This window comes from Pongo abelii, chromosome 2 (genome assembly GCF_028885655.2).
Source record: "Pongo abelii isolate AG06213 chromosome 2, NHGRI_mPonAbe1-v2.0_pri, whole genome shotgun sequence".
NCBI classification, from domain to species: Eukaryota; Metazoa; Chordata; class Mammalia; order Primates; family Hominidae; genus Pongo; species Pongo abelii.
Window position 1 is genome coordinate 127930989 of NC_085928.1, and position 1074543 is coordinate 129005531.

The 1074543-nt window shown below is 38.3% G+C and overlaps 3 protein-coding genes, 3 long non-coding RNA genes and 4 pseudogenes across 29 annotated transcripts; 4 read left to right on the forward strand and 6 right to left on the reverse strand.

Moving 5' to 3' along the window:
* Nucleotides 1-18382: 18382 nt before the first annotated feature.
* On the reverse strand, nucleotides 18383-892221 carry LRRC3B (leucine rich repeat containing 3B). 11 transcript variants are annotated; one of them, XM_054552483.2, is made up of 5 exons: nucleotides 707726-707909; nucleotides 661251-661334; nucleotides 594718-594790; nucleotides 190482-190626; nucleotides 18383-19417 (listed from the first exon to the last, which is right to left on the reverse strand). In XM_054552483.2, exon 5 carries the CDS (start codon nucleotides 19255-19257, stop codon nucleotides 18478-18480), a length of 780 nt encoding a protein of 259 aa, XP_054408458.1. In that variant the 5' UTR covers nucleotides 19258-19417; nucleotides 190482-190626; nucleotides 594718-594790; nucleotides 661251-661334; nucleotides 707726-707909; the 3' UTR covers nucleotides 18383-18477. The 11 variants fall into 11 exon arrangements, 5 of the variants coding, with proteins under 5 accessions (XP_054408458.1, XP_054408456.1, XP_002814040.1 ...); XM_054552481.2 differs by lacking the exon at nucleotides 661251-661334; XR_008523830.2 differs by lacking the exons at nucleotides 18383-19417; nucleotides 190482-190626 and adding an exon at nucleotides 587722-593774 and having other exon boundaries at nucleotides 707726-707929.
* Nucleotides 360395-368679, forward strand: LOC129058608 (uncharacterized). Its single transcript, XR_008523832.1, has 4 exons — nucleotides 360395-360522; nucleotides 363284-363471; nucleotides 368026-368088; nucleotides 368517-368679. It is a non-coding gene; the product is annotated as an uncharacterized LOC129058608 (long non-coding RNA).
* Nucleotides 717146-717850, reverse strand: LOC100437728 (ribulose-phosphate 3-epimerase-like protein 1; annotated as a pseudogene).
* LOC129058609 (uncharacterized) lies at nucleotides 842321-851662 on the forward strand. Its single transcript, XR_008523833.1, has 3 exons — nucleotides 842321-842426; nucleotides 848375-848724; nucleotides 851593-851662. It is a non-coding gene; the product is annotated as an uncharacterized LOC129058609 (long non-coding RNA).
* On the forward strand, nucleotides 872743-886265 carry LOC103890227 (uncharacterized). The gene is made up of 8 exons (XR_654579.2): nucleotides 872743-872797; nucleotides 873954-874139; nucleotides 874552-874647; nucleotides 876290-876408; nucleotides 883014-883108; nucleotides 883335-883400; nucleotides 884502-884563; nucleotides 885999-886265. It is a non-coding gene; the product is annotated as an uncharacterized LOC103890227 (long non-coding RNA).
* Nucleotides 892222-951429: 59208 nt separating the features above from the next.
* OXSM (3-oxoacyl-ACP synthase, mitochondrial) lies at nucleotides 951430-961218 on the reverse strand. 11 transcript variants are annotated; one of them, XM_054552493.1, is made up of 5 exons: nucleotides 961126-961214; nucleotides 960435-960576; nucleotides 955737-960155; nucleotides 953886-954896; nucleotides 951430-951872 (listed from the first exon to the last, which is right to left on the reverse strand). In XM_054552493.1, exons 4-5 carry the CDS (start codon nucleotides 954863-954865, stop codon nucleotides 951470-951472), a joined length of 1383 nt encoding a protein of 460 aa, XP_054408468.1. In that variant the 5' UTR covers nucleotides 954866-954896; nucleotides 955737-960155; nucleotides 960435-960576; nucleotides 961126-961214; the 3' UTR covers nucleotides 951430-951469. The 11 variants fall into 11 exon arrangements, with proteins under 11 accessions (XP_054408468.1, XP_054408470.1, XP_054408467.1 ...); XM_054552495.1 differs by having other exon boundaries at nucleotides 961063-961200; XM_054552492.1 differs by lacking the exon at nucleotides 961126-961214 and adding an exon at nucleotides 960684-961002.
* Nucleotides 961219-961246: 28 nt separating this feature from the next.
* Nucleotides 961247-1025633, forward strand: NGLY1 (N-glycanase 1). Of its 4 annotated transcripts, none has more exons than XM_024244703.3 (12): nucleotides 961247-961484; nucleotides 966059-966173; nucleotides 980514-980759; nucleotides 993584-993749; nucleotides 1005122-1005344; nucleotides 1007467-1007588; nucleotides 1008780-1008925; nucleotides 1010948-1011058; nucleotides 1012404-1012568; nucleotides 1015566-1015751; nucleotides 1024719-1024896; nucleotides 1025272-1025633. In XM_024244703.3, exons 1-12 carry the CDS (start codon nucleotides 961354-961356, stop codon nucleotides 1025445-1025447), a joined length of 1965 nt encoding a protein of 654 aa, XP_024100471.2. In that variant the 5' UTR covers nucleotides 961247-961353; the 3' UTR covers nucleotides 1025448-1025633. The 4 variants fall into 4 exon arrangements, with proteins under 4 accessions (XP_024100471.2, XP_054408472.1, XP_024100473.2 ...); XM_024244701.3 differs by having other exon boundaries at nucleotides 961297-961851; XM_054552497.2 differs by lacking the exon at nucleotides 1012404-1012568 and having other exon boundaries at nucleotides 961273-961484.
* LOC112132598 (transcription initiation factor TFIID subunit 9B-like) lies at nucleotides 989167-990014 on the reverse strand (annotated as a pseudogene).
* Nucleotides 994946-995361, reverse strand: LOC112132673 (large ribosomal subunit protein eL32-like; annotated as a pseudogene).
* A 30311-nt stretch (nucleotides 1025634-1055944) lies between the features above and the next one.
* LOC129058610 (cysteine-rich protein 1-like) lies at nucleotides 1055945-1056433 on the reverse strand (annotated as a pseudogene).
* Between the last annotated feature and the right edge of the window lie 18110 nt (nucleotides 1056434-1074543).

A 1074543-nucleotide genomic window follows, 5' to 3' on the forward strand; every position in this document is an offset into this window, starting at 1 on the left:
TGATCTTATTTTTTAATGTAGTAAAACTTTAGAAAGGATTAAAAAGACTAAATAATGCAGAGTGTTAGGCATCTCATTGGAAAGGCCTGCTTTTTAAGAATGAGAGGGCGAAATATTATGTGGCAGAGAGAGGCTTTTATGAAAGGTTCCATTTGTGTTGATTGAGGCTTTGCAAATCTGTCCCTAACAAAAGGATTTGTAGGTGGATTATCCAGATTAATTTGCTGAGCTGAGGACTAGTTTCTTCTTTTCCTTTCTGTTTTTTTTTTTGGTTGTTGTTTGTTTGTGTATTTTTTTCAATTAAACCTAATGCTTAAACCCAAAGCCTAGATATCCAATAAAATTTGCTGACTGCTGATTTAAGGAGAAGGCTTCAATGGCTGGGACTCAAAATTGGACTCTACTAAGAATGGTGGGATGGGTGAGAGGTTTGTTATTAATTCTAGTGAGGATGGGACTGTTTCTGGAATTGTTTCACAATGGTTTCAAGGAATGTAACTTTTAAAGAAATGGTTCTTAGTGTCTCTAGAGACCCACATGCAATAATAATAAGAAATAAATTGGAATAGAGCTTCAGTGGGAAACTGAAAACCAACTTTACCTGTATGGAACGAGTACAGTATGAAAATGATGGAAATGATGTCAGTATTTTAAATTATTTCTTTTTTGGGTCAGTAAAGATGTCATTTATAAGACAAGGTATTTCTGAAGTATGAGAAAACTTGATTCTTTCTGCTCACCAGGTCAGCGCCAATTGTTGTCCACTGCAGAACATGCTGGGTGGGGGAATTTTATCCCTAGACATATGGTTGAAATTCATTAGGGGTATGATTAACTAAAGGAAGAATTGTCCCAGCTGGACACAATCTATGTTCTCACCATTCAGCTAGAGGAAAAGCAGGAAAGGCCATTTCACCTAAGTCACCTGCTCATCGATATATGGCCCACCTGGAAATCCCAAGGACTGGGATTAAGGCAATGCATCTGATTTCTCAGAACCATTAGATCTCTTTAATTATATACCTGATACTATATAAAGATGCCTCTGGAACCTGAAACTTTACTGCAGTCTGATCCAAAGTTATTTACCCAAATTCACCTCCATGTATACTCGACTTCCAATCTACTGACCCTATGGAGACTGATCATATTTCTAAGGCTTAATTTTGCCTCTTGTGTCTGATTTTTCAGGCCTCATTTTTTATTTCAACTTTAAAAAATGAAGTCTCACCCTGTTGCCCAGGCTGGAGTGCAGTGGCACCATCCTGGCTCACTGTATCCTCTGCCTCCCTGGTTCAAGCAATTTTCATGCCTCAGCCTCCTGAGCAGCTGGGATTACAGGTACCCGCCACCATGCCTGGCTAATTTTTGTATTTTTAGTAGAGACGGGGTTTCACTGTGTTGGCTAGGCTGTTCTCAAATTCCTGACCTCAAGTGATCCTCCCACCTGGTCCTCCCAAAGTGCTGGGATTACAGACAGGAGCCACCGCGCATGGCCTCCCATCACTTTCTGACATAAAAATGGACCAGTGTTGTGGTTCATGATCTTCTTGCACATTGAAGTCATTTGGGGAGCCTAAATTAACACTTGAGCCACACCCATCAAAATGCTGAGTTAATTGGTCCAAGGTATGGATGGCATGGGCACTGGGACTTTTAAAGTTCCCCAAGGTGATTCTAATGTGTGGTCAAGATTGAGACCCACTGGACTAAATTCTAAAGGCCACAGAATTCACACCATTTTTGCCCTAGCCATTTCTCCCTTACTCTTACTCCCTCTTCTCCATCTCCATTTCCTGTTAAATTTCCTTGGGTAATGACCTACATGAGAAACTGCTACAGAGGCTTTGACTCCATTTGGAGTGAACTGAACATCTGTATTTTGGGCCTCCACCTGATGGCTGGTACAGTTTTGTGGACCTTCTGCTCAGGGTGCTTGATGCAAGGCATTGACTGCTTGGGCAAGGTTTTCTACTCGATGTTTGACTTGTTGGCCATCCCACAAATTAGGCCCAAACTGATTTTCTCCATTTATTTTTTCATGTTGAAATAGTTCTGTAAATGGAAAACATAACTGAAGCATAGCAACCAAAGAAGAAACTCCCCTGCACTACTAGTTTTTCTCTGCTCACAGGCTTGCTCTCTAAGAGAAGTTGGCAGGTTGGAGGAAATCATCCTGTGCTCCCCATTGTGTGTCTGGCCTCAGACAGAAACTCCTTCCTGACCGTTGGTTTGTTGTGAGGGTGCTACCTCTGCTTACTGATAATCAGGAAGAAAGGAAATCCACTTCTCTATTAAGTGGAATTCAAAGAAGAATTTCAATGTCCTTACCTAAAGGGGTTTGAGAGATTACGCCAAAGGAGTAGAGAGCTGAGGAGGGGAATAGGGTGTTTGGCACCAGGTCCTATACCCAGTTTTAGGTAACGCCCATGAAACAGGTAATACCCTGGAAGGTGTCCTTCCTAAAAGGAGCTTTCAACCAGGACATTCTGTTGCTTGTTTCCCCTGCTACTTCAGAAACCTTTTCCCCTTTAGTTCTTTTTTACTCGGGTCCCAGTGTCCATTTTTTTTATTTGGGGAACCACCAGATTTACCAAGAATATGATCAACTCTTAATCTCTATTTTCCCCTTCTTATGTCCTATAAATTTGATACTCATGGGCATCAGTTGGCAACATTTTTATCCTTTGCTTTGTTGATATTGCTCTGATCTCAGTGTCCAAAAGCTTGGACATTGTGTGGGGAATGAGCTTGGTTCCCATTCACTCAGAAACGGGAAGAATGAGAGAGGGGTTCTATTCCAAGCAGTAAATTGTCCCCTTTAGGATATTTAAATTCAAACACAACACAATACCATAAGGTTTAATTTCTTTCCCAAGTCTCAAGTCTGAACATCTTGAGAAAAAACTATTCCTCATGTTAATTTAATTTTGATTTTCTTTCATAAACTAATAGCGTGGTCTTATAATGACTAAGAAAGCATTCACTCCTTTCCCTGAGTTAATTCAAAAAGCATTTGTATTACCATGACAGAGACTCTCTAAGCCCAAATCACAAATTCCTAATCCCTGGAAAAGACTAATCAATACAACAAAATGTTAGTTATCTCAAGTTTCTAACTAAACGAAAGCATTGTATCCTTCAGAATTTTTGCTGAGGGTGAGATATTGAAGTAAATTCATCAGACATAAAGATAATATTGTTCATTTGGTTTAGAAATGAAGTCTCTATTTCAAAATAGTAACTAAGGAACAGTGCGTGTGTTTGTGTGTGTGCATGAATGCACATGTGTGTACGTTAAAAAATGATACCTAGAAGCTATTTATTTACATCAGTCATAAAACACTTTTAAATTATCAGTGAATGTTTGTATCTCTCCTGTTCACAATGGAGTTGGAATGCTGTCTCCAAACACAATTTATTTTATGCTGAAGGTTAGTAACTCCTTTTAGATTACTAATGTGATTTTCGTCCATTAATCCAGGCTCTTAAACCTATATTTCAATTTCTAATTCTAATATTTTGACATAGAACCACACCTTAACAGTAGGAATGAATTTGCCTTCATGTCTTCCTAAAAGCATGACTACCATTTTTCTATTTCTATAGTGAGGATTTTTTTTTTAAATTTGAAAGGTATCATTATTTTCCTTTAGTGATCATATTTTATGACACATTTCAACTCTATGCCTCAGATATTTGTCGCTTCAACATTGCTTTGTCAAGTCTTTTTTATACCATGGCTCTCTTTTTATTCTGCAAATAATGAACAAGAGCATCAAGGGAAAACTGACACTTTTCACGAGTTTATTTCTGAGGTGGGAATTCATTTACATTGTATCCACTGTATTTTAGTAACACACTGGGTACACTGAATTTCATAGAGATGGGAACATTCAAACATTGATAATGTTGTTCAAAAGAAAGGTAACTGGGACAAAATTGCTATCTTTTATTATGAGAAATCCTTTGATTTAATCTGCATACTTTGAGTACAATGCATAAAAGACAATTTATTTGAAAGGCTCACAGGTATTTCCGGCAGGACAACATGTGCCTGTTTATCTACATGTTTCTTTCCTTGTTCTTGAAATAAGGGGCAAGAAACATGTAGAGTATTCTTAAATGGGAAAGCACAGGTATTTGCTCACCCTGTTCTCACACCCAGCTGACCCAATTTCTTCTCTTTTCAGACTCAATTATCTACCTTCTTCAAGGAGTCACCAACAATTCTCCTTGTGCACACTGAGTTTCCCCTTGCTTCATATAGTTTTGGGGTTTTGTCTCCTCAAAAATACTGCAGTTTCCTTAATTTTAGGGACCATATTTTATAATTCTTATACTTCTATTGTACTAAGTGTACAGTAAATTCATTTCACTTTTGCATTCATTCAAACAATATTTCATTAAACACAAGTTTGTTGAAAGTCCTCTAAATGTGAGTCATCATACTAAGTACTGTGAAGGCTACAGTGAACAATACACCCCTGCTTCTTATTTAGTGTAATGACTGAAGCTTCATGAAGAAGTGTTCCTCAGGAAGCAGCAGGAACCAACAACTGAGGATATACTATCTCCATCTCTAGCTTTCTAAGAACCCTCAGAGGTCCTTTTTGAACTCAAGCTTCCCCTCATCTACTTTTGGGTCTATATCTGGGCTCACAGGCCAAGAAGCTTCCAGGAAGCTTCCAGGAATACACTGTCAATAACACTGACATGTCCCTGAGGTGATCGCATAAGATCACAGTGGCATAAGAGATCCTAGAGATGTTGAGATAGTTATAGTGACTGTGGAACTGGACTTTCATTTCTGTTTTCTTTACATTGTGGGCCACAGTGATCAGGAATCACATAGGCCAAACGCCCCTTTTTGCTGCAGTTGTGGCTGTCACTCCTCTTCTCTATCCCTAGCTTCCAAATGTCAGCTTCTGGACAGTACAGAGGCTGGCAACCCCTCTGCTTTGGAGAGAAGCAACTCTAAAGGTGTTTCTGGGTGGCTGGAAAGCAATATTAGGGTTTATTTTCCTTGAAAATTATAACATCAATTACCATTTATTATTTTTAATGTGGTGGGTATTTCTTTTGATCATACCGTGTTCAACACATTGTTAAGAGATGGGTTCTTGCCCAAGAGTTATAGGGATGACTAAACATACAACACCTTATACTGGGCAGATGACATTGATAGCCATTTATTAGTCACATATACTCACATCCCCAGAGAGAAGAATACCACACACCATATAAGGTTACACAGGGGCTGTATTCAGCAACAGAACAAACAACTAATGGCTATGGTTGGCAGGCTTTATAGTACCAAGAAGGTGAGGTCTCCTTACTATGTACTTTCTATATATTACCTTATTTAACTTTCTTAATAACTCTACTAGAGAGTTATTTTTATCTCTTATTTTACAGTTGAAGAAACTAAAGTTCATAGAATTTAAACCACCCCATGTAATTTTCTAATAAATGGAAAATCCAAGATTCAAACGTGGATCTCTATCTCTCTATAGTTGTGACATGTATAGTGACACAGATTGTAAAGCATTCCTTGTGAATCATACCAGGCCATGCTTCCAACTCACAATGCATGTTGACACCAGAATGCAGATGAGAAAGTGGGGTGTAGATTTGTGATGCTCCTGCTGCCTTCTCTTCTCAATGAACTGCAGCTCAACTGATGGAAAACCCTTGGGTACAGTGAGTACCTTGGTTCTTATGCAAAGTGCTAATATCTTGCAAAACCTTAACAGCTTCTATTTCCCATGGATTATGTTTCCCTTGAGATTTTTGAAGTTATCATGCCAATCTCAGGGAGACATTTTAGATTAAAATGGGGACATGTGACTTGGAATTGTTCAATTAAAGTCATCTATGGCTATTTTCGGAAGCGAGCTAAATATTAACTGATATTAATGCCTACCATTATTCATCTTTTATGTCAGAATCAGACGGAATACACAAGGGCATTTGCTATTGATGAATGGTTTTCCCAAAGAATTTTACAAAAGAAGAGCATAGGTTGTTTCTATACATATCACACAGATGGTGTATTTTCTCTTAAAATAAAGTGATTGTCCCCTCCAGGCTCAGAATGCAGTGGCACTGATGAATTTCTCCACTGTTGATGGAGAGGAGCATTCACTTACAGCAGCAGACAGAAAATTTTAGATCACTCTTTTTCTCATCCCTTTATTTTAGGTATATCTTATGGGTTGTAGCAGTTAGCTATTGCTGCCATAATACTGCATAAGAAACAACCTAAATGTCTCAGTGGCTTAAAAGAGGGAACAGTTATTTCTCTTGAACACTGTTCTGCAAGTCAGCAAGGATGACTCTGCTTCAAGCTGCTAGGTGGTCCACTTCAGGGGACTCAAGGAGTCAGTTTCATGAGTCTGCCAGCCTTGTTAGATCAATGGCTACCTGGTATATGTTCTTCTAATAATGAATAGCAGAAGTGTAGGAGGGTATGTGGAAACATTTGACACCCTGTCTCTGAATGGGCACACTGTTACTTTTGACCAGTGGGAGGTACTGCAAATCACTTGGCACTGGGTAAGAAGTGATAGGGCTATGATCTAATCTGCCACAGGGCACCCAGCGCACTGGTACAGGGACATTTGTTTTCCTCCTTTTGGCTCTTTAAATTTTGCCTCCTGATTCCTCTTTCTATATATCTAAATCTATATTGATATCTATGTCTATATATAAAATCACAGCAAATAGCTATATGAAGAGCCACGTTAGAGTATATTTAATTTAGGCAAAGCTAAACCCTCAAAAAAAGAAGATTAAAATTACACCAAGATTACTTCACCCCCAAAGCTGATATTTTTCTTACTTTTTATATTTTTTTCAAGATGAATAAAAAAGTTGTGTTTTGGAGATATCTCCACTGTTTAGGAAGAAACAGGAACTAAATTTATTGCATACTTTCTCAAAGAAAAGTCTGTATGTTATAGCTAAATCACCCAATTTTCCATAAAGAAGAGCAATGTACGCATTCATGAATTGGATTAAAGCATGTGCCCAGAATGTGATGCATTTTAATTTATTGTCTTAAGTAAGATCTTTTTATCTTAAAATGGTTAGTAGGTTCTTGTTACTGGCAGTGTACTGTAATATAGGTGAGAATCGAACATGAATGTAGTTGTTAATACTAAACTGTCAAGTCTATTACTTATGATGAACAAGAGTTTTTATCACATCATGGTAGACGGTTAAAACATACAAATAATTACCTTTAACAAATCTAATGTTCCTTAATTTGTAAAATGCTCAGCGACTCTTCCGCATGACAGGAAGTAGGTAAATTCAGGACTGCCAGTACAGACTTGGAAATAGATTGTATGATGCTGATACATCACACTCATCAGCACTGAGTATCAGAAGACTGAGGTTATGGTCCCCATTCTGCCTAACTTTGAAAGGCTGGTAAAACACTAAAAGTTTGGGTGCATGGAAGATTATAATGGCACATAGTGTAAGTTCTCAAGCTTAAATGAATTAACCCAAGTGTTAATTATCATGATGATGAAAAACATGTAGACGTGTATTATCCTGGCACGGGGCAGCATTGCACAGCTTTGGTTTGGTGATGTGACCTCTAGAGTCAGAATGCTTGAACCGCAATCCCCTGCTCTACCACTTGAAGAAGGTGTGACCACAGATGAGTTTATTACCCTCTCTGAACTTCAGTTCTTTCATCTGTAAGATATGAATTGTAATGTATCTACTTCAGAGTGTTGCTGTGAAGACTAATCAAAGAAGGCATGAAAAATGCTTAGCATGATACCTGGCACATAGTAATTCCTTAATAACTGTTGTTAGCTAGAAGTTATAATTTTCATTATTTTAAAGTGTGCTGAATTTGTGCAACACTAAAGGGTCCCAGAGGGCATTTTATTAAATTGAGTCTTAAAAACAATGTACTTCATTTCATTTTGACAACCAGGCATTAATCCTTTATGCCATTTTTTGTTGGTCTTTTAGACTCCATGGGATGGTATCCAAGTGGCTTGGAAAATAATATTTAGTTGTGTTCACCCACCTTTAAAAGACATCTCTTTTGGTGAATTCCAGGTACAGCATGCTGCACCCTAATCTCCTGAATAAAAAGCTCAGCCATTACCTAGGTTTTTCAAGAAACAGGTCCACACATGTGTGGAGATATAGAAGGTGCTAGAAGGGCAGAGATTCCAGCTGATTACAACTCTCAGGTCAAAAATTAGACAAGAAATGTAATAAATGACATTAACAGGAGCTCAGTCATTTTCTTGCAAGGTGATAAGTGATTATAGTTTTTGATATAAAGCCTTCATTAAAGGATGTCTTCAAATAAAATTAACTCCATCCTTTTCTGACAACCAATATAAAAGATTTGAGACCATTTATTCTGTGATACAGTTTAAATCAAACCTATTTTTGGCTAGATCAGGTTTGACTTGACAGTGAAACTATGTTGCTGGCTAGAATAATTAAGCTGGTTTTACAAAGCCTCATTGACTCCATGTATTTTAATCATGAACTTCGTAAAGTTAAGGGCCAGAGCACAATAACTACAAAAATGATGATAATGATAGACAGACAGATAGATAGGTAGGTAGATAGATAGATAGATAGATAGATAGATAGATAGACAGATAGATTGCATCTAACATATGCCTGATTGCATCTCCCAAGCATCTCTCAAATTCACCTGCTTTCTGTCTCCACTGCCACAGCTCTGGTCTATGCCTCTAGCTTTTGTTCACCTGGAATTAGTGCAATAAATACCTCGGCTACTTATATCCAATTTTCCTCCCACTCTTGACAATTCTTTCTGAATGCTGCTGCCAGTTAGCTTTCAGAAATACAAAGTTGATCACACTCCCATCTCAGCTTGAAGCTCTTCAAAGGATTGCAGTGGGGTGGAGTGGCAGGTTAGAGGGATGTCGTTTCCAGGAATTCAAGATAAGAGAGGTAGGAACCTAGTGGGTTATGAGTATGTCGACAAGAGATTATTCCAGAAAACTGGACAAGGTCGATCTGGAAGGGCCATATCAGCATGAAGGGGTCTGGCCTAAACATTATTGAGAGGGGCATAGGAAGTTATTAAATGTATCTCAACAATGTGCATAATATGTCACTTTTATATGAAATTTTAGAAATGTATGTGCAGGGAGAGAGAAGAGGTATAAAACAAAGCACAGAATAGGAAAGAATACTTATTTCTTAGTGGCTTTGGAATAATTTATAATTTCTCCTAGTGTCTTTTAATATTGCTCTCTTTTTCTACATGATTTTATACCCTCCAATTTTTAAACATTGAAGTTATTTTTGTTTTGTAAGCAAACTAAAACAAGAGCTCTTTTTTTTTTTTTTTTAACCACTCCACAAGGCAAATTAAAATACCGAGTTAATTGGGCCCCTCTGCACTTGTCTCTTATTGTAGCTAAATCTCTGGCCCTATGAACTGTTTTCTAATAGGCTTCCCACCGTCTCTGGCTTCCAAATTTCTTGCCTGAAGAAGTCTTTTTGAGTCTCTTACTGGCAGAACCATAGCCCCTGCTAGCTGAGCCGAGCCAGCTGTGAGTATCATTGACCGAATGGTAAACCGATTGTAATTACAGTGTTTTTGTTACTCTTCGAGAGGAAAGGGACAAAAGCCATCATTTACAATCCTGGTCAGAGTTTTCAGATCTCCCAGCCTCAGAAGTGATCATTGGAGTTGTAAACAGAGCCAATCTACTGTGAAAATTGCTGGAAGGGAATTAATAAAGCCTTCTCATTTTTTTCCCTGTTTTTAAGGAAAACTATTTTAATGGGTATTTGGGATTTTTAACTCTGAGGAAAATTCCTAATGAAGCTGGGCCAGGGGATAGAATAAGAATTCAAATGTAATTAAATGCAGATAATTATATCATTCTCCCAATTAAGATATTTCATTATATATGGCTATTTCCCCTTCAAAATAATTATCTGGAAATAGAGGCAGCATGATCTGATCATGTATTCATTTTTTCTCTTTTGCTCTCATGTATCTACACATAAGTTCTCATTTCTCAGGGGTATGATACATGCTTCTCAGCACAGGGCATTTCCAAAAGACAGAGGTAGATCTGTTTCAAAGGCAAAATTGCCCCTGAAAACTAAGGGCAACACAGAAAGATACACATATAGCACTCAAAATAGGATGGCATTAATTGATCATTTGCACTTCCTACAATTTTCCCATATTGCCTACTAAGAAAACCTTCCAAAAGTCCTTGGAGAAAAAGGGTTAATATGGTGTAGTAGTTTGCTGGAATGTCATAACTAAATAGCACAGACTGCGTGGATTAAACACCAGAAATTCATTTTTTCAGCTCTTTTGAGGCTAGAAGTTGAAGATCAAGGTGTTGGCATGTTTGCTTTTTTCTGAGGCCTGTCTCCTTGGCTTGCAGATGGCTGATTTCTCACTGAGCCTTTGAACACATACATCCTTGGTGACTCTCTGTGTGTCCTATTCACCTTTCTTAAGATATCAGTCAGATTGGATTAGGGCCCACTCTAATAGCTTCACTTTTGGTTTATCTCTTTAAAGGCACTGTTTCAAAATACAGTCACATTCTGAGGCACTAGGGCTTAGGGCTTCAACATATTACTTTTTGTCGTAATTCAGCCCATCATATATAGCATCAGTTGGAAAGCACAAATTGACAAAATGAAACAAGAAAGCAACTAAGATATTATTTGTTCTCTTGTAACAATAGCAACAGTGATAAAATAATCTTCCAATCTGAGTAAAGAGATAAATATGGGCCTTTTTCACTCCAAAGAAAACCAAGAAGCTGCTCAAGCCAGATCATTACTCTTCTTCTTGCAATTGCCTGATGCCTCTCCAAAGGTGTTCATGCCTCATAAATGAAAAGTGGATGGAACATGAGCTTTGGTGTCAACTGAGTTTTCTGTAAGTCCCAGCTCTCTTACCAGGGAACATGTTGGGCAAGTAACTTAGCATCTCTGGGTCTCAGTTCCCTCATTTGAAAAATAATGCTCTCATCCACTCTACCTCCCTCCTTCCAAGGTGAATGGGGATCAAATTAGCAAAAGCTACTGGGGGGATGTGAGATTGGGAGACTTGAACTTATGTCTGATCTTGAATCTTGGTGATCAAGGCATAGTTTCATAGCAAAGGATAAATGGATATCCAATATTTCTGGAATATGAAACCAAGTTTGAGGAAACAAATTATAAGAAATCAGAACTTGAGCAATATAGAATATTAAATGAGTCTGGGAACTATCTATAAATTTGAGAGAAATATAAAAGACAGAAAATAAATGTCATTTTCTTCCTTATTTCATTACATAAAGGATTTGAGAGATGGTAAATAAATACTTATAATAAAATGGGAACATACAAATAACAAATTTAAAATAATCAGAATAACTAATGACTTAAATGAAATAGCCAAAAGTAGAGGAAATTGGGCTACAGCTAGATGGGCTGTGAGGTTGTGTATCTGAAGCATAGATTTGTTTTTCTTATGATATTCCTAGGATGTAAGGCAAAACAGGGAACATTATTATGGGTTCACATGACACTCACTCTTCCTGAAGGAACAGAGTTCACTTTTTTTTTTTTTTTATGGCAGCAAAGTTTTGCCAAGTGCAATGGTCCAGAAAAAATTTCTAATGCAGGATGCTTTATGGGTCAGTGTTGGTATCCTGGCTAATCACTAAATCTTCAGAAGAAGGTTGATTAGCAGAAAAGACAGAGGCCTGAACCCAACCTCCAGAGATTTTAGTTTAGTAGATCTGGGTAATGCATTCGTACTTATATTTTTCAAAGGCTTTCTCAATCTGTCTGATCATTAGCCAGGTTTGGAAAGTATTGATGCAGGGTATATTCAGGTGACTTAGGTTGGGTTCCCCCGAAAAGTGGGCAATGAGATGAAATCTGAATGCAAAGAGTTTATTTAGGAAGTGTTTCCCAAAGGTTTATTTGGGAAACACCAAAAGGGAAGTAGAAAAGTGAGACAAGGGAAGAAAGACAGCAAGAATTCATCCCTCACAAAGGCCATTATTTTGATGTATGAGTTGAGCTTCATTCTGCTGGGGAAACTCTGCAACATGGGGTAGAATATATGCTTCCAAGAGTGAGGGGTCTGGGTGTTTATACACCAAGCTCTTAGTAGTCATCAGTTGAGGATTGCACCTGAAAGGTGCAACTCGCCAGCATTCCAAACCTGCTATGTAAGTGGCAAAATGTGCCATGGTGGCCACAGAAAACCCTCAGGCAAGTGGAGGCAGGAGGTGCCAGTTGGAATTTGGCTGGTGTACATGCAAATGGTAGGACTGAAGGCATATGTGGCTGCCAATGACACCACCCTCCTCAACATCCCCACCATCCCAGGAGCAACCTTGAAATAAAAGTCATCATTCCCATGACTGAAAACTATATGTACATCTGCCCCATCCAGGAGCCTGGTTTACTTTAGGTGTATGTGGGATTTCAGAGCTGGGCCTAAAGGGATGACTATAAAAAAGGGATAAACCATTGTGGTCCCCAAACACCAAGCTCTGCTAACTAGCTGAGTGAGCTAAGACTTGCTTTGTTCTTTAGAACCTCACTTCCCTCTTGTGCAAATTAAGAAACGTGTCTTTCCCTATTCTTCTCCACTTATCATGAGTCTTAAGATGAGACTTCATAAAACGAAAGGACTAGGCAATATGACATTGGTGGAGCAAAGGGCTTTGCAGATAGCTACCTGGCTCTGCTCTTGCAGGATGCTTTCTAAGTTTTAGTTTCCTCATCTGTAAAATGAGAAAAATGATCATATCTACTTGATAATAAATGTTGTGAGAACTAGGAAAGATGGGAACAGAATCTTGCACTATGCCAAGTAAATGATAACCATTGTTAGGGAAAGGTGGAATTATTTGATAAGAGATTCTTTATCTGTGGCTTATGCACAGGATTCCTCAGTTCATGTGAATATAAAAAGTCTTATTAATGATGAAGTGCTGAAAATATCAGTTTAAGTCAGTCCTGTTTGTCCCCCTAAAGACTTACTCCAGGCAACACTTTTCCGAGATTTTCTTCTTCCTTTCTCATATCGCATTCACCTCTTGTCACAGCAGTTGGCTCCTGAGGGAGCCCAAGAACTGGCAGGGCTGCCTGTGGGAATGAAAGACTCTGAGGGAAGACCAGCATCTTTCAGACATTTTCCTTCAGAAGAAATGCAGACAATCCCAAGGAAGCTGGCTTCCTGTGAATTAACCTCATCCTACTCCCCATGGGTCGTTTTCTTTGGAAATCTATTCAACAGTCGATGCCATTAGCACAACAGATTGCTTGTTAATTCTTGGACCAACAGCTAGATTTCAGATTGCCTTTTGTTTTACAAACTCTTCTTTGTAAGAAAATAAAAATAAAAAGAATAAAACAAAAAAACATGAGGTTTTGGTTCCAACCCCAGAGAGACCCACAATGTATTCATTTCAGGCCTAGCTTTTGAGGTCAGATCCAGAGAACTCCTGCCATTTGGATGCCTGGACATCTACAGGGAAAGAAAGAAAATACGTCGATTCTTTTTTGTAAATGGTGAGCAAAATGCAGAACATTTTCCAGCCAAAGAAGAAATACAACTTATGAAATTGATCAACTCAGTTGCCACTAGTGAGTGACAAGTGTAAATGTTTGCACTCAACTTGGAGACAGCCTTAAAAATAATCTAGTAATTTCCCCAGAAACCTGAAACTTAGGCCATCCCTAGGCCAAATTTGGCAGGTACACTTTGTTTTCAATGTTCCAGCATCTGTTTTCCTGATGTTTTCAGAACCCAATTCCATGTTACCCCAATGTGCATGCAGACACACACACACATGCACACTCACACACACATGCACACATGCATGCACACGTGCATGGTTCTTAAGTGATCCTCACTAGCTTCTGGTTCCTTTCCTATCGAAGAGATTATAGCCATAAAACTAGTGGCTTTCCTTTTTACTGTCATCCACCAATGAAACCATGAGACTCTATGTTCACCTTGTGGCCTGTACAGCATAATTTCCCTGAGTTGGATGAAAAAGTCTTGGACCTTGAGGAGTGCCCCTGGCTGAGGGTATGTAGCCCACTAAGTCATTTGGCACATTTGGGACCATCCGTATCATGAGTGTGGGCAAATGTGGGATGAGGAATGCAGATCTTCCTTTTTTTTTTTTTTTTTTTTTTTTTTTTGCGAATTCTGATTCACCTATTTGGACTTCGGAATGAGTTGGACAGGATATTTACAAATGTGTGGTAATTGAGATTGCCTCTGGTTTGCTTTGTCTGGGTCAGACCCAATCAACTTGACAGATGAGTGATACCACTTTGGGAAGCCAAGCTGACAAGAGCTCTGGAAATGGAGAAGGGCATCATTTATGAACAGTCATTCTCCTCCTGCCAAGCAGGGATGCACTTGATCACTTGTGGTTTATGTTGTTACTCAAGGAAACAAATGCTAATCAACTCTTCCTCTCCAGCAACTTGCACCAGGATTATTTTCTCCATCTCTCCACTGGGAAGCCAGGTCATGCTCAACATGGAGCATGTTATCTGGGGTCTATTTTAAAAGGCAAACTGATCTCCTCATCCTCTCTTGAAAGAACAAGAGGGTTTTTGGAATCATAAATATTCTTTACTGTGACTCTGTGACAATGTGGGAGCCTTACATGCCTTTTGAATCCTCAAGGAAACTTGCTGATGGCCAGTGACATTTTCATGGTGTATATTGTTATGTTATTGTTTCTTTGTTGATTGGGAAACAATTTATCAAGAGAGGAAATTAGTGTACTTTAAGGGATACTGGTTGGGGAACATGAGGACACAGGTGCTAATCTGCAGGCCTGCAAGGGTTTCAATTTCAACACCTGTAAAATAAGTAGGTAAGCTCATCCCTAAGACTCTCCCAGCCCTGACAATCTAGGAATTCACCTAACTGTAGTAACAAAAACATTTAATTAAGCAGAATTTTCCACTTCCTACCTCTGCCAGATAGATGAGAGAACTTACTATATGAATTGAAAGTATTAAGCCAATAAGAAAAACCTACCCATATCTGAGACTGCCTTATGTTTGTTGATGTCAGGACAAGAATTATTGTGAAGAATCAGAGAAGGACGTAAAAAAGAACAATGTGTACCTGGCAGATTTTGTATATCATTGCATTACAATTTGCCAAAGTGTTCTTGAAAGCTATATCTTCCATTACATAACTTTTCATTACTTTGTTAAAAATGTTCCAGTTGGGTTGGCATGTTTTATGATTTTCCTTGCTTCAAAGATAAGCACATTATCAATGATTAGACTAAAATTCCTAGGTATTTCTGAATTTAAAAGGTTTGGGTTAAGAAAGAGATGCCAAAAGAGAAGGCTGAGAAAAGAAGAGTTATTTAAAATATTTAGAAGGTAAGATAGAGGTAAGATAGTATGTGCCTTGGATAATGAGTTGATAGTTAATTTCAAAAACCTTACTATCCCAAAATAGGTAGCTCTCCATCTGCAAGGGTTTGGAAAATTAAGGGCCAAGCTGGGATCAAAACTGAAGCATGCATGTTGGGCCTTTTTCTGTGCAGACTTGAGTCTTAGTTCTTTTCACTCATTGGCAGCATATACTATTGGCCTTGGGGGACAGAGCATTCCCACAAGCTGGCAGGAAGAGCGCTTCTTCTCAATTCTGATCACAAATGGGCGCCATAGCCTGGTATTTATTTTAAAATAAAGAAACAAACAAAAGAATTAATTTTCTCCTCCAATGGCTTACACATGATTCATGGCAACTGAACTTAAAGGCTCTTTTTTTTTTTTTAAAAAAAAAAAAGCACTTAAGGCACTGTTAACTAAAAATCTACATATAGAATTCAGGCAGGAGAATTATTAACCTATGACACACCTCTCAGCTCTATGTATATGGAGAATTTCAAAGTGAATATGTGGAAATTTAACTTTCCTGCATCTGAACAGGGATATAACTATACTTACAAAACTTTTTAGAGATTTTTGCTTTACGAGTAATTTTACTTGAATAATACAATTGACCATTGGGAAAATAAGCTCTCATTAGTGAAGACAAAGATTATTTTGGAAGCAGCAGCCTGGAATGGATTATCTGATTTGTGAAAGCTTTTCTAAAATGAATGTGACTCATTCACTCAAATAAATACAATTAATTTACCTTTTTAAAGGGTTGTCTTAGCCAAGGCTTGATTTTCTTATTCTTTAGGAAAAAATATGTGTATTTCAGTTCAGTTGGGCATCTTTCTAGAGTACCTGCAGAGATACATTATAGTATTGTCCTCCAGGGGGCGATAAATCTTCAGCAAAGCTTCAATCTCACTGGAAAGGTGAATTCTCAATTCAGTTTGTAAAAGCAGACAGTCTGGCTTCCTTCTTGCTCGGATGCAGGAATTCTTGGGCCTATATCCTGAATTTTACATCTAGGAGTTACCTCAGGCTTCTAGACTAGATCTAACTCTTAGCAAGTTTGGTGGGGTTGGGGTGAAAGCCCATGGCCCTGGGGTGTGTACCATGAGCAGAGCCTGGCCACAGTGCTCTGCATGCCTCGCCACAGGTCCTGGATTAGCTGACCCTGATTGTCCCTTGCAATAAATAAACATTTAAAGAGACTATTGCTGCCTAGGACCTCTAGGGCTTTCTGAGAGCAGAAATATTAGGCCCAAAGATACCCTAACTTGGGTTGGAGAAGGCTAAGTGTCTTAAAATGGCAGAGGTTCCCTCTTACCTACATAAATCTCACAAAGGGCTATTTTTGTGCTATTTGAAAAATAAAACCATCATGTAGGAGGCTGCAAAACTCTAGGTCTGAGGAATCAGCGACTTTAGGTGGTAAAGTTGATGAGCATAAGGCAGCCCAGTGGATAAAAGGTTCGTAGGTTCTGGAGTTGACAGACTGGGTTTCAATGCCTGCTATGCTTACAAACTGTGTTAATTACTTAACTCCTGTGTCTCTGATTCTCATTCACAAAAGACTGTCTCACAGGGGAGTTTGTAAGGATTCATTAAGATACTCCAAAGAAAGTACTTGGTGCATAGTAAGTGTTCCATAAATGCCATGAGTTCTATTATTCCTTAGTCTGGAACTGAGATCTCTACTATATAGTTCCAGCCTTGTTTCTCACTTCTTTGCATAGACCCCTTCATCCCAAACACCTCCCTATATGGTATCCCTCTGCTCCTTCTGCTTCTTCTATCTTCCTTGTCTACATCATCACCTTATGAGATTCCCACCCAAGTTTTAAGGATTATCTGTAATGGTACCTTAAAACCAATAACTTCCACACAATTCCCTACTCCCAAGAACCAAATGTGCTTTCTCCTATCTCTGGCCAATGACAAGGACACAATATCTTGATTGTATGACAGATGCCAGGAGTATATATATTTTAAAACTCATAGAACTGTGTACTTAACCTAGGTGCATTTTTTAACAGAAAATTGTAACTATAAACCAACTCAGTAGGAACGTAATGTGAAGACCTTTCCTTGGAGACAGAAAGATCTGATTCAAATTTAAGTTCTACTACTTTCTACCCGGAAAATCAATGAACCTCTCTTACTTGAAGTTTTTTCCTATGTAAATAGAGCAGCTGTCACTTTCTTCTCTTGTTGTGAGAGTTTAAAGCCACAATAATAGCATAAAAATGCCTCTCACAGTGCTTGCACCCAGTTGATGCTACATGATTACGAGGACCTTCCTCCCTAGCATAACCATTTCTATATTTGTCACACACACCCCAGTCCACCAGAAAGTAATCTTGAGTACAGGCTATGTGCTGTCGTTTTCTTTTCCATTTTGTCCAGCATAGAGCAAAGGTACAGTAAGTATTTGGATTCAATAGCTAATTATATCTATTTTTGAAGAGTAAATGCCAAAAGGCATCCTGACTTAAGCCTCTGAAGGATGCCACACTTGTGTATAACCACCTAGTAAAGCTCAGTATTTTAGAGTCTGACAGATACTTAACTCGGCCAATAATTCAGCTATGGCTCCCCAGTGTACAGTAGGGCTTAATAACACATTTTTTCATTGTGATAGTTCTTTGAGTTCATAAAGGTTGTCTGTTTTTCTTTAGAGCAAGTAGAATGACTATACTGTTTTCTTGACCAATAAGTCACTCTGTTTTCCATGGTTCAAAGTTAAGCTTTTATTTGGTTTTAAATTAAAAAAATAAATTTCATTATTAAATAGTGAGATGGAGCTAACTAATGTTCAGATAGTAGCTTACTCAGAAATATACCATCGGGGGTACAGTTAAGGGGTGGATCATCTAAACTAAAATTATTTGTTATGTTGTAGTGTTTGTTAGAAGTTCAGTAGTGGCATAATTCAAAAGAAACTGAAATACAAAGTTTCAAATGTTTACAATGGATGGGAGAAGTAAACCACTTATTTCTACTGCAATCGCAAACTACTTTCTTTCTCAACGCCAGTCAGTTTGGACACTATACCACAGTGCTAATATCATCAGGTTCATCTGCTTTCTTTTGCCTGCTTGGCAGGGATTTCAAGTATTCGAGGTGTCTCCGGGCATCCTCCTGATTTTGCCTCACATAATATACCACATATGAGATCACCATGGTGAACCAGCCAAACATGGTGACCAGCATGGCATAATCGGTAGTTTTTTTAGGGAGGTTACAAAGGTCAGCGTCGTTGGCAGCATTGAGGAATGGTCTGCCAGCATGTTCATCCAACACGGACGTTTTACAGATTACGTTGTGGGCTGTCTCATGATTGGATGCCATGCTCCTCAGAACTTGCTGTAGAGTACAGTCGCAGTGCCAAGGGTTGTTGGCAATTCTGGCCCTGGCCTTCAGGTTATTGAAGGCATTTTTGTGCACACTTTGAATCCGATTGTCGGACAAGTCCAGAGTCTGCAAGGTTTCAGCTACTCCTTTGAAGGCATGCTCATCGATAAACTCAATGCCATTTTTGGACAGGTTGAGAACTCTCAGTTGATGGAGGTCCTTAAAAATTTCATTGGGAATAGATGTGATCTGATTGGAGTCCAGATACAGTAGGACTGTTTCAGGAGGAAGATCTCTAGGTATTTCCTTGAGATTTGCATTGCTACAGGTGACATTTAAACCCCCAGAGGAAGAACAAAGACAGCCCTTGGGACACATACTGGCAGAATGAAAGCACAGTATCATAAGAACAAAACTTTGTAGGAGGAGACACATGGAGAGGGAACGGGTTAACCACAGGTCTACCAGATTCATGCTGGAATGTCAGCATAATCATGAGCCCATTCCTCATTTACTCCAACAAGCGTGGTAATGGTTCCAGCCGTGTCCACACTATTGATTTCCTTCTTGCGTGGTTCAAAAGGCTGCAGCTAACACACGTGTCTCTTCATTATTTCTTTCCTTGCTTGGGCACCTAAAGGAAAGGGAAACAGATGCAATTAGTTCCTTTGCAAAGGGAGGTACTTGTAATTAAAGGTGTTCTCAGGTGCCTGGCATTCTGCATGAGCAGGGGGGTTAGTTATGCAGGTAATTTCCATCAATGCCACTGGGAGTTATCTGCGAAATGGGAGTCTCCTGTTCAAATCCCAGGTGCTGGGGGAGAGAACTGTGAACATATGAAGATATTTCTGAATTCTGTTGCCTGGTTTTCAGTTGGATAGAATGAGAACAAATATTCCCTATTTCTCTGCTGCTCTCCACATCCTGGACCCCTTCGAATTCTACAAAAATGAAATTTAATTATGTCTCTCACCCTTTCTGAGAAAACAGATGCATTAATGCAATTTAGTCCTGCACTTGGGCAGCAATGAGAAATAATGCCAATATTTCATGGTTAATGACTCTAGACAGGGATATCTGTCATGTCTTTTGAATGGATGCCCAATTTGGAATATTGCCTCTAAAGAAACATCTTACTTGAATTAAGAAAATAATAAATGCATTCCAACAAAATATTGCTAGAGGCTGACAACCAAGAACCTCCAGGATAGTTGCCTTCCTTGTGACCTCTTTAAAGTACATTATACCTGGGAGGATGCTTTTAACTGAATTTCCAGAGGATCCTCTCTCTCTTTTCTAAGGACCATATCCCCTTCCCAATAAATGCTTAAATATGGCACACACCTATATGACTTTTTTATATAACAAGAGAATTAAGAAATGCTGTCTTTGAAGACTTCTGCAATAGACTTCACTCTCTATATGTTGCATGTTGCATATATATACTGTTAGTGTTGGCAGGGGCCACAGAAATTGCAAAATTAAGTGATGAACAAAGTTATGGAACTTACTCAACAGCAGAGAGCAGAGATAAGACTATAAGTTAACTCTCAAAATTACCCTTTAATATAGAGAAGAAAGCACACATCTTTGGGGCCAGTGCACAGAGGAGACAAGTGGATCCCAGGGAGATCAGGTTACTTACCCAAGGTCAAACAGATTGAGGTGTAGAGACAGGACTCAAGCCAAAGTCTTTGTTCTGACTCATTAATATCAAAACTCTTTCCACTATCCACACACTCTCTTCCAGTCTCTTCTGCTCTATAAGTATCCAGCAAGCATTGCTTATTGTGATTTCTGATGCTGTTATGTTGCAGCCCTATCTTTTATGCTATGAATACTGTTCCAAGTTGAGGACCCCATGGAGCTCAAGTGAGGGGTCCCTCTGCATTTTGAAGGGAACCCATGCCTGACTTAGAAGATTCCCTCCCAGGATCTAAGAAACAAGAAGAGCATTCACTCCTCTTACAGCAGTGAACAACAAACAACTTTCTGCATGAGCAACTAATGACTTTCTGAAAACTTATCTTTTATGAAGATCCCAGATGGATAAATACAGAGGGAAATGACTCCAAATGTTACCAAACTCACAGAAGAGAAGATTAATATGAGCTGAAAACATAATGATCTGGATTGTTAATCAAGGAAAAAATGAGATTAGCAACAGCAGAATGGAGCGGATGTGCTTTTGGAAAACTGAGTCCCTTAAATACCAGAGAATGCTAAAGAGAGACCCTAAGCTTATTAAGCCCTCCATCAACAGATCATTTCATTGGCAATGAAAGTGTCCTCCCTTTCATGTTTCCCTTCAAAACTGTATTGCATAGCACTTGGGGACTCTAGGAATCTAGATGGGAAAGAAAAAAAAATAAACACGTGTGGAAGGGAAGAGAGAAGACAGAGGAGTAGAAGGACAAGGCAACGAATTCTAGGAAAAGGGCATGAGAAAAACACAGGAGATAGAAGAAATTAATGTAATTGAAGAAAATAAAGGGAGTCCACATCAACCAAGTGATTTCCATCTATTGAGTATATGCAACCAGCCTAAAACATGCTGAAAGATGAGAAGCCTTTTCTGGAGGACACTTCATATTTCTCTTGGGATTCATTAAAGGAGTTTGGCATAGAAAAGAAATGTTCTCTATTCAGAGTACAAGCTCCATGACAGCAGAGGCTTGTTTCTGCCTCCTGCAGAGACAATAGTAAGCAATTAAAAAGTAAAAAGTACACTGAGTTTGTATATCAGCTTTATTTATTTATTTATTATTTTATTTTTATTTTTTGAGATGGAGTCTTGCTCTATTGCCCAGGCTGGAGAGCAATGGTGTGATCTCAGCTCACTGCAAATCTCCGCCTCCCAGGTTCCAGCAATTCTCCCACCCCAGCCTCCTGAGTATCTGGAACTACAGGCACACACCACCACGCCCAGCTATCTTTTTTTTTTTTTTGTATTTTTAGTAGAGACAAGGTTTCACCGTGTTGGCCAGGCTGGTCTTGAACTCCTGACCTTAAGTGATCTACCTGCCTCGGCCTCCCAAAGTGCTAGGATTACAGGTGTGAGCCACTGAGCCCGGCCTGTATTCCAGTTTCAATTCTTATTAGTAGTGGTCTTGGGGGAACTTATGCAATCTCTCTAAACCTCATTTTCTTTATCTTTGTATAAAGATTATAAAAGCACCTAATTACAAGGTTGATTTGAGGGTTATATGAAGTAATCCATGTAAAGCACTTAGCACAGTACGAAATTGGTAGTAAAAGTTCAATGCTTTTAGCCATAGTTACTATTATTATTCTCGGATACATTCCCAACACACAGCATAGTGCTTGGCATATAGTGAGGACTAAATAAATATCTGTTATATGAATAAAGCAACAAAATATTGAAGAGTCTAGGTATGCTTTTTCTTCTCCATGGCAATTATTTTTATAAATATTTTAAACATAAACATAAATATTTTAAACATAAACATTGGCTCATCAAATGTCTACTGGTCTTATACGGCAACATAATGGACTTTGGAAAGTCATATATGTTCAGGCTCCTAGGAGATGGAAAGAAGAATGGAACTCTTCCTCAGCAGGCTTCTTTACACTTAATCAGGGTTTCTCCAGAATGATCAGTCCAATGGTCATGGTCACGTATAAGAAATGTTTAGGACACAGGTTGAGTTCTCTACTCAGATTGCAGTCTTTCTTGAGATGGAATCCATCATATCCCAAACGGTCTACCTGTGAACTGGATGTAATGCTGGTTAGGAGTACAAACACAGAGCACCCCTTGCTTTCAAAGAAGTTGGACTTGAACTAAGTATTTCATTTTTTCTCTATTATGTTTGATAAAAAGAGAATAAAATCTTCTGGGCTTGGCTATATTGCTGAGCTACTGTGACTCAGCCTCTAGAGCCATCAGCCCCAGCCAGAATAAAGTGACAAAAGATGCAGGATGTAGATAGCTGAGCCCTGGGATGCTGCTGTGGTTTGAATATGTGGGTCCTTCACATATTCTGATATCTAAATCTAATCCCCAGTGTGAGGATATTTGGAGGTGCGGCCTTTGAGAAGTGATTAGGTCATGAAAGCAGAGCCATCATGAATGGAGTTAGTGCCCTTATAAAAGAGGCCCCAGAGAATTCTCTCATCCCTTCTGCCGTGTGAAGAAACGGAGAGAAGAGAGCCATCTATAAGCCAAGAAACAGGACCTCACCAGAAACCAAATCTTCTGGCACCTTGATTTTGAGCTTTGCAGGCTCCAGAACTGTAAGAAATCAATTTCTATTGCTTTAGCAGTGCAAAAAGACTTAGACAGATGTCCAGGATGTAGACAGCAAAGCCAAAGGTATCAAGTCAAGGTCATCTTCACCAGGGAGGATGGAAGAGCTGCTCTCCACTCTATGATACTGGTTCTGTAGTTTCCAAAGGGATTATCAGTTTGACATTGCTTTATATTACTAGAGAGGTCAACAGTGGCTGTTGGAAAAGGAAGATATGAGGATATGTGCCTCAGAGAAAAAGAGGTGGATATTCTTCTGACATTGGTTATCATCCAGCAGAATACAGGGCTAAAAAGCTTGGAAGCCTAAAACTCCCTTAGCTTGAAAGCCTAAAACTCACTCCTGCTCTGATTGAATCACATCTACACACAAACCCAAAGCAGTAAACAAGCTATGCTGCTGGGCAAGAAGAGTGCCTTCCTACTAACTTCAGAATGAGTGGTTAGAACATAAAGAAGGGCCTGGGGTCGCACTGGTAATGGCAAAAACAGCAACAGCAACACTGCCTGTCTTTCTGATAAGGAATAAGACCCATTAAAGGGATGGACCAAGTTAAACAGCATCTTTCCTCCCTCCTAACTCCCCCTTTGCAAATCGCGACTCACTGGACTACCTTGTCCCCATCTACTCATTCCCTTTAACTACGTCTGGGTCAAGCAGAAGCCGTAATATTTCTGGATGTGGTGTTTAAGTATGCACTGCACCCCAAAGGAGAATTATTTTATCCAGACTCATATCTCGCTCACATTTTCTTGCCACCCAGCTTTCTGAGCATCAGCAGTTAATTCTGGGATTGAGTGGCAACCATCAAATACCATTTCCAGAAGAAAAAAACCAGTGCATTTAACAGAGTGTTCATTCAGTGAGAAGACAGGCCATTCAGTGGCTGATTAACAACTGACTTTCTGCTTATTTCTTTCTTTTCGTCATTAAATGATAGGAACATTCAGAGATTCTAACCCAAAAGCTTTTATTAACCCTTCTAAGTGAGTGTACCAATTCACAGAGAAATACCAGATACACCAGTTTCTTCCAATTATAGTCTATGCAACTCTATTACTAAACAGGAGAATTTGATTAAAAAGGAAATAGATAGCAAAACAGGAAGGGCTTTTAATTTAAAACATAAAATTCAAATCAACGGGGAAAAACCCTCATACATTTAATTATTTAAAATTTAAAACTTCTCTATGAGAAAAAGTTAAGGTCCTAAGCAAAGTCAAAGAACAAATGACAAAACAAAAGGCTGATTATTTTAATACACAGAAAATCCTTACAAAAGAATAATAAACTAATCTAATTAAAAAAATGGAGAGCTGGGTGCAACAGTACACACCTATAGTCCCTGCTACTTATGAGGTTGAGATGCAAGGATTGAGCCCAGAAGTTTGAGTCCAGACAGGGCAAGATAGCAAGACCCTGTCTCTAAAAAATAAAAATAAAAAAAAGAAAAAAAGCCAAAAAGAAAAATGGATGGGAAAATAATATACATAAATGGCAATGCATATGATGTATACAAAATAAACAATATGAAAAGATTCTTGATCTCACTGGCAGTAAAATAAATTCAGGTTAAAGTACTTATCATCTAGATTAAAATTAGGCATAGTATTTAGTGTCAATAAACATGTTAAGAACCAAGCGTTCTCAAACACTTGATAAGAGGATAGATGGTGCACTCTTGTCATATGAGCAATTTGGGAATATCAGTCAAAAATTTAAAATTGAAGAATAAGCTGTTGATGATATAAAGATGTCCAAAGATTACCCTAAAGAGCAGCTCAAAAAAAAGCAAATACTTATAATATAATCACATTTGTGTAGATTTTTTAAAGAAGATAAATATGCAAATATAAATATGCAATTAATATGTTTACACATGCATAGATCACTTCCAAAAGGGTATATCAGAAACTATTAGTAATGGTTAACTCCAGGTGAGTAGTAGAACTGAGGGGCTGTCAGGGGGAGAAGAGGCATTGCTTTTTATTTTATATTCTTTTGTACGGTTTTAATTCCTGATGGTATAAATGTATATTTTATTTTATTTTACAATAAATATTTAAAAGATAATGCAAAAGGACTAGGATTAGCCAAAAAATGAACCTACATTTAATGCCTCAGAAAGCAACTATTCAGTGCATGAAAGAGTTGAACAATGGTGGCCAAGATGCCAAAGGCAAATGAAAGAACAATGAATTATTAAAAGCAGTACATGTTTCATGATGAGAGACTGAATATACAAACGGACAGTGGCCACACCATATACAAAAATAGATCTCTGACGCACAATCTGCAGCAACTAGACCAGGAAACCAAACCACAATCTCTGTAGAAAACAGCCCAAATCAGCCAAGAACTGATTATTAACTGATAATTTTCCTAATTTTTGACCCTGCTTCCAACTTAGGACCAACCAAAGAACACGAAATGTACACCCCTAACCAATCATGTAGGCTGCCCTTCTAGTTAGCCCACCTATAGCTTCCCCATGTCAACAGCCTTCAACCAGAACTCTCCTGAAGCCTTCCTTTCTTCCCACTATAATGCTTTTATACTCCTCTGCCAGCCTTTGAGTCTCTCTGTGAAATGCAAGGGATGGTGGTTGTCTCTTTTGCTGTAGGAAGCTCTGAATGAATAGCATTTGCTTATTCTCATTTGGGTGGTTTTTGTTTATTTTCACAAAACCTGAAGTTTGAGTACTTGATATCTTTAATGCGATATTCCCAAAATTAGTCTTATTGACTATCATAGAGCTTAGATATGATTTATTTATATGATCAGGTTATCCATAAAATAAGTATGGGTTGCATAAACCATCAATATGTCTAATTTCCTGTGTATTTGTGACTAAAATAACTAGGAAAAGAGAGTTGGGACCTGGCTAATTCAGGTGAATAAACTGCATAAGTAATTTTTCCACTGCTGGTCTTTGGGATCATGTTTGGAGATAATAACTTCTTCATTCACATCTTTAGCACTGAGTTCTGCCATGGACTTTAGTTCTCCATTTCCATTCTCAACCATCTACTACAGGAAGAGTTCATCAGGGCCTCAAACTTTGCATACCCAAAAGTAAAATCATAATTTTACCCTCAGGTTTACCCAATGACTCCCGCCTCCACTGTAGACCACCCTGTCTTCCCTCCCGATTTCTTGAAGTTTTTATTTCTCTTCTCCATTCTACCTGTCCCTTGCTTTGCATTCTCATGGCCTCTTTCCTAATTCAGATCTCCAACATCCTGTTCTGAAAGAGCAAAATCCTCCTTCCTGAATTGTTGGTGTCCAGTCTCTGTGCTTCCATCCTTCCAATGTCAGGTTAAAGTAACACTCTTAACCACATCATCCTGCAGGTCAAAAAAGCCCTAATGACCCCTGATGTTTCATAACAATCTCCTTTTACAGTTGTATCTCCCATCATGTTTTCTTACACAGACACAGAAACATGAATTCAACAAACAGCTCAATGAGGAGAAAACTGATGATGAATGGCACTTTGTTCCACAAATATGAGATTTATCAGAAACCAATCCAACTGAAGATCTCTACACTGTAGAATAGCTTTCCTGATTTAAAATCCCGATTATAAAGTTCTGGCCCATGAGTCATTTAGGTGGCTCATTAATAACAACAGCTGTGATCCTTTAGTCAAGGATATGAACTGACAAGGCAGACAGACGCATGAAGAACAGAGAATATTTTCGTTTAAAAAGAGAATAATCTGGTAGCAGATCCAGAACTGTTTAAGGCAAGGAACTCTTGCAATCCCCAAACTCTCCTTTCTCTAATATTCCAGCCTTTACTATATTATTTACTGTTTTCTACTTCATATTAAATACATCACTTTACCTTCTCTACTGCTAGACCATGAGGTTCCAACAGGCAGTGTCAGTGTTTTGCCCATTTTACATTCTCACATTGCCCATAGTAAGAATTTAATAAACATTTATTGAAATGAATTATAATCCATTCTCATTTCATTACAACACAGCTATCATTTGCTTGGCATTTATTACACATCACGTATTTAAGTGACGAATTCATCTAGAAGGATGGTAAAATTGAAATTCTGACAAGGTTCTTGGTTAAACGAATGTAGAGTTAAAAAGTTACCATATAACTTTTTTTGGAATTAAGGGGTTAAGTTACCATATAAAGCTTGGCTGACACATGTTCTGTGAGTCAATGTGTCCTTGCCCACTTTGAAAGTAAAACGGTCAAAAGGTACTTATCATGTCACCTTCCCAAGGAAAGGAGAAAGTTTAGTACATGACCCCTGGAGTTGGGAGGCAGAGTGTCTTGGAAAGAGAACCAGGTTAACCTGTTGTTTGGAGATGCAGTTGGGTGATGTTTCGATGTTGGGGTGAGCCTACACTCCCAGAGTTTGTCAATAAGGGATGGGAAACTATTTCCTATAGGTCAAATGTGGTCACTAGAGGGGAAGAGATTTTTCAAGGAGTGAGCATCTTGAGTCTTATTTCACTGTCCCATAGGATTTCTTCGTAGAACATAGGGATTCCAGCAACACAAAACTGTAGGGTAGATGCTTAGATTTTGAGCAAGTGGCCACCTGAAACGAATCCACTATCAGAGTCAGGGGAGCCACATTGGGGGAGGGCATGAAAGCCTCAGGAGAGAGAGACCTGAATCCTCTCATCCTATTAATTCTACCTCCTGAGCAGCTGCCACCCAGTTATGCTCACCTGGGGGTGGGGGTGGAATGGAAGGCAGAGAAGAGAAATTAAGCCACTTACTAAATCCTCTTTCCCTTTGAGCCTGAAACAAAGGGAAGGGGAGAACAGTTAAATATTAAATGAAATTCAGGGTTTTTGTTAATCCCTTAAACTACACGTTTAAATGATCATGATTAATTTTTATTTTGGTTTAAATTAACTGAGTTTGTGACTTAAAATAATATTAGGACAATCTATTATCTAGGAGTAAGTACAACATTATGGGGCTTATTAACGTTTGCATTCAGGGACTAGAAGAGAATGATCAAGAGGATAGAAATTAAAGGAACGGTACAGGCAAGAAGGAAAGTTTCATTTTATACTGTTTACACATGTCTCACCTCACCACAGTTCTCACAAAACCCCTAAAAGGTAGTAATTGCAACCCTCATACGGATGAACAAATTGAGGCTTAAAGAGGTTATATAACCCATTTATGGTAACTAGTGCTGAATGACAGAGGCAAGAACTTAACTGAAGTCCTTTGGCTTCCAGAGCATGTGTGATCAAACATGGCACCATACACCATTTTACAGCTAAACTATAATTTTTTTCCTTCCTAACTGATTCCACTAAGATAGAAAACAAGGACCAAGACGGATTTTTTAATTAAGGGAAGTATACTTCCAAGTCAAAAGCTCTAAAATTATCCATTTGCCGTACATTTGTGAACTATTTTAGAAGTTTGTGGGGCAAGATCACATGCATGCTTTCATTTGATTATCTCTAAACAGCACTGTCAAATACACGTAGTGGACATTATTAGTCTCTATGTTAATACAGTAGAGGAACTCATAAAATGGAGACTCCTCAAAGCCACACAGCTGGTTAGCAGCAGGAAAGGACCTGCATCTCAGATATCCCCGAGAACAGGTCTCATTTAACATGCATTGGTTTCTATATCTTTTTTCCTGGCCACTTTTTATATGAATGTCTGTAAACACAAATGCTGAGTTTCAAATGCCTCACCAGCCCTCTTTTGACCTCTTTCTGCCAAATTTGGGAAAATCAAAGAGGGAGACAACCCCTTCTCCTGTTAGAATTTCTTAAAGGCCACTCTGATATAAAACTTTTATCAAAATCACATGAAATCCATTTGTTCTAGATCTCAGTCAGTTAAGGCACTACTTTTCCACTTTTGAAATCTATTTCACAAGATAAATCTTCAAGCAAACCCTCAATATATTGGGAAAGAATTGACTCTTCTGAATACATTAACTACTTCCTACAAAATCTAGTGCTTATGGATCTTCAGAGTGGGTTTAGAAGTTCTTCCTACCAATGAATCCACTGGAAAAACAAACAAATACATTTTTAAAACCCACTTTTTATGAACCCAGAATTTATCTCTCTGTGGATACTGAGAACAGCATAAAGACACCACGATGTCTCTGCTACATCCATATTTATTATGCAACATGCTGCAAGTTTATAGGGAGACTGAGTGGGAATCTATCCATCTTGGTTTCTTTCTGTTTCTCTACTATTATTTCACAGCAATGCTTATGACATTTACAACGTGAGAGCTTTGCAAACTTTTAACATCTAATCTACATAAATGTAGGCTCTCCAAGATTCACCAGAGTCCAGGATAACTTGAAAGCTTCCTTTAGAAAGCCCTTACTTATTCTGAATTCAGTTGTACTTCTGAGTAGGATGAGTGTCACAATTTTTTTAAAAACATATCCTGCTTAACCCTGCTTTATCCTTCTTACACAAGATGCTGTAATAATATTCACTGGGTTGGTGGGAAAAACACAGGATTGAGATCCAAAATGAAGACTCAGAAACTGGATTCAAACCTCAGCTTCCCAAGGAATGAATTTCAGGAATTTAGCACAACACTCATACTCCCATCCCTTAGTTGCCTTAGGACTATCATCAATAATATCCACCTCATTGGTCTCACAGTTACAAGGAGACAGTAAAATATGTGTGAAATGTGCTTCAAAATCTGTTAATGACCATTCAAAGATGATTAGGTTTAAAATTTAATTATTTTCCTAAAATATAAGATCATTCTGTCTTGAGGGTTTCACATTTCTTTTTCTTAAGTATAACCAATTAGGAAATGATTCTCACATCACATACAGCATTCATGCCAGTATATATTTAACCCGAATCTAATCAAGAGGAAAGCATCAGACCAAGTCACAACTTGAGGTATTTTACTAATCTGGACTTTTTGAAATTTCACTGAAGAAAAACAAAAAACAAAAATAAAAAATAAAGAAAACAAAATAACAATAAAACACAGGCTTTAGAACTGTTCTAGATGAAAGAAAGGAGATGTCGCAACTGAAAACAATGTAAGAGATCAACTTCTGGATTTAAAGGAAATGCTAGAAAGGGACATTATTGGAACAACTGGGGGAAATTTGAATGTATGCTGTATGTAAGGTATTATTGCATCAAATTTACGTTTCTTGAAATTTATCCTGATATGAGTATAACGGAGGTAGTTGTTGTTCTTAGGAGGCACATACTGAAGTATTTTGGGGTAAAGTGTCTTGACAACCGCAGCTGTCAAATTATTCGGCAAAAACGAAATATATCTGCCTATATATTGTGAGAAACAGTGATGGAAAAATTTAACAATTTTTAAAGGGATGGTGATGGATATATGTGTTCATTGTACCAATTTTTCAACTTGTCTGAAAGTTTCAAATTTTTCAAATAAAAATTTAGGGTAGGGGAGATTCTACAACTTAAAAAGAATCTTCGAGGGGAAGATAAGTCCTTTTTTGGTGATGCAAAAAAGTCTTAGGAATCCTAGATGGAGTAAGGCTTATCCCCTCAGAGTGATACAAAATGGAGACCCAAGGTGAAATGAGCAGTGATTCTCTGCAATTGCATTTCATGAACTCCAGGACTCCATTTCACTGCCCTATGAGACATGTGCAAGGTGCACTTGGTTTTAATTGGCCAATATGGAGATCACAGCTTGGCCACTAACTCATTGCATAATTTCTCTATCCTAGTTTTCTCATCTGAACATGAGGGTAATAAAAGTTCCACCTCACAAGGGTGAGATGGGGATTAAATGAGATAACACATGTAAAACATTTAGAATATCTGCTGTTACAAGATACTCTCAGTCAGAGTTACTACCACTACCACTCCTAGTACTACTGCCACCACCACCACCACCATCATCATCATCTTACACTGATGTCTGCTATGACAATGTGGAGCCTTCACCATCTTACACCTTGTCTTCTCTCTGCTATGACAATGTTTCTGAAGAGTCAATGATTTCATTTTATCAACTTTTTCATGTTATTCCAAGAGGGATCCACATTCAGAGACACAGCTAAATCAGAATCATAGAATGGTAAAGAAGATGAACCATATAATGAGGGAAGAGGATGAAGAGCATAATTCTGATGGTGGCTAACATTTTGTGGGCACCTTCTGTGTACAAGGCACTGGGCCAAAAGCTTTACTTTAAAAATAGAAAGAAATTTTGCTCCCAAGATGCTTATACCTAGAGTCTTTGCATATCTGATTTAAATGCTAAAATGTGAGGGTTTTGGGGTGATATTTAGATGAGATTTTGTACTTTGAGTTGATGCTGTAATGAATTGAGAATTTTGGGGGATGTTTGAGTATGATTAATATATTTTGCATGGAGGATGGATGTAAATCTTTCGGAATCAGAGGGTAGATTGTGATAAGCCAAAAATGGTCTAAAAATATCTAGGTCCCGATCTCTGGAGCCTGTGAATGTTACCTTTTATGGAAAAAGAATCTTTGCAGATGTCATTAAATTAAGGATCTTGAGATGGAAAGATTATCTTGGATTATCTGGATGAGCCCTAAATGTAATTTTGAGTGCTCTTATAAGAAGGATACAGAGGGAGATCTAACACAGAAGAAAAGGCAATGTAACAACTAAGGTAAGGATTGAAGTGATACAGCCACAAGTCAAGAAGTGCTGATAAGTTACCAGAAGCTAAAAGTTGCAAGCAATGGATTGTCCTTTATAGTCTTTGGAGTTAGTGTGGCCCTACCCCCAAAACTGATTTTTTGTCCATTGAAACTGATTTCAGACTCTACCTCCAGAACTATAAGAAAATAGATGTGTGTTATTTTTAGCCACCGAGATTGTGGCAAATTGCTACAGAAGCTATAGGAAACTAATATAGTAGTAAATGGAGAATAGAACTTGAAGTCAATTCTATCTGACTCCCCATTATATGAGTTAAGAGTTTTTGCTGCAACTAAGTACCTGACTTAACTCTGAGTTTCCTGGCAGCTAAAGACAGAAAACAAAAACATCATATTACAAAATGGTTATTATCTAAAACAGTCAAAACGATTAGTTATTAGCAGAGATAAAATTTTTTCAAATTTTATCATTTTCAAAAACTCCTAGGAAAGAGCTGCCAAACAACACAATGGACAATGTCTTTAAGATTTCACTGATGATGCAGATACATTCTTCTTTGGTCTTTTGCATACAGCGAAATCATTGATGTGTACAAGACTTTCTAAGCCATAGAAAGTTAAATTATGATCTAGGGATGATGTTTACTAGAGGTCAGGATAAAACCAGGATGAGATAGAAATGTGGTGGAACAGGATAGTTAGTATGTCCCTCACAGTGAGGGGCCCACAGAATTTATTGTACAAACAAAGACAAGTCTAACAGTGAAAAGCAATGCTAGTGACAATTGTGCTGGGACAACAGGTTCAAGAAGGAACAGTCCCAGGCAAAATGGAACATGTAGTAACCTCACTTAAAAACAGCATTCTTAAGAGTTAGGGGAGAGTCTGATCGAATTTACAGAATGCCATTTTAAGAGAATATGTCAATCCCTGAGACTACAACAAACCTCCATGCACAGCTCATAGTCTTCCTAGACATCCACAGAGATTAGCCCCTTTAGGCTATTAATTTAAAATTTTACAAATAGTGTTAAAAACATTTGAACTTTAAAAAATAAAAAATGCATAATTCATACATGTAACACATCAAATATTTTGTTCTTCCAGGCCTTATATGTGTACACATGCATCATTTTACAATTGCCATGTTAGCATAGGTAACAATTTTGTGTTTCTGTCTTTTTCAGGGTTGTAAATTGTCATGACTTTCATCATTTTAATGCCTGCATAGTACCTCAGTGAATGGGGTTATATGTTAGATCTATTTAGACATTATTCTTTTGTTAGATATTTAGGTTGTCTCCCATGATTTCCTATCATAAATAATGTGAAATAAAATTATTCCATTCCTGGTCTACATCATTGAAAGAGCCAGCTGATAACAAAATGGGAATACCTGTAAAATGAGAAAGGTTTGGTTACATCTCTGTCCTTGGCATCAAAGATAAACTGTGCAGAGTTGTTCCATGGGAAGGTAACAGCCTGAGGAGGCTGAAATGCCCTCTCCTGGTTTTAGCCATTGTGGATTTTGGACATACAGGCATCTGATGAGAACCACTGTCTCAGTCCTTTTGCTCCCTTGTTAGAACAGAGCAGACCAGAAAGTCAGGGTCCTATTTTTTGGTCAAAAATAAATATATATTTTTGGTCAAAAATAAATATATATTTTTGGTCAGAAATAAATATATATTTTTGGTCAGAAATAAAATATATTTTTGGTCAAAAATAAATATATATTTTTGGTCAAAAATATATATTTAAACACACATGTTTATCTGCAGATTCTATAACATTTCTTAGAAATGGTCCACTATGTTTCCTAAAAAGAGACATTGGGGAAAAATAATGCCCTTTATGTGTTTTCTATTAAAAATGTAACTGTGCAAACACATGTATATAAAACTATTTTTTTTCAAACTGTCTGTTACAGCAAAAAAGAAAAATAAAGAAGTCTTTTTGTTTGTTTGTTTGTTTTTTTGAGATGTTGTCTCGCTCTGTCGCCCAGGCTGGAGTGCAGTGGCGCGATCTCAGCTCACTGCAAGCTCTGCCTCCCTGTTTCACGTCATTCTCCTGCCTCAGCCTCCCGAGTAGCTGGGACTACAGGCGCCCGCCACCATGCCCAACTAATTTTTTGTATTTTTAGTAGAGACGGGGTTTCACCGTGTTAGCCAGGATGGTCTTGATCTCCTGACCTCATGGTCCCCCCGCCTCGGCCTCCCAAAGTGCTGGGATTACAGGCGTGAGCCACCATGCCCAGCCAAAGTATTTTTTAAAAAATAGAATTAATCTAAATATTCATCATAAAGAGATTGATTAAATAAATATGGTACATCAACAAAATGAATGAAGCAATCTGAAAATCCTGATAAAGAGATGTCAAATACATATCACTGAGAGAAAAATTTGAATGTGTAATCCCATCTGTGTAAGGCAGAACAGAAGCATTACACACACACACACACACACACACACACACACACACACACACACGCAAAAGCTTTAAAAGTTGTGGAAAAACAAGAACAAATTGATAATAGTTTTACCTTTAGGGGACGGTTCTGCGAGTTGATGATATTAAGCAGAATTTTTACTTTTTACCTTACATCATTTTCTATAGTCATAATTTTTCACCATGAGCATAATCATAATAACAACTAAGCAACAAACAAAGAGATTGGCCAGGAGGCATTGATAGACAACCTATTCCGTGTTAAGTGTTACGGAAGATATGAAAGTATATGAGACATAGTGCCTCTTCTTACCAGTGGAGCCACCCTGGACCGTTTAAACTTTCTTGGTCTCAACAAAATGTACAGAAATCATCCAGAACCTGAAGCTAGATAAAATCAAGTTCAACTTTCATTTCTGATACCAGCTAGCAGGTCTTGGACAAGCCAACGAATTGTTCCGCATGTCAGTTTCCTAAACTAGAACTAAGAATAATGCTTATTTCATTGATTTCTGATGTGGTTCTGATAATGACTGTCTCATAGTAGATGCTTGGGAAATATTATTAGCTCTGAATACACCTTCAAAGGGATCAGAATCACATTCACATTTTCCAGGGGTTCTATGGAAAGTTAGGTGTCTGAGAGTTCTACAAATGAATATTATGAAGTCATAAGTCTGAAAAACACTCTTTCTGAGACTCACAATGGATATCAGCCTGTTAAAGGTTCTGACAGTTGCAGTAAAGTATTTATTAACCCAGATTTTCCCAAATATATTTGGCTCCCTGCTGAAGGCCTCCAGAGGTCTTCTTATTTTTATAGTGAAATCACCCATAGAATAAAACATTGCTATTAATAAATTAAATTAATACATTCAGATTTAAATGCACAACATTTAATACTACCTCTACTACTACAATTACTACTACCAATACATTCACACTTTACCTAAATATTCTGGAAGAGTATGAGGTGACAGGTTTTGCAAATGAGGCTTCTAGTTGCACTTGATCACTGTCAAGTTGCATAATATTACCATAGAGAAACACCCACCACCAACTAATGTCTATTGCAGGCAGAGAAGAAAAAATTAATAATCAATAGTTATCACTAAGGGTTATTTTTTGTTTTATTAAAGAAATGTCCCTGGACTTAAACTAGACATACTTATAAGTAAATGAAGATGAATGGACTATTGTGTTTCAATTTTATACTCTGCTATTTCCTCATCCTCAGATACCACTTTTCTTTTTGAAAAGATTATTTAATACTATTACCCTTAAACGTTTTGAAAACCCTATAAAGCAGTATTTTTTTAAAGGACTTTGGAATTATGCATACCCAAGTTTGTCTAACTTTGTCATTCAGCCTCTTAGTAGTTACTAGTTACTGCTAGTAATTTGAACTTATTAGTTTTGCAATTTTTAGGGCATGTTACTAAACACTGGACCTCAACGTTTTCATCTATAAAATGGGCATGATAATATCTATTTCACATGGTTTGATAGATTGCTTCCAAAACTGACTTCCATGATTCCTCATCTTGTATTATCCATGGTCTTTTGCAATGCGACCTTAAAGCTCCTTAAATTAACAGGTGGAGCCTATTTTCCCATTCTTTAAATCTAGTCTAGATTGGGACTGTTGAGGCAGATGAGAGATTCATGAGGCAGATGTGACACTATGACAGTTCTGATCCTAGGATTCTCCAAAAGGTCTTGCATGTTCCTGCTCTTGATCTTAGAACCCTGCCCAGCCATCATGTGAACAAGCCCCGGCTAGCCTGCTGGATGTTAAGAAACCATATAAAGGAGAAGCCTGTTGTTCTAGCTGAGGTATCCCAGCCTAGAGCCAACCACACTCCAAACATATCGCAAAACCAGCCTGATCATTAGAGCCAACTACTTGATCTGCAGCTGACCATAGGCTAAGGAGCCAAGAATAGAAGAACCACCAAGCTACTCACGGATTTGTGAGCAATAATAAATGCCACTGAATTTGTAAATACTTGTTATGTAGCGAAAGCTAACTGATACACATGGCTATTTTACCAATTAAATAAGTTAATATATTTATATTTATGTTTTTATCACAAACCGTGATTAATATTTGTTTCACACATATACACTAACAACTAATAGAACAGTATGCTTTTTAATAAAAGTATAATAGAAACCTCATTTTAAAATTTTGTAATTGCTCAATGCTGAAGGACAACACAGTTCCATTGTCATTAGATACCAAATCATTTAATCCTATTTGCTGACCATGACAGTCAATAATGTTCTAAGTTGTTATGGTAACTTTCAAGCAGCTGAGAAAAACTGATACACAGATGAAAGATATCCATGCACTTCTAAGGTGTAATCTGAATAATAAATTTAAATATTGTTTGCTCACATATCCCTGGTGTCTAGCACAGTTCCTGGTGTGGAATTAGTGCTGTATTAGTATAGTCCAGGGGTTAAGACCAGGGACTCAGAAGTCAGACTATCTGAGTCTAAACCCCAGTTTCCATATTAACCTTGCCTTACCTCAGTTTCTCCACCTGTAAAATAAGTGTAACAGCAGTACTTATTTCTTCTATTGGTAGAAAGGACTAAGTGATATCATTTAGGCAAAATAGAATGAGACCTGGCAGAATAAGTACAAAATAAATATTAGCTATTTCTCTTTGTTGAGTGATTTTTGTTTTAAGCATACTCTTGCAAATAGAGCCTGTGTGGTATATAGTCATCTCAGTGGACATGTGTGGATACCCATCCTAGTGCCTGTTGATTCTCTGCAGCTCTCAGAAGCTCTTTTGCAAACACAAAGACAAACATCAAAGAGACAACTACAAAGGAAGCAAAAATTCTAGAGATTCAGTGAATAATTTAAATGACATGTCTTGGCAATTCTGATGAAACAGAACTGACATAAATAACATTCTGTTAATTCAGGAATATTGCCAGCACGTGGATAGTATAAGGTTCTCACCCAATATTATGTCTGCAAAAGGCGTCCATCAAATGGAGCCCACTCTCCATTATCCACGACTGAAGAGTAGGCTATCAAGAGAGTGCTCTCCCCCATTTCATTTTGACCATTGGTCCCCCAACAAACCTTGTCCAGAACTGTGGCATCATGCAAATTCTCACTGAATTATCCAGACTAATGACCTGAAACTGACACCTGGATGCTGATTTCAATTAGAAATGGATGGAGAAGTTATTTTCACACAATACTTATCCTTCCTTCCCGTTTTTATTTCCTAATCAGGAAGTCAAAAATCTGGTTACAGAGTCAGTGAGGTGGGTAAGCAGCTTGGAGTTGAGACAGATTACACACATGAAGCATGAAATAGCCAAATTTTCAAGAATCATCTCAAAACAAAGTTGCTGTTGTGAATCTCATCATTTTTCTTTTCCAGAACCACTGTCCATCAAATCAAATGGAATAACTACCCCTCCAATTTGTTGGTAGAAGTCAAGTAGGGTATAAATCATCCCTATAACCTTCATATAATTTGTCCTTGATTTCAGGTTTAGATTCTTCACTCTCTTAGGCATCCTAATGTAAATTTTCAAATTTCATCTTCCCAATGATCACACGGGAGATCACGTAAGGTCAAAGTTTTCCTCATTTGATTTATCCTGTCATATATGTATATATACACACATTCATATACATATACATACATATATATGTGTATATATACATATATATGTGTGTATATATACATATATATATACACACATATATATGTAGGTATATGAAAGCTTAAGTCCTCGTTCCTTAAAATGACAGAATGGAAAAGCCAATCAACTAATATTTGTAGAACAATGAAGTCATACAAAATATTGCCTAAATACTATCAATGGCAATGTAATTCTAACAGTAAGATAATCAGATAGGCTGCCTCCTGTTTACCTAATTATGCCAATAGATCACTAGGCAACCCTTTTAAACCAATTATTTGGAGATGATAGTCTAGAAATGTTCTTGCCTCTATGTTATCACATGAACAGTTTATCTTCTCAGTTAGACACAGATTTTTTCCAACCAAGAGAAATCTTCCTTTCATAGTAAGGAAACCCCCAAGAACAAAAAAGAAAATCAGAACTGAGATTACCACCCATCTTTTCTATACTGTGCAGTTCGTTGAAGTTCCACAGAGAAATAATGTTGCTCTGAGTTGATTTTCCTCTGGGAAGCACCCGGAAAAATTAACAGCTACCTAGGGACTTAGCTTTTGTCAACAATGAACCAAATAAAACTTCCAAACCCATTTAATTGTCTGCATGATGCAGTAAGACTTCCCCTATCTCCTTGCTCAGACATAACACACCAATTTAAATAAAACCAGATTGGCATTCTCCAACCTAGCATTTATTCTCTCTTGGTGAACCGACTGGCAGGTAAGACAAGTAAAGACAGTAGGAATCCGTGCAGGCAAAACTAAGAAAGTCAAGCAGAGGAGAGACAGCCATTTCCAGAACAAGATAATGTAAATCTTCATCTAGCCTTCTTTAGATACTTGCACAATCTTTTAAAAATAGACATCATCATATTAACATGAAGTCACAAATTTCACTGCCTCTGAGGTAGTTTCAAGAATCATGACCAAATTGCTACCATATCAAACCAATTTTTACCCATATTCAGCTCAACAAACCTGTTTTTGGTCAGGTACGCCCATGTTTTACATTTCTACTATGCCTACGGTTTTTGCTTTATGCAGAGTCATAGCATGTAAGAGGAGGAAGGTGGTGCAGAACCAAGTGGGGTCTCCTCAATTCCCTGATTTAGTAACGTTCAGTCTAAGCAGAGGCACAATCCACCCTGAGCATTTCCTCCTGTTTGTCTTTCCAATTCACCAACACCAAAAGTCACAGATGGGAGGACTGGACAGAGCAGAGCAAGACACCCATGTGTTGGGGGGCCTGCGGACCATCTGACCGTTACAGCTGTGGGCATCCCCAGAGCTGCCTTGGAGCAAATATTATAGTCTGTGCTCAGAACATGTTTGCTCAATGAAGATCTGGATGGCTAAAAAGATGATGGGAGCCTCTCAAGAACCTAAAAGTCCTGGGGGCGGGCCACTCTACCCTTAACAATGCAGATTTTGCCACCTCTTTATGGAAGTCCATATGGAAATGGAGAAAGAGCAGGAGAGAGAGTGAGCCACTAATTACCAGCTCCTCCTTGCACAATCAGGTTCAAAACAAAAGGAGGGAGCTTCTCACATTGGGGAAATGGAAACAACAGTATTTAATTCATGAAAACTAAAATCTGGAAAGATGAAGAGGATGACACCTCTATTCTCCGGGAAAGCCACCCAGGGATGGCCACTGTCAGAAGGAGGTCAGATTCTGTGAGAAGGTCACCATTGTTTAACCTGTCAGGACAGGTCCTGGTGTCCCAGATGCACTGTTATTGAGCCTGTGATGCTAGCCTGGCCTACGAGTTTGAGAAACACGTAGTCAAAACATGAGGGTAAAATATTTACAAAGAGTGAGAGTCAAGGAGAGACTGAATCTGTACTAAGTAAATTTTTCACTTTAAATGCACCAGCATTTCTCTCTTTTCCTCTACTTTGTCTCCAACTTAGAAGAAAAGACATCATTTTTAACCCTTAGGGAGATGGAGCATCTGAGAGTCTATAAGGGCTCCTCATGCTCAGCTGCTGGAACTCCCTGGAGTCTAGGAAACATCGCAGTTCTGCAGACACTGAGGTCTCTCCCCCTGTGGAAAGTGGCACTCATCCCATTGTGGGATAACTGAGGCCTTGGTGACGTTAAAAGCTGATTCTTCTACTTTGCAGGTACTAGATTCTTATCTGTTTCGGAATCTAGGCACATCTGTTTACAAGTGACCAACAATTATTTGTGGAAATGCTGTGCTTGCCATTCTACAGCCACAAACGAAAGTGGTTAAAAATTGTACTCTAGGCAGTGATTATGGGGGTGAGATGGTGATATGGTTTGGATCTGTGTCCCCACTCAAATCTCATTTTCAACTGTAATCCTCAATGTTGGAGGTGGGGCCTGGTGGGAGGTGATTGGAACACGGGGGAGGATCTTTCATGAATGGTTTAACACCATCCCCTTGGTGCTGTTCTCATGATGATGAGTTCTCACGAGATCTGGTTGTTTAAAAGTGTGTGGCATCTCCCCTCCTTCTTCCTGCTCTGGCCATGTAAGATATGCCTGATTCTCCTTTGCTTTGTGCCATGATTGAAAGCTTCCCAAGGCCTCCCCAGAAGCTGAGCAGATGCCAGCATCATGCTTCTTGTACAGCCTAAAGAACCATGAGCAAATTAAACTTCTTTTCATTATAAATGACCCAGTCTCAGGTATTTTTTATAGCAATCTAGGAATAGGCTAATACAGATGGGAACAGTCATTATTTTTTATTGGTGCTGGCAAATATTCCCTGACCAAGTCGAACTTTCAACCTTGGCACAAAGCAGCAGCAAATATTATTCTTTCTGCAGATCTTTATTTAAAATGTGTGCCTGCTCTTCTCTGTAAGGGAGCATTCTTTTCTGCTGACCAGAAAAATATGGATGCCCAGATGTCTAGAAAGAGCTGTGGATGTATTTTAATTATTTTTTACTCAACATAATTCATGGGTTCACATCTGGATATATCTTTATAGGTTCGTCCCTTTTCTATTAATCTGTTATCATAAAATTTCCATGTTATGTCCTCCCATGTGCACCAGGGATACCTGAGCCTCCTTCTGATGTAACCAAGATGGAAGCTTCAATGAGGTGTCTTTATATCACCAAAGCAAGGAGGAATCTGACAAAAGTCTTCCCAGAGGCTACTTGTGAAGCATCTCCTTGTTTGGTGGTTCTGTCCAGTGGCTGCTGTGGGATGAGATAAAGCTGCAGGAGGCAGAGGAGCCAAGGCTAATTCTTCCTTATTCAAACTATGGATTATCTCAACCCTTGATACTCTTCCCATTCCATCTGTCTCCTCAGTCCTGGGTCATTTTCATTGCTCATTATCACCAGCACCAGAGGGAAGGCAGAGGAAATGAAGGAAGTTGAAATTCAAATGAATCGATTCTACCACTTGTTAGCAGCTCAGCTCACAAGTACACAAAGGGAGGAGGCTGCAGCTCTTCTGTGGGTTTCAATTCTCCTTGCTATTCTTGTACCCCATGCTGCCAGGCAATATTGAGTGGGCTGTATGGAAACGATCTCCGGGATGAAAAAAGAAGTGGGGGTAGCTCCCTCTAACAGCAGCTTCTTCAAAGAAAAGAAAAAGCAATTATATGCTCAGTGGCAGCGTGCCACACAGAGAAGCCCAAATTTTATTAAACAAACTCATATTTGGAAGCATACTATCCCCTCAGAACTAGAGAGAAAGGAATGCTTAGAACATATTTAGAGCAATTATAATGCAGAGGATACACTGATTGTCATAGCAGCAAAATTTTTAAATAAAGAGGACATTTCCTTAAAAGATTATGCCAAGGACATCAAAAGCAGAAGCAAGCAAAGGCTGTATTAAAATCCTACCTAAAGGATAATGAAAAGGAAGAAAAATGCATTAAGACCTTTAAAACCACTGTTTCCAACACAGGTAGAATGGCAGGGAGAGAATAGAACCCTGGAACAAATGGAATCATCTTTTTCTCCCTGCACTTATAAGATAAGAAAGGGTTGGACTACAGTCAACCTGTCCTGTTCTGTTCTCGATGGTGGACACTGCGAGGCACCACCTAGATGACCCTGCAACAAAGGGTTTGCCCCAGCTTCTGGGAGTGTTGGCAGCAGAGAGCTTTCAATTAGTGACCCATTCGGGGATTGTCTCTGTGGCAGAGAGACACTTTGCCTTCCAGAAACAGCCCACATCCGATGACTGACCAGTGGGGGAGGATGAAGGTCTGGCTCCCTCAGCCTAATATGGGACAGCTCTGAAGGACCAGTCTAGATCCAGAGCTGGCTGTGAGGTTGGCTGAGGCTGTGGTTGGTTCTGCATCACAGCTCATCTTCTCCTTCTTGCCATTCCTTCCGACCCCCTTCACAAATGTTGAGCCCAAGGGTACTCCTTAATAAACCTCTTGCATGCCAAATCCTATCTCAGAATCTTCTTCCCTAGAATGTCAACATGCAACAGTTAATAGTCACTAATCTTTGCACACTCTGGCTTTTTTTGTTTTCTTAACACTTTTTTTCTGAGCTGAATATTTACTTTTGTCAATGAGGTTGGTACATACTCCAAGAAGTGAAGTTATGTAACACATCAAAGAAGAAACACAGGTTGGTTGGTGGGGGATGCAGGAGAGAAAAAGACTATGAATGATCCAAATGGAAATTGAATAAAAAGATTGGGCTTCAAATTAAATATTTAAAGAAGCAGTGTTGAAGTTACCATAAGGAGCATGGAAAATTAAGAAATAACCATTTACCAGCTGGGCGCAGTGGCTCACGCCTGTAATCCCAGCACTTTGGGAGGCCAAAGCAGGCGGATCACAAGGCCAGGAGATCAAGACGATCCTGGCTAACATGGAGAAACCCCATCTTTACTAAAAATACAAAAAATTAGCCGCGTGTGGTGGCAGGCACCTGTCGTCCCAGCTACTCGGGAGGCTGAGGCAGGAGAATGGTGTGAACCCGGGAGGCGGAGCTTGCAGTGAGCCATGATCGTGCCACTGCACTCCAGCCTGGGCAACATAGTGAGACTCCGTCTCAAAAAAAAAAAAAAAGGAAAATAAATAACTGTTTACCTAGGCAAAGCAAGGGGTATAGTCTGTATAAATGCCTATATCATGGCCGAGTCTATTAATGAACAAGTAACTTTTTTTAACTAAGCCTAAGAACTTGGTATTTTCTATCTGAGGTAGCTACTGCCAATAGAATCTTAGAGAATGTTTGCCACCAGAAAAAGATATCATAACTGAGAGACTGGACTAAGCTATCCATGGAGCATATCTGGGCATGTCCCCCCACTGAACCACTAAATGACATTAGAGACAGTATTTAAACCCCAAGTCTGAAAGGAGGAAAGCAGGCAACTTGCTCAGTGAATAGAGATTCATGAAACTAAGATCTTTCTGAATTATTGTATATGAAATTTCCATCAATTGCACTGCCTAAGTAAATTAAGGTATAGTCATAAAATAGTAATAGTAAATAGTTGTTTTTAAAAATGAGGTATATATATGAGTGAAGCTTGTATATATTTGAAGAATATATGTGAATATATATATATATATATATATATATATATATAAAGAGAGAGAGAGAGAGAGAGCTAGAGAGAGAGAGATAGGGAGAGAATCTACCATATCTTAATATTAAAAGAAAATATGCCAGTTGCAAAACAGTGTGTGTGGTGGCATAATTCCATTTTAATCAGCAAATCTATGTATGGCATCACGTACTACTCTGATAACTTCACAATTACTAACTTATTTAATACTCATAACCATTTTTTGAGGTATTTACAATAATTATCCCCATTTTCCAGATGAAAAAAAAAATACTGAGGCACACTGAAATTAGTTCCTCCAAGGTCACAGAGCTGGTAGGTGACTAAGCCAGAATGTGAACCCATGCACAATCCATGCTAACCACTACATCGGACTTTCTCTCACTATTATCATGTCTGTGCAAACAAAGAGCATATCAAGTCAATTGAAATTCTCTGTCTTGCCCTCTCTCTCATCACACTGAAGCTGGCTCTTGCAAAGAGGAAGTATCCTGATATCACCTTACATCTGAATGGTGTCTTAGGGTCTATAATGTACCTTTACAGAAGTGGGGTCATCATTACTACGCTTTACAAAATTTTCAGTTCTTCTTCCTTGGGAAGTGGTAGGATTGCCCTCTCCACTCTCTCTATTTATTTATTTATTAATTAGAGATGGAGTCTCACTGTGTTACACAGGCTGGAGTGCAGTGGTGTGATCACAGTGTACTACAGCCCAAAACTCCTGGGCTCAAGGGATCCTCCTGACTCAGCCCCCCATGAGTAGTGGGGACTGCAGGCTTGTGCCACCATGCCCAGCTTCCAATCTCTTTGAAGTTAGGTATGGCCATGTAATCACTTTGGCTGACGAGTCTGAGCAGAATTTGTATGAGTTTTAGGCCTTTCCCAAGCCTCCCACCCCCAACCCCAGTATTCCTTGGTCCATGAGTAAATAGGAAGACCATATTACTCACTGACCCATATTGAACACATAACATAAATGAGAAAATAAACTTTTGTCCTTTTAAGCTTCTGATATTTGAGGTTCATTTATTACCACAGCATTATTGAGCCTATCTTCACTGTTACAGTTGGGTATCCTCCTTCCACAAACTAAGATTCAGAGAAATGTAATGACTGGTCCTTGGTCACATACTAGTAAGATAGGTAGCATTTTGACAAGCAGAGACTGAAGGGAGGTGATCATTTTAGAAAACAAGAAAGTCAAGTAAAATCAAGAAGGCAAAAATAAGTGAACAAACATGAAACCCCCCAAAAAACAACAACAATAACCCCCATGTGGGCCAGGCACGGCAGCTCATGCCTTCAATCCCAGCACTTTGAGAGGCCAAGGTGCGTGGATCACCTGAGGTCGGGAGTTCAAGACCAGCCTGATCAACTTGTTGAAACCCCATCTCTACTAGAAATACAAAATTAGCCAGGTGTAGTGGCACACGCCCGTAATCCCAGCTACGCAGGAGGCTGAGGCAGGAGAATCGGTTGAAGCTGGGAGGTGGAGATTGCAGTGAGCTGAGATCACACCACTGCACTCCAGCCTGGGCAACAAGAGTGAAACTCCATTAAAAAAAAACAAAAACAAACAAAAAAAAACCTGTGTTTGAGTGACTGCAAGCACTCCATTGTATGTGAGAACGGAGTAACAGAGATCTGCTACTGGTGAACTCAGGGATCTGAATGAATAATGAGTTCCACTCTGAACGTATTACATATGTTTATTGAAAGTCAGTGCTATGGTTTGAATGTTTGTCCCCTCCAGAACACGTGTTGACATTTAACTGCTATCCACAGTATTAAGAGGTGATACCTTTGAGAGGTGATTAGGCTATGAGGGCTTTGCCCTCCTGGGTGGATTAATGCCATTAAAAAAGGACAAGTTTGGCCCCCTTTTAGTCTCTTTGCCCTTCTGCCTTCTGCCATGTGGTGGTGTAGCAAGAGGGCCCTTGCCAGATGCCAGCACCTAGATCTTGGACTTCTCAGTATCCATAACTGTGAGAAAATAAGCTTCTGTTCATTATAAGTTGCCCAGTCTCGGGTGTTCTGTCATAACGCACAAAATGGACTAAGGCAGTCAGTAAGAGAGCTGAAGTAAAGAACCAGAAATTGTCAGAAAGGAGATAGAAAAGAGTAAGCACAGATGCGGCACATACCATGGTCAAGGCGAGGATAGTATCATAATTTTCCAACCAACTTGTCCATTTCTGAATACCGCATAGTCCTTTAAAAGCCATATAGATTGAGGCTGACTTAATTTCAGTGGGAACCAGTGGGATTGACAGTTACATACAATCTACTTTCACCCCTGGTTCCTTGGATACTATCAGAAAGCACAAAGCTTTGTGAAAGCACAGAGAGGGCTGGAACTTTCCCAACTTTGTTTTTAAAAAATGTGGAGAATAAAGATTCCAAGGAATTGTTCATCCAACCGTGATCCTGACTGAATAACTTGAGCAAATCATCTAAATTGGCCGATTCACCAGGAGAAACGGGACAAGGCCACAGCAGACAATTCAGCCAGAAGGACCCTGAGAAAATATAGAGAGAAACAAGCCCTGTGGACAAAGGATCAGCTTTTCTCAGACATCAGTATGACTTATGCACAAAAAGGAACCCAAAGAGCTGGTGCCAAGATTTATCTGACAAAGTGCTGTAAAGTAAGAACAGAGATTTATTCCTGAGAAATTGTGCTACAGATATCTTAGGAAAAGTGTGCATCCTATCTCTACACAAATAAATGAGGTTAGGGGAGGTAGACGGAAAATGGAAAGCTGGCAAGGCTGCTGTCTTAGGCCAGAAGAATTGATAACTAATGGGCTGAACAGAGTGGTGGAGTGGTTCTGCTTTGAGAAAGTAGTATTTCTAGTTTCACTGTTTCAATAGGGTGCAACCTTACGCATGTATGGTTCCACCCAGCCACAGCCTTCCTAACCTCATGGACAAGGACTTTGAATGTGGCTGTGCTTTTATTCCTCATTTGAGTTCAACATCCCTTGGTGAGGACCTGCCATAAACCTCTGCCTCCTGGGGATCCAACTCATAGCATATCTTTTCCAACCCCCTTGTTTATTTCTCTAGACCTTGCTGGAGCTTATGTTTGGCCTAAACTGATGGGCCCCAAAGAACTATGATGCTACAACTGCTCAAATCTGGCTTTGCCAATATTTGGATATTTCAGCTGCTGCTACCACAATTTACCCAACAGATCAGATGGTTGTGGTACTGAAATACCATCGTGTAGTAAAGTAGTCCTATAATGTAGTTTAAACTGCTGTCTCCTTCCTTGACAGGACAAAGGATGCCTCTGGCCTGTAGTGTGATTTTCAACTGCTGCCCTCTTCCTTGATGGGACAAGGGATGCACCATAGCCTCTTAGTTTCTCTTTCCTTGGTCTTGGCCTTTCCTAACCTCCTCCCATTCCCAAATGGTGCCCTAGAAGTCCCAGAACATCCTGCAACCAAGTAAGCATGACTGGAATAAAAAAGATCTCAGAATTGAGCTTCCGGGACTTCAAAACTGGCATAAAAACTATAGATAGGATTGTTTTCGTGTGTCATTCTTACATGCTGCAGAATGCCTGTGAGAGAAACACAGGGTATAAATTAGAAAATCTCAGATTTTACATTGTTTTGGGTAAACAAAATGGAAAAGTGAAACAGGAAATAGAGAGCTAATTGATATAGAAGGGAAAACACAGCAATTTTTTGACACTTTTAATGTGCAGCAGCTGAATGCCACATGCAGTATGCAATGGGAAGGGAAAGACTATCCACTGAGGCAATGCCACTTTCATGTGAGAACCCTGAGAGGGGAGCTGTGCAGAGGCCCAGTGGTACTTAAAAGTGAATGACAGCCCTACCAAAAGGAGCATTTAGTTTTTCTCCAGGCTGGGGATTGTCTTTCTGGTGGCACTTGGCCAGGAAACATACTTTCCCATCTCAATGACAGGACCTCCTGGGGGAAAATAAATAGATCTTCCCACCAGGAACAAAGGCAAAAGGAAATGTAGTTATGAATAACTACAGTTATTCAGTAAATAAGGTGACTTGAGACAGCAACCAAAGCAGTTCTTTTCTGCAAGTGACAACGTATATACGCATGAAAGTTTGAGGTTGGAGAGGTGGCAGGAGAAGCAAAGGAGAAAGGGGCAGTGAACTTCAGTGTTTGCCAGGAAAAAGGTGGCAGTAATGAGAGGCAAGCTATGTGTATAGCGGTTCTCAAGCCTAGGTAGCGTGTAAGAAAAACAAAAGGAGCTTGAAAAACAGTTGGACAAGAGGAAAGGGCAGCTACAAAGCTATTGGCAAGTCTTGTGGAGAAGGGATTGGGAGTTAACCACAGTACCCTCTTATTTGCAGTTTTGCTCACCATGGTTTCAGTTGCCCCTGGTCAACCATAGTCCCCAAATAGGTGAATACAGTATGATGAATTATTCTGAGAGAGAGAGGGAGAGACCACATTCATATAAATTTTATTAAGAATATTTTTATAATCATTATATTTTATTATTATTCATTGTTGTTAATATCTTATTGTGTCTAATTTATAAATTAAACTTTATCATAGGATATAATATGACAAGAAATGTATACACAAAAACTTGTATGTATAGGAAGAAACAGAGTATATGTAGGGTTTAGTACTATTCATGGCTTCAGGCATCTGCTGGGGGTTTTGGAATGTATTCCCTGAGGGTAAGTGAGGACTACTATATTCAATTCAAGAGGCTTTGGCTTATTTTAGAAATACTTTTGTTTTTACCAGATCTATCAACCATCTGGTTGCTACTCTAGTGCCTGACAGTGATTGACATTAATGATAATATAGTGATAAGAATAATTATTATAATTGTAGTGGCTGACATTTATTTGGCCCTTATTTGGGACTATAGGCTTTATACACTTCATGTTATCCTATTTCACCTCCAGAGCTACCCTGAAAGATATGAATCACTGTCATCCCCTTTTACAGATAAGAAAAATCAAGTCTCAGAGAAGCTTGCTCGAATTATTAATAATTGCTAAGCTTGATTTCAATCCAGATCTGCCAATTCTAGAGCCTGAGCTCATAGACATTATGGAATATTATTTCTTGCTGAGCAGAGACAATGAGGTTTATGTCTGTTCTTCCCTAGTAGACTGTGAGGAAGAGAGGTCACATGTGCTACTAATATGTTCTCATAAGTATATTTAATTTAGCCTTAGTTTTCAAATCAATTTCCTGTTAAAACTACATATTAAATAGGACACATTTTTCTCCCCACAAAATCCACACCTATAATTATGTTCGTTAATACAATTCAGTGTGATCCCAAAGGATTCACATTATGTTAATTATGTCTAAAAGCACTTCCATAAACATCAAAAGAACAATAAAAAGTACAAGCAATGTCAATAAGAACAGAAACTATATATTATTTCCAAACTATCCTTCGTTTCTTCTTCCTCCCTCAAAAGCTACTTTTTTAAAAAGCCTACTCCAGACCACAATAATTCAGTTGTCTTTTGTAGTATATAAGTGACAAAAATAAATATTTGGGAGAACAAAATAACAGATTTTTCTCTTCTCTGTCCAATGTTACCTTCGGTCTTTGGCTTCCAAAACTAAATTCTATGATTAATAATGAAATAGGAAAGATACCACCTTCTTTCTAGATTAGGATGCTTTTCTGAAATATTTGGAAATCTGTCTTTTAGGATATGCCAGAATAAATCCCCTGTCTGGGCTAGACTGTACTTTGTATCTTTTGGTCACAATGAAACAAAGTTGTTGGAGACGAGGGAAAAATCAGCTATAGAGTTTCCTTTACCAAATGCAATGCCAAATAATCTTGGCATATTTTATGCACAGGTTTATGACATTCTGTGTGAAGATATGGGAGGTCAATTGTTTGGACAATACTGGGATGTAGAGTAGGAATTGCACTCTGTGACACAGAATGACGGAGAGGCTTTGGGGAACTACTGAGGTGTAATATGTGTGACACTTCTGGGCTACCCTACCCACAAATGGATGCAATATAAAATTCTATTTCCCAGACCCATTGAGGAAATTTACAGGCTTTGCTTGTGGCATCAGACCTCAAATAGGAGAAATCCTGTAAGAACATTCTTTTACTTTATTTCTAAAACAGAGATACAAGCCATTTCATCTAAATAGATTAATGAGACAAATATTCCAAAAGCACAACTTAACAAGATTCCTTAACATAGAAACTTCAAGAAGAGAATTTATACATTTAATTATTCCCTCCTCAATGGGTGTTTTTACTGGGAAGTGGGGGTGGAGAGGTGGTATTGGAAAGGTTGGGAAGCACCTGTGCCTGTCGGGCGGGCTTTGTAATACTTGCCCTTCCCTGGACTGTGGACCAGCAGCATCTGCATCACCTGGGAGAGTCCTAGAAATACTGAATTTTAAGCCCTGCCTGAGACCTACTGTGTCAGAATCTGCATTTTCACAAGATCTGGGAAATTTGTTGCACATGAAGGTTTGAATTGCTTTGCTTAGGCCTCCTCTGCAGGCTGAAGAAGAAAAGCAAGCAAGCTCTGTAGAGGATGGTGTAGTGGCCAATGGAGAAAATGAAGCTCAGGGATTCCGTGTTCTCTGTTATGTGGCATACCTTTGTTCTCCTAACCCAAATCCTTTCATCACTCCTTCTCATTCATTTATTTGCTCATTTAACAGATATTTTCTTATGAGCCTCCTACATGCCAGGGACTGTTCTGGATGTTGAGCCTACAGCAGAGAACACAACAGACAAGGTTTCTGCCCTCATAAAGCTCCACATTCTGGTGGAGGAGGGCAGGGAGGACAGGTGATACACAAATAAATGACGTAATGTCAGGAGAAGTAATAACTACCAAGCAGAATAACAACAAAGCAGAATAAAAGCATGGAACATGTTGCAGTGGATGGTGCTATTTTAAATAGGAAGGTTGGTAGAAGCCTCCCCAGGGAGGTAACACTTGAACAGAGAACTGACTGAAGTGAGGAAACAATCTATGAAGACAGTGAAAGGTGCAGAGCTCCAGGAGAAGGAACACCATGTACCAAGACCCTGAGCCACCCTCAGCTTCTTTGAAGAAAAGTGAAAAGTTGAGTGTGACTGCAGCTAAGCAGGCAGAGGCACAGTGGCAGAGACAGGCTTGGCAAGGCCATCGGGGAGAACATGGAGATCTCAAATACGATGCCAGAAGGTTTGGATTTTATTCTAAGAATGATGAGAAGCCACTGGGATTTGATCACAGAAGTGAGATGAACTGATTTACATATTGAAAAGATCACTCTGGCTGTTGTGGTCACACCAAGACTACCTGCTATCATCTTTCTTGCAGAAGCACCCAGTTGACAGATCATCCAACCTAGAGGATTTTGTACAACTCTGTATAAATATTTGAATAACTGAATGAATAACTGATGAATGGATGAATGAATGGTTCTAGCTGTCCAGGTTATGGCTATGCATAACAATCCTATGCTGTCTTATTCATGAGCATAGGATTTGATAATATCTTTTGTCATCAAATACATTTGTATTTGTTGTATGATAGCAGACCTGTTGTCAACAGAGCCCACCCAAATACTCCTGGAAGATCCGCTGTTAGAGGAATTCCAGTTTCCACTTTTTTGAAAATGAGAAAGAGAAAAGGTACACATCTTTCCCATGGAAAGAACTTATGCAACAACTCATAATTCTTCTTCCCAGAAAGTCTTTATTCTCTCTTTATTCTCTAAGGCTTTTGTGCTAACCGTCAACAGAATATGAATTGGGTATTGGATAACCCCCAAAGTCATTTTTATATCTGGTTCTATGAATCTATGATTTAATATCCTCCTATTGTGGTGCTTTTCCAATCCTTCTTTCAGAGTAAGCTTTAAGAACCAGCATCATGCTTCTCATGTGGTTTTGAGGGTCCCCTGGCTCTTAGGTACAAACCTTGAGTACAGATGCTACTCAGGATACAGAATCTGATTCTTCAGGCATCAGCACTGACCAGGAATCCTACTACTTTTTTTTTTCGTTTTTTGAGACAGGGTCTCAATCTGTTACCCAGGCTGAAATGCAGTGTTGTGATCTCGGATCACTGTTACCTTCGCCTCCCAGGCTCAAGCTATTCTCCTACCTCAGCCTCCCAAGTAGCTGGGATTACAGGCATGTGCCACCATACCCAGCTAATTTTTGTATGTTTAGTAGAGACGGGGTTTTGTCATGTTGACCAGGCTGGTCTCAAACTCCTGGTCTCATGTGATCCACCCACCTCAGCTTCCCAAAGTGCTGGGATTACAGGCATGATCCACCGCACCCAGTGAATTCCACTACTTCTCCCATATGTTTATAAATTTCACAAGAAAGCCTCTTGGACTTTCATATGTACCTAAAACTACTGTTAAAAATACCAATCTTGGCTGGGCTGGTGGCTCACACCTGTAAACCGAGCACTTTGGGAGGCCAAGGCAGGTTGGTCACTTGAACCCAGGGGTTTGAGACCAGCCTGGGCAACATGGCGAGATCTTGTCTCTACAAAAAAATAAAAAAGAAGAAAAATACAAAAATTAGCCAAGCATGTTGGCACATGCCTGTAGTCCCAGCTACTCAGGAACTGAGGTGGGAGGATCACTTGAGCCCAGGAGGTCAAGGCTGCAGTGAGCCATGATTGCACCACAGCACTCCAGCCTGGATGACAGAGTGAGACCCTGTCTCACAAAAAAACAAACAAACAAAAGGCAAAACAAACAAAAAAATAGCTATTTATCATATTGGTGATCAGTTTTGACTGATAATAAGAATGTGTTATATGTATACTTGTGTTTCTTTGGTTGACAGTAAGAATGTGTTATATGTATACATGTGTTTCTTTGGTATTGTGGCATTATTGTCCTTATATGCTCTAAATATTCTTCGAAGGTCTATGCTATTGGCACAGGGATGCTCCCAGTGTTCCCCAACAAGCTGGCCCACTGTCCAATCTGCTTTGACTCACATAGGCCATCCCTTCCTCACATACAAGCCTGCCAGCCCTTCCAATGTGGGCTAGGATGCTGGTGAGCAGCCTGCCCCCTGGCAGCAGTGCAAGTCGATCACAGGCAAATAAACACCTCCCACAGTGCCTCCTACCCGGGGTTGTGACCACTGCCAGTCACTGGCTGAACCTTCCTTAGGTTCACCCTGGTATGAAAGATCATGGGAAGTACAGCTTATGGGAAGTACACCAGAATACTGGTGTTTATTTTCAGTGTCAACCCTCCCCTCACATTCCCACTCTCCAGAAAAAAACATGGCTTCCTTGTATGATGAGTGCCTAATTTTTTGCATAGCCCTGTGCAGTTATCAAGGTACTTCATGCACATGATTTTCTTTGATTATTCAACATCCCTGTGAAGAAGGAAGGTATTGTTTTTGTCCCCATTTTGCAAATGAGATTGATGACTCACCTTCTTGACTCATGAGTGATGGAGCTAGAATAAGAATGTGTGCTCTTGACCCCTAGACTAGTGTCATTTCTATTCCACCATGACACCTTGCCCAACCCCGCTTTATATCGTGATTTTGGAAGCACTAACACCTCCATTCTACACTTCCACCCAGAGCATGTCTACAGTGAAGCCTGGACCTCCTCCTTATAAATCACACTGCCAGATCAGTGTTCATGGATATGCAAATTTAAAAATGAAATGACATTTGGGTTGGTTCCAAGTCTTTGCTATTGTGAATAGTGCCGCAATAAACATACGTGTGCATGTGTCTTTATAGCAGCATGATTTATAATCCTTTGGGTATATACCCAGTAATGGGATGGCTGGGTCTAATGGTATTTCTAGTTCTAGATCCCTGAGGAATCGCCACACTGACTTCCACAATGGTTGAACTAGTTTACAGTCCCACCAACAGTGTAAAAGTGTTCCTATTTCTCCACATCCTCTCCAGCACCTGTTGTTTCCTGACTTTTTAATGATCGCCATTCTAACTGGTGTGAGATGGTATCTCATTGTGATTTTGATTTGCATTTCTCTGATGGCCAGTGATGATGGTCCAACAATGATAGACTGGATTAAGAAAATGTGGCACATATACACCATGGAATACTATGAAGCCATAAAAAATGATGAGTTCATGTCCTTTGTAGGGACACGGATGAAGCTGGAAACCATCATTCTCAGCAAACTATCACAAGGACAAAAAAACCAAACACCATGTGTTCTCACTCATAGGTGGAAATTGAACAATGAGAACACATGGACACAGGAAGGGGAACATCACACACTGGGGCCTGTTGTGGGGTGGGTGGAGGGGGGAGGGATAGCATTAGGAGATATACCTAATGCTAAATGACGAGTTAATTGGTGCAGCACACAAACATGGCACATGTATACATATGTAACAAACCTGCATGTTGTGCACATGTACCCTAAAACTTAAGTAATAATAAAAAAAAAAAGAAATATACAGGCCCAAATTGAAGGCTATTCTTTGAAGTAACTGGCCAACACTCTTCAAAAATGTTAATGTCATGAAAATAAAGATTGAGAAACCATTAAAAAAAAAAAAGAGAAAGGGGCTTTATAACTATAAAAAAAAAATGAATGAAAGATGATGTCAGATTGCCACATTTTATTTTACCAACTACCACCATTATTTAATAAAAGAAATTATATGTTTCATCATAAAGAATAAGAAGATAAACATTCTAGAATAAGAGCTAGTCTTTCCCAAGAAACAACAATTAAGGTGTTTCATATCAACCTATTTTTAAAAACACTGTATATTTTCAAATTTAAAATTAAAACAATTTTCCTTTAACTATGCTGTAATTATTTAATTGATACCTGTTTGCCAACCTAAGTATATATTCAAATACATGCATATATATTCAACAATGCCAGAAAAAAACAGTTGTTATTCCAATTAACTTATTTTTTATCAATACCTTTGTCAAACTTCCAGTTTCACATGCTGTTTGGCAAAAATGGAAAAAACACTCACTGGGGCTTCTTCACACAGCTTGGAATATTCTGGGCAAACTGAAAGAAGTTGAGAATTAATTGTTTCCATGCCACCAACCGCTTTTTCTACATTCTCACTCTCTGGAGCGCCAGGAAGACAGTGGGTAGTTGGCACAGTGTGTGTCTGGCTGGAGGTAGCAAGTACTCCAGGAGGGGGCATATGGCACCTAGAGCTCATGGCATAGGCCTGACTCACAACCTCAACCTTGTCAGTGGTGAATTCATCTGATTGGGGTATCAAAGACACATGCAGACTTGATTTTAAGAATCACTGGCTTTGTTTATATGCTATACCTGAATGTATCCATTTCATTTTAAGAAAATGACAAAAGCTCCTACCTGTATCTACCTGCTTATATAGGTATCTACTTATATGCAATAGAATCAGGTGGGCAGAACCACACTGGGAAGACATACTACTAAAGTACACAGAAAACAAAGATCAAAGACTAGAACATGTTGAGAGGAGGACTTCTTGTTCTTTCTGCCTATGATACCCCAGGGTGTTTCCAATTATTTCAAGTCAAGTCATGTCATGGAATATCAACAAAATAGCCCAACATAAAACTACTTGGAATCCTTTTTAAATTATATTTAAGCCCATGCTATTTGGGAAATCTTCAGGAAAAACCATAGACAGGCCCTGGTCTAAACTGACACCCAGGTATTAGGCCGGGCGACCGCACTGAGAAGGAAAACATGGGAGAAGAAGTAGAGAGAAGGTTGTAGGTTGGAGCAAATAAGGAGGGAGCAAGGATGAGTTCATTTTTAGAAATGCCCAATCTGAGATGTTTGTGGGGCTTCCCAGTTGTGATATCTAGTGGGTACTTATAAGTTTATTTAGTCATCTAAAATATTCATTATATATATTTACTATCAAACCCTGTGTTTGGTACTAGGCATAAGAGTGAATATAGGCCCTGCTTCCATGAATAACCTAGATTTTAACATCAGGAATCAAATAGATAGAATGTTTTTATTCTTTGAGAAAACTTGTTTTGAAATATATAATTCATTTAGAAATTTTAAAAAGCAACCTTCTTTCATTTTTATAAGAAAACAAGAACGGAAGCCAAGTACTAAGTCATTTGCATAATATCAATATTTTACTTTATTTTGATCTGGCTAAATTAGTCAAAAGCTTAAACTTTATTTTAGTCCATTTAGTTTCATGTTAATGTTTTCATATTCATAAGTAAATGTTTTGCTTCTGTCCTATGACAGCATGACAAAAAATATTTACCAAATATTCATAATTAACCTGTTGAACTGGAGATAGTGCAACCTCCCACAGACTTCAGAAGGATCTTCTCCATTGATTAACTTTTGGAGGTGATGAAAGTCATCATGTTTCTGATAGTACAGCATCAGTAATCCAAAAACTAACTCAACATAAACCTCTCCTCGCCTATGAAATGCAGAGTATGCTTGTTTCAAAAATTCAAGTGATTTAAATGATTTCTATGAAATCACAAAGTTGACTTAGTTCGAAAGCTCATCATTGACAAGCCTACGTGTTTGTTTATTATGTATTTATTATTTGTTATTTACAATCTACACTAGGTCAGGAGATGAAATTGGGCCTCCTGCAGTCTGGCTGGCTTTCCAATGTGGTCCACAAACCAGGGACCAATTTCAAGAAGAAGAACCTCAAAAGAGTGGACAGGGTGGGTGTCACTCACCAATTAATGCACTACATTAAGAAAACTCTCCTAGAGCTGACTGATTTTGTGCAGACTTCCTGTTTGAGTGGGGGAGGCTGTTCTTCAGCAGGCAGAGGTAAGGATGGAGATAATATGAGGGGGATCTCACAGGGCATATGACACAGTAAGAAGGCAGAGCAGCTTAGAGACCCAAGCCAAGAAGCAAGATGGAGGGCACTGCTTCCACTTCATGCTATGTCAGGCTACTGGAACCACTGGAATATTCTCTTCTCTTTTATAGGCAAAGAAGACGTATAAAACAGGCAAGCACCAGAAAGTATTTGTGTCCACCATACCTTATTGCACTGCATAATTTTCTAAGACTGCTTCTCAAAACCTCCCCAAGCAGTTGAACAAAACTTAACATGAAATGAATACATTTTCACTGTTCTGTAGCTCAACCTTGGTGCTATTTTTTCCTCCCCATCTACCTATCTCCCAATACCCTCTTCAGCATAGTTGGGTTTTCATCTCACACAAAGTGTATCTAAAGGCACAGCATTATAATCAGTATTGTTTGAAATGAAAACCTTAAGATAAGAGAAATAAAAGACTGTATGAACTCAGTTTTCAATATTGCATGTTCTGATTTTTTTTTAAAGAATGACTTCTAGAAAAAAGATAAAAGCAACCTATGACCACTTTGATTTTTCTTGATTTTATATTTATGCAGAAAACAATTGCTTGCCACTGCAGCAGACCTTTGTTTTATTTAAGAGTAATTTCTAAGATCCATTTCACGTGGCAACACTGACATGTACCAAAGCTAGAAATTTGATTCTCAGGTGCTGTGAGACTGGACTAGTGGAGTAAAGTTTTTGGACAATAAATAAACCTACTTCGCCAACCAGAACCCTCATTTCACATTTGGAAGAAGAAATGCTGTTCTCTCAAAGTCATTCTGTACAGCTGATCTGGTGGAATGTTAAAAATATTATTGCTCCAAAAAGTGGCCCTTAAACAAAGCATACTATGGAGTCGTTTCTGAATTAAGATATTCCATAAAGACTTGGATACACTCTATTAGAAATGTATTTCAAAGACATGAAAAGGGGGCAAAAAAGGAAAAGATGAAATACACTGAATCCGAAAATCTTAAGCAGCTACGTAGCATAGCCACTCTAATTGGAGCAATAGATTTGGGGCTGAGATTACATTTGCTAATAGAAACTGGATAATAAAGTTGAGATTTTACATTTAACAATAAAAATGGTTATTACCATTAGGGTGACTAGGCTGGAGGCTGGGAGCAGAAACTGAGTATAAACTGCCAGTTCAGGAACAGGATAATAGAATTAATCCTCCGTTTCAAAAGGAAAGTGGTCTTCCCAGTGTCTTCTCAGGCCCTCAAGTGAAGGGCCACTTGTTTTGGATTATTTACAATTAACATGAAATTATGAGGAGATGTTTTCATATCTCTGCATCATAACCAAGCCTTACTAAGCAGATTAGAACTGAGCTACCAACTGAGGAATAAAAATAAGAAATCAGGCTTGCAAAAGTGCATGGCCTATTGCAACCTATTAATCACTACCCTTCTCCTGTAAAAAAAAGTACTGACTGTGATTTCTAGGATATTATATTAACTAAAGGCTGTGGCACTTTTTTTTCTTAATATCTTCTGCTTTGCCTTTTGAAAAAATCAAAACTATTTTCTTTAAAATGCACTCTGTTAATTAAAACATAAGATGATAAATGAACACCTCAGTTACTGAGCAACAACTTCTTTAAATGGTTAAAGCCTGGAGCTGGGGTGTTGAGGTGCAGAGAACACGTTATTGAAAGGTCTTTAAAATGTGTTTAAAATGAGTTTAACAATGAGTCATTGTTACTTTACTAGAGTTTCCATTTTCAACCGCCTAAATAGATCTTGTGTTCAAAAGCGACAACATTTTAATTCTTGGCATTTCTGGGAGTTTTCTGTCAAGAAAGGATGGCAACCTCAAGTTTGCAAATGTAAGAAAAAGAATTCTAGGACAGATATCTAAACACCCAAACTGTGGTTCTGGTTACATTAATTTGCTTCAAATCCTGAGTACGCTTCACATACTAAGCCTCATTTTCTTCATTTGCAGAAAAGAGCTAGTGTTGATCACTCCATGTATAAAAATTATTTTTATGGCCAGGCGCAGTGGCTCGCACCTGTAATCCCAGCACTTTGGGAGGCCAAGGTGGGCGGATCACGAGGTCAAGAGATGGAGACCATCCTGGCCAACATGATGCAACCCCGTCTCTACTAAAAAATACAAAAAAATTAGCTGGGCGTGGTGGCACGTGCCTGTAGTCCCAGCTACTTGGGAGGCTGAGGCAGGAGAATCGCTTGAAACTGGGAGGCGGAGGTTGCAGTGAGCTGAGATCATGCCTCTGCACTCCAGCCTGGCAACAGAGCAAGACTTCGTCTTTCTCTCTCTCTCTCTCTCTATGTGTGTGTATATATATATATATATATATATATATATATATATACACACACACATATATATACACACACATATATATACACACACATATATATATTATATATATATACACACATACACATTTATAAGATACATGAGAAGGTAGACTGTGCCCACCTCTCCCAATACTGAGTATGGTATTATGCAAATGCCATAGCATGCTATGAACACACATTAAATAAAAGAACTAAGGCACCAGAATTCTCCTTGATAGTTCTTTGTTATGTGATAATAAAACCATTAATGGGTATTGAGCTTTTATTATGTCCCCAATGCCAGATTGAACTTTTCATATAGATTATTGCTTTCCATTTTCCTAACCTATTGAAGTAGTAGCTATGATTATCTCTATATTATACTTGGAGAAATTGAGACACACAGAGGTTAAGGAACTTGTTCAAGGTCACACAGTTAACTAGTAAAATGAGATTCATATGTGGACTCACTACTTCTTTCCACAATAATGAAACAAATGTTTCTTTGCCTCCAGCTTAATAAGACCCTTGATATAGTAATAATTACTGACATTTTTATAGAGCATGTGGTATTTCACGGGATTCCCAAACAACCTAGTAATATCCTTAGCTCCATTTTATAGATTAAAAAACGCAGTGCTCAGAAAGAAGAAATAATTTGCCCACAGATATAAGTGGTAGAATGAACAAGAAATGAAGCCCTCAGAATCATAACACAATGAACATTTCACTGTATAACCTTTTATGATCTTCTAGCAGGCAATGGGGTAAGAAGAAGGGATCAGGACACAAAACCAAATCCCTTCAGTTATTTTTGGAAACATACTACTAATGTGTCTGTCTGTATTCTAGGAGACTGCTTCATCTCTCTCTCATTTCTGCAAGGCAAAGTGAGGAAATGACTTCTCTTTGAAACTGAGCATCTACCAGGAAATGCACGTCCTTTCCTAAACCACCTTCATTTCTTCTCCTGTGATGAAAAAACTAGATTAATTAACAGCACACACAGGATAAAAATGAGTGAGACAAAAGAAAAAAAGTGATAGCATGGAGCTCTAAACTGATAATAGACCCAGTCAGGTCCAGAAAACATCAGGAATATTAATTCCAATAAGTTGAAAAAGCAGAGCAAGGCGGAGGAAGGGGAAGTAGCATATTATCAAGCTCAAGAAAATGTGATGAACACTGGAATGTAATGGTGTGGATAAGGAGGACTCTCACCTGGGAGCCCGTCCCCATCCTCAAGGAAGCAAACTGAACCTAATTGCACTGAACCAAACCAAAGCAACATAAACTAAAATAAAATAATCAGCCTGTGAGGGGTATCTGTTAGCACATGCCACTTATGGAAATCCAAAAAAATCATCTTTCACCAGCAACCATATGACATTAAGTAAGATTCAATTTTGGGGAAAGAAAATAAATGAAGTATAAAATAGCTTTTTCTTTAAATGGCAAATTGGAAACTTCTTTTATTTTCCAATTTATTGGTTTGCTGTCTTCAAATAAGACAGATTTTACTAACAGAGTAAATCTTAAAGAATAAAAATCAAGCAATTAGTGAAAATTGGAGTTCAGCTACATGATTTGGGGTTATCATGGGGTTAAAAAGGTAATATTGATTATCTCCTTATTTCACAAATACTTGTAAATTTAGACAATATTTTTGCTTGAAGAATTAAATCTTTCATTTACTGGATCTAGTAAAGCTAGTTGAGTTTTGTTAATCCAATTATGGAAGAAGGCCCACCCAACGATGCAATCAGTTCACTCCATCTTAATGAAAGGAATGAAAAAACTGGAGAAGGAATTGTTCTAGAAGCACACAACTGGCATGAGCTCAGAAATGGCACAGTGGAAACAGCAATAGCTCTGTGCGACACTCATCTTCCCATCGAATTTTTGCTTTCACCTTCACAAACACAAGAATACATTGGAACATCCACAAAATAGTTGAGCTCCTTAATGTTCATTGACTGAAAAAAATAACTAATGACAGCAAGCTATTCTAAATTCAGTAGGACTTTGGATGAATTTGCATTTATTAATCTTAATGAATAGCATCTTTGCATGTTTACATAGTGGTTGAACGAGTGTACATGACATATTAATTTGTTCAGTCTATAGACAATGCTTGATAAGTATGTGGATTTGAGGACCCTTGTAAGCAATCCATAGCTCCCCAGAGTTCTTCAGCTGCCAAATAGGAACTACTGAATCCTTTCTCTTCTATTAAATACTTATAATATAAAAATAGACTTATAGAAGGCATTCCAGCATGATATTCAGCAAAATTTGCAGTCTATATGCATTGAAAAGGAGCCAGAGGATCATACACTGCAATGGTAACTGTTCATTGCTGGCTAAAATGGTTTAGGGAGTTTTATTTGCTTTTCTGTATTTTCCAAAATTTTAACAATAATTCTTTATTCCTTTTGCAGTAAAAATAAACAACAAAAAAGCAAAGCAAAAAAGTTAACAAAAGGTCTTAATGCTGCCACATTAAAAAGGCTTTAGCAGTCCTTTGTAAACTTAAAAACCCAGATTCTTGGAAAATGCCCCTAATAGTTGATTCTCCTTGTTCCTGGGGGACCTGCTCCTTCACAGTGACGTAGAAAACTATGGAAACCTAAATGTGCATTCTAAACCTAAATGTGCATTCCACAAAAACTAAGTTTCTGGCCATAGCAAGTATATTTCCATTGCCAAATTTATCCTATCACACTCCTTGAAGTCCTTCAATGGATCCCCCATTGTCCTACTGGGCAATTTCATGGCCCCCAAATCTTTCTGATCCTGCACCACTAAGCTCTCTAATGTCATGATCAATCACTCCTTTAAGTAACCAGCTCTGGCTCTGTTACGGCCCCTCATAGCTTTCTTGCTTGCTACTCCTTGGAAAAGTCTAGTCATTTCTCAGAGCACATCTCATGAAACAAAGGCTCTCTGATTGTTTCAACAGGGCTCATTAATGCAGGGAAAAAAGAAAACCAACCTACTCTATGTATTCCCCATGTAGATTACAAAGAGAGCAAACTCATATTTTTTTAATAATAATATCTAACTGCAACCCAGAAATGCCCCACCATGTACTCTGAAAATTATATGTCCAAAACATTACTTACACAAAACTTAATGGCAGGTTCAAAACAATGTTGAGTTAAAAATTCAATATTGATGGTGCATTAAAAATTGTTGGTAATCCAATGATCTGTGTTTATGTGTTCAGGGTTGGACAACATTGCCAAATGTGGTAGTGACCACTATTTGCCTCCCAATGCCCGGGCTCATCCTCTTCTTTGACAAGAGACACGCTGTGTTTGCCAGGCACAGCACTGCCTACAATGAAGATTATATTTCTCAGTCTGTTCTTTTAGTAAGTTCCCATGTGACCATGTTTTGTCCAATGAGATATAAAGAGAAAATATTATATGATATTTCCAGAAAATCTTTTTTAAAGAGACAAGGCACACCCTTCTTTTGCTCGATCCAATTCCATGGAATGTGGATGTGATGACAGGAGCTTCACCAGCCCTTCCAGATCAGAAGACTGGGTGGGGGCCATACTTTAGGGATGGTAGAACAGTGAGCTGGAAGGAGCCTAGGTCCCTGAATAGTTTCAGTAGCTCCCTTTCTAGCTCTGGACTGCCTACTCTAAATTGTTGCTAGGTGAGAAAAGAATAAACTGTTACTTTCTTTAAGTCTCTGTAAATGCAGGCCAATTTTTTTTCAGGTCTCTGTATTTGCAGCCAAAGCTAGTCTTAAAGGAGGTATGGAGATTTGCATGACAACCCAGACATTTTAACAGAATATAGAATGAGAACCCTTAACAAACTTCATAATGCACTAAGTCCAGTTAGTGGATATCAAGTGTTAGTGATTTTCAAAATTCACTTAGAAGGCTAGCATCCTCATCAAATCTCCCAGGGGCTGAAAGGCCATGGGATTGGGTATACCAGTCTCAACTGAGGCTGTTTTTTTCTTGAAAGTGAGACTTTACTAACAATGGTTTAAAAAAAAATCACAGAGGGACATTTTACTAGAATTCAAGGAGCCCAGGTAACACTAAAAAATAGTTAATTCTTAGTTATAACTGTTGTTGCTGGCAAAAGTTGTTAGTAATACCTCTCTTTTTAGTTAAAATCCCTATGTTTGATGAAAGTGTTGTAGTTGACACATTTCTATTGAAAACAACAATTTCTATTCTACAAAATACCTGACTTCACAACTGTCAAGGTCATGAAAAGCAAGGAAATATTGAGAAACTGTCACAGACCAGAGGAGAAAAGGGTGGTATGACAACCAAATGTAATGTGGATCCTGGAAAAGAAAAGCACATTAATGGAAAACTGGTGACATCCAAATATTGTTTGGAGTATGATTGATAGTGATGTAACCCATATTGGAGTCTTAATTGTGGCAAATGTACCAGAATAATATAAGATGTGAACAATAGGGGAAACTTGGTGGGGGTATACAGGAACTCCCTGTTCTATATTTACAACTTTTCTGTACAACTAAAACCATTCTAAATTTCTAATTTCATTTAAAAATAGCAGTATCTATTGCCAAGCAGTTGCCGGGATTGGTTGAGATAATAGGTACAAAGCCCTGAGCTTGTAGTAGAGATCTAATAAATATTATTACCCTCCCTTCCATGAAGACCCTTAAAATCCCCCCAATCTTTAACATTTTCTATTATCAGATAAATTCTTTGACATATACTTCTGTGTTGGTATGGCTGAAAAAATAATTGTCTTATAATAAACTTTCATAAATTTGAAGGCAGCCGTGTATTTTCCTTTCCTTTTCTGCTCCACTATTAATAATCTATTTGTCTTCACCTTTTCGTTGTGGTTACTCTGCTTTCTTCTTTGACGTCTTTTTTCTCTGTAGTCTTTCTAAATTCATTTGACTAAATTTAGGATCCAGATCATACTCAGTACTCTTGCAAAGGCATCCCACGATAAACTTATGGACATAAATCCTCTTTTTCTCCATGGTTCTCTCTCCTTCACTCTTTCCCTTGGTTTTACACAGAGTACATTCTCAATGTTTCTGTTACATTGATTTGAATTAATGAAGATGGGATATGGTCAAAGGACTATTTCATAATCCTTGAATGATTTATTATCTTTGCAAACATTTGAGCATGATGTCAGATGTAATTACAACATTAAACTTTTAGCTGTCTTATATTTATTTCAAAGCACCCAGTTAGACAGATTTTCCAGGACATGAGCTACTCTGGTGAACATCACATGCCTTTGGGAGTTCCATGAACTCTTACAAAGAACCAAGATGAATACAGTGAAGAAAACTTTCTTTTAGCTTAAAAAAGTATACCTAAGATTTGACTGGAATTTCAACAATTATCAAAAGGTTTCTTACTGGCTTTCAAATAATGCCTGGTAAATCAAGAAAATAATTTATTTTTCCAGGTCTTTTCTTGGTTATTTAGCCAAACTTAGTGTCGGTTTATTTACTTTTCACACTATGTTTTTATGGCTTGTTGCCTCAACTCTCTTTTCTACACTTGTCAATACCGAACTCCATGCTTTTCGGATTAGATGGCAATATTTTGAAGTTGTTTTGGTAGATTACAATAAAAGAAAGCACAAAAGGAAGCAAGCTGGGAAGAAAAACACATCAACAAGACAAAGCGATGGTGCCTCCAGAAAGTATTTTTAGCAGAACACAATAAGAAGGACAAGAAGAAAACAAAGACGATAGGAAGAAATAGTTTAGTAAATGTGATTTTTCAATCAAGCAAAGTGAAGTTTGATTTAGAAGTTAAATCCTGAGATAAGCCAGTCTTCCAAACTGGGATCTGGCCTTGAATTAGAAATGAGGCCACAGAACTCTGCTCTGGGTAGTTCAGATCCTCTTGGGCATTTAGTCAGGGCCCAGTCTTCAGAAGGAAATGCTGTGGATGCTCTGCCCACATTCCCTTAGATTTCTTAATGATCTCCAAATACAGCAGATTCTGTAGTGCTGCTTTCACTCCCAAAAGCCTGACCGTACCTTTATGGTAGGATGGCCCTTAGGCTGCTGCAGCCTATTTTGCTTAAACTGGTACAGACCAGCAGCATCCATATCACCTAGGAACATGCTGAAAATGTAAATTCTTGTACCCTATCCCAGACCTACTAGATCAGAAACTGTAGAAGAGGGGCCCATCAAACTGCATTTTATTAAGCCCTCTAGTAATTCTGGTACATGCTCAATTTTCAGATCCACTGACACATGGAGAGTCAAGTGACTGGGAGTTTACATTTTGAGGGAAAGCATCCCTTAACCAATGCTGATAGATGTGAGAGCTGCCTCACCCCTTGTGGGAACAAATCAGAGGCGAGACCTAAACTGTCTCCTAGAACTCCACCACAGAACTGACCCAAAATTATTCTCTGTGGGTCTCTCTCGATAGCACAGCCTTCCTTGGCCTTCTCTTCACGTCCCCACCACCCAACCAGTGTTTCACAGGACCACTTCCTAATAATCCAATATCATATGACTCTTCAGCATAGGATCTGCTTCTAGGGAACTAAACCAAAAATACCTTCTTTCATGAAAACCTCAAATTTATTGTTTACAGTCTGGTGATCTGGAATCACATTAGCAATAATCCTAGACTCCACACATGGCACTAGAGGCTGGGGATAACCAGATAAATAGGACTTTCTCTGCCCCTAGAAAACTAGGGGTAGTAGCAGTAGTGGTGGGGATGGGGGGGACAGACACCTGAAAGGATATTGTATATATAGCAATACTCAAATTCTCAACAGTGTAGGAAAAAATTTTACCCAAAACTCCTGGAAGAAGCAATGGGCCAAGCTCACTCCTGAATGTGGATGAAGACTTGTCAGGGTATGAAAAGTGAATGAAGTATTCCGGCAAAACTCATGGACCAAAACATGGGAGTAAGAGACAAAGAAGAACCATGCATAATTTGGTGTTCATGTGGTGTCTAGTTCAAATTGGAGAGGGGCAGATGATAAAGTGAAAAAATTGGGAAGTTCCAAAGCATAGGAAGACATCAATGTCCTTCTAAGTAGTGTGGGCTTTATTTGGTGGGTGACAGGTATGTGATGGTAGGTTTTAAGCATGAAAGTACATGTTCAAATGTGTTCATAGAAAAATCCTCTGGTTGAATTAAAAAGGGGCAATTTTATCAGCAGGGAGACCAACTCAAAGGCTATGGTGAAAATCCAAGCAAGATATGGCAAGGTTCTGAACTGGAGGAGAATATGGAACCCAGGAAATATGTAGGAGCCCAAATTGGCAAGATGGTAACTGAATAAATGTAGTATTGATTGACAGGGAGGAATAAGGCAAGGACAAATCCAGATTTCTGACTTGAGTGATACAATTAACTTAGTCATAACCATTTCTATCTTGCCAGTTCAGAGTGAGGACTAAAACAGCCACACTGAGAATCACCCCCTTACCTTCGGAAAGCTAGATACAATTAATATTCCAAATCAACACAGTCAATGGAAAGCTTTAACAGTGCTGAAAAATGCAAGGCACCTCTGATTAATACTGATATAGAATTGCCTAATCAACAAAAACACCAGGTACAATTAATAAACGTGCCCTTTCAGTTAAATACAATTTAGGCATGATTACGTTAAATGGAGAGTTTATAGAATTTTTCAGTATTTCTTTAGTAATTAACAAAATTCTCTTAAGAGAATTAAACATAGAGTTATGCAAAAGTTTACTAGAAGAGCAAATAGTGAAATGAAGATGCATGTGTGTATTGGGGTGGGGGGAGTGAAAAACATGATTAATGTGAGCTTTCAACAGAGCAAGCTGCAAAACGAATTCCTCAAATCACTATACAAACAAAAGCAAACACAATACCTAACTCTGGCACAAAAATATTGCCAGAGACAGAACTCGGTCAAGCTAAAAGTTGGCTACAAAAAAGGAGAAACCTATGGAAATGCTTTGGAAGAAGTTTTTACTGGAATCGTGCATGACAGGGCCTAAAGCCCAACTCAATCTAGCCCTAGCCTCTAGAATCTGATGCACTGGGAATCAACGTGAAAGAGTGGCAGAGCCGGCACAGGAACTTGGTTGCCCTTCTGCCCAAAGGTTCAATCTCTTGATTACCAGAAGGCACCTCCTGAGTAACACAGCTGCAAACCCTCATATCCCTCCTTCCTCAGGCTCCATTTGACTTCAAATCCTCATGACATAAAATAAAAGAATTAGCAACAGGAAAAGAAACAAACCAGTTTCAGGCCTTCCTAAAAATAACGATAATGTCTATTGGCCTTATCATCCCACCACCAACCTGAGAAAAGACTGTTCACTAAAGAAGTGGGCTGAGTTGGTGGCAAGGTGACAAGAAGAAGCAGTGGTAGGACTCAAGAGACATTCCCACCACCAAGGTAGCCACACTCTCTTCAAGAAATTTTGTTACATACTCAAATCCCAGCTTGAATAAAACAAGGGTAATATTAAAACTCACTCATACACACATCCCACATACATGCCTGTTTATCTGTCTGTCTGTCTGTCTGTCTATCTATCTATCTATCTATCAATGACTTAGCAACCAATCAGAAAGGACAATGTTGTAGCTTTAGCGGTAGAGAGACTTCAGAGGAGGGGCTGGGGCTGCCAGGGTATAGTAGGAGTAGGAGGAAGTTAAAGGGTGAATGGGGGCACTTTAAGGGAACAGAGTGGCAGAAAATTTTAATCAGTAGTAATACATTTCAATATTTCAACAACTGTATATTCATATTCATGCATATCAGATGAATATCAGTCCTAGTGAACAAGAATATTTTTCTTGCATTAAACTGTCCAAATCCCAGAATGTGGAGCACAAGTTGGGCATGGTAGAGAGTCTAAGAACAGTAAATAAATTTAATTGACTATAATGGTCTAGGAAAAAATAAGATAGGACAAGCTAGCATTAATAGCCAGAAAATATGACTCAATTATCAAACTCAAGAGGAGTAAAGGAGGACTTTCATTAAAAGATAGGAAATGCATATTTCTTTAACGGTATGACTGGTTTTTGGAAAAGAGAAGTAAATGCTGGGGTGATATGTTAAGGACAACAAGATTTCTCAGAGGAGCCCCAGAATACTCAGGAGATTACTAGTTTTTGAGGAGTCACAGAGGTCAGAACCTGTAACTCTGAGAAAACATCTCTTTATTCTGGGCCTTTCTGAAATTCCTGACCACCAGTCTTTAAAAGGCACAGAAATGTCAGAGACCAGCTTTAGGTGTTGATCCTGAGCTGGTAGAATCTAAAGAAATACGGAAAAGCAGTGTAGGAAATTAATTGAAGCTGCATCAACCAAGTTCTAACTGTAATGATTTTTATAAATTTGTCATATTCAGGAGAGTGTGGCCACTACTATAAACACTGCAGCATTAGCATGCACAAAGATGTTCACGGCAGCATTGTTTATAACAGGAAAGAACTGGGAAGACATAAATGTTTTATTCTATAAAGTTGGCTAGAGTAACTATAATATATCCATTTGATGTGATGTTATGTAGCCATTAAAATGATGTTTATAAAGACTTAGTAATAATGCTTGGAAACATTTTTTAAAATAGGGTATAAAGGGAAGATATACAATTACCCATATAGTATGATGACAATTCATGACAACTACATACTTAAAGACATAAAAATCACCAAAATATTAAGAATGTTTGGATGTGAGGAAGAAGATTTTGTGTGGCATTTGTCATCCTCTGACTTATTAGCATTCTCCCAATTTAAGCATGGAGGAACAAGATGGACTGAAAACAATAGTGAACTTTGGATAAAGTATGGGCACTTGCTCTACCTACAGACCTCATTTCTGTAGGCAGTGCAAGTCTTAAGAGAGGAATCTGCCTTTTGACTGCACGTTGGGAGCCATAACACTTTGTATTCCCTTTGAACAAGATCTTCCCCTAAACAGAAGCCAATATCTGTGTACGCAAGTGTTAGGGGAGATTTCAGTCACTGATGTACATATCCCTGGGGTCAGCACTTCTATTGTCTGTATTGACACAATCTATTCAGGATGTTTTTCAAATTGTTCAAATATCTAAGAAAATTTTTTGAAGCTATTATGATCACACATTAATAATGGTCAAGAGTATCTAAAAAGTAACTCTTATATGGATAATTTGTATTATTTTAAAATACATTTACCATATGCCACACACCATGATTGTATAATTCCCACTAAAATCCCATGGTATGTATTCTTATTATCTCCATTGTAAAAATAAGGAAATAGGTTTGGGCAAAATAGGTAACTCAATCATGCAGCTCAGAAATGAAAAAAGCAGAATTTGGACTGAGTGCTCTCTGACCTCAAGGTCTACATCTTTGACCATTATTCTATAGTGTCTGGATTTTTTTTACATCAGTAATATTCATCTAGACATGTCAGAAGACCATGTTCCTTTGTCAGCATTTGCTCTAGAACAATACCAGGGAAAGCAAGCAATGCTCTGGAAGACACAGGCACGTACTGACTATTCAAGTATCTTATACTGGCCACTTCAAAAACCTAAATGAACCCTCTTAGAAGCCACAGTTGAAGGAAAATGATGATGTTTGATGGTTCTCCTTTTATTAAATCAGCTTTAAAATGTTACCAGTTTACACAGAAAAAAATCACTTAATCTTTGTTCTATTTTGCATTTGATAATTTATTTAAGAGACTTAATTATATCTAACCCTAATATTGACTCTAAAAGACTTATCATCATGTGTAGCCAAAAAGGAAACAAATTTTGATCTGGCTAAATGAAATGAAATAGAATAAAGTTCTGGCTTAAAATTTACTTGCTTTTCTACCATGCCTTTCTGACAGAGAAAAGAGAATCTGTAATCAAGGGGCAACTCTACTACCTGCATCCAGGAACCAGACACAGCAACACAAGCAAATCCCTCACAATCCTTCCTAATCACAATTCTGTGTTATCAGGCTCTCTGAAATCTTAGACTGAGTAGGGATGGAGTAATATAATTATGAGGGGAGCCCTATATTTTCTCCTGCTAAAACTTGGAGGGAGAAAAATGTGTGCAGCTGGAAGATTAAAACTCTAAGCAAAGTGAGGGTTTTTGCAGAATGAGAAATTTGCTGGGATAAGGCAAGGCAACAAGAAAAATTATGGGCTACGTCTGAGAGCACAATTCTATGGTGAAATTACTTTCATCATGAAACACCTTTCCAAAAGAAAGAGCTAAATACAGGAGGCGTTAGAGAATCATTATAACCCAGATGGGCTAACACTTCAGAGAAGACTCTACGGGGGATAATTTCTCAGAACGTAGGAATGAATGAAATCAGCTGATGGATCTTCCATTGGTTTTTAGCCTGTGTAGAACATTCTATTTTCAGAAAACCTAAACAAAGCAAATCCAAGAAGAGAGGTTTTTTTTTGTATTGTTTTCCATGTGTGTGTCCAGGCAAAACCAGTTCTTCCTAAAGAAGTAGGAAAAACATAGAAATAGAGACTAAAGAAACATAAAGTGGATATTTACAAAATACTATTCAAATTATCTCCATGGTAATCGAATGCCACTATTCATAAGTTTCCATTGAATTATTAAATCTCTCTTAATATCTGTATATCACTTATAAACTTTCATATGTATTATCTTATTTTAACTTTCCAAAAATCCTGAGAGGTTGCCAGGGCATCTTAGGCCCACCTTGCAGATGGTGGAACTGGGTTGGAGAGATGAAAGGACTTATTCAGGGACAAATGCAAATGGAAGAATCTGAACTTAAGTCACATGAGTATTTGAGTGTGTGAGTTCCATATGTGAGCATGGTAAGAATGGGCTAGGCAGCCAGCCTGCCCTGATTCAAAATCTGAGCTCTGCTGATTTAGGTAGCGTACTTAACCTTTTTGTGATTCAGTTTCTTTATTCAGTGAAGACAATAATAGTACCTACTTCATAGGATTGTTGTGAAGATAAAATAAGTTAGTATTTGCAAAGTGTTTGGCAGCATACATATGGCTGTTATTAATCAATATACACATACATATTTACTTCCACCTCCCATTTTTAACATAAGAATATATTTGTAAAGTTCCCAATATCCACATCAGCATTTCCTGAAACTTCCAATGCATTGTGCAAAATCATTAGGAAGTTAGCACCTGATTCCACCCCAGATCCTTAATTGTCTTTAGATCCGCATACAGCCTTCCTCTTACAGTTAACAATCCTTTTTGCAGGCAATTTGTTGCAGTCATGTCCATGTCACCACTCAAATGCAATACGATCTATTATTTTCTTGTTTATTGTCAGTGTAGATGCAATCTTAGACTTGAAGCTGCCTAAATTATGCAAACTCACAATGACCTAGAGGTGGCACTTTGTAAAAATACTGTAGATTGAAAAACACACAACAGATCACACTTTCCCCGATTGCAATTTTTTCATCTATTTTCATAGGTGCAGCCTGGTTATTACTCTTTGTCAAAGACAGCACATCATCTGAAAGTGTTTTGTATAAAGAATGAGGCTTTGATAAGAACAGGACCTGTCTCTTCAACTCTCCCTCCTCTTCAATGTGTGATACCAGTAGCATCCCTGGAAAACTTGTTAGAAATGCCAAATCCCTGGCCCCATCCTAGATCTACTGCATCAAAATACATTTTAAGAAGTTCCCAGGTAATTACTGTACACATGAAAATTTGGGAAGTACTGGGTTATCTCTCTGCAGATACTTTATTTGCAAATTATGCTTCATTGAAAAGCTGACTTGGCCGGGCATGGTGGCTCACGCCTATAATCCCAGCACTCTGGGAGGCCGAGGCGGGCGGATCACAAGGTCAGGAGATCGAGACCATCCTGGCTAACATGGTGAAACCCTGTCTCTACTAAAAAATACAAAAAATTAGCCAGGCATGGTGGCTACTCGGGAGGCTGAGGCAGGAGAATGGCGTGAACCCGGGAGGCCAAGCTTGCAGTAGCCAAGATCGTGCCACTGCACTCCAGCCTGGGCAACAGAGCGAGACTCTGTCTCAAAAAAAAAAGAAAGAAAGAAAGAAAGCTGACTTAAAGGATGACACTCTGCTTGGTGTTCAGTGGCTTGAGTAAAGTCAGGATTATCTAAATTTGATAGTCAGTACTATGATATAATGCAGCAATTATTCTGTCACTAAAGGTATCCAATGTCTCACTGATTTTCTCTTATATTTCTTGGTATTTACTTATCAAAGTTTGAAAAGGCAGATGCGGCCTCACCTGCAACAACCCAGAAAAATAAGAGTGAGTCATCTCATTTCGCATTTAGAAGAACAGGCTATGCCTGTCGATTCATAGTTGGGTGAGCCCAGAAATGAATGAAAAGCCAAGCCAGACAATCATCCCTCTGTCAAATGCAGCTTAGAGGGCAGGCTCGAAGGTAATGAGCGCCTTGGCTGGAATTAAGAAGTTTCAAGAGACTTCAACAAGAAAAAAAAAAGAGGAAAAGGAAAATAACTTAATGAATCACTCTAATTCTGGATCGACTCAAAGCATGAAAGCAGGCATGAACTTTTTAAATGACTAATACCATCAACTCAGATAAGTGACTTAGCAAATAAGAAAGTTAGAATGTGATCACTAAGGATAAATTTTACCCTCAAAGAGAGACATGGGAGTTGTAAGAGTGCCATGTTCCATCCCAGAAGACTTAGTCACTACTGTTGTATCAGCCTACTGGACACTTTTGTCATTGACCCGAAGTAAATTTTGAAATTGAATATAATTCAATAAGTATAATTCAATCAATCAGGTATGCACTATATACCTGGAATGCTAAGAATTTCAAACACGGAGGTGATTCAAGCTGTTCTCTCATAGAGTTTATAGGCATTAAAGGTGTGTGTTGAGAGTGAGCATCTATTTCAGTTCTTTGATAAAATTTACTATTTTTATTTCATTCAGGGAAAAGCTGGGAGTTTGTGGTTTGGAAAGCATTCTCTAAGCAATAGGCTCTTAAGCAGAAAGCCCTGATTATATTAAAAACAAATATTTTATATCCCTCTCATATTTAATGATTTTTAAACACTGTATCGTATGCTACTGAGTTGTATACTCTGGATCCTATAAAAAAGGTGAGGCAAGTGTTTTTCCTCCTAAATAATAGAAAAAGTTTTTGCATCTCAGAGAGCCGAGTTGGGCTTGCATAGCTATAAAGTGGCAGAAAAAAGAATCTGAACTTGGATTCTATTCCAAAATCTAGGTCTTTGTCTATTGTCCCATGCTAAGTCTTAACTTGCTTTACAAAGCATACCCACACATCTTATTTCACTCTAATTTTGATTTTAAGTTACCCTATTACCCTGTGGAGCAGAAAGCGACAGGAGCCATTGATTCTGATTTTCAGATGAGCAACTTGTCAAGTGACTCTAGCAATGGTTGTCAGGATTCAAATCCCAATCTGTGGATTTCTAGTCTTAAATGCTTTCCTCTGCTTCCCTAATACGGGTCTGTCTAAAATTCATTTCTTCTTGGATACCTGGCTTGACAATATTCCACTGCCTCTCTTGCAATTAGGTGTAGCCACGTAACAGAATTCTGGCCAGCGGAATGGAAATGCAAGAAATTCATGCCTTTTCTGAAGCTTGGTCCATAAAATCATCCCATGCATGCTCTTCTTTGTTGCCTTGTGGCTAACAGTAACAGAGATAACAGTGGCAAACTTGGAAGCCATGTATACACAATAATAGAGCTAGAGTCAACTTACCTCCCTGAATGACTACATGGAGCAAACTTACCTTCCCCTCCCACTTTACCACCACCCTCAAACTGCCCTGCACAATCATGTAATCAAGAAATAAACTTTTGTTGTGGTGAGTCATTACATATTTGGATCAATTTGTTATAGTGATTAGACGATCTTAGCCGCAATACACAACCATCCTGCATGTCAGCTCATTTGGGACAGCAGCAGTGGCAGTGGCAGTGGCAGCAGCAGAAGCAGCACCGATATACCTCTTGTTCTGCCTTACAGAGACTATCAAATCCATCCTTGCAGTGATTCTTCAGGGCTTTCATAAATCATTGAGCTAAAATAAGCTGAACAACCAGGCATAGTCAGTTGGAGGCAGAATAGAGAAGTAGATGAGGTTAGGCTTTGCAGTCAAATGAACCTTAGTCTGAAGTCCAGCACTATCATTTATTAGTATGAACATTTTGACTAGTCCTTTAGTCTCTGAGTTGTGGTTTCCTAGTCTGTAAAAAGGTGATAATAAATAGCAATAAGGTCATGGAGAATTTTAAACCATATCACAATGTGTGTGATATGCTTGGCACAGACCTTGGCCCAGTACCTGGCATATGACAGAAACTAACCAGTAGACATTATTAATATAATGCACTACTGAGCATTTCTGTCACCATGACACAGTTAGAATTGCAGCTGAAGGTAATAGGGTGGTTAATAATGATGAATTGGAGATATGAGCTCTGCTCCACTTGGTATTATAAAAAGGGCACATCTATGAAAGATAACTAAAAAGATAAAGCTAAGTATTGTTAATGAAAACAGGACAGATGAATTAGTGAAAAGGAAAAAAGAATATTTCTCTTCAGCACTACAAGGTTTTACTAATAATCCTAGGCCAACCTATCAAGTAAGATCTGCTTATCAGTAAAATGCCTTAGTCATGTCCATTGTAAGAAGGCTCGAGTTTGGCTTTTACTAATAGTCTACATAAACAAACAGCAAGTAACTCAAGATACAGACATTATGGTGCCCTCACAGGCTTTAACAGAGTTTCAGAGGGTAAGAGAGAAATAGATTTCCTTTTTAGTTCATCATTGGCTTTAATGATAGGGTCATAATGTTTGCTCTATGACTACAGGCTTATTTCTTTCTTGTAATATCTACTAATTTCTTTACTAGATAAAGAAATTCTTCACCGTTTAATTCACTGCAGTAAATGGGAGTATCTAAGAAGAAACAATTTTTATTTTTATGGTATTGATTTTTAAGGTTAAACTTCAAGTTATGAGAAGTGATACTAGTTTTCCATTGAGAGAGTAATATAAATGTTCATGGATAGACAGACAGACAGATAGGTGATAGCTAAATAGATAGATTGATAAATAAATGAAGAGGTAGATATCCTTTATAAATATATTTAAGTAAAACTAAGTAATTTAAAAATATATTAGACAATTATATTCAAAAATTATGAAGATGATAAGGCAATGACTCAAGTTAGGAAATGCCATTTTAAAGCAACAACAGCCCACAAATATGACACAGGCTTATAATTTCTGCTTTTTTCCAGGCACTTTTTACTCACTGGCGCTATGTTCATTAACAAACAAACAAAACCTTCTTTCTCCAATGATTATTTTTGCCTATGAAATGGCATATAAGATTGCATCAGCCTGATATCTAAGCACTTCTACAGAATATTCTGATGTTCTGATATTCTCCCCTGCTGCTCCTTTATGCCTCCAGGCTATAGTCAAAAAGAACTTTACACTGTCCCACTACATGCTTTCTCATCTCTGTTTTTGCTTATGCTGTTCTCTCTGCCTAGAACATCCTCCTTACTCCCCACCAAAGAAGTCTTTCTGATTTCTCTTTTCTCTGAAGTACTCAGAGCATACAGGTAATCCTCATTTGCATTTATCATACCAGGCCTTGTTTTATGGCTGTATATCAGAACCACCTGGGAAAATTTTAAAGCTACTGGTGCCTTAGTTCCAGCCTTAGAAATTCTGGTTTAATTTATATATAGTGCAATCTGGACCTAGGATGTTTTCCAGAGCTCTCTAAGAGATTCTAGCATGCAGCAAAACTTGAGAAGCATTGCTACACATGCTCACTATCTTCTCTAAGCCCCACTATTGGACAGCCGGTGTCTTATGTCTGCTTGTCTTCGTATAGATGAATAGCAAGAAATACTTGAACAGCATTCAAGAAATACTTAAACAGCCACTTCAGCATTTTCTAAGTCCATCCTGGTCTTGTTCCAGGACACCCAACTCTCTGACAGATTTTAGATCATGATTCTATTCCATTATTTTGCAGGTTATTAGAAACAGATCACCAGGAACAGGGAACACATCACAGCAATTCAGCTAGGCTTTGGACTGTTTCCCCATCTATGAAATGTATCACACAGGCTATTTTAGGCTGTTAATTAGACATGGAAAAAAATAGCCATCTGGTGCCACCAGGTATGGGCATTATAAACTTTTTCTCCAATATCCATACAGTCTAATTCACTTCTTTATAAACTAAATGTCACTTATTAGGTGAACAATTGTTTTCAATACAGTATCTTTCTGTGTGGTCATGCTAACTACTTCAGGATACACATATGGGTGCAGTCTGCTCTCAGAAACAAACAGTTCACAGTGAGTTTACATGGGTGACATTATAATTCATGGTGAAAATCTGACACCTGGTCCTGAGCCGTACTCAGAGAAATGACTTAGGCCTAAAACATCCAGCATGATCAAGAGTTCTCAAAAATCTCAGCTAGACTTCAGGTTATCTTACTGTTGTTTAAAGGACACTGTCAGCTTATTTTTTTTTTCTGTGAGTTCTTCTTTTTGACAGTTTACATGTTTTGTTTTATACTTCATCTCTCTCAGCTTCCCAGAGGCTTAAGTCAGTGAGAAATGACATGTCAGCTTCTCCTAAACCATTATTAATGACAGATCAATTTCTGCAACATCTGAACTCACATGTATATCCAAGCTCATCTTTGAGAATATTTCAAATCAGCTTTTTGAAGTCTTTGTTCCTGTCTGTAAAAAAAATGACAGAAATTCTAGATTTCGTGGAGGAACTGTTCAGGTACAGGCTCTGACTAACACAAACCAGCTGAACTGAATGTCAAGGAGATGCAAGTCATTTTCCTTTCATTAATTCCTACTAATATTGTTTTCCTTCATTTTCCTCTTTCCCCACTTAAATCTTTTGAATTTTTTTATCCAGTCTTTTAGTCATTTTTGTTTCCTCATCTTTAGCACCTTACCTGATATCTCACTCATTTTTTTTTTTTGATCCCACAAGCTCAGCCTAAGGTTTTGAGGCCACTTCTCCTTAAGGATGAATCTACTAGGGGGCACTGTCATCCCCATCCCCTTCTTGTTGACCCAGCAATGCCTGGAACTGGTGGAAATGACAATTATCTCCAGAAATAGATTTCAGCATGTAAGAGATATGAGATTACGCCATAATAAAAATAGGTATGGATACGGACAAGAACTAGAAAGGGAAGAATGCAGAATGAAACAAAAATATTTTTTAGCATAATAAAATTTGGGGAGATGCTTTGTTTACTTTCATTAGTGCTGTTACACTTTTAAATAAAAAATTGTGTACTTTTTAAAAAGTTGACTTGAAATCTCTAAAACATATGTGATTTTTTTAAAAAAAGAAAAATAAAGGGGTTTTGGAAGTGAGTAATCCAAGGAATGAGATAGAAAATAGTGTGTGCCTTTGCAGAGACATACTTAGTACATGGACGTAGGAAACTGTCTCACTGTCTTTATGTACAGTTGACTCCGCAGACTAAAGGATTCCTACACATTTTCCCCCACTGGACTCCCTTTATTCTTGCAGGATTTGAGCTGACTCCGTTCTACTACCCCTCTGCAGGCTTGCATTTAGTTACCCAGCTCTTCTATGAGATTCCTTTGGCTTCTTTCTTCCGCCCCACTTCACAGCTGTGCAGTGACATCTAACACTTCCCGGCAGCATATGCTGGCAGGAACAGGTGCCAAGTCAGCAGAGACTGTGAGAATGGGAGAAGATCCCATAAAGGGTTGGGCTCTGCTTCACAGGCCCCAGCTGTCCTTCCCTCCCAGTCTCAGGGACAGAGCAGCCCCAGTTGATCATGCAGGTGTTATTCCACGTATATACAGTGTTCTGTAGGGTTTGCAGAAAGCCAAACATTACCTTAGCTGCTTGAAAAACCCTCTGACTTTTCTTCCATTTCATGGGAAGTGCTGTGGGTTCACCCACTTTGTACCTGCACTTCCACCATTGCACAATAAAATTATAGTAGGGGCAGCAAAGCATCAAGAGAGTGTAACAGTCAAGAGCCGGTTCTGCAGTTAGACCTGGGTTCAAATCCAATTTTTGATGTTTGCTAGCACCAGGATCCTGGGCAAGTTCCAATGAGATATGATGTCATTTCTCCTCTGTAAAGTGGCTATTCTTGAGAATTCATTGAGATAATATGTATTAAAGGGTCTAACGCTAGAAACTCTCAATATATGTCCATTTTTATTATAAGGTAACCTGAATTAGGCTTACAGGCTGAACTGACAGGCAGGAAAGTTGAGGCAATTTCCATCTACTTCAAGAGGACCATATTTGTAAGGCTAGGAAAAAGGCAAAAGGGTACTTCTGTAGCCCATTGAAAGGTCAGCTTCTTTTTACCCACTTCAAATGAGCCCCAGAGAGAAGAGATGAAATGTCTCTTCAGAATATGTTACTACACTTCATTCATTCATTCATTCATTCAACAGATATTTATTGAGTATTGACTTTATGCCAGATTGTCTCATTGGTGTCTAGAACACAGCATTGATAAAGTAAATTTTCTGACCACATGAAACTTAAGAGAGTAACAGAGGAGACAAATACTAAACAAGTAAATATACACACAGATAAACACAGGTACACACCATGTGCGCTCATTTATAATAGTTCACGTGGTGACAAGCATGGGAAGAAAAACAAACTGTGGTAAAAATGATAGAGAATAAGGCAGAGAATAAAAGGGAGTGATTACATATTTTATACAGGTGGTCACAGAAACCCTCCCTGATGAGGTGATGTTTGCATATAACCATCTCTGATGACCTCCCAGAAAATTGTTCTTCACTAAAACAAAAGCACGTCAGATACACAGGAATTCCTAGTACTTATGAGTCTCAGAGTAAGTCATTTTTAACTACACCCATTCTCTATATGATAAAATGATTTTCAATGATCATCATGGAATGGAACAAATATATTTCATGTATAAAAAATGTGCACTCACCAAACAAAATGATCTACTTTGCAGTATCCAAATATTAAACACCAATATAAACACCACAAGTGTGGACACACAGAATGACAGAATTAATGTAACTCGAGGTGCATTTCTTCATCTTTACAATCTCTGTGCTCTCCATGTTTCACATCGATTTACTGTTTAGATACAGGAATACATGGCACCAAGTGGGGCTGGAGACATGAGCTATGCCTGACACAAGACAAAAATCTGGAACAGTTATGCACTTACCGTCGAGTAGATAACTGAAATCTTGTGTTAGTGGGCATAACTGGGACTTCTCTGAATTAATTTTCTTATAGACTACAGTGTTTACTAATTAATAATAACAGCAATAATAATAATGAGCTATTTGGAGCTTGCATACATTATTAAAATTTAATAGTAACTACTACAACAAAATATTTTGGACAAGAAGGGGTATTTTATCACTAACATTGTTTGGAAATGCTAGTGTTTGGTGAAAAAAAAGCAAAATACCTACGAGTTGGTTTTACAATATTTTCAAATTCTCTCTGTACTTGCTTATTGCCTGTATCCAGGGTGTGCTGTTCCCACTGCTCTGACCTCAGTCTGCCACTGGTGTGGGGAGCTGTGTGACCCCTCTCTCTTCATTTCCAGATCTAGCATGATCTTTTCTTCAAAATATGTTTTACACTCTCCCTCTTGGACCTCTTAAACTCTGAATCCAGCAAGCCACATCCTGGACGTAAAAGAAAAAAAACCTGACACAATCACTGAGGCTCAACAGAAAAGCTTATTTAATACCCATAGAAATGGGAGCCATACAGCCCTGATTTTTTTAGAAAGGACATAACCTTACTTTTGAGAGCAGGTGACAGATATTTACTGAGTACTCATAATGTGTAAGATGACAAGGTAGACAGTGGAGACACACAAAGCTATGAGACATGGTCGTAAAGTTTTTTATAATTAAGTTTGAGAGAGAAAACATAGAAATATAGGCAGAAGACATGGAACAAATAAATTCAAGAAATAGAAGTTTATTTAAAAAGAGGAATTATTTTCATCACAGGTGGTCAATGAAACTTCTGTATTTGTGTTTGTCCTGGGTCTTAAAAAGATGAAATTGCACTGGATAAGTAGAGGGAAAGAGGGAGAAAGTTCCAAGTGGGGGCTACATCAGGGCTGTACAAAAGGGAAAGTGTGTTAAGAAGTGAAGAAACATTTTGGATGATGTTCAGGATGAGTGCAGAATAGCACCATGCAACATGTTAGGAGAAGAACGGGCCCACAGGGTGGCCTTAGATGCCGGGCTAAGGAATTTGGCATTATAGATAGTTTAAGGTTACCAAATGCCTTGAACAAGGAGGTAACCAAATTAAAGTGGTATTTTAACATGATGAATCTGTCAGTGATGTGAAATATGAGGTAGAGGGAGAAGGAGCAGTGAATTTGGACACAGGCATGAAGTGTTAAGGTCTGAGTTAAGGTATTGTACCTTCAAATATGATGAAAATATAGGATATTGGGCAACATCATGAAATTAAAACTCAGAGTTTAATTTTATCTTTAATTTGAGGAGTATGAAAACAGGGATCTGGGGAAAAAGAGTCACACAGTTGGGATCTAGGAACGTTCTCTTCACTTCCTTGATAAAGTATTTCATGCTAAATATTCTCAACTAAATATGCCAAAGAAACAAAATAGAGGAGAAATCAGAGAGGCAAATAATTCTTTTTGAATCTTAGAACCCCAGTGGTAGTTTCTCCACTAAAACCAGTAAAGGCTGCCCATTCTCGAAAACAAGCAAACAAGAGAAAGGATCACCTGTGTGATGTTCTAAGATAATTCTGTTCAGTGTTTTCCTGTACTTGGGACAGCCCGGCCTTAAGTCAGATGATGAAACCCTTGGAACCCTTTAGGCATCAGAACTATACTCTATTTCTAATTCTTTTCTCAAGAACATAAGTAGCCTTTATTATAAACACTTTTTTTAAAGGTAGTGTTTTAATCCTCTAAATGAGCTGTATTTCAGGGCTGCACTTAATTTGTGATTTATTCTGTGCTACTTAATCCACCTCTTTCTTCAAACAAAGCTCCCTAAAAGAAACCTTCAGCTCTGAAGTGGAGAAAAATGCCCCATTCTTATTTTTGAGTTGCCTCAAGGGAGGAATGTAAGCTTTGAGAGTTTAAGACAGCCAGTATATTCATTGTCTTTATTACAGATCATTTGCTGATGTTAAGGCAGAGTCCATATTACAAGTTCGGTGTTGCAACTGCCCATTCTTCAAAGCACTCAAATTAAACATTAAAATGCTGCAGTTTAAACATGACAAATCAAGCATCAAAATCTTTGTGTGCTATACACATTTTTCCCAGTAGACATGTGCATTTGAGGGGTCCTCTTAGGAGTCAAACAAAGACAGCCCATATGGTAGGAGATGTGGCAGGATTCTGGTTCTCTAGGGAGGGGCAGGAGAAACACAGACTGGATTCAAAATCCTTTTATTGATACTTTAAGAAAAATGGAGAGTATTCATTTTGAAAGCCCCAAGTAAAATGATTTCTACCAGGTTCAGGATTTTGTTTCATTTTCTTGAAAACTGGAGATTTACATTTTTACTGAAACAAAAAAAAAGCTCTTTTCATTTCTTGTAAAAATGGAGTGTGGGTACAAAAAGGCACAGTACTATTCTGCACTGTATCTACAAGGTGACAGGGAAGGAGGGGTTTCCACCTTCTGAAATCAGTGCCAATCGCTGTCTGATTTAGTCTTTATTAGGATGATTTTCACACTTCTAAAAAAAACACATCTTTCTAAACATCATGAATAATGGATTGAGAGTTCTGAAATCCCCTTTCTTTCCCTCCACAATTTAAATCAAGCTCTTTCAAAGCCAACATACTACATCTTGGTTGAAGCCTGAAAATGTTATAAATAGTAAAGGTTGAAAATTTTCCACAAAGGTAAGTAGATGAAAAAAAAAAACCCAAACTTCTTATACCATACATGGGCAAGATGTACTCCTTCCTCATCAGTTCTGTCCTTCATCAAGGCACTGTCGAGTCAAGGAACACAATGAACAAAAATGGGCCTCCAAGCTGAACTCTCCTATGCATAGATTTCTGCTTCCTCATCCCCAAACACAGGCATATGACATTTTCTTTAAGCAAAGCTTGGCGCGGGGAAGCTATATGTAGCTTAAATTCTTAATAGTCTCCCTCTGAAGCTGGATATTGTTTAAACATGGCATGCTCTGTGTACTCCATGGGATTGAAGTTTACACCTGCAAATTCTTTGCCTAGTGGCAATTTCCAAGCTAGGAGACTTTTTTCTCTTGCTTCAAATTCCTCCAAGCTCCATTTGAAACTCCTGCCAATGAGCTGTATCAGGCGTTAAATCATGTGTCAGAAATGCCATATCTTTAGAGTGATGCATAATGCTGTAAGAATATGAAGAGGATAATTTGGGCTGGGGCAATGGAAGAGTTTCTTCATGGACAGGTAGGGAAGGCTTAATAATACATTTTATTCACATAATGTTTTATAATTTCTAAGGCACTCTCAGAAGCCTTGTGTTATCTGATCTTCAGAACAGCCCTTCAAGGCTGTTCTGCTTCTTTTAGAGTTCCAAGTAACTTCCATCCAACAAATATTTGTTGAGCAACTAGTATGTGCCAGGTGCTGGCATACAGGAGTGAAAGCACAAAAGCTATGGTCTCTGCTCCCAGGAGCTCTGGGTTGAGAGAGAGAGGCTGACAATATGCACAAAACACAAATGAGTCATCAAAACAGTTAAGATAGTGAGAGACGCCATGAGGAAAAACCTCAGGGTAACATGTTTTGGAGGGTGACAGAGGGAGGAAAGGCTACTCTTAGGGGTGACATTTGAGCTGAGAACTGAAAAAAGTGATTAGCATGCCATGGGGTGATTGGAGGGAGGAATGCATCAAGTAGAAGGAAGTGTAAGTTCAGCAGCTTGGAAACAGGAAGATTCTTGGTATGTTCTACAAACAGAAGGAAGGCCAGTATGGCTGTAGCTGAGGGAGCGGATGGAAAGAGATGAGTTGGAAAGGTGAGAAGGAGCTACCCACTTGAGTAAAAAGAATTAAGATGGAGAAGGAAGATGTGGGGCTCATATTTGCTGAGTACTTACTATGGGCCAGGCCTTGAGCCAAATTCACAGCCATAAGTGGTGGGAGTGGGACTCAAATTAGGTTCCCTGACTCCAAATACTGTACATCTGACACTATACCACACTGCCTCACCCACACCCTACCATCTGGAGGCTAGCTTTGGTTCACACAGGTGGAAACAGGGGAAATAGAAAAAACATTACTATTTTGCACCCTCCATAGGATCCTCTTCACCTGCTGGCCTATCTCTTGAGTGACTTTTGCATGAGGGGCATATTTTTGGCCTGCATGTTAAAATCCGTTTTTTGTTTGTTTGTTTGTTTTTTTACCTCCTATCCTTAGTAGCCTCTGGGCTGAAGAATCAGCTGACTGGTTCTACACTCTGGGGTAAATTCAAGCACTGCAGATAGAATATAATTATCAGAGGAAACTGAAAAGGTGACTGCAAAAGAAAGATAAAACATACTTAATGCCTCCAGGAAATGAATCCAAATGGATCTTGATCGGTGTTGCAAGGAGAATGCAATATAAGTTCTTTACCCTGACTCTCCTTCAAGCAAGTTTGAATACTCTCTCTCTCACTGCTTTTACATGAACTCAAATTGCTTTAGAAACCTGTCATATTGAATTAGTAAAAGCAGATAATAATTCAGAGGGGTGCCAATGTGGCATTATTGAAAATCGCTGGTTGGAAGGCTTCCTGCTGCATTATTCAGGGATTATAACTCACTTTCATCACCATGTATCAGAATGAACAAATGAGGAGATTTCTATGGTTTTTGGATTAAGCTTCTTTAAAAGTTTATCATAAAGATGAGGTGGCCTACATTGTGAATGATAAGTGTATAGAGAATGTCTGCATTCATCAACAAGAGAACAAGGAAACAAGCACACACCCTTGGGTTGGCCACATTGTATGGTCACTTGGAATGGACCACAGTCAGAAACAGATCCTGGGGTAGTCCAGCAGAATGGTCAAGTTTCAGAAGGCCTTAGACCTTGATATTAGGGCAAACTCAAAGGCTAGGGGAATTAAGAATAAATAGCAGAGACATGAAAAATAAAATACTCTTCCTTCAAATCTTAATGGTTGGCCATCTCCTCAGAGAACCCATCCTCAATCACTTTCTGACATGATACCCTCATAATTTTTTTTCCATTACAAGATTGCAATTTTTGAAATACATCCATTCCTTTAATTACTTGTTTGGCTATTTTCTATCCCTCACACTCCAGAAAGTAGTGTGTTTGAGAAGTAGGATCTTAATTTTCTTACCTCCAGACCCTAGGAGCAATGCCTGAAGCATAGTAGGCATTCAAAAAATATTTATTGAATGAAAATTATACATGTATATATATATATACACACACATATATAACAGCAGAGGCCATTCTGTATGTAATAGTATTGTTCGATCAACTGTTACAGTAAAGTCTGTGCAAGCTAGAATCCAGGCAGTCACTATGAACTATCTTTGCTGAGTTTGTCTGAGCAAGTCAATTTACTTATTTAAATGATTTCTTTGCTTACAGAGACCATCTTTTTGTCTCATAGTTACTTTGTGGAGGGAATCTTGTCTGTGGAATAGTTGGGAAGGAACTATGGGTCTCTGCACAATGTAAACATCCTCTTTAGTAGGCTCAAAAAATTTTATCCAAGTTCTCAACACCTGCTTCTTAATCCCCATGACAAAGATTTATCTCTGAGATTTCTTTAACTCAAAAAGTCTATTTTTATCTGCAACTATTAATTTGAAAAGTTTAAGTCTAAGTCTACTGAACAGTTGTGAGAATTGCAAATAAACTCTCTGGATTGACCAATTGTTAATATTCTGTCATGTTTGCTTTCCCTCTCCATGTATGGATGTATGTCTGTGTCTTTGTCTGTATCTATGCATATACGTATGTATGTCTGTATGTGTATGTGTCTGCAGGTCTATGTTTTTATATGCATGTGTATATGTGTATATTTGTATATTATCTGTGTATATATGGGCATTATATGTGTGAGTATATGTTTATGTATGTGTATTTTGGCTGAACCATTTGAGAGTTAGTTGCAGACATTGATGTACTTCATCCTTAAATAGTTCAATATGAATCTCTTAAGACCAGGAGTATGGTCCTATACTGCAATGATCACACTTTGGAGGTCCAAAATTGATACCTAGACTATTTTCTAATAAGCAGTGGGTTTTCAAATTTCCCAAAATGCCCTTAATAACTTTTTATTTTTAATCCAGGGTTCCATTATGAATCATACATTATATTTCATTGTCATATCTCTTTATTTTACTTTAATTTAGAACTGTTCTCCAGCATGGTTTTTTTACCCTGTCCTTTATGACACTGACATTTTCGTAGATTCCAGGGTCAGCTGCTTTGCATAATTTCTCCTCATTTAAATGTGTCTGATTGTTCCCCCTAATTGTATCCAGGTTAAAGTCTAACATTCTAAGTACCAGATATGACCAATATGAAGTAGATGTGAAATAACTCAGATTCTCAAAGGAATTTTTAGGCCGAATTACCAAATGAATGAATAAAAACACTTCTCACATAGGTACCGGGTATTACCTGGTAAGGCAGTCTCCTCCTCTGAATTTGTTAGAACAAAAGCCTCATCAACACAATTAAGTTAGTGCTTCCCACATATTAGTCACTCAAATACTACCTTCAAGATTTCTGCTATATCTAAGCTCTACCTGTGTTCATACTTATGTAATCTTCTTGAAGTCAACTTATTTAAATGATTCCCCATCCTAAGAAACAATATCTGCATAAATGGCTTTGTTATGCTTGTTTTATTTTTCTAATACTTATCAAAGCATATGTAAATACCAAAAAATAATTCGTACACATCTAAACCACCTTTCACACCACAGTGGTATACTTGGAAATGCTGAGCAGAGCGTGGTCAAACTGCTCTTTGTGCGTATATGTGTGTGCATACTTATGCATGAGTGTGTGTCTATGCAGAATTAGCTGGTAAGAAAAGGCTTCTCAAGAACAAGAAAACAAGAAAATGCCAAGGTTGCCCGGCCAAACTGGGGACCATATCCAAACAAATGACAAGACCTACAACTCCTGAGACTTGCAGCTGCTATATATAGTCCCCTGACATCAGACTCACTGCATCCTCATTCATTTCCAAATCATTCAACAGACAAGACTGAAAAGGGGCTCAGGAAAATGCTACTCAGCCAAACTCTGACAGTGATGGAATCCCCGTGTCCTCCAGAAGATCATTCTTTGTGGCCTGTAAAAAAGGCACGTCGTATCACAGAATTCCTGACACTTCACACCTGCTGTATATCCCAGACAATGAGACTAAGGCCCAGAGACCCTTGTGAGTTGTCCAAGATCACACAGCTAGCGGGTGGGTGGGTGGCAAACTGGGAGCTGACTCTAAATGCCCAGGCCAGCTCATTCCACCACTCCATGCTGAGTCCTGGGCTGACATAGCCGTTTATGTATAAAACCATCTATACAGGTATATCACACACATATAAACACAGACACATATATATGTGTACATACATGTACGTGCCCAGTGTATATGGTTTTATATATGTGTTTCATACAACCACATATATATACATATACATGTATACACACACACACACACACACACACACACACATATGTGTGTATACAAAACCACATCACCATTCTGGATTCCTGAGTCCCTCCCAAGCGCTCTTACAACCATGAATGTGTCCAGCCCCAAGGAGAAGGGCATTCCACAAACTTCATCCCTTATTGTCTTTGTCACTCACCAACCAATTATTTTTCCCTGTGTTGCTGCATATGTGAACATCGCAGACTAAACCAGCCCACACTTGAATGCTTCTGGTAATTCTGCCTTCCTTTTTTTTTTTTTTTTTTGAAACAGAGTCTCGCTCTGCCGCCAGGCTGGAGTGCAGTGGTGTGATCTCAGCTCTCTGCAACCTCTGCCTCCTGGGTTCAGGTGATTCTCCTGCCTCAGCCTCCCGAATAGCTGGGATTACAGGAACACACCACCACACCCAGCTAATTTTTGTATTTTTAGTAGAGACAGGCTTTCGCCATGTTAGCTAGGATGGCCTCGATCTCCTGACCTCGTGATCTGCCTACCTCGGCCTCCCAAAGTGCTGGGATTACAGGCATGAGCCACTGCACCCGGACAACTCTGCACATTTAATTCCTGCTGATGTGTAGTGATATTCTTAAAGTCCAGTCACTGACCTAGGGCTGGACCTCCTGCTTCCTTTTCACCGGGTCAAAGCCTGTAGAGAAACAGGCCTGTGTGGGGTCGGGGTGGCTGAGGAACACCCTATACCTGTACCAGCAGCTTGCTGACATCCAGCTATTCATTTGGCCAAGTCATTCTCAGAGACTCTGCTCTCTCCTCCATCCCCACATCCTATGGGTTATGAAGTTCTATGGCTTATGTCTCCTTAGCTTCTCTCCCATTCATCTTCTTCTCCTTTCCTGAAGATACACCTTGGTGCAGGCCTTCATCTTTCTCCCCTAAGCTATTACAAGGTCTGCTGGTATCCCCACTTGCTGGTAGAGCCATCTCTTCCACCACACCAGTGGCTCTCAAAGTTTGGTCCAGGGACTCCAGGAAGTCCCTAAGATCCTTGCAGGGGATTCCTGAAGATGAGACTATTTGTACAATGTGATTAAGATGTGATTTGCCTTTTTTACTCTTTCTCTCACAAACATACAGTGGAGTTTTCTGAAGGTTCCTGACATGGAATATCACAACAGAGTGAATGTAGAAGCAGATATGAGAATTTGACTGTTTCCTATTAAGCGAGACATAAAGGAGACGTGCAGAACTATACAATAATACCACTCTTCTCAGGAAATATTTTTTGTTTTGCAAAACATAACTTTTTTTCATAAAAATGTGTTTTCATGTTAACATGTGATAGACTTACCTTTTTCAATTAGTAAACATTTTAAAATTTTATCAGTTTTAATTTTTAATATGGTGAATATGGATAAATATAACCCACATGAACAAGACTTCTTTAAGATCCTCTGTAATTGCTGAGTGTCTAAAAGAATTCTGATACCAAAAAGTTTGAGAACTACTCTGATATTTAAAATTTTTTGATTTTTTAAAATTTATTAATTTTTTTAAAGAAAATCTATTTTATCAAGTTACTCCTCCATTTTAATCCATTGATATACAGAGGATAACATTCCTCAAGGTCATCATGCTGCTTTACCGCTGTACATAGGCTAACACCCTATCATACCACCCCAGTCTCCTGCCCCAGCATGCCCACGTTCCATCCTGCCACTTCCAGCTCGGGTTTCCTAAGCCAACTGCAGTGGTTTTCTATTGTGTTGACTTAGCTACGTGGGACCATGTTTCCCAGATTTCCCTTTCCTGTGGGAATCCAGTCGAGGCTGGCCATGAAAAAAGTCATCCTGAAATCTGGAAGGCAGACATGCCATGCAGAATTACACTTGGAAGGCACCATCTCAGCTAACACACATTGTTGCTAATCTCCTGGCTGGCAGTGTTGGGGAGAGCACAGGTGGGCCCACAGCTCTTCCACATCCCCCTGGGTCTCCACCCCCAGTTTCCCAGTCTGGGTGTGCAGCTCCAGGGCAAAGGGTGCCTGCTTCCTCCTTAAGCCACCTACGCTACTGTGGCACAGGTCCTAGTTCATCCTCATAGGTTCTAGTTTGCCCTTGCTTCTCCTCACACCAGTCCCGATTTCTTCTTCTCTGAGCCCTGCTGACCTAGAGCAACTTCAGTCCCACCACTAGCAGTAGAGGCAATACTTGCCATAGATTTCTTCACCAGCTTCCTTCATGGTCCCTACAAAGTGACTTTTTGTGCCCTGCCAGACCTTTGCATTCCAAACATCTCCCACAACTGTAGAAGGTCTGTTTATTTTAGTAATAAATGTATTATTCTATGTCATTCATAAGGACTCTGCTTCCCTGTTCACACCTCAATTCATATGAAGTCTCCAGGTGTCCTTTCCTGCCTCTAGCTGTCTGGGAGAACACAAATTTGACCTTTCCTGGATCAACTCAGGATTCCCAAAGTCCTTTTTAAGCCATTTCACCAGCTCACAGTCCAATGGATATGACTCTTGTGCTCTCCATGTCCTTCCTACACCCAGCATGCCATGCAGTACCCCACTTATAGTGCTTTATAAACACAGTTTTCCACAGGTCTCTCTCTCTCTCCCTCCTACATCTGCAAGCTCTCTGAGATCAGAAACAGGATCTCATGATCTATACCTTTGTATCCCAGTCCCATATTTTAAAAATAACCCTGACAGAGGGGAAGCAGAATAAATATGACATGGATTTTTAAATGTCAGTTACTGGAAAAGAGGATGAATGAGAAAGGCTGGGATTAGCAAATTCTTTATTTCTAAGCTGGGGTCTGCATAAAGCAGTGTTTTTGTTTGTTTGTTTGTTTTTGTTTTTTTGGGTTTTTTTTTTAGTTTATAAGGCATAACAATTACTTAGGGAGTTTTGGGGGTATGTTTTTTTCTGTTTTGTTTTAAAGTAGATTGCTAGTGCCATGCTTTCATATATTCTGATTTGCAGACTTGGGGCAGGGCCTAGAATTCTTCAATTGAACAAGACACAGGGTGATCTCACGAAGAGAGAACACAGCTTGAGGACCAGTGGTAAAAAGAATATAGTGGGAGGATAGGGGTTTAGGGTAACAATTCTTAAATTAGGCTCTTTGAATCACTTAGTGGGGAGAGTAGGGGGAGTAAGAGAAACTTAACAAAAATGCAGTTTCCTAGATCCCACGCCAAATCTTCATAATCAGAAGCAGAGGTGCTTCAAAAGTGATGGCTGCCTTGTGGGGCTTGGAGCAAGGAACATTCACTCCTGTGGTTTAGCTGTTTATCCATCCTGACTTGGTGTAGAGACATTAACTTCCTGTCTTCATCTAGTCACCTAAACTCACCCTTGAACCTTCTGTCTATGAAGCAGAGACCATGTGGTGTCTCTGGATATAAATAATAAATACTCATAAGGAAAGGCCTTTGGGAGGGGTCACACAAAAGGATTCTAAAGAGAAGGTGGGGAGATTTTTGGAAAAATATTAGATTAACAAAAAGACTAAACAAAGTGATTCATAGAAAAGACAACTAAAAACTGGAAAGACAAGCAGGACTCTAACATTTCCAGTGAGTTTAAAGCCCACATGGTGCTTATGAATTCCTCTCCAATTGTTTCTTTGTATAGTTTATACCTGTCCATGCAGTAATCACTGGCCACATGTGGCTACTGAGCACTTGAAATGTAGCTAGTGTGACTGAGGAACTAAATATTTAAGTTTATTTAACTGTGATTAATTTAAATTTAAAGACTAATATCCAATTCAGTCATTGGAAAATGTTTAAGTATGTTTGAAACAACTTAGACATATGAACCTGTTTTTTTTCAACTGTAAATTTTATAAAATCTAAATATAGGTCAAGTATTTCTGATGAAAATTTAGTGTCCAGAGTGCACCATGGTGTAAGTATAAAATATAACACCAGATCTCAAAGACTTAGTGTGTAAAATTCAATACATTTTATTTGATTACAAGTCAAAATGATAACTTTGAATATACTGGGTTAAGTATATTACTGAAATTAACTATACTTTTTTCTTTTTATGTGTTTAATGTAGCTACTGAAAAAAATTTTAAATTACACAAGTGGCTACCATTATATTTGTATTGAATGGTGCAGCTCTATTCAAGACTATATAGAATGGGACTATTTAATGAGGGAAAAGACTGTTCCTCTATAAGGCAGTCATTCCAGGGGATTATAAGCTGATTCCAAGGATGCTGTCATTTTGGAAATGCAATCCTTTCTGAATCTCATCCCTACCTCGTCTCCACCTGCTACAAAGCAACCTTCAGGGTAGCTGATGAGCCCCTTCCAAAAAAATCCTTAGGACTTTCAAGTCCCAATCTGGTGTTCACACACCTTGATTACCTTCTTCATTCAGCAGCCTTACTTCAATTGACTTTGGCTTATTTCAAAACACCAGACCTACCCCAAAACAGTCTAAGAATGAACATTGATGACAATATGCAAAGCATTATACCACTGGTTCTCAGAGAAGACCCAACACTATTTTGAATAAAGGCAACAGCATCTCTCTCCAAAGGGACCAATTATGAAGTCAATTGCAAACTTTAGGTTGAACTATGGCATGTTTGTTAAATAAGTTAACAAACAGTAAATGACATTCTTTTTATAATCCCATCTGCAGGTCCTATTTTTCTGAGAACTGCTTTAGTTGTTATTTTCCACATCATCAGGTATTGACTCAAACTTTGAGACAGAGGTTTTTAACTTGGGGGTCCGACAGGTCCATGATGAGGCCGTGGCTAGAATGCAAGGGATCCACAACTGTGTAGGATCTTTTCTGATTTTTTTTTCCATTGACCCTTAATCGAAATTTGGCATTTCCTTGCATTTAAAAGGCAGGCAACAGACTACACTACCTTTATAGTACCTGTGACATCACCAGTAAAAGTCACAAGTTTTTTTTCATATGACAATAGTTTTTCCACAAATCCTGAAAATTTTTTTATATCATGACATTAAAGTCATGATAGTTAATTTCTCCTGATCATAGCACCTCATAATATATAGAAACAAGTATTGGTCAATTCTTCACTTGGCAGTTGTTAAGCCATGAAAGGCGGAAGATGCATTATCCCATCCTAGATATTTAGACATCTACAATGCTTTGTGGAATTCCTTATTCATACTTGTTTGTTCTTCATCAATGGAAAGAAGTGAGCCATTTAAATTAGTTGTTACAATTTTGCAAAATTGGAAAGTTCAAATGAGAATTTTTGATTCTTCATAACTTACTATTGTTGTTTGAAATATGATATACATGTAAGCTGCAAGTCTAGACCAGGCAAGTTCAAACACATCTGATGGTTAAACAAAATGTTGAAATGTGTTATTCAAAGATTATTATTGATGACACATTGGGTGATGATATTAGTCATCCATAATGTTGTAAATTCTGTGAGATTCAGTGTACTTTGTGTTATTGTCTTGCTCTTGGTAATCCTATGTACTTTTTTAAATTTAAAAATATCATTCTGAAAAAGGGTACATAGGTTTCACCAGACTGCCCAGGGATCTATAGTAGGAAAAATGGCTAAATCTCCTGCTCTAGGCATCCCATGACTAATCTAGGACCCTGAATATCCACGTATTACTAGAGATGCCTGCTATCCACAGAATCCACAAATGTTTCCTAGCCCTGGACACAGTATGCCCAGACTTCCTGGTCAATTTACAACTCAGTGGAAAGAAGACCTCTTCATTGCCATCCACATGAAGGAAAGGTAAGGTAGAGAAAAGAACATGACTTTATAAAACTAGTAATGGCACACAATTTTACCTGAGAAAGCCCTAGAAGTTGATGGTGAATTTGAGGTGGTGGAGGTTGAGAAGCAAACAATAACTTCATGGTAACTCCATAAATTACCACTAATTTTTCTAGAAACCAGTTGGTTCTTCAATATGAAAAGTGAATTATTCTTACCTGTTCTTACTGATGCCATTTCCCTCACTCAGTTGAATACAACATGAATGTACATTTAGAAACACATCCTGGCCAACACAGTGAAACCCTGTCTCTACTAAAAAATTAGCTGGGCATGGTGGTGGGCACCTGTAATCACAGCTATTCTGGAGGCTAAGGCAGGAGGATTGCTTGAACTCGAGAGGCGGAGGTTGAAGTGAGCCGAGATCACGCCATTGCACTCCAGCCTGGGTGACAGTTAGACTCCGTCTCAAAAGAAAGAGAGAAAGAGAGAAAGAGGGAAAGAAAGAAAGAGAGAGAGAGAGAGAGAGAGAGAGAGAAAGAAAGAAAGAAAGAAAGAGAAAGGAGGGAGGGAGGGAGGGAGGGACAGAGGGAGGGAAAGAAAGACTACAGCACTCTCCAGTTAAAAAGAAAGCTATATGGGCTTTCCACACCAAACCCAGGCTGGGCAAGAAGAAAGTGATGCATATTGGAGGCCCATATTTTTCAGCACTGTTGTCCCAACATTTAGAAACACCACTGGCATAAAAACAACACTGTAGCTTTTAGAAATTGTGTTCTGTTTTTTTTTTTTTCTTCACACTAAAAAATGAGATTTAGCCCACAATTTAATATTGTCAATACATACTCTTCATTACACTACTGGCACGCCAACTGTTACCTAAGCACTTCAGACTCTTCAAATCCCACACCCACACATTCTGAACTCATCTGCATCCAGATATGAATAAAGATGAATAGCATCTTGAGGAAATTGCTTCTCCATTCTCAAATGGCAAAAGCCATGGAGTATACTCCTCATAGTGTCTAAGGAATTTCTAAGAGCAACAAGAAAGCATCCTAAAGTCACCATTTTGTAAAAAAAATCACATCCTTCTATGGCAACCTGCCCACTGGAGATTTCAAATTAAAAGGGACCTTAGAATTCCCTTCCTGTAATTCTCTCTCTCTTTTTTTTTAAAAGGACTTCTTTATTTTACTAAACTCAAGTTAATTAGGTTTTGGCAGGTCAGCAGCTCAACTCAGCATCTCTTTATAGAGAATGGTTCTAAGAGATCTTGATGAAACTGCAAATGCTTAGAAACAGTCACTTGCTTGCATGCTGGGTAAATAGGAAAGCATGCTGACTGTATTTATTTTCCTATCATTATATCACCGTGGGGTGAGCTAGTAAAAAAAGTAGAGGCTGCTAACATTTTGGGGTGTGTGTATGTGTGTGTGCATCCTAAAATAATTTATTTTTTTCTTAATCTCAAACCATTATTCCATGATTGCAGGAAGTCCCCAACACTAGAATAAATTGTTCGCTAAATGTTTATTTATAAATTGGATATTTTTCACACTTAAATCATTAGTGTTCATTGATTCATTCAACAGACAGTTACTGAGTGCCAATTATGTGCCAGGCTGGTGGTATACACAGATGCAAAAGCGAGGTCCATTTTTATCCCAAGAGATGCTTACAAGGTGACTAGATGCCCAGGCTAACCTACATTAATTTCTTGTCTTAGCTAGGGCTGCCATAACAAATTGCCATAGACTGGGTGGCTTAAACAACAGGAATTAGTTTCTCATGGTTCTGGAGAAGATACCAGCAGGGTTGATGCCTGGTGTAGGCTCTTTCCTTGGGTTGCAGACAGCTGCCTTCTCACTGTGTCCTCACATGGCCTTTCCTTGGTGTGTGCAGGCAGAGAGAGAGAGAGGAAGCATGCTTTCTGTTGTCTTTTCTTGTAAGAACACTAATCTCATGCTGAGGACCCCACCTTCATGACTTCATCTAGATATAATTACTTCCCAAAGGCCCTATCTCCAAATACCACCACATTGGGGGTTAGGACTTTGAGACCTCCTTAATAGCAAATGTGGTATTTCATCTATAATATTAGTTCAGCAGACCAAGGTGTCTCAAATCCACCTCAGAGGAGAGGAACCTTGGCTCCTCTGGGACTCCTGCAGTGGCTCAGGGGATAGGGCTCCAGAAACTGGCAGGAAATGGGAGCTATAGAGGCATCAGACACTGCAGTCCTGAGGTCCAGGTGGCTTGAGGCTCAGAGGAGACTAAAACAGACTCTGAGGCTCAGGTCAGTTCCAGAAGCAGAGGTAGTAAAATTTCTGCAGTAGAGCCAAAACTCATAATGAATGTGCTTCTGTAAGTTAGGTATCCTTATTTCAAGGTCTGCCTGTATCTTTGAAGCTTCTCATGATCATGTTCAATCAGGCAATACAACAAAACAAATAAAGATAACACAGATCAGACAACACCAACATTCAATGTATTATAATAGCCTGGAGTTTTTGCAAAGCTGCAATTACAGAGAGCTTTTAACCAGGCCCAATGAAGCAAGCTGGGTACATATCCAACTCTCAGCAGTGTCAAGCCAACATCCACCAAGCTCAGCCCCTCAACCAGAAATAATTTGACTTTTATAGGGTTTGATCATTTCCTTAAAAGCCTTTATGATCAAAGCCAACCTGGAATGGAAAGGGATCAAAAGACGGGAAATTACGCAAATGCAAGTGCAGATTTTGACATAATCCCTACTAACAAGTAGTGCAGCAGATTCCTTTTCAGAGAATCCTCCCCCCATCTCAAGGAAACAGCCAACACACACCATGTCAAGGTGAACTGAACCTTTTCCCTGTCACCCTGAATCCATGCAGAATCAATAAATAACTCTTAGCTGGATCTTTGACACACAGACATTCAAAATGGAATGTCAAGCTCCTTGTGATGTTTTTAACAGAATAAAGGGGAAAACTACACCTACGTTTTTCTTCCCCCATCTATTGTTAAAATTAACAAGGCAGGTGAGGACATTCAGGTATCTTTGGGTGACTTAAACCATGCGTAGGGCTGTACTGAGTGTATGGCTCTGCCACAGCATGCTAGGACCCAGGAAGAATTCTAACACTTGTCTGATTCTTTGCAAGGGCTTTTATCTCCATCATCCAAAAAGCTCCTCACAGCAAGGTATGAAAGACAAGAAATATAGCCATCTGGCAGAAAACCAAGGCTCAGAGAGCTTAAGAAACTCTCACCTGTGGTCACACAGCTAATGGCAGAATCATATTCAAAATCAGAAATTTCAATTGCAGAGCTTATCATCTTTAACCAAGCTCGGAAACCCAGGGCTCCACTTTTCTGTGGAAAGCTGAATATAGCCTGCATATGTGTTTTATTTTGTTTTGTTTTTAATTTAATTAGTTCTACCATGTTTTAATTGAATTAGTTCTACCAAACATTAGGAGCTTACACATAAAAATATGGATTTCTGACACTTTTTGGAAAACCCAAAGTTCCCTATACTGGTGCAGGCAACAGGAAAATTAAAAAAAAAAAAAAGGACTAAAAGGAAACTGCAGCTCACTCCGTGGAAGATCTTGCCATAACCCAGAGCTGATCAAAGATCTCCTCTGTCTGTGACCTCATGCTCAGCTACACAAAACCCTAACAAGTCATTATTCTGTTCCCTTTTCCTGTATCTGTGCTTTCCCTCCTCCTGGGATATCCCTATCTGTCTTATCAGTTTGGTGGGTATATGTAATCATCTTTCAGGATTCGGTTCAAATGTCCCTGGTTCCATGAAGAATTGACCATGAAGTCAATTCTGATACCCCTGGAATAACCAGGCTTTGTTCAGGGTTCTTGAACATTTTCTTATGCTTGTTTTACAAACTTGTTTTCATATGTGCATATTCAGTGCTGAGTACACAGTAAGCAATCAATAATATTTTGTTCAATACTAATAATAATGACTTAAGTAGTACTTCTCATGTGCCAGATACTGTTAAAAAGCACCTTGTTCATGTTAATTCATTTAAGCCTCACAACTACCTATTATTATACCCATTTCACATAGAGAAAACTGAGTCATACTAAAGGTTAGAAAAATTTCCCACAGTCACTCACTCAGCTATTAAATGGTCGATTAATTAGAACTTAGTCAGGCTACCTTTGGATGAATGGGTGGATGGGTAGGTGGATGAATAATTACATGGAAGAAAGGGAGAGAGAGAAGAAGAGAAAGGAAAAAGAGAGGGGAGGACAGATAAACTGTCAGCAATAGGGAATGGCAGTGGAGGCAGATGTGAAAGAGCGCTTTCTGTTGCAGGAACATCAAGTCTTTTGGTGGGGCAGGGGCAGTGGTATGTGCTTGTAAACTCTATAACCAACTTTCTAGGGGAAAATGCTTGCTTTGTAGTATAATAGTGGTGTAAATCCTCCTATCATGGCTGATTTCATGATGTCAACATGATATCTGATCACAGAGTTGGAGAGAGAAAATGTGGACAATTGTCAGGACAGGCCAGTTCGAACACACCAGGGCACAGGGTATGCCAAGGAAAATGGCAGGTAAAGCGACAGGTAACAGCCAGATGACAAAAGACTGTGGAGACCAAAGCAACTCCATCTTGGATGCTAATCCACCATGTTGACTTCTGATTAACTTCAGTTCCTGGAAGGCCTGTAAGATTTCCCACTTATCTAATGTTCCTTGTGTAAGAACAGGTACTTACTTACTATAAATCCTGCTCTTAGGTCAAACAAACTTGATGTTACCCTACTTCAATAGTTCTACAAATCCTTTCTGAATCACCCCTTTCCTACAATATATAAACCCTGGGTCTAGGGGGTAATGGCTCAGGGATCCACCATCTTGTCTCGCCATCGCCCGAGATACAGACATGGCTTCTGTTCATAAGTCTCAATTATGGGTTTCTTTCTGATAAACTAGATTTGTCAGCCTCTTTCTTCAGCCTCTCAGCTTCCTTGAACTTTGAGATAGGTTTGCATAGACCTGCCCATTGCTAAACAAGGACCTATTAAGCCAAACTAAGGATGTAATCCTCTTATATGCAAGCAGGAGTAATTTAAAGGTTTTTAGCAGAGAGTAATACGATCATATGGTTATAAAGAGTTAAACACAAGATGGGCACATAGTCAAAATCTTAGGAACCTTCTTCATCTTCCAACATCTTGCCCGCATGGCAATTATTGCTGCAGGAAAAGTTATTGTTTCACCCCTTTGTACCTTGTCCCTTTACCAGTCAGCTATTGCTCTTTTTGTGTCACTCCCCCTCATCCTTTTATTGTAGGCTCCCAGAAGTGCTCCAGATGTAACAGACCCTCAGGACTGCAGAGTGTCCATCTATCATTGTTGGATCTGTAACATGTAAGGGCTGGAAGGCCTAAGCAAAGAAATGAGTATGAGTCAACTTAAACAGAGAAGACATCATATGGAGTAAAAATAAAACAACGTCAGACACATCCTTGACATTATAAACCCATATAACTGAAAGGGACTTTAGAAACCATTTAACTCCTAATTTCCCTCTTACTGGGGAAGTAGAGCCCAGAACATTTGATGTAACCAGCCCAGTGCCACAGAGATGGTTAGAGTCAAAGCTGGAACTAGAACTAGGTTGCCTCGTTCCCAAATAGTCTACGTGCACAAAAAGAGGGCATTTTCTGAGATGTTGCCACCCCTGCAAGGTCAAAGGCTTTCTTAGAAGAGTTTTTTTCTTCTACTAAGCAGGTTCTATTTCATCAAATAGAACAAACAAAAACATGCTAATTTCCAGGAGCAGGGACATTCTGTTATCTTCTCCCAACACTGGATAACATGAACCATCTGTTTAGGAAACACTCCATGACCACAGTTCCCTCTTTATCACTCAGGGCCTTATTATCTACTTTAAAAATTCTTCAGATCCTGACCTTTTCCCATGGTTCTCCATCTACTTGCCTGTGCCAAAGCCATTTCCTGATAACTGGGAAGTGGGAAGGGAAACGAAGTGAATCTTTAAAAACTATTTTGGCAAGTCTACTTAAGAGAAATTGTTGGAGGGGAAGTTGAAACTTTTGGCTGAAATGCAATGTAGTCTGATAATTCACCCTCATTTCAGGTGATATTGGCCAAGGCTACAGTGAACCTAGCCAAGGGGGCCACTGGAAGCTAAAACACAAGCCAATGTTCATCGGGCCAGGATCCAGGAGGCTATTGCTGCTCCAAGGAAGCCCATTTTTCATTTCTCACAAAGGCATCCCATATCTTGGTTGTGGCCCTGATAAAGGATCCTTTTCCAGCCGAAGGTCTTCTCTATTTTCCAATACCAGTATCCACAGTCTTGATCCCTAAGAACAGAGCAGAAAAAGCCAATTCCCTGAGCCAGAGAAGTGAAAACTGGTCTGGGGAGGAAGATCCCAAAGTGCTAACATAGCTAGAAGATCCCAGAGAGCTAAAGCAGCTGTATTACCATTTGCCCGGGCCTGTCCCAATTTATACCTACTGTCTTGGAAAAACAACTAAGAGCCCTTTCATTCTCCAAAGTGTCCCCGTGGGAAATGATAAATTATATGGTTACCATTGTCTGGAGTTCTTGGGGTCAGACCTCCAAGCCATCTACCAATAGAATTCAAGGCATCCATGAACTTGCATGGAAAAAAAAGTCGCAACTTTGTTTGTGAAGCTTAAATAGCAATGTACCATCTCATTCCCTTTTGAACACAGGCCATAAACCTCAATAGTAGCAGTACTAGTGATTATGTCACCAATATAAATATTTTCATATCACAATACAGCTGCCACAGTTATCTCATAGTAGCATTTATGCCCATTCCTACTTCAAAACAATAGTAGCCACTAGTCCCACTACAAGATCTTGTTATAGAGGCATTATGTAAGAAGCACATATATTAGTAACAGTGGTTTCTTTTATAAGTCGATAAACAGATATTTCAATAAAATTGGTTTGTGCTATAATCTTATGTATTACATTTTATGCATTTAAACACCATTCCAGGGCCCGTAGGCTTTGTCTGACTGTCAAAGGGCACCATGGAGTAAATCAGAGTAGAAGACCTTGGCCTGGAGACTGAGAAAGCCACATTAATGTGGCACTCCGATATGTGAGAAAGAGACCTTGCCCTCTGGCTGGGGAGCTAGGCTGCCTTTGAATTGATCTATGCTATGAGGTATTATTTAGTACCTTCCTCTTCCTTATAAGCCTCTTCTTTCAGTCTTTATTACTCCCATTCTCTTTTTTTTTTTGGTCTTCTCTTATTCTTATGGGTTTTTTTTCCCCCTTATCCTTTGGTTTAGGTTTACTATCAGATATCTCTTAGTCTTACTGTGCTAAGTATTGGGTTCTCTTCCTTTGGATAGATTTTTTTTTTTTTTTTTTTTTTTGCCTTGCTTCTCTTACACCTCTTTCTCTCCTGCCCCCACCTTTCCCACCTTTCTCTGCTGTTGTCTGCTGCCTCTTGCTTGGCCCTCCTGACTTGGCTGGCCACACACCATACCCCTTTCATAGGTTTTGTAGCAGAAACATTGGGTATCAACAGTCCACCGTACATCTTCCCTTTGGGAATCATTTTCAGTTTACTAACAGACACAGTTTCTGAGCCACAGTTAAAATAACAAACTAGCCACCCCAATAAACGACTGCACAACACATAGTAGCCGGAAAATAAAAACTTTGAAACCCTAAGCTTAAATATATTTGTGGAAAGGGTGAAAAGTATTTCACTTAATAATCCCTGATGGCCAGACATCTAGAGAAGATCAGCAGCCTGGACCAGGACTCTTCTCAGTGCATAAATTCCCAGTGCAGCATAGGGAAAGCATACTGCTTAGTCACTGCTAACAGGGGGAGCCCTCTGTAGCAGGCCTATATAATGATTATTTCTCCAAATCAGAGCTCAGGTTAGAAGACTCAGGGGAAAGCCATGAGACATCATGACCTTTGTGCTTCAGCTTTAGAGAACTATGCACTGTGTCTTCAGCACTGTCCTCGCCAGAGGACGTATTTGTCCTGAAATATTACAGCAGTCTCTCCCAGTAAGTTACTGAATACTTCTTCTATCAATGACCTAAAATTGGAAGGAAGAAGGGAAGAAAGGAAGAAAGGAAGGAAGGAAGGAAGAGTGGGAGGGAGTGAGGGAGGGAAGGAAGGAAGGAGGCAGCGAGGGAGGGGGAGGGCTAGAGGAGGAAAAGAGAATAAAAGGAAACTAATCTGTATTTGGAAACATACTTACCACTTTGTCAAATATTACTCCATGGTTGAGAATAGCTTCACATTTTTTAATAATATTTGTTTCCATTTTATTTCTAATAAAAGGCACCTAAAGCATTTTTTAAACTGTCTGAAAATGTAGTGACATTTGCACTGGACAAGTATTAACATAAAAGGTAGCTTAGAGAGCTTAGGATAAAATGAAACTGTAAATTTCATAACCTTTCCTAATCTGTTCATTTATCCTCCTAAAGAATAAAATCCGTTTTTATTTGTGGAGGATTTTTTTTTTTTAAGTATTTACTCATTTATCTAGTTTGAAAGAACTAAATGGCCCTTACTATTAACTTACCACCTGTGGTGGAGAAACAGTATGTTCAAGCCTATCAGCTTTTGAGAAGATTCCAGATTTCATTCTCATATGAAATGGCCATTTCATATGTCATTATCATGTTGAGATGTATTAATTCACTAAGTTTTTATAAAGTATATGTAGATATATACTAACATCTCAGGTATAAGAGCTTCCATCATGGCTCCAAACCATTTATCAAATAAAGTTCATTAAAGTCACAATCTTCAGATAATAAAATGAATACAAAATTTATTAATCTTGTGGATTATTCAAATCTAAATATAGATTAAGATATTTTATATTTTTTTAAATAAAATCAATAAGGGTAAAGCTTCTCAGATCCTACTCTGAGATTTTGTTTTATTTTTTTCAGTATCTTCTTCAAACTCTTTCTACAGAACCTTATTATTTAGCTTCTCTTGCTATTAAAAATAGTCAAGATCAGATATTCCAAATCTTGATTATTTTTTATTTTCAAATATCTTACCCAAGACTTTTAACTCATACTATGTATTGTATAAACATATCTATTCATTGTGTTCTGAATAAAAGTTTTTATTTTTTCATATCCTTTGTCTTAGAGCATATTGCTTAATAGTAATTGTTATTCTAAATGTTAACGAACTCATATTTATATGATTTAAGATAAAGGTACACCCCAAAGAATTTCCCCAGCAGACGTGTCATGTGGGACTTTTGATATTGCACCACATAGGAGCCACAGTCAAATAAGTAGAGGGGATTGGACCACATAAGTAAGATGAGGATACAGCTCCCCTGAATAAACTAGGAACTGGAAACCAGAATGTCTGCCCAGGTTCCAAAGGATTCCCCTTCCTGTGGTTCCTAGGACATAGACCATTTCTTTTGGATATTGTCACACTGAACTTCAGTGTTACGTCTGTTTTCTTTAACACTGCTGCAACTCAACTAAGCTGGTATCCCCACCTCCAGAAGGTCACCCTTCTGGATGATCTGGTTTTGAATGGCTCTTCCTGAAGAGTGGGGCAGCTGTGCAAGTTTTTCCTACTTGCATAAAAACAAAATTGATTTCTAATGAATTCTCTGGAAAATGAATGCTTCTCCTTGAGATAACTGGGGTCTTGGGGATTCAGAACAGTCGACCTGACACAAAAGGCAGACTGAGGTCGAGGGTAGGAAAAAAAGGAAGAAGAGGAGCAGCTCTTAGTGCACGTTGGCTCTCTGTGGGCATTTTGGTCACACTTGGGTCCCTCAGCAGCCAAGCCTCACCTCCATCTTCCTCCACCCCGTCCCTTCTCTGACAATATTGTTGCCTCACTCTCTTCTTTTCTCCCTCCACTATAGGATGGGCTAGGTCCTCACTATAGGATGGCCTAGGTCCTCACTATATGATGGCTTAAGTTCTAGAGTGCCACAGCATTAGAGATGGAAATCCTATTCCAGGTGACCTAAAAGGCACGAGGTTTCCACCATCTGTGTATGACTCTTGCCCCGCTGATCTGATTCTGAAAAACAGGATTCTTCTATCCCTCCTCCCTGTTTACCCTGGCTGACTTTTTGTTGGTTTGTCTCCAAGGGGAGGACATCCTGGTACTACAGCTACAGAGAAAAGACATGAGGTGTTCTTGGAAACTAGAATTTTGTTCCACAAAAATGCTTAAAGGTATATGAAATCCTCAAGTGACTGGAGAAAGCCCCCTTTGTTGAAGGGGCTAGGTAGGCGAGGAAGGGGCAAATATTATCGGAAGTGACAAAGAACGATTTTTCCTCTTTCTGAGCCCCAAGTACAGAAATATATTGTTTTGCCTCAGCTTTACATCAGCATAAACTTTAATGAAAAGTCAAAAATCCAGGAGAAATCCAAGAATTTATGCCATTGTATTCAAAAGAATGTTTCCTGTGATAGGAAAAATTCCCTATTATTTTCACAAATACCTGGAAGTACAGAAGGATGAAGCAATTCAATCTAACAGAAGATTTTGCTAAAATCATTAGAAATCATTTAATCTTATTTAGAATCATCCAGAGGTTTGCATAGTTAATTTTTGTTGATTTGAAGGCTTACAAATATTCTGCAATTTTTTATTTTTGCAAAAAGAGTCACATTTGTGGTAGCTTATTCATTATATATGATATAGAGTTTTTCTGGTTATGCTGATTGAGAAGCATTTATATGAAAATAAGCAAAACAGTCTTTTTAAAAATAAAAAGCCTTTTCCTAATTAATTCTAAGATGCTTAAAAAACAGCAGGAGTGAGCATAATCTATTTATGTATAATGGTACCATATTTGAGCAAGGGTCAAAAGGCAGTGGTTCTAGCATTAGTTATGCTACAAATGCACCAAGTGGCCTTGAGCTCAGCATTGAATCTCCTCCCTAAGTGTGGATTGGGTGGGATGATATCTGAGATCCCTCTTAGCTCTAACTAATTCTGTGACTCAATTCAGAGAGAGGCTTTCATTTGCAGAATACAATTGCTACATAAAAGTGCCTCTAGTTTTTGACTACAGAGCAAATCTCTGTTCATATTTGGATCCCTCCTTCCATTTCTCTTCCTATTTAAAAAGGGAATGTCTACGAAGGTTCAGAAGAGAAGTCCAGTACCAGCAGCCAGTTCTCTAAATCGATTTCTAGTACTAGTATTCCACTATACCAAGGTGTACCCCAACAGACTTTGAGACAGGTGATATGCAACATCAGTCTCCCTAATACTCTAGTCACAGGGGCTCACAGGCCAGCACTGGCACTTATAGTATGCCGCTGCAGTTTGGAGTAAAGGGTTAGGGGCCTCACTCACGCTTCCTTCAAGACAAAGGGTTTTTAGTACCAAATAGGGCTGGGAGTATGGGACACACTCAGTGTTCTCTGCTCACCAGACCAATCAGCCCCACCATTTCCTGGCTGAATGTCAATAAGCAAATAACTTGAATTCTTCAATACTCAGTTTCTCCATCTATAACATGAGATAAATAACTCTACCCATTTTTCAGGGTTGTTGTGAGGGTTAAATCTAACACAAGCACACACAACATCAAAGACAGTGTCTGGCACATAGTAAGAACTCCACAACTGCTAGCTAGTGCTGATTGTTACATTACTATTTGTCTCCCCAGAACAGTTCAGCAACCTGAAATAAACCCACCTTGGTGTGGATTTGGAGTCTTTCCTCAAGTTACCAAGGGACATGTTCTAACTGTTTCTACATGCAAAAAGAAGTGGCCAGAGAGCAAATTCAGGCGATAGATAAGCACCCGGAAAGAAATGAGCCCTAGGGGGTCAGAGCTAAATCTCGTGGAGTGTCAGTTTTAAGTCTAGGATCCTACCTCAGGTGTCCAGGTACTTCTGAAGAAGCCCGGCTCTCTCACCAGGCCTGGCCTGTGAGGGTGTGGCCTTTGTGCTCAGGAGCTGCACCAGGAGCCTGCGCCCAGGGAATCCCCGTTCTGCTCCTTGGGGCTCTGGAGTTTGCCACCGCTAGGCAGGGAGCTAGCTGCTCCAGGGGTGCCCTAGAATGGGAGGGACTGACCTCGGGATCTCTCCCGGGAGCCCTGGCGAGTCGACGTTTCCTCCGATGTGGCCAAGGCGAGGGACCCAGAAAAAGGAACTGCTCTGAATTTTGCTTTTTCCCAACTGGTACAAGGCAGCAGGAGTCCTCTGCAGGGCACCCGCGGAGAAAGTAAGAAAAGCCTGCACGTGGAAGGTCTGAACAGGGAGGACCTAAAGGTTTTACAGGGTTCCAAACCCACCCAACCTCCAAATGTTTCCCTATAGGGCTACTAGGAACCAGGGATCCACTCTCAGCCAAAGGCACCTCTGGGAGAGGAGCATGCACCTCCTCAGGGAGAGAAGGGTTAAGTGAGGTGCTTACTGGCCTTGGCAGTCACCGTGCCCCCACCCGGAAATAGGGGGCTTGGTGGATAAAAGGGAGGGGAGGCTGCCTCTTCGAAACAGCTGACTAAGCCCCCTCCCGCAAACGGTCTTGCACTCCAGATTGCTGGGGTGCAAAGGAGAAAAGAGCCTCCCCTTCCTGCATTCGCCAGAGCATCTGGAGCCACAAGAAGGATCTACCTGGAAGCTGCAAGGTGGGCAGATCCACCTCGTCTGGGCTCCCAGGTCTAAGAGCTGGGTCTCCCTTCACCCGAGGCCCACACCTCCTAGCTCTGCGTTTCCCTGCACGCCCTCCAGCTCTGCGATCCCCAGCCTCCCGGGCGCAGCACAGGGCTCCCCCCACTCCCTCGCTCCGCCCAGGTGCAATTTGTGGAGGGGCGGGGGAAAGTGCTCCCACCGCAGCCTCCGCTCCTGCGCTCTCCTCCAACCACTTTGGACCCCTGTTTACTCGCCGCGCGCTGGGGACTCCCCTCTACCCCGCACACACGTCTCCCCCTGGGAGGCAGGAGTCCCCTTCCTACACTGCGGCTGTGGAAACATCCTTGACTCCTGAGTGCCTGGCAGGGAAGGTGGGCGTGGGTCTACCGACCTGGCTGCAGAGGTGAAGGAGCGTAGAAGCAAGCGGGTGCCAGAGAAGAGAGCAGACTATGGTCCTCTTAGAGCTTGGAGAAGCATCCCTAGTCTACGATCTGACCATTCAGTCACCACCCAAGATGCCAAAGCATTCAGATTCTCGCGGGGAGGTTTGTTTGCTTCTGAGGAGGGAGATCGCCCCATCCCAGGCACTCAGCAACCTGCCTTCCCAAGTACCCAAGGGCCCGGCATTCCGGGGCTCCATTCCTTGTCTCCACGCGCCCCCAGGTACCCAGCCCCTCCCCCATCTGTATTTACATACCCAGGCCAGCGCCCTCCGGACTCAAATCCCTTTTCCTCTTCGTCAGATGGCCTCTCAGGGCTGGCCGCTCGCCCACTTTAGCAGTACCTTTTCATTTCCCTCAACCGTGGGCAGATCTACCCGACCCTCAGCTTCCTCCTCCACCTCACGAGCAGCCTTTCCCTCCCTGAGCCACTTACTTCACCCACCCATATCTGCACTTGCGGTTCCCACGGCGCACAGCCGCAAGCCACTCCAAAGGTTTCATTGCCGAGTTGGGGGTGGCGTGTGCAAGGATGGACTGACTCCCATCGCACTGGACGAAGCTTCAGGGGTGGCCGCAGCCATCCTCCACGTCCCACCTCTCTTATTTCACCTTCTCTGTCCCTACCCAGCTCCTAGAGGCAGGATGAGCACTGCTGGGTCCCAAACCCTCGCCTCAGGAGCCAGAGCTGCGGGGAGTGAAAAGTCGACTGGCAAGAACACACAGAGAGAAATGGGCAGATGCATATGGCAAGAGGGGCTGGGGGAAGGGCAAGAACTAAACCTGCAACTTGCACAGCACGGGGTGAGCACCGCGCAGGGAAGGGGTCACAAAAGTTTGCAGACTATTGTATAGCAGCCGGCTGAACAGGAGCAAAGAGGGTCGACTCTCTCTCTCCAGGAGGAGGTCTCTCTCCCAGGGTCTGCGCAAAAGGGATCGGGGAGCTTAGACAGGCATGGCTTAGAACTGGGGTAATAGTTCTCCTCTACTTGTTCCTTGGAGGGACGACCTAGGTACCCGGGCAGAGGGATGATCCCGCGCTCTGCGAAAAGCAACAGGCGGCTGCACCTTACCTTGCGCCAGTCCCGGGCCGGGGTGGCTGCTCCATCCTCGTGGCTCAGGGAGGAGGCGTTGGGTGCGTATGCTTAGGGGTGTGCGCGCTGCCACGGCTGCAGCGGCCGCCACCTCCAACCAGCTGCAAGCCGAGCTGCCCACCTGGGACCGGGCCGGCCCGGCGGGCTTGGCTCCCGGCGAAGGCGGCGGCGTTGGTGCGCGGCGGCTGGGGCGCGGGACGCAGGCAGTGCGTGGCGCGGCTGGCGTCTTCGGGCGCCGCCACCGAGCGAGGGTGCGGCCCCGGGCGGCCGTGCGGGGCACGACTTGGCTCGCGTTGCTGCGGCGGCCGCTGCAGACCCTGCTCCAGGCGCCGTAGCCTTGCAGGAAGAGCAGACAAAGACAGGAGAGGGGCAAAGCGCCGCTTGCCCAGATGCAGTCGGCTCAGTTAATAAAGGGAAATCGCCTCCAAACCCAGGCTGAGAATGAGGAGGAGGGGCGAGGGGGCTGGGGACTAGAAAAGCAGCAGGGAATTAACGTGACAGTCAGAGCCCAGCCAGCGCCTCGCCGGCGCTGCTCTCTCGCCTCGCGGTTGCGGGGTCCGGAATGGAGAGGGGGAGGGGGCTGAGCGTTGGCTGCCGGAGACTAGCTGAGGTAGGAGTATTAACTCCCTCTGCTGCTCTCGCCTTCCTTCCTCGCACCCCCTTACACAGCTCTACTTGCAGCAGGCTATGGCCCCATTCTTTCTCCTATTTTTCTAACTACTGAGACAGAGCTGAATTAAGCTGGTGAAAGGAGCAAAACGTGCAATGGATTGATTGCCCTCCTTGGGGGAAAAGCGGAGGCTTAAAATCAATTCGACAAATGAGTGTTTACTGGGTGCCGAGTACTGTGCTCCGCTATTGTGTGGGAGGGTTATGAATAAGGTACTCTCCTCCCGCCCCAGGGTCCGTTGTCGGATCTCAGAATCAGTTTCCCCTGCAGTTCTGGAAGCCCAAAGTTTCGGGGTTGAGTTGTGGTCCCTGATCCCGATCCTCAACCAATCTAGCTTTCTAAATCAGAAGAAGGTGGAATTCAATTTTCCCTTCTCCTTCCTGGGATGACTTTAACGTGCAGCCGAAATGGAGTCTACAGGCCTCTTAAAAAAGCGCGCGCACGCCAGTGTGCGTGTGCGAGCGCGCTCGCGTGCGCGCGTGTGTTTTAAGAGTAAGTCAAATTATTGGTTTTAGTGATGTTCTTATTTCATGATTTTAATTATTTACCATATCTGCAGTAGACCCCAGTTTGGGGCAGAGGAACCCGCCTCTCCAGACTCTACAAATACCACCTTTTTTCTAAAGCTTTTTTCCGCTACCCCAGTCCTCTGACTCGAGGCAGAAATCTTTCCCCTCTCTTTGCCCTCTCAGGATTTTATTTGCCAATCACTTGCGGAACTTATATATTTATAGATTTATCTCTTCACTCACATATGAGTATTCCCTGTGCTTTTTGTTTGTTTGTTCTCACTGCAACATCCAGCAGTGTTTTGTATCTAATGGGTACTCAAGGAAAGCTTATCCAGTTGAAGGTCATTTTCTCCTTCTGTATGAGCTAAATCTCAGTGTCTCTAGAATTAAAGAGACTCCAGGGATGAAAGTTTTGATTTAGGGTGTGGTGGAGGGAGCCACACATACAGTTAGACTCACAGCCCCTTTACTGGAAAGGTAATAAAGTATTTAATTCATTTTGGTCTCTAGACAATCAACCTTCTCCCACTGACCACCCACCTCTGTTTCCTGAATTCCCAAAAGCAAAAGAAAACCAAGCTGCTAAGCAACTGCATAAAGCAAGGCATATATGTTCAGCTGCCAGCACCTAGAGCAAACCCATTCCAAGTGGAGAATGACCAAAAAATCTTGATTATTTCATGACCTGTGTCAAGTATGTTGAAAGCCTGCCAAAGTTTCCTCATTTCTATTGAGGCACTCTTATTCTGGATGCATTTTAGAACAGTTTGAAAGTGTTACATTGCTCAGAGGTGAAGAAAATTGCTTTGTAGTTTAAGGATATTTAAGATTTGTTTGTTTGTTTGTTTGTTTTCTGTCCCACCTTCTACAAATTGCAGGATAGATACCTCAGATCCGGAATGCTGCATGAAAAAGTATGTCCATAATGCAGGAGATTAGACTAAATGACTCTTAAGATATCTTCTGTCTCTTAGACGTTATCATACTGTGATTTAAAAGATTGTGGTTTAAAGTTTTTTTTTTAATTTTTGTTTTTGTTTTTCAAAGGAGATTTTAGAACAAACAGAGATACATGTGCATAGCAGGTATGTAATTTGGTGTAGTTTTTCTGAAGGGAAATTTGGCATGCTATTGAAAGCATAACATTTTTGCATTTCATTTTTCCAGTGACTCTAATTCTTCAAATTCATCCTCAGGAAATAACTAAGGTTGAGCAACAAGATTTATCTACCTGGATATTCATTGCAGTGTTGTTTATATTAGTGAAAAACTGAAAAGAAACAAAACTAAACTCAAATGTCTACCAACAGAGGAATGGTAAAATATTTTGTAAATCTATACAATGGAATATCAGTCAGACACTAAAATGTTGTAGGTGAATATTATCATGATTTATGGTTGTAATATAATTTTAATCAAAAATTTCAGATGCACAAAGTGAGAAGTAGAATAGTAAAAAATAAAATCTGGAGTTGACAAATCTGGGTTTGAAACCAGGCATTTCTACTTGCTGACGATGTGATTATGGACCTGAACTTCCAATACATCGACTGTATAATTGGGTTGATGTTATTTACATTGTAGTATTGTTGCGATTAAGTGAAATAGCATTTATGAAGCCCTTAGCATGGTGCTTAATGCATAGTAAAATCTCAATATATTAAATAAATAGATTTATTTGGCAAACAAATGTATAAACATGAGTTTAAGGTATGATATATTTTCTGGTAAAAATATATACATATGTAGACTCATTTCTACAGTAAGAGATACTTCAATATTACCAGTGGCTATCTCTATTGGCACTGGGATTTGGGGTGTCTTTTAAAAAAAAAATCCTGTAGTAATCATAAAGTAAAATTATATAGTAAATAACAGCGGAATTTGTTTTTAATTTAATTGTCTTTTAATTAAAATACGACTAACTATGGACATAGGAAACATCTAGATTTGGAAGTTTTCTGTTTTTGTTGATTCATCAACAAGTCATCAACATTACTTGTTGACTGTTGGTGTCACCCATGCTATAAAAAGGATAAATGACAGGGCATGGAGTTTGTCACCTCTGATATAAACTTAGATTTGTTTTGTAGCAACCAGAAGTCAAGTCCAGCTCAGCAAAATGTGCTGTTTAATATAAAGAGCTGATTGGTTGCTACCCTTGCCTTCTCTTGACAGCCAATACAGAGAGAGGGAGAGAGAAAAAGGTAGGATCAGAAGCTATATTTGTAACTTTTGATTAGTGAACTAGAGAAGGAAGCCTAACACTGCAGGACCATGACCTTCACACCTACTTTAGTGGCCCTTCTGGGTCAGAGATGGATGGTTTCTACAAGTTTTCTGTGTATATTAAAAATGTTATAGAAATACAGGGGGGAATATGATTATGGTGTTTTCAGTTTAACTTTCTTTAGAAATAGGGGCACACGATTTAAAAATCAATATGTTCCAGAATACTTTTCATGTAAAGGAAATTCTTTGAATTTTAAATTGTATTCTCTCTCTGAAACTCTTTACAGAAATGAAAATGCAATTTCTCTGAGCCCAGGAATTGAGTTTCTGAAATCTGAATCACTGGGGTGCCTGAAACTCTGCTGTCTAATGGATGAACGGAATCAAAATGTGAAGATATGATTACCATGAATCCTTTGTACAGGTGATCCAGTTAACTACTAATAACAAACCATCCTTAAACTTCTTGGCTTAAAATAGCAGCCATCATTTATTTAGCCTGAATCTAAAATTTGAACAAGGCTCACTGAGGAAGGCGCACCTCTGATCCACTTCCCACGTGGCTTGCCATGTACCTGACAGGCTGTGTTGGCTGTTGGCTATTGGTTGAGCATCCAACAGGAGATGACAGCCAGGGACCTTAGTTTCTCTCCATGCGGGGCTCTCCCTGTGCATCACACCATAGGTTCTCAAAGACTTCCTCACCGCATAGCGGTTGGGTTCACCAGGAGAGCTCCAGCAGGGCTCAGACCCTTTCCAGATAATGAAAACCTGAACAATTTATTTAGCCTTATCAATTGTACAAATTCATCCAGTCTTCAACAATAGCATAAATTTTAGCCCAGAACACACCAGGCAAACTGAACCAGTGAACTAACGAATCATTTGAACGATTTAGGCAAATGGATCAATTTCTCTTTTATTTGTTGAGATAATTTCATCAACAATTGGAGTCTTAGTCAATTAAATGAATTCATAATATTTTCTATATTAAAAAAAATTAATGATGCCTTCACATAGGGAAGACTAAATTTCTCATGATGTTTTTAAAGGCCTCTGCAATTTAACTCTCTTCCCAGTCCTATCTCATCACCTTCTCTAGTCTCTCATATTTATCCATCTTACCTGAGCCTTGTTTTGACTTGTATTAGGGCTCAATGTTGAGAAGTCTCCCTTTCTTACTAGACTCTAAGTTCCTTGAGAGCAGAGACTTTTTCAGTTTATGTCCCCACAACCCTCAGCCCTGAGACATGCATGAAGTATGGGCTTGATATACCCTTATTGAAAAAATGAATAATTCAACATCCCTTGGCTTTCTAATTCAATCATTCGTTTTCCAAACTGGCAATATTGGTCATGAGTTACTTCACAGGGAAGCTAATTAATTCCCTGAAACTGGAAAATGTTTTGAAGTCCCACAGTACTTTAGAAGCACACAGGAACATTAATATGTGTAATACATACATTATTATTACTTCCCTGACACATAAATGGTAAATAATCCCTTTTTAATGTATTGTTTTGGATGTACTGGACAAATTTGCAGAAAGTAATGTATTGTTGGCTCATTTCTACTAATGGACACCTGTGTGGACTGAATAAGATGTGGTCTCTTCTAGCTCTATTATTTGTTTATTTCTCCAACTTTCAGAGCTGCTATTTATACATGCTTCTTGCCAGAAAAGTGACCATGACATGAGAATCGGCCTTCTTGGGGTTCCATGTCTTAACAGAGAGTATGGGTACCTATACAATTCTAGGAGTTCCCCAGCCACATAATTACTGTGATGTAACTACAAAGCTGCATGAGAATCCTTGCCCCAAAGTGGAACTGTCTCTTCTCTGGAAATTTTGTATAAGAAAACTGGGAGGGTTGGGTTAACCTCTCTGGTAGCTAAAGCTGCAAGATATAAATCATAGGTACAATGAGCAGGTATATTGTCTGCCATGTGGAGAAAGCCACACTGCAGTATGAGTGATAAAGCTGCCACACAGGTACAGATGTGAGAGACAAGGCAATTCCCTGTAGCTTCTATGCCCCTGGATACAGCTATTTAAAGGTCCGGCCATGTCTCTGTTCTTCCCATAGCTTTTTATATATCCACTCATTTCAGTAAGTTTCCCTTTTTACTTAAAGTCATTCAAATTTTCTTTCCATCATTTGGGACCCAAAAAATTTCAACTAATGCAACATCAAAGAAAGATTTGAGGAATGACTCTCAGAAAATATTCAATTAAAAGTTGGAGAGAAGTATTTTGGGATGCTTTGATATAAGGCTTACATTTTTCAAAGTTAAAAGCCCAAAAGCAACATAAACTGAACTATTTTTCCAGACAATAAAAATAGGACCTTAAATGTGAAAACGTGATCCCAGTGTTTGTAATTTACTAGAATGTAGACTTCATGAAGGCAGAGATTTGGATCCTTTGCTACTGTATTCCAACAACTAGAATAGAATTCTACGTAGGGTAGGATATTAATATTTATTGAATAAGTTGATGTATTTCCTTGTTGCATCTCTTCCTTAATCCCAGTAGGAATATGAAAAACTCTAATTTATTGAACTCATGCTATAAAACAGCCATCGTGCTAAAATGTTGTCAAAATTTCATTTCATTTTTTACCAGATGTTAGGGTAGGGATGGAGGGCAACTGTTCTCATAGATAAATCAGTTTGCTCAAGGGCACACAGGTTCTATATATTGAGGCTAGGGGTTAAACCCAGGATCATCTGTCTCCAAAACATGTGTTTTTTCTACTATCCCACAATGACATATTAATGTGTTTCTTTATAGGGCAGAAATCTTTCCTGAGGTATTAAAATGTAAGGGGTAGAGCTAGACTGGTATTTTGCTTCATATATAATTGCAGCTTTAAATATCAAGGGTTTAATGAATAAAGAATTAGTTCCCATTTTATAGACAAGTAAGTGGAGGTCTATGGTGTTGCCTCAGTATTCATCAATGTCTTCTTTGAAAGTCTTATTATCAGGATGGAAGCTCTACTCTTGCTCCTCTTGCCTTCCCATGAGGAGACTTCATAACATCTTAGTCTCTTGTAGCTGTTGCTGCTCTACCACACAGCTTCCAACTGCAAGGAAGCACCTGCTTCTCTATGCCTGGTCTTTTGACGAGTGCCAGGGGACTTACTGCTCCATTACCAATAACTGATGAGAATTGATGGATAAATATCCCACACGCAACTCCTCTTTTGAGATGTCTCTAAGGCATGTTGTACACTGTGCCCCAGAAGTCCTGTGTATGATTAAGCACTTGTTACACACAACACTAGCTTGCCCAAAAGCGAACCCTTTATTGGCTTCTTTCCCATCCCTGTCTCACTGCCCTAACTCTCTACCAGAATTTTCCAAATAAATTTCTTGAATTCACACCCTTATCCCAAAGGTTTGCATCTGGGATACCCCCAACTAAGGCATCTCTCTGGCCCATTCACTCTTGAACTCTAAAAGAGAAGGTCAAATTACCTGATTGATGAGTTTAAAAGAAGACACTGAAAATTATCCTTACCTTTATCTCTTTTGAAGATATCAAGTTCATAGGACACATACGTGTTCAGACTGCACCCTGCCATGTGCTTAAGGACTTGTACTTTGGGGAAGGTCTTGGTGACTGAATGAACAAGTCAGTATACTTGAAAAGTAAGGTATTAGGACATATCAAAGTCCTTATAGATCTAAAATCACGTTTCCAATCAACTTTATTTGCAATACAGTGGACATTTTAATTTCCATCAAAATTAGCTTCACGTGATTCATAATAGCCAAAAGGTAGAAACAACCCAAATGTCTCCATCAACTGACAAATGGAAAGAGAAAATATATTATAGCCATATAATGAAATATTACTTGGCCATAAAAAGGGATGAAGTACTGATACATGCTATAGCATGGATAGGCCATGATACTATGGTAAGTAGAATAAGAAGCCAGTCACAAAAGATCACATACTGTGTTATTCTATTCACATGAAATGTCTGGGACAGAGAAATTTACAGAGACAGAAAGTAGATTAGTGGTTGCTTAGGGCTGCGGTATGAGTTGGAGATGAAAAACATAACTAAAGAGTGTGAGGTTTCCTTCTGAGGTGATAAAAATGTTTTAACATTGACTGAAGTGTTGGTTGTCCCATATCTATCAATAAAAGCCAACGAAGTGTATTCTTTAAGTAGATGAATTATACCTCAAAAAAGTGGTAAAAGTTAGCCCCACATGGTGATGCAAAATGTTAATGTTGTGTGAAAGATACATGACAGCTCTGTACTATCTTTGCGACTCCTCTGTAAATATAAAATAGTCATCTCTTAAGGTTGTAATAATCAATTGCGATATTATATATGACACCACTGTATCTGGCAAATACTCTCTTTCCCCCTCCTCCTTCTCCCTCTAACTAAAATAGGGACCCATGTGGAGATATATATATAGATATAGATAGAGAGATAGATAGATAGATAGATAGATAGATAGATAGATAGATAGATATATGGACAGTACCACGTCTGCTTCTGAGGCATCTGATTTTTTTTCCCTAAAATCTCCATTATCCTTTATGTCCTCTTGTTACTTTACAGGTGTAACATTTGGCCCGATAAGGTGTAGTTAATATCCCTATTACTACAATTTAATAGACATAATAAGCCACTTCAGTTTTCAATGCCAGAGATTTGGGCAAAAAAATAAAGCAGGGTGACATCAATAATTAATGCCAATGTGGCCCTTCTCAGCAATTGTTTTTTCTTGTTTCTTCTGCACTCCATCATAGCTATTTTTGTTATTTATGTGTGTTTTATGAAAATGGTAGCATTCCACCAGATCCACATGTAAGCCTCAAGCTGCTGATGCAGGCTTTCCTTTCCTCCTTCTGTAGAACTTGTGAAAGCCAGCACAATATTTCTGTTAGTTGGTCTGGAGTCAATTCTGTTTCTAATTATGGGGTTTATTTTCTTCTTTTGTTGTAAAATTTTCTCCACCCCCTGGGGGTGTTTCAAGGATTTGACAAGGAAGCTTTCCCTATGGTCCTGATTTCATCATAAGAAGCCAAGGGTGTGGAGGAAATTCCCTTGCTGGAGTGGAGGCAGAGGTTTCAGTCCTTTTTCTAAACTTAAAAGGAACTAAGGAAACCACAGACAAGCCATCTAATCCCTTCAGGCTTCAGTGTTTTCTTCCGTAAAATGAGAGGATTGGCTTGAATGTCTCTAAAGTTTCACTCAGGCCTGACAGTCTCTCAAAATGCAAGCATTTTCCTGAAGTTTACTGACAAGCAGTTGCCAAACACCAGAAGAGTGCTGATAGGTTGCTAGCTAATATTATCTCTCATCTGTTTGCAGCATTTTGCTGGGAGATCATCAGTGAGAGCAGTTCAGTGTTCTGATGTCTGCACTGAGGAAAGCTTTAGAGAACACAGGAACAGGGAGTGATACAGAGGGTAGATTCCTCCAACATGAGCATGGATGCTGTTGCTCTGTTACGATGTTCATGCAGATACAGAGAGACCAACCAAAGGCTAGTCTTAGTGGCTGAAAGATAAGTATTACATAAGTGCAATTTTACTTTCCGCGTTAATCTTTGCTGAGGTAATTGTCTTCATTCTATTTTCAGTGTGTTGTTGGCAGTGTTGCATGGCCTACTGACAGTTGCTCAATAAAAATAGAGATCTTACCCTAGAGAAAAAGCACAATATTTACTCGCGGCCCATGCCCTGCTTCTACGAACCATGGTACTCAGTTCCTCAAGAGTTAAATGGAGACAGGTACTTGCTGGAGTTCTAACAAGAATCAAGGTTGAGTGGTTGAGTTGTATTTACAGGTTGTTGGGTATGTCTGGCACACAACTTTGTATACAAGGAGCCATTAACGATTTCAGCAAGCAGAGATCTTTCCAAAATGAGAACACCTGAAAGTTACATTCTTCTCTTCACACACCACATATTCACTTTTAGGTCACCCTTACCCTCCATGTGCACCACCAAATGCAACCAAATGTACCTCCTAAATAACTATCTAATGGCCCACAGCACACCATCTCTCTCTTCTCTTCCCAGCTGCTGTCTTGAATCATAACATTATTATTTCTCATCTGAGTACTTCAATATTCTCCTAAAAGGTCTCACCATCCTTAGTTCTCCCCTTACCTCCCTTCCATTCTCTGTATAGCAGTTGGAGTGATCCTTTTAGTCTGCTAATGTGACTGTGACATGCCTTGCTCAAAATTCTTCAATGGTTCATGATAACATTTTAACTTCATTACACAGCCCACAAGTCTCATTATAATCTCCTGTCTGCCTATTTCACTAGCCTCACCTCCTGTCATTCTTCTTTCTTCTGTGGTACAACCGAGCTTAGATGCTCACAGTTTTCCAAAATTCACCACATTCTTGTGCCTCTCACTGAAATACAGCCTGGAATCTCCAATTCATTCAGCCAGCTTCTCATCTTTTGTGTGTCTCTCACTAACACCCTCTTGAGCGCCCTTTCCTGATTCTCCAGGCAGACCTAAGGACTGTTTCCTTCTCATTCTCAATGCTCAATCTACATTCTTCCAACATGGCAATAATCAAACTAGCATTGTCCTGGTAAACTCAAGTGTGATCATCTAAAGGCTGAGACCATGTATTGGGTCTTCATCTCCTTACCACCAAACCAAATACAAGGTGCTCAATACATGCTTAAGGAAGAGAATGGAAAAGAACATTTACTAAACACCTAAAATATGTCATATGCATACTTGTAATTTTTACTAAAGCTATGATATTTGGAAGGTGGGGAACAGGGAGGAAAAGAGTGCATAGTTTATGAGCTATATCTGGTAGAATGATAAAAGTAATGAGAGGAGGGGAAGATAATAATAAAAATCATGTATTTTGAAAAGTAACAAACCAGAAAGAAAAAGTAATAAATCATGAAAGGGAAGGCAAACTAAGCATAATATTAAGGAAATAAGAACTTTGGCTTCAAGTGACTTTCCCCCTACAGGGAGTAAAAAGGCTCTGGAGTCCTCATTATTAAAGCCTCCTGCCATATTTAAGGATGGCCTTGATGATCAAGCATTAGCATGCAGAATGGATTGGAAAGTGTCCATGTCCCAAGTAAGGGGAAGTTCAGCGATCACTTTTCATAACCTGCAGAGGTATTAAAAGAAATTTTTATCTATACAACTGTATATCCACAGAATTTAATCATAGGTTACAGCAGAATTTTTCTCTTATTGTCTTAAACATCAAAGACTTTGACTTTTAGTGGGGAGTATTGACAGGTGAGGCTAGAGAAGCACCAGAGAGGAAATTATAATGAAACTTGAAGACTGTAATATAGAGTTAACATTTTAACATAAAGGATATGGGGGCCATAATATAATTTTGAGCAAATTGTGTCACAAGCACATTTGCAAGCTAGAAATCTCTTGACAGTTGTATTCAACATAGTGGGAATGTGTAAAAGGGATGGGAATAGTGAGACCATTTAGGACTTTATCACAGTACTTGTATTAGTCCATTTGCACACTGCTGATAAAGACATACATGAGACTGGGAAGAAAGAGAGGTTTAATTGGACTTAGAGTTCCACATGGCTGAGAAGGCCTCAGAATTATGGCGGGAAGACACTTCTTACATGGTGGCAACAAAAGAAAATGAGGAAAAGCAAAAGTGGAAACCCCTGATAAAACCATCAGATCTGGTGAGACTTATTCACTATCACAAGAACAGCACAGGCAAGACTGGCCCCCATGATTTGATTGCCTCCCCCTAGGTCCCTCCTGCAACATGTGGGAATTCTGGGAGGAACAATTCAAGTTGAGATTTGGGTGGGGACACAGCCAAACCATATGAACACTCCAGGTAAGAAAAGTTGCTGTTCTGAATCAAGAAGACAAGAGGGCATGGGGAGGCATAGACCAATAAGAGAAAAAGGTTCTGAGGTAAATTAAGGCATATGGCCTTATCTAAGTGACCCATGCTATGATGGAGTCCAGTCATCCCTTCCATGTACTAACTTAATGAGGCATTTCTAGCCCTTCAGGATTGCCGTGACTAAGAGAACCCCAGACCCATGGTGGCAGACATGGTTAGTTGTTCACCCAATGACCATCATCTTCTCCACCATTCTTCCAGTAGAGCCCATTTCTCATTACAGAGGCTGAAAATCTACTTTCTCAGATGCCCTTGCAGTGAAGAATGGGAAACAGACATGATTCCAGTCAAAGGAACCTAAGAAGATGCTTGCTGGGATATTTGTAGCAAAGACTTTTCTCCTTATAAAAAGATCACAAGAGAAACAATATCCTTCTTCTCCTACTAATCATGAGCTTTGCCATGTCTATGTGTGCTGGTTAGAATCAGTGCAGCCATCTTGAGACCTTAAGGGAAAAGCCAGTATGGGGGAGTGGAACAATGGAAAGAGCCTGTGTCCTTACTGAGGTCAACACCTACATCCAAACTTTGGTTACATAAGATAATACAAAATCTCATTTTAAAAGTTCTTACTACTCAAAGAATGAGGTCAGTGGACCAAATGTATCAATATCACCTGGAACTTGTTAAAACTGCAGAAGCCTGGGCAGTATTCCAGAAATACTAAATTATAACATGCATTTTAACAAGATTCCCAGAATAAGTTTAAGCCACTTTTAATTGGGTATTTAGTTGTTTGGAGTTGGAGGCATCCTACTTAACATACACACTATACACACAGTTCCTTTTGTAACTAGAATTGATTGCATTTTTTGTTATTCTACAGTATTTGACCGCCTCCTCTATCATAAAACACATTTTATTTTGTCATGTGTATGTAGAATGGTTAAAACTATCTATGATCATCTGACCCGTGCAATTTACACATTCTTTAAGGGTAGGCTGTATATCCTATTCACTTTTGCATTTCCCTTGCTACCTAGCATTAAGCTCTGTGAAAATTAGTCATTGAAATACTTGTCGAATGAAAGAATAAAGAGTAATCATTTCTTTGAAATTCCTCTGGCCAATGAGAATTTTAGAACTTCCAATAATTAGGCACAATGGATTCTAAGGTAGGCTGATGATCTGCCTTAGGCTGTGAATGTATTCCATTTTCTTATGCAAACACATTTCCAGATAGAGCCCTGTTCCACAGAGCTCTTCAGAGTCAAAATGCTCCATAATCTTAGATCTTCTTTGTGGTGGGCCACATCACTGCCATTTTCCTAAAGCTTTATTGCCTCGTTGTTACTGGAATAATGAACATCATCTCAAGGTTATCCCTGTCAAAATCACCAAATCCAGCCCTATTGGTATCACTCAACACATAGATTCTTAATTTAAAGTAATCAATGCCACAAATCAATCCACCATTTAGCATCAAGAACTGACCACTGAATAAGGTCAGGAAAGAAATCCCTGGCTTCCTAGAATTCAGGAAAAGCCTAAAAGGGGCAGGAGCATTCCATCCAGATGACTCTGCTTCCCTTAAATGGCTCTGGAAGTGGTCAAACTTGGAGAAGCTTAGAATGCAAGGCTAAATATAGAAAATTGATTTATCTTTTTCATTTAATAAAAAAATCTATAGATTTCATGAAGAAGAAACCCTGCATATAGGTCATCCAAATAAAGAAAACACACAGATAAACAGAGAGAGACAGAGACACATAGAGAGACAGAGAGAGAGAGATGGAGGGAGGGAGAGAATAGCTCTTAGCCATCTTACATCACATGCACACATATGTAGCCATGTCATTTGACGTTCTGCTCTATCCGTTATTTGTAAATATACCTTTATAGCCCATTCAATAAATCTGTGTTCTTGCCTGCTTCCTCAACATCTGGCAAAGCAATAGACATTGTCGTTATGGTGATCAAAGCTCAAGAACTAAAGAAGAAGAGTTCTAAGCTACGGTTCCAGCTCCGTACTGATGAGAAGTTAGAGGTGGACCTATGTCAGCCTCAGTATATTTATATAAGTACTTCTTTAGATGATGAACACCCTTCAACTTCAAAGTTGGGAGTGGATGAGAAAAATCATACAATTACTTAGAGGAAGTAGTTTCAAAAACTTCTTAGGAGTTTTGTAAAATAATTTAGAAGAGGTTGTTACTAAATCTTTCTGTCTGTTTTGACAGTTTTATCTGTTTATGGACAGCTCTAATTGGGCAAAGAAACAAACGTGATGTAGCAAAATAATTCTCAACAGTGCCTATAATAATTCAATATTTTCAACCAAAAGCTAAACTTTATTGCACCAAATTGCCTGATAAAGCTCACAAAACACACACACACACACACACACACTCACACACATGGACAGCTGTGGCTATAAGTCCTCAATTGTCCTTTGAAAATAGGCAAATTACAGAAGCTATTTAAGGATCTGAGAATGCCCAACAGCAAATTATATCTGTTTAGATTATGGTTTAAATTGACAAAATCAATTCTCTAATTGGTAAGGGCATTTTTTTCTCACAGAAGGAACTAATTTTATGTTTATATTAATAAGATAGTTTCGAGGCACTATTCATTTGAAATTCACTGAAAGTTAATTCCCCAGAAAGAACTTGATTAACCAATTCATGGAGTTTCCAACTTGGGTAACAGACATCTTACTTATATTTATGATAAACACACAGGAAGCAAGAGAGCCCCAAGAGGTGAAGTGGCTTGCCCAAGCACACACAATTAGAGGCAGAACCAGGGCCACAGACTCATTGTCACTTTTGCTTGGAGCAGTGATTCTCAACTAGTGGCAATTTTGTCCCCCAGGGAACATTGGGCAATGTCTGCAGATATTTTTCATTGTCACAACAAGTAGGAAGACACTAATTGTATCTAGCAGGTAGAGGTCAGGGATGCTGCTAAACATCCTAAAACACACAAAATAGCTGTCCAACAAAGTGGTGCCAAGGCTGAGAAACCCAGCGATAGAGTCACTTTCATGTGCACGCATGCGTGTGCACATACACACACACACACAAACGTGCAAATAAATGCAAAGATGACAAAAAGAGGATAAAATAGCTATCTAAATTATTTCTAACACTTGTTTATAAGCAAAGTCAAGAAGAGTAATAACAACAGCAAGCCTTAGAGTTTTCTATGATCTTCTCTTTCACTCATACTTGACTTCCAATGTCAGCATATCCTGTCATCTCTACCTTCAAACTAGATCCCCAAATCAGCTGCTTCTTACCACCTTCACTGATGACTCCTAGTTCTGGTCATCATTATCTTTAGCATAGACCAATGCATTAGCATCCTAAGTGGAATGTCTTCTTCAGCTCTGTACCCATTCAGCCAGTTTTCAGCTCAGCAGCCACAATAACTTTAACAATGAAAACCTGATCATGTCACTTCCTCTTTATAAAGATTAGTCCTCCACTCAGACTAACACTCTATCCCAGTGTGCTGTTGGAAATGTGTGGGGCATATTTTTGGCTGTCATGATAAGCTCGGTGCTACTGGCATTTAGTACCTGGGGCCAAAGAAAGTTAATTTTCCTGCAATGGGAGAGGTTATGAAGAAATGACTTGTCCAAGCCTTTTAGCACCTCTGGTAGGATGCAGTAGTTCATCGCCTACCCCACTCTCCATCTTGCTCTCTATGCTCCAGCCATTGACCGTCCCCCATGATCCTTGGGCCTGCAAATTATGTTTTAATATCAAGGACTTGGCACTAGTTGATCCCTGCCTAAAAAACTCTTCCCCGATTATCCAAATATCTTACTCCCTCTCTTCATTCAGATATCTCACTTAAATTGTCATCTCATTAGAGAAACATTAAGTCACAATCTTAACTAAATTATTATCCCCTTCATTAAAGTGAGAGGTTAGTCTACTGAATGTTCCTTCATTTCACTTATCAACAGCTAATATTATTTTGTTACTGTATTCTGTTTATTATCTGTTTTCCTATGAGAAAGTGAGCTCCAAGAGGGCAGGGGCTTTGTTTACTCATCTTTGTCTCTTCAGTGCCTAAAACAGTGCCTGAACAGAAAAGTTATTAGAATAATGTGCAAGGAGTGAACAAATGAATGCATACTTTCACTTAGACAAAAAAAAAAAAAAATCCCACTAGAAATGTGTATGTGGTCAGAGTAGAGAGAAAAATCACAAATGTCCTCTTAACCTGATGGTGGTACATTTAAAGAACCTAACATTACCAAAAAAAGAGAATCCCACACTCATCAAGTATTGCTTGCAAAATTATACTTAAGAAGTAGTCCTAATTGTTCTGTTAATTATTTGGTGATCATACCTTTGTGGACTGAGTATTACAAATAGATCAGGATATTTTTCTAATACTTCAGGTATCATGGACAAAAGGGGAAACATTCAATTCGATCTATTCACAAATGATATAATTAATACCCTTATTAAGGGATACCAAATTTTATAGACTATTTTGTGCTGACAATATTAAATGTGTAAACTCAGTAGGAATGGTGAAGTAAGGAAAATTCTTCTTCATTAACTTTGATGGGAGCTGGGAGTCTGACAAAACTGCAATTGCCTTGGGGTCTGGTTTCAGGCCAAGGAGACAAACTTCTCTAAGAGAAAAGTTTGAGTTTGGAGAGACAGGCTCCCAGAAGTCCTCTGATTAGCAAGCAGAATATGCTGTCATCTCTAATCAAACTTTTCTGAGCTCTGATTGTCCCCATACATCACATTTAACCCCCTGGCTAAAGAACCACAGAGGTGTAGCAGAGCAACGAGAATGTTGTTATGGAGAAAGAAGCACCTGTAATACTCATCATTTGGATATATGGACCCCATGTGTTTTGGGTCAGCTTCCATAATATGAGAGCCTGCAGTATTTTGGTGAAAGTGTTTTATTAGGAGCTACTGTCCAGAGAAGGAGAGTACAGAAAGCAGAATAGGGCTAGAAGAAGAATCTAAACTAGGATGTAGTCTTAACAGGAATCTAGCTTTAGTCTGATTTTATGCAGAGCTCTGGAATACGAGGTATACTGCAGAATTGGTCCTCTTAGAAGCAAGGAAACCAGGCTTTCATACCCTTTGGCAATCCTTGGCCTTTGGCCACTCCATAGGATGGGGTGCCACCTTCCTGGTGAAGAGCTCCCAATCCATGAAGGACAATTCTCTAAGAAGGAGGCAGCTGTGAGACCTTAGCAACCAACAATCATGACAGCTGTGGGGAAAGAAGTGCCCCTATACTTTGAAGGACACTTGGATGAGGGAGCAACAGCATTTGCCTGTCAGCCAGTGTCTCAAAGGGACATGAATCACAAATACAATTAGTTAAAAAAAAAATACCCCAAAGTACTCTAAGTATTACTGCTTGGCACAGCATTATTCACAGTGGCCTTGGGAATCATGTCTGGCATCCTAAGTGTTTTCTGAGGGAATTCTGCTAATATAGGGCAATGTCCACATGGTATTTGTAAAGCCAAATAACATCTTCTTCTGTCCTTGAAATGCCCCAAGCCTTTTACAAAGAGTTGTACTAACAAGTCTCAGAGAACTGTGGACAAAACTAAGAAAAGGTGTTAAACATCAAATTTAAAAGTTAAAAAAGAGTCTATTTACCAATAACTTTGAATAATGGTCAACTGAAACCCTTTCAGTAAGTCCTTTAGAAGTCTTATTTGTATGTATTTTTTTTTTTTTTACTAATTTTCTTTTTAAAATAATTCTCTAATGCAGCTCAAGGTTTCCCAGCCTCAGCACTATGCACATTTTGGGCCAGATAATTTGGAGCTGTCCTGTGCATTGTAGGGTAATGATACAGTTTGGCTGTGTCTTACCTTGAATTGTAATAATCCCCATGTGTTGTGGGAGGGACCCAGTGGGAGGTAATTGAATCAAAGGGGCGGGTTTTTCTGTGCTGTTCTCGTGATAGTGAATAAGTCTTATGAGATCTGATGGTTTTATAAAGGGGAGTTCCCCTGCACATGCTCTCTTGCCTGCTGCTGTGGTGACTTGCTGTGGCAGCAAGGCATTCAAGAGGTGACTTAGGTGCTGTTATAGGCATTCAGTTTTAAAAAAGAAACAGACATAAAAGTTCAGAAAATTTGCAGCCTGATGATGCCATAGAAAAGAAAATCTCATTTTCTGAGAAGAAATTCAAGCTGGCTGCTGTGTAAGATGTGCCTTTGCTTCACTTCTCCTTTGCCTTCTGCCATGATTGTGAGGCCTCCCCAGCCATGTAAAACTGTGAGTCCATTAAACCTCTTTCCTTTATAAATTACCCAGTCTCAGGTATGTCTTTATTAGCAGTGTGAGAACAGACTAATACAGGTATTTAGCAGCACTCTGGCCTCTACCTACTAGATGTCAATGGCATGCCTGCTCCACCTCTTCAACCTCATAGTGCCAAATGTCCTCTGGAAGGTAAAATGATTCCTAGTTGAGTACCATTGATAAAGCCAAAGGAAATCAGGACAATCTTTGGAGTCATGGCAGGGCTATCCACTATGTGTTTTGGGCAAGCTAAAAAGTAATTCTAAGCCTTGGTTTTCTCATTTGTGAAATGGGAATAATACCTACTCTACAGGCTTATTCTAATGATGCAAGTAGATAATATTATATAGCATACCACTTGAAATATTAGTCAGTGTTTCTTTTCTTCCTTTCCTTCTGGACTGAAATATTTTCAAAAGTGGTTTGTATTCTTATGAATAGAATACTGGATATAAAAGACCATTTTATACAAATTAGAACATGATACATAGTTTTACTTCAAAGATCCAACATTGATAGAGAAAAAAACTAATTTATCCCAACTGTCCCTTTTCAGTTTTTATTAACTGTTCTTTGAAGAAAGTATATTGGGAATTTAAATAGGCATTTATAACAACTAACATTTTCTGAATGCTTTAATAAGTGCCAGATTCTGTTGTAAGCACTTTATATTGATTATCTCCTGAGTAAATACAACTATCCTCAATTTATAGATGAAAAACAGAAGGCAGAAAGAGGTTAAGTTTTTCACCCAAAGTAACAGAAAATGATGAATGATATGGTTTGACTGTGTCCCCACCCAAATATGATCTTGAATTGTAGCTCCCATAATTATCATGTGTTGTGAGAGGGACCCGATGGAAGACAACTGAATCATGGGGGTGGTTTCTCCCATACTGTTCTCATTGTAGTGAATGTCTGGAGATCTGATGGTTTTATAAGGGGAAACACCTTTTGCTTGGCTCTCAATTCTCTTGTCTGCTGCCATGTAAGATGTGCCTTTCACCTGCCATGATTGTGAGGCCTCCTCAGCCACATGGAACTCTAAGTCCATTAAAGTCATTTTTCTTCCAGTCTCGAGTATGTCTTTATCAGCAGTGTGAAAACAGACTAATACAGTAAATTGGTACCAGTGGAGTAGGGTGCTGCTGAAAAGATACCCCAAAATACAGAAGTGACTATGGAACTGGGTAACAGGGAGAAGTTGGAACAGTTTGGAGGTCTCAGAAGAAGACAGGAAGATGTGGAAAAGTTTGGAACTTCCTGGAGACTTATTGAATGGCTTTGACAAGAATGCTGATAATGATATAGACAATGAAATCCAGGCTGGGGTTGTCTCAGATGGAGACGAGGAACTTGTTGGGAACTGAAGTAAAGGTGACTCTTGCTATGTTTTAGCAAAGAGACTGGTGGTATTTTGCCCCTGCCCTAGAGATTTGTGGAACTTTGATCTTGAGGGAGATGATTTAGGGTATCTGGTGGAAGAAATTTCTAAGCAGCAAGGCATTCAAGAGGTGACTTAGGTGCTGTTATAGGCATTCAGTTTTAAAAAAGAAACAGACATAAAAGTTCAGAAAATTTGCAGCCTGATGATGCCATAGAAAAGAAAATCTCATTTTCTGAGAAGAAATTCAAGCTGGCTGCAGAAATTTGCATAAGTAATGAGGAGCCAAATGTTAATTGCCAAAACAGTGGGGAAAATGTCTCCAGGGCATGTCAGAGACCTTTATGCCAGCCCCTCTTATCACAGGCCTGGAGGCCTAGGAGGAAAAAATGGTTCCATAAGCTAGGCCCAGAGCCCCCCTGCTGTGTGCAGCCTAGGGACTTGGTGCCCTGTATTCCAGTTGTTCTAGCTATGGCTAAAAGGGGCCAAATGTATAGCTTGGGTCATGGCTTTAGCGGGTGCAAGCCCCAAGCCTTGGCAGCTTCCATGTGGTATTGAGCCTGCCTGTGCATAGAAGTCAAGAATTGAGGTTTGGGAACCTCTGTCTAGATTTCAGACAATGTATGGAAATGCCTGGATGTCCAGACAGAAATTTGTTGCAGGTGCAAGGCCCTCATGGAGAACCTCTGCTAGGGCAGTGCAGAAAGGAAATGTGGGGTTGAAGCCCCCGAACAGAGCAAAGCCCCACTGGGGCACTGCCTAGTGGAGGTGTGAGAAGAGGGCCACCATTTTCCAGACCCCAGAATGGTAGATCCATTGACAGCTTGCACTGTGCATCTGGAAAAGCCACAGACATTCAATGCCAGCCAGTGAAAGCAGCTGGGAGGGAGGGTGTACCCTGCAAAGCCACAGGGGTGGAGCTGCCCAAGACCATGGGAACCCACCTCTTGCATCAGTGTGACCTGGATGTGAGATATGGAGTCAAAGGAGATCCTTTTGGAGCTTTAAGATTTGACTGTCCTGCTGGATTTTGGACTTGCATGAGGCCTTTAGTCTCTTCATTTTGGCCAATTTCTCCCATTTGGAATGGGTGTATTTACCCAATGTCTGTACCCCCATTGTATCTAGGAAGTAACTAACTTGCTTTTGATTTTACAGGTTTACAGGTGGAAGGGACTTTCCTTGTCTCAGAAGAGGCTTTGGACTGTGGGCTTTTGAGTTAATCCTGAAATGATTTAAGACTTTGGGGGACTGTTGGGAAGGCATGATTGGTTTTGAAATGTGAGGACATGAGATTTGGGAGGGGCCGGGGCAGAATGATATGAGTTGGCTTTGTCTCCACCCAAATCTCATCTTGAGTTGTAGCTCCCATAATTTACACGTGTTGTGGGAATGACCTGGTGGGAGATAATTGAATCATGGGGGCAGTCTACCCTATGCTTTTCTCATCATAGTGAATGATGAGATCTGATGGTTGTATAAGGGGTAATCCCTTTTGCCTGGCTCTCAATTCTCTCTTGTCTGCCGCCATGTAAGACACCATGATTGTGAGGCCTCCCCAGCCACGTGGAACTGTGAGTCCATTAAACCTCTTTTTTTAAAAAAAAATAAAATAAAATACCCAGCCTCCAGTATGTCTTTATCAGCAGCATGAAAACAGACTAATACAGTGGAGTTTGAATTTATACTGAGGTAGCCTACTGGAAAGTGGAAGAGCTACGACAAAACCTAAAAAGACAGTTGGTGGTTTGGGAATAGAAATACAACAGGAAAAGTAGCTACAATGATAGCTGAGGGTATTTTGTTGGTCAGCCTGTAACGTCCAATCCTCAAGACACAATTAAGACCTTGCATTGAATTAAGACCTTAGAGGCCCTAAGCATCGAAGAATTGAAGTTGCCTGTCTCTGCCCTCACCTGCCATATGCAATTTAAATTAAAGCAATAAAAAATAAAATAAATTTTTGAAATTCCAATACAGTTTAATTTTTTCCATTATGAATATATTAATGCTTTTTGAAACACTGAATATTGCATTTTTAAAATATTTTATCATGTTTAGCTTGTTTATTGGGTATTCAGTACTAATAACTCAGAATTTCTTGATCCTCCTGCAAACTTATGGCTATTGAATTTATGATCTTGACCTTGGCTGTGGAATGAAGAGTTCATGACTTTGGACTGGTAAACTTGGTTCACTCATCTAACCTTGGTTGGACAGCCTCATTTAGATCTTTCATGTTCATTTTGATCTAGGGAAGACACCAGCAGACTTTTTCTGTAAAGGGCCAGAGAGTAAATACCTTAGGCTTTGTGAAGCACGGGGTGTCTGTTGCAGCCATTCAATTCTGCCACTGTAGTTCAAAAGTGGTTATTGACAATATATGAATAAATTGACATAGCTGTGTTCAATAATATTTTATTTACAAAAACAAGCAGCAGGCAAGATTTGGCCTGTGAGCCACAGTATGCCAACCTCTGATCAAGGGTCCTCTTTTCTGTGTATACTTCCTTAACCATCAATTCTTCATGCTTTCAATGCAGTGCTTTGCCTACAATTATATTATATTGCTGCCAAATAGGTGATGATTCATTTTTGGCCTTATGATCCAGAAGGCCTGGCTTCCCTAGAAATGGTGACCCCATCGTTTATGATAAATAAACAACTCTTTATAAAAATGGAAAAAAATACAATAAATGCTCCAGATGTAATTTAATATCTTTATTAAATTACACCATTAATAAAGATATATCATAATTAAAGGAAGTATTTCTGGAGAATGGTGCCTAGAGGAAATGCTTGCAATCATGCCACTATTAAGCGACAGATGCAAGAGTAGAATAGAGCAGAGCTCCTGAGCCTCAGTCTGGTACATTTTACTGTACCATTTTACCTCTTTCCTCCAATCCTGCTTACCCTGTGCTTTGAATAAAACACTTCTCATCTACTCTGTGTCTCTGAATTTAATGTTTAAGGGCTCTGATGTCTATGCTCTTTTAGGTAAAAGTTCTCTTCACATGGTTGTGGCTAAAAAGAGGAACCAATGATTGAGTGACAAAGTCCAGTGGCTATTTCTTAATTCTCATTCTCCTTGACCAACATAATTCATTTGACTTTTTCTTTTTATAACCATCTTTTCCTTCTAGAAATTTCCTTCCCTTATGGTTTCCCAGCATTGTTTCTCAAGGTTCCTTTTCCTCTCACAGTAGTTCATTTTAAATTTCTTTTACTGGCTCTTTGTCCATGTAAATGCTGGTGTTCCCCACAGTCTTGTCCTCAGTCTTTTTATTTTTCCATAATTCTCTCAGAGATCTCTTATCCATTCCCATGGCCTTGACTACCGTTGACCTGCTGAATCTTGCAAAATCTGTATCTTGTCCCTTTTCTGAGATCCATATTTCTATTTTCAACCAAACACAGTCATTTCTGCTATAATGTGACTTATGTATTCCAACATTACGCAAAATCATGCAACAAAAACAATAGGACTTGTAGAAAATCAGAGTTAGAAGAACAGTCTGCCAGTTACTGTAGTGGACTGAATGTTTATGTATTCCCCAAACTTTATATCTTGAAATCCTAGCCCCTAAGGTGGTGGTATTCTGAGGTGAAGCCTTTGGGAAGTGTTTAAATCATGAGGCTAGAGCTCTCATACATGGGATTATAAAAGAAACCCCAGAGAGATCTCTTGCCCCTTCTACCATGTGAGTTACAAATAAGAAGATGGTTATCTATGAGGAAGTGAATCCTCACCTGACTCTGAATCTGCTGATGCCTTGATCTTGAACTTATCAGCCTCCAGAACTATGAGAAATACGTTTCTGTTGTTTATAAGCCAGCCACCGGATTTATGGTATTTTGTTACAGCAGCCAAATACACTTAAGACAATGACACAGAGAAAAAGATAGAAACCTAAGAAAAGCAATGTCACAATTTTACACATATTAAGTGGTTAATAAATGCACAAATACTACAATAAATATGGCACTTTACCTTAAAGAAGACTTGAAGTTTGCTTGTAGAAATGTGATTTGAAATCGTTGTACTCTGTGTTATTCTGAAGTGGTAGAAAGAGGGCTATGTAAAATCAGTCGGAAAGTTGTGAAACCAGATGTGGATGGGTGTGGCTCATAACACAGGCTGCAAACTGGGATAGTGGGTAGATGTTTGAGGTAAGCATGTGTGCAAATTTTGGCATTCCTGTGTAGTTTGGTTCACCTGTGTGCAGTTTTCTGCATTCGCCTAGTGTTTTTTGTGGATGAAATCACACATAAGCAAATGCAAAATTCTTGTTATGCTCAAATTATCTCCTAATATATTCATATCATTGGAACACATTCAAGGTTTTACAAGTGTTATGCCAGAACTGATGCCTCCCAGGCATCTCAGTCTCAACACATCAAATCATGATATGTCCAACTATTTTTTTCTGCGAAGTCTTTCTTTCTCCACAAAGTCTGTTGATGCCATCGACAAATAGCCAACTTCCTTAAACAGAAACCTTGACATGGTCTTCAACTACCTCTCTGTCACTCATTACATCCAATTAGTCATCAACTACTGTCAATTCCACCTCATAAATGTGTCTCAAGTTCATCTTCTCTTCTCCACTGTGGGAAATGTACTGATTCAAACTTACCATTTCTTGCTAGAACTCTTGCAAGAGCCTCATACTTGGTTTTCTGGCTCAATTCTTATCTCCCAACACCTGATATTTTAAACAGCCATCATGATGATCTTTCTCAGAGCAAGTTTTCTAAGAGTAAAGGCACTGAGTTTAACTCTCTGTCCTGCCCTACTATCTGTATGAATTTAGGTAATTTTCTTAACCTCTTTATACCTCGGCTTCCTCATCGAGAAAAAGGAAAATCTGGTGTCACAGATTTGTTGTGAGGATGAGACATTTAAAGAGCTTAGCACAGTGTTCAGCATATGTGTTAAATGAATAACAGTTATAATCAGTATCATTATTATGATTATGATTATCATTGTCATCATCATATCATTGTAACCATCAGGATATCATTATTCCAGGAAAGCTGGAATTAAGTTCTCCAAGCTGAAAAACCAGACTTTTTAGCTTTTACTTCATTTATTTTAATTCAATATATATGTCATATATTGAATGCTTACTGCATCCAAAGCAGTACCAAGGGAGACACTCAATTAAATCTAACTACCAAGACTGACAAAAATTATGTATTAATATTTCCACCTTAAAGCAGATTGTCATGATGACTATAAATAAAGTACAAAGGGATTATAGGAAAGGAGATAAATTCTAGTGGAGGATTTTGGAGGCCTTTGGGGAGAAAATAATCTTTCAATGGTCATGAGGATTGGGTGGCCTTGAGAGCCAGCTATAAATGATAATCTCTATTTTAGAAACATGATGTGGTTTGTATGTGGGTGGAAGAAGGAGAGTTTAAAAAATGACAACTATGTCTATTGCGGCTGGAGTGCAGTAGGCAGGATGAAAGGAGCTAGAATGAAACATGAGTTACTGATGAACTGGGTCAAGGTGAGGGTTCAGCAGGTCTTGTTCATTCTACTTTTAAGTGAAGTCTGAATCCATTCATTCATCTTCATCCCCACTATTGTGGCTCCAACCCAGGACACGGCCTTCACTCACATGGAATACTGCAAACCTTTCCTATCCAAATCCCTTTCTCTGGCCTGCAGAGCTTTGTGCTGTCTTGACTTTGCTATAATACACCTGCATTAACCACACCCCTTATCTCAGTCATGATGGTTTTCTTATGACCCTTGAAGAAGACAGGTCTGTTACCATCTTCAGACTTTGACTCTTGCTGCTCCTCTACCTAAAGTTCTTCCCCTTTTCTTTGGATGACTAACTTATTCTCACCATTCAAGTCTCAGCACAAGTATCTCTTCTTCAGAGAAAACTTTCTTAACAATCCTATTCAAAATAGACCACCTTGTCACTCTCTATAGCATCACCATAGATTACATATTGTTTATCGCCTATCAATTCCACCCAGACACAAGCTCAGTAACTGTTCTGGCTCAACATTGTATCTGTAGTGCTTAAAACCACTCCTGTGCATACTAAGTGCTGAGAAGTTCTGGTTCAATGGACACATGACTATAGGTAGGTACAGGCTATACAGTTGGATAGGAAAGGCCCTGAATGACAGACTGCCGTATTTAGGTTTTTCTCTGTGACAGTAGAAGTTTTGTGAGTGGATGTGTTTTCTCTTCCTTCTCAGCTTCTTCTCCACCTAAGTCCCCACTCATTCGTCATGGCTCAACTCAGGCTCCACTTTATAACAGTGATTATCCTTGGTCACATATGTAAATACTCTCTCTTTTTCTCTCCTTTGCACCCTTGGCTTTTAAATAAATACTATTTATGTTGTTTGGGGCACTAATCATATGCTGCAAAGAATTACTTGGTATTTTTCCATCTGTCTAAATTTATCATTCCAAAAAGATATCTGAATCTTTTAAGGACATCATGTATGACCTATGCCCTGTGGTTCTTGCCATGCCTCTTATAGGTCTGAGGTGCTCCAGAAGTTTCTTGTGTGCTATCTGGTTATTTTTAAGGTAATTAATATTCTTTCAATTTCATTGTGTGAATTGTCTTCAATTCAACACATATTTATTGTGTGCCTAGAGTGTGCTGTGTTCTGTGGCATATAAAGATGAGAATGGTACAGTCTTTGCACTCAGGTAGTCCATGACCCACCTAGAAAAAGCAGGTGCATATATCAAATGTAATAATTAAAGTGCTGTTATATAAGTTTGTGCTGACTGCAATGAGACCATGAATGAAAGATCAACTGATTTCATCAGAAGTGAAAAAAGGTGGTTGTACAAAGATAAGAAACTCAATTGAGTTGGGACCATGGGCAGGATGTGCAGCATTGCCTGGGGACAAAGCATTCCATTTGGAAGAATGGTACGGGACAAAATTCAGTGGTGTGAATGTGCTGATGACTCTGTGAATAGCCTATAAACTAGAGTGGCTTGAGCACAGGGTGCAGAGGTAGAAAAAGAATAGCTGAGAATAGGAATTAATTTAAAACATATTTTACATGTTTTTAGAAGGAAGAGTACATGCGAATTTGATGTCATACATACCTCTTCCCAAGCCAATTGCATTAGGCCTATTCTGTGATAACGAGTTTCCAGAAGGTGATGGCATTGGACTGATCCCACAGGCAACTCACCTTTTTCCAGTGAGTGTACCCCGCCTATAAAGCAGCCTGGTGCTGGCAGAGCCATCTGTGTTTCATCTTGGTTCCATGTGTTTACACTGCTACAAAGTTAACATAACCCAACCAGGGTGGGGTGAGCTCACCAGAAATGTGAGCCCGGAGTTTGATTCAGTGTGGTTCAACTTTAAGGCATTCCTGAAAATGCATTTAGCATTAGCAACTAGAATTTCAGTTCTCTGGGATGTGCTTGCCCCGTGGATGTGGCTTGTGAACAACACATGGCAGAGGATGTTTTTACTGAGATGAACGAGATTTTCATCCTGAGAGTCTGCTGGAGGCTCTGTCGGGATGACATAGGTGTCTGCATAGTCAGGCAGGGTCAGGCAAACATGTTGCCTTTGGCAGATCAGGAAGGACAGGCCTAGTGCCATGGTGTCTTAACGGGGAAGGGAAGGCCAAAGGTGGAGCAGTAATAGCCCAAATGTACTGTGCTTTTCCAGAACTTGATTACACTGCTTTCTGATAAAAGAGGATATGTACTCAGGAGCTGGGCAAAATTCACTAACTTCTAATTCCTAATCTGGGTAGACCAGGGCTTTAAGAGCTCTCAGTTTGGGTTAACCACACCCTGAAACATGATGGCAAAGAGAGAGATTAGCAACGTTTCTCCCTCACACTGGAGAGATAATGCTCCAAAGCAGCCGTCATCCGGTGACTGACAGGGACTTGGTGGACAAACATCCGACAGCATCCTTGCTCCTTTGCACAGATGATTGATTCTGAGGTGTGCCCTGCCCTGTCTCAGGGTCCCCCTGAGGGATTGAGCCTCAGTCACCCACAGCAGAACTCTGATCTATAACACACCCTCTACTGACTGCCTGTTCTTCCCTGCCTCACTTCCCCCTTCCCGATTGTTGCCATCTGGTGTCATCTCCCAAATAAACCACTTGTCCTCAAACCTCTGTCTCACCCCTTTTGGAGGAATCACCTAGTATAGCCAGAGTAGACTTAAAGAATAGAATCTGGCCACAGGAGATTTTAAGAAAGAGTAGATTGAACGTTACAGACATTTATTGAAAACCCATTGTGAGCCAGGTTCTCTACCTGACACTTGTCCTGTAGCAGGACTGTAGTCCCCCCATCTCCCCTCAGCACTCATCTGTGCACACTGAAGCTGCTCCCCACATAGCTTTTCTGGCCTCAAGCATGTACTCTGTCTGCAAACTGAACTCAGAACTGAGGTGGAATGAGTATTTCTAAGGCAACTCTCAGTTAGTGATGGATGGCAATGACTAGGTGAATAAGCACATTCCTCACCCCTTGGGAGAGGCAGCTCTCAGGCACAGCTTCCCTATTTCCCAGAGGTCCCTGGCAGAATAGAGTCTCTAATGTCCGCAGTAGGACCCTGACCATTAGCACACTTTGTGAGCTGCCTCCTCTTTTCTCTCTTCCTTCTCGAGCCCCCTACCAGTGCTTCCTGAGACCTTCCCCCAGACAAACCACTTGCATCCAAATCTTTATCACAGGGCCTACTTCAGGGGGAGGCCAAAACATAAGACAACATATGTATCTCATTTGGTGCTAATAATAAACAATGGAGTCAGAAAATATAATAATGGTAACGCCTACTCACTCTTCCAAGTACTTTACACATATTAACTAGTTTAATTCTCACATCACCATAATAATCACGGTACTAAAATTATACCTGTATACGGATGAGGACAGCAAGGCACAAAGCATTAACAGTGTGGCCTATAGTTGCACAACTGGTTAGTAGAGGAGCCAGGATTCTAGGTCAGGCAGTCTGGCACCAGAATTGACCCTATTTTTCATTTAAGGAATCAAGACTCAGAAACATTAATTAACTTGACAAAGGTCCCATGACGGCAAGCAACAAGGCTGAGATCAGAACCCATATCTGTCTGAGTCAATGAACTTTCCCAGCTGTTATTAACAAACACTTTCCTGAGGTCCCTGAATGGATCTCTGGTTCTCTGGAGCAACAGGCCTGGACATGTGGGGCACCATCCCATGGTAGCCTGGCTCCTACACCCCACATTACTGTGCTGAGAGGGAAACAAAGCCAGCTTGGGTACTGTAGGAGGGATCCCCACAAGCCACCAAGTAGCCTGAAGCTACCCAATGCTTCCACCTGGATGTTTTCCAAGATGTGAAATTGCTTCATAAGGAAAGCAAAGAAGATTTGTTTTCTATGGGCTCCTGATCTTTCTTTCTAGTAAACTGGTTAGTACTTGATGAATTTATTGTTCTTCAAAAGAAAGGGGAAAACAAGTAAGGTTTGGACATCAAAACATCGAAGACTTTGATTTCCAGAATTCTTCTGTGGATCACCTCTAAGTCACTAACCATATCAGTAAGAAGAAAACACTCAAGAGTCACAGCTCATTGCAGCCAGATGCCTGTTCACACCAGAGCTATGTCACTTCTTAGCTGGGTGAATTTAGCAAAATTATGTCACCACTCCGAGCCTGACTTCTATCAAAGTGAGAATAATAATAGTGCTGACTATGCCAACCTGAGGTGAGGCTCAAAATGGGGCAAGGCATAGGGAATATTTTATGGATATTAAGAAGATATAATATACTAGTGATGTTAAAAGATTGCAAAGCAAAGTATGTGTTCCTTCTCTTAATTTTGCCAATATTAATTAATGTAATAACTATTTACTGAGTATATTTGAGTTCTCAGACACTGCCCTAGGTTCTGAGAATACAGAGTAAATAAACAAATGAAATTTCTTGCCATGAATTTTAGTGTAAACAAAATAAACTATTTAGTTTGTTAGAAGGTGATAAGTCCTAAGAGTAACAGATCAGCAAGGAAGGGCAGAGGAAATATTGGAGGAAGAGCTGCACTTTCACATAGAGTGGTCCAGGAAAGGTCTCATTAAGTAAGTAATATTTGGAAAGAGAGATGATCAACTCAAAATAGATTAAATACTAAAACATAAGACCTGAAACTATAAAAATCTTAAAAGAGAACATAAGGGAAATGGTCCTTGACATTAGTTTTGTCAATGAATATTGACACCAAAAGTACAGGCAACAAAAGCAAAGATAAATAAGTGGCACCACATCAAACCAGAAAAGTTCTTGTGCAGGAAAGAAAACAATCAACAAATGAAAAGGCAAACTACTGAATGGAAGAAAATATTGGGAAACTGTATATCTGATAGGGGGCTGATATTCAAGATCTGTAAGGAACTCACACAACTCAACAGCAAAACCAACCAATCAACCAAATAACTCAATTAGAAAATGAGGAAAGGATCTGAATGGATGTTTTTCCAAAGAATACATACAAATGACCAATAGGTACATGAAGTGGTGCTCGCCATCACTAATCATCAGGAAAATGCAAATGAAAACCACAACAAGATATTACCTCACACTTGTTAGGATAGCTGTTATCAAAAAGGCAAAAAATAACAAGTGTCAGTGAGGATGTGGATAAAAGAGAATCCCTGTACACTGTTGGAAGAAATATAAATTAGTACAAACCTTACAGAGAATAGTAGAGAGGTTCCTAAAAAATTAAAAATAGAACCACCATATGACTCAGTAATCCCTCTGCTGAGTATGCACCTAAAATAAATAAAAGCAGCATGTCTAAAAGATATTTGCACTCCATATTCATTGCAGCATTATTCACAATGGTCAAGATAAGGAAACAACCTTAGTGTCTGTCAATAGGTGCAAGCATAGAGAAAACGTATGTGAATGTGTGTATGCATTACAGGAAATATTATTCAGGCTTAAAAAAGAAGGCAATTCTGCCATTTGTGACAACAGGGATGAACCTGGAGAACATTATGCTAAGTGAAATAAGGAAGACACAGAAAGACAAATACCCCATGATCTTACTTAATCTACAAAAGTTGATCACTAGAAATAGAGAGTATAACAGTGGTTACCAGGGTCAGGAAGTGGGGGAAATTGGGGACTATGTGTCAGAATTGTAAAATGAATATATACAGCATGGTGACTAGTTAATAATAATGTATTGTGTACTAGAATTTTCTAAAAGAGTAGATCTTAAGTCTTCTCATTAAAGTGTGTGAGGTGATGGATAGGTTAACTTGATTGGGGGAATCATTGTACAATGTATTCATATATCAAAACATCATGTTGTACATCTTACATATATTTAATGTTTACTTGCCAATCATACCTCAATAAAATTGGGGGGAAAAGACTTTAAGAGGTGAGCATGCAGATCATGAAGGAATAACATAAACATGTCTGAGACACTTTGGCAAGCACTACCCTGGTGACTAGCCAATCTTACCACACTCTAGCATTCCATAGCTATGGCTTTTGAAACAAGCAGAGCGTGCCCCAACCCAGCACAGAGAAAAGTGACTTTAGCTGATCCTCATTCTGAGCATGCTGTTGTAAACTACGTGTATCTAACAAATTCTTATATCTGGAGCTCCAGTTTGAGAAACCTGGGAAAACAGCCCAAAAAGTTTGTGTAAAACTGACAGCTTGGGAGAATTGTTCTACAAAGCCAGCAACCATTACAGACTCTTGAGTTTCTATTTGGGCTGTAATCATGAGAGAGCCTCCATGTGCAAGGTGAGTAGGGAGCTGGCAAATCCTTCCCATTAATATCTATACAGGAAAGCTTTTCTTTTCAGCAAGCTGCTTCTGACCATGAGAAAATCAGTAGCATTCCTGGCACTGTAGAACCAAACCTTGACAAGTTCAGCAGCAACCTCAGCATCACAGAACTATGAAGAGGTCAGCAGTATCCCAGCACCAAAATTACAGCATCTCCAATAGCATCGAAGCATTAAAAGGTCAATGGTGACCCCAGTATGATGAAATGGGCGTAACGGTAGCCTCAGACCACATCTGGACCACCTGAGGAGCAATTAGATTTATAGGGTTTGTCACTGCTAATGCTCTGCAGAAAATACTTTTGACATGTAGAGAGTGAGAATCAGAGCACTGAACAGAATTCTCAGGCAATACATTTGGCCTGAGTCGTACTTAACATGTGTTAGACATAAGTTGCTATGCTTGGCTTCATAGTCACTCTCCTTTTAGCAAAGCAAGCATAAGGGATTGAATGTGTCTCAGCTGCTCTGGGATGTCTCCTTGCAACTCAAAGATGACATAGGAGATTCGGAGGCAAAGCACAAGACCAGGGTTCTAATCCTATGTATGTCTATCTGGGGACCTGAGACAAGAGGCTACATTCTCTGCATTTCCGTGTTTCCATTTGTGTGATAAGAAACTATGTCTTCATGTTTAACGGGGATTTTCCTGAGGCTAAACCATACTTAAAGGGGGAAAGATTCAAATCTATACAAGCAGGACATCTCATCAGGGTTTGGGCCTTTGTGCAAACAGTGTTCAGGACCTACTGGACAGCTAAAAATCTCTCTGTGGGAATTGATATTAATATGTAAATGAATCAGGCTTTGAGCTCCCTTCTAGACCATCAGACAACCAACATTTTCACCTACTTCCTGCCCATCTCATCTGTACCGCTCATTGAATTCTTACTAATAAATATGTTTTCTCCACTGCTTTAAATCAGAACTAGCTGTACTCCAAATGGCGATAAAAGAGGGTTTTAAAATATTTATATTTATTTTGAGAATTTCTTTAAGTTACTGTTGAATTGATGAGCACTGAACTACGTGGCAATCACAGTGCTAAGTATGTTTACATGAATTTTCCCCATTGAGTCATATCTCTATGAGGTAGATATTATGAGATGAGGTTGCTATTTTTAAATGATAAATTCGGAGCTCAGAAAAATAAGGAACCCACAGAATTCACATAGCTAAAATGTGGCAATGTCAACCACAGTCTGATTTCAACTCCTTGCATTAACCACAAAGCTGCACTAGTTAATTATTGCTGCAAAACAAGTTATTCCAAAACTTAACAGCTTATAAGAACAAACATTGATGATCTCACCCAGCTTCTGAAGTCAGGAATCTAAGAACATTTTAGATGGATAGTTCTGGTTGAGAATCTCTTGTGAAATTATGGTCAAGATGTTTACCAGGGCTACAGGCATCCCAATGCTTTGATGAGTTCGAAGAGCCAAGTCCACTCACATGGATGTTGGTAATTAACTTCAGTTTCTCATCATGCAGGCATGCTCACTGGGCTGCTTACAGTCACAGAGCTAGCTTCACCACAATGAATGACCCGAGAGACAGAAAGAACAAGACCCACATAGAAGTCACAGCAGATACAGAATTTAATCTTGGAAGTGACATGTCATCACTTCTGTCATGTGATATTGGGTTATTGGTCACAGAGACCAACCCTAGTATAATATGGGAGGGAACTGTATGAAGGCATGAATACCAGAAGGCAGAGATTACTGTGGGTCACCCTGCAGGTGGGCTACAATTACCTATTAGAATTTTATGCTATCACTTAAAAGGGGCTCAACAGACTCCTTGGCTCCAGGTTTCCCTACCAGCTAAATATTGGCATGTAGAGTGTAGAGGATGACATTTCTAGTCATCTTCTCCTTAATTCAGAGACCAGGAAAAAAAGAAGGAGAAGGGCTGCATTAAATTAATTATTTTTGGATCCTCTATAGCACCCCTAATGACATAGATTGGATACAATACGGTGAGGGTAGTTAACTACTCTCAGGACACCCCGGCCCCCACTTCTGACGTTTTTGATGAGAAGAGAAAGAGAGAGAGAGAGAGAGAATGTGTTTCCAGACTCCCCAAACACAGACTCACCATCAGATTTAGTACTATTTTTCTCATAACATGGCAGGACATTATCAAGCTTGGGAACTGAGAAAACACGATGAGAGGAGAAAGGGAGAAATGAACCATAAATGTTGGAATTATTCCACAGCACCAACAAATGATAAACTCCTACTGTTCCTCACATAGATCTGTAACCACAATTGCACTTGTCCCTTTTAAAAATAGCAGTTGGAGTCTAGAATATTTCTAAGACAGTAGAGTGTCATCTTCATTTTTAAACATGAATAAGCTACACAGATGAAGCCTGTGGGGGCTAAAGCATTAGAGAGACACAGAACAGAGAAAGAGGCAGGGGTAAGATTTACCAGGACTTCCAGAAAAGCGTTGTTTATTCATTTATTCTTTCAACTAGCACTCAGGGAGCCTTCATTATGAGATAGCTACTAAGCATTTAGGAGGGTATAAAAATAAAAAAAGCACTGTCCTTACTTTCCAGAAGGAATAGTATAGATTGATTCCCATAGATTTAATAGACAGATATAGCCTCAATCATTTATTCATTTATTCACTAAATATTGCTGTGTCAGGCATTTCGCTAGACAATGGTGTGGCAAAGATGAATAAAAATGTTATCTGTTCTTCAGGGCCCACAGTCTTGGGTAGGGGTGGGGGGGATCAGGATTGAGGTGGATCCAGAATGATAAGAGAAAAATAAAGAAGTGGCATCTAAATTAGTTTGGGGAAGAAGATGGGACAAGTGTTAGGCAAAGTGGTAATGTATCTGAGTCTCAAGGAGAGAGTTTAAATCAGTATTTAAATGTGTGTCTGTATAAATGACTTTCCAGCTGTCTGCCTATTTTATTAATGGGGCATGGCTCGGAGGTACGATTATAGTTTGAGTCCCAGCTCGACTGCTTTTTAGGTGTGCAATCTTGGGTAAGTTAGCTTCTTGATGCCTCAATTTCCTCATTTGTAAAATGAGGATTATAATAGCAATTACCCTTTATGATCACTGTGAGAATTAAATGAGTTAGTCTCTTTAAAGTCCTTAAAAAAAAGTCCTTAGCACATAGTGAGTTCTATGTAAGTATTAGTTATCTACAGAGAGACTAACATTTTCCACTGGAATGTCTCCTAGACAACACCTGTCAGGTATGTTTCTGGGTCTTCGGAATTAAAATTAGGGCCTATGAACGGGAAAGTCTTAAGATGCTAGTTTTGAGAGTGTGCTAAGAAATGAGGTGAGGAATCTTTACTGGGAGAATCCAGAGTTGCAACCTCTTTGGCAGGCAGTATTCTTTTTTTGGCAGGAATCAGGAATTCCAGATTCTTCACAGTATCAGGGACCTTGAGGAGGAAGCAGTTGTACTAATAAATTCACAGATATTCTGGATTAACTGACTGCAACCTGGAAGAGCAGGAGCACATTGTTGAGTCTACAGTAGTTTTCTGTTGTGCAGAAAATGGCAAATAAAAACCTGTACTTGCTTCAATCTTCATATCCTTATTATTTCTTCCCTTCCCCACTCAATCCTTTTGGAAGGCCTAGAGACTGAACCCACTGCAATCAGTGTATGGCATGTATCCAAGTAACTGCTATGCAAAGTATGGAGTAGGAAATCTTATTTGTAGCGAAAGAAGTAAAACAAATTACTATAGTGTTTTATCTACATTGTGGCATTATGATAAATGTATGGTATTATTCCATGTCATTTAGCTCCTAACCAGTCTCCCAAAGAGGATCTTATTGTTATTCCTATTTTAAGACGAGTGAAGAAATATTCCGAGCAATTGATGGGTTTCTTTTTTTTTTTTCTTTTTTTTCTTTTTATTATTATTATTATTATTATTATTATACTTTAGGCTCTATGGTACATGTGCGCAACGTGCAGGTAAGTTACATATGCATACATGTGCCATGCTGGTGTGCTGCACCCACCAACTGGTGGGTTTCTTAGTGTTATTATTAGTAATTGGAAGTACTGGTTTTGAGCCTAACTCTATGACTCTAAAGCAAGTGCTCGTAACTTCTGTGATGTTGGGTATAAGAACTAAGGAGTTATAGAGTGTCAAAGGAGGAATAGAGGAGGAAACAGTGAGAACATCCCCATAGAGGTGGTATTTGAGTTGAGTATTAAAGATAGGCACAGTTTTTAGACATGGAAAGGATAAGGCAGGTCGTTCTAGATGAAGAAATGTTAAACGTCAGGAGGGCATGAGCGTCATGAGCCCCCTGAAGAATATAGAAGCGTCTTGTGAGAGTAAAGCATGGGTGTTTGGTAGAAGATAAAGCTGGATATGGACACATTCAAGGAAGGTCATCTGTTACCTCAACCAAATGGAAATGCAAACCCATCTTTGAGGCAGAGGGAGGAAAGGGCTGAGGGAATGGCTCCATGTTCTACACTGTGTGATAAACAATAGACATTATATCTCTACCAGCCTTTTGCCATGGTGGATGCTTAGTTTCTGCATCACTGTCTGAAGACAGGGGCACAGAGCCCAGCTGCTGAGACTCTACAGATTGCTAGTGCCCTAGCTGTTGAGATTGAACTTGTTAGCGGGAAATGAACAGCAGAAGAGAAATTAGGAAGGAGTTGAACCTTAGACCCGACTGATGGGTCACAAAGCAGAGAGAGTGCCTAGCCATACCAGGAAGGCTTTTTTTTCTGGCTTCCCGTGGCAGCACCGATGATGTCTCACAGCAATGCCAATCTGGACACAACCATTCCACAGAATGTTTTGCTGAACTGTGGTTCATGAAGACATCAAGCCTAGGATTTGTTGTAAGTGATCCTTTTCTTTTCCCACACCATTTTAGACTAGAAATAATCCCCAGCCAGCTGGTATGTCACTTTCAGAGGTAATGTGAATCCAAAACAACACAACTCTGACCTCTTCTTTGTAGGAACACACATGGCATTATAGGAAAAGCACTGGTTTCGGGACCAGCAGTTCAGATTCAGGTCTCAGCTCTTAACATTAAGCAGTTGTCTGATCTTGGACAAAATGTTTAGCTTCTCTGAACTTCAGTTTTCTTAACTGTAGACTAAGAAAGCATGCCTTACTTTATACGAAAAGGCCAGCTATCTCAGGGTGGATGTGAGCAGAAATTAGATAGTGCAAATGAAATGAAATAAAAACACACTGGTAGTCTAAAGCAGTCAACATTTAGACTGCATGAGAAATAATTAAATTATTTTAAAGTATGAAGGAAATGTAATCTGCTTCTCCCATCCTGCCCCCTACAGTATCCAGCAGCAATGTTCATAGGCACTAGTCAATGTCTTTGCTGTTGAGTCTCCCACAAGTATCACAGTTGCTTCCTGTCAGGGACTGGGACCATGTGCAGTCAGAGACTGTGTCATCTCTGCCTTGGTATTCTCATATCTGTGATATTAGTGTCACAGTCCTCCTTTCTAGTACTATTATTATGGAGATTAATTAAATATTATATATACGGAGAATGGCACATCATTCCTTTACAGGGGTTGCAGCCACACTAAACTAAATGCTCCATGGCAGCACGTTGAGAGGTGTGGGTGGATTTGACATATAGTAGACTAAGAATAAGTGAATCCAGAAAAGTCAGCTCTCATAGCCAATGGGGATGGGATGTCAGGAGATTTCTTGGAGGAACAACAAAAAAAACTGAGATTCAAAGAATTGGAAGTCACAGGTAGGTGAGGAGGAGGGAAGGACTCTAGGCATTCACTCTAGCATGTGTCACTCAGCACAGTGACATGATACAGTGAGAGGACAAGGTGGTCATCAATGTCACCAGATGGAGAAGTGGGAACATACGCCGAAGTCCTCAAATGCCATGTTAAGCAGCATAGACTGTAACCCCTAAAGTCAGTGCTTTCCAAACTTCAGCCAGTCAGTATCAGCTTCACAATTTTTGCCAGATCTGAGTATTGCAGTATCTCTTCTTTAACCATTTACTTAATATGTTCTTTAAATGGACTCACCTTCTTTTAAACTAAATAAGCTTACTTTATAAGGAAATTCTATTACCATTGTAAATAATAACCCATACCATTTGTCATAAATATAAGAAAATGAAACCCATAAAGTAAAACCAAACTATATTATTACACTCTTACTAGATACTTTCACCTAATGACAACTCTGAGCCCAAGCCTACTATCTCTTGGCTAAAAAGGGAAATACGCAGGTTTTTGAGGAGTATGACAGCCATAAAGCACTCCTACAGTGAAGCTTTCCCTTAGAAGGATGGAGAGGGATCTGGGAAGTTGCTGCTGTGGATTTAACGTGAGGTAATGCTGTCACCATGGGCCTCTAAAAGCATTCTCAAAACTACCAGCGCCAAGTGTCCCATTATTAGGAAAATCCTCCTGAGGTGACAAGAAAATCTTTGAAGTTTTGGGAAAGAAAATTTATGTTCTTAGGACATCTTTTTGGCCATATTGTGGGGTGTGGATTTATAGGAACAGAGACTGGCCACATGGAGATCAGGTAGAATGAAGCTGCTGTATCCCAGGTGACAATGAAGGTCTGAATAAGCAGAAGTGCTATAGTGCTACGGAGGAGAGAAGTCATTGATGGAACATTAGAGGAACATGGATTGTGCTTGATTATTGACTGTGCAAAGGATCTAAGATGTCTTCCAAGGGGTCACCTTGGATGAGTTGAAAGATAATGATGCCATAGTGAGCTAGAGAACACTGCAGGTGATGTTCCCACTTTTCTGCAAACTTGTCTAGTAACCTTCTCCTAGGCTTCTACACCCCTCCTGCTGTTTCGAGTTGCTCAGACCTCTGGGGTGCCCAGTCAGACCTGGGGAAGAGTTCACACTGCAGACCCATCATCCTGCCTAGGACTATCTTAAGGTAGGGGGAAGGCTGAAGAAAAATCACACTACATTTCTCTCTCTCCACGTTAGTACTATTGTACAGTGGAAAACGTTTTTCTTTTTCTTCTTCTTCTTCTTTTTTTTTTTTTTTGAGACAGTGTCTTGCTCTGTCACCCAGGTTGGAGTGCAGTGGTGCGATCTCAGCTTACTGCAACCTTGGCCTCCTGGGTTCAAGCGATTCTTGTGTCTCAGCCTCCCAAGTAGCTGGGATTACAGGTATGTGCAACCACACCTGGCTAACTTTTGTATTTTTAGTAGAGACGGGGTTTCACCATGTTGGCCAGACTGGTCTTGAACCCCTGACCTCAAATGATCCACCTGCCTTGACGTCCCAAAGTGCTGGGATTTCAGGCGTGAGCCACCATGCCAGATTCCAGTTGAAAACTTTTTTTTGTTTGTTTCTGTTTAAAGACATTTTATTTAATGTATATCATTGATTCATTAACATTGCACTCATAGCCAACAGCACTATAACTCATGCCTAAACAAAGCTTATTTAACACATGTACTTCTTCTGTAAGATATATCACAGCCTTCTTGCACTTAGCAACACTAGGCAGTATTTCAGCATTGAGCTTGGGGGTCATTTAAATAACAAAATTACCAACAAAAAGCACAAAAATGCAAAATACATATCACTAAATAGATTGCAGAAAGAATATTTGTTTACAGTATCAGATTTGAAACAAGAAGGCAAAGCACCATTTTGTTCCTCAACTGGGAATGTGCACATAATTACATTCGAAGTTTTTGCCACTTTGCTCATGTCCATGAATGACTGCAAAAGTGCAGTATCCAGTTGAAAACTTTTTAAAGGATGGTCAAATACATGGTAAACAAGACCTTCACAATTCACTCAGAAAATCCCCAAGAATCCAGATGGAGGCATGTAGAGTCCAAGAGCTTATCAATTTTCTTTTCCAGTTGGTGACTAAGTGAGGTAGAGAAAGTTAGAGGCTAAATGTATGTATTTGCACATTATATAATGTGTTAGACCTCCTGGAGAAAGAATTTTCTTGACCTCACATGGCCCTACTTCACTGCTCAGACAGACATCTTTAATTGCTATAGTAGAATTCCTGCCCTTGTATTGAGGGTCCAGTAGTTATCACATCAATTTGATACAACCTGAAATGACTCCACCCATCTTATTCTCCCTAATCTAAATGAAGATAACAGCTGGAGGTCACAGCAGAAAGTGGTTAATGAACTAGCTCAGACTATGGTACAAATGACTGTGAACAGGTTAACTGAATAAAATCTAGCAATAAATTAACCCAAAGGAATGAATATGTAGTAAAGTTTCAAATCCTTTGGGCTTTATTTTGAAGTGGAAAATGAACTTTCCTGTAAGGCTACCTGAAATTAAGTCTCCACGGTTGCGAAGTCCATTGATTTGGTAAGCACCAATGGTCTATAAAGGACACTCCCAGGAGCCCAGCCACAGAGTCAGCTCTTTTCTGAAACAAACACTTTCTTCCATTTCTAAGAACTATTACATTTATTTCAAAGCGAAAACTCATTTGATGATACTTCAAGTTGAAAATACACTAACGTGGTGGCAAGAATGCATAAAGACTTTCTGTGGAAGATGAAAATGTTTCCAGGTAACTTCCTTAGTGAGTGGCCAAGTGATGTAATCTGACATTTCATATGGAAATACAAACATATTATCTGAATAGGAAAATGGAAGGGAACACAGGAGAAGATGATAGACATTCCAGGAATTGCAGGGAACTATGAAGTTCACTGTTTTGAGAAAGTAGAGGTTTCTCTTTCCTTCTTTATACCTCAATTTCCTTTAAGTGAACATCATTTGAATTTGTCCTTATTGACAAATTTCTACTTGAACCTCTTCTACTTGTTGATTCAATGTTGAACCTTATCTACTTGAAAAGATTTAAAAGGATGTTTCTGATTAGGCTTAAAATACTTCTTAGCCACAATATAGGAGGTCAGCAGGCTTTGCAAGTTATAGTCATTCAAAATCCTCAAAGTCAATACAAGCCAACAGGTCTATTTCCTTTAACTTTCTAAAGGAGAGTAGTTTAAGCATATAGCTGTATTACAGCCTGCGATGTTGGATAATCAAAGTGAGTGATATGGGATATAGAATATAATCTTCCTCCATCAAGCCATATTTCCTAGCCCAGAAGCACTTTCTTTGATACAGCAATTGGTTTATTCATTCAAATCATAGGCTCTTAACACACAAAAGGAACTTTAATGTTCACTCACCTCATGCTGCTACATCTAGAACAATGGTTTCCAACCCTGGATGCTCAGAACTCCCAGGGGAGCTTTTAAAAATTGCATATGCCTGGGCTCCACTGCTGAGCTACCAAATCCTTATCTGTGGTTGTTGGAGCCCAGGCATCAGTGTTTTTGAATCCAACCTCTCTCCCTCCAAGATGCTGATCAACAGCCAGGATTGGGGACCACTGACTCGGAATTCAAATTCACCTCTACTATTGAGACCTTGTTTCTAAGTAGTCAGGTTCAAGCAATGCGACTCATATATAAAAGATACAATTTATAATATGAGCCCTTACGCAGTATTTAATTTGTTTTCCTGTTTCCAGGTACAAGATGATTTTTTTTCTTTTTTCTACTGCCAGGAGAACAGAATTGGACTCAGCAAGAATGAGGTCTTGGTTGAGTGGAGAGAGAGGATAAGAGACAAGACACCCCCGATACTATCCTTTCCCTCTCTGTTCCAGGGCAAATCAGTAACATCCTCATATGGGATATCATCAGAAACTAGAGACTTGACCCACTAGATCCTGAGCGTGGACTTTGTGCCTTCTGACAACCAAATCATTGGCTTGAGCAACAATGCACTTCTGCCTGAGGAGTGGGCTACAGAGTCCCTCCCAGCCTATAAACCCTGAAGCATTGCACCAATTGTAATGCATATCCAGTATAGTGGATTTGTTTATTGGCACCTGCAATATACACTCCGTAACTCTCAAAAATCATGTTGTAGGCATTAACTTAATGAGATAATGAATAATTATTGAGCTTCTACTTGTGCTTAACACCGTGGTAGGCACATTTATGAACAGAGAATAGGAATTAAAGCCCAACTTCAGGGAACCTCTATATTATGCACCTGTGTAAAATAATGGGAAAAAAAAGTGAGCTGAACTCTGATCAGTGACCAGAGATCTCTGGGACCTTGGACACTGATCAAAACTGAAAGTACACATAGCAGAATAAAAAAAATAGAGTTGGACCAAAACGTGGACATATTAGGATCTTGAGAATCCAACAGAAGAAGTTACACTTGCTGCATGGAGTCTGTGAGGGATTTGGTCCAATGCCCCAATGATACATGAAGCAGCAGTGAAACTGGAGGACAGGGAAGGGCTGGGTGGGAAAGGAAGGCTGTTGATGTGACTCAGGTAGAGGTAATTACATGATGTTGTGCCAATGGTATTCCATTTTGAATAGGAAAAAATAACAGAATTAGTCTTTGGGAGGGGAGAACAAAGAAGAATGAGTCAAAGGAGAAACAAGATCTTTAGAGTAAATGAGTGTATAGACATAGACAGTCATGCAGGGAAAGAACTCAAAAGTCTGCTTTTAGACATATTGAGTTTTAAGCCATACTAGGATATTTAAATTAAAATTTCCAGCTGGCAGTTAAAGATAAGAGGCCAGAGTCTAAATAAAATAAGAGATCTTCAGTTTTAGATTAAGAAAGATCCACAAGGAGTGTAGTCTGAAATGAGAGGACTGATGGGATTCTTTAAGATTGAGAACCTAAGAAAAACAGGACACAGAGTTGCAGTCTGGGGAACAGCCTCAAGAGAAGAGATCATCAGTAAGTTTTGCATGTTCATGAGAGTTGTGCTGGTGTAGTTATTTATACGTGTTAATAACTCCTATGTAGTTTTAGGGTGATTGAAATCTCAGACTTTTGCCCAAAGCAACTCCATCTTATGCTATCGATTCAAAATTTTCCACACAGAATAAAGTACCTTTTGCACATTATCTTATGTTGACCAACTAATTAGCTCTAACAGGAAGTTTTCTAAAAGGGAGAAATGTATACAAAAAGGGGAGAGGCAGTTACTTTTTTAAACTGTGACCTTTATTTTTCATATTTTATTTATCTTTTTTTAGCAGATAAGGTTAAATACCTTGCTGTTCAAACTGTATTACTAATTTATTGAATTTGTGGGAAAAACATTAAAACTTAACAGTATTAAGCACTATAACCATCTTATTTATTTTTAATAAACAGATCATTATTCATTCTCCAATTACCATTCAGTCATAGCTCTCCATATTATTCCGGACTGTGAAACATAGAGCAAGCCAAGGTGCATAATAGAGAATCTATGTAATGGGATTCAACAGAAAATAGCACAAAATAGTCACAAACTTTCTTTTAGACTTTAAATAATATCACTAACCTATCTGGGCCAATTTCACCTCATCTATAAAATGGGCCTAATAAGAATTAACATGATCACCTACTAGGTTTGCTATGAAGAATAAAACTAAAAAATGGAATAACTTCCTCACATGCTTTCACTATGTCCCCACCCAAATCTCATCTTGAATTGTAGTTCCCATAATCCCCATGTGTCATGGGAGGAACCAGGTTGAGACAGTTGAATCATGGGGACAGTTTCTCCTATCCTATTCTTGTGAGAGTGAGTTCTCATGAGATCTGATGGTTTTATTAGGAGCTTTTCTCCCCTTCACTCATTTTTCTTCTTCCTGCCATCATGTGAATAAGGGCATGTTTGCTCCCCCATTCTGCCATGATTGTTAAGTTTCCTCAGGCCTCCCCAGCCATGTGGAACTGTGAGTCAATTGAACCTCTTTTCTTTATAAATTACCCAGTCTCAGGCAGTCCTTTACAGCAGCATGAGAATGGACTGATACACTTTCTAAGCCATGAAGCCTATAAGCATGAAAGTCATTACATTGTAAATGCTGTGGTCACCAGAAAGAGATTCATCTATTAGCAAAATGGTAAGATAAGCAAAGGAATGTGTGTGGGGCAGATCCCAAGCAACTCTGAGGGATTCTGAGTGAGAGTACTACTGAGATTGTCTTATTTTGAGTTTCCCTCAAAAGGAAGCACTCAGGCAAGAGTTTTTGCTCACATTGTTTACTTGGGAAGCACTGTAAGGGAGCGAGAAAGGAAAACACGGAGGGAGGAGAACCATAAAGCTTGCACAAATGAGGTTACTACTGTGAGCAGCAGATGCTCCATCCCACTGGGGACTATTTTGGACACTCCTTGAAATTTTCCACTAGGGGGTGAGAAATGTCAGGTACTTAAGTACCAACTTCCATTGCACCCTGGGAGGGTTACTCCTAGAGCCTTAGCTCCTAGGCACTTCCAGGCTGTGACATGCAGGAGCCAAGCATGCTTCCTGTAGAGTGACATAAAGCCATGGGGATGTACAGAAATGTCTGATGGTGACCTCCAGGGTAGGTCAATGGCATTTAGAAGGAGTATCCAAGCACCTGTTTCAGAGTCAGACAGACTTGGTTTTGAATCCTGGGTCTCCTCTCCATAAGCTGTTCTGTCTCAGTACATCACTCAGCTTTCTTAGCTTCAATATCTCCAGCTGCAAATTGGGAACAACAGTAGCTACCTTGCAGAATGTTAAATACATTATTATGCATTCTTTCAATGGCATGTGTAATAGCCGATATTATTTTAAAATATTCAATGTTCTAGGAAACGCCTCATGCTATAAAAGTAAGTCAATAAGAGAGATCACATTTATTTGCAGCATGGCTCCAATTATGTGAAGTATATGTATTTTATATGTAAAGGCAATAATTGGGACAAAATACACTAAGAGATTAAAAGTGATTAATTCTGGATAATAAATTATTCCTATTTTCTTATGCACAGTTTTTTTCCTTTTCCTATATTTTCTACAAAGCGTATATACTATTCCATAATCAGAAAAAGGCAAATTTTATAGAACTTGTTTTCCAGGGCTCTTGTAAAGATAATAGATCATTACATTAATACAAAAAAGTGCTTTTATAGCACATGACAAAATGTGTGCTCAACATATGGTCATTATAAAAAAGAAGATGCTGCTAATAAAAATAACTAATTAGATGAGTGGTTACTATTTTTCAGATCCTGTATAAAGCACTTTATGTTTATTTTCTCTTTTAATTCTCATATCAGTCTTATGTGGTAGGTATTGGTCTTACCACCATTATAGAGAGGTAGGAAATGGAGAATTATTAAGAAAGTTGTGGCTTATTTTTGAAAACACTTTCCTGTGTCTTAAAACCCCTCAGAATGGTTTTGGCACTTTAAAATAAATGGTTCAGAATGGCATGTATTCCTTTACTTAAAAGAAGGCTTCGGAGATTGATATGGTTTTGATAACTGCTATGTTAACAACAAAATGGTTAAAATGAAATGTCAAAGAGTAGCCCCTTGGTCACTTCAGTCTGTGGTCACGTTGTGTGGTGGAAATCAGATGGACTCAGGAAGCTTTCAGCTTGGCCTGAAAGGTGAGATTTTTACGCATCTCTGAAATGCAGTTATCTTTTCTTACAACAAATGAAAGCTGAAGATAGGAATTTCAGCATGCCAAGACCTCATATCTGAGAGATAAGATTTGAAGAGAAGGCTGCTGCTTGGACAGCTCTATTGCGGTACACATAACAACAAGAACAAAAATTCCAGGACACACTCATTATGAGCACAGCATGAGAAAAAAAAAAAAAACGATTTGTATTAAACAGAATAGGTTTACTTCATTTTATTTATTTTGCTGACCATAAAGCTGAGGACCTTTTCCTGTTTCTTTGTTATTATTGTTGGTTTGCTGTGTTCTCTGAAAGCATTTAGGACTTAGTTAAAATAGTTTCAATCATCATAATCTGTCAAGCTTACAATTCCCCTTAAAAGCCTCTCTGCTCTCCTCTTAGTGAATTTCATTGTAAGGAAATCAAAGAGAAAAGCTCTGGAAATCATCACCATGAATATAAATGGTGAAGAGGGTACAGAAAGGGAGGGAGGTGAAAGTGCCTGCATTATTTGAATAGCAGTAAAGCCATTCATAATTTCAGCTTAATTATCTTCAAATGATAAAAGGCTTCAGCTACTGTTTGTCAGAAGTAAAGACTTTGGAAATAAATACATAGCACTAGCTCTATTTATTTTCATGGCACTTCTCTGATTCTGTTTCTTCTTGGTGGAGAGGATCCAAGAAGCAGAGGAGAACAACAACTTTGGTTATGACTGTTTTGATTTAAGGTGGCAAGGACACTTGTAAATGCTTTGGACATACACTACCTTCAATTCAGTGGAGGATCCTGTGTGGATGAGCAAAAGATCTTGTGTCCCAGATAGAGAACAAACATTGGTTTCCAGGAGATATGAACACTGGAACTTCTACAAGTGGGTTTATATTTGTAGATTTAATCCCTTAAACAGTGTTAAGAAAATTTAGAGCCAAAAATGCCATGTCATATTGGTTTAATATCATTTTAGCTCCATTTTGTGACACATCCCTTGATTTTACCTATATTTTCCATCACCTTTTTCTAATTTATATTTTCTTGTGGCATTGTATGCATTATTTTGAGCTATCTTAAGTTATTTTTGGAAGAGAAGGAAGTATAAAAACATTTTAAAAAATAGTACATAGGCAATAGTGAGGTCTCTACTCAATACTTGGAAAGATGGAATGAAAATACTTGTCCTTAAGGAGTGAAAATAAGAAGAGCCCACACTATGCAGAGGAGACTGTGTGCCAGGGTGTATGATTATAGATTGGTTGTTCCACATGGAGAAGGAATATTTCAGTTAAAAGTGGTAATTTGCTGTACTCTTGAGATACCAACTGAACAGTCTACCATTGCTGCAGAGACAGCCTCTAAACCTGGGGATCACAAGAATTCTGCCTGGGGTGGGGGTAGTGGGGAGGGATAGTATTAGGAGATATGCCTAATGTTAAATGACGAGTTAATGGGTGCAGCACACCAACATGGCACATGTATACATATGTAACTAACCTGCACGTTGTGCACATGTACCCTAAAACTTAAAGTATAATTAAAAAAAAAAAAGAGAGAGGTCTCTACTGTAGGGCAGGGGAGGTTCATCAGACATCGTCATGGCCTGGATAAATGATGTTACAAACACCTGTTTCCTTTTGTCCTACATCAATGCCAATGTAGCAACTTTATGAGTATTCACTAGGCTTCAGGCACTTTGATAGGGGCACCATAGACAGAAAAATATACTGATTCCTAAAACAAACGCTGTCTCACTGTAAAATTACTCATTGAATTTCTGGCATATCATTAGTAATGTATACTTAGATAAGAGAAGTTTAACACTAAAGCACTTATCATGCCAGTGTATGGAGAAAGTCTAGTCTCTCTTCCTGTGAGGTTGTGTCCTAGTCTTAATTTATCACCTCATCTAGAAAGTAGAACTTACGTGAGTTCTAAGTGGCCAGGCCACAGCCCTCCCTTGTTTATAGCCTCTCCCTGGATTCTGTCTTTGGTCGAGTTCCCACAGACTTCTGACTTAATGATTTGACTACAAGAAGTTTATTTGGAAGATAATCCCTAGGATCACCCAAAAAGAATAGAAGGGTGTCCAAGAAGGGAAAAATCCAATGTGGTCAAATGAGGCTCAGTGCTGCTGGGAGACTCTGGGAGATGGTTGTGAATTGCCACAGTTGTCCCACATGAGAAGTAGACTATTTAACCTTCATCACATTCCTTATTGGCCAAAAATTGTTTCCAGGGATGTTAACTCCATAGGACTCTGCCTAGGTTAGGCATACTTCTTTGGTCAGAGAAAATACTCAGATGTCAAGTTGCAGGTGCAAGCAGGAGGAAACCCTTGGAGTGTTGGAAACAGCGAGCACTGACAAAATTTGGGAGGGTCATCAGCAGTGCCTGGTACAGTGTCCTTTAATAATGGCAGCATAAGAGACAGCACCCTTACATTTCCTGTATCCCTACTCACGCTTCACTATGTACTTACTGTATTCATTGAGTTTGATTCTGAATTCTTTAGCATACTTTATGAGAGCAATCCATGTTTGATCACTAAAAAAGAACACTAAACGAAGGCTTACAGTCCTAATGGTGCTTTAAGAAAATAAGGAAAAAAGCATTGAAACTATGAACATACAAAATCACACAATTTTATCAAATCTCTACATTGATGTTATGGTAAGAATTGTTTCCATTTTGAATTATATTTGGTGATTTGGGAGGTGTGGCAATCAGACCTCAGGGCTTCTAATGGTGTTAATGCAGTCCTGAGAATGAAGATGAATCCAATCAGAGACTAATTAGCTTCCTATCCCTAAGGGCATTGCATGGTTATAACCACCTCCAGGAGGAAATGCCTTTCCAACAGCCAGGCTTCGTTTTCTGGGAATGGCCTCAGCATGTAAGAGTGGACCTGAGGTAGCAATGCCTTTACTGGATGATCCTGCCCCTTTGGCCATAATGATTGAACAAAGTTGTGCCAATCAGAGTTGTGATCTGAGGAATTTTAATATTTGGATGAAGAAACCAAGAGCAAAACTGATCAGTCCTGAAAAACGTTAAGGCGGTAGAACTTTAGAAGGAGGGTCTGATGTGGTTTGGCTCTGTGTCCCCACACAAATCTCATGCCAAATTGTAATTCTCAGTGTTGAAGGAGGGGCCTGGTGAGAGGTGATTGGATCATGGGAGTGGACTTCTCCATTGCTTCTCTTGTGACAGTGAGTCAGTTCTCAGGAGATCTGGTTGTTTAAAAGTGTATAGCAACCCCCTTTCACTCTCTCTCTCTCTCCTGTTCTGCCATGTGAAGATGTGCCTGCTTCTCCTTCACCTTTGCCATGATTGTAATTTTCTTGACACTTCTGTAGCCATGCTTCCTGTACAGCCTGTGGAACTGTGAGTCAATTAAACACCTTTTCTTCATAAATTACCCAGGCTCAGGTAGTACCTTATTGCAATGTCAGAACGGTCTAACACAGGGTCCATGTGCCCTTCCAGAGAGTTGAGGTCTTGGTTTTTCTTTCCATTCCAAAGCCAATGTCATTAAACTCTTCCTAAGACTCTACCAGAGTGGAGTGGATAGAACATTTATTTCTTACCTTTTTAGCATCTAGCCCCCAATTCTGACTTTCTAACAGGACCCAGGTTGACATTCAGTTGTCTTTTTTGTGTGGATAAGATGACCCTACCCTTAAGTCAGAAGTGGGCGCTGGTGGGACCAACCCAATCATTTGTCTCTATTTCCTTTGTCACAGTGACCACCCAGACCAGGTCATCCCTTGGTTCACAGAGACTGGTAAAGTATTAGGCACATGACCCAAATCAAGACAAAAAAAGATATAAGGTGATTTTTTTTTTCAGAAAACTGGGGAAAAATCATTCTTGCTTTTGTAAAAAAGTTATCCTAAGAGATGGCTTCTCCTCTTAGGGATGATGTTTTGCCGATGTAAAGGCTGGTAGTACTGCAGCCATTTTTCCACCTTGTAGGAAGACAGCTTAAAGATGAAACATAAGGGAGGGAAGAAAGACAAAGAAAACATGTACTTCACGTCATCACTGATCATTGAGACCTTCCCTGTCGCAAAAATATCTAGTTATCTGAGCCAATAAACCTCCCTTATTGTTTAAGCCTGTTTGAGTTGAATTTTCCATTCCTTGTGGCTATAAGCATGTAGTTTGTCTTCGGTCAGATTTTCCAGAATCAAAGCCTGAGACAAGGATTCATGTGCAAATCTTTTTTTACGGCAGGGATCTCAGGATAAACTGGGGTGTGTGGCATGTAGGGGTGTGAAGAAGAAGAAATTAAACAAGGTGTGATATCAGACAGAGAGTTTCAGTCACACTGTGAAAGGGAATCTATAGTAAGTCATTCATAATTTATCTTTAACCCAAAACCAGTGAGCTAGAATCTCATACTCTCACATCATTCAGTTACTGGCTAAAAACTGCCCCCAAGGGGACATAGAATTTCAGACATTTACAGCTCTCTGAGTAGGCAGGTGAAGTGGCTCTAGAAAGGAAGTCTTTCAAAAAGAGTTGCAGGTGCAGGCAACAGCAAAGAGAAGCCAGAAGAGGAATTAATAAAAGTAGTAAAAGGGATTAGGATCAGAGTGAATCTGAGTGGAGCACCAACAGTACCAGCACACACATTTATTATCTTTCAATTAAAGTTTGTTGATTCCTTTTGTTGAGTACCTACCAAAAGAACCTGTGGTTAATATAGACAAGTAAATGGAGGGCACAAAATCATGGTGATAGTGAACATGATGCTTTTGACAAAGTTCAAGGAGTGTGTAGGTGTCAATGTCACAATAGATAGTGGAATGGTTTAATGAATCTGAAGCATAGTGTCCTATACAGACTCCAAGATAACGTTCTTGACTCTCCTCTCTTGCTATTTAATGGTTTTGTTAGTCCTCTCCAACAGTGAATAGGACTGGCCTGCATATTAATAAGATATTGCAGAAATGGTGGGGTGTGACTTATGAGGCTAGGTCATAAAAATCACTGCAGCTTCCACCTTGTTTTCTAGGACCATTCATTCTTGGGGAAGCTAAATGCCATATCATAAAGAATCCATGTAGCTGTATAAAGGGGCTTACATGGTGAGGAGCTGAGACCTCCTGCCAACAACCTATTATGGAAGAGAGTCCTTTAGCTCAGGCAAGACTTCAGATGATGACAGCCCTGGCTGACATCTTTTTTTTTTTTTTTTTTTTTTTTTTGAGACGGAGTCTTGCATTGTTGCCCAGGCTGGAGTGTAGTGGCACGATCTCGGCTCACGGCAAGCTCCCCTGGCTGACATCTTAACTACAATATCTAATGGGAAACCCTAAGCCAGATAGCTCAGCTATGCCACTCTTGAATTCCTGACCTGCAGAAACTGTGAAAATAACAAATGTTTATTGTTTTAAGCTGCCCATGATTGGGGATGTTTTATGTAGCAGCAGACAAAGAATACACAATGCAAACCACTTACATATCTGGAACATACTTTTCTGAAGAACAAATACACTTTTTATTTCACTTGTTCATTCATTCATTCATTCATTCATTGAGTAGTTCATGCGAAGAAATGTACTATATAGAAGTGATAGAGACTTTGTCCCAGCCTTCTAGGTGCTCCATCTAAAGCCTACAAATTTTCAAACATACCTTGGGTTGCCTTAGGATTATCTGCTACTGATGTCAATATACATAGAAAATAACATATAATCTAGCAATCCCAATATGGTTATGTATCCAAAGGTAATGTAATCAGTATGTCAGAGAGATATCAACTCTACTGTAATTCCATGTTTTGTTTTGTTTTTGTTTTTTTGAGACAAGGTCTCACTCTGTCACCCATGCTGGAGTGGAGTAGTGCAATCACAGCTCACTGTAGCCTTGACCTCCCAGGCTCAGGTGATCCTTCCACCTCATCTTCCTAAGTAGCTTGGACTACAGGTGTGCACTACCATGCCTTCATGCCTGACTAATTTCTTTTTGTATTATTGTTTTTTTTTTTTTGAAGAGGCAGAGTTTTGCATGTTGCCCAGGCTGGTCTTGAACTCCAGGGCTCAAGCAATCTGCCTACCTCAGCCTTTCATAATCATGGTAGGATGACAGGCATGAGCCTTTGCACCCAGCCTCCCATGTTCATTGTAACATTATTTATAATAGCCAAGGTATGGAATCAACTATCAGTAGATGAATGGATGAATGGATAAAGGAAATGTAGTATATATACACATGGGATATTACTCAGCTTTAGAAAGAGTTCCTGCCATTTGCAAAAATATGGATGTATCTGGAGGACTTATGTTAAGTGAAATAAGCCAGGCACAAAAAGACAAATATCAGCGGGGCGCAGTGGCTTATGCCTGTAATCCTAGCACTTTGGGAGGCCGATGCAGGTGGATCACCTGCTGTCAGGAGTTTGAGACCAACCTGACTAACATGGTGCAACCTCATCTCTACTAAATACAAAAAATTAGCTGGGTGTGGTGGCACATGCCTGTAATCCTAGCTACTTGGGAGGCTGAGGCAGGAGAATTGCTTGAACCCGGGAGGCAGAGGTTGCAGTGAGCTGATATTGCGCCATTGCACTCTAGCCTGGGCAACAAGAGTGAAACTCTGTCTCAAAAAAATAAAAAAGAAAGAAAGAAAAAGAAAAAGAAAAAGAAAAAAAAACCACATGTCCTCACTTACATGTGGAATCTAAAAAAGTCATATTCATAGAGTAAAATGGTGCTTACTAGAGGCTGGGGTGGGGAATAGTTGAGAAAGAGAAGGAAAATACAAAGCTGATTGGAAAAGCTATTTGTACATTTAGCTAAAAGCCTAAGCAAAAAAGAAAAATGTTAAAGGCAAATTCACGCAAATACATCATTTTGTCAAAAGCCAATGAGACTGTCTTAAAACTGACGCCCTCCACTGACCCAATGGCACCAAGGAAAAGATAAGCTCCTGACACATATCCAGTGCTGAGAATTATCTTGACAAGACCATTCATTTTTGACATTGCACATGTTCTGAGACATTGCATTCCTGGAGGATGGGGATAATTGTGTGCAGTGTTCAACATGCTCTGTATTCAGTGTCAACTCTGCACAAATGAAGCACTTATGCCTTTTAGTTGGGTGAGGATGATGATCATAGTTAGCCCGCCCAAGCACAATATTCTGAAAATTCAAGAGCGCAGTCAGATCTGAGAAGTTGGAAGACCTGATATTAATTTTTCTGAATAAATTTGTCCTCTCTAATACGGGGCTAATGGTGAAATCATAAAGAACAGAATCTGTCTAGTTTTTTCCTCACAATTTACATATTTTTTTTCATTTCCCACTTCTGAAAATATAATGCTAGAATTGGGCTCAAGCATTACGTGGTTTTTCTGCCCCAACAAGTATTTGTTTTGGATGATACAAACGGTATATACAAATTCATGTAAGGTGCGTGGTTTTAGGTAGCACGTATAATTTGATAAAAGTCAGTAAGTATCACTTAATTAGAGGTTTTAACAGAGCTCTATGCCACTATGCTAGTATTTTTATGGGTCACTTTTATAGCTTCTTAAAAGGTTTACTTTACATATACCAGCTGAAAATATTTAAACTATACAACTTTATAAATTTTGACACCTGTGTACACTTGGTAAATTATTATCTCAACTAATATAATGAACATATCTTTCATATCCAAAAGGTTCTTCTGTAATTCTTCCCTCCTGCCTTTCCCCACCAACCTATCCTCTGACCACAGGCAAACTCTGATTTACTTTCTGCCACTATGATTTGTTTATATTTCCAAGAATTTTATATAAATATAATTTTATGCTGCCTATTCTCCTAGGCTGGCTTCTTTTGCTCAGCATAATTATTTTGAGACCCATCTTTTTTTTTTTTAACAATAGACAATAGTTTGTTTTTTTCCTTGTTAAGCAGTGCTTTTTTCCTTTTAGCTATTGATGAACATTTGAGTTGTTTTCAGGTTTTTTTGTTTGTTTGTTTGGTTTTTTTTTTTCTTTGAGACAGAGTTTCACTCTTGTTGACAGGCTGGAGTACAATGGCGCAATTTCGGCTCACTGCAACCTCCACCTCCCGGGTTCAAGTAATTCTCCTGCCTCAGCCTCCCGAGTAGCTGGGATTACAGGCGCCCGCCACCACACTCAGCTAATTTTTTTTTTTTTTTTTTTTTTTTTTTGTATTTTTAGTAGACACAGGGTTTCACCATGTTGGCCAGGCTGGTCTTGAACTCCTGACCTCAGGTGGTCCACCTGCCTTGGCCTCCCAAAGTGCTGGGATTACAGATGTGAGCCACTGCACCCAGCCTGTTTTCAGTTTTTTACTATTACATAAAGTAACTATGAACATCTGTGTACAAATCCTTATGTGAATATATGCTACCAATTATCTTGGGTAAAATTCTAAGAGAGGAATGGATGGGTCGTATGACGGGTATATTTTTAATATTTTAAGACATTGTCAAACTGTTTTCCAAGGTGGTTGCACCATTTTACATTGCCATCAGGTGCATATAAAAGTTCTAGTTGCTCTACATTTTTACCAGCACTTAGTATATGGTCATGTCTTTTAAAATTTTACACATTCTAGTGGGTATTAGTGGTTATCTCATTGTTATTGCTTTTGAGACAGAGTGTTGCTCTGTCGCTTAGGCTGGAGTGTAGTGGCATGATCTCGGCTCACCGCAACCTCCACTTACTGGGTTTAAGCAATTCTTATGCCTCAGCCTCCCAAGTAGCTGGGATTACAGGTGTGTGCCACCACACCCAGTTAATTTTTGTATTTTTCATAGAGATGGGGTTTCACCATGTTGGCCAGGCTGGGCTTGAACTCCTGACCTTAAGTGATCCACCCACCTTGGCCTCCCAAAATGCTAGGATTACAGGTGTGAGCCACCGCACTCTACCTCCTTGTTGTTTTAGTATGCATATTGACTCTGAGGAATAACTAATAATGGTGAACACCTTTCATGGCTTATTTGCCAGCTGTACATCTTCTAATCTTTTGCCCATTTTTTGATTGGGTGTTTTATATTCTTATTTATTTATTTATTTTTTGAAACGGAGTCTCACTCTGTCACCCAGGCTGGAGTGCAGTGCCACAGTCTCGACTCACTGCAATTTCCACCTCCTAGGTTCAAGTGATTCTCCTGCCTCAGCCTCCTGAGTAGCTGGGATTACAGGCACCCACCACCATGCCCGGATAACTTCTGTATTTTTAGTAGAGACAGGATTTCACTGTGTTGGTCAGGCTGGTCTCGAACTCTTGACCTCAAGTGACCCACTTGCGTCGGCCTCCCAAAGTGCTGGGATTACAGGAGTGAGCCACCACTCACTAGTTGGATTAAGAGTTCTTTAAAAGATATGTAATTTGCAAATATATCTTTTCACTTTTTTAAGAATGTCTTTCAGAGAGAGAATTCTGAATTTTGATGATGTCCAGCTGCTAAATTACTTCTTTTATAGAATATAATTTTGTTGTAGCATAAAAGTCTCTCTAATCTAATGTCATAGAGTTTTTTTTAGTGTTTCTTCTCATAAGTTTATAGTTTTTTGATTTTACATTTAGTCTATTTAAGATTTTGTTTATGGTTTTAGGTATGAATTAAGGTTTTTGCTGTATATGAATATTAAATTATTCAAGCATCGTTTGTTGAAGAACCTGTCCTTTTTCCACTGAATTGCCTTTGTACTTTTGTCAAAAATCAATAGATCATGAATGTATGAGTCTACTTCTGTGCTCTGCATTCTGCTTTATTGATCTATTTTCTAAATTTATGTCAATACCACACTGTTTGTAGTATGTCTTAAGGTCACATAATGCAACCTCTCCAACTTTGATCTCTCTCCTTTTCTTTTTGGCTAATCTAGGTTCTTTGAATTTGTATATGAATATTAGAATCAGATTGTCAATTCCTATTAAAAATCCTGCTAGAATTCTGTTTGATATAGAATTGAATCTCAGATAAATTTGAGTATACTGATAACATACTAGTCTTCTAATACATGAAAAAGGCCTATCATTCCATTTATTTATGTCTTGCTTGTTTACTTTCAGCAATGTTTTGTATTTTTCAATGTATAGTTCTTGCATATCTATTATCAAATGTACCCTTATGAACTTTATATATTGATGCTATTGTAAGTGCTATTTTAAATTTTAACTCCAACTTGTTCATTATCAATATAGATTAAATACTTTTGGTATATTGATACTGATCCTGAAAATTTGCTAAACTTACTTATATATTGGTTCTAGTAACTCTTTTGTAGATTTTTAATATATTTTACTCAGAGTCAGTCATCATCTATGAATAGATTATTTTTTCCTTTCCAATCTGGATGACTTTAATTTTTTTTATTTTGAAATAACTTTAGCTTTACAGAAGAGTTGCAAGGATCATATAAAGTGTTCCTACTTATCCTTCACCTATTTTCCTCTAATGTCAACATCGTACATCCTTGTGATGGCAGTGGCTGCTGCCATCAAGCTGGCTGCGGCAGGGAGGCACGGCTTGGGTTGAACACTCCATGGAGCTGGTGGGACCCCCGCCTCTTCTGAGTTGGGACTGGAGCTCCCCGGTTGCCATCCAATGCAACTGCAGACCCAGGGCTCCTGCTCAACTGAGCAGGCTGGAGCCCCACCCTCCTGCGCGGGGCTACAGCCACCCAAGCTGCAGCTGTGGATCCTAGCCTCCCTGTGCTCTTAGCGGAGGGCCAGGAGCAGGGAGGATCTGCCTTCCTGGGTGCCAGTATGGCTGCTGCCGCCCTCCTAGGTGCAGGAGCCAGGTGTCTCTGCAGCCTGCACCTTTGGGGGCCCCAGGAAGGAAACCCCTCTCCCCCATCTTTGCAGGCTCAAAGATGTCTGCCCGGACTCTCTCCATTCCCTGCGTCTGCTCCCATCTCCAAGCAGGGTTGGGGTCGAGCCCCAGGGCCATGAATGGCAGCAGGAGGCAGCGTTCTGAACGGAATGGGTCCTCAGTAAGGCCTCACCTTTCGGCCAGGGAGAGCCTGAAGGCTGGGCTCTTCTGGGCCCTCCCATGGCCATTCATGGGCTAATCAGCATGCACTTCTTCCCCTCTGAGGTCCATAAAAGCCCTGAGCTCAGCCGGAGGAGGGCAGAGGATGAAGACGGCAGAGAGACGATGGGACCCGACGACCACTAGCTGTAGATAGCTGCAGAGAGGAGCAGATAGCTGCAGAGATGAGTACCGTCTCAGCTGATAGCTGAGGATGGGAAGACAAGCTGCCCAAAGGAGTACCCTCTCTGCCTAGAGCTGCAGACAGTGACCTGCTGGCAGAGAGAAGCTGCCTCCTCTGCTGAGAACTTCAGAGACCTGCAGAGACATGGGAATGACTTGCCTGTGGAGAGGAGCCACCCTCTCCAGGGCCTCCTCTCTGCTAGGAGCTGAAGACTCTGCTGGACGAACTGCCTTCAGAGAGGAGCTACCCACTCCTCTGAGCTGTCCTAACACTAAATAAAACTCTTCTACACCCTTCACTTGTCTACGTACCTCATTATTTCTGGATGCAGGACAAGAACTCAGGCAAAAGTGATGTGGCCACAGAGGTTTCCAGCCAGAAAAATCAACACCCAGAGATCCCATAACACTTGGTATGTTTATCAAATGTAAAAGTTTAACACTGGTGTAATACTACTAACTAAACTAGAGACTTGATTTACCCAGGTTTTTAAATTTAATTAACTCCTCTTTTTTCTTCTCAGATCCAATCAAGCATACCTCATTGTATATAGTCATCATGTCTTCTTAATTCCCCTTGATCCATAAAGTTCTCAATCTTTCATGACCTTAACACATTTTTGAAGAGTAGTGATAAAGTATTTTGTAGAATTTAGATTTATTTGATGTTTTCTCATAAATATACTAAGATTATTAATTTGGGGGACTATTATCACTTTTATACCTAGTTTTTTGAGAGTTATTTATTTTTTATCATTAATGAGTATTACATTTTATAATTTTTTTTGCATCTGTTGTTTAATAATAGGGGTTTTATTTTTTCTTCTGTTACTCTAATCTATTGCAGTTTCATTTTTAAATATAAACTAATCTTGCATTCCTGGCATAGAACCCGGTTGCATAGATAGATAGATAGATAGATAGATAGATAGATAGACAGACAGATATAGATATAGATATATAGATATTCTTTATTCATTCCGAATTTCATTTGCTAATACTTCATTGATAACTTGTGTCTAGGAATTGAAGGGCTATTCATCTAAAATTTACTTTTCTTATAATGTATCTTTAAAGTTTTGGCCTCATATAGTCACTTGGGAAGTAGTCTCACCACCTCTATTTTCGGAAACAATTTATGTTAGAGATCTGTTGTTTGTTTTTTTTTTCTTTTTTATTTATTTATTTATTATTATTATACTTTAGGTTTTAGGGTACATGTGCGCAATGTGCAGGTAAGTTAAATATGTATACATGTGCCATGCTGGTGCGCTGCACCCACTAACTCGTCATCTAGCATTAGGTATATCTCCCAATGCTATCCCTCCCCCTCCCCCCACCCCACAACAGTCCCCAGAGTGTGATGTTCCCCTTCCTGTGTCCATGTGTTCTCATTGTTCAATTCCCACCTATAAGTGAGGATATGCGGTGTTTGTTTTTTTGTTCTTGCGATAGTTTACTGAGAATGATGATTTCCAGTTTCATCCATGTCCCTACAAAGGACACGAACTCATCATTTTTTATGGCTGCATAGTATTCCATGGTGTATATGTGCCACATTTTCTTAATCCAGTCTATCATTGTTGGACATTTGGGTTGGTTCCAAGTCTTTCCTATTGTGAATAATGCCGCAATAAGCATACGTGTGCGTGTGTCTTTATAGCAGCATGATTTATAGTCCTTTGGGTATATACCCAGTAATGGGATGGCTGGGTCAAATGGTATTTCTAGTTCTACATCCCTGAGGAATGGCCACACTGACTTCCACAATGGTTGAACTAGTTTACAGTCCCACCAACAGTGTAAAAGTGTTCCTATTTCTCCACATCCTCTCCAGCACCTGTTGTTTCCTGACTTTTTAATGATTGCCATTCTAATTGGTGTGAGATGGTATCTCATTGTGGTTTTGATTTGCATTTCTCTGATGGCCAGTGATGGTGAGCATTTTTTCATGTGTTTTTTGGCTGCATAAATGTCTTCTTCTGAGAAGTGTCTGTTCATGTCCTTTGCCCATTTTTTGATGGGGTTGTTTGTTTTTTTCTTGTAAATTTGTTTGAGTTCATTGTAGATTCTGGATATTAGCCCTTTGTCAGATGAGTAGGTTGTAAAAATTTTCTCCCATTTTGTAGGTTGCCTGTTCACTCTGATGGTGGTTTTCTTTTGCTGTGCAGAAGCTCTTTAGTTTAATTAGATCCCATTTGTCAATTTTGGCTTTTGTTGCCATTGCTTTTGGTGTTTTAGACATGAAGTCCTTGCCCATGCCTATGTCCTGAATGGTAATGCCTAGGTTTTCTTCTAGGGTTTTTATGGTTTTAGGTCTAACATTTAAGTCTTTAATCCATCTTGAATTGATTTTTGTATAAGGTGTAAGGAAGGGATCGAGTTTCAGCTTTCTACATATGGCTAGCCAGTTTTCCCAGCACCATTTATTAAATAGGGAATCCTTTCCCCATTGCTTGTTTTTCTCAGGTTTGTCAAAGATCAGATAGTTGTAGATATGCGGCGTTATTTCTGAGGGCTCTGTTCTGTTCCATTGATCTATATCTCTCTTTTGGTGCCAGTACCATCCTGTTTTGGTTACTGTAGCCTTGTAGTATAGTTTGAAGTCAGGTAGTGTGATGCCTACAGGTTTCTTCTGTTGGCTTAGGATTGACTTGGCGATGCGGGCTCTTTTTTGGTTCCATATGAACTTTAAACTGTTTTTTTCCAATTCCGTGAAGAAAGTCATTGGTAGCTTGATGGGGATGGCATTGAATCTGTAAATTACCTTGGGCAGTATGGCCATCTTCACGATACTGATTCTTCCTACCCATGAGCATGAAATGTTCTTCCATTTGTTTGTATTCTCTTTTATTTCCTTGAGCAGTGGTTTGTACTTCTCCTTGAAGAGGTCCTTCACGTCCCTTGTAAGTTGGATTCCTAGGTATTTTATTCTCTTTGAAGCAATTGTGAATGGGAGTTCACTCATGATTTGGCTCTCTGTCTGTTGTTGGTGTATAAGAATGCTTGTGATTTTTGTACATTGATTTTGTATCCTGAGACTTTGCTGAAGTTGCTTATCAGCTTAAGGAGATTTTGGGCTGAGACAATGGGGTTTTCTAGATATACAATCATGTCGTCTGCAAACAGGGACAATTTGACTTCCTCTTTTCCTAATTGAATAGCCATTATTTCCTTCTCCTGCCTAATTGCCCTGGCCAGAACTTCCAACACTATGTTGAATAGGAGTGGTGAGAGAGGGCATCCCTCTCTTGTGCCAGATTTCAAAGGGAATGCTTCCAGTTTTTGCCCATTCAGTATGATGTTGGCTGTGGGTTTGTCATAGATAGCTCTTATTATTTTGAGATACGTCCCATCAATACCTAATTTATTGAGAGTTTTTAGCATGAAGGGTTGTTGAATTTTGTCAAAGGCCTTTTCTGCATCTATTGAGATAATCATGTGGTTTTTGTCTTTGGTTCTGTTTATATGCTGGATTACATTTATTGATTTGCGTATATTGAACCAGCCTTGCATCCCAGGGATGAAGCCCACTTGATCATGGTGGATAAGGATTTCGATGTGCTGCTGGATTTGGTTTGCCAGTATTTTATTGAGGATTTTTGCATCAATGTTCATTAAGGATATTGGTCTAAAATTCTCTTTTTTGGTTGTGTCTCTGCCCAGCTTTGGTATCAGGATGATGCTGGCCTCATAAAATGAGTTAGGGAGGAGTCCCTCTTTTTCTGTTGATTGGAATAGTTTCAGAAGGAATGGTACCATTTCCTCCTTGTACCTCTGGTAGAATTTGGCTGTGAATCCATCTGGTCCTGGACTCTTTTTGGTTGGTAAGCTATTGATTATTGCCACAATTTCAGATCCTGTTATTGGTCTATTCAGAGATTCAACTTCTTCCTGGTTTAGTCTTGGGAGAGTGTATGTGTCCAGGAATTTATCCATTTCTTCTAGATCTTCTAGTTTATTTGCATAGAGGTGTTTGTAGTATTCTCTGATGGTAGTTTGTATTTCTGTGGGATCGGTGGTGATATCCCCTTTATCATTTTTTATTGCATCTATTTGATTCTTCTCTCTTTTTTTCTTTATTAGTCTTGCTAGCGATCTATCAATTTTGTTGATTCTTTCAAAAAACCAGCTCCTGGATTCATTAATTTTTTGAAGGGTTTTTTGTGTCTCTATTTCCTTCTGTTCTGCTCTGATTTTAGTTATTTCTTGCCTTCTGCTAGCTTTTGAATGTGTTTGCTCTTGCTTTTCTAGTTCTTTTAATTGTGATGTTAGGGTGTCAATTTTGGATCTTTCCTGCTTTCTCTTGTGGGCATTTAGTGCTATAAATTTCCCTCTATATGCTGCTTTGAATGCATCCCAGAGATTCTGGTATGTTGTGTCTTTGTTCTCGTTGGTTTCAAAGAACATCTTTATTTCTGCCTTCATTTTGTTATGTACCCAGTAGTCATTCAGGAGCAGGTTGTTCAGTTTCCATGTAGTTGAGCGGTTTTGAGTGAGATTCTTAATCCTGAGTTCTAGCTTGATTGCACTGTGGTCTGAGAGACAGTTTGTTATAATTTCTGTTCTTTTACATTTGCTGAGGAGAGCTTTGTTTCCAAGTACGTGGTCAATTTTGGAATAGGTGTGGTGTGGTGCTGAAAAAAAATGTATATTCTGTTGATTTGGGGTGGAGAGTTCTGTAGATGTCTATTAGGTCCGCTTGGTGCAGAGCTGAGTTCAATTCCTGGGTATCCTTGTTGACTTTCTGTCTCGTTGATCTGTCTAATGTTGACAGTGGGGTGTTAAAGTCTCCCATTATTAATGTGTGGGAGTCTAAGTCTCTTTGTAGGTCACTCAGGACTTGCTTTATGAATCTGGGTGCTCCTGTATTGGGTGCATATATATTTAGGATAGTTAGCTCTTCTTGTTGAATTGGTCCCTTTACCATTATGTAATGGCCTTCTTTGTCTCTTTTGATCTTTGTTGGTTTAAAGTCTGTTTTATCAGAGACTAGGATTGCAACCCCTGCCTTTTTTTGCTTTCCATTTGCTTGGTAGATCTTCCTCCATCCTTTTATTTTGAGCCTATGTGTGTCTCTGCATGTGATATGGGTTTCCTGAATACAGCACACTGATGGGTCTTGACTCTTTATCCAATTTACCAGTCTGTGTCTTTCAATTGGAGCATTTAGTCCATTTACATTTAAAGTTAATATTGTTATGTGTGAATTTCATCCTGTCATTATGATGTTAGCTGGTTATTTTGCTCATTAGTTGATGCAGTCTCTTCCTAGTCTCGATGGTCTTTACATTTTGGCATGATTTTGCAGCAGCTGGTACCGGTTGTTCCTTTCCATGTTTAGTGCTTCCTTCAGGAGCTCTTGTAGGGCAGGCCTGGTGGTGACAAAATCTCTCAGCATTTGCTTGTCTGTAAAGGATTTTATTTCTCCTTCACTTATGAAGCTTAGTTTGGCTGGATATGAAATTCTGGGTTGAAAATTCTTTTCTTTAAGAATATTGAATATTGGCCCCCACTCTCTTCTGGCTTGTAGAGTTTCTGCCAAGAGATCCGCTGTTAGTCTGATGGGCTTCCCTTTGAGGGTAACCCGACCTTTCTCTCTGGCTGCCCTTAATATTTTTTCCTTCATTTCAACTTTGGTGAATCTGACAATTATGTGTCTTGGAGTTGCTCTTCTCGAGGAGTATCTTTGTGGCATTCTCTGTATTTCCTGAATCTGAATGTTGGCCTGCCTTGCTAGATTGGGGAAGTTCTCCTGGATAATATCCTGCTGAGTGTTTTCCAACTTGGTTCCATTCTCCCCATCACTTTCAGGTACGCCAATCAGACGCAGATTTGGTCTTTTCACATAGTCCCATATTTCTTGGAGGCTTTGCTCGTTTCTTTTTATTCTTTTTTCTCTAAACTGCCCTTCTCGCTTCATTTCATTCCTTTCATCTTCCATCACTGATACCCTTTCTTCCAGTTGATTGCATCGGCTTCTGAGGCTTCTGCATTCTTCACGTAGTTCTCAAGCCTTGGTTTTCAGCTCCATCAGCTCCTTTAAGCACTTCTGTGTATTGGTTATTCTAGTTATACATTCTTGTAAATTTTTTTCAAAGTTTTCAACTTCTTTGCCTCTGGTTTGAATATCCTCCCATAGCTCGGAGTAATTTGATCGTCTGAAGCCTTCTTCTCTCAGCTCGTCAAAGTTATTTTCCATCCAGCTTTGTTCCGTTGCTGGTGAGGAACTGCGTTCCTTTGGAGGAGGATAGGTGCTCTGCTTTTTAGAGTTTCCAGTTTTTCTGCTCTGTTTTTTCCCCATCTTTGTGGTTTTATCTACTTTTGGTCTTTGATGATGGTGATGTACAGATGGGTTTTTGGTGTGGATGTCCTTTCTGTTTGTTAGTTTTCCTTCTAACAGACAGAACCCTCAGCAGCAGGTCTGTTGGAGTACCAGGCCATGTGAGGTGTCAGTCTGCCCCTGCTGGGGGGGTGCCTCCCAGTTAGGCTGCTCGGGGATCAGGGGTCAGGGACCCACTTGAGGAGGCAGTCTGCCCATTCTCAGATCTCCAGCTGCGTGCTGGGAGAACCACTGCTCTCTTCAAAGCTGTCAGACAGTGACATTTAAGTCTGCAGAGGTTACTGCTGTCTTTTTGTTTGTCTGTGCCCTGCTCCCAGAGGTGGAGCCTACAGAGGCAGGCAGGCCTCCTTGAGCTGTGGTGGGCTCCACCCAGTTCGAGCTTCCCTGCTGCTTTGTTTACCTAAGCAAGCCTGGGCAATGGTGAGCGCCCCTCCCCCAGCCTCGCTGCTGCCTTGCAGTTTGATCTCAGACTGCTGTGCTAGCAATCAGCGAGACTCCATGGGCGTAGGACCCTCTGAGCCAGGTGCAGGATATTAATCTCCTGGTGCGCTGGTTTTTAAGCCTGTCAGAAAAGCGCAGTATTGGGGTGGGAGTGACCCGATTTTCCAGGTGCCATCTGTCTCCCCTTTCTTTGACTAGGAAAGGGAACTCCCTGACCCCTTGCGCTTCCCGAGTGAGGCAATGCCTCGCCCTTCTTCGGCTTGCGCACGGTGCACACACTCACTGACCTGCGCCCACTGTCTGGCACTCCCTAGTGAGATGAACCCGGTACCTCAGATGGAAATGCAGAAATCACCCGTCTGGGAGCTGTAGACCAGAGCTGTTCCTATTCGGCCATCTTGGCTCCTCCCCAGGTGGCTGTCTTGTTCGAGATCTGTTGTTTTTGACTTAAACATTTGATAGAATTCACCAGTGAAGCCATCTGGTACTAGAATTCTCTTTATGGGAAGAATTTTCATTATTAAATAAATTAATAGATATAGAGCTATTAATACTTTCTATTTTTATGTGATTTTTAAATTTTCTTTTAAGGAATTTTTTTACTTCATCTAAATTGTTAGGTTTATTAATGTAAAATTAAGAATAACTTTTGTTATGAATCATAATTTCTCTTTATACTTTAAATGTACATACGATCCGTAGTGATGTTTTACTTTCACTTTCTGTATCTGTAATGTGTGAATTTCTCTTCATTTTAGCTCATATCTCTAGAGGTTTATGCATTCTATTGATTTTATCAAAGAAACAGCTTTGGTTTTATTGTTCTTTATTTTTGGTTAATTTTCTATCTTGTTACCTCATACATTTATCATTGTTATTTCCTTTGTTCTACTTTCTCTGGGGTTTTTTTGCTTCTTTTCCCTAGCTCCTTGAGATGGAAGTTTATTTAATTAATAATTTCTTCTTTTCTAATACCAGCATTTAAAGATATTCAATTCTCTTTAAGCACAACTTTGGCCATATTCCACAAATATGCTATGTACAGATATGCTGTGTTTTATTAGTTGAGACATTAATTTCATAGTACATTTTAATTTACAAATATTTGTGTTTTTTCCAAATATTATTTTATGATTGTTTCCTAATTAATCCATTTAAATATTTTATATCATATACATCAAAACTTTTACTAGTTATCAGATGCTGGGATTGGGGGAAATAATGGGTGGTTAATGGGTGAAAAAAATATAGTTAGAACAAATAAGACCTAGTATTTGATAGCCCAAGAGGGTGACCATAGTCAACAATAATTTACTGTATCTTTTTAAATCACTAAAAGAGTGGAATTAGAATGTTCCCAACTCCAAGAAAGTATAAGTGTTTGAGGTGATGAATACCCTAATTACTATGATGTAATTGATGTAATTATTACACATTGCATGCCTGCATCAAAACATGTAGCCCATAAATATATACACCCATAATAGTTAAAAATAATTTTTTAAAAGCTCCAAAACTTTTTAAATGTATTGAGAATTATTTTATAGGCCAAAATATGGTCTACTTTGGCAAATGTTTCATGTGCCCATGAAAAAAAGTACTTTCTGGTATTTGAGGGTATCATGTTTTTAAAATATCAGCACTTGGTTGTATAAGGTTATTCAGGTCTTCTGTATCCTTACTAATTTTATGTCTACTTATTTCTGTCAATTACTGAAGGAGGAATATTAAAATCTTCAAATGTAATTGTTGATGTTTTACTTCCTTTACTTCTGTTGGGTTTTGCTTCACATATTCTGAAGCACTGTTTTAGGAGCATATACATTTATAACTATATGATTTCTTGAGTCTTTCGTTAACATAAAATGTCTTTTTTCAAGTTACTTGCAGTGCAGTCTGATTCTTTGATGCTTGTTTTTAAGATTTCTTATGGAAAATATTCCTATAGAGCTAATTTACTCCTATTACTAGGTTGTAAGCCTATTGATATATCCACTATATCCCTGGGTAATCAATGAGTTCTCTCCCCTTGGCTGGCCAGCCCATGTGGGTTCTGGTAACTGTTCTTGGAAAGTTGTTCTTTACTTTTTTAGTCATTATTTCCTTGGCCTCATACATTTTTAGCCTCATGTTCACGATTTAGTCTTCAATGACTTGAGAGGACTCCATTTCAGATTTCTGGAATGTTTTCCCTATATAGATTCCCTCTCACTGATACTCTCTGATCAGGCAAATTCCATCTCAAAATCCTTGAACTTTGGCTGGGTGCAGTGGCTCATGCCTGTAATCCTAACACTTTGGGAGGCGGAGACAGTAGGATTGCCTGAGCGCAGGAGTTGGAGACCAGTGTGGCCAACATGGTGAAACCCCGTCTCTACTAAAAATACAAAAAATTAACAGGGCGTGGTGGCGGGCGCCTGTAATCTAAGCTACTCCAGACGTTGAGGAATGAGAATCACTTGAACCCGGGAGGCAGAGGTTGCGGTGAGCTGAGATTGCGCAACTGCAGTCCAGCCTGGGCAACAGAGCAAGACTTCATCTAAAAAAAAAAAAAAAAATCCTTAAACTTTAATTTCTGTCTTCTGAGCTTGAAGAGACTGCTGTGCTCTGCTATATACTCTGCTATGTTTCCCCTTCTGGCATTGCATTCTCAAAAATGCCTTCAGGCAAAAAGCCATAGTGAAAAATGGACTGAACTCTTTTTACTTCTCTCCTCTTAAGGATCACTTTTTTTTGTTTCTTGTTTTCAAATGTTTGAGAACAGCCATTTCATTTACTTGTCCAGTTTTTTACTTATTTATAGTTATTGGGAAGTGTATTAGTTGGCAAGGCTGTCATAACAGAGTAGCACAGCCTGGCAACTTAAACAACAGGAATTTATTTTCTCACAGTTCTGGAAGTTAAAAGGCCAAGATCGAAGTTTGACAGAGTTGGTTTCTTTTGAGGCCTCTCTTCTTGGCCAGTAGATGACCGCCTTCTCTCTGTGCCTTTACACAGTTGTCCCTATCTGTGTCTGTGTTCTAATATCCTCTTCTTGTAATATTGGATTAGAGCCCAGTCTAATGACCTCATTTTAACTTCATAATCTTTTTAAAGAGCCTATCTGTAAATACAGTTACATTCTGAGCTATTAGGGGTTTATGTTTCAACATATGGAATTTTTTTTGGTGGGGGACACAATCCACTCACAATGAACAGTCCAGTAATGACTACTCTTTCATGCCAGCAACAGAATTTTTGAATACTTGCTATTTGCCAGTCATTTTATAAGCATGTTGCAGACTTTAACTCAATTAATTCTCCTAATATCCTTGTCTGATAGATATTATACACTCTAGTTTAGATCTAAGGACACTAAGCTCCATGAGTTAAGTAATTTACCTAAGGTGCTGTAGCTAATAAGCAGAAGAGCCTGGATTTGAATCTGAGTATTACTCCAAAGCCCTGGTTCTTAACCACTATGCTTTGCTTTCTTTTAGGGCACACATGAAAGGCAAGACTAATGTCTCTAGATTATATTCTTGGAACTGTGGGCAGATATTCCTAAAATACCTAGCCTTGAAGCTTAACTGCATACAGAGTTTTACTTCTTAGCAACTCACAAATTTTCCCATGTCATAAAACAGAAAAATACTAGAGTATAATTCATTACTCATACAAAATAAACATCTTTCATTTTGTCTCTCTCACTCAATCTCTTACTTTATCTATATGTATATAACTTTCCTTAAGATATTCTTTAAAAAAGCAAAAATTGAGAATTTCGTATAAATGAAGTGTCAAATAGCATAATGATCCAGCCTATGTGGAGTGAAGTTTGCTTTATTTGTAAATTATCAGTTATATATGGATAGCTAGACAAAGATAACTCTCATCATTTAGGGAGTTAATTTATTCATCAGTCAAATAAAAGCATTCCTTTAGGCATCAGTACAAGTAGTTAGATATTGATTTTTCATGGGCCCATTTATGTCAAGGATAATCAAGAATTATAAATACATTATGACAGAAATGTCTTCTATCTCAAACAATAAATTAGACTAACACTTGGCATGTAAGCTCTAGTTTTTAAGTATCTTATGACAGCAGGAGTCTTCCATGTAAAATAAATAGTTAATATATGAGGCAGAAACAGACAATAATATGTAGTGTGGATTCTAATGTTGATATGTCAGTTTGGGGCACTGCAATGTGATTTCTATGCAGGTCATATTTTCGTATGCATCTTGAGCTATTGATGGTCAAATGAGAATGGGCCTAAAGGGCCAAATTGATTGAGGTTTTTCTTATAAAATTGGTCCAATTTTAAATATAAAAATTTATTCTTTATTCTCCCTTCTCAAAGAATTTCTTTCAATCTGTGACTAAAATGTTAACATTATGTTCATGAAGACAGAGTAAGAGGTCAAAGAACAAAAGTCAAAATTTCAGTCAGGCATCAGAGTATTGAAAGAATACTCCACTATCGAAGCTCTTTACTCAGCTTATTTTATAGACAAATGATAATCTAGACCTTCAACTTGTTCACTGAAAGTACAGCTTCTGGTGTGGCAATAATGAAAAGAGGAGCTTGAGACAAGGACTCAGAGGTAGTCAGTCTGGGAAGTCATCTCAGGAAGCAAGAATGAGGAATTGGAAAGAGGAAAATAGAGAAGTTATCAAAGACAATAAGGGTGTGTAATTTGTTTGTCACTGCAAATCCTGGGACTGAGTCCTACCGAGGAACCTCTGAGGCACCATTTAGAACATTCCTTAGAGTTTCTCCTCTGAAGGATTGCAGAATGTGGCTAGTATTTTTCTGTCAACAATCATACCCCATTAATTGAGGGTTGTCCCCAGGGGCATTAAATCTCTCTCAATTCTGGCCTGTGCCTGGTTGCTGGATGAGGAGACTTTCCAGTTCCTAGAGAAAGCCCAGGGGCAGAAAACCAGGTGAGTTTGAGGGGATGACATCAGCAGCCAGTGCAAGGAACTGTCCACTGTGGCTCCTCTGAGATCAGTTTTGGGATATAATACAGAGCATCAAAGATATCTGCCACAATTAGAGTACTTGCTTTTTTATTTTTAAAGTGTAGGATTTCTTTATCAGGGTAAAAGTGAAGATATCTTTTTGAGGATTTCTTTCTTCCTGATGAGCATGTTTCTTTTCAGTGAGGCACAGAGCACTGCTCAGTAGCAGCATTTGTCCAGCCTTCTAATGAAAGATGAGAATGAAATTTTATCTTTCTCCAGACATGGTGCCATCTGGACCTGGGATTAATGACCACAGAGATGAAATCTTTAAAGCATTAATCCCAGTGCAATGGCAAATGCACAAATATAAACATATGTGCAAATCAGGGTTAAAGACTACTTAATACTTTAAGAAATCTGGAGGGAGTACATTAAGTATGGCCTTGTGAGCAGATAAAATAGGTGGCCATTTACAACCTGTATATTTGGAGAGCTGCCATGCTGGGGAAGAAACACCGTACTGACACTTTTCTCATCTTTAAATCAGGGGAACTTCATTATAATAATATTTTTAATGACCCTAATTGACACACAATAAACTGCATATCTTTAGACTGTATACGTTGCTAAAATTTGACATGAACACACCTGTGAAATCACCACCACAATCAAGATAATGAATGGATCAATCACCTCCAAAAGTTTCTTTTTGCCGTTTTGTAATCCCTTGTCTGCCCTACTCCCTCCCCAGGCAACCACTGATCTGCTTTCTATCATTACAGATTAGTTTATATTCTAGACAATTGTATATGAATAGGCTCATATAGTATGTAATCATGTTTTGTCTTTTTTTATACTCAGCATAATTATTTTGAGATTAATCTGCATTGCTACATGTATCAATAGTTTCTCCTTTTTATATCTGTACTTTTCATTGTATCGATATGCTACAACTCACTTACTCATTAACCTATTGATGTACAGTTGGGTCTTTTCCAGTTTCTGGCAGTGACAATAAAACCGTTTTAAAGAATTATATACAAGTCTTTGTATGGACATATGTTTTCTGTTCTCTTGACTAAAACAGAAATGGCTGGGTGATATGGTATGTACATGTTTAACTTTTTAAGAAACTGACAGACTGCTTCCAAAGTGGTTACATCATTATACATTCCCACCAGCAGTGTATGAGAGTTCCAGATGCTACGAATCATTGCGGATAGTTTGTGTGGTCAGTGATTTGACCGTTAGTGGGTATGTAGTGTTATCTCAGTGTGATTTCAATTTGCATTTCCCTAAAGACCAATGATTGGGAGTATGTTTTTATGTGTTTATTTGCCATTAGTATATCTTATTTGATGAAATGTCTATTCAAGTCTTTTGCCCATTGTCTCATTGTGTTGCTTGTTTGTTTATTACTGAGTTTTGAGAGTGCTTTACATCAGTCCTTTTTAAGTATCTGATTTGCAAATATTTTCTTTCCAGCTGTGGTTTATCTTTTCATTATCTTAATAGTGACTTTTTAAAAGCAGAAGTTCTTCAATTTGATAAAATCCCAGTTTTTCTTTTATGAATTATGCTTAGCCTAAACTCAGGTCATAAAATATTTCTTCTATGTTTTAATCTAGAATTTTATAGTTTTAAGTTTTATATTTAGGTATATAATGAATTTTGAGTTAATTTTTATAGAGTGTGATTTATAGATCAAAGCTCCTTTTTTTGCATTTGAGTTTCCAGTAGTTCAATCACAATGTATTAGTAGTAGCAGAAGAAAAGGTAATTGTAGTTGTAGACCAATTAAGGTTGCTCTCTTTGAAGGATGGGAGGCTGTAGCATTTATCTGCTATAGTCAGACAGGTTGCCAGATGCTTTGGATCATTTCTAATCTTACCCCCGGCTGACAAAAAAGGTGTAGCAGATGTATTTGGTGTCCTCATGGCCCACCTCTTATTTCAGTTGCTGAGGCAAAGGGCATCTGGACCAGCTCAGGTTCATCTCCTTTGCCACCTCCCACCTCAGCAAGCTATGCATTCTACCTCTGGATCCTCTCTGATGTCACATAGTTGGTGTTCACTCAGCATTGCAAATGCAGCCTGGAAATACAGGGAAGCTAATGCCTCAGGACAAGTCTCAACCAGAACACATCAGCAAGCAGTGGGTAAATTGCTGTCTCAGATCCTTCAGGAGAGCACTTCTGAGGGGCATTCTATAAACTCTTCTTAGGAGCTCATGGAAGAATCAAGTTCCTGGTAACCACAGTACAACCTATCAATATACTTTCAAACTTCCTTTTCCCCTTCTTTTTTCAATCTCTCCACTCCTTCATTGATGCTCCCTAGGATTATCTTCCAAATAAAATAACGGCACCCAAGTATTTGTCTCAGGCTCTGGTTTCAGGGTAACTCAAACTAAGAAAATAGTTATTTTTATTCTCATATTAGAGATAATTAAATTTCACCAAGATAAAAACAAATGTCCTAAGTCACCAAGCTCATAAATGATGATGCTGGGATTTGAGCACAGATCTATTTGTTTCTAGGACCTATGTTCATTCCTTGATAGGATCATCCTGTTCATTCACCTGCAGCTTGGCAAAAGCATTAATGTATAGCAGCAAGAAGCTGGAATTTAAAGTTTCAGGAGCCAGATTGCTTAGTTCTGTCACCTGCTGGTTGTGAAACCTTGAGCAAGTTCCTTATCTCTGTGCCTCAGTTTTATCATATAAAAATTGATATAGTTTTTTTACTTTTACCTCACAGGATTAAATAAATTAACATTAATAAATTATTAGGACAATGCCTCAGAAATAATAAGTATCACATGTATTAATTACCATTACTATTTTTACATTATTGTGGTTGTGGTTGTCATTGTTATCACCAAGCCATACCATACTCAAATTGTCTTCCTCAACATCAAACCTGCATGTGGTAATCTAGTTATATTCCCTGTGGGAATGACAAGGAAGAAGAGTTGAGAGGGATCTCTGCTGACACCATATGCAATCAGAGGATGAAGGATTTAACTATATCTTTGTGATAAAATCATGCAACTTGAGTAGATAGAATAAAATAATTTTACAAAGTGTTTGTATCAATTTGCACTCCCAAGGGAAGCATATGAGAATTCCATTTGCCTGGCAACACAAATCTATGAAGACAGAGCCACATCTTTTAAGATGCCAACACTGACTGGTTAATAATGTAAAGATCACTCCTCCTACTAAGTCATTCTCTACTACACAGTCATTTTCAATTTTTCTCTACTGCATTCATTTCCAATAACTTGTCTAGTTCATTTATTTGTTTATTTTATCTTTCCCCTACTATCAGAAGCTCCCTGAGGGTAGGGACCTTAACTGTTAATTTTTTTGGTTTTACTGTTTTTAATGGATATATAATAGATGTACATATTTGGGGGGTTAATGTGATAACTTGATACATTCATATAATATGTAAAGATCAAATCAGGGTAATTGGGATATCCATCACCTTAAATAATTTTCTTTTCTTTATGATAAGAACATGTGAATTGGTCTCTTCTGGCTATTTTGAAATATATACTAGATAAACGTTAACTACAGTCACCCTACCAATTATTAAATACTATCTTACCTTATTCTTTCTGTCTAGCTGTATAGTTGTACCCATTAATCAACCTCTCTTCATCTCTCTGCCCCCTACTCTTCTCAGCCTCTGATAACCATCAATCTACTCTTATCTTCATGAGATCCACTTTTTTTTTTTTTTTTTTTTTTTGATGGAGGCTTGCTCTGCCGCCCAGGCTGGAGTGCAACGGCGTGATCTCAGCTCACTGCAACCTCTGCCTCAGAGGCTCAAGAGATTCTCCTGCTTCAGCCTCTGGAGTAGGTAGGATTACAGGCACGCACCACCACGCCCAGCCATTTTTTTGTATTTTTAGTAGAGATGGGGTTTCACCACGTTAGCTAGGATGGTCTCCATCTCCTGACCTCGTGATCCACCCACCTTGTCCTCTCAAAGTTTAGGGATTACAGGCATGAGTCACCATGCCCGGCTGAGATCCACTCTTTTCACTCCTGCATATGAGTGAAAACGTGACATTTGTCTTTCTGTACTTGGTTTATTTCAGTTAACATAATGACCTCCAGTTCCATCTGTGTTGCTGCAAATGACATGATTTAATTCTTTTTTATGACTGAATAATATTTTAGTGTGTATATATATCATATTTTCTTCACTGGGCACTTAGGTTGATTATATATTTTGGCTATTGCAGATAGTGCTTCAATAAACATGGGAGTGAAGATATCTCTTTGATCTATTGATTTCCTTTCTTTTGGGTGTATATCCAGTAGTGGAATTGCTGGATCACATGGTAGTTTTATTTTTAGTTTTTTGAGGACCTTCCATGCTGTTTTCCCTAGTGGCTGTACTAATTTACAATCCCACCAACAGTGTATGAGAGTTCCCTTTTCTCCATATCCTCGCTAATGTTCAATATTCCCTGTGAGTTTGACAAAAGCCATTTTAACTGAAGTGAGATGATACCACGTTGTGGTTTTGATTTGCATTTCTTTGATGATTAGTGATGTTGAGCATTTTTTCATATACCTGTTGGCATTTGTATGTCTTCTTTTGAGAAATGTATATTCAAATCTTTTGGCCACTTTTTAGTTGAATTAATTATTTTTTTGCTATTGAGTTGTTTGAGCTCCTTATATATTCTGGTTATTAATCCCTTGTCAGGTGAGTAGTTTACAAATATTTTTTTCCATTCTGTAGGTTGTCTCTTGACTTTGTTGATTGTTTCTTTTGCTGTGCAGAATCATTTTAGCTTGATGTAACCCTTATCTATTTTTGCTTTTGTTTCCTGTGCTTTTGAAGTCTTACACAGAAATTCTTTGCCCAGACCAATGCCCTGGAGCATTTCTTTTATTTTTTTTTCCAGTAGTTTCATAGCTTCAGGTCATAGATTTAAATCTTTAATCAATTTTGATTCAATTTTTTACATGGTAAGAGATAGGGGTCTAGTTTCATTCTTCTGCATATGGATATCCAGTTTTCCCAGTGTCATTTATTGAAGAGACTGTCCTTTCCCCATTGTATGTTCTTGATGACCCTGTCAAAAAAGGGTTGACTGTAAATGTGTGGATTTATATATGGTTTCTTTATTCTGTTCCATTGGTCTATAGATCTGTTTTTATGCCAGTACCATGCTGATATGATTACTATCACTTTGTAGTATATTTTCAAGTCAGGTAGTATGATGTCTTCAGTTTTGTATTTTGCTCAGGATTCCTTTGGCTAGTTGGCTCTATTGTGGTTCCACATAAATTTTAGAATTTTTTCTTCTGTTTTTGTAAATAATTTCATTGTTATTTTGATAGGGACTACATTGAATCTATAAATTGCTTTGGTAGTGTTGTAATTTTTACAATATTAATTCTTGCAATCTATGAGCATAGAATATCTTTCCATTTTGCCATGTCCTGTTCAATTTCTTTCACCAGGATAATTTTCTTTATTAGGTCTTTCACTTGTTTGGTTAAATTAATTCCTAGGTATTTTATATTATTTGTAGCTATGGTAATGTTGCTTGTTTTCTTGTTGTTCTGTAACTCCTCCCTTCCTTTCTTTCTTATGATCTTCATTTGCAGTTAAATGATTTTCTCTGTTAGTATGTTTTAATTTGTTCCTTTTCATTTCTAACAAAACAACTACAGGTTTTTGCATTGTGATTACCATGAGGCTTACAGAAACATCTTATAGGTATAACAAGTTATTTTAAAGACATAAGTTATCTCAGATGACCAAAAAAAAAAAAAAATAGAAACAAAACAAAGAAAAAGTGGTTAAAAAAAGTACACTTTAACTTCATGCTTCCCATTTTGACTTTTAGTTATCTCAATTTATATATTTTTATATTGCCTATGTCTGAACAGGTTGCTGTAGCTATTACTGCTTTGGATAGATTGGTCTTTTAGACTTCTTACTAGAATTATGAGTGGATTCTACACAACAGTTACAGTATTAGAGTATTCTTGGTTTGTCTGTGTGCTTAATTTTGCCAATGGGTTTTATACCTCCAAATGTTTCCTTCTTGCATGTTAGTGTTTTTTTCCTTTCAGATTGAATAATTCCCTTTTGCATTTCCTGTAAGATGAGTCTAGTAGTAGTGAATTCTATTATTTTTTGTTTGTCTGAGAAAGACTTTGTCTCTCCTTTGTATTTGAAGAATAGGTTTGCTTGATGCAGTATTCTTGAATGATAGTTGTTTCTTTTAGCACTTCGAAAATATTGTCCCATTCCCTCCCAGCATGCATGGTTTCCGCTGATAAATCTTTTGCCACATTAATTGAATCTCCTTTATAAGGTATTTGCTTCTTTTCTCTTGCTACTTTTAGGATCCTCTCTTCATCTTTGACTTTTGAGAGTTTGATTATTATATGTCTTGGATTACTCTTATTTGGGTCAAGTCTTTTCGGTCTTTTCTAACATTCCCATATCTAGAAATGCATACCTTTTTCAAGTTTTGGCAAATTTTATCTTATTATTTCTTTAAATAAGTGTTCTACTCCCTTGTTCTTGTTCAACTCTCCCTTGAACACCAATAATTCTTAGATTTGGGGCTTTTTTAAAGTACTTTTTGGTGATCATTATTTGTTTTCATTCTTTTTTTCTCCTCTGTATATTTTCAAACAGCCTCATTGATTCTTTCTTCTGCTTAATGCATTGTGCTGTTGAGAGCCTGTACTGAATTTTTTAGTTCAGCAAATATATTTCTCAGTTCCAATATTTCTGGGATTTTTTTTATTATTTCAATCTCTTTGTTGAATTTCTCTGATAAATTTCTAAACTGCTTTTCTGTGTTATCACAGATATTATTGTTTTCTTATAACTACTATTTCAAATTCTTGGTCAGAGAGTTCACATATTACCATCTCGTTAGAGTCAATGACTCGTTCCCTGCTTTTTTCATTTGGGGAGGTCATGATACTTTGTTTATTGTTGTTTCTTGTTAACATACATGTGTCTTCATATTGAAGCATTAGTTATTTATTCGATTCTTCTCAGTCTAGCCTGTTTTGGTATTTATTAGATAGTTTACTTAGGAATTATTTGTAATTTACCTGATGAATTTATCATATTTTCCCCACTAGGTCACTGCCTCCTTTTTGACACTAAATGGCACCTTTAGCTCAAGTTTGCCTCTGCTCTAATAAACTATCAGAGTGCTGCGTATCCTGAATAGGATAGGGAAACATGATATCCTGGCAGTGTGGAAAGACTGGCTAGTGATTTGTGCCCAAGAGACTAACTAGTTAAATGTATCTGCTAAAGTGTAGTGCTGCTAAATAGCCACTCAGATTTGGCTAGATTACAGAGTAGAGCTTCCAGGCTGGAGATGGTAGTCCTGCCTCTACATTTTGTCTCTGGTGGTCCTGAGGGATATTTTTCCCTTCAGAAACCTTCAATGCTTCCTGTGGGTTGAGATAGACACAGGTATCCTGCTAGAGCACCCAAGATGGTGAGGAAGCTGGTTGTCCACCTTGATCTCACTTTTTCATTGTAGAAATCATGAGTTAGGGGGAAGTTTTCTGGATACTTGGGGTCCGGCAGATTGTGGGGAGAGGCATTGTGGATATGGAAGTTTGATTCTCTTACTATCTGATCAGTTTCTTCACTTCTCTGTGGCCTGAAAACTGTTTCATTCTCATATTTGAGTTCTGGGATATTGTTGGTGATAACCTCAGCACTCTATATTTGTTTTTGGTTTTCTGGGTGTTGTGGGGAGTTAAGCCAGCTTGCTTCTGTGGTGCTATTTTGGAATCAGAATACCCAACTATTGACTATTAGTTGTTAACTACTGTTTCCCTTAAACCTAGAATAGTTGCTGTCAAATAGAAGGTGCTTAATTAACATCTGTGAAATGAACAAATGTACCTATTGTTTGATTACTCAGCTATTGTTGCTGGTCTACTTAGGGGCCTTAAAATATCACAGTGGCTTTGGCTAAGCTTTACAAACTTTTTAGTTTATCTCAGATATAGTTTTTCTTCCTCCCAAAGGTACATTGTTGGGTCAAAATTTGATGCCTATGGATACTCTAAAAATAAAAGATTCCAAGAATATTGAAGTTAATATATTATGCTAATCATATATGCTATATGAAGTTAATATATTATGCTAATCATATGCTAATCATCACCTATAAACAGATATTAGGTGACATGTTAAACTGTATTAAAACTACATAGATCAACAGGAAAAAACAATGAACTAATAGTAAAAGTAATTTTATCTGGCTTTGACATGCACACACGAACCCATTTATGCACTCATGCACTGATCTTGTTGTGACACCACACCCCTCCCTCTTCCACTCTTATCAGCATCCTGAATCCTATGGAATGAGAGGAGGTAGGAAAATTGTAAATAAGGATGCAAGGGAAATCCTCAGGCTAGCAGAGTTAATCCACAAAATGTAAAATACTCTGTCAAGTTTTTAAGAATTAGCTACTAAGGAAAGACATCTCTGCTGAATGTATCCACTCTGAACACTAGTTTTATTAGACAGTTGGGGGTACTGTGCTCAGTCAGAACAACTGCTGAAGAATAGACATCAAACTCAAAATGGCTCAAAGGAAAAGAAGGAATGTATTGTATCATGTAACATGAGTTAATGGATATGTTTGACTTTAGGCAAAGTTGGAATTAGGAGTTCAGATAATTTCATCAGGACTTATTCTTGATTTTCCGATCTCTAATCTCTTCTTCCTCTACTCTTCATTCTCAGGCAGTTTATTTCTTCGTGGCAAAATAGTTGCCAGTCATTTTACTTTCTATTCATCCCTCTCGGAAAAGGATTTCTCTTGTCTATAAGTTTCATCAAAAGTCTTAGAATTGAGTGTCATCTGTCTGACTTAGGTTGTAAGCCAATGTCTGACCAATTGCTATGGCCAAAAAGAGTGAATTCTCTGATTGGCAAAACATGAGCCTAACTTTGAGGCTGAGGGTAAATATAACTGCATTCAAATGACATTGATTAAGAATGGGGGTGAGGAGTGAGGGAGTTTGTTCTCCAAAGCAAAACTGAGGTGTGAATATCAGATGAAAGGTAAATAGGCACCCAGCAGGGAAAAGCAGTAAATGTCTTACATAGGTAACCTATATATTATCCACTGTATCTGCATGGATCACAGATTAAATTCCTCTAGAAAATTCTACTTAATTCCTGAATACTCAAATCAGTTACAGTTGCCTGCTACTGTCCCTACTATCTACCAATAAGGCCACTCAGTACCTTTATATTCTTCATCCTCTTTCTCATCACTGTCATCATCTTCATCTGAAAACACTTGTTTCTATGGCTAGGCAGTTGAATAAACAAACTAGAAAGTATGATACCTTGTAGCACAAAGATTGTTAACCTGGATTCCATACCCCACCATCACCGGATGATATGCAAAATATCTCTGTGTTTGGGTGTGCACATTTTAATGTTTACAGTGTCCATAGATTTAATTCAATTATTAGAGGGACTAGGACCCCCACTCCGCAAAGCTTTAAAGTCCACAAAATTAGAAGGGCGGTGAATTAATCCCAGAGCCCACGCTCTTTGAATGGTAATTTTTAACCTGGAATTCAGGAAGTCCACAAACTTTCATGGGAAAAGTTATTGCATCTTCATTTGTACTTACTTTTAAGTGAAATTTAGTATTTCCTTTCACTAAGAGTATAGATAAAAACCCACAGTTGTATTAATAGTATCTGTAACTTTGTCACAATTGAAACACCCATTTTCCCATCACATTAGTTTTTACAAACATCATGAGATATTGTTTATACTTGTCACCACTTTGAAATTACAGTAATTATCAGCTATGCTGCTAGATCTTATTATTTAATTCATTAATAAAAAAACTAATAATCACAATTTTTAAATATTTTGATGACTGTGCTTTAATACAATGAGTTTCCTTTGTAATACTGTGTGTTTTTATTTTATGGATTCAAAAACATTATTCCAAGAAGAAATCTACTGGCTTTACCAGATGACTGAAGGAGTCCAAAGGGGTCAAAAAGGTTAGAAACACATTTCTTAGCCACTACACTAACTCTTCTGTTAGACTTCCTGGTACAAAATTTCGCTAGGTTACTGTGGAGATACATTTTTATTTCCCCAAGGGGTTCTAAATAGATAATGTTAAATAATTATCTATCTAGTAAATCTCTGTCACCAAATCAGAAGCAAATTCCCCCAATGTGTCATTTATTTGGTGGGTTCAATCCTAGTGAGCATTCCTTTGTGTGAGGTTTAGTATTCCTGCATCCGGATAGTGTTTAAATTTATATTCAAAGTTGATCCAGAAATAAATATTCTTCAAGAAGAGCACCTCGTGGATTTAGAATATAATGAAGTGATGAGAAATGTTAGCAAATTAGACTGTCATCAATATTGTAGTGCTGGATAAATTTTCCCATTACAGGGTTTCTGTGCTTTTTTGTGAATTATGTCCCCACAATAGGTTTAAAGTTGGTCTCTTTATTAGTTTGTTTTTAAGGGGAGGAGAAGTAGAGAGCAATTTTTAGCAGTAACATCACGTCTTCCAAATTAAAGTTTAGGTAAATACAAGGTTTGGTAAAGCCCCTGGGCAGCAGTTGTATTTGCCCACACAACGTGAGCTTGTCATACAATTAGGTAGACAGATCAGCAAAGCCTGTGGGTAAACTAATTGTTTATTGGTTACATGTTGTTTGAATTGATGCTGAAGATTTGAGTCATTCAAACTGCATTATTTTAGTGGAAGAACTTTAAAATATAACTTAAAATGTTATCTCTAGTTAAGAAAGTATTTGGGTTTTATTCAATGAAGAAAAAATAGTCAGTTCTTTAACTGTAAAGCAGATGATGACTCAGGGTTGCCACTATCCCCCACTGTGTGGGATAATGTTGTTGTTATGGTATGTATAACCTACCCATAACTTTATATTTCCAAGCTGCCTGTAAACATGTCTTCTCTGTCACAACTGCATGTGTTTATTCTGGAGGGCAGAGAGGGTAGACAATAGTATACTTCAGGTTATCCAAGCAAGTGACTGAGGCAATCAGAGATCCCAGGACATATTATTCAGAACTTTTTGGTTACAAGGAATAGAAAGCAGTATTTAAACTGTTATAAGATGGTTACCTTGTTAATATTGCTTTGATTTTATCTGCTATAATTGGCAAGTCATTGGCAGAAATGGCTTTAAGCCTGGCCTTATCCAACACTGAAGCAAGGACTCAGGTTCTGACTTCTCATTACAGGTTTCTTTCCTTCCATGGTCATACAATGACTGGGCATTTGGGGGCTATACTTTGATGCTTCTAGAAAGAGAAAAACTTGTCTGTAATTGACCTGACCTGGATCATTTGCTCATCTCTGATCCGATAACTACAGGAGAGGACAGAATAGGAGGATTATCTTAAGCCAATTAGGATTCATGTCTGGAGAATGGGGTCAAGTAATTCCCTTCCAGGCTGAGTATGGTGGCTCATGCCTGTAATCCCAGCACTTTGGAAGGCCAAGACGAGAGGATTTGTTGAACTCAGTAGCTTGAGACCAGCCTGAGTAACATAGAAAGACCTCATCTCAAAAAAAAATCCCTTCCAAACTTCAGGGCGTGGGAAATTCAAAGCCTGATACTAAAGGAGAAAGACACTAAGGAAGCTTATAGAGAAACATCCCCTATGCAAGGGAAGTGTGTTCTTAGGGAAAGGGCAAGTTGTAGGTCTTATAAATTTTATTTTTCTGTTGTCTAATTTGGTTTATTAGATTGAGACTGGACTTGGGGAGGACAGAGAGAGATTGGGCTTGGGAATGAAGGGGATGGAGGCTGAGCTTGGGGAAGTTGAGAGTAGGAGCTGGTATTGTCAGAATTGCTGTTCATGTTAATTAGTGAAGAATAGGATAAGAAAGGTATCTGCTAAATATTTGATCTCACTTTCCTGGATTCTGGAAGGATTATCCCAAATTCAGCACAGTTATAATGAAATCCATCCTCAAGCCCAAGTCAGGTACACATGGATGATCCAAGCACTAGCTGAGGGATAAATGCACAGTGCATCTTGCACATAATCGTGTTTCCAAGCTGGAGGACTCTAGCACATGTGGTGTCTTGCCTGACCATGCTTTCTTGCTTCATCCTTGGTTTTCCCTGCTCATTTTTCAATTCTGGGATTGTGATGGATATTTTATCTTCTGTGGGGATATAGTAGCAGCCCCTACTGCTGCCTGTTCCTACAGTCCAGATGACACAAGTCAGACTGTAGCTATTGATATAGGCATTCTAGCTGGTCCCCCTACTCAATAATGCCTATCCGCCTTTCATGTAATCACAAATACTTATATATTCCTGCTCAAAATCATAATAATAATGTTAGTTAATCTTTATTGTGAACTCGAATGCATTAAGCACTATTCTAATAACTTCATGTATATTCATTCATTTATACAATAAGATCCTTCACTGACTCTTTATTGCCTAAAAAATAAAAAAAAAATCCCACTTAGATTATTCAAATCTCCCTATAAACTAGAACATACTCAATTTTCTAGGCTGCTCTTACATAGGCTATATTTTAGACACATAGAAGTTTTCTGTTTCCTGACTATCATTTGCATTTTCTAGGCTTTGAATTTACTCACTCTGCCAATGGCACCTCAAACCCACCTCTCACCACCAAAATCATCATGAAACATCAAACTCTCCATGGAGCTTTCTTCAATATCTCTTATTAGGAACAAATTGTCTCTCCTCTGTGAATCTAACACTTGTTGTTTGACCCTTGATTACAACACAATTGAAAGCGCACAGATCTTCCCTACTGTAATTAGACTGATTTAATTTAGAACTTATTAACTACCTGCCACATGTCAGGTGCTTATTCATTGTCAGAAGTACAGTACACAAGGCATAGTCCCTCACCTCAAAGATCTTGTGGTCTAATGTTAGAGAAAACACAGGTCTCTGTAATTCCAACACAGTGCGAAAAGGCTGTGCAAATTGGAGTGACATAGAAAGTACAGAAGTACAAGCAGAAGTACAAAACAAGAGGTGCAAAACTGTCTGAAATATAATCAGAACACACTTGACAGTGCATTGAGGTGGGCTATGATGAAGGAGAGGAATATGAACACATAGGCACAAGACAAAGTGCATTTGAAAGAAGGTCCATTATCAAAGGCATGAGTATTCAAAATTTATATAATGTTCAAAGTTTGTATAATGTATTCAAAATTTATGTAATCTTCAGTAATGTGAAAAGTTTGGAGAGTGTTTTTAGGAGGCAGACTTTGTGCCTAAGAGCATGGATGGTGGGTTCAACAAAACATGGATTTAAATTCCAGCTTTACAACCTAGGAGCTGTTTGAAATTGGACAAGTTAGTTAATTTATTTGAGTTTTCCCTATGTATAATATGGGTTTTATTAAAATTCAGCCATGCTCACTCATGCATGCATTTTCTGTATTTGAAAGCAAATACAATAGCGGAATTAAATAGTTGTGTTTCTTATAAGAACGTAACTAAGAAAAAATGACCTAAAAAGCCTAAAAAATCTGGCCCTTTACAGATAAAACTTGCTAATCTCTGCTCTAGCATGTATCATTAAAAGAACAGGAAAAAAAAAACTTTTTTTTTTGAGACAGAGTCTTGCTCCATTGCCCAGTCTGGAGTGCAGTGGAACAATCTCAGCTCACTGCAACCTCTGCCTCCTGGGTTCAAGCAATTCTTATGCTTTGTCCTACTGAGTAGCTGGGATTACAGATGTGTGCCACCATGCCTGGCAAATTTTTGTATTTTTAGTAGAGATGGGCTTTCACTATGTTGGTCAGATTGAACTCCCAATCTCAGGTGATCTACCCACCTCAGCCTCCCAAAGTGCTGGGATTACAAGCATTTGCCACTGCTCCCAGCCAGTAAAGTGAAAAATAAAAAACTTTTAATTTTTTACAGCAATAAGAGAAAATGTCTTAATAAACTGGGAAATAATAACCTAAGTGTATTTTTTTGTTTAAAAAATTAGGCAAATTAAATTTAACAGAGTCTATTTGAGCTAAGAACAATTTATGTATCAGGCAGCACTCAGAGCCAAAAGAGGTTTAGAGAGCTCTGTTCTGCAACATGGGCAGTGACTATTTATAAACAGAACGTGGAAATGAAGTACAGAAATAGCTTGATTGGTGTCTTAGTCTGTTTTGTACTGCTATAATAGAATACTGAAGACTGGTTAATTTATAATAAACAGAAATTTATTTGGCTCATACTTCTGGAAGCCAGCAAGTCCAAGATTAAAGGGCTGGCATCTGGTGAGGGCATTCTTGTTGCATCATCCCATAGTGGAAGGTGGAAGAACAAGAGAGGACAAAAGAGAAGAGCAAGAAGGGGGCCGAACTTCCCCTTCTATAAGAAACCCCCTCTCAAGATGACAAACCCAATCCTGTGATTATGGCATTAATACATTAACGAGAACAGAGCTCTTATGGCCTAATCACCTATTAAAGGTCTCACCTCTTAATACTCTTACAATAATAATTAAATTTCAACACAAATTTGGAAGGAAACAAGCCACATCCAAACCATAGAGATAAGCTAGATGTTTCCCTTATTGACCGTGGGCTAATCAGTTGGCTGCCTGTGATTGGCTGAAGCTTGGCTGCTTATGACTGGATGAGGCTCAACTGTTTGTTTTCACTACTAATTAGGTTTTCAGTTTGTACCAAGTAGGTTGTGGTTTGTTACAGAGGAAATCAAAGTATAGAGAGGCAGCCTCAGGCCAATGATCTGCTGCTTATTTAAATTAACAGTTTAGAAATATAATGGCAAGGACAAGAAGAAACAGATAACAGAGTAAAAAATGATTGCTTCTTGGTTAGGGTCAGAGAACTGCTGGATTTTTTAAAGGCTAAGTTTATTAATATTATTTAATATTTCAAAATAATAGTGTGCACTATTTTGATAAACAAATTTATGCCAAGAAACAACCATAACACCCTCCCTTGATCTCCATCTTTTTCTGAAACTGTTAACCTCTCTCTCCTTTCTAACCAAAATTTCCTGAAGGACTTGTCTGTACTTTCTGCTTTGTATAGTTCTATACTTTTCAATGAAGGAAACTGTTCTTCACAATGCTATCAACATCCTCCAGGTTGCCAAGTTAAGTAAATGTATTTTCTAACATCTTATCTTACTCTCAGCAGCAGCCAACAGTTTATTCTTCCTTTTTGAGACACCCTTCTTTTAGATTCTTTATTTTCCTCTTACTCACAAACTATTCCTTCCAACTGTCCTATGCAGGTTCTTCTTTATCACCCCAATCTTTTTGGATCACTGAGTCCCAGGGCTTGATCCAGTACCTCCCTCTTCTCTATCAATATATCTCTCTAAGAGATCTTATCCATTCCCATGAATCCAACCAGGATCTTTTTCTTCACCATTTACTTGACATCCCAGTAGGTTTTATATGGTTATCTCAAACTTTAACTAAAAGCAGAGCTCTGGAAAAATTTTCACATCCTTCATCGTAAGCCTGCTTCTTCTTTTAGGTGGTTCCTTCATTAAAACCCCAAATCTAGCAATTATTTATTGATTCATTTATTTTTAGATGGAGTCTTACTCTGATTCCCAGGCTGGAGTGCAGTGGCACAATCTCAACTCACTGCAACCTCTACCTCCCAGGTTGAGGCAATTCTCCTGTCTCAGCCTCCAGAGGAGCTGGGACTACACTCGCATGCCACCACGATGCCTGGCTAATTTTTGTATTTTTAGTAGAGAGAGGGTCTCACCATATTGGTCATATTGGTCAGAGTGGTCTAGAACTCCTGACCTCAGGTGATCCACTCACCTTGATTTCCCCTTCTTCACTATCCTTTCTAATCAATCACTACGTTCTATCCATTTTACCTTCGAAATACATTTCTGATTTGCTCACTTCTCTCCAGGTCCACAGCCAGCTTTTTAGGTCAACTAATAATCATTTCTTGCCTGATCCACTATGATAGTTTCTAAGTGACTTCTCAGCATCCACATTGACCACCACTATTCTTTCTCCACACATTAGCCAAAAGGATCTTTTAAAAATATTAAATCATCTTTAGCACACATCAGTAGCTTCCTATTGCTTACACAATAAACCCCAAACCTTTTATGATAGTCTAAAATGCCCTACGGCATCGGCTAGCTTCAGCTTCCTCTTCCTTCTTCATTTCTCAATATTCTTTTCACTCATTGTGCTCTAGTCCCACTGGCCTGCTTTCTATTCTATGAACAGTTCAAACTTTTTTCTGCTCCTAGAGATTTGTACTTGTCCCTCCTATAGTGATTTTACCCCACAATACACATGGTTAAGTCTTCCTCATTGTAAGGCCCCAATCAAGACTGCAAAGGAAACAACAAAATGAAAAAGCAGCCTGTGTATTGGAAGAAAATATTTGCAAACAATATGTCTGATAAGGGGTTAATATTCAAATCATTTAAGGAACTCATACAACTCAACAGCAAAAAAAAAAAACAATTTAATAATGGACAAAAAACCCTGAATAGATATTTTTCCAAAGAAGGCATACAAACAGCCAACAGGCATATGAAAATCTGCTCAGTGTAACTAATCATCAAGTAAATGCAAATCAAAACCACAATGAGATATTACTTTATACCTGTTAGGATAGCTATTATCAAAAGAAAAATAAGAAATTATAAGTGTTGGCTAGGGTGTGGAGAAAAGGAAACCCTTGTACACTGTTGGTGGGGATGTAAATTAGTACCACAATTGTGAAAAACACTATGGAGATTCCTTAAAAATTAACAATAGAACTACCATATAACCCAGCAATTCCTTATTTGGATATATACCTTAAAGAAATAAAGTCAGCATTTCATAGAAAGAGCTCCACTCCCATGTTTATTGCAGCATTGTTCACAATAGCCAAGATATGAAAACAACCTAAGTATCCATCAATGGATCAATGGATAAAGAAATTGTTCTATCTATCTATCTATGTATCTATCTATCCATCCATCCAAAGGTATATTTTTCAGCCTTGAAAAAGAATGCAATCAACATGGATTAATCTATAGGACATTATGCTAAGTTAAATAAACAAGACACAGAAAGACAAATATTGTATGATATCACTTACGTGTGGAAGTCTAAGAAACCGTCAAATATGGCCGGGTGCGGTGGCTCACACCTGTAATCCCAGCACTTTGGGAGGCCGAGGCAGGTGGATCACGAGGGCAGCAGATCAAGACCATCCTGGCTAACACGGTGAAACCCCGTCTCTACTAAAAATACAAAAAAAAAAAAAAAAAAAAATTAGCCGGGCGTGGTGGCAGGCGCCTGCAGTCCCAGCTACTCGGAAGGCTGAGGCAGGAGAATGGCGTGAACTCGGGAGGCGGAGATTGCAGTGAGCCGAGATCGCGCCACTGCACTCCAGACTGGGAGAGAGAGCGAGACTCCGTAAAAAAAAGAAAAAAAAGAAGAAGAAAACAGTCAAATATATAAAAATAGAAAGTAAAACAGTGATTACCAAGGGCAAGGAGGAGGAGAAAATGCAGAGATGTTAGGTCAAAATGGACAAAATTGCAGCTATGTAGGATGAATAAATCTAGAGATCTAATGTACAGCAGGAGTACTGTATTAGTCCATTTGCATACTGTTATAAAGAACTGCCCGAGACTGGGTAATTTATAAAGGAAAAACGTTTCATTGACTCACAGTTCAGCATGGCTGGGGAGGCCTCAGGAAACTTACAATCATGGTGGAACGTGAAGGGGAAGCAGGGCAGCTTCTCATAAGGCAGCAGGAAGGAGAATTGACGAGCGAGCAGGGAAAAGCCTTTTATAAAACCACCAGATCTCATGAGAACTCACTCACTATCACAAGACCAGCACGGGGGAAACCGCCCCCATGATTCAATTTCCTACACCTGGTCTCTCATTTGACATATGTTGATTACGGAGATACTGGGAATTACAATTCAAAATGAGATTTGGATAGGGACACAAAACCTAACCATATTAAGTACTACATAGAAGTGTACTATTGTCTACAGCAAAAGGACTATGTACAATATATTGTATTGTATAATGAAAATGTGCTAAGAGAGTAGACTTCAGATGCTTTTACCACAAAAAATAAGTTGCCTATGGAAGGTAGTGGTATATTAATTTGCTTACTTGTAATAATCATATCATTATGTATATGTATATTGAAACATCATTTTGTACACATAGAATATATACAATAAAAATAAATTTTAAAAATTATTGCATTCTTACTTAGTGTAACAGGAAAAATTACCCACAGCTTCCCAGCAAACCAATCCAAAGCTAAGGGGCTTTGAATAATAATTTATTATTTTTCACAATTCTGTAGGTCAGGATTCCTGGCAGGACTCAGCTGGATGGTTCTTTTGCTCCATGTGGCTTTGATTGGAGTCACTAAGTTTCATTCAGCTGGCTGCATCAGAAGCCCTAAGAGAACATTACTTGCATGTAAGTGTCACGATATTCCTGGAGCAGAGTCTGTTGCAAGGCACTTAAGGGAAGTCACCATAACCACATGATTAGCATCTAACACAGAAATGAAACTAGAAAAAGATAAATTTAAGTGGATTTAAATAATACTTGTAACTTTACAAACATGTATGTTTATACATATGTGCACAAATAATTTCTGAAGAAATAAGTCAGATTTAAAGACAGGCAAATTACCTCTCCTTGCATCATTTTATTCGGATCCAGTTGCTTTGTCTCTACAGTATCTCTGACCCTCTCTTGGAAAGAGTTGACTGGAAATAATTATACAAGGTGAAGATGCCAGGAATCTTTGAGACCTTTGAAACTGCTGAGACACCTCCAGCTTCCTCTGCCAAATAATTTCTTCATCAAGTGTTCAAAATATCTCTGTGCCTTAGTTCCTGGTCTTTTCTACCTCCAACACTTACCCTGTACATGTGTTCTGTTTTTATGTTCTTCCTAGAATTTTCCAACGTTGAACTGAGCACTGCCATCATTATTAGTTTTTACTTCTGATGTTATCTTATACTTGGTTTTCTGAGGATCAGAATCAACCTTTAATTTTGATCCATTATACATACCTTGATACTGAGTGAATACCTGGAATTCTGATTTTCCTTTTGAGACATTCAACTACTGCATGTTGAACTCCCCAACACAAAGTACCTGCTTCAGCTACCTGCTGCATGCTCCTATTTTCCCTGTTGGTCCATTGTGCCATTGAGTGGGACTGCCTTCCACAATCTGAGGTGAATTCTTCTCCCTGGTACCTGCCATATGCCAGTGGATGTATATTGATACAAACTTCCTCCTGATGTATCCCATTATGATGCAGCAAATCCAATCAAGACTTTTAAATCCTGAAAAATAGTAGGGTGTAGCATACTCACCAGTATTTCTCCAACATGGGGGTATTGACCACCTGGACACTTTGATTTTGTTTGATTACCCATACCTCTAGTCTGACTTTTTAAGCTTGCCTAACTATTTCTGAAATCTACATTATCCTAGGGGAGGTTAAGTAGGTAAGGGAATAGGGGAATCCAAGGTGTCAAAACAGCGTTTTAGAGAGAAGAACACTCTACTAATGACTATAGGAGAGATCCAAGAGTCAGCAAAGCCAAAAATGGTGAAGAAAATACATCAACCTGCTCAAATGGGGAGACAAGATTATCAAACCCAGAAGAGGCAAAAATGAATTCCACAGTCATGCAGGAATACATGGCATGTCCATCATCAAGGGCCTTGGCCTATCAATAGTACAGCAACTTTGATCCATTTAGACTAGAGAAGTATTTAGCAACATTGTTAATAATAATAATGAAGTTCCTCTGGCCTTATGCAAATAAACAACATGGTATTAGAAAAAGAATGTAAGCTTTAGAATCAGACAGACTTGGGTAAGTTACTCAGGGATGTTGCTCAGAAAATAAGATTATTTCCAATGTTAGACAGTGATTGGCACTTTGTAAGCACTCCATAAGTGCTAATAGTCATTATGCAATAGATGCTAATATTCTTGAGGCCAAGGACTATAACATTAGGGTTATGTCCGCAGTATGTGGCAAAGTACCTAGCATATAGTAGGTATTTAACACATGTTGAATAAAAGGAATACTTGAGAAAAATTGGCAAAGGAAAGATAAATTCTAGTTTTATTTCAATTCACGTCTCTCTTGTAATATATTTTATAGTGGATATTTCAGCCACTTTTACAATTTCCCTCTCTCAACATTTAATTTCAGCTAGCTCTGCTCTGTCTCGTAAGGTGGACACATCTAGTTAGTTATCGTCCTTGGATCATCACTGTGACATTCATATCCTGATATTATGTTTGTTTTTGGGTGACATGGTGTTATTTATTCAAAACCAATCATTTATTTCATTTATTGTATTTTCAGTTAGCTTAATTAATGACCATGATTCATCAAGACATGGCCCCACCTCCAATCTACCCTGCTCCCCTTCCCTGTAGTCCATCTCCAAAATCAGTTACTGTTTCAGTCCAGTGCTGCTCAAACCTGTGTCAGAATCACCCAAAGAGCTAAATTAAACTCAGACTGCTAAATCCCTCTTCCATAGAGTCTCATTCAGGCAATATGAATTGTGGTCTGATAATTGGCATTTCTAATATGCTCCCAGGTGATGATCCTGCTGGTTCATGGATCACACTTCAAGTAGCACTATTCTAGCCCTATGATATTATCCAACTTTTCCCTGACATATAAGCATTTTCATGCTTCCACATCTTTCATTTTTCTATTTCCTCTCCCTAGAATATCATTCCCTAGTCTTTTCTCTTGGAAGACTTCTACTCATCTGTTGGTACCAATTTAGTGTTATCTTATCTCGAATGCTTTCTCTGTTCCATTCTTTATTCCTAAAGTATTTGTCCTTTCTTATTAGCTTTATCCCTAACCCCTGTCACCTGAACACAATTGAGCAGCTTTTCTGATTGTGCTTAGTTTGTACTTTATGCTTTTGCTTTTCCCGCTAGATTATGAGTTCACTGAGGTCAGAGACTATGATTTTCCTGAGGCTTATGTTCTTCTCACTAACAAAGTTTTGGATAGAAAGACTTTTTAAAAAATATGTTTGTTCTTGATTAAATTATTGTTCCTTTTTTCCTTCCTTAGGTTAGACTGTAATTGCATTGCAACTTCATACTAAAGGTTTTGTTCAGTTTTCCAGTTATTATACCAGATGGCACCAGAAGGCTTTGGTTTAATTCTCTATGGGGATATTGGGGAATATTAGGTAACTGCTGTGCACAACAAGGATCTCAAGGAGCATTAGCAAAGTCTAACAATTATAACTCCCTTTAAGAACCATTGTTGTCTTCAGGGACTCTCAGCAGGCCAGAATCATTAGTGACAAAACATCATCAACATACTCTCCAAATAGGAAGGATGTTGCCTATGTGGAATGGAAGGAAACTGGGCCAGTGAGACTGTTTGCCTAACGTACCTGAGCTTCATTTCAGATTGAGAACAATCAAAACTTGTAAATTAGCTTGAGATTCATGGGGAGCTTAAAAAAATTATCAGCGGTGGTAAAAGTATCTCATTTGCTACTTCTGCTTCCTTGAGATATTCCATGAAGAAGATTTCAGCATACTGCAGTAAAGAAGAAGAATGGTTCTCTCAAAGAGTTTCATTTATTTGGTTGTAATTTCTCATTTATGAATTAACATTTCCAGCCAAAAGCAGGGAAGGGTTATAGGGAGCTGGGGAACAATCATGCATATTAGTTAGTTTTTCATAATCATTTACTTGTTTTCACTAAAAAATGAGCCATGATATACTGCAAGTCTATGCTTCTGTGAGAACACCTGCTCAAGAACGATAATTTAACATTTACCAGCAAGAATCCATTGCAACTGAATACTATTATATAATTATCCCCCAACTCCAAGTATTCTACAAGCCCCTTCTCTGCCCAAGAAACACTATCCCGGGGGATTGAATAAGGAGTTTAGTTCCTTTGTCTTAGACAACTTCTAGAGTTATTGGCTAATAAATTATCAGAGTCTGTCTATTATCCAAGGGCAGTAGTCTTTGGGAGACTGTTATCTCTACTCAATAGAAAGAGTAGAAATAAGAGTTCAGTATGAAGGAAAAGTATCTATAAAATTCAGCCCCACAATGATCTTATTTGGTTTTGGCAAGTATAATGCAAACATCAGACCCCAGATCACCAGACAAAGACAGTTTCTTTCTTCCCTTCCCCTTCCCCTTCCCTTTCCCCTTCCCCTTCTCCTTCCTTCCTTCCTTCTGTTTCTCCTTCCTTCCTTCCATCCGTCCTTCCCTCTGTCTCTCTCTCTCTTAATTTCTTTTCTGCCTTTCTTTGTGACAGAGTCTGGCTCTGTCACCCAGGCTGTAGTGCAGTGGCACAATCATGGCTTATTTTAGCTCAATCTGGGCTCAAGTGATCTTCCCACCTCAGCCTCCCAAGTAGCCAAGACTACAGGAGTGCACCACTGGCTAATTTTTGTAGAGATGGGGTTTTGCCATGTTTCCCAGGCTGGTCTCAAACTCCTGGGCTCAAGCAGTCTGCTTGCCTCAGCCTCCCAAACTGTTGGGATTACAGATGTGAGCCACCATGCCCAGCCTAAAGAAGGTTTTATTGTAAAAATAAAGGCAGAGTTTGGGCAAGAAAATAGCTGGAAATTGAGGCAGATCCAAAGATTGGTCTCTCCCTCTTTCATGGACCACCTGGTCTTTTTTTCAGAGCATATCTGCTTTTCTTGTTGTGCACTTGGTTCTCTCCCTTCCTATTGATTTTTTCATTTGCTCTTGCAGTGACTCCCTACTAACTTATACTTTCAAATAAATTTGGCTACACCTCCTTTTCCCTTCATTTCTGCTGCTCATTGCCAAACTCATTCTGTGTTTTTTAATTCAAATTACTAAAATAATTACTTGAAATCTAATTTGTTCATCACATGACTTTATAACACATGTGTGGGTCAGCATATGTTTAGCTATAACCAGGAAGAAAACTGAGGGAGCACAAAGTACAAACCATGGTTTCCATTTGGGGAAAATTTTGATAATACTTGGTCAGATAAAAGATACATTTAAATTAAATGTATTAAAATTTGGAAGATAGCATAGAGAGTTCCCATCTACTACATACCCAGTCTTCCCATTAATATGGGACATTTGTCACAATCAATGAACTAATACTGGTACACTATTATTCATGGAAATCTATACTTCATGCCAATTTCTTTAGTTTTTACCTAATGAGCTTATTTTTGTTGTTCCAGTATCACACATTACATTTAGTTGTCATGTCTCCTTGGGCTCTTGTTAGCTATGATATTTTTTGATGACCTTGACAGTTTTTAGGGTATTGGTGAGGTATTTATTTTATAGACTATTGCTCAATTAGAATTTGTCTGATGTTTTTCTCATGATTAGACGAGTTATGGGTTTTGGGGAAGAAGACCGCAGTAGTAAAGTGCCATTTTTATCATACTATACTGAAGTGCAATTACTATGATTTGTTACTGTTGATATCAACCTTGATCATCTGGCTAGTTTATTGGGTTTCTCTGCTGTTAAGTTCGTCTCTGTTTTTACCTTTCCAAACTATACTCTTTGGAAGGAATCACTATGTACAGCTCACATGTAAGAAGTGGGGAAATACGCTCCACTCCCTTGATAGCAGAGTATCTATATAAGTTATTTGAATTTATTCTACCTAGGGTATTTTTCTATTCTCCCCATTCACTTATTCAATCATTTATTTATCTCACATGGACTCATGGATATTTGTTTTACACTCTATATTATAACCCAACACTATTTAATCAATTAATTTGCTCAAATAGTTCCAGTTTTAACTATTCAGAGGTCTTCCAGTTGACTCTTGTGCTCCTTTAACACTATCAATGTTGGGGGTGCGGGTTGCTGTTGATGCTATTTTTGTTCGTTTGTTTTGGGTACTTCCTAACTTGGTAGGACTACGGATTCTCAATGCTATGTTCCATATTTCCTGTCCAAGTCCTAGAATCAGCCATGTTTCTAAAACCCCTGGGTCCTTTTATTGGAGAAACTAAGATCTTGGTGCCAGGTTTGTTCATTGCTACTAGGATTTTGTTGCTTCTAGGCCCTCTCAGCTGATAGAACAAGGAAATATGTATGTGTACTAATCTGTGTATATACACATATTTATAAATATTTTGATATGTAGCCATCTGTATCTTTATTAAGCTAAAAATAAGCTAAACTCATATTTAGCTTAATATAGATAGCTGATGTCTCCAATTCTAATCCATTACTATATGAATCACTATAGTCTCCTTCCCCTACTTATCTGTAAATTCCTGCTGCCATAATAAAGAACCTGGCTACTGCAATCTGCCATTAGTTTACTTAGTTGGTCAATTCTAGTATACATGTATAGCAGTTTTGTAATTTTTAACCCATATACTCATGGGAAATAACTTTATCACTAGAGCACAGTGTTTATGTACAGTTCCTTTTGCCCTTAGTTGTACAGACTTCAATCATTACCTGAGTTGCTTAGTTCAGCACCCTCCTCCTTACCCTCTTTAGTGAGGTTGCAGCATACACTTTCATACAGTTAGAGTCATTTGTAAAAATTTTGCCTTCCATAGTTGGATACATCAACCTCATATATTATAATTTTTAATTTTATCAACTAATGTTTACTTTTTATGCCATAAGTTTCTATGAATACTAACAAATTCATACTGTCATGTATCTACCTTTATAGTATGAGAAAGAATAGCTTTACCTCCCTAAAAACATCTCCTGTGCTTTGCTCGTTGAATCCCTCTCCCAAAACCACTGACAATCACTGATCTGTTTACCTTGTCTAAGTTTTGCCTTTTCAGAATGTCATGTAAACTGAAAAATACATGTAGCCTTTTCAGTCTGGTATACTTAGCTTAGCAATATGCATTCATTTTTATGTCTTTGCATGGCCTTGATCATTTATTTTATTGACAATTAATTTCCTATTTTAATGTCATACTACTGTTTATCAAGCCACATATTGAAGGACATCTTGGTTGCTTCCAGTTTTAGATGGTTATTAAGAAAAAGATGCTATAAACATTGCATGCAGATGTTGTGTGTACTTAGGTTTTTAAGTCAGCAAATACTTAGGAGTATGATTGCTGAGTCATACAATAAGACTATTTTTATCATTGGAAGAAACTGCCAAATGATCTCCCAGAGTAGTTGCAACATCTTGCATTTCCACCAGCAATGAATGAGAGTTCATATTCCACCATATCTTTCCCTGCAATTTCAGTTATCAATTTTTAATTTAAAAAGTAGCCATTCTAATCAGTATGTAGTAGTAAAAATAATATATTTTTAAGGCAGATATATGCCTTATGATACATATTTTACATAGTGTATAAAGATTCACCTGAGCTTCCTTAAATAAAAACTCTTCTAAGTGTATATGTCCCTGTTTCTATAAAGAAATTCTTAATTTCTTGAAGACGAAAGAAGAATCAAAATTGTTTAGTAGAGCATTGGCCCATGCACCAATATCACTGGCATCACATGGGAGCTTGTTAGAAATGCAGAATCTTGGGTCTAAACCAGACCTACTAAATAATGATCTGCACTATAACAAGATACCTAAGTGAATTATGCACATTAAAGTTTAATATAGGCCAGGCACAGTGGCTCACACTTGTAATCTAAGCACTTTGGGAGGCTGAGGAGGGCAGATCACCTGAGGTCAGGAGTTTGAGACCAGCCTGGCCAACATGGCAAAACCCCATCTCTACTAAAAATACAAAAATTAGTCAGACATGGTTGTGGACACCTGTAATCCCAGCTACTCAGGGGGCTGAGCCAGGAGAATCATTTGAACCTGGCAGGTGGAAGTTGCAGTGAGCCGAGATAGTGCCACTGCATTCCAGCCTGGGTGACAGAGCAAGACTCTGTCAAAAAAAAAAAATAGCTTAAAATACATTGTCATAGAATCATATTACAGATTCATGAAGGTGGAAAGGACCCTGCTATTTGGCAGATAAAGAAACCATCTCTGGTCACTTGCAAGATAGCCAATAAAAACAGCTCTGGTCTGCAGCTCCCAGCAAGATCAACCCAAAAGGCAGGTGGTTTCTGCATTTCCAACTGAGGTACCTGGATCATCTCACTGCAACTGGCTAGACAGTGGATGCAGCCCACAGAGAGCGAGCTGAAGCAGAGTGGGCATCGCCTCACCCATGAGTGCAAGGGGTTGGGGAACTCCCTCCCCTAGCCAAGGGAAGCTGTAAGGGACTGTGCCTTGAGGAATGGTGCACTCCGGCCCAGATACTATGCTTTTCCTGTGGTCTTCACAACCCACAGACCAGGAGATTCCCTCAGGTGCCTTCGCCACCAGGGCCCTGGGTTTCAAGAACAAAACTGGGCTGCTGTTTGGGCCAACACTGAGCTAGCTGCAGGAGTTTTTTCATTCCCCAGTGGTGCCTGCAATGCCAGTGAGATGCCATTCACTCCCCTGGAAAGGGGGCTGAAGCCAGGGAGCCAGTGGTCTAGCTCAGCAGATCCCACCCCCATGGAGCCCAGCAAGCTAAGATCCACTGGCTTGAAATTCTCACTGCGAGCACATCAGTTTGAAGTTGACCTGGGACGCTTGAGCTCAGTTTGGGGAGGGATGTCCGCCATTACTGAGGCTTAAGTAGGTGGTTTTCCCCTCACAGTGTAAACAAAGTCCCCAGGAAGTTTGAACTGGGCAGAGCCCACCACAGCTCAGCAAAGCCACTGTAGCCAGACTGCCTCACTAGATTCCTCCTCTTTAGGCAGGGCATCTCTGAAAGAAAGGCAGCAGCTCCACTCAGGGCCTTATAGATAAAACTCCCATCTCCCTGGGACAGAGCACCTGGGGGAAGGGGATGCTGTGAATGCAGCTTCAGCAGACTTAAACGTTCCTGCCTGCCGGCTCTGAAGAGATCAGCAGATATCCCAGCACAGTGCTTGTGCTCTGCTAAGGGACAGACTGCCTCCTCAAGTGGGTCCCTGACCCCTGTGCCTCCTGACTGGGAGAAACCTCACAGCAGGGGTCACGAGACACCTCACACAGGGGAGCTCCGGCTGGCATCTGGCAGGTGCTCCTCTGGGCCAAAGCTTCCAGAGGAAGAAGCAGGCAGAAATCTTTGCTGTTCTGCAGCCTCCAATGGTGATACTACAGCAAACAGGGTCTGGAGTGGACCTCCAGCAAACACCAGCAGACCTGCCGCCGAGAGGCCTGACTGTTAGAAGGAAAATTAACAAACAGAAATAAATAGCAGTGACATCAACAAAAAGAATGTCCACACAAAAACCCATCCGAAGGTCATCAATGTAAAAGACCAAAGGTAGATAAATCCATGAAAATGAGGAAGAACCAGCAAAAAAAGGCTGAAAATTCCAAAAACCAGAATGCCTCTTCTCCTCCAAAGGATCGCAACTCCTCACATGCAAGAAAACAAAACTGGACAGAGAATGAGTTTGACAAATTAGACAGAAGTTGGCTTCAGAATAGCAAACTCCTCCAAGCTAAAGGAGCATGTTTTAACTCAATGTGAGGAAGCTAAGGACCTTGAAAAAAGGTTAGAAGAATTGCTAACTAGAATAACCAGTTTAAAGACAAACACAAATGACCTGAAGGAGCTGAAAAACACAGCATAAGAACTTCATGAAGCATACACAAGTATCAATAGCCAAATCGATCAAGCAGAAGAAAGGACATCAGAGATTGAAGGTCAACTTAATGAAATAAAGCGTGAAGACAAGATTGGAGAAAAAAAGAATGAAAAGGAATGAACAAAGCCTCCAGGAAATACGGGACTATGTGAAAAGACCAAACCGACATTTGATTGGTGTACCTGAAAGTGATGGGGAGAATGGAACCAAGTTAGAAAACACTCTTCAGGATATTATCCAGGAGAACTTCCCCAACATAACAAGACAGGCCAACATTCAAATTCAAGAAACACAGAGAACAGCACAAAGACACTCCTTGAGAACAGCAACCTCAAGACACATAATCATCAGATTCACCAAGGTTGAAATGAAGGGAAAAAATGTTAAGGGCAGCCAGAGAGAAAGGTTGGGTTACCCACAAAGGGAATTTGGTCAGACTAACAGCAAATCTCTCTGCAGAGACCCTACAAGCCAAAAGAGAGTGGGGGGCCAATATTTAACATTCTTAAAGAAAAGAATTTTCAAACCATAATTTTATATCCAGCCAAACTAAGGTTCATAAGCAAAGGAGAAATGAAATCCTTTACAGACAAGCAAATGCTGAGAGATTTTGTCACCACCAGGCCTGTCATACAAGTGCTCCTGAAGAAAGCACTAAATATAGAAAGGGAAAACCAGTACTAGCCACTGCAAAAACATAGCAAATTGTAAAGATCATGAACACTATGAAAAAACTGCATCAACAAACAAGTAAAATAACCAGCTAGCATCATAATGATAGGATCAAATTCACATATAACAATATTAACATGAAATATAAATGAGCTAAATGCCCCAAATAAAAGACAGAGAATGGCAAATTGGATAAAGAGTCAAGACCCATTCAGGAGACTCATCTCACATGCAAAGATACACATAGACTCAAAATAAAGGGATGAAGGAATATTTACCAAGCAAATGGAAACCAAAAAAAAGCATGGGTTGCAATCCTAGTCTCTGATAAAACAGGCTTTAAACCAACAAAGATCAAAAAAGACAAAGAAAGGCATTACATAATGGTAAAGGGATCAATGCAACAAGAAGAGCTTGTCAATATTAGACAGATCAATGAGACAGAAAATTAACAAGGATATTCAGAACTTGAACTCAGCTCTGGACCAAGCAGACCTAATAGACATCTACAGAACTCTCCACCCCAAATCAACAGAATATACATTCTTCTCAGCACCACATAACACTTATTCTAAAACTTACCACATAATTGGAAGTAAAATACTCCTCAACAAATGCAAAAGAATGGAAATCATAACAAACAGTCTCTCAGACGACAGTGAAATCAAATTAGAACTCAGGATTGAGAAACTCACATATCTACAACTATCTGATCTTTGACAAACCTGACAAAAACAAGAAATGGGGAAACGATTCCCTATTTAATAAATGCTGCTGGGAAAACTGGCTAGCCATATATAGAAAGCTGAAACTGGATTCCTTCCTTACACTTTATACAAAAATTAATTCAAGATGGATTAAAGACTTAAATGTTAGACCTAAAATGATAAAAACCCTAGAAGAAAACCTAGGCAATGCCATTCAGGACATAGGCATGGGCAAAGACTTCATGTCTAAAACACCAAAAGCAATGGCAACAAAAGCCAAAATTGACAAATGGAATCTAATTAAACTAAAGAAAGAGCTTCTGCACAGCAAAAGAAACTGCCATCAGAGTGAACAAGCAGCCTACAGAATGGGAGAAAATTTTTGCAATCTACTCATCTGACAAAGGGCTAATGTCCAGAATCTACAATGAACTCAAACAAATTTACAAGAAAAAAGCAAACAACCCCATCAAAAAGTGGGCCAATGATATGAACAGACACTTCTCAAAAGAAGACATTTATGCAGCCAAAAAACACATGAAAAAATGCTCACCATCACTGCCCATCAGAGAAATGCAAATCAAAACCACAATGAGATACCATCTCACACCAGTTAGAATGGCAATCATTAAAAAGTCAGGAAACAACAGGTGCTGGAGAGGATGTGGAGAAATAGGAACACTTTTACACTGTTGTTGGAACTGTAAACTAGTTCAACCCTTGTGGAAGTCAGTGTGGCGATTCCTCAGGGATCTAGAACTAGAAATAACATTTGACCCAGCCACCCCATTACTGGGTATATACTCAAAGGATTATAAAACATGCTGCTATAAAGACACATGCACACATATGTTTATTGCAGCACTATTCACAATAGCAAAGACTTGGAACCAACCCAAATGTCCAACAATGATAGACTGGATTAAGGAAATGTGGCACATATACACCATGGAATACTATGCAGCCATAAAAAATGATGAGTTCATGTCCTTTGTAGGGACATGGATGAAGCTGGAAACCATCATTCTCAGCAAACTATCGCAGGGACAGAGAACCAAACACTACATGTTCTCACTCATAGGTGGGAATTGAACAGTGGGAACATATGGACACAGGAAGGGGAACATCATACACCAGGGCATGTTGTGGGGTTGGGGGAGGTGGGAGGGATAGCATTAGGAAATATACCTAATGTTAAATGATAAGTTGATGGGTGCAGCACACCAGCATGGCACATGTATGCATATGTAACTACCCTTCACGTTGTGCACATGTACCCTAAAACTTAAAGTATAATAAAAAAGAAAAGAAACTCACTCAAAACTGCACAACTACATGGAAACTGAACAACCTGCCCCTGAATGACTACTGCATAAATAATGAAATTAAGGCAGAAATAAATAGGTTCTTTGAAACCAATGAGAACAAAGACACAATGTACCAGAATCTCTGGAACACAGCTAAAGCAGTGTTTAGAGGGAAATTTGTAGCACTAAATGCCCACAAGAGAAAGCTGGAAAGATCTAAAGTTGACACCTTAACATCACAATTAAAAGAACTAGAGAAGCAAGAGCAAACAAATTCAAAAGCTAGCAAAAGACAAGAAATAACTAAGACTAGAGCAGAAATGAAGGAGATACAGGCACAAAAAAAACCTTCAAAAATATCAATGAATCCAGGAGCTGTTTTTTTGAAAAGATTAACAAAATAGATAGATCGTTAGCCAGACTAATAAAGAAGAACAGAGAGAAGAATCAAAACACACAATAAAAAATGATAAAGGGGGTATCATCACTGATCCCACAGAAATACAAACTACCGTCTATGGATGGTAAACACCTCTATGCAAATAAACTAGAAAACCTAGAAGAACTGGATAAATTTCTGGACACATACACCCTCCCAAGACTAAGCCAGGAAGAAGTCAAATCCCTGAATAGAACAATAACAAGTTCTGAAATTGGGATAGTAATTAATAGCCTATCAACCAAAAAAAGCCCTGGACCAGACAGATTCACAGCTGAATTCTATCAGAGGTACAAAGAGGAGCTGGTACCATTCCTTCTGAAACTATTCCAAGCAATAGAAAGAGGAGGACTCCTCCCTAACTCATTTTATGAGGCCAGCATCATCCTGATACCAAAACCTGGCAGAGACACAACAAAAAAAGAAAATTTCAGGACAATATCCCTCATGAACATCGATGCAAAAATCCTCAATAAAATATTTGCAAACTGAATCCAGCAGCACATCAAAAAGCTTATCCACCATGATCAAGTTGGTTTCATGCCTGGGATGCAAGGCTGGTTCAACGTACGCAAATCAATAAATGTAAGCCATCATAATAACAGAATCAATGACAAAAACCACATGATTATCTCAATAGATGTGGAAAAGGTCCTTGATACACTTCAATACCCCTTCATGCTAACAACTCTCAATAAACTAGGTATTGATGGAATGTATCTCAAAATAATAAGAGCTATTAATGACAAACCCACAGCCAATATCATACTGAATGGGCAAAAGCTGGAAGCATTTTCTTTGAAAACCAGCACAAGACAAGGATGCCGTCTCTCACCACTCCTATTCAACATAACATTGGATGTTCTGGCCAGGGCAATCAGGCAAGAGAAAGAAATAAAGGGTATTCAAATAGGAAGTGAGGAAGTCAAATTATCTCTGTTTGCAGATGACATGATTATATATTTAGAAAACCGCATTGTCTCAACCCAAAATCTCCTTAAGCTGATAAGCAAATTCAGCAAAGTCTCAGGATACAAAATCACTGTGCAAAAATCACAAGCATTCTTAAATACCAGTAATAGACAAACAGAGAGCCAAATCATGAGTGAACTCCCACTCACAATTGCTACAAAGGGAATAAAATACCCAGGAATACAAATTACAACGGATGTGAAGGACCTCTTCAAGGAGAACTACAAACCACTGCTCAAGGAAATGAGAGAGGACACAAACAAATGGAAAAATATTTCATGCTCATGGGTAGGAAGACTCAATATTGTGAAAATGGCCATACTGCCCAAAGTAATTGATAGATTCAATGCTATCATCAACCTACCATTGACTTTCTTCACAGAATTAAAAAAACAACTACATTAAATTTTATACCGAACCAAAAAAGAGCCCGTATAGCCAAGACAATCCTAAGCAAAAAGATCAAAGCTGGAGGCATCACGCTCCCTGACTTCAAAGTATACTACAAGGCTACGGTAACCAAAACAGCATGGTACTGGTACCAAAACAGATATATAGACCAATGGAACAGAACAGAGGCCTCAGAAATAACAACACACATCTACAACCATCTGATCTTTGACAAACCTGATGAAAACAAGCAATAGGGAAAGGATTCCCTATTTAATAAATGGTGTTGGGAAAACTGGCTAGCCATATGCAGAAAACTGAAACTGGACCCCTTTCTTATGCCTTATACAAAATTTAACTCAAGATGGATTAAAGACTTAAATGTAAGACCTAAAACCATAAAAACCCTAGAAGAAAACCTAGGCAATACCATTCAGGACATAGGCATGGGCAAAGACTTCATGACTAAAACACCAAAAGCAATGGCAACAGAAACCAAAATTGACAAATGGGATCTAATTAAACTAAAGAGCTTCTGCACAGCAAAAGAAACTGTCATCAGAGTGAACAGGCAACCTACATAATGGGAGAAAATTTTTGCAATCTATCCATCTGACAAAGGGCTAATATCCAGAATCTACAAAGAACTCCAACAAATTTACAAGAAAAAAACAAACAACCCCATCAAAAAGTGGGCAAATGATATGAACAGACACTTCTCAAAAGAAGACATTTATGTGACCAACCAACATATGAAAAAAAGCTCATCATCACTGGTCATTAGAGAAATGCAAATCAAAACCACAATGAGATACCATGTCACGCCAGTTAGAATGGCGATCATTAAAAGTCAGGAAACAACAGAGGCCGGAGAAGATGTGCAGAAATAGAGATGCTTTTACACTTTTGGTGGGAGTGTAAATTAGTTCAACCATTGTGAAAAACAGTGTGGTGTTTCCTCATGGATCTAGAACCAAAAATGCCATTTGACCCAGCAATCCCATTACTGGATATATACCCAAAGGATTATAAATCATTATACTATAAAGACACATACACACATATGTTTATTGCAGCACTATTCACAATAGCAAAGAGTTGGAAGCAACCTAAATGCCCAGCAATGATAGACTGGATAAAGAAAATGTGGCACATATACACCATGGAATACTATGCAGCCATAAAAAAGGAAGAGTTCATGTCCTTTTTAGGGACATGGATGAAGCTAGAAACCATCATTCTCAGCAAAATAACACAGGAACAGAAAACCAAACACCACATGTTGTCACTCGTAAATGGGAGTTGAACAATGAGATACATGAACACAGGGAGGGGAACATCACACACCAGGGCCTATCGGGGGCTGGGGGGCTAGGGGAAGGAGATTATTAGGAGAAACACCTAACATAGATGACAGGTTGATGGGTACAGCAAACCACCATGGCATGTATATACCTATGAAACAAACCTGCACTTTCTGCCCTTGTATCCTAGAACTTGAAGTATATCTAAAAAAGAAAAACTATTTTTTTACTACGTGTTATTCTTTTATACTGTAAGTTTGTTGTCAAGATCTGATCTCTAGGGAGAATTTATTAAGTGTAATTTAAACATAAGCAACAGTTTATAGATCTTAATTTAAAAAAATAAAAAAGAAACCATCCCCTAGAGTTTTGTGTGCTGTGTGTGACTGTATGTGTGCAACACTGTATTGCTGACCTTCTTGGGAACATTCTCTCTCAAGCAAGGTGACACTTTTTTCAAGGTTACATAATTATTTATACAAAAAAAGAGAAAAATAAGCTAAGGCTCATTTTTAAGCAATAAAAAATAATACAAGATTAATCTGAAATCATGGTGTAAGTCATTGGAAAAATTATACTTATATTCACAATTTCAAGTTAAAGATAACTTTGTAAAGCACATCAGTTGTGTAAAATGAGGCAAGTTGCTCTTGCTTCTCTCTGTGTATTCACTGTGCAGAATTGTGCTGTCACTTACATTAATATAAAGCACCTGGTCTCTATTTAGCCTTCAAGAAAAGCTAAAAATAATCATCAGAAATATTTTATTTACCAATACCAGCCATGTAGCTGTGAACTCTTAATCTTACAATAGCACTTAATCACCAGCCCAATAGAACATAAATAACCCTGGAGCCAGGTATTGATGTAAACATTCTAAAGTAAGCTTGTAGCAGCACGGTAATTCAAACCTGTAGCTGCTACTGGAGAGCAAGGAGAGTAAAATCTTCCCCTTCCTCATCTGCCAATGGATATCTTCAGAAAATGCTGTCCTCTTAGTCCGAATTCCCATGTCTTAACAAGGTTTGTATGTAACACTTAGGGACCCACCCAACAACCTAAGCTGGGGCTGCCCTCAGTGACACTCAGAATTAATTCAACATTGCTAGTGTGAAGCTACTAGGATCTGCATGTTTGTATCTTCAGTTGAAACATAATCTAAAATGTGGTGGTATTAAGAGGTGGGATTTTGGGGAGGCGACTAGATCATGAGGGCTCTACTCATATGAATGGGATTAATGCCTGTCTTAGTCTGTTTTGTGTTCCTATAACATAATACCACAAACTGGGTAAGTTAGAAAGAAAATAAATTTATTTCCTACAGTTCTGGAGACTGTAAAGTCCAAGCTCAAGAGGCCTGAATGAATCTTGTGAGGGCCTTCTTGCTGTGTCTTCCATGATGGACGGTGAAAGGACAGGAGAGTTTGAGACAGAGAGAGGAAAGTGTCCTAACTCATTCATTTATCAGGAACCCACTCCTGCAATAACTAACCAACAACTGAGATTCAGTTTTCAACAAATGCACTTTGGGAGACACACTCAAACCATAGAAGTGCTCTAATAAAAGAGGTTGAAGAGCCCTGTTCACTCCTTCCACTATGTGAGGACACAGCTAGAAGGTGCCATTTACAAGGAACAGGGCCTCATCAGAATCTTATAGTGCTTTGATCTTGGACTTCTCAGCCTCCAGAACTGTCAGCAATAAGTTTCAGTTGATTATAAATTACTCAGTCTATGGTATTTTGTTTTAGCAGCCTGAACAGATTAAGACAATAACAAAGCCCTAATCTTTGCTACTTGAAGTATTTGGCCACATACCAACCACTTGAGGGCTTGTCATAAATGCAGAAATTCAGGCCACACCCCAGATACGTTGAATGAGAATCTGCATTTTAACAAAATACTTAGGTGATTTGTACGTACTTGAAGTTTGGACAGCAGTGCTACAGAAGAAAATAAAATAAGAAGACAAGCATCCAGGCAGGTTTTTGATGACAGGTCGTTTAAATTTCTACACTATGAGCCTTCTATCTAGGAGCCATTGATATAGAGAGATGTAAGGAGAATCACTTCCAAGACTAAGGGAAATAAACGTATTGTTAACAGAATACAATTTAATTGCTATCAGGATAATGCCTATTAGAATCCAAAGATTTAGCCCCACTGTTAGACTTCAGTTTCTGCATTTGTAAAATGAGGCTAGCAGTTACCTCATTGGATTGCACAAAAGAATAAATGACATAAAAAACAAGGCAGAATGGCAGAATAGAAGACTCCACCAAGTGTTCCTTCCACAAGAACACCAATTTAACAACCAGCAAAATAGAAAAAAAAACCTTCATAAGAACCAAAAATCAGGTGAACAGTCATAGTATCTAGTTTTAACCACATATTGCTGAAAGACAAACTGAAGAGATTTATAAAAAACAATCTCTAATAATCATCACTACTCCCCTACATGCCAGCAGTGGCATTGTGATGTGGGGAGCTTCTCTGGGTACTGGGGGAGGGATATTACAGAAATTGTGAGGCATTGAACCCAGTGCTGTCCCATTAGAGCAGAAAGAAAAACTGGACCAAACTCAACTGACTCGTGCCGGCAGAAGGAGTATTTAAACCAGCCCTAGCTAGAGGGGAATCTCTGATCCCAATGGTCAGAGCTTGAGTTCCCACAAACCTCACCACAGAGGACTATAGTGCTTTGTGTCTCTAAATAACCTTGAAAGGCAGCCTAGGCCATAAGTACTGCAACACTTAGGCAAGTCCTAGTACTGAAATATTCCCAGAGACAGTGGACTGCGGTGGGAGGGGACAGTTGCAGGAGGACACAAGACATACTGAGACATCAGCTGGGGAAGCGAAGAGAGTGCTGGCATCACACCTCCCCTAATCCCTGGCTGCACAGCTCATGACTCCAAAAAAGACTCCTCCTTTCTGCTTAAGGAGAGAAGAGAAAAGAGTAAAGAGCATACTGTCTTGCATTTTGGATACCAGATAAGTCATAGCAGAATAGGGCACTGGTCAGAGTCATGAGGCTTCCTTTCCAGGCCATAGATCCCAGAGGACATTTCTACATACACCCTGTGTCAGAAGGGAACCCACTGCATTGAAGGAAAAGTCTCAGTCCTGACAGCATTAGGAAGATGCTAACTGAAGAGCCCTTGGGCCCTGAATAACCAGCAGTGATACCCAGGTTCTATGTCGAGGGCCTTGGGTAAGTCTATAAGGCTTGCTGGTTAAAAGTACTAGCATGGCCACAGGTAGGTAGGGCACCAAGTGGGCTCTTGGGGTTCCTGATTCCAGGAATTGACTCTTGGACAGCATTTCTGGACCTGCCCTGGGCCAGAGGGGAGCCCACTGTGGTGACAAATGAGTCTCAGGCCAGGCAGTATTAACCACGAGGTGACTTAAGAGTCACTGGGCCTTAAGGGAACATTGTAGTAGTCTGGCAGTACTTGTGGCCTGGGATGGTGGTGGCTAGAGAGTAAGGCTTCTCTGACTTTGGAAAGAAGAGTGAAGAGTAGGAAGGATGAGGGGATCTTGCCACCCTAAAGGGAAAGACACAGGCCAGGCTGGCTTTGCCACCAGATGATTGTGGAGCCCCAGGGACTTGAATAAAAATAGTTGCCAAGATGTGATTAGAGCAGGCCCTGGGCAAGACCCAGTGCTGTGCTAACTTTATGTCTGACCCAGCACAGTCATAGTGATGGTGGTCACCAGGATGCTTGTGTCACTCCACTCTTCATGTTAGGTGGCTCAGAACAGAGTGACAGATTCTGTTTGTTTGGGAGAAAGGAAAGGAAGACAACAAGAGTCTCTCCCTGGTAATCCAGAGAATTCTCCCAGAACTTGTTCAAGACCATCAGGAGGGACCTCTATGAGTTTGAGTCTTCAGGAACCACAATATTACTGGGCTTGGGATGCCCCCTAAAGGAGACATAGTTTGGATCACAACACCCATGTTCTTTCAAATATCTGGAAAACCTTCCCAAGAAGGATGGGCACCAATAAGCCCAGACAGTAAAGACTATAATAAATACCTAACTCTTAAATGACCAGACACTGAAAAACATCTCCTAGCATCAACACTATCTAGAAAAACAGTACCTCACCAAACGAACTAAATAAGGCAGAAAGGACCAATCCTGCAGAAACAGAGATGTGTGACCTTTCAGGCAGAGAACTGAAAATAACTGTGTTGAGGAAACTCAAAGAAATATAAGATAATACAGAGAAGGAATTCTGAATTCTATCAGATAAATTTAACAAATAGATTGAAATAATTTAAAAGAATCGAGCAGAAATTCTGCAGCTCAAAAATACTGTTGGTATATTGAAGAATGCATCAGGGTCTTTTAATAGTGGAATAGATCAAGCAGAATAACGAATTAGTGAGCTTGAAGACAGGCTATTTGAAAATACACAGTCAGACGAGACAACGACAACAAAAAAGGATAAAAAACAATGAAGCACACCTACAGAATCTAGAAAATAGCCTCAAAAAGGCAAATCTAAGAGTTATTGACCTTAAAAAGAAAGTAGAGAAAGAGATAGGGGTAGAGAGTTTATGCAGGGATAATAACAGAGAATTTTCCAAACCTAGAGCAAGATACCAACATCCAAGTACAAGAAGCTTAGAGAACACAAAGCAAATATAACCCAGAGAAGACTACCTCAAGGTATTTAACAATCAAACTCCGAAAGATTAAAGATAAAGAAAGGAACCCAAAAGCAGCAAGAGAAAACAAACAAATAACATACAATGGAACTCCAATACATCTGGCAGCAAAATTTTCAGTGGAAACCTTATAGGCCAGGAGAGAGTGGCATGACATATTTAAAGTGCTGAAGGAAAAAAAAGTTTACCCTAGAATAGTATATCCAGTGAAAATATACTTGAAACATGAAGGAGAAATGAAGACTTTCCCAGACAAACAAAAGCTGTGGGATTTCATCAACACCAGATCTGTCCTACAAGAAATGCTAAAGAGAGTATTTCAGTCAGAAAGAAAAGGACACTAGTGAGCAATAAGTAATCACCTGTAGGTACAAAACTCACTGGTAATAATACACATACAGAAAAACACAGAATATTATAACATTGTAACTGCAGTGTGTAAACTACTCCTATCCTAAGTAGAAAGACTAAATGATAAACCAATCAAACATTTTAACTGCACCAACTTTTCAGGACATTCTCAGTCTTAAGAAAGGTCAGTCAACAAAAAGTTTAAAAGCTGGGAGACAAAGTTAAGGTGTAGCATTTTATTCATTTTCTTTTTGCTTGTTTGTTTGGTTGTTTATGCAAACAATGTTGTTATCAGCATAAAATAATAGGTTATAAGATAGTATTTGCAAGCTTCATCATAGCCTCAAACCAAAAATTATACAATGGAGACACAAAAAATAAAAAGCAAGAAACTAAATCATATCATCAGAGAAAAGTCACCTTCACTAAAGGAAGATAGGAAGGAAAGAAAGAAGGAAGACCAGAAAACAACCAAAAAACAAATAACAAAATGGCTGGAATATGTCCTTACTTATCACGAATAACATTAAATATAAATGGACTAAACTGTTTAATCAAAAGATATAGACTGGCTTAATGGATGGAAAAACAAGACCCATTGATCTGTTGCCTAAAAGAAAGCCAAGGCTCAAGAACTACGTGAAGAATGCAGAAGCCTCAGGAGCCAATGCAATCAACTGGAAGAAAGGGTACAGTGATGGAAGATGAAATGAATGAAATGAAGTGAGAAGGGAAGTTTAGAGAAAAAAGAATAAAAAGAAACAAACAAAGCCTCCCAGAAATATGGGACTATGTGAAAAGACCAAATCTATGTCTGATTGGTGTACCTGAAAGTGATGGGGAGAATGGAACCAAGTTGGAAAACACTCTGCAAGATATTATCCAGGAGAACTTCCCCAATCTAGCAAGGCAGGCCAACATTCAAATTCAGGAAATACAGAGAACGCCACAAAGATACTCCTCGAGAAGAGCAACTCCAAGACACATAATTGTCAGATTCACCAAAGTTGAAATGAAGGAAAAAGTGTTAAGGGCAGCCAGAGAGAAAGGTCGGGTTACCCTCAAAGGGAAGCCCATCAGACTAACAGCGGATCTCTCAGCAGAAACTCTACAAGCCAGAAGAGAGTGGGGGCCAATATTCAACATTCTTAAAAGAAAGAATTTTCAACCCAGAATTTCATATCCAGCCAAACTAAGCTTCATAAGTGAAGGAGAAATAAAATACTTTACAGACAAACAAATGCTGAGAGATTTTGTCACCACGAGGCCTGCCCTAAAAGAGCCCCTGAAGGAAGCACTAAACATGGACCGGAACAACCGGTACCAGCCACTGCAAAATCATGCCAAATTGTAAAGACCATCGAGGCTAGGAAGAAACTGCATCAACTAATGAGCAAAATAACCAGCTAACATCATAATGAAAGGATGAAATTCACACATAAGAATACTAACTTTAAACGTAAATGGACTAAATGCTCCAATTAAAAGACACAGACTGGCAAATTGGATAAAGAGTCAAGACCCATCAGTGTGCTGTATTCAGGAAACCCATCTCACGTGCAGAGACACACATAGGCTCAAAATAAAAGGATGGAGGAAGATCTACCAAGCAAATGGAAAACAAAAAAAGGCAGGGGTTGCAATCCTAGTCTCTGATAAAACAGACTTTAAACCAACAAAGATCAAAAGAGACAAAGAAGACCATTACATAATGGTAAAGGGATCACTTCAACAAGAAGAGCTAACTATCCTAAATATATATGCACTCAATACAGGAGCACCCAGATTCATAAAGCAAGTCCTGAGTGACCTACAAAGAGACTTAGACTCCCACACATTAATAATGGGAGACTTTAACACCCCACTGTCAACATTAGACAGATCAACGAGACAGAAAGTTAACAGGGATATCCAGGAATTGAACTCAGCTCTGCACCAAGCGGACCTAATAGACATCTACAGAACTCTCCACCCCAAATCAACAGAATATACATTTTTTTCAGCACCACACCACACCTATTCCAAAATTGACCACATAGTTGGAAACAAAGCTCTCCTCATCAAATGTAAAAGATCAGAAATTATAACAAACTGTCTCTCAGACCACAGTGCAATCAAACTAGAACTCAGGATTAAGAAACTCACTCAAAACTGCTCAACTACATGAAAACTGAACAACCTGCTCCTGAATGACTACTGGGTACATAACGAAATGAAGGCAGAAATAAAGATGTTCCCTGAAACCAATGAGAACAAAGACACAACATACCAGAATCTCTGGGATGCATTCAAAGCAGTGTGTACAGGGAAATTTATAGCACTAAATGCCCACAAGAGAAAGCAGGAAAGATCCAAAATTGACACCCTAACATCACAATTAAAAGAACTAGAAAAGCAAGAGCAAACACATTCAAAAGCTAGCAGAAGGCAAGAAATAACTAAAATCAGAGCAGAATTGAAGGAAATAGAGACACAAAAAACCCCTCAAAAAATTAGTGAATCCAGGAGCTGGTTTTTTGAAAGGATCAACAAAATTGATAGACTGCTGGCAAGACTAATAAACAAGAAAAGAGAGAAGAATCAAATAGACGCAATAAAAAATGATAAAGGGGATATCACCACCGATCCCACAGAAATACAAACTACCATCAGAGAATACTACAAACACCTCTATGCAAATAAACTAGAAAATCTAGAAGAAATGGATAAATTACTCGACACATACACCCTCCCAAGACTAAACCACGAAGAAGTTGACTCTGAATAGACCAATAACAGGCTCTGAAATTGTCAACTGGCAACAATCAGTAGCTTACCAACCAAAAAGAGTCCAGAACCAGAGGGATTCACAGCCGAATTCTACCGGAGGTACAAGGAGGAACCGGTACCATTCCTTCTGAAACTATTCCAATCAATAGAAAAAGAGGGAATCCTCCCTAACTCATTTTATGAGGCCAGCATCATCCTGATACCAAAGCCGGGCAGAGACACAACCAAAAAAGAGAATTTTAGACCAATATCCTTGATGAACATTGATGCAAAAATCCTCAATAAAATACTGGCAAACTGAATCTAGCAGCACATCAAAAAGGTTATCCACCATGATCAAGTGGGCTTCATCCCTGGGATGCAAGGCTGGTTCAATATATGCAAATCAATAAATGTAATCCAGCATATAAACAGAACCAAAGACAAAAACCACATGATTATCTCAATAGATGCAGAAAAGGCGTTTGACAAAATTCAACAACCCTTCATGCTAAAAACTCTCAATAAATTAGGTATTAACGGGATGTATCTCAAAATAATAAGAGCTATCTATGACAAACCCACAGCCAATATCATACGGAATGGGCAAAAACTGGAAGCATTCCCTTTGAAAACCGGCACGAGACAGGGATGCCCTCTCTCACCACTCCTATTCAACATAGGATTGGAATTTCTGGCCAGGGCAATCAGGCAAGAGAAGGAAATAAAGGGTATTCAATTAGGAAAAGAGGAAGTCAAATTGTCCCTGTTTGCAGACGACATGATTGTACATCTAGAAAACCCCATTGTCTCAGCCCAAAATCTCCTTAAGCTGATAAGCAACTTCAGCAAAGTCTCAGGATACAAAATCAATGTACAAAAATCACAAGCATTCTTATACACCAATAACAGACAAACAGAGAGCCAAATCATGAGTGAACTCCCATTCACAATTGCTTTAAAGAGAATAAAATACCTAGGAATCCAACTTACAAGGGAAGTGAAGGACCTCTTCAAGGAGAACTACAAACCACTGCTCAATGAAATAAAAGAGAATACAAACAAATGGAAGAATATTCCATGCTCATGGGTAGGAAGAATCAATATCATGAAAATGGCCACACTGCCCAAGGTAATTTATAGATTTAATGCCATCCCCATCAAGCTACCACTGACTTTCTTCAGAGAATTGGAAAAAACTACTTTAAAGTTCATATGGAACCAAGAAAGAGCCCACATCACCAAGTCAATCCTAAGCCAAAAGAACAAAGCTGGAGGCATCACGCTACCTGACTTCAAACTATACTACAAGGCTACAGTAACCAAAACAGCATGGTACTGGTACCAAAACAGATATATAGATCAATGGAACAGAACAGAGCCCTCAGAAATAACGCCACATCTCTCCAACTCTCTGATCTTTGACAAACCTGAGAAAAACAAGCAATTGAGAAAGGATTCCCTATTTAATAAATGGTGCTGGGAAAACTGGCTAGCCATATGTAGAAAGCTAAAACTGGATCCCTTCCTTACACCTTATACAAAAATTAATTCGAGATGGATTAAAGACTTAAACGTTCGACCTAAAACCATAAAAACTCTAGAAGAAAACCTAGGCATTACCATTCAGGACATAGGCATGGGCAAGGACTTCATGTCTAAAACACCAAAAGCAATGGCAACAAAAGCCAAAGTTGACAAATGGGATCTAATTAAACTAAAGAGCTTCTGCACAGCAAAAGAAACTACCATCAGAGTGAACAGGCAACCTACAAAATGGGAGAAAATTTTTGCAACCTACTCATCTGACAAAGGGCTAATATCCAGAATCTACAATGAACTCCAACAAATTTACAAGAAAAAAACAAACAACCCTATCAAAAAGTGGGTGAAGGTCATGAACAGACACTTCTCAGAAGAAGACATTTATGCAGCCAAAAAACACATGAAAAAATGCTCACCATCACTGCCCATCAGAGAAATGCAAATCAAAACCACAATGAGATACCATCTCACACCAGTTAGAATGGCAATCAGTAAAAAGTCAGGAAACAACAGGTGCTGGAGAGGATGTGGAGAAATAGGAACACTTTTACGCTGTTGGTGGGACTGTAAACTAGTTCGGCCCTTGTGGAAGTCAGTGTGGCGATTCCTCAGGGATCTAGAACTAGAAATACCATTTGACCCAGCCATCCCATTACTGGGTATATACCCAAAGGACTATAAATCACGCTGCTATAAAGACACATGCACACATATGTTTATTGCGGCACTATTCACAATAGCAAAGACTTGGAACCAACCCAAATGTCCAACAATGATAGACTGGATTAAGAAAATGTGGCACATATACACCATGGAATACTATGCAGCCACAAAAAATGATGAGTTCATATCCTTTGTAGGGACATGGATGAAATTGGAAATCATCATTCTCAGTAAACTATAGCAAGAACAAAAAACCAAACACGGCGTATTTTCACTCATAGGTGGGAATTGAACAATGAGAACACATGGACACAGGAAGGGGAACATCACACTCTGGGGACTGTTGTGGGGTGGGGGGAGGGGGGAGGGATAGCTTTAGGAGATATACCTAATGCTAAATGATGAGTTAATGGCTGCAGTACACCAGCATGGCACATGTATACATATGTAACTAACCTGCACATTGTGCACATGTACTGTAAAACTTAATGTATAATAATAATAAAATAAAATAAAATAACTTATTTTTACATTTTAAAATAACTTAAAGAGTGCAGTTGGATTGTTTGTAACATTAACAATAAATGCCTTAGGGGATGGATACCTCATTCTCAGTGATGCACTTGTTTCACATTACATGCCTGTATAAAAACATCTCATGTATCCCATAAATATATACCTACTATGTACCCACAAGAATTTTTTTAAAAGAATAAGTGACATGATGTAGAGCACTCAGCACAAAATCTGCTACATGGTAAGTGCTTGATACATATTATTTATCATATTTAGTATTGTGTAAAATATCTCTTCTCCAAGAATAAAATGATTTCTGGTTTCGAAATTCTTTTATCACGTTATAAAATTTTATTTACATAAATTAAAAGTGTATTATGTTGTAAGAGTATGCCCTTTTTATTTTTGTGGTCATTGCTAAAGTCGAATTTTGGAATTCAAAAATGTATACATGTACTATGGAAAACAGTAAAGAGATTTCTCAAAGAACTAAAAATAGAACTACGATTCATTCCAGCAATTCCACTACTGGGTATCTACCCAATGGAAAAGAAATCATTGTAACAAAAAGATAATTATACTCAAGTATTTATTGCAGCACTATTCACAATAGCAAAGATCGGGGATCATCTTAAGTGTCCATAAGATGATTGGATGAAGAAAATGTGGTATATATATACCCTAGAATACTACTCAGCCATAAAAAGAATAAGATCATGTCTTTTTCAGCAACGTGGATGAAACTGGAGGCCATTATCTTAAATGGAATAACTCAGAAACAGAAAGTAAAACACTGTATGTTCTTACTTAAGATTGTGAGCTAAATAATATATATATATGGACATAGAGTGTGGAATAATGGACACTGGAGACTCAGAAGGGTGGGAGGGTTGGGGAGTGAGGAATGAGAAAGCACTTAGTGGGTACAATGTATACTAGTTTGGTGATGACTACACTGAAAGTCCAGACTTCATCACTGTGCAATATATCCATGCAACAAGACTGCACTTGTACCCCTAAATCTATACAAATTTTTAAAATCTATACATGTATCATAACAACACATTATACACCATAAATATACACATTGTCAATAAAAATGAAGTAAAAAATTTTAAAAAGAATGTATGCAAATAATTCCTTTCACAGATTATAAAATTTTGGAATTACAATGCAAAGATTAACTGTGGCTAGGCCCAAAAGAAGATGGAGAGTGTTCAGAACTTGTTAGAGAAAGACATCCACACGTCTCCAGTGTACTCTCCTGGGCGTTTTCTGGCAGTGGCGCTTTGCACTACTGAACTCTCTTGAGGGTTCTGTTAATTCTGGAACTGTACCCTTAAGCCCTCCCATTCCAGAACAAGCTGTGGAAACCCTTTCAAAATTACTACAAGAATTTTGCTGGGGAATTATTCAGGTTATTCCTCCTATCTTCTACTTCAAACTTTTGCTCATACCTGACACCAAATTCTCCATTTGTGCTCAGCTCTTTTAACACAGGTTTGGAGGCTCTGCTAAACTACCTGTTTTTTGTTTTGTATATTATTTTTAGGATGCAGCTTAATACTTTAGAGTCAGACAAAACCGGACTCAAATCCGAGTTCCTCTAGTTCCCAGCTCCTTTAAGGAGCAGGAGTTACTTAGACACAGTAAGCCTCAGTTTACTCAGCTGTTAAATCAGTATGGCACCATACTCACAGTTGTTGTAAGGATTCACTGAGCTTGTGTACGTAAAATGTGCAGCAGAGTGCCTGGAAAGTAGAACATTCTCAATAAAGAGGAGCTTTTTATGAGGAGATTCGCTTCCTCTCTGAGGAACTGTGTTCTGGGCTACCCCTGGAGTTTATTACATGACAACCTGTAGCTGTTGATGCCCTGTCCTAAAGTCTGAACCTGGTCACTGGGACACAGGCCTGGCCCTGGCCTCAGAGCCCCTCTTCCCTGGGGAGAGTTGATTTGGAGCGTGCATAGGAGGTTCCTTAAGGAATAGTTACAAAGCTGTTGACTGTGGGGACAAAAATGGAAAGTGAGAACTATGAATAGCTGAAAATATTCAAGATTTTTAAAGTAGTGCTTTAAGCATTAAACATTAAAAGGTGCTGTCTATATTTGTAGACAAATTTTCAGTAGAGGAAAGTTTTAGTCGTTAGTACAATTAAATTAATAATTAAATAAAATCAAAAAGAATTTCAGAAGGAAAAGTAAAGCAGTTGAGCCAGAAAGCATGTGCCTTATTTAATTCAGCAATCTGAGAAGTAATTAATTTGAAGAGAAGTAAGTCTCAGCTTTCAATGGAGTAAATTTGAAGCTGACAGATGATTGAGAGGCCAATCTCTAGCTTGGGTAATAGAAGTCAGGGAAAAAGGACAATCCAATTGGCACCTGTCACATACTGGGTGGCAGTGGTCAGGTGAGCTTTCTTGCTCATTGGATGATGTCCTGAGATATAACCCTACATCCTGACACTTTCTTACATAAGCCACTTGGCAGAGGTACAACAGAAGCCCAGGCTTGGTATGAGAGGGCCCCCGACCATCCTACCCATCCTCAGGCACATTCACTCATAGGGGGCACATCTGAATGTCCTAGCTGGGGATTCATTCATAGGGGGCACATCTGAGTGTCCTAGCTGGGGATTGGGAGCCAAGGACGCAATAACACCTTCTTTGTCCACATGTAACTACATTAATTAGGACTGTTTTAAGAGTCTGTACATCATAACTACTTAATCGGGAGCTACTTCAGAGAAGAGAAAATATGATTTTCTATAGTTCAAATATCTGGGCCTTTATATTATCTCTACACTGCTTTGGGCTCTGGTTGTCGCTTTGAGGAGGCCAAGGCCAAGGTGTCCTGAGCCTGTTTCCAAAAGGAAGTGTCCACTGTGGCACCACAGTATGCCCAATTGGCCATCCATGAACATATGCCTCAGTAGCCATCAAAGCCAAAACTCAGAATGATATCTCAATTAGTTTATAGTGCTCGCCCCAAACCTCTTGGGATAAGACCTGTATCATTTGGTCCCTGTTTGAATTTCCTGACCATCAAACCAGGGACCCCACTCTCATCTCTCTGTTTATTTTCTTGTTTTGTTTTTTTTTTTACTTGGAATAATTGGTTTGTTTGAAATGAAGTAGTAGGAAAAATTACAGTAAAGTCTGCTTGATGATCAAACTAATATTCCATGAACAGTTTAAGACTCAGCACATTTCAAGCTTGTTTTTTTCCCCAAAATATAGAGTAGTTATAATACAGTGCTGAACCTCAGGAAACACTTGCAGTTCTGAATATAGAAGAATAAAGCAACACTGTTCATCCCTGGGAAGCAAAATATACATTATTTAAATGAAATCCTTCCCTAGAATGACACTGGAAGTGATGGAGTTTGACCATGTGGCTGTGCTGATTAGAATCCAGAAGTCAGGGTTAACTGCGATTCCAAATCCTACAGGTTGTCATCTTGTGAACACTTTAGTACCAGTTGATGGGCAGTATTGTAACTTCCATTCCAGTATCATCAACCAGTGAAATATAGCAGTCTTTCTAAGTATCTATATCCCTCCACAACTGGGCTATTCAGTGTTGAATGCCTCCCTCCCTCTGACCATTTTCCAGAGTATTCTCACCATTATCTCTTTATCACCATTGATCTTGGGCTTTAATAACTGAGTTTTTTTCAAGTTCTGCCATATACTGACCGTGTGACATTAAACAAGTAGCCTAACTTCCTTTGGCCTCAATTTTCTCCTGTGTAAAATGAGGTCGGGCAGATTGTCTGCAAAGGTAGCTGCCAATCATTCCACCCATTCCTCTATACACACATGCTATTTTTCACATTAAGAGGTAGAGTCTATTTCCTCTCTCTTTCAATCTGGCTTTATAACTTGCCTTATCCAAGAAGATTCAGCAGAAGTGCTGCTGTGTTAGTTCCAGCCTAGGCTTTAAGAGACCTAACAGCTTCTGCTTTTGCTCTTTTGGAACCGGTTTATTTTATTGGAGAGAGAGGCCAGGTGGAGACAGTGACCTTGTGGAAGAGAACCAAGGTATCTATATAACAATCAAAGTCTAGGCCTGTGAGTGAGGTCATCTTGGCTGCACCAGCCCCAGTGATGCTCAGCCAACATAATTAACTTGTGTTTTAAGCATCTTGAGGTTAACTGATATGAGCTTTCTCCTCTGAGTTCAACTTCAATTTTCTGACCCACATAATCATAAGCAATAAAATAGTGTTGACTTGAACTACTAAGTTTGGAATGGTTTATTATGCAATAAGGCCAACTGACATATAAGGATAATGCTATTTTCCCAAATTATTAAAGGCTTTTGAAAATCAAATGAAATAGTAAATACGGAAACTCTTTTAAACTTAAAAGTATTTTAAATTGCAGAAAATTAGTTGTACTATAACTAGTACTTTTTATTAATTACTTAAGATGTCCGGAACTTTGTATATAAAATACCCGCCTGCTCCACAGTATTGCTGGCAGGGAAGGATAATGAAAACAACGAAATTAGGTGCCAGTTTTAATAATGATAGTAGTAGCTATCATTTTTTGACTACCTGCTAAGCAGCAAAAATTTCTGCTGGCCAATTCACAATCCCCAGGGTACTATGATGCAGTGACCCACTTTTACAAAAAGAAAACTGACTCTAGAGTGATTGAATGTATCACGGAGCTTCATGCAACCAATAAATAGCTGAGTCAGGATTGCCTACTTATCTGAAGCCAAAGTTCTTTCTCATATAGAATACCAACTTTGGGCCGGGCACGGTGGCTCACACCTGTAATCCCGGCACTTTGGGAGGCTGAGGCAAGCGGATCACGAGGTCAGGAGATCGAGACCATTGTGGCTAACATGGTGAAACCCCATCTCTACTAAAAATACAAAAACAAAATTAGCCGGGAGTGGTGGCGGGTGCCTGTAGTCCCAGCTACTGGGGAGGCTGAGGCAGGTGAACGGCGTGAACCCATGAGGTGGAGCTTGCAGTGAGCCAAGATCATGCCACTACAGTCCAGTCTGGGCAACAGGGCGAGACTCCGTCCCCACTCTCCCACCGCCCCCCACAAAAAAAAGAATACCAACTTTGTTTTTCCATAGCTCTTTCACAGGTAGATAAACACATATTAAAAAATAAAGGTGGCACACTCAGAAAGTAGACAGGAAAAGAACAAACTTCAAGTTTTCTGACTTTCCCATCCCCATTAAGAAAATTCATGCTGCTCCTCATTTATCTGTGTCTTAGGTGCCCTGAGCTTACCTGAGGACTGTGACTGGAACTACTGGAATACTGAAGACATCATAAGCAACCTGCCATGATGTGTGTAGAAAACGGGACACTGATCTCCACAAGCAGAGAGAGCAGGGCAAGGAGCTCACAAAGAGCAGCAGATGAACTGGCTTCTGTGTTTGCCCAAACAATATCCTGTTTTGACACCATTCAACATAATTTGAAACAAATAGGCAAATAAAAATGAAGAAATTAGCTATTATCCGGTGCGTATGATCAATGGGAACTACTGAAATGGGTTTTGGAGAGTGCAAATCTCTCTTTCCTTGAATAGGATGGTTTTTGTCTCAATTAGCTAGATAAAAAGCCACTTTTTCTGTTTTATTTTGCCTTTGTGGCAACCTAGTGTTTGCTATATTTAATAAATAAATTAGTATATATATCTTTAGTAACATCGTAATCTGAAAATAATTAAATATCTTCATCAATATTTATAATAGAAAGAGCCATGCATTATTAAACGTGAAAGAAGATATAATTTTCATGACTTAGTCTTCTTGGACTTGAATTTATCACCTTGTAAAATTCCCAGCTTTAGCTCTACACTTTTTCTTTTTCCTTAGGAAAAGCAGTAATCCATTTCAAAAATCCCCTATAGGAAAATGTTCAGATTTCTTTTTAACTGCTCTGTGTTCGATTTTAGTTTCATGGAAAACATTCAGACACGAAACAAAAACAAGAAATTTTTATTCCCTGCACAGTTAAGAAAATCCATTTGAACTCCTATTCTCTATTGCCAGCAGCCACAGGGTTAAATTTACTTTCCGTGCTTCTTGGTCTGAAATAGCTCATCCTTCTAAACAGCTGCCAATATTCAAATTCATGTTGGGAGAAAATATTTTAAAAGCAGGTAACTTAACTGATAATCATCTCTGTCAGGGCCTTACCTGAAATTCCTTTGTTATTTTTTTTGAAATCAGTGACACCCACAGATAGATGCAGGATGCAGGTTCAAAATGACTTTTTGGAAAGAATCTAGGAAGGTGCTCACTGCAGGCTAGGATCAGGTTTGCAGAACTTAGGTAGAATATTTCATAGATAAAAGAGAATTGACAGCTTCTTCAGTAAGCCAGTTGTTAATTAGTGTTCAAAGATGCCATATCAAAATATGCACTTCCAGATGATTGCTTTCTAAGTGCTTCCCTTAAAAAATGATTTAAATTTGCATGATACTGGGTGCTGTTGGAAGGCCATAAAACAGAAAAAAAAACCCAAAAATACATACAAAAAAATTTTTAAAAATATACTCTTAAAACATCAAGCCGCATTTAAATTTATCACCAAGTCCTTTTAAACTCAATGCGTTGAATAAGTCTCAGTGTTTACCTATGAGGTTTCTTGCCTCAGGTTTCATAGCTGTTAAAATGAGAAGGGATATTTCCTCCTTTACTTACTTTGTAATATGATTTGAGATGACCAGTCAATGAGTCTCTTAGTTGGCGAAATCAAAGTACTAAAGGATTACATACCAGACAGACTTGGAGAGCACAACAGGAAAGAGGAAAAGGAAAGGGAAGCAAATGAGATTAAGCTAATTCTGCTTTACTCCAATTTCACTAACGATTAGAGCTGAAATTGCAAACAGGTGCCCACAGATGTACTTTAGTTGAATCACATAGTACTTGAAAAAAAGTGACGCACATTAAGAAATTGGAAGATGTATCGAAATCTGGATTTTCTCTGGCTTCTCTTTAAAATCAGAAGATCTGGCAGCGGTACGCTAAGCTCCCTCCTGGCTTCAGTAGGCCAGAGCTGTATGGTGTTTCCTTTTTTAGATGGAGCACGTTTTCTCTTGTTTGTTAGCATTCATTGCATTTGCAAAATCTCTTCACAGTGACACCTAAATTAGTGTTTTACTGAATAGCTGGGAACTATAGCCTAGCCAAGTCAACCTGATCCACTTCGTTCATTGATGTTACCTGCCTGCCTTGCAGGAACTGAAGTTGTGACTCTTATTTCTTGTTTTGTTTTGTTTTGCTTTTATAAATTACTAAAATAACTGGAAGAAGGATATAATATTTCTGAGAGTCTTAGAATGTGCTGGAGATATCATGCTACTCCCAGAATATTCCCCCAATTCTTTTTCTGCATCCAGGTTTCCCATACTACTTTAGGCTATTCCCTATTGCAATGTTGCTGGTAAGGCTGGGGATCAGATGAACTACTTTCATAAAGAGTTTTTGCCATGAATCCTGATATAGTTGCTGATCCTGTTAACCCCATCACTGTCAGCAGCATGGCAGGGAATAGAAAGAAGTTAGAGGCCCTGGGGCACTACTTGCCCTGGAGGACTCTGGAAGACCTGGGAGCCAATACCCTCTATCACAGGGCTGCCTTCCCACGGCCCTCTGAGCAAGGACGGAGCAAGGAATCTCTCTCTTTCCCTATGCTATGCTGGTTTTTTCCTTGGAAGTTCTGGACTATACCACAGGTCCAGCTGCCCACCCCACAGTCCTTTAGATACTGAGCTCTCTCTCCCAGGCCACAAAAACCACATAATACCCTTACATAGTCATGTATTTTGCTTCTAAATGGCTAGAGTGAAGGGACTTCCATTACAGTCACCTACATGGGCCTTTCTCCTCCAGACCCCCGAAAAGAGGAAGCTTCCTGCACTCTCCAAGCCCACCTCTATTTGTGCAGTTATGGAATCACTAATCTACCCTTCATAGAAAACTCCATATGCTGGTTACCATATTATCTCTTAGCTTCAAACCCACTCTTCTAAACATTGCTCTCTGATGCCAAGGTTGGAATTCCCCAAACTATGTGTTAGGATTTAACCAGACAGGCAGAACCTGTAGGAGATACACACACACACACACACCATACACTTATATACATATGTGCATATCTGTGTTGTATATTTAAAAATATATTTATTACATGAAATTGGCTTATATCTTTTTGGCAACTGGCTAAGCTAGTCCAAAAGTTTAAACTCTGTGCTCTGTAGGATAGGCATCCAGGAAAGAAAGATCACAGAAAGACTGGAACATACAGGTGTAAGCCAATGAGCCAAATGTCTGCAGGTGGAATTTCTCTCTCTTTCCCTCTCTCTCTTTCTCCCTCTCTCTCCTGGAGAAGCCTCAGTCCAAATTTAAGGTAAACCAAGATCATCCAGAATCACCTCCTTTACTTAAAGTCAACTGATTGGGCACTCTAATTACATTCGCAAAATCTCCTCACAGTGACGCCTAAATTAATGTGTGACTGAATAGCTGGGAACTATAGCCTAGCCAAGTCAACACATCAAAAAAGTCATCACACACCACCACTTATCAACTTGACACCAAAACACATCTTCTTAAGCCATATTTAATCTCCAAATAAAGATAATAAACAAGGTAAATTATTTCCTCATATGATGCAAATATCCTGCAACCACCAAAATCATGCTAGTCATTTCTCCAAAAGAGGATGCAAAGTTATTGTGTGATCCTCAGTCTTTTAATTCTCCTTTGATATGCTGTAACTTAAAAACTGAGATGTAAAGTTTATGATGATTAGCTATGTTAGATGATAAAGTAATAAAATGGGAAAGAAAATGTATTTTTATATATGTATATACACAAAAATGTATTCATATATACCTTTTAATACATATACACACTGTTTGAGTTGGGGCTGTTATGACAAAGTACCACAGACTGAGTGGCTTATCAACAACAGGAATTTATTTCTCACAGTTCTACTGGATGAAAGTCCAAGAATAAAGTGCCAGCATGGTCAGGTTCTGGTGAGGGTTCTTTTTAGATTGTAAACAACCAATTTATCATTTTGTCCTCACATGGCAGAAAGACAGCTAGCTAGTTCTCCAGTCGCTTCTTATAAGGGCATCAACGCCATTTGTGAGAGCTCCACTCTCATGACCTAATTGCTGCCCAAAGTTCCCGCCTTTTCATATAATCACATTAGCATTAGGGTTTTAACATTTAAATTTTGGCAAAGGCAGTATTGAGCAGCTGATACAACTCCTTTCTTTGGGGTGATCAGCCAGCTACTGCATGATAGGTTGATTACACTTGATAACTTGCATCGTGGAAGAAGCAGCACTGTTTAAAGAAATCAACACTGACCATAATCACACTGGCTTTTGTCAGTGAAAATCCATGTTGCTGAGCCCATATATAACCTCCATTTCTATTACCATGGTGACTTTCCTCATGAGCCCATTGAGTAATGACAAGAGCTTCCAGGATAAAACACTAACTGGTATCCATAGAATAGGTCGTCTCATCCGCTTGATTTCTAAAATTCTCCTTTACTGAGGTCACTGTTTAGTGACAATTTACATGGGACACGAATATCTTAACACTCTATAATGCTATGCAACTTGGAAAGATCTATCCACATATATCTTAACCAAACCTCCTTGCCATCAATTTACTAATTATATTCCCTCCAAGTCCTTGATCATTCAGTCCAACTATTGGACATAGCCCACAAATTGATAGAGACCCATACCTCTGGCTATTTTCTTTCCAGGAAAAATGAACAGCCCAGTATATTGTTCAAAGTTCTGTGCATGGAAAGAGTTCCTTTCACCACTATCCTTCTGCGATACCATCTATTTCTTCTCTAGAAACATCATGATCTGCTGGCTAATATTATGGATTTCTGTGGGTCAGGCTGTTACGATTACTACTTTGGCTACACTGTCCACTATGGTAACCAGACCCACCTTGTTCTTGATCACTGACACCCCAGAACCCCTTTATCCCCACTGGCTTTAGAGATACCAGTCCAAGATAGTGATTCCTACCATAATTTATGACCCACCACAAAGCTTTTCAAGGATGAATCACAAATTTATTTCTCAGAGTCAAGGGAAAAGTTGTGTCCTCTGTGCCCTCTTAGGATGAATGCGCAGGTCTTACCTGATACTTCCATTCTAACAGTCCAATCACTCTTTAAGTCTCTGAATATTTCTCTCTATTGTATGATAAGACAGTTTTGACATTTTGACTTTATTTAGTGCAGAACATCACTGGGTCCATATTTTAGCATATTTCTCCTATCAAATGTTAGAGTCATCCCTAGCCCCTTGAAGTAAAATATTTAATCCAGAATCAATGCTTAGTGGGCCCATATCAATAAATTCAGCCTGACCCAATTTGATATACTTCCACCACAATCCCATATTCTAAATGTCTATTCCTACAAATGTCACTCAAATTTCTGTCTATGTAACCACAAAAACTCACATAGTTCTTTATGTGCATTGCCTCCTTGTAGGTAACTGTACCTCATGTTTTGGTTTCTGCTGGGATTTGAGTCTAATTGTAAGTCTGAAAGCAAAGAGGGTCATGAGGGTAGTTCCTGGAGAGGACCAGCAGTGCCTTGCCAAGGGAGGCTATTACAGATCTTTAGGCTAATGAGGGCTGAGCTCCTTAGACAGAATGGAAGGGCTACTTCTGCTACTAAAGGAGGTCCACAGAATTTCATGGTTGAAGGTCCGCAGATTTATCAAGATCTTTTCATATGTTTCCATTCCACTTTTCAGGATCCCATTTCTTCCCAATTAGTGCCCTCATTTTAATGGAAGAGCCTTTGTAGCTTCAGGGGTGGGATTTCTGAAAACCAATTCCATTTAGTCCTCTGCCAGACTTGGTATCTCTCTAGGCTGAGCGTAGCTCTGTTACTGGACCCTACAGTGAATAAAACAATGAAGTCAATAATTGAGCAGGAAAGCATCAAGAAATTCTGTGTCTAGTCCTGCTCTGACATCACTATTCAGGTCTTAGGATAGGATTCTCTTTCTTCTGAGATGTGCCTAAGCCTCTAACTCAGCTCCTTGGCATCTAAATGCCTCTCTTGATAACTTGCCTGATAGAACACTCTGTTCAAGGTGCTGCCTTGTTCATGACGGTCCTCTCAAACACTGATGTTCTCTCTTTAAGCCTCATTTACATAGTTAGGGTCCTGCTTTCTTCCTTCCCGCCTCTCTAGTCTAGCCACTGGCCTGTCTAAAAAGCTCTTCAGTACTGTTAACTTCCGGACTTCCTTGATTAAATGCTTCACACACTTGCTGGACACCCCTTGATAAACAAACACAATGTTGACTACATTAATTAGAACTCTTCTGGATGCAAGAAATAGGAATCTAATCAAAACTAGCTTATAAAAAAAGGAGGTGTCAGCCAGCAGGATCAAACCATGAACAGGACATGGATGTTTCTGGGCTCAGAAAAGTAAAAAACAGATTCACAAATGCCCTCATGGCTCTCTTTGGCCCTTAACTATTTCTTTCTATTTGCTTCACCATCTCATACTAGGTTTTTTTTTTTTTTTTTCTCTTTAGTCAGGGTCTGTTAACTGGAAGTCTTACTGTCTTTATAGCTTAATGACCAGAGGAGAAAGAAGGCTTCTCTTTGTAGACTCCAGTTTAAAAAATCCCAGTGAAGCACCCGATTGATCTTGTTTAGCTGGTATGCTTATCCCTTGGACATTATCCCTATAGCCATGGGATTGAGATTCTAAGATTAGGCTAAGTAGTGCATCCATTTTATGGGGGAGTAGGGGTTGCTCTGTCACCCAGGCTGGAGTGTAGTAGCATGATCATAACTCACTGCAGCCTTGAACTCCTGGGCTCAAGTGGTGTGCATCCTTATGGCAAAGAAAGAGGTGGAATTGGTAGAAGAGAAAAAAGAAATAACATAGATGATGCAACTGGGAAAATGGCTTCAATCAAGAGTCACTTGATTCATGTCTATCTTAGTATTCACCTATTTTCATGAATGACTATATATACCATGTTATCTTTGTCTGCTTCTCTGGAATTTCAATTCAACTGAACAAGCATTGATTCAGGCCAACCATTTCAAATTATTGGAGAGGGAGCTGGGAATCTGAAGATAAATAATTCATGTACCCTGCCCTTGAGGAGCCTACCACCTACGGTGGGAGCAGCTTCTATTCGTTGCTGTGTTCCATGACTCCTTTGGATTTGTATCTAATAACAAAGGCTTGAATTTTCTTCATGTAGCTGAAATCATATTAATTGAGTCACATTTTTGACAGGGATTTAACCTAGTGCTGTATTGCCTTTCTTAAGTCAATGTACCATTTTGTTTGGGAATAGAAAATAGGCTTTTATGTTGTGGGTTAGTTCCAATTAATTGATAGTGGCTACTTTGAGAACTGAGTTAAAAAGAATTCTGAGGTTGTGTCTGTGCTCAATGAAAGAAGACCATAAAGTGATTAGCAAGCTTCATGATGAATTTGGAAATGTGGAAGCAAACATACCATTAATTTCTGGCCAAATATTTAGTGCTTGGCAATGCTGTTAATTGACTTGTTATTGTTTAATTTTTAGTATCCATTTAGCAAATTGAAAACATCAGGCCTTCGGTGGGCATTACCAAAAAATATTGACATAAGTGCATATATATGTAGTTGTATATATAGTTGCATTTATATAGTTGCAACAATAAAGGGACTTTTTCTTTCCCCTTTCTGCACATAAAAAAGATAATAGATTCAAAACATGATCTGAAATTAGGGGCATTTTGAATTCCTAACATATGAAAAGTAGGGAAATAACCACACACTTAGAAGAGAAATAGCCATTTAGTACGTAAAGGAGGAGTTGGATCAAGTTTAAGGGAGACTTCCGGCTTTTGATTTAGGGAAACTGGCAATTTCTCCACCCATAGTTTGCAATGTTGGACAAGAAACTTGTGTTTTTTACTAGTGAGGGGGAAATAAGACTTGATTCATAGTATCAGTTTCTTTCACCTATATGCTGGATACACGTAACTGGTCAGTCATTTTTTATCAATATGAATAAAAGCTTTTCCACTTTTATGGCTCAGAACAATTCACCTAGACAAGTGATAGAGGTGCAGCGCAATTTTTAGGCAAATACTCCTATGTGTTTTTAATCAGAACACATTATTTGGAGGATCAAAGCAATGCAAAAGAAATTAGAAGCCCCAGACATTTAGGTTGTCCACGTGATTCAGAGATGGTCCCCTCACTATCTGATAATTGCATTATTTAAACTGCGTTTGTGACTCTTAAGCTTAAGGATGACAAAATTTTAGGACAAAAATGTCCATTTTCCTTGGCTATTCATGGCTACATAAAAGAGGATAAGTTGGTGAAAAGGTGAGAAGACAAAAAAAAAACCTGTTGAGAAAGACAAAGAGAAATGGAGAGAGAAATAGCTCATCTGAGTCTCTTCCCAGTTTGCAGATTTTGAAGGTAATATTTTGCAACACAGAAAAAAGCATTTTGTCTTTACACCAGCAGTAACTTTTCATTGTGATACAGTTGCCATGGGGATGATGTGCTGGGTTGTGCCACTTTATCATCTTTCTCTTACATGTTCTATTATAAAGTGAGTACTTGGGATTCTAGGCCATAAATATGCATCCACGAAATGTTAATCTGTAAACTAACCTGCCAACCAACTTCAGAGTAGTAATAGGTTCTCTGGCTGGCAGAACTGCATTTTCCCTTTTGAAAGCAACAGGCAGGGCAGTAATTGGGCAGGCACAAACATCTGCAATTAGAGAGACTATTTCCTTTCCAGGCACTGTGGCCTTTGGACCAAATGTAGAAAATGAAAAGGAATGTAAATTTATCTGGCAAGAAACGAAATTTGTTAATGATCTACTGTGTTTCCAGGTTACATGCAGCTTTTGGTCTAATCCTTTGAAAATATTTTCTGAAGCTAATCAGGTCCTTTTTCAAACCTGTGGGAAAGAAATGTCATAGGTAGATAAATTCCCCAAATAATAGCCCACTGCATGTATTTAAAAACAGAGCAAAGTATGCCTCAGCAAAGCTCAGATCAATTTCATGTGACATCCTTCAGAAGTCCCCACTCTTTCTGAAATCACCAAGCATCGTGCAGAATATTTCCCCAGGGCTTCTGGGGAAATGCTTCATTCACAGTGAAGCTGAAATTCATAGAAACCAGAATTGCACAAAGGCAACTTAAAAATCAAACCAACTTGTCTACACCAACTGGCCTGACCCTTGCTGCAGACATATCCCTTCAAGCCAATTTAGCTTCAGACAGTAGCTGTCAAAGCAGACCACATTATTGACTTGGACTTAACATTTATTTTCTATTTTTCTGTTAACTTCAACAAAAAGATTGCCTTTAGGAGCAACTTTGCAACTTTTCACTATCTATGAGTGTCCCAGTTTAATAGACTTATTCTGCTGTGATTATGCTATGTGTCAACATTCTCTTTCAAGAAAGGAATTAATCTTGAGAATTCCTTTTAAAGCATATATGCAGCAATATTATATAAAAATCATATGCTAATAATTTGTATAAGAGAAGATGTTTCTGCAACCTTGTGATTGTTCAGAAAAAACAAAACCAGTAATAATGTCTATGTTATCACTATAGATATCTTTTCATAATGGATAATGTTATTATTTAAAATATTTATTCCTCCTCCCTATGGGAGGAATATACATCCTGGTCTGATTGATATCAGGCTTGGTCATCAGCTTGCTTTGGCTAATGAGATGTAAGCAAAAGGGATGTGTGCCAATTATAACAGAAGCCTTCAGAGCCTATGGGTTTTCACCATGTCCTCTTTTCCATCTTCCACAAAGCTCACAATGTCCCAAAGAGTGCCTGCTCCTTCATTCTGGGTCCTAGAATGATGGCAATTTAAAGCAGAGCTTTAACTCACCCAAGTCAGACAGGCTGTAAGATGTAGGGTGTCATAAATTTGTTCAATGTAGCTGCTGCCTTGGCATTCATTTTTAGGCTGGCATAACTTGCTTGAAACCCAGTTGTACCCTGTCACCTTTGGCCTAGTTAAAACTTCCCTGTGTGGCTGTTTGCAATAGAGCCTACTTGTTCTTCATCTCACTGATTCAAAATCTAACACATCTCATAGTTAAATGATAAAACCTAATGGTCAACAACAGAGTCATGTAATTAAGTTTCCCGCTTCAGGCATGTTTTCTTTAGACTAGACAATCCACAGCTCCCACGGGAAGCCTAAGGAATAAATAGTCTCACAATCCTTTCACTCTCTTTTGCTTGGTGTCTGTCCTTCTTGCTCTCTTGGTCCCCACCTACTGGTTCCAGTCAGCCTTGTGTTGACACCCCTAACCTTCCCAGGACCTGGGAGTAATACATTTCTTCTATTTTATGCATTTTGGGTTTCACTTCCTTGTTGTGCCTCATCTGACAGTTTCCCCACAAATCAGGACTCTCTTAGAGAGTAGCTATATTGGCATATGGCCAAGATATCAAGACCAAACTAGAAAGAAATCATAACAATAGAAATTACAGCCTGAGGGTTATTATTTTGTATTTTTTGCATAATCTAGCTGACATGGACACATCCTTATTCACAAATGTATTTATTCTCTCAGTATCCATTTAATCAATGCTTACAGTGTCCCAGATACAGTACTAGGAAATGGGAATTCAAACATAAGAAAGATCCAATTATGGTCTTGAAGTGTTTAATGTGTTTATATTGCATTAAATATGGACATAAAGCAACTTCTGCAAAATGAGTCTACTTTGTTTTCTCAAAATACTCAGTAAAATATTCAAACAGAATTTAATCATTAGGGTAGTGAGTTAAAGATGGTAACAAATCATTTTTCCATTGGAATGTAGAGTTTATTTCTCTAACCTTTTGAATTGGGATATAATACGGGGGAGACTGATGCTGTACCAGTCTGGGGCCCCTTCTTCAAGTGGCAGTTTTGCTTCCTTCTACTTGGTAGCCCTGTCCACCCTGCTGGAGAGATTGAGGCCTGGCTAGCCCCCAGCTTTTCAAGCTGTCCTAGCTGAGGGTCCAGGCATCTGAATGAAGAAATAATCTTGAATATTCTAGCCCCAGCATATATCACATGGAGCAGAGACAAGCCATTCCTGCTGTGCTCAGTCCTACTTTCTACCCCACTGAATCTTGAGCATGCAGAATGGCTTTAGCTTAAGGCACTAAAGCTTGGAAGTAGTTTGTTAGCAGTGAGATAACCAAGGAGTTTAATAGTTGCCAGAACCACTCTCTGGGTATGCTTCAAAACCCTTTGCTACTATTTTATTTCTCCTCATCTCAGGTACTTCACTCATTTTTAGGATTCCCTGACTCCATGCAGTTTCTGTCATTTCCAATAGTTTTCTTGTAACACTGCCTTTTGTTGTGAATGTAAAAAATGTCTATCAGCCTAAAATATCACACTTTGCCATAAGGCGCCAATGTCAAATTTTAACACATGCCACTCAAAAATTACCTTAAATTTGTATTTAAGGATTAATAAAATAGGGCACAGGAAAATTAAAAGTCAACAAAATGATTTTTAATGGAAAATATAATGAGAAATTTCTGCTAAGAAAAAAAACAATGCTGTTTTGGATAATTATATAAATTTAGGTAGTTTCATGATTGATATTTCTTTAACCCAGAAGTTCTCAAAGTTAGCATGCATTGGAATCACCCGGAGGGCATATTAACCAGATTGTTAGGCCCTAGTCCCAACAGTTTTGGTTCAGTACACCTGAGTCGGTCCTGATAATTTGTATGTCTAAAAGGTACTCAGGTGCAGCTGATGCTCCAGAGACCACACTTTGAGAATCACAGGAGAAACTTTTCTTGGCACATTTGTTTCTACTTTGTCATATTTACCCATGACAGACAGAACTAATTAATCATTGGACTTTCTCTTGTTGATCCATGGAGCCAGTACATCAGTCAAACAATACCATTTTTGTTGAAAATCAAGAGAAAACCTATTTGTTACATGAAATAACTCCAAAACTCAAGTAAATCCTCTAACAGATTATTAATGTCTGCTTTGCTCTTGTCTCATATTTATCTCCTTCTTTTTATTAATATGACAAAATGTTCATTTTCTATACTTTTTAAAAACAATTTATTCTCAATAGATAAGAGCTTTAAATCTATGTCTGCCATCCCAGATATCATTATATAACAAATATTTAGGCAGTATAAATTTAAAAAATCAGCATTCTATGCTTGTTGTGGTGATTGGTCAGGTCAAAACAATATATAATTAAAAAGAGACAGATACAAGACTTTTTTTCAAACCTACATTAAATAAGAACCAGTGAGTACTGGGTATGATCACACACACACACACACACACACACACACACAAACACACACACAAAAGTTGAATTTTACGTCATTCATGCAAAATTGCACTTTAGGGTTTATGTTTGTATCGCCTGTAAAAATTCCTTTCATGTAGCAGCTTCTTCCATTGCAGCAGTCATTCCAAGGTTTATTTAATTTTGCTATGAACATTTTCAGGAAACATATATTTGAAGTCATCAATATAGGGTCCAATGCACAGTAACAAATAATTTTATGCTGTTCTTATAATGACACTGAAAAAATGAATGAACTGTTGAAATTGCCATGATATATTTTCTTCAGAATTTTTCTTTTCCTCTGAAAACTATGTTTTTGCCTTTGAAGTGTTTGAAGATTTGGAGGCAGAATTTCACTGTTCCATCTCCGAAAATTTGGCAGTATTCATAATTTCTCCCAGATAAACAATGAATTATAGCTTTCAGTTTTGAAGAAAGTCTCTTTTGAGCAGAAAGGAGGCTTTTGAAAATGTCTCTAGTTTCATTTTCACATTTTTTAGCAAGAAAAATACTGTAACACCTAGTATGTGATAAAGAAAGGTTATAAAGAGGATAAATTTTAATCTAGAAAATACCAACATGAATACTTAAGATAACATTTACCACATTTTAAAATGTTTGAGTAGCCTTCAGGTCTCTTTAAGTTAAAGCAATAATTATCAGTGAAGTAGATCAATGATTTTCTTGACAAACTGCATAACTTTTTGCATGTTACAGCTTGATTCTGCTTATATTTTTGTCAAATTTTTGCAAATGTAATACAATTATACAAGGAATTGACAGTATTGAAGACATTTTCAAACTTAATTCATGTAAGAATAGCTAACAAGAGCCTCCCTCTATTGAGGGCTTACTCTTCACCAGGCATTGTACTTCACAGTCTTAGTCTTATTTAATTATTAGAAACAAACCTATAGGTGGCTATTATTATCTCCATCTTACAGATGAGGAGACTACAATTTAGAAAAATCAAGTGATTTACCCATTGTCACAAAATTAGTAAGGGGTGGAGAAAAGAATTGAATTCCGACTTTCTATTATACTTTTGCACCAATCTAAGAATTAGGAAAAACCATATCTTTAACTGCTAAATTTATGTTTCAGAAAGTTGTGTGATGTCCTGACTCATTTAAAAAGGAAAATAAAATTTCTTTAAAAGTATAATCGCACTGAACTTTACTGCCTCCCACAAAATAATTTTATCCCCAAACTCTCATCATTCATTCCAATGGTAAGCATGCCCCTAGAAGTATATGCTCTTAGCACCTGCTCTTTAAAATTCTGTGACAGCTTCATGATGCTCTCTACCTTTGTGAAAGGAGCAATAATTGTTTATTCTGATTTGCTTCAGGTACGTTTTAGAAAACATTCTATTTACTCGGATCGCAAAGGTAATACATGATAGCAGCTAAAAATAAAAAAAGTATAATCAGGGTCGGGCGCTGTGGCTCATGCCTGTAATCCCAGCACTTTGGGAAGAGAAGGTGGGCAGATCACGAGGTCAGGAGATCGAGACCATCCTGGCTAACACGGTGAAACCCCGTCTCTACTAAAACTACAAAAAATTCACCAGGCGTGGTGGAACATGCCTGTAATCCCAACTACTTGGGAGGTTGAGGCAGGAGAATCACTTGAACCCTGGAGGCGGGGGTTGCGGTGAGCCGAGATCACCCCACTGCACTGAAGCCTGGGCAATAGAGCGAGACTCTGTCTCAAAAAAAAAAAAAATCAGGACTATATATCATTGATAATGAAGGCTCCCCAACACTGATTGTTAGGACTTTGGTTTGTATGTCCTTCCACATATAGATATAAGGTTTGACATACACATATATAATATTTATATAAATGTATATGTTCGGTATCATACATACTTACTGAAACTTGCTTTTTCACTTAAAATATCTTTTTCTCTCTCCAAAATCCTTTTATCCAATTTTCTACAATTAGCACTTCTTAAAATCTCATCAATTTCTTTAATCTTTTTCCTGAACAGCCCCTCCAGTTTCCTAATTTAAAGGAAACCAAAGTGATCCTTGACGATATTGTTTTCTCTTCAGCCTTCTTAAATCACACCTCTCTCCAATCTCATCCATCAGTCACACCGGGTTCTGGGCTGCTTCCCTCCTTGTTTCACAATGACGATTCCAGATCATCACTACTCCATGCCCTTGGAGAAACTCCAGTTCCTTTAAGTTCCATGCCCTACCACTGTGGCTCCTCTAGCTTTGCTCATGGCTATTTCCCCATCACTCTCCATTTAATCAAGGCTGGAATACTTCACTCTAACTCAGGTTATCATTTTTGGTAACTCCCCTGTCACTTCAGTCCATTTTTTCCTATGTTTTTTCCCAATACAATGTATATTCCAGGGTCGACTACTTTAATTACCCTCTTGTCAATTTTCTGATCTCCTTTTGTTCTTCATATCTTCCTGGACAACTTTCAACTTTGATCGGTACAACTATTCCCTGTCAGAAGTACGTTCTGATAGAGTGAAAAACCACACAGTCTATTAGCTTGCTTTGGCTGCTTGTATAGGGTCTTAGAGGTCACTATTACAACTTTGGAATTCGTGTGAGATTTTGAGCGAATGAGCAACATGACATCATTCATGTTCTAAAAGAATCACTGGGTGCTCTGGGGAGAATAGAGTTTAGAAAAACATGCATGGAAGCAGGGGCAATAGTAAGGAGGTGTTTGCAATCATCCAGACCACAGGGGAATGTGAGCAGAGTGGGAGCAGTGGAGGAAGTGAGAGGAGGCTGGTCTCCCTTTCAGGTGTGGAGAGTCTATTTTGTCATGGTGCTAGAAGTTACCTGGAGCAAAGCTCTGGTTTCTGGACCACAAACTCGTTCTAGCTATTTCCAAAGGATGATCTCCCTTTTTACATGGAGAACGAATATTGTAGCTTGGAACTGAGACTTAGAAAACAACTCTGAGAGTATTGCAGAGGTTTTTGTCTGTTTGGTTTTTTTTTGTTTTGTTTTCGTCCTTTGATTAGTCACTTTATAACAAGTCCAAGCTCACTCTCCACCTGTAGCCCTGGGTTTTCTGATATTGAGCTTTTGGATTCTGATCAGAAACTTTTTTTTTATTTTGGTGGTGTTATCTTCTGCCTGTAAATTGATTTTTCATTCTCACTTCAATCTTTTCTGCTTTACATTTTTCAGAAATCCCTCAAGGTTCGGATCTGTTTATAGTTTCTTTCCTATTTTTTAGTGCTAATAATGCCTTATTTATATTTTTGTATTTCTTTTAATATTTCAATGGGAAGGATGAGTAGTCAACAAAAACATGCGCTTCATGATTTTGATGTATAAACTTCTTCAATTCTCAGCCCAATAGCAATGCCAAAGTGGGCCAGCAGGTTCTGCATGCAGCAGGCAACTATCAGAGGAGAATATGATGCCAGTGTTTCTTCCTTGGGCACTCCCAGTCTCAGTGATTTATTTGCTTAGAGTCCTCATTTTCTGGTGGCCCAGTCTGATAGCTCACTCTAACACATGAGAACCAGAAGGCCCTTAAACATAAAGCCAAACTCAAGAGCAAACTAAAACAGGGATAGGGATATGAAACACAAAAAACTGCCAGGAAGATAGTTGGAGACCTAAAGCCTCAGCAGCTAGGGAGTAGAGCTTTTAGAAAGCAGATGGTCAATACTGAGTTCACTCTGTTATGGCATTAGGATGCTGCAATAGGGCATCAAATTTGATAAAATAAGTCTTAAGGCTGGGCGTGGTGGCTCATGCCTGTAATCTCAGCATTTTGGGAGGCCGAGGCAGGCAGATCATGAGGTCAGGAGTTCAAGACCAGCCTGACCAACATGTTGAAACTCTGTGTCTACTAAAAAAAAAAAATAGAAAAATTAGCCTGGCATGGGGGTGCACACCTGTAATTCCAGCTATTCAGGAGACAGAGGCAAAAGAATCGCTTGAACCTAGGAGGCGGAGGTTGCAGTGAGCCAAGATCATGCCATTGCACTCTAGCCTGGGTGACAGAACAAGACTGTCTCAAAAATAAATAAATAACTAAAAATAACTAAACAAATAAATAAGTCTTAAGTTCTCACTCCAAGGACAAGAGTATGGATCTACATTGCTGCAAAAAGCAGAATAAATGGATGCCTGCTTAGTCTTTCCCACATGCCATGACAGGTACTAACCCACTCCATGGAAGGCCATTCCTTTTTCTTTATCTGTATTTTTCTCCTCAAATTATCCAAGGGCTGTTACATCTGCTCTACCTTCTATGATATCAACAAAAATCTGTAAGTTCAATAGGTTGCAGAGAATGGGAAACAAGAAGAAACAATAGGTGATTTTTGAATTTGACCAGAAGGTGATCTTGGTATCTTTATAGAGAGTAGTTTCTGCGGTGATGGTAGTGGGAGGGACAGTGTCAAAGCAGGAAAGCAACAAGAAAATAGTATATATATACACATATATATATACATATATATATTCACATATATACATATATATATTCACATATATATATTCACATATATATATACACATATATATATTCAGAGTTTGCATTAAAATAAAGAGGACAATTGAATGGTTGAATGGTGGGCTGGGGGAGCAAGAAAAGGAATTTACGTGTTTCTTATGTAGGAGAAAAGTATACACGATTGAAGGCAAATGGGAAGGGGCCACAAGGAAAGAAGGTATTGGAAAATAAGGGGTTAAGAGGTGGAGTTTCGTCTGTGAGTAGGCAGAGTGGGGTACAATCCATATTACCAGGGAGACTAGATTTATAGAAGCGGAAGAGTTAATCTCCTATCCTAAGCCTCTGGGGGTGCCTAGAGGAGAGCTACAGAGATAGTTATAGCTGGGATAGGGTGAAGAAGAGGAAAAATGGATCAAATTATGCTGGCTGGTTTTGTCGTCTATTTGAAATAGGGTTGCTGGCTGTAAGTAACATGTTTCAGAAACAGCATTAAAAGCCTTCCATTAGGAACAGCCATCTGGTGTTTAAAGGCTGAGGAGAGAGATCTAGCTAGCATCTTAGGCTTCAGGACAGTCTAGGCAGTTTTGGTGGGAGGGAGCTAAGGACAAAGTGGGAAGAAAAGAGACTGCAAAGCAGTGGTCAGGGCCATTTGGACAATATTTTTATGCAACAGGATCCATCTGTTCAGTTATGGAATTGTTAGTAGCTGCTATTTGAGTTGTTCCATAGCCCTTCTGTAGTTGGGGATGGGAATGAAAAAATCTGTGAGCTAAGGTCAGCCATGGTTCTGGCTCACCAGAAGGAAGTCTAAGTATCCAAAAAGGAGACTCATCCTAGTAATCAGAGAATGGGGGGAAACCTTGGAAGTTGATAATAACATAATTGTTTGGTAGTTAATTACTCAATTAGTGAATGAATAAGTTATTGAATTTTATAGGTTAGGAAATATAAAAAGAAAATAAAAGAATAAACCCCCCACCCCACCCCATCCAAAAAAGGATGAAGGGGAAAAGTACAAAGAATTGCCCCACCTACCTTTGGTTCCCACTGCAACTGATCATTTGTTGATTGTGTCAAATCAGAAGCAGGCTATAAAAGGGAGCTCCTTCCCAGTGTTGAACACCCCCCAACCCCAGTTACATAGATTCAATGCTAACTGGTTGGCTGTTTTTACACAGGGGGATTTTTAGATTGACATTTTTGATGATTGACTGAAGGCTCGACAAATTAATATTCGTCAAATCTCAGAAGATCGTTGGAGTAGACAGTCAAACTTATCTTTGCTCACATTTTAATCATGACAAGGACTGACACTGTGAATGACTCACTCAGTGCTCTTAAACTGGTGATGCACCCAGGTAACACCCTAGGAACAGGCTTTCTCCATGAGAGTAAGGGGTGTCATTATGAACTGGGCTACTAGGTGGCCACAGCGAGTATCTCAGTTCCTCGCAACCACTCCTCTGGTATAGGCTTTTCAGTTTGGGAATTTCTCAACTATCTTCTGCGGTGTCCATGATTGCCATTTATTTGCATCAGCTGAAAATATTTTTATTATTTCCTTTTGAGAGCGAAGCTGCCTGGTAGCTTCAGGCTGTGGTTCGTAAAGATACATTTATGGGCACTGACTACATAAATAGCATAAAAGCCAGAGTTCAATGTTGGTTATGACTTAAACCATTGTGCTGAGTAAATATAAGAACAGAGAAAGATATCAAAAAAAGTTAGTGCTTTTAGCATTTCTTTCACAGGAGGTAACATAATAGTTGATGAAAATAAATGGAAGATTGTTATAGTAGAATCTGCTGTTATGGCAAGGAAGATGCATGACATTGCCACTTAATTGGGGAAGTCAATAAGGTTCCAAGTTCTCAATCTCAACATCTATAGGTGGCACTTCTAGAGTAGCTACAACATTGACCTCAGAGGAGGGGCATCAGGATAGTCTAAACAAATAGCATAGGTGACAGGCTTAAGAAAAACAGCTCTAGGAAAGAACTAAACTTTATATTTTTAAGTTGCAAAATTCCAGCCTACAAAAATAATGCAATCCCTGGAATTTATTTTCTTAGTATGCATATGACATTATCTTTGGCTTTTGTCAGGGTATGTTCTCAAGTCCCATATTTCCATATTACTCTCAGTTTCGTTATTGTTGCTTGCCTGGCCTTTGAAAACATATGAGTTTGGTGCTTATGGCTTAGAACGTTGTAGTCAAAATGGACCAAAACGACTGAAAAACAAGTCATGAATAAAAGCAATTTCTGGGGTTAAAGTTCAGAGCAAGAAATGGTCATCATAATTTAGATACCTTAATTTTAGAGTCATCTTAATGTAATTTTAGAGTCTAAATAAGCAACAGAGGAAACAAAAGCAATGCAGAACCATAAAAGTAAGGGACCCCAATACTTATCTATTTAAACCCTAATATTCTGCAGATGATAAAAGAGAAGCACAAAGAATTGACTTGTATATGTAAGGTCAGGGTAATAGGAAAGGAACACTGGTAGCAACAAGGACCATGAGCACTCAGGAGACATTTGGATCATTGAGGGATATTAAAGCCAGGTCCAGTCTCGAGAAATGGCTAAGATAGGAACGACAATGAAACTACTCAGGTAGCTGTATATGTAAAGAGTTACAGCGCAAACAGGAGAGGTGTTTTGTAAAGAAGTAAACTTGGGGGGAGGAGCCAAGATGGCCGAATAGGAAAAGCTCCGGTCTACAGCTCCCAGCGCGAGCGACGCAGAAGACGGGTGATTTCTGCATTTCCATCTGAGGTACTGTGTTCATCTCACTAGGGAGTGCCCGACAGTGGGCGCAGGTCAGTGGGTGAGCGCACCGTGCGCCAGCCGAAGCAGGGGCGAGGCATTGCCTCACTCGGGAAGCACAAGGGGTCAGGGAGTTCCCTTTCCAGGGGTGACAGACGGCACCTGGAAAATCGGGCCACTCCCACCCGAATACTGTGCTTTTCCGACAGGCTTAGGAAACGGAGCCCCAGGAGAGTATAGCCTGCACCTGGCTCAGAGGGTCCTACGCCCACGGAGTCTCGCTAATTGCTAGCACAGCAGTCTGAGATCAAACAGCAAGTCAGCAGCGAGGCTGGGGGAGGGGCGCCCGCCATTGCCCAGGCTCCCTTAGGTAAACAAAGCAGCCTGGAAGCTTGAACTCGGTGGAGCCCACCACAGCTCAAGGAGGCCTGCCTGCCTCTGTAGGCTCCACCTCTGGGGGCAGGGCACAGACAAACAAAAAGACAGCAGTAACCTCTGCAGACTTAAATGTCCCTGTCTGACAGCTTTGAGGAGAGCAGTGGTTCTCCCAGCACGCAGCTGGAGATCTGAGAACGGGCTGACTGCCTCCTCAAGTGGGTCCCTGACCCCTGACCCCCAAGCAGCCTAACTGGGAGGCACCCCCCAGCAGGGGCAGACTGACACCTCACACGGCCGGCCAGGTACTCCAACAGACCTGCAGCTGAGGGTCCTGTCTGTTAGAAGGAAAACTAACAGAACGGACATCCACACCAAAAACCCATCTGTACATCACCATCATCAAAGACCAAAAGTAGATAAAACCACAAAGATGGGGGAAAAACAGAGCAGAAAAACTGGAAACTCTAAAAAGCAGAGTACCTCTCCTCCTCCAAAGGAACGCAGTTCCTCACCAGCAACGGAACAAAGCTGGATGGAGAATGACTTTGACGAGCTGAGAGAAGAAGGCTTCAGATGATCAAATTACTCCAAGCTACGGGAGGATATTCAAACCCAAGGCAAAGAAGTTGAAAACTTTGAAAAAAATTTAGAAGAATGTATAACTAGAATAACCAATACAGAGAAGTGCTTAAAGGAGCTGATGGAGCTGAAAACCAAGGCTCGAGAATTACGTGAAGAATGCAGAAGCCTCAGGAGCCGATGCGATCAAATGGAAGAAAGGGTATCAGCCCTGGAAGATGAAATGAATGAAATGAAGCGAGAAGGGAAGTTTAGAGAAAAAAGAATAAAAAGAAACGAGCAAAGCCTCCAAGAAATGTGGGACTATGTGAAAAGACCAAATCTACGTCTGATTGGTGTACCTGAAAGTGATGGGGAGAATGGAACCAAGTTGGAAAACACTCTGCAGGATATTATCCAGGAGAACTTCCCCAATCTAGCAAGGCAGGCCAACATTCAGATTCAGGAAATACAGAGAACGCCACAAAGATACTCCTCGAGAAGAGCAACTCCAAGACACATAATTGTCAGATTCACCAAAGTTGAAATGAAGGAAAAAATGTTAAGGGCAGCCAGAGAGAAAGGTCGGGTTACCATCAAAGGGAAGCCCATCAGACTAACAGCAGATCTCTCGGCAGAAACCCTACAAGCCAGAAGAGAGTGGGGGCCAATATTCAACATTCTTAAAGAAAAGAATTTTCAACCCAGAATTTCATATCCTGCCAAACTAAGCTTCATAAGTGAAGGAGAAATAAAATACTTTACAGACAAGCAAATGCTGAGAGATTTTCTCACCACCAGGCCTGCCCTACAAGAGCTCCTGAAGGAAGCACTAAACATGGAAAGGCACAACCGGTACCAGCCGCTGCAAAATCATACCGAAATGTAAAGACCATCGAGACTAGGAAGAGACTGCATCAACTAACGAGCAAAATAACCAGCTAACATCATAATGACAGGATCAGATTCACACATAACAATATTAAATTTAAATGTAAATGGACTAAATGCTCCAATTAAAAGACACAGACTGGCAAATTGGATAAAGACCCAAGACCCATCAGTTTGCTGTATTCAGGAAACCCATCTCATGTGCAGAGACACACATAGGCTCAGAATAAAAGGATGGAGGAAGATCTACCAAGCAAATGGAAAACAAAAAAAGGCAGGGGTTGCAATCCTAGTCTCTGATAAAACAGACTTTAAACCAACAAAGATCAAAAGAGACAAAGAAGGCCATTACATAATGGTAAAGGGATTAATTCAACAAGAAGAGCTAACTATCCTAAATATATATGCACCCAATACAGGAGCACCCAGATTCATAAAGCAAGTCCTGAGTGACCTACAAAGAGACTTAGACTCCCACACATTAATAATGGGAGACTTTAACACCCCACTGTCAACATTAGACAGATCAACGAGACAGAAAGTTAACAAGGATACCCAGGAATTGAACTCAGCTCTGCACCAAGCGGACCTAATAGACATCTACAGAACTCTCCACCCCAAATCAACAGAATATACATTTTTTTCAGCACCACACCACACCTATTCCAAAATTGACCATATACTTGGAAGTAAAGCTCTCCTCAATAAATGTAAAAGAACAGAAATTATAACAAACTATCTCTCAGATCACAGTGCAATCAAGCTAGAACTCAGGATTAAGAATCTCACTCAAAACCGCTCAACTACATGGAAACTGAACAACCTGCTCCTGAGTGACTACTGGGTACATAACGAAATGAAGGCAGAAATAAAGATGTTCTTTGAAACCAACGAGAACCAAGACACAACATACCAGAATCTCTGGGATGCATTCAAAGCAGTGTGTAGAGGGAAATTTATAGCACTAAATGCCCACAAGAGAAAGCAGGAAAGATCCAAAATTGACACCCTAACATCACAATTAAAAGAACTAGAAAAGCAAGAGCAAACACATTCAAAAGCTAGCAGAAGGCAAGAAATAACTAAAATCAGAGCAGAACTGAAGGAAATAGAGACACAAAAAACCCTTCAAAAAATAAATGAATCCAGGAGCTGGTTTTTTGAAAGGATCAACAAAATTGATAGACCGCTAGCAAGATTAATAAAGAAAAAAAGAGAGAAGAATCAAATAGATGCAATAAAAAATGATAAAGGGGATATCACCACCGATCCTACAGAAATACAAACTACCATCAGAGAATACTACAAACACCTCTATGCAAATAAACTAGAAAATCTAGAAGAAATGGATAAATTCCTCAACACATACACCCTCCCAAGACTAAACCAGGAAGAAGTTGAATCTCTGAATAGACCAATAACAGGAGCTGAAATTGTGGCAATAATCAATAGCTTACCAACCAAAAAAACTCCAGGACCAGATGGGTTCACAGCCGAATTCTACCAGAGGTACAAGGAGGAGCTGGTACCATTCCTTCTGAAACTATTCCGATCAATAGAAAAAGAGGGAATCCTCCCTAACTCATTTTATGAGGCCAGCATCATCCTGATACCAAAGTCTGGCAGAGACACAATAAAAAAAAGAGAATTTTAGACCAATATCCTTGATGAACATTGATGCAAAAATCCTCAATAAAATACTGGCAAACAGAATCCAGCAGCACATCAAAAAGCTTATCCACCATGATCAAGTGGGCTTCATCCCTGGGATGCAAGGCTGGTTCAATATACGCAAATCAATAAATGTAATCCAGCATATAAACAGAACCAAAGACAAAAACCACATGATTATCTCAATAGATGCAGAAAAGGCCTTTGACAAAATTCAACAGCCCTTCATGCTAAAAACTCTCAATAAATTAGGTATTGATGGGACATATCTCAAAATAATAAGAGCTATTTATGACAAACCCACAGCCAATATCATACTGAATGGGCAAAAACTGGAAGCATTCCCTTTGAAAACTGGCACAAGACAGGGATGCCCTCTCTCACCACTTCTATTCAACATAGTGTTGGAAGTTCTGGCCAGGGCAATTAGGCAGGAGAAGGAAATAAAGGGTATTCAGTTAGGAAAAGAGGAAGTCAAATTGTCCCTGTTTGCAGATGACATGATAGTATATCTAGAAAACCCCATTGTCTCAGCCCAAAATCTCCTTAAGCTGATAAGCAACTTCAGCAAAGTCTCAGGATACAAAATCAATGTACAAAAATCACAAGCATTCTTATACATCAATAACAGACAAACAGAGAGCCAAATCATGAGTGAATTCCCATTCACAATTGCTTCAAAGGGAATAAAATACCTAGGAATCCAACTTACAAGGGATGTGAAGGACCTCTTCAAGGAGAACTAAAAACCACTGCTCAAGGAAATAAAAGAGGATACAAACAAATGGAAGAACATTCCATGCTCATGGGTAGGAAGAATCAATATCATGAAAATGGCCATCCTTCCCAAGGTAATTTACAGATTCAATGCCATCCCCATCAAGTTACCAATTACTTTCTTCACAGAATTGGAAAAAACTACTTTAAAGTTCATATGGAACCAAAAAAGAGCCCGCATCACCAAGTCAATCCTAAGCCAAAAGAACAAAGCTGGAGGCATCACACTACCTGACTTCAAACTATACTACAAGGCTACAGTAACCAAAACAGCATGGTACTGGTACCAAAACAGAGATATAGATCAATGGAACAGAACAGAGCTGTCAGAAATAATGCCACATATCTACAACTATCTGATCTTTGACAAACCTGACAAAAACAAGAAATGGGGAAAGGATTCCCTATTTAATAAATGGTGCTGGGAAAACTGGCTAGCCATATGCAGAAAGCTGAAACTGGATCCCTTCCTTACACCTTATACAAAAATCAATTCAAGATGGATTAAAGACTTAAATGTTAGACCTAAAACCATAAAAACCCTAGAAGAAAACCTAGGCATTACCATTCAGGACATAGGCATGGGCAAGGACTTCATGTCTAAAACAACAAAAGCAATGGCAACAAAAGCCAAAATTGACAAATGGGATCTAATTAAACTAAAGAGCTTCTGCACAGCAAAGGAAACTACCATCAGAGTGAACAGGCAACCTACAAAATGGGAGAAAATTTTTGCAACCTACTCATCTGACAAAGGGCTAATATCCAGAATCTACAATGAACTCCAACAAATTTACAAGAAAAAAACAAACAACCCCATCAAAAAGTGGGCGAAGGACATGAACAGACACTTCTCAAAAGAAGACATTTATGCAGCCAAAAAACACATGAAAAAGTGCTCACCATCACTGGCCATCAGAGAAATGCAAATCAAAACCACAATGAGATACCATCTCACACCAATTAGAATGGCAATCATTAAAAAGTCAGGAAACAACAGGTGCTGGAGAGGATGTGGAGAAATAGGAACACTTTTACACTGTTGGTGGGACTGTAAACTAGTTCAACCCTTGTGGAAGTCAGTGTGGCGATTCCTCAGGGATCTAGAACTAGAAATACCATTTGACCCAGCCATCCCATTACTGGGTATATACCCAAAGGACTATAAATCATGCTGTTATAAAGACACATGCACACGTATGTTTATTGCAGCATTATTCACAATAGCAAAGACTTGGAACCAACCCAAATGTCCAACAATGATAGACTGGATTAAGAAAATGTGGCACATATACACCATGGAATACCATGCAGCCATAAAAAATGATGAATTCATGTCCTTTGTAGGGACATGGATGAAATTGGAAATCATCATTCTCAGTAAACTATCACAAGAACAAAAAACCAAACACCGCATATTCTCACTCATAGGTGGGAATTGAACAATGAGAACACATGGACACAGGAAGTGGAACATCACACTTTGGGGACTGTTGTGGGGTAGGGGGAGGGGGGAGGGATAGCATTGGGAGATATACCTAATGCCAGATGACGAGTTGGTGGGTGCAGGGCACCAGCATGGCACATGTATACATATGTAACTTACCTGCACGTTGCGCACATGTACCATAGAGCCTAAAGTATAATAATAATAATAATAATAATAATAATAAAAAAGAAGTAAACTTGGGCAGATTCTTACAACAAGCTTCCATCTTCAACATAGTTCCAAAGTTAGAAAAATGTGGCTATTTTAAAACTCATGGGCATCTCCTTCTAGAATTAGTACATGTACAACAGAACAGTAATTTTCTCTCTGTATCAGTTAATGGCATCATCATAAAATCAGCCTCCCAAACTAACATGATAAGAGCTGTCTTGTATTCTCCACCTCACATGCTCATTCATCATCTCTCAGGGTAAGAGATGCGGAAACAATTCCACATTATTTATTCTTCATAAGCCATTATGTAAATCAAATTTTATATTACACACTTTTGCAGTTTATAGCTCTTGGAGGCTTTCAGCTGCAAAGGCACAAAATCTAACAGTGCAGTGCTAAAAAATCTAAAGCAATGGTTAGTGCAACTTGTTTTAGTAGTAATGTTGATGATAGTATTATAATTTCAGTAAACCTTTGTTGATTGTTTAGTATACAATCCCATAAGAAAAATGTAATTACTTGAGATACTTCTAGATATAAATAATAAAATAACCAACCAAACTGATAGAACAGCTAGACAGAAAATCAGCAAGAATAGAGAAGACTTGGGAACTATCAATTAAATTGAACCTATAAACACAGAATACTCCACAAAATTACCACAGAGTATACCTTCTTTATGAGTACTAGAAACACATTTCTTCATTGTTTTTACATCTTTCACATACAGAGAATTATAATAACTATCTGGCATCTACTGAGAAACTGGAGAGGATTTGAGGGACAATGATACTGAATTTGGTAAAAAAAAATATTACATTTTTCATATTATATAAAAATTTTAAAATGAAACACAAAAATTGAGGAGGATATTAAATGGAACACTAATGTAAAACTTCGAAATAAAGTATTTTTTATTGTAATGAAAAACTGGAGAGTATGTCTGTGTCAGTGTCCTAGAGTTGTAAGAAAAAACTGGGTGACTTAAAACAACATAAATTGATTTAGTTCTAAAGGCTAGAGAAGTCTAAAATCAAGTATCAGGAGGGCAATGCACCTTCTAAAAGCTCTAGGGAGAAATCATTCTTTGCACTTTCCTGGCTTCTGGTGGTTGTCAGCATTCCTTGGCTTGTAGATGCACCACTCCACTCTCTGCCTCAGTCATCACTTGGCATTCTTCCTGTGTGTGTCTCCAAATCTCTTTCTCCTTATGAGGGCACGAGTCATTGGATTTAGGGCCTTCTCTAATCCAATATGACCTCTTACTAACTTTATCATATCTGCAAAGATCAAAGATCCTATTTCCAAAATAAGTTTACATTCACAGGTTCTGAGGGTTAGGACTTCAATGTATCTACTTGACAGACACAATTCAACCCATAACAGTGTGTGTATGAATATAATTTTTTATGTCAAATTTTATGGTAAAAATGACTAACATGTCATTCTTGATCAAAAATGTTTTAGTGATAATCTCTTTATATTATTGAGTTTATATTGAAAATTAGTTTGTATAAGTTGATGATAGGAAAAGTAAAACATTTATAACTTCAAAGTTGACAAGAGTTGAAAATATATTGAAATAATAAAGAGTTCTTCATTTTCCTTCATTGAAAAATGTAGACTTTTTGTAATAATGCAAATTGCTGTAGACTCTCATCAAAGCATTTTATAACAAGTATCTGAAAATAATAAGGCTTTAAGTATACACATCACTATAGTAGTCACTTGCAGCTAGCTTGGACTCCACTAAAAGGGTCCATCCAACTGAAGTGACAAAAAATCAATTATAGAGGTTCAGGGCTGCTGCCTGGAGCTGGACCCATCAGAAGTCCCAGCTCTTTTGCTTATCACCTTCCTGCCACCTCCTGGCTTTGGAATGCCAATTGCCACCCTTGAACACCTGAAATAACTCATTTAACAGTACCATGGATTCCTTCTTCACAAACCACAGAGTGCTTTGCTGTTGGCATCATTCTTTGATGACATTCAGCATATGATGGCAAAGCAGCAGATGCTGCAAGTCACTCATTCTCACTGGCTGCAGAACCATGGGATCTGCCTTCAGACACTACTCAAGCCCCAGAGGAGGTTGCTCAAGATCTGAGATGATCAGCTTGAGGGCTACACCTAGTTGTCTCAAGGCCTGATTGAAAGAACTCTTTGTCACACACCTGAAATTCAATCTCAGCTGCCTGGCAAGCTTTGCTGTAGACCATGCAACTGAATAATAAATCAGCTCAGGGTTTTCCAAGTTGCATCTTTACCTCGATGTGCAAATCAGTGCAAAGCTCTTTTATTTGCAATTTATATAATTTGATATGACAACTTAGCTGTGGAGTTTAAAGATTAAATGAACTGCAGACACATCAATTATTAATATTATTATTACTCTCAGCCCACCATTTCCAAGTGTACTTTTCACCTCACAGCACATCAGTGGGAAATGAAATATTGTTATACTCCTTGGTTCAAGCATAAATGTGAAAGCCTCTGTAGACCTTGATGTATGTAGCAGGGTACTTTAGGAGGGTAGTTCCCTAGGGTTCCACCAAAATGAAAAGGAAGAGATATGTTTTAATTTGTAATTATATACCTCCAAGAGATATTGAGCTGCACTTCCAGAGCTCATGAATAAAGAATGTATGAGCCAAGGCTGTGCTGAATCATACTTGTATGAAAATCAACATTTGTTAAAGATAAGTGAATTGTATTCTTATCTAGTTCATAAAGTAGCTTCTACTTGCAAATAATTATTTGTGTTTTCTTTTCTGCCATCTTTGAAAATGAATAAGAATAAATGTTATAGTATTTAATTTAATTTGGACAAATTAACCTTTTCTTGAGTTTATTTAGGGCACCATGAAGGGATCATAATCCCACAAATTATTAGTGGAGCTGTAAGAACTTTCTTATTTAGAAGACATAAATTCTTTAAAAATCAACTTAGATGATTGCACTCTTTTTCCATACTAATAAATGCTGTCACCTCACCTAGATCTTTTGGCCCAGAAATATAAAAGTACTCTTTACATATCTTACCTCTTCCTAGCAACCTGTGCATTTTGAATCTGTGTAATCCTTACTCTCACCTATTCTTAACACTCAGTTCCTAAATAAAGTTTTTTCGATGATGTTCAAATGTGCCTTCCTCAATTTTGGGGCTTTACTGTACCTTTTTGAAAATCAAGAAGACTTAATGATGTGGTCATCAAATCTATTCAAGGACTTTTTAAATAGGAAGGGATAAACAATCACCACACATATCAAAGCCAGCCGCGGAGTGGAAAAAACACAATTGCAAAGTGCTCACAGGAGGGTAATAATCCTTTGGGAATCCAATTTGCCTTAACATATTTGTGCTCATTGACCCAATAATTTCCAAAAATCTATTAAAAAGAAGAAATTGAGAATCAGAAAAAATTTTATGCGCATAGATGCTTATCGCCATATAACGTATAATGTTTAAAAAAGAAGAGAAAAAAGTAAACAGTCTAGTATTTTTAAAAAATAAATGATTAAATAAATGTATACCATGATTACACCAACTAATGTTTCAAGGCAATAACAATAGATGATGAAATATACGTGTTAAAGAGTTTAGCAACAATATCCTATTATAAAGTCATATATTAATACAAAATCAACTATTTAAAAATAACCCAAAACAATCAGTAACATAAAATGTAGAAAAGGAAACATAGTAACAGAAAGGTAGTTGTTACATCAAATGAAGAGATTATTTTTATTTTTCTTCTTAAAAGTTTCTGTATTTTCTACATATTCTGTAATGAGCATGCGTTGCTTTTCTCTCAGAGAAAGTAAAGAAGCTAATAAAAATCATGTTTATATAAAACAAATATTAACAAAACAAGTGAAGAAACAAGTAAAAATATTATCATCTATTAGAGAATGAACAATTTTTCTAAGCCCCCACCCAGATGTATATCATTTATCCTATAATAGGGATTCACAAATAGTGAATATATTATTCCTGCTTTTTTGGTTGTTGTTTCCATAGGCAGAGAACAGGAAGTAATTAATATCTAGAATCTATGGTTTTCCCAATATCATCATAGAAAGACCCGTATGTTTAAATATTATGTTTTTAATGCTATTAAGGCTAAAGAAACAATTTTGATTCAAATTCAAGATTATTCAATCCTTGACAGTATTAACATTTTAAACCTTCCTTTCAAAATTTGGCTTGTAATTTAACAGATCATCATTATCTCCTTGTAAACTCTCTCAAAACTGCTCTGAAGCCACCTTGTAAAGATTCCAAGGTCCTTTAGTGGTAGCAAGGCTGGCTATATTCACCATTGGTTGAATTATGGCTATTGATAATATAGGATGGCTAGCAGGACCAGCTAAGTTAATGATCAAGTCTAACTCTTCGATAGTTTTGCATCTCTTATAAGCATGAAAACCAAAACATTTGGATGGCTCACTAACTCAGATAGGATAGCAATGATTTAACACACTATTATTCAGCACAGAATTTATATTCTAGCCGAAGTCTTGTATGCCAAGGGGAAAATAATCTTATTTTGATTTGAATCTCACTTCTAAAGAAGAGAAATAATTGCCAGGGAAATGTAAATGAGGAGAAATCAAAAGAATGGCATGAAAAAAGAGTGCCAGTATGGGTTTTGGACCATAGAACTGAAATTAATTTAAAAACAAAATTCTTTCTACTTCTGCATCTTTTCCTAAAATTAACATATATCTTTTTGAGAACAAAAAAGTATCAATAAATGGTCAATTATATGATGCTAAAGCTTTATCTGTTTCACCTCTGTCATATAATTACCCATTTAAGTAACCAGCTATTATGTTTCAAAAAAGGAAGAATAATTTCTAAGCTGATTAGGGTTAAATTCTTGCCCCTTCCAGTAGCTTTTGCTATGAGAAGACTCTGGGTACCTTAAAATGTTTAAAAAAGTCTGTTGGTGAAAATTCTAGTATTAATAATGGGAATATATGAAAAAAGAATAATATTTATTGAGCACCCACTAAGTCAGGCATAACATATACATTTCATCGCTTTTAAATCTTAACAACTCCACCTAGTAGGTATCTCCATGCCAATTTTACACAGTCAGAAACTGAAGCTCAGGAAGGCCAAAGTTGTTTGGTCAAGATGATACAGCCACTAATGGCAGAAATAGAATTGGACATGGATGTGTTTTGTCTCATTTTTCACTTCATTATGTTATCTCTTCTACATTATAAGAGGAAACTGCGAGGATTGTAGAGAGCACTTTCTAATGCCCTCCATCACAGCTAGGAGTTTTTCTATTTCCTACCAATTAAATAGTGCTTAAAGAATTTAAAAAGCAAAAATTGCCTTATTTTGCATCTAAACACCAATGTATTGTACATCTATGTTTGCATTTTCTATTGACTTTATCACTTCACAAACAGTCTTTCTTTAATTGGAAAAATTAATAGAAATGAGAGAATGACAGTGTGAACCCGGGAGGTGGAGCTTGCAGTGAGCCGAGATCGTGCCACGGCACTCCAGCCCAGACGACAGAGTGAGTCTCCGTCTCAAAAAAAAAAAAAAAAAAAAAGGAATGAGAGAATGATACAGTCATATTAAATTTGCAAACAAAATTACTTGAGCATAAATTTACTGTTTTGAAATCAATAGCTGACAATTAGCTGTCATTTATAAGATTTCATCACCAATCACTTAGTAGGTATTTTTCTCCTACTAAGGCACCAGAAAAGGTTAAATTTGACAAGTGAAACCCCAAAAATATAAGAAAAGTATGTGCTACTGTAAAGTGGAAACTCATGTACCCTTTCATCATTATCTGAGTTGATAGTCTTCCAAATTAGATTTTTGAAGGATAACAGCCAAATAATATTAGATTGATGCAAAAGTAATTGCAGTTTTTGCCATTCTTTCAATGCAGAAACCACAATTAATTTTGCACCTACCCAGTATCAAACTATACTATTTTTAAATATGCAAAATTAATTTCCGATAAAAGGATTTCTAAACCCAAAGTGTGTAGTGAAATTTGATGTCATATGGTGGACAAGTGGTTTTTGTTTATTTGCTTGTTGGTTTTTTATAACTGGAAAACAAACTCAACTCTCACCTTCTTCCTATCTGAAATGTACACGCAAGCCTGTGTTAGAATGTATATGGTATGATATCCTATTCACTTTCCAAGGTAACCTGGAAAATAAGTATATGAAATGCAAAGGTAAAAGCTTTAAAATTGCTTTCTGTCAAACATCACAGTGTGGGTATACACCATTGTGTGGCATGCACGCCATTTATCAAACAGCTTCAATTTAGGAAGCAATGAAATGGAAAACTCACTTTCATGCTGACGTGCCATCATACCGTGAATTACTCAGAGGAAAGAGGGGAGTGTCAGGGCTTCAGAAGGAGGTTTCTGAAGACAGTATTCCACATGAAATTTCTGCTGGCCATGGTACACAGTAAAATCATTGAAGTCTATCAGTGAGCACTGGCATTCGAAAAAGATGAGTGGAAGAACTCAGTTTTAAAGTACTTTGCATGCTTCTTCACATAATGAAAATCAGAAAACTCAGGGTTCACCAAGTCCTTTTGATTTATGCCCCTTCAGTTCACTGCCATGCATAAATATTTCTCATCATCAATTTTGAACAAAAGCTAAAGAATCCAAAACCTTATGGAATGATGACACATTTTCACTGCATCATCAAACTATTGCTCTTTTGCTCAAATATCCTTGTCATTCAGGTCATAGTTTACTTTTATTGTCCTCAACCATGACTCTAAGTAAGATTATCAGTTATGAGAATTCACAGAAATGAATTCATGGATTCCTAAACATCTGAACTAGAAGAAATCTCAGATGTTACATACCTCTCCTTTTCTTTATAGAATGGGTATTGATAGCTGAAATGAGTTTTTACCCTAATGTTTTTGTGAATCCATCTCACTAGAAGTAAGGTTGGCACTGGATGAATCCCTTTTCCTCAGTAATTAACAGCATATTCCCAAGATATTGTGACAACTTTTGCTCAGAGCTGAAGTTGGGATGAAGCAATGTATGTCTTTTATTATTATTGTTTTTAAATAAATTTTATTGTGGTTTTTTTTGAGGTTTACAACATGATGTTATGGGATATATATAGAGATAGTTAAATTATTCCTGTATCAAAGCAGATCAACGTATCTGTCATCTCACATAGTTACTTTTTTGCAACAGGAGCAGCTAAAATCTACTTATTTAACAAAATCTGTAATATGATAAAATTTTATTAACTATAGTCCACAAATTATATGCTTTTATTTATCACTGCTTGCATAAAAAGATTCTAGAAAAGGTTTTATAGAATGTGTTTATTGTGCTTAATCAACTAAGACATATAGACAATCACATGCATTTATTTTACTTTAAGCAGAAAACCGATTTAATTTTGGAGAGGGAGGTATCTGGATGAAAACAATTAGCAGGTTGCTTACTAGTCACTGTAGTATATTGTAAGGTAAAGTGGTCTTGGATCCAAAGTAGGAGTCCATTCAATATTAGAGCCTCTATTAAGATAATTCATCAAGATAATAGTTAAAAATAAATATGATTACTCAATGAGAGTTAAATTAGATGATCTTGTTTTTTAAACTTTCATATATGTAATAAGTCTGTAAGATCCCCACAATCTAGAATTTAAGAATTATTGTCTAATATGACCATTGCCCTTTACAAGATTATAATAGTACTTAACAGTTTTTCGAAACGATTATACCTTCATGGAATTTTCAGTGAGTGATTGTTTACATGAGATTCTGCTATGCCACATCTTGCTCCAAATCTACTGTTGATAAGACAGTTATTCACTATGGATGATTGTAAGGGAAAATATTTACCATGCATAGCTAAAATAAATGGAAATCCTAAAATAAAGCATTAGGCATTGCTTTTCGCAAGGCAGCCTTCAATGTGAAGGAAAACATTCCATGAGGATAAACAGAAACACAAAGATGGTCAAGGATCAATATGCTACTAAGAGAGAATAACATAGAAATAGGTTTTACTTTCATAATTCGTCAAGTTCACTCTCAAATTTATATTAAATAGGGAACCATGAATGTATTGAAGTGTGACATCTTTTTCTTCCTTAATCTCTTTTCAGAACCATGTGAATTATCCACTTCAACACACACTGTGAGCTGGGCTTGGAAAAAACAACTAACAAACAGAAAACACTGATAAGAGAAAATTCACCAATTTAAGCATGATGTGCAAATGAATTACTGGTTTTTGGTCAAACAGTTAAGCTATTTCATTTTTCCTTATAAAATAATAGGTAAAACAAATGGCTTTATTGAGTTCAGAATAAAAGAATTAAATATTATTCCAAGAATGTGGCTGGTGAATGATTAAATTAGGAATGAGTGAAGCTGCTGCTAGATGATTTATAAAAAGGAAAACCCTAGCTGGCCTCTATATTTCTGTGATGTCATTAATTCTTCGACAATAATTTCTTTTCATCATTTTAATTGTTCTTCTAATGAAATATGGTAGCTCTTAGAATTGGCGCATACCTCAACAAGTCATCTAATCAAGCTCCTTGCCCTCCAGCAGAAAATTCAATTCAACAAATTATTATTGAAAGCCTGCTACATCAGAGAAACCGTCCTAGTCCCTGGGTCAGATTCAGAAAACATGCCTACCGGTCTTGAGAAATTCACATTCTTCTCAAGTAATAGGTTCAGGAATTGAGTCCCAGGCAAGTAATTTATTTGCCCAAGGTCACACAACATAGTGATTTTCCACAATTTAAGAAAAATATTATCTTCAATGTATTCATGAGTTCCTCTCAGATTTGGCAATTCTTCTTGTCACGTTATCAGTTATGTGACAAAAACAGACTATGTGGTAATAGCAGAGTAATTTGTTCTTTGCTCCAGATTTAATAATAAATACTATATGACAATTACATCAGAGGGAAAAAAAGGATTTTGAAGCACTTAAGTTAGGAACTGGAATATAATCACAGATGAATATTAATCTATTAAAAGACAACATCAAACTCTCTGAGAGATGAATATTTTTCCAAGAAAATATGAACAATAAAAGTAGAAAACTGGGTTATATCCATTAAAATGTAAGAAATCGGAAATGTTGTCAAAAAGTACATGCCCTCCTCCATCCCCCAAAAAGGGGGCCAGACTAATTCTCTCAAACTTTCAGGAAATAGACTCACCTGTAAGTTATTTTCAAAGATGCATTGTAGTTTTATGATTCATGAGTGTGTCCCCAGTACCTGACATATAATACTGTTCAATAAAGGTATTATTGGAAGAAAATAGAAATGTCATTTAATATAGAAAATGTTCACAGCATAGAGAAAAGAATGGAGACGATCATAGTTGTTTTACCAAGCTAGGAAAACTGACAGAAAAACCTAAGAGGATTACCAAGCAAGAAAACTATGGAACAATATCCTTACTTATGAATATAAAGTCTAAAGTTTTCAGGCAAATATTAGCATATCAATCCCTGAGTATATGAAAGGAAAAATGCTCAGTGACAAAGTAGCGATTATGCTTTGAATGCAAGAAAAATTCAGTATAAGGAGCTCTAATTATACAAATCGACTTACTATTTCTGCAAAGACTCAAAACATTATATCAATACATGTTAATATGCTTTGATAAAAATAATTATCTATAGTAAACATCTTTTAAAAAACGAAAAATAATTTATTGTCTTAATATGATTTTTTTAAAAAACATTGTAACTGAAATCTAATGCAGCATTAAGATAAATAGTAAAATGAATTAAATTAGGAAAAAGACAAAGATGTCCTTTTTCACCACTACTATTTAACAATATTCTAGAAGTGTTCCCTGTGATCAAGCAAAATTAAAAAGTGAAAAGTATAAATACTGAACATAAGGAAATTGTCATTATTTGCATATAACTTGATTATCTAGCTGGGAAAGCCAAGGCAACCAACTGAAAACTGTATAAACTAATAAGTATTAGTCGAAATGCTGACCACAGACATAAATTAGTAGCAGTAGATTTCATATATATCAATAATCAATATTTTAATAAATAATTAGCATCTAACAATAATGTAATATAATAATAATTGAATTCAGATTAGCAACAATTTTGCAAAATATGTAGGGATTAAATTTAACAAGAATTACGAAGACTATCAGAAAAAAAACACAACATTCTACTGAAGAATACAGAGATGAATGAATAATGGAAATACTAATTTGCCAAAAATAAAAATAAATGGTTAAATCAAATATAGCACAATAAAAGTTAATTGATTTCCTACATATAAAATTTTTCACATAGCAAAAGAAATATGGGCTAAAAAGGTGAGCAAGCAATTTACAAAGTAATACACGCAAATGGGTATGGATGTTTAAACTTACTTGTAATTAAATAAATATTAATTAAAATGGGAATTATCAGAGGCCAATAATTAGATGATAAATAAAAAAGTATTGCAACCAACTTCTGGGGAGTTGGGGAATTTTGCACTCTCATTTATCGCTGGGTTTGTACATTGGAATAACCTTCAGGGAGGCATTTCAGTAATATGTGTTAAAATTGAATATACATGCCTCCTTTAACCTAGACATTAAAAATTTGGAATTTATCCCAAGAAAATACTTGGATACATTCACAACATGTATATATAAGGATGTTACTACACTATATATCTATAGTTGTAACTTGTTCATATGTAAATAAATTCTGGAAGCATATAATCAGAATATCCAGAGTAAGATTACGGGTAATCCTCTTCCATATGATTTCTTGTGTTTTCTGAAATTTCTGCAATGAACATATCTACTTTTCAATATGAAATAAAAATAAACATTTAAGAAAAAAATACATCATTTAGGGTTGGAGAAACTGAGAGGTGAGTTGATCTGGCATATTGCTCAACCTAGAGAAAAATCTACCCAAGGACATGGATACCTAATCACAGTTTTGCTGGGTCTGGAGCAGTTAAAACTCCTTTCTTTCTTTTCTTTCTTTTTTTTTAACTATTATACTTTAAGTTCTGGGATACATGTACACAACGTGCAGGTTTGTTACACAGGTATTCATGTGCCATGTTGGTATGCTGCACCCATTAACTCGTCATTTATGTTAGGTATTTCTCCTAATGCTATCCCTTCCACAGCCCTCCAGCCCCGGACAGGCCCCAGTGTGTGATGTTCCCCTCCCTGTGTTCATGTGTTCTCATTCTTCAACTCCCACTTACGAGTGAGAACATGCAGTGTTTGGTTTTTCTCTTCTTGTGTTACTTTGCTAAGAATGATGGTTTCCAGTTTCATCCATGTCCCTGCAAAGGCCATGAGCTCATCCTTTTTTATGGCTGCATCGTATTCCATGGTGTAAATGTGTCATATTTTCTTTATCCAGTCTATCATTGATAGGTATTTGGGTTGGTTCCAAGACTTTGCTATTGTGAAGAGTGCTGCAATAAACATACGTGTGCATGTGTCTTTATAGTAGAATGATTTGTAATCCCTTGAGTATATGCCCAGTAATGGGATTGCTGGGTCAAACGGTATTTCTAGTTCTATATCCTTGAGGAGTCGCCACACTGTCTTCTGCAATGTTTGAACTAATTTACACTCACACCAACAGTGTAAAAGCGTTACTATTTGTCCACATCCTCCCCAGCATCTGTTGTTTCCCGACTTTTTAATGATCGCCATTCTAACTGACATAAGATGGTTTCTCATTGTGGTTTTGATTTGCATTTCTCTAACGACCATTGGTGATGAGCACTTTTTCGTAAGTTTGTTGGCTGCATAATTGTCTTCTTTTGAGTAGTGTCTGTTCAGATCCTTTGCCCACTTTTTGATAGGGTTGTTTGTTTTTTTCTTGTAAATTTGTTTAAATTCTTTGTAGATTCTGAATATTGGCCCTTTGTCAGGTGCATAGATTGCAAAAATTTTCTCCCATTCTGTAGGCTGCCTGTTCACTCTGCTGATAATTTCTTTTGCTATGCAGAAGCTCTTTAGGTTAATTAGATCCCATTTGTCAATTCTGGCTTTTGTTGCCATTGCTTTTGGTGTTTTAGTCATGAAGTCTGCCCATGCCTATGTCCTGAATGGTATTGCCTAGGTTTTCTTCTAGGGTTTTTATGGTTTCAGGTTTTACATTTAAGTCTTTAATCCATCTTGAGTTCATTTTTGTATAAGGTGTAAGGAAAGGATCCAGTTTCAGCTTTCTGCTTATGCCTAGCCAGTTTTCTCAGCACCATTTATTAAATAGGGAATCCTTTCCCTATTGCTTGTTTTGTCAGGTTTGTCAAAGATCAGATGGTTGTAGATGTGTTGTGTTATTTCTGAGATCTCTGTTCTGTTCCATTGGTCTATACGTCTGTTTTGGTATCAGTACCATGCTGTTTTGGTTACTGTAGCCTTGTAGTATAGTGTGAAGTCGGGTAGCATGATGCCGCCAGCTTTGTTCTTTTTGCCTAGGATTGTCTTGGCTGTGCGGGCCCTTTATTGGGTCCATATGAAATTTAAAGTAGTTTTTTCCAATTGTGTGAAGAAAGTCAGTGGTAGCTTGATGGGGACAGCATTGAATCTATAAATTACTTTGGGCAGTGTGGTCATTTTCACAATATTAATTCTTCCTATCCATGAGCATGGAAGGTTCTTACATTTGTTTGTGTCTTCTTTTATTTCACTGAGCTGTGGTTTGTAGTTCTTCTTGAAGAGATGCTTCACATTCCTTGTAAGTTGGATTCCTAGGTATTTTATTCTCTTTGTTGCAACTGTGAATGGGAATTCCCTCATGATTTGGCTCTCTGTTTGTCTGTTATTGGTGTGTAGGAATGCTTGTGATTTTTGCACATCGAATTTGTATCCTGAGACTTTGCTGAAGTTGCTTTTCAGCTTAAGGAGATTTTGGGCTGAGACAATGGGGTTTTCTAAATATACAGTCATGTCATCTGCAAACAAAAACAGTTTGACTTCTTCTTTTCCTAATTGAATACGCTTTATTTCTTTCTCTTGCCTGATTGCCCTGGCCAGAACTCCCAATACTGTGTTGAACAGGAGTGGTGAGAGAGGGCATCCTTGTCTTGTGTTGGTTTTCAGACAGAATGCTTCCAGTTTTTGCCCATTTAGTATGATATTGGCTGTGGGTTTGTCATAAATAGATCTTATTATTTTGAGATACATTCCATCAATATCTAGTTTATTGAGAGTTTTTAGCATGAAGGGCTGTTGAATTTTGTCAAAGGCTTTTTCTACATCGATTCAGATAATCATGTTGTTTTTGTCATTGGTTCTGTTTATGTGATGGCTTTCATTTATTGATTTGCGTATGTTGAACCAGCCTCGCATCCCAGGCAGGAAGCCAACTTGAACATGTTGGATAAGCTTTTAAGCTTTTTGATGAGCTGCTGGATTCAGTTTGCCAGTATTTTATTGAGGATTTTCACATCGATGTTCATCAGGTATATTGGCCTAAAATTCCATTTTTTGTCTTGTCTCTGCCAGGTTTTCGTATCAGGATAATGCTGGCCTCATAAAATGAGTTAGGGGGGATTCCCTCTTATTCTATTGATTGGAGTAGTTTCAGAAGGAATGGTACCAGCTCCTCTTTATACCTCTGGTAGAATTCGGCTGTGAATCCATTGGGTCCTGGAGTTTTTTTGGTTGGTAGGCTATTAATTATTGCCTCAATTTCAGAACTGGTTATTAGTCTATTCAGAGATTCATCTTCTTCCTGGTTTAGTCATGGGGGGTGTATGTGTCCAGAAATTTATCAATTTTTTGGATACTAGTTTTTTCTAGTTTTTTTTTTGCATAGAGGTGTTTATAGTATTCTCTGATGGTAGTTTGTATTCCTGTGGGATCGGTGGTGATATCCCCTTTATCATTTTTTATGGTGTGTATTTGATTCTTCTCTCTTTTCTTCTTTATTTGTCCGGCTAAAGGTCTACTTATTTTCTTGATCTTTTCAAAAAACCAGCTCCTGGATTTGATTTTTTTGAAGGGTTTTTGTGTTTCTATCTCCTTCAGTTCTGCTCTGATCTTGGTTATTTCTTGTCTTCTGCTAGTTTTTGAATGTGTTTGCTCTTGCTTCTCTAGTTCTTTTAATTGTGATGTTAGGGTGTTGATTTTAGATCTTTCCTGCTTTCTCTTGTGGGCATTTAGTGCTATAAATTACCCTCTACACACTGCTTTAAATGTGTCCCAGAGATTCCGGTACGTTGTGTCTTTGTTCTCATTGGTTTCAAAGAACATCTTTATTTCTGCCTTCATTTCGTTATTTACCCAGTAGTCATTCAGGAGCAGGTTGTTCAGTTTGCATGTAATTGTGCAGTTTTGAGTGTGTTTCTGAATTCTGAGTTCTAAATTGATTGCACTGTGGTCTGAGAGACAGTTTTTTTGTGTGATTTCTGTTCTTTTACATTTGCTGAGGAGTGCTTTACTTCCAATTATGTGGTCAATTTTAGAATAACTGTGATGTGGTGCTGAGAAGAATGTATATTTTGTTGATTTGGGGTAGAGAGTTCTGTAGATGTCCATTAGGTCTGCTTGGTCCAGAGCTCAGTTCAAGTCCTGGATATCCTTGTCAATTTTCTGTCTCGTTGATCTGTCTAATATTGATGGTGGGGTGTTAAAGTCTCCCACTATTATTGTGTGGGGTTCTAAGTCTCTTTGTAGGTCTCTAAGAACTTGCTTTATGAATCTGGGTGCTCCTGTATTGGGTGCATATATATTTAGGATAGTTAACTCTTCTTGTTGCATTGATCTCTTTACCATTATGTAATGCCCTTTCTTGTCCCTTTTGATCTCTGTTGGTTTAAAGTCTGTTTTATCAGAGACTAGGATTGCAACTTCTGCTGTTTTTTGCTTTCCATTTGCTTGGTAGATCTTTCTCCATCCCTTTATTTTGATCCAATGTGTGTCTTTGCATGTGAGATGGGTTTCCTGAATACAGCACACTGATGGGTCTTGACTCTTTATCCAATTTGCCACTCTGTGACTTTTAATTGGGGCATTTAGCCCATTTACATTTAAGGTTAATATTGTTATGTGTGAATTTGATCCTGTCATTATGATGCTAGCTGGTTATTTTGCCCGTTAGTTGATGAAGTTTCTTCATAGCATCGATGGTCTTTACAATTTGGTATGTTTTTGCAGTGGCTGCTACCAGTTGTTCCTTTTCATGTTTAGTGCTTCCCTCAGGAGCTCTTGTAAGGTAGGCCTGGTGGTGACAAAATCTCTCAGCATTTGCTTTTCTGTAAAGAATTTTATTTCTCCTTCACTTGTGAAGCTTAGTTTGACTGGATATAAAATTCTGGGTTGAAAATTCTTTTCTTTAAGAATGTTGAGTATTGGCCCCCACTCTCTTCTGGTTTGCAGGGTTTCTGCTGAGAGATCCGCTATTAGTCTGATGGGCTTCCCTTTGTGAGTAACCTGACCTTTCTCTCTGATTGCTCTTAACATTTTTCCCTTCATTTCAACCTTGGTGAATCTGACAATTATGTGTCTTGGGGTTACTCTTCTCAAGGAATATGTTTGTGGTGTTCTCTGTTTTTCCTGAATTTGAATGTTGGCCTGCCTTGCTAGGTTGGGGAAGTTCTCCTGCATAATATCCTGAAGAATGTTTTCTAGCTTGGTTCTATTCTCCCTGTCACTTTCAGGTACACCAATCAAATGTAGATTTGGTCTTTTCGCATAGTCCCATATTTCTTGGAGGCTTAGTTTGTTTCTTTTCACTCTATTTTCTCTAATCTTGTCTTCTCACTTTATTTCATTAATTTAATCTTCAATCACTGATATCCTTTCTTCTGCATGATCGATTCAGCTGTTGAAGCTTGTGCATGGTTCAGGAAGTTATCCTGCTGCATTTTTCAGCTCCATCGGGTCATTTATGTTCTTCTCTACACTGGTTATTCTAGTTAGCAATTCATCTAACCTTTCTTCAAGGTTCTTAGCGTCCTTGTGTTGGGTTAGAACATGCTCCTTCAGCTCAGAGGAGTTTGTTATTACCTACCTTCTGAAGCCTACTTCTGTCAATTCATCAAACTCATTCTCCATCCAGTTTTGTTCCCTTGCTGGTGAGGAGTTGTGATCCTTTGGAGGAGAAGAGGCATTCTGGTTTTTGGAATTTTTAGCCTTTCTGCTCTGGTTTCTCCCCATCTTTGTGGTTTTATCTATCTTTGTTCTTTGATGGGGTTTTGGTGTGGACGTCCTTTTTGTTGATGTTGATGTTATTCCTTTCTGTTTGTTAGTTTTTCTTGTAACAGTCAGGCCCCTCAGCTGCAATCTGTTGGAGTTTGCCAGAGGTCCACTTCAGACCCTGTTTGCTGGGATATCACGAGCGAAGGCTGTAGAAAAGCAAATATTGCTGCCTGATCCTTTCTCTGGAAGCTTCATCCAAGAGGGGCACCCACCAGATGCCAGCCAGAGCTCTCCTGTATGAGGTGTCTGTCAGCCCCTACTGGGAGGTGTCTCCCAGTCAATTGCTTTCTACACAGGCCATTTTTCCTTGATGGACATACACACAGCTAAATTTGAAAACGAATAAGATAAGTTAAATACTGTTCTCTCCAGAGCACTTATACCTTGTCTAAATAATTATAAACAAACCATCCTTAGGTAGCAAGACTTGAGAAATATCTACCTTGAAAGCATACAGTTTTTGTTCCCTCATTTAAAAAGCCAGCTTTTGAGGTGAGAAATTAAAGTGGTGCAACTATTTTGGAAATCTGAGTGCCTACTAAAGCTAAGTAGACATATATATTGTGATCCATCAGTTCCATTCCTGAGTGTATACCCAACAGAAATGAATGCTTATATTCACCAAAGACCCACGCATGAATGGAAGTTTAATTCCTAAGAGTCAAGAACTGCAAACAACCAAAATATCTGTCAAAAGAGAATGTGATGCATTCATTCTGTGGAATACTACATAGCAATGAAAAGGAACAAACTACTGCCAAATGCAAAATCATACATGACTCTCACAGACTTAATTGTGAGTGAAAGAAACCAATCATAAAAACATCATTATTGTTTGATTCCACTTATATCAGTTCAAAAAATGAAAATGTAATCAAAACTAATAGAAGTTAGAATAATAGTTGGCTTGCGAATGAATTTATTGCCTTAAAAGGGGACATGTGACCTTCTGGGGTATCAGAAATGCTCTATAACCTAATTTGAGTGGCAGTTATATGTATGGATACACATGTAAAAATTTTCTGAGCTACACATATAGACTTGTTCATTTTACTTGTACAGAAGTTATACCTTAATTAAAAGTTTTTTTAAAAGTAAGTAAAAATAAAAGTTAATCTTTCCAGGAAGAAAAAAATCAGGTCAGCATACTGAGCAGAGGTGGTTTCAGGGTATTATACAGTCAGCACTTTTTCAGGCGATGGGAAGATTATTGTATCATCTGAATACATTTAATTATTATAACTGGCCAGCAGTCATTTATAGAAATTATTCATAAATATTTAAATACACTGCCTGGGAACATTTCTAAAGAGCTTTTAACACCTTCCAGTTGAGGTACATTGGTGTAATTTTCCAAGATCATGCTCTTGACATTGAAGTAATTGAAAAACCCAGTGCAGATTGACTGATCTTAGTAACAAAGAAATCTATTGCTTTCTTGTCCTTTATTTTATAATACTTTATTTTAGGTTCATCATATAATTCTGCTTAAATGAGTTTCTAAATATGGAATTCCTGGCTGACCCCTTCCAATTTGCCCACCATTCTAACGTTGCCAAAAGCCTCTACCTGAGGGCTGAGTCCGGCCTCTATTGACAAATCTGCCTGATGGTTTATCTATAAGAGACGGAAGATAAAGGAGAATTTGCCAAGGGAAAACTGTAAAAATCTCATGAGTAATTATCACAATTTAAGATCTCTTTATTATTTTTAAATTATTTATTAAGGGTTTTTATTTTTTAGGGACAGGGTCTCAATAAAAAAAAAAAGGAGGCCCAGGCTGGCCTCCAGTGATTCAGCCTCCTGAGTAGCTAGGACAACAGGCACTTGCCACAGAGCGTAGTTAATCACTTAAAATTATTCTATCATTTCTCTACTGACATATTTTGCTTCCTAGAGAGCATTCTGGGTAGCAAAAATGTAAGCATTGCCCTGCAAGTTGCAAAAGTTACAGATTCATATATGCATTTTGCTTTCCAACACGTCATTTATTCTCTTTGCTTTCTGACACATAGTTTATTCTCTAATACTGCTCTGAACTTCCTTAGAAGCCTCATTACCCCTGTGAGGAATGGGAACAACTCAGACTTGCCAATTAATGAAGTTCCAAGTTGTTCCGGTTCAATTGTTTCCTTTTAGTATAGACATTTGATCTTTCGAAGTTGAACCCTTTATCAGGCCTCTTCTTTCACCGTTCTTCCCCTTGCATTGCCCTTTTCCTAGATGGCATTTGGGTGTCTGGGAGTGAGGTGGGACAGGTGTCACTAGTGGGACTTCATGGTTGGGAGTGGAACATTTCTGGGATTGCTGCATGTCATCTGCTTTCTCAGGTATCCCTCTGAGAAGATGCCCCTTGTCTGGTAGATTGCTTGATGTATAGCCTATTGCCAGCTGTATCTAACACTGACAGGTTGATCTCTCCCAGCTGGCTCAAGGTTCAGTAGTATGTCCTGATGATATCAGCCTCTCTTTTGTTCTAATTGGTATAATAAATGCCTCTGAATATTTGTGCATTCTGCATCAGTTCTTAGCCTAGATGTTCCAACCTGCAGCCCCCCTTTCCTGTCACCTCAGTAACCCACAAGGCAGGGCTACTTGACTTCACTCAGCCTTCTTGGTATCTGCCTCTAGAGACCCGTGGAAATTTTCAAATCTAAATTCAGGTCACGGGGCAGTAGTCTTTAACTTTAGGGTGCATCAGAAACCTCTGGAATTCTTGTTGAAACACAGATTGCTGGATGCCCACTAGGTCTGGTGTGAAGTCTAAGAATCTGCATTTTTAGCATGTTCTCAGGTGAACCTGGTACTGATGCTGCTGCTGCTGCTGCTGTCACCTTCTGATGACCACTGGTCATAGGAGAATAAAGCCAAGCTCAGAAAAGCTGAAACTTTGGTACTTCCAATTTTACCTTGATATGGCTTGATATAGTTGATGAGAGTCTATCATTATCTTCTGGATCTCCCAAAGGGAATTTTTTTAAAAATCCCCATCTTTTCTATTTCCCTTATCTAACACCAGTCCCTCTCAGGGTTTCTCATATTTCCCACCCTGTACCCTACAACCTTACATCCTTTCATCTCTTCACATTCCTTTGGAAACAGAATAAGTGGATTTGTCTGTCACATCTCCTATATGCAATATTCTCTTACCTAGACAACATGTTAACTACCACAGCTGCCATAGGAAGGCAGGGTATCTTCTTTACACTTTATGGAAGACCTGGTTCTGGAAAAGCTTGAGATATTTCGAATATCCTTTTTTTCCTAAAGGAAGTCTAGCTTTAAAGACAATTGTCTTTCTGAAGGATCATACTTTGGTCCAAATAAAGATTAACTCTTTCTTTCAGAAGCTCAAGATTAACTCTTCTTTTTTTCTCTTTGTACTACTGATATAACCACCCTACCTCTCTGCTCTCTGCCTCCATCTACAGCAGCAGGTAATTGAATGCCTCTGCTTAACTAAAAAGAAGATTATGGCCAAGGAATTACAAAATACAGAGGTCATTAATGTTTTGCTAAATTATCTTTGTTAGGGATAATGTTCATTAAAGACCCGATTCTATTGCTTTATTTGAGAAACTGGTGACCACAGGGCTCAAATTACAGAGCATGCTGCATATTATAATGTAGAAAGCAAATCTATTCTTAGTGCTAAAATAGTGCTTAAATTACTTCATTAAACACTATGGAACAAAAAAAATCCATATACTGTAATCATTTTCAAATATTCACTTTCCTGCCAATAGCTATATTTTGCCAGGTTGTGGAGACAAAGCAAGTTGGCAAGATGACGAGAAACCTGTAATTGGCAGTACGAAAATCTTTCTGCTGCCAATTTCATGGGCAGGTGTCTGAGATTTGATAAGATAGGAGAGGAAAATTTGTTGCGATGACTCTGAATTTTATAGAAAGCCACTTCCTGCTATTTTAATGTTCGTGATTCTAAATCTATGTTGGCCAAATTTTTCAGGTAGATATGCTATTTAATTGGACCCACCACCATACCACAACTCTCCGAATTTGAGAAATAAATATAATAATTAAACAGGTATAAGATCTAGACAATAAATCAGACTCCATAGAATGTAGCAGCATAGATTCTTTCATGTAAATTATACATACCAAGTTTTTCCTGTTTGTGGAGCTCACTAAAACTGATTTATTTATGTGCTGACATTGAATTCTATTGAATTTCTCAAATTATCTTTGAAGACGACCAATTTTTAAGCCACGACAAAAGTATGATGGTTGGAATTTTTGCCATGTACCTCAGCCAAGAATGGAGCACAGTCACTGACTCCTTACTGATAGAGAAAAAATTTTACCAAGCCTTTGCTTACTTTCGGATTTGGTCATGGGGCATCTAATTCCTATTAGTATGAACACAATGAAGTCCTTTACATTTTATTTTTTTTAAGCCAAGCCAGCACCATTCTATATTATTCACTGGCCCCATTAAGAAGTCTGGTCCTGAACACCATCTCTCTTCAGAGAGGCTCATTACCTTGGTAGATCACCAATAAAATGTGCTTCTTCTTCTCCTAAAAAGAATCCTGGTACTCCATTTTATATGTCCCATTTTCCCCTAGTTTTTTTATTTCCTGTTTCATAAGGAAGGGTCTTTACTGTAAAGAAAGTTATTTGGAAGAGAAAAGAGCCATTTTCAGAGGAGTCTACATTGAGAATTTTTCTTTGGTTTATAGTCAGTCTAATGCAATAGATAAAATACTGGACCAGAGATAAGAAAAACTAAATTTATTGTCCATTTTAGGCACTAACATTATACATCCTGGAGCAGGTGGATGTATAATGGATCTCTCCTATATAATGGAAGGTTGGGGCAGAAGGTGTCTATTCTTCCTTACACTCAGTTGTAACCATACATATATTTATGTTATGGTGCTATAAGAATCGTTAGCGACCAGGCGTGGTGGCTCACGCCTGCAATCTCAGCACTTTGGGAGGCCAAGGCGGGCGGATCCTGAGGTCAAGAGATTGAGACCATCCTGGCCAACATGGTGAAACCCCGTCTCTACTAAAAATACAAAGATTAGCTGAGCATGGTGGCAGACGCCTGTAGTCCCAGCTACTCGGGAGGCTGAGGCAGGAGAATTGCTTGAACCCGGGCGGCGGAGGTTGCAGTGAGCCGAGATCGCACCACTGAACTCCAGCCTGGGCGACAGAGTGAGACTCTTTGTCTCAAAAAAAAAAAGTAAAAAAAAAAAAAAAAAATCCTTGGCTTGCTCATACTCCCCCTGAGCTGCTCAGTACCACCTCAATTGCTTAATTCCAGCAAAAGAAACAAGATGCCCAAAGATGCTGTAGGCAGGGCTTAGGGGGTTCATAGAAATCACTAATACTGGTGTAGGATCTAGTTCCTAGAGTCCCCACCAAACACCCAATATATTTGTCCCCAAAGATGCCTTCTACCTTTTGAGTTGCCCTATAAAAAGATTAGCTAAGAGAATGGGAATATTGGGCTTTGGGGGCCTTATGGCAAAGAATTCCTATACTGTGTCCCCTCAGCGAGGGGTTTTTACTGTCAATGTCTCACCTAGAGATCAGGTCCACTTACATTAGAAGATCTTCTAGCAGTGTTTCTTACATTTTTGTGCTTATAGGGATACTTTCTGCTGCTTCAGGAAGCCTCTTTCCCCTAACCTCTAACTCTATCACGTACTGCAGTTCAGAATTTACACTGCGTCATGTATTAACACATCTTCAGGATACACATCAAGGACTTCAGCAAGGTGGAAAGCCAGTCAAGGCACAGACCTGGAGATGTTTTCTAAGGTAGTGATTGTTTGGGTCCCTTGACATCCCAAGTCAGGAGGAAAGACTGCAGTTTCTGCATGTGGAGGTTTAGTTCCATAAATTTGCAGGAGTCAATTAGTGAATAACTAGTCACAATATATTAACTTGTCATCCGCAGCTGAGTAAAGTCCCTAAAATGAAACTCTTGTGAAGCTGCAGTTGTGCCTATAATTACTCCATCCTAGTTGAATCTAATTTTAATACTTCCACATAATATGCCAAGAAAGGAATTATATGTACAAACCATCTTTTAATTAAGAGGAGAAAAACCTATGTGTATTTGGCTGCTTGGTGTTCTTTCAGTTTCCTCAATGCAGAAGAAGGCACATCCGTCTTTAAGTGACTCCTGATTAATAAGTACTTATTTCAGGGCTACAGAGACTGAAATAAGATAAACACATATTAACAGAATGGGAACAATAATAAAAGAAAATAAATGTCACTGGTTTAAAATGCATATTGTAAGTGATTCCAAAGGCATGGAAATGTAGTTATTAAACTAGCACAGAGGACCACGGGCCAATTTTATTGAAGTAATTAAATACTCTCATCAAGTTTGTGGCTTCTTGGATCATTTCAGGCAACTGGAAATTACAGGGGAAATGTTAATTGAGACCTAATAGATGGCAGACAGCTTGACTTCTTGACTTTACTGGACAGAGTGGCTGAGTCTTGAGGCCCACTTGCTATACAAACCGCATGGCCTATTGAATTTTGGGGTTGAGGTGGGAAAAGGATTTGAGCAGATGGCATCATAGTCAGCATTTTCTTTAAGTTGCAATGTAATTATACTATTAACAACAGTGCAACAATAACAATACTGTAACCTTATCGCACACTTTGTATATGCCAGGCACTATTCTAGGCAGTTTATAGATTTTAAGGCATTTGAACTTGACCACAACTCCATGGGGTAAGAAGCATTCTATCATCATGTTGACCATGAAAATACCCTCCTTCTGATCCTCCAAATCCATGCTTCCACTTTGTGCCTCAGTATTCCATGAATATTGCCTACAGTTCTCTCTTCCTGCTGTGTCTTATACTAGGTATCTTTATTTCTGTTTACCCCTCTCTGGTCCTCTCACTGACAGAATATGAACTGACTGAAATCAGAGACTACATCTTACTAATCACTGTATTTAGGCTGTATTTAGACACTTAGATCATTGATTCTTCACATATCTGTAGACTACAAGATTTGAATAAATTAAGAAATACTATATAGGTATTTTTTCTGTCAAATAATATTTCAGGACATGTTTTAAATATTCATACCTTATTGATTGGAAAGTAAGAATTCTGGTTTAAAGCAGTATGTAAAACTTGATCCCAATTTATAAAAATATCATTATAGGTATATAAATATACATTGATTAGACTATATAAAAATTTTAAAAGTAATCGTCTCTGGACAAAAGTTGATGGGTGATTTTTATTGCCTTTCCATTTTCTAAAACAAAAATAAGACTATAGCAAATGTTGGCTGCTAAAATATTTATTATTTGAATATAATCATGGTTTTGTCCAATTACTTTTGCTGACTATTTAATGGCATAGGGAATAAATAGAAAAAAAGCTAACATCTAATAGACATTTCATAGAAATTTCTAAGTGAGGATTTTATCTGACCTTAGAAAAAGAGCAGATTAAAAGTTGAGCAAATTATTGCCAAACATTCACATTTCCCATATCTGTCTTTTACAAAGACTTAATCCATCATTTGTTTCCAAAACTCAAGTTTGAGAACATCAGGACTCTTTTGCAATCCATATTCCAAATCTGGCTTCAAGATATCAGACCAGGGTTAAGCCAGAAAGAGAAACTTTTCTTGGGACACCTGTTTGCAGCATACCCCCTTGGGGCATACTCTGAAAATCTCACACAATGAATTAAGGTTACTCTAAATAATCTTGCTTTGAACAACTGGAGTATTCAACATCCTTTAAAATCATACTTGGCAAAGTTCTTACTGATCAAAGACTTTCTACCTCTTCAAAGCTTTATGGCTGCTAGGGAGAAAACATTTCTAATGACTTCAGCTAAAGTCTGCACAGGACGATTTAAGCATCAACTAATGCCAATGTCACAAAATCTGCAGAAGGTTTTAAATTTATGGGAAGGAAAAGAAAGGTTTCTCTCATGTTGCTATGGTTAAGTAAAATTCTTGCTCTCTCTGCTTTTTAGCTACAGGAGTAATTCTGTGCTTAGTTACTTCATATAAAATTTCAACTGGCCATGTAACAATGGATAAGGTGATAGGTACAAGAAAAATCTAATCTGAAAGGATCATTTTCCATAAAACACTTTTCTCTTTGATGAAACTATCCAGGTATACATTGCTTGGATTAAATCAGCATTCACAGGCACTTGAAAAATCTTACTTTAATAGATTGGACCCATTCTTATTTCCAATCCATTCGTTATGTTTTATTTAATGTTTATATTACCAAGATTCTTGAAATTTTACTTGTTTATTCTACTTTGTATGAACTGTCAAAACTCTACTTTTCTGTGAAGCTGAGGAAGAGAAAGTGCTTCAATATTTTTCTCTTCAACATGAACCCACTTACATGGTAGTATGCAGACATTCTTGAATTAGTTTGCCAATGCTCAAAGAATGAAGAAAAATATGTGAAATATTTTCATTCATCTTTGCCCATTTTACAAATAATGCATGGTCATTACAGAAAAAGTAGAAGAAACAGAAACAAAATTTAACTTAAAAAACTCGTATTTCCACTGTCTTGAAATAACCACTGTTAACATTTAATGTATTACTTTTAGATTTTTTTTTCCATTTTTGCAGATATAAGATAGATGACTGTGTGCAAAAATGTGATCACAATTTTATGGTATGTAATCTATTTTCTATTTCTTGGCAACATAGCAAAAACTGTCTATATTATGAGAGTTAAACCACATTTATATCTTTAAAAGTTGCCTAATATTCCATTATTTGATAGTATCACAACTAAATAATCCCTTTTTTGAAGATTGAAAAGATTTTTAAGCATTTGTGATTATAAATATTATCCTACTAAATATCCTTCTCACGAAATTCCTAAAGATTTGTTTAGTTACATTCTTCTAAATGTAATATCTTGCCCAAAACATATGCACATTTTAAAGCTTTTGTGATTTGTTGCCAGATTGCCATTCAAACAAGTGGTGCCACTTTTTTATCAGCCTCATTTATGACAGTCACTTCTTCAAACCTTCTGCAGCACTTTTATAACTTTTTATAACTGCAGTATTATAACTTTTAACCTCCAAATTTTATATATAAAAGAGTTTTTTAAACTTTTTTATTAATGAAGTTTTGTCCTATAATTATCATTCAATTGTGTACGTTTTTTAAACTGCCTATCTTATTGGCCTTGTTAGTGCTGGTGATATTTTTTATATTTATTTTTAGGGGTTTATCTAGATTTGGGATACTAATGCTCTTGCTACTGTTCATGAAGCTAATATTTTTCTCAATTTTCATTTGTGTCTAATTGTATTATTTAGATGCAAATGAAATTTGTGTATTATTTAGACACAAATGAAATGTATTGTATTGTGCCTAATTGTATTTGTGTCTAATTGTAATATTTTTCTCAATTTTCATTTGTGTCTAACTGTATTAATGTTTCAAAATGCCATTTTTTTAATGTTCATAAAGATATAGCTAACTGAAAAAATGGTCAAAATAAAATTATTCAAAGAAGCATTAGGCTGGATAGTACCAAAATCTAGCTCAGTTCTATTCTCCCAACTTAGATAAGATCTAATTCCATCCTGAGAGATTTATAGTCCCGTCCTTTCCATTGCAACTTCAGAAAAATAAAATCAAATAACAATAATAAATAATGTCTGACTCTGTATCTCAGGGTCTGTTATTTATAAGATAAGAAAATTTCTGCAAAGTGTTTTTCCCATATTTTTTCAAGGAATACTTAACAGTTTTGATAAATCTAACCAATGTATAGATAGTTATATTATTTTAAATCTGGCTCCCAGTGTAAAACCGAGATGAATTCTGACAAGACATTGACTCATGGGCATCTCATTAATGACAATAGCTTACAATCATGTCTATTTTCTGTCAGACACAGAAGTTCTTAAATACAGACATAAATAAAGTTCCGTTTATCCGAACTTCTAACAGACTTCAGACTCTTAATGAATTCAGTGACCACTGTTTTTGGCCAGCAGAGCTGGACATTCACTGTGTGATCCAGCCACCTGTATGTGCTACAGTAGTTCTACAACACGGAGTGGTTTTCTTGCCTAAGACAGTACATTGTACACACACTTGGGACAGCTGGTGCTTTTAAGGTGTTGTGTTCACAAAAATACGTCCTTGGCATGTCATCTGTGATGACTATCAGCAAAAGGAAAAAAACAGCATAAAGCCAAATAGTGTGCATGTTTGTGAAGGTACAGATATCCATCTGAAGTCTATGTATGGGCCCCTAAAGAGATTAAAACTTCCCGTTCTAAAATAATATGATTTATAATACTTTTCTGAGAATCTGAGAAACAGTAAGAAAGAATCACATTCACCAGAAGTCCTCCAATCAGATGCTGAATGTTGAGACTATGGTGTGAATGACATCACTTGTGACTTTGCCAACAGAATGCCCTCCTGTGTCAGAAAACTTTTGAAGACTAGAATGGACAGCTGGTCCAATTATGCTGTTCCAAGATAGTTGACCAAGTGTTTTGTGAATGTGCCTGCGTGTAATAAACAGCCTACCCTGTAGAAGATTGTTTATCATTTCCATCACCCAGAGTGAAGCTGGGAAGCCAGTCTTACTCTTGATGAAAGTGATAAGTGCCTGCTCACACTGAGCACATTATTCTTCATGAAGCATTGACCTAATCAGTGAGAAAACTGGCGTGTCCTCTCTCTGAGTCACACACAACCCCTTTCCTATCACTCTGGCTTTTATCACTCAGCTATAATATAATATATAAGCCAAAATAATAAAAATAATAAAAAGTGGCTTCAAATTTATATTATATTTGCTTACCATTTCATTTTGATCTGGGAAGCTGACAAAAAGTTGAATAAACACATACTCATGAGAATTCTTGAAAAATCATAATAACCAGGCTATAGGGTGAGATGGTTTTTCTGACAAGCTGGAACTTCCCAATAGAAACTGATCAGAAAAAATACAGTATACACTGTGTATATATATATATATATATATATATATAAAATATATGTCAAATATATATATTTGTCCACATATGTGTGTGTATATATATAATATATGTCAAATATATATATTTGTCTACATATACACACATATGCTGGCAATATTTGTTATTCCTTAGCCTGCAGAAGCATTTCAGCCTTTACGTTCACATGGAATTTATATATATATATAAAAAAATATGTCAAATATATATATTTGTCTACATACACACACATATGCTGGCAATATTTGGTATTCCTTAGCCTGCAGAAGCATTTCAGCCTTTACATTCACATGGAATTTTTTTGTGTGTATGTATGTCTCTGTGTTCAAATTTTCCCTTTTTATGAGAATGCCAGTCATGACGCATTAGAACTTACCCTAATGACCTCATCCTACTAATTGTATCTGCAATTACTCTATTTGCAAATAAGTCCACATTCTAGAGGTAATGGGGGTTAAGATTTCAACATAAATTTTGAGGGAACACAATTCAATCCATTAAAATACATATATGTGGGCCAGGTGCGGTGGCTCACACCTGTAATCCTAGCACTTTGGGAGGCTGAGGTGGGCAGATTACGAGGTCAGGAGATCAAGACCATTCTGGCTAACACAGTGAAACCCTGTCTCCATTAAAAATATAAAAAATTAGCCGGGTGTGGTGGCAGGCGCCTGTAGTCCCAGCTACTCGGGAGGCTGAGGCAGGAGAATGGCGTGAACCAGGGAGGGGGAGCTTGCAGTGAGCAGAGATTGTGCCACTGCACTCCAGCCTGGGCAACAGAGCGAGAGACTCTGTCTCAAAAAAAAAAAAAAAAATACATATGTGTACACACACACATACATATTAGGTTGGTGCAAAAGTAATTGAAAGTAATTAAAAGCAATGGCAAAACCTGCAATTACTTCTGTACCAACATAATCTATGTATATATTCTTAAAGGTTGAATATGTCAACCTAAAACAATCAAAAGGATGAGAATCTAATTTAAAGAGACTTTATCCAAGTGTGAAAAGTGTGAAAGCGGCTGTCTGGGGAGCAGACCTACACTAAAAAAGGGGGATTAGTGCTCCCAGTGTGGAGAAAAATGAGGATCATATATATAGGCAAAATGAAGGTGCTGAACAGAATTACATTTTCATAGAAAGGCTACTATTAATTATACTCTTAACGGGCTTGTTTAACATTATATTGAAAGAGGTAACAGTCACAAGGATCTCTATCTCCACGTCATTTAGTTGAGATTTGAGTAAAGAATGGGGACTGTGGGTAAGGTATAACAGGTCAACACCAAGGTTAGAAAGCAATGACCAGCCACCAGGGAAGAAAAGCAGTCATGTTACCTGAGTCAGCTTTCAGGGCTTAACTCTTCCCTTTGGCCTAATACATTTGGAAGGTACTGAAATTTTATTTTCTTTTTAAACACATATATGTTGTCACATTAAGGTGTTGTTTTGAGATTTACGAAACTTCCAAAACCACAGACTCACTGCCCCCAAACCTGGCTCACACCTTCAAGTCCGCAAGTTCTTTGGGAAATTCCTGAAGCTGTAGGATGAGTTAGAGAAGAAGTAAAATCTATAGACACCAAAGGGTTGAAGACAGGAAAAATTATTTACCCTCCTATACCCTCTTCCCTCCAGACCCATGATTCCAGTGTATTTGAGAAGTCTTATCTGGACTTGTTTTCTTTGGCTCTCTCCTGAAGCCCCACATCGATCTCCATGAGTCATCAGTTAAGATCTCTTGCCTGTGAGCACCCTCACCTCTAAATAGACCCTACACCCTCCTGAACACCTAAGGAGCCCCTGGTATGCTCTGCTGCACACATCCTTAAATTGTGAAGCAGGCTGAGAAGATCAAATACACATTCTAGGCTCCCCTTTCCCCTGGATGCAGGAAGGTCTTGCAGTTAGAATCAAATCTATGCTTCAACCTTAGCCTTGGTACTTACTAGTTGTGTGGCCTCAGACAAACTACTTAGCCTCTTTGAAACACAGTTTATTTTTACCTCTAAAAGGGTTTGGTGATATCCCCTTCACAAAGCTCTTTCCAGATTAAACGAGGCAATGTATGTGAAAGTATATAATAACTGGAGGGTAGCACATGTTTACATGCTTAGTACATTTCGAATTCTCTTCTCATTCCACAGAGATTGTGATAACAGATCTTGAGTTGGAGAAATGTTTAAGAACCTAGTTATTATTAGCATCCTTGGGTCTTGGAGGATGTACCAAAATTTGCTGTTTTAATGAAATATAGCTTGAACTTATAAAAAAAAACAGCACAGTATTTAACATGTAGCAGCCCAGATAATTTGCATCTAGAAAGTCCAAAGAAAAAGGTTTCTCCGGATGCCTTTGCTCTTCTCCCTCCTTATATTTATCTCTTCAATTTGTTCTTCTAATTTACTCCAGAAATCTCTCATTATCTTTTACTGTATGCTGCTAAGTAAGAAAAATTTCTACCTGACATATGTACTGACAGATTTTGCTTTTATCTATCTATCTATCTATCTATCTATCTATCTATCTATCTATCTATCTATCTCATCTATCTATCTATATCATCTAATCTAATCTAATCTATCATTTAGGGGATGGGATCTGAAACTCATCACTACCTCAACATTTTTCTGTTAATCAACAGCTAGAGTCATTAAAATTGCCAATATTCAAAGTAACCCATTAAGTTTAAAGGATTTTAAAAGAAAGGACAGATATTGTACTACTGCACTGCTTTCTTGACATTCCAGCACCAGTTGACAAAGTAGACTACTCCTTTCTTGAAATCTCTTCTAAGACATCACTTCTGCTGGTTTTCCTGGTATACATTGTACTCTCCCAGTTAGTTCCCATCTCTCTTCTGCATTCTAAGTATCATCTCGGTTTTACACTGGGAGCTAGCCAGTGAGTCCTAGCCACTGTCAATACTTACAGATCAAGAAGAGAGAAGGAAACTAATGGGGAGAGTACAATGTATACCAGGATACAATGTATACCCTCTGCTTTTCTCCTCTACTCACTCTATCTATGAAATCTCATCTCATTCCATCCCATAACTCCAGCCCTGATCCCTTCTGAAAAATCCAGATGCCTATTTGGCATTTCTACTTTGATATCTAAAAGGCACCTTCTTGCTCTATGGGATAAATAAATGTCTTTATGTTTAAACCTTTGGTGGTCAGTTTCTTCAGTTACAAATGTAACATTGAAAACTCACAGGCCGTTACCTACCCTGTCATATAAGAAGAAAACCCTGAGGTCATGAGGCTCAGGGGAGGGGAAACCTTTGGCTAGTAAGAGGGCAAACTGGTGGCATTGGGGAAGGGATGCTAATGACAAGCAACTGAAGTTTGAAATTATATACTCATAACTTTTAGAGGTATAGACATGTTTTTATATCCATAGTCTATATTCTTTTCTTAGCATAGCATCCCGTATACCCAAACATGTACTATTCTCACAAAGAGGGAATGTTGTGCTAGGCAATATGACATAGTAGCATTTAGATCTCAGTGTTAGGAGAATGAGGAAAGCATTGGCCATCTCTGCATCTTGGTTTTACAGCTGTAAAATGGTATTCTTAAACTAAATGCTTTATTTGTTTTTTAGGATGAGAGGCAACATACATGCTTAAATATTAAATGTTTCATTTAATATTCTGAAATATTCTGCAAATAGAAATTTAATATTCTGAAAATAGAAATCTTGATGTACTTTCATCAATGCAATAAAGTATTGATCAGTATAATTTAGAAGAAATGCAAAGTTTTAAAATGTCTTTGGAACCAACTAAAAAGGATAAACCATGTTGATTTCATTATTTGGGTTGACCATTTATTATATTCATGAGAATATTTGATCTATACTTGGCTTTTATGATAGTCATAGTACTTTTTAGTTAACCAAACTAATTGTCCTACTTCAGAATAGCACACAATGTAGTTTATATAAGGAATATGAAATTATCATTTTATATAGCTGTCTTTTGACTTTGTTTAGAGCCTTCTGAAAGTCCAATTTTTAGAGGTGTCTACTATCTATTCGGTTGCTATTTTCATTCTTCTGACCTTCAACTGCTTTGTGATTTGAGGGACTGTTTAGAAACAGATGTAGTTTCACTTCATGGAATATGTTGAAGTGCAAAGAATGCATCTGTCTCATTTTCCTCAAAATCAGTCTGCTTTTCTTCTTTTCTCATGCTCTGACATATGCTTTCCTAAAATGTTAAATCACTGTCTCTTGAAAAAAACAGAGCTCAAGAGGGACAGAGTATTTACTGCCTGTCCAAACTTTTTACAGTCTCACACCCATAAATATACAGGCAGCAGCAGAAGAGAAGAGATGTTCATTTTTTGACACACATACTTTCTGCTCTCCCTGGAGAGAAAGGAGAACGTGTTTCCTTCTGATAACCCCAAAGCATGTCTCTTTTATGCTATTCCTGCTAATAGTAACTGTTAGTTCCCATATTGTCTCCTTGGGACAGAAAAACAGAGGCATGATTTACCTGATTGGCCATTGCTACTGGTTTGTGAGTGAATTGCCTCTGGGAGATAATGTCACTGATACATTTTTCACTAATTTGACTCCTGAGTTTACCCGAAATATTGAAATCAAAAGAAGATCTTTTTTGTCATTTCCTATCTACATTGAAATTATTAAAAAATAAAAATAGCAACTATAATAAGTACATCATGAAGTAAAACTATAACTAAAAAAGTTTTACAAGACGTAATTTGTACTGGTGTAGGAATCATTTTATCACCAGTACAATCAAATTGGTGGAATGTTTTTGTAACAGTTCTTTATTATATTTTTAATCGTGTTTTTATTAGAAAATAATTTCCCAAACAATGACACAATAGGGATGTAGATTTAAAAAAACAAACTTTGTAAAATATTTCAGAGGTTTATTCTGAGTGAATAGGAGTGACTGTGGCCCAGGGAAAACACAAATCCAAAAGTCCTGAGAATGTGCTCTTAAGGCAGTCAGACTACAGTTCTGTTGTATAAATGTTAAGAAAGCAGAAGTTATAGGCAAAGTCATAAATCAATACATGGAGGTTATACATTAGCTTGGCTGAAAAAGGCAAGATATCTTGAAGCAGGGTCTTACAGGTTATAGGTGGATTCAGAGACTCTTTGTCTAGAAAACTTGGAGTCAGTAGAAAAGTATGTTTAAGTTTGATTTTAACATATGTTAGTTAAAATAAGAAGTCTGCTAATTATTATGTGATGCTGTGCCAGAGTTGGGTTGGGAGAACACATAAAATATACTGGGTCAAAATGACTTGTTTTGCAAGACTGATGGTCTCCAGGCCCTGTGGGAAGGAATTTAGAGAAAGGAGTCCTGCAGAGTTTAGTCTTTAGGGAACTAATCTGAGGTTTAGTTGTTTTTTCTGTCACAACTTTCTAGTGCTATTTCATTCTATGGTTTAATAAAGAAAAATCTTAATTAATTATCCTCCCCACCCTTCTATACAAACATTTATACAATGGCAATGACCTGACCACTTTTTACTCAAAAAATAATTCTCAGTAACATTTCCAATAAGATTTGTAACCTTTCAACAAGATTCAGTAAACCTTTGGGATTTAATTCTCTTTATATTTTATATTTTCATCTATAAATCATAAATATTGTCTAAATTTCAAAGACCTGGAACAATGATTTATCCCATGGCTAACCCTGAAGTTGTGATTAATGATTAAAAAAGAAAAATTTGTCCTAATTTTAAAATCATTTTTATTATTTTTAAATTATAAAAATGATATAACCAGATTAGTTAATTAAGAAAAAGATTGAGAATTTTTAGTTAGTACTAGTAGAGTTCTATTTCGATAATATTTTTACTCTATTTTTCTAAAAAGATGAAAAGAACAGAAAAAAAGAAAAGGAACTTATTTGCTAAATCATACAGAGCAACTCACAAACTCAAATCACGTTTTTAGATTACATCCCAATTATAGTATTATAGTAAAATTTGAATTATAATGAAGCATGATAACAAAAGCTGACACAAACTTTCTTATAATTTAGAAAAAATAAACATGTTTATTAAAGTGAGTGTTGCAGCCCTGAAGGGCCATCTGGTGGAACTTTGTTTTCTAGAATAGAAAGGTGTAGGTGCGGGACAATCTAGAGACACTGGGGTCTAGTAATAGAGACCCAGCTTTAAGCCACGAGATGGAGCAACCTGCACAGGTGAGGAACACAGACAATCTTGAGATAGTTGAATAACATGGTTGTAGGTGAGGTGAGGTAAAGCAGGGAGTGTGGCGTGACCTGAGGCTACACTATGAAGAGCCTGTGACTTAAGATGAGTAAGACCGACAGTGGCGTTTGAAATACATAGCGCTAAGAGGAGACATGACCTCCAGAGAGGTGACGTATTTTTCAGAGGAGAAGTAAAGGTCAAATAAAGCAGAAAGTTACTCTCACCCTTTTCTGTAGTATGCTTAAAGAAAAAGGTGGCATAAGAAAAGAAGACATAACTTAGATTTGATACATGAATAATAATACCACCCTGTCATACACCAGAGAGAGGGTGATGGAAAGATATAAGTGAGGGAGGGAGGAAGAGAAAGAGAGAGAGAAAGAAAGAAAAGAGAATTAACATAAAAAGTAACATAAAGAAATAGTATAAAGGCTAATTTAAGTGGAACCATCCCCAGAAAACAGAATAATAATTCAGATAGCTTAGTCTACATAGTCTAAAAAATTTTCAGGCAACTGGGTGTTTAGGAAATAATAGATGCTAAATAAACTAAAGGAGATTCAAGGAAACAACAGAGCCAAAACAAAAAAATTCAACCCGCGAAGCCCTATCAGAAATTGCAAAATAAAGGAAAAAAATGTCAGAAAACACAACAAAGATCTGTCTTGGATTTCAGGATTAAGAAAATCACACATACTAAAATGGGATATATGAAGAGATTTATTATTAATGATTAGAAAGAAAACAAAAGATAGAAGACAGGAAAAAAACATACAAATAATGATATTCCTGAAAAAAATAGGAAAAACGTAAAAGAAAATATATGCAAATTGTATATATAAAATATACAATTTTTGAAATTAGGTAAAAATTTAATCATCTGATAAAAGTGTTCACTGTGTCATAAGATAAAATTAACAGAAATAAACAACATTTATTTGGTGGACCTGTTAAATTTGATAGTTAAAAGAATCATGGAGAAATTTAAACTGAAAATGTAAATTATGTGCAAAACTTATCTAAGTCATCATTCAATACCATGAGTTTATGTAGTCATTTTTACAAAGTTAAAAAAAAAAGAGAGAGACCTAAGAATCTTATTCACCTGATTTGTCCATAAAGCCAGACAATCTCAAATACACAGGAATACAGGAAATATAGCATTCATGAATCTTTCTTGAAAAACTACTTGGAAATGAAAATACAGTAAAAAACAAAAGTAATAATCAAAAATGAAAAAACCGTGAAGAAATTAAAAGATTTGAGATAATAACGAATTCATTTAAATATAAAATTAAGATTAGACAACTGGAAATTATGGTTACAGAAGAGAATGTTTTATTAACCTTCATGATACAAAATACTAATATAAACAACAAAAATCATTGAATTGATAGAGGAAAAGAAGCAACAACTAAAGGTTAGGTACTAATTTCCTCATCTTTAAAAATTAGGGATTCAACACATATAATCTAAAAATAATATACAGGGATTAAAAACCTCTTCTTGTGTGAAATAATCTATTTTAAAATTTAGAGGAAGCTTTCAGTAGTACCTCATATCATTTGTTTGACAGAAATGAATGAAATTCAACAAGTCCTTCACTTTTAATTATGTTTCATGCTTTGGATATAATATAATACAACACAATCTAATAGTTTCTTATTTATAATGGAACTTAAAGCATTAAAATACAGTCATATTTTAGAAAAATATTTTTATCTATACCACAGACATATTGGGACGGTCTTTACTATTTAAAGAAGTCAAATAAATAAATAAGAAAAATATTTTTTTCCAGTTCAAAAATGAACAATGGATGAGAATGAATAATTTTAAAAGAAAATAGTGTTAGTACCTAATAAACTGTAAACATTTTCAATTCATTAATAGTCAAATCAATGCAATTTTAAATGAGATATCATTTTCATCTTTCAAATGAATAAGATTTGTACATGTACATACACACACACCCCCCACATCATATGTGTGGATAGACAGAGAATTCCTCAGTTCCAGAAAAGCAACACAAGACTCTTTTACATATTCCTGATAGCTATGTAAGTTATTGACAGACCCTTTTTGGAAAGCAACTTAGAAATATTTCTCAAATATCCTAAAATGTACTGATCTTTTGACCTACTGATTAAATTAAAATGCCCTCATCTTTTGATTTACTGATTAAAATGTATGCTAAGAAAATATTGTACTTAGGGAAAAATGTCAAGGTCAAAGGATGTTCATTTGGAATTTTTATAATAGGAGAAAAAGCAGGAAATTATAAAGGTGCAGGTAAAGCAAAATGGTAAATTTTATCCATTATTTAGTGCCTATAATTGTCTATATTTTGGTCAGTGCTGGCAATCCATAATGGTAAAACAAAGTTCAAGAACATGTTATTTTTATAAATGTGGTCATGTATTTACATGCAATTTAACATTTTCTGTTACACAACTTACAATTTGAGGTCATGTTTCATATGCTATTCAAACTGAGAGACTGGAGTCTCGCTAGTATAGAAATAGTTATCTTTAATATTTGGTTCCAACAAAAATACTGGAATTGAGTCTCGTTGAATCTGATTGGCTTTGCTTGGTTTTTGTTCCTATCAGTTCTAGCAAAGCAGCCAGCATGCAGTCGTAGGCACTCAATAAATGTTTGTTTAACCAAACTGAGCTTCTTGAGATGGGTACCTTTTATTTAATACATTTGAAGATAATTTATTTTCAATCAGCATTAAATTGTTCTGCCTCTCTAAAACTACCCATTTATCTCCCGTGAGCCATGTGTCCACATATAGAGCTTCTGGACATTGTGCTAATCACTCCCAATTAGATCCTAAACTTTCAGATGTTCTTGGTTAACAATTCACTCACTGATGAAATAATCTTTTATGTTATAGGCACCTTTACTTCTAAATCTACCATTTTCCAAAAAGAAGTTTCATTCAGTGGTTACATCTACAAAAGCTTTTCCTATTTCTCTTGTTCTACTCCATGGTTTCAGTATGCCTTTTATCTACTCTGATTTTATGGCCTACAGATCCTAGTTTTTGATCAAGCAATACATTTTATTATTTTCCCCAACCACTCTTTTTTCCTTTGGAAAAAAAGTCACATTGAATTTCCGCATCTGTTTTCTTATTTACCAGCTGAATTAATTATTCATAAAGAAAACTCTCTTTTTTACAAGTTGAACTCTTTATTGTTTTCACCAAAGATATATTTAATGTCATCGAGTGTTTTGGTCAGATTTCAAAATAATTACTTTAAAGAAATTATATTTCCTATAGTCAAGTGTTAAAAATAACTGTGGGAAACAGAGTAAAATTCTAATTTGTGACAAGCAAATTTTCAGAAATAAATAACTTTTGTAATGGTCAATGGTGCTCAAGTTGTAATAATGTCATGTATCATTTATCTTAATAAAGGAGGTTTATATATATAAACTTGAGGAGAAAAGTGGGATTCTAAAAACTAACATTGAAAAAGTCTTCTGTTCTTCTGCATTACTTTCTAATCAAACAAAACTTTTGTTTTTTTCTAAATATAATTAATTATTCAGATTTTCACAAGAGGATTTTTTATGTTTTGTGGAATTATAAATAACTTTATAAGAAAAAATTTTAATTGGAAATATTTTTTCTTTTTATATTGAGGTAAATATACATATAAAATTTACTATCTTTGCAATTTTAAGTGTAAAATTCAGTGTTAATAAATACATTTGTATTCTTTCTCCCCTTCATAACCCCCACCATTCTGGCTTCTGGTAAGCACCAATCTACTCTGTACCTTCATAAGATCCGTATTTTTTAGCTCCCACGTGTGAGTGAGAATATGTTATATTTGCCTGTCTGTGCTTGGCTTATTTCACTTAATATAATGGCCTCCAGTCCCACCAATGTTGCTACAAATGACAGGATTTCATTCTTTCTTATGGCTGAATAATATTTAACTAGATTTCTATACCACATTTTCTTCATTTATTCTTCCATTAATGTACCCTTAGGTTGATTCCATATTTTGGCTACTGTAAATACTTCTGCAAAAAACATGGGCATGCAGAATTATTTTTGGTATATTAATTCCCTTTCTTTTGAATATGTACCTAGTGATAGAATTGCTGGATCATCCAGTAGTTCTAGTTTTAATTTCTGAAGAACCTGTATACTGTTCTCCATAGAGGCTGTACTAATTTACATTCCCACCAAGAGTGTACAAGGCTCCCCTTTCTCCACATCCTTGCCAGCATCTGTTACTGTCTTTTTGATACAAGCCATTTTAACTGGGGTGAGATAATATCACATTGCAGTTTTAATTTGCATTTCTCTAATGATTTGTGATATTGAGCATTTTTTCATATACTTGGCCATTTGTCTTCTTTTGAGAACTGTCCATTCAGATCTTTTGTCCATTTTTTAATCAAATTATTTAGATTTTTTTGCTATTGAGTTTTTGAGCTCCTTTTAAAAGGATTTTTTTTCTGTAAGTCTAATTATTTACCTCAAATCAAAGGAAAAAAAAAGAAAATCATGTTTTGTAACAAATCAAATCAAAACTGCAGAGCCAATTATAGGTTTTAAAAACCACAGCCTCCAATGTTACAGGTACTGTGCTGGGTGTGGAAACAAATTAGTGAGAAAATCAATGTGTTGCTGCTTTAATAAGGCCTACTCACTGGCGAGCTGGATGGACATGAGTTAAGTAAATACACAAATGAGAAAAGGATGTTCACACTTCTAAGAGACAAACTTGACTCCAAGGAAGAAGGGCAAGAATGTGACATCTGAACTAAAATCTGAAGTAACACTGAAGGTTAACAAATTGAGGAGGGAGGAGAGTGGAGGGGAGGAATATTCCTACGGGAAAATGAATAAGGGCCCTCTAAGATGTCCACATTCTAATCCTGGAATCTGTGAATGCATTATCTTACATGGCAAAAGGGACTTCGCAAGTGCATTAAGTTAAAAATTTGAAATAAGAGAACAGCCTGGTAATCCCAAGGGTTCTTATAAAAGGCTAGGAGTTCAGGACCAGCCTGGGCAACAAAGTGAGACTCCATATCTACAAAAGATTTTAAAAAATAGTGAAATTAGCTGGGTGTGGTGGTGCGTGCCTACAATCCCAGCTACTTAGGAGGCTGAGGTAGGAGGGTTGCTTGAGTCTGGGTGGTAAGGGCTGCAGTGAGCTGTGATAATGCCACTACACTTCAGACTGGGCAACAGAGCAAGACACTGTCTCAAAAGAAAAATAGAGGCAGGAGGTTCAGGGTCAGATATGATGCAACAAGGATAGTAGGGATTGTCAAGAAAAGGGCTAGATAGAGCCAAGGGACACGGTGGCCTCTAGAAGCTGGAAAAGGCCAAGAAGCAAATTGTCCCTCAGAGCCTCCAGAAGGAATGCCACCTTGCCAAAACCTTGATTTTAGAACTTCTGAACCCCAGATTAATAAGATAATAAATTTGTGTTGTTTTAAGACATTAAGTTGCTGTAATTTGTTACAGCAGCAAAAGGATGCTGATACAATTCCAAAGAGAGCAAGTAGCATGTACTACCAGTTTAGAGACTTTTGTGACAGCTGGTGAAAAAGATGGACAAGGGTAGGGATGGCAGGGGGGCGGTGAGACAAAGTAGACAAATATGAGCAATGCAAAGGAAATGAAATCAATAGGGTGCAGTGGATATGGTAAGGTTAAGAAAGGAAAGATGAGGCAAATATAACTCTTAGCTTTATTGGCCCATGATACCAAATGAATGGTGATGACATCACTAATAGAGGCATAAGTAGGTATGGATAAATGAAGATGAGTTTTATTTAGGGAATATTATATTTGAGGTCCCTAATCCCAATGGTTTATCCAAAAATCATTATATACTCAGATCTAGATTGCAAATAAATCTTGGCTGGAGCTCTGCATTTTGGTAATCTATGTCATAACCCTGCATGAGTTAATCTAAGAATGAAGCTATAAAGTGAAGTAGAAAGAGGACTTAGACTGAATCTTACAGAGCTCCAATATTTAACTGGATAGAAAGTGAGACTGGAAAGGCAGAGCCAGGACCCAAGAGAAGCAAGGGTTTCAAAAAGGCGGGAGGCATCAACAATTAGGATGCTGCACAGAGATCAGGTAAGACGAGGGCCACAAAGATGGCCACTGTATTGAGCAATATTAAGTTACTGGTAAGAGATGATTCAGTGGAGTGATGGGAATCACAGCCAGAAAGGAGCACACTGAGAAGAAGGAAATGATTTAGAGAAGTTTGGTAGTGAGTGTAGTGAGCAAAAGTGAGAGATTCAGGGAAGCTGGTGACCATATGAAAGTGAAGGAGAACTTTTTTTTTAATGATGAAGACATGAATATTTTTACATACTGATTGGGAGAATAAAGTTGAGAGAGGGAACATGAATAAACAAGAGGGAAAAAAAAACCAGTTAAAAATAAATAATACCCCGGAGGGTAGAATGGTATAGAAGAAAGAAAACTGCCTCTATTATAAAACCATCAGCTACAGTCGATGTAAATGAAGAGGTACCCATGCAAATTACTTGAGTACATGAGCTCAACTTTTGACTAATTAATTATGATAATTAAATGTTCTTATTTTGGTTGTAACAGTCTATGAGTTATCTCATTTGTAATATCAAATTATAGAATTTGAATTCTGTAATGTCTGAATTGTAACAGCCTATGAGTTATTTCATTTCTGTTTCTGAAGCAAATAATTTACATCCTATTCTGTGGAGTTTTTAAGTTACCTTATTTAAGATATTCTAAGACAATATGAGCAATTTCATTCAGAGAGGTGCAGATGTTGCCTACATACTTCAGCAGATCATGGGAAATCATTTGGCAGTGGATGACAGTAGGCCAATCAGTTAATCCATAAATATCAAGTGCAATATAGATTAGCCACCGGTAGAACCCCAAGGACATCAACAAATGTAAATACAGTATGCTTCCTGTAAGAGACTGACAACTGACTAAGGAAATAAACAACCTCATTCAAAGATAGTTAGCATTAGGCAACTCCAAGCACGGGCTAGCATGTGGGGAAATGAAGACTCTCACATTACACTTCTCGAAGGAGAATAAATTGGTACAATAGCTTTAGAGGAAAACTTGGCAGATCTAGTAAGATTGAAAACACCGTATCCTACAGCCCAGTAATTCCAACTTTAGGTATATAATCTAGAGAAAACTTATACATTAAAATAAGAGAATATGTAGAAGCATGTTCTATGCAATCAAAAATTGAAAACCACCTAAATTAGTATAATTAGAGAAATGGATAATGAAGCATTTAAATTCATATGATCGTATACTATTAGTTAAAATGAATAAACTATGTAATTTTATATTAATAACAGTATATCCCTAACAGATATTAACAATAAAAGGCAAATTATAGAAAATACATTGTATGAGAGTATGTAAATTTAAAAAAATACACACAATGCTATGTACTACTTATGGAAAAATGCATATGAAGTAAAAGTATAAAAGCATGTACTGGAAGAATATATGTCAAATTCATGGTGATGAATCACTCTAGGAATAGAAAGAGTGAAGAAGGACTGAAGTTCAGGCACAAAGAGATCTTCAACTTTATTGGTGCATCCTTCATTTTTTACAAGACCAACAAGTATATTATAAAAAGTAAGTAAAAGTCAATTCTGAGTATTTGGTACAATGGTGTTTTCACATTATTCTCTGAAATTTTAAAGATTGTTTTAGTTTTCTCTGAAAACAAAAGTTAAAAAAATTAAGCAGGCAATACAGTGCAGGTTGAAAACCAACTAAATTAGTATCATTAGACAAATGGAGGCCAGGTGCGGTGGCTCACGCCTATAATCCCAGCACTTTGGGAGGCCGAGGCGGGTGGATCACGAGGTCAGGAGATCGAGACCATCCTGGCTAACATGGTGAAACCCCGTCTCTACTAAAAATACAAAAAATTAGCCCGGCGTGGTGGTGGGCGCCTGTAGTCCCAGCTACTCGGGAGGCTGAGGCAGGAGAATGGCGTGAACCCGGGAGGCAGAGCTTGCAGTGAGCCGAGATCGCGCCACTGCACTCCAGCCTGGGCAACAGAGCGAGACTCCATCTCAAAAAAAAAAAAAAAAAAAAAGAAAGAAATGGATGATGAAGCATTTACAGTCATATGATAGGATATTATCAGTTAAAATGAATAAACTATGTAGTTTTCTATTAATAAGAGGTATAGGCCCACATCCACAAGAATGGAGGAGGGAAAAATCAGCATATGCTGGATGAGCCCTAAACAGACTGGTGAAAATGAGAAGGTCATCCTGGACAGGGATACTGTTTTAAGGAGCTCCTGAGGTGGAGTTAGAATTCCTTGGACCCAGACTCAGCTTTGCTGCATGATCTGTGTGACCTTAAGAATTTGCTGCATGTCTCTGAGCCTCAGTTTTCTCTACAATGGCTCGATTAAATGAGATAATGTGTATTAAATCACTCACCACATACCATGGCACATAGCAGACACTTATTATCTCTAAGGAAAATCCTAAAGCGGTGGCTGCTTCTTCCCAACCTCAATCCAAACCAACCACCAAGAAATTGCTAATATGTTTTCCATAGTTAACTTCTGGAAATTAAGATGACAGATATTTTCTGGGCTTGATACTTGTGTTACAAGTTTGTTGTTGCAAAGTAAACAACAAGGTTGTGTAATCTGATCCAGGTGGATAAAAGTTGGCTTGACCCACTGGGGCAGGCCACATGTGCTGGGTTGTGAGATCCTAACAGACTGACAGAAGTGAGGAAGTGTGTGTGTATGTGTGTGTGTGAAGCATAGAAATACAGTTCAATCTACTTTCTGGCATCTTTCACATTTACTATTTAAAGCCTAACCTTGCTGGTGGTCATGTAGTCCTGATTGTTTCTTGTAAAGTAATGAGAATATCCACCTGAATGATGATTAAGCAGTCATATTCCACCCTAGGTGTGAGAATAGGCGATTTCTTCAATTGTCATTAATTTTTGTTTGCTCTTTTAATTTTCCCCAGTAAAAGTGACTCTCAACTCTTTTAAGAATGTTCATATCTCGGAAGACCCTCTACATCTGCTAAGCCAGAAGCCCAAATAATTCTACAGATGAAATTGCTCCAGCTCTGTGTATTCCAATAAGGCCAGGTAATCATTAATTGACTTCAATATTGAGCAATAGTATAATCTGGGACAAGTGTTTCTTCTTTAGTTCCACTCGTTTTGGACACTTGACATCAGGGACTTGCCCTTCTCAAACTTGCCATATGCCTATCACTTACATACAAAACCCCGTCACTAACATAAGCTATAATTATAAGACTTAAATTTAAAAATTAAGTGTGTTTCTCTTATATTCCCCAGGTGTCAGCATTGTTTTCTTTACCTTCTTTCACCTCCTTTTCACCATTTTAGAAAGATGATAAGAGAAAAGAAAAACTCAAAGAGAAAGGAAATATTCCAAAGTAGTATTTTTATTGATTGAGACATTTTAAGAACTCTATGTATTTGGCACCTGGAGGAAAACAGAAACTGATAATGCCAAACAGTTCATCATCACGAGTTGTTTTGGAGGATTAATTGCAGATTTATGGTTCAGAGTGGTATGCTGTTCTGGAAAACAACAACAAATGTTACCTTGACTACCAGAAACTGCAAGAGTCAAGTCCCAGCAATCTGAATCTTTCATTGAAATATAATAACTAAAAAGGAATCAAGTTCTGGGTGATTTCAGGTAGGGGTGCGTTAGTTGCCCCAGTGATATGTACAAATATGAATATTGCTCCCAGCAGTTTGCTTCACTTCATATTCTTGCGGTCCTCTCACCTTGACAATCTGCCAGCTTCCCTAGCTACAGCTCTGTTTCCCCTTCTGGAACACCTCGGCCTTTGTGTAAGCTGCATTTTTCTAGATGTAAGGTGAGTCAGCAAAAAATGTTCCTTTTCTTACCCATCGTAGATCATAAACTGCTTCTTAAAGTTTTAGGTTCCTCTTGTTCACAGCATTAAGGGAAAATTTTGTCTTCTTCGTTCTGTAATGTTTGAATTGTGTAAGATAATTTCTGCCTGGAGATAAAAAATTATCAAAATGGAGAATAACTTGCATTATCTCCTTGGAGGAGGTTTCTTAAATTGTGGTTAATCTAGGAGCCTTGATTTGCTTTCTCACAGTTTGAACTAACGTTTCAAGGAGTTGGAAATTGTAAGCCTGTTTACAAAATCTTAGGCACTCCTTCCATTAAAAGATGGAGTCTGTCCTCACCCCCACTTAATTTTGGGCTGCCTCGTGATTCTTACAACCAGTGGGTGAGATCATACAAGGTAATGCAGCTTACGCCTTGTTTGCAAGGACATTAACTTTTGTAACCCTGAACCTATACGTAACAGTCCAACTCCCCTGAAGCTACCATGCTCTAAAAAACTTCGGGTCACATGAAAAGGCCATGTGCATATGCTCTCATTAGCAGGCTTTCCTGAGTCAAGCATTCCTAAGTCATCAAATCATAGGTTCCACACAGATGAATATAATGAATCAAGATGTCCACAGAAGATACTAAGCCCTAGCTGTGACGTCACTCCAAATGTTTATATTTCCCCAGATTAGGCCCCAGATATGGAGCAGAGTCAAACCATTCCTGCAGAGCCTTGTCTAAATTCCTGATCCATAGAATCCATGAGCATAATGAAGGGTTTTTTTTTTAATTTTGCATAAAATATTTAATATCTAACCATCCTATATATATTTAGGTACACAGTAAGCAGAAGCAGTAGTCAGAATGTACATATAACATCTGCTTCAAACAGTTATACTTTGTGAATTATTATTTAACTCCTAAGGGGGAAAATCACCTTAAAGCCGTAACTGTCTTTTTACATGAAAACATAAAATATATTTGGTAAGCATAGAATATTATAAAGTATAATATTCTATTACCTTTTGTTAAATTTTTTTTATTATTATTATACTTTAGGTTTTAGGATACATGTGCGCAATGTACAGGTTAGTTACATATGTATACATGTGCCATGCTGGTGCGCTGCACCCACGAACTCGTCATCTAGCATTAGGTATATCTCCCAATGCTATCCCTCCCCCCTCCCCCAACCCCACAACAGTCCCCAGAGTGTGATGTTCCCAATGAAGGGTTTTTTATGCTACTAGGTTTATGGATGGCATATGCAACATATGTACCTGAAGCAACTTCCCTTCTTTTATCTCTCTTCTTTTTTTTGTATTATACTTTAAGTTCTGGTGTACATGTGTGCAACATGCAGGTTTGTTACATAGGCATGCATGTGCCATGTTGGTTTGCTGCACCCATCAACTTGTCATTTACATTAAGTGTTTCTCCTAATACTATCCCTCCCCCAAATCCCCACACCCTGACAGGCCCCGGTGTGTGATGTTCCCCTCCCTGTGTCCATGTGTTCTCATTGTTCAAATCCTACTTATTAGTGAATGTGGCGTTCGGTTTTCTGTCATTGTGATAGTTTTCTGAGAATGATGGTTTCCAACTTCATCCATGACCCTGCAAAGGACATGAACTTATCCTTTTTTATGGCTTCATAGTCTTCCATAGTGTATATGTGCCACATTTTCTTTATCCAGTCTATGATTGATGGACATTTGGGTTGGTTCCAAGACATTGCTGTTGTGAATAGTGCCACAATAAACATACGTGGGCATGTGTCTTTACAGTAGCATGATTTATAATCCTTTGGGTATATACCCAGTAATGGGATTGCTGGGTCAAATAGTATTCCTAGTTCTAGATCCTTGAGGAATCACCACACTATCTTCCACAATGGTTGAACTAATTTACACCCCCACCAACAGTGTAGAAGCGTTCCTATTTCTCCACATCCTCTCCAGTATGTTGTTTCCTGACTTTTTAACGATTGCCATTCTAACTGGCATGAGATGGTATCTCATGTGGTTTTGATTTGCATTTCTCTGATGAACAGTGTTGATGAGCATTTTTTCATATGTCTGTTGGCTGCATAAATGTCTTATTTTGAGAAGTGTCTGCATATCCTTTGCCCACTTTTTGATGGGGTTGTTTTTTTCTTGTAAATTTGTTTAAGTTATTTGTCGATTCTGGATATTAGCCCTTTGTCAGATGGGTAGATTGCAAAAATTTTCTCCCACTCTGTAGGTTGCCTGTTCACTCTGATGATACTTTCTTTTACTGTGCAGAAGCTCTTTAGTTTAATGAGATCCCATTTGTCTATTTTGGCTTCTGTTGCCATTGCTTTTTGTGTTTTAGTCATGAAGTCTTTGCCCATGCCTATGTCCTGAATGGTATTGCCTAGGTTTTCTTCTAGGGTTTTTTATGGTTTTAGGTCTTACATTTAAGTTTTTAATCCACCTTGAGTTAATTTTTGTATAAGGTGTAAGGAAGGGATCCAGTTTCATCTTTCTACATGTGGCTAGCCAGTTTTCCCAGCATCATTTATTAAATAGGGAATCATTTCCCCATTGCTTGTTTTTGTCAGGTTTGTCAAAGATCAGATGGCTATAGATGTGTGGTGTTATTTCTGAGGCCTCTATTCTGTTCCATTGGTCTATATCTCTGTACCATGCTGTTTTGGTTACTGCAGACTTGTAGTATACTTTGAAGTCAGGTAGTGTGATGCCTCCAGCTTTGTTCTTTTTCCTTAGGATTGTCTTGGCTATGTGGGCTCTTTTTTGGTTCCATATGAAATTTAAAGCAGTTTTTTCCAGTTCTGTGAAGAAAGTCATTGGTAGCTTGATGGGGATAAAATTGAATCTCTAAATTACTTTGGGCAGTATGGCCATTTTCACAATATTGATTCTTCCTATCCATGAGCATGGAATGTTCTTCCATTTGTATGTGTCCTCTTTTATTTTGTTGAGCAGTGGTTTGTAGTTCTCCTTGAAGAGGTCCTTGACATCCCTTGTAAGTTGGATTCCTAGGTATTTTACTCTCTTTGTTGCAATTGTGAATGGGAGTTCCCTCATGATTTGGCTCTCTGTTTGTCTGTTATTGGTGTATAAGAATGCTTGTGATTTTTGCACATTGATTTTGTATCCTGAGACTTTGCTGAAGTTGCTTATCAGCTTAAGGAGATTTTGGGCTGAGACAGTGGGGTTTTCTCAATATACAATTATGTCATCTGCAAACAGAGATAATTTGACTTCCTCTTTTCCTAATTGAATACCTTTATTTCTTTCTCTTGCATGATTGCCCTGGCCAGAACTTCCAATACTACATTGAATAGGAGTGGTGAGAGAGGGCATCCTTGTCTTGTGCTGGTTTTCAAAGGGAATGCTTCCAGTTTTCACTCATTCAGTATAATATTGGCTGTGGTTTTGTCATAAATACCTCTTATTATTTTGTGATACATTCCATTGACACCTAGTTTATTGAGGGTTTTTAGCACAAAGGGCTGTTGAATTTTGTCAAAGGCCTTTTCTGCATCCATTGAGATAATCATGTGGTTTTTTTCGTTGGTTCTGTTCATGTGATGGATTACGTTTATTGATTTGCTTATGTTGAACCTGCCTTGCATCCCGGGGATGAAGCTGACTTGATTGTGGTGGATAAGCTTTTTGATATGATGCTGGATTCGGTTTGCCAGTATTTTATTGAGGATTTTTGCATCGATGTTCATCAGGGATATTGGCCTAAAATTCTCTTTTTTTGTTGTTGTGTCTCTGCCAGACTTTGGTATCAGGATGACACTGGCCTCATAAAATGAGTTAGGGAGGATTCCCTCTTTTTCTTTTGTTTGGAATAGTTTCAGAAGGAATGGTACCAGCTCCTCTTTGTACCTCTGCTAGAATTCGGTTGTGAGTTCATCTGGTCCTGGACTTTTTTTGGTTGGTAGGCTATTAATTATTGCCTCAATTTCAGAACCTGTTATGGTTCTATTCAGAGATTCTTCCTGGTTTAGTCTTGGGAGGGTATAAGTGTCCAGGAATCTATCCATTTCTTCTAGATTTTCTAATTTGTTTGTGTAGAGGTGTTTATATTATTCTCTGATGGTAGTTTGTATTTCTGTGGGATTGGTGGTGATATCCCCTTTACCATTTTTTATTGTGTGTATTTGATTCATCTCTCTTTTTTCTTTATTAGTCTTGCTAGCAGTCTATCTATTTTGCTGATCTTTTCAAAACACCAGCTCCTGGATTCATTGATTTTTTTGTAGGGTTTTTGTGTCTCTATCTCCTTCAGTTCTGCTCTGATCTTAGTTATTTCTTGTCTTCTGCTAGCTTTGAATTTGTTTGCTCTTGCTTCTCTGGTTAATTGTGATATTAGGGTGTTGATTTCTTCTCTGCTTTCTCTTGTGGGCATTTAGTGCTATAAATTTCCCTCTACACACTGCTTTAAATGTGTCCCAGAGATTCTGGTATGTTGTGTCTTTCTTGTCATTGGTTTCAAAGAACATCTTTATTTCTGCCTTCATTTCATTATTTAACCAGTAGTCATTCAGGAGCCGGTTGTTCAGTTTCCATGTAGTTGTGTGGTTTTGAGTGAATTTCTTAATCCTGAGTTCTAATTTCATTGCACTGTGGTCTGAGAGAAGTTTGTTGTGATTTCTGTTCTTTTACATTTGCTGAGGAGTGTTTTACTTCCAATTACGTGGTCAATTTTAGAATAAGTGTGATGTGGTGCTGCAAAGAATGTATATTCTGTTGATTTGGGGTGGGGAGTTCTGTAGATGTCTATTAGGTCCGCTTCGTCCAGAGCTAAGTTCAAGTCCTGGATATCCTTGTTAATTTTCTGTCTCATTGATCTGTCTAATATTAACAGTTGGGTGTTAAAGTCTCCCATTATTAATGTGTGGGAGTCTAAGTCTCTTTGTAAGTCTCTAAGAACTTGCTTTATGAATCTGGGTGCTCCTGTATTAGATGTATACATATTTAGAATAGTTAGCTCTTCTTGTTGCATTATTCCCTTTACCATTATGTAATGCCCTTATTTTTCTCTTTTGATCTTTGTTGGTTTAAAGTCTGTTTTATCAGAGACTAGGATTGCAACCTCTCCCTTTTTTTGCTTTCCATTTGCTTGGTAAATATTCCTCCATTCCCTTATTTTAAGCCTATGTGTGTCTTTGCATGTGAGATGGGTCTCCTGAATACAGCACACTGATGGGTCTTGTCTCTTTATCCGATTTGCCAGTCTGTCTTTTAATGAGGCATTTAGCCCATTTACATTTAAGGTTAATATTGTTATGTGCAAATTTGATCCTGTCATTAAGATGCTAGCTGGTTGTTTTGCCCATTAATTGATGCAGTTTCTTCATAGCACCGCTGGTCTTTACAATTTGGCATGTTTTTGCAGTGGCTGGTGCCGGTTGTTCCTTTCCACGTTTAGTGCTTCCTTCAGAAGCTCTTGTAAGGCAGGTCTGTTGGTGACAAAATCCCTCAGCATTTGCTTTTCTGTAAAGGATTTTATTTCGCCTTCACTTATGCAGCTTAGTTTGGCTGGATATGAAATTCTGGGTTGAAAATTCTTTTCTTTAAGAATGTTGAATATTGGCCCCCACTCTGTTCTGGCTTGTAGGCTTTTGGTGGAGAGATTGCTGTTAGTCTGATGGGCTTCTCTTTGTGGGTACCCCGACCTTTCTCTCTGGCTGCCCTTAACATTTTTTCCTTCATTTCAACCTTGGTGAATCTGACAATTATGTGTCTTGGGGTTACTCTTCTCAAGGAATATCTTTGTGGTTTTCTCTGTATTTTCTGAATTTGAATGTTGGCCTGCATTGCTAGGTTGGGGAAATTCTCATGGATAATATCTTGAAGAGTGTTTTCCAACTTGGTTTCATTCTTCCCATCACATTCAGGTACACCCATCAAACGTAGATTTGGTCTTTTCACATAGTCCCATATTTCTTGGAGGCTTTGTTTGTTTCTTTTCACTCTTTTTTCTCTAATTTTTTTCTTATTGCTTTATTTCATTAATTTGGTCCTCAATCTCTGATATCCTTTCTTCCGCTTGATCGAATCTGCTATTGAAGCTTGTGTATGCTTCATGAAGTTCATGTATTGTGTTTTTCAGCTCCAGCGGGTCATTTATTTTCTTCTCTACATTGGTTATTCTAGTTTGTCATTCCTCTAACCTTTTTTCAAGGTGTTTAGCTTCCTTGCAATGGGTTAGAACATGCTCCTTTAGCTCAGAGAAGTTTGTTATTACCGACTTTCTGAAGCCTACTTCTGTCAACTCATCAAACTCACTCTCCTTCCAGTTTTGTTCCCTTGCTGGCAAGGAGTTGTGATCCTTTTGATGAGATGAGTCATTCTGGTTTTTGGAATTTTCAGCCTTTCTGCTGTGGTTTCTCCCCATCTTTGTGGTTTTATCTACCTTTGGTCTTTGATGTTGGTGACCTACAGATGGGGTTTTGGTGTGGATGCCCTTTTTGTTGATGTTGTTGTTGATGCTATTCCTGTCTATTAGTTTTCCTTCTAACAGACCCCTCAGCTTCAGGTCTTTTGGAGTTTGCTGGAGGTCCATTCCAGACCCTGTTTGCCTGGGTATCACCAGTGGAGGCTGCAGAACAGCAAATATCGCTGCCTGCTCCTTCCTCTGGAAGCTTCTTCCCAGAAGGGCACCCACCTGCTGCCAGCCAAAGCTCTTCTGCATGAGGTATCTGTTGGCCCCTACTGGATGGTGTATCCCAGCCAGGCTACATGGGGGTCAGGGACCCACTTGAGGAGGCAGTCTGTCTGTTATCAGAGCTCGAACACTGTGCTGGGAGAACCAATGCTCTGTTCAGAGTTGTCAGGCAGGGACATTTAAGTCTGCAGAAGCTGTGCCCACAGCTGCCCTTTCCCTAGGTGCTCTGTCCCAGGGAGATGGGGGTTTTATCTAAAAGTCCCTGATTGGGGCTGCTGCCTTTTGTTCAAATATGCCCTGCCCACAGAGGTGGAATCCAGGGGGCAGTCGGCCTAGCTGAGCTGTGGTGGGCTCCGCCCAGTTCGAGCTTCCTGGCAGCTTTGTTTACACTGTGGGCATAAAACCACCTACTCAAGCCTCAGCAATGGCGGACACCCCTCCAGTGTCCCAGGTCAATCTCAGACTGCTGCGCTAGTAGCAAGAATTTCAAGCCAATGGATCTTAGCTTGCTGGGCTCTGTGGGCATGGGACCTGCCAAGCCAGGCACCGGAGGGAATCTCCTGGTCTGCCACTTGCAGAGACCATGGGAAAAGTGTAGTATATGGGCAGGAGTGTACTGTTCCTCCCGGTACAGTCTCTCACGGTTTCCCTTGGCTTGGAAAGGGAAATTCCCCGACCCCTTGCACTTCCTGGGTGAGGCTATGCCCCACCCTGCTTCGACTCGCCCTCGGTGGGCCGCACCCACTGTCCAACCAATCTCAATGAGATAAACCAGGTACCTCAGTTGGAAATGCAGAAATCACCCATCTTCTGTGTTGATCTCGCTGGGAGCTGCAGACCGGAGCTGTTCCTATTTGGCGATCTTGGAAGAATTCCGTTTTATTTCTCTTTTTATGACTGTTATGGAGCCCTCCTGTATCAGGAAGTCTTTAGTGTATATTGAAGAACTGCTATCAATAATGAAGTCCAAAACCAGTTGGAACAGTGTCAGAACCCTCTGTTGGACTAACACATGTAGCAGCATCACATACAATAAGTCAGATAAAACACAATGGTGTTAATTGCTGAGAGAGAATAATGTTCTTAAGAATATCAGAAAAATAAATGCACACACAGAGACACACACACAAGCTCACACAGGTTTGCTCAAGTACATGGAAAGATAGGAAGTACTAGAAAATTATACATTATAATGTGAAGAGTCATTTCCCCTGGATAGTGAAATGACGGGTTATTTTTAGTGCTTTTAAGCTCATTTGTATTTTTAAAATTTTTTAAATATTTTAAAATTTTTCTATTAATTATAGGCTTTTGAATAACCATCTCTTTAACTCATTCAAATTAATATGAACACAAATTCTTGCCCTCTCCTCACTACGAATCCTTGCCCTCTCCTCATTTTTCTCTGGTTGCCAACCCCCATCTGTCAGCCTTCATCTGTCTACAGTGAGCTGAATGAATTAAACTAGAGCATCATTGCAGGGTCAAAGGCTATGACTATGTTGTACCTTTATAGTGGATTTTTCTGAGAGAGCCAGACTCTGGCACACACCTGTAGACCTCTTATTTTGTGACTTGCTGTATATCTCTCGTTACTGGTCTGAATAGAGCTCAAGGATGCTAAGACACAGCCTGCCTACTTATAATTTAAAACCTGGCACCTATGGGTGTAGTTTGAAACTACTCTGTCCATGAAATCTCTTGGCATTGAGACTCACTGTTGTCCTGTGGTTTTAAGGTACAGGTAAATCTAACTTTGTTGTGAGTTAATTTAAGTATCAGTCAGACCCTTTGTTATAACCTAGACTCCAGGCTCTGATCCATTCTAGTTTGCCCCATTTGGTTTTTTCTATCTTCTTATCCACCAACCCAGACATGGAATGATTCTCATTCTTCTTATCCACCAACCCAGACATGGAATGATTCTCATTCATGCATAGGGAGTCACTGTGGTCATACAATTTATAGAAAACCAGAATTTCTTTTTCTAAAACATTGCTGCCATGGGGTAATTAGCAGTCCCCAAAATATTTCCTTAATGGTTCATAACTTTGTATTAAACTTTTTGTTATGATTGTTTGCTTTATTTTAAAAGGAATATATTAAGTTTTATTATTTTGTTGAAACATTTCTTAGAAAACTAATTAATTATATAACCAAGACTGTTTTTATTAAAATTCCCAGATCCACTTTTCATTTGGAAAGAAGGGATATGGTAAGCACACAAGCGCTAGGCAGTTGAAGGTGGAACTGGGAGGAAAAGCTATTGAGAGAAAAGAAATACAGAAAGAGAAGGCAAAGAAAGCAGGAGTCCAACTTTGCCTGCTCATCAAATTGCCTCCCTGACTCTATTCATATATTGGAATTCTGTTACAGTTCTATAGACTGTCTTTAGGGCAGAGGGACTATCTTCTAACATAACAATTCACAGACTAATTTGGATAAACTAGCATTTTCATAGTTCCAAATCAAGAAAGGACCAAAGTGCTTCGGAATTGTTTTATTTTTTTCCTCTGTTGCTATAAAGGAGGAAACTCTCGGCTGCCAACAGAGATTGACAGACCAAGCAAAGAACAGAATGTTTTCATCTGAACATTCTAAGTTAATGTTGCTCTCCAAGCCTGTTCATGGAGAACTGTCTAGACTAATGGTCTCTAAGCAGATGCCACTAAAGAACATACAAATATGAAATAGTTATTGTCTTCAAGAAGGTAAAAAGTTATATATACAAGTTAAAGCAGACTATATGCTGATCCTTACTACTTTAAAAATGACAAAATTTGGGTATTAGAAATCATCATATATAGCCATAAAAATCTGTCCTAGTTGCTAATGTTCATAAGAATATCTGCTCTGGACACAGCAGGGAAATGAATCCTACAGGGGTGCCGTCGTTCCACACGATGGCAGGCAAATGATGGCTGGCTCTGTCCTGAAAGGACCCAGGACAACAATGCATAAGGAAAAATCACCCTGTAATTTATAATCAGCCAGTAAATGATATGTTCCTCATGTTTGATTCCAAATTCTATTAATTCTAGTCATGTGATGTTTGATGTCATTTTATCAGTTTGAGTTTTGAAGGCTGATCATTAGAAGTATTTTCTCTCATTATGACCATAAATTATGCATATTTATAACATTTTCCAGAATTAGAGCCTCAAAGATTCAGTAAATTAAATCAGAAAACATTTTTATGGATTTGTACTATAAAAATTAAAGGGCTTTCCTTAAATGTAAATATTAACTAATATAATATGCTTGATGTTACAATACACTATTTACTAGCGATTTAGAGCAGAGGCTGAGAAACGTATTTTGTTAGGGGTCACAGAGTAGATATTTTAGGCATTGCAGGTCCTACAGTCTTTGTCACAGGTTACTCTCCTGTTGTAGCTCAAAAGGAGCCAAAGGTGATTCATAAACAAATGGAGATAGCTGTGTTCTAATAGAACTTTATTTACAATAACAGGTGGTAAGCTAAATTGGCGCTGGGCCATAGTTTTTCAACACCAGATTTAAAGAAATATCGCCTCTAGGAACCTCACAATAATGAAATGTTGTCCTTTCTTTGGTCTTTCGTTTTATCTCTCGTGCATGGTCCTTGAGTTTAAGTCTTTCCACAGTAACTATTTTGAGAAAAGAAAGTTGGTGGAAAGGCAGCAAAGTGAGGAATCAGAGCCTAAGATTTTAATAAAAGCACTGGCCCATGTCAAGTGTATGACTATGGGAAGTCACATAACCTCTCTGAGCTTCGGTTTCTTCATCTGTCACATGGCAATTGCTTTTCCTATTTCCAGAGCTAGTGTAAGATTCCAATGAGGAAAAACTATGTGAAGGCATGTTGTAAACCATAAAGCATAAAGTCAACTAAAACTAACATCCATTTGTAACACGATGGCTTACATGACAACAATTCATTAGACAGGGTACATAAAGGGGAGATAGTCCTTATAACTGCTTTATGCTAATCCCTTACAAGACCTTGGGAATATTATATATTCTATATTCAGTGTATATGTATACATATGTAAACACGCACGTATATACATTCGGGTACTGTTAGGTACTGGGGATCCAAAGGTGGCTTCTATTAACAACAGCCGCCCTTACTCACTGAACATATCCTGTACGTCAAGCATTGCTTTAAGCCCTTTGCACTGTGTTCAGCACGGTGCCTAACACTTAAGCATTCAATAAATGTGCTGAATGAATGTTGAATCCTTGAAATTCATCAAAATGTCTTTCTTCCTTCAAATCTCTCATATGAATTGTCAATTAAGGTTTTTAATTTCTGGGTCGGGGGTGGTTAAGAGCATGAATATCTATTTGTGGTTAGTTCTCTTTAATGTATAATTAAACTATAAATGTAACTACTTTCAAAACTTAGTTTTTCTTTAGCTTCTAGCATCAGCTTTAAAATCTTATTTTTTAAAAAAATACAGTAGTTTTATATAAGAGCAAAAGCATTTTTTTAATTAATGATCAATTTGTTTATGAATGTAAAGGATTAAGATCTTAGGAGATCTTGTTTGGGAAGCATTAAAACCATTTACACACTTAGTTGAACAGATTCCTTAAACATGTCAAATCACACAGCTTAATATGTCCAATTCTTTCAAACACTTCAAGTATCTGAAAGAAAAAACAACTTTCAAAAGTAAAATTTAAGCATTTAAAAACCTTGGATAAATTCATATATCAAACTTACAAATGTAGTAAGTCATTATCCTAAGTATCAAAGAAACATCTGCACAAAGCATAGACAAAGCATCACAATAATTATAAAACTTATAAACAACACGCTGTGTAAATACAATATTTTTTAAAGTATTGAGGCTTCATTCATCTCATAATCATTGCCTTGTTGAAATTCAAGGCTTTACGGGATAAAATATTTACCAGCCAAACAAGGGGAATTTTATTGCCAGAGTGCTATATCAAATGAGGTTACAAATTCAATTGTTGGCCAGATATTTTTAGACCAAGACCCCCAAAATATGGCTGTTTTTTGAGAAGACCTTCATGTGAGCCACAGTACATTGACCTGAACTAGTTCTTGGTATAACGGGACTTTTTCAGTCTTTGTCCTTTTTTTTGGTGGAGGGCAACATAATGCATTTTATGTTTCTATATTTTGTTTTAAAATCATCAACTTTCATAGAAAATGTATGGGACTTTTCTTCACAAATTTGTGTTGTTACATCATTTAGATTGATGAAATTCTGTGTGCGTGCACACATACAACCAACCCAATATAAATGATAAAGTTTCTTTACTCCACAATGGGATCCTCTACCCTGTTAATATTTCATTTTTTGTCTCTCACATTGAGTTATTTATTGACTAAAGTAAAAAATGAAAAGAGGTCCCTCCGAGGAAGTGAAGTTGAAAAAAGGAAGATGACTAAGGACATTAGAATCGTAGGTAACTGGTGCACATTGCTTCAAAAAGGGATACTCAAACACGTTAGATATGAAAAGTGAGTTTGGATTGGGGATTGTATTAAGATGGTACCTTATAGTTGTGTAGTTTTCTATTGCCATTGTAATAAACTATCACAAACTCAGTGGTTTAAAACAACGAAAATGTGTTATCTTACAATTTTGGAAGTCCAATATCCAACACAGGTGTCACTGGACTAAAATCAAGGTGCTGGCAGCAAGGCCTTTCTTTCTAAAGGCTCTAGGGGGGAACTCATTTTCTTGCCTTTTCATACTTCTAGAGGGTACCTGCATTTCTTGTCTGGTGGCCTTGTTCCATCTTCAAAGCCAGTCTTTCCCACAATATTATCTCTCTGCTTCTACCTCTTCTGCCTTTCTCCTCCTCATTTAAGGACACTTGTGGTTACAGTGGGCTCACCAGGTAATCCAAAGTAATCTCACTAGCTTGAATTTAATTAAGGTTAGCAACCTTTATTCTGTCTGCAATCTGAATCCTTTCTTGCCGTGTGATATAGCTCATTACAAGTTTTGGGGATTAGGAATACTCAAAGACATCTTTAGGAGATCATTATTCTGCCTACTAAAATGGTATTGGCTAGAATATAAGGCAACCTGAAATTTGCCCTTTACTAAGAAGCTAATTACTTCTCCAAAGAGATGGCTGTTAGAGACAAAAATAAACACCCAAATTTAAAAAGATAAAGTTATATTTCATTGTTAGTGCTTTAAGCCCTCTTCTTTGATGGAAGCTAGCTTAAACGGGAAGCTGAGAACAAACTCAGACTAAGGTTTTTTTCTGCCTCCTTACAGCTAAAGCCCTGACCCCACCTAAAATACTATTGCTCCAATATGAAGAAAGGCAATGTACAGACACAGCATGTAGCAAGAATGAATGGAAAGGAGAAAGCTAGAAGGAAAGCATATTCACCTGGCTCTGGTTTATGCATATCTCTTCTACAAGACTTCATTTTCAGAAAATATGGTTCAATTACTGTCTACATGAACACCCTCTACTTTGGGAATAAAATGAGTGAGGGATTATAGACGCTTAAACTTCATTTAGCCAAAAAGCTTATACTAGAGGATAACGCCCACAACTGAAAGGTACATGTAAATCACTCGAGGCATAATCTTAGAAATTATTTTAGTTCATTGTAAGTATAACAGGATGAGCCACTGTTTGAGCTAAAACCAGGGAGCAAGCTGAAAACGAATCTGAAGAACAATATTCAAGAATTTGTTACCAATTCTTAGTTTGAAGGGTTCAACCTGTTAAAACACACACTTAACTCTTCCCAGAAAGAGAGATCAAAGTTGGCAACGATACAAATTCACGTTCTATCTCTGTATCTGTGGTGTAGGTTGAGAAATAACTTATTTCATTTTGGAGATACCTGGGTTTGCGCAATTATTTTTGCAGGCATTATGATAGTCTCATTTCTATTACGTTTATTTTAAAAACAAATCTATATGCTACAGAGCACTTTTTTGAGGGTAAGAGGAACAGCTCATAAAATCAGAAATAATTGTCATTTATCTAACAGAATGGCAGTGATATGCAGAGATAGCTGGTATTCTAAAACTATAGAATAAAAAACTTCTAACCACTCTCTCAAACAGCAAAATACTGGATCTACAGCAATGAACATCTCTCAATAACACTTTCCAAAATTAAATAAAGCTGTCACCCATATAAGAAAAAAGAAGACCACTGGGATACCCTTTAACAAATTGCTTTTCTCTCTCTGTTTCTCTCTCTCTCTCTCTCTCTCTCACACACACACACACACACACACACACACACACACAGCTTCCCATTTTCTTGGAAGAAGACTCATTTGTCTCATCTTGGGAAATACTTTGCACTTTGTGCTTTTTGGTTCATCACAGCACCAACTATATTAATAACCAAAAGCTGAGCTACCAAGCTGGGTTCTCATGGAATCATTGCATTTCCTTGAATAGTTTGTTGAAAGGAAACAAACAAACAAACAAACAAACAAAAAACAAATCTTCAAGTGAGAAAAGAAGCGATTTGAAGTAGCTTTGCTAACTCAAAGCTAGAGATGGATGGGCCACCAATTTGTTTCGTTCACTTCCATTATCGTGTGCCTGGTTTCGAACTTGGTAGAATCATTATCACTAGGTGATGATTTAAAATAAGACTGAGGATCTAGATGATTCTTAGAACCATTCTAGCATTTTCTTTAGTAATTGCTTCACTGTATGAAAGAAAGCAAAAAGGCTTTAGGTAGGAGTCATTTGCCCCTTCGCCCTCTTTCTACTCTTCAATTCTTATTAGAAACGTATTAAGAGGAACATTTACCGAGGCCATTCAACTCACATTATAAGAATTCTCCTATCTTGATATCAATTCCTTGATATATCTTATTCTTTTTTTTCAAAGACTATAAGATAGGAAGTTCAGGCATCCTGAGCCTTTTTCTAACATAAGTAAAATGCAGCTAATGATGTCCTGAAATGAAATTACATATAACTAAAAGTAGATCCTATGCTTAACAAGTGATGGAACAGCAATATAGGGAGAAAACTTTGATAAAAGGTTTATTTCTTCATTGTCCATTGGAAAATAATACCATATTAAATGGTTTCTTACTTTCAAATTCAAGTTACATTTTGCCTTACTCAGATATAGCAGTAATGTGTATCTGAAAAGCACTGCATAAATCAGCCTTTGTAACCTAAATCATAAGTCACCAGAAACTTACTCTATGATTTCAGAGATTCTTTATCTTCATTTTGAAATCCTAATGACTTAGCTTCAAGTCTCTACCCTGTCCCACTTTTTGTTAAACAGCGAATGATCTATAAATAAAAAGTTAAATGCACTAGGTTGAACTCCCTATTTATAGGAATATTTTTGTACTCAGAATCATTTTTCAAAGTGAACAATCAAAACCTAAATCCTCTGCTTCATAAAATTTAATGGTTACATAATGGATTTTCTTACAAGAACATACACCTTTATAATTAAATGGAAATTGAAGTAACTTTGATGGACTATAACTCTATGATTTATATGAAACCTGGTACAAGGTTGGTGCTTAATAAATAACATCCTCCAATTAATGTCTCTATTTAATGTATGTTTGCCTTTTGTTTCCCATCTTTCCTAGAGCAGGTGCTCCTTCTGTGCCTATGTGCAATGGTAACTGAAGAGATATTGTTGATCAAAAGCAATGGCTATTTCCTTAAAAAAATCAGCTTGGTGTACCTTCCTCATATTGGTCATTGCCCACCTTCATCTAATTAAGCATTTATGTTAAATTAAGCCTTTAACAAATATGCCTCTGTGGTTTTCCTTTTCTTCTTTTTTAAAAAATCATCTATTAAATGTAATAAGAGCTTGAAAGGTCATTTCCAGGAAGGAAATGTTTACAACCTGTGTGCAAGCCAAGAAAATAGGAAATCAACACTAATGACTCTGGCTACACAGACTTCTGCCCACTTCTCACTGCTGGAGCTGGATGTCCACTCCACATAAGGCTTACTTTTTCTCAATGCCTCCTAGTTGTGCTGTCCTGCGTCCCTTTTTTAGAAATGAATTGAGAACGATATGAATTGCATATAGCATATGTTGCAATTTATTTAGAGAAAGGCTTGAAGAATGAGCCATATATTTGGGGAAAGTAGCTTAAAAGCGATCATTAAGAATATGAGAAGCAATATATAGGGAAAAAATACACACAGTGGAAAATGACCAGAAGAAAAAAAACCTGCTGAACTATTTTTTCTTACAATACGCTCATTTTTTCTAAATTTCAAAGTGTGACTTTTCTGGATGATTCCAGCCATCTGTGTGGTAAAAATAGATTTGCAGAAGATATGGATATGGACTCCGATCTGTTGGAAGTAGAAAACCCCTTCATTTTCAAATCTGCCTGATATTGGCCTCAGTGCAGGGGGCATCTGGACAGCAGTCACAAATTCCTTATGACCATGATACTGAACATTTCAGAGGAAAAAAACTCATAAAAACAAGGCAGGAAAGGAAATCCATGTGTCATCAGGACCATATACCTGTCTCTATGCCATTCCAGAGGAACAGCTGTTAACTGTGGCCTTGGAGAATTTCCAGGAAGATAAAAGACAGAAAAGTGTTTTATTTTGGTGAAAAGCGAAATACATATTGAAGAAAAATCAGGAAGCAAATTACACAGGACGGAACCAAAAGTGGCAGAAGGCAGAGTATTAATATTATCATGATCCAGTCCACAGTTATAAAAATGGTTCCCCTAAAGCAGTGGTTCACAAAGTGTGATCCCTGTATCAGCCGCATCAGCATTACCTGAGACTGTGTGAGGTAGGCAAACTTCTGTGCTCAGTCCAAACTCAATGAATCAGAAGCTCTGAAGCCAGAGCCCTCTCATCTGTTTTAACAAGCTGGCCAGGTGACTCTGATGAACAGCAGAGTCTGAAAACCATTGCTTTAACCATTCAGTAAATGACCACAGAAATACAATTGCCATTTGAGACACATCCCTGCCTGCCAAAATTTTATGTTTATAGACTGATCTCACATTAGATGCATTAATAACAATAGAAAGGTCAGGGTGCTCTAATGTCTACAGAAGGTAGGCAACTGTGTGTAGCGGTGCAGGTTGCATGCAGAAGTCCTGCAAGGCAGGTATCACGAATGAGGGCAGTGGGCCAGGCAAAGACTGTTGAATCAAAACATAGTCCTCATCCATGGATCCCAGCCATTATTCAGGTCTGGCTTCTTGTTGTTGTGAAGAAATGCATGCTCAGTATTGCTAGATTTCCCAGCTTTTTAAAGAAACCAGAGATAAGAATCTTTATGTATAATTAACATATTTTAAAATCTTGACAACTAGTTCAATTAGAAAACTGATCATTTGTCCACATTCAACCTCTATGTAGATGGAGGAGACAAGGGGAGAATGACATAGGAAAAGAGAATAAAAGTTGCTAAGCTTGATTTCTCTCTTATATTGTTTGTTTCCAAAATTATATTTAAACAGATATAGCAATTGCCTTTATACTGTGATTTTAAATACTCTCTGTCTACCATTTCCCAAGAAATCTCTCTACATCCATCTGCCACAATGTCTGAAATTCTATCATTAAAGATAATTGCCATTAGTTTAACTTTTCATGCCTCAAATATTTTCCTTCTCCTAAAATTATCCTATAGTGGTGGTCTCATTAACATGGCCTCTAGAGTCCTGTGACCTGGTTTCAAATCCAGTTGGCTTTGTCATTTACTAACTATATAATTTTGAATATGTTATTAAGTGTCTCTAAGCTGCAGTTTCCTTAGCTGTAGCTTAAGGATAAACAATTATACCTTTACTGTGATGATTAGTGGAAATTTTTGGACCATTGTCCAGATTCAATAAATGATATTTACTATTCTTGTTTCAATCAAAAACACTTTCCTGTGATGAGTCTATTAGACTGCTTTCCCCTGGGGATTGGAGAAAAAAATGGTTAATGGCAAAACAGACAGGGTTAACTTGAGAAAAGAACAACATTAAGTGAAATGAGTATACACCAGATGTCCTAGATATTGAGACTGGTGGGCAGCAATGGCAGGGGAGTGTCTTGGTCTATATGCCTTACTCCTACTTACCTTTCCCCCAGTCCTCAGATATGCGAAGGGCTAATAGAGACATGTTATAGGTTCTCTGCCTACAGATCATTATCAAGATTCCCTTGCATTGCTGAAGGATTTATTAATACACAAGACTCATTGAAAGCAAGTCACCAAAATATCTTCTACATATATTTACATATAGCCTCAGAAAATTTTTGAAAATGTATTCATGCCTCTAGTCACGCTTTATCTCTCCTCCATCACCATGTATTCTTGTTACTAATTGATAATCACAAAATTTAGTATGATATATTATCAATTATGTTTCACATTTTCCTGTTTAATGGTAAGAATAATCAACACAGTTGACGTGGGGAAAATGATAAATTCATAGGTATAACCCAGTCCTTGGAGGTATCTTCTGGAATTTAAATTAATGGTCAGCAAACACTCGGACATGTCATGGCCGATTTCTGTTGATTTTTGCATATACGTTTGGTGCATTAATAACCTTATTTTGAGGGGACTTAGTTTAGTGAAAGTGTGGCTTTGTTTTGTCAGGGACAAAAATATGATACAGGAGCTACCTTAGGGATATAGATTGAGAAGTCTATGAAGAGAGAAGAGAAACTTCTAGCAGAAGCTAAAACCTTTCGAGAAAGTGGCATTTTCTTCTTATGTTTCTCTTCTATCACACCTTCCTGCATGGGATTCCATAAACAGATACATACATTTCTAGATCAAAATCACAGTTTCCCCTCAAGATGTTTAACTCTGCCCTTTTTATAAATGTTTATAGAGAATATGGTCAAAATGTTCAATATATATGTGATTTTATATGTTTGTCATGAAAGAGGAACTGAAAATGTAACAAAAGAAAACCTCAAGGTAGAACCTTCAAGATTCAACAGTGGGCAACTATTTAAATAATCTGATGAAGAGAAGCAGGTTTCCATCTGAAGGGTGGAAGCCACATATGGTCTCAAACAATGAGGGACACAGAATGTCTCAAATCAGTTCAGTAAGCATTTTCTGAATACCTACTATGTGCCCAACATCGGGCCGCGGTGCTGAAGAGGAAGGTAGAACTGTACTTCTCTCTCTGAAGACCTGGCAGTCTAATAAAGAAAGACCTATTATGGGAATAAATATATATTTAATTATTATCAGAATTTTACTAAGTTCCAGGTTGAGTTACCTACAGGACACTGGTTTAGTCCAATCTGGTATGCCTGGAGCAGTTTTCTGGAGGAGATAATGTCTAAAATGATTCTTAAGTAACTATTAGTCTGGCCTGGTGGGTGTGAGCACAAGTTGGAAAGGGTTTATGTTAGACACATCCACTTCCTTTCACCTCTACTTTCAGTAGCCTAGCACATTTCACCATCATCTTTAGTTTAGACTGTCAAAACAGCCCCTAATGATCTCCCCATACCCATATCTGTCCCATTTAATCCATTCTTCACATGGCAGCATGGATAACTCTTCAAAGTATACATTTTACTATGTGGTTGTTCTGCTTGAAAACTTTTCAACGGCATTTCCAGTGCAGTCAGGACAACATCATAACTCTCTTCCATGGATTATAAAACTTTGCATGATTTAGCCCTTGCCTCTCTTTCTGGTACTCTAGTACTACTTTTCTCACATAGCCCATACCCCAGGGTCTGAAACATCTTGCTCATTCCTGCTTGAGAACTTTAGCATAAGTTGCTTGCTCTCTCATTCTCTACATGGTTGTCTGCCTTCCATCCATCCAGACTTTGCTTAAGTCTCTTCCTCAAGAGGTCACCTCCAGCTCCATCTCAACAGCAGACTTCCATTTCCTTTACCTCCACCATTATTACTGTAATTTTCAAACCTCAGCCCCACCTTCAGTTTCTTCCCAAGCACCTAATGCAGTTTGTAAGATTGTAAATTATATTTATAATGATTTTTAAATTATAAGTTAACATGTTTAAGTTGATCTCCCCCACCAGGATATCAGGCTAGAACTACATGTGTTTTGTTTCCATTGTTTCCCAGCACTTAGCAAAGAATCTAGCTTTTAGTAGATCCTCAATAAATGTTTGTTGAGTGAGTAAAAGAAGGAGGTAGCATGTGTGTGAAAACATGTATATTCATTATCTATTTCTGTGTAACAAATTACTCATGGCTTAAAAATGTCGTGGCTTAAAACAACAAACACATATTATCTGACAGTTGCTGTGGGTCAAGACTCCAGGCAGAACTGGGTTCTGTGACTCAGGGTCTCCTACAAATCGGTAATCAACATGTCGGCAGAAGCCATAGTCATCTCAAGGTTCCACTAGGGGAAGACTCACTTCTAATCTCATTCATGTGGTGGTTGGCAGGATTCAGGTCCTTATAGGCTATTGGCTATGTGGCTCTCAGAGGAAATAAGAGAGCCGGAGACTGTGAGCAAGACAGAGGTTACAGTCTTTTATAACCCTAATCTCCAAGTGACATTCCATTAGTTTTGCCATATTCCATTCTTTAGGAGTAAGACACTAGATCCAGCCCACACTCAAGAGGAGGGAATAACACACCAGGAGGCAGGGATGATTAGGGGCCATCTGAGACGCTGCCTACCACGGCATGCAAGGACATTATGTATAGAAGGACTTATTTATGATCAGTGTAGTGTCAGACTGGTGATGGATAGGAGACGTTTGAGCTCTGTGAGGGTGGAGACCACTTTCCTTCAGTGACCTCTTTGATTCCCAGTAACTAAGATAGTCCCTAGCACATGCGAGGTCCTCAGTATTTATTTCTCAAATGAATAAAGAACAAAATATTGTGTGGGGACAGGCTAGTGTGAAAGAAAAACTAGCCCTGACAACCTACTTTTGCTTTCCTTTTTTTTCCCCCATAGCATTTAACACCTCCTAGCATAGTGTATTTATTTATTAAGCGTACACTTTATTGTTTCTCCTGCTGAAATAGAAGTACCCTAAAAGCAGTAATTGGTTTTTTCTTTGTTCTTTCCTCCTTATTTTTCCACTCATATATCCCAAGTTCTCCAGACAATCATATTTAGAGTTCAACACAGTTTGTTAAATAAATTTAGTTAATCTCAGTCTGATTCTTAGACCAGCATCATCAGCATCCTCTGTGCAGATTTTCAGGCCTTGCCCTAGAACTGTTAGGTATGTCTCTGCAGCTTAACAACATTCCCTGGTGATTTCTATGCACACTGAAGCTTGAAAAGCACCATTTTAAATGATAGAAATAGAATCAAATGCAGGAGAATCGACTCAAGTCACACTGTTTTGCCTGTAGCAATAGTTGTAGTGCAAAGATCTGTTTGAAATGTTAGCAATGATCTGTTTGAAAAAATATAACATATAAATCAAAGAGGGGTTGTTCCTTTTCTAATCTTACTCTATCATATTTTCATTCTAATATGGCTTCTTCTGGGAGAAAGAGGTGGAGCCACAGTCAGCGTACTGGGAATTCTATAGCAGGAATATGGGTAATACTTAACGTAAACAACCATGGGAAAAAATACTGAGAATACTGCTCTAGAGTGTACGTAAGTATGACCTCAAGTCCCCCCCAAATTAAGTTACATTGTTACCAGTTGGCTTGTTAATATGAATCACTTCTGCTATACATGTCAATAAACTGATCTGAATTAGAAAAAGTCATAGGAGGAGGATTCTGAGGTCCTGCCAATATTTCCTTCCTTTTGATGCCCTGAAGCAGTGAAAACAAGCAGCAATAACTATAACCACAATAAAAATTCTGGCCACATGAAAAAAAATATCTGCAGCAGTCAATTACCTCTGAATCCTGGTAAAACAGAATCTAAATATTCTCTTAGGTTGGACTCATTGTCATCATTAAGGAATTTCATGAAATGCTGAATACCTGCTATGCCAATAATACCTATCTGGAAAAAAAAAAAAAAAGCTGCCAAGAGGATTGACTTATATGTAGGTTTTCATGCTTAATGTAGATTTTATGGTGGTGACCCCAATCACCTTTGCCACAGTGGATGAATCCAGAGTCAGATTGCTGCCTAAGAGATAGGCAATTGCCTATAAGCTGCCTGGTGGCCTAGCATGAATATTCTGCCCTATAAGAATGGCACATGCTCCATAGTGACAACAGTAACTGTAGTTTCAGTCACAGTGATGGCCCCAATAAAACATGCTTCTTAGTATTCACAGTCTTGGGCAATCCCTTTCATTTGAATTTAGGCTGAGCCTGTTGACTTGCTTTCATCAACAGAATGCAGCAGAAGGAACTCTGGAATTTGGGATGCAGGGCTAATCAGCCTGTACCTACTTCTTTGGGGTTGGCGGAGACCAAGATTTGGATAATTTCCTACCATCTTCAGGACATACCAGCCTCAATAAATGTTTTACTGAATAAACACAGATATCAAACTTTCAAACCTCCAACCTGCAGGAAAAGGCCTGCAGTGAAGAGTGGAAGCTTGATTTAACAAATGTGGGACTGGCCAAGTTCAAGGCCATTCAAATCTGGCACCTTTGACCTCAGAAATTCTGACATAGTTAAAGGGACTAAAAACAAATTCTCAAGCAACAAGTAGTTTGCTTTTAGGCTTTTTCTCAACCCCTAACCAGGCTAGGAACTGAGGAAAAGGAATTCATAAGAAAGGGAGAAACGATTTCCTTAAGCCACAGATCTGAAGCAGAAGTCACCCAGAACACAATTCCTCCTCCAGACATGATGAATGAAGCCGTCAAAGCAACCAGAGTTTTCTTTCAAAACTATTCATGAGCCTGAGCTCCATTGAACATTATCACTGTTATTATTCATGCATCTTTCATCTCTTACAATGAACTACAGTTTCCAAATGAAAGTATCGATACATGTTAGTTTCTCAGGGGGAGAAAATAACTTAGAAATTCAGCCTGAGGCAGAAGGCATTTTTCTCACACTGGTGTCCTCATGCCTCTCTCCCAAGCCCCCATCAAAAATGCACATTCTTCCCAACCCACCCCGTCCCCCTGTCTAAACTGGATGATTATATTAATGAGTAAAACATAGCTTCTCACCCTATTTCCACCTGATGCAGGACACAAAGTAAGACATAACCTTGACCACTGTACATCTGCAAGTCCTTAAAAAGAGGAGAGAGGTTATTTCCCATAATAGACAAATACGTTTTGAGGAATTCAGTTTGACAGTTTCAGCTGATTGTTAGCATAGGGAGTAGGGGTGGGGTTTGTGCTCTCTATGGACGATATTTCCTTTAATTGGAGAGTTTAATTTGCCAGCCACTTTGGACTGCATGCCAGGCCCTGACAGAAATCAAATAGCCTTTGCCCAACCAACTGGGATAACTTCCCCTCTACAGCAACTACCTTGACTTATGTTAGCTCCCAGTGTGCTCAAAGGAATCGACCTCTACTTCCTGCACTTTCCAAGAAATTTTTTGAGTAATGAATTGTCCATACAAAGGAAATCCATCTGTCAATAATGCCATGAAAGACTTAAATAAGCTTCATTATTATAATGTGGAGATTTAATATCTAAGGCAATTATTCTCATCCACCTTGGATTCCTATATTTAGTCAGCACCAGTCTGGGGAGACAACAGACATCCCTTGGAACCCAGCTTATCTGATAGAACAACATAACCTTTAGGTCTGATAACCGTGCCAAATATTGAATACTTAAAAGCAAATGTTATTCTAATTAACTGCATTCACAAATGACAGCAGCTTCTCTTTCCAAAGCTGGTTGGAAACTTCCCCTCAAGACTCAAAGCAGAAGCAGAGCAAAATAATAATAATAATAATAGCATATGAACATAAAGCCAAATTTGCATTAGATAAAAGGAAGCATCCATGACCTTCAAAGATTAGTGGGTATTATAGCCTAGTCTATTTTGCAGTGCATGGTAAGGATGGTCAATAGGGAATAGCACACCTATAGGGCCAAAAACCACCCCGAAGCTGGCTGGGCAGTTTCACAGATAGGATTATGAGACAGTGGGAACAGAAAAATGGCTGATTTAACTCACCTACTATAAGTAAACGTCCATTTTTCCTGAAATGACTTTCAGGAACTCAATGTTATGGTGAGTTCATCATAGATATTCTACTTATTTTATCTTTATTATTGTTCTAAGCACACAAGTGATACGCGCTTATTGTAGATAAATTAGAAAATACTGATGAACGAAAAGAAACAATTAAATTACACACAAAAAGATTGTACTAGTCACAAACAACCAAATATACCTTTATATATATATATACTTCCTGATTTTTTCTCATGAATACGACACATAATATGTTATGTCAATAATAACTAGATTCATATGAAATACTTTTGTAGCAACCCTTTAAAAATTAATGTATTTTTCTTCAATATAATTGAATATATGTCTACATCATCATTTTAAAAGTCATTTTAATAAGGTTCCATTATAAAGATGAATTATAATTTTGTTTAGTTACCGTGCTATTATCAGACCTTTCAGTTGATTCTAGTGGGTATGTGCAGAAATTTTACTGATGTCTTCCACAAACTTCCCAGACACACTTCCAAAAGATTACTGGACATTTCAATATCAGTACTTCAAGAAGTTCATTTATATCATCAGTTCTTTCATTGAACAACTTTTGGCATTGTCTTTTGGCATTGCCTCCAGTATCTGCAGTATGTGAATATGAATGTTCACACCTTTCCACTAGTTGGTATGCTGGCAGTCAGGGAGAAGAGAAAGTATAATCCCCAAAAATATGGTGGGGTAGTCCAAAGCATCCACATCAATCTTGAAATATCTATAAAGTCTTGCTTTACTTTAAACCCCAGAGTGAAATTTTAAATTATTTTCTCTCATATATCCATGTAAATTTTATTATTATTTTTACTCAATAATCACATATTCAGTTAGTGGTCTATGTTTATACTGATGCATCATGAACAGCCTGGCACACTGCTATGATTCCTGGGGTTACCTGGCAACGAGTGTTCATTCTGGTCATGATTGGAGTTGTGAAAACAACTTCAAGGCCCAGTCAGCCAACTATGAGTGAGAATGGTAATCAATGTGGGGGATTTAATTTTGGTTCAATGTCATCAATACCTTCCACATTTGTGCTCCAGCCTCACGTTTTCATATATCTTATCTCATTTATCTACATACCAGCTTTGTGCTCCAGCCTCACATTTTCATATATCTTATCTCATTTACCTACATACCAGCTTTGTGAAGCATCCAGGCAAGAAGAATCATTCCCATCATTCTTCATTATCTAAAATGGTGGAGTTCCACCTATTTTATGCAGCTTTAATTGAAAAGGGGCTTTGCAAACTTCTAACCTCACTTCTGATACTAAATCCTTTGCCATTATACACCTATGAAATCTTCTCACTTGAATCTCTTAACACCTGGATATAATGCACTTTACCTGTGCATACCTCCAGCTACCAATACCCTGTAGATCATTCTCACATGCTCAATACATACACAGGAATCTTTTATTCATATCAAGTCACCCTACCCCCATTTTTACCTTTAACCTCTTTTACCACAATAATCATCACCTGCAATCTCCACCAGCAACTCTTTTCTAGGGCCACATCCTGGACCAACTGCAATGTTCTTAAATTGCATAGTCTGACCACAGCGTTCCATCCTTCTTTCTCAACTATTTCTCCATTTACACCAAATACAATTTTATCTCTTGAATTCCACAGCTTTCTCTTGGTCTCTCTGCTCTCAGCCCCTTTTCACTTTGTATCCTTCCTTTCTGAACCTGAACTTGATGATGTATCTTCACCTCAACTCTGATCTGAACAGTATCCTCAACTCCTTTGGCTTTTGGTCTGTTCTTCAGCTGTGCTACAAACTCACCATTTGGTTTCCCATGGAAATTTCAAGCTGAATATTTCCAAATGAATTTCTTTCAGAACTGTATTTTCCCCCTTATTCTGTCCTCTATTTTAGTAAATGGCCCTACCACCTACCCAGTAACTCAAGCCATAAATCTGGAAGTTATTCTTGATATTTAAGCCATTCTCATGTCTTGCACAGAATGTCTTCAAACTATATCTTGAATCTAATTCTCTCTTTACACTGCCAGAGCTGTAGTCTTGATACAGGTCTTTATTATCTCTACAAATGACAAAGACTCATAACTCTCTTCCCAGGCTCTAGCCTCAGGTTCTCCAATCCATCCCCCATGTTATGCTGATGAATGAAATATGGTGCCTCTTCCTTTTTCACCCTCCCTTCCAAAAACAGCAAACCATGCAGAATTCTACAAAATACCATGTTATTCTTTCTTTTGATGTTTGTTTAAAAAGAGTTTGGAGGTAACTAACTTGCAGAGAAATATACAAGAGGATCTGAAAGAAACAGGTGGAGAGAGAGATGGTAAGAAAAAAAACTAAACCAGAGGTAAAAAATTCATGCCATTAAAACATGTACAGTTGTTTGTACATGTGCAGACCCACATTTGCATCTGCACTTCCTCTAAGCAAAGATAAAGAAGAAAACCTAATAAGGTATGAGCTTCATTATTTCTACAAGACAAAAACAAATTAGTTGCTGGTTCTGACATCTGAGAGAAGTGTCTTTCATGGGAAGACCAGCCTGATTCTCAGGCCTCCGTGCTTAAAATTCTACTTGCCTTCAACACTCAGGTCCAATCATTCCTTACTGTGAAGTCTTCCCTGATTCTACTCCCACCTCCTCCCTCCAGTTAATAATTGAGCCTTTCTCACCAGCTCAGGATTTTGAACTTGTCCTCTGTTTGTACTAATTATGTATACCGAGAGTACCTGCTTCTGCCCTTCACTGTGGTCATATTAAGGGAACAGACTCTGCCAAGTTCATCTTTGTATCCCCATCAATAATGAAACTAGTGAAAACATGTCTTAATGCTCTATAGCTGTAATTGAAAGGTAAAAGATTTGCACCTTTTAGTACTTCTTTGTAATCTAAATAGGATTGAGGCCAAGACTGACTGTTGGGGAGTTAATTCTAAAAATTTACAACATACTTTAATGTTTCCCAGCCAATCTGTGAGGTTCAACTGAATTCAGCTTTCTGTAATACAATACATACAATCAAAAAGACAATACTTAGTAGGTTTATGGTCAAAGGAGAGAAGAGAGAAATAGGGTCAGCCAACCCTCCTTCCAATAACATGCCAAAGCCCCAGCCCCACGTGGAGACCCATGGGTCTGGTAGGCTGGACATGGCTCAAGGCAGACTTGATGCTAATGGCTCCTTCTCTCTCATGTCAACGGTGTTGGACAAGTAGGGCTGGGTCTCTGAGTGACCCCCTAATGCAATGGCTATAATATTGAAATAGCTTTAGTCTGTAGCACAGCTCAGACCTACTAGTACTCTTGTTCCACTCTTGTCTACCAGTGCAGAGCAAGCTTTCTCTGGGTGTATTTGCCCAAGATAGCAATAGCAAAAGGTGAATTATCTCTTATTAGATTACTTCTGCCTAAGTCCTTGGCATAAGTGGGGATGGGTAGCAGATATTACCTTTTTAATATGTCCATTTCTCCTGCTCTGTCTTAATGTGTTATACTTCCCCACTTCTCTGTGCAGTAAGTAGGGCCATGTAACCAGCTCTAAACAACAGATTTGATTATAATCCAGTTCTTCACATATTCTTCCCCTGTTACAGTGAACATGTAAGCATGTGTTGAAATAAAGCTGCCACCAAATGAAAGTATCCTGAAACACTGAGCCATTGCATAGAAGGTGGCTGCACTGGGATTCACCAAACCCTTCAGAAGGTCTTTTTGAAGAGCAAGAAATAAACCTTTGTTACATTAAACAACAGAGATTTTGATATTGCTTGTTATTGCAGCATCGCCTAACCTATCCTGACTTACACAGAGGATTTAACCCACCAGAACTGACTCAATCACTTTAACTTATTTAGAGAGAGAAGCTTAATTAATCAGAACAGCTTTCTGGTTGGGTTCTCCTGAAAGATGCAAAATTATCATTTCACTCAAGTATTTTGAACCAAAAACAGATTCACTCTCTACACTCGGGTCTTTTGCTCTATTTTCAAAGAAAGAAATAAAATCAACATGAAGAATTTCTCAAATTAAGGCTAAAAACTGCTTCATGTTCTTTAATCTTCCAATTTTCAGGATGGCATATACCAATTCATAGTTTGAGCAATCACAAGCAAGACTGAAACCAGGTGTTTGGAGTCTTATTAAAAAGTGTGTATTTTTATATGCTCATTTATTTGGAAATGTGTGATTCTGGAATGAAGGTGGCAAATGATTTTTAGGGGGAAAAATAAATAATTCTGCCAAAAAGACACATGCATTCATATGTTCATTGCTGCACTATTCACAATAGCAAAAACATGGAATCAATCCAGGTGCCCACCAATGGTAGATTGGATAAAGAAAATATAGAACATTGGGCTGGGCGTGGTGGCTCACACCTGTAATCCCAGTACTTTGGGAGGCTGAGACAGGAGGATTTCTTGGGCCCAGGAGTTTGACAGCAGCCTGAGCAACATAGCAAAACTCTATCTGTACCAAAAATGCAAAAATTGCCTGGGCACGGTGGTGCACGCTTGTGGTCCCAGCTACCCAGGAGGCTGAGGTGGGAGGATTGCTTGAGCCCAGGAGTTCAAGGCTGCAGTGACCTGAGAAAATATGGAAAATATACACTATAGAATATTATACAGCCATAAAAAAGGATGAAATCATGTCCTTTGCAGCAATATGGATGGAGTTGGAGGCTATAATCCTAAGACAATTAACACAGGAACAGAAAACCAAATACCTCATGTTCTTACCTATAAGTGGAAGCTAAACATTGAGCACACATGGACATAAATATGGGAACAATGGACACTGTGGACTACTAGAAAGTGGAGCGGGGGTTAAAAAATAAACTACCTATCAGGTACTATGCTTACCACTTGGATAATGTGATCTATACTCCAAACCTCAGCATCATGCAATATTTCCATGTACCAAATCTGGACATCTACCTCCTTTATCTAAAATAAAAGTTGAAATTAAAAAAAAATCAACTTTTTTTTTACAATGGGCCTAACAGGGAAACAAAACCTGAAAGCAGCTTAGAAAAAAAAAAGAAGAACAGTTTTTTAACATAATGGGATGGTATGGATGACCAGCCCTCTCCTTCATGTAATCATGAATGGCTTAGTCAAAAAGACAGAGTTTAAGAGGATTGTTTTTGCCAGATGGAGTAGTCAGATGGTGACAAATACCTCAGCTTCCCAAGGCCCATTTCAAACAGAGGTGTTCACTCCTTTCACATTGCCTGCCTAGCATGGCTATTCACCAATGAGGGTGTACTGAATATAATAAAATTAAAATTAAAAAAGGGAAGAAAAAAAAGAAAAAAAGAAATCCCCCTTTTTTTTTTTTTTGAGACAGAGTCTCGCTCTGTCACCCAGGTTGGAGTGCAGTGGCGCAATCTTGGCTCACTGCAAGCTCTGCCTCCCGGGTTCATGCCATTCTCCTGCCTCCGCCTCCTGAGTAGCTGGGAGAAATCCCTCTTTTAAGAAGGTTCTAAACAGGCAGAGTCTCTTCAACAATTAAAATTATTATCCTTTCCAGTGAAGAGGTCTTTACGGCTGAACACAGCTCTCAAGCCCCTATGGTTTTGATTACTTAAGACCCTCACAGTAACATGTTGGCCCTCACAAATAGACACTTAAGCAGGGTGAATAACAAGTTATGTCATGGGGTTAGAAATGTGGATGTTATTTGTAATGCCTGTGTATGGTTAATTCTACTTTTACCTGAAATAGGTTTCCATAGGCTAGCAAACCAATATGTCTATGTTTTAGGGCCTTAGAGTTAAGATCTTTCCCTGAGTTCAGGTAAGTATATCTAAACTGAAAAACCTGGAGTCAAAATAATTAACTGTTCATAATAATTGCTAAGATATACTGAACTCTTCCTCTATGCCAGGCGCAATTCTAAGTACTTTACATGTATTGAATCACTCACTCTTTCACAAAGCCCTATGAAAAACCCACTTTTCAGATGAAAAAACTGAGACACAGATGGAGTAAATTTTCCTAGAGCACACAGTAAATGGCAGAAGTGGGATTCAGCTCCTGTCAGTCTGGCTCCAGAACCTGCCTGTAGGCTCTTATGCAATACTGTTCCTCATGGGTAAAGTGTGCCTCTATAAGTTTGTGTGATGTTCCATAAATAAATTACCCATTTACAGATGATGAAACTGAGAGCTCAAGAAAAAGATTTAGAATGTGTTGAAAGCTAGTGAAAGAGCAAGAACATACACCAGGCTCATTAAATTCTAAAGCCCATAAACTCTCATGAATTAATTCACTTCTCTCCATACTATAGTGCTGCTTTTTAAGATAGAATATAAATGACTCTTAACAATAAACATTTTTAAGTAATCAAACACTATTTAGGAATTTAAATAGAAATTATGCAAAATGGAAGAGAAACAAACAGATACACATTTTAGAAAAAGATTTAGGGAGACACAGTGTTGATTCTAATGCGTTTCTTCATAATATTAGCCTAGGGTCATGACATTTTCTATGTCCTACTGAGAACAATCACACCACCGCTCCTTGCTATTTTCTTTCCCACCTGGGGATTCAACGCGGCAGCTGATCACTCAGTGACCAGATGAATACCAATGACTGAGAAGTCCTCACAAAAGCATTGCCTTTTTGTGAGCTTTACCTCTTTCTGAGCGTAACTGAATGTGCAATGACTGTATGTAAAAGTATTTTACAGAGTGCAAGGAAATGTAACGTTTTGCTCTCAAATTTGCCTTGAGAATGATGAGCACAGATAGTCTGCAATGTAAAATGTACATTACCTCAGACCTTCATTTTCCCTGATGAGATATCGGAAGTCAATGATGACTCAGGGATTTCCATGTTTTACTTTCAAATTATGTCAGCTACAATTCACAAAGCCATTTTCTGAAATCCATAGATTTCAGAATCCACTCACACTTCTTTATCTCTCTCCTATAAAAGAATTACACCGCAGGCTCTGCCCCACTGATGTTGGACTTAACCTGTAGCTTGTTTTTGTAGGTTTGTGTTTTCTTTTTCTTTTTTTTTTTTTTTTCCTATAGAGACAGGATATCACTCTTTCATTCAGGCTGGAGTGCAGTGGCATCATCATAGTTCACTGCAGCCTTGAACTCTTGGACTCAAGTTATCTTTGTCTCTCAGCCTCCCAAATATCTGGAACTATAGGCATGCACCACCATGTCCAGCTAATTTTTTTTTTTTTTTTTTTTTTTGGAGAGAGATGGGTCTCAATATGTTGCCAGGCTGGTCTTGAACTCCTGGGCTCAAAAGATCCTCCTGCCTCCATCTTCCAAAGTGTTGGTATTAGAGTCATGAGCCATCCCACCAGGCCAACACTGTAGCTTGTTTTGGCAGATGTGCCAAGAAGAAGCTGTAAATTTTATTGCGTGTTTATGCTTCTCTGCTTTCTGTTATGAGAAGGACATATGCTAGAGACCGGTCCCTGAGCTTACGTACTGGAATGTGGAGCAGGTCTAAACTCACAGCCATGAGAAGAAGCACTGCACGTAACCAAAAGCCACCAACATGTAGAGTAGCAAGAAAAAAATATGTGTTGTTGTAAGCCATCGAGATTTTGAGGTTGTTATGCAGCATCACATAGTAAAAGTTGATTAATATATTTCCAATGACTTCCCACTGCTCATAAGTTTCTTAATAATCCAATCATTCCCCTCATTATCAGATCTCTTTTTCTCTAGCTCCCATCACTTTGCTTTACTCTTCATGGCTACCATTTCTGAGATGTATGTGTTGCCTGATTTGTCTGTTCCTTTGCTTCTGATGCCTTCTGAGTATAACATTGCCCATACATGTAGTCATCTGAATAACTCTTAGTGCATACCTCCTTAGGAAACATCCACCAACTCCTCATAAGTAGGTTGAAATGCTCCACCATTTTACTTCCATTAATACTATATATTGTCTTTAGCATTTAGTATTTATCAATTGCCTTAAATTATCTAATACTAAGTATTTAGTAAATATTCAATATTTTTCACACTAAGCACTAGGACAATAATGATAAACAAGATAATATTATTATTTTCCTTGTGATGTATACAGTCTAACCAATAATCATCAAACCTATCCATTGGGTGAAATCATGTTTTTATGTCTATCTCACACACTAAGCAACGAACTTCTTGGGAACAGGGACTATGTATGGCATCCCAGAGTGGCTTAATTGCTTCCATATGCTAAGCCCCAAATTCTGTGTATTGAATGAAATAATGTATAATAAGCATACAAATATGTACATAAGTAAATAAATAGCAAATAAAATAAAGAAATTTTGCTATACATTTGTCTTGAAGTTTTGGATAATATCATGAGACATCAGTAGGTCTCCTTTTTTTCATGTGAAAACCCAGGAAATCAGGTTACATAAATGCTCTTGTTTTTCAAATGCAAACTTAAAAAAAAAAAAAAGTCTTGCACAGCGAGCTAGTTTATCACCAAAGCTACTTTATCAAAATTTAAAAAACAAGAAGAAACTTACTTTGCTTCTTTCAAACCAAGGGCAACAGATTTGCACATATAGATAATTTTGGTTATTTTTATTTCACAATGTTGTAATATCTTAGTGCTAAAGCCTTCTCCAACAGTTGAAAAGTAATGATGCTTTTGATTTTATTGCCCAATGTGTCTTCTCCACTGGATTCACCAGTATCTTATGGTTTATTTATTACTATGTGAGAGAATACATAATTCCATTCCATTTTCCCCAGCTTTTCTGCTGAAAGTAAAGGAATAATTATTTCAGAACCCTTTGAGCTATAATAAACATTAAAAGATTGGAACACTAGCTCAAATGTCTATGCTATTTTGGCAGCTAGGTTTTTGTTTTTGTCACTGATGGATAAGTTAGTGACTTTCACTGGGGTTTTCTTGAAAATTTATTCTAAAGAAAAATTTAAGCTTTTCTTTAAAATAACCTACTAATATGACAATTTGACATTTATAATATAGGTTATATAACCACATTTTTCTTATAATGGATATTGTTGATATTTGATAATCTCCATTTGGAGAGTAAGGGCATGAATAAAATAATCATCTTTCCATTACCAGTTTATATTATTATAGAAGCTGAATGCTTCTGAATGTATTCAATGTAATAGAAACGTAATTATAATGTAATCAGTCACCTGTGTATACACACACACACACACACACATACACACACACAGTTTTACTTTGATTTCCCAATTACTTGCTGGAGACAGAAAAGGTTAGAATAGCACCCCATCTCTTGTCAAACAGAAAATATCATGCTAAGCTTGATCTGTTGTTCAAAGAATAAAAATATGCTTTACAAGGATGTACCATGAGCTCAAGAACAGGATTCACTTTTTACAAATACATTACTAAACATTTAAAGTGCCCCTGCCTCAAGATTTTAAGAATTGAAATATAAACAGAATTAAGTTAAAGAATTATAAGAAATATATGTTGATTGCCAATTATATGTTTTAAAATATATATATAATTAAACCACATTTTCCAAAACAAATGCTTTTATTTTTTTAAGCCATACTTGGCATAGCCAGTTGACCAAATACACACACACACACACACACACACACACGGAATTTAAAAAGATGCTACTATACAACCAAAACAGAGGCTGGGAGAAGACCCTCAGCCTCTGTGCCTCTGTTCAATTGTAGCTGAAAGGGTTCAAGAATTTGGACATGGACCAACAGTGGAAAAGTGCTAACCAGTGTAACAACATGCACACATCTCTGGTTTAATTGCCTGTCCTGAAAGATACAGGTGATAAGACAGCAAGTTTGTCCTACAGGAACTCTAAGCGGACCCATATTTAAGGTTCCAGGAACTGTGGAAAGCACAGGTAGAAAGCAGAGGTAAGGCAACCTCTGATAACATGGCGATTGGCTGAAATTCTATACCCCAAATCTTTAAGCCCCAATGATACCGCCTCAATACTACCAAACTGAACAACTATAGATCCCCTACACATATACACTGTCCACATCTTTGAAAATTGTCTGTTTATTAAATTCCTCACATTATCCCATTTGATCATGCTATCTGTGTAGACGGATATTGTAATTAGTACTAAGAATGGGTCAATGACCGAATCTTCAAAGTGGGGTTCTGGAATTTAGTTATTCATATATGTGAGATATGCATATTCCTTTTTTTCTGCAGGAAATAGAAAATAGATAATCTAGTGTCTGGCTTATTATGGTCCTAGAGAACAAACATAGGGAAAAAGAGAAATTAAAGGCTATCAACCTATGGTGAAGGATTTTTTTGGTAGCTATGAAGGAGTCTCTCATCTCTATTGGTAAATGGGCAGATGTGACTAATCAATTAGAGAGTTCATAAAGATGAAATAGACTGCTAGACTATTAAAGTACTGCTTGACATATATAGATGGAAATACTTTTGGTTGCCTGGGAAGAAATCTAACTCCTGTTACCATGACAGAGATTTGGCCTCTTACCAATTTTCAGAACTAAACTAGTTCACAGACTCCTAGCCTCTTCACTGAGAAAGTATCCTGCAGCCTGACAAAACATGTATATTGTGACTCTTTCCCTAAGCTTTTCCATAAGGGACTTCCATGTAACCATTTACTAGATTGACTGTACTCTAAAAAAAGGAAAACAGCCTGACATTTTAGGGGTTATCAGATATTGACACTGAATTTATGCTAATCCTTGGAGACCCTAAATGCCAATGTGGTCCGCCAGTCAGAAAGGGCTTATAGAAATCAGGTGATAGATGGAAATTGGCCCAAGCCCATTTAATGGTGGGTACAAAGTTACCACAGATACATTATAGTATTATGTCCCAGGAGAGGAAGTATACTTAGTTTAATGGGCAGCATCCACATTGGATCCCTGACCCATGGAGTAACAGCTATTATGTTACTAATGATCAGATGTTACTAATGAACCCTCCACTCCTTGGGGATTTACAGAGATTGTGGAGTCCTGAAAAGATAAGTAAGCAACAACAAGAAAGGGACCCCAGGTGTGGGAGGGCCCCATATGGGGAAGAACAATAATTAACTGTTGTGAGAAGTAACTGGCAGACACAACAACCTTGTTCTGCACTCAGCCTCCTCCAGCACCAGCCTGTAAACCTTTCCTCTAGCCCCTGCCTATTTGCAGACAGGCTTCTCTGCTGTGCTGCCCGTTGCAACCTTGCAATGTATTTTCATATTTTCTCTAGTAAATCTGCTTTTCTTTATCTACAACTGTCTTGGTAAATTCCTTTACAGCCTGTGCCACCAGCCCCAGATAGTCGCTACCCAAGACAGAGATTATTGCCACCATCAAAAACCTGGGTAATATGGGGTGATGATTCATACAAAAACCCAAGGAGTAGACCTTTAACATTGTCTCTCCTTTGTCTTGCCACATTCCCAATATTTTATATTGTATATTAATTAACTGTAAGAGGTTGGCACCTACATGTTTGTTTTATGTTTCTCTATATAGTACTTTTAAAATAGCCTGTGCCTTTAATTCCTTCATACTCTTAAAATAGCAAAACAATGTAATTTTATAAGAAATGTAATATTAGCTGATTTGTAATTGTGAGGGAAATAAAAGTATAAAAAATCAAATCATAGTGCATTACTCAACTCAGCAATACTAGTCAACAATATAAAATAATAACTATTGCCTTCATGCCAGATACATGTTAGTATATAGCAGGAATACTGTGGAAAGGAAATGAGATGGTGGAAAGACAGCTGTGTTTAAGATGGGGAAAATGAGGCACAGAGAAATTAATTGTCCAAGGGTACGTAGCTGAAAAACAGTTTAGAGCCAGGGTGCAACCCATGCAATTTGCTCTTGCCTACTACTGCACAGATATAGGATAAATTGTGTGCAAGTGCATGAAACATTGCTTCTTCAACATATCCTTCAGGAAAGCTGGAAAGAGGTCAGATTTAAGATTTTATGCAGATGGCTGCCACTTTTGAAAGCTACATGACTAATAAGTCTATAATGTTGGAACATTACTTTGAGCTCTTGGTGGGTTATTTTGGGGAGAATAGGTAAAATTACTATTACAAATTATACTACAACATGACAATTATTCCAGGAGGTCTCTTTAACTTGTTTTGTTTGGGGTTTTGGCTTCCTATTTTAATTTCTATTTTTACTTTCTTTCTTCAATGAACTAATTCTCTTCAGAAATTTTTATTTACATTCTTTGGAATTCTAGAGACATTTTTTAACTGAAAATTTGATTTACTTGCATTTTAGAGCAGGAAACACACACATGCAAAGAGAATAACTGAAGTGAAGGAGATTATTTGCTTTACAATGGACAAAATTCATTGTGGGGTTTGTTGTGTCCTAATCGTAATTATATTGTCTCACTCTAATGTTCAAATGTATCAAAGCCGAAGTCTCGAGTCTGTACACAGATCATTACAAAAGATGAGAAGAGAAATAAAGTAAACCTTTCATTACTAGAAAAGCAGAAGGCTGGGAAGTCCTTAATACCTGAAATTTACCGTCACTTGCACAGAAACGGGGTAATTTTATCTTCTTTTTGGTAATACTTTTTAACATTGAAGATGTTCTGATAGAATATAATTCAGGTGGTCTTGATCTCTGCAGTCTTCACTCCCGTAACTGTGGACCTCATTCATTCTTCCTTCCTTCCTTCCATCTTTCCTTCTCTTTCTTGCTTTCTTTCTCTTTCTTCCTTCCTTCCTTCCTTCCTTTCTCTCTTCACTTCCTCCACCCCAATAATACGAAGGGGCCCAGGAAGGAAGAAATAAAATAATACAACAGAACATAAATAATAGGGTGATACACAGAGATAAACTCCACCAGTAAGAGGATGAAGGGAAAATAGAAAATTATCCAAAATTGAGGTGATCTGCTTAAGAAAAATCTTTCTAATTTATTTCTCTACCAAGTTTGTATCTCAACTGTTTCTAGTATCATCACACCTAGATAATCTGACTATTCTTAACTTTGTTAAGAATTTTTTTTTACTTATTATGTGATCCATGTGGACACAACATCTTTTCTTTTTTTTTTAATTTTAAGAATCAGCACTAAGTGCTAAGGCAGGGGTCACAAATTCAAGACTCTACAGAGAAAGCAGATAATGGAAATGGGTAAAGCAGACTTGGCCATAGAAAAATCAGTCTACATGTGACGGTAAATAGCGCTGGAACCTTAGCCTCTGTCTTTAGGGAAAACACCTGCAGCCAAGTGTTTCTGATTCTTAAGAAAATAAACAAAAAATCTGATTATTATGCACTGTTGGTCATGGTCATTTTTTCCCCAAGACCCCATTCTGATTCTGGGCTTGCTTTCCAGTCAGTTGTATGTGCTTCAAACAGGAAACCTCATTAACCCAAAAGTCAGCCTTCCCTAAGCAACAGAAATAGCCTAGAAGAGGCATTTACACCAGAAAAAAGATACGTTAAACTACCTCATTCCTCCCACAAAAGGCACAAACTCCAATACCATAGTTCAACTGTGGCTGCTTTACCTGAATCAAAAATCCTCCTCTTCAATGGGGATAAAAGGGTATCTCAGTTATTCCTAGAGCTTTCCATTAGCAGATTTGTTTTAAGGAATAAAAATGTAAAAAATCCACACCATAGTAAAAAGATAATTTAAATATGAAATATTTATATGCATATACAAAAGTAAACACATACAGGTTTCCAAATATAGTATTTAAGGGTTCTGTATCTGTGGGTTCTGTATCTATAGGGTTTGTGTCTGTGGATTCAACCAACTGTGGATAGAAAATATTTGGGTGTAAAAGTGTCTGTAGTAAAACATGTTTGGACTCTTTTTCCATGCCATTATTGCTTAAATAGTACACTATGACAACTATTTACAAAGCATTACATTGAATTATGTATTACAAGTAATCTAGAGATGATTTAAAGTATACAGGAGGATGTATGGAAGGATATAGAATATTATGCCATTTTATATTAGGGACTTGAGTATCCACAGAGTTTGGTATCCCCAGCGCTCTTGAACCAACCCCCAAGAATATCCAGGGACAACTGTACGTAGAAATGAAACACTGTTGGGGGAAATATTAACTTCTATAATTGTAAGCAATTCAACACTATATTCTAAAATTAAAAATATACAGGTCCTTTGACTAGGCCATTTCATACCTGGGAAACTATCTCATGGAAATATAAGCATGGATAAGTAAAAACATACACAGCAGGCAAAACTTAGAACAAGGTGAACAGCCATCAATAGGAGAACACCTGAAGAGTTATAGCATAGCCATGCCATATTCTATTTTTTTTGTTTGTTTTTTTTTTGAGACAGAGTCTTGCTCTGTCGCCCAGGCTGGTGTGCAGTGGCACATCTCCACTCACTGCAAGCTCCGCCTCCTCGGTTCACGCCATTCTCCTGTCTCAGCCTCCTTTGTAGCTGAAACTACAGGCACCCGCCACCATGCCTGGCTAATTTTTTGTATTTTTTTAGTAGAGATGGGGTTTCACCATGTTAGCCAGGATGGTCTAGATCTCCTGACCTCGTGATCCGCCCGCCTCGGCCTCCCAACCGTGCTGGGATTACAGGCATGAGCCACCATGCCCTGCATATTCTACATTATTATGCTGTCATTAATAAAATCAAATAGAGCTACATCAGATGGCTTGAAGACTTTTCATCATGCATGCTTTCATTAGAAAAGCAAGATGCAAGCAAGTATGCATAATATAATCTCATGTGATTCCACTGTTTGAACATTCATAATTAACAAGAACATTCATAATTACTTTGCCTTCATGTATGTGTGTGTGTTCATGAACACATGTAGAATTATTATTTGAGTAAAGAGAAAAATATGAATGGGTCCATATTATTACATTATTATGTTTTTAATATGGGTTATCAGGGAGAGGAGAGGTTAATGGAGATGAGACAAAGTGTCCCCATTCTTTCTCTCAAAAAAAATTATCTTAACAAGTATATAGTCACACATACAGATGTATGTGTGTGGATATGTCAATACCACTATAAAGAAATTCTTAAATTAAAAAAACTGTATATAATAAAATGAGTTTATCCACTCATTGAGCAGACATGTATAAAAGATTTGGTAAGTGACATATTAGTAAGGGCAACTTCTGTGTATTCATCTGTTTGTTCTGATTTTCTCCATGTTCTCAATCTGTAATTGTCCACAGTTTACACCTTTGTTACAAATTCTCTTTTATTTATGTGACTTTGGGCCTGTCCTTCCTTCTTTGCCCACATGTGCTTAAGGAGTTTCCCCTTGCTTGAAACATACTGGGCTTTCCTGCTTCTCTTCTCCAGAGATGACCTTTCCTCAACTTGTAAGACAATTCAGATATCTGTTCCCTCTTCTTGTCCCTCTCACCCCATGAGCAATCTCTTATCCTCACCCAAGATTCTCTGGCATACTATGGTGGTGCAAGTGTGATTTTTTATTATGCTTTATGAATTTTTGCAGGAATAGTAACTTCAATAGTAGACTTACTCTAGAGAAAAATCTATCTCTAGGAGCCTCTCAATTCAAGCTGATAATATTCTTTGAGTTTCTGTGGCAGGCATTTGGTCATCTCCCTATTGGAAAAAGAAAAGTTTTTTCTCTAGATATACCGATAGCAAGTTTTTTCTTTACAAAATGGAGATATGCTTAACTTCATAATGTGTCAGTCATAATTTATTACATGGCAACACATGCCTAATTTTTCACTCAAATGAACAAAACCATGATTTCTTAGTTATCAAATAGACAAAGTTAACGTCAAAAAATGTTTATTGTTACCCAAGATGAGTGACAGGGTATGCTCATAAGCGAAAATAAAATTGTTTATCATTATAACCTTTCTGGAGGGCAATTTTGTCATATACCTCAAGAGCCTTAAATATTCACATCCTTTGACTGACTCACTACACATTTGGATATTTATACTGAGAAATGATCAAGAGTTATCACAAAGATTTTTGTGCAAAATTATTTATGGAGAATTTAAAGAGATATCTAATCACAGGGGAACAGTTAAATAAAATATAGTATAACTAAATGATACAAGTATGCGACCAGTAAAATTAAGACTTTGTATTAGAAAATCAAGTGCAACTAAGAAAAATATACATGAATAATATTAATTGGTAAAAGCAGCATGAAAAAATTATGTGCAAAATCTAACTAATGTTTTATGTTTGTGGTATCTATCCACCTTTCTATACAATTTACTGAGTAATTATATATATATAAATAAATATATATTTTTAGAAAAGGGAGAAAGAATTACATCGACATAGTTATAATTATCTCTGAGTGGCAGCATTTTTATGGCATATTCTTCTTTTTATATTTTTCTAGTTCTGAATATTCTACAATAAATATATATTGCTTTAATAACTTACTTTTTCCTTCTCTTCTCTTCTACACTTGGGAAAATTGATCTACTTCTTCACTGTTTATGAATTCTCCTGTGGATGAACAATGGCTTCCTCCCACTTTTTCACAAGAGTGCTTCAACACATATGATTGTAAAGTTCTGCTTTTTTACTGTGTAATATTTTCTATGGTATATGATTAAAGAAATATTGCAAAATGTTAACATTTTAAAATCAGGGGTTGGGGAGAGCTCATAGATGCCTGTCACATTATTTTCTCTACTTTTTATGTTTGAAATATTTTATGAATAAAAATACATGAAAAATAAAACAGATGTATGAAATATAGTATTTAATATTTTTCTTTTAAATTTGTTAAATTGCCATTATTTGGTGAAGTACATATTTTAAAGGCTGTGTGCCATCCTGGTAGTCAAAACATCAAATCAAACTGTCTCTTAGCGAACCAGAGACTTTAGTACTTCATGCTACATGGCTGGACTTACTACAGCACGTCTTAGGCAGAAGACATTTCTCCATTTTCATTGAAATAAATCATATGACAATTGCCTAGAAATTTTTATAAAACTTTCAATTCACTAATTTATATATGCACCATTAGCAAGTGTGGAAAACTGTAAGAAAGGATTACTTTCTTAATTTTTGACCAAACAGGAAAGTTGTTCTTCTTTTACATAAGAAAACATATTTTACCTGCTACATTAAGCCAAGAAATAAAAAATTAAAAAGAAGAGTCTTTAAACCAAGAATCAACTGCATTAGCCCCTTTCTGTAAATTTGCATCAGGCTTTGAGATTTGTTATTGGTTTTTGTGACAGACCAGTCAGAATCTTCCTTTATGAGCCATAAAAGCCTTTGATCCTGACAATTAATTACTTATTTTTCCCATTTCTCTAGGGAAAAAGAAAAAATTAATAAACTTTAACATTAAACAAGTTATACCAGGTTTTACGTGTCACCTTCCAGAAATTAATTATACATAATACAAAAAGACAAGAGCACGTGTAGTTTTTTTTTTCTTTTGTTTTTTATTTTACTTTAAGTTCTGGGATACATGTGCAGAATGTGCAGCCTCGTTACATAGGTATACATGTGCCATGGCGGTTTGCTGCACCTACCAACCTGTTATCTAAGTTTTAGGTCCCACATGCATTAGGTATTTGTCCTAATGCTTTCCCTCTCCTTGCCCCACATCCCTCAACAGGCCCTGGTGTGTGATGTTCCCTTCCCTGTGTCCATGGGTTCTCATTGTTCAGCTCCCACTTATGAGTGAGAACATGCAGTGTTTGTTTTTCTGTTCCTGTGTTAGTTTGCTGAGAATGATAGCCTCCAGCTTCATTCATGCCCCCGCAAAGGAAAGGAAATCATCCTTTTTTATGGCTGCATAGTATTCCATGATGCACATGAGCACATGTAGTTTTTATTAAAGTGTGGCTAATAAAACAAAGTCTTTAACAGACATGTGTCATACTAGCTGTAAAAGGTTTCTCAGAAATAATTTAAAGGGAACTGGCCTTTGGTGTTTCCAATTAAGTAGCACATAAGTGAGCAACACCTGTCATTTCTGCCATGAGAGAGGTAACAAATGTTAGGACGTCCTCCTCACATCTAAGTCAGCACCAGTCATTGTTCTCTCCCCAACTCCCAATTTGCCTGTGATGTGTGCACAAATCCTAGCGACATACTATGTCTTGCGTAGAAAAAAGAAGTGACAATAAAGATGATTTAACTAGGCTCTATCTCTGAGTTTCTTTATATTTCCATCTCTTTGCATTTAAAAAATATCAAAATAAAGCCTAGTTCAAAGAAGAGAGTTGTCACTACTTCTCTCAAGTTTCTAAGAGAATGGTGTAACATTATGTAACAAGAAACAGCATAATCTCAGTGAGAGAAACTTCTTGTACTTAGAACAACTGAATTGTAGAATTTTATGGCTTAATAAATGTGGGCGGAATTGAATTTTTTAGTTAAAAAAGAACATGGAACTTGTGCTTCTGGCTATGGTGAAGTAGATTGCAACAGCCCAAAGTTTACTGAAAGCAATAAAAGAAGTTAAACAAATTCAAAATCAGGGAAGAAAACATGTTTGAAGGCATTAAGAGAGGTTGTGATTCAATCAGAACTTGAGGGGTTAATATTCCAAAGGAAAGAAAACTTCAGAGAGACGAACCACCGTATTATGAGATGCTTTTTTCCTTCAAGGATTTGCTAATTCTAGGCAAAGACTGAATTATGGACAGCAAAAATGGATGAAAAATTGGCAAGAAGAATAGGAGCTATATGGCAAACAACGGGAAGATCCTGCATATATATAACCGGAGACATGTGGGAAGAGGAGAGAGATAATGGGACAGGTACAAATTTGTAGAGACAATGTCCAAATATTTTCTAATACTGGTGAAAGACATTATGCTGCAACTTTTTAACACATTTCAAATTCCAACAAGGTTAGATACAAAGAAGACTAACAAGATCATAGTAACACTACCCAAAAACAAAGGAAAAAAATTTCTTAAAGCAGCCATAGATAAAAGATACATTAGCTTCAAGAGGGCAAGGAGATTATAGCTGACTTTTCAACAGAAATAATGGCAACTAAAAGATAGTGAAACAGCATTTTTAAATGTTAGTGGAAAATTATTGCCAATTCTGAATTCTACAAGAAGTGAAATTGTCCTTTAAAGAAGAAATATATAAATGTCCAGATAAGCAAAACTAAGATAATGTGTTGTTAAAGATGTCCACTACATCTAAATAAAATGATCTAAAGTGGAAACATAATAATGCAAGAAAGAATAAAAAGTAATTATAAAAGAAGATATGTAAGTAAATTAAAACATGGTACAAAAAATAGTCAATTATAATTGCTTTTGTCTTCCTTCAGCTCAGTAATGAAACCTTGCAGAATGTTGGGGTAAATGGGTCAGTGGGTTAAAATGTATGTATCATTAGTTATCAATAAGAGAAGTACCTAATCTTATAATGAGCATCTATAAAAATTCCATAGTGAACATTATGCTTAATAGTAAAATATTGAGTGTTTGCCCTGAAATTATAAAAGACGAATGTCTGTTATTATTACTTTTATTCAAAGGAAGGTCCAAGCCAGTATAATAATAATTTCTTTTCCCAGGAAAAGAAACTAAGAACCAGAAAGGACAGACTGAAATGAATATTTGCACAGAAAATCTAAAAAGAGTCTACAACTGTTTGAATTAACTAGTGAATTTAGCAATGGGGCCAGACAGAATATCAATATGCAAAATTATTTGTATTTATATCCTGGCAAAATAAACAGAAATAAAAATATTAAAAATTATACAATTTGAAATAACACAAAACCATTAAATACCTAGGAATAAACCTAACAAATGATGTGGAAGAGCTCTACATCAAGAATTACAAGACAATATCGAGAAAAATGTAAGAAATCTGAAATAAATAGAAAAATATACCTGCTACATAGATTGAAAGACTAGGATTTTAAAGACATCAAATCTCTCCAGATTGATTTCATAAACTTGGGACAATTACAATCAAAATCTTAGTAGGAATTTTTCTCTTTGTTTTTGTTTTAGTTTTTGAAAATTGATTCTAAATTTATATATAAAAATACAAATGACAAAAAATAACCAAGACAATCTTAAAGAAGGAAACTTAGAAAACTAGACGGCCCATACAACTAGTTATTAAGGTTTATTTTAAAGTAATTGAGAAAGTGTCATATAAGATACAAGAATCACAAGTAGAAAACTGGGACAGTTGTTGAGTCAACTGAAATTCAGTCCAAAAAAGTAAAATTTGAATCAAACTTCATACTCTATGCAAAAATCAATTCCAGACAAATTGGAGACCTAAATGTTAAAAGTCAAAAGACAAAGCTCCCATGGGGAAAAAACAAACATTTTGATGCTAATGTTATGATGATGGAGGAAGCAATGATTTCTTAAACTGATACAAAAATCCATAACCACACTGAAATAATTACAAATAAAATATTAAAACAAATAAATTATCTTCATTAAAAGACATCAGTGAAAAAACAACTCTCTGAGCCAAAAAAAAAAGATATTGGCCGGAAGCGGCAGCTCATGCCTATAATCCCAGCACTTTGAGAGGCCAAGGCGGGTGGTCAGGAGTTCGAGACCAGCCTGCCCAAGATGGTGAAGTCCTGTACTACTAAATATACAAAAAAAGAAAAAAAAAATTAGCTGAGCGTGGTGGCGCATGCCTGTAATCCTAGCTACTCAGGAGGCCAATGCAGGAGAATAGCCTGAACCCGGGAGGCAGAGGATACAGTGAGCCGAGATTGCACCATTGCACTCCAGCCTGGGCAACAAGAGCAAAACTCCGTCAAAAAAATAAATAAATGAATAAATAAATAACCACAATGCAAATATCCAATGCAAGACTTATAAGAAAGTGTCCTACAATACAGAAAACACAGACACCAGAGTGTTTAAAACAAAAAATATTGATAATACCTAGTGTTGGAAAGTGTGTAGAGCAACTATCTGCTGAAGTTGAACTTATTTATGACTTATGACATAACATTGACACTTCTACATGTATAGCCAACATAAATTCATACATACGTTTGCTAAAAACATGCACCAAAATATTCCTAACGAAACTATTGGTAATATCCACAATAATTTTTTTAAAAACCCTGAAACAACTCAAATATCTATCAAGAATAGAAAAGATAATTAAATGGTATTTTGTCAAACATATAATACTATACATCAACAGGAACCTATCAAATAGTGTTAAATGTAACAAAATAAATGAATTTCACAAATGAAATTTTGAAGAAGATGAACCAGAGAAAAGAGGATGTGCTTATGATTCTATTGGTACAAGGTTCAGAAGCAAAACTTGGGAGATAAGAGCCCTTTTGTTACATATAATTGTAGAACACCAGGGGAAGTATTCTTACTGGGAAATGGGTCCTATGAGCCCAGTGAAAGGTAGCAAATAAATGAATGGAGAAGTAGACTGTGAATGTGAAAGTGCTAATATTCAAACTGATTCAAACCTTCCCATTTTCTCTAATTCGTAATAGTAGTTTACTTTCAATAATACAAAAACCATCAGGGATAGTGTCTATATAGTTCTAAATATTATTTGTACCCAATTCAACCACTCACTGAATAACATTCTACCCAACATTCTGCAAAGGTTTATTACTGAGCTGAAGGAATACAAAAGAATCTCTCAAAATTTCCAGGTAGAAGAAAACCTATATTTGAACCACATAATTCAGGGTAGCAGATGCTAAAAACAGCCAGAGTACATGACTGTTTGCAAAATATTGAAACATATGTTTTTATTTTGAGGAAAGGTATTTAGAGCAATTTTCATCAGGACTTCTATTTCAATTAACAGAGTGATTTTCACAAACTATTTCAATTACCAGATAATTTAAGTCAATACACCTAGTTGCCATTAATATATTCTATGAATATAATTATGTTTACCAAAATTCTTGCAGAAAGAAACTGCGGGAAAATTTTTTAAAATAGATTTTCTTTTTACAAATTAGGCATTTGTTCCTCAAAAGCAATCTAATGTTTATAGACATTATAACAGACTAATAAATAGATCGACAAGTTTTCATGGCAGGATAAATACTAGCTTGAAGCTGAAAGAACAGTGCAAGGTGAGAAAACATCCAAGTAAGACAAATATGTCACAGAGGTTCTGCTTATACCACCTGATCAATAAAAAATGGAGAAAGCACACCAGCCACATGTCAAATAAGCACCCCGCTGACCAAATGGCCTTTAAATATTCCACTGCAAGATAAATTATTCAAACCTTTTGAATTCTGCTGTCCATTTTTATAGTAATTAGTAATTACCAAACACACTGAATCTGGAATTTGACTTCAAAGCAATAATTTCAAGTTTTCTTAGTGCCTTAAGAAATTCCGTATTAGAAATAATATGAGACTTGGGCAAAGAAGACTGACCTCTTTGTCCTTTGCTAGGTAGAGAATTAGTTAGTCCATTTTCTATAATATGTATGTCTTCAGTAAGGAAGATATGCTCCTGAAAAACAGGATATTCATTTCCTAACAGTACACAAAAAAAGAAAGCATAGCTCTCAGCTACTGAATGATAAACCAATGAAAAGGAACTAATAATTACTGAGTGTCACATGCTTTATCTCACAAAAATTCATCGAGGGAATCATTACTATCCTAGATAAATGTAAGAAAAGATGCTTAAAGAAGCAATACTGTGTGCAAGTCCACAATGCCAGTAAATGCCAGATCTTGGAAGAATAAGGCTCTATTATCTGCACTGTACCTAAGCCATCTTCCTGTTTCTGTATTAAACAGGCTTATAAATCCAACAGCAAAATAAAGGCATCTTTGTATACTGAAAATTACATTTACAATATTTCTATTTAATTCAAGGGACTTGGGACATTTTTTGAAGGTAGATCTGATCTATTATATTGTGCTGGAGAAAGTTCTCAACTTTGAGTAGTCCATCAGGGTTCTAGACCTGTCTCTAGCTGTGTAGACATGGAAAAGTCATTAGTCTCTCTAAACCTCAGTTTTATACATTTGTAAAACGAGATGGTTAGATTCAATGCATGGTAACTACTTGTTATTGTTTTATGAGTTACACAGAGTTGGCTCTGAGATCACCATAGGGTAGGATAATGTGGATGATTGAATTAATGGTTCAAATTTTTCATTCTCCTGGAACAGACTTATATATACATGTCCTGTGCAGTGGTCTCACAGTGAGCAGGGTGCTCTTCCCTTCTCCTTGACTCTGGGGTTGGCCATATAAATTGTCTCAGCCAAGGAGATATTAGCAGGCATGATGTGATCACAGCCTTAAAATATGTATGATTGTAGAGCTTGCCCTCTTACACTTTATAATCTGTCACAAGAACAGCCTCTCCTTGGTATTGCCTGTCCCTTTAATCTTGGACCTACATGAGACATGTGAAGGAGCAAACCTTAGTCCAATTCAGATGACAGCCTAATGGAGAGCTACCCAGATAAGACCAGTCTACATCAGCCAACTCTCATGAGAACAAATGCTTTTTGATGTGAGTTAGTGAACTTGTGGAGTTTTATGCAGCAAAAACTGTCAAAGAAAAAATATTAGGGGAAAACATTGCTGGAAATCTCATAGCTGCTTCAGTTCTGTTTATATATTGGGTAACCTCATGACCTTTCACTGGAAGAATGTGTTTCCCAGCTAAAAGTTTGGAAAACAAAGGAGTGGATTATTACTTACTTTGAGAAACAAGATTTCATGGTTCAAAGGTTAGTTGTAAAAACAAAAATAATAAAATAACTATTAGAAAAATGCAGTTTGTAAGACCATTTTAAGTACATAAATTAGCTGATCAGGAAATGAACATAAACCAAAATATTTTGTCATGTAACAAGAATTACAATGTGATGATACTAGATTTCAGCATCTACCAATATATGGCATTTAATTTTGTTTTTTTCTTTGGAATAACAATATGGCATAGAAGACAAGAAACAGGTTGGTAATTGATGGTAATTTAAATAATGCATTTCCTTTTTGGAAAGTTAGCATCATCTTTTAATTGGGTTCTCACTCCAGTAGAGAGAGGATTCTTGGATTGATTTGTTGTTGTTGTTGTTGTTTCCCTTTACTTTGTGCATAAGAAATTGACACTAAATGCCCTAGAGGTGTTCAGAATCAGGGTTCTAGCCTTCTTGTATCTCTGAATGTTCCATTGTCCCTTCCAGGCAAATTGTGTTACAAGGTCAGCTGTAAAGAAACAGGAATTATACTCGGGGGGGTCCCTGTTTCCACATCTACTACTGTCCCATTACTAGTTGTTGACCCCCCTCAAGTCATTGGATCTCCCCTTACCCATCTCCCTACCTAGAAGTGAAGCACCTAGTGCAGAGCACCTCTACCCTACCTGTTGGCTTCAACACCCTTAAAAGTTTTGTGACAGTAACATTAGATATAGTGTCAGAAAAAAGCAATATCAGGCTGACATGCAAAGTTTGGAAAATACTGAAAAGGTAGTATTGGCCAGCTGGAGTAAAGGTCACAGCAGTGTAAGACAATGTTTGACTGATCCTGAAACCCATATGTATATTCACACCATAACATCTCTGTGTTCTCCAGGGCCACACATTTCTGGTGGAAACTTTTTGTAAACTGAGGTTGTGCTCTTAAAGTTAACAGGTACTGCCTTAATCCCAGGTAGACAGTTCTCTCCTGGACAAATCTGGCCATCAATTATTCACAATATGTTATATATTAGTATGTAACAGAGGTCAAGAACTGATGAGCCACACACATATAGTTTGCATGGTATTTGAAAACACACATTTGTTGCTAACATTTAAAAACCAAGGGTTTTCAAAAAAATCATATTTCTGGTTTCTATAAAAAACTGGAAGATGTGGCACTTGCTGGGTTTGTATTCTGATACAGCAAAAACTGGCCAGAGGTGAGGAGCTTCTTCATTCAGACAGGGTCTGTGGTTTTTGGTTATCAACAATTTTACTGCTTGTCTTCCACTCATTCAGGGCACCTGCCTGCCTGCATTTGTGACCTCTAAGACAGACCCAAGGAAAACAAGGCAGTTGGCCTGAAGCCTTCCAAAGAATACACTTTTGTAAAGCAAAATTGACGAAGCATGATGAATTATGCTGGGAATAAACATTTTAGATTTTCAGAGAAGCCAATATATGTTGTGTAAGAAATATCATATATATTGAGGACCCCAATGAGAAACCTCTAAAATTAAGGTACATTTCCCACTTCTAAAAAGATTTGGCTAAGTTGACTCATTTTGCTTTTTTCCCACAATCCTATTGTTATAAGTATGGAGAGTTTATCTTACCGCAAGGTCCACTTTAATGTAATATGAATAATGTGTGTTCTCTGAGATTGTCCATAGAGTTGTAAGGAATAAGTTTTAATGTCCTACTAGGCTCTATTCTCAGCTTTGTCACTAGGACTTCCAGCAATGAGAAGTTGGTTCTAGCCATAAAACTTTTAGTTTCCTCTCTAACATCTTAGGGTAGTGGTTCTCAAATGTTAGCAGGATCAGAATCACCTGGAGGGCTTGTTAAATCACAGATTGCTGGGTCCTGTCCCCAGAGCTTCTGATTTCGTATGTCTGGAGTGGGGACTGGCAATTTGCACTCCTAACAGATTCCCAGGTAATGCTGATGTCACTGGTCCAGGAAAGATGGTTTGAGAAACAATGACCTCAGACAGGTAACTTTACCCACCTGGCTTCAGTGTTTGCATTTGTAAACACAAGAGTGGTATTTTATCCCCTTGGAAAGTTTTTTCCCTCCTACTGAAACATAATGAAGAATTATCTTTAAAATGGTTTTATTATTTCCTTGTACCAGAACCTTATTGCAATTGTGGTTCCTTTCTTTGTGGACATGCAACGTGTTGAAACTAACCTGAGGTGTCTTTATTGAAAAGAATACATTGTTGTTGTCTTCTTAGCATTTCTACAACATATTTTTTCCTGAGAAAAAAAGCATTCTCATTTTTTTCCTCTCTCTGTACTTCTTTTGAAAGTGGAGGGAATTGAGACAGCTTGCCCTCCAAATAACCCCAGAGTCCTGGGAGATGCTGTTGAAAAAACCATTTTGCTGCATGATGACCTTTGCTTTAGCATCTTACTAGAATTAGGTGGATTGAAAGAAACATATTTCCTGGCCACTCGAATAAAAGTTGTGGGTTTTCAGGTTGCACTCCCTACGTTTTAGCCAATCCTGATATTGCCATGCATCTGTCTTCTTCCTCCAAGTTCTCTAATATATTCTAAAATGGGAATTTACATTGAAGATAAAAATTCTTCATCAATAATACATGCCTTATTTTGCTCGGTCCTTATTAAGTGAATTCCTGTCAGTTCCTTTTTTCTTTTTTCTTTTTCTCACCTGAATGAACATAATGTATAATAAATTCTGAAATTTAATAATTTATTAGAAAATTATAAGCATAGAGTTGAGAATTCAGACACATTAATATTTCCATGTCAACACAATTATTTGGATGCTGTGTGAATAAACCAATAGGTTTTCCAGCAATGCTGCTCACATCTGTATATTTTCAAATTAATAAGTTATAAATCTTTGTTATCCTTTGTTTTTTGTTATCACTCACATTCAAAAAAGGAAATAAGTTCTAGATCTACATACATTTTAAAAGATTTTTTTAAAATATTGCTGATGATAATATTTTTCTTTATCTTTGACCTTAACATATGAGTGAACAGAGAAATCAAATCACATTTTTTTGTGAAGAATAGAGAAGCATCAACTGTGTTTTAATTAATAAGCTTATTGTGTTTTTAGCAGAGGATTCTACATTTTAAGAGATGGTTCTGAATGAGTTTAGTGATTGATTGTTTACTATAATCTTTCCTGTGCTAACTAATGAGGCACAGAGGCCATTACTGGGAAGTCAATACAATTTGATTGTGTCAAAATAAATTTCATTAGACTTATATTCTACCTTCAGGGTAACCAAAGACTGATTATTAATTTAGTAGAGGTTGGCCTTCCTTAGAAGCAATTTCCTAATAACCATCAGTATAATCTAGCCTCTAGGCATCTAAATCCAAAGGCCATTTTTTTATTGATGGTAACACCATTGTGGGATTTGTTCACTGAAAAGACCTTTTGTTTCCCTTTATAATTTCCTTCAAGGGAGAAAACAAAACCCAAATCTATCTATCTATCTATCTATCTATCTATCTATCTATCTATCTATATTTCTAATCACTGAATAATTACATGAGTGTATATAAATACACAAACACACTTTTATCGGGATACAGCATACATAAAGTGCACTAATCGTAAGTATATAGGTAGTTTTTTTATAAATGTAAACTCTCAAGTACCCATCACCCAGATGAACATACAGAGTGTGTCAGTAGTCCCATACTCTTTCCAGTCAATATCCACGACTTTCTATACCTAGGTAACCCACCTTCCGACTTGCATTGCTATCACTTAGTTTTGCCTGTTCTTTAAATTCATATAAATGGTATCAGACAGGTACCATGTTGCATCTGGTTTCTTTCATACAGCCTAATATCTGTGAGATTGATCCACATTGTTGCATGCATCAGTAGTTTGTTTTCTTTGGCAAGTAGTATTCTGCCGTATTAATATATCACAATTTTATTGTCCACTCTTTTGTTGATGGACACTGAGGTTGTTTTCAGTCGCTGGCTGTGAGATTATGTGGTTATGAATGTCCCTGTACATGCCATTCAAACATCTCTAAGGTTCCCTGTTATCCACCTAAGAGGGCACTGGTGAAATGATTTGTCCAGAGGCCTTTCTATATTTTCCAGTTTTTATCAACCTGCATGTGGCTTTGACAAGATGTTTGTTTACATCTATGAACAAAGTCTATCTATAACCAAGGTCTTTGGAGGAAATTTGAAAGGAAATGGGGTCAATAGTGAGAATATCACCAATATGTTCCCACTTAACCCCCACAACTAGTCTAGGCTGGGAATATCTGAAGCAGTTTCATGGCAAGACAATTTGAGAGTCACAAGAGATATCAAAAGATAAACCTAGCACCTTCAGGCAAATATGACATTATACATATAGGTAAGACACAGAGAGGTTTAGTGACTTTTATAAAGTCACACAGCTAGTAAGAGGCCATAGTAGTGATCCTAGGACCTAGTAGAATTTGGATTACAACCCAAGTTCTTGTGTTGTTCAGGGCACTCTGCACAAAGTTGCCTGGCCAATGGGATGACAGTGTTGTTGAGAGATAACCAGTGATTGCAAGTTAAATACCAGTTGAGAAATCCAGGCGGATTGTTTTCACATTGACTGCTCCCTACTCTGGTGGACGTAGTTGGCTGCTCCTCTGGTATTATCTTGGCCGGGGAGCATTGGATGGGTCCCAATCATTGAAGGTGAAGGCAGAGCCATTTCATGGGTAAAGCAATTAGAGAAATAGTCCTAGACAGTGAAAGGAGCAGTCAACTCCCTTCAATGTCAACCTCCTCCCTTCCTTTTCATCCAGCATAGTGAATCAAAAAGCAGATTTTTTGGAAGTAAGAAGTCAGCTAAACTGTCTTGGGTTTAAAAAGCCCAAGACTCATGTCTATACAATCAACCCTTTAGAGTACCACCACTCCCAATTAAAGCAAATCTCACCTTCCCTGACACCCTCTAAGACTGTTTATTACCCTTATCTGAGTTATTTTCCCCTTCCAGTCTCCTTTTCATGCTGGGATTTTCCATGTCATAAACACATTTAGAATGGGCAAGGAAGCAAGAACACAATATGATTTCTTTCTCTCACCTGCCATGATACAATTGTGGGGGCTGAGTAGGAATTAGAAAGGGATGTTGTTGAGTCTTACCGAGAACTCAATTCAGTTCTTACTGAGTTAATCCCTTTTGTCTTCCTGTTGACAGATTCTCATGCCAGGTTCCACAATAGGGACTAGAAATAAATGAAGGCAGACAGAAAATAGAAGGGCTAGCAGAAATGAACTCAGCTCACTGCTATTCTGTAATTAAGTCACAAATCCCTTCTCTCAATTTTAACGGAATAAATTCAGCAAATGTTTACTGGACACCTATTAGGTTCTATGGATACAAAGATAGCCACAGTCTCTGTCACCAAGGAAGTTTCTATTTAAAAGGACACTTGGGACAATGCATCTTTAGTTTCTTTATTCATTCACTCAGTAATGGACATTGAGTTTCAAAACACTTCCAAACACCATGCTAGGTGTTCAGCATACATAAATGAGTAACACTGGCCTCATGGCCAAGAACAGTGATCATATAAGACATAATAATAGACTAACAGAATAACAATGGTAGTAAAACTTACTCTACAAGTATTAGCCACACTTGGCATACCAGAATGAAGATTTTTTGTTCTCTTGGGGATAAAACAAATAAATTAGAATATTATAGATTTTGGTAAGTCCTAAAGAGAGAACTAATAAATATTAATGATGAATACATAAATAATCATTTAAAATGACGATCAGCAATCAAATTGCTACATGCCCAACAATGTGCCTTTCACATCTATGTTCTTTATTTAGTCCTCAAAAGAATTACTATGAGCTAGTTGTCAGACCCAATTTGCAGAATATAAAAATGAGATTCAGAGAGATGAAGAGCTTTCCCAAGGTCACACAGCACAACCAGTGGTAGGAGAGCCAGTGATTTGAATGGAGGTCCCTCTGCATCCATAATCGGAGATCTTAACATAAACTCTGTAAAGCTGCTTTAACAATTCACTGGAGGGAGTGTGTGTTTTGGCAGGGAAAAATCTACCTGGTTGGTGGTGGAACTGGGAATTGGTTCCTAGAGGAAAAGAGCTTTGAGAGAGGCCTTGTTGGGTCATCTCCGAGGCAATCAATTGGAAGGAAGCTTGCCTGACAGAATCAAGTATAACACTGATTATCCACACTCAGTAAAGAACTGAGTGATCAATGTATAGTTTTTTGTGTTAATTTAGTCTTAATTAAACTTGAATTTATTTATATATGGCCCCCACCACTGTCCTACCCTCAGGTACAAGTACAAAGAAAAGAAATGTAAGACTGTATGGTTGATTCCAGCCCTTCTGTCTGTTATGAGTGTGTGGTAGGGAGAGCTTTGTTTCATGAAGTCAGTCAGGAATCCAGACTTCTTCCATATCATCAAATTCATGAGGCATTTTAAAGTCTTATTAATAATTGACTGGTTCCCAAAACAAGCCAAGGTGAATAAACTAGCTGATTTAACAAGAAGTACTTGCTCAGGTAAGACAAATTCCAGAGACAGTCAACACCCTTTGGCTTCCAAAGCAAGCTGGCTGACCCTAGGCTGGTCATATTTGTAAAAAAGACATGTATTATATTAGTGACCTTTGGACAGTTACCAATAGGCACATTCAGCCTATAGAGAAATTAGCTCCTTGGAATTCTTCACCTCCATATCCATCAGAATCTTCAAGAATGCAAATAATCACAAGAGAAGATGCAGTGAGGCATGGTGGGATGAGTAATCTGTTCACATAACCTGCTGGCTGGCTGCACCCTATAATCAAGCTCTGACCCAACTAAAAACCTGAACTGCATCTTAGAAAGGAACTCACCAATGACCCTCTATTGGAATCCAAATGACATTATTCAGGCTTTGGACTCCTCACCATTCTGTGGCATTATCTACTGCTCACCCAGGGTGTCAGATAGAGCTGTATGTTATAAGTGACAGAAACTAACTCCCCAGGAAATTACAGAGGAAAAGGAAATAGGGTTGTATGCATGATACCTCACAGAGTCGAGAGAAGGCAAGAGGCTGGGACTAGAAGGAGAACAAGAAATAAGACCCTTGCAGGAACCACTGGGCCATACGGCGTGGGGCTGCTACTGCTTCCCTGGAAGCAGCCAAGATGTCTGTCTTCATGTCCCACTACTCAAGAATATAATGACAGGAGTGAAGAGGTGTCTGACCTTGCTTGGCTTATATGCCTGCTAATAGGTGGGGCAAGTCAGACACAATGTGGGTGAGGTTGTCAGTACATGGTGAGGAAATGGGAGGTTGGGAAGTGACCTGCTAAAGCAATGTCCAATGTCTACCATGTCCTCTGTTTTGAAGTTCTTTTCTCCCATCGTATAACACCATCTTAATTTTGCTCTTACATTTCCACCCATTTCTTCCTTTACCCCACTGTTATGAGATTCTTGAGAAGAGAAAATATGTTTTATTCAATCTTGTCTTCTTCAGCACCCAGCATAATGCCTGGAATGTAACGGGCACTAAATTTTTGGTTGAATAAAAGAGTGAGTGAATGAATAAATTTTTGACACACATAGTCCCTATCTATAAAAAATTTAAACTGTCCAAAGGCAAGGAAACAGGAGTACAAGAGAATGATGTAGGTGATAGAAGTACATAGAGCCTACGATGCAGGCAAAAAAGAAGGATATGGTAATTCACAGTGACAGAGGTGATGCTCTCAGGAAAGGCTTCTACCCAGGACTTGACAGCCTTGAGGATTACTAGGTGACCAAAGAGGAAAGGATATTTCCAGCAGCATGCACAAAGTCACAGAGGTGCAACTAGGGTGATGCAGGCACAAACTGCAAGTGGTTTGGTCCAGCTACAGTTGAAAATGCGGGAAAGGAATTGGAAGAGGTGAAACTGAAAAGGAGCAGTAAAGTGAGATTTCAGAGGCCTTTAGGAGGAGTTTGTACATAACCCTTTTAAGAAGGGGAGCAACCAAAACATATATGCATTTTAGATAGCAAAATTTCAGATAAGCCAGATTAGAAGGGTGGGCAATAAGGAGTTAAGGATCAGTTTGGAGCTTGAGTGCACATTTACGTGTTCTCCCAGGTATCTTACTGTTTCCTTCCCAGCTTCTTCTTCTGCTTATTTGGACTCTTCATTGAAAAATTATTTTACAAAAATTTAATTATATGAGTAATATAAGTACATATGCAGCTAAGGCTTATGTCCCATTTAAACATACGTTCAATCCTAGGCATCTTTCTGAAAGGATCTGCTGCCAACAATTTGTTGTGGCACCTCCTATTTTTTCTATGTATTTGCATATACATGCACGTTGTTTTATGTGCTATCATTTTGCATGTGAATTTGCTTATTTAAAATTGTGTCTTGGATGTCTTTTAGTATTTTTAATGTAGAGTTACCTGATTATTCATCATACCTGTGCAAGACTCTGTAGTGTGGCTATGTTTTAGTTTATCTACATAGTCATTTCCTTAGAAATCCATAGATTACAGCCAGTTTCTACTGTTGCAGCCACTGTTAGAATTAATGTTGTTGGGTATGCTTCCCTGTGAGCTTGTGGATGTTTCCCAGGATAACCTCTAAGAAGGGTAATTACTGGATAGAAAATTATGCCAGTATATAATTTTAATAGATTTTGCCAACTTTTTCTACACAGCTGTACCAGTTTACACTCCCACCAACAGTGCATGAGTTGCCTAGCTAATTCTACCAACTATTCCTCTTCCTCTGTGAATCAGTCCTTTCTTCTTCACCCCAGTCCACGAAGTCTACTCATTTCTCTTTTTTCTGCTACTTACCTAACAACTAATTAATTCTGCCTTGTATTCTACTTATATTATATGGTTTTCTTTTCTTTCCATAAATAAACTGTAAACTTACCTCAAAATGATCTTATTCTATTCATGTGTACACATTGAGTGTCTGAATTACCAGAAATAGAACCAACCCAGTAGTTATGAGGTAACAGTGTGAAGGCAGAAATTCATCTGGATTTCTGAATCTCAGGAAACTTTACAGAAATCAGAATGCCAGCTGGCATCACAAGGGTTAACAAAGCATTACTGCTCTCATACTTTGAAAGAATAAGAATTCATAGCAGTTCAAATGGAACAAACCTCTCTCCATTTTCCTATATACTTGCCAGTCACACCTCCTCCCCTCCTTTTGTCTGCTAATGGGGTGATACATACTAGAACAGTAACACCAGATTCTTATTTATTTATTTATTATTTTTTGAGATGGAGTCTCACTCACGCTGTCACCTAGGCTGGAGTGCAGCGGCATGATCTCAGCTCACTGCAACCTCTGCCTCCTGGGTCCAAGCAACTCTCCTGCCTCAGCCTCCTGAGTAGCTGAGATTACAGGTGCATGCCACTACACCCGGCTAATTTTTGTATTTTTTGTACAGACGGGGTTTTCACCATGTTGGTCAGGCTGGTCTCGAACTCCTGACCTGGTGATCCGCCCGCCTCGGCCTCCCAAAGTGTTGGGATTACAGGGGTGAGCCACCACACCCAGCCAACACCAGTTTCTTAATGACTGAGGAATACACAAGAAACAGTTGCTTGTTCTTCTGTGGGTGTTCTATGGTATGCATTGCTAGTGTATTAACTTAGGCTTGCAAAGTTAAATTAAGTTTTCTTCTCTCCTAAATCTATGTCCCCAGAGCAGACTCCAAGTCTGGGAGTGGACCTGGCTCAGTAGTAAAATGTAGCCCAATGAATGCACCAAGCTCACCAATCACTTAGCAGCTCCACCTACTGTGAAAAGTAGTAATAATGGAGTTGAGGATCTCCCTCTGGAAGAGCAAAGGGTGACAGCATTCTAAGAATTACCACATTCACAGTTTTTTCCTAGTTTAGTAACTTCCCATCATCATTGTTAAAATGCCGGTATATAGTATCAAGAGAAAAATGTTACCCTTGTGAAGCCAAAGGTCTCACAGGAGAAAGCAATAAAGCATTCAAGCTTATTTTGAAGGAATATACTTGGACCCAGTTTATATGGATCACATAAACTTCTTCTACTTGTATAGCTGTGTGGTGGGAAGGGGCTGAGGGTAGGGGAAAAAGGGAAGAGGAATCGAATGTCTGTCTTTTTCAGAATGATATATCTGGTATGACACACAAAACACAATGTACCTTCAGAAATTTCTGACCACTTTAAACTTGTTAAAGCAAAGATCAGTAAAATCATATTTACCAATTCCAATAAGCTTTAGTTTACTATACTAGGGGACCACTATGAATTCTAATATTCTAAAAGGCAATAATCAAAAAGAATATTGGGAATTAGCAAGGGTAGTTTTAAAACAACCTAGATGCAAAAGAAAGAAACAGTCTTAATTTAGATATGTGGATATGTGTATCTACTCATTTTAAGATAACCTCAAGTCCCTGGCAATTAATTGAAGAAGAAAGCTCAATCTTTCCATTGGCTTCCAAAGTTTGCTGAATTGAACTTTTATGTTAACTTTCTTTTTTTTTATTTTTATTTATTTATTTATTTATTTATTAATATTATTATACTTTGCGTTTTAGGGTACCTGTGCACAACGTGCAGGTTAGTTACATATACATACATGTGCCATGCTGGTGTGCTGCACCCATTAACTCGCCATTTAGCATTAGGTATATCTCCTAAAGCTATCCCTCCCCCCTTCCCCCACCCCACAACAGTCCCAGAGTGTGATGTTCCCCTTCCTGTGTCCATCTGTTCTCATTGTTCAATTCCCATCTATGAGTGAGAACATGCGGTGTTTGCTTTTTGTCCTTGCGATAGTTTACTGAGAATGATGATTTCCAGTTTCATCCATGTCCCTACAAAGGACATGAACTCATCATTTTTTATGGCTGCATAGAATTCCATGGTGTATATGTGCCACATTTTCTTAATCCAGTCTATCATTGTTGGACATTTGGGTTGGTTCCAAGTCTTTGCTATTGTGAATAGTGTCACAATAAACATACGTGTGCATGTGTCTTTATAGCAGCATGATTTATAGTCCTTTAGGTATATACCCAGTAATGGCATGGCTGGGTCAAATGGTATTTCTAGTTCTAGATCCCTGAGGAATTGCCACACTGACTTCCACAATGGTTGAACTAGTTTACAGTCCCACCAACAGTGTAAAAGTGTTCCTATTTCTCCACATCCTCTCCAGCACCTGCTGTTTCCTGACTTTTTAATGATTGCCATTCTAACTGGTGTGAGATGGTATCTCATTATGGTTTTGATTTGCATTTCTCTGATGGCCAGTGATGGTGAGCATTTTTTCCTGTGTCTTTTGGCTGCATAAATGTCTTCTTTTGAGAAGTGTCTGTTCATATCTTTCGCCCACTTTTTGATAGGGTTGTTTGTTTTTTTCTTGTAAATTTGTTGGAGTTCATTGTAGATTCTGGATATTAGCCCTTTGTCAGATGAGTAGGTTGCGAAAATTTTCTCCCATTTTGTAGGTTGCCTGTTCACTCTGATGGTAGTTTCTTTTGCTGTGCAGAAACTCTTTAGTTTAATTAGATCCCATTTGTCAATTTCGGCTTTTGTTGCCATTGCTTTTGGTGTTTTAGACATGAAGCCCTTGCCCATACCTATGTCCTGAATGGTAATGCCTAGGGTTTCCTCTAGGGTTTTTAAGGTATTAGGTCCAACGTTCAAGTCTTTAATCCATCTTGAATTAATTTTTGTATAAGGTATAATGAAGGGATCCAGTTTCAGCTTTCTACATATGGCTAGCCAGTTTTCCCAGCACCATTTATTAAATAGGGAATCCTTTCCCCATTGCTTGTTTTTCTCAGGTTTGCCAAAGATCAGATAGTTGTAGATATGCGGCATTATTTCTGAGGGCTCTGTTCTGTTCCATTGATCTATATCTCTGTTTTGGTACCAGTACCATGCTGTTTTGGTTACTGTAGCCTTGTAGTATAGTTTGAAGTCAGGTAGCGTGATGCCTCCAGCTTTGTTCTTTTGGCTTAAGATTGACTTGGCGATGCGGGCTCTTTTTTGGTACCATATGAACTTTAAAGTAGATTTTTCCAATTCTGTGAAGAAAGTCATTGGTAGCTTGATGGGGATGGCATTGAATCTATAAATTACCTTGGGCATTATGGCCATTTTCACGATATTGATTCTTCCTACCCATGAGCATGGAATGTTCTTCCATTTGTTTGTATCCTCTTTTATTTCGTTGAGCAGTGGTTTATAGTTCTCCTTGAAGAGATCCTTCATGTCCCTTCTAAGTTGGATTCCTAAGTATTTTATTCTGTTTGAAGTAATTTTGAATGGGAGTTCACTCACGATTTGGCTCTCTGTTTGTCTGTTATTGGTGTATAAGAATGCTTGTGATTTTTGTACATTGATCATAATGACAGGATCAAATTCACACATAATATTAACTTTAAATGTAAATGGACTAAATGCTCCAAACAAAAGACACAGACTGGCAAATTGGATAAAGACTCAAGACCCATCAGTGTGCTGTATTCAGGAAACCCATCTCACGTGCAGAGACACACATAGGCTCAAAATAAAAGGATGGAGGAAGATCTACCAAGCCAATGGAAAACAAAAAAAGGCAGGGGTTGCAATCCTAGTCTCTGATAAAACAGACTTTAAACCAACAAAGATCAAAAGAGACAAAGAAAGCCATTACATAATGGTAAAGGGATCAATTCAACAAGAAGAGCTAACTATCCTAAATATATATGCACCCAATACAGGAGCACCCAGATTCATAAAGCAAGTCCTGAGTGACCTACAAAGAGACTTAGACTCCCACACAATAATAATGGGAGACTTTAACACCCCACTGTCAACATTAGACAGATCAAATGAGACAGAAAGTTAACAAGGATACCCAGGAATTGAACTCAGCTCTGCACCAAGTGGACCTAATAGACATCTACAGAACTCTCCACCCCAAATCAACAGAATACACATTTTTTTCAGCACCACACCACACCTATTCCAAAATTGACCACATACTTGGAAGTAAAGCTCTCCTCAGTAAATGTAAAAGAACAGAAATTATAACAAACTATCTCTCAGACCACAGTGCAATCAAACTACAACTCAGGATTAAGAAACTCACTCAAAACCGCTCTACTACGTGGAAACTGAACAACCTGCTCCTGAATGACTACTGGGTACATAATGAAATGAAGGCAGAAATAAAGATGTTCTTTGAAACCAATGAGAACAAAGACACAACATACCAGAATCTCTGTGACACATTCAAAGCAGTGTGTAGAGAGAAATTTATAGCACTAAATGCCCACAAGAGAAAGCAGGAAAGATCCAAAATTGACACCCTAACATCACAATTAAAAGAACTAGAAAAGCAAGAGCAAACACATTCAAAAGCTAGCAGAAGGCAAGAAATAACTAAAATCAGAGCAGAACTGAAGGAAATAGAGACACAAAAAACCCTTCAAAAAATTAATGAATCCAGGAGCTGGTTTTTTGAAAGGATCAACAAAATTGATAGACCGCTAGCAAGACTAATAAAGAAAAAAAGAGAGAAGAATCAAATAGATGCAATAAAAAATGATAAAGGGGATATCACCACCGATCCCACAGAAATACAAACTACCATCAGAGAATACTACAAACACCTCTACGCAAATAAACTAGAAAATCTGGAAGAAATGGATAAATTCCTTGAAACATACACTCTCCCAAGACTAAACCAGGAAGAAGTTGAATCTCTGAATAGACCAATAACAGGAGCTGAAATTGTGGCAATAATCAATAGCTTACCAACCAAAAAGAGTCCAGGACCAGATGGATTCACAGCCGAATTCTACCAGAGGTACAAGGAGGAACTGGTAACATTCCTTCTGAAACTATTCCAATCAATAGAAAAAGAGGGAATCCTCCCTAACTCATTTTATGAGGCCAGCATCATCCTGATACCAAAGCCGGGCAGAGACACAACCAAAAAAGAGAATTTTAGACCAATATCCTTGATGAACATTGATGCAAAAATCCTCAATGAAATACTGGCAAACCAAATCCAGCAGCACATCAAAAAGCTTATCCACCATGATCAAGTGGGCTTCGTCCCTGGGATGCAAGGCTGGTTCAATATACGCAAATCAATAAATGTAATCCAGCATATAAACAGAACCAAAGACAAAAACCACATGATTATCTCAATAGATGCAGAAAAGGCCTTTGACAAAATTCAACAACCCTTCATGCTAAACCTGCACATTGCGCACATGTACCATAAAACCTAAAGTATAATAATAATAATAATAATAATAATAATAAACTCTCAATAAATCAGGTATTGATGGGACGTATCTCAAAATAATAAGAGCTATCTATGACAAACCCACAGCCAATATCATACTGAACGGGCAAAAACTGGAAGCATTCCCTTTGAAAACTGGCACGAGACAGGGATGCCCTCTCTCACCACTCCTATTCAACATAGTGTTGGAAGTTCTGGCCAGAGCAATTAGGCAGGAGAAGGAAACAAAGGGTATTCAATTAGGAAAAGAGGAAATCAAATTGTCCCTGTTTGCCGACGACATGATGTTATATCTAGAAAACCCCATTGTCTCAGCCCAAAATCTCCTTAAGCTGATAAGCAACTTCAGCGAAGTCTCAGGATACAAAATCTATGTTAACTTTCTATAACTTGAATGTTCATTCATAGTCTTCACTGAGTAATTGGAATGATGGTGAAGGTGGTGAGCAGTGGGGTTTATAGTTGAGATGTTCAAATATGCGGACCAATCTTTCTCCCCTTGAACACCTTGAAACACCACACATGCAGCCATAGGAAAGCCAGTTTTTGAGAGCCTCAGTCAGCATTCCAATGGTCATACGGCTTGGTGCCAGGTGTAACAATTAATAATTCATGTCCTCCCATGGAGCACATTCATGCATAAAATTACATATGTCCTTTACAGCAGATATGGAGAAGATGAACAACTCTACTTAAAATGATCAAAACCACAAAAGAAATCTATAAAGGAAATAAAGAATGTAATCAGAACCATTTATCATAGGGTCCTCCAAAATATGAACCATAATAAAGCATTATCATGGGGGTAAAAGTGAGAATACTTAGGACAAATGGGTAAGTTAAAGGCTGCTCACCTTAATATCATTTTTGAATTCCTCTTCTGAGCCTCTAACATTAAAGTATATAGTACTCAATATCTGTTGATTTTTAAAAAATTGTTGAGTTTTCTATAACATTCACTTTTCAAGTATTTACCATTTAAGAGCTCTATTCATTTCTATGGAGAATGATAATAATCAGCTCAAATGCCATGAACTCAAATCCTGGAGAATGAATTTTGTCTAGTGTGCTTACTGCTACCAGTGATTAGCAGATTAGCAGTACCAATTATTACCAGTTATTATTACTTGTTACACTGACAATTAACAGCCATAATTTTACACCAAGGGGCATTTCTTAGTATCTTTCCAACTACTAACGTGTTGTCTGAAGGAGACATGTTAGTAAGAATGTAAATTATTTCATTGCCTCATTGAAAGACGCTAATTACGTATGTGATACTGGTATCTTTGATCCTAGGATTTTAATGTAGAATAGTAGGATAGTCTGATCCCTTCTGGATTAGGAAAGAGTTTTATTTCCAAGCTGTAATATTGATTGCATTGAGCCCCAAACCCAAAACACTGATGACCACGACTATCAAATGTATTGTATATTTCAAGATAGCTAAGATAATTTTGAAAGTTCTCACCACAAAGAAATGATAAGTATATGAGGTGATGGATATGCTAGTTAGCCTGAATCAATCATTCCAAAATGTATGCATGTATAAAAATATCACATTGTACCCTACAAGTATATTCAATTATTATTTGTCAATTAAAAATAAAATAAAACTTTAATTAAATGGTTGTTGGAGAAGTCTTTTATTTTTTACTTTTATTTTAGGTTCAGGGGTACATGTGCATGTTTCTTTTATATGTAATTGCATGTCATGGGGATTTAGTGTACAGATTATTTCATCACTCAGGTAATAAGCACAGTACCCAATAAGTAGTTTTTCAATCCTCACCCTTCTCCCACCCCTAACCCTCGAGTAGGCCCTAGTATCTGTTGTTCCCTTCTTTGTGTCCATATGTACTGATGTTTAGCTCCCACTTGTAAGCGAGAATATGTGGTATCTGATTTTCTCTTCCTGTGTTTGTTTGCTTAGGATAATGGCCTTCAGCTTCATCCATGTTGCTGCAAAAGGTAGGATCTAATTCTCTTTTATGGTTGCATAGTATTCCACAGTGTATATGTACCACATTCTTCAAAATCTAGTCTACCATTGATGGGCATTTAGGTTGATTCCATTGCTATTGTAAGTAGTGCTGCAATGAACATGTGCATGTGTCCCCATGGTAGAATGATATATTTTCCCCTGGGTATATACCCAGTAATGAGATGACTGTGTCAAACGGTAATTCTGTTTTAAGTTCTTTGAGAAATTGCCAAACTGCTTGTCACAATAGCCGAACTAATTTCTATTCCCAGCAGCAGTGTGTAAGAATTCCCTTTTCTTTGCAACCTCACCAGCATCTGTTATTTTTTGACTTTTTAATAATAGCCATTCTTACTGATGTGAAATGGTATCTTACGTAGTTTCAACTTGCATTTCTCTAATGATCAGTGATGTTGAGCAGTTTTTCATATGCTTGTTAGCTGCATCCACATCTTTAGAAAATGTCTGCTCATGTTTTTTGCCCACTTTTTAATGGGCTTGTTAGTTTTCTGCTTGTTAATTTAACTTCCTTAGAGATTCTAGATGTTAGACATCTGTCAGATGCACAGTTTACAAATATTTTCTCCCATACTGTAGGTTGTCCCACTCTATTGATAGTTTCTTTTGCTGTGCAGAAACTCTCTTGTTTAATTAGGTCCCACTTGTCAATTTTTGTTGTTGTTTCAATTGCTTTTGGCATTTTTGTTATGCAATCTTTGCCAAGTCCTTTGTCCAGAATGGTATTTCCTAGGTTATATTCCAGGGTTTTGATAGTTTTAGGTTTTACATTTAAGTCTTTAATCCATCTTAAGTTGGTTTTTGTTTTTTTCTTTTTTGACACAGAGTCTCGCTTTGTTGCCCAGGCTGGAGTACAGTGGCACTATCTCAGCTCACTGCAAACTCCACCTTCTGGGTTCAAGTGATTCTCCCACCTCAGCCTCCCAAGTAGCTGGGATACAGGCACGCACCACCATACCCAGCTAATTTTTGTAGTTTTAGTAGAGACAGGGTTTCACCATGTTGGTCAGGCTGGTCTCAAACTCCTGATCTCAGGTGATATGCCCACCTTGGCCTCTCAAAGTGCTGGAATTAAAGGCCTGAGCCACCGTGTCTGGCCATTAGGTTGATTTTTATATATAGCGTAAAGAAGGGGGTCTAATATCAATCTACTGCATACAGCTGGCCAATTGTTTCATTTATTGAGCAGGGAGTCCTTTTCCCATTGCTTGTTTGTGTCAGCTTTGTTGAAGATCAGCTGGTCATAGGTGTGTGGCCTTATTTCTGGGCTCTCTATTCTGTTCCATTGGTCTATGTGCCTGTTTTCTGTACCCATACGATGCTGTTTTTGTTACTGTAGGCTTTTAGCATAGTTTGAAGTCAGGTAATATAATACCTTCAGCTTTGTTCTTTTTGCTTAGGATCATCATGGCTATTTGGGCTCTTTTTTGGTTCCATATGAATTTTAAAATTTTTTTTCTAATTCTGTGGAGAATATCATTGATAGTTTAGTAGGAATGGTATTGAATCTCTAAGTTGCTTTGGGCAGTAAGGCCATTTTAACAATATCGATTCTTCCTATCCATGAGCAGAGAATATTTCTCCATTTATGTCATCTATGATTTCTTCGAGCAGTGTTTTGTAATTCTCATTGTATAGCTCCTTCACCTCTCTAGTCTAGCCATACTCCTAGGTATTTTATTCTTTTCATGGCAGTTGTGAATGGAGTTGCATTCTTGATTTGGCTCTCAGCTTGATGTTGTTGGTGTATAAGAATGCTACTGATTTTTGTACATTGATTTTTGTATCCTGAAACTTTGCTGAAGTTGTTTATCAGATCAAGGAGCTTTTAGGCAGACACTGTGGGGTTTTCTAGGTATAATGTCATATTGTCTGCAAACAGAGACAGTTTGCCTTCCTTTCTTCCTATTTTGATGGCTTTTATTTATTTTGCCTGTTTGCTCTGGCTGGGACTTCCAGTACTATGTTGAATAAAATTGGTAAAAGAGGGCATCCTTGTCTTGTTCTGGTTTTTAAGGGGAACGGTTCTAGCTTTTGTCCATTCAGTATGATGTTGACTATGGATTTTTCACAGATGGCTTTATTATTTTGAGGTATGTTCCTTCAGTGCCTATTTTGTCGAGAGTTTTTAACATGAAGGGATGTTGAATTTTATTGAAAGCCTTTTCTGCATCTATTGAAATGATCATGTGGTTTTTGTGTTTAGTTCTGTTTATGTGATTAATCACATTTATTAGTGTGCATGTGTTGAGCAACCTTGCATCCCAGAGATAAAGCCTACTTGATCATGGTGGACTAGCTTTTTGATATGCTTCTGGATTCGGTTTGCTAGTATTTTGTTGAAGATTTTTGCATCTCTGTTCATCAAGGCTATTGGGCTGAAGTTTTCTTTTTTGTTGTGTTTCCCAGGTTTTGGTATTAAGATGATGCTGGCCTCATAGAATGAATTAGAGAGGAGTCCCTCCTCCTCAATTTTTTTTAATCGTTTCAGTGGGAATGGTATCAGATCTTCTTTGTACCGCTGGTAACATCTGGCTGTGAATCCATCTGGTTCTAGGCTTTTTCTGGCTGGCAGGCTTTTTACTACTATTGAAGAAGTCATATAGGTGGTAGGTATGTGGGCTTTCCCGTGAAATAATAAGATTATTTTAGAGCCCTAGCTTCAAACTGGACTTAAATTCCCAAAATAGTTCTATCTCAAAAGAGAATATAAAAGTTAAAACACTCACCAATCCAATTAGTTTTTTTCTGAAATGATGGTATCAAATAACTTACAACCTAGATTATAGGATATATTAATTAATTAGTTCATTCTCACACTGCTATAAAAACATATCTGAGATTGTATAATTTACTTAAAAAAAAAAAAGAGGCTTAATTGGCTCCTGGTTCTGTGGGCTGTACAGTCTTCTGCTTCTGTGGAAGTCTCAGGAAACTTACCATCATGGCAGAAGGTGAAGGAGAGGCCAGCACATCTTCATATGGCTGGCAGGAGAGGGAGAGAAGGGGGAAGGCACCACACACTTTCAAACAACCAGATCCCGTGAGAACTCTATCACAAGAACAGCAAGGGGGAAGTCCACCCCCATGATTCAATAACCACACACCAGGCCCCTCCTCCAACACTGGAAATTACAATTTGGAATGAGATTTGGGTGGGGACACAGAGCCAGGCTGTGTCATTAATTATATTAATCTTTAACTAACGCAGCATTAATGAAGTTCTAACCATAAGCAAATATACCATGGACATGACACAAATGTTTTAAGTGCCTAAAACAAGTTTGAAATGAAAATATTCCTCCAAGAATCTCAATTATGCTATTTGTCATTTAGAAAATCAAATATGAAAAAAATAGAATCCAAATTAATGATACTTCAGTATACTTTTTAAATAATTAAATAGCTTTCATTAAAGAGTTTCAAGTAACATTAGAGATAACATGCAATTAAAACAAATAAAAATATTATGGCTGGGCATGGTGGATCATGCCTGCAATCCCAACACTTTGGGAGGCTGAAGTAGAAGGATTGCCTGAGCCCAAGTGTTTGAGATCAGCCAGGGCAATATAGAAAGACCTCATCTCTACAAAAAATTTAAAAATAAAAAATTAGCTGGGTATGGTTGTGCATACCTGTGGTCCCAGGTACCTGAGAGGCTGACATGAGCAGATCGTTTGAGGCCGGGAGGCTGAGACTGTAGTGAGCCTTGATTGCACTCCTGCACTCCAGCATGGGTGACAGAGTGGTACTCTGTCTCAAAAAAAAAAAAAGAAAGAAAAAGGAAAAAGAAAAAAATATCATGTCACTTCCATTCCCCAAAGCCTTTAATAAGCAAAGAAGAATCAAGTAGATCAAGTAAATTCAACTCCTTTGTTTTCATTCAAATCTTTTAATTATCTAATTATACTCTATCTTTTAACTACTTATCCTTTATGTCAATATTTCATCCAAACTAGCCTAAATATTCTCTATTAGTGCCAGGAACTGTATTTTACTCATATCCCTTTATTTCTAGGACCTAGCACAGTACTTAGCACACGGAAAGTAGTCTGAGAACTGATCTAAAATCCCCTATACCTCTGCTCAGATATTTATTCAATCAAGAAGCCAATTTCTCTCCTCCTTCTCCTATTGAAGATTATATGGATACTGACTCCTGAAGTCAGTATTCACTCACTGTGCTCTCTCAGCATTTTACCTGCACTGCTAGTATAATACACACTCTAGTCTGCTTTACAATTAATTATGTACATGTCTTGACTCCTCCATTAAAATATAAGTGTATAAGTTCAGAGATTGCTTCATTTCTCTTTACATCCCCTGCCTTGTAGTGCTCCTGCACATCACTGATACACGAATCTTTTCATTTGCTCATGTCTTCCATTTCTGAATGCACTGTTCCCCAGGTGTAAAAAACATTCATTGGCCAGGGTCTGGCCTTTTTAGGTTTAAGCTATTTCCCTTCTCATAGCTTTGAATATTACATTTGAACATAGCAGTAAGAGACTTGAGTCATTCTGTTCCTTTATTTCTGTCATTGGAGTTAGAAATTTGGAACATAGCATACTAGTTTATATCAATTTTCTTGAAAATTTAAACAAAGATATGAAAATAGTCATCTCTTGTCATACTAGATATAGCATAACTTGTTGCTCTAGTTATCTGTCTCCTGATAAATTAGTCTAATTAGGTACATTTGAACAGTGGGGAGAAAGTAGAGGTAGAGGCTTGCCTCTTTTAAGATTTTGCAGGCAAAGGACAACAAAGGTAGTCACAGACCCACACACACACAAAAAAAATCTCCCCCATTTTCTCCCCTGGTCTGTTGTGGGGACTCAAGCACCTGAGGCTCAGGGTCATTCTGTAGTTCCAAATGCTTAGTCTTAAAACACAAAGTAAGCTCTCTGAAGTTTCCCCATAAGCTTCTGAGAATAAGCATTGAGCACCTGCTCCTTGATTTTAACAGGATTCCAGGCCAGAAAAACAAAACATGATGCCTTTGACTGCAAAAAACAAAGTGCCCATTAATACCACCTCTACATGTATGTCACAACAGTGATAGCTGATAAACCACTTACAAAAGAAAAGAAAGAGGGTTTGAAGATGGTATTTTAACCCAAACTGTATACAGTTTTCAGAGGCTTGGGTCTAAAAACCTGATATTTAGAGGGCCATTCACAAACCTGCTACTTGTACTTCTGCCCATAGGCAGATATCACCAATCAATCATGGCATCAGATTTCTTCTAAGGTCATTGATAACAGGTAATATTTTCCCACTTAAAGTTAGGCAACCATCCTACCACAAAAAAAACATGCAGCTAACAGACTCCTGGTTTTCACTGCATGTTCAGTTTTATGCAACAAACTGTTTTTCCATGGTCACTGGTGAATTTAGAGCCTTCCATGACATCACAGTCTAGAAGGGAAGACAGATTCTATAATAATTAGTTTCAGCACCAGGGAAAAAAATAATTTCAGTAGCAGAAGTACTAAAGTAGGGTGCTTAGTTAAGCCTATGGTAGAGATGGTTATAGAGCAAATGGCATATGAATGAGCAGGGAGAAGTTGAGCACAGAAGAGAAGAAAAGGTATTCAAGTAGGAAGAAATGGCATGAGCAAAGCACTGATTGTGTAACAGCATGAGATCTGTGTGTGTGTGTGTGTCTGCACATGTGTATGTTGTGTATGAAGGACGTATAATATAAAAATAACTGTTTCTAGAGGGAAAAGTTCTGAAATGGTAAGTTGCTATAAATGGGGTTGGATAGATAATCCAAAAGCAGTTTGGGAAGACCAGATAGGAAATTTAACTTTATTCCCCACTTTCCCAGCCCCTGCTAAAACGTGAAACCCCATTGAGAGATTTTAAAGATAGATGACAGAAATACAGTGAGAAAGAGACACACAGACTGGTAATTTTACATTTAAGAGGCAAATCAGAGGAACTTGAGTTACAGATTGGAACCAAACAGTGGAGGAAGCAATAGAAATAATCAGGTAAACTCAACTGTAGTTATAATTCACTCGGAGCCCAACCAACAGCCATCCATGCATGATACAAATTGACGATGGTACCATCCACCCTCCTTTCTCTAACCTAAAACCATTCCCATTATAATCAGCACTTTGCATAAAACAATAGGAAACCATTGTTAAAATGAGCATATTATATGTATCATATATATATCTGGACAGACAGTGACCTGGCTTTGCAAAAAGGGAGGCAAGAAGGAGCAACTCCATTTCCTAAATTTGTCTTGCTTCTTAGGTTAATTACCAAAACAAAGTGCAATAAAATGGTATTCGCAAAGCAGGATTTGCCAGAATGAAGTGTGAAGTGGAAGGGAAGTGGTGAGATACAGGAAATACCTTCAAAAGGTTGCCCTTTGCCAGAACAATTGCATAGTTGAACTGTCATATCTACACTTGGGGCTAGCCAATGAATTATTTTATTCAACAGATATATCAGCAACAATTTAACACCTACCATGCACAATTGTGTAGTGTTAAACCCTATGATGTCATAAGATGTGAGCCCTGCTCTCAAGGAAATTTTGCTTTAAGTGGGAGATGTACACACACAAAATTGATAGTGAAATTAAAAACAAAGTTATGTACTATATGTACTGCTTGATGGTTCACAGGGAGCTAATAAAAGAAATTTCTCCTGGGGATACTTGAGAAAGTGAAGCTGAATTACAAAAGATGGCAAGATTAAAATAGAAAGAAGAATCTTGGTGACAAGAGAGTTTAAAATAACTTCCAAACTCATTTCTGTGTAATAGGAAAAGACCAAGAAGGAAAGACGGGAAGGGAGAAAGCAACCCAACACTCATTGCACATCTGCTATGTACTGGCATGACATTTTCTATACATTTTCATTTGATTCCAAAAAACATGACCCCTACTTTACAAATGTGGATACTGCATATAGAGGTTAAATGTCTTGTTCAAGATCACACAACTGTAGATAACCAGGCCACCAACAGAAGCTTGCAGCTGTCTGTCTCTAAAACAGGGTTTCTCACCCTCAGCAAAATAAAGCCTAGAGCAAATATTTCTTTGTTGTGGGGGTCTGTGTTGTGCTCCCCACTATATGCCAGTACCACCCTCTCTGCTGTGAAAAACACAACCAATATTATCTCCAGAGATTTCCAAATGTCCCCCTTGGAATAAAATCATCCCTAGTTGATTACCACTGATTTAAAGTTTCTTCACCTGATAGTGAACTAGGAATGGATTTACTTTGAAAATGAATTCAGGAGGCAGTGAAAACATTAACTTTGATGAATCATGAGGTACATATTAAAAGATGTCGAAAATGGCCACATATATATACCTGAGCACAGCAGCCTTAAGAATAGGATTCAGAAAACAGGCAGAAATAGGGTAAGTTAGGCAGCCATGTTCATAAGTCAAACCATCCCACAGAACCAGTCCTGTGAGCATGGCAGCAACTACAGTCCAATACTGGATGCCTCACCTTGCACAGCACCTCCTGCTGCCGGGAGGAGACACAGCCTGCTGCTGCTGGCAGCGCACGCCAGGAAAGGATACCAATGGACCAACAACAGAAGGGATTCTCCTCTACCATCCTTTTTGTAACTATCTCTGGGTTCAAGTTTATCTGATTGTTAAGCTTATGTCACATGTCTGAGTCCTTCCTAAAAGAGTGAATAGGAAACCAGGTTCTCCAATTTTAGGTTTCTACAGTAATAAGTGGGCTTTGAAACCTTCCAACAACAGAAAGAAGGAGGAGTTGCTGGGAAGTCAGAAAGAGAAAAGAGAGAGCGAGAGAGAAAGAAAAAGAGAAAGAGAGAGAAAAGAAAAATACAAATATCCACTACAAGTTTTTACCAGAGACAACAGTGTTAACCCTTTGAAAAATGGAAGGAGATAATATATCATTTAAAAAAAAGACATAGAAAACTTAAGTTTTACTCAGATGAATATTGAAGCAAGCTGAGAAAAGCTAAGAGGCCTATTATATCACAGTAGTGGAATATTACGTGGTTTGTTTCTGTTACCAGTAGAGCTTGCTAGAAACGGGGAGATGTCACTGCATAAAAGTAGAGTGTGCTCACTGGGAAACTGCCTGAAAGGATAGAAGGAGAATGATTATAATCAAGACTCTTGGAGGACCGTTTTAGACCTCCAGCATCCCTAAAACCCTCATCCCTGTAATCCAAGCCAGCTTCTATCTGTCCCCCCACTTCCTCCTTTTACCGGCAGGCAATTTCAACTATCTAAGAGCTGTTTAAATAGAGTGACTATGTTTCAGGAATGCCTGATGAATATCCAAATAGTCTTCAAAGGAATGTAGATTTATCTCTCATTTACATGTTCCAGGAGGAAGTTTATAGCCCTATTTCCTAACCTCTTCAAGGGACAGAATCAAGACTGGGAGAACTAAAACTCTCCTCCACTGTGATCTACTAGATGAAGGCTTGTCCAAAAGCAATACATCAAAGAGATGCAGTTTCTATTTCTGCATAAGTTCTAAAACAATGTGTTAACTTTATCATCAGTGCTTTCAAGTAAGTTGCACCTTGAATCACTCAGAAAAAAAGACCTGACCTTGTAAAAGTTCCTTACTTTCAGCCAAGTTTCCCTCTTTACTTTTCTCTCTGGTTTTCTGCTGTGCGTTGTTCCTACCTGTAGCTAGTGAGTCAAAGACACACCTGAACTGTGAAATTGGCCCTAAAGACTGGTTGGAGCCTCCTTTCTTCTGCTTATGGATGCAGAGAACTTCTCTGGAAAGAATTTTTTTCTTGTGATAGCCAAAAAGTCCTTTTGACTTATTCCATTGTGTCCACTAAAAAGTTGAAATTGATATATTGGTTGGTCCTTGTATCCAGCTGCTCCCAAAAAGCAGCCTCTTTTCATTTAAAGAAAAAAAGAGGGGGAAAGATAATGAAGATAATGGATCAATCTAGAAATAGCAAAGGACTGATTCTACCAATAAGCTGTAGGAGACAGAAGCTTATTTCTCATTTCCTCTAGCAAAGAAATCGATATATATTTGGTTGAAGCAACAAAGCCGCCTGTTACTTTTTCCAAATGTTTTTTTCTCTGCCTTTAAATTAATTATCTGAATGGATTAGGAGAAGAAAGAGAGAGAAATACCTTGTAATACAAATTTGGTTTTACCTTTCAACAATAATAAGCTATCTGGTTTAAGATTTCCCTTTTATTCAGGTAAGTTTAAAGACCAAGTATATTATATGGATTACTTAGGGTGCTTTGAGCTATGAGTAATGGAAATCCCTACTGAAACTAGTGTAAATGTGAAAAATTTTGTTATCTGATACAAAAGGAAATCCCAAGATAGTATGAACCTCGGAGTCATTTGATTTAGCAATTCAAAGACTCAGGGTTTTGGTATTCTTCCAGTTCACATGCTTGAGGATGGTTTCATTTCCAGGATGGTAGCAAGATAGCAGTCAAGGTGATCAACATGGACCTGACATACTCCAGAGGAAAAGGGCGTGTCTTACTGTGGTCTTCCAGACAATATGGATAAACTTTTCATAGGTGTTTCCCAGTACAATTTTCTTTACTTCTTAATAGTCAGTATTGGATCCCATATCTCCTCTGCATACTTGGACTCATGGTTCACAATTAGACAATAATACTATGAGGCATTTTTCTTGTCACAATGTCTGGATACTCTATCGATATTTAGCAGAACATATCTGGGCTTCTAAATATTTAGCAATGCATGGACACCCCTGCACAAGGAAGAATAGTATCACCTAAAATGTCAAGAGATACTATTTGAGAAACACTGTCCATGACCTAATCTGGCATTCTTTGCACAGGAAATGGTTTTAGTTTTCCTGTAAGCACATGAATGTAGAGCAGATACCTGAAAAAAATAAAAAGATTTTGCAATGCATTTTGCAAGATGGCAATGCATTCTGTAGAGGCAATAAGTAGTGTTGGCTATATTATATTATCACCAACTAAGAAAAATGCTATTTATTCATTTATTAGTTTAACAAATTTTCTCATTTAAAAAAAAATCTGTTTGGGATTCACAGAGGTTTAAAAAACAATTAAGAGGCTATTGTAATAACCTGGTTTGAAATTACATGAATGTGAACTAAGACAGCGGCAGAAAAGATGGAGAAAAATGAACTGATTTTAGAGGAAAATCAATAAATACATCTTTGGAAGAGACCAGATTTAAGGAATTTGGGTGAACTCTTGGTCTGTGGAAGTCTAAAGCTATCCACTGCATCCCAGCCACTTCCTCAGAGCCACTGAAAAATGGCATCCTGCTTACTATCTTCCTCTCTGCTAGTATGTCTGTCATCTCCTTAATGAAATCAGTAACCCCAAATATAGCATATTCAGTGTTCTAGCCTCTTCATTTTTTTACATCCTCACCACCAATTTTCTTCTTTTCCATGATACTGCTCCCACTAATTTTCTATGTTTATAACTTGGAAATAATTTAGTAATAACATTAATATATAATGTAAATAATAACTTACATCTTATTACTAATAGATGTACCATTTCCAAAATCAAAATTTCAAAAACTTGCCTATATTTCCAGCTCTCTAACTTTGATATCTTGATTCTGACAATTATTCAACTCCACCAACTTTAACTTTTAATGTAATTATTGAACCTCTTTTTACTGTACAATACCCCCATGTACTCAAGTTATTCCTTACCTAAATGAGATTTTATGGCCCATCACTAAAATTATACCTTTGCATACAATTTTAGTTTTTCATCTTGCATCATCTCAGCAGCCATGGTTAAATATAAGTATTTGTCCGCTTTTTATTTGAAACAGTGACCGAAAAATGGTGTTATTTTTCTTCTGTGTTTGTGACTAATTCTAATAACTCTGAGGCCTCAATCTGATTAATAACATTCTACATCAATGGTTTTTGAATTAAATGATTCAACGGATGGTGATGTCATTAGCCAAGATAGTGCACACAAGAGAAGGAAGAGAATACAGTGGATTAAGAATCCAAGTTTCAACATGTTAAATTTCATATGTTTTTGGGTTATCCACATGGAAATATTTTGTAGGGAGCTATATATTAAAGTTAGAGTATGGAAGAAAGAGAGAGAGAGAGAGAAAGAAAAAAGAAATGAAAGAATTGTTGGAGAAGTAATTATGTAGAACTTGTATGGAAGCCACATGAGTGGATGAGGTAAGAGACATTACAGCCTTTAGAGACAGCTTTCCTGGTTTGATGGCAATTTATTTCAGTTAACCTCTAAAACTTGTTCATTCATCCACAAATATTTATTAGGCAATTACCTCTTCAGGCACTCTTCTAGGCACTTGAATATATATTTGTAAGTAAATAGAGTAAATAAATTTTACCTCGTGAAGTTTATATTCAAATCTAGGAGGACAAAAAAGAAACATAATAAATCAGTAAATTATACAGTATGTTGCCTGGTGATATGTGCTATGGCAAAACAAAAAATAAGTAGAGTAGAAAAGGGGGATGAGAAGTGTGGAGAACAGTAGGGTAGAAATAGTAGAAACAGAATGCATTATAAAAGAGAATGATCAAGACAGGTGGCACTGAGAAAGTGAGTTTCTTTTCTTGTTGTTGTTTTGTTTTTCTTTTTGAGACGGAGTCTTGCTCTGTCACCCAGGCTGGAGTGCGATGGTGCAATCTCGGCTCACTGTAACCTCCACCTCCCAGGTTTAAGCAATTCTCCCGCCTCAGCTTTCAGAGTAGCTGGGATTACAGGTGGTCGCCACCATACCCGGCTAATTTTTGTATTTTTTAGTAGAGATGGGGTTTCACCAGGTTGGCCAGGTTAGTCTTGAACTCCTGACCTCACGTGATTCACTTGCCTCGGCCTCCCAAAGTGCTGGGATTACAGGTGTGAGCCACTGTGCCCAGTTGAAAATGAGTTTCAAGCACAGAATAAAATAAAGAAATCTAATAAGTTACCTAAGTAGATATTTGGTAGAAGAATGTCCTAACTGGAAGATCAGGTAAGCAAAGGGACCAAGGTTGGACTATCCCTGTTGTGTTTGCTGAGCAGCAAGGGAGGTGGTTTGGCTGTAAAAAAGTGAGCAATGAGAGGAAGTGTCGTAAGAGAGGAATTTGCAAAACGGGGAGAAGGAAAAAGGCAGTTTGAGGAGTAGGGTAGTGAAAAGATCTGACTTACATTTTAGAAGGATCTCTACAGCTACCATGTTGAGAATAAGTTTTGTGTAAAGCAAGGGGGAAAACAGGAGACTAACTGGGAAGCTATCACAGAAACCATGCAGAAAGATAATGATAATGGGTTAGGCCAGGGTGGTATCTGTGAAGGTACTGAGAATTCTTGAGATTCTGAGTATATTTTGGAGAGAGAGGCAACAGGTCTTTAAAATACTGGACAGAGTGTGAGAGAAAGAGAGGAGTCAAATATAAAGGTTTTTGGGCCTCTAACCTTTTAGCCTGAACAAATGGAAAGACAAAGTTGTCATCAACTGTAATGGGGAAAGCTGAATCAGTTTCAGTGGAAAAATCAGGAGTTCAATTTTGGTGTTTGAGATGACTTTTAGACATCTAAAGAGTGGTGTTAAATAGGCAGTTGAATATTTAATTCCAGACTGCATCTACTAACATAGAGATTGTTGATATAAAAATAGTGTTTAAGGTCACAGGGATGGTTTCTCTCATGGTTGCAGGAAATACTCAAACCAGCTTCACTATGAATTGGCAGACCTTCAGTGCACTGAATAGTTTGTGGCCTCTTCACAAGTAGAAAAGAAAGGATACAGAGCTGGCAAGAGTGCTAAGTGTAGTAAAATTAATTTCATCTTTAATTAATGCCAGACTCCTATTCTGGGGGGATATTGTGTGAAATAAAACTTGGACCCAAAATCCAGAATAACATCAATCCAACCAAGATGTACTCAAGCAGCTCCTATGACAGTATGGAGTAATGATAACGATGAAAATAATAATATTAGAAGAATTGATGTAGAAGTGGTATCAGTTATTGAACATACTTTTAAAACACAGTAACAAGTACTTTACATGTATCAACTCATGAAATCCTTACAACACCACTTTAAGAGAAGTACTATTGCTATCTCCATTTTACAGATGGAGGAACTGAAGCCCCAGAGAAAGGAAGAAACTTGTCCACTCTAAAAAACAATGGTCTAGGTAGGAGCCTAAGTTTCAACTCTTCATAAACTGTTTGACCTTGAGTAAGTCCTGCCCCTCTTTGAGACTGCTTTTATAGAATTATAAAGTGAGTTAGGTTGACCAGATGACCTTTAAAGACTCTCCACTTATAGTGCCTACATATGTTTCATTTTCTTAAGTCTTAATCCAGCTGCCCTGACACCATTTCCTGTAATCTTAGTTATAACTGTATACTGGTGTAATATCAACATTAGCAAAACCTGAATAAAGGTTTATTATGAACTAGGGTCTGCGTAAAGTACATAAATTTTATTTCATTAATCTTCACAATCAGTGAACAGAATATGGTGGAAATGGTGCTACCAATTCTGGGCCTACTCTTAACTGGCCTGAAAGCTTCCACTTTCTCCTTCTTGGATTGTTTACTCTTGGAGTATTTCATTAAGGAACTCCGATGCCAAACAGCAAGGTAGTCCAAGCAGCCATGTGGAGAAGAACCAAGGGCCCCCAGTTTCCAGCTCTAAGTCTGCACTGAGATTCCAAATGACCTGCCTTTCTAGCACCCAAGCTGACACCTCATGAAGAAAAAAAATAAAACCAACTCAGCCCAAATAATCATGTAGTCAATTGTTATTTTAAATTTTGGGGTGTCACTCTGCCCCTACTGGGGGGTGCCTCCCAGATAGGCTACTGGGGGGTCAGGGATCCACTTGAGGAGGCAGTCTGTCCATTCTCAGATCTCAAACTCCATGCTGGGAGAACGACTACTCTCTTCAAAGCTGTCAGACAGGGACATTTAAGTCTGCAGAGGTTTCTGCTGCCTTTTGTTTGGCTACGCCCTGCCCCCAGAGGTGGAGTCTGCGGAGGCAGGCAGGCCTCCTTGAGCTGTGGTGGGCTCCATCCAGTTCTAGCTTCCCAGCCGCTCTGTTTACCTACTCAAGCCTCAGCAATGGCGGGCGCCCCTCCCCCAGCTTCACTGCCACCTTGCAGTTTGATCTCAGACCGCTGTGCTAGCAATGATTGCGCTCCATGGGCATGGGACCCTCCGAGCCAGGCACGGGATATAATCTCCTGGTGTGCCGTTTGCTAAGACCATTGGAAAAGCACAGCATTAGGGTGGGAGTGACCCAATTTTCCAGATGCTGTCTGTCACAGCTTTGCTTGGCTACGAAAGGGAATTCCCTGACCCCTTTCACTTCCTGGGTGAGGCGATGCCTCGCCCTGCTTCAGCTCACACTCGGTGCACTGCACCCACTGTCCTGCACCCACTGTCCGACGAGCCCCAGTGAGATGAACCTGGTACCTCAGTTGGAAATGCAGAAATCACCTGTCTTCTGTGTCACTCACACTAGGAGCTATAGACTGGAGCTGCTCCTATTCGGCCATCTTGGACCAAAGTCCAAATGAAATACTATGCAGCCATTACAAAGAATGAGATTTTGTCCTTTGCAGGAACATAGATGGAGCTAGAGGCCATTATCCTTAGTAAACTAATGCAGGAACAGAAAACCAAATACTGCATATTCTCACATGTAAGTGAGAGTAAATAATAAGAACACATGGACATATAGAGGGGAACAACAGACACTAGGGACTACCAGAGGGTGGAGGGTGGGAGGAGGGGTAAGACAGGAAAAATAACAAATGGGTACTAGGCTTAATACCTGGGTGACAAAATAATTTGTACAACAAACCTCCGTGACACAAATTTACCTAACCATGTACCCCTGAACTTAAAGGTTAAAAAATAGGCCGGGCGCGGTGGCTCACACCTGTAATCCCAGTGCTTTGGGAAGCCGAGGCAGGCAGATCACGAGGTCAGGAGATCAAGACCGTCCTGGCTAACATGGTGAAACCCCGTCTCTACTAAAAATACAAAAAATTAGCCAGGTGTGGTTGCAGGCACCCATAGTCCCAGCTACTCAGGAGGCTAAGGCAGGAAAATGGCCTGAACCCAGGAGGCGGAGCTTGCAGTGAGCCGAGATCCTGCCATTGCACTCCAGCCTGGGTGACAGAGCGAGACTCCGTCTCAAAAAAAAAAAAAAAAAAAGGTTAAAAAATAAATAAATAAATAAATTTGGGGGGTGCTTTGTTTCACAACAATAACTGAAATAGTTACTACTAATATGCCCATTTTATAGATAAAGAAACTAAAGCTTGAAGCTTAAGAGAGTGTAGTTATAGATCACATAGCAAGGAAGTGATAGAATAAATATCTGAAGAGAGGTCTGTCAAATTCCAGAATCCATACTTGAAAACACTTTAGCAAATTGCCTTTCACCTTATTGCCAAATTATCAGTCATACTTTTCTGCAGCATTTTATTTTGAACAATATTTTATGAGGACAGCCTCTAAGCTTTCATGGGCATTACAAAAATCTGTCCACTTCAATTAATTCTAAAATCCTAGATCTATTTAAAAAGTAATGTGCACTAAATATATTCTGAGATAATTCATACAGATTACAATGAAAAACTTCTTCTCTCACTGGGTTTCTTTAATTTCCTAAAGCCCGAGGCAGTTACATTCAGCATTTAAATTATCTTGTCCATCTTGCCAGCAGTGCCTTAGACACCTGTGCATTAAATTACTGCAATATTGCTTTCAATGTGCACTTAGCATTTCCAAATTTTTATCATCTAGAAAAAGGCACCAATACATATAACTAAGTTCCAAGCAGATGGTGCCAAATTCTACTTACCTGATACTTCTTTTCCTGTGAAGCTGAAGTAAAATACTTTCAGCAAAGACAACCATCATAAAATAATTGGAGGAAGAAAACAAATGAGTGGACACAGCAAAAATGAAAAATCTAAGTACTTTACATTGAAAGGCGCTGAGACAGTGATTTAGAAAAGCCAACATAAGGCTGGGCGCGGTGGCTCACGCCTGTAATCCCAGTACTTTGGGAGGCCAAGGTGGGCAGATCACCTGAGGTCAGGAGTTCAAGACCAGACTGACCAACATGAAGAAACCCCATCTCTACTAAAAATACAAAATTAGCTGGGTGTGGTGGCGCATGCCTGTAATCCCAGCTATTCAGGAGGCTGAGGCAGGAGAATTTCTTGAACCCAGGAGGCAGAGGTTGTGGTGAGTCTATATCATGCCACTGCACTCCAGCCTGGACAACAAGAGCAAAACTCTGTCTCAAAAAAAGAAAAAAAAAAAAAAGCCAATGTATCCTTCCCCTTCATTCTGTACCCCTATACCAACCCCACACTAAGTACCTGGTGCTTGTCAAAATAGTGTTTAAATGAAGATGTACACCATAATTGGTTAATTTTTTTGTAGATCATTACTAAAGATTAGGGTGAATGGAAATGTACTGGAGTGTTAGGTGAGGGTGAGTAAATATAATATATACCTAGCCAAATGTAAATATATACCTAGCCAAATGTAAATATATCACAGTTTTTACATGAAAATGGTCAAAATCACTGTAGGAGAATAGTATGTCTACTTAATGTGTTATTCCTATGGTATCCCTAGCATTATTCTAACTTAAAGGTAAAAAGTCTGATTGTTGGCCAGGCACGGTGGCTCATGCCTGTAATCCCAGCACTTTGGGAGGTTGAGGCAGGTGGATCACGAGGTCAAGAATTCAAGACCAGCCTGGACAATATGGTGAAACTCCATCTCTACTACAAATATAAAAAAACTAGCCGGGTGTGGTGGTTCACGCCTGTAGTCCCACCAACTAGGGAGGCTGAGGCAGGAGAATCACTTGAACCTAGGAGGTGGAGGTTGCAGTGAGCTGAGATTGTACCACTGCACTCCAGCCTGGGCAATAGAGGGAGACTCCATCTAAAAAAAAAAAAGTTTGATTGTTGTTGTTTCCACATTAATTTAAGTGGTGTACATTTATGTAGAGCTTTATTATTTACAAGGTGCTGTTATACATGACACTTGATTTGATCCTTATAAGAACTACTGAGTAAGTACTATCATATGCAAAGTCATAAATAAAAGCCAGGATTTCATTCAAGACTAAAATATCACATCAGGTTGAAATCTTTGACCCTGAGTTTCTTTAATAAGAGGATGGGTGAATCATTTTTTAAATGTTTAATTGATTATTATGACATATACCTGCTCTAAACTGGTATTCCCTGTCCCATATAATATACAATGAGCTTTTTTTATTTAAAAAATGACTTAAAATATTCTCCATAGAGCCCGTGACAAATTATTCAAAGAGTTATATTACCTAATCTCTGTCCACTATAATATCATCCAGCACTGCTATTAATGGAGTCCAGTATTGCCAAAGAAAGTAGATATCATCTTGGAGACAATGCAGCTAATGGAAATCACCACGTGGCCATCTCTTAACATCATTTGCAGCCATTTCTCCAGCCTCTTTTGAGAACTTTACTTTTTAAATTCAATATACTTATTGGTTTTGAGGTATAATTAACATAGAGTAAAATTCACAGATCCTAAATGTATAATTCTATCATTCCGGAAAGTTACCTTGTACCCTTTTCCAGGCAACTGTCACTCTAGAGGCAACCAATTTTCTATTATTTTTAACCAAACATTTCTTTTGCCTGTCCCGCAACTTTATATAAGCGTTGTGTTTTGTGTTTGTGTTCCTGGCTTCTTTTGCTCAGCATAATGTTTTTGAGTCTCATTCAGGCTGTTGTAGGTGTAAGTGATTTGTTCTTTCATATTACTGAGTACTAGTCCACGTATAAATGCACCTGTTTCTTATCCATTCCCCTGTTGATGGACATTTGGATTTTTTCTGGTTTTACCTCATTTTAAACACTATTTTTTTTTTTTTTGCTCTTACAATGGATCTACAAATTAAGAAATCTGTCAGCAATCCAGGCATCGTGGTGTGTGCTGTCATTTTTTTTTTTTTATTTAAAAAAGAAATCTGTCAGCAAATGCACATTTTGCTTTGGGTGTATGTGTGCATGTGCATATTAAAGTGAAATTTACTTTGTGAATCAATGTAAGAATGTTAAATCCTTTGCTTTTGAAATATAAAATAAGTTGGTCTGGCTCCCAGACTTCATGGTGGTGGGGTAGACATAAGGGGGCAGAAGGAGATAGAATGCTGAAAGACCCTCACAGGACTGAGAGGCCTGCTGTCTGGAATAAATGGTAGGTGTTATGTTCCTGAAAAAAAGGTGTAAATTCAGCTCTAGCTGTCATTGCAGGGTGCTAGCTCTGTGCACAGTACTTTGGCTGTGGAAATGCTTCTGTAATATTCACTAGTGAGATCCTGGCAACATGTGTGTAAACAGATCAGTGGTTCCAATCGTTTAAAATCCCAGTTTCAACTGCCTCTCCCTTCTTCTAAGGCACTTTAGCTTGTCATGGTTTGCTTATTAAAGCATGGGACTAAATCCTCTCAGCCTTGTGTGTGCAGCTAATTCTACCTGCATGGATGCAGTAAATGAGTCAATTAACATTCACTAACATGCATTTATCTAGCACCTGCTGTGTGCCAAACACTGCACAGCACTAGCTGGCTTTCCAAACAGATTGCAGAGAGAAAGCAGGATGCTCTATGTTAAAGAACACTGTGGTTGGTGTCAGAAAGTCTGAGTCCAAGTCCTGCACTTTCATATAATTATTTCTAATACCTTAAGCAATTCACTTCAACCTGGAACCTCAGTTATTTATTAATGTACAGGAGGTTCTAATTTTTCAAGTCAAAAACTAAGCTGTGAAAACAAATGTAAATACTGTCATTTTTCTCCCACTCAACTATTAATACTTGGGTCACATATTTTTCAGAATGGCATATATTTAACCTCAGTGAATTTAGGTAATTTGACATATGTGAGTTTTTTCCATCAATTTAAGATCCTTCCCATTTCTCCCCAGAGCTGTCACTGAGTCCCCTAGGTACTCACTAGGGAAAAATGAACTCTAAGTCAACATTACTTATCCACTTGGCATACACTAACTCTCATATGCTCTTTGGCTCTCAGTTCCTTACTTCTCTAGAAAAGCTCCTTTTTCTACTCTAAGGTCTCTCCAGGTCTTCTGGCTCTAGTACAACCTCAGCATTGCTTTCAACTTCAGGAGGAGATTTTCTACACCTCCTAGCACTGTACTGGATTGTATAAGACCTGATGAGGATCCTTCAGGCCCACAATCATAAATAATCCACCTGACATTCTCTACTCATCTGTACCTTGATTGGATGGGAAGACTTCTAAGTCCTTGTGATTTTCTCAGACTCCCAGCAGAAAGCAGTGTATTGGCAGAACCCCTGCTAATGTACATGAAAATTGTGCAAAATAGAAAAAAAGTGTTTCTTCTTTATGGAAAAATTACCAAGATGTGCAAGAACAATTCTTCCTCATCTAGAAGGGGACAATACCTTTCTCTGGTCACAAAATTCTCCTATTCTACATTTCATTGACTATGATATAGGCTTTTTATAAATATAACAACTTTTATCTCAAACATTGGTCACAGCCATGCATATCAAAAGTTTATTTTAGGACTCAAAGCCAAGCCTTGACTATTTCTTACCCTCCATATTCCTGTGTGACATCTGTACCTAAGTCTGCAAGGTCCAGTTGCCCCAGTGGAGGAAACAGCAGAGGCTGAAAGATATACCTGAGACTGTGGCAGCCATGGAAGTGTGCTGCTTGGACAACCCTTCGAGAAAGAACGTACTATTCAGCTGTAAGGTACAAAGTTAGCTGACAGCATTCAGCTACGGAGCCCATAGCATCTTAAGCTGAGGCCTTGCTCTTCCTGTAGTCCTTCCAGCCAATGACTGACCACAGTAGCTGTCTAGGGCCTAGCTGTTTCCACCTGAAACAGGGCTGCTCTTATGGAAAATCTTTGCTGTAGACCTCCCCATTGGGTTGAGCCTTGACTGAATCATTGTTAGGTCTGCATGTCATCTGAAGATCTCCCTGCACTATCTGGTTTCCTCCATTTTTATCATTTACTCCCAATAAACCTCTTGTACTCAGAATTCAGGGTCACTTCTCAAAGAACCCAGACTGACCCAGATCTGAAAATATTAATGCTTCAGGTAATCAGTGCAATAATACTCCGCTAAACAGCAGAGTTGACATAGCCAAAAATTCAGTGTAATTCCTGTTGACTCTAATATTCTCTTCCTTCTCTCTCATTTCTTCCTAGAAATTATAAGTTAAGTGAAAAGGTAATTACATGCCCAGGTAAATCACTTCAGTTCAGTTCACAAATGCCCAAATGTAGAGATTTAATTATTCCTGTACCTCTTCTTGCCACCCCAATAGTCATCCTCATTAACAACAACTACAAAAAGCAAAATGGCATAAGAATTGCCTTGCATAGCTATAACCCCAATGCAACAGTTCTACTTAAATAGAGCCTGACTTTATTTTAATTATCCTTCAAAACTAGTGAAAATGAACAAATTAAAGTGATTGGAAGGTGCTAGAACTGCTGGTCTGGTAAAGAACTGGTTGGCAAAGACATTATGAACACTATTTTAGCCCTATGAAAAGCAGAAGCCATTGAAAGTCCTAACTTTTAGGTATGTGTAAAGTCAGCTCTCTGTATTCATAGGTTCTGCAACTTCAGATTCAACCACACACAGATAGAAAATATTCAAAAAAGTAAAAACTTACAATACAACAATAAAAAATTTAAAAATATGTTATAACAACTATTTACATAGCATTTATACTGTATTAGGCATTACAAATAACCTAGATATGGTTTAAAGTATATAAGAAGATGTGTGTAGGTTAGATGCAAATATTATACCATTTTACACAAAAGACTTTAGCATTTGTGGATTTTGATATCTGCAAGGGTTCCTGGAACAAACCCACCATGGACACTGAGGGACAAGTGCATATTCTTTTAATTAAAAACTCCGTATGTATAGATGTAATGTTACTTGTTTACTACTCTATACCTAGCCTGGAACACAATAATGCTTTTTAGACATAAAAAACACAATTAAATGATGAAATTCCTCAGCCTGATCATCTAAATTATTCTCTAGACTTGGCCTTGAAAGGCATTTGAGTCTCTCAAAATCAAATCCATTATAGAAAGACATGCTTTTCTGGGAGATAGCATGTCTCATTAATTTTTGTGTGTGTAACCCAGAAAAACTGAGGAGAGATCACTGGGCTTGCCTCTAGAAGAGAGCCATGTTGTGGGCTCTGACTGGTTTTCCTACAACCAGAAATGGCATTTCAGTGGGGTGGGGGTGGGGTGGGGGGAGAGAGAGAGAAAGAGAGAGTGAGAAGGCGGGAAGGCTATGGTGACTATTACAGAAAGTCCAGATAATGTTAGTGATATGGTTTGGCTGGCTGTGTCGCCACTCAAATCTCATTTGGAATTGTAGCTCCCATAATCCCCAAGTGTCATGAGAGGGAACCAATGGGAGGTAACTGAATCATGGGAGTGGGTTTTTCCAGTGCTGTTCTCATGATAGTGAATAGGTTTCATGAGATCTGATGGTTTTATGAAGCGCAGTTCCCCTGCACACACCCTCTTGCCTGCCATCATGCAAGACGTACCTTTGCTCTTCCTTCGTCTTCCACCATAATTGTGAGGCCTCCCCAGCCATGTAGATCTGTGAGTACATTAAACCTCTTTCCTTTATAAATTACCCAGTGTCGGGTACGTCTTTATTAGCAGAATGAGAGCTGACTAATACAGTTGGTTTGCCTAGAATGAATCTGAGTGGTTTTTTGTTTTGGTTTTTTGTCTATCTCCAAAAACAAGCACGTGCTGTTTGCCAGTACCGCCTCCAGAAAATGTGTGGGCAAAGGCCGTATGTAAAATAATGACTGACAAAAGTCTTAAAGACCAAAATAGGCAAGCTTAGAAAAATCAAGAAGAAACTGCACATATCTTAAAGTATGGGGCCAAGAGTAAGTTAAAGTAAAAGAATGGAAGTATTGTCAAAATATTGAGGTGGCCTGGGAATTCTTACCATGTATAATCTATCATATGATTGATATATGTTACATAATACTACAGTTTAATTAATATGTTAATAGAATTTTTTGTCTTTAAAGAAAAGTTGTAAGGACAGGCATGTGGGAGAAAACACTGCCTCTTCAGTATAGAAACAAGTTCTGATGCATTCAAAAATCACGATATAGACTCTTCGCGGGGGGGGGCGGTTTCCAAGCCATGGAGGTGACATTTGCATTCCATGTAAGTACAAGTTCATAGTAGGTTCTCTATGCATATTTCAGAGCTACAATAGATGCAGAGATATAATAGATATTATTTAAAAATGCATATTGAGTCAATGAAGATTTTTGCTACCTGAAAGGATTTTATAAACTCTGCTGCACAAGCATAAGGTAGTTCATAAAGGGGAGGATCCAAAATGGTTTCACATGGGCATCACCACTGCAATACCTATAGCACCACACAGGGTCACATGGAAGGTTGAAACGCTAATCTGGATGTAAAAGACATATGATTATTTGAAAAATCAATTGATTTACTTTTTCTCGTACCTTACACTAGGTGCTCATGTGCATGGAAGAAGAGCTGAGGATAACAGGAAAGAGAAGAGATTTGGAGAAAGAATACAGTCCTTCAGTCTATGCCCTATGGAAATTTATCGTCTACTTTTAGAAATTTCATATGTGGAAAAAGGATCTTCCAGCAAACAGGGGGAGGGGAAAGAAGAAGCAAATTTTATTACTTGAAAACGGAATGATTTCCCTTCCAATAGTTTGGGTTAGCACCTTTTAGGTGTGTGCTTTCACCCTTTCACCTTAAAACATTTCGCCTCTTTCACTGGAATCTGTCAAATTCTATAATGTCAAGGACAGAGAAGAAAGTGAAAAAACCAAGGTTTAAATGAGGAGACTTTCACAGAATTTGAAGGTTCAACCACCTCTACTCTTGACATAATTACATGTGCTTCTTAATACATGGTATATAATCTCCACATGCATTGGCCTACCAACATATTGAAAGGAAGCAGAGCAATCCAGCTGGTGGCTGGGTGTCTGAGGGCCCTCAGAAATGACTCCTGTGCCAATAGAATCTTACACCTATCTTAAACTCACAGCAAGATTCCTTTTTGTTATGTACATGATCTTGAAACAGCAAATACAGCTTTCCTGATGAGTACAATCACTTTGCTCTTTTATACTGTTATTTCCTATTCCCTGCAGACCCAGCGATCTCCTTCAGCCTCTTCCTGAGTGTCCTGATGAGTAAATTGAGTGGTTGCCTTATTTGATTTCCTCAGAAATTAGTGCAATGACAGATAGGCTATCTAAATGTGCAAATAGCTTTAAAAAAAGGGAGAGATTTGTTTTTCCAAGGACTCTGTTTTCTGGATCACTCTTTATGATATCATTGACCACAGCTCTGACTACAGCTCAGAAAGTGAAAGTAATGAATTATTGCCCTAGTTGAAATGTTTCTGAAATGAAATCACCTGGGACAAGCCAAAAATGCCCTTCACTGTAATGTCAATTATGGATTTGCCTTAGATCAAATTAAAGCAGTAACTATTTTTGTTTTCCTCCTAGGTAAGAAGCTATTCATGTATTTTCTCCTTTGTTTTCTCTCTGGCAATGGCTTTTTCCTTTTCCTTATCCCCAGTGCCGTGCCCTCTATAGCTGTCAAGTACCATTACTTTTCAGTTTGTAGTGCAGTTTTCCCTCAATATCTGTGAGGGACTGGGTCCAAGACCCCCATAAGGATACCCAAATATGCAGTTGTTCATGTTCCTTTTATAAAATGGTGTAGTATTTGCATATAACCTATGCACCTTTTCCCATATACTTCAAATCATCTCTAGGTTATTTATAATACCTAATACAACATAAATGCTATGTAAATAGTTGCTATATGTATTTTTACTTGTATTATTTTTAGAGTTGTATTGTTATTTTAAACATTTATTTATATTTTAATATCTCTAATCTGTGGTTGGTTGAATTCAAGGATGAAAAACCTGTGGATAAGAAGGGCTAACTGTAAATGTAATGTAATGTCATTTAGTACATTATCAAAATAATTTTGAGTAAATACTAACAATTAAAAATACAAGGAAAGGTTTGGTAGGAAAAAATAAATTGAAGAAATATGGTAACAAATCACTTAGTGGGAAATGAAGCAAAGTCTTGGGCACTCATAAATCCCTCTGCAATCTCTATTCCTTCCTTTAAAAAAATCTATGTTCCTTTTTGCTAATATATTTTAATTAACATTCATCATCAAAGAATCTATAAGTCACTGAAGGACGAGGACTAAACAATAATGAGAAGTAAACCTGACTTTCAACCCCAAATCATATTTTTACTAGTTCTTTAAAGACAAAAAGTTATGAGACTTCCAGCAGACATTGAGGCTCCCTTCACTTGACTATGATGGACCCAACTGCTAGGTAGCCATGGCTAGTTCTTGACCCTCCTATTTCAGAAGAGAAAATAAAACCAAAATTAACGAGTAATTTTTAAGTGGTAGACTGCACTAAGTTTTCGAAGGATACCTAAAATAAAAACACAGAATCTTTTTAAACAGTGAGTAGATCCCTTTTCTACTCAAAACTTGGACTAATTTCTGTTTCACATTACTATGGAAACTGTCCCTTTTTTAAACAGTTTGAAAACTCCATTAAAATAAGACCTTCTTCATAAACATTCAATGTTATTCAAAATTTAAACCCACTGGACATATTACTATGAGCCAAATAGCTGCAGGTTCAAAATTCAGAGAAAATAATGCTAATGAAACTATATCAGTACCTATGAGATGTGGCTGCATGTGTATTCAGAGAAAAATTCATAGCCTTAAGTATGTATATTAATTAATAAAAAATAATAAAATTAATTAACATCCAAGTAAAACAATTATAGAAAACAAGTAGATAAAACTATGACAGAAGAATCAATTTAACAATATTAAAAACCAAAAAATAATGAATTAGAAAAAAATAGACAAAATAAATGAGCTGATATCAAATAGAGATAATCAAAGAGTTGATATTTAGAAAACAAAATAAACCAACATATGGCTATCAAGCCATAAAGAAAGGTACAAATATAAATATTAAAAATGAAAGAATGGGAAAAAAAACTGCAGATAAAAGAAAAATATTTAAATGTAAGGGATAGGTTTATTCTATGTATATACATTAATTTGAAAGTTTGTGAAAATGTAAATTGACCCCAGATGATATGATAAGAAAAAAACAGCAAAATACAAAAAGAATGCTTTGTGAAATGGAAAAAAAACTGTATTTCAATTTGGACTTCACTTGAAAATCATCCAGCATTTCTAAAAAGAGTGATGCCCCATTGCAGACTAAATCAGGATTACTGCATCTACCTTTGATGAAGGAGCATGTAGAAACGATGATCTCATCAAGAATTAGAGAACTCAGGCTACAATTCAAAGTACATCTTTGTGAAGCAATTGTAGAGCTTCAAAGGCATTTAGGCCTTGGAAAACCAAAATACCAGAAAGAAAGAAGCCCTAAGAGGTGAGCTGATGCTATGTATGTTGCTGTTCTCTTTGGAACACCTGCTGACTCATGAAACAGGAATGTAAAGCCGGGAGATACAAGCAAATGAATACTCAAAAGAGGCAGAAAAATCAGCAAGGCTTTGCCAGTCTCTCAGGAATTGGGAGAAAAAAAATAGAATTCAGACTGACAAAGGCAGTCAGGAATGGAGGAGCCAAGATCCCAGAGAAAGATAATACAGAATAGTGACATTTTTTGGTTTCCCCAAAAAACATTTACTGAATTATCAAGCTATTCAATCAGGGAGGTTAAAATTCCATGCACAAAGCCTAAGAAATGCAGAGAGATGTTTCTGGCAGTTTCATGGTGCTAATGAGCTAAAAATTGAAATTCCAGACTTGTTTCCCAAGTGGCATTGTCCCTAGGCTCTCAGTCGAAAACCCTGGAGAGATATATTCTAAAAATAAAAGGACATCAGAAATAGACCAAGCCTTACAAAAACCTAGGCTGAGCCAGCTCTGTCCTTGACTGGATTAAGTTGATCTGCCTCAACATCATCCAGAGCATCCACAATTTTTCATACACAAAGTAGCGAGTTAAATAAATAAGGTATATCATGAAATAAGACCCAGAGAAAAAAAATAAACAATAGACTGTAACCACAGGTTACCTAGTTATAAGTAAGTAGGTACATACTTGGAAATAATTGTAATTAATACATTCTGGAGTTCTTTATGAGCCAAATGAAATTTTATTTTTTTAATTGGCTGGACGTGGTGGTTCATGCCTGTAATCCTAGCACTTTGGGAGGTGGAGGCAGGTGGATCACTTGAGGCTGGGAGTTCGAGACCAGCCTGGACAACATGGTGAAACCCCCGTCTCTATTAAAAAGACAAAAAATTAGCCAGGTGTGGTGTAGTCCCAGCTACTCAGGAGGCTGAGGCAGGAGAATCGCTTGAACCCAGGAGATGGAGGTTGCAGATTAATGTATAGTATTGCACGCAAAGTCTAAATATGTCCCTTGCCTGAAGGCACAGTCACATTAGTAAAGGATCTCAGGTGTCCTTGCAGATGACTGAAAAGTCCTATTACCAAGTTTAGATGTTATAACATGGTCCTTCTTCAAAGAGACCCAACTGTTATTTATTAAGCAGCTCTGAGGATAGTAATGCAAGTCATTCTTTTTCAGATGTGTTTTTCCAGTTACTCAGACCAAGAAAGATTTTAAGGACTGACCTTCTATTTTGGTCTTAGGAATTCCATGATTTCTAACTTACTTTCAAAATTCTCTGAGGGCCAATTCACTCTGATTTTTAGTGTAGCTTTGCTACTATGATGGGACTATTCCTTTCTAGGCATTTTGTAGACGATTTGTCTCTATCATCAACCCCAGAATTCTATGAGCTCTAATGAAATGAGGAAACCTATTTCAATAGTGGTCTCTCTCATTATTGTAACCATCAACTAAACTTGGCAGGCAAAATCCCTGATGTTTTTATGATTTGGGGGTTGCATCAATCAGATCCAGAACTTCCTTCAGCCTCTTGAGGAGAATTGGAAGGTAGCCGAGTTGAAAGCCATCATCCTTGCTATGACACTAATCATGGTGAGGGATGAGATGACTTTAAAGAAGCTGGGGGTGAATATGTCACAGATTTAGGAGTCAGCAGAAGCCAAAGTCTGATCTGGTCACTAGCTGGGAGTTACCAATTTCCTTCACAAATCTGAGAGAGACAGATCCTAAGTTCCAACTGCCAGCTTCAGTAGGGAATGGCTGCAGGATGAACAGTAATCAGCTAGTAACAGAGACATCACCTTTGAGAACCATGAAGCCCTAGGAAAACACATTTGAGGATCTCCACTATTCTTTTCACAGGGTTACATAAGCTTCATTTCCCTCAATGCACTAGGTTCACATCATTTTAGAAAGAAGACAGAGCAGATCCTGTGTCCTTCCAGCCCCACCTGACCATCATGCCTCTCTCCTCTGTCCTGCCCCATGACTGACACCAGCCCTCCAGCTTTGGCTCAGTGGACTGGCTCTCTCAGGCAGCTGCTCAGGGCCGATCCACACCTCCAGGCCTGCTAAAGTCTCTTGGGAGCGTCCATAGCACAGGCCAGGCGTCCAGCACAAGGGAGCTTCCTCACACCGTCAGCATCACGTAGGTTAAGTCCTCATATATTTCTGTGCCAGAGACGCCTGTGGCTGAGTTGAGCAAGGAGCCAAACCCCTGGCTGGCCCCGCGCATCTGCACAGCCTTCCTCACAGCGCAGGTCCCCACCTTGGAGGGCGTCTTCCAGCAGCACCAGTACCTGGGCCACCTGGAGCGAAAGTAGCTGGCCAAGAAGATGCAACTCTCAGAGGTGCAGCTCAAAACCTGGTTTCGGCTGGGGGCAGTGGCTCACGCCTGTAATCCCAGCGCTTTGGGAGGCCCAGGCGGGTGGATCACCTGAGGTCAGGAGTTTGAGACCAGCCCAACCAACCTGGTGAAACCCGGTCTCTACTAAAAAATACAAAGTTTAGCGGGGCGTGGTGGCGCATGCTTGTAATCCTCTGTCCTGGCCAATGGCCTGCAGCTGCTCTAGGCCACCCTTCCTGAGCCCCAGGCTCTGATGATGCCCCCTTGGCTCCTTCTGGGGTCTCTGCCAAGTGGAACAGACGCCCTGGCCTCTGCATGGGCTTTGTGCCGCAGCCAGCCTCTGACCTACCACCTCCTGGACCCTGGAAGCCGCGTGCACATGCTGAGACCAGTCTTGTCCACGGGTTCCTGGAGCCCATGTGCTCCGCCAGGGACCGAGGATGCCTTTCGAGGAAGGGCGTCCGACTCCATGCCGTCCCACACCAGCCGTATGTGCGGATCGCACTGGTGCCTATCCGGAAGACTCTGTTCCTGTTCATATCCGGGCGGCCACAGCCCGTGACCGGCATGGTGCCGTCTACCAATCCATGGCGGCACCTCTAACCTTGACCCACCTGAAGATTCTGGAGAATTTACAATTGAAGAAGCTTTAAAGCCACCTCCTTCACTTAAAATCACCAAAAGATCTGTTTAGGGAGTAATTAAGGGTCAGTGAACAGCGTCAAAAGCCAGAAGTGAGATAGTTATGTATACGGCTTTCAGCATATGATAAAAGAATAATTTATTCAGGAAAAAGTGTTGGAAAAACTGGTTTTCTAGTTGGAAAAAATAAAGGTTATAAGCTTTGTATGTAAAAAACAAAACCATGAAAGGATTCGACGGCAATGAAGGAGTTGTGTTTATAACTTTCTGGTTTGAATCCCTATTAATAAGGACCCTAAAGCTGAAAAGAGGAGGAAACAAAGACAATCATTTCACCCACTGAAAAATTAAAACACAGTGGCGAAGGGGCCTGGCCGTGAGTGCCAGAGCATGCATGAGTCAGGGTTGTACTCAATAGCTTCTCAGGGTTGCTCTTCCCTGGTGATAGAAAGCGGGGGCAGCCAAGGTCTAAGGCTGTACCTCGTCTGACCCAGCAGAGCCCGTCCTATGTGCACCCTGGGCCCCTCCAACATGTGCTCACCTACAAGATGTGCTCCCTGTCTCCCTCCTTGTAGCAGCCTCCAACACAAAATAAAATGGGCAAAGAACAGCAGGCTTTCTGAAGAAAGTCTGGAAATATCAGGAACAGAAAGTGTGAAAGCCCCTCCCTGTGGAAAGGGCCAGGGTTGCAGGGCCTGGCTGGTGGGGGGTGATGATGGGGGGGTAGCCTTCCCTCAATGATGGAGATGTTCTTGTTCAATACTCCCATTTGTTCACATCGTACTGAGGACGTCCTCGCCCAGGAGCATGGTTTGTGAATGCCCAGGAAGCGGACAATGACGTCTGCCCAGTCACAACGGGGACAGTTGGGGTTCAGCCTGTAGGACTGCTGAAGTGACCTGCAGAAACTGACCCAGGCATCCCAACAAGAATACAAATGTCCTTCAAAAATGTTTCTGTGGCAATACATAAGGCAAGCTGACATTGCCGGAGTTCCAGTTTCTCATTGTTTATTTCTGTATTATTGGAAGTGTTTACAATGAGCATATGTTTTTATAATGAAATCTCAGATAAGAATAAAAGATAAAAAAAGGAAGAGGACAGGATAGAGAAATCTGGAAATTAGGAACATCATTTAAAAGGACTATTTAAGAGTGTAATTGAATTGTTTGCAACTCAATAGATAAATGCTTGAGGGGATGGATACCCCATTCATCATGATGTACTTGTATCACATGGCATGCTTGTATTAAAACAGCTCATGTACCCCATAAATACATATACACCAACCTACTATGTACCCACAAAAATTAAAAATTTTTTTAAAAAGAATAATGCTAAGTAAAGAATGTCAGTCCCCAGATGTCACATACTATATGGTTCCATTTATATGACATTCTTGACATGACAAAACTATATAAATGGAGAACAGATTTGTGGTTGCCAATGGCTAAGGAGGGGGCGAAGCTGGGAGGGAAGTGGATGTGGCTATAGAAGAGCAACATGAGTGATACTTTCAGTGATAGACATATTCCGTATCTTACTGTATCAATGACAAGATCTTGGTTGGGATATTGCACTACAGCTTTATAAGATGTTACCATGTGGAAAATGGAAAAGAGTATACAGAGTTCTTGTTATTATTTCTTGCATATGAAATATATGTGAATTGATAATTATCTCAAAATATCTTTTGTTTAAAAAAGATATAAAAACTAAAAGTGCTATTTAATTAATAGAATAGATTAAGTTTTTAAATGTAAATAATTAGATATTTTTATTTTCCTTGATAAATAAATAAGTCTAGGCTATTGAGGAAGATCAAATTAATTATAATATTTTTTCAATCTATATTATGTACATGTGAATACACTGTGAATAAAACTGTGAATATACTACACCTTCACAAGCAATTTGAAAATAAAAAAGAAAAGATCCCATTTATAACAGCATCAAAGACCTAAAATCCATCTCTCTTTCCATCCATCCAACCAACCATCTAATCCTTCTAGGAATAAACATTACAAGATATCAGCAGGAATTATATAAAAATGCACTTTACTGATACTATGAGAGATTAAAAGGGGACATCCAAAGTTCCTGGATGTAAACTATATACGTGCTGGACATTTAAAAGTCCATTTAAAAATTTAAAAAGCAATACCATGGAAATTTCCTAATCTAACACACTTGTATTTTATTTGTATTACTCCAGATCTAGCAAATGTGCCCTATTTCTCTTTGGTCTTTTTCATATGCCTTTAACCACGCTGGAAATTTCCTGGAGTAAATCTAATTAGCTCATTTATGATGAATGTTTAAAAAGAAACTATTTGCTGCCAAACATTTGCAGTTCCTAATTTTGCCCTGCTACTTAAAAACCTAGTGGTAACACTTTTAGACATCGTATTTAGAACAACTTGATGAGATGTGGGGGTCTCTAGATTCCTTTTAGGAAAATGAACTATGATATTTTACATATTTTAATACACCTCACTCATTCTAATTCTATTCTAACTTACTTCAAGATCATAGTCTGACTTTTCTAGGCATGCCAAATATAATTTTCCTAGCCATATGAGTCATGCATACTGAACACTCAATAATTCATGCTAGTGGGAAAGGTACAGCAACTTGTGTTAATAAAACGTGAAATTCCTGACCAATTATGGAACATAGCTAATAATAGAGCAATGGTATCAGCTCACTTTCATCAGCTTGATGATAATAGGAAGTTGAGAATGAAGAAACATGGATACCATTTACTCTTAATTATAACATATAACTCAAAAGAGAATCAAGTCCCCTATTAGACAGGAACAAACACTGAGAGAAAGCATTTTCCTTCACTATTCAAAAGTACTGAAAAATGATAAATCTACTCATAAGATGTTTACTAAAAATCTACCATGTACAAGTTTCTGTGCTAGTGTGCTGAAGATACTGAGCTGAATAAAGGTCTAAGTCTAGGGGGAAAATGCATAAATAGAGGGTAAAATGTAGGATATGTTAGAATATGTAATAGAAAATAGGTAGATAAACACTTTAAAGCAAGGAACTCAGAACAACTAATTTTCCCTGGAAGGTTTGAATAAATCTACACAAATAAATATATGCTTGAGCAGGGTCAAATTTAAGCAGAGTAAAAAGAATAATAGGAGCATATGAAGTAGAAAAGGGATGCATGGGCAGGCAGACAGAACAGCAAGTACAAAGTCAGGAAGGAGCATAAGAGTACAGGGTGCAGGGCATTCATATGAAAAAATAGCAGAGGATAGTCAGACATGCAGGCAGGGTGCAATGTGGTAAAAAGTTTTCAGCTCATACTAAGAGATTTGGACTTTTTCTTGTAGGCAATAAGGAGCCCTGGAAGTTTTCAAGTGAGGGAGTAAAAGTAATTAGATGTGAATCTAGAGAAAATAATGTTAAAGATAAAATGATACAGATAGATATATCTAATGAAATGGAGTGGAGAGAGAAAAAAGCCCGAAGAGGAGTTAAGGTTAGAGTCACAGACAAGGCAAGAGAAGATAAAATATTGGAGAAAGACTCTGGGGAATAGGTTCAGAAGCTGTCCAGGTGGCATACTTATAGTATTAGGTAGTAGCAGTAGGTGACTGACATGTGGGTCTATGAGGTGAGTTTGGGAAAACTGCCAGATTCCTAGCTTGGGCAGTGAAGAACAGACATAGGGAGATAAAATGACTTTCGTTTCACATATTTTAGAGAAAAAAAAAAAAGTTTTTTTTTTCTCTAAAGTTGATACAGATAGATATATATATTTCGAAGTAAATTGATCAGAAAATTCAGGACGTACCCAAGTGTCATTCAACAGATGTGATTTCTAGTTCTACCATCATGGTTGGTGTTCTGTGATTTTAATGAAATTATTTAAACAATTTGGTCAATAGTTTCTATCAACCAAATAAGTATGATGCTACCTAACAGCATATTCATCGAAAGTTTGCAAACTGCATAATGTGACTTAACAGCATTGTAAATTTTTTAAAGCTCCTTAAAAGTAACTGCTGTGTTGCTGTAGAGTTTTATCAGACTAAAGCTCTTAGTGAATGAGTAATGGTTGAATTTATCACCCCCTTTAAACAATAATTTAAAATATATTTTGACAATTTTGGATGAATTTTTTCTTATGCTTAAAATAATTCTCTGTTTTATTTAGTCATGTGTTTTGAATATAATTTAACCTTGTGGTTTATCAATAAAAATGATTTTTGCTGAACATCTGTGTTATGATGATTCAGTCTACTGACAATTTGTCCCAATGCTACATGATCCAACTTGAAACTTATTTTCATTTAATCTGCCCAATTTTTCCAAAAGCATATTATGATTTTTTCAAACATATAGGCATTGGCCATTTTATATGTATTTTCCACTCATTCTTTGATATCAGGCTATCAGTATTCACATTTGCTTCTTGGATGTGCTTAAGTCTAACAATCTCCTTTTTTATTTTCTACTCTAATCTACTGCAACAAAATTTTACAACAAGCCAACTATATCTAATGGTACAAGTGTCAAGGAAAAATACCTTTAGGTGCCCCTGCCCCCTCTAAATCAATGCTCAGGTTGGCAAACCATTGATTTTGGTGATCATGGTATGCCCCAAGTTTATTAAAGAATCTAGGCCTTAAATAGGAAACACTGGCGGTTCAACTTAATATAATGGTGCAATTTTAATGTATGCACAAATGTGTAGTTGAAATATAAGGATATTACAGCTTTTTAGAAACAGTTTTTAAGAAATTTGGGAGGGGAGGGTGATGTCAAAAAGATGGGCCATTAGAAACCTATAGCACTCATCCCCTTCACAATAACAGAATAAAGAATAAACAGCTACATTTTAATGAACATAACTGAAGGAGAGCACCACAGTGGATCAAAGGAATAACAGAAACTCTGGTGAGCCCAGAAGCTTGGAATAGCCACATCAAGAATGAAAGGAAACACTGGGCCTCCACCACTGTATGCCCCAACTGGTATCAAATAAGAACCAGGAATAACTTTTCCCTATGGCAAGGAGGTAAGGAAGAGGATCCCAACAACCCCCGTCAATATCTTGAACACCTACAGACCTTACCACTGGGGTACCCTATAATCCTCAGAGGCCGTAACCTCAGCTGAGAGAGTTGCCTAAAGTCCTCGTAGCTGTGCTCCCCCAGAGAAGCCAACACTGTACTCTGCCTTCTTTGGCCCAAGAAGCTACTGCACTATGTCATCTTGGATATGGAACTATGGCTGGAGTGTGTCTTGCTTCAGGGGTGTGTAGCCATGGAACCTCTTCAATCCTGAAGTTAAGCCATTGCCAAAGCACCCCTACCTGGTGGCCCAACCTCTCTAAGCCAAGCTTTGGACAGTTGTTACATCCTTTCTTGTGGGACCAAGTGGAAGTGGAGCCATTCAACCTACCCTTTCTTGTCTCTCTTCAGGCCTACACTAAAGCAATAACCTGTCTCCTGGGAAAACAGTACTTTGGCCACTCAGAACAGTCACACTTTCCCTGTGCCCAAGCTGAAGCAGTGCCCTGCATCCCAAGAAATGGTTCCTTGACTACCAGCGTGGTCATGCACCACAGTACCTAAGCTGAAGTGGTGCCCTGTATTCAGGGAAATGGGGCTTGGCCCACCCAGAATAGGTCATAATCTCTAGGTCTGAAGTGAAGTGGCATATCATCCCCTGAGGAATTGATGCCCTGGCTGAGCTGAGCAGCTACACATCTCAGGGTTGACCTGAAATAATACCCCACATGCTACATAAACAGGGCAGAGGCTGAGCTGAGACACCCTGCCCTACAAGCCAAACTACTCTATTACACTGCTTCCTTGGGGTTGGACTACTCCCCTAGAGTCTGAGATGCTGAGACTCCCCTCTCCCTAACGAGTGAAGTCATTGCTGTGCCGTTCCCTGTCCCTTAGGGCTCAAATAACACCTGTGCTTTACCATTCTGGGGTACTCGCTGCCACTGCACTTGGCCTCACAGAGCCTGGGATACTGCCGAGCCTCACAATCCCGGGGTTTAGAGTCACCTCATCACTTGGCATCTCATCTCTTGAAACCCAAGTTGCCACTGAGTGCTATTTTTGCAGGTTCCCAAATGGCAGCTGTACCCCGCTCCCCAGCCCAATCCTCCAGAACACCCCTTCTTCTGCAGAGTCAGGTGAGTACTGTGCCCTTCTCCCCAACTGTAGAATCACAGCTACAATCTGGCTCCTTGGACTCAAGCTGCTAGGGGTGCTTCAGAGACACAGACCATGGCTCTGTGGGCAACCTACATCTAACCCTGCCACAGAGAGTGAACGTTACACAAGATCCAGGTGCCACACTAGGTTCACAAAACCCTGAGCCTAGGACCCCAGCCCATAGGCCCTCCAAGTGCTAGCACCAGGAACCCAGTGCTACTGAAGCTGCTTGTATGCTATGTCAGAACTGACACCACAAGAGATCACTTGAACTATGTCTCTCAATTGTGGAAAAAATGATAATAAAATTCCAAAAGCCCTTGACATCGAAGATATGAACAACCTATGCTGTTGATATGGTTTAGTTCTGTGTCCCCACCCAAATCTTACATCGAATTATAATCCCCAATGTTGGAAGAGGAGCCTGGTGGGAGGTGATTGGATCATGGGGCAGATTTCTCCCTTGCTGTTCTCATAATAGTGAGTGAGTTCTCACGAGATCTCATTTATAAAAGTGTGTAGCACTTCCCCCTTCTCTCCCTCTTCCTTCTTCTCTGGCCACATAAGACATGACTCCTTTCCCTTCACCTTCTGCCATGATTGTAAGTTTCCTGAGGCCTCCCCAGCCATGCTTCCTGTACAGTCTATAGAACTGTGAGTCAATTAAACCTCATTCTTTATAAATTACCCAGTCTCAGATAGCTATTTATAGCAATGTGAAAATGAATTAATACAGCACTCATGGTTGCTATCACAAACTTTTATAGCCTAAGCCCCTGGGCTGCTCACAGTTATTGCTGACACTGAATGCAGCTGAAGAAGCTACATGGAAACTATACCACGGCACTTACATGAAAAGAGTTACCACACCCTTCCCAACTGCAGATGAAAACATTTCTTGATATAAGCACTCTAGAGAGTTTGGAAGAGGTAATTGCTCCACCACAGGTGGAATTATCAACACAAGCACACGAAGAAATGAAAAAGCAAGGAAATATGATACCACCAAAGGAACATAATATCTCTCCAGTAACAGGCCCCAATAAAAAAGAATTCAATAAATTGCCAGAAAAAGGAATTTAAAACAATGATCTTAAGGAAGTTCAATGCAATACAATAAAATACAGATTGACAATCCAATGAAATCAAGAAAACAATTCAAAATATGAACATGAAATTGAACAAAGAGATAGAGACCATTAAATAAAACCAAACAGAAATCCTGTAGCTAAATAGCTAAAGCAATCCTGAGCAAAACAAAGCTGGAGGCATCACACCACCTGACTTCAAAATACACTACAAAGCTATAGTAACCAAAACAGCATGGTACTTGCCTAAAAGCAGTCATATAGACCAATAGAACAGAATACAGAATCAGAAGTAAATCCATGTATTTACAGCCAACTGACTTTTTAAAAAGATTCAAAAAACACTCAATAGGAAAGGGACAGTCTCTTCAATAAATGATGCTGTGAAAACTGGATAACCATATGCAGAAAAATAAAGCTAGACCCCTATCTCTCACTATAGACAAAAATCAATTCAAAATGGATTAAAGAATTAAAACCCTAGACCCCAAACTATGAAAATACTAGTGAAATGCTTTAGGACATTTATCTGGGCAAAGATTTTATGAAGAGGATCTCAAAATCACAGGCAACAAAAGCAAAAATAGATAAATGAGACTATATCAAACTAAAAAGCTTCTGCACAGGAAAGGAAATACTCAAGAGTGAAGATACAACCTGAATAATGGGAGAATATATTTGCAAACTATTTCTATAACGAGGGATTAATATCCAGGTTATTTAGAAAACTCAAACAACTCAAAAGCAAAAAATAAAATAATCCAATTTAAAAATGGGGAAACGAGCTGAATAGACATCCCTCAAAAGAAGACATACAGATGGCCAATGGTCATATGAAAAAAGGCTCAGTATTACTAATAATTAGGGAAATCAAATAAAAACCACAATGAGATATCATTTTACCCAAGTTAGAATATCTATCATCAAAAATGACAAAAAATAACAAATGCTAGTAAGGATGCAGAGAAAGGAGAGCCTGTGTTAGTCTGTTTGCATTGCTATAAAGGAATACCTGAGGCTGGGTAATTTACAAAGGCCAGAGGTCCATTTGACTCATGGTTCTGCAAGCTATACAAGCATGCCACCAGCATCTGTTCCTGGTGGGGCCTCAGGAAGCTTACAATCATGGCTGAAGGTGAAGGTGAAGCTGGCATGCCACGTGGCAAGAGGAGCCAAAGACAAAGAGAGGGAAGTTGCCAGGTTCTTTAAACAACCAGCACTGCCATGAGCTCATTACCATGAGGGAAAGCAGTAAGCCACTCATAAGGGATACACTCCTATGACCCAAACACTTCCCACTAGACCCCCCTTCAACACTGAAAGTCACATTTTAACATGAAATTTGGAGGGGACACAACATCTAAACCATATCAGAGTCCTTATACATTGTCAGTAGAAATGTAAGTCAGTACAGCCATTATGGAAAATAATGGAAAGTTTCCTCAAAAATCTAAAAATAGAGCTACCATATGATGCAGCAATCCCACTACTGAGTATTTATCCAAAGGGAAGGAAATCAATTTGTCAAAGAAATATCTGCATTATCTGCATTTCCATGTTTATTGCAGCACTACTCATAACTGTCAATATATGGAATCAACCTAATGTCCGCCTTAGTCGGGGTTCTCTTAAGAGACAGAACTGATAGGATATATGTATATTGAAGGGGAGTTTGTTAGGAGAATTGACTCACATGATCAGAGTGAAGTCCCACAATAGGCTGTCTGCAAGCTGAGGAGCAAGGAAACCATTCTGAGTCCCAAAACCTCAAAACCAGGAAAACCAACAGTGCAGCTTTCAGTCTGTGGCCAAAGGCCCAAGAGCCCCTGGCAAATCACTGGTGTAAGTCAAAGGGTTCAAAAGCTGAAGAACTTGGTGTCTGATGTTCGAGGGCAAGGAACATCCAGCATGGGAGAAAGATGAAGGCCGACAGTCTCAGCAGGTCTGTTCATTTCACTTTCTTCTACCTGCTTTATTCCAGCCATGCTGGCAGCTGATTAGATGATGTCTACCTAGATTGAGGGTGGGTCTGTCTCTCCCAGTCCACTAACTCAAATATTAATCTCTTTTGGCAACACCCTCACAGGCACACCCAGGAACAATACTTTGCACCCTTCAAGTCAATCAAGTTGACACTTCATAGTACCCATCACAGTGTCCATCAATAAATAAATGGAGAAAGAAATGTGTTATGTGTGCACAATGAAATATTATTCAGACATAATAAAGAATGAAATCTTGTAATTTGCAGAAACATGGATAAATTTAGGGAATTATATTAAGTGAAATAAACCAGGCACAGAAATATAAATGTCACATGTTCTCATTCATATGTGGAAGCTAAAATTGTTGATCTCATGGAAGTAGAGAGTAGAACAGTGATTTCTAGTGATAGGGGAGTGTAATGGGGGTACTTTTGTGTCTATTAACCAGAAAAAGGTTAGTTAATGGACACAAAGTACAGCTCACTAGCAGGAATAAATCTAGTGTTCTGTAGCACTCTAAGGTGACTATAATTAACAATTTATTATGTATTTTCAAATAGAAGAGCAGATTTTGAATGTTCTCAACACAAAGAAATGATAAATGTTTGAGGTGATAGATATGCTGATTGCTTTGATTTGATCATTATACATCATAAATATATATCAAAGTATTACACTGTGCCCCTTAAATATGTATAATTACATGTCAATTAAAAATAATATGAAAGCAAAAAATAAAACAAAGAAATTTGGGAGGTTGCTTATTAGGTAATGCTGGATAAGATCTAAGATTATATCAGCTAGTCCCATCAAGTGAGAGCTCTATGGTCTTTCCCTCCAGGACAGCTTGACCATAAGGGTACAAAGCTTCGCCTGCCCTTGCCCTGATGTATACTCACAGGACAATTAGTGTTCACTCTCTGATGGCCTGAAGCAAGATCCAGTTACCTGGGGAATCTGCAGTTCATGGAAATAAGATTCACTTTTTTTTGTGGCTTAACTTCATCAGCCTCTGTGTGCTCCTTTGATCTAGAGGTTCCTCCCCTTTCTTCTTCACTGGGCCTTTGGAAAGTTGGGTGGTAGCACCAAAGTTTGCTTTTATTTTTTATTGCATTTTGTGAGTCTGTTATCTCTCATTTAGAAGAAAAAGAACCTACATTAGTTTCACCCTAGCAGGAAAATTAGTACCTTAATAATATGTACATGCCAAAGTGGATGGAGCTCAATGAAAGAAGGAGTAAATCATTTCTGGAGGATATCCTCAGAGTTTCTTTCATCAGGAAAGTGCACCAGTCATGCCACGTTAATTATGGCAGCTCAGAAATTTCTGATGTCATAGAGTTGCCTGTTGCCTACCCACTACCCATTCTCTGCTCTTTCCAAAGCAAAGAACCTTAATCTTTTTTAAGGGAATACTGTGCCCAGCTAAAATACCAGTCTGCCTTTTATTTAGGTGAGGTCATGTGACTACATTCTGGCCAACGAGATGGAAGTGTAGGTGTTGGAGGAGTCTTTGTGGAAGAGTTCTCAGAAAAGGGATGGGTGGCCAGAGTGTGCCTTTTTGCTCTTCTCCAGCTACTTAGTTCATCCTGGTATTTGGATATGATGGCAACAGGACCAACAGGACATCTAAATGTTCAATGGACTGAACCTTGAGATGACCATGTGCTAAGGATGATGGGGCAGAAAATTAGATGGAGGCCAGGATACTGGTAATTACGTACCTCCTGTATCAATATGAAACTGCATACCTCCACCTCCAGACTTAGTTATGTGAAATAAACATGAAACCTTGTATGTTTAAGTCATGATCGTGTTGTTTTCTTTTATATCCAGTCGATCCTAATTTTAACTGAAAACAATGGTTTTATCTCTCTATTATTTGAAAATCTCCAAATAAGTCCCATTGCTAGGGAGCTAAGTTATATATAAATGAGATTTTACTCATTGTTCTATTACTGTGTAAGTAGATGGGTTTTCAGTAAGAAGCCATCAGTGATGGATTAATTCCTGAGTCTGTGATCTGGTCTAAACTCTCCAGTGAACTTAGCAATTGTTCCCCATAAAAAACTGATATTGGTTGAGTTTTCAAATCTAGATATTTTCAACTGCCACAATGATTAGTGACATTCCTAATAATAATTTATGTTTTATTATTAAATAATAAGACAAATTGATCATTTACACATGCACTTAAATTTGGAAAGATACCTAACCATTAAAATTCTGAGCCTCAGTTAGCCTATTAAATACAAGAAGTGAATCAGGCAGGCTGCATCTCATACCCAGGTGACGGTTTAGGTGATCAAATGAAGTAAGTGATCAGAAGCAAATCATTTCATTTCCATGAGATTCTAACCATATTAGACGTTCGACCTATAATCTTCCTCAAAGCAGAGGCAAAGTTGTCCCTAAATCTGGTCCATTCTTCTAGCAACTCACTTTTTCTGCCTTAGCTATCAGGGAAGTACTTTCCTTACAATTTGTCAGATTCCTACACACTGTTCTCCAGAGAACTCCAAGCGTTGTTGAGAAAACTTCCCACTATTTCCCACTGACAGTCAAAACTCTGGAGCCAGCCTATTTGGGTTCAAATCCCAGCTGTAACACTAAGGGGCTGTGTGACCTCTTAGAGCAAGGTATTTATCTTCTCAATGCCCCAGTTTTCTCATCTGTAAATCATGTATATTAATCTGTAAATTATAGTAATACACCCTCATTCAATGGTTAGGAGGATTTGAGGAGTTAATAGAAATAAACTATTCAGAGGAGTGTTTGGCTCATGATAAGCACTCAGTAAGAATTAATTCCTGTAACTGTGCAGGAGAGAGAGGGAGCAGCACAGGAGACCACATGGAAGGCACAAAGAAGACAAAGGGGACAGTGGCAATAAACTCAATAAGTTACATTAAAATTTTTCTAAGACAGTCCAGAGAACTAGGGAAAGCAGAGATCAATTTCAAAGAGGAGTGGAGATAACCTGCACCAAGGATATCATACACATTTTCACTTACATCTTTTAAAATGCACATCAAGGGGAAATTCACCAAAGATAAGTCTAAAAAGTGAGTGTGGAAATGAGAAGAGGTAATGTAGTAGTCCATTGTCATACTGCTATGAAGAAATACTAAAGCCTGGGTAATTTATATAGAAAAAGAGGTTTAATGGACTCACAGTTCAACATTGCTGGGGAGGCCTCACAATCATGGCAGAAGGCAAAGGAGGAGCAAAGGCACATCTTACATGGCAGCAGGCAAGAGAGTATGTGCAGGGGAACTACCCTTTATAAAACCATCAGATCTCATGAGACTTATTCACTATCATGAGAACAGCACAGAACACCTGCCCCCATGATTCAATTACCTCCCACGGGGTCCCTCTCACAACATGTGGGGATTATGGGAGCTACAATTCAAGATGAGATCTAGGTGAGGACACAAACAAACCATATCAATAACTCCACCATCTTGAACTGATGTTTGTAGAAGTGGTGGAAATGCACGGAGAATATGAACTGTTTGTTTGACAGAACAAGTAGATCGAGTTCTTCTCATCCCCCATGGTCTGCCTGGCTGAGCCACCTGGAAGCCACCAACAACTTAGAAACTGGCCACAATTTTCTAAAAAATATAATGGATTCTGGAGCAAGGTACTCAGAGAAATGCTGGAGCCAGCTTGTACAGGTCTGTGCAAGGCAATTGTGAGCATCTCTTCCTTACTGTAGGTTCAGTGACATCATATTGGTATCTTGAAACTGGCCATGATGGCAATATTTATATCACAGAAATCAGCAAATGCTACAAATTGAGGCCATTTTAATCACTGGGGGTGATACAGTTGTTAAACTGGCTGCAGTGTCTACTGTACTAGTTGAGGAAGGGGACTGTATACTGCTGCCGAAAATGAGTGGTGGGAACCTAGGAGCTCCTGAACAATGAGTCCTCACTGATGAATAGCAAACCATAGACTTTCTGAGTCAAGAGGGAAACCAAAGGCTAAGTAACCCAGTCCACACCAGATGCCTGAATTCTCTCAATGACTACCAATATCCCTAGTGATGATGAATCCTCTATTTCACTGAAGTAGTCTTTTTCACTTTCAGACTATGCTAGTGTAATTTTCATAAATATTCTTAGCCTTGAGTTACTTGGTGGGGCAGCCATCTTCTCTCCCTGTATTTCACTCATGCAGCTATTCTTCATGAGATATTTACAAATGCACTGATTTTATCCATGCCTATGTTGAAAGAGGCTTTCTTACCAATTGGCCAATGCCAGATTTGCCTTCAGGACAGTAATCACCTCAGTAGACAAAAGCACATTTTGGGGGGAACAATTTTCTTGCTCACTTATAATTCTTTTACCTGTTTTCACCCAGACCTACTCAAAATCTCTTTTCTTTCTCTTATGCACTACTGAATGATTTTATTCAACTGTATTTTAGTTTCTTATTGTATCCAACCAGTTTCCTATAAAAACCTGATTTTCCTTTTTCTGGTAATATCTTTGACTATAATTAATAGTTAGACCATCCAGTTTCCATCCTTATTGGTACACATCATCTTTGCCATCTCCATATTTTGTTTAAAGAATGAATGTTTAGCAAGCCACCACTACAGGCCAAGAGGTTAAAAAAGATAAGCAACTATAAGATATAGGCTCTACATCCAGAAGCTACTCTATACTTATTTATTTATTTAGGTTTATTCCCAGATTGATAATTGCCAGCACATTCCCCAGGCTTTCTTCTTACTGCTTTTTCTAAATAGAGAGATTTTTGGTGTTATTTTGGCTTTTCTTTTTTTGGCCTTAAGCATCAGGGACATTTTATTATTCACCAGGCTTCAGTTTTAATGTGTAACTTTGTATATCACAAATTCCTAATTTTAGTTCATTCTGATATGCTCTTCTATTTTCATCCTACTACTCACTTTTCATTTTTAAAAGATTTTGGATTTAGGGAGTGCAAGTGCAGGTTTGTTACATGGTTATATTGTATAATGTTGAGATTTGGACTTCTAATGATCCCGTTACCCAAACAGTGAACACAGTAACCAATAAGAAGTTTTTCAACACTTGTCCTCCTCTCTCCCTCCTCCCTCGGTATCTCCAGTGTCTATTGTTCTCATCTTTGTGTCCATGTGTACCCAATGTTTAGCTTCAACATTATAAGTGAGAACATATGGTATTTGATTTTCTATTTATATGTTAATTTGCTTACGATAATGGTCTGCATCTGCACCCACATTGCTAAAAAGGACATGATTTCTTTCTTTTTCATGGTTGCATAGTATCACATGGTATATATGTACCACATTTTCTTTATCCAGTCCACTATTGATGGGCATCTGTGTTGATTCCATGTCTTTGCTATTGTGAATAGCGCTCTGACAAACATATTAGTGCAGGAGTCTATTTGGTAGAACAATTTATTTTCCTTTGGGTATATAACCAGTAATGGGACTGCTGGGTCGAATGGTAATTCTACTTTTAGTTCTTTGAAGAATCTCCAAACTGCTTTCCACAGGGGATGAACTAATTTGCATTCCCACCAAGAATGTATAAGCATTCTCTTTTATCCACAATCTCATTAACATCTGTAATTTTTTTGGCTTTTTAGTAATAGCCATTCTGACTGGTGTAAGATGGTATCTCATTGTAGTTTTGGTTTGTATCTCTATCATGATTACTGATATTAAGCCTTTTTTCATAAGTTTTTTGGCCACTTTTATGTCTTCTTTTGAGAATTATCTGTTTGTCTTTTATCCACTTTTCAATGGGGTTTTCTTTGTTGATTTGTTTAAGTTCCTTACAGATCCTGGATATTAGTTTTTTATCAGATGCATAACTTGAAAATATTTTCTCCCATTCTGTAGGTGGCCTGTTTAATCTGCTGATGATATCTTTTGTTGTGCAGAAGATATTTAGTTTAATTAGGTCTAAATTGTCAGTTTTGGGCTCTTTTTGATTTGCTTTTGAGGACTTGGTCATAAATTCTTTGCCTAGGTCAATGTCTAGAAGAGTATTTCCTACGGTTTTGTCTAGGATTTTTATAGTTTGAGGTCTTACATTTAAGTTTTTAATCCATTTTGAGTTAATTTTTGTATATGGTGAGAGGTATGGGTCCAGTTTCATTCTTCTGCATATGTTTAGACAGTTCTCCCACCACCATTATTGAATAGGGTATCCTTACCCCATTGCTTATTTTTGTCAACTTTGTTAAATATCAGTTGGTTGTATGTATGTGGCTTTATTTCTGGATTCTCTATTCTGTTCCATCAATCTATGTGTCCATTTTTGTACCAGTACCATGCTGTTTTGGTTACTGTAGCCTTGTAGTATATTTACTGTCTGGTAATGGGATGCCTCCAGCTTTGTTCTTTTTGCTTAGGATTGCTTTGCTATTCAGGGTATTTTTTGGTTCAACATAAATTTCAGAATAGTTTTTTTCTAATCCTGTGAAAAATGACATTGGTAGTTTGATAAGAATAGCATTGAAGCTGCATATTGCTTTGGGCAGTATGACAATTTTAATGATATTGATTCTTCCCACCCATGGGAATGAAATGCCTTTCATGTTTTTGCTTTTCATGTTACTGGTGTATACAAATGCTACTGATTTATGTACATTGATATTGTATCTTGATACTTTACTGAAGTACTTTATCATGTCTAGGAGTCTTGTGGCAGAATCTTTTGGCAGAGTCTTGGTTTAAAATCATATTGTTAGTGAAGACATATAATTTGCCTTCCTCTTTTCCTATTTGGATGCCTTTTATTTCTTTCTCTTGCCTAATTGCTGTGGCTAGAACTTTTAGTACTTTGTTGAATAGTGATGAGAGACTGGACATCCTTGTCTTGTTTCAGTTCTTAGGTGAAATGCTTCCAGCTTTTGTCCATTCAGTATAATGTTGGCTGTGAGTTTGCATTATGGCTTTAATTATTTTGTGGTGCATTCCTTTGATGCCTAGTGTGTTGAGTGTTTTTAACATGAAAGGATGTTGGATTTTATCAAATGCTTTTTCTGTGTCTATTGAGATCACCATGTGGTTTTTGTTTAAGGTTCTGTTTAGGTAATGCATAATATTTATTGATTTGCATATGTTGAACCAACCTTGCATCCCAGGAATAAAGCCCACTTGATCATGGTGAATTCACTTCTTGATATGCTGCTGCATTTTGTTTGCTAGTATTTTGTTGAGGATTTTATGTTTATGTTCATCAGGGATATTGGCCTGTCTTTTTTTATTCTTTTTGTTTCTTTACAAGATTTTGCTATCAGGATGATAGTAATTTCATAGAATGAGTTAGGGAGGAGTCGCTTCTCCTTGATTTTTTGGAATAGTTTAAGTAATATTGGTACCAGCTCTTATTTGTATGTCTGGTAGAATTCAGATATAAATCTATCTCTTTCAGGGCTTTTATTGATTGGTAGGTTTTCTTTACTGATTCAATTTCAATACTAGTGATTGGTCTGTTCAGGATTCCTGTTCCTTCCTGGTTCAATTTTGGGAGGTTGTGTTTTTAGGAATTTATCCATTTCCTCTTGATTTTCTAGTGTGTATGCATGGAGATGTTCACAGTAATTTCTGAGGATCTTTTGTATTTCTGTGGCATCTTTGTAATGTAATCTTTGTCATTTCTGATTGTACTTATGTGGATTTTGTCTTTTCTTTGTAAATCTAGCTAGTGGTCTGTCAATCTTATTTATCCTTTCAAATCTTATCATATCATTTTTTCAATTTTTTTATTTTTCAATTTTGTGGGTACACAGTAAGTGTATATATTTATAGGGTATATGAGATATTTTGCTACAGGCATGCAATATGTAATAATCACATCATGGAAAACTGGGCATTCATACCCTCAAGCATCTATCCTTTCTTTGCATCACAATTAATCCAATTATATACTTTTAGTTATTTTTAAATGTACAATTAAATTATTACAGATTAAAGCCACCCTGTTGTGCTATTAAATAGTAGGTCTTATTCATTCTTTCTAACTATATTTTGGTATCCATTAACCAGCTCTACCTCCCTATGTTTTTCCCCCAACCCCACTATCCTTTCCAGCCTCTGGTAACCATCCTTCTATTATCTAGCTCCATGAGTTCAATTGTTTTGATTTTTAGATACTACAAATAAGTGAAAACAAGCAATATTTGTATTTTTGTGCCTGGCTTATTTCACTTACCATAATGACCTCCAGTTTCATCCTTGTTGTTGTCAATGATTTTATTTTTTTTTATGTCTGAATAGTACTCCATTAAATATAAGTGCCACATTGCTTGATCCATTCATCTGCTGATGGACACTTGGGTTGCTTCCAAATCTCGGCTATTGTGAACGGTGCTGCAACAAACATGAGAGTGCAGATGTCTCTTTAATACACTATTTTCCTCTCCTTTGGGTATATACCCAGCATTGTGATTGTTGGAGTGTATGGTAGCTCTATTTTTAGTTTTTTGAGGAAACTCCGTGTTGTTCTCCATAGTAGTTTTACTAATTTACATTCCCACCAACAGTGTGTGAGGGTTCCCTTTTCTCCACATTCTCATCAGCGTTTGTTATTGTCTGACTTCCAACTTTTCATTTCATTGATTCTTTGCATGGTTTTTTGAGTCTCAATTTCATCTAGTTCTGCTTTGATTTTAGTTATTTCTTTTCTTCTTCTAGCCATGGGTTTAGTTTGTTCTTGTTTTCACAGTTCTTTTAGATCGAAGTTATGTTGTTAATTTGAGATCTTTCTATTTTTTTGATGTAGGTGTTCAGTACTGTAAACGTTCCTCTTAACACCGCTTTTGCCATATATCCCAGAGGTTTGGTTATGTCTCTAGTTTCATATGTTTCAAAGAATGTTTTGATTTCTGCCTTAATTTCATTGCTTACTCAAAAACACACAGGAGCAAGTTGTTTAATTTCCATGTGTTTGTGTGGTTTGGCGAGTTCTTCTTGTTATTGATTTCTATTTTTATTCCACTGTGGTCTGGGAAGATGCTTGGTATGATTCTGAAGTTTTTGAATTTATTGAGCCTTGGTTTATGACCAAGTATATGGTAATTCTTAAAGTATGCTCCATGTGCAGATGAGAAGAATGTATATTCTGTGATTTTTGGATGTAGTATTCTGTAGAGGGCTGTTGTGTACTTGCTTTTTATAGGATCTGTGGGCTACATACTTATATATGCTTTTGTGGAAGCAAGTATTCTTTAATTTCCATGTTTAGAACTCCCTTAAGCATCTCTTGTAGGGCTGGTGGGATGGTGAAAAATTCCATTAATGACTGCTTGCCTGAGAAAGATTTTCTCTCTCCTTCATTTATGAAGCTTAGTTTGGCAGGACATAGAATTCTTAGCTGGCATTCTTTTCTTTAGGAATGCTAAAAATGGCCCCAAATCTCTTCTGGCTTGTCATGTTTCTGCTGAGAAGTCCACAATTAGGTTGATGGATTTCCCTTTATAGATAATATGAGCCTTTTTTTCTAGCTGCTTTTAAGATTTTTTTCTTTCACATTGATATTGGACAGTATGATGACCATGTGCCTTAAGGATGGTCATCTTGTATAGTAACTTGCAGGACTCCTCTGGATTTCTAGTATCTGTATATTCATCTGTCTAGCAAGCTTGGGGAAATTTTTCTGAATTATATTATCAAATATATTTCCTAAGTTGCTTACTTTCTCTTTTCTCTTAGGCATGTCAGTAAGTCATAGATTTGACCAATTTACATAATCCTATATAGCTTGAAGACTTCTTTCTCTTTAATTCATTTTTCTTTAATTTGTCTGAGTGGGCTGATTTAAAGGATTGATTTTTGTGCTCTGAAATTCTTTTTTCTGTTTGATACAATCTGTTATTAAGGCTTCCAATTGTATTTCAAATTCCTGTAGTAAATTTTTCAATTCCAGGAGTTCTGGTAGGTTCTTCTTAAATATAGCTATGTCATTTTTCAAATCTTGGATTGCTTTTCTGACTTCTTTGTGTTGCATTTTCAGTTTCTCTTGGATCTCATTTTCTTTGCCATCCATATTCTGAAGTCTGTATCTATCATTTCCAATATTTTATTCTGGTTAGTATCCATTTCTTGAGAGATAGTGAGATCCTTTGGAGGGGATGAAACATGCTAGTTTTTTGTATTTCCAAAGTTCTTGTGTGGGTTCCTTCTCATCTGAGGAATCTGATGCTTTTTTTTTTTTTTAATTTACTATTGGATGGAGCTTCTTGACTTTTTCATTTTTTTCCCTTGGAGTATGATTGTGGTGTATATTGTGTATGGTCTGTTATTTTTGTTTCTGTGTGCTCTCAGGGTGCCAGGGCTCTGTACATGTTCTTTGCTTGTAGATAAGTTTGTGCAGCGGCTTTTTCATACGTTGCTTGTGGCAATACATTTTTATTTGGTGGTGTAATGCAGGCTGCATTCCAGTAAATGGCACCTAAGAGCAAGAGCTGGAAGGTAGGGGTAGGCATGGAGGCAACAGAGAAGCATGAAAAACACCCTCCGCCAGCACACAGTTCACCTTTAGTGGGAGTGAAACCACTGTAGAAGCCAAGAAGCGGTCTCTTTCAGCCCATGCCCCCCTCCAGGGCTGATGGGAAGAGCGACTGCCAACTCTACAACAGTGCCTTGAGAAGGGGTCAGGGGACAATAGATGACCTCTTCTCCACATCCATTCCCATCAGGGTTTGGTGGTGCCACCTTTGGCAGCTGGTCCCACGTTCACGTTTCCTTTGACCCAGACAGAGCTTTGGTAGGCTGCATTTCCCTTTTCCCTAGGGGCAGACCATGCTGAGAGTTAGCTCTCCAGGGGTCTGGGATTCACCTCCCTTCTGCCCTTTATAGCTGATGGGGCACTGTCCCCCAAGTGACCGAGGGAGTAGGCTATGGTGCCCATCAATGACACAGGCAGACTGGTTTCAGGTCACAAAACTGTTCCTGGTTGCAAGTTTCAGTGCCCGGGGGAAACCTTGGCTTAAGCAGCTTTCTCTCATAGCAGTTCTAGAGCAGGAGAGAACCTCCAGCCCTGTGACAAGATAAAGCCTAATTCCTTCGCCTGTTACTGGGGCACTCAAAGCTCAATTCTGGTTGTGGGGTCCCTTCCCTTGCTCCACAGCAAATACTACAATCTCTAGCCTGAGACTAAAATGCCTGTTGTGGCCACTACTAACCGGTCATCAGTGTCTGACTTTGTATGAGCCCAGATTAAAAATGGCATCCTTCCCTCAGCCCCAGGTCTGAGAAAATGTCTGCAGGTTTTCCTGGTGTCTTTCCTTCTCTCCATCTCTCAGCTTCTCCCCAAGTTAGCTCCAGCGCTTGGGAGAAACAGGGTGCTTTCCCTTGACCTGAGTTGCACAGATCCATAGTGAAAAGGTGAGTCATAGAAGGAAACTGCCTGTTCCTTTCATGGACTTCACTCAAAATTATCAGCTAAATCCTGTCACAGGGGCTGCTCACTCACCTTCTCCTTCCCAGGGTCTGAATAGTCCTTCACTATTCCAGTGAATTCCCATTTTCCTTCCTGAACTAAAGCTCTCAGAGTTAGTCTTTATACATTATTTTGTTCGTTTCAAGTTGCTGAGGCATGCTAAAAGCTTCTAATCCTCCATCTTGGAGAAAAACAAAACTTACCATTTTTCTAAAGCCAAATTTCCCTTGTTCTGAGTTAAAAGTACCAACTTATCCTATTTATCTTTAAAAACTACTGCCTATGGAATTTGACTTTACCCATTTATCCATTTACCTATGTATCCAGTTAGCTATCTGCCTTTTTATCTATTTATAGGTGGCTTTTATAAAATGGCCTGGCAATACGAAGTGTCCAAATGTGATAAAAAGAAGCAGTTATATATTTTTTTAAAATATGCAATCTGTAAGTATTATCTGCCTCCCAGAAGATGCAAGCTATTTTACTCATATCACATTTAGCCCCCACTCTAATTGATGGCTTAAGTACAGACAGAATTTCTCTCTATCAGTAGATGATGCTTCAGGGGTTAAAAGAACTAGAGAATCCACTATTTATAACTGGCAGGAAGGCCCAGGTCATAAGGCAACTAATTTGCAGTATTCTCATTCTCAGAGTCTGCATTTGCTTCTGGAGGTTCCCCCTTCTGCTACTTCTAGAACTTCTCTGATTAACTTAGAAGCCAATCCTGTATTTGAGGTGTACTTCATACTCAATGATAACAATATTTGCAGGACAACAGAGGGGCAAATTGCTACACTTGCTGAGCTCATCTCCAGCAAGGCTACTGTGACTAATTTTAAACACATTCTTGAGAGTGAGGAGAAAGTCATCAGATAGCTTCAACTTGGAGACCTTTCTAAGATCCTAGATCCCAAAGAACTTTGAGAATGAAAGGTATGAAAGGCAAATTAAATTAAATAAGAAATTGATTCAAAAACAAATGATGTGAAGCCTGAGAAATAAAAATGAAATCCTAAGCCCCCAACACACTGAACAGAACTCCTCTTGGCCAAGGGGACCCCAGAGTAACTTTGAAAACTGAGTTATTGGCCATGCTGGGATGGGAGGTCAGACACCCCTCATGACACCCCCTTGCTCTCTAACTGCCCTTACGTTTTCTTCTCTGAGGGATAAACAGAACTCAACCCTTGCACCACTAATATCAACCAACCACATGACTGCTGCCCCTCTCTACCAACCAGCATTTCTTCCTGAGAAGACACCACCAACCAGGGAGTTAGCTGGCAAGATGGCCAAATAGGAACAGGTCTGGCCTGCAGCTTCCAGAGAGATCAACACAGAAGGTGGGTGATTTCTAGATTTCCACCTGAGGTACCTGGTTCATCTCATTAGAACTGGTTGGACAATGGGTGCAGCCCATGGAGTGTGAGCCAAAGCAGGATGAGGGGTCACCTCACCTGAGAAGCATAAGGGGTCGGGGGATTTCCCTTCCCTAACCAAGGGAAACTGTAGGGGACTGTGCCGTGATGAACGGAGCACTCCAGCCCAGATACTGGGCTTTTCCCACAGTCTTCACAACCTGCAGACCAGGAGATTCCCTCCAGTGCCTATGCCACCAGGGCTCTGGGTTTCAACACAAAACTGGGCGCCATTTGGGCAGACACCTAACTAGCTGCAGGAGTTTTTCTCTTCAAACCCCAGTGGCACCTGGAATGCCAGTGAGATAGAACTGTTCACCCCCCTGGAAAGGGGGCTGAAGCCAGGGAGCCAAGTGGTCTGGCTTAGTGGTTCCCACCCCCACGGAGCCCAGCAAGCTAAGATGTACTGGCTTGAAATTCTCGCTGCCAGCACAGCAGTCTGAGGTTGACTTGGGATGCTCACTCAAGCTTGGTCGGGGGAGGGGTGTCCACCATTGCTGAGGCTTGAGTAGGCGGTTTTACCCTCACAGTGTAAACAAAGCCACCAGGCAGTTCACACTGGGCAGAGCCCACCGCAGCTCAGCAAGGCTGCTGTGGCCAGACTGCCTCTCTAGATTCTTCCTGTCTGGGCAGGGCATCTCTGAAAAAAAGGCAGCAGCCCCAGTCAGGGACTTATAGATAAAACTCCCATCTCCCTGGGACAGAGCACCTGGGGTAAGGGGCGGCTATGGGCACAGCTTCAGCAGACTTAAAAGTCCCTGTCTGATGGCTCTGAAGAGAGCGGCAGATCTCCCAGCAGAGCATTCAAGCTCTGCTAAGGATCAGACTGCCTCCTCAAGTGGGTCCCTGACCCCTGTGTCTCCTGACTGGGAGATACCTCCCAGCAGGGGTCAACAGACACTTCATACAGGAGAGTACTAGCTGGCATCTGGCGGGTGCCCCTCTGGGATGAAGCTTCTGGAGGAAGGAACAGGCAGCAATCTTTGCTGTTTTGCAGCCTCCACTAGTGATACACATGCAAACAGGTTCCAGAGTGGAGCTCCAATAAACTCCAGCAGACCTGCAGCAGAGTGGCCTGACTGTTAGAAGAAAAACTAACAGACAAAAAGGAATAGCATCAACATCAACAAAAAGGACATCCACTCAGAGACCCAATGCGAAGGTCACGAACATCCAAGACCAAAGGTAGAAAAATCCATGAAGATGGGGAGAAACCAGTGCAAAAAGGCTGAAAATTCCAAAAGCCAGAACACCTCTTCTCCTCCAAAAGGATCACAACTCCTCACCAGCAAGGGAACAAAACTGGACAGAGAATGATTTTGAAGAATTGACAAAAGTAGGCTTCAGAAGGTGGATAATAACAAACTCCTCTGAGCTAAAGGAGCATGTTCTAACTCAATGTAAGGAAGCTAAGAACCTTGAAAAAAGGTTAGACTCATTGCTAACTAGAATAACCAGTTTAAAGAAGAATATAAATGACCTGATGGAGCTGAAAAACAGCATGAGAACTTCATGAAGCATACACAAGTATCAATAGCCGAATCAATCAAGTGCAAGAAAGGATATCAGAGATTGAAGGTCAACTTAATGAAATAAAGCAAGAAGATAAGATTAGAGAAAAAAGAATGAAAAAGAACAAACAAAGCCTCCAAGAAATATGGGAGTATATGAAAAGAACAAATTTACGTTTGATTGGTGTACCTAAAAGTGATGGGGAGAACAGACCCAAGTTGGAAAACACTCTTCAGGATATTTTCCAGGAGAACTTCCCCAACCTAGCAAGACAGGCCAACATACAAACTCAGAAAACACGGAGAACACCACAAAGATACTCCTCTAGAAGAGAAACCAGAAGACACATAATCATCAGATTCACCAATGTGGAAATGAAGGAAAAAATGTTAAGGGCAGCCAGAGAGAAAGGTTCCCCACAAAGGGAAGCCCATCAGACTAACAGCAGATCACTCTGCAGAAACCCTACAAGCCAGAAGAGAGCGGTGGCCAATATTCAACATTTTTAAAGAAAATAATTTTCAACCCAGAATTTCATATCCAGCCAAAGTAAGCTTCATAAGCAAAGAAGTAAAATCCTTTACAGAAAAGCAAACGCGAGAGATTTTTTCACCACCAGGCCTGCCTTATAAGAGCTCCTGAAGGAAGCACCAAACATAGAAAGGAACTGGTATCAGCCACTTCAAAAACATACCAAATTGTAAAGACCATCAACACTATAAAGAAACTGCATCAACTAATGGGCAAAATAACCAGCTAGCATCATAATGACAGGATCAAATTTACACATAACAATACTAACATTAAATGTAAACTGGCTAAATGCCCCAATTAAAAGACACAGACTGGCAAATTGGATAAAGAGTCAAGACCCATCAGTGTGCTGTGTTCAGGAGACACATCTCATGTACAAAGACACACATAGGCTCAAAATAAAGGGATGGATGAATATTTATCAAGCAAATGGAAAGCAAAGTAAAGCAGGGGTTGCAATCCTAGTCTCTGATAAAAGAGAAATTAAACCAACAAAGATCAAAAGAGAAAAAGAAGGGCACTACATAATGGTAAAGGGATCAATGCAACAAGAAGAGCTAACTATCCTAAATATATATGCACCCAATACCGGAGCACCTAGATTCATAAAGCAAGTTCTTAGAGACCTACAGAGAGACTTAGACTCCCACACAGTAATAGTGGGAGACTTTAACACCCCACCATCAATATTAGACAGATCAACAAGACAGAAAATTAACAAGGATATTCAAGACTTGAACTCAGCTCTGGACTGAGCAGACCTAATAGACATCTACAGAACTCTCCACCCCAAATCAGCAGAATATACATTCTTCTCAGCACCACATCGCACTTATTCTAAAATTGACCAAATAACTGGAAGTAAAATACTCCCCAGAAAATGCAAAAGAATAGAAACCATAACAGTCTCTCAGACCACAATGCAATCAAATTAGAACTCAGGATTAAGAAACTCACTCAAAACCACACAGATACATGGGAACTGAACAACCTGCTCCTGAATTACTACTGTGTAAATAACGAAGTGAAGGCAGAAATAAAGATGTTCTTTGAAACCAATGAGAACAAAGACCGTGTACCAGAATCTCCGGGACACATTTAAAGCTGTGTTTAGAGGGAAATTTATAGCACTAAATGCCCACAAGAGAAAGCAGGAAAGATCTAAAATTGACATCCAATATCACAATTAAAAGATCTAGAGAAGCAAGAGCAAACAAATTCAAAAGCTAGCAGAAAACAAGAAATAACTAAGATCAGAGCAGAACTGAAGAAGATAAAGAACAAAAATCCCATCAGAAAATCAATAAATCCAGGAACTGGTTTTTTGAAAATATTAACAAAATATATAGAGCACTAGCAAGACTAATAAAGAAGAAAAGAGAGAAGAATCAAATACACACAATAAAAAATGATAAAAGGGATATCACCACTCATCCCACAGAAATACAAACTACCATCAGAGAATACTATAAATATCTCTATGCAAATAAACTAGAAAATCTAGAAGGAAGGGATAAATTTCTGGACATATACACCCTCAAAAGACTAAGCCAGGAAGAAGTCAAATCCCTGAATAGACCAATAACAAGTTCTGAAATTGAGGCAGTAATTAATAGCCTACCAACCAAAAAAGTCCAGGAGCAGATGGATTCACAGCCAAATTCTACCAGAGGTCAAAAGAGGAACTGGTACCATTCCTTCTGAAACTATTCCAAACAATAGAAATAGGGGGAACCCTCCATAACCCTTTTTATGAGGCCAGCATCATCCTGGTAACAAAACCTGGCAGAGACACAACAAAAAAAGAAAATTTAAGGCCAATATCCCTGATGAACATCCGTGCAAAAATCCTCAATAAAATACTGGCAAACCTAATCCAGCAGCACATCAAAAAGCTTAACCACCACGAACAAGTCAGCTTCATCCCTGGGATGCAAGGCTGGTTCAACGTATGCAAATCAATAAACATAATTCATCACATAAATAGAACCAATGACAAAAACCAGATGATTATCTAAATCAATGCAGAAAAGGCCTTTGACAAAATTCAACAGCGCTTCATGCTAAAAATTCTAAATAAACTAGGTATTGATGGAACACATCTCAAAATAATAAGAGCTATTTATGACAAACCCACAGCCAATATCATACTGAATGGGCAAAAACTGGAAGCATTCCCTTTGAAAATTGACACAAGACAAGGATGCCCTCTCTCAACACTCCTATTTAACATAGTATTGGAAGTTCTGGCCAGGGCAATTAGAGAAGAGAAAGGAATAAAGGATATTCAAACAGGAAAAGAGGAAATCAAATTCTATCTGTTTGCAGATGACATGATTGTATATTTAGAAAACCCTATCCTCTCAGCCCAAAATCTCCTTAAGCCAATAAGCAGCTTCAGCAAAGTCTCAGGATACAAAATCAATGCGCAAAAATCACAAGCATTCCTCTACACCAATAACAGACAAACAGAGAGCCAAATCATGAGTGAACTCCCATTCACAATTGCTACAAAGAGAATAAAATACCTAGGAATCCAACTTACAAGGGATGTGAAGGACTTCTTCAAGGAGAACTACACACCAGTCCTCCAGGAAATAAGAGAGGACACAAACAAATGGAAAAACATTCCATGCTCATGGATAGGAAGAATCAATATCATGAACATGGCCATACTGCCCAAAGTAATTTATAGATTCAATGCTATCCCCATCAAGCTACCATTGACTTTCTTCACGGAATTGAAAAAACTATTTTAAATTTCATACAGAACCAAGAAAGAGCCCGCATAACCAAGGCAATCCTAAGCAAAAAATAAAAAATAAAACAAAGCTGGAGGCATCACGCGACCTGACTTTGAAGTATACTACAAGGCTACAGTAACCAAAACAGCATGGTACTGGTACCAAAACAGAAATATGGACCAATAGAACAGAACACAGGCCTCAGAAATAACACCACACATCTACAACCATTTTATCTTTGACAAACCTGACAAAAACAAGCAATAGGGAAATGATTCCCTATTTAACAAATGGTGTTGGGAAAACTGGCTAGGCATAAGCAGAAAGCTGAAACTGGATCCCTTCCTTACACCTTATACAAAAATGAACTCAAGATGGATTAAAGACTTAAACGTTCAGACCTAAAACCATCAAAACCCTAGAAGAAAGCCTAGGCAATACCATTCAGGACATAGGCATGGGCAAGGACTTCATGTCTAAAACATCAAAAGCAATGGCAGCAAAAGCCAAAATTGATAAATGGGATCTAATTAAACTAAAGAGCTTCTGCACAGCAAAAGAAACTATCATCAGAGTGAACACGCAACCTACAGAATGGGAGAAAATTTTCACAATCTATGCATCTGACAAGGGGCTAATATCCAGAATCTACAAAGAACTTAAACAAATCTACAAGAAAAAAACAAACAACCCCATCAAAAAAGTGGGCAAAGGATATGAACAGACACTTCTCAAAAGAAGACATTTATGTAGCCAACAAACATATGAAAAAAAGCTTATCATCACTGGTCATTAGAGAAATGCAAATCAAAACCACAATGAGATACCATCTCACACCAGTTAGAATGGTGATCATTAAAAAGTCAGGAAACAACAAATGCTGGAGAGGATATGGAGAAATAGGAACGTTTTTATACTGTTGGTGGGAGTGTAAATTAGTTCAACCATTGTGGAAGACAGTGTGGTTATTCCTCAAGGATCTAGAACCTGAAATATAATTTGACCCAGCAATCCCATTAATGGGTATATACCCAAAGAATTAAAAATCATGCTACTATAAAGACACATACACACATATGTTTATTGCAGCACTGTTCACAATACCAAAGACTTGGAACCAACTCAAATGCCCATTAATGATAGACTGGATAAGGAAAATGTGGCACATATACACCATGAAATACAATGCAGCCATAAAAAAGACTGAGTTCATGTCCTTTTCAGGAACATGGATGAAGCTGGAAACCATCATTTTCAGCAAACTAACACAAGAACAGAAAAGCAAACACTGCATATTCTCACTCATAAGTGGGAGTTGAACAATGAGAATACATGGACACAGGGAGGGGAAGATCACATGGGGCCTGTTCAGGGGGTGAGGGGCAAGGGGAGGTATAGCATTAGGAGAAATACCTAATGCAGATGATTGGTTGATGGGTGCAGCCAACCACCATGGCACGTGCATACCTATGTACCAAACCTACACATCCTGTACATGTACCCCAGAACTTAAAGTATAATAATAAAAATAAAATAAAAGAGACCGTCAACCATAGAATGGCTCTGGCCATTCTACAGAGGGTGCACAGTACACATTTTCATGTCCTCTGCTTCACATTTTGAAATCAGAAGGCTGAAAACTCCACCCTTGGATCATGCTAACATTGCTATTTATTTTTAATATTGGATCCATGAAGGGGCAGGAAGCTTTAACTGCATATGCACACTTTCTTCTTTCATAAATATTCATGGCTCTTCCCATAGCTTATTGAAAATGCATATTCAGCTACCCCACTCAGCATAAATTCCTGCTCTCATAGCCCCTCTGGTCTCTGTTTTTGGCTTCTTGCTGGAGACTATGTTTCCCAGCCTTTCAGAATGGCTACCCTACAGGCTCCAAACCTTTATGGGAAATAAATCTCTCCTTTCCAAATTTATGAACCTTGTCATTCTCCAGTTGACAGACCCAACAAGTTGGCAAGGGGGACAGGAAGTAGAAGGCAAATTCAACAAGACCTAAAAGATCACCTTCCAGGAAACCATGGGTTTTCTTTCTCTTTCTTTAAGGCATTTTATCTATCTCATTTCAGAAAATATATTAATCAAACAATCTTAGAATAGCCTGTTTCCCATTAGGCCTGAAAGATAACTCTTGAAAACTGAGTAATTGCTGATAGTTTTCTTATTAAAAAAAATAACTTGTGAGAATATAGCACATTACTTCATGACTCCCAGTGAGTATGTTCATTTGATTCTATAAAAATGTGTTCTGTGTTAAATGGTATTTCTAGTTCTAGATACTTGAGGAATTGCCACACTGTCTTCCACAATGGTTGAACATTTTTACAGTCCCACCAACAGTGTAAAAGTGTTCCTGTTTCTCCATATCCTCTCCAGCACCTGTTGTTTCCTGACTTTTTAATGATCACCATTCTAACTGGTGTGGGATGGTATCTCATTGTGGTTTTGATTTGCATTTCTCTGACGGCCAGTGATGATGAGCATTTTATTCATGTGTCTGTTGGCTGCATAAATGTCTTCTTTTGAGAAGTGTCCGTTCATATCCTTTGCCCCCTTTTTGATGGGGTTGTTTGATTTTTTCTTGCAAATTTGTTTTAGTTCTTTGTAGATTCTGGGTATTAGCCCTTTATCAGATGGGTAGATTGTAAAAATTTTCTCCCATTCTATAGGTTGTGTGTTCACTCAGATGGTAGTTTCTTTTGCTATGCAGAAGCTCTTTAGTTTAATTAGATCCCATTTGTCAATTTCGGCTTTTGTTGCCATCGCTTTATATACCCAAAGGATTATAAATCATGCTGCTATAAAGACACATGCACACATGTTTATTGTGGCACTATTCACAATAGCAAAGACTTGAAACCAAGCCAAATGTCCATCAATGATAGATTGGTTAAGAAAATGTGGCACATATACACCATAGAATACTATGCAGCCATAAAAAAGGATGAGTTCATGTCCTTTGTAGGGATATCAATGAAGCTGGAAACCATCATTCTGAGCAAACTATCACAAGGACAGAAAACCAAACACCACATGTTCTCACTCATAGGTGGGAATTGAACAATGAGAACACATGGACACAGGGTGGGGAACATCACACACCGGGGCCTGTTGGGGGGTGGGGGGAGGGGGGAGGGATAGCATTAGGAGATATACCTAATGTAAATGATGAGTTAATAGGTGCAGCACACCAACATGGCACACGTATACATATGTAACAAACCTGCACATTGTGCACATGTACCCTAGAACTTAAAGTATAATGAAAAAAAAATGTGTTCTGTTCTCTTTTCCTTATTTCAGGACCCTTCAATAGGACAATACTTGCTTAGAGACATCTTGCTTTTCACAACAAATTCTCTTCCAAGTCTTGTGTGCTGATTCTTACTCCCATTTTGACAAATTATCCTATTTTCTGGCTTTCTCTGTAAGCTTATTGTCCTTCTGTCCATTCATTTTCAGTGAAAGTACGAATTGTAATTGTTTTCAGGTTTACTATCAAGTTAGTTCTTTCATTTTCCCCTGTTCCTTTTTCACATTCAAGTTTGGTGAATCACACTGGTGACTCAAAGTTCTTCCTTGAGTTCAAAAAACAAACATACACACACACACGCACACACACACACACACACACAGAAATCTGCGGGGCTCCACACCCCTTTTAAGAGCAGTGCTGGAACTTACATTTTCTTGGATGTGCTTGTATATGAAACAACTGTGCATGAGACAAAAAGGATATTTGCAAGTGCATTTTAGGCTAAATCTAGCTGTTCACTGAAGAGAGCTATGTTCATATTACAAAATGAGCTCTTATATTTTCTTTGCATTGTTAAAGTTGTCATTCTGGCTCTGAAAGTCACTTTGTCTATAGGAAATGCAGCTCTAATGATGACTGATTGGGAAATACCAGCCTTTAATTTGGCTGTTAGCTCCCTCCAGCAAGTTGGAAATAATCGATAGCAAAGTGAGAGGCAGTTGCAACAATGAGATTGTGTCTCAGATAGATTCTTGTGGTGGCAAGGGTGGTCACTTAGATTTGTGGGAGGAGTTCTGATGTATGGCAGCTTTTAGAGCATATTTTGCTTGTAAGAAACTTATGGAGTAGTCCCAGAGAGAAGATCTATCTAAAATAGACATAGCAGCATTTCAAGATAACCCTAAAAATGTGTCATAATAGCAAATTGTCGAGGGACAGTCCCTTAATGCACAGAACAGGCTTCTGGGGAAAGTACTAGTATTTAAATGTCATGCCAGTTCAAATGCACAGGCAATAGACTGTAATGGTTACACCCAACATGTTATAAGATCAGATACCCCGAGTTGAACTTTCAGCAATACCAATCATGAATTGTGGGACCTCAGGCAAGTTACTTTAACTCACTAAGCCTAAGTTTTGTCCCCTGTAAAATGGAAAAGGCATTAGTTCTACCTCACAGGGATTTTTGAGGATGAACTAATCTATGTAAAGCACTTAGCTACAACTGACTCTTAGTAAACACTCCACAAATATTAGCTGCTGCTGCTATTACTGTTAGTAGTATTAACCCTAGCCAGCAGTTCTCTATGACCAACTAAAGCCTTAGGCCAAAAGATACCTTGCATACTAATTCTGCCATGGGATGCTCAAGGATATTTAGAAATTCTAATGAATGCTATATTTAAACAATGATTTAATAAAATATAGACCATACACTCATTAATTATGTACTATACATTTTTATTTAATATATATAAAGCAATTGAGATTGTAAACCCAAATGTGTGGCATTATGTTCATCTCTTTGATATTTTACCTGGTTGGTTGCAACCCATCATGACAATTTTTAATATTGAATCTGTCATACACAATTCTTTCTGTCCCCTCCTCTCCGTGACATGTCAATATAAATCTAACAAATACACCGGATAATTGACCCATGCTTCAGTCCATTGTACATATTTCCCACCAAGAGATTTTCTATACTCTGTTTCAACATTTCCAATGACTAGAGCTATCTCCCTCATCACATGGTAGCTTACTTTTTGTTTCTTTTTTGATAAACTTTATTTTGGAATAATTTTAGATTTACAGAATAGTTGAAAATTCAGTCCTTCTTTAGTCAGTTATGTTCTAAGATTGTCAACAAGTTTGTATTTCTCCTTATTGTAACTGGAGAGTTCCCTGAACCACTTGCAGAACATGCGACAGGGGTGTGGGCCTATGTGTTTGGCTGCCACACACTCAAACATTTTAGAGGAGGGGGAGCACACAGACAGGCAGGCACAGGAGCCAGGGTGAGTGCTCTGGGGCTCTGGCCCCATGGTGGCAACTAGAGGTGTGTGCCTGCAACTCCCAAAGCCCAAGTGGGTGTGGCATGTGTTACAGTGCACTCTTTTAGCTTTGCCATCTGCAGAAGGCTTACGTGTTAACCAGCTCAGTGAACCCTCTGCCTTTTCACAATGGCAGAAGGCCAGTGTGACAGCTTTCTGTATCTGGAGCTCTTATCCAGCATCCCAGAAGAATCAACTCACACACAGACTTAAGGGTGGTAAATGTGGGGGTTTTTTTGGGTGGTAGAGGTGGCTCTCAGTGGGATGGATTGGGGACTAGCACAGGGAGGAAGTGGGAAGATGATCTTCCCCTGGAGTTTGATCGTCCAGCAGCTGAACTCCTCTCTGGCCACACCCAGTCAAATCCCTCTTGGCATTCAGATGCTCCTTTTCTTCTCTCTGCCATGCCATTCTGCCATTCTTCTGCTCTTCTGTTCATCTTCTCGTCTCCTTCTGGAGCCTGGAGTCTGGGGTTTATATGGGCACAGAATAGGGGGGCATGTTGTACCAGAAGGCAACTTTTTTGGCACAGAAACAGGAATGCCTATTCCCACTTAGGATCACATGTATCCAGGCTTGAGGGTGGGGTCTTTGCCAGGGAACAACCCTCTCCTACCCAGTATTTCTCTGTCTCTTACCCATATCATTATGAGAGTGTGGACTTTGTAAGAAAATATTTATCTTCTTTCTTCTCTTACTGTGGCCAAAGTATATGTCTCCATCCCATTAATGTTGGGCTGGGTCATGAATTACTTTGTCTAAAGACACATTAATGGACATGAAACAAGGAGAGATCTTTAAGCACAATTGAGTTTGGATTTTGCATGACAGTGATCTGACATGAAAAGTAGATGCCTTGGGCACTCAATGGATGGTCCAAGGAAGATGAGACACATGTGAAAGAGACTTGAACCACATTCCACCTGGAGTGAAGTATAACTTATCTGAAGCCTGATGAAAAACACACAGCAGAGTTCAGCTTAAACCAGCCAAACCTGTCGCCTACAGACCCATGAGCAAGAAATAAATGTTTCTTGAGGTAAGCTGCTGAGTTTGGGAGTGGTTTGTCACTCAGTATCATTATGTCAGATCTGATTAATGTACTCTCCATTATAAGCAAGAATATCACAAACTGTTGCTAAATTCCATGCTGAAATTGTAAAGTACAACCTCTTCTGTAGTCTCCTGAACTACCTGTCCCGTAATCATATCTCAATGGGAACTTAGGAACTTAGTTGAATATAATGGTCACATAAGCCAGAAGTTGCATAATAGACTCCTCCCCACCCCCCAAGATTCTGATTTCATTGATCAGTGTTAGGGTCTGGGCATCAGTATTTTATAGAAGTTCCCAGGGTGGTATCAATGTGAAGTCAGGCTGGAGAACCACTAACTAGTGGGGTGAGATGTGAAACCCTAGCTTTTTCTGAAAAGAACAAGCTAAGGGAAAAAGAACACAAAACCCCGTCAGACCAGACAGAGGCCTATATAGGAAAACGTAGGAGTCTGTCAAGTAGAGGTTAACTGTATTAAAAAGAAAAAACTATAAAATTTCATTCATTCACTATCATTCACTTGGTAAAGGCAAAACAAAAGCTATGGCCTGGGGCCAGTGACAGCTGTACATGTTAAGATGTTGAGTGACTGTATTGATTTCCCTAAGGGAAGATCTGTCAGAGTAGTAATGGTGGTGTGGGTGAATGAAAAAGAGAACTTCCAGTCTAGGAAGTCTTTTAAAAGACTGCATCTTGGGATGCCTGTTTAATTATGCTGCCTCCAACTTTATAACCTAAGGGTTGTTTTGTTTCCTTTTTAAATAAACAACCCAGTTATGTTTTTCTAACCCATTTAAAACTCCTTTGAGCACACTTGGACATCTCAGCTCTGACTCCAAGTAATCACTCTGCCCAAATAGTGATGATGGGAAACATAAAACCTGACATTAAGCCTTGACATAAACAAGGTAATATACAAATGATAGGACTACAAGGAAAATGGGTTTGAAGTACAGAATAGAGTAATTAGTCAGATTCTAGTTCAAATTCAGATTTGCAGTTTACTAGCTGGGTGATCTTAGGCAATTACTTAGGTTATTTTGCCTCCATTTACTCATACATGTGAAACAAAATACAGAATTTTTTACACCAGAATTCTGGGTTGAGGGAAGGATGCTTACCTTGAGGCAAACTGTACTCCCAGGAACTGGCATGCAGGTGAAGGAAGGATAAAAATGGCACCAAGGAAGGGAGAATTAAAAACTAGAAATGGAATAGTCCTGAGAGCCTGTGGGACTCGGGAGAGGAGTGGGATATATAAGTCCAGAGACTTGGGTGTCAGTACCTGCTGTGGGGTAAAAATTTGGTGAGACAGATAGACATCTAGGGAGGGCTTCTGGGAAGCTGGCAGGTGACGTCAGCACAAAGTTCATTCTCTTCCCTGTGTAGAATACCTGAAGTGAAGATCCACATTACTATTACTTGTTGTGGTTTCCAGAGTCAGAGTTGAAAAGGTGGTTAGACAGAGGCTGGCACTCAAATGACCTTATATTAGGGCTGCTGTGAGATTAAAAATGTGGTCATATGTAGCAGAGCACTTGTTCCAGAATAAAGTATCTGACAAATGTGAGATGCCAAATTTATTATGTGATCACTATGATGATTAATTTTTCCTATATTTAAAGACAGCTAATAGGCATTAATATATCCCAAAATGTTTATGATAAAAGCCCATACTATTAGCACTAGGGAATGTCTCTGAGTCATGAAGCAAAGTATTTTAGCAGCAGTGAATTGTTATGGGTCTGCAGCAACCTCAAATCTCTCCTCTTCAATAGAAAGAATTTGACTGAGAGGTATAAGGCAGAGTAAGAGACCAAGGCAAGTTTTAGAGCAGGAGTGAGCTTATTAGAAAGCTTTAGAACAGAAACGAAAGGAAGGAAAGTATGCTTGGAAGTGGGCCAGGCAGGTGATTTGAGGAATTAAGTGTCTGGTTTGACCTTTGACTTGGGGTTTTATATGTTGGCATACTTCTGGGGTCTTGTGTTCCTTCTCCTCTTGTTAAAAATAAATTCTCAGTGCCGCAAAAGGAATAGCACTCAAACATAAATTTAATTTTCTCAGCAAGGCAATTTCACTTCTATAGAAGGGTGTGACTCGTGGATGGAGCAATGGTGAGAGAGGGAGGGGAAGGGGTTTTTATTCCTGACGCAGGTAGCCCCTACTGCTGTGTCAATCCCCTATTGGCTAGGGTTGAACCACACAGTCTAAGCTAGTTCTGATTGGCTATTTTAAAGAGAGCAAGGGTATGAGGCAGAGTGGCAGGGTGAGTAGTTTGGTGGAAAGGACTGTTACAGAACAGGTGACTCAGGATGATTCAGGTCAGAGCAGGTGACCAGGGGTGACTCAGGACAAAGCAGGTGATAGAGGCTAGGATGGGGTTGTTTACTGAAACCAGGGGCAAGGAGATGAAGAGAACGAGAAAGTTAAACTTTAAAATGAAGAACAAAGAACAGGGGAGCTGAATATACTGATACATTGGTTCTTTGGAGAGGACCTCAGAAATCATTGTACTTAACAATTTACAGGCTAAAACCTTTGAAGAGGAATTTATTATATCCTACATCCTGATTCTTCTTTTGGGGTAGGCTGTCCTCATGCACAGTGGCCTGCTAGCAACTGGGAGGGGAGCATGCACACTGTGTTCAGTGGAGTTGTGCACATGCTCACTTGAGGCGTTTTCCCCTTACCGGTCAAGTGTTCCTAGATCATATACCAGTGAAACTCTGACATTTTGCCTCTTCATGTGCATACTTGAGCCCACTTATGCAGGTCCTGAGATCTTATCAGGAAGCTGCTGATCACCAGTTTCAGGTGTTTCTATCTATTGGGAGACTACCTTTCCCTGGCACTAGCTGTGACCAATTATTATTTTAGAGAGAGAGATTAAAAAAAAAACTGCTTGACCATCACCTGATGGTCATCTGAAATTCCTGTGCGGGGTGGCGGGGGGGCGGGGTGGGGGGGGTGGGGGGGAGGGAAGGGTGCTCTCTTGCCCCACTCATGTCTAACTACCTACCATAACAATACCACTGTAGGAAGCATTGTATAGTGTAACCGTAACTGAAATGTGGGTTAGTTGCTTGCCACATGCAGAGTCCAATTAATAAGAGAGAGGTCTGACACAAAGCAAGTGAATTTATTCCAAAGCTAGCTTTGGGAAGATGCACAGATGTCCTGCCACGCTGCTTCACTTTCGGAGCAGAAAGTGGGCACTTTTATAAGGTAGAGGAGGAAATGAACAAGGGCAGCTGCTAGCTCTTGCCTTATCAAACAGGCAGTTGAGTTGGTGCCATCCTGGGCAGAAGTATGTTGTAAAAGTGGCCAAGTGGGCATGCTTTCAATATGCACTCCTGAGGCGAACCCCTGGAGGTGAAAGTTTCATCAGGGCATGCTTTGGTCTGCAAATCTACTGTTAAGAGATCTCTCTTGAAGCACATAGATGAACTTGCCCAGTAGGGGATGTCTGGTGAGGAAGAGGTAAAGGTTATATTTGCATTTCTAAAGGGCTAAGTAGGAAGTGCGGAACCAGGGAAATGAGAAAAGAAGGGAGGGAAAAAAATAACTAAACCACCTGTTAGAAAAGTGGAGGTACTCGGTTACATAACCTGCAAAAGAAAAAAGGAAGTGAATGGGCTGAATGAGGCATTTTCTGGAGAATTCAGAATCCAACTATATTGACTCAATTGTTTAGCTATTTCAGGTCAAAGCAAAGGTGGACTAACTGAAGTTGTCAGGTTGTTGAGAGAATGCGTTCCATAGGAAAAGACATATTTGTCATATGCAGAATATCAAGCCAAGTGTTGGGGGCAAGCCCATTTGCTGCTAGAGTTTCCAAAACTGTTCATAAATGGAAGAGAAATGCTGAATGGGACAAACAAAAATGAAATTAAATGAAGGATCCATGTCTTGTCAAATCCATCGCAACAAAAAATGTTCCCTGAAATAAAATAACTTTCCTTTTTTAATTTTCTGTTTGTATTTAGCCAAGGAAAGTTTCTTGTCACTCCATGGAGTTGAGGACAAATCACTGAGCTACATCCTGATAATTTAGCAGCATTCTGCTAAAGGCCAGCACAGCCCAGAGAAACTCAATGAAAGGCACATGATCAAGCAGTACTGGGGAAATGAGCCTGGCAACCGTCATGGAAATAAAGGCTCCTTATTTCCAAAATGTTCAAGAGGGAAAAAAAAGCTGTTGCTCAAATGTTGGCTTTAGAAATGTGAAGCATAATAGAAAACACTTCTTCCAGTCTACACTGCACAAAAGCCCCCTTCATCTGGAGGACAAGATTTAATTTCCAATTGTGAAAACCTTCACTTCAACCTCTCCCCACCTATTTGCAACCTTATTTCAGTGAATGGAAGACTATTAGCATTATGGCTGGATTTAGCCATGTTTTAACTAAAATCTTAGCTCAAATATGTAAATGAATCATGTCAAATGTAGCTTAAAGGAAATACAATTGTGTATGGAAGATGAAATCTCCCTTTGGAAACTGAATTTTCACTTCTGTGACTACTACTGTATATGCCCTCTGACTGGCAGACTTAAGATCTATCTTATCTCCAGCTAATTCCATCAGTAAAGAAAGAAATAGGAAGCTTAGCATGTCTGCTTCTGACTTTATACTTCTACCATCTGCTTTCGTAATGTGTTCATGCAGGTATCAGGCCTCTGAACCAGAACTAAGCCATTGTAACCCCTGTGACCTGCACATATACATCCAAATGGCCTGCAGGGGCCAAGGAGTCTGGAGCAGCCGAAAAACCACAAAAGAAGTGCAACAGCCAGTTTCTGCCTTAACTGATTAAACAACCTTACGACATTCCACCATTATGACTTGTTCCTGCCCTACCCTAACTGATCAGTCGACCTTATGACATCCTGGACAATGGATCTCATGATCTCCCCACCATGCACCTTGTGGCCCCCTCCCCTGCTGACAACAGATAACCACCTTCAACTGTAACTTTCCGCTGCCTACCCAAGTCCTATAAAGCTGCCCCCTCTCCTATCTCCCTTTGCTGACTCTCTTTTCGGACTCAGCCCACTTGCGCCCAAGTGAATAGACAGCCTTGTTGCTTACAGAAAGCCTGTTTAGGTGGTCTTCTATATGGACACGCGTGACAGTAGAGTCTTTGTTCACCAGAATTATGAGGATTTAACAAACTGTTGACTAGGTTTCCTGGTATAAAATAAAAGAAATACAAATACAAATGTATGTTAAAAATGTAGATGCACTTTTGGTTTTGTTTTGTTTTCCTTTTAATTTTGAAATAATTTTAGACTTAAAGTTGAAAAATAAATATAGTGAGTTCCCACATACTCTTCACTCACCTTTCCTAATGTTTATATCCTAAATAACTGTAATACAATGATCAAAACCATGAAATTATCATTGATGCAATACTATTAACTAATCTGCTGACTTTATTTGAATTTCGCTAGTTTTTTCACAACTGTCCTTTTCTAGTCCAGGATCCAACCCAGGATCACACATTGTATTTCGTTGTTGTTTCCTGCAATCTGTGACAGGCCCTTGGTCTGTTTTATTTTACAAAAATATATATTTTTATCTTTAAATGTATTATATCATTTTTATTGATACATCGTAACTATACATTTATGAGGTATAGGGTGATGTCTTGATATATGTACACAATGAGATATGATTAAATCAACCTGATTAATCTATCCATCACCTCATTTACCTATCATTTTTTTAATGGTGAGACATTTGAAATATATTCTCTTAGTTATTTTGAAATATATAGTACATTATTATTGGCTAGTCACCCTGCTGTGCAATGGATTGTGAAACCTATTACTCCCATGTGAAACTTTGTACCCACTGATAAATAACTTCCAATTTCTTTGCTCCCCACCCTGCTGCCTCTCAGTCTCTGGTAACTATCATTAATCTCTGCTTCTATGAGTTCAACTTTATTAGCTTCAATATCTAAAAGATCATGCAGTATTTGCCTTTCTGTGCCTGGCTTATTTCACTTAACATAATATCCTCCAAATTCATTCATGGTGTCAGAAATTATAGGATTCCCCGCACTTCAATTTAAGACATACAAATGGCCAATAGAAACATTAGAAAGTTCTCAACATTATTAATGATTAGGAAAATACCAATTAAAACCACAGTGAGATACCACCTCATGCCTGTAAGAATGGCTTGTATCAAAAAGATGAAAGATCAGTGTTGGAGAGTATGCTGGAAAAAAGGGAACTCATACATTGTCAGTGTAAATTAGTAGTACAGCCATTATAAAAAAAGGTATTGAGATTTCTCAAAATACTAAAAGCAGAACTACCATCTGACCCAGTAATTCCACTTCCAAGTATATATTCAAAAAACCATTTTAATATATACTCCATCTTAAAAGGACATTAATAAAGATAGAATCCATATATACTTAACCTTGGGAATAGAACTGAAGGATCAGCATGTTGAGTAAATGTGTTCTTGTTTTCAAGTTAAGGTAATTTTAGCCACAATTCACTCCAAACAATGACCATTAGTAGACTAATCATTTGATAGCTTTTTTCTTATTCTAATATTGGGATCCTTGGTCTATGATCTATCTAGCTAGCTAGATTTGTAAACTCCTTCATATTAAAAGTCTTAGTAATAAAGAACAAAATTCCACAAACTCAGGACAATCTATAAACCAGCATATACAATAAAATCAATTAAAAAATACACACCTATCATAAAGATAGTAAACGATGTCTCACTTGTGAAATAATATTTTAAAAATATACTTGCTGTAGTATTTATTAGCCATTGACAATGCTTGACAACCCTATAGAGCTCAGTGGTTCTCAACCTAGACAGAATTTTGTCTCCTCTGGTATTTTTGGCAATACATGCAACCATTTTTGTCACAACCTGTATAGCAAAGGGCAAGGTGGGGAGTGCTACTGACATTTAGTGGGTAAAGGCCAGGGATAATGCTAAACATCTGATTACACACAAGATAGCCACCAATGTAAAAGAATTATTCAGCTCAAAATGTCAATAATGTCACTACTAAGAAACCCTGATATAACTGTAGTCCTCAGGAACACCAATAGACACAACAGTGTCAAAAAGACAGACCACCCCATCTCTACTAAAAATACAAAAAATTAGCCGGGCGTGGTGGTGGGCGCCTGTAGTCCCAGCTACTCAGGAGGCTGAGGCAGGAGAATGGTGTGAATCCGGGGGGCGAAGCTTGCCGTGAGCCGAGATTGCATCACTGCACTCCAGCCTGGGTGACAGAGTGAAACTCCATCTCAAAAAAAAAGACAGACCAGTGGTGAGAACAAGGGTTGATAAATGATGCAGCCAGGTTAGATTTTAAGGAATTTGGCCATGCCAAGAAGAAAAAGAACATTAAAAAGAAAAATGAAGGAAAGTAAATATTATGTCAATCTATAAATCTATCCTATCTGGATTGTATTTCTCTTTGAAAATGCTGAAGCTTAAAATTTAAATACATAACAGTATTGGGGAATTAAAAAAATGCCATTAATGAAATAGCATTTTATGGAAATTTCCTCAAAATAGGAGGCATACAGAATGAAATTGGTAGGCAAGAAAACTAACTCAAAAGAGTATAGGATACAGACCTAGGAAAACTTTTCAAACAGGACAGAACTAGTATGGAAGGTACATGGCAGTGGCTCCTAAAATTGGTTGCACATTCACATCACTTAGGAAATCACTTAATGATTCTGGTGCCCAAGCCACATCCCAGCTCAATTAAATCATAATTTCTTAGAGATGTGGCACAACATCAGTGTTTTTGGATGCTCCCCTGGTAATCCCATTGAGAAGACAAGTTGAGGAGTACCTCATATAGGAGTAATCAAAGGACAATTAATGGTAATGAACTAAAGCAGTACTTCTCAAGCTTTCACATGAATGTGAATCACTAGCACATCCTAAATGCAAATGCTGATTCAACAGCCAGGGATAGGTCCTGAAATTCTGTATTTCTAACCAGCTCCCAGGAAATGCTATCAGTGCTGGTCCAGGGACCACTCTTGGAAGAGCAAGAAACAAATGAGAAATAAGCCATTCCTATCCACTTACCCTCTTCCCCTCTAGTCTCCATGAAGAAAGAAACTTCCCCTAGTTTTAGCCCTCTGGTTGGGCACTGAGGCCAGTATCCAAGAAGGTAGACCTGGAAGAGGGGACTAAGAGAAAAGCAAAGAAAACCTCACAGTCACTCCTGGCCTGCACAACAGACAGTGGGAAAAATAACATAAAAGTGGCTAAACCCAGGAGTTGGGGGTACGTGGAGCATATCTATAGGAAAATAAAGCAAAACAAGGATCTGGGTTGTAATAGAAATATTTTTGATAATGACCTTAATGATAGAAAAATCTAGTAACTAAATGTTAACTGGAAGTTGGCCAAGATGGCTGACTAGAAGCAGTTAGTGTGTGCTGCTCTCACAGAGAGAAAAAGAAGGGGCTAGTAAGTATGGCATCTTCAACTGAAACATCAAGGAACACACATTGGGACTAATCAAAGAAACAACTTGACCCCTGGAGAATGGAGAATAGCAAGGCAGGACGAAAGCCCACCAGGGAGCAACACGGAGCCAGGGGAAGCTCCCCCAAGCAAGGAAATGGTGGGTGAATGTGCTACCCTAGGAACCCACTTTTCTCCCATGGATCTTTGCAACCCTCAGGTCAGGAGATCACCTCATGAACCCCCTCCACCAGAGCCTTCAGTCTGACACAGAGAGCTTTGTGGAGTCTCAGCAGAGCAGCTGCTCAAGCACACATGGAGACTTGGGAACTTTAGAGAAGTTCTACACTTATAAAACCCCATAGTCTCATCCCAAAAGCTCCTCCAGCTGATAAACAACTATAGCAAAGTTTCAGGATATAAAATCCATATACGAAATTCACTAGCATTCCTACATACCAACAACAGTTGAGCCAAAAGCCAATTCAGAAACACAATCTCATTCACAATTGCCACAAAAAGAATATAATGCCTAGAAACACAGCTCACCAAGGAGGTGAACCATCTGTACAATGAGAATTATAAAATGCTGCTCAAAGAAATCAGAGAAGACACAAATGGAAAAATATCCCACGCTCATGGATAGGAAGACTCAATATCATTAAAATGGACATACTGCCCAAAGCAATTTATAGACTTAGTGCTATTCCCATCAAACTACCAAAGACATTCTTCATAGAACTAGAAAAAAATATTTCAAAATTCGCATGGAGTTAAAAAGGAGCCTGAACAGCCAAGGCAATCCTAAGTAAAAGAACAAAGTTGAAAGTATCATGTTACCCAACTTCAAACTATACTACAGAGCTAAAATAATAATTAAAAGAAAAAAAAAAAGCATGGTACTGGTACAAAAAGAGGCACATGGACCAATGGAACAGCATTGATAGCCCAGAAATAAGGTCCCACACCAATGACCATCTGATCTTTGACAAAGCTGACAAAAATAAGCAATGAGGAAAAGACTTAACTATTCAGTAAATGGTGCTAGAATAACTGGCTAGCCATAGGCAGGAGATTGAAACTGGACTCCTTCCTTATACCATATGCAAAAGTCAACTCAAGATGGATTAAAAACTTAAGTGTAAAACCCAACACTATACAAATCCTGGAAGACAACATAGGCAATACCATCCTGGGCACAGCAATGGGCAAAGATTTCAAAAAGACACCAAAAGCAATCCAAACAAAAGCAAAACTTGACAAATGGAATCTAATTAAACTTAAGAGCTTCAGTACAGCAAAAGAAGCTATCAACAGAGTAAACAGACAACCTACCAAATGAGAGAAAACATTTGCAAACTATCTGACAAAGGTCAAATTTCAGCATCTATAAAGAACTTAAACATATTTACAAGAGAAAAATGACCCCATTAAAAAGTGGGCAAATGATATGAACAGACATTTTCAAAAGAAGACATACATGTGGCCAACAAGCATATGAAAGAAAAGCTCAATATCAATGATCATCAGAGAAACACAAATCAAAACCACAATGAGAAATCATCTCACACCAGTCAGAATGACTATTACTAAAAAGTAAAAAAAAAAAAAAACAAAAACAAAAAACAGATACTGGCAAAGTTGCAATGAAAAAGGAATGTTTACATGCTGTTGGTGGGAGTATAAATTAGTTCAACCATTGTGGAAGGCAGTATGATGATACCTCAAAGAGTTAAAAGCAGTACCACCATTTGACCCAGTAATTCCATTACTGAGTATATACCCAGAGGAATACAAATCATTCTACCGTAAAGACCCATGCGAGTGAATGCTCATTGCAGCATTATTTACTATAGTAGAGACATGGAATCAACTGAAATGTCCATCAATGAGAGTGGATAAAGAAAATGTGGTACATGTACACCATGGAATACTATGCAGCCATAAAAAGAATAAGATTATGTCTCTTGTGGGAACTTAGATGGAGCTGGAGGCCATTATCCTTAGCAAACTAAGACAGGAACAGAAAACCAAATACTGCATATTCTCACTTATAAGTGGGAGCTAAATGATAAGAATTCATGAACAGAAAGGAGGAAAAAACAGAAACTGGGGTCTACCAGAGGGCGGAGGGTGGGAGGAGGGAAAGGAGCAGGAAAAATAACTGTTGGGAACTAGGCTTAATACCTAAGTGATAAAATAATCTGTACAACAAACCCCTGTGACATGAGATTACCTATATAACAAAACTTCACATGTACCCCTGAACCTAAAATAAAAATTAAAAAAAGCTGGCCGGGCACAGTGGCTCACGCCTGTAATCCCAGCATCTTGAGAGGCTGAGGTGGGCAGATTATTTGAGGTCATGAGTTCAAGACCAGCCTGGCCAACATGGTAAAACCCCATCTCTACAAAAATACAAAAACTAGCCGGGCGTTGTGGCGGGCGCCTGTAATCCAAGCTACTTGGGCGGCAGAGGCAGGAGAATTGCTTGAACCCGGGAGGTGGAGGTTACAGTAAGCCGAGATCACACCATTGCACTCCAGCCTGGGTGACAGAGCAAGACTCTGTCAAAAAAAGAAAAAAAAAAGCAGCCACTTAAAATTATATTGTGAAAGAATAAGTAATGATTTAGAAAGAATTTCATGATATAGCTTTAGTTTTAAAAATGGATGGATGGATTTTTTAATCAGGGTGGATTAAAGGAAAAGGGCAAATACGCCAGTTAGCAAGAAAGAAACATTTTTAAAATTCTGTACACCTTGGAGTTAATTGTCATTATTTCTAGGGAAGGGTTGGTAAAATCATAAGTTATTTTTATTTTCTTCTCATTTGAAACAGGTGAAATAGAACTCTCTTCCTCAAAACAAAATGTTTAGGCCTCAAGTTTTACTCAGTTTTTGTCTCAATTCTTAGTGGATAGTCAGGCTGCTCTCTACAGCCTTCCTAAGTTCCTGGTTCACTGCTGCCAGCCACTCCCACAGTCACCAAGAACTGACAGTGCCACCCCAACCTCAGTACTATTAATGGAATCTCTGGTGCAGCTGGAAAGCCATCTTAACCCTGTGCTTCAACACTGTCCAAGAACTCCCAGCTCAACCAACAATCACAGCTCTTTCTGCTCCAGGACAAAGTAGTGTGAGTCCACATTTGGGGCTTGAACAAGGCTGGAAAATATTCTAAGGAATGGTCACACTAATATCCTTCACCAACTTGCTCTAATTTTATGTGTCAAAACAGTACGCATGCTATTTGATTTTCCTCATTTCAACTGTTTTGTGTGAAAATTTTAATACCTATGTATATGGTCCTAACTATAGGCCACACATTTTTTTTATAATTCCTGTTGGAGAGAGTGGGGAGGGAAATTTATGTGAATACCTGGTGACCTTCCTTGACTTCCCAGGTTTCCTGATATCATTCATTGATTATGTTCTCCTTCATTATTCTCATACTAACTTAAAAATATAGTATTTGGAGAAGGTTTTATAGTATTCATTGATGAATGTATTTAGCATAGCAGAATTTTTGTTTTAAAAACTGAGTAATACTAAAGACTATAAGCAAACAACATTTAGAGACCCGGTCATAAGTAATTGCTTACACCATGGGTCCAATTACTCTACCATTTAGCAGATTTTAACATTGTTTTCATATAGAAAGAAAAATAACTCAGAGTATTTCAAGCTCCTCCATTAGTGACATGGTATTTCAAGTGTCTGGCAAAAGGTTCGTGGGCGGTTGTTTGTGTTGGACCATTAATCATTCTGTTCCATTATGGACAACCTCAGATTTGAAGTTATTAGCTTTTTTAACCCTTCTTTGTAATTAGATCAGCATAATTTCTTGTTAAAAGGCAACAAATCAATAAGTCAGCTGAAGGAAATATTCCCCACCTCAGGCAACATATAATTAGCCTATTTGCCTCAAGTATTTTAAAGTAAATTGCTTGAAGTTTATTGTCAAATTAAAATTCACCCAATTTGTTATGTATCTACTATAGGTTTGTTTACATCTAATGCTATAGAGTAAGTGTAATTCAACTATTTGTTTAGCTGTATTTTTTTTCCATTTAGGCCTTTTTGTTAAAACTGAACAACAGTCTACACATGGAAAAATAAAAATAAAAAGCTATTATTATAAAATAGAGAAATAAAAGCCAATCTAGTCATCACCAAAGTAATCTAGATCAAAAGCATTGTTTGTAAATATGTCATCTCTTACATTAATCTCTTTCTAAAATTTCATCAAGAAGATAGTTTTAAAATTCAGGTAATTAAAGGCAAACTATAATTCTGGAAATCATTAAGGAAAGGGATGTGAGGACAAAAGATTCTGATGACTAAAAAAAGGAGACCTGGAAACTAACAAGATTTCAATTGTCCAATAAAATATAAGTTACTTGAGGATTAAAACTTGGCTGTTATTTACTACTGTATCCTCAACTCCTTGTACAGTCACTGGTGCATAGTAGAGTTCTTAAATATTTGCTATATAACTGTTTGGAATATCCCTGTGCAAGGAAAACAATGAATATTAAAAGCATAAACATTTTAAGTGCTGAGAAAGGATTTTCTGCAGCAGAGCAGAAATATTCTGCATACTGCATCACAACAGATATGATTTGTTCTATAGAGTTACAGTCTCTCCCAATTTTATGCTTACCAAGTAACTTTTTAGTTGCTAAGCTCACTTCCAAAGCTGGTACATAGTAAAAGACATATGAATGTTCTAGTTATTTAAATTATATATACACATCTGTCAATTAACACTTTGGCACTAAGTTTCACAAATCAATCTCCTATTAGTTTGGCTATATTGATAGTGTTCCCTAGAGCCTGACAAGTCCTTGTGAATGTACAGCATTGAAGTTCGAAGGTAAAAGCTAAACACTACCAGGTCCCACAAAGGGACAGATACTCTGTTAGAACCTTATCCAAAATATCTAGTCAAACATTTTCCCATTTCAAAACAATGATAAATTCCAGACATCAGGGGATGGGACCAACAGCCAACACGAAGAAGAAAGCTATGCAACGCCCACAGCATACCCCACCTGAAAAGAACCATAACTTGGTGTTGGGGAAACCTGGATTTCAGACAATCCCTGACTCTATGGTGTCAACATATTGCAAAACCTCTTATTTGTTAAGTTTTTTATCAGTGAAATAAATACTTAAAAAAATAAATTTGCTATCTCTGTCTATTTTGCAGAGATGGGGTTTGAGAATTAAAAAAAAAAATCACCATTATGTAGTACAAGGGGACAGTAAAAATCAAGAAAAAGAAGGCATTTTTTTTTCTTGCAGGATTTTTTGTTAAGCAAAACTCAATACATCACAAAAGAGAGCCCTCTGTCCTCTTTCCCATTTCTAAACTTCTGGCTTATCTTCCCAACTAATCTATTTTGTTCAATAGTGTGTGTCATTATTCTTAAATCTTTTAGGCAAAAATTCTTGAAGGTGTTTCCCATTCTTCCTTCCCCTTTATATACCAGATCAATTTATTATAAAGTTCTATCAATTATTCAATATAATTCATTTATATTCCTCCCCACATATTTCCTCTGAAGTATTTCAATCTAAGACCTTACTAAGATGTGACTGAGCAGACAAAAGTAACACAATAATAAATCTTACAGGTTATTGGTTTTATTCATTAGGTAAATTGCAAGTGCTCCAATTTATTATGTTGCATTTTTTCTTGTTTTCTCCATTAGAACATTTATTTCTTTGGGATAGGGTCCTGGTAATCATGAAATCAGAAGAACTCTTAGGGTTAGATCAAAAAGAATGTGATTACAGTTAGATAACTTTTTGGACATTCAACAGAGTCTACGTTTCTAAGTCAAAAGTCTGACATCTGCCAAACATAGTTTCTTTCTTTTTTCAAACACTATATTAACTACAGATTGCTTCAAAAGCCTGGAGCTGAAGGATCTACTTCAGGATAACTCATTTACAGGACTCTTGGCAGGAAGCCTCAGTTCTTTCCAAGATCTGCCAAGCCTCTACCTGGGCTGATTGAGCATCCTAACAACATGGTGGCTGGCTTCCCCAACAGCAATCAATCTAAGAGGAAACAAGGCAAAAGCCAGACTGTCTTATATGACCTGTCTTTGGAAATTACACACCATCATTTCTTCATCATTCCATTGATTTCATAGGTCAGACCAATTTAATGTGGAAGATTACATAACAGCATGACTACCAGAAGGCAAGGATTATTGGGGGCCATCTTTAAGGATGGGTTCCACAACACCAAAAACTAACTTTCTTGTCTGTGCATGTGTGTGTGTATATGTTGTGGTCATTCAATACTTTTGTGGGTCACTTTATGGTAACATTTCCAAGATTACAAATGCATCCTTGATTAGATTAATAGCTTCTATTGGAAGTTAGGAAGACATTAACCTAAAGCTTTGTACATAGAAACATAGAAATGAAAATGGAACAAATTTTTTTGTATTTAGATCATTCTAAACAACCAATTTAAATATATGGCCACAACAAATTTTCTCCCTGATCCCACATATTTATATTTATATGCCCTCTCATTTTGTTTTTTAATTTATATGAGGGAAAAAGCTATAGTGTCTTATAATCATGATTTCTGGTTTTAGCTTGCCATTTGCATTTGAGAACTTAGGTAAATTTCAGATTTCACTTCAGCTGTAATGATCTCATCTTTACTACTCAGAGTGTGGTCTAAGGACCAGCAATAGCAACATCACCTGGGAATTTGTTAAAATTGCAAATGAACAAGCCTCACTTCAGACCCACTGAATCAGAATCTATGTTTCTAGCAACATACCAGGTGATTTATTTAGGGAGTGCTTCTCTAGTTTCTATTTCACAGACTATGAAAGCTGTTATGTCAGATTTTTCACCTCACTGAAGAAAAACATCTAATGGAATTCTCTACACAGCAGATGTCTCAAAACACTGTTGATTAAATGGCCTAATCATGACCTCCTCTGCTGGATACCCTCTGTCTTTGCTCTTCAGGGAAAACAAAAAACAGTTACTCATTTCCAGTTACCTCTGTAACACGTAAATGTGCACATAAACAGAGCAGAATATGGGAAACTTTTTTTTCATTTTTGTTAGCTGTTTTAATATACTAATGTACTAAGTACAGAGGCATTAGGCTCATAATCAATGTTATGGTGAAAATCTTGATACTTTTGAAAAGATAAAATTGCAACTTTCATGAGATAAGATAGGTTTCCCAGCTCCCATGAGGAACATGGGCAAATCATCACTCCAATTTTCTGAGTCCCAGTTGTCTCATGAATAAAATGTGGGTCATAAGAGTAACTCAAAGTTATTCTTTTTAAATTTCTTGCACATTTACTGTCAGTAAACTTTACAGATTTTAAATGTACAGCATAATGTGTTTTAACAAGTATGTACATCTGTGTAAGTAGCACACCAATTAACATATGGAATATGTCCATCACCCACAAAGTTCTTTGGCCTGCTGCCCGTCAATCCTACCTCCTGGAAAGGATAGGGAGAGGAGTTTTTCAGATAATACTTATGAAACTAAAGACGGAAAGGGCCTTCATTTTAGAAATGAAAGAACTGAAATTTACCTAAGGTCTCCCAGCTAGTGAACAGCAGAGCTGAAAGTTGACTGTAGGGTTTTAAGCCTCTTATAGTTCTTTTTCCTATAAGTTGAGAAACAATGTAGAAAAGTACAAACATGTGACTTTCATCACCATAAATTATTTTTGCCTATAGTTAAAATTCATATAAATGAAATCATTCCACTCATGCCCTTTGGCTTTGGCTCCATTTTCTCAATATAATAGTTCAGAGATTCATGCATGTTGTTGCACATGTGAAAAATTCTCACAGGGTTAAGACAAATGAGGTAAATGTATAAGTAGATGTTACACAAATAATTTTCAAATATGAATAAATCAAATAAGGGCATTTGGAGGCCCTGAAATTGCCATCTGTCCTTTTCCAAAATACTGTAGAGTTAGGAGTTTAAATGTCATCTCCCATTGGATGATCTAACTCTAATTTTGCTGCCTTTACTCAGATTTCAAATGTGCTACTAGGATTACTATAGCAACTAATGTGGACTAAGCTCTCCCCAAGTCACACCATTTTAACTGATAATATGACAGGTTTTTTCCTTTAAGCTGGGGAAAATCCCCAGCATTGACAATGATCAAATCTGATGGAAATTTTCCCAGAAAGCAATAAGCACCTGAGAAAGATCTCCTCTGTCCATCCATTGTCACTATGGCAACATGTAATTATAACTGCCCTACATGAGAAAGCCTCTCTCTGCCCAACAATACAGTTACACTGTTTCAATAGAATTGCTTAGCATAGACGGAGTGATGATTCAGCCACAATAATGATGAAAATTTGTTATCTAAGTCTTACCAACACTTCAACATGAAGATAAGGTTGTGACTATGGAATCACCAAGTAGTGATTCAGGCAGGAAGCAAAAATAAATGTCCTGGTTAAGACTTTATGGCCAATATGAAGCAGATAATTGAAGCAATTATTTGGCAAATACAAGCCAACAATCATGCTAGAATCATAACATTGTTCAGCAGTAATGGTGCTGTCATGTAAGATCACTATAATTATGTGTCACTACAGCAATAATGCTTGAACACTCTTTTTCTGTAAATTTTAATTTCAGGTTTTAATTTATTAAAAACCTACTTTCTGATATTGACTAGCCAAGTCAAATTCAGTTTTAGAAGTAGTTTTAGGTATACAATGGTATAACTGTAGTATCTTTCAGAGAGATGATAGATAGATAGATACTAAAATATCTATTGGCTATGTCTCACTGTTAAAATGGTAGATGGCTAATTTGGAACTGGTGTTACTAAGGTATTATAATTTATGAGATAGGACTATTGCAAAAACAACTTATAAAACTCATTTCAAACACATGAGCTATGGAAAGTTTGGAGAGAGGTACTGCTGGCTCTTGATGGCATATTTTGATCAGTGCCTCAATATGTCATTACAAATTTGTCTCTTTCCTCTGTGATGAGTTTATTTTTGGGTAGAGTCTCTTCAAGTAGCAAAGACAGCAATAGCAACCCTAGCTTGCTTTCCTTTCACTTTACAACTCCAGTGGAACATGAAACTTGTTTCTTAATGTTCCAACAAGAGTCTCAGGATGATCCAGGTGGCTCTACTAAGTCACATATTCACCCAGAAGGAAAAGAAGGAGTCTGTTGCAATTTACGTCCACCTGAAGTGCACTCAATGTGAATCTCAATTTTACAAATTAATCTCAAAGAGGACTGAAACTTAGGGTCATTGTTTTAAATGGAGTATTATTAATAAAAACATAATAATAACCTAACAAGTATTTATTAGATGCCTGAAGCCCTGTGTTTTATATTTCCAGCAAAAAAATCGTAAAAAGAAATAAATAATAATTTGTGGCTCTTATCATCCTAAAATTTATGACTTAGAGAGGTGGCAGGACTTAAGTAAGCAATTAGAAAACATAAGACAATATACAGTCCCATGCAACACTGCAGAACTCAGACTAAAATATGTATGGCAACCTATTAACGTGATTAATCAGTTTTGGTAGAGTATGCTTACCATATGGCCTAGTAGTTCCATTCCCAGGTATTTACTCAAGAGAAATGAAAGCATGTTGTATTAGTTTGTTCTCAGGCTGCTAGTGAAGACATACCCAAGATTGGGTAATTTACACAAGAAAGAGGTTTAACTGACTCACAGTTCCACATGGCTGGGGAGGCCTCACAATCATGGCAAAAGTGAAAGAGGAACAAAGTCACATCTTGCATGGCTGTAGTCAAGAGAGCTTGTTCAGGGGAACTCCCATTTAGAAAACCATCAGATCTTGTGAGACTTATTCACTACTATGAGAACAGTATGGGAAAAACACACCCCCATGATTCAATTATCTCCCACTTTAAGAGGATGTGGTAGAAGGATTGCTTGAGGCTAGGAGTTCAAAACCAGCCTGGGCAATATATCAAGAACCCATCTGTAAAAATATCTATGTACATATTCACAGAAACCCTTGAACAAGTGCCCAATAAGGGTTATGTAAGGTTTATTTAATGGGATTATGACAAGCATTGTTTGCAACAGGAAACTATGGTGCAACTTATGTGACATCCAAAAGATGTATAATTAAAAAAAATATGACATTTTCTTACTCTGGAATTCTAAGAGTCTGTTGAAAAGACTGGCATAGTTCTCTATAAATTCACATAGGAAGACTTCCAAGACAGGATTTTCCAGTCAAGTGATCAAAGTTGAAGAACAATATATAATATATGGTACCAACTTAAAAAAAATACAAAAACTCTATATTTTTATAGGTACAATTATGTACACCATAAACGTGTATTGTGCAAAGACATGGGCAAATGACCAGAAGAATATGTCTTCTTCAAAACAAAAGAGCTTTGCCATTGTTATCTCTGGAAAAGAAACTGGACCAGCAGATGATGGTAAAGGGGAACTTTGGTTGTGTGTGTGTTGTCTGAGTTTGGTTAGCAAAAATAAATAAATAAATGTGAGGGGAAAATATTTATATAAGCCTAATGTGTTAGTTTGTATTTTTCACTAAAGCGTCTACGGAAAACATTTTTCCATGCAACTGACCTTTATGCTCAAAGCAAAGAATACTGACTACAGAATTATCATATGATGAGATATTGTCTGGGTTTTCTAAATGGAAAGATGCTTTAAAATCTTTACACATAGAAATAAAAAATTTTGAAAAATGTTTCTCTATAAAACCCTTGACATTTGCTGAGTGTCTTATATTCAGTTATTGGTTATTTCCTTTCCAAAAAGACTATTAAAACACTTTGAATAATGTGCAAGACTAACTTGTCTCAGAAATTTTAACATTTCCCAGAAAACATAACGTTGGCATAAGTTACCACATCAAAATATCTTGTTAAGTATGTTTCTACTCATAGCTCCCATTACTATGTATAGACACTTCTACCTATATCTGGATCCACAGGATCTACCTTTTCTCCTGTAATTGGATTGTACCTTCTATGCTCCTAGCTAACACTCCCTGAATCTTACATTCCAGTCCCACTCATCTACTCAAGATAACTGCTCCAAGCAACTCTACCTTCTTCCCTTCATCATCAGTTTTTCCTTCTCTACTTGATCATTATTCTAGTCACATCATAAAAAAATACATAGTAAGCTGACTTTCCTCTTACTCCTCCAGCAATCCCCCATTTCTCTCCTTTCCTTAAGAGCGAAACACCTTAAAAGAGTTGCCTCTAATTTTTCTCCCCCTGTTCTTTCTTCAACCCTCTCCAAAAATACCTTTACCCTATAGAGACCAAGAGAAAACTTTCCTTCATCCTCTGAAGGCTGTTGAAAACTAACTGACAAAAGATAGCTTCATAGGAGAAAATGCATACAAAATTTATTAACACACACACATGTGGGCAGAAGTCATGCAAAATATGAAAACCCAAAGGAAGGGCCAGATACTTGACACTTTTTTTTTCTCTTGTTTTTAATTTAATTTTATTATTATTATACTTTAAATTTTAGGGTACATGTGCACAATGTGCAGGTTAGTTACATATGTATACATGTGCCATGCTGGTGTGCTGCACCCAATAACTCGTCATTTAGCATTAGGTGTATCTCCTAAAGATATCCCTCCCCCCTCCCTCCACCCCACAACAGTCCCCAGAGTGTGATGTTCCCCTTCCTGTGTCCATGTGTTCTCATTGTTCAATTCTGACCTATGAGTGAGAATATGTGGTGTTTGGTTTTTTGTTCTTGCGATAGTTTACTGAGAATGATGATTTCCAATTTCATCCATGTCCCTACAAAGGACATGAACTCATCATTTCTTATGGCTGCATAGTATTCCATGGTGTATATGTGCCACATTTTCTTAATCCAGTCTATCATTGTTGGACATTTGGGTTGGTTCCAAGTCTTTGCTATTGTGAATAGTGCCGAAATAAACATACATGTGCATGTGTCTTTATACCAGCACGATTTATAGTCCTTTGGGTATATACCCAGTAATGGGATGGCTGGGTCAAATGGTATTTCTAGTTCTAGATCCCTGAGGAATCGCCACACTGACGTCCACAAGGGTTGAACTGGTTTACAGTCCCACCAACAGTGTAAAAGTGTTCCTATTTCTCCACATCCTCTCCAGCACCTGTTGTTTCCTGACTTTTGAACGATTGCCATTCTAACTGGTGTGAGATGGTATCTCACTGTGGTTTTGCATTTCTATGCTGGCCAATGATGGTGAGCATTTTTTCATGTGTCTTTTGGCTGCATAAATGTCTTCTTCTGAGAAGTGTCTGTTCATGTCCTTTGCCCACTTTTTGATGGCGTTGTTTTTTTCTTGTAAATTTGTTTGAGTTCCTTGTAGATTCTGGATATTAGCCCTTTGTCAGAAGAGTAGGTTGTAAAAATTTTCTCCCATTTTGTAGGTTGCCTGTTCACTCTGTTGGTAGTTTCTTTTGCTGTGCAGAAGCTCTTTAGTTTAATTAGATCCCATTTGTCAATTTTGGCTTTTGTTGCCATTGCTTTTTGTGTTTTAGACATGAAGTCCTTGCCCATGCCTATGTCCTGAATGGTAATGCCTAGGTTTTCTTCTAGGGTTTTTATGGTTTTAGGTCTAACGTTTAAGTCTTTAATCCATCTTGAATTAATTTTTGTATAAGGTGTAAGGAAGGGATCCAGTTTCAGCTTTCTACATATGGCTAGCCAGTTTTCCCAGCACCATTTATTAAATAGGGAATCCTTTCCCCATTGCTTGTTTTTCTCAGGTTTGTCAAAGATCAGATAGTTGTAGATATGCAGCATTACTTCTGAGGGCTCTGTTCTGTTCCATTGATCTATATCTCTGTTTTGGTACAGGTACCATGCTGTTTTGGTACAGGTACCATGCTGTTTTGGTTACTGTAGCCTTGCAGTATAGTTTGAAGTCAGGTAGCGTGATGCCTCCAGCTTTGTTCTTTTGGCTTAGGATTGACTTGGCAATGCGGGCTCTTTTTTGGTTCCATATGAAGTTTAAAGTAGTTTTTCCAGTTCTCTGAAGAAAGTCATTGGTAGCTGGATGGGGATGGCCTTGAATATGTAAATTACTTTGGACAGTATGGCCATTTTCATGATATTGATTCTTCCTACCCATGAGCATGGAATGTTCTTCCATTTGTTTGTATCCTCTTTTATTTCATTGAGCAGTGGTTTATAGTTCTCCTTGAAGAGGTCCTTCACGTCCCTTCTAAGTTGGAGTTGGATTCCTAGGTATTTGATTCTCTTTGAAGCAATTGTGAATGGGAGTTCACTCATGATTTGGCTCTCTGTTTGCCTGTTATTGGTGTATAAGAATGCTTGTGATTTTTGTACATTGATTTTGTATCCTGAGACTTTGCTGAAGTTGCTTATCAGCTTAAGGAGATTTTGGGCTGAGACAATGGGGTTTTCTAGATATACAATCATGTCATCTGCAAACAGGGACAATTTGACTTCCTCTTTTCCTAATTGAATGCCCTTTATTTCCTTCTCCTGCCTAACTGCCCTGACCAGAACTTCCAACACTGTGTTGAATAGGAGTGGTGAGAGAGGGCATCCCTGTCTTGTGCCCGTTTTCAAAGGGAATGCTTCCAGTTTTTGCCCATTCAGTATGATATTGGCTGTGGGTTTGTCATAGATAGCTCTTATTATTTTGAGATACGTCCCATTAATACCTAATTTATTGAGGGTTTTTAGCATGAAGCGTTGTTGAATTTTGTCAAAGGCCTTTTCTGCATCTATTGAGATTATCATGTGGTTTTTGTCTTTGGTTCTGTTTATATGCTGGATTACATTTATTGATTTGCGTATATTGAACCAGCCTTGCATCCAGGGATGAAGTCCACTTGATCATGGTGGATAAGCTTTTTGATGTGCTGCTGGATTCGGTTTGCCAGTATTTTATTGAGGATTTTTGCATCGATGTTCATCAAGGATATTGGTCTAAAGTTCTCTTTTTTGTTGTGTCTCTGCCTGGCTTTGGTATCAGGATGATGCTGGCCTCATAAAATGAGTTAGGGAGGATTCCCTCTTTTTCTATTGATTGGAATAGTTTCAGAAGGAATGGTACCAGTTCCTCCTTGTACCTCTGGTAGAACTCGGCTGTGAATACATCTGGTCCTGGACTCATTTTGGTTGGTGAGCTATTGATTATTGCCACAATTTCAGAGCCTGTTATTGGTCTATTCAGAGTCAACTTCTTCCTGGTTTAGTCTTGGGAGGGTGTATGTGTCCAGGAATTTATCCATTTCTTCTAGATTTTCTAGTTTATTTGCATAGAGGTGTTTGTAGTATTCTCTGATGGTAGTTTGTATTTCTGTGGGATTGGTGGTGATATCCCCTTTATCATTTTTTATTGCATCTATTTGATTCTTCTCTCTTTTCTTCTTTATTAGTCTTGCTAGCGGTCTATCAATTTTGTTGATCCTTTCAAAAAACCAGCTCCTGGATTCATTAATTTTTTGAAGGGTGTTTTGTGTCTCTATTTCCTTCAGTTCTGCTGTGATTTTAGTTATTTCTTGCCTTCTGCTAGCTTTTGAATGTGTTTGCTCTTGCTTTTCTAATTCTTTTAATTGTGATGTTAGGGTGTCAATTTTGGATCTTTCCTGCTTTCTCTTGTGGGCATTTAGTGCTATAAATTTCCCTCTACACACTGCTTTAAATGCATCCCAGAGATTCTGGTATGTTGTGTCTTTGTTCTCGTTGGTTTCAAAGAACATCTTTATTTCTGCCTTCATTTTGTTATGTACCCAGTAGTCATTCAGGAGCAGGTTGTTCACTTTCCACGTAGTTGAGCGGTTTTGAGTGAGTTTCTCAATCCTGAGTTCTAGTTTGATTGCACTGTGGTCTGAGAGACAGTTTGTTACAATTTCTGATCTTTTACATTTGCTGAGGAGAGCTTTACTTCCAAGTATGTGGTCAATTTTGGAATAGTGTGGTGTGGTGCTGAAAAAAATGTATATTCTGTTGATTTGGGGTGGAGAGTTCTGTAGATGTCTGTTAGGTCCACTTGGTGCAGAGCTGAGTTCAATTCCTGAGTATCCTTGTTAACTTTCTCTCTTATTGATCTGTCTAATGTTGACAGTGGGGTGTTAAAGTCTCCCATTATTATTGTGAGGGAGTCTAAGTCTCTTTGTAGGTCACTCAGGACTTGCTTTATGAATCTGGCTGCTCCTGTATTGGGTGCATATATATTTAGGATAGTTAGCTCTTTTTGTTGAATTGATCCCTTTACCATTATGTAATGGCCTTCTTCATCTCTTTTGATCTTTGTTGGTTTAAAGTCTGTTTTATCAGAGACTAGGATTGCAACCCCTGCCTTTTTTTGTTTTCCATTTGCTTGGTAGATCTTCCTCCATCCTTTTATTTTAAGCCTATGTGTGTCTCTGCATGTGATATGGGTTTCCTGAATACAGCACACTGATGGGTCTTAAGTCTTTATCCAATTTGACAGTCTGTGTCTTTTAATTGAAGCATTTAGTCCATTTACATTTAAAGTTAATATTGTTATGTGTGAATTTGATCCTGTCATTTTGATGTTAGCTGGTTATTTTGCTCGTTAGTTGATGCAGTTTCTTCCTAGCTTCGATGGTCTTTACAATTTGGCATGATTTTGCAGTGGCTGGTACTGGTTGTTCCTTTCCACATTCAGTGCTTCCTTCAGGAGCTCTTTTAGGGCAGGCCTGGTGGTGACAAAATCTCTCAGCATTTGCTTGTCTGTAAAGGATTTTATTTCTCCTTCACTTATGAAGCTTAGTTTGGCTGGATATGAAATTCTGGGTTGAAAATTCTTTTCTTTAAGAATGTTGAATATTGGCCCCCACTCTCTTCTGGCTTGTAGAGTTTCTACTGAGAGATCCGCTGTTAGTCTGATGGGCTTGCCTTTGTGGGTAACCCGATCTTTCTCTCTGGCTGCCCTTAACATTTTTTCATTCATTTCAACTTTGGTGAATCTGACAATTATGTGTCTTGGAGTTGCTCTTATCGAGGAGTATCTTTGTGGCTTTCTCTGTATTTCCTGAATCTGAATGTTGGCCTGCCTTGCTAGATTGGGGAAGTTCTCCTGGATAATATCCTGCAGAGTGTTTTCCAACTTGGTTCCATTCTCCCCATCACTTTCAGGTACATCAATCAGATGTAGATTTGGTCTTTTCACATAGTCCCATATTTCTTGGAGGATTTGTTCATTTCTTTTTATTCTTTTTTCTCTAAATTTCCCTTCTCACTTCATTTCATTCATTTCATCTTCCATCACTGATACCCTTTCTTTCAGTTGATCGCATCAGCTCCTGAGGCTTCTGCATTCTTCACATAGTTATCAAGCCTTGGCTTTCAGCTCCATCAGCTCCTTTAAGCACTTCTCCGTATTGGTTATTCTAGTTATACATTCGTCTAAATTTTTTTCAAAGTTTTCAACTTCTTTGCCTTTGGTTTGAATTTCCTCCTGTAGCTCGGAGTAGTTTGATCGTCTGAAGCCTTCTTCTCTCAACTTGTCAAAGTCATTCTCCGTCCAGCTTTGTTCCATTGCTGGTGAGGAGCTGCGTTCCTTTGGAGAAGGAGAAGCGCTCTGCTTTTTAGAGTTTCCAGTTTTTCTGCTCTGCTTTTTCCCCATCTTTGTGGTTTTATCTACTTTTGGTCTTTGATGATGGTGACGTACAGATGGGTTTTTGGTGTGGATGTCTTTCTGTTTTTTAGTTTTCCTTGTAACAGACAGGACCCTCAGCTGCAGGTCTGTTGGAGTTTGCTAGAGGTCCACTCCAGACCCTGTTTGCCTGGGTGCCAGCAGCGGTGGCTGCAGAACAGTGGATTTTCGTGAACCATGAATGCTGCTGTCTGATCGTTCCTCTGGAAGTTTTGTCTCAGAGGAGTACCCGGCCGTGTGAGGTGTCAGTCTGCCCCTGCTGGGGGGTGCCTCCCAGTTAGGCTGCTCAGGGGTCAGGGGTCAGGGACCCACTTGAGGAGGCAGTCAGCCCGTTCTCAGATCTCCAGCTGCGTGCTGGGAGAACCACTACTCTTTTCAAAGCTGTCAGACAGGGACATTTAAATCTGCAGAGGTTACTGCTGTCTTTTTGTTTGTCTGTGCCCTGCCCCCAGAGGTGGAGCCTACAGAGTCAGGCAGGCCTCCTTGAGCTGTGGTGGGCTCCACCCAGTTCGAGCTTCCCGGCTGCTTTGTTTACCTAAGCAAGCCTGGGCAATGGTGGGTGCCCCTCCCCCAGCCTCACTGCCGCCTTGCAGTTTGATCTCAGACTGCTGTGCTAGCAATCAATGAGACTCCATGCGCGTAGGACCCTCCGAGCCAGGTGCGGGATATAATCTCCTGGTGTGCCGTTTTTTAAGCCCGTTGGACAAGTGCAGTATTGGGGTGGGAGTGACCCGATTTTCCAGGTGCCGTCTGTCACCCCTTTCTTTGACTAGGAAAGGGAACTCCCTGACCCCTTGTGCTTCCCAAGTGAGGCAATGCCTCGCTCTGCTTCAGCTCATGCATGGTGCGCTGCACCCACTGTCCTCCGCCCACTGTTTGGCACTCCCTAGTGAGATGAACCTGGTATCTCAGATGGAAATGCAGAAATCACCCATCTTCTGCGTCGCTCACACTGGGAGCTGTAGACCGGAGCTGTTCTTATTTGGCCATCCTGGCTCCACCCTCTGCTTGACACTTTTATACCATCTTGAGGTTACAGAAATAATAGGGCCTTGGAGTGTGGCAAGACAAGATAGGTTATCCAGGGAAAAAGAAAGGCATGGGGCAAAAGTGGTCTTGTTACGTAGATGAAACCTCACAGGTAGCAGTATTCAGAAAAAAGCAGACAGTAGCTCCCGGTTGAGTAAATTTTTCTTAGATCAGGACAAGGGAAAGGAGGCTCAAAGAAAGCTTGGCTGATAATTTCACCAATGCAGATTTTCTTTACAGATGCAAATCTTCTCCACGAAAGACAGCTGTTTAGGGCTATTCCTGTATGCACGCCCTTTGAATATCCCTCTTGAAATATGTCAAACTTGTATATTTTGGGGTGAAATATTTGTGGTTTCCTTTAACCCTCTACGTTCCACCAAAACTCAGCCTGTCAATGTTGCCAGAGGCTTTCCACGTTGCTAAATCCAATGATCAGTTTTTAGTCCTCAGTTACTTGACTTAATAGTCTTAGGGATAGGTGATCACTTTCTCCTCCATGTGAAGGAAATAAAAATATTTCACCTCAAAATATACTTCTTTGATATATTTTGAGATGGCTGTTCAGATGGCCTGCCAAGAGAATTCATCCTGCAAACTGTCTTTTTGTGGGGGAGATTTGCATCTGTAGATAATAAGTGCATTAATGCAGCCAGCCTTTCTTTTCTTTTTCTTCTTCTTCTTTTTCAGAGTCTTTCTCTGTTACTCAGGCTGGAGTGCAATGGCACAATCATGGCTCACTGCAGCCCCCACCTCCTGGGCTTAAACAATCCTCCCACCTCGGCCTCCCAAGTAGCTGAGACTACAGGCATGTGCCACCATGCCCAGTTAATTTTTTTTTTTTTTTTTTTTTTTTTTTTTTTTTTTTTTTTGTGGAGACAGGGTCTCACTATGTTGCTCAGGGTGGTTTCAGAGTCCTGGCCTCAAGTGATCCTCTCAGCTTCAGCCTCCCAAAGTGCTGGGATTATAGGTGTGAGCCACCACAACTAGCCTCAGTCAGGCTTTCTCTGAGGGCCTTCCCTTGTTCTATCTAGGAAAGATTAACTGAGACTGTGACACATTCAAAGGTTTGAAAGAAACATTCACCATCTATTCTCTCTGAGAGCTACTACCTTTGAGATTTAATCTACTTAGCGAGACCACCTTTGCTAGCCAGGTCCCCTCTTCTCCCTCTCCCATAACCTGTTTTGTCAGGATTCAAGCCCTGCTTCTTTCTGTCACTCAAAATGGTATATAACCTTCTGAATCCTTTGGAAGGGGTGAAGCAATTATTTTGTAATTCTCTTCTGTGCACATTAATACATTTGTATGACATTTCTCCTATTAATCTGCCTTTTGTCAGTTCATTTTTCAGCAAACCTTCCCAAGGCAAAAGGGAAGCTTTCCTTTCATTGCTACACGTGAAACTCTTTTGTAACATGACTTGCAGTATACCACTATCTCCTAAATCCCCTCCTATTTCTATTTCTACTCCTGTTTGATCTCCTTCCCTGTCTTCTCCAGCTCAGGTGTATTCTCTGAGCTTCAGAAGTATATATCCAATTACCTACTTGACATACATGTACATTTGGGTGTCTAACAAACATCTCAAATCCAAAATGTATAGAATTGAGCTCTTTATTTCCCTTTACTCTTCCCTCCTGTAAACCACAACTATCTGAGACAGCCTCAATCAATTTAGAAATTTATGTCATCAAGGTTAAGAACATGCCCATAACACAGCCTCAGAAAATCCTGAGGATATGTGTCCGAGGGGGTTGGATTACAACTTGATTACATACATTTTAAGGGGATGTAAGTTACAAGCAGACATCATTCAATACATGAAAGGTATAGACTGGCTGAATCCAGAAAGGCAGGACAACTTGCAGCCAGGGCTTCCAAGTCCTGGGTGAATTCAGAGATTTTCTGATTGGCAATTGGTTGAAGGAGTTAGCTTATTGTCTAAAGATGTGGAATCAATAGAAAGGGATGTCTGGGTCAAGATAAAGGGTTATGAAGACCAAGGTTCTTATTTTTGCAGATGAAGCCTCCAGGTAGCAGGCTTCAGAAAGAATAGATGGTATATGTCAGTTATCAGACATTAAATTGGTGCCAGATTCTTAGCCTCTCATTGATCAGGAAAATACCTGGAAAGGGAGGCATATTCTCTACAAAAAGTAGATTTTCCCAAAAAATGACAACTTTGCAGGGCCATTTTAAAATACATCAAAGAAATATATTTCAGGATACAATACTTCAATTTCATTCAGGGAATACTACCTGCCATTTTGTGCATCACATTGCTACAAAGAGTCTATTTGGTCAGTGTTAAGATCTCTGTTTTAATACTAACGTTGGTCAGTTTTGCCCGAATTCCAAAGGGAGGAGGATATATGAGCGATGTCCAACCCCCCACCTCCCACCATGGCCTGAACTAGTTTTTCAGTTTACTTTAAAATGTTCTTGCCCCAGAGAAGGGTCCATTTGATGTGTTGGGGGCTTAAAATGTTATTTTTTGTTTACACTTCTGTAAGCTCCAAAAAAACCAAAAACGTATTCCTCTTACAGTCTTCTACATCTCAGTTAATACCAATTCTATCCTTCTAGCTGTTGGTTCAGGCTAAAACACTTGAATCTGTAGGGGCCAAAGAAAAACTTCTCCTGTATCCTCTGAAAGTTTGCTGAAAAATCAACTGACAAAAGGAGATTAACAAGAGAAATGGCATACAGTTTTTTTAGTGTGTGTGAGGGAGAATGACAGAGTGATTTCCCTAAGCCCCAGTGGAGTACAGAAGCTTATATACCTTTTTCATAGGGGAGGGAGGAGAGGGGAATATAGACAATTCTTTTGAGGGGCAGTAACTGATTATTAGGGAGAATGAATGGACCAGGGAGACAAAAATTAACTTACAAATGACTCTCTTTGGAATTTGAATGAGCCTGACATGCAGACATTATCTTGTGGAAATGTCCATCCAGGTGTGATTGAAGAATTCAGTCCTCTTTTCTGCAATAGATAATGAAGTAACAGGGAGAGAATGGAAGGAAATTGTGTTTCTTTTGGTAATAAGCTTTCTTGGTCATATAAGAAAATTTTAGAAAGAGTCCCTCCTTGTGCATGGGGGTGAGGAGGAACAACAAGACAAGGTTAGAGGGACCTTGATTCTGAGGCTTATTTCTGAGGCCTTACAATTTTCAAAAGTACTCAGCCCAAGTAGCATATTTTGGGGAATCATTTTCTGAACACCAACAGATTAATCCTAAACTCTTCTCTTTCTATCTTACTGCTTATCTATAAACCAAAATCAAAATTCTAAGGACCCCCAACCATCTGAATGGACTTCCTTGTCAGCCAGGGATCTATTAAAATTTAACCTGAGAAACTGTTTCCGACCATGACATGATGGGAAATGGGGGTCACACATGCCTCATTTTACCTCTGTGGCATTAACATAACACAGACTGTAAGTCTGATAAGAAACATTTTACAATGTATTCTCTCAGAAGCATGTTATGTAAAGGCTTCCTCTGCAAATAAGAACTTTGGTCTCCACAATCCTTTATCTTAACCCAGACATTTCCTTTTTATTGATCCCAGTACTTTAGGTAAACTCAACCAACTGTCAACCAGCAAATTATTATTATTACTATTTTCTTTTAAGACAGAGTCTCACTCTGTCAACCAAGCTGGAGTGTGGTGGTGTGGTCTCAGCTCACTGCAACCTCTGCCTCCTGGGTTCAAGAGAATTTCCTGCCTCAGCCCCCTGAGTAGCTGGGACTATAGGTGTGTGCCATTATATCCAGATAATTTTTGTATTTTTAGTAGAGACAGGGTATTTCCATTGATATGGTTTGGCTGTGTCCCCACCCAAATCTCATCTTGAATTCTCAAGTGTTGTGGGAGGGACCTTGTGGGAGGTAATTGAATCATGGGGGCAGGTCTTTCCTATGCTGTTGTTGTGGTAGTGAATAAGTTTCATAAGATCTGATGATTATATAAGGGAGAGTTTCCCTGGATAAGCTCTGTCATCTTGTCTGCTGCCATGTGAGACATGCCTTTCATCTTCTGTCATGATTGTAACATCCCCAGCCACATGGAATGGTAAGTCCATTAAACCTTTTTTCTTCCCAGTCTCAGGTATGTCTTTATCAGCAGCATGAAAATGAACTAATACAGTAAATTGGTACCAGGAGTGGGGTGTTGCTGAAAAGATACCTGGAAATGTGGAAGCAACTTTGGAACTGGGTAACAGGCAGAGGTTGGAATAGTTTGGAGGGCTCAGAAGAATACAGGAAAATATGGGAAAGTTTGGAACTTCCTAGAGACTTGTTGAATGACTTTGACAAAAATGCTGATCATGATATGATCAAGGTCCAGGCTGAGGTGGTCTCAGATGGAGATGAGGAACTTGTTGGGAACTAGAGCAAAGGTGACTCTTGTTATATTTTAGCAAAGAGACTGGCAGCATTTTGCCCCTGCTCTAGAGATTTATGGAACTTTGAACTTGAGAGAGATGACTTAGGGTATCTGGCATAAGAAATTTCTAAGCAGCAAAGCATTTAAGAGGTGACTTGGGTGTGTTAAAGACATTCAGTTTTACAAGGGAAGCAGAACATAAAAGTTCAGAAAATTTGCAGGCTGACAATGTGATAGAAAAGAATTCCATTTTCTGAGAAGAAATTTGAGCTGGCTGCGGAAATTTGCATAAGTAAAGAGGAGCTGAATGTTAATACATGAGACAATGGGGAAAATGTTTCCAGGGCATGTCAAAGGTCTTCACGGCAGCCCCTCTCATCAAAGGCCTGGAGGCCTAGGAGGAAAAAATGGTTTCATGGGTCAGGCCCAGGGTCCCTGTGCTGTATACAGTCTAGGGAATTGGTTTCCTGCATCCCAGCTGCTCCAGCCATCACTGAAAGGAGTCAAGGTGCAGCTCAAGCTGTGGCTTCCGAGGATGCAAGCCCCAAGCCTTGGCAGCTTCCATGTGGTGTTAAGCCTGTGAGTGTACAGAAGTCAATAATTGAGTTTTGGGAACCTCTTCCTAGATTTCAGATGTATGGAAACGCCTGGATGTCCAGGCAGGAGTTTGCTGCAGGGGCAGGACTCTCATGGAGAACCTCTGCTAGGGCAGTGCAGAAGGGAAATGTGGGGGTCAGAGCCCCCACACAAAGTCCCTACTGGGCCATCACCTAGTGAGGCTGTAAGAAAAGGGCCACCGTCCTCCAGACCCCAGAATGATAGATCCACCAACAGCTTGCACTGTGTGCCTGGAAAAGCCACAGACACTCAATGCCAGCCCATGAAAGCAGTCAGGAGGGAGCCATACTCTGCAAAGCCACAGGGGTGTAGCTGCCCACAGCTGTGGAAGCTCACCTCTTGCATCAGCATGACCTGGATGTGAGACATGGAGTCAAAGGAAATTATTTTGGAGCTATAAGATTTGACTGCCCCACTGGATTTTGAACTTGCATGGGTCCTGTAGCCTTTTTGTTTTGGCCAATTTCTCCCATTTGGAATGGGTGTATTTACCCAATGTCTGTACCCCCATTGTATCTAGGAAGTAACTAACTTGCTTTTGATTTTATAGGCTCATAAGCAGAAGAGACTTACCTAGTCTTGGATGAGACTTTGGACTATGGACTTTTGAGTTAGTGCTGAAATGAGTTAAGACTTTGGGGGACTGTTGAGAAGGCATGATTGGTTTTGAAATGTGAGAACATGAGACTTGGGAGGGACCAGAGGTGGAATGATACACTTTGGCTGTGTCCCCACCCAAAGATTATCTTGAATTCCCACATGTTGTGGGAGGGACCTAGTGGGAGGTAACTGAATCATGGGGGCAGGTCTTTCTTGTGCCGTTCTTGTGATAGTGAATAAGTCTCGTGAGATCTGATGATTATATAAGGGGGAGTTTCCCTGCACAAGCTCTCTCTTCTCATCTGCTGCCATGTGAGACGTGCCTTTCATCTTCCACCATGATTGTGAGGCATCCCAAGCCATGTGGAACTGTAAGTCCATTAAACCTTTTTTTCTTCCCAGTCTCAGGTATGTCTTTATCAGCAGCATGAAAATGGACTAATACAGCCATGTTGGTCAAGCTAGGCTCAAACTCCTGACCTCAGGTGATCCACCTGCCTTAGCCTCCCAAAGTCCTGGGATTACAGGCTTCAGCCATCATGCCTGACCCAGAAAATTTTTAAAACTACCTATAAGCTGGAACCCCACTCCCATCCCCACTTAAAGTTGTCCCTCCTTTCTGAACCAAACCAATGTATTTCTTAAATGTGTCTGAAGTCGTATATCTCCCTAAAATGTATAAAACCAGGCTGCACCCCAACCACTTTGAGCACATATTCTCAGGACCTCCTAAGGGCTTTGTCATGGGCCATGGTAACTCATATTTGGCTCAGAATAAATATCTTCAAATATTTTATGGAGTTTTGACTCCTTTCATCGACATATCTAATTCGTCAGTTCAAAAACCCTTTCCACTCAACCTTTCAAACATATTCAGTATCTGAATGCTTTTCACCACCTTAATTGCAACTACCTGGTACAAACCACCATTGTCTTGCCTATGTCAAGCAGGTCTCCTGGATTCTGTCCCATTCCTCTTTAGTAGCCCCTCAATAGAGATCAGAGTTGACGCAGCATAGGGAAGAGACTCCATCCCGGCAGACAAGTGACACAGTAACCAAAGTCTTGATGGACATTACATGTCTGGGTATATTTCCTCCCCTACCTTTTTTCCTCCCTTCACGTGGTGACACAAGTTACGTAGCAGGAAAAGAGTCCTCACCTAACTTAGCTGACAGGCTGAATTCCTAACTGTAAAAGAAGGAACCTAACCATTTACCTCTTTGAGTGATGCCTTCCAAAGTCATTGAAGCAAGACTGGCATTCCTGATAAGAAACTGATCAGATCCAGATGCCTGAGGACAAGATGAACTTCAGAGCTTACCTTTCACTAACTTTTCCTTCATTATAATCGCATTATAATATTAAAATCTCCACCCAAAGCAAGCTCATCTGCCATTTCCTTCATGCAATGCATGTTAGACTTGTTACTTCATGTCTTATTCCACCTCAACTTCCTTAAAATGACAAGGTTCGAGCCCATCCGGGAACTAGCACTGGGATCTCTTTCCCTTACACAGCTCGCTTGCAATTACTTAAGCAGCAAGCCTATTATACCTTGCCTGGGAAATAATTATGTTTGGCCTGGTGTTAATTTATGTTTGCAAGACAGCCAAGAACATGGATCTGAGCTGAAGTAACAAAGGGAAGCTCTTATAACACACACCAGGTCATATCATTCCTCTGCTCCAAACTCAACTTAGAGACAAAGTCAAAGGCTTTCCTGGCTCTAACCTTGTAAACTTGCTGACATCATCTCCAGCTGCATGTGCTTGCTTGCCCTGTGCCAGTCACATGGTCCTCTGGGGTTCTGCCCACACACAAAGCCCCACGCCTGCCTGTGCCCTCGCCACTCCCTCTGCTTAGAACACTCTCCCTGCAATGCTTTCATGGCTGGCCCTCACTCCTTTCAAGAGTTCAAGTGTCACCTTCTCTGGAGAACTTCCCTGAGTAATCTGACTGTACAAACTACCACTTCTGCTGATGATTCTTACTCCACTCCTATGATCATTATTTTTTTCTCCTTGACACTGCAGAAAAAGGAAAATCTGAAGGAAAAATTTTAGAAGAGGCCCAACATGGCTGCAGGTTGGACATATGGGTAATGAAAGTAGGCCTATCAGCTAAAAATGAATTCCTGCCTGCAAGGCTGGAGTCCGTCAAATAGTTCACGAACATGTACTGGTTACAATCTTGACTATCAAATGAAACACAAAAGCAGAATAGAATCAATCATCCTTCACCAGACAGAAAGACATCAAAATGCTCATTAACCTTTTACCCTATGTATGTTAGCACATTTCTCCTTTCTCTTACGTACATCACTGAGCACCAATGAAGGTTGTAAAAATGTCACCTTTGCTTCAGTATCTGCTTCTCCCATTTCTATGTAATAGTACATATAACTGCTGTGTCTTGTGTGGCCCACTCAGGGATACATTCTCAGTTTGCACGGAGTCTGTGTTCCAGGCTACTAGTCCTTAAGCTTGGCTCTGAATAAAACTCACTTTAAATTTAAGTTAGTGCCTGTTATACAGCCTTTTGGTCAACAGATGGAGTAGTCAGTGGGATTCCAGCAAAATCCATGGACACCGAGGACTTGTACTCTTGAGCTTGGAGCTTGGTACCAGAACAAACCCAATGTGTTCTAACCAACTCTCTCCAGGAAGCCACTAGGTGTATATGGTGAGTTGTTTGGAATTCAGACCTTGCTTTTTTCAGTAGAGGTCAAGATTTACTTTATTCTGAGCTGTTTTTAGGGCCACTAAAAGGAGCAGTTATATCCTGGGTTTGCTAAATTCTTCTTAGGGTTGTTACTGCTTTGTTCTAAACTGCTAGGAAGAAAGGAAAGAAAAAGGAAGGTTGACCAAGCATGGCTATGGTTAGAGTGGTGGTTTCTTTGATCACTAAATGTTTCACTTTCCAAACCCCTTTTGTCTGCATCAACACTTTACCTCTATATGAGAGCAATTGAGATAAAATTGATCCAAAGATAAAGGACATTGATCCTAATAGCCTGAATCTCGGTTGTTTGTAGATGGCTAAGAATCTTGTGGAGGTGCTGGAGGGGACCCCTGCTGACCTGCAGCAGTCCTATAGGGCTCCATCATAAGCAGAAGGACATTAACATGCTGACACATCTCCAAGTGATGCTCATAAAGGGTTGGTCACCTAGCATTTGGAGCACCTTCACTGTCTTCATTGGCAGGTGAGCTTTCCCAAGACATGCAAGAGGGCTGATCAACTTGGGGGTGAGAGCCTGAGGAGTGATGATCACAGGCAGCACAGCTTCAACCATAAACACATACTTAGTTTGGTGCAAAGGAAGGATGAAGGAGAACCACAGGAAATAAGACACTTAAAATTGAAGGAGGACCTCACCTCCCAAGACAGCAGGTGAATTTATTACTAAAAGTCATGGTGCCTTATCTTGTAAATTTTTCATTAATTGTACCAACAATACTAAGAATGAAATTCATTTAATTTTGCCAAAATGGGTATGATTCAAGATCCCAAAATTGGTTTATTTACATGCACAATTGAAAAGCACCAACTCAAGAATTAAGCAGAAAGAATACGATAGTTATTTCAAATGGCATTTAGGATGCTTTAAAAAGGGGAATGATAAAATTGCTTTTGTACAGGAGGTAAACCACAACATCCACAATCATTTCTCAACTGGAGAAATTGTCAGAAGTCTCTACTGTCTCATCTCCTCCTCCTACCACTCCTTCTGCTACTGCTCCTCCAAAACCCTCTTATCCTTTGCTCCCAGAACTGCCTTGCTCAGGTGCTCCTTTACTCCCTTCCCCATCAGCTACAGAAGTTTTAACAGAACCCTTTGGAGAAAAGTCTAATCCAATGAAAGAACCTGCAGTAGTGTATACTCCCTAGACTACAGGAGAAGTTAGACCTCTGACTAAAACAATTCCAGATCCTACTCAGGTTTAGTCTAACTGTAAGAACTTATGAACCTGGCTATTCAGATATGTGTCAGTTGGTTCACATGTTGGTACCTGAAAGAAAAGCAAAGGAATGGATATCAAAGGTTGACTGGAAAGATCCACTAAGAGATTTTCATAGGCAAACAGTCAAAGACATAGAGAACACTTAAGAATTAGGAAATCATTTAGCACAAGTAATTCCTCAGATATTTCCTAAGACCACTGACTGGCGTAAGGTCCAACAGTGTAGGAAAAAGCCAAATAAAATGGTATTAGACTATTTCAAAAGATTTGGAAAGGTATTTAAACAATATTCAGGAATGAATGAGGAAAGTCTAGGGATCATCAGAACAATTCCTTACTGAATTCAATTTTCCTCAGTGGATTGGATGAGCAATTGGCTGAAATAGTTAAATTACACCAAACAAATTGGGATGTGTTGCATACTGAATATTGTGAACCTTGCTTTTTAAAGAATGCTCTTCCGTGGAGTAATCAAACAATTCAAATGGTAGGAGTATCTAATCTAATTAACCAATGACTATATACAAATCAGAACTTTTGCCTTTCCAGTAAGGAAATTTACATGGACATTATTCTTTCATTTTGGTGCCTTCCACATCAATACATTTTATAGAAAGGGATTTTCTGGAACTTTTTATAGTGTTTATAGTTCCTTCTCTAAAAGAGGTGAAATTTTTTGGAAAGGACTGAAACAGGATTGACTAAAAAATGATAGACCAGAAAATGTGTATCATATAATCATTAAAATTTAACCATCAAGTATTAAGGCAGAACAAGTACTTGATGCCTCTTTAAGCCAAATCCCTGACTATTTATAGTCCCAATTTTCTACTGATATAAGGAAAAATTTAACAACCACCCCAATATGGATACAGGTAGATACAAATAAACCACTTCTTAACATAAAATAATATTAATTAAAACAGGAAGCTACAATAGGAATAAAATTAATGATCAAAAATTTCATTAATAAAGGGTGGACTGGCCGGGTGCGGTGGCTCACGCCTGTAATCCCAGCATTTTGGGAGGCCGAGGCGGGTGGATCACCTAAGGTCCTGAATTCGAGACCAGCCTGACCAACATGGAGAAACCCCGTCTCTACTAAAAATACAAATTTAGCCAGGCATGGTGGTGCATGCCTGTAATCCCAGCTACTCCAGAGGCTGAGGCAGGAGAATGGCTTGAACCCAGGAGGCGGAGGTTGCTGTGAGCCGAGATTGTGCCATTGCACTCCAGCCTGGGCAACAAGAGCAAAACTCCGTCTCAAAAAAATAAAAAATAAACAAAGGGTGGACTATCCCTTGTATCATTAGGAATAAAATGAATGATCAAAGATTTCATTGATAAAGGACTGAATATCTCTTGCACTAGTTCTTACAATACTTCCATCTTCCTGGTATGAAAACCTAATGGAAAAGGATAGAGACGTGTACAGATTTGAGAGCCATTAACAATATCATGACTCCTCAATTACCAAGTAATTCCAATCCATTAAAATCTTTTATCCGATGTACCTGTAAGCAGTGAACATGTCATGGTAATTAATTTATGTAGTGCCTTTTTCAGTATACCAGTAGACTCTGACAGTCAATATTTGCTTGCCTTTACCTGGGATGGCATCAATATACCTAAATCATTATGCTTCAAGGTTACACCAAAAATCAATTTATTTTTTGCAAATATTAAGGGCTGAACTGACTAAACTAAATTTTGAAAGAAATTTCACTTTGTTTCAGTATGTAGATGATTCCTCGTTATGCTCCACCAACCTGCAAGACTGTTAAAATGATTTCCTGTAATTGCTGGGACAATTAGCAAAAAAAGGAGGTTATAAGGTATCCAAAGAGAAACTCAAATTTTGCTTAACAGAAGTAAAGTATTTGAGACTTTTAATTTCTAAGGATGGAATACATATAAATCCAGACTAAGTGACTAAAACTGGAATTCCTGCATACCTCACTCCAAAAACTAAGACAGCTAAGGCAGTTTTTAGGTTTTGCTGACTACTGCTGTAGCTGAATCTCCAATTTTTCTCTCATGGCACAGCCTTTATATGAATTGTCAAAGGAAAATTGACCTGATCTATTACACTAGACAATGAAAGGACAAATTATTTAAGAAATAAAAGAAAATCTTATGAGATACTCTGCTGTAGGCCATCCAAATTATTAACTGCCATTTTTTCTTTTTGTTCCTGAGAGCCCTGGCAGCATTCTGGGTGTTCTAACCCCAAAACACAGAGAACAATACAGACCTAACTTTATTATAGTCATCAATTACTCTGTAGCATGAGGGCTGACCACTTCCATGAAAGCTATATCAGCCATTGTCTTGTTTGTTATAGCCACGCAGGAAATTGTAATGAAGGCTCCCCTGAATATATATGTACCTCATTCTGTAGACATTTTTTGAATTCACATCATACACAACACTTTTCTGCTAACAGATTGGCTTCTCATGAAGTGCTTTTGTTCTCTGCTTCATATATTACCATCTCTTGCTATAATACTCACAATCCTGCAACATAACTTCCTGAATCATCTGATTAAATACCTCATGACTATATTTAACTAACAGATGAGCTTTTGATGCCAAGGCAGGATAGGAGACGCCAATGGAAAATGCTGATATTATCTGATTCACTGGACCATATCTAAGGGGCGAATCTGGGGAATACCAGGCAGGTTATGCCATTGTGTCCCTGGTGAATATCATAGAGGGCAATCCCTTACCCTAAGTAAAATCATCACAGTTAACTTAGTTAATAGCACTCACCAGAGTATGTCAATTGGTAAAAATCAAACAGCTAATATTTATACTCACAGCCATTATTCTTTTGGTGTAGTTTATGACTTTGGAATATTATGGAAACAACAAGGATATTTAACATCCTCTAGACAACCCATCAAACATGGCTCTCTGGTTTCTGATGTGCTGGAAGCCATCCCATTACCCAAAAAGTCAAAAGGGCTATTGTTAAGATTCCTGAACATTCCTAATTTGACTCTCCAGAGAATAAAGGAAAATACTTTGCTGATGCAGCAGCCAAAAAGGGCCACTTTAACACCAATTATTGGATAAACTATAGAGGTAGCTATGTTTAAAATAAGCTCTATCAAGAAGGAGCACCAAGAGGCCTAAGAAAATGCCTTACACTACGGCCTGGGTGACAGAGTCAGATTCTGTCTCAACAACAAACAAATGAAAGGCCTCAAAGAGGAAAAACAGATACGGCTAACCAAGGGGGTGGGAGGTGCCCCTCACCTGCTTGTAACTTATGGTATGGACTCAATGACAGATCTATTTTAACCTATGGGATTTCAATTATCTATGTTATAGTACAAACATGAGCTCACTCACCGGGGACCTGATAAAATGATTGCTTGGGAAAAACAATAATACTGGAAACCCTTAACCCACAGTAGCTCGTAAGTTTTATGAAAAATTTCCAATTTGTCCTAAATATAATCCAGGGAAGCCTCTTTATGATCTCAAGGGTAATTTTCTTTGCCCACTGGACCTTTTATTATTTGGCAAATGGATTTTATCCAATTATCTCCAACCCAAGGCTATAAATATGTACAGGTTACGATTTGCTTGCCTTCTAATTGGGTTGAAGCATTTGCTTGCAGAAAAGCCACAGCATGAGCAATAGAAAAATATTGGAATGGATAATTCTCTCCTGGAGAATTCCTTCTGAATTATGTAGAAATAGACAAACTCGCAAGAGCGATAGTCCATGCAATTTGTAAAATCTGGTCCATTTTCCAACATTTTCATTGTGCATACCATCCCCAGTCCTCTGGATTAGTGGAATGAACAAACAGAATAATAAAATCTCAGTTGAAAAAATTAAGAGAAGATTTTCATATTGCTAGGCCCTAGGCTTTTCCATCAATTTTGCTTAAACTAAGAGCAACTTCTTTTGGAAAACATCAATTACCCCACATAAGATAATTACCGGTTGACCTATGAGATTGGATGGAGGATTATATGAACCAAACTTGTTGATTATGGAGGATTATATGAACCAAACTTTGTTACTGTCAAGGATTAACTGAACTTCTCTTCCAAAAACCTAAATTGATAAAAGACTTTTTACAGGGCTCTTCCAGCAGATGAGGATCTTAAGTATCATGATCTCCAGCCAAGGGACGACGTCTATTGGAAAAGACATCATCTAATGGACTCTCTTGAACCTCATAGCAAGGATCTTACCAGGTGCTGCTGACCAGTTATTGTGCAGCTAAATTGTACAACACTATGCTGCTTGGAAATTTCTTCACCAGATACCAGAATCATCACTCTCAAGTTCAAATTTCCACAGATCCGTAGGGCATGAACACAATGCAGCCAAGCTCTTTGCTAAGGCCTAACATGTGTGACCTTTGCTCCAGTTCCTGATAAGCTCTTCATTTCCATCTGAGATCTCATCAGCTGGCCTTCACTGTCTATATTTCTATTAGCATTTTGGTCACAATCATTTAAGTCTCTAAGCTATTCCAAATTTTCCTTTGTCTTCCTGTCTTCTTCTGTGCCCTCCAAACTCTTCCAACCTCTGCCTGTTACTCAGTTCCAAAGCTGCGTCCATATTTTCAGGTACTTTTATAGCAATGCCCCACTCCTCAGTACCAATTTTCTGTTAGGCTTTTCTTGCACTGCTATAAAGAAATACCTGAAACTGGGTAACTTATAAAGAAAAGAGGTTTAATTGGTTCATGGTTCTGCAGGCTGTACAGGAAACATGATACTGGCATCTGCTTCTGGAGAGTGCTCTGGAAGCTTACAATCATGGGGGAAGACAAAGCAGAGGCTTGCAAATCACATGGTGAAAGCAAGAGCAAGAGAACAAGGGGGGAGGTGCTACACACTTCTGTACAACCAGATCTCACAAGAACTCACTCACTGTCATTAGGACAGTACCATGGAGGATGGTGCTAAACCATTAATGGCAAGTCCACCCCCATAATCCAATCATCTCCACCAGGCCCCACTTTCAACATTGAGGATTATATTTCAATATGAGATTTAGGCAGGGACACACATTCAAACTGTATCAGACATCAAATTTAATATTCTTCTGCCCAACTCCTCAAGTCCACTCATGAATACTGCTGACTATACAACAACATACCATCACATCTCAACAGCTCCTAAGGAAAAAATCTTAATTGCAATGACCATCTTGTTTCTCTGTGAAATTAAGAGATATTAGCATAGAACAAGAGCCTTTCACTTCCCCAGAGGAAATACAGGAGCTTTTGCATTCTCACTGACAAATCAGATGATGGCACTTTGTATAGGGCTGAAGAATCAAACAAGAGCATTTCAGAATTCTAATTTAATCCCTTATACCATATAATGCTAAACAAAAGTGACCTGTCCTCTTTGAGTCCCTCAAATTATATTATTTGGTCTCCAAGTCTTCCTTTGGAAGATTTCAACCAAAAGGGAAATAGCACTTTATTTTCTGTAGTGTTACGAGCACCAATCAGAATTTCAAGACTATCAACTTTGTTTCACTACCCCCTTATCCCATTTCTAAGCAGGAGAAATACACAAATAGTGTGTCTTGTGTAGCCCACTCAGGGACACATTCTTGGTTTGTGCCAAGTCTGTGTTTTCAGACTATTAGTCCTAAAGCTTGGCTAAGAATAAAACCCACTTTAAATTTGTTTAAGTTATAGCATCTGTTATTTAACCTTTCAGTTGACAGCACTTATCACTGCAAATCCTTATATATATAAACTTATTTATCTTGTTTATTGCCTGATTCCTCTATTAGAATACATGCTGTAACAGAACAAAGGATTTTATTCAATGCTATATTCTCAGTACCCAAAACAGAGTCTGGTACATGGTTGGCACCCAATAAATACTTGATGAATGAATGAAAATGTCAGTGTTCAAAAGTTTACATTGTTAACATTGGGAACATTGCCAGTCCTGGCTGGAAAGGGTTGAGAACTAAATGTTTGCATCACATTGCAACCCTGAGGGAAATCCAGGGGCAGGGAAAGCCCTTTTAGAGTTCTTCTATGTCCTCTTCCCTGCCAGCTAAATCCTGCAACCTCTTCTGATGATTGTATGTACCCTCATTTGGATTCTTATCACTTTTTTTTCCTAAAACTACTGGCCTAAGTCTTATAAAATGTTCAAAAGCTTATTGAAATACAACACATATTTAGAAATATATAGAACTGAAGTGGACAGGTTAATTTTTTACCAAGTGAGCACTTCCACGCAATTAATACTAGTTCAAGAAACAAACACTGTAAACTCTCTCATAGTTACTATTCACCTCCTACTTCCACCTCTTCATTGGAATGATACTACTCTGCTTACTTATAACACCATAGATGAGTTTTCATTGTTTTGCACTTAATGGAAGCAAACCATGCGTGCTCTTTTGTGTCTCACTTCTTTTGCTCAATGTTACATTTTGTGAGATCCATCCATCTTTTTGCATGTAGCAATAGTTCTCTCATTTTCATTATTGTATGTCATTCAATTATATGAATATAGCACTATTAATCTATCCATTCTACTATTGATGGACATTTGAGATTCATTCTGTTTGGGGCTATTATGAATAATGCTGCCATGAACATTCCTATTATGTCTTTTGTGAACATATGGGTACATTTCTGTTGAAATATACCTAAAAGTGTAATGATTTATTCTGTTTGGTGAATATATGGGTGCATTTCTATTGATATACAGCTAAAAATGTAATTATTATTAATAGAGTTTGTATTTTGTAGGGGTGCTGGAAAACTTCCCCTCCGCCCTCTAAAGGTTTGCTGAAAATCAACTGACAAAGGCAGATAAATAGGAGAAAAGGCACACAAACATATTAGATCATAGTTTTATATGACTTGGGAGCCTTCAGGATAAACACACAAAGATACAGGAAAGCAGTACATTTTTATGCTTAGGTTCAACAAAGCATAGACAGCTGTGTAGCAATATGATTGGACCAAAAGGGTAAGAGCTTAGGCTAACAGATGGAGTGGAGAATCTTAGCAAGGCTTGTCTGTCTGTGTTCTTCTTGGCCTCTCTTTGCAGCATTACTTCCTTCTGGCTATAGGGCAGGACCCTCTCTGGAATGAGGATCTTATGACCTAAAATTAAACAGGGTAAGTCAGATACATTTTGGCCAGTTTTTACACAGGAAGGTGGAGAAAAAGTTAAGAGTAATATTTTTAGGTTTTACGGCTGCCTTTGGGCAAAAGGGGTTTTGGTTACTATGACTCACCTTGGGGGAGAGGGATTCTAGTTTCTATGACTAGCCACGGGGAAGATTGAGAGACCAGAGACAGAAAGGCAGAAGGGCAGAGAGAAACGCTTCTGAGGCCACTTCTGAGGTCTTCATTTGGGGGGTGTTTTCTAAGCCCCCAAGTTTGTTCTGCTTTAGTGGACATTGCCAAATAGTTTTCCAAATTATTTGTACCAATTTACACTCCTACCACAGTTTATGAGAGTTTCACTCGTTCCACATTCTTGCCAACATTTTGTGTTAGTTTTTCAATTTTAAATATTATTGTGGGTACACTGTAGCTTCACATTGTGGATTTAATTTTTATGTCTCCAATGACTGATGAAATTGGGCACCTTTTCTATATGTATTGGCCACTTGAATATTACTTATTGTGAATTGCCCTTTCAGTTATTTGTGCATTTTTCTGTTGGTCTTAACAGGTTATTTTATCTGGGGAAGACTGCCACTCAGATTCTCGTAACAAATGCCCAATAGTTATAATATCTCCTTTCTGATTAATCATTCACCACCACTGGTTTACAAGGTGTCTGAGGACCCTGCTACCAAGAACACTTGGACGTCAACCCCTCCCAGTTCATGGAATTCAGATATATTCAAATATCTTATAGACTAGGGTGGCCATAATAGAAGGTATATTATAGAAACCAAAAACAGTGAGGCTTTATGATAACATTTTCCCTAAAATAGCTGACAGAGTAAGAAAGGACCAGGAACAGAGTTCAAGAACACTGTGGACTATGGTACAGCGGCATGTGTAGATACCTGACCTCAACTCAACCACTGAGGCAGTATGTGCCCTAGGTGAGAAAGGCTGCATTTGGAAATTAAAGAAGCTGATTCACCATATCTGGGAAAACAGCGTGTTGCATGGTAAGAGTGATGCCATCTGGAAGCAAAACTGCCAGGAGGACCAATGTTTAACCCCTGCATAATTTAGTGTTCACAGCAAGGTCTTTAAATAATTCCCTTAGCATAGATACCCCATCATAAAGATGCTTATCTAACCTCCTCAGTGGTCATGAGTTTTTCAAGAAAGACCTGACCAGCTTTACATGTCTTCAATCTAAAAGCTTGCTATATAAAGGATACTTTCTGGAGTGCAGGTACAGGAATTCGGTTTCTTGTGCATATCTGAGACATTGCTTCTCTTTCTAAATTCCTATTAAATGCTTCTTTCTAAGAAACTGGATTTGTCCATCTCTTCCTTCAGTCTCTCAGCTCCTTTGCTTTTTGGGGTAGATTTGCATAGACCTGCTTACTGTGGAACACTATTAATAGACTGAAGGAAACCAGAATATTTCACCCCAAAATATACTTACTTTGCTTATTCTGAAATGTCTATTCAGAGGGGCTGCAAACACAAGAACAACCATGGAAATCTGTTTTATATGGGGAGATTTGCATCTGTAGAGGATGTAAACCTACATTAGAGAAGTGACAGCGGGTGCAAACAAAGTTTTTCTCAGTCCTTCTTATTTGTGTCTAGGAATGATTAACTCGCAGGGAAAGAAACTAAAAGTCCAACACTTTAAATGTCTGACGGAAACACTTTACCACAGGCCACCACCTTTTCTTTTTGAGGGAAGCTCTGAGATTACCTGCGAGATTTCTATCAGCATTCACAAGATAGATTTTGCTTGCCATGATTTTCTCCCTTTACTCTCTCATAACCTGTTATGCCACCTCCTCCCTCCACCCTCAGAAGTCCCAAACCTTTATTCTTTCTGGAACTTGATAGTATAAACGTTCAGTCATCTGGCTCTTCTTTGATCTCACCCTTTTTGTATGACTCCCATCTTCATGTGCACATAAATATATTTGTGTACCTTTTTTCCTGTTAATCTGTTCATTTTCAGTTTGTTTTATAGACTTAAACTATGAAAACTTTGGAAGAGAGATGGAAAAAATTCTTTCACTCCTATAATACTTTGGGGGAAAAACATCTTACTGTAAGATTCCCTTCTATCCCAAACCAAATATGCCACAAATTGAAATTTTTTTAAATTATGCAAACCTGACTACTGAGTTTCTCTAGTTTTTTTTTTATTATTATTCTACTTTAAGTTTTAGGGTACATGTGCACAACGTGGAGGTTTGTTACATATGTATACACGTGCCATGTTGGTGTGCTGCACCCAATAACTCGTCATTTAGCATTAGGTATATCACCTAATGCTATCCCTCCCCCCTCCCCCCAGCCCACAACAGTCCCCGGTGTGTGATGCTTCCCTTCCTGTGTCCATGTGTTCTCATTGTTCAATTCCCACCTATGAGTGAGAACATGCGGTGTTTGGTTTTTTGTCCTTGTGATAGTTTGCTGAGAATGATGGTTTCCAGCTTCATCCATGTCCTACAAAGGACATGAACTCATTCTTTTTTATGGATGCATAGTATTCCATGGTGTATATGTGCCACATTTTCTTAATCCAGTCTATCGTTGTTGGACATTTGGGTTGGTTCCAAGTCTTTGCTATTGTGAATAGTGCCGAAATAAACATACGTGTGCATGTGCCTTTATAGCAGCATGATTTCTAATCCTTCGGGTATATACCCAGTAATGGGATGGCTGGGTCAAATGGTATTTCTAGTTCTAGATCCCTGAGGAATCACCACGCCGACTTCCACAATGGTTGAACTACTTTACAGTCCCAACAACAGTGTAAAAGTGTTCCTATTTCTCCACATCCTCTCCAGCACCTGTTGTTTCCTGAATTTTTAATGATTGCCATTCTAACTGGTGTGAGATGGTATCTCATTCTGGTTTTGATTTGCATTTCTCTGATGGCCAGTGATGATGAGCATTTTTTCATGGGTTTTTTGGCTGCATAAATGTCTTCTTTTGAGAAGTGTCTGTTCATATCCTTTGCCCACTTTTTGATGGGGTTGTTTGCTTTTTTCTTGTAAATTTGTTTGGGTTCATTGTAGATTCTGGATATTAGCCCTTTGTCAGATGAGTAGGTTGTAAAAATTTTCTCCCATTTTGTAGGTTGCCTGTTCACTCTGATGGTGGTTTTGTTTTGCTGTGCAGAAGCTCTTTAGTTTAATTAGATCCCATTTGTCAATTTTGGCTTTTGTTGCCATTGCTTTTGGTGTTTTGGACATGAAGTCCTTGCCCATGCCTATGTCCTGAATGGTATTGCCTAGGTTTTCTTCTAGGGTTTTTATGGTTTTCGGTCTAACATATAAGTCTTTAATCCATCTTGAATTAATTTTTGTATAAGGTGTAAGGAAGGAATCCAGTTTCAGCTTTCTACATATGGCTAGCCAGTTTTCCCAGCACCATTTATTAAATAGGGAATCCTTTCCCCATTGCTTGTTTTTCTCAGGTTTGTCAAAGATCAGATAGTTGTAGATATGCGGCATTATTTCTGAGGGCTCTGTTCTGTTCCATTGGTCTATATCTCTGTTTTGGTATCAGTACCATGCTGTTTTGGTTACTATAGCCTTGTAGTATAGTTTGAAGTCAGGTAGTGTGATGCCTCCAGCTTTGTTCTTTTGGCTTAGGATTGACTTGGCGATGTGGGCTCTTTTTTGGTTCCATATGAAGTTTAAATTAGTTTTTTCCAATTCTGTGAAGAAAGTCATTGGTAGCTTGATGGGGATGGCATTGAATCTATAAATTACCTTGGGCAGTATGGCCATTTTCACAATATTGATTCTTCCTACCCATGAGCATGGAATGTTCTTACATTTCTTTGTATCCTCTTTTATTTCATTGAGCAGTGGTTTGTAGTCCTCCTTGAAGAGGTCCTTCACATCCCTTGTAAGTTGGATTCCTAGGTATTTGATTCTCTTTGAAGCAGTTGTGAATGGGAGTTCACTCATGATTTGGCTCTCTGTCTGTTATTGGTGTATAAGAATGCTTGTGATTTTTGCACATTGATTTTGTATCCTGAGACTTTGCTGAAGTTGCTTATCAGCTTAAGCAGATTTTGGGCTGAGACAATGGGGTTTTCTAGATATACAATCATGTCATCTGCAAACAGGGACAATTTGACTTCCTCTTTTCCTAATTGAATGCCCTTTATTTCCTTCTCTTGCCTGATTGCCCTGGCCAGAACTTCCAACACTATGTTGAATAGGAGTGGTGAGAGAGGGCATCCCTGTCTCGTGCCCGTTTTCAAAGGGAATGCTTCCAGTTTTTGCCCATTCAGTATGATATTGGCTGTGGGTTTGTCATAGATAGCTCTTATTATTTTGAGATAAGTCCCATCAATACCTAATTTATTGAGAGTTTTTAGCATGAAGGGTTGTTGAATTTTGTCAAAGGCCTTTTCTGCATCTATTGAGATAATCATGTGGTTTTTGTCTTTGGTTCTGTTTATATGCTGGATTACGTTTATTGATTTTCGTATGTTGAACCAGCCTTGCATCCCAGGGATGAAGCCCACTTGATCATGGTGGATAAGCTTTTTGATGTGCTGCTGGATTCGGTTTGCCAGTATTTTATTGAGGATTTTTGCATCGATGTTCATCAAGGATATTGGTCCAAAATTCTCTTTTTTTGTTGTGTCTCTGCCAGGCTTTGGTAACAGGATGATGCTGGCCTCATAAAATGAGTTAGGGAGGATTCCCTCTTTTTCTATTAATTGGAATAGTTTCAGAAAGAATGGTAGCAGCTCCTCTTTGTACCTCTGGTAGAATTCGGCTGTGAATCCATCTGGTCCTGGACTTCTTTTGGTTGGTAAGCTATTAATTATTGCCTCAATTTCAGATCCTGTTATTGGTCTATTCAGAGATCCAACTTCTTCCTGGTTTAGTCTTGGGAGAGTGTATGTGTCGAGGAATTTATCCATTTCTTCTAGATTTTCTAGTTTATTTGCGTAGAGGTATTTATAGTATTCTCTAATGGTAGTTTGTATTTCTGTGGGATCAGTGGTGATATCCCCTTTATCATTTTTTATTGCGTCTATTTGATTCTTCTCTCTTTTCTCTAGTTTTGAAGCACAGTGAAACTACTGCAATTTTCTTCCATATTTTGTTTTTAAAATGTATAAATATCAAGAAGAGTTGAAGGAATTTTATATTGAACATCTGTATACCCACGGCCTAGAGTCTGCAAATATCATTGTACTTTATTTGCTTTATCACATATCTATTCATCTATCCATCCATTCATATGTCTAATTTTTTATGTATTTCAGAGTAAGTTGTAGACATCAGTAAACTCCTCCCTATGTACCTGAGCATGCATTTCATTAACCAGAGGTCCAGTATTGCAATTTCACCAATGTCAGGCAAGACAAATTCCGATCTCTCCAGCATCTACAGAAAATCAATGGCCGATATGACTTGGAAAGGATTTCAGCTTCCCAGCTGTGGAACCATAAGGGCATGGGGCAACATACACTTGCCTCAACTAGTCAGCAACAAGAAGGGCTGATTTGTCAGCAAATAAAAGTAGTGTCGCTGGTGACACACGAAACTCAGAACTATGGAGATTTAGATAATAATGTTAATGGAACAACATCTGTAATAACTGGCTTGCAAAACCTGTTTACATGCAATCATATGTCTCACCTCATCTTTCCTCTTAGAGTAAAAGTTAAGGAAAGAAGTTTGGAATAGTAGAAAAAAGCACAGGATTTGGGGCCCTGGAGATCTGGGGCACAAAACCTGGTCTTGAACAAGTCACTTAATTCTGCTGAGACTCAGTTTTTTATATATAAATAGGGATAATAATAGGTACATCACAGAGTTGCAGTAAAATTAAATAAGGCTTTGTGTGCAAAGCTTCAGGCACAGTGCTGGGAACAAAAGAGGCAAGTGATAAATTGAAATTGTAGTTATTTTTCTAGTGCTATTATTACTAATAAACTCTTTGAAGGCAAGGTCTTAACTCATTTGATTTTTTCCCCAACATGCTTAGCCTCATGTTAGGTTAACAATAGGCTCCAGTAAGTATTGACTACATAGAGAAAGGAATGCAGGGCTCCAAATTAGTCTGTGCATTAAAAACTCAAGTAGGTAAATCACAGACTTGCATGACCTTCAGATCAGAATGAGAATCTGGTGGTATATGTGTTTATATTTGTTAAAAGCCATGCTAACATGTGCTACAAGTATAATTTTCCGTTCTCTAACTGAGACCTTATTTGATGATTTTAAGAAAAAACAATAATGAAAGATGCTGGAATAATTACTCCATTCATTGAATAGATGTGGCTTCTCTGACTTTTCTCATCTTTCCTGTGCTTTGAAATTAGTGTTCTTGGCTAAATGTTACTTGATCCATTTTTGTGCATGTTAGTGGCCAGCAAATCAGCTTCTAAGTGTTTCTTAACCACTTCAATTTGCATTCTTTTATATTTAGGGTCAGTGCTGAGTACGGATCAGGCTGAGAATCATTAAGGAAATAGTATAACTGAACCCTTGACTTTCTTTTTGATTGCATACTCTACCCATCAGTCGCAGCCTCCTGTGGACAGGCTTCTGAGACAAAGCAGTAGAAATCAAGTAACATGGGTGCTAGACAAAAAGTGTTCCTTGAGAATATATCATGTCAACCTCATCCCTCTGATCCCTTATGAGAGACAGAGAGAGAGAGAGAGAGCGAGAGAAAGAAAGAGAGATCTAGAACATGTTAGTCTAGAAGAAATATCTATACAGTAATGCAGTTGATAGCTGTCTAAGAAGCAAAGGTTTTTATTCTACTCTTCTAGTTCATTCTCTAGATCTGAATCAGAAACCTGCCTAGCTAAATAACCTGGGATTTATTTAATGAATCTTCATTGCCTTGACTAACTGTTTTGGAATATATCAGTCCCATTTTTCATCTCCACACTTTCTTATAGTCCTCTCCCTGGAACTTGTAGTTTCATTATGCGTTATATAAAATTGAGTTAATTTGGAATCTTTAAAGCATTACATTTAGGAACACTTGGGAGTCTGGATTGCTAAGAAATTATGACCTCAGAATATTAAAGTTAAAAACTATAAGACCGGGTGTGGTGGCTCACGCCTGTAATCGCAACAATTTGGGAGGCCAAGGTGGTCAGGTCACTTGAGGTCAGGAGTTTGAGACCAGCCTGGCCAACATGGTAAAACCCCGTCTCTACTAAAAATACAAAAATTAGCTGAGGGCATTGTGGTGCATGCCTGTAGTCCTAGCTACTCGGGAGGCTGAGGCAGGAGAATCGCTTGTACCTGGGAGGCAGAGGTTGCAGTGAGCCAAGATCATACCATGGCACTCCAATAAATAAATAAATAAATAAATAAATAAATAAATAAAATTAAAAACTACAATCAGAAAAATATCCCAAAATAAAACAAAATCAAATCAAATCCTCTCCTACAGCTTTCATTATCAAGGATTGTGGTGTATGGGGTATGGGGTATGGGGTGTGGAGTTGTGGAATCAGGAAGAGACAGAGGACTGTAACATGATATGGGAACTATTAAACCTTAGCAAAAGTCCACTTTTTAAGAGCTTGAGGCATTGTACCACTCATTCATGTGGTATTGTTCAAGCATTAGGAAGTCAGTTAAATTTCCCAAGATTCTTTAAGTAAGAAACGTATTTGTCTTCTACAACAATAGATAAAATACCAATAAAAATCTACATATCCATGGATTCCATTTTTGCTGAATTTTAATTTTTGTTTGTTTCTGTTTATCTTGGTAGACTTTTGGTGGGGGGAAGGGAATTGGTGTTTTTCCTGAAATTTCCAGATAATGGCATCACTCTTCTGTTAGATTTTGGAGGAAACAATCTATCCTTCCAGGAGCATAAGAAAGAGTAGTTTTTGAAAAATTTAAAAATGCTTGCCCATTGAGGAGGGCAAAATGTATCTAGTGATTTTTTTTCAGTATTTTTTCTTAAAAAAAAAGATAGTTCCAATCCTTTTCAAAGAGCCATTATTTTGCCTCTCAGAGTTTGTCTCTGATAAGTTTTTGGGGATATTCACACTTAAGTTATAAATCTCCAAGAAGATTCTTTTTTATTCCTTAATATGAATTGTTTCATTTTGTGTGTGATTGATAAAAAAAAAATCACTTAGTATAACCAAAACCTGAGGGCAATGCTCATTGGTACTCAAGGGTCCTAGAGTATTATACTAGTCATTTCGTTTTCAGTTTTAGTATTTTGAACTAATTTGTGCAGGATTATTTTTTGTTTCCCTAAAGAGTTTTCCTAATTAATCTAGAGAAAGAGGCACTTCCAGTGACACAGTTCAGTGTTTAAGGAAAAGCTGATGTCACCTTGATTTTTATAAGTGATAGGAAAAATGAGCTGAGGCTAAAAGTTAGTAATTGGGGTTCGACACAAGGTTCCCCATCTTTATCTTAGCTTCAACAAGAAGTGCAGATACATGGTTTCTGAAATAAACTTCCTTGAAATCAAGGACCTACTTTTCATCCTTTTTGGTATTTAGGTAATTTTCCATATCTTATTTTTATACAAAGGTATAATATTGCATAACACAGGGTTTCAAATATTTGACTTCCAGATGTTCTCAAACAAAACAGTGAACCTATTTCTACTGGAAACTAGAAACCAATCATTTTGTAGAAAGCAAATTATTCAACCTGTCTGATTTCAGCTTCATGAGATGCTGTAACAAGACTCAAGTCTCTAGAGACAATGTGAAGCTAAAAATAGAGGCAATTAAGCTGGATCTAGACCTATTTTATGGATAGATTTCCAATTTCACAAGGTGAGGTCCAAGAATAGAGACATGTCTATTGTGTTCAGTTTGATTTTCATTAGTTTGTTTGATAGAGAATAACTTTGACAAGCCTAAGAATGGAATCCTCTCTCAGCAAGAAATTAAAGATAATTTATATCAGGGAATAAACTTTCATCAAGGAATTGTTAAGCATCTGGGTGACCTTTGGGAAGACCCTTCACTTTGCTGGGTTTCAGTTTCAGCATCTACAAAATTAAGCCTCCGAATTCTGTAATTGCTATTGTCCCTTCTAATTTTAAATTTCTATGATAATATTTAAAAATCCTCACAGCTCAAATAATTTACACTTTAGTACTGACGCTGTAAGAGACCAATCAGTATTATCATATCTAATGAGACCAAGACAAGACTATGAGGAATCATGAAAATACATATTTTAGATTTGAGTCAGGCCACACAGTTTACAAAAAGCTTTCATTCTTATAATTTCAATGTCATTTTTTAGTTTCACAAGACTATACAGCTTGCAAATCATAGGTCTAGAACAAATCTTTTGATTCTAGACACAGGATGTTGTTCGTGATGATTTGCTATCTTTGTGGTCATTTTGAAGGAATAGGGTGTAGAATTGGCTGTTAATGTTAACCTTTGACATTATAGTGAGCTTTCCTTTTTTTAAATCTTAATAACTAATTCACTCCCTTCGGATAGCATGATGGAGACATAGGAGGAAAGATCTTAACGTTTAGTGACATTGTCCTGGAATTACAATTGAACAAGCACCCCTCATGTCTCTCTCCTTGTACTGCCATGAAGGACCAAATGGTACAGTGGGCAGAGGATAGGCTCTACAAACTGAAATACTTCAAATAAACTATTCAGTATGAGTGTGATTTGGGTAGAAACACAGGCTTTTTGTTTATAGAGAATAATAATCCACCTCAAAAAACCTGAAGAGATTGGTGTGTGAATGTACATACTGGACCTTTATTATACGTTGATTTTCTATCCTCTTCCCCAGAGGCATCGCAGAATTTTAACATTTAAAATGCCTGAAATCCCTTCGAGGAAGAAAAGCATAAACCTGGCTCTAAACCCAGACCTAGCTTTACTATATAACTGGATGATCTTGGGGATGTTCTTCAAGCCCTCTGGGGCTTGGTTCCCTCAGTTATACAAAATGTGTGTGTGTGTGTCTGTGTGTACCAACCCCCAAAAAGATTATAAAAATTATCCTCTGCTTTTCTACAATGCTTATTTTCATAGTGTGAATTAGTTTATGTGTGATTGTTATACAGGGAATTATGCCAGTATAATTCAGAGGTCATGTTGGTTTATAGACTTTTTTTCCAGCCTATGATGTTTTGCACCACTAAGAAACTACAACTGAATGCAAAGTACACCAACATAGCTAAGTACAGTAAGCCTCAGAGGAACAGAGTAGTGTATGTTATGCTAATTTCCCCCCACATTCTGCCTCTTGGCTCAGTTTTGCCATGTGCTCTGCTCTGAAATTGTTATCGAGCAATTTTCCCTTAACTCAGCAGCTGCGCCCCTCTTTATGCCTCAGTCCATCAAGCCACCTTTACCTTTTTTTATAGATGAATTCTATGCTATTTTAACTAAGCTAGTATTTTTTTAATTAAGATAGTGTTTGCATTACAAAGTTGAATAGGTTTTGAGCGGTCTTCCCAAAGTCTATTGTTCTATTATACTGCTATTTTTAGAGTACAATTTTACAGAATGTGTTTTCTTTATTTGCACAACCACATTCTATATAAATACCTGTAAATCAGACAACATATGTAAAAGACCTACCACATTGCTCAGCACATACATTTTTAAATACCAGAATCCCTATTCTTTTAAGATGGCAGTATTTTCCTTCAAAAAGCAGAAAAATGAATTTAATGAAATTTGAGCTATCTTGGAGCCTTGGGGGTATTTTCTGAGTCTGTGGAGGAAAGTACAATTCATACTAATAACATCGGCTAAAAGCATAAGCTGTGAACATTGGTGCAAAATGCCCTGGGAGTTATTTGTGGCTTGATATAAAGAAACTTCAAGGTCAGATTAAAAGAAAAACAAATTAGACCTAAGGGTCTGAAAATGGAACTGATTAATAGGTACCTATGCTTTGGGAAGCTCTGATAGAAACTTCTTTCTTAGCACTGTTTCTGAGACCCCACACATCATAACAGAAAGTGATAGAGGATAGCTGACAGAGATGAATTTGGGCAGCAACTAATAAAGGTCAACACCAACTGTGCTTGCAATGGTGGAAACCCAAACTACATCACTGGATCTGGCCTCTGACCAGCTCTTGGTTGCTCACACCTTTTCTGTTAGAAACCACCTTTAAATTCACTAAACCGAGATGTCAAAATCAAAGCTGATCTGGCAGTAGATATATCCAAATTAAAACGAACTTTTGAACCCCGGAAGCTAAGTCACTATTGAAGCAGAGGACAAGCTGGGCAGTATAATTAATTCACTCCCAGGCCAAATTGCTAAATTTTTTAAATGTCATGTCATGCTTTCCTCCAGTGGTTATTTCCCTCTAGTCCATTTACCCCGTTGAGGACCAGAAGATGCAAAAATATCTTCGGACCTGCAAAAAATCACTCTAATGCATAATCAGTGTCTATTTTTCATCAAAAGAACATAGCACAGTGTCTTAAAAAATAGTAGGTATTCAGTAAATATGAACCAATTTTTATTTCCCCTGCCATGGATTAAAAAGATGTAAAAATCTACCTTAGCTAGAATGCTGGTTTCTTTTAAAACAAAAGCAAAGAGATATGAAAAGTGCAAGTACTTGTCTATTTCATCTTATCGAATAAGAAAACTCACATTCAATTTGGGTCACTGATGATTGTATTAAAGCATGCTTTTCTCTGAAAGCTCTTCCAAAGTGTTAAGGACTGGACACGGGATATTTTTCTCAGAGTGACTATTTTTATCCTTCTTTCTTCCTCCCTCTCCAAATAGTGCTATTCACTTTGTCAAGCAATTTTCTTAATAAAAGGACCTAAATGCCCATGCAACAAAGAAAGGACAGTGAACCCAGGAGATCATGTCTGCTCACTGTATTCCTAGCCACAGAATAACCATAGAATTATCAGCAACAAGGAGACCAGAGGGAAACTTAAGTAGGGTCTCTGCCCTAACACACAGATGGGCTTACAGGCAAGCTTTCATACATTCATTCGATAAATGTTTATTGTGGACCTATTATGTGCTTGGCACTAAAGAAATAATGGTGAACAACAACAAAAAACATGGTTTTCACTCTCATGAAGATTACTGTTAAATGGGTTCTACTGATGTTAATCAAGTAATCACATTAATGAACACATAAATTAGACAAAACAAAAAAAATGGAGTACTAATCTATTAGCGTATATAATAAAGGAACCTGAAAATACCAGAAGGGAATTAGAAAGCACTGTCCTGAAAAAGCTACTTTTGCTGACATCCATAGGATGCATAGTAGTTAATTAAGCAAGGGGTTAAAAAGTAGAAAGAAGTGACTGACCATACAAAAGTTACGTGCTAGAAAGCATGCAGTTTTGTAGGCCATGTTAAAGATTTGGGTCCTTATTTTCAGAATAGTGGGAAAGCTTTGAAGAGAAGGCCCAAAGTTGTAGGAGGGAATTAGGCTATATAGACAATTGCTAAAATCTAGGCAAGAGATGATGGTAGCTGTTTTCTAGGATAATAGCAATGAACATATGGCTATTCTCTGGAGGTAAAAACTATGCAATACCGCCGGGCGCAGTAATCCCAGCACTTTGGGAGGCCGAGGCGGGTGGATCACCTGAGGTCAGGAGTTTGAGACCAGCCTGGCTGACACCGTGAAACCCCATTTCTACTAAAAATACAGAAAATTAGCCAGGCGTGGTGGCACACACCTGTAATCCCAGCTACTCGAGAGGCTGAGGCCGGAGAATCGCTTGAACTGAGAGGCAGAGGTTGCAGTGAGCCAAGATTGCGCCATTACACTCCAGCTTGGGCAACAAAAGTGAAACTCCATCTCAGAGAAAAATAAATAAATAAATATAAAAAAAATCTGCAATCCATGAGGGAAGATTGGTTGTGCTGGGTAAAGAAGTTTAGGGAGGGAGAGGCAGATATCAAGGAGAACTACTAGTTTTCTGATATGTCCAGTTAAATCCCAACTTAGCCAAGGAATTCTGGAAAGGTGATCAAGTTTGTAGAGTGGTGACCATGAGTTTAGTTTGGGGCTTAGGGTTACTCAGATTTTTTTTTAAATAAGCAGGCCAATAGGATATGTGAGTCTGGACTTCGGAGGAGAAGTCTATACTGGAGATAGTTATTTAGAAGTTAGATTCTTGGTAATTAATAAAATAAGCATTGATAATAGCATTACCTGGGAGAAGTATATAGGATAGGAAGAGGACAAGACCTAAAACTCAGCTTTGAAGAAACTCAACAGAGGAAAAGAAACTTTAAAGTGGTAGCAAGAAAATTGTTTAAATGATTGACCATGGTGACCAAGCTGGTTCCATTTGTTTAAACCTCCATGTATGGCTGGATCTAAAATTCAAAGCATAATCTAAAGAAAGCCCCCAGTTTACTCCTATCAGGTTTTAATGGGTTGAATAAATGAATGAATGAAGTCTTAACTTTATCTCTGTTAGGGTTTGACTATAAGAACTAAGCACAATTCCCTATTGCTTTGCAGCTCACTTCGATTTTTTTTTTTTCCTTAACCCTGAGCCTTCATATCATGGGCCGTAAGAGGTGACTTTTCTCCTGTATGGCTCTAAACAATCTCTCACTCATCTCTGTATACGCTTACTCAGTAAAAATAGCTCCCCTGTAGGGAGTATGCCAGCCACTTTACCTGCATTATCTCATCATTTTTGTAGATACAGAAATTGAGTCTCAAAAAGATTAAGCAACTTGTCCAAGGATACACATTAGTAAATGTCAGACTAAGACTAGAACAAAAGCCAATCTCCTGAGAAGTATGCTGTCCTGTCTAAATAAAATCACAAATGGACAACTTCACTACATGCTCCAACTTTCCTGCTACAGTGTTCAAATATTTCATGCTAAGTAGGATCTTCCTCTTGGACACAGAAGATCACTATTAAAATGATCATTATTTAGTCCCACATTTCTCACAGTGTGGTACAAAAATTGCATTGAAATCACCTGGATTAAACTTGAGGTTATCAGGCCTTCAGGCTTCTCTCTTTCCCAATCCCACCACCGGCCACAGTCAAAATTCAGTTTCAGTGGGTTGAAGTGAAGCCAGGTCATTTGCAGTTTTGATAAAGTCTCACTTGTTTTTTTCTGCACACAGAAGTTAAGCTTTCTTTTGCACAGTATAATTTGAATACCATTGACTTAGCAGGACTCAATTTATTCTTATTGAACTGACTTAAAAGAGTACTTAATTTGAGTACATGTACTGATAAAGATTAATGTATCCAGTTATGAAAACCACAAATCTGAGACATAGAATACAAACTGAATAAATGGGCAGTCCAGAGATTAGTACTTGAGGAGGATGCTTAAGTGTTTTTATATGTGGGATGGCAGGGTAAAACAAGCTTTGCCATTTAATGATATTATCTATTTCCTCCCCTGCCCTTACCAGCCATTTCTTTGAGAAGGCAAGATTTAACCTTCTGCATCTACTGGGAAACTGCTTCTACCACTTGATGAAAAACCCTTTTGGAAAGCAGAGGATGGAAATGGCGTCTGTAAATGATTACAGATTGTTATGATTCCATTCTGAGGGCAGATGCCAAGAATCGTGACTGAAAGCAATCTTATCTACAGGGGATTCCTCCTGCCAGTACTTATGTATATTTTTCAAAATACATTATTATATCTGCAGTGTAACCACAGATGCTGAGCCCCAAGGCAGATATTGCTATTGTAAAGCACCTCCTCTGGCTGTGACACTGGAAAAAGCTGTTTCTTCCCTGACCTTTGTTCCATAAAGCTACAAAGGTTCCTTGGAAGTTCTCCAGTAATTTTTTATTTTTAAAGCATCCATGCTATTCTTTTAAAAGTAGTTTAGACATAGTGTGAGGGTGTGAAAGGATATGTGGTTTCTCAGTCCCTGAGAAGTGAAGCCAGAAGCTGCAGAAGGAGATACAGACTAAAGCAACTCAGCAGGCCTAGACCTTATTTTTAAGGAACCTATATACAAACTGGGCTTCACTAGAACACTTAGGCAAGTTTTTGCATCATCAACCACCAGTTTTGATGCAGTTGCCTAAAGGGCTTGACACCCAACTAGGGAATAACTTAGGTTTGAGATTTAAGAATCACCCTAAGAGTTCTCTTCTTCCAGAGGACACACTCATTTTCCTGTAAGAACTGGACTTTCCCTCCTATTGATTGGCAGGTCGCAAAGAACTCAACAGAAGTACTGACCCATGTAGACCTTGTCACTCACAGGCATGACAGATGTATGGTCTGAGGAACATTTAGGAAGGGAGGTTGGGGAAGCTTAATATGCACGTTATGGTCAGCAGTGCTGTCCTTGTTTATATGCTTCCATAGACTATGAGCTGAGAAGACCCCAAGCTACCAACTGCCTCATGAGTGAATGTATCATTCTTTTGGTACATAGAAGGGTCCTATTTATTTGAGCCTTTGCACTTTAATAGAGTTTATCACTCTTAAGAGCCAAAAAGTTTAGATTAGGGCATCCCTGACAGTGTGTTACATAAATATAAACAACTTCAACAAAAATGTATTGGTTACTCAATATGGCCAGATACTAGGGATACTCTGATTCTCAAAATACCGCAGGCCTTAGAATCACCTGGAAAGCGTGTTAAAATGCAGACTGCTGGGCTCCATTCCCAGAGTTTCTAATTCAGCAGATCTGGGATGGGACCCTGAAATGACATTTTTAATAAGTTTCCAGGGAATGATGTTGCTGGTCTAGGAACCATATGACCACTGCCATCGACAGCTGAAACATGGTCCTTGGTTTACAAGGTTTGGTATAAGATATAGTTAGTCCAAATACATGACTATTTGTTTGCCAGTAGGAAGTACTTAATAAAGAGTTGTTGAATGGATGAATAAATAAATGAATGAAAACACAGAATGGATATAGTGTGTGAGAATGTGGAAGGGGGGGTATTTATTCTGATTACATAGTGTGCTGTTTGAAGGGTCATCAAGGGAGGAGCTAGCTGCATTGTGCTTCAAAGGTCAAGTTGAATTTGTGTAGCAAAATGGCTGGCATGAGGAATTTCTAAGATAAGAGAACAGAATGGCAAAGGAACAGAGACGAGAAAGGAGATGTGTGTGGTGGGAAGTAGTGAATAACCAGGTGGGTATGTAAGATACCACACAGGGCCATTCCTGAGCCTTGCCTCTCCCACAAAAGCCATTCTGCTACTGGTCCTCCTTTTTCCACCTTCTTGGAAAGCATCTGCTTCTTCTTTTACTACTTATTTTCTCTCCTACCACTGTGTACTTTCCTCTTTGAGCAACCTTAACATCCCTTATCTGAAGAACCTTTGGAACTAACTGGCAGATGCTTTTGGGGCCACTATCATATCCATTCAACCCACCTCTTATTTCTAAGCAGCTGTAACAAAGTATTCTCTGCACATGATTAAGAGCCACATCAACTATGTTGCACAGCTGCTTTCTGCTTTTTTGTCTCAGGGCTTCCTCCATAGCTCAAAAACTGTGTTAGCCCATATGCAGGAGCAGCCAGAAGGGTAGGGCACTTTATACTCTAGGGGGCAGCCATTAAACAATGAGGGAGAAGTTACAGTAGATACTTGACCCAGCATCTTGTCTTTTGAAAGCAGGGTTTCTTAGAGGGTCTACTGTGGAATTAAACCCAGTTCCCACAGTGGTAGCCATGTCAGTAACACATCCTTTATTTATTGTTGTTGCTGTTGTTGGCTTATCCTCCTCACCTCTCATTGTACCCCTGCCTCAACCCTGTTTCCTGGGATCATCTCCCAGATAAATTACCTGCATCTAGATCCTAATCTCAAGAACCTAAACTGAGATGTGGCCTCACAGGAAACACACAACACAGTCCTAGCTATTCATTCCTTGCTTGCTTGTCTGAGGTGAGAGGTAAAATTTCAAGAGCAATGGCCTTTGGCTGCAGTGGACCTGCAAATAGCAGAACATGGGTTAGCCAGTTTCCTTTAACACTGCAAAAGTGTTTATAGCATTAAAGATTTACAGTATAAAGTGTTTACAGGTTGTTTCCAATTTGAGTGACAAATTTATTTACTTAAAATGGACTCAACTTTTTTTTTTCTTTTGAGACAGGTCTCATTCTGTCACCCAGGCTGGAGTACTATGGCACAATCATGGCTCATCGCAGCCTTGTACACCCAGGCTCAAGCCATCCTCCCACCAAGGCCTCCCAAGTAGCTGGGACCACAGGTGCACATTACCATGCCTGACTAATTTTTTTATAGAGATGGGGAATCTCACTGTGTTGCCCAGGATAGTCTCAAACTCCCAAGGCTCAAGTGATCCTCCTGCTTCAGCCTCCCAAATTGCTGATATTACAGGCATGAGTCACCACGCCCAGTAACTCTTGACTTTTGTGACCTTGGTCTTGTAAGTTTAAATGACAGCTACCTCCAGGAAGATCCAGAGGTCCTAAAGTGTTATATGTCCAAAATGAGACTTATGATGTTAGAAAGTAAGATATAAAAATATCTACATCACACTTGAGTTGACAAACATATTAATCTGAGACAAGGACACTTCTCCAACTACAGTGAAGCTCTGGGAACAGAAAGTCAAATCAGTTTTCAGGTGGGGGTTTGAAAACAATGAAAGGAAGTCACAGGAAAGACTCTAATAGTTTTATCTAGGATCCACTCCAAGCTGATTCAAATTGGAAACCTAATTTTGTGAACTTGATATGGGTGTTTTCACAAGAGCACAGGCATTTAGCAGCAGGTAAATTCCATAACTCTCTTTCAAGAGGATGATAGCAGAGGCTTTAGTGGAGGAAAAATGAATGGTCACCAACATGAATATTTCATCATTCACTCCCCAGGCACCAGGGGATCAGAATATACAAATTACACTGATGTGATGCCAGGAGGAGGCTGTCCATAGCTTTCAAGGTAGGAGGCTCCGGAAAAGTACTTGAAATTCTAACCACCACACAATATGATCTAAAGACAGCTGGAAACCTCAATAAGTATTTAAGGGTCTTAAAAAGCACTCAGTTTCAGGTGTCTTTACTTTTTGATAAAAATCACTGAAGATACTGATTTGGGAACCACTTTGCATACACTTTCAGCCTAATTCTGATCTGAATGACTTATCTCAGCAAGGGCCTGAGTTTCTCGCTGTCTTGTTAATATTCTCAGAACTCCCCTCACCCACACAAAAATTTAAAAATCTCTTAATTTATGGGTCAGTAGGAATAAAGACAAAAAAATCACAAGGTGAGGGAATGAAAGCTAGAATGGATGGAAAAAGGTATATGGGAAAGGTCACAAAACATCTTCTCTTATCCTAAAATACTCAATTCTTTCAACATACATAATTTATGCCCCAAGCCCCTCTCTACTTACTATTTGTAGAGAGTTTTATATTTCATAATATACTTTCACATACATGATATCAATTGATCCTAATAACTATCCACTAAAAAGAGGCAGGACAAGTATTTTCATCCCTATTTAAAGGATAAGTGCTAAGTTACTTACCCAAAGTCCTAAGGTTGCTTAGTAACCTGGGGTCAGAATCCAGTATTTCTGACTCCCATTCTAGTGCATTTTCTGCTTAGCTGCCTCTCCCAAGGCAAATGATGGATGAGCCTTTACTTGGACAGTTTCCCTAGCAAGGTGTCCTCACTTGTGGTTGGAAACCAAGAAGCACCTCAAAGTGGGTTCTGTGGTCTGTTGCATGTTCATCTGTCCTCTGAGAACCAGATCTTGGGTCAGCCTGCCTACATTTCAGTCCTGGATCGTCCATTTGCTAATTGTATGGCTTTGGTAAAGTTATTCAACTTCTATGTCATACATTTTCTATCTATAAAACAGGAATAGATATAATCCTGCCCTGGAAGAAGTAAAATTATCCTTATTTGCAGATGACATAATTCTATATGTAGAAAACCCTAAAGACTCTAACAAAGAAGCCTGTTAGAACTAATAAATGAATTCAGTAACGTAGTAGAATACAAAAATAAGTTCTTTACACCAATAATGATCTATACAAAAAGAAATCAAGAAAAAATATTATTTACAGTAGCATTTACAGTAGCACCAAAAAATTAAATACTCAGAAATAAAAACCAAGAAAGTGAAAGATCTGAAAACCATAAAACATTGATAAAAGGAATTGAAGAAGACACAAATGAAGAAAATATATCTACAATTAATGGATTGAATAATTTTTTTAAATGTTTATACCCTCCAAAACAATATACATAAGCAAAACAGTGTCTATAAAATTTTGTTTTTCACAGAAATAGAAAAAGCAATACTAGAATTCATATGGACTCACAAAAGACCTTGAATAGACAAAGCAATCTCAAGAAAGAAAAAGTTGGAGGCATCACAATTCTAGATTTCAAATGACATTATGAAGCTATAGTAATAAAAACAATATGTTACTGGCATAAAAAAGACACATACACCAAAGAAACGGAATAGAGAGCCAGAAATAAACCCAAGCTTATATACACAACTAATTCTTGGCAAGACTACAAAAAAGACACAATGTGGAAAGAAAGATAGTTCTTCAATAAATAGTGCTGGAAAACTAGATATCCACATACAATAGAATGAAGCTGGACCTTATCTTATACCATACACAAAAATGTCCACTCAAAATGGATTAAAGATGTAAGATCTGAAAACACAAGACTTCTGGAAGAAAACAAAGGGAGAAAGCCCTTGATGTTGGCTTTGGCAATGATTTCTTTGGCTATCACACCAAAAGATCAGGCAATAAAAGCAACAATAAACGAGTGAGACTACATTAAACTGAAAATCTGCTTCACAGTAAAGGAAACAATCAACAAAATGAAAAGGCAGCCTACAGAGTGGTAGAAAACATTTGTAAACCATGTAAATCTGGGAAATGCAAATCAAAACTATGAGACATCACCTCACACCTGTTAGGATAGCTATTATTCAAAAGTCAAAAAATTAAAGTATCAGCAAGGATGTGGAGAAAAGGAAATACTTGTACACTGTTGGGGGCAATGCAAAGTAGTACAACAAAAATAGTACGGAGGTTCCTCAATAAATTATAAGTAGAACTAGCACATAGTCTAGCAATCCCTCTGCTTGGTGTATACCTACAGGAAATGAATTCAGCACCTCACAGAGATACCTACACTCTATGTTCATCGCAGCATTGTTCACAATAGCCAAGATACTCCAACAACCTAAGAGTCAATCAACAATGAATGAATAAAGAAATCGTGGTACATACATATTATATATACACAACAGAATATTATTCAGCAATTATAAAAAGAGGTGTTGTCATTTGCAAAAACACAGATAAACCTGAAGGGCATTACACTGTGTGAAATAAGCCAGGCACAGAAAAAAATAATAACTACTGCATGGTGTCATTTATATGTGGAATCTTTAAAAGTTGAATATGTAGAAACAGGGAGTAGAACAGTGGGTAGCAGGAGTGGGCAGGGGGAGGAAATGAGGAGATGTAGGTCAGAAGGTACAAACTCACAGTTATGTAGGAGGAATGACGCACAGCATGAGGACTATAGTTAATAATGTTGTAAATATACTGAAAATTTGCGAAGAGAGCAGATTTTAGGTGCTCTTACTACACAAACAAAAAGGTAACTACACCAGACGATGGACATTTTAATTTGCTTGACTTATATAACCATTTCATTATGTCTATGTATAACATCATGTTGCCTATCTTAAATATGTACAAAAATACATAAATACATACACAGATAATCACCTCATAAAAGAAAGTATTATCCTTTTCTGATAAGATGGAAGAATCAAAGAAAAATGCAAGTAAGTCATCTTAACATAGTCATCTTGCAATTTAGTTAATGCTCATAGAAGTTAGCTGCTATGATAATAAAAATGGCAATGCTGATTGTTGTTATAAAACCTGGCCAGGCTAGCATCCTAAGACAGTCTGTGAGTTAGGCAAATTTTTATTTTGGCAATATACATCTGCCTTTTGGATTAGCTTTTACAGAAACAAATTTATCTTAAGCTTTTACATAGTTCAATTTTACCCAAGTTAGTAGATTTTAACATTTTAAAATCCAGGGCCATAATGTTTAGTCCTAGAATATCACATGAAGTCTTATTTATTTATTATTTATTGAGACAGGGTCTCATTCTATTGCCTAGGCCGGAGTGCAGTATATAACAATATTATATGGTTATTATTATATTATTATATTTCATTATTATTACATTATTATATACTGAAAATTTGCCGAGAGTAGAGTTTTAGGTGTCCTTACCACAAAAAAAAAAAAAAAGTAACTATGCCAGGGTGATGGTTGTGTTAATTTGCTTGACTGTTGTAACCATTACACTATGTCTATGTACACCATAACATCATGTTGTATATCTTATACAAAAAATAGACGGAGAGATATCACATCTCAAAGAAGAAAGTATTGTTCTTTCCTGATAAGATGAAAGAATCAAAGAAAAATGCAAGTAAGTCATCTTAACACAGATATATATATATAGCTTTTATATATATGTATATAAAGTAATGGAAATGAGCGACACAAAAACAAGATAGTGATTGCCTCTGGGGGTAAAACAGGGAGATATTGTGAAGAAGGAGCACATAGTAGATTTAAGTTAATGAATCAGTTTTGGGGTTCTGTGTCAGTTTTGTAGATATTTACTAAATAAATACAGAAATAAAATAGGGCTGTGTAAAGATAATGGATAACAAATTAGGGAGTTTAATTCATTTAATATTTTAGATTGAAAATATTAAAGTTAGAATTAAAAAGCGTAAGATCAATTCAAAATAATCTGATAAATTTTAAAGAATATATTATATATAAAGCACACAAGGAAGAGTATATATTTATGGGGGATATACGGTATTTAAAATTTAGTAGACTAAACAATTCTTATAAAACTTAAAGTAATTCCCCAGGCACACCTCTGTTCTAATTCATTGGTCATACACGGATTATATCCTTCTCAGTGAAATTATAATAGGGAATGTACTTCTATAGAATCAAGTGGGCTCAAATATAGCAAAAAACCTGGCCCCCATAGTAAAAGCAATTATAAAAATTCCAAGATTCAAATTTTTCATTTCTAAAATTTCAGGACCCCATATTTATTCTGTGGGCAAGGGATGCTTTAAGATCAAGTCCTCTTAAATTTAGCAGCTTAATAATTTATACCCACCCTAAAGCAGCTACAGAAAACAAAATTGGTGAGTTTCTATTTTCAAAGTGCTTAGGAATGAGTCTGGTAAAGAGTAAATAATAAAATAAGTATTGTTATATAAATGAATCTCTTTGGAAATTATGACTGTTTTTCCAACAAATTGTTACTCAAGTCTTCAGAATACTATAGTATATTTATTTTGAGGAGAAGTATCTGCCAAAGGAAGATGAGAACAGCCTTTTTCCTGCATTTTGCTGAACAAGTTAGCAATATTTTGCATAATCTAATGGATTTTCAAGTCCAGTGTGTCATAACAGTGACAAGGCTTAACCTTAGGAAGTTCTAGGAAATTCAGCAAAATTGAATTCTTGCAGCACTTGGATTCCAAAATGTTCTTATCTGAAGGGTTAGCTCAGTTCACCATTTCCATGAATGTTTACAACACATATGCTTAGCTATTTCACACATTGAAATAAATTAAATGTACGTACTTTGCTTTGCAGAGGACAGTGTGGTTACCTCCCCAGTGTTCATCTCACACTTTCCCCATTGTATAGCAGCAATGTGATTTTGAGTAGGATTGACAGGACCCAAACTCCAGAATATATCCCAATTGATTTAAGCCAATTAAGAAAATGTATATCTCTTGCTAGAGTGATTGAGTTAAAAGGGTTCATCCAGAGAGGGAGGTTAATGACTTTTATTCAAATAATCTTGAGAAGCTCTGTTCTTCAAAATGCTATAGACATAGAGACACATGCCCTGAGTTTTTGCTGGTGGCCCATGAGGAAGCTACCCTGGGGATTGACACAATACACAGGGAAGGTAAAGCAAAGAAAATTGCAGAGAAACAGATTCAGGACCTCAGTTTATGCCCAAAGGCTGCTCCACCACTGAAATTTTCCATTAATGAACCACAAATCTAATTAGCTAATTGGTTTGAGCTGAAAGCTATTTAGCATTCAGATTTTGATAACAGAAATGTGAAACTGGTTGAATTGAGGTAAAAAGGACAGTGGTGGAGGCTTTTCTATCCATAACAGTGTAATCAATAATCACTTGTATTTAGATTTTTTCTAATAGCCAATAAACCATAAACAATCAAAGGAATAAGGCATGAATGGAAAAATCATCCATGGCTCTGGTGATTTCCAGAGACATATGATGAGAAATAAAATGGTAGATACACACTAAGCCCCTGCTTTTATATCAATAAATGTTCCAAACACCTGTGTATTTCCTACTGAAAGAAAATACAAATTTACTATGAGAAGGCTTGCACAATCATTGAGTTAGGTGTGCAAGTTCTTTGTTTTAGAAGTTTTATTCCAATACCAACTTTGTGATATTTCCACATCAGAGACATTCTGAACTGAATGAGGCTATGCTTTCTGCCTCTGGCTCAGTGCAAATGTTTTAGCAATAAGGATACACTGAAATTCAAGGTGAGTAACTTACATAGTAGTACTGGTAGAATAGTGATAAAAATTCAAAACTCTGGGTTCTTTATCTAATGATTTCCTGACTGTACCATAAAAATAGATTCGAAAAATGTTGCCTCAGTCAGTTATTGCTATGTAGTAAACCACCCTAAAATGTAGTGTCTTAAAATTGTTATATTCTTTAAACTCTGTGGGTTTGCTACAATGGCTCTACTTCAGGATGCAGATCTGCTGGGCTGCTCTACTTCTCTCTAATCTTCCTTAGATCACGGGCTCATCAGACAAAGTTCTTCCCATGGAGATGGCAGGGGTGCAAAAATGATCACACATACACAAGTATATTTCTTGTATTACATATGCTGACTTCCCATTGGCCAAGCCAAGTCACGTGGTCAAGTCCAAAGTCAACTGGAAGAAATAGCAAAGTTACCGGCAAAGAGAAAAAAAATGTCAATAATTTAATCTACGGCAAATGTAAACAGACTGAAGAACATGGAGGAGAAAATATAGCTCCTCAAGTCAAGTCAACAAAACACAAATGAGGTTATGAAGAGAAAAAGCATCAAGGCATTGCAGTTTTGCAATGCCCTTCGTAATGAGTGCAAAGGGATTGTCTCATTTGAATCCAGTTCATTTATCTAGCTTGAGATAAGAATTAATACCATAAACTTCTCATTAAATATTAAATCAAAGCTCTCTCACCCAGGCAAATTAGCCTAGATATTACTGATGCCAATGAAACTCCATCCGGATTCTAATTTGAAGGTGTAGATTTGAGCACAAACTGGTTGTATATAAATAGAAGATTTTATCAAGGACAGATAAGCAAAATATCTTTCTTCAACCTTGAAAGTCATACTGAGAATAAATTTTCAGATTTTCGTTAGGACCACTGAATTTACTTTTGCCAGAAATAAAATTGTTCTTGTTTTGCCCACACTGTCAAAATGCCATCCTCTCCTCCTTCTCACAGAAGGCAAGGGGTTTGTTATAAGGACAATTTAAAGAACGAATGACCAGATCCCAAACAACTCTAGTAGGGGAACTAACGAGCAAAATAACCAGCTAACATCATAATGACAGGATCAAATTCACACATGACAATATTAACTTTAAATGTAAATGGACTAAATGCTCCAATTAAAAGACACAGACTGGCAAATTGGATAAAGAGTCAAGACCCATCAGTGTGCTGTATTCAAGAAACCCATGTCACGTGCAGAGACACACATAGGCTCAAAATAAAAGGGTGGAGGAAGATCTACCAAGCAAATGGAAAGCAAAAAAAGGCAGGGGTTGCAATCCTAGTCTCTGATAAAACAGACTTTAAACCAACAAAGATCAAAAGAGACAAAGAAGGCCATTACACAATGGTAAAGGCAGCAATTCAACAAGAAGAGCTAACTATCCTAAATATATATGCACCCAATACAGGAGCAGCCAGATTCATAAAGCAAGTCCTGAGTGACCTACAAAGAGACTTAAACTCCCTCACAATAATAATGGGAGACTTTAACACCCCACTGTCAACATTAGACAGATCAACGAGACAGAAAGTTAACAAGGATACCCAGGAATTGAACTCAGCTCTGCACCAAGCAGACCTAATAGACATCTACAGAACTCTCCATCCCAAATCAACAGAATATACATTTTTTTCAGCACCACATCACACCTATTCCAAAATTGACCACATAGTTGGAAGTAAAGCTCTCCTCAGCAAATGTAAAAGAACAGAAATTATAACAAACTGTCTCTCAGACCACAGTGCAATCAAACTAGAACTCGGGATTAAGAAACTCACTCAAAACCACTCAACTACATGGAAACTGAACAACCTGCTCCTGAATGACTACTGGGTACATAACGAAATGAAGGCAGAAATAAAGATGTTCTTTGAAACCAATGAGAACAAAGACACAACATACAAGAATCTCTGGGACACATTCAAAGCAGTGTGTAGAGGGAAATTTATACCACTAAATGCCCACAAGAGAAAGCAGGAAAGATCCAAAATTGACACACTAACATCACAATTAAAAGAATTAGAAAAGCAAGAGCAAACACATTCAAAAGCTAGCAGAAGGCAAGAAATAACTAAAATCAGAGCAGAACTGAAGGAAATAGAGACAAAAAAACCCTTCAAACAATTAATGAATCCAGGAGCTGGTTTTTTGAAAGGATCAACAAAATTGATAGACTGCTAGCAAGACTAATAAAGAAAAAAGGAGAGAAGAATCAAATAGACGCAACAAAAAATGATAAAGGGGATATCACCACCGATCCCACAGAAATACAAACTACCATCAGAGAATACTACAAACACCTCTATGCAAATAAACTAGAAAATCTAGAAGGAATGGATAAATTCCTTGAAACCTACACTCTCCCAAGACTAAACCAGGAAGAAGTTGAATCTCTGAATAGACCAATAACAGGAGCTGAAATTGTGGCAATAATCAATAGCTTACCAACCAGAAAGAGTCCAGGACCAGACGGATTCACAGCCAAATTCTACCAGAGGTACAAGGAGGAAATGGTACCATTCCTTCTGAAACTATTCCAATCAATAGAAAAAGAGGGAATCCTCCCTAACTCATTTTATGAGGCCAGCATCATCCTGATACCAAAGCCAGGCAGAGACACAACCAAAAAAGAGAATTTTAGACCAATATCCTTGAGGAACATTGATGCAAAAATCCTCAATAAAATACTAGCACACTGAATCCAGCAGCACATCAAAAAGCTTATCCACCATGATCAAGTGGGCTTCATCCCTGGGATGCAAGGCTGGTTCAATATATGCAAATCAATGAATGTAATCCAGCATATAAACAGAACCAAAGACAAAAACCACATAATTATCTCAATAGATGCAGAAAAGGCCTTTGATAAAATTCAACAACCCTTCATGCTAAAAACTCTCAATAAATTAGGTATTGATGGGACTTATCTCAAAATAATAAGAGCTATCTATGACAAACCTACAGCCAATATCATACTGAATGGGCAAAAACTGGAAGCATTCCCTTTGAAAACGGGCACGAGACAGGGATGCTCTCTCTCACCACTCCTATTCAACATAGTGTTGGAAGTTCTGGCCAGGGCAATTAGGCAGGAGAAGGAAACAAAAGGTATTCAATTAGGAAAAGAGGAAGTCAAATTGTCCCTGTTTGCAGATGACATGATTGTATATCTAGAAAACCCCATTGTCTCAGCCCAAAAATCTGCTTAAGCTGATAAGCAACTTCAGCAAAGTCTCAGGATACAAAATCAATGTACAAAAATCACAAGCATTCTTATACACCAATAACAGGCAAACAGAGAGCCAAATCATGAGTGAACTCCCATTCACAATTGCTTCAAACAGAATAAAATACTTAGGAATCCAACTTACAAGGGATGTGAAGGACCTCTTCAAGGAGAACTATAAACCACTGCTCAATGAAATAAAAGAGGATACAAACAAATGTAAGAACATTCCATGCTCATGGGTAGGAAGAATCAATATCGTCAAAATGGTCATACCACCCAAGGTAATTTATAGATTCAACGCCATCCCCATCAAGCTACCAATGACTTTCTTCACAGAATTGGAAAAAAACTACTTTAAAGTTCATATGGAACCAAAAAAGAGCCCGCATCGCCAAGTCAATCTTAAGCCAAAAGAACAAAGCTGGAGGCATCACACTACCTGACTTCAAACTATACTATAAGGCTACAGTAACCAAAACAGCATGGTACTGGTACCAAAACAGAGATATAGATCAACGGAACAGAACAGAGCCCTCAGAAATAACGCCGCATATCTACAACTATCTGATCTTCAACAAACCTGAGAAAAACAAGCAATGGGGAAAGGATTCCCTATTTAATAAATGGTGCTGGGAAAACTGGCTTGCCACATGTAGAAAGTTGAAACTGGATTCCTTCCTTACACCTTATACAAAAATTAATTCAAGATGGATTAAAGACTTATATGTTAGACCGAAAACCATAAAAACCCTAGAAGAAAACCTAGGCATTACCATTCAGGACATAGGCATGGGCAAGGACTTCATGTCTAAAACACCAAAAGCAATGGCAACAAAAGCCAAAATTGACAAATGAGATCTAATTGAACTAAAGAGCTTCTGCACAGCAAAAGAAACTACCATCAGAGTGAACAGGCAACCTACAAAATGGGAGAAAATTTTCGCAACCTACTCATCTGACAAAGGGCTAATATCCAGAATCTACAATGAACTCAAACAAATTTACAAGAAAAAAACAAACAACCCCATCAAAAAGTGGGCAAAGGATATGAACGGACACTTCTCAAAAGAAGACATTTATGCAGCCAAAAGACATATGAAAAAATGCTCATCATCACTGGCCATCAGAGAAATTCAAATCAAAACCACAATGAGATACCATCTCACACCAGTTAGAATGGCAATCATTAAAAAGTCAGGAAACAACAGGTGCTGGAGAGGATGTGGAGAAATAGGAACACTTTTACACTGTTGGTGGGACTGTAAACTAGTTCAACCATTGTGGAAGTCAGTGTGGCGATTCCTCAGGGATCTAGAACTAGAAATACCATTTGACCCAGCCATCCCATTACTGGGTATACACCCGAAGGATTATAAATCATGCTGCTATAAAGTCACATGCACACGTATGTTTATTGCGGCATTATTCACAATAGCAAAGACTTGGAACCAACCCAAATGTCCAACAATGATAGACTGGATTAAGAAAATGTGGCACATATACACCATGGAATACTATGCAGCCATAAAAAATGATGAGTTCAGGTCCTTTGTAGGGACATGGATGAAACTGGAAATCATCATTCTCAGTAAACTATCACAAGGACAAAAAACCAAACACCGCATGTTCTCACTCATAGATGGGAATTGAACAATGATAACACATGGACACAGGAAGGGGAACATCACACTCTGGGGACTGTTGTGGGGTGGGGCGAGGGGGGAGGGATAGCATTAGGATATATACCTAATGCTAAATGGCGAGTTAATGGGTGCAGCACACCAGTATGGCACATGTATACATATGTAACTAACCTGCACATTGTGCACATGTACCCTAAAACTTAAAGTATAATAATAATAAAAAAAAGATATCAGGGAGGCAGGGATTTATGTTAAGGCCATATGAAATATTGGAGACACATCACACAATATGGAAGCTGCAGGAGCCACAGATGGAGCAGCAGCAGCTGCAGGTGGCTGCCCTGAGGCTGATCGCCACCACAGCAGGATCCTCTGAAGATGGTACCTATCATCACATGATCAATGGAAACTATACCAGGAGTCTATGTAGAAGAAAACAATGATCATTTATTACTTGTTCCACCATAAACATGTAGAATAAAGCACAAATTACACAGTAAAACAGAATCTGGATTCAAGTCTCACTACTACTATAAAAATGAGTCCTAGCCTCACTACTTTGCTAACTGTGACAATTTTTGCAAATCAGTTTGATTAACCTACATGAGCCTTAGACTTCCTCACCTACAAAATGAAGAAATTAATAATCCCTGTCTCTGTGTTGTGGAGAAAACTAAATGGAGATAACATATGTCAAATAACTAGCATGACGCTTAGCAAGTGGCAAAGGTGCATAAACAGTAGCTAAAGTCATTTTTCAAGCTATTTTATTGTAAGCTGATTTGTTTAACCACACTAGGGGAAGATAGATGTTTGTTGGAAAATTGGTAATTTACCTTTCCTCTCTCATTTTTCATGGTTTTCCAAGGAGCTTCACCAATATGTATCATCCATTTGAATGGAAAATTATGGTTTTATTAGAATGCACCAAAAATAGTTTCAATAAACAAAGATTATTGCATACTTTATTTGGTGTGTCTTAGTATAAGTCATTAAAAATAAAGATTCCCAAACATCTGATTCAGTCACACTATGAGGAATCTGCATTTTTTAACTTCTCTGATTTATTCTAAGGCAGATGGTCTATATTTTGAGAAAAAATAAAAATAGCATAAACCGTGGTCTCCTACATATAAAAAGCAGAAGAATGTTTAGAAATACTTCAACAGATCCTCACCAGGCTACATGGATTGCCATTTCCAAAGAGATTAAGAAGAGCATTATAAATGAAAGCGGATTAGCTCAGGATATACTATTTGTAAGAGAGGAAATTTCTCCTCCTACACTCAATTCTTAAGAATTTGGGACTTGTCATTTTTCTGTGTTATGTTCCATAATGTAATGAAATAAATGAGGATATCTGGAGCTAGCAAAATACCTACAAAAAAGTTCTTCTTAGAATATGATAACACATACAAGCTTTCAGGATGGATTTATAGCCCTAGAAAGCAATCTCATGGGAAAACAAACTTTTTTAGTACTGGGTGTGACCTAGTGGTGTCATCCAGTTCAAAGTCCTTATGTTTACATCTGGTGACACTAAAGTTGCTCACAGGTAGGAAATGGTTCCATAGATCATCCAGCTTATTAATATCTGGGCTGGCATGAGAAAGACAGTCTTCAAAGGTTTCTTTTTTGTTCTTTCTGATAAACCAGTGATATTCAGCCTAGAGTCCCAGGTTAGTGAATGAGGAAAAGTATAAGCTTACAAGTCATTTTCAGTAATTCTAGAGATCTAAAGGGAAATCTTCTAATAACACAAGTATGGAAGACAAATTTAAAAATCAATTTTCTTTCCTTTTACCTGGAGTTATGTAAATTCAGTATTGTCACACTGATGCTCTCATGCTGCCCAGAACCTCCACAAAGTTTCTGAAAAAGATTCAAGCTACCTCAGGGTAGAATTTTCTGGAATATGATTGGTGGATCTGACTCTAACACAAGAGTCATTATGCAAAGAAGACACCCCCCTTTCTAAGTAGAATCTGCTCACTTAGACCAAAATGCAGAGACAGCTAAACTAATGTTACCCATAGGAATGAATGGTGCTTATTGCCTGTATACTTATCTAACTTCACTATGTAGTAGCATCATAACTGAAGTAATGATTTATGCATAATCATAATATGATGGTAAACTTGGATCATTCATTTAAATTGGGATTCATGCTTAAATGGAAAGCCAGTAATAACTCAGATGGAACTAATTATTTATTGTTTAATACATGCAGTTTAGAAAAAAATTTCAAAACACAAGTCCTTGGTGACATTAAAAAGAAAAAAATCCCCAAATTACTGTACTATATCAAGCTACTTCTTGTTACAAATTTACATTTTAGGCCCCTGAGCTATAATTTTTAAATTTTCAAAGGGAACGGATTTTCAGGAAAAAAAAAATACCTACAAAACAGGAGCTGTTTGGACAGAATTTAACTTCACATTCAAAATGAATACAAAAATTTTTTCCCACTGGAAACACCAAACTTTGAAGCATATTGCTTCATGGCTTAAGATAAACATACCCAGCTAACCCGGTTGTATCAAACATTTAAATTTATCATAAAAGAATAATTATGGGAATTCCACATATTTATGACCTCAGATATTCCAGGAAACTCAGTTAGGTCATTAGATCCACACCAAAGCATATTACTCCTGCTTACTCTCTTGCCACGCTTTTATCTTTCTAGCTGCAAAGCTTCAAAAGTCTCTTCTATGAAGCCATTTGGCCTTATCTGATCTTGCTTTCTCAGAGGACTACTCATAATTGACCACAAAGCACTAGGGCAGAGATGCTGTGCCATTAAAAAGAAAGATGTAGTAATTTAGTTAAATATGAACTGCATAGGAATTCTGTTAGCTAAACACATTCAAAAACAAACAGAAAAGAAATCAAGTTTCTTTTGAAAAACTTCATAGTTCGAAAATTCATAGTTTGAAAAACTATGAATGACACAGAAAGTGGAAATTACTATCAACATATTCAACGTTAGGAGGCACTGTCCTGGGTAGTTGGTCAATTCTCTCTTACTATAATCTTCAGAGGAAAAGATGCATATTCACTTGGCTGCAACTGGATACAAGCTTTGTAGATTTTTATATTTTTATAATTTTAAATGTTTTACATTTTCAACATTTTTAATCCCTTTTATATCAGTTGCCAATAATTCAAGTCGGTCTTCCCCATAAATCTCAAGATTTGTATCAAAAATCCCAAATTTCAATAGATCCAAAGACAAGCAACCAAGAAAGACTCCAAAGTATTTCTCTTAAAACAAATTATTCTTTAAATATTTAAACAATGCGAAGGAAGAGAGTTTACATTTGATAGATACCTACCATATTCCATACATCATGCTCAGCACTTTAGATAAAATATCTTGATATCTGTACACATGGTATTAATATACTCACTTTCAATGAGGAAATTAAAGCTTGAGAGACTGAATGGCCCAAGGGTGACAGCTAATAGATGGCAATGCTGAAACAACCCCTACAGAAGTAGCTCAAATTTTACTACATTATCCTCACTTAATTAAATTAGATGCAGAGTTGCACTCAGTACACATATCCAGTGCATTAGAGCTATTAGGTTCCAAGTAACAAACACTCAACTTAAACTAGTTTAAACAAAATAGGACATTTTATTAACCACCTTAAACAAAGAAGAAATTGGAACTGGCTTTAAGAATGACTAGAATCATGGACTTAAACAAAGTTAAGCCTCTCTCTTTCTTCTCTCTACACTGATTTCTGGACATGGTAAAGGACATGGTCCCAGAAACCACTCTCTAATATTACAGTCTTGGGATATAAAACCCCCATCTACCAGCTGCTAATGAAAAAATATTTAGGGCAAAGTCTCTCAGCAGCACCATTATTGACATTTTGGACTGGATAATTCTTTGTTGTGAGGTCTGTCCTAGACATTGTGTATGTTTAGTAGCATTGTTTACCCTTACCCAGTAGTTGCTAATAGCCCCCCCAATCATCCCCATCATAACAATTACAAATTGTTTATAATGCCAAATGTCTTTCACTGTGGGGTAGCAAAATATTCTTGTGTTAAGAATCACTGCTTTAGAGAGAACTATGACTAGTCTGGTTCAATGTAAGCACCCACTCTTCAACAATTCTCCTGCCCAGAAAATGGAGTCATTTAAAAAGATGGCAACTCCAGTTCAGGCCACATGCTAGAATGGGGTTGTGGGAAGCGGGGATAAAATTCATTAAGAGGAGAAAAGTATAGCATTGACGTAGTCCCTAAGAAAGTCATTGAGACTGGGCTCTACTCCAATTTGTGTCAATTCCACGCAGATTATAGCAGGAAAACAAATCAAATGAGCATCTTTACCTGACCCAAATGAAGTCTTATGAATCATTCATGGCCAAATGCCCATATCATCTATTGCATTCACTATGATTTTCTATATTCCAATTGCTCTAGTGGAAGATATAATATATTCTCTTTTTTGCCAAACTCAATATTCCAAGCACATTTTTTAAACATGCAGCAAGTTTACTTGTTCAAGGTAGAAGATTATAATAATAGCTAACACTTATTGAGTACCTATTAAGTGCCAGGCACTAATTTATGCATTTTTCATTTATCTTATTCAATACTCACAATGGTCCTATCAAATATGCACTATTGTTACCTCTATCTTATAAAAGAAGAAAAATATCTTACAGAGGTTAAGTGACTTACCCATGGTCATCTAGCTGGGATTTCAAATCATGTCTGTTTAATATTAAAATAAATGCTCTTATATACAAATAAATGCTATCAATAGCTTTTTGGGACCCAAAACTGAAGAGCCAGGAAAGAGACAATAGAAGTCAATATGGTTCTTCTTTTCCCTTTTCTCTAGTTATCTCCTCCCACCTATATGCCACTCCTCACCCTTCCACACACAGGTCCTTCTAGGAATAAAGAAAACATCACTGAGACATTTTTAAAAGTAAATTACTAATAAGTAGAGACAACTCAAAAAGCAAACACTGAAAAGGATAGGTAAGGGTTAATCAGCTTTCATTTCTATTAAATTATGGCCCAATTTAACTGATGTTTATGAAGCAGGAGGGCAAAGGATGGGCAGGATAATTGCTCAGAAATATACCCCTCAGGGGAGCAGCATCATAGCAGGCAAAATTCTTTTACAGAGAATTAGCAAAAGTAGTTGCAGATCTTAAATGTTGCAGAGAGTTATAAAGAAATCACAACAAAGTAGAGTCTAGGAGAACTCATCAGCATTAATAAGTACAGGAAGTTTTGAACCTCAGGATAGTTACCAAAGAGGATTTTCTTGCTCTGAAAAGAAATCCTTAAGAACAAATACGAGTAGAAGAAGACCCAGCTAATGGCTTTAGCTTTGCCCCAACAATTTGATTCATTTTTATTAGTCATCTCTTTATTCTTGGTTTTCTCAACTGTAAAGTTAGTGAGTTAGATGATCTTGCCAACTAGACCACTTCTTTCTTTCTGATATATCCTACAGTCCAGTGTTAAGAGGCTGTGATGTTGGTGCCACAGGACAACTCTTAATCCTACTTAATCTAATTTAAATAAGAGCTGAGTACTTCTTTTGGCAACTCCAAATCATCCTGGTCAGGAGAAACTCTACATGCAACTCAGCAATCTATCTGCATAGAAAAGACTCATTATTCCCTGCTTTAATCTTTGATCATATTCTTCACGAGAACTGCTGCATGATCATATCTGAATTTCAGTTTAATTATCTATCTTCTTATCCTTCAACCTAGACATAGAAATCATCTTGGGCCACATATTAGTCTGTTTTCATGCTGCTATAAAGCGCTGCCTAAAACTGGGTAACACATAAACAAAAGAGGTTTAATTGACTCACAGTTCCACATGACTGAGGAGGCCTCTAGAAACTTACAATCATGGTGGAAGGCAAAGGGGAAGCAAGTCATGTCTTACATGGTGACAGGAGAGAGACAGACAGTCAGGTGGGGAACTGCCAAACACTTTTAAACCATCAGAACTCATGAGAACTCACTCACTATTATGAGAACAACATGGGAGAGACCACCCCCATGAGTCAATCACCTCTCGCCAAGTTCCTCTCTGGACATATGCGGATTACAATTCGAGATGAGATTTGTGTGGGGACACAGGCCACATTGCACAGATTATCTTGTTACTTTTGACATTGTCTTGGGTCCTGGCAATCTGTATCTCTTCTTCCACTGGTCCCCTAAGCTTGCCTATGATGAAGTTGGAATCCTCTTAAGTAATCTTTCTCAGTATTAATTATTTTTAGCTTGTTTTGTAGTTCTTAAAGCAACTTCAACGCTGGCATACGAATTCAATTCAAAGCATTGAACACTTGTGCCACATAGTTCTATACCTACCTGTAGTCCAACAGCCTGGATAATCTCTAAGGCCTTTTCAAGAAATAACATTCTATGATGTCATGGTGTTGTAGCAGTTGTATTAAACATAAAACATTCTGCAAAAGAGACATGCTGGGCTGCAGTTAAAAGACTAGATCATGAGCAGGTTTTCAAAAATCGTCATTCACCAGGGGCAAAATGGTTTCAGGTTTTCCAACCAGAAATAACTACAAATACCACTATTATAAAATAGTGGTATACTACTTCATACCTATGTAAAAATATAGGTACGAAGCCCTATACTCTCAGAATATACAAAAAGCACATCTAACCTCTATTGTAGGTGAATTACCGAATGATGGAAAGTGCCTAGGAGCCCAAGCAATTTTCTCTGTTTCCTAAAAATGAGTGGGAGTCCATATGTACTTTTCTTGTGATGTGTTAATTACCATGACTAATACTTCACTGAACCTTCTCTTTTTCTCTTGATTGTGGGGGTAGGGTGGGGGTGGTGAGATGCTTTTGAAAAAAACACATCAGAACAAATACATCCAAATTAATGGACTTCCTTCCTCAAAGGGCATGCCCTTTGCCTAACAATGCCAACACTCATGCAGCTCCTCTGAGCTGTACCTTGGGAAACACTTTCAATGCCAGTTTTTTAGGAACATTTTTAAAAATGTCGTATCACTTTATGTACGTATACTGTATATCTGGAAAAAAAAAAGTCAACTTGATTACCCAGCTCACTGAGCCATTTAGGTTAGCAGGCTTTACCATGAAACACCTGGGGATTTTTTTCTAAAAACCACAATGACCCACAAAGTCTTATAATCATGACCCATAAATCTTACAAACATTTATACACTGTGCCAAAAGCTGAGGAAGAAAACCTAAAAAAGAGGTTTCAAAGATGTTTTTGTTAGTGACAACATAAATTACAATACGTTTATGGTCTCTCAAGATAAAATATTTTTAAGGTGTTATACTCATTAGGAAGTATAATTTGGGGCCTGTGTGTTGTATGTATATTATTTTTTATTTAGCCACCACTCATCTATGTATCTTTACAACCCTTTATTTCAGAAATAATTTAAAACAGTTTATAAAGAGACACTAAAATACAAGAAATAGCAAAAATTAAAAGTGAAGCAAAAGAAGAACTAAAAAGAAAAATCACATTAAGGACATAAATAGAGAACAGGAATGAAGTTTACAATGCACATCATAGTGTGAACTTATGACCCAAAATGTGGCGGGTAGCCAATGGGAAAAAGAAAACCAGGTCAGCTACACAATTCACAATGTTTAGAAGAAAGGAAGCAATTCAACTGCTCAGGGAGAATTGTGTAACTTACAGGATTTCCTTTTCCCATTAACCCATAGGCAGAGCCAGTCAAGCTTTTCCTCAGAAAAGGGTTTTGAATCAATTCTATGTCCTGGGTGGCTCAGGGAATGAGACCCCAAATTCTGTTCCATGTTGAATACTTCATGGAATATAGCTGTAATACTCATAGCTTTAACATTTTTGAGGCATGTGTAATAAGACATTTGCCTTTATCAAAATAAGATTTTAACAAAGAATACCTAAGTTTGAATAACGTCTACTCCTCCAAGAAAAAAATATATTTGCAAATATCTCCTGAAGTTATTTGATTAGGCCACTGTTTGGTGGGATTAGCATGTAATAAATCATCAAAGTTTAAAGAATGCCATCCAAAATATATTTTATCATAGAATAGTTGATATACCTTCTCTTTAAGAAATCTATTTGGCTAGTTTACTTTTTTAATGGTTGCCGTATCTTATCACATTCCTCTGAAGACATCAGTTATATTCACATACATGTTCAAAGCAGCTTGTACATGGGTCATCTTTGCACATTGCATGTAATAATGGAAAACTGGAAAGTGCTTAAATGTCCTCCAACAAGGTAAGGGTTAAACTCTATACGACACATCCTAGAACACTATGCACATACTAAAATGAATAAGGTGCAGTTAAATTGAGTCTTATGAGAAGATTCTAAAACATACTTGCATTCTTTTTCTGTTTGCTTTATTAATTCTGATCTTTGCTGGTCATTTTTCTATTTGTTGATTCTGATGGCTTTTTTCATAATGTTAGTTTTTCCAACAACTTAATGACTCTTGGTAGTGTGTATCTTTTATTTTGAGATTCTCTATTAGCCTATCTGAGAATACTATACAGTTGACCCTTCCTATCTATGGGTTCCACATCTGCAGACTGAACCATTACAGATGGAAAATATTTTAGATAAATAAATAATACAAATAAAAAATAATACAGTATAATAACTATTTACATAGCATTTACATTTTATTATTTGTAAGTAATCTAGAAACTATTCAACTTGTACCAGAGGATATATGTAGGTTATATGCAAATATGCTATTTTACATAAGGGAGTTGAACATATATGGATTTTGGTATCCATAGAAATCCTAGAACCAATCCCCCAGTGGATACTAAGGGACAACTGTATTTGTCACTATTCATTATAGGGAGAGAACATGCTGCTTGGTAAGACAGGCCTGTCTTATTAGTATTAGGACCCTCCCTCACATGTGATATCAACAACCTGGGGTACTGTCCTTTCTCTGAGGCCCAAGTCTCATTCATTGTCTCTGCAGGGGGAAACATTTCTGCTGTCTGTTGCTTGGCACAACTGAGAGGAGCAAATATTGCTGGGTCTCCCAGCTTCTCCTTCTGTAGAACCTCATACAGTCATTCTGAGAATTATTCCAGAGCCTCTTTCTCCTCTGTTGGCAACTCCTGATTTTGAACCTCTCCTGACACTGCTCCTATTTTGTGTAGAAAAACCACCCTGTTCATGTTTTAGACAGTCAGTTTCCTATTCCAATCCAATCTGAACTAATTACTTCAGGGATTTCTTATAACATATGTCCATCCATCTACAGGATCTGTTCTGGTTTTTCAGCACTGTTACAGATTTTATTTTTAAAATCTATGCTTGTATTATTTCTAGGAATTTGAAGTGGGAATAGAGGCAGGTATGTTTTTTCAGTCCCCTCTTGCTCTCTTTTTCATAAATATCCAATTGAAACTTCCATGGGGACTGGGTTGATAGAATAGATTAATTTAAGAAGCATTTGCATTCTTACTGATTCTTCCAATACATGAATAATTATTTCTATTTCCCCATATATTTTCCTTATAAAATGTTATAATTCTACTCACATAGGTCTTAGACACTTTTTATTTATTATTCCTAGGTATTTTGTTCTTTTATTACTATTGTGAATGAGATCTCCTTTTTCATCAAAATTTCTAACCAACTCCTATTGGTATATTAGGAAAGCTATTGATTTTGATACACTCATTTTGTAACTGACCACCTTGCTCAGCACTTTTATTTTTTCTAACAGTTTTTAAATTGATTCTCTTAGAGTTGCCAGGCAGATGGTCATAGGACAATGTGAAATATGCGTATCAGTATTTTCATTTCAATATTGTTTGCAATACAGAAAAGTAGAAAATAATATTAATCTCCATCAACAGGAAAATAAGAAATAGATTAAATAAATTATGATGCTTACAGATGATAAAGCACCAAGCAACCTTTGAAAGCAAACATATGTGGAAAGAAATCCACATGTGAAAAGAAAAAATAAAAGGATACCAGATAGCATAAGTATTTTAACCCAATTTCCTCATTCTTACATAAGACTCTTTATGTATATGTTGTGTATATGCAAAGAAAGAAAAAGAAAGAAAGAAACAAAGAAAGAAAGAAAGGAAGAAAGAAAGAAAGGAAGGAAGGAAACAAGAAAAGAAAAGAAAAAAGAAAAAGTTTAACAGTTATATAACTAAATATTTAAAATGGTTAGATTTTGTTTTCCTAAAAGACCTGCAATGACAATGTCCTACACCCTTTTGTAATAAGAAGAAAATAAACCAGGCATGGTCATTCATGCCTGTAATCCCAGCACTTGGGAGGCTGAGGCTGGTGGATTGCTTGAGCTCAGGAGTTCAAGACCAGCTTGAGCAACATGGCAAAGTCTTATCTCTATAAAAAAATACAAAAATTAGCCAGTCATGGTGGCATGCATGTCCCAGCTACTGGGGAGGCTGAGGTAGGAGGATCACTTGAGCCCAGAAGGTCAAGGCTTCAGTGAGCTGAGATCATGTCACAGCACTCCAGCCTCAGTGACAGAGTGAGATCTTGTCAAAAAAAAAAAAACAAAAAACGAAGAAGAAGAGGAAGATGACAACAATGATGATGAGATGATGACAACAACGACAAAGAAGAGGAAGACAAAGGTAAAGAAGAAGAAGTAGAAGAAGACACAGAGGTGTTGTTTAAATGTATGTTGCTGGGCGGCTTATTATCATTCACAACAAACATTTTCTGACATATGCCATGCTCTCCATGTGACTAGTCACACCACTCTGGCCTATGTAAACTAGTCCATGTGGTGAGATGAGTGGGTAAGCTAGCCAATTAGGGTTCTTCCACTGGAGTAGAGACTGTAAGAGAGAATGATAATAGAGTATTCTCAGAGGCTATCTTAAAAAAGATGAGCTAGACAAAGTTCAGGGTGAGGAATCAGTTTATGGAGTTTTACCATGAAGTCACATCCAACATGGATGGAGTAATTCCAGCAAGGCTGATAAATACATGGGCATCTCAAACATTGATACTGCTCAATCTAACACTAGCTGAGTGTGTTTCATGTAAATTATTGAGGCCATGTAAACATATCCTGGTACAAGTCTTAAAATTAAATTTTGATGGGAGAAGATAACTAATTGCTAACTCTAGGATATTCGCACTCAAAAAAGCTCTCTGCTTTTAAAAATGAGGCTGATCATATGAGCAGAAATACTCCAAGAGGTACTATCCATACATTGACTATTAATCTTCATCTATGGGCAAAATTTCTGATATGTAAATATGGAAAGTTGAACACGTGCCTTTATTATAGTTCAATTAAAACCTCACAGAAACATAGAATGCCATGATGGGAAAGTTATTTACTGGTTACTGAGTGTAGTCAAAACCAGAAAAAGTTAACATCTTGTCTACAATATACTCACGTATGGTCAGAAAAAGTCAAAACTCCTGTCATGGTAGTATAAAGGACTTTTCATTGATCTGAGGAATGTCAACAAGCATTGTACAGGGAAAAGGAGATTATTTGTTGACATAATGGACAAAATCTGATTGAAGATCAAAGTTCTTCACTTCACTCTCTGTTGTCATCTCTGCTGCCTTACTTTTCCCCCAACTCTGGCTTCCCTCAGTGCCTTAGGATGGCTATAGCTAATCTAGATACCACATCCAGACTTGACAACATATATATCCAAATCTCTTTCTAATGATCAAGGGAACTCACCCAGAACCCTTTAGCAGATTTCTGTTCATTAAACATAATTGAGTCACATGCCCGTCTCTCAGCCAGTCACAGCAAATGACATGGGATCTTCTAGATTGGTTTTGACTAATCAAGATTCAATCTCCAAGTCTGAGGTGAGGATAGCTTTCCCTGAAGCATGTGTGCACATGGAAAAGTCAAGACATTGTGTGAAACTGTCGTCGTTTCATTAGAGAAAGATGAGGGTGGGAGGAAAGGTGGGTAGGCAACCAACAGACAACACAAAGAAACAAGTCTAAGATCACTACAGCAAGAACAGCTTACTCATAGTCCCCAGCATTTGTCCTCAGGATTTTATCTCTGTATCTAGTTATTATTAACTGCTTTATAAGGAATAGCACACTCTACTTCTCTAGAAATCTGAATTTCACCTAACATTTTAGGTTCCTTTGAATCCCACCTTGAGCTTATTGACCTCTCTCTAGAAGCAATGGTCCTCTAAGGCTAACCTGACATCTGACTAAAAGACCTTGTAGAAGCCATACACTCCATTGGCTGCCCTGTTGCTCTGAGAATGTTAAGCTTCACCCTGGGTTATTGCCAGGCCTTTGGCTTAAGCAGCCATATGCCTGGAGTTTCTCATTCTCTCACCTCTTCTGGAGTTATATGAAATACCACACTGCAAGTGAGAAGGTCTGGCATCCCAGGTTGCCACTAAAAAGGCCACGTGATGTAAAGCAGAAAGTCGGGGAGAGTTATGTTCCATGAGATGTATTTGGACCAATGAGAAACTGAAGCTGGGGAGAGGGCTGGGCAAATCAATTTTACCTCCTTTATTGCTCTCATGGACTTCTCTGAGCTGGAGTTTCTTCAACCAGGCTGGAGACATCCTTTAGATTCAGTAAATACATTAGCCAAGCAAACCAGAATGTCTCCCAATGTTGATTATAAAGCAATGGTGAGCACAGCAATGCAGCATTTCATGTCACTTCACATCTTTCTTGACTTTCTCTTTTCCTCACTCTCCTGCTCTAGACTACATCTCCCAAATAAAGCCTCAGCTTTTCACCCTTTCCTCAGACTCTACTTTCCAAGAACCCAGGCTATGATAGACTTTACAAAGAGCTATGGGATAGATGCCTCTCTGGACCACCCAACATTTGCTTAGCCAAAAATGGAACATGGAACATTCTGGCTTCAGTCCCACAGGCAAAGTTTGCATTAATTATACAACAAAATGGGTATTCATTTTCTGGGTATTTTGGATGGATGATTTAATTTTTTTATCAACAACATAATTTATGACATTGTACATATTTACTTACAAAAATGTAAAACTATTATATAATATGTAAAATCTATAAAGCATGTAACATGACTTTACTGCAGAGGCAATATCCAAATCTTCCAAATGTACATCCTTGGCTGACTGACTGACATTTAAACAAATCATAAGACAAATTACTTCATCCAATCAGAACTCAGCAATGCCTTGAGCCCCCAAAGTTGCTTGCTTGTATCATCTATCAGAACTCATGACTAAATTTTGATAGCAGGTTATGTAGAATTTTATAAGCTACAGAAATCAACTAAAAAAACTGAATTGTCATGAATAATGACTAATAATAAAATAATCATAAAAATGATCATAGAGAGAATGTGACAAAGGTGGAAAATTTGAATCATATTAGGTAAAAATAATTTTTAATTGGTAACCTATGAATTAAGAATGCATTCTGCTTGTGTGACATTTGCCTGAAGAATTGTTCACCTAGAACCAATCCCCTCACCTTCTTCTGAGTTTCCACTGCCCTATAACCTTGCTATTTATCATGAACTGTTTTCATGCTTTTGTTCATGCTTTCCCGTCTGAGACACCTTTCCTTTTTTAGCTGTCTACTTCTAACTCAGTTCTTGAGTTACCCTCTTAAAGAGCCTGCACCATTAGACAGTGGTTGGCATACTACAACCCATGGGCCACATTGGCCTCACCCCTGGTGTTTTAATTGTCTGACAGCTAAAAATAGTTTGTACAGATAAACATTTGCAATCAATCTGATGATGGGAAACACTATCTTTGAGTTCCAGTTAAGCAAGATGTTATCTACCTCCCAACAACAACAGTAACATAAAGTCCTTCTCCTTGATAGAATATCTGCATTACAAAAAACAATGGACTCAATTATTATTAATATACTGAATTATTTCAAAAAAAATTATGGATATTTCTTTCCTCTCTTGTTATATAAATACCTGTACAAGATCTTTGATTTTGCCTCTTGGCCCACAAAGCCTAAAATATTTACTAGCTTGTCTTTTATAGAGAAAATCTACTAACTCCTGCTCTGGAATCATGGAGCCCAAAGCAGTCAGAAAACTTATCTACTCAGCACCTGAATATCCAGATAAAGAAACCTATGCCCAGAGAAGGAACAAGTCCTGCCTGCCCCCTGTTTTGCAGCAGCCCTAAGATGGGTCTCCCAAGCCTCTGGATGCACCATGATCCTCCCCAACTCAGAGCTCCACAGATGTTTGTTAAGTGAAACAGGATTTCTCAAAGAACATGAAAACCAGACAGCATGCCCAATCTCCATCAAATATACCTCTCCTCTTCTGCATTTTTCTCCTTGTTTAATTTAATAGAAATCCAATGCTTGGCTGAAATTCAAACCTCACTCTGGCTGCAGTAAGTGCTTGAAGATGTTATGTGAGAAGCAGCTGTGAAGAAGGAGTGCAATCAGTTAAGTGTGAACAGGATTGAAAGCCTGAAAAGACTCCTACAGCCAATAATGGTTTATTAAAAAGCTCTGGCAAGGCTGCACCAGCTTGACAGTTGGCCCTCACCTTTCATCTTTGTTTTGAAACAGCTCAGTAAAACCCATCTATTTACCTCTGTCTGAAGACCTGCCATTCCACAAGGCAGAACTTTTTACCTGGGACACAGTGTTTACATTGGAACTCCATACATCATATTTACAAAAAAGGCCAGACACAACTGAGCAGCCTGCCTGCACATTATATTTAAATTTACTATTTTTTAAAAGAGGTCCTTTTAAAAAATATATTAAATTTGTGCTAGTAATAAAAGAGCTATTTGAACTTGTGTGATTTGGGTTTAAAGGTCATCAGCTGTATGAAACCTGTTCCGTGGAGACTGTAATGGAATAGTTGAGAGCTGAAAAATACTGAGCTGTTTTCCCTCCGTGTTTATAAAACTTATTTAAAAGCATGTTGATTATAAATACTTTTAAAATATTTACTTCTCTAGCAGTTGTGCTTGGGAAAATCAGAATCCCAACTCGCATGTTTAATGAGACAAGTCAAGTTCAGAGAGAGAGAGAGAGAGAAAGAGAGGGATACATACATACACATATACATACATACGGTGTTATTATTGCAAAAAAAAACCACATGATTCTCTGAGCAAATGCTTGATGATGAAGATCATGTATAGTCTAAAGCTCAGAGATAGGATTTGTAGCCAAGCACACTGTGCTTAATTTATAGGGGAAATTTTAGAAATAATATTCACATTATGGTGGTAGTTGGCTGGGGGTTCTTTCTATGTATTCCTACCTGCATTCTTGTCACAGCCAGTCTTTGGATTGTGCCTAAGACAGGATGCTTGTGAGGACAAAGGCATGGTGGTCACTCCTACTGAGCTTTTTTCTTGAAACAGCTTCTTTCTTTCCAACCCATTCAGATAAATTCTGTATAAATAAAATCCTCAGTAGACCATAAAAATATTGTTAGTGTTCATTTGGGAAAAAAAAATCAAAGATCCAGAAATGTTTTGGCAGCTTAAGAAATAAAGGCATTCTATTTTAAGAGTAAAAGTAACATATGCTTCACTAATGTGTCGGGAGAAAGGAGAATGAAGGACCCGTAGAACTGAAGAGTCTGAGGAAGGAGGTGGTAAGGAGGGAAAAGCAAGAAGTATCTGTCACATTTGTCATTTTCCTACCTTTTCCAGGGTATGTTCCTTTATGTTTCTGAAGCATTAACACATTTTCGTTTTCAGAATAGCATAGTGGAAAGAAGGAGAACTCATCAATGGAGAGAACCAACTTTGCCATCAGACAATCTGGACCTGAATCCCAATTCTACTACTAAGTCATTTTCTAATATCTCTGAACCTCAGTTTCCACAAACGCAAAATGATTATACAAGCAAGGTTGTTTGTTATGAGGATTACTTTAAATAATCCATGTAAACAACTCACAGAGGCTCCTGACTTGGCAGGCACTGTGCAAAATGTAACGAGATAAAGAATAAGTGCAAGTTCGTAGTGGAGAACCACAAAGCCAGCTCGGGGTGCTGTCAAGAAGATCCTCCATGGCTCTTTGTTGTCCCCCAGCAGCTTGAAGTTGAATGCTGGAGAAAGCTTTAAGGCCTCGGTGGTTCTTAAATTGGACTGCACATCTGAGTCATCTGAGGAACTTTCCGTTTTAAAATCTAGACTTTTGGGCCTTGCTTCACATCTACTGAATTAGAATCTCTGGGTTGGATCTCTGACATTAGTATTTTTAAAAAATAACTCCCTAGTGATTCAAGTAAGCAACCAAGTGTAGGACCTTTTGATTTAATCTGCCTTCCCTCAAACAAAGGAATTCTTTCTTCAACTTCCTTGCTTCAACCTCTTTGGGGTACTTCAACACTCTCAAGCAGCCAGGATCATCTGTCATGTCATTTCAGTTGTTAGACAGTGATTTTCTATGAAGTGCAAAAATCTTAAAATTTCTACACCCCCATATTAGTTCTCAGTATGGAACAATCCATGTTATGTAATAACTTTTCTAAAATGTGGAGGAGGCTAATCATCGGGTCTGCTTTACATCTTTTTTCTTTCTTTCTTAAGCTCCTTCAAATATTTTTCCCAGGACATGGTCTCTAAACCAACTCATCATCATCTTCACCTTAATAAATATTCAATTATAATATTCTTCTTTAAAAGATCATGCCAGAAGACAATAGAATTTTCTGTGTGGCCTAGTCAGCATAAAAAATCACCTTATAATCTTCTCCTGAGCAATCTAGTGTTTTATTACTTAGTTTATCTCTTTTGACAACTATCTAATATTGTTCAGGCTGTGGTCCATCAAAACCCCGGACATTCTTCAGAAGCTCCTGCAAAACTGTCTTCCTTATTTTTAGTCCCTTGTTTAACTTTTTGAGAAAAATTCAGCATCATATTTTTCCCACTCTTAAATTTCCTTTGGAAGACCTTGATCCATCATTTTAATTTGTTGAGAGGATATACAGAAATTTTATTGTAATTAACATATTCATTATTCTTCCTTGCTTCAGTCATTTTATTCAGCCATTGGCTTAAAAAAGACCAAGAGTTGTAAGACCAAAAGTTGAGGCCTGTGGAACACCACCAGAGACCTCTACCCACGTGGACAAAGATCCATACAATCAGCTGTGAATCTAAAACTATAGAATGCTTTGCGGACCTCAAGAAGAATTCTAACTGGTCAACTCCAATAAGAATTCTTTATTCGATTTAACTCTAATTAGATCCACCAACCTCATCAAGGTATCTATAAAGATACTAAAGTTGACTTCAGATGTCTTCTTCTAAATGAATACAAACAAGTGGCAATGAATCCTCACCCTTTTTAAGAGTATATAAACAAATCAATAATCTTTTTCAAAATTTTCTAAGATTGTGTCAAGCTTATCAGTTAATATCAATCAGAAGCTAGCTTTGTGAGAATTAGAAAATTATTTGATTGTTGCCATTTTTTACAACTCTTTCATAAGTCCTTGGAGGTTAATGACAATGACTCAGTCTCAAAAATCATGCATCTAAGTTCTGTTAGACATGATCACTTTTATTCCCATGTACTTAAATTATTTTAAATCTACTGGATTTTCTTTTACTGACTCTTCATGGGCCACAACATCACCTTATTTTGTTTTTAGTTTCTTCTTTTCCATTGGAAAATACTTTCACTTTATAGACAATGGAAACAAAAATAGGAACTGTGCATGTGCATTCTCCTTTCTTTTCATCATGTTAACATCCAAATATTGTCTTCAGGATACAAGCTTGATACTTCTTCCAGTGTGCCTTTGGTACCCATTGTTCCAAAAATAGCTGAAACCGTTTCCAGTTTCATCATAATTCTGATAATTTCCTTAATCTTGACAATACTGTGCCCTGCTTTCAAATTTAACTTTGATCATTTGACATGTGAGGTTGAATAGTTCTTTGTTGGGGGTTAGGGAACTACCCTGAACATGTAGGCTGTTTAGCCGCATCCCTGGCCTCTGCCTACTGGATACCAGTAGCACATATTCAACTGAAAATGTCTTCTGACATTGTCACTAATTGAGATCCAAGTTTTTGGAAATTGTCATAATCATATGTCAAAATTTTTGGATTAAAATGCAATCTTCCTTGCCATGTGCCCCTTGGTATCCTGTAGCTGGTTCATACTTTGTTATTAGTATCTCCATGTAGTTGGGTCATACATCACAACTTCCTCTGGGGGATCTGGACTCTCACATCTATAATTCTAAGATATGGTCTCTTGAATCTGACATGTTCCTGATTTCATTTGCAAATCTGCCATTTTTAATCCACCAAAGAAAAACTTGAACACAATCCCAGACCTTTGCAGATTGTGAGATTAAGATAAAAATAGTGAAATCATGAGACAATACTTAGACATTCTCAATGCTTCTAATTCCAATACCCACATTGGAATGGAAGAAACCAACCAGTGTGCCTTGGGCTGCTCCTCCTCGCAAGCATTTCCCAAGAAATACTGATTTACATCAGAGGTATTATTTTTTTTTCTCTCATGGGTTATTTCTAGCTACTTTTCTAAAAAAGTTTTTCTCCCGGTCCCCACTGCCTGCCCTCCTTTGACTAGCACATTGCTAGATGTACTTTTTAGTGGTGTGTCCTTGTAATAAAGTCTACTGAGCAACACATAGAAGGTAGTATTCTTTCAAATGTCTTTTGGGGAGAAAGAAACCAATCCACAAAAAGAAAGGCAAGAATGTTCTTTTAGAAATTGCCTGCAGTGGCAAAAAGGAACACGCAGAAAAGGAAAATTTTGTGATTCAAAGGGAATGCAAAAGTCAGAATTCCTGCCAACACAGAAGGATAGAGGAGCACAAGGTCCTAGAAGCGTAAACACCAGATGTGTAAGGTCAGCAGGCTCTCTGTCTACACATAGAATGCTAGCCTAGCTGTGTAGAAGATAAGCTCTGTAATGTTTGCACATCTTTCCCACCTAAGTTCAGAGGATCTGCCTTCCTCTTTGTGGCCCAGTGAACCCAACTTCCTAAAAGTATCCAACACAAATTCTTCCCCAGATGTTCTCAGGAAGTTTCCTGGGTCACCCACAAAATATGTTTTCTACTTGCCAGTAGCCACAGGGCCAACAATTTTCAAGCTATAATGTGCATGAGAACCACCATGAAAGCTTATTTAAAATGCAGCATTCTGGGACCTGCTCTCCAGGACTTTATGATGTGTGAGCTGGGGCCTAGGAATTCACATTTTAATAATCAACACAGGTGATTCTGATGTTTGGTTGAGAAACACCATCCCAGGTGTCTCAGGGTGAAACTGAGAAAACCTTGATACTGGGGCCTGGTCACACGGCCACAAAATCTATTTTATCATGGAATTCAGTATTTCTGTCTCCAAGAATAGTGCAGGGGCAAAGGGAAAACTTATCCTTCACTCTCTGAAAGTTCACTGAAAAATATACTGATAAAAGGCAGATTAACAAGAGAAAATACATATCAAAATTTATTTTAACATGCATAGTATGGGAAATCGTAGGAGAATAATTATTCAATAACCCAATTGGATACAGATATTTATATAATCTTCTTCATTAGGGGGAGATGAGAAAAATGTAGCAATTTGAGGGATAGTAAATGATTTTTAGGGGGATTCAATGGGCTTAGACAACACACAACAGCCTGTTACTAAGTCTATTGGGTCTACAGAGCAAACAATTGTTTGTGACAAAAGTCTGTCTAGATGTGTTGACAGATTTTTGTCTCTCTTTCTGCAATTTGAGTTAAGTTAATGAAAACCCAGATAATGAAATTGTGTTCTTTGTCAGGTCCAGTTTCTAGGCAGATAAAGGAACTTCAGAAAAAAAAAGAAAAAAAAAAAAAAAAAAAAACTTCAGCCTGTGCTTTGGGAGAGACAGACCCTTGAGAGACAGGTGTTGGGTAGGGGTAGGAAGGTCAGAATGACTTTGACACTGCTCCTTTAGTCCAGCATGTCAAAGTGTGTACTGGTTTCTGAGTCACAACATTCCCATATCTGAAGGTCAGGGTAGGAAGGTCAGAGTGACCTTGAGGCCACTTCTTTAGTTCAGCATGTCAAAATGCATATTGGTTTCTGAGCCCCAAAATTCCCACCTGAAACTTCCCTAGAAATTTTGCCTACTGAAAACTGAGTTGGTGGATGTGAAGAGAAAAACTTAGTAGCTAAACGACAAAGGATCCTATTAAAGTAATCTCATTCTGGGAATAGGCCAGTCCAATTACACAGTTGTATCTCATTTTAGAAAATCGAGTTGTAAATGGGATCTTAAAGTTAGGCCTCTATATCCAGGCAAAACAGATCTTTAATAAGAGACATGTTTATGAAATCAGGAAAAAAAAAAAAACATTAATATCTGGAGCAGTCTATAAACTAGGTTCATCCAGAGCAGAGGGCAGTCATCTGAGAAGACCAGTGGCAATCCGATAGATTTTCCTGGGTTGTAGTATATGTGTAAAGTTTGTCCAAATATAAACTACTGCAGTAATTTTTCTTTAAAGCCAAGTTGACTAGCTTCATCTTTCAGGGCTTTAGGAAAAATGCAGTTTTAATTTCAGTAATTTCAAGTCAAAAAGGTGGGAGAAAAATTTAAAACATTAGTCAAGACAGTTGCAGCCAGATATTGGAGGGAACTACAACTTTAAAATGCAGTCCAGAATTTTAAAAAAACTAAAAAATGGACAGGGCTGTAATCTAATAACAAATACACTATAGTTTCTTTTTTCTTAAATATAATTTTTCTCTCTCCAGTCCCACCTTTCTACCAAAGATAAATCATAGTAAGACTAGTTTGTAAAATAAGTTTAGTCTTTGACCTAATGATTACATAAGTTTGCTAAGAATGACAATTGACCATATAGGCTCTTTTTAAGTTGGCTTTGCTAAAACTTTTTCATAAGGAACCTCAGATTAGACTTTTCTGAAAAGCCTCTCAAGGCTTTGGGGCCAAGCCAAGGATTCATCATCAGACTGTGCCCAAGTGAATTCCTCTTTTCTCGAGGTCTTAAAAATATCTTGAGGTTCCTAGGCCCACCAGAAAGTGATATTTTTTACTTACCACAAGGCTAGAACCCTGTAAGGGGGCTGCGTTAACAAGATACCAGGCCAGTCTTTCCAAGGTAGAGTAGGTTCTGGCTCTATAAAGTCAATCTGAAATCCCAGTTCCTTAAAGTTGTCTGATGATACTGAAGAAAGGACATCCCAGTAAAAGCCTTGGTAATATAACAATATTTCCCATAGTGTCTTGTTACTTAAAAAGAATTCTTATTGAACGTATGCTGACATTATGCTGACAACTATATTGCCATAAAATAAAAATATCTATGAATAGTTTCCAAATTTTGGAGAGATCAAGTAGAGAGAAAAAGAAATGTTTTAATTTTTCTCACAGAAGAACACTTTACCAAATAGCTGTAAAGCTTCATAGAAAAAGAAATTTCCATAACTTTGGAAGACAACACATAAAAAGAAGCAACAAATTTTTAAGCAAAACAGTCATAAAAATCATTTCGACTCAATGTAATTAATTCTAATTAATTTTTGTTCTGCTTGATGTTGGATTACAATTTTATGAGTCCAGTTTTTTTTTTTTCCATTAGAGTTCTGGAAATTTTATCCAGTCCAATGATACAATCACAAAATTGCCAGAATCTGTATTTGTCAAAGCTTTTTCTCACCATTTTTATGAACCTCTTTGAAGACATACTTTAGGATTGGCAAACTGTTTTTGGGGGGAAAAAAAAAAAAAACACCAGAAGAAGGCAAATAACTGTGGACAACCAGACTTAAAATGGCAATGGTTAAAGACAGAATTGAGATGAAAATTTGGTCATTCATTTTTTGTGACCCATAATAATTCAACATAATAATTATAATAATGACTGATAGCATATGCCAAGACATATCAGATTTTTGGGAATCACATGTAATTTTGGAACACATATTAATAACTTTAAAAGGTTGAACATAATTTTTTTATTAGGGGATCTTTCCCATATAATTTAACATATAAAATAAATACATTAGTTATCTCACTTTCAGATGCTTCAAGGTCCCTTTGGAGCATCCCCAAATTAGTTTGAGCTCAAACGTAATTCATCAAACAAACAGAACCAATGACAGAAAACACAATTGTCTCAATAGGTGCAGAAACGGCCTTCGATAACATTCAACAGCCCTTCACGCTAAAAACTCTCAATAAACTAGGTATTGATGGAACACATCTCAAAATAATAAGAGCTATTTATGACAAACCCACAGCCAATATCATACTGAATGGGCAAAGGCTGGAAGCATTCCCTTTGAAAACCGGCCCAAAACACGATACCCTCTCTTACCACTCCTATTCAACATAGTATTGGAAGTTCTGGTGAGGGCAATCAGGCAAGAGAAAGAAAAAAAGGGTATTCAAATAGGAAAAGAGGAAGTCAAATTGTCCCTGTTTGCAGATGACATGATTGTATATTTAGAAAACCCCATCATCTCAGCCCAAAAACTCCTTAAGCTGATAAGCAACTTCAGCAAAGTCTCAGGATACAAATTCAATGTGCAAATATCACAAGCAAAGTCTCAGGATACAAATTCAATGTGCAAATATCACAAGCATTCCTATACACCAATAACAGACAAACAGAAAGCCAAATCATGAGTGAACTCCCATTCACAATTGCTAAGAAGATAATAAAATACCTAGAAATCCAACTTACAAGGGACATGAAGAACCTCTTCAAGGAAAACTACAAACCACTGCTCAAGGAAATAAGAGAGGACACAAATAAATGGAAAAACATTCCATGATCATGGATAGGAAGAATCAATATCATGAAAATGGCCATACTGCCCAAAGTAATTTATAGATTCAATGCTATTCCCATCAAGCTACCATTGAGTTTCTTCACAGAATTTAAAAAAAAAAAAACTACTTTAAATTTCATATGAAACCAAAAAAGAGCCCATATAGCCAAGACAATCGTAAGCAAGAAGAACAAAGCTGGAGGCATCACACTACCTGACTTCAAACTATTCTATAAGGCTATAGTAACCAAAACAGCATAGTACTGGCACCAAAACAGATATATAGACCAATGAAACAGAACAGAGGCCTCAGAAATAACACCACACATCTACAACCATTTGATCTTTGACAAACCTGACAAAAACAAGCAATGGGGAAATGATTCCCTATTTAATAAATGGTGCTGGGAAAACTGGCTAGCTATATGCAGAAAACAGAAACAGGACCCCTTCCTTACACCTTATACAAAAATGAACTCGAGATGGATTAAAGACTTAGATGTAAGACCTAAAACCACAAAAACCCTAGAAGAAAACCTAGGCAATACCATTCAGGACATAGGCATGGGCAAAGACTTCATGACTAAGACACTAAAAGCAATGGCAACAAAAGCCAAAATTGACAAATGAGATCTAATTAAACCGAAGAGCTTCTGCACAGCAAAAGAAACTATCATCAGAGTGAACAGGCAACCTACAGAATGGGAGAAAATTTTCACAATCTATCCATCTGACAAAGGGCTAATATCCAGACTCTACAAAGAACTTCAACAAATTTACAAGAAAAATCAAACAACCCCATCCAAAAGTGGGCAAAGGATATGAACAGACACTTCTCAAAAGAAGACATTTATGCAGCCAACAAACATTAAAAGAAAGCTCATCATCACTGGTCATTAGACAAATGCAAATCAAAAACCACAATGAGATACCATCTCACTCCAGTTAAATTGACAATCATTAAAAAGTCAGGAAACAACAGATGCTGGAGAGGATGTGGAGAAATGGGAACATTTTTACACTGTTGGTAGGAGTGTAAATTAGTTCAACCATTGTAGAAGACAGTGTGGTGATTCCTCAGGGATCTAGAACCAGAACTACCATTTGACCCAGCAATCCCATTACTGGGTGTATACCCAAAGGACTATAAATCATTCTGCTGTAAAGACACATGCACACATATGTTTACTGCAGCACTATTTACAATAGCAAAGACTTGAAACCAACCCAAATGCCCATCAATGATAAACTGGATAAAGAAAATGTGGCATATATATATATATATATATATATGCCATGAAATACTAGGCAGCTATAAAAAAGAATGAGCTCATGTCCTTTGCAGGGACATGGATGAAGCTGGAAACCATCATTTTTAGCAAACTAACACAGGAACAGAAAACCAAACACCGCATTTTCTCACTCATAAGTGTGAGTTGAACAATGAAAACACATGGACACAGGAAGGGGAACATCACACACTGGGGCCTCTCGGGGGGTGGGGGACAAGCGGAGGGATGGCATTACGACAAATAGTTAATGCATGCAGGGCTTAAAACTTAGATGACAGGTTGATGGGTGCAGCAAACCTGCACATTCTGCACATGTATCCCAGAACTTAAAGTATAATAAAAAATACTTAATTTAGAATTTGAAATTTGATTTTGGGAAACTGTTAAATAAGTCCAAGTTTTAAAACACTTCAAAAATAGAATCACAGGTCACTGTAGGGTAATAGTCAGTCATTTTTTTACCCAAAATGATAATTAAAAAAAAAATTAAAAGCAAAATCTTTTACTCTTTGATAATGAGACAGCTTTTCAAATAATCAAAAGGCCTATTAAAGCTCTTTTGATTATATGATTAATAACATGGGACGCACAGAATCTATGTCTCTTTCTCTTTCTTTTCTCTTCCTCTCTCTCTCTGCAATTTACTCAAAAGAGGAACAACAATGTTTCACTATTTTTTATTTATTCTACCAGAAAATCTCATTTAAAACAGAAAATCAAATTTTAGTATTTTATTAGTGTACTTTTAATATTAAAGCTAATTTTAATAAAACTTGATAAATAAATCCATCCAATATCACTCAGCTTTGATCTCATAAGGTAAGATTTCCATAAACCTTTTATATCCTCTTTCCATCTTTTTATTATCTTTCTTCCTTCAACTTTCTATATCCAATTGGTTTTATCTACATCATTCTTACTTTATCCCTTTATGTTGAAACAATCTTTAAATATCCTTTAAACTAGACAAAGTTAACTTTTTTCTCCACAAAGCCACCTTTTTTCTACACAAAACCACAGGTCTTCACAACTTTTTATAACTTTTCTCACCAAAAATACATCTTGTTTTTCTTGTACACACTGTACACAAAATTGTTTTCCATATTTCTGGTAATTTTAAGTACATACATTAAAACAAACATTATTTTTATTTACCAAAGATTACTAGAGTCACGTGAACTTAAAAAACAATTTAGGGTTATTTATTGAATTTATGAGTACTTATTTATAAGTCAATTTGGTACCATGTAGACAATATAAACATACCTGTTTAGACATATTCATATATATAGACACAACATTCAACACACACGTATATATGTATGTATACAAAAGCCAAAGAGATTAGGGAGCTCAATGTAAGAGATCAGAGCTTGAGACCTAAAAGGAAACTGCCCCCCTGCCCGTGACTCTTGGGGTTCACAAAAATACAGAGTGCTCCAAAATAAGGGGGTAGGTAGGTGGTGACTTTGTATGTGTGTGTGTGTGTGCGTGTGTGTTTCTCAAGGGGGTCTCAGAGTCATTAGAGGTCCCCTCTAGACCCCTTCATGTGGCATCAAAGATGGCAGAAGGAAGGAGAAATAAAAGCAAATGAAAGAACAAGTCTTTGAGAAGCCAATTTGTGGAGATTTTAAGCTTCTAAAAAAGGCCAATGAAATCTTACATTTTTCTCAGAAAAAAAAAAACACACACACACCAACAAGAAAGGAAGTGAACAGAAGGACCAAACTTGTAATTAAAATGGGGTTTCAGTCAACTGAAGAAAAAAATCCCAACGGAGAAACAGAATCCAAAAGAGAAGAGAGAAACTTTAAAAAAAATACAGCCTGAATATCAGCTTTTAATTAAGTTGACTATTGACCATGGAGGGTTTTCCTTTAAATCTTTTAAATCTCTCATTATCCAACTTTAGCCAGGAAAAACAGCCAATATTTATGGCCTTTGAACTTTTTTTTTTCACCTTTCTCTTCATCCAAAGTTACCTAGTGTCTCAGAACCAAAACCAGTATCTTTATGACTTAACCAAGGACATACGAAGGGTGTTCAAAGAAATGTCAAGAAGCAGTCCTCACAAGATCCAGAGTAACTCCCAAAGAAAGTTAAAGAAAAAAGCAACTTAGACAACAGAAAAACAATAGCTATCCAGGGGAGCAAAATAGACCAATAATAAATGGGTACCCAAAAAAAAGTAATAGTCACATAAATATAAATTTAAAACAGACAATTCAAGCTAACTTTTAAAAATATGATAACTGTTTATTTAACTTCAAAAACATTTCAGTATTCTAAACATACAAAAAGTAAAACATGTTTAAGTATACAAGGTTCTCAAAGTTTCTTTTCTTTTTTTTTTTGGCAGAGTCTTGTTCTGTTGCCCAGGCTGGAGTACAGTGATGTGATCACAGCTCACTGCAGTCTTGACCTCCACAACTCAAGCGATCCTCTCACCTCAGTCTTCCAATAGCTGGGACTTTAGGCACACATCACCTTGCCTGGCTAATTGTTTGTATTTTTTTGTAGAGATGGGGTTTTGCCATGTTGCACAGGTTGATATCGAACTCCTGAGCTCCAGTAATCCACTTGTCTTGGCCTCCCAATGTGCTAGAATTATAGGCATAAGCCACTGCACCTGGCCAGTTCTTAAACTTTCATCGATACAGTGGCTGTTTGCTTTGCCAACAATGAAGGACTTTATAGTTTGTTTTAAAACTACCACACTTAATGTAAAAAAAAAAAAAAAAAAAAAAAAAAAAAAAAAAAAAATTCAACCATTTCTCGTGCCAGCTGATCTTCCTTTCTCTACAGCTAAAAATGGCAGCAGAATGTGTGTCCATTTGGTGCTCCCCTACTCTACGGTATTCATGCAGAGTCAGATCAACAGTTATTATTCATCTTCCTTCCCCAATATCTCCTCTTCTTCCTCCTTGTCTTCTTTGTCTTCTTCTACCTTTTTCCAGGCAACAGTTAGTGGGGCCTTTTGAGCATCAAACTTTCCTTTAGACTTAAAGTCAGCAACATCCTTCTCATACTTCTCCTTCAGCTTCACCACCTTAGTGATGCAAGACTGCTTTTCACTGTCACTTAAACATTCCACATCTCACCCAGCAGTTTTTGGTCACATCTTTAACAGAGACGCCAGGTTTTGGGGATTTGATCTTGGGGTAGAATTCTGAACAGAACAGGAAGAATTCAGATGGTGGGCTTTAGCAGGCCTTAGGGATCTTTTTCTTCTTGTGTCCCTTAGCTGGATCATAATCCTTCATTTCCCAATCAGCATACTTTATCCACCTTTGAGATTTTATCAAATTTATCTTCTCTTTTCCAAACTGCCTTTCACCTCTCAGATAACTTTTGAAAATTCTTAAAAAACTGACAGGGCCATCTGGTTTCAACTTCTTATGTTCTTCTCTGCGTGTCTTCACAAAGAAGACATTAGCAGACATTTTGCCTTTTGGGTTTTTGAGGTCACCTTTAGCCATCCTTACTGTATCGTTCACTTGTCTTGGCAGTGCAGGGCACCATGTGAGGCTCAGTGCTCCTCAGCCTCATGCTAGCTGCCTCCGTGAGAGCCCCAGCCTAATTTTTATAAATGTTTATTTTTCCTCCTGAATTTAAAGGATTTACATCCAGTACCTCCAAGGGACTGGCTCCCTGACTGGGAATTGAACCTGGTCATGACACTAAAAGCATGGAATCCTAGCCACTAGACTACAGGCCTGAGCTCCTTTTTTGCAAATCCCACAGAAGATCCAAAGCAGGCAGTTTGTGCATACAAAGGACTTCATTGTACATCTGATTTCTGCCTTTAAAAAAAAAAATCTCATAGAAGGAGTTTCTAAGGTTATGTTTCCTTTGTATCTTTTCATAGGTACCAATAAGATATCTGTTTAAAATGAGAGCACTCTAAAAAGTTTTCTTTTAAATATAGCTAATTTATTTATTCCATAAGCAAGTCAACCCAACAAGCCTTTTTCATGGATAGTCCCAGAGATAACTTCCCAGGTTTAGAATACTATAAATATAAGTGGTATTTTTAAAGTAGGCAAAAACAGTGTAACCCTTATGATTGCCCAAAAAATTTATTCCCAGAAACAGACTAAGGTAGCAAAAGACTTGTTGTTACGGATGGTTGAGAATGGTGTTTGTGTGTACAGCGCCTTCAGTATCACACAAATTTGTGAGGGGCTGCCAGTCACAGACTCATTTATCCATGCCACCTGGTAGGTCCTCCTAGGATTGAACTTTCTCAGGACTAACGAGGAAGCAAGAGTTAAAACAACAGGGGATTCATCAAGGAAGAAATGGAACCCACAGAGCGCAGAGATGAGTGAGGCAGGACAGTCACCCACCAGGAACTGGCATGGAGCCAAGGGAGGCTCCCTATTACAGGAAATGGCAAGTGAGTGAGAGCCCTCATGGCCCACTTCTGCCACAGATTATTAAAACCCTAGACACAGGAGGTTCCCCCACCCACCTAACACCCTCCCACTGGGGCCTCTAGACTGACATGGAGACATGCCTGGATTCTGGGCAGAGATACCATTCAGGCCCATGTGGATCCCCAAAGAATCTTCCCTGTGAGCCCCCAATCTCCTGCTCTTCACTAGGCAGGGGCCCTGGCTTGGGCCCATAGCACAGTCACTCCATCCCTGGCTGAACCTTCCCATTATTCACAGTGATTCTGTGTCTCTCTGGGGTGGAATTTCCAGAGGCAACTGTCAGCCTCCCTGCCACTACCACTGTAGCAATACCTGCCCTTGCTGCCACTGGGATGGGGAAGAAATAGAGCCTGAATGTTTTATTTGCACGTCCAGTATGCTGCTGCTGCCCTATAGAGAAGAGGCCAGGCCGTCTTCTCTGCAAGTACCCCATTCCCCCTGTTCATTACCAGGCAAGGCCCCCTTTCTTGGGCAAGCAATGCAGCTGCCCCACACTGTGCTGATTATTTTGATTGGCAGCAGCTCTGTTCTCTGGGGTGGAGCCCCAAGAGACAAGTGAAAGGCCTTCTGCCATGGCCACTGCCAAGGTCCTCATCCCTGTTGCCCCCAAGTGGGGGAGGAAACAAAAAGCCTAAGCTTGCCCCAGGGCTGCAGTGTGCAGCATGGGAGTGTCAAGCTGAAATCTGAGGCCAGGACTCAAGTGGGAGAGAAACCCACACTCTCAGTGCACTGAGAGGGAGCACAGCTGCAAACATCAGGAAATACACAGGAGCCACGTTGCTGAGCAAAAGCTTACCTACTGGCCATTACACTTAAGCACCATCTATAGGATTGCAACCCAAACTGCAAAATCAAAAATATTTTGCTGATATACCCTGCTATGAAACCAAGGAGAAGAATTCAGCCACAAAGACCCTGCACAAAGCCTCAGTCCTCTGAAAACATCTAGAAATGAAGCAAACTGACTATACCCAAATTATACCACAGCTAAAGAAACATCAGCTCATACAGATGAGAAAGAACCATTACAATAACACTGGAAACTCTGAAAGAGTGCCTCCTTACCTCCAAACGACCACACTAGCTCCCGAGCAATTATTCCAGAAGGAAATGGCTGAAACGACAGACATAGAATTCAGAATCTGAATAGTAATGAAGACCATCAAGATTCAAGAGAAACTTGAAACCTATTCCAAAGAATCTAAGGCATCCAGTAAAATGATTCAAGAGACAAAAGACAAAAATCACCACTTTAAGAAAGAACCAAACTGAGCTAATAGAGATGAAACTTCACTACAAGAATGTAATAACACAAGAGGAAGTATTAACAGCAGAATAGACGAAACTGAGGAAAGAATCTCAGAACCCAAAGACCAGTTATTCAAATTAACTCAGTCAGATAAAAGTAAATATAAAAGAATTTTAAGAAATAAATGAAACCTCAGAGAAATGTGGGATTATGTAAAGAGATTAAATCTACCACTTGTGGTATCCCTAAAAGAGGAGAGAGCACAAGCAACTAAGACAACATATTTGAGGATATCATCCATGAAAATTTCCCCAACATTGATAGATAGCTTGACATGCAAATTCAGAAAATTTAGAGAACCTCTGAGAGACACAATATAAAATGACCATCCCTAAGACATGTAGGTATCAAATTCTCTGAGGTGAATGTGAAAGAAAAAAAACTAAAGGCACCTAGAGAGAAGGGGCAGGTCACCTACAAAGGGAACACCATCAGTCTAACAATGGACATTTTAGCAGAAACCCTACAAGCCAGAATAGATTGGCGGGCTATATTCAACATCCTGAAAGAAAAGAAATTTCAACCAAGAATTTCATATCCAGTCAAACTAAGCTTCATAAGCAAAGGAGAAATAAAATCCTTTCCAGAGAAGCAAATACTAAGGGAATTTGTTACCACCGGGCCTTCCAAGAGGCCCTTAAGGAAATGCTAGATATGGAAACGAAAAACCTTACCAGCCACCACAAAAACATACTGAAATACATAGATTATCAACACTATAAAGCAACTACACAATCAAGTCTACATAACAACTAGCTAACAGCATGATGACAGGATCTAATCCACACATATCAGTATTAACCTTGAACATAAATGGGCTAAATGCCCCCACTTAAAAGGCACAGAGTGGCAAGTGGATAAAGAAGCAACACAACTGCATGCTGTTTTCAAGAGACCCACCTCACATGTATGGGCACCCATAGGCTCAAAGTAAAGGGATGAAGAAAGATCTATTAAGCAAACAGAAAACAGAAAAGATCAGGGGTTGCTATTCTTATTTCAGACAAAACCAACTTTAAACCAGCAATGATGAAAACAAAAAGGACAAAGAAGGGCATTACAAAATGGTAACAGGTTTAATTCAACAAGAAGAATTAATTTTCTGAAATATATATGCACCCAATACTAGAGCACTCAAATTCATTTTTAAAAACTTCTTAGAGACTTACGAAGAGACTTGGATAACCACACAGCAACAGTGGGAGAATTTAACACCCCACTGACAATATGGGACAGATCATTGAGGCAGAATACTAACAAAAATATTCAGGACCCAAACTTGACACTTGACAAAATGGACCTAACAGATATCTACAGAACACTTCACCCAACAAAAATAGAACAAGCATTCTTTTCATCTGCACATGGCACATATTCTAAAACTGACCACACTTTAGGCCGTAAAGCAATTCTAAACAAATTCAAAAGAAACAAAATCATACCAACCACATTATCAGACCACAACACAATAAAAATAGAAATCAATGCCAAGAAGATCTCTCAAAACCATACAACTAAATGGAAGTTAAACAGTCTGCTCCTGAATGACTTTTGGGTAAACATTGAAATTAAGGCAGAAATCAAGAAATTATTTGAAAGTAATGAAAACAAAAAAACAACATACCAGAATCTCTGGGACTAACATAAGCTAAAGCAATGTTAAGAGGAAAGTTTATAGTGCTAAATGCCCACATCAAAAAGTTAGAAGGATCTCAAATTAACAACCTAACGTCACAAACGTCACACCTAGAGGAACTTGAAAAACAAGAGCAAACCAACTCCAAAGCTAGTAGAATAAAAGAAATAACCCATGTCAGAGTTGAACTAAACAAAACAGAAATGAAAAAAACACACAAAAGATCAATGAAACCAAAAGTTGGTGTTTTGAAGAAATGAATAAGATTGATAGACTGCTAGCTAGACTAAGAAATAAAAAAGGGAGAATATCTGAATAAATACAATCAGAAACAACAAACAGGACATTACCACCCACCCCATAAGAATACAAAAACTTCATAGAGACTATTATAAACACTTCTATGGACACAAACTAGAAAACCTAGAAGAAATTAAGAAATTCCTGGAAATATACAACCTCCAAAGAGTAAACCATGAAGAAATTGAAATCCTGAATAGATGAATAACAAGTTTCAAAACTGAACCATCAGTAAAATCCTACGGTCAGAAAAATGCCTTGGACCAGAAGGATTCACAGCCCAATTTTCCCAGACATACAAAGAAGAGCTGGTACCAATCCTACTGAAATTTATCCTAAAAATTGAGGAGGCAGGACTTCTCCCTAACCGATTCTATGATGTTAGCATTACTCTGATACCAAAATATGGCAGAGACACAAAAAAGGAAACTTCAAGCCAATATCCCTGATGAATACAGATGCAAAAATCCTCAACAAAATACTAGCAAAGCAAATCCAGCAGCACAACTGTATTAGTCCATTTCCACACTGCTGATGAAGACATACCCAAGACTGGGCAATTTACAGAAGAAAGAGGTTTAATGGACTTACAGTTCCACGTGGCTGGGAGGCCTCACAATTATGGTGGAAGGCAAGGAGGAGCAAGTCACATCTTACATGGATGGCAGCAAGCAAAGAGAGACAGCATGGGCAGGGAAACTGCCTTTTTTAAAAACTATCAGATCTCATGAGACTTATTCACTATTATGAGAACAGCATGAGAAAGACTTGCTCCATGATTTGATTACCTCCCACCAGGTCCCTCCCACAATACATGGGAAGGCAACATTAGATTAGGGTGGGGACACAGCCAAACCATATCAATAACAAAAAGTTAATCCACCACAATCAAGTAGGCCTTATTCCTGGGATGCAAGGTTGGTTCAACATACACAAATCAATAAATGCTCACATAACAGAACTAAAAACAAAAATCCCCACAACTATCTCAACACATGCAGAAAAAGCTTTTGATAAAATTTAACATCGCTTCATGTTAAAAACTCTGACCAAACTAGGCATCAGAGGTATTTTAAGGTATTATTTAACAACTTTAAAATAGTAAGAGCCATCTATAATGAACCCACAGGGAACATCATACTGAATGGGAAAATGCTAGAAGCATTCCCCCTGAGAACTGGAACAAGACAAGGATGCTCACTCTCACCACTCTTATTTAACGTAGTGCTGGAAGTCATAGCCAGAGCAATTAGGCAAGAGAATAAAATAAAAGGCATCAAATCAGAAAGGGAGAAATTAGACAATCTCTCTTTGCAGATGACATGACACTATACCTAGAAAAACCTATAATTGCTGCCTAAAGGCTCCTAGTTCTGATAAACAACTTCAGTAAAGTTTCAGGATACAGGTCAATATATAAAACCCAGTAGCATTTCTATATACTAATAACGTTCAAGCTGAGAGCCAAATCAATAATTAAATCCCATTCACAATAGCCACAAAAAGAATAAAATACCTAAGAATACAGTTAACCAGGGAGATAAAAGATCTATACAATAATAACTACAAAACCTTGTTGAAATAAATAAGAGATAACACAAACAAATGGAACAACATTCCATTATCATGGATAGGAAGAATCAATATTGTTAAACTGGCCATATTGCCCAAAGCAATTTACAGATTCAATGCAATTCCTATCAAACTACAAAAAAATTTTTTCACGAAATGAGAAAATAAAATTCTAAAATTCATGTAGAATTGCAAAAGAGCCTAAATAGTCAAAGCAATTGTAAGCAAAAAGAACAAAGCAAGAGGCAACACATTACTTGACTTCAAACTATATGACAAGGCTACAGTAAGCAAAACAGCATTGTACTGGTACAAAAACAGACACATAGACTAATGGAACCAGTTAGAAAACCCAAAAATAAAGCCACACACCTACAACTATCTGATCTTTGACAAAGCCAACAATAATAAGCAATGGGATGGGATTCCCTGTTCAATAAATGGTGCTGGAATAACTGGCTAGCCATATGCAGAAGGTTGAAACTGGACCCCTCCCTTACACCATACACAAAATCAACTCAAGATGGATTAAAAACTTAAATATAAAACCTAAAACTATAACAACCCTGAAAGGAAAACTAGGAAATACCCTCCTGGACATCAGCCCAGGCAAAAACTTCGTAACAGTCTCTAAAAGCAATTGAAACAAAGAAAAAATTGATTAGTGGGAGCTAATTAAACCAAAGTGCTTCTGCACACCAAACAGACAACCTATAGAATGGGAGAAAATATTTGCAAATATTTTCTCCAACACAGGCTTAATATCAGGAATCTATGAGAAACTTAAGCAAATCAACTAACAAACAACAACAAAAAACACACCTCATTTAAAAATGGGCTTAAAGACATGAACAGATATTTCTCAAAAGAGGACATACATTTGGCCAAGAAGCATATGAAAAAGTGTTCAACATCACTAATTATTAGGGAAATGCAAATTAAGACCACAATGAGGTACTATCTCACACCAGTCAGAATGGCTATTATTAAAAAGTCAAAAAATAATAGATGTTGGCAAGCTTGTGAAGAAAAGAGAACACTCACACATGGCTGGTAATGTAAATTATTTCAGCCACTGTGAAAAGTAGTCTGGTGATTTCTCAAAAATTTAAAATAGAACTACCATTCAACCGAGCAATCCCATTACTGGGTATATACCTAAAGGAATATAAATCTTTCTACCACAAAGACACATACATGAGTATATTCAATACAGCACTTTTCACAATAGCAGACATGGAATACACCTAGATGCCCATCAAAGTGAACTGGATAAAGAAAACGTGATACTTTTACCCCGTAGAATACTATGCTGATATAAAGAATGAGATCATGGCCTTTGCAGCAACATGGATAGAGCTTCCGGCCATCATCCTCAGCAAATTAATACCGCATGTTTTCATTTATAAATGACAGCTATAAATTGAGTTCACATGGACACAAAGAAGGGAATAAATACTGGGGCCTATTTGAGGGTGGAGGGTGTCAGGAGGATGAGGATTGAAAAACTACCTATCGAGTATTATGCTGATTATCTGGGTGTCAAAATTGTCTGTACACCAAACCACCTATGACATGCAATTCACCTCTGTAACAAACCTGCACATGTACCCCTTGAACCTGAAATAAAAGATGGAAAAAAATTAATAAATAAAAAATATAAAACAACAAAAGCCCCTATAAATGGGACTTGTTATTAAGGCAAACTTCCTTGAGAGCTTGGCACATTTGGAACAAGGTGTGGTGCTTAATATCTTAGGTTTCTTGGGGTTTCTAATCTTTTCAGACTGGCCACTGGACACGACCCAAAAAATCACACCCCCAGGATGGTGGAGACTAAGAAGTATTCCTACTTGATCACAAGTCAAGCTCTTAAGGACATACAACAAGACAAGAGGGACAAACAACACAGAAAGATAGAGACAAATAAAAAAAAATACTATCTATGGGAGGGAAAAGATCAGACTCTATGAATATTCATAACAAAAAATATATCAGAGTCACTAAACCTAAGGCTAGTCTGTATAAATGCTTTTCTCCTATTAATCTTAAATTTCGAAAAGGAAAAACAGACACACAGCGATTCCTACCATCAGCTCGACTGAATTCCACAGAGACAGACCAGGAGTCTGGCTGGCAAGAATTTCTTGCCCTTCTGCCAGCTTGTCAGGTCCTGGGTTCCCTTGACTGTGGCTTCCAGAAGAGCAGCGTGGTTTTGAGTTATCCTTGCTCATCGTGCCAAAACCGAAGGGGTGAAGATAAAACTCAGCTTCTACCCTCTAAAAATCTACTGAAACATCAACTGACAAAAGGTAGATTAATGGCAGAAAAGACATACGAAATTGTACTTTAGCATAGCATTGAGGAATTAGAGGAGAATGATTTCCCAATAACCAAATGGTGTACAGATGTTATATACCATCATTTATTGGGGAAAGAGAGATGCATAAAATGTGACAAATGTTACAATTTGAGGGCTAGTAAATTACTTTTAGGGGGATTCCATGGGTTTAAAGAACACACAACAGCCTGCTACAAAGTCTTTTGGGCCAGCAGAGAAAGTAATTGTGAGAAAACCCTGTCCAGATGTGTTGACAGACTTTAGTCTCTCTTCCTGTGATGAGTTAAGCTCGTGACACTCAGTGAATGCAGCTGTGTTTTTTGGCAGGTATGGTTTCTAGGTAGATAGGCAATATAAAACAGTGTCACTGGAGCTTGTTTGTCAATCTGCAAAAGCAAAGAAACATATAAAATAATTCGTGTAGCAAGGAAATTTGTGCTCAGTAAGAATATGATGCAATTGACCTAGAGAGCCTTAGTTTATGTATGAGATTTCTTTTCTCACAAAAAGCCTACAGGCAGATATTTTGAATCCCCTAATAAACCATGAGATTTGAATACTAAAAGGACATGCAAACACCTTAATAACATTCTCCATAAATGTCTGTCTATCTCCGAGCCTTGTAAGACAGCCATTCTCTTCAGACTTATACCAGCAATTGAGAGCTGTCTGATCCCAGCAGACAATAAACAAGAGTCATCAGCCACTTCTTATTAGGCATTTTGTGTTGTTTACACAAGACAAGTTCTAAGTTTTCCACCTCAAACAGATGGCTGACTTTCACTTCTCTATAAACGTTGTTTCTAAGTCCTAGAGACAACCCCACATGAGCAGGTTTTCTCATTTCCAAGGTATATACAGGACAGAAGGCATCTAAGGTAAGTCACAATAATATTATTTTTATTCTGAGCCCAAACTGATGTTACTTTTTCTCTTGTTAAAATTAATAAGAGAACACAAACAAGATTTTTTCTTTTATGAATGAATAGCATACAGATACAAAACTGCACAAATTATAAGTACTTAGCTGGGAAACTTTTTGAAGAGTTAAACATACTTATCTAATGTTACATCCTTTCATATCAAGACACAAAACAGTACATTTGCATTATCCCAGAAACCTCTTCCTATATTCCTCCAATTACTGCACACGCTAGGGTAGAGGTAAGGGCATAATTTTGTCTATTTTTGAACCTTATACAAGTAAATAATTTTGTGTGTACTCTTTTGTGTCTGACATTTTTCAAAACAAGTAACTTTAATATATGAATACCCATCTGGTGCCCTCTGCTCTTCCAGGGTACTGGCATTGGTCAAACATTTGTAAGAACCCTTAAAAAGTATTCAGTAGAGCAAAGCAATTGATATACCTCCTGAGAAAACCCTCTAAATCTTAGCAACAGCCAACAGCATGAAATAAACAGATCCTCACTATAGAAATCACTTTTGACTTTCCATCAGACAGTGAGTTCACATCAAAACTTACCATATGCCAAACTCCAGTGGGCTGTAAATTCTGTATTAGTGCTAAGTGGTAGAAAATGCATAGTTCACACCCAGAAGACACTCAGAATGTATCTGAAGAGATCAGTACACGAAAGAAAGAAAGCTCAAGGCATGCAGGTATGTATTTATTGTACTATACCTTGGGGTCTAGATAATTAGTGAAAAGAACTAAAAGGTGCTACTTGAGTTACAGACAATGATTGCTTGAATAATAGACAATAATTGCAAAGTGAGTTTTGGAGGAAAAAGCCCAATGCATACTGGCTGACAAAGAAGGTTACACAGGAGAGATGGCATTGTGTCCTGTCCATTGCAGCCATTGCTGCAAAAGTTGCATTCAATGAACTAAGGTCAGAGGAGGTAGTTATGCAGGGGGCTCAAAGTCAGGCAAGCATAGGTGGGCACAAAAAGAAGTTATGGAGCCTAAAATTGGGTCCCTGTGAACAGAAAAATGGAAAGAGGTGCCAACATTTGAGAATCAGTGACGGTTTGCCTCTGAGATATTTTTTCCTTAGGGACACTTAGCACCTCCTTATGGAGTCAGTATTTGAGCCAAAGGCAGAGATTCCATAATAATCTTATGTCTTGGTAATAACACTCAATGCCACACAAGAATTTGCTCTACAACATCTCAGAGTTTCTTTATAATTGCCAAAGGTCAAAAAGTGAAATGATAATAAAATATCATTGATAGGCTGACAGGAACTCTTCCAGGCATTTATATGTGTTAGCTACAATCCTTACCACATGCAAAAAGACAAATATGTGAAAAGTAGTACTCAGAGAGCTCCAATTCCTTTCTCAGGATTAAATAGCTTGTAAAATAAATAGCCTGGATTTCAGCCCAGGTTTAAAGCCAACTAGAAGGTGGAGGGCAACCCCTTTGGATGTGTGTACTGATATTGATCACAATGGTCCAGTATAGTTAGTAATTATAAGGTATTTTCTATTCTAGAAACTTTTTTATTAGTTTTAATAGCCCTATAAATTGATTTATGTACTTTTGGCCTTCACAATGGCCATATTGAGTAAGCAAAACAAATCTTAGCCATGTCACAGGGGAGGTCACCTAGTTTGTGAGAAGCCACAACTGAAGGCCATGCCTTCTGATTTCATGACCAGTATTGTTTCCACGGAATGGAAAAACACAACTTAAGTAATTCTGTGTGAATGTGGAAGATAAATTATAACATGGTCCTTGAGTCATGGGTGAAATAAAAATCCAGGATATATTCACTGATGAAATAGCACAGCCGTTCAATATGCCCTTCTTAAAAGAGATGTGGAGTTGGGGGACACAAGACTCAAATAGTCCTAACAAAATAGTCCTCATTTTTATTTCATCAGAACCCCAGCCTTGTTCAGCAGCATGGAAGTATCTGCAGAAATGGCTTTGCCTGCATCTTTTTGAGAATAAGAGAAGCAGAGGAAGGTTAAAAATGCAAATGATGCTGCAGAATTTATTACTGTAGATGCATCTAAATTCCCAGACAACTGCTTTAGGGGGCACCTGGCTACTCAGAATCAAAGTAAGCAAGCATGAAAAGAAACTGGCAGTGTCCCAGTAAACACACTAGTCTTGGCTCCCTGCCTGAAAGAATCAGGCAACATAGAAAGATGATTTAAAGGCTCAGTTGCTAACCTCAGCCTGAGGAACCTCGTGTTGGCTGTCCTCACCACATCAAGCCAGGCATCTCATGCCACTGAGTAGCCAATAAAAGACTTCTTCGGAGGACAGTTTTGAACCAGAGAGCCTCCAACATCTCAGAGATTCATGAACACAGTTTCAAAGAACAATTAGGATAAGTCATCATCAAAGTCAGTAAATATGTTTTCATGGATTCTCATGCACCCGCCCTTCCCAACTGGCTTCATATACTTATGGTCTCTCTGTTGTGTTCGGTAATTTCAGGGCTCCACCCTGATCCCCTAGAATATCTTTTTTGTTATGTTTGTGCAGATCCCTTCTCCCTTTGGAGTGGGTTAGATACCAACAGCCAGCGTGTTTCTATATGACTGCCCTCAGGCTACTGAAAAAAAAGAGCCTGACCCACCTGAAAATTCACATGCCTCCTTCGGGATCCCTTAACCAGTGACCAAGAGGATCAGACTACGAAGGCCTCACCTCCTTTGCCTGGGCCTCAAAACAAGTCTGTTCATGCTCAAAATTCTGCGAAGAGTTTTATTAACCAGTTCCTTAAACCTTTTTTCCCTCGTCCATGTAAACATGGGGGCTCAAACCCAGTCCAAGGAACAAGATGAAGAGAGAAAATGCCATTCTTCATGCCATACCCCTTCCCTTCTGAGAATAAATTTCACCTCCACCCACCTCTCTCAGTTGCACAAGTCAAACTCCCCAGGCACATCAGCATGTGCAAAGTGATACCAGTGTATCACTTGGAGATGTAGTCTATTCGTGCAGTGTCTGAGGTTGATTAGTCAAAAATGTCCCATTACAGAATGAATGTGTGGAGAGAAGTGTGACTTTGAGCTATAATGACCATCAGTGTTTGAGTGTGCAAAAAGGATGTGCAAGCCTATTGGCACTGGAAAAAAGGGTCTGAGCAGCTGAAGATAAAAAGAAAGTATGGCGAGGCAGAAAATTAGGGTGAAAGTCAGGAAAGGCCTGTTTCTCTTCTAGTGGTGCATCCTAAATGTAGTCCCTGGTCCAACAGCATCAGCATCACTTAGAAGCTTGTTAGAAATGCAAATCCTTGGGCCCTACCCCAGACCTCTTAGAGACTGGCCCAGCAATTTGTGTTTTTGCAACCCTCTGAGAATTCTGATAAACCCTCAAGTTTGAGTCACTAGTCTAAAGTTTAAAGCTTACATAAACTATTGCCACCAAATGAGTAGCTATTACATTTCTGTAAATACTAAGAGCAATGGAGATAAATGGTTGAGATTTGAGAAGATCTTGTTGATTTGTCTTGGTTCATGGGCTTTATTACTGTGACTTTAAGGACTTAAAGAGAAAGGTCAAGGTCCCTGGCTATCGACATAGCACTATCTTTTGCATGGCTAAGAGACATGATGGTCTCAGTCTTGGCTTTCAGGGGTATAGTGGTTGGCTGGGGTTTGCCCCTACTGTAAACACTTTGTCACACTATCTGGAAAAGTCTCCCCAGAATAAAATGTTTCCTCTTTGGAAGAGAGGCTTCTTGTTTGTTAACCCACCTCTCAGAAATTGTCAACAGACAAAATCAGGGTAATGAAGGAAATAACAGGAGGAGACACATAGTTGTGGGTGTGGGCCAGACTCCACTCTCTGGTGGAGAATCTTTGCCAACTTCAGAGACAAAAGTGAGGCAGGAGCCAACAGCAAGAAATTCATTCAACAAGAACACCTGCACTATAATCTCCCTGGTAGGGTCCTGCACGAAGCACACCAGATTCAAACAGTAGGAACCAAATTATGGAGAAGCATTATGCCCCTACCAATCAAGCATGGGAAATATTAAACAGGAGGTAAAAAAAAACTTAAATAAAAAAGATAAATGGAAAAGTGGAGAATCAAGAGTGATGCTCTCCTAGAAGAAGTGCCATGAGACCTCAGGTACATGAGCAACCTCTCTGGACTTGTCTTTCCCCTTTTAAAAAATAAACAAGTCAACTAGATGGCCACCAATGCCAATTCCAGCTCTAAAATTTTTTGTAAATCTCTCACCACAGCCTGAATCTTTGCCCACATAACTGTACTGAGCTCCTGTGGTTTTAATCACTACTTGCTAATTTCTGGGTACATTTTTCCTACTGACTTTTCCAGGATAAAACTTTTATGGATTACAAAATCTTTCAAAGTCTCTACCTTTGAACTGGGTATGCAACTGATGCCTATAAACCAGGCAAACTAGGGTAAGCATATGTGAGAGCAATGCATTTCAGTAATGGAGGGAGGAAAAGAAATAGAGTGTAATAAATATTAAGACAAAATAGAGTTTAACAAATATAAAAAAACTCGCTCGTTTATCTTAATATGTATTGTACTCTGTATTTTTCCATACCTGGCTCTCCTCTATTTATTAAACTCTCATCTCATACTTCTTATTATTTTTCAATTGCATGAATAAATCCTCACAAGAAGCATAAAAAGTAGGTATCACAATGATCTCCATTTTACAGTAAGAAAATTGAAGTTTAGGGACATTAATTAACAGTCCCAAAATGACCTGGTGATAAGTGGCAGAAGTAAACTGAAACCAGGAGTAGCTGAATCCAGAGCCAGGTGCTTAATTGTTAGTTCAAACGAAACTGAGTTTTAGGAAGTCTCTAAAGGGTTTACTCATTTGTTAAAGCAACCCTTATAGGCTGTTGTTCCTTCAAGCAGAGGAGTAGCTTTTGACATTGAATCCCAGCAGTCCTTTGAAGAGCATTCCTTGTACCCAATAGGGACTGAAGGGGGCAGAAAAAAGCCAGGGCCTCCTGTGTCTCCGTATTCATCATCAGAGCCTGACTGCCAGTCCAGGTTCTGTTCTGAACAAGCTATGACATTGGAAAAGTCACTTGACGTCTCTAGGCCTTAGTCTATCTGGAATTCAGGGAAGATACTTTCCTCAGCTGACAAAAAGTCTGACTTTTATCACATCACTTGAATCTTAGGAAAATCTGTTGTTTTGCAACCCAGCCCCTTTAGATCTGTGAACAAACTCCACGTAAAGACAGATAAGTAATCAGGTCTTAGCAGTTCTTGCCTAAAATTTGTGTTCTCCTACAATTAAGGCTCCTCTTTACCTTAAGTTTCTGCATGTATGTGCCACATATTTGTTAGTAAGCTTTTCATTTTTGCTTTTGTTTCTTTTGCTTCACTGCCCAAATAGTTAGAATAGTATGAGACACATTTGACTGATTATTCTGAAAATCAAAACCTCTTGTTTTAAGGTACAACAGTCACCTTATCCCATACTTCAGTATAGAACCTCATCTTACATTTTTGCCCCAAGTCTCATAAATTTACAACTTTTTCTTCTTCTTGCTGAAGGCTTCAATAGAAAGGACTAAAGGTCTCCGGAGAAGCTTCCTTTCCCCCCACCATTTTCTTCTCCACCTTTCCAGAAACAAATAGTTAAGAACAGAGGAAATAATTGTTTATTCCCTCTATACTTCAGATCATCTAGCACTCTCTGGCTGCTGGCATTTCCAATCTTTCTCGTTGCTTTTAATTTCTTTTTTACAGTTGTAGATTGAAGGGGTGGCAGAGAGGCAAATCAGAGTTATTCTTGAGTTCGAACTTCAGCAAGAAAATTACAGTGTTGGAGTGGCCACTAGGAGTAAAGTTCCTCTTCCTATTTTTTTCCTAACAAATTACAAAAGTAAACCCAGAATACATAAAATTACATTCCTGCTGGGCATTTGTAATGAATCTACCACTTTACATTCTCCCACTATATCTGTTTCAGTCCAATTTAGTCATCAAGTCATATCCAGAATAATAACCCTTTAGAAGAGTAATCATCTTACCCACCCAACTAAATGAATCTACTTCAGTGGAAATGTTAACTCTAAATCATGGTCTTAGGAATCATGGAGTTAGAAAGAAATTTCAGAAGTGTTCTAGGTCATCTTCATATCTAGGTTGAACCAAGTTCAAAATAAAGAAAACGATATGATATTAAAGCAGTGAGGGAGTTGGTCTCTCTTGGTAATGCACTGCTTACTTCAATAGACTAATCCAGGAAAATAATTCACACGTTTTTTAGAGAGAAAGAATAAAAACAAATGGTTTTGACTATTCAATTTTTAAAATATAATTTAAACCCTAAAGGGAGCTTTGTACCTTGACCCAGTAAGGATCTTTTAAAGAACCACAGAGTAATACATTGAAAAGAAACTGCTGAAATACAGTATGGACATCTCTAAAATAAGTGAATAAGTGTACTGTTGGCATGAATAGGCAGTGGCATTTAGAGCAAATAATTCATGCTGCCAGGAATATACTAAAATAACTTTGCACATTAACAAAGACAACTTCAAAATTAACTTATACATTGTTACTCAGGAATCTTATTTGCAAGCATCACATTCTGGCTGATTCAATCAAAATGAATGAATTGAAATTGTATCAGCTGCTTGCAGAGTTGAGTTGCTCAGAAGGTTGAAAAATAGGCAGGACAAAGAAGACTAGACAACAACCTGATCAGGGCTAGTGTTATCCAATGGGGACTCTTCTGTAGATGTCCTGAAAATTAGGCTCAACAGTTTGCAAAAGGATTCAATAATAGCCCCAGATCCCAGATGTCACTGTTGTAACCCCTGCTCCTGGTTTTCCCAGAAATATACACATCCTCCATTGCTGTTGCCATCATAATAAAAGGAAATGAGTTATTCATTGTTCCTACTTCTTTGCATTTCTGGCTTCCAATATATCCACCTAGATGAATCTACTGCTTGGTCAGCTTTAGATCAAGTGCCTACAAGGAAGGCTGTAAAAGCAACTAGCTTGTCTTTTGTATTTCCATGACATAAAAGAGGATTTGCCTCCCACCAAGACACATAGGGTAGGGATAACAGTCAAGATAGGGAAAGTTATGCTGTAATAATAAAGAGCCCCCCAAATTTAGGGCTTAACACAGAACATTTTTGTTTTTTTTATTTTGTTTTGTTTTTCCAGTCATACTACATATCTGTAACAAGTTAGCTGGTGAGCTGGGGGATCTACTTCATGTCATTCTCTCCTTCTCACTCTAGGTCATAAAGTGACAGAATAGCCTCTATGTGGAATGCCACAGGTTATTATGGCAAAGGAAGAGAGTGGGGAAACATGTACTGGCATTTAAAGCTTCTCACTGGAACTGACGCATGTCTTTTCTGCTTATACCTTAATGGTCAAAGCAAGCTACATGGCTACATCTAAGTTTATGGGGAAGGGGAAGGGTAGAGAACTATAATCCTATGATGTGCTTAGGAGAAAAAAAAATATTTGGTGGAAAGCACTAACAAACAGCATATTGGTGAGTTCTCAAATATATGAAAAGAATTCAGATACGAGGCAACTGAACAAGTTAATGTTCAGTTATATTACATATTACATATAAATCTATTACATATTAATGATAGTTAACATTTGTTGAGTGGTTTCCATATTCCAGGCACTATTGCTGTTGATCGTCTTATGAACCTTAATCTCACTGAATTGACTCTATGGCCTGGTTTTTACTATTATCCTTATTTATTGTGGAGGAAATTGAGGATTAAAGAGATTATGTGACTTGCACAAGGTCACATACTAGGGAATTGAAGAGCTGCAATTTCAATTCATAATTTTTGAGAACTATGAACTAAAGACAAAAGAAAATCAAAATTTTTCCTGATTGAACAATAGCTACTGCAAGTTTTAGCAAAAGGACAGCTGAAGGGTCATATGGGTGGTAGTGTTTATTTTCTGTTTCCCGCCTCTGTTCTTGCTATCCTTTAAGTTCCCCTGCCTTTTCTTTTTGCTTCTTGCTCTCATTAATCCATGTGTCTAACCCAAGTTTTCTTCATGGAGGATTTGACCTGGAATTGTGTAGAGAAAGATGCCGAGATCAAGAGCCAGAAGACCTGGGTTCTTGTATCAAGCTCTGAACTATAATAAATTCCCAACCACTCTGAGTCTCAGTCTTCTCAAATATAGAATGGTAATAATAACCACAAATTACAGAATCGAGGTAAAAACAAAATAAATTATCAGAAAGTACTTCGAAGCAACCTAACTTTTATAAATGGAAAATATTTTTGGTGGTAAGATGATCAGATAAAGAGTATCTGCTATGATATAAAACTTCTGAACAATTAAAAACAAAAGCCTTTAAAATCCAAAAAGATGAACAGCTGAAGAAATTCCTTGTCAATAGGGAGACATTTGAAGGATTATCATTTTCAAATTTCTTCTGCAATAACACCAGGTAGATAAGCTTTCAATTGCAGGGCTAATCTTACTCTCCCAATGACCCCTAGTAAGTGAGAGCTTACTGAGTCATCTCTTTGGCACTCTTCTTTCTAAATAAGTCTAATTCCTTAAGCCTCTCTTTATAAGACTCTGATGCATTTGAGCAAACAGTGACACCACAAATCATTTTATATCATATTCATTTAGTTGATAATAAATAATAATCACATGTGCCTTTCAAACAATGTATTATAAAATTCTTAAAATTATTTTGTTAATTTGGGGGATGTCATCATGAAGTTAAGATTTCTAAATTCTCTTATTTTTATTGGAGTTAGGTAGATGGGAGAGGTCAGCGTGGAATAAAAGTGGAAGCACAGATAAATATGGGGGAAAATGACTGCTGATAGATGCTTGGATAAAACGTCAGTGCCAACTAAAAGTGTCCATCAAAACATCTTTCATTACAATTTGCCGTGTGATCGCTGTGGCCAAAAGTGTCCTGGTCATTCCTTTCAGTGGATTACAGTAGATGAATTGCTTACAAGCACTCACACCCACAACATGTCTAAATTAATAATATAATGCTGTTTTGTGCAAAGCCTGCTTTGTGCAGAGCAAACCCAGTGGTAGCAGATGGACATTTTCTGGTGCTAAGAGAGCTGTGTATTTAGCATAAAATAGGAATTCTGTTGCTTGAGAAACAGTGCACTTTATGCTTTTTAAAAAAAAAAAAAAGCATTCATCCTCTGCCACATGTCCAAAATTTATCTTTGTTAGCATAATTAATAAATTTAAAAAAGGAAAGAGACCAACAGGGGAGAAGTCTATCATTTTCAATTATTGTTGGGTAAATTACTCGCTTTTGTTACTTTGGCAGAAATATTTTTTAAAGCAGCATGAGTTTCCTGGGACACTGAATATCTTTTGGTACCATGTTACAACTTTAACAGATTTTACTTATGAAGGAGCTAAAATTGCTCTATCTTGCAAATAAAATGTAAGCGATTATTTAGTCCAAATATTAGGTTACATTCTACTTCTCTGCCACATGGTCCTAAATTGTTATAACTGATTCCTTTGTTGTTTCAATAAGCAATTCTGATCTTCAAAAAGGAAAATTTAATTTGTTTGGCAGAACTTTGGGACCTAGTTTAGCCTCCAATGTTTATAAATAACTCCTGTCAACTTCTGAATCATGAACCGTAGGCATTGTTTGCTTCTCCTTATTGATCAAGTAACTTATGAAGAAGGGTAATATTTTGGGAATATCACATAAATATCTCGACATCACATAAATATCTTCAAAGAGGATATCATGAAATTCAGTATAAGTGTCCCCATGTATATGCAGGGTTGCAAAAATACAACCCAGTTTTTCAAGTAAGTATCAGTAGCAACCTGAAAATGTTCAAGATGATAGTTATTCCAAAGAATATCTCTTTTCTATGAACCTGGATCACCATGGTTGTGCTTCTTAGTTTGTAAACATCTACTCTTCAGCCCACCTTCTCTGGCATTCTTAGTATATGCTTCTTTGGCGAAAAAGAGATCAGAAGAAGGTACCCTCTTGTACGTTTCTCTGCTGTCCTTTCCTCTTGGTGTCACTTTCCCTTCTGTGTTCTCTCTATAGCTTCTTTCTGTAACCAATCAAACTTTTAAATGTGGACATTGCATTTTTTACTTTTTGTATTTACATTTCTGGCTCTTAGTTTGGAAAATGAAGACTGATTTATATTTCTCCTTTAAAAAAAAAAAAGAAAAGAAAAAGCAGTCACTTACACAATTTTAAAGTATTTCTTTCCCTGAGGCCCTTAATCCAAAAGAGAAAATAAAAAAGAAGCACCTCCCCCTGCTGAAAGGCTCTTTAGGAGGGAATGCAATCAGCCACATTTAGTGACTTAAGGGAGAAAAAGATCACCAGTCATCTTGCACCCCTTGCTGGGAGAACCTGGGAAATGAAGGCCATTTAGACATATTTGGTTAATTAAAAAGTTAGAGTTTGTATTTTACTGAATCTTTAGAACTATTTCTTTTTCTTTTCTACATTTTGAATATGCTCTTGCCCTGAATATTTATAGTTCAATGCTTTAGAAAAAGCAATAATATAAAATTTCCTTTAAACATCTCCAACTGTAAACCTACTGCAATTTTCTCTTATAAGACTGTACAAATGTGTAATTCAGGTTTTATAGAGGACTTACTATTATTAAAGAAGGCAATGTAGGTCAACTTCTCATGGAAATGATATGTGTTTCACATTACAAATGACTTTTAATTATCAAATTGACTCCAACAATGATTTTCCATTCCCATGAGTTTTTAAGACAAGAAAGTAAGAAAGCCAAGAAAAAGCATTTTATAATTAGTATCTGATTAATAATGTATTGGGTCATCCTACCAGGACTAAAGAAACTTCTGAAGCTTTCCCTACTTTCTCTTATGGGAGATAATATGTTGTCTTTATGTCTAAGCCAGTTTAAATATGAGTGTCTGTTACTTATAGCCAATGGCATTCTGCTACATAATATAGTATTATAAATTATAAGCAACAGAATCTAACTGTAGATCACTTAGCCAAAAGGAAATATATTAGACAGATATCTGAGGAATAAAAGGACTGGTTGGAGTTTTGAAGATCAGGCTTGAAAACTACCAGAAACCTAGGACATTATAAAGGGTCATAAGAGTGCTGCTAGTTATAATATCAATTAAATGACCTCCTCCTCATTCTTGGGTCTTTTGTTCAAGATTCAATATGCAGTTGGCCATGCTTATATCACATGTGTACCACTGAGGTGTGCAGAGAGCAGAAAGGTATAGAAAAATCTGGTTCCATTCATTTCCATGCTAGGAAATGAGCAGCCTCATTCCAAAATAATGTAAGCCAGATAAACTCCCAAAGGAATTGGAATATTAAGATAAATTGGGATAGATTCTGGGTAAATTAAAATTATAAATAATCTAGCAAAATAACACATGGGCTTTGAAGTTACACAGACACCACTCACTAAGTATACGACCTTGAACAAATTATTTTCTCTCTCCAAATTTTGATTTTTAAATCTGTAAAATGATAATAATCATGATGATGAAAAACACTTCTGGTTTCTAGAATTCTTCCAAAGATCAAGTACACTAATGTATACAAAAATATTTAGCAAGAAAACCACCACAAAGTAGCTGTGGGTCATCAGCCCCACCATCATCAACATCCTCCTCAGCATTTCCAAAAGAGAAGGGAGGTAGCTGCCAAAATAATCTCTTCCCTAATTAAAAGACTGCTTTGAAAACTCATGACTTCAATAGCAATGTCCTGGAGGATGCTCTGGGCAAAACAAAACGAATTAAAAAAATAGTCAGGAACACTCTAAAAGCCTCAATCCAAGTATTGGGTTCAGAAAAAGAAACCCCATTGTGCTTTGAAGTCAAGAATCCAACAACCTCTTGGTGTCTGCCTAACCAAGTAAAGGAGATTCTGCATGTTGTCTCTCAGGAAAGATTAAGGCCCTACTAATGAGACTAGACAACTCCTTATCTTGTAGCTCAGACACAATAATCATCTCACTGACTCCCACTCCTGAAGAGTGGCTCCTGATTCCTTGACATGAGATCTGGGGATCTCGGCCTGTGAGGATTCCACTTGCAGAGCAGCAGCCTCCTTCTCCCACTGAAAGGCTCTGGGAAGAACTCCTGGGCTTTCACTGCAACTAAAGACTGCTCAGGATCAGGGGACAATGGGAACAATGCCTTCCACCAACCAGAAACACGTGCATTGGTAACTAGGTATGTTAGTCTGTTCTTGCATTGCTATAATTTATTTTGTAATTTATTTTTTTAAAAAAGGGAGAGAGAGAGTGAGAGAGATTTAATTGGTTCCTGGTTCTGCAGGCTGTACAGGAAGCATGAGGCTGGCATCTGCTCAGCTTCTGGGGAGGCCTTGGGAAACTTATAGTCATGGAGTGAAGCAAAGGGGGAGCAGGCTCATCCATGGCCAGAGCAGGAACAAGATGGGGTGGGGTGCCACACACATTTACATGACCGGATCTCATGAGAACTCACTCACTATTGCAACGACAGCTCCAACGGGATAGTGCTAAATCATTCATGAAAAACCTGCCTCTAAGATCCAATCACCTCCCTTCAGACCCCACCTCCAATACTGGGGAATCACATTTCAACACGACATTTGAGCAGAGACATAAATCCCAACTATATCACCAGGGTTGGTAGCTCACTTGTAGGTCCAGCTACTGGGGAGACTAAAGTGGGAAGATCACTTGAGCCCAGGAGTTTGAGGCTGTATGATTATGCCACTACACTCCAGCCTGGGTGACAGAGCGAGACCCTATCTCTAAAAAAAAATAAGAGAGAGAGAAACACCTGCATTGAGCTGTGATGTTTAAGTCACTACACACTTTAGGGTTCTTACCACTGCCTACTCTACCCAAACCAATGCACGAGCACAACATAAGGATTTGTTGAATAAATGAACATGTTTTCTCCAAGTTTGTTTTTTCTATGCATGATTCTTGTATTTTTTGTGAGGGCATTTTAATTCCAGGTGTTACAAAGGTGGTGTGCTCATACCATACTGACAAGACTTTATCTACATCTATATTCTTGTGAACAGAATGTAATGACTATAAAATCTGCTGAGTGGATGTTCCATAATTTGCTTAACCATTTGTTTATTGGTAGAAATTTATATTGTTGCTAATCTTTCACCCTTTTGAGCTAATCCTGGGTAAGGAATAACATTTAATTGATGGTACACTGGGAATGTTCTATATTATCTAACAATATTTGGGTGAACATACTTTTGTTAATATACAGCCATGTTTTGCCACGTTTGTGAAAATGGTTAACATAATCTTTTCCCAAGTGGTGAAATAAAAGCAGGTTTCATTAAAGACTAAAAATAGTTAAACTAAGCCTTATTTACCCTATATATTTTCTCTCCTCTCTTCTGAAGGCTGCAGCAGCAGCATTCATCTCTGCTAAGTCTGCCTAGGTTCATTATGTTTAAGGCCAAGGATTGTTTTTTATTGTTTTCAAAAGACAGATAGCAGCTGGCTCCTGGTCTAGGCTCCAGCAATAACCAAATCATCAGTCTTAAAGGATTGTTCCTGACATTAACTGATTTAATAGCAGAGATTATCTTTCATATCTCAAATTGAAAAAGAATTAACCAAAATGGTATCATGATGATTGATTTTTTTTAAAAAAACTACCATAGCAAAAACCTATTAGCTGAGTCCTGGGATTCATATGGCACAAGAAACATGTTACATTATGGCAAGTAGATGATAAACTAAGTAAAGTCTCTTCCATAACATTTTGGAGATGTGTTTCCTCTGCCCTTGATACTTAAATTTGGATATTTACTGAACAAAAGAGAAAACAGCTACAAGAATTATACAGAACTTTGAATTTCAGATCACTCACACTGATGGACATTGAGATAATCTGAGCTTTGTTGTAAAGACACACCTATAATTTCTCATGATTCTGTAAAATTGAAAAATCCAAGTGAGATTAGAAAACGTATTCCAAAAGGGAATGAGGAAGATGGTTTTGAGAGGGCTGGCTTTATATTCTCAAGTTTCTAGCTAATTTGGATGGAAGAAAAATGTCCATTCTGTTTTCATTCCTTTAGAAAGAAAACAAAGAAGACCCAAAACCATGCTGTAAAAAAAGCAAAGTTTGTATCCAAGTTTTAAGGCCTTTAAATTTTCACTTTCGCTCATTTGCTAGAAATTTTCTTAGCAGCTTTGCAACTATGACTAGTGTGTTTTCAGCATATCAGAAAGTGGTCTCAGTACCATAAACAGTTTGTTTGCTTGATGTCTCCTCTGCTTTTTCTCCTCCACCGTAAGCTTCAACAGGTGGAAAAACAAAAACAGTTCTCCCTGCTGATTCAGAAGCTGGAGAGACAGCATCTGTCAAATTACAATTTCTGTATGAATAGCTGCATCAGTCCAGATCACACTCCATGTAATGCTGTCAGATACATAAGCATACACATCAAGAAACTCGTAAACTGAACTTTGCTGCATATAAAGAATTTGTCCCAGTCTACAAATCATGAGAGTACTCGACCATCAAGCAAAAATGTATCTAGAGACCCTGCCACAGACATATTATGCTGTTGAGCCTTCTTTATAGGCTTGCCAAATGGGCCCTGACATATTACCATAAGAACTATCAATCTCCTTATCAAAATAAATGAGGTTAAACATTTTGTGATATTGCATCCATTTGTTTTTTACATTTTACCTAATATGCAGCATTTGGGAATTCACAATGTTACAACAGGCTCACTTCATAATTGTGGAGAATGCAGTAGATTGGTGGAAACACTTTCTGACCCTTTGAAAAAGGCACTAAGATATCTGAATGTTTTATTTCTAACTAGTAAAGCAGATTAAGGACATAGTCTCTATTTTTGTTGATGAAAATCAAAGAATGGGACATCCAAGTACGATCTTTTTTTGTTTTTTTCTGAAATATTTCTTCCAAGCTGAGAGGCCACCAATGTGACTCTCAAAATTTCTTATAATTTTTACTTAAAAATAGTACAAATTAATTAAACCAAAGCAAGTGGTAGATTTATTTTCTCATTTCTCTACATGCCATTCTCAATCTTCCTTTTACTTGTTTAACCTATCATCTGAAGAAAAAATCTTTAAGTTGTATGAGAAGCAGTACCTAGTTTACGGAGAAATTGAAACAAGAAGAGAGCTAATTAAAAATCAGTCATCTGGGAAGGTCTCTGCAAGGTGGTATCTTATGAGCTGATGTCTACATAAAAGGGAGCCAGCCATGTGTCTGGAATATTCAGCAGCCAGTTCAGAGGCCAGGAACTTGGACTGTTTGAGTTAGAGAAAAAAAGGTTTCTGTGTCTGGAACATGTCAAGGAAGGCAAGAGCCCCAGGGAGTTGGAGAGTGGTCTAGGGACGGCAGGACATGGTCAGGAGCTCAGCCTTTATTCTAAGTACAATTGGCAACTTGTTTGGAGAATTTCAAGCAGGAAAGTGACATGATTTTACACTTAAAAAATCACTTCTGCATAGAGAATTGACTGTGGAGAGACAAGAACAGTACTTGGGAAACCAGTGAGAATTCTGTGGTTGAGGCGAGAGTTACTGGTGGCCTCTACTACTGTGGTAGCTGTGGAAATGAAGAGAAGTGAATGAATTCAGATATGCTTTGAAGGCAGAGCTAAAAGGAGCTGCTTAGGATTGGCTGGGTGTAAGAAAAAGTGAGTAATAAGGAATGACTCCCAGGCCTTTGACTTTAGCACATAGATAGATGGTGGTACTCTACACTAAGACAGGGGACCAGAGGGATGAGAGAATAGAAACTCTGTCAAGGGTTCTTAGTCATGCTAAATTTTAGGGGCGTGTAAATCTGGAACTCAAAAGAGAGGTTAGGCTAGATATATAGATTGTATAATATAAAACATCTATATAATTCTGTGCATGTGTGTGGTGTGTATGTGTGTGTGTGTGTGTATAAATTTAAAGTCATGAGATTAGATGAGGCCACCGAAGAATACAAATAGCAGGAAAACTAAAACTGCTGTGGGACAGTCCAAAAGAAAAGAGTTTGAGGAGACAAAGAAGGAAACAGGTCAGTGAAGTAGAAAAATAACCTAGTGTATGGAATCACACAAACCAAGAGAATAAAGTGTTTCAAGAAGGCAGGCAGAGGAAACTGTGTCCAAATTCACAGAAAGGTTGAGAAGGATGAGGACAGCAAATGACCATTGATTTGTTAATATAGAGGTCATCCATGACCTTCCCAAGAACAGCTTCAGAGCACTGGTAGAAAAAGAAGGTCAATCAAAATCAGTTAAGGAGGCAGGAGGAAAAAAAAACAATGGCAACATTAACACCTTCGATCTTCTTTTTGGTGAAAGGGAGCACAAAAAGGGGGTGGTGGTTAGAAGAGGATCCATGGTGTAGAGGTGGTTTTGTTGTTGCTATTATTTGGAGACAAAAGAACATGTTTACATGTCTACAGGAGGGATTCAATACAGCAGGAAACACTGGTTATAAAACAGATAGGGGAGTATAGCTATGGAAGTGATATCTTCAGAATATGAGAGGAATGGAACCTAGATCACAGTGGAGGAACTGCTTTTTGAAAACAGCAGGAAATTGCCTAGGTTTTCTTCTAGGGTTTGTATGGTTTTAGGTTTATGTTTAAATCTTTAATCCATCTTGAGTTCATTTTTGTATAAGGTGTAAGGAAGGGGTCCAGTTTCTGTTTTCTGCATATGGCTAGCCAGTTTTCCCAGCACTATTTATTAAATAGGGAATCCTTTCCCCATTGCTTGTTTTTGTCAGGTTTGTCAAGGATCAGATGATTGTAGATGTGTGGTGTTATTTCTGAGGCCTCTATTCTGTTCCATTGGTCTATATATCTGTTTTGGTACCAGTACCATGCTGTTTTTTTTACTGTAGCCTTGTAGTATAGTTTGAAGTCAGATAACGTGATGCCTCCAAGCTTTGTTCTTCTTGCTTAGGATTGTCTTGGCTATACGGGCTCTTTTTTGGTTCCATATGAAAATTAAAGTAGTTTTTTCTAATTCTGTGAAGAAAGTCAATGGTAGCTTGATGGAAATAGCATCGAATCTATTAATTACTTTGGGCATTATGGCCATTTTCACAATATTGATTCTTCCTCTCCATGAGCACGGAATGTTTTTCCATCTGTTTGTGTCCTTTCTTATTTCCTTGAGCAGTGGTTTGTAGTTCTCCTTGAAGAGATCCTTCACATCCCTTGTAAGTTGTATTCCTAGGTATTTTATTCTCTTTGTATACTATGCAGCCATAAAAAAGAATGAGTTCATGTCCTTTGCAGGGACATGGATAAAGCTGGAAACCATCATTCTCAGCAAACTAACACAGCAACAGAAAACCAAACACCACATGTTCTCACTTATAAGTAGGAGTTGAACAATGAGAACACATGGGTACAGGGAAGGGAACATCACACACCAGGGCCTTTTGGGGGGTGGGGGGCAAGGGGAGGGATAGCATTAGGAGGAATACCTAATGTAGATGACGGGTTGATGGGTGCAGCAAACCACCATGGCACATGTATACCTATGTAACAAACCTGCATGTTATGCACATGTATCCCAGAACTTAAAGTATAATTTAAAAATAAATAAATATTATTAAAATCAATAAAACTATTGTTTAGAGTTTTCTGAAAACAGAAAAGAAAAGAGCACAGAAGATACAGCACTAATGGCCATAACTCCAAAAAGGTGGAACACCAGCAGAAGCCTAGGGTGACTGAATCCATAAAACATGAACACCCTGGAATATCTGTGGACACTCAGAGACTTTGGTCCTCAAATTTAGATCCTCAGCTCAGTCTCCAGCAAGACCTGTATTTTCATAACCCAATTCTGATCCCTACCATCTCTTTCTCTCATCAAGATCCCACTTTTTCTCTACTCCAATTTCTCATCACCTTTAAAAGTGTAATTCATTACTGCCTTCTTCAAGAAGCTATCTCTAGCTGCTTCCACCAACATGAATTTCTCATTTCTCTGAATTTTAAAAGTTCTATGCAGCCTGCATTTGGTACTTTTTTATCTACTATTGTGATCTCTAAATGTTTCCCACTTTAGGTATTTTTTGCACAATAGGATCAGAGCTCTATGAGGATAGTGAATACATTTTTAAATATCTGGTCTCCTGTGGTGCCTAAATGTAGGTGAGAATGCTATTATGTCTCAAAAACTGCCAGCTCGCTAATGGATTATAGTGGACATAGGCAGAATGAATTAGGACACAGATTACAGAACAAAATTTCCAGTGAATATCAATCATTATCATACCATTAACTCCAAACTGTAGTTAATGTAAGGTGGATTAAACTCTTCAGGTGTATGTGACAGGGTGCTGCAACCATTTCCACTCCTATTTAGAAAAATATATCTGGCTCAGGCCAATTGTGCCAGAGCTCCTCTGACATGGAAACATTCACTCTAAAATTATCACTCATGCGAATTCCCCTGTTTATTAAGGAAATATTGTAATACTCATCCTTGAAAGTCATGTTTATTGACTTCATTTTTGCAGTAGGATCTGTCACATTTTTTCAAACTGCATAATAGACAAGATAAACCAGCACATGGTTAACGTATTTCCAAAAGTGAAGGATTTTGTGGTGCATTGATAAAAACTAATTACATGTCATTGTTATTTCCAATAAAGGAAATTGTTTTTATTTTCTTAGAATCCCCAATTATATTGCTGTTGAATTATGAATGTTCTCTTAAATGATTTATATCTTGATGAGATTGGCATGTACTGAAACTACAGCTCATACACTCTTCGCTGCTCCTTATGTTATCTCTATGCCCTTCTTCATGACTAGCTATTTCCAGTTAGATTTAAGGTACGGCAGCTTCTGGATCTATTTCGGTGTTAGGGATGATCTGATATAGAAAATCAGTTGTGTACGCATTTGGTGATGGCTTCAGGCCTCCTTCAGTGGTGGGCATCTCAATAAAAACAGTGTTCAAGAAAAATGTGGGGTTCATTCTCATTAGCTAGCTCCAAATATGTCATATCAGAAAAGTTTTAAACCCATGCAAATGAAGAAAAGCTAAATTTTCAATAAATTTACAATTGGATTATATTTTATTATAATATGAAATGCTTGCCAGAGTTCCAATCCCTGACCCCCTCTCCACCCAACCACCACATGCCCCGTTCTCTTAAGTATGCTTTTCGGTTTATTTAAGCTGTTTGTGCTTAAAGAGAAAACTCTCCAAGTCCGGGCTGCCGACCAATATACACCTGATGCTTTTGGCCCATCCACAGGATGGGTTGGGACAAGAAAATGGTAGGAAGGGCTGGCAAGGGGGACAAGAGAGATACGGCAGTTATTTAGAAGTCATTACCTCAAGTACAGAAAAGGCAAAGGTTATCAAACAGAACATTCTGCAGAACATAAAGGTGAGAAGGGAAATGCTATTGTTCCTTGTAGTAACTTGTGGTATTTTACTAAACGATTTTCATCACTGAGAGGTATTACTTCACATGCAAGAAATATAATGGTCTTTTAAGTCATGCTAAAGGTTTATTTAATGCTCTTGAAATTATCTTAGTTTAAATATCTTCCTGGCTTTTCCTTAATTAATTCTCATTTCTTCCTTACCTTTCCTCCTACTCCCTAACCATACTTCTACCAAATCCCTGTAGAATCAACTGGGAAAAATGTCAGAAAATTCCTCTTCAAGGAAATCTACTCCATAGGAGAAATGATAAAATTTTGTACCATTTTACGTTTAAAACTATTTCATTTTCAGAAAACAAATTGGAATTGAATAAAGAGTCTATCTAGGAAAGCTATTTTCCCTTTCTTTGAATTTCTTGTCAGATGTGAACATGAGAAAAGTTACTTTTAATGCAATTGGAAAGCAGTCATTTCATCAAAGGTGCAAAAGCACATTCCTAAATTGGTTTAGGATCATTGCATCTTATATCTGCTCTAATTCCCTGAGAGACACAATTTCCAATTAACAGTAGAAAGCTTGGCATATAGAAAAGAAATGTTCTTTCTCACAGTGAGCAATACTTTTCCAATGCTGTTTCTTGGTCCATTCTTCTCTGTGGACTTTAGTTGATCTACCCTGTTAGGGTTAAGCTTCTTGGGAAACATTTACAAGGAAACCCCTCCAGACACACTCATGCAGTTAATTACCCTCTCTTTTGTACCATTGATGAACTTGGTATATGCCTACATGAGCTGCCCTTACCACCTATGGCGCCATTATCTATTTGTTCATCAAAACTGCTCCAATATACTATGAGCACCTTGAGGACAGGGATTGTGCCTTATCTGCAGTCATATTCTCATTGCACCTAGCAAGTACTAAGTAGATATCTGATGAATTAATGATTCTCCTCTCCATTATTACTAATTATATGATCCTGGAAGTGTTATATAGTCTCCCTATACCTCAGTTTCCTTATATGTGTTTAATAATATAAACCTTATTGTGTTGTGAGAAGGATCAAATAAAAAGAGACTACAAAAAATGCTCATCAGCATGTCTGGCCCATAGAAGGAGCTTGTGGCAGACAATGCTGATTACCTAACCACAGACCATTTCTCTTGCTAATAAGTGCTAGGTGGTATGGGCAGCAATGTGTTCAGAAAAGGCCAACCCACCCTCCACTCCCAGACGGGGAACTCATAATTACTGATTAAGGAGTGAACATAAGACTTGGTCCCAGTTAATGAAACAAGGGAATTCTGCTGATGGTTTCTTGGATCATCTTCTTTGATAAAGAGAGACCGAGGAGGAAAAAGATTGACCCCATTTTGGCTACCATGGATGTTGTTTTATAAGCTGTGGCCTCCATCTTGCTACCATGAAAGGAAAGCCAAGAGAGTTACGGAGAAGCCAACTCAAGGGACCTGATGTCTTTGAGGTGCTGTATTAATCAACTCTGAAACTTCCTCCCTGTAGATATCATAGTATGTGAGAAAACTGAATGTTCTTCTGTTACTTGAAAGGAAAAAAATCCTAAATAATAAAATGTTCAATAAATTCTAGCTATTTATTATTATTATTAATGGTTTTAGCCAGTACTAATGCTCTCTGACTAATCTTTACCACCACAGGATGTAGGCTTGCCTAAAATTATCCCATACCTTCCTTGGTGTTATTTACAAAATAGGAATTCCGCAAGACAAGACTCCCTTGCCTATTTAGAAAATCTAAAAGGAAGGTATCAGGTATCCACAGTCCCTACCCATTCCTTAGTAGTAAGACCAGGGTAACGCAGTGCAAATGAAGATAAATTTAGCTTATAAAATTTTTCAATATTTCATTGATCTTTTTGACCTGCTAAAAACCTGAAACAGGTGCCCTGTGGCAAGCATCTCTCAAAGAAGTTGAATCAAAGTAAACTCAGTCAACAAAATCTTCTTCAAGCTCTTCTCAATTGAGCTTTTCTCCCTCCATCTACCTAGCTGGGATAGGTTGAGGGCTGCCCTCTGAAGAAATGTCTTCAAATTTTCATTTGTTTTTTCAGATTTACTCACATCTCTTGTTCTATAACATTGCAAATAGATTGTTGAAGGCTTCAGACTTCTCCAAGCACTCTCAGGCTTTTAAGCACATATTACGTTATACTAGGCTTGCTCATCTTCCCTACAATATCCACCATGGTACATCAAAGACCTCCAATGTGGATAAAATATCTATGTTATTGTTGTATATGTTGAACATCTTTATTATAATGCATAACAAAAAATAAAAGATTGGATGGGATAGATATCCTCCTTCTGAAAGCTTTTGAATCAAAGGGGAATGGTATTCCCTGCCACATACATATCCCATGGATCACTCAGATCCCAACACACTCAACAACATAAACTGGGGTCATTTGTGTAGGGTTTATAAGATGCTATGACAACCATATAAGGGTAGGGTAACGCCAAGGGATAATACAGTAACTGGGAACAGTAGCAGCTAAGTGATTGCCACCCTTAGGGCAGAAGGAAGAAGGAAATGGGGAAGAGTCAAGTACTATAAAGAAATCTGCCCTTGGAGCGACCTCCAGTTAAGGAACACAGCCACCCTAAGGGCAGTTTTCATGAAAGGATTTAAAAACTTGGTCTTACGATTTTCCTTGTTTCTGACCTTGGACTGGGCCTACTCATTGGTCAGTATCCAGAGGACAGGGGAGCCCTATTGATGAAGTCCATATAGATCAGCCTGTGAGACAGAGAAGAGGTGGTATGAGGTAGATAATAGATCTGGAGAGGCACACCCAACGTGCAAAATGGGTTTATTGTGAGAAGAGAGGTATTGTGTCAGAGATGGTTAACTTTCTGAAGAGTATATTCTATTGTACTGGCAAGGTGTAACGGGGAGAAAGAAAAAAAGAGAAAGCAGAATCAAAACCCTTTTATCCTTACCTACATTTGCTTGAATATCAGGTCTCTCCCTATTTCAGGCCAATTATTAGGGCTCTAGAATGCTAACAGAAATTTAGATTTGAGTGAGAGCTGTGGGAAGGGCACAACTGGAGGTAGAGAAGGTGCAGGAAAATGGAAATGAGATGCCAATTTCTCTTTCTCTGTGGCTGTCAGGAGTTGCAGTACTTTTTTTTTATTGGACTAGTTTAAAACTGTGCTTCTAACTCTAAGCTATAGAAAAAAATTTAAAACACTCTAATTTAACCTATTCTTAGCTGGATACTGATCTGGCCATTTAGAAAACAATACACAAAACTTGGTAGATAATCCAGTTCTGCATGTGTGAAGATGGCAGTATTCATTTCTACCTGAGTATATTTATCGACCTAAATTTATTTAGAAACATCTAGACAAAGAAACTTACTAATTCAGTTTTGCCTAACATCAGCCTTTGGCTGTAACTGAAGTAATTAAACTGTTTAAATATATTTTGCAAATTTTTAATTTTTTTCTTATTCAAGTAAAAACATAGAATTTCTCTTCAAAAATTTGAGATCTGGGCTGGGCGTGGTGACTCACGCCTGTAATCCCAGCACTTTGGGAGGCCAAGACGGGTGGATCACCTGATGTCTGGAGTTTGAGACCAGCCTGACCAACATGGTGAAACCCCACCTCTACTAAAAATACAAAAATTATCCAGGCATGGTGGCAGGCACCTGTAGTACCAGCTACTCAGGAGGCTGAGGTAGGAGAATCGCTTGAACCCGGGAGGTGGAGGTTACAGTGAGCCAAGATCGCGCCATTGCTCTCCAGCCTGGGGGACAAGAGCGAGACTTTGTCTCAAAAAGCAAAGAAAAAAACATTTGAGATCTGATATATAAGGCTAAATCCAACTATGAACAACTCTAGTCCTTCTCCTCTCATCAAACATCCCAGTTCGTGGCAAACCTCCTTCCAGACCTTTTTTCCAGATTTTTGAATATACGTATATAGAAAGATATATTTGATGAAAATTATGTGGTACTGTGTAAACAGTGCTGTACTGTACATATAATTCTACAATTTCTTTTTTCATTCAATAACGGGTATTGCAGATATAGTGATATTAATTCAAACAGCATTTATTACACTCCTTTTAATATTAGCATAAATTTACCAGATTATTTACTTATCCACCTATTGATGGGCATTTAAATCAATTCTATCTGGGGAATATAAACAATGCTACAATGAATAACTTTCTACATGTTTTTTTGAGCACAGTTACAATTAGAAAGACATGGAGTTGCTAATTCATAAGTGTTGTAAATAGTCTCTGAAGATGGCTACCCATGGTCTAGGGGTGTTTTTGTTGTTATAAAAAAAGTCCTAACTCCATATAAACTCATGGTGCTCCTCACATCATGTGCCAGGGAGATGGCACAGTCTAATTCCCATCTCCCTGAAAATGAGCCTGGCCTTAGTGACTTACATGACCAACAGAATGTGATAGAAATGATTTTCTTGAACTTCTGAGGCCAGGTTATAAGAAGCCTTACGGTTTCCACCTGGGCCTCTGAAATACTTGTTCTAGAAAGTCAGTCACTATGTAAGAAGTATGACTATCCTGAGACTCCGGTCCTTCGAGAAAGCCCAAGCTAGCCATGTAAAAGATGATGGGAGTTGGGAGAAAAGCCAGTCAGTCCCCATTCATTTCAGCTATCCTAACTGAAGCTCAGACATGTTATGAGTGAAAAAGTCATCTTAGATGTTTACTTTCCAGGTCAAGTGTTTTTGTAACTCCAGCCCTAGGTACTATCTGGTTGCAGCCACATGAAAGACCCAATGGGAACCACTCAGCTGAGCTCAGTCAAGCCACAGAACTACAAGAGACACTAGCAAATTCTTTTAAGCACTAAAGTTTGAGAATTTTTTATGTAGCAGTAGATAAATCGAAACAATAGGGTACACTAATTTTTATATTTAATAAATGCTTCCCAATTGTCCTCCAAGGTGGCTATATCTCTTACTTTTCTACCATTAGTACATAAAGATTCCTATGTTCCTACAACCCATCTTTTCACACTGAGAAAGATTATGAAGCATTTTTCTAGCTGAACTTTTTACTTTGGTTCCAAACCCAAAAACACTTTTGTAATTTCTATTTGCAAGTAGGAGTTTTTGCTGTTTCTCTTGTGCCCAACACTGAGACAGGGAAAGACAGTTTTGTCCCTCGAATACGTGAGTTAGATAGCTTCTTGTTTACCTCAAAACTGTGAAAATGGCTCATAGAAATTGTAATGTCTGCTTATCTGGAATTCCAAATTTGCAAGCCATGTTGTTCAAAAGCAATGCTTGAAAAATGACTCTGGATCATTTTCCAGTGGTCAGTCTGAGGCTGACCCCAACTCCACACATGCTGCAAGAAAGCTCATCTCAAGATGATCATGGTTCTAAATATATAACTCCACTCTTTTCGTCTCTACAATTCAGTTAAATGCAAGCAAACCCAACCACTGTCAGAAAATGACTACAGAGAATTGGGTCAATGCACCTCCGTGAGATTTTCTTCTGGGCTAATCACAGGGTCAGTCCAATTATTTTCAGTGATTTGGAGGGTGACAGAAAAGCTATCCTTCAATGCTCTCACTTAACTGCTTGTAGCTATTCAGTCTTGGTGCTAAGCCCATAGAACATCGTGTTGCCAGCATGGACAGAGTGTACATCTACCAGTGATCCTGGCCAGGAAAATCTCTCCTTTCTGTGACATCTTTATGTCCCCAGAGAAATGCATCACCCTGCTTCTCTAGTTTTTCTATAAAATAACCCCCCAAAATGGCATTATTTTATGATAAATATCATGTGTGGTTGTTTAATATAATCATGCAATGTAAATTTTTCTATATAATAAATGCATATATAAGATATTATGTATATATATAATGCAGATATTTCTATATAATAATCATGCAATGTATTTTTCAAATCCTTCCCTCTTAGTCTCCCCTTTCTCAGTAATAGCTTTTTTGATAACTAGTGTGATTTTCCTTCTAGACATGTTCCTATGCCTTTTTGCATTATTATTTCTATGTGTCGTTGGATGAAAGGATCTAATGCATTCCTATGCACTGTTATTTCTATGTGTTGGTGTTGTACAAATATGAGATAAGAATACTGTTTTGCAACCATTATTTTTCACTTACCCATATATTGTAGACTCCTGTCACAGGTACAAGTGTTTGTCTCATTTGTTTTTCCTTAACAACTGCATAGGGCTTCACTGCCCCATTTATTTCTAATGGGAATTATGGAAAATTACTGGAGAAAAATGGTCTCTTACCTTTTCATTCCAATTGTTTACCCCAGAGTGTGATCTGTAAGTGCTTCAAAGAAGAGTAGAGCAACAAGCAGTTTATAAATGGGGAAAAACAAAGAGAAAAAAAAAGAATGGCAAAACAGAGAAATTCATGAAGGCGTGGATTCCATGTGGATCCTATGGTCATTGACTCAGGTTAGAAAGTAAAAAGAATGAATGACATGGTCTGTGCCAACATTTTTCATGTTAGCATCAACATGTTTTAGCTGGGGCTTAAGAACACTAACACTAGCATCTTTTCTTTAAGAAAAGGCAGTGTTATTATTTAAAAGAATATGGTGCAATCCCATTAAAGCACAGGAATTATTATATGTTCTCTTGCACTGAGACATACTGCGCATTGAATTGTGTTCTCCAAAATGGAACTGAATATAGGAAAATCCTTGCTATTACAAGACCTTCCAGTAAGACAACCAACTGTTGGGTTTCACTAATATCATCATTTTAAAGATATTAATAATAGTCACTCTCAGCATTATAAAGTCATCACAAAAGACTTTATTTACCCTCTAAAAATATTTATTTTGTTATTAATAATGAAACAAAGACTGTTATGAATAGTGAAGCAACAAAATATACCCAGCTTTGACCTGAGGGTCTTTGGGCCAATGAGTAAAGACAGATTTTTTTATTGTTGGTATTATTTAGGTATCATGAGAGAAATAATACTTTATAACCATTGATTAGCTAAGAAGTTTCTCATTAGTGAATTTAGGACCTATCCAGGAATCAGCTTGACTGTTTCAGTAAACCAAAAATAATTTAGTGACACTAACAAAAAAAAATCTGTTTTTTCAAGTCAAATTAATACCAATCAAAGGAAATAAAAGGATAAAAGTTGCAATGTCTCTGTTTATTTCCTTCAAGATCAAACATAGGAAAAGCTGACTCAATCCTAGGGGCACTCACATGGCAATTGCAACTGCCAAAAAGAGAGACTAACCATAAGGAAATAAAAAAACTCTGAGCATCCGAAAGCCTTGCCAGAAAATCAAAACATCAAATATTCCGCAGTTTATTCAGGGGGTCACTGAGGTCTTAAGGCAGAATTGTGCAGTTTGGATCCGATTTTTAAAAGCATGCTTTTCTGGTTTCTTAATTCATAAAGGATTAGAAATGGCCATCTAGGGAAAGTAGAAAAGACTGGCCAATATTGATAGACAAATTGACATTAACAAGAAATATAAGAAACAAAGAATACGTGAAGGAAGACATACTAATTCCTAACAGCTTGGGACAATTTAGAGATGAAGCAAACAGCTCCAGAGGTCTCAAAGCATGGAGAAAAGTTTGTTCATATTCTCTTCACCATACTGTGTGTAAGAAAGCAGAAAAATGTGGAATACATTTTACAAAGACTTTCACTTAAAGAGAGGTAGAGGGAGAAACAGAGAGACAGAGAGAGAGAGAGTGAGTGTGTGTGTGTGTATGTGTGTGTGTGTGTGCGTGCATATTTGCTGCTTAAGTTTTAAAAGAAAAATGTAGGCCGGGTGCGGTAGCTCACGTCTGTAATCCCAGCACTTTGGGAGGCCAAGGCGGGCGGATCACGAGGTCAGGAGATGGAGACCAGCCTGACCAACATGGAGAAACCCCATCTCTACTAAAAATACCAGAAAAATTAGCCAGGCGTGGTGGCCGGTGCCTGTAGTCCCAGCTACTATGGAGGCTGAGGCAGGAGAATGGCTTGAGCCCTGGAGGCGGAGCTTGCAGTGAGCCAACATCATGCCACTGCACTCCAGCCTGGGCGACAGAGCGAGACCCCGTCTCAAAAAAAAAAAAAGAAAGAAAAGAAAATGTATTAAGGCTCCACTCCATGTGTTATCTCACAAGGAGCTAACTTTCCATATCCAGATTTATTCAGAGAAGGAAGGAAGGAGCTTTTCACATATGTAAATAGAGGCAACCTAGTTACCTCTAGGTTATCGTCTCCTCTCCAAAGCATTCTATTAGCTTGTTGTGTAAAATGTTTCTCTACATACTACAGTGTCTCCCTTTGGCAACTGAAATAAGAGCCTTGCCCACTCACACCCTTAAAATGTGTATGGAAGGCTGAGTGGATCCCTCGAAGGCACCAAAACAAGAAGTTGATCACAAAGGTTAATTGGCAAGACAGAAAGCTCAGATAAACTAAAGCTCCTGTTACATCTCATAGAAAGATAGATCTTGGAAAAGCAGTTGGGAGAAAGGGAGTGGATTTAGAAAGCACCTAGTCCAGAGTTTTTTTATACTGTGTTCCAAGTAGCCCTCGATTCAGAAGAAGTGCTTCAGGGACCATTTTAGGGAAGAAGAGGAAGACCAAGCAGATTGAGGGCAACTCCACACCCATACAAACACACTTGCGCCAAAGTAGCCTTGCTTTCATCTGTCCGTCATGTCTGATATTCTATAAAATTTTATTTTAATGAAACATTCTATAGCCAAAAAATGAAAGTTTTAAAATCACTAATTACGAGCTAGATATAATGTGCTTAGTCATAAATCAATAATTTCAAATGTGTAAAGCAGAAAGCTAAATGAGATTGAGGGGGTAAGGTGGATCATGGCAGATAAGAGGCAGGACTAGATTGCAGCTCTGATTTGGGTGGACAGAGTAGTGTGTAGAGGCTCGCATCATGAATTTTTGCTCCAGAAAGATTGCAGGAATAAATCAGGAGACCTGAGAGGACCCGCAGACCCTCTGAAGAAAGTGAATTGTTCCTGCAGAAAAGGGAGACACCTCAAATACTGTGCTGGTATCCATAGTTAAGAGACCCACAGAAGATTCACATCACAGGACTCTGTGCAGACAACCCCCAGGACCAGCCCAGAGCCTGGTAGACTTGCTGGTTGGCTAGATCCAGAAGAGAGATAACAATCACTGCAGCTCAGCTATCAGGAAGCCACATCCATAGGAAAGGGAGGAGAGTACTACATTAAGGGAACACCCCGTGGGACAAAAGAATCCGAACAACAGCCATCAGCCCTACACCCTCCCTCTGACAGAGCCTACCCAAATGAGAAGGAACCAGAAAACCAACTCTGGTAGTGTGACAAAACAGGGTTCTTTAACACTCAAAAAAAAAAAAAAAAAAAAAATCACACTAGATCTCCAGCAATGGATCCAAAACAAGAAGAATCCCTGATTTATCTGAAAAAGAATTCAGGAGGTAAGTTATTAAGCTAATCAGGGAGGCACCAGACAAGGGCGAAGTGCAATGCAAAGAAATCCAAAAAATGATACAAGAAGTGTAGGGAGAAATATTCAATAAAATAGATAGCATAAATAGAAAACAATCAAAACTTGGAAACATTGGACACACTTACAGAAATGCAAAATGCTCTAGAAAGTTTCAACAATACAATCAAATGAGTAGACAAAAGAAATTCAGAGCTCAAAGACAAGGTTTTTGAATTAACCCAGTCCAACAAAGACAAAGAAAAAATAATAAGAAAATATGAACGAAGCCTCTTGGATTATGTTAAATGAACAAACTTAAGAATAATAGACATTCTGGAGGAAGAAGAGAAATCTAAAAGTTTGGAAAACATATTTGGGGGAAAAAATTAGGAAAACTACCCTGGTCTTGCTAAAGACCTAGACATCCAAACACAAGAAACACAAAGAACAGCTGGGAAATGCTTCACAAAAAGATCATTGCCTAGGCACATAGTCATCAGGTTATCTAAAGTTAAGATAAAGGAAAGAATCTTAAGAACTGTGAGACAGAAGCACGAGGTAACCCATAAAGGAAAACCTATCAGATTAACAGCAGATTTTTCAGCAAAGATCCTATAAGCTAGAAGGGATTGGGGCCCATCTTTAGCCTCATAAAAGAAAACAATTATCAATCAAGAATTGTGTATCCAGAGAAACTAAGATACATATAGGAAGGAAAGATACAGTTTTTTTCAGACAAACAAATGCTGAGAGAATTCACCACTACCAACACACTACTACAAGAATTGCTAAAAGGAGCTTCTAAGTCTTGAAACAAATCCTTGAAAAACATCAAAAAAAGCATACATTTCACAGGACCTGTAAAACAAAAATACAATTTAAAAAACAAAAACAACAAAAAACCAAGGTATACAGGCAACAAATAGCATGATACCTTACATCTCAATACTGACATTAAATGTAAATGGCCTAAATGCGCCACTTAAAAGATACAGAATGGCAGAATGGATAAGAATTCACCAACCAACTGTCTGTGGCCTTCAAAAGACTCACCTAACACATAAAAACTCACATAAACTTAAGGTAAAGGAATGGAAAAAGGCATTTAATGCAAATTGACACCAAAATTGAGCAGAAATACCTATTCTTATATCAGACAAAACAAACTTTAGAGTAACAGCAATTAAAAGAGACAAAGAAGGACATTATATAAAGATAAAAGGCCTTGTCCACCAGGAATATATCACAATTCTAAATATAATGCAGCTAACACTGGGGCTCCCAAATTTATACAACAGTTACTAATAGACCTAAGAAATGAGATAGACAGCAACATAATAATAGTGGGAGACTTCAATACTCCACACACAGCACTAGAAGAATCATCAAGACAGAAAGTCAACAAAGAAACGATGGATTTTAACTATACCTTGGAACAAGTAGACTCAACAGGTATATACAGAATATTCCACCCAACAACTGCAGAATATACATTCTGTTCAACAGTACATGGAACTTTCTCAAAGATAGACCATATGATAGGCCACAAAATGAGCCTCAATAAATTTAAAAAAATTGAAACTATATCAAGCACTCTCTTAGAACACAGGGGAATAAAACTGGAAATCAACTCCAAAAGGAACCTTCAAAACCATACAAATAAATGGAAATTAAATAACCTGCTCCTGAATGATCATTGGGTCAAAAACAAAATCAAGATGGAAATTAAAAAAATTCTTTGAACTGAATGACAATTGTGACACAACGTATCAAAACCTCTGGGATACAGCAAAGGTGGTGCTAAGGGGAAAGTTCATAGTTCTAAACACCTACATCAAAAAGTCTGAAAGAGCACAAGCTTTCATTCTAAGATCATACCTCAAGGAACTAGAAAAACAAGAACAAACCAAATCCAAACCCAGCAGAAGAAAGGAAATAACCAAGATCAGAGAAGAACTAAAGGAAATTAAAACAAACAAAAATACAAAAGATAAATGAAACAAAAAGCTGGCTTTTTGGAAAGATAAATAAAATTGATAGACCATTAGCAAGATTAACCAAGAAAAGAAGGGAAAAAATACAAATAAGCTTAATAAGAAACACAATAGGAGCTATTACAACTGACGACCCAGAAATACAAAAGATCATTCAAGGCTACTATCAACACCTTTATGCACATAAACTAGAAAACCCAGAAGAGACAGATAAATTCCTGGAAATATACAACCCTCCTAGCTTAAATCATGAAGATTTAGATACCCTGAACAGGCCAATAACCAGCAGTGAGACTGAAATGGTAATTTTTTAAATTACCAACAAAAAAGTCCAGGACCAGACAGATTCACAGCAGAATTCTACCAGACATTCAAAGAAGAATTGGTACCAATCCTATTGACACTATTCCATAAGAAAGGGAAATGGGGAACCCTTTCTTAATCATTCTGTGAAGCCAGTGTCATCCTAATACCAAAACCAGAAAAGGACGTAACCAAAAAAGAAAACTATAAACCAATATCCCTGATGAACACAGATGCTAAAATCCTTAACAAAATACTAGCTAACCAAGTCCAACAACATATCAAAAAGATAATTCATGATGATCAAGTGGGTTTCATCCAGCGACACAGGGATGGTTTAACATATGCACATCAATAAATGTGATAAACCACATAAAACAGAATTAAAAACAAAACTCACATGATTATCTCAATAGATGCAGAAAATGCATTCAACAAAATCTAGCATCCTTTATGATTAAAACTCTCAGCAAAATCAGCATACGAGGAACATACCCTGTATTACATACATAGATATAATAAAAGACATCTATGACAAACCCACAGCTAACATAATACTGAATGGCGAAAAGTTGAAAGCATTCCCTATGAGAACTGGAACAAGACAAGGATGCCCACTCACACCACTCCTCTTCAACATAGTACTGGAAGTCTTAGCCAGAGCAATCAGACAAGAGAAGGAAATAAAGGGCATCCAAATCAGTAAAGAGGAAGTCAAACTGTCACTGAAAATGATATAACTGTTTACCTAGAAAACTCTAAAGACTTCTTCAGAAAGTTCCTAGGACTGATAAAAAAAAATTCAGCGAAGTTTCTGGATACAAAATTAATGTATACAAATAAGTAGCTTTTCTATACACGAACAGCAACCAAGCTGAGTCAAGAACTCAACCCCTTTTACAATAGCTGCAAAAAAATAAAATATAAAATACTTAGGAATATACCTAACCAAGGAGGTGAAAGTCCTCTATGAGGAAAACTACAAAACACTGCTGAAAGAAATCATAGATGACAGAAACAAATAAAAACACATCCCATGCTCATGGATGGGTAGGATCAATATTGTAAAAATTACCATACTGCCAAAAGCCATCTACAAATTTAATGCAATTTCCATAAAAATATCACCATCATTCTTCACAGAATTAAAAAAAAAAATTCTAAAATTCATATGTAACCAAAAAAGATTCCACATAGTCAAAGCAAGACTAAGCAAAAAGAACACATCTGGGGGCATCATATTACCTGATTTCAAACTATACTGTAAGGCCATAGTCACCAAAACAGCATGGTACTGGTATCAAAATAGGTACACAGACCCATGGAACAGAATAGAGAATCCAGAAATAAACCCCAATACTTACAGCTAACTGATCTTTGACAAAGCAATCAAAAACATAAAGTGGGGAAAGGATACCCTTTTCAACAAATGGTGCTGGGATAATTGGCTAGACACATGTAGGAGAATAAAACTGGATTCTCATCTCTCACCTTATACAAAAATCAACTCAAGATGGATTAAGGATTTAAATCTAATATCTAAAACTGTAAAAATTCAGAAGCTAACATTGGAAAAACCCTTCTAGACATTGGCTTAGGCAAGGATTTCATGACCAAGAACCCAAAAACAAATGCAATAAAAACAAACATAAGTAGCTGGAACTTCATTAAACTAAAGAGCTTTTGCACAACAAAAGGAAGAGTCAGTAGAGAAAACACACAAGCCACAGAGTGGGAGGAAATCTTCACAATCTATATATCTGACAAAACACTAATATCCAGAATTACAACAAACTCAAACAAATCACCAAGCAAAATACAATCCCACCAAAAAGTGAGCTAAGGACATGAATAGACAATTCTCAAAAGAAGATATACAAATGGACAACCAATGTATGAAAAAATGCTCAACATCACTAATTATCAGGGAAATGCAATCAAAACCACAATGCAATACCACCGTACTCCTACAAAAATGGCCGTAATCAAAAAATCAAAAGATAGTAGATCTTTGCATGTATGTGGTGAACCAGGAACACTTCTACGTTGCTGGTGGGAATGTAAACTAGTACAACAACTGTGGAAAACAGTGTGGAGGTTCCTTAAAGAACTAAAAGTAGAACTACCATTTGATCCAGCAATCCCACTACTGGGTATCTACCTGGAGGAAAAGAAGTCATTATAGGAAAAAGATACTTGCACATGCATGTTTACAGCAGCACAATTCATAATTGCAAAAATGTGGAACCAATCCAAATGCCCATCAACCAACGAGTGGATAAAGAAACTGTGGTATATATGTATTCAAGGAAATACTCAGCCCTAAAAAGGAATGAATTAATGGCATCTGCAGCAATCTGGATGAGATTGGAGACTATTATTCTAAGTGAAGTGACTCGGGAATGGAAAACCAAACATCATATGTTCTCACTCATAAGTGGAGCTAAGCTATGAGGATGCAAAGGCATAAGAATGACACAATGGACTTTGGGGACTCAGGGTGAAAGGATCAGAAGAGGGTGAGGGATAAAAGACTACAAATAAGGCTCAGTGTATACTGCTTGAGTGATGGGTGCACCAAAATCTCACAAATTACACTGAAGAACTTACTCATGTAACCAAACACTACCTGTTCCTCAATAACCTATGGAAATAATAAATAAATAAATAAAGCAATAAAGCAATAATGCAATACCATTTCATTTATCAAAGTGGCAAGGATTCTGATAGGGAGGGTTGGAAAGAGCAAGACATAGGCAGATGCTACTAACTGGAGTAGAAAGACCTGCACTGCCTCCTGGAGAATGGCTTGGCAACACTAGGGACCAAGAACTTTAAAACAAGTCTATGCTTTCACCCTTTCACTCAGTGGTTTTACATCTAGAATTTAGCCTAAGGAAATAATTAGACAGCCATGCAAACATGTAAGTTCAAGAATATTTACCTCATCATAGTTTATCATATGTTTAAAAATTGAAGGCCAGGTGTGGTGGCACACACCTGTAATCCCAGTGCTTTGGGAGTCCAAGGTAGGAGTATGGCTTGAGCCCAGGAGTTTGAAGTTATATTGAGCTATGCATGTGCCACTGCACTCCAGCCTGAGTGACAGAGCAAGACCCTATCTCTACAAAAACAAAAAGCAAAATTGAGAACCACCTAAACATGATATAATAGGAAATTGGTTTGAATGAACTAGTAGAATACTGGGCAACCATTATGAATGATGCTAGCTCATGGGCTTCCTGATTTGATGCACTAAGAACACAACATCACTTCTGTGGCATTCCTGCCCAAAAATGCATGAACACCAGACATACCCAAATTTAGGAACAGTCTACAAAATAACTGACCTGCATGCTTAAAAATGTCAATATAATGAAAGGCAAAATATGTTTAAGGAACTGTACTCATATTAAAGGAAACTAAAAAGACTTGACAACTAAATGCAATGTAGGATCCCAGATTAGAGCCTGGACCAAGGAAAAAAGTTGTCATGAAGGACATTATGGGGCAAGTGGCAGAACCTGAATATGGACTGTAGACTAGATCATAATATTATATCAGTGTAAATTTCCTGATTTGGATAATTGTACTATATTATGTTAAAGAATGTTTTTGTTCTTAGAAAATTCACACTGATGCATTTAGGGTAAAGGGGTATCCTGTATGCAATCATATTAGTCCATTTTCATGCTGCTTATACAGACATAACCAAGACTGAGAAATTTACAAAAGAAAGAGGTTTAATTGGACTTATAGTTCGACGTGACTGGGGAAGCCCCACAATCATGGCGGAAGGCAAGGAGGAGCAAGTCATGTTTTACATGGATGGCAGCAGGCAAAGAGAGAGCTTGTGCAGGCAAACTCTTGTTTTTAAAGCCATCAGATCTCATGAGACTCATTCACTATCACAAGAACAGGACGGAAAAGACCCATCCCCATAATTCAACCATCTCCCACCGGGTTCCTCCCATGATGGGTTGGAATTGTGGGATTTACACTTCAAGAGATTTGGGTGAGGACACAGCCAAACCATGTCAGCAACTTACTCTCAAATGGTTCAGAAAAAAATACAAATGTGTATTCATAGAGAAATAATGATAGAGCAAATGTGGTCAAATGATATTAATGAATGAATCTGAGTGAAGGATATCCTGGAATTCTTTTTAGTATTCTTGCCCCTTTCCCATGAATTTAAAAGTATTTCAAAATAAAAAGCTAAGAGAAGGAAAAAAAGAGCTTGAGAAATAATACCACTTATGAACATTTAAAACACATATACTCACAAAGTCTACACATTTTATAGGAATACATGCACATTTAAGGACATAAATATGTTGAGTTCATTTCTATTTGAGGGAATAAAATAGAAGTGAGGATTGGGAAAGAAAGGGAAGGCCAAATGAATAAAAGTTAGAAAAAAGAAGGCTCTTGAATGGATAATAGTGATGACCATATGCTATGACTTGAGAAGTTTATTCTCTGAATTTGAGATTCAAAGAAAAAAATCAGGATAAAATAAACTGCTAATGTAGTTCCAGCATTCACAATCTAAAACATCCTTTAAACATATTCTAGTTTCCAGGTGGTGATGCACCCTCTTCGTGAACACCTTCAACTGTAGTAATCCACAAGGGCCAGAGTTGTGACCCAGAAATTTCAACAATAGGACGTTCTTCCCTCTTCTAGTCCCTTGCAATCTATACATTGGTAAGGATTTTGAGTCATGAAATAATATTTCTACAAGCCTTGTTATCATGTGAACACTGTTATTGCAAACAAAAACTGATTAATGGGCACAGTAACAAGAGAGTTCTTAGAAAAATGGTGTGCCTCAGCTTAAAAAAGAAATTGACTACATAAACATATGCACTAAGCCATCTTTGCACTCACAGTTTATGAACAGCCATTCACTACCAAGACACATATGGGCTATATTAGGGACACTAGGTTATCTGTCTTGGAAACAAGTGAACTGTTAACACAGTGAAATTTATGCTTAAGGGGTGTAAAAACAATAAAAGAAAACTTCAGCCTTTTAGACTTTGTGATGTAAGAAAAGAATAGACATGGAGATGCAGCACAGTATATCAGCCAAAAGTTTTCCTTATGTCTAGCTAATCTAGACACGTCTATTTTTTGTAACTATATATATATATGTATGAAGATATTTATATTCTTTATTACATCTATTACTAAATGTAGCCTCTGTGCTTTCAGAAATAATCTCTAAAACACCAAATTTTCTAACTTCCCACTAACTTCTCAGTGAATTAAATCCAAAAGAAGTAACAATTCTACCATTAAAAATGTCTTTCCCAGTTGAAATTATCATTCAAAATTTCAGCTGTATTGAAACTAAAATACATTCATTAATCATTTTGATTCTCATACTTTTCTTTCGATTATCTTGAGTAGAAAGGTTGAATAAACAGAATGAAAAATCATTATATTATGCCTATGAAAATTTTTCATTGTCTCTGAAAACTTGTGAATAAATCATCGTTTTTTCTTTTCTTTCATCTTTTATTAACAGTATTGTTCTGTTGACTTTTTTCCTAATTTCTTGGATCTAAGTTTGCTATTAGATTAGCCAAAGGAAACATATTGATCACTTAAATCCCTAGTTGGACTTTTGCCTAATCCCTTTACTTGTAAGATTCTACCTTTCTTTCCCTGTGAATTATTTGTTACAAATGAAAGTATAAAATCTCCCTAATCACCCAACATTTCCTGCTCATGTTCTTGGAGATTTTGATCCCTATGGAAAATGTTGATCCTGAGAGAACTTAATATATACACCTTCAGTAAGATATTTCCTTAAAGTCTAAATTTAAGGTAATCACAAAATTGTATATTTCACAGTGCAAAAGAGAATCTAATAGAACCCATCACAACCTGGGGATTTCCTGTTTTCTCAATTAAAGGATTTTTCAGAGCTGAGACATCCATCCAAACTGAATTCATTTCAATATTTGGGGGATTAGAAATAAAGACAATCACATTTGCATTGCTTCATTGTTCAGTGTATAATCCTTCATAGTGGTGATCTAGTTCCATTTACTTTTTACTTTTATGTGTTTTTGCATGATCTTTGTTTACTTTTTTTTTTTTTTTCTTCTTGAGCCTGAGTTTTGCTCTTGTTCCCCAGGCTGGAGTGCAATGCGCAATCTTGGCTCACAGCAACCTCTGCCTCCCAGGTTCAAGCGATTGTCCTGCCTCGGCCTCCTGAGTAGCTGGGATTACAGGCATGCGCCGCCACGGCCAGCTAATTTTGTATTTTTAGTAGAGACGGGGTTTGTCCATGTTGGTCAGGCTGGTCTCAAACTCCTGACCTCAGGTAATCTGCTTGACTCAGCCTCCCAAAGTGCTGGGATTACTATGCGAGCCATCGTGCCTGGCCTACTTTCATTTAACAATACTTAACACTAGAAAATTCCAATGTAAAAATATATTGTGTGTATTTTTCTTCAAAATGCAAAAAGTCATACCATGGATAGCCACAGAATTGTCTTTGAGAAGTTGTCTTTGAATTTGGGCTCCATTATCCCTGAAATTATTTGAATACTTTCATTTATTACACTGGATAGGCCAGATAATGCAGAATAGAATTTTATAAATAATGGACTTCATTGGACTTCCAGGTTTATACTTGTTTGTGAAAGAAGTTTATCAGGAAGTAGTCTTGAGAAAGGAGTAGAATGACAGCAACCCATAATTAAGCCTATGGGGAATATATGGATATTTAGGGTATGTATGTTCAAATGGGTAGGTCTGGAAAGTAAAAACTTTGCAAACTCTTAGATTCCTATGTGATATGAAGACCTCAGCTAACTTAGTTATTATTGTATCCACAGAACTAAGTATAGTAACCAGCACATAGTAGATGCTCAATAAACATTAAATACATTTATGAGCTATAAAAATAGAGTAAGTACATAGTATTCTGTTCAGCAGAGTAAGAAATAAATATAATTTCAGTTGTACCCAGAAGGAGGTTAGTATACTTGCACCTTTCAGGATAACACTAACACATGACAAATCAGGGCTTGAGGAGAAATAATACCACTTGATAGAGTGCACTTCTAGAGGAGGAGGACCCTTGGAATGCCTTTCTGGTTCTTTGAAAGAGTGGTGGGTGAATATGAGTAAGGAGTACCAGAAGGACAGGACATCAGCCTGCAGAGATGTGGAAGGTTCATATGTGAGGGTAGTAGAATCCCTAATTGGAAAGGAGGGCTGGGACTTGTGTGCGTGTGCGTGTGCATGTGTGCATTTGTGTAAAAGGGAGTAGGGCTTGACTGTCAGGCCAGAAAGTCAGGCTTTAGCCATTAGGTATGATTGTATTGGGGAGGTTTCCATGAAGGGAAATGACAGATGCAGACAAGGTTTAAGCAAGATTAACCTGGTAAAATGAAAAATAAATTGGAGAGAGGAGAAGTTGGAGAAACAGGAGTATAGGGCATGGAGCATAACAAGAACCCCTTGGATATTTACTCAATTGATGTGTGAAGGCAAAGAGTCTCCCCCTGAGCAATGCTGATTGAACAGACTCATTAAATACCTACAGGTTCTTTGAATCTGCACTTTCCCTTCTGGGAATGTGTCCTATGGAAAAATAAAGATGTGAGCAAGGAATTGCCTACCAGTCTGCAAATTGCAGCATTCTTTAGACAATGGTTAATTAAATTATGGAAAATTATGCAGCCATTAAAAATGATGTAAATGTACCTACAGAGAAGGAAAAATGCCCGTGACATATGAAGTGAAAAAGCAGATTTACAAAGACTACACAGAAGATGATCCCAAAATGAACATATATAATGTTCACTCTGCACAACAAATCATTAACATTAGCTCTATCTAGCTGATGGGATTAGAAGTGAATATTACTTTTTTCTAATATTTATTTTCTGATATTTCTACATGAAAAGTTGTAATTAAAGTTCTTTTTATAAAATAATAATTGAGGCATAAAGGTCTAACGTTGGAGACTAAGATGGGTAGAAGTCAGAACAAAAAGCAGGTGCCATAATTTACTATAGACTCACTTGTTTTCCATGAAGATGGGCAGTAAACAGCAGGAGAAAAATGGCACTGCCTTTCGTAGAAGCTCAATCCCAAATATGAGAGACATTTGCATAGATCTAAGAGACAATGCTATAAAAATTACTCTTCTTTAAGGGAGAGGTTTGTAAAGCAGAAAGAGGCAAACAGAGAGAGAGAGAACCAAAGACTAAATATTTAGAGAAAAGAAGAGAAAGAAGCTAAATGCATGAGGAAAAGCATCTTTATCTTTGATCCTCAAAACCTACCAGAATATCCAGCAAATAGTGGCATCTCCATAATCATAATCTTACAAAGAGATAAGTGGCCATAAAGAGGAGATACAGATGAGGATAGGATGATGGGAAAGTTGCTGAGAGATACAAGAATTTCAAGAAACAAGAGGTAGATAATAGATCCAATGTTCTAGAGAGTGTATTTGAACTGAGGAAAAGTCACAAGGTTTGAAAAGTCAGCAGTCTTTTATGAGGTCCAGAGGTCTTAAAGAGTGTAATTTTTATGAAGCTGGAAGAAGAGGTCCACAATTTCAGGAATTTCAGCAAATGTCAGTAGTATTTTTTAAAACAGAAGCAGAGTAGATATTTTACTCTAGCAACGTGCCACTTACACATCCATGTATCTAATCCACAAACATAAATGAAAGAACTATTAGAAGCACTGAGAGGCTGGGGACAACTGAGGGAAGCTGTTCCAGCAAGTATCCAGTGATAAGGTCAGTTTTATAAGGTGTGATTTCATAGAAGAGCAGTACCTCTCATCTGGCTAGGAAAAGAATGAAGAAAAGATGAAAAAAATTACAGCACAACATTGAAGTAAAGAAAGGAGTGGATAAAAATTTTCCTTTTAATAATCTTCAGCTTAAAAGTAAAGTAGGATAAGAAGTCATCTGTCAAGAGTCATAAGGGAAAGAGAATTCTGGATGAAGGAGTATAAAAAAACAATAGAAACAAACATTATAAAAATAATGCCAGAGAATTAAAAGGATTCCCAACCACAAACCAAAATGGATACACTATCAGGAAGCACAGGAGCCAAGCTACCATTGAGGAGCATGAAATGAATTGAGAGTCACCACTTTCATTAGCCATTATGTTATTCTGAAGCTTGGAAGAGTGAAGATAAAGGAGACCCTGAAGATGACTCAGGCTTAGACCAGCAAAAATTGATGAGCAAGTACAGAAGATACTCCTTGGAGCAAAGAAACCCAGGTTATTAAGGAAAAAACCTCTGATGGAGCCCATTTTGGTTTCCAGGAATAGCCAAGAGCTAAGTAGAGCCAGAAGAAAGCTATGTGACTAGATGAATTGGAAGTTGAGTTTGGCCAAGACTGTTAGCAAAACTAATTCCTTTTTTCAGATGACTACACCACTTGACTCCATTTTCCAACCTGACTTGCAGTTAGATGTGGTTAATGACTGAGTTCTGGAAAATGAAATGAGAATGGGTTTTATATGCTATTTTGGGGCTGAGATGTTTAAGATGTGAGTGAATCTTCCTCATGGTTTCTGCCCATTCAACATTTTGTAAGTCGGCACTCCAAGGACCTAGAGATGAGTAGAAGCACAAAATGGAAGGAACCTGGGTCCCATGGATCACATGAAATGCCCAACCATAAATATACATAGGAATAGACTATGATATATGTGAAAAACTTGTATTAAATAATAAGCCACTAAGATTTAGGGTTTTATCTATGAAGCAGCAGCATCTTGACCAATATTTTGAGCTACTGCTGATCCATGAGCTCTGACTGCAAGAAACAGCATATTTACAAATAGAAGTAAAAAGAGAGAGAGCCAGATTTGAGCTTCTGGAGATAGAAGGATGTCAGGAGGTAATGATGACTGGAAAAAATGTGTGGCCTTGCTGGTGAGAGACACATAACAGTTGCCTGAAAGAACTGTTATGTTACTCAACTGCTCTTTAGTATCAGAAAAGATGAGGGCAGGATATTGAGTCAGAACAACTAAAGATTACTTGTTTGTTTATAATTAGGAAACTGAAATTCACTTTTTAAAATCTTGCCCACGGAAGTATCCTAGTTCAGATAATAAGACTTCTAGCTATAAGAATTCAAAATTTTCTTTGTAACTTGTAAGCAGTCACAGAATATTTTATAACTGTGGTTCTCAACTTTGGGGGTGAGTTTTCCCCTCAGGGGATATTTGGCAATCTCTAGAAATATTTTTGGGTGTCATAGCTGGGAGCCAGGGTGCTACTGGCATCTAGTAAATAAAGATCATAGATGCTGCTAAATACCCTATGATGCGGCTGACTCTCTTTTCAGACTCAGCCCACCTGCACCCAGGTGATTAAAAAGCTTTATTGCTCACACAAAGCCTGTTTGGTGGTCTCTTCACACAGACACGAGTGAAATTGGGTGCCGTGACTCGGATCGGGGGACCTCCCTTGGGAAATCAATCCCCTGTCCTCCTGCTCTTTGCTCCGTGAGAAAGATCCACTTACAACCTCAGGTCCTCAGACCGACCAGCCCAAGGAACATCTCACCAATTTTAAATTGGGTAAGTGGCCTCTCTTTACTCTCTTCTCCAACCTGTCTCACTATCCCTCAACCTCTTTCTCTTTTCAATCTTGGTGCCACACTTCACTCTCTCCCTTCTCTCAATTTCAGTTCCTTTCCTTTTCTGGTAGACAAAGGAGACGCATTTTATCTGTGAACCCAAAACTCTGGCGCAGGTCACGGACTTGGGAAGACAGTCTTCCCTTGGTGTTTAATCGCGCAGGGACACCTGCCTGATTATTCACCCATGTTTCAGAGGTGTCTGACCATGCAGGGATGCCTGCCTTGGTCCTTCACCCTTAGCAGCAAGTACCACTTTTTTGCCGGGCAAGAACCCCCCCAACCCCTTCTCTTCATGTCTCTACCCCTTCTCCACTTTCCTGGGGGCAAGCACCCCCCACCCCTTCTCTCCCTGTCTCTACTCTCTCTTTTCTCTGGGCTTGCCTCCTTCACTATGGGCAACCTTCCACCCTCCATTCCTCCCTCTTCTCCCTTAGCCTGTGTTCTCAAGAACTTAAAACCTCTTCAACTCACGCCTGACCTAAAACCTAAGTGCCTTATTTTCTTCTACAATGCCACTTGACCCCAATACAAACTCGACAGTGGTTCCAAATAGCCAGAAAATGGCACTTTCGATTTTTCCATCCTACAAGATCTAGATAATTCTTGTCGTAAAATGGGCAAACGGTCTGAAGTGCCTGACGTCCAGGCATTCTTTTACACATTGTTCCCTCCCTAGTCTCTGTTCCCAATGTGACTCGTCCCAAATCCTCCTTCTTTCCCTCCTGCCTGTCCTCTCAGTCCCAACCCCAAGCATCACTGAGTCTTTCTAATCTTCCTTTTCTACAGACCCATCTGACCTCTCCCCTCCTCCCCAGGCTGCCCCTCACCAGGCCTAGCTAGGTCCCAATTCCTCCTCAGCCTCTGCTCCCAAACCCTGTAATCCTTTTATCACCTCTCCTCCTCACACCTGGTCTGGCTTACAGTTTAGTTCTGTAATTAGCCCTCCCCCACCTGCCCAGCAATTTCCTCTTAAAAAGGTGGCTGGAGCTAAAGGCATAGTCAAGGTTAATGCTCCTTTTTCTTTATTCCAAATCAGATGGCGTTTAGGCTCTTTTTCTTCAAATATAAAAACCCAGCCCAGTTCATGGCTCATTTGGCAGCAACCCTGAGATGCTTTACAGCCCTAGACCCTAAAAGGTCAAAAGGCCGTCTTATTCTCAGTATACATTTTATTACCCAATCCACTCCCGACATTAAATAAAACTCCAAAAATTAAATTCTGGCCCTCAAACCCTACAAGATGACTTAATTAACCTCGCCTTCAAGGTGTACAATAATAAAGTAGAGGCGGCCAAGTAGCAATGTATTTCTGAGTTGCAATTCCTTGCCTCCACTGTGAGACAAACCCCAGCCACATCTCCAGCACACAAGAACTCCAAACACCTGAACCGCAGCTGCCAGGGGTTCCTCCAGAACCTCCTCCCCCAGGAGCTTGCTACAAGTGCCAGAAATCTGGCCACTGGGCCAAGGAATGCCCACAGCCCAGGATTCCTCCTAAGCCGTGTCCCATCTGTACGGGACCCCACTGAAAATTGGACTGTTCAACTCACCTGGCAGCCACTTCCAGAGCCCGTGGAACTCTGGCCCAAGGCTCTCTGACTGACTCCTTCCTAGATCTTCTTGGTTTAGCAGCTGAAGACTGACACTGCCTGATCACCTCTGAAGCCTACAGGACCATCACAGACACTCTGGGTAACTCTCACAATGGAAGGTAAGTCCGTCCCCTTCTTAATCAATACAGAGGCTACCCACTCCACATTACCTTCTTTTCAAGGGCCTGTTTCCCTCGCCTCCATAACTGTTGTGGTATTGAAGGCCAGGCTTCTAAACCTCTTAAAACTCCCCAACTCTGGTGCCAACTTAGACAATACTCTTTTAAGCACTCCTTTTTAGTTATCCGCACCTGCCCAGTTCCCTTATTAGGCGGAGACATTTTAATTAAATTATCTGCTTCCCTGACTATTCCTAGGCTACAGCCACACCTCATTGTCACCCTTTTCTCCAGTTCAAACCCTCTTTCACTTCCTCCCCTTGTATCTCCCCACCTTAAACCACAAGTATAGGACACCTCTACTTCCTCCTTAGCGATCCATCATGCACCCCTTACCATCCCATTAAAACCTAATCACCCTTACCCCACTCAATGCCAATATCCCATCCCATGGCATGCTTTAAAAGGATTAAAGCCTGTTATCACTCGCCTGCTACAGCATGGCCTTTTAAGTCCTATAAACTCCCCTTACAATTCCCCCATTTTACCTGTTCAAAAACCAGACAAGGCTTACTGGTCAGTTCAGAATCTGCCCCTTATCAACCAAATTGTTTTGCCTATCCACCCCATGGTGCCAAACCCATATACTCTCCTATCCTCAATACCTCCTTCCACAACCCATTATTCTGTTCTGGATCTCAAACATGCTTTCTTTACTATTCCTTTGCACCCTTCATCCCAGCCTCTCTTCACTTTCACTTGGACTGACCCTGACACCCAGCAGGCTCAGCAAATTACCTGGGCTGTACTGCCGCAAGCCTTCACAGACAGCCCCCACTACTTCAGTAAAGCCCAAATTTCTTCCTCATCTGTTACCTATCTCGGCATAATTCTCATAAAAACACAAGTGCTCTCCCTGCTAATCATGTCCAACTGATCTCTCAAACCTCAACACCTTCTACAAAACAACTTTCCTTCCTAGGCATGGTTGGATACTTTTGACTTTAGATACCTGGTTTTGCCATCCTAAGAAAACCATTATATAAACTCACAAAAGGAAACCTAGCTGATCCCATAGATCTTAAATCCTTTCCCCACTCCTCTTTCCATTCCCCGAAGACAGCTTTAGAGACTGCCCCCACACTAGCTCTCCCTGACTCATCCCAACCCTTTTCATTACACACAGCCAAAGTGCAGGGCTATGCAGTCGGAATTCTTACACAAGAAGCGGGACTGTGCCCTGTAGCCTTTTTATCCAAACAACTTGACCTTACTGTTTTAGCCTAGCCCTCATGTCTGTGTGCGGTGGCTGCCACTGCCCTAATACTTTTAGAGGCCCTCAAAATCACAAACTATGCTCAACTCACTCTCTAGAGTTCTCATAACTTCCAAAATCTATTTTCTTCCTCACACCTGACACATATACTTTCTGCTCCCTGGCTCCTTCAGCTGTACTCACTCTTTGTTAAGTTTCCCACAGTTACCATTGTTCCTGGCCGGGACTCCAATCCGGCCTCCCACATTATTCCTGATACCACACCTGACCCCCATGACTGTATCTCTCTGATCCACCTGACATTCACTCCATTTCCCCATATTCTTTCATGTTCCTCACCCTGAACACACTTGGTTTCTTGATGGCAGTTCCTTAAGGCCTAATCACCACTCACCAGCAAAGGCAGGCTATGCTATAGTATCTTCCACACATTGAGGCTACCACTCTGCCCCCCTCCACTACCTCATAGCAAGCCAAACTAGTTGCCTTAACTCAGGCCCTCACTCTTGCAAAAGGACTACGTGTCAATATTTATACTGACTCTAAATATGCCTTCCATATTCTGCACCACCATGCTGTTATGTGGGCTGAAAGAGGTTTCCTCACTATGCAAGGGTCCTCCAGCATTAATGCCTCTTTAATAAAAACTCTACTCAAGGACGCTTTACTTCCAAAGGAAACTTGAGTCATTCACTGCAAGGGCCATCAAAAGGTGTCAGATCCCATTGCTCTAGGCAACGCTTATGCTGATAAGGTGGCTAGACAAGCAGCTAGCTTTCCAACTTCTTTCTCCTCCACATCAGTCACTCCAACCTATTCCCCTGCTGAAACTTCCACCTATCAATCTCTTCCCACACAAGGCAAATGGTTCTTAGACCAAGGAAAATATCTCCTTCCAGCCTCACAGGCCCATTCTATTGTTGTCATTTCATAACCTCTTCCATTAGGTTACAAGCTGCTAGCTCATCTCTTAGAACCTCTCATCTCCTTTCCATCATGGAAATCCATCCTCAAGGAAATCACTTCTCAGTGTTCCATCTGCTATTCTACTACCCTCAGAGATTGTTCAGGCCCCCTCACTTTCCTACACATCAAGCTTGGGGATTTGTCCCTGCCCAGGACTGGAAAATTGACTTTATTCACATGCTCCAAGTCAGGAAACTAAAATATCTCTTGGTCTGGGTAGACACTTTCACTGGATGGGTAGAGGCCTTTCCCGTGGGGTCTGAGAAGGCCACCGCATTCATTTCTTCCCTTCTGTCAGATATAATTCCTCAGTGTGGCCTTCCCACCTCTATACAGTCTGATAACAGACCGGCCTTTACTAGTCAAATCACCCAAGCAGTTTCTCAGGCTCTTAGTATTCAGTGGAAACTTCATATCCCTTACCGTCCTCAATCTTCAGGAAAGGTAGAACGGACTCATGGTCTTTTAAAGACTCACGTCACCAAGCTCAGCCTCCAACTTAAAAAGGATTGGACAGTACGTTTACCTCTTGCCCTTCTCAGAATTAGAGTCTGTCTTTGAGATGCTATAGGGTACAGTCCATTTGAACTTTTATATGGATGCTCTTTCTTACTCAGCCCCAACCTTGTTCCAGACACCAGCCCTCTAGGTGAATATCTTCCAGTCCTCCAGCAGGCTAGACAGGAAATTCACCAGGCTGCTAATCTTCTCTTGCCTACTCCAGATTCTCAGCCATATGAAGACACCCTAGCTGGATGATCAGTTCTTGTTAAGAATCTGACCCCTCAAACTCTACAACCTTGATGGACCAGACCCTACTTAGTCATCTATAGTACTCCAACTGCTGTCTGCCTGCAGGACCCTTCCCATTGGGTTCACCGTTTCAGAATAAAGCTGTGTCCACTGGACAGCCAGCCTAATCCCTCCTCTTCCTCCTGGAAGTCGCAAGTACTCTCCCCTACTTCCCTTAAACTCACTCGTATTTCTGAAGAACAGCAATAACCCTTATGAGCCTAATACATCCCTTCATTCTATTAGGTCTGTTCGTCCTTACCCTACTTTTTGCAACAGGGCTTTACAAAGTCACCCCCACTACTTGGACTGAGTCCCCAAAACTAGTCATCCCTATTATCTTCTCTCTAGTCATACTCCTATTCTCTGTTCTCAACTACTTATAAATGTCCCACTCTTATTTACACTGCTGGTTTACACTGTTTCTCCAAGCCATCATAGCTGATATCTCTTGGTGCTATCCCCAAACCGCCACTCTTGACTCCCTCTTAGAGTGGATAGATGATCTTTGCTGGCAGGGGACCCTCCAATACTTTCACCCTGATGAAGTTCTATTCTTTACTTTTATACTCACTCTTATTCTCATTCCCATTCTTATGCCACCCTCTACCTCTCCCCAGCTATCTCCACCACACTATCAACCTTACCCATTCTCTCCTAGCTGCTTCTAATCCCTCCTTAGTGAACAGCTGCTGGCTTTGCATTTCCCTTTCTTCCAGCGCCTACACAGCTGTCCCCACCTTACATGCAGACTAGGCAACATCTCCTGTCTCCCTACACCTCCAAACTTCCTTTAACAGCCCTCACCTTTACCCTCCTGAAGAACTCATTTACTCTCTAGACAGGTCCAGCAAAACCTCCCCAGACATTTCACACCAGCAAGCTGCCGACCTCCTCCGCACTTACTTAAAAAACCTTTCTCCTTATATCAACTCTACTCCCCCCATATTTGGACCTCTCACAACACAAACTACTATTCCTGTGGCCGCTCCTTTATGTATCTCTCAGCAAAGACCCACTGGAATTCCCCTGGGTAACCTTTCACCTTCTTAATGTACCTTTACTCTCCATCTCCAAAGCCCAACTACACACATCACTGAAACAATAGGAGCCTTCCAGCTCCATATTACAGATAAGCCCTCTATCAATACTGACAAACTTAAAAATAATAGCAGTAATCATTACTTAGGAAGACACTTACCCTGTATTTCACTCCATCCTTGGCTACCTTCCCCTTGCTCGTCAGACTTTCCTCCCAGGCCCTCTTCTTGTTTACTTATACCCGGCCCCGAAAATAACAGTGAAAGGTTGCTCGTAGATACTCAACGTTTTCTCATACACCATGAAAATCGAACCTCCCATTCTACGCAGTTACCTCATCAGTCCCCATTACAACCTCTGACAGCTGCCGCCCTAGCTGGATCCCTAGGAGTCTCGGTACAAGACACTCCTTTTGGCACTCCTTCTCATCTTTTTACTTTGCATCTCCAGTTTTGCCTCGCACAAGGTCTCTTCTTCCTCTGTGGATCCCCTACCTACATGTGTCTGCCTGCTAATTGGACAGGCACATGCACACTAGTTTTCCTTACCACCTAAATTCAATTTGCAAATGAGACCGAAGAGCTCCCAGTTCCCCTCATGACACCGACATGACAAAAAAGAGTTATTCCACTAATTTCTTTGCTTGTCGGTTTAGGACTTTCTGCCTCCACCATTGCTCTCGGTACTGGAATAGCAGGCAACCTCTGTCACGACCTTCCGTAGCCTCTCTAATGACTTCTCTGCTAGCATCACAGACATATCACAAACTTTATCAGTCCTCCAGGCCCAAGTTGACTCTTTAGCTGCAGTTGTCCTCCAAAACCGCCGAGGCCTTGATTTACTCACTGCTGAGAAAGGAGGACTCTGTATATTTTTAAATGAAGAGTGTTGTTTTTACCTAAATCAATCTGGCCTGGTGTATGACAACATAAAAAAACTCAAGAATAGAACCCAAAAACTTGCCAACCAAGCAAGTAATTACGCTGAACCCCCTTGGGGACTCTCTAATTGCATGTCCTGGGTCCTCCCAATTCTTAGTCCTTTAATACCTATTTTTTTACTTCTTTTATTCGGACCTTGTACCTTCCGTTTAGTTTCTCGATTCATCCAAAACTGTATCCAGAACATCACCAATCATTCTGTACGACAAATGCTCCTTCTAACAACCCCACGATATCACCCCTTACCACAAAATCCTCCTTCAACTTGACCTCTCTCACTCTAGGTTCCCATGCCACCCCTAATCCCGCTCGAAGCAGCCCTGAGAAACATCACCCATTAACTCTCCATGCCACCCCCGCAAAAAAAAATTTTTTTTTCACTGCCCCAATACTTCAATACTATTTTATGTTATTTTTCTTATTAATATAAGAAGGCAGGAATGTCAGGCCTCTGAGCCCAAGCTAAGCCATTGTATTCCCTGTGACCGGCACGTATACACCCAGATGGCCTGAAGTAATTGAAGAATCACAAAAGAAGTGAAAATGGCCTGTTCCTGCCTTAACTGATGACATTCCACTACAAAAGAAGTGAAAATGGCCGGTCCTTGCCTTAATTGATGACATTACCTTGTGAAATTCCTTCTCCTGGCTCATCCTGGCTCAAAAACTCCCCCACTGAGCACCTTGTGACCCACCCCCCACTCCTGCCCACCAGAGAACAACCCCCCTTTGACTGTAATTTTCCTTTACTTACCCAAATCTTAAAAAACGGCCCCACCCCTATCTGCCCTTCGCTGACTCTCTTTTTGGACTCAGCCCACCTGCACCCAGGTGATTAAAAAGCTTTATTGCTCAAAAATAAATAAATAAATAAATACCCTATGATGCACAGACAGTTCCCCACAGTTAAAAAAAAAAATCAACCCAAAATGTCAATACTGATGCTCCTCGATTTACAATGGGGTTACATCCTGATAACCCGATCATAAATTTAAAATATTGTAAGTTGAAAATGCATTTAATACATCTAACCTAGTGAACATTGTAGCTTATCCTAGCCTCCCATAAACATGCTCAAAACACATTACCCTACAGTTGGGAAAAATCACATAACAAAAAGACTATCTTATAATAAAGTGTTAAATAACTCATGTAATTTATTGACTATTGCACTGAAAGTGTAAAAAAGAATGGTTCTGTGGGTACTCAAATACAGTTTCTAGTGCCATTGTAAAGTCAAAATATCATGGTAAGATGTACCATAGTGGCCCGGTGCAGTAGGCGTGGGAGACCGAGGTGGGCAGATCACTTGAGGCCAGGAGTTTGAGACCAGCCTGGCCAACATGGAGAAACCCCGTCTCTACTAAAAATACAAAAATTAGCCAGACGTGGTGGCACGTGCCTGTAATACCAAATACTCAGGAGGCTGAGGCAAGAGAATCACTTGGACCCAGGAGGCGGAGGTTGCAGTGAGCCCTACCCCTTCTCAAACAAAAAAAAAAAAAAAAAACCAGCTGTACCATTGTAAGTCGGGGACCATCTGCAGTAACAAGATTGAGAAATCTTGCTTTAGAATATTGTGCGACCATGCATAAAAAAAATTTGGTTTCCAACTTTAATAAAAACTAATCTGTAAGGCTAACCAAAAGGTAGTTTGACCTTGACATTAGCCCATCATTTTTGTATATTCATTTTTTCAAAATCTCATTTTGTTTACAGCAAAGTTTTATGGAGAAAGACAAGCTTCCCAATAAAGTATGTATTAATTAAACAAAGGCCTAGGGGTTTGGCTTATACCTACAAAACTGCACACCATTGAAAATTGAAATTTGCCAAGGACAAAAGTCACTGAACAAATCAATAATCCCCTAGAGTAAAAAATGCTCACTTTGTATGGATATTCTGTTTTCACCTTAAGATTCATAATAGCTTGCCATATTTATGACACCTGAAGAGAAGGAATAGGAAAAAAATCTATCATGTCAAAAGGCATCATAGAGTGTTCTGGCTGACTTGAACAACACTGAGACTAAAATAGTTGTAGGGGTCTATTTTGAAGGTGGAGATGGGGGACAGAAGATTACAAACGATATGCCATCAGTGATCAAATTCTAGGTTAGTTAGACTTCATGCTGCTTTCTTGAACATATCTTTCTGTTCTTCTTAAGGCCCCATTATTAATCTCAGCTTGCCAGGAGAATTTAATATTTCCTTTCCTTATTTTGCCCTCATTTTTAGTTGCAAGAAAGTACATTGTCTATCACATTAATTCTGATAAGAGTACACATTTAAATACCATATCAGGGTTTATGTATATTTATATCCACATTGCATATATATGTATCCATGCATATAGGTATATTCTGATTCTATGTTATTAGTAACATCATTCTTCTCTGTTAATAATTTGGAAGAAGTTCAAAAATTTATTAAATACTCTGATTTTGGCTCTATAGACAGTTATTAGAAAAATTATTATCTAAATACAACCTGCTAAATGCTTGTTTAAGACATGTACTTTATTCTTCTGGGTTGCTATAGATTTTTAAAGTCTCATTCTTATGTTAAATTAGAACATCAACAGCACCTACAACATTTTTACTGAGGTGACATTTAATGGTACTATCTATGTTCTTATAAGGCCACTAGAACATTCAGTTGTTTGAGCAACATTTGCGCATCTTTCACACATTTGTAAGTGAAGATATTCCCCAGTATTTCACTCAACATACTTTCTATTGGTATCTAGAGGATAAATCCATCTTTAAGCTTAATTTCAAGGTTTATTTACAGATGAATATTATGCAACACGTTTCCAGGTTATAAAATGTTACTTTCTCATTTTCAATTCAATAAACATGTATGTGATTGTGAAATACATATGTAAAGGTTTACAAAGGAAAGTAAGGGAAGCGAGGAGGGAAGGGGCTTTTAAGGATGAATTAAGACAGCATGACTTGTTACTAAAATAGCTCTAGTTGCCTGATACTTAAGATAACTCTGAAAGCCAGTTTATTTTCTTAATAAAGAGGGATGGTAGAAAATCCTAGAGAAATGGGAACTTAGAGTGGTAAAGAAAATGGCAAAGAATGTTAGTTTAAAAATATCAATTTCCGGATTACAAGTTGATGAGGAGTCAAAGAAAGTTTGGTTAGTTCACTCTCTATAAAAGACAGTTAACTGGTTAGGGGAAAATTGAAACTCAGTAGAAACTTCTCTAATCTTGACCACAAAAGTGGCAGGAGAGCTCATTAACAGAATTGCAAGGTGCTTGAGTAAATTTTGAGTCCATTTTGGAGAAAAATTTTAATATATAGTAAAAAATAATTTTAGAATTTCTTCTGTTTTGTATTCTTACATCTTCTAAAATCAGTCTATTATTTATTAATCATTATATAAAAATTCATTTTGGAATTATAAATACATGATTAGATTTTACACATAAATGGGTAACATCTTATTATTGCTTTGAGTTCTTTCCAAAAATCAATTTCTTCTAAATTATTCAATATCCATGTTTCAGTCACAGCTGAGTCTTGTCACTGTGCTTACCTGGTAGTATTCTTAGTTGAATTTTAATAGTCAATCCACGTTAAGTTTCTTAAAATATAAACTACTCAAAGTTCTAAACCAGGGATTGAAAATGGGCAATAATAGGATCCTGTAATACAAGATGACTTCTTATTATTTCTTTAACCACTTTGAGTTTACCAGTCAAACTAAGTACCTAATTGAGACAACCATCTTACCACAGGTATCTGTTAACATCTATGCCTTTGCTCCCTAAAGTTTTCCTGGGTTAATGTTAATTGTTATACTTAAGTATACAAACTGTCACATGTACAAAATAAAATAAATACTATGTTTGATGTTTTCAAGGAAGCAATTGTACTCAGATTAACATCTGTAAGTAATGAACACTTCAGGAATAATTATATTCCCATTCACATTAATGCAAATTATTCATACAGATTAATAAGTCCCACAAGCTCAGGATCCAAAAGCAATTGGTTACACTTAAAATAAGTTATACCCTGAAAGTATAGGAATATCAGCAACAATTGAAATTATGACCCAAAGCAATAATATTCTAATTCTTTGGGCTCCTAATATTCACTTCCACAGAATACATCATAACTAGGTTAAACTAGATAAAAGGTGGAAAGACTAGTGAGAAATTCAGACTGGTTAAATTATCTACAGAATAATAAAGTTTAAAATTTATTTGCAAGTTTGTACATGTTTACATGTAGTAGAATCTCACAAACTCAACTACATGGAGAGGGAAGACCTACTTCAATTAGCAAAAATGTATACATTGTAAGGATTTTTAAATGAATAAATTCAGGTATATATTGTAACTACAACCAGAAAAACAACAAGCTTTTAGAAGTCCCAAAAGAGACTTATTTTAATGACTAGAGAAGAAAGATTTGCAATTAGCATATTCATTATTTGTATGTAAACTGATGATTCTAACAGCTGCTTAAGGGTGTTAGAAAACAATTTGTTCTATTAAGGAATTTAAACATTCTCCTTAAAATCTTGTTTACCTGTTTAATTTGCTGAACAATGTCATTCCTCAATCAGAGGACAAGGGAAAAAGAAAGATTCGGATTGTCTCCTGTTGTTAATTTTCCTCTGGTGAGATCCTTATATAAAAAGAACAGCAAGAGGCTACAGTTCAATGCTAATATTTTGGTGACTATTCTTTAATTAAGTGCTGCATTTTTTGTTTCTGGCAGGAATATATTTTGCCGTGGTAAAGATGATCTTTCTACAGTAGTGACACCTTTTTCAGTGATGAGTTCACTAGTAAAGTTTAGAATAAAAAAGGTGGAGAGAATTAACAAAGTAAATTTATTCTCAAGAATGGTTGGTAATCAATAGTCTATGACCTTCATTTTGGCACGAGATCAAATCATGTCTTAAAACTGGTGATAGTGGGAGTACTACAGAGTTTGATGTCTGGCCCCTTCTCTAGGATTCCAATTATGAGAACCTTTTATTTTCTTCTTTAGCAAGCATAAGCGAGAGATTTGAACAGAAAGCCAAATAATTATTCTAAGATCTGACATTATCTGTGGTATTCCTCTCCCTGCAGGAAAACCAAGGCAAACTATCCCTTCAGCCAGCTCCTGCCAGCCCTTGAAAATGAATCCATGCTAGTGAGACAGATTAGGGATGGGACCCAGTCTCCACACCCCCACCTCCCATGTCCCACCAAGGACTTCTACTGCAAGCTGGAGTTTGGGTGTGGCCAGCAGGGACCCCAACCAATCCCTCCAGACCATGTACCCTCTTGCTCAAAGCACCATAACCACTGGTTGCAGGACCTTGAGGAGGCTAAAATAAGCAGCTCCCACCATAAATCTTACTCAAAGGAGTTAACCCTATCTCCTGCATGTGCACAAGACCAGGAGAGTAACCGATCCTCAACCCTAGCTTCATTGTAATACTAAAAGTCACACCCAGGGGTGGAAATTTACATATTTATTTTTTTGAATTTTTTTCGATAGTTTATTGGGATACAGGTGGTGTTTGGTTACATGAGTAAGTTCCTTAGTGGTGATTTGTGAGATTTTGGTGCATCCATCGCACAAGCAGTATACACTGCACCCTGGTTGTAGTCTTTTACCCCTTGTCCCCTCCCACGCTTCCGCCCACATTCCCAAAGTCCATCGTATCATTCTTATGCCTTTGCGTCCTCATAGCTTAGCTCCAACATATCACTGAGAACATACGATGTTTAGTTTTCCATTCCTGAGTTACTTCGCTTAGAATAACAGTCTCCAATCTCATCGAGGTGGCTGCAAATGCCATTAATTCGTTTCTTGTTATGGCTGAGTAGTATTTCATGGTATAGATAGATAGATAGATAGATAGATAGATAGATAGATAGATAGATAGATAGATAATCACAGTTTCTTTATCCACTCATTGATTTATGGGCATTTGGGTTGGTTCCACAATTTTGCAATTGTGAATTGTGCTGCTATAAACATGCATGTGCAAGTATCTTTTTCGTATACTGACTTAGTGGGATTGCTGGATCAAGTGGTAGATCTACTTTTAGTTCTTTACCGAATCTCCACACTGTTTCCCATAGTGGCTATACTAGTATACATTCCCACCAGCAGTGTAGAAGGAATTCCCTGATCACCACATCACGCCAACATCTACTGTGTTTTTTATTTTGTGATTATGGATGGCCATTCTTGCAGGAGTAAGAATGCAGGTGGTATCGCATTGTGGTTTTGATTTTTATTTCCCTGATCATTAGTGATGTTGAGCATTTTTTCATTTGTTTGTTGGCCTTTCACATATCTTCTTTTGAGAATTGTCTATTCACGTCCTTAGCACACTTTTTGATGGCACTGTTTGATTTTTCTTACTGATTTATTTGAGTTTGTTGTAGATTCTGGATATTAGTCCTTTGTCAGATATATAGATTGTGAAGATTTTCTCCCACTCTGTGGGTTGTCTGTTTACTCTGTAGACTGTTCCTTTTGCCATGCAAAAGCTCTTTAGTTTATTAAGTCCCAGCTATTTATAATTGTTTTTATTGCATTCGCTTTGGGGTTCTCGGTCATGAAATCCTTGCCTAAGCCAATGTCTAGAAGGGTTTTTCCAATGTTATGTTCCAGAAATTTTAAAGTTTCAGGTCTTAGGTTTAATTCACCTTGAGTTTATTTTTGTGTAAATTGAGAGATGAGGATCCAGTCTCATTCTCCTACATGTGGCTAGCCAATTATCCCAGTACCATTTGTTGAAAAGGGTGTTCTTTCCCTACCTTATGTTTTTGATTGCTTTGTCGAAGATCAGTTAGCTGTATTTGGGTTAATTTCTGGGTTCTCTATTCTGTTCCATGGGTCTATGTGCCTATTTTTATACCAGTACCATGCTGTTTTGGTGACTATGGCCTTACAGTATAGTTTGAAATCAGGTAGTGTGATGCCTCCAGATGTGTTCTTTTTGCTTAGTCTTACTTTGGCTATGCAGGCTCTTTTTTGGTTCCATATGAAATTTAGAATTGTTTTTATCTAATTCTGTAAAGAATGATGGTGGCATTTTTATGGGAATTGCATTGAATTTGTAGATTACTTTTGGTAGTATGGTCATTTTCACAACATTGATTCTACCCATCTATGAGCATGGGATGTGTTTCCATCTGTTTGTGTCATCTATGATTTCTTTCAGCAGTGTTTTGTAGTTTTCCTAGTTAGATGTCTTTTGCCTCCTTGGGTAGGTAATTCCTAAGTATTTTATTATTTTTTTGCAGCTATTGTAAAAGGGGTTGAGTTCTTGATTTGATTCTCCGCTTGGTCCCTATTGATGTATAGAAAAGCTACTTATTTGTGTATATTAACCCTGTATCTGGAAACTCTGCTGAATTCTTTTATCAGTTCTAGAAGCTTTCTGGAGGAGTCGTTATGGTTTTTTAGGTAAATTATAATATCATCAGAAAACAGTGACAGTTTGACTTCATCTTTACTGATTTGGATCCCCTTTATTTCCTTCTCTCATCTGATTGATCTAGCTAGGACTTCCAGAACTGTGTTGAAGAGAAGTGGTGTGAGTGGGCATCCTTGTCTTATTACAATTCTCACAGGGAATGCTTTCAACTTTTCCCCATTCAGTATCATGTTAGCTGTGGGTTTGGCACACATGGCTTTTATTACATTGAGGTATGTCCCTTGTATGCCGATTCTGCTGAGAGTTTTAATCATAGAAGGATGCTGGATTTTGTTGAATGCTTTTTCTGCATCTATTGAGATGATCATGTGATTTTTCTTTTTAATTCTGTTTATGTGGTGTATCACATTTATTATAAAACTATCCTTGCATCCCTGGAATGAAACCCACTTGATAATCATGAATTATCTTTTTGATATGTTGTTGGATTTGGTTAGCTAGTATGTTGTTAAGGATTTTAGCAGCTATGTTCATCAGGGATATTGGTCTGTAGATTTCTTTTTTTGTTATGTCCTTTTCTGGTTTTGTTATTAGGGTGATACTGGCTTCATAGAATGATTTAGAAGGGTTCCCTCTTTCTCCATCTTGCGGAATAGTGTCAATAAGACTGGCACCAGTTCGTCTTTGAATTTTTGGTATAATTCTGCTGTGAATCCGTTTGGTCCTGGATTTTTTTTGTTTTTGTTGGTAATTTTTTAATTACCATTTTAATCTCACTGCTTGTTATTGGTCTGTTCAAGGTACCTAATTCTTCCTGATTCAGCTAGGAGGGTTGTATATTTCCAGGAGTTTATCAACCTCTTCTAGGTTTTCTAGTTTATGCAGGTAAAGGGGTTCATAGTAGCTTTGAATGATCTTTTGTATTTCTTTGATGTCAGTTGTAATATCTCCTGCTTCATTTCTTAATGAGGTTGTTTGAATTTTCCCTCTTTTCTTGGTTAATCTTGCTAATGATCTATCAATTTTACATATCTTTTATGTAGCTTTCTGTTTCATTTATCTTTTGTATTTTGTTTCAATTTCCTTTAGTTCTGCTTTGATCATGTTATTTCCGTTCTTCTGCTGGGTTTGGATTTGGTTTGTTCTTTTTTCTCTAGTTCCTTGAGGTGTTAACCTTAGAATGTAATCTTGTGCTCTTTCAGTCTTTTTGAGGTAGGTGTTTAGAACTATGAACTTTCCTCTTAGCACTGCCTTTGCTGTATCCCAGAGGCTTTGATAGGTTGTGTCGTTATTGTCATTCAGTTCAAAGAATTTTTTAATTTCCATCTTGATTTCGTTTTTGACCCAATGATCATTCAGGAGCAGGTTATTTAATTTCCATGTATTTGCATGGTTTTGAAGGTCCTTTTGGAGTTGATTTCCAATTTTATTCCACTGTGGTCTGAGAGAGTGTTTGATATAATTTCAATTTTCTCAAATTTTGTGAGGCTCATTTTGTGGCCTATTACATGCTCTATCTTTGAGAAAGTTCCATGCACTGTTGAAAAGAATATGCATTCTTTGATTGTTGTATGAAATGTTCTGTATGTATCTGTTAAGTCCATTTGTTCAAAGGTATAGTTAAAATCCATTTTTTCTTTGTTGACTTTCTGTCTTGATGACCTGTGTAGTTCAGTCAGTGGAGTATTGAAGTGCCCCCCATTATTGTGTTGCTGTCTATCTCATTTCTTAGGTCTATTAGTAACTGTTTTATAAATTTGGGAGCTCCAGTATTAGGTGCATATATGTTTAGGATTTTGATATTTTTCTGATGGACAAGGCCTTTTACCATTATATAATGTCCTTCTTTCTCTCTTTCAACTGCTGCTGTTGGTTTAAAGTTTGTTTTGTCCAATATAAGAATTGCTACTCCTGCTCGCTTTTGGTGTTCATTTGCATGAAATGCCTTTTTCCACCCCTTTACTTTAAGTGGAGGTGGCAGGCAGGTGGAAATGGACTCTCTGAGGGTTCTTAGCTTTGGTCATTTAATGTTCTATTTTTGTGCTGGCTGGCCTCCTGCCAAGAGGTGGTGCTTTATGGAAAGAATCAGCTGTGGTAGTATGGAGATTAAACTGGTGGTGGGCAGGGCCCTAGAATTTCCAAAAGTATATGCCCTTTGTCTTCAGCTATGTTGGTGGGTAGGGAAGGCCTATCAGGTGGGGGCAGGGCTAGGTGTGTCTGAGCTCAGACTCTCCTTGGGTGGATCTTGCCGTGGCTGCTGTGGGGGATGGGGATGAGGTTCCCAGGACAATGAATTTGTGTACCTAGAAGGATAATGGCTGCCTCTACTGAGTCATGCAGGTTGTCAAGGAAGTGGGGGAAAACCAGCAGTCACAGGCCTCACCCAGCTCCCATGCAATCCAAAGGGCCAGTCTCCCTCCCACCATGTCCCCCCTAAAAGCACTGAGTCTGTTTCCAGGCAGTGGGCAAGCAGGACTTGAGAACTTGCCCCAGGCTACCCGCTCCTAACTGCAAAAGAAAGGGGCTTTGGTTCTTCCCCCGCCTGTGGAGTCTGCACACCAGATTCACACCCTCCCTGGAGTTCTTACCAGGAGGCTTCTCACCTGTTTCAAATTGTTACTAAATTCAGCTGGAGACTTCCTTCTCCCTGTGGCATTTTCCTCACACCGCTGGTTGCCCCACTGAGATCCCTGTGATGCCAGGCAAGAACTGCCTGCTTGGGGACCCAGCAAGCTTCCAGGACCTTTCCCACTGCTTCCTCTACCCCTATATTTTGCTCGGCTCTCTAAGTCAACTCAGATCCAGGTAAGGTCGGAAATTCCTCCTGCAAACTAGACTTTCAGTTTCTCCAGTGGGGCTGTGTGTTTGGGAGCAGAGGATCTCCCTTTCCCACTTCTGCAGTTTGCGCACTCACAGTATTTGGGGTGTCTCTTGGGTCCTGCAGGAGCAGTCTGCTTCCTTCATAGAGTCTGTGGGTCCTCTTGGGATTCCTGGTTTGCTCTTGTAGTCATCCTGGAGCTAAAATTCATCATCCAAGCCTTTACACACTGCTCTGTCTGTCCGAGTTGGAGCTACAATCTAGTCCTGCCTCCTGTCCACCACGATGATCAAGGGGGGTAAATTTAATGTGCTAATGGATCACGTGATGCATGAAGAAGCATATTATTAAAGCACACAGGTGCTACAATTTCCCCACCTCTACCTACCTAAACATCACTCCTTTTCTGCCATAACCCCTTTAAAACTTCCTTTTCGATCCCCTCTGAGAGGTCACCAGAGAATTTCTCTCTCTCTCTCTCTCTCTCTCATTCTGCCTCCCTTATGCTGGAGCATAAACTCCAATAAAGCCTTGTCTAGGAAAACTCTTTGGGCCTTGTGGCATCAGCACACAGACTAAAATTATTTAACCTCCACCCTGCATTGATTACCTTCCCTTCTGTCTGTTGCTTGATCTAGACCAGGGCTTTTAACACTTTAGTGAGCATATACATCAGTTGGAGGGCCTTGTTAAAATGCATATTTTGAATTATGAAGTCTTGAGTAAGTTCTGAGATTCTGCATTTCTAATAAGGTCCCAGGTGATGCTGCTGATTGATGGACCAAACATAAGTAACAAAAGAGCTAGAACTTAATCTCAAGTCCCTGGTTTTAACACTGGTATAGTAACGATGATGATGATGATAATAGCAGCTAACAAATATATAAAAATGTATCAAAATTTGTTGTAATTTTCTGCACTAATGTAAAAACTGGGATGTTTTGATGAAATCTCTGTGAGAACAACAGAGTACTTAATATAAGAATTCAAACATCTCACCCTATTTTAAGCTGTTTCAGAAAGAAGAAAATATGAGACTAAATAGGAGAGAAAAGGAGGAAGGAAGGGAGGGAGGGAGAGAAGGAGGAAGGGAGGAAGGAAGGGAGGGAGGGAGAAAGGAAGGAAGGAAGGAAGGATGGGAGGAAGGAAGGAAGGAATGAAGGGAAGGAAGGAAGGAGTATTCATCCATTCTTACACTGCTATAAAGAACTGCCGGAGACTGGGTAATTTATAAAGAAAAGAGGTTTAATTGACTCACCGTTCTGCATGGCTGGAAACGCCTCAGGAAACTTACAATCATGGTGGAAGGCAAAGGGGAAGCAAGGCACCTTTTTCATATGGCAGCAGGAAGGAGAATGAATGCAGGAGGAACTACCAAACACATAAGACCATCAGATCTCGTGAGAACTCACTATCATGAGAACAGCATGGGGGAAACCACCCCCATGATTCAGTTATCCCCACCTGGTCTCTCTCTTGACACATGGGGATTATGAGGATTATGGGGATGACAATTCAAGATGAAATTTTTGGGTGGGGACACAGCCAAACCATATCAGAAGGAAAAAAAGGACAAATAAATTGGAGGCTGCAGAGCCATTTTCTCAGAACATACTGCTGATATTGGGACAATGCTTCCAGCATATGTACAATCTGTTCTTTCATTCAGCAAATATTTATTGACCATATTCTATGCAAAGGGCATGAAGTTCTAAAGATACTAAAATTAGCATGACAAATAGGATCTTTGCCATCCCAAAGTATATAGAAGAGCAGTTCACACCATCCATCTTCTGTGTATGATGAAACTACTTCAAATATTTTTTTAAATACTTGAGTTCTCCCAGAGGTTTTCATTTCTATCATCCCTTTCTTCTACAAAAGTGTTGTTCTATAGATCCTTACAAGAGTCTAGCAAATACTGAATAGTATTTCTGCACTCATGCATTATTATTACACCTGTTCCATCTTGAGCAAATAGCAGGAAAACAGGCTATGAGTCCTTCAAGTTGATAAGGCAGGGTTAGAACAGCAAAATTAAAAACAGGAAATGGGCCAATATTATATACATAAGAGAATTAACAACAACAAAAGTAAAGGCTGTTTTTAGCACTTTTTTTAACTTCCATAACAACCCTTTGAGCAAGCACATTTATTAAAACCACTTTTCAAGTAATACGAAATGATGCTGAGAGAGGATAAATAGTTTTCCCAAAATAATAAAATTAACAAAAGCCAAGGCTGAGGTCCGTCAAACCCAAGTAGGGGCTAATTCAATGACAAAGTTCTCAAAGGCTGTGATATGCTGGCCTCTCAGAACCTGGCATATGGTGAGAGAAAAAGCAGAACATGGGCTAAAGTCACCTATAAGTTAATTAAAAGAAGACGCCAAGTACGAGTATGGTTGAGAATAATAAATCAGAGACTAAAAGCTAATTCCAAATTGTAGACAACAGAAGCTGGGGAGGGAGATGAATAGCAGGCCAAAGGTCAAGACAAATTTTCATGGGTAACATTTTCTGATACAGTTTCTTGAGAAGATCTGCAGTGTTAACCCTGAGCATCCATTTCAAACCATCTTCAAGACTGAGCACTCCCACCCCAGCTTCTGCTACACCAACAACTTCTTTCCCACTGAGCACCTCCACCCCAGCATCTGCTACACCCACAACTTCTTTACCACTGATGATGCTTCACCTCACAATATTGCCACTAAGCTTAGTCACCAAGTAATGAACAGCACTGAGGTAGCCACCACCTTTCCCACAACAGTGTCTTCAAATATTAAATACCATGAGGCACAAACAGAGTTTTCTGTTGTGGTGAAAAATGAGGAGTCCCCTGACAAATCTCACAACTGCCTTATAGATCTCTATTAATCATAATCTATAAGAATAATTTTCTTGGGAACATTTCTTACACTTACACTTATGTCATAGTATTTGCAGGCTTGAGGATTCTTCCATGTGCTTTGGATAATTTACTTCTCCACAAACCTAGAAAGGAAATATAACCTTGAACCATCTAGGCCACTTACTAGGCTAGCAATTTTAATGTACAGACACCTCCCTGGTGTCTTTTTTAATGGAGCAAATGCCATAAATAACTGGGATCTTAGGCCTTAAATTTTATGTGGAAAGGGTGACCATAGTAAAACTTACTGAGAATTTCCAGAAAATTTATAAAGCATCAGCTTGAGTTATCAGTCTGTAAGGATGCATCTCATAGAAAAATTATGTTAACCCAGAAAATATTCTTTACATTATTTTGTTCATATTAGATGCTGCATATCCAGAAATAGGACACAAGAACAATGACAGAGAACAAGGTTTTCTGCTTAGAAATTTAACCACCTCCAAGTCTTCTGACTCTGGACCTCTCACCCTTCTTTGCCTTTATACTGGACTAAACAAGTTAAATTTGGACTCTATTTTGTAGACATCAGTGAATAGAGCAGAGTATTTTAAGGTAAAGGGTAAGATAACTAAGCTGATTTTAGATAATAGTATAAGTTTAGAACTGAAAAGCCTTATTGAAAGGAAGAAGGAAATGCAGACAAGATTGGGAGCTATTTCAAGGATTTAACACTTACGTTTACTTTTTAATCTAGATTTTCCCATTACCCTGTCCTCAGCCCAGTCCTTCTTTACCTATTCTTGTGAAAACTCTTTTTCTCAGTTCCAACCTGTTTCTAGGTAGTCTCCGATGAGGCTGTCAAAGTTCTCCCAGCACTAAGATGCAGGTCTTTTTTCTGTTTCTACTCTTGCCTGGCTTTGGGAAAAAGAGCAACATATCTTTTGTTGTTTGTTTGTTTGGTTGGTTTTAGACACAGGGTCTCACTCTGTCACCCAGGCTGAAGTGCAGTGGCACATTCATAGCCCACTGTAACCTTGAACTCCTGGGCTCAAGCAGTCCTCCCACTTCAGCCTCCTTAGCAGCTAGAACTATAGGCACATGCCACCACACCCAGTTAATTTTTTTATTTTTTGTAAAGATGGGGTCTCACTATGTTGCTCAGGCTTGTCTGGAACTCCTGGCCTCAAGCAATCCTTTCATGTTGGACTCCCAAACTGCTGGGATTATAGGTGTGATCCACTGCTCCCAGCCCAACCATATGGTTATAAGCTATTCCAATTACTACTTCTACATAACAAACTACTCCAAATTTGTTAAACCTCATGACTGTGAATCAAGAATGTGAGCAGATCTTGGTTAAACTATTCTGCTTCATGTAGTATTGACTGGGGGTACCTGGTGGTACCCAGGAGGCAGATACGCTGGCCTGGAGAATCCAAGGTGGCTTTACACATATATCTGGTACATCAGCAGGGGTGGCTGGAAGGCTGGGCTCAGCTAGAACTATTCACAGGAGTCACTAATATTGCCTTTCCAACATGAGAGCCTCAGTGTAGTCAGACTTCTACCATGGCAATTGCTTTCCCCAGAGCAAGTGTCCCAAGAGAACTGAGTAGAAGCTTCTTTGGACATTGGACCTTTTCTGATGTAGGTGTTAGTGTCTATATTCTGTTGGTTACAAGTGTATATAGTGTAACTATATTCTGTTGGTTCCAAGTTGAGTCATAGACCAGCCTAGATTCAAGGGGAGATAATGTATTTTTTTAAATATTTTTTTAATTAGCCAGACATGGTGGCACATGCCTGTAATCCCAGCTACTTGGGAGGCTGAGGCAAGGAGAATCGCTTGAACCCGGGAGGTGGAGTTTGCAGCGAGCTGAGATCGTACCATTGCACTCCAACCTGGGAAACAGAGTGAGACTCTGTCTCAAATATACATATATATTGTTAAATTTGTGGGTATATAGTAAGTGTCTATATGTATGGGTATATGAGATGTTTTGATACAGGCATGCAATGTGAAATAAGCACATCATGGAGAATGGTGTATCCATCCCCTTAAGCATTTATCCTTTGAGCTTTGAGTTACAAACAATCCAATTACACTCTTTATTTCAAAATGTACAGTCAAGTTATTATTGACTATAGTCACCCTGTGTTGTGGCTATGAAATACTTGGTCTTATTCATTTTTTCTATTTTTTTTGTACCCATTAATTATCCTCACCTCCCCTCCAACACCCCACTACCCTTCCCAGCCTCTGGTCACCATTCTTCTACTCTGTGTGTCCATGAGTTCAATTGATTTGATTTTTAGATCCCAGTAATAAGTTAGAACATGTGATGTTTGTCCTTCTGTGCCTGGCTTATTTCACTCAACATGATGATCTCCTTCCATCCACTTTGTTGCAAACGACTGGCTCTCACTCTGTTTAGGGCTGAATAGTACTCCACTGTGTATATGTGCCATATTTTCTTTATCCATTCATCTGTTGATGGACATTTAAATTGCTTCCAAATCTTAGCCATTGTAAACAGTGCTGCAACAAACATAGGAGTGTGGATATCTCTTCGATATACTGATTTCCTTTCTTTTGGGTATATATCCAGCAGTGGGATTGCTGGATCATAAGGTAGCTCAATTTGTGGTTTTCTAAGGTACCTCCAAACTGTTCTCCATAGTGGCTGTACTAACTTACATCCCTGTCAACAGTGCACAAGGGTTCCCTTTCCTCCACATCCTTGCCAGCATTTGTTATTGCCTGTCTTTTGGATATAAGCCATTTTAACAGGGGTGAGGGGAAGGGAATTTAGACACCATCTCTGATTGGGACTGGCAAAATCACTCTGGAGAAGAGCTTGAGGAATGGCAGGTAATGTTGGATTCATCTTTAGAAAATGCTTTCTGCCACAAGAGTAAAGTTGAAGTTGAACAGACTAGAGTTCAAATCCTCTTTTCCTTTCTAATTGTGCAACTCTTGGAACATTACATAATCTCACAGGATTTATTGCCTGTCCTATGAAATAAAATTTAAAAATTGCTACCTCTCATGATCAGATGATAACATTAAATGAGAAGACTTACCTAAAGCAGCCTAACTCTGGTAAATTATCAACATGTGTAAGTATTTCTCTCCTCTCTAGAACCAGTAATAATGCAAACGAGGGTCCTATAGACAGTCTCCATTGCTTTCTACGTCCACTGCCTCCTAGTAGCTGGCTCATAACTCTTCCCATCAATTTTTTGATTCCACCTTCTTTTTCCCACATCTTTTTCAGTACCCCATCACTGAGAATACTTACAGATAGCTTATTCACTATAGATCAGCCCCCACAGACACACCCATTTCCTCAGAAAACTGTCAGTAATCACGGGGAAAGCAACATTTAAGAGCATATGTACAGAATGAGAAATAATGTTTTTCCCATGACAGAGAGCAAAACTTCAGACCAACCTCTGTTTAATTCATAAATTCTAAATCTGTAGGTGTATACAAAAGTATACATAATGTTTGTTTTCCAGAAAGTGGTTAAAAAATTCATTTTTAATACTGAATGCAATTACCAAATTACAGTATAGATTTTTGAGGAAAATTTGAAATCTAGGGCTTAAAAAGCATTGGCCTAAGTAAAATTATTAGGGTAGATTTATCAATCTTTTATAAGGATAGCATCATGCTCATGTATTTACGTTGTATACTGGCATAGTGCTTCTTTTCTTCCTGCTTCCCTTTCTTCTTCCTCTCCTTCACTTTTCTTGCTTGTAACAATGTGCCCTATTGCCAGTGATGTATTTATATTCATTCATTCTCTTGTACACATACAGTTGTGATGAAATACAAAATCCAGGCCAGCTCAACATGGAGTGTCTCTAGACTGGCTTTTCTTTTATTTCAATAGATGAAACAAGGCACAGTGGTGGAAGTAGGTTTCCTGCAGCTTGGCTCTCTAAATGTATTGCAACATAGTGGGAAACCTGAGTGAAATGATGCAGATCAATATAGCTGTCTTAGGAGAACGTCGTGATGCTTTCTTGCTGTTACCCATGAAACAAGCTTAAATCCACTGATAATTATTTTTGCTGGAGGCATGAAGCTGCACTCAGTTACTTTGAAGAAACCAGAGAAAACTGACAAGGACAGTAGCCTTAGACATCTTATAGCCTTTGCTTACAAAACAGCGTGGGGTCTAAACAGCAATCAGATCAAAATATGCCTTCACCACCAGGGGTTTTAAGCCCAGAAATAATCAATAGAATCAAGAACATCACATAGCAGGATCTTCTGGGGCATGTGTCATGTAAACATATACCATCTCTCCCATCTTTGTGGGTTTTTTCCTAAGACAAAGATTACCTCACTCCCTTCAATGGGTTGTTTGTATCTCTTCCCATCAAAGGGTGCTGGTAGTCCTGTTTGAGCAGACATGCTGTGGCCTCAGACAGACCAAAAATAATTGGAAGGTAATTTACCATGGAAATCTTAATGATATTTGAAATCACAGATGAGTGCTTTAGGGAAATAACAGGAGAAATATTCAGAGCAGGCAAGTAGGCACATCCACAGTGACCATCATTCTTTTTCCCTCACGAGTGCAATTAGCCCCCAGTAACTCACTTGTCTTAGTCCATTCAAGCTGCTGTAAGAAAATACTGTAGATGGGTATTTTGGTAGATTTGGTGGTTTATAAACAACAGAAACTTATTTCTTACAGTTCCAAAGGCTGGAAAGTCCAAGATTAAGGGACTAATAGATTTGGTGTCTGGTGAGGGCTCCTCTTCACACTCTAACTTCACATGGCAGGAGGAGCAAGGAGTCTCTCTCAGGCCTCTTTTATAAGGGCCCTAATCCTGCTAATGAGTGCTCTGCCGTCATGACCTAATCATCTCCCAAATGCCACACCTCCCAATGCCATTACCTTGGGCATTAGAAGTCCAACATATGAATGTTGGGGGTGGGGAATAAAAATTCAGACCATAGCCTCATCCTATCAGGAAAAGTTTCTGTGCCTGTATTAGTCCGTTTTCACACCACTGATGAAGACATACCCAGGCCTGGGCAATTTACAAAAGAAAGAGGTTTAATGGACTTACAGTTCCATATGGCTGGGGAGGCCTCACAATCATGGTGGAAGGCAAGGAGCAGCAGTCACATCTTACATGGATGGCACCAGGCAAAGTGAGAGAACTTGTGTAGGGGAACTCCTCTTTATAAAACCATCACATCTGGTGAGATTTATTCACTATCATGAGAACAGCACAAGAAGGACTTGCTCCCATGATTCAGTTACCTCCCACTGGGTCCCTCCCACAACATGCAGGAATTCAAGATGAGATTTGGATGGGGACACAGCCAAACCATATCAGTGCCCAAATTTCTTCCAAAATGATTGATGTTGTTTTCTTTTTTAACAACTTTATTAAGGTATATTTGACAAATAAAAATTGCATATATTTAAGTGTACAACTTCATGCTTTGATATATGTATATATTGTGAAATGATTACCACATTCAAGCTAATTAATATATCCAATATCTCACAAAATTAACATTTTCTGTGTGTGTGTCTGTGTGTGTGTGTGTAAAACAATATCTACCTTCTTAGCAAATTTCAAGTGTCAAATTGTTCATCTTGCAAAACTGGAACTTCATACCCTTTGACCAACATCATCTCATTTTCCCTTCCTTCCAGGCCTTAATAACTACCACTCTACCCTTTGCTTCTATGAGTTTGACTATTTCCTATTCTGAATATATGTAAGATCATGCAATATTTGTCTTTCTGTGTCTGGCTTATTTTACTTAGTATACTGTCCTCCAGATTCATCCATTTTGTCAAAAGTTGCAAGATTTCCTTATTTTTAAGGCTGAATAATCCTCCATTGTATGTATATGTGTTTGTGTGTGTATGTATACATACCATGTTCTATTTCATTAGTCTATATGTCTGTTTTTGGTTTGTTTTTGCCACTACCATACTGTTTTGATTACTGTAGCTTTGTAATATATTTCAAAATCAGGAAATATATGCCTCCACCATCATTATTCTTGCTCAAAACTGCTTTGGCTATTTGGGGTCTTTTGTAGTGTCATGCAACTGTAGAATTATTTTTCCATTTCTGAAAAGAAAGCCACTGTGATTTTAATAGGGATTCCACTGAATCTGTAGATCACTTTGGGTAAAGTGATGGTTAACATTGCATGTCAACTTGATTGGATTGAAAGATGTGAACTATTGTTCCTGGGTGTGTCTGTGAGGGTGTTGCCAAAGGAGACAAACATTTGACTCTGTTAAATCTCCTTGGACTGGGAAAGCTCCAGCTCCAGGAAGGTGCAGCAAGATGGGGTTTAGGTGGCTTCAACAGCTGGGATCTAATCAGCAAAGACTGCAGGGGTCCTGGATGGTTAAGGCCATGGGTCCACAGCCAGCAGCAAGGACTGCCAGGATTATTAATGGCAAAGGCTACTGGGATTCCTCCTGCTCTCCTTTTCCCCCACAGGGGAACTCAAAGCCAAGGGGATTTTTCTTGGTGCTTAGCTCTGCCAGCCTGGAGGATGGAGTGACATGGGTAAAATGAACCTCTTTTCCTACTCTTTTCTATGAGTTATGAAACTGGAGCTTGCCTTTATCATATCAGCCTTTCCTTTTCCCTTGTTATACTAGAAGAGGTCTGGATGTGACATCTTGAGATTTTATGCTTTATGACTTTTTTTTCATAAGTAGAAGCCAAAATTCTCAGCAAATATTAATTTTTGATATAGTGAAGAGAAATTGCTCAATATAGCAGTATTGTCAAATGGCTAAGAGCTTGGCTCTGCACTTGGCCTCCCTGGGTTCAAATCTGTATTATCTTACTTCTTAGCAATGAAAGATTATTTCATCCTTCTTGCCTCAGTATTTTTATCTGTAAAATAGGGATCACATTATTGTCTCGGGCTCATTGAGAGCATTGAATGAAAATGCTTATAGGCCAGGCATGGTGGCTCATGCCTGTAATCCCAGCACTTTGGGAGGCTAAGGCGGGTGGATCATGAGGTTAGGAGTTCAAGACCAGCCTGGCCAATATGGTGAAACCACGTCTTTATTAAAAATACAAAAATTAGCTGGGCGTGGTGGTGCGTGCCTATAGTTCCAGCTGCTCGGGAGCCTGAGGCAGGAGAATCACTTGAATCCAGGAGGCGGAGGTTGAAGTGATCCAAGATCGTACCACTGCACTCCAGCCTGGGTGACAGAGTGAGACTCTGTTTCAAAAAAAAGAAAGAAAAAAAGAAAAGATAAAAAAGAAAATGCTTGTAAAATCTTATCATAATGGATGGCACATAACATGTGCTTGTATTAGTCCATTTTCATACTGCTATAAAAAAAATACCCAAGACTAGATAATTTATAAAGAAAAGAGGTTTAACTGACTCACAGTTCCAAATGGCTGGGGAGGCCTCAGGGAACTGACAATTATGGCGAAGGTGAAGGAGAAGCAAAGGCATGTCTTACATGATGGCAGGCCAGAGACAGCAAACAAAGGAGGAGCTGTCAAATACTGTGAAAACCCTCAGCTCTCGAAAGAACTCCCTCACTACCAACAGAACAGCATGGGAGAAACTGTCCCCATGATCCAATCACCTCCTACCAGGTCCCTCCCTCAATATGTGGGGATTACAATTCAAAATGAGATTTTGGTTGAGATGTAGAGCACCATATCAGTGCTCAATAATTGTTTTTAAATTATGAAGTGGGTGTTCTATGTATTTTGTAAGGTGCCTTAAACACATGAGCATAGAACATAGAATTTGAAAACAGAAATTGAGGTTTCTCCATTACTAAATACTACGAAAATTGTGTTAGGATTAGAAGGGCAAGGTGGGGAGGAGGGTGAATGCAAGAGTGAAACCTGACCTCAAGTTAGCTCAGCCAGATGCAGTATGGGCTTATTGGCACACATCATCATCAACAAGTACCCCAAGTGTTCCCTGAGGGGTATATGTTATCCACAAAATAGAAACATGGAAACACCACTCCAAAAATGCACAAATGTCTTTACAGTGCCAGAACCAAATTCAGCGGAATGCAGTCCACCACAAGGGAAGTCTGTAACACTCAGTTCATCCTCCTTTCCAGATTAATCAAGGAGTCTTGCAACCAGTAATAGCTTCCTTAAAAGGGTGCAAGATTTCACATTTTACTTACTTCCATCCATGAAGTCATTCTTCCAAGTTTGGCACCGGGGGCAGGGGTGGAAGGGGATTTCTTCTAAACTTTCCTAATGAAAGAGAAGAGAGATAAATTTTGCATTAATATTAAAGACAAAATAAACATTAGAGACTATAAGGGTAAATTGTTATGTAGCGATGCAATATTATGAGTCACATTTAAGTTTCTTTGCTATTTCAACTGAATCATTTTATTTATTTATATATATATACATACACACACACATATTCCTTAACTTAACTACCTTGTCTAAGCAACTGATAGACACAAGGACTTCCGCAGAAGTTGCTATACCTTTTGCCTCATCTGCAAAGAAATGATTCATTTATATAATTTTTATTCTTTAATGGACACCAATACATTATCAAGCCACTCCTATTAGGACAGAATGTTTTTAATATGAAGACTAGCTAATGACACAGCAGGAAACAACAAAAGACAAATTCTTTTTTTGCTCTGTTTCCATTTATACTTCTCACGCTAATGTTTAAATCTACCAAATTACCTTTATTATAGGCTTTTTTGAATCTGATAAACTGTATTCTCCTATGTTACACCAGAGCTTGCAAACCAAGGCTATCAATTATTTCCAAGAGATAATAATAATGCTGATAATAACAGACTTTAATTTGACAAATAATTAGCTTTACATCCAGAAATGGGTAATATAGCACTACACTAAAACGAAAATATTCTTCTGTGGATATTAGCGGTATTTCTTTAGTCACATGCAACAACGCACATATCATTAATTTTATTATTCCTTCAAGAGAGAGTGTCTCAATTATTAAAAAACCTTTAAGCTAAGAATTTGCCTACCTAACTGGTAATTTTAAACTGAAACAATTTTCCCACAGGTTAAGGTAGGAAATCCTAAAAATCAATCTTCTTTATACCCTTTGGTACCCTTTATGACCTTGATCCTGCCTATCTTTCTAGTCTCGTATCTTTCATTTCTTCTCCTTGTGTTTCCTGCATTGCCATTTTAGTTTCCTCAGACAAGTAACTGTTCCCTTCCATTGTGAAGACTGTGCACACACTCCTCCCTCTACCTGAAGCACTTGCTTCCACCACAAATCCTTCCCCTATCCTGCAAAACATTAGCTCTGGCTTTATGCCCTTATATAACTTTATATGTCTGCATAGTATAAATATCTATTTGTATAGTTATTTTATTGTCTATCTTTCTCATAACTCTGACAGTTCTATGGGAAAATGAGTCTCGTCTGTTTATCTTATTATTGTAGACACAGCATCTAACATGGTGCTTGATACACATAATAGAAGATCAATAAATACTTGTTTGAATAAATATATGGTTTCATTTTTTGTAAAAGTGATCGACAGTCTGGCATTTTCCCAGATTGGGAGCTAATCAACACTATGCTAGATATATCAGCCTTAGCAAAAAAATAAAAAATAAAAAATAAACAGGCTACAAATTGATATTTATTAAGTCTATGAAGTAATTTATCATACGCTTGTTGCTTTCACTCCCCTGATAAGTTTATCTTTTGTGTAATGATGTAAATTTGGGAGGGGGACCATAGGGTCAGAATTCCATGCATCCTATTTCAAGTGGTGTACTAATATAATTAGCTATTCTGCAGGCCATTAACTTCTGTAATGATGTCTACAATAAAGCAGAATATGAAGTTTAAATGGGAAGAAAAGAATCAGTTTACATACTCACTGATACTCTGAGTACTATTTTGGCTCTGAGGAATTCTTAGTGCAAAATTCAACAGAGAATCGCCAGAAGATAGTCTGCCCTCAGCAACTAACCATCCAACCCTGTGGCTCCTGAAGTCTCTTTGACAAGTAGTAAAAGTTGTCAATCTGTGATCTACCATTTTTGGTAGACCTGCCTTCTCATGCAAGAGCAGGAAGCATAAAAAGCTTTCATTAAGCTCATATCATCCAAATACACATACAAACTTTTTCCCGTTGTCTTAAAATAGCTGTCAAACTCCTCTGTAGTTCTTTTCTTCTACCACAAAATGAAATTATAGCTACTAACCTTAAAGGAATGTTTCTAATGTACAATGAATCAAAAGAGCTGAGAAACTGTGTACATGTGTTATTATAGAAATGTCTAAAATGATTAAGAAGGAATTTGTTTCGGCTTCACAAATCTTCACAGCTTTCCAACATCAAGAAAAAGTTAGAAAAAAATAAAATACTTCATGACATTTCTCAGAAAATAAAATAGAACATAAATTTAAAAGAAATAAAAGAGTGTCACGAAATAAGAGTGTCACCAAGAAAAATGTAGACCAAAAGATTTAAAATAGAACTCCTGAAACTTAAATCTTTTGTATGCCTTGGTAACAGTAATGATGATATTCAAAAATGACTAATAATAGAGCCAGTACTCAAATAATGTGAGTACCAAACAAAGCATTCAGGGGTAATGTCACGTATTAATGGAGGCACAACTTAATCTGGGATAGAATGCTTCTTTTTAAGAGTAAAGTTCTATAGGAATATCAATTTCATGTCTCATCAAGACAATTGTCCTCTCTTTTTATTCTTAGCTTTATTTATTGTAAACAATGCAAAAATGAAGCAGCACACTAGTAAATGTTGTTTTCATTTTTTTTTGTTGTTGAATTTGTTGTCTTCTCCTGGCTAATACATAATTTAGTTCAAATCTTCACACAAACTTAATTTGTAGGGATGTATGCTTTTTCAAATACACAGTTTTGGTTCTCTCTTTGTCTGAATTGAATACTTTAGCAACATCCTTGGGAAATTTAGTCTTTGGTTTGATATGCTGACCTACAGTACAATTCAGGCCATAAATCATTGGCTATTGGTTTGTATTCACCCAAGGAAGCAGAATCATCATCAATCACAAAGAATTCTTCATTTTCTTGAAACAAGTTATGCAAGCAAGAATATCCCTGTTTTGCATGTGACAAGATTCACACTGAACTCAGCATTCCTAAACCTAGGATATAGACTGTTGGTCAGCTTCCTACTTTGCACTTAAATTCAACTTTCTCCCACCTGATCATAATCAAGCTCTCCCTAAACAAAGAGAAAGATCTTGATTCCCAGGCTAAGAGCCCGCCTTTCTTCTTGGCCAAGTCTTTTTCTCTTTGGTGAGAGGTTCTTGAACTCTAAACCCATCTGCTTAGAGTTCTTGGGAAGAGAGGAAAAAGAATAAGGAAGACCTTCAGCCTGAAAGGTAATGCCACAAGAAGGTAACTCAAATCCATAAGAAAAAATAAAGAACACTGAAATGGCAAATATGCAGGTTAATATAAAACACTAAAAGCATTTTTTTTACATTTCGTCCCTTGATTTATTTAAAAGACATAAGACTGTATAAAGCAATAATTATAACAATCTATTATTAAGTTGATAACATATATAAAAATATGTAACAATAAAAGCACAAAGGAGTGGGAGAGAATAGAGCTATATTGAAGCAAAATTTCTGTATTTTACAAAAATTAAGTTAGTATTATTCTAGAGGAAATTGTGATAAATTAAAATGCATTTTATAATTTCCTAGATTGACCATTGAGAGAATAACTCAAAAACTAGTTTTAAAAATCAAAAGAGAAATTAAAGTAGTATACTAAAAGTATTGTCTTAACAGAAAAGAAGCAATAAAGGAATAGAGAAACAAACGAATAGACAATTCAACAATGAAAGTTGGAGATCTCAATACCAAAGATTAAATAATTGATGGAACCACTATATTAAAAAAATCAGTAAAGATATAGAAGACTTGAACAATACTATCCACCAACTCAAACTAATTTAGGTAGAATGGTCCACTCGTTGAATGCAGAACGCATGCTCTTTTTAAGTGCACGTAGAATATTTTTCAGGATGAGATCATATGGTAAGCCATAAAACAAATCTCAACACACTTAAAAAGACTGAATTCATACAAAGTGTATTTTCAACCAAAATGGAATTTAAAAATAAACAACTAAAAGGAATATGGGAAATCCTTAAGTACTTGGAAATTAAACAGTACACTTCTAAATTTTAAAAATGAAACTAAAAGTTTTTGAAAAGATCAAAAAAATTGGCAAATCTTTAACCAGACTAACCAATAAAAAAGAGAGTGAGACAGACAGAGACAAAGGAGGCACAAGTTGCCAAATTCAAGTCATAGAAGAAACCACAGGGTAAATTAGGAAATGCTTTGCATGAATGAAAACAAACAGAAAAACCCCACAATATATTAAAATTTATGATGTACAGCTAAGCAGTATTTAGAAAGACATTTACAGCTTTAAAGGCATATATTGGAAAAGAAGAAAGGTCTCAAATCAATAACCTATGCTTCTACCTTAACAGCATAGTAAAAGAAGAGCAAACTAACCCCAAAGCAAGCAGAGAATAGAAATGAAGGTTAGAGCACAAATCAATGAACTACAAAACAAAAACAACAGAAAAATAAGGCAATAAAACTAAAAGTTGTTTCTTTCAAAGTATCAACAAAATTGGCAAATATTTAACTGGACTAACCAAAGGAAAAACATGAAAACATAATTTATCAAATTCAGGAATGAAAGTGGAAATATTACAACCAATGCTACAGAAATTAAAACATTATAAGGGAATTTATAAACAACTATGCCAAAAAATAAGACAAATGAGATGAAATGGACAATTCCTAGAAACAAGATTTGAATAGACATTACACACACACACACACACACACACACGCACACACACACGATCACTATACATATAAAAACATGTTTAGCATCATTAGTCATTAGGAAAAATACAAATTAAAACTACAATAAGATACCATTACGTACTCACTAGAATGACTATAATCAAAAAGAAAGGTATTTCAAAGTGTGGGAAAAGATGTGAAGGACCCAGAGCCTTCATTTATTGCTGGTGGGATGGTAAATAATACAGCCATTTTGCAAAACATATTTTCTCATGAAATTAAATATACACTTAACATTTGACCCAGCAATTTTATTTCTTGGAACCCACCCGAAAGAAATAAAAATATATGTCCACACGAAGATTTGTAAGTGAATGTTTATAGCAATATCATCCATGATAGCCCAAAATTGAAAAGCATCCAAATGTGCATTAAATGGCAAATAAATAAACAAAATGCGATATATGCATACAATGGAGCACTATAAAACAATAAAAAGAAATGAAGTCTTGATACATACTATGGCATTTTGAACCTTAAAAATGTCATACTAATTAAAAGAGACCTTATTCAAAACACTACATATTGTATAATTCTACATATACAAAATATCCAGAAACAGTAAATTTATATAGAGAGAAAGCAGGCCAGTGGTTTCCTAGAGCTGGGTGTGAGATAGGGGGTTATCTTCAAAGGGGAAGGAGATAACATTTTGGGGTTCTGTAAATGTTCTAAAACTGGATTGTGGTGATTGTTGCACAAATGTGAATTTCACTTTAAAAAAATCACTGAATTGTATACTTATAATGGGTGAATTTTATGGTATATAAATTATACCCCAATAAAGCTGGGATTTTTTAATGGTTAATAATTATATGAAAGGAAAATACAAATGGTTCTGTTTGGATGAAAATGCTTGATATCTAATAAAAACAGAAATTCAAACTAAAAGTATAATGAGATACAGTTTTTACAACTCAGGTTTGCCAAGATTAAAATGTTTGTAACACACCTAATTGATAATAATATGGGCATCCTTATTAATGTCTGGGAGGAATATATGTTGGCATTTTCTCTATGAGAAGCAGTTTTGCTTTATCTATTGAAAATTAAGATTGCATGTTTCTTGATTCGGTAATTACTTTCCTACTCCCACTGACACTAAGTGAAAATTTAAATTATTTTTGCTACAAGCAAAATATTGTAAACAATCTAAAAGTTCATCAACAAAAGACTAAGATAGATTATGATATAACCAATGAATGAAATCTGATGCAGCTGTAAAAATACACAGCTCCAAAATTGTCTCTATTTGCAGAGGATATGATCTTATACAGAGAAAACCCTAAATATTACCTACATACACACAACCTGTTAGAACTAATAAATGACTTCCGTAAAGTAGCAGGATATAAACCCAATACAAAAAAAATCAGTTGCATTTCTGTACTCTTAACAATAAACAATCAGAAAAAAATTACAAAAATTTTTATATACAATAGCATCAAAAAAATACTGAGGAATAAAAACTAAGATACAAAGAAGGTAAAAGACTTGTACAATTAAAACAACAAAACATTGCTGAAAGAAATTTTAAAAGACATAGATGAATGGAAATACATATCATGTTCATGAATTGGAAGAATTAACATTGTTAAAATATCACAATAACCAAAGTGACCTACAGAATCAATGCAATGGCTATCAAAATCCCAGTGACATTTTTGCAAAGATAGAAAAACTCATCCTAAAATTCACATGGCATCTCAAGCAACCCCAAATATCAAAAATGATCTTGTAAAAGAAGAGGGATGTTAATAATGGGGGAGGCTACACATGTGTGGGGCAAGGGGTACATGGGAAATGTCTTGTATCTTCCCCTCAATTTTGTTGTGGAACTAAAACTCATGTAAAAAGTAAAGTTAATTTTAAAAAATAACAAACTACTAAGCTGAAGTACTCACATTTCTTGATTTCAGAATTTACTATAAATCTATTACAAAGCAAGGTCCATTCCAAGATATCCGAATAGGAATAGCTCCGGTTTGCAGCTCCCAGCGTGACTGATGCAGAAGATGGGTGATTTCTGCATTTCCAACTGAGGTACCTGGTTCATCTCATTGGGACTGGTTGGACAGTGGGTGCAGCCCATGGAGGGTGAGACAAAGCAGAGTGGGATGTCACCTCACCCAGGAAGTGCCTTTCCTAGCCAAGGAAAGCCATGACAGACTGTACCTGGAAAAATGGGACACTGTCGCCCAAATACTGAGCTTTTCCCAAGGTCTTAGCAACCGGCAGACAAGAAGATTCTCTCCTGTGCCTGGCTCAGTGGGTCCCATGCCCATGGACCCTTGCTCACTGCTAGTGCAGCAGTCTGAGATTGACCTGTGAGGCAGCAGCCTGGCTAGGGGAGGGCATCTGCCATTGCTGAGGCTTGAGTCGCTAAACAAAGTGGCCGGGAAGCTCGAACTGGACAGAACCCACCGCAGCTCAGCAAGGCCTACTGCCTCTATAGACTCCACTTCTGTGAGCAGGGCATAGCTGAACAAAAGGCAGTAGACAACTTCTGCGGACTTAAATGTCCCTGTCTGACAGCTCTGAAAAGAGCAGTGGTTCTCCCAACATGGTGTTTGAGCTCGGAGAATGGACAGACTGCCTCTCCAACTGGCTCCCTGACCCCCGTGTAGCCTAACTGGGAGACACCTCCCAGTAGGGGCTGACAGACACCTCATATAGGCAGGTGCCCCTCTGGGATGAAGTTTCCAGAGGAAGGATCAGGCAGCAATATTTGCTGTTCTGCAATATTTGCTGTTCTGCAGCCTCCGCTGGTGATACCCAGGCAAACAGAGTCTGGAGTGGACCTCCAGCAAACCCCAACAGACCTGCAGCTGAGGGACCTGACTACTAGAAGGAAAACTATCAAACGAAAGGAACAGCATCAACATCAACAAAAAGGACATCTATACCAAAGCTCCATCTGTAGGTCACCAACATCAAAGACCAAAGGTAGATAAAACCACAAAGACGGGGAGAAACCAGAGCAGAAAAGCTGAAAATTCTAAAAACCAGAGCACCTCTTCTCCTCCAAAGGATTGCAGCTCCTCACAAGCAACAGAACAAAGCTGGACGGGAATGACTTTGACGAGTTGACAGAAGTAGGCTTCAGAAGGTCAGTAATAACAAACTCCTCCAAGCTAAAGGAGCGTGTTCAAACCCATCACAAGGAAGCTAAAAACTTTGAAAAAAAGGTTAGACGAATGGCTAACTAGAATAAATAGTGTACAGAAGACCTTAAATGACCTGATGGAGCTGAAAACCATGACATGAGAACTTTGTGGCGCATGCACAAACTTCAATAGCCGATTCGATCAAGTGGAAGAAAGGGTATCAGCGATTGAAGATCACGTGAATGAAATAAAGCAAGAACACAAGGTTAGAGAAAAGAAGAGTAAAAAGAAACAAACAAAGCCTCCAAGAAATATGGGACTATGTGAAAAGACCAAATCTACATTTGATTGGTGTACCTGAAAGTGATGGAGAGAATGAAACTAAATTGGAAAACACTCTTCAGGATATTATCCAAGAGAAGTTCCCCAACCAGCAACGCAGGTCAACATTCAAATTCAGGAAACACAGAGAACACCACAAAGATATTCCTTGAGAAAAGAAACCCCAGCACACATAACCGTCAGATTCACCAAGGTTGAAATGAAGGAAAAAATGCTAAGGGCAGCCAGAGAGAAAGGTCGGGTTACCCACAAAGGGAAGCCCATCAGACTAAAAGTGGATCTCTCAGCAGAAACCCTACAAGCCAGAAGAGAGTGGGAGCCAATATTCAACTTACTTAAAGCAAAGAATTTTCAACCCAGAATTTCAAATCCAGCTAAACTAAGCTTCATAAGTGAAGGAGAAATAAAATCCTTTACAGACAAGCAAATGCTGAGAGATTTTTTCACCACCAGGCCTGCCTTACAAGAGCTCCTGAAGGAAGCACTAAATATGGAAAGAAACAACCAGTACCAGCCACTGAAAAAACATGCCAAATTGTAAAGACTATTGATGCTAGGAAGAAACTGCATCAATTAACAGGCAAAATAACCACCTAACATCATAATGACAGTATCAAATACACACATAAAAATATTAACCTTAAATTTAAATGGGCTAAATGCCCCAATTAAAAGACACAGACTGAAAACTGCATAAAGAGTCAAGACCCACCAGTGTGCTGTATTCAGGAGACCCATCTCACATGCAGAGACACACACACACTCAAAATAAAGGGATGGGGGAAGATCTACCAAGCTAATGGAAAGCAAAAAAAGCAGGGGTTGCAATCCTAGTCTCTGATAAAACCAACAAAGATCAAAAGAGACAAAGAAGGCCATTACACAATGGTAAAGGGATCAATTCAACAAGAAGAGCTAACTATCCTAAATATATATGCACCCAATACAGGAGCACCCAGATTCATAAAGCAAGTCCTTACAGACCTACAAAGAGACTTAGACTCCCATACAATAATAATGGGAGACTTTAACACCCCACTGTCAACATTAGATAGATCAACGAGACAGAAAGTTAACAAGAATACCCAGGAATTGAACTCACCTCTGCACCAAGCAGACCTAATAGACATCTACAGAACTCTCCACCCCAAATCAACAGAATATACATTTTTTTCAGCACCGCACCACACCTATTACAAAACTGACCACATAGTTGGAAGTAAAGCTCTCCTCAGCAAATGTAAAAGAACAGAAATTATAGCAAACTGTCTCTCAGACCACAGTGCAATCAAACTAGAACTCAGGATTAAGAAACTCACTCAAAACCGCTCAACTACATGGAAACTGAACAACCTGCTCCTGAACGTCTACTGGGTACACAACGAATTGAAAGCAGAAATAAAGATGTTCTTTGAAACCAATGAGAACAAAGACACGACATACCAGAATCTCTGGGACATATTTAAAGCAGTGTGTAGAGGGAAATTTGTAGCACTAAATGCCCACAAGAGAAAGCAGGAAAGATCTAAAATTGACACCCTAACATCACAATTAAAAGAATTAGAAAAGCAAGAGCAAACACATTCAAAAGCTAGCAGAAGGCAAAAAATAACTAAGATCAGAGCAGAACTGAAGGAGATAGAAACACAAAAAACCCTTCAAAAAATCAATGAATCCAGGAGCTGGTTTTTTGAAAGGATCAACAAAACTGATAGACTGCTAGCAAGACTAATAAAGAAGAAAAGTGAGAAGAACCATATAGACACAATAAAAAATGATAAAGGAGATATCAACACTGATCCCACAGAAACACAAACTACCATCAGAGAATACTACAAACACCTCTACGCAAATAAACTAGAAAAGCTAGAAGAAATGGATAAATTCCTGGACACATACACCCTCCGAAGACTAAGCCAGGAAGAAGCTGAATCCCTGAATAGACCAATAACAGGCTCTGAAATTGATGCAATAATTAATAACCTACCAACCAAAAAAAGTCCAGGACCAGATGGATTCACAGCCAAATTCTACCAAAGGTACAAGGAGGAGCTGGTATCATTCCTTCTGAAACTATTCCAATCAATAGAAAAAGAGAGAACCCTCCCTAACTCATTTTGAAGCCAGCATGATCCTGATACCAAAGCCTGACAGATATACAACAGAAAAGGAGAATTTTAGATCAATATCCCTGATGAATATCCATGCAAAAATCCTCAATAAAATATGGGCAAACTGAATCCAGCAGCACATCAAAAAGCTTATCCACCATGATCAAGTGGGCTTCATCCCTGGGATGCAAGGCTGGTTCAACATATGCAAATCAATAAACATAATCCATTACATAAACAGAATCAAAGACAAAAACCACATAATTATCTCAATAGATGCAGAAAAGGCCTTTGACAAAATTCAACAGCCCTTCACGCTAAAAACTCTCAAAAAATTAGGTATTCATGGGATGTATCTCAAAATAATAAGAGCTATTTATGACAAACCCACTATCATACTGAATGGGAAAAAACTGGAAGCATTCTCTTTGAAAACTGGCACAAGACAGGGATGCCCTCTCTCACCACTCCTATTCAACATAGTGTTGGAAGTTCTGGCCAGGGCAATCAGGCAGGAGAAAGAAATAAAGGGTATTCAATTAGGAAAAGAGGAAGTCAAATTATCCCTGTTTGCAGATGACATAATTGTATATCTACAAAACCCCACTGTCTCAACCCAAAATCTCCTTAAGCTGATAAGCAAATTCAGCAAGGTCTCAGGATACAAAATCAATGTGCAAAAATCACAAGCATTCTTATACACCAATAACAGACAAACAGAGAGCCAAATCATGAGTCAACTACCATTCACAATTGCTTCAAAGAAATCAAATGCCTAGGAATCCAACTTACAAGGGATGTGAAGGACCTCTTCAAGGAGGACTACAAACCACTGCACAACGAAATAAAAGAGGACACAAACAAATGGAAGAAAATTCCATGCTCATGGATAGGAAGAATCAATATTGTGAAAATGGCCATATTGCCCAAGGTAATTTATCGATTCAGTGCCATCCCCATCAAGCTACCAATGACTTTCTTCACACAATTGGAAAAAACTACTTTAAACTTCATATGGAGCCAAAAAAGGGCCAACATTGCCAAGACAATCCTAAGCCAAAAGAACAAAGCTGGAGGCATCACACTACCTGACTTCAAACTATACTACAAGGCTAGAGCAATGAAAACAGCATGGTACTGGTCCCCAAAACAGAGATATAGACCAATGGAACAGAACAGAGCCCTCAGAAATAATACCACACATCTACAACCATCTGATCATTGACAAACCTGACAAAAACAAGAAATGGGGAAATGATTCCCTATTTAATAAATGGTGCTGGGAAAACTGGCTAGCCATATGTAGAAAGCTGAAACTGGATCCCTTCCTTACACCTTACACAAAAATTAATTCAAGATGGATTAAAGACTTAAAGGTTAGACCTACAACCATAAAAACCCTAGAAGAAAACCTAGGCAATATCATTCAGGACATAGGCATGGGCAAGGACTTCATGTCTAAAACACCAAAAGCAATGGCAACAAAAGCCAAAATTGACAAATGGGATGTAATTAAACTAAAGAGCTTCTGCAAAGCAAAAGAAACTACCATCAGAGTGAACTGGCAACCTAGAGAATGGGAGAAAATTTTTGCAATCTACTCATCTGACAAAGGGCTAATATCCAGAATCTAAAAAGAACTCAAACAAATTTACAAGAAAAAATGAAACAACCCCATCACAAAGTGGGCGAAGGATATGAACAAATACATCTCAAAAGAAGACATTTATGCAGCCAGCAGACACATGAAAAAATGCTCATCATCACTGGCCATCAGAGAAATGCAAATCAAAACCACAATGAGATACCATCTCCCACCAGTTAGAATGGCGATCATTAAAAAGTCAGGAAAAAACAAGTGCTGGAGAGGATGTGGAGAAATAGGAACACTTTTACACTGTTGGTGGGACTGTAAACTAGTTCAACAATTGTGGAAGATAGTTTGGCAATTCCTAAAGGATGTAGAACTAGAAAGACCATTTGACCCAGCAATCCCATTACTGGGTATATACCCAAAGGATTATAAATCATGCTGCTATAAAGACACATGCACATGTATGTTTATTGCAGCACTATTCACAATAGCGAAGACTTGGAACCAACACAAATGTCCATCAATAATAGACTGGATTAAGAAAATGTGGCACATATACACCATGGAATACTATGCAGCCATAAAAAAGGATGAGTTCATGTCCTTTGTAAGGACATGGATGAAGCTGGAAACCATCATTCTCAGCAAACTATCACAAGGACAAAAAACCAAACACTGCATGTTCTCACTCATAGGTGGGAATTGAACAATGAGAACACTTGGACACAGGAAGGGGAACATCACACACTGGGGCCTGTCACGGGGTGGGGGGAGGGGGGAGGGATGGCATTAGGAGATATACCTAATGTAAATGATGAGTTAATGGGTGAAGCACACCAACATGGTGCATGTGTACATATGTAACAAACCTGCACATTGTGCACATGTACCCTAAAAGTTAAAGTATAAAAAATAAATAAATAAATAAATAAAATTCAGAAGAAATTTTTTATACAAAAAAAAAAAAAAACAAATTAGAACTCAGAGTTAAGAAACTCACTCAAAACTACACAACAACATGGAAACTGAAGAACCTGCTCCTGGATGACTACTGGGTACATAACGAAATGAAGGCAGAAATAAAGACGTCCTTTGAAACCAATGAGAACAAAGACACAAGGTACCAGAATCTCTGGGACACATTTAAAGCAGTGTGTGGAGGGAAATTTATAGCACTAAATGCCCACAAGAGAAAGCAGGAAAGATCTAAAATTGACAACCTAACATCACAATTAAAAGAACTAGAAAAGCAAGAGCAAACATTCAAAAGCTAGCAGAAGACAAGAAATAACTAAGATCAGAGCAGAACTGAAGGAGATAAGAGTACAAAAAAACCCTCAAAAAAAATCAATGAATCCAGCAGCTGGTTTTTTGAAATGACCAACATAATTGAAAGACTACTAGCAAGACTAATAAAGAAGAAAAGAGAGAAGAATCAAATAGATACAATAAAAAATGATACAGGGGATATCACCACCAATCCCACAGAAATACAAAGTACCATCAGAAAATACTATAAACGCCTCTATGCAAATAAACGATAAAATCTAGAATAAATGGATAAATTCTTGGACACATACACCCTCCCAAGTCTAAACCAGGAAGAAGTTGAATCTCTGAATAGACCAATAACAGGCTCTGAAATTGACACAATAATTAATAGCCTAACAACCAAGAAAAGTCCAGGACCAGACAGATTCACAGCTGAATTCTACCAGAGTTACAAAGAGGAGCTGATACCATTCCTTCTGAAACTATTCCAATCAATAGAAAAAGACGGAATCCTCCCTAACTCATTTTATGAGGCCAGCATTGTCCTGATACCAAAGCCTGGCAGAGACACAACAGAAAAAGAGAATTTTAGATCAATATCCCTGATGAATATCCATGCAAAAATCCTCAATAAAATACTGGCAAATTGAATCCAGCAGCACATCAAAAAGCTTATCCACCACAATCAAGTCGGCTTCATCCCTGGGATGCAAGGCTGGTTCAACATACAAACTCAATAAACATAATCCATCACATAAACAGAACCAAAGACAAAAACCACATAATTATCTCAATAGATGCAGAAAAGGCCTTTGACAAAATTCAACAGCCCTTCATGCTAAAAACTCTCAATAAGCTAGGTACTGAGAGAACGTATCTCAAAATAATAAGAACTATTTATGACAAACCCACAGCCAATATCATACTGAATGGGCAAAAACTGGAAACATGACCTTTGAAAACTGGCACAAGACAAGGATGCCCTGTCTCACCACTCCTATCAACATAGTGTTGGAAGTTCTGGCCAGGGCAATCAAGCAAGAGAAAGAAATAAAGGGTATTCAATTAGGAAAAGAGGAAATCAAATTATCCCTGTTTGCAGATGACATGATTGTATATTTAGAAAACCCCATTGTCTCAGCCCAAAATCTCCTTAAGTTGATAAGCAAATTCAGCAAGGTCTGAGGATACAAAATCAATGTGCAAAAATCGCAAGCATTCTTATACACCAATAACAGACAAACAGAGAAGCAAATCATGAGTGAACTCCCATTCACAATTGCTTCAAAGAGAATCAAATACCTAGGAATCCAACTTACAAGGGATGTGAAGGACCTCTTCAAGGAGAACTATAAACCACTGAGGACACGAACAAATGGAAGAACATTCCATGCTCATAGATAGGAAGAATCAATATCGTGAAAATGGCTATACTGCCCAAGGTAATTTGTACATTCGATGCCATCCCCATCAAGCTACCAATGACTTTCTTCACACAATTGGAAAAAAACTACTTTAAAGTTCATATGGAACCAAAGAAAGAGCCCACATTGCCAAAATCATCCTAAGCAAAAAGAACAAAGCTGCAGGCATCATACCACCTGACTTCAAACTATACTACAAGGCTAGAGCAATGAAAACAGCATGGTACTGGTACCAAAACAGATACATAGACCAATGGAACAGAGGCCTCAGAAATAACACCACACATCTACAACCATCTGATCATTGACAAACCTGACAAAAACAAGAAATGGGGAAAGGATTCCCTATTTAATAAACGGTGTTGGGAAAACTGGCTAGCCATATGTAGAATGCTGAAACTGGATCCCTTACACCTTATACAAAAATTAATTCAAGATGGATTAAAGACTTAAATGTTAGACCTACAACCATAAAAACCCTAGAAGAAAACCTAGGCAACACCATTCAGGACATAGGCATGGGTAAGGACTTCATGTCTAAAACACCAAAAGCAATGGCAACAAAAGCCAAAATAGACAAATGGGATGTAATTAAAGAGCTTCTGCACAGCAAAAGAAACTACCATCAGAGTGAACTGGCAACCTACAGAATGGGAGAAAATTTTTGCAATCTACCCATCGACAAAGGGCTAACATCCAGAATCTACAAAGAACTCAAACAAATTTACAAGAAAAAAACAACCCCACCAAAAAGTGGGCAAAGGATATGAACAGATATATCTCAAAAGAAGACATTTATGCAGCCAACAGACACACGAAAAAATACTCATCATCACTGGTCATCAGAGAAACGCAAATCAAAACCACAATAAGATACCATCCCATGCCAGTTAGAATGGTGATCATTAAAAAGTCAGGAAACAACAGATGCTGGAGAGGATGTGGTGAAATTGGAACACTTTTACACTGTTTGTGGGAGTGTAAATTAGTTCAACCATTGTAGAAGACAGTGTGGCGATTCCTCAAGGATCTAGAACTAGAAATACCATTTGACCCAGCCATCCCATTACTGGGTATATACCCAAAGGATTATAAGTCATGCTACTATAAAGACACATGCACACGTATGTTTATTGTGGCACTATTCACAATAGCAAAGACTTGGAACCAACACAAATGTCCATCAATAATAGACTGGATTAAGAAAATGTGGCACATATACACCATGGAATACTATGTAGCCCTTAAAAAGATGAATTCATGTCCTTTGCAGGGACATGGATGAAGCTGGAAACCATCATTCTCAGCAAACTATCACAAGGACAGAAAACCAAACACCACATGTTCTCACTCATAGGTGGGAATTGAACAATGAGAACACTTGGACACAGGGCAGGGAATACCACACACTGGAGCCTGTCAGGGGGTGGGGGTCTGAGGGAGGAATAGCATTAGGAGAAATACCTATTGTAAATGACAAGTTGATGGGTGCAGCAAACCAACACGGCCCATGTATACCTATGTATCAAACCTGCACATTGTGCACATGTACCCTAGAACTTAAAGTATAATAAAAAAAACTATTACAAAACTAAAGTAATCATAACAATTTTGTACTAGCATAAAGATAGACATATAGTTCAATGGAATAAAGCAGCCCAGAAATAAACCCTTCTCATAGGTGGTCAAAAGATTTTTTTCCCAACTTTTATTTAGATATAAGCGTACATGTGCAGGTTTGTCATGTGGGTATACTGCGTGATGCTGAGGTTTGGGGTATGAATGATCCCATCATCGAGATAGTACACAGTAGGTAGTTTTTCTAGCCATGTCCACCTCCCACCCTCCCCCTTCTAGTAGTCCACAGTGCCTGTTGTTCCCATGTTTATGTCCATGTGTGCTCAATGTTTAGCTCCCACTTATAAGTGACACATGCAGTATTTGGTTTTCTGTTCCTGCACAATTTGCTTAGGATTACAGCCTCAATTGCATCCACGTTGCTCCAAAATACATGATTTCTTTATTATTTATGGCCAAGTAGTATTTCATGGTGTATATTTACCACATTTTCTTTATCCAATTCTCTATTTATAGACTCTTACATTAATTCTATATCTTTGCTATTGTGTATAGTGCTGCAATAAACATATGAATGCAGGTATCTTTTTCATATAATGATTTCTTTCTTTTTGGGTACATATTCAATATTGGGATTGCTGAATTGAATGATAGTTCTATTTTCAGTTCTTTCAGAAATCTTCATACTGTTTTCCATTGAGGTTGTACTAATTTACATTCCCACCAACAGTGTATAAGCATTCCCTTTTCGCCGCATCGTCGACTACTTTTGTTGATTTTTGACATTTTACTAATAGCTATTCTGACTGGTGTGAGATGGTTTCTCATGTGGCTTTGATTTGCATTTCTCTGATGATGAGTGCTGCTGGGCATTTTTCGTATTTTTTTAGCCACTTATATGTCTTTTTTTGAGAAGTGTCTGTTCATGTCATTTGCCCATTTTTAATGGGGTGTCTTGGATTTTGCTTGTTAAGTTCTTAATAGATTCTGGATATTGGACCTTTGTTGGATACATAGTTTGCCAATGTTTTTTCCCATTCTGTAGGTCGTCTGTTTACTCTGTTTCTTTTACTGTGCAGTGCAGAAGCTCTTTAGTTTAATTGGGTCAATTTTAGGTCATTTTTGGTCCATTTTAGGTCAATTTTTGTCAATCTTGTCAATTTTTGTTTTTCTTACAATTATTTTTGGAAACTTAACCAAATTTTTTGTTTTTGCCAAGGTCAATGTCAACAGGGGAATTTCCTAGCTTGTCTTCTAGAACTTTTATATTTTGAGGTCTTAAACTTAAATCTTTGATCAACTTTGACTTAATTTTTGTATAAGGTGAATGCAAGGGGTCCAGTTACAATCTTCTGCATATGGCTAGCCAGTTATCCCAGCACCATTTATTAAATAGGGAGTCCTTTCCTCATTGCTTGTTTTTGTTGGCATTGTTGACAATCAGATGGTTTCTTTCCGAGTTTTCTATTCTGCACCATTGGTTTATGTGTCTGTTTTTGTGCCAGCACCATGCTGGTTTGGTTACTCTAGCTTTATATTATACTTTGAAGCCGAGTAGTGTGATGCCTTCAGCTTTGTCCTCTTTGCTTAGAATTGCTTTGGGTACTCCAGCTCTTTTTCATTCCATGAGAATTTTAAAATATTTTTTCTACTTCTGTGAAAAATAGCGTTGGTAGTTTGATAGAAATAGCATTGAATCTGCAGATTGCTTTAGGAAATATGGACATTTTAATTCTTCCAACCCATAAGCATGGAAAGTTCTACCATTTATTTGTGTCATCTCTGATTTATTTCAGCAGTGTTTTGTAGCTCTCCTTATAGAGATCTTTCACCTCCTTGGTTAGCTGTATTTCTAGGTATTTTATTTTATTTGTGACTACTATAAATAGAATTGCGTTCTTTATTTGACTCTCAGGCTGGACTTTATTGGTGTACAGAAATGCTAGTGATTTCTGTACATTGATTTTGTATTTGGAAACTTTACCAAAGTCATTTATCAGTTCTAAAAGCCTTTTGGCAGACTCTACTGTTTTCTAGGTATAGTATTATATCATCAACAAAGAGAGTTAGCTTGACTTCTTATTTTCCTATTTGGATGCCTTTTATTTCTTTCTCTTGCATGATTGCTCTGGCTAACACTTCCAGTACTATTTTGAATAGGAGTGGTGGGAGTGGGCATTTTTGTCTTGTTCCAGTTCTCAAGGGGAGCGGTTCCTGCTTTTGCCCATTCAGTATGATGCTGGCTATGGGTTTTTTATAGATGGCTCTTATTAGTTTGAGATATGTTCCTTCAATGCCTAGTCTGTTGAGGACTTCCATCATGAGGGATTGTTGGACTTTATCAAAATGTGTTTATTGAGATGATCGTGTGGTTTTGTTTTAATTCAGTTTATGTGATGAGTCACATTTACTGACTTGCATATGTTGAACCAATCCTGCATCCCAGAAATAAAGCCTCCATGATTGTGGTGTATTTACTTTTTGATGTGCTGCTGGATTTGGTTTGCTAGTATTTTGTCGAGGATTTTTGCATCTATGTTCATCAAGGATATTGGCCTGAAGTTTTCTTTTCTCCTCCTGTCACTGCCAGATTTTGGCATCAAGCTGTTGTTGGCTCTATAGAATGAGATAGGGAGGAGCCCCTTCTCCTCAATTTTTGGAATAGTTTCAGTGGAATTGGTACAATTCTTTCTTGTACATCTGATGGAATTTGATTGTGAATCCATCTGCTCCAGAATTTTTTTGTTTGGTAGGTTTTTTACTACTGATTCCATTTCAGAATTTGATATTGGTCTATTCAGGGTTTCAATCTCGTCCTGATTCAATCTTGGAAGATTGTGTATTTCCAGGAATTTATCTATTTCCTGTAGATTTTCTAATGTGTGTGCATAGAGTTGTTCATAGTAGTCTCTGAGGACCTTTTTATTTCTGTGGAATGAGCTATAATGTCACCTTTGTCATTTTTTATTGTGCTTATTTGAATCTCTCTTTTTTATTTGTTTAGCTAGCACTCTATCAATTTTGCTTATTCTTTCAAAAAACAAACTCTTAGTTTCATTGATCTTTTGTGTGAAATTTTGCATTGTAATTTGGTTAAGCTCTTCTCCAATTTTAGTTATTTCTTTCTTCTACTAGCTTTGCAGTTGTTCTTTTTTTTCTAGTCCCTTTAGGTGCAAAGCTAGACTGTTAATTTAAGAGCTTTCTAACTTCTTGATGAAGACGTTTAGTGCTATAAACTTTACTCTTAACACTACATAAGCTGCATCCCAGATATTTTGTTAAGTTGTGCTCCTATTTTTATTAATTTCAAGGAATTTTTTAAATTTCTGCCTTAATTTTGGTGTTCACCCAAGAGATATTCAGGAACAAGTTGTTTAATTTCCATGTATTTATGTAGTTTTGAGATATATTCTTGATATTAATTTCTATTTTTATTGCAGTGTGGTCCAAGACTGTGTTTAGGATAATTTAGATGTTTTTGAATTTATTGAGACTTGTTTTATTACTGAGTATGTGGTTGATCTTAGAATATGTTCCATATGCAGATGACAAGAATGTATATTCTTTGCTTGTTGGGTGGAGTATTCTGTAGATTTCTATTAGGTCCAATTGGTCAAGGGTTGTGTTTAATTCCAGTCTTTCTTTGTTAGATTTCTGCTTCAGTGATCTGTCTAATGCTGTCAGTGGGGCTACTGAAATCTCCCTATATAATTGTGTGGCTAGGTAATTTTTTTTATAGGTGAAGAATAACTTGTTTTATGAATCTGGGTGCTCTAATGTTGGTTATATATTTAGGATACTTCAGTCTTCTTCTTGAATCCAATCCTTTTTCATTACATAATACCCCTTCTTGTCCTTCTTGTTAATGGTTTAAACACTGTTTTGTCTTTTATTTGTTGTTTTTATTTGCATGGTAGATCTTTCTCCATCCTTCTACTTTGAGCCTGTGGGTGTCATTACAGGTGAGATGGTTCCTGAAGACAGCAGACAGATAGGTCATGTTTTTTTTATCTAGATTGCCATACTATGTATTTTAAGTAGGGCATCTAGCCCATTTATATTCAGGGTTAGTATTGATATGTGAGATTTTGATCCTGTCATTGTGTTGTTAGCTAGTTGTTATTGTGCAGTTGCCTGATAGTGTCTGTGGGCTATGTGCTTAAGTGTGTATTTGTGGTAGCAGGTGTTTTCCTTTAGATTTGATGTTTAGCACACCCTTGAGGACCTCTTATAAGGCTGGTTTAGTTGAAATGAATTTCCTCATCATTTGCTTGTCTGCAAGGATTTTATTTCTTCTTCACTTATAAAGTTTAGTTTGGTGGAGTATGAAATTCTTGGTTGGGCCAGATGCAGTGGTTCATACCTGTAACCACAGCACTTTGGGAGGCAGAGGTGGATGGATTGCTTGAGCCCAGGAGTTTGAGGCCAGCCTAAGCAACGTGGCAAAACCCCATCTCTACAAAAATAAATAAATAAATACAAAATTTGCTGGGTGTGGAGGCACACACTTATGCTCCCAGCTTCTCAGGAGGCTGAGGTGGGAGGAGTACCTGAGCCTGGGATATTGAGGCTGCAGTGAGCTGAGCTCATGCCACTTCACTCCAGCCTGGGTAACAGAGTGAGACCTTATCTCATAAATAAATAAAGTAAATTATTTTTAAAATAAAAATAAACTTTTGGTTGGCATTTATTTTCTTTAAGGATGCTGAAAATAGGTCCCCAATCTCTTCAGGTTTCTGCTGAGAAGTCCACTACTAACTTGATGGGGTTACCTCTGTATGTGACCTGACCCTTATCTCTAGCTGCCTTTAAGATTGTTTCCTTTGCATTGACCTTGGTGAAGCTAATGACTATATGCCTTGAGATGATCATCTTGTATAGTATCTGGCCAGAGTTCTCTATGTTTCTTGAATACACATGTTGTATTAGTCCATTCTCATACTACTATAAAGAAATACCTGAGACTGGGTAATTTATAAAGAGATGAGGTTAATTGACTCACAGTTCTGCAGGCTGTACAGGAAGCATGGCTGGGGAGGCCTCAGGAAATTTACAGTCATGCCGGAAGGTGAACGGGAAGCAGCCTTGTCTTATATGGCTGGAGCAGGAGGAAGAGAGAGAGGAGAGGTGCTACACACTTTAAACAACCAGATCTCATGACAACTCACTCACTATCACGAGAACAGCATCAAAGGGGAAATCTTCCCTCATGATCCAATCACCAGGCCCCACCTCCAACACTGGGGATTATAATTTGACATGAGATTTGAGCAGGGACCCCAACCATATCACATATCAACCTCTCTAGTGAGATTAGGGAAATTTTTGCAGACTATATCTTCAAATATATTTTCCAAGTTGCTTATTCTTTCTCCTTCTCTTTTTGAAAATTTGATCCTTTATATAATCTCATATTTCTCAGAGGTTTTGTTTATTCTTCTTAATTATATGTTCTTTTTTTTCTTCTTCTTCTTCTTCTTCATTTTTTGTCTGACTGAGTTGATTTGAAGAACTGGTCTTTGAGCCCTGAGATTCTTTCTTCAGTTTGATCTACTCTGCTGTTAATACTTCTGATTGTATTATGGAATTCTTGTTTTTATGGAATTATTTTTCTAGTTTTCAGCTCTAGAATTTCAGTTTCATTATTTCTTAAAATGGTTATTTTGTCTTTCAGCTCTTAGATTGTTTTACTGGATTCTTTGGATTCCTTGGATTGGGTTTCAAGTCTCTCCTGAACCTCAGTGAGCTTCCTTGCCATCCAGGTTCTCAATTCCATATCTCATTTCAGTCATTTCAGACTGATTAAGAACAATTGCTATGGAGCTAATGGACTTGTTTAGTGATAAGGGGACTGGCTTTTTGAATTTCCGGAGTTCTTGCACTGATTCTTTCTCATCTTGGAGGGTTGGTGTTCCTTTAATTGTGATGTAAGTTGTTGGCTTCATTTCTGTATGTTTTCGGAGGTCCAAGGCTCTGTACAGGGTCTTTGTGGCCAAATTCTTGCCCTTGGTTTCACAGGGGGGTATATTAGCAAAATACCTCTTGTGTTGTAGTTTGGGCTGTGACCCAGTAGATGGTGCTTAAGACTAACGAGCAGTAGATAAGCTTTGAGCCACGCAGCTCCTTTGCAATTCCTCAAGTTTGCAGCTATGCTCTGCAATTGGGGGGTGGAGAGAGGGGCTGGGTAGAAAGTTGGAGAGGAAGGTTACTCCCTTACCAGGTCCATTACTGGGCCTTGGGAGAGCCTCTCTCTGATCACTGCACTGTGCCCGGGTTTCTTTTGTTAGGTGTTCCAGGCTGCTGGAGTCCTTCAGGCAGAAGCCACAGCAGGGAGATAGATCACATCCTTTCCAAACTGGCCCTGTGGAGGGAGAAACACCCTGGTCCCACACTATCCCACAAACCTACATGTCTCTTCCCTCTCAATGCTCTGAGAGGGTAAGCTCCTCCCCAACTCGAGTGGACCCCAGGCTTAGCAATCCCAAGTGGTGCATGACAGCCCTGGGCTGCCAGGGCTGGCTTGTGGCTCTGTCATCCCCACCCTCTGGGTTGGGTTCCGGGTGTGCTAGGGGATTTGAAGTGCTCCCAGGCTGCTGGGAATGCACTCAGATGGAGCAAAGTACCCAGTTTGGTTATTGAGGCTGTATTATGTATAGTCTCCTGGTTGGTGGCCAGGCAGAGGCTCTGGGAAGGACTGGCAGGCAGGCAGACCTGCAGGGAAGTCAGCTCCACTTTCTCCTGGCCACAGTTAAATGGGGCCAGAGCCTCTTGGAGGAAGATGGGGAGCCCTGGGATATGGCCAACAGAGTTGTCCTGTGCACAGAGGCCCCTGGCTCCCTACTGGCTGAAGGCCCATTTCCATCTACTATCTGGAAAGATCCCCCTGCCAACTCAACTGTCCATGTGTGATGTGGGGTCCCCTGCAGCTAGGATCCCTAGAGGTACACAGCAACAGTGGGCAGTCCCACAGTCCCTTCACTCACCTCTTCCCCAAGAGCCATTTGGAGGTGGGAACCAACTCTAGCATTCAAGCATCATGCACAGGGTTCCCAGCTTTCTCTCTCTTCAGTCTCAGCTTCTGTGTCACTTATGCATCCACTCTCAGTATTTTCTCTCCAAAGATCTGTTCAAATTATGTTGGTTTAGTCAAAATATTGGTCTCTTTCAGTGGAGTCAGCACTTCCCAGTTGCATCTAGTTGGCCATCTTGTTAAAAAGTCTCTAATGATTTTTGTCAAGATTGCCAAGACCATTCAATGGAGAAAGGACAGCCTTTACAACAAATAGTGCTGAGAAAATTGGATATCCACATGCAGAAGAATAAAGTTAGACCTTTGCCTAACATCATATACCAAAATTAACTCAGATTTGATCAAAGACCTAAAACTATGAAAGTCTTAGAAGAAAACATAGGGCAAAAGCTTCATATCATTAGATTTGTCAGTGATTTCTTGGATATAACAACAAAGGCACAGGTAACACAAAGAAAAATAGACAAATTGAATTTCATAAAATTAGAACTTTTGTGCATCAAAAGACAAAATCAACAGAATGAAAAAGGAAACCCATAAAAATGGAGACGATATTTGCAAATTATATATCTGGCAAATGATTAATATCTAGAATATATAGAGAATTCCTAACATTTAACAACACAAAAACAGATAACCCAATTTAAAAATGGTAAAGGACTTGAATAGACATTTCTCCAAAGAACATACACAAATGGTTATCAATCACATGAAAAGATGTTCGGCTTCACTAATCACCAGGGAAATGCAAATGAAAACTACAAGGAGATACCACCTCACACCCATTAGGATGGCTACAATTAAAAAAAAAAAAACAAAATAACAAGCGTTAGTGAGGATGTGAAGTAATTGTAGCAATGTTGGTGGAAATGTCAAATGGTATAGCAGCTGTGGAAAAGAATATGACTGTTTTTCAAAAAACTACCGTATGATCCAGCAATTTCACTTCTGGGTATATACCCAAAAGAATTGAAAACAAACCTCCAAGAGATATTTTTACCCCAATGTTCATAGCAGCATTATCCACAATAGCTAAAATGTGGAAGCAATGCAAGTGCCCATCAACAGATGAAGGGATAAGTGAAATGTGGTGTATACATATAATTGAATATCATTCAGCCTTAAAAAAGAAATTCTGACATACACTTATACCACAGGTGAACCTTGAGAACATTACATTAAGTGAAATAAGCCAGTCACAAAAAGACAAACACTGTATTATTCCACTTATAAGATATTTAGAGTAATCAAAATCACAGAGCTGATGTTAGTAGAATAATGGCTACCAGAGGTTGGGAGAAGGTAAAAGGGAGATTTATTGTTTAATGAGTACAGAGTTTCAGTTTTAATCTAAGATATTGAGACACTAATATATTTTATCTAATATATTGGTTCAAAAGCTCTTGCTTCTCACTACAGCAATAACTACAAGTTTGGCTTTAGAGTATTTATATTGAGAGAAATTTCCATTTAATTACCAGACAAGCCATTTAATTTGAAGTTGATTCTTTGCATAGTAGAAACTATTAAAAAATCAAGCATAACATTTTAAAGTAGATACTTTTATTTAAAAAAATTGAGGGTTTATTTTCCTGTAATCTACAGTTTTAAAAAATTAGTCATTCAGAATATTATCTGAGAATACTCAAAGTATAGAGGGTAATTATACTAAAAGCTAAAATGAGTCTTTGATGTACACTTTAAGTGCAGGAATCATTTATCCTGGCTGGAATAGAGTTAATGGCAATGCAGCATACTTAGAATAAGGAATTCCCCTGAATATGCTCATATAGACATATATTCTTTTTGAAACGTCATTACCAATAAATATTTTAGGTCTATTAAGCGTTTTTTGGTCGCTCATTCTTTCTTACCCAAGATTTTTTACTTTGGTGTCAGTGCTGTCCCTTCTATCAACTTTATTATGCTTCCTTGAAACTTGTAAATTTTGAAATTGCCTAACAAAACATTCAAAGTCACAATGCCAACAAGCTAAAGAATATCAGAGAAAAGAAAATGTCAAAAACTCACAAAGAGTAAGCAGGAAAAAAGGCTGAGACCATCACCATGCCAAGGGGCCTTTCTAACACAAGAACTCCCCATCATCTCCTCAAATCTATGACTAACCATTGACTATAGGCCCCAAAGGCTTTTCTTCTTTAAATCCAGCCAAGTTCACTTAGAATGTTTTCACTTGTCATTTAACAAACATTAGACAAAGATCTACTGTGTCAAGAACAGAGGTAGATAATAACCAAAAAGAATGAGTCTACTTAGCATTAAAGATAAAAAGACAGGTAAGTTATAGTACCAATCTGTCAGGATCTCAGAGTCCAATAAGAAAGGCAAACATGTATACACATAATTATAATCAAGGGCTATTTGGGCAGTGAGGGAGTGTGTACAAGGTAGAGGGCACTGCAAGAAAGGGGATGATTAACTCTGGTAGTGGAGGGAATACATTTTTGCAGGAGTAACAATGTGTGAATAGATTTTAAAAGATGAGTAGAAATTTGTTAGGTTTTCAATGCAGAAAAGCACTCCTGGAAGCAAACAGGGAGCTGTGAAACAGCATGGCATGTTAAGGAAAATTGCAAGTAGTGAGGTATAGATGGAAAATAAATATAGAGGTGCAGGTTACAACAATAGGGATGGGAATGAGGGGTTAATGCTTACTGATATGGTTTGGCTATGTCCCCACCCAGATCTCATCTTGAGTTGTATCTCCCACAATTCCCATTGTTGTGGGAGGCACCTGGTGGGAGATAGTTGAATCAAGGAGGTGGTTTCCCCCATACTGTTCCTGTGGTAGTGAATGGGTCTCACAAGGTCTGATAGTTTTATGGGGAGAAACCCCTTTTGCTTGGCTCTCACTCTCTCTTTGCCTGGCACCATCCACATAAGATGTGACCTGCTCCTCCTTGCCTTCCGCGATGATTGTGAGGCTTCCCCAGCCACATGGAACTGCAAGTCCAATTAAACCTCTTTCTTTTGTAAATTGCCCAGTCTTGGGTATGTCTTTATCAGCAGCATGAAAACAGACTAATACACTGACCATTCCAGTTTCTCCTCACTTACTATGATGTTGTGTTAAAGAGCCAGGATAATTTTACAGGGTTTAAAGAAAATCACTTATTACATTTATAGGTAGTATGCAGTCAGCAAATTAATACGCAAACATTCTTTGCAGTGTTGTTTGCAGTGGCAAGAATGTAGAAACAACCAGGCTTTTACCATTTGGGGTCTGGTTAAATAAATCGCAATACTTCACTAGAAAGCAATAGTATGTGGTTGTTTTATTTTAAGAAAATAAGGTAGTGCTGCATGATTAAAATGGACCTCATAACAGGATATAATATTTATTTGAAAACAAAACAAAACAAAAACAAATGGCTGGTCATGTGTATACTGCCTTGTGTGTGGGGTTTTTAAATGATATGTTAGCATTTAAATGATATGCTAGCATTATACATAGGTTATAACCTATAAAATGCAAAATGATATCTGTTTTTAAAAAATAGCTCAGGAACTCATTTTCTTTTTTCATTCCCTTTCTTTCATCTGTGAAAATGAACAAGATAATATTAATTAGGACAATGGGAAAATGTGTGATAAGCAGTTCAGAATAAGAATTTATAGTTAATTGTAGTTTTCCCCCACAGAATTAAATAGAGTCAATGAGAACGCTGCATATAATACTTCAGTAAGAGTTTTTCACCAGCAAATTTCACCAGCACTGTTTTGATCAACAAGTGAAATCTTATTTTTATTTTTTCTGGGCATATGCATGATTGCTATAATGTTGAGGCAAGGGGCAGAGGCATGGAGACTACCAAACGGAAAGACTGTGAGTCTCCCGGAACATGAGGACATTGTGTTTTAAGTATATTAGAAAAGTCTAACATCAGGGCAGCAAGTAATACTATTTAACAATAGCCTGATGCTGAAGGAGGACAAAATGAAGTGTGAATGTTTTTATAGATGCTGCAAGACATTGCTGTACTGTTGTAGATGTGATTGTGTTACAATCATATCTGTTTCAGCTAGTGTCATTTTGAATTTTGAACAAAGCAAAACATCCTAATATTGGATATCTATTATGCACTGAAGAGGTTGAGTACCACTGTTTCAAATTATCATCCTAGTCCCCAATGTTATCGCTTTTAGACATTTGGTCTATTCTAAATTAATTATGAATATGTTTGTACATACCTATGGAAATAAACAAGCTGAATTTAAAGGGGGAAAAAGGTGTTATGGACACAAGAGCAGGACCTGAGCCCATAATTCCCAATGGTGATTTGCAAGTCTAATGCACCAAGTTCAATGTCCAGGGCTCTTTATTCTGCTCTGAAAAAAATATATATATATGTATATATATACCACGTTCATCCCAGGAAACTCCATTTCATAAAACACTGTTATAAATACTATAAAGAGTTATGGGTCAAAATAACATGGTAGGTTCCACCTATATGTCTTTAAGTTTAGAGAGTCATGCATTGTAGGCAAGAAAAGAAGAGACAATGATCATACTGTCTCTGTTTTAGCCAGACAGTGATCTTCCTAGGGATGTCAGGGTGTCAGCTGTATCTGTCTGATCTTCAGCAGCAAGCTTCAGAAGAAATTCTTCAGCCTATAGAAATCCAAGGTGCTAATGAACTCATTCTTTTTTGTCACTATCTATCACCCATCCCCAGGTTTCAAGGAACACGTGGAATGTCTCCTGTTTTGACTCATTTAAATATCAGTTCTTGCCCCAGTAGACCCAGCATTCAGAAGTAGCCCCTACACCACTGATTTGTTCATTTGTGCTTCCCTTCTTCTAATGGATTCCTCAGTATAGACCTCAGTTCACTCTCTGGACCAATTTCTATTCATCACCTTAGCATGAAGAACCAGCTGGCTATCTCTCTGAGATTCAGTTCTTATTTCTTGTGAGTTACTTGTGTTCTAATCTAGGAAAGGTTAGGACCTTGGTTTCCATGTCCCTAGGGCTTCTCACACTCGAGTTTGCCTGCATAGACAATCCTTTTGTTCATGTTCAGTGTTGTAGGCCATATGAAGACATGAAAGACCTCTATACCTTAAGGTTTTCCTTTGTTATTTAAGCTTTAAGCTGGCCTGGCCCATCCTTATATCTCACCCTAGACTGCTCATAAAAGCAATCTGCAAATACAAAAGGGGGTTCTAGGTGATTGCATCTGGTTGGGTTCTTTGGAAAATAACCTCTAAAACAAAGATTGGCATACAGGATGTTAATGATGGAATGCTTTGAGGATCACCATCTGTGGAAGGGAAAGGAAGGAAGCAGGACTAGACAGAGGGAGAAGTTAATCCACTTGCAGTAGATTTTTTGGATTAGCTAAATCAGACTGTTAAAGGTAAAATATCTCCTCACTGAGGGAACAATTCTTTCAGTCATTGAAAGTAGATTACTTCTTTTACTACATTTGGGGGTTAGATAGAGTAAGGAGGGCAAGTAAAGTTTGCTTATGGATTTTTAAAGTTCTTGATACACATCTGACCAAGAGACTTGCAATTTTGGGACTCTGAATACCAAATATTCCAAAATTGAAGCAGATATTAGAGACAATTCTGAAAATATGAAAGAGAAATTATAGGAGGATTATTAGCCAAGGAGATATAATTTACTGCAAACCTAGGCAAGTAATGCCTCCAGAAATGTATCCTTTCTTCTAAAAGGTGACCTGCTACTCTTTGCTACCACTGACCCTCAAATTTACTAAGGTAGGTTTCAGTGTTTCAGTAAGAACAATTATCTAGAAAAGGGATACAGCCACAGCTATAAAAAACCCAGGCACTACTCAGAATGGGATATAAGAATGGCCCTGTTAGGATTCAACAGGGCATCAGTCTAGAAGTTGGAGATTCACTGTCATTCTCAAGACATAACTGCAAAGCCAGGAGACAGAGCTACCCATCTCTATTTATCTATCTATCTATCTATCTATAATAAAATATTTTAGAAAGATCCCTATTTGGAGGAGTTAAAAGAAAATAAAATTTAAAACAAGAAAAGGCGCTTAAAGACCAACTGGAAAACCAGATTACAGAATGAGACCAGGTAAGTATTGCCGGGTATGAGCTGAAATGTATGCAGGTTGCTAGGTAGACAAAGGAGATTCCCAAAGGAAATTATCACTGAAGCCAGGAGAGGTTCGAAGCCCAGTCCTATTGCAGGTAAGATAAAGGGGAACTCACAGGCAACCTTCTGATCTATGAGCTCGATTTAGAAGTACTCTGTTCCTAATAACACAGGAACATCTGCGTATCTCTCTACCTTGATTTGACCACATGCTGATCAAGAAGAGGGAAAAAAAATCATGGGTGGTCATGCACTTACTAGACAGGAATCAGCAGCTACATTTGGAGCATCAAGCAAGCTTCTCAAACTATTTGGAATTTTGGTGGAAAAGGGTGTAATCAGGGATGAGAAGTATCCACCCTCACAACATCATTATTTGTGTCCAAATTTACTCTCAGATACACTTGCTAGGTTTCTTGAGTCTCTGTTCAACCTCAGAAAAGCCCTTCTCACCTCAGACAAGAATGGCCCTAAGAAATTCGAATTACTGCAATTCTACAAATGTTCCACTAGAAGTTGCTTTACTCTCTGAACTGATTTTCCAGTGCTAAGAAATGCTCTTCTAGAGGGCATGTCGACACTGCTGACTGTGGGCTGTACAAGTGAAAAAAAGCACTGTTCTATCCACTCCTAGGTCTGCTTTCTACATTCCTCTTGAGTCTATACCCTGATCTCATTTCTTACTGCCATGACCGCAGTTCGTGCTGCCAGCAGCTTTTGCTGGAATTAATGCTCAGTCTCTGTCCCTTGGTAAAAATGATTTAAGGTTGCCCCAATGCCTTCCAGGTAAAATACAAACTCATGGGTAGAACATGAGAAACTTTCCCTTGGGTTTAATTTGTAACTGTTCATTCACATGTTGATTTACCTGTGAGTTTGCCATGGCTTTTCTCTATTCATGCCCTAGCTCCTGACACACTGCACAGCACAAAAGGACCCTGAATACATGCCTGTGAATGACTACCAATCAATCCAACACATAGGCAAGGTAGCGAACCCTAGGGTATATAACATGGTACAGCTTAGCGTCCAGAGAGATCTGAGCAAGTCACTTAACTTCATTGTGTCTCAGTTTTCTCACCTGTAAAATTTTGAGAAATTTACCTACCTCACAGCATCCTTGTGAGGATTTAATTATACAATGAGTGTAAAGAACCTCAGTCATTGCCTGACACATGCTATTTATTTAATCAACATTCAGTCCATCTGCTTTCTTCTCAGTTTATAATCTGTAAAATTTAAAAAGTAAACTACATGGTTTCTAAGTTTCCTTCCAACTCATAACGGGAGATTTTAGCATACAATTATCAGTAATGACAGAAAAATACCACAAAATTAGAAAGATAGAGAGGCGATGAGCAACAAGATCAACAAACTTTATCTAACTGACATACACAGAATTCTGCACCCAACACTTGCAGGATACCCATTCTTTTCAAGTGCATGTGAAAAATTTACCAAACTTACCCTTATGTTGGGCCATAAAGTAGTATTATAAACAGCAACAGAAAATGAACAAAATGCGGCCACATACCACAGTTTAGGTGAATCCCTCAGATATGAAGTAGATTTAAAAGGCCAGACGTTTATATAAAGCTAAAAAGCAAGCAAATGTGTTTATGACATAAGAAGTCAGAATAATGATTACTTTGGGAAAAGTGGGCGTGAAAAGGTTTCTGGAATTTTGTTTCTTGATCTTGGTGGTGGATACATGTGTGTAATCACTTTGTGTTAATTCAAAATGTATGCTGATGCTTCAATGTAAGTTTATTGTTAATAACCAAATAATATTTGTTAATGCTAATATTAAATGTGTTATTTTGTTAACAAATATTAATATTAATATTAATTAATATTAGTTATATTATTAATATTAATTAATATTAGTTATTATATTATTAATATTAATTAATATTAGTTATTATATAACTAATATTAATGGTGGCATTAATTATATAATAGTAATTGATATTAACAAATACACATAATTTTAAATAATAACATATTTATTTCAATATATTATTATAATACAATATAACATTTTATTAACATTATTATTTTATTAACATTTATTAATAGCAATAATATAATAAAATAACATTAATATTATATTCATATTAATGTTTGTTAGCAACCAAAATGAATATGGACTAACATGCCCAGCTAGAAAGTAGCGGAACGGGAATTTGACTCGGGTCTGCAGAACCTCAATATCCGCGAGATGTTTACAGGACCTCTTCATCTTGGTGAGCAGTGAGCTCCCATATTTGTGCTTCAGCCCTATAAAATCTCTGAAAGCTGTTACTAGCTTCCCAGGCTCTCTGCTACTGCTCTGAAAGGTGTCTGTGTTAAGGGGGAAAGAAAACGTCTATTTTGAGCTCCTGTCCCTATTCTTCTCTTTAATTCAGAATTTTATCTCTTTACGACTTCACTTAGAGAGAACTGACTTGGTCTTTATCTGTTTTTTTTAACTTCCAACAGATTATTTTTTCAATATTTCATCTAATTAGTTGTTCTCAGTTAAAACATGTCTACAACAAGGTATTTTATCATCACAAGAAGTGGGGAGAAAACTTAGTTCATCTTTTCCTACATCATTATTGGTTTTACAAATTATTCAACAAATCTTTATTTAACACCCCTATATTTTTGTTTTGTTTTGCAGTTGCAAGATTTAATAGAGTGAAGGAGAGTGCAAACGGAGCTCCCATACAAAGTGAGGGGACCCAAAGAGGGTAGCCGTTGCTGGTGCAAATGCCTGGGTTTATATCCCGATCATTGTCCCTCCTGCTGTGCTCTCAGGCAACAGATGATTGGCTATTTATTTACCTCCTGTTTTTGCCTAATTAGCATTTTAGTGAGCTCTTTTTACTACCTGATTGGCCGGATAACACCCCTATGTTATAGGCACTATTCCAGGAGCAGGAGAGGGGCATTGGTGAATTCGACGAAAGACACTGCATTTGTACTAATAAGGTGAAAATAATAATGGCATCTCTTGAGATAAACAAATGGAAAAATATCCAATGCTCATGAATTGGAGGAATCTATATCAATAAAATAACCATACTGCCTAAAACGATCTATGGATTCAATGTAATACCTACCAAATTACCAATGTCATTTTTAAGAAATTTAGAAAAAGCAATCCTAAATTCATATGAAACCAAACAAGAGCCCAAATAGCCAAAGCAATTTTAAGCAAAAACAACAAAGCTGGAGGCATCACACTACCTGACTTCAAACTCTATTATAAGCCTATAGTAACCAAAACAGCATGATACTGGTATAACAATAGACACAGAGATCAACGGAACAGAATACAGAATCCAGAAACAAAGCCACATAACTACAACAAACTGATCTTCCACAAAGTCGACAAAAATATACACTGGTGAAAGGACATCCTATTCAATTAAGGGTGCTGGGAAAATTGGATCAGTATATGCACAAGAATGAAACTGAACCCATACCTCTCACCATGTACAATAATTAGCTCAAGGTGGATTAAAGACCTAAATGTAAGACCCGAAATTATAAAAATCCTGGAAGAAAACCTAGTAAAATCTCTTCTGGCCTAGTAAAATCTCTTCTGGACGCTGGCCTAGGCAATGAATTTATAACCAAGTCCTCAAAAGCAGACAAAACAAAACCAAAAATAGACAAATGGGACTTAAACTAAAAAGCTTCTGCACCGCAGAGGAACAACAACAGAGGAAACAACCTATACAATGAGGAAAAACATATGTGCAAACTATGCCTCCAATGAAGAGCTAATACCGAGAGTCTAAAAAGAACTCAAACATCTCAACAAGAAAAAAACAAATAACCACATTAAAAAGTGGGCAAAAGTGGGCAAATAAACAGAAGTTTCTCAAAAGAAGACATACAAGGAGTCAACCAACAATTTTAAAAAGCTCAGCAGTATTAATCATCAGAGAAATGCAAATCAACCCTCAATGAGATACCTACCATTTTATTGTCAGAATGGCAATTATTAAAAAGTCAACAATCAACAGATGTTGGAGAGAATGCAGAGAAAAAGGAACACTTATACACTGTCGGTGGGAAGGTCAAGTAGTACAACCTTAGTGGAAAATAGTATGAAGATTTCTCAGAGAACAAAATACAGAACTACCATTCAATCCAGCAATCTCAATACTGGGTATATACCCAAAGGGAAAGAAATCATTATACCAAAAAGATACCTACACTCACATGTTTATTACAGAATTATTCACAATAGCAGAGATAGAGAATTAACCTAAGTATCCGTTAATAGATGATTGGATAAAGAAAATATGGTGTATATACACCATGGAATAATACTTGGCCATAAAAAAGAATAAAATCATGTCTTTTGCAGCAATATGGATGCAAAACTAGAGGCCATTATCCTAACTGAAATAACTCAGAAACAAAATGTTCTGTACCACATGTTCTCACTTATAAGTGGAAGCTAAACAATGAGTATACATCGACATACAAAGTGGAATAATAGACACTGGAGACTGTACAAAGTAGGAGGGCGGGAGGAGGGTTTGGGATGAAAAAATCACCTATTGGGTACAATGTTCTCTATTTGGGTGATGGGTTCTCTAAAAGCCCAGACTTCACAAGAATGCAATATATGCATGTAAGAAATCTGCACTTGAAAATTTAAATCTAGAAAAATAAAAAAATTTTAAAGAAAACACTAGATAGCTATTTAAGAGAGTGAATACCATTTCACTATTTAAAATCCTCCAATGACTCTCCATTGCCTAAGGCAGGGTTCCTCAGCATAGGCATGTGAAATAAAAACAAAATCCTAACTGCCCCCACCCCCATTGGCTGAATGAACTCCTCTTGGGCAAGGAGACTTCAGAAAACGTTTAAAAAGTCCATGTCTAGGCGGTAACAGGATGGGAGTTGGTCACACCTCAGTAATTCCCTTCCTCACTAACCATTGCCAGAATGGTTTTTTTTTTTTTTTTTCCTGAGAGTTAAACAGAAACCAGCCCTGGAAAACAAAGAATGGAAGACTCACTCCGCTGACTTCAACAAACCACCTGAGGCCAAAGCCAGCCTCTCCTTCATTTTTGCAGTCTTTATATAGCAGCTGACACGTTTCACAAAGCATCCCTTCCTGATAAATGACCACCAACTACAAACTAGTTCTGCTCAGTTTATGGAAGCTGCACACTAAACACTTTGTGTCCTAAGTTTCACCTTTTGAGATACAAAACCTAATTTTACTACATTTTAATGTTAAGTTTCCACCCCAAAGTGGATATGGGACATATGCAACATGCATGTTGGCTTATGCCTGCGTGAGGCCCCATTTCATGAACAGTCATAGATCTTCCTGTAATCTGTTAAATATGGATCTTCCTGTAACCTGTTAAATATAAACATTTAGCCAGTCCATTTAGCATAAAACTCCTGTTCCACTCTTCCTCCTTTGAAGTGCTTGCTTTTGGTCTCAGCCAGAGGCTCTCTGTTTCCCAGTCTGCAGGTTACAATCCTTCTCAGAAATAAAGTTCTTTCCAAATTAAAATAAAAATAATTGCATCTCTTTCATAAGGATTAAATTAGATAATGGATGTAGCATGCACAACAAAGTGTTTGGTACATAGTAAGTATGAAATATATTTTAGTCATTATTTGTGCCCTCCATAATTCAGACATCTTCATTAGTGTTCCTAGTTCAAAAAGAAAAAAATCAAACTCCATGTTAATAGTCTTTGTACACTAGCACAAAATAAAAAGAAAAGAAAGAGAAATAGATTTTTAATCTGAGAGCACTTGGAATTCACACATTATCAAAAAAATAAGGCACATCCCAATTCTATGCCTGGCAGATGATCTGGCTAAAAGGCATGTGAAGACCCTTTCCCTACCACCCTCCAACTCTGCAGAAATCATGGAAGACTGAACAATGTCTCTGGTTTCATTGAATGTACAGCTATTTAACGACGATAGATTAAGAAATCCAGTGAGGTTATGCCTTTGGCCACCTCCAGTTACAAATTAGAAACATATTGCTCTGAAGGAGCAATGCTCTGACTTACATTTATTAAATTGCAGCCTTCACTCCTTCATCATCTTAACCTCCCCTGCCTGTATCATTTTAGCAGCCAGCCTGACTCTTGGGTCCCCTTTGTTTTATGTTTAAAAAAAATCACTTTGCAAAGCTGGAGTCTGTGGCCATGTAAACTTTAAGGTTATCATGGCTAGAATTCAAAAGGCTTTCCTCTCCTGCTGTTCCATGGTGAGAAAGCAGTGCTGGGACTTCCCTTCTTTCAGCAGCTGCAGTGTGTCCCCATGAGGAAATGTGTCAAAGCAGAGGTTTTGCAGGCTAAAAATATATGACCAGGTTTTCAAAATAGCAATCACAAAGCGTTCCACAGCAATCTGTTTTGTCCATTTGATTCACTGAGGAAAAAAAAAAAAAATGTACTCCTGTAATTCTTCCCCTGCTGCTTATTCACACACAAATGCCATTCTTTAGATCAAATTCCTGAGATCTGAAATACAGTACTAGCATAATAATGCTGAAGGGACACTTTGAAAGGTTACTCACCAGACATTAGCAAACAGTTTTTCAAAATTATGTACTACAAATACTCTAGACAGAACACCAAATATGCATTCACTTCCTCTACTCTTATAAATGGTCTCCTTTCAACCAGCATCTGTTATTCACCACATCATGGAGCCAAAAAGATGTAATTATTGTCTGCTGTTTCTCCAGAGAAAGATTTCCATGAAGCCCCCCACCCACCCACCAGGAGGAAAAAAAAGAAAGACTGAAAAAGCTTAAGTTCCTTTAACCCATGCAAAATTCTCCACTGCCATTACAAATGACGACACATTGCTGTGCTAAAAGTAGCTACTTAGGATGATGAATGTAACTTGTCATGACCCAATTTGAGGTACAGAATGGACCATGTTCATGATCAGGATGTCCAACATCCTGAGACAACACAGAACCCCAGGGTGGATGTGAGGTTCAGAGAGGCTAATTGAGGCAAGCATTAAGAGGATAAGACTAGTTGAGCCAAATATACCTCTAAGTTCCTGACAGCAAGGACTGTGCCTTGACCATTACTGCATCATCAGACACATTAGTACAACGCTTAGACCAGAGGATCCTAATGTAAGATTTTGAATGAATGAAGAATTAATGAATGGTAGACAGTATTAGGCCTAGGAAGCAGGCCGATTATAAAATCTAAAGCATAGTTTCTCAGCAGCAGCACCACTGACATTTTGGCTGGATAATTATTTGTTGTAGGTGACTGTCTTATGCATCATAGAATATTTAGCAGCATCCCTGGCCTTTATCTACCTACTCCCATTAATGATAACCAAAAATGTCTCCAGGTATTTCCATATGTCCCTTAGGAGAAAAAATTACCCTCCGTTGAGAAATACTGGTCTAAAGCTACAGAGCAGAATGTTTAAGGCAATTCTCAGAATCAAAGAGGTCTGATAGCAGAATCCCAGACAGGATGGCTGAGGTTTAGGGACAAACTCTAGAAAAGACTTGAGAAATATACAAATCAGTATTCTTCTAGTAGAAAGGGCCCGAACTCAAAGTGGCCTTGAGTAAGCAACAAAAGATTATCCATTAGACTTGTACGTAAAAATTCCAGAGATATGTGATCTTCAGGTATGGCCCAATCTAGGAACTCAAACAATGTCAGCAGGACTCGCTTCTCTTCATTGCTGGATTCTGCTTTCCTGAATGATAGCTCCTTCCTTATGATAGCAAAGTGCCTACCTGCTGCCAGCTCAAAAACCAGCCCTAATAGGAAGAGAGCTTCCCTTTCTCAATAGTTCTTGGGAAAAAAATTCTCACAGGTGAGTCTTTTTGGACTAACTTTGTTCACATGTCCATCTCTGATTCATCAGTTAGGGAACTGACCAGTTGTGGAGCCAACTGAGTGATCAGGTCTGAGTCATGTGTTCACACCTAGAACAGGGACCAAGAAATGGGGTAATTCCACCCAAAGTACCTGGATTAATATTGCGGGAAGAATGGTTTTCAGAAATAATTCAAGATGATAATATTGATTGGGGTGGTGGTAGACACTCAGCAGACAAAATGGTGTAAGTTACCAACCCATGCCTGAAAATTCTGGGATACTGAACTGGAAACCAAAGCATGGGTTCCTGTGCTAGTATAAATACATAGGCCCAGTTCTGGCCTCAGGGTACAAGCTGCTCAGATGGACTACCATTTATAACTATTTTCTCTGAAACTTTCTTTCCCACATCTGAGTACTTATTAAACATGAAGTGGTTTATGCATTCAAATAGCAACATTTAATCTTTCCCCCTGCCTGGCTCCATTTGCATACCTTGGCTTTCATTCTGCCCTTTCTGAAGATCCTCTGGGGTAAATTCAGGCTTTGAACAGCTCCCCCCAGCTTGATTACTGACACTTTCTATTTCCTGCTGCTCACAGACACTGATCTATGGGTCACAGCATAGGAGCTGCTAACTGCCAAGGCCAGGTTGAGGACAGGGAAGGGAGACTTGTAGTATCTTCCTCTGGTAGTAAGAGTATGACATTTCTTCTTGATTTAGCTAGTAAGCAGTTTATATCCAGAAACGGTGTGACCACCCCTAACAACATTTATAAATTACAGTCTCCCCGATGGGACCATAGGTATTATTTTTATTTGGTTAAGTGCTAATCCCTTTTAAAATCTTACTGAGTGTTTCTCTACAGACTCTATCTTGTCACATCAGTCTCAAATGACACATCATTATAGGAGCTACAAGAGGACCAGCCACATGTCTATTATAAACTTGCAGCCTTTTAATCTCATGGTATGACAAAATGCAGGCATTCTTCTAGAAACAAGATGAGTCTGCTCAATTCTTTTAAGTTTAAGGCTATTTTTCATAGAAGGGAAGTTTCTTGAGAATAGCAACTGTGTTTGTTTGAGGCAACTGCAGTCTATAGAGCCACCAAGCCTTATAAAGACAGCAGTCTAAATTAGGGATCACTAATCAAAGGGTTTTGACTGCTCTGGAGAGCCAAATCTTAGATTCTCTGTGTAAAGCAATATCTGTAATAAGATGGGAAAGAGATTCTTCAAATGCATGCATTCCTAAATGACAAAAATAGAGTTATTTATTCACAAGTATAATATAAGGATGTTCAATGGATTCTAATACCAATTCAGGTTGCTCCTTACTGGAGACCTGACAGCAACTGGGAACTTCTATTGTGATAATTTCCTGGTCTGGGTTTGTCACAGTAGGCAGTTAATCAGATATGTGGGGGGCAGGAGAGGGTTCCCCTTCCCTCCACCAGGAATGTCAGACAACCATCAGGTGATGGTCTGGCAGTTGTTAAGCTGTCTCTCTAAAATAATAATTGGACACAGCCAGAGCCAGGGAAAGACAGTCTCCCAATAAAAAGAAATACATGAAACTGGTGATCAGCAGCTTCCCAATAAGACCTCAGGAGTTGGGCAAGTGGGCTCAAGCATGTGCACTAACAGGCAAAATGGTGAAGTTTAACTGGTATATGAACACTCAACTGGTAAGGGGAAAATGCCTCAAGTGAGCATGTGTACAACTCAGTAAACACACTGTGCATGCAGCGTCCCAAGTGCTGGCAGGCCACCAAGTATATGACAGCCCATCCCAAGGGAAGAATCAGGGGAGAAGGGATGCAACCCCCCGGGAAGCATGCCAATGTAAAACAAACCCAAGTCAAAGGTCGAACCACGAACTTGAATCTCCAAGTTGCCCCACTTGGCCCTCTTCCAAGTGTACTTTACTTCCTTTCATTTCTGCTCTAAAACATTTTAATAAACTTTCACTCCTCCTCTACAACTTGCCTTGGTCTCTCACTCTGCCTTATGCCCCTGTTCGAATTCTTCTGAGGAGACAAGAAGTGAGGTTTCTGCAGGCCCACAGGGATTCACCACTGCTAAAAGGTTCCTCTTCCATTTTATAAGCTTGCTGACTCTCTTCAACATATCATATTGATACTTGTCAACATATCCTATTGTCTCATTCTATTCTGTGCTAAAGCATTGCGTGGCAGTGTACTGCAAAGATTTCAGATTTGTGGAATCACACAAACCTAGTTTTGAATCTTTGTTATGCCTCTTAAAAGCTGTGACCTGTAGCCCATTTCACATCTATTTTCTCATCTCTAAAATATGGGCACAACTATCAGATAGCATTGTGTTGAAGTTTACTGATAAGGTACATGAAATATTTGGCACAGAGCTGACACTTTACCAGTGGTGGCTACTGTATTGTTTCAAGGTCTTTGCTTACTATTTGAAATAGTCCTTAGTTTATGCATCTGCCACTACATAACATTCTCTTTCAAAGTAATCTTTACAGATGCTTTGCCTCTCCAACACCCACAACAAAATGCTGGTTGCCCGCTTTATTTGTTAGCTCAGGGATGACTGGTGTCTCTCTAATCCTATAGCCTCTTCCAACAGAGCTCTCTCTGATGCCCATGTTGGCTCCTTACTTTGGGCAACATAGTGTTCCTCCCTGAGTAACACCACAAAGCATCCATAAGTAAAACATGCCAGGGACATGATGAATTAACCATTACATGCCCAATATGATGTTAGCTGTGTAACTGCGTAATGCAATATTAATAGCGAGTAAATGCATGCGTGTATTTGCACATATACGTAGCATAAAACTGTGCTGTAATACATACTATAGTGCTATACTACATATATCGGGGCAAAACAGATGCTCTTCTAAGTAAGGACAATCTCCTCTGGGAATTGAGTAATTGAGTTCTATTTGAAGCAGAGCATCACTCACTACAGGACAAAATATACTTGCCAAGACCTCTTCACCCCATTTCCTTTTTCTTACTTTGTTACTCCCCAGCTCACTTGTTAAGAAAATACTATTTGCCCGTGCAGAGTAAATAGAGTTAGCTCAAAAACACATCACCAGTAAAAGGGACCTAGACAAAGCTACAATTCTTTAGAGGGTATTTTCCTAGTTCCTTAACGCATACTTAGAATTCTTAGCATCTGATTATGTGGCTTGCTTTCATGGGTGGCCAATCTCATCTTCCATGTGTATATTCAACTCTAAGCTCAAGGTTTTATCTTCTATCATATACCTCATCTTAGATTTCTAAGCAATCCGTTTGTTTAACAAGCATATATTAAGCATTTCCTACAGGTAAGTTTCTATGCTAAGAGTTAAGGACACACATATAAATGAACCATGGCTAGAACACAACACAGAATACAATCATGAAATAATAAACACATGTGCTATAAGCCAAGCAGAAAAACAGCACATCTAATCAGAAACTGAACCTTGTGGGCCCCTTCATCTTAGCTCTAATGCTAATGCTGCCACAGCAGGATAAATGTGGGGGGCATGATCTCAGATGTGGTGCTCCAAACAGACATGACCTTCCAGGCAAAGGATTCTACTCCTGGCCAGAGAACTGGCTAAGAAAATAGGGTAAGCATGTTCCCAGTGATTCAGTCGCTAAATGAATCAGAAAGGACCATTGCACTGAGATCAATGTCAGTAAAAGGGATTTATGATTATTGCTTTCAGGGTTATTACTGGAGAAATCTCTGGAAGGTACAGGAGACAGAAACTCAGTTTTGAAAATAACCTCACTTTGCCCCCTTAGCAATCATACCCTTCCCACCCTTTGACTTCCACATCACAACCATCTTTGATATTATGAAGGTTATTGTTGTTATTGTTGGTTTTTTAAGGTATAAACATTTGTTTTCTGCTTTCTTTCTTTGAAATAACAACTTCTTGCAGTATATTAAATAAGAGCTAAACTAAATTGGTGGAGAAATTGAAATAGGGAGAATTTTTCAGAAATTGCATGTTTAGAAATCTTCAGGTGAACTAGGAGTATAAGAAACCCTGAAGTTAATTCACATAAAGGCATAATCTGTAAATTGACAAAGTTGAACCTCACCTCTACCAAGACCTTTTTTATAAACAGTATAAATCTCAGGTAATACAATTAATTAAGGGCTTAAAACTATTTGTTAAGAGTGTTTGATGGGGGTGTGCAACTTTCTGGTTATAATCAGAACTTGAGAAGCAGGTACAACCAGTATTTATAGAAAGCAAGACATCCTCCTGTGTTCCAACCTCCAGTCTTTTTTATATCCAGTGTAGAACTGAAAAAAAAAAAGTCACATCACTTTGCCTCTATTCAACTCCAGTACACTCTATGTGCTACCCACGAACCCCAAACGTTGTTTTAGTGCCAACTAAAGTCGAAAAGGAAAGTTTTGAATGTGTCAGCCCATCATCGAATATTTTTAGTGACTCATTATTTTTGTTTGGTTTCCCCCAGAAACGGACCTGAGATAAGGACCAAGAGATGCAGGGAACCCCAGGTGGGGAGCAGGAAAGTGATATGGTGAAGAAAAGGCAGCCACAGGAGTGTGTTATAGATTCACCTACCACAGTGGGCAACTGGAGCTTAACCCTATGCAGAAACTCTGGGAAACTCATACTGCAGAACTTTCTTACCCTAAATGTTATGGGTTGAATTGTGTCTCCCCAAAAAATATGAGTCCTAACCCCAGTACCTCAGCATGTGGCCTGATTTGGAAATAGGATCATCGAAGGCATAATTAGATAAGATGTGGTCATACTGGAGTAGGATACACCTTTAATCTAGTATGAGTGGTGTCATTACAAGAAGACGATGTGAAGACACAAAGGAAGAACGCCATGTGAAGACGGAGGCAGAAATTGGCATTATGCAACTACAAGCCAAGGAACACCAAGGATTGGCAACTATGACCAGGAGCCAGAAAGAGGCAAGGAAGAATTCCACCCGGAGTCTCAGAGCCCTGCATGGCCCTGCTGACACTTTGATTTTAGACTTTTATCCTCCAGAAATGAGAAACAATACATGTCTGTTGTTTTAGGGCCCCAGATTTGTCGCACGTTGTTAAGAAAGTCTTAGGAAACTAATATACTAAGTGAAGTTACTGATATACTACTTTTCCATCAGTCATTGGTTGAGAACTTCCTCCTGGAGGATAGAGTTAAGTCCACAGTGACTTTTGACTGTCATGCATAGGCAGAGCAGATTTTCAAGGTTCCATAAAAGTCCTCAGGCATAGAGTACACATACTGGCAGTTGGAAGTTGACTGAGCATACTAAAATGGTCTAAGGGATACGGGTAACCATCTGTTAATTTCCTATTAGCTGTAAGATAAAAATTTAAGGCTAGAATTCTAGATCCTCCACAATTTGATGCCCACCTACATTTCCAACTATATTCAGGCATCCCTCTACTCAAGTGAACTTTTTTCTTTTAATTTCCTAAACACTTACTGATTTATTTCTTATTGCTTTGGTGCAGTTCTTATTTCTCTTCTAAGGTTACCTTCACTCTCCATTGCATGTATCCAAATTCTATTCACCCTTTGAGACCCAAATCAATTGCACTTCCTCCACTAAAGATTTAAAATACTACACTCATTTCCACTTCTGAATATTTAAATATTTTCTCTACCATTTCTCTCACTAAATAATACTACCAACTGGCATTGCTTATGGACCACATTATGTGCACTTTTTTTCTTCCCAACTAGATCATAAGCTAGTCCTGAGAACAAAAATGGGCTCTAATATGGTTTGGTTGTGTCCCCACCCAAATCTCATATTGAATTCCCACTTGTTGTGGGAGGAACCCAGTGGGAGGTAACTGAATCATGGGGGCAGGTCTTTCCTGTGCTGTTCTCATGACAGTAAATAAGTCTCATGAGATCTGATGTTTATATAAGGGGGAGTTTCCTTGAACAAGCTCTCTTCTCTTGTTGGCTGGCATGTAAGACGTGCCTTTCACCTTCCACCATGATTGTGAGGTGTCCCCAGTCACATGGAACTGTAGATTCATTAAACCTTTTTTTCTTCCCAGTCTCAGGTATGTCTTTATCAGCAGCATGAAAACAGATTAATAGTAACTTGGTACCAGGAGTGGGGCACTGCTGAAAAGATACCCCAAAATGTGGAAGCGACTTTGGAACTGGGTAACAGGCAGAGGTTGGAACAGTTTGGAAAGCTCAGAAGAAGATAGGAAAATGTGGTAAACTTTGGAACTTCCCAGAGACTTACTGAATGGCTTTGACTAAAAGTCTGATAGCGATATTGACAATAAAGTCCAGGCTGAGGTGGTCTCAGATGGAGATAAGGAACTTGTTGGGAACTGGAGCAAAGGTAACTCTTGTTATGTTTTAGCAAAGAGGCTGGTGCCATTTTGCCCCTGCCCTAGAGATGTGCGGAACTTTGAACCTTAGAGAGATGATTTAGGGTATCTGGTGGAAGAAATTTCTAAGCAACAAAGCATTCAAGATGTGACTTGGGTGTGTTAAAGGCACTCAGTTTTATCAGGGAAGCAGAGCATAAAGTTCAGAAAAATTGCAGCCTGACAATGTGATAGAAAAGAAAATCCCATTTTCTGATGAGAAATTGAAACTGGCTGCAGAAATTTGCATGAATAATGAAGAGTCGAATGTTAATCCCCAAGACAATGGGGAAAATGTCTCCAGGGCATGTCAAAGATCTTCATGGCAGCCCCTCCCATCACAGGCCTGGAGGCCCAGAGAAAACGGTTTTGTGGGCCAGGCCCAGGGTCCCCGTGCTGTGTGCAGTCCAGGGACTTGGTGACCTGTGGCCAGCCACTCCAGCCATGACTAAAAGGGGCCAAGGTACAGCTCGAGCTGTTGCTTCAGAAGGCAGAAGCTCCAAGCCTTGGCAACTTCCATATGGTGTGGAGCCTGCAGGTGCACAGAAGTCAAGACTTGAGATTTGAGAACCTCCGCCTAGATTTCAGAAGAAGTATAGAAACACCTTTTGCCCAGGCAAAAGTTTGCTGCAGGGGTGGGTCCCTCATGGAGAACCTCTACTAGGGCAGTGCGGAAGGGAAATGTGGAATCGAAGCCCCCACACAGAGTCCCTATTGGGGCACCAGCTAGTGTAGCTGTGAGGAGAGGGCCACCGTCTTCCAGACTCCAGAATGGTAGATCCACTGACAACTTTAACCATGTACCTGGAAAAGCCACAGACACTCAATGCTAGCCCATGAAAGCAGCCAGGAGGGGAGCTATACCCTACAAATCCACAGAGACAGAGCTGCTCAAGACCGTGGGAACCCACCTCTTGCATCAGCGTGACCTGGGTGTGAGACACGGAGTCAAATGAGAACATTTTGGAGCTTTAAGATCTTACTGCCCCACTGAATTTTGGACTTGCATGGGACCTGTAGCCTCTTTGTTTTGGCCAGTGTCTCCCATTTGGAATGGCTGTATTTATCCAATACCTGTACCCCCATTATATCTAGGAAATAACTAATTTGCTTTTGATTTTACAGGCTCACAGGTGGAAGGGACTTGCCTTGTCTCAGATGAGACTTTGGACTATGGACTTTTGAGTTAATGCTGAAATGAGTTAAGACTCCGGGGGAGTGTTAGGAGGGCATGATTGGTTTTGAAATGTGAGGACATGAGGTTTGGGAGGGGCTGGAGGCAGAATGATACGGTTTGGCTCTGTCCCTACCCAAATCTCATCTTGAATTCTCATGTGTTGTGGGAGGGACCTGGTGGGAGGTAACTGAATATTGGGGGAAGGTCTTTCTTGTGCTGTTCTCATGATAGTGAGTAAGTCTCATGAGATCTGATGATTAAATAAGGGGGAGTTTCCCTGCACAAGCCCTCTTCTCTTGTCTGCTGCCATGTGAGATGTGCCTTTCACATGCCAAAGAGATACCTGAACTCCCATGTTTATTGCAGCAATATTCACAATAGTCAAGATATGAAATCAACATAAGTGGCCATCAACAGATGAATGGATAACAAAAATGTGGTATATGTATACAACAGAATACTATTCAGCCTTAAAAAGAAATAAATCCTGTAATTTGCGGCAATATAGATGAGTCTCAAGGACATTATGCTAAGTAAAATAAGCCAGATGCAGGAAGACTAATACTGCATAATCTCACTTATATATGGAATCTAAAAAAGTCAAACTTGTGAAAGGAGAGAGTAGAATGATGATTACCAAGAACTCAGGGTAGGGAAAGAGGGGGATGGGGGAGGTTTTGGTCAAAAAATACAAAGTTTCAGTTAGGAGGAATAAATTTTTGCGAACTACCACACAATATGGTGACTATCATTAATAATAACATAATGTATATATTTAAATTGCTGAGGATAAATTTTATATTTTAATGCTTTTTAAAAATATACTCAGGGTTATAAGTGCAGATTTTTTACATGCATTTATTGCATCATGGTCAAATCTGGGCTTTTGGTGTACCCATCACCCAAATAGTGAATATTGTACCCAACAGATTATTTTTCAATCCTCATCTGCCTGCCACCCTCCCACCTATTGTAGTCTCCTATATCTGTTATTCCACTCTGTATGTTCATATGTGTCCATTGTTTGGCTCCCACTCATAAGTGAGAATGTGTGGTATTTGACTTTGTTTCTGAGTTATTTCAGTTAAAACAATGGCCTTCAGTTCCATTCTTGTTGCTGCAAAACACATGATTTCATTCTTTCTATGGCAAAGTAGTATTCCATGGTATATATGCACCACATTTTCTTTATCCAGTTCTCTATTGATGGACACTTACGTTGGTTCCATATCTTTGTTATTATGAATAGTGCTGTGATAAACATATGAGTGCAGGTATCTTTCTAATATAATGATGTCTTTCCCTTTGGGTATACACCCAGAAGTGAGATTACTGGATTGAACAGTAGTTCTATATTTAGTTCTTTGAGAAACCTTCATACTATTTTCCACTGAGATTGTACTAATTTACATTTCCACCAACAGTGTATGTGTTCCCTTTTCTCTGCATCCTTGACAACCTCTATTGATTTCTGACTTTTTTTTTTTTTTTTTGAGATGCAGTCTTGCTATGTTGCCCAGGCTGGAGTGCAGTGGCGCAATCACAGCTCACTGCAAGCTCCTCCCCCTGGGTTCATGCCATTCTCCTGCCTCAGCCTCCCAAGTAGCTGGGGCTACAGGTGCCCACCACCATGCCTGGCTAATTTTTCTGTTTTAGTAGAGATGGGGCTTCACAGTGTTCGCCAGGTTGGTCTCGATCTCCTGACCTCCTGATCCACCTGCCTCAGCCTCCCAAAGTGCTGGGATTACAGGAGTTTTTGACTTTTTAATAATAGTAATTCTGACTGGTGTAGGATGATTTCTCATTGAGGTTTTAGTTTGCATTTCTCTGCTGATTAGTCACGCTGAGCATTTTTTCACGTTTGTTGACCACTTGTATGTCTTCTTTTGAAAAATATCTGCTCATGTCCTTTGCCCACTTTTTAATGAGGTAACTTGTTTTTTTCTTGTTGAGCTGTTTGAGTTCTTTATAGATTCTGGGTGTTAGCCCTTTGTTGGATGCATAGTTTGCAAATATTTTTTCCTATTCTGAAGGTTGTCTGTTTATTCTGTTGATTGTTTCTCTTGCTTTACAGCTTTTTAATTTAATCAAGTCCCATTTGTCTACATTGGTTTTGTTGTGTTTGCTTTTGAGGAGTTGGTCATAAACTCTTTGCATAGGCCAATTGTCCAGAAGAGTTTTTACTAGGTTTTCATCTAGGATTTTATGGTTTCAGGTCTTACATTTAGGTCTTTAATCTATTTTGAGTTAATTTATGTACACGGTGAGAGGAATGGGTCCAGTTTCATTGTTCTGCATATAACAATCCAATTTTTTCTTGCACCGTTTAGTAAATAGGGTGTCCTTTCCCCAGTGTATATTTTCATTGACTTTGTGGAAGATCAGTTTATTGTACGTATGTGGCTTTATTCCTGAATTGTCTATATTGTTCCACTGATTTATATGTCTATTTTTATACCAGGACCATGCTGTTTTGGTTACTAGAGGCTTGTAGTAGAAGTCAGATAATGTGATGCCTCCAGCTTTGTTGTTTTTGCTTAGTTGCTCTGGCTATTTGGGCTCTTTTTTGGTTCCACACGAATTTTAGAATTATTTTTCCTAATTCTGTAAAAAAATGATGTTGCTAATTTGATAGGGATAGCATTGAATCCATAGATTGCTTTGGGTGTTACAGTCATTTTAATGGTATTGATTCCTCTAATCCATGAGCATATGATGTTTTTTCATTTATTTGTTTCATCTACAATTTATTTTATCATTGTTTTGTAGTTGTTATTGAGGTCTTTCACCTACTCGGTTAAACGTATTACTAGGTTTTTATTGGTAGCTATTACAAATGGGATTGCCTTCTTAATTTGGTCCTTGCCTAGATCATTATTGGTTTTAGAAATTCCACTAATTTTTGTACATTAATTTTGTATCCTGAAACTTTACTGAATTAATTTATAAAATCCAAGAGAATTTTGGTGGAGTTTTTAAGGTTTTTTAGGTATAACATCATATCATCAGCACACAGGGATAATTTGACTTCTTTTTTTCCAATATGAATACTTTTTATTATTTTCTAAGAGAGTAAATTTTAAACGTTCCCACTACAAAAAATGATAAGTATGTGAGGTGATTGATATGGTAATTAGATTGGTTTAATCCTTCCTATATATATATATATAAACATCACATTATACCCCCTTAATATATGCTATTTTTATTTGTCAGTTACTGTTTTGTTTTTTTTTTTTTTTTGAGACAGAGTCTTGCTCTGTCACCCAGGCTGGATTGCAGTGATGCAATCTCGGCTCACTGCAACTTCTGCATCCTGGGTTCAAGTGATTCTCCTGCCTTAGCCTCCCAAGTAGCTGGGACTACAGGTGTGTGCCACTATGCCCACTAATTTTTGTATTTTCAGTAGAGAATGGTTTTCACCAAGTTGGCCAGGCTGGTTTCAAACTCCTGCCCTCAAGTGATCCACCCAACTCAGCCTTTCATTACAGGCATGAGCCACTGTGCCCGGTCTGAAATTTATTTTTAAATTATTTAGAAGTAACAATAAGAAAAGAGAAGAAATTATCTGGGTGGGCCTGATCTACTCACAAGAGTTTTTAACTGCAGAGAGTTTTCTTTGGCTGGCAGCCAAAGAATGCAGAAAGACTTGAAGCATGAGAAGGACTTTATATGCTATTTCTGGTTTGAAAATGGAAGGAATAAAATGAGACAGAATATGTATGGGTGACCGATAGAAGCAATGAGTGGCCCCTAGCTGGAAGCCAACAAGAAAAGAGGGAACTAAATTCTGCCAACAACCCAAATAAACTTGGATTCTTCCTTCAAGCCTCCAGATAAACACTAGCTGAGGCTGAGCCATATCTTGACTTCAGCCTTTTGAAGCCTTAAATGAAACAAACCAAGAAACTCAGCAGAGCTTGTCTGGACTTCTGACCTGCAGAACTTTGAGATAATAAATAGGCGTTGTTTTAAGCAACTAATTTTGTACTCATGTGTCACCTAGTAATAGAAAACTAATAGAGCTGCTTTGGCCCATAGAACGTGAAATAAATGCTCCTGTGATAATTATAAGCTAAACAAATTCTAATGCCATGCTGTTAAAAAAAAAAAGGCTTTGATTTACTATGTTGGGGGTTTGGTCCCCACTTGAAGCAGGGCCCTGGAGAATGACAGGTGCTCCTGGAACTCCAGTCTCAGTCAAGCTTCCAGCTGAATGCAGTCACATGAGTGACCTCTGTCTTCTCCATGTGAATCAGAAGAACTGTTTGAGTCCAGTATCAAATCTGAGAAACAGATCACTTATTTTAGCCACTAAATTGTGTCGTAGTTTGTAACGTACCACAACACCCACAAACAAGGGCATTTATGTCCTTGGTTCACAACTGTACTACTTCTCTACTTTAGGCACATTTCAGGCGTTATCTCTCACAACAACCTTGGAAAGTGGATCCTGTGTAATTATTTCTATTTTACAGATAGGAAAATAGCTTCATAGAAGCTGACCAACCCACGTGTATTTACGACCAATGTCTATGGTGCTTTTACTACTGCCTTTTAATGAGAAAACAATATGCAAACCTCTGCTTTACGCAAAGTCATTTCCTAATTTGTGCCGTTAAAGAAATTCTAGTGCAGCCACTGATACAGACTCAGCTTCTTGCTCTGTTGGGAAGGGAGGTGTCACTGCTCTAAGAGTTAGATAGGCATATGCCCAAAAATATGCTGACCTTGCCAGGAAAGCGGTGAGGGGGAAGATGCCTAAGAGTGAAGCAAGAGTCTACCTACCACTCACCATATGTCAAGCAGTGACAGGTCAGCTTTTGTCCAAGAGGTGAGCATTCTCAGAGTTGTCACCTGGGAGCATATGGCCATTGGGATAGAATAAAATGCCTCAATAACATGTCAAGTGTTAAATACCAGTTGCCAAAAATATATATTGCTTACGACCGCTTTTAATTTCTGGATGAAGGCAGAGAAGCATTTTTTCCACAAGCAGTTTTGTGGAACCATTCAGTTACACTGAATAAGTTGTAAGAACCATGTATAGGTAAAATATCTGGCCATTACAGTAGTGGGATTATTCCATTCTCTTAAAACTGTGGCCTCAAATTATAATCTAAGTGATTAAATACGACCATCAAGAAAACCAGATAGAAAAACGAACAAAAGATTAGAATATACAAACACTTCACAAAACAAGGTATCCAAACAACTGGCAAACATATTAAAAGATGCTCAACTTCCTTATGCATTAGGAGAATCAAGTTGAAACCCTAATGGAACACCACTGACACCTATCAAGAAAAAGCTGAAATTAGGAAGACCAACAATATCAATCGTTCACAAAGATGGGGAGCACCTGAAATTCCAAACACTGCTAATGGAAAAAGTATAAATTGGTACTTTTGGAAAATCTTTGCCAGTATTTACCAAAGTTAAACATTTCATTACTGTATTCCTAACAATTTAACTGTCAGTACACCCAACAGAAATGTGTGCATATGTTAATCAAAAGATACATAAGAGAGTGCTCACATATAAGTTAATAATAATGTGGTGCTTGAATTGCTTCTTTGCCTTTTTGGTTAAGATCAAGTATAATGTGGTGCTTGAAAATCAACACTCCACAAATGCCCCCATTTAATAGCGTTCAGATTCCTGTCATGCTCTAACACATGCTCTGTGTTGCTATATACTGAGAGCCCCAGATGTGAGTCAGGGCTTGTTAATCAGGGGATTCGAAACCTGGCTTTACCATTTTGCTAGCTGTGTTGCTTTGGATAAGTCACATAAACCTCAGTTCTCCTGTCTTTAAAACGGAGGTCATAACACAAGATTGTACCTCATGAGATTGTAATGAGAACTCATTAAGTTTCTTATAGAACAAAATTTTAATAAATTGAGTTTTTACAATCAAATTGGCTTTTATTAGCAATTTATGAACTGGGCAAAATCCTATCTAGGAAACAGAAGGATGCTCTGCTGAGCTGAGCAGATGGGGTCGGCTTTATAGGCATAAAAAGGCTGAAGAGAGCAGAAGCAAGAAATAAAGAGTGGACTGGCCATTTCAACGTTACTTTCTTTGTGTGGGTTAAAGCTGTCTTTTATTATGACAGCTTGGGTTGACTGGGCCACTTTCCACTGGTTGCTGTGGATCTCCTGTTCTTTGGAAAACTGGTCTGTTTGGGGATTTGTCCATCATCTCTTTTCTGATTTCTTGGAAGGTAAGACATTAAAAGTAAACAGCTTAGGATTTGGTTTGATGCCATGAAATCTTAGCATGAATGATTCCATTTTGGATTGGTCTGTTGGGGCCTAGTGCAGGAGCTCAGTCCTAATCACTGAACTCTCATGAATTTTATTTAACAAGTCAATGTAAGTAGAGCAGTTAGAATAGTATCTAACACATAGTAAATGCTCCACAAATGCAGATGTCTATCAAGTCATCTCTTTCTCCATACTTATATGCTCAAGTAAGCTTCAAGTATACCTATGGAGGTTCAGTTAGGGATGAATTTCATATGAGCACTTCAAGTCAATGGACAGGTAAGCATCCAGTGATGTCATGAAAATAAAATCTGTTGATTAATAAGTCTTGACGTTTGATATGGTTTGGCTCTGTATCCCCACCCAAATCTCATTTTGAATTGTAATCCCCATGTGTCAAGGAAGGGAGGTGACTGGATGACGGAGGCAGTTTCCCCCATGCTGTTCTCATGATAGTGAGTGAGTTCTCATGAGATCTGATGGTTTTATAAGTGTTTGGAAGTTCCTTCCTTGTTATTCTCTCTCCTGCCACCTATGAAGAAGGTGCTTGCTTCCCCTTCACCTTCTTCCATGATTCTAAGTTTCCTGAGGCCTCCCCAGTCACGTAAAACTATGAGTCAATTAAACCTCTTTCCTTTATAAATTACCCAGTCTCGGGTATTTCTTTATAACAGTGTGAAAATGGACTAATACAGGAAATTGATACCACGGAGCAGGGTACTGCTATAAAGATACTTGAAAATGTGAAAGCAACTTTGGAACTGGGTAACAGGCAGAGGGTGGAACAGTTTGGAGCTCTCAGAAGAAGACAGAAAGATATGGGCAAGTGTGGAACTTTCTAGAGACTTGTTGAATGGCTTTGACCAAAATGCTGATAATGATGTGAACAATGAAGTCAAGGCTGAGGTGGTCTCAGATGGCGATAAGGAATTTCTTGGGAACTGGAGCAAAGATCATTCTTGCTATACTTTAGCAAAGAGACTGGTGGCATTTTGCCCCTGCCCTGGAGATCTGTGGAACTTTGAACTTGAGAGAGATGATCTGAAATTGTAACTTATATTTAAAAAGGAAGCAGAGCATAAAAGTTTGAAAAATTTGCAGCCTGATGATGTAGTAAAAAAGAGAAAACCATTTTCTAGGGAGAAATTCAAGCTGCAGAAATTTGAATAAGTAATGAGGAGCCTAATGTTAATTGCCAAAACAACGAGGAAAATGTCTCCAGGGCATGTCAGAGATCTTGGCAGCCGCTCCTGCCATCACAGGCTCAGAGGCCTAGGAGGAAAAAATGGTTCTGTGGGCCAAGCCCAGGGCCTGGCTTCTGTATGCAGCCTTGGGACTCGGTGCCTTGAGTCCCAGCCATGGAAAAAAGGGGCCAAGGTACAGTCTGGGCCATTGCTTCAGAGGGTGCAAGCCCCAAGACTTTGCAGCTTATACATGGTGTTGGGCCTGCAGGTGAACAGAAGTCAAGAATTTAGGTTTGGAAACCTCCACCTAGATTTCAGAGGATATATAGAAATGCCTGGATGTCCAGGCAGAAGTCTGCTGCAAGGCTGGAGCCCTCATGGAGACTCTCTGCTAGGGCAGTGCAAAAGGGAAATGTGGGGTTGGAGCCTCCACACAAAGTCCCCACTGGGGCACTGCCTAGTGGAGCTGTGAGAAGAGGACCACCATCCTCCAAACTCTAGAATGGTAGATCCACTGAAAGCGTGCACTGTGTACCTGGAAAAGCCACAGACACTCAATGCCAGCTTGTGAAGGAGCTACCCAAGGCTGTGGGAGCCCACTGCTTGCATCACCATGCCCTGGATGTGAAACATGGAGTCAAATCAGATAATTATGGAGCTTTAAGATTTAACGACTTCCCCACTGGATTTCAGACGTGCATAAGACCATAACCCTTTGTTCTGGCCAATTCCTCCCATTTGGAATGAAAGAATTTACCCAATGCCTGCATCCCCACTGTATCTAGGAAGTAACTAACTTGCTTTTGATTTTACAGGATCATAGGCAGAAAGGACCTACCTGTCTCAGATGAGACTTTGGACTGTGGACTTTTGAGTTAATACTGAAATGAGTTAAGACTTTGGGGAAATGTTGGGAAGGCATAATAGGTTTTGAAATGTGAAAAGACATGATTTTTGGGAGGGACCAGGGGCAGAATAATATGATTTGGCTATGTTTCCCCACCCAAACCTCATCTTGAATTGTAATCCCCACCTGTCAAGGGAGAAAGGTGATTGGATCATGGGGGTGGTTCCCCCCATGCTGTTCTCACCATAGTAAGTTCTCATGAGATCCGATGATTTTATGTTTGGTAGTTCCTCCTTCATTCTTTTCTCTCCTGCTACCTGTGAAGAAGGTGCTTGCTTCCCCTTCACCTTCTGCCATGATTGTAAGTTTACTGAGGCCTCCCTGGCCATGTGAAACTGTGAGTCAATTACACCTCTTTCCTTTATAAATTACCCAGTCTCAGGTATTTCTGGGAGTGTGAAAACAGACTAATGCAACATTAATAGGTGACACAGTGGTGATTCTTCAAAAACCTAGAGGCAGAAATACCATTTGTCCCAGCAAACCCATTACTGAGTATATACTCAAACGAATATAAATCATTCTATTATAAAGCTACATGCACACATATGTTCACTGCAGCACTATTTGCAATAGCAAAGACATGGAATCAATCTAAATGCCCATCAATGATGGACTGGATAAATAAAATGTGTAATATACACCGTATAGTATTGAGCCATAAAAAGGAATGAGATCATGTCCTTTGCAGTGAAAGGATGGAGTTGGAAGCCATAGTCCTCAGCAAACTCACACAGGGACAGAAAACCAAACACTTCATGTTCTCACTTATAAAGCAGGAGCTAAATGATGAGAACACCTGGTCAGATGTCAGGGAATAACACATACTGGGAACTGCGTAGTGGGTGTGGGGAAGGAGAACATCAAGAAGAATAGTTAATGGATGCTGGGCTTAATACCTAGGTGATGGGATGATCTGCGCAGCAAAACCCTATGGCACAAGTTTACCTATGTAACAACCAGCACATCTTGCACATGTACCTCTGAACTTAAGATAAAAGTTGAAGAAAAAAAATAGGTGACAACTTTAAAGGATGCACTGATGTACTGTATGTATTATCTTTCTAATTTTTTTAAAACTAAGATTGGACGGTCGATAGAGTGCTTCATTAAACACATTCTATTTGGACTCAACATAGTATAAAAGATATTTAGATTAATTGTATGTATATATGAATATTTGTTTAATCAATCTTTTCATCTATTTTCAGATTTACTAATTTAATCAAAGGCTGAAAAGCTTGAGGGAGTAAAAAAGAGGCTAACCTGTTGTAAAGAGAAGAAGTAATGTATTGTACTTGTCTATCACAAGGTTCATGGCTGACACCCCTATAACAAAAGACACATTAATAAGAGAAAAGTATAAAACATTTATTTAACCAAAGCTGTATACGGTTAAATACATGGGAGCCCTCAGAAATTAAGACCACATGATCCAGGGAAAGCTGTATATTTTTGTGCTACATCTGATGAAAAGAAGTGGATAGTTGTAGAGAAACATGATTGAACAAAAAGAGTAGGATGTGATGGTAATAAAATGGGGGGATAACTTCAGCAAGGGCTGTTTGTTCAGATTATTTTCTGTGTCTCTGTATGACATTTCTTCCCCCCAGGAATGAGACAGGACACCTGTCACATGAAGATCTTCATGGGAGAAGGGAGAAGTTGAGAGTGACATTTTCTAGGTTTTATGGCTTGCTTTAGGAGATAATTCTGGTTTCTATGACCCATTTTGGTGGAGACAGGAGGCAGAGAGAAGGTCAGAGAAACCTTCTTGTTTCTGCAGCCATCTCAATCTCCTAAATGCTTAGCATACCAAGGTGGCATATTTTGGATATTGTGTTCTGAGGCCCAATACTGTGCATGATAACTTTGAGGTCTTAGAAGACAGATCAAATAGAGCACAGAAATCAAAATTTTTGGTTAGAAAGATGGACAGACAGCACTGAGAAAACAGAAGAAAAATTGGAAAAGAGAAGAAAGGAGAAATATAGTTGAAAAAAATCCAACAAAAAACTAAATATATATGTTCAGCAAGATACAGTAATATGGAAAAGCATGGCATGGATTTTTGTTTGTTTCAATTTATGAGTCCTATATATGTCTCACTCCCTCTGACAAAACATGCCTTTAATATTCATTTTCTAGGTCTTGAGCCTTTCCAATACCCATAAACAGTAACAGAGGCAGATTTCTGATAGAATCTATTTGTACCTTGTAAGGTAATGTTAACATTTTTCTCTCTCAGGAATCCCAGCACTAGAGAAAGGAAGTCCGAGGTCACAGCTGTGCAGCAGCCTCAAGAGCAACCAGTCCTTGGTAGAGCAGGAGGCAGGACTCAGAGAGAACTGCCCTGGAAAAAAAATAAACTGAGTTGCTGGTTGCTGGTGTGCTGGGCTATGTCGAAAAGAGCTTCACTGCTCAGGCAGAGGCTGGTGGAAGCTTAATTAGTGACAGCTACAGATTGAGCTAAGCAACAGAAAAGATGGAGAAGTTACTAAAACTTCAGGGGAAAATAACTGGGGCACAAGTAAAGAAATGCAATCATATTACACAACTTGGCTTAGCTGGGAGTAATATTTACATAGATATGCTAATGGAAACAAAATATGGATTTAACACAATATGATATAACAATATTGTGATGGGAGAGTTGAAGAGAGAGAGGATGTCAGAGGAACAGAGGAAGAGAGAAAAGGTATGCATCTTTAGTCTAGCTTAAGAAAAGTGGGCAAGAAAACTAAATTCTCCCTTACTAGAAAATTAAAATATAACAGTATAATTAAATTAGATATGGAGGTAAATACCCAGAGAAAATCTAAGAGTTGTCAGGGGCTAGATTCAGAAGTAGAATGGGAGAATTTAAGGATTTTGCATTTTTATTATTAGATTTGCAATAATATTTTATTTTAAAACTGTGTGCATGTTATATAACTCTGATTTTAAAAAAACACTAAATTAAAGAGAGGTTAATCTTTAGACTCTTTGGATTTATTGAGTCTTGATTCTAAAAAGAACAAGATGGCTGGTAGCATTTACAATAAAATATAGCAATGTATAAATTAAAATATAAATTTACAAATAACCATTTGGCACCACTGGAAAGCTTGTTATACCCATAAAAGTATGGTTACCAAACATGTTCCCCAATTAGTTAAAGCCTGCTCAATTTAGGATACAAGAAGAATACAACATGATTGTAATGCTACAGTTATTATTTAAGGAGAAAAGCTGTATTCACATTCTAAGAATATAATGTACTTAGTAATATAATCTGACAGGATTGTCGAATTATGTTTGTTTTCCCAGAGTAGCCCCTGCATTCTTGGCCATTCTTAACAACTTTTACTTTACTTGACTTTAATTGAATATCCTACGAAGAAGGCAAAGCCTCTAGCTCTCTTTCCCTAACACCCTGAGATTTTATTGTCTCTATTTCACTTTCAGCTTGTTGGCACAATTGATGAAGCTTCCCTGACCAGGCAAGGCAGAACTAGGTCCTTGAGGATCTGCAGGCTGCGAAGACTTGCTCATCACACCTCCTTCTGCTCTCCACTGTGTTCAGGGAGCACAAAAAGGAATATTGCTTTTGCTTTCCTTTCGCTTTTCTCATTCCTTGTGTTCACTTGCTTAGAAGTAAAGAAACCTACTTTCAGTGAAAACGGCACGATGCTGATAACCATACTAAAATGGCAATGTTCAGGATAAGCAGGTCACATCTAATTGGAATGAAGGAATCCTAGCGAGGTTGCTTGTCCTTGTTCCAAGACCCAAGTGGCAAGAAATTTAATGAATGAAAATTAGAAAGAAGGTTTAAGATGTCAATTACTTTTAAAAATCAGGAAAATAATACAGGGTGTGAGAAAAAAATATACAGAGGAAAGTACGATAATCTTGAGCTTGGAAAGTATGCTGTGGCCAGCTCTCCAATATCTGTTCTACTCCCCTAACCCTAGCTCCAGGGCAGGATTTAATTGGGCAAACCAATTATGAAAATCCCAACTCCTTTGTCAAGGGGAATTTTCCAGAAACCAACCAGGCCTTTCATTACCTTAGAAGGAAGATTTGCTTTAGGGTAGTCAAATTGGCACAGTATTCAGCAATTTTACTCAGTAATTGTGGAAAACTACACCCTCCTGGCTGCTATCTTCTGCTCATGAGGGCCCAAAAAGCTAACCTAGGAAAACAAAGTGTAGACAATTACAAAAAAAGGAAGTAGAACCCAGAATAAACCATGCTTGGGATATGTCCCATTTCTGAACTTTTTCATAACATGAGCCCATATTCCCTTGTATTGTTGAAGCAAGTTTGACTCTCATTTTCTTTTACTTGGAAGCGGAAGTTTCTAATTGACACAGAACCTGAATAGATTGTAGGCATGAAGAAGCCAAAAGGTGATGAAGCCTTGGGCACCAGAACCGAAAATTAAATGCATTTGAAAATAATCCCATTCAAGCAGAGTCCAGAAGACAATTAAAGAAAAAAAAGTCACTGCTGGAAACTAGAAGATAATTGCTTAATTATGGTTCAGGCACAGCATTTGTAAAGGGGGACATTTCACCCCAATGGGACTGTGTAGAAGAAAATTACTAATTGTTCTCAAGTTGGCAAAAGCTTAAATCCCTTGTCTGAGGATAATTGTTCTCAGTGATGATTCCATAACTTGCGCATATATATATATACACACAAACACACACACACACACACATATATATATACCCACACACATATATGCAAGTATATGTTATATATTTATGTATTTATAAATGTATTTATTATATATGTATATATGTATAAATATATGTGTGTATATATTTTTTTTAAAGGAGCCTTAGAGGTGATAAATAAGGACAAGAAGAAAATGAACAGTTGGCAGTTTAATGAAAGAAACTTAAAGTGTTTCTTTTCATAAACATTCTGGATATGGCAGAATCTTACATTTGCAACAGTTATTTCAATAACTAAAGCTTAAACTTCTATATAAAATAATACGGCAAAAATTGCTTCTGTAAACTACTAAGCAAAATTCCCCACTCCAGGCTTCTTTCTGCCCAAACAGAAGTTGAATCAATCCATGAATTGGGCCTTTACACTTATTGCCTCCCTCAGCCACAGCTCCTCCTCACTTGGCACCATTAGGATTCCATTTGCTTGCACAGACTAAATTATTCTGTGGTAAGAGGCTTCTTAATTTGTGTATTAAAATTTTCCCTACATAGGTTGCTTTTAATTTGCAATTCAATACCAAATTACCCATTTTCTCTTATTTGTATTCCCAAGTCAATGACTACATAAAGAAAGTAGCTCCTAAATCCCCTTAAACACATGTTTAGAACTCACTAAATATTAAATGTTTATAAAAACAAAGACCACTGAAAACAGACCTGTAAGAAATAGACCTCACAAGAAATTGTGGCACATGAAACGTGAAAAACTGAGGGAATGACTGTATTTCATGAAGTTCAAAATGCAGATTTTTTTTCCTGTTTAAATCTCAGAAATCGAGCTGTATCTTACAGTTGAACAGGCTACAGTTATGATGTAGTTCTGATTGCTGGCACAGGTATAAATTTTGGTCACAGATGTTCACAGTTGGCCCCCTGACGGGCTGTGTGAATTGTTGGTCCTCTAGGGGCTGACTTTAATTGCTATTTAAAATGATTTTCTATACATTACCTTGGGCAGTATGGCCATTTTCACGATATTGATTCTTCCTACCCATGAGCATGGAATGTTCTTCCATTTGTTTGTATCCTCTTTTATTTCATTGAGGAGTGGTTTGTAGTTCTCCTTGAAGAGGTTCTTCATGTCCCTTGTAAGTTGGATTCCTAGGTATTTGATTCTCTTTGAAGCAATTGTGAATGGGAGTTCACTCATGATTTGGCTCTCTGTTTGTCTGTTATTGGTGTATAAGAATGCTTGTGATTTTTGTACATTGATTTTGTATCCTGAGAATTTGCTGAAGTTGCTTATCAGCTTAAGGAGATTTTGGGCTGAGACAATGGGGTTTTCTAGATATACAATCATGTCATCTGCAAACAGGGACAATTTGACTTCCTCTTTTCCTAATTGAATACCCTTTAATTTCTTCTCCTGCCTAATTGCCCTGGCCAGAACTTCCAACACTATGTTGAATAGGAGTGGTGAGAGAGGGCATCCCTGTCTTGTGCCAGTTTTCAAAGGGAATGCTTCCAGTTTTTGCCCATTCAGTAATGCCATCCCCATCAAGCTACCAATGACTTTCTTCACACAATTGGAAAAAACTACTTTAAAGTTCATATGGAACCAAAAAAGAGCCTGCATCGCCAAGTCAATCCTAAGCCAGAAGAACAAAGCTGGAGGCATCACGCTACCTGACTTCAAACTATACTACAAGGCTACAGTAATCAAAACAGCATGGTACTGGTACCAAAACAAAGATATAGATCAATGGAACAGAACAGAGCCCTCAGAAATAACACCGTATATCTACAACTATCTGATCTTTGACAAACCTGAGAAAAACAAGCAATGGGGAAAGGATTCCCTATTTAATAAATGGTGCTGGGAAAACTGGCTAGCCATATGTAGAATGCTGAAACTGGATCCCTTCCTTACACCTTATACAAAAATTAATTCAAGATGGATTGAAGACTTAAACGTTAGACCTAAAACCATAAAAACCCTAGAAGAAAACCTAGGCATTACCATTCAGGACATAGGCATGGGCAAGGACTTCATGTTTAAAACACCAAAAGCAATGGCAACAAAAGCCAAAATTGACAAAAGGAATCTAATTAAACTAAATAGCTTCTGCACAGCAAAAGAAACTACCATCAGAGTGAACAGGCAACTTACAGAATGGGAGAAAATTTTTGCAACCTACTCATCTGACAAAGGGCTAATATCCAGAATCTACAATGAACCCAAACAAATTTACAAGGAAAAAACAAACAACCCCATCAAAAAGTGGACGAAAGACATGAACAGACACTTCTCAAAAGAAGACATTTATGCAGCCAAAAAACACATGAAAAAATGCTCACCATCACTGGCCATCAGAGAAATGCAAATCAAAACCACAATGAGCCACCATCTCACACCACTTAGAATGGCAATCATTCAAAAGTCAGGAAACAGAGGATGTGGAGAAATAGGAACACTTTTACACTGTTGGTGGAACTGTAAACTAGTTCAACCCTTGTGGAAGTCAGTGTGGCGATTCCTCAGGGATCTAGAACTAGAAATTCCATTTGACCCAGCCATCCCATTACTGGGTATATACCCAAAGGACTATAAATCATGCTGCTATAAAGTCACATGCACACGTATGTTTATTGCGGCATTATTCACAATAGCAAAGACTTGGAACCAACCCAAATGTCCAACAATGATAGACTGGATTAAGAAAATGTGGCACATATACACCATGGAATACTATGCAGCCATAAAAAATGATGAGTTCACGTCCTTTGTAGGGACATGGATGAAATTGGAAATCATCATTCTCAGTAAACTATCACAAGGACAAAAAACCAAACACCGCATATTCTCACTCATAGGTGGGAACTGAACAATGAGAACACATGGACACAGGAAGGGGAACATCACACTCTGGGGACTGTTGTGGGGTGGGGGGAGGGGGGAGGGATAGCTTTAGGAGATATACCTAATGCTAAATGAGGAGTTAATGGGTGCAGCACACCAGCATGGTACATGTATACATATATAACTAACCTGCACATTGTGCACATGTACCCTAAAACTTAAAGTATAATAATAATAAATAAATAAATAAATAAATAAAACCTGGAAGAAAAAAATAATAAAATAAAATAAAATAAAATGATTTTCTGCTTGCATTAGTTTGCTAGGCCTGCCATAGGAAAATATCACTGACTGAATTGCTTAAACAACAGAAATTGATTTTCTCATGGTTCTGGAGGCTGGAAGTTCAAGATCAAGTTGCTGGCAGGGCTGGTTTCTCCTGAGGCCTCTCTCCTTGGCTTGCAAGTGGCCAGCTTCTCACTGTATCCTGTCTCCAACAGGGACACTGGAAGGTGGAAAGAGAGGAGGAAGAACTTTTTTTTGCTTCCAGTTCCTATCAGCTTTGCTCAAATAACAGAGGACAGTTGCAGTTACAGCCTTCAGATTCTTTTGGCAGTTCTGGATCCAGCCACACAGTGTGCCCCTAGAGAGATGGCCAGCCATGTGCATGTCAGCCACATTGTAACCCCCTCAGAGGTTCAAACACCAGACTCACAGGGCCAAGCTCCTAGGTCAGTGAACCTATCTATTTTTATTCTTTATCGTGATATCAGCAGTTACCATATCTAGGTAGCCTCAGTGTCCATTTTTAGTTCTCCTACACCTGCATAACCAGTTCCCTATATCAAATTGTCTCTATTTGAAATACCTGGCGTGGTTCATCTTTTCATATCTGGACCCTAACAAATATAGTTTCTTAAATTAGATGAAATATAATACCTCGATAATATTTAAGTGCATCTAAATTATCTGCTTATCTTTAATTACAGAGTTTCAATAAACCTCATTATGCAGATACTTAACCTCAATTCTTCACTTCTTCAATTTGGAGCTTTAGAGTTTATTTTCCATGTACTCTTTTTCATCTTTACAGTTTCACAATAACAGATAATTGGTTTTTGTATTGTCTTTGTGGCTTCTGAAACCTTTATTCACTGAAAGCTTTATCTGTAAAAGGTAGACATAAACAAAGGAATATACACACAGTTTTGTCAAGTGTAAAATGCACCCGTTTTTTGTAACTTTTAGAAGAGATGATTTTGAAAATATTTGTAACAGAATATTTTCATGGATAAAAATTGTCCTGGCTAAATCCAGATGCCACTGAGGTTGAAAAAGCTTCCTAGATTTGATTCCTAGATTCTCTTTCAGAAAGTTGTTAACATGTGAGTTCTGGTCTTTGCTCACTAGAAATCTCTAGATTTCATGTCTGATACTAGCACTACCACCACACATCTCTATGACCTTAGGTAAGCCGCTTTCTACTCTGACCTCTGTTGTTGCCTCCAAGAAAAACAACGGGTTGGACAAGATCAGGGAGTCAAACTCCTTTAAATATTACATACATATTTTCTCCCACAAATCCCATATTTTAAAATTTTTTATCCACTTATACTGCACTTGTTTAGATTTCTCAGTATTTATCAGTCATAGACACATACAACTTTCAATTGGATATTTGGAATTTTAAATTTCTTATTTTTAAGTTGACTTCAACTTTTTCAAAATGTTGAACATTATTCAGTGGGCTCCATTATCATGTTCCTGAGCAGCTCTACAGATGTTCTGCTCCATTATCATGTTCCTGAGTGGCTCTGCAGATGTTCTGCTCCATTATCATGTTCCTGAGTAGCTCTGCAGATGTTCTGCTCCATTATCATGTTCCTGAGCGGCTCTGCAGATGTTCTGCTCCATTATCATCTTCCTGAGCGGCTCTGCAGATGTTCTGCTCCATTATCATGTTCCTGAACGGCTCTGCAGATGTTCTGCTCCATTATCATGTTCCTGAGCGGCTCTGCAGATGTTCTGCTCCATTATCATCTTCCTGAGCAGTTCTGCAGATGTTCTGCTCCATTATCATGTTCCTGAGCAGCTCTGCAGATGTTCTGCTCCATTATCATGTTCCTGAGTGGCTCTGCAGATGTTCTGCTCCATTATCATGTTCCTGAGCGGCTCTGCAGATGTTCTGCTCCATTATCATGTTCCTGAGCGGCTCTGCAGATGTTCTGCTCCATTATCATCTTCCTGGGCAGCTCTGCAGATGTTCTGATGCATTATCATGTTCCTGAGCAGCTCTGCAGATGTTCTGCTTCATTATCATGTTCCTGAGCAGCTCTGCAGATGTTCTGGGACTGTAAACGCTGGTCACAGTAAAATCCACTTCCCTTAGCAATCAAAACTCTGCACTCTTAGGTGAATTCCATGATTTGTGTCAGAGAAAGAGCTCCATAGCTAGAACTGTCATCCAAATATGCACAAAGGGAGCCACAATAGAATGGGACAAAATGGACACAAGCATCTGTTTTTTCAGAATCACTTTATTGATCACTCCCCACAGAAGCTAAAGCCATCAAATGACTGCTTTTAATCCAACAAGACTCAATCATGCATGGAAAGACAAATGTTTGAGATTTTATGTGTTCATATAATCACAGAATTGAATGGAACCTCAATTAATTAATCCAACTAGATCTTTAACTTAAAACCATTTTTTTACAATGGCCCTGGACCAATGATTGTCCAAACTGTGCCTGAATAAATTACACTGACAGGTATGTTTATAATTCAAACTATGCAGACACCCCTAAACCAGCATAATTTTTATTGCCTGAAACCAAGGGCTAGTATCCTTTTCATACTCCATTACTGACACAGGGAAAGAACGTAGTCATTAAATAATATCTAATGCTAAAGAAAAGCTCAGATCTACTCAACTGGTATTTACTGGATAGTTTTGCTTTAGCTCACCTGCATGAGATGGAAGTCATCACACCCTATGTTTATCTGCACAGGCAGAGAAAAGGAGACAGTGAAAGCAACCATATGGATAATTCAGGTCAATGTGAAAATGCAGCTATTGAAGTAAAAGAGAATTCAGAGTTATCTGAATCACCCAGATTGCCATTTGTTTTGGTTACATTGAAATAACTGCTCACTCTCTACTTAATCTGTATATTCAATCTCTCCCATATGCCACATTCATTAGAAAGAACATTTAGGCTTCCTTTAGATGGTTTTTCCTCTTTTGCAACATATTTTTAGAAAAGATTTGTATCACCCATTATTCAAGTAATTATCAGTTTCTAGCAGACTTGTTGATTTTCTTAATTAAACTTAGCTAACAAATCATTAAAAAAAGAAAAATGCAACAGTTTTTCCTAGTCCAGTTAATTAACTATTTCTTATTTTATTCTAAGACTCCTAGACCAGAAAGTAAATTGTGCAAGAAGCAACAGTTCTAATTTTACTACTGTCATCTTATGCTCCTGGTTCCAAGTTGCCAAGAAAATAATTATCTTAGAATACTGCTATTTATTGAGAATAGCATAACCAGCTTATGTCTTAAGGCAGATGATAAAAGGAAGCCATTGAAAGAGAAACAACTTTTGGAAGTTTCACAAAAGAGAAATGCAGGCTTTCAGAAACATCTCAAATTATTTTTCAGTGGTAAAATTTGTTATAATGAATATTGGACTTTTTTATCTCATCATACTGCCTCACTTATTTTCTGACTAGAAATTGAATACTGTTGCGGTTAAAATAAATCGTCTCCCTTTTCAGATATTTTCCTATGGTCTAAAGCCATTTCCTTTCTCATTTTCTTAAACAAATCATTCATTCCTTTGTAATATTTCTCAAAGAAATCTAGTTTATTCAATTTCATAGATACCAACCTACTCCTGGTCCTAATTCCTGCCCCGTGGGTGATCATAATAATCCTTACACTGTGCTCCCTGCCGCCAGTCTCTCCCTGAATACAGTATAGTTGTACTGTGGGCAGGGGGAAGAGTGCCTGGGTTTAAATCTCAGCTCCAGCTGAGTGACCTTTGGTATGCTACTTTACCCTTCTATTCCTCAGTTTTTTCATCTCAAAAATGGGGGTAATAGCAGTACATACCTAATTGATCCTGGAACTGTTTATGCCCTTTCTGGAGTGCCTCCCCTATGATACAAGCTGAAAAGGGTATAAACTGCATTTCTCAGGGTCACATATCAACTGGCTTCCACTGGGATCAGCCAGTGAGTGGCACTAATGGGAGAATGGACAGTGGGGGGAAGGAAAAAGTTCAGGGGTCCCTCTCCTCCTTGAGCAGGCTCTCCTGCAGTAACTGTACTTTCTCCACAGCTCTCTTGGGGTAGGCCCACCAGGGTTCTAAACTAAACTGGGTGACACCCAGCTCTGACCTACAACATGCTACTTCCCTTTGTCCTGCCACCCTAGGGGTGACAGCAGCTTCCTGGTGCTGCTCATCTAAGCTGCTTCAGCATCACTTATTGGCTTCCCATCTGTTCTATCCCTGTTTAGATCATTTCTTGCATTAACTCTCTTCTATTTAAATACTTGAAGTAGGGTTTTCCTCATCAGACCTGGTTAAACCCTGAGTAATCCAGTACTTCACAGTGTTTCTGAGAGGTTTAAATGAGTTAATACATAAAAATACTGCAAACAGTACTTGGGATTTGATAGATATTAGTAATTATTACATATTTTTACATATTATTGTTCCATTAAGTAACTAGAAATCCCCTATGCTTTACTCTTCTGGGGATAAAATTGAGTTCACATTAACATTAATATTCAAATTTCACAAGCTTAGTTACTTTACCCGCAGGAAATCAGAATGCTAAAAACCATTTTACCCCCTCAATATTCTAGGGTCCCCAAAGGTGACTCACATATACCCATAAACAAGTTGACTTCTTCTTTGTAAAATTTGTAATTTAGCATAGTGTCTAATATACACATTGTATTAGATTTCTAGGGCTGCCACAACAAAGTACTAAAAACTGAGTGGCTTCAAATAATGGAAATTCATTTTTTCATAGTCAGAAGTCTAAAATGCAGGAAGCTGGGAGTCCAAAATCAGTGTCAGGAGAACCATGCTTCCTCTGAAGGTTCTAAGGAAGAATCTGTCCTTACCTCTTCCTAGCATCTGTAGTTCACCAGTGTACCTTAGCAAGTCTTGGCTTGTAGCTGCATCACTCCAATCCCTGGCCCCATCGTCACATGGCCTTCTCCCTGTGTGTGTCTGAATCTCCTTCTGCTTATAAGCATACCAGTCATTGCATTAGGGCCCGCCTAATCTTAGCTTGATTACATCTGCAATAACCCTATTTCCAAGGAGGTCACAATCACAGGTAGAGGGGACTTCAATATCTTTTGGGGGAAGACAATTCAACCCACAACACATACGTTTTGCTTTAGACATATGTCTTACTTGTGTGATACTAATTAATTACCATAAGATGCCTGACACAAGTGTGATCATATCCATTTTAGAAGTGGAAAGGCTAAAGTTAGAGAAATGAAAGGAACTATCCAAAGTAATGTGGTTATTTTACAGTCAGAACTTGAATTCAGGTTTTAAGGATCAAGTTCACTTCCTTTCAAATTGTATCATTTAACCCTTGAATTCAGTGAGAACACCAATTTTAGAATCTTGGGACTTGAGGTTTAAGTTCCTTAACCCCTTGAGGGTTGAGCTGCCCACACTGGGAGGGAACTGTAAAGTAACATACAAAGGGCATGGATAGAGGGAAGAGTGAAGAATTGCCACCCTTATTGCAACTTTGCTGCCACAGGGGTAACTGATGAATAGTTTCCTTCTCCCAGCTAGCTTTAAGTCTCCCCATCCTCAGGGGTGCCAGTATTAAGACCACAGAGCCATGAACATCTGAAGTTTATTGCCTCCCCGCTTACCCATTGAGTGATCATCCTGTAGTCCCTCAATACATTTTGAAACTTCTTATAATTCTGTAGCTGGCTTCCACATAAGGCTTAAGCCTATTCAAAATGAAAGGGTCATCATTTTAGAAATACGGAAGTACTTGTAGAATGGAGAAACATAAATATTTTTACTGCAGCAGACGGAATCATTTACGTTGAATCGTATTTCTCTTTCTGCAAGTTCTAATATTCTTCATATTTCAACAGGTTTAATTTTTCATTTTGACACTATGATTCAACCTCCTCTTCAATAGCTTATATCTATAAAAGCATATTTTAGAAATCTCTGTGAGGGGTTCTCTTTGTTCTTTTAAAAAACACACATATTAATAGTTTTCCAACAAGTGTATTCATTTGTTTAGTTTTTCTCAGCAAACATTCTTTTTCTAGATTCCACTCCTTTGCATTTATTCATGATTACATTCATACATACTGATATGTCATTGGTCCTCAATAAATGTTTATTGAATAAATAAATGAGTTAGCATGTGCATGAGCTTCATTTATTCTCCATCAATAATGCCCATAAATAAAAGGTTACATTGGTCTTGAAATGTGTTAGTATCCTCCCATAATGACCCTGAATTTGGCCATGTGAGTTGCTTGTGGTGGAAGTGCCAGTTCTAAACATATGCCTCAAAACACATTGAACACTGCTGCTTGCTATCTTGAGCCCCTGAATCCACCATGAAAACAAACCTGAACTAAACTACTGAAGGATGAGAGACTACATGGAGCAGAACTGTGTCATCCCAGCCAAGGCTATTCTAGCAGCCCTCTGCTGACCTGATCACAGATGCAGAAAGAGGCTGAGCATAATCAAGCCCACTTTCAATCAGCAAAAGCACCAAGCTGATCCATGGACTGATGAGAAATAGTAAATAGTTATGGTTTTAAGGCATTTAGTTTGGGAGCTGTTTGTTATGCAGAAATAGTTATCGGATGCAAAGACCAGAGTGGCTGGATTGCAGGAAGCAAAATGTTGTGCTAGATGAAGCAGGAGGAATAGATAGGGAATAGTCGATGTAAAGCCATATATACAGTAGAGAAGATCTGTAGTCCCCCCAACACATTTACTCTTCTTAAAGCCCCAGATTTGTTGCCGGAGTCTGCGCTTTCCCCAGTCTCAGTCCACGTGGTTTGTGTGCGGCAGAATCTAGGTAAAGCATGTGATCCAGCCCTTGACCCATCAGTATATCCTATTCCCATAGCCATAGTATTGGTTCAGGGAAGAACACGTGACCTAGTTAGTCCAATCAAAGTGAATGGCAGGGCTTGGATTGAGACTGCTGGGGTAAGGGTTTATTCCCACAGCACACAAATCAGAGTTCCTGGTAGTTGTGTTATAGCCACAGGAAAAGATCTCATTTGAAAAGAATCAACATAAAAGAGTTAATAAGTAGAGAGAGGAAGCATATCTTTATTAAATCTTTTATAGTCCTGTGTCCACCTAAGCCTTATTAGATAGAATTACCCGATAACATTTCCTTTTTTTGCTTACGTCAGCTTGAATTAGGTTGCTTGTTACTTATAATCAAAAGAGTCTGAACTTATCTGCATTAAGTAATTTTTATCTTTGTCCTAGGAACACTGGGAAGACATTGAAAGGGTTTAAGCAGGGGATAGATGAGTACATTTTCACTTCAAAAAGATCCTTTGGCTACTGTGTGAGAGAGAAGTTCCAGCGCGGGTATTAGAAGCCAGTTAGGATGGTTTTTCAGGAGTACAGGTGAGAATAAATGGTAACTTAGACTAGGGTTGGGTAGAAATCAAGCCAACTTCGAGCAATCACTTAATAGGAATAAAGGCTATACTAAAGCAAAGGAATACCCTAGGCTTGCCAATTCTACCTCTGTCTCTGTTAATGAAGCTGGGCTGCCCCTTCACAAGACCACAGAGACCATGCTGTTGCTAATGCTCTCCCACACAATTGCGTGGGTTGCTTTCTGTAGCCTGTGCTCACTCCTCATTTCTCTGAGCTAAGTTCTCCTCATGCCTCCATCTTTGAACAAATTTCTTCTCTTACCTAAAACTGAGATAATCTCCAGACTCCGTTTTTTGAACTTAAAGACCATCAGCATTATATACAGCTCTTGGCTCCATTTGCTCCTTCCCCTGCCCCTAGTTTTGATCCAAGACTTTACATCTTTTGTACCAAAATTTTGCATCATCATACTAAGATAAATCCTAGAAAATAACAAACCCGACAAAGACCAAGTATGGTTCATCAAAGCATTTTCGTACCAGTAAAAACTTTTAACCAATAAGGGAATTGTCATGTAAATATTGTAGTATGTAACAATAAGCAAAGCTTTAAGTGATCGGTATGAAGATATTGTAAGAAGTTGAATTTTTTTTTTAAAAAAAGCAAGATACAAAATCATATGACCAAAATACTTACATTTAAACAAAAATTTGTATTTAAAACTATAAATATTCCCGACCTCAGGTGATTCGTCCCCCTTGGCCTCCCAAAGTGCTGGGATTACAGGTGTCAACCACTGCACCAACATCGCGCCATTGCACTCCAGCCTGGGCAACAAGAGCAAAATTCCGTCTCAAAAAAAAAAAAAAAACCTATAAATACATGTGCAAAAATTATGGTAGCTGTGTTTTAGGGTGCTGGCATAATGAGGGTAATTTTTTCCCTCATTTCTAAACTTTCTCTGATTTTATTTCACTTTTTATAATTTGCCAGAAAAAGGAAAAAACAGTACAATAATTAATAATAAATAAGACTCCAATTTTATAAAAATGCATTAGACTAATTTAGATATAATATTATGATGGCTACTAATGTTGTGCCCACTATGTAGATTTGGAAAGTAGCATCCAAGCAGAATATTCTTACTGGAACTGTTGGACAAATCCATACCCCTTATCTGCAATTTTGAGATCCAAAAAGCTATAAAAACCAAAAGCTTTTTGTAAAGCATTTGATGGCTAAACCTGACCTGAACTGACATGAGGCTACTTTTGCCACTTAGCGTGAACATTCATCCATTTCACTACAGAAAGATTAGTGTGTTTGATTACAGGGTGCTCTCCCAGTCTCTGATGTGGTATGTGGTATATGTACTTTTCCAAAGTCCAAAAATTCTCATACACTCTGGCATCAAAGGGTTCCTATAAGGGATGACAGACTTGCATTTCTTCTCCTTCAGGTTCAATAATATGGTAATAATAACAATTCTCCTACTCATAACATTATCCTAGTCTCCAGAGTTACTGTGTTTACATCTCCTATGCACCACGACTTGCTAGTTTCATGCTGACTCCTCTCTATGCTCTTATTTCATCTGATCCTCAACAACAACTCTATCAAAAAGCTTTTATTGTTTCAGCTTTATAGATGAAGGAAGTGATGTCCTGAGAGAAGTAACCTGACCATGGTCACACAATAGCCAGCAGTGGAGTTGGCATTCATGAGATTGCTCTGGGCTGCATTAGCATACTAACTTCTCGACTAATTTTGTTTCAGTAATTAACTGTATTTCCTTTCCCATGATTACTTGCCTAGGCAAACTCATTCCATTCCTGCATCTCTTTTCTGTCCCTTACCTCTGATTGAGGTCAGGCAAGCAAGTCACCTCATAAACCAGATATTCTTTAAAGCTCTTAATGTTGACTGCTCTAGTCCTTTTGCCTTATTGAGAAAGAGAAATATTATTTATAAAGCTGTTTCTGCATGTCCACACACACATAAAACATTCCATACAGTGTCTTCTTTAATCTCCCCATAAGGGATTAAGGTAGGTTTTATTATTTTAGTTTTTAGCTGAAGATTCTGAGGCTGACCATAAGGTGATCTAAAGTTGCTAAGAAAGAAACTTCCATTTATTAGATGACAACATTATATAGGGTAATATTTCCCAAAGTGCATTCCACCAATGAAGGGTATCAGAAGCATGGAGATTCCTACCCCTTCTCTAGAAGAAACAAATCAAAATATCTAGAGGTGAAGCCCTAGAATCTGCATTCACGAAAGCTTCCCCAAGAGAATTTCTGACACTGGGAAGTTTGAGACACACTGATCTGGGAGAACCAGATGTGGGCTTTGAAACTGAGGAGCCCAATATTCAAATCCAGGCTCTATCACATACCAGCAGCTGTGTGACCTTGGCTGTGTTATTTTCCTTCTCTGAGTTTCTGTTTCCTCTTGTATAACATGAAGACACTTGTCTTCCTTGCCTCATAACTTGTTGTGGAGAGTAAATGAGGTACTGCATGTTATGTTTTTAGCTTACGATAAGACAGATGTTCAGCAAGGGTCTGTTGAAAAACTAATGGAATTACCTACTTGACTTGTCTTTGCTTCCTTTAGCTAGCTATGCTACTTTGCCTGAGTTTTTCTTTTTCTAAAATTTCTCCCAATGTCTGTTTGTTGACTCAACTTGGAGGCGGCATACTTGGAAACTAAATATCTTTCTTGTACACTTAATGCTCTTTTATTTGAGCTTGGATCTTCATTCACAGTAAAACATTATCAAATAAGATAAAAAGGATGTTTGCAGGCACTGATGGTGTGAGCTGGCATTTCCAAGCCTTGCTCACAGTGATCGAAGCATCCTTAAGAAAATCTCAAAGCTAGACCAACCCCAATTTCACCTGTTAATAATGTTATGTGGTGTCTAGAAAGGGTCTTTAAGCACAGGTGGCCTTTTCATAACAACCAGATGTAGTCTAGGCCTCTTACTCTGAGGTAGTCCCTGTGTTTTATCATGCTCATGGTCGTAAAAATGCCAAGAAAAATGCCATAAAAGTCCCAAGAAAATCTGTTTCTAATTGCTGGCTTTGACTATTTTTAAGGCTTTCTTTGACTATTTTTAGGAATATATAATCTATCCAAAATAGTAACAACATTAAATTCATGCAGTAGATAAATATTATATCTCACTCACTCATCTTTGTCATGTAAAATGAACTGGTATTATGATTCCATTTCTCGGTTGGGAGAATGGAGGTAGGGTTTCAAGCCCAAACCTTCTGAGTGTATAGGCCTCATATCCTAGGTTCCTGAACCACCTGCACATAGATATAGATGTTAAATTTCTAATTTCAAAAGTGTTCATGTTTTATTTCTTCATATTTTGGTTATTTAGGAAAATTAACAACTATATTCACTTACATATTTTTCTTACTCATTTTTGGACTACATATTTTATCAGAAGAAAATTGTATTCCTTTTATCACTGAAATGGCCAGAGCACTTGCTTGTTTGTTCAGATGTTATGGCTAAAAATCCCCATGGGTAGACTTAATTCCATACACAATCTATGACTAATGATTCGCGGAAATTCAGGTTGAAATCATAAAAGAAGCTGGTATTTCAGAACCTCTACCCTATGACTTTCCTCTAGACCACAATTTTGAGACTCCACTTCTCAGAGTTTTCTTTTTTATTATGTCAATGTATTATCTATAACAAACACATCAGTACATTATATGGAGAACATTTAACATTGAAGAAAGAAATTTTTATTCAGAAAACTGTATGATATAAATATTTTTAAGTGTTCAACATCACTAATCATCAGAGAAATGCAAATCAAAACTACAATGAAATATATCTCTCCCCAGTTAAAATGGCTTTTATCCAAAAGATAGACAATAATGAATGTTGGCAAAGATGTGAAGAAAAGGGAACCCTTGTACACTGATGTTGGGAATGTATATTAGTACAGCCACTATGAAGAACAGTGTGGAGGTTCCTCAAAAAACTTAAAATAGAAGTACTATGTGATCCAGCAATCCTACTGCTGGGTACATATTCGTAAGAAAAATATTAGTATATTGAAGAGATATCTACACTCCCATGTTTATTGCAGCACTATTCATAATAGCTAAAATATGGAATCAACCTAAGCGTTCATCAGAAAATGAATGGATAAGGAAAATGTGGTATATATACACAAGGGGATATTATCTGGCCATAAAAAAGAATGAAATTTTCTCATTTCAACAACATGGATGGAACCAGAGGACATTACGTTAAGTGAAATAAGCCAGGCACAGAAAGACAGATTTCACATGTTCTCACTCATATGTCAGAGCTAAAAATTTTAAACATTGAACTCATGGGGACAGAAAAGAATGATGATTACCAGAGACTGGGAAGGGTAACAGGGTGGTGGGGATAGTTTGTGGAAACAAAAATATGGTTAGATAAAATGAATAAGATCTAGTATTCAGTAGCCCAATAGGGTGACTATATTTAACAGTAATTTATTGTGTATTTTAAAATAACTAAAACAGTGAAATTGGAATGCTTCTAACAAAGAAATAAGAAATGCTTGAGGTGATGGATACCCCATTACCCTGACTTGATTATTACACATCATATGCCTGTATCAAAACATCATGTGTACCCATAAGTATATACAACTATTATGTGCCCATAATAATTAGAAATAAATTTTAAAAATAGAGCACATGCTGAGGAGTCTCGCATGCCTGGGTTTGAACGCTAACCCCTCTGTTTCCTGTACCAACTAACTGTATAACATTGAGCAGCTTCTGATTACCACGCTATGAAACAGTTATAATGCTACCTTCAAAGGTTTGCTGACAGAAAAAAACAAGACAAGGTATCTCAGGTATATATTGGCACATAGTGTGAACTAAATAGTTTATTTCGCTTCTGTATCCACCTCACTCCTCATTCTGGAACCTGATGTTCCTATGCTACAAACTGCTAAGGAGTGTGCTGGCTGAAAGCCTGGACTCTGGCCTTGGATGACCTGAGTTTACATCCATCTCTGCCATTTACTTGCTGTGTAATCTTGGAGTAGTTAACTCACCTTTTGGTGCCTCAGTTCCCTTACCTGTAAAATGGAGATAATAACACTAACTACTTCACAGGGTTGTCAGGAGAAGCCAATAAATTAATATGTGTAATGCATTTATCATGGCACAGAGGAAGGTGTAATAAGAGTTAGCTCTCATCATCATCACTGTCTACATTGAACCTTTTATACTTTAAGATATTGTTTAGCTCAATAGGACAGTAGTGTGACATTTAATAAAGCTTTGCCTCTGTGCACTTTGCTTCGAAAGGTCTTCCAAAAAAAGATTCTAAATTATAGTTGCATATTACCTACCAAAAGAATCTACTTTATTATTTATAAACTCCAAAACAATTCAGAATATTTTTTATAAATCCATCCCCATCATCCAAATTCCCAACACCCAGGGTATATACTGTATTTATAACAACATAAAACAAGAAAAGATATTTCAACAAATGACACTACTGCTTAGCAGTGTTATAGAGAAAATATGAAAACTTTTTGTTTGTCAAGGCCTTTGGGATCAAAGACGATCTGCAGCTTGCTGAATTTTTCTACCATAATCTCAGGGATAATAAAATCACTTTTCTCTATAGGGATTATTCCTTGGGCAAGGATTTAAAAGGAGACAGGGCTTTGCTGGGCTTCTGTCTCACCAGGCTCAACCTGTGCTTTGTCCTTTATTAACACCGATTTCATTTTTGATAAGCAGGAGAAGGGATGCAAGCTTATGCTTTTTCAAAAGGCTAAACTACCAGCACCTGGACCCGATGTGGTCTCCTGCATGTGATACCATCTGGGACTTCATTAATTCTCTTTCCATTGCCTGACATTTAGGATTCTGTGCATTTGAAAGAAGCAGTAGTGAGCCCAGCAGACTTATAGGAGTGTCACTTTGATGGCAGGGCCCTGGAGGAATTATCCAGTAATTCTTGATGTTAGTGGTACAGCCCTGCTATGCCCTGTGCCCTGTGTTTCTTCCTCCTTAACCCAGAGACATCAGCTCTATCTTAAACTCTGCAGACTCTCCCAATACCTTTTCAATCCTTTACTGCTTTTTTCTTGTGAAGCAAGGTTCATTTCTGATGATGGCAACAAATGTAACCTTAACAAATCTATTCATCCAGCACTTATAAGTCTCAAGCTGTGCTATTTGCTTTTATCTCTTAGTCTCCTCAACAAGGTACTATTATTATCAGCCCATTTTACAGATGAGAAAACTGAGGCCAAGAGAGGTTACATTACTTTCCTAAAGTCACACAGCAAGTTAGAGAGAAAGCTATGATTTGAACACAAACAGCCTAGCACAAATGTGCATGTGATGAACCCTGACACTGTGCCCTTTAGGAGTTGAATCTAGATGAAAAGCTATTTAGCACCACTTATAAGCCTCAAGGACATGTAAAATTAAAACAATTGAAAACACTATGCCATTCTATACTAGGCAAGACTGGAAAAATGTTATTCCCATTGATAAAAATAAACGAAAGTAAAAGACAAATGCTTCCTTAGCTAAGTAAAAATATCCATGTCTCTGAACACAATTCAGGCAGAAATGAAATGCAGCCAGGTTTCACTGGCAGAATCATAGAGAATGTATCTGAAGTAACAGAATATTCAACCTTCTCTAATTATGATAGTGAGAATGTAAAGTAGGTGTCTGTTTAGGGTGCCCTCTTAACCTCCACTTCCACTCTTTGCTCACCTTACACTTCCAGAACACACTTCCAGTTCACTCCCACCTTGCTTCTCTGTGGGCTTCCTTACTACCTTTGTGTTCAAACTCCGTTTCTACTTTTTCTGTTTCTTAGACTGTCTTTCCCTGATACATCTAGGCTGCCAGGTCACCTCTGTAAGAGGAAAGTGTGCTTGAAGGGTTTCAGAATGCATCATCCCAAGGTAGGGCTTTTAACCAGAGCAATGTGAAAAGGGTTAATCACAATGGTAACTTAACTGCCATTTATTGTGTACCTTCTATGGGGTGGGCACTGTGCCATGCTCCTTACTACGCCATCTCATTTGGTCCACATTCCACTCCATCAGGCAGGCATTATTTCTCTAATTTTAGAAATGCTGAAAGAAAGACTCAAAGACGTTGAGGTAACTGGACCTAATGTGTATCATTCAGGGTTTCTTTGTTTGAAGGCCACAGAAACCAAAACTGGCAAATTTAAACACAAACGAAAATCAATTATCAGGATATTGATACCTCCCTGAATTCACGGAGAACTAGGAAATAAGATGAGAACCAGGAAAACTCCCAGCACCAGGAACTACTCGAACATCTGCTGGGATAAATGGGCCTGGGCATTTTTATCAGGTCTCGCTCAAGATTCAAATCCTGGGAGAGAAGGTTGGAGTACTATCTTGCCCAGACTTATATTCCCACCAAGACTGACCACAAAATGGACAAGATAATCCCCCCAAGGGAAGTCATATGCTGTTAGGAAGGAGAGTGAACAAAATAGCACCTACATCCTTGATATTCCCAAGTGGCAGAAACAGGATTCAAACCCAGCTCCTTCTGACAGCAAATCCAGAGCACTTTTCTAGATGTTTGTGGAGGGAGTAGGAGGGAGGTCTAGGAAAACCAATAAAAGATTCTGGAAGCTCAGCATCTTTAACTAAAGTGACAAGGAACAGAGCCGTGCTGGACAGAGAATACGAGCTTGATAAATTCTTGTTGTATAAATAAATCAAAAAGATGTATAAGAAAGTCAGAGAAGCTGATATTCTGACTCCTATTGTCCCTGCTTTCCATCCTTGGGGGAACAGGCACCTCTTTGTCATCCTCAAAGCTTATCTGTCTGAACCATGCATTGCCTGAGGATCTGAGCAAAATTAAAAACCTGAGCTTTTCTTTTCTTTATGAAACCAAGGCATTTCCCACATGTCCCCCATGGGACTGGACAGTGAGTGGCCTATCTGATCAATGTGGGTCTAGGCAGACATACACAGAGGAACTTTCGTTTGTGCAGAGATAGAAGGTAAACCACAGTGCCCATCTATCTACGGCCTCCTGCTTTCAGAGGCAATCTGAATGATTCTCTTAAAGTGTCAAAAATCTGGCATCCTTTGCTCTCTTGATAATTCAGAATCTCAGAACCGACTGAAATAAGCCGATGAAAAGGTGCATGCTGTTTTGGTATAAGAGGGAAAGAAGGATTATATAATTGGGGGTGAGAAGAAGGATGCCATTATCAAGACATGAGACTTCTCTGTCGGAGCTTACTTGGCTCTGGAAATATAAGAGGAGACTTTTCATCTTGAAAGGATTACTTGAATTTAATGTAAAAAATAAACATTGAAGGAGCTGTAGCTTTTCTGTCAACCCCATTGATCCTGTGGCCAATGGTATTCACAAAGTCATACATCATTGGAATTGGAGCAACTTGATATTCATTTGGGTTCAAAACGAGGCCTCAGCCATGAGATTAAGAGGCTGGGCAAACTACTAAGTTCATTTCTGTCATTTTCAAGGTCAAACTCAAACATGGGTAGTTCAAAATAGTTCACTGATGAAAGAATAAGGAAGCTGCAAAGACAAACAATCATCAGGTATTCCCTAGAACTCACCAGTCCCTGTTGAAAAAGCTGAATATCTTCCTAGTGAGAATGGAACTTTAATAAGGACCAACCGTATTACTGTAAGAAACTCAAAGCAAAACTCATATGAAATATTTTATTTTTATGACTATCGTTTCAGAGCTTAATATACCTTGTTTTGTGTCTCTAGCACAGAGCCATGGAGAAACAATCTAGACTTCCTCTTCCTTGTGAATTAAAACGTGTATGATGAGTTTTCACAGAAGACATAAGAAGTAATAGCACTCAGTAACCTTGAACTCAAATTTCCTTAACCTTCAGAGACATCACAAGTCCTACAGATCTTTTTAAATAATGAAAACATTTGGTAGGGAGGACTTATAACTTAAGTTACACAAAGGTGATTTTACTATTTCAGTAATGCACTTTAAATCAAGACCACAGCACAAGGGGTATTCCTGATGTACCAACTGTTATAGACATAATAATTAAGATCCATTATGAAGATCCAATTAGGGAAAAAGTGGAGAATTTCTCAGTGTCCATAGTTCATGAGGTGCTCAACCTCTTAACCTTTCTTACAACATGGGAGAAACAGACAAGGTTACAACTCAAAGTAATTCCAAACACGAAGTTTGGCAGAAAAGTTGTCTCTCTTGCACTTGCTATCAACTCTGTTTCCTTGGAAGTCTGGAAGGTCAGGAATGTCAATGAGTAATTTTCATTCAAAGGGAACCTTAGACTGAGTTTTTAAATACCTGATTTCTATTTTATAACTATGGACTATGGACATAATAAAAACTTGCTAAATTGTCATTTAAATAGAGAAAAAAGTAAATTTTCAACAAAGAAAAAAAACCTGAGCTATTATTTAATAATAATAATTTAACTATTATTCTTTAACTATTTATATTTAACTTTTAATTATTTATTAATTATTGTATAACTTAATTATTATTTAACTATTAATATTTAGCTATTATTTAACTAATGTAACAGTGGCTCCTTTAATCATTGAGCTGGTAAATTATAAAATGATCTAGCTAGACAAGATCAAATTCATCCATTTATTCAATAGATGCTTAGTGAGCATATGCTATGAGCCAGACCATCTTCTACCAGACACTGATGATACAGTAATCAACAAGACAGACAATGACTGCCTTCATGGGCTTTCCCTCAAGAGGTGAAGACACACAGTTGACATCTTACCAACCGACTATACCACTTTTCATGTTTTGCAAAGGGCACTGGAGAAAAACAAAACAGATTAATCTGATAAAGCATACATTCTTTGGTGCATATATACATTAATAAAATAAATCTTGGTATTTTTTATGCTTTAAAACTTGTTTGTTACTATATGTTTTCTTTCTACTGTCATTTCCCTTGCCATTTTAGGCATTCATTTTCATTTTCTGATTAAATAAATGTCAACAATGACTGTATTTCTTCTGGAGTGGACTGTCTGAGTCTAGGATAATCTCAAGGTACTTTAGTCCTTTTTATTTTTGAACTTATGTCTAAGTATGCTGAGCATTTAAGAACTAGAGTCAACGATTCAATCATGTAGTTTGATTGAAAGCTTTGCTTTTACAAATAACCCAAGTAAAAATATTCACTTTCATTAGGCTACCTAGCAATATATAAATACATGTTTTTTAAAATGTTAATATATTTTGGATATAGTACTTAAAGCACTTTGTTCAAAGTCATGAAAATGGAATAGCAGCAGAGAAATGAATTATAAATCTAACTTAAGAATTGGATTTAGCTTTGTTCACATCAAATGGAAAAGCTGTCTCTGAATTGTATCAGACTCCATTTCTTTCCCATTAGTGGTGATAACATTTCCTGATTGACAGTTTTTATAACAATTTCTGATACTGATATAAACTCTTTAAGTTCCGTAATGTACTTTATGTATTTAAGAGTAACTCTTGACCATCCTCACAAATGGGAACAAAAAAATTCTGGCAAGGGAAAATGCAGTCATAATCCACAAACCTAAATCTAGCCTGAGATTCAATCATTACCAACCCTTTGACCAAAACTGCTATTAAAAAAAAAAGGAATGCACACTGAGTTTTCTTTCCTTTGATTTTTTTCATTCATGAAAATATTTCAGTCAGTAACGTGGCCTAGAAGCAAACGAGAAAATAAGAGAAGGAAAAATCCCTGCATAATCCACTGTCTGAATAACCAATCCCCAGATCGCAAAATTCACTAGAACCCTCAGAAAGGTGAGCAGGATTGCTGTGCCAGTAGAAAGAACATGCAACCCTATCTTTCTAAAATTCCTATCTCTTAGTGAAACCATTTAATCTCATTTCCACAGCATCAGAGTATTGGGGGGATGGGAAAGAACAGCAAAGCTAAAAAGGCCTAGAGAAACACGTCTGCGAGTACAAGAGGGAAGGCTACTTGCTGTGAGAAAATGGTTCCTAATGTCTTTAAGCAGCACTCAGATTCTTGAGTTCAACAGAAAGCCATATTCTCCACTAAGATACAAATAGGAATGAAAATACAGTCTTTTCTCAACTGGGGAAACTGAATGCAGAATGTGTATTAGGTGGCCATAAGGAATTACTCTGGATTTTTTTAGATGTTAGCATAGCATGATGGTTATGAGATAGTTTGTCCTTATAGTTGAGAGTTGTGGGCTGAGGTAGTTAGGGGTAGAATTTCATGTCGGACACATTTAAATAGGTCATCAACAGCAACCTATATCTGCATAAAGTGAGTGTGACAGCATGACAACAATTTGAATAAAAGTAGTAAGTTTGTGGGTTGCATCTTTTCTTCTATTCCTTCAACTTCTCCATATGTGTGAAAATTCTGAAGCTAAGAATTTGGGGAAAATACAATAGAAAAAAATGGTATTATGGCTTCCAATCAAGTGAGAAGTACAAATATACAACTAATTATAAAACAAGATAGAGGGAATAAGTGTCAAAATATAACTTCACTTGTTTGCTTTCAAAAAAAAAAAAATATATATATATATATATAAACATGTGTCTTTCCTTGCATTGTCCTCCTTCCCTTTCTGAAGTCCAGCAGTCAGAGGTGTGCAGCAGCAGACTGGAAAGAAGAGACTGTGCAACACACTTCCTGCTTTGGCTTTTGTTTTCCAAAGTCTAAGCTGATTGAAGAGATTATTCTAAAGGCAAAAAGAGAGAAGAGAAAAAGCCTCAAAGAGTGAAAAGGGCACAGGGGAGGGTCTTGAGCAGGAGGGCTGGCACTCTGTCTCCTTAAATGTCCCTGGCAGATGATAAGGCCTCTGAGGTATTGTTGCTAGGAAGACCATATCCTAAGCTCTGAGTTCACAGCATTGTCAAACATTCCTTAGATTACTATCAATGGTATTCTTTCCAAAGAATAATCTGAAAATTGCTCTGCTCGGGAGACCCCTCTACTATCATTCTTCTTACATGCTCAGCAGTTCCCTAAGTCCCAGAGGCAGCAATAAAACCATATGACCTAAAGCCTCCCTAACCAACCTCTAATATGTGTGGCCTGCCCCCAGCTAGTTTTCTGTTCTGTGCGAAATTTTCACTCCAGTTCTCCACTGAGGGAGTCTGGATCTCAGATTCACTTGGTGTTGAACTTTGACAAACCCCTACACTCGGTTTGGACCAGGCTTGGTATATCTCTACCTGCTGAATAATCAATGCATGAACCTCAGCGGTAGGTCCCTGGGTATAGATACAAAAGTAAGCATGGCCTGTGGGAAGCATCCTGCGGTTTATGATAGCATCCTGGGCCCCAAGCCTGACACTGACGCCGTTATCAGATGAAGCTTTAGGGCTTTTGACAGAAGAGTGAGTATGTGGAACAGCTATGCATTGTTGCGGCCAGACAGCTGACTTGGGTAGATTATATTTCCAAAAATACCTTCATCAGTGTTTTAGATTCCAAATGTTCTTCCATTATCTTCACCATAAAAAAGGTAAATATATTCCTCTCCCCCTTGAAATGAGGTGGGCCTTTGTAACTGCCTCTATGAATAGAACGCTATGAAAGTGACACTATATCAGAGGGTAGGTCTGAACAGGCAATACAGCTTCCACTTGTCTCTCTGTCTTGGAACGCTCACTCTCAGAATCCAGCCACCATGTGGAGAGAATGCTCAGACTACATGCAGAGGGAATGTGTAGATGTCACAGCCAACAGCCACCATTAACCACCACCAAGAATGTGAGTAACAGTGATTTCAGAAGATCCTAGATCCCAGCTGTCCATCACACCCACTTCTTGAGTCTTCAATCTTAAGCTGCAGACATTGTGGATCAGAAGCAAACCATCCCTGCTGTTCCCTGTCTGAGTTCTTGACCCACAGAATCCACAAGCATAATAAATGGTTGTTCTATGTCACTAGGTTTTAGGATCATTTGTTACACGGTAATAAATAACCACAACATCCAAAAAGATGCAAATGTCCATGGTGTAAACCTCCTTATAATTCCAACATCTTTTTTTCAAATAAGAGTTTAATAGAATGCCAAGAAAAATCTTGAAGGATAAAAGGTGCATCAAATGAGCATCCATGTAGCATGGTTGCGTACACAAGAGCTGGTTGCGTACGTAATTCTGAACCTCTGCCTTCTGCAACATCAGATGTGATGGTCAAAAGAAAGCCTCTTTCTTCCCTTTCCCACAGATGGAAAAGGTAACTCCAGGACCACTTCCCAGAGAAGCAGTTCTCCACATATACATACATGCACAAACCAGAAACTTTGCTTTCCAAAGCCACCCAGAGCTTCTTTCCACACCCACAATCTTATTCAAGGAACTTCACAAGCACCCCCAATGTGCAGGACAGATTATAAATGCTACTGGTGTTCCACTGAAGAACTTGTTTGCTTGCCTCGCTTCTATCCTCCCTCTTGATATCACCACTCCCTATCCTCTTTAGTAAATAACTTTGTGATACATAGAATGACTGGCCACTATTATTTACCCCTTCCTGTGTCCATGCCCTTTGGCTGTGAATTTGCTCTTCCTTCTGCTAGAAGAAAGAAATATTTCCCAGCTCCACGGTGTTGAGCTTGGCCATGTGACTTGCTTCGGCAAATAAATGTAAGTTAAAACGGCAGTGTGCCAGTCTGAGCTCAGGGTTTAAGACGCAGCACATTTCCACTTACCTCGTATCTCTACCATCACTGTGAGGTTACCTCAAATGGTATAAACTAACAACAGAGGACTGTTGGAGTTTATTTATTCTGTCACTAGTACCCTAGAAAGGATGTTTGTTTTCACTAGAAAATCTCTTTTTCCTGTCTTACGCATGGCTATTCTGCTTTTCCTTTAATTCTGTTGAGCACTCTGTATCCTTTTAGTAAATTTCTTTCTTTGCTCAATGCTATGATTTGAATATTTGTGTCTCTCCAAAATTCATATTGAAGCTCAATCTCCAAGTCAGCAGTATTAATAGTCCTTTGGGAAAGTGGTAAGTCATGGGGGTTCTACCCTCAGAAACAGGATTAGTGCCTTCATAAAAGGGCTTGAGAGAGTGAGGTCCTCCTTCTATCTCTTTCCCTCTCAGTCCCTCCCACTCCTTCCACCATGTGAAGACACAGCAAAAAGGTGCTGTCTTTGCATCAGAGATAACGGCCCTCACAGACACCAAATCTGCAGGGGCCTTGATTTTGGACTTTTCCGCCTCCAGAACTGTCAGAAGTAAATTTCTATTATTTATAAATTACGTAGTCTGAAGTATTTTGTTATAGCAGCAGGAACAGACAAAGACACTCATATTAATCAGTAGTGATGTCTATTGCTGGCAAAGAACCATTGCTTATACAATGAAAGGAACATAACTAGGATGTTTGGAAAAAAAAAATGTTTATTGAAAGAAATCTAATCTTCTTTAAACAAAGGAGCCTAGCTCAGAAATAGGCAACCCGGGGGTGGAAAAAAGAATAAAGAACTGGATGTTAAAAATTCAACCTTTGCAAAGCTCTCTGGAAGATGGGGGTAGGGCTATAAAATGTAAAAGACACAAAATTTGACCTTAACCAAAAGACCCATTGTGCTTGACATTTATACAAAAGCCTCCACATTCACAAAAATGAGATTTGAACCATAGCTGGCCAATTAAGAGAAATAAATCCTCTGTAAATCAGTTACAAGCTTTAGCTTTCTGCTTGCCAACCACAGTAACTGCTGAATCTCTAATAAGTACTCAAAGTACATGTGCACATACACACACACACACACACACACAGAGAGAGAGAGAGAGAGAGCAAGCCCTCCTAGCAAATGCAGCCTTGGATCAAATTAATCAGAAAAACCTGAGTGATTTCACACAACGTGACCTGGGCTCAACACTGTGATTATTTCTGGGGCCGTTGTATGTTATGTTATTTTTATACTAGTTTCAACAAGCCTTGCTGTGTTTCCCAAGTGTAATCAATCACATTTCATTATTTTCAGGTTTCTCTCAGCTGTTACCCTTGGCTTTAGGATAACCATGTGGAATTTCACAGCCCAAGCAAACACGCAGGCTGTATGGTATTTTCATTTCTCAGTCTTGGCAGGCTATGGAAAATAGGGATCAGTGGCTATGTTCAATCATTCATCCTGCAAGAATAGCATTCTTCATCTGTTGCTTTTTTTCTTTGCCACAAAACTCTTCTATTTTTCTGCAGTTTATAAGACATGAGATTTTACTAAATTTTAATGTTAAGACAAAACACTCAAGTTTGACCTTATATTGCTCATTTTTCGTTTTATGAAAAACAGGGCAAAAGAAGCATAAAATGGATTCACACTTGGTTTGCCTTACAACATCTCCAGTTCTGAGTTTCAGTATTCTATAACACATTAAATAGTTAAAGCTAACAGGAAAAATCATCCCAAACCTAAGCATACAATGAGAAACACATTTTAAGACTGTTATTTAACATTGTTCTTAAACCCTTTTCTTTCCCATCAGAAACTATACTATGAAAGGCAGAGAAACCTCTCTTTATAATTGTAAGTCTGAAAAAATGGAAATTTCAAATATATGTTTCTCTATAGAGAGATCCAGAATCCAAGTGAGCTAGGAAAAAATTACAGACCTGGGAAAAAATTAGTGTGAAGTATTTCCCCAAGTGGTAGAACTCCTACTTAGGGCGAAGGGGCATTCCCAGGGCTAAGGATGCATTAAAAGCAAGTCAAAATATTGGTGGAGGTGCAAAGATTGGGAAGTGTATGTGCATTTTTATTACCTAACATGTCTAGTCTGCCCCATTGCTGGCTCCTAATTATTAGGCATGTATAATACAAGGTTACTACTATGTAGTCCATTTTAAAATGTACCTACTAAAACATGCTCAATGTATGCAAACACTGTTTCAATTTCCAGAAGACTAAGGCATAACTGAGTAAAGATCCATCTCAGTTTTCATGGAGGTTACATGGTAAGGAAAGCAATCACCCATATACGAAGCAGGTAAGTGCCACACAGCAAGACATATAAAGGACTTTCTTCTGCCAAAGGAAGAAGGGAGGAGACACATGATGGAGAATCAGGAAAGGAAAGCTTCATATATGGCTGGATTCTGAGCTACCAACGGAAATCTACCGGCTAAATGAGGCCCATGCATGGTTTTGTTCAGCACATGTGATATTTTAAAAGTATTTTCTATAAATTCATTGAAACTTCTGAATATTGCATTAAAATATCTAGAATTCTGGCTTCTCTTGCAAAATCCGAAAATTCTAGATCTACATTCTAACCCGGTAGTAGTTACCTAGATGAGAATAGTGGCTATCCCTTTAAACTAGACCCAAGTTTTCCAGTTTGCTACAGTCCTCACCACTCCCTGTTGCACCCAACCCATGGCCTGCTTTATTCCTTTCAACTGCCTTGCTCCTACATGAGTCTGTCTTAAAAGGAAGATAGGATGTCAATACACAAAAGTCAGAGAGGGGAGGCCAGGGCAGAGATACAGAGGCAGGACATTTTAGGTTACACTGGGGGAACTGTGAACAATCTGCTTGGGCTTAAGTAGGAGATAAATTTTAAAATAGACAAATGGTAGCTGGGACAAGAGAGGGAGCCAGGATAAAAAGAGTTGACTTAATTAGGTCAAAATGTGAAGTCAATTAAGAATGTTAGATCTGGGAATTGTCACCATCTTATGTCATTTTCAGAAGGATTAATCATAGGTGAGCAGAACAGAGCTAGGATTCTATTGCAGATGTTCAGGTAAGGTGACAGAAGGAATTGGAAAGAATGGCATGGACTTGGTGAACGCTGAGGAGATAATATAAATAGGGCTTTGGAACTGCGTAGATATGGTGATTGGGAAGGAGTGAAGTGGGCAGGGAGAAAAAAACCAAAAACATCTCTAAGGCTGGGGTCGCAAGCACACGGGTCTTCAGGGAGAGGCAGGTAAAAGAAATATACTAAGTGGCAGGTACAAAATGCCAGGGATTCCACTGTGGAAATTTTGATAAGCTAGGGAATGCATATTCAAAATCAATTTACAAAATCAAACAAACAAACAAAAAACAGTGTGTCCATCAAACAAAACATATTAATATAACAGAATTAGCCAGCCACAGGCCCTGAAACTGGTTAACAGAAAAGTCATGCTTATAGGTCATTCTGATAGAGTTGTCCATCAGGCCAGAATAGACACTCAGCTAAAGTGCGGAGGAAAAGAAAGGCATGACTTTTGATTTGAGATTTAATGAATAAATGATAAAATCTTGGGATTTTGGATCATAGGATCATGAACTCGTCCACATGTTGATGATAGGTGACTCTACAGAAGATGAAAGAACCAAGGGGAGAGGTAGGAAGAGAATAGATGCATCCCAATGGCTGGTCCTTAAGGAGCATTGCGTGATAAGAAAAAGGAGGCTGAGAAGTGAATGCGGAAGTGGGAAGTGAACTGAGATGATACAATATTATGAAAAATATAGGACGAAACATTTTTTAAAAAGAGAAAAAAATCCTTGACATAAAATGCCAAGTATATGACACTGTCCCTCTCTCAAAGACCCATTGAATTAAAATACCTTTTCCCCAAAACCAATAATTTCTACAATAGCTTTCTACAGTGTCAAGTAAATAGGGTTCCATCTGTTCTTAGATCTCTGTTGCCTTCCCCTTTGCCCCAGGGCAAGTTCCAATGCCACATCATGATTCATAGGCAAAATGATGTTTGTTTGTTTGTTTGTTTGTTTGTTACAAATTTGCCCCTGGCATGAGCAGATGCAGATGAGATGGTCTTCTTTCTACATGATTTCTTAAAATTTTATCCACTGCCTTCTTTGCTGGCATTTGGAACTGCTCAGAGGAGCTAAATTTCCATGAGTATCACTCACCTTTCCCCAGGAAGCTGGGAAGAGAGGAGTGAGGATGCAAAGATAACATAACAAACAGGAAACCTTCCCTGGATGAAAAGGGAGAGAAAAATCAGGAGATATGACTGAGTATTCTGAAGCTCAAAGCTGTAAATCTGAATTGAATCCACTTTATGTTCTAACACCCTCACAGAAGCCAAAACTACTCCTAAATCACCTAGCTTATATCCCAGGTGACCACATGCAGGACTAGTAACTTTTGCCCTAAAGATAAATAAATAGTCAAGGGGTGGTGGCTCATGCCTGTAATACCAGCACTTTGGTAGACCAAGGCAGGCAGATCACAAGATTAGGAGATCGAGACCATCCTGGCTAACATGATGAAACCCCGTCTCTACTAAAAATACAAAACATTAGCCGGGCATGGTGGCGGGCACCTATAGTCCCAGCTACTAGGGAGGCTGAGGCAGGAGAATGGCAAGAACCCAGGAGGCAGAGCTTACAGTGAGCCGAGATCGCGCCACTGCACTCTAGCCTGGGCAACAGAGTGAGACTCTGTCTCAAAAAAAAAAAAGCCCTTTATGAGGCCCTGATTTGAAAGATGGCAAGAGCTCCTGAGATATCCTTGATTTGGATGCTCCCTACAGCTTTGACTTTGAGATATTCTATCATTCCATCTGCAGTGATGTGAATGTTTATGTTCCCCCCAAATTTATATGTTGAAGTCTTCACCCCAAGGTGATAGTATGAGGAGGTGGAGTGCTTCACACTCATGAATGAGATTAGTACCTTTATAAAAGAGGCCCTACCCCATTATGCACCATCTATAAACCAGAGAGCAAGCCTTCTATGGACACTAACTCTTCTGCTGCCTTGATCTTCAACTTCCCAGACTCTAAAACTGTGAGAAATAAATTTCTGTTGTTTATAGGCCACCCAGCCTATGGTATTTTTTTATAGCAGCCCAAATAGATTAAGACACCATCCTATACTGGGTGACCTCATTGCCTGAGCTAGTATCCCACATAATTTCTTTAGAGATGGGGACTGAGAAAGCAATTATCTTCCATTTTTCCACCAATGGTGGTAAAGTTCCAAAGTAAACATGGATAATGGAGTCCAACATCACAAAACTGAGACAAGAAAGAGTTCAGTCTACATCTAGAAAAGAGAGGATCGTGTGGTATACAGTGAGTAGCTTTGCTCAAGAGAAAATAATGTCTCAAACTAGAAATGTTCCAACTTAACCACAAAAGTTGAAAAGGAAATCAGATGGCAGGGTGCACTATGACATATGGTGTTTCCAAAGTGGACCAAGAGGCCATTGCCTCCACTCTAATGAAGAAGCCAAGGGCAGAGAAGCTTGCCCTCCTGGTTCCTCAAACACATCAGGCGTTTCCACCTTTGCACATTGAATTATACTATCCATCATCCCTATTTTTTTCTGTCAGCAGAATCTGACCTTTCCTTCGTGGTATGGTGCAAATCCTATCTGCTTTACAAGGCTTTCTTACTTTTCTGGCCTATGTGCATCACTTTTGTCCTGAGAATCTCTCCAGTATTTTTAGAAGGCGGTACTCATATTAGCTCTTAATCATACATGAACCATCTTAGCTAAATGCTGCAAGTGAAAGTCTAGGCTGGGCGTGGTGGCTCACGCCTGTAATCCCAGCACTGGGAGGCCGAGGCGGGCGGTTCACGAGGTCAGGAGATCGAGACCATCCTGGCTAACACGGTGAAACCCCGTTTATACCAAAAATACAAAAAATTAGCCGGGCGCCATGGTGGGTGCCTAAAGTCCCAGCTACTCGGGAGGCTGAGGCAGGAGAATGGCGTGAACCTGGGAGGCGGAGCTTGCAGTGAGCCGAGATTGCGCCACTGCACTCCTGCCTGAGCAAAACAGCGAGACTCCGTCTCAAAATAAATAAATAAATAAATAAGAAAGAAAGTCTAGTTCAGACTATAAACTCCTAGGGGACACGAACTCTCCTTGGATGTCTTCATGTCCTCCATAGCACTGGCACAGTGCCATGCCACCAGGCCCTTCTAATAGCCACCATTTAACAAAGGCTATGCAGAGATACTTGACCTGATACAAGCAATAGAAAAATAAAAGATTCAAAGAATTTTCTTTTATTATTTAAAGGAAATAGGTAATTATGTCTATAATACTTTGCCAAATAAATTCATGCTGCTGATTCTCAGGTAGCAAGAAAATTCACTAGAGGAAAACATATTTTCTGAGTCTTCCACAAAATCCAAGAAAGAGTCTCTTAATGTGCAACATACTTCCTTTTTCCCTTCATCACCAAAATTGCCATTATTTCAACCAGATGCTGTTTATCAAATCAGATCACCTGTTATTCTATGCAGGCTGAGGATTTGCAGTCTGCCTGCCTGCTTGCCTGCCTGCCTGCCTGCCTTCCTTCTTTCCTTCCTTCCTTCCTTCCTTCAATTCATCCATCCTCTCCCTTCCCTTTCCTGCCTCCTTTCCTTTCTCTTTTTTCATAAAACAGTGCAAGATACTTTTCTAGATTCTGAGAATACTGTGGTGAATAGGACAAAACCTCTACACTTAGGGAGCTTGCATTCTAGTGGAGAAATAAACCATACATGTGTGAATAAGTAATAATTATCAGGTAATGAACAGCACTATGGGAAAAAATAAATTAGAAAAAGAAACTAGAGGGTAATGGGAGTATAAAGAAACAGAGAGATCAGGGGGCCTGAAGAGGTAACATTTGAATGGAATTTAAAAAAAAAAAAAAGGAGCAAACTAGGCTTCAGTAAAGAGCACTCAGGCAGAGGAAACAGCAAGTGCAAAAACCCTGAAACATACCTAATTTGGAGCATTTAAAGAATAATAAGGAAGCCATTGAGTCTAGAGGAAAATGAGGAAGGGAGAGGAGCAGTGTGAAGCACGATTGATCAGGGTGGCCGCAGTCAGATGTATATAAAGGCAGTGGGACAAACAGAGAAAGGAATTCCTCCTTAAAGTAGAAAAAAAAAATTTAAGTGACTCTTTTGCTTGTGATCTCAGTTGAATTCTCCAAGCCCATAGGTGTGTTAATTCTCCAAGCCCATAGGTTGCTTGTTAATTTGTTAAACTTTCCCCAACAGAAAAAAAATCTGAAGGGCACTGAATCCTTTGTCATTAAGACTCTTCCTTGTGAGTCAACATGGAAAAACCGATGGTTAATCTGATGGGTAATTCCAGGCAAAAGGAAACCATTAAGCCTGAAGTTATCTTTATTGGTTGTTGAAATCTTTTGATGAAATGATTGTCAGCTTTCTACTCTTGTGTGTGGGGCAAACAACAGTCATCTAGTTATGTGATAAACCACCCTTTATATCTTATTTGTCAGGATGGGGGAAACGAGGAGTTATCTATCCATCACTATTTATACAGAGCTGTGTAATACAACCTGTCTCTTATATTCACATTGAGTTCACTTGAGTATTGAGCTAAAACTCCAGAATAAAATTTTGTTTATCACTAACATTATTCCAAATGCAGTGTTTTTATATTTACATTGAGTTCACTTTATCATCCAGTTAAATCCCAGAATAAGATTTTATCAGTAACATTATTCCAAAGGCAGTTATTTTTATATCAATGATCTACACACAAGTTTAAAACTGTTGATTAGTTCTGCAGGGTCCTTAGAAATCCAAGGATTTTGAATTGTCCTGACAGATGTCATTAGCATTTCACCAACATAAGCTAGTTTGTTCTAGCTCAATCCCCAGTTCAACTAAAGGAGTTATTTTATCTGTTTAACATATTTAAAGAAAGGATTGAGCAGTTTAAAATTTTCAGAACTGCAGATAATCAACTCTTCTCATTTCACAGATAAAGGAAACAGAATCCAACGTAAAGGTATGTTTTCTATAGCAACAGAGTTCTGAGCCCTGAGTGTGGCATTTCGCAACAAGTCATGTCACCATTTATTTATTTATTTATTTGTTTATTCACCAACCTTTTGAGCATTCAACTCTCCCAAGCACCATGCTCAGCAAAACAGAATACAGTAGAATCCCAGTCTTAGAGTATCACACTATCTAGTATAAGAAGCAGGTTAGAAAATTTAAAAAAAAACAGAAAAAATTACAATTAATATGATGAGAGGCATTAAGGAGATAAGTGCAAAATACCAAAGCTGCCCAGATGATGGTGTGACCATATAGAAGTGGAGAAAACTTCACAAAGAAGGTGACATTTAACAGATCCTCTTAATCACTTTTACTTCTTAAATAACCTTTTAACATTTTTATGTAATTACTGGCCAAAATTGCTTGGTGTGATAAAATACATTGTTCTTCGAAGTGGTAATATTCTTATCTATGTATTTTATACACTCTTTGCATGAATTTCCAGAATCTACACCACATCTGGCTCCATCAAAATATTTTTATATCTCTTTTCATTCACTAAATGGAATGACATTTCTTTGAACTTTGATTAATTCAGTGATCATTGAATCTACCCCTTTTACATAAGGTAATAGTTATATGAATCTGTTCTTTACAGGGAAAACTCAACACGAATATCCTTATGAAATATATTTATTCTTTGTTCATTTTGTTCATTCTTCTTCTTAAACCCCATAAGCCATAATAATCCTAAAAAGGAAAAATTGGTCAAAAGTCCTTCTGTGAATGGCATTTGTGTTTGGTTTCTCAGATTATGATTTGTATAGTAGAAGTCCCATCATTTTAACAACATGCACACAGTCAATCCTACGTAAGTCTCTTCATCATATGTTTTCAAAATATTTTCTGTACCTGAAACCTAATGGCCTTCTTAGAGATTAAGACAGGCTTAAGCAAGAAAGAGAGGTATATTTGCCTTCTCCAAAATAAAGAAGCAGAGAATGTGTTTCTCAAGTGGGCTAAATTAAGGCTTTTGGAGCTGAAGTTTACATTGCATAGTTTTACAGATTTTGTTGGTAGAAACAAGTTTGTTGTTTAGAGTTTCATTTTGCTCTCTCGTTCCACAGTAAGAAAAGTCACACCACTTGCAAAACTGAGAAACTTATTAGAATCCTGCGGTGTTTGTCTGCTTTGATTTCACACAGTGGAACCAACATGAAATGAAGGATAACACTGCAAAGGAAAATGTGAAACACTTGCAAAAAATCACAGCTGGAGATGGCACCACCTAGGCTTCAAGGAAAGCATCTTCCAACTTAGCATCCTCTTTCTTCTCAAACAACGGTAATTTCAAGTTTGGTTTTGTCTAAAAACTTGCAACTAATGCTGAGGTCTTAACTGTGGATTAGAACTGTACAATACAGTTAAGACAACTGCTTTAGAAAATACCAAGGAATTTTTACATTCATTTTAATGGTTCCAGTTTACCTCAGAAGGGCTTTGAATCATCAGGTGGTTTTAAAATGCCAAGTAGGACTGCTGGGCAATTGAGTTGACATGAGAAAAGGTTGAACTAAATCAATAAATGTGTGGATTTTTTAAAATTCAATTCATCGTGAAGCATCTTTGCCAATGTTACTAACAGGCAGACTAGGAAAACCTAGTGCAAGAATCTCACCAAAAATCAATTAGATAAATAAGCTTTGGGAAATGTATATCAGAACAGATGAATAAAATTGGATAAAATTTCTGATACGCACTATAGAAAACTACAGATGCAAGCCAAGGAGAGAAGCCAATGTATAACCAGTAAACTAAACCGATAATTAAAGGAAAAATATTCTTAGAATAACATATTCATGTTCTCATTAAAAAAATAAAATAAAAAACTTCTCCAGCATGAATCTGTCCAAATGGCTCAAGCTAGGACACTGGCTTGTGAGAATTCCACAGATGAACATTATGAATTTCCTAATGACACTCATCTGTTCCACTGGGTTACAAAGTCTCCAAGGAGAAGAACATATGCTCATGATTGACAAATGCAAATTTTTTTTGGCAGAGGAAAACGGCCTTTTCTCCCACTGACTTTGATTGGCTATTCCAACCTGTGAATGTAAGATTGATACAGATTTCAAAGTGTCAACCTGATTCCTAAATAATTCTTGCTAATGCAGATCCTAATGTCTCCCAGTAAATATGCTCATTAACAAAACTTTGACAAAGCCTGTATGTTCCTCCATATTATTTTAAATAAATAACAGTAATATTTGACTAAATCTCTCTGCTAAAAATTTCCAATGTTATACAAGTATCTGAAGTTTTCTTTGACCTTTAGCCCCAAACCTGGCTCCTCCCACCTTGTACTAGTTTGCAATGAGTTCGCCACTCCTTTGTCTTGAGTACATACACATTAGAACACATATGTTTTGTGATATTTGTGTCTTATAAATGGCATCATATTATACATACCCTTTGGAATTATGTTATTGTTGTTGTTCCGTTGATCAATGGGACATGGACGTCTTCCACCTTTATACAAACAGACCCGCCTCATTTTGTTTTCATCAGCTGCATAGTACTCCTTAGAAATTTAACTATGTATTTTGCTATTCTTCATTGATGAATAGTTGGTTGTTTTTAATTATTTGCTTTTTAAAAAACTCTTCAATGATCATTTTTGTATATGCCTCACTGGGCACACCCCAAAGTTTTTTTTTTTAAGTATAGACAAGAGAAATGTGTTAACCTCTTTAATTCTTGTGCTAAACTAGTAAGAAATAAAGAATGGCATAAAATGCCATTTTCTTTTATTCTATCAGAATAAAAAAATAAAATTAGAACTTTCTAATTTTTTTTAAAAAAACTACTGCTTTCTTTTTTTAGGAGCAGATTCTTAAAAGTCAGCATTTCCTGAGTTCAAATCCCAGTCCCAGTTTCAAATGGAAAACAATCTAAGTCACATCAATAGGAATGGCAAAATACATAATAAAATACCTAAGCTACCTGTGTAGCTGATGAAAAAAAAATGCAGCAAGTCTAGATGTACCAACACAGAAGAGTGTAACTTTGTGTAACTTTAAACAAATTAACATATCCTTGCCAAGCCTTAGTTTCTTCACCAAAATGTGAAAATAACAATTTTAAAATATATATACAGCATACAGTTGTTACACAGATTAAATGACAAAATAGTTGTAAAGCACTTAGTACAACACCTGACATGGAGTAAGTGCTTAATAAATATGAACTTTCATTATAATTCTTGATGTATTCCAAGATGGCAGATAAATTTCAGCAACTCGAGGCCATTTATTCATTTGGTAATCATTTACTAAGCATTGCTTATGAGAAAGGTTTTATGCTACCTGAGTTGAGGAAAACACAGATGAATGAACAATCTCTGTCCTCAAGGATCTTAGGAAAATGTCCAAGAATATAAGTCACGTCAAGAGTAACCTTAATACTAAAAGGAATGTAGTATTATAAGAGAGTGTCATAAGAGATTGCTATTATTTTATCTGCCCAACACTACTCCCTCAGAAAGCACATCCTCCTTCTTTGAAAGCACTCTTCCTTCTCCAATTCTAACATTGAAGAGTGGATAGCCAGATATAAAAGCTACAACCTGGCCGCCCACAGTTGTAGGTCAGGAAATGTGCACGTGACTTAATCATATGACCCAAGCCAGGCCAATTAGAGGATGCTTCACACTAAGAATGGAGGGAAGGGGGTGATTTTTCTTGAATGGGAAAGTCCTGACATGGAAGGCACAGATGCTATTTGCAGCCAAGTTCCCCAGCATGTGGGGGATCTGGAAGAATAAGGAAGCACAATGATGAAAGTAGTGGGAAAAAGCAAAGACACTGGATTTGGGTCCCCCAGAACCTCAATCTTTGGTGATGACATAGGATATCATTAGTTCTATGACAGCAGGGATTTCTGTATGTTTTTGTTTACTAATATATCCCCAGGATCTAGAGCAGTGCCTGGCACACAGTAGACACTAACTACATATTTCATGAATGAATGAATTAAATCCTATAATATACCCCTCTTTTTTCTAAGAAAGTTCATGTTTTATTCTTTCCTTGCAATCAAATCCAGAATTATTCTTGGTAAAGTGAGAATGTTAACATTTCTACCTCAGAAGGAGACAAGATGTAAGAAAATATAACATCAGGAAACATTCCTGTGCCACTAGCATAATGTCCCCAGACACCATTCCAGACCAGCTCCTACTGAAGTGCTGTCCATCTCACCACAAACCCAGAGAGATTTTGAGTTTTGGTTATAAAACCTCTCAGGTAGCATTTAGTCTGGTTTAATAAAACACAGACTTATCTACTTGGTTTCCAAGACTGCAGACTTTGGAAACTGGAAATCATAAAGCAGTCTGTTATATGCCTGCTTCCATCCCTTTTACTTGTGTATCTTTTTTCTTTCTTTCACAGATCAAGAGGTAAGATATGAATAAATGCCCAGTTAAGGACTAACAGAAATCTAAGAGGCTGGCATTGTGTTCAATGTCAATAAAATTTCACATGAATGAGCTCAAGTTGCCAGTTGTTGGATGTAACATACAGGAATTGAATAGCTAGCAAACACCCTAGTAGATCTGAAACACACAGCTGACTGAAATTCACATCACTATTGAAAAATTGCACAATATAACTCTATGTTCATGGTAGGTCCTGACATCAATAAATTAAAACAAAATACAAGACCGCTTCTCTGGCTGTCAGAACTGTAACAGTTTATAAAACTAGCCTACAAAGGTTCCTTGAATGGTATTTTGTATGTTTTACTCTCTAACATTTATTGACTACCTAATATATGCTGGAAAGCTTAACAGTAGTTGTTGGGCAGAGAAGGAAAATCAGGTACAGATCTCAGTCTACAAACTTAGATTATATCAAGTGGCTAAGACATGTTCACCAATTGTCAGGTACAACTGGCCCAGGACAAAAGCAAACCCATATAGAATCTAGCCATGATGACAAGTGTCTGCTGAGAAAAAAGCCTTCATCAACAGTTAAAATAGCTACTTATAAATTTTTCTCATGTTACCTTGGCCATTGCTTCCAGTTCCTGGTCTATCTGTGGCTTTTGACACTTTTTTGCTTAAGTCCCCTCATGACTTCCATAAACAAGGTTTATTAGCCCCACCATGTAGCCACTTGGCTCCTAACAGAACCTGCCCACCCTGTGTAGACTGTTCTCAGTCACATACCACCTCCTGGGACTATTCATTTGACCCATACTAACCACCAAAATTACTAGCTTCTACATAATCATAATACAGGGTAGAATGAACCATGACTATAAACTGTAACAATCTAAGTCACCTGACTTAAACTGATTTTTTGTTGCTGTTTTTAATAAGGAATTCTAAAATAATAGTATATTGTCAGTTATGTAACATATGTATGTATATTATATGTGTTCATTCATTATACTTGTATATTTTATGTATGCACTTACAATATTTATATAAAAATATAGAGTTTAGGTTAAACTTCCTGAATGCTGATCAGCATAATGGAGAGAAAACCATTTGATTGTGTTACTACACGTCTGCTCTGCATTTATTAGCTTCCTCCTTATATATCGATAGCTCCAAAACATTACTTCCTATTTAGTTCCACTGAATGATCAAGTAGAAAGAGTGGGAAAAACAGTGCAATTATACTTCAATTGTTCCTTCCCTTTCTCAGTCCTACTGCTAAAACCTCTTCTGATTCTCCCCACCACATTAAAAGACACAAATGTCTTAGGTGGTCTCTGGAGGGTCTACTAAGGGTTAACAAAACAAATGTTTGGAAGCATATTCTTTGACGCTCTGATTCGTTGACCAAACATAGAATTCAGAGGCAAGCCAAATAAAAATTGAGAAAAAAATTAACACATCTAGATACTGAAATCTACTGAAGAACTACACACAAGGGAAATCCTTGAATGTGTACTGTAAAATTAGACCTGACATTGAATTACTTTATTTTTTCAAGTGTGGATGCTTTGACCAAGTTTCCATTTTGCTTAATAATTCAATATCAAGGACATCTTATTTAGACAGCCCTGGCACAGTATCTGTGGTTACTACTCTTGGAGAGACTCTTATGAAAGATAATCAGCTGAATGACTTAATCCATGAGAAAAATTAAATGAAGCCATGCTACATTAGGATATTGAAATTAAGTCAGTGAGTATTGAAGTGGATTAAGTCTCAGAGATCATCTTCTAGACCAGTGGTTCTCAAAGTGTAGTCTTTGGACCAGCAGCATCAGTACCCCGTAAATGTATACACTGATTATGTACCCACAAAACAAAAAATAAACATTTTCTCCCATTCTGTGGGTTGTCTGTTTTCTCTGCTCATTATTTCTTTTGCTTTGCAGATGTCTTTTAGTTTAATTAGGTCCCATTTATTTTTGTTTTTGTTGAATTTGCTTTCGAGTTCTTAGTCATGAATTTTTTGCCTACACCAACGTGTAGAAGAGTTTTTCTGATGTGAAAGAAAATATTCGCAAACTACGCATCTAACAAAGGGCTAATTTCCAGAAGCTACAAGAAGCTCAAACAAATAAGCAAAAAAAAAAAAAAAAATGCATCAAAAAGTGGGCAAAGGGCATGAATACACAATGCTCAAAAGAAGATATTCAAACCACCAACAAACATATGAAGAAATGCTCAATATCCCTAATTATCAGAGAAATGCAAACTAAAACCACAGTGAGATACCACCTTACTCCTGCAAGAATCACCATAATTAAAAAATTTTAAAAATAGATGTTGGCATGGATGTGGTGAAAGGGAACACTTTTACACTTCATGTGAGAATGTAAACTGGTAAAACCACTATGGAAAACAGTATGGAAATTCCTTAAAGAACTAAAAGTGGACTATTATTTGATCCAGCAATCCTACTACTGGGTATTTACCCAACAGAAAAGAAGTCATTATATGAAAAAGACACATGGACACACATATGTATAGCAGCATAATTCACAATTGCAAAAATATGGAACCAACCTAAATGCCTGTCAACCAACATGTGGATAAAGAAAATGTGGTGTATATATACCATGGAATACTACTCAGACATAAAACAATGAAATAATGGCATTTGCAGCAACGTGGCTGGAGTTGGAGGCCATTATTCTAACTGAAGTAACTCAGGAATGGAAAACCAAACATCATGTGTTCTCATTATAAGTGGGGGCTAAGCTATGAAAATTCAAAGGCATAAGAAGATAGAACAGACCTTGGAGACTCAGGAGAAAGCATGGGAAAGGGGATGAGAGTTAAAAGAATACATACTGGGTACAGTGTACAATGCTCGGTGATGGGTGCACCAAAATCTCAGAAATCACCCCTAAAGAAACTATCCATGTAACCAAAAATCACCTGTTCCCCAAAAACTATTGAAATAAATAAATAGAAATAGAAATTCTTGGCCCAGACATATGGATTCAGAAAATTTGGGGGTGAACTCAGCAATCAATGTTCACAAACCTTCCAGGTGATACTGATGTACATTCATGTTTGAGAACCACTGATCCAGACAGTTTCATACTTTGGAGGTGAAAAAAATGAACCCCATAGGAATCAAACAAGTCACCCAAATAAATGGTAAGAACCAGATGGAAAGCTCACATAGCACTAAGTAGGGTTGCTGTTGGAATACTAGAGAACCACTACTTCAGATCTCAGTAGTTTTATTACTGAAGATTTTCACATAATTAAATAAGGATAATTTTTATCTATTTACACAGGTATGGGTGAAGTGTAAGGAGACCACAAAGAGTAGTGCAGTAGCCCAGAGCTAGTTACAGTGGAATACACTATAACACTTATAGGCCAAAAGGGGCAAGAGGATGGAGGAGAAAGCCATGTAGAGAAGGGAGCACCCAGCCAGCCTCCACCACCAAAGAACAGGGAGTAAGAGAAGGTGGAGAATGAGTTTGGAAGGAAAATGGAAAACATTTGATGCAATATGTGATCAAAAATGGCCAATATTTTACAACAAGTACCAGGAATTTCTCTTCCTCTCCTCTGTCCTCTACCTACTTTCTCTTCAAGGAAAGGATCAAAACACTCTAACCACATAGCAGTCAAAAATTGAGGTAAATACAACTGCGAGTTTTCTCTCTATTACTTTCCTTTCCTTCATTCTCAATAGTAGAACTCCAAGATTTTAGCTGGGGATTGTGGCCACCTTCCCTAAAAGATAGTATGTTCTATTCTTACATGCAGTTAGGCATTCAACGTCACTAAGTTCTGGACAATGGTACATAAGTATGAAGGTTGTCTATAACTTCAGGGAAATGATCTTAAATGTCCTCTTTCCAAATGACTTGAGTTTAGGCAATCTTGAATCACAAGCCATCTTGAATCATGAGGTGACCTTGAAAAGGGATGTCATACACTATGGAACAACAAGCTGGATGGAGGCTGGGTGAGAAATATGAAACACCAAAGCAGTCCCAGGTTGACTATCTCTCGGCTTCTTAAATGGGAGAAAGAAATAAACTTTTATCTTCTTTAGCCACAGTAATATGCGGGTTTTTATTATCAGCTGAACCTAATTGTAACTAACAGAATCTACATATACTAACATGGTAAAATCAGTAAAGGCATGTTATGGAATTAAAGGAAAAAAATCAGCAAAATACAGAATGATATTATGTATTATTTATGGTTAATGTTTATCAAAATGTATAGACAAAGTTCTAGAAATAAACAACAAAAAGTGATAACCATACTTAAAACCCAAGAGCTTATGGAGGACTAGGATTAGGGATGGAGAACAGAGGAGAATTTCACCTTATACATCATAGAAAAAATATATTCAAGGTTAGATGTGAAATTAATCTTTTTAAACATCTGAACTTATTCACTTCTTTGGCAGTGAATAAGTTCATGGTTTTGGCAGACCTTTGACTTTGCTAAGCTCTTAAATTGAAAATCTGACGCCTCCATCCATGGTGGTAACACCCAGTGTAAAGAGAATCTAGGAGCCTAGTAACATGTTTGGCTCTTGCTGTGTTTTCTGTAACTGAACCACAGTAGACTGGGTGGCTCCTGATTCATGGATTAACTTGTACTTCAGCTACATGATCTGCAAAGTTGTGGAAGAGCCATCAGGGACTGATATTTACAGAGCTACGAAGTCATGTTCATATGGATTACATGATAGGTTGTCTGGGATCAAACACAGAAATATAAAGAAGTGGCAAGAGATCTTGTGGGATAAAATATAATCTGGGTATGAGACCAATGATCAGCAATGTGTTATAGTGTGCCTTACGTTGGTAAGAAGTCTTTCTGTTGGGAATTCGAGTAGTGATTTTGAATATCAGGTCTTGTATTGCCCTAGGAGGGATACATTTGAAAACCACACATGGGGGTTAGAGCCAAGATGGCCGAATAGGAACAGCTCCAGTCTACAGCTCCCAGTGTGAGCAACGCAGAAGACGGGTGATTTCTGCATTTCCAACTGAGGTACCGGGTTCATCTCACTGGGGAGTGTCAGACAGTGGGTGCAGGACAGTGGGTGCAGCACACCGAGCGTGAGCCAAAGCAGGGCAAGGCATCACCTCACCCGGGAAGTGCAAGGGGTCAGAGAATTCCCTTTCCTAGTCAAAGAAAGGGATGATAGACGGCACCTGGAAAATCGGGTCACTCCCACCCTAATACTGTGCTTTTCCTAAGGTCTTAGCAAATGGCACACCAGGAGATTATATCCCGCGCCTACTTCAGAGGGTCCTATGCCCACGGAGCCTCGCTCATTGCTAGCACAGCAGTCTGAGATCAAACTGCAAGGCGGCAGTGAGGCTGGGGGAGGGGCAACCACCACTGCCAGGCTTCAGTAGGTAAACAAAGCGGCTGGGAAGCTCAAACTGGGTGGAGCCTACTGCAGCTCAAGGAGGCCTGCCTGCCTCTGTAGACTCCACCTCTGGGGGCAGGGCATAGCCAAACAAAAGGCAGCAGAAACCTCTGCAGAATTAAATTTCCCTGTCTGCCAGCTTTGAAGAGAGTAGTGGTTCTCCCAGCATGCAGCTTGAGATCTGAGAACAAACAGACTGCCTCCTCAAGTGGGTCCCTGACCCCCAAGTAGCCTAACTGGGAGGCACCCCCCAGTAGGGACAGACTGACACCTCACATGGCCGGGTACTCCTTTGAGATAAAACTTCCAGAGGAACAATCGGGCAGCAACATTTGCTGTTCACCAATATCTGCTGTTCTGCACCCTCCACTGCTGATACCCACGCAAACAGGGTCTGGAGTGGACCTCCAGCAAAATCCAACAGACCTGCAGCTGAGGGTCTTGACTGTTAGAGGGAAAACTAACAAACAGAAAGGACATCCACACCAAAACCCCATCTGTATATCACCATCATCAAAGACCAAAGGTAGATAAAACCACAAAGATCCCCATCAGAGCAGAAAAACTGAGCAGAAAAACAGAGCAGAAAAACTGGAAACTCTAAATATCAGACTGCCTCTCCTCCTCCAAAGGAACGCAGGCCTCACCAGCAACAGAACAAAGCTGGATGGAGAATGACTTTGACAAATTGAGAGAAGAAGTCTTCAGACGATCAAACTACTCTGAGCTAAAGGAGGAAGTTTGAACCCATGGCAAAGAACTTAAAAACATTGAAAAAAAATTAGACAAATGGCTAACTGGAATACCCAATGCAGAGAAGTCCTTAAAGGACCTGATGCAGCTGAAAACCAAGGCATGAGAACTACGTGACGAATGCGCAAGCCTCAGTAGCCGATTCGATCAACTGGAAGAAAGGGTAACAGTGATGGAAGAGCAAATGAATGAAATGAAGCGAGAAGAAAAGTTTAAAGAAAAACAGAATGAAAAGAAACAAATAAAGCCTCCAAGAAATATGGGACTATGTGGAAAGACCAAATCTACGTCTGATTGATGTACCTGAAAGTGACGGGGAGAATGGAACCAAGGTGGAAAACACTCTGCAGGATATTATCCAGGAGAACTTCCCCAATCTAGCAAGGCAGGTCAATATTCAAATTCAGGAAATACAGAGAACGCCACAAAGATACTCCTCGAGAAGAGCAACTCCAAGACACATAATTGTCAGATTCACCAAAGTTGAAATGAAGGAAAAAATGTTAAGAGCAGCCAGAGACAAAGGTCGGGTTACCCTCAAAGGGAACCCCATCAGACTAACAGCGGATCTCGAGGCAGAAACTCTACAAGCCAGAAGAGAGTGGGGGCCAATACTCAACATTCTTAAAGAAAAGAATTTTCAACCCAGAATTTCATATCCAGCCAAACTAAGCTTCATAAGTGAAGGAGAAATAAGATACTTTACAAACAAGCAAATGCTGAGAGATTTTGTCACCACCAGGCCTGCCCTACAAGAGCTCCTGAAGGAAGCGCTAAACATGGAAAGTAACAACCAGTACCAGCCGCTGCAAAATCATGCCAAAATGTAAAGAACATCGAGACTAGGAAGAGACTGCATCAACTAACGAGCAAAATAACCAGCTAACATCATAATGACAGGATCAGATTCACACATAACAATATTAACTTTAAATGTAAATGGACTAAATGCTCCAATTAAAAGACACAGACTGGCAAATTGGATAAAGACTCAAGACCCATCAGTGTGCTGTATTCAGGAAACCCATCTCACGTGCAGAGACACACATAGGCTCAAAATAAAAGGATGGAGGAAGATCTACCAAGCAAATGGAAAACAAAAAAAGGCAGGGGTTGCAATCCTAGTCTCTGATAAAACAGACTTTAAACCAACAAAGATCAAAAGAGACAAAGAAGGCCATTACATAATGGTAAAGGGATTAATTCAACAAGAAGAGCTAACTATCCTAAATATATATGCACCCAATACAGGAGCACCCAGATTCATAAAGCAAGTCCTGAGTGACCTACAAAGAGACTTAGACTCCCACACATTAATAATGGGAGACTTTAACACCCCACTGTCAACATTAGACAGATCAACGAGACAGAAAGTCAACAAGGAAACCCAGGAATTGAACTCAGCTCTGCACCAAGCGGACCTAATAGACATCTACAGAACTCTCCACCCCAAATCAACAGAATATACATTTTTTTCAGCACCACACCACACCTATTCCAAAATTGACCATATACTTGGAAGTAAAGCTCTCCTCAATAAATGTAAAAGAACAGAAATTGTAACAAACTGTCTCTCAGATCACAGTGCAATCAAGCTAGAACTCAGGATTAAGAATCTCACTCAAAACCGCTCAACTACGTGGAAACTGAACAACCTGCTCCTGAATGACTACTGGGTACATAACGAAATGAAGGCAGAAATAAAGATGTTCTTTGAAACCAACGAGAACCAAGACACAACATACCAGAATCTCTGGGATGCATTCAAAGCAGTGTGTAGAGGGAAATTTATAGCACTAAATGCCCACAAGAGAAAGCAGGAAAGATCCAAAATTGACACCCTAACATCACAATTAAAAGAACTAGAAAAGCAAGAGCAAACACATTCAAAAGCTAGCAGAAGGCAAGAAATAACTAAAATCAGAGCAGAACTGAAGGAAATAGAGACACAAAAAACCCTTCAAAAAATTAATGAATCCAGGAGCTGGTTTTTTGAAAGGATCAACAAAATTGATAGACCGCTAGCAAGATTAATAAAGAAAAAAAGAGAGAAGAATCAAATCGATGCAATAAAAAATGATAAAGGGGATATCACCACCGATCCCACAGAAATACAAACTACCATCAGAGAATATTACAAACACCTCTATGCAAATAAACTAGAAAATCTAGAAGAAATGGATAAATTCCTCAACACATACACCCTCCCAAGACTAAATCAGGAAGAAGGTGAATCTCTGAATAGACCAATAACAGGAGCTGAAATTGTGGCAATAATCAATAGCTTACCAACCAAAAAAAGTCCAGGACCAGATGGGTTCACAGCCGAATTCTACCAGAGGTACAAGGAGGAGCTGGTACCATTCCTTCTGAAACTATTCCGATCAATAGAAAAAGAGGGAATCCTCCCTAACTCATTTTATGAGGCCAGCATCATCCTGATACCAAAGCCTGGCAGAGACACAACAAAAAAAGAGAATTTTAGACCAATATCCTTGATGAACATTGATGCAAAAATCCTCAATAAAATACTGGCAAACAGAATCCAGCAGCACATCAAAAAGCTTATCCACCATGATCAAGTGGGCTTCATCCCTGGGATGCAAGGCTGGTTCAATATACGCAAATCAATAAATGTAATCCAGCATATAAACAGAACCAAAGACAAAAACCACATGATTATCTCAATAGATGCAGAAAAGGCCTTTGACAAAATTCAACAACCTTCATGCTAAAAACTCTCAATAAATTAGGAATTGATGGGACGTATCTCAAAATAATAAGAGCTATTTATGACAAACCCACAGCCAATATCATACTGAATGGGCAAAAACTGGAAGCATTCCCTTTGAAAACTGGCACAAGACAGTGATGCCCTCTCTCACCACTTCTATTCAACATAGTGTTGGAAGTTCTGGCCAGGGCAATTAGGCAGGAGAAGGAAATCAAGGGTATTCAATTAGGAAAAGAGGAAGTCAAATTGTCCCTGTTTGCAGATGACATGATAGTATATCTAGAAAACCCCACTGTCTCAGCCCAAAATCTCCTTAAGCTCATAAGCAACTTCAGCAAAGTCTCAGGATACAAAATCAATGTGCAAAAATCACAAGCATTCTTATACATCAATAACAGACAAACAGAGAGCCAAATCATGAGTGAACTCCCATTCACAATTGCTTCAAAGAGAATAAAATACCTAGGAATCCAACTTACAAGGAATGTGAAAGACCTCTTCAAGGAGAACTACAAACCACTGCTCAAGGAAATAAAAGAGGACACAAACAAATGGAAGAACATTCCATGCTCATGGGTAGGAAGAATCAATATCATGAAAATGGCCATCCTTCCCAAGGTAATTTACAGATTCAATGCCATCCCCATCAAGCTACCAATGACTTTCTTCACAGAATTGGAAAAAACTACTTTAAAGTTCATATGGAACCAAAAAAGAGCCCGCATCGCCAAGTCAATCCTAAGCCAAAAGAACAAAGCTGGAGGCATCACACTACCTGACTTCAAACTATACTACAAGGCTACAGTAACCAAAACAGCATGGTACTGGTACCAAAACAGAGATATAGATCCATGGAACAGAACAGAGCCCTCAGAAATAATGCCACATATCTACAAGTATCTGATCTTTGACAAACCTGACAAAAACAAGAAATGGGGAAAGGATTCCCTATTTAATAAATGGTGCTGGGAAAACTGGCTAGCCATATGTAGAAAGCTGAAACTGGATCCCTTCCTTACACCTTATACAAAAATCAATTCAAGATGGATTAAAGACTTAAATGTTAGACCTAAAACCATAAAAACCCTAGAAGAAAACCTAGGCATTACCATTCAGGACATAGGCATGGGCAAGGACTTCATGTCTAAAACACCAAAAGCAATGGCAACAAAAGCCAAAATTGACAAATGGGATCTAATTAAACTAAAGAGCTTCTGCACAGCAAAGGAAACTACCATCAGAGTGAACAGGCAACCTACAAAATGGGAGAAAATTTTCGCAACCTACTCATCTGACAAAGGGCTAATATCCAGAATCTACAATGAACTCCAACAAATTTACAAGAAAAAAACAAACAACTCCATCAAAAAGTGGGCAAAGGACATGAACAGACACTTCTCAAAAGAAGACATTTATGCAGCCAAAAAACACATGAAAAAATGCTCACCATCACTGGCCATCAGAGAAATGCAAATCAAAACCACAATGAGATACCATCTCACACCAGTTAGAATGGCAATCATTCAAAAGTCAGGAAACAACAGGTGCTGGAGAGGATGTGGAGAAATAGGAACACTTTTACACTGTTGATGGGACTGTAAACTAGTTCAACCATTGTGGAAGTCAGTGTGGCGATTCCTCAGGGATCTAGAACTAGAAATTCCATTCGACCCGGCCATCCCATTACTGGGTATATACCCAAAGGACTATAAATCATGCTGCTATAAAGACACATGCACACGTATGTTTATTGCGGCATTATTCACAATAGCAAAGACTTGGAACCAACCCAAATGTCCAACAATGATAGACTGGATTAAGAAAATGTGGCACATATACACCATGGAATACTATGCAGCCATAAAAAATGATGAGTTCATGTCCTTTGTAGGGACATGGATGAAATTGGAAATCATCATTCTCAGTAAACTATCGCAAGAACAAAAAACCAAACACCGCATATTCTCACTCATAGGTGGGAATTGAACAATGAGAACACATGGACACAGGAAGGGGAACATCACACTTTGGGGACTGTTGTGGGGTGGGGGGAGGGGGGAGGGATAGCATTGAGAGATATACCTAATGCTAGATGACGAGTTGGTGGGTGCAGCGCACCAGCATGGCACATGTATACATATGTAATTTACCTGCACATTGCACACATGTACCATAAAACCTAAAGTATAATAATAATAATAATAATAATAATAATAATAATAAAGAAAAAAAAGAAAGTAGTAATGATAGAGGCATCTTTATTTCATTTCTAATTTTAATAAAAAATTTCCTAAATTGTTGCCATTAATTGTGATGTATTCATATGTTTGAAGTTTTTGGTAGATAATCTTTTTTCAAGTAAAGTTTGTTCTCCTTGCTAAGAATTTTCAATCATGAATATTTGTGAATTTTTTACTTTAATATATTATTTGAAGTGTGCTACCTTAATGGATTGCCTACAGTTAGGCATTTTTTTTCATTCTTAGGATAAACTCTTATTTGATCAAGATATGTCATATATTACTAGGTTTAATTTGTTGATATTTAGAATTTTTATCTCTGTAAACCAGTTTCCTTTTTATATAGTCTGTTCAATTTTGGTAAAAGTTTACATGAGTTTAAAATTGGTTGGAAAGCATTTTCTCTGGAAAAATTTATATTAAAAGAAGATTATTTCTGAAAGTTTCATAATATAAAACCCCCGCTTGATACCTTTAAACAAGGGTGAAAGAAGAAAGGAAATCGGACTACAATTCATGTCTTTAGTTGCCATTTGATTAATTCAGCTTTATTTCCTGATGAGTCAATCTTGGCAACTTATTTTTCTAAAAACTTATCAATTGCCTCAAAGTTATCCAAAATTTTATTATAAAATGATTAATTTTTTCACAGTTTTTTACACAGCCACTTTATCTGTAGTTATGCCTCCTTTTTATTTCTAGTTATCTGTGCATTATTTAAAGTATGCTTTATTTACAAGAACTATTTACAAGTACAGTTTAGTGTCTAAGTCATGGGTTTCTATTGCCTTTTTATTATTCATTTCTAATCTTATTACATTGTATTCAGGGAGAATGATGTTAATGGTGTATATTCTTAGAGCGTCACTAAGACTTCTTTTGTAGCCAATTATTAAAAATATATTCTGTGTGTTTAAATATATATATAATCTCTATATATATCCATCTATATATATAGATGATAAAAAGTCATATATCTCTATTAGCAGGTTGTTAAATCTGTTACTGAACTCTTAAATATCCATTAAAATTTTTTGTCACTGTGACTTGTAAATTTCTGAATGAATTCATTATGGTCTTGCTCTGGATAACAGAATTTTTAATTTCTTCTTGTGATTTTGTCAATTGCTATTTATATGTTTGAAAGCTATATTGTTTAGTGTACACAGATGGCTATGGCTTCTTGAGTAGATTATTATGATTAGGCTATGTTTCCATTACTTTTATGGTTTTGCATTAATTTATATTTTACACGACACAAAAATTATTACCCTGGCTTTATTATTACTATTTTCCTAGTATACAATTTTTCATCTCTTTATTGTTAAACTTTCTGAATTGTAACATTATTTTAAATATTTATGATAAAACTATTCACACATACACAAAAGTATAGAGCCTCAGATAACTAATCCCATTGTGACCATCAACCAAATTTAACAATTGGCAAAACCACTTGCTTTATATATTCCTTTTTCTTTTTTGCTAAAGTATTTTATAGCCAAAGCACACATCATATTATTATATCCCTGCATACTTCCAAGACATCTCAAAATATGTAACATTTTCTTATGTAACTACCATGCCTTTTGCACATCTGATAAAATTAACACCGGTTCCTTGATATTATCAGATTCCAGTTCACATTTGAAGTTCCCAATTATCTTTTAATAGTCCTTTTATAATTGGTTTGTTCAAAGGAGGATCTAAACATAGTCCACATATTATGTTTTCTTACTGCACTTCTTAAAGCTAATCTCCCCTCATTTTTTTCTGTGCCCATCTTTCCCCAAGACCCAAGGTCAGTTTTCCAGTAGAATGCCATTTATTGTTTGCTTTTCTATTATGTCATTTTACTTGTTTTCTTGTCTCTGTATTTCCTGTAAGCTGGAAATTCTAAGGCATGATCATACTTGGGTTAAACACTTTGGGTAACCTCACTTCATATATGATTCCGTGTACTTCATACCACTTTACCTCTAGGGGCAGGCATATCTGCTTGACTCACTCTAAATAATGTTGTTTCTGTCCTACCATGTTATTCTCTTTTCATTCTTCTACTAGTGAGGAGCTTATTTCTATCTTTTTAGTGACTACCTTTAATCGTTCAATATGCTTATCTACTTAAGACTTAATTAATTCTTTATTCTCTTCCCAAGAAAAACAACAAAATTAGAATACTTTAAATTTGAACTTCTGTCCCTACCACCCATGATGTTGCCTAGGAATTTGATTCTCCCTTGTTTTCAAACATCTCTCATAGAGTAATATTATTATTTTTATGGCTAGTATTTGTGTAGTATTATCAGCATGTTTACTATTGCCTTGTTCACTCTTGCTTCTTGCATCATGTACCTTCCTCTGGGTTCCATTTTCTTCTTAGTAAAATAAAATATATCCATTAGTAGTTTTGTCTTGTTTTGTTTTCATTTGGTTCAGGAGCACTCTGTAAGTAGTAATCTTTTCAATCTTCATACTTTGAAAATAACATTTTATCTTCTCCATGGAATGATAGTTTCACTTGTTCTAGAATTGTAGACAGATATTATTCTCCTTTATAACTCGAAAGCCATTTTATTTTCTTATGGAATATATCTTTGATAATAAGTAGTTTATTTTCAGTCTTATTATTGGGATTTCATGGTTATCTGTCTTTGTGAGTGCTTTTAAAATTCTCTGTCTTTGAAGTTTTGCATTTTCATTATGACATGCCTGGTTTTGAAATTGTTTTGTTTTTCTCTTCTTTAGGAATTGCTATACTCCTTTGATCTCAACACCCATTTTTTTTAATTCTGAGAAGTTATCCACCATTATGTCTTCAAATATTGCCTCTCTGATATTCTTTCTATCCTATCTTTATGGAATTATCATATTAAAGTGTCTCATTTTATCTTTCATATCTCTCTGAGCTTCTCTTTCACATTTTACATTTTATATTTTTCCACTCTCTGTGCTGCCTTCTGAGTGATTTCCAAGATATATCTTCTAATTCCATTTTTATCCCTATGTAACCTTCCAATAATTTACCACATCTATGTAACTATTAATGGAGATTATGTCAAAGTGTATATTTTCCATTTCTAAAATTTTCTATTTGTTCTTCCCTAAGTTTTCTTTTTTGGTTTTTATAATAGAAATTATTTCTTTAGAATGTCTTTTTAAATGTTATATAAATTATGGTTATTGAGGTGTGCTTTTTGTAATTTCTCTGATTTGTTCTCATAACTGTTAACTTTTAAGTATGGAATTAGAAATTGTTTTCCAAGGAGTTTCCACATGATTTGAGCTGAGTTTCCTTATGTGGCAGTTTCACGTTTGTGTGTATTATTGTCCAAGATCCCTGTGTCCAATCATGCTATAAGTTATTTAGCTAGGAGTTCCCACACCACACAGAAAAGGGGATTTGGAGATCCACATATGTAGGTAAAAGCTTCATGGTCCATTTTCCCACATGTTCTGAACACTAGCCAGCTTCCTTACTACTTCTCCCAAGCTGGTAATTGTAGACTTAACTTGTCTCCAATTCACAAATGGAGCACACTTGAGAAACTCCCAGCTTTACTCAAGTGCCCTCAGTTCTAGTTCTTTACTTTGCTGTGGACCTTATCAACTTCATTGAAATCTGGCTTTTTAAATGCATTCTTCCACCATTATTTACATTTAAAGGAAAGAAAATATTATTTTTGACAACTGGGTAAATCAGAAATTGAAAAATTAAACTAAGGGTTTTTTTCATGCAAGAAATGTTAATGTGGAAAGCATAGTTTGACCTCACATTTTTCAAGGGGAAATTCTATTCCTAGGAGTGTTCACAGAAAATAGGAAGGTGGACTAAAATGTTGTTGATGCCGCATGAGAAGTTAGAAGACCTGGTAAACTGTAGTGCCAGAAGAAATCTAACTTCGGGACTCTTTGGACTGTGAAGTTTACAAACTTGTCAGCTTCTCAGGGTTTTAGCTTTCTACGTGTCAAGTCGAAAATGAAGGTAGGCAGATAGGTAAATTAAATAATAAATTAATTAATCTGAGGCATGAGGTCACCAACATGGCAGGATAGAAAGCTTCTGACTCTCCCTCCACCCACTGATGCTCCAAATGAACATCTATCTATGGGTCAATTCCATATGAGAGAAAGTAGAGACCAGTGGATGAACTCCTACCCACTGGGCAACTGAGAAAACGTATACATGAAGTGGGTAGGAAAAGCCAAGGCACAGTCGGGTATAGACCCCCACACCTTGGGCACTGTGTCACAAAATCAGAAAAGGAATCCCTAACACCCAGTTTCTCCCTGTGGAGAGGAGCATCTGGACTTCACATATCAGGCTCAAATCTGGAATTTCCCCAGGTGTTGATTCTTAATTCACCAGCTCCAAGAGCAGAGGGGATTGGGCGCATGCATGCACCTTAGACTGTAAGAAAATTGGGTTTATACAGGCACCCAAGTACTTCCAGGGACCTCATTCCCCTGGAGCAGTGCAGACAAGGGGCTTAGAAAACACAGGCCTCTGCTGTTTTCTCCCCAGAAGGGGTTTATAAAACACTCCTACAGTGGCAAATCAGGCAGAATGACTTTTAACTAACTTGCATTGGAGAGTTAAATGGACAGTCAATTAATAACTCACCACAAGCATGGGAAGAATTTTCACTCACTACTGCAGCCCCTACCTAAGGAACTGCATGCTAAATCTCTTGGCTCTGGGAGCAGAAGGGACTGACATGCACACATCTCTATAGACTGCAGGAAAAAGTAGCATTTTAAAATGGTATGTGAACACCTACAGTGACTTTATCCCCCTGGAGCTGTACAGAGAAGGGGCCCCAAAAACCTAAGTCCCTATTTCTCCCCAGAAGAAGTTTAGGACACATATCCAGAAACCTGATTTGTAAAGCTACATCCCAATGGACTCCACCTGAAACCTAGTAGCTCTGAGGACAGAAGGGACTAGGCATAGGTGGGTCTCCCTTGATCCCAGAACAAAGAGGTGACTTTAAATGGGCATCTACACATTTCCAGTGTCTGTAGTTCCTTGAAGCAATGCAGAAATGGGGCATGAAAGTGTAGCTCTCACTTTCTCCCTGGAAAGAGATTATGACACAGACTCTCATGGACTACTTGATGGTTTAATCTCCCATGAACATATATCAAAGAGCTAACAGTGCAAACAAAAAATAGCCCTTTGGTAATTCCAGCCAGAATTTAGCTCTTCATAAGACTTCCTCCCAGATCATCCCAAAAATAAGTACAAGCCTACCTATTATTTTTGACAGGATTTTGGCTATGCACCAAGTGCTACAATTTTAATAACTCCCACCTAAGGGACTGTCATCTCAATGACCTAGCTCTGGTAGTTAAGGGGGCTTTCCAATCTGAGTGACACAAGATGACAGAAAACAAATAAGTGAAAGTAGAATGGGCCCACACCCAAAAGTTACTCCTCAAGGATCAGAAGGTATAGCCCAAATGTGAGTTCAGGCTTTTTCCAAAAATCCTCCCCCAGCTTAGTACAGAAAGAGTGGGAAATAAACACCCCTACCCAGCCCCACCATGAAGATAGAAAGAACTAGAACACATATTCAACACCCCCCTCACCTTTCCAACTATATCTAAAATGCCTTGCTTCTATCATATGAGTCTTGGGGTACTGGCAATATGTAGTACATCCTAAGATTCAGAGGGCCACTAAAAACAAAGATAGTGGTCTGGACAAACACAAAAATTAGAGAGGCACCTTAAAATCTCTGGCCACACAGATTAGTGAAAACTTTCTCCTACACAAGAACTGGTCTAACAAGACATAAAGAGGTAGGTGTATTTTCTAATGTGTGGAAATCAACACAGACAATCAAGGAAAATGAAAAGAAATTCCAAGCAAAAAACAAGATTAATGTCCAGAAGCCAAAACAAATGAAGTGGAGTTTTATGAATTCACCAATAGGAAATTCAAAACAATGCTCATAAAGATGCTCCACAGAGGTCAAGACAGCAGTGTAAGAGAAGAGAGGTCAAGACAGCAATGTAAGGACAAGCTGAGAACTTGAACAAAGAGAAAGTATAAACAAGTACCAAATGGAAACCATAGATCTGAAGAATGTTATCACTGAACTGAAAAAATTCAGTAAAGGGGTTCAACAACGGACTAGATCAGGAAGAAGGAAAGATAGTGAACCTGAAGATAGCTCACTGGAAATCATCCAATCTGAGGAGCAAAAGGAAAAGAGAATGAAAAAGAGTATGAGAAACCATCAAGCATAATAACTTATGCATTATTGGCATGCCAGAAGAAGAAGAAAGAAAGGGTCAGAAAATATACTCAAAGAAAGAATGGCAGAACACTCCCCAACTCAGGAGAGGGAATTAGAAAGCTAGATCCAGGAAGCCCATACAACACCAAATAAGTTAAATCCAAAGACACCCACAATGTAACAAATCATAGTCAAACTGTCAAAAGTTAAAGACAAAGAATATTGAAAGAAGCAAGGGAAAAGCAAACCATCACACATAGGGATACCCCCCCCACCTACACACACACACACACACACACACACACACACACGACTATCAGAAGACTTCTCAGTAGAAACCTTGCAAGCCGAAAGTGAGTGAGATGATATATTTTAAATCCTGAAAGAAAAAGATTGGCAATGAAGAATACTATACTCAGCAATCCTTTATTTCAAAAATTAGGGAATGATAAAGACTTTCTCAGACAAAAGCTGAGAAAGTTTATCACCACTAGACGCATTACCAAAAAAAAAAACAAAACAAATGCTAAAGGAAGTTCTTCAAGCTGAAGGAAAAGGATGCTGATAGGTAACATAAAATTATATGAAAGTATAAAACTCATTGGTAAAAGTAAATAATACATTGTCAAATACAAAACACCCTAATACTTAAACTGCAGTGAGTAAAACAATTATATCTCTACTATAAATGTCAAAATACAAAACTATTAATAACAACTAAAGCCACAATAATTTGCTAAGGGATACATATTATAAAAAATGTGAAGTGTGGTATCAAAAACATGAAACGTGAAAAGAAAGGGGGTAAATGTAGAGAATTTGTGTATGTGGTCAAAATTAAGCTGTTATAGCTTAAATTACCCTGCTGTAAAATGCTTTATGTAAGCCTCTGGGTAGTTGCAAAGCAAAAGCCTATGATAGATACACAAAAGATAAAAAGAAAAGAACTAAAGCATTCCACTACAGAAAGCCATCAAAAACACAAAGAAAGCAAGAAGATTAAGATGGCAGATAGGAGGCAGGACTAGCTTGTAGTTCCTGCTCAGATGGACACAGCAGTGTGTGGAAACTCACATCATGAACTTTTGCTCCAAGAACTACCACAGGAACATTCCAGGAAAGCCGAGAGAATCCATGAAGGAACTGCATCACCACTGCAGGCTCCCTGAGATGCCGAAAAACTGTGAGTCAGTTTGCTTTCTCAACAGGGAGGCCGGTGGTCTGGGACAAGTTGTCAGCCCTCGTCACCAGTTGCCTGGAAACAGACTTAGTGCTGTTGAGAGGGGAGGGCATGGTGGGAGAAAGACCAGCCTTTAGGACTGCAGGCTGCAAAGGAGCAGGATGACTCCTGTGACTGCCAGCTTTCCCCCACTTCCCTGGTGACCTGTGTGACTCAGCAGAGGCAGCCATAATCCCCTTGGGAATATAACTCCACTGGACTTGGAACCACACCCCCATCCCCCACAACAGTCACAGCAAGCCCCTCCAAAGGAGAGGCTGAGCTCAGACATACCTATCCCTGCTCCCACCTGGTGGTCTTTCTCTGTGCACCCTGAGAGCCAAAGACATGGAGCATTCTCCAAGATAGACCATATGATAGACCATAAAACAAGTCTCACTAAATTTAAGAAAATCAAAATTATATCAAGAACTTTCTAAGACCACAGTAGAATAAAATTGGAAATTAATTCCATAAGGAACCCTCAAAACCATGCAAATACATGGAAATTAAATAACTTGCCCCTAACGATCACTGGGTAAACAACAAAATCAAGATGGAAATTTAAAAATTATTTGAACTGAATGATAATAGTGACAGAACCTATCAAATCCTCTGGAATACAGCAAAAGCAGTGCTAAGAGAAAAGTTCATAGCATTAAATGCCTGAATCAAAACATCTGAAAGAGCACAAATAAACAATCTAAGGTGATACCCCATGGAACTGAAGAAACGAGAACAATCCAAACCCAAGCCCAGTGAAGAAAGGAAATAACAAAGATCAGAGCAGAACTAAACAAAATTGAAACAAACAAACAAAAAAATACAAAAGATAAATAAAACAAAAAGCTGGTTCTTTGAAAAGAGAGTTGATAGACCATTAGCAAGAATAACCAAGAAAAGAAGAGAGAAGATTCAAATAAGCTCAATTAGAAACAAAACAGAAGATATTACAACTGATACCACAGAAATACAAATGGTTATTCAGGGATACTATGAACACCTTTACACACATAAACTAGAATACCTAGAGGAGATAAATAAATTCCTGGAAATATAGAACTCTCCTAGATTAAACCAGTAAGATATAGACTCTCTGAACAGAAATATAACACGCAGAGAGATTGAAATGGTAATAAAAAACTTGCCAACGAAAAAAATTCCAGGACCAGATGGATTCACAGCTGAATTCTATCAGACATTCAAAGAAGAATTGGTGCCAATCCTATTGACACTACTCCAAAAGATAGAGAAGAAGGGAATCCTCCCTAAGTCATTTTATGAAGCCAGTATCACCCTAATACCAAAACCAGGGAAGGACATAACACAAAAAGAAAACTACAGACCAATATCCCTGATGTACATAGATGCAAAAATTCTCAACAAAATACTAGCAAACTGAATCCAACAGCATATCAAAAAGATAATCCACCATGATCAAGTGGGTTTCATATCAGAGATTAAGGGGTACTTTAACATACGTAAGTCAATAAATGTGATACACCATATAGACAGAATTAAAAACAAAAACCACATGATCATCTCAATAGACACAAAGAAAGCATTTGACAAAATCCAGCATCCCTTTATGCTTAAAACCCTCAGCAAAATCGGCTTAGAAGGGACATACCTTAAGGTAATAAGAGCCAACTATGACAAACCCACAGCCAACATTATACCAAACAGGGAAGAGTTTAAAGAATTCCCCCCGAGAATTGGAACAAGACAAAGATGCACACTTTCACTACTTCTGTTCAACATTCTACTAGAAGTCCTAGCCAGAGCAATGAGACAAGAGAAAGAAATAAAGGACATCCACATTGATAAAGAGGAAGTCAAACTGTCGCTGTTTGCTTATGATATGCTCATGTACCTAGAAAACCCTAAAGATTCATATATAAAACTCCTAGAACTGGTAAATGAATTCAGCAAAGTTTCAGGATACAAAATTAATGTACACAAATCATTAGCTCTAGTATACACCAACAATGACCAAGGTGATAATCAAATCAAGAACTCAACCCCTTTCACAATAGCTGCAAAAAAAAAAAAAAATTAAGTATATACCTAACCAACGATGTAAAACACCTCTACGAGGAAAACTACAGAACACTGCTGATAGAAATAATAGATGACATAAACAAATGAAAACACATCCCATGCTCATGGATGGGTAGAATCAATATTGCAAAATTGACTATACTGCCAAAAGCAATCTACAAACTAATCTAATTTCCATCAAAATACCACTGTCATTCTTCAAAAAACTAGAAAAAAAAATCCTAAAATTCATATAAAACCAAAAAAAGAGCCTGCATAGCCAAAGCAAGACTGAGCTAAAAGAGCAAATCTGGAGGCTTCACATTACCCAACTTCAAACCATACTATAAGGCCACAGTCATCAAAACAGTGTGGTACTGGTATAAAAATAGGCACATAGACCAATGGAACAGAATGGGGAACCCAGAAATAAAGCCAAATACTTATAGCCAACTGATCTTTGACAAAGCAAACATAACATAAAGTGGGGAAAAGACACCCTATTCAACAAATGGTGCTGGGATAACTGGCAAGGCACATGTAGAAGAATGAAACTGGATCCTCATCTCTCACCTATATAAAAATCAACTTAAGATGGATCAAATGGATCAAAGGCTTAAATCTAAGATTTAAAGATTCTAGAAACCATAAAGATTCTAGAAGATAATGTTAGAAAAACCCTTCTAGACATTGGCTCAGGCAAAGATTTTATGATCAAGAACCCAAAAGCAAATGCAACAAAAACAAAGATAAATAGATGGACTAAATTAAACTAAAAGGCTTCTGCACAGCAAAAGAAATAATCAACAGACTTAACAGACAACCCACAGAGCGGGAGAAAATCTTCACAATCTATACATCTGACAAAGGACTAACGACCAGAATATGCAAAGAACTCAAACAAATCAGCAAGAAAAAAACAAACAATCTCATCAAAAAGTGGGCTAAGGACATGAATAGACAATTCCCAAAAGAAGATATACAAATGGCCAATAAGTGTATGGTAAAATGCTCAACATCACTAATTACCAGGGAAATGCAAATCAAAACTACAATGCAATATCACCTCATTCCTGCAAGAATAGCCATAATCAAAAAATAATAGATGTTGGCATTGATGTGGGAAAAAGAGAACAATCTTACACTGTTGGTGGGAATGTAAACTAGTACAACCACTATGGAAAACAGTGTGGAGATTCCTTTAAAAACTAAAAGTAGATCTCCCATTTGATTCAACAATCCCACTCCTGGGTATCTACCCACAGGAGAAGAAGTCATTATATGAAAAAAGATACTTGCACACACATGTTTGTAGCAGCACAATTTGTAATTGCAAAAATATGGAACCAGCCCAAATGCCCATCAATGAGTGAGTGGATAAAGAAAGTGTGATATATAAGTACACCATGGAATACTACTCAGTCATAAAAAGAAATAAAATAATGGCATTCACAGCAACCTGGATTGAATTGGAGACCATTATTCTAAGCGAAGTAACTCAAGAATGAAAAATCAAACGTTGCGTGTTCTCACTATGAGGACACAAAGTCATAGTAATGATACAATGGACTTTGGGGACTTGGTGGAAAGAGTGGGAGGGCACTAAGGGATAAAAGACTACACGGTGCATACAGTATGCATTGCTTGAGTGGTGGGTGCACCAAAATCGGAGAAATCACCACTAAATAACTTACTCATGTTACCAAATCCCACCTGTTCCCCAAAATCCTATTGAAATAAAAAATAAAAATCAAAAAAAAAGCAAGATTGATGGAAAAAAAGATCTACAAAGCAACAATAAACAATAAACAAAATGGCACGAGTCAGTTTATACCTATCAATAATAATCTTGAATGTAAATGAATTAAAATCCCCAACTAAAAGATATAAAGTGGCTGAATGTATTTTTTTAAAAAAGCAAGACACAACTACAGTTGTCCCTCAGTATCCACGGAGGATTGTTCCCAGGACCCCCACACATACCAAAATTCATGTGATGTTCACGTACTTTATACAAAATGGTACAGTATTTGCATATAACCTATGTACATCCTCCTATATACTTTAAATTATCCCTAGATTACTTATAACAGTGAAAAAGCCTACAGAATGAAAGAATGAAATCCTGTCATTTATGGAAACATGAATGAGCCTGGAGGACATTGTGTTAAGTGAAATAAGCCAAACATAGAAAGACAAACAACACATGTTCTCACTCATATGTGGGAGCTAAAAACCTTGATCCCATAAAAGTAGAAAGTGGAATAGTAGTTACCAGAGGCTTGATGGGTACAAATTTACAGTTAAATAGAAGGAAAAATTTATAGTGTTCTATAGCACAGCAGGGTGACTGTAGTTAACAATAATTTATTGTATATTTCAAAATGGCTAGAAGAATTTTGAATGTTATCAACATAAAGAATTGATAAATGTTTGAGGTCATGGATATGCCAGTTACTCTTACTTGATCATTACACATTATATACACATATCAAAATATCACATGTATCCCACAAACATGTACAATTATTATCAATTAAAATTTTAAAAAATTAAAATTTAAAAAGACATCTGGTTTCAGGATATTATATATAAAGAAATCCCTTTCTTTATATATAATATCAATGCCACAATCTTTTCTGTCATACTTCCTAATATAAGAATAAAAGTTTGGGGGACAGTAAGACCCATAAAATAAAGCCATATAAAGTGAGGCTGCTTTTTCAGGAAACAACAGGTGCTGGAGAGGATGTGGAGAAATAGGAACACTTTTACACTGTTGGTGGGACTGTAAACTAGTTCAACCATTGTGGAAGACACTGTGGCAATTCCTCAAGGATCTAGAACTAGAAATACCATTTGACCCAGCCATCCTATCACTGGGTATATACCCAAAGGATTATAAATCATGCTGCTCTAAAGACACATGCACACATATGTTTATTGAGGCACTATTCACAATAGCAAAGACTTGGAACCAACCCAAATGCCAATCAATGATAGACTGGATTAAGAAAATGTGGCACATATACACCATGGAATACTATACAGCCATAAAAAAGGATGAGTTCATGTCCTTTGTAGGGACAAGGACGCAGCTGGAAATCATCATTCTGAGCAAACTATTGCAAGGACAAAAAACCAAACACCGCATGTTCTCACTCATAGGTGGGAATTGAACAATGAGAACACTTGGACACAGGAAGGGGAACATCACACACCAGGGCCTGTCATGGGGTTAGGGGAGTGGGGAGGGATAGCATTAGGAGATATACCTAATGTAAATGACGAGTTAATGGGTGCAGCACACCAACATGGCACATGTATACATATGTAACAAACCTGCAGGTTGTGAACATGTACCCTAGAACTTAAAGTATAATAATAAAGAAAAAAAAAATGAGGCTGCTTTAGACCAAGTCTGCCCCTAGATTTTTGTTCTTAAAGTGCCTCTTACTTAACCGGAACCAGTCTGAGAGGAAAATAGAATTTTCTAAACTTTGGGGGCTGCAGTATTCTACAATTAGGATTTCTCAAAAGATCCTACAGTAATACCATTTTGAATTTGTGGTCTTGCTCGCTCTGGTTCATAGGGTAAAAAAAAAAAAAAAAAACATCTAAACTAGTTCTCCTAGTCAGCCTCAAAGAATCAACTTCCTACATATTTTCCTCTCTATATGAGACAAACTCCCCCATGAGACAGGAATAGCTTTGAGATATCAGAATATATTTCCTATTCGGAAGAAACAGCAGATAAAATGTAGGCTCATTTTTACCTGAGCAAAAACACTAATCAGCTTATAGGTATCAGAGAAGCATCCACAACCCAACAGTGTGTGAGGACTCAAATGTAATAAATCGTGAGTCTTCTTTTGAAAAGCAATTAGGAGTCATTCAATACTCATGAGTTAATCTATATGAAGGGTTTAATTTGGGCAGCCTTCTATTCTGCCTTCCTTTCCTTCCTCTAATTGAGCAAACAAATGCATTAGTCAGCAAGGCTAAGTCTTCTAGGGTGAAATGTCTTGTGGTTCTAACCATTCTGCCTCATTTCCAGGATATTAACAGGACATTTGAAGATGATTTTAAAGATAATAAGATATAGCCCTTTGGAAGAAAAGCAGATTAGAGGCTTCCAGCAAGTCTATTGCTAAACATACTCACTGAAACTTAATATATTAAAAGCATTTCTTTCCTAAGGTGTGATAATCTTAAAAAAGCTTTTCAGGGAAACACTCCTGTTTGGGGCCCACAAAAAACAGCCTAGCACTGAAGCCAATTCTAATTTCCAGTGGGTGAAAGGAGTCCAGGAATTCTCTATGCACCGAGGGAAAAGTCAATCATTATCTGCTGACTGAATCATACATTTAGCAGGGATGAAGATGTAATTTGCAGTAAATGACATGGACCATCTTTAAATATTTTGACAGTTACCCCTGTTGTCAGCTGGATTTTTCACCTGCAGATGTTGTTACTTGACAATACCATCTGCCTTAAGTATAAGTGCTTTATTATTTTCTGTGGTCAGGCCAATTTTCCAGATGCTTCCTCTTCCTTAAAAGTTAGCAAGGAAAAAAACATGAATACAGCCAGGCACAAAGAAGACTGCTATCGCAGCAGCAGATGCTGTAGCAGTCTGACCTTCTAGAACACTGATGCTTTACTTTCTTTCCTGCCCAGTAAAGGTGGGGTAACCTATCTGTCAAAAGCATGCCGTTCTAAAACACATGGAAACAGGGAGGGCCTCTGTCTTCCTGGAACTTAAGTTCTAGTGGAAGAAAGATGGACAATAAGCAGGTAAATAAATCATGTCAGATAGTAATAAGTGTTATGAAGAATAAAAGTAGTTGTAACAAGACACAGTAACTGAGGGATGGAGGAGGGTGGCTATTTTAGATAGAAAGATCAAGAAAATTCTCTCATGGGAAGTATGACATTTGAGATGAAAGCTGAAGGATAAACAGTAGCCAAACTAGTTTTAACACTTTAGAATATTTTTTACACTTCTTTTTAGATGTGCTTATATAATTTATTTTTTGGTAGTTTTACTGTACATTTATTTAAAAAAAAAAAAAAGAAAACAAAGGACAAATCCAAGTTTTCCAGGCAAATAAACTCATATCTTTATCACATCTGATATTATCATCTTCTATATAAGCTTTTAATTAAATTGTTTCTACATGCTTCATATTGTTTGATTTGATTAAATGTCTCTTATTATTCATCGTGCAAATCTTTCATAAGCTAAAATAAAAACAAACATTAAGAAATAAATTTTTACCTTGTAAAGAAAAAAAAACAAGAAAGGGTTTTTTAATGCTATTCTATGCTCAAATGTTGGCACTCTTCTTTTTCAAACCTTATTTCTCAAAACTGACAGTAGCCTCAAGAAGTTTAATGATACTGGTCCTGGTATTTTTTGCCATAATTATTACATAGCAATAGTATTTACAACGCTGAAGTAGCTGACACATATTGGTAGTCACTGTATAATTTTGAACACAGTTATAAAAATTTACTTTATGTATTAACTCTGTACCCTGTCATGTTTTAGCCTGCCTGTTCTTTCTTGGAATAAAATACATATCCCTTAGGGTCAAGATCCATAGTTCCAGAATATTCCTCAGCCATCTGGTTGAGGTACAGGGTAAAGTTAGGCTGGAAATAAGACATTATTAACTAAAAGAAGCTTCTTTTGCCTTACCTACTTCTCAAGGGCTCTGTTTGTAAAAAGACTACAGACCAGAAATCCCGTGCCTTGCTGAATTCTTTCCACAGTGCCATCCTATTGCTGAGCTTTCGTTTCCTCATTTTTTACATGAGGAACAAAATATCTGCCCTGTCACCACTTACAGGTGTGATTTATAGATTTAATGAAAATATATCAAAATACTTTATAACCCACAAAACATAAATTTATATAATGCTAGCCACTTTCAATTGAACATCCTCTAAATTCTAGAAATAGTACTGGAAGCTTTGCATATATAGTGTTACCTCTTAATTCTCAACACAACCCCTCAGTTTTCATAATTACATTCAGTATTTAAATGAGTTAAGAGAACTGCAAAAAAAGTTAGGTAATTTGATAAAGGTCAAACAGCTAGAAGGGGCAGTTGGGATTCAACCCAATATTGCTTCCAAATAGAGGCTTTACTTTTCCCTTCTACTCAGAGCTAACACAACAGCCTTATTTAATATCCTTAAGAATGGTGGGTGAGACTAAGAAAACCTGGGATGGGGAGGAATCAATGAATAACCTATTTTGACAAAGAAAACACCCTGATAAAATCTATGCTGTATTTTAGAATCCCTGGGCTTCATATATTGTTTTACAGTTTTTATTAATCAACTATAAGATGAAAAGTGAAAAATAAATGTTCAGATGCAAAAATACGATATGCCATCCCACCGAAGCTTATATTTTAAAATTCTACTTTACTCATTTCATCAAGCATATGAATAAATCAAAAATAACATGAAATAAGAAAAACATAAAGACTTCCTTTGCTTTTGGAAAACAACTGAGAAAAAACAGAAAATTATTTTTAGAAATACAGAGAAAAAGTTGTTTTTATAGTAGCCAATATGCCCTTATTAGTCATTAAGACACATTTCTGTTTGTAACCTTAATACAGCCATGTATTACTATTTATAAAAATCAAGTATTCCAGTAAAAACTGAGTATTTCACCACACTAATCTTCAAATTGCATCATTAAAAATGTAGTTACACACACCAATTTCTAATCTCAGAACATTCTACACCATAGATTTTAATCATTGGAATAAATAATTGCTCAGAAAAGCAGTACTGCCTCAATTACAATATGATTTGCCAGTCAATATTCCTGTTATCCAGTAAAAAGATTTCATGAGCAGAAACATTGAGCTCCTTGTGTTTTCATCAATCAAGAGAATATGTCTGGGCCAGGCGCCCACCTGCAATCCCAGCACTTTGGGAGGCTGAGGTGGGCAGATCACTTGAGGTCAGAGTTCGAGACTAGCCTAGCCAACATGGTAAAACCCCATCTCTATTAAAAATACAAAAAATTAGCCAGGCGTGGTGACAGGCTCTTGTAATCCCAGCTACTCAGGAGGCGGAGGCAGAAGAATTGCTTGAACCCAGGAGACGGAGGTTGCAGTGAGCCGAGACCATGCCACTGCACTCCAGCCTGGATGACAGAGTAAGACTTTATCTCAAAAAAATAAAAAAATAAAAAAAAAAAAGAGAGAACATTTCTGAGCAGCTTCCATGCAGACATTTTTAACAGACTGACACAGATCTATAGTTTTTGCTCCTCATAATGGCACTGCCAGACATAGTCATGTGAGCTCCTACCTCTGCACCCTTATGGACAGTATCAGGGCCTACTCCACCATCACCTCTATATCCAAAGATAGGAGCTGGGTCTGCAACCAGTGAACTTTTGGCATCATGTCTTTCATAAATTTCTGTTCTCCAAATCCAGGTTCCATTGTCATTATCAAGGCCATATCTATTTTATTAGTGCACAGTGCCAAATACTCAACTGTAGTTCCCAGTTTAATGGCAAGGCCAACATTCATCCGATTCTCCCAAATGTCTTTAATCAAGGCCCTTGGGTTCTCAGTAGCCTCAAGATGAAAGGTGGTGTACTGATTGGCGCCTGCTCCAGTCATTGGCTTTACCCACTGTTTACAGCCTAAACCCTCTCATGTGCATGTCAAAGAAAAGAGTCTTGACCTAGCTGCTTTTGAAGGCTTTCTACCACAGTGTGGCCAAATGTGATGTTGGGAACAAACTGCAAAAAACCGACTGTCCTAAAGAGGAGGGTCCCTGTTTGTTACATCCAGGTACAGAAAATCGACCACAGAGTCAATTATCTGGAGGCACTTGTCCCGTAAATTGGCCAAGCCATTGTTGAGGATAGGTGGGCCAATCTTGCAGTCTGACACCATACTCTGGGCTTATATAATTTATAATATAATGTTTTCTTGATCTATTATAGAATTATCTTTAAATATTCATCCATAGCATAATTTTAACATTTTATTTGAAGAGAAATAAACACACTAAGAAATTAACCATCACCTGTAATCCCTCCATGTAAAAGCAATCATATAATGAAGTTAAAGTTTCCCATTCTTCTGCCTCTTTTGTCTTTCCAATCCCTATGCCCCTGTTCCTAACTCTCATTGCTGTGCCAGAGGAATTGCTAGTAACAATCTACTTGATGACTGAATTTCTGACAAGCATTCTGTATTAACATATTTAATTCAAATGTGGTAGATAATTTGAAAAGGCTTAAGAGTTCTCTCATTGTTATTTTCTCTGGATATAATTTTACCTTTCCTGTGCAAAAACCAGTACAAGTCCCAAAGGCTGCAGACTGTCCTCAGTTCCCTTTTAATTGTGTAAGTGCATGGCAAGCACCAAATAAATAGTGGCTCCTTGCACAACAGTAACAATGAGAAATGATATACCATGAGCTATGTGTCTAATAGTCAGCAAAAGATTTTACGTGTATCCTTATTTAATCCTCACAAAACAAACACTCTACACTATACTGTCTATATTGTCTCTGTAAATGTCTCTATTTTAGAAGTGAGGCTCAGAGATTAAATAAATTGTCCAACATCACATAGTAAGAGACATGCAAAGGTTTATGTTCAGGTCTGGCTGATTTCATTAGCCCTGCTCTAGATGAAGGGTTGGCAAACTATGGCCCAAACCAGCTCACCACTTGTTCTTGTACAGCCTGAGAGCTAAGAATAAATTTTACATTTTCTGATGGTAAGGAAAAAAAAGAACAGTCTCTTGTGACATATAAAAATTATATAAAATTCAAATTTCAGGGTCCATAAATTGTTTCATTGGACCACAGCTACACTCATTTGTTATGTATTATCTATGGCTGCTTTCACACTACAACAGCAGAGCTAAGCAGTTGAATAGTTGTAACATCGATGCAATATCCTGCAAAAACTAAAATATTTAACATCATAATTTAAGAAAAAGTTTTCCAACCCCTCCTCTAGATAGCCAAGCACCTCATGGGCAGCAAATGAGTAACAGGCTTTGTTATTCTCAGTTTAATCAGAAAAACTGAGTTACTACAATATCATGGTATTAGATGGTTTGATATAGGAATCAGGACTTACAGGAAAGTGGAAGAAGCTACAAGGGTGAAGATCTGGAGGCTTCAACTGGAGGATCAGGGAAACTGCCACTATAATTTCAACCTGAAGTGCTAGAGCAGGTAAAGAAAGCAGGGCTCGTGGGGAACTCCAAGGAACCACTACCTCTGGCTTCACAACCCAAAAAGGGACTCAGGAAGAGCTCTGCAAAGCAACCATGTCTGGCAGTCAAGAGCTCCCAAAAATGATGGCTTCTTTTCACTTTTGCTTTCCAAATCTCTGTAAGTTCCTCCCAGAGGTAAACACTAACTCTGACCTATAGAGGAAAAGGAATTCTGGGGAACAGACCCAGCCTTAGAAAGAAATGATGATTATGTAGATTTAGCAACATAATCCAGCATATGTCCCAATCAGTGTTTGGCAATACCATAGGCACTATTTCTCTAGCAGTAGTCAGTACCTGCAAAAAGCCTGCCATCTTGCCTGTGGTGGAGATGTAAATTGGGGCCCTAGGATACCCATGGCAGGTCAGGATGTAACCTTCTCAGCCCATATCTGCTAGGTGTGGCAGGTTTGCTTGCCCAGCCTTCTATTAAACCCCTTATTCAAAGTACTTATGCTGTTTCTGCTTTGGGATTGGATCCAGACTTGAACCACAAACTATTCAACTAGGTACCCAGTATTTTATTATCTTCATTGTCAGACTGTGTTCATTATCATTAAAAGGGACTTCCCTAGTGCCCACTTCTGCCTCCGAGCTGTGCTGGGTGCCTTATAAACTTCATCTCATTTAATACACTCAATAACCCCTCCAGGTAGGGAGGTTTAACCTCTTCTTACAGATGAGGAAACTAAAGTTTGAAGAGATTAAGAAAACTGCCCAAATTCACAGTGTAAATGGTGAAGCCAGGCTTGAGTCCCTGTTCCGTATGATTCCCAAAGCCAAAGCCAGTACAGCCGACTACTGTGCTCTGTGCCACAGCCAAGTTCTTCTCAGACTCTGCTTCCAGAATGCTCCCCTTCACTGTGGCCTACAAATTGGAGAGCTTTTATTTGCTGGTAATCTAACTGCCCACAACCGTGTTCTAACTCTCCCTCCCTCAAACTAGACCCTTGAAACTTCCAGATTCAACCAGATTTCACTAAACTTCTTAGATCATATTGAGAGGTGACAGCGCGCTGGCAGTCCTCACAGCCCTCGCTCGCTCTTGGCGCCTCCTCTGCCTGGGCTACCACTTTGGCGGCACTTGAGGAGCCCTTCAGCCCACCACTGCACTGTGGTATCCCCTTTCTGGGCTGGCCAAGGCCGGAGCCCACTCCCTCAGCTTGCAGGGAGGTGTGGAGGGAGAGGTGCGAGTGGGAACCCGGGTTGCATGTGGCGCTTGCGGGCCAGCTGGAGTTCCGGGTGGGTGTGAGCTTGGCGGCCCCGCACTCGGAGCAGCCAGCCGGCTCTGCCGGCAGGGGCAATGAGGGACTTAGCACCCGGGCCAGCAGCTGCAGAGGGTGTACTGGGTCCCCCAGCAGTGCCAGCCCACCGGCGCTGCGCTGGATTTCTCGCCGGGCCTTAGCTGCCTTCCCGCGGGGCAGGCCTCAGGACTGCAGCCCGCCATGCCTGAGCCTTCCCCCACCTCCATGGGTTCCTGTGCAGCCCAAGCCTCCCCGACCAGCGCCGCCCCCTGCTCCACGGCGCCCAGTCCCATCAACCACCCAAGGGCTGAGGAGTGCGAGCGCATGGCACCGGACTGGCAGGCAGCTCCACCTGCAGCCGCGGTGCGGGATCCACTAGGTGAAGCCAGCTGGGCTCCTGAGTCTGGTGAGGCCGTGGAGAGTCTTTATATCTAGTTCAGGGATTGTAAACACACCAATCGGCACTCTGTATCTAGCTCAAGGATCGTAAACACACCAATCAGCACCCTGTATTTAGCTCAAGGTTTGTGAGTGCACCAGTCGACACTCTGTATCTAGCTGCTCTGGTGGGGCCTTGGAGAACCTGCCTGTCCAAACTCTGTATCTAACTAACCTGATGGGGACGTAGAGAACCTTTGTATCTAGCTCAGGGATTGTAAACACACCAATCAGCGCCCTGTCAAAACAGGCCACTTGGCTCTACCAATCAGCAGGACGTGGGTGGGGCTAGATAAGAGAATAAAAGCAGGCTGCCCGAGCCAGCATTGGCAACCTGCTCGGGTCCCCTTTCACACTGTGGAAACTTTGTTCTTTTGCTCTTTGCAATAAATCTTGCTACTGCTCACTCTTTGGGTCCACGCTGCTTTTATGAGCTGTAACACTCACCGCGAAGATCTGCAGCTTCACTCCTGAACCCAGCGAGACCACGAGCCCACCAGGAGGAACGAACAACTCCAGACGCGCTGCCTTAAGAGCTGTAACACTCACCGCAAAGGTCTGCAGCTTCACTCCTGAGCCAGCAAGACTACGAACCCACCAGAAGGAAGAAACTCCGAACACATCCGAACATCAGAAGGAACAAACTGCAGACGCGCCACCTTAAGAGCTGTAACACTCACCGCGAGGGTCCGCGGCTTCATTCTTGAAGTCAGTGAGACCAAGAACCCACCAATTCCGGACACAATATTAACTACTGAATTTATCCTAGATAGGTATGGGTATCAGATATATTGTCTTTCTGGTTCTTTTTTAGCAACCCTGAATCAGTCAACCTATCTGCTCTACTAGTTCTCAACACACAGCATAGGCCAGGGTGTTCCTGACTATGACAACAAAGAGTTGTCCTAATAAGTAATCTCCTCTCCTAAGATAGGTAAGTACAGGGTAAGAACTCAAGTGTGGACTCATGAGACTGCCTGTTTTAATCCAGGCCCTATCAATTACCACCTGTGCATGACCTAACCCCTGTGCCTCAGTGTTCTCCTCTATAAAATAGAGATAGTAATCGTACCTACTTTATACAATTACTGTGAGGATTAAGTAAATTAAGACATTCAAATAACTTACTGCAGTGGGGTATTTAATATAAGCACACACTATTGGCCATGTTTATGATGATTATATTCATAAATCAAAAACATCACAAAACACTTGCTTTTCAAAATGATGCACAGACACTTTCTACCTAAGCCAATTTGAACAATGGCTTCTGGTCTGATGAAATGGTTTCTCAGTATAATAATGATAAAAATAATTAATAGTAGTTAGCCAGTATGGTGCCTTGTAATTTTGAAATAGCTTTCCCATTAATCATAAGCATACACAATTATTTTTGCTCATGGCCTAAATCTCCAGTTAATGGATTCTGAACCGAGGCTATGTCAGATCAGCCAGAAGGTGTGCGGATTTGTGAAGAAGCAGAAAAGGGTTTGGAAAGCTGGTGTTCAATTGCTAATGCATGTGGGACCCTGTGCAGATGATCTGCATGCTAATTGCCTTGCTAGAAACTACATTATGCAGAACAGACACAAGCAATATTACAGTATCAGTGACATTCTCTTTCCTTCTCCCTCTCTCCTTTTCCCCCATCTCTCTTCTTGCTGCCTATCTCCATCATGCAATCTCTTTGTCACCAGAGAAGAGAAACACTCCACCCTGTCCCCAAAATGAAGGAAGAAATCTGAAAATAGTCTTTTATGGAGTCTCCACAGCTGGAAAGTAATTGTCAAAATAACCTTTGGGATCCAGGCACACTAAAATGGCTTTAGGCATGAGAGCATCACGGTCAAATTTGCATTATAGAAAGATCCACCTGGTAACATAGAGAAAGGGATTGAAGAGGGACTAACCTGAAAGCAGGAAGTATCTGTTACAGTAATCTAGGGCGATATTATAGTGGTCTGAATAAGGTGCTGTTAAATGGAAAGAAATGGATACTTGTGGGAGGCATTTAAGAATTAAATCTAAAGACTAATTGGATAACGGGTTGAGAAATAAGGAGAAGTCAAAGATGATCCCCAAGGGTTTGTCACAGGCAACAGGATCCTCTGGGCCTAGAGATAATTAGTAATACAAATTATTTGATTAAATGGCCTCACACACCCAATTCATTAACATAATGAGTTAATATATTCCTATTAGTACAGGACTATATAAGCTAATATATTCCTATTCATGTTGAGACTGCCTATCCATAAAACATTCGAATATGAGAGAATCATTGACAGCAGTATTCAGTAAACAATCATCAGCTATGCCAGGAACCAGGGAAGATAGAGATGACTAGGACATGTAATGCAACATATGCAAAGCACAATTTATAAGTATTATAATAAGGTAAAAATTTGATTAATTCTATATAGAAATATAGGAAGACAGAAAATAAATTTCAACCTGCCAAAATAAACAGTGGCTTCGGAAAAAAAAGTGGAATTTAAACTGTTCCTTGAAGAATGAGCAGAATTTCAACAGCAAAGACATTCCATATGATAAAACGGTTTGAGCAAAAACTCACAAGTATGTAAATGTGCTCACCATATCCCAGGAATGCTGAGTACTATTTTTCTTCTAATCTTTGACATACGATGCGCTATCAGCATAATAGGATCTGGGAGATGTTGCAGAGAGAAATACATTAAATTACATTTCAGTTTTGAAATGCATCTTATTTGAGTACATAAAGGAAAAAAAAGTGTACCTTGGTATCAACAGTAGCTAAATGTGACACAGGAAACACATTGTTCAGGGGAAGTTAAAGCAGGAGAAAGTCTGGAAGCAGATCAAATATAAAAAAGAGTTTATATTTGATCTTGGGAACAATGGTGGCGCATTCAAAAGTTTTTGAGCAAAAAAGTGTTGCTATGAGATTTGTATTTTAAGATGAGGTCTTCAGTGCAAAAAGTCAAGAAAAAGAAACAAAAGTTCAGAAAGAGTGAGGTAAAATTTTCTCTATTTGCAGATGACAAGAATGTTTATGTAGTAAGTCCTAAACAATCTACAATGTAACTCACAGAAGTAATACATTAATTTATCAATGTCACAGCATACAAGCTTAATATTATATATACATATGCATCAAAAATTGGAAAATGAAAATTTTCCAATACCATCAAAACACATAATATACTTAGGAATAAATTTAACAAAAGACCTCTACACCGAAACTACAAAATACTGCTATATTAGTCCATTTTCACACTGCTATAAGGAATACTACCTGAGACTGGGTAATTTATAAAGAAAGGAGATTTAATTGACTCACAGTTCCACATAGCTGAGGAGGCCTCGGGAAACTTAAATCGTGGCAGAAGGGGAAGCAGGCACATCTTACATGGTGACAAGGGAGACAGAGCGTGTGTGCAGGAGGAACTGTCAAACACTTATAAAACCATCAGATCTCGTGAGAATTCACTCACCATCATGAGAACAGCATGAGGGAAACTGCCCCCATGATCCAATCACCTCCCACCAAGTCCCACCTTTGACATGTGGGATTTATGGGAATTACAATTCATGAGGGCTGGGCACAGTAGCATTTTGAGAGGCTGAGGCAGGCAGGTTGATCGAGCTCAGGAGTTCAAGACCAGCCTGGGCAATATAGTGAAACCCCAACTCTACAAAACATACAAGAATTAAAAAAATAAAAAACAATTCAAGATGAGATCTAGGTAGGGGCCAGAGCTAAACCATATTAACTGCTGAGAGAAAGTAAAGAAGACAGACCTAAATACCATGCTCGCAGATTGAAAGGGCCAATATTGTTAAGATGTTAGTTCCCCCAGAATAAATCTATATGTGTATTAATCCCAAATCATAATGGCGGTAGATCTTTTTCGTAGAAATTGACATATCAATGCTAAAATTTGTATAGAATTGCCAATGACCTTTAGGTGATATCTGAAGTAATCTTGAAAAGGAAAAACACTTATATTTATACTACATAATTTCAACACTTATTATAAAGCCACAGTAATCAAACCATTTGTAACTGGTATAAGGGTAGACAAATAGATCAGCAGAACAGAATCAAGAGCCCAGATAAAGCTTCACAAGTATATTGTCGTTTGATTTTTGGCAATGGAACGTAATCAATCTGATGAAGGAAGGAAAATCTTTTAATAAATAGTGTTTGTACCACTACATACCCACGTGGAAAAAATAAACCTTGACCCTTACCTTACACTATACTCAAAGTTAACTCAAAATGGCTCATAAATCTAGATGCAAACATTAAAACTATAAAAGTTTTAGATTACATAGAAGCTTATTTGCCTGATAGGTAAAGTTTCTCAGATAGGACACAGAAAGCAATAATGATTTTTTTAAAATGCTAAATTAGACTTTATTATAATGAAAAACTCAGGCCTCAAAATACACCATTAAAAAAACAATAGACAAGTCACAGGAGAAAATATTTGAAAAATATATCTGACAAAGGGTATGTATCTAGAAATATTTTTTAAACTTCAAAAGCTTAATATAATCAAAATATAAACAATCTAATCTTTTAGATAGGCAAGAGATTTGTAAATGTCTCAAAAAAGATATAAGCTGGCCAATAAACACATGAAAAAGTACTCTATATGAGTCATCATCAGGGAAACACAAATAAAAAATCACACTACGAGAATGGCTAAAATAAAAAAGATAACAACACTAACTGTTGGTGATGATGTGGAGCACCAAAATTTCATACATTGTCAGTGAGAGTGGAAAATGAAACAAACATTTTAGAAAAGTCTGGCAGTTTCTTTTAGTTTTGTAAGCAACATACTCTATGGCCCATCAATTCCACTTCTAAGTACTTTCTCAAGAAAAATGAAAACACACATGAGAAAGCAAAGGAAGGAAGGAGAGAAAAAAAGAGAGAGAGAAAGAAAAGAAAATAAATTGTATACAATGTTTATAGCAGTCTATTCATAATTGTCATAAACTGGAAACAATCCAAATGCCCTCAAACATGAACATATGAACATGACTAAACAAACTGTAGCAATTATTATTATTATTATTTTTTTTTTTTAGACAGAGTCTCGCTCTGTCACCCAGGCTGGAGTGCAGTGGCGCAATCTCGGCTCGCTGCAAACTCTGCCTCCCGGGTTCACACCATTCTCCTGCCTCAGCCTCCGGAGTAGCTGGTACTACAGGCGCCCAGCTAATTTTTTGTATTTTTAGTAGAGACGGGGTTTCACCGTGTTAGCCAGGATAGTCTCGATCTCCTGACCTCGTGATCCGCCCGCCTCGGTCCCCCAAAGTGCTGGGATTACAGGCGTGAGCCACTGCGCCTGGCCACTACTGAGCAATTCTTAAAAATATACTACTGATACATGCAATAACATGAATGACTCTCAAAAGTTTCTAGACTGGATTACTGACTGACTAAGCAAATAATGACTTTCACAATAGAGATAAAGAATGTAAAATAAATAATTGTGAAGGGAAATACATATGATTTGGTTTTGAACATATTACATTTGGTATGCAAAAAGGATATATATATGTGGAAATGGAGGTCTGGTATTAAGGAGAAAAACAGGCTTAAAGATAGCCATTTGGAAACCAGTCAACCCAAGGAAGTAGATGTGTCAGCTTAGAGAAAGAGTGCACAGAATGGTTAAAAGAACAAGAGTTTTGAGAATACCCAAATCTAAAAGCACATAATAGGAACAGGAAAAAAAGGAGCCTAAAAATGATGAAAAAGTGAAGGGCTATACCTATATAAAGTACAACTCTCTAACAAAGGTACATTCACATAACATTTATCTTAAACTAGGAAAAAATATTGGGATAGACAACTTCTGTTGCAAATGACATAAAAATCTTAATCAAACTAGCTTAAGCTTCAAAAGCAAATAAATTTCCCGGCTTATATAAGTAATTCCCAGTCGTAGATTTAGCATCAGATATGATAATATCAGAAATCAAGTCAGGTCATTAGTACTCAGCTTTTCCCTGTCTCCTGGCTGCTGAACCATGGTGAGAAAGAAGATGGCTATGACCACTCCAACCTCACAATATCTCAGATGTAAGACCAGTGGGAAGAAAGGAACCTCACCTCCCCAGAAGTTTAGACGACACACCCAGAATTGAGCCAAATTTATTCTAAATAATCTACCATGAATTACGAAGCCATTCATGAACAAATATTGTTCTCAGGACAATACAGTACAAAACCTGGCCAAGTTTCTTCACTTGGAACTGGGAGGGAAGTCACTTCTGCTGGAACCCAATGTACTGAGGATGGTCTAGGTGGAGAGAGGAAAGAAAAGTAGGGAAGCAGGGACAGTGGATCACCAAAAGAAAATCAGGGCTGCTACCAGGAGTAACAAAAATGAGTAAACAGGTGCTGGTGTGTGTAAACAAACAAACAAATGATAATCTCTATAAAACACAATAGAGTAGAAAAAGACACTTATGTTTCAAATACCAGCTCTGCAATTTAGCAGCCCTGAAAAGTTGAGAAAGTCACCTAAATTTTCTCAATCTTGGTTTTCTTATTTTTAAAAGAAATAGGAATAATAATATACAACACAGGATTATTGAAGAACTAAATTAAATCATGTATGTGAAAATATTTAGCATGTATACTTACTGGAATCACAAAAATCAAAAACACTGGAAATACCAAATGCTGGTGAGGATGTGGAGCAACAGGAACTCTCACTTGTTCCTGATGAGAATGCAAAATGGTACAGCCACTGTGGAAGACAGTTGGAAGCTTTTTGCAAAACTAAACTTACTCTTACCATATGAGTCAGAAATCATACTCCTTTGTGTTCACCCAAAGGAGTTGAATGTCACTTAGTTGAAATCAGACAGTGTATATAATAACTTTTATAGATTGACTTATCTCACTTAAATATGCATTTGTTTCCCCCATGTCTTTTTGTGGCTTGATAACAAATATTTTATTTCATGGGATCATCAACCAAAAAAATCTTAGATCAACTCTACATAGTATTCCCTTTCATAAACTTTTCATTAGAAGTACCAAAATGTCCTAGGGTATGAGGGAGTATGAGTGGATTACCATATCAATCTAAGGATTAATAATACGTCAGTCACTGTAACTTGGGAATCTTGAGACAAATTAAGGTTAGACAGGATTTGGAGATGGTCATGAAGTTGTAGGCATAGCTAGACCTATTCTAGAGCAAGAGGAGTTCTGGGTCTGTAAGGAAACCTAGTTAACAAGGAATACTAGTTTCATCTTTAGTATCTCCCGGGACTGAGGTCTTGGGCCTTTCCACCTGGCGTTCTCTCAGTAGACATCTCTTTGCCCGAGCACCTAATTTTTAAAAAACAACACACACACACACACACACATACACACACACACCCATATGTGCTTACATTTACTATATGTATATTATATTGTGTATATATAATATGTATGTATAAAAACACATATGCATTATACACACATATACATATATATACACACATTTACTGTATATGTAAATATGTATTGCAATAGAGTATGTATCTATCTATATCTATGTATATATCTATTACCAGTTTATCTTCAAGGCAAAGAGAGTAGGTCTGGTGTGATTTCAAACTGCCAATTAATAAGTTAGTTTATATTTCCCCATATTCTTAATGTTATCTGGCATGGGAGAAAGTGAGATTTTAATCTATTTAATGCAAATACAAATAATCCACTTAATACAAATACCTGAAATCACTTTTTAGACAGAATACATTTCCCAGAAGAGAAAAACCAATAAATTGATCAACCACAGGATTGGTTTTCAGATAATTTTCTATTCTTGTGAAACATCAAAAGTGAGCAAGAGGGCATCATAATGGATTCATTGGCACTTGGCCTTAAATGAAATTATACTGCACATCACATTAGGAAATAATGATGTGCTTAATTTTATACTTGGACTTTTTGAATCTCCCAACCAGAGCCTGGTGTTCTCCAAAATTACACAGTCACTGTTGAGAGCTTTGCCTTTATAATAACCCCCACAGAAATCTGATTGTTTGGGTGATATCTGAAAATCAGAAGTGGAAAATAATGTATCTTTTTTAGAGTGGATACAAGAACATCTTTTAAAGAAGAAAATGTCTTTATTTGCAATGCCCCACTTAAAGAGGGAGGTGAAATCTAACAGCATGAATGTTTGTAGGGTTCAGGGTGGCTGAACTGCTGTGTTTGAGATAAAACAAGACTAATTTTGCTCCTGCAGGGATGGGACGGAGAAGAAAGGAGGGAAAAGAAAAGGAGGAGGAGGAGGAAAACCTGGTTAATGTGCAGCATTCAACTTGAAGTTGTGTTACTGAAAAATAAATGTCAATTCTGTCCCAAGGCCACTGCCACTCCCAAATCTTCAGTTAAATCTGCCAGGCACATAAGTTGCCTGGTGGAAACCTTTTGAGGAAATTAAGAAAAGCACAAAGATTTACAACTACGTCTACATGCTAAAGAACTGAGATAGCACTTAACGATTGTGCACTGGGTCACGAATACAGGGACCACAACTTTCCATGCCAGAATTTCTATAAAACAAAAGATCCTCTGGAAATTTGCAGAGATCTTAGAGACTGCCACAGGATAAGACAATTGAGGTTTGAACCAACCTTTCCTAGATCAGAAGGAAGAGAAACACTATAGCTGATATCTTACTGCTACACACATAAGCAACTTGGGCAACAGAAGCTAAGGAACCCTTTGAGATATCCTTCAGCTTGCAGGAATATGATTTGAAGCTTGATTTTGCTGGTGTAAATTATTGATTTGGGGCCATCTGAAGGACAAACTACAAAAATATCCATAATAAACATGCTGGCTACTCCTATGAGTGAAAATCTACTGCTTGACTTTTTTAACAGATGACATAAAGGGGAATAAAGGCAGCAGCAAGGCATAAATTTATAGAATAAGATTCTAAAATAAATATGGTTGTGAAGATTGACAGAATAACAGAAGAAAGGGTAAGAGAAATAGGCCTTACCACTCCTTTGAGTTAAGCATCGCAGTTCCCCAGGGTATTTAACTTTTCTTTTCCCTTTTGTGTATGTCATTTGAACAGCTTTTAGGTAGAGCTATTTTAAACTGACATATTTCATGATAGGCTGAGAGCACCATTCCTAATACAGAGTATATCCCTGGTGTAGCTTCGTACCATCGTACATGACCTCGAATAATTCAGCAACTGCGGCTTTCCACAAAGGAAAACATGCAGCACAGTATTTTCCTAAAGGTTACAAACATTAAACTTGGTTGAACACTAGTTAGAAAATCAAGTATGATAATCAATCCACTTTAATGAATCTGTTTCAAGCTTCTCTAATGTTTAATTATGTGAAAACTTGCCATAGATCCACATTCCTTCTGATACTATTCTAAACCTGGAAAAGAGCCAGGGTAAGTCCATATCAATAAATAGACTAAAAAGTAGTTACAAGTACTTTAAAAGATTTGTGCAAAAACTTCACCACCCACTTAGAGGTCTATGTAAAATCACTATGTCCTTAAAATGTCCTATCGTTCCCACAGTAGCATTTGCCATGAATTCCCTTCCCAGAAAGCCTCTAGAAACAACAAAAGAACAAAAGACCTTATCACTGGCCTTTAGAAAAGATAAAATTGCACCCTGTGTTTTTCACTACACAATCATAGGTCTTTGCTCAAGGTCAGGCATTTCCTTCTGCTCTTGATGAGTTTGCTGTAATTGCAGTTGGCACCACAAAAGCAGGTGCCCTGAGAGCTCCAATGTTTTTCAGCTGGAAGAAAGGGAAAAGAGGCTGAGGCTCCTTTGTTGTGTGACAGCCCTCTGATTTTAAAATATCTGCAATTTGTCAAAAGAAAGGACAAATGTAGAAAAAAGAAAAGAATGCTCTCCCAAAATATTAATGCCATCTGATTCATCTTGCCTTGGCCAGCTAAAGTGGTTTCTATGCATGCTACATGTGAACTCAAATGGTATATCTGGCTCTCTGGCAACATGAGAAAGACTGGGAACAATCTGGAAACAGAATGACAACCAAGGAACATAGGAGTTGGACCAGAAATGACTCCCTCACCAGATCCTACACAACTGCCTTAACCGATTTAAATAAAACATCATGATGAGAAATCTGAAATATATGAACATCATATTATTATGCCATTTATTACCATGTGCCAATGTACCATTTAGTAGACTGAAGATTTCTAGGCAGAAAATTTGTTAATATTCTACCTTCTCTCAGTCTTCCAGCTCTACTCTCTGCAATCACTATGAACTAATTTACCACCTTGGAGTACAAATAGGACAACATCTTCAAATAATCACTCATACTCTCACCTGCCTTATTATCAGAAGTGCAGATTCCCTTCTGGGAGTCCCCATCACCATCCAGAATTATCTAAGTACCTAAATTATCTAAGTACCTAAGTATTGTAAAAGGGAATAATCCCCTTTACAATGAGTACAAAGAATAGAGTACCAAAAAAATGAGTACAAAAAAATAGAAATTCCAATCAATCCACTATCTCTGGTACCTATAGTGATGTCACATCCTCACCAACACTTGTTATTGTCTGCTTTTTTGCAATAGCCAACCTATTGTTGTGTGTGAAGCTGCATCTTGTCTTGTTTTTCATTTTCATTTCCCTAATAGTAAATGATGTCAAAGCATCTCCTTGTGCGCATAATGGCCATTTGTAAATCTTCTTAGGTAAATACATATGTAAATCCTTTGCCCAAATTTTAATTTTTTGTCTTTTTATTGTTGAGTTATAAGAGTTATATATTCTGGATGCTAGTCTCTCATAGATAAATAATTTGCACATCTCTTTTCCTATTCTGTGGGTTGCCATTCCACTTTCTTGATGTTGTTCTTTTAAGCACAAAAGCTTTTAATTATTGCTACAGACTGAATGTTTGTGTTCTCTCAAAATTCATGTGTTTAAACCCTAATCAAATGTGATGGTATTAAATGATGGGGTCTTTGAGAAGTGATTAGGTCATGAGGATAGAGCCTTCATGAATGAAAACAGTGACCTTATAGAAGAGACCCCAGAGAGCTCTCTCAACCCTCCCATTACGCAAGGGCACAGTGAGAAGATAGCTGTCTATGAAATAAGAAACGTGCCCTCAAAAGACAGTGAATCTGCTGGTGTCATGATCTTAGACTTCCCAGACTCCAGCACTGTGAGAAATATACGTCTATTATTTATAAACCATCTAGTCTATGGTATTTGGTGACAGCAGCCCAAGTAGACAAAGACAATTATGATGAAGTCAACTTTTTATATTTTTTATTTAGTTGATTGTGCTTTTGCTGGTACTTTGCTGAGGATTTTTACTCCTATGTTCATAAATAATATTGATCTGTAATTGTCTTTTTTTTTTTTTTGAGATGGAGTTTCGCTCTTGTTGCCCAGGCTGGTGTGCAATGGTGCGATCTTAGCTCACTGCAACCTCTGCCTCCCAGGTTCAAGCGATTCTCCTGTCTCAGCCTCCCAAGCAGCTAGGATTACAGGTATGTGTCACCATACCCTGCTAATTTTGTATTTTTAGTAAATACGAAGTTTCTCCATGTTGGTCAGGCTGGTCTCGAACTCCCAACCTCAGGTAATCTGCCTGCCTTGGCCTCCCAAAGGGCTGGGATTACAGGCGTGAGCCACTGTGCTTGGCTGTAATTTTCTCTTCTTGTGATGCCTTTGCTTGATTTTGGTATGAGGGTAATATTGACTTCACAGAACAAGTGGAAAAGTATTCCCTCCTCTTCTATATTTTGGAAGAGTTTATAAACATTCTGTAAAATTCACCAGTGAATCCACCATCAGGTCCTGCTCTTTTCTTTGTAACAAGGTTTTGATCACTAAGACTTTTGTAGACAAAACATTGTTGGATTTTGTAAAATTTATCTTGCCAAATTGTGCCTTTTGATTGAAGTGTTTAATCCATTCACATTTAACATAATTACTAATAAAGTAGAATTTATATCTGCCATTTTGCCATTTGTTTTTTATATGTTTTATGTCCTTTGTTCCTCTATTTCTCCATTATTGCCTCCTTTTTGTATTAAATATTTTCTAGTGTACCATTTTAATTCCCTGGTTTCTTTTACTATTTTTTAATTATTTTTAGTGATTCTCTGGGGATGGCAATTAATATCGTAAATTATACCAATCTATTCAGATTAATACAAACTTATAAAAATGTTATTCATTTTAGCACAATTCTCTCCCATTCCATAGTGACATTATACATAAAGTACATGTTTATGCATTGTAGGACCACGAAAACAGATTTATTGTTTTACAAAGTTGTCTTTTACCAACCCACAGCCAATATCATATTGAATCAGCAAAAGCTGGAAGCATTCCCCTTGAAAACCAGCACAAGACAAGGATGTCCCCTCTCACCACTCCTATTAACACACTATTGGAAGTTCTAGCCAGGGCAATCAGGCAAGAGAAAGAAATAAATGGTATTCAAATAGGAAGAGAGGAAGTCAAACTGTCTTTGTCTGCAGATGACATGATCCTACATCTAGAAACCCCACTGTCTCACCCAAAAGCTTCTTAAGCTGATAAGCAACTACTGCTAGGTCTCAGGATACAAAATCAGTGTGCAAAAGTCACAAGAAGTCCTATGCAACAACAACAGGCAAACATAGAGCCAAATCATGATTGAACTCCCATTCACAATTGCTACAAAGAGAATCAAATACCTAAGAATACAGCTAACAAGAAAAGTGAAAGACCTCTTCAAGGAGAACTACAAACCACTGCTCAAGGAAAGCAGAGAGGACACAAACAAATGGAAAAACATTCCATGCTCATGGGTAGGAATAATCAATACCATGAAAATGGCCATGCTGCCCAAAGTAATTTATAGATTTAATGCTATTCCCATTAAACTACCATTTACATTCTTCACAGAATTAGAATAAATTATTTTATAATTCATATTGAACCAAAAAAGAGTTTGTATAGCCAAGACAATCCTAAGCAAAGAGAACAAAGCTGGAGGCATCACATTACTGGACTTCAAACTATACTCCAAGGCTACAATAACCAAAACAGCATGGTACTGGTACAAAAACAGACACATAGACCAATGGAACAGAACAGAAAACTCAGAAATAAGACTACAACCATCTGACTTTTTACAAACTTGACAAAAACAAGCAATGGGGAAAGGAATCCCTATTTAATAAATGGTGCTGGGAAAACTGGCTAGCCATATGCAGAAAATTGAAACTGGACCTCTTCCTTATATCTTGTACACAAATTAACTCAAGAAGGATTAAAGACTTCAATGAAAAACCCCAAACTATAAAAAACCTAGAAGAAAATCTAGACAACACCTTTCAAGACATAGGCACAGGCAAAGATTTCATGTTGAAATTGCCAAAATCAACTGCAACAAAAGCAAAAATTGACAAATGGAACCTAATTAAACAAAAGAGCTTCTGCACAGCAAAAGAAACTATCATCAGAGCAAACAGGCAACCTACAGAGTGGGATTTTGCAAGCTACCCACCTGCAAAGGGCTAATATCCAGAATCTCCAAGGAACTTAAACAAATGTATAAGAAAAAAAACAAACTCCACTAAAAACTGAGCAAAGGACCTACACAGACACTTCTCAAAAGAAGACATTCATGTGGCCAACAAACACGAAAAAAAAAAGGTCAACATCACAGATCATTAGAGAAATGCAAATGAAAACCACAATGAGATACCATCTCACATCAGTCAGTATGGTGATTATTAAAAAGTCAAGAAACAATAGATGCTGGTGAGGTTGCAGAGAAATAGGAATGCTTTTACACAGTTGATGGGAATGTAAATTTGTTCAATCATTGTGGAAGATGTTGTTGCAATTCCTCAAAGATCTAGAACCAAAAACACCATTTGACCCAGCATTCTCAATACTGGGTATATACCCAAAGAAATATAAATCATTTTATTACAAGGATGCATGCAGGTGTATGTTTATTGCAGCACTATTCACAATAGCAAAGACAAGGAATCAGCCCAAATGCCCATCAATGACAGACTGAATAAAGAAAACGTGGTACATACACACCATGGAATACTATGCAGCCACAAAAACGAATGAGATCATGTCCTTTGTTGGGACATTGGTGAAGCTGGAAGCCATTATCCTCAGCAAACTAACACAGGAACAGAAAATCAAATACCACATGTTCTCCCTCATAAGTGGGAGCTGAACAGTGAGAACACGTGAACCCCAGGGAGGGGAATAACACACACTGGGACTTGTTAAGGAGTGGGGTAGGGGGAGAGAGAGCATTAGGAAGAAAAGCTTATGCATATTGGGTTTAATACCTAGGTGATGGGTTGATAGGTGCAGCAAAAAACCATGACACGTATTTACCTATGTAACAAACTTGCACATCCTGCACATGTACCCCAGAACTTAAAATTAAAATTAAAATTAAATTTTTTTTAAAAAGTTGTCTTTTGGGGATTCCATTCCAAGATGGCCCAATAGGAACAGTTTCGGTCTGCAGCTCCCAGTGTGATCAATGCAGAGATGGGTGATTTCTGCATTTCCAACTGAGGTACATGGTTCATCTCAATGGGACTAGTTGGACAGTGGGTGCAGCCCACGGAGGGCGAGCCAAAGCAGGGTGAGCACAAGGGGTCGGGGGATTTCCCTTTCCTAGCCAAGGGAAGCCATGACAGACAGTACCTGGAAAAATAGGAGACTCCCCACCCAAATACTGTGCTTTTCCAATGGTCTTAGCAAATGGCACACCAGGAGATTATCCTGCACCTGGCTTGGTGGATCCCACACCCACAGAGCCTTGCTTACTGCTAGCTCAGCAGTCTGAGATCGACCTTCAAGGCAGCAGCCTAGCAGCGGGAGGGGCACCCGCCATTGCTGAGGCTTGAGTAGGTAAACAAAGCAGCCTGAGATGCTCAAATTGGGCGGAGTCCACTGTAGCTCAGCAAGGCCGACTGCCTCTGTAGTCTCCACCTCTGGGGCCAGGACATAGCTGAACAAAAGGCAGCAGAAACTTCTGCAGACTTAAACACCCATCTGACAGCTCTGAAGAGAGCACTGGTTTTCCCAGCATGGTGTTTGAGCTCAGAGAATGGATAGACTGCCTCTCCAAGTGGGTCCCTGACCCCCATGTAGCCTAAATGGGAGACACCTCCCAGTAGGGGCTGACTGACACTTCATACAGGTAGGTGACATTCTGGGACAAAGCTTCTACAGGAAGGATAAGGCAGCAATATTTGCTGTTCTGCAATATTTGCTGTTCTGCAGCCTCTGCTGGTGATACCCAGGGAAATAAGGTCTGGAGTGGACCTCCAGCAAACTCCAACAGACCGGCAGCTGAGGGTCCTGACTGTTAGAAGGAAAACTAACAAACAGAAAGGAATAGCATCAACACCAACAAAAAGGACATCCACACCAAAACCCCATCTGTAGGTCACCAACATCAAAGACCAAAGGTAGATAAAACCACAAAGATGGGGAGAAGTCCAGAGCAGAAAAGCTGAAAATTCTAAAAACCAGAGCACCTCTTCGCCTCCAAAGGATCACAGCTCCTCACCAGCAATAGAACAAAGTTGGTTGGAGAATGACTAATGAGCTGACCGAAGTAGGCTTCAGAAAGTCAGTAATAACAAACTTCTCTGAGCTAAAGGAGGATGTTTGAACCCATTGCAAGGAAGCTAAAAGCCTTGATAAAAGATTAAACGAATGGCTAACTAGAATAAACAGTGTAGAGAAGACTTTAAATGACCTGATGGAGCTGAAAACCGTGGCACGAGAACTACGTGACGCATGCACAAGCTTTAATAGCTGATTTGATCAAGTGGAAGAAAGGGTATTAGTGAGTGAAGTTTAAATTAATGAAATCAAGCAAGAATACAAGGTTAGAGAGAAAAGAGTAAAAAGAAACAAAGCCTCTAAGAAACATGCGACTATGTGAAAAGACCAAATCTACATTTGACTGGTGTACCTGAAAATTATGGTGAGAATGGAACCAAGTTGGAAAACACACTTCAGGATATTATCCAGGAGAACTTCTCCAACCTAGCAAGGCAAGCCAACATTGAAATTCAGGAAATACAGAGAACACCACAAAGATACTCCTTGAGAAGAGCAACTCCAAGACACATAATTGTCAGATTCACCAAGGTTGAAATGAAGGAAAAAATGTTAAGGGCAGGCAGAGAGAAAGGTCGGGTTACCCATAAAGGGAAACCCATCAGACTAACAGTGGATCTCTCAGCAGAAACTCTCCAAGCCAGAAGAAAGTGGGGGTCAATATTCAACATTATATAAGAAAAGAATTTTCAACCCAGAATTTCATATCCAGCCAAACTAAGCTTCACAAGTAAAGGGGAAAATCCTTCACAGACAAGCAAATGCTGACAGATTTTGTCACCACCAGGCCTTACAAGAGCTCCTGAAGAAAGCACTAAACATGGAAAGGAACAACCAGTACCAGCCACTGCAAAAACATGCCAAATTGTAAAGACCATCAATGCTAGGAAGAAACTGTATCAATTAACGGGCAAAATAACCAGCTAACATCATAATGACAGGATCAAATTCACACATAACAATATTAACCTTAAATATAAATGGGCTAAATGCCCCAATTGAAAGACACAGACTGGCAAATTGGATAAAAAGTCAAGACCCATCAGTGTGCTGTATTCAGGAGACCCATCTCATGTACAGAGACACACACAGGCTCAAAATAAAGGGATGGAAGAAGATCTACCAAGCAAATGGAAAATGAAAAAAAGCAGGGGTTGCAATCCTAGTCTCTGATGAAACAGATTTTAAGGCCAGGTGCAGTGGCTCACACCAGTAATCCCAGCATTTTGGGAGGCCAAGGCGGGTGGATCACGAGATCAGGAGATCGAGACCATCCTGACTAACACAGTGAAACCCCGTCTCTACTAAAAACACAAAAAATTAGCCAGGCATACTGGTGGGCGCCTGTAGTCCCAGCTACTTGGGAGGCTGAGGCAGGAGAATGGGGTGAACCCAGGAGGCAGAGCTTGCAGTAAGCTGAGATCATGCCACTGCACTCCAACCTGGGCAACAGAGCAAGACTCCATCTCAAAAAAAAAACAAATTTTAAACCAACAAAGTTATCCAAAGAGACAAAGAAGGCCATTGCATAATGGTAAAGGGATCAATTCAACAAGAAGAGCTAACTATCCTAAATATATATGCACTCAACACAGGAGCAAACAGATTCATAAAGCAAATCCTTAGAGATCTACAAAGAAACTTAGACTCCCACAAAATAATAATGGGAGATTTTAACACCCCCCATCAATATTAGACAGATCAACGAGACAGAAGGTTAAGAGGGATATCCAGGACTTGAACTCAGCTCTACAACAAGCAGACCTAATAGACATCTACAGAACTCTCCAACCCAAATCAACAGAATATACATTCTTCTCACCACCATATTGCACTTATTCCAAAACTGACCACATAGTTGGAAGTAAAGCACTCCTCAGCAAATGTAAAACAACAGAAATCACAACAGTCTCTCAGACCACAATGCAACCAAATTAGAACTCAGGATTAAGAAACTCACTCAGAACTACACAGCTACATGGAAACTGAACAACTTGCTCCTGAATGACTACTGGGTACATAACGAAATGAAGGCAGAAATAAAGATGTGCTTTGAAACCAATGACAACAAAGACACAATGTACCAGAATCTCTGGGACACATTTAAAGCAGTTCGTAGAGGAAAATTTATAGCACTAAATGCCCACAAGAGAAAGCAGGAAAGCTCTAAAATCGACACCCTAACATCACGATTAAAAGAACTTGAGAAGCAAGAGCAAACACATTCAAAAGCTAGCAGAAGGCAAGAAATAACTAAGATCTGAGCAGAACTGAAGGAGATAGAGACACAAAAAAACCTTCAAAAAAATCAATGAATCCAGGAGCTGGTTTTTTGGAAAAATCAACAAAATAGACCGCTAGCCAGACTAATAAAGAAGAAAAGAGAGAAGAATCAAATAGACGCAATAAAAAATGATAAAGGGGATATCACCACTGATCCCACAAATACAAACTGCCATCAGAGAATACTATAAACAGCTCTACATAAATAAACTAGAAAACCTAGAAATTGATAAATTCCTGGACACATACACCCTCCCAAGACAAAATCAGGAAGAAGTTGAATCTCTGAATAGACCAATAACAGGCTCGGAAATTGAGGCAATAATTAATACCCTACCAATCAAAAAAAGTCCAGTACCAGACAGATTCACAGCCAATTTCTACCAGAGGTACAAAGAGGAGCTGGTATCACTCCTTCTGAAACTATTCCAATCAATAGAAAAAGAGTGAATCTTCCCTAACTCATTTTATGAAGCTAGCATCATCCTGATACCAAAGGCTGGCAGAGATATAACAAAAATAAAGGAGAATTTTAGACCAACATCCCTGATGAACATCGATGCAAAAATCCTGAATAAAATACTGGCAAACCAATCCAGCAGCACATCAAAAAGCTTATCCACCACAATCAAGTCAGCTTCATCCCTGGGATGCAAGGCTGGTTCAACACACACAAATCAATAAATGTAATCCATCACATAAACAGAACCAAAGACAAAAACCACATGATTATCTCAATACATGCAGAAAAGGCCTCGACAAAATTCAACAGCCCTTCCTGCTAAAAACTCTCAATAAGCTAGGTATTGATGGAACATATCGCAAAATAATAAGAGCTATCTATGACAAACCCACAGCCAATATCATACTGAATGGGCAAAAACTGGAAGCATTCCCTTTGAAAACTGGCACAAGACAGGGATGCCCTCTCTCACCACTCCTATTCAACATAGTGTTGGAAGTTCTGGCCAGCGCAATCGGGCAAGAGAAAGAAATAATGGGTATTCAATTAGGAAAAGAGGAAGTCAAATTGTCCCTGTTTGCAGATGACATGATTGTATATTTAGAAAATCCCATCATCTCAGCCCAAAATCTCTGTAAGCTGATAAGCAACTTCAGCAAAGTCTCAGAATAAAAAAAATCAAATGTGCAAAAATCACAAGCACTCCTATACACCAATAACAGAAAAACAGAGAGCCAAATCATGAGTGAACTCGCAGTCACAATTGCTTCAAAGAGAATAAAATACCTAGGAATCCAACTTACAAGGGATGTGAAAGACCTCTTCAAGGAGAACTACAAACCACTGCTCAAGGAAATAAGAGCAGACACAAACAAATGGAAAACATTCCATGCTCATAGACAGGAAGCACCAATATCGTACAAATGCCCATACTGCCCAAGGTAATTTATAGATTCAGTGTCATCCCCAACAAGCTACCAATGACTTTCTTCACACAATTGGAAAAAACTACTTTAAAGTTCATATGGAACCAAAAAAGAGCCCGCATTGCAAGACAATCCTAAGCAAAAAGAACAAAGCTCGAGGCATCATGCTACCTGATATCAAACTATACTACAAGGCTACAGTAATCAAAACAGCATGGTATGGGTACTGAAACAGATATATAGACCAATGGAACAGAACAGAGCCCTCAGAAATAACACCACACATCTACAACCATCTGATCTTTGACAAGCTGGACAAAAACAAGAAATGGGGAAAGGATTCCCTATTTAATAAATGGTGTTGGGAAAACTGGCTAGCCATATTTAGAAAGCTAAAACTGGATCCCTTCCTTACAACTTATACAAAAATTAATTCAAGATGGATTAAAGACTTAAATGTTAGACCTAAATCCATAAAAACCCTAGAAGAAAACCTAGGCAATACCACTCAGGACATAGGCATGGGCAAGGACTTTATGACTAAAACACCAAAAGCAATGTCAACAAAAGCCAAAATTGACAAATGGGATCTAATTAAACTAAAGAGCTTCTGCACAGCAAAAGAAGCTACCATCAGAGTGAACAGGCAACCTACAGAATGGTAGAAAATTTTTGCAATCTACTCATCTGACAAAGGGCTAATATCCAGAATCTACAAAGAACTTAAACAAATTTACAAGAAAGAAACAAATAACCCCATCAAAAAGTGGGCGAAGGATATGAACACACACTTCTCAAAAGAAGACATTTATGCAGCCAACAGACACATGAAAAAATGCTCATCATCACTGGCCATCAGAGAAATGCAAATCAAAACCACAATGAGATACCATCTCACACCAGTTAGACTGGCAATCACGATCGCTAAAAAGGCAGGAAACAACAGATGCTGGAGAGGATGTGGAGAAATAGGAACGCTTTTACACTGTTGGTGGGAGTGTAAACTAGTTCAACCATTGTGGAAGACAGTGTGGCGATTCCTCAAGGATCTAGAACCAGAAATACCATTTGACCCAGCAATCCCATTACTGGGTATATACCCAAAGGATTATAAATCATGCTACTATAAAGACACACGCGCACATATGTTTACTCGGCACTATTCACAATAGCAAAGGGCTGGAACCAACCCATATGTCAATCAATGATAGACTGGATTAACAAAATGTGGCACACATACACCATGGAATATAATGCAGCCATAAAAAAGGTTGAGTTCGTGGCACAAGACAGGGATGCCCTCTCTCACCACTTCTATTCAACATAGTGTTGGAAGTTCTGGCCAGGGCAATTAGGCAGGAGAAGGAAATCAAGGGTATTCAATTAGGAAAAGAGGAAGTCAAATTGTCCCTGTTTGCAGATGACATGATTGTATATCTAGAAAACCCCATCGTCTCAGCCCAAAATCTCCTTAAGCTCATAAGCAACTTCAGCAAAGTCTCAGGATACAAAATCAATGTACAAAAATCACAAGCATTCTTATACATCAATAACAGACAAACAGAGAGCCAAATCATGAGTGTACTCCCATTCACAATTGCTTCAAAGAGAATAAAATACCTAGGAATCCAACTTACAAGGGATGTGAAGGACCTCTTCAAGGAGAACTACAAACCACTGCTCAAGGAAATAAAAGAGGATACAAACAAATGGAAGAACATTCCATGCTCATGGGTAGGAAGAATCAATATCAAGAAAATGGCCATCCTTCCAAAGGTAATTTACAGATTCAATGCCATCCCCATCAAGCTACCAATGACTTTCTTCACACAATTGGAAAAAACTACTTTAAAGTTCATATGGAACCAAAAAAGAGCCCGCATCGCCAAGTCAATCCTAAGCCAAAAGAACAAAGCTGGAGGCATCACACTACCTGACTTCAAACTATACTACAAGGCTACAGTAACCAAAACAGCATGGTACTGGTACCAAAACAGAGATATAGATCAATGGAACAGAACAGAGCCCTCAGAAATAATGCCACATATCTACAACTATCTGATCTTTGACAAACCTGAGAAAAACAAGCAATGGGGAAAGGATTCCCTATTTAATAAATGGTGCTGGGAAAACTGGCTAGCCATATGTAGAAAGCTGAAACTGGATCCCTTCCTTACACCTTATACAAAAATCAATTCAAGATGGATTAAAGACTTAAATGTTAGACCTAAAACCATAAAAACCCTAGAAGAAAACCTAGGCATTACCATTCAGGACATAGGCATGGGCAAGGACTTCATGTCTAAAACACCAAAAGCAATGGCAACAAAAGCCAAAATTGACAAATGGGATCTAATTAAACTAAAGAGCTTCTGCACAGCAAAAGAAACTACCATCAGAGTGAACAGGCAACCTACAAAATGGGAGAAAATTTTTGCAACCTACTCATTTGACAAAGGGCTAATATCCAGAATCTACAATGAACTCCAACAAATTTACAAGAAAAAAACAAACAACCCCATCAAAAAGTGGGCGAAGGACATGAACAGACACTTCTCAAACAAGACATTTATGCAGCCAAAAAACACATGAAAAAATGCTCACCATCACTGGCCATCAGAGAAATGCAAATCAAAACCAGAATGAGATACCATCTCACACCAGTTAGAATGGCAATCATTCAAAAGTCAGGAAACAACAGGTGCTGGAGAGGATGTGGAGAAATAGGAACACTTTTACACTGTTGGTGGGACTGTAAACTAGTTCAGCCCTTGTGGAAGTCAGTGTGGCGATTCCTCAGGGATCTAGAACTAGAAATTCCATTCGACCCAGCCATCCCATTACTGGGTATATACCCAAAGGACTATAAATCATGCTGCTATAAAGACACATGCACACGTATGTTTATTGCGGCATTATTCACAATAGCAAAGACTTGGAACCAACCCAAATGTCCAACAATGATAGACTGGATTAAGAAAATGTGGCACATATACACCATGGAATACTACGCAGCCATAAAAAATGATGAGTTCATGTCCTTTGTAGGGACATGGATAAAATTGGAAATCATCATTCTCAGTAAACTATCGCAAGAACAAAAAACCAAACACTGCATAGTCTCACTCATAGGTGGGAATTGAACAATGAGAACACATGGACACAGGAAGGGGAACATCACACTTCAGGGACTGTTGTGGGGTAGGGGGAGGGGGGAGGGATAGCATTGGGAGATATACCTAATGCTAGATGACGAGTTAGTGGGTGCAGCGCACCAGCATGGCACATGTATACATATGTAACTTACCTGCACATTGCACACATGTACCATAAAACCTAAAGTATAATAATATTAATTAAAAAAAATAATAAAAAAAAAAAGGTTGAGTTCATGTCCTTTGCAAGGACATGGATATAGCTGGAAACCATCATTCTGAGCAAACTATCACAAGGACAGAAAACCAAACACCACATGTTCTCACTCATAGGTGGGAATTGAACTATGAGAACACTTGGACACAGGGTGGGGAACATCACATCCCCGGCCCTGTCATGGGGTGGGGGACAGGGGGAGGGAAAGCATTAGGAGAAATACCTAATGTAAATGACAAGTTAATGGGTGCAGCAAACCAAGATGGCACACGTATACCTATGTAACAAACCTGCATGTTGTGCAAATGTACTCTAGAACTTGAAGTATAATTTTTTTTAAAGTTGTCTTTTAAATTAGATAGGAGGAAAAAAAAGAATTACAAACAAAAAATACATTATCTTGACTTTGAAATTTACCTACATAGTTATCTTTATTAGTGTTCTTTATTTCTTCATGTGGATTCAAGTCACTATCTATTGTCCTTTCATTTCATTGTTTCTTGTAAGGCATGCCTGCTACCAACACATTCTCTGTGTTTATCTAGGAATGTCTTAATATCACCTTTATTTTTAAAACATATTATTGTTTTGCTGTAAATAGAATTCTTGCATAAAATCCTTTTCCTTTCAACACATTAAATATATAATCCTACTACCTTCTGGTTTCATCGTTTCTGATGAAAAGTCAGTTGTTAAACTTATTGAGGATCCCTGTTACATGATGAGTAATTTTTCTCTTCCTATTTTTAAGACTCTCTTTGTCTTTGGCTTTTGACTATGATATATCTAGGTGTGGATCTCCTTGCATTTATCCTATCTGAAGTTTATTAAGCTTCTTAAATATATGAATTTATGGTTTTCATCAAATTTTAGTATACCCTATATGTTGATGGCTGTTGTGATACCATGGTTCTTGTCTTCTTAATCTAAAAGAATTTAAACAGGAGACACACAGCAAAATAGATGCAGTATAAAGTGATTTACTGCAAAGGGAAAAGAATATTTTGAAAGTTAAGTGAAGAATAGACATTACACCCTGAGAGAGAGAGTGAGTTCAGGCTGGGCTGCTCATAAGGGTGAGACAGCAAAGCCTGGCTCTAGGAAGACTCCCTTTATGGCAGTCTTACTTGATTATTCATAAAGAGGTGGGAAGAGATGTTTCTAGTAAGCATGTTCTTGGTGGTCCTCTGGGTGCATATGCACAGTAGCTTTACATACTTGTTCATACATCACATGTCTCTACAGCATCTTAAATCTCCATCTAAGGGTGTGTTTTTCACTATTATAATGAACAAAGGGTCAGTCTAAGTACAGGTAAAATCAAAATGCACATGTTCTCTACAGGAGAAATTTCACACTGAAGATAGCTTTGCTTGAATCCACTCAGTTACAATGCAAATGCCAAGGCTTATTGTGTTGACTGCATGGTCACCACAGTTGCTGTGTCCCAAGGACATGGTCACTACCTCGACTACCTATCCTGCCTCTTATATACAAGACATGTCATCTGTAAAAACAGGGAGTTTTACTTCTTTCTTTCCAACCTGGATGCCTTTTATTTATCTAATTTTTTGCCTAAAACTATTATTTCTTCAAATACTCTTTTTTTTCTCTCCTCTTCTTCTGTAATTCCCATTATGTGTATGTTGTTACATTTGATGGTGTCCACAGAGTCCTAGACTCTTTTTCTTTATTCTTTCTTTTACACAGACTGGATAATCTCAGTTAACTTATCTTGAAGTTCACTTATTCTTTATTTTGCCAGCTCAAATCTGCTGTCGCCCTTCTGGTGAATTTTTTATTTCAGTTATATTTTTTCAACTCCAGAATTTCTATTTGTTCCTTATTTATAATTTTTACCTCTTTATTGATATTCTCTATTTGATGAGACATCATTCTCATACTTTCTTTTAGTTGGCTAGACACGGTTTATTTTTTAAATTTTCTTTCGACCTATGTTCTTTAAATAACTAATTTAAACCTTTATCTAATAAGTACAATGTCTGGGCTTCCTCAAAAACAGTTTCTATTCACTGATTTTTTTCCCTATGTATGAGTTATACTTTATTGTTTCTTTGTATGTCTCATCATTTTTTGTTGAAAACTGGACATTTAAGTAATATAATTCTGAAAATCAGATCACTCCCTCTCAGAATTTGTCTTTGCGCTGTTTTTATTGTTGCTGCAATGTGTTTATTTAAGGACTTTCTTGAGCTAATTCTGTCAATTAGTCTGTATTCTAATTCTATGTGTACTATTTGCTGTGTGTGGCCATTGGAGTCTTTGCCCAGTTAGCTTAATGGTCATATTATAATTGGACAAAGATTTCTTTAAATGCCTAGAACCAATAAGTCTCCTAAACTTTGTAAAGATCTCACTGTACATGCTGGGTCACATCTTTAATACTCAGGCAAGTAGTTTACAACTCTGTCTTAGTCTTTACTTCCTGCTTGCATATAGCCTCAAAGTCAGCTGAAGGTGAGTTTAAAGCTTTCTCAGGTCTTTCCTGGGCAGGTGCACAGTCCTAAACATGTGCAAAGTGCTACATATGTGTTTGTCTTTCTATATTCCTAGAAATATGTTGAAGCCTTTCGAAGTGCCCTATGTACATCTCATTCCTTAGATTTTTCTTTTAAATTTTTTGGGTGGGTTGCTGCTTGCCCCAACTGCTATCACCACCTCAGGTAGCTGCAATGTTTAATAATGGCCACTGATTGCTTTAAATAAATGCCCATTGGGAAAAGGCTGTTTGCACTGGGCCAACTTTCAGTCAGGTTAAATAAAGACAAGCCTTTTGAGTGGATTTTCTAAGGAATTTTCAGGCAGGTCAAATAATGGCAGTTAGATGAATATTGGGTTTGGAGAAGCTCCTATCCCATTCTATGCTTCAGAAGCTGCTACAGTTTTTACCTTAAGTGTGAGGCTACTCATCTTTAAGGGTACCACTGAACTGGCAAGAAGGGTATAGGACTAGGGGCAAGTTAAACTCCACAAAGTTTGCTGTCCTTTCAAAGATTCAGACATTTCTTGAGTAAATGTATCCTGGGTTATTGTATCATTTGGTTAATTTTCAGCATTTTGATAAAATTGATTTTTACTATTTTTGGCAGCAATCTCTGCTTTTACGCAGGAGAGGATCTTTTAAAGTCCTTACTCCATTCCTGATGCTTTCACTTCCTCCCATCATTTTTAAGTAGACTTTTTTGTGGGTTTAACATCTGACTTAATATGTACCTGGTTATACATCATTTCTTATCCTATGACTAAAAAGCTATCAGGATCAAACTGAAAGGACATTCTATACAGATCAATAAAAGAATCCATCTGATCAGCACTCTCCACTCTGTGTAGACCATGAAAGGTGTCATGCTTCATTATCAGAGTCACACAGCAAATGGTCACATAGCAAGCAACTTCTCCCAGGCCAGAAAACCTGGCTTATCCATTACTCTCTCATTACTGCTTGATTCTTTTTAAAAATATTTTTTAATTTTTTTAGCATAAAGTTAAAATATTAAATACACCCCAAAGGCGAATGACAAAAAAGCAAGGGTTTACTGCCCCACTCTTTGGAGTGAACCACATTCAACAATTTATGTCTTGAGTTCTTCAAAGGATTATCTCTATTTTAAATAACATGTTTATACCATGAATTCCTCATTTATCAAATCTAGATATCATTTATTTCCTTATTGCTATGATAGATGAAGATTTATTTCATTATTGAACTCTAAACCTAAAAAATGTTGATGCTTACGTTATTATTTTTAGTTTTTCTATTGGTTACCTTTATAAGTTTAGATCATTAATACAGTATATTATTTTTCCACCAACTACAGATGGAATATCTTTATTCCCCATATATGTAAGATAAAGATCTTAACAATCCTACCATCCCTCCACATTTCTTTCCTCTTTCTCTTTCGCTACCTCAATCAGGATACTTTTCCATCATCAAGTTTGAGAATATTTACATTCCAGTCTAAAACATTTATATTTTGCATCTAATCTACGGGTTAACTCTAAATGTTGAAAATCAATACACAATATTTCCTTTATTATTACTCTGTTGTTCAAAGCATAGCTAAGTGGTAAGCTATGGTAAAAATTTTCTTCCTTGACATTGAAATATAACTATCTCTGTGCCACTTAAAGAGCAGTGTTTCTAATGATAAGGTCAAATGAGTCTTCTGTCTTTTCTTCTCCCTCCCCATCCCCACTAATTGCTCAAACCCTGGCGTATTTGAGTTTGCTACTCGTGTGACGTAACTTTCTTGTACGTCTTAAAAAAATCAATTTTCCTTTTATTAAGATTCTGATGGCCTTACTTAAACTGTGAGCCCCATAGTAAGTTCTTAGTAAATATTTATTGAAATTAAATTACTTTGAATTACCAATCTATCCCCACTAATAGATACAATGTTAAAATATTGTCATTTCCCAGGGATTTTTTAAATGGTTACTGGCAAAAGAAGAAAAAAATTACTCTATAAGCCCCTTTAGGATAAATTCTAACCCAATCTTTAGCAGTACTAAGTTTGCTCAAAATTTTTGAGGGCAACATTAATATTATTCTATGAAGCATGGCTTCCAGAAATCACAATGACTACTCAGTAATTGCTCTCCAAAAAGGAAATAAATATTTCATTTTTTCATAATTGTGCTAAAATTGTTTTATCTGTCAAGTTCAAAATAAAAAGCATCTGGCTTCATTTAAAGAGTTTACCTAAGGTGTTTGTTCCCAAAGAGTGTGCAAATAATGAAGAATTGCAATACTCAAATCTAGAGAAAGAAACAAGAACCCATGAGCAAAATATTGACAGTGATAAAAAGAAACACCACTGGGAGAAATAAGCAGCCTTATTTATCAAGACAGTGAATAATTTTCAGCAGCCTTCTAAGCCAAACTTTATAAAGCCACCCACAGCCTTTCCTATTTGAATATGTAACCCTGCTCAGACCCATGGGGTATGGATTCTAATTTGGGTCTTTGGACCACTATAAATTAGCTTCAGGACGTTGGTGAAATGTTTATATCTATATAGAGTTTTTAGTTTATAATGTTTCTGGGTTGAGAATTTACAGATTTAAATGGATTGGTAAAGTGTTCTAAGACCCCAAAAATGTTGAGATTACTACCACATATTAAACAAGCTATTGGCCATTGTGTGTTGATAGGCCAATACACGAACAAACACACCTAAAACTGCTTCTGCAGAAGCACTACTAATTTCTTCACAGCCACACATAACGTCTCTCTATTTACCTGCTTCTTAGTCAATCTGCCACCCTAGATACTTACTTCCCTTTCTTTTTTTCTGATGTTACGCCTATGAGAAATCACATATGGCCTAAGGAAAATTAAAAACGAGGACTACACCTCCTAAAGAGTATTTGCACAAACCTCAGAGCCATGGGGTAATAGCAAACCATCTGCCAAAAAATTTACAGAAAAAAAAAGTTTTTAAAACATCGTAGCCCTCTGATCCAGTCTGCTGGGGCCTGGAGAACAAAATGTAGTAGGTGACCTAGACTCTTACACAAACAGATGTATGTGCCACATTGGGAACAATATATTTCATGGAAAAATAGAGGCCTGCCCCTCTAGTGAGGTTTCTAGGATCTATAGCTCGAGGCATATTGCAATATCCCCACCAAGTGATAGAAACTAGCTTCACTTTGAGGCCCCTACCACTAAGAAAGAGTCACAGTGATTGGTGGGCATCTTTGAATTTTAAAAATAATATACATTTCAGTGTGCTGCTCTAACCATTTCTGTTGACTTCAGTGACTATCAACTTAAATGATGCCAAAGGGAAATAGAGATGGTCCACCTGGTTCGACATTGACACTTGACCCTTATGATCCTGCAGATTTAATGGGGCTTGATGGGTCTACAACAGGTTATGATGCTTCACAGAGACTTTTGTAAGATTTGAATGACAACTCCTAGATTTTGAGGACGAACATGCCCTTTTCAAGCCATTGTCCTTTTGAAAAGTATATTTTAGTTTGCTATTGGGCTGAATGAACACACAGTATCTCACTGTGGGACACCAGTCAACCATGTAACTTCTCCATATAACATCATTAAGTGCTATCTAATCAATGGCACCCCCATAATCTCAGGCATATTCAACAAAGCCTAACCAAATCAAAACCTAACTGTGATCAAATGATTGATACATATTGATGCATATCAGATGATTGGTATTTAGGCACATATATATGTATATAGGTAGAGACAGAGATAGAAATAGTGAGAGAGACACAGGAGGGAGGAAGAGAGGGAGATAGAGAGAGAGAGAGAGAGAGAGCTGGGACAGATCTTAAAAGCATATGTCATTTGCCTGAGTAAGTGATTTACACTCCCTAGATACTCACTCACTCATGCTTTCTGCCACATCTCCTTCAGCCCTCACTATGGCCTCCTGTGGAGATTCCTCTGACCAGTGATCTGATGGAAGGAAAGATGTAAGCCTGGTGTACAGACAGGTCTAGCCCACAGTTCTACACCGTGCTGGTGCCAACCAGAAGTAGACTATAAATAATCTTATAACCCTACTTATGCTTGGCCAGGAAAGACAATACCCTGTGGGTGGAAGATTGAACCAGATATTATTGACCTTTCACTTAGTAAGTTGTGTTAACAAACAACCTCAAAACATGGATGGCTTACAACAAAGGTTGATTTTTGCTAACTGTATTGTTGGCTCTGGGTTAGATGTGGCTTTGCTCTACATGTTTTTCAGTCGTGTATTTAAAATGAAAAGAGCAGCCACTATCTATGGCATGGCATTGTGCTGGTTACATTCCATTGGCCAAAATATATTACATGAAGAAGCCTAATCAATGGTCTCAACAGTAGGCTATATTGTCCTTTCATAGGAAGAGCATGTAGATAGAAAAAACAGTGTCTACTATAACAGTACATATCATTGTTCACTTTTTCTAGAAATACTCTTCAGTGTATGGTGCAAGCCTAATTCACAGGGAGTGACTGAGAGTGTAGCTGGATCAAGACTGGAGAACTGGTACAAGAAATCACAAGGGAGAAGTATGTATGTAGATTTCTCAGAATGGACCCAGAGTGGAGGGTATTTATGTTCCATACGAATCTTCACCAGAAGTTTTCACTGTGGAGCAAACTCAATCAGACAATGTATTTGTGCATGTCAGTCAACCTCTGTCTTCAGCCAGTTAACTCATGAACTAGTGGCTATGGCAACAGAGACAGAAGAATCTCCCCCATAAAAGTCAACCAGGCACTACTATCACTGATGAGTGCTCAAACTGCCAGCAACACCAAGCAGCCCTAAGTCCTAATATATAAAACTATTTATCTGGGTTGAGGGCAACCAGGTAGCTATCTTGTAACAGACTGATTGCATTGGCCTCTTTCTATCAAGGCGAGGACACTGATTTTTTTCTCACTGGAAGAATCACTATTTCTAGATTTAGATTTGCAGCAGTATACAGTAACAAGGCATCCTCACAAATTGTTTCCACAGTTTCTCAGTAATTTTAGAGCCTGGTTCTCCATCCTTCCCACTGATTCTGTGAGAATACACATATCCTTCTAATAAATCTCCTTTTAGCTCAGAGTCAGTTTCTATTTGCAACTCAGAATCCAGACTGAAAAACAAAGTCCTTGGTATTTCTCACAGTCACTTTCCTTATGAATTAAAGCCTTAAATTCTCATCTTCTCCATAAATAAAGATGGAATCTTCCTGTCTCTTAGAATTATGGGTCTGGCAGCCAAGCTACAATCAGATTAATCCAAGAGGAATTTCTTAGAGATTCAAGTTTAGGCTGTCTAGGCAAAACAGTGGTCAAGCTGAGCAATTATCCATTGAATTTGTTGAATATAGGCAGTAAATCTCAGTCATTCACTTTATCAAATGCTTTTTTTAAACCATTATATATTTGTTTGAATTTTCTGTCACTTTTCCACATATTTCGTTTTTTCTGCATAAAATAAGTTAAATTAGGCAGCTCAATTTAAAATCTAGCAGTTACTGCTAGCATGTCTATATGTTTTCTGCAGACATCTATTCTAAGAAGATGTACATCTAGCAGCTTCTTAGATACTAAAATAGAAAAGAATTCAGGCAACTCTAGAGCAACTTGTAGCACCTGTCTGGATCTCCTGAATGGCTTTTTAAAATGTCTCTGCGCTACATTCTCCTGCCCATATCAAATTTCCACCAGCCTTGGTATAATACCTGGGTCAAGATAGATTAAACTCTGAAAGTTTAATGAGTTAACACAACAAAGTTTCATTTCATTCATCAAATATTTTATGTAAGACAGCTCTTCATCATGCAGTGCCATTGAGATCCAGAATTCTCACCTTTGTGGTTTCATGACCTCAATATACAACCTTCATTATCTTTCGGCCAGAACAAGACATGTGTCTTCAACCTAGCTACTGGGGAGGCTAGGAAATGCAAGAGGAGCACTATCTATCTCTGCCCCAGTTAAAAAAAAGAGCCAGGTATAATTCATTTTTTCTAGTACTGAAAAAAATTATTTTCTTTAGTAGTCAATGTATTCCTGACACTGCATATGCACTAGAATACCATAAACTTGAGCTATATACATCAGCCTTTCCTCAAGATTACAATTCAGGGAAATGTGGGGAGAAGACAAAGAAATCAAACAATTAGCAACATCCTGTAATAAGCACAGTCCTGTTGAAGAGGTTACTGTTAAAGCACAGAAAAGGGGAAACTAGGGTAATCTTTGTGGAGGAAGTATTTTTCTGAGCTGAACTTTTAAAGATCTCCTTATCTTTTTTTTTTTTATTTTCCTGCTTATCTTTTTTTTTAGTTTTTTTTTTTTTATACTTTAAGTTTTAGGGTACATGTGCACAATGTGCAGGATAGTTACATATGTATACATGTGCCATGCTGGTGAAAAAAAAAAAAAGATCTGGTTCAAATTAACCAGATGATAGAAGGTAAAAGAATGTTCTAGATAGAGAAATTAGAATGTGAGGATACTTAGAAACCAGTAACTGCACAATAATTTCAGAGACATGGTGGATTAGGGGATAGAAGGGAAAAAGTAACAACAGTTGAGTTGAAAGTAGTCTACCCCAAAGAGTATTCATAAGAATTATGAATCCCCTGAAATGCTCCATGACAAAAACTTTCAATGATTAAATATGTAATATGATTGGGAAACACAGATTATACTAATCTTTTAGAATACTGAAGGTTCTAGGAAAGCCTATGGTATCTAACTAAACCAGCGTGACCTTTTTTGAATAGTATTTACCAAACTCAATATAAAATCCTATTAACAGCTCATGGAATTAGTATTTTAGGAAATGCATGTGGAGAAAATCAAGGATTAGATATAGCTGCTGGATCAAAAAGTGCCTCATGTAAAGAGCTTTATTTCTCATCCTCCATGTTATTGGAACAGTGTAGAATTCTAAATACAGTAAAAACTTGAAGGTGTTACTATGGTATGGTAATGTAAGCATGGGGTTATTAGGGCTTAAACAGATTTTTTTTAATTATGTCACTGAATCCACTAGGCCATTTGCTCAAGGTCCATAGTTTCTTCATCTCTGCATATACACATTCCTAGCCCAAGGGTTTGCATGCAGTAGTGTCTCCATAAGTTGAAGAGTGATTGAGTGTAGTAGGAAGCTTCTGAAATGGTGCCCCAGGATCTTTGCCCTCCTGGTATCCAGGACCTTTGTGTAGTCTCCCCTTGAGTATGGGATAGATCTAGTGACTTGCTTCTAACAAACAGAATATAGCGTAGGATGTTGCTACTGTGACTGGGTTACAGAAGAGTGTGACTGTCATCTTACTTTTCTCTCTCTCGCTGGTATTCACTCTTGCCCTCTTGCTTGCTTGCTACAATGTTGTAAGATGTCTTAAAGTATAAACAAAAAAAAAAAAAAAAAAAAAAAAAAGATGTCTGTGGAGCAGTCCACATGGCAAGGAGCTCCGAGACACCACAATCCAACAAGCCAACTACTCATGAGGAACTGAAACCTCAGTGTAACAACAGACCACAAGGAATTAAATCCTACTAACAACCATGTGATTGAGTTTGGAAGTGGATTATTCCCAGTCAAGCTTTGATATGATTGCAGCTTTGTAAGAGATAGAATCTAGTCGAGTGTGCCAAATTTGTGATCTACAGAAATTGTAAGATAACAAATGTATATTTTTGAGCTGCTAAATGTTTGTGAAATTTGTTATGAAGTGATAGATAACTAGTAAAGTAAATGATACAATAAATATCTTGTTTTCCATCTTATGTACTTGATACTCATCAAATCTGCCTTTTTCTTTTATTCATGAATTACACAATAACTGTGTGTGATGGCGTGATTAGCTTCCTTTTTTACCTTTTCCTGTAAAAATGTTTTGCTCTTTCTTATGTGATGTTGCTATTTTTTACATTAAAGAAGTGAAATAGTTTTTCCTATCCCTTAATATCGGGTTTACCTTGGTAACTTGCTCTGGCTAATAGAACAAGGCAGAAGTAACAGAGTGTCAGTCACAAGCCTAGGTTTAGGAAGCTTGTAGGGTTAAGAGTGAAACATTTAACATTCTCAATCAAATTTCCTTGCAGTTCTGCCACTGCCATGAGGAGAATGTGTTCAAACTCGTCTTCTTTTCGCAAAGGACAATGAGAGGCCTGGATCTGAGCCACCTGGTCAAGCCAAGCCTCAATCTGCTGCTGCCAGACTATCCATCAGATCACGAACTAAATAGATGCTCCTTGATATGTGCTCCTGATACTTTGGTTTTTTTTTTTTTTTTTGGACATTACTATGCCCATCATTTACTGATAATACGCTGTGTTCAGAAAAGGGGGATGGGAAACTTCCTGCTGAAAAACTGGTCTGATAAAGAAAACCCTGAGTCCAAATATTAGATCAAAGGAAAAGTATATAGCTGCATTTTCAGGCAATGTCAGTAATTGGACCAGTGTTTCTAAAATCTAGGATTCCCAGATCTTGTTATTAGTAACTTGCTAACACCCTCAACATATTATGGGAAAGAAAGTGGATTTCAGCTAATCATTTATCTTAATGAGTTATAGAGATGAATGAAGCTATTAGAAAATCCCCTTCTTCCTTAGATAAAATTACTTTTTCTAGAGTTTCTGTTGGTCTGGCTAGTATTAAATTAATACGGAACAAATTTTACTTAGTTTCCCCTTTCCCATTACCATGATTCATAAATTTGATACTTTGGAGGAACTCATTAGCTCCTTCAGATTATAATTAGCTGGAAGCCATGAAGTGCAGAGTGACTTTAATTCTAACAGATAAGTTACATTTTTTATTAAATGTGTGGACATGGGGAGAAGAAAATGGTCAGTTAAAAAGAAATTTAGTCTATGAATATTTTATACATAGTCTAAGAAAATTCAGTCTTTGGTGGACCGAATTATGTTGGAACCAAAGACTCCTGTTTGAGGTTGATTGCCTTTAAGTTGTTAAAAATTATTATGGTTTATATGTCATTGTTTTTCCTTTCAATTTTTACCCCGTTATGTTTGTTTTTTTAACTGACCTTCCAATAAGACAGCATTTCTTATTGCTCTGCTCAAATTGCCAAATCCCTTCCTAAGACAGCTGAACCATCCTAAAACATTTTGTACAGTAAAACGGAGCCTTTCTGGCTGTTTGTACCCTGGCCAAATGCATCTTCATAAGCTATATGTTTTTTAAATTTCTGTAGTACTGATAGTAGAATATTTTAAAATTCACAAAATTGGGAAAAAATGTTTACCGTTCAAATAATATGGCAAATTAAACCAGATTTAATGATGATGTAGAAAAACCATTTCCTTGAAATACTAGTCTAGGCTTTAATTGCTGTAATTATCCCTCAGCAGGGGGATGGTATAGATTTCCCAGCTGTATCAGCTTCATGGCATGCTGGGACTAAGGGGAAGAACAAACTGAGAGACTTATGGGGTTTCTGGAATAAACAAAAATGCAGCTCTCAGGAAGGAAATGATCCAAAGAAGTCCAATTTTTAACAGAGACAAAGTAAAACCAAGCTGGATTTCTCACTGAGGAAAAATAAGAATGGAATACGCCATTTGAGAATGCATGGTAGAGATATTATCAATGCCAGTTGCCATGTTGGGTCTTTCCAAGTGTTCCATTAACGCAGGACACAGAAAAGCAAAAGTGTGAGTCAGACTCCAGGTGTGATAGGATAACCTTATGAAGAATTAGCTCCTGTGTCTCATATTTTTCATTCCCTTTAGGGGTGACCTTACCATCCCCTTCAAACAGTGAGGAGTAAGAAATTCTCAGATGAGACCAAATAACAATACATCCAATGGTTTGTCTTTAAATATTTAAAAACTAGTGCAAGTAGATGCTCAAAATGAATGTAACAGACATACAATCAGACAGAATGGGTCCTTGTCCCCAACTATTTGAGCTGAGGATTACAACAAGAGAGAAGAAATTTCAGATGTTGGTGCATCTACATGCCCCAATCTCTCTCCCTAAGTCCTAGAGGTGATGGAAGGAAGAAGTGATGGAATATTCTAGATAAGTTTGAGGAATAACAGAGGTAAGAGAACTGTGCCTCACATTCCTTTTTAAAACGTGATAAGTGGGCTGCCTTAATAATATCCCTCATATAACAGTGACAAGGAATCAGTATGTCAGGGATGGCTGGGGGAGATGTCCATGGCAAAGTAGGTGCCAGGGGAAAGCCTACCTGGCTTTTCCATGGGCCCACACACAGAACAGGTGAAAGTTCCTTATGCCCTTGAGAATAGCAAGTAGGAACAAACAAGGGCTAACAGAAGTTCTCTCTTACCTTCTCCCCTCCCCCAAGAAAAATAATTGCCAGGTGAGCAGTGCAGACTTGATGATTAGAAGCCACGGAAGACTAAGCGTCTAAATCCTCTACAGGATAATTTTTGTCTCTCAGTCAACACCTTATACAAGAGTTAAGCCTGAGAAGAAGACTGGGTGGCTTCTTAATGGTGCAGGAGGCCAGCAGAAGGAGAGAAAACCTGTTTCCACCAACAGCTGAGCAGCCTTTTGTTAAACCTCATGGAGCTATAGGCAAAGGCCAAATCATTAAGGACTCTATAAGTCAGGTTAATGAGTTTTAACTTTAATTTTATACTTTAACTTTTTACTCATGGGCAATGGAAAGCCTTTGGATGTATATTAGTCCATTCTCATGCTTCTGTGAAGAAATACCTGAGACTGGGTAATTTATTAAAAAATATATATATATAAATAAAATAATAAAAAGAGGTTTAATTGACTCAGTTCCACATGGCTGCAGAGGCCTTAGGAAACTTACAATCATGGCAGAAGGCACTTCTTCACAGGATGGCAGGAGAGAGAATGAGTGCCAGCATGGCAAATACCAGATGCTTACAAAACCATCAGATTTCATGAGAACTCACTCACTATCACAAAAACTCACTTACTACCACAGGAACTCACTCACTCTCACAAGCATGGGGGAAACCATCCCCATGATTTAATTACCTCCAAGGGGTCCTGCCCTTGGCACATGGGGATTATTACAGTCCAAGGCGAAATTTGGTTGGGAACATAGAGCCAAACACTCTCAGTTCCCACCGCCAGCCCCAGGCAAACACTAATCTACTTCCTGTCTCTACAGACTTGCTTTTTTGAATATTTCATATAAAAGAAAATATACAATATATAGTGTTTTTCTGTTTTGCTTCTTTCTCTTCACACAATATTTTTAAGTTTTATATATGTTTTAGCATGTATCCCTAGTCCATTATTTTTTATTGGCAAATAGTATTCCACTCCCCCCATGGAAATATCCATTCACCACTTAGTGGACTTTGGTTTTTCCAGTATTGAGTTTTCAGTATTGGACTATTTATAAATAATTCTGCTATGAACATTCATGTACAAATCTTTGCGTAGATTTATGTTTTTGTTACTTTTAAGTAGTCTCCTAGGAGTGGAATAACTGGTCGTATTGTAAATTTATGATAAACAGGTTAACTTTTTAAGAAATTGCCAAATAGTTTTCCAAAGTAGAGGCATCATTTTATATTCTACTCATGATGTATGAAGGTTTCAATATCTCTACATTACTGATAGCCATTCTAGTGGCTACAAAGTCATCTCTTATTGGTGGTTTTCATTTGTACATTTCTAATGATGTGGAGCATCTTGTTACGTGCATATTAGCAAATTGAGAATTTTGATTGGTGAAGTGTCTATTCAGATTTTAATTGTTATTTACCTTATTATTGAGTTGTACAAGTTATTTATTATTCTGAATATAAGGCCTTTATCAGATAGTAATTCAAAAATATTTCCTCCCAGCCTGTGGCTTGTCTTTTCATTTTTTAATGACGTCTTTTAAAGCACAAAAGTTTTAAATTTTTATGAAGTTGGATTTATCACTTTTTTCTTTCTTGGATCTTTCTAGTGAAGCTTCATGTTTTTATTTAAAAAGAAGTTCCTCTCCAGTGATTTCTGCCTATATGTCATTGGCCAGAACTCTGTCACAGAGCCAACATTAGTGGGAAGGGAGTCTGACACTAATAAAATTTGTCCCCAACAAAATCAAGTTCTGTTATAAGGAGAAAAAAGAAAAGGCATAATGGCTATTTGGTGAGCAGTTAGCATGGTCGGTCACAGTTTTTTAAGCAACATGATCAAATTCTACTTTAGAAAGTATATTAGTTTCTCTGTTGTCACAATAATGCTTTATAACGACAAACACAAAACTTATGTGGCAAACACAATAAATGTTTCTTGTCCATCTGTTCAGAGTCCGCTGAGCTTTCACGTGCCTGGGAGTGGTGGGCTGTTGGCTAACCTAGGCCAGTTTCAGTGGGATATGGTGACTCTGCCCTGTTCCATAGGCCTCTCATTGTCCAGCAGGCTAGACTAGCCTTGCACCTGTGGAGATGGCAGAGGTACAAGAGAACAAGGTAAACCACAAGGCCCCTGGAGGCCTAGGCTAGGAAGCAATATTCCCTCACTTCTGCCACATTCTGTTGTCTAAAGCAAGTCATAAAACCAGCCCAGATTAAGAAGAGGAAAAATAGGTTGATTCCCCTTTTTAGTGAGGAGAACTGCAAAGTCTCATGGCAAATATATGTATACAGGGAGGGGTGAAGAACTGGGGCCATGAATGCAGTCAATCTAACGTACAAAAAACTGAGCTAGCCTAACGGTCAAAATACTAGCAAGCTTCCTATTACAATAACCAGGTGGGAAGATGGTGGCGTGAGCTGAGATAGAACATGTGAAGATGAAGAAAAACAGACCAGCTTCAGAGACATTTAGGAGATAGTGACAAAGTATGGGGGGTTGATCAAATCATGTGGAAGGGGAGGAGAACAGAAACGGGAGAGGAGCAGTCAAGTATTTAGTGTAATATTTTCTCTTTCCACTATTCAATGTTATTCAAGAGAATGACTAGAGGAAGAAAATAACATAGTAATATAAGAAACAGTATAACACACATTTGCATTTTACTTACTTTCAAAACCAACCCATTTTTATTTTAGCATCAGTTTGATTTTACACTGATTTCTCAGGAGTGCTGCAAGATGGAATAACTTGTGACACATGTCTGTTACTGAGATCTAGTTTAATGGAGCACTTTATTCTAAATGATACATTATGGGTTAGGTGAGAAGAAAAATGTTTTTCCAGAGCCACATGAATATGGCTTTCAGTTAATTCACCTTGAAAATTGCCCAAAATAAATTAGTACTTAACAAAATCAAGAAAGCCAAATGTCTGTCAGTTTTAATGGGGAGTCACAAAGTTTCATGACAACAGTGACACAAAAGAGCTGAAGGGGCCTGTGAATCAAAAGTTGTAAGTTGTGAATCAAATGATACAAGTTTGTACATCATCAGAAATGCAGGCACAGACTTCACTGACAGTAAGAATTCCAAGTCTTATCATCATGAAATATGGGATCCCACAGGCTTCATGCAGTCTTCAGATGAAGAAGTTCCAGTTTGAAAATCAATGCTAGAAAGTAAATATTTTGCTGAGTCTTGATAACTGTGTTCTCCAGTGGAAATTTCAAATTACATTTTATGTGGGGGAAAAATTGCCAGTGGTTTGGGGCCCCTAACAAAAGCCACACTGATTTCAAGAACAGACTAGGAAGAGATGACAGCATGGCCTGGTAAACCTGTGTAAGGTGAGGGGCCTCAGCACAGTGAAGGATGTGCTACACCGGGAAGGAGGAGAGGGGCAATAATCCCCTCTCCAGAGAAACCCCAAACACTTCATCATGTGTCCCCAGAAAAGAAAGAAGCCAAAGTGAGAGGACAAATATGATACTGGTCGCCATGATGACTGACATTTGCTTACTCACTGGCTCTTTCATACAAGTTGTTGTGAAACATTTCACTAACATCACTGACACCATGGATAGTGAGTTCTGAGGGTATATGAGGACACACAGATAATAAGATGGACTCTGCCCTTCCTGTCTTGAGGTAAGAATGATAGCAAGCTCCAGTGAGAGCTGATCATGTAGCAGGCGTTTTGCATACTTATTTTATTTACTCTTCTAAATAACCCCAAAATGTAGGCACTACAACTATTATTTACATGGCAGAGAAACAGATTCAAAAAGGCTATGTAGCCAAGCTCATGTGTCTGGAAAAGCTGTTCAACCAGGATCTGATCTCCTCCTACTCAGACCCCAAATTCCTTGTTCTTAACCATGCCTAGCTTAGAGTCTAAAAGAGAAGATAGAACATGGACAAAATCAAGTATGATTGGGTTAGACATACTCATCCTTCTAATGCTTTCTACATGCCCAGCATTATTCTAAACACTTTCCATGATTCTTCCTTTAATTCCTACAGCAATGCCACAAGGGTGTTGACAGTGTTATCTTTATTTAAAAGGTGGGGAAATTAGGGCATAGAGAAATTAAGTAATTCACCCAAGGTCACATCGCCAATAAATGACAGAGCTGAGATTTGAACCCAGGGAGACTGGCTGTAAAAGTTTATGCTATCAACACCATGCTATGCTGTCTCTCTCAAAAGAAAAGACACAAGGCTAGAGGAGTGAGTGATTTTTTGAGGCTGTAAAGTAGAAAAGTACGTGGGAGAAAATGAGTTAAATATTTGATGGAAGATAAAGATGTGTGCTGGGTTTTAAAAAAAAGGTGGATATGTGAAGAGAGGGTGAGGTTTAGGTAGAAGATATTCACCTGAATAGATTTCTCTCTGCCACCTTTTCTTTATTGTCTAGGGTCAGCATTATTTCCTTCATAGCGTTTTTGGTTTGTAATTACCTACTTACACATTTCCTTACTTCCTCATAAAGAGACCATAAGGGCAGGAATGTGATGCTCTTCATCACCATATGCCCAGTGCCAGGCACACAGAAGGCACTCAATGATCACTTGTGAAATGGAGGAAGGAGAAAGAAGAAAATTGGCAGTTGGGAAATGGGTAATGGGCTGATAATAGGTTCCACAGGAATTCAGAAAATATGGCCACAGTTAGTCATGGCGAGTTTTATGTAGCAGATGAAATTTGAGCCAACTAATAGTTTTTAAGATAGATAATACTGCATTAATACTGAGATTCACATATTTTCACATTTTATGTCTCTGAAATTGGAGCCTGTATTTTAAGCAATGGTATATTTGAACTTAATTGGCATTATTTTCTCTACCTTAGATGATAGAATAACAGTCCATTTTATAATTGATGACATCTTAGATTTAACAAAGTAATAGAAATGATTTGTCTGACTTCCATAGATGGTACCTTCTGGGAAATGAATGGAGAAGATAGAGGCAGACTACACAGCCTCTTGGAAACCAGTCGTATTCCAGAGTTGACACGAGAGGCAGGAGGAGCCATAGTGACTTTCTGAGCAGAGGAGTAACCTCATCAAAATGGTACTTAAAAAAAGAGGTAACTGGACTCAGCATGAAACAAAGATGAGATGGAAGAGAACAATATCAGTACGGGCAGCCTGGAGGTGAGGAGGTGGAAAGAATCATGCCCTGAAGTCAAGGACAAGAGCCGCATTCACAGCTGTGTCACTAATGCTGTGACCTGAGATGTCATTTTACTCTTCTGGGTCTTGGTGTCTCTGTTAATAAAATGAAACAGTCAGAACAGAGCAACTCGCAGATGCTCCTGAATTTTAAAACTCGATGATTATTCCAGGTGTGAGGCAGCAGGACCCTGCTGTGGGCTGCACACAGGAATATGGAACATGAGAGATGGACACAAGAAATATTTTGAAGGAGAAACAGTGTGTACAAAGGTGTGATGCTGGAGAAATGATGGAACAGAAACCAATGCAGTATGTCTGAAGAGGAGGAAGAAGATGTGGAAGGGCAGAAAAGGACCAGACTGAGTAAGGCCTTGGGAGCCACATTGAAAAGTCTGGACCTTATTCCAGAAACAATAGGGAGCCACTGAAGTTCATAAGCTAGCAGGACTGTAATCATCAAATATTCACTTAAGCAACATGGTCATTTTGGTTGCATTGCTGAGAGAAAATGTGAGAAGGACATGACCAGAAAGAAGCCCACCTGAAAACCATTATGAGGATCCAGTTGAAAAAAATGAAATAAAAGAGGCTCAAATTAGAGGGGAAGCCATAGGGACAGAGAGAACTAAACAAGTTTCAGGACACTGGAACACAGAATTAGCAGGATTTGCCAAGTGATTTAATAGTGAGAGAGAAAAATAATAATAGCAGGTAATTCGCAAAATGCCCACTGGTTTTATTGCCTTGCTTTAGGCTGTTCTGGGTTATCTTTAATTTTAATTTCAGATCAGACCCTCCTGCATCCATCTGCTAGCCCACCTGCCCTCGCACTCATGTCTTGGGGCTCTGAATCCACTACCATCATATTGGATACCAAACCACACCTCAGCAATCCCCCTTCCCAGTTGTCCCACTGTTCATTCCACCCCTTATTTCTCATTACCCTCATTTGATCTCACTTCTCTTGATCAATCCAAAGAAATAACAACCATCCCAACACTACTGTAGCAGACCCTGCATGCCCTGCCCTCAGCACTCACCGTCTTGGCCTATATCCACATCTTTTACTGAAAATGCTGCGATTCTGCATGAACACAAGTCCAGAAATCAGGGAATTAATGCCTGATTAACACAGATTGGGTTCTCCAGGGAGCACACTTTGAGATACAGTTCAGTGTGCAGAGTGTTTGTGAAAGAGTTCCCTTGGTATTGACACCCATGAAAGAGAATGGAAGGAAACAGGATAGGGCAGCGAGAAAAATCATGTTGTGTTCCAGGCCCCATGAAAGTCTTGGCCAACCCTATGGGGAGCTCTCGAGTTAAGAATTGTCTCAGTTGGTCTGAAATGCCCAGGCCATTATACACCCACTTTAATCCATCTATGGAATGTGAGCTACCAGTGAGGGCATGATCTTGACAAGGAGGTCCTCTTCAGCTGGAGCAATTACTGAGTGGACTGACATTTGAAAGTTGTCCTCTTACAGCAACCCCACTAGCTGGGCAACAGGTCCTTCCTTAAAGGGGAACCTGGGTGGCATCTCATATGTCCTCCACAATTCCTCAGCAGGCAAGCTTCAGTCAATGACACAGAAGAGTTGGATAACAAATACCCCAGCATCTTCACCTCTTAGGGTTGGGGCTGGCGAGCAGATCACTCTAAGGCATGGTCTACATCATGTCCCAGAATACGCTTTTTCCCAGGGTGATAGCGTGCTCAATATCTTACCACTTATTGGATTCCTTCCTTTCCCGGCCTCACTTCCCCACTCCCTGACTGTGCTTCCTAAATAAACTATGTGTATTCAAATCCTTTTCTCAGGTTTGTTTCTGAGAGAACCCAACCAAAAACACCCCCCAAAACCTTCTTTACTCATCTGTTCTACATGATAAAAGCAAGCTATTTTTTAAAGGAATGATCTATATCTCTAGGTTATATGCCACCGTTTCATTGCAATTGATATTGTTTTTTTTTCACTGAAACAGTTATTCAAGGTAGTGTGAATGACCTTGATACATGTTAATGCCTCAAAGATGTAGGCTGTTCACAGAAAGTGCTGATTTCTTTGCCTAACGTTCATTGTTCATCAGAAAGCTCAAACCATTTGACAAGCAAACATCCTTAGCATGTCTCTGACTTAATCAAAAACAGGTCAGTGAAGCACATTCCCCAGTCATAAACCCAGCCAACAATAAAATCAATCTTCCTTGAATGGTTAAGTCTGACACCTGTTTACAGTAGCTTGTTGGCTGCTCAAGTGCCCACATCTGCATTCAGTAGCAGCTACCCAGGGAAAGGTCTCCGTATACCTCAGGGATACCTGCTGTTGGCCTATTTGCAAAGGCAGATATAACTAGAGAATAGCTCGTCATGGCAAAGGATGACAGATGGGCTAAAAATTCCCAGTGTGTTTGGTTGCTATGCCAAAATAGCAGTACCAGGTGGGGCATGACTACACAGACCCCCTTAACCAAGAATAGCTTTTCTTTATCTGGAAGACTGCCCTGGTTGACAGATACAATAGTCCCCCCTTATCCACTGGGTATATGTTCTAAGACCCCCAGTGAATGCCTGAAACCATAGATAGTACAGAACACTATATATACTGTGTTTTCCTATACATATAAGTCTATGATAAAGTTTAACTTATAAATTAGGCACAGTAAGAGACTGACAACCTAAAGTAGAATAGTTATGGCAATGTACTGTAATAAAAGTTATGTGAATGTCTCCATTCTCTCTCTCTGTCTCAAGATGTTTTATTGTCCTGTGCTCACCCTTCTTCTTATGATCCATCAATCTGATAAACAACTCAGCTACTAAGTGACTAGCAGGCAGGTAGTATATACAACATGGTTACCCTGGACAAAGGGATGATTCTCGTCCAAGGCGGGACAAAGTGGGACAGCGTAAGGTTTCATCATGCTACTCAGAATGATGTCCAATTTAAAACTCATCAATTGTTTATTCATGAAAATTTTCATTTAATATTTTCAGACCATGGTTGTTCACAGGTAATTAAAATCTTAGAAAGTTAAACCATGGATAAGAGAGGACTACTATAAATATAAGAGGAATTTTTTTATTTTCTTCACTTCCTTTAACCTGCAGCCTTTGACCTTTTGGTTCCATTTGTAGAAAATACTTGGCATTTAAGTTTATAGGTCAGATATCATAGCAAGGCATTAAAGAATACAATCAAAAAGAATTTTCCCCCACATGGAAGAGATTTTTGTTCTCCCTGAAACAATGATTTGGGTGTAGGTAGTTTATTTATGAAGTGACTCCAAGAAACACAAGTGGGAAGTGAGACAGGGAAGGGGGAAATCCAATAAATGGTGTGTTAAATAACTCGTTACCATGCGGGCAACTGGGGCTAAATCTTATAGGGAATTCTCTGAGCAATAGTGTGAAGCAACCTCAGAATCCTTCTACTGGGGACAAGGAGGCTGGGGCATTTATCCCCTAAATCCCACCACCCACTGGCAAACAGCACCCACAGGGATGTCAATACCATGTAATTTGAGGTGTACCTGCACAGCTAAGCAAGCTCTTTCATAATACCAAAAAGTCCTCAAGCAGAGGAAGATAATGACATAGGTGCTGGCATGGTAGGCGGAAAACTGGCAGAGTACCAGAAATTGGCTACAGATGCAGCTCAGGTGGGCAAGAGAATGAGCAAATATAGGGCAGGGCATCAACCACGCCTGCTGTAATATGCTTGAGAGTTAAGGGAAGGCAGTAAAAGGCAGAGGCAGAGGAGAAGTAAGGGCAGGAGATACTCGTGTGGCTCTTTGAGAAGGGGCCCCTTCCCTTGTCCCCCACTGGCCAAGTCCAACACGAAGAGGAATGCTTAATCCCCCACAAGTCTTAGGGCCCAAGGGAAGAAAGAATCTGTGTTCAAGTCCCTCAAAGGGTTCTTGAACACAAACAAAGACCTTGAGTTTCCCCACCTCTCACTAGCTTGGAACAGTAACAAAAGTAGAGTAAAAACGATGTTAGAAGGTGATTTCAGGAAGCATATAAAAATACACAAAGGATAGAAAAGTGGATAAGAGAAGGCACAGCATCATGAGGAGAAGTAAACAGTTGAAGAACTGACAGCCAAGGTCACTGGAAATGTGAATATTTCAGCAGAAGTGCAAGCGGAAGGGTAGTGATGGCTGAGAACAAAGCAGCTGAGACCATTGCAGTGGATGCCAGCAAAAAACCAGATGCCAGACAAGTTGCAGATTCCCCATCTAGAGTCACATACTTTGAAGTCCATAAAATCATAAATGCTTCTTCAGTGTATTCGTCTGCTTGAGCGGCTTAAGCAACAGAAATTTATTTTCCCAGTTCTGGAGGCTACAAGTCCACAATCAAGGAGCCAGCTGATTTGGTGTCCGGTATAGGCTCTTTTTTTTTTTTTTTGAAGGGTTGTGGGGGTGCTTGAAGACGGCCACCTTCTCACTCTGTCCTCACATTAGGGAAAGAGACAGAGGGAGAGGAAAAGGAAAATGAAGAGGGAAAGGAGAGAGAAAGAGAGAGGAAGAAATCTGGTGTCTTTTGTATACTCTTCATAAGCTCTGTCTCCAAATACAGCCACATTGAGGGTTACAGCTTCAACATGAATTTAGAAGAGCCACAATTCAGTCCACAGCATTCAGAGAGGAGAGGGGAAGGGAAATGTCCAAACTGACCAAGGTTACATCTAAGATTATTATGTGTCTTAGTTTTGGTTTTTCAAAAGGGGAGCTTGAAACAAGGATTTATGGGAAGGTGATTTACTTAAGAGGTGATTCCAGAGAACAGGAGTGAGGGACTAGGGGAGTGAGTCAGAGAAGGAGGCAAAGCCAATTTAAGGGAGTGCTGTTGAAGTAGCCATTGTGGGTAATAGAAGCTCAATTCCACTGGGACTTCCTGAAAGTCATAGAGAATTGTCCACCTCTGTTTGTCCCAAGGATGGGAAGCTGAGGCATTTAACCACTGATTCCCCTTCCGCATCCCATATTATGGGATGAGGGTGTATATATAGAGAGAGAGATTTACTATAAGGAATTGGCTCACATGACTATGGAGGGTGGCGAGTCCCAAGATCTTCAAGGTGAGCTAGCTAGCTGAAAACACAGGAGGGTGAATAGCGTGGCTCCAGTCCAAGCCCAGAGGCCTGAGAATGAGAAGAATCATGCAGTAGTTCCAGTCTGAAGGCCAGCATGCTCAAGAACCAGGAAGAGCTGACGTGTTAGTTAACAACCAAACACAGAAAAATTCAATCTACCAGTTCAAAGGACATTAGGCAGGAATAATTATCTCTTCTTCATGGATTCTCAGAGGAGGGTTAGGCTTTTTTTTCTATTTAAGCCTTCAACTAATTAAATAAGGCCCGCCCACATTAGAAAGGCAATCTGCTTGCCTCCTACTAATTTAAATGTTAATCTTATCCCAAAGTACCCTCTCAGAAACACTTGGAATAACATTTGATGAAATATCTGGGCACCCACAGCCCAGTCAAGTTGACATATAAAACTAACCATCATATTATCAGAGATGTTAATCCTTCTATACTTCTAAGCTACCTGTGCAATATAGGCCAAGTGAGTACCAGCCAATGTTTGTGAATTTAGAGGGACCCCTGGGCAAAAAAGCAAAGACTTAGCACATAGACATCTCACTGATGACAGTTGGAAGTAAATCAATGTCCTTACAGAATTATATACACAGCTAAGGTTTAAATAAGAAGTGAGGTAAAGGTGATGTGATTTGGGGCAGGAGAGTATCTTATACATTAGTGTTTACAAAATTTATTAAGATTGTTATTTTTCTGCCATCGCCAGAATAGAGATTCCCAAAAAAAAAAAAGATACTATATTGAGTTATGGAAAAATTTAGAAAGCTACACTTTCTGCAGCTACACTTTCTACATGGATTTTGTAGTCTGGAATATTCATAGCCACCTTACACATATACGAAATCTTAACAAGCTAAATTAGCTTAATCAAATCGTGGCAATCAATGAGTTGCTGCCCAATCATTTCATATCTAATATGCTTGCCATTCATTTTTTCATATTAATTTATCCATTGAACATTTATTGGCTGTGTAAGCCATTATGTCAGCTGAGAGAAGAAAAGGTGGAAAAGATGAATTTTCTGCTAATAGTTTCCCCATTTCTGCCTTCAAAGATGAAAGACTGATTTTATGAATACTGGAAGCTGTATGTTATTATGACTTCAGGCCTTAATTGGGCACACCATCTCTGGATGAAGATTGGGAGGAAAAACAAATATATACCCCAAAATTGGAGGTCATAGATGTTTGCATGAGTTACATGTCATTTCCACTCAATGGGAAATTCTCTGACCTCAAACATCTAGGCATGCCCACACCTAAATTTATAAAGATATGAACAGACACTTTTCAAAAGAAGCATTTATGAGGCCAACAAACATATGAAAAAAAAGATAAAAATATTTTATTTATTTATTTTTTATTATTATACTTTAAGTTTTAGGGTACATGTGCACAATGTGCAGGTTAATTACATATGTATACATGTGCCATGCTGGTGTGCTGCACCCAATAACTCGCCATTTAGCATTAAGTATATCTCCTAATGCTATCCCTCCCCCCTCCCCCCACCCCACAACAGTCCCCAGAGTGTGGTGTTCCCCTTCCTGTGTCCATGTGTTCTCATTGTTCAATTCCCATCTATGAGTGAGAACATGCGGTGTTTGGTTTTTTGTCCTTGTGATAGTTTACTGAGAATGATGATTTCCAATTTCATCCATGTCCCTACAAAGGACATGAACTCATCATTTTTTATGGCTGCATAGTATTCCATGGTGTATATGTGCCACATTTTCTTAATCCAGTCTATCATTGCTGGACATTTGGGTTGGTTCCAAGTCTTTGCTATTGTGAATAGTGCTGCAATAAACATACGTGTGCATGTGTCTTTATAGCAGCATGATAAAAATATTTTTATTCAATTACTACCACTACCCTGTTCCCTTTTACTCTTTGCCAATAAAAGAGTCAAACCAAACATGTGATATTTTTTATTCTTCTTGTTCATAAATAGAGGCGAATGTCTTCAAAATGTTCCCTCTGCATTTCCTTCCTACTTTTTCCTTCTTATTCATTGGCTTTTGCCTTTCTCTAGTTTCTGCTTTTGACCATTCTCTCCCAAAAGTCCAAAGAATAACAGTGGAAAGCCAGTGGAAGGGGAAAAGCAGGAAAAATGGTCAATTTTTAAGAAAACAATTTCAGTTCCTTCTCTTTCCATTTCAAACCCCAAACAAGAGTCAACTCTTATAAAACCCCCAATTTATTCACTTGAACCAAAGAGCCTCAGAGTGTGTTCTATACCCCATCAGTGAGCTACAAGTGTTCCCCTGAGAGACCACCAAATGATTTACAACTGCAAGTTCTTTGGTTCTTAGAAGTGAGTGATACACAATTCCATAGACTTATTTTTTATCATATTTTAGCAATATGTTAATAATAGAAATAATAGCCAGCATGTATTGCTTATTATTGCTAGGCACTCTAATAAATACTTTGCATGCATTAACTCATTTATTCTTCAAACCAAACCCAGGGATAAGTACTTTGTCATCCCTACTTACAGATGGGAAATCAGAGGCACACAGAGGTACAATATATTGCCCAAGATCACCTAATCAGTAACAAGTGCAACCAGTGCAGGCATTCTGGCTACAGAACTCCGTGCTAACCTGACTCTACCTGAGCCATGGAGCATTATCAAAATTCGGCATTTATAACTAAAATTAGTACTTTACTAAAATTTACTGAGGATTCTTATTCAGTAGTCTAATAAACTAGCTATCTACTGTGCAACATTACAAATCTCCTACTAAGCATGAGTATATGCAGTACTTGAGTTTTCCTAAGTTGCTAAATCCAAAGGTCAATTCTCAGTCCTCACCATACTTAATTTCTCAGAAGCATTTGACACAGACTCCCTCTTCCTCAGAATATTTTCTTATTTTTGGCTTTCAAAATACTAGTCCCTCTTAGAAAGAATATAGTTGGCTCACCATTTTGTTTCTGTGATGGTACATATTTTACTAGTGCTATGCAATGAATGTGTGTTATTTAACACATTATCAAGGTTAATGTGCTGAAATTACTAAGTTACATTTCAGTTTATAAGGTGATCAAACAAATGACCATTTTTCAATTTTTGTTTCTCTTCAGCTCTTTATTATAAGGCCTTTTTCAACTGGAAAGTAGGTCTAATAATTGTACCATTATAATTCATCCTCAGCCTATAAGAGCCACAGTTAAAAATGTGTGTGATCCACTGATCTTGGGGTCACTGAATGTGTGCTTGGAGTGTGTATAATAAGGTGATTAAGAACTGAATCTCCAGAATTAGACATGCTTAGGTATGACTTTCCAGACCAGCAACTACTAGTTATGTGAACTTGGGCAAGTGTCGTAACCTCTGAGCACCTGCATTTCCTCACATGGAAAATGGGCATAATATGAGTACTTACCTTGTACAGCTGTTGAAAGAAATATTTGAGATAATACAAAGATAAACACTTAGCCTTGAACCTGGCACATAGTTTGTGCTCCGCAAGTATTAGCTATTATGAAAGTAATGTTTCTGGCCGGGTGCTGTGGCTCAAGCCTGTAATTCCAGCACTTTGAGGGGGCGAGGCAGGTGGATTCTTGAGGCTAGGAGGTCGAGATCAGCCTGGGCAACATGGTGAAACCCTGTCTCTACTAAAAAATAAAAAAATTAGCCTGGTGTGGTGGCATGCGCCTGTAGTCCCAGCTACTCAGGAGGCTGAGACAGGAGAATTGCTTGAACCCGGAATGTGGATGTTGCAGTGAGCCCATATCTCGCCACTGCACTCCAGCCTGGGTGACAGAGCGAAACTCTGTCTCAAAAAAAAAATTAAAAATTAAAAATAGAGTAATATTGTTTTAAACAAAATATACACAATGGCATCATATCACTGACAATTAATTATGTCACCCAGAAAAGTTGAGATTTTGCACAGCTATGGAATCCAGGTTATGCTGATAGGGGAAAACGTATGCTAAATGTTGGTTTCTTGAGTTTTAAATGGGAGGATAAAGAAAGAACAAGTTCATTTCAACATTTTTTCCCAAGGTCAAAATTAATTTTGCTCTGAGCTTTGCAAATCCCTCCTTTAATTGTCTAAACATCTGTAATTGAGAGAGGAATTAATTTTATATGTAAGTTTACTTCCTCCAGAGACAAAGAAAAAAAAAAGAAAAATATTGAGGGTACCAAAATGGTTTGCTTGTGCATAATAGTAAGACCTAATGGGGAAAATAAATCATCTAAAACATTAGCCGCAATCACTCTGCCAACCATAAACGGCCTTAAGGTACATATTAATTTCATAAACTGATAGAAAATTAGATCTCATCTACTCCACCTTTGATTTTTTTCTTACCTTTTGAAGTTACAATTTTAAATGATCTACAAGAATCAATGAACAGTGTACATATAATACAGACAAATATTTCAAATTTAGTGTTCCTTGATATCTTGAGTCCAAATTTTTTAAGAAAGAATTTTATGCTAGCACCTTCCATTTACTCTACTACAACCCAGTGATGCTAGTGAGAACAACTTTCAGCTGAGGAGGTGTACTGGTTCGTTCTCACACTGCTATGAAGAAATACCTGAGTAATTTATAAAGGAAAGAGGTTTAATTGACTCCGTTCCACATGGCTTGGGAGGGCTCAGAAAGCTTACAATCATGGAGAAGGCAAAGGGAAAGTAGGCACCTTCTTCACAGAGTGGCAGGAGGGAAGTGAGAGTGCAAGAAAAAAAAATGCCACTTTTAAAACCATCAGATATGGTGAGAACCCCCCACTATCACGAGAACAGTATAGACAAAACCACCCCCATGATCCAATCACCTCCCACCAGTTCCCTCCTTCAACATGCAGGGATTACAATTCCAGATGACATTTGGATGGGGATGCAGAGCCAAGACATATCAGGAGGCATTAGCATGTGTTGCAAATGAAGGAAAGCCACACATTTTGTGACATTCTTTCCATCAAGAGGTCAGGCCTATGTTCTCTCCCCTTGAAAATGGGAGAGCTCTATGACTCCTCCGAATATGGCAGAAGTGGCATTGTTCCAGTGCCTGGGCCCAGGCCATTAGAGACTGGCAGTTTCCACCTCCTTTCTGTTGGAACACTCTCTGGCAGATGCCATATAAGACCCTGAGACTGCCATGCAGTGAGAAAGCTTCTACTGGCCACATGGATAGTCCACAAGGAGAGAAAAAGACAGCTAACCAGCCCACAGCTATTTCAGCCATCCCAGCCCAGGCACCGGACTTGGGACTCTTACCTTAGCCACTATTTGACTGCAACAACATGAAAGACCTTAAGCAAGAATCACCTATCTAAACACTTGCACTTCTAGATCTTTGAGAATTTATTATTATACAATAGATAACCTGAACAGCATAGCATTTCACTTATTGAAAGAAATAGTTAACTGCAAATCAAGATAGGCCTTTTTTCTACTCTTGCTTTATAAGCTTTATGTAGAAATGGTCCTAGAATGAGGATTACAATCCTGCAAGCTTTATTGCAGTCTCAATCTAATGTTCACTTCAGAGTTTATTTCAGTGCTCATTTCAATGTTTATTTCAGAGTCTCAATCCAAGTAAAAATAGATTCTATTATTTTCTTTCAAAATAATAATCACTATTACTTACTTTTTCATTATCCCCCAGTTCTCTTCATGTAGAAACAGCTAAACCTTTCTAAAACAGCTATATCTATTCATCCTTAAAAGCCTTGTTAAAATAGGCTTTAATGTTATTGTTAGCAAGCTATCAGTTGCATCAAGTGTTTTATAAACTATAGGCTTTCATCTCTGTATTTTCATGTATGAAATGCTAGAGGATAGAAATGATCACTGCCTGGAGGCTGAGCTGACAAGACACTAGGATGATGGGTAGACATCAGTGAAATGCTGATCCTTATAAAAAGCATGATGTTTTCCAGGTTAACCATAGTTTTCTACAGCTGTTCAACCGTGACTCATTGAAGAAGATACACATTTTAATGATTATAATTAAATATACTGAAAACTAAAGTATAAAACGATAGCATCTACTATCTTTACTATTTTCATTTTTTGAGTAAAGAGTTTAAAATTTTTTCTATTTTTCTCATTTACTACCTAAATTAGGAATTTCACCTTTTCTCAAGCAGTGGCTCACTCATTGATTTATCCATTTATTTATTCCACAAATTGGACGTCTACTATTTGTCAGACACCATGTCAGTTTCTAGCAATACCAAGATGAACAAGACAGACTTGGTCATTACCACAGACTTTATATTGTAGCAAAGAAAGAGGCATTAAACCAATAATAAAGTGTTTTAAGAGTTATAAAGTGCACCAGCGAAGGGAGGAGTACAAGGAGTTTTGCAGGCACATGAGAGAAGCATCTAACCCAGTTCTGAAGGCCTGAGAAAGCTTCCAGTTTATCACATAATTTAATCACCATAACACTATTATGTCTCAGCTTTTGAACAATTTTAGGAATAAAGCAATGAAGTGGCAGAGGGAACCAAAATATTATCTTTTCTTTTTAAGGCTTACAGTATATAACTTAGCATGAAAGCCAAAAATACCTGCTATCTGCATCCCAGAATTAAGTGTGGTCATGTATCCAGACCATGCGGTACTAGACCATGTTAAGCAAGAAGCACAGAGCTGAACTAGGCATGCCAGTTATTATTTCCAATTTTACCACTCAAGTAAATCACTAGTGAGTTTAAAAGAAAGAAAAAAGCAGAAAGGGGTCTGAAATCTCACATCAGTAGAATTTCTTCACTTGAAAGAAACCACTGTGAGTGAGTAAGAAGCAAGTGATTTATTTATGCAAGAAAAAAGCCATTACCTTTTTCTCTAACTAGTTTCTTTTTGTCCTGCTGTTCTTTTTAACAAAAGAAAAACCACTCTGAAAGTCATCTCCAACATGCTGATGGTTTCTATTAACAGCAAATACCTATTGCACAAATGGCTCAAAATTTAATAAATAAATTTGATGTATAAAATTATTTTCTTGCTGATTCATCAATAAGAGTGAAAATGCAGTTTGACCAGATTGGACACTTCAAATGCTTTCTCTTATTATTACCACATGCTTTTCCAGGTGCAAAGCTGAGTGTCTAAGTCATTCCACTTAAAATGCAGTCGATTCCTATAATAAATGCTCATTGAAAAGCTTCTGCCGAGAGTTTTATGCTAATTTTCTCTGTTCTACCCTATGAAGAATATGATAAAAATATTTTCATTTTTAAAAACTAAGGAGAAAAAATGTTTAATGAAAATTTTGAGTATTTCCACGTCTCACATTTTCACTCCCTGCCCTTCACCAAACTCAATATTTCATTTGTCCACCCTCTACATAAGTAAACTTTTCATGCCAAAAATATTCCAGAAACAGAGCTCAACACTGGTACTTGGTAAACTGGATAAATGAAATAGTGTGTGCACAGATGTTTTATAAACTATAAAGCATAAACAGATGTAAGAAGATTTGTAAGAGTTCTCATTTTGTAAAGGTAATAGGATCCCTTTAATAAACTGATGAGAAAATTTATATTTCAAAGCAATGAAAAGTTGCGATAATTTTTAAATTGTTCATTATTTAAATATTTTCACATATGAACATGCTTTCACACATATAAATAAGTTCATTTACATTTAAAATTAACATATTTTAATATTAAATTATTCATTAATAATAAACTTCCTGGATGTCAGCAGTAATTGTTAAAAAAAAAAAAAAAGAAAAAAGAAAACGGCAGTGGGTTGAGTGAAGAGGAGGCCCCAAATCTCCTTATACTCCAAGCAAAACTGTCTCTTACCAGCCTCTAGCCTCCACCAGCCCAAGCAATGAGGGAGACACTGAGCTTGTGCTCTTGGCAGGGACTCTCCTGTCCTCGGCACCATTATCCCAACACAGCCTCACCATCCCTACCTTTCCTAGAGACCATCAGCACTAATTTCATATGCTTTCAAAATTATGAACATCCAAATCTCAGTTTATCCCACATCCCATATGGCTCTGTACAATCCCTGTTCTGACCCATCCACCTTTCTCCAAGTCCCAAATCCTTCCACTGTACTCTCTGGAACTCATGGTGAAGCATCAACAAAAGCCCCTTCTTCAAATACCTGTGGCTGGGTTTTAAAACACAGTGGTTATTATGTACATTTAGATTCAAGATGGACCATCTGAGTTGAATTCCCAGCTCTTCCCCTCACTTCTCATAGGATCATAAGCAAGGTACTTAACCTCTTTATGCTCTAATTTCTCCATCTATCACATGGAGTTGAAAATAATACCTTCCTTGGAGAGACTGTTTTAAGGATTAAATGAATATATAGAACATCGTTGAAGAGTTCCTGACACACACTAAGTGCTTAGTATCTTTTTTTTTTTTTCTTCCTTCGTCTTCCTGCTCTCAGTGAGCTCTGGCTCTCACCTGAGAGGTTGATTTTCCTGAAGTTCCACCAGGTGGTGTCTGTTTCTTTCCTCACAATCCTCATGCCACTGAGACTTATGGATGAATGGAAGTCTTCCTAGCATTTCGGTATTCTTTCCAAGTCATGATCCCTCCCTTCTCCCAACTACCCCCTCCAACTTTGAAGTTCACACTTCAAACTATGCTTCCCACTACTCCTCTTTATAGCAGTCATCTACAGACTACCAGACCATCCCCTCATTCCTTGAGGATTCCAACTTCTGGACCATTGTTGTTCATCTCTATTATTGTCATTATTTGGGGCAATTTCAAAGTCCATGAGTCTGATCCTTTCAATTCACTTTCCTGACCACTTCACCTCCAGTAATCTTCTCCTTAACTTTAACAACTCACTCTCTGTTGTACCCTATATATATAGACCCTGCCATTGCCAATAAGTTTATCCCCTTCCTATAGTCTGAGTCTCTGATCATTGTCTCCTATCTTTCAGCTCGCTCCTTTACTACTCTTGACTCCAAAAATTATTTGTCCTCCCAGTTTTTTTATAGCCTATCTACTAATTCCCCTGTATCCAGACTTCCCTGTATATGAATTTATAGTGCATGGTCTGTCATTACAGTCTCTTTCTTCTCCTTGTGCTTTCACATTTTATTGTACTCTCCTGCCAAACTCAACCAAAATGTAGCTCTTTTAAAACACTGTGCTTTCCTCCAGACAGATGAATATGGTTGGTGAAGATTTCAAACTCAGGCTGATTTATCTTACTTTACATTCATAATCACTAGCCTAAGAAAGTTTTCAAATGGGCCCAGTAATGATACTCTTTCCCTAGTCCTTTTGCTCTCCTCCTCTACCAATTACTATTTTACAGTTTCTCTCTCCTTAAACTTCCAATACATCCATAATCCTTACTCTCAGTTGAAAATAGTACTTTCTATTTCACTGAGAAAATAGGAGTAATTTGAAGACAACCTCCCCACATTTCCATCACAATTATGCTGGACATTCTCCATTTTCCCCTTCAGATCCATCTCTGCCCTTCTCCACCGTGTTCTGTGCCCTGGGAGGCGGCACTGTATGGACTGCACCAGTTTCTTGCCCTCTGGATGCTGATTGGTTGAGCCAATGGGAGGGTCAGAGAACTGAGGGTGGGAGGAGAGTGAGATCCAGGGCTTTGTTTCCCTGGCTCGTCTGTTCTGAGCTGTGAGTTGGTAGTTGCTATACTGCCTCTCCGAAAGTCCCCAGGTCCTGTCCTGTGGCCCTCTCCTACAGTCATAGTTCCAGCTAGAGCTCATGCTGGGGTCCAATAACAGCCCTTTCACTTGACTCTCCAGGCCTAGAGTAGTGACAGCTCCCTGCTATTGCTCACATAAGGTGCTTCTCCAGCTCTTGCTAGTTTCTTCAAATTTCCTACTCTTGTAAGTAATTACTTTATTAACCTCTCCTCAATTATCCCATTTGAGTATGCTATCAGTTTCCTGCCAGCATCCTCCTGACTCATTCCAATCTGCCCCATTGTTCCCTTGTCCTCTGCCAGCCCTTCTGTTACAAAGATGAACAGTATAGCTCTTTTCTAAGCCTCATCTCTGCATTTGTCTGCAACTCTCTCACCTATTAAAGGATGCCCCTCTAGCAATTAATCATTTTCCCTCCTTCATCATTTTTCTCTCTCTACTGGGTCATGTCTATCAGTATATAAACAAGCTAAAACAGCTCTAATGAAAAAAAAAAATACCTTCCCATTACCCTCAACAGCTACTCCATTTATCTCTTCCACTTTAAAGCAAAATTCCTCCAAAGCATTATCGATACCATCTCTAATGCCTTGCCTAACATTATCTCCAGATCTCACTCCATTCAGACTTCTACCACTCAACTAAAACAGCCCTCCTACAGGTTACCAATGACCTCCCCATTGGTAATCCAATGGTAAACTCTCAGTCATCACCTGAGTTGACCCATCAGCAGCATTTGATACAGATAATCACTTCTTTCTCAAAATGCTTTCTTCCCTTGGCTCCAGGACACCCTTTTCTCTTGATTATTTACTACCTCACTGGGCATTCCTTTACAGTGTATTTTGCTGGTTGCTCCCTATTTAATGTTGAAATACCCTAAGACTCAGTTCTTGGACCTTTTATTTGTTTATTCAAGTGACCTTATCCCACTTCACATTTTAAATTCCATTTTTTCTCTAGCCCAATCCCTCCTGCAAACTACAGGTGCCTGGTATACCTAACTGTCTAGTCAACAAACTTGAAGGTGTACAAAATCAAACCGCTGAATCCTCCCTACCCACGTCTCAAGCTATTTCTCCTAAATTTCCCCATCTCAGTAAATGGCAAATTTATCCTTCCAGCTGCTCAGGCATTAGAGTCATCTTTCACTCCTCTCTTTTGTAGCATCCTATATCGTGTCCATCATCAAATCCTGTTAGCTACACCCTCAGAATATACCCAAAATCTTTTCTCTCCATCTCCACATTTGTCCCTTGATTTAAGCCAGCACCATTTCCTGCCTGATTACTGTAACAGCCTCCTAACTGATTCCTCTGCTCAGCTGAGATTTTCCATGGCATTCAATGTAATAGAATTCAATTTCCTATTCTCCTTAATCAGTTTTATCTTCCTTCACAGCACTTATATGACACAATCTATATTTACGTATTTGGTTATTTTATATCACCCCTTACCAGAAATTAAACCGTATGAGAGCAAGGATCACTGTTTTTGTTTACTGCTATTCCCAGTGCCTGGAACAGAAGTCACTCAATACGTATTTGTCAAATGAATGGTTGAGTAACTATTGAAATAAGCCACAATCATTTCAAGATCTAAATTTATCATGTAACTAGAATGGCAGACCTGCATGACTAGGATATCATAGAGCATGCGGCTCTTGTTAAATACTCATGTACTCCATGATCAGCCTCATACCCTTGTGAAATATCAATGAGTAGAGAGTCTCATCCTGCTTCTTCATAGTCTAATATTTAATATATTGCTCCATAATAAGCCTGGAAAACTAATTCTGGAAAGGAGTTATAAAATATTTCTTAAGGAAAGAAAAAGAAAACATGTTCCAGCTGAGATAAACAGTAAGTGAGAGAGGAGACTAAGGAAGAAGGAGTAGGCTATGATTGGAAAATAGGGCCATGTTGGAAGTAATGGAAGACTGGATACAGAGCAAATGACTGTGATGTGATATTTATCCAACATTTATTAAATATCTACTCCACGAAAGGTACTATGCTGGATGCCAAGAGGCACATTTAGACATGAATAAGACAGGTTCTTGTGTCCAGGTGTTCATAATCAAATGTAGCAAATACAACATATGCCTAAATAACTAATATAAGGTATAACATGAGGTGCTGGAAAGGAAGAGAAGGTAGAAAGAAGAGACGACTGGGTTGTTTAATCTCTGCGAGTGGGAATGAAGCAGCAGGTGGAATTAAATATGATTCTAAGATGTCAAGCCTAAAGTTTCAGAAGTGTTGTAACAAATGAGGAAAATCAGCTTGTTTGGCAATGCTATAGCATCATTTGAAGTGACAGTGGACAATTGGATGAGCCACTGTCCAGGGGTTCCCAAACCTGATTGTTCTTGGTACAGAATTGCCTGAGCGAGATACAAAAAATACTGTCTCCTAAGTCTCAGCCCACAACTGCTGTATCAGAATCTCTAGGAGTGGTGCATATTGGTATGTGGATATTTATATGATACATGTTTGAGTATGTGAATATATATATGGGTTTCTTAGGTAGTTCTGATATAGCCAGTCCATGGACCCTTATTTGGAACCACTGCTATTGTTAGATAGCTAAAAATATAGAACTGAAAAGAAGATGAGAGGTCATTGTTGGAGAAGTTATAATTCTTTAAACCAATGATGACCTAATTTGTATACTGAGGATTGGCACCTCTGAGAATAGAAGAAAACCTTTGGATGATTTACAGCTCCACAAGAGTGAAATTAGATTGACATTCAGAGGACAAAAGGAAGGCACAAATAGGCATTCTAAAAGCAGACTAAAAATAGTTCTTAGGAAAAAATAATGAACTGCATCAATTTAATAGGCAAGAAAGTATTGCTTATGCATAATAAAATATGGAGTCACGTCTCAGGTATAACCCATGCCCACACGCATACTTTCCAATTATTTGCATTTTGAAACTTAGTGATGTAGGGTAGCAGAGTAATTATTCACTTCCTTCTCCAAATATTTTTCAAAAAAAGAATTGCTGTCTTAAAATAATGAATACTGAGCTGAATGTTGCAAAACAGATGCAGTGCCCAAAAAGACAGGTCTGGCTAATTAACTCAGTACTCATTAAAGATGAACAGCTCATGAAGCTAAAACATAATTGTGCTCTGGTTTAAAATGTATAATTAATATGGAAGAGAATGTATTATTAAAATAAAATAATTTGTTAATGAAATAGTCTGTGGCCTACTTGGGAAAGTATAGTCTTAACTTTTACCATTGATAGACCTAATTTTTTATTCAAGTGTTTAACCAACACTTACATAGCACTTATTTTATGCCAGCCACACTTGTGAACATATCACAAATTTTAACTCACTTAATGCTCTTAGAAAATATTAAGATAGATACTCTGTACCTCAGACAGAAAACTGAGGCATAGTGAGGGTAAGAACCTTGTCCAAGAACCACAACTAGAAAGGATTCAAACCCAGCTGTCCATCTTCAGAGTTCATGTTAAGGCAAAATAGTTGCTATTAGAATGTGTATGTTTTTTATTAATTTTGACTAAATTTAACTCTTAGCTGAAAACAGATAATAGAAGCTATTTGCAGGTTTTCACCACTATGACTAATGAACATATTAAAATAAACATATTTGTATAAGTTGGCTGAAATAGCCAGAGTTAGCCACATGTCTAATGTACAACCGTCACTTATCTTAAGGTAACTTGCCCCAGAAACACATCCTGTGACAAGGATATGAGAGCAAGCAGTTTATTTTGGGAAGTAATCCCAGGAAGCATCAGAAGGGGAGTAGGTACATAAGACAGGAAAGAAAAATAAGTCAATAAAGTGCATTTTTGACTGCTGTGAGCAACTGTGGATCCATCCCATTGCGATTGGATTCTAAGAGGCAATGTAGAGCATGCACCTCCAGGACATGAGGGAGCTGGGGAATTTATCCACCAACTCCTATCATTGGTTGAGCACTACTTCCAGGAACTCTTAACATCTGACACTTCTCTGGCAGCCAGAGAAAGTTCTCAGCAACAAGCAGTAGGCATTTACAATTGGAAACCATGGGATCAGCAGTCAACAATGCTGAGTGCTCAGCAGATGTGAGCAGGGCACCAGCATCATCTCTTACATGACTTGATGCATCTGTCTCTCTCTTCAAAAATAAATGGTTTCCCATAAAGACGGCTGTAGTTACACAAAATTATAATTCTCTAAAGTAAAGACTATATCCCAATTTGTTTAAATAATACAACCTCAGATACAAAAACCCTTTTGAAGAAATATTTCCATGGTCAGGTACAAAGTATTCTAAGCATTGTATTAAATTAGTAAAAAGATAGCACTAAATGAACTTCCATAATATTGTTCAGTACACAGTTTTATACAGAGGAAAAAATGTGAATAACATCTTAAACCCAGTTCTATTGAGTTCTGTGATCTAAAACAAGTGATTTAACTTATCTCTATCTCATTATGTGGAAAATAGAAATGATTATATTTGCTTCATGAAGTTGGCAACAGATGGATGTTCTTTGTTCTTTAAGTATTTCTTTATTTGGAAAATTGACCCTCCTTCATTCCTTCTGTCCATGGAGGAGCTATCTACCTTGATGGCTGGTCACCCCCTAAGAGGTGTAAGCAGATGACCCAAACAGGGCCAATCAGAGATTTTCCTGGTTTAAAATAACGACTCTGGAAGGAGGAATTCCTTGCTGACTGTTTTGCTAAAATGACAGAATGAACGAATGGGCAGGCCAACAGCCATCTTGGCAAATACAGAGAGAGATCCCACCTGCAAGGAAATCAAGCCAATGCAGCCAAGGCTGAGAGAGAGCGAGAGAACCAGAGCCTTCACACTGTTGCTTGTGCCCTTGAATCTGGTCATGGTTGAAGCACACTCCATCTCTGAGAATTCCCATTGAATTCTTTTTTACTGAATGTGGTTTGAGTTCAACCTCCATCTCTTCTTAATGAAGGAGTCCTTTCCTAGGCTTATTAGAAGCATATATTAGAATATTACTAAGCACAGTGTTTGGCACATTATAGGTGTTTGACAAATAAATACTCACTTCTCCCTATCCCTGGTACTTCTATTAGCTTTCCAATTCTCGCCTCTAACTTGACATTGTTAACCCTTATGTTACCCTTCCAATAGTAATTTCTCACACACATAAAAACCACGTGACTCCACAGTCATATGCCCCAAAGAGGACTGTATATCCCCCAACCAGGTAGATTAAATCCTATGTTTAATAAACATAGCTTATTATAGTTTAATATTTGAATTTTAAAGAATCAATAGGCCTATTTTCAAAGGCTTTTGTAAGTTATTGAATTAATTTAAATTCAAATGTGTGTGTGTTGTGGAATGGGAGGGAAAAACAGAACTAAATCCTCATCTTCTGAAAGAAGGCTATAAATACTGCCCAAATTAATAAAACAAAATAGAAGCCACAAAAGAAAATCACATATTACTATGAAGGTAAATCTCTCTCTTTCTCTCTCTCTCTCTCACACACACACACACACACACAGACACACACACTGACATACAAATTTATAGACAGTCATACACCATATAACTACCTTTTGGTCCATGACATACCACATATATGACTGTGGTCCCACAAGATTATAACACCATATTTTAACTGTACCTTTTCTATGTTTTGATATGTTTAAACACACAATATTTACCATTGTGTTACAAGTGTCTATAGTATAAACTACAGTAATATGCTGAACAGATTTCAAGCCTAGAAGCAATAGGCTACCATGTAGCCAAGGTGTGTAGTAGCCTATGCTATCTAGTTTGTATAAGTACACCCTATAATGTTTGTACTATGATGCATTTCTCAGAATGTATTCCAGTCATTACGTGATGTCTGACTATAATGTTATGTCTCAGCTAAAAGAGATGAAAGTGGTTGCTTCTAGGAAAATGGAAATGGGGGTAGTGAGCATTAAGAAAATTGTCTTAACACTGTATAACCAACAGATTCTTAATTTATGAGCATGTATGCTTTTGATAAAAATAAATATTTATAATAAAATAATAATTTAAAGATTACCAGTAGACTCACTTTTAAGCTATTTTAATAATTTGCTATTCCCTTCACTCACACTCCTAGAAAACACAATTCATTTCTCACTCCCTTTTTCTACTCATTCATTTTTACCAATGTCACTTCAATGCATGTCTGTTCTCCCAAAGTACAATGTAGTAGTTCTAGAAGCACATACAAGCCTACGTGCACATTGAAGCATACCATGTGCTGTAAAAAAATTTCACTCTGATTTTCTCTTGGATAATCATTTCTTCCAAATACTCCCAAGACTAGCCTTTTCATGGAGCCCATGGACTCAAACCCGATATCTGAAACTCCATCTACTCCCTTGGCAGTATCCATGCGGCTGAGGTGAACACCCTAACCCTTTTTAACCTATGTCCCAGCCCCTCCTTTATGGACCTGTAGGATTCTCCATGCTCTGGAGAAACTAAACTGACTTTCCTGTGCCAGAGAGAGAACAAGTCCACACCCCCACCCCACAGTTACCTTCCTACAGTAGTGAGAAACTGGCCTTTCATCTGTATAAGTAAACAGGCTCACCAAAATGGTCTCTCTCATACTACTGGCTGAGCATATTACTGGAGCCTCTCCCAGGGCCTTGGATCAAGCCTTTACTAGTGAAAGTTCTTGAAGCTCAAGCTTCATTCGTTTTTCAGAAAACACACACTGACTCTAGCTCATGGGGGTAATAACTAGTTACCAGACTCTAGGGAGAGCTGTACTTGAACTGCACTTGTAGAAGGCTGTCAGATGGAAGCAGTGATATTCAGTAGAGAAATGTTATCACAGCTAACCTATCTCCTCGCAGATAGTGAGCCAAGGAAATAAATACCCCAACCTCTTTCTTCTCCCATTCTCTGATCTGTTTATGTTTCCTATTGGCTGAACCCAATTAAAAATCAGAGGATAAAGGGAGTCGATTATTTCAACATAGATCAGCCTTCTGTGGTGCAGAGTGAAGTGAAGGGTGGAACATGAGTTAAATGGGCAAATAAATATCCATCATAGACAGTGACCAAAGTTGCACAAAAAATGGAGACTACTAACTGAGCAAAGGGAACAACTGCAGATTCTGCACTTTCACTCAGAGCACATGTGTGCCAGTAAGCAGAGGGCAGGAGCAAGTGGAATAAAAGAAGTAACCATATAGTTGAGAAGCTGGATGTGGAAATAACATAGTAGTTATGATTGAAGAAATACAAATGAAAGGTGAATTTAGGACTGATAATATGATTCATTGATGATCCCTCTACCATCTCTTTAAATAAAGATAGGCAAGGTGTTGGAGGCTCAGATGAAGCCTATCTAGAGAGGAAATGGGAATAAAGTTGGTGGGAATTGAATTGATGGCCCATAAGTTCTGATGGGCTCTTTATTCTGGGTAATGTATTGGTAGCATGGTTATTTACTGTTCCCTTCTATGAAATAAGTCAGGTACACAATTCACCTGTCATTACTTTCTTATTATGTTATGATGACTACATTTGATACATATACAGTCATCCCTCAGTATCCATGGGGGATTGGTTCTAGGGCCTCCCATAGATAACAAAATTTAAGGATGTTCAAATCCCTAATATAAAATGGTGCAGTATTTGGATATAACCTAAGCACATCCTCCAATATACTTTTAATATCTAATACAATGTAAATGGTATGTAAATAGTTATTATGCTGTATTGCTTAGGAAATAGTCACAAGAAAAAAGGTGGCCATGCCAGGATCTGGGCTTGAGAATCCCTGGGGCCTGGGGCCTATAAAACTCAGCACAGGCGTTGAAAGTAAATGCACTCTTTCTTGACAATAGTCTCTCTGATTTTATTTTCTCTGCTATTGGCCATTATGGCTTTTGTCCTATTGGAGCAATGAATACTGACATTTGAGATTAGGTTAAGATAGAAAGGTACTCCTGGGATCTTAGGATACAAAGCCAGTAAATGGCAGATCCTGGATTCAAACTCATGACTTCTTACCTCAAGAGTCCTGTTATTCCCATTATTCTACAAAGGTACTAAAGGTAATATAGAGACAATAGCATGCAGTCCTAATGGTTTTCTTATAATTACATGAAGTTAGAACAGTCCCGTGAACCACTCTATCTTGTGTATCTAAATATTCACAAGGAATTTAATAATAAATGCTATGTCTCAGAAACAGCAGCAATAATATTTCAACAATTTATTACGGAAGAAGTAGGTGGGAAGAAAATAAATTTGGTCTTAATGCATCTAACAATGACTCAAGGTAGGAGAATTATAAAAGAAGCATAAAAAATAGATACATTGTTGTTCAAATGACTAATATTTTTAAGAGTGACAAATTTTGTATGAATAAAGAGGTTTTTGTTTGTTTTAGGATAGGGTATTTTTTGCCAAATAACTTTAAAATAGTGCATAGAAATAAAATATGATGAAGACATTTACATACACAGCATGTAATATTTTATACTGCACCAGCGCTACAGAAATAGGTATTGATATGAATAATTCATAAGAAGGAAATTACATTATCACTTCAGTAACATTTATCTACAATTACTTTCAACCTCATTCAGGTGCTAAAACTCTTCAAAATGAACACAGGATGACAGTGTGGCATCAGCATCATGACCAATAATATTGGTATCAAAGAGAAAATAAGAAATCTGTGTTCTGTTCTAAAAAACTGAAAACTATTTTAGGGAGACATATGGCTTTGTTAAAATTATTCAAGGCTCCCTCAGCTACATTCAAGTAACTATTATTTAAATGGATGGCGATCACTGTGATCTTAGTCCAATCCACCTGCTAAATAACAGACAGTGAGTATTCAGCTATAGAAAAAAAATCTGCCTGTCAAGTTAAAAACAAAGCTAGAGAAATTCATAGAATTTAGCTGTCCTAGCATCATTCATGCTACTTGAAGAGGATTGGGCGATTACTAATTGAAATATTGTACCAATGCTCAAATGTTATCCCATCAAACTCAGGCTATGTAGCAACCAAGACCAGAACTTTAATTTCTCTTTAAAAATGAAAAGATACCCTTGTAGCTAATTTAATGCATGCTGTCACTCTCTTTATAAGCAGCCAACAATCCATTCCACCAATATTAAAATAAGAAATGCTGAGAATGATTAATGTCAATTCACTCAAATATCTCTCAAGCAGTGGCATAGGTTAGCGCATTTTAAAAAGTCATGCCCTTAAACAGAATCGGGGTATTGTTCCTTGATTTTACACCTACAGTTGCATGGCATAATGAGTTGGATCAAGGAGAGTCAAATATGATGGCAAAGAGATTGGTCATAATTTTCTTTGCAATAGTGGTCCCAAGTGTGTCTTCAGGATCATAAGTTGGCAATACACACAAAATTGAATGCCCAATTTTTTACAGCATTAAAACCATGATTAATTTCCTTCTGATGGCGTATTTATAAACTCATTGCCACTCCTACCTAATTTTTCCTTAATTTATATATTAGAAGATATGAGGAAACTATTTCCTATATTCTGAAATTGTTCAGCCCTGAGATTGCCATGGTCTCATCATACTGTTGATGCAAATGTGATCGCGATAATAATAATAAAATTAATTCCACTGAGTCTTTCTCCCACTTGCATAATGCAGTATCACATGCCCCTGAAGAATTCCCTCTAAAAGTGTGTCATGAATCCCACCAAGTAGCTCTGAAAAGCACTCATCTTCTTATGTCCTCCTTCTCTGAACTCCTTTATTAATGGAAACTGTCCATAAAACCACTTATCAGTAGTACTTTGCCCTTTTGATCCATATTCTGAGGGGTCATTCTATTAAGATCACCAGTGCCAAAAAGCTGTATGGCTCTGAACGAAGTGGCAGAAAAGTGGATCACTCTACAAGCTGAGATGTTTGATTCTAATTACCAACGTGAAACTGGAATGTGGCTACCCAATGAAGACAAAGACGACTTACATCTTCAACTCAAGTGATTCATAGGGGGCTTCTTAGTATTCCCTTGACCAATGCTACTTCTCAATTGAAACTTCAGCAACTAAATAAAACTAGAACCACCAAAGACTCCAATTCTTCAGGAATAAGATTTGGACAACCTCTAGGAAAGGATAAAGGCCAGCCAAGGTATTGGCAGAAATTTAGGAGAACAAGGAAAAGACTGCAGAAAACAGAAGGTATGAGATTGTCAAATTAGACCTTATGACCAGATCCAGGATATGTGGCCACTATGTTTATGTTCCTCCTCTTCTACCTGCCATGAAGCTTGGGTAATTGCTAATATTTTAGATTTTAGGTGGAAGTACAGCTGAATTGACATAATACAGATAATATATACTTGATGGAACTTTGTGTGCCTCTGTGTTGAAACACATTTTTATGCAAAGAATAGTGGAATATGTTCAGGGACAACATCTAGATATTTTCTATGTACCCTCTCCAATTTACTCTTTACCCTTCTCCATCCTATCCTGTGCCCAAGGACAACTATCACTATGACATTAATGGGCCCCTTGCCCTCTGGATTTCCATGAAGTTTGACCCATAGAAGATACTGGTTTAAAAAAAAATCAAAAGAAAGGCAGAAGAGTGAGGTCAAAGTATTTTTTCCTCCAGAACCTGTCCTGCTATATTGCTGCAACTTAGCTGCATTTCTGCATCGAAAGCCACAGTTCCAGCAAGTATCCCTCTCCTACATTACAGCTCTCATTCCAGGTTGCAGCAATTGCTTCCACTCCTTATCCCTTCAATTACAAGACTCTTAACATTTTAATGATTGCAGTCCTAGGTTGCTGTGCCATTTTATTGGTTTACCTTGTCCACATCTTTGTAAATATCCCCATTATCTATTCATCTACCCGACTTAGGGAATGCACTTTTTTCTGTCAGGACCCCAACCCAAGGGCAAAAAAAAAAAAAATAGCTAAATACTCGAACAAGCACACATGGAATATGCTCTAGGAAATACAATACGCTGTCACATAAAACAAGTTTAAATAAATTTCAAAGGATAAGATTTACATAAAGTATGCTCCCTCACAACAATAGAATTAACCTAGAGGTCCACAACAGAAAGAAGTCTGGGAAAACGCAAGATGTTTGGAAATTAAACAAAAACAATTCTAAATAATCCCTGAGTCAATGGAATTTTTAAAATACTTTAAACTGAATGAAAATAAAAATCACTTGTGAAATGCAGTTAATGTGGTACTTTGAGGGAAATTTCTATCTTCAAATGCTTATCAAAAAAATAAGAAGTCTCAATATAATAGCCTAATCTTCCACCTTAAGAAACTAGAAATAGAAGAACAAACAAAACTAATGCAAGCCAAAAAAGGAAATAGTAGAGATTATAATGTAAATCAATGAGACACAAAACAAAACACTAATAGATAAGTGGTTGCCTACTCTTACCATACTTTGGAGGAACCAGGTTTAATAACTTGTCAATCCACTCTAAACATCGCCTTTTTTCTCCTCTTCTTACCAGTAGAACAAGGCAAAATAGAATAGCTTCACATTTTCTTGAAGCTGCATTGCTGAAAATGTTGTATTATTTGATATTTCCTTCATGTATCTTATACAATAACTTGCTGAAAATAACCCATTTTTCTAAGTAATTTTTGGACCTGTGCTAAAGACTTTGATAAATGTACATTTCCTTTCCTTTAAAATCTCAAAGCAATTTCTCATGTACCCCTGCTTCAAAATTATAAGAACATCATCTTTTTGATGTATCTCTTTCTTTATGAAATATAAGCTGCTCTGAAATACATAATGAAGGATGACTTCCACCTTTGTACCTATACCTTTATTCTACCTGTCTCACCAACCCCTGCACCTATTGAACAAGAAAATACCTGCCAGACTATTCCTTTCTCCTCAAAGTCTTCAACCCACTTTTTTACAGCAAGCTCCCAAGAATTTTATTCCTATTCTAATTTCATTTTTAAATCCATCAATCAAGACCTTAGTCATGATGTGTACCCATTCTCTAAGTTTGCCCCTGTGTCACACATACCACTGTGTAGATTGGCTCTGAAGAATCGTAAGGTGCAGATTCTGCTCTAAAAGTCATTATGACCTGATTGAGAAAATAAGATATAGGAAACCAAAGAGAATAAATTATTCAACTTAGTGCCAAAAAAGGGGAAATGGTCCATGTCTTAGATGGTTTCCTGAAAAATATAGCTAAAGACAAAGCTTTGAGTGAAAGTAGTTTAATTGGGAAATAATCTCAGGAAGCACAATATTGCTACAGTCAATAAAGATATTGTGAGAGATGACATTTCAAATGCCCTTAAAGTCTACACTCTGAATTGGGCTAGACTAGATTTCCCAATAACATGCAAGAAAAGAAAAAAAAAAAGAGCATGAGCATACACATACTGAAATGAGGGAGACGGGAGAGGGTGTCAGCAAGGACCCCAGGAAATGGCCTCATCCATGTTGTCTGCTATTTAACGAGAAGGTCCTTTTTATCCTAGAATCTTTACATTTGCAGGAATTAAGCATCTCATTGTACGTAGATCTGATTAAACTGTCACTGGAAAACAAACAGCTCTTGGTTCATAAAGAAGCAGACAACTACAACTTGGGAGGTTAAAACATCCTAAATAAAATTAATGTGCTAGAAAGTAAAAACTTGAGAAAGAGCTAACATAGGGATAGCATTAGGAGATATACCTAATGCTAAATGGCGAGTTAATGGGTGCAGCACACCAGCATGGCACATGTATACATATGTAACTAACCTGCACATTGTGTACATGTACCCTGAAACTTAAAGTATAATAATAATAATAATAATAATAATAATGTCACTATATAGTAAAGAAATTAACAACATCGGTCCATAAGTCAAGTTCTATGCCTACAAAGCACAAGGCACATAAAATTTAATCCAAGAATACATTTGCAGATACCTCAGACAGTGACCTTCAAAAGGCTTATATGTAAGAATCACTTATGATATTCAAAAACACAGATATCTGAGGCCAATATGCAGATTTAGAATCTCTAGGGGTAAATTCCAAGTACTTGTATTTTTAAGATCCACAGAAAATTCTAACATGAATCTTGGGCCATAAACCACTGGGAAAGAACAGAATGAACCACAAGCCACATATTTACGTAATTTGACTGTGGAGGATGGCTGGGAAAAGAAAATGGATGGGAGTGCAACTAGAAGTTACTTCTGGCCACTAGATAAAAGATTACGGAGGGAGAAGGAAAAGGATGTGGAAACACCAAGAAAAAGAAGGCTCCCACCCCACGTCCATGATGCCAGAAGGGAGCTTGGCATAAGCCTGCTAGTTCTGAGTAGCAGGCAAGGCTCCCTCTAAGCCTAAATCAGCAAGCAAGTTAGAAATGTCCTATGGATGTGGGGCAACTACAGCACAAGTGTTAACGAAGCAGGTCACAGAGTTAAGAAAGACTGAGTGGAAGAACTTCCTATTTCTTCAGCCATCCTAAGTAAAATGAATATAATCAGAAAGCAGCAACTGGGTGACATGCAGGATGGAGAAGGGGGATTTATCATCTTCACGTACCAGGCACTGATTGAATGTGGAATATTGAGAGCTTTGCTGATTAAATTTATTAATATAATTCTGTGCAAGTAGCACTCATAAGAAATGTGTTTAGGGAAAGAGCATCACTTGATTTAGTGGAATTCAGTTGTAAAGCATGCTAAATAAAGAGGATTTATAAAACTCCTAATCCTTCAGGCCAACTTGTTGTGCAGGGACAACATTTATATGCTCCAGGAACATATACAGCAGTTAAGTGTAAAAGGGTAACCTAGATGCTTTTTTCTCCCCCTGAAAAACATTGGAACCACAAGACAACAAAATGTGTTGTAACAAAAGCCTAAATGAAAATAATGCAGAGGTCTCAGGATGGTAGATACCCAAATAGATTAAATGGTGTATAGTGAGGATCTCTATAATTCTCTCCCTAGAATTTTGCAAGTGATTTATAGGTATCTCCCAGCCTCATGAATCTCTAAATTTATTGAGTAATAAGTTTAAAGGAGTATCCAATCATCTGCAACTATTTATTGAGCCTGTAATAAGTGTTAACATTGTACTAGGTGTTACACTGTACTAAAAGCAGTGAAACACTTGATTCTTGTTCTCAATGATCTTACAATCTAATATAGAATATGATGGCAAAAAATTATACACAGAATAGGAACAAGTGAAAGACAGTATATATCATGTTTCTTCTAAGACACTGCTAATTATAGCTCACATAGATTTCTTAGAAAATAAATTCTTAAGGAAATAAAAGCAACATATTAAATATCCACATTTGTGAGACACATCTTATTTGCAAAAACATTAAATTTTGACAAACATGTGTCCTATGTTACAACAATCAATGAAATGTTGTTATTAGGAAATAGAATGCAGGCTACAATTTTAGTAAAAAGAGAAATCAAAATGAGAGGAACCACAGTTTGCTTTTCAATGTCTAGTCCACATTTAGGATTGTCCATCTCACATACTGGGTGTTCCCTGGTACTTTGCTTATCTTTTTATGTGAAATCCGGGCTCCTCAAGCAGACTACAAGCCTCCTTGGACAGTAATGGTATTTCATACTAGTGGTTCTCAAACTTTGCTGCAAACGAGACTCACCTGGGGAGATTTCAAAATTGCGATATACAGGCCACACTCCAACTAAAGCACAAACTCTGGAACCCACAAGGCAGTGGGAGACCCAGACCCCAGCATTGTGTTTTGTAAATCTTCCTGGGTGATTCCAAGGTAAAGCAAAGACTGAGATCCAGCATTTAATATCTTTTTCCTATCACCAATCTCTAGCAGCATATCTTCTCAATAAATGTTTTTAGTCAATGATATTTGTGGAAGGCTTCTGGATAGAGTTGTAATTATCCTGTCACCTTTTTTCCCTTTGGAGTTCCTGAGAAAACTACACACACAAGAGACAATAACCAATGGGAAACAATGTACCTATTTTTAAAAAGCAGAGCAATTATCCTATAGTCCTTTATTAAAGGCTCATAAATAAAAGCTGGATTGGAAATTTCAGCTTAGGCCTTGAAGACCATTTGAACCGTGTTCTGGTTTTCAATTGCTGTGTAATAAGATACAACAAAATTCAAAGGCTTAAAGCAACAACTAATGCTTATTTCACTCACTAGTATACAATTTGGGCAGGACCCATCAAGAACAGCCTGTCTCTGCTCCATGCAGCACCAGCTGGGGCAGAGAATCCACTTCCAGGTTGGCTTACTCATGTGAGCGGCAAATTAGTATTGACTGTTGGCTGAGAGCTCAGCCAGTGCTACTGGCCTGGGGACTTGGTTCCTCTTTCTGCAGGCCTCTCCATGGGGGCTGCTTGAGCTTCACTATAGCATGGCAAGTGGGTTTCAAGAGTGAGTATTCTAAGAGATTGAGAGTTGTGGCTGACAATCTCTTAAGGCATGAACCTGGAAGCTGGTCATTTCCATCACGTTTTATTGGCCAAGCAATTAAACTCTGGGAAGAAAGCAAGCGTATCCCCTTTTCTACTTTCCCAAAAGTAAGAAGAATAAAAGGACAGAGTAGTATCAAGAGAATCTTGCAGATGGTACAGGCAGAGGGACAGCAATATATTAAGAGACTGACAGCTAAGTGCAGAGTAGGAGAGAGGAAAGACCAGAAGGACAGCATAATTGTATATTGAATAAATTAATCCCCCACTTGGTGTGTGTCTGAGGGGTGTGAAGCCCAGGTACTGTACCATAAGACAGTCTTGAAATTTAGTAAAGGCAAAAATTATTGCTTGCCTATCAATTACCTCATGCCCACAAAGAGGGCCTAGGCAGAACTTCAGATAAAAGATGCCACAGAAAGAAAGAGAGAGAGAAGGAAAGAAAGAAAGAAGGAAAGAAGGAAGGAAGGAAGGAAAGAGAGACTAAGATAAGATAAATTTAAAGTCATAAACTTTAGCAATAACCGGAAACATTTAAAAAATAAAAAACTTCCATGACTCCTAAGTCAAATTTGAAAAGGGTCTATAGAGTATTGTTCTGTAATTCACAGAATAACATTTGTCCACAGCCAATATATTGTTAAATTCTTGATAATTACACTGTGTTCAGTGTTTCATCTGTAATACAAAAGGCTCACTTATCTCACATGAAATAAAACTAACTTCAGTGAAATCCCACCACTCACTTTTCATTATTCTTGTAGTCAGCAAAATTAGTCCATATTTTTCAGGTTTATTTGCGTGACTTTGTTTTTCATCTTTTTCTTATTTATTACCACAGATTGTAAATACTTTTCCCCCTCTAAATACCACAATTCTTCATAACAAATCTGAAAGGACTATTTTATCATCACTAATATCAGTCATTCTCTCCAATGCAAGAAAGAAATTAAAATTGCTCTTGTTAAAGAAAGCCCACAAGGAAAGACAGCGAAGTGCAGTAGCAGAAGACATGGACATGGTGACATAGGAGTTAAGAAGAAATTATTTAGGCAGATAGTGAAAGTATGGGAGGCTTCGGTTAGGTTTTCCTTTTAATGAAGAGCAGCCCCAAAATCATTTTCTTTTTAAACAAACAGCAACCTGTAAAAATGAGCTGCAGACATAGACAAGCAAGCTGGAAGTTTGCATGGGTGAATGCTGGCGGTTGTGCCAATAGGAAAAGGCTACCTGGGATTAGGCATGTTCAAAATGGTGGCTCCCCGTTCACTTCTCTTTGCCAGCCACATGTACAGTAAGAAGACAATATGGTGCCGGCCAGGCAAAGACCCGATTTGTGTAAGATTAGGGTGGGGCAACCAGCCTTCATCGCACACTATGTAAATGTCACATCTGGTTCAACCAATCTGTGGGCCCTGCATAAATCAGACACCACTTCCTCAAGCCTGCCTATAAAATCCGGTGCAGTCCACCGGGGTCAGGTTTTTCCCTTTTGGGAGCCCCTCTCTCTTGCAAGGAAAGAAAAGAGAGCTGTTCTCCCTTCTCTTTTTTTTTTTTTTTTTTTTTTGAGACGGAGTCTCACTCTGTCACCCAGGCTGGAGTGCAGTGGCACGATCTCGGCTCACTGCAAGCTCCACCTCCCGGGTTCACACCATTCTCCTGCCTCAGCCTCCCAAGTAGCTGGGACTACAGGTGCCTGCCACCACGCCCAGCTAATTTTTTTGTATTTTTAGTAGAGATGGGGTTTCACCGTGTTAGCCAGGATGGTCTCGATCTCCTGACCTCGTGATCTGCCCACCTCAGTCTCCCACAGTGCTGGGATTACAGGCATGAGCCACCGTGCCTGGCCTCCTTCCTCTTTCTTTTGCCTATTAAACCTCCACTCCTAAACTCACTCCTCGTGTGTGTCCGTGTCCTTAATGTTCTTGGTGCAAGATGATGATGCTTCAATGGGGATACAACCCTTAAAGTCCAGTATCCACCTGCCACCTGCTAAAGGGAACTTGGAAGGTACTTATTAAACCTTGAAGCTTCAATTTCTTTATTGGGCATAGGATGTTAATAATACCTGCCTAGGGGCCAAGCACAGTGGCTCATGCCTATAGTCCCAAAAATTCAGAGGCCAAGTTGGAAGAATCACTTAAGGCCAGGCATTCAAGACCAGACAAGCCTGGGCAACAGAGAGAGAACCGTATCTACAAAAATTTTAAAATCAGTCAAGCATGGTGGTGAGTGCGTGTAGTCCCAGGTCCTCAGGAGGCTGAGGCAGGAGGATCACATGAGCCCAGGAGGTGGAGGTTACACTGAGCTGTGATTACACCACTGCCCTCAAGCCTAGGTGACAGAAGGAAACTAGAAAAAAAAAAAAAAAAAAACTTCATGTACTTTGTTAAACAATATAGATATATACATTATTATCTACCTTTCATTTAGGGTTTAGATTTAAATCCTGCCACTCACTGCCTGTCTTTGGGGAAATGTTTTAATGTCTCTGAGACCCTGTTTCTTACCTGTAAAACAGATATCATAATATTATATGCTGTGATGATCAAACCATAAAATGAATGTAGTTTCCCAGGAGTAAGAAGAATAATAAGGACAGAGTAGTGTCAAGAGAATCTTGACGGTACCTCGCACATTGATAATTCCTTAACAACTGGTAGCTAGTATTAGCATCAATAATTTGTGTTATAATAGAAAAGCTGTCCTTTCTCTTCTTCCTTCAGCTCTCAATGTAATTTAAAAATGTAATTTTAGTTACAATAGAAAGGGGAAACTAGAATATAATTTGTTATTTTTTTAAAAATAAGGAAATATGGCATTTTATGGGCAAAAGATTGAAAGATTAATAGAGGTAGTTTACAAACAGAATATCAAAAGTCTAATATAGATATGTACATAAAGACACTCAGATTCACTTGCCATTGAGGAGTACAAATTAAAACTACAATGACACCACAATATAACAAACAATGGCTAAAATGAGAAAGACAAAGAAAAATTTTAACACGTGTTGGCAAGAACATGGAATGATCAGAACTCTCATCTACTGCTGGTGGGAGGTAAATTGGTAAATCCCTTTGGGAAAACTGTTTGGAAATATGCATACCCTTTGCATACTCTATCACACAGAAATTTTACTCCTAGTTATAGTCCCAAAAGAAATGCATACATGTACTCACCAAAAGATATGTACAAAAGTGTTCATAGCAGCACTATTTAAAATAGGCCAAAACTGGAAAGTGCACAAGTGCCTATAAACAGTAAAATGAATATATAAAATGTGGCATATTCCCAAAATAGGGTATCTAAATAAAGCAATGAAAATGAATTATCACTACATACGATGACATGGGTGAATTTTACAACTTAATGTTGAGGGGGAAACATTCAGAAACCAAAGAAAACATAGATTATGATTTCATAGTTACAAAGTTCAAAATAGGCTAAAGTAATCAGTGGTGTAATAAATCAGGATGAACCTTGTTCTTCAATAAATGATTATTCCCATCTCCCAGCCTCCAAAATCTCAGGCCATAGAAAAGTGGTTGAGATAAAATGCCAAACCCTGAAACTCCAGTTTAGGAAAAATGTAAGCAGGTGTGCAGCGGCGCAGGGGGAGGAATAAAGAAGAATTCACAAATATTATACCTGAGCAAAGAGAAATTCTGATCAAGATTCACACACTAAATGTGAACTAGATTAATCACAGTGAGAATCATATAAACAGACAAAAAAGTATAAATAACAGAAACAAAGAAATGAAGGGAATGAGAGAGGGAGAGAGAAAAGCAGAAGAAAGAAGGGGATGACGAAGCAAAGAAAGAAGTAGAAAGGAAGGGAGGCTGGGCAGAGTGGCATGGGCCTGTAGTTCCAGCTACTCAGGGAAGCTAAGGCAAGAGGATCATTTGAGCCCAGGAATTAAGAGTTTGAGTCCAGCCTGGACAACATAAGCAAGACCCTGTCTCTTAAGAAAAAGAAAGGGAGATGAGGAAAGGAGGAAGGAGAAAAGATAAGGAGGAAGGGGGAGAAAAAGAGAGGGGCAGAAAGAGAAAGGGAAGACAAGAGGGACCAGCAGGGAGTGGAGAGGAATAAAAGGTATCAAGCTCCTAGTCTATAATCTTTAGCTGATGCATGGAGTATCTACATGAGATCCAGAGGTGGCACCACTTGATCTGGAGACTCAGAAACTTAAAAATACAAGTTATCTGCCCTCCCACACATCCAATATGTAGCATTTGAATAAGAGAGCAAGATAACTACAGTAAATACCTCATTCAGAAATAAACTCTTTCATTTAGAAAAAGGAAGAATGGGAGGTACACAGCAGCCTCTGGTCCATTGCAATCCTGAAATCCTGCTAGGAAGATGTTGTGATCAAGACCCTGGGTGCACAATATAATGTGCCTCTATTTGTCTTTTGTGCTTTAACCTGTGAGTTGCTCACCTACCCATTGTTCCCCAGGGATCTTTGCTCCACCCTCTAGAAGAACCCATCCTTTTCAATTAAACTTCTTTGTTACATCTGAAGAGAGCATTGAAACACACGCCCTTCCTCGTGGACTGATGATTCTTTTGGCAATTCAAAGGATTTAAACTATTAATACTAAGATTTGAGGGTCATCTATTTTTGCAGAATAACTTCATCTGAGCTGACTAACACAGAGACCTAAATTAACAGTGATCTAAACAGTACAGAAGTGTATTCTCTCTCACACATTGTGGTCACGAAGCAGATGATTCAGACATAATATGTCAGTTCTACTCCACTACTCCAAGCTTCTACTAACTTGCTACTCAGTCATCTTGACAGTCTCTCCCTCATCTTCATGATCTATGTCTCACCATGCATCCATATTCCAGACATCAAAACTTACAAGAAAGGGAAAAAAAGAATACCCACCTTTTCTAAAGGTATCACTGGAAGTTGAATATTTTGCCACAGCTCACAGACTATTGGCTAGAACTTAATCCCATGACTGCATCATTTTCAAGGGAGATGATATGTAGTTTCTATTCTGGCTGGCCATGTGCCCAACCAAATATCAAGGGTTCTACTACTGCAGAAGAAGACATGATGCACATTGGGTACAACTCATAATGTGTACTATAAAGCCATATCCCACTCTACCAAGTCATTCTCAGATCAAAAACGAAACCTGTCACCTGCTCCCTGTTTCTTGTAGTGATTCAGCATACCCTTTGATTCTATTGTCTTAGCCACCATTTGTACCAGGCATGACAAGAATGGCCTGGGACAGTTTCATTAAGTAGGTGGGTGGGACTTTTGTTAGGCTTTCAGGGATAGATGGAAAGGAAGAAAGAAAGCATTCCAGGTTGGGGATCATTAGAGGTAAGGCCTGAAGACTTCTTTAAGATCCTTTGGAATCCTGAGACAAAAATTTATACACATATAGTTTATGGGGAATTGCTTTTAGGATCAACACCCATAAAAGGATGAGGAAAAAAAGATTAAACAGTGGGAGAAAGTTGACCATCAACACAGTTGCTGCCAAGGATCCAGCTGATCTCATGAGAGCTCTAAAGCTGCAGTGGCTCTTCAGAGCTTCCCCAATTAAGGCAAAAGGATTAGGCCCTTATTCCCTCAAAAGGACCAGTCATTGAACGTAGGCTGTTTTCAGGAAGGAGCCATAACCTTGGGTGAGGTAGTTCCTTTCAGCTGAGGGCAATTCCTGCAGAGGGACTCAGCCAGGAGCTATCAGCAGGCAATGCTATCAGTAGTTGGGGGGATTCCCAAGAGGGGACTTGCGCAGTGCACCACACCATCCTCTACAGAGTAGAGATAAACACAGCTTAGTCATGTATCTTTGGGGAGATCAATTTGGCCAGAGTGAAAAGTTTGTGCAGAGTAATGGTAGCAAACAGAAGAATTTAAGGAATTCTTCAATATGTCTTCCATTGTCTACAGAATAAAGTCTTAACTCTTAGCCCCACAGTAAAGACTCTTCAGAGTCCAGCACCAACTTGACTTGACTTTCTGGTCTTATTTCCCTTGATTCCTTTTCATATACTCTACAGATGAATAAAAATAAAGAATCTGAAAAGTTATTCAGAGTTTATAAACTATGAAGAATGTCACCCTCAGATTCAGTGTGTATATTTCTTATTGAGACCTTAGTAACAATACTCGATAATAGTCTTTACAGCATTGTACCATTATGATCATTTCTGTGTAAGAATGACATTAAAGGCCTGAAGAAAGAATTTGGATAGTTCTCTGCTCCAGATTCAGCAAGGTGAAGTTCCATGTTCAGCCTTTGAGAAGGATGGATTGCTTCATAGTTCTATAGCACTGATTTCTAAAAGAGCTTGCCTTCTAGGAGATATTTGCTAATGTCTGGAGAGATTTTAGATTGTCATAAATCAGGCAAGGAAGTGCCTAGGAGTTACCTATCTAATGCATAGATATCAAAGATATGCTAAGATTTTATAACGCCCAGGACAACCCCACCTCTTCCCCAATAAAGAATTATCTGCCTCAAAATGCCAATAGCACCAATATTGATTAATCTTGCAACTCAGTTTGGCCTACAAGCCCAAGAAATGGCCCCAAAGAGATATGAGATAGACTGTTAGAAAAAGCAGTTCTAATCACTAAAGGGGAAAGGGAGCACGCTTTTGGCAAAGAGCCCAAGAGAATAAACGGACAGAACTGCACCTGCCTACATTTCTTCAGCTCCCACACTCTACCCACGCTCTTTCCCATATGTCCCAAAAGGCTCTCCAGATCCTGAAGGGCATGGCACACAGAAGCCAGATGGCTTTGCCTCTCACCCTCTGCTTGTCCACTCCTCTCTGAACTCATCAATTCAACACAAATAATCCTAATTACTATGGCTATTTTCAGCTTGAGGACAGATATTGCTTGATTGAGCAGTGCATTCTTACTGAACAAAAAAAAAAAAAGAAAGAAAGAAAAAAAAAAGAAAAACACTTGTAAAATCCCCAAACTTTAAGCCCTTGGCAGTGAGTTCTTCAATTTTATATCAGGGAGCCTGGGCTTGGCCTGAAGGGGAAATGCAACAGAGCATGCCATCAAAATAACTAGGTCAACGTTCAGCTTCTTCTTGGAAGGCTTTCTGCTTCTTCTCTTCCCTCCATGCTGGGCCCTCAGCCTGTCTGTGCCAGCCACCTTTATTTCAGATAACTAGCTCTCTCAGCCTACAAATTCCAAAGTCCAAATACTCTGGAATTGAACAAATTGTCCACACACCTTAAATCAAAGAATACAGTCCTGCCCATTCAATTTGAGCATCTGGAATTGGTGATACCAACAGTGTTCGAGCACTGGACCACCTAGTGAAGAATAAAATTTTATGCAATGCCTGCTGGCACTCTGGGCTTCATCCATTGGCTCCATCAGAGCAAATATATCACTGGACCCTAGAAACTGCTAAGTTTCACACCGTACCTACGGATGTAGTTTCAGGCTTATGTCAATGAAAAAAAAAAAACATGATTAATCAGGCTTATACAAAATCAAACAACAAAACAAAAAATAAGCCTAAAGCATCAGATCTGAGGAATCCAAAGCCCTAGGAAAAAAAACAGATGTCAGGGAAGACCCTTCAAGCAAATCTGCCCAGAACATGGCACTCAAACTTTGGATAAGAATGTGGTATGAATAAAGTCATCCATTATAGCTATCATAGTTTTCCAACTACTTGTTTATACATCCCTTTCTACCTCTAAACTTGTCCAAGGAATGAAACTTTTTTTATTCATCTCACATACCCAATATGCACCAGAAAGGCTCACACATAGTAGGTGATTAATAAATTATTAATTCCTCAACCTTTTCTTGTACCCTTTTTTCCAAAACTAACCTCAAACAGTCTCCCAAAAACACCTGGCTCCCATAGTCAGCATTCCCTGACCCTATAGCCTTAGATGACTCCACCGATGCTCCGGGCATATTAACAGAATATATTTTAAATGTTTTCACTAAAAAAAAAAAAAAAGTTAAGTATATGAAGTGATGGATTTGTTCATTACCCTGATTTAATCATTCCACATTGTAAACATATATCAAACATCACATTGTACCACATAAATATATACACTTACTATTTGTTAATTAAAATAAAAATTTTAAAAACAGAATTGGCTCTTCCCTACCTGTGAACAACTTGTCTTATATCAACTGGCTGCCACTCAAACAATCAGTTGGCTAATATTACAAAGCATGTGGGGTTTGTCCTAATAAATAAATTAAAAACCCACCTTCACTTTTAACTGTGACTTTTTTTTAATACTTAATTCTGTAATTTCTGGGATACATGTGCAGAACGTGCAGGTTTGTTACATAGGTATACATGTGCCACGGTGGTTTGCTGCACCCATCAACCTGTCATCCACATTAGGTATTTCCCCTAATGCTGTCACTCCCCTTGCCCCCCAACCCCTAACAGACCCCACTGTATTATCTTCCCCTCCCTGTGCCTATATGTTCTCATTGTTCAACTCCCACTTATGAGTGAGAACATGCAGTGTTTGGTTTTCTGTTCCTGTGTTAGTTTGCTAAGAATGATGGATTCCAGCTTCATCCATGTCCCTGCAGAGGACATGAACTCATCCTTTTTTATGGCTACATAGTGTTCCATGGTTGTATATGTGCCACATTTCCTTTATCCAGTCTAACACTGATGGGCATTTGCGTTGGTTCCAAGTCTTTCCTATTGTGAATAGTGCTGCAATAATCATACATGTGCATGGGTCTTTATAGTAGAATGATTTATAATCCTTTGGGTATATACCCAGTAATGGGACTGCTGGGTCAAATGGTATTCCTAGTTCTAGATCCCTGAGGAATCGCCACACTGTCTTCCACAATGGTTGAACTAATTTACACTCCCACCAACAGTGTTAAACTGTTCCTATTTCTTCACATCCCCTCCAGCATCTGTTCCTTCCTGACTTTTTAATGATGGTCATTCTAACTGGAGTAAGATGGTATCTCATTGTGGTTTTTATTTGCATTTCTCTAATGACCAGTGATGAGATCTGTTTTTCATATGTTTGTTGACCACAAAAATGTCTTCTTTTGAAGTGTCTGTTCATATCCTTTGCTCATTTTTTGATGGGGTTGTTTCTTCCTTGTAAATTTGTTTAAGTTCTTTGTAGATTCTGGATATTAGCCCTTTGTCAGATGGATAGATTGCAAAAATTTTCTCCCATTCTGTAGGTTGCCTGTTCACTCTGATGGTAGTTTCTTTCACTGTGCAGAAGCTCTTTAGTTTAATTAGATCCCATTTGTCAATTTTGGCTTTTGTTGCCATTGCTTTTGGTGTTTTAGTCATGAAGTCCTTGCCCATGCCTATGTCCTGAATGGTATTGCCTAGGTTTTCTTCTAGGGTTTTTATGGTTTTAGGCCTTAGTTTAAACCTTTAATACATCTTGAGTTAATTTTTGTATAAGGTGTAAGGAAGGGGTCCAGTTTCGGTTTTCTGCATATGGCTAGCCAGTTTTTCCAACACCATTTATTAAATAGGGAATCCTTTCCCCATTGCTTTTGTCATGTTTGTCAAAGATCAGATAGTTGTAGATGTGTGGTGTTATTTTTGAGGCCTCTGTTCTGTTCCGTTGGTCTGTATCTGTTTTGGTACCAGTACCAGGCTGTTTTGGTTACTCTAGCCTTATAGTATAGTTTGAAGTCAGGTAGTGTGATGCCACCAGCTTTGTTCCTTTTGCTTAGGATTGTCTTGGATATATGGTCTCTTTTTGGTTCCATATGAAATTTAAAGTAGTTTTTTCTAATTCTGTGAAGAAAGTACCTTGATGGGAATAGCATTGAATTTATAAGTTACTTTGGGCAGTATGGCCATTTTCACAATATTGATTCTTCCTATCCATGAGCATGGAATGTTTTTCCATTTGTTTGTGTCCTCTCTTATTTCTTTAAGCAGTGGTTTCTAGTTCTCCTTGAAGAGGTCCTTCACATCCCTTGTAAGTTGGATTCCTAGGTATTTGATTCTCTTTGTAAAAACTGTGAATAGGAGTTCACTCATGATTTGGCTCTGTTTGTCTATTATTGGTGTATAGGAATGCGTGAGATTTTTGCACATTGATTTTGTATCCTGAGACTTTGCTGAAGTTGCTTATCAGCTTAAGGAGAATTTGGGCTGAGACGATAGGGTTTTCTAAATATACAATCATGTCATCTGCAAACAGAGACAATTTGACTTCCTCTCTTCCTATTTGAATACCCTTTATTTCTTTCTCTTGCCTGATTGCCCTAGCCAGAACTTCCAATCCTATGTTGAATAGGAGTGGTGAGAGAGGGTATCCTTGTCTTGTGCCGGTTTTCAAAGGAAATGCTTCCAGCTTTTTCCCATTCAGTATGATATTGGCTGTGGGTTTGTCATTAATAGCTCTTATTATTTTAAGATAAGTTCCATCAATACCTAGTTTACTGAGAGTTTTTAGCATGAAGGGTGTTGAATTTTATCAAAGGCCTTTTCTGCATCTATTGAGATAATCATGTGGTTTTTTGTCATTGGTTCTGTTTTGTGATGGATTACGTTTATTGATTTGCATATGTTGAACCACCCTTGCATCCCAGGGATGAAGCTGACTTGATTGTGGTGGATAAGCTTTCTGATGTGCTGCTGGATTCAATTTGCCAGTATTTTATTGAGGATTTTTGTATCGATGTTCATCAGGAATACTGGCCTGAAATTTTCTTTTTTTATTGTGTCTCTGCCAGGTTTTGGTATCAGGATGATGCTGGCCTCATAAAATGAGTTAGGGAGGAGTCCCTCTTTTTCTATTGTTCGGAATAGTTTCAGAAGGAATGGTACCAGCTCCTGTTTGTAACTCTGGTAGGATTTCGCTGCGAATCCGTCTGGTCCTGGGCTTTTTTTGGTTGGTAGGCTATTAATCACTGCCTCAATTTCAGAACTTGTTGTTGGTCTATTCAGGGATTCAACTTCTTCCTGGTTTAGTCTTGGGAGGGTGTATGTGTCCAGGAATTTATCCATTTCTTCTAGATTTTCTAGTTTATTTGCATGGAGGTGTTTATAGTATTCTCTGATGGTAGTTTGTATTTCTATGGGATCAGTGGTGATCTCCCCTTTATCATTTTTTATTGTGCATATTTGATTCTTCTCTCTTTTCTTCTTTATTAGTCTGGCTAGCAGTCTATCTATTTGTTAATCTTTTCAAGAAAACCAGCTCCTGGATTCATTGATTTTTTGAAGGGTTTTTCGTGTCTCTATCTCCTTTCATTCTGCTCTGATCTTAGTTATTTCTGGTCTTCTGCTAGCTTTTGAATTTGCTCTTGCTTCTCTAGTTCTTTTAGTTGAGATGTTAGAATGTTGATTTTAGATCTTTCCCACTTTCTCCTGTGGGCTGTGGGCATTTAGTGCTATAAATTTCCCTCTACACAGTGCTTTGGCTGTGTCCCAGAGATTCTGGTACGTTGTGTATTTGTTCTCATTGGTTGCAAATAACTTATTTATTTCTGCCTTAATTTTGTTATTTACCCTGTAGTCATTCACGAGCAGGTTGTTCAGTTTCCATGTAGTTGTGCAGTTTTGAGTGAGTTTCTTAATCCTGAGTCCTAATTTGATTGCATTGTGGTCCGAGAGACTGTTATGATTTCTGTTCTTTTACATTTGCTGAGGAGTGTTTTACTTCCAATTATTTGGTCAATTTTAGAGTAAGTGTGATGTGATAGTAAGAATAATGTATATTCTGTTGATTTGGGGTGGAGAGTTCTGTAGATGTCTATTAGGTCTGCTTCATCCAGAGCTGAGGTCAAGTCCTGAATATCCTTATTAATTTTCTGTCTCATTGATCTGTCGAATATTGACAGTAGGGTGTTAAAGTCTCCCATTATTACTGTGCGGGAGTCTAAGTCTCTTTGTAGGTGTAGGTCTCTAAGAACTTGCTTTATGAATCCAGGTGCTCCTGTATTGGGTGAATATATATTTAGGATAGTTAGCTCTTCTTGTTGCATTGATCCCTTTACCATTATGTAATGCCTTTCTCTGTCTTTTTTATCTTTGTTGGTTTAAAGTCTGTTTTATCAGAGACTAGGATTGCAACCCCTACTTTTCTTTGGTTTCCATTTGCTTGGTAAATCTTCCTCCATCCCTTTATTTTGAGCCTATGTGAGTCTTTGCATGTGAGATGGGTCTCCTGAATAAAGCACACCGATGTGTCTTGACTCTTTATCCAATTTGCCAGTCTGTGTCTTTTAATTGGGGCATTTAGCCCATTTACATGTAAGGTTAATATTGTTATGTGTGATTTGATCCTATCATTATGATGCTAGCTGGTTATTTTGCTCATTAGTTGATGCAGTTTCTTCATACTGTTGACAGTCTTTACAATTTGGCATGTTTTTGCAGTGGCTGGTATTGGTTTTTTCTTTCCATATTTAGTCCTTCCTTCATGAGCTCTCATAGGCAGGTCTGGTGGTGACAAAATCCCTTGGCATTTGCTTGCCTATAAGGGATTTTATTGCTCCTTCATTTATGAAGCTTAGTTTGGCTGGATATGAAATTCTGCATTGAAAATTCTTTTCTTTAAGAATGTTGAATATTGGCCCCCACTATCTTCTGGCTTGTAGGGTTTCTCCAGAGAGATCTGCTATTAGTCTGATTGGCTTTCTTTTGTGGGTAACCCAACCTTTCTCTCTGGCTGCCCTTAACATTTTTTCCTTCATTTCAACCTTGGTGAATCTGACAATTATGTGTCTTGGGGCTGCTATTCTCGAGGAGTATCTTTGTGGTGTTCTCTGTATTTCCTTAATTTGAATGTTGTCCTGTCTTGCTAGGTTACAGAAGTTCTCCTGGATAATATCCTGAAGTGTGTTTTCCAACTTCGTTCCATTCTCCCCATCACTTTCAGGTAGACCAATCAAACGTAGATTTGGTCTTTTCACATAGTCCCATATTTCTTGTAGGCTTTGTTCATTCCTTTTCATTCTTTTTTCTCTAATCTTGTCTTCATGCTTTATTTCATTAAGTTGATCTTCAATCTCTGATATCCTTTCTTCCAATTGATTGATTTGGCTATTGATACTTGTGTATGCTTCACGAAGTTCTCATGCTGTTTTTCAGCTCCATCAAGTCATTTATGTTTTTCTATAAACTGGTATTAGCAATTCCTCTAATACCTTTTATCTGATAAAAACCTTTTATCAAGGTTTTTAGCATCCTTGCATTGGGTTAGAATATGCTCCTTTAGCTCGGAGGAGTTTGTTATTACCCACCTTCTGAAGCCTACTTCTGTCAATTCATCAAACTCATTCTCTGTCCAGTTTCATTCCTTTGCTGGCGAGGAGTTGTGATCTTTTGGAGGAGAAGAGGCATTCTGGTTTTTGGAATTTTCAGCATTTTTGCGCTGGTTTTTCCTCATCTTGTTGGATTTATCTACCTATGGTCTTTGCTGTTGGTGACCTTCAGATGGAGTTTTTGTATGGTCTTCCTTTTTGTTGATGTTGATGCTGTTGCTTTCTGTTTGTTGGTTTTTCTTCTAACAGGCCCCTCTTCTGCAGGTCTGCTGGAGTTTGCCAGGGGTCCACTCCAGACCCTGTTTGCCTGAGTATCACCAGCAGAGGCTGCAGAACAGTGCCGATTGTTGCCTGCTCCTTCCTCTTGAAGCTTCTTCCCAGAGGGACACCCACCAGATGCCAGCTGGAGCTCTCCTCTATGAGGTGTCTGTTGACCCCTGCTGGGAAGTGTCTCCCCTTCAGGAGGCATGGGGGTCAGGGACCCACTTGAGGAGGCAGTCTGTCCCTTAGCAGAGCTCGAGTGCTGTGCTCGAAGATCTGCTGCTCTCTTCAGAGCCAGGAGGCAGGAACCTTTAGGTCTGCTGAAGCTGCACCCATGGCCACCCCTTCCCCCAGGGTGCTCTGTCCAGGGAGCTCTGTCTCAGGGAGATGGGAGTTTTATCTATAAGCCCCTGACTGGGGCTGCTGCATTTCTTTCAGAGATGCCCTGCCCAGAAAGGAAGACTCTAGAGAGGCGGTCTGGCTACAGTGGCTTTGCCTAGCTGTGGTGGGCTCTGCCTGATCCAAACTTCCTTGCAGCTTTGTTTATGCTGTGAGGGGAAAGCCACCTACTCAAGCCTTGGTAATGGTGGACTCCCCTCCCCCAACCAAGCTCGAGCATCCCTGGTGGACCTCAGACTGCTATGCTGGCAGCGAGAATTTCAAGCCAGTGGATCTTAGCTTGCTGGGCTCCATGGGGGTGGGATCCACTGAGAAAGACCACTTGGCTCCCTGGCTTCAGTCCCCTTTCCAGGGTACTGAACAGTTCCGTCTTGCTGGTGTTCCAGGCACCACCGGGGTATGAAGAAAAAAAAAAAAAAAACTCCTACAGCTAGCTCAGTGTCTGCACAGTTTTGTTCTTAAAACCCAAGGCCCTGGTGGCGTAGGCACCTGAGGGAATCTCCTGGTCTGTGAGTTGCGAAGATCGTAAGAAAAGCATAGTATCTGATCCAGATAGCGCTGTCCCTCATGGCAAGGTCCCTCACAGCTTCCCTTGGCTAGGGGAGGGAGTTCCCGGACCCCTTGAACTTCCCAGGTGAGGCAATGCCCCACCCTGCTTCTGCTCATTCTCTGTGGGCTGCACCCACTGTCTAACCAGTCCCAATGAGATGAACTGGGTACCTCAGTTGGAAATGCAGAAATCACCTGCCTTCTGCATTGGTCTTGCTGGGAGCTGCAGATTGGAGCTGTTCCTATTCGACCATCTTTCCCAGAACTATGACTTTTTAAAGACAATGTCTGTCCTTATTGTCTTATTTATCTGTTGATATTGCAAGCTGCTGAATTCAACTCTTTCTACCACATCTTACATACAGTGAGTGCTTGTAAACACTTGTTGAACAAATCCAGACTTCATCAAAGAGACAAATCCCTCCCAGCATCATAGAAAGGAGTTAATTAAGTGTATCTGTGTGTTACATTTACATATCAAACAAGCCCATTGATAATTCCAACATAAATTGTTCCCAAGCAGATAAACAAATAAAAATAAAGAATAAATCATACTAATAATCATAACCCCACCATCAAAAGTAACCTTCAGAAACATGGATATTTCTGAACTATAGTAAAATAAATATTTACTCCTAGCTGAAGAATTTTGGTGTGGCTTTTTTATAATGAGAAGAAGAAATTTTAAACCCTAACTTGACCTACAGTCTTTCACGGATGACTTCTTGAGTAAATGAGATTTTAGAGTTTGTTTAGGAATGAAAGCTTGGCAGACTTAAATTATTTCAAAAGTCTAGAGAGTAAGAAGATAGTATGGAAACAAGACAGCAAGACACCCCAGTGGCTGAACCATTAAAGAAAGTAATACAGGCAAGAGGGAGTAATGAGTAGGTAAAGATAACGAATGAAATGTAAGAGGCAAGGAAGCAAGAGCATCATGAGTTATGTCCATGAAATGTGGGAGTTTGGTGAAGTGGTCTCTAATATTCTATCATTCCACAAACATGTGGACACTGTTACCAACTTCTTCAGTATGTTCTTCTCTCAGGACAGTCACCTCCCTTTGTCCATTCCAGAAACACTTGCCACAAAGTCAAGCTATAAAACAGTAGAATATGATGATGACTTAGATAACAATCCTTTTAAAGTAAACCTAAAGTTCTCAGAATATGAGAATTTATTTGAAAACTGCTACTAGAAACCTACTATGAAAGCTTTAAGACCTAATTTTTAAGATATACGATTATAGTGAGAAAATTTTAGATATGATAAAAGTATCATTTTCCTCAAGACATCTCTAATGGAATTTTTTTTTAATGACTATATGGTGCTAAGTAATAACAAGGGAAATTGAACCAACATTTATTGATTTGTAATTTGTAATGTATTTGTAATTTATCTCACACAATCAATGTCCACATCAGAGCTTTCTATTATGCCCTGATTTTGTAGCAAGTATATCAGGAGGAAACTATTTAACATTCATATTTTATGAGAATAAGAATATTTAATCATTATGAGATTAAATATCAACTACCTTCCCTAGTTTACAACTCAAAAAAAAGAAAGACCCAGAGATATTAATAAATTTCTCAAAGTACACCCAGTGTACTTTGTCAGTGGCAACACCAGATTTGAACTCTGATTCTTCTAATTCCAAATTCTTATGTCTAATACTTAAAAGAATAGGTCCCAGACTTTAAAATTTCAAAAACATTTTGGAGATCAACATAAGTTGTTTTTTTTTTTAATTATACTTTAGGTTTTAGGGTACATGTGCGCAATGTGCAGGTTAGTTACATATGTATACATGTGCCATGCTGGTGCGCTGCACCCACTAACTTGTCTTCTATCATTAGGTGTATCTCCCAATGCTATCCCTCCCCCCTTCCCCCGACCCCACAACAGTCCCCAGAGTGTTATGTTCCCCTTCCTGTGTCCATGTGTTCTCATTGTTCAACTCCCACCTATGAGTGAGAATATGTGGTGTTTGGTTTTTTGTTCTTGCAATAGTTTACTGAGAATGATGATTTCCAATTTCATCCATGTCCCTACAAAGGACATGAACTCCATTTTTTATGGCTGCATAGTATTCCATGGTGTATATGTGCCATATTTTCTTAATCCAGTCTATCATTGTTGGATATTTGGGTTGGTTCCAAGTCTTTGCTGTTGTGAATAATGCCGCAATAAACATAACGTGTGCATGTGTCTTTATAGCAGCATGATTTATGGTCCTTTGGGTATATACCCAGTAATGGCATGGCTGGGTCTAATAGTATTTCTAGTTCTAGATCCCTGAGGAATCGCCACACTGACTTCCACAAGGGTTGAACTAGTTTACAGTCCCACCAACAGTGTAAAAGTGTTCCTATTTCTCCACATCCTCTCCAGCACCTGTTGTTTCCTGACTTTTGAATGATCGCCATTCTAACTGGTGTGAGATGGTATCTCATTGTGGTTTTGATTTGCATTTCTCTGATGGCCAGTGATGGTGAGCACTTTTTCATGTGTTTTTTGGCTGCATAAATGTCTTCTTTTGAGAAGTGTCTGTTCATGTCCTTTGCCCACTTTTTGATGGGGTTGTTTGTTTGTTTCTTGTAAATTTGTTGGAGTTCATTGTAGATTCTGGATATTAGCCCTTTGTCAGATGAGTAGGTTGCAAAAATTTTCTCCCATTTTGTAGGCTGCCTGTTCACTCTGATGGTAGTTTCTTTTGCTGTGCAGAAGCTCTTCAGTTTCATTAGATCCCATTTGTCAATTTTGGCTTTTGTTGCCATTGCTTTTGGTGTTTTAGACATGAAGTCCTTCAGGATACAAAATCAATGTACAAAAATCACAAGCATTCTTATACACCAACAACAGACAAACAGAGAGCCAAATCATGAGTGAACTTCCATTCACAATTTCTTCAAAGAGAATAAAATACCTAGGAATCCAACTTACAAGGGACGTGAAGGACCTCTTCAAGGAGAACTACAAACCACTGCTCAAGGAAATAAAAGAGGATACAAACAAATGGAAGAACATTCCATGCTCATGGAAGAATCAATATTGTGAAAATGGCCATACCGCCCAAGGTAATTTATAGATTCAATGCCATCCCCATCAAGCTACCAATGACTTTCTTCACACAATTGGAAAAAACTTTAAAGTTCATATGGAACCAAAAAAGAGCCCGCATCGCCAAGTCAATCCTAAGCCAAAAGAACAAAGGGCTACCTGACTTCAAACTATACTATAAGGCTATAGTAACCAAAACAGCATGGTACTGGTACCAAAACAGAGATATAGATCAATGGAACAGAACAGAGCCCTCAGAAATAACGCCACATATCTACGACTATCTGATCTTTGACAAACCTGAGAAAAACAAGAAATGGGGAAAGGATTCCCTGTTTAATAAATGGTGCTGGGAAAACTGGCTAGCCATATGTAGAAAGCTGAAAAGCTGAAACTGTAAGGATCCCTTCCTTACACCTTATACAAAAATCAATTCAAGATGGATTAAAGACTTAAACGTTAGACCTAAAACCATAAAAACCCTAGAAGAAAACCTAGGCATTACCATTCAGGACATAGGCATGGGCAAGGACTTCATGTCTAAAACACCAACATAAGTTTTTTATTTTTTCAAGTAAAGACATTATACAGACACACACACACCTGTCACTATCTTTCCTTAAAAATAGGACATTCTTCAAAAAAGTGTATAAACTTTGCTTTATAAACAATTTGCCATATATCCTCAGTTTAATTACATTACCACCAATAGTTAAATTTGAATTAGATAGTGAAAATTTCAACTTAACACTGGACTTCTGAGAACTTCCACTTGGGAACTGCTTCAAAAATTCACATAATCTCCTTGTTGTATGATGGCAACAAAACACCTCTGCCCAGAATTGGGTTGGATCTGCTGTTGAATACGTACAAGTTGTCAGGGCCTACTTTGTTGACTTCCATTGACATGAATCCAAATGCCCAGGAGAACATGGGGAAAACGTATATCTGTTTGGAGAGGGAGACCATATAGTCAACTTCAAACCAACTTACATGGGGTATTTGTGGCCACTTTAAAAACAGATATTGATGTTAGATTGTGGTTGTTCTCTACAAACTGTTACTCTGATCAAAGATATTTCTGTGTTATAATAAAACATTCCCTGCTGCTGGGGATAAATTAGAACACTCCTATGCCTTACATGGAATTTGGTGTTTACATTAAACTACCTGCATTTGCACAAAATTTGCAGTAAGGCACACAGTTTAGTGGAAAAATTATGCAGACAGGAGATCAGGGTTCTCTGCCTGATTGTTTCACTCACTCACTCCCTCTGACTCCCAGCATATCACACTACCTCTTGGCCTCTCTCCCTCGCTAGTAAAGTAAGGGGATTAAAAACATTGCTCTCCAAGCTTCCCTTCAACTCCACTAAACTCAACTTGCCAGTATCTGAATTAATGGCTTATTTACAAAGGATTTATTCTTATTGACTTTAGTTTTCTCTTTCCCATTTTACCCATATATATAGAAAAGTTGGAAAAAAAATAGATACAAAGTATGAAGAAAAATAAATAATAATCCTACCACTCAGAAACAACAATGCTAACAATATTGCTAATATTTTCCCACATTTTTACTTGGCATATAAATTTCGCACATAAAATGTTGTGTCTGTTTTCTCTTAATATCATATTAAGAATTTTTCCCTTAAACATTTTTCAGAAGCATACCTTTTAAAATACAATGTTTTATTGATTTAAAAAATAATATATGCTTATTACAGAATGTTTCGAAACTTACAGAAAAACATAAAGAACAAAATTGTGTATTTCCCAAGGGTTAACTCCTGTTAATACTTGGATATAAATATTCCAGATGTATATTACAAAGTTTTTCTATACGAATTGTTTTACACTGAGTAATGGCTATGTTTTATAGGCATACCTCATTTTGTTGCACTTCACAGACGTGTATTTTACTAATTGAAAGTCTGTGGCAACCTTGCACCAAGCAAGGCTATCTACACTATTTTTCCAACAGTATGTGCTCACTTCATATCTCTGTGTCACACTTTGGTAACTCTCACAGTATTTTAAACTTTTTCATTGTTACCATATCTGTCATGGTGATTTGTGATCAGTGATCTTTGATCACTATTATACTTGCTTTGGAGTGCCACAAACCATGCCCACATATAAGACAGCAAAAATAATTGATAAATGTTGTGATGTTCTGACTGCTTCACCTACTGGCCATTCCTCCATCTCTCTCCCTCCCCTCAGGCATCCCTGTTCCCTACAACATAACAATATTCTAGGACCCTGAAGAATTATGCTAAATCCACTCTTCCTGTGCTCTATAAATGGAATAACAAAGCCTGGATGACAGCACATCTGTTTACAGCACAGTTTACTGAATATTTTAAGCCTACTGTTAAGACCTACTGCTCAGAAAAAAGGAAGATTTCTTTCAAAATATTTCTGCTAATTGACAATGCACCTGGTCACCTCAAAGCTCTGACAGATATGTACAATGAAATTGAGTCATTCACACCTGCTAACACAACATACATTCTACAGCCCACGGATCAAGGAATCATTTTGACTTTCAAGTCTTCTTATTTAAGAAATACATTTCATAAAGCTGTAGTTGCCATAGATAGTGATTCCTCTCATGGATCTGAGTGAAGTAAATTGAAAACTTTCTGGAAAGGATTCACCATACTAGATGCCATTAAGAACGTTAATGATTCATGGGAGGAGGTCAAAATATTAACAATAATAGGAGTTTGGAAGAAGCCTATTCTAACCATACTGGCTAACTTTGAATGGTTCAAATCTTCAGCGGAGATAGGAACTTCATATGTGGTAGAAATAGCAAGCGAACTAAAATAAGAACTAAAGCTGGCCAGGCACAGTGGCTCACGCCTGTAATCCCAGCACTTTGGGAGGCCGAGGCAGCCAGATCACAAGGTCAGGAGATCGAGACCACCCTGGCTAACACGGTGAAACCCTGTCTCTACTAAAAATACAAAAAAATTAGCTGGGCATGGTGGCAGGGGCCTGTAGTCCCAGCTACTCAGGAGGCTGAGGCAGGAGAATGATGTGAACCCAGGAGGTGGAGCTTGCAGTGAGCCAAGATCATGCCACTGCACTCCAGCCTGGGTGACAGAGCAAGACTCAGTCTCAAAAAATAAAATAAAATAAGAACTAAAAGCCTGAAGATATGACTGTGCAATCTCAGGATAAAACTTGAATAGATGAGGAGTTGCTTCTTCTGAGTGAGCAAAGAAAGTGGTTTCTTGAAATGGAAGCTACTCCTGATGAAAATGCTGTAAACATTGTTGAAATGACAACAAAAGATTTAGAACTTTGTATAAACTTAGTTGATAAAGCAGCAGTAGGGTTTGAGAGGATTGACTGTAATACTGAAAGTTCTACTGTGGATAAAATGCTATCAAACAGCGGCACACGCTACAGAGAAATCTTTCATTAAAAAAAGTCAATTGATGCATCAGAATTCATTGCTGTCTTATTTTAAGGAATTGCCACAGCCATCCCAACTTCCAACAACCACCATGCTGATCAGTCAGCAGCCATCAACACTGAGGTAAGATTCTCCATCAGTAAAAAGATTATTACTCCCTGAAGGTTTAGGTGTTAGCACTTTTTAGCAGTAAAGTATTTTTAAGGTATGTACATTGTTTTTTAGACAAAATGTTACTGCACACTTCAAAAACTACAGTATAATACAAACATAACTTTTATACGCAACAGAAAACCGTGGCAAGGTTTACCGTGATATTTGCTTTATTGTGGTGGTCTGGAACCAAACCCATAATATCTCCAAGGTATGCCTGTATTTCATCATAGGAAACTACCAGATGTATTTATGTAAATAACTGACTAGTGTTGCATGCCAGTCTGATATTTTTAAATGTTACTATTGCTCTTTTATTAATAATGTTAGTTTTATTTATACATATTTAACACTTCAGATGTAAAGCTGCTAGTTTACTCTAATAATTATAATGAATATAATTGAGTACTCTAAGGCATTGTCTCAAATATTTCACATGTATTATTTCACTTAATCTTTATGACAATACTGTGTGGTACTATTTTATGCCCATTTTACAGATGAAAAAAACTAAGACTTGGAGAGCTCAGTAACTCATCTCAAGTCACAGGACTGATTAAGTAACCAAGCCAGGATTGAAACCTACCAGACTTCACAATATAGGCTCTCAACCAGGAGAGTGTGCTGTCTTCTCAGTATGCCAGATATTGGGTAATACTTGTTTGTTTCTACAATGTCTCAGTCCTCTGAACAGCCTTTACAAGTAGGTCTTGCTATCACCATGTAGAAAATTAAAAAACTGAATCTTAATCAGGTTAAATAACGATGTTAAGAAACTGAAGTTAGCAAGTGACAGAAACAGGACAGAATCTCATGTTTTTAACCATTTCGTAGAGTTTAATACACTTCGTTTTTGGTGTCACTAATACATTTAGTTTATTTTGTCAATACATTTTTTTTTGCTTTATTTCTCAAGCATTCATGTTTCCTGTGTTTTCTTTGCTTTTTGGTATTCTAGTACATAAAAGGTATTATGTCCTATTTTTAATTTTATCAATGGTTACCTCATTTTTTTTTTCCAAAATCATCCCTGGACCTTCTTCAACTTCTCAGAATTAAGAACAAAAGTGTATCTTTTTAATTTCCTCTTTTATAAGGCATAGGGGTACTATTTATCCCCCCAACCAGTTTTTAATATTTATTATGATAACCCAGTAATAAAGTCTAACTTAGATTATTGTTTCATTATTATTTATTATTAAAGATGTTACTTGATAATAAATATTTAAAATATTGAATTTATTAAATTAAATTGTTGTTTTTGCATTATACATCTGCTATGGTGTGAATGTGTCCCCCAAAGTTTACATGTTGGAAACTTAATTTCCAGTGCAACAGTGTTGTGAGGTAAGACCTTCAAGAATAGATTGGGTCATGCCAGGCACAGTGGCTCACACCTGTAATCCCAGCAGTTTGGGAGGCTGAGGCGGGTGGATCACGAGATCAGGAGTTCAAGACTAGCCTAACGAATATGGTGAATCCCCGTCTCTACTAAAAATACAAAAGTTAGGCAGGTGTGGTGGTGCGTGCCTGTAGTCCCAGCTATTGGGAGGCTGAGGCAGGAGAATTGCTTGAACCTGGGAGGCTTCAGGAGAGCCGAGATCCTGCCACTGCACTCCAGCCTGGCAACAGAGCAAGACTCTGTCTCAAAAAATAAAAATAAATAAATAAATAAATAATTGTTTTGGTCATAAGGGTTTCACCCTCATGAGTAGATTAATGCTGATGATAAAAGGGCTTGAAGTTGTGTGATTGATTTCTTGCTCTTTCTTGCCAAATGATGCCTTCTGCCATGTTGCGACCCAGCAAGAAGGCCCTCACTAGATGTAGCCTCTCAGTGTTGGACTTCCCAGCCTCCAGAACTGTGAACCAAGTTTCTTTTCACTGTAAATTACTCAGCCTCTGGTATTCTTCTATAGCAACACAAAATGGACTCAAATGTCAAAAAACTAACACAAGTATTCAGAGATGTAAGAAAGTTTACAACAATTATTTAGATTTGTCTTGTTAAACTAATTTCAGCTACACAATAGTCATCTTTTACATAACATCATTTTTGAGCTCCAAGCTTCATCTTTTGAGCAGTCATATTGCAAGTTCAGTTCTGAGGCCAACTTATTTTTATACTCTTATAAATTCTTTCCTCCATGGCTTGATATTATATGAGATTTTTTTCTTTGTCACTTAGTTCAAGATTATTTTCCCTCTGTAAGTTTAAATATGAGTCTCTTTTTAATTCTTTTATTTGAGCATAATGAAATATTTCAACATGTCTAAACTAGCCTTTTTAGCTCATCTATTACATGTATGGTTATTTGTTCCAGTATTTTTCTCATGAACACAAACTATTCATTTGTTTAATATTTATTCCCTGTCTTCTGTTTATATTACCTTTTTGTCATCATTTTTATCAATTTATCTTTTATTTCTACATTCCAGAAGAGTGTGACTTTGTTGATTTGATTTTTTTATAATGCTAAATCGTTATCTTTTTCCCTCTAATGTGGACTTTAATTCTATTTAATTTTTAATGTACTTGAAATCCACATTAATATTATTCATCTCCCTTTTTATTTCACCCTCTTATCTTTTTATCAGAGCTTTTTCCTCCTTTATAATTTTTGGCGACTATTCCATAGGGGCTGTATCTCTTTGCATACTACTAAGAATTTCCATTTCTTCATAGTTTATTCTAAATCCCATAGTAGACAATTTTTAGAGATATTTTATGAGTCTGTTCTCTTCCCTTATACTATGGCATTTTTTTCAATTAGCTCCATGTTGGTTCCATCCTTCCATGTTGGTTAGGCTGGCCTTGAACTCCTGACCTGATGATCCGCCCACCTAGGCCTCGCAGCCTTCGTCCTTCTTCATCCTTCGTCCATCCTTCGTCCTTCTTCATCCTTTACAAGACAATATTGCTCACCTTTTGCCCAGCAATCTGGGCACTGAATTGGTGGTCAAATTCCAGTCAAATTGCAAGTTTCGTGCTACCACTCACCTGGAGCAGCACTCTCTGCTCCACTGAGGTAATGTTGCCTTTCACACCTGGTTCTGTGATTCTCTGAATCAATAAAGACAAGGTGGGTGCAGTGGCTCACGCCTCTAATCCCAGCACTTTGGGAGGCCTAGGTGGGCGGATCATCAGGTCAGGAGTTCAAGGCCAGCCTAACCAACATGGTGAAACCCCATCTCTACTAAAAATACAAAATTAGCTGGGCATGGTGGCACACACCTGTGATCCCAGCTACTCAGGAGGCTGAGGCAGGAGAAATGCTTGAACCCAGGAAGCAGAGGTTGCAGTGAGCCGAGACTGTGCCACTGCACTCCAGCCTGGGCAAAAGAGCAAGACACTGTCTCAAAAAAAAAGAGACAAGCTACCATTTACAGAATATCCTGACAAGTTCTTTCACCTTTCTTCTCTTTTAGCACTTTCTTCCTGGAGACCATATCTCCCAGAATGCCACTGGCCACTACCAGATACCCTGAGCTTTCCTGTCACTAGTTTCTAGGAATGGCTGTCTCTGTCCTTTCAAATAAAGTTGGCAAATGAAGTAGGGGACAGAAAGAATGATTTGGCTGTCTCAAAAATCAGCACCTATGCATGACAGCAATGGTTCTCAAATTATAGGTGTATCAGAATCATCTGCAGGTGATTCTGGGTCCCATGCACAAAGTGTCTGATTCTAACAAGTTCTCCAGTCATGCTGATTCTGCTGGTCTGAGACTACACATGAAGACTCACAGCAGTAGAAGAACATATGTCCTTTTCTCTGATTGGTAAGACCTTATGAGTCAAAGAAGACAGTAGTGAAAGTGAAGAGTACCTTTTTATTTTTTTCTGGGCAGGCTTTATAGAATGAAGCCAAACTTAAGCAGATTTTCTCTGGGTAGAAGAAACTTAAAACTTCTAGCATAAATTCATCTGTTGGCTTTGGCTTTTAGGAGTAGTCATTATGGATATTTCAGTGAGAAATTACAATTTAAGGGCTGCTAGCTAGACACTGTTTTAAACCAGAAGTTTGTAAACATCATTTTTAGAAACAATATTCCTTCAGATGAATATTCTATAATTGCTCCATCATTCTCCTAATGTTATGTACTCTTAGGCTATTATCAGTTTTTCAGTATTAATAGATGGAGCCACATTGAACACCTTTATAAATGAAGTCATTTCTGCATTTTTAGATTGTTTCCTCAGATAGATTATGAAAAAAAATTATATAACTGCTCTCATGGATAAAGATACAAATTGCCAAATTGTTTCCTCAAAAGGGGATCATAGCAACCAAAAATAGGATATTCTCACAGAGGGAAAAACAATATTTTGCTAATTTAATATAGAATAAAGAGTAGTATCTCATTATTATTTTGGTTTGCTTTTTCTTAGATTTTTCTTGTCAAGGAATATGTCTCCTGCCACTGCACATGATGAAACTTTTCCTAGAAGCAGGCACACACCCAAACTAGGATAACAAAAGAGGTCTTTGGTAATAAAATTTTAGGAGAAAAAGAGGCCAGATTTTCTTTCATCATAATAATATACAGAAGGTGGATTGGCAGTAAGCTAGTTTGGCAGTGTGAAAGGCCTTTTGCATGCTCCTTCTCAAGAATGGGTCATGCTAAGAGCCTGATCTTCCCTACCCGCCTCGAATTTACCTCTAGTAACCAAAGCCCTGTGACACTTCTAGCAACAGAACTAGATCGAGAATACTGACCAAATCATTTCAGCAAAGGCTAGTCACAAGAAAAGGTTGGCTAGATAAGGTGGTTCATGCCTGTAGTCCCAGCACTTTGGGAGGCTGTGGGGGATGGATCACTCAGGAGCCCAAAAATTTGAGACCAGACCAGGCAACATCACAAGAGCTGGTACCTACAAAAACAAAATTTTTTTTTAAACTAGCCAGGCAGGGTAGCATGTGCCTGTAGTCCCAGCTACTCAGGACACTGAGATGGGAGGATTGCTTGAGCCTGGAAGGTCAAGACTACAGTGGGCTATGATTGTGCTTCTGCACTACAGCCTGGGTGATGGAGTGAGACCCTGTTTCAAAAAAAAGAAAAAGAAAAAAGGACAGAAAAAGAAAAAGAAAAGGTCGGCCCTGGGAAAGGAAACGTAGAAGGAGAGAAGAAGGGAAAAAAATAAAAGAGATTTTAAAGAATCAAAGGCCTAGAGAAAAGGAGAAAAACCTTGAGAGGACCAGAAGCGGCTAGATCCTTAGTTGACTTTCAAAGGTGGATATGTGGGGTGCTACCCTAAGAGTGGGAACTCTGATCCCACATCCACTCTTTGGAAGAGCCAAGAAGTGGGATGAATGGGATGTAGACTATTCCTCAATTCTTCTTTCCCAAAACACACTGACTACCTCATTGGATACTGTAAACTCAGTGGTTATCAATCCTGGCTGAAATGAGAATCATCTGGGGAGCGTTAAAAAAAACTAGCTTTGTAGAATGAGTTAGGGTGGAGTCCCTCCACCTTGATTTTTGGGAATTATTTCAGTAGGATGGTACTAGCTCTTCTTGAGACATCTAATAGAATTCAGCTGTGAATCTACCTGGTCCAGAGTATTTTTCAGTTGCTAGGTTTTTTATTACTGATTCAATTTTGGAACTTTTTACTGGTCTGCTCAGGGTTTTAATTTCTTCCTGGTTCAATCTTGAGAAGGTGTGTTTCCAGTAATTTATCCAGTTCTTCTAAGTTTTCTAGTTTGTGTGCATAGAAGTGTTCATAATAATATCTGACGAGTTTTTTATTAGTTCTGTGGGGTCGGTTGTATCACCACCTTTCTCAAATTTCTGATTGTGCTTATTTGGATCATCTCTCTTTTTTTCTTTATTAATCTAGCTAGCAGTCTGTCAATCTTAAGCATTCTTTCAAATAACAAACCTTTGGTTTCATTGATATTTTGTATGGATTTTTGAATCTCAGTTTTATTCCATTCAGTTATGTTTTTGGTTATTTATTTTCTTCTGCTAGTTTTGGGGTTGATTTGTTCTTGTTTTTCTAGTTCCCCTGGGTCCAACATTAGGTTGCTAATTTGAGATCTTTCTAACTTCTTGATGTAGGTGTTTAGCACCATAAACTTTCTTCTTAACCCTGCTCTATCTGTATCCCAAAGATTCAGGTATGTTGTGTCTGTTTTCATTAGTTTCAAAGAATTTTTTGATTTTTGCCTTAATTTCATTCTTTACCCAAAAATCATTTAGGAACAGATTGTTTAATTTCCATGTAATTGTATGGATTTCAGAGATCTTCTTGGTATTGATATCTATTTTTATTGTGCTGTTGTCTGAGTATGGTTGGTATGATTTTGATTTTTTAAAAATTTTTTGAGACTTGTTTTGTGTCTGAGCATGTGTTTGATCTTAGAATATGTGCCATGTGCAAATGAGAAGAATGTATATTCTGTTTTTGTTGGGTGGAGTATTCTGCAGATGTCTATTAGGTCTAATTGTCCAACTGTCAAGTTTAAGGCAGAATATCTTTGTTAGCTGTCTGCCTCAATGAACTGTCTAACACTGCCAGTGGGGTGTTGAATCTCCCACTATTATTGTGTGGTTATCTAAGTCTCTTCGTAGATCTCCAAGAACTCATCTTATGAATCTGGGTGCTCCAATGCTGGATGCATATAAATTTAGAATAGTTCAGTCTTGCTGAATTGAACCCTTTAACATCATGTAATGCCCTTCTTTTTATTTTTTTGGTTTTATCATTGTTGGCTTAAAGTCTGTTTTATCTGATATAAGAATACCAACCCCAGCTCTTTTTGTTTTCTTTTTGCCTGACAGACCTTTTCCCATCGCTTTACATCGAGACTGTGAGTTTTATTACATGTGAGATGGGTCTCTTGAAGACAGAAAATAGTTGGGTCTTGCATCTTTATCTAACTTGCCACTCTATGCCTTCTAAATGGGGCATTTAGCCCATTTACATTCAAGGTTGGTATTGATATGTGAGGATTTGATTCTGTCCTCATGTTGTTAGCTGGTTGCTGTGTAGACTGGATTGTATAGTTGCTTTGTAGCATCATTGAGCTATGTACTTAAGTGTATTTTTGTGGTGACAGGTATCTTCATTTCATTTCCATGTTCAGCACTCCCTTAAGGACCTCTTGTAAGACAGGTCTAGTGGTAATAAGTTCCTTTAACATTTGCTTATCTAAAAAGGATTTTATTTATCCTTTGCTTATGAAGCTTTGATGGGATGTAAAATTTTGGTTGAAATTTCCTTTTTTTTAAGATGCTGAAAACAGAGTTCCAATCTCTCTAGCTTGTAAGGTTTCTGATGAAAAGTCTGTTGTTAGCCTGATGGGGTTCCCTTTGCATGTGACCTTCCCATTCTCTCTAACTGTCTTTCATTCTGATACAAAAACCTGGCAGAGACAGTGAAAAAAGAAAACTTCAGGCCAATATTCCTGATGAACATAGATGTAAAAATCCTCTACAAAATACTAGCAAAGCAAATCCAGCAGCACATCAAAAAGTTAACACACCAAGATCAAGTAGGCTTTATTCCTGGGATGCAAGGTTATTCCAACATATACAAATCAATAAATATGATTGACCACATAAACAGAATTAAAAATAAAAACCACATTATCATCTCAATAGATGCAAAAATAGCTTTAAGTAAACTTCAACATCATCTCATATTTAAAACCCTCAACAAATTAGGCATCTATGAAACATACCTAAAAGTATTATGAGCCATTTATGACAAACCTACAGCCAACATCATACTGAATGGACAAAAGCTGAAAGCATTTGTCTTGAGAACTGGATCAAGATAAGGTTGCTCACTCTTACCATTCCTCAAACATAGTACTAGAAGTTCTAGGAGAAGCAAACAAGAAAGAGAAAGAAATAAAAGGCATTCATATAAGAACAGAGGAAGTCAAACTAACTCTCTTCACAGATAATATCATTCTAGAAGTCATGACCTAGAAAATGACGACCTGGAAAATCCCATATGCCCCACCAAAAGGGCACTATAACTGATAAATAACTCCAGTAAAGTTTCAGGATAAAAAAATCAATAGCACTCTCATATACCAATAACATCCAAGCTGAAAACCAAATCAAGAATGCAATTCAATTACAATAGCCACGAAAAGAATAAAATACCTCAGAATGCAGCTAACTAAAGAGGTGAAAGATCTCTGCAATGAGAATTATAAAACACTACAGAAAGAAATCAGACAGCTCACAAATGGTAAAACATTCCACGCTCATGGATACAGAAATAAATCCTGTTAAAAGTCATATTGCCCAAAGACATTTACAGATTCAATACCATTCTTATCAAAATACCAAGGTCATTTTTCACAGAATTAGAAAAAAAACTATTCTAAAATTAACATGGAACCAAAGTAGAGCCCAAATAGCCAAAGCAATCCTAAGTAGAAAGAACAAACCCAGAGGCATCACACTGACTAACTTCCAGCTATATTTCAAGGCTACAATAAATAAAACAGCATGGTACTGGTACAAAAACAGACACATAAACAGACCAATGGATCAGGATAGAGAACCAGAAATACAGCCACACACCTACAACCAGCCGATCTTCAACAAAGTCGACAATGACAAGCAATGGGGGAAATGACTTCCTATGCAATAAATGGTAATAGGATAACTAGCTGGCCATAAGCACATGATTAAAACTAGACCATTCCCTTTTACCATATGTAAAAATTACCTCAAGGTGGATTACAGACTATAAAAATCCTAGACAAAAACCTAGGAAGTATCCCTTCTCAACATTAGCCTGGGCAAAGAATGTATGCCCAAGTCCCCAAAACCCACTGAAGCAAAAACAAAAGTTGACAAGCAGGACCTAATTAAAGAGCTCTGCACAGGAAAAGTGGCTATCAACAGAGTAAACAGAGAACCCACAGAATGGGAGAAAATAGTCACAAACTATGTATCCAACAAAGGTCTAATATCAAGAATCTTTAAGGATCTTAAATAATTCAATAAGCGGGGAGGAGCCAAGATGGCCAAATAGGAAGAGCTCCGGTCTACAGCTCCCAGCGTGAGTGACGCAGAAGACGGGTGATTTCTGTATTTCCATCTGAGGTATCGGGTTCATTTCACTAGGGAGTGCCACACAGTGGGTGCAGGCCAGTGGGTGCGTGCACCCTGCGCAAGCCAAAGAAGGGCGAGGCATTGCCTCACTCGGGAAGCGCAAGGGGTCAGGGAGTTCCCTTTCCTAGTCAAAGAAAGGGGTGACAGATGGCACCTGGAAAATCGGGTCACTCCCACCCAAATACTGCGTTTTCCGATGGGCTTAAAAAACGGCGCACCAGGAGATTATATCCCGCACCTGGCTCGGAGGGTCCTATGCCCACGGAGTCTCGCTGATTGCTAGCACAGCAGTCTGAGATCAAACTGCAAGGCGGCAGCGAGGCTGGGGGAGGGGCGCCCGCCATTGCCCAGGCTTGCTTAGGTAAACAAAGCAGCTGGGAAGCTCGAACTGGGTGGAGCCCACCACAGCTCAAGGAGGCCTGCCTGCCTCTGTAGGCTCCACCTCTGGGGGCAGGGCACAGACAAACAAAAAGACAGCAGTAACCTCTGCAGACTTAAATGTCCCTGTCTGACAGCTTTGAGGAGAGCAGTGGTTCTCCCAGCACGCAGCTGGAGATCTGAGAACCGGCAGACTGCCTCCTCAAGTGGGTCCCTGACCCCTGACCCCCAAGCAGCCTAACTGGGAGGCACCCCCCAGCAGGGGCAGACTGACACCTCACACTGCCCGGTACTCCAACAGACCTGCAGCTGAGGGTCCTGTCTGTTAGAAGGAAAACTAACAAACAGAAAGGACATCCACACCAAAAACCCATCTGTACATCACCATCATCAAAGACCAAAAGTAGATAAAACCACAAAGATGGGGAAAAAACAGAGCAGAAAAACTGGAAACTCTAAAAACCAGAGTACCTCTCCTCCTCCAAAGGAACGCAGTTCCTCACCAGCAACAGAACAAAGCTGGATGGAGAACGATTTTGACGAGCTGAGAGAAGAAAGGCTTCAGACAATCAAATTACTCCAATCTACAGGAGGGATATTCAAACCAGAGGCAAAGAAGTTGAAAACTTTGAAAAAAATTTAGAAGAATGTATAACTAGAATAACCAATACAGAGAAGTGCTTAAAGGAGCTGATGGAGCTGAAAACCAAGGCTCGAGAACTACGTGAAGAATGCAGAAGCCTCAGGAGCCGATGCGATCAACTGGAAGAAAGGCTATCAGCGATGGAAGATGAAATGAATGAAATGAAGCAAGAAGGGAAGTTTAGAGAAAAAAGAATAAAAAGAAACGAGCAAAGCCTCCAAGAAATATGGGACTACGTGAAAAGACCAAATCTACGTCTGATTGGTGTACCTGAAAGTGACGGGGAGAATGGAACCAAGGTGGAAAACACTCTGCAGGATATTATCCAGGAGAACTTCCCCAATCTAGCAAGGCAGGCCAACATTCAGATTCAAGAAATACAGAGAAAGCCACAAAGATACTCCTCGAGAAGAGCAACTCCAAGACACATAATTGTCAGATTCACCAAAGTTGAAATGAATGAAAAAATGTTAAGGGCAGCCAGAGAGAAAGGTCGGGTTACCCTCAAAGGGAAGCCCATCAGACTAACAGCGGATCTCTCGGCAGAAACTCTACAAGCCAGAAGAGAGGGGGGGCCAATATTCAACATTCTTAAAGAAAAGAATTTTCAACCCAGAATTTCATATCCAGCCAAACTAAGCTTCATAAGTGAAGGAGAAATAAAATACTTTACAAACAAGCAAATGCTGAGAGATTTTGTCACCACCAGGCCTGCCCTAAAAGAGCTCCTGAAGGAAGCGCTAAACATGGAAAGGCACAACGGGTACCAGCCGCTGCAAAATCATGCCAAAATGTAAAGACCATCGAGACTAGAAAGAGACTGCATCAACTAACGAGCAAAATAACCAGCTAACATCATAATGACAGGATCAAATTCACACATAACAATATTAACTTTAAATGTAAATGGACTAAATGCTCCAATTAAAAGACACAGACTGGCAAATTGGATAAAGACTCAAGACCCATCAGTGTGCTGTATTCAGGAAACCCATCTCATGTGCAGAGACACACATAGGCTCAAAATAAAAGGATGGAGGAAGATCTACCAAGCAAATGGAAAACAAAAAAAGGCAGGGGTTGCAATCCTAGTCTCTGATAAAACAGACTTTAAACCAACAAAGATCAAAAGAGACAAAGAAGGCCATTACATAATGGTAAAGGGATCAATTCAACAAGAAGAGCTAACTATCCTAAATATATATGCACCCAATACAGGAGCACCCAGATTCATAAAGGCAAGTCCTGAGTGACCTACAAAGAGACTTAAGACTGCCACACATTAATAATGGGAGACTTTAACACCCCACTGTCAACATTAGACAGATCAACGAGACAGAAAGTCAACAAGGATACCCAGGAATTGAACTCAGCTCTGCACCAAGCGGACCTAATAGACATCTACAGAACTCTCCACCCCAAATCAACAGAATATACGTTTTTTTCAGCACCACACCATACCTATTCCAAAATTGACCACATACTTGGAAGTAAAGCTCTCCTCAGTAAATGTAAAAGAACAGAAATTATAACAAACTATCTCTCAGATCACAGTGCAATCAAGCTAGAACTCAGGATTAAAAATCTCACTCAAAATCGCTCAACTACATGTAAACTGAACAACCTGCTCCTGAATGACTACTGGGTATATAACGAAATGAAGGCAGAAATAAAGATGTTCTTTGAAACCAACGAGAACCAAGACACAACATACCAGAATCTCTGGGATGCATTCAAAGCAGTGTGTACAGGGAAATTTATAGCACTAAATGCCCACAAGAGAAAGCAGGAAAGATCCAAAATTGACACCCTAACATCACAATTAAAAGAACTAGAAAAGCAAGAGCAAACACATTCAAAAGCTAGCAGAAGGCAAGAAATAACTAAAATCACAGCAGAACTGAAGGAAATAGAGACACAAAAAACCCTTCAAAAAATTAATGAATCCAGGAGCTGGTTTTTTGAAAGGATCAACAAAATTGATAGACCGCCAGCAAGACTAATAAAGAAAAAAAGAGAGAAGAATCAAATAGATGCAATAAAAAATGATAAAGGGGATATCACCACCGATCCCACAGAAATACAAACTACCATCAGAGAATACTACAAACACCTCTATGCAAATAAACTAGAAAATCTAGAAGAAATGGATAAATTCCTCGACACATACACTCTCCCAAGACTAAACCAGGAAGAAGTTGAATCTCTGAATAGACCAATAACAGGAGCTGAAATTGTGGCAATAATCAATAGCTTACCAACCAAAAAGAGTCCAGGACCAGAGGGATTCACAGCCGAATTCTACCAGAGGTACAAGGAGGAACTGGTACCATTCCTTCTGAAACTATTCCAATCAATAGAAAAGGAGGGAATCCTCCCTCACTCGTTTTATGAGGCCAGCATCATCCTGATACCAAAGCCAAGCAGAGACACAACCAAAAAAGAGAATTTTAGACCAATATCTTTGATGAACATCGATGCAAAAATCCTCAATAAAATACTGGCAAACCGAATCCAGCAGCACATCAAAAAGCTTATCCACCATAATCAAGTGGGCTTCATCCCTGGGATGCAAGGCTGGTTCAATATACGCAAATCAATAAATGTAATCCAGCATATAAACAGAACCAAAGACAAAAACCACATGATTATCTCAATAGATGCAGAAAAGGCCTTTGACAAAATTCAACAGCCCTTCATGCTAAAAACTCTCAATAAATTAGGTATTGATGGGACTTATCTCAAAATAATAAGAGCTATCTATGACAAACCCACAGCCAATATCATACTGAATGGGCAAAAACTGGAAGCATTCCCTTTGAAAACTGGCACAAGACAGGGATGCCCTCTCTCACCACTCCTATTCAACATAGTGTTGGAAGTTCTGGCCAGGGTAATTAGGCAGGAGAAGGAAATAAAGTGTATTCAATTAGGAAAAGAGGAAGTCAAATTGTCCCTGTTTGCAAATGACATGATGGTATATCTAGAAAACCCCATTGTCTCAGCCCAAAATCTCCTTAAGCTGATAAGCAACTTCAGCAAAGTCTCAGGATACAAAATCAATGTACAAAAATCACAAGCATTCTTATACACCAATAACACACAAACAGAGAGCCAAATCATGAGTGAACTCCCATTCACAATTGCTTCAAAGAGAATCAAATACCTAGGAATCCAACTTACAAGGGACGTGAAGGACCTCTTCAAGGAGAACTACAAACCACTGCTCAAGGAAATAAAAGAGGATACAAACAAATGGAAGAACATTCCATGCTCATGGGTAGGAAGAATCAATATCGTGAAAATGGCCATACTGCCCAAGGTAATTTACAGATTCAATGCCATCCCCATCAAGCAACCAATGACTTTCTTCACACAATTGGAAAAAACTACTTTAAAGTTCATATGGAACCAAAAAAGAGCCCGCATCGCCAAGTCAATCCTAAGCCAAAAGAACAAAGCTGGAGGCATCACACTACCTGACTTCAAACTATACTACGAGGCTACAGTAACCAAAACAGCATGGTACTGGTACCAAAACAGAGATATAGACCAATGGAACAGAACAGAGCCCTCAGAAATAATGCCGCATATCTACAACTATCTGATCTTTGACAAACCTGACAAAAACAAGAAATGGGGAAAGGATTCCCTATTTAATAAATGGTGCTGGGAAAACTGGCTAGCCATATGTAGAAAGCTGAAACTGGATTCCTTCCTTACACTTATACAAAAATCAATTCAAGATGGATTAAAGACTTAAACGTTAGACCTAAAACCATAAAAACCCTAGAAGAAAACCTAGGCATTACCATTCAGGACATAGGCATGGGCAAGGACTTCATGTCTAAAACACCAAAAGCAATGGCAACAAAAGCCAAAATTGACAAATGGGATCTAATTAAACTAAAGAGCTTCTGCACAGCAAATAAACTACCATCAGAGTGAACAGGCAACCTACAAAATGGGAGAAATTTTTGCAACCTACTAATCTGACAAAGGGCTAATATCCAGAATCTACAATGAACTCCAACAAATTTACAAGAAAGAAACAAACAACCCCATCAAAAAGTGGGCGAAGGACATGAACAGACGCTTCTCAAAAGAAGACATTTATGCAGCCAAAAAACACATGAAAAAATGCTCACCATCACTGGCCATCAGAGAAATGCAAATCAAAACCACAATGAGATACCATCTCACACCAGTTAGAATGGCAATCATTCAAAAGTCAGGAAACAACAGGTGCTGGAGAGGATGTGGAGAAATAGGAACACTTTTACACTGTTGATGGGACTGTAAACTAGTTCAACCCTTGTGGAAGTCAGTGTGACGATTCCTCAGGGATCTAGAACTAGAAATACCATTAGACCCAGCCATCCCATTACTGGGTATATACCCAAAGGACTATAAATCATGCTGCTATAAAGACACATGCACTCGTATGTTTATTGCGGCATTATTCACAATAGCAAAGACTTGGAACCAACACAAATGTCCAACAATGATAGACTGGATTAAGAAAATGTGGCACATATACACCATGGAATACTATGCAGCCATAAAAAATGATGAGTTCATGTCCTTTGTAGGGACATGGATGAAATTGGAAATCATGATTCCCAGTAAACTATCGCAAGAACAAAAAACCAAACACTACATATTCTCACTCATAGGTGGGAATTGAACAGTGAGAACACATGGACACAGGAAGGGGAACATCACACTCTGGGGACTGTTGTGGGGTGGGGGGAAGGTGGGGAGGGATAGCATTGGGAGATATACCTAATGCTAGATGACGAGTTAGTGGGTGCAGCACACCAGCATGGCACATGTATACATATGTAACTAACCTGCACATTGCACACATGTACCCTAAAACCTAAAGTATAATAATAATAAATAAATAAATAAATAATAATTCAATAAGCAACCCCATTTAAAAAAAATAAGCAAAGGTAACGAACAGACAGTTCTCAAGACGACATACATGCAGCCAATGAATGTGTTAAAAAAATTCTTAACATCACTAATTATTAGAAAAATGCAAATCAAAACCAAAATAAGATACCATCTCCCACTAGTCACAGTTATTAAAACGTCAAAAAATAACAGATGTTGGCAAGGAAGAGAAAATGAAACACTTACACACTGCTGGTAAAACATAAATTAGTTTAGCCACTGTGGAAAGCAGTTTGGAGGTTTCTCAAAGAACCTAAAGGAGAGCTACCATTTGGCCCAGCAGTCTTATTACTGGGTATATACCCAAAGGAAAATATATCATTCTACCAAAAAGACACATGCTCTTGTATGTTCATTGCAGCACTACTCACAATAGTAAAAACATGGAATCAACCTAGATGCCCATTAACAACGGACTGAATTTTTTTTTTAAGTGGCACATACACACAATGGAATAGTATGCAGCCATAAAAAGAAAAGAAATGTCCTTTGCAGCAACACGAATGCAGCTGAATGATGTTATCCTAAGTGAATTAACACAGGAACAGAAAAAAAAGGCCACATGTTCTCACTTATAAGCAGGAGCTAAACATTGAGTAAACATGGAAATAAAGATGATAACAATAGATGCTGGGGACGCTGAAGGGGAAGGGTGGGAGAGAGTTGTGAGTTGAAAACCTACCTATCACATACTATGTTCACTACCTGGGTGATGGGATTATTCATATGCCAAACCTCAGCGACACGCAATTTACTCATGTAACAAGCCTGCACATGTACCCCAAAACCTAAAATAAAAGTTTTAAAAAAACTGATGCTCAGTACCACAATTAAGCATCAATATTGTCTAGAAGTTCCACAGGTGATTTTAATGTGCAGCCATGGTTTAGAACTAGTACTGAGAAGTTTGGAAAAAAAAAAAAAAAAAAACACATTCAATTTCAAAGTCAACAGCTGTTTGATTATTCTGTGTAAGTGCCTGCCCAGTCAATGGGAAGAGCGTTTGAGAATAAACAGTGCCTGCCTTCCATAACAAAGAGTATAAGGTTGTATTCCAAAGAAAGTTTGGACATTTCTCTGTAAGCCTTCCCTTAGTCTGTTGCATGGTGGGTTTATGTCTATAAACTGGGGTAGCCTCTGCTTACTCTCTGAGTCCACCAAATCAGATATGATTGCTGTTTATTTGTAAAGTGCTGTAAAGTGCAGCTTATTACAAATTGTAAAACTGTATTATTGTTTTTCTTGTTCTACCACATTCTGGAGTGTACATTTAACGGTGTGTAAACACAACAGCTGAAATGTAACTATTAACTTACAGAAGCAAAATCCCATTTGTTTTCTCTTCTCAACACTTTGTACTTGCTTATCTGTAATAATAGCAAAGCTTAAAATGGTGGATTTGAAATTAGATGCTCTACTAATACAGCTCTTTTGCCATTTTAAATTTTAAATGGTTGAGGTGACAGAATGCTAGAATAGCTCTCTAAAGAACCTTAAAAATATACTAAAACTATCAAAGGGCGTGCATGTAGGATATATAAACATCTCCTTGAAATCAATAAGAAAAAATAGATAACCTAATAGGAAAATAAAGTTCAAATATTTTGAACAGGTACTTCACAGAGGAAGTTATCCAAATAATATGTGAATAAATACTCAACTTCATTAGTCAGCAGAGAAATGAAAATTCAAAACTCAATGTAATTTCTGTACATATCAGTAAGAATGAGCAAAAGAAAATGTATAGACAATACCAAGTGTTGACAACTGGACTGTCATACATTGCTAGTAACCGTGTAAATTCATATAGCCACCTTAGAAAACTATTGGAAAGCTGAACATACACACCCTCAATGACTCAGCAATACAAACCCCTAAGACATGGTCATATGTAATCCCTATATCCCAACCATTTCACTCCTAAGGAATGCCCCAACGAAATGTTTGTCTAAACATGAGCAAGAATGTTTATAACAGCCTATTAATAATAGCCAAAATCTAAAAAATAACCTAAATATCCTTCAAGAGTAGGGTAGATGAATGTATTATGTATATTTGTACAATGGAATACTATCAACAATGAAATAGACCTACGTATAAACTACACATAGCAAAATAGATAAATCTTACAAACAGAATAATGAATGGAAGAAGCCAGGTACAAAATCCTGCATGCCCTAAGATTTCAGTTATATGAAGTTCAAAAACAGGCAAAACTAGTTGACAATGTTATAAGTCAGAACAGGGCTTGTCCTTGGGAAATAAGTGGGGGATGGTGACTGGGAGGGTACAAATGGGATTTTTGAGGTTGGGCAACATTCTACTTGTTTTATGTTAAACAGGCTGTACAGTAATGATTAATACTTTACATATATCATTTTGCAATTAAAAGTTCATTTAAAGATGGTTAGGATATTTTTATTCCATAACTGTGAACAATTATACAAAGCTAATTTATTTACAGTTTAAAGGGCAGGGAGGGGAGGGGACTACACTTGAAAAGTTGAACACTGTCTCAAAGCTTCTGAAACTGAAGTCATTATTGTTTTATTTAACAAAGACTTGTAAATATTAAATATGAATGTATTTAGGCAATCTTGTAAAATAGATATTAGTGTTGTTCTTATGTCAGAGATGAGAAACCAAGGACTGCTGAGATTAAAAAAAAAAAAACTTGCCCAAGTCAATGAATGATGGAAACTAGTTTTAAATCCAGGAGGTCTGGCTTGGGGAGATGAGTAAGGGACATTATTTTAATCACTTCACCATGGTTTCCCAACACTTTGGTGAGAACCCTTCTATGCTCTTAAAAGTTATTCAGAACTTGAAATTTTTTTTTATTTATGTAGGTTATGTTTATCAATATTTACAATATTAACATTAAAAGAGAAAAATTTAATTTAAGATTATACAACCATTAGGCATCAGAGGAATGATGTCACCACACTTCATGTAACCTCCAAAAAACTCCACTGCGTATGCATGAGGTAATGACAGTGAAAAAGTCAAGTAATGTCCTAATATTATTATGAAAATAGTTTTGATTTCAAATATTCTAGGATAGACTGAGAACCACTGCATATACTATGCTGCCTCTCTATTAATGAGAAGAAAATGAACATCTAATGATAAGAAAGAGACAATGTGGTAGCAACTTATCATACCCACAGCTCAGACATCACAGTGCAAATTAAGCCCACGCTTTTAGGAATACAGGATAGAAGCAGACAATTTAGATTTAAATTCTAACACTACAACTTTTTCTCAAGGAAAATTATTCATCTCTCTGAGTGTCTGTCTTTCAACTGAACGATGAAAAGAGCAACACCTAGTTCCTATAGTTATTGTTACAATTAAATGGCATACAAATTGGGTGAAAATACCCCCATCATGTCCAATATAAAATAGGAATCCCACCAACATTTGTGAAATTTCTGTGTCACTTCATCTCCATGTGGAATAAACAAAGAAAAATAAAACTTCAAGGAAGAGCCTTAACCTACTTTTCTTAACAGCTCAACAATGTTAAATGATTCAAATCTGTCTGATTGCAATACTTCCAACTTTTGTGCCTGACCCTATGTTCCCTGGAAGATAATGACTCTGAAAAATTATTCTTTGGATTGTTTCACCTTTGCTGAAATTTATCCAACACTCTTACTAGAAAAGTTAAGGCATCATTTCAATGTTGGAAATCCCAGGTGTCTCCAAGTTTCTCAAGAATTATAATGGAATTTCTAAACAAATCTACTTTACTTTATATTTTAAAACAACTACATATTCTAAGCATAATTAGAAAGCTGTGTAGAAGGCAAAGAGGTAATGTATGATACCATGAAACAAAATAAACAATGAAAAGTCTTGAAAATAATTTCTTTAAATTCAAGGTCTATCAACTTTTTCTGTAAAGGACCAGAGAGTGAATTTTTTAAGCTATGCGGGCCAATTGTCTATGTCACAATTAACTCTGCCATAATGCAAAAGTAGCCATAGGCAATATTTAAATGAACAGGCATAGCCGTGTTCTAATTAAACCTTTATTTACAATAACCTGCTGTGGGTCACATTTGGCCCATGGGTCCTTCTTTGCTGACCCCTCATTTAGATGACAAAGCCAAAGTGAAATGATTTTTTTTTAAATGATATTCTATTCCTCAATTCCTTCAGGCATGTTTTAAAATGGCCTGGAAAAATACCACGACAATTGAATCCAAACCAACTTGGGCCTCTAATGTTGGAGAGCCTTTCTTCCAGCCCTCGGCTAATTAAGGACTTGTTTCTCTTCCAGGTAAACCCATGACAATTCCACAAGGATGAGGCACTGTATTGCCATTCATCTTCTAGTTTTATCACAGCTGTGCCATTCCTGTCAGCAAAACTTGGAGGCTGTCAGCATTTTCATTACAATGTCAGCATCTCAGGAGGTTATAAATCTGCCTAAGATAGCCTGAGCTAAAACTTAGCATAACAGCTTCTAGACCAAAGATAAGCAGCTGGCTCAACAAAATTAAGTTCATACTGAAAGGTAGGCCAAAAAGTTATCTTTGTAAAGTTCAAAAAAATTTTGGTTGTGAAGATCCACATGCAACTCAATTTAACAAATATTTACTGAATTGCTACCATAAGTATCCTTTGTTATTTTATCTGTCCCATTTTACTTCCCTCTGAGAAGTACATCTCCCCCAGTTCACATCAGCCTCTAATGAGGCTCTTGATCAAGGAGTTTTGCCTTGCCTTCCCCCAGGGTGGCTCACATGACCCAATGGAGCCAATTAGACTATCCCATTTCCCTAGGCACAGACAGAATTCCCTAGACATTTGGGACTGTTTCTGTTTTCAGGGTTTTTATGGCCACTGGGAACAAAACAATCTCTCTTCTTCTGTACTGTTTCTAAAGTGGACACATAAGCCTGAAGCTTCTGTGTGTGATGAATTTGAGGGACCCATGGGATATCCTTTTGACCATAATTAGTAGGCAGTTGAATTCACAAGTCTGACAATCCAGGAAGAGTTTGAGGATGCAGCTGTGGATTTGGAAGTCATTGGTGTGCTTCAAAGAACAGTTTGAAGCACATTCTAGGATCCTGCAGTTCTGTGGAACATAGTTCAGGAATACTAAAAACACAACTAGAAAGTAAAAGCAATCAATGACTACTCAACAAATATACTGTGCTTCTACTATGTGCTTCACTCTGGGCTAGGTGCTAAGAATATAAATGAGTGACAGTGATGGATTGGATGGATAAGCAGGTACTAATTCAAAGCACTTATCAGCTGAGGTCTCCTGTTCCCTTGAGATGTAGGTAATATGATGTTACATCCCCATACCATAACCCATGGAAGTCCAAAGCCCTCCTGAAAATTTCTGTGAAATCCCAAGGGCTAAAATTTTCTAGTCGCCTCTCTCTCTCCAGGTCCCTCCTTCCACATATGCTGTTTCCATTCCTTACTGCATCTGCCTGCATTGGAGACACATTTATCAACCCCAAGACCATGTATTGCCCATTCATTGGGCATGTGTTTGTGGCCTGTTAATATACTTTGCATTTGTAAATATCATTGTTTTTTTATGAGACAAGTTCTCACTCTGTCACCCAGGCTGGAGTGCAATAGCATGATCACAGCTTACTGCAGCCTCAACTTCCTGGTTCAAGTGATCTTCCTGTCTCAGCCTCCTGGGTAGCTAGGACCATAGGCAGAGGTCAACATGCCTGGCTAGTTTTTTTTATTTTTCTAGAGATGAAGTCTCCCCATGTTGCCCAAGCTGCTCCTGAACTCCTGAGCTCAAGCGATCCTCCTGCCTCAGCCTCCCAAAATGCTGACATTATAGGCGTGAGCCATGGTGCCCCACCAATGACACACTTTTTCAACTATACAATAAACTTCTTGAAAACATAGATTGTATCACTAGGCCTCAGGCTAACAACAGTACCAATGTCTTTGTTGATAAGCCTCATTCTACTCATTCCCCTACACGTCACTTTAGAGACTTCACTCTTCTTTGTTTACTGCAAGTAACAGGGAAGCAGCCTGCCCCAGTTGCTAGTTACCCAAACCAACCCAACAAAGCAACCACAGGATTTTATCTTGTGGCAGCACAAATATTAAGGACAGAAAAGGCTGTGTCAATGCAAAAACATCTGGTGCATTCATTAGGTTAGGCTAAATTGTGGTGACAAATGGGTTAAAAAAATGTAAGTGGTACAAACAAAATTGAAGGGTTTTTTTGTTCACAGAACAGTTCAACATAGGTGTTCTTGATTGACTGTGATGCTCTTCCATGTAGTGATTCAGGAATCAGGATTCTTTCTATCTTGTGGCTCCAGAATCCCTTAAGACCTCATCAACCTCTAAATCCAGCTGGCATAAAGATTAAGAGAGTGTGAAGGAGGCACACACACATTCCTAAAAGTCCTGATCCAAAGGTGGTACACATCATATGAATTTAGTTCCATGGACACACTAGGAATTTAGCCTATCCATATGCGCTGCCAAAATCCAATCACTATTTAAGGATAGAGTGGATGTAGGTGGACAGCTAGGGGGCTCCACCATTCTCAATTTATCTGCTTTAAGAACACCCCAGCAGATAAGAGGCTCAGTGTATTCTTTTTTATCCCTTTACCCATCACTCAGCTTTTTATCTTATAGTCTCAAGTATTTTTTTCTATATAACCCTCCTCCCAAACACCCCCTGATTCTACCCTCTGCCTTATGGTTATAAGAAGGTAAAAATTCAATAACCTCTCCATCATGATCATGGCTACATTTCTAAGCATTGTTTAAACCAAGCCATGAGTGTCTAATTTATTCATTACCCCTACAAAAAAAACCCAACCTGCAAAATACTCCCAACCTTACAAGACCATACCTAGAAACTCTTACAAGGAAACTATTCCAAATACATTATCTATCCTAACAAATTCTCCCTTTTTCAGCAAACTTCTTCCTTTTTCAGCAAACTTCTCCTTTCTCCCTAGAGTAGAATTGCCAGTCTCATATGCATTTCTACATACTCAGCTTCTAGTACCAGGGATGTCACTTTATTAATCAAATTGTCTTCAGTGCTGCTAGTTACTCTAACCTGAAAAACTATTATGCATACATTTGGTCAACAAAGACTTATTAAGAGCCTTCTATGTGCTCAGCAGCATGAAAGGCTGGAGACTTGAGGATGAAGAGAATATAGTTGCAGATCACCAAGGACTTACTGTCTAGTGCAGGAGACAGGTTATAAACAGGTATTTATTTATAGGGCCCACTGCTCTAATGAAGCTCTCTGAACAATGCGTCATAGGACAAGATATAAAGGAAGCACTGAACTCTGCCTGAAGATGTCAGGGAAGTATTATTCATCAGCATTTACTGAGTCCCCAATTTGTACTCAGTGCTATGACGGGCAGCATGAAGGCCAGAAAAGAAATAAAATGTTCTAACCTTGTCCTTGATGAGCATATCATCTCTATCCATACAGCAATAATGTTCTCTACAAGGCTGTATAGAGTGTTGCAACTCAATGAAAATGGATTATTAATGATGTGAAGATGAGGTAAGCATCCTGGGAGAGGTCAAGTCATAAAGTGAACCTTGAAAATGTGTTTTAGTCTGGATGAGAGTTGGGTGTGGAATGACTGGCTTTGCAGACAAAGAAAATAAATAGAGTGACATAGGACAGGGAATATAAGCAGTGAGTACCTGAAACAGTAAAGAAAGAATCCTTCAGGAGTGAATGGAGTTAGTAGAAAATAATGGAAGAGAGTGCGGGAGAATCTGGGTGGACCCAAACCTTATGAGTTGAGCAGGTGAGATAAGATTTAACCTGCACAAATTAAGAAACTATTGAAATCTTGTGAGTAAAAACACATTTGACAGAAGCAGTGTATAAAAAGACCTTTGTGACTGCAGTAATCTAATCCATTCAATAAATGCTTGTGAATTTTTAACCTATATAAAAATGTAGTTTATATAAAAATATAAGAATATAGTATGTTCTTCACTTTCAAGAGTTAGGAAACACTGGTGCTGCTGAGTCATTCTGTATTGAACGGTATAATTTTGATGTTTGGGTCCCTAGAGTCAAAATGTAAATGAAAATCAGTTGGAGGCATTTTAAGAATGGTGCAAAAAAAAAAATCTCCTCAACTGCATGATGCTGTTTTCTAAATTCTTTAATGATGTTTTTCCTGTGGGAATCCATTAAAGTCCCCCTTAAATCACTGTATTTCATATTTTTCCCTAAATGTTCTCAATATTTCATATTTTTCCCTTGCTGTTCTCAAATGAACAAACTCACTAACTTCATTTTAAAGGAATTTTGATTGGGTTTTATTTTGTTTCTAAAGCTGTATTATTTTTACTCCAAATCTGATCATCTTGGGAGATGCAAATTCATTTCTCTCCTCCTTAACTTTCCCTGCTGGACATGACAAGTTGACATCTCCAGCCAAATGCATTACTTTCACTTGATCTACAAGGCTTAAGATTCTAGATGATCTGCTTAAAAGTTAGGTTTTTCTTCTTTATAAGCAAAACTTTACATACAGACAGGGACCCAAAAAAAATCACTCTGCAATGTTGTGTTTTCTTGGTCTTACCACCTAAACAAATTCACCTGAAATGCCTATAGTGGAAAACCAAGTATCATGAACAAAAGAAAGAGCCCTCATGTAATAAAAACAACGAGGCAAACACAATGAGGAATGGCAAATAACAGAGTCCCAGTGTTGGGAAGAAAATGGACAATAATGAGGCCTGTGGCAAAATCAATTCTCATTCCCTATCCTAATAAAGCAACTGCTACTTAGCGATGGCTTATCTTTTTCACACAAGCATGGCCAGCATTTTCAGATTTTTCTCATTTTTCCAAAGATGGTGTATTTCAGATTTTCACATGAAATCTCTTGATTTTTTAAATTTTGGCAATCATAGCAGAGACACGATTGTTGCTACCTAGTAGCCATTCCTGACCCACTTAACCATCACTCACCTCCTGTTGCAAAGGCTGAAAAATCTAGTCACTCACTTTCCAAGACCTCCTGTTTCTAGTAATGGCTATGTGTCAAAGTTTTGGCCCTTAAGGAATAAACAATAGTTATCTAGGGAGATTGTAAAGAAAGTTGTTCCAGAAAGATTTTTTCTCTCCCATGATAAAAGATGAGAGTGACATAAGGAGAGATAATATTCACTATTTTGGCTCTCACCCTACATTTGCCTTTAGTTAAAGTCATTTATGTGACATTATGCCTGGAGACGTGGTAACCATTTTACAACCGTGAGGGTAGAACAAGAACATCATGGAGATGCCAACCTAGAGCTCTGACATAGTTAAGCCACTGATCTAATTCTAAACATATCTATCACTATTGTTTTTAATGAGATAATAAATTCATTTATTAGTTAAAAATTGTGTAGAATTTGTTTATAATACTGTCAAGAATGCCTAAAATGTTCTAGCTCTTAAGTGGACTTATAAAGATTCAGTGTGACATCTTTCAAAAATTTCCACCACAGGTCACATGAATCTCTTTATTTACTCTTCTACTATAGTTTGGGTCATACCATACTGTTTAGAACTTTTTTGATAATTGTGTTACGGGTGGTGATTATAAGCTGTTAGACAGCTAAGTCCTTTATGCCAATTTATCTGGGAAAGAAGTCATAGCAAATGGAGCATCTTTAATCACAATGGCCAATTTAAGTGATGGTGCTCCAACTTCAGAGGAGAAGCATGTATTTGTGTGAGAATCTCATAAGAGATTTGGCTTTTCTTCCCGGAAAAATGCACTTTCTCACATCACACTGAGTTCTGAGTATACTTCCGTGGGTTTCACAGATTCCCAATCAGTTCAAGGCAAATTTAGAAGGAAACTTATTAGACCTGGGAAACAGTGAATGGGGACTGGGAGCAGAATCCAAAATAAAGTTTGGGAATAGAGAATAATCATTTTCCGTAAAAATGTCTCTGTGGCCACTTGAGATAAACTCAATGATAAACAGACTTTCTATGATCTGTTCTCTGTCTTTGGATACAAATACAGCCTCAAAAAGGCAAGCCTCACATTACCTGATCATCTAATTTTATAGGTATAATACATAGCTATAATGTATAATACTGGGAAAAAATACGCCAGTTTAAGATGACATTCAGCAAAGAGGTAGAGAGAAAAAGAGGCTCTTGGTTTTGCCCAATCTGAGCATCAGACTCTTGACATATAATAATCACTGGGCAATGTCTCTATATGTCTCTTTCTGGAAAGAGCTTTAACATGGATTTTGAATTAAATAAATTTAAGTGTTACTAATTTTGTGTCAAGACTAGTTTTCTCTCGATTCTCTAGGCTTAGAGTATATACTTCTATGTTGATTTGTGTCTTAAATAAATAGCAAGAATTTTACTGCAGTATTGGTACAAAACTCTGCTCAGTGAAGCCAAGGGATCTGACAGGCAAAGTTCCAACCTTGTCTTGGCACAGCCAACCAGCCAAACAGCATGTAACACTGTGATAATTTGAACATTTTCCTTTTCGAAAGCATATGATTCACAACAGTGTTTTTCTCTATCTAGTTTTTATCTCTCCTGAATCTCAAACATCTTCTTAAGTAAGGACTATTTCACAATCCTTTTAAAAAATGGAAAAGCTGGTCACCTTAGATGAAAAAATATTAATGTAATCCTAAAATTTCCTGAAGGACAAACATATAGAAACATCTTCAAATATCTAGAGATTACTTCTTCTTGAGTTTACCAAATTCTGTTCTGAATATTTTGAGTTTGACTAGTGATGAGGACTTACAGCCTCTGGATAAAGCCAATAAAATCTGGATGTTTCTAGCTAATTAAGGAAAAAGCTCCCTTCAAAATTTTTAAATGAGAGGCAGCCTTGGATATAGCATTTGCTTTCTGTAGAGAGAAAATAATTTGCTAAGTGAAAAAAAGGAATTTTCAGAAAGAAATTACTACATCATGTTTGTTTAAATTCTTTTTAGACTCAAATTAAAGACCTTTTGTTGTCACGTGTCAGCCAATGAGCACAAGATTAAATGCTGAGTTAACAAAAGTTAAACTGAATTTTCATCATTTACTTACATCTTTCAGTTACTTGGAAACAAAAAAAATGATTTTTTGAAAACTAATTCTTTGAAGTCATGCAATTTAATGTAATACAGGAAGTATAAATAGAACATTTTCAATAAACTTCTCATAAACATTGCTCATCCAACAGCAATGCCCCGATCTTTCACAATACCCCAGGACAGACAAAACTAGAAAAGGAATGTGGAGCCCTAGAGTTTGAGACCTCCTGAGCTGGAATAGTACTTGATGACATTATAATGACATTACAAAAGCTTTATACTATGAAAGCCACTAAAGAGCCTGAGTCCTCAAAGAATTGCCCATCAATGAGATCAGATAAAGGCAACATTGAAAAAATATCCTTGCATACTGGAACTTTGCCCTTTAGCCCCATCTCTGCTCTGCTATTTATTATTATCCATGCTTGTCATTGCCATCCTGGAATCTAAATTATCAATTTAACATAGTGTATATTAGTGGGTTTGTAAAACCTAAATTCAGTTTAATTTTTCTGCATAACAAATCATCTCAAAACTTAATGGTTTAAAACAATCCTGTATTAGGACTCATGAATCTCTTGGCCATCTAGATGGTTCTGCTCATTTGCCCAGGCTTGGCTAATCTTGGCTAAGCTCTTTCACATGTTTGAGGCCTTGCCTGGGAAACTGGGATGACTCCTTGCTAGCCCACATGGTATCTCATTCTCCATCAGACTGCCCAGGCTTGTTCACATGATGGCTGGCAGCATTCCAGGAGAAAGAGTAGAAACCACAAGGCCTCCTGAGGCCAGGCTTCTAAATCACACATAGCTACTTCTCTGCATTCTATTTGTCTAGGGAAGTCATAAGTCCAGCCTAAGTTCAAGTTTTAGAGAAACAGAATGTACCTTTTTATGGGAGAAGCTGCAAAGAGAAGGGATCCCATTGCAAAGGGAAGGGATATAGAAAGAGGTGAAGAATGGCAGCTATTTTTGCAGTCTGACACAGAAACAAGTAACTCTTCTAAGCAAAAACGTTGTTTCTTTGTTGGGGGTTAATTTGGAAGGAGGGGAAGAATTATTTCTAACACCAAAGGGTCTTCACCAGTTGAGGCATATTAGCCAGGTAAAGCCAGGCTTCCAGCTCACCAGACTCACCAGTTTTCCCCTCTGCATTCTGTTGCCAAGCATGCCCATTCCCATCAAACAATCTTTAAGTTCACACCCAGGAAGGAGAGTTTGGAGGACAGTATTTGTTGAAAAGTAGTTTAGGCAGCCTCTGGCCTGGAATGCATCCACTGAACTGGAAGATTCAGTAAGTTGCTACAAAAATAAAATGCTCAGTGAACAAATGAATGCTTGGCTCCTTCTAATGGAAGGGGCTGGAGAGCTCAGGAACTGGCAGAAAAGGTCAGTGCAAGAACAGAGTCCTCAAGACAGTACTACCAACTGGCAGCAAGACTCCAAGTCCTCAGGGAAAAAGAGGAGGAGAAGAAAGCCCCTGACAGAAGGAAGCAGGATACCCGTGAAAACAAAGACAGAGAAGATGAAAAAACAAAGAGGCAACAGAAATATGGAAGACCAAAAATAAAATGTCTGAGTTTTAAGAAAGTTTAAAAATACTAGTTTTTCTAGAAAATAAATTACTAGCATGCATGCCAACTTTCCTGATAATATATCCATAATATTTGGATATATAACAACAAAAATAAATAGTTCTTTGATATTTGAAGGGTTTATTCCCAAGCTGTCAATTACTCAGTCCTCCTCTTTTTCTTCTATTTCCTCCAGTCCAGGGTTCTTTGTCAGATAAATGGAGACTCACAGAAATCCAATAATAAAAAAAGATAGCAGGGAATAAGAGACATTATTGACTACTATATACCAAAAGTTTTATCTATGTTAAATGTTAGCATCCTAACAATCCACAGAGGAAGGTATCATTGTATCCCTTTGACAAATTCAAAACTTTAGGATTAGAACTGTAAACTAACTTTCACAAGGTCACCCATTTGGGATGTCTTAGATTCACACCCATTTCTGCTTGCTCTTAAAGTCCGGTTGCTTAACAAGTTTTCTTAAAACTCTGAAACCAATTAAAGGTCTTTGTTTTGGTGTTGGGGTACCCAGCACCAGCAGGACTGTTGAGTTGGCAAGCTGATGTGTCAAGTTAATGACAGATCCTAGGCTTGAACCCCTTCTGCCACCTTCTGGTCTAAGGCTTTCCCTCACATCACACTCCTAAGCAGGGAAATTCAATCAGTTAATTTATTCATTTATTCCAAATTTGCTTATTTGCAGCTGCTGTGTCCCACGTGCTGTGTGAGGTGACACGGAGGGAACAAGACACAGAGTTCCCAGCCCTCATGGAACGTAAGACCCAGCAGTCCCAAGATAAATGCTGGATTGGAAGGAAGCCTAAAACAGGCAAAGTTTGGGGACTCAGTTATCCACACGATTCTTAATTCTCCCTTCTTTCTCGCTCCTTTGATGTTTTGTTCTTCATTCCTTAGGTCGCCCCTTTCACAGTGCTTTATAACAGCAGACTTTATACAGTGTTATTCAACGACTCAAACAGAACTGATTTGAGTTCCCACTCCCCACATTCAAGACTTTCTTCTGTAATTAAAGGTCTGAAATATACTGAAAACGACAGCTCTGAAGTTTTGCAAGTCCAGAGTACAGTACCTATTATCACAGCAGTTCCCTAATCCCTTCAGTATGGTAGTAAACCTCACTGCCAGGAATTTTCTCCATAGGGTGCTTACCGAAATATCTCATTTTTGCTGTAGTCTGATGTTTTTTTGTTTCTTTAGCACTATGCTAATATGTCTAGAGGGAGTTAGGCTAGAGTAATACCTCCAGAGAGCAAAGCTTGAGACAAAGGATGGATGCAGATGGTTTGATGAGAGGCAGCCCCAGAAAACAGAAGTGAGGGAGTAGGGAAAAGACAGTAAGAAAAGAGTACAATCCATGTGTTAATCTGCTGATTATTGCTGTGGGCAACTAGAGCTCACTCTCACTGAGGGTCCTCTGGGGAATGGCATGGGCCATACCTCAGATTTGTCTCACCAGAGGACAAGAAGCCTGAGACATTTATGCACTGATTCCCACCAGCCTTGGGAGCAAGCCTATCTTATAGGGCATTCACTACCCCAAGCTTCCAGGTTGTGTCTGTATATGACTGATCAGCCTTCTGTGCTTTCACAAAAAGCCCTCCAAGGCAACAGAAAGAGGTCACATCCTGTGCTTGATGAAGGATGCTGGTAACTCACATGGAGCTGTCCACCTAAGCTGCACTAAAATCAGGTGGGCTAACAGGATGAAGCATCTTAAGCGTCTGCTACAAGTAACATCCATGTTTTTAAAATGGTAATAAGTATAGATACAATTTAGTAACTTGTAATTTACAAAGTGCCCTACACATACATAATTTTATCTGATTCTCATAGTAGCCATACTATGAGATTGGCATTATTATTATTATCACGTTTTCCTCATGACATTCTGAGGATAAGAGAAGTCAAAAATGGTAAGACTATCCCATCTTACTTAGAGTTCTAATCTGCTTCTGCCAATTATAATTGGTTGAATCAGAATATATTAGTTTGAATCATCAATACACCCTACACCTTCTGACTTGAAAATGCTACACAGAATTTTTTAATTTTCAAATTGTTTCAGAACCACAAACACCTGCACTAATAATGCTCCAGAGAAAAGTCATCAACAACTTACATTCTTCTTATCTTACAATACATAAATTAGAACTATAGAGTCCAAGAAATAATTAACAGGTTCCAGTTTATCTTAAAATAGTCCCCAGTATAACTCATGTGGCAATTCCAACAATATGAATGTTTATTATTCATGCCAAAAATCCTCCATAGAAATCTGTTGCTGAAAACATTATGTGGCCATGTTCCCATATGCAGATATGCTTGTTTTTCCCTGTTTTATGCCAGGGTACTTAATCCAGTCATCATAATAATTGCTGTTTTCTCTGCCCTCTTTATATAATTATTAGTGTATGAATCTGAAAGAATCTTGAGATTTTTAAGAATATAGGAAAATCTACCAGAAACATTAATAGAATCACTCCCACATTTCACTTCTCTGATCTTTGCTTTTTCAAAAAATAGGCAACTAAGTACATTTCTCCTGAAATGTCACTGTGCATTTAAAAATATTCCAAGATGATATTTATTTTTATCCCTTATCCTCTCTGTACCCAAATCTTACTTAGCAAATTTTGTACTTTGGTAATACAATCATAACTTCATTTACTTTGCCTACTAGCAAATATGCATATGTAACTCACAGTCCTTAAAAACAGAGTAGGTGATTTAACCTATAGAATGTGAGTTTATTCCAAATATCAGTAAAAGCACAGTAAAATTTTTGAAAAAAGAGAAAATATCCAGTCTATAGGTCTGCCTTCCTATCATAAAGTGAAAAGACAAAATTTTCCTAGTTCTTCTTAATAATAAAATCTGTTTACTACTATTCCCAAACAATTCTGTTAAATGGTGTGGTGGAGTAACATTCCCACCAAAAGAGAAATATATCTATGTCACAATTTTCAGTTTCTTGATTATAATTATTTCTTACTGCTCAGCTTTGATGTATTTTGCAAACCACATCAGGGCCAGAGAGCCTCCTACCAACTTCCTCTCAATGTTTACAGAAAGCTTTACTATGTCTCTCTCTTCATCCTTTGATATCAGAAAGGTTCAGGCTACAAAACCAGGAGGATTAAAGGGCTGCTTATTAAGAAATTATTAATAACCAAGTTCTGAGCAAAGTCAACACATCAAGTTTGACAGATTTGTACGTGCCTCTAATACATTTGCTTAACTGCAGAGAAATGTTTCACCCATGCGATCAAGAAAATAAATCATTAAAATGTTCAAAAGACTAACCAGCTTTTATTTTAGACGAAACTAATGAGAAGCAGTTGTTTTCCCACCATATGCATGAAAACTTCAAGCATCACTTGAAGAAGGCAGATTTGGATCTTCTAGTCTACCTTAAATCCTGGTGGGATAAAGAAGCTTCCAATATTGTTGCTGAGAATCAACTGGTTTTCACAACACAAGTGCAAAACAAAGGTTAAGTTCTAATGATTGCAAAAACAAGAAACTGAAGTTGCCTACAGAAAGCACAGCAATGGGAATACCATAGTACATTCCATATGTCATCCTAAGACATTATTCTTGAAACTACCTATTTCAGTTGGAAATTATACTTTGTACAATCATATTTCTAATACTTCCAATAAATAAAGCTTCTTTGCAAGTGAAAACATATATAATCCCATTAGTAGAGTCAAAAAACATCTTATCCAGTATTTTGGGGTAGCTATACTTACATAATAGACCACCCCTTATTTCTAGTTTCACTCATTTATGCAAATATAATAAGTACCTACCATGTGCCAGGTACTCTATGATGCACTGGAGATAAAAAAATAAAGAATGTATAGTCTCTGAAGTGGAGGAGAATCACTATGCAACAGAAGACATAAACAGACGAAAGCCACGGCAAGTAAAACATGCCCCAGTGAAGCTATAGGCTAGATTCAATGTGAGACCAAAGGAGGCAATAATTTAGCCTCTGACCAAGGAATTCATGTTCAATAGGGAAGTGATTTGTCCTCAGGCTTAAAAAACAAAGGTGCTCGCCAGGTCCAGGAGTGAGAGGTGAGGTGTCATTTAAGGCACGTATACATATACAAACTCAAACACACAAACACGTAGAAATTGTACAGCCTCAAATAGGTAAAAATATCTGGGGGTATACAGCCTTCAGATACGTCTAAATCTACGCATTCAACAGATTACAAACTAGCCTCTCAATCTCTCAGCTCCATTTTCCTCTCTGTAGACTCAATACTGAGGCTGACATCCCCTTCATGGTGGCAAGGTGGCTGGCAACAACTCTAAGCTTGCATGGCAGTCTCTCATTAACCCTAGTAGAAATGTTTCTTCTTTCCTACTAGTTTTACAAAAGCCCCGAAATTGAGCTTTACTGTGTCCAATTGAATCACACAACCTCCTGTTACTATGTTCAAGGGAATATGACACTCTGGCACACCTAGGTCACAAGTCCACTCCTAGAGCCAAAAGAAGAGTCATCTTCGCCCACACCACATGGAGAGGGCATAGGGAAGTTCTGGACCCTCAACAAAAATAAAGATTCAAGATGCAATGACCAGAACAAAAATGAGCGGGTGGATCTAGGACATATTCAAAACACATGGCCACTCCAAGGGAATCTACAACAGTTCCACATGGCTAGGGTAAAGCATGTAGATTAAGGAAGGCAGGAGATCTGGCTGCAAAGATGGTGACAGCAGATGGTGGAGAATGCTTTATGCTATACTATGTAGGTCAGGATATAGACGATCAGAACTTCTCAGATTATTAATGAATGTTCTTCTAACAGCACAGAAGCATCAATAGGGTTTAATCTCCAGGGTTTGAGGCCGGAGATTAAAGCAACTTCCTGCTTGGGCCAAAATAATTTGAAATTCGCAAATTTTAACTTTAAAATTCATGCTAACTTATAATCTAGTCTACAAGATATTCCTATTTATTTTTAATGTTTTTTATTTCTATTGAGAAACCAATACTCCAGGAATTGTAAGAAAGAAGGGCTGAGGAAAGAATATTGCTCTCCTATTCATCCTCTGGCTTTGCATACCAAGGGCAACAAGTATTTACTGAGCCCCTGCTGTGTGCCAGGTCTATTTAGGAGATCACCACGTACTCCTATTTAAGAAGCTCTGTGGAGACAACAAGCAATAACTTAAAGGGTTAAAGATGGTATGCAAGCTGCGTTCTCTGAAACCAAGTACTGAGACAGAGTTTAGGGCGCCAGATGTTTATGAGGGATCAATACCTATGAAGAGAAGACAGAAGGAGGAAGCAAGAGTGGGTGGAAAGAGAAGTTAAGCTAAGATGCAGTCCCAGCAAAGCCTCAGAACTACAACCCAGTAAGGAGTTCTGAAGCAAGAAGGACTCTTCAGAGTTGTAGTTCTTCAAGTAGAAATCTCTAGGCCTTGTTCACCTACTTCCACTCAGGGTGTGACTTGTGTGGTCAGAAGGGAAGTTGGGACTGGGGGAAGGGGGAGAGACTCTAGCTGAGGCAGATATGAAAGGAGTGGAGAGCTGAGGCTGTCTGCTGACCACGCTCCATAAAGTTCTTCCTCAAAGGAGGATCTAGGTGGCATATCTCAGTGTCTTTCCACTTTCTAGTGGAAAGTGATAGGAGCAGATCTGCCTTAGAAGGATTACTCCAGAAAATACTGGGGGAAAGGACTGTTGCAATAGTCTAGGTGAGAGCTGATAAGATTTGCTATTCCTTCTTTCCTTCTCTTTGGTTTTATTTTTTAGCACCTAAAATCAGGGGAAACTGGGCAAAGGAGCAGGCTGGTAGGATGGAAAAAAGATGTGCCAACTTTCATTTGAATAGTTTTTCTCCTGCACACCCACATATCCTTTATTACACTGCATTTGCATTATTTTATGGTTTACCCAGCAGCATCACATACCTCATCTCATTTGTTTGATCCTCACAGCAAATCAACATAACTATATTATAATAAATATTAGTCAAAGTACATTATTAGCTTGCTGCTCCCATCTGCATGATGTAGGACCCCCAAGCACCATCTAGTCTTTATACGCACAGTTCCTAAAAGTAGTCTCACATGCCCTCAAAAACTAGTTCCTCTTCTCACCTCCTCTACCAGGCACCATTTCTCCCAGTTCCCCATCATTCCTCACTTACTTTTCTCTTATTCCTTCCTTTCAACTTCCAATTCCTATGGCATCAGGCAGGTTTGAAGCAAAGAAGTAGGCTGGTCCGTTACATCTTGCCTTAAGTCCGATTTCTTTTTTGTTTCCTCCCTAGTTTATTTCCAATACTAGCCAGGAAGATTCAATGACCCTATTAGAATTGCTTGAATTGGGCTGGGTGCGGTGGCTCACGCCTGTAATCCCAACACTTTGGGAGGCCGAGGCGGGCAGATCACGAGGTCAGGAGATCGAGACCACAGTGAAACCCCGTCTCTACTAAAAATACAAAAAATTAGCCAGGCGCGGTAGCGGGCGCTTATAGTCCCAGCTACTCAGGAGGCTGAGGCAGGAGAATGGCGTGAACCTGGGAGGCGGAGCTTGCAGTGAGCCGAGATGGCGCCACGGCACTCCAGCCTGGGTGACACAGCGAGACGTCTCAAAAAAAAAATAAAATAAAATAAAAAATAAGAAGAATTGCTTCAATTGGCAAGATCTTGTCTAATTGGAACCACTCTGAACCTCTTACCACCAGCAACAGTGTCCCCAGAGGTACATCTCTGGCTTATGAGGTTGTTGTTCCTGAGTGTAGCTCCCACCCTGTAGCCTTGAAAGGGCTAGTCTAAGAGATCACTGGTAGCTGCATATAAGTTGACATTCCCTGACCAATCGCTAATTGGACCTTCTTTATACCCTCTGGGAAGTGGAAATGGGTCTGTTCACTGATGTATCAGGAGCTCCTTCTCCCAAAAGAATCTTTGCCTAAATCCAGCAAGAGGGTGGGGGTGCATAATTGCCTCAAAGAGTTAAGTATTACAAGAGCTAGTTAGTATGAGGAACACAATCAGAGTGTAATCTGTTTCACTATTGTATTAGTCAGCATTCTCCAGAGAACAGAATCAATAGGGTGTGTGTGTGTGTGTGTGTGTGTGTGTGTGTGTGTGTGTGTGTGTGTGTATACGAAGAGAGATTTATTTTAAGGAATAGGCTCACAAGGTTGTAGAGGCCTGGAAAGTCAAAATCTATGGGGTAGGCTAACAGTCCCTCAACCCAGAGAAGGCTTGCAGTTTGAGTCCAAAGGCAATCTGCTAGCAGAATTTCCTCTTTCTTTAGAGCAGATCAATCTTTTTCTTAAGGCCTCAACTGATTGGATATTGCCCACCCACATTTTGGAAGGTAATCTGCTTTGCCCAGAGTCGACTGATTTAAATATTAATCTCATCGTTAGAAAATACCTACACAGAAATATCTAGAATAAAATTTGACCAAAATCTGGGTACCATGGCCTAGCCAAATTGACATAAAATTAACCATCACAACTATTAAAATATAAGAAAAACAAAATAGTACCATTCATACTTTGTACATTAATTATCATATGACAGAAAGTTAATATAAAAGTTATCATGTTTTTACCATAGTTTGTTTTGTTTTGTTTGGAATTTTTTTTTTACCTTTCATGTCAATTAGAGTTCTTGAATACGAGCAACAGAAACTGACTCTGGTTATATTAATCCAAAGATAATATACTGGAAAAACATGAAGAGATCACAGATCAACAAAAATGTGGAAGACCAGGCCTGCAAAATGGAAAAGAATCAAAATATTTGAAGAGGTTAGACCACAGGAGACCACTGCTACTGTAAGACAGTGCACCTGCCACCTCTAGATGTCGCTGCTTTCTCGTCACCGGGCACTGTCACGTCTGCTGCCAGAGTGGAATATTGGTGCCACTAACTTTGTGCCATTTAACAGATTTAAAGTTACTGAGAAACACTGGACTCAAGTCCCAGCCCTCAGTCACGTGCCCGTTCTCCAACCTCCATTCCAAGCAAAGAGAATATTGCACTTTTTGGATTCAATGATGTGAGGTAATACCCCATATTCAACAAGACTCACACCATGGTAGTGTCCCACAAAATTAGAATATTCAGATTGCTGTACTCAAAGAATAAAGAATAAATACATCCAATACTTGAAGTCAAAAGAAAAATCTGCTTAAATAGCCTATTCCCAATTTGTATGCATGTTCTTTTCTTTTCTGAAAAAATTCTGAGAAGAGCATGGAGATTCCAAAGGGATTTCAATTAGGTAGCTGTGAGCCAGAGTGTCTGACTCTCACTCCTCTTCCTTTATCCCTACCCTGGATCTTGGCAGTGGCGAGGCCAGAAAATCCACCCAAGGGTATGGGCAGGATTTGGGAAGCAGCCCTAAAAGAGCTAATTTGTGATCAAACGTAACTGGTCTGTAGATTATCTCACAAGAAACTCAGGAGGTATCTAACATATCTGTGGATGTACAAGTTGGTCTCTAAGAGAAGTCAAGTGTTCAATAGATATTTATTAACACCTATTTTATGCCAGGCACCGTTCTACATGTTAGAAATATAGAGTTGTTTTTTTTTAAATCTGTTTTGATTTTTTTTTTAAATCAGATTTAAAAAAAAAAAAAAAAGAAAGAAAGAAAGAAAAGTAAAGAAAGGCTGGGTGTGGTGGCTCATGCCTGTAATTCCAGCACTTTGGGAGGCCGAGGCAGGCAGATCACCTGAGGTCAGGAGTTCGAGACCAGCCTGACCAACATGGAGAAACCCCATCTCTACTAAAAATACAAAATTAGCTGGGTATGGTGGCATATGCCTGTAATCCGAGCTACTCGGGAGGCTGAGGCAGGAGAATCGCTTGAACCTGGGAGGTGGAGGTTGCAGTGAGCCGAGATCGTGCCATTGCACTCCAGCCTGGGCAACAAGAAAGAAACTCCATCTTAAAAAAAAAAAAAAAAAAAAGGCTGGGTGCGGTGGCTCACGCCTGTAATCTCAGCACTTTGGGAAGCCGAGGCGGGTGGATCACAAGGTCAGGAGATCGAGAGCATCCTGGCTAACACGGTGAAACCCCACCTCTACTAAAAATACAAAAAATTGGCCGGGCATGGTGGTGGGCGCCTGTGGTTCCAGCTACTGGGGGGCTCAGGCAGGAGAATGGCATGAACCTGGGAGGCGGAATTTGCAGTGAGCCAAGATTGTGCCACTGCACTCCAGCCTGGGCAACAGAGCAAGACTGTCTCAAATAAAAAAAAAAAAAAAAAAAAAAAAAGGCTGGGTGCGGTGGCTCACGCCTGTAATCCCAGCACTTTGGGAAGCCGAGGCGGGTGGATCACAAGGTCAGGAGATCGAGAGCATCCTGGCTAACACGGTGAAACCCCACCTCTACTAAAAATACAAAAAATTGGCCGGGCATGGTGGTGGGCGCCTGTGGTTCCAGCTACTGGGGGGCTCAGGCAGGAGAATGGCATGAACCTGGGAGGCGGAATTTGCAGTGAGCCAAGATTGTGCCACTGCACTCCAGCCTGGGCACAGAGCAAGACTGTCTCAAATAAAAAAAAAAAAAAAAAGATAAGATCCCCACTCTACTGAATTTTGCATTCTAATAGGGGAAGCCAGAAATAAATATATAAATAAGTCTGCCAGGTAATACTAAGTACCATGCAAAAAGCAAAGCAGGAGAAATTGGCTGAAAAGCAAAAAAAGTACTATTTTACCTAGAGTAGTAAGGACAAGTTGTCTGGGACGATGATGCATGAGCAGACAGCTGAATAAAGTGAGTAACATTCCTATGCATAACTGCAGGAAAAGCATTCTTGAGAGCCGATTCTGCAAGTGCATAGGCCCTGAAGTAAAAAATATATTTGGCATGTTTGAAAAATAGCATGTAGGTCTGTGTGATGGGAGCATAATTAAGTATAAGGACAGGAAGAAAAGATTAGGTTAGAGGAGTAGCAGGGGTTGGATCATGTAGGACCTTGTAGGTTGTGTTCAGAAGCTAAGAAGTTTGGAGTTTATTCCAAGTAAGATGAGAATTTATTGGAAAATTTGTAGCAGAAGAGTGGTGGGATTTAATTTATGTTTTTAAAGGGTTACTCTGACTGATATGTTGAAAAGAAAATTCTAGGAAGAGGGCAGGAAAATAGAGTCCAATTACACTGTTCCCACTGATAAATGATGAGGCTTGAACTAGGCCTTTAGCAGCAGAGATAGTGAGAAGAGGTCAGGCTGTGGCTATGTTTTGAAGGTGGAGCCAACAGGATTTACAGACAAGATGTGGAACCTGAAACAGAGAAAAGACAATGATGACTTCAAAGCTTTTGGTCAGAGCAACAGTAATAATAGAATTGTCATCATCTGAAATGGGAAAGACTGAAAGATGAGGCTATTCAGATAAAGAGTTTTAGTTTGGCACATGTTAAATTTGAGATGCCTAATAGGCATTCAAGTGGAGATGTTAAGAGGTCATTAAAGATAAAAAGGATTCAGCGAAGAGAATGTGAACTGAGTAGCCAGAGAGGTGGACAGAGAACAAAGAGACTGTGGTATACTGAGTGGCAAGAGATGAAAGAGTTTCAAGGAGGAGGTGATGAACTATGTCAACTAAAATGAGAACCATATAAGATAAGAGAACCATGTCAAGTAAAATGAGAACCATTGGATTTGACAACATGAAAGGTCGTTGGTGACCTTGATAATATAGTTTCAGAAGACATAAGCCTGGTTATACTAGATTCTAGTGAGAATGGGGGGCAATGAAGTAGAAGAGGCAATTGACATGTTTTTGAGAAGTTTATTCTCAAAGGCAGCAGAGAAATGGAACAATAGCTAAAAGGAAATGTGGAGTTGAAAGTAGATGAGTTACTTAATTTGCTGATGGAAGTATGTGAATAATGTCTTCCAACTGCTTCTATTTTCTCAGAGAAACAAGCAAGGTCTTGGTGGAGAGCAAGGCAGTGGAGAGATGCTGAAATTTGAGGAGAGAAGAAAAGGCATGTAGCAAAAATGATTTGCCCTATATCCATTTTCTCTCCTCCTTAGTAAAAGAACCCCTATTTTTAGCTTGGCCCTGTGTTACCCAGAGAAAGATTTTATGCTCTATCCTCCCTTTCAGTTAAGTGTGACGAGCTGACGATGTGTGATTATGGCAAAAAGTATGCAACTGTATGATACTACCAAGAAGACTCCTTAAAGGGGAGTACCTCAACTGAGAGGTGCCTCGTGTGTCTCCTGTCTTCCTCTTTCTGCTCCTTGGAACTCAGATATGAAGACTGACACTCCAGCAACCATGTTAGTTACCTTGAGGATAAAAGCCATGTATAAGCATGGCAGAGGAAGAAGAAAAAAATAAGGAAGGTTCTTCAGTCCCTGACAACTTTGCAGAACTTTCAAAGAGCCATTAAATACTTTCTTGTGCTTTATGTAAGAAGATTCATCAGTGGATTTCTGTTACATTCAGCTGAACCTAATCCCCACTGTGTATTGTGTGAAATAGCCACATGGAAGTACGGGGGAGTGTTGAAAGGAGAAATGACCTAAGTTTACCAAGTCTATGAGAGCTTCATGGTCATATATTTAGAGTGAGCTAGGTCATCGTGGTTATGTCTTTCTCAGTTGCTCAAGTACAGGGAACAAGGAGATTTACCAGGGTTGGATTTTGCCAAACATACAACTGTAGAGAGGAATAAGACAGTTAAGAATGCACACAGCAGAGTGTTATCATGATGGAAAGTGGAATCTAAATGAAGTGACAAAGGAAGTAAAAACATAATGCGGCTGAGGTAAAGTGAAAGTATTTTAGCATCCTTAGACTGAAGGCCCTGATGGGGGTGAAAAATTGAAATAAGGGTGGAATGCTTGAAATTAAAATTTTAACTATAGTTGATGTCAATATCTAAGGTATGTCCGTAAAAGTGGGTAGTTGAGAAGCTGAGAGAGGATATGAGACAAGACTAAGGAGTTGACATCTAATTTACACTGAATCCTATGACTGGAACTTGGGTCTAGACTAGGTTGCCTTTAGAGACTGAGATCTAACTTAGTCACATGAAAACTTTGCTGGGGTTTCTCAACTTATTTTTAAAAGATAGTTTAGTACTTCATTATTATCACAAGCCAATCATAATCATCATCTCTGTCCTAGTCCAGTGCCCATCTCTTGCACACCAAGTGACTGCCAGGTCATTATGATCAATTACTAATAACAAAAACCATGTGCAAATGGTGAAAGCAGAAATTAATAACTTTTTTTTTTTAGATGGAGTCTCAGTCTGTCACCAGGCTGGAGCGCAGTGGCACAATTTCGGCTCACTGCAACCTCCACCTCCTGGTTCAAATGATTCCCCTGCCTCAGTCTCCCAAGTAGCTGAGACTACCGGCACACACTGCCATGCCTGGCTAATTTTTGTATTTTTAGTAGAGACGGGGTTTCACTATGTTGGCCGGGCTGGTCTTGAACTCCCAACCTTGTGATCCGCCCGCCTTGGCCTCCCAAAGTGCTGGGATTACAGGTGTGAGCCACCGCACCCGACCCTAATTAATAGCTTTTTTAAAAAATTAGCAACCTGTGGCAGAAGATGAATAACGAACTTGCCCAAGAACACGGGTAGAGCAGATGACTTCAGTAGGTTTCTCGGTGAGTAAATCTGGTTTTTCTAAGTGGATAAATGCCCCCATCAGAGTAACTTATGAAATAGGGACCCTTTTTCCCTATTAACTATGTTATACACAGTGAAATTCCACCCTCCACTCCAGTGGAAATTACCAACCCTAAAACAAAAGAAATGAAAAGTATCCCTGCTGTTAGCACAAGGCAGGCTCTTTAATCTTTTTAAGCACTTAAAGAAAATCTAGATGTGCTTTTCTAAACTTGAATCCCTATTAAAATCTGACACCTGGAGTTCTTATAGTACACTGATTTTCTTGTTCCAAATGTATTCCTTGTGGACCCCTAATGTGGCAAACATAAAAGTAAGCTTGCTTTAGTTAAGGCAAGAGTGGAAGCCTGGGGCACGCACACTTGGTTTTCTGCTTATCTATGTTTGGCAGCCATTAAAGGACACCCATCCAACGGATCATAGTTTGAAAATAGAGATCAAGTTCAGTCCCCATTTTGAACAATGACCCTAGTGTACATATTCTGTTTATGGCATGACTTAGACCTAAACTAAGATGGTTTTTTAACATTTACATATTTATATGTATTTATTATGATGAATTATTTACTTGTTTTTATATTAATGATGTGTTTAAGAGACAAATAAATGGAGGAAAGACAGAAAGGCATAAATCCTCACTGTCCTAGTCCTTCTCTTGATAGCTGTTTCCTTCCTTCTTGCAGAAATCTATAGATATCTTCGCAAAACAGAAGGTATTTTTAAAAGAATTCAAATTGTAACTATTAGAGTTTGAAAAAAGATGGTACCTCTGAAAGAAATTCAGATTTCCCATGTTTTCTTATGGGTTCACATATTCACTATTAAAGGTAACAGTTAATCAAACTAAGTGTAACGATTGGCACAAAGTCCTCATGCCACTGAGCAGTATAGGGTTTTGAACTCTAGAATACATAAGAATCATGATATAATGAAAATTCCTGGGCCATGCTACCCAGAAACTAGCTCCAATAGGTTTGAGATGGAGCCTCAGAACCTGCGTTCTTAGTAAGTACCTTTGGTAAATAAGACATTTTCTAATATCCTTCTAATGTCCTACCTATAAGTATTATCTAAAAATATATTACCTCTAGAGATGGAAATAAAATGACTTTTTTCTATATGTAGATAACCACCTTTATATTATATAAACAAAAATGGAAGGATCTATCTTACCAGATGTATTTACTTTTAAATATTTTTTTAATTAACAGTGTGGAATGTCCTCCAATACACCAGGCATACTAGAGAGCTTCACATTTATTGCCTCTAAAAGTGGATGTCGGTGAATCTGACTTATTGAGGCATGCTTACAGCCTATGGTATTTTCACTGGTTTGAGGCATTGTGCCATTGTAAAGGGTAACCTATCAGTTGTCTAACATTTTATCCAAAATCTATTTGAATCATTGCCATCTTGAAAAGTAATAAAATGAAACAAAGAATAGATGTGGGCCAGGCACAGTGGCTCACGCCTGTAATCCCAGCACTTTGGGAGGCCGAGGTGGGCGGAGCACTTGAGGTCAGGAGTTCGAGACTAGCCTGGCAAACATGGTGAATGAAACCCCATCTCTACTAAAAATACAAAAGTTAGCTGGGCATGGTGGCAGGTGCCTGGTTACTATACATTGTATGTACAAAAACATCACTATGTACCTTATAAATTTGGACAATTATTGTGTGTCATTTTAAAAAATAAAAAACTCCAAAAGAGGGACAAATGACAGAGCATAAAAAAATCAGGAGTATTAAGCTCCTTGGAAGAGCAAATAAAGTGTCAGAAAGGAAGCTAAAAACAAACTTGGTCAAATTTATAAGATTCCCTAGCTTTGGGAAGCTTGACTGGATAGTGTGCTAATTGAAAAGGCTAACACGACTTCAAGGATGACCAACTTCTTTCAACCCATAATCACTCTCTCCTTCCCTACCCATGGCCTCCCCATTTGCATTCTCATATCTCAAGGATTTCTACTTATGACAAGGACAGAAAAGAAAGAAAATTGAATGGATTCTTAGTGGAATCAACTTAATCATAAATATAACTATACAACCTGCTTTAATGGTATGGTTAGGAAATTTTTTCTTTGTGAAAATACAACAGAAAATATTGCATGTGTATCAGTAACGTTTTAGATAAGTCTAATGACTATCTAAAGTTTTTAAACTTTTGCTTCTGAGATTCAGGAAGAAAAAAGGGTTATTGTTTACATTCAATGCATAGAGATTATGCCATCTCCACTTCTCAAGCAACTTTTTTTTAAATTCACACCAAAGTAACACCTAGGTCTCTATTTCTTTTTACTAATTACTAATTGATGTAATTCAACAAGCCCTTATTATTTAGTCATGATAGAGGTAAGGCCAGCTGTTTTAAAGTTTAAATATGCTTATTTTATATTCAGAAAACTCAATATAGAGTAAAAATATTTCTGAGAAAAGCTCTTTCTAGATGTGGTGTATTTTAACTAGTTGTTTACCTAGGGGAATGTAAGGTGATTTATCTAGATTACAAATTTGCTAAATTATTTAATAATTTGAGTAGATGAATTTTATGCCTATTAAATTATGGATAAAGCTGGGCATAATGTGATGATTACTATAAAATACGTAACAGTCCTATTTCCTATACCACTTAAATGACTACAAGAAAAAACACTATGATCTCTTTCTGTATATTGTATTACACAAAAAAGTTTCATCTCCAAGTCAGATGCTTAGCTCTAGGCTACAGTGAATTGGCAGTAAATGCCAGGATATTGTTTGCTGGAAATTAACTCTCATTTAGATGTTTCTCTGAATATTCCATTACTTTTGGGACTAAAGACAGAAACTTCCAAATAGGCCTTCAGAATCCTTAACAGTCAAGGGGATTATTTAAAAGATCCCACCTGCTTGTATAGCCAAGTGAGAGAATGTTGGAATTTCACTGTTTGTCTTTGGTGCCATGGGATCCTATAGAATAATCAAGATGTTGAAATATTTACTAAGCATAAACAGCTTGCTAAGGAAGGAAGGGAGGCAGGGAGGGAAGCAGGGAAGAAGGAAGAAAAGAAGGCAGGAAGGAAGGCAGGCAGACAAGCAGTAGGGAGCGGGGGAGGGAGGGAGCAAGGGCAGGAGGGAAGGAAGATAGGCTTAAAATATTCTTAGGAATCTACTAGATTGCCTTCAGAGTTTTATCTTTGTGCTTCAGTGCCCCACCATCACTGACAAGCATTTAAGCTACAGATGACATAAGCTGAAATAGAGTAGCCATCATCCTTCTTCCTTGCTTAGAATTCTTCTCTTCTTTTAGTATTTCACTGGATGTAAATTGACCTAACAATTTGTCCATTCAACAATTGTTCAACACTTTGTTGGTAAATACCAATAGTTTCTATTTATTAAAGATGGGTGGGGACTTTTTGTTTTTTTCTCCCACAGCCTCTCTGCCGGGTGGTAGGCTATAATGAAAGTAAGTCTCAGGTTACAGTCTGCTATGCATATAAACATTTGTTACAAGTAGTAACAACAACAACAACAAAGTCAAGCAACTTGTGATAGTCATAGTGCTGTTACCCAAATACTCTCAACCCTTTGTCTTCTGGTAACAAAGTAGCCTTGTATTTGCCAAAATGAGACCCTCCAGAGGGTGTTTCCTCTTTTCTATCTTCCAATGTTCTAACTAGTGGTTGCTCATTAGGACAGGGGTTTAGAGTGATGGTAATGCAGAGTGGACTCTCAATGGACATATAGCATAAGTAAAAAATAAAACTGTGTTGTTTTAACTACTGAGATTCTAGGGGTTATTTGTTAGCAAACATGATCTAGTTTTCCTGACTAATACATAGTTGTCACTATAAGCTCAGTGAAGTCCCCCTTTTGTCCTTATTTAAATTCCAACCAGTATCTTGAATTAACATTTTATTCCGAAGTAAATGCAATAATATTATGACAGTAGGATCAACTAATCTTGTAAACATAGAAAATTGAATCCTCCATATTCAATGTGAGGGAGGACAGGAATTGAGGATGAGCTAAATGTTGTGTCTAGGGAACCATTCTGAAGTTAAGTGACTAGGCTCACCAGATTTAACCTATTCATGCAAGGTAACTGCAATCATTTTAGCCAAACATATCTTTAAAGGTATCCATTTGACCAATTCAAAAAGTATTTCTAACAACCTTTATGTTAAATAATAGATGCTTACTCATAACTAACACGTTAATTAGGTGTTCCACAACCAGTTTTGGGGGCGTTGGAACTCAGGTGTGCCAACTTAAGACTGGAAGATAGGACACCTGCCATCAGAAGTAAGTTGCTTTAACAGCTGCAAATCTGCCAAACTGTGAAACACAACATCTAGGACACCCAGAGAAAGCCTCCACCTTGTATTCTAATCACTGCCATTGTCACTAGCTGAGGTCTCTGCCAGGTCTCAGTAGATCTAGATATGAGAGAAGATGGTTGATATGGTTTGGCTCTGTGTCCCCACCCAAATACCACGTTGAATTGTAATTCCCAATGTTGGTGGAGGGACCTGGTGGGAAATGATTAAATCATGAGGATGGATTTTCCCCATGCTGTTCTCATGATAGTGAGTGAGTTCTCACTATATCTGATGGTTTAAAAGTGTGTAGCACTTGCCCTTAGCTCAGTCTCTCTCCTACCACGTGAAGAAAGTGTTTGCTTTCCCTTCGCCTTCTGCCATGAGTGTAAGTTTCCTGAGGCCTCCTAGTCATGCTTCCTGTTAAGCCTGCGGAACTGTGAGTCAATTAAACCCCTTTTCTTTACAAATTACCCAGTCTTGGGTTGTTCTTTATATTTAATGCAGTGTGAGAACAGATTAATACAATGGTCCTTTCCCCAGCACCCTCCCACCCCACCCTAGTCAGTGCTGCACTGAGTCATACATACTCCTTGCCAAAACTGGCTTGGGCTTCCACTGCTTCCAGTTTCATATCTCTAAATTTACTCACCATATTTGTCAAAGTCCCAACAGATAGTTATCTTAAAACAAATAAATGTTTTTAAAGAGACTATTGTCAAAAGTATGAGCATGATGCAGGGAAATCCAAGGAGTAGCCCAGTGCTCCAGAGCTAATGACAGTGGACAGTGGTTACCACCCCAGGCCTGAAGGTCTAGGGGAAGGAAGAGGATACAGGAAACCAGAGACAGGACACTGTGATTGACCAGAGCTGTGATCTTTGGTTGAAGAATACAACTAGCCTGCAGCAAGCCCACAGAGAGGGAGCTAGAGGGAGAGGGATACCAAACTTCACCCTTCCATGTCCTGCTGGTGAGTTCAATTGGTGAAGCCAATTGGAAAAAAGAAGGCAAGGATGCCCAGTGATGTAATACAGAAAAGTCAGCACCTCAGAGTAGAGAAGGAGAGCAAGTGCCTCTGGAGAAGCAAATAGAAAATATCCAGCACTATTACAGCTATCTCACAGGGTACAAGCCTGCCCCAGCAGGCTGGGCTAGAACCTACCGACTCCTAGATCCAGAACCATCTTTCCCACTGGCCCTGTTTTTACTCCCAAGTATATAGGAAAAAGTTTGTGTTTCAGTGCAGTACTAAACATTGTCTACATATTGCATATCCTTTCAGGTTATCAGAGTCTAGCCTTTCATTGCTTTATGCTATTTCATAACTCTTTGTAAGTTAGTAGACATGCAAATTCTATTACAGTAGATTTTCTATTAGCTTCCCTCCCTTCTGTAGAAAAACGAGTTTTACCTTGACTTGCCATTCAATTCCCTTAATCCATATAAAATTGTGCTTTTTGACTTTCCCTTTGAATCGGATATAAAATCTGACTGGTTCTGTCATACACGAGTAAAATAAAATCTTTAACATGTGTTCATTTTTTTTTTTGAGATGGAGTCTCGCTGTGTCACCCAGGCTGCAGTGCAGTGGCATGATCTCGGCTCACTGCAAGCTCCGCCTCCTGGGTTCACGCCATTCTCCTGCCTCAGCCTCCCGAGTAGCTGGGACTACAAGCACCCGCCACCACGCCCGGCTAATTTTTTGTATTTTTTAGTAGAGACGGGGTTTCACCCTGTTAGCCAAGATGGTCTCCATCTCCTGACCTCGTGATCCGCCCACCCCGACCTCCCAAAGTGCTGGGATTACAGGCGTGAGCCACTGCGCCCGGCCCTAACGTGTGTTCATTTTTATATCTGTAAAAGAGTCACAATTTTAACTTTTTCTGAAAATTATCTTTTAACCGGAATCTCAGTCTTTTTCCTATCAGAAGGTACTTGGCATCCTTTAGCAAATTTACCCAATCCTGCCCTAGCAAACTGTAAATTTGGCAAATCAATAATTTATTTCAAAGTTTAAAAAACAGATATCTTGTTATGCAAGGTTTGTAGAAAATAAGCAAGTTGATGGCATACTAAGAAAATAAAGACTCTGTGCCTACTTTATTAAATGTTGAAATGTTAATCCTTTAATAGCATATCATAATCCTATCCTTTTGATTCATTTTGTGGGTGTGACCATGACTCAGAACCACAATGGAACACTAAATTTGATACAATGGTATTTGGTTTCACAGTCTAATTACTGTATTATTTTTTACCTCTTCTCAAATATCTGTTGGAGACAACCACAAGTCAGCTTTACTGGGTGTGAAAGCCAATGAGCATTAGGTGAAAAGCTCTGAGCACTTCTAACAGTCTACCGAGGGGGGGTGTGTGTGTGTGTGCATCCTACCTTCCATGGGCAACGAACTAAAGACAAAAAAACAAACAAAATGATCAAAGATTCTGGAAATAATTATTTTTAAAATTGCCTCCTAGTTTCAGGATTGAGGAATTATTTCCAATTTGATTAATCAATATGTTATCCTTCAAAATCATGCCTTCCATTATTAAAATGCTAACACCAGCTAAATCTGGCCTCCAACTACTTTTCCTGCCTTAATTTCCACTACGCCAAAACAAAAACCTTTTCACAGCACTCAGACTTGACTATTCCTTTAGCTGAACATTCCTGTGCTCATGGCCCAGGGCCCAGAGTGACTCACCATCATTCCCATTGGAACCCTCCTGAACTGCCAATCAGCTCACTCCTGCCAATGTAAATCCCTTCAACATTAACTAAGTCACCTCTTCCATGAGATTTTTCCTGACCATCCCAGCTGTAAATGGCTTAACAGCTGCACCTGTGTTGACAATTATAGCTTCATGTCATAGATTTGATGGTGCAAGGTGGGCTAAGTCGGGGGGATAAGTATTATTGACAGGCTGAATCTGTGCTATAACAAATAATAATACTACCAAGCACATATCTTCCCTCTATATATTATAAAATAATTAAGAAAAAGCTACAGGAGTTAGGCAGGAGTCAAAATGTCAGCTTTATTGCTGGCAAAACTGAATTAGAGGTTACTGCTCAGACCTGAGGATGAAATCAAATTTCCTATTACCTACCCCTGAGTTAAATCAATCTACTTACCTAGCACTGGGGCTAAGAAGCCTTTCCAGGGCTTGTATACCCATCAAAGAGCAAGATAAATGAAGAGAACATATGCATCTCTTAAACAGTGAGCCATATATGCTCACAAGCCTTTTTGCCCTGAAGGTAGTAACAAAGGCGCTGGAGTATAGGACAAAGGCTACTTATTAAAGGGCAGAAATCTACAATTTATGAGCCTGTAGGAACACAGAATGAATGAGAAAGTGATCATGGCTACAGGCAAAAGGTCTGGGATTCACTGGTTCAATATCTCATCCCATCTGAGGAATACTAGCTCCCTCACTAAAACCAGCACACCTGTTGATGAGATAAAACTGAACTCATTGCTCACTATGGTAAGGGAGAAAATCACCCTCCACAGGCCTCTGACAGTGTCAGGATAGGCGGCTGGTCAGAGCGAAGCAATGTCAGAATTTATTCAGAATTGGAAGTTTGGTTTCAAATAGGTCTTTCGATGTGGGAACTTGATTAGGGTTGGGTAAGAAACACAATAAAATAGTCCAGGATTGGTAAAAACAGCAAAGGAGAACTAGGAAATGAGGGATTTAAAAGAATCTTAAGGTACAAACTATCTACTGATGCTTTCCACTGAAGAGTTGATGGCACTTTTGGAAAGTTCCTGATATAGTTTGGCTGTGTCCCCACCCAAATCTCATCTTGCATTGTAGCTCCCATAATTCCCATGTGTCATGAGAGGGACCCAGTGGGAGGTAATGAATGATGGGGGTGGGTCTTTCCCATGTGTCATGGGAGGGACCCAGTGGGAGGTAATGAATGATGGGGGCGGATCTTTCCCATGTGTCATGGGAGGGACCCAGTGGGAGGTAATGAATGATGGGGGCGGGTCTTTCCCATGCTGTTCTCATGATAGTGAATAAATCTCATGAGATCTGATGGTTTTATGAAAGGGAGTTCCCCTACACAAGCTCTCTTGCCTGCCGCCAGGTAAGGCATGACTTTGCTCCTCATTTGCCTTCTGTCATGATTGTGAAGCCTTCCCAGCCATGTGGAACTGCGTGTCCATTAAACCTCTTTCCTTTATAAATTACCCACTCTCCGGGTACGTCTTTATTAGAAGCGTGAGAACAGTTCCCATAATAAATAATCAAGCCATTTGCCTGGGAAGAGATTCCTAGAAAAATAGTCTTTTGATAGAAACAGTGGAATATCAAAGTGACGTTAGTATAGACATTAAGGAGTGGTTTCAGTTCTCAACATCCAGCCTGAGTGTGGGAGTAGATGATGTTGGTTCTCAATTTCATTTTGAGAAGAAAGCTGAGGCTCTCTGGAGCAGAAATTTAGAGACTAAGACTCCAGACCTTTCTCCTTGAAATTTAAAGCATGGAAGCCATCATATTAAAAAGAAAAACTCAAGTCTGACTTTGGAAGTCCAAACCTTCACAAATCCCAGAAAAAAACTTCCTCAAAACCACTCCATTCCCATTTCTCCCTAAAGACCTCTTGGTAGCTGTATTATCCAGGGTTTTCCAGAAAAACAGAACCAATAGAAGAGACAAAATGTAGTGAGAGAGGGAGAGAGAGATTTAAGTAATTAGCTCACTTAATTGTAGGGGCTGGCAAGGGCAAGCCAGCAGTCTGGAAACTCAGGCAGTTTTGAAGTAGAAGCCGCAGTCTTAAGGCAGAATTTCTTCTTCTTCAGGAAACTTCAGCTGGAGGAGGCTCCTAAGGCCTTCCACTGATTGGATGAGGCCCACCCACATCATCAAGAGTAATATTTACTTAAAGTCAACTGGCTGTAGATGTTAAACTTATCTACAAAATACCTTCACAGAGGCAGGTAGATTCGTGTTTTATTAAATAACTGGGCACTGTAGGCTAGTCAAATTGACACATAGAACTAACCATCATGGCAACTGCTCAAAAATGTATTTTCCCTCTCTCCTGAAACTCTACAAAAATCTTTAGCTGCATTGGCTCACCTCTCGTCTCGCCCTTTCCCCCACACCTCTTCTCTTTCTGCCTTCTGCCATCTGGATCAACATTTCACCTCTAGAAGCAATTGTTTGCCCCTTATAACAATGTAACAGCAGTTTTTAAAAAATTTTCTGTCATACGAAAGAATTAATACTGTTAAAAATTGACACACATTTGAGTCAAATTCACAATAAATTCAGAAAAGTGCATGCAGAAAGTTAAGAAGACATCAGCTATTATCAATGGGTTATTTTTGCCTAAGTTTATATTAGTCAAGTGATTCAGCCTTTCTCACTCCTCTCTCTCGTAACCTTCTAAGTCATTCATAGGCCAAATATACATTAAATGGAAATTTCCCAAGATAAATGTACAGAACTTTCACAATAAAATGTTATTAATAAACTGGTGGCTCACGCCTATAATTCCAGCACCTTGGGAGGCCAAGGGCAGGGTGGATCACCTGAGGTCAGGAGTTCCAGAGCAGCCTGGCCAACGTGGTGAAACCCTGTCTCTACTAAAAATACAAAAACTAGCCAGGCGTGGTGGTGCAGGCCTGTAATCCCAGCTACTCTGGAGGCTGAGGCAGGAGAATCCCTTGAACCCAGGAGGCGATGAAGCAGGAGAATCCCTCGAACCCGGGAGGCAAAAGTTGCAGTGAGCCGAGATCATGCCACTGCCCTCCAGCCTGGGTGACAGAGTAAGACTCCGTCTCTCAAAAAAAAAAAAAAAAAGTATTAATAAATCTATGCTGAAAAAAAAAGTTCTGTCATGGAGATAAATACAAGACAAATGACTTGCAAACTCACACAGCCAAACAGATTGACACCCCTCGACCTTGAACTTTGTATCTTCTGACTCCAATGCGCCTGCCTCGAGTGCCTCTGCCTCTGCCATTCCGTGTGCTGCAACGGCTCTAACGCCACGTTTTACAGCAATGGTGTTGTTTTGCATGACCATTCTCTGAGACAGAAAATAATCCCAAAATATTTTAGCATCTGTATACTAAATAATGCACTGTCTGTAAAATAAGTTATCCTTCTAAAATGGTGATGATGTACATGCCATTTATCTAGCTCCGACAAAAGCAGTGAAAAAAATAGTTTTAATGAGACAGCATTAGGCATGTAGTATAGGGTATACTTCTTTTTGAATTTAAATCTTGTTCAAGTCATCCAGCAGATGTGGGACTGGATGGAACAATTAAGGCCAAGAGCTCTGTGGTAGGCAGAGTAATGAGCCCCCAAAGGTGTCCATGTCCTAACCCCTAGAATCTGGGACTGTGTCATTTCACATGGCAAATGGGACTTTGCAGATATGATTAAGTAAGGATCTTGAGATTGGGAGATTTCCCTGGATTATCAGGGTGGGCCTAACGTAAATACAAGGGTCCTTACAAGTGAAAGAAGAATACAGAAGAAGAGTCAGTGTCAAAGTGATGCAGTGTGAGAATATCTTGACCTGTCATTGCTGGCTTTCAAGATGGAAAAGGGTCAGGAGCACTGAATGTGGGCAGCCTTAGAAGCTGCAAAGGGAAAGGATATGGATGCTCTCCTAGACCTCCAGAAGGAACTCTCCTCTGCCATCACTCTGGTTTCTGCCTAGTGAGATGCCTTTCAGACTTCTGACCTCCAGAACTGTAAGATAATGAATTTGTGCTAAGCCACAAGTTTGTGGTAATTTGTTACAATAACAATAGGAAACTAATACAAGCTCCCTGGCGTCCAAAGTTATAACAAAGTTCTAACAACTGAGAAGGCCTTGCTTTGACAAATGACAAGAAACGTCTGCTGCCTTTTCAGCCACAGTAATTCAGGCTCTATCTGCTTATACCAACCTAAATAGTTAGTTCCTTTAGATTGGGGGTCAGGTATTCAAATAGCAGGGACAGCAAGTAACATAAATGAGAAAATGGATGGATGTAAGAAACTGGGGATTAGTGAAGACTGAGGCAAATGAGAAGTACATGCACCATCCAAGGCAGTGCATCCAAGATAACTTTCTGCAGAAATGCTCATCATGTTCTATATTTGCACGGTCCAATAGGATATCCACATGTGATTATTGCTAATGTGAATAAGTAGCTGAATTTTTAGTTATATCTAAGGTTCATTAACTTAAATGTAAATATAAAATATCCACATGGGGTTAGTGGCTACTCTGTTGAACAACACAGATCTAAAGGGTGAAGAAATAAAGGCCTAGTGTGTCCAGATCTTCTGATGTTTCAAAAGAAACCAAAAAAACCAAAAAAATGTATGCTGAAATATGCTGGATTTTATATGTTGGCTTAAATTTTCATTTAAGCAGTCTGCGGGCCAAGGATGTTGATGTATCCTTCCAGCAGAGCAAACAGTGTTCTCTTGCTCTAGATTTAAACACAATCTATATTAGTCTCAGACCAGGTTCCTATATTCACCAATTATGTCTAAGAGGCACATTCCTCAGATACCAAGAAGACCCCCAAGGGGGATTCAGATGTCCTGTAGGCTCAAGACACAGGCTCCCAATCTCCTTATCACTGTCATTATCTTCTGAAGTTCTTTCACAGTCTCTGATCATAGGATCTAACACAAACTGAAATTCTTAAATTCTGTGAGACCTAAAATCAAATCTTATACTTTTTTTGAAGATCTCATTAGTGCCTGGAACAGAGATTCTATGTCCAAAGCCTCTGCATACTTATTGTTATTCTTATTGTATCAGAGAAGGAAATTTTATCATAGACATGTTCCATTGAGAACAAAATTAATGTATAAAATTCCAGATCTACAACAAATAAATTAGTAAGCAATTTTATGTCTAAATAGAGAATTCTTTTCATGGCAACTTTCTTTACGATATTTAAGATACAATTCTAGTGACAAAAATTAATATTATGTGCAATTATTTGTGGACATACCAATTGCACTAAGCAGTGATACTGTCTGATCTAAGTTGATTGTCTCTAAACCATTATCAATAAAACAGAAACATATCTGACAACCAGGCTTTCTATCAGAACTGAATAATAAACAACAAAATTTTTTCAAATTTTAGGTAAGAAATTTAACATCATTATTCATCAAATTCAACATCATTATTTCTATATGTATTAGGTCATTTGGTCAACAAGATAATTCTACAGACAAAAGGATCCCAACATACAGTCCAAATTCAAGGTAATTTATTAAAAACGAATTGTCCAACTCAGAAAAAAGGCAAAGAACTTGAATAGATAATTTCTCCAAAGAAGGTATACAAATAGTCAATGTCCACATGAAAAGATGCTCAACATCACTAGTCATTAGGGAAAGTATAACCACAATGAGATACCACTTAACATCCATTAAGATGGCTACCATCAAAAACAAAAAAATACACACACACCAGAAAATAACAAGTGTTGATGAGGATATGGAGAAAGTGGAACCTTTGTGCATTGATAGTGAGAATGTAAAATGGTGCAGCCACTGTGGAAAACAGTTTGTCAGTTCCTCAAAAAGTTAACATAGAATCATCTCTGTAGGCCAGGTTCAATGAGTAAAAAAAAAGAACTGCTATGTGATCCAATAATGTCACTTCTGTATCTATACCCAAAGAATTGAAAGTAGAGACTCAAACAGATACTTGTAAGACAATGTTCATTGCAGCATTATTCACAACAGTCAAAAGGTGGAAACAACCCAAGTGTCCTTCAACAAATGAATAAACAAAATGTGATGTGTGTGTGTGTGTGTGTATGCATATATATACACATATATACATATATATGTGTGTATACATATATATACATATATACATATATGTGTGTATACATATATACATATATATGTGTGTGTACATATATATACACATATATACATATATATGTGTGTATACATATATATACACATATATACATATATATGTGTGTATACATATATACATATATGTGTGTATATACACATATATATGTATATACACACACACACACACACACACACAATAGAATATTCAGCCTTAAAAAGGAATGAAATTCTAATACATGCTACAATTTGGGTGAACCTTGAAAACATTATACAAAGTGCAAGCAGACACACACACAAAAAAACAAATATTGTGTGGTTCCACTTACATGTGGTATCTAGAATAGTCAAATTCATAGAGGCAAAATATAAAATAGAGGTCAGCAGTGGCTGTGGGGAGAGGGGAATTGGTAGTTATTATTTAATGGGCACAGAGTTTCTATTGAGGATGATTAAAGGCTTTAGAAATGGGTAGTGGTTATGATGGCACAACATCATGAATGTATTTAATGCCAGTGAATTGAACAAATAAAAATGGTTACAGTGATACATTTTGCATTACGTATATTTTACCACAATAAAAATAAAAACTAATTGCTGTTTGATTTCTCTAGACCACTGCTTCCCATCCACTCCCAATTAGTGATAATAACTAAGAGGCACTGAACACATACTATTAAGCAGACTTTCTGAGCTATGAAGTAGCATGCAAAATTGTCATCACAGGCATTATAGTGTATGAGAACAGAGGATTTAAATAACAAGACAAGTCATGGAAAACTGTAGAATTCCTTTCACTAGTAAAAGACATCCAAAATTTCACAAGTCTAAAAAGTGGAAAAGGACATTATTTCATCATTCTACAAAAGTCTACAAACATGACCATAACAGAACACATAGAAATTTGAAGCCTGCTTTCAATCTCACTATAAACAAACCTCTAATATATGGCTGAGATCACGCAACGGTTCATAAAAACATAAGCATTTTATAGGAATCATATCTGTCTTCAAGTCCAATACAAAAAAGGTAAATCTAATAACAACCCATGATTTTGCTGCAATGAGAGCTCTAAGGAGCAGATATTTTCATTAAGTTGGTCTATCACAGGCCCCTTCTAAAAAGTTTTAGCTAAGAAAGTGCCCAGAAGTTCATTACATGGTAGGTTTAATACCCAAAGACATGCCTGTATACTGACTCCAAGAACAGCAGTATTCTAACTAGGTTCTGGAAAGTTCTACCTGAGATATACTGAATCTAAATAACCACAGTATTAAGATCAAGGTCAAAACTCCTTTGGGTCCATTTCAGCAATTTAAATTTTGATGAAAATTACCACTGGTTGGATTGGCCTAATCAAAGCAAAACTGATTTAGTTGATCGATGCTCAAACTTAAGGTCCCTTATGGTTCTAGCATACTTCCATCGTATTGTTGTAAAAATTGTTGAAATATGCAGCCCTTCCATCCTAAGGGCTATTAATTTTGAGACTATGAGTACCCACAGTCTTGAGTTTATGATTGCCTACTTCGTTGTTTAATAAAACATTAGCAATTGTCAATTAAGCTTTAATGATAGTATTAAAATGCAAAACAGGATAATTCATACACTTTTCTATTACTTGGAAACAGAATTTTTGTTCTACAGAACAAAATCTGTTAAAATAGCCTTTATGTATAAATTGAAACAGAATAATTTGCTTAAAACAGATAATAATTAACTCATGTGGCTTTAAAATTTACAAAGTGTTGTAATGTACATTTCCTTACCTAATTCTCATTAATATGTTGTGATGTGGGCTGTAGACTGAATATTCAAGTTTTCAATTATAAAATCTAAAACAAAAACATAATGCAAATAGCAATGGCTCTCAGAGTGAACTGAGTGCTACCTTAAATTTACAAAAGAAATCTTCATAATTTTTTTCTTGATAAAACCAGCAACAATTTCCTTGGGACTAGAACTATAGTGTTGAAACGATTCTTGGGCCTAAGTCACATGTTTGTGCCATTTGACATTACATTATGTGGGCAAGTGAAGCAAACACAAATATAAATATAAAAAGAAAACACAAAGATAAAACTTAATAAGTAGCTATAATACTAGTCATCTTAATCACCACAGAAAGACAAGAAAGGAAGGATGAAAATCTGCTATTCAAAATAAATGTTAGTGGCTCATGTCCCCAGCACTTTGGGAGGCCAAGATGGGAGGATCACTTGAGCCCAGGAGTTCAAGGTCACCCTGGGCAACATAGTGAGATCACATCTCTACAAAAATAAATAAATAAATGTGAGTTAACCTTAAATTATTTTAGGAAAGATTTTAGTTTTTAAAATTAGTTTGTTATCCTTGAGTTTATGTTTTGAGGACTGTGTGTTTTGAACACATAACGATGATAAATAACATTTTTAAAAGAAGATCAAAACATACGACTGCATTTAAAATTGAGATAAGCAACTGCAAGAAGCAAGGGCACCAAAATATTCAGTAACGAGCAGGACCCAGCAAGGCCTGTGGTCCTTTGCATACATAAGTAAGCAGAGGATTCTGGGAATTTGGCTCTGTTGGGAAGAGGCTGGAGTTGGACTCCTCTGCTCCTAAGAGGAGGAAGAATATATGCTGCCAACCATTGCCTATAGCTGCTACTTACACGAACCTCATGCCTAATGAGGCAGATGGACACACACACCACCTTGCAACAAGATGCTGAGCCAAGCCATCCCCTGACTCTGTGACTGATTCTGCAATAGCCCAATCATCACCGAGGGACAAGAGCAAGAAAGCACCAGTATGAGACATGGTCCTGGATCAAAGGCCAGGTGGTCAGGCAGGAGGCAGGTGGGTGCAACTTCAAAACTGCTAAATGGGGATAAATTATACAGAGAAAGAGACAGTCTTCAATACATGATGAGCCAGAAAACCCTTAAAACCAAGACACATAAATGAAATTACAGTTAAGAAAGACAGTCTATGAATCAGATTATGGATTTATGCCAAAAAAGTTGTTTAATACCCTCAAGAAGATAAAGAAGTAACACTCATAAAATAAATAAGAGGTCTAAATCCAAAGCAGTCAGTAATAAAGTAAGAACAGATAATGATAAATATATATTAGTAAAATTAAACTTATAAACATTAAAATGTTTAAAAAGATAGACAAAATAAAGTGCTAGTCAAGCCCAAAGAGAAAAATAATTAATAAATTGGAAGGCAGTCTAAGGAATTCACTCAGAATGTAGCACAGAAATAAAGGGATTTTAAGATATCTGTGTCTGTATGGATAGAGAGAGAGAAACAGAGACAGAGACAAAGACAGAGAGAGAGGCTCAAACACATAGCAAAAATAGTGCCATATAAATAGAATCAAAGATATGATGGAGAAATAATATTCTTGAAGATAACTACTCAGATTAGTACGAAGACTAGAAGAGTCATTATCTAGTAAAACTGAAGATGTGACTTCCCTAATCAAGCAATTCCATAATTGATAAGAATATGAATAAGAATATGCCAATAATTTTTAAAGTTAGATAAAATGAATAATTTTCTGGAAAAGCATAAAAACACAAAAATTGGCTCAAGAAAAATGGAATTCCCAAATAAACCTAGAAAAAGTGATTAATTTTTTTCAATATCTACCAAAAGAAAACCCTAACCTCCCACAATTTTATATTTTAACCCATATTCAAGAAATAATGTCTCATATATGAAAAGTTCATATAAAGACATTACTAATCTTGTAGTAATTAAAACGGTGTGATGTTGATGCACAAATGGAAACAATGTACCAATGAAATAGAAAACTCAGAAACAGATATATCTATGTATCATATGGTATATTGCAAAGATGCCCTATAAATTAGTAGGGAAATGTATCCTTATGGCCTACTGAATAATACAGATGCTCTCATTTAAGCCATTCAAAGTCATCACCAAATGGCTCAAACTTATCTCTGTAATCTTACAGCCCATTACTTCCCCCACTATATCATATGTCCTGTCAAAACTCATCTAATCATTATTTCCCTAAAAAAGCTGTGAGGACCTGCCTCTATTACTTTTATCCCTGCTGGATTTTCCGCTTAGAATGCCCTTTTAACTCCCCAGTACCCCCTGGCACATTAAAGCTATTTCTCAAGGCAAAAATCAAAGAGTACATAACAAAAAATACACTTCTCAATAACAAACATCACACAGGGATTGGATGCTGGCTATTTGGGTGAATGTGTTATCCCTTCTATTGAGCTGAAAATCATCAAGGGCAAGGATTGTCGATCTATTAACGATGTCCCTTACCCACATAGTCACACACACCTACAGTGGCCTAAGACATGATAAATGATTAATAAAAAAACTTTCAAATTGAATTTAGGAGTTGAAATAACGTCAAGACACTGTTACCCACAACTTGAAATGTTTCCAATTTTCCAAAATTGGAAAAGATATATTCTATACGATTTTCAGGTCCTAGGAAAAATAATCTAGTCTCCTATTACCAATTACCAATACATTTTAACTATCATCGCTTGCCAAAATTAGAGACCCATGAGTGGTCGATACAGGTTAGGGATTCTTATCATTTAATCCAATTATGTTCCATTTGTATCAGTTATTTTCAGTCCATTAAAACACTTACTCAAACTCTTGGGTTTTCCCCTATCTTCCTTTTTAAAAGTATTTCCTTCAATATGTTAAATGAATAAAAGAGGCTTTTGCTGAATCCCTGCAAAAACATACTAAATGACTGAGACTAGAGCAAGTATACCTCCTGAATTAAAGTACAGAAATAGTCTTTAGAGAGAATAATAGCCTAATAATATAGGAGATGCTGAAGACTGAAAACACAAAGTCTTAGGGCTCTTATACGAAAGGCATGTGGCAGGGAATCTGTGTTTTTCATTGTGAAGGGGAAAAATTCAGATTTTAGGCATAAATATACCTCCATCCTGATGGAAAGGAGACACCAATGGGACCAAGTTAATAAAATTAAAACCTAAAAAGGACTGGGTAGAAGTAGGGTCAAGATAGGAAAGCCGAACATTCAGGTTTCCTCTGCATTCGCATCAGTTAATCTGTAAGTCAAGCGGTAAAGGCAGCAGCTACAGAAGCTAAGCTAACAGTTATTGCCAGGCGCGGTGGCTCACGCCTGTAATCCCAGCACTTTGGGAAGCCGAGGCGGGCAGATCACGAGGTCAGGAAATCAAGACCACCCTGTGAATGGTGAAACCCCGTCTCTACTAAAAACACAAAAAATTAGCTGGACGTGGTGGCGGGCGCCGGTAGTCCCAGCTACTCAGGAGGCTGAGGCGGGAGAATGGCATGAACCCGGGAGCAGAGCTTGCAGTGAACCGAGATTGCGCCACTGCACTCCAGCCTGGGAGACACAGCGAGACTCCTCTCAAAAACAAAAAACAAAAAAAAACAGTTATTAGAGGTAGTTCAAAGGCCTGGAGGCCAAACTTTGAAAGCAGAGGTGATGAAAGTCTTGGGTACCAGGGATCAAGAGCAAGTCAAGCATCTGAAACACAAAAAGGTCAAAGCAGAGGTGAAGAGGATAACAGGATTTCAGCGACCAAAGTACACATGAATACAGAATTGTGAATGTCATACTGAGCAAAACTCTGGCACCAAGAATAAGAATGCAAGAATGTCTGATCTGTGAAAGAATCATGATATGTTATGAAAATTGATACTTTCTGATTTCTGCTATACATCTTACTAATTATAAATTATTCTGAGTTGACCAGTAAATGCAGAAAGTATTTAAACCAGCCAGAGCCCAGGAGTGTTCTGGATACAGATGAGCTCTGTGGGCATCTGGAACAGAATAACTGGATGTGGCAGACTGTATCTTCCAAAGATGATCACCATAGTATCTCCTATCCAATATGCTGTTCTGCAATATGACTTTGACATTTCCTCATCAAGAAGTGGAGTCTTATTACCTTACTCTGGGCTTGGCTTTAGTGGTTTGTTGAAACAGTAGCATATGACAGAAGTGACACTCTAACCTCTGAGAAGACTGTAAAAGCACCTTGCAATTTCTACTTGAGCCTCTTAAAAGGATCACTCTTGGGATGCTGTCTCTGAGGACTATTGCCATATGAAAGGTCTCAGCCACATGAAAAGGTTATTGGTTGGTGTTGAGGCATGTATCCCCAGCAGAACTCCTAGGAAATAGTCATCATCAACTGCCAGCCATGCCACATTCCAACTCAATTGAACCTTTAGACGAATGTAGCCCTAGCCTCTATTTGACTTCAACTGCAAGAGAAATGCCAAGCTGAGACCAGTTAAGCCACAGAACTGTGAGATATAAAAATAAATTGTTATTTTAAGCCATATGTTTCAAGGTGGCTTGCTATATAGCAATAGATAATCAGCACCTAGGGTTACAGGGATGATTTTTTAAATTATCTCTATCTATGGCTAGTAATACTGGGGCCATGACACTTACAGTTATCAACTCCGGCAGACTCAGAAATTCACTCAGCTCCCCTACTCCACCCTTTTTGGTTCTCCAATAAACTGTTTGGTGATGGATGGCTATGAAAGTTAAATGAGACTTGGTATTACCTGGGAAGTTTGATTTGCAGCAACTCTACAATGCCTATTGTTGCACATAACTAAGATGTGACTAGAGCCTGGAACAACTGAAAATGCAGAAAAGTCTGTATTATAAGACCAGGGTGGAGAGCAAGTACTGAAGAAAATTGAGTGATCACTAAATACATTAGAGAATCCACACTCTAGTGATAAGTGGCATTTGAAGGGAGAAAAGAGAGATAAATGAGACCTTTCTCAATTAATACCAGTACTTGTGTTGCTTGTTATATTGTTGCATTTCCTCCTGAAATATTACAGGCACCAGGCTATTTCACTTACCTCCAAACCTTCAATTGTTTAGTCTCTGTTAATGCAAGGTCATAATGCAGAACATAATAAGATTCTCAGTTTACAGTCAATTCTCAATTATTCAAGGCTTATGGAGTTACAGCGCAGACCAGTAGATCTCTGCTTAAATATTGGTTTCATTGACATTTGGACACATCTGGAAATTCAGTCTGCTTAATTTTGATTTTGCTGACTTCACAACTCAGTTATTTGAACTCTAAATACCTAATCACCTCTAGTGCAAGTTTGGGCTAGATGGACAGCAGGAGAAAAATAAACATTTATAGACTGTCTTTTGCATTTTACATACATTATCTAATTTAAGCCCCATAGCAACTCGATGAGATATTACTATCCTTATTTCATAGAAAATGAAACTGAGGCTCAGAAAGTTCAACTTCAGTTTGCTTCCTTCCCCATTTTGTTGCTTAACAATATAATTAAGAGAATAGACTCTAGAATCAAACAGACTGGAATTATCTATTTATCATAATATGTTTTTATTAAAATGAGTTTTTAAATGTATAGTTTATCTCTGTTTTTACATCTGGCAGTTTCTCAATGATTTAGCTTTCAGAAAAGTCATATTTTTCTCAAATGACCTAGCTTTTACCTTCGTTAACTCACACCTACACCCATCTGGTGAACAACTAGCATTAGAAGTGAAACCAGCAACCATTTAACAGCAAACAGTAGCAGCAGCATGCACCAAAAGAGAATGGAAAGTGAAAAGAACACAACAGATCATTTTAAAAGGTACATGCTCTAGAATTTTTTAATAATGTTTGAGCGTTGTTCTCAGAACTACAATTCTATAAGTCAGTGAATGCTGAGTTTTATTTGGAAAGCATGGTCCCACCTTGTATAAAGAGAAAAAAGCAGCCCTAGAATAACAGCACCAATTGTAAAGGGCTATTTCATGGCATCAATTAAAGCATGCATGCCATCAGTATAGTCTTTTGCCAAACATGGACCTTCAGTGTGGATACACGAATCTCTGCCAACTTAGCTTCATATTTTACATGAAATATGGATACAACACAGGATAGAAATATAAATGGTCTGCAGTGTGACTTGCAATTTCTGCCTATTAAAAAACTGTGTGTTGGTGACTTATCCATTAACTAAGGGACTTAACTCCAGGCAGGTTGTTCTAATTCTCTTCCAGTAATGTGTCAATTGCCTGGTTCTTGACTGACAGCTGAAATTAAACAAAAAAGTGAATTCCGTTCTACAGTGCGACAATCTTATGGGAACACTAGAGGTAAATTTTTTAAAAGTCTGCAATCTCTAATATAATGAAAGCATAAAAGCATTTGCAGGCATCACATAAGATGCAACAATAGAATGTGGACTGCTCTAAATCAGAGAGCACACAGACCATGCTGAAGATTAAGTAATGACAGTACACAAATTAACTTCAGCAGTAATCTTTGAGGAATACATTTCACTGCAGTAATATTAATCTAAAATTAATACATTTCACTGCCTGCATAGGCAGGCAGGAGGGAAAGCAACAAATAAAAGCAAAGATCAAAAGAGAATCTCTGGCAAATAGCTATTCTGCAATTTCTAAAATGCAAGATAAAATGAAGGAGCCCAATGTTAGGCCTAACCCCTTTTAATCTAAATGAAAATGTGAAGAAATTAAAACTGTCTGTAACTGATAACTAACCAGCCAGAATTGTATGTGAATCCACAGAGACAAGTTAAAAACAGGTAAAAACAGCAGATTATTTTATATTGGCAATCAAATATGTATGAAAGAAGGAGCAAAATGTTTTAAAAATTGGCAAGAACTACTTAGAAAATAAGATTCCCTGAAGAAAAATTATCAAGGACACGTCTAAATACATGTTAGAATGAGCCAATATGGGACAACTTCCCATTATCAACTATTAAGACAAAGGTTCTAGACATGGCTTAAAAGCATTAGCTTTATCTGATGCTCTGACAGTGCAGAGTGATATTGGACCCAAATGTAGGATCTAGAGGATGACAGCTTGAATGTTAGTATCTTAGCTGAATCAGGCTCAGGGTGGGGAGAGTGATGTTAGAACCAGGACTCTTGCAGAGAGCCAGAAACTAGGTCCAACCAAGCAGCCAATTCATGAAACTAGAGAAACTAGAAAGATTCTGTCCCCATGGAGGCAAAGTGTCAAGGAAACTTGCCTTCAGGATGGGAAAATAGAAAGTTTTCTTAAAGCAATTTAGAAACCCATGTTTGCCCTACATGCGGATGTAGAATCAAAGTTACACTTCCTTCATGGGGCAGAAATTAACATAAGAAAACTGGTCTGGAACTGATGACACATCTATGGAACTGATGAAACATCTAGAGCACTGACAGAAGTAAATAATACCACTTTCAATGGGTGCTTTCAGATCACTGGTGACTCAGACACTGGCAACACAATAGAAACAACAGGGAAAAGATGAACTCACAATAGAAAATTACAAATTACACAGGGAAATGCATCACCATGAGGAGGAGACAGCATACCAAAAAAAGGGAAAACTTCACAACCTAAAGATTAGGCATGATACAACTATTTGAGTTTATAAACTAAATGTGTTTAAAGTTATGAAAGAAATTAAAAATAGAAATAATAATGAACATCCTAGATATTTCTTGATTTCTGAATTATGTCCTCAGACATTCCTTTGGTAATTTTGGAATCTAAAAACTGGGGTAGGAAGGTAGTATACACTACAAAGGACACAAGGGAACTTTTGTGGGTAATGGAACTATTCTATAACTTGATTGATGTGGCATTACAAAACTGTATATGTGTGTCAAAACTCAACGAACCATACATCTAAAAGAGTGAATTTTACTGTATGTAAAGTATACCTCAGTGCCTTATGCCAAAAAATAAAATAAAGTAAAATCTCTCCTCTTTCAGGATATCCATAGACAGCAGAAAAAACAGCAAAATAGATATTTTCACTCACAGAAAATGAATGTTTGCAAAGGTTCACCAAGAAATAAAGTCAACCAAAAAAGCAAAGTCATGGAAAAGAAGTGAGTTCAATTTATATTAAGAATTCATTTATTAAAAGCAGTTATTACCCAAACACCAGGCCCCAAAGGCAGACACTGGTGAGGCAGCCTCACATGGGAAGGAGCTTCCCTGGTTAGATTCAGTGTCAACTCACAGCCACATCCTTTCCTATAAAAAAATTTATGACAGCAAAGTTTGCTTTCATTTATAACACTGAAAAAAATAAAGCTTTAGTCAATAGATGTTGCTGAAAAGTGAAATTACATTTGTTGAATTAGAAAATAAGAAACATAATTTGAATCCAGATTGTACCAGTAATTATTAATATGATCCTATGCCAGATGTCTCACTTCTCTATTTGTTAGATTCCTCATTTGTGAAAACATAAGGAATTAGCCAAATGATCTTGTGGGTCCATTCCTGCCCTCATGTTCTAACAGTGTGATTAATTTGGGCTTAGACAAAGAACCACTAAGACTTTAAGGTCAAAATATGAATTGGAGAAAAATTAGAGACCTGTAAACTCTGCCATGATTGAAGCTTTATAAGACAGTAGAGTAGGAAAATCATGTTTTCCTCAAAAAAATCTTTATTTGGAGACTTCTATTGTAGAAGTTAATTTCTACACTGAAGTCGGAACATTAGAACTTGAAATTTCTCTTTCGGATTCTCTAGACCTATATTATAGTTTATATGGCACCAACTGGTATGCTGCAATTTTTATTCTGGCACTAACTACCTGCAGTTAGCAAAGATCCCACAAGTTAAGGGCTCAGTCTTCCAAAAGACTACTCTCACTTGAGACTCCAGCTGAACATCAGGGTTCCCCAGGCCACCTGCACTTTGACTGACTACAAATTTGGGGGTTCTCACAAACACCTCAGGTTTGATAATTTTCTAGACCAAGTCACAGATCTTAGAAAGTGCTCTACTTATGATTAAAGTTTTATTATTATAAAGGATACAGATCAGGACCAGCCAAAGAAGAGACACATAAGGCAAGGCCTGAGAGGGTCCCCAATGCAGAGCTTGCATGTTCTCTTCCCATGGACAGAACAGGTCAACCTTCCATCACATTGATGTGTTCATTTGTCAGGAACCTCTCCTGAGCCTTGGTGTCCAGAGTTTTAATTGGAGTTTCATTATGTAGGCATGATTGATTAAATTATTGGCCATGTGATTCAACTCAATCTCCAGTATCCCTCCCCTCCCCATAGGTCAGACTGCCTCAAAGGAGTCACCTTTTAATCATGTTATTGGTCTTTCTGGTATCCAGCCCCCATCTAAAGTGACTAGAGGACTGATCTTGAGTCATCTAATTAGCATAAACTCAGGTGTGAACCAAAGGACTCAACACCTCTATCACTTGGGAAATTCCAAGAGCTTTAGAAGATATGTGCCAGGAACCTGAGACAGAGACCAGACAAATCTTTATTATACAGCATAGCTCACCTCAGGTCCTCTATGTACAGTCTTTTAAAATATTCTTTCTATGAATACAGGCATGCCTAGCTCCAAGATGCTAGTGGATCACAACTGCCCTAGGTACAGAGCCCCAGTCTGATATGACCTTTCAGCTTTAACATCCAACTCCAGCTAACAAACATCCCTATCGTATCACATTAAATCCCTCGGAGAAAGAATCCAAATACATCCAGTTTGAGTCAAGAGTCCATTAGTTTAAAAAGCTATGATCAGAGCAGCAAAGTTATAGGATGCTTCAAAATACGACTAACAATTCTCAGAGAATTGAACCTGGACTTGGCAAGCATCAGCCAATGTAAATCTAAGTATAGTTTCTATGGTTATGAAAAGCACAGGTGTGCAAAATGGGCTTAGAAAACATGAACAGGAAGCCATACAAGGAGAACCAAATATAATCAATCTCCAAGATTTTGCCTTCCTTCCTATGCCCTTTTATAAAGCAGATATAAAAACAGTTTGGTTCAACTATATACCAATAGAATGTCAAAAGATTAATTTTAGACATTAATTAATCAAAAGATTAATATTAAGATTAATGTTCTTGGGAGTCAAATCCAAATTGGACATGTTCTTTCTTGTGTACAAATGGTTCTGTTTTGTTTTATAGAATAATTGTAAATGGAAAGAGTGGTTTGTGGCAAATGGGAGAAAGAGAAATTCCATTTGGGAGTGTTTTCTAGAAGTAAAATATGGAGAGCTAATAGGAGACAGATAAAGACTTACCAAATATTACATATTTGAGCTAAAAGAAAAAAGGTAAAGGTCGCTTCAACTGTATGTGAGGGAAGCTAATTAAGGCTACATTAAGAAAAATGAGAATGTATCACAATGATGAAGGGATAGCTCATGAACTCCAAACGCAGAAATGTAATCTGGCCTCCAAAAGAGACAAGAATCAAGGCCTCAGAAGCCTCCAGAAGGCTGAGCCCCTTATTTTAGCATGTTTCATCTCCTAGCATTCCCATCCTGCTGTTTCTCAGGCTACATAAATATGCACGATGGCCACTTCCCAACCCTAGGTTTACTTTGCCTCCATTTGAAAGGCCAAACTAAAGAAAGTTAAAAATCCTTAGTTCCAGTTCTTTCACTCTAGAAGATACCATCTGATCAACCTATTCTGGTCCAATCGGCAATGGCCAGAAGGGAAGGAATCACACAGTGCAAATATGGCTGCTGGGGGTCCCTCCCTGTAGGGCAAGAAGGCAGTTTAAAAATCATTTGTGAGTTGAGAAGATACCCCAGAAAGAGTCTCTAATACTCTCTGCTTACTTAGTTTCAGAAAAATAATAATTGCCCCGGACAAAAGACAATATCTAAGCAGCATCTCTGTGGGATACTGATGGGTTCTGTATTTAACGTTTTTATAAATTACATGAAGAGTGAATGCTCGAAAAGCCTCACATTTGCAGATAAACAAAGATCTTTGGAGTATGAATAAGCCAAGGTGACAGGAATAAAATGCCAACTTATTTACTTCAATGAGTCTACGAGAAAGGTAATACATTAGTTCTGAAAAATCAAAGAAAGATAATCTTGAAAAGAATTTCAGATAAAGCCTGAGATATTATTATTATCTAAAAGATTAATGAGAAACTTTCATCTACTGAATAACTTCTAAGACTAAAGTTATTAGTCACTCATTAACTAATGCAACAGAAATACAGAGAGAAGGCAGGGGCAAGAGGGAAGGCAGAGAAGAGGAAGGAAAGAAAGAAAAGAGAAAGGAAGGAGAAAAATGCATGCTAATACATCATGATTACCTGATGAGGCAAGTATTATCAATCCCCTTTCTCAGAGAAAGAAACTGTGACTGCAAATTTCCATAAATTACCCAAGATCACCAACTAGAAAGTAGAATAACTAAAATTCCAGCTCAGGTGTGTTTATCTGACTCCAAAGTATATGTTCTCTCCAACACATGATTATCCTAGATTTTTTAGATTTGGCATGAAACTCTTGGCAAAAACATTAAGGACTATTAAAATAGCTTAATGAAAAACCATGAGGCACTGATTTTTTTGTAACACTATGTCAAAGTGTGGAGATGCGACATAACCCCTTTGGATCCAGGTTATGAAACATGAAAGGTCAATGCAGTGTCTCTACTCACCTACTTTCACAAGCCAAAAATGCTGCCCTATTTACTGGCTAGGGCCCGGAATTTCCAAGAGAAAACTCTGGCCTCAGGTAAAATGAAAATATTCAAACTCAAAGGCAAAGAAGAAATAATAAAGAAAAAATGGATGCATCATGTTAAAGAAAAAATAGGCCTGGCACGGTGGCTCACGCCTCTAATCCCAACACTTTGGGAGGCTGAGGCAGGCAGATCACTTGAGGTCAGGAAGTCTCGAGACCAGCCTGACTGATGTGGTGAAACCTCATCTCTACTAAAAATACAAAAAAATTATCCAGGCATGGTGGCACATGCCTGTGGTCCCAACTACTCAGGAGGCCGAAGCAGGAGAATCTCTTGAACCTGGAAGGCAGAGATTGCAGTGAGCCGAGATTGGGCCATTGCACTCCAGCCTGGGTGATAGAGTGAAACTCTGTCTCAAAAAAAAAAAAAAAAAAAAGAAAAAATATAAGCTACATATAGGCAAATAAACCAAAAATAAAGTTAAACTGGAAGCTGTATTTGTAATATATATGACAGTAACTATTCTTTAAAATAAATTGTATTAATATATTTAAGATATATAACATGACGCTATGGGATGCACAGAAAAAAATAGGTAACTATGTGTGATGATGAATATGTTAATGAAGCAAATTAATGAAACAAATTAACATATTCATCATCGCACATAGTTACCTATTTTTGTTTGTTGGTTTTTATGGCAACGGCAGCTAAAATCTATTCATTTAGCATAAATTCCAAATACAGTACAATTTTATTAACTATAGTCATGTTGCATATTAGATCTCTAGATGTGCTTATCCTATATATCTGCTACTTTGTATCCTCTGACTTACATCTTCCCATTTCTTCCCCACCCGAAGTAATCACTCTTTTGTTCTCTCTATATATATTTGAATTTTTATTTTTTAGATCCACAGACGAATGAGATCATGTGATATCTGTCCCTCAGTCTGGCTTATTTCACTTAGCATAATGTCCTTCAGGTTCATCACATTGTGGCAAATGGCAAGATCTCATTCTTTTTAGAGATGAATAATATTCCATCGTATATACATACCATCGTTTCTTTATCCATTTGTCTATTGACATACACTTAAGTTGTTTTTATGTTTTAGCTATTGCCAATAATGTTGCAATCAACATGGTAGGGCAGATATCTTTATGAGGTGGTGATTTCATTTCGTTTGGGAACATGCCTACAAAAGGGACTGCTAAGTCATATAGTAGTTCTGTTTTTCATTTCTCTAGAAACCTCCATACTGTTTTTCATAATGACTATTAGGAATCTGCATTCCCACCAACAGTGTACAAGAATTACTATTCTTAATAGCTAAAAAAAAAAAATCAAACAATAAGAAGAGATTAAACACAACAGGAAAGGGGCAAAGGACTAAAAGAAAAATGCATTTGCCAAATAAACTTATGAAAACTCTGCCCATCCTTACTAATGGCTTCATTATTTGTCTATCTAACTGCAAGTTTCTCTTTCTCTCACTCTCTTTTTAATGACAATATCCAGGATTATGTAAGGTATTAGAAAATGTTCTTTCTTAAATATTGCAAGTGAGTGTGCAAAATGTTACACATTTTCTATAACATCGTTACTCAACATGTATCAAAGAATAAAAACATCCATGTACTCTTTGACCCAATATTTGCACTTCTAAGAATGTATTCTAAGAAAAAGTTAGACCTTAAAAGCTATAAACATTCACATTTTTTATATGAAAGTATTTATAAAAGCTAAAACAAGTGCATTCTTGAGTAGGTCTGAAAAAATAAAACAAGATAATGTACAAAAATAGAAACTGCTAAAGAAAGTTGATCCATTTATATTTTTAAATTATTTGCAACCACTAAAAAGTATGTACTAAGAGAATATTAGTGTCCTAAATAATTGTGTTTGACACTCACCAGATGTATACCAAAATATTAAGAATGATTCTTTCTGGGTAGTACTATTATAGAGGATTTTTACTTTGTATGTGAGTGTTGTTCTCTTTCAGTTTCTATAACAAATTAAGTTGCATTATTTTTATAATCAGAAAACAATTATTTGTTAATTAAAATGAAAATTATTCAAGAAGAGAGGCATATTTCTATTTATTTTGTCTGTGTAAAGGTTTTAATCCTGTCAGAGGAGGTCAGAAATGTGACAACACATTTTGAGTGGCTGGAAGTAAACTGTCTTCAAAAATTTGCAGAGCCTTATTGAAGTATTCCTTCCCAAAGCAAAACACAACAGTGCATTTCTAATAAGAGCAATTAGCTTTTGATGATAAATTCTACCCAAATAATACAGGATTCAGAATCTTCAAAAGCAGTAATACAAACAGTAACAACAACATAAAACAATAAAAATGATAAAATACAAAATCAAAACAAAGTCATCTCATTAAAAACAAAGGATTACTGTTGAAAATATATAGGCTATAATGAAAAAAAATTTAGTCTTTAATAACATTTTTATTTGCAAATGCCAATGCCAAAATGACTTTATTTTCCCCTCTTACTGGTGCTTTTATGATCATGTTTGGATATATCTCTAAGAGTGCTCATGCAGTTGTCTCCTAAGAAGAGTGTGATTGCTATAGGGGCCAGGGAAAACTTCCCCTTTGCCCCCTACAGGTTCGCTGAAAATCAACTAGCAAAAGGCAGACTAATAGAAGAAAAGCCAAACAAAATTTATTAATGCACACACATGTGCATGGGAGTCATAAAAAATGTAAAATCTCAAAGAAAAGGCCAGCTGGTTGATGCTTTCATGCCATGAGGTTAGGGGGTTGGAGCATGCCAAGACTGGTAATGGGAAGGAGAGAGAAACAAAAGCATGGGGCAAAGGCAATCTTATTATATAGATAAAACCTCCCAAGTAGCAACTCTCAGAAAGAATAAATGGTATCCTGTGGCTGTGTTAATCTTTTCTAGATCCGGGTAAGGGAGACGGCTGCAGAGAAAGCCTGGATTTATTATTTTACTAATGCGGTGTTTTCTCTACAGATGCAAATCTCCACAAAAGGCAGCTTTTCAGGGCTATTCCTGTCTGCATGCCCTCTGAATAACCATCTCAAAATATGTTCAAGAAGTATATTTTGGTACAAAACATTTTTGGTTTTCTTTAGTCCCCCCATTTGAAACTTTGTGTTTAGAAAATTTCACATATTAAAATGGGGTTGGTAGCTATGAAGAGATTTGGGTCAGAGATTGTGAGATAAGAGATTGGCAAAGGGGAGGGGGAAAAAGCATACATTAGACCAAGCAGCTGATATCTTCTTGAATCAGTCTAAGTCGGTTCAGTTAAACAGTTATGCCCCATTGCAGGAGGCGGCATTGCAGATGGGATCTCAAAGCCAAGTCTCTACATATGATGCAGGCAAACAGATGTTTGTAAGTAAAATGTTTGTAGGTAATATGTCTGTTAGTAAGAGGTATGTCTATGGAAACAAAGGAAAAACTAAGGCTAATGTCTAGAGTAGTCTATAAACTAGTTTTCCTCAAGTCTCTAAAACACCTTCAGTTGGATTGGGCAGGCGTGGCAATCGGGCAGATTTTTGTAGATTGTAGTTCAAATCATATGTTCTAGTGAACTTTCTGAGTAGTCCATACATCAACAGGCATGAAGGCCAAATATAGATAGATAGATAGATAGATAGATAGATAGATAGATAGACAGACAGACAGACAGATAGGTCCGGGCGCAGTGGCTCATGCCTGTAATCCCAGCACTTTGGGAGGCTGAGGCATGTGGATAGCTTGAGGTTGGGAGTTTGAGACCAGCCTGACCAACATGGAGAAACCCTGTCTCTACTAAAAATACAAAATTAGCCAGGCGTGAAGGTGCATGCCTGTAATCCCAGCTACTCCGAGAGGCTGAGGCAGGAGAATCACTTGAACCTGGGAGGCGGAGGTTGCGGTGAGCCGAGATGGCACCATTGCACTCCAGACTGAACAACAAGGGCGAAATATATATATTCTCATATATATAATTACATATATTTAATCTTAACTCAATAATGCTAATTTCTAGGGAAACCTAGGAAATGAGTAATTTTGTACTGTTTTATATCAGTATTTAAAGGTGAACGCCATTTTATAATTTTTAGAAAGATATTCATTCTCAATTTTTTGTTTATTAACATCTCTAATTATATTTAGTGTTTCTATACCTTAGCAAAATAAGATGTCAAAGTAAATAAACTTATGTTTAATAATTAATGTTTTCATAGTTTAACTTACTTAGAAATGACTTAGACATATAATTATCTATTACTTAATTAAACATATATGGTTTGGCTGTGTCCCCACGCAAATCTCATCTTGAATTCCCACGTGTTGTGGGAGGGACCTAATGGCAGGTAATAGAATTATTGGGGTAGGTCTTTCCTGTGCTATTCTTGCGATAGTGAATAAGTCTCCTGAGATCTGATGGTTTCAAAAGAGGAGTTCCCCTGCACAAGCTCTCTCTTTGCCTGTTGCCATCCATGTAAGACATGACTTGCCCCTCCTTGCCTTCTGCCATGATTGTGAGGCCTCTCCAGCCACATGGAACTGTAAGTCCATTAAACCCTTTTTCCTCTATAAATTACCCAGTCTCAGGTATCTCTCTATCAGCAGCATGAAAATGGACTAATACAACATGACTTTAAGATTTTAAATTACTAAAAATAATTTTGAAAGTATAACACAGATACCACACTTCCCCATGACTTCCCCAGTTGTCCTGAGTCCCATGTACCATGTGGCACCAAAGAGGCTATGAAGGATAGCATCTATCTGGGTCCTAGATTTATATATCAGAGGTAGAGCCCAGGATAAAGGACAGAGCTCTGAAGATGGTAGCTGGTAGCCCAGGTGCCACAGGCACACATATGTCCCCAGGCCTTCTTATGGCCACCTACCCAGACCCCAGAATCCAGAGACCAAAAATCAGAAACATAAGCTCACAGTAAGATGTGTGCAAAGCTTCCAGTGAGCCCAGAAGCCAGCCCTTATTGCTTTAGCGTACAGGCAAATCAAGCAAGTACAAAAAATACTATAAAAGCAGCAGTCATATGATGTTAAAACATGTAGCAGAGACAGCATATACCTATCTGAAAGTAGATCCAGGCAAAAAAGTCTAAACTATATTTAGTACTGACAATTCTGAAGACTTTCCTATTTTATTTTACCAACAGTTTTTAAACTAGCTTTACTTTCCAAAGATTATCTCAGATCACACAGCAGTATCACATACACATAATACACATTGACATATAGACAGACACAAAGACAGAAGCAGATCGTATAGCTTTCATTAAGATTCTTCATTTGCTGGCTTCCAAATAGTTTTGCTTTCCCCAATTCAGATCAATCTTCTGATTACTCATTTTACTCCCCTAAGAAAACAGGTAGGCAACCCCAAATTTGTACTTCTAAAGGAATGACTCTTAGGTGGAACAAGATAGAAAATTTATATCTCAAAGACACAAAACATAGATCTAAACATAATTATCCACCAAGACAAAGAGGGGCTTAGGTAAATGCACAGATAAGGAAAGATAGCCAGGAAAAGTACATTAAATAAAAGTAAGGTTTGTTATGTAAACTTGCCTTTCTCATTGTATAAGTTTCTCATGGTTTAGATACAGAGAGGAAGGTGCCCTTGCAAATGGAGGTTTTCTTTACAGATATAAATTTCTTTCACAAAGAGCTTTCAAATAGCCAGTGAAATGCCATAAATATGTACTTTGGAGACAAATTTAGTTGAATAGGTGGCTTTTAAAATTAGTTTCAATTTCTTAAATGGGTCATTGATTTCAGGGCAACATCCATTAACAAATAGGGCCAAATCAACTCATAACTCTCACGACTCCATGAGAAAGAAAGGCGGCCCCAAAAGGGGTCACTGGGACCTTGGCTTTGTTCCTCAAGGGGTCCCAGAGTCACTAACATATCTTTTAGATCTGTTTATGTGGTAATTGAAACTCTCTTATTTTCTTTCTTCAGTTTTTCATCCAGTGACCACCAAATGGAGGAATTATGGTCTTGAAGGGGAATGTATCAATCACTCAAGGAAACTAGATAGGGGACTGAAGGTGGCAAAAGGAGGGGCATAGCAAATGGAAGAAGGTGTCCTAGAGTCACTCTTAAACTTTGAGAAGTTTGAGATATTAGGTTGGTGCAAGAGTAATTGTAGGTTTTATCATTACTTTTAAGAGCACAAGGACCAAACATATGAATATTTATACTAAAAAGTAAACTAGAGTTGCTTCATCTAAGACTACTGTAAATGCTTTTCTCCCATTAATCTTAATTTGAAAAAGGAAAAAGAGATAATCAGTGATTTTTACCGACCTCTCAACAGGATTCGGGACAGACACCTGGGAATCTGACTGGGAAGATATTCTTACCCTATGGCTGGCGTGTCAGATCCTGGGTTCCCTTGATGTGACATCCAGAGGAGCAGAGTGGTTTTGGTTATCCTGCTCAGTACAACAAAACTGCAGAAGCCAAGGGGAAACTTCCCCTTCGCCTTCTGAAGGCTCACTGAAAATCAGCTGACAAACTGCCATTAGGAGAAAAGCCAAACAAAATTTATTATTGCACACACATGTGCAGCATGGAAGTAATACAAAATGTGAAAACTCAAAGAAAGGGCCAGGTGGTTAACGCCTTTACACCATCTTGAGGTTATAGAAAAAACATGGGCTTGGAATGTGGCAAGACGGTTATAGGAGGGAGAAAGAAAGGCATGGGGCAAAGGTGGGCTTGTTGTGTACATGAAACCTCACAGACAGCAGCTCTTAGAAAAAAAGACATGGTGGTTTGTGGTTGAGTACATCTTTTCTAGATCTGGATAAGGGGGAGGGCCTCAGAGAAAGTCTGGGTATTTATTTCACTAACGTGGATTTTTCTCTACAGATGCAAATTTCTTCCACAAAAGGCAACTTTTCAGGGCTATTCCTGTCTGTAGGCCCTCTGAATAGCCCTCTTGAAATATGTCACTGAAGTATATTTTGGAGTGAAATATTTTTGTTTTCCTTTATTGGCAAAAGAGAAAATGTGTTAGTTGCAATATTTAAAGGAAACAAAAAATAGACTATGCTCATAATTAATATAATTGTATTATATTTTTAATTTCCTATAAAGATAGTATAGATTGAGTTAGATTTAAATAAGTCTGGCACCTCTTTTCCTGCTTTTCTTTCCGTCCAAAATATTTCTCCCACCTTACACCAAAATGTCCAGCACACACTATTATTGAGTCATTCCCTAGGGTCCTAAAGGCATTTACTTTATCAAGAGGCTATCATTATTGAAAGGCAAATACTCCCTGAGCCAAATTCAGCTCAGTAATTAATTAGTTGGAGTCATCTGAGAGTAAGAAAGTGACCAGAAATAACATATAGGTGAGGGGACTGTGTACCAAGGACATTCTAAGAGGGCCATGGGAAACAAATGGCAAAGCTAAAGGATCATAAAATCAAGCACTGCTTATCAGTTATGTATCCACGTGAAGATGATTAATATAATGATAAAATTCAAAAAACATATGCTTTTAAAAATCAAGAAGGCATCTACTTCAGCTCACACTATTAAGGAATAGAAAGCAAACCACTCATTTCCTGAGATGAGCAGCTTCCTCTACTAACCACAAGGTGGGGCTCTATTTGAGATTGCCATGTTTGGATTCCATACTCAGAGCCAAAACAGCAACTTGTATTAGAAATCCCATTTATAAACCATTTCCTTCCAGTCAAATCAGTTTTAAATAGTACTTGCTGCTGTTAAACCACTTTGCCCAAGTATAGACTTCTGTCCATTGAGAACCGTTCATTAACGATGTTGCATTTATATAGGCAAAGTCAATGCTGAGTTCCAACATCAATAGCCATCATTTTCTGTTATGGACTGAAACAGAGGGTTTACGTCCCCTCAAAATTTATACATTGAAGTCCTAACCCCCAATGTGGTGCTACTAGAAGGTGAAGTCCTTGGGAGAAAATTAGTTTTAGATGAGATCACAAGAATGGAACCCCTATGATGGATTAGTGCCCTTTTAAAAAGTGGTCCTCCCATCTCCACCATGTGAGGCTACAACTACAAGCAGACAGATCAGGATACAGGTGGCTGTCTGCAAGCTAGGCAGAGGCGCTTGCCAAGAATGGAAACTGACAGCACCTTGCTGTATATATATGTGTATATATATGTATATACAGAGAGACTAGATATATATATTATATATAAATGATATATATAAATAATATTTGGTTGTTTAGGCCACCCAGTCTATAGTTTTTTGTTTTTTGATATGGAGTCTCACTCTGTTGCCCAGGCTGGAGTTGAGTGGTGCGATCTCAGCTCACTGCAAGCTCTGCCTCCCGGGTTCATGCCATTCTCCTGCCTCAGCCTCCCGAGCAGCTGGGACTACAGGTGCCTGCCACCACGCCCGGATAATTTTTTGTATTCTTAGCAGAGACGGGGTTTCACCGTGTTAGCCATGATGGTCTCCATCTCCTGACCTCGTGATCTGCCCACCTTGGCCTCCCAAAGTGCTGGGGTTACAGGCGTGAGCCACTGCACCTGGCCAGTCTATGGTATTTTTATAGTACCCAGAGCTAAGACAGAAATTGGTACCTAGAAGTGGGGTGCTGCTGTAACAAATATCTAAAAACATAGAAGCAGCTTTGGAACTGAATAATGGATAGAGGCTAGAAGGGTTTTCAGATGCATACCAGAACAATTCGAGATCACTGTTAAGGTACTGCTCAATGGGATTCTAGTGAGAGCTCAGAAACAAAAGAGGAGAGTGAAAGAAAAAACCCTCCATCTTCTCAGAGAATACATAACTAATCATCAACATACTGTTGGTAGACATATTGATGGTAAAGGTCATTCTGATAAGGTTTCGGACAGAAATGAGGAACACGTTATTGAACAATTTTTAAAAAGGCAATATTTGTTATAAAGTGGCATAGAATTATTTGGAATTGTGTTCTTATCTTAGAGTTTTATGAAAGGTAGAACCTGCAAGTAATGAAATTGGATATTTAGCTGACAATTCTAAGCAGTGTTGAAAAACTGGTTTGGTTCCTCCTGACTGCTCAGAGTATAATGCAAAAAGTGAGAAATGACATCAAGACAGAATTGTTAAGCAAAAGGGAATCAGAACTTAAAGATTTGGAAAATTCCCAGCCTGTCTATATTGCAAAAAAAAAAAAAGAGAAAGCATGTTCAGAAGAAAATACCAAACATGTGTCTGACCAATCATTTGATAAGGAGATTAGTGTGGGTGTGAACCACAGACCTAATCGGTGATGTCAACAGAAGCCAGGAAAGAGATGGGATTATATCAGCAGAAACACTGCCAGCTGAGACTGGAGGAAACATTCAACAAGGACAGAATGAAGGAAGCTTGTGAATATGTGCTATTCCTCAAGAAAAAAAAGGAATCCTCTCTCCACCACGTGAGAATACAGCAAGAAGGTTGCCATCTGCAAGTTAGGGAAAGGGCCTTCACCAAGAACCACATGTGCAGGCATCTTGATCTTGGACTTCTCAGCCTCCAGAACTGTGAGAAATAAATGTTTGTTGTTTAAGTCACCCAGTCTACACTATTTTGTTATAACAGCCCAAGTTGATTAAGACACTTTCCTTGAGCTAAGTTTTCTGCTTTCATTACGCCTCCTCCTTCTTTCTTCTTTCCTTTTGTTTTATGGATCTTGTCATTTTATTTTTGTGTCATGACAAGTGACATTGGTTATTGGGTATGTGAAATATCATATTATAGCAGATATGGAAGTTTGCCACTCAGATCACTTCAAGAAAGGACTTCCTGCCCAGCATTGGGGAGTGCAGTCACCAGGCAGCCTCCTACTCTCAGCTTCTTCATAGTCTTAGATGCAGAGAGCCACCTCACTCAAGCTCATATTCTCCCCAGAGCAGCCTGCATCAGGTGACTAAGCAGAGTGTCAGGGCATAGGAGATAGTAGGGATATGGAAACTCGGTCATTTCAACCCAATGTAAGATCAGTCTAACAGGCAATGCTTATTCTAAAGCTACCTACAGAGGCTTCATTGGGCTTGCACAGCATGTTAGCTTTTTCCTCTAGTTGATATTGTTTCTAACTCTTTTCCTTTTACAGATACTGATCTTTAATAAACATCTTGAACACCAGACTACATCTGAGGGTCTACTCTCTATTTCTGGAGAACACAGCCTGTAACTATGCGAAAATAAATTGCTCAGATCATTTGATGATGACTGGCTATTAAATAATTAAGAACACTGAGCTTCCACTTTTGTACAACTTCAGATTTTTTCTTCACTGAATCACCATTTATTCATGTATTAAATAAATATTTGAGTACCTCTTATGAGCTAGGCACTATGCTTGTTAGAAGATACATGAAAAATATCTGGAATGCAGACACAGTACTAGAGGTAGAACAGACATCTCGTAACCATGAAAATGAAGGCTATACTCTAAGGGATGGCAGAACAGAGCCAGAAAGAGCTTACATGAAGCCACAATTACTGCTCTAGATTGCCTATCTCTGGCCTTCTCATTGTATGAGAAAAATAGCCTCTTCTTGGGTTTTCTGTTAGCTCAATGGAACATAATCTCCAGCTGATGGAATCCCCCCACTTGGTACTTAGTATGCCTGATGCAAATACCTTTCCTTGGCAGTTTGTTCATTTATCGACTGTGATTGAATGAATTATTGATAGTGCTTGCTTTTATTTTACTCCATATTCCCTGGTCAAATCCACAAAGTCAGCTAACAATACAAAGCCCGGAGAATAATTTGGTCTCTGGTAGCTCACTCCTTGGCCCAAAATCTGCTCATGCTATTCTTCCTTTTGCATTTCAAAAGCATGTTCGTATTATTCCTTTTAGGGCATTACCACATGAAAATGAACAACAATAAAAAGGATTTCACCGGTAAGATCATTTTGACACTTTTATCTTCTATATTTTATATTCAAATTAAAAGAAAATTTGACACATGGGATATGAGGCTGTATAAACATATAACATATTATTTAAATGCTTCAGTTTCAGAGGAGCTGAGAGATAAATGGCATGTCTATAATTATCCCTCCACCATCAATAAACTTCAAATTAGTATCTACTCTCAAAGGCAGAGAAAATTTGAAAGTGTTTTTTATGAAATTTCAGAAGTTACATATTCATAAATTTGTTATATTAACTTCTGAGACTCCCGGACACAGAAGTTGTCTTCAGATCCTATTTACTTGAAGGGAATTTTTCAATCTGTTTGATAGAGATACAAGATGACAAGGATAAGGCTGACCACCAAACACATCCAGGCTTTTTGAGTCTCAGAAAAGCTTTCCACCAAAATTAAAACCACCGATGATGTGACACTAGATTCAGCTTATCTCCCTATCTATTTTCTTCTTCCCAATTTTATTTCCTATTAATTTTTTTGATTCATATGTCTATTAAACAATCATTCATTTAACACCAATTATGTGCAAGTATAGTGCCAGGCACTAGACAGAAATAAGGCATGGTCCTGGGCCTTAAAAAAGAATTCGCAGCCAGATACAGCAGATATATAATAAAGCACTTAATAAAATGTAGTATGTCAAAAAGAAGTAAAAGAGGGCTGCTTGGGTGATCACAGGAGAGAGAAACAACTCAGCAAGGAGGAAGAGTTCAGGAAACATCTCTCAGAGAAAGCAGCCTTTGAATTATCTTAAACAATGAACAGAAGTTACCTCTGTGTCCGGAATTGGTGGGTTCTTGGTCTCACTGACTTCAAGAATGAAGCCGCGGACCCTCGCGGTTAGTGTTACAGTTCTTAAAGGCGGCGTGTCCGGAGTTTGTTCCTTCTGATGTTCGGATGTGTTCCGAGTTTCTTCCTTCTGGTGGGTTCGTCATCTCGCTGGCTCAGGAGCGAAACTGTGGACCTTCGCGGTGAGTGTTACAGCTCTTAAGGCAGAGCGCCGCGTCTGGAGTTGTTTGTTCTTCCCGGTGGGTTCATGGTCTCACTGGCTTCAGGAGTGAAGCTGCAGACCTTCGAGGTGAGTGTTACAGCTCATAAAGGCAGTGTGGACCCAAAAAGTGAGCAGCAACAAGATTTACTGCAAAGAGTTAAAGAACATATCCTCCACTGCATGGAAGGGGACCCCACGGATTGCTACTGGTGGCTCAGACAGCCTGCTTTTATTCCCTTATCTGGCCCCACCCACATCCTGCTGATTGGTCCATTTTACAGAGAGCCAGTTGGTCTGTTTTACAGAGAGCTGATTGGTCCCTTTTACAGAGAGCTGATTGGTCTGTTTTGACAGGGTGCCGATTGGTGCGTTTACAATCCCTGAGCTAGACACAAAAGTTCTCCACGTCCCCACTAGATTAGCTAGACACAGAGTGTCCACACAAAAGTTCTCCAAGTCCCCACCAGAGTAGCTAGATACAGAGTGTCGATTGGTGCATTCACAAACCCTGAGCTAGACACAGGGTACTGATTGGTGTGTTTACAAACCTTGAGCTAGTTACAGAGTGCCCACTGGTGTATTTACAATCCCTTAGCTAGACATAAAGGTTCTCCAATTCCCCACCAGACTCAGCAGCCCAGCTGGCTTCACCCAGTGTATCCCACACCAGGGCCTCAGGTGGAGCTGCCTGCTGTGCGCCCCCACTCCTCAGCCCTTGGGTGGTGGATGGGACTGGGCGCCATGGAGCAGGGGCAGTGATCATTGGGGAGGCTTGGGCTGCGTAGGAGCCCAGGGTAGGGAGAGGAGGCTTAGGCATGGCGGGCTGCAGGTCCCAAGCCCTGCCCGGTGGGGAGGCAGCCAAGGCCCGGGGAGAAGTCGAGCACAGCAGCTGTTGGCCCAGGTGCTAAGCCCCTCACTGCCCGGGGCTTGCGGGCTGGGGGGCCACTCCAAGTGCAAGGCCCGCCGAGCCCAAGCCCACCCGGAACTCGCGCTGGCCCGCAAGCGCCGTGTGCAGCCCCCGTTCCCGCCTGCGCCTCTCCCTCCACACCTCCCTGCAAGCTGAGGGAGCCGGCTCTGGCCTTGGCCAGCCCAGAAAGGGGCTCCCACAGTGCAGCAGTGGGCTGAAGGGCTCCTCAAGTGCCGCCAAAGTGGGAGCCCAGGCAGAGGAGACGCGGAGAGCGAGCGAGGGCTGCCAGCACGCTGTTACCTCTCACCTCTACCCACTGAAAATATTATCCAAATCCAACTGCTTCTCAGAATATCCACTGCTACCAGCCTAGTGCATCATTCATCTATCTGGATCACTGCAATGGCCTCCTAACAGGTAGCTCTGCTGGAAACCCTTGTGCCTACAGCAGCCACAGTGAGCTTCTTAAGAGGTGATCAGATGATGTCACTCCTCTAATGGCTTTCCTACATTCTTAAAATAAAAGTCTTCACTATGTTTATAAACCCTACAGGATCTGGTAGTTGGCTACCCTTTGGATCTTATTTCCTATTGCTCTTATTTCCTATTATTCTTCCCCTGGCTGACAGCAGCTCCATCTACACTGGCCCCCTTGACATTCCTCAAGCACACCAAGAAATTTGCCCAGGAGTGTTTGTATGTGGTGTTCTCTTTGCCTACAAATATTCTAATGGCTTACTCACCTCATTTGGATCTCTGTGGAAATGTCACCTCCTCAAGGATGCCCTCCATGACTATACCATCTAAAATAATACTCCCCATCACTCTCTATCTCCTTACATTTCATTGGTTTTATTTTCCTTCCTAGCACTTATCACTGTCTAACATTATGTATTTATTAATTGTCTATCTTCCCTTCTAAAATGTAAGTTTTATGAGAGCAAGACTTTATTTAGTTTACTATTATGTCCCCAGCACCTGGAGCAATTCCTACACTTAGTAGGCACTTGATAAATATCCGTAGAATAAACAAATATATCACATCCCCCTAACCCAGAAAAAAGAAGAAAGGAAAGGATAGTGTGTTCAGAAGTAATTTACATGGCAAGACCAGGTTCTTTACTCCCATTCTAATTGAGCTAAATGATCTGTTCTAGCTAACGACATGAAGCCAAACAGAAAAGATCAGCTTCTAAGTGAATGTGGGGGATATTACTTGTATATAAAGTTTTAGAAATACTATTATTGAAAATCAGAGTCATAATACCAAAAGCTTTTTTAAATCTTGCAAGTTCTAAGTGAACACAAGGACCAGGTTCATTTGGAAACACATATTCTGCCACCTCAGCTTAGTGTCATACTCTGAAGATAGGATTTGCAGATGGCCAAAGGTTCCTTGAAACTTTGTTATCCATCCCCATTGGAAAGTTAAGTAAAAATTACCGTACACATAGAGGAAGAGTTCTTAAAATGGTAACTCAGAGGCCCATTCTGCATTCTGGAATTGGGGAAGAAGGGCTACATAGTATTTTTTAAAATTTGAATTAGTTGCCTACATTTATATATTAGATTTCACATAAAATCCATCTTCTGAAAATGTGAAAGATCTAGCAACATAAATTAATAGTCAGCTGGAGCTGAGTTATAGCTGCTCCCTTCAGATGGGCCAAGTGCAGTAAGTATCACTTAATATCACTGATAAGTTCTTGAAAACTGAAGCTTTAAATGACATGATGTATAACTGTTACCGAGCAATGGGCTCGCTTCCTGATTAACATAGACGCAAATACCATGACACCAGTTTTTAAGAAAACAAAAAGTTTTATTGTGGGGTTGGCTGGCGAGGAGACAGGAGACAAAGCTCAAATCCATCTCCCCATTCTGGAGTCTGGGGCAAGTTTTCTGGGTTAGAGAGAGCAGGCTGGTATGCAGAAGTGCTGGTGGGTAGGTCTTGATTGGAAGAACTTTAAACAAGACCATATATGGTAAACTATGGTAAGGGATCTTAACATACTGAGCTTGTACCCCTTCACTTTTGAAAGTGTTCTGGCCTTCAGTTCTGACAAAGTCTTGATACATTTGTTCCATGAGGGGAGTGAAACTTCAGTTCCAGATTTTATTTGAGGTTGAAATCTTTTCTGTGTGTACTTCAGCTGTACGACTCATAATTTCTTCTCTCTGTGCCTGTAAAATAATTTAATATCCTGTTATCAATAGAGTAGGGCCAGTTAAAACTTGTTCAGTGGTTACATGAGAAAACCAATTTTATAATAGGCTAATTGACATAAACAAGAATTAAGTTCCTATGGCATATTTCTGGTCACAAAAACATCATCAGACTTCTAAATAAAGGCCAAAATACTTCTAATATTAAACATTGAAATAAATGTGAGGTATACATACAAATGAGAAAAAGCAATAAAAAGAAATTAGATAACTATTTACCCAATTATTCCAGTTCAGGGTCATGGGTAACCATAGCGTATCCTAACAGCTGTGTCACAAAGTGGGAACCTGTGGCAGGCCAGGTCTCACTAACGCAGGCCTCCATTACAACTGTCCCAGCACTGACTGAGTAGGGAGGTTAAGCATTTAAAAGCTGATTGAGCCAGTGCCCTTACACAAAGGCTGCAATGTAACAAAAGCCCACCAAAAGTTTTGTCTAGGCCTTTCCTGGGCCTTAAAGCATGATAAAATAATGAAGGAATTAACACGACCCATTTAGGATTAAACAAGTTTTATTGGGGGTCTGAACAAACTCCCCAGGCCTCCATAAACAAGTTTATTGGATCTAAAGGAACTCCCCAAACCTCTGTGATTTAGCAGGAGACCAGATAAGGGTAATCACCCCCACACCTGGACCCATTTAGATTAAGAAAATTTACTGAGGCTTCAGAAGAAGGTCTTCAGGACTCAGACCCTAGTTATAGATTAAAAGAAGTTTATCATTTATGTCTTTAGATGAACGCACACTTACACGTAGACATATAGCTTGGAAGGTATATAAGCTCTGGAAAACTTTGTAATTTTTCATTGGTCTGGCAATAATTTCCAGGCCTTCTCCCTGTAACCAGTTACATAAATAAAAACTCTCTTCCTCCCCAGTTAATCTGCGTCTCATTATTGGGCTTCATGAAATAGCAGCCTGACCCTTGGTTTGGTCCGGGAACAAACCCACCCTAGACAGGACGCCATTCCATCACAGGACGCACTCCCACACACATCCATGCTCACTCAAACTGGGACAATTCAGACATGCCAATGAACCTAACATCTTTGAGATGTGGGAGGAAACCAGGGTATCTGGAGAAAATCCATGCAGACATGAGGAGAATGTGCAAATGAAGACAGTGGCCCCAGCCTAGGATCAATTTTTTTTTTTCTTATCAGCATTATAATGAAATGGTACTGAAGAAAACAATGTTATTCCAGGACCTGCTGTACTCTGCAGCATGCCACAATGCTTACCACAGACTCTATTAACTCAGGTGGGTTCCTTCATTTATTTCACCTGTCTAGTCCCTACAGCATTTAAGTTTTTATCTCTGACCTTAAACATGATTGGTTAATTGTCCCAGAGACAGGGAGATCATCAAAGAAGCAAAAGCGCCCATATAATAACCATGAAAAACCACCAACCTTTAAAATAACACAAGCCATTGTAGAAACGTAGAATGGGGCCTCAGAAATCATCCAGTTTTCTTCATTATTATACATGAGGAAACAGAGGCCCAGACGGGTCAAACTTTGAACAGATCAAAGATTAAATCTCTTGATGCCCAAGAAGGTCCTATATCTCCCACTGAGCACCTACCAGAACAGGTATTTGTGTGTTAGCAAACATTGCAATGTAAACCTGGTTGGTGTTGGAGCCGTTCAATGGCTCCAACCCCTAATGTTTTGAAAACATTTTTTAAAGCCTAAATACTAGGAAAAGGCAGTATTTCTAACCATTTAAGTGCAACTGGGAAAAAAAAATCTCTAGAATAAATTTCTCATGAGACCAAGACAAGATGTGAAGAACTGAAGTTGGCCTAGGTCAAGGGTCAGAAAATTGTTTTAGTAAAGGGCCAGGATAGCAAGCATTTTAAGCTTTGTGGGCAATATGGTCTCACAGCAACCACTCAATTTTGTTGCCATAGCATGAAGCATCCATGGATAATATGTAAGTAAATGGATGCTACTGTGTTCCAAAAAAAACTTTATTTATGTACACTGAAAATTGAATTTCATATAATTTTCATGGGTCATGAAATAATATTCTCTGATTTTTTTTCTTTGAACCACTTAAAATCTAAAAACTATTTCTAGCTCATAGATCAGATGAAAACTGAGTATGGACGGGATTTTGCCCATGGGCCATAGTTTGCCAATCTCTGGCCCAGATCATGAGGGTGAATGAGAGGAGGAGCCAAACCTGCTTGTCCTGGGATCCCAGGGTTTTGTTCAGTCTGAATACAAGATTTCTTCTCCTAGCCAGAACAGCCTGCTATTTTTTATGGTATTTCAATTGTCTTACAGTTTGTCAAGTTTACATTATTTACTCATCTTCTTGGCTGATCTTCACAATTATCCTGTGAGATACATAGAGCAGGTATATATATTGTATTTCAAATTTGTTCATTACTTGTACAAATTATGATGACAATAATAGAAGAGAAATTCACTGGAAAATCATCACCTCAAGAAACAATATTTGATATTTTCTTTATATTCCCACATGACTTTTTCATATGCATGCAAAATTCTACAGAATTGGCATCATAATGTGAATATAATTGTATATTCCAGTTTTTCACATAATTGATCCATGCATTATACTTTATTACTAAATAGGCCTCACGGTGAATATTTAAGATACTGTGTAATATATCATTAGTTACTTAATCTTTTCTCATTTGTTTGACATTTAAGAAGTTTCCAATTGTTTACTATGGTAAGTAATACTGCAATGAATGTTCTTATTTACTTTACTTTTATATGAGTATTTCCTAACAATATTTCCAGAAGTGAGATTACCTGATAAAAGGACAGTAAGATTTTTTGATTCTTAATATACTTTAGAAACTTCTTTCAAAAAACTTACATGAAAGCCACCAGTAATGAGCTTGATAGAAAGAGAAAGATCTACTATTCTATAGCACTATAGGTTGACTATAGTTAACAATAAATTATTGTATATTTTCAAATAACTAGAAGAAACGATTTTGAATGTTCTCAATGTTAAAAAAGTTTTCAAATGTTTGAAGTGATGATTATGCAAGTTACCCTGATTTTATTGCTATAGCTGGTATGTATTGAAACTCACTATCTACCCCATGTATATGTACAATTATCATGTGTCAAATAAATAAAAATTGAAAAAAGAGAAAATAATGTATGTTATCATTGCAGAAAATTTGGAATATGCAGAAAAAATACACGGGAGAAAATAAAATATTTTGTTTATAAAAAGCCACCAGTAATATATGGATATACCAGAAAAGGATTTTCATTAGCAAGGGGTTAAAAGACTGGGTCATGGAGCAGCCCAACTCTGTCATTGACTCCTGTGTTACCTTCAGAATGTTACTTCTACCTTAAACTTTGATTTCCTCATCTGTCAAATAAGGACAATAATAAGTGTTTTATGTTAGGATTAAAAGAGATGATCTATGTAAGGGTGACCTATAATAAACAACTTCCAAATACTAGTGAAGGTTATATCATGATGATGATAATGATGATGATAGTGGTGATAATCAAGATAATGATAATGATGATGATGAGCTTCAGTTTATTCATGAACAACCAGGATTTAGATTAGCTAAGTGTCTTGCCCAATGTCACACAATCGGTTGAATAGCATTCGCATTATAGTTCATGTCTCTTGTTGTTTATCTTTGGTGGTAGCCAAGGATCTTATGGAACATTTAACATATAAATCGTTTTGATTTCTTGCTCACTCTCAAGAACATTTTGTTTTCAGACTGACTTCTAAGTCTTAGATATCAGCCAATCTGTTCTTTCTGTATCTGAGGACCCCAGTGATCCAGCTCTAACCTGCTACACAAATCCAGACATGAGACTTTTCCCTTCACATTTTTAAAATTAAGCAAGTAACAGATGAACATTATATGGCATAATCTTTGTGCCTTCTAGCACTCGCATCAACCTAGTCACCAAGCTTGCCACAACAGCCTTTTATTTCTAACAGTGTTTACATTGCTATTTAAAGTAGATGTTGACAGGTTTTAACACTGAGTTCATTTATATTCATAACCTTTTATACAAACTCCAATATTTCAAGGTTAATGAAATCAGTACTCCTGAAACTGAGAACTAATATCCAAGAAGAATTCATATATGTAAAAAATATTTCTTCCTTCTCTTTGTTTCCTCTTGTTCAAAAACAATATTCCTAAGAAAAGTCAAAATTATGGTCAGTAACAATTAACATGAGAATTTAATGGAGAATTAACATGGGAATTTTAATGTGAAAAACCTATAATCTATATTCTATCATCTTATTCTGAATGAAACACAAAGATATAGTCTACAAACTTTCTTAGGAGCTTTTTCCAGTGCTTAATCACTGCTCCCAAGATGGTTTTTTGCTTGTCTGCTTATTTAAGCAGTTGTGTTCTGGGTGTTGGTTGCACGGTAATAGTTTTGATTTAAACCACGTGAAGCAAATCTGGTTCTAAGAATTAATGACACTTGTGTTTATAGATGGGTGGCATTTGAGAATCTACAGCATGTGTCAGCAAACATTTTTTAAAAGAGCTAGATAGGAAAGATTTCAGGCTTCACAGGCAATAGGTCTCTGTTGCAATTACTTAACTCTGCTATAGACAGTGTGTAAATGAATAGGCATAGTTGTGTTCCAATAAAACTTTTTTTTTTTCTAAGCGAAGTCTCACTTTGCCACCCAGGCTTATGAAGTGCAATGGCACAATCATGGCTTGCAGCCTCAACCTCCCAGGCTTAAGTGATTCTCCTGCCTCAGCCTCCTGAGTAGCTGGGACTGCTGGCATGCACCACAATGCCTGGCTAATTTTTTAATTTTTATAGAGATGAGGTGTCCCCATGTTGTCCATCCAGGCTAGTGTCAAACTTCTGGCCTCAAGTGACCCTCCCCCTCAGCCTTCCAAAGTGCTGGGATTACAACCATGATCCACCATGCCTGGCCAAAACTTCCTTTTAAAAAGGAGATATTATGCCTGCAAGATATAGTTTGCTGACATCTGGTCTAGAAACTAGAAGAGCTTGTTCTAGATGTCAGTGGCACTAGTCATATCTTGATATTTCATGGCACTTAATAACAATGTAATGACACATGTGTTTCCAGATTTTGCTGTTTTCTGGAACCTTGCAGAACCAACACATGGTAGGGGCTTCTTAAGACTGGGTGAGACTTATGATTCTAGACCCTGATAGTACTTAAGTTTTTATGTTTGGTGATCCTTGTCACTTTGAGTACTTATGGCATATAGAGTTCTAGAAGGTGGTGGTTTATAGCATTAAAAGTAATGTGCCAATCTTAAATTCATAGTCCTTATCCTATAGTAAACACTCAGAGAATGTTTGTTAAGTGAGTAAATGATCTTTACTTGAGTCTCCAAGAGGTGCTAAAAATTACATCTCATATTTACTAATTTCTCCACTCCATGATGTATATTCAATAACTGGCAAGATAATTTGGGGAAAAAGATGAGCGAATCTGACCATGTGGTTTGGATTTTCATTAATTCATACCTTCAGGATTAGTTAAGGATCCTGGCATACATATGATTAATTAAGAATACATAGGGTACAAAACTACCTCTACCTAGTCATGTTAAATGTCATATCTGGGTGTCTGGTTCACCTGCTTTATAAATATCTCTTATTGAAGCTTCGTATATTTTCCAAAAGCGCTATAGAAAAATTTCTCCATGCCTCCCAAAAAGAGAATGCTATTATATTGAAGTTCTACTGGTCTCACTCCTAGATAAATTAATATAGAATTGTATCCCCCTTCTGCACCATTCCGAGAACGTGCTACACTGGGTTTACAAAACCCCAATTTTACAAGTAAAAGTATAAAATAATGAGAGTGAAGTAAGGACTACCTGTTGACTTGAGAAAATTGTTAGAAATAGACCATTACTGTGAAAACATACACACAAATTCATTTATGCTTAATGGATTTCTTTTTTAAGTAAAATAACTAAGACAAGGTAGAAACATTTCTGCAGAAGAGGGAATGTGCAAGCTCCACAGAAAAGACATATTAACTAACCAAGGTTTTGGCACCATCATGTGGCCATTTAGATTTGTTTTATTTTATTTTTCCAGATTTGTTGAAGTATGATTTACAAATAAATATTGTATATATTTAAGGTATACATTGTGATGTTTTGATATATGTATACATTGTGAAATGATTACCATAACCAATCTAATTAACATACCCATTACCTCACATAGTAACCATTTTGTGTGTATGTGTGTGCATGGCAAGACCACTTAAGATCTACTCTCTAGACAAATTTTAAGTATGTGATACATAATTATTAACCATGCTGTACTTTAGATCTCTAGAACTCATTAATCTTACAACTGAAATTTTATCCCCTTTGACTAATATCTCCCCATTTCTTCTACACTTCAGTCTTCTACTCTCCATATCTAAGTGAGACCACATATATTCATCTTTCTGTTCCTGCCCTATTTCACATAGCATAATGTCTCCTGGGTTCATTTATGTTATCACAAATGGCAGGATTTTCTTCTTCTTTAAGGCTGAATAATATTCCTGTGTGTGTGCGCGTGTGTGTCACATTTCCTTTACACATTCATTCATCAATGGACATTTACATTGGTTTCCATCTCTTGAATAAATGCTGCATCAATGTGGGAGTGCAGATATCTCTTTGAAACAATAATTTTATTTTCTTTGGATATATACCCAGCAGTGGGATTGATGGATTGTATGGTAGTTTTATTTTTAATTTTCGAAGTACATCCATACCATTTTCCACAACGGCTGTACCTCCAACTATGTACAAAGGTTCCCTTTTCTCCACAGCCTTGCCAACACTGGTTACCTTTCAACTTGTTGATAATCATCGCAACTGTGAGGTTATATCTCACTGTGGTGTTGATTTGTATTTCTCTGATGATTAGTGATGTTGAGTATCTTTTTATATACCTGTTGGCCATTTATATGTCTTCTGTGGGAAAGTGTCTATTCAGTTTTTTTGCCAATGTTTTAATTAGGTTATTTGTGTTTTTGCTATTGAGATCCCTTATATATTTTAGATAATAATCCTTTATAGGATATATGGTTTGCAAATATTTTTGCCCATTCCATAAGTTGTCTTTTCATTTTGTTGGTTGTTTCGTTTACCATGCAGAAACTTTTTAGTTCAATGTAGTCCATGTGTTGCCTGTACTTTTGGCAGAAAAAAAAAAAAAATTATTACCAAGGCCAATGTCAAGGAACTTCTCCTCTATGTTTTCTTCTGGTAGTTTTATAGTTTCAGGTCTTATATCTTTAATCCATTTTGAGTAGACTTTTGTGCATGGTGTAAGATAAGGGCCAAATTTCATTCCTTTGCATGTGGATATTCAGTTTTTCTAACATTATTTATTGAAGAGAATATTCATTCATCACTGTGTATTCTTGGCACCTTTGTTGAAGATTAGTTGACTATACATGTGTAGGTTTATTTCTGGGCCCTCTATGCTTTCCATTGGTCTATGTGTCTGTTTTATGGCACTATCATACTGCTTTAATTACTGTAATCTTTGTAATATTACTTGAAATCAGAAAGTGTAATGCCTCCAGCTTTGTTCTTCTTTCTCAAGATCACTTTAGCTCTTCAGTGTCTTTTGTGGTCCTATATGAATTTAAGCACTATTTTTTCTATTTCTGTTAAAGAATGGCATTGGAATTTTGATAGGGATTGCACTGAATCTATAAATCATTTTGGGTAGTATGGACATGTTGACAATATTAATTTTTCTGACCCATGAACATGAAATATCTTGTCATTTATTTGTGGCTTCTTCAATTAATTCCATCAATATTTTATAGATTCAGGATACAGATCTTTCACTTCCTTCGTTAATTTTATTTCTAAGTATATTTTATGCTATGATAAATGGAATTGTTTTCTAGATTACCTTTTTGGGTAGTTTGTTATTTGTGTATAGAAACATAACTGATTTTTGTATGTCTGTTGTGCATCCTGCAACTTTACTAAATTTGTTTATCAGTTCTAACAGTTTTTTGGTGGAGTCTTTATGGTTTTCTATATGTCAGATCATGTCATCTTCAAACAGAGGCAATTTAACTACTTCCTTTAGAATTTGTATTACTTTTATTTCTTTTCCTTGTCAAATTACCCTAGCTAGAACTTCCAGTACTATGATAAATAGAAGCGGAGAGAGTGGGCATCCTTGTCTTATTTCTGATCTTAGAGGAAAAGCTTTCAATTTTGAACATTGAGTATAATGTTAGCTGTGGTTTTCTTCATATTTGGTCTTTATTGTGGTGAAATAAGTCCCTTCTATATCTATTTTATTGAGAGATTTTTATAGTGAATGAATGTTAAGTTTTGTCAAAAGTTTTTTCTACATAGACTGAGATTTTTGTCCTTTATTTTGTTAAAGTGGTATACCACATCAATTGGTTTGTGCATATTGAACTATCCTTTCACCTTAGGAATAAATCCCACCTGATCGTGATGCATGATCCTTTTAATGTGCTGTTGTTTTCAGTTTGCTAGTATTTTATTGAAGATTTTGGTGTCTGTATTCATGAGGGATATTGACTTGTAGTTTTCTTGTGGTGTCCTTCTCTGGCTTTGGTATCAGGATAATGCTGACCTCTTGAGTGAATTTAGAACCATTTCTCCTTTTTCTATTATTTGAAAGGGCTTAGAATGGATTAGCATTAATTCTTCTTTGAATGTTTGGTAGAATTCGCTCATGAAGCCACCTGGTCCTGGGCTTTTATTTTATGGAGGGTTTTTGATTAGTAATTCAATCTCTTTATTTGTTACTGGTCTATTCAGACTTTCTATTCCTTCTTTATTCATTTGTTTATTTAAAATGTTTCTTATAAACTTTTATGTTTATAAACTTCCCTCTTGGTACTTCTTTTACTACATCTCATAAGTTTTGGTATGTTCTGTTTTCATTTTTCTTGAATTTTTAAAAAATTTATTTTTGTTTTCCTCTTTGACTCAATGGTTACTCACAAGTGTATTATTTAATTTCCATATATTTGTGAATTTTTCATTTTCTTACTGTTATTAATTTGTAGTTTCGTTCCATTGTAGTCAGAAAAATACCTGCTATGATTTCAATCTTCTTAAATTTGTTAAGACTTACTTCGTAATCTAACATGCGATCTATCATGGAGAATGTTCCTTGTGTGCTTGAGAAGAATATGTATATGTATGCTGTTGAGTAGAAAGTTCTGTATGTTTGTCAGGTCTATTTGGTCTATAGTATTACTCAAGTCAGCAGTTTCTTTATTAATTCTGTCTGGTGTTCTATCCATTTACTGAGAGAGGAATATTGAAGTCTTCTACTATTATTGTATTGATGTCAATTTCTGCCTTCAGATCTGCCAATATTTGCTTTATGTATTTAGGTGCTCTAATATTAAGTGCATGTATATTTACAATATTTATGTTTTCATGTTGAATTTGCTCTTTTATCCTTACATGATTACATTATTTGTGACAGTTTTTGAGCTAAAGTCTATTTTTTCTGATATAAGTGCAACCACTTCTACTTTCTTTTGATTATCATTTGTATGGATTATCTTTTCTGTTCCTTAACTTTCAGCCTGTGTCTGTCCTTTCAGCTGAAGTGAGTCTCTTATGGAAAGCGTATTACTAGCTCTTTTTTCTTTATCCATTTGGACACTTTATATCTTTTGACTGGGGAATTTAATTCATTCACCTTCAAGATAATTATTGACAGATGAGGACTTACTATGGACATTTTGTTGTTTTCTGTCACCTTTGCTATTGCTTTGTTCCTGTCTTCCTCTCTCATTGTCTTTTGTTGTTATTTGATGACTATCTGTAGTAATTTCTTTGATTCTTGTCTCTGTATTATATATATATATCATATATATATCATATAGATATCTGTACATATCATATATATTTACATATATGTAAAGCCTTTGTATGCAATTCAAGTTAAATTGCCAACTTAAGATAAAAAGTCTTAATTACGAGATATTTTATACAAGTCTCATGATAGCAACAAAAACCCTGATATCTATCTACATATAGATAGATATCAGGTATATATATATATCAGATATATATAGATAGATAGATATCAGGTATATATATCTATCAGATATATATAGATAGATAATATCAGGTATATCTATCAGATATAGATATAGATATATATCTATCGGATATAGATATAGATATATATCTATCGGATATAGATATAGATATATATCTATCGGATATAGATATATATCTATCAGATATAGATATATATCTATCGGATATATATATCTAGATATCTATCAGATATAGATAGATGTATATCTATCAGATATATAGAGATGTATATCTATCAGATATATACAGATGTATATCTATCAGATATATAGATAGATATCTATCAGATATAGATAGATAGATATCTATCAGATATAGATATAGATATAGATAGATATCTATCAGATATAGATATATATCTATCAGATATAGATATAGATATAGATATATATCTATCAGATATAGATATAGATATAGATATATATCAGATATAGATATAGATATATATCTATCAGATATAGATATAGATATAGATATATATCTATCAGATATAGATATAGATATAGATATAGATATAGATATATATCTATCAGATATAGATATAGATATAGATATATAGATATATATCTATCAGATATAGATATATAGATATATATCTATCAGATATAGATATAGATATATATCTATCAGATATATATAGATATATATCTATCAGATATATATAGATATATATCTATCAGATATATATATAGATATATATCTATCAGATATATATAGATATATATCTATCAGATATAGATATAGATATATATCTATCAGATATATAGATATATATCTATCAGATATATAGATATATATCTATCATATATATATCTATCAGATATATATCTATCATATATATCTATCAGATATATATCTATCATATATATAAATATATATCTATCAGATATATAATAGATATATATCTATCAGATATATATATAGATATATATCTATCAGATATATAATAGATATATATCTATCAGATATATAATAGATATATATCTATCAGATATGTAGATATAGATATATATCTATCAGATATATAGATATAGATATATATCTATATATAGATATAGATATAGATATATATAGATATAGATATATATCTATCAGATATATAGATATAGATATATAGATATAGATATATATCTAGATATAGATATATAGATATAGATATATATCTAGATATAGATATATAGATATAGATATATAGATATAGATATATATCTAGATATAGATATATAGATATAGATATATATCTAGATATAGATATATAGATATAGATATATATCTAGATATAGATATATAGATATAGATATAGATCTATCAGATATATAGATATAGATATAGATCTATATATAGATATAGATATAGATCTATATATAGATATAGATATATATCTATCAGATATATAGATATAGATATATATCTATCAGATATATAGATATAGATATATATCTATCAGATATATAGATATAGATATATATCTATCAGATATATAGATATAGATATATATCTATCAGATATATAGATATAGATATATATCTATCAGATATATAGATATATATCTATCAGATATATAGATATAGATATATATCTATCAGATATATAGATATATATCTATCAGATATATAGATATAGATATATATCTATCAGATATATCTCTAGATATATATCTACAGATATATCTGATAGATATATATCAGGGTTTTTGTGGCTACCATGAGACCTGTATAAAGTATCTTGTAATTATGACTTTTTATCTTAAGTTGGTAATTTAACTTGAATTGCATACAAAGGCTTTACATTTTTGGCAGGGCGCGGTGGCTCATGCCTGTAATTCCAGCACTTTTGGGAGGCTGAGGCGGGTGGATCACGAGGTCAGGAGATCAAGACCATCCTGGCTAACACAGTGAAATCACATCTCTACTAAATAATAGAAAAAATTAGCTGGGCGTGGTGGTGGGCGCCTGTAGTCCCAGCTAGGGAGGTTGAGGCAGGAGAATGGCGTGAACCCAGAAGGCGGAGCTTGCGGTGAGCCAAGTTCGTGCCACTGCACTCCAGCCTGGGTGACAGAGCAAGACTCAGTCTCAAAAAAAAAAAAAAAAGGCTTTACATTTTTACTCCACAGTTTTGGTGTTCTTAAAGTCAGTTTGACTCTTTATATAGCATGTATCCATTAACAAATTTTTGTGGCCATAGTTATTCCTAATATTTTTGTCTTGTAACTTTTATGTTTATGTTAAAAGTAATTTATGTTCCACCATTACATTGTTGCATTGTTCTGTATTTGTATATATATTAACCTTTACTAGTCACATTTATGCTTTCACATTGCTCTTTACTATGTTTTTATTTCAATTTGAAGAACCCCCTGAGCATTTCTTTTAAGACAGTTCTGATGGTGATGAACTCCCTCAGTTTTTCTTTGTCTGTAAAAGACTTTCTCCTTCATTTTGAAAGGATAGTTTTGCTGAGTGTAGTATTCTTGATTAGCAGAGGTTTTTTTTTTCAGTATTTTCAATATGTTATCTATCCCACTTTCCCCTGGCCTGCGAGGTTTTTGCTGAGAAATCTGCTGATAGTCCTATAGAAGTTTCTATTTATGTGTATAAAACCTCTTCTTATTTTTATGGACTCCTTTCAGCAGGTAAAGACCTTCTCTTGCCTCATTCTCAGACTGATGGGACTGCCTCTTGGATCACAGTCAAGTGCGGCTAGAAGTGGGTCACATGGCTATGGCCTGGTCTGCAGTTGGTTCCACATGGCTATGGCCTGGTCTGCAGTCCTGTTACCAGGAGTATGGGCAAGCATGGTTCCTGCCATGTCGTTTTGCTCTTGCTGCTCTCAAAATTCTCTATTTTTGACTTATGACAATTTAATTATAATGTAATGTGTTTCAGCGTAGGCCTTTTTATTTTCAACCTATATGAAGTTCATAATTTCTTGAATCTGGATGTTTATTTTCTTCCCCAAATTTGGGGAGTTTTCAGTCATTTCTTCTTTAAATAAGCTTTTTGCTCCTTTCTCTTTCACTTTTCCTTTGGAGACTTATATAATGTACATGCAGACTAGCTTGAAGGTGCCTCATAAATTCTGTAGCCTTTCTCATTCTTTTTTATTTTATTTTTTTTTTTTTGTCTTTTTTCTCCTGTGGCTGGATAATTTCAAACGGCCTGCCTCTGGGCCCTGTACATGAACAAAATGAGAGGTATGATTTCTACACCTTTGTTAAGCCTCTCATTTTGTTCATGTACTGTTTTCCTGAGATATTGATTTAGCTGTCTATTGAGCTTGTAGCTCACTGTGCTTCCTTCCGTAAGACAATTATTTTCAATTTGTTGTCAAGAAATTCATGGATCTATACTTTTTGGTACTTGGTTACTGGAGCTTTATTAATTTCCTTCAGTAGTGTCATGTTTGCCTGGTTCTTCATGATTCATATAGCTTTGTATTGGTATCTGCTCACTTGAAGGAGCAAACACCTCTTCCTGTTTTTATAGACAGCTTTCAGCAGGTAAAGATCTTCTCCTGCCTCATTCTCAGACTGACAGAACTGCCTCTTGGGTCAGAGTCAGGTGGGGCTAGAGCTAGGTCACATGGCTGTGGCCTGGTCTGTAGTTGGTTCCACAGTTGACAGTCCTGTTACTGGGGGTGTGGGCAAGCATGGTTCCTGCCAGATCCCCAGATCGATGGAACCACCTCCAGAACCATGGTTGAACAAGGCTAGAGGCTGGCCATGGGGCTGCTTCTGTTTGTGCAGTTGAGTCTGCAGACAGTGGGTCTGCAGCCAGAGAATACCTGCTAAGCGTGTGGCTCCACAAGGTCCCTGACAGAACAGACTCTTGTCAGGGCCCTGTTTAGGTCTTAGGCAGGAAGGACTTCCCCCAGTACTGTGGTAGAGCAGTGCTGGAGCCAGCTCACAGGACTGCAACAAGGTTTACAGTCAGGCTCAAGGTCAGTGGGCCTACCATGAGGGGCATGTATGCCACCAATTCTTCAAGCAGGCAAGATTACTCTGAAACCATGACAGAAGGAGGCTGGAACTGAGCCTCAGGGCTGCTTCAGGGTCTATGGCCAGGACTGACTTAGGGTCCACAGCAGGGACTGAGGGCAGCAGGCCTGCTACCAGGGGCATGGACAGACATTACCTGGTCTTTGTGTGGGCAGGACTGACAGCAGGACAGGACCTGGGTCACAGGGACTCTTCAAGAGCCACAGTAGGGACCAAGGTTGGTGGATCTATAACCTGGGGCATGACAACGTGTGTTTCACAAGATCCCTTTGAACGCAGCACTGACTCCAGACTGGTGGTAGAGCAGGGTTGAAGCCAAGTCACAGGGCCATTTCAGGGTCCACAGTCCGGTCTGTGGCCAGTAGGCCTGTTACCAGAGGCATAGATTGGTGTGGCTCCTCCCAGGTCTCTTGCTGGATAGGGCTAGTTGCAGCACTGCAGCCAAGCAGGGCTAGAGCCACATCCATGGGGGGATGGGGCTGCTTTGGGTCTATAGCTGGAATCATGCTCAGTGAGCCTGCCACTGGGGCATGTACCTGCCTTCTCAGAGCACCTCTCCTCAGTCTTGAGTTTCGCCAGAGTTTCGTGACCTCTTATTTGGATCCCAAAGCTCCCACAAAGGCAGTTTTGTTCATGAACAGCTGCCAGACCATTGTTTGTGTTGGGGAACATGAGCTGGGGACTTCTTATTCTGCATCTGCTGGCAACTGCAGCCATTTACATTTGGCCATTAGAAACTAAAGTTCTCCATAGCCAACATATTCCCAAAACTCCACAATTTCCACATATCTGGAAATAAAGGTGACATTCTTCAAAATAATATTTTAATAAAACCTGTTCTCTGACTTTTCAGGGACAAGTGATTATTACGATCAAATTATTAGCTGACTTATAAAGTTGATTTGCATATTTTGAATCCAATTATTGTCAAGCCTCCTGGAATTTACTGGCTAAATGTCTGATACTTCTCTTTTCTATCTTTTCCTACTGCCAGCACCCTAGTTCAAGTGCCTATGTTTGTCTTTCAGCAAATCTGTCTCTTAACCTCCTAATTTCTCTAAATAAAATAAACTCTTCATTCCTTCCAATTCATTCTCAACTCCACTGCCACAGTGATTTGTGTTTATGCAAAAGTAATCATGTCACTCCTAAACTCCAATTAAAATCCTTCAGTAATATCCCACTTCTCCAAAGAAAAGTTTCCCGATCCTAACATGGTACATAGCACTGTCTAATACAGTAGCCTCTACTATACAAGCCGCTTGTGTTATTGAGCACTTGAAATGTGGCTTATCCAAATGAAGATGTGCTGGTAATGTAAATGCACCACAGACTTTGAAGACTTAAGAGATAAAAATTAATGTAAATTATCTCATTAATAATTTTGTAGTGGTTACATGTTGAAATAATGACATTATAATTGGTTAGATACAGTATATTATTAAAATTAATTTTGCTTATTTCTTTTTACCTTTATAATATAGAGCTAAAACTGAGTATATGGTGAAGCAGACAGGAAAAGTTTCCTTCCCTATGGCGCTTACAATCTCCTGGAAGAAATAGGAGATAAGCAATATATTTCAGATAGAGAATGCAACATAGTGACACATGCTAAGGAGAAGAGGAATATGAGGTGTCAAGACAGGTGGCTGCATTTTAGGTATCAATTTTCAGTAAGGTATCATTGAGTAGATGATTTTTGAGTCCTAAAGAGAGTAAAGAAAGATTGTTATGGGAAAATCGTTATAGGCTGAGGGAAATTGTTACAGGCAGAGGAAAAAGTAAGGGCAAAAACTATAAGGGCAGGAGCAAACCTTGTTTACTGATGAAAGTGCAAAGAGGTCAGTGTGACTTAAACTCAGTGAACAAGGGGATAAGGGTAGAAGTGGAGGTCAGGGTAACAGTATGTACCAAATCATTTAGACTCTTACAGGCTGTGCTCAGGACTTTAGCTGAGTATGTTAGGAAACTACCAGAGACAATAAATACCACACTTATGTGAACTCAGAAATTTTTTCAAATTCTCATTCTTGCCAAGTTAAAAAAAAAAATACATCAAAAACAAGACAAGAAAATTTTATCTCCAGCCCAAACCCCTTCCCTGACTCTTTGTCACACACACATGCACCCACATGTAGATATATACACACAGACACCCACACACTATATATATTAAACCACTTTAATCACTTACTTGATATCTTTCCTTAGTTTATCCAAAAGCTCTTTCAAGCTTTACATATCCAAAATTAATTACTGATATGCCACCCCTCATGACCTGTTTGCACTTATATAAAACCATTCAGCACCTAAATAAAAATAATTTACAGTAAAAAGCTTCTAGTTTCACCTCTGCTATATAGAAAGATTGGAAGTCCTATCTCCCATCTTACAATAAGAAAAGCTGAACAAACTGAAAATCCATAACTTTAGTTGGACCCATCAGAGGCTGAGGTAGCAGGGCAAATAACTGCCCTGAAATCTAGAGAGACAAGTACATCCAGAGACTCATAGCCAAGATCTGCTTACCTGGAGCAGAAGCTGCTGGGATCATAAACATAGCTACAGGTTCTACATGGTGGCTATAGTTAGATTGAGGATTTGATTTGTCAGCACCTGGCAGATGTGGAAGGCTTTTTTAAGAAATGAAACCCAGAAGTAAAACATTTTACACAAGCCATGAAACCTAAAGAAGAAGAAAAAAAGTGTGACTACATAAAAATGAAGAACATCTGTATAACAAAAGAAAAGAAAATGTTCAAAGATAACAAGAGGCCAGGTGCAGTGGCTCACACCTGTAATCCCAGCACTTTGGAAGGCTGAGGCGGGTGGATCACGAGGTCAGGAGATTGAGACCATCCTGACTAACACAGTGAAACTCCGTCTCTACTAAAAATATAAAAAATTAGCCGGGCGTGGTGGCACACGCCTGCAGTCCCAGCTACCCGGGAGGCTGAGGCAGGAGAATCACTTGAACCCAGGAGACAGGGGTTGCAGTGAGCCGAGATCATGCCACTGCACTCCAGCCCGGGTCACAGAGCGAGACTCCATCTCAAACAGGCAACCCACAGAATGGGAAAAAATGTTTGCAATCTACCCATCTGACAAAGGGCTAATATCCAGAATCTACAATGAACCCAAACAAATTTACAAGAAAAAACAAACAATCCCATCCAAAAGTGTGCAAAGGATATAAACAGACACTTCTCAAAAGAAGACATTTATGCAGCCAAAAGACACATGAAAAAATGCTCATCATCACTGGCCATCAGAGAAATGCAAATCAAAACCACAATGAGATAACATTTCACACCAGTTAGAATGGCGATCATTAAAAAGTCAGGAAACAACAGGTGCTGGAGAGGATGTGGAGAAATAGGAACACTTTTACACTGTTGGTGGGACTGTAAACTAGTTCAACCATTGTGGAAGTCAATGTAGCGATTCCTCAGGGCTCTAGAACTAGAAATACCATTTGACCCAGCCATCCCATTACTAGGTATATACCCAAAGGATTATAAATCATGCTGCTATAAAGACACATGCACACGTATGTTTATTGTGGCACTATTCACAATAGCAAAGACTTGGAACCAACCCAAATGTCCAACAATGATATACTAGATTAAGCAAATGTGGCATATATACACCATGGAATACTATGCACTCATAAAAGAGGATGAGTTCATGTCCTTTGTAGGGCCATGGATGAAGCTGGAAACCATCGTTCTCAGCAAACTATCACAAGGACAAAAAACCAAACACCGCATGTTCTCACTCATAGGTGGGAATTGAACAATGAGAACACTTGGACACAGGGTGGGGAACATCACACACCAGGGCCTGTTGTGGGGTGGGGGAAGCGGGGAGGGATAGCATTAGGAGATATACCTAATGTAAATGACAAGTTAATGGGTGCAGCACACCAACATGGCACATGTATACATATGTAACAAACCTGCACGTTGTGCACATGTACCCTAAAACTTAAAGTATAATAAAAAAAAGATAACAAGAAAACTCGAAGGAGATATCTTCAATATGGGTAACACAAGGTCAACATATAATATTAGGTTGGTGCAAAAGTATTTGCAGTTTTTGCAAAATCGCAATTAATTTTCCACCAACCTAATACATAAACAGTACCTACAAATAATCTTTTAAAAGACAATATATTGAAGGGTGAGCAGGCGTTTTGAAAAGTATATATTTTAGAAGGAGTCTAGTAGATTGAGAAAAAAAAGTGTTAAAAAGAGAACACTGTGTGTTCATAGGGATGTGGAGAAAAAGGCATTCTAAAACAGTGTTAGTAGGAATGTATATTAGTAAATCTTCTTGGAAGGCAGTTTGTTTGAGCCAGGAATTTCCACTCCTAGAAAGGTATTAAATACTAGTGTGGACATAAGAAACATAAATAAGAGCAAGTTCTTTTAACATTGTTTCTAACATGGAAAAATTAGAAACAACCTAATATTCACTACTAAGAACTGACATAAGTAGGATATACCCATTCAATAAGATTCTGTGCAACTGATAAAAGGATGGTTGTGACTCATCTGTTGCCCTGGTAAAAATGTCCACAATTTGTATTTAAATGACAAAAGCACGGTAAATATTGAGAGTTTTATTATCTCAAACCAAGGGATTTAATCTATGTATTTAAGATTTCTTTAATGGCCCCACAGTGGAGTTTACAGTTTTCTTCCAAAAGGCCCTTTACATTTTTGGTTAAGTTTGTTTTGGGATATTTTATTTTGTGATGCCAATATGAAAGGAAGATTTTATTCCATTAAATTCCCTACATAAATTTCCGTATAGCTTATATAAAACCTCTTACTCTTCAGAAATCTTCTGATTTTGTATATTAACTTATAATTGGACACCTTAATAAATTATGTTATTGTTTCTAGTAGTTTGATAGCTGTACCTACCCATTCTATTTTTTATGTTTCCTTTGGTATTCCTGGAGAAGAGCTGTTAAATACAACTGTAGTTCAGTGGAATTTTATTGCTAAACACCTGGGAAAAGAGAAAAGGGAATCATAAAATTACACATATTTGGAAACAAAAGTTTTTTACAAAATCGAGCAACCATGTGGCCTCCGAACTTAGGTTCCTAAAGTCATTCTCAGTCTAGGCAGTGATGCTCCCTCATTTTTTTTAGGCAAGCAGCTCTTTCTCCCAATGAAACTTTGGACAGGAGCTACAGCTGAGCTGATTTGACTGACACTGTGGTAAGGGCAGCTGCCTGGGTAAACGGGAAGCCTCCTCTGAACCGTTGAGAGACTTGAGAAGAACAATGCACCAAGCACAGTCTGAAAATTTGTACAGCTTTCTGCTCGCCTTCTCCTTTCATTCCTGAAGATGGAGCTCCTGAAGTTGAGCACACATTTTTTTTTCTTCTTTAGTCCCAACTCTTCTCTAGAATTTGTATTTCTCTTCTGTCATAAAGATCAGTCTATTTCAATGATGGGGTGCCAAGATAACTTCTAGACACAAAAACAGGGAATTTGTTGACAGTCTCAATGGAATGTTTCATGATCATCATATCCTGGGATTTGATTTGGCTTCAAGTAAACCAGAAAACAAAACAGTGTTCATGATGATTCTTTGCTTTAAAATTTATTTAATCAATTCTTGAGAATTCTTACCTTTTTAACCTTAAAAATATACCACAGTAATGAAAATTCCACTGTTTCTGCTGATTCTGTGTCCTCCTGAAAGTTATCCATTTAACAAAAGTCTTACTCTGCATGCCCACAGTTGCTTGATGAGGGAGAGCTTCTCCACAAGTCAGGAAAATCAAATCAAATCAAAACTGGAGAAAAAGCAAAAATATTAAAACAATCTAGACCCAGGATAAGGCTTTACAAGAGCAGGGCTTTCATCCAAAACTGTTCCTGGTACAAATCATTCTTCAAGGCCCATTTACATAATTGGCTTAACTGAGAGGTCTGCTGTCTGGCAAGCACCCGCTTATAAATTTGGTTCTTCCAGTCGTATATGTTAGGCAGAGCTGGCAGCTGTGCTTTGAAATTTCTCCTTTTACTATCCTGGCACACTTCTACATGTGCTTGCATAAAATTCCATCTGGTAGTATATGGGGTGATTTTCACTGGAAGACTGCATTTGGCGAGTAGTTAAGATAATGCATCAAAAGTTTTCCACATGATGAAATTGCCTCTCCTAGCATTATACTTTTTGGTTAACTGACTAGGCTAAACTACATTGTTTTTGAGCAAAAGCTTTCTATTCTAATCATGTCTTATGGCAGAAGGAGCTGTCATGCTCTGAACTATCACACTGACCAGGGGGCTTTCTGTAAAGTAAACTCTGTCAGCTGCCAGAGGCTCTATAGAAAGTAAAGTATGGCACAGAGATTCAATGAGTATGTTTGATAACTGCTCTGCCACAATTGGTGTAAAGAGAATAAATATCCAGCTGAGAAAATTATAGGTATCCAAACTCACATTACTTAATTAAGCTTAGCCAGGACTGAATGCACTAGTCATTTTGCCCAGAGCATGCCCTGGTTTCATTTCTCTTTCTTAAAATCTTACTGTACACCCATCCCCAGACTTAGGTTAAATTCTAGTTTTCTCTCTGGGTTTAAGTGTAGACTTCAAAACTAAACAATGCAATACTTCTCATAGCTCGATGCCGTATATACAAGTTCTATTGGTATCATTTTCTTTCTGTCTGGAGAACTTTCCCATTGATTCTGACTGTATTCCATATTTGTTTTATGCATCAAGTGTTGCTGATGAGAAGTCTGATATCATTCTGTTTTTCTTTCTTTTGTAGATAGTCTAAGCTTTTATCACTGGTAGGTTTTTGTTTTGTTTTTTTTATCCCTAGTGTTTTCAGGATTTTTGTTCCCCTAGTGTTAACATTACAATTGGTTAATATTTGTCAAAGGTGTAAGGTCTGTGTTTAGGTTCATTTTTTTGCATATAGATTTACAATGGTTCCAGTACCATTTGTTGAAAAGGTTATTCTTCCCCTATTGAAATGCCTTTGCTCCTTTGTCAAAGACCTATGTGGTCTATTTCTGGGTTCCTTAGTCTATTCCATTGATCTATGCCAATCTTATATGTCTATTCTTCCACTAATACCATGCTATCAGTTTTCCCTGTGTCTTCATCCATTTTCTGTCACTATAATAGACTACCTAATGCTAGGTAACTTATAAAGAAAAGAGTTTTATTTCTTACAGTTCTGGAGGCTGGGAAGTCTACGATCAGGAGCCACATCTTATCAGCATCTGGTGAGGGCCTCATGCTGTGTTATGACATGGCAAAAGGCATCACAGGGCATGACGGGTACACTGAGAGTCAAACTAACTTTTATAACAGACTCATTCTTATAACTAACTCATTCCTGTGATAACTTGTTAATCCATTAATCCATGAATGTATTAATTCATTCATTAGAACAGAGCCCTCATGACCCAGTCACCTCTTACAGGCCCCGCTTCCTAATACTGTTACACTGGGGTTTCAGTTTTGACATGAGCTTTGGAGGAGCCAAACATTCAAAGCACAGCAATCCCAAGAAAGGTTTACCAATATACGCTCTTTTTAAAAATTTTTTATTTTAGATTTGGGAGTATGAGTTATATAGATAAATTCATGTCATAAGGGTTTGTTGTACAGATTATTTCATCACCCAGGTATTAAGCCCAGTACCCAATATTTATATTTTCTGCTCCTCTTCCTCCTCCCACCCTCCACCCTCAAGTAGACCCCAGTATCTTTTGTTTCTTTCTTTGGGTTCATAAATTCTCATTATTTAGCTCCCACTTATAAGTGAGAACATGTGGTATTTGGTTTTCTGTTCCTGTGTTAGTTTGCTAAGGATAATTGCTCCCAGCTCCCTCCATGTTCCCACAGAAGACATGATCTCATTCTTTTTTATGGCTGCATAGTACTTCATGGTGTCTACGTACCACATTTTCTTTTAGTGACATTGATTTACATTGACCTGCTCCCTACACCCCTAGCAAGACTAAATGTTATCTATCCTTTTAAATTTTTTTCCAATCTATTAGATCCCTCCCCCAAAAAAAAGCCTTTTTTTAAAAAAAAAAAGTCTACTTGCACTTTGATGTAATATATTCCATTGTATTTTTAAGCAATTTATCAGTACCACTTACATATTGTGTTGACCTTTTGTTACCAATATTGCAACTAGTTCCTTCCAGTTTCTTAGTTATCTTCTGGCTTTTTTCCTTTTAGTGTACAGAAACTCTTCATTTTTATGTAGTCAAACCTGTCTTTTAGGTTTCATGTCTGGCAGAAGCATTTTACTTCTGGGTTTTGTTTATGACTTAGAAAACCCTTCAGCATCTACCAGGTGCCTACAAATCAAATTCTTAATCTAATTGCAGCAAACATGTGGAATGTGTGGCTTACATATTTTCATTTGAAATTTTCACTTTTTCTTCTCAATATTCTTTTCTTATCCATATTTTTACTTTTCTTAATGTTATTTAATATCCAATTTACCTAATATATGTAATACCACCTCAATAAATGTTTGTGTCTTACAGGAAATATGCTTCCAGAATAAAGTGAGTAAACATAAATATACATTCCACTCCTAGATATATACTCAAAAGAATTGAAAGAGGCGTTCAAACAAAAACTTGTATGCAAATGGTCATAGTAGCACTACTCATAATAGCCAAAAAGTAGAAACAATCCAAATGTCTATCAAATGATGAATGGATAAAGAAAATGTGGTAGATCACACAATAGAAAATTATTCGATCATATGTAGGAATGAAATACTGATACATGCTACAACCTGGATGAACCTTGGAAGCAGTATGCTGAATGAGACACCACACACAAAAATTTGCCTATCATGTGATTTCATGTATATGACATCAGGAATAGGTAAATCCATAAAGACATAAAGCAGATTAGTGGTTTCCAGCGGCTTTGGGACAAGCGTAATGGAGAGTGACTGCTTAATGAGTATAGGGTTTCCCTTTGAAGTGGTAAAAATCTTTTGGAACTGGACAAAAGCTATAGTTGCAAATGTTTATGAGTATACTACATGCCACTGAATTGTATGCTTTAAACGGTTTTTTTATGTTACCTGAATTTAGCTCAGTTTGTTTTTCAAAACTACAAATATATCAATAAACATTTCTTTCTAAAGTGGAAATCTTAATCTCTACCTACCACAAGTAATTGTTCTACTGCTTAGATGATATACAGTAAGTTAAAATTTTATATAAATATAAAGTATCATAATATATTTATATATTAAATAAATATATACTAATCATATCATGGTTAGTTTCCTTTCTGGAACAAATTTTGCCTTCATTTCAAAATCTCTCAGCTGTGGTTCTTCATATGTAAATATGTTAGGATGACAAACCACTTGGTCTTCACCACTGCTCAGTCTTGAATTTCAATATAAAAAATGTCATGGTTATAATGCTACCCCATCTCTGAACCTGCTCCAATTAGAAGCAGGCAGCTGGTAATCCTGCTAACTGGATTGCAGACAGTATGGGCCCTAAAAAGCACAAAAGGGAATAACTGTGAGCCCTTCCCTAAAGGCAGAGTTCACTTCAGTGCTTCCATAATAGTGTTGCTGTTGCATTTTCTTGTTCAAAAATCAAACAATTTTTAGCATCCACTATAAGCCCGTCACTGTTGCACGTACTTGGGATACATTCACCACAAACTAGTCAAAAATGCCAGCTCTTCTGGATCTTGCCTTCTGCAAAGGGTGAGAGAAAAATAAATAATAAACTTAATAAGGAAATTGATTTTATAGTCCATTGGAAGGTGGTGGAGTGCTGTGGGAGAAAGAAAAGCTGAGGAGCATTAGGAGTCTAACTGGGTGGCGTTTTTAATGAAGTCATCAGGTAAGCCTCTGGGAGAGTGGCATGGAACAAAGACACTAAGGAAGGAAGAGTTAGACCTCTAGGGCTCTAACACTCATCATTAAATAAGGATTGCTCCAGGCCAGGCACAGTGGTTCACGCCTGTAATCCCAACACTTTAGGAGGCCAAGGTGGGCAGATCACCTGAGACCAGGAGTTCAAGACCAGCCTGGCCAACACGGCGAAACCCCCTCTCTACTGAAAATACAAAATTAGCCAGGTGTGGTGGTGCATGCCTGTAATCTCAGCTACTCAGGGGGCTAAGGCAGGAGAATCTCTTGAACCCAGGAGGCGGAGGTTGCAGTGAGCCAAGACTGCACCGTTGCACTCCAGCCTGGGTGACAGCGCAAGACTCCTTCCCCCCCACAAAAAAAAAAAAAAAGATAAGGATTGCTCCAGGCAGAGCCTGCCTGCTCCAGGAAGAGCCTGTGCAAATTTCCTAAGGCAGGAGCCACAGTGTGGTGGGAATGTGTGTGTTGGTACAGAGCAGGAAATGAGATAAAGTCAGGGAAGGAAATACTTTGGTTATTAAGATGAGAGAAATGGAGCCATTGCAAGGTTTTGAGAAGAGGCCTTGGCTGTGTCCTGCTTGACTTCTCATTGTCTCAGGTGTATTTTCCTCAATGACTCTGGCTTAGTATGTCGCCTCCTGAATCAGATCCATCTTGTACACATTTCAAACTGTTCTTGGCTCCATCTCTTACTCTAGCCATTGCTGCAGTTTTACGCAGTCTTTGATCTTTCTTGTGCCAGGGCAAATGGATTGTATCTTGCCTTAAGTTAGACTGCATACCTCTTGCTTTCTGCCAAGAGATTCCTTTGAAGCTAGCCCAAGATGTCTTGCAAATCACTTGGAATTCACACATTCTTTTTTTTTTAATTTAGACTTTTCTTTTAGATACATGGGGTACATGTGCAGGTTTGTTACATGGGTATATTGCACCCAGATAGTGAGCATCGTGCCCCATAGGTAGTTTTTCAACCCACAACCCCCTTCCTTCCTCCTTCCTCTAGTAGTACACAGTGTCTATTATTCTCATGTTTATGTCCATGTGTGCTCAGTGTTTAGCTGCCACTTATAAGTGAGAACATGCAGTATTACCCTGCATTAATTCACTTAGGATTATGGCCTCCAGCTCCTTCCATATTGCTCCAAAAGACATGATTTCATTCTCTGTTATGGCTGAATAGTATTTCATGGTGTATATCTACCACATCTTCTTTATTCAATTCACCATTGATGGGCACCTAGGATGATTTCATGTCTTTGCTATTGTGAATAGTATAGTGATAAACATAATGAGTGTATGTGTCTTTTTGCTATAATTATGTATACTACTTCAGAAATATACCCAGTAATGGAATTGCTGGGTCAAATGGTAGCCCCATTTTAAGTCCTTTGAGAAATCTCTAAACTGCTTTCCACAGTGGCTGAACTAATTCACATTCTACCAACAGTGTAAAAGTGTTCCCTTTTCTCTGCAGTCTCACCAGCATCTGCAATTTTTTTGCTTTTTAATCATAGCCATTCTGACTGGTATGAGATGGTATCTCGTGGTTTTGATTTGCATTTCTCTGATGATTAGTTAAGATGAGCATTTTTTTAATGTTTGTTGGCCACTTCTATGTCTTCTTTTGAGAAGTGTCTGTTCATCTCCTTTGCCCATTTTTTAATGAGGTTGCTTGATTTTGCTTGATTTGTTTAAATTCCTTATAGATTCTGGTTATTAGACCTTTGTCAGATGCATAGTTTGCAAATATTTTCTTTCATTCTGTTCACTCTGTTGATACTTTCTTTTGCTGTGTAGAGCTCTTCAGTTTAATTGGGTCCCATTTGTCAATGTTTATTTTTTGTCACAATTGCTTTTGGGGACTTAGCCAAAAATTCTTGCCAAGGCTGACGTCAAGAAGGGTATTTCCTAGGTTTTCTTCTAGCATTTTTGTAGCTTGAGGTCTTACATTTAAATTATTAATTTATCTTGAGTTAGTTTTCATATATGGTGAAATGTAAGGGTCCAGTTTCATTCTTCTGCATTTCTGCATATGGCTAGTCAATTATCCAAGCACCATTTATTGAATAGTGAGTCCTTTCCCCATTGCTTATTTTTGTCAGCCTTGTTGAAGATCAGATAGTTGTAAGCGCATAGCTTTATTTCTGACTTTTCCATCCTGTTCCATTGGTCTATGTGTCTGTTTTTGTATCAGTACCATGCCGTTTTGGTTACTGTAGCCTTATAGTATACTTTCAAGTTGGGTAGTGTGATGCCTCTAGCTTTGGTCTTTTTGCTTAGAATTGCTTTGGCTATTCAGGCTCTTTTTTGGTTCCATATGAATTTTAGAATAGTTTTTTCTAGTTTTGTGAAGAACAACATTGGTACTTTGATAGGAATAATGTTGAATCTGGTAGCTGTTTCAAGTTATTTGAGAAATCTTCAAATTCCTTTGGGCACTGTGGCCATTTTAACAATATTGACTTGCAGGGCTGGGCGCAGTGGCTCATGACTGTAATCCCAGCACTTTGGGAGGCTGAGGCAGATGGATTGCCTGAGGTCAGGAGTTCGAGACCAGTCTGGCCAACATAGTAAAACCCCATCTCTACTAAAAATACAGGAAAATTGGCCAGGCATGGTGGCACGTGCCTGTAATCCAGCTACTCAGGAGGCTGAGGCAGGGGAATTGCTTGAACCAGGGAAGTGGAGGTTGCAGTGAGCCAAGACTGCACCACTGCACTCTAGCCTGGGTGACAGGGCAAGACTCTGCCTCAAAAAAAAAAATTGACTTCCAATCCAGAAGCATGGGATATTTTCCCGTTTATTTGTGTTGTCTCTGATTTATTTCAGAAGAGTTTTGTAGTTCTCTTTGTAGAGATCTTTTGCCTCCTTGGTTAGCTGTATTCCTGGGTATTTCATTTTCTTTGTGGCTATTGTAAATCAGATTATGGTCTTGATTTGACTCTCAGCCTGAACATTATTGGTATATAGAAATGCTACTGATTTTTATACATTGATTTTGTATCCTGAAACCTTACTAATATTGTTCATGAGTTCTGTAGACTTTTGGCAGAATCTTTGGGGTTTTCTCTGGATAGAATTATATTACCAGTGAAGAGAGACCATTTGGCTTCTTCTTTTCCAATTTAAATGGAATTCATGCATTCTTAGCCCAGGTATACAGAGGGGTCAACATTAGTGAGGCCATCCTTGACCATGGGGCACAGAAGCCAATGAGTTAAGTCTCTTTTCTTGCATTTCCCAAGCAAACAGTTTATTTTATAAGACTCCTCACAAGGTTCTGCTGGATCCAAAACTAGACACTTATAGCACTGGGCCAACCCAATAATGACTCCTTGTACTGGCTTTCCTCCTTCCCTGTTCCATTCCTCCGTCCTCCACCCCTGCTTCCTGGGATTATATTTCCAAATAAACAGATTTCACACAAGTTTATATCTCAAGCTCTGCTTTAAGGGAAGCCAAGCCCAAGATACTTCCCTACACTTTCAAACTGTTTCCTTATTCCTCCAGAGTGGAGCCCCCTAGAACATGGCATCTGCCTGGAATCTTACAAATTGTCACATTCACCTGACCTTTACTGACAGCCAGCTCTACTCTGACTGCCCCTTCAGTTCCTTCTGGTTTCCAGTTACCTTTCAGTACTTCTTGGCTGAGAGGCAGAAAATAAAACTACACAATAGGCGGCCACTAGATTGCGAAAGCCTTGGATGCCATGCTTAGAATTTATAGGCAGAAGAGTTCCACTGAATATTTTTAATCAGTGTGATCATGTTTTAGAAAAATAACCAATGCATTATAGAAGCTGGATGAGAGGAAGAAAGTCTAGAGCCATGAAGATTAGAAACAAAAAATGTTGAGGGATATCTGCTCTGATGATTGCTATTTTTCTCTTCAAAACCAGTCATCTGTCAATAGTGCTGCTGGGTATAAGAGTAAAGCCAGGGCCTGAAGAGACTGGTAGATGTGCCCTTCAATGAGATCCTCCTATGAAGAGTCGGGTTACTCTGGGTTCGGGACTGTCATAGTAGGTGCAGTAGAAGGAGAAACAGATGAAGGAACTTTGTGATGTGAGAAATATGGCTGAAGGGATGGATCATGAGAGTCAGATTGGATAGGGAAGGTAAAGAAGTCAGGAAGCAGGAATGATAAATTCAAAGAGTAAAAAAGTGATGACTTCGAGGAGAAAGGAGGCAAAACCTTAAAATGTCCATCTTATTCCTTTATTACTATTCTGAGTGGAAGGCTTGTTATAGGAAACAGGGATACTAATCATTTAAATGAGGTTTGAGGATTATCTCTGGATTTCTAAGATAATTGGATTGAATATGCAATGAAATTCAATCCTGCTTAACTTATAGGAACTATCTCATTTTAAAGTCTAAAGTGAGAATGGACAAAAACTTCTATTCATAGAATACATTCAGCAGAAATATTAATATGGACCAATAGTTGTAGAGCTAGGAAAGTGAGGCCAGAACCAATAAAGAACCTTGGTATTGGCAAATAAGAGTTTTAGCAATTATTAAAAATAAAATCCAGAGCCATGACCCTAAATTTATTGAGAATAATGCTCATCGTGGTCAGAAACTTAAATCACACAGCATTTGAAAGATTGAAGAAGCTGATAAAAAATGCAAGAAAATTAACATCTTTCAAGTTAACTTTACAAATAAATTTGGTCCACTAATTTGGTAATTTGCCCTTGGTTTTAGTAATTTAACTTTTCCATTTTTCTTTCTGTAAATGGATAATTAATTACTTCTCTTCTTTTTCACTATTGAAAATATTTTCATATATACATATATATTTAAATCCAAGATAAAGCAAAAAAGCAAAGTTAGAAATCAGGTTTAGAAACTATCAAGGAGGAGAGAGGGAGAGAGGGAGGTAGGGAAGGAGGAAGGGAAGGGAAAGAAGGGAAGGGAAGAAGAAAAGAAAGAAAATAAGGGAGGGAGAGGAGAAAAGAAAAGAAATAAACTAGTAAGGAGGTTTTTGCATGTTTGTTCTTTTATCCAATTTTAATGTGTATTGTCACTTCAGCACGACTGCATTTGTTACCTCAAATAATATCCAGAAAAAATATACCAAGGCTTTAAAAACTACAAATTAATACAAGTACCAATTTAAAAAATGGTTAAATTCCACTGCATCAGTTGCCTATTTCCACATTAATGCTGTGTAGCCAACAACCACAAATCCTCAATGACATACAAAAACAAGTGTTTAGTCTTAACCTGCCTGTGGGTTAGCTCCATAGTTCTGTGATCATAGGCTGTGAGTTGAGCAGGTGGCTCTGATTTAGTCAGAACTTTATTGGATCAGCTTAGCTGGGGAAATCATGCTTCTATTGTTCTGAAACTATGCACCATTATATCCGGCTAATTTTTAAGTTTTTTTGTAGAGATGAGGTCTCACTATGCTGTTCAAGTGGGTCCCAAACTCCTGAGCTCAAGCAATCCTCCTGCCTTGGCCTCCCAAAATGCTGGGATTACAGGCGTGAGCCACTGTGCTTAGCCCAGTCTTCTTTTTATGTGAAATTCTTTATTGTTTAGTCACCATTCACCAAATATCCTGTCATGTGTAGCTGTATCTCTGATTCTCCACTCTCTATCAAGACCTTCCTCACAGCATTGGTGTAATGAATGGGAAAAACATTGAGGACAGTAAATGGCTATGAAAATTAATTTATGTACAAATCAAAGCGAAAGATATTCTCACATTTTTTCAACCATTGTTAATGGATTATTTCCTCAAATCCCAAAATCAACAAGTAAAGCATACCATAAAAGCAAAACCATAACTGAAAAGCAAAATCTCCTGATGAACAATTATTAAATTTCACATATCTCTAGATTATCTTCCTTTCAAAGTGAACTCCCAGAACCTCAGTTGACCAACTCCAATAATTAAGTTTTTTGATGATTACGGCGTGATTTTGAATAATAGAGATTTTATTCTCCTTAAAGATGGCCAGGAGACATTTTTCTGGAATAGTTATAGCAAATATGTGCTAATTACAGGATAACTGTGAAGGGTCTTTTTCTATGACAGGTTGTACACTAACCTGCCATAACTAACTTACTGTGGGTAATGGCTTAGTCACCTACAGTAGCAATATAATTACTCAGCATTTACAGATATGCCTTTACCAAGTGAAGCCATGCAAATAACTATAGAACAGACTAGGTACAGCAAATGATTCAGGAAAGGCATAAGTGGTCTATTTTCCGGTTGTCTAGTCTACGATTCAGGATGATTTCTTCCTCTCAGATGCACATATTTGTGTGGGTGATCCCAAACTACTTGAACTCAGACATACAAACCAAATGAGAAGGAGAGAGAGAGAGCTCAATCTTCCCCTGAACTAAGAGGCTCAGGCTTGAAGACTTCAGGCTGGTTAGAGTAGCCTGCAGTGACCACTGTTTTCATCTGATCCATATACACATTTTCCTCTGTTCTTTTTGTTAACAAACTTTCCACTAGCCACAGGGTTGGCAGATGACCCAAAGTGAGCCAGTCAAGTGCCACATACTACTGACCCCAGTGATTGCTTCAGGAATGTGCATGTGACCTAAGCAGGGCCAGTCAGAATCCTTCTTTTGGCTTACTATATCAATGTTAGGAGAAATCCATTTTCATTCTGTGAATCAGCTCAGCACACAGGAAAAAAAACTAGTTTCATTGTTTGGGTCAGGCTTTTAGCTTTTGCATAACTGGCAGGTTGCCAATTCAGATGACTTCTGACAAATATGCACTAGTTAATGCAAGGATGCTCCTTGGATTGCTGCTCCAAATTGCTTTAACTGCTCCTCCAAATGGTAGCAAACAAAAAGTATATGGTGAATTCAGCTATAATCTGACTTGGGGTAGAAAGAAAAGATTTGGATTAGCTATGCCATTGAAACAATGATTAACATAACAAAGAGAAGTAAAGAGTAATTGAGAGTAAAAATTAATTGACCCAAAGCAGAGAAGAATGTGGAACAGCAATATTGAAATATCATATAAGCCTTATACGTAATTTTAAATTCTCCAGTAGCCACATTTCAGAAAGTAAAATAAAGTGAAAAAAAATTACAATGTATTTTATTTAATCTAAATATACCCCAAATCTTACCATTTCAACATGTAATCACTATTTTTAAGTTATTAGTGAGATACTTAACTTACTTGTATTAGTACTAAGTCTTGAAAGCCTACATGTATTTCATACTAACTTATAGCTCATCTCCATTCAGACTACCCACATTTCAAATGCTCAAATTATCAGTAGCCACATGTGGCTAGCTAGTGGCTGCCATATTGAATGGTAATAATCTGGAAAATAAAACATCTTGGTTTGTAATTTTTTATGGCAGTTCCCTAATATCTTTTTGGGCTAGCAACCAGAGTGATCCCCTATATCCAAAACCCCACTTACTGGTACAATAAGCAGGGTAAAAATTCAATCCTGGGGATTTAAATGGCAAGTTCCATTATTACAGGTGAACATGGGTGCACGCAAGCCTGTGTGCCAAGAATCTCAGACACTTCTTGTGGACTATTATGCCTACCCTGTGAAAACACAAATATAAATTCCTACTCAGCACTTACACTCAGGTTATTGAGCTCTCTCAGAGAAAATAACATAACCATGAGCACTGGTACCATCACAAATTCGAGGCTTTAAACCTCAAGTGGAAACTCAGTACTAGTCAGAAATCCTGTCCCTGATCAATTCCCTTTCCTGTTTTCCTCAATAGCTACTTACATCTTCACCATGTTCCTTAAGCCACTACCTTTGTATACAACTGTTTTTAAAAAATCATTTTTCCATGAGCAACCCTAATCTTTCTTCCCAGAGAAACAGAAACCTCAAGTAAGAATTGCATTTCGCCAAAATTCTGTTTCCTAATTCAACCTTCAAACTTAGATACTCTTGACCCATCCTTTTTGCTTATTGCCTGAGTCTCATTCCAGTCACCTCCCATTTTCTTCGAAATTGCTCCATCAACTACTCCACCTCTTGCATATTCAATCTTTTCTTCTCTGCTTCCTCTTTCTCTTCAGTATATAAACATGCTCAAATTTCTCTTGCTTGAAAGTTATCCACATCCATTTATTGCTACTGCTTGCCTTCTCTGCATTTTTCACTGAAGCAATCTATCCTCCTTATTCCATTAAAACTGCCCTAAATAATCAGATACTTTCTCCTGAAAAATCCAACAGAGCCTGTTCTATCTTTAACTTCCTGTTTCTCAGCAGCATCTCAGAGTTGGGCACATCCTCTGTCTTGAAAATCTTCCCACCATTGACTCTATGACACCAATATCTCTCTTGACTTCTTCCATCTCTGCCACTTTTTAACAATCTCTTTGTAGCTTTTTTCCTTTTGCCTATTATTTAAATGGTGTTGTTACTCAACTTTCAATCATCTACCTCTTTGGTTTTCCAAGTGTGGACTGTAAATAAGCAAAAGCAGCTTCACTATCTGGGAGCGTGATGCAAATTCAGAATCCCGGGCCTCACCCCAGATCTTCTGGATCAAAATCTGCATTTTAACAAGATACTCAGGTGATTTGTGTGCACATGCAGCTTTGAAAAGTGTTACTTCACTCTTGACTCATCTCATTCTAGACTTTCTCCCTGAGTAATCTCATCCTCTGTGACTTTCATAACTACCCATATATTAATGACTTCCACATCTGTATCTCCAGCCCAGTTCTCCCTCATGAATTCTACTACATATATAGAATTTTTTACTGAACATCTCCACTCATTTGCATGACAGGCATATCAAGCTTTGTATGACTCCACAGACATATCTGGCCACATGTGTTCTAATAAGAGAGTAATCATAAGGGATCCCGAGTATTTGGATAAGGAGAAGATCATTAGTGAAGGTTAATTATAAAAGACCTCATGTTGGCTTTGGAGTTGAACTTGATCTGAACCCTAACAGATAGGTTGGAATAGAGGAAGGGATTTACATAAATGGAAGATGACAGAAAGCATGAAGCACAGTTTATCTTCAGAATTGATAAGTAACCCTTTCTCTCAAGGCAGTAGTCTTCTGCCAGGGAATCTAAAGAAAAGGAAACTACAAAGGGTTTTTTTGCTGGTATGAGAAGTCATCTAAATCTCTTGGTCTCTGTCCCCTACTAATTTCTTTTCACTTCTTGAACAGACATTTATTGAGCTTCAACTACTATGTCAGGTACTGTTCTAGGTGCTCGAGATAAAGCAATGAATAAAACAGACAAAAATTGCTGCACTCACATTCTTGGTAGCAATATTAATTTTCTTCCCTTAATGAGTCATTTGAAAATGAATTGTCATGCAGGGTGAGTCCCTTTGTGATCAACTCCCTGTTAAGCTCCAGGGCTCACAAAGAATCACAAATCATCACATGAAATACTGGGAGGCAAAGGCTTTGTACTGGGGAAACTTACAAGCAAGCCTCAGTAGGGAAAGAAAGCCTGGATCCCTCACGTTCTCTTTGCCCCCACAAAGAAGCTTGCTGGAAACTGATACCCTTGTCACCCAAAAATGACTGATATGACCCCAAAATGTGCTTACATATGCTGGAAAATGATATCACAAAGAGGAATAATATCTCTGCCCCTTTGCAGGGACATGAGGCAAACTGTGAATGGAATGGTGCAAATCTACCATCAGAACTGAGAGACTTTTTCAAAGTAGATGAATAGCTTCATCAGTCTATATAAAAACAGTATAAAACATTCTGTTATATCCTTATTTTATACAGATTTGACTTGTCATACATTCCCCATTGCTTTTATTGACTAATTAAAACCAGTACCAGAGTTCAACTACAATAGTGCATCATAAAACTAGTAAACATAAAACTAGTGACACACACCCACAAATGTGAAAGTAATCTATTTGAGTTCAGTTATGAGCAGACAAAAATACTGATAACAGAACACTAAACCACAGAAAATTTACAGGCAAATTATAGAGTAACTGAAATATGTGCCATACTCCTGACACTTCCATCAAGTAATGTTTTCCTCAAACCCCAAAGGTCTTGCTCTTAAATATGTTTGATAATTGCAAAAAGTTTGAACACCACACTCATCTCTTTACATTTCTGTTTTTATATTGCATTTTAGTGCTAACAAAATAGAGGAGAAAAAAAGTAAAGCTTTGATATCAGGCTTCTTACTGCTTTATTTGATTTCAGCCCCATTATCACATATTTCCAGAAATACACAATAATGCCAAATCACTTTCTCCATTTTGGGTTGGTTTCTCGGTATATTAGCTGTCAGTGTAAAATTATTGTGCCTCCTGCATGGCAACTAAAATCCGAAACAATGGTTACTGACAAATTTCTCTATAGTTCACTGATTCCTCAAAGAAAATGAATTTTCTACCCGGCTAAGATTAATTACCATTGTTACACAAATTGGAATGCATCTGACAGCTTGAACAGAAAACACTGTGCTTTGCTTTCCTTTCTATTGTGTCAGTAATCACATGCTCCTAAATCAATTAGAATCACATAATCTTCCTAAAGAAATGCCTACCCACTCTAAATGCTTAACTGTAGAAAAGTCAGGAGATGTGAAAAGTGGAGATGCAGGTTTGGGGAGGCATCTTGGAGGCATCTTTTCATTACCTCTAGCCTGCCCCAAGAATATGCAAGATCTGGGAAGATGACACTATGGTTCTAGGCAGCCCAAGGTGGGAAGTTCCAGGCTGTTTTTGAAGTGGGAGAGTTTCCTGCCCCCAACTCCTCACAGGACATGCGACAGGGATGTGACTCTCTGTTTGGCTACCACAAGTTCAAACTCCTTACAGAAGGGAGAGCATGCAGATGAGCAGGTGCAGGAACCAGGGCAAGTGCTTTGGGGCTCTGGCCCCACAGCAGCTTCTAGGGGTAGGTGTCTGCTACTCCCAAAGCCCAAGTGGGCACGTGTTACAGTGCACTCTTTTAGCCTTACCATCTGTGGATGCCCTAAGGGTTAACCAGCTCATTGGATCCTCTGCCTTTTTGCAAAGGGAGGGGGCCAGTATGACAGCTTTCTGTATCAGGAGCTCTTGTGCAGCATCCCGGAAGAATCAGGTCACACACAGACTTGAAGGATAAATACGGAGGTTTTATTGAGTGGTGGAGGTGGCTCTCAGCAGGACTGATGGGGAGCTGGACAGGGGATGGAGTGGGAAGATGATCTTTCCCTGGAGTTTGGCCATCCAGTGGCCAATTCTCTGACCATCCCCAGACAAATTCCTCCCAACATTCCTTCTTTTCTCTCCTTCTCTGCCTCACCATTCTGCTGTTCATCTATTCATCCCCTCATCTCCTTGTCTACTTCTGGAGCCTGGAGTTCAGGGTTTTATATGGGTACAGGATGGGGGCACGGCAGGCCAAAAGGCAACTTTGGGGGCATTAAAACAGGAATGCCTGTTCTCACTTAGGGCCACAGGTATCCAGGCTTGAGGGTGGGGACTTTGCCAGGGAACCACTCTTTTCTACCCAGTATTTCCCTGCCTCCTCTCCATATCATTTTTGTTAGTATATCTGCCTAACAAACCACCTAAACTTTAGTGTTTTAAAACAACACGCCAGGTGGCTGGTGCACACCTATAATCCTAGTTACTCTGATGGCTGAGACAGGAGAATCTCTTGAGCCCAGGAGTTTAAGTCTGCCATGACCTATGATTGTGCCACTGTACTCCTGCCTGGGTGGCAGAGGAAGACCTTATCTCTCTTAAAAACAAAACAAATTACTTTCCTCAGTGGCTGAACTAATTTACATTCCCACCAACGGTGCATAAGCATTACTTTTTCTCTGCAACCTCACCAGCATCTGTTGTTTTTTGACTTTTTAGTAATAGTCATTCTGACTGGTGTGAGTATCTCAGTGTGGTTTTGACTTGCATTTCTCTGATGACTTGCATTTTTTCATGTTTTTGGCTGCTTGTATGTCTTCTTTTGACAAGCGTCTGTTCATGTCCCTTTGCCCATTCTTTAAAAGGGTTATTTTTTGCGTGTTGATTTGTTTAAGTTCTTTATAGATTCTGGATATTAGACCTTTGTCAGATGCATAGTTTGTGAATGTTTTCTCCCATATTGTAGGTTGTCTGTTTACTCTGTTGATAGTTTCTTTTGCTGTGCAGAAGCTTTTTAGTTTAATTAGGTTCCACTTGTCAATTTTCGTTTTTGTTGCAATTCCTTTTGGGACGTAGCCAAAATTTTTTTGCCAAGGCTGATGTCAAGAAAGGTATTTCCTAGGTTTTCTTCCAGGATTTTTATAGTTTGAGTTTTACATTTAAATCTTTAATCTATTTTGAATTAATTTTTGTATTTAGTAAAAGGTAAGGGTCTGGTTTCATTCTTCTGCATATGGCTAGCTAGTTATCCCCGCACCATTTATTGACTATGTAGTCCTTTTCCTATTGTTTGTTTTTGTCAGCCTTGTCAAAGATCAGGTGGTTGTAGGTGTGTCGCTTTATTTCTGAGTTTTGTATTTTGTTCCATTGGCTTTTGTACCTGTTTTTACACCAGTACCATGCTGTTTTGGTTATTGTGGCCTTATAGTATAGTTTGAAGTTGGATTGTGTGATGCTTCTGGCTTTGTTCTTTTTGCTTAGGATTGGTTTGGCTATTCAGGTTCTTTTTGATTCCATACAAATTTTAGAATTTTTTTTCTAATTCTGTGAAGAATGACATTGGTAGTTTGACGAGAATAGCATTGAATCTATAAATTGCTTTGGGCAATATGGCCAACAATCCCATTACTGGGTATATACCCAAAGGAGAATAAATCATTCTACCAAAAAGGCTTGTGCACTTGGCTGGGTGCAGTGGCTCAAATGCCTGTAATCCCAGCATTTTGGAAGGTCAAGGCAGGCAGATCACTTGAGGCCAGGAGCCTGAGACCAGCCTGGCCAACATGGTGAATCCCCTTCTCTAGTAAAAATGCCAAAAATTGGGCAAAGCTAGATGGCTCACGCCTGTAATCCCAGAACTTTGGGAGGCTGAGGCAGGCAGATCACTTGAGGTCAGGAGTTTGAGACCAGCCTGACCAACATGGTGAAACCCCATCTCTACCAAAAATATAAAAATTAGCTAGGCAGTGGTGATGTAGCACCTGTAATCCCAGCTACTTAGGAGGCTGAGATAGGAGAATTCCTTGAGCCTGGGAGGCGGAGGTTGCAGTAAGCCAAGATCACATTACTGCACTCCAGCCTGGGTGACAGAGTGAGGCCCTGTCTCAAAAAAAAAAAAAAAAAAAAAAAAAAAAGTCAAAAATTAGCTGAGCGTGGTGGCTTATGATACTTGGGGGGCTGAGGAAAGAGAATCACTTGAACCCAGGAGGTGGAGGTTGCAGTGAGCCAAGATTGCACCATTGCACTCCAGCCTGGGCGACAGAGCAAGACCCTAGAAAAAAAAAAAAAAAAGATACATACACTCATATGTTCACTGCAGCACTATTTACAATGGCAAAGATATGGAATCAACCTAGGTGCCCATCAGTGGTGGATTGGATGAAGGAAATATGCTACATATACACAATGGAATCCTATATTGCCATAAAAAAAAGAGTGAAATCATGTGTTCTGCAGCAACATGGATGCAGTTGGAGGCTACAATCCTAAGTGAATTAACACAGGAACAGAAAATCAAATCCCACATATTCTTACTTATAAGTGAGAGCTAAACATTGAACACACATGGACATAAACACAGGAACAAGAGACACTATGGACTACTAGAGGGAGAAGGAAAAGAGGGAGGCATGAGTAGAAAAAGCTACCTATTCGGTACTGTACTCACTACCTTGGTGACAAGATCAGTACCCCACACTTCAGCATCACACAATATGCCCATGTAACAAACCTGCACGTGTAACCCTGTATCTAAAACGAAAGTTGAAATTTAAAAAGAAAAAAAATTCCTGTGGTTCAAGTGACAAAAAATGAAAACAAAAAACCCACAAGTATTATGTCTCATATATTTGTAGGTCAGTCAGGCAGGTTGTTGATCTGAGCACACTCCTGTAAGCAGTTAGCTGGTAGGTTGGCTATGGACTGGATGATCAGTAATGGCTCCAGCAAGGACAGCTAGGAGGTCTCAGCTCTGCTGCATATGGTCTTCTCACCTTTCAGCCAACTAGATCAGGCTTATTCGCCTTGTAGTAGCAAAGAGAGAACAAAAGCACACAAGAGCCCTTGATGACTAGGCACAGAATTGACATACCATCACATCCACTGCATACTATTATTAGCCAAAGCAAGTCAGTCACCAGTCAGTGCAGACTCAAGAGGTAGGGAAATGGACTCTGCCTCTTGACAAGGAGATCTTTAAAGTCACATTGCAAAGTGTTTAAATATAGAGGTAAAAAAATTAAAGTATTTCAGTTACAAATCTACTACCCATGAGAAATTTCTGGGTAGCCTCTGTGGGTATCACATTTCAACATGGGGATCATGGTCTTGCTGGGACTGTATCTTACTGTGACCCTGTTTTGCACATGCTGTTACACTCTAAAGGGAAAGTCACAGAAAGGATGAGGCAAGAGGAAAAGAGGAAGATGTTGCCTGTGTCTGTGGAATTTTATTGTCCTTCAGCACCCACCAAAAACACATCCAAAACCTTTTCTATGGCCTTATGGTGGGTGGAATAAGCTTGCCTGCCCCTCAACTTTGAGAGGGGCTATGTGCCTTGCTTTGGCCAATGGGATGTGCAATCAAAAAAGGCTTAAAATGTGCTTATGCATAAAGCTTATACTACTGCACTTAGTAGAAAAACAGACCCCATGTAGACACTATCTTTTCAGCATGGAGCAGAATCAGCCCTGCCAACCTACAGGTACATGAGCCAGAAACAAATACTTATGGTTGCATGCAACTGAAATTGTGTGGTTGTTAGACAGCAAAAGTTGATGGTTGATGGATAAACTGAACTAGAAGAGTAGAAGAAGGCAAGGAGGAAAATGGGGATTCTAAAGGCAGAAATCTAGTAGAGAGGGGATGAAATCACCATCTTCATTATGAGTTCATTGAATATACAAATCTTCTGGAGAGAAGTCATGCAGAGAGACTTTTCTCCTCACTAAGCATTACAAGTATTGATCCAAGGGTGTCTTTTCGTGTGTGTGTGTGTGTTTAAATATGTTTCTTGTTTAATAGTAGGTGCTGGTTGTAGCCACCCATTAGAAGAGAACTTTGCACTATTTTTGTTAGCATAACAGGATATATTGGCATTTGCTTAGTAACTATCCCATATTCCCCCATCTGTGAAATGGAGACTAACATGCCAAGACACCTCAAAGGGTTTTGTTTTATGGTTTGGGGGTTTTTTTCCCAAAGAGTAATGAAAAAAGTAATTGAAAACATTTAAAAAAATACAAAGCGATATAAACACTAAATAATAATTACTTGTGAGAACTGAAATGAGAATTGCTTTGCCAAGAATCTTGGGTTGATTATAGTCCCAATATTTGTGAGGAACAGCTAATAAGAATCTTCATTAAAATTTCGAATTTTCTACTGACTGCCTCCTTATCAGGTGAAAATTATTAACAAATCCATATCAACTGTCATGAAATGGAATGATATTCAGGGCAACCAGCTTAATTTTCTTCTGGGATACAGCTGACCAAGGTTGTTTGAAGTCACATAAGCATTGCAGAAAGACGTGGTGCTTTCAGTTAGAGAGGAAAATAATCTTTCCCCCTGGCAGATAAAGTTCCACAGGAATACTCTTGAATCATGGTTGGAAGGCTAACTGATGTGATATTTGTACTACTACCATTCCAACATACTTATTATTGATTACTTATGCACACTGGTAATAATAATAATAGTTGCTACTTATTGAACAACTATTGTCAGGCCATATATACATTCATATATATATTCTTATATTATTACAATACCTATTATGTACAGTTCTTTGTATATAATAGATGCCAATAAATGCTTAATGAATTAATGAATAAATACTTACAAGGTAAGAATTGTTAACTCTTTCTTACAGATAAGAAAAATGGTATTCAGAGAACTTAAATAATTTGGGTAGTAAATGACAGAGTCAGAAATTAAAGAAACTTTTTTAACCCAAAGCCTTGTCTCTTTCTGTCTCACTTTCTCCCGTACACACCCAAAAACTAGAATATAAACTAATGGAGTCCTCATGCATTAGACATTTCTGGTTTAAATCACAGTAAAGTTACCTATAATAACTTGAGTTCTGCTGGGTCCAGCTGTCTTATGCAAGGAAAGGTAGAGGGACATGGACCAGATCAAGGTGACTTTCTCTATACCCTTCTCTGATCCCTTTGAGGCTGTGCCCTCTGAAAATCAGTTTGAAGTGAAGTATCCTGGTGCTTCCTAGCAAAGTCCACCCAGCTGGTCTCTCAACTTCACCCCTTTCCTATTTCTTCTAATTGGTCTACTTGCTTGTAAAAGTACTGACCTTCCCTTGTTCCTCTTGTCCTACCAAGAGGTTTGCGTTACCCAGCTCTGGGAAAATCAATGGGTAAATTGGGGTTTCCAGGCTCCCTTTATCTTCCTAATTTTCCTCTTATAGATATGGCTGCCTGGAATACTCCCCCATCCCACTTAGTTCATCGTGTTCTTTTCTGATGTTTGCTCTAGTATAATGAAAACAAAATTTGGAGCCAGAAATCCTAGCTCTGCCATTTACTAATTTACTTTGAGAATGTCTCAAAATCATCCTGGGTGATTACAGATGGTTTCCTCATCTATAAGGTAGGGATGAACCTAAACAGAAAAAAAAATGCACTTTAATGCAACTTTGAAGTCTCACCAAAGGTATTATTAATTCAGGTACTTCAGATAGAATACTATGACAAGTTGTGGTGAAGGGGAGCAATTTTTTATAGTGTGAGCTCTTCCTATGACCCTAAAATCATTCCCTCTAGGAGACTGACTGGCCCCCTTCTATATTAGCCCTGAATCATATCTCTTAAAAGAGTTAGAAGTAATAAAAACTCAGTGAGGGCAAAAATCTTTGTTTCATTCACTGATATATCCTAAGGACTCGGCATGTAGTCAACACTCAACAAATATTTGTCGAATAAGTGAATACAGAAATTGCTATAAGTAATGAAGCTTAGAGCAATGCCATCCACTGAGGAAGTATTATATTTGTGCTTTAAGGCAGGGATTTAGGGGTCAGATATATTTGAGTTCCAGTCCTGGCTCTGCATCTTTCCAGCTATGTGAGCTTGGGCAGGAGCTAAACTTTCCTAGACCTGAGTTACATCATCTGGAAATGGGAGTAATAATTTCCTATTTTCTTAGGGTTCTTTGAAGGATTAAATGAGATAATACTTGGAAACTATTTCACATAGCACCTGGCACAGACTGATTGCCTAGGAGGAAGAAAGACACACAGTATTTGGGAGGGGATGATCAGAGGTCCTTTGGCTCATAAAATACATTTGTTTTCTCTTTGTAGGTATAAGTGATAGCAATTCAGTCACTCATTCAACAACTATGTTTTAGGCACCTCCTGTGTGCCAAACATTGTTTTAGGCACATGAGATAATTTAATGAACAAAACAAAGAATCCTGCCATTAGGAAACTGACCTTCAGGCAGAAACAAACTGAAAATAAACAATAGACATAATAAATAAGTAAATTAAAAGGTATGGTGGTAGAAGATGACTAACACCTTAGAAAATTAAAAAGTGAATGGGTTAAGAGTAATCGGTAGTGTGGAGGCAGGGGGCCAAATGCAATATTTACTAGAGGGATCAGACTAGGAATTTTATTATTGTTTTTGTTTTTGTTTTGAGACGGAGTCTCGCTCTGTCGCCCAGGCTGGAGGGCAATGGTGCGATCTCGGCTCACTGCATCCTCCGCCTCCTGGGTTCAAGCAATCCTCCTGTCTCAGCCTCCCAGGCACATGCCGCCACGCCCAGCTAATTTTTTCTATTTTAGTAGAAACAGGGTTTCACCGTGTTGCCCAGGCTGGTCACGAACTCCTTAGCTCAGGCAATCCGCCTGCCTCAGCCTCCCAAAATGCTGGGATTACCGGCATGAGCCACCACGCCCGGCTCCCAGACTAGGAATTTTTTAGAAGACATTTGAGCAAAGACCTGAAGGAGGTAAGGGAATAAGTCATATGGGTGTCTGGGGGAAGACCACAGAAGGCAAAAGGAATAGCAGGTGCAAAGGCCCTAATGGGGTCTTTATGATGGGTGCATCTAAGGGTCTACAAAGAAATGAACAAGGCTGGAGCAGGAGTGAGCACAGATTATTTAGGGCTTGTGAGCTATGGTATGGACTTTTGTACTTACTCAAATGATATGGGGACAATAGGAATGTTTTAAGCAGAGTAGTCATGTGACATGACATGGATTTATTTATGTGTTTATTTATTTATTGAGATGGAGTCTCGCTCTGCTGCCCAGGCTGTAGTGCAGTGGTGCAATCTCGGCTTACTGCAACCTCCGCCTCCCAGGTTTAAGCAGTTCTCTCCCTCAGCCTCCCAAGTAGCTGAGATTACAGGCGCCCGCCACCATGCCCAGCTAATTTTTTGTATTTTTAGTAGAGACGGGGTTTCACCATCTTGGCCAGGCTAGTCTTGAACTCTTGACCTTGTGATCCACCCGCCTCAGCCTCCCAAAGTGCCGGGATTACAGGCATGAGCCATCGCGCCCGTCCATGACTTGGATTTTAAAAGAGTTACTCTGGTTGCTGGGTTGAGAATAGGTTGTAGGCAAGCCAGTACAGAAGCATGGAGACCTGTTAAGAGACAACAGCAGTGACGCAGACAGGAGACGACAGTGGCATAGACCAGGGTAGCAGGAGCATGGGAAGTAAAAGAAGTGGATGGATTCCAGATACATTTTATCTTATTCAATTTTATTTTATTTTATTTCATTTTATTTTATTTTTTAAGATGGAGTCTCGCCCTGTTGCCCAGGCTGGAGTGCAGTGGCACAGTCTAGGCTCACTGAAACCTCTGCCTCCAGGTTTAAGCAATTCTCCTGCCTCAGCCTCCCGAGTAGCTGGGACTACAGGTGCCCACCACCATGCCCAGCTAATTTTTGTATTTTTAGTAGAGACAGGGTTTCACCATATTGGCCAGGCTGCTCTCGAACTCCTGACCTTGTGATCCACCCACCTTGGCCTCCCAAAGTGCTGGGATTACAGGCGTGAGCCACTGCGCCTGGCCCCAGATATATTTTAAAGGTCATTAGAATGGGCACAATTCAGAGGCTTGTGCCCTGTGAAGGACTGCTAATCTCCACCTATTTACAGCTGCCATGATAAATAAAGGTACATTTGAATAATTCTACAATATTTTAGCAGGCAGATCTTTCTCTTGTTCAAAGGGGCACCACCTCCATTGCTGATTTTTATTCAGAACTTGTCAAAACTCTGCCTGTCTGCTAACATCACAGATAGACATTTGCTACCTGATGGAAGTACACATTACCCTTGAATGGTATGTGTTCCTGTAAACGTCAATCAAGTAAAGTCTCCAATTTTAACCACAAATTTACAGGAAATACAAGGGTTGGAGGACACCACTGACTTACAACCAGTAAAATAAAAACATGGAAAACTCTAGAGGACAAATGACCTGTTTTTTTTTTTTTTTTGAAACGGAGTCTCGCTCTGTTGCCCAGGCTGGAGTGCAGTGGCGCGATCTCTGCTCACTGCAATCTCCGCCGCCTGGGTTCACACCACTCTCCTGCCTCAGCCTCCCGAGTAGCTGGGACTACAGGTGCCCACCACCACACCCGGCTAATTTTTTGTATTTTTTTAGTGGAGACGGGGTTTCACCGTGTTAGCCAGGATGTTCTCAATCTCCTGACCTCATGATCCGCCCACCTCGGCCTCCCAAAGTGCTGGGATTACAGGCGTAAGCCACCACACCCGGCCATGACCTGTTTCTTTAACAGATTAATTGCAAGGGGAAAGAGGACTGATTCTCTTCTATTTCAAATGACTTCAGAGCTACATCTTCCAAATGTATTGACCTCTTTTGGATCTTGATTGTTTTTTTTGTTTGTTTGTTTGTGTTGTTGTTGTTTTAGAGACAGAGTCTTGCTCTGTCACTGTCTGGAGGGCAGTGGCATGATCATAGCTCAGTGCAGCCTACTCCTGGAATCAAGTGATCCTCCCACCTCAGTTTCCCAAGTAGTTAGGACTACAGGCATGCACCAACACACCTAGCTTTTTTTTTTTTTTTAAGTTTTTGTAGAGACAGAGTGCTATGTTGCCCAGGCTGCTCTTGAACTCCTGTCCTCAAGCAATCATCCCACCTTGGTGTTCTAAAGTGTTGGGATTATAGGCATGAGCCATGGCTTCCAGCCTGGATTCCAATTTTTAATAAATCATTTTTCTAATGCATAAGGCATTTGAGAAAATTTGAACACCAGTTGGGTATTTGATTATATCAGTGCATTGTTATTAATGTTTTTAGGTATAAAAGTGACTATGGGTATTTGATTATATCAATGCATTATTATTAATGTTTTCAGGTGTAAAAGTGACTGGGTATTTGATTATATCAATGCATTATTATTAATGTTTTTAGGTGTAAAAGTGACTATGGTTATGTTTTTAAAGGAGAAAGAGAGTCTGTTTGTCTTTTAGGTAAAAATTGTCAAACATTTTCTATAAAGGGCCAGATGGTAAATATTTTAGGCTTGGTGACCACACAGTATCTTGTCACAACTACTCAGCTCCACCATTATGGTACAAAAACAGCTATACGCAGTAAGTAAATGAATGAGCATAGCTGTTGACAGGGAGGAAAAACTTCCTCTTAGTTTTAGTGATTGGAGGCCTGTGAATTATTAATAAATTGACAAATGACAGATTCGCAAGAGAGAAGATAGACTTTTACTCACATATGTAAATGGGAGTTCATAGGAAAATGTGACTTGAGGTGGCCACTAGAATTTGTGGCTTATATACTATCTTAACGGGGAAAAGTGGAAGGAGGTATTCATAGAAAAATAAATTACTTTTAGGAAAGATAAATGGGCTTTTATATGGAAGACAGGATAGTTTTGTGACAGTTTGTTAGGTGTGGTGCCAGCTTCTCCCTAGTATTAACAGTCAATATTCCCTGGTTGCAGAACTCCTAGAAAAGGAATTTATGAACATTGAGCTCCTTTGAGAGGCTTTTTAGGCAGGCAAGGGAGTTCAGGGGGAAAAAAAAAAGCTTATTCTCAAATGCTTTCAGCTCAAAATAATGTTTATGCCATAGTGGCTTATTCTGTAACCCTTCACTAAATTATAAGAAAACTTTACTTATAAAACAGACATTGGGCTATAGTTTGCTACCTCTGTTTTAGAGATACACATTGAAATATCTGTAAATGAAATAATATGATGTATGAGATCTGTTTCAAAATAATCACATAGGAGTAGGCATTTAGGTAAAACATGATTGCCCATGAATAGATAGATAACTGCTGATGAGTACAGGGGGGTTATTATACAGCACTTCTCTGTTTTTGGATGTGTTGGCAACTTTCCATAATAAAAAGTGAAGAAACAAAAACAAAAGGCAAATACAATAAAACACGATAATACTTAATATCTTGAATTAATCACTATTATCAAGCACACTATATTTGAGGCACTGTACTAATCACTTCACATGTATTCACTCATTCAGTCTTCACCACAGCCCTAAGAAATAGGTTCTTGTGTAACCGAATGTTAACTTGATTGGACTGAAGGATACAAAGTATTGATCCTGGGTGTGTCTGTGAGGGTGCTCCCAAAAGAGATTAACATTTGAGTCAGTGGGCTGGGAAAGGCAGACCCACCCTTAATCTGGGTGGGCACAATCTAATCAGCTGCCAGCACAGCTAAAATATAAGCAAGAAGAAAAATGTGAAAAGAGAAACTGGCCTAGCCTCCCAGCCTGCATCTTTCTCCCATCCTGGATGCTTCCTGCTCTCGAACATTGGACACCAAGTTCTTCAGTTTTGGAACTCAGACTGGCTCTCCTTGCTCCTCAGCCTGCAGACAGCCTATTGTGGGACTTTGTGATCATTGAGTTAATACTTAATAATACTTAATAAACTTAATAAATACTTAATAAACTCCTCTTAATACTACATATATATGTGTGTATATATATTTTATTAGTCTGTCCCTCTAGAGAACCCTGACTAATACAGTACTATTATCATCCTCACTTACAGATGAGAAACACAAGGTACAAAGAGGTTAAATAAATTCCCAAGGTCACAGAATGCATAAGGGGCAGAGCCAGTATCTGAACCCAGGCAGGCTAGCTCCAGAGCCTATTTTCTTTAAGTATTATACAAGTTACTTGTTAAATACAAGACATTTATGGATTTGGAGAATTCTCTCTCTGCTCTCCTCTAACAATGGCTCTTTTCTAGTTAATATGCTGCTCCAGCAATGTCTTGTCTAGGGGATTACCTCCTGGATCTTTGCACTCTACATTATTATTCATTCATTTTTGTGAACCACAATGTAACTGAGCTTAGTTATTAAAATAATCTAATTCCTTCTATAACTGAATGCATTTTTATCAACCTTCTCCCTCTTGCTTTAGAACAGAAGACAACTAAGAAAAAAATCTTCTTGAGAAGAAAAAAAAGACCCAATGGCTTATATAAAACATGAGCGTTTGAGCCCCGTTAATTTCAAGTATACAGTTTTAACCAGGCAGGCATAGATTCAGATCATGAGCCAGTGTTTTCAACCATCCTTGTGTACAAAGGATTTCACATCAGCAATATTAGCATAATCTTTAAGTAGACATCAAAAAACAAAACCATAGCTAGAAAGAACCTTGAGAGGTCATCTAATCCACCCCTACTGCTAAAAAGGGGTGGGCATAAGCTAGCCAGGAAAGGCAGCTTTCTAACCTTTCATCTCTACAGAAGGAATTTCATAAGCTTCTTTGTTAATATTTCAATGCCTTAGACTGCTTACTTTAGGGGAAATTCCTAAAGTCTGGATATGGTTCTTTTTGCCTGGACAAAGCTTTTCTCCGTTTAATAATAGGTCACACCGCGCATGGTGGCTCACGTCTATAATCCTAGCACTTTGGGATGCCAAGGTGGGCAGATCACAAGGTCAGGGGTTTAAGACCAGCCTGGCCAATATGGTGAAACCCCATCTCTACTAAAAATACAAAAATTAGCCGAGTATGGTGGCATACACCTGTAGTCTCAGTTACTTGGGAGGCTGAGGCAGGAGAATCGCTTGAACCCAGGAGGTAGAGGCTGCAGTGAGCCTAGACTGAGCCATTGCACTCCAGCCTGGGTGACAGAGCAAGACTTCATCTCAGAAAAAGAAAAAAATAGGTCACAAGGATAACACAATAATAATAATAGTAGTAGTAATAATAATAAATTGATATAAATATATACAAATGATAAAAAACCAATACATTTTTCTTTACTTAGCAATCAAGCTCCTGGATAATTCATTAATATGAAAAACAACACACTACTCTTTAAATATAATATCCACTCTTTGTACAGAGATTATATCTAGTATATTGAACAACTGGATTTGAGTCTCAAGACCATTGTTAAAACAGGTAATATATTGACTCCATTTTACAGATTGACTCTATCTTGGTGAGAAAAATTAGGCCCAGTGCTAGTGATTTAGATCCAGGCTTATCAAGCCCAACTCTCCCATTTCTCCCATCGCACCACTCTGGAAAAGCAAACAGATCTTCTGGTAGGTTATTCACTGCCAGACTACATTTAGCAGAGGTTGGCTATGGTAGAATTAAGCAATGAAAGGATAAAGAAAGTTCTTATATGCTGTTTGCTGATGTTAGACAAGATCAAAATGGCAACACATATTTTAGTTCACTGTGAGGTTGCACAGTGTTACTAACAAGCGGTCAGGGATGTGGAGAAAGGACTGACATAGCTTCTGCACTATTTTACATTTTTAAAATGAGCATATATGAGCACATATTATATACTATCTGTGCTTTTACCTATGGTATAAATACTGTATATATTAAATACCTATGATATTTTTATATGCGTAAAAATATACCACTGGTGTTTTTACCTGTAAATTAAAGAGTCCTTCCCTTAAAGTATTGCGATAAAATATTTTAAAAAGTATAAATAAAGATTCACAAACCATAAACCTGAAAAGAGTAGAATATTTATACCTAGAGAGGAATCATTTTAATGTTTAGGTTGGGATTTGGTTATCAGACTTTATCCACTTAAATTATTTGTCAGTAACTGCAATAACAAAACAGATCACATCTTTCTTCTTTTCCAAATAAATAAAATGAGATGGTCAATCAAATTTGAATCATTCCTTCTCTCAACTCAGAACAGGGTCCCAAAGAGTTAGCTCTGCCCCTCGCTATAAGATTTCAATGCTTGCTCTGTGGGAAGGTGGTATATTCATGAGGTTAAAAACCTGCTCTTTGGAGTCAGAAGACAGTTTTCAGTCTCTGCTTTGCCAGTCTTTGGCTGTGTGACTGGACCAGCTTTTTAATCTCACTACACTTCAGATTTCTTATCCATAAAATGGGGACAACAATATTATTTAAAGTACATAGCTCTTGTGATAATTAAATGGGCTGATATTAAGAAAGGCACTCGAAACAATGCCTGGCACATAAACACTAGCTATTTATGGTGGTGGTGGTGGTGTTATAGTTGTTATTATTACAGTACCAAAATTCAGCTGTCTAATCTTATACTGCAAAATTTCTGGATATTCCACTGACACAGAAAAATTGGCCAGCTAAACATTTCAGAGAATGTACTTCCTTGCAGAGTTAGAGCAAAAGTCAAAAACTACAGCCCACTGGGCAAATCTGGCTTCTTGAAGGCCAAAACCTACCATGCCCATTTGTTTTTGTATTTTTTTCCTATGGCTGCTTTTGCACTATAAGGGCAGAGTTGGGAAGTTGCAAATGAGACCATATGCCTCACATAGCCAAAAATATTTACCATCTGGCCCTTTACAGAAAAAAAAAATAAATTAGCTGATTCCTAAGCTAGAGGCAGTTTTGATAACGTATTTAGTCTCTTAGAATTCAAGATATGTTGCTTGTGCTAAGCAATTCTAACAAAATTACCAACACAACCATCATCCTTTCTTCTTTGGTACCAAAGATCAAACATGAGTCTCAAGTAACTAGACAGAGAATGATCATTAGTGCCTCCACTAATCATGGCTCTAAGGTCCATTCCTTGCACTCACTCTTGACAGTAACGAGAGCTCTCTTACTTTTCTAAAACCATGGATGAAATTCTCCTCTTTGTTGTCCTTCCTATAACATAGATATTTTCAGTTACTGTTGGAACAAAAATTTTTGTTTTTGTTGGTATATGTGCTTGTGTGTATATGTATACATGTGTACACATGTGTGTGCCACATACTTTGCTCAGTTCTGGGAATACCATTCTTGTTCACAAGGTTGATAAAATCTCTCTGCCATGAAGCTTACATACTACCAGAGAGAAGAAAAAAGCCCTAAAGATGTATATTTTTTCCTTAAAAAAGATAATTTCTAATAGCGAAAGAGATGTGAAGATTATATTTAGTATATTGAGCAACTGGATTTGAGTCTCAAAACCATTGTTAAACAGGTTTGACTCCATTTTACAGATTGAATCTATCTTCATGAGAAAAATTTGGCTCAGTGACAGTGATTTAGATCCAGGCTTATCAAGCCCAATCTCCCATTTCTCCCATTGCGCTACTCTGGAAAAGCAAAGAGATGTTCAATAACACCACTGGGATGTGGATGGAGAAGGATTGGGAAGGAAGAAAAGGGGTTACTTTAGAATTGGTGGCTAGGGAAGGCCTCTCTCAAGAAGAGATATTTGTACTGAAACTCAAATACAAAGAAGAAGATAATTTTCACATAAATAAAAATGTGTTCCATACAAGAGCAGAAATAAGCTTGGTGTTTTTGAGGATACACATGCTGATACACCAGCACAGTTTGAACACAAGCAGTATGAGGTGAGATTAGAGAGGGAGGTCCTGTGAGGTCTCATAGACCTTGGTAAGGTGTTTGAATTTGACCTAAGTCAAATGGGAAGCCATCAGAAGATTTTCAGCAGGGAAATAACATGATCTGATTTATACTGTAAAAAGTTCAATTTGTCAGCTATTACAGGAATGAATAATACTTAGAAAGCAATGGAGAGTGGAAGCAGGAAGACCAAAAAGTTGGCGCTTGAAGTTCAGGGAAGAAAGGATAACAGTGGTAGAAATGGAGAACAGTGACTACTCAGGGCATATTTTGAAAATATAATTGGCTAGATTTGTTGAAGGATTAGGAAAGGGAATGAGGAAAACGGAGAAATCAAGGATGATTCTTACTAGTCTTGTGATCTGAGCTCTACGTGGTTGGTGGAGCAATTTACTGAGATTCATTCATTGTTCACTCATCAAATGTTTGTTGAGACCAAGTTCGTGCCAGGTACTGTTCTAGACACAGGAACCATAGCAGTGAAAGAAGTAGCAAAAATCCCTCCTCTGGTGGAATTTATCTAGGTGGGGATGGAGAATAGGGAAGATTAAGAAACAAGGCATTAGGTGGGGTAGGTGAAGGTATCAATTACCAAATCCTGTTGATTCTACCTCCTAAAGATGTCTTGCAGTAGTTCAAGCAGAAAATGAATGGCAGCTGCATCACAGCCACATTCAGGGATAGCCTTGAAAGATGTTGGGAAGGAAAAATCTTCTCAATAGGCAGAGCTTCATCTGGTCACTCACTTCATACAGTAGAAGTGGCCCAAGAAATAAGAATATATAAAAATTCCTGAGCAGTATCCAAAGGCCTGGCCTTTAGTCAGGGGTCTAGAAGGAAAAGGACTGAAAGAGCAGAACAATAGTAGAGGCATGTGGATGGACATACAGATGATGAAGGATAAAGATTCCTGCATCACACAATTATACCTACCAGAAAGTATCCATCACAGTAGAGGGACTAAATAGCCAAGTAGACAAAATGACTTTGCCAATTGACAGTAGCCAGCCTTTGTCATTGGCTGCCATATAACTTACATGAAAGGCACGTGAATCAAGAGGCTACAGTGGCAGAAACGAAGGCTACCTGTGGACTCAACAATATGGACTTCCACTTACCAAGGTATCTCGCTACTGCTGCCTCTGAGTGTCCAATCTACCTCAAAAGTACCTGTGGTTCATCTTCATAGGTATAGATAGATACCTATTTCAGATGTGGGTTTGCCTTTCCTACCCACAGAGCCTCAGCCAGCACCACTATCTGCAAGCTTATGGAATAAATAATCCACCGGCATGGAATCCCTCACGACATAGCACCTGAGCAGGAGGACCTATTGTACAGCAAATAAGATGGCCCTATGACCATGGTTCCATAGTTTGTATCACATATCATGTCATCCAGAAGCAGCCAGCCTCAAAGAAGCTGGAACTGCCTTCTAAAGGCACACCCGAATCAACAGCTCACTGACAATTCTGACTGGATGTGGTGCCATTCTCAAGATGCAGCACATGCTTACATCAAAAACTTTTATATGGGGCTAAGTCTGCAATAAGAAGAACATGTAGGTTCAGAAACAAAGGGAGTTGGAAAACATGAATGGCCCCACTTACTGTCATTTCCAGTGATTCAATCACAATGAGGAATTTCATACTTTCTATTTTGCAATTCTGAGCATTGCAGAGATGTATTACTGCTACTAAATAAGATTTTATTTAAGCTAAATAAACAAATTATTTAAGTTGGAAGTCCTGATCTCCAAAGGATACGCACTCTTGCCAGAAGACACAAGTATTACATTGAACAACAAGATGTAGATGCCACTAGGACACTTTGGAGTTCTTGTGCCCAGGAACCATAAAGTCAACATACTAACTGTGAGAGTTGACCCTAATTCGCTGGAAAAGGTAATGTTGTGTTCACACAATTAGGACAGGGAGAATATATGTGGAATCTACGTGATCTATGTGGGTATCTTCTGGCATTTCCTTGCCTCCTGATCCCAGTGCTCTATGATACATGCAGGAGCCACTGTCTGAAAAGGGAATGGTATGATTGCCAAGGGCTTATATTCCTGAGGACCGAAGGTTTGGGTTATACCACCCAGCCACCAAGACCTGAAGAGATGATAGCTGAGGGCAAGGGGAATTTAGAATGAATAGTGGATTAGAGAGAGGAGGAATAGCATTTGTGGACCTGAGACCAACTGCAGCCTCAGAGGCTATTATTTATCCTACTGACTGCCCTCATCTACATTTTTCCTCAGAGAGGCGCACAGGAACCATGAAGGAGCTGTCCCATGAACCTGCTTGGAGAAACAGATGTCTGTGGTGCAAGGGGTAGATTACAAGGGCCATGAAAAATGGACAGTTCAGATCTCCTGCTGTGCCTGGGCAGCTCACAGCCAATGACCATGCACGGTATGGGTCCTAATGCAGGCCCATTCTGGAGAGATGTGGAACTCCTTTAACAAGAGATTTTGATTGCAAACTGCCCATCGGCGTGGCCAAAACTTTATTAGAATGGCACTTCAGATTGACACCCTTCTTACCCAATCCTCTTTCATTCCTGTGCCCCTCTCCTTCCTAGTTGTGGGAAGGAAGGCTCTCTTTGCCTTCTCCTGCTCTCACCCTCTGTCCTTCACAATAAATTCCTTGCATAGAAATTTCTGTTTTGATGTCTGCTGCTGAAGACCTGAACAAACATATGAATCAACTATTATTATTTTTATCTTGTTTTATTTCTTCCTTAAATATAAAGACCCTGGGGATAAGGTTAGGATATTTGGATCCAAAACTCATCATATACTCATGGCACTAAACCACAGGAAATTCTAAAATTTCTAGCAGTATTTCTGGTAATCTAAATAATATATATAAAAGTGTGTGTGCACGTGTGTATGTAGGTCCTTTGTTAAACCCTTGTACATTTGTGATTCGGGGTGGAAGAATTCTTTGCTTTAGAAACAATCTTGGTTCTATAATTTAAAATCCTGTCTTTTTTCTGTTCAAAAGGCAATCCATATTCATTTTTTTAAAAAAGTGACAGTAAAAAGTTAAAAAAAATAGCTAAGTAGGGACTAAGGAAAGAGTAAAAGTCAAGGGTATCTATACTGATTAAAGAATTTTTAAGGCTGGGCGCGGTGGCTCACGTCTGTAATCCCAGCACTTTGGGAGGCTGAGGCGGGTGGATCACCCGAAGTCAGGAGTTCACGACCAGCCTTGTCAAAATGGTGAAACCCCGTCTCTACTAAACATACAAAAATTAGCCAGGCGTGGTGGCAGGTGCCTGTAATCCCAGCTACTCGGGAGGCTAAGGAGGAGAATTGCTTGAACCCGGGAGACAGAGGTTGCAGTGAGCTGAGATTGCGCCATTGCGCTCCAGCCTGGGCAACAGAGTGAAACTTCACCTCAAAAAAAAAAAGAGAATTTTTTAAATTCAGCAATAAAAATGAATTACTGACACACTCAATAACATGGATAAACCTCAAAAACATTATAAGAAGGCAGGCACGAAAGGTTATATTCTGTATGACTCCACTTATTTAAAATTCTAGAAAAGTACATCTTACCTATAGTAACAGAAAGCTCTTCAGTGATTTTCTGGAGCTGGGGGCACTGACTGCAAAGGGGCAAAAGGAATTTTGGGGTATCAGAAATGTTCTTTGATTGAGGTGGTGGTTCCATGTGTGTGCATACTTCTATCAAAATTAATTGACCTATACACTTAAAACGGCATATAAATGCATTTGATATATACATTATGCCCTGGTAAAGTTGATTTTTTAAAAACATGTGATTTTCAATTTTGGAAGAAATTTGGGTCAAAATATTCTTCTTCATCCAGGCCACCATCTTTTCTTACCTACATTTTGCAATACCGTCTGATTGTATTCCTTTATGGAAATCAAGCTTCCCTCCAAGCTGTTCTTCACTCTGCAGCCAGGGTGATGTTTCTAAAAGAAAATATGATTATATAACCCCTTCTTCTTCACATGTATCAGTCAGCGTTGACTCAGAGAAATAGAACCACTAAGACATATATAGGTATCTGTTATAGGGATCTGACAGTTTGTGTAACCAGTTACACAATTGTGAGAACTAGTTAGAGTTTCTGTAATGCAGTTACGTTCACCTGTTATCTTCTGATGATGGAGTTTGAAGTCCACAGGGCAGGCAGTTGGGAAGGGAAGACGGTTGTAAATTCCAGTAACAAGATGGAATCCGCAAACAAAGTGACAGAAAGAAATCTGTCAGTTCTTATGGCCTCTGACTTTGGTGGTATGGGGCAGAAGGTCAGGTCCTTCATTATCATGGGACTAAACACACACCTGGTCCAGGAGTCAGGGAAACTGACAGAGGATCCAGGGAAAGGTGAAGCAGTTGAAGGCTTAGCCAGTCTCACACTAAGTTGAGCTAGCAGATTAAGTAACATGCATGAGCTACAAAACAGCTGCTGCTTCACTTCCATCCTCCGAATCTCCCACAATAATTTCTTATGGCCCATCTTAACCAAGAACATACAATAAAGGGAATGCTGTGAAATGTAGTTCAGCCTTGCCAAACTGACATTACAAAGCCGTCACACCATCCCAAACCTTAAATGGCTTCCTATTACCCTTACTGCCTTGAACAAAACTTGTAGTTATTTGTGACCTGCCTTTCCAGATTTTCTGCCATTATTTCCTGATCCATCTCAGGGTATATGTACCTATGTTTAGTACAAATGTTCTGACTTCTAAACCTTCCCACATTGAATTCCCTGACTGGAACACCCTCCCTTCTCTATCTTCTCCCTCAACCTGGCTAAGACCTATTCACCCTTACAGCCTCAGCTTCCTTTAGTAAACCTTCTCTGACACACTCTCTTCATCACTGACCAGTACAAAGCCAGGTCTATGTTAGCACCCAACAGACTTCAGTTGAATGAATATGTGTGCTCATGAAAATTAAAACTGATTATGGTTATGTGAACACACACCTGGAGTCTTTGGCATAAAGGGGATAAAGTACTATAGTCAAAGTCAGTGGGTAGGCAATGTGTCCAGTCTATTGCAATGTGGGAAACTCTATTCATTTCAGCAGAAATACACACACCCAGTTTATCCCCTATTCACTCTATCCCACTGATATATAAACCCCCACTGCAACATAAACGTCCTTAGTTTGAGTTGCCCAGAAAGCAGAACCTGAGAAAAAGCAGTTTGTTTGGGAGGTGATTCCTGGGAACAAGATTAAAAATCAGGGAGGATGGGAAAGGGAAATAAAAGCCAGTGAAGGGAGTGTTAGAGCTAGCTAATGCTGTGGGTAACTAAACTTCCATTTCACTGGGGACCCTCTGAAGAACTGTGGAGAACCATAGATACCCTTCTGAAAGGAGGGTGAGGCACTTAGCCACCAACTCTCATCCCTCTTTGGTTGAGTATTGCTTCTGGGGAATGTGTTCCCTTCCCCCTACCAACACTTCCAGGCTGCTGGGGATGAACAAGGCAGCAGAAGAGAAGGCTTTAGAGAAAACAAGGCAGAGAAGTAGAGGAACCACCAACACCTGTAGTAGGACGTTGGGAAAACATAGGAAACCAGCAAAGCTTCAAAAAAGTTAGAGGAGAGCCAAGGAGACATGGCCCGAGTCACTAACAATTTCTGCTCCACGTCCCAAAGATTTTTATCTCCGTTAATCACTAGGTGCCAACATAAAGACAAAAAGAATAAGAAACATCAAGTCAATTTCAGTTTCTTTTTTCAGAGAACTGATGGCTTGGGAGTTTAGAGAAATTTCATTATACTGAACTACAGTATGGATAACATGAAGAAAAGAGGGCTAGGTGTATAAGGAGTAAATAGATCATTACTGGCTGACAGTTTTACTCAAAGAATGCTTATGCAAACTTTGTTATATTCCTTCCTATATATTGTATGGGAATGGTACACCCGGAGTTCTATAGTATAGCAACCCTGCCTAGCAAAGAGGAGTTGAAAGGGACAGGAGCAGGTCAAATGTTATAGAAAATTGTTTGACCTAAAGTATTAGGAAAATATAGATCCATGGTTCTCATAGGTGGCGGGGTGCAGGGACGGCAGGGTTATTTTGTCCCCCAGAAAACATTTGGCAATATCTGGAAACACTTTTGGTCTTCACAACTGGGGAAGAGAGTGCTATTGGAATAGATTGGGAAGAGATCAGGATGGTGTTAAACACCCAACAATGTACAGTACAATCCCCCTTTTCCCAATGAAGAATTATCTTGCCCAAATATTAATAGTGCCAAGGTTGAGAAACCCTAACATAAAGGATATCGGGTATCAATATATAAATACATAATTTCTTCACATATAACATTTAAAAATCAGTATTTAATTACAAATGATTTGTTCTACATTCCAGCAATACAAAGTGTTGCATTAGTACCACCAAAACCAAAGGAATTGGTGAGGCCAATAAATCTTTTCTCAGTTTTCCATTCCTGCGCCTTTAGTGGAACATAGTTAAGATCAAATTCTGGTTCTGTACAATCCAGGTTTAAAGTAGGTGGTAGTTTTTTATAATAACAAGCTAATGTGGTAAAAGCTGCCTCGACTGCCCCTGCAGCTCCCAGCAGATGTCCTGTTGCTCCCTTAGTTGAGGAAACTGCAAGGGCATATGCGTGGTCTTTGAAGAGATGTTTGATAGCTTTGTTTTCAGCAGCATCTCCCAATGGTGTGGAAGTAGCATGTGCATTGATATAAGATATCTCTTCAGGCTGTACACCTGCATCTTTTAAAGCAGCAGCCATACACCTAATAAAACAAGAAAAGACATTTATCAGGACTAAGTTTAATTTTAACAAAAGTCGCTTTATCTGTATGGCTTATGTGAAACAAATGTAGGTATCCAAGTACCCTGGATGAAAAGAATCCCTTGCTCTAGTAACGGAACGCCATCTTGGATTACCATGTGAGTTAGGATGTCATCTGTATGGGAATAATGAGTCACACTCACTACCTTGGACTGGTTCATGACCAAGAGTTAAACACACAAGCCAATGCAAGATTGTATAATCTCAAATAAAATATAATTTCATTTATTTGCATTGGCATTTTTCCTTGAGGAAAAAATATCATGTTGACTCAAGACTAGAATAATTTTTATTCTAGGGATTTTTGGAGTGTGGCAATTTTTTATGAGAATTATAATTATGATTTTTCACATTTAAATTTAAAACTTGGCAGACTTCCCAATAATCTACTGTTTCAGGATTGTTTCAAATAACCTTTCAAAATCTTCTTTATTTAGGCTATCAGAATTCTAAACAAAAAATTACAAAGGCAAGCTAAGCCAAACAAACTTAAGAGTGAAAAATATATCCAAAAGGACCTCTGAAAACGTTTTGGATGTCATCTTCCTTTAGTTCCTAAGAGAAATATCATGTATGTATGTGTGTTTGTGTGTGTATATATATTTCTTAACAGCCAGCTCAGAGTATAATTTGAAGTACGCTGAAAGGTTTCCTGTGAACATAACCATTTCTTCATCTGTTTTGTTACTATGCTTGACATTTTTAGCACCAGCAACTACTCACTAAAATTCAAAAGTAGGCCAGGCACGGTAGCTCATGTGCTTGAGGCCAGGAGTTTGAGACCAGCTCTGGCTCTGGCAACATAGCAAGACCCCAACTCTATGGGAAAAAGAAACAAAAACAAATAAAATAAAATTCAAACGTGTAATTTAGGGGTAGGTAAACTATGGCCCTAGCTAGATGCCTATTTTTGTAAATAGTTTCATTGGAACACATTCATGCCCAGTCATTTACATACTGTCTACGGCTGCTTTCACATGACAATGGCAGAGTTGATCAGTTGCAACAGACTCCATGACCCACAAAGCCAAAAATATTTACTATATTTTTCCCATTACAGAAAAGGTTGCTAACTCTGGCTGATTTAACTGAGTAAAACATAATATGATTTAAGAAAGCTAAACTATTAGCTATCTATTAACAATTTATCAGAGACTTTTTTTTTTCATTTTACGTGCACTAATCTATAACAGTTAACTTAAATGTAGTCCTTAAACCAGCAGTATCACCATCACCTGTTAGAACTACAGAATCTCCCAGCCTGGGAAATAAAGCGAAACCCCATCTCTACAAAAAAATTAAAAAAAAAAAAACTGGTCTTAGTGGCGCATTCCTGTAGTCCCAGCTACTCAGGAAGCTGAGGTGAGAGGATTGCTTGAGCCCAGGAGTTAGAGACTGCAGTGAGATAAGACCAGCATGGGCAATACAGAGAGACCCTGTCTCTAAAAAAAACAAAACAAAACAGAATCTCAAGCACCACCCTAGACCTACAGAATCAGAATCAGCATTTTAAATAAGATCCCTAGGTGATTATAGTTTGAGAAGTGCTGACTTGAAAAGAACAGAATCCTGTTGAAATGGAGCAAAGACCAGACACATCTAGAAAGGTTGATTTTACTTTCCAAGTCTGATGAAGGGTCAAAGAGGAGGACTTTGTGAGGGAGCACACTGATGCTTAAGCACAAATGGAGGTGTGAAAAGTTGGCAAAGACACACACGGTCTTTTTCACAACTCTATTGGTTTTAACTCAAATGCAATTTTTGTAAGGATGTTCAAATGCTTTGAAATACTTTAAATGCCTTAAGCAAAGAATTAAAGAATCTTTAGTCTAAAAAAGAAAAACAATAGAGATACTGTACACCAAGGCCAGACACTACAATTTTCCCTAATTTGGGACTCTCAATAAAGTGTCTTATTTGGAGAAATATTTTCAAGGAAATAACCCATCTTTACCTTAAGGCACCTTCTCCTTCAGGATCAGGGGCAGTTATGTGACCAGCATCACCTGAGAGTCCATAGCCCAAAACTTCTGCATAGATCCGGGCTCTTCTTTGAACAGCATGTTCATATTCTTCCAGCACCAGCACGGCTGCACCTTCTCCCATTACAAAACCATCTCTCTTTGGATGAAATGGTCGACATGCCAACTTGGGATCTGAGTTTGTGCTCAGAGCCCGGGCTCTGGAAAACCCAGCAAGAGATAAAGGGCTAATACAAGAATCTGTACCTCCAGCCACCATCACATTAGCATCACCATGGGCTATAAATCTAAAAGAGTCTCCCACAGCATGAGCTCCTGTGGTACAGGCTGTGGATACTGCATGATTTGGGCCCTTGAGTTTGTATCGAATGCTGACCTGGCCTGCTGCCATATTGACCAGAATCTTAGGGACAAAAAATGGGCTAACTTTATTGTAACCTTTTGTCTGAAAATTCAAAGCAGTTTCAGAAACAACTTCAAGAGGAATCATTCCCATGCCAATTGCAACACCAGTAGCCACCTGATCAGCTTCTGACTGAGGATGCCAGCCAGAATCCTTCATGGCTAATTCTGCAGCCCCAATGGCCATGATGGTGGGAGAAGACATGGACTTGATATCTGATTTGGACACAAAGTTTTGTTCATTGAACTGACCTTCATCACTACCTCTTGGCACATAAGCAGCAACACTGCAAGGGATACTCTTAAACTCTTCACCAACCAGTGAAACAATTCCACTCTCTCCTCCGATAAGACGATCCCAAACCAGGTGAGTTCCAACACCAAGAGGAGTCACTAAGCCAATGCCTGTAATGACAACTCGCCTATGCAATCTGGATATTGGCACAGTTCCGAAAAACTTCCTTTTACTTCTTGTTAACTGTTGGCATAATCTTGAACATAGAAGACGAGTGCTTGTAATTTTCAGGAAATTTTGCAGGCAGTTGGACATGATTAAGATTCAGATGATCAGAAACACATTCCTGTAAAAGACCACAACACACCTAGGAGGTATTCTTTTAAACAGCTTGAGGGCCTAATGAAAAACATCCAAGGTGTTCCTTTGGGTGCTAGATATGAGCTGCTAATGAACACAGGGAAAATGTTACATAATTTCAATTTATACCTTAACAGCGAACTACCTGTTAAACTTACCTTCTTTTTTAGACTATAAGTGCCCTCAGACATTTGAAGACAAATAAATGAATTGATGATTCATTCGAGTCACCAAACAGTAATTCAATGAAAAATATAAAGGCACCTCCAGCCTGATATGAGCTGCAGGAAGCATCCTTTGTCAGGATTACTCATAACTTCTTCTAAATAGCATTTCTGGTGTCAGTGGCACAGAAAACACATTTCAGGGCATATTCTTTTAAGTAAGTAAGTGGGCTTTATCAATCTTCAATACTTAAGGATAATCAGCCTTTTCAAAACGCTACCCAGGGCCAAGAGCCCTAGACTGAGCGTCTGGATACCTGGGTTGGCAATACACTCTGTGACCAAGCTTGCGATGGGGAAAGGGTACAACTCTTTCCACTCCTCTAAACTTCTCCAATTGAATCATTTGTGGAAGGAGGGGTTACGACTGGTGGATCACTTCAAGGGTACTACGAAGGCCAGGGGCGGGAGTAAAAGGGTGTAGCCATTCCCTGTATCGCCTCTCAGGCACCACCACACATGTACACAGCCCGAAGAAGCATGGCGAGAGAAAAAGAAATCAGGCCCCAGGTCCTCGGACTCCCCTCTCGAAATTCAACCCCGACTTGATTTGAACGTAAAGGAGGAAAGGAGGGGCGAAGGAGGACGGTAGCGAGCGATACCTGTAACGAGGGTAGCGCCGGACACGTCGCCACAGTTCTGGGCGATGACGCTCTCGAGCGCACGCGCACACGCACGTACGCTCATGCGCGCTCCCACGCACGCGTCCCGTTCGACTCCTCTTCCACCGGTTGACTTTAAGCCGCGTCACCTTGGCGGAGGTCAGACCGTGGGAGGCGGCTGGGTCGCTGTTTGCCTTAGCAGAGACACCCCTCTCGGAACCTCAGTGACTCGCCGATAATCAAGGACCTGCAAATAACGCGATGAAGTAGCATTTTCAGCCATCAAAAAGGCATTTTTCTTGGCAGTGATAATGCCCAAATATTCCCTTTTGTCGGAGAAGGGACACCATCGTAGTCTACTGGAATTCTAAGAAAGAATTAAGGAAATTCTCTGCAGTCTCAAAGTTATTGCTGTAGCTCGCAACGTTATTAGTAATTGTGAGTAAAGTAGAACTAACCCAAATGGCCAACATCAGGAAATTTGTTGTGTATCTTGTGGTACATCCAAATGCCATGCAGCCGTTTAAAATAATTCTACAGGTGAATATTTATTAATGAGATGTTCAGACTATTTGTTAGCAGACATAGTTACAAAACTATATATCCGTTTTTTCAAAAATAATTATTTAAAGGTCTGCAAGATGTATACTGATTGTGATCTTTCCCTCCTTATTTTTGCTTAGCTTTATTTAATAAAGCTTTTCTACAATAAACAAATGTTTTTGTAATAAAGTTTTTACTTTTTAAAAGTTGTCACCAGGCTGTTCTGCCTATGGAGTAGTCATTCTTTGTTCCTTTACTTTCCTAATAAACTTCCTTTCACTTAAAAAAAATTATCACCAGATTTGAGACAGTGCTCAAAAATTGTCTCCATTGTCACAATGGAGACATTTGTTTCCAAGTGTCTGAAAAATTCATTCACTGTTTGCTCAGAGCTGACTGCAAATCGATAAAGGGAAAATATAACACGAAAATGTAAAAAAGCAAGAAGTCGACAAGATGGTATTCATCGAACATCTGTTTTTCACATGCTATCCCAGACGTGAGTTTTGCCCTTGCTCTTCTTTAGAAAAATGGTTGAGTATAGAATCTTAATCTGGACCTTCTAGTCATATTTATGTTTTTTTCTGGGCAATGCCTCTTGAAGCCATTGTTTCCAAGTAGAGTGCTCTGCATTCTTTCCTACCCCTATAGAAGAATGTGAGTGAAGCTTAGCTTTCTAGGTTGGTCCTGGATTTAAATGAGTTTGGAAATCTATTTTGTTTAAAATAATTCAGCAAAGCCCAGTTTGACCTTCATCCCAGGCCTAACCAGTCACCTCTAGTTGATCCTCATTCAGTGACAAAGTAGAGTTACTTGAAGAATTAAAACAAACACATGTGGTTATAAAATAACACTTGATGAGTAAGTACCTAAACTTGATCTCTTTTCATTGCTGTCTTTAAAATAATAGTGTGAAAATACCTACAATATTTTCTCTGAAACTGAACTCATATGAAACATAGTTTTAATGTGCTATTTCTTTTGTAATATCACAAAATCATCTTGGCTAAGAGGTGACAAATTAAAATCTTTCATAAAAATAAAAAGACCATTTTTGTATCTACCTCTTATCACCTTTTCTTTGATCTGGAAAAAGGGTGGGAAATTTTATGATATTTTATGGCTTTACATATTTGGTACCATATTTCCTGCTACAATTCCATCGTGTCTTCTTGCACCAAAATCTTCAAATGGGCTCTGCTTATCCTACCCTCCTATTAAGACTTCCTAGGTTTGCCTTAAATTCTTTGTAATCTGATTCAAAACGATCTTTCCAGTTATGGCTCCCATTCTCTATTAAATGAGCTTTCCACCCAGCAAACTGATTTTCTCACTATACATGTCTTGATTGACCCTAACTTTTCTCATCTCTGTGCTTTTGCTATTTTCAACAACCATTCATTTTCTTCCTATCGATGCTTGAAGTTTGAATGCAAAAATGAGTAGAGGTATGGCTCTTGCTTTCAAGAAGTTCACGGTCTAGTAAAGGGAGACACCCATAGAAACAAGTAAGTGCAACTGTTGAAACAGGTGCTATAGCGGAATTATTATAACACAAAAGGGACAATGAGGTCTGTGCTACCTCGTAAAGTCAGAAAAGGCTTCAGAGAAATGATCCTTGAACTGCATCTTGGAAATGAATGTTTGTCTGGTAAATTGAGTGGGAAAGGGCATCCTGGCAGGAGGAGAACAAAGGCCTGGAGAAATGAAGTGTCATGGTATCTTCCACAAACAGCTAAATATGTGGCCCATGTCAAATTTGAAGTGTGGGACAAAGCAACAGTAAAAGCATGAGAGTAAGGCAGGGCCCAGATCACAAAAGCCTGGGGTATCATACTGAGGACTTTGGATTCAATCCCGTAGTTCAGAGAGCATATGCTAGCCTTCATGGTATAATTTGGAGTGCAACATTCTTTTATTGATTCTAAACTCCTCTAGAAAGGACATGGTAAACTCTCTCATTCCCTTCACCGGAGTCTCTCTTACTCTTCTTTGTCTTGAACAAAGCCACTTAAAATATTTAACCTACCAGCCTGGTTCCTGACACCATTTGACTTTAGAATGTGGATAGAGGGAGCCATAGAAAACTTTTTACCAGGAGAACAACATGATCAGATGGGTGCTTTAGAAAGATCACTATTGCACAAATGAGCAGGGTGGGTTGGAAGGATGTGGAAATGGACACAGGGAAGAAAATTAAGAATGGATGAAACACGATGAGGCTCTGAAGGCAATGGCGAGAAGAGATGCAGGAGATGTTGAGAAGGAAACATTACTAGGATATTGTACATGATTTAAGGAGGGTGGGGAGTCTCTCACAGCTAGCAAGTCCTCTCCTTTCTCACCTTCTCAACCTCTCAATTTAAGGCTTCTGTTCAAATTGTCCCCCCTCACTGAAACTGCAGCCCACAATGAAATTTTCCTCCCTCTAAACTAGTAGTTCTCAAAGTTTACTGTGAATCAAAATCACCTGAAGGGCTTGTTACCACACAGATTGCTGGGTCCCACCTTTAAATATGGAGCTTCAGAATTTGTTTTCCTGACAAGTTGCCTGCTGATGCTGCTGTTGCTTGTCCAACCACTGCTCTAAACTTATGACTTCTATGAAAGTAGAGACCATACTTGTCTCCTTCACAGTGCTGAGCAACTAGTAGTCACTTCATAAATATATGATGAATGAATGAATTATGGAATGAATAAATCAACATTTATCCTTACATTTGATAGCACACATGCACTTTTTGTGCATTTCTCACCAAATGACTCTAGCGAAAACCAATACCATAGCATTAATATTGTGATAACAATGTACAGTCCACAAAATCATGGAAATCGTCATTTAAAAAAAATCATCTGAAATTCAAGTCCTTCCAAATAACTCTTTAGCAACACTTCTGTTAAAGTTCTTGAGTAACTATAATCTCTTTTGAATACCGCCATTTATAAAGCTATTAAGGGAATCCATTATAATAAGGGACTTTGTCATTTTCCTGGCTGCTTCCTCCACTTCAGTCAAGTTGGAGATATTCTAATTCTTCCGTTTCCTTTAGAAAAGCTGAATAAGCTACCCTAACTTTTATACCCATCGTTGTTTCAAACAACCAAAGAATGGGTACTAAATCAGCATTGAAATTCTTATTCTTTTATTTATTTATTTTTGTTCCAAAATAAAGATTTTTTTTTTCCAGGATTTCACCTCTATTAAAAATATCATTTTTAGAGTTGACATATCATGGCACTATTCTTTTTTTTGAGGTAGAGTCCCGCTCTGTCACCCAGATTTATTTTTTGTAAATCTGGCCCTACTGAAATACCCCCTTTTATCTTGATGAGGCCTCATTCTTAGTAATGATATGGTACAGAAAATGCTGTGTGTCATTTCCGGGCTCATGTGGTTAAAAGTAGGAGTGACTTTTTTTTTTTTTAATCCAAGTAGGCTGCCTGTATTTGTAAATAAAAATTCACTAGAACATAACCATGCCCATTTATTTTCAAGTATTGTCTGTGGAGCAACAACTGCAGAGGCAGAGTTAAATAGTTGAGACAGACCTTATGGCTCACAAAGCCTAAAACACTATATGGTCCTTTACAGAAAACGTTTCTTGACCCCTGTTCTAAGGGATGGAAGGAGACTGGGTCCACTGACATTATGACACCTGCATTATTAAACTGTTATATGAGTCAGAAAAAAATTACTCTTGTGTTAAGCCATTGAAAATTTTAGTTACAGAAGCTAGCAACATACTACTATCTGTTGAACACACCATACTTGGAAGCTGGTCCAAAGATCTACATATTTATTAAAAGCGTACGTATATCTGGGAGACGAATAGTCATTGAAGTGGATGTCATAGCTTAGGGTCTTGTTCGGAGATTCTGGAAGAAAATTTCAAGTCTTAAAAGCAAACAAATGAAACACCAAGAAATTTAAAAGAGGTTATTCAGGCAAATCACTTATCTTCAGAAATAAAGTCAAGAAAAATACTTGGTGAGGTTGAAAAGGATTTTCTAAAAAGAAGGAAGCCACTGGTGAAGTACTTTCAAGGACATGGTGGGGAAGAGACTGGACTAGAGTAGTTAGGGATGCATCTTTTAAGAATAAAAGACCCTGATCACATGATCTACCTAAAAAACAAGTCACAAAATATTACTTACCCTTAACTGTGTGGGATGCAAATTTTTATTCTCTTCCCTTCCCGCCCCCGACATTCTATAATATTGCGTAATTATTATGCATGTGTTTTACGCTGGTCACCACGCGGTAAACCGAATCCACGACCCATTATTATGTTGCAACCTATGGTTTAAAAATACACTTCCTTACAGAGGAATCATATACTAGTTGAGCTGGAACTTAGATTTTCAGTCATTAGCCAAATTCTGAAAAGAATCCATATAACAAACCCAGCAGAGCTTATAGCCATGGTTTTGTTTGTGACGTTTGTTGCTTCTAGGGTCTTTCATCCACATCTATGTAGAACGTCCTGACAATCTGCGAAGAGAAGGCTCTAAGGTCGTTTTATTTGTGGGGAAAGGAGGGAGGTACATGCGGTTTCTCCACCTTAGTAGCTGGATCAATTAGGCTGGCCCCCGGGCGCAGACGGATCCGGGTTTCTGAGAGGTACGTGCCAGCACCATCCGCCCGATACCTCCAGACCAAAGCCGGCCTCCCCTCCAGCCGAGCTCTTCCGTCCTAAACGACTCGACATCCCCCTCCTCCAGGCCCACACCCCTCAGCCCCGGCGCCCAGGCCCCGCCTCTCCCTGCGGAACCCCTTCCCAACCTGTACGACCAGGCCCCAACTCTGGGTCGAAGCACCTCGCCCCTGCCAGCCGAGGCCCCCCACCTTCTTCCGAACAGCCCCTCGCCCCTCCCGAAGGGGCAGCCGTAGCTCCCGGCCGAGCTTCCCTGCTCCTGGCCCAGGCCCACGACCCCGCCCCAGGCCCCCGACCCCGCCCCTGCCGGCCGAGGACCCCGCCCCTCCCGGTGGCTGCGGTAGCCGCTGCGCGCTGAGGCGCCTGCTCAGTGTGGGACGCGGAGCGCGAGGGGCGGCGGCCGCCGCTGGCGCTCAAGCATGGCGGCGGCGGCGTTGGGCAGCTCCTCAGGCTCGGAGTCCCCGGCCGTGGCCGAGCTCTGCCAGAACACCCCGGAGACCTTTCTGGAGGCCTCCAAGCTGCTGCTCACCTATGCTGACAACATCCTCAGGTGCAGGGCAACGGGGTCGGACGGCGGCTACCGGGGTGGGTGGGCCGCGGCGCCTTGTTCGGCCAGGGACTGGGGTGTCCGGCCTGAGCTTCAGAGGGCAGCGACGCCCGGACAGACCGGGACCTGGAGCTGGTTCTGCTCCTAACGTCCGAGCCCGCCGGCCAGGGGCCTCGGGACCCGGCCAAGTCCCACCCCCGCTCGAGAAAAGGAAGTTTCTTTGCAGTTGTGACTTGGCACCTGCAGTCAGGGTGCTGCGGGTGAACTGGAGTCCCGGAAGCGGGGCCGGGCGGAGGAGAGGTAGGAAGGCGTGCTGCAGACACTGCCGCTCTTCTCGTCGTTTAACGGCCTCAGATATCAGGACACAACGGTAACCGCGCCGCGCGTGTCATTCCCCCTGCGTGCATTTTTCGAGCGGAGTGGCTTACATTTCCACATACTTATCAGAAGTTACTCACTGACAAAGTAATGTTTTCTTCCCATGTTGAGACTATCCGAGTACTAAAGCATAATGCTTCTGAAGTGGTGGGTTTTAAAATTTTTAATGTTTTTTTTGCACACTTTTGTTGATTGAAACATTATAGTATTTTGAAGTTACAGTTTTTATATTAATACCGGATTCTACTATATAACATAACCCTTTAAGAATTCGTGGAGGTAATCGCCTTGGATGAGAGTAATTTGTTTCATTCTCCTGTCAGCAAAATTGCACTTCTGGAGGTCTAAGGGACCTTGTAAATTTTGGGAATTGGAAGGCAAGTTTGATTATTCATTTTGAATAAGTACCCACCTCAACTGTTCAGATCAAATGATGTGTCTGAACGGAGGGACATGGTGTGTGGGGGAGGGAAATGGAACTGAGTTAAAGGAGCGCCACTTGCTTTAGTGGTGTCACCTCATTTATCAGGTCACCGTGATTAATTAGGTTCTCTGTTCCCCTCAGCCCCTGGTGCATTAAGTGTTTGGTATATTGTCATGAAGTCTAAAAGGAAATTCTTCTCAGTTTCAAGGTTATAGGTTTCATGTGACCCAATTTTAGACATTAGTTGCATGTGCAGTTTTTAAAATCCGTGTCAGTAATATTTCATTTAGGCAATGGTAATGATTTTTAAAGTAAATTGAAGGGAAAGTATATTGAGCCCTTATTTTGTGGCAGATGCTATGAAGGATGCAACATGTAGCCTGTTTACAGCTACGTAATTGTGACCTGTGTGGGGACCAACTTCGTGCTCTGTGACACCTTCTCAGCTCACCTTTTTTACTCTTTGAGGCCTTACAGCTCTTCACAGTACAAGGATGCCAAGGGACTCCATAAATGAACTGATAGGCTGGGTTCTCCAGAGCCCATTAGCTGAGACTTACCACCTGGAAAGCCACCAGGCTATTTAAAACCCCACTAGTCAGAAAAGAGAGGTGGCCTTGTAATGAAGACTCACTTCTGCTTTAAATCTAGTGAAACCAAAAATGCTGAGGTTTAGTATGAGGAGGAAACCTTTGCATGCAAATAATGACATTTAGCGTCATAATCTTCATTATGAGTGTTTACTAATGGCTTGTTTCTGATTTTCTTTTTTGAGACGGAGTTTGCTCTTGTTGATGAGGCTGGAGTGCAGTGGCACGATCTTGACTCACTGCAACCTCCGCCTCCCAGGTTCAAGATTCTGAAAGATGAGTATGGCAATCAGCGCAAAGGATAGTGGACATACTGGAATAATGCTGAGAAATTAAGAGTTTAAGAAAGTCTTTGTGCTTTGCCTTTCCAGGGATAGGAAAGAGGATATGATGAGTTTGAAGTCTAATGTCCCTACAGCCCTCTAAGTCTTTGAGGGCCTTAGAGTCAGGCCTTTGGTATCAGTCTATGCACAAAACCACGGTCAGTTTACTCAACATACTTAATAAGACAAAGAATTTGAGGAACGGGATGGACTGTCATTGCTGGAGCCTGTTTGCAGTATACTTTTACTGAGAAAAATAGATTAATGTGAAGTCCAGAGATGATATAAAAATAAAATTGCTCACTGGGCACGGTGGCTCACGCCTGTAACCCCAGCACTGTGGGAGGCCAAGGTGGGCAGATTGCTTGAGCTTAGGAGTTTGAGACCAGCCTGGGCAACATGGCTAAACCCCGTCTCTACAAAAAAATTAAAAAATTAGCCAAGCGTGGTGGCAGACACCTGTAGTCCCAGCTACTTGGAGGGCGGAGGTGGGCGGATGGCTTGAGCCCATGATCATGCCACTGCATTCTAGCTTTGATGGCAAAGTGAGACCTTTCTCAAAAAATAAAAAAAAATGCTCACTAGAAACTAAAGAGGAAAATCTATATTGTATATCAATAGTTAAATGGTAACAACATATATCAAAATAACAAAGGCCAGTCAAAGTGGCTCCCACCTGTAATACCAGGGCTTTAGGGCACCCCAGGTAGAAGGATTGCAGCCGGGGCAACACAGTGAGACCCCATCTCTTAAAAAAAAAATTAGCCAGGCGTGGTGGCTCACCTGTAGTCCTAGCTACTTCAGAGGCTGAGGCAGAGGACTGCTGAGCCCAGGAGTTCTAAGCAGCAATGAGCTTTGATGGCATCATTGCACTCTAGCCGGAGTGACAGAGCAAGACTTTGTTTTTTAAAAAACAAAACAAAAACTATATGAGAATTGATGTGTATTTTGTAAGAATTTTTAAACAATTGTGAAAGAAGGAAGAAACTAGAAAATTAGCCCAGAGAAAGACCGAGCACGTAGAGATCTGAAAGCTGTGAGGAAAAGAATAGATTAAAATAGCTCAAGCAGTTTTGAACCAGTAGGATATATCATCCTGGTGGTACTGACATGTTTATCACCCTGTGAAATACATTGAGTGTCAGGAAAAGATGCCTCATTTATCTAAAACTAGCTTTGATAAATGTAGGATTATTTTATAGTTCAGTTTTCTTAAGTGATAAGAAAGAGCGGCTCACTTATGAGACAGTGTAGCCTGGAAGCCAGGAATGCTGAATGTTCTGCAGTGCACAAGGAAACTCCACTGAGAAAAGGCCCCACATGTTAATGGTGCTGAGACTGAGAAACCCTAATCTAATACACAGAATAAAGAGTTGAGAATAAAATTTTCTTTGTATTTCACTACTATCTGTGATTCTCAAATTACATATAGTAAAGAACAATATTTTTGTTTTGATTTCCAATCCCTTATGGACCTATAACTTTTGTAAAATACACTGAAAATTTCATGGCAATATCAAATTGCTATATACCGAACATTAAATTTCTGTACTTCTTGCTTCATTTTTATGCCCTTGTAAACAAACAAAGAAAAAATTTCTGTACTACTTGTGTATGGTAGCAAATAATTTGTAGATTAGCACCAATCTGTGGACATTTTGAATAGCAAAAAAAAAAAATAGAGCTTTTGTCTCTGAATATTCTGTAATAAACTTATATGATTTTTGAAATTAGGGAAAAGTTTAAAAACATTCATTTAGTATTTATGACACTTTGGCCAATAGGCAATTGACTGGTGAAAAACAAATGCAAAGTTTGTTAAAACTTATAAAATTAAAATATTTGGGTTTTGGCTTTGTTTTTACATCAGAATACCTAGAGAACATGTGTAGATAGGACAAAGTTGATAAGTCATTTGCTAGCATTTGCCTACTCACCATACCACACCCCAGGCAGATGGCTTCTTATGGAAGTACATCTTCCTATGGATCCCAGACACTGCCTCAGAATCCTCCTTAACATAGTACTTAAAGAAGTCACTATCACTTTAAGGCAGTTGGTGTCAGGTATGAAACTTATCATCCTAAACTATGTTCTGAGGGTCTTTTGAATATACTATGATTATCTTAACCTTACATTCTTTTAATGTTTTTTTTAAACAATTCTGATTTATCAAAGTAATTAAAAATCTCAAACCAAAATTTTCATGTGCTGGTTACTTGTCCCAAGTGTACTATTCAAAATCTTAATTATGGTAAAAGAAATTTATGTCTTCCTTTTATTGCCATACTGTCTGCGTCAAGAATGTGTCTTGGGCCAGGTGCGGTGGCTCACGCCTGTAATCCCCAGCACTTTGGGAGGCTGAGGCGGGTGGATCACCTGAGGTCGAGAGTTCGAGACCAGCCTGGTCGACATGGTGAAACCCTGTCTCTACTTAAAAAATGCAAAATTAGCCAGGAGTGGTGGCGCACCCGTGTAATCCCAGCTACTTGGGAGGCTGAGGTGGGAGAATTGCTTGAAACTGGGAGGCGGAGGCTGTAGTGAGCCAAGGTCACGCCACTGCACTCCAGCTTGGGAAACAGAGCGAGACCCCTCTCTCAAAAAAAAAAAAAAAAAAAAAAAAGGAATGTATCTTCAACTGAAGCGAGACTCCCCCCATCTCAAAAAAAAATGTACCTTAAAGTTAACAGCACAGAATGTAATTGACTGTTTTTACTTATAGTATAAACAACCATTGGTTTAGGGAAGAAAGAAAATCAAGTAACTATAAAGATATACCTAGGTCATGTTTGTCGAAAGTAAAGTCTTTGAAGAACTATGACCTGGTTTTTTAATATATAATCAAACTTTTGTTTTTGTCAGAAACCCTAATGATGAAAAATATAGATCTATCCGGATTGGAAATACAGCCTTTTCTACTAGACTCTTGCCTGTCAGAGGAGCTGTTGAATGTTTATTTGAAATGGGCTTTGAAGAGGTAAGTATGTTCAAGGATTTCCTCTCCCCTCTTCACGCACAAAGCAGTCATATCACGTTGGTGAATAATTATTTGAATAAGATAATGTTTTTTAATTTATCATTTTGGGAATCAGTAGACGTAGTTATTTCTTCACTGATTGGACATTTAAAAATCACAGCAAGTATAGTTTAAAATTTCAGTAAAATATAACAACGCTCCACAGAGAAGTTCTTACGAGTCTCAATTCTTTAGAATAAGGGTCAAACATGCAACCCAAGGACCAAATGTGGTTCACTTTAGGCTTTTAGCTAAAACCTGGTTTGTGAGCACACATGAATACTAATAGAGTCTAGCTACCTGTCTGTAGTAGGAAATGAAAAGAATCTGAAGTAAACAGAAAAACTGAGTTCAGGTGCCACACAGAAGGGGTTTCTTCTGTGACGGGAGAGGAGTCTCAGTATGTTTTTTTTGTTTTTACTTCAAATGAATATTTTGGTGTTATCTTTTGGAATCTTGTGGTGTAGTTTAATTTTATGACACATTGAAAGTAGTTATTAAGATTCAGAATTTTCTTTATGTTTATATCCTTAACTAGTTCTCCTTTGTAGAGCATTGAAAGAACTTGAACAAGTTACAGAGACTCAGTAGTCAGTGGTCGTCAGAATAGGCAATCGTAGAAATTGTTAAAGAGACATGCTGAGCTGCTATGTAAGATTCACTTTCCTTCATGCCTCTCTTCTTCCCTCCCCAGGTTCCATTTCAGGCCCTGAAGTAACAGTAGTGAACAAAGTAGTAGATATAATCCCATCTCACATGGAGCTTACATTCTAGTAGGTTAAACAGCCAGTAGATGTGAAAACAAGATGAGTGCAAAGAAGAAAATAAGACCAGGTAATAGAATAAAAAGTACTTTGCATGGCAGGCAGTGGTCAGGGAAGTCCTCTCTGAGGAGATGACATTTGAGCTGTGACTTGAAACATCTCAGGTACCTGAAACTCTCAGGTAAGAGTATTTCAGGCAGAAGGATTAATGTGTGTAAAGGATTTCCAGCAAAACTAACCGTGAAACAGAAATAAGCTGCATAGGGAGGCAGAGACCAGGACACGTGGGGTCTTGAGGACTGCGGCAAAAGACTTAGACTTTATTCTAAGTGAGATGAGAAGCCATTGGGAATTTTTTTTTTTTTTTGAGATGGAGTTTCGCTCTTGTTGCCCAGGCTGGAGTGCAATGATGCAATCTCGGCTCACCACAACGTTCGCCTCCTGGGTTCAAGCGATTCTCCTGCCTCAGCCTGCCGAGTAGCTGGGATTATAGGCATATGCCACCACACCTGGCTAATTTTGTATTTTTGTAGAGATGGAGTTTCTCCATGTTGGTCAGGTTGGTCTCGAACTTCTGACCTCAGGCGATCTGCCCGCCTTGGCCTCCCAAAGTATGGGGATTACAGGCGTGAGCCGCCGTGCCCAGCCTGGAAAGTTTTAAGTAGGGAAAAATATTTTTGAAGATTATTCTAGCTTGCTGTAAAGAGAATTCCTGGAGGTGGTGGGATGGGGACAAGGGATGAAGCAGGGAGACCGGTTAGAAAGCTTATTATATTAGTCTAAATAAGAAATGGTAGTGGTTTGTATAAAGTCCATGAAGGCAGGGCTTTTTGTCATTTCTGTTCCCTGTGTTGCTAGCTCCTGGAATAATGCTGGGGCATTACAAATGTTAGGTACTCAATAAAGATTTGTTGAATTAAGTACTGATGGTGGAGATGGAGAGAAGTAGATGGATCCAGGATTTCTTTTTGTGGCAGAATCAACAGGACTTACTGGTGAATTAGATGTAAGATATAAGGGAAAGGAAGGAATCAAGGACTTACCTATGTTTTGGTTTAAGCAACTAATTGGATGGGAGTATCATTAATTGAGATAGAGAAGCCTTGGAGAGTAGCAGGTTTTAGGGGAGAAACCAACACCTATCTTTGGACAATTGTGACCAATTTGCTGTTAAATATTCAAGTAGAGATGTCAAGTAAGCAGTTGGATATATGAGTTTACAACCCCAAAGGAGAGATTAGGCGGGGGATATAAATTATGGTGTCATCTGATTATAGATGATACAAAGGTATCTGAACATAAAGAATTTAAAATTCCTTGTTCAAGGAAATGCCAATTTTCAAGATTCAAATTGGTTGGGAAAATTGAGTAAATGACAACTGAAGATTCTACCCATTTCTCATGTCGAAGTGTCACATATTCAATAGAATTAGATTTGTCTTTCATTCAGCAAATATTTGAGTGCCAAGTAGGGTAGCCAGCCATTCCAGTTTGCTCTGTACTGTCCTGGTTTTAGCAATGAAAGTCCCACATCCCAGAAAACCCCTCAGTCTCAGGCAAACCAGTTTTGGTCACTCCAGTGCCAAATAACAGGCCACACTGAGACTTGTAGAAGTATTTGATGCAAATGGAGTCACAATTTCAGAAAAGATTAACAGGTTTTGATATGACTAATTTATACTTAAAGTTTCTGTTCGGCTTTAGACATCGCACCTCAGGACTTGAACTCTACCACCAAAAAGAAAGTTGGTGGACTTTTTAAAGAATAATTATATGGATACGTAATAGTTGTACATTATGGGGTACAGGTGATATTTTGATGCAAGCATACAAATGTGTAATGAACATATCTGAGTAATTGGAACTTCCATGATCTCAAACATTTATCATCTCTTTGTGTTAGAAACATTCAAAATTCTGTCTTCTAGCTATTTTGAAATATACAATGAATTGTTCTTAACCATAGTCACTGTATTGTGCTATAGAACATGAGAAATTATTCCTCCTATTTAACTATAATTTAGTACCCGTTAACCAATCTCTTTCTATTGCCCAGTCCCTTCTATCTCTCCAAGCCTTTGGTAACTGCCATTCCACTCTTCTTTATTTTTTTAAATTTTCATTTAATTTTGTAATATCTTTTTACAATCACTCTTTTCTTCTATGGGATCAATTGTTTTAGCTCCCACATATGAGTGAGAACATGTGTTCTTTGTCTTTCTGAATTCTGGTTTATTTTACTTAACATAATGTTCCTCCCTTTCCATCCATGTTGATGCAAATGATTTTGTTCTTTTTTATGGTGGAATAATATTCCGTTGTGTATAGATACCACATATTCTTTATCCATTCATCTATTGATGGACAATTAGGTTAATTCCATATCTTGGCTGTTGTGAATAGTGCTGCAGTAAACATAGGAATGCAGATACCTCTTCAATATGCTGATTTTGTAAAATGGTGGATGGGAGACAGGACTAACTTGCAGCTCCCAAATGGACTGACAGAACAGTGCCTGGAAACTCACATGGTGAACTTTTGCTCTGAGAACTACCACAGGAACATACCAGGAAAACCAAAATAATTCACAGACCCTTTGAAAAAAGCAGCTTGCTGCTGCAAATTCCATGAGACAGAGGAAAACCTGTGAGTGCCCGAAGTGTGAGAGGGGGAAAGTCCACCGGGGAACCTGAAAATCCAGATCACAGGAGAAGGGTTTAACCTTACCTAGAGCTGAAATGAATTTAGAGAGCTGAGCGAAATACAAAAGTAAAACAAGCAGCGAGAAGAGCCTGCAGGCACTCCTGGCCACCAAGGAAGCCATTTCTGACTTTATCTCACAGGGGTCCTTGGGGAGGGCTGCAAGTGGAATTGGGGAAAGACCACAGGGAGAATGAAACTTGCAGCTGAACACGAATTTTCCTGGACTGGGGTGTGTAGGGGAGGTGGCAAGTGGGAAATGAAGATACTGCAGATACAAGCACAGAAGCCAAGGCAGACGGAGAGGGGCGAAGCCTGAAAACCCTGATTGCTTTCTCAGTGGGGAGACTTGTAGCCTGGGGCAAAATCTCAGCCCTGCGTACACTGCCTGGATATAAACATAGTGCTATTGGTGGGGCATGGTGGGAGTGAGACTGGCCCTTCTGGCTGCGTGGGAGCTGGGTAAGGCCTGTTATTGCTGACTTTCCCCCACTTCCCTGGTGACCTGTATGACGCAGCAGGTCATATAATTACAGCAGGTCATACATTACAGCAGTTATGTAATCCCCCTGGAAACATAACTCCATTGGCCTGAGAACCACACCCCCATCCCCCACAGCGGCCACAACAAGCCCAACCCAAAGAGAGTCTGCGCTCAGACATGCCTAACCCTGCCTTCACCTTATGGTCTTTCTCAACCCATCCTGGTAACTGAAGAGAAAAGACATAATCTCTTGGGAACTCTATGGCCCTGCCCACTGCCTGAAAAACCCAAATACTTATCCAGGCAACCCTAGAGCAAGCTTATATCTTCTTGATACTACCGCAGCTGATGCTGTCTTGAAAGCATCACCTTCTGGCTGGAGGCCAACCAACTGAAACCATTACAGCAACTCATTGAAGAACAACTCTGCCCCAAGAAAGGAGAAAACAACAGCTAATTCCACCACCTGTAACATGCTGGCTAACCAGAGGTCCTGAGTCCGACCACATGACAGCTTTACTGCCAGCACACCTGGAATTCGAGAAAACCAACACACTAAACAAAACTGCAACCAAGGTCCCACACAGAGTCCACTTCACTCCCCTGCCACCTCCATCAGAGTAGTTACTGGTATCTATGGCTGAGACTTGAAGACAGATCACATCACAGGACTCTTTGCAGACACTCTCTAATACCAGTTCAGAGCCCAGTAGCTCTACTGGGTTGCTAGACCCAGAAGAGCAATAACAATCACTGCAGTCCAGCTCTCAGGAAGCCCCATTCCTAGAGGAAGGGAAGAGCACCACATCAAGGGAGCACCCTGTGGAGCCAAAGAATCTGAACAGCAGCCCTTGAGCCCCGGATCCTTCCTCTGAGATAGTCTATACCTAAATGAGGAGGAACCCAAAAAACAATTCTGGTAGTATCACAAAACAGGGTTCTTTAACATCCCCAAAAGATCACACTAGCATAGTAGCAATGGATCCAAACCAAGAAGAAATCTCTGAATTGCCAGAAAAAGAATTCGGAAGGTCAATTATTAGGTTACCCAAGGAGACACCAGAGAAAGATGAATACCAACTTAAAGAAATTTAAAGAGTGATACAGGATATGGATGAAAAAAATCTCCAGAGAAATAAATAGTATAAATAAAAAACAATTACAACTTCTGGAAGTGAAGAACACACCTAGGGAAATGCAGAATACATTGGAAAGTTTCAACAATGGAATTGAACAAGTAGAAGAGAACTTCAGAGCTCAAAGACAAGGCTTTCGTATTAACCCAATCCAACAAAGACGAAAAAGAATTTTAAAAATGATCAAAGCCCCAAGGAAGTTTGGGATTATGTTAAACGACCAAACCCAAGAATAATTAGTGTTCCAGAGGAAGGAAATACATCTAAAAGTTTGGAAAACATATTTGAGGGAATAATTGAGGAAAACTTCTCTGGCCTTCCTAGAGATCTACATATCCAAATACAAGAAGCTCAAAGAACACTGGGGAAATTCATCTCAAAAAGATCATCACCTAGGCACATAGTCCTCAGGTTATCTAAAGTCAAGACAAAGGAAATAATCTTACAAGCCCTTAGGCAAAAGCATCAGATAACCTAAAAAGGAACACCTATCAGATTAACAGCAGATTTCTCAGTAGAAACCCTACAAGCTAGAAGGGATTGGGGTCCTATCTTTAGCCTCTTTATACAAAATAATTGTCAGCCAAGAATTTTGCATCCAGCAAAACTAAGCTTCATAAATGAAGGAAAGATAGTCTTTCAGACAAACCAATGCCAAGAGAATTTGCCACTACCAAGCTAGCACTACGAGAACTGCTAAAAAGGAGCTCTAAATCTTGAAGTAAAACCTCGAAATACACCAAATTATAACCTCCTTAAAGCGTAAATCTCACAGAACCTATAAAACAGTAAATAACGTAATGAAAAAAACAAAGTAGTCACACAATATCTAGCATGATCACTAGAATAGTACCTCACATCTCAGTACTAACATTGAATGTCAATGGCCTAAATGCTCCACAGAATGTCAGAATGAGTAAGAATTTACCAACCACGTATTCTCTGTCTCTGAGACTCACTTAATAAATAAAGACTAACATAAACTTAAGGTAAAAGGGTGAAAAAAGATATTCCATGCAAATGAAAACCAAAAGCCAGCAGGAGTAACTATTCTTAGACAAAACAGACTTCAAAGCAACAGTAGAAAAAAGACAAAGAGGGGCATTATTTAATGATAAAAGGACTAGTCCAACAGGAAAATATTACAGTCCTAAATATGTATGCACCTAACACTGGAGCTCCCAAATTTATAAAACAATTGCTATAGACCTAATAAATGAGATAGACAACAACACAATAACAGTGGAGACTTCAATACTCACTGACGGCACTAGACAGGTCTGCAAAATTGGCATAGAAGGGACATACCTTAAGGTAGTCAAAGCTGTGTATGACAAACTCACAGCCAACAGTATACTGAACAGGGAAAAGTAGAAAGCATTCCCCCGAGAACTGGAACAAGACAAGGATGCCCACTTTCATCACTTCTGTTCAACATAGTACTGGAAGTTCTAGCCAGAGCAGTCAGACAAGAGAAAGAAATAAAGAACATCAAAATTGGTAAAGAGAAATAAACTCTTGCTGTTTGCTGATGATATGATCATATACCTGCAAAACCCTAAAGACTCATCCAAAAAGCTTCTAGAGCTGATAAACTCTAGAAACTTCAGTAAAGTTTCAGGATACAAAATTAATGTACCCAACCCAGTAGCACTATTTCTATACCAACAACAACCAAGCTGAGAATCAAGAACTCAACTCCTTTTACAATTGCTGCAATAAAATAAAATAAAATACTTAGGAATATACCTAACCAACCACATGAAAGACCTCTATAAGGAAAACTACAAAACATTGCTGAAGGAAATCATAGACAACACACATCCCATACTCATGGAAGGGTAGAATCGATATTGTGAAATTGACCATACTACCAAAAGCAATCTCCAAATTCAGTGCAATTCCCATCAAAATACCATCATCATTCTCCATAGAACTAGAAAAAACAGTCCTAAAATTTTTAAAAGCAGCCTATGTAGCCAAAACAACACTAACCAAAAAACAAATCTGGAGAAATCACATTACTTGACCTCAAACTATACTACAAGACTATAGTCAACAAAACAGCATGGTACTGGCATAAAAATAGGCACATAGACCAATAGAATAGAATAAAGAACTCAGAAATTAAAGCCAAATACTTAACAGCCAACTGATCTTCAACAAAGCAAACAAAACAGTGGGAAAAGAACACCTATTCAGTGGTGCTAGGATAATTGGCAAGCCACATGTAGAAGATTGAAACTGGATCCTCATCTCTTACCTTATACAAAAATCAACTGGAGCTGTATGAAAGACTTAAATCTAAGACCTGGAACCATAAAAAATTCTGGAAGATAACATCAGAAAAACTGGTCTAGTCATTGGCTTAGACGAAGACTTTATGACCAAGAACCCAAAAACAAATGCAATAAAAACAAAGATAAATACATGGAGCTTATACTGAAAAGCTTCTGCACAGCAAAATAAATAATCAGCAGAGTTAACAGACAACCCACAGAATGGGAGAAAATCTTCACAAACTAGGCATCCGACAAAGGACTGATATGTAGAATCTAGAAGGAACTCAAACAAATCAGCAAGAAAAAAAAATCCCATCAAAAAGTTGGCTAAGGACATGAATAGACAGTTCTCAAAAGAAGATATACAAATGGCCAATAAACATGAAAAAATGTTCAACATCTTTATCAGGGAAATGCAAATCAAAACCACAGCAGTGTGACACCACCTTACTCCTGCAAGAATGGCCATAATTAAAAAATCAAAAAATAACAGATGTTGGTGAAAAGGGAACACTTTTACACTGTTGGTGGGAATGTAAACTAGTATGACCCCTATGGAAAATAGCGTGGAGAGTCCTTAAAGAACTAAAAGTAGATCTACCATTTATCTAGCAATTCCTGTACTGGATATATACCCAGAGGAAAAGAAGTCATTATATGAAGAAGATACTTGTTCACGCATGTTTATAGTAGCACAGTTTGCAATTGCAAAAATATGGAATCAATCCATCAGTCAACAAGTGGATGAAGAAAATGTGGAGGCCAGGCAGTAATGGCTCATGGCTGTAATCCTAGCTCTTTGGGAGGCTGATGTGGGTGGATCACCCGAGGTCAGGAGTTCAAGACCACCCTGGCCAACATGGTGAAACCACATCTCTACTAAAAATACAAAAATTTGCTGGGCATGGTGGCGGGCACTTGTAGTCCCAGCTACTCGGGAGGTTGAGGGGAGAATCACTAGAACCCGGGAGGCGGAGGTTGCAGTGAGCTGAGATCATGCCATTGCACTCCAACTTGTGTGACAAGAGCAAAACTCTGTCTCAAACAAAAAAGTGGAATGCTGTGAATACTACTCAGCTATAAAAAAGAATGAAATAATGGCATTTGCAGCAACCTGGATGGGATTGGAGACCATTATTCTAAGTGAGGTAACTCACTTAGCGAGGTAACTCAGTGAGGTAACTCAGGAATGGAAAACCAAACATTACGTGTTCTCACTTACAAGTGGGAGCTAAGCTATGTGGACGCAAAGGCCTAAGAATCATACAGTGGACTTTGGGGACTTGGAGAGGGGAAGAGTGGGAAGGGTGCGAGGGATAAAAGACTACACGTTTAGTTGGGTGATAAGTGCATCAAAACCTCAGAAATTACCACTAAAGAACTTATCCATGTAACCAGACACCAACCCCTTCGCCAAAAACCTATTGAAATAAAAAAATAGAATTAAATAAAAGAAATTTTAAAATGCTTAAAAATTAAGCATAAGAATTTTTTTAAAAAAATTAAAGATCATTAAAAAATGATTACCCTTTTTTGGATATGTGCCTAGCAGTAGGATTACTGGATCATATGGTAGTTCTATTTTTAGTTTTTTTGAGGAACCTTCATACTCTTTTTCTTAGTTTACATACTAATTTGTATTCCCACTAGCAATGTATAAAGATTCTTTGCATCCTTGCCAGCATTTATTTTCTGTCTTTTTGATAATAGCTATTTTAACTGGAGTAAGATAATATCTCATTGTGATTTTGATTTTTATTTCTCTGATAATTAGTGATGTTGAGCATTTTTTCATATACCCTTTAGCCAGTTGTATGTCTTCCTTTGAGAAATGCCTATTCAGATCTTTTGCTCATTTTTATTTTTATTTATTATTTTTTGAAATGGAGTCCCACTTCGTTGCCCAGGCTGGAGTGTAGTGGCACAATCTCGGCTTACTGCAGACTTCACCTCTCAAGTTCAAGTGATTCTCCTGCCTCAGCCTCCTGAGTAGTTGGGACTGCAGGTGCACGCCACCATGCCCAGCTAATTCTTTTGTATTTTTAGTAGAGATGGGGTTTCACCACGTTGGCCAGACTGGTCTCGAACTCCTGATCTCAAGTGATCCGCCTACCTTGGTCTCCCAAAGTGCTGGGATTACAGGTGTGAGCCACTGCGCTGGCCTCTTTTGCTCATTTTTAAATGAGATTTATTTTTTGCTATTAAGTTGTTTCAGTTCCTTTTATAGTCTGGTTCTTAATCCCTTGTCATTTGAATAGTTTGCACATATTTTCTTTCACTTTCTAGTTTCTCTTCACATTGTTTGTTCTTTGCTGTGCATAAGCTTTTTAATTTGACGTAATACCTTTTGTCAATTTTTGCTTTAGTTGCCTGTGTTCTTAAAGTCTTACTGATGAGGCCGGGTGCCGTGGGTCACACCTGTAATCCCAGCACTTTGGGAGGCCAAGGTGGGCGGATCACGAGGTCAGGAGATTGAGACCATGTCTAACACGGTGAAACCCCATCTCTACTAAAAATACAAAAAATTAGCCGGGCGTGATGGCGGGCGCCTGTAGTCCCAGCTACTTGGGAGGCTGAGGCAGGAGAATGGAGGTTGCAGTGAGCCAAGATCGCACCACTGCGCTCCAGTCTGGGCGACAGAGTGAGACTCCGCTTCAAAAAAAAAGTCTTACTCATGAAATCTTTGCCCAGACCAATTTCCTGCAGTGTTTTCCCAATATTTTCTTCTAGTAGTCTTATAGTTTAAGATTATACTTTAAGGTCTTACACTTAAGTCTCTAATCCATCTTTTTTTTTTTTTTAGACGGAGTTTCGCCTCTTGTTGCCCAGGCTGGAGTGCAGTGGCACAGTCACTGCTCACTGCAGCCTCTGCCGGGTTCAAGTGATTCTCCTGCCTCAGTCTCCCGAGTAACTGGGATTACAGGTGTCCGCCACCATGCCTAGCTAATTTTTTTGTATTTTTAGTAGAGACAGGGTTTCACTGTGTTGGCCAGGCTGGTATTGAACTCCTGACCTCAGGTGATCCACCCACATCGGCCTCCAAAAGTTCTGGTATTACAGGCCCATCTTTTTTTTTTTTTTTTTTTTTTTTTTTTTTTTGAGATGGAGTCTTGCTCTGTCACCCAGGCTGGAGTGTAGTGGTGCGATCCTGGCTCACTGCAACCACCGCCTCTGGGGTTCAAGTGATTCTCTTGCCTCAGCCTCCCGAGTAGCTGGGATTACAGGTGCCTGCCACCACGCCCGACTAATTTTTGTATTTTTAGTAGAGACAGGGTTTCACCATGTTAGCCAGGCTAGTCTCCAACTCCCTACCTGAAGCTGATCCACCTGCCTCAGCCCCCCAAAGTGCTGGGATTACAGGCGTGAGCTACCGTGCCCAGCGTCTAATCCATCTTGATTTGATTTTTGTATATGGTAAGATATAGATGGGGTCTGGTTTCATTCCTCTGCATATGGATATCTAATTTTCCCAGCATGGTGGGCTTTTGAAAATGGAGTATGAACCTAAGACTTATCCCAGAATTTTCAACTGTATATTAAAATTCTGGATACTTTTAGGCCCATTTGTCTCTGAGGCTGCATTCTTTTTTATGACAGTTTCTGAGAGTGACGTTGAAATGAAAAAGATTAGGATCCAAATGGATATGTGACCCTACAGTTTATCTCAGCGGAGTAGTTTTCCACCAGGAGCCATACCTGCCCCCTCCACCTGCACCTCTTTCTTCAACCTGTTGAAGATGAGCATGGGAAATTTGCTAGGGCAGTTTGGTTGTTTTATTGACTGGACGATATTTTCAGCATTTAGTGGTCAGGGTCAGTTTTGCTAAATATCCTGTGATAAGAATTGTCTCAACAAAAATGCCTTGAGAAATAAATTTGGTAAATACTAGAATTCTTTTTGATTTTTTTTTTTTTTTTTTTTTTGAGACAGAGTCTAGTTCTGTCACCCAGGCTGGAGTGCAGTAGCATGATCTCGGCTCACTGCAACCTCTGCCTCCTGGGTTCAAGCAATTCTCCTGCCTCAGCCTCCCAAGTATTGGGATTATAGGCGCCTGCCACTGTGCCCAGCCAATTTTTGTATTTTTGGTAGAGACGGGGTTTTACCATGTTGGTCAGGCTGGTCTCAAACTCCTGACCTCTTGATTTGCCCGCCTCAGTCTCCCAAAGTGCTGGCTGCCCCTGGCCTCTTTTTGATTTCTTAAAATATTATTACATCTAGTGCATTAAGCTTATAATTTTGTCCATTTATGAAAATAACAGGGCTGTTGGTTAAATTTTTTGATACAGACACTTTGGCCATAATTATATCTTCTTTTAGGACTGGTTGTAAAGAGACTGAAGGGAAGGGAGCATGGCATGAGCAGCATATCTGTCTTACTGCGGCCCTCTCTGAGTTGTGGACTGAGACCTACATCTAAATAACCTGTCATGCTCTTTTTCCTTCTCTGTCCATGGAGTTGTTTGCCTTTCTCAGTGCTGTTCCAGTAACAGTATGAGATCAGATGCCTTTATATTTGGTTTTAAACCAGATGTCTGGTTTCTCTTCCTAGGCCTCCTCCTAGATATGAGAAGATTCTTTCTAATGTTGAAAAAGTCGTTGTGTTACAATTTGTGCCAGTCATCTAATCATTACAGTTGTACAGATGTTCTCTGCTCATTCCCTTCAACTATTTGTGCAAGCTCATGGGTTTCAGTCTCTGTTCAGTTGAAGATGGATTCATTTATAGCATAACGATTAAGGTCGTGGAGTCTGAATCCCTGCTCTGCCAGTTGTTCTGTGGCTTCAAGCAGGTTAACTTCCCTGAGCCTTTGTGTTTTCATATAAGTGAGTATTGGCCGGGCATGGTGGCTCACGCCTATAATCCCAGCACTTTGGGAGGCTGTGGTGGGTGGATCACCTGAGGTCAGGAGTTTGAGACCAGCCTGACCAACGTGGTGAAACCCTGTCTCTACTAAAAAATATAAAAATTAGCCGGGCGTGGTGGCGCATGCCTGTAATCCCAGCTACTCGGGAGACTGAGGCAGGAGAATTGCTTGAACCTGGGAGGCGGAAGTTGCAGTGAGCCGAGATGGCACCACTGCACTCCAGACGGCAACGAGCAAAACTGCATCTCCAAAAAAAAAAAAGTATTAATCTAATACCTACTTTTTAGGGTAGTTGTATTACTTGAGATAATGTATTTAAAACGCCCAGCATTTTGCTTTGGGAGGCTGAGGTGGGAGGATCATTTGAGGTTAGGAGTTTGAGACCAGCTGGGCAAAAGAGTGAGACCCCTGTCTCTCTAAAAAATAAAAAAAATCATCCAGGTGTGGTGGCATGCACCTGTAGTCCTAGCTACTGGGAGGCTGAGGATGGAAGATCGCTTGAGCCCAAGAGTTTGAGGTTATAGCTTTGATCATTCCACTGCACTCCAGCCTGGGTGACAGAGGGAGACCCTGCCTCAAAGAAAAAAATGCCTAGCACAGTACTTAGAACACGCAAAGACAATACATTGTAGTTGTCTTTTTTATAGCAATTATGAATCACACATGGAGCTTGCTGGTCTAGTCCAGCTTTTTAGAAAGGATTCAGATGGAATTGACTTTCATGTCATTGAATAATGGCTTGTTCAGTTGATTCCTGTAGGTCTGCCATCACCAGGGAAATACAGTAATATTGTCGATTTTGGCGTTTAAATCCTCATGATCTGCAGGTCTGTGTACTGCATGCTGTTGCAACCTTTTTTTGTTGTTTTTTTTTGAGACTGAGTCTGCTCTGTCGCCTAGGCTGGAGTGCAGTGGCGCGATCTCGGCTCTCTGCAACCTCTGCCTCCCAGGTTCAAGCAGTTCTCCTGCCTCAGCCTCCCAAGTAGCTGGGATTACAGGCACCCGCCACCACGCCCGGCTCATTTTTGTATTTTTGGTAGAGACAGGGTTTTGCCATGTTGACCAGGCTGGTCTCGAACCCCTGACCTCAGGTAATCTGCCCATGTGGGCCTCCCAAAGTGCTGGGATTACAGGTGTGAGCCACCATGCCCAGCTGCAACTTTTTATCTCGTTTGCAGTTGGAGAAATTACTGTTTTTAACATTGTTTCTTTTCAATACCTGGAAATTTGATCAAATACATTGTCATTTCATTTCACCTTTTTTCTTGTTTTGTAATTTACTGCTTTACATTATAGAATTTGTTGTAGCATTTTATTTTAAAGCATTCTTAGCATATTTATAGGTATTCTTTAAATGAATCACTACTGAAATACATGATTTTTATTTCTTTTGTTTTGTTCGGATTACCTTCCTATTACTGTTACCCATTCATAGTTTTGGATTGACTATCAGGGTGTACTTTTTGTTATCTTGGAAAAATTAGTGGACTCCATACACAGACTTCTAATCATGTAGCTATTCTTTAAAGACTCAGATTAACAAGATTCAAAGGTTGTTAGATAACTTCTTGTTGGTTTTATGTGACCCTGGATTCTTTTGTGTGGCTGTATCTCTATTGTCATTATTATTTCATAGGGAATTTCATAGAGAATAGTAGTATCATATACTATTGCAGAGAGGATAGGAATATGCATTTTTGCAACCCTTATGAGGCCTTCTGACTTACTGTTTCTAGAAGATCAAATATTTTTTCCTGAAAGTCCTTTGAATTACATTAAATAGGCTAAGGATTAAATGCCAAAAAGGAGATAATTTTTTTTTTATTTTCTGGTTTATGTTTAGGCATTATTTACCTTAGACTGTATTTAAAAAGAACCACGATGGTAAGAAAACAGTATGATTTTAGAAACATACATTCTATACTATTGGTTTCATTATACGTTTCTCTGTGTGTGTGTGTGTGTGTGTGTGTGTGTGTGTGTGTGTGTGTGTGTGCGTGCGCGCGCGCGCACAAAAGAATACTGCATAAAGCAAAGGTTCACATTTTTTCTAATTTTGTAAATTCCAGGGAGAAACACATCTCATCTTTCCTAAAAAAGCTTCAGTGGAGCAGCTGCAAAAAATTCGTGACCTGATTGCCATAGAGAGAAGTAGCAGATTGGATGGCTCAAATAAGAGCCACAAAGTAAAGTCATCTCAGCAACCTGCAGCCAGTACCCAGCTTCCTACAACACCGTCTTCAAATCCCAGTGGGTTAAACCAGCACACAAGGAACCATCAAGGGCAGTCATCAGATCCACCATCTGCTTCAACGGTAATGTTAGAATTAAACCTTCTTTAACTGTTTCTTTGAAAGTGTTGAAACAGCAAAAGCTTTGGAATGTATTATGATTTATTCCTGAATTTATGCCCCATATTTTATTCTTAGTTCTTATAACTCTAAAACATCCAAATTTCTTCAGCTCTTTAAAAAATTGTCAAATTTCCTCTACTGCATTAATACTTCTGATCTAAATTGTACCTGCTGCCATTCATTGTGGGGGTTATTTCCAACAGCACAACCATTATCAATACCTTAATTCAATAAAAAAGCTTCTTTAGGTTTAAGGTAATTAAGAATGCATTAATTTAATGATAGTGGATTTAATTTAATTTAATTTGCTAGCAATTAATTTAATTGCTAGCAAATTAGTGAAATTTTGTTATTGGTATACACCATATATACTTGTGAAGAACTAAAGTCAAACTTACAGGCATTCTTGATAAACTGAAATGATTCCATTTGATAGGAAATTATCCTGTTTACAAAAATCTCTTTTGACCAAGGTCCTTATGTATTCTTCTCCTAAGTTTTTACTGTCAGAAAAATTCTTGTGATATTTCTGTGAGTCTAACAAGCACCTCAGTGGATTTTTATGCCCCTCCCTGAGATCATGTGCATTCCATTTTGAATACCTTAGGTCTTCATCAGTTTTGCAGTTAAGGTTGGTACAGTTACAGAAGCTCACTTAACATCTTTCTTGATTTTTAACATCTTTTCTTAGGAGTTTTCCAATTACAGTGTTAGAATATATCTTTTAAGATTTCCTACTTTATCTTTTTAATTGCAGTATTATAGTTTAAAATGCACATAGTTAACCAATCTGCAAAAAACTTGCAAACATTTTATTTTACAAAATATCTCTTTCCTGGGCTAAGTATTATTTTGTTAGTGTCCTGGCTCAGGAAAGCCATTCACATTTTCTTAATCTTGTTTAAACTCATTTTTTTTTCTTTTTTTGAGACAAGAGTATCATTCTGTCCAGGCTGTAGTGCAGTGGCAAAATCTTGGCTCACTGCAACCTCTGCCTCCCAGGTTCAAGTGATTCTCGTGCCTCAGCCTCCTGAGTTTCTGGAAATAAAGGCACGCACCGTCACTCCTGGCTAATTTTTGTTTTTTCTTCTTTTTGAGATGGAATTTCACTCTTGTTGCCCAGGCTAGAATGCAATGGTGCGATCTTGGCTCACTGCAACCCCCACTTCCCGGGTTCAAGAGATTCTATAGCCTGCGCCTCCCGAGTAGCTGGGATTACAGGCACCTGCCACCACACCTGGCTAATTTTTTGTATTTTTAGTAGAGACGGGGTTTCTCCATGTGTGCCAGGCTGGTCTCAAACTCCTGACCTCAAGTGATCCACCTGCCTTGGCCTCCCAAAGTGCTGGATTACAGGTGTGAACCACCGCACCCAGCCCTTTTTTTTTAGTTCTTAACCTTACAATTCAGATATAGTTCCAGGTCTTTAAAATCCTGTCAGTCACCAGAAAACCTCTAAACACTACACTAAAAACAGAATGTCATTCTGTTGGCAAGACACATTCTAGTTTAGAAGAAAATAAACTTTCTCAAAGATGTATGCTATTAGTAGGCTAGTATATATCAATTCTTACTACTCTAGTCCTTCAGACAAAATATCTTCTGTATTAAAGAAGTTGAGAGAAATTAGAATGAATCTTGTTTTTCATAGACAACTCTTGGTTATTCGTGGATCACTGGAATATACATATTTCTTTAAAGTATTTTGTTAATTATGCTTTCATCATTAGTTGCTATACTACAGAATTTGACAGTTTTCTTCTACCTTGCCCATTTTGAGTGGAGATACTGAGAATTAAAATGTACCAAAGTCAGGGAGCCAGAGAGATATTTTTTTAAAGCATTTAACCTGTGTATAAACTAGATAAGTCCTAGTGAACTTAGAAGTTTGTTTTGTTTTTTTTTTTTTTTTGGTTAAAACTATATCAAGTAAAATGTTGACGTATAAGTCAAGGATAGTCACTGATGTTGACGTCTGCCAGTAAGCTTTTAAGATACAAAATACTGGAATATATTGATACTCAATAAATGATGATAGTGGTGGTGATTGTTAGAAAGTTAATCTTGCCACTTTTTCTGGACATTTTATCTTAATAGAATTATATAGTATGTAATCTTTGGTTTCTGGCTCTTTGTGTAACATTTTTGAAGTTCTTCATATTGTAGGATATATCAGTATTTTGTTCCTTTTTATTGTTGAATAATATTCCATTTTAAGAATATGCCATATATTGTTTCCATTCATCAGTTGATGGACATTTGGGTTGTTTCCCATGTTTGCCTATTATGATTAATGCTGCTGTGAACATTCACATACAAATTTTTGTGTAGACATATGTTTTTATTTCTCTTGAGTAGATTCCTAGGAGTGGAACCACTGGGTTGTATGGTAAGTTTATATTTATGTTTTTAAGAAATTACCAAGCTGTTTTTCAAAATTGTACCATTTTACTTTATCATCAGAAATATGTGAGGCTTCCCGTTTCTTAGTATCCTCACCAACCATTGTTACTGTCTTTTTCAGTATACCCATTTTAGTGGTTGTTAAGTAGTATTTCATTTTGGTTTTAATTTGCATTTGCCTAATGACTTAATTGATTTTCAAACTTGCTGTTTGTACATGCTAAGTGTTTAGTGTTCCTAATGGAAGTAACTTTCTGATAATCCTTTATTTTTATACCCATTGCCTTCCAAAAGCAGATTCAAAACAGCAAGGACAATTTTTCAATGACACGGTACCTCAGAATGTTAGAAGCATTGTGTTTCCAGCTTCGCAACTTTATCTAGGTTGAAAATGTGATTCTGAAGTATAATATGCTTAAAATATACATTCAGTACTTTTTACTCAGCTAATCTAAATGTATGCTTTTATTTAGCACATGACTACTTTGAGTATGTATATGAAATTGTTAGGAACTTTTCATCAACTCTTTATCACTCTAGAAATTACTGCCAATTTATATATGGGTATGTGTTTATTTAAACCAATTATCATAATTTGTGATTATTTCATTGAAATTATAAAAGTCATATATTATCAGATAATGATAAATAATAAAAACGAACTAGTTAATTTTAAAACTAATTTTATCTCATAAACCAACAGTAAGGCAACCTCTTAGTCTTAGTCTAGATCTGTGTGTGAGCTTTTTTTTGGTTTTTTTTTTTTGAGATGGAGTTTCACTCGTTGCCCAAGCTGGAGTGCAATGGCGTGATCTCGGCTCACCGCAACTTCTGCCTCCTGGGTTCAAGTGATTCTCCTGCCTCAGCCTCCCTAGTAGCTGGGATTACAGGCATGTGCCACCACGTCTGGCTAATTTTTGTATTTTTAGTAGAAATGGCATTTCTCCATGTTGGTCAGGCTGGTCCCGAACTCCCGACCTCAGGTGATCCGCCAACCTTGGCCTCCCAAAGTGCTGGGTTACAGGCATGAGCCACCGCCCCCGGCCTGTGTGCTAGCTTTGTAAGAGAAGAAACCTATTTGAACATAAGATTTAAACATCCCCTTTCTTTTTCGTGAACCTACCACTCTTAAAAGTTAACTAATACCTGCATGCCCTTTGATAGGGGATTACATTGTGTCCTTATATCAGCATACTTAGTGTCTGTTAAAAATGAAGATATGGTCTGTTTTGACATGAATAACATCATTGTATGGAAAAAAGGTAAACTGAGAATTCCAAAATTAAACAACATATGTTGTCTGTATGTGTGTAATATTTTGATTTTTCTTATTAGAAACATATACACACACATACATATATATGTATGTTCATTTTTTTAAAGGTTTGGAAGGCCATACACAGACATCTTAACCATAATGTACTCTGAGTGATGAAATTATGGGTGCTTTCGTATTATTTATACTATTCAGTATTTTCTGAAATATTTTTTGAAGCAACATGTATTACCTTTATAAATAGAAAAGTTTTTCTTTAAATAAGTTTATTGAAGTCACAAGTTGATTAAAACATATTTAAAATAACAAAATTTTTATGTCTAAAAACAGGTTCTAAATTTTAAAGCCTCAAAATAAAGGGTTGCATAAAATTAAAGAGAGGGCAAGTAGGCTCAAGCCTTGATTTGTTGTGTGTGTGTGTGTGTGTTTTTTTTTAACTAAAGAAGTGAATTTGCTAATCTAACTTCCACTGATTAATTCCCACGATTTGACAAAATTATACACATTGTATTTTTTTTCTTATGAAGTCTTAAATATATCTCATATCAGAAATCAAAATAATTGGAAGTATGATTAGTGAAGAAAAAATCTCTTTGATCTAAAACCAGCAGATTTCACATTTTAAACTTCCATTTGTACTCTAAGTAACTTTAGTCTCTCAATTAACTGCTGCCTTATGTAGCATTAGTACATGGTTACCCAGCTGCTGTAATCACCATGTAATCAGCAACCTTCTATTTTTATGACTTAGTTTTTTCAGAGTTGTGCCAATGAATATGTGAAGAAATAAGGCAAGAAAATAAACCTTATTGTTTAAAATATTTTGAGTGCCATTAAAACTACAATGAATGAGGTAATTTCCAGATTGAAAAGAATTAAATTGAAAATAAAAATACTCTGGATGAATTCTTACCTTGTTGGTAAATGAAAGTCTGCATTTAAGAAAAATAAAATGAGACACTATAAGTGCTTCATTTTAATATGAATTCTTTCAAATAAAAATGGAGACATTTCTTTTGTTTGTTTGTTTGTTTTTTCTGTTTCTATACTAATCCTAGTAAAGGAGCATATTTGTTTCCATGGCGAATTCCCCGGACTTGTCATCACCAACTCTACATTTCTTTTGTAAGCTGTTGCACCCATCTCTTCTGTAATGGAGGCAATGTGTCTGCTCTTAATAAAGGCCAGTTGCTCCTCTCTCCCTGTATCCCTTCTCCTCTGTTCACCATGGAATCTCACATGGACATTGCCCCATGTTGGACCAGTTCTTTTCTTGGGGAATCTTCCTAGTGGCATTTAAACCTTGTTCTAGGCCAGTTTTCATTTAAGGTTGTTCCACTGGCATCACATGCAAATTTCTGAACATAATTCCAGGCTGGCTGAATCAAAATGGAAGAGGGGTGAGGTTTGGAATCTACATTTTTACCAAGCAGGTTAATGTTTAAGAGCTTTACCTTTAAGCTCTCCTATCTTAGAAACAAGGCAACACACAAATATCCCTGGTCCTCCATGCCCTGTCTTTTTCACTTCCTCTTCCCAGTACTCATTGTTGCATCTTTATTTCTTATATACTTTTCTAGTGGGTCTCCATACTTTAATTATACGCCCTATCAGTAAAATATTTTTGAGCACATATTGTCAATATATTTTTGTTCATTTGTTTATATGTTATATACATGTTCTACTACAGCAATATACTGTGCACATTATAAAACAATGTAAAGAGGATCTAAATAGTAAATAATATGTTTAATTCAAAAAAATTTATTTATTTTGAGACAGGGTCTCACTTTGTTGCTCAGGCTAGAACGCAGTGGCATGATCACAGCTCACTGCAGCTCTGACATCCTGGGCTCAAATGATCCTCCCACCTCAGCCTGCCAAGTAGCTGGGACTACAGGTGTGTGCCCCAAGCCCAGCTAATTTTTCTTTATTTTTTATAGAGATGAGGGTCTTGCCGTGTTGCTCAGGGTGGTCTGGAACTCCTGGTCTCAAGCAATCCACCTGCCTCAGCTGCCCAAAATGCTAGGGTTATAGCCATAAGCCACCATGCCCCACCAAAAAAATTATTAATACTATATTATCTAATGAATGTATACAAATCCATATTAAAAATAGTCTTGATAATTTTGAATTTAAGGGGCTTTGTTAGATCTTATTAGATTGTTAGTGATTTTCTTTTTTGCACTAAAATGTAGCCGTTGAAGTGCTTATGCTAAAAAAGCAGATGATGTGTTTGCCTTGCCATTTTCTCTTTGTTAATGTGTGCTTTTATTATTAGTATTAGCCTCAGGGCCTAGAGTTCTTTGTAATCTTTTTAAGCTAGGTTGAGGGTTAATTTAGTTAAAACGATATAATCTGTAATTCCACTTAACCCAGCACATTTGAACTGCACAACTTTGTCACATGACAGCTGCAGAAGTAGGAGTGCGGGTGCCACTGTTAACCCTTTGACTTTATGACATTTTTTTCTCTTACCTCAGGGTAGCTTTTCCAGTCTGTGAGGGAGGCAATGTTAATTCAGATAGTAAATATTATTATAACTTAATTGTTTTACTTGTCAGACAAAATATAAATAGAAATTCTCATACTTTCTGTCCATATCCTCGTGGACCTTCTCGTACAGCTCCTTTGATACAGCTTAGCCAGCCCACTGTTGCACAGCACTTGTATGACTCAGTCTCTTGCAAATTGTTTTCCTTATTAATGCTATTGTTAGACTGTATTCTTACTACAATCAGTGATTGCCATGTTCCCAAATTTAATTGACTTTTTTCAGTTGTTTTTTACCATTCGGTAGTCTTTTTTCTTTTAAGCTCAAATTTTTATTAATAACCTTGGAACAAATACATTAGTATTTCCTTATAGTCATATAGTATTGTACAGTTTTGAAAGAACTTTCACGTATACCAATCGAACCCTTACAACAGCCCTGTGAGGAGGTAGGCAGGGTAGGTGTTATTTTCCTACTACTATTGAGAGCAAGGCTAAGAGGTGAAGTAAGGTCACACAGTTGGTGAATGATGGAGCTAGGACTAGAACCTAGGCCTTTTGACTTGCTGCCTCCCTGAGAACATTCAAGTAATGATATCCTATGTTATATAACAAATATTTATCTCCTATGAAGTTGATCAGGTCTATTTTTATACATTTTACCTGTTTTTCTATTACCTTTCCCTAGTATCAAAAAACTCTAAAACTGATGAGACATTTGAGACATTTCTTCTCTGTTACTGGACTTTTTCTTAGATATATCAAGCACTATCCTAAGATGAAAATTCTGTTTTGAGGATCGTTGGCTATAAATTCTAAATTATGATATGAACATCTATTTTACAAAAGTCTGCAAATATATGTTGAACTTAAGAAAAATAAAACAAGTATGTTTATTTTCTCAAAAGCTTTGCCATCTTTCCCAGTATGACTTTAAGATTTGTATAAGAGGAAAACAGGGAAAGTGTTCAGCAATATTACAGTATTATTGGGAAACCAGTGCAGAGTGCACATAAATGCAAGTCACATCACGTCACACTAGTTTGTTTTCTTTGTTGGCCTTTTAGAGGATGGAGAACCATTAGTGTCTTACTTTCAGGTTTGATCCCATCTTATATGTGATATCCTCAGCAACTAGCTAAAAATGTAATCTGAATTATACCAATTGGAGGACTTAAGCAGCAGTGATCAAAACATATATGTATGTGGTAAAAGGGAAGGAAGAAAACACTTGTTCTTCATTGGTTTTGCCTAGGTCCAGTGTAATTACTTATCAAAAGAAATTTTAACCTATAGCATCTCTGTTAAATTTAGAAATGTGAAATATGTTAGAGTTATCAACTTGAAATACAAGACTAAAACTGTAACTGACCCAAAACTACCTGTCAAAAGCACAGAAAGCTCAACAGGCATAAAAACTAAGGAGTAGAACCCAACTGTTCTGACATAGAGTGAAAAACAGCAAATGCAAACCATCAGGTTAAAGTGAATCACAAAACATTAGGCATGTAGAGAATGTTTTAAAAAATGAAAATGACACTGAGCTGTATTACCAGGAATGATATTTTTTAAATTCCAGGTATGGCCTTTTACATTTAAGAACAATAGAGAGAAACAAGCCTATGGGGTAGGTGCAGAAAATGAATGGGATTTAGAAAGGGAGTTCAGTTGGGGAATTAAGGAAGGCCAGGAAACAAATACATTCAAAATGGATTTAGAATCTCTCCTCTAAATCCACTCTTTCCAAAAATGTTTCCTAAATTGAGAGATTTGGTAAAAATAAAAAAGCTAGTGACAACAAAAGTGGCTATATTACCTTATAAAATAAAGTAGTATTTAAATGTAGATTAGAAATTATGCTGTAAAAGATAAATCTGCTGACCAGGCTGTAGAACCTGAAACTTAGGTGCTGCTGTCAGTGATAGAAGGCAGAAAAGTGTCTCAAAAACAGAATTGCCATATAAGGACTCAACATTAATGAAACTATTAAGAAACAAGTACTTAACTGTTTGTAATTGAAGCCTAATGAAAAGCACATTTTGTATGTTTACTAAAGAGATCTAACAGTTTTAACTAATATGAAAAATACTACAGTCTTTTAAGGTAAAACGAGAAGATCTAGAATATTCTAGTTCAGTATGTTGGGCTCAAAACCAGCTTTCCTTTTGAAATGCATCTAGACTAGACTATAATTCCTTATGTAGTATCATTGTCATCATCATCTTCCTGTTTTTCTCTTCAGTGGGTTTGCTTCATTGGCTGTGTTCTATGATGAAACCATATTGGTGGTAATAAGAATATTTTGGGGCCCAGTCATTGAGGGATTAGTTGGAACATTTTGAACTGCAGTTGTGCAGGAACTGGTTTGACAGGTGTGGACTGAGAAGGTGGAATCTGCACTGTTAAATTTTTGGCTTGTCACTGACATTGGAGTTGAAACTTTATTTAGGACAGACACTGTTTGTGGGGTCACTATAGTAGGAGTGGTAGGTTTGCTACTAACAGCACCAACAGTTAATGGTGGAACTAGCCTCCCTTGGTTAGGTCCCTTTTTAATTAAGGACTTCAGCCTATAGTTTGGAGCTGTTAAGCAGTATCTATCAGGTGGGAGTCTAGGTCCTGCATATGGCTTAATCAGTGGCAAAGGGGTTTGATTTTTCTGCCTTGCAATATCCAGTAAGAAACCTCTTGGGGGAAGAGAGGTAAAAGATCAGCACGACACTGGATTGCCAGTCTCATATGATCTGCATCAACATGAGGTTTCTTAGCATGGCTCAAATAAATTTTTGCATCATCCAGAATTGTAGTCACATTTCGGAAAGCAAATTCCAAAATCTGATTTATAACCTTTGGTTTGTAGGCTGTGATTCATCCATATCCTTCAAGATCTCTGCCATCACCAAGGCATTCCTAGGAGCGTTCTTGGGAAGTGCCATCTTGCCCGATTCCATGTTATCCAGCCACTCGTTATCCAGAGAGAGAGCCTATTGGTAGTCTTTAACTTAGTTGATCATTTCATGGTTTTTCTCCTGCTGCAAGTGGTTCAAGTGCTGACCCAGTTGCTCATATCCAAAAAAAAAAACCCATGAATCATCTCTAATGTGTTGTTTTCCTTTTCCAAATACTCTTGACTTCATAGTACAGTCACCAAAACTTATTGATTTTATTTCCTAATAAAGTCTTCATATCCATTCGCTTTTTTTTTCCTACCAGTTGTAAAACTACCCTAATTTAAGCCACCAGCTCTCTTGGAGTTCTGCAGTAGTCCGCCATGGGGTCTTCTGATGCCTGCTTTCTCTACATAGTGGCTAACGTAATATTCTGAAAACAGATCAGATCGTTTTACTCTTCTTGCTTAAGTCTCTTTAATGGCTTATCATTGCAATGAAAAGCGACCAGAAAGATCTTTATCTCTCCACCGCTTTCCCCTTAATTGTCTGGGTACTAAACACTGATCTCTCTGATCCTTCAAAATATGCTAAGCAATCCCCAGCTACCTTTGTGCTGTTCCTTCTGACAGGAATGGTCTTTTCCTTCCCTTTTTGTTAGCTTCTTCTCATCCTTCCTATTGTGCCACAAAGAAGTTCAGGTTCAAGGACCTTGTTGTAAAGTCTCATTTTATGCTATATGTTTGCTTAATATTTATCCCTGTGATTAATTTTTAACCATTATATCCCCAGCACCTAGCAAATAAAGGATAAAATTTGAGTAAATGAACATTGTTTATCAGTATTTGCTTGTTTTTGTATCCATAGACTACTTGATTTTTGAGGGTAATGCCCGTATCTATTTTGGTCTCCATTGTTTTTCCAGTATCTAACACATTCACACACAGACAAATATTTTTGAGTTACTGTGCTGGGTCTGTCATTATTTGTTTAAGACCTTTTCCCTATAGACCTTAAATTGATCATGTCTGTCTTGTGCACCCATTCCAGTGCTTAATACAGTGCCTGACATGTAAGTATTTGGTAATGGTTTTTTGTTGTTGTTATCGACCTGTCTCTACTTTGCAATATGCACATTTAACCCATTCACATTTATTCTAATTGCTAATATGTTTAAACTTATTTCTGATATTTTGTGTTGTCTATGTTCTTGCTTTTTTTTTTCTTTTCTCCCTGTTTTGTTTAGATCAAATTGTTTTCTATAATAGGTTTATTCCTTTAAGAGTTAGGAAGTTAAATATAATCTTTTTAGTCTTTTAATTATTGACCTGAAATCTGTAATGCAAGTTTTTAATTTTATATTTTTCTACCAACATCTTACCATAAGACAAGAACCTCTGTTCTGCTCCCTTCCTTGCTACCTTTCTTATGAAAAATTGAGATTTTGCTTTCCAATTGTGATTATCTATACCAATCGAAACTTGTACTGGTGCTTTTATTTAGCTCCTACTCCCAAGTATGTATTTATTTTTAAAAATTTATGTAAGCTATATTTTTTTTTGGCTATAATAACTTTACTAATAATTCTTTTAGATAGGATTTGAGAGTGATATACTTTCTGTATTGTTACATATCAGGAAATGTATTTATTTTGCACCTGTACATGATTAGTTTGACTGGGAGTGAATTGTGTTCCTAATCATTTTCCCTCAGATTTTCAAAAAAAATTGCTTCATTGTTTCCAATGAAATATCTGACATCAAATAATTTTTTCTTTGCATGTAATGTTTCTTCTTACTTGAAGACTCTTAGGATTTTGTTTTTAGCCTTGCTATCGTAAAATGTCACCATTATATGCTTAGCATTTGTTTTTGTTTTGTTTTCCATACATACTAGCTCTTCAGCTATGAGAAATTTATTTCTGTTATTTTTTTGAGCAGTTGCCTTCTTCCATTGTTTTTACTGTCTTTCTGGAATTTCCCTTAACTGGATGTGAGAAGATTTGGATTTATCCTCAATGTCTATTTGTTCTTTTTATCCTCATTCTCAGAAAATGCCTTTGGTTACTAATTGACTGATCACTCTTTAGCCATGTTTATTCTACCGTTTGACACCATCTATGCTTTCTTCTTTATTTTATATTATTTATTTTATATTACTTATTAATTTATTTTTGAGACTACATTGCCCAGGCTGGAGTGCAGTAGGGCAATCACAGCTCACTGCAGCTTTGACCTCCTGGGCTCAAGCGATCTTCCCACCTTAGCCTCCTGAGTAGCTGGGACTACAGGCACACAACACTATGCCTGACTACTTAATTTTTTTTTTTTTTTTTTAAGAGATAGGATCTTACTCTATTACCCAGGTTGGCCTAGAACTCCCGACTCAAGTAATCCTCCCACCTTGGCCTCCCAAAGTGCCTGGCTTCTTCTTTATTTTAATGTTTAAATTTTTATATCTAGCCGGGCGTGGTGGCTCACGCCTGTAATCCTAGCACTTTGGGAGGCTGAGGTGGGCGGGTCACAAGGTCAGGAGTTCGAGACCAGCCTGGCCAGTATGGTGAAACCCCATCTCTACTAAAAATACAAAAATTAGCTGGGCATGGTGGTGGCACCTGTGCTCCCAGCTACTCGGGAAGCTGAGGCAGGAGAATCACTTGAACCCAGGAGGCAGAGGTTGCAGCGAGTCAGGATCTCACCACTGCACTCCAGCCTGGGCAACACAGTGAGACTCGGTCTCAAAAAAATAAGAAGAAGAAATAAATAAATAAATAAAATTTTTATGTCCAAGATCTATAGTTGAGTCTGTCGCTGAATATAGTATACTATTGAAACTTTTTAAAGTTTTTTCTGTATTTGCTGTCATTGCTACAGGATTAGTTCTTCTGATACTGATTCTCATACAACTCCCCCACAGTTGTTGTAGAGCCATATGTATTTGAGAGGTCTTGCCAGCTTGTCTGTGAATACTGCATTTGCTTCTAACAGCTGTGGAGAAGGGCAGTACATGCTGCACAATGGGATGTGCCAGTGGCAACAGTTCTGAGCTTGGTTACTCCCCTTTCCTTTTGTGACTCTAAGCATGCACACTCACTGCTCAGAGGCAGACCTCTTTGTTGATGAGGTGACAAGGAGGGAGAAGCCAAAATAATTAGCTGTTCCTCCAGAGTCCAACCACTCTTCCTAATGCTTGCTCTGAGGACACTTCCTATTCTGTAGATCCTGTGGCTTCTCTGCCCTTGGGATTATTTTGGAAACTTTTTTTACTTTTCATCACCATCCTCTCTGGAGGTTTCTTCCTTTAGTCCTTTCATATTTACCTTTTCTCTTTCAGGAATTTCTCAAAATTCCTGATTCTTTAAAAGCACACCTCTTTTGCTACTGCTGTACATTACAGGGATTTAAAGTGGAAGGGGCCATTGGATGCATAGATCAGAGCTCGGTATTGATCCATGCTTGTATTCAAGAATTCTGCATATCCTTATTTAAATATATCCTTAATAGTATATACAAAGGGAAAAAAATAGATAGATCTTAGGCTCTGACACAAATGTGGCTGTCTCCTAATACTAATGTTATGAAGTTTATGGGTATAATTATTATATTTAAGTGAATCCATACATTCCCTTATATCTGTACAATCATAAAACCACAGTGTTTTTTAATTATATATTATTTTGGTAGCATATAGTGAAAAGTTAATTTCAGTTTTTTTTTTCCTATTAGGTTACTGCTGATTCAGCCATTCTAGAAGTTCTTCAGTCCAACATTCAGCATGTGCTGGTCTATGAAAATCCTGCTCTTCAGGAGAAAGCGTTGGCTTGTATTCCAGTCCAAGAACTAAAAAGGAAATCACAAGAAAAGTTATCAAGAGCTAGAAAATTGGATAAAGGTAGTAGCTTTACATAATCATTTATTGCTAAATGTAAATCATTGCTAAATAAACAGAAAATACTGAAATACAACTGACCCTTGAACAACATGGGTTTGAACTGCATGGGTCCACTTATATGTGGATTCTTGTAAACCAAATGTGGATTCACAGGACGCAAAACCCATATACGGAGGGTCAACTCTTTATATACATGGGTTCTGCAGGGCTGACTGTGAGACATGAGTATGTGTGGGTTCTGGTATAGGTGGAGGTCCTGGAACCAATCCCCAGCATATACCCAGGGACAGTTGTAGTGCCTTTTGCTCTTATACATTGTTTTACAGTGTTATACATTATAAACACTTAACCTATTTCAATTTGAATTTTTAAGAAGTACAATAATAGTATAATTTTATTGCATATATATACCTCATGGGCACATATCACCTTTTCTTTTAAATTTTTTAATTGAGGTAAAATACATATAACAAAACTTACCATCTTACCCATTTTTAAGTGTACATTTCAGTGTTATTAAATATAGTCATAATGTTGTTCAGCCATTACTACCATCTATAGCTTTTTTATCTTGTAAAACCGAAACTATACTCATTAAATAATAATATTTTCCCAGCTTCCAGCAATGACTATTCTACTTTGTCACTGTGATTTTGACTATTCTCCCTTATATAAGTGGAATCATACAGTATTTGTCTTTTGGTGACTGGTTTATTTCACTTAGCATAAGGAACCTCAAGGTTCATCCAGTGATATGGTTTGGCTCTGTGTCCCCACCCAACTCTCACCTTGAATTGTAATCCTTATAATCCCCATGTGTCAAGGGTGGGACCAGTTGGAGGTAATTGAATCATGGGGGTGGTTTCCCCGATGCTGCTCTCATAATAATGAGTGAGTTCCAGGAGATCTGATGGTTTTATAAGCATGTGGCATTTCCCCTGCTTGCACTCATTCTCTCTCCTGCTGCCCTGTGAAAAGGTGCCTTCTGCCATGATTGTAAGTTTTGGGAGGCCTCCCCAGCCATGTGGAACTGTGAGTCAATTAAACCTCTTCTTTATAAATTACCCAGTTGCAGGTATTTCATCATAGCAGCATAAGAACAAACTGGTACATCTAGGTTGTAACATATTGCAGAATTTCCTTCCTTTTTTTTTTTTGCAGTTTTTACAGTTTTATTTAAACACAAAACATGCACATGAGCTGTCTACTCATTTTCTTATCTGTGCAGCCTGGCATTGGGGTTGGTGACTCTGATGGCCAGCTGGGTGGCTCTTTCCACGATGGCTTTGCAGTTCTTGGAGGAAACATTGTGAGCAATCTCAGCACAGTAAGATTTGTTGCACATCAGCAGCACTTCGAGCTCCTTGATCTTGTGGACCAGGAACTTCTGGAAGCCACTGGGCAGCATGTGCTTTGTTTTTTTGTTGCTCCCATAACTAATGTTGGGCATCAAGATCTGGCCCTTGAACCTTCTGTGAACCCTGTTGTCAGTACCTCTGGGTTTCCGCCAGTTACACTTAATTTTGACTTATCGGTCAGACTGGTGCCGGATGAACTTCTTGGTTCTCTTTTTGATGATCTTGGGCTTCACAAGGGGTCTGAGGGCGGCCATGATGCTGAAGAGGAGATGGCTGCCACCTCTGTAGGCAGTGCTGAGGAGGGGAGAGCTTCTTTCCTTTTTAAGGTGAATAATATCCTGTTTATGTATATATCACATTTTGCATATCCATTTATTCATTCATTCATGGATACTTGGGTTGTTTCAATATTTTTGCTATTGTGAATAATGTTGCTCTGAACATGGGTGTTTAAATACTTTAGTCTGAAATCCTGGTTTCAGTTATTTTTGGTATACACCCAGAAGTGAAACTGCTGGATCTTACGGCAATTCTATTTTTAATTTTTTGAGGAACCACCATACTGTTTTCCACAGTGACTGTATCATTTTACATTCCTGCTAACAGTGCACAAGTGTTCTAATTTCCCCTGTTTTTACCAACACTTATTATTTTCTGATTTTTCAGTAGTAGCCATGCTAATGGGGATGAAGTGGTATGTCACTGTAGTTTTGATTTGCATTTTCCTAATTCATGATATTGAGCATTTTTTTCATGTGCTTATTGGTCATTTGAATATCTTCTTTGGAGAAATGTTTATTCAAGTCTTTTGAACATTCTTTTTAAAAACTTTTTTTTTTACCTGAATGTGTATTTGCAGTTTAATCATTGGTATGTGAATATTTTTAGGTAAAGTAGAACTGTAGCCCACAGAATATATGATAGCATCATTAGTGAATTTAAATTAGTGAATTTTAATGTGAATCTAACAGAAACCATATTCAGAATTAATCCATATGAATAGACCATTGACTAACTCTTATGAATAGAGAGACATTATTTATTGATTAAGAGTAGGTTTTGGAGTCAACTATCTTTGTATAAATTCAGCTCTGCTACTTCCTGTGCATCACTGAGCAAGTAATTTAATCTGTATGACTCAGTTTCTTCATGTAGAAATAAGAATGATAATTTTTAGAAATAAATAATACATGTAAAAGCTGGACATGATGTATTGGATAATAGGAACTGAGGTAAACAGGCCTTTCATGTAAGGTTTTATGCTAATCTAGCTAGGAGTTAATCTAACTAGAGTTGTTTTCATGTTTGCTTTAGCCGTAGGTATCAGAGGCTTCAAATTCCTCCACTGTTCTTGTCATCTCCCCCATTGTCTTTAGGCTTCCCTAAGAACTCCTCCTTAGAGTCTGCATTTATCCTGCTTGGTGTTCGTTTAGTTGTAATCCATTGTTATTATACTGGAGCCCTATTGGTGTGATGGTAAGATATCAAGGAGAAGGTTCTATAATCTTTTGATTAAATCTCAGTATTTTAGTGGGCCTATATCTCTGGGCCTGTGCCTTTCACAAGTGTTTGTTAGCCTTTTTACCCCCATAGGTGAGACAGGAAGGCTACAAGGGGCTGGAGTCAGGGAAATATATGTCCTTCCCCCAGTTCAGAGAAGACTCTGGTAAAATCTTTTTTCCTGGAGAGGCCTTAATTGTGAAGAACACTCTGGGTATACCTCACAATTCTTACTCTTCCCGTCTTTTCTAGAGCCACAAAGGATTCTTCTTGGTTCTTCATTGTGAAAACCTGGTGGGCTTCCTGCAGACAAAATGCACAGAAGTGTGGGGACCTCTCCCAAGACTGAATTTCTTACTCCCAAGCTAGTCCATACTCAGCTTCCAGCAGTTTGTCAAAATTGCTATTTAAATGTCCTTACCAGTTTATGGCTCTAGTGACTTCTGTTCCATGTAAGCAGATTTTGGCTGTGATTCTCTATATTTGTCTATCTTTTTGGATTTTGGGGTGATAGTTCACTCTGTGACCTCAGTTCTCTGATGGGTCCAAGAAAAGTCACTGATTTCAGTTGAGCTTTTTATTGTTTTAAAGGTGGGAGTATTGACCTCTGCTTGATAGAAACTGGAAGCTGAAACCAGAAATCCCTCTGAAGGCTTAACTATGTGTGTCTCTTCCTTTTTTAACCATTTGATCAATTTTCACATATGTCATTTATATATTTTGCTACCCATTGTATTTTGGTAATTTTTGTTTTTTTAAAACTATTATACTATGCCATTTTTAAATTTTAAATTTTTAATTTTTAATGACTGGCTTGGGCCTTAGATTTACTTCTGCTACAAGCCTGCTAACCTTAAGACAGTTGTTCTCTTCTTGTATTAACAGTTTTTTTCCTGTGTGTACAATAAGAATGCTTATTAATATGTGATTATATAGGCCCTGTCCAGCTTCAAAGTACTGTGGTCCTTTATATGATGACTTATAGAAATGCCTGTTTATCAGGTACTTACTGAACATGTTTTGGGTTTGAGTCATGGGGCTGTGCCCTGCAGGGGAGAGACAGGATAATAATATAGCCTTGCCTTAAGAAGCAGCTGAATAGAAGATGAGAATTCAAATATACAGATCAACTGAGTGTAAAGCAGAGTCCAACAAATGTAATGTATGAAGTATAATTTTTAAAACATTATGTTGTAGACCAGCCTGGCCAACATGGTGAAACCCCGTCTGTACTAAAAATACAAAAATTAGCCGGGCTAATTTGCAGTTGCAGATGCCCATAATCCCAGCTACTCGGGAGTCTGAGGCAGGAGAATCGCTTGAAACCGGAAGGCGGAGGTTGCAGTGAGTGGAGATTGCGCCACTGCACTGCAGCCTGGGCAAAAGAGCGAAACTCCGTCTCAAAAAATAAAAAATAAAAAAAACCATTATGTTGCTAAATGAGTAAACTTCAGTGAGAAATAGCATAGAGACAGAATGCTCCTGTTTGTGTCCATCATATTTTCTCTCTCTAGGCAAATAACCAGGAAATTGCTCAAGGAGCAAAAATCTACAATAAAGAGCATTAGTTAGGTGAATGTTATGTTTATCCTGATGCATTTGTCCATCTGTCCTCACAGTGGGAATGGTCTTATCAGTGGACCAAGAATCCTTCAAGTCCATTAGCTAAGACTTAAAAGTCCATTTCCCATAAAAATCTGCTGATGTTCCCTGCTAACATTTGCTCCAGCATTTTTTCTTTCTAATTATAAAGATAATACAGGGGTTGTAGAAAATTTGGAAAATAGGGAGAAGATAAACTATCAATAACTTCAAATAACTTCATCACATTGGAGTATGTGTATTTAAGATCTGTGTATGCTTTCACACTTAAAAAGTTTTAATTAAAATAGGAAAGAAATGACACAGCAGATTAGTAGTGAAAATTATGAAAATCAGTAAAAGATTTTTTTTTAAGGGCATGAAGGATGAGTGGGATTTATAAAATATGTCAAAATACATACTAAGGGATTGGGGATTTTCTTCCAAGTGTAGTGATTAACATGCGTAGAGGCAGAGAAGGACAGGCTCTATTTGGGAATAATGAATAATACAGTTAGACTGTGTGTAGGGTAGGGTTTATATAAAGCAGTGGAAGATCAAGTAGGCTGAAACCATATTTTGGTTGACATTGAATTTCGGACAGAGCAGTGTATACTGAGTTCATTTTTAATGTTTTCAAAAAAAATTAGCAGTAAAATGAAACAAAGCATATTTCTAATAAGGTTTGAAATAGTAAAGACCAAAGAAATTCAAAGGAAACACATGCCTTGGCCAAAAGACTAATGTTATATTGTGACTATAATTGAACATATAGCAGAAATGTTACAGAACCTTATTCATCAGAAAGCAGAAAATAATTTCTCAGGTGTTCTTGAATGGGTAATTCAGCAGGATTGACTACTGAAACTTTGAGTGAGTGACATCAGACTGTATTTAAGGAAGATTAATCTAGTAATAACTTGTGAAATGAATTAAAATCAAAAGAGTACAAGGAGAGAAAAATTAAAACACAATAGTAATCTGATTTACATAAGGGGGATAAGAGGGTAAACAGGGTTGAGATTACAAGGGAGAAGATGGATGTGAAAGTTGTTGGGGTTATAGAATATGTGGAATTTGCAGTCGATAGGATAAGGCATCATGTATATATAAGGAAGATGTCAAAGATGACTGGGTAACTTTGAATCTAGGCAACTAGGAAATTAAAGAAGTCAGTAGAAACAGGTTTTAAAGGGAAAGGAAGAGTGAGTTGAGGTGCCTACTATCTGGACTGCCAAGTGAAAACACAGGCCTGGAAATTCGATAAGAAGTCAAGCCTTGAAATACACTTTAGGATGATAAGTAAAGCCGTGCAGGTAAATGAGATTGCTAAAATTGAGAGGACAGGGTGGAGAGGTAGGATTACAGAGGTTCTAGAAAACAGTGTAGCACTAGCTACATGTAGATATTTACATTTAAATTAAATTAAATGAGATGAAAAATCAAGTTCTTCAGTCACATTCAGCACATTTCAGCTACTCAGTAACCACAAGTGGTTAGTGACAACCCTACTGGACAGTAGGAACAGGAATTATTTCCATTATTGCTGAAAATTCTATTGGATGGCGATATTTTAGAAACACAGCAGGATATGGGAAGAGGAAGAGTAACAAATGAAGGAAACTTAAACATATAGTGAAATAAGTGGTATGGTAGGCATAATGAGTATATCAATTAGGATTAGGTTGTGCTATGAGTAAAATGACTAGTGGCTTAGAGATTATTTTCTCATGTAAGAAATTATGGAGGTAGTCAGTCTGGAGCTAATGGTGAGCTATCATCAGAGACCTAGGTGCCTTCTGTCTTTCAGCTCGGATGTACATATTTTCCATCCTTCACATCACCTCGTAGTCCAAAATGGCTGCTGCAGCTCCAGCCATTATATTTCCAAACCAGACATCAGGAAGAAGAAACGGAGAAAAGGCATAAAGGTTTTATCTCTAATTTGAGCTTCTTCTCTTGAAGTAGTCTTCCTTGGAGTCACATGAAGCTTAGTCATTTAGCCACACTTAGCCGCAAAGGAAGTTGGGATCTGTAGTTTTTTAACTGGTGCATTGTCATCCCTCCAAAATTGAAATTCTATAAATGAGGAAGAAGTGGCAAGTGGATATTATATGGCCACCATCAGTCTCTGCCCCAGTGAGTGAATGGCACTGAGATGATGACGAAGCCCCCGCTGGCCAAGTTGGTGATTTTCTTTCATTAGTGCAGTGGACTGTTTTTTTCCTTTCCAGACAAAATCATATTCTGGGTCTATGGACTGGGGAAAGTGTTTTGGTTTGATGCAGAAATGGGGACCTTGTGGCACTGCCAAATGAGATAGAGAAGCATGGTTTGACAGCTTTGGCCTGGTAGACTGAAGGTTTGTCATGATTGCATGTTCCAGATACAGGTAAAACACCTTTTTGGAGGAGGAAGAACCCATTTTTGAAAACTGGTAACAAAATATATCTTGGCCTACTAAATTGTACGTGAAGATATGAGATGGAGAACATGGATGAGGCTACCTCTACTGATGTTTTTACCCATTTTCTCATTCTCTTTTGTACATTGAAGGGGTTTTCAGAGAATGGAGTTAGGGTCTAAACTTGTTGATTTTATTTTGTCACTGGTAAGTTACTAGAAATCTACGTTTATATGGTATCTTTGAAGATGGTAACTTTAGAAATTTGAAGTCTTAATTATATTTTTGAAATAAACCCAGTATTCACAGAATTTAGCATCTAAATCAGGCTTCCCTTATCTCTGAGATTTCTGAGCTTTCATCATACAGGAATCTACTTTTATTTCTCTGAGCCCCTAGTTAATGATATTGCTTAAATGAGGAACATTGACCCTTAATTGGGTGTTACTGTTTAATAGTCATACTTTCAGCTGGATTATACCTGGAGTATGTAACAGAAGTACAAATACTCCGTTTTCCTTTCCTTTCTTCTTGGTCTTGATAATGACTATTTGGTGAACAATTACAATTCTAAGTAATATTTTGAGGCATGTTTGTTCAGTCCTTTCATCATTCAAATATTTATTAAGCATCTAGTGTATAGCAAGCAGAACACTAAGTGTTGGGGATATAGCAGTGAACAAGACTAAGTACCTGCCATTATGGGAAGAGACACAGACACACACACACACACACACACTAGTGAAAAGTGCTGGGAAGACCAATGGGAGAACAGAGAGTGAGTGATGACTACTAAGATGCTGTTTGATACAAGATTTTCAGGGATGGCTTCTCTAAAAAGCAATGATTTCCCTTTTAGGTAGAAGGCATGAGCAACTGCAAAGGCCTCCTGAGGTGGGAGTGAGGTTGGCAAGTTTAAGAGATGGCAGGGAGAGCATGGTGGCTGTAGCCAGTGAACAAGACAGAAGGAGATAGGGTTTGAGGTCAGAGAGATAAGAGGGTATTTAAGTTTCCTGGGGCTACTATAACATATTACCACAAACTTGGTGAAATAAAAAGAAATTTATTCTTACAGTTCCAGAAGGCAGAAATCCAAAATCGTTATCACGGGGAAATCCAAGTATCCCCAGAGCCACGCTCCTTTTGGAGGGGAGAATCTGTTCTTTGCCTCTTCCAGCTTTTGGTTGCTGCTGGCAGTCCTTGGTTTGTGGCTGCAACAGTCCAGTCTGAAGGCCAGCATCTTCAAATCTCTCTCTGTCCCATCTTCACATTGCCTTCTCTGTGTGTAAAATCTCCATTTACTTGCGTCTTATGAGTTTAATTGTGATTGGATTTATCCACATATTCCAGGATAATCTCCCCATCTAGAGATCCTTAACTTTATAACATCTGCAAAGACCTTTCTTTTTTTTTTTTTTTTTTTTTTTTGCCACATAAGGAACTACATTCATAGGCTACAGTAATTAGGACATGGATGTCCTCTGAGGGCCATGTTTTAGCCTATGACAGGGGGCCAGCTGAAAGAACAAGAGTTGGGACTTTGAATTTTATTCTGAATGAGATGAAAACCCATTGGACAGTTTTTTAAGTCATATAATCTGGCCTGTACTTTTAAAAAGATTACTCTAGCTGCTGCGTGGTAGGCACTAGACTGAGAAGGAGAATGACAGTCCTCTGTTTCTAAAACTTTGTTTTTAATGTAACTAATTCATGAATATCTTCATGTTGGAAAGCTTTCATATTATATGGGAAACGCCAGACTCTCCCTGCCATTCAGTTCTGTTCCTTTTCACATCTTGTCCTGGATATTTATACCTGTAAATAATTATCTATAAAAATAGTTTAAGTTGTGTGGGGTTTATGTAAAATTTATCATCTCATATATATTCAGCTCCTTGGTGTTTTTCATTTACAAATATGTATTGGACAGCTTTTTAACTCCATAGTGTTTGATTGTACATATACTATTATTTATACAATTCTCTATTGATGGACATAGAGGTTGTTTCCATTTTCTCTGTTCTAAATGCCACCACAGTGGAGATTCTTGTAAAGCATGTCTCCTGGCACACATGCACAAGTATTTCTCTTGGATAGATACTGAAATGTCAAGTGTGTGTAATACTTTTATATTATAATGGATCCTGCCAAATTGCCTTCCAATTTATACTAGAAGTGTCTAAGAATATTTGTTTCCACTTAATGAAAGTATTGAATTTCTTTTATGGACTTTGTGAATTTTTCTAGTGGGTTTCTTAATGTTCTTACTGATTTATAGAAGTTCTTTATATATTTAGAAATTTATCTTTTTGAGGCAGAGTTTTGCTCTTGTCACCCAGGTTGGAGTGCAGTGGCACGATCTCGGCTCACTGCAACCTCCGCCTCCCAGGTTCAAGTGATTCTCCTCCTGCCTCAGCCTCCTGGGTAGCTGGGATTACAGGCACCCGCCACCACGCCTGGCTAATTTTTTTTTTTTCTTTTGTATTTTTAGTAGAGACAGGGTTTCACCATGTTGGGCAGGCTGTTCTCCAACTCGTGATCTCAGGTGATCCTCCCGCCTCAGCCTCCCAAAGTGCTGGGATTATAGGCGTGAGCCACTGTGCCCGGCCAGAAATTTATCTTTGTTAGACATGTTACAATTTTTTCCTCCCAGAGTTCTTTAGTGTAGCTTTTGAAATTCAGAAGTTTTTATTTTTAACATAAGAAAATTTAATTTTTTTCATTATTGATTTTACAGTTTGTATCTTGCTTGCTTAAGACCTTCCCTAACCCAAAGTCATAAACATAAACATATTCACCTATTAACTTCCATTATTACTTTTATATTATTCCAGAGAAAGAGTTTTTTTTTAATGAACTATAGTAGGGATCTGATACTTAGATAGCTATTTGTCCTAATATCATTTATTGGAACAGTCCATCCTGTTAGAGCTGCTTTAAAATAAAGTATTTAACTTTATTAAATACTGTGCATTTGCTTAGAAATCTGTCTTTCAGGACTCTTTCGTTTCATTGATCTGTTTATTCTTCACTAATATCACAATGTTTTAATTATTAGAGTTTTATAATATGTCTTGATACACGGTAGGCAAATTTACCTCATGATTCTTATTCAAAGTTGTGTTTGCTATTTTGTGTATTTTCTCTTTCACATGGGATTTTGTAGTTAGCTTGTCAGTTTTTTTTTTTTTTTTTTTTTAATGAGACAGAGTTTCGCTCTGTCACTCAGGCTGGAGTGCAATGGCATGATCTTGGCTCACTGCAACCTCTGCATCCCAGGTTCAGGTGATTCTCCTGCCTCAGCCTCCCAGGTAGCTGGGATCACAGGCACCTACCACCAAACCCAGAAAATTTTTGTAGTTTTTAGTAGAGACGAAGTTTCACCATGTTGGCCAGGCTGGTGTCGAACTCCTGACCTCAGGTGATCTACCTACCTTGGCCTCCCAAACTGCTGGAATTAGAGGTGTGAGCCGCCACGCCTGGCTAGCTTGTCAAATTTTATGAAAAAATGTTTTATAATTTTAATTGGGATTCTACTAAATTATAGATTAATTTGTAGAATGTTATCAACTTTAGAAATATTGAATTTTCCCTCCAGGAACATAAATATTTCTGGCCTTTTTACATTCTCTGTAGTTTTTTTTCTGTAGTTTTTTATTTTGAAATACATCAAACATAAATACAAGAACAAAGTATAATGTATCATACACCTATGACCAACATCAAGCTTTATTAGATTTTATCACTATGCTATATATGTCCTTCATATTTATGTTTTATTATCACTCTATTTTAATCATAAAACATTAAAGATAGAGATGAGAACCCCCTATATATGTTTTTAAGGTTGATTTTCCCTCTCCTTCCCTTCTTGCCAGAGATACCATGGTCTTGAATATGATCAAGAGAGATCTGTTTATGGAAAAGTGGGTATATTATCTGTCATGTTATAACTTACTAGGATTGTTACATGTACTAGAGATATGGTTGTGTTTTTATGTGTTTGGGGATGAGTATCCATGGATGGATTATATTGTACAGTTGAAGCCCTAATAGAAAGGCTAATAGGATGATTTTTTAAATGTCTGGAATTCTGTGATTTCTGCCTTTTGTGATTGTTTCATGTTTACTTGTGTATATACCTGATAACAAATTTAATGTATCCCATTTTTAAATGTTTTTCAAAATCAAATTTATTTTTCTACCTCCCTTGTACTTCAGGATCAATTCGTAACTGACTATAGTTCCCTAAGAGGTCATTGTGTTCAGCTCACTTGTTAATGCATAATGTCAGTTAGAGGATATAAAATGGTAAATGTTCTACTGTTTTTAAAGTGCAGTTATACGTGTCATTGTATTTCAGCCTAGTGCATAATAAATGACAGTTTCTTCTTGCCTCTTATTAGTGAAAACCTTAAAATCATCTTATGTTTTCATATTTTTCAGGTTCGTATTTGAGAATAAATATGTATGGATAGTTTAAATTTTGTCAGTTTTAGCTCTTACTTGGTTCTCCCTTAATTTCTCAGGTACCAATATAAGTGATGAGGATTTTCTTTTGCTGGAGCTTTTGCACTGGTTTAAGGAAGAATTTTTTCAATGGGTGAATAACATTTTGTGCAGCAAATGTGGTGGACAGACTAGGTCTAGAGATAGATCATTACTGCCCAATGATGATGAGCTGAAGTGGGGTGCAAAGAAAGTGGAAGATCATTACTGTGATGCCTGCCAGTTCAGCAATCGATTCCCAAGGTGGGTGCCCTGGACAGTAAAGTCAGAATAATCTCTTAATGAAATAGTTAGAAGAGAGTTTTTACTAAATGAACTTTTTAATATTTATTATCAGAAATATATCCTCTAAAACACAGGTGAGCAAACCGTGGCTGGCAGGCTAAATCCAGCTGACATCCTGTTTTTGTAAGTAAAGTTTTATTAGAACAATAACCATGGTGATTTATTTGCTTATGGTCTGTTTTTATGCTGCAACAAGCAGAGTTAAATAATGGTGATAGAAATGATATGACCCGCAAAGTCTGAAATATTCACCATCTGTCTTTTATAGGAAATTTGTTGACTCTTGTTCTAAAGTATAACTGGAGTATAGTCATAACATGTTTAATGCTATAAATCTTGTATTACTCTTTTTTAATTCCTTTTTAACTGTCTGATAGCTAACAATACTTACAATAATGCTGAAGTATACTTTTACCTTCCATATTATCATCGGATGATTATTTTAAACACATAATTGTATTTACTCTCACAATAATCAGCATTATTATTATCAGTATTATTAGCAGAAGTTTGTTTTAGTTAGGTGCTTCCCCTGCCCAACCTAACCTACTCCTCATATCTCTAAATTTTAAACTAAGGACATTTTAAATTTTAAATTAATTTCCATTCTTTAATTTATAAGCCTGTTTTCAGATTTTCTGAATTGTCAATGTTCATAAAGTTTGGTTGTATTATCAGTCAAGAAAAGATAGCACGTTTTAAAAATATCTAATTTTTTTAGCTTAGGACATAGTTTCTAATCATGTGCTTGTTTTAACCTCTAGCTGTTCTATATATGGGGAGGCTGAGGCAGGAGGATTGCTTGAACCTGGGAGGCAGAGGTTGCAGTGATCCGAGATTGTGCCACTGTGCTCCAGCCTGGGCGACAGAGTGAGACTTTATCTCAAAGCAAAACAAAACAAAAAAAAATATTTAATTACCTAAGTTCTAAATTCATTTATTTAGCTTAAGAAATGCTTGGTTAAGCATTTGCTTAACAGACTTGTCATTGCAGAGTCCATTCATTTATGCCACTGTTTCCTTTCCTTCCAAAGCACGTGGCTGACCTCTCTGCTCAGCTGCAGCACTTTTCCTGCTCAGCTCTATCAGTTCAAAACCCATCTCAACACAAAATGCAAAATTTAGTGTTCTCGAATTGTCTGGTAATTTTATAATTGGAGTAACTTCTGAAAAGAATGTTACAAATAGATCCCAAAAAACAACTTCCAAATTAGCAGGCACCTTTAAATACTTCAAAAGAGTAAAATTTTAATCAAAATGATTATTAGAAAGAAAGATAATATTTTAGATAAAATTGAATTAAACTAAGCTAAAATTTTTTTGAGTAATTTGTTGTTTACCTTTTAAATACAGTGAGCTAGTTATACCACTTTAGTGCTAATGCTTTAGGCAAATTGCCTAGAGAATTTGCTTGTCCAAATCTTACATTATTCAAAACACAGATCAAATAAAAGCTCTCCTCCCCAGCCACTTTCTGACCTGTTATATTGTTTGATCACTAATCTGACCTGTCGTATTGTTTGATCACATTCTGCCATATATTTAAATTATTTGTGTTCATTCCTTTCCTCAGGATTGTGAACACCTTGAAAGCAGTACTACTGTTTAATTATTTTTCACCAAATGTTCTAACATTGTGCCTCATATATTCTAGATTTCTAAATAAATATTTAAAAACAAATTAAAGGCCGGGCGCAGTGGCTCACACCTGTAGTCTCAGCACTTTGGGAGGCTGAGGCGGGTGGATCACGAGGTCAGGAGATCAAGACCATCCTGGCTAACACGGTGAAACCCCGTCTCTACTGAAAATACAAACAAAATTAGCCAGACCTGGTGGCATGCGCCTGTAGTCCCAGCTACTCTGGAGGCTGAGGCAGGAGAATAACTTGAACCCGGGAGGCAGAGGTTGCAGTGAGCCGAGATCGCGCCACTGCACTCCAGCCTGGGTGACAGAGCGAGACTCCATCTCAAAAAAAAAAAAAAAAAAATTAAGAAACATTTCTGTTTAGCATAGAGGTAATGTAAATTCTCTTAAAAATCTTGATTTTGATAATAAAGTTTTTTTTTCTTTTTAAACCAGATATAATAACCCTGAGAAACTTTTGGAAACAAGATGTGGACGGTGTGGCGAGTGGGCCAATTGTTTTACACTGTGCTGCCGAGCTTTAGGGTTTGAAGCTCGCTATGTTTGGGATTACACAGGTACAGAATGTGGAATGAGCAGAGGGTAGTAGGGCTTTGCAGGCTTACAGGTTTGGGTTTACATTCTGAGTCCATCATTCTCTGTTACTTTTTGGCCTTGTCAGTCTGATCTTCCATTTGCCTTGTGTAAAACAGTAATAATACCAACCTTCCAGGTTTTTTGAAGGGATCACAAGAGTTTTGTAAAACACCTAGCATTGTGCCTGGTGCTTTGCACTATAAATATTCCTTTTTTTCTCCTTTATTTTATTTGTATTGATGCATAATAGATGTACATATTTGGGGGATACTTGTAATAATTTAATGCATTTATATAAATTCTACAGAGCAAATGAGTATTATTGGGATATCAGATCTTAAATATTTGTTGTTATGTTGGAAACATTTGAATTACTCTCTTCTAGCTATTATGAAATATGCAGTAGATTATTGTAAACTGTAAACACCCTATTGATCTATCAAACACTAGGTCTTATTTCTTTTATTAGCAATTTACCGTGGCATTTATAGTGATGCTATTTATATATGGATAAAAACATGTAATAATGTGCCATAGAAATCTTCATTGCTATAGGGATTACTATAAAAAATTTAGTAAACTATAAACTTAAAGCACAGTATACAGAAATAATAAAAGTCATGTGATATTTGTGTTGTCCCTATTTAGAAATGACTTGTGTGGTCTACATGTTAAAAAGTTGTTTTCCTTGTGTTTCCATTTTCTAAAGAATTAAATGAAACCTTCTATTAATAGTGTTCTCTTAAAATCAAATATAAAGCATATATTTACCAGAGATTCTATTAGACTTCCTGCTGGTTCTGGGCCTTAAAGTCCAGAGAGAGAGAGACTGTAGTTTCAAAAGTGTCATTAACTCCTTCATGGTGGTAAACTCAGAATGATATTTTTTATGCTGCTGTTTAATATATCTACCTTCTTAAGAGTTATAGCGCACATTAAGCCTAAAACTGACCACGTTAAAGGAGATTGGAAAAACATTTTTAAGGATTTCAAAGAGACAGAAATTAATACAGGTATTCTAAAATCCTGTGTGCCACAAAATGCACTTATTAACTGAAATTCAGAATATTACGCATTACTTTATGATTCTTAGGAGTTTGTATATAATTATTGGAAGTCATTCTGATTTCATTGTCTTTTTTCCATTGCTCTCTTTTCTCTTACTTGAGTAGACCATGTCTGGACAGAAGTCTATTCTCCTTCTCAGCAGCGGTGGCTGCACTGTGATGCATGTGAAGATGTCTGTGACAAGCCACTCCTTTATGAAATAGGATGGGGCAAGAAGCTTTCCTATGTCATAGCATTTTCAAAAGATGAGGTAGGGCATAAAAGAAAAAAACTTTTTTCCAAAAGTAAAATATATATATATTTTTGACAGTTTTATGAATGTATAATTAATGTACAATAACCTGCATATATTTAAATTGTACAGTTTGATAAGTTTTATTTGTATACACTGAAATCATCATTGCAAATCAGTATTCATTGTATGGATGTGCCATAGTTTACCATTTCACCTGTTGATGGATATTTGGGTAGTTCCCAGTTTTTTTCACGATTTCAAATTAAGCTGCCATGAACATTCAGGCACACAAGTCTTTATATGGGCATATGCTGCCTTTTCTCTTTACTTAATGCCTAGGAGTAGAATGGCTGCATTATATGGTAGACATACATACAACTTTTTAAGAAACCACTAAACTATTTTCCAACGTGATTGTGCCATTTTACATTTTCGCAAGCAGTATGTGAGTTTCCAGTTTCTCCATGTCCTTGCTAACATTTAGTATGATCTGACTTTTTAATTTTATCCCCTTTAATAGGTGTGTAGTGGCATTTCATTATGGTTTTTATTTGTACTTCCCTAATGACAAATAATATTGAGCATCTTTTTATGTGTTTGCTTACCATCCATATGTCCCCTTTGCTTGTTTGTTTTTAATTGGGTATTGTGTTTTCTTACTGTTGGGTTTTGAGAGTTCTTTATGTATTCTTATGTAAGTCCATTATCAGATATGTGCCTTGCAAAGATTTTTCTCCCTGTCTGTAGTTTGTCTTTTCATGCTCTTAATAACTTTTGAAGAGAAGAAACTGGTGTTCAGTTTACCAGTTTGTTGTTTTATGGATTGTGCTTTTTGATGTTATATTTAAGAAATTTTGCCTAGCCCTTGGTCACAATGATTTTCTCTTATGTTTTGTTTTAGAAGTTTTACATTTTTAGTTTTACACTTATGTCTGTGATCCATTTTGAGTTAATTTTTTTATATGATCCAAGGTATGAAGTTTTTTTTTACATATGGGTAATGAATTGTTCTAGCACCATTTATTGAAAAGATTATTTTTTCTCCATTGAATTATCTTTCCATTAGTATCAAAAATCAGTTCTATAATATAAATCTAATACAATAAAAATGGATAAAATTTTTATTTGTTGAATTTTGTGGAATCATCTTTGCAGATAAATTTTAAAAAAGTAATGTTTTGAAATTTTCACTTTTTTATCATAGCATTTCTGGTTAACTATCAACTGTTAGGAATGAATAAGTGACGTATTCTCTTCCGTTTATTTTATAGGCTTTTAGGTTTTATTTTATTTTATTTTATTTTAATTTTTCGAGACAGTCTCACCCTCTTGCCCAGGCTGGAGTGTAGCTGCATGATCCCGGCTCACTGCAACCTCTGCCTCCCAGGTTCAAGTGATTCTCCTGCCTCAGCCTCCTGAGTAACGGGGATTACAAGCACATGCCACCACACCTGGCTAATTTTTTTTGTATTTTTTTTTAGTGGAGATGGGGTTTCACCATGTTGGCCAGGCTGGTCTCAAACTCCTGACCTCAGGTGATCTGCTCACCTCAGCCTCCCAAAGTGCTGAGATTACAAGCATGAGCCACTGCACCAGGCCCCATGACTTTTAAATTTTAAACAAAGGATAGTATTCTAAAAATTGCATTTAAGGCTGGGCATGGTGGCTCATGCTTATAATCCCAGCACTTTGGGAGGCCAAGGTGGGTGGATCACCTGAAGTCAGGAGTTCAAGACCAGCCTGGCCAACATGGTGAAACCCCGTTTCTACTTAAAACAATACAAAAATTAGCCAGGCGTGATGGTGCATGCCTGTAGTCCCAGCTACTCGGGAGGCTGAGATACGAGAATCGCTTGACCCTGGGAAGTGAGACTGCAGTGAGCTGAGATCACGCCACTGCACTCTAGTCTGGACAACAGAGCGAGACTTCGTCTCCAAAAAAATGCATTTAAAAATTACATACATTCTAGGTATTTAGTAAATAAAGGTTGATGGTTGTAATCTTGTTAAGTATTTGTGTTCTGTTATTTGTTTCAGGTAGTTGATGTCACTTGGCGATATTCCTGCAAACATGAAGAGGTGATTGCCAGAAGAACTAAGGTTAAAGAAGCATTACTTCGAGAAACTATTAATGGGCTTAATAAGCAGGTATGGGGTGGCTACCTTTTTTGAAAGAATAGTTGACATTTTTTATGTAATCAAGAATAGCCATTTGTTAGCCTATTGAAATTCTTTAGTAGCATTGTTTTATAAGCAAGAATATTTTAATATTCTTTTTGAATATTAAAGAATAAAAATATTCTTTTTGTTCATTGAAAATTTTGAGGACTCATTTTAAATATTACGAGTTATTTTGGATTAAACTGTCTCATCTCAAAGTTCTATGAAACAAAATTTCAGTGTTGGTAGTACCTGACAAAAAGTGTGTTGTCTTATTTATCAGTGTAACTGTGCCTTGGATATGACACAGACTCATATTTATGTATTATGTATGTACACACACACACACACGTCCATGTGAGGAAATTTCTGAAGCAAGGCACAGGAAGTTATTAACAATGACTCTTCTGAGGAGAGGAACTGGGGTTCCAAGATGAAAGATTCAATTTTTATTTTATACCCCTTTGATAGTATTGAAAATTTTAACTCTATACATGTGGGTTTTTTTCATAAATTAAAAAATAAGCAGTGAATTTTGCTGTAGCAGGCAGTTAGAACAGGGCAGAGCACATTAATCCAATCAGTGATGATGATTCCAGGTGAGGTTTCAGTCTATTTTGAATCTGCTCTTACTCCTAATGTGTAGCCCTTCAGAGATCTCTACCTGAAAACCTGGATTATTTGCTAGATCCCCTTGCAGTAGAAGACTCTGACCCTCAGTTTATTTTTACCCCAGCCCTGTGATTCTGCTAAAAATTCTGCTTTGATTTCCAGCACTTTAGTCACTATTTTGTCCTTGGCTTCTCAGCCTCTTCTCATGCCACTTAATAATTGACAAATGACTGGGAGGGAGAAGAGGTGCAGTATGTGCCCTTCACCTCAATTCTTTTCTTCTCTTGGAATCTTGACTTCTCAAGTTCTGGCTGCCTTTACAGCTTTCTGTTGCATTCAAACAGGTGTTTATATGTGAGTGTTCTGTGTGTGTGTTTCCACTAGCTTTTCTAGCTTTCCTCAGTAAGACATTCTGACACAAGCCAGTCTATCATATCCAGAAACAGAAGTTGCTACCTTCATTATAAATAAATCTAGGACAGTAGAGCTCATGGAGAGTTGGAAATAGGTGTTAAATGATTTCCCAACATAAAATTTATAAAATTATTTAAGTTTTCCACAGTGTCCTTTTTATTTTCTGAATAATATATGTTTGAAAATAAAATTCAATACTTGTTTCAAGACCTTTTAAAATGCAAGTGTTTTAAGTATATTCTTGCTTAGAGATGGACCTATACATTCCCCTAATCTTAACAACTTTTTTAAAAAACATGAATTACAGAGGCAACTGTTTTTGTCAGAAAACAGAAGGAAAGAACTTCTCCAGAGGATAATTGTGGAGCTTGTTGAATTTATATCTCCCAAAACCCCTAAACCTGGAGAACTTGGGGGAAGAATATCTGGGTCAGTGGCTTGGAGAGTAGCCCGAGGTGAAATGGGTCTACAGGTATTTAATTCATTCTAGCATGATGATCCTTTTACTTTCCTGCTTCCTATACTATGCTCTTCCTATACTATCCTCCAACTGCATTGACTATGACCTTTCGGTTAACTTGAGAGTAACTATTTTAAAATGCAAACATTTGAAGAGAACCAGTAATTGATTTACATAGCATAATCGTGTAAGAGTTAGCAAAGCATTTTTAAAATGGGACTTAAAATTTTTTTTACCTTATGTAAATTTTTAGTGCAGTGTAACTTTTACTGAAGAATATACAGGAAAATGCACAAATTATAAATGTACAGCTTAATGAATGTTTACAGATTTAACACCCATGTAATCACCAACCAGAATAAGAAATAGATCACTGGAACCGTAGAAACAAGTGTGAGTTTCTTTCCCCACTGCCTTACACCCTCGAAAGTAATCATTATTCTGGCTTCTAACATCATATATTAGTTTTGCCTGTTATTGTGCTTTATATAAATGGAATCATATAGCACGTACTGTTTTGTATATAGCTTCTTTTGTGCAACTTTGTGTCAGTGAAATACATGTTGCAACATGTATGGTATGTTCTCATTGCTGTATAATTCATTGTATGAATGTAATTTTTCACTGTTGATGGCTATTTGGGTTATTTCTAGTTTTGGCTGATATAAATGGTGCTGCTCTGAACATTTATATTCATGTTTTCAGTGAATATGTTTAGGCATTTTGTTGGATGTATACCTAGGAATGGAATTGCTAGGTAATAGAGTATGAGTATATTCAGCTTTAGTAGATATTGCCAAACAATTTTTCAAAATGGTTATGCCAGCTTATACTCTCAATAGCAGTATATGAAATTTTTCGACATCTTTGTGTACACTTGGTATTGTCTATCTTTTTCATTTTAGCAGTTCTGGTGGCGTATAGTAGTATCGTGATTTTAATTTGCATTTTGGTGATGACTAATTATGTTGAATGCCTGTTCTTTAAACTTTCGGATATCCTCATTCTCTTTTGTGAAGTGCTTATTTAGGTCTTTTAAAATGAGATTCTAATGCATTTAAAAGAATGCTGTTTTACTTTTTTCCTCTCCAGATGAAAACTTTATGGAGTGGAGAAAATACAGAATTTGGGGAATTCAGCTGATGAAAGTGTTTATTTCTTGGTATATGCTTGCATATATCTAATATTGGCTAGAAATTGTTGGTGGCATGATTACTGTTATATTAAAACTTATTTTAAGATACCACATGATTAATCTTCCAAAATTAAATAACAATGGAAATATAATTTCCATAGGTAGGTCCTAAAGGGACTAGGTAAAAATCAGTGTGCTAGCCTTTGTAACAGGCATTAGGACAGTATAATAGACTGTCCTTTGCCCTTAGGGAGCTAAAGTTGAGTCACTGGAGAGCATTTAATAAAATGTTTAGGAAATTTGCAATGAAAAATGCTTGAAAGAAAAATAACTCATCACAATATCAGTATCAAGCAGTTCCAAACAAATTAAAGTTTTATTTATCTACTTTTTCTAAATTTGCCATTGTTACAGTTCATTTCTCTAGTAACAGAATATGTTTTAAAGGAGTGAATTATCACTAATAAATTTTATGTTTGCTTTTTAATTTATCCCATTGTCTGTAGCAGGCAGTTAAAAGTGTTGGTTCAGCCATAGGATTACAAGATCCAAATTCAACAAATAATTCAAATCACTGCCAATGCAGTGTGTTACAAGTATAAATCTAAATACAGCCAGTTAAAAAGAGCTAATTTAATTTGCAGCTGTGTTCAATTTAAAACATGGATATTATTTAGGTCTTCATTTCTTTTTATGCATGGGTGTGCTACCTCTTGCATGGCATGGAAGTTGATTAACTTTAAAAATATGAATTGGGTTGCATACCACATTGTTTTCCCTTTTGAAATTTTTTTTAAGTTTCTTAATTGCTGGAGACCATTTTAGGGCCATGGGTTTAAAAAGAAATCATTTTTTCCTTTAGAAATGGATGTTTGTTTTAAAAGTAAATAGAAAAACATTAATCCTAAATACTTTTGGAATTAATCTTGCAATCAATTGGAAACAGAAGAAACATTGGTGCTATCATTTCCAGAAAGAAAAGTTTTATTTTAATCTTAGAATTAAAATATTTTATAAAATATTAATGTTATTTTGGACTAGAATGCAAAGATTGCCTGGGATTTTAGGTTAAAATACAAGCTTTTTAAATAATTTTACACATGCAGAAGACTGTTTCACGCTATACCTCTCAGCTGCTCTCCTAGCTTAGGGAATTAGGAAAGGACATTGAGGAAATGGTTGAGCACTCAGGATGAGAAAGAATCGAGTATGTGGAGAGTAGAAAGAACAGCATCCTAGACAAAGGAAGCAGCATGTGTCAAAGCCGTGAGGCAAAATGAGCTGGACCTTTTTGAGGAACTAAAGGAAAAGTAATGTGATGTGAGTGTAGAAATGAAAGGGAAGAGTAACAGGAGATCTGGTTGGAGAAGCAAGCAGGGTGAACCATCACATAAGGCCCTGGTAGCCGTGGTAAAGAGCTTGGAGTTTAAGTCACTGAAGTGAGTTAAGCAGGAAAGTGACATATCCTAGTTTATATTTTTTCAAAAATCATTTTCATTGCTATGTGGAGCATGGATAGGAGAGGTAAGAGTTGAAAGCTGGGAGTCAGCTTCAGGAGACAATTGTAGAAGTCCAAGTAGGGGATGTTGGTGGTGGTATAAAAGAATAAAAATTAATGAATTCATTGAATGCAAAATCACAAAAATATAAGTCAGAGCTCATACTTCTTGTTTTTCTCTCTAGTAATGTTTAGAGTTATAATAACATCATACTGATTATATTTAATTTATAAAATAATTTCCAAATTTTCCAATGGCACCAATTTTTTCTTTTAAATTTTGAAGGATTCTCTTACCACTCTGCTTAGTAATTTCTCTTTTTTCTGTTTTACATCTTTCATAATGTTGAAAAACTAATTCTGCTTTCTTTTTAAGAGAAAAGAAACCTCATTTATTCCCTGTGAAAATGAGAAGATTTCTAAACAGCTCCACCTTTGTTATAATATTGTGAAAGATCGTTATGTTCGAGTTTCAAATAACAATGAAACCATTTCTGGATGGGAGAATGGTGTGTGGAAAATGGAATCTATATTCAGAAAAGTTGAAACAGACTGGCACATGGTAACTTAATGCATAAAACCATTTAAAACTTTTGTCATTGTTTAAACAAACATAGATTGGCTTTATTTTTCAGTTGTGTAAAATATGAAAACTGATATATCAAACTTATTTTTAGTAATCCTATAACCTGGAAAAGAAAATTCTGTCCCCAATATGTAATCAAAAGTCCACTAGAAATTCTTGCATTTATATCAAGGAAGTATCTGTTTTCATCAAAGAGGATGAATTTAATTCTTTCATGGGGAAAAATAATCAAATGTATGATCAATCCATGTGACTGATTTTTGCATGACTATATATACATATATATTCTATTTGATACTGTATGTATACATATAGTATATTGTGAATTAATTCCTTCACAGATGTGTATTCATTGCCCATTAAATACAGGCTATTTAGGGAGTATAATAGATTTAGTTCAAAATTTCAGAAAGCTAAACATCTAACAGGCATTCACTTCAAAGAATGTGGATGATTGAGCAGCAATATTGGTTATTTCTTCTCTGTATCTTAAAAAAATAATTAAGTAGAGGTTAGGACTGTAGTAGTTCATTTATACCAAGTTGCATATTATCGTCACATGCTATCAGTAACATATAAGAGGCTTCGCTTTAAAACTGCCTGCTCCTTAGAAACACCAAAATAAACTTAAACCTATTCACATGACCTCAATAGATCTGATCATATTATTGATAGATTTTCATAGGAATTAATTAACTTATAGGAAGCTTTTAAAGTTAATTTACGAAGATACTTGAGTGGGAACTTGTTCACTTGTAAAATATATTGGATAGATTAAAAAAGTGAGTCACATATAAACAGCTGCTAGTGTTTATGAGCATCTGTTACATGCTGTCACTGTACTAGGCATTAATCAAATTACCAAAGACATACAGAGATAAGGTCTCTGCTTTTCTCTTTTTCAATCGTAAGTTTTTGTTCAAAAACTTATCTTGCTACTTAAACATAGAAATACTCCATTTATATCACATTGTCCAATACTAAAAAAGTTGAGGTATTTTTGTATTAATAACTTATAGGATTATTCTAAATTTTGGAATTTTCTTCTTTAGCTAAAGAAATGCATAAAAATAGAGATAAAATTTAAAATTTCAAGATATCTGTAATTAGTTGTGCAGTTGATGAGAGAGGATGAACATCTTCTAGAAGACTATCCTTAGCCTAAGAATTTCTCTGAACAGAGAGCAAGATAGAATAAAAGTGTTTTTTATCCAGTGACTAGTCTATACTTGCTAAAATGGAGAAAAATCGTGTGTTTCCTCCTAACCAGCAATGTTAGTAAAGTAGTAATGATGGGGAAAATAGTGATGTGTTACAGAAGATGTGATATGCCAAGAAACAGAACTACTGTGTGGAGTATTTCTTCTTTGTCTTATACACTCATTTGTTCATCAGCAAACTTGTACTGTTGTGCCAGGCATTATTCTCAGCTATGTGAACAAAAAGATGATTCCTGACCTCACGATCTAAAAGGGGAAGCCAGAGCATAAACTGCCATCTTAACCATGATGCAGAGTGCTATAATAAGGATATCAACACATTGCTATGGAAACAGTGAGGTGGGAGTAATTAGCTTTGGCTGTAGGAGTTGGGCAAAGCTCCACTGAGCAGACGACATTTGAGCTGGACGCTCAAGGTTGAGTAGGTGTTCATCAGGCAAGGAAACAAAAAAAAAGGCATGGAGTACGTGGCATGTTTCAAGATCTCCAAATAGAACATTTTAGCCAGAGAAGTGGTATAGTATGAGAAAGATTTAAATAATGTAAATGATAGACAAAGGCCATTAAATAGAAAACACACCCCTATTCAAGTAAAGCTTATGCCTTGATATACTTTCATGAAGGGTACCATTTTTTTTAAGTTGAATGAATTTCTTTCTAGCTACATATATTTAGTATCAAATGAAGAAAAATACTAGAATCTTTACTTGTAGAGTGATAATTCGGAAGTAACAATTGTCATTATAACTTGGGTATTCCATCTAAATCAGTATTTCTGGTTCTGTACTAGCACGCCCCCAATTAGGGATTTTCTACCTCTGTTGAATAGTAAACCTATTTCTCACCACACTTTTTCTCAGTAATCTCCAACCAGGTATCATGACAGATCACATGCAGCCTGCTTTCAGAGTTTTAGAACAGATTCTTTACCTTTCAAAGAGGTGTCCTCCCAGGAGCACAAAGATTAAAATTTGCTATTTAGCAAGTAACATTGTTCAATAATGTCTGAATTGAAAAGAATATAAAAACTAAATCAAGAAGACCAGTACGCTTTTTGGGAGGCAAGTGATAACACCTTAATAAAAGCAGTATTAATAGCTTCCTAACTAATCTCCATCTGTCCTAATCCTTTCAAAGCTGTGATCCATGCTATCGCTAAAGAAACATTTACAAAAACTTAATCCTTAACTGAGTGCTTTTAGAGTAAGACATAGCTCCACGTCTTTTCCACATCTGGTCCTTGCCTTCTTCTCTGGCTTTGCCTTGCACTGTGCTACCGCTTGCTCTCTGCATTGCAGATATATTGCCCCTTCTCCCTTCTTCACAGAACCTCCTGTACTTCTCTTTTTTGATTAATTTATTCTTAACCTTACCACTTGGCCCAAGCCTCACTCCCTCAGGTCCCAGCAAATTGAATCCATTTCCCTCTTTATAGATTCATTGTACCATATACCTCTCTTTCATGACATGTATTCAACAAATAGATATGAAAATAAATTATTTGTCTCTTTCTCTAATAATGTTTACATTAGATTGTAAATAATTTTCAGGGGGAGACCTTGTCTTTTTCTACTCACTTTTGTACTCTCAGTATTCATATATCTGGCATAGTACGCGATACGTAGTAAGTGTTTAGTAGACTGGTGAATGTAAAAATGTATGTGGCTTAAATTCTGCATCAGCCTAGGGCTATGTAGAGCACTGTAAAAACTTCACTTTGTTGAGTGTCCTTTGGATGGTCTTAGATACTTTTTGGTTTTGATGAGTTTTATCCCTCTCTTTGTCACTACAGTCATTTTAGCATTTTGGTGGGGGGGATGGGCGGCGGGTGCATGGCATTATGTCAATAATTCATTCAGCACTCAGCAAATATGCACATTGTCAAATATTGTGCTTGGCAGTCAGATGTAATGGTGAATTAAGAGGCAAGCCTCAAGGTGCATATCAGCTGGTAAAGTGAAAGACATGTGGGTCAACTGTTTAGATTAATGGGGTAAATGGTAGAAGAGTATGTGTTTGTTTATGATACTGAGAGAAAAGACAGAAACAAGAGCCACTAACACCCTGAATCTGAGTGAAAAAAACCTCATACTCCAAGTATTTTGTTTTGTTTTGTTTTGTTTTGTTTTGTTCACTCTACAAGTATTTTGTTTTGTTTTTTTCTGTTCTCTCTACAACAATCAACTCAGACTTCTGACCAAATACGTGGAGGGGTGGGTTCCCCCAAATAAGCAAGCAAGCAATTCTGCAGCAGGACCAGCTGAGTGACCTCTAATCCAATCAATTCTAACATGACCTTCCTGGAGATAACATTAGATCCCAAATGTTGCGGGCTTAGTCCCCAAGACTGTCCCCTCCCCACTTCAGATGCCAATCACAAGCTCCAGTTTGTTTTACCTGTGCTTCTGACCAACTGGCTATAAATCAGGTTCCTATGACTCTCTCCTTGGAGTCAATTAATTTGCTAGAGTGACTCATAGAACTCAGGGAAACACGTTTACAGGTTTATTATAAAGAATATTACAAAGGATGCAGATGAAGAGATGCACAGGGCAAGGTATAGGAAGGCACATGGAGCCCCTCTGCCCTCCCCGGGTGCGCCACCCTCCAGGAACCTCCATGTGATCAGCTCTCCAGAAGTTCTCCAAACCCTGTCCTCATAGGCCTTTTATGGAGACTTCATTGGTTTTTCATAACCATGACAACAATGTAGAAATATGATTGGACAAAAAGGGTGTGATCTGATACTAATAGCCTGACAAAACCCAGCAAAGCCTGTCTGTTCAGATTCTTCTTGGTCTCTCTGTGCAGCATTTCTACCTCCAGGGTATGGAACAGGACAATTTCTGAAATAGGGGTTTTATGACCCACAGTCAGACAAGGTAGGTCAGATAAATTATTTATGGTCAGCTCCAAGAAAGCAAGTTGTGGGGAGATTAGAGTATATTTTTAGTTTCCATGGCCTGCCTTAGAAATAATAAAGGCTATGGGAGTTATGAGCCAGGAACCATGAATGAAAATCTGGAGAGAGATATACACATATCATAATATCACACTGAGTCAGAGAAGGCCTTGCAGAAGAAGTAATATCTGAGTTGGCTTTTGGAGAGGAGGAAGAGGGAGAGTTTCTTAGTATGAGGACAGGATATGGAAGGGGAGGTTGTTTGGGGACATGAGTAATAGTGTCTTCAAAAGCACTGAGGTGAGAGACATCTGGTATATTCAGGAAAGTGTGAGAAGTAGAGAATATGGAGGAGAATAGTGAGAAATGAGACTAGAGAGGTAAATAATTGTCAGGTCCCAGAGACTTTAATTACCCTGCAATTATGTAATAGGAAACCATGAAAGTTTCCTATTACAAATGAAGTAAATTGGAAGTATACGTGGAAATCTTAAAAATTCTATCCAAATTCTACAAATGGAATAAATTGGAAGTATACACAGAAGTATTTAAATACAGTGGGAACTAGGAGTGGATTCATGTTTGATTTTCAAGATAAAATGGAATAATCAAAAACAAGACTCATTGCAAGTACCGGTTTACCAGCAACAATTTAAGATCCCTTGAAATACAACTGCTTTGCTGGGTATCTGTGGGAATGACGGACTTCAGGGTGCCTGCTGTATGGTGGACTGAACTTGAGTGAATCTTAGCAACCTAAGTAGAACAATAATTTTAAGAGTGTATTAAAGAAGAGCTTCAAACAATGTAGTACAAACTGAACCTCTAGGGAGCCATAGCAGCCTGACATGTAGTAATCAAAAAATCTTTGAGCAAAATCTTCTGTAGAATATTAGTTACATAAAGCCAACATGCAAATTGTTCTCAGTCCGAAAATAGTGGTTACAGCCACAACCTAAAGACAAGTTCTATTTTTATACATTGTGAGTAGTATGGCTTATGCCTAAACAGACACAGAGGTCTTGTTCTCACGCAAAGGTTGTATATGCCCATATGTGCTTACAGACATCAACAAGGAGCAAGGATGGGTCACTGGTGGGAGGAGGGGTTGGGTGGTATATATAGAATACAGGAGAAAACCTCCATGATTTCTGACTTTACTAGCACTCCTGCTAAAGTAGGATAGCAACACTCACCTTTTAGAGACCTACAAATTACAAAACCGAGCTTATAGAATGCACACAATAAATTTAAAAAAATTTTTTTAAAGCCAACAGGCAAAAATATGTCTATCAAATAACTCACGATGTTAGGAACAATCAACAGTTGTAAAAAAAAATTTTTTTTTCTCACTACACAAGTGAATGTTTGCTTTTTTTTTTTCCTTTTAAATAAATTATAGTTACTGATTGTGTTCGTATTATACATAGATAGGACCAGAGTTGGAGGTTTTTTATAAATTCTATTGTTTTGGTACATTTTAGTTTACCAAACTGAGTACACATATTCTTGGTAACTTTCTACCACCTCTAAAAATGAGTCTTTGACAGAATATATTGTGCAAAAAAAGATGATAGGAATTTTCTGTATAAATAGGGTGTTTTATCTCCATATACTGTTTCTTTAACATAAGAGACCTTTTTTATTTTGCTCATAGTATGTTTGAATGTTTAAACATTTAAGTATTAAATCATGAACTCTATCTTATTCTTTAACTTTCTAGAGTCTTAAAAGCTGATGGTGCCTTTAGGACTGAAAATTTTAAGGCTTTAATAAATGCTGTCAGGCATGTTCAACAGCTACTATAAACCTTCTCTTAAACAGTTAAAACCACAGTTCTGACCCAGACCCACACAATATAATTAAGGCAGTTATTGGAGTAAGCTAGATTTGAAGTTAACCTAATTTCAGCCTATCATATTTTATACCCACACTTTTGAGGGACATTTGAATCTAGTGAGCTCTGAAAATATACAAGATATAGAAGTGCATATTGAGACATAAATTTGAGTATATCTGTTAATATTTATGTCTTAAGATTACTTTCCTCAAGTCTTTTAGTTCTTTTAATTCACCTTTCTTCCAGTAACCTCTCTGTTTGGCTCTTCTTTCCCAGATATCCCACTTTGCTAGCCATTCCTTTAAAGGAGCAGTTAACCTGTGTGTAACCCAGATGCCTAATAGTTTAGGATGGGTGAAACTAATGACTCCCGGGGAACACTGGTGGAGTCCTGAGTCCCACATCCTCCTTACAAACAGCTGTAAGAGGAGCATGCAGTAGGAACATACATGAACACCAGAGGATGTTATAGTGACGTCCGAACTTGAGTGGAGCAATTGACAGTTCCACATCTAGGTTTGTCAACAACAGACAACAGTTAGATATGTAGATATACATATCTACTCTGAGTAGTTTCAGATCATTTTCTTTGGAGAGTGATTGTTTAGTTGTTATATAATCTCTAACTCACTGATTCTAAAAATTTTCAGATTAAGTTAATGGGCATACCTGGAAGAAAAATAGCTATAGGTTGGTTGTCAAATAGATGGTGATTAGAATACTATCGGTGATTGATTTTTTTACTTAATGTGAGTAAAGAGCAGAATACAGAATAGTACATGTAATAGGATATTCCATGGCAGATGTGTTTTATATGGTACTTTCAACTATTTGCCCCTGAGCTAGAGGATGAGTTAGATGTTTCTAAAAAGATAAGTCTAACATGAATATATATATATATTTGTATACAGATCTTTAATACTTAATATTTACTAAATGTTTTTATTTTTATTTTTTTTTTTTAGACAGAGTCTCGCTCTGTCACCCAGGCTGGAGTTCAGTGGCACCATCTCGCTCACTGCAACCTCTGCCTCCCTAGTTCAAGCAATATGCATGTATCAGCCTCCCGAGTAGCTGGGATTACAGGTGTGCACTAACATGCCCGGCTAATTTTTGTATTTTTAGTAGAGACAGGGTTCCACCATGTTGGCTAGGCTGGTCTTGAACTCCTAACCTCAAGTGATCCGACTGCCTCAGCTTCCCAAAGTGCTGGGATTACCGGTGTGAGTGACCGCTCCCGGCGCTAAATACTTTTATGAATCCAGAAACTGTGCCCCCAGAGAGCTTATGATTTGATGAAGGTAGGTCAGAGTATGGGCAGTATAAAGGAGTATAGTATAAAAAAATAAATAGGAGCATTGACAATTCAAGGTGGGATGAAATTGTGGAGGATTTTTTCCTTTTTTTTTTTTTTTTTTTTTTTTGAGATGGAGTCTCGCTCTGTCGCCCAGGCTGGAGTGCAATGGTGCAATCTTGGCTCACTGCAAGCTCCGCCTCCTGGGTTCACACCATTCTCCTGCCTCAGCCTCCCGAGTAGCTGGGACTACAGGCGCCTGCCACCACACCCAGCTAATATTCTGTATTTTTAGTAGAGACAGGGTTTCACTGTGTTAGGATGGTCTCGATCTCCTGACCTCGTGATCCACCTGCCTCAGCCTCCCAAAGTGCTGGGAGGCGTGAGCCACCGCACCCAGCCTCATTGTGGAGGATTTTTAAAGCTAATAGATTAGACTTAATGTAAGAACCAAGTACTTGCTGTACATTTCAGACCAGGCAGATGATATAAAGAGAGTGGGATTTTAAAACATTAATTTGATCAGAGCCAGGCATGGTAGCTCACACCTACAATCTCAGCAACTCAGGAGACTGAGGCAGGCGTTCAAGACCAGCCTGGGCAACATAGTGAGACCCTGCCCCCCAAAAAAATTTTTTAATTAGCCAGGCATGGTAGTTGGAGGCTGAGACAACAGGGTCATTTGAACCCAGTAGTTCAAGGTTGCAGTGAGCTATGATCGCACCACTGCATTCCAGCCTGGGTGACAGAGTGAGACCCTGTGTCTAAAATAATAACTTGAAAATAAAAATATGATCAGAGCAATTGGAATTGCACAACAGTAGTCAATTGCATTAAGATGAGTGTAAAGTCCAAACTGTAGTAGTAAGTGCAGTATTAGTGAGAAAGGGGTTTCTTTCCAAGAATTATTTCAAACAAATACATAGAATTTTGTGGAAATTCAGACGTAAGGGATGAACGACTGAAGAATCAGAGTCTTAAAGAGTTTGAGCGTGGTTGAATAGAGTGACCTGTGAAAGACCAAGGCTGTGGATGTCAGTTTTCATGGCAATGTTTTGAGGAGTGTAGATAAAAGTATGAGAGGGGATGAGCTGGAAGCAGCCAGTAGGCTTAGATGCCTTAAATAGTATACATTTAATGTGCTAAAGGGCGTTGATGAAGGAACAGAGAGCATGCTATTTAGAGAAGTGAGCATGGATATCACCTTTTAAACCATTAGTTAGCAATGGCTCAGGTATTTTCTCGATTTAGAGACTATAGCATACCATGTCACACTAGGAAAGCGTATATGAAAATCCAGACTTATAAAAATTAAGGAGTAGTTGCATTTAAAAGGATTCTTCATTTTCAGCAGGATTAGTCATAAAACTCATTTTAAAGAGTTGAACTTCTTAATATAAAAGAATATGATTTACCAAAATTTGGTTAGTATGCAGTCCTTTAGAATTGCACTTTTTGGGGACATCTGCATTCAAATAATACCTGTCTTCTAGGGTAAAAGATGCCATGGGAAAAATTGCCAAAAAAAAATGTTAGCAGTAAGAACCTTTTCAACAGGGAAAAGTTAGTTTTTAAATAACCACTTGTACATACTACCCTGTGACAGTAATATTCTTCACGAAGTTTGTTTTCTATACTATTTCATTTTTTCTGACAGTTCCTTTCTCCCCATCCCTACTCCTTATAGGTATATTTGGCACGAAAGGAAGGATCATCTTTTGCTTATATTTCCTGGAAGTTTGAGTGTGGGTCTGTTGGCCTAAAAGTAGATAGCATTTCTATTAGAACAAGTAGTCAAACTTTTCAGACTGGAACAATAGAATGGAAATTGCGATCTGATACAGCACGAGTAGAACTGACAGGCGGTAAGCATTTGCCTGGAGAATTAATCACAAAATATATATTTACCACTCTGAAGACCAATTGTACTTATTTGAGATGTAGCTCTTTTTTGTACTTAAGAGTTACTGATACTATTTCAGTTAAAAAAAAAATTTAATAAAACCTGTGTCATCCCATTGTAACAGAAAGGCTGATGTTTTCTGTTGTGAAATACAAATGCAAGGAAAAAATCATTTCTTTGTTTCAAAGGATGCATTTCTTCCATAAAGAATAATTTGTATTTATTTTTAAGGGTTTATTTTAACTTATACATCAGCCTATATAAAATACATTTCAAAATGATCTGTGCTCTTTAAATTACCAAAAGCAAAATGTTAATTTTTTTTCCCCTCTAACAGATAACAGTCTTCACTCCTATGCTGATTTTTCTGGTGCCACTGAAGTTATTTTGGAAGCAGAATTAAGCAGAGGAGATGGTGATGTCGCTTGGCAACACACCCAGCTGTTTAGACAAAGCTTAAATGACCATGAAGAAGATTGTTTGGAGATAATTATAAAATTCAGTGACCTTTGAGAACCTGAACATTATAGAAAAGCTGGCAATAATCAAGGACTTACTAAAGTAGTCTGTTGGTTCAGTGCATGCTTAGTTGGCAGTTACCACCCTGTGCTAGCATATTTCTTTTGCTAGCTATCCATCATGTAACCCTTATGAAAATTATCTTTATATGTGGACTATAATAAAATATTGAATTAAAAACTTTCTTCCATATGTGACTATAATTTGGAGTAAAGTCTTGTTGACTCAATATGGGATTTTAATCTAAAAACTGTTAAGTATAGTTTTAAAAGTTAAATAATGATATTCATGATTAAATGCTATTCATGATTATGATAAAATCTTGGGCTTATGATAGTAATTTGACATTTTCTGATCAGCCATTCATTTCTTCAGAAGTGGTTGAATTAGATTCTCCTAATATTTTTAATTTTTAATTAATGTGAAAGTACAGTATCTCATAAATTATATAATGCATGAAAATTTATATGATTATAAATATTCAGGCATTTAAGAAATAAAATGAATTATTTTGCCTTACATCTTTTTAGTGGTTATTTTGGCTAAATAAAAATCTTTTTTCTAAACATTGAAAAATACTTGAATAGATATGAGTTATGAAAACATTTAACATTGACAACATAAACTAGGATACATTTTAAATTCCATAATACGTGGACATTTTGAAAATGCCTAACCTTTGAGTTATATTTTTATCTACCTCATTGAATAAAATATTCTTGATTTTGAAACTATGTAACTATATTATACAGTATCTATATATTGTATCAAGAGGTTTTGTGTATATTCTCTATAACCTCTCAAATTAAGTTTAGTGAACATTTATTAAGCATTTATGTACAAAGCATTGTGATAGCACTGTGGAGGAAGCAGTGGTGAAAAAGACATAGCCCCAAGCCTCCAGATTCCTTTGTGATATTCTGCAAAGTGAGTTCTCAACTCTTTATACAATAAAAAGACATACTCAAGAGTCTCACCCTGTGCCACTCAATAGAACATGACATGTATTATAAAATATATAATAAAATCCTGAAACAAAGGTCTTATATTTATTCCTTTTTTTCTTTTGAGAGATGAGATCTTGCTATGTTGCCTAAGCTGCTTGGAACTCCTGGGCTTAAGCGACCCTCTCACCTCAGCCTTCCAAGTAGCTGGGACTATAGGCATGAGCCATTGCTCCCAGCTAATATTTGCTTTATAATTGCAGTAAAACTCTGTTGAGAATCATTTTTTGCTAAAAAGTTATATTTCAAAAGAAGTAGTTTATGCATCTGAAATTATTAATATGTCTTGAATATAAGAAAGTTTTCTGGAACTCTCAGACTCGAAATTTTAACCTATAGTGGCCAAGTACTTAAGATTGGAAGAACTTGACACTTACCTGTCTTGTGGTGTCTGCTATTGGCACAGTGAGTATTTTGATGATCATATGGGCTAATCCTGTTAACCAGCATGAAAAAACCTAGAACTTTTCAAGCAGTTTTATAAAGATGGTAATAGAATGTAGGAACTCAACTGAATGGATGCATTCTAACTTTTACTGTGGCTTTAAGCAGAAAAAATTATTCGAGTTCAAATGTTTTATGTTGTTACAGAGTTGAACTGTCAAAAAGAAAAGGTAGTTGCACCCTTTTTTTTGGAATACTTTTCAATATATATACATATTTTTCATTTTACTTTAAGTTCTGGGATACAAGTGCAGAACGTATAGGTTTGTTACATAGGTATATGTGTGCCATGGTGATTTGCTGCACCTATCAACCCGTCATCTAGGTTTTAAGCCCTGCATACATAAGCTGTTTGTCCCAATGCTCTCCCTCCCCTTGTACCCCACCCCCCGCCTGGCCCCAGTGTGTGTTGTTCCCTTCCCTGTGTCTGTGTGTTCTCAGTGTTCAACTCCCGCTTATGAGTGAGAACACGCAGTGTTTCGTTTTCTGTTCCTGTGTTTGCTAAGGATGATGGCTTCCAGCTTCATCCATGTCCCTGCAAAGGACATGATTTCATTCCTTTCTATGGCTGCATAGTATTCCATGGTGTATATGTACCACATTTTCTTTATCCAGTCTGTCATTGATGGGAATTTGGGCTGGTTCCATGTCTTTGCTATTATAAATAATGCTGCAGTAAACATACATGTGCACGTGCCTTAATAGTAGAGTGATGTATATTCCTTTGGGTATATACCCAGTAGTGGGATTGCTGGGTCAAATGGTATTTCTAGTTCTAGATCCTTGAGAAATTGCCACACTGTCTTCCACAATGGTTGCATTAGTTTACATTCCTACTAACAGTGTAAGAGCATTCCTGTTTCTCCACAGCCTCACCAGCATCTATTGTTTCTTGATTTTAATAATCACCATTCTGACTGGGATGAGGTAGTATCTCATTGTGGTTTTGACTTGCATTTCTCGAATGATCTGTGATGTTGAGCTTTTTTTCATATGTTTATTGGCCACATAAATGTCTTCTTTTGAGAAGTGTCTGTCCATATCCTTTGCCCATTTTTTGATGGGGTTGTTTTCTTCTTGTAAATTTAAGTTCCTTGTAGATTCTGGATATTAGATCTTTGTCGGATGGATGGATTGCGAAAATTTTCTCCCATTCTGCAGGTTGCCTGTTCACTCTGATGATAATTTCTTTTGCTGTGCAGAAACTCTTTAGTTTAATTAGATCCTATTTGTCAATTTTTGCTTTTATTGCAATTGCTTTTGGCGTTTTCGTCATGAAGTCTTTGCCCGTGCCTATGTCCTGAATGGTATTGCCTAGGTTTAATCAGTGTGCAAAAATCACAAGCATTCCTGTACACCAACAGTAGACAAGCAGAGAGCCAGATCATGAATGAACTCACATTCATAATTGCTACAAAGAGAATAAAATACCTAGGAATACAGCTAACAAGGGATGTGAAAGACCACTTCAAGGAGAACTACAAACCACTGCTCAAGGAAATAAGAGAGGACACAAACAAATGGAAAAACCTAACATCCTCATGGATAGGAAGAATTAATATGAAAATGGCCCCTCCCTCTCCCCCTCCCCCTCCCCCTCCCCTCCCCCTCTCCCTCTCCCTCTCCCCTTTCTTCGGTCTCCCTCTCCTTCTTTCTTCCGTCTCCCTCTGTTGCCGAAGCTGGACTGTACTGCCGTGATCTCAGCTTGCTGCAACCTCCCTGCCTTGGGCTCCTGTGATTCTCCTGCCTTGGCCTGCCGAGTCCCTGGGATTGCAGGTGTGCACCACCAGGCCTGACTGGTTTTTGTATTTTTGGTGGAGACGGGGTTTCACCGTGTTGACCCGGCTGGTCTCCAGCTCCTGGCCTCGAGTGATCTGCCCGCCTCGGCCTTCCGAGGTGCTGGGATTACAGACGGAGTCTCGCTCACTCAGTGCTCCATGTTGCCCAGGCTGGAGTGCAGTGGCGTGATCTCAGCTCGCTACAACCTCCACCTCCCAGCCGCCTGCCTTGGCCTCCCAAAGTGCTAAGATTACAGCCTCTGTCTGCCCCGCCGCCACCCTGTCTAGGAAGTGAGGAGCATCTCTGCCTGGCCGCCCATCGTCTGGGATGTGAGGAGCCCCTCTGCCCGGCCACCCCGTCTGGGAAGTGAGGAGTTCCTCTGCCCGGCCGCCACCCCGTCTGGGAAGAAGTGAGGAGCGCCTCTGCCCGGCCGCCCCATCTGGGAAGTGAGGAGCGCCTCTGCCTGGCCGCCCTGTCTGGGAAGTGAGGAGTGCCTCTGCCCGGCTGCCCCGTCTGGGAAGTGAGGAGCGCCTCTGCCCGGCCGCCACCCCGTCTGGGGGGAAGTGAGGAGCGCCTCTGCCCGGCCGCCCCGTCTGGGAGGTGAGGAGCGCCTCTGCCCGGCCGCCCCGTCTGGGAGGTGAGGAGCGCCTCTGCCCGGCTGCCACCCCGTCTGGGAGGAAGTGAGGAGCGCCTCTGCCCGGCCGCCCCGCCTGGGAAGTGAGGAGCGCCTTTACCTGGCCGCCCTGTCTGGGAAGTGAGGAGTGCCTCTGCCCGGCTGCCCCATCTGGGAAGTGAGGAGCGCCTCTGCCCGGCTGCCACCCCGTCTGGGAGGAAGTGAGGAGTGCCTCTGCCCGTCCGCCCCGTCTGGGAGGTGAGGAGCGCCTCTACCTGGCCGCCCTGTCTGGGAAGTGAGGAGCGCCTCTGCCCGGCCGCCCCGTCTGAGAAGTGAGGAGCGCCTCTGCCCGGCCTCCCCGTCTGGGAGGTGAGGAGCACCTCTGCCCGGCCGCCCCGTCTGGGAAGTGAGGAGCGCCTCTGCCCGGCCGCCACCCTGTCTGGGAGGAAGTGAGGAGCGCCTCTGCCCGGCCGCCCTGTCTGGGAAGTGAGGAGCGCCTCTACCTGGCTGCCCTGTCTGGGAAGTGAGCAGTGCCGCTGCCCGGTCTGGGAAGTGAGGAGCGCCTCTGCCCGGCGCCACCCCGTCTGGGAGGAAGTGAGGAGCGCCCCTGCCCGGCCGCCCCATCTAGGATGTGAGGAGTGCCTCTGCCTGGTGGCCCCGTCTGGGATGTGAGGAGTGCCTCTGCCCGGCCGCCCTGTCTGGGAAGTGAGGAGCGCCTCTACCTGGCTGCCCTGTCTGGGAAGTGAGCAGTGCCTCTGCCTGGCTGCCCGGTCTGGGAAGTGAGGCGTGCCTCTGCCCGGCGCCACCCCGTCTGGGAGGAAGTGAGGAGTGCCTCTGCCCGGCCGCCCTGTCTGGGAAGTGAGGAGCGCCTCTGCCCGGCGGCCCCATCTGGGAGGTGTACCCAACAGCTCCGAAGAGACAGCGACCATCGAGAACGGGCCATGATGACGATGGCGGTTTTGTTGAAAAGAAAAGGGGGAAATGTGGGGAAAAGAAAGAGAGATCAGATTGTTACTGTGTCTGTGTAGAAAGAAGTAGGCATAGGAGACTCCATTTTGTTCTGTACTAGGAGAAATTCTTCTGCCTTGGGATGCTGTTGATCTATGGCCTTGCCCCCAGCCCCCTGCTCTCTGAAACGTGCTGTGTCAACTCAGGGTTAAATGGATTAAGGGCGGGGCAAGATGTGCTTTGTTAAACAGATGCTTGAAGGCAGCATGCTCGTGAAGAGTCATCACCACTCCCTAATCTCAAGTACCCAGGGACACAAACACTGCCGAAGGCTGCAGGGACCTCTGCCTAGGAAAACCAGAGACCTTTGTTCATGTGTTTATCTGCTGACCTTCTCTCCACTATTATCCTATGACCCTGCCATATCCCCCTCTCCGAGAAACACCCAAGAATGATCAATAAATACTTAAAAAAGAAAAAAAAATAAGTGAAGCATCTTGGCCCAGGCTACGCAGCTAATAAATGATAATCTTATTCCAGAACCTACAAAAAAAAAAAAAAAATGGCCATACTGCCCAAAGTAATTTATAGATTCAATGCTAGTCCCATCAAACTACCATTAACATTCTTCACAGAATTAGAAAAAATTAAATTTCATATGGAACCATAAAAGAGCCCGTATAGCCATGACAATCCTAAGCAAAGAGAACAAAGCTGGAGGCATCATGTTCCCTGACTTCAAACTATACTACGAGGCTAGAGTAATCAAAACAGCATGGTATTGGTACTAAAACAGACATATAGACCAATGGAACAGAACAGAGACCTCAGAAAAACACACATCTACAACCATTGTGACAAACCTGACAAAAGTAATGGGGAAAGGATTCCGTATTTAATAAATGGTCCTGGGACAACTGGCTAGCCATATGCAGAAAACTGAAACTGGTCCCCTTCCTTATACAAAAATTAAGGTGGATTAAAGACCTAAAAGTAAAACACTTTTCTTTTTTTGTTTTGTTTTGTTTGTTTTTGAGACCAAGTCTCATTCTGTCACCCAGGCTGGAGTGCAGTGGCGCAATCTCGGCTCACTGCAAGCTCTGCCTCCTGGGTTCACTCCATTCTCCTGCCTCAGCCTCCTAAGTAGCTGGGACTACAGGCGCCCACTACCACGCCTGGCTAATTTTTTGTATTTTTAGTAGAGACGGGGTTTCACCGTGTTAGCCAGGATGGTCTCGATCTCCTGACCTCATGATCTGCCTGCCTCGGCCTCCCAAAGTGCTGGGATTACAGGCGTGAGCCACTGTGCCCGGCCAAAAACACTTTTCATAAATATATTTCATGAGATTTTCAACCCTGAGCCTACCTACCCAATATATGTTAGTAGATATTTTATTATTCAGAAAAGTTCGGAAATGGTACAGAAGGTATGGGACAACACAGTTCTTGATAATGTGAAAAGTTAAGTGACAGTAAACTGGTAAGGCAGGCAAAGAATGACAGTACAGACCCCTCAGTGAGCGACCAATATTAAGGTACATTTTATTTAAGATCTTCTGATTAATAAGCTTTCCACTGCCATTGCACATTATTTAAAAAGAGTCTATACCCTGGTTTCAGGTCAGATCCCATCATGATGAATTCCACAGACACTGCTTGTTGTTGCAGTGTTTTATTTTTAAGAAAGTCCTTTGCTGGAATCCACATTCTCATGGTGAAAGAGAAGTACATCTGATGCTTTCATCAATTCACAAGGAAAATAGTGCTTCTGATTAAAGGAAGGCCAGAGAACACTTTTGAGATAGAAAGGGTTGTTAGAGATCATTTAACCCAGATTTCTTACTTTTCCAATGAGGAAAACTCAAGCCCAGAGAAGGGAAATGACCTGTCCTGACAATTCATTGAATCAGTGGTGTAGGCAAGATTCATTTCTACATCTATCAAGTTGCAAGTTTATAGAATCAGAGACCTGTAAGTAGATTGCTGTTTTAATAGGTGTTATGTGAATATAGATACTTTAATAGAAATGTTCAAGTTGAGAAGGTATTACAATTGAAGTTAGAAGTTATTAATATGGAAATATAGAAACTTTAATAGAAATGTTCAAGTTGAGAAGGTGTTATAATTGAAATTGATTTTTCTAACCATAGTTAAGCTTTTCTAAAGACTTTTTTTCCTCTACAACAATAAGTTGTGTTTTTATTTTATAGTACCAGCAGATACACTCTTCATAAACTAATAACGGATCCAGGTAGCACGCCTTCCTTAAATACTTTTGGGAGAAGAAGAGGAAACCAATACAGGTTATGACTGGTTTTATTTCTCTTAGCATATATTCAATTACACTCTGCATATTGACCAAAACAGTTTTATTTCTGATAAGAGATTTAGAATAGACCTAAACCAATAGTAACCACTTTTTGAGTTTTTCATAAGTGCCAGTGACTTTCATTGTCTCATTTGATCATGATGGCATTGTACAGTAGATACTGTATCTTATCCCCATTTTATAGATGATGAAACTGAAGAATTAAGTGGGAGCCAGTATTTTAATGGCTGTGTGTCCAACATCCCTTTCCTATTTCTTAAGCCACAGTGAAAACAGACTCAGAAGTTGCAACCTTGCTCTCTTCTCTCTTAGTTTTCTGAAGACTTGCTCTGGGCATAACAAAATTGTTTTATAACGATATAACAAAATATTATAAAGTAAAAGTGCTGCCTCCACTTCCCATGCTCTATATTATTTTCCAAGTTAACTGCCAAAAATTTTACATGTGTCCTTCCAAAGGTTTCCTGTGGATTTTCATGTCTATATATGTATACACACAAACATATACACACACACAGTTTTCATGTGTTTGCTTTTTTATGTAAATGGAAGTATATCCTTTTCCTGCTTGTTTTTTTAACGGTGTGTCTTAGAAATCATTCCTTGGTCAGTCATGGATCCGCTACACTTATTTTTAACTGCTTCACAGTATTCCGTAATTTATCCATTCTAGTATTTACAGATATTTAGATTTTTCCCTTTTTTTGGTTATTAAAAGCCCTACTACAATGAGCATCCTTATAAACATTTCTTTTACATAAAATACATGCAAAGATATGTGCATTTTAAATCTGACTAGCTACTGTCAAATTGCCCTCTAAAGATAATTTACACACCCAGCAGTAGTGGTTGAGGACACTGATTTCCTCCCATTCTTACCGAAACTGAATATTGCAGTTGTGGTAGCCATCCACCAGAGATCCCCACCTCTTAGCTTCCATACCCTATGGGTTGTCCGTTTTATACTAAATTAGAGCTAGCCCATGTGTCCAATAGAATATAGTGAGTAATCATGTGGTATTTCCAAGGCTAGGACATAAAAGCCTTGGCTTTCTTGGACTGGTCTCTCAGAAGAAGCCAGTTGCCATGCCACTAGGATACTCCAGAAGATCTGTGGAGCGGAACCGAGGCCTGCCTCCAATCGCAAGCACCAACTTGCCAGTCATGGAAGTGGTTTCTCCTGCCCCAGTCAAGCCTTTAAAAACTGTAGCTTCAAGGGAATGAGACACCCCAAGTCACAACTGCCCAGCCAAACCACTAATGAATTCCTCATGCATGCACAGAAACCATGAGAGATAATAAATGATTTTTTTAAAGACATTGTTTTTGAGTGATTTGTTTATACATCATTAGATTTCCAAAATAGCAATGTTACTTTTGCCATTCTGAACTGTGAAAACTATCTAGTTTTAACTTACATTTCCCTGTTTACTTGTGAGGTTAAACAGTTTTTAAATATTCGTTGGCCATTTTTGTTTTGTATTTAAATTTTCTATGTATATGTATTATATATAATTATATGTTAATATGTTTACCATATGTAAAATTGAATTTATGTATAAGCACACTCATACCTTTTTCTATTGGATGGGTTCTTTGTTTTGATAATCATATTTAATATCCAACTCTTTTTTTTTTTGCTTTTTTTGAGACGGAGTCTCGCTCTGTCACCCAGCCTGGAATGCAGTGGTGCGATCTCGGCTCACTGCAAGCTCCGCCTCCTGGGTTCACTCCATTCTCCTGCCTCAGCCTCCCAAGCAGCTGGGACTACAGGCGCCCGCCACCACACCGGGATAATTTTTTTTTTTTTTTTTTTTGTATTTTTAGTAGAGACGAGGTTTCACCGTGTTAGCCAGGATGGTCTTGATCTCCTGACCTCGTGATCCGCCCTCCTCGGCCTCCCAAAGTGCTGGGATTGCAGGCTTGAGCCACCGTGCCTGGCCAATATCCAACTCTTTATGATTGCTTTTCTAAACATCAGCTTGCACTTGATGATTGTATTATCTTCTCTATCTCTTGAGATTACTAATTAGAACTATTCTAGAAGCCTCTTGTTACTGAAATATTTCTGTTTTCTCTTGAATTATATCACATTGTTCACCTTGGTTCTCTTTTATGTTTTCCTTAAATGTTTGATCCACTATATTTATAATTAAGGTCTGAACTGATAATAACAGTTAACTGGCCTGGGTTTGCTTACTGATGATGTATTTTTTTGCCAGACCCTTCCCTTGGGTGGGAGGGCTGACTGTGGGACAGTATAAATGGTGGGCGTGGCATGCCAACCATGAGCTTTACCATGGGGTTCCTGGGCATCAGATATGCAGACCCTCAGACCCTCACTCCCTGCTCAATACTTAGGTTCATTTGTTTAGGTGATTTTCTTTTACTTCTTTCTTATATAAAGCACACACACAATTCCAAAGTGAAAACTGTACATCAAAGTGCAGAAGTTTTGCTTCCAACTCTGTTTTCTTCCTTCTGTGTTTCCTTCTTCCACCCATCCCACCCTCATGGGTAACCATATTTATTAGCTTGGATTTATTCTTCCATCTTTCCCATTTTGAAAATAAAAGCAAAAAGCATTTCTCCCCCTTTCCATCACTGTAGACACTATTCTATACTCAGACATTGTTTTGCACTTTGCCTTTTTTACTTAGCATTTCATGGAAGTCATGCTACCTCAGTATTTTAAGAGCTTCCTCATTCTTTGTACATCTGTGTAATATTTCTTTCAATATATGATAATTCACAGTTTGACTTATCTCCAGTTTTTTTAACATTTAAAAATTAGTAGATTAACATAAAATCTGGATTTTTTAGCTAATATCAAAAAATCGGATCATGTAACAACACTGTGGTTCATAATTCCTGTATGGAAGCAGTTGGCTAATACCCATGTCCCCTTTAAGACAGGACCAGTATAGGACCTGTACTTCCTGTTCACCATAAACCCCACATCCCTGTCTCTGGCTCCAGTGCTGAAGCCTAGTGTCAGTGACCATTTACCCCAAGACTTACACCAGTGTTCCTAGAGAAATACTCCTCTGTTCCCTTGTCTACCAAGGTTATAAAATCCAAGATGGACTAAATTGGTTGAATTTATTTACACATTAATTCATTCATTTTCACCTGTAATCACTTTACTCATGAAAGTTACCTGCCTGTACATATTAGAGTTTGTGACTGCCTCTAAAGGAAGGTACTGTTTTGTATATATTTTAGTCAAGTTTACCATAATTGTTTCATATTACAAATTCTTAAGATGATTTGACATGTTGATTAGCTTTTGGGGAGGTTGTTGACTTTGAATTGGTAGAAACTTAGACTCCATCAATAAGCTACATAAGATTGTAGGAATCATTACTCTTATCAAATACAAAATATAGGAGACTCACCAATTTGTATGTCTTAATTTCTATAACTTGTACCTTTTCTCAACTTTCAATTTTCTGTGAAGCAAATATTCCCAATCTTTGTAGTTGTCTTTGGATTCTTGCAATGAGTAATTCTCAGAATGCTTTGTAAATATCACCACTGCATTTTGTGAAACTAGCTCTGCAGAGCTGGCTAGCTCCACCATAGCACTCTCGTAGTTTAAAAGAATTGTCATTAGTATTTTTGTTTTTTTCCCCCCAGTTATTTCCTGCTGTTATTTATTTTAGTTTTAATAACTAAAATACAAAGAAGTACAAAGAATAATATGACATAAACCAGTGCACTCTCCATTCAAGTAACATATATTAGCATTGTTTTATTTGCTTCATCTTCCAATGAAAAACGAAAACACAGCGCATGTAAAGATGAAATCTCCTATGGAACCTTGCATTAGTCCGTTCTCACACTGCCATAAAGATATTACCTGATACTGGATGATTTATAAGGAAAAGAGGTTTAATTGACTCACAGTTCTATATGGCTGGGGAGGCCTTGGGAAACTTACAATCATGGCAAAAGGGGAGCCAGGCATACCTTAGGTGGCAGCAGTGGAGCGTGTAAAAAGCCCAAGGGAGCTGGGTGCGGTGGCTCAGGCCTGTAATCCCAGCACTTTGGGAGGCCGAGGCAGATGAATCAACTGAGGCCAGGAGTTTGAGTCCAGCCTGGTCAACCCCATCTCTACTAAAAATACAAAAATTAGCCCGGCATGGTGGCGCATGCCTGTAGTCCCAGCTACTCCGGAGGCCGAGGCAGGAGAATCTCTCGAACCCGGGAGGCAGAGGTTACAGTGAGCCAAAATGGCGCCACTGCACTCCAGCCTGGGTGACATAGTGAGACTGTCTCAAAAAAAGAGAAAGCCCAACGGAAACTACCATTTATAAAACCATCAGATCTCGTGAGAACTCCCACACTATCACAAGAACAGCTTGAGGAAACTGTACCCATGATCCAATCACCTCCCACCAGGTCTCTCCCTCAACACCTGAGGATTACAATTCAAGATGAGATTTGGGTGGGGGAACAAAGCTTAACCATATCAACACTCTTCCTCCTTTTTTTTTTTTTTTTTTTTTTTTAAGGCAGGGTCTCACTTTGTCACCCAGGCTGGAGTGCAGTGGCATAATCTGGGCTCACTGCAGCCTCAACCTCCTGGGTTCAAATGATCCACCTGCCTCAGCCCCCCCAGGCAGCTGGGACTACAGGCACGTGCCAACACGCTCAGCAAATTTTTGTATTTTTCTGTAGAGATAAGGTTTCACCATGTTGCCCAGGCTGGTCTTGAACCTCCCCAAAGTGCTGTGATTACAGGCATGAGCCACTGCGCCCGGCCGGACCCTCTTTCAGTCCCATTTCTCCTACCTTCCACAGAGGCACCTGTAATCAGGAATTCTGTTTATTCTATGATCTTTAGCTATATACATATATTAATAATATACAATGTTGATTCGTATGGTTTTAAGTCTACATAAATAGTATATATAGTACATAAGGTTCTGCAACTTGCTTTTTTATTCATTTTCTATGTCCATGTTGATACATATAGGTCTTGATAACTCCTTTTAACTGCTGCATAGATTCCATCATTTAACAGTACCCCAGTTTATTTCTCCCTTATCGACTTGATGGACATTTAAGATACTCTTAATGTTTATTACAAGCAGTTGTTAGTATCACAGCTAATGCTTTATCTCCTTGTGGATAAGTGCAAAGTTTCTCTAGGATATATTCCTAGAAATAGAACTGATGGGTCATAGGATATGTATATTTTCAAATGTGTTGCCAGTTGTTCTATAAAATGTTTAATGCTAATTTACTCAAATCCTGCTTCTCTACATCCTGGTCATATGCAGTATTGTTAAACGTTATAATCTTTGCCAGTATGATCTGTGTAAAATAGTATTTTGTTACTTGCTTTGTTTTTCTGATTATGGGTGAGTTTGAGTATCTTTTCACATTTATTGATCATTTGGGCTTTCTGCTCTGTGATAAAATATTTTGCTTTCTTTTCTTTTCTCTTCTTTGTCCTTTTCTTCTTGCTGGTTTTTAGGAGGTCCTTATGTATTCTGGACATTAATCTTTTGTTTGTTATATATTTCTATAATATTTTCTCCATATATGATCCATCTTTTAAATTCATTGATTATTTTTTGTTAGAAACAACACAAAAAAGCCATATTCTCTACAAGATCTATTTAGAAAGATAACCTTTGACTTATACCTCTTTATAAGCACTGAAGCCAGTCTAACTAGAAAAGGGGCTTTGTGGGAAGAAAAGGGGCTTTGTGGGAAGAAAAGGGACAGTGGTTTCTGGTAGAAAAAAAAAATGGTGTGCTAAATTCCTGGAGTCCTTGAAATACAACACTGAATAAAATTTTATGTTTGATGGCAATGTGCTTATAATTTGGAGAATGTTTAGGCTTAGACAGAAGTAAATGCTTAAAAGGAAGGCATTTTCATGCTGAAGTCCTTGGTCAGAAAGACTATCATCTGAAATGTTATGTCATCCCTTTCAGACACAAAAAACTCAAAAAAGCAAAGAGAGTCTTTGATCTTCACTTAATAAATATGGAACCATCAAAGCTCTTGAACTCCTTGTAAACTTAAATTTGAAACAGATTAAATGCTGAGGGGGAATGATAGCAGGAGAGCTTTTTGAAATGAATCATTGAGTAGCTGAATTTCAAAAAATTCATGGTTGAGGAAATGAGGATGGTAAATTCACTTGGATCCAAATCATCTGACAGTACGAGGAGTCTTAGCACTGAATGGTCATGCAATCAAGCCATGTATCTTTGCCACTAAAGGAAAATATGGTATTTTTCAAAATAAAATACTATTAGCCTGAAAATACCAGGTGGCAGAGGAATTACCCAAAGGATAAAGCACAAACTCAAGTACCACTTTTTCCATGTATGGGAGTATGTGTCTACATTGAAGCAGTCACAAGGTTCCTGAGGACCAAGATGCTTCACTTCCTGCTCTCCTTCCACTTCTCTGTAGAAAACTGCCATGCCAGTCCCTGGATGCACACAGGAGCTGCATGAATGCCTAATATATGCATATTAAATAACCATGACTCCTAAAACATATTTTCAGTGGGAGAATGAAAACATTTTCCATTTGATAGCTCAAACTCTTCTCTCCACATCATAAACCATAACTCATGAAATCTTTTGGAACTTCATTTTGCTTTGTGACTATGAGTTAATTATTTTTCTTAGTTTGAATGCAGTGTTGTGTTTAAGCCTCATTTTCTGATAAAAGTATAATTTTTATTTCACTGCAGAAGGAATTGCATACAGATTAAAGTATACTTCTATTTATGAAACACTTCCTCCTGTAAACTATTTTTGAATGTATTACAATGGGAATACATGAATAGAAAGAGGAAGAAAAGAAATTACAAGATGTGTAGTTAATATTTCTGCTATTTTCCTTTTGTAATGGAGCCTTGCACAGTGCATGATCTCTCAGACAGTGTTCTCCAGAGCAAGGACTATGCATCACACCATATGAGGGGTGTGTTTAAAATGCAGTCTTCTGGGTCTCATGTAGGAGGTTTCAAATCAGAATCCTTGGCTGAGGCTAGGGAATGTAGTTTATTAACAAGTCCCTGATTCTTAAATAGACAAACATTTGAGAACTGCTGTTCTAACCTAATGCTCACATTTTCATAATGAGGAAATTGAAGGTCAGAGAGTTAAGACATTGGCACAGGTTATACAAGTTAGTAATTCCTTGACCATTGTTTAATATTTGGAAGAGTCTCTAATTGCTAACCTGTCTCATTCTCATTTTTACCAATATTTTACTAATGTGGGCTTTTTTGTGTTTTATTGTAATTTCCCTTGAGTCATTATGTGCTGGATCCTTTTTTAACTTGAAAAAGGAGTAGCTTCAGCTTTTTCTGGTTCTCTTCTCTCAACTCATTTACAACAGAGGGTTACCTCCAAAGGAAGAAGAGGAGAAAAGAAAGGAGGGAGGAAGAAAAATGGTGTCTTAGATTAACTGTGCCCATCTCTTTGCATCATATTTCATCTTGAACCCAATACAGTTTGTCTTTTACCCATTCACTCTGCTGAAACACAAGACGGCAAGCCCCTTAGGGACTGTGTTCTGTTCTTTTTTGTTGCCCCTACTATACTTAGCACAGCACCCAAGAGGGAAATAGTAAGAGGCAGCAAACAGTAAGCAGATAAACTACAGAATTAAAAGAATCCAAAGTGGATTCCCTGCCTCTCCAGGAAACTGTGACTCCTTCGGGGTATATTTAATGGTTTAGCTCCAGGACAAATTCTAAAAATTTTGCATCCACTGTCCTGTAGATTATTGTACAAATTTGTGAAATGTTATTGAAGATCCACTTTTGAGCTCTTCTTTATGTTAGCCTTTAAGTAGTAGTCTCAGATACATGGATATTTCTTCATTCTCCTTCAGTCAGGGGGACTAGATCTCTCTCAACCTGCATTCTGGTTCCTCTTCTGATTGAATCTATCAGCATAATTCAACTTGGCTTTCTGGTACCCTAATCAGTTGAAGAAGTGATCATCTTATATTGAAATTGCCATGTATGTTATTTAAATTAAAATGTATCATTAAAATCATCACTGGGATAGCTTGACAGCAGTGCACATACCACAACTTTCTTTAAACTTTTTTTTTCATGGTCAGTTCTTATCTATCTTTCAGTTCTTCCTGCCTAACTGAGGTCTTTTACCAAAGCTCAATTTTGAGTCTTTGGTCTAATTTCACTATGCCTTTTACAGAACTGAATATATCTCATAGTTTTACTGATCAACCTAGACGTAAAGGACTCCCACAGTTCGACTTCAGGCAGGCAGATATCTCAGTGATGTCTGAGTTTCACATCTTTGGCCACCTGGGTTCCATTTCTATGCAGACATTCCACTGCCGTTCTCAAACACAATCCAGTCTTTCGTATGACAACCTTCTTGTTAACGAATGTGTAGGAGCCAGCTCGACATTCATAATATAGTTGATTCAACCATTCAGTTATTATTGACAGTCTAATCTGTGTCAGGAACTAAGTACTAGGAATATAGCAATAAATAAAATAGACAAAACCCCCTGTTCTCATATAATTTATATTTTAGAGAGAGAGAGATGAGTTTTAAACAAAATATACATATATTTAGATAGTGATAGATAGATGTTTAGATACTGATAAATTCCAAAGAGAATAACAGTGAAATGATTGACAATTTGGTGTAGCTTTATTGTCTACACTCACCTCTACCTGCCAGATGTTGGTTACAAGGAGGACACATTACCATTCATTACCATCTCTCACTGTGAGTATTGAATAATTTAGATAGGCTATGCATTTTGCACACTTCCTTGAGCTAGCTGCAAGCATCCCCCTTTCTCCCTCACTGGTTGCCCTCCCACCATTGTGTCATCAGGATAAACCCAATGCACCTTTTCTTCATATGAAATACTTTGCTCTCCCATGTGTTGTGTCAATGATGTTAACTGTGGCCCTACCTGTTGTTGGAGGTTATTGAAGACCAACCATTGGCCTAGTAATGTTGTACTAAACATTGATTAAGAGGAATGTTGAAGTGAAACTCAGGGCTTATCAGCATCTTTCCATCTCTACCTGGACCAATTTGCCTTCTTGCTTTGGTCTCACTAATGTCCCGGCAGTCTAGTGGAGTGCCTTGTTAAATAGTTGTATAGCTTTAAGTAATTTCCTTCCCTGAGTCTGTTTTATTATATGATACATGAGATAATAATTCCAACTTTTCAAGAATGTAGTGAGGATTAGAGATATTTTATGTAAAGCATTAGCATGATGCTTGGATACAGTAAGATTCAATGAATGGTAGTGGTCATTGTGATTGACCTTCTCTCTTCCTGGAGGGCCAGACCTGGTCAAACCTCGCCTTCCCGAAATTCAGCCTTGGCTGCTCCTGTGTAGATGCTTTTCTTTTCATTCATACTTGCTTCAGCCATAACATCTCTTTGTAAATTTGCAGTTATTTCCAAAAATGTAACAAGAAAATCATATTCTGAAGAAATTGTTAGTCCTAAATAACATGCAGTAAATATTAACTTAAAAGCAATTAAAATTTATTTTTATGTAGCTGTGACTCTGGGGTTTATAAATTTTAAAACAATTTAATTATTTTTATTTTTTCTTATAATTATCTTTCTTATAATACATGTTAACTATAGAAAAAAATAACGTACAGAGAAGCAAAACTTTCAAAATCACCTGTAATGCCATTGCTCAGAGATAACCACTGATTGGATTCTGGTATGTATCTTTACCAAAATACATATTTATCTTAAGATAGGAACAATTTTTAAGTTAATATATCTTTTTTAAAATAAAAATAAAATTGCACCATACATAATGTTCTGTAATTTAAATGTGAATCATAATGTGTTTTTCATTATTTTTTATGACTGCGTAGTAATCAACTATCTAGATGCATTATAATTGGAAGCAAACCAATTGCCTGCTGGATTTTTAGTGGTTTTATTACTTTGTGGTTTTGTTTTTACTAAGTTTTTTTTAAGAGAAAGTACGTTTTTTTAAGAGAATAAATGGCAAGATAATCAGCTATTTGCAATTTTTTTAAAAAATCAAAATACCCAGAACATGTCCTGAGATGATATAGCTGCAGTTCAGTTTTCCATTCATTAATAACATCTTAGAGAGTCATCAATCTGTTGTGACTGTCACCAAGGCATTATACTCTTCACTCCCTACTGCTTTTATTACTGGATACCTCCTATTTTCAAATACTATAGTGGAAACTGAGGATGCAACCCCAGCATTCAAGGAACTACTCTACTTCTTGGTATGGGACTAACACTTTTAGGGTGTGAAATATTTCAGCAAGGGTTTTTAAACAGCATTACACTACTATAAATTAAATTGGCTGGATTTTATGGTTCATGTATGATTAGTACAGAGATTTTTTGTGTTTTTTTTTTTTTTTTTTTTGAGACGGAGTCTTGCTCTGTCGCCCAGGCTGGAGAGCAACGGCACAATCTTGGCTCACTGCAACCTTCACCTCCTTGGTTCGAGTGAGTCTCCTGACTCAGCCTCCTGAGTAGCTGGAACTGCAGGCGCATGACACCACACCCGGCTAACTTTGTATTTTTAGTAGAGACAGAGTTTCACCATGTTGGCCAGGCTGGTCTTGGACTCCTAACCTCAGGTGATCCACCCGCCTCAGCCTCCCAAAGTGCTGGGATTACAGGCATGAGCCATCACACCCAGCCGAGATGTTCTTTATATTTGAATCTCAATTTTGTTAACTATTCTAAACATATAGAGCATCGAATATACCATTTCCTGATCTCCTTGTTTCCTACTTGTCGTGTGCTTAAAAAACAAAAAGGAATCTATTGCTTAATCTCATGTACCATAAAGATAAAGGAATATCAGGAGAATTGGAAAGAACTTCTGTAATTTGTGACAGATATGTTTGGCATTTCAGGAAGACAGTAATTTTGAAAGAGAAGTGAGATTAAAATAGAGCCCAATGGCTAAGTGCAGGCCTGGTGGTTCTGGACCTACAGCTTGCTTACATGAAAGCATAGAATATAGAGCTCCACACTGAGCTGAACACACTAGGCTCTGTGAACTGTTTTAAAGATTGTGGCATGCTGTGATTAACTCAATATTGTGCAAGATAGTTTTAGACCCCAATCTCCTGACAGACAGATTCAACATAGGCAAAGTTCGAATCTGTTTACAGTTCATATATTGATAAGATGTAGACAACATTCATTGTATAAGAAAGTAGGTTTCAAAGATACAGTTAAATCTCAGCTTTCTGCAGTAAGTATTATATCTGACTAGTATTAATTAACAGAAGGTAAATGTGTAAAAATACAACTAATAGATTGCATCTTTTCAAACTCAGCCTCATCACTGCATAAAATTATAGTAGGTGACATTATGAAGAAATCACATATACTTTGGGTTCTTATGGTAAATTAAATTGATCCAGCAACCATTTAGATGAACTACCATCATCTTAAATGGAAGATATTCCACACCAACCCAAAATCTACCTGCTCAACTGCAAGAGATTCTCTTTCCCAACTTTCCTATTTCTATCAATAATGCCAACTTACATCATGAAATCTTAGGAGGTCCATCTTGTTGATTCTTCTTTTAAAATATTTCTATCTTCCACTCATTCCTCTCTAACCCTATAACATGGCCCAAGCCCTCATCCCTTCCTAATTGACTTCTGTGCTCTAGTATCTCCTTCTTCCAATATATTCTACATTTTACTGCAAAGTGACCTGTGATCTTCTAGAAATATTTATTTAATCAGATCCATCCTCAGTTCAAACTCCGCCTTCATTCTCCACAAGAAAAATCTTGGTTCAATTCTTACCACATAGTAGGTCTTCCAGAAATGTTGAGTGCCTGATGGGCTGACTCACTGATTGGTTTTCAAAATGTGACATTTTAGTTTTATTTTAGCTCACTCATGTGAGTCCTTAAGTTTGAACTTGTGACTCTGGTACTGTATTTCTTCTGGGTTGTTTTCATTTCCACTATTAAATGCACTGTGGTATGGTAAAATGATTGTTGACAGTGAAATAAACTAAGGTGATTAAAGCTTTAACTACACTTCTGTCTTATGAAGTAATTCAGAGTCACAATCTAACTTGCACCTCATTAAAACTTAAATCATTCACAATGTGTGTCTTTAAGTTGAAGATACTGATTTCCATAACCCTCACTGGAAAATCATTCTTATTATTTTTCTACTTCCCTGTGGATACTCAACTCTTCTTCTCATTGTTTTATTTTTAGACCCAGCCGACCTGCCAATCATCTGTCTGTGAGCTACTCACGGACAAGACCATTACTAAACAGGATTGTAACGTTAGGGTTTATGGCTACAGCATAAATGTTTGTAAATCTACTGAATACATTGAGCATACAGTTTAATCACTTTATATTGAAGAGAAAATTTAAATGAAATGTTAAATGTTTGCATTTGAACTGAAAGTATTTTCTCCTCTTCCCCACAGCCCCCATTTAGGATTTCCAAAAATTGTGATTAAATTTAAGCAAGACTTAATATCCACTTTAGAATAATTATATAGCCAAGATTAAAATGATTCACATAATCAAATTTACAAATTGAACAAAACAAATGAATTGGTAGAGACAATTCCTAAGGTGCTCTGATGTATCACATCCTCTCAATTACCCCAGTTGATAACCATTGCTGTTATTTCTTTACCTAGGTTTTAGGGCCCTAAATATTAGCTGATAAGAGAGTCTCCTTGTCTCTTAACTTAATTTTTATAAGTACTCCTGGAGATGTGCACAGCTTGCTGATCAGTGACTGAAAATGAGGGAAATGAAGAAGATTTGAATGGTTCTGGCTAATATTGGATGATTCTGGATAATTAACTTCTGAATAATTGAGTGTAATATACATATTTCTTTGATTCATAGTTAGAAGCTTTTTTAGCTTTTCTGATTGCACACTCTATATTTTCTAATTGTAGGCTGAGTGTCAAATTGCCCATATTCCAAAGACTGGAAAGAAATGTGGGAAGTTAGCTTATGTTTCAAACTTATTTAAAATGTGCATAATTTTTTAAGCTATGTAGACTATTTTTACCAATAAGCTAAGTTTAACATTTCTCTCACTGTGCTGGAATGATGTTGCTACTGTAAAATGCTATTGTGTAGATTGGAAATTTAGAGAGTAATTATATGTTCAAAGGGCTTCAAGCCAAGTTCTACTTCATGTTTCTTAAGAGTTTTGCCTCCAGCCAGTGTGGTAATACTAGAAGAAGTTACTCATTCTTAAGTACAAGATACCTGTAGCAGAATCTGCCAACAATAGTTACTAAACAAGCTATTCCCTGCTGAAGTGGAATCAGTAGAGATAGATGATGTAATAGGTGAAAGATGCAGGGACATCTTTTGTATGCTTGATGGTGGGAATTATCTTTAAAATCTTTTAAGGATTATTTTTACACAAGGAGCACTGTAGAAGCTTTTTCCTGGTTTATTTCAGTACTATCAAGGATGTTATTTGAATTAGAAAATGTCAAAAGAAATGATTGTATACTATTCATTTGATTGTACCAAACAATGAAGGGCATTAAGTGTGGTAATCTGAGGCACATTTAGTAAAGATTTTTGGAAAAGTTACATATTACAGTGGTTTTCCTCCTCCTCATCTTCCTCATTCTTCCCCCTTCTGTTCATTCTCCTCTTCCTCCTCTTCCTCCCCCATCCCTCCTCTTCCTTTTCTTCTTAAAAATGAATTGGTAGTTCTGACATTCATATATATAGACTCTTATTTACCAGTGGGCTATGTTCCATAAATATGTTTGAAGTCAGTTAGCTGACATAACAGAAAGACCAAGGACACTGAAGTACACCAGACTTGGCTGAATCCTGCCTCTATTATTTCTTAGCTGGGTTGAGTCCCTTTACCTTTCAGAGTCTCTTTTTGTATGTGTAGAAAAATAATAATATCTTCCTTACTAAGTTGTTATGAAGATTAAAGAGAATATATATAAAACCCAAAGCACAGTTCTGTGGACGTTGAAGTATTCAATTTACAACAGTAATAGACTATAAGTAGTAGATACAGCTATACTTGTCAGAACTAAGAATTAACAGCAGAAATGTAGGTGACTACACTGTGTGTTAAATGAGTTTTTGCGGAGCAGCCTAGAAAATCCATCTTAATTAAAACTAAGGTGAACAAAAATTTTTATAACATTCAACTCTGAAAAAAACAAAGACACTTAAGGCCAAAGTTTTAAAATTTTATAATGAAATTAGCTTTAGCCTATGAGCAAAAATATGTGTTTTCACAAGCTATAGAAGCTTTTAGATTGGAAGAAAGTCATAGAAAATATTAGCACTGTGTTTTTAACAATGTTTAATATCTGTCGGTATTTGAGAAGAAGCAAAACAGACAACTGGTTGGTTGCAGTGGCTCATGCCTGTAATCCCAGGACTTTGGGAGGCAAAGGTGGGTGGATTGCTTGAGCTCAGAAGTTTGAGTCAAGCCTGGGCAACATGTTGAAACCCTGTCTCTACCAAAAATATACAAAAATTAGCTGGACATGGTGGCTGTGTGCCTGTAGTCCCAGCTACTCTGGAGGCTGAGGTGGGAGGATTGCTTGAGCCAAGGAGGCAGAAGTTGCAGAGTTGAGATTGCGCCACTGCGCTTCAGTGTAGGCGGCAGAGTGAAACCCTGTCTCAAAACAAAACAAACAAACAAGAAAACAGAGACAACTTATTTTTCATCCTTTCATGTGCATAGAGCTTTAGAGTTTATAAATTTGTTCATAGGTGTTATCTTGGGGGTTGTACATACTGTAAAGTTAGAGACACTGAGGCTTAAGCAAAAATCACTTGCTTGAAGTCATACAATAAGTTAACAGCAAAATGGGAAGTAAAATTAGTTTATTTAATTTATGGAAACATTTGCTGAGTGCATGCCAATCCTGGGGAAATGAAAATAAATATATCTTCTACCACTTCCTCCTGCCAACACCTAACACAATCTAGGTCTTCCTCTCTAAGGATTTTAACTTTCCTCTCTGCCTGGGCCAAGCAAAGAATGGTGAGCTGTGCAATCCAGAACAGAACTTTCTCCCTGGGCTTGCCAATTCCTGGCCAATGCCAATAAGGCATTAGTTTCTGTCATTCAACAAGAAGCCTCTTGGGCAGGGGCCACAGGTTCCCTCTTCCCCCAGGTGTGCACACATACCTTCAAAGGTCCCAGAACCAGAGAGATTTTCTGTTACATCAAAGCAGAGTGGACTGGGATTCCTCCAGAAAATCTACATCACTCACATTTGGGTATTTTGGTTGTTAAATATGTATTAATAATAGTTCACCACTGACACCTAAACTGCCAACCTAGTACCTCTCAAAGCACCAAAAGTTAAGGCATCTTATTTTCTACAATTCAGCAATATTCTATGATGATCATTCTCTCATAATAGGTTTTTTCAATGTTTTGTTTGTTTGTTTGTTTGTTTGAGACAAAGTGTGGCTCTATCGCCCAGGCTGGAGTGCAGTGGCGCGATCTCAGCTGACAGCAACCTCCACCTCTTGGGCCCAAGCCATCCTCCCAACTCAGCCTCCCGAGTAGCTAGGACTACAAGCATGCATCACCATGACCGGGTAATTTTTGTATTTTTTGTAGCGATGGGGTTTCACCATGTTGCCCAGGCTGATCTCAAACTCCTGGGCTCAAATGATAGGCTCGTCTCAGCCTCTCAAAGTGCTGGGATTACAATCAATGTTTTTAAAGATAAGAAAAATACTTTGCAAAATCAGAGATGACACAAACAAATAGAAAAACATTCCATGCTCCTGGATAGGAAGAATCAATATCATCAAAATGGCCATACTGCCCAAAGCAAATTATAGATTCAATGTTATTCCCATTAAACTACCATTGACATTCTTCATAGAATTAGAAAAATTTATTTTAAAATTCATATGGAACAAAAAAAGATTCCGAATAGCCAAGGTAATCCTTTTTTTTTTTTTCTGTTTGAGATGGAGTCTCGCTCTGTCGCCCAGGCTGGAGTGTAGTGGCACAATCTTGGCTCAATGCAACCTCCACCTCCCAGGTTCAAGCGATTCTCCTGCCTCAGCCTCCAGAGTAGCTGGGACTACAGGCGTGTGCCACCATGCCTGGCTAATTTTTTATATTTGTAGTAGAGATAGGGTTTCATTGTGTTAGCCAGGAGAGTCTTGATCTCCTGATCTTGTGATCCACCTGCCTCAGCCTCCCAAAGTGTTGGGATTACATGTGGGAGCCACTGTGCCTGGCCTAACCAAGGCAATCCTAAGCAAAAAGAACAAAGCTGGAGGCAACGTGCTATCCAGCTTCAAACAATACTACAGGGCTACAGTAACCAAAACAGCATGGTACTCGAAAAAGAATAGACACATAAATCAATGGAACAGAATGGAGAACCCAGAAATAAGACTGCACACCTACAACTATCTGATCTTCAACAAACCTGAAAAAAAGGAGCAATGGGAAAAGGACTCCCTATTCAATAAATGGTGCTGGGATAACTGGCTAGCCATATGCAGAAAATTGAAACTGGACCCCTTCCTTACACCATATACAAAAATTAACTCAAGATGAATTAAAGACTCAAATGTAAAACCCAAAACTATAAAAACCCTGGAAGACTACCTAGGCAATACCATTCAGGACATAGGCACGGGCAAAGATTTTGTGACGAAGATGCCAAAAGCAATTTTAATGAAAGCAAAAATTGACAAATGGGATCTAATTAAACTAAACAGTTTCTGCACAGCAAAATTAACTATCAACAGAGTAAACAGACAACCTACAGAATGGGAGAAAAATTTTGCAAACTATGCATCTGACAAAGGTCTAATATCCAGCATCCATAAGAAACAAACAAATTTACAAGAAAAAAAAAAGACCCATTAAAAAGTGGCCAAAGGACATTAACAGAGACTTCTCAAAAGAAGACATACATGCAGCCAACAATCGTGTGAAAAAAAGCCCAACAGCACTGATCACTAGAGAAATGCAATTCAAAAGCACAATGAGATACTGTCTCACATCAGTCAGAATGGGCATTATTAAAAAATAAATAAATAACAGATGCTGGCGAAGTTGTGGAGAAAAAGGAACACTTTTACACTGTTGCTGGGAGTGTAAATTAGTTCAACCACTGTGGAAGACAGTGTGGTGATTCCTCAAAGACCTAAAGACAGAAATACCATTCAACCCAGCAATCCCATTACTGGGTATATACCCAATTGAATACAAATCGTTTTCATTATTAAGACATATGAATGCATGTGTTCATTGCAGCACTATTCACAATAGCAAAGCCATGGAATCAACTCAAACACCCACTAATGATAGACTGGATAAATAAAATGGGGCACATTTACACCATGGAATACTATACAGCCATAAAAAAGAATGAGATCATGTCCTCATGTCCTTTGCAGGAACATGGATGGAGCTGGAAACCATTATCCTCAGCAAACTAATGCAGGAACAGAAAACCAAATACTATGTGTTCTCACTTATAAGTGGGAGCGAAATGATGAGAACACAAGAACACATAGAAGGGAACAACACACAATGAGTCCTATTGGAGGGTAGAGGGTGGGAGGAGGGAGGGAAGCAGGAAAAATAACTAATGGATACTGTGTGTAATACCTGGGTGATGAGATAATCTGTACAACCAACCCCATGACACACCTTTACCTATGTAAGAAACCTGCACATCCTGCACCTGTACCCTAAACTTAAAAGTTAAAAGAAAACAACTTTCCATTCCGGTTTTGTAGCGCCCTAGCATGAGGTTGAAACAACATACAGACATGTCTAGGATAGACGTTTTAGTTTTTAAGAGCAGGAAGTGCAGCTTTACCTTTTCTCTCTGTTTGCAGTATTCACAGCATTTTAAGCACAGAGCCCCTGATTAAATAAAAAGAGGTTTTGAAATCTTAAGGATTCAGATCATGAATGGGTTTTATTACTTTTCTCCAAAGCATAATATTAATAGATTACTGGGTTTCTCTTCCAAAATCCAAACAGCAAATAGTTTTTGTTAAACTGTGTTCTCTTCCTCCAAAAGGAAATTCTAATTAACTCAACAGATGCTGGTGAGGTTGTGGAGAAAAAGGAAGGCTTTTTCTCTAAGCAATTTTCAACCTCTGAGCAATTTAAAGATTGGGGGTTGCACTACAGTTGGTCTTAGTTTTTCTAATGTCTTTTGTTAGCCTCATAAAAAACTCCTATGGATATGAATCTTATAGATTTCAGTTCTGTTCTATTTTCACATTCCTGCTTTTCCTGAGGGAGTAGTAATAGTTTGGTTATTGTTGGTCTGGCATGCAGCTGGAAAAAGAATGTGGAGTTTATGGGAGTAGGGGGCCTCTCTGCTTATTGCTGCTGCCAGAAATGTATATTCTGCAACTCCTAGGTTTTGTGCAAGCCTTGTGCTGTAAATGGAACCATGTACCTTGATGGTTATACATGAGTCCATCAAAGTTGGACTTAGTTGCATGTAACCTATTTTGTCAAGGAAGAGATAGAGAGATTATTCATATTCTGGAATACCTTCTCCCTTCCTTCCTCCTCTCACTCTTTTCAAATGGCCTCTCACCCTTGGAGAGAGTTACTTGTTTGGATGAAGAAACTGTGTTTTGAGGAACACTCTTAATGTATCTATCAGATAGCTTATTTGTCGTGCCAGAGAGCAGAGGCTAGAACCCTGGCATAGTTACACATGGAATGTGTAACTTTTAAGAGAGATGTTAAGTGACAGACTCAAGATTACACAGCTAGTAAGTGTAGTAGCCACAACCAATCTCTTGATTTCTTCCTTTTCTCCAAGTCTCTCAACTTGCTCATGGCATTGTTTTCTTTCCTTCTCAGTCTAGACTCTGGGTTGAATGATTTCAGCTTCTGCCTCACTCACTCTACCAATCCCTATTCCTCAACTGGCCCCTTCTCCCCTGCACTACCTGCTATTTGCCAGGCTGCTGGTAAAAACCATGCAGTCAAGGAGACTGTCCTGCCCTACAGCCTCTTTCCACTCTGCACACTCTTCCTGGGCCATCTACCTCCATGGGATAACCTAGTAGACCTTTGCTGGCATGTCGCTAACTTTTATCTGCAGTCCAGGCTTATGTCCTGAGTTCTAGGGACATCTTTTCTCATTTAATGAAGATATTCACTTAGATATCCCAGACAGAACTCACCTACTTCTCCCTCAAATCTGTATCTTCCTCTATAGTGAAGACCCTAGGAACTTTGGAGGGAACAAAAAACCCAGGAAATCAAAAGCCAGGAATATGGAGGCCTTTGCCTCTTCTTCTCATCCAAACCTAAATAGAGCCAAGTGCATTGAAAGTTTCAGGCTGGCATTGTCTCATTCTTTCATTGGTTACTTTATGATCTAAGTCATTGTGTGCAGAAGTTCAGGGTTTCAGGATGGGACATGTTCGTTAATTTATTAGGCATCAGTGATGCCAGATATGCACCTGAGATAAGGAGAGTTGTTTAACTAAATAATGGCTGTGTGTGCTGTTTTCTTTATATCCACTGGAATACCATTTAAATTTCCTGAATAACCAGTCTCCCTGGCATTTGTACACTCCTTCTAAGCTTATGTACATGCCCCCCTTCTCTGACCTCCACCAGGTGAATAATTTGTATTTAAAGCATTATTCTAAATGTATACCTTTTGAAAAGGGTGCCACAAAAAGACCACTGATTTCCTTTGGGGTCAATATGAAATAAATAGCATATTGAATAGGTAAAAATTAAATGCTTCAGTTAGAATAGAGCTACAGAATTAGATATGATTAAACCTTGCCTGAAGGGCTGAGCTGTTTGAGAAGGCTTCAACTTGTGGGGCAGGTTCCATGGTGTGATTTGGCTTTGAGTACCAAGATTGCTTAGACTTAGGGACTTCTGAGCTCAATTCCAAGGGCTTCTGAGCATGCCTCACTCCTGCCTCTGCAACTGACATGTCTTGCCATTATCTCAAATAAAAAGAACTAAATGATGATTTGGTTTTTACTTCTTCAACAAAGGTTGTCAAAAAATAAAAGTGCACCTGTTGAATTTCGGCTTTTCTGTATTAAAGTGAAAAGAGCAACAAGCCAGGAGACAGTTTATGTTCCTATGAGCTATGTGATCTGAACCTGTCACCTTACTTTCCCAGCTTCAGTTTCCTGTTCTGCATAATAACTTTTATACTTCATATCAAAGTTGCCTGATATAACAGAATATCCAGAAATTCATTACTTTGTGATAAATGTGTTTTCATAATACAGAAAGACCAACTATCTTACTTTAACACCTTTGTTACTTTGATTCTGAGATAATATTTTTCCCCTGATAATGGCAGAAGAAAGACTTTTTTTTTTTTTAAGTTCTTGGATGCATGTGCAGAATGTGCTGGTGATGAGATAATTCTTACATATTCTTAAAAAAAGAAGATCATGCCTGTAATCCCAGCACTTTGGGAGGCTGAGGCAGGTGGATCACCTGAGGTCAGGAGTTCCAGACCAGCCTAACCAATATGGTAAAACCCTGACTCTACTAAAAATACAAAAATTAGCCGGGCATGGTGGCATGCAACTGTAGTCCCAGCTACTTGGGAGGCTGAGGCAGGAGAATCACTTGAACCTGGGAAGTGGAGGTTGCAGTGAGCTGAGATCGCACCACTGCACTCCAGCCTAGGCAAAAGAGCGAGACTGTCTCAAAAAAAAAAAAAAATCCTTAAATTTGAAGTACTTTTATTATTTGTTGGCTGTGGAAAATTAATTTAAAAGCTATGGTTACAACATTATAGACTGTAAGCTATTAGCAACCAGGACCCTTATGCAGAATAATGGTATATTTAAAACCGGAATATTGTTCAGAGGTTCTCTGAACCTTAAGAAAGAGAAGGAGAATTATAAGGGTCAGATGATGGAAGGGCCTTTCACTGAGATGGAGAGTATAGGGAGGAGAAGGCTAAGGAGGTGAAGTTTGGTGGACAGGAATCAAGTCAGAACATGTCATTTTCCTGCTCAAAACTCCAGTGGCTCCCATTCCACTAACTGTAAAAGCAAAGTCCTTCTCAGAGCCCACTAAACCCTTTCCCACCTACCTGGCCCCTCCTGCCTCCCAGGACTCACCTCCTATCACTGTGTCTTTCATTCCAATTGCTCCAGCCTTATTGTATCTGGGACGCCCCAACACACTGCTGCCTCATCCTGCCTCAGGGCTTTCGCACTTGCTATTCCCTCATACTGGAATTCTCTCCCAACCATGGCTGATTTCCTCCCTTTCCTCAGCTCTCTACTCACAGGCCAGCTTATCAAAGAAGAGACCTTTCTTTTTCTTTCTTTCTTTCTTTCTTTTTTTTTTTTTTTTTTTTTTGAGAAATAATCTGGCTTTGTTTTCTAGGCTGGTGTGCAGTTGTGCAATCTTGGCTCCCTGCAACCTCCTCCTCCTTAGCTCCAGCCATCCTCCCACCTCAGCCTCCTGAGTAGCTGGGACCACAGGCATGCTTCACCACACCTGCTAACTTTTGTATTTTTTGTAGAGACTGGGGTCTCCCTACGTTGCCCAGGCTGGTTTCAAACTCCTGAGCTCAAGCCATCCGCCCACCTCAGCCTCCCCAGGTGCTGGGATTACAGGTGTGAGCCATCGCCCCTGCCCCCAACCTAAAGGGGCCTTTCTTGACCACCACCAATAAAATAACACTGACCCCAGCACCTTCTCTCTCCCTTACTTACCTTTATTTTTCACGTACCCTCATCACCACCTGATATCTATTTGTTTATTGTCTATATGCCTTTCCTCCATGTAAGCAACAGAAGCTAGGAGAGGGGTATGCTTAATTATTACTGCATCCCCATTACCTAGCATTGGCTCATGGTAGGTGCTCAATAAATAGGTATTAAGTGAACAATGAAATGAGTTTGGGACATGCTGAATGGGAGTTGTTTCAGTTACATCTAAGTGGAGCAACACACAAGAAGTTTAGTAACAGGTTTATCAGAGATGTCTGGGCTATAGATTGGGAATCATCAGCATATGGCATGAGAATGGATGAGATCATGCAGTAAGGAATGAGAAATGGGAGGAGCCAAAGATGCATTCCTGGCAACACCAACCTTGAGGTACATGTAGAGGAAATAGATTCATGACGGAGACAGAAGAGTAGCAAGAAATTGAAAACAAAACCAGAAGGGAGAGTTATTCTTAAAGCAAACTACAGAGAGGATCCAAATGAGAGAATGACAGTGTCAAATGGTGCAGAGTGAGATTGGTTCCTTAGAGCAGTGTCCCTGGAATGGTGAAGGGAGATGCCAGGCTGCAGAGGTGACACTTGAATCAGAGATGAGATGGTGAGGGTAGAAGCTGGATATGAGAGGATGAAGTTAGTTGAGGGAGTAGCAGAAACAGCTTTAAATGAAAATAGCAGATTAAATTTTTCTGTGGATGAAGTGAAAACTGGGAGGTGGAGGGATATGGATTTGAGGCTATAGATGAAAAACTGACCACAATCTGTGGCAAAGGTGCTTCTCCCGTTGTTGAAGAGAAGGGAAAAGGAGTGGACACAGAGGTAAGCAAGTGAGGATAGCAAAGGGAGAACTTTCTGCCTGAGCCCTCCCCTCCTCTTCCCTTCCCTTTCTTTCCTTTCTTTTTTACAGCAAAGGAAAAGGTAATGTTATTTGCTAATGATAGGGGTAAAGCAACTGATTAACTTCCAAAGAGAGGGTCAGGTTGGAAATGGCAGCCCTGGGGAATGGAATAGCATGCTGCTCAGGGAGATCTGCCTAGGATGTTCAGAGGCACTAAGGTCAATTGCCACTCAGTTGCCACTGGAGACCATGATTTTTATAGCAGTGTTTTCTGTTAATATTTGTCAGTTTTAATGTGCATATGAATCATCTGGCGATCTTGTTAAAATGCAGATTCTGATTCAGTGGACCTGGGGCAGGACTGAAATTCTGCATTTCCTACAAGCTCCCAGGTGTTGCTGATGTTGTTGATCTTTGAGTAGCAGGTGGTTTTTGCCATTTTCTCCAGCACCACTCAGGAGGCCTGGGGCAGAATGGAGCTGATAGAGAGTCAGAGGTCAATTCAATAGAAGGAAAAGTGGAAACAGGAAGTTAAGGAAGTTAAAAAGAGTAGATAAACTAGAAGCTGTTGATTTGAAGAGGAGGGAGAAGGGCTTGAAGATTGAAGTAGGCGTCTGATGGGACAAAAGAAAAGAACTTAGAGACCTGAAGGTAGGTAGGAGTTGTCAGATATGCTTGGCAAGACAGTAAAAGCAACTGATGCAGTTTGTAATGGCTGAAATAGAAATTCAGCTACCTAATAATGGCATATAAATAACATGATAGTAAAAATACAACCTACATTCACTTCATAGTCTTCCTAAACACAAAAAATTTAAACTGGGTGCATTAAAATTCTTATCTTCTTTCTTTTTAATTGAATGTCTTTTGTTCCTGTTATCTTCCTTCTAGATTTTAAATTTCCTTTTTTTTTTCCCAAGTGTTCATGTTTATTGAGGGCACTAGGGGCTACAAAGGAGCCCTGGGCATCTGGGGGCGAGGCCTGGCATTTGCCTGGAGAGTGGCCCAGCGAGTGGCCAAGGATAAGGTCTCCACCACCCGGTTTACTTGAAAGTGTGGCTGTCGGCTTCACCCGGCCAAAGCCTTTATGCCCAAACATGGCGGCATAGCAAGGGTGGTTGCAGTAGGGCTTGCCTTTGTGCTCAGCGTGGCCCCCGGAGGTCAGCGTCTTCCCACATTCTCGCACTTCAGGCAGGGCCGAGGCCAGTCTTTGCCCAGAGAGGTCACCCTCTCGGCGAAGTACACTTTCTTGTCGCACTTGGGGCACTTGGGCATGGCGGCTCCGGGTCCGGTGCCGGCGACGGCGGCTGGGGCGGGACGGGTTACAGGTGTGAGACTAAATTTTAAATTTCTACTAGGTAAAGATTTTACTTTGGGATTAACATTTACACAGCTTTACATTGCACAGGGAGCTTGGCTGATCAACATATTTAAGTGCTTTTCTTCTGAACTAGTATATGAACTTTTCTGATCCATAAATCTAATCATTTTTTGTCAGGAAAGCCTATTATCATCTTTCTCATTAAAACAGTGTAATGCCATTATTTCACAGTTTATTTTTCTTTTGAATAGGGCATCACCCGCATTCTTAGAAACATAACTCTGTTGAGTAAAGACTGAAATAATGTGGCAATCCTGTAGTCTAGCACCTGTCCAATTATGTTGTACTTACAACAAGATTCTTTCATATTTGAATGGATCATTATTAATCTTTAGGAAGTGGTGCTGTATCGTGGGAATATAAAAGGGCATAAGATAGGATCCCTTCTCTTGGCTGTGTTGAAAGACTGAGATATACATGTGTAAAGTCTTAGGAAATAATATCAGGCAGTATTTTAGTTAAATTCCAGAATAAATGATATGAAGAGTTTAAAGGCAGTTTGAAAGGAAAAGTAAGTACATGTAATTAAAAGCAAAAGCCATTACCAGATTTTTTTTTTTTATTTTAGGATCAATTAAAGGCATAATTTTCAATTAGTGTTAATTCTAACTGTCTTGAGTGCTATATTCTCTCAAACCTGAAATCAATATTATTAGCAGTTGTTATTAGCCAGCACTAAACTGGAACAATTTAACTAACACTTAAAATCATTATAAAATATTCTAGACAAGCAAAAAGGCATAAAGGATAGATAATAAATACAAAATAATTTTTCATTCATATTTGCCAGTCTTCAGCCTAGCAGATATTCAGTAAATGTTTGCTGAATGAATAAATGATTCTCATTTATTATTAAATGCCTTGTCTCCATATTTATAATATCCTTGGAGCCAAGGACATTTGTCTTCTTTTCCATGGTGCCTATAAAATGATGGTTATGTGGTTGGTGTTCAATAAATACCTGTAGGTTGGTTTATTTAAGGCCTAGACTCCCTGTTTGTAGCTCTCTTTAAACTTAAACCCTAACTCATAGCTCTTTTTAACCTGATATTTAGCCTAATTGAAATTACTTTAATTGTTATACATTGTTGATGAAATATACCTCTACAACTCTAAGAAGAGCTAGAAATTTAAACTATAGCTTTTATTGTTTTTTACATCCTAATGTCTTTTTTTTTTTTTTTTTTTTTTTTTTTTTTTTTTTTTTACTAAAAATAGGACATTGTGTGACCTCATGTTGTTGCTTTAAAAAAATATATAGGACATTGCTTAAAGTTCTGATTTGTAATTACAGTAAGAATAAGTCAAAATCTTATATTGCAAACTAGTTAAGCATAGATTTTTTTCTGTTTTCAAAAATGAACTCAGCTTCAATTTTAAGAGTCCTCCTGTGACTACCAGGGATTCAGCTCCATAAAAATCCCATAAAATCTCTTCTATAAAATGATTCCATCCCTGCTGTGTGCATTTATTTTCTGCTTCTTCCTTTAGTTCACTGTTTTAATGTGGGGTTCAAGGACTACTTGCATTGAAATTGTCTGTACTGCTTGCTGTATAGATTCCTGACCCTCCTCTCATGTCCTTCTATATCCCAACCAGGGTAGTGAGGGTGGCAGCTTGTCACCCACATTTTTTTCTCCAGATGCTTCTTAAAGAAGCTAAATTTGAATACATTGTTACTGCTATTTTCTTAGCTGTGGTTCTCTTGTTCAACTTCCAGCTCTGGATTGGCTTTATATTTCTGTTTCTATTCTTCATCTTCCATACCCTACCCCTGCTTCAAACTTTGGCACTTCGCTAACAACTCTCTTCTCTAAGGCATGGTCTCATGCTCTATCTGCTAACATGGAAATTTGGGAGTAGCCACTGTTACAAGATTGCTTTCCCTCCTCACTTTAGTCTCTGCAGCCATAGTCACCAGAGACGCTAAAAACCATTCTATTTCGTGTGTGTAGTGCGATAGATCAGTGCTACTCACAGGAGACTATGAATGAGATAAGCTTGTGCTTGGATAAGCAGCACACTTTCTTTTCAAGAAAGTCTTGTTACATTTTTATAGTAGTGTAAGCTCCTTAGCGCTTTGTGGACCAATAACCCATGGTCCATGGAAGGAACCATTCCACTGAGCACATTCTGAGGCTTGTGCTACAGATTTTTGGGGGAAATGTCTTCACTGAGATATAATTAATATACCATAAAATTCACCCATTTAAAGGTTACACAAAGTATATTCAAAGGGTTGTGCAACCTTCACCACAGTCAATTTTAGAACATTTTCATCACCTTGAAAAGAAACCCTGTGCCCTTAAGCTGTCACTCCCAATCCTCCAATCCTGTCCTCCCCCAGGCTTAATAAATCACTAATATACTGTCTGTCTATATTTGCCTGTTCTGGATATTTCATATAAATGAAATCATATAATATGTGATCTTTTATGGCTGGCTTCTTTCATTTAGCATGTTTTCAAAATTTGTCCATATTGTAGCTTGTAATAGTATTTCATTCATTTGATGGCCAAATAATATCCCATTATGTAGATATACCACATTTTGTTTATTCATTCATCCGTTGATGGGCATTTGGATTGTTTCCACCTTTTGGATACTGTGAATAATACTGCTATGAACATCCACGTCAAGCTTTTTGTGTGAGCATATGTTTTCAGTTCTCTTGGGTATATAGCTAGAAGTGAAATTGCTGAGTCAAATGATGTTTCTGCATTTAAATTTCTGAGGAACTGTCAAATTTTCCACCATTTTACATGCCTACCAGCAGTGTATGAGTGTTCCCAACTCCACATTCTGGCCAACATTTATTAGCCTCCATGTCTTTGGTTATAGCCATTTTACAGGTGTGAAGTGGAAGCTCATTGTGATTTTCATTTGTTTCCCTGATGACTAATGATATAGAGCATCTTTTCATGCATTTATTGGCTATTTGTATATCTTCTTCGGAGAAATGTCAATTCAGATCCTTTGCCCATTTTTTAATTGAGTTACTTGTTTTATTATTGGGGATTGTAAGAGTTTTCACTGAAAACAAGTCTATTAGATATGATTTGCAAATATTTTCTCCCATTCCATGGATTGTCTTTTCACTGTCTTAATAGTATACTCTGCTGCACAGAAGTTTAATTTAAATAAAGTCCAATTTATGTATTTTTACTGAGGCTCATGGGTTTGGTGTTTAAGAATTTATTGCCAAATCCAAGTTCATAAATATTTATCCCTATATTTTTATCTGAGAGTTTTATAGTTTTGAGTCTCCCATTAAGGCCTTTGATCCATTTGGGATTAATTTTTGTATATGATGTGAAGTAAGGGTCCAACTTTAGTCTTTTGCATGTGGCTATTCAGTTGTTTCAGCACCATTTGTTGAAAAGACTATTCTTTCCCTATTGAATGATCTTGGCACCCTGGTTGAAAATCATTTGACTGTAGATATATGGGTTTATTTCTGGACTCTCAATTCTATTCCATCGACTTATATGTCTATTCTTATGCCAGTTCCTTACTGTCTTCATTACTGTGGCTTTCTAGTAAGTTTCCAAATTGGGAAGTATTGATCTTTCTTTTTTTTTTTTTCTTTTTTGAGACGGAGTCTCTCTCTGTCGCCCAGGCTGGAGTGCAGTGGCGCAATCTTGGCTCACTGCAAGCTCCGCCTCCTGGGTTCACGCCATTCTCCTGCCTCAGCCTCCCCAGTGGCTGGGACTACAGGCACCTGCCACCACGCCCAGCTATTTTTTTGTATTTTTAGTAGAGATGGGGTTTCACTGTGTTAGCCAGGATGGTCTCGATCTTCTAAGCTCGTGATCCGCCCGTATCTGCCTCCCAAAATGCTGGGATTACAGGCATGAGCCAACGCGCCCGGCCTGATCTTTCAATTTTATTCTTCTATTAGAAGATTGTGTTGGTTATTCTGAGTCTCTTGAGTTTCATGAGTCTTAGAATTGGCTTGTCCTGTTCTACAAAGCCAGCTGGAATTCTGCTAGGGGTTGATTTGAATTTGTAGATCAATTTGGGGAGTATGGTCATCTTAACAATATTGCCTTTCAATCCGTTAACATTGGACATCTTTCCATTATTTAGATCTTTAATTTCTCTCAACAATGCTTTGTGGTTTGAGTACAAGTTTTGCACTTCATTTGTTAAACTTACTCTGAGTATTTTATTCTTTTTGATGCTATTGTAAAAATGGGTTTTTTAAAATTTCATTTTTGGATCATTCATTTATAATTTTTACTCCTTAGGGACATTTAGAGAAAAATAAAACTGTTGCAGGGGAAACTTGGCTGATGGCCTGTCAGCCAGCATTTCTCATTCTTTGAGATCCTATGTAGAGAAAAAAGTGTTCTGTGGTCAAATAATTTTGGGGAATGCTGTATAACATGTTTATGATACCCATACACATACAGAAAGGCCTGAGAAGTCAGCACCTTAAACCTTTAAATCCTGTGAAAGCAAAGCCCTTCATCTATTTTGAATGACTTAATCTTGAATGCAAATGAATTTTAGATCCTTCTTAATATGTGATGAAATATAGAATTTATGTGACTGAGGTCTTGAAAGGCAAAGTTAATATACTTCATAATTTTGCCTAGAGTAGATAATAATGGTTGGCCAGGATGTTTATTGTAAAATGTACTCAAAGTGCCAGTGAAAATAGTTCTTTTTGAAAGTACCATTTAAATTCAACCAGCAGCCTGGCACAGTGGCACATGCCTGTAGTGCCAGCTACTCAGGAGGCTGAGACTGGAGTTCAAGGTTACCAGTGCTATGATCATGCCTGTAAATAGTCACTGCACTTCAGCCTGGGCAATATAGTAAGACCCCATTGCTAAAAATTTAAAAAAAACCCTGTAAACTACTGTCTTTTTTTGAATTTTTTCTTTGAATCAAGTGTCTTAAATGAAAGTTTCCTAACTGTTTATAACAATATAATGATGAGTAGGATGTTTAGGAGTGAAGAAATGGGGCTTGAAGGAGCTAATAGATAAACAAGCATACAGTAGTTTTAAGATTAGGTGAGGTATAAAAAAGGAGTGTGGCCTGAGGAGTTGAACACACCTATATTTGAATCCTAGCTCTGTGTGTTTGACTTGAGTGATAGGGCGCACATCTCATGGTTTTTCTGAACCTGAGTTTCCTTACTTTAAAATAGTTTTAACAGCTACATCACTTTATAAAATATAAAACTTCGTTCTCTAAAGAATGGATATAGTATTTATAATTCCATTTTTGCATAGGTTTTGCTTGTGTCCCTCGGTCCAGCCCTGGAGACTTGTGTCTGATTTAGAGAAACACCAGAGATTCAATGCTGGAGGCAGCTTAGAGGCTCGCATAAATGGAGTAGATTCAAGAGTTCCACCTATCTGAAATACACCCAAAGCTGGGCCAAAGCAAAATTTGGAATCACATGAAGTTTACCTGCACTGTTTCCTCGACTCTTATTTCTGTCTTCTTTCCCTGTGATGCAGTTTTTCCTTTCTGAAACAATCTGTTGTGACAAAACCAGCTGCCTGGAAATGTAATATCAAATAAAATCAATATCAAACCAAATACAATTGAATCAACAAGTTACCTGTAGCAGTGATATTTTCAGTTTTCTGTCCTCTCTAAATATGAAATGAAAGGCATTATTTCTAGTTAGGAAAATTTTGAAACTTTGTCATGGATGGAAGTGAGAAGGTATGGAATTCTATTTTGAATAGGTGATTCTTTCTGAAGGATTCTGATTTTATTTGGTTTGCTTGATGATTGATTCTATTACACCTTTTGCATGTGATTTTAGATCACCTTGGGGTTTTTTATGCTTTCTTGGTTTTAGCTCTGGTGTTAGGAAGCTAGGGTAGGAGGAGGAAGGAGAATAGCTAGTTACAAGGAGACTGAGCAGACAGATGGAAAATAATAGAATTCAGGTCCAATAATAAGGCATAAAAATGTGGCTACTTGCCTTTGTTATTACAATTTCTAGAAGGTTTTTGTTGTTCTTGTTGTTGTTGTTGTACTGGAGATAACAACTTCCCAATCACATCTGTTGACCTGCAAATGGAAAACAGAATTATAGCTGGCTGGGCACGGTGGCTCACGCCTGTAATCCCAGTACTTTGGGAGGCCGAGGCAGGCAGATCATGAGGTCAGGAGATCAAGACCATCCTGGCTAACACGGTGTAACCTCATCTCTACTAAAAATACAAAAAATTAGCCGGGCGTGGTGGCGGGTACCTGTAGTCCCAGCTACTCTGGAGGCTGAGGCAGGAGAATGGCGTGAACCCAGGAGGCAGAGCTTGCAGGGAGCCGAGATAGCGCCACTGAACTCCAGCCTGGGCAAAACAGCAAGACTCTGTCTCAAAAAAAAAAAAAAAAAAAAAAAAAAAAAAAAGGAATTATAGCAAGTTACTGGGGTCTATGGCAGGTTTTTTTTTTTTTAAATTCTTAACCTTCCTATGATTTGAGTTTATTAGCAAATGATTTTGTGACTTGTTCTAAACTGATGAATAAAATTTAACATAAACCAATCAAGGGGTAGAAAAAGGGAACTTCAGAAATAAAAACAAATCGATTCACGAGGAATTCACCCAGTCTGTGTGCAGGAGACTTTTAAGGGCCAGAGAAAATCTACGTATCTCTTCTTCAGGAGGACTGAAATGAACAGTCAGCTCATTCAGAGTCTGCACAGTCCCAACTCTCACATATTACTTTTGTTGGGACTGAAGGCTCAGCTCTCTCCAGTGGCAAGAGATGTTGGATGACTGAGATTAGGTGAAACAATAGTCTCCTAGAAGCATTACTTCTTCTCCCATGACCTTTGAAGAGTCTGCTCTAATAAAAGGGCAAATAATTTTTTAAACAGCAAAAGGCATTTTTGACATTACCCAAATCAAGCACAAAATGGATCTAGTCACCTCTCTCCTCCTTTCGCTCCTCTCTCCTGTCACCCCCCAACTCCTATCTCCTCTCTCCTTGGCCCCTCTCCTCTCTTCCCTTGTCCTGCTGCTCTCTTCCCAACCCCCACTCTTTTCTCCCCATTCTCCCCCCTACCCCTCCTCTCTCCCCCTCCTCTGTACTCCCCCTTTCCCCTCCCCACTTTCCCCTCCCCACTTTCCCCTCACCCTCCCCCACTTTCCCCCTCGCCCTCCCCCACTCTCTCTTGTAATTGTTAAACTAGAATATTTGATTTTTGAGCCCTACTGGTAAACAATGAAGGCTCTCATTCAGGGATTCAGGGCTGTTGAAAGAAGCCTGGTTGTATTCATTCTTTCAGAAGCTAACAGTGTGGGTAAAATATGAAATGTTTGGTATCAAGTTAAAGAAAAAAAGGTTCTCAAAACAAACTGTGAAGGGCCAATGCAATTCACTGGTCATATTTTTCAAATTATTACTCTTATATTCAAATAATAGGGAGAGTAAAAAAAATCATAGAAATATTTAGCTAGAAGGGAATACCAAATCTAAATCCCTTTCATTTTATAGATAAAGAAACTAGAGACCCAGATAAATTATACTTTGAAAGAATTTCTTAACAAATAAAGTCTGTAAAAATTGAGGCCGAGGAATTAAAAACTGCTGTGAAAAATTTCATTTGAGGTTACTGGAGACAAATGAACAAACAAGAAATGTAATGTGAAAAAGACGAGGTGGAAGATAGTTTAATTAAAAGCAAGAATTGTACAGCATGACAAATTCCTGGGAGAAATTCATGACCAAGTTAATAGCGAAACACTTCGGCCTTTTACTATATTCTGTATTATCAGATGTCCATAATCAAGTGAAGCAATCATTATGTGGTTGTCAGAGACCTCCTGGGAAGGGTCAGCTCAGCTATTACAAAGATCACCACTGGTAAAATAACAAGGCAGTGAATTTATGGATGATGTGTTCAGGGAAACAGAGTTTAAAAAGACAGCCAAGAAATTGTGGTTGCCTGGACTTAATATTAGAATCACTGAGAATTTTTATACTTAGAGCTCTACTAGCAACCACTCATTCAACAGGAGAAATAGTCTCATTTACCAGGTGTGAAAATTAAAGAACAAAATGGAAACAAGGAATCAATTGTAATATATCTTCTGTGAGGCTTTTAGGGACTTCTTCAATGTTTAACTGGAGGTCCTATGACTTCTTGTAAGGGACAAATTTTAAGGGCAATATTGTGAAGGAACCATTACTTGTAAGAGGAAGACAATAACTGTGATCCACATTATTTTATTTTTCTGGTGGTGAAAGAAAAGAATATATTGTAGTAGGCAAGTTGGTTTAATTTCTAAGACTTGGTCCCTGATTTTTCCCTTTTGTAAGAATAAGATAATATTAAGAATACTAGAGCAAACAAAATAGAAAATTCCAGGCTGGGTGCAGTGTCTCACATCTGTAATCCCAGCATTTTGGGAGGCCTAGGCAGGCAGATCATTTGAAGTCAGGAGTTCGAGACCAGCCTGGCCAACATGGTGAAAACCCGCTCTAAAAATAGAAACAATTAGCTGGGCGTGATGGCTCGTGCCTGTAATCCCAGCCACTCAGGAGGCTGAGGCAGAAGAATCTCTTGAACCCGGAGGTGGAGGCTGCAGTGAGCTGAGAATGCACCATTGGACTTCAGCCTGGGCGACAGAGGGAGATTCTGTCTCAAAAGAAAAAAAACAAAAACAAAAACAAACCAAAACTCCAAATGTACTTGTGACCTGCTCCTGCTTAAAAATTTCTTCAAGAGTTTGCCACTGTGTATTTCTGTATGTATGTTAGTTTGTTTGGTCCAAAGATAAAAACCCCTAACTTGACCCAATAGGCCCTGTTTCATTTGACTTTGGTCATCTTCTCTTCCTGCAGTAGTTGTCTTCTCTCACTTCAACTATACCATGCTCCAACAAGCCTGAGAGTGTCATACATGCTACTTGCTAGTCTTGAGATGTTAACTCATACGTCATCCTCAGAGCTTAACATAATTTTCTCAGGAAAGCCTCCAACCTCCTGTTTCATTGTTTTTCCCCACCAATCACAATGATTTATTTACGCAAGTAGTTATTTAATGCCTTTTTTCCACATGCTTCATAGAGGTGTGCTCTAGGTCTCTCTAGTTTACTTCTACATCTGTAGCACCTGGTGCCCCATATGACACATGGTAGGTGTTTAATAAGTATTTGTGGAATGAATTAACAGACGCAAAAGACCTTAAATACCTGGTGCATAGCAAGTAATCGATATTAACAGCTATGTTAATTTGGCTTTTGTTTCACTCTCCCTCTGTTGCTTGCCTTGTTTGACCAGCAATTGGAGTATGAGGAACTAATGGTGTGCTACTGTGTGGAACAGGAGCTTGATACACATCTATATTTATTAATGATGAAGATGATAGCAAAGCTGCCTGGCCCATGAACCTCTACAACTCTGACCTTGGACCTGTTATCACTATAAACTGGGTTAGCGCTCAGGCACTTCGTCATAGTTAAACATATTAACTGTGGTGATACTATATTAGCTTTCTGTTTGGAAATTTTGGAGTTTTCTATTTACTTAAATGTTTATTACAAAGGACTTGTTCTGCTATGGGTACTTTTTGAAAGCAGAAAAGTTCTAACTCTTTGCTGTGTCAGAAGCTAAAGGATGTTTGTCAGAGCTAAGATATTTTAACATTTGTTCTTACCGTCAAGTACTGATATTTACCGCTCTTACTATCACCTTTAGAGTGGTCTCTACACCTGCTGGGTAGTAAAATTAGAGAACTGGAAAGGAGATTAAACTCATAAACTCTGGAGGAGACAGAACTGGGTTCAAATCTCACTTCTACCACTTATAGCAGTGGGACTTTGGGCTGATCAACCTTTCTAGCCTCAGTTTTCTCATCTGTAATATGTGGTTTATAATAAATAACACCAAGATGTTCATCAAATCCCTTTTATATTGTTGAAAATAACAACACACCTATCCTTCTACAACAGTGGTTCTTGATGGTGGTGCGAGAGAAGGCTTTCGTTTCTCAAAAGACAAAATGTCTGGAGACATTTTTGTTTGTCACAATGGGGATGGTGGTAGTGGTGGTGATATGTTACTGGTTTCTAATGGGTAGAGGCCAGGAATGCTGGTGAACATCCCACAATATATAGGACAGGTCTTTAAAAAATTACCCAGTCCGAAAAGTCAATAGTGCTCTTAGTTGAGAGCCTGTTCATAGTGAGCTTGAGAAATCCCTTTTAAAGTAAAATGGTAAACTAATCACTGCAGTTATTATAAGAATGAGAGCAATCTACATGCAGGCATAGAAAGATTTCAAGGATAGCCAGTTAAAATAACTAAAGCAACACACAGAGCAGTATTTATAATATGGTCCCATTAATTACTCACCTCTTTTCTGTATGCATGTGTGTGTTTCCACATACATATAAAGGATCTGGAAGGAAACCTACCTACTTGTTAACCAGAGAAATCAATAGGGAAAGCAGATTTTAAAGGAGTGTTTGCAAGTTTTACTGGACATACTTTTTTTTATTGTGTTTTTTCAACCAGAAGGTATTGTATTTATAATTTTGAAAAATTTTAGAAATAAATTCATATTTCATACAGCTCTTATGAATATTAAAGTAGATAATGCAAGCAATATGTTAACCCAGTGCCCATATAATAGGAGCCAATAAATGTTATTGTTTGTCATAAAAATTCTATACTTCTAAAAATTGAGTTTTGGAGGTAAAGGTTTACAGGTAAATATGGTAATTACAAGATTTCATTAATGAACTTGCATAGCTTCAGATGGGATAGTATTCATTTTTCCATCACATATGAGTTTTCTTTTGCGCTTACTGAAAGAACTATTTCATTTTATATCATTTTGTGCACACATCAAAAGCAAAACAAAAGTGAAAAACACTGGTAAGAGTATTCCTACCACTTCATACTCAGAGTGTGAATCTTCTGAATCACTGATCGACTCAGAGGCATTAATGATCTTGTTTTTCTATACACTCTTATTTTTGTCAAGTGTTGGAGATACAGCATTTTTTGGGTAAACTTTTTATTAAAATAATGAAAAGTATAAAATTTGAAAGTGTAGAGCTGAGTGAATTCTCAAAATATATATTCACCACCTAATTCAGCAAATAAAAATTATTAGCACCCAGTCTCTCTCCCACAGGTAACTACATCTTGACTTATAATATTATAGATTAGTTTTATCTGTTTTAAAATTTTATATAAAAATGCTGCATTCTTAGTAAACTATCGCAAGAACAAAAAACCAAACACCGCATATTCTCACTCATAGGTGGGAATTGAACAATGAGAACACATGGACACAGGAAGGGGAACATCACACTCTGGGGACTGTTGTGGGGTGGGGGGAGTGGGGAGGGATAGCATTGGGAGATATACCTAATGCTAGATGACAAGTTGGTGGGTGCAGCGCACCAGCATGGCACATGTATACATATGTAACTTACCTGCACATTGTGCACATGTACCATAAAACCTAAAGTATAATAATGATAATAATAATAATAATAAAAGAAAAAATAATAATAATAAAATAAAATTAAAAAAAAAAAATGCTGGCCATGGTAGCTCACACCTGTAATCCTAGCACTGTGGGAGGCCGAGGTGGGTGGATCACCTGAGGTCAAGAGTTTGAGACTAGCCTGGCCAACATGGTGAAACCTTGTCTCTACTAAAAATACAAAAATTAGCTGGGCATGCTGGCAGGTGCCTGTAATCACAGCTACTCGGGAGACTGAGGCAGGAGAATTGCTTGAACCCTGGAGGCAGGGGTTTCAGTGAGCCAAGATCATGCCATTGCACTCCAGCCTAGGCAACAGAGCAAAAACTCTCTCTCAAAAAAAAAAATCTAAAAAATAACATTTTATATGAAGGGAATCATATAGTATGTATTCTTTTATGTTTGACTTTAGGTTGATACTGTATTTGTGAGACTCATACATGTTAAGTGTAGGGGTAGATCACTCATTTTTATTGCTGACCAATATTCATTGTACACACATACAATATAGCCATTCTATCACTGATGGATATTTGGATTGTTTCTAGTTTGGGGCTGCCATGAAGTGTTGCTATATATGTTCTTGTGTGTGTCTTGGTACATAAGTATGCATTTCTATTTGTATATACCTACTGATGGCAGCAGTGGGCCATCTGGAGCAGCCACTGCTGTCATGCTGGCCCCAGTGGGGAGGTGCAGGTGGTGGCAGCAGGAGCAGCTGCAGGAGCAGCAGTGGCAGTGGTGGGACCTCTGTGCCCCACATCCCCAAGGCAGCTGACTATACCACCCCCACCCTCACATGGCTGGGCAGGACCCACTCCAGGCCTGGAGGCTCTGCTGCAGCCTCAACCTCGCTCCTTGCTGTGTCTTGGGAGCCCTCAAGCACCTGGCTGAAGGAGCAGCCAGGACTTACGGAGCCAGCCCTGAGAACATTGGATTTGTTTGTGTGCGGTTGGCCAGGGTGTGGCATCACCTGCACCTCACCTGCTGTTGCTGTGGGGAAAATGTGGCCAGGGCTGTGCACTCCGTGGAGCCAGTGGGAGCCATGGACAAGTGGGAGCCTTGCTCCCTCTAAGTTGGTGGTGAGGGAGCTCATCAGGCACAACTGCAGCCACCCAAGTTGTGGCTACAACCTGGGAACCCCTGTGCTCTTGGGAACCAGAAGCAGGCAGAAGCCCTGCCCTCCCAGGCACAGCTGCAGCCACTCAAGCCGTGGCTGTAGACTTAGGCATCCCTGCACTCTCAGGGACCCAGGAAGGCCCTCCTTTTACGCCCCCCAGGCTTGGAAGTGCCTGCCCCTACTCTCTGGCTTCTCCTCACTTTTGGCACCTGGTCTGATCACAGAGAAAAGTTGAGGCTGAGCCCGGGCACTGTCACAGCCTGGCTGGGTGTGTGCATGCTCGAGGCAGTGCTGACATGCCAGCCCCCTGACGCCTCAGCCCCCTCTGGATTTTGGGTGCCAACAAGTGTGGGAGGGAGGCCAGGGGGTGCTGAGGGTGGCTTGGTGCTGGCCTGAAGGTGTCCCCTCAGCACGATCAGCCTTGGCACCATGAACAGCAGCAGGAGGCAGACAGGCTACTTGGTGAAAACAAGTAGGTCCCTGGTGAAGCCCCACCTTCAAGCCAGGGAAGGCCTGGAGCCTGGGGGCCGAGCTGCTGATCCTGTGGACCAGAGTGGGAACTTGTGCTTTTTCCAGGCCTGCCAGTGGCTGCCCGTGGACCAGTTGGCATGAACTTCCTCCCCTCTAATGCCCATAAAAGCCCCATACTCAGCCGGACCCAAAGAGATAACGGGATGACCAGCTGCAGAGAGGAGTCACCCTCTCTGCTGAGAGCTGAAGAGACACTGGGACCACCAGCTGCAGAGAAGAGCTACCCTCTTTTCTGAGAGCTGAACACTCAGTCGGGACAACCTGCCTGCAGAGAGGAGCTATCATCTCTAAGAGATGAACACTCATCCAGACATGCTGGCTACAGGGAGGAGCTACCCACTGCAAGTCTCTTCTGAATTGTTCTATTGCTCATTAAGGCTCCTCTTCATCTTGCTCTCCTTTCACTTGTCTGCATACCTCATTCTTCTTGGATGTTGGAAAAGAACTTGGGACCTGTCAAATGGGGGGCTAAAAGAGCTATAACACAAAGAGGGCTGAAACACGCCCCTTGCTTGCCACATTGTGAGCAACAAGGAGACAAGAGAGAAGGAGAGAAGAGCTGTGGCCCTTCAGGGACCCTAGACCTAGGAGCTCCCCGAGCCAGGGCTGTGATACCCTCTTTAGGGTTCTGCCTGGTGTTTCCAAGTTTCTGGACACCACTGTGTTCCCTGGTGCCAGTCATAGAAGCTGCTTGTGGTAGGCCTGGTCCAGCTGCAGCCTTGCAGGGAGCCAGCACCTGTGCTGGCGCCTGGGGGCAGCCTGCTCCGCCACAGCCAGCAAGCCTGGCTGTGTGCAGTGGCCGGACCCCCATGCTTGCTTACACACCCCCTGCCACTCCATGCCTGGCTCGCCCTTGGCAGGCATAAGATCCAGGCCAGTAGTGTGAGCTGGGTGCAGCCTGCCAGGCCAAGTGGGCAGAACAAGCCCAGTGGGCCACAGCAAAACTCAGGCAAAGGCACCACTGACCACAGAGGTTTCCAGCTGGTAAAGCGACACCCCAAGGATCCCATAACACTGTGAGTTACATTTATGATTCATAAGATATGTAAATGTTTAGCTTTAGCATACACTGAGAGACAGTTATCCAAAGTGGTTTAGTAGATACTGAGAAACAGTTTTCCAAAGGGGTATCCAGTGGTAAGCTCCATAATACTAACAGTGTATGAGAGTCTGTGTTGCTTTATGTTCTCACTAACATTTGGTATAGTCAGTCTTTTAAATTTTTGCTATTCTAATGGGATAGCATTCTTTTGTAATTTTAAATTACTTATTAGAGCCTACCTTTTTTTTTTTTTAAAGTAAAAGCTTTTGAGAATTTGCAAAAGGAGTAGAAAGATATTCACCAAACTGTTAACAGTAATTACCTGAATGGCAGAATTGTGGGTCAATTTGTTCTTTGCTTTCAACCAGAGATATAGTTGCTAAACATATAAATTAACATGTTTTTATTTATTTATTTATTTATTTATTTATTTATTTATTTATTTATTTAAGACAGAGTCTTGCTCTGTTACCCAGGCTGGAGTGCAGTGGTGCAATCTCAGCTCACTGCAACCTCCACCTCCCAGGTTCAAGCAATTCTTGTGCCTTAGCCTCCCAAGTAGCTGGGATTACAGGCACCTGCCACCACACCCGGCTAATTTTTGTATTTTTAATAGAGACAGGGTTTCACCATGTTGGCCATGCAGGTCTTAAACTCCTGACCTCAAGTGATTCACCCACCTCAGCCTCCCGAAGTGCCGGGATTACAGGCGTGAGCCACTGTGCCCAGGCAGCATGTTCTAATAACAAAAATAAAAAGTGGCAGTAGTTCCCAAAGTCTTTACATTAAAACATGAATTCCAAGGATGTTAATAGATACTCCTGAAAAGAGTATCAAGACTAAATAAGTTTGACTTGCTTACTGCAGGACTGCCCAGAGGCTTTAAAAATGCTAGTGAGTTTTGTGCATTCCTTGTGCATGGGTACTATACAGTAGTGTGTATGGTTTCTGAAACATAATTTCCAAAATACTCATTTATACTTCAAAGTTCTAGTATACTGAGAAACAAGATTTACTAAATGCTGGAATGGAAGAAGCAAACATATAACACATAAAAATAGATTACAAAAAGGCAAATAATTCATATAATAGATGGAGTGTTCACAAATAAGTCTTCCTTGTATAACTAAACACTTTGAGAAATTTGTATGCTGCTTTCAATATCTTCTGAATTGAAGATATCTTTAATATCTTCTATTGTGAATTTGAAATTATCCAAAATGTGAATCCAAGAGTGGAATCCCATAGTATATCTGTATTTTTCCCTCTGCATTGGAATGTTAGCTATTTGAATATCTTCTATGATGAGGACACTGGATGTGGATTATAAAGTATAAAATTGCAGGCTGGGCGCACTGGCTCATGCCTGTAATCCTAGCACTTTGGGAGGCCGAGGTGGGCAGATTGCCTGAGCTCAGGAGTTCAAGACCAGCCTGGGCAACACAGTGAAACCCATCTCTACTAAAATACAAAAAAAAAAAAAAATTGGCCAGGTGTGGTGGCATGCACCTGTAGTCCCAGCTACTCAGGAGGCTGAGGCAGGAGAATTGCTTGAACCTGAGAGGTGGAGGTTGCAGTGAGCCGAGATGGCGCCATTGCACTCCAGCCTAGGTGACAGAGCGAGACTCCATCTTCCAAAAAAATAAAATAAAATTACATTGATGGTGAGGTATCACAAGATTCACAGGACCTTGAGCTTTGGGTTCTCTTTGATCCTTTGGGCTTCAAAAAGCAACCTGCTTTGCTTTTTGAACAAGGTAAGGCAAAGGTAACAAGGTAAGACAAAGTAGATTCAGACTGGTTTCAAAGAAAACATCTAGTCAGTCATACAAATGATAGACATTTGTCACCATAGTTCAGCAATACAATTTAACAACCGAAGGGTTCTACTGAGGGCCAATGGCTAGAATTATTCACCGGTGTTGCCAGCTTTTTAACACATAGCCAAATATGCTATATTGCCAAGTATGTTAGCCAACTTGGCAGTATGACAAAAGGGTGAGGTTTCGAGTAAGAGACTTGGGCTTGGATTTCAGTTTCACTACTTAGCTCTGTGACTTTTTTTTTTTTTTTTTTTGAGATGGAGTCTAGCTCTGTTGCCCAGGCTAGGGTGCAGTGGCACAATCTCGGCTCACTGCATCCTCTGTCTCCTGGGTTCAAGCAATTCTCCTGCCTCAACCTCCCGAGTAGCTGAGATTACAGGCATGTGCTGTACACCTGGGTAACTTTTGTATTTTTTAGTAGAGACGGGGTTTCACCACGTTGGCCAGCCTGGTCTCGAACTCCTGACCTCAAGTGATCCGCACACCTTAGCCTCCCAAAGTGCTGGGATTACAGGCATGAGCCACCGCATCTGGCCGCCCTGTGACTTTCTATGAGCTTTAATTTTCTTGACTGAAATAAGAATGATGATACTACCTCTCTTAGGGTTGTTGGAAGTTAATTAAGCTAGTATGTGTGAAAGGGCCTGACTAGTACTGTAACAAATTGATACCAGGGTTCTCAATAAGTGAGGTTTTCCTTCTTAATGAAATAAAGTATAAGCACTGGCAAGGCTACAGCTGATCTACTTTCAGAGCAGAAAGTGTTTCTTTTCTCCACTCAGTTTGACACAATTTGATGCTTTTGTTCTCCATCTCCCTTCCCCTCTCCCTCAATTCTTTTGGTACCAATAATTTCTTTTTTTCCTTCCCTCCTCATACCGTCCTGTTTCTCACTACTAAAGAGACATAATGCTTTAACCAATTCTTCATCTCTTAACCGATAAAGTTAGCAGATTAAAGTTTAAGGTATTTTACCTACTCTGGTAGTCAATCAATAATACCTGAAAACACAAAATACTCAAGGATGCTGAAGAATGAATCTCAGATGGCCAAGTTTCAGCACCACCATGGATGGTGCATGAAATTTTTCTGAGGGAGGCTTCTTGATAACACCTCAAATCCTTTTGTAAAGCAATTATTTATTGAACACCAACTGTATGCCAGGCACTTTCTTTGACAAGCTAGCACTGTGTGGTATACCCTTTATTGAATATGCTAGTCTTACTCTTTTACTTTTCCCAAACAACATTTAAAACGGAAATATGTTCCTTAAAGAGTCTGCATTCTTCAGCCTTCTTTTGGATCTTTCCACATTTTGACAGTCATCTCAAAGAGGAAAGCTGATAGATAAAGATACTAGTTATATATGACATCTGGGCTGACCTCTTAATTCTTAAGAAACAGAAATAATTTGCTATTTTTTGTTATTAATTGGCATACTAAAAGATGGTATCTTTTCAAATTTTTGATTTTTAATTACCACCTTACATAACTTGCAGGTACCTTTTTTGTTTTGTTCCTCCCAAAATGCTGGAATTACAGACAAGTGCCACTGTGCCCGGCCGTTCCCTACTCTTCTGAAATGAAAACAGTCGAGTTGGGAAAGCCACTGCTGTCTCATTTTTTAAGGTGTGAGTCTTATAAACCTATGAAGTAACAATATCAGATGACTGTGGGCAACCAGAAACTTCAAATACAACTTAGTAATACACATGATAGATTGTGTATCTTGTTGGTGAAGGGCAGGTGCATGATAACATCTAATGTCCCCCAAAGCAGAATTTTCTCAAAACAAGATGCATCTTTGAAAGTCCAACCAATTATTAGACATTTTTATAAAGGCCAAGAGCAACTTTCTTAAGACACGTGCTAATTTTATTCTCCATGTTGTATGAAAACCCTGAATTATTATTGAGAACCCTGAATTACTGAGAACCCTGAATATTATTGAGCTATATCATATAAGTGAAAGTGTCCCTTCTGTCTGTATAATTAGAATGTCACCAGAA

What these genes read in the sequence shown, in the direction of transcription:
- LRRC3B (XM_054552481.2), bottom strand. Translation starts at nt 19,257, where the DNA reads ATGAATCTGGTAGACCTGTGGTTAACCCGTTCCCTCTCCATGTGTCTC.
- OXSM (XM_009239268.3), bottom strand. Translation starts at nt 954,865, where the DNA reads ATGTCCAACTGCCTGCAAAATTTCCTGAAAATTACAAGCACTCGTCTT. An exon ending in GAAGGAGAAGGTGCCTTAAG is followed by an intron (nt 951,873 to 953,885) that starts GTAAAGATGGGT and finishes TTGTTTTATTAG; the next exon opens with GTGTATGGCTGCTGCTTTAA.
- NGLY1 (XM_024244701.3), top strand. Translation starts at nt 961,466, where the DNA reads ATGCTGACAACATCCTCAGGTGCAGGGCAACGGGGTCGGACGGCGGCT. An exon ending in TTAATGGGCTTAATAAGCAG is followed by an intron (nt 1,011,059 to 1,012,403) that starts GTATGGGGTGGC and finishes CATGAATTACAG; the next exon opens with AGGCAACTGTTTTTGTCAGA. An exon ending in ACGAGTAGAACTGACAGGCG is followed by an intron (nt 1,024,897 to 1,025,271) that starts GTAAGCATTTGC and finishes CCCCTCTAACAG; the next exon opens with ATAACAGTCTTCACTCCTAT.